This window comes from Pituophis catenifer, unplaced genomic scaffold (genome assembly GCF_029215685.1).
Source record: "Pituophis catenifer annectens isolate HBS135680 unplaced genomic scaffold, rPitCat1.0.hap2 SCAF_1, whole genome shotgun sequence".
NCBI lineage: Eukaryota > Metazoa > Chordata > Lepidosauria > Squamata > Colubridae > Pituophis > Pituophis catenifer.
The window spans coordinates 177829659-178983091 of record NW_027256881.1 but is presented as its reverse complement, the minus strand read 5'-3'; the positions used below and the strand labels follow the sequence as shown (position 1 = coordinate 178983091).

The 1153433-nt window shown below is 39.3% G+C and overlaps 2 protein-coding genes and 2 pseudogenes across 5 annotated transcripts; all 4 read left to right on the top strand.

Annotated features, from left to right (window-relative positions):
• The first annotated feature begins 280806 nt into the window (after positions 1-280806).
• Positions 280807-281454, top strand: LOC139327099 (ras-related protein Rab-2A pseudogene; annotated as a pseudogene).
• A 34111-nt stretch (positions 281455-315565) lies between these two features.
• On the top strand, positions 315566-898395 carry PARD3B (par-3 family cell polarity regulator beta). Its single transcript, XM_070933224.1, has 23 exons — positions 315566-316458; positions 348949-349050; positions 431926-432097; positions 448290-448399; positions 482988-483073; positions 510444-510530; positions 515775-515900; positions 522523-522872; positions 525019-525158; positions 526573-526701; positions 549072-549257; positions 564673-564846; positions 573746-573878; positions 581972-582059; positions 583767-583882; positions 600760-600804; positions 639322-639528; positions 644150-644408; positions 732644-732754; positions 762643-762942; positions 831442-831577; positions 859684-859763; positions 897376-898395. Exons 1-23 carry the CDS (start codon positions 316339-316341, stop codon positions 897734-897736), a joined length of 3618 nt encoding a protein of 1205 aa, XP_070789325.1. The 5' UTR covers positions 315566-316338; the 3' UTR covers positions 897737-898395.
• On the top strand, positions 576619-576729 carry LOC139309174 (U4 spliceosomal RNA; annotated as a pseudogene).
• Positions 898396-944775: 46380 nt separating the features above from the next.
• On the top strand, positions 944776-1152250 carry NRP2 (neuropilin 2). Of its 4 annotated transcripts, none has more exons than XM_070933220.1 (17): positions 944776-945099; positions 981956-982133; positions 1027827-1028008; positions 1031787-1032017; positions 1033036-1033191; positions 1035062-1035231; positions 1037171-1037326; positions 1051755-1051899; positions 1055259-1055608; positions 1060779-1060923; positions 1072261-1072377; positions 1083025-1083177; positions 1105895-1106157; positions 1109322-1109418; positions 1114010-1114054; positions 1148961-1149029; positions 1151102-1152250. In XM_070933220.1, the coding sequence occupies exons 1-17, from the start codon at positions 945024-945026 to the stop codon at positions 1151404-1151406; spliced, it is 2838 nt and encodes a 945-aa protein (XP_070789321.1). In that variant the 5' UTR covers positions 944776-945023; the 3' UTR covers positions 1151407-1152250. The 4 variants fall into 4 exon arrangements, with proteins under 4 accessions (XP_070789321.1, XP_070789320.1, XP_070789324.1 ...); XM_070933219.1 differs by having other exon boundaries at positions 1105892-1106157; XM_070933223.1 differs by lacking the exons at positions 1148961-1149029; positions 1151102-1152250 and adding an exon at positions 1120625-1122128.
• Positions 1152251-1153433: the final 1183 nt, after the last annotated feature.

Below are 1153433 nucleotides of genomic sequence, written 5' to 3'. Positions count from 1 at the left end.
ACCCTGCTCTGGAATGAGATTCACCCTGAGATCTGGTTGGCCCTGACTCTGCTGTCATTCAGAAGAGCTTCAAAGACCTGACTCGTCACCCAGGCCTTTGGTGAGAGACAGTGAGACCCCTCACTTCATTCCATCTGGTCTGCTCTGCTTGCTAATTTTTCTTTCTTTTTATTGATTTTATTGTAATTTCTTAATTTGATTGTTGCAAACAACCCCTCTTTCCTGACCCTAAAAGGACAGGCACATTTATGTCTAGAACTTTTATTAAGGATCCAGAGATAAATCTGTCAGTGCAAAATCTACACTGCATAACAGGTAGAGCAGATCAGATTTACACCCACTTATTCTAAGTCTTCTGATTAGACTGTGACAAAGCACTGTCCCCTTTTAATGTTATATTAAGTTATCTAAAATAGTCACAGTTCCACCTTCTCTGTCTTTTTGTCATTCTGTCGCAATCCTAACACTTTCCTCATTTCATTGTGGTTGGGGCAGATCAAAACCTTGCCCTGCTAAACCCAGTCTCCACCACAAGGGCTCTCTTCATGCTGTTCAACTTGCTAGCTCCATTGGAACAGCTGCAGAGATGCTCTTTTGATCCAGAGTTGAAGCCAGGGAAAATGAATATTAATCAACCCTAAGTTTGTTGCCATATGAGAACGCAAGACCTCTCATACCTCACATGGAGGCTTTTCATTCTTTATGTATGTGAAAATTCTTGCTAACTGATAACACTACATATGCATAAATCTGGCCTAATTAACATTCAATAGGTCACTGATCAGTTAAAAATGCAGCACAACTAAGATTTCAAAACTAGGTTGTTTAAGGGTAGCCTGTCCCCAAATCTGGAAGAAGCTAGCTTTGGAAAAAAAGAAATAGGCAAAGAAAAGCAGGCAGTTGTGCTTCTTTGATAATGTTGTGCGCTGGACTAAAAGATAATATATAAATGTGATAAGCAACCACAAGATCTGAAACATCTGGGCAATGTCAGAAGTGTGCCTCTTCTACCTATTTCTCCATTCCCTGAGATCAGCTAGGGGTGCCTATTTAATAATAATAATAATAATAATAATAATAATAATAATAATAATAATAATAATAAAGCAGAATATAAGAAAGAAGTAATTGAGCAGTGAGCTGAAAATTGGAAACACAAAGCTCTACATGGCCAATACTTGAAAAGTATTGAAGGCAAAGCTGACCAGAAACTAACTTGGAACTGGTTAAGATCAGGAGTACTGAAAAAAGAAACTGAAAGCTTTATTTTGGCAGCTCAAGAACAAGCCCTAGCCACAAACTGTATGAAGGCAAAAATTCAACATGTTACCACCAATAGCAAATGCCGCCTCTGCAATGAGAAAGATGAGATAGTCGACCACCTGATCAGTAGGTGCAGCAAAATTTCACAAACTGACTACCTACAACGCCATGACCATGTTGCTAAAATCATTCACTGGAAATTGTGCCAGAAGTTTGGATTTGAGTACAGCAAAAACCACTGGGAACATCAGGTTGAGAAAGTTTTAGAGAATGAGAAACTCAAGATCTTGTGGGACTTTAGGATTCAGACTGACAGGCACTTGGTCCACAACACACCTGACATAACAATAGTTGAAAAGAAAAAAGTATGGTTCATTGACATTGCAATACCTGGTGATGCACGAATTGAAGATAAGCAACAAGAAAAAATCACAAAGTACCGGGACTTACAAATTGAAGTTGAGCGACTGTGGAAAAAGAAATCGTGTGTTGTCCCGATTGTAATTGGAGCCCTCGGAGCAATACCCAAAGGGCTACCCCGCTATTTAGAAATTCTAAATTTGCCGGACTTGAACATTTTGACTCTACAAAAAACCACCTTACTCGGAACAGCTTACATCCTCCGACGATACCTTAACAGTTCCTAGGTCCTTGGTTAGGACTCGAGCTGCTGAGCTATTAACCAGCCTCAAAGGCTGTGAATCTCACTAAAGATTAACCAATTAATAATAATAATAATAATAATAATAATAATAATAATAATAATAATAATAATAATAATAATAATTGTATTTATATATTGCCCTTCTCCCGAAGGCCTCGGGGCGGTGTACAGCCAGAATTAAAACATAAATATACAATATCATAGTTAAAATTAATTAAAATCATTAAATAGTTTTGGCCGAATTTTAAAACCCAAAATTAAAACCCAATTTAAACTCATTCAGTTAGACAGCCCCGCCTTTCAAAACAGTAGAGTCTTGAGGGCACAGCGAAAGACCCGGAGGTCAGAGATGTTACGAATATCTGGGGGCAATTCATTCCAAAGGGCAGGAACTCCGACAGAGAAGGCTCTCCTCCTGGGCGTCGCCAGCCGACATAACTTGGCCGACGGTACCCTGAGGAGTCCCTCTCTGTGGGAGCAAACTGGTCGGTGGGAGGCTGTTGGTGGCAGAAGGTGGTCCCATAGATATCCTGGTCCTATGCCATGGAGCGCTTTAAAGGTGGTGACCAACACCTTGAATTGCACTCAGAAGACTACTGGGAGCCAGTGCAGCTCGCGCAGGAGAGGTGCTACATGGGCGTAATGAGGTGCGCCCATAACCACCCGCGCGGCCGCATTCTGGACCAGTTGGAGCCTCCAAGTGCTCTTCAATGGGAGCCCCATGTAGAGAGCATTACAGTAGTCCAGACGGGAGGTGACGAGGGCATGAGTGACCGTGCGTAAGGCGTCCCGGTCCAGAAAGGGACACAACTGGCGGATCAGGTGAACCTGATAAAAAGCCCCCCTGGCTACGGCCATCATATGCTCTTCTAAAGACAGCCGTGAGTCCAGGAGGACACCCAGATTGTGGGCCCTCTCTGTGGGGGGCAAAGATTCACTCCCAATCAGCAAATCAGTATTCAGCAAAACTTGTATTTCCATCTATCATGTTACTTCCATTTATTTTGTGCCTAAAGTATATGAGTGCTCATGGCAGGGCCTTCTTAGTGGTGGTACTACAGTTGTTTTCTCAGAAAGAGAGCAGATCCCTCATCAGATCTCTAGCAACATAGACCAAAGTTAACACCGACATGCCGAAAAAAAGTAGAAATAAACATAGGTTCTTAATCTCATTATGTGTTGTGTTTATTCTATTTTAATACATAAAGTTCACTTTACGTTCTAGAATGTTGATTGGATGCATATAACATCATTTCTAAAGAAATATTGTTATGTGGTTTTTTTTGTCCCAAATACTTTGAAAAAATGTAGTTTACAAATTTTATAAATGAAATAGTTTGCAGAGTGGAATGATCTCCAAGTGTTGTCAGGCTGTCATGCAGTGTATTTTTTTCTAATAGAAGAAACTGCCAGAAGTATTTCAGTTACTGTGTTGAAAAGACTAAAGAAGAAGAAGAAGAAGAAGAAGAAGAAGAAGAAGAAGAAGAAGAAGAAGAAGAAGAAGAAGAAGAAGAAGAAGAAGAAGAAGAAGAAGAAGAAGAAGAAGAAGAAGAAGAAGAAGAAGAAGAAGAAGAAGAAGGAGTGAGAAAAAGAAATTGGACAGAGGAAAGAAATGTTACACTTAGATAATTTCCAAACATGTGTATGTGTTCAAAATAGCTTAGCTGTGTCTATTCTTCTTCTGAGGATTTTTTAAAATCTCACATTTCTAAAAAAAAAATATTATCTTGCATCAGGAGGTGGGAAATCTTCTGATTCTGTAGTGCAAAAACACAGGCAAAAAATATTATCTTTAAACAGAATAATATATACTCTAAACTTACAGACAAGCGTAATAAGGTATGAGAGGCATATTTTGCAACCTTGCAGGTCATTCTACAGACAGTAGCTCATCTACACTATCTTGCTGTCTTTTTTATACTACTTTTGAAGGATTTTCTTTCCTGATATCATCTCATACTGACAAATTGAAAGCCTCTATTGGTGCTTATCACGGACAATAGTTGTTTGAAATACATGATGAACAGCCGCCAATCAAAAGAGTCTACTCTGACCTTCTTATTTCCATGTTTATGTCTCCAGAATCCTAAGAAACTAAGTCACACTTCACTGCAGGCTGCATCTACACAGAAATGTGTCTATGGAGATTCTCAGTCATCCAGGTCATGGTTCTCCCAAAGTTCCTTTTTCAATAGGCAACTGGACTTTCTGATTTTTCTATGAAGACATTTCGCTTCTCATCCAAGAAGTTTTGGGATAACAGAAATGCATTTTCCGGCTTCCCCTTTATATTATGAAATGAGTCTTAATTCATCTTGTAGCATTAATACATGCTTTATGCCCAAAAGTTAACAGACTATAAAAATGCAAAAGCCCAATTGAACCAGGTCAACAAATGCTGTTGATAAGACCAGAAACAAAAGAAGAACATGCCAATGTCTGCTTAAAATTTATATTAAAAGATGTATCATCTCTGACAGTGGAAATAAGAGATGGCAGGAGACCACCTTATTCTCCATGGTTTTGTCTTTAGATCACCTTCTGCATGTTAGACCTGGGCAATCACTAAGTCATCAGAGGAGGTCCTGCTGCTTAAGGCAGGGTTTACATACTTTTTTTTTCTTGTAGCTTTTCTGAAGTGGATCTTCTTGGTAGGGGTGCCAACTCTGAAATTCCAACTCTTGATATATGGAAGGCACCTTTGAAGTTTTTTAGTCATCTACTGAAGAACCATCTCATCACCCAGGCCCTCCCTGAATGAATGCAGCAAATGAATTTTCTCCTTGAGTCTCTTGCACAGGCAGTTGGGATTAAACCACAAATCTGAGTTGCTGAGTTGTCAACAACAGGAGTGAATTAGAGTCAAGGCTGAAGAACAAGATTCAAAACCGTAGCACAGCTAGAAATTCAGGGGAACATCAAATGTCACAGGTGAAGGAAAGAACCATTTAAGAAGGTGCTAGTGCCCTTTTTAAGCAGTTGGAGCCAGACCAGAGCTGAAATGATTTTCCATAAAGGCTGCGATCCCACCACCGAACACAGGAGGCAGAATATCACAAGACATTATGTGAATCGTTTTCATAATTTAGCTACTAACTCCAACTGGTAAGACTTAAGACTGAAGTATTTTCTAGAAACATCAGAACTGCAGTACAAATGAGTTATTTATTAATATTTATAGCTGAGGGGAAAAAATCATTCAGCTCCAACTTATTTCAATTTACCTGATTTCAATTTATTAAACCCAACTTAATATTCTTCACAAACATTCACACGATGGGGCCAAGTCTACAGAACAAATCCACATATTCATGGGTTAAGAACAAAGGGGTTTCTTTGCTCAGATACACCCTGAACATAAGGGTAAGGTGGTCGTGGGAGTGAAAAGAAACAAGACTAGCCTGTGCCACATTTTTATCTAAATCATATGGAGACTAAGAAGACTTCAAATGATGTTTTTATCATGAGTAATAGATCAGCCTTACTCTACAGAACAAATCAAGGAAGTTGAAGGGAATGTGAAAGAGGTATTGTATCTTTCACCGGCAGTCATATATGGTCGACTGGCTCTACAGGCTTTTGAAATAATGCAGAAATCTACAAGGAGAAAAACAAGGGATTGGGGTATCTGCTTCATGGATGAAACTGTTGCTAAGTGCACATGAAAGCTGAGAATGGTCTTTAACTCAAATCTGCCTTCCTAGACTGAAAGCCCATTGCAACTTGTCTCGGTAAATGCAGTGCATGGTTGAGAATTTTTCAAAATTATCCTCCTAAACATTGGAAGATTGGGAGCATTCATTCCTGCCCATGCACAATATATTCTCAACTGTATTCCATCCCATGCCTCTGCTTTTCTTTAGCTAAATCTAACCTATTAATAGATTTACTTTAGAATTTCTTATGCTACTTGTTATAGTCAGTATGTATCCTGAACACCTGAGGGTTGTTTTTTTTTAAATGCTTCTTATTAATGTGAGGAAAGAGTCTAGCTTTCAACTCTAGAAGTAAAACTGCATCTGAACTCTTTTACTTCAAATGGAAGGTAAGGGCTTGCACAAAGCACTCACACAAAAATAAAATTAAAATACCTGACATATGAGAACTGTACTGTGTCAAAGAGAAAGTAAAATTAAACTCTCTCCACTGACCTGTTCAGTTTCCCACCTGCAAGATGAGAAACATTCACCTTCGTGACCCTGCATCTGTGCTTGCATTGTTCGATTCGGAGCACAGGGAGAACTACATTTTTAGAAATAAAAAATATATTTTTAGAAATGTATAAAGCTCCTACAGGGAACTTGTAGGTGAACTGCTCATAATGAATTGAAGCTGCTGAGGGAGTGATAATTCAATATGTCCAAGATTACTTCCAGAGAGAAATAATCCTAGGAGAACAAAACAGTTCTGCAGCTACAAGGTCCATCAGCAATCACCTATGAGCAGCCTCATCACTGGGACATCTCCCAGTAATAAACCTCCTGGCTACCAGGTCCAGGGTCTTCCGGCAACTTCAGGGTGATTACCTGGAAAAAAGTCCCAGCCCATTCCTTGAAGCCTATTTCTGAATGGTTTACAGAGGCCAGCGCAAAGCATGTCCAGCTAAAGCAAGAGGAGCTGCAGCTTCCTTTTTCTCTGCAGTTCTATTATTCACTGGCCAAAGGAGCCAGAGAAATTCAGCAGCTCTGTGTTTTTAAGAATATTTATACAACTCCCCGTTTCAAATGTGTAGAGGATGCAGAATGCTCTTGCACACCAAAATTGGCACTTTTTGTTATTCCGGTTGGCAACTCAAAAAGCATACGCATAAAATAGATCTATTCTGTGGAAATTCTAATGCATTCATATTACGGTTGTAGTATCTGTCTGCATCATGTTGGAGACATGCAGGTGAAAACAGAGACACATTTTTTTGTGGGTCAAAAAACAACAAACTTCCTTTCCCTCACTCTGCTGACTGGGAGGGGGCTGCTGTTCCGGTTTGTGAGTGGGAGATCCCTCCCCTGCAGCCTTTCCTTCCTGTTTCTTTGAAGCCATTCTGCCACGTAAATTAACTTTTCTGAAAAAAGGAAGTCTTTTTTTTTCCCTTTGCACCTCCACAAAGTCCTTTGAAAAAGTCCCCCAGATTTGATCAAATTAGAAATTAAGTAAGCTGAAGCAAGCTCAGGTTTATTTTAAAAGGGAATTTTTCTTCCACTCTTCTCTGTTCGCTTGCTACAAGCAGTGCTACAATGTAGCTTGTTGAAATAGCTTTGCGAGATCACTCTCCCTTTCAGCTCGTTAACACTGGAACGGCGCCATTTTTTCAAGCCATTTCCGCTCGCTCTAACTTTTCCCAAATCAGAAGTTCAAAAACAAAGAAATACTTGCAGTTTCTTGGTTTAGGGGTTGAGGTTGTGTTATAGCAAAATTATTTTCCAATCAATTTAAATGTTTGCTGCAGCCGGCTTGCTCTGACAGGCAGAGTCGTCCCACGCCGTCCGGAGTCTCTGCAAGTTGAAAGGGAGCCGCGCCTGTTTCCTCCCCAGTAGCAGACTTCTGGGGGTTCACGGGGGCTCGACCTGCCTCTTGCTTCCCTCTTCTCCTCAAATCCTCAGGATTTTGGAGTTTTCAAGCCGCTCCCCTCACTCGGAGCGGCTCTACAGGCGGCGGGGCTGGCGGTCCTTCAAAAGCGACCGTCTTCGCCGGTGGCAGACAAACCCGGAAGTTCAAAGTTTGAAAGACTTTATTACCCAGGCTCTGGATGATAAATTTCAAAAATCACAACAGGAAATGAAGAAAGAAATTAATGAATTTAAAGAGGCAATGAAAGAGAATTATGACAAGGTGTCTGACAAATTGTCAAATGTGGTTTCTGATTTGGCAGAAACCATTACCAAAGTGGATTCCAAACTGGAAGAATTCAAATCAGAAGTTAATGTTAAAATGAAGGATACTGATTTTAAAATTGTTGATGTGGATAATAAAGTGCAGAGAGTTGAAAATGAAATTACAATGATACAGTTTCGATCCATGGAATTTGCTATTAGGCTTCGAGGAATAAAAGAGAATGATAGGCAAGATTTGAGACAGATTTGTTCTGATGCCCTGGCTGTATTGTTAAAAATTGATCCAGCAGATGTGGTCTATAAAATAGACAAAATTTACAGAGTGAATTCATGGGTGGCTAGACAAAGAAAATTGCCCAGAGATGTGGTGATATATTTTACTGACAGAAGAATAAGAAATGATATTTTGCAAAGATCCTTTCTTTCCTCTGTGCAAGTGGAGGGAGCTCAAATTGGAATCTACAAGGAATTACCACCTAAGATGTTAAAAGATCGAAAAGAATATAGGTTTCTAGTGAATGAATTGCAAAAGCAAGAAATACCATTCCGGTGGGATGCCCCAACTGGTATAATTTTGAAATATAATGGAGAGAGCCACCAATTGAATACTCTTCAGAAGGCGGAATATTTTTACTATAATATTCTTAAAGAAAGATCATCATCCCCACGTACATCTACAATGTTGGAGACAAAAAGTGATAAGGAAAAGCAATCTCAGCATGAGAGGGAACAACAGTCCAAGCAGATGGAATTAGTGGAAATGCAGGGAGCTGTTGGAGGAGGAGGCCTTATGGAGGAATCCCTGTTAGAATCTTCACCAATTTTGTCAACAAGAGATGCTGCTTTGGATCTAGTTCGGATCCCGGAAGTTAAGGACCAGCGTATAACTCGTGCAATTTCCAAGCAAATAAAAGAAAAACAACAACAAGAAAGTCAGCATAAAAGGGGAGCTAAAAGCACCACACAAAGTGAAGCCATGGGGGGAGCAAGGCCGAAGACCTCAGAAGAAGCGAGGCAAGGCAGCTCATCGCTTCAGAAAGGTCAAGATGACAATTAGGCTTTTATCTTGGAATGTTAACGGATTAAATTCACCACAAAAAAGGAAGAAGTTATTTACATATCTGAGACAATTTAATAATGACATAATTTGTCTACAAGAAACTCATATTCGAACTCAAGATTATAAATACCTGATAAACTCTAAATTAGGAACACATTTTATAGCTTCAACTTCGGAAAAAAAGAATGGTGTGGTTATTTATGTAAATAAAAGATTGTCTGCTAAAATTATAGAAGCAGATGAAGGTGGTAGGTTTATCGCAATTGAATTGCATACAGCAAACGGTCAAATTCTTTTGATTGGAATTTATGCTCCGAACCAACAACAGGATCATTTTTATAAGACTTTACATAATAAAATATTGCAATGGGATTACAGATCTATTTTAATAATGGGAGATTGGAATGGAGTAATTGATTCTAAACTAGATAAAAAGAGTTTGGCGAAAGTAAGGATCAGACTACCACAGACTTTTTTTGATATGAAAGAAGATTTGGAATTAAAAGATATTTGGAGAATTTATAACCCAAAAGAATTGGACTATACTTTTTTCTCTGATAGACATAGATCTTTTTCCAGGATTGACTTTATCTTGTTATCAGACGATTTACTTGTTAAAACAAAAAGAACAAAGATATTTCCAAGAACTTTAACTGATCATAGTTCTGTATGGATAGAAATTGAGATGGGAAAGACTGAGAGAAGGTCATGGAGATTAAATGAAAATTTGTTTAGATATGAAAAAAATATAACAGAACTTAAAAAACAGATGAAAGAATTTTTTGAGATGAACTTGAATAAGGGCACCCCAATTGAAATTGTATGGGATGCGAGTAAAGCGTATATGAGAGGGGTACTCATTTATATGAACTCTAAACACAAACAGAATCGACAAAAGAAAAGATTCGAATTGGAAGTAGAAATAAAGAATAAGGAACAGCTACTCATTAAAAACCCAACAGATGAAAGAATATCTGGTGCTATAAAACTTTTGAAAGATCAATTTCAAATGCTCTTGGCGGAGCAAGCTGCAACAAACTTACAATATGCGAAACATAATACGTTTTGTAATGCTAATAAACCAGGAAGATGGTTGGCCTACACCTTAAGGAAGAAGCAGAGTATACGGACTATTGAGAGTATTGATATTGGAGGGAAAGAAATTTCTCAACAAAAACTGATTAAAGAAGTCTTCGTAGACTACTACATTAAATTATATGCTAAAGATGATATACAAAATGGACTTATAGAAAAATATCTAGAAGAGAAAAGAGTCTCAAAAATTACTAGCCAACAAAAAGAAAGAATGAACTATCCTATAACAGTTGAGGAAATAATCGCAGCAATTAAACAATTGAAAACAGCTAAAGCTCCTGGAACAGATGGATTGACTGCAGTGTATTATAAAACTTTACAAGCAGAAATGGTGGAACAACTTAGAGATTTATTTTGCAATATACAACAAGGGGGTAAAATACCCCCATCATGGAAATCTGCATATATTACTTTGATACCAAAAGAACAAGTAGGTCCTAAAAAACCGGAAAATTATAGACCAATATCTCTTTTAAATAATGACTATAAAATTTATGCAAAAGTATTAGCCAACAGATTGATGCCAGTAATCCAAGAGGTGATTCACGATGACCAAGCAGGATTTATAGAGGGCAGATACATGAAGGACAATGTAAGGCAAGTTATAGATTTATTGGAATATCTTGAGATATATCTCTGCAGTGCTGGTTTTCTTGGATGCGGAGAAGGCCTTTGATAGAGTGGACTGGAATTTTCTACTAAAGACTTTAAGAAAAATGGGATTTGGAGACCAATTTATACAGGCGGTCTCAGCAATTTACCAAGAACAAAAGGCACAGATTATTATTAATGGAAGTTTGACATCAGAGTTTAATATTGAAAAAGGGACCAGACAAGGCTGTCCGTTATCCCCATTGTTATTTATTTTAACACTAGAAGTCTTGTTGAACACAATACGGGATTCGAATAACTTGAAAGGTATAGTGATAAGGCAAGAGGATTACAGAATAAGGGCATTTGCAGATGATCTGGTTGTTACCCTAACACAGCCGATGGAATCAATAATCCAGATGAAAGACATTATACAAGATTATGGTACAGTATCAGGTTTTAGATTGAATCAGAAAAAAACTAAGATGATAGTTAAAAATATGACACAAGATCGACGACATGAATTTCAAAACAAGGCAGGTTTTGAGATTGTACCAAAGGTTAAATATCTAGGAGTTCAGGTTGCAGAATCAAACATTAAATTGTTTCAAAATAACTACGAAGTACTGTGGCGAGTTGTACAGAAAGATATGGAGATGTGGAAAAAACTGCAGCTGTCTTTACTTGGGAGAATAGCAGCAGTTAAGATGAACATTTTGCCAAGATTTCTTTTTTTGTTTCAAATGATTCCGGTGCTTAAAAGTGATAAACAATTGAAAGTCTGGCAAACTGGAGTGAATAAGTTTGTCTGGAACGAGAAAAAACCGAGAGTGAAATTGAAAATCATGCAAGATGTTCCAGAAAGGGGAGGTCTTAAACTTCCAAACCTACAGTTATATTATGAAGCAGCAGCTTTGACTTTAGCAAGTGATTGGTTTGGAAGGAAAAAGACTGGAATACTGAATATAGAAAGTTTTGATCTTGAATTTGGATGGCATGCTTATTTATTCTATGATAACAAAGTGGATAAAGTATTCAAAAGCCATATACTTAGAGATTCTTTGATGAGAGTTTGGAAGAAGCACCGATTCAAATGGGATTATAAAATACCGCTATGGCTGGATCTTGGTCATATTATGTGGAATACAAATATAATGTCACTCGGGGGGGTTTTATACAAAGAGGTTCTTTTTACAGATGCGGGCAGATGACAGTTGAAGACATTACAGACACTGTTGGACGAAGGGATTAATTTAACTTGGTTTCAATATAATCAACTACAATTGATATGGAAAGAGGACCAAAAAATTGGTATTATGTTGCATGAGGAAGAACTGGTTAGACATATAAAAGAGAAAGGTCCAATGCATATTAAAAGACTTTATAATGTTTTGTTAGAAAGGGACTCAGAAACTGAACTAGTTAAAGACTGTATGATTAAGTGGGCACAAAATTTTGAAGAACCAGTGATGTTGGAAACATGGGAAAAAATTTGGGTTCAGAATGTTAAATTTACACAGTCGCAGAATTTGAGGGAAAATTTTTACAAAATGTTTTATAGATGGCATCTAGACCCTAAGAAATTGTCGTGTATGTACCCTAATGTTCAGCCAAAATGTTGGAGGTGTGATTGTACAGATGCTACATATTATCATATTTGGTGGACCTGTAAGAAAGTTAAGGCTTTTTGGATAAAAATTTGGTGGGTCATGCAGAATGTTTTGAAGAAAAAAATTCAATTTTCTCCACAATTGTTTCTATTGGGTATAGCTAAGGGTTTTACAGTGGACGAAACAAAGTTGATTTTGTATATGATTACAGCAGCGAGATTGTTGATAGGTAAATATTAGAAAAATGAAGCTTTGCCTACTGTTCAAGAATGGATTTTGAAGATGGCCAGTTTCGCTGAGATGGCGAAGATTTCAGCATATTTAAAAGACCGCTCACAAGAGACTTATGAATGTGAATGGAAAAAGTGGATAGATTATGTGCAGAACAAATATCAAACTAGGAAGTATCAAATAGCTTTTTATTGATAGTATTATATTATATTAAGATAGAAATATTTGAATTATGTGAAGATGAAAAATGATATGGGGGTTGGGGGGGTTTAGAGCTCAAGGTTTTTTTATATAAAGGGGATAATGATGGGGTACATTCTATGGAAGTCCGGGGGGGAGGGGAGGGTTAGGGGGGGTTAGGGAGGGGGGGTTGGGGAGTTTGGGGTGGGTTAGGGGGGCGAAAATGGGGTGAAAATGTAATTGTAAAACTTTTACAATAAAAAAAAAACAAACTTGTAAACTGATATAGAAATTGGCTAAAATGAACTTGAGGGCAGAAAAAAAAATTACAATATCATCAAAACAAAGCCAACTGCTTTTTAAATGAAAAAAAAAAAAAGCTTAGAAAATTAGTAGGCGGAATACCATATATTCAAATCCTCAGGTCAAAGAGAGTGTAAGATGTTTGGGAATTTTTCAGAAATAAGATTCTCGGAATATACTCCAGTGGTCTCCCCTTGTCACCTGTTTCTATCTTATCATCTCTCCTGTAGCAGGCCTACCCCTCTTTTTTCTCCCTTTTCTACTGACATAGCTCAATAAGGCGTTGTTGTTTTTTTTGTTTTTTTTTTTTGCTGTTACTACTTTTAGCTTCTCTTGCAAGCCTAAATTCTTTTCATCTTTTCTAACTTCATTTCTGCAGTCATTAATTACTTGTTGGTACATCTCCTCTATATGTCCCTTTGTTCTGCCCCAGCTATGGACCCCAAAGAATATAGCACACACAAAGTTTGAACAAAACTTTATTTACTAAAATAACTCAGTCTTTTTCAAAACAAAGGCTGTTAATAAACTTTCTTAACAGCCTACAAGAAACCAAAGATAAAGTAATCACAATCTTACTAAGATTGGCAAAAGCCCAGAAGCAATTTGCAGAGAATCCAGACGCGAAGGAGAGTGAACTAAAGTTGTTCCCTACAAATTGCTTTAGTCGGCGTTCCTCCTTAAATAGGCTAAGCCTTACTCTCGAGGAGACCTCCTCCTGAGGAGCCACTCCTGCCTTTTGGCCGCTCTACACGCCCGTGCATCGAGAAGAGGCTCCTCCTCTTCATCCTCTGCACTTAAAGGAGCTTCTGGAGGTTCTGAAGGCCCTGGCTGAATCCCTGCCTCTGGCACCACATCTTCTCCAGCCTCCTCATTGTCTGACTCAAGTGCCAGCTGCACAGGCTGCTGGCACAACACCACACCAGCCTCCTCGCTGTCAGAATCAGCTACAAATGCGCACAGGCTGCTGACGGGCCACAGCACCCTTTTAATTTTTTAGCTCATTCAAAAGTTATCAAGACATCTGCAATGGTTTCCTAAACTATTCCTTTTTTTCCTTTCTGAAATTACTGCATTATGAATAACCCCAATATTCCCACAAAGTCACTCATGCCTTACTCAACTCTTGCTTGGCTTTACCTCAATGCCTTCTATGCTGGCTTCAATAGCACTTGGAAACTATTAGCCTGGAATATAGCAGCTTCAATACTTATGGATATGAATCTAACACCATTCGTTCAAGAGCTGTCCTGGTTGTCAGTAGTCCTCTGGGTACAATTCAAAGTGGTGGTGCTACTTTAAAGCCTTATATGGATTAATGAGGGACATGGTGGCTCAGTGGCTAAGACGCTGAGCTTGTTGATCGAAAGGTCAGCAGTTCAACGGTTCGAATCCCTGGGGCCACGTAACAGGGTGAGCTCCCATTACTTATCCCAGCTTCTGCCAACCTAGCAGTTCGAAAGCACGTAAAAAACACAAGTAGAAAAATAGGGACCACCTTTGGTGGGAAGCGTTCCGTGCACCTTTGGCATTTAGTCATGCCGGCCACATGACCATGGAGACATCTTTGGACAGCGCTGGCTGTTCAGCTTTGAAATGGAGATCAGCACCGCCCCCTAGAGTCGGGAACGACTAGCACATATGTGCGAGAGGAACCTTTACCTTATGGATTATCAGGATTGCCTGCTCTTGGTGATACCCAGTAAGTTTAGGAAAGGAGGGATCTCTTCAGATCCCTACTCTGAGAAAGTATTAACAACAGGGACTTCAAAAGCAGTCATTCTTTATCATCACCACCTCCTTCCAATGGACTAGCATTCCTCTGGATTTAGAGCAGCTCCAGTCATTAAGACCTGGTTTTTCCAGGAGATCTGAAGGGATTGGATGCAGTTTTTAATTGATCAGAATAAAAGAGTGTTTCCTTGATATAATAAGCATAAGGATTATTAAACACCATTAAACAAGCTGCTTCCAACTTTTGAGTGGTGTACCAGGAGACTTATTCAGAAAAAGGAAATAGGACCAGAACAAGACCTGGATGAAACTAGCATTTCATTTTAACTAAATTAAAATGAAATTAATTACAGTTAACACGGATGTTCTCAAATGTAGCCATATTTTCTCCCTTCTTTTACAGTAGAAATTAGACATGAAAAGCACATTTTAGAGTGGCTTTGAGATTGACCTCTAGGATTTGTTTTTTTGGTGATCTAAAATAAACATGTTCCCCTGATTTAGCTTCACCACCCTGAAATCCCTCCGGATGTTACTCACATCCTTGGATATTTGGTGTCCCTGAAATATGGCATCTTTGACAGAGGTGCAAGTGCTGGGTTGGTATGTTTCTGAATACACTCCTCCCGCCCCCTGCCCTTGAAATGTCACTAGTATTAGGAGAGCTAATGTTGCTGCAATTGGCAATTTCTTCATCATCATGAAGTTATCTCCCTTTAGGGATAAGCAGAGTGGCTGCCATACAGGCAAGCAGAGCTGCATGAAGTGGGGAGGGGTTGCCTGGAAGGGGAGCGCCACCCCCACCCCCAATGTGCAGAGCAAAGGAGAACAAGAAGTTCAGGACCAGATTACCAAACCCATCTAAGATTCAGGGGATGGGTGATACATATTGCATTGGCTTAAAAATGAAACCTGGTGAAGTATTACAGTAATTTAAACATATAAGTGAGAGGATTTAAAATTTAAACCTGTTTAAATATTGAAGCAATCCTGGAATGAGGAGGAAGGGAGGTCTGAGAAACGGAATTCAATAGCAAAATCTCTGTTCTGGGTGAGTTGTTCCTTCCCCCCATATGGCTATAAGAGCATCCCGTAAAGCAGGACAGTTGCCATTTAAAAACAGAGGAAAATGTATAAAAGTCAGCAAGATGACTTAAAGGTGCCAAAGTAGAATGTTTTGTCAGATATGATTTGCTATAACTAGGAAAAATCACTGGAGACCATCATTTTTTATCAGCTCTTTGGAGGATAGATTGCATTAGATTGGTGATGTCTAATATATATCTTCACTGGCATTCTATCACAGTTATGTGATTTGTTATGTATTTTTATAATGTCATTATTTAATATGTTCTTATGATGCATTTTATATTCTCTTAATCAGGTAGCATGTACATACTCTCAAATAAATAAAACATAATTTAAAGGCCAAATGTCCGGGAGAAAGTCAGTGCAGCAGGAACTAGCCTGATCTTCCTTGGAAGGGAATTTCAAAAATCCAGAAAAAGCTACTGAAAAGACTTCTTACAAATTCTCACCCACCATACCTTCAGTAAGCACTGAAGTACTGAAATAATTTCTAACCAAGTTCTTAAAACCCAGAATCTTGTACTGTATGGAAGAAGATATTTCAGATTCCCTGGTTGCAAAATTTGTGGAGGTTTCTGGATTATTATCAGCACTTTTAATTTCCTTAAGAAATATATTGTGGTAAGGTTCTTCTAAGACCAGAATCTGCTTGGCATATTCTCCTCTTATTGCCGTTGCACAGTTTTCTGCTGGGAAGAAAATGTGCCTTGATACTTTAGCATAGACCAGGGCAGGGGTGAAATCTACTTACCTTCCTTACCAGTTTGTAAGTGCATGCGCCATGTGTGCATGTGTGCTTCGCTCACACGTGCACATGCATCACATGTGCACACAGACCCTCTGCGCATGTGCAAAACCTTCTGCGCATGTGCAGAGGGTAAAAAACGCATTACTTCCTGGTTAAAACCAGGAAGTAACGACACCCGGGCAGGTGGGCGGAGCCTCGCACCGCCATCGCTACCTGTTCTCTGAACCACCTGCTACAATCACTACCAGATCGCCCAATCCGGTCCAAACTGGGAGGATTTCACCCCTGGAGCAGGGGCAGGTAATAGTGGTAAGCATGGAATAGTATCTGCAGGGATCAGGTGGAAATAGAGACAGTGCTTCCCAGTTGTAATCTCTTGCACTCCATACTACCTTCTCAGAGGGATTTCATGGTCCATGGCATCCAAAGCTGCTGAGAGGTCTAGCAGAACCATGATAGTCCCACCCAGACAGGCAGGAAGGGTATGTTATAGACCCCATCAGTTAGAGACTTCCAACTGGAAGAGAACTACCTTTGCCATTACTCCTCCCCTATGGAATATGTTGCCTTCCAAGAGGAAGTTTTTGCTCCTATTCTTAGGGCCTTTCGGAAGAGTATAAAGACTGGGTTCTGTCCACAGGCATGGGGATCCAAGAGTGGTATACAATCCTGGATGTGGCTGCTGGTGTGAAGGCACTCTGTTTTTTTAATTTAGGTGATGAGACTCCCACTTCTCCAGTTCCTGGCACAGTTCAAGGTCACTGAAGCAGCTTCTAACTTTTAACAAGGCCTGGAGTCAGATTCAAATAAGAGGATCCAGAAAACCTGCCTCACGCAGAATTTTCTGGGACTGAAAAAATACAACCTGGTCTAACATTTTTCTCAAGAATGAAATGAAAAGAATGAGCCTACTTTCCTGCAACTGACTCTTAGAGCTGTAACATTATACATGCATACTCAGTTATAGTTCAAGCCTCTGCAACTAACAAAAAGTAATTATAGGGATAGATCAGGTTCTCCGTATATCAACAGACTCAGAATCCATAGCCATAATTCTCTTGTTTTATAGCACTGTTCGGGTGTGCTCTGAATGCAAAGCACATTAGGCTTGTTTTAGGTCAATACTTAGTCCTATTAAAAATAATGGACTATATTTGACTAACAAAACAAATACTAATAAAGTCTTAATGATATTTATGGTGGCACAGGTTTTCATGGGCTACAGCTGGCATGTTCAAATTCTTGGAATTATCTCAGTGTAGTTAAATAATGGGACAAAGGACCTCCTTAAAACATCAGAGTTGGCAGTGCATGACTATGCTAATCTGATGAGGAAAAACAACTAACTGGCATGCAAAAGGCTTACAAATACTGGTATATAACAGTCTTCTGAACAGCAAATGTTTCATGAACTGTAGTTCACATCATCAGGTGGTTGAAATAATTTTTCCTAAATTTTGTGCCACTCACAATAGTGGGAACTCTGCCTGAAAAATGAATTTACAGTAGCATATAAAATTAGTTCTGTTCCTCCAGTCATGATGTTCAAGCTTTCAAATTCCCAGGTCTCTATTAAGCCCAACTGAGTGAAAAATTGCTGGTATGTTCACATGATTTGCACTGGAACTTGTCTGGTTCAGCTGAGGTCTTCCTCCCAAATATCTCATAATATTGGGTGGTGGTCTTGCTAAGTAAAGGTCTATACATGCATGTTACATTTTCATGTCTTTGGTGAAGAACATGTACTGTAACTCTCAGTTAGCTGCCTAACCAGAGTGGATAATATGTGTCCCTCCAAACATTGTGGGATTACAACTCTCCAAATCCTTCCCTATAAGCCATTTCGGGGGTGGGGATGGGGACATACATTGTCCACCTCCAATTTAAACTGAAATAATGCCTGTCAAGAAGGCTTGATAAATGGGTAGACAGATAGGTGGGATATTCTTAAAAGAGAAGGTGCATGATAATGATACTTGATTCCAGGGACACAAAGACAATGAGGGGTGGAGTGTTAGTCAAAGAAATATGGGATGATATATAAACAGAGCCCTCTAATCCAGTTGACTGGAAATCTCTTTTCCCTTAATTGATTTAGAAGCTGGGGCAGTAATGTGAGAGAGAGGGAGGGGGGTCCTCAGCTGCTCTTCCTTGCCTCTCAGAATCACATTAAGTGGGAAACAATGGCAGGCCTGACAGCTCCCTGTCTGTAGGGGCACTTAGAGTTAATCTGCTATTGAGACTAATACAATTACATAGGATTATAGGATCGCCATCAGATACACAGATTTTAAAAAATTCCCAAAGAGAGGCCAGGGTGGAGTAGTCATTTCCAAAGAAGACAGAATGTAGAAATTTCCCATCCATCCTTTATGTTCTTTGGTTTTGGGAAAATGTTCTCTTTAAGAGAATGTGGGATGCATATTTAAGAACAGAAGGTGAAAACAAAAGAAAGGCTGGCTTCGATGCATCCAGAGGAGCTGTATTTTTTACAGTACTGCTGAATAAACACTTATCTCAAATTTTCTCTTCGGAAAATTCTGGGGAAATCTATAGGGTTACATTTCACATTGCAATAGTTAAATATGGCACATTGAGGCATTTTTCAGGTCTCTTGGTAAGACTTTCTGTGTCTGTCCATCACCCTCACACACACACCTTAACAGAATGAGAAAAACCACATAGAACTCATTTTTAATTTTTTTGTTTCATTTGGTATTTTTGCATCTGATTATCTGTACACACCTTTAGATTTGTTATTGCTCTTATTATATTTTATTGGAAAATATTAGATTTTTTTAACAGAATAATTTCCTTCCTTTTTCAGTTATAGAAATATTAATATAAAACTAATGTCCTATATTCTTTCTTTCCTTTCTTTCCTTCAGGTCACTATCATATGCTAAGCTCAGTACTCAATACTATATAATCAACAGCTGGTAATTCTAATGTTTAAGTAAATAACACATAGGAAAATGCCATGAAGTTTGCAGAACATATTGATCAAGAAAGAGCTTTGCAATGCATGCTGGGATCTTTTGCTTATTGGCACCTTTCCCATCTCCCTATCCCTCTCCTTTCGGGGGGTAGGGGGGGGTGGGGGTGGGGGGATGTCACTTCCATGGTTTCCAAACTGCCATCATTTCAAACACTGTGAAAATTTTCTATGGCCCTAATCTTGCCTTTACAATTAAAAAAAAACCATTGGACTTTTAAAAGGAAATGGGAATTTTTGAACTATGGTGCTGGACAAAACTCCTGCGAGTCCCTTGGACTGCAAGGTGATCAAACCGGTCAGTCCTAGAGGAGATTAACCCTGACTGCTCTTTAGAAGGCCAGATCCTGAAGATGAAACTCAAATACTTGGGCCAAAGGAAGGACTCACTGGAAGAGAGCCTAATACTGGGAAAGATTGAGGCAAAAGAAGAATGGGATGACAGAGAATGAGGTGGCTGGATGGAGTCACTGAAGGCATGAGCTTAAATGGACTTCAGTGGATGGTAGAGGACAGGAAAGCCTGGAGGAACTTTGTCCATGGGATTGCAATGGGTTGGACACGACTTTGCAACTAACAACAACAATGAGGTTCCTGACCCTCTACAATAACTGGGCATGTAAACAATGCACTGGAAAGGCCACATGACCTGCTATTAAAATTAATAAAGGTCTCTGACTACTCTCTGACAATACCCATTTAGGACACCACATTATTGGAACAATACTAATCTTTGCTATTGGACATACCTCAAGCATGTATATCTAACATTATTTAACTTATCATTTGTAAGTATGATTAATAGTTGGATGTTGGGAGGGAAACAGATTTGTTGTATGTTTGCTCTCCATATTTATATGCCAAAGATTTAAATAGATACCAAAGGACTCTAAAACATAAAGCTGCTGGAATTTTTTAAAAAATGTAGTTGAAAAAGTAAATGAAGATGCCAAATTGATTTTTTCTAATATGAATCTTGGGCTGGCAGATGAGCAAGTTTATGATTCATAACCAAGCAATGTAACTATTACATTGCTATTACTTTCAGATGGGATAGGAAAGCATGTCTACAGATTTTAATTGAAGCAGCAATGCATGCAAGGGTAGAATCAAAGAAAGGAAAAATACAGAAATAAAAAATGATTTAACTAGGCATTTTTATGAGCAGAATGTTCATAATTCTGCACACTCTATGCTTCACTAAGGATTGATCTTTGGACTAACATAATTGAGTGTGGGAGGGCATGTGGGTATAGATTTCAAGAGAAGTTTTTTTCCTCACATTTATCCAAATATAGAGAATGACAAAGACTAGACATGGACATCTATCTTCCTGGTTTTCGGCCTATTCAAATGGGGGAAACTAGTTATTCTCAAAATATTGTTGAATTCTATAACTTCAGCCAGCCAACAAAGTCATCAAACTTGTAGTCCAGAACCAACTGGGCATCTAAAAATAGCCAAAGAGTTATCTGTAAACAGTTATTTCAGTATGAGAAGAAGCTGGTAGTAGGCCTGTCCAATCTATCTGTACTTCTTAGAGATGAGAAGGCCTGGAAAAAAACTGGAAAAGTTGAGAAAAATTTTCTGTTTGTTTTCCATTTTTTTTCCAAATGCCCCCCCCCCCTCTTTTTCCCCCCACGCCTTTCCATCTCTACTTCTGACTAAAGACATGGGAGTGATGCAGGGGTGAAATTCTCCCAGTTTGGACAGGATCGCCTGATCCGGTAGCGATGGAAGCGGGTAGATTGGAGAACCGGTAGCAAAAATCCCTGCCCCCTCCCCCATGCCCAGCTGAGCCGCACAATCATCAGAGGCTTTTTTTTTTACTTTTAAAAGCATTTTTTCTACAACCTCTTCAGCCAAAAAATGCTTTTAAAAGTAAAAAAAAAAGCCTCTGATAATCGCGCGGCTCAGCTGGGATCATCAAAGGCTTTTAAAAGAAAAAAACTCCTTTTTTTCTTTTAAATGCCTCTGACGATCCCAGCTGAGTTGCCTGATCAGCAGAAGCTTTTTAAAAAAGCCTCTGCCAATCAGGCAACTCAGCTGGGATTGTCAGAGCCTTTTGAAAGCATTTTTTTACAACCTCTTTGCCCGAAGAGGTTGTAGAAAAAATGGTTTTAAAAGTAAAAAAAAAAAAAAAAATTGACCACACCCACCGAGTCACATTACCCCACTCCCCCCCCCCACCAAGCCACGTCCACAGAACCGGTAGTAACAAATTTTAGATTTCACCGCTGGAGTGATGCCTTATGTGATCTCACTTTTTTCTGATTTTGAGGGAAATAGGCAATAAAGTGAAACCTTGTTTAAAAATTCAAGAACAGGTGCTTAAAAATGTGAGGCATATCCTATTAGTGATTAAATGAAAATGTTTTTCTATTAATGCATGCGATCATTTTGACTAGTTACAAAGATATGTTCTAAAAAGTTATATTTAGGAAGCTGCCAAGACAAGGAGTACACATTATTTCAGAGCTGAATCAACTGTTACAGACATTCATACTGAGAAAACCACATTATCCACATTGACAAACAGATATTCAATTCCATAATAGAATTGAAAACTAGAGACAAATATAACCTTTTAGGAGAAAACTGGAATTGACAGCACCAACACTGCCCACAATATTGTAATGAGATTTTGTAAGTGTTAGAAGGTGAAAGGGTTGGACAGAAAGTTTTTAAATTTATGGTTGTGAAAAAAAGCTGCTAGAACAGATCAAACAAGTTTGCCAAATTTAGAGTGATTCTGCAATATGGCCTCAACAACTTTTCTCCTGAGCTGCTTCTGGCCATTTCTTAAACCAATTTCAGAAATTTCAGTTGGGATTGCTACTGGATGAAATATGCTGGTGCTCAGTCTAGAGCAGGGGTGTCAAACTGACGTAAAAACTGATCATAAAACTGATCATAAAAAAAACCCCCATCCTTCTTGAGGGTAAACCTCTTCATCGGAGCATGTTTCAGATCAGGACCCGATGATCTTAAAGGCTGTAAGAGGCTGAGTTTTAAGGAGGAAGGGAAAGGAAGCACCAAATAGGATGAAAGCACAACCAAAAGGGCAACAAGGAGAAAGGAATAGGTAGAAGAAACTGCTACCAGCCTTCTCTATTCATGCCTGAAAAACTTCCCCTACCTTCCCCTCAAACAGGCATACCAGATGGGAAGCAATGATGCTGGCTATGGTAATGAGAAAGGACTCCTAAATCTCCTCTGGTGAGGCTGACATTCCTGACTTCCCTGTTGGACACCTTATCCCAGGTTAATTATCTCTGGTGATTATTAATTATTCAGGAGCCTGAAGCTTCAAAGGAGGTGATTTGTTTTAAAGCTGTATCCCTGAGAGCTCTCTAGGTGTGCCCAACATTTGCCTTTTGACCCTTTCAATTGCTTGTCTGTTCCCACCTTTCCTCCTAAAGCTGCCATCACCTCATTCACTTCTAATGATAATATAGCTCTCATGTCACATGCTAAATCTTACATATGCCCCACCTGGGCCTCCAATTGAAGAGAAGGTGAAAATCATTTTTCTGAACTGTCCTTGCCCCTTGGAATTAGTATCTCTCTTGGAAGAGAAGGAGGCAGTTAAGGATCCTAGTAGAATAGAGAATATTGCATACTTGAAGGTATTGAAAATGTCACCTCTGGCTCATATTTTAATGTTAAATAACTGTCTAACACATGTGGTTGTTAGCTGAAATGTCAGATCTGTGCCTTTTCTGTAATTTTGACATCTGCAGTTCCATACTGCAGAGATTAATTAGGTTTCTACACAGTGATAGGAAATGCAACTTCAGGTCCTAATTCTCAGATTGTTACAATGAACGTGTGTCATTGAAGTCAATGGGGATACTCCAACAAGCAGACCAATGTTTCAGCATTTTTCAAGGCAATTTCTTGCAGTTCAGCAGGAATGTTCCTTTGGAGTCAGATACCCTTTGCATTAAAATCTGAGAACAGGTTCCAAAATCACAACAAATAGAGAAGCACCTTAGGCTGCAACAGATGCCTTACCAGGATGCAACGTGGGTGTAGATCAAAGCCATCTGTGGAGCACCAGATCAGGTGGGGATGCACCAGGAAAGGACAACATCCATTGTGTCCTATAGAATTTGCCATGTGTAGCCTAAAGACATTGTTTTATTTATATCTTGTTTTTCTGAACATCTTAGCACAAAAGACTATTTAAGCCTTGGCACATGCCTCCCATATAAATGTTTCATTTGGATCCATTTCAGTGCTTGTTGTTAAGAGAATATATAGCTCTCCAGATTTTTTGTGAGGTAAAAATAGCAATTACTTTTATCTGTTCATTTAAAGTAGCTTATGAAATGAAGGCTGCAGATTTTTTGAATGGCTTGGATCCCAGTTTTGCTACTGCATCTTCTAAAACCTGGATAATTAATTCAAAATGTGAACATTTGCTTTCCCTGGCAAATTTTAGTCTGAGAAGTTCAAATTTGGGAGAAAGCCCTTCAGAATTCTATAGAGTAGAACTATTCTATGGCATAGAATTATAGAGCTATATTCCTTTGTACTGTTATGATCCTTTTTATGGCGTCTCACAAAGCCAAGGGCATTTTTGGATTTTCTTCTCTGAAATGAAAAAAAATGTGCTTCAGCTTGGAAGGGGGAAATCTTAGATCTTCTCTGTGAAAATATGCATGACTGTTTCCTTCTCAGCATTGTAGATATGACACTGGGGAAGGTGGGGGTGGAGAGGAAGAGCAGAGGGCATGAAATGAGCAGATCAAAGAAAGTTGAATTTATGGAATCCCAAACTCTCCTGCTCTTTAGTTTTCTCTCCAACAGGGAAAGTGGAATTTGCAATGGGAAAGAAATCATTCATGTACATGTGCACACTCATACCCCAGGAAAGGGGTGAAGGGAGGGGGAAGCAGCCTTCGAAATCAAGATCCAGAGGTTGCTCTTTGAACTAAGAGTGGAGAATGAGTAATGTTCTAAACATTTTTACAGTTTGTACTTCAGCAAAATTATTCTCTAAGAAGAAGAGACAGAAGATGATGAGATGAAAAATATGTGAAGTCCGGATTGAGTTTCGCTTTAAAGGAACAACTCCAGTCAGTAAAGAAACAAGCCAGTTCCCTGCGGGATCCTTACAAACAAACTGAACCTTTTCAGAACAGATTTGGACCACTATGGAAAGGAGAGTTCGATGGGATGATGAATTTTTTCCTGATATATTTAATTCTGCATTTACAAACAGTGTTCTTCTGTAGCATTGTCAGTAGTCATGTGATTTCAGTGCTACAGTCAGGCAGCTACAATGGCTTTGGCTTGCATTATGGTTCCTGCTGATTACAATGCAATGTGTGGGAGATGAGATTGGCCTTGAAAAAATTCAGAAATTTTAACTAACCCCAAATATGCCATCCATATTATAATCAAGACTGGCGATTGAAAATGTTGCTCATTACTCATGAAGAGGTTCTATGAGCTCTTGGTGTTTCTTAGCAAACACTGGACAAATTTCAGCTTCTGCTGGAAAGATCCTCCTTGTTTGAGGATCAGAGTTTGAAGCTGGAGTGACATGGTGGCCATTGGCAAGGAAAACTGCGATGCTGGCAGTACTTAAAGAGCCAAGCATTTGGAGCCAAGCAAAATAGAAATGATCCATTTCTATATTTAGGCAATTCATCCACATCTTCAATCAAATCTTTATTACAGTCATAGACCAGCATAAGGAAAATGGAATACAAACAATATTTTTTTAAAAGCTAAAAGATATAAAAACACAAGTTTCACAAGGTTAAAAAGCATAAAAAATACCTTTTAAAAAGCTAAAAGATATATATGAAATTTTAGGCTTGAAGGACCAATCTTTGGAATTTGGACTGAACAAGTTCTAACAGTGCGAAGTTGAAGACAGGGCCAAGCTGGGCACCATACAGAATTTGTGATATTGGTGATATGGGCTTGGTTTTGAATAGTTTGAGTGCAGCAATTATATAGTTGCCATCTATTATCATGAGAAATCTGATATCAGCTGACAAATTTCAGTTCATAGCCTCCATTGGGTTTCCTGTGGTTAGCAGAGTGAGGGACTATGCCCAGGTATTTGAAACAGGAGACCTACCCCCGGCAAGGCTCGCAAAAATGTTTCCCAATAGACCGGCAAACTGTTGGAGGTGTAGTTATGAACAAGGGACATTTTATTGCATGTGGTGGATGTGCCCAAAAGCCAAGAGGTATTGGATGAAAATTAAAAAATGGTTAGAAGACATTACAGAACAAAAAATTGAGATGAAACCAGAACTGTTTTTATTGGGTATTATAAAAGGAAATATAAGTAAAGAGAACCAATACATCATACTTCATATCATAACAGCAGCCAGAATTACATTTGCCCAGAACTGGAAACAGACATACCAACAAATACCATGATAATAAAAAAGGTACTCGATTGCGCTGAAATGGATAAATTAACTATGGAGTTAAAAGACAGAGAGGAAACAGTATTATAAGATCTGGAGCGTGTGGTATAAATGGCTAGAAACTAGATGTAAAATTAATGCATAGAATATATATAGAAATCATGTTAAAGGGAAAAGCGTATAAATTTATGAATATGAGAAAAGACTAAGTATAGTTAAGATATAAGGAATTTATAAAATGTATATTAAAGGTGAATAACTGTATGACATAGTAAAAGGTTTCATAAATTTAGATGTATAAATACAGAAATTACATAAATGTATAATACAGAAGGCTGTAAATGGAAAATATGTAATTAGAATTGATACCGATAACTGAACGCTGTAAAAATGGAAATGTGATTTTAAAACTAAAAAAGCTGAATAAAGATTTATTTTTTTTAAATGAAACAGGAGACCTGCTTAACCTTGTGGCCATCTATCTCTAGGAGTGACTCTTGTGTTTTTTCGCAAATGTCCTTATTTTGGTTTTCTGGTAACTTGAGTAACTGTAGTTAGTCTTCCTTGCGGTACTATTAGGTATTCCTGAAAGTATTGCTGTATTGTCTGTTTACAGTAAAAAAGGTGTTTTCCAGCAGGTTTTTGGGGATGAAAGTTCATGTTGAGGAGATGGCCCACCATGGAGTTCATATACAATAGAAATGGAACCAATATGCATTCTTGCTTGATGCCTTTCTCAGTTCTGATGGCACTAGTGAGGTGGCCCTGGGGATTACATCTTACTTTGAATGACGTCTCTCCATGAAGCACATGTATTAAATGAAGTAGACATCAATCAATCCAGGAGGCCTCCAATTTCAAACAATTTAACTTGAGATATAGAATTAAGCACTGCTTTAAAAGTTATGACATAGGAATATGGTTAGTCCTCAATTAAAGACTAAAATAATGACAGATCTCTAAGAGCAATTTACAACCAGGTTCTGGAGGTCTGATGGCAGCACAAAACCCCTTATTTGGGTGCTGGGCAACCAGCTCATCTTTATGCACCGTGGCAGCATTCCATGATGTGACCATGACTTACAGGTTTTGCCCCTTTGGGGCTGTTTTCCAGCAAAATAAATAAATAAATAAATAAATAAATAAATAAATAAATAAATAAATAAATAAATAAATAAATAAATAAATAAATAAAATGCCCATAGTAATGAATACATTTGCCTAACATCCATAGTGTTTGCTTAGTGACCGCTGCAAAAGCTGTAAAATTGGATTGGCCATGAGGTTGCCTTCACTTACAACCATCATTACTTATGACAGAAATTCTGGGCCCCATTATGACCATAAGTGAAGGACTACCTGTATAAAGAGTTTGTGTTATGGGAGGAATATACCGTGTCTTTTTGATTTGCTGCTGCGGTGCCTCTATTGTATCTTTTTTCCTATTTTCCTATTATCTATTGTTGCTTTTACTACTACTATTTAGTTATTTCATGGTTGTAAATCAAGTGTGCCAACTAGCTTGGCCTTCTGAAAGTTACAAACATACCTCATTTAGAGTCTACTAGGTTGAAATAGGCAGTGACAAATCATACAACTTTGAGGTAAGCAGCTTGGACATTTCCCAAGGAAAATGGGACGTACATATTTAGACCAGATAAAAAGCAAGCAAGCTGAAATCCAGGTTCCCCTGTGCATCCATTAAATCATTTCTGACAGTATTTCAGTGAGTTAGCTGCTGTTAGCAGGAGCCAGCAAGGGCAGAAACCCCTTTCCCTGCACAGGATGATGCAGCTTGGCTGGGAAGTACCCTGAGGGTTGGGGGGACACGGGGTCAAGAGTCATCCCTTCCACCCACTGCTCTAATCAGGTTTATAGCTCTCTGGGGCTGTTCTTCATTTTTAAAGGAGGGGTCAGGAGATTGTTTGCAGATCCCCAGTGTCAAAACCAATTTGAATGCTGGCCAGTTTGAATCTACTAGGGACCTCAATTAAGGTGAGCAGATGCAAAGATGAACGAAGCCCCCTGTCCCTTTAAGACCCATGCAGCTATCAGAATTTAGCAAGCACAGCTTTCCTCACCCTGCTATGATTAGATTTATCCCATCTGACTTAATTTAGGAGTAGATGGGAAATGTACTGTGCTTAATTTACAACCTTTATTTTAATTTCCTCATCTGATTAAGAGTTCTGAAAAGTACTCATTATTCCTAGGAGTCAAATTCAACTGAGTACTGCTCAGGCTTCCAATCAAGACTGAAAGGAGCCTACATACAGGAAAGTGTCAAGCCAAAAAAAAAAAAACTAGTACAGGATTCACTACTGGAACACTGAGGATCCAGCAAAGCTAACAGGGCTTCACTTCCACTCTTCTTCTGGGTATCCCGAAAAGAGAAGCTTTCTCTAACATCTCCATAAGAAGAAAAACAGCATCTGTTTAGAGCCTGCTTTGTTTGCTGGCTGACATGTTACCTGCTTCAGCCTGCTTTCTGTTTCCATGGGGACTAAATAGATGTCTACAAGCAGGACCTCAAAGGAAGACCATTCTGTTCTCTGGTTCTCCAGGGCAAAAGCTGCATATGCACTACTCTGACCTCAGTAGTAATAAATGTTGTCATGTGATTGGAAACAGTTAGTGACTGCCGGATCTAATCTAATCTAATCCCCTTTTTAAAAACATCCAAATTGGCTGCAAAGACTGCATGTGGCAATAGCAAGTTACATAGTATAATTATGGGTTATGTGAAAAAATACTTCCTTTTGTTCTAAACCTTTTCCCACTCAGTAAATATATTCAGTTATACATAATTGTATATATATATATTATATCTATTGGTATGTGTAGTATGAATGCTATCTACACTAAACTATACATAAAATTCAATATAATTGAATATACCTGTCCTAAATCCCCCTTCTCCTTGGTTTCCAAGGTTTCTTCCCCCTCCTTTCACCTTTTTCCTGGGGTTTGAGTGTGCACATATACATGATATCACATCTTGTGCTCAGACAAGGTGCTCCAGCCTTTAATAGCTCTGATTTCTCTTTTCAGTCTCTGGGAATGTCTGAAGTATGTTGATCAGAATTGCACCTAGTATTCCAAATGTGGTTGCAATATAGATTTATACAGTGGTGAAATATAAAATTTGTTACTACAGGTTCTGTGGTGTGGCTTGTTGGGGGAGGGGGGTAATGTGACTGGGTGGGCGTAGCCAACTTTTTTTCCCCTTACTTTTAAAAACATTTTTTCTACAACCTAAGAGGTTGTAGAAAAAATGCTTTTAAAAGGCTCTGAACGATCCCAGCTGAGCAGAGCGATCACCAGAGGCTTTTTTTTTTTTTTAAAGCATTTTTTCGGCTGAAGAAAAAATGCTTTTAAAAGTTTTTAAAAAGCCTCTGATGATTTTAAAAATGCTTTTAAAAGTTTTAAAAAAGCAGCTCACCTGGGCATGGGGAGGGGGGCAGGGATTTTTGCTACCGGTTCTCTGACCCACCTACCGTCATTGGTACCAGATCGGGCGATCCTGTCCAAACCGGGAGCATTTCACCCCTGGATTTATATAATGAATTTATGATATTGACAGTTTTCTATCTTTTCCCACAATTTTATGTTATATTCATAATATGTACAACTATTATATATTCTTAGTTTTTTTTTCTGCCCGTTCAAGTTTTTTCTTTCAGAGTTTCTATCTGTTTAACTGTAATGTTTAATAAAATCTTTTTAACATTATACTTAAATAAAAACTCTAATACAAATTACAAAAAAGGTACAGTAGAAAGTGGAGAAAAAAAGAGAAAGTAAGAAAAAAAATAACGATGTAACAAAGAAAAAGAAATATATATAAAGGAATTACTCCTCCCACCAATCACAAGTATAAATAATTTTAACAACTTGTTATCTTCTTAAAATACAACAAACAACCTCTTCATGCCAACTTCTTATCTGTAAACAGATCCTTAAAGTCTTCAGCTTGGTCAGTAAAATCCTATTAAGAGTTACCAGAAATAACCACATATCTATTTTAATCTTGATCAGATAAACTTACTTTATAATTCTTCCTTTTACTTTTAACAATTTTTATCTTTAAACCCTTCAATGATATCCTAGAACTTGTTTTCTTTTCATTTTCCCTTTGTCCCTTCTCAGAAAATTCTTTAGAGCTTTAACAGATCTCTCTTGTAATCAAATGTAAGAGAGTTATCCAAGTCACTTTTTTGGTTTCCCATTTGTATATCCTTTTTAGTTATTAAGACATCAATCAGTTTCATTTGAAAGTCCAGTATAACATCTTTCTTATAATTTATCGTTCCTGTAATTTATCATTTTTAAATATATTTTCAGATCAGTCTCAGTCTTGTCTGATAAAGTTTGTTCTTTCTGATAACATCTTTTAAACACAGTCTGTATATAATGGTGTTTTATTTTTATTTATTTAGCATATGACGAGACTACAATGCTAATGCAAAGTAGTAGTTTGGCTGCCAATTTACTAGCTTTGTTGTAGGACGTGTTTGTGCGCTTCTCAAGGTGCACCACAGGAGGGCGAGCTAATATTGCACCAGAAATACAACTGGCTGTTCCTGCAATGCAGAAGTGGGTTTCAGCAGGTTTTGACCAGTTCTGCAGAACCGGCAGTGGAAATTTTGAATAGTCCGGGGAACCGGTAGTAAAAATTCTGACTGGCCCCGCCCTCATCTATTCTCTGCCTCCCAAGTCCCAGCTGATCGGAGGAAATGGGGATTTTTCAGTAACTTTCCCCTGGATTGGGGAGGGAATGGAGATTTATAGTATCCTTCCCCTGCCACACCCACCAAGCCACACCCACAGAACTGGTAGTAAAAAATTTTGAAACCCACCACTGCTGCAATGTCAACAAACTAGGCCACAAGACTTCCGGTCTGGAACCGCGGCGATATAGTCGGGGGAATGGCGGGCTCTAACGAGCCCGCGGAAACCCCAACTGACGATCCATTCTCCGATTGGTCTTTGACCGACCTCATCCTGTAGGGATGGGGGGAGAAGAGGAGCACCTCGTTGGGCCAAGAGGAACAGGCAAGTTCCTCGGAGGCCAGAGGAAATCCTCTAAGTCGGAGATGGGGGTAGGCAGCCATGGCGGCTGTCGCAAAGCCGCGGCGGACCGGGAAAAAGATTGTGCTGGAGAGAAGAGGAGAGAGCAATACCTTGAAGCCGGGTGAGTGACACCAACCCAGGCAAAGTAATAGAATTAAATGGATTGGAAAAAAAAGTCCCCAAGCCTTAAACAGCGGCTGTAAATTTACGGGGCTTGAAGATTAAGGAAAGAAAAAAAAAAACTTTTGGAGACAAAGACCCATGACAGATTGGCATTTAACAATTTTAAAAGTGGATTCTTGCTTCTTTTACTTATTTGGAGTTGATTGGAGAAATGTTTCTTTTGGAATTTACACCTTTTGAAAGTTAACGAGGCTAATGAAGAGTGACAGACGGGTGGCTACATAATTGCCATGGAGTCTGCGGTGACTAAGCAGGAGAGTGGATTAAAGAGATTTCCCTTTCGTTTGGAAAAGAAACATTGTAAATGACTTTATACCTTGGATTTTTTTGAAATTAACATTAAATTTATGGTTTTTGGAGATTTTCACTCTGTCCCTGGGAGATTCTATGAAGAAAGAAAAAATATTTTGGACTTTTTACAATGGAATTTAACAAGTCTAGCAAAAAAAAACTGGGTGCGGCGCAGGAACAAAGACAGGAAGTTGATGCATCACATGTGAACCAGACATTCTAAAAGCATTAAAGTGACACATATAACTTTTTAAATTGAGCAGAGAATAAACTAGGCCATGATCTATTTGCAACTGGGCCACATGAGCAGTGCACATGCACAGCCCGACTCATATGAATGATGGGTGACGATGCTCACAGCCTCACTCACACAAGCTGTGGATGCCGGTCCTTGCAGCTCCACTCACATAACCTGCAGGCAAATAAAGCTATGTGCATCCACACACACACCTGCCCCTAGCACAAAACCATCCCCTCTTCACCCCTCCCCCCTACACTGGGCCGCCAACCCGGAAAGGTTGGGGAATGCTGATATAAAGCCCTTTCCCTCCTCAGAGCCACCTTGCAAAAGGGCATCACAACCAGGAAGGTTCTGAGCCAGCAGAAATCTGACCTCTGTTTATTACTTTCCAAAATTAACATTCTAATCACACTTTTACTGTTTATCTAAAATAAGGCCTTTTTTCCCTTTTCTTAAACTTAGCAGCTGTGAACTTAGTGGGAATCCCTCAATTTGAAGATGAGCCAGTTCCTGAAATTTGCTCACAAGGAGTAGCTGTCTGGAATACAAGTGGACAATCTCATAATCTCTCCTTTATCAGGAGAGATTTGGCCAGCCAGAAATTGTCATCCGACTGCTGATCTCTCCATAATGCCATTTCCACTTCCTTGTCTAGTTTGCCATGAATTCTCTCTGAAAATCTTCTCCAATGGCCCTGAACATGGAATGTGTCTTTTCATAGCAATCATGCACTAACTCAGTTTTAGGAAATTGATGCTCCAAGTCTGCCATCTGAGTTTCAGTTATAAAAATGAGATCGCTAAATTTCAGGGCTAAAATATTACTTAAAAAAAAAAATAACCCTCAAACATGCTAAATAGCTGCAGGAACTGTTCGTAGAATTATTCCAGAACTCTTTTATGAATGGCTGCTGTTGAAAGGTCATTAATATATTTTATTTTATTTATTTATTTATTTAATCTAATTTTTATACTGCCCTTTTCCCGAAGGACTCAGGGCGGTGCACAGCCAAAGATAAAAACAAGTACCCATATAAAATTTTAAAACAATTTAAAAACACATTAAATAATTTGGCCCCAACATCATTAAAACATAAACAACCCATTAAAATTAATGTTTAGGCCAACCCAGCTTGTTGGAACAATAATGTCTTGAGGGCACGGCAAAAGGTGCGTAAGTCAGGGATCATCCGTATCTCCGGGGGCAATTCATTCCAGAGGGCGAGTGCCCCCACAGAGAAGGCTCTCTCCCTGGGTGTCGCCAGTCGACATTGTTTGACTGAGGAGTCCCTCTCTGTGGGAGTACACTGGCCGGTGGGAGGCTATCGGTAGCAGAAGGCGATCTCGTACCCAGGTCTTAAGCCATGGAGTACTCTAAAGATGGTAACCAACACATTGAATCACACCCAGAAGACCACCGAGAGCCAGTGCAGCTCGCGCAGGAATAGTGTGTCGTTCCCATAATCACCTGCGCGGCTGCATTCTGGACCAGTTGGAGCCTCCGGGTGCTCTTCAAGGGGAGCCCCATGTAGAGAGCGTTACAGTAGTCCAGATGGGAAATGACGAGGGCATGAGTGACCATGTGCAAGGAGTCCCGATCCAGAAAGGGACGCAACTGGTGAATCAGGCGAACCTGATAAAAAGGCCCCGTGGCCACAGCCGTCACATGATCTTCTAGAGACAGCCGCGCATCCAGGAGGACACTCAAGTTACGAGCCCTCTCTGAGGGGGCTAAGATCTCACCCCCAATAGTCAGCGATGGAACCAGCTGGCTATAACGGGACACCAGAAACCACAGCCACTCGGTCTTGGAGGGGTTGAGCCTGAGCCTGTTTCTCCCCATCCAGATCCACACAGCCTCCAGGCACCGGGACATCACGTCAAAGGCATCATTGGGGTGGTCCAGGGTAGAGATGTACAGCTGAGTATCATCAGCATACTGATGGAACTTCCCCCCAAAACCACAGATGATCTCACCCAGCGGCTTCACATAAATGTTGAACAGAAGGGGCAAGAGGACGACCCTTGTGGCACCCCACAAACAAGGCGCCTCGAGGTCGACCTCTGCCCCCCTGCCAACACAGACTGCATACGGTCAGAGAGGAAGGAGAAGAACCATCACAACACGGTGCCCCCTATTCCTAACCCCTCCAACCGGCGCAGCATGATACCATGGTCGACGGTATCAAAAGCCGCTGAGAAATCTAATAGGACTAGGACAGAGGAACAACCCCTGTCCCGAGCCCTCCAGAGATTTGGTGATTTTTTTCACCAAATTTTAGTTGCTTCATAACTGTAATTCAAACTAATATTTCATGAGTAATTCAAACTAATATTTCATGAGTGTAATGGAATGTATGACCTTGGGGGATCAAGGAAAGAGATGCTGCCTATGAAACAATCAGAGGAGAGATGGGGAAGCCCCCAAAGGCTTAACAGTCAGAAAAAGAAACTTTGGGAGAACTGCCCTAATTGATCAGTTAGCAGGTTTCCCTGAGGATCAGAAGCCATACTTGAAATTCCTCTCTTTGGAAGAGAATAGGAACTCTCAAGATTAATGTCTGCCCCTCTGGGTAAACAGGCAGGAAACACGATTAGATGAGTCAAATTTATTTTATTGTAAGACTATATGAACAGTCTTGAAATATACAAGCTTTCTGACATCATTTTTAACCATCAGATTGGTTACATCTAGAATCTGATTGGACAAAGAATTAATTGCCTCAGAAAGTACAGTATAACTACCAATGATTTTGAACATAGCACTGTCAATGTTAAACTAGCATGGGAGAACATCTGACTTGAATATCCTTTTTCCCCTTCTAATTATCTAATAAAAAAAGAGAACATACTATACCAGCCAAGTCAACATTCTTCAAATAGTAGACAGATTATCCACAATAATCTGTTGTGTCAATTAAAGCAAAAGTTGGAGTGAAAGGAAAATAGAAGCTGATATTGAAGATATGGAATTGGCATTAGTAACTGATTAAATTCACATAAATGCTCTAAACCATTTTAGCTATGGTTTGTTGGTTAAGAAAAAAAGGCTAAGTTCTTACATATTGAACCATAGGCCATAGTTTGCAAAGCACAGTGACTGCTGTGACACATCATACTAAACTCTATGTGATTTATTAGTTTTTGCTTACTATGATGCATGAGTTCAGCTAACTGTGGTTTATTCAATAAATCAAAATTAAGTAAATCACTGTGCAAAGAAACATTTATAGGTTATTATGACACAGGAACCAAGCCCCAGTCTTGGGAAAAGGCTTGAGTTGTTTATATTAGCCTTGTGGCCACATATTCTGAGGTTGTACCCTGTTTCCCCAAAAATAAGACATCCCCTGATAATAAACCCAATCGGGCTTTTGAGCGCATGCACTAAAATAAGCCTCCCCCAAAAATAAGCCCTCCCTGAAAATATTTAAATGCAGAGCTGGAAATCAGGTAAGACGGCAAGAGGAGCCCCATCTTCCTCCATGCACCCCAAAATAATAAGACCTCCCCGAAAATAAGGCCAAACACTTATTTTGGGGTTCAAAAAAATATAAGACAGGATCTTATTTTCGGGGAAAAACGGGTATTTGAAATGGTACATATATATGCTGGGATGAAGAAATAGCTGTGGTTTCTTTCCCATTTTGGAATTCAAAAAATTCAGCTTCTCCCGTTTGATGAAATGAAGAACTCAGAGCTCTGATGTACACATAGAAAGAGTTATATCATATGCCAGACCCAAGTGACACGGTTTGCTTTCCATGTCAGGAACTCTCACCATGCTTAAATATCATAAATCTGAGGGCGAGTAGAAGAGATCAATGGTCAGTTCTGCCTATATGCTACTGTTAAACTACTATGCACAGAAAAGTGCTTACAGGAGCAGTAAAATAAAGTCACAAAATATTGTTTCTTTTCTTCTGGCCCTTATCTTCCACTACTGTTCAGACTTCTACAAGCCAAATCTTATAGACCTATAAACTGCCCCTTTCCCACAGCATATACCCATTTAAAAAATAAGTTGTCATGTATCTGTCTTTTTTCATCCTTTTGCAAATTTAAAAAATATTTAAAATAACACTGACATTTCTAAGAGTATGGAATTTTTATTAGTTTCTAGACTTCTCAATGGGAAATTGGATTGGATCCTCGCAGCTGTCTTTTAGCATTCTTTAACTAATTTTTCCATTTAAACATTTTTTTAAAAAAATTTATTTATTTTTTTAAAAAATTTAAAATTGGACAATTTTTCGCTGACTTGTGCTGAAATTTACCCAGTATTTCCTGTGTACATACTGATATATAATTTATGAATTCAATAATATTAAAGTCACTGCTGCTAATTAATATTCCTTGCTGATTTTAATATATCTTTTTCCAATATGGTGGTGTCCAATGATGTGTCTGTGGGGTTCTGAGATTATGTGTCTGCAACTCCCATCATCTCAGCTAGCATAGTTCAAGAGTCTGAAGATGGCAGATGTTTTAGTCAAACACATCTGAAGAATGGAGAAGGATGGATATGTTGGCTGGTGCTTGTCCCTCCAGAAAAGTAATCGTAGCTAGTCCAGAAGCAGCATGTAATAATATACAAGCCACATTTGCTAAACATATTGTTCACTTATATACACCATACAGAGGATGAGGGTGGTGGAGAGAGACAGGGAGAAGCAGACAGTTTCACAATGCAATCTACTAGGTGAACCCATGGAAGGACTATTGAACAGATTGGATGGGCTGTAGCTTCAAATGGCTTATGTAAAGGTGAACAAACTCTTGCTAAGAGAGAATAACTGGCAAGCAGGAAATGTTTAAATATCTCCATGTCTGCTCATTTTTCCCTACAAATTATTCTTTTTTATCAGTGTTTTCAATCAGTCCATTTTGCTGTGATTGATAGCCTGCTCTAATAAATGCAGTATACATACATCCCACTAAACTAAGCAATTTGCTCAACTCAGGCAGTAATAATTAAAAAGCAAAGAAGACAAACCATAAACAATATTACCAACAAGAAGAATTAACACAAACATGTAATTAGCACTACTAAAAATAATAGATATATTATAGATAATATATATTATATTATAGATAATATTACGGATCAAGTATATATCTAAGTAATAAGTTTGAAAAAATAATCAAGAAGCAGGATCAAGAATCTCACTGCTCTGAAGACCCCTTCTTGCTTTGAAAAATTATCTAGGACCCAAAACAGCTTCTGTTTATATAGGTAACATTTATTAATGTTTTCTGTATTGAACATTAAAGTTGGTATACTCATAAAATATTTATTAAATCATGGAAAAATAGCATTTAAATTCATTAAATATCAACTTAAACAAAATGTTTTTCATAGAACAACTTTTATTTTTTAACAAATAAAAATAAGAAGAATGACATTTAAATTTTTGCAAATGCCTTCAATATTTGTCAAATAATTTTGATTTTGCAGACTCCTGAGAAGGTCTTGGATGTCCCCCAGTGTCCTTGGACCACACTTTAAGAAATAGTGTTCTAGGCCATCCCTACAAGGAAATCGTGGCAGAGTTTGCCACCAACAGCCCAAAGGCTCTGCCCCTTATAGCTGCTGCAAATTACCACGGTGAATTGAGAGGCTCATTCTAACCTTGAAGTCAGTCACTGAACTTACAACAGAAAGCAGAGACATACTTCCTTGACTGTTTATAAATTACTTTTCTTCCACTGGAGCATCTATCCCAGCTGACTTCTACCATTCTTACTATGGCAACAGAAGTGGGAAGCAGATCTGGTACTGCTAATAACTAAGATAACTAAGTAACTAAGCAGATCTGTTACTGTTAGTAACTTCGAATGGTGTGGGAATGGTGCAGGAATATGAACAGATTTCCAGAAAAATTGCAGATTACAAGAACCATTTACACTTCAGTTTGAGAAAAGGATGCAAATGACCAGCTGTCTGCAAGGTGTATAAATCCTTCCATTCTTCACCATCTAGTCAGAACTGAAGAAGCTTCTTGGATGAGAAGTGAATCATCTTCAAAGAAAAAAACAGAAAGTTCAGTTGCCTCTTAAAAAAACCATCTTTGGGACAACCATGACCTGGATGACTGAGAATCTCCATAGACATCTAGTAACTAAGGGGTTCCCACTGCATCTCCCTCTGTTCTTACTTCTCTTTCAGACAGAACTGCTTTCCTGCTCCCTTGCCAAGATAGCATAAGAGCTAGAAATGTGGACGTTGCATTGTATTCCAGTTTACTTTTCTGCCAGCTTAAAAACTGAAAGAAAACACTACTATCTGGAAGTGCTCTAAGATCACTGCCCTCCTTTAAAGCTTGAAGGCTTTAAAACCTAGAAAGAGGAAATGAGAAAGAGATTGGCTTGCCAGCATTCAGACACAGGGAGCAATAGAGGGAGAATGGGAAAAGCAAGTACTATCCTGCTGCAGTCAAGGCACCATGAGAAGGACCCCACCGCCAGGTCCTCTGCAACTGTCCTGCTTCCCTATCACTCGGTGATCAGAAACAAGACATTTAGAGGAGAACCACATCAATAACCATTACTGAAGTAGCTGTTCTTTCCACTGCTCCTCCCACTTTATCACTGCTGTTCAGGAAAGCATGGAAGGCATTCATATTTCAAGAAGACCAGTCATGCACAGTTATTCTGTTAACCCATCTTTGCTCTTCCTCTGCATCATCATGCAGACCAGTGGTGGATTGCTACCACATCGGGAGAACCGGTAGTAGCGGCTGTGGGAGGCTCCGCCCACCTGCCCGGATGTCTCTGTGCATGCGCAGAAGCTTCACATGAGAGTGAGAGCACGTGAGGACCCATGAGCAAACCGGTAGTGACGGGATTTGAATCCCACTACTGATGCAGACATTCCAGGGCTCAGCTTTAGCTGAGCAAGGGGCAAGAGTGCTGCTTCGGATGTGGGAAGATTTGAGTACACAACTCTGCTGATCTGGATGACTGTTTTTCCCAAAGGGCCAGCTCCAGCTATAAGTGGGTCCTTGGCAAAACATTTTCAATTGATGAAAGGAATTCCCCCATGCAGTAGGTGCTCCCTGCCCAAGCTGGCACAAATGGATGCATGAAGGCTCACCTTATTTCAACAAAGACTGGAGGTGAACTGAGGACCCCTGTGTTCTTCTACTCATTTTTCCCCCTTTCTTAAGTAAACATGCTCAGTGAAAGCTTTGAAGGAGAGAGACTTCTTTCTGGCACACACATATGAATGCCTTCCTAGGCCTTGGCCTGCTTTGATAGTTGTGTAGAGTAGGGAACATTTGTTTTCTCCAGCAAACTGGGTTCATTGGAAAGATTTCCACCAGAGTTCTTTCTTGAATTCTACACGCTCCTGGCCATTAACCTCAATCTCAGGATCAGAAGCACAGTTCATTTTCTGCATCCTGCCCAACAATTCATACAGCTGAGTATTTTTTTTTTAAAAAAAAATGGCATTGTCTGTAGAAATCCAAAGGCTACTGCCCATGTTGTAACAAAGTTGTATGTTTATTTCTACAAAAATCATCAGGGCAAACAGATCTGGGTTGCAAAAATCTAGACAGGTAGAAAGCAGCAAAAGGTTAGGGATCTTTTTTGAGGTATGCATGCTATTTTGTGGCCATACAAATATTTACAGCCTTAACTTGTCATAACAGTTTTCTTCCCACCCCTAATCAATTAGCAACTTTATATGACACACACACACCATTTATAAATTGAGTTTTAAATTTCATTTCCTTTTTGGCTTTCAGTTCACACATTTTTTTCAAAATCTTACTGGAATGATTACTCCCTCAGTGGCTCGATAGAGATGTTTCCTTTGATGCCTTTGGCATAACTTCCCAGAACCATACTCCTTCGACACTAAGTACAGTATATTACCTAGGAAGGTAACTTTAAATTTAAGACAGTCCTCCACTCCCTGAAAATTAGAGAGAAGGAAGATCACACCCGTAGACCCAGCTTCCCTACCTTGCCAATCCATGTGAAATCTATTCTCTAACAAAACAAAACAATTCCTCTGTTCCATTTTTTGATAGATTACTTTGGGAAGGCAGGAAATTGAAGGAAATGCATGGGACAGATTTTGAAAGACATTTCCCAAATCTCTTGTGTTGTAGTGATGGATCTAGCCCAATAACTCACAAGGCAAATTCTTTTTCTTAAGTAAATTCTTTTATTGCAGGCCTGGATTGATCCTAGGCCTTTTGGAGCCAGAGGTCACTGACCTTGGACCTTTCTCTTTCAGGTACACATCTGGAACAACGTGAATACCTCGTGGTGTGAGCTATTATACCCAGGTGGAGGGGCTAGGAGGTAAGGAGTGGCTATGGGAGTGATGGGATATGTGGTTTGTTAACCCTTACAAGGCTGTGTACGCATGATAGCAATACAGTTAGGCATTTACCATAACAAAACCCCCTCTAAATGTCTAACTGGATACAGGTATACGAAGTTTACATACATACAAGTTATATACATGGATATACATAGATTACATATAAACATGACATGAGGTATGCGTGTTGTTTATGTGGTAAGGGTTTTGTAAGTATATCTGCGGTCTGCTCCTCAGTGTCGCAGTGTACGGCCTTAACGAAACCTATCTCTGAGAACTGCCTGACGTGTTTGCATTTGATATCAATGTGTCTTGATCGTTGACCTACGGCATCGGCTCTTGATATTTCTATTGCTGCTTTGTTGTCTTCGTGGATGATTATTGAGTATGAAGGTTCAGTCCAAATATCGTTGAGTAGGTCGTCAAACCATACTAGGTTGTTTGCGGCCTTGGATAGGCAAACGAATTCTGCTTCAGTGGTTGAGGTGGCTACCAGTTTCTGCTTTCCTGTATACCAATGAATGGGGCAGTTGTTGAGTAGCAGTACATAGCCGGAAGTACTTTTCCTGCTTTTTATGTCCCCAGCCCAATCAGCATCAGCATAACAGGTCAGTTTTGGTTTTTCGGATATTTCTGGTTCGAGACAGAGCTGCGCATTGATGCTGAATTTTAGGTACCTGAGCAGTCTTTTGATAATAATAATAATAATAATAATAATAATAATAATAATAATAACAACAACAACAACAACAACAACAACAACAAAACAACAACAACAACAACAACAACAACAACAACAACAATAATAATAATAATAATAATAATAATAATAATAATAATAATAATAATAATAATAATAATAATTTTATTTCTATACCGCCCTTCTCCCGAAGGACTCAGGGCAGTTTACAGCCTATTTAAAAACACAGACAAAACAGCAATATAAAATTTAAAATAATTAAATAAATTGGCTCAGATTTAAAACCCCAAAAAATTTAAATACCCCAATTTAAAACTATTATGTTGATAGTCCGGCCTGGCGGAACAACAGGGTCTTCAGTGTGCAGCGAAACACCCGGAGGTCGGAGATCTTACAAATTTCCGGGGGCAGTTCGTTCCACAGGGCTAGGGCTCCCACAGAGAAGGCCCTCCCCCTGGGTGTCGCCAGCCGACATAACTTGGCCGATGGCACCCGGAGGAGACCCTCTCTGTGGGAGCGAACTGGTCAGTGGGAGGCTATTGGTGGCAGAAAACGGTCTCGGAGGTACCCGGGTCCTATGCCATGGAGCGCTTTAAAGGTGGTAACCAACACCTTGAATCGCACCCGGAAGACCACTGGGAGCCAGTGCAGCTCGCGCAGGAGGGGTGTCACATGGGCACAACGGGTTGCGCCCATAACCACCCGCGCGGCCGCATTCTGGACCAGTTGGAGCCTCCGAGTGTTCTTCAAGGGGAGCCCCATGTAGAGAGCATTACAATAGTCCAACCAGGAAGTAACAAGGGCATGAGTGACCGTGCGCAGGGCGTCCCGATCCAGAAAGGGCTGCAACTGGCGAATCAGGTGAACCTGATAAAAGGTCCCCCTGGCCACAGCCGTCATATGCTCTTCTAAAGACAACCGCGCGTCCAGGAGGACACCCAGATTGCGAGCCCTCTCCGTGGGGGGCAAAGATTCACCCCCAATAGTCAGCGATGGCACCTGTTGGCGTTCCAGCGAGATATGGTAGGTTTGCTTATGTGTCTGGACAGTAAGTTGACGGCTAAGGTGATGTCGGGTCTAGTCCAGTTGGCTATATACAGCAGTGGACCTGTACAACCTATTGTCAGTGAAGGGCGCTGATTCATCATACATACTCTTCAGGAACTCTGGTTGCATGGGTGTTTCACTGGGTTTTGCCTCAGACATGTTGCACTTTGAAGTAGTTCGATGATTTTTTCTTTTTGGGAAAGTCGGAACCCTTTGTCAGTTTTTATCATGTGAACTCCTAGATACTTATCAATTTTGCCTAGCGATTTCAAGGAGAAGTGGCTCCCCAGTTCAGTGGCGAATTTATCACATCTGTCCTTATGTTTGCCTATGTACAGAATGTCGTCCACATAAACAAGTACGCCTTCGAATGAGTTATCTTCCTTCTTCGTAAATAGGCATTTGTCGGCTGAAGTGGCTTCAAAACCCATGGATCTGAGGGCCTTGGCTAGGCAATCATACCACCTCTTGCCCGATTGTTTGAGTCCATATAGGCTTTTATTCGGCAGCCAAGTCTTGTCCTCCCCTTCATTATATCCGGGTGGTGCCTTGACGTAGATCTCTTTATCCAATTCAGTGTGAAGGTACGCAGTCTGTACATCGAATTGGAATACTTCAAGCCCCAGGATGGTGGCCACCACCAGGGCACTTTTGACACTCTCGGCCCTGACAGTAGGCGAGTAGGTGTCAGTGTAATCTTCGGGATACCTCTGGGCGAAACCTTGTGCGACCAGTCTTGCCTTGTACAGGGCCTTGTTGTCCTCCACTGTCTTGACCCTGAACACCCATTTGGTTCCTATCAGCTTTTTGTTCTCTGGAACTTGAGCGGGCAAATATATGTGCAGGTCCCTGAGGCTCTCCATCTCTCTCTCCATGGCTGATATCCATTTTTCTCTCTCTTCTTGGGGGAGGCCAAGTATGTCCTCATATGAATTGGGTGTGATGTAGTTGTTATGGATGGTCATGACGTAATCTTCTAGTCTTTTTGGTAGTTTGTTCCTGTTTTCTCTGATTGGTCTACTTGGAGGTTGGTCGGTCTCTTGCATGTGGTCTGCTTCTTTGTTAGGCTATCTAGCTTCAGAGAGGGATGCCCTTCTTTCCATTCTTTGATGTTTACTTTGTGGTGGTTGGTTTTGTGTGTTTCCACCTTCTCTCTCCCCTGACCATGTTCAAGTGTGTTTCTGTTGGCGAGGATATCATTGGAGTGGACCCTCGACCAGTTTGTGTGTTCATGGAAATCAGCAGACCTGGACACGACAAATCTGTTATTGTTATCGATGAACCTGTAGGCCTTAGTGCCTGGTTCGTAACCCACGAACCTTAGCCTCTTTGATATTTTCTCTCCCTTCTTTCTCAGTTGCCTGGGGATGTGGGCATCAGCTGGGGCACCGAATATGTGCAGGTGTGCTATGTTGGGCTTTCTCTTGTATAGCACCTCGTATGGGGTCTTGTTGATGGAGCTTGACCACAGTCTATTTAGAGTGTAATTGGAGTAGTGCAATGCCTCTGACCAAAAATGCTGCCCCATCCCAGCATCCTCCAAGGCGCATCTCATCGTTTGTAACATCCAGTTTTTTCTCTCTATGACCCCATTTTGAAAGGGCGAGAACGGCGAAGAGGTGTAATGTGCTATGCCCTGCTCCCTCAGCCACCTTGTGAATTCCTTAGCCATAAACTCTGAACCCCTGTCTGTCATTATTTGCCTTATTTTTATATTGTGTTGCAGTTCTATCCTTTGTGGAACTCCTTGAATCTTTGGAACACCTCGTTCTTGTGTCTGAGAGAGTAGACATACCCATATCTGGTAAAATCATCCACAATGGTGAGGAAGAATCATTTCCTATGCCTGATAGATGGCCTCAATGGCCCTACCAAATCCATATGTACTAATTGAAAGGGGGACCCGGTGGTTCGTTCACTCCAGATAATTTTCTCAGTTCTTTACTTTGAGGCCTTTGGTATACTCTGGCATTCTTTTTACAATAGGAAAGCTGATGTGTCCCAGCCTTCTGTGAAGAAGGTGGGTGCAGTTATCATGCATTGGTTTCCCAATGGATACAGAGTTATTGACATTTTGCTTACAGTTGGTTACCCCCTGCTGTACCCCCTCTGTTTCTGTGTTTCCTTCTGCCTCATGGTTTGTATTAGTGTTAATGCTTCCTTCCTCACTTATGTTGGGTGTGAAATAGGGTAGGCCCTCTTGCATGGTTACCTTTCCTACCTCCTTTCCTTGCTTAATCATGTAGGCCTTTCCATCCCTAAACACTACTTTGGTGTTTGTGTTCTGTGTCAGCTTGGTAATGGCCAGTATGTTGTGGGGTATCTCTGGCACGTATAGTACCCCCTCTATTCTTCCTATTTGTGGGATGTATGTGTTTTCCTTCCCTACTACTTGAACTTTGCTTTGGTTGGCTACCTTCAACTCGAAGTCTGCTTTAGTGAGTGAGTCTAGTAGTTTTGGGTTACAAGTTGTGTGATTTGTGGCTCCCGAATCTAGAAGCCACGTGTCTCTGCCCATCTTATGTTTGGTGTCTGAGTCGTCGTGTCTGAGCCCATATATAGAACCTGGATTACTGTCTCTAGAGTTGTCTCTGTGTTCGTGATGTCTTCTGGGGTTGGGGGATCACCCTCGCCCTTTTTCCCTGGGATGTCTGCGCTCAGGTGATCGCCCTCCTCTATTGTCGTTGTGTCTCCTATCCCTGTGGTTTCTGGGACAGTCTCTCCTTAAGTGGTTTCTGGACCCACAAGAGTAACATTCTGGAGTGTTTCTTGTTCTATCCTGAAACTCAACCCTTCTTGTTGGTCTGGGATCCCTCCTAGACAGGTGGCGATCCCTCCTCAGATTGTCCTCTGCAATAAGTCTGTTTGTTAATGTGCCTAGTGATAGGTGTTGCAAGCTGAGGCTATCCAGTTGGGTCACGAAGTTGTCCCAACTGCTATCTAAAGAGTTTATGATGATACTCATCATGCTCTCTTCAGTGATTATTTCCCCCCTCTGCTCTGCCCTTGTTGCATTTAACTTTAGTATGTGCTCACTCATGGGGACCCCTGGCCTATGCCTGGCAGAGTGGAACTCTCTAGATATCCTAGTTGTTGTGGCTCTACTCTGGCTATAAAACAGGCTGCATAATTTTTGTACAATTTCAAATACAGTCAAGTTATCATCAATGGTAGGATACATAGTGGAAGGAATAGTAGTTAACATAATACAAAATGCCCTATGGTGAACCTAGTCAATTTCCAGTGACCAGGGTTTCTGTGGAGGTCTGTTGATCAGAAATAGTGCATTTTCTCTCATAAGAGCAATTTGCAACTGCTGACTCCACTCTATGATATTACCCCCATCTAATTGTAATTTTGGTAGATTGGCATACTTTGCCCCAGAATTATTAGAGTAGTTACTTACTGGGGGTAGCTGTCCATGGTCCATTGTATGATTGAACTCGCAATAAGGCTTTGAGATGTCTGTTGCTAGTCTGTATTTACTTGTCTCTATGTATCTTGCTTCTCTTGTTGCAGGTGGCGACTGAGCATGCACGAAGCTCATTTCGCGCCGGAGTCCGTCGAGTGAAGATCCTGTTGCTGTAGCTCCCGGGCCTAGGCCTAGGCCTGTCGGTGGGAGGCTGGATTCACCCCCGGTGAGTCCGGAGTCCCCTCTGGATGGTGGACACCATTGCTGGGCGGCTGGATCCCTGGCGAAGAACAGAAGAAGATGAGGAGGTGAGGCAGTCGCAAGTTGAGGATCTCCATGGATCAGCAGCGCGGCGGCGGTGGTGGATGTAGGTCAGGGACCTCCTGTGTTCGGCGGTGCAGCAGCGATGGTGGCGGGTCCTCCATCGTGTTCGTCGGTCTCCGGTCGAGTGAAGAAGCTTGGCGGACTGGTGAGTAGCCGGTTCTTCTCCTTGCCCTCGGGTCTCGTGTCGTTGGTGCGGCAGGTAGTGGGTTCGAATCCTGCAGTTGATTGTTCCCGCAGGTGACCGGGTTCTGGTGCTTGTTGTCGGTGCGTGCAGTTTCTCTGGGTGGCTGTGATTCAGTCACCCAGTCGTTGTTGGTTGTTCTGATGTCCTTTTGGTTTCCAGGATTTCTTTTCCGGCTTTTGGTTGCTGCAGGAGGCTCGAAAGCGGAGCCAAACATGGCGGTGAGGGTTTCAATTGCCTTTTGTACCTCGAGATCGGTAGGCGATCTTTCATTGGGTTGTGTCTGTTCTTCGTGGTTGCTTTGTGGGTGTCCCTCGTCTGTTTCGGGGTTCAGGCTTTTTCGTGCCAGAGAATTCAAATCCTGGCTTCCCATTGGTTGGAGGCCATTCCAAGATGGCCACCAGGAACAAGGCACGAAAATGGGTTTGGCCAGCTCGAAGTCATCGGACTGGGATGGCCTATCCATTTCTGGTGGCGTTTCTTCCTCGGATGTCTTCAGGGCCTCGATCGCTGCTCCTTGTTGCTCAAGAAGGCTTTGGAGATCCGCGATGAGGTTTTCCTCGTCGTTGTTTGCTTCCATCAGTTTCAGGATGGAGAGTTTAAGCCTGTTTATTTTCTGTGTCTTTTTTTCTTCTAGGCTGATGGTCTTTTCCGGTGACCTCTCCTCATCAGATTGTGAGTCCAGACTGGAGTCCTGTTCACTCTCAGCTGGTGTTTCCTCCGCTGCAGCGCCCTTGGATGCCAGTTGTGCAGCCATCTTCTTGGTGAGTGCTCATCTGTACTCTGTTTGCTCCTTCAGGGCAAATGTTGGGTTCAGTCATCACTTGGAGCTATGGGCAACCATCCTCTGCTACCATTTTGTTGTAGTGATGGATCTAGCCCAATAACTCACAAGGCAAATTCTTTTTCTTAAGTAAATTCTTTTATTGCAGGCCTGGATTGATCCTAGGCCTTTTGGAGCCAGAGGTCACTGACCTTGGACCTTTCTCTTTCAGGTACACATCTGGAACAATGTGAATACCTCGTGGTGTGAGCTATTATACCCAGGAGGAGGGGCTAGGAGGCAAGGAGTGGCTATGGGAGTGACGGGATATGTGGTTTGTTAACCCTTACAAGGTTGTGTACCCATGATAGCAATACAGTTAGGCATTTACCATAAATGCCTAACTGTAGGCTGTAGGTAGGTTTAAAAAAACAAAACAAGAATAGGCATTAGATATAGGGCCCATATGCATCAAGGAGAGGCATTTAAGCAACTACAGGGTCGTATATTCTTCTTGTGTGGTTGTACCTGATATTGTACCTGTTGCTGAATTCTTGAGCCTGATTTTAGTAGAACTCTTCAGACTAATCTTGAGCAATGAACACTGTAAATGATGGACAGATGGACGGATGGACGGACGGTCGACGGACTGACTGACTGACTTAGAAATCAAATTTATAAAATTTACTATTGGTAACTTTTCCACCTGGCTCTTTTGGGACTGTTTCCAAAAGATTAAAATGTACCTCGCATCAAAGCAATAGATGAAAGATGCTGGTATGTGTGTGATCTGGTGTTTCTGTAATAAGGACCACAACACTGCAGCTTCCAAAGAACCACAACACTGCAGCTTTGGGCCAGTCACTCTCTCTCAGCGCAACCCATCTCACAGGGTTATTGTTGCGGGGAAAAGAGGAGGAGGAAGGTGTGTTGGATATGCTTGTTGCCCTGAGTTATTCGTAAAACAATGGCATGATACAAATAAATAAATAAAATAAACCTAAATCTCCCCGATTATGTCACTGCATCTTAAAACATTACTAGTAGTAATTCCAATTGGAGGCTGTCCTTCCAATGTAACGATAGAAACTGCAGGAATTTCACCAAAGCACAAACACCCACCCCATTCCACATGGGTCAGTTGGAGCAGAAAATATTAAACATAGCTTTCGATTTGTAAATTCCTTGCTTTTAATCTGCTATATTGAAAACACCCAGCCACGCCCTCTGCTTTAGTGATAAATGTGTACCCTTCTTTCTGAGAACTTAAAGAGCTCTCCCTTCAGGCCACAGCATTTGATAAAGAAATGAATCTTTGCAATTAATAATTCTATGGGCCGAGTTTTTGTTTAATAACCCTTGTGTCAGTGATAGATCTAGAAAGCAAGCTTGTGTTTATATGCAAGTGTGCTTACAGCAGGAAGAAGTGGGGAGAAGGGGAGAGGAGAATGTGGGGACAAGGAGTAATTTGATTGAGGCTAGAGGCTTTGGCAGGCATGCATTACAAAGCAGCTCTTTAGCAATGGCTGGGGGAAGAAAAATCTACCAGCATGACAAATTGTTCCCTCCGCTCTTTCTCCTCCCCCCATTCTTCCCCCCACAAATGTGCTATCTGATTAGGCAGCAGCAAGCCAATCAGAGGGCATGATTGGGGAAATATTTCCTCCTTGACATTCAAGAGAACAATTCCTTACCAGGGGAAAATTACATTAAAAAAATAAATGGAAAAGCATCAATCAGCTAGGAAAATATATTCAGGTTTTTGGCTCTCTGGAGGGAAAGCAATTTTTTAGAAAACTTAAATAGGACTAAAGGGCCTGGCTTGATCTGAGGGCTGTTTTTTTTTTTTTTTTATGGGTAACACTGCAGCAGCTGTGATTGCTCTCCTCTTTCTCTAGAGAATGACACTCTATATTCAGTAAAACTTTGAATATTCATCCTCTGAATATGTACCTAGAGATGTGAGCATGGGATAAACATCATCCATAACCAAAATTTGCAAAGCTATAATGAAAAAAAAATGGGGAAATTACTTTTATTTGTCTTGTTTTAATAAAAAAAAAGTTTGGACCTGCATGTTTGAGGGATACTTTGAGGTCTAAGGCTGCTTTTCAGAACAAATCAAAGTAATTATCCATAAATATTCTCTGGTGCTGAATCTATCAATAAAGATGCTAGCTTTGGACTAGCTCTTTAGAAATGTATCTGAAGTACAAAGCAGGTAGACAAAAATATCACCAGCACTATTAATGAATGTTGACCAGTTATAAAAGTCCTCAGAAAGGGCCAGTAAAAGAATTGACAGTCCTACTGATTAGATTAAATGTTAACTTTTAATCTTTCTAGTGAGAGATGAGGAATGTCCACTAAAACTTAACCACAGTTTGTATGTAGGCCAGGGAAGATAAAACATAATGTTAAAATATCTTGCATTTAATTTCTTTCAGGGCTACTTCCAGCACAGATTATAGTTTAATTGTGTTAAAACTTTGTAGCCCTCAGCAGGGCTCAGAAATTTCTTGGGGTGCCTTGCAATACTGGTAGTCCTCAACTAACAATAGTTCATTTAGTGACTGTTTGAAGTTACAACAGCACTGGAAAAAGTTATTTATGACCATTTTTCAGACCACTGCAGCATCCCCAGAGTCACATGATAAAAATTCAGATGCTTGGCAACTGGCATGTATTTATGATGGTTGCAGTGTCCCGGGGTCATGTGATCACTTTTGCAACCTTCTGACAAGCAAAGTCAATGGGGAAGCCAGATTCACCTAGCAACCACATCATTAATTTAACAACTGCAGTGATTCACTTAACAAGTGTGGCAAGAAAAGTCATAAAATGGTGCAAAATTCACTTAACAACTGTCTCACATAGCAACAGAAATGCTGGGCTCAATTGTGGTTGTAAGTCGAGGACTACCTGAATATAAAAAAGAATGGGAATGTCATAATCAATAAACTTTGCTGCATTAAATGAGCAACAGAGTATTTACCTGTGAAACGTAATACCAAAAGGTCATCTAAGGTACAGAAATGCACTGCCTACTTAGATTCTTGGTACTTCCAGCTCTCCGTTCTTAAACAGAACAGAGCAAATTGGTCTGTGTCCCATCCATATGACTCTAGCAGCCTATGGCTTCTCTAGTGAGGCAATACAAAGGAAGTCCAAAATATCATTTGATGGGGAGGATCTTTGACACAGGAAAGCAAGAAATATTATCTTAGTACCAAGCCAAGCCAAGCCTTGGACGCCATCTTTTACACCAGCCCATCTGATTTTTGCCAATCCTTAATATACTGTAAGCATCGCAAAGCATTTGCTCTTGCTGGATCGAACACATTTCCTTCAGCAGGCATTGATGGGAAACATACCCGCCCAGGAAAGGCATTGCCCCTGTGGCTCCCATGCCAGAGAGGATGTGCAGCATATCAGTGGCCCTGTAATTTCTACTCAAACTTGCACAATGTGTTAATGCAGCCCCTTCTCTCCCAGGAGAGAGATCATCACTGGTACATCTCCAACCTCCTAGCAGATCCTAAGATCTCTATTACCGATAACATAGTCAAATTCTGCCTTTGCTGCCATGAGGCTGAGGCCTCAGATATTGCCTACTTAAATTGCATTCGACACCTTCAACATTTTATCTTCTCCCCTTCTTTTTCTGATACTTTATTTTTCTTTAAAGTCTTATTTTTAGCAACTATGTAGAATATTATGAACATATGTATATATGCTGGTCAAAGATCATAATAAGGTTTGCTGCTGCTGCTGCTGCTGCTGCTACTACTACTACTACTACTACTACTACTACTACTACTACTATCTCAGCACTTTAGCATAAACTCTTCTATAATTATTCTAAATGTATTTTGCTAACTGTAAAGAACATTTAGAGAGTCAATTTGGTACAGTGGTGAAGACATTGGGCTAGAAACCAGGAGACCCTGAGTTCTAGTCCCACCTGAGAAATAGAAGTCATCTGGGTGATTTGGAACCAGTCACTCTCTCTTAGCCCAAGGAAGCAGGCAATGGCAAGCCACTTCTGAAATTTTACCAAGAAAACTCCAGGGATTAGCCCAGGCCGTTGCCAAGAATGAAAGAATTTGACTTGAAGACACAAACAAAGAACTTTTAGGAAAGCATAGAATATACTTGGTATAAGTGCAAGTATAATCCAAAGTATCACCAGGGAAATTTATTTATATTGGTGTCTGTAAGCATATTGTTTTCAAAAGGCATATTGGTGCATTTCATTTGTTTTTCCAGTGATTAAGGATCCTGATACTACTTTGAAATCAAGCTGCAATGGTAGGTGCTAGAGCCAATACAGAAGTTGGGTGGCCTCCAGGATCTCTGGCCCTTGACGAGCCAAGGTTTTGTGAAGCAAATGCAAGAAACTTCAGCGTAGCAACAACTTTGTCAAAGACCATGGTGCTGGTAACAGCACAATGAAGATGGGGCAATGCGTTGATGTTTGGATCAGGGAAAATGGTAGGACTGTCAATAGCAGGAGCAACAGTAATGAAAACATAAACATGAAAGATGCCTTTGGACACAGGGTGAGAATTTTGAGTTAAGGGAGAGATTGAATGTTGGCCTCATCCTGCAGTTGTCTCCTAAAGCCATCTCAGTATATATGCTCCACATTAGCCTCCATAGGGAAGGAGGAACTGACTATATTGGCTGCTTTCAACAGTAGGGCTGTCAGACTCCATGCACTGTTATGGCCAAGGAGTCTTGATTCAGGTGGACTTCCCAGATTCAGCATTGGGTTGACAGAGAAGAAGAGTTGCCATTCATGCCCAGGATTAGATTGGAAAGACAGCAGTGGAGTTTCTGGTGCCTCTCTCAACAGAACAGAAGCTTGATCTGTTCCTAATGAAGTAAGGCAAGCTGGGATAGAGGGGAGCAGGGGAGGGTAATGATTAGAAATATGAAATAGTGGGGGGGAGGACAAGCTGAGTGCTACCTTGTTAGACAGAAGCAGCCCAGGTATACTGGTACCCTGGCCAAGGAATTATTTGAGTATAAGATGGCACCTGATGATGAGGTAGAGTGGGTGTCAGGAGATAAAGAAGGTGATAGAATTTTCATTGCAGTGATCAGAAATAATACGGGGAAGGCTGGGGGCAGTCCATTCTCAGAGGAGACAGATCTGTTGTTTGAATTTGATCCAGCCTCCTAACTTCCAGCGATCATCCCCAGGGCCAGGTTTTTGGATCCTTAGTAGCACTGGGCTACTTAATGCCAGGTTGAACTGTGACAAAGCTTCCTCAGTTAAATCTGACTGTGGATCAAAATGCTGACATGGCATGCATAACCAAGATCTGTCTGAGCCCAGAGTGGGAGGCGCCCCTCTTAGAGATGTACAGATAATCTTCAATTTATGACCACAATTGGGATTGAAATTTCCATTATAATTCACTTGGTTTGTAGATCAAGACAAACTCAATTTTATAACCATTTTTATGGTGGCTGTTAAGCAAATCACCATAGTTATTAAATGAATTCAGAGTGATTAAGCAAACACTGTGGTCATAAATGCAAACCCCTTCTTCCAAATGAGTGGTTTTTCTTCTCCCCTTTATCTTACACTTTTTCCTCTTCTCCTTCTCCTCCCCCTTTCCCCCATTATTTTCATTTTTCTTTGTATTTCTCTATTTTATATTTTTATAAACTAATAACTGGGCTTTTTTTGGCTGAAAACTGGCAAAAAAAGGTTGCAAATTTTGATTATGTGACCATAGGACACTGCCACTGGTTGTAAATATAAGCCAGTAGCCAAGCATCCACATTGCAATCGTGTGAATATGAGAAAAGTGTCATGGTCATAAGTGTGAGGACCAGAGTTTTTCAAAACCATCATAACTTTGAACAATTGTTAAATGAATAGTTGTAAATTGAGGACTACCTGGGATGGAGTGATACAACCTTCCTGGTTCTTCTTGTCTCAGTGGCATTAAATATTATCAATTACAGTATCCTTCTGGACTGACTGTGGCAGGGGTGTCAAATGAGCTGGCCCACGGGCTGGATGTGTCACATGCAGGCCACGCCCACCCCAGCTCTACAAAGGGGAAAAAGGTCACGAGTGTTTGACACCCATGGACCATGGGGTTTGTTAACAGGAGTCATGGTGTTGTGGTGTTGTGGTGGTTCTTTGCTTTGCTTTTCCTTTTTTTTTTTCTTTTGCTGCCCTGGTTACCAAAAGGCCTCTAGATGAAATTCAGGGTGTTAGTTGTCATCTACAAAGCCTGTATAGTAAAATCTAGCAAAGTTGACATGCATCAGATCATAATATATTGCAATTGCCCCCTAGAACAATGTTGGTGAGCCTTTTCGGCACCGAGTGCTGAAATGGGAGATTTTGTTAGATCATCTTCCCAGTGCATGCATGCGCAAAAGGTGGCTGCTCTTCCAGTTTCTGGTGCTCCCATATGCATGAAGACCAGCTGGCCAGCGCACCGGAACCCGGAAGAGCTACGGACAGCGGCTTGCATGCCTAGAGGGATGACTTTGTGTGCCACTTCCGGCACGCGTGCCATAGGTTCACCATCATGGCCCTAGAACAACATTCCCTCACCTCATCCCATATTTGTACAATTCTGCTATTGTCTACCTTTAAGAAAAGCACCTAAGCACCTCATTCTTTCTATAGGCATTGGACTAGGATTTTTGGGGTACCCACTATTGGTGTACCCACTATTAGGTTATTATTAAATTGTTTTGTTTTTCCTCCTGCAGTTTAGTTATCAGAATTAATGTGTTAATCTTTCTTGCCTCCCACAGCCTTGTGTGAGCAGGCAGCCATAAAAGTTACACATGGATATTCTTACATGCCTGTTATTTTGAGAGGCGCAGATCAGGCCAAGTGACAGGATTTTGCAAAAAATCAGATCCTTTAATCACCCCCATTCTTTAATTAAAAGTAGAACTTGCACAAATGTTTCCAACTCTTGTTCCTGACTTAATTACTTTTTTAGTATATTTAATTGAACGAATATTTCAAACTATATATCAGTGATTAACTCTCCAGAATCTGTAGCTAAAATAAGAAGACTTTAAAGCATGGAAAATTTTTAAATCTTGGGAGATTGACACCACAATTATCAGTGTTGTAGCACCATTTAAATGAAGTGCTCATCACAAATTCCATTTTTCAAGGAGGGCATCAATACAACAATGCTTTCTAGAGTGTCAAACAATCTTTAAGCCAAGGATTAACCAGGGCTGGCTTTTTATGACATCTACCAGCACACTCTTCTGCATCCTGATACTAGCAGCAGTGGAGCAGACAGAGGAATACTTTCCTTGTACTTATTATCTGTTGTAGAAAGGTCGTAAGACCAATATTACCTGCTTTCCCATCAGAGGGGAAACCAAAGTAAACTTACAATAGGCACAACATTTGTTCTATGAAAATAACACATTTCTTGAGAACCATAATACAAAAGAACCATAATACCAAACAAAGAAACAAAAAACCAGTTATGTTACAAACTATAGCAGAACACTGACCATTGTTGACAATACATGCAACATCTAATTTTCTGAGGTGGTCACTGCTGGATTACTACATACCACTAAAAATGAGTAATGAATGTTGGGGAAGTTCATGGCCTCAGACAAGTAATAGCCAATGCATTAAGACTGGGTGCGGTTACCTGTCCTGTTACATACATGCCATGTCAACCTTATAACTGCATTTGCTATTATGGTATATGTGAAAAAGACTCCAATGTTAAGTTTGTGAAATGTTTCTTCTTTCAACTGAGTAAAATGTTCTGCTTTATCTTGTCTGTTCTCTTATTAGGATTGTTCAGTGGTATTGGATGCTTCTTCCTAGCTCCAGACACTTTAGTGTAAACCAGTCTGCCCAGTGGTGGGATTCAATTTTTTAAACAACTGTTTTCTGTGGGCGTGGGTTATTTGGCTGGGCGTGGCTTGGAGGTCATGTGACCAGGTGGGCGTGGCTAGCTGATCATGTGACCGGATGGCCATGGCTGAAAAAAATCATTTCTGACCAGTCCTCACACTTTTGACTGGTCCTCACACTTATGACCATCCTCACATTTATGCCCGTGCAGCATTCTTAACAACCATGTCACTCATTTCACAACTGCTTCTCTTCACCATGGTAACAAGATAGGGCAAAAACCGTAAAATGTGAGGACAGTCATAAGTGTGAGGACTGGTCAAAAATGCGAGGACCGGTCAAAAATAACTTTTTCAGCCCTCTGAGTAGTCCATATGCAGATAGGGACTACCCAGAGGGGTGAAAAAAGTGATTTTTGACAGTTCCTCACACTTTTGACTGGTCCTTGCACTTATGACTGGTCATCATTTATGCCCATTGCAGCATTCTTAACAACCGTGTCACTCATTTCACAACTGCAGTGCTTCATGTGACTGGGTGGGCGTGGCGAGGTGGTCATGTGGCATCGCTTCTTTGCCCTAATGACAGTTTGCTGCAATGGTCATAAATGTGAAAAATGGTCATAAATCACTTTTTCCAGTAACTGTTGTAATTCAAGGATTACCTGTACAAAAATACAAAAAGCTTCTTTGCTTGCAAAAAGCTGTCCTAAATACCAATCATTAGATTAGAAATACCTGCAAACTGGAGTTACAAATCAGGGAGGGTGCCAGAGCACCTTGAGGAATTAAAATAGTTAAAATGCAATGATAACTATCAGCAGCCAACTCTTGCTCAAAGAGTGAAACCCTTTAGCAGAGAGATCATTTAAGCTCTCCAGAATGAAGCAAAGGAGCAGAGTATCTGTTGCTTGTTAAACTTATTATTATTATTATTATTATTATTATTATTATTATTATTATTATTATTTATATACCGCCCTTCTCCTATTGGACTTAGGGCAGTGCACAGCCAAGGATAAAAAACATACCAATAGAAAATTTAAAATCAATTAAAAGAATTATACAGCTTTGGCCCACAATTTAAAACAATCCAATTAAAACCCAATTTACACTTAAAAAGCTAAAAAGAGCTAAAAAAAAGAGCTAAAAAAAGTGGGGGTTCACGCCAGCCCTGCTTGATGGAAAAGAAAAGTTTTTAGGGCACGATGAAAGGCCTGGAGATCTGGTATCCTTCGTATCTCCGGGGGCAAATCGTTCCAGAGGGCAGGTGCTGCCACAGAGAAGGCCCTCCCCCTGGGGATCGCCAGCTGACATTGCCTGGCTGATGGCACCCTGAGGAGTCCCTCTCTGTGGGAGAGTACTGGTCAGTGGGAGGCTATCGGCGGCAGAAGGCGGTCTCGCAAATGCCCAGGTCCGATGCCATAGAACGCTTTAAAGATGGTGACCAACACCTTGAAGCGCACCCAGAACACCACTGGAAGCCAATGCAGCTCGCACAGGAGAGGCATCACATGGGAGCGCCCTCTTGCTCCCATAATCCCCCGCGCGGGCCGCATTCTGCACCAGTTGGAGCCTCCAGGTGCTCCTCTAGGGGAGCCCCATGTAGAGAGCATTGCAGTAGTCCAGGGGGGAAGTGACGAGCGCCTGAGTGACTGTGCATAAAGAGTCCCGATCCAGAAAGGGCCGCAACTGGCGAATCAGGCGGACCTGATGAAAAGCCCCCCTGGCCACGGCCATCATAGGCTCTTCCAAAGACAGCCGTGTATCCAGGAGGACGCCCAAGTTGCGAGCCCTCTCTGTGGGGGCCAATGATTTGCCCCCCAATAGCCAGTGTTGGCACCAGCTGGCTATATCGGGATGCCGGGTTGAGTCAAAGCCTGTTATTCCCCGTCCAGATCCGCACAGCCTCCAGGCACCAGGACATCACTTCAAGGGCATCGTTGGGATGGCCTGGGGTGGAGATGTACAGCTGCGTATCTTCAGCGTACTGATGGAACTCCACCCCAAAGCCACGGATGATCTCACCCAGCAGCTTCACATAAATGTTGAACAGAAGGGGCAAGAGGACCGATCCTTGCAGCACCCCACAAATGAGGCGCTTCGGGGTCAACCTCTGCCCCCCTGCAAACACCGACTGCGACTGGTCAGCGATAGGAGGAGAACCACCACAGAACGGTGCCTCCCACTCCCAACCCCTCCAACCGGTGCATCAAGATACCATGGTCGATGGTATCAAAAGCCACTGAGAGATCTAACAGGACCAGGATAGAGGAACAACCTCTATCCCGAGCCCTCCAGAGATCATCCACCAACACGACCAATGCCATTTCCGTGTTGTACCCAGGCCGGAAGCCAGACTGGAGTGAATCCAGATAGACAGCTTCATCCAGGTACCCAGGAAGCTGTCGTGCCACCACACTCTCAACAACCTTCGCCAAGAAGGGAAGGTTGGAGACTGGACGATAGTTAGCCAAAACAGCCGGGTCCAGAGTAGGCTTCTTGAGGAGGGGCCTCACCACCGCCTCTTTCAAGGCAGACGGCAAGACACCCTCCCTCAACGAAGCATTGATAATCCCCTGGAGCCAGCCTCACGTAACCTCCCAGGAGGCCAGCACCAACCAGGAGGGGCACGGGTCCAGTAAACATGTGTTTGCGTTCAGCCACCCCAGTATCCTGTCCACATCCTCGGGAGCAACAGGATCGAACTCATCCCAAATGACATTCTCAAGACCGGCACCCATCATCCCGCCTGTACCTACCCAGTCAGAGACCAGGCCTTCCCGAATCGGAGTGATTTTATCGTGCAGATACTGAACAAAATCCTCAGCACGACCCTGCAAGGGATCCTCCCACGCTCCCAGGTGGAGGAGGGAGCGGGTCACCCTAAACAGGGTGGCCGGGCGGTTATCTGCCGATGCGATAAGAGCAGCAAAATAATTGCATTTTGCCGCTTTTATCACCACTAGGTAGGTCTTAATATAAGATCTTACCAGTGTTCGGTCAGATTCAGAGCGACTAGATCTCCAACTGCTCTCTAGGTATCTTTTCTGGCACTTCATCCCCCTCAGCTCCTTGGAGAACCAAGGGGCCAGGTAGACTCAGTGACAGGTCAGAGGCCGCAAAGGCATGACTCGGTCCAAAGCGTCAGTGGCCGTCCTATCCCAGGCGGCCACCAGCTCCTCAGCCGAGCCATGAGTCAGCACCTCAGGAAGTGGCCCAAGCTCCGTCTGGAACCTATCAGGATCCATCAGGTGCCTGGGATGGAACCATCTGGTCTGTTCCACCTCCCTGCAGCGGGGTGTAGCAGTTAGAAAGCCAAGCCTAAGAAGTGAATGATCTGACTATCACAAGGGCTCAATCACTATCTCCCCTATCTCAAGATCATTCGTCCACTGCCCAGAGGCAAAAATCAAGTCCAGAGTGTGTCCTCCCGTGTGTGTGGGTCCATGAATTAGCTGGGTCAGGTCCATGGCCGTCATGGAAGCCATGAACGCCCGGGCCACCTCAGACGTCACGCCGACAGACGGCAGATTAAAATCCCCCATGACCATAAGCCTGGGGGTCTCCACCGGCACTTCGGCAATCACGTTGAGTAGCTCGGGCAGGGCAGCCGATACGTGGCAGCGAGCCAGGTACGTAATCAGCAAGCCCATCTGTCTCCCATGTCCCCACTTCACAAGGAGGGACTCACATCCAGCTATCTGAGGTACAGTGGCCTCTTCCTTTACAAGAACCACCACACCCCCGCCCCTCCCCTGGGACCTCGGTTGATGGAATGCATAGAAACCCGGAGGGCATATCTCAACAAGGGGCACCCCCCCTCCTGGCCCAACAAGGTCTCTGTAATACCTACCAGGTCTGCACCCCCCTCCTGAACCAGATCACAAATGGGGGGGGGGCTTTATTTACCACAGACCTGGCATTGCACAACATCAACAGAAGGCCTAGGGCCTGAGGATCTGAACAACCCGGGGTGTGAGACGAGCATTGAGGGCCAGAGCACACAAATGCTCGCAGATAGCAAGTGTGTCCTCCCCTAACACGATATGGCCCCCTGCTCCCACCATATCTGCCCCTACCACCCACAATGTCAATGGCAACGCCCTCCCCAATATAGGAACTAGCCCCCCCAGCCCCCCGACCCCTGTGGGTTACCCCCCAAACCCACCCTAGTCGCCCACCCGGGTCCCCTTAAAATTTTCGCTAAAAATTTTGTTAAAAAAACCTCTCAATCTATGTGCCTTAAAACCCTTAAAATCCTTGTGCCATCTCTCGGGGTCCCAAGACCATCCTTAAGGTAAGTCTTTGCAAGGCCCACTGGCCACACCCAAGAATGGGGGGAACTTCTCAAGTCTGCGGTTGTATAAGTTCGTACAGTCATACTCAAACATAGAGATGGGAATGTCCATGGTAGCGGGGGCTATCAAGATCACAGATCAGTAGTTCAAGGTCTAAAATCCAAAATCCATCATAGCAATAGGCAATAAAGCCTGCATTTCCAACGCCCTCTCACGGCAATAGGAAAAAGACAGACGAATGGTAATCCTCACTGCCCTCTCACCGCAGCGAGGTTCCTAGGCCAGGTGGACAATCATCCGGGTGGGATCCACAGATCGTTGATGCTCTCCCATCCCAACACGACTTGATCACATAATAGGTCCACAGCTGCCCTCTCATGGTGGCGGGCAACCACACCCAGAGTGCCGACCATTATAGGGCTGGAAAAGAAGGGGGCAAGGGCTCTAGATGCCATCACCAGTCCAGGTGGTTGCAGCAGAAACAGTCCGGGGGTCAAAGCAGTAGAAATGGAATGTCCAGGCGAAGCCTTCAACTGCCTGCAGCCCCCTGCTTGGCCCATCCCGCTTGGACGGTGCAGACAGGCCTCCAAGACACCTTCCCTGCAGGACCCCCCCCCAGCTGCAGGCGGTGGAGCCTGATCTTGGTACGTAGCCTTCCTCGTCTCCCTTGGCTCGGCCTCTCCTCCACCAAGCCGCATCTGGGACGGGGTGCTCCGCCGCTGACCAGCCCTCCACGCCACCGACAAGCCCTCCAAGCACACCGCCGACAACGCCTTCACCTTCGGCGGGTGCCAGCTGACTCCAGGGAGGCTGTCGCCGAGCGGTCTTCCGGCCATCGCTAGACTCTGATGGAATTGGAGTCCATGGGGGGGCTCTACCCCACCACGCCCCACCGCCGCCATGCCACAGCGCCACCCAGCTGACTCGGGCAAAGACCGCGGCAAAGAAACCTGCCATCTGTGTCGCCTCATGGGGAGGCAGCTCCGGCTCACCTGGCATCCCCTGGGGACCTAGGTAGGTAAAAAGTGGAACTGCCGAGCCCCAGATGTTCCCCTTACCAGTCCATAACGGGGGAATAGTCAAAGTCCCTCCTAAACCTCCACATCTCACCAAGAAGCCCCATCCTCAGTGGAGCTCAGAAAACCGCAGCGGCCATTTTAGGCACAGGAAGTACGCTAGGAAACAACACCGAATGTTGTAATTCCTTACAGGATTAACCTTGTAAAGTGGGAAAAAACAAAAGGAGATTTCTTTTAACAACCGGTTCTCTGAACTGTTTAACTACTTAACTACTTAACAACCGGTTCTACTGAACCAGTGCGAACCGGTAGAATCCCACCACTGAGTCTGCCTATTTCTTCATGGATTACAATATATGGTCAGTTTATAGCATACCTAAATAGATGGAAAATGGTTCAAAAATAATATTTGTAGGACAAGAACCTCTAAGTCAAGAGGAAACGATGTATGCATGTGAGAGAGAATGTGTATATTTATTTCTGAGATGGATGAAAACACTTGCTCATGATGTATTTATACAAATGACATGACTGATGTAAATTACATAATTGGTGCCATTTGCAGAATGACCTCATAACATGGGTGACTTTTTTTTTAGCTTCTACCAGATGTTTTTGCTTATGTGATAGAGAATGCTGAACAAAGCCAAAGTTGTCAAAATTCACATGTTGTCTTACTCCTATACTAATGACAAACATTAGTGATGACGAGTCTCCTTGAAATATTCCTGTCTTGATATTAACTTCTATCAGCCTATTACCATTGATTAGCGACTGGGCCTTCCATCATGCCATTGATCTTTCCATGAAGCTTTTGATATTTTTACTAACTGCTGTAATTTCTGGACACTTGATTATCCAGTCATGTGGAAGGGAGTCGAATGCCTTCTGGTAATCAGTCCAAGCTATATTCAAGTTAGTCTTCCTTCTCTTACAATTTTCCAAAACCATCTAGGGGTTATGGGGTGTCAAACTCGCAGCGTCACATTGTCGTCACATAATGTATTGCAACTTTCCCCCCTTCGCTAAACTGGAGGTGGGCATGGCCAGCGTGTGACACATCCGGCCTGCAGGCCACGAGTTTGACACCCCTGATCTAGTCAGTTAGGCTCTGATTTTTTTGTTTCTCTGTTGTTTGGGCATTTTTCTTTCTCCTCAGGTGGAAAGGGTTTGTTTGGAACTAGATGCTGTTGGAATGCATTAGCTACCACACCAGTAAGCAATTTGAAAGTCATCAGTAAGTAGGTAATTGACCTGCAGTTACCTGGTGCTGCTTTTTTATTAGATCTGTCATTATCTGGTTTTGCCAGAAGTTAACCAATCTGTGACAGACAGACAGACAGACAGACAGACAGACAGACAGACAGATAGATAGATAGATAGATGATAGATTCTTCCAATGCCCTTTTTTCTTTTTCAACCATCTGGTATACTTGCAACATTCCATATCCACCTATTTTCCATGCTAGGTAGAGTCTGTCAACATTATTATTATTACTATGGTTAAACTTCAATTCAATCTAGCCTACTGATTTGAAGATTAACCATAATAATAATAACAACAACAACATAATGACCAGTGGACTAATTTAGCAACTCGATCATGTCTAGCTTTGTAATCAGTTTGCACGATTTTGCTGCACTTACATATTAAGTGTGAAACATTTTCAACTTTGTCGTTGCAAAGTCAGCAGTTTGGATTGTCAGTGGATTTCCAAACTGCCGACTTTGCAATGACAAAGTTGAAAATGTTTCACACTTAATATGTGAGTGCAGCAAAATCGTGCAAACTGATTACACAGTTAGACATGATCGAGTTGCTAAATTAGTCCACTGGTCATTATGTAAAAAATGCAACATACCTGTATCCAAAAAGTTATGGGAACACAAAGTGGAAAGAGTTATTGAAAATGAGACAGTGAAGATCTTGTGGGACTTTCGAATACAGATGGATTCGTCATTTGGAACATAACATGCCAGATATCAGGATTGTTGAGGGCCGAAGCGTACAGTTTATTGATATCGCTGTACCAGGAGATGCCAGAGTTGAAGAAAAAGAACTGGAAAAAGTCATGAAATATCGCAACCTGGCCATCGAAACTACATGGCTATGGATAAAACATGTAACAGTGATACCCATTGTCATTGGGGCACTTAGTACCATGTCCAAGAATTTTACAAAATACATCAAGAAATTGCAGCTTCCCGCAATAACACCAGTGTAACTGCAAAAAACTGCGCTACTCGGAACATCATATATTTTAAGAAGATACTTGGTTGATACCTAGGACGCTGGCAGCAACCCGTATCAACCATTAATACCAATCATATTTGTGACACATTTTTAAATGTTCAGTTGACTGAGCTTCATGTTTAATGAATAAAAGAGATCATCATCATCATCATCATCATCATCATCATCATCTTGACAGACTCTAATTATTATTATTATTTAAGATTTAATCTTCAGTTCAATTCACAGTCTGGGACTGGTAAAAACTTAACAGTTCAAGTCCTAACCAAGGGCCTAAGAGTTGTTAAGGTAGCATCTGAACGTACAGGCAGTTCTGAGTAAGGTGGTTTTTTGCAAAGTCAGAATATTCAGGTCTGATACATTCAAAATTTCCATCTATCTAGGCAACCCTTTGGGTATTGCTCTAAGGGCTCCTATTATTATTGGTACAACCATTGATTTCTTCCATTATAGTCACTCAACTTCAATTTGCAGATCGCAGTATTTCATTCTTTTTTCTAGTTGTTTCTCTCCAATTCGTGTATCACCTGGTATTACAATATCAATAAACCAGACCTTTTTCTTTTCCACAATAGTGATATCAGGTGCAATGTGGGCCAGATGTCTGTCTGTTTTGATCTGAAAGTTCCACAGCATCTTGATTTGCTCATTTTCAAGAGCTTTGTCAGTTTGTTGTTCCCAGTCATTTTTGCTGCATTTGAACCCAAACTTCTGGCAAAGCTTCCAATGTATAATTGTGGCAACTCAATCATGACATTGTAGATAATCAGTCTCTGAGATTTTGCCGCAGCCACTGTTTCATCATTATCATCATCATCATCACAGTTGTTCTGTTAATATTTTTAACAGTAACAGAGTTGGAAGGGATCTTGGAGGTCATCTAGTCCAACCCCCTGCTCATGCAGGAAACCTGTACTATATTTATTTTAATCATTTTCAAGTCTAAACTAGGGCAATGTGTATAGAAATTTTTGTTTTAACATTCACCTTAGTGTAGTTTTTATCTCAGAGAATTCTGGAAGACATAAGTAATACCTAAGTCTAGAGAAAACAAAATTCAGCAATTAGATATACAGTAGAGGTGACACCTTTTCATTAATGAATCAGTTGTTCTGTCAATTTTGTGAACTGATAGCATTAGCAATTAGATTTATATACCACTTCACAGTGCTTTACAGCCCTCTCTAAGCAGTTTACAGTCAGCATATTGCCTCCAATAATCTGGGTCCTCATTTTACTGATCTCGGAAGGATGGGAGGCTGAATCAACCTTGAGCTGGTGAGAATTGAACTGCTAGCAGTTGGCAGAAATATCTTGCAAATCCTGCACTCTAACCACTGCATCACCATGGCATAACTGATGTTGCAAAAGTTAAGATGGTTATTGTTTTGGATGGCTACTTGTCAGGTATATTTAATGATTTAATAACACAATGACTTGTGAGTTTGCCAACAAGTTGGTAAAGGTTGAGAAGGCCATCTGATACATTCTGCACTGTGTTTGCAAGTTAGAGCTAGAAAAGCTGGTTTAGAAATTAAGTGATTCCTGGATGGAGAAAGTTGTCTAAAAATAATATGATAATACCATGTTCAAAGTACCTTCATTACCTAAAGACTAAGTAATGTCAGAAGCAATCTATCACATATAGTAGAATATATTTAAGATGTCCTAGTTGACACCTCTTAGCTTATTTAATAATTATTGTACTGTATTCTTTATTATTATTTTTGTACTACAACAATAACAATTGTCCATTTTTATTAGATATATTCCTGCATTGTAGACTGCTTAGAGCAATTTTTGACCGAGGTGGCAAATGATCATTCCATTACACTGACCAGTGGTTCTTTCCATAATGTGGAACTTGATTTACAACTGCATGGCTTGGAACAGAACAAGTAACATTTTATGGCAAGGAAGAGCTAATTTAACAAAAGAGAAAGGTAGCGTTGGCAGATTCCTGCACAGGCCCCATCCAGGGCTAAAATGGAGGCATGCATGCAGCAAAGTGGTACATTTTCTTTGGCCTCACCACAGATGGCATGAATCACTTCACTTTGCACCCCACTGGCCCAAACAACCTCTTCAGCTGAGGGGCACTGCTGCAGTTCAGGAAATGAAATATGTAAATGAAGCTGAATAAACTATTTCTTTTTTTTTTTTCTTCAAAGAACCCTAGCACATTATTCAGAACCTCATCATTGTAATCCAGAGAGTAAATAACCTGCTGAATGAAATGTGCCATTTCAGGGCTATAAAAACAGGAATTCATTATATCCCCTTTTCCTAATGGGACACTGTAAACTGTGGGTTGTGATTTTCTTTTCTTTTCTTTTCTTTTTTTTTTTGGGGGGGGGGAAGCAGCTGGAGCCGTAGTAGCTTTGCTGCCCCATAATTCACTGTAAATTGTAGGAATTCAGCCTTCGTCTGTGTCATTACCGGAAGATGGAGTGTTGGTGCTGCTTGGAATTAAGTTTGTATTCATTTGGCTGATTTTTTTTATTTTTATTTATTTATTTATTTTTTGTTACTGATATTTGCTCCCCCTACAGAAGCTATTGCTATTATAGAACAATTCATGAGGTTGCATAGTTGACTATGCCACCTTTTACATACAGAATGTATCTTGGAAGTAATGGCAAAATGTAAATTTTCTCCCCCTATGACTTAATCCAACATTTAAACAACAGAATGGATTAAAGATGCACCATACATATTAATGGGAGCCGTGAGTTACTGTGTTTTGTTTCCTATGAGTGCAGCCCACACACCAGCCTTGTCTTCCTCTGGTTTGCTCAGTCCTCCGTTCAGCCCCAATTTCTGATCCAAGCGTTGATTTGACCTCCCTTCCTCCTCTTCTTCCTCCCATTCTCTTTCATGCTCTGTGACTGATAAAAACTGTCCCAGTAAATCAAGAAGAACAATAACCCCTCATTCAATCCATATATTAAAAACCCAAAGCTCAGCATGTCTGGTCATCGAGATAAATCCCCAAGTTATTGTCAAGGCTGAACATTGAGTTATGGTCAGCGACGCTATTGCTCTATTAAACCTTGCAGTCTCTTCTCTCTTCTGCACACGCTCCGTAGCTCGCACTGTCATTCAAGGCAGATAAATTACAAAAGATGATTTTCAAAAGCCTGCCAATTCCATTCTGTAGCTTGTCTATCCTTTATCACAGGTTTTGGGGTCTTTCTTTCTTTTCCCAGGTAAGCTGTATACTTTGTTAAATGTCACAGCAGTTTTGGATTACTTGAAATGCTGATCCTAGACTCAGGCTTCTTTAATGAGATTAGAAACTGACCATTGATTCTTTCTTGAAGATCTGGGAAAGGATTTTCATCCAACAACTACAAAAGCCTTCCCTTATTTACTTCAGAGTTTCCAATTCTTAAGTCAATCTTTTCCTCCTCTCCTCTAACAAGTTATATGCATAGGTATCCAAAGGAATGGAGTGGATGAAGAGAGGATATGAAGATTCAGGAAACATTTTAGTCCTCTCCCAAACCTCAGCCTAGACCTGTTACCGTTTCCTTACTTCCAACCATATACACTACATACCACTCTTGAAAAACCAAATCCACATCCTGTGAATGACTCAATACATTGCATATGCCTCTTAGTTGCTGGAATGTGGGACACAGTAAAATGGATTTCAAGGCAGTTTCTAGATTAAAGATCTTAGCTTGCATAGAACGATGTGAACATGCTTGAGGTAAAACTAATATTTGGTTGCACCTGTGGCATTCTACTCAAGTTATGGCAACATTTACAAGTGTTGTCCTCACTATTAATGGGGGATGATGGATGTGGAATGGGTATAGATAAGGCTGGTAATGTAATCATTTCATTTCACAAACAAACTGTTTTTCTTTCTTTCATTAATTCATGCTCTTTACCATTTTGTCTTCTTAGACTCCAAGTCATAATCTTCCAAATGCTATGGTTTCCCACAGAGGGACTCAGAAATAATGACTTCTTCTCGCCATTATGGCTTTGTTCAATCCAAGCTTTCACATAAGACTTAGTGAGAGACAGAAAGAGAATGATGTAATAAATCTGAGTGAAGGTGATCTGATCTTACCTTATGGGTACATGCAGGGAAATGAAGATGTAGGTTTAATTGTGAATAGAAGGACTAAACTGTATGTCAGAACCATGAATTGATGCCATTTAGATTATTATGGGTGTGTATGAAAGTAAGTATTCATAGGATGATGATAGTGGCATGTCACATTTCAGTGAATAGTGACAATGAAAAAGACAGATATGAGGTTGTGAGGAAATTGTGCAATGTTATGAATGAATGTGATCCATGGAAAGGGAGAAGCTACTCTGCTACATGACATGAATGGATTGGTAGGAGTGAGATGAAAAAGCGCACAAAAAGTGGTTGGGCCATTCAAAGATGTAAGAATAAATGAGAATGATGATTGTTTGCAGAGTATCTGGTGAATGTATTTCTGCATTGTCTTAATTTATTGCATCTTTTATTGTTAATGGCTTAGGGAACTGGTATAGAAATTTATCAAGTAAAGAAAGAAAGAAGGAAGGAATTGAGTCATTAAAATTAATGCAAATTTGAAAGGAGCTACACCTTTTTTCACGCTCATTCAAAAGACCATTGTGATGAATAGCCGTGATCTGCTTACAAAAGAACTGAATGTGTATTCTAGATAATTTTTGAAGCATGGAGAACTCTAATAAAAATAGATTAAAGAAAGCTAACTAGATGCAATTAGTTTGCAACTAAGCTCTCTGGTAAAATGTCTTGCTTTACCAATATAATGTTTATTCTTAAATCCAACAACACATACGGTACATATTAAAGAAAACAAAACTCATATACAAGATGTACCTCCTTACAGGCACTAAAAACTGATCAGGCAAATTATTCCAGAACAAAACCAAGCTTTAGGTTTCATAAATGCTCTTCTAGGGGAGAGAATGTTTTCTTGGCTGTACAGGACAAATGGATCTATCAAGGCAAATTAGGCAATGAGTTAGAAAAGGAAAGGAGTAGGAAAATTGGGATCAGGAGTTATGGATTAAGTATTCCAATAGATAGAATGAAGGTGACACCAGAAAGAATAAGGAGCAGTCTAATATGTCTTCTAGTGAAATCCATGAATATATTGGATTCCCACGTATTAGAAGGACAGCTGGTATCCACAATTCAAGGGCAGTTATAAGATGGCCAATGAATTAATAGAGTATACTAAAAAGAAGTTGATTTGTAGCTATTTGTTTGACTCATATCTAATAACAGCCAGATCCACTGAGAAATGAGGGCACATTTGCTTGAGTGGAATGCTTGTCTACAGATCTGTATTCACAAAGGATTCAGAAAGGGCCATTTCCCCCATCAAACTTTGGACTGACCAATATAGAGATGTTCTCCAACATTCATTTTAATAGGGATAGGCAGTTCTCAGAGAGGAGAGCTTTTTAATCTAATTGATAGCTATAAGAACAATTCTAATTTAATTTCTGGAGAAAATAAATATACTTCATGCAATCTTTCAGAATTCTTCTTCAGAGTAGTCTTCACAATAGTCTCATCTCCCTCCGATGTGCAAGTTCTCCATCCCTATATATCACTTGAAAAGAAAATGTTTGGAGAGAGAGTTCTAATTAGCTAAATTTGTCTAATTGATGTCCACAGAAATATGCCACCCCTGACCTGGATTAATTAGCCCAAGTTAACACAAAACTGTTTCTATCCAAAAACAGTGGAACATACTCATCCTATAGATATTTGGAAGAATGCCAGATGCCTCCACTAGGTGGCAGACGAGCATGGTATTAATGTGGCTCTGGTATTTTGTTGTTTGATTTTCTTTTGTTTCTTTTGTTTATGGTGGTGGTTGTGAATGCTTCAAGTTACATGGGAACCTTTTAGTTTTGCTTTATGGGAACAAGGCATTCTTTGGGAACAAAATTGCTATGTCACCTATTTGCATTGTATTACTTCATTTAATTTTGAACATTGAGATAAAAAATGCACAAGGTTCTTAGGAGGTAAGAAATAGGCATCTGAACAATTGCTCTTCCAGGTACAACTGTTCAGAAGAAGGTGGCGTTGCTTTCCATGCAACACACATACGTCTACCTTTGATTCCTTTTGTTCTGAACACAGGACAATCAAGATCTGCCAGAGGCCTCCCTCCGCTTCTTCCAAAAGGATGAATTTTATCTAGGCTTCCCCAGCCTGTGGCCTCCAGACCAGTGGTAGGTTTCACATTTTTTTACTACCGGTTCTGTGGGTGTGGCATAGTGGGTGTGGCAGGGGAAGGGTAATATAAAATCTCCATTCCCACTCCAATCCAGGGGAAGGTTACTGCAAAATCCCCATTTTCTCCTGATCAGCTGGGACGTGGGAGGCAGAGAATAGATGGGGGTGGGGCCAGTCAGACTTTTTACCGGTTCTCCGAACTACTCAAAATTTCCGCTACCAGTTCTCCAGAACTGGTAAGAACCTGCTGAAACCCACCTCTGCTCCAGACAGTCTGCCCAATGACTCTTAGGACTTCTTGTCTATAAGGAAACATCAACGTCCTGTTGGATTTTAATTTGTATAATCCTTCATTTAATGTTTCTGTTTTGGAATTAGAGGAATTGAGTTCCAACACAAGGAGAGAGCACTATATTGTGGAAGGATGCCACTGCACCTTGTAACAGGAAAAAAGTCCGTGAACTGTGGAAATGAACAATAGACAGTGCAGTTACTTCTGCCCCCATTAAGAGGTTCTGTTCATGGCTGTCAGTGGGCTGACCAGATAAGTCCAAGCTGGCAGCACGCAATACAGATCCGGCTCTAAAAGATTCATATTTCTTGAGATCCCACAGTGCCAGTGTTATGTCAACAATGTTGATAAATAATGTATGAAATTTGTAGCCAGACTATGAGTGGCTCACAACGATCAAACAATTATTGCAACCATATCAATAAAACCTAAAAGATAAAAGATTAGTGTGATGAAGAGAGGGGCCGCACTGTCCCTCACCAAAAGCCAGGGTGAAGAGCCTGGTCTTGACAGCTCTTCTAAACAGCCTCAGAATTGGGGGGGGGGGGGTGTCATCTGGGAAACTTCATTCCAGGGGGCAGGTGCTACTATGGAGAAGATGTTTTAATGGAAGGAACTCTGCAGAATTGGACTGACCAGGCAGATGTTATGGGAGACAGGCAGTTCTTCAAGTAACCAGGCCCTATGCCATGTAAAATCTGCTAAAATCAGCTTTGGAAAGGAAGTTCAGAAGCATTGGTCCATAACAAGAAAGGCCCTTGAGTTCTCCAAGAAATGTGAAGAAGATAGTAACTAAAGCTACTCAACTTAGATTAACACTTTATACAATCTTTTAAGTGTCACTCTTCTATCCCGAACTGTAAAAAACGGTCCATCCTTTCATGCCATCTCAAATCAGGTGCCTAAGGAGAGCATTTCATTTATTTATTTTTTTAATGATGGGGCTGTCTCTGGCTCTGCTTCAGATGGCAATTTGTCTTTTTCTGTGATAGGTGTCTCTCTGTGTTCCTAGAAGTCCTGCTCCTCTGTGATGAAACACAGTGGCCCTGTTTCTTGTTGATTTATGTAAGAGACAGACATCCTGTTCTTCAGGACAACACATTTCCAAGGCAGTTTGCAAAAGCAGCATAGGCATCTTCTTCCCTTCAAGGCTCACAGAGACATATGCACATCTTCCACAGATCATTTGAGCATCACAGCCTGCCTGTACGCATGACATCCTAATTTCATTAGACTTTCATTTCCAGTCTAATTCTGTCACACTGCTATGCACCACTGCCATAGATTAGTAACTTTGCCAAAACACCACTCCACTAATGAGTTAATCCAAATGCCCAAAAGCCCAGATCAGGTTGAAAGCAAGACAGACAGAAAAGGGATGGGTTCATGTGAGAGACCATATATGGTTTTCTTTATCTCTGTTAAATTAGCAGGGAGATGAAAAACAGTGGAAGGAAAAAAAGGGATTTCTTTGTTTTGCACTAAGAACGGGGGTGGGGTGGGGTGGGGTTTAAACAGAAGGTATCCTGTCTGCTGAATTTACATAGATCTTCCCTTATACTCACAAGCATTTTGTGATAGAGATCACCAATAGAAAGAAGCACTGCAGACAATCATTACATTGTGTAACAAGCATGCCATCATTACAAATGTGAATCTCTTTTACCCAAGTATGGTAGGGAAATTGCAACAATCATCCACCATAGATTGATGCTGCAAAATACTATCTTTTTCCCCTTAGCAAGTGACATTCATGGAACACCTGTTTAAGATTATCCCTTTGCTTTGCCTTGTTTTTCTTTACGTTCCTAGATTTTGGACACTTTTTAAAGTATCCATTAGTAGTAGTATCTATTTACTTAGAATATAGCAGCCAACTCAATTTTGGCTCACATACCATTAATAGTAAATGATGAATGATAACATGATAAATGATAACAAAAGAATAACACAAATAAGAATATTTTCTGAAGAATATACAGTATAAAGTGTATATGAAAGTCTTGGTGTATTCGGGTCTTTTCCCGTGTAAGATTGAGAGTATCTTGGCGATGTTTTGACGAGGTCCCACTCGTCATCTTCAGGCTGGTGTCTTCAGCTTCGTGCATGTGCGAGCAAAGCGTGATCGGAGATGCCATCTCTCTATAAATACTGGTGGGGAGGTGTGAAGTGCTGGCTTTGTTGTTGTAAGCGGGTTGGTTGGCTGTGTTGTTACATCTTGATTAGTTGATGGAGTTGATATTTGCAGATTAGTCAGCTGTTTCGTAACATCCTGTGTGGGCGAGGTCCTAGCTGTGTGCCCATTAGGCTTTTGTATTGTAACGACCTGGATAATGCCGTGTGACAGCATCCTGAGCTCCAGTGTTGTGACAACCTGAGTCCTGAGCTGCAACATCCTAGGTAGTTGGCTGTGTTGTAACATCCTGAGTTTTAGTGTTGTAATATCCTGAGTTCTATGATGTATTGTCTTGAGCAGATGGCTGTGATGCAACATCCCGGGCTTTGGTTTGGCTCCAAGTCTGAGGTCTTGTCACGTGCTCATGGTGTGTGTTAGTTTGCTTTGTATGCGGATCGGAGGGGGGCACAACAGCTGGCGATGCAGCAATGGTCCGGCTCCTGGATGGTGGCATGCATTTCGTTTATGGGATGGGATTGGGTTTGAATCTGGTGAGGATGATTGGTGGTGGCGTCATGTGTTATCCTGAGTTTGTTGACTAGGGCCAGTATATATATATATATATATATATATATATATATATATATATATATATGTATGTATGTATGTATGTATGTATGTATGTATGTATGTATGTATGTATATATATATATATATATATATATATATATATATATATATATATATATATATATATACTGGCCCTAGTCAACAATTTTATATATATATATACATATATATATATATATATATATATATATATATATATATATATATATATATATATATATATTATATATAAAAACATATATATATGTTTTCGGAGGTTTTCGCGGGAGGTGGAGGTGGAGGTGTGTTCTGATTATTGGGGGCTTGGCTGTGCTCTGATTGGATGGGGGAGCACAGCCAAGCCCCCAACCAATCAGAACACACCTCCACCCAATCAGAACACAGCCAAACTCCCACCCAATCAGTTCACACCCCCACTGGCAGTTAAAAGGAAGAAACAGCTGCGATCACACATTGCTCCTAGAAGCACAAAGCCGAAAACCCCAGCCTGAAGATGACGAATGAGACTTCGTCGAAATGTCACCAAGACACTTCCAATTTTACGTGGGAGAAAACCCGAATAACCAAAGACCTACATATATACTGTGTGTGTGTATGTATGTGTATATATATATGTGTGTGTGTGTGTGTGTGTGTGCATGTATGTGTATATGTATGTATGTGTATTCTGAACTTTATATAAATTTCATATATATTTTGAATTTTATATAAATTCGGCTGTCTGATACAACCACAGCATCTGCTCTTAGTAAGAAAGGGGGTGGGGGTGAGACTGCCTTTGTTTGGTTCTGCCTTTATCACTATGAAATTTAGAACGTCTTATGCAATTCCCATTTAAAAAATAGTTTGTTCAATGTAATACAGTAGATAAATTGGAAGTGGATAAATTGAAAGTGGGTATAGAACTGAACAAGTAAATGGAATCTTAGTGTAGGAGGTTAGTTCTCATATGGTCAGACATCAGTTTTGGCCATTAGCAGTACAAGGAGATGGATGGAAATTAGGCCTCCTCACAGCCTGTTGCTTAGCTCAGGTGGGAGAAAGAAGTACAAGAATTTGAACTTTCATTTTATTATAAAAGAGCTTGTACTTGCTACGTAGCAGTCACTGAATTTGAATTCATAATGGATTCTTAGCTTTTCTGCAAAAGAGTACTTTCCTGAAGTTCCTGGATTCTTGTGTCCTCGGTTAATCAGTCTAGCCTGCCAGGAGAAGCCTGACACTATGGTACATGACTGAAAGCTACCTCACGAATGAAGGTAAATACACATGTCCCAGGATACTATTGCAAGGTTCAGGCTGAGATCAAAGGTTTATTCTTCCATGTTTTCGGACTCGTGCTGGAGCCCATCATCTGGGAACCTCTCTCTCTCTCTCTCTCTCTCTCTCTTTCTCACTGGAATGTGTACACTGTGCTGCTTTATGCATTGTATTTATATGGTTCCTGGTTGTGTTTTTAGTTGTTAATTAGGGTGTTGATGGCTCACTACTAAGTCATCAATTGTTGTTGTCTTGTTCTGCTGCACCCTCAGCTCCTAAGTACCTAAGCAGGAGGTTCATCAGCACTCCTATTGACTGACAAAGGGCCTGTTTTTCAGGCTTCAATAATTTCTCTGGCTACTTTTGTCCCTGCTAGGCCAACAATCATAGTAACTGCAAAATTGAATGCATGTCCTTATTCATTGCACCGTGAGTCTACCAATGAGTTCCAGTGTCCTTATGTAACAGCTCGCTCATGTTCTTGTAATCTGGTGGTTAGTTTCCTTCCTGTCTGTCCTCATTCCAGGTCCAGCCTTCTTCTCTCAAGGTCAGAGTTTTCTTTCCAATCTACTGCTAGTGCTGTTAAATGCCAGGTCAGTCTCCATCCTAAATTCATTGTAGTTAGGGGGCCAACCTCATGCATTTTACTGAGACATGGATGGGTAGGCTTGTGGGACTTGAAGTTTTACTTGTGACTCTGGTTCAACATGAGTCTAGATGGAAGAACAAGTGGTAGGGACATGGCTGTCATAATTCAGGCTACAATAGTGTGACTAAAGTTGCCAAGGTAACAGGTAACAGTAACAGAGTTGGAAGGGACCTTGGAAGTCATCTAGTCCAACCCCTTGCTCACTCAGGAGACCTATACTATGGATTCGAACTGCCGAATTGCCGACCTTTCTGATCGACAAGCTCAGTGTCTTAGCCACTGAGCCACCTAGCCAGGCTAAATCTAGGCTCTTCCACCCTTATTCTGGGATTTGTTTATTTGGTGATAAACCTCACAGGCATAACTCAGCTAATGCAAAAACTCTATACAGTAAATGGAGGCAGCTATAATACAATATATATTCTCAGAAGCATGCAGTACTTAAAATCTTCACTTATTCTAGATTTTAAATTCTAGTTTTCTTCATCTTATCTTCCAGAGTTAGGATTGAATTATGAAATGCTGTGTGCAAATATGGAATTCAAGTTTGATTCCTGAATGCACATTAAGAGTAATAAATGATAAAATTAAAGCATGTATAAAAATGAATGGAATGCTTAGTGAATTACTCAAGACAGCATAGAAAAACAAGAATGTGTAATGTTCCTTTGATTGTTTAATGTATGAATAGATATATCTATAAAGAAGACTTGTGCAGACATTATGTTGCTATGTTGCTTAAAGATATGAATGTGCATTCACTGTTGCATTTGAATGTACATTTGTGTGGAAATGATGCCATGCTGTCAGTCGAGAACCCAAATATTTTAAAATAAATATTAGACTATATAATGCTACTAGAAGCATGATATTTACATTTGACAGGGCAAATAAAATGAACAATGGTAAAGTAGGCATATCCTATAAAAAATTAGAGCAAGCAAATGAGAAATCTTAAGACCTGCAAACAGTGGTAAAAATAGCAATAGCACTTAGACTTATATACTGTTTCACAGTGCTTTACAGCTATCTCTAACCCAGTTTACAGAGTCAACATATTAGCCCCAACAATTTGGGTCCTCATTTTACTGACCTCAGGAGGATGGAAGGATGAGTCAACTTTGAGTCGGTCAGGATCGAACTCTTGGCTGTGGATGTCCTGTCCTGCACGCACGCACGCACGCACGCACGCACACACATACACAGCCCTGTGGTTTATTAGGATTATTAATATTCCCCACAATTCCCTTCACAAAAAACACAGTGTCAATCCAAAGCAAGGCAAGAATCACAACAACCAGCAAACACATAGATAGCAAATAAACATGTTGTTCCCAGCATCACTTACATCTGTCTGCTGTGCTAAATAGCCAGCTTCTGGTACAGCCCATCAAGAAGGGCAAGGCTTTCTCCTTATGAGTAATTGGCTGACCTTCTCGGCTCCTGCCTTTTCTCTGGCCTACATGTTCTTGGATCAGGTGAAGAAGGCAGTTCCTCTTCCTCATCACTGACCTGCTCCAGCTGCATGCTTTCTCCACCTGAAGCCTCAGGGCTGTCCTACTGCAGCTATGCTTGAGCCAAATCCCTCTCAGAAGGCTGCTTGGAGCCATTGACCAACTCCCCTCCAGACATAAAATCAACTGCAATGATTCACTTAACAACTGTGGCAAGGAAGGTCATAAAATGGGGCAAAACTCACTTAACAAATGTTTCACTTAATAACAGAAATTTTGGGCTCAGTTGTGGTCATAAATCAAGGACTACCAGTAGTATGTAGTTTATTGGGAAAAAAAATGAATGTTTGTTAAAAGAAATCAAAACAACTGTGCATAAAATCTTGTTCTTCCCATTTTATAATATGGTAATAAGAGTAGAGTATTAGGAGAAGCATAAAAGTTTATTACTGTAGAGAATGGGGTCAGAAGTGTGAATGGTAAAATAAGAAGAAATAGGTATGGAATTAATGAAGACTTAATATAAAAGTAAATGACCAGTAACAAATGTACACAAGTTAGTCCTTTAGAAAGAATGAACAAAGATCCAAGACTAAGAAAGTTGTGATTGGATAGAGTTGTTGAGATCCTCAAAAAAAAAAAAAAAAAAGAGATGAGAAATGTACAGAACCAAAAGCAATATATGAAGTGGTGGAAGCAAGTATAGAAGGATATGGAAAGTTATAATAGAAGGCGCTGATTTATATTAGATATAGTTTTCCTTTCTTTCCTCTTATTTGCTGCCCTTAATTCCTGTTGCTTATTATTACTCCTTTTCTGCATTATGCACAATGTTGCTTATCCTAAGCCTTTTCAATAGGCTGATATACCAAAGTTTTGATTCTAAAATACATTAGATAAGCCCTTCAACATCATCGAATCAGAATAGGCTATTTAGATCATCATATCTAATCCTTTGCTCAATGCAGTTGGATCATTTTGAATTTAATTTCTGTCTTAATCTAGAGCATTACTTTTCCACCCAATTTTTCTATTGAGTGCAAATTTGATGAACCTTCCTTCCTTCTCTTCATCCTAGACATTAATGAAAATACTAAATCGAGCTAAGACAAAACCCTTTGATACCCACAGGTACCTCCCTCAAGTTTAATGGAGAACAGACGTGGGTTTCAGCAGGTTCTGACTAGGTCTGGAGAACTGGTAGCAGAAATTGTGAGTAGTTCGGAGAACTGGTAAATACCACCTCTGACTGGCCCCACCCCCATCTCTTTTCTGCCTCTCGAGTCCCAGCTGATCGGGAGGAAATGGGGATTTTGCAGTAACCTTCCCCTGGATTGGGGAGGGAATGGAGATTTTACAGTATTCTTCTCCTGTCATGTCCACCAAGCCACGCCCACAGAACCGGTAGTAAAAATTTTTGAAATCCACCACTGGTGGAGAGCCATTAATGATATGGTCCTAAGTAAACTGTGGATTCATTAATCTGTGTGGCTTTCAGCTCATATTTAAGCAACTACCTCATCAGAATGCATGAAGTACTTTCACAGAAGCTTTGCTGAAACCAAGGCAATAATATCTAGTACATATGGCCCCGTGGCCCACTACCAGGCCCACTACCGGTCCATGGCATAATTGCCACTGGGCTGCATGAGCGTCCAACCAGTGCACTCATGTCTACAGGTGCACATGGCCCCACTTGTGCAAGCATCATCACAGGCAGTCATGGCCCCACTCATGCAAGTGTCATCATGGGAGTTCACAGCCCCACTTGCACGAGCCTTGTCGCAGGCATTCATGACCCCACTCGTGCAAACATCATCATGGATGCTCGCAGTCCCACTCATGCGACCCTCATTTGGGGTGTTTGCGGCCCCACTCACGTGAGCGTCATGAATGTCACGGGCACTTGCATGCACCCATACATGCCTCTGCCCCTCTCACAAAATCATCCCCTCTTTCCCTCCTGCCCCTGCTCCAGGTTGCCAACCTGAAAAGGTTTGGGAACTCTGGTTACATAATCAAAAAAAGGAAATAAACTTAGCTCGAGAAACCATGTTCTTGAGAAATCCATCCTGACTTCTAGCAATCTTTGCATTATTTTAGGGTGCCTTGCTTACTGATCAATTGTTTTATGATCTGCTCTAAAACTTATCAGTCTGACTTATTTGTTCATAATTCCCTGGGTCCTTCTTTCTTTTTCCCATTCTTTTTTTTTTTTTTTTTTTGAAGATAAATGCAACTTTTGTCTTCTTCTAGTCATTTCCAGGATTTCACAAGGATAATTGACAGAGGTTCAGATAGATCATCTGCAAGCATAGTATTCTAGGATCCAATCTATACGTGTTGGTGACTGGAACTCATTCTAGGTCAATAGCTATTCCCTGACAAGATTGAGTTGCAATCCAATAACATTAGGAGGGGCAGAGGTTGTTCACGCCATTGTAGAGAAAAGCATATCTTTCTTTTATGTACACCATTTTTTCTCTCTCACAGAATGGAAGGTGTCTTCCTCTTTTCTCTTACACCGGAGGATCTATCTCTTTTAAGAGGACATTTGCCACTTTCTATAATTACTTGCATATTACATATAATTTTTAAAACAAATTAAAATCTGGCACCCAATTAATTTGCTAGCACCTCTTTAACTGATCAAAATTAATTAACCAAAGAAGTTAATTCATTTTAGAAATCAACTCAAATAGATCATGTTTTCTAGAATATGAATGTTTTGGCAAGCATATAGGAGGACATGTAAATACTGAAAATTGAAATAGAGTCATAGTATGATAAAACATGCTGTCATAACCAAGAGGAAGGTAGGTAGCAGTACATACTATTAAACCGCAGTAACTGTGTCCATATAACATTTAGAAGATTCTAAGAATATTGGAATAAATTCTTTTGCCTTTGATTTACTTCTCATCATGGAGGCTCACAATAAAAGCTAAGAATCACAGATAAAGCCAAACAAAAACAAGAGGTAGTTTGACTTGGCCACAAAAATCTGAACAAATATTAGGGGACAGCAAAGACATACACAAAAGATCCGACTGCTCTCATGGAGTAGCTCCCTGGATTTTTGCAGCCCTGTATCAAAGGCCTAGTAGAGACCAGAGTAGCTTTTGAATTTTCAATCCCTATATTTTCAATAGGATATACAGTATATAACAGACAAAAGTAAATCCTCTACTAATTATTAAGGCATCTTCTAAACTAACATAATAAACAATAAACACTGTGCCACATTAAAATATTTGCTTCTGTTTATTGAACACTGAACTCCAATAGAATAAACAATGCCAATTTTCTTCAAGGGAAACTAATTGTCTATCATATTTTACACACTGGATAATCCTTCTAGTACATTTGCTGTGTTCTGCAAGTAAGAAATGGATACCTACCTAGAAAGTATGTAATATTCTCTGCCTCTGCCACTAATAAACTACCTAGCTAGTACCCCAGTTCCTGGTTTGCAATCTGCTCCCCTAGAAAGCCCACCCTCTCTCCCAGCCAACTGCCTCCAGCAAACAAGCTTGTCTGTCTAACAAGGCCCTAATAAACACAGTAATCAGACTCGGCCTGCTCAGCTCACCCCAGGAGCATCACTGCAAATTGGTGATCATTTCTCATTGTGAATGATGACACAGGCGCATCACCTCACCCCCGGAATACAGCAGCACGTGCCAATCCTGCTAAAACAACAAGAAGAGAAATGAAAGGCCTGCCTTAGCCAATCCGATTCCCTGCTGGCTCTAATTATCCAGATGGGAGTTTCACAATTGCTCCCTCCACTAACTCCCATCTAAAAACTGCTCTGCCGTCTGTAGACTTTGGCTGGCTTTCTGCGTCAATGTGTGTGTGTGTACCTATTACCGCTCCTGCCGAGTGGATAGAGTTCCTAATGAGTCTTGACACTAATGGCTGAGCGAGACAGTGTAATTATGTATCCCCTCCTGCTTAGAACAGCCCTGGCAGGAAATGACCCCAGCCCTCACACCCTTCCTCTCCAAAGAAACCAGTAAAAATGCCTCCCCAGCAGGGCCAGCTGGTCTTCTCTCTTCCTGCCTTCTGCTACCTTCCTACTTCTCTCGGCACCATTGTGCAGGTGGTGTACAACATAATGTTTTGGCCTAACCCAGGCTGGCTCCGGTTGGAAATCTTAAGGATTCCTGTTCAATTATCTCTTCACCGGCGGGCAATATTTGCTTCTACGTGCCGTCTGTTCAGCCCGAACAGCAGAATCCAGGATTTTTTTTCTTCTTGTGAGAAAAATAAAAAAGGTAGTGTTTGCATATGCTTCCAGAAGATGCAGACAAGTTTTCTCAACCTATTCAAGTGAAGCAAGCTTCATAGCAGGCAAAAATTAAGGAAGGAGTTGTTACATGTCCTTCTGAAATTTCTGTGTTGATTGTAAGTACAGGTGTAAGGAGCTGAAACTACCTGCTGAACTAATTATGATAAGAAGCAGATGTTGTCGGCTAATGAGGAGGCAGAATCCATAAGAAATATCATACGACAGGAATTTGTCTCTATTGCACGCAGTAAATGGCTTACAGATTAAAGCCATCCTTTCTAACTCCGCCAACTCTTCTTTCTGAACAGAGAGAAGCATCCTGTGAACAAGGATTTTCTAATGAGTATTGACATTCATCACTGTGGCCAGAAACAAAAGGAGGTGGTCTAGGACCCCAACTGTCTGGCCCAGCAGTGTTCTACACATAACTTTGAACTTTTTTCCACATTTGTGTTTAGAACTGAAGACTACGTAGTCTGCCTTCCACTTATGAGCTAACAGTAATAGAGATGGTTGTGTGCTCCAACTAACAAGCAATCCTTCAGCTTCTATACAGTGCATTTGAGGAGGATGAAAATGTGAGAAAGATCAAGTGGAAAAAATTCAGTACAATTTTTAAAAGAGTGAAATCATCCTTGTGCTCCCCACACTTCTCTTTGAGCAGGGAATTTCCAATCATTCCATTTGCCGTTGTTCCTAAACTCTCCTCTTGCATCCAGATTCATAAACTAAGGCTCAATGAACTGTACTCTCAAAATGTGAGTCCTTATTCCCAGGTATTCTTCAAATCATAACACATATACCTAAATCAGATTTCTTTTTACTCTTTTAGGAGGTAAGTTTCATCTACTTCACTGATATCCTTTGTCAATGTCATCCTCGTCAGCCTTATTATTGTCATCATTTTCTTTTATGTTAAGATCATTGCTCATATTTTTTGTAAACTAGCAATGTGATTTAATTTCAAATCATAATCAAAAAGGAAGACACAATTCTGGATCCCACACGTCATACATAGATTTTCTACCTAAAAGACAATTGCTAGATAATATTAGAAACATGTTAAATATTCTACAATATTTGGAGCAGGACAATAAAAAGCAGGCATTGATCTTCTTAGATTTAGAGAAGACCTTTGATAATTTGAATTGGATTTTCTTGTTTAAAGTTCTGGAGGATATGAACTTTGAAGATCATTTTATTAAATGGGTAAAATTGATTGATACCTCACAGAAAAAAACAAATAATTCTTAATGGAGAATTAATGAAATCTTGTGAGATTCAAAAAGGGATAAGACAAGGATGCCCACAGTCTCCCCTCTTTAATACTTGAGGTACTGAATAAGATAAGATAAGAGAACTGTGCGAGTAAAGATTTAAAAAAGAAACTTGTAAGTTAAAAGCCTTTGCTAATGTCTGGTGTTAGTTTTGAGGATCTGTTAGAGGGAATAGAAACATTAATGGGAAAATTAAAGGACTCTTGTATGTTAGGAGGTCAAAAGAGTTGAAATGTACATTATAGTATGATCTTAAAGAGGATTTTTACAAAATGGTGTATTGTTGCAGTGATGGGTTGTCCCCGGTTCGCACTGGTTCTATAGAACTGGTAGTAAAATCAGCGGGAGGCTCCGCCGACCCTGACGTCATCAAAACGCTTCTGCGCTTGCGCAGAGGAGCGCACGCACGCAGCCCCGCTGCAAACCGGTAGTAAAGGTAAGTAGAACCCACCCCTGTATTGTTGGTACTTGATGCCAGGGAAATTTTCTGGAATGTACAAAGGGAAATGTGTTTAACATGAAGGGGCATGGTGGACATGTAAAAAAGCTTTAAAAGTCTGGATTCAAATACACACATGGATTTTAAAGATTATGTTCCATCGAAGCCAGAACAATTTCTTTTTGGAGTGATATATACACAGTTAGAAAAGAGTCACAGAAGATTATTTTAATTTATGATAACTGTAGTGATATATTATATGCATAAAAATGGAAAGTTTTGGCAGCATTCACCATGGGGGAATGGTTGGTGAAATTGACAGAACTTACTAGATGGCCAGACTGGCTTCTTTGATTAGATCGACTCCTTACAGAGTTTCTGCATAAAAGAGAAGATGACACTGTGACTTATGCTTTTGATGATTAGAAAGAATAGGTTATAGAAAGAAAGGAAGGAATTACGATGTAACCTTCGAGAGAGAGGTTTGATTAGAATTGCAAAACTGCCAAGAAGCAATTTCTTTATATTTCTTTTCAGGTTTTCTGTTCTTTTATTTTCTCTTTTCTATCTCTTATTTCTCTTTCACATTTACTGTACTTTTTCTTTGAATGTACTTATATATATAAAAACTTTTAATAAAAACTATTTTTTAAAAAAACCATGGAATTCTCATAATCATAACAATAATAAAAGTTTATCACTTGGGAATCTAAAGTTGCTCATAAATGGTTCCCCTACCATTTGTTTTGTGTTTTCCCAGCTCATCAAGCATTATTTACTGAGCTATTCATTTTCGAACAAGGGCTCATTAATAGCGATATGCGCTATTATACACTGCCTGCTTGGGAGACATGATAACAGAGCAATTTTGAATTTTCTTCAGAAATATTTGTGGGTAAAACAGTACTGTGAAAGATTTTTCATGCATGTATAATAAACAAGTTTTATCACAATCCCCTTCTTCTGGATCTTTTCTTCCTCCTTTCCGTGTATGTTTACATTGTTTGGGGTGGTTACGGCAGAGAGAACTTTCAATTCTTCTGATTCTCAGCCTTCTGTCCGTACTCTCTGCTCATATCTCACCACTGATCCTTTTACTACTTCTAAGATCACTTTTCCCTAATATTAGGAAAAATGGGATTTTGTGTTTTTAACTTTATACAATGAGCAGAATCCCTTTGTAAGATGAGTGGTAAAATAAAAAAACAAAATCAAATATAAAATAACTTCCTGGAGAATGACAAGAGTTGGAGGCATTTCTAAGGGCTGTGCAAACTCTAGGAGAGATACATTAGAATGAATGAATACACATACATAGACACACATGTATATACATATATAATGACATTTAAGCTGCAGGCTTATGTAGGTTGGGACATTTCAAGGACTACAAATATATTTATTTATTAAAATTAAATAATTTTTAATTATTTATTTATTAAAATCTTGCTATCAAGTGACACTGATATAGATATATATATATACAGAGTATCTATCTATCTATCTATCTATCTATCTATCTATCTATCTATCTATCTATCTCTCATCATCTTATCCATTGTCTATCCACTGCAGGATGAAGGCCTCTTCCGCATGTGAGTGTCACTTGATAGCCAAATGGGTGGCATATAAATTTAATAAATAAATACATTTGTAGCCCTTGGGATGTTGTCCCAAATTACATAAGCCTGCAACTCAAATGTCATATTATTTTTTTTAATGATGCACCTATATGCAGAAGAGAAAAATGCCTTTTTGAAATAGAAATCAGCAACCTTTAAAAAATGCCAGTCAAAAAATTTAAGCCAATAACCATATCAAAGAGATGGTTCACTGGTTCACTAGTTCACTGAGGAGCTGAGGGAGTTGAAGCGCCGGAAAAGACGCCTAGAGAGTAGTTGGAGGGCCAGTCTTTCTGAATCTAACCGGATACTGGTAAGATCTCATATTAGGAATTACCTAGTGGCGATAAAAGCAGCGAAATGTAGCTATTTCGCTGCTCTTGTTGTGTCATCAGATAATCGCCCGGCCGCCCTGTTTAGGGTGACCCTCTCCCTGCTCCATCAGGAAGCGCGGGAGGACCCCTTGGAGGGTAGAGCCGAGGATTTTGTTCAATATCTGTATGACAAAATCACTCAGATTCGGGAAGATCTGGACTCCGACTGGGTAGTCTCAGGGGGAGGGACTGGGGCAGGTCTTGAGAATGTTATCTGGGATGAGTTTGATCCTGTGACCCCTGAGGACGTGGATAGGATTCTGGGTAGACTGAACGTGACCACTTGTTTATTGGACCCGTGTCCCTCCTGGTTAGTGCTGGCTTCCCGAGAGGTGACATGAAGCTGGCTCCAGGGGATTATAAATGCTTCATTGGGTGAGGGTGACTTTCCTGCCACCTTGAAAGAGGCGGTGGTGAGACCTCTCCTCAAGAAGCCTTCCCTGGACCTGGCAATGTTGGTTAATTATCGTCCGGTCTCCAACCTTCGTTTTGTGGCGAAGGTTGTTGAGAGTGTGATTGCGCAACAGTTTCCCCAGCACCTGGATGAAACGATGTATCTGGATCCATTCCAGTCGGACTTCAGGCCCGGGTACAGCACGGAAACGGCATTGGTCGCGTTGGTAGATGATCTCTGGAGGGCTCGGGACAGGGGGTGCTCCTCTGTCCTGGTCCTGTTAGACCTCTCAGCGGCTTTTGATACCATCAACCATGGTATCATGCTGCACCGGTTGGAAGAGTTAAGGGTGGGAGGCACTGTGTTGCGGTGGTTCTCCTCCTTTCTCTCTGACCAGTCGCAGTCTGTGTTGACAGAGGGGCAGAGGTCGACCTCGAGGCCCCTCATATGTGGGGTGCCGCAAGGGTCGGTCCTCTCGCCTCTCCTGTTCAACATTTATATGAAGCCGCTGGGCGAGATCATCCATGATTTCAGGGTGAAGTACCACCAGTACACTGATGACACCCAGCTGTACATCTCCACCCCGGATGACCCCAACGATGCCCTTGAAGTGATGTCCCAGTGCCTGGAGGCCATACGGATCTGGGTGGGGAGGAACAGGCTCAGGCTCAACCCATCCAAAACCGAGTGGCTATGGTTTCCGACGTCCCGATATAGTCAATTGGCGCCATCACTGACTATTGGGGCGAATCATTGGCCCCCACAGAGAGGGCTCGCAACTTGGGCATCCTCCTGGATTCACGGCTGTCTTTAGAAGAGCATTTGATGGCCGTGACCGGGAGGATTTTTCATCAGGTTCGCTTGATTCGCCAGTTGCGTCCCTTTCTGGATTGGGACTCCTTACGCACAGTCACTCATGCCCTCATCACCTCCCGCCTGGACTATTGTAATGCTCTCTACATGGGGCTCCCCTTGAGGAGCACCCGGAGGCTCCAACTGGCGCAGAGTGCGGCTGCGCGGGTGGTAATGGGAGCAACATGGCGCTCCCATGTAACACCTCTCCTACGCGAGCTGCACTGGCTCCCGGTGGTCTTCCAGGTGCGCTTCAAGGTTTTGGTTACCACCTTTAGAGCGCTCCATGGCTTAGGACCTGGTTACCTACGGGACCGCCTACTACCACCAATAGCCTCCCACCGGCCGGTACGGTCTCATAGAGAGGGACTCCTTGGGTGCCGTCAGCCAAACAATGCCGGCTCGCGGCCCCTAGGGGGAGAACCTTCTCTGTGGGGGCACCTACTGTCTGGAATGAGCTCCCCCCAGAGATACGGAGGATCCCGGATCTGCGCACTTTCCGCCGTGCTGTGAAGACCTTTTTATTCCACCATGCGGGCTTGGCCTAATCTTTTCCCTCTTTTAATATGTAAATTTTGATCTGTTTTTAAATTATTGGGGTGTTTTAATTTGTCTGGGCCAAAATGGTTTAATTCGATTTTATCTGGTTTTTTAAATTTTTTATATTTATGTATTTTATTGTTTGGCTGTTCACCGCCCTGAGTCCTTCGGGAGTAGGGCGGTATACAAATAAACTAAACTAAACTAAACTAAACTAAACTAAACTAAACTAAACTAAACTAAACTAAACTAAACTAAACTAAACTAAACTAAACTAAAGAGAGGAAACATAATACAATAACAAGGGAATTTGAATAAAGAAACTTATATTTAAGGTCTCCCCCATCCCCATCCAACTTCCCAGTTAAACTTCATAAAACAGTAGCATATCATAGACACACTAATTGGGTCCAAAACCATCCTGTTGAAAACAATGATCCCCCACTCATTTTCTCCAGGAGTCCTGACCAAGGGAATACTTTCAGAATTACCTATTCCCCTTTTCCATGTTCATGGGGCGCACCACAAGAGCCGAGGTTTGCATGCAGTCAATAAGAGCTAGGAAATGTGCCCCGGGTTGTGTATGGCAGAGCCTCGTCAGTGACTTCTGTAACAGGACATCTTACATTTAGAGCCACTCTTTTTCTAAATCTCGTTTTTTCTTGGAGGATTAGATATGTCAGACACTGAGTCTTCCCACAACGTGGCTGAATGAATGAAATCAGCTTAATTCTGTCCATGACTGGGTCTCTTTTGGGAATTAGTTGAAAGAGCTAATTAACTCCTTTTTGGATTTATTAACCCTGTACCCATTGACCCAGTTCTGAATGTTTCAATAACTTTGAGTCACTTTGTATTTCTCAGCCTAACCTATTTCACGGGATTGTTAAAAGAATCAGGGGGAAAGAAAATCATATGTGCTGCTTGGGCTCCTTGGAGTATAAATATAATATGTAAACAAATCAGCAATGCTGTTTGTTTAGGCTTTAAGACTGGCATACATTATTTTCACTATTTTATTCCTCAAATATTTCCTCCTTGTGCTATCATGCTCTTCAGGATTAAGAAGTTGGATCGTTTTACGGGATGTGCCTGTTCATATTTCTGCCACCACGTGGCAGCACAAGGTAGTTACTCTCCCACAAGTTGCAATACTTGTTGCTTATTTCTAACCAGCTTTGTAAGTCAACTGCTCAGGAAGTGGGAGGTGGGAGCTTTTCTTATTTTTGTATCTGCCAGCTGTCACTGAAGGCACCAGGGAAAGCGTGAAAAGATTTCTACTAAGTTCCAGTGAGCAGCAGAAGTGGTGATTAGATTTGTTCTGTCTTTCGAGAGTGTGGGGAGGAGAATGCTTCTGTCTTTATTTCATCTTATCATTTTATTGGGAAACCTCTTCATTCCCCTTGGTTCGCTTTCTATTGTTCTTTTTTTTCTATGTGGTCTTTATACAGGAGCATAAATTGTCTCCTGTTGCTCACCTAATCCAACTATGCCTTCCCTGTCTGCTTATTGCACAAAGAACTGTTAGGAGATGCATTCAGGTCTCACTAGCACACCGTCGAGTTTAGCCTGCAGGTCCCCCACTAAAAATATTCTATAGACAGCACAGTGGTTGCCGGCTTGGTTCTTGTGCTGTTATTGGACCACAGCTCCCACCATCCCTACCAGAAGATTATGAGTCCTGAACTCCAGCAACAACTGAAAACCTGGGATTAGTAACAACCTAGATAGCTGAAGAAGGTATTCCCCCCCCAAAAAAAAGAAAACTAAGAAAAGATATAGACAGAACCTCTGAAATATATATGCATGTTTAAAAAAAAGATACTAGGACAGCTCTCTAGTGAGATTAAGCCCATTTAGTCTCTTTCTTTAACCGCAACCTTTATTATTTGCAAGTCCTCCTATTAAGCCCCAGAGGGAGGAACAAAACAAGGCACGCCTTATTACTTTTTACAATGCCAGATGAAGTCCATGCCACTAAATATCCTGTGGGCACAATTAATGCACTCATTTACAAAGAGAAACCTTTAGCCAAGGCAAGGTTGAACTCTGGATGCAAAAAAAAAAAAATCATTCTCTCAAGTCACACAAATTCATCGTTAATCATTGTGTATAGTAGTATGACATGTTGTGGTTATTGTGTCTGTAGATCCCGACTAACAATTCTACCATCCCTTTTTAAAAAAAAAACTGTGGGTGATCATCCTTTTAAAAAGCAAAAGGGATTCTGCTTAATTTAATTAACAGAGCCCCATTGTCTCCTTGAGTAGAATCACACCCCAGGTAGAGGCAATTTGGGCTTCTGGTTCTAGGCAAAGAGCTGACAGGTGGCTAGATTGCCAATTACCTGAATCTGACATCCAGCTTATTCAGCTGATTTCAACAGTCCAAAGTATTAATGATCTGCCTAATGCTAAAGCTACACATTTATTGAAGATGCTTTATATAAAAAGGAAAGAAAGACATACGTTGTGCATTTTAGAATGGGGATATGGTGAAGGAAGGACCTGCTGCATGGACAATTTCAAAATATAATGAGTTGTGTTATCAACAGGACCATGTGTTGTTTTCTTCATCTCCCTTCATTTATGTATATATTGCATGTTTATATACTGCCATAACCACAAGTCCAGTGGTTTGGATTATCAATAACCTACTCTGCTGTCCCATAGGATTTCAGATATCCCCGTTGATGCCGTTAGCAATCTACTCTTTCAGTTTACAGGCTGATTTCACAAGCTGTTAACTTATATTTTATTTCACCTTCTTTTAGACTAGAACTATTCTCAAAAGAAGAATAGTCCTCTTGCCATACATAGCTTAATTCACATTGTTGTTTAATCACACTGTCATTCATTCAGGCATACAATTTCAAACTTGTATACTCATTATTAAAATAATCCCAAAGCAGCGAGCAATTAATAAATAAATTACAATAAAAAGTTACAACCTTTAATAAAACCCACATGATTAAAACCATAAACAGCTAAAAACAATTGTACAAGACATTATTTTTTCTTAAAATACAGAAGGTAAAAGAATGTAGATATAATCAAGACAGGCTTGGCATCTCACATAGGATGGCATCATGGATAGTTTATATGCCACACATTAGAGGAAAAATATCCAGTGTTATTGGATCCACAATTAAAGTGGCTTCGTGTAATTTTTATAATTTATTTGACCTTTAATTGAAGTGGTTCTAAGCAATCTCAAAGCTTCCTGATCTGACATGTTCAACTTCCTTCTAACTAAGCATTTCATTTATTTATCTATGAAATAATTCCCCTCTCCTCCCCAAACACCATTTCATCAGTTCAGGATAAAATGTTCAGGATTCTTAACTATCTTAACCATCTCTAAGCTTTATATAAATAACAATTGCCCCCAACAAATGTAAGGAAATGAGTTTATTTTTTGTCAAATCATCATATTGTAAAGATACCCTGAATCTTTTAAACTGAAACATAATGGGGGCTGACCCTCTGAGAAGTATCAAACATGCCAATAAATTTTATTCAGTTTTGCTCATTTTTCTTTAAACTCGTTTAAATGAAATTAAAGATACATAGCACAAAAACCTCTTTACCATAGAAGATGAAAACCTTATGTGATTTGAAGAGAAACCAAGGTATATTTTGTGTCTCACAAGAATTTCAGGAATGTTTTCTGTTTGTCCTACCTGGTTGAATCCCCAATTCAGAAAAGAGATCGGACAACCATTTTTCAGAAATGATATAAGGTCTCCTGCTTGAGTAAGGGGTTGGACTAGAAAATCTCCAGAGTCTCTTCCAATGCTGTTATTCTGTTATTCTGAACGTCAGGAACCTGAGAAACAATAGCTATTTGTGGACTATTAAGAATATTAATGGGATTGAGGATATTTGTTTCTCAAATTGCCATTTGCAATTGAATAGCATATGATCAGTACATGAATTAAACACATGAACAATACTTTCTTGTTGTCCGATATTTGATTGGCAATGGATATTCATTGGATCATCTTTCTACCAATTGTGCCAGTGTTCACTCTCTCTACATTGTCTAGATTTGGGGGAACTCAGTTTAAACCCAATCTTAGCCATGAGATCACTGGATAAATTCAGGCCAGTCATTATAGCATCCATTTCACTCCTGCAGCTGCTTTGCCTCTCTGCAGCCTTTCTTTATGCAGGCCAGAATCTAAATGGAAGTAGTGCTCCTGACTGAGTGAACATGAGCGCAACACAGCACAATTCCAGGCTTTGCACTCCTCGGGTTCCAGGATGCAAATAATTGTACTATATCCACATTCAAGCAAACATGATTTCAACTTCTCTTCAAGCCCCTTCCCGATTGGATACATGAAGGTTGAAATGAAGTGAAGATGTTTGTGTGCATTATGATCTCATTGGTGAAAAGGACGATTTGTAACAGTTAATGGTCCATCATTTGGGAGTACCAATAAATCACCTAGATATTATCCCATAGGTCATTAGCACTTTTTTTTAAAGTCTATTTTTCCCCCTAGAGACTCGTTAAAACCCAAACCACCATGTTTGTGTTAAATTCTACATTAACCCAGGAGCACAGCAGTGCTCCTAAAAACTCCCACCCTTTGCCAGGTAATACAGTGGCTTCCTTCCAAGCCTGTGCTTGTATTACATCTACGCATCTGGTGCCACTGAAGTTTTTTAAACATGGAACATTTGTACTGCTTTTTTTGGACACAATTCTCTCATTCTGCAGCAAAACAAACCTCTTCTTTTGCAGCCACAACACAATAACAAATCCACCCCCTGAATGTGCTCCGTTCCCATTTTCCTTCTCATGTGGGTGTGCAAACAAATGTCCAGATGAAGGAAGTAGGTGGGCACATATGATATCAGCCCAGTTTTTGGCATGGAAAGGCACAGCTACATGTTTCCTAAATGTCAGGGAATGAGCTCCAAGGCCATGTGGGATCGCCAGCCACCTGCTCCCCACAATTTTCAGCCTTGCCTTCTGCTGTTGTCGTTCTGACACTCATGGCTTGGAAACATTTCAGCCAACATTCTTAGCAGGGCAATTATATGGCGCTTTGCATGCTTCTTGTTGCTGTAAGGCAAGTGATTGTCAATTGCTGTAGGAAGTTGCCAAGATCCAAGAACACAAACCACAAGACCCTCCCCATAATAAACTGAACACTATGAAGGCAAGCTTCTTAAGGACCTGTGCTCCTTCCACTATGAACTTCATGTGCCCTGAAGGCTGAGGACCAACAGGGTATCTTGGAATGTCACCAAGGATTTCCCAGAATGTTTCCAAGCTTTTTCCTTGGAATCCAAGGATTCCAACTTTTCCTAAAGCTGGCGCTTTAACAGAAGACCCCCAATGGGGAAAATACCCTAGAAACCAATAGCACAATCCTTATTGAGACCAGAAATGTACAATGATTCCACAGTGACCTGAGATATTGCTCAACTATATTCTGTCCACAATCATTTGGATCATGTGGACAGAAAGGAGAAGAGAACTGAGTCTGATGAAACTTTTGAATGAAAGGAAAATAAGTAAGTAAGCCTTTCAGGAACTATTGAAAAAAGATCTCCAGACTCCTGTATTTCCACAGACAATCCAATTCAAACACAATCCCAAAAGGGGGAAAAATAACAGTGAGTGAAAAATTACCTTCTGCCCTATTGCCCTCTCAGGGACATTCTCTTAAAATAACAATGTAATCATTTTTTTACTCCTTCTGAAATGAAATGGTCTGCTAAGCTTATTTACAAGCACTCCCAATATTCTATTAATCATATAACAGATGAGACAGTTTATTAGTAATCTAACTGCAGCTAGAACAAATTATATCATTGCTAGTGATCAATCAGCTGAAAAAAATATGTGCTCAGATTATTTAGAGTCTTCCATGTAGTGACAATATAATCACTGGAGTCTACAATTATTTCAGCATTGTCAGGCCACCAAAAGTCATTGTCTGTAGGCGGCTAAGAGTGACTTGAGAGAGAATTTCAGCAATAAATATTACAGCATGCAAGGTAATGCTCCATAAAAACTTGGAAACTTTTCCCTGTCTGCAACTTTGTTCTCCTTGAATAATGAATGCAGCAGTAAGGCTAGAGCCAACTGCTCAACCGTTTCAGGAGGGTCACATGATGTCTAGCAATGCTCAAGTACCAAATGGGGGCAACTCTCAAGATCCTTGAAAAGAGATGAAAAAGGCTATGTAAATCCAAGCATCAAGCATGTGGGATCAGTCCAGCACTGTTTTCAACAGCAACCAGGCAGATGCCTCTGGAAACCCAGGCGTGAGACTTGAAACGATAGCATTCTCCTGCCCATGCTGCCCAGTATGTCTTCAGTATAGGGATGATAGTTGGATGTCCAAGCAAAAATTTGAACAGTTGCATCTGAAGTCTGCTAAATGGGAATGGCACTAAATGCTCATTATAATGCTCTTTGATGAGATTCTTATGGTAGGTTAAATCAAGCTATTCTATATTAGTCAATACTAAGAAAAGTGGGAGGGACAGAGAGAGTCAGTTTAATGTAAAGGTGAAGACATCAGGCTAGGAACTCTAATTGGGAGACCATGACTGGGAGGGAGAGAGAGAGAGAATTAAAGAACATCTCATCAGTATAAAATAAGAGAAAGGGATTAAACAAATCCTAGTGCCTGGTATTTCAGTAACAAATCAAAGTATAAAACAAACCATATTATTATTATTATTATTATTATTATTATTATTATTATTATTATTATTTTATTTCTATACCGCCCTTCTCCCGAAGGACTCAGGGCGGTGTACAGCCTATTAAAAACACAAAAATATACAGACATCAATTAAAAAATAATTAAAATTATTAAATAATTTCGGCCCAAATTAAAACCCAAAAATTTAAAACACCCAATTTTAAATCATTTATATTGATAGCCCAGCCTGGCGGAACAGCAGGGTCTTGAGGGCACAGCAAAGTACACGGAGGTCAGAGATCTTGCGTAATTCCAGGGGCAGTTCATTCCACAGGGCAGGAACTCCCAAAGAGAAGGCCCTCCCCCTGGGTGTTGCCAGCCGACATACCTTGGCCGATGGTACCCTGAGGAGCCGCTCTCTGTGGGAGCGGACTGGCTGGTGGAAGGCTACTGGTGGCAGAAGTCGGTCTCGAAGGTATACCAGTATATATACCAGCATATATATGTGTATGTGTGTGTTTTATTGCAGTGTTACTATGTTTGTAGATTATCCTGAGAACCTATGGAAAGATGGAAATCATCAGTCACCAGAACTAATAGATCACATCCCAGAGTTCTGAAGGAGCTCAGAACCACTGAACCATATTTTTTCAAATAACACCAGGCAACTACTAGGGGACTAGAAAAGAGCAGATGTGGTTCCATTTTCAGAAAGGGAAAAAAGTAGATCCAGGAAATTTCAGAGCAGTAAGCCTAACATCAATACCTGAGAAGATTTTGAAAAAGATAAGCAAGAAAGAAACAAGAAAAGCTATTATTAGAAGCCAACATGGGTTTGTCAAAAACAGATCATGCCAAAGAAATCTTACTGCATTCTTTGACAAAGTGACTAAATTAGTGGATCACCAAAATGTTGTGGACATAGTATACTTGGATTTCAGTAAGGCATTAGACAAAGTAGACCACAACCTACTTCTTGGTTATCACTATCAGTCAGCACTCAGCATATAGTCCTCAATGGAACTACATCTAAATGGAGGGAAGCATGAAGTGGGATACCCTAAGGTTCTGTTTTAGACCAGTACTCTTTGACATCTTCATAAATGATTTAGATGGGGGAATAGAAGGGGAACTCCTCAAATTTGCAGATGACACCATGCTAAAAGGAATAGCCAACACTTTAGAAGTTAGGCTTAAGATCCAAAAAGTTCTTAACAGACTTGAACACTGGGTCCTATCTTAAAAAATGCAATTTAGTGGTGAGAAAAGTAAGGTTTTACACTTAGACAGAAAAAAAATGCACAGGTATAGAATAGGTCACTGGCTCAACAGTGGTCACTGTGAGAGGAATTTAGGTACTCTGGTGGACAACCACATAAGTATGAGCCATCAACTGCCAAAAAAGTGAATGTAGTGCTAGGCTGGATCAACAGAAAAATGGTATCCAGATCATGTGAAGTATCGGTACTGGTGTATACTGCCTTGGTAAGACCACACTTTGAATACTGCAAACAGTTCTGGTCACCACAATACATAAAAGATGTTGAGACTCTGGAAAGAGTGCAGAGAAGAGCAACTAAGATGATTAGGGGGCTGGAGGCTAAAACACGATGAATGGCTGCAGGAACTGGGTATGTCTAGTCTAATGAAGAAAAGGAGTAGGGGTGACATGATAGCAGGGTTCCAATTTTTGACAAACTGCCACAAAGAATGGAGGGGGAGGGCAACTTATTCTCCAAAGCATCTGAGAACAGTACAAAACATAAAGTTATCAAAGAGAGATACAACATAGAACTAAGGAGAAATTGCCTGACAATGAGAATAATCAATGAAACGGCTTGCACCCAAGAAGTCATGGGTGCGCCAACACTGGAGGTTTTTAAGAAGAGATTGGAGTCAGCCATTTGTTTAGAATGGTATAGGGGATTGACTACCTCCTAGAATACCTCCAATGTCCCTTCCAACTCTGTTTTTCTGTATTCTGTAAATAAATACAGAAATTGAAGCATTGAAGTCCATATTCTAACAAAAGCTCTCTATTAAAGAAAGAGGCGGGAGGAGATTCATCTGGTTCACCTTTCAATGCAAGTTTGCAAATATGCTCTTTCCAGACCAAAGCATAATCCAAACCTCTAAAATGCTTTAGAAGACCTAAACACTATGTTGAAGCCAGCTGGGTGAATTTGGGCCAGTCACTCTCAGCCATAAAATGAGAATTTGAAAAACATCTATTTTCCAACCTACACTGGAGCAGCATAGTATATTATGGTCCACATCCTGCAATGAATATCCTTCATGCTGATAGTTAATAATTATACAATTATAATATTAATTAATAATCATAATATAATTGTAAATTATTATAATTCTCAGCATGAATTGATTCACTACATGCACACATATATGTGCCTGTGTATACATACATTTATATTTCTGCATACTGTATATGTACATTGATGTCATTATAGAAAATTTATTTCAAAATGTAAGCGTTATATTTTATTTATAAAGTGTGCATCAGGAGAAATATACATGAAAATGTGTATGGACTTTGTGCAAATGTTTTATTAAAACGAACTCACCAAAATCACTGTTCTAAGTGGAATAGAGAATAGGGTTCAGGAAAATGTTCACGGGGTGCTTCAAAATAGAAGCAGCCACCTCTCCTGAAAGCTTAGTACAATTGCTTCAGTCTGAAGAATTTCTTGGGTCACTTCTGCAAGCATATATGTGCCCAGTTGTTTCATTTCTCCAGAATTTGTTGAAGAAGTATTATAAACCCAGGAAGTACATGAAGTAGCCTTGTTGAGCCTTTTTAAGGCTACCACCTGTCTTTTCTTTGCCGAAGGGCACTGCTGCTAGAATGGAGGAAAAAATAATCCAGATAAATATCTGGCAAAAATGACTTTATAGTGAGGGCATATATTAGATCAGAAGCCTGAAACCAAATTTGCTTCAGAAGAGCCTTGCTGGGTTTGGCCATATCCAGCTCTTTTCAAATTAATCAATTTGTTGCCTAGAGAGTAGGGCTTCACAATCTTCTTTGGCATATGGGACACAGGCTATGCTGCTGCCACCACCATTTCCACTTCTCTGCCCAGATCACTCTCACCAGTGTTAGGTGGGGGATTTGTTGTTCTGCCCTTACCAAGGTACCTGGTGAAGCCATCTTTAAAAATGTCTGCCCTGGGAGATGGTGAGCAGTTTCTCCTGGTTGTGGGCTGGGTGGATACTCTTTCTTTCTTTTCTTTTCTTTTCTTTTTTTTTGAACTACTGGCCAGGTGATGTCAGGTGCTGGGCTACTTCCAACCTGGGGCCTGTGGGTTGCCAACCCTTGCTATAGACTAGAGTATGACATGACACCAATGCTCATTTATCTAGCATGGTGATGTAGTTCATCTTATTAGAATTTCTGAACAAAAGGCTTTACATCACATTTCCCTAAAATTAGATTGGGCCAGCGGAAGGGCAGATCAATGTGCTTTTGGTTATCAACTGTGACAGCAACAACAGAAAGGACAAAACCAGAACAAAGAAGGCAGCAGCTGTTTCAGTGCCTCCCCCCAAGATATTTCAAGATGTTCCTTTTTATCCAGGCAAATATTTCATTTGTTATCAAACATCCTCAGTGGCTGGTCCAGGCAACCTCATTTCTTTGGCTGTACTAAAAGGCTGTATTATCTGAAGGCAGCTGTCTCTAAGTAAAAGCCAGACCTGGCCCATGGGTGATCCAGATGCTCCATGAGTAAACGGCAATATTTCTTCAGGAACTCATTAAAAAATCTGCCAACTTTTTTGCGGCTCGTCTCATGCTAACAACCTGAATCAAATATTAGCATTACATATTTAGCACTCTTTCCCATATCCAGGGTATTGCTATTGTTAGAAGGGTAAACCCTTCTCCAGCCCATTGAAAAAGCCCAAATGTTTACTAGGAATTTTATACTTGCTTTAGACATCTGGACAAAAGGTTCCAATAAAGGCCAATGTTTGTAGCTCAGGGATGAAATGAGGGGTCCTTGGTCCTCTCTGAGCGTGCTTATTTTCTTGCAGACGTTTCATTACCCAAACTAGGTAACATCATCAGTGCTAGGACAAAAGGTTGCTATATTGCTTTTCACAACAGGAATAACACCTTTGGTTTTATTTGCTTTTCAGACAAAAATCTTCCCACCTTGGGGTTTTATTTGCTCTTGGTTATTTTCTAATGTATGTTCAGACAATTCTTTAAAAGCAGATCAAGCTGCTGCATTAGGAATGCCTTTAACTAGCCAGAACACTGCATCCTCATGCATTTTGATGAGCCAGATTAGTTATTTGTCACATATGCTGGTAATGCAGGGGAAATGCTCATTCTAGAAATTAATCGAAGCAACCACCCATAGGCAAATGGATGATAGTGACCAAAACTAGGTTTGTACCGATAGCAACAGAGGAAAAACAGCCATCCCTCATATTCCCCCTCTGCTCTTTTTTACAAACCGCTTTGCTTTGAAAGAGCAGATAAATGGTTCAAAGAAATGAAATTAATCCTCTTGGAGAAAGAGTGTAGAAAAAGCTCCTACTCCAATCCGAGAATATGAGGCTAAATTCTGATTTCCATTCCTTCTTTCCATGCAGGGTTCTTCAGTCAACGAAAGAGCCAGCTTCTGTTGGCTTTAGAACAGGTAGTACCTGAGCTGCTTAGCAGAAAAGGTAAGATATGCAGGACATTTGCCATAACTCCTAAGGGCATATTTTGGCAAGAGGAAGAAAGAAACCAGGGTACTGAAATACAGAACAGAAACTGCCAAGCGTACTGATTTCTAAATTCTGCAAAGTTGGCCATAGATCCAGAGATAGACAGATGGATAAAGAAAGCAGTTGAGAGAGTGCTGTATCCTGGGCAAAGTTACATTCAGTAGGCTTGAAAAATCAGCCTTAAGACATGACTGTAAGGATTATACTTTTGATTAGTCAAAAAGTCATCTAATATGCAGGATAGAACATTACTCCGAAAGGATTAAAAACAACTGCACCAGTTATAAGAATGCCCGACAGGTTTAAGCCCTTGTGGTGAATAACACTCTGGGCATAGCATTTTATTTTTTAAATCCAGGAGTTTTAGAGAACCCAGATCCAAAGTAGAGTAGGAGGCTTCCAAGAATTGGCACATTTTTTTTTCAACCCCTTCAGAGCCCATTGCTCAAATTCCTTATTTTGCACAATTATGAGACAAGATAATTAGTTCTTTTTTTATTTCTATCTGGCCACCTTACAATCTAAATCTCAGATGTGCCACAGAAGTCTCTTTTCCAACTTGGTGTGTGTGTGTGTGTGTGTGTGTGTGTGTGTGTGTGTGTAGGTGTTTCTGACTCAGTTCTTTCAGGGACTTTGCTTTTCTCCAGTGCCAATTTTATTCCGAAACAAAGCATCTCCCTGCTGATGCTAATTGTTGTTTTTGTTTTCCAGAAAGTATAGGAACTGCTAAAAGCTGAAAATCTGTTGATTTCCTAAAAGCTGCAGGGTGGGTTTTTTTAAGAAGGTGCCTGTGTAACTTATCTAAAGAATCATGGATATTATGTCTGAAGAACATATGGAATGCAAGATAAATTCAAGTTAGATTATTAGGGAACTGGAGGCTAAAACATATAAAGAACGGTTGTTGGAATTGGGTATGTCTAGTTTAATGAAAAGAAGGACTAAGGGTGACATGATAGCAGTGTATCTCAGGGGCTGCCACAAAGAAGAGGGAGTCAAGCTACTCTCCAAAGCACCTGAAGGCAGAACAAGAAGCAATGGGTGGAAGTAATCTAGAACAAAGGATAATTTTTCTGACAGTTTAAAACAATTAATCAGTGGAATGACTTGTCTCCAGAAGTTGTGAATGCTCCAACATTGGAAGATTTTAAGAAGAGATTGGACAACCATTTGTCTGAAATGGTATAGGGTTTCCTTCCTGAGCAGAGGGTTGGACTAGAAGACCTCCAAGGTCCCTTCCAATTGTCCTATCCTATCCTATCCTATCCTATCCTATCCTATCCTATCCTATCCTATCCTATCCTATCCTATCCTATCCTAGTTGTTGATTCCTCTTTTTGTTACTTTTGAGACCTGAAAAGTACATTTATCTGTCCTTCACTGTTGAATATTAGGGGGGTGTTCTTTTATTTAGAGTTTTCTTTCTGTTAAATCAAACTCACAAAATCACAATACAAGCCTTCATGCCTCCTTTTTGTAAGAGTGGATGGATCCAGTGAATAAAAAGCCCTCCAAGGTCCATTCCAAATCTGTTATACTGTTAAAAGGCAGATGTGATTCATGAGCCTTATACCACAAATCCCCCTTCCACCATCCTTTTCATCTTCCTCTACCTCTTGGAGATAGGAAACAGAGTCCTGCTGGCATTAGGAAGGTAATTCAGCTTTGCCAATTTATCTGGCAGGATTATAATTCTGATAGTCCTGTTAGGATACTGGAGAGAAAGTTAGACTAATTTCAGATCCTTAAAGCAACAGTGAGTCACTAAGAGTCTAATGCAGGGGTATCAAACTAAAGGCCCCACGGGCCAAATCTGGCCCACAGGGTGCTTAAATCTGGCCCACGGGGCCGCCCTGGAAACAATGAAGGACTGGCCTGTGGTGCCTCTGCCAGCAAAAATGGAGCTCGGGGCCTCCTGCAGTTCTGTTTCTGCTGGCAGAGTGCTAGCAAAACAAAACAAAATGAGGAATGTTTCCCTTTTTGCATTTGAGCATCCAAGAAGGGACAGGAAAGGAGAAAGGGAAAGAGGAAAGATGGGGAGAGAGCAAGGAAGGAAAAAGAAGGAAAGAGGGGAAGGAAGAAGAATGAAGAGGGAAGAGGGAAGGAAAAAGAAGAAAAGGAAGGAAAAAGAAGGAAAAAGAAGGAAAGGAAGGAAGGAAGGAAGGAAGGAAGGAAGGAAGGAAGGAAGAAAGAAAGAAAGAAAGAAAGAAAGAAAGAAAGAAAGAAAGAAAGAAAGAAAGAAAGAAAGAAAGAAAGAAAGAAAGAAAGAAAGACAGTAAGTCAGTCCTGCTTTAGCACTTGGCCACCAGCAGCCCTGTTGCCCTTTACCATCCCCTTGTCTCCTCCTCCTGGCCTCTCCTGGTGGTCTCCCATCCTATCACTGAGGATGCTTCAGCTACAAAGCTGGGTCTCCTAGCGTGGAGAGGGAGTGAGCCTCCCTCTAACACACACACTTTGCCCTCCCGCAAACACCATGAGCAACCTGGACAAAGAGAGCGAGTACAACAGCAGCAGCCTTGAGGAGGTGGTAAACACAGCTGGCACCCCCTCGGAAAAGCAGGGCTGGGCTGGGCTGTGGAGTCCCAGTGCCCTGGGCACTTGAGAATGGGCTGGGTGCTTGTTCTCCACTGCCTAGGGCTCTGGACAGCCTGCATTGCCACCCAGGGGTCCTCCATTTGGCCTGAAAGGGACGACAAGGCTCCTCTGGAGGACAAGGGTTTGGTGCTCTCCCTGGTCTTGCCTTCCTCCGCTGGAGACAATGGATTCCCCCCAGCCCCACCCGGGCCACCACAGGTGCCTCCAACATGAGTGATGTCAAGCTGGCCACACTCACCCTGGCCACACCCACCCCACCCCAGGTACGCCCACTCACCCACCCACCCCAAGGTCAAACACATCCCTGATGCAGCCCACAATGAAATCAAGTTTGACACCCTTGGTCTAATCCAACTCTTTCGTAATCAATCAAAGCAATGGTAACTGATCTTTTTGGATAACTTGGGGGAGGGGTTCACTCTTTTTGTTTTGTTTTTTAGTATCAAGAACTAAAATAGTTTGATCATTATTTTCTGGGTTTCCTGGTTATTTGAAAATGGGCATTTCCTTATTATTATTATTATTATTATTATTATTATTATTATTATTATTATTATTATTATTATTATTATTAATTTATTTATTTAATTTGTATACCGCCCTTCTCCAACAGGACTCAGGGTGGTGAACAGCCATGGTAAAACATAATATATAAAATTTAAAAGCAGTTTAAAAGACATTAAATAATTTTGGCCATCAATTTAAAACAACCCAGTTAAAACCAATTACAAATTAAAACCGAAAGGATGGGATTAAGCCAGCCCGGCTAGATGAAATAGGTGTGTTTTCAGGGCCCGACGAAAAGTCTGGAGGTCTGGTATTGTGCGTATCTCTGGGGGTAGGTCATTCCAGAGGGCAGGTGCCGCCACAGAGAAGGCTCTCCCCCTGGTGGTCGCTAGCCAACATTGTCTGGCCAACGGCACCCTGAGGAGGCCCTCTGTGTGCGAGTGAACTGGCCGGTGGGAGGCTATTGGCGGCAGAAGGCGGTCTCGTAGATACCCCGGTCCTAAACCATGGAGCGCTTTAAAGGTGGTCACCAACACCTTGAAGCGCACCCTGAAGACCACAGGAAGCCAGTGCAGTTCGCACAAGAGAGGTGTCACATGGGAGCGCCCTTTTGCTCCCATAATCCCCCACGCGGCCACATTCTGCACCAGTTGGAGCCTCCAGGTGCTCCTCAAGGGGAGCCCCATGTAGAGAGCATTGCAGTAGTCCAGGCGGGAAGTGACGAGTGCCTGTGCATAGGGAGTCCCGATCTAGAAAGGGACGCAACTGGCGTATCAGGCGGACCTGATAAAAAGCCCCCCAGCCACGGCTGTCATATGCTCTTCTAAAGACAGCCGTGTATCCAGGAGGATGCCCAAATTGCGAACACTTTCCGTGGGGGCCAATGATTCGCCCCCAATAACCAGCGATGGCACCAGCTGGCTATATCGGGACGCCGGAAGCCACAGCCACTCGGTCTTGGAACGGTAGAGTCGGAGCCTATTTCTCCCCATCCAGGCCCGCACGGCCTCCAGACACCGGGACATCACTTCAAGGGCATCGTTGGGGTGGCCTGGGGTGGAGATGTACAGCTGAGTGTCATCAGTGAACTGATGGAACTCCACCCCAAAGCCATGGATGATCTCACCCAGCGGCTTTACATAAATGTTGAACAGAAGGGGTGAGAGGACCGACACCTTGCGGCACCCCACAAACAAGGCACCTCGGGGTCAACCACTGCCGCCCTGCCAACACAGATTGCGACCGGTCAGAGAGATAGGAGGAGAACCACCGCAAAATGGTGCCCCCCACCCCCAACCCCTCCAACCGGTGCAACATGATACCTTGGTCGATAGTATCAAAAACCACTGAGAGATCTAACAGGACCAAGATAGAGGAACAACCCCTATCTCGAGCCCTCCAGAGATCATCCACCAACACGACCAATGCCGTTTCCATGCTGTGCCCAGGCCTGAAGCCGGACTGGAGCGGATCTAGATAGACAGCTTCATCCAGGTACTGTGGAAGCTGCTGCGCCACCACACTCTCAACAACCTTCGCAATAAAATGAAGGTTGGAGACTGGACGATAATTAGCCAAGACAGCCGGATCCAGAGAGGGCTTCTTGAGGAGGGGCCTCACCACCACTTCTTTCAAGGTGGCACCCTCGCTCAAGGAAGCATTAATAATCCTCTGGAGCCAGCCTTGTGTAACCTCCCGGGAAGCCAGTACCAACTAGGAGGGACACGGGTCCAATAAACATGTGGTCGCGTTCAGCCGTCCCAGAATCCTGTCCACGTACTCGGGAGCCACAGGATCGAACTCTTCCCAGATAACACTCTCAAGACCTGCCTCAGTCGTCCCGTCTGGACTTACCCAGTCAGAGGCCAGGCCTTCCCGAATCTGAGCGATCTTGTCATGCAGCTACTGCACAAAATCCTCAGCTCGACCCTGCAAGGGATCATCCCGCGCTCCCAGATAGAGGAGGGAGCGGGTCACCCTAAACAGGGCAGCTGGGCAATTATCTGATGATACAATAAGGGCGGCAAAATAGCTAGATTTTGCCGCTTTTATCGGTAGGTCTTAATATGAGACCTCACCAGTAGGTAGGTCTTAATATGAGACCTCACCAGTGTCCAGTCAGATTCGGAATGGCTGTCCTCCAACCGCTCTCCAGGCGTCTTTTCCGGCGCTTCATTTCCCTCAGCTCCTGGGAGTACCAAGGAGCTAGGTGAGTTCGGTGCCGGGTCAGAGGCCGCAAAGGCACAACGCGGTCCAAAGCCCCAGCGGCCGCACTGTCCCAGGCGGCACCAGGTCTTCAGCTGAGTCATGAGCCAGAGTCTCAGGAAATGGCCCAAGCTCCATCTGGAACCTATCAGGATCCATCAGGCACCTGGGGCGGAACCACCTAGTCGGTCCCGCCTCCCTGCGGTGGGATGTAGCGGTTAGAAAGTCAAGTCGAAGGAGCGAGTGTTCAGACCATGACAAGGGTTCGATGACTATATCCCCTGTATCAAGGCCACTCAACCACTGACCAGAGATAAAAACTAAGTCCAGAGTGTGTCCGCCCGTGTGAGTAGGGCCATGAATTAACTGAGTCAGGTCCATGGCCGTCATGGAAGCCATGAACTCCTGAGCCATGTCAGACGTTTCACCAATAGATGGCAGGTTGAAATCCCCCATGACCAAAATCCCCCAGAGACCTCAGCTAAGACGTTAAGCAGCTCAGGCAGGGTTGTTGCCACGTGGCAGGGAGCCAGGTACGTGATCAACAAACCCATCTGCACTCCACGGCCCCACTTCACAAGAAGGGACTCACATCCGGCTATCAGTGGTCTCCCTCGGATCAAGACCTTCCTTTATAATAACCGCCACCCCCCCCGCCCCTGCCCTGAGCTCTCAGCTGGTGGAATGCACGGAAGCCTAGTGGGCACATATCTACGAGGGGAACTCCCCCTTCCTGGCCCAACCAGGTCATACCATACCTGCCAGGTCCGCTCCCCCTCCTGAATAAGATCGCAAATGAGTGGGGCTTTATTTACCACAGACCTGGCATTGCACAACAACAGCCGAAGGCTCAGGCTCTGAGAGTCTGAACAGCCTGGGGAACGAGAAGGGCTATGGGGACCAGGGCATGCCACCACTCAAAGGTAGCGAGTGCGCACCCCCACCATGTGATATGGTTCCCTGCTCCCACCATATCTGCCCCTCCCACTCAGCATAGGGATGGTAAAGCCCACAGCAGAATGAACTCTAATGCCCCCCTTACCCCCGGAATCTGCACCCTCTGTGGCCCGACTGGCAGCTGGGCCAGATCCCTCCCCCCGTGGGTTAACCCTCAAACCACACAACCCTCCCGCCCCCTAGAACCCCTTAAAAATCTAACTAAAAATTTTCCCCAAAAATCCATCAATCCCCTTTTTGCAGCATGCCACCTCTCGGGGTGCCAAAGCCTGTCATAAAGGTAGGCCCTCGATAGAGTGGAGGGCCACACCTGCGAGAGGGGGGAATCTCACAGAATAAGAAGCTCCACTGGCGAGTACATCTAAATAATCGGGGGAAGCCCACGGCCAGGGGGTTAATCAAGTTGGTCCAAATTCGGGAAAAGGGATATCCAGTCAGGTCCAAGTCAATAAACTCCACTGCTCTCTCACAGCAGTGGATGGAGTCTTAAGCCATTTCGTGGCCAGATGTCAACACCAGCTGGCCTCTCACGAAAGCTGGGAAGGGCCAAGAACCGAAGTCATCATCCGACTCCATACCAGATTTGAAATCCAGGGTATATCCCTCTACAATTGGGGAGCAATTGATGACAACCACCAATCTACAGGACCACGGGCCAGGAAGAAACTTTGGTGGCTGCACCTTAGGTGAATCAGGAGGCCATAAAAAGTCCATGGGAGACAGATGTCACATTGTCCAGAGGCCACCTCCAGATGATAAATAGACTCACAGAGGCTAATAGACCACACGAGGCATGGAAGACCTGGCCAGAGATGTTTCACGGCCAATAGGGTCCACAATGCCTCTAGCTCTAGCTCACCCCCATCCACATGAGGGAGGGGGGAGAGCCTCTGGAACGACCAGGGGTGGGCCCTCTCCAAGTGGGTCACCGCCCCATGGCCGCACAGGGAGTCCCAAAAACAGCGTTGGTAGCATAGTTGGTATAATGGTAAGAGGGCCCCTTGCTCTCCCAATGCAGGCCTCCTGTCCTCTTCACCCTCTCTGATGTCATCCCCCACAGCCGCTCATCCCAGCATCGAAGCCACACCAACACTGGCGGCGCTAGCCCTCCGAAGTCGCCTCCATCCACCGCTGGGTCTCGCAGGAGCTCCTGCCATCCCCATGGATTCCCCTGGAGTGCCAATGAGGGGCAGCATCACCGACGCCATCGCTGCCGTTCCGCCAGCCCAGTGACCACGGGGAGACACCGAGGCCGCTCTCACCCAGCTGCAAAACCACAGCATAGCAGCCTCCACCCTCGTCCTGGTTGTCACGTCCTGGAGAGCAACGAGCTCTCAAGATGTCGAAAGAGATCAGTGAGAAGCTCCCCTCACCGGGCATGGGGCATAATTAGCTGGTCCAGCCCCCGAAACCTCCAAAAAGCCAGGAATATTCCCCCCGGCATCGCTGCCACTCAGCTGAGAGCGGCCATCTTGGACATGCTCAAAGAAATATCTTTTCAATAGATGTAGTAAGAACTCTGTAGATAGCAACGTTTGATTGGCTGAGTTGGTTCCCAAGCTAAATTGATTATTTGGGCGAGAGATTCCAGGGAATACCAGAATAGTAGACCACACTGTGGAGTAAAAAAATATCGCATAAGAAGATGGCAACAAATCACTCTCATCTGAATATTCTTAACCATGAAGTCACCAAACAATTAATGTTCTCCATACTGAGGTAACCAATCAGCTACTGGGAAGCTGGAGAACAAAATCCTTGTGTCTCAGATGACCAAGACAGAAACAGTGAAACTATACTTTTTAAAAAAAAAAAAGAATTAAGCAAAGGCAGAAGAAAGAGGACTGGAAAGAACAGTAATAAGTTTTGAAAAATAATTCAGTTGGGTTTTGAACCAGCAGTGCTGTACTGTTACAATACAATGAAACCAAAGTTTCAACAAAATTTGTCCACTAGGCATCATAAAGCCTACAGAGGAGTACAGCTAACATCCCAATCCTCATGCTTGAGGGAAAAGCCAAATATTCAAGACCTTCCAGAAGGCTTTCTAAATCACTGGAGGGAGGCTATTCCATCAGGTGGATACCCTTAGACAAAGATTATCTTAATAACTTGACACTTCTGTACCAATACATACTATACATAATACTTATCTGCATGCAACCATAATAAACTCTCTCATTTCAACACTGTCATTGCATCACTGCACTTAAGTCCTAAAGTGAGCAAATGGGGAAAAATTTCTCTGTGCCCTCTGGCCACTTTCTAGAGTTTTCTGTTCCTTCCTCTTTGTGGCCTCCGTTTGACTCATGTCACTGGAAAGAGCCATGCCAGGGATGTTATGCAAGTGTGGCTGTTGACCTAAAGTCTTGCAGTTCTGGAAGGAAGCCAAGGAATCAGGACAAAGGCAGGTTGCCAGGAAGCCTAAGAGATATCTGTCTTGCCTGTGATGGATGTGATTGTCAGCACTCGGATACTCTGCATGGCTGTCACGCAGGAAAGCTGGAGGCTTTGCATTGGGATCCTTGCAGTTTAAAAATGTCATGCTTCTGCCTTGGAGGGCTTCCTTCTCAGAAATGACTTGAGCCTTTCCAGCTGCATCACCAAGGAAAAAGATAGGACACTTCCTTGCAGGCTGCCATTAAGGGCACAATCTGTGGCTGCACTGACACACAGTCAGAGTTATAGCCTCTTAAGTGTTTACCGGGAGGAGGAACCACTTCAACAAAAAATGTGTTAACCAATTACATTTTAACATTCACCAGTTGTCGATTCTCTTGGGAAAAATTCAAGTGCAGGAATAGTGCCAAAATCCTTGAGGTAGTATGTGACATGCAGTAGAAGTCAGGAATGCTTTCATGAAGAGCCCTTCACTAATCAAGTCTATTCTCATTTATGACTTCCTTTGCCTATTTTATTGTTGCATCCTCTGACTTTTAGAGCAAGCAGACACTTCTGAGGGAGGCCCTAACAGGATTCATCATTCTCTTTAATGAGAAATGTCCTCATGGTGTGTGCTGCACTGAAAGAGGTATGTATAAGATTAGCCTCTTTTAAAAAGAGGCAAGCGGAACATCAATGGAAGCCAAGAAACATTCTATCTGGCACCTAAAGTAATTTCGATATGTACAAATTAACTTCAACAAACTCATAGCACTCTTACTGTGTTTTTCCTATGTACTTACTTCCCAGAGATTCCCCAGAGTATTTCCTACCATTAATTGCATCAATCAACTACCCCATGCTATAGATTAGGAGATCAGAATAATTCTAATTCTAAATTGAATTCATTGCTATGCTAATCCATTCTTCCCTATGAATAAAAGTAAAGCAACACTTTTTAGGAAAACGGCACAGTAACCTTCTAGAAAGCTTCATTGAATAGAAATACTTTCTCTCAAACCCAGATACTGTTGGATCAGATGCTTAGGCCATTACAGCTAGTCATAAGATGGTTCATGATTGTCTTTTTCAAGTGAGCCAACATTTATTCTGTTGTAAGTTATAGAAATAAGGCAATTTGGCACAGGAGGCTGCTGCTGCTGCTGCTTTCTACAGTGAACATAATAATAACATCACAGAGTTAGAATAGTCCTTGGAGGTTTTCTAGTCCAATCTCCTACCCAGGAAAGGAATCTCATAGCCTTAGATAAATGGCTGTCTGAGAAAAGATCTCCAGTGATATGGCACCATGATTGCAGGAGGCTGCCTCATTGTTTAATTGCCCTCATGATCATGAGATCTTTATTTTGAGTTTGGATCTTTCTCTATAGAGTTTTCATCTATTGGCTATTTTCCTAACTTCAGAAGCCCTGAAGCATAAATCCAAACTGTCTTCCCTGTGGCAGCCCTTCAAGAATTTGAAGACTGTAACCATGTTTTCTCTTAGCCATCTCTTATTTAAGCTAAACATACCCAGTTCCTTTAATCAATCTCCATAGAATTTAGCCTCTTCTGCATTTCTTCCAGTTCCTCTGCATCCCTCTTCAACTATGACAACCAGAACTGGACAGATTCTGGCCAGTGCCGTGTAGAACATAACTATCATTTCCTGTGATTCTGACAGTATACTATTGATGGAACCCAAGATTACTTTATATTTTTGGCAGCTGCAGCATTCTTGGTTCATGGTTACTCTATAGTTTATCAGGATGCTGAGCTCCTTCCATAAATACTGTTACTAAGTGAAGTATTGCCTATTATGTGTACCTGGGCATCTAGTTTTTCCTACTTAAGTGCAGAACTTATAGTAATCACCAGCAAAATAAATTTTGTTGGGTGGGTCCAATTTCAAAACTAGTAAAATCCTTCTGAATTTTTAGCCAGTCTTTTGAGGTGTTGGCAGTTCTTCCCGCTCTTGTCCCATCTCCATGAGGAAGTTGAAGATGGCATAAGATTCTGACTTACAGCAATGGATGTCTAAGTTATAAGATGATTACTTACCAAATGGTTTACCAGTAAAATGATTTTTAAAAAGTTCTCTTCCTTATTTCTAAAAATATGGTTCTTATTCTTTGTATATGCCAGTTCCCATCTGAGAAAGTAGAGGTTCCCTTAAATGATAAGTGAATTTTCTCGTATTAATGACTAGAGAGAAGATAAAGTTCTTACTAAAGAAGTTGGCTTGAAAATATATACAACATTTCCCACTTTCTTTCTTTGTATTTCTAATAAACTTTGCTTTCTGTGGTCTCTGTTAAGATTAATAATCCTGTGAATCAATCCCATCTGATAATATATGTAATTGGATTTCGGTTTGTGTTGTTTTATTATTTTAGTTGCCTTTCTGCTGAAAGCTTATTTCTTTTTTAAATGCATTTAAGGGCTCATTCATAGTGCTTGCCTCCATCCCAGAGCCCGGAAGAAATCACACTGGCATAAATCATACTGCACCTGCAGCATACCTTTAATGCACATCTGGGAAAGAAATTCCTCCAGGCACAGGCTGCCAGGTCTTTCCAAATACATTTTCAATTATATCCATTAAGACTAGGTCAGGCTAGTCAGTTTCAAGGCTTTGGATTCCCTTGTTCAGCAGGTCAACCAATTCATAAAAATTGAAAGGAAATGGTTGAGAATACTGGGGTTTCAGTCTTCCTCCCTCCCTTTGGAGATAGCAAGCCCAGGAATCAGACATAAAGTTGGCAGTCCTAGTGCTGGGTTAATGGTAGCCAAGCAGATCCCCACTTCCAACTGCATTATCTCAGGCCTTCTCCCTCCTCTGCCACAGGTTGTCCAGATGGGAGATCTCTCATTTTCCAGAGAAACACCATTTTTACATCAGAGTATCAAAGATTGGTTTCAACCTACCTTAGCAGTGGGTTTTTTTTTATTATAACATATTCTCTTGTGTCTTAGCAAATGGTTTAAGTTGGGACATGTTCACATTGTAGCAAGCAAGTTGTGTAGATGAGTCTGAGACTACCATGCTACAACTTATAGCATTCCCTTTTGCCCTTTTAAACGTAAACAAACTTCAGACTAGTTTATAATGAAGCCACCCTACTATACTGGTAGGTTTTTTATATCAGATATTTTGGCACAGGAACAGTCTGGCCACAGTTACATATGCTTGTAAAAAGTCCCAGTGAAGAAGTGAATGTGTAATACTCTATCTAGTCACACCCGATACAGAATGATTGTATAAAGGGTCCCTTATAGCTGGAGAATTCTGGAAGTTGAAGTCCACAAGTCTTAAACCTGCCAAGTTTGGGGGGCCCTGGTATAAAGAGTAATACATCATAATCAAGATTTATTGTGGGCATTGCATGGAAGTTCACAAACAATGGTTTGGTTTATTAGCCAGTCAGCCATTAGTTGCATTTGCGGATAGCTGAAAATGCAAACTCTAATAATGAAAATCAAAGAGCACAGTGAAAAATGGGCCTAAGGTTCATAAAGTTCAAACTCACGACAGCAGGAAAACAACCAGCCTTAAAACTAACAATGAAGATATTGAAGTGGTGGATAGTTTCTGCCTTTAATCAACTACCGGTATCAACAATAAATGACTCAGCAGTCAAGAAATGCACCACAGGCTACCACTTGGAAGATCAGCCAGGAAGCTTTGGAAAAGATATTCAGATGCTGTGATGTGTCTATGCCTAAAAAGGTCAGAACTGAGCAGGCAATGTTTCTTTCTGTGACGCTCTAAGTGAAAGTTGGAATTTGAAGAAGCAAGACAGGAAATGGAATGGATGCTTTTGAACTTTGTGTTGGAAAAGACTGAGAATGTAGTGGCTAGTCAAGAAAACCAACTGATAGATCAGCCCAGAGTTCTCATTCAAGGTACAAATGAACAAAGTCTAATTATCCCGTTTTGGACACCTTAAATGAAGGCCTCTCTCTCTAGAGAAGGTTCTACTGCTGGGAAAGATTGAAGGAAAGAGAAGAAGAGGATGCAACGTGGGTGGACTCACTTACAGTGGCAGAGGGTGCACAGTTGAAAGACCTGAAGGACTGGGTTAGAGAAAATCCAACCTAGAAAAAAAAAAATTTTTTTTTTTTGGTGGTTGCTAAGAATTAATACTGATTTGATTGCACATAATTAAATCTATTAAGTTGTATTTACAATCCCGCTCTCCTACTCTACCGTCAAGCTCAGAGGATTTAGGAAGTAGGGTCTTATCCCACATGAGGAGAAAATAAGAAACAGCAGCAGGCATGGCTCCTGCTGTCTAAAATGCCTCCAGCCATTTTTTACCTGGTTTAAAACTACAAAAAAAAAAAAAAAGCATTTGCACTATGCAGATGAAAGGCCACCCTAACAAATTATACTCTGGCAATGATATCTTAGTGTTGCAAAAAGTGATTGCCTGACTTTTGGAGATTACATGTAATGGCAAAACAAAATTCAGTCTCTGGGCAATTGCCCTGCCCCCCCCCCAACCTTTCCCTTGACAACTTGGATCTGCTAACGCCTTCTTTGACCTGACCATCAAACAGAGAGGTCCCTGATTTTCCTTGGATTTGGTCATCTATTAATGAAATCTGATTTACAAACTGCATTGTTTTATTAACTGATTATATCTGGACTGTCTGTTATGAAACATTAAGTATGGTATCTATATTCACATCTTGGGATTTGAGTGTTGAAAGTTTTCCAAATGATAAGTGATTCACTAGGATTAATCAATCATGGCAAACCTAATTTACTTCAAAATGTCCTCAAAATATCAGCTGTGTTAAGATACTATAGCATTTAATGTAATCAGCTAATTAGGCAATTAATCAGTTCAAATCCTGGCTAGTTAATTGAGTTAAATTTCTTTAATTGTCCTACCACAAATGTTTCTCTAATGAAAGGAATGGTTTCAAGAGACCTCTTGAAGTCTCTTCCAATGGTCTGGTGTACATCAGCCACCATTAACTATTCTTTGTACCTCTTGCAATACAGCTAGCATGGGGAGCTTCCCATGGCAGATAGAACCTGCTGCCAGCCAGGTTTTCCAACAGGGCCTTGCAGAAACATTTTGATTTGAGGAAGCTTCAGTCAGATCACCCACAGATTTGAGAGTTGAAGCAGGGACTTCATAGCTGATTTTATTCTTGATACATGTTTATGCTCTCATGTTAAAATGTAATCTGCTGGAAGTCATTAAGAATTAGAAATAGATAAACAAATAAAATGCATTAATACAAATATTTTGTAGCCTCTTGGAGCCTTTCTAGGATTGTTATATTGGCACTGGGCAGCCAATATATGGGATGTGTCTCCTGATGCAACTCTTGGCATATCAAATATCTTTTGGGGTGACAATGCTAACAATATTTGGGGCTCTGCTCTGTGGCCAGCCTCAAACTAACTTTGTTCCCCCTTAACTTAATTCAATATCCTGATTGTGAGTGAATGAGTATTAGAGTAATGTTTATAGATGTTGGTCTAGACTTTTTACTACTTTCAAAATAGAGGTGGAAAAGCAATGTCATAAATGCTTCTCTTTTTCCGTGGCTTCCTTGTCTCTGTGCCACTGACCTTCCCTATGTTATCTTACTGCTGTCTTCTGCTAATTAACTAATATGGAGTATTGCCAGCAAGCCCCAACCCTGATATAATATTTCTGCTTCTTCCATACAGCAAGGGAGAAAATGATGAGTCACCTTCGGCAGAAATTTCTTAGCCTTCTTAGGTTGGGCCTTTTACTTTTGATTTTAAAAATGGGTCTGACAGCTTTCCCAGCAACTCTTAAGGGTGTAGTAAATTCTCTAGCATCCAATTTCTCACCTCCTACAATAAGACCAGATATCAGAGTTTTGTATAATTCATATCATGGTCTACTAACAGTCACACTTGTCCTGCTTTTCTGGCTACAACATGGGGATTTCTTTCTTCCTTACTGAGGATCATTCAGTTATGGAATACCTTTTGAAATAATACAACCAAAGCATTAGTTTTCCACCTCCATGAAGATCCTATTAAACTTCAAAAGACTACATTGTACCTCAGAAGACCAGAAGACCTTGGAGATTAAGATTACAGAAGAAACAGTTCAAAGTGGCTTGAATTTAAAATTAATTCTTTGGCACCCTACTGATTTAATCATTCTGGTCTCGCAATGGGTTGTCTTGTTTTGAACATTAGAACAGGGGTCTCCAACCTTGGCAACTTTAAGACTTGTGGACTTCAACTCCCAGAGTTCTTCAGCCAGCAAAGTTAGGAATTCTGGGAGTTGAAGTCCACAAGTCTTAAATTTGCCAAGGTTGGAGACTCCTGCATTAGAAGATGCTAACTATTCATTTGCAGATTTTCAAAAGCATAATGGTGGTCTTTTGCTTAATCTAGAAGCAATGGATACTCTTTTCCAGACACCCACACCTTGAACATCCAGAAAGTTTTCTGTGTTAGCTTTTCTCTTGTGTTTGGCTAAACAGCTCAGGTCCAGCCTGTTTTTTCACAGCCTGCTTAAAGCAAAACAACAACAACAACAACAACAACAACAACAACAACAACATTTGTTGGGTGGGTAAAGAACAGTTGCTGAGTTACTGTTTAAACGAAAGGTCTCAAATTAATGCCACACGTATGAAATTTATACCTGCTGCTCTCTTCCTCAAGATTTGCTTGTCATCATATTAGACTTTGTAGAAGGTCATGGCTACACTTTAGCAAGCTGATTTTTTTTTTCTTTGAGAGTAATGTCCTGGTGTTCACCCCAGAGTACCAAGAAAGCCAACATGTGGTTACGGGTGTGCCATGTACCAAACATTTCAGGTCCCCTAAAACCCCTGATCCACAGCAGATAACTCCCTTGCAGCTAAACAATAGCTTCCTATATGAAATAGCTGAATCCATAGCAAACACCAATAACACCTCACATTGCATCATAAAACAGATGTCTTTGTTTTTTACTCCAGCTATTTATTTCCTGTTTCCAAATGTAATACACCTCATTTATGTGCATTTCTGAAAGAGTTATTTGTCTATGTGGCAAGAAAAATAATTAAAATATAAAGCACAGCTAGAATCAAATTATAATCTTTGGCACTGTTTTTATAATTTGCCATGAAGAACCACGAAGATTACTCTTCTGGGATTATGTCCAGGATGAAAAACATTTACTTTATCTCTCATTTTTGTTTCTAATCCTTTTCAAAATGGTAGAATGATAAGCCTAATTTACTTCTTTGTCAAGCTGTTACATTTTTTAGAGTTGCCTAGTGCTTTTTCCCTACGGTGAATTATTCTCTGAAATACAAGAAGATTTGTTTGTATGGAACATATTCTGAGTAATCAATTCAGTTCTTTTGCTGTGAAGTCAATAATCAGGTAATCGTCTACATGATTCCTTTGATCTGCTTTTAAGATAATCTTTTCTGTTAACAACTTGCTTTTAAAATGGGCTGGATGGAGTTTGTTAATTGCAATGAAATAAAGAAGCAGACAGGATGCAAAAGAGAACAGTACATACCATATTAGTAGTTGCTGGGCATACAGTTAACACTACATACATAGTTAAGAAGCAATCAGCCTGCTGCAGACTCCATGAAAATCTATAAATGTGTTAATTTAAAATTTTATTTATGACATTATTTAATTTATTTACTTCCCCTGGTCAAAAAGTGTTCCAATATCTAAGGGACTACCGCAAAGAAGAGGGGGTCAAGCTATTCTCCAAAGCACCTGAGGGCAGGACAAGAAGCAATGGGTGGAAACTAATCAAGGAAAGAAGCAACTTAGAACTAAGGAGAAATTTCCTGACAGTTAGAACAATTAATCAGTGGAACAACTTGCCTCCAGAAGTTGTGGGCGCTCCAATACTGGAAGTTTTTAAGAAGTGATTGGACAATCATTTATCTGAAATGGTATAGGGTTGGACTAGAAGACCTCCAAAGTCCCTTCCAACTCTGTTATTCTGTTAAAATCTATCTGACTTATTATTTTCTGAAAATAATGTCTGCTTGACTTGTGGTGACCTCCCAGAGTGACAGAATGGATATCAGGACCAATATGAGTGGCCAGTTGCCTGCTCTAATTTAAGCGTACCTCAGGGTGCATCTAACCAAAATCAAGAGAGCTGCTGAAACCAAATGATTGAAGCCCCGTCTCCTTTTTAACAGAATAGCAGATCTGAAAGGGACCTTGGAGGTCTTCTAGTCCAAACTCCTGCTCAAGCAGGAAACCCTATACCATTTTAGGTGTATCACAGGCCTCAATTTCAGAGATCAATAGTTAAACAATAAAGTTGTCCAGGGAATAATTTCAGACTGGATCCAAAACATTTCCCATATATGAAACAGACCTGTATTAGAAGGAAGCTGGTACTGATCTACCCTCAAATCTCTGCACTTTAAGTGAGTAGATTTTTAGGACGATTGATGCGCCTAATAAAATGGAAGTGTCTGATGAATTTTATTGACTTTCATTGTTAGCATCTGGCCAAGAATATTGCAAAATACATGGCTTCTGGTGGAAAGAGTTATGTATTTATACTGGTATAACAAACTTGTGCATAACATGAGGCCTTGTCCTGAAACTGTCTATCATTAAAGCCTGGATAAATGTCTAATAAAAGCTGTTCATAGCATATTCTATTCTCCCTATCAGCATGATGCCCAATTACTTGAGAAAGGGTGAAGGTCTGTTCCCCACATCCACTCCTGACAGATATGACCTTTAAGCCCCAGCAAAATGCCAGGCCATAAGGGGACATAAAAATTCTGAACGTATTTGTCTTTTCCATTGTGCAGTTTCAATTCTCATGCAAATGTGTTCTTTTAAGTATTGTGATCTGCCAGACCTGGATGGCTGTTTACTGAGAAGTAAGTTGCACCGAGGGCAATAGGGATTATTCCATGGTTGCATCCCCAGACAAATATAGCACAAGCCAGCGGTGTGTGTGTGCAACTGGAGTTATTAACAAATAAAGTCAGCAGCTCATCACTTGGCTGAACAAGCAAACAATTTCCCTGTGCTTGGGAGTGAATGGCTGTGAAAAATATTCCAAAATAAAATGGAGGTAGCATGGGGAATAATTATGTTCATCTATTTCCTAGAGCGATGAGAAATTTTAGGAGGGTAGCATTTACGCCTCTCAGAAAGTTTTGAGAGGCAAGTTTAAACACTCTGAAAGACATCCCGAAGATGCTACTTCTACATCTGGTATTTGGATCTCTGTAGTATTCTGCACTTAGCTATCAGAAAGTCCTGATACTACTCACCAGTGGAAGGAGGACACACCCAGCAAAAGCTAGCTGGGTGACTTTGGGCTAGTCACTCTCTCTCTCTCAACCTAACTCACCTCACAGGAGAAAATAGGAGGTAGAAAGCAGGGGTGAAATGCTCCTGGTTCGGACCGGCTCAGGCGAGTAGGTAGTGATGGCAGCAGGCAGTTCGGAGAACCAGTGGCAAAAATCCCTGCCCCCGCCCCCCATGCCCAGCTGAGCCCCGCAATCATCAGAGCCTTTTTTTCCTTGTAAATGGCTCTGACCAGCCAAGCTCTGACATCCCAGCTGAGTTGCCTGCTAATCAGGCAACTCAGCTTGGATTGCCAGAGCCATGTAAAAGAAAGAAAGTTTCTTTTTTTTCTCCCCCCTCCCCCACCTCCAGCTTGCTTACCTTAGCTGCTGATCGCAGGACGATCGCAATCCATGCATCAGCAAGCAACTGAATCTCCTTACCTGCAATCAAGCTCATCAGTGAGCAGCTCTTTCTGCCTGCCTGCCTTCCTGCCTAGACTTGTGGACTTCAACTCCCAGCAAAGCTGGCTGAGGAATTCTGGGAGTTGAAGTCCACAAGTCTTAAAGTTGCCAAGGTTGGAGACTCCTGTTCTATTGGGTAAGTTTTTTCCCCCTTTGGGAGCTTTAAAAAAATAGTTAATTGGGGTTTTTTTTAGTTGTTCTTTCTTTAGACCTAGCCATTTAAAGTTTAGGAAGTTTTAAATTTAGCTGCTTTTATATAAAAATAAAAATAAAATAAAATAAAATAATATTTGTGCAGCTTTCTGAGATTTAGTGTGTTTCTGTAGTGTTTCACTCTAACTACACAAACACACAAAATGTCACAAAGCTGTATGTGGAATTTTGTGTGTGTAAAGTGTGAAAGTTGGTTTTTTGGGCTTTTTGTGGCTGTGTGAGGTTCCTGCTTGTTGCAGGGGCCATTTTGGGTCTAGCACAGCTGCTTTTACATTGTGGGTGAGCCAATTGTGTTGTGTTGTGTTGTGTGTGTGTAAAGTGTGAAAGTTGTTTTTCTGGGGCTTTTTGTGGCTGTGTGAGGTTCCTGCTTGTTGCGGGGCCATTTTGAGTCTAGCACAGCTGCTTTTACATTGTGGGTGAGCCAGTTGTGTTGTGTTGTGTTTTGTAGGTTAAAAAGGGCAAAGGCCACCCAGTCACCTTACCACCAAGCCCTGCCCACTAATTAAGCCACACCCACAGAACCGGTAGCAAAAAAATTTAGATTTCACCCCTGGTAGAAAGTGTGTTGGATAAATTCATTGTCTTGAGTTATTTGTAAAAATAATAAAGGTGGGAATGAAATAAATAATCTAGAAACCCAATTCTATCCAAGTCTGGGATTTGATAGCAACCCATGATAACCAAGTGCTCCATTATCAAAATAATAACTCTCCCATATGAAGACCTTTGCAAGAAAGTTATTCAGACCAGCATAAACATACTACAGCAACTGGGAACACCAGAGTATTGACCTGTGGGGATGATCTTGGGAGACAGGAAAAAGAGTCACAGACTGGACAACCAGCGTGTATCTCAGCCCACAGAAGGGAGAACGGCATGAGAAATATTTCAAAGGGGATCATTCCTAGATTTCCAGAGAGTAAAAGGGAAAGAGAGGAGAAATGCTTTCAATCTTGCAAGATTTTGTTAACCTAACAATAAAGATGGAGTTAGTAGTTTTGGTTGTACTTCTTGACTTGACCACTTCGCAGGGATAACAGTAAAAAAAGAAGAAAGAAAGCCGCCATCTTCCAACAATAAGGATAGACATGCAACTTCCTCAAAAAGTACCTGACTACACAACCTGATACAGTACAATCACTAAAACCTATGAAAAGGAAAACCCTCCCATGGCTGAAAAGCACCTCAGAAACAGTAATTGGGAACAGAATTTCTAACGCTAAGCAGTGTGGTCATAAAACACAATGTTACATGACTGCGTTACACATAGGAATGTCAATCCTGGCAGTCCCGTTGCTGTCATTAAGCCAGGATCCTGGGTAGTTAAGGGAGGATCTCCTCCTTCAAATAACCAGATTCAGTGGAGCAGCCAGCAAGAAGTTGCAAGTCCAGACAACTTGCAAGCAGGTGAGGGAGGATGTATGGGTGAGGGAAGTGGTGTGCAATTTTGAGTTAAAGGATGCCTGCTTGGAGGAGGAATGGGACTGCTGTGTGCACAAGCAATTTTAGGCCCAGAGGTGGCTGCTGTTGGGTGGGGAATGGTGCACAGGTGGCTGAAGTGGCACATGCAATTTTGGTCTGGGGGGGGTGTATGGACAGTTGCAGAAGTGCACTTTCCAGCCTGGAGTGGAACTGCTAGGCAGGCAAGATTTGCCAGAGTGACTTGCAAACTTCTCTGCTGGCTTCCCCATTGCTTATGGGAAGCTGGCAGGGAAGTTCACAAATGGTGATCATATGACCATAGAGCACAGGAATTCTCATAAGTGTGAGTTGGTTGTCAAGGGCCCACATGATCACATGATTGCAAGGATGGAGTAATGGCTGGAACTTCAAGGACTGGTTGTAAGTACCAGTGTTTCAGTACTGGCACAACTTTGAATAGTCACCAAACAAAGGGGTGCTCAGCAAGGATTACCTGTAGACCAGTGGTGGGTTCTACTTATCTCCACTATCAATTCGCAACGGGAGCGCACGGTCACTGTGCTTGCACAGAAGCTTCTGTGCATGCGCAGCTCATTCATGATGACATCCGGGCAAGTGGGCGGAGCCTCCCGCTGCCATTACTACCAGTTTGCAAGAACCAGACAAACTGGGAGCAACCCACCACTGCTGTAGAGATAAACCACATTTACATACCATTCAAAAGACAATAAAAAGCATAGGAAGGAAACAGAAAGACTAGAATGCATCCCCTCCAGCAGCCCACCTACAGATAAGCAGGTTATCAGTGCCAAACAAGCAATCAGGCAGAAAACAAGAGTAATCAAAGAACCACCAAGAAGGAAACTACGCCCCCACCAAAATTGGCAGATCAAAAGCTACTACATATAAAGAGGCAGCAAGCTGGTTGCACTGATGATGTTACCTACTACCTGGGTAATGAAGCATCTGCAAGCAAATCGGCAAGCACTCTGAAAGCACCAAGCACGCCACCGTTCAGTCCTTAGCTACAGACATTCTCTTCCATTAAATCCACTCTTTTCTGAGAACCTTACAATGTCACGCAAAATGAATGAATAAAATATTCATTTGAAAGAAATGACGGATTTGTTTTATTCTTTAGTTCTCTAGTGAAATCAGAGAACACCTTAGATCAGGGATGAATTGTAGTAAACAATATTAAACAAAACTGAGGACAGGCGGTTGTGCCAAGGTTATTTGTTTTGTGCCTTTGATGCCGAATCTCTCCTTCATTTCTCTTGCCTGCTTATTTCAGGTGACTTCTAAGCAAATCCACCCAAAATTGCCCTTTTACTGAGAACTGCAGTTTTGCAGATCCCTGAATTACAATGAAAACAAAGAGAATAATAACCCATGGGATCAGCCTGCCCCTTCATCTGCCTCCTTTCTCTATTTTCACTCCACCCAATCCAAAATCTCAGCAATGCTCCAGAAGAGTTAATAATAACATAGCATCCCTCTTTTCTCCATGGCATCAAAATGTGCTTCAAGCTTCAATACTAAAGAACAAAATCCTGCCCATCTCTAAGAGTTTGAGCTCCAAATACCTAAGCCAAACATTAGATACCAGACAAGTGTAAGTATTTGGTTTTTCCACCCCTTTTTGTTTCACTTTTCATTCTTTCTTTTTAATAGAAAACAACCTTCATTTGTTCAGGATGCTCAGTGCATCCATCCCCAGCACAGAACAATGCCAGGGAAGGACCAAGGGGCATAGGAAACTTGATGTAGCCCCCACCCCTTGTCTCTGCTAACCAAAGAGCACAATCCTTAATGCCAGCCATGTCATGTGGATACCTGAGACAGGAAAATCCTTCTCTCATGCCTTTGTCAGCAAAAATCCTCCCCCAAAACAAAACCCACAATAATTAAGTAATGAAGAATGTGCTGTCCTTTCACAACACTTCAATCTGCTCCCCCATGACAGCTGTCTCACTCTCCCTTAGGACAGGCCCTGAGCAATGCCTGGATGCTACAACTTAAAAGCTACCTTTAATAAGAAGAGTAGATGCCTACTAAAAAATTAAAGGGTTTTCTGCTTATTTTTCAATATATCTTCTACTTCTTTTTTCCCCCAGCCAGCTCCTTACCTTCTTTCCCTCTAAAATGCCTTAGGGTATTATTCATGCAGAACATACGGAGTACTATATAAATCCAAGTTGTTGCTGGTTTTACTTAAAAGCCACTTTATTATTTTTCTGTTTGGCTTCTGCCTGTTTACAGTTCCCTAAAACATATCTCATGCTGCAGCAGATGTCACCTGCTCAGAGCAATGTTATGTCTCTTTTTATGTTATTCCATTTTAAACTTCACTGTCTATGATGTGGGTGCCAAAGAAAGAGTAAGATGCATTGAGAGATATACAAAACAGGAATCCAATATGAAATGGAACACCATTGAGTGGCTTACAGAGGAGGTCATGAATTGGCTTTAGAGACGTGATGGTTGAAGCCATCAACTGATGATAGGTGGTACAACCAGTAGGTCCAGAAGCAACTGTATTTATTTATTAGTCTTCTACCCTACCTTTCATTCAGGAGCTCAAGACAGAACAGTGTGTGCTCCCTCATCCTTTTTCAGGTCAACAGATTTAACCAGTTCAATGCTGCTTTCTGAGTTAATTAAAATATTGAACTTCTTTGTTCATATTTGAGGAATTCAAGATGGAGTACCTAATTAGATGCGACACGGATTGTTACTTTGACTGAAATGAAGCTTCAGAGGCTGTATACTTGATTCGAAGAACTTAATCTCTCTGTGGACTGTGCTCCACATCAAGACTCAGCATAGCCAGATGCTTTTTTCTTCACATTGTGAAAGATGGAAGGCAAGAAAAACATTTGACAAGCAGGAGGACCCACAATGTTAGAAATGCTAAGAACTTGTCTGTTGCTCTCTGATTAAATCAACAGTCCCTTCACCAACAACTGCCTCTCTCTGTCTCTTTCTCTCTCTTTGTCTGCCTCTGCCTGTATCTCTTTCTTTCTCTCTCTCTCTGAAAAAAAGTTTCATGTCTTCTTTGGTTTGGTTGTTCAAAGCAGCTTTACCGGCATGAACTGAACCTCCTCAACCAGCAGAAATAAATTTACACTCGATTCAGACTGCCCATTTGGCTTAGATGAGCCTAGAGAAAAATTGCAAAGGTTCAGGAGGCTGGGATATGGAGGGGAATTTTCTCATCAACTGCTCTGCATGAATCCTATGCGAAGTGGGATTGACCTATCCAGGGAACCCACTGGGCTTCTACAGTATAGTTCTACGTGATGAAGACTCATAAGCCAGGATTTTCAGTCACAAAAGCCCCCATCACCTGCTTCTAGATATGTTCCCATATTGTTGCACCCTGTGCTTCACCTGTGGCTGTATAGCAGTATCTTTGCTGCTGACTTCTGTTAGGGTTGAGACTGATCATGGGAGACAATCCCAGGATATATTTTCCCAACACACATTTCCCTCCCTTCTGCTGCCAGATCCCTTTCATCTAGAGATGAAATAAGAAATCTTGAAATGAGAGATGCTGAAAAAATGATCTCTGTCTTTGATTGTTCCTTCTTTTAATTATGATTATTTATCTACTTTATTTATATCCCACCTTTATCATTTTTATAAACAACTCAAGGTGACAAACATACTTAATACTCCCTCCTCTTATGGGGTGGGATGGACTGAGAAAGAGGGACTGGTTCAAAGTCACCCAGCCAATTGTCATGCCTAAGGTGGGACTAGAACTCACAGTCTCCCACTTTCTAGCCTAGTGCCTTGATCACTAGACTAAACCTGGCTGTTTGTTTACTCCTATATATTTTATTAAGGCTTAAATTTTGGAATTATCCATTATTTAGAAATAATGGATGGGAACTTTGGCACCACACAAACACCATGCAAGATCTTAAAACTAATATTTCATATATTTAGTGAAAAACATGTGTGGGAATAAGAACAACAATTCTCGGTGGTGCAGCAGACTAAAGTGCTGTTAAGTGCTAGCACTTAGCTGCCAGCTGTCTTCAATTAGTGCAAGTTCGAATCTCACCAGGCTCAAGGTTGACTCAGCCTTCCATCCTTTCGAGGTAGGTAAATTGAGGACCCAGATTGTGGGGGCAATTAACTGACTTTGTATAGAACAACACTGCTTAGGGGAGGCCGAAAGCCCTAATAAGCAGGTATATACAAAAAAGTATGCAGGCTATTGCTATAATGCATTGTAAGCCGCCCTGAGTCTACGGAGAAGGGCGGCATATAAATTGGACAAATAAATAAATAAATAAATAAATAAATAAATAAATAAATAAATAAATAAATTCAGGTTCTTTTGTGCAAGTTATTTTTAACACCATCCCACCTCTGTTAGCAAGATAATTTTGTACAAACAGCATCCAAGTAGCTTTAAAGCAAGAGGCCCATGGACCCAGCCTCCTTTCCATACAGCAGACAAGGGCCTAGTGGGAATTCTGAGCCAGGCGACCGATCACCCATTTTATTCCATGTTTTGTGCTTACACAGTTCATAAAAAAATCAGCTCCAGTAAGCCCCGGTATGGGCCAGTTGAAGGCCAACTTCATTATATCGTGGAAATGTGCAGTAAAACCTTGGGATTGAGTCAGTATTTCTCAAGGAGCACCTCCAGGCTTGAAACAGAACAAGCTGGCCATTGTGTATTTCATTTTCAATAATGAAAATGTAGTGTCATGTGGCTTTATGGCCAGGAACCATAGTGGACTTGACAGGGCCCTTTATCAATATATGATTATGTTCAGTGTTACTAGCTACAGCCGATGATGTATGGCTTCTTCTGCAGCCCCATTTCAAGCTCTGCAGTGCACGCATTTTGCTATTAGAGCACTACTGGGAGCACGGTGGGGAAAGAAACGCTTTCGAAGCCTACAAATTCTTTCACAGGCAGATCTCCAGACTGCTGAGACCTTCCTTCTTTTGGGGAAGGAAAGGCAGGAAGGGCTAATCCCGTCGATATAAAAATGCAGCTTGAAGCTTCTCTGTTGCCAGAAGCCACACATTATAATCAGCCTTTCGAAGGCCGTCCCTCTTTTTACAAGAACTCAGAGCCTTTTCTCCCATTTCGGCAGATAAATTCTTAAACCAACTCAGTGTCAAGGGAAAATAGCATTCTCCCCACCCGTTCCAAATTGACTCCCCTGATCTCATCTGGGATGCCTTCATGGAAGCCTAATACTTGATATTTATTTTGATTCTGACTTTCAGCAGCCTTATTCAGAGAGATGCTTAGGTTCTAAAGTTACCAGCTGTTTGCTTTTCTGTTAAATAGCAATCATGTAGCTGATTTATAGAAACTGGATACTAACTGCATATAGTCCTTGGGGCAGATTCATACTGCTGGCTCAGCTGCTTATTTCCCATGCTGGGTTGATTGTTCCCCTGTTTCTTGCCCTCCTGTCCCTGCAGGGAAGGCAAGCCCCATTGGCTGACTCTTGGGTAGGCCAATGTACCAGCGCCTGGCTTTTCTTTCAAAAGATAGGTCCCCATCACCCATCCCCATGCCTTTCCTGTGTTCTCCCAGATGTGTGCATGCAGGAATGCCTTCACACAGACATCCTTCACACATTATCTCCAGTGGCTCTAACACAGATTCTCCTTTTTTTTTTTATTTTTTTCCCCTCCCACTACTTTGAAGCCTCACTAATCAAAGCAATAGGCAGTTTGACATCAGGACCCCAAACATGAACAAAGTAATACCAGAGTATTTCAGCCTCACAGGATACTGTATGGAAGACCTCAAAGTTACAGTTTTTGGAAAAACAAGACTTTAACAGTGTTATTAAGTGAAAACCTGGTTTCAGGCCATCTCAGAAGGTCTCTCTGCAAGCACAATGATTTTGGATGCCTTACAATTGTTGATTGACAAGGGCCCTGTGATCTGTCTCCCATGTAACCTGGATCTAGAGAATCAACTTACCTTCCCCCTCCATCTCCCCCGGTTTATATCCAGTTTCAGCCAAGCACTCTATCCATTGGATGAAGTGAACCATATGTCTATTTACAAAGCATGTTAGTAAAAAAAAAAAAAATTCTGCCTCATTCCTGATTTTTTTGCCCCCATAAATTAACATGGCTTTCTTCCTACAATCTCTTTGTAGAAACAGAATAGCAAGGTTCCTATTTACCACTGAAAATGTGAGAAAAACATTAAGGGGAGGGAAACCTTGAAGGTTGATGGTCAGAGGGTGAGTAAGCAAGGGGAGCATGCTCCATCCGTGGACAAAAACTGAAAGGCTGCCCACTGGAGGGCTGTAAGGGTTGAGCAGAACATGAGCTTCTAGGACTGAAGATAGTCCATTGACTTACTGTAATAGACCACATCTGGATCAACTGCAGGAGCATTAAAAAGCTGCAACTGCTAACTAAGTGAAAACAAAGCGGTCCTACTCAGAGTGCAGTAGTAACTCACACTCTTTTCAACATGTGTTTAGACTATTGCAATATGGTTTACATAAGGCTATCTTTGAATACTATTAGAAGTTGCAATGTTGTAGCCTGTTTACTGGCAGGTCTTAACTCCTAAAAACGTATTACACTGAAGGCTCTGCATTTGGCTCCCAAATGTAATTCAAAGAGCTGGTTTTGACATATAAGTTTTATATGATTTGGCGCCAAGTTATCTCCAGAACTACCTTCTTCAACTGGAAATGAGCTGTCGGATATGCTCAGCACAGGACCAGTTTTTACCGTAAGACATTTTTCTGGAGGGTTGGAAGCCAGGAAGTGATGCTCTTCAGTTATGGTTCAGCTTTTATGCAGTGGTCTCCCCAAAGATGTCAGGCTAGCACTGACTTTCCAGGTTGGCCTTCGAGGAAGTGAGAAACTTTTTTTTCAGAGAGTATTTGCCCTAACCCTAACCCTAGTCCATTTTGTATGTGTAAAATTGCTGTTACAGAATGTATTCTGGGATAGTTTTGGAATAATAAATATGAATATTATTAGTTTAATTATGCTAGAACATTCCTGTGGACTTTGCTAGCAACCGTTACTTGTTTAAATGCTATGTTAGTGACCATAGTTTTATATTTTAGGTTGTATTGTTGATGCATATAATTTATGTCATTCTATTGATGTTTTAATAGTTATTCTGCAAGCTGCCATGAGAAGGCTTGGATTTGGCCATTTGCAAAGCCAATAAATAAACTGTTTTTAATTTTCTTGCCAAAACGTTGCCAGCAGCCAGGAAGTGAGACTATGGAGCTGCACAGAACATCTACCAGTATGTCATACACTTCTGCAGTGCTGGGATGTAGCTCTCCAGTGAAGAAAATAATTGGTGCATGATTTGGCAAAATAAGTATGTTGTGCCCAGGTGTAGCTGTTGGATCCCATTGAATGCCTTAGGTTGTTTGCTGAGGCTTGTAAGGGCTAATGCTGATGAGTTAGGAATCTCTGTTTCTCATGTAAGAGAAAGGGACAGGTGTCAGAAACCTTCAAGACTGGGAAACGAGTAGTCACACAACCACTGATTCCAAATGGCAAAAGTAATCCATGAACCTGGAGTACATTAAAAACTGTTGCTTTTCCATAGAATTGACCTAAAGCATCCTTTATAACACAATAACGATAACTTTTCAAAAATCAGATTTTCCATTCATTGCTACAGTGAGAAGCATTCTCCTTTGTCACAATCTACTCCACAGCAGGAGACCTAACCTGATGAAGTATCATCAAATTGTCATCTCCCACTGTGAGGAACTGTGAAGAAAAGAACAAGAAAAGAACCACTACCTCTGCTTGTAGGTTAGCCACATGGAGATAAGTAAGAAAATTTGCTTCAAAATTGCTTTTTCTTTCTTTTCTCAAAAGTTACAGTTGACATAAAACAAAGTTCTATCATCTCTACCCACCCTCAAAAAATAAACATGAAGCTGTAAGTTTCATTGTTCTTCATGATGGGGAAAATGTCTGTTTGCGACCATCTTTTAATTTAAAATGGAGCAATATATTAAAACAATACATGATTAGCAAATCAACTAAACTCTCACATGGATCGCCTAATCCCATCTTTCTTTAAAAGGGCTTATTCTACAAAACAAAAAAATAAGACCCAAACCAATAGATTGCCACTTTAATCTCATAGAATTCAAACATGGTGCAATGGAACCAATGTAGCATAATAGTGAAGGTGTTGGCCCAAGCTAAGGTCAACCCAGGTTCAAGTTTAGCTTTAGCTACAGAAACTCATTGGATAACGTAGGGCAATATTGCTCTCAATCCTACTTATCCTACAAGGCTGTGGAGAGGAAAAATTGACGGAAGGATGACTTCCGTCTTGAACTTTTGAGAAAAAGTAGCATAGAATGATGCATGGGTGCTCAGTGACAGTTGTAATAGTCTGTGTCAAGATATATAAGGTAGAAATCCATCTTTCTGGGTAATTATACACTGCATCTCTATATACATTATAGAGTCTGGTACAGATTGATTTTACATTCAAACACTATAAGGTGAAATAGTAGCACTTCCCACCTTTTCCATCTTGATATACAAATATGCCATCTCTAAGTGTATTTCTATACAGTTTAGGACCTGTTGTGAGAAGGAGTGTTTTCCCCCAAGCGGTCATCCAAGCTATCTCGATTCAGTTCCAGAATTCAGTCCTCAAATCACCAAAATCCCTGTGGCTACGGCAAAGCCAAGTTAATTGTGAGCAGTTTAAACCCTCCATGCTCATCAGAGCAAAAGGTTCCTTTGCTTCAGAGGTGGATTTCAGCAGGTTCTGACCAGTTCTGGAGAACCAGTAGCGGAAATTTTGAGTAGTTCGGAGAACCGGTAGTAAAAATTCTGACTGGCCCTGCCCCCATCTATTCTCTGCCTCCCAAGTCCCAGCTTATTGGGAGGAAATGGGGATTTTGCAATAACTGTTGGATGCTTATCCTATGGTTGGGTAGGTAATATATAGAAAACTATGTTCTGTAACTTTAACTGCTACAAGATGACTAACTGGCTGTGCTAAGCAGACATAAAAGAAGGCAGGAAGTTCATTCACTTCTGCTCCTGCTATTAGAAGGTTGAACTGCTGAAAGGAACTGTGTCTGTGTTACCGAAAGAACTGGAATTGTAAGCAAACTATGTTTTTGTATTGAACCGTGATTATTTGAAGAAGTGTTATCTTTGTTTTGAGAAGCCAAGTTTTTTTTTTTTTTTACTACAAGTAAAGACTGTTTATTTTTCTTTAAACGTTCAGAGTCTGTGAGTATCTGTGTGTTTTGCTAAGCAACGTATCTATTCGCTGTCTGGTCCGTTGCACCACTTTGCAGAGGGCAGTTTTACCCTCAACACTAACCTTCCCCTGGATTGGGGAGGGAATGGAGATTTTACAGTATCCTTCCCCTGCCACGCCCACCAAGCCATGCCACACCCACCAAGCCACACCCACAGAACCAGTAGCAAATTTTTTTGAAACCCAGTGAGGGCAGCCACTTCCTCAGAGACTGCAAATGATGAAAGCCTGTCTCGGCTGATATTTCTCTATGGCAGACCCCACCCCCAAGTCACTAGGTGAAGTCTAAGATCCTTCTCCCAATCTATTGCCTTAAAATTATGTTTCCCTAATACACATGCTATCCATGTCTGCCTCAACATCTTATTTCCCCCATTTCATTTCCTACTTATTATTCTCTCTGTTAAAAAAAAGGCTTAATTCTTAATTTTGCCTAAAAAAATAGTGTTTATCCCCATCTCAGATTCAATAGGTGGGTCCCATAATCAGGAATACTTGCCTTTGTCCTCCTTTCCCATTGGAAAGATTACCCAGTGCTCTTTCAGGTAACCCAAACTGCTGGGACAATTTTAGTTGAGGCAATCTCTCTGAGAATTCCTTGTCCAAAGCTGGTGGATAATGCCAGCCAAATACAAGTAGTCCCTGACTTACAGCCACAACTGAGCCCAACATTTATATTGCTAAGTGAGTTAGTTGTTAAATGATTTTTGCCCCATTTTACGACCTTGCTTGCCACAGTTGTTAAGTGAATCACTGCCGATGTTAAGTTAGTAACATGGTTGTTAAGTGAATCTGGTTTCCCCACTGACTTCCCCACTGACAGAAGGTTGCAAAAAGGGATCACATGACCCGGGGACACTGCAACTGTCATAAATGTGAGTCAGTTGGCAATTGTCTGAATTTTGATTACGTAACCGTGGGGATGTTGCAATGATCATAAGTGTGAAAAATGGTGATAAGTCACTTTTTTCAGTGCCATTGTAACTTTGAATGATCCCTAAGTAAACTATTGTAAGTCAAGGACTACCTGTACTATGTTTGTTCTCCTAGGCCAGGGGTGTCAAACTCATGTCATCATGGTGATGTCACATGACATATCGGGGCTTTCCCCCCCCCTTCGCTAAACCGGGCAGGGGTGTGGCCAGCATGTGATGCATCCAACCCACGGGCCAGGAGTTTGACAGCCCTGTCCTAGGCTATCATTCATTCATACATGCATGCATGCATTCATTTTCTTCCTTTATTATTTTTATAAATAAATAACTCAAATGATAAACATGCCTAATATCTCTTCTTTCTTCTGCTTTTCCCCTAATAAACCTGTGAAGAGAGAGTGAAAATTCACAGTTTCCTGGTTTCTAGTCTGGTGCCTTAACCACTAGACTAAATGCGGTCTCCTTTAGATGGGATGGGATGGGATGGGATGGGATGGGATGGGATGGGATGGGATGGGATGGGATGGGATGGGATGGGATGGGATGGGATGGCCTAGCAGGCAGGCAGGCAGGCAGGCAAAGAGGGAGGAAGGGAGGGAGGAAGGGAAGAAAAAGAAGGAAGGAAGGAAGGAAGGAAGGAAGGAAGGAAGGAAGGAAGGAGCATGCACTAGAAGGAGATGATCCAATAGGCAGAGAGTAGATGGTAAATCTGCAGATTTAGAGTTTCTTCTAAGCATTTTCCTTTATGTGTTCCTCACACATAGACAGAAATCTTGCCAAACTGAAGCAAACTACTTGCATCAAAGATATATTCTGAGAAGGCCTGGAAAAGAGCTGTTCTAACTCTCTTCCTCCCAGTCAAACTATTTATATTTTTATGTCTCTTGCTCCTCTGGAATGCACTCCTTCACTCCTGGGAATCCAGTCTACCTTCCACCACACAGATAATGTGTGCCACAGAATGAATGTCAGTTTCATATCACTTTAAAGTATTATGCCAGCGCATAAAGGGAAACTACTTCAAGGCTCAAAGACTGACTCCCTCAATCCGTACATAAAATGGAGGCCAACTGAGCCTGAAGATGGGTTGGCAGGCAAATCCTGCTGCCCTTTGGTTGTTGCCAAACTGTTCAACGTTTGAATCAAAGCTGGTATCCTTCCTCAGTAAAATTCTTGGTTACAGCTGAACATTGGAAAACAGAGCATTTTTTTTAAAAAAAACTTTCTAAATACTGAAACTACTATGACAGGGAAAGAATACTGTAAAAGAGGAGGCTCACAGCATTTTTTTTATTCACACCATTATGAGATGCAGAAATATTTCCCCAAAGATGGGGAGAAATGCTGCTTTCTGACTCCCTTATCTCTAAAACAGCCATTCTCGAAGGAGTCCATCAAAATATCTTAGATTACAACTACCATTATCCCCTGTTAGCATGGCAATTGGCCTTAAGAAAGAGGATACTTCCCAGCCTCCTTTGAAGTTCATTCTACAGACTGTTGTTATGGCAGAAGAATTCCTAAGGCATTCCAATACTTCAGGCTATTAAACTAGGACTGCCATATTTCAACTGCAAAGGTGACTCAGTTGCTCTGGGTTGCTCTGAGAGTCAGATGACTGGTCTCTAAATTGGATACATATCTGGATGACTTGAAAGAAGAGTAACTATACCTGGGTGCAAACATCTGAATGACCATTAAATGGCATAAAGTTTTAAAAGTGCCACACCTGGGCCATCATTTTAAAACACTTCCCATGAGAGATGAGCTGTCAAAGTTATAGTCCAGCTCATTGGGATGGGACTGTCTCTCTTAAAAGAACCTTTTAAAAGATATAAGCACATCTTCAGGGTTAATATCTTGATGTCACCCAAAGTTGTAAATTCGTTTTAAAAATAGTGGTTGGTGGAGTGAAAAGAAATAAACAATTCACCTTAAAAAAAATAAAATCCTATGGGGCATAAAATGATCCTCCTTGCAGATAGTGCTCTGACTTCATAGAAAAACCTTTAAGATAAAAAGAAAAGTTCATATATAAAAATGATCTTGTACCTACTTCTGCCTCTGACTTTTTTCTTACTTCCCTAGAGATATTCCAGTTTGCATTTTTTTTTCCCCTGTTAGCCATTTTCTTTTCTTTTTTTGCTGGGCAGTATTTCAATCCCACCCCCATCTCACATATGGTATATACAACACCCCAGAATAATAGTGTGCTCAGAGCATGGTGGACAATGCAAAATATTAGTGCTGCACCATTACTACCAAAGTCAAACTAACAAATAACATGACTGATTTGTTGGGGAAGAGCTATAGAGATTGCTGACGATGAGCTCCAGTTTCAAGGAATTACAGTATTAGAGAGTTTCTCTCCCTCACCCTACAATGGAAAATTCAGAAGAATTGACCTCTAATTTCTCTGCCCACAAGCCCAGGAGACAATTCAGAGGTCACGCATGCTCTAATTCCAGGGAATGTCTTCCATTTAAAACTGGCTGGTGATCAGAATGCGAGACAAATCCACATGAAAATGTTGGCTCCACCATCATACGATGTTCTAAACATTGGACCATATGATTGCCTCTAAATAAATTAGCATTGTTCATACATTATGAATACTCTCTTTCGCATTCTCTGTTTTACAGTGGGATTGAAAATGCTGGCATTCAACCGTTTCAAAATACCTCCACTGCTTTTGCTAAAAGCAAACAGAGAGGAAATACCTAGGCAGAGCAAATGCAAAGGGTACCTTGGAGTGAATGCATTAGGGACAGGGAACAATGAGCACACCCTTCTTAATTATATTGTGACCTTTTCTTTTTTTTCCAGGGGGAAAATAACACCTGTAACTTGTCATTAATGTGGTTTAGCTTTGGATGCATCAATTCACATAACCACCTTTTGTCTTGGTTCCCTTGTGCAAGCTGTTCTACATTTGGAGGCCTTTCTATATGCCTGTTACAATAATTAGATGCTAAAATATAAAAGCCAGAAACAAAAATGGAAGAGACTGGGAGGGAGGAAATAAAGCTGGATGATTTTACAGTGTTGTCACCTAGATCAAATTTGGCTTAGGAGAATCTGTCTCTCACTTTGCAGACTTGTTAGATGTGAGCAAGTTCTCTTTCTCTCTCCAAATCCACACTGTCTGGGTGTCTTAATTAAAAAGAAAGCAACTGCAGCCATGAGGCTGGCAAGGCATACTTCCTCTCTAAACCGTTAATGTGCTCTATGCATGTCTTGGGCAGGACACCGTGAGTATTGGATCCAAGTTGAGAATAATGTTTTGAAGAGCTTCATAATGTCAAATACCCAGTGGAATGCCAGTCCACAATTCCACTGCACATCTTATTCAGAAGCTTCCAGAAATCAGCAAACCAGGAAATGCATTTACATCTCTGCAACATTACATTGCCATGGTGAACCTGACCAGAGAAGGAGAACTTCTCTCTTTCATCCAAAGGCTGCATTTTCTGGGGAATAATTTGTCACAGCTCCAAGGTTAACTCTTTTTCTCTCTTTCTGACAATCCCCTCTCAATCTCCCTTGATTCATCTTCTTTGCTGTCTGTCTGCTGCTCCCTCCGCCCCATCCCTTCCCCCCCCCCAGCTAAGGAAAGACCAATTACTCTTGCCAGAAGTGTTAAGTTGCAAAGGGCTTTTGAAATTAGGCCAAAAGCTGTAAGTAGCCCTAGGCTTACTCACTCTTGCTGGAAGAATTATTCTCTGCTGGAGGCAAAATGAATTTGAGTAGTTTTAATTCAAAGTATGCAAAATCCAGAACCAAAACTGGAAAATGCACATGTCACAATCAAATGTATTAATGTCAGAGGCTACATTTGTCATCCTGTACTAAATCTCCAAGTCAGCAGTCATATATAATCGCATCACTGCATGGAATATGTAATTTGCCCTCCCTGTCTGAGAGTGGACAATAATTTCTCCATTGAAGTGGATCGTAACATCCAAAAGCTTATGATATAATAAATTTGGCAGCCTATTTATTTTTGCTACAGTGCTACAGTAACTACTCTACTGGAAGTCATACAGTATGTGACCACAGCAATCAAAATGATGCTATGATGTCAACATCCAGGCAGCACAATTATGTGATAACATCACAATGTCTTGTTAGTTACACCTTTCGATGGATTACCATGTAATGGATGGAAAGATGGATATTTCTTCCAACATAATCAAGGAGAGAAGCAACCTAGAATTAAGGAGAAATTTCCTGACAGTGAGAACAACAAACCAGTGGAATGGCTTGCCTTCAGAAATTTTGGGTGCTCCATCACTGGAGGCTTTTTTTTAAAAAAGACTGGACAGCCATTTGTCTAAAATGGTATAGGGCCATGATGATGAACATATGGCACACATGCCACAGGTGGCATGTGGAGCCATATCTGTGGACATGTGAGCCGTTGCCCTAGCTCAGCTCCACCAGCTGATTTTCAGCTTTCCCTGCCCACTCCCCTCCCCTCCCGGGGGGTCACACATACAAGAGTGGGGGTGGGGCACGGGGGGCATTGAATTATGGGTGTGGGCACATGCGTGCGCAACACCGCCCGTGCTCCCCCCACTTTTGGCACGTGACGACAAAAAGGTTAGCCACCACCAGTATAGGTGCTTGAGCAGGGGGTTGGACTAGAAGATCTCCCAGGTCCCTTTCAATTCTGTTATTCTGTTCTAATGCTATAACTAGATACAAAATGCTTGTAATAGAACTGTTTAAATGTTTGCCTTCTTAATCCTAAAGTAGGTGACTTTCTCCCATGACAATGAATTCTTATGAAGCCAAATTGAGTAGCAGACGTGGAAGAATAAAAAGAAGTCAATATATAAGCCCAAAGTTGGACTTTCTCCCACTGAAGTTCTCACATATCAAATAAGCCTCTACAGTCAACAGAACCATCCAAGGAACAGAGCTGATCTGACATTTATCTTTAGAGCCAGGTATTAAATAAGTATCCAAAGGCTTGCTCTGATGCCTGGCTCTGAGTAAACTAAGGCCTTAGGCAAGGCAGTTACTATAGAGTGACACATGCCTCTCTAGGAGAATGTACTTGGTAGATATCCTCTCTGAACAAGGCAAGGGCAGGGGGACTAACCATTGGTGGTGGAGAGCAAATATGGTTTCCTTGCCTATGGGCAAAGCAGGCAAAGCAGATGCAATGGACTTGTTAGTTTGTTCAAGGCAGATCTGTCCTGTAAAGAGTCCTGGGCTTATTAACAATCTACCTTAAGATTGGAAGCTGCCCTACTAATATTCTAGTACTGCATTGTCTTTGCAAAGTCCAAGGTAAGTAATAGAGCTGGGGCAGAGTGATCCAAATATTTGCATCATGTGGTCCTTTTGGAAATAGGGTAGTGATCAGGAGTGCTTCAGATTGCAGTTATTTTGTTGCAGATCCCACTTTTTCCTAGAAAAAAGCATGTCCTTCGCATGTATTACAGTCTTTTTTTTCCTTCAGTCATGTCTGATTCTTGTGGAGTGCCTAGACTAGTCGCTGCAGTTTTCTTGGCAATGATTTTCAGAAGTAGTTTGCCATTGCCTCTTTCCAAGGGCTGAGAAAAGCTTCCACCTTACGCTTGCTTATGTGCTTTGCAAGTAACAGTCTGCCATGAACTCTGGGGAGGAGGGAGGGGAGGCAGGATGCTTGGGGAAAAGTAAAAGTAATGCTCTATATCCCTAAGATGTTGCTTCAAGGTCTTGAAGAAGAAGGCAGCAGTGTACAAACTGATGTTTGATGTGTCTGTTCTAAAAACATCTTGCCTGAACTTGATTGGTTGGGGGGAGGTTAGTGATGGGAGGCAGTTAGGGGAGGGAAGAGTTAAACTTAGGGAATTTGGCATGCGATTCTCAGTTCTGGTTATGCATTACTGCAATACACTTGACTTCTAATAAAATTATACCTTTCCAAATAAATGGAGCCAAGGATCGTTCTGATTTAGAGGTTTATTTGCTTGCAAGTCTGACACTGGCCCAAGGTCATTAGCGGCTTTGCACCTATGGAAGTACTAGAACTCCCAGTTTCTAGTCGGATTCCTGAACATGTCACCAAGTCCGCTCTCTCTTATAGTCTCTTAAGTGGCACTATTCCCTATAGAATGGGTTCATCTTCATGTACCAGAGACAGGAGGCTTCCCAGACATTGAATCATAAAAAGAAGTTCCTGATCTGCCTTCTAATACACATATTCATGATTTTCCAAAGTTGTTGACACCTGCAAACCAACTCAAGTTTCAGGAAAATGTGTATTCTTTTTCCCCTGCTGGTCTTTCAGTGATTGCAATTAGGGAAAACTGGAAGAAAAGCTTGTTTCAGTTAATGTTTTTTAATAGCAGATGGGGTGCCTGCTATTTGATTTGATCTGTGAGTGTGTGATTTTTTTTCTTCCTTGTTCCAAGTGTGTATTGTATAACTTTGCATGATGATGTGATTACTTTGTATGTGACAATATGGCCACATTTTACTGGGCATCTCCGCTTTTAATTTTAAGTTAATAACTGACGAGAAGCTCAGGGCTTTCTGGATAGCATTTTAATACTAAGGCACATTGATGGAAAGAAAGGACATTGACGAAACACTCATCAAACAGGAATAAAACTCATCCATACAGTAGTGGACGGCAATGTAACAGCTTCAGCTTTTTCTTTTGCACAAAGCAGTGCCCAATTACTTGCTATTGATCTGCGATTGCATTGTGCCAAATGGAATGCCAGTCTCAATTCATTTGGTCCAATTGAATTTCAGCCAATATGAATTGATAGTTGGCGTTTTTCCTTTTGGAACATTTGCCTGTCAACAGGGAACAAATTAACAGGTTGGATGGTTTTGTTGCAAGATAATTCTTCTGAAAAAAGTCAAAAAGTGCAGAATCTGTTTTTGAATTTGTTTCTTCACTAGCATTGGGGGGTGGGGGAGGGGAATTAAAGGGAATAACGTTGACTTCATTAGAATTTGCTTTCTGAAAGGAGTGGATACCCTGTTCACGTTGCTTATAATTCTGTGCTATTCTCCACTTATTTTTTATTGATAATCAAGTGAATAATTGAAATCCAACAGCTACATGAACATCACATAAATCATCTTCCAGATGCAAATAATGTCAGTATGTTTATTCATAATCACTTTCAAGATGAAATTCAAAAGGCTTTTATTGCAGATGATGGTGGGCTTGTATGCCTGTTACAATAGCTCCAACTATTCAATGACTACACTCACTAATGAAAAAGACCCGAAGGACAATAGACTCCATATGAGCTATGTATTAGGTGAGAAGTATGGTTTCATACATATGATTACTCCAAAAAAAAAAAGCCAATCTTCTCCATCAATTAAGAATGCACCATGGAAATGGAAAGGCGCCCTGTAAATGCATTCTAGAAAAAGTAAATGACGTAGAAAGGATCAACATCATAGCTATATGGGACAAGGTAGAGATGCCTGTTCCATCATCACAGAAAGAGGGTTAGAAGGGGATGGAAGCACATGGATCAGCCCAGTGATTCAGTAAATGCACGGAAGGGGTCGTTGGAGGGGACCAGTGGTGGGTTTCAAAAAAATTTACTACCGGTTCTGTGGGTGTGGCTTGGTGGGTGGGGCATGGCTTGGTGGGCATGGCAAGGGAAGGTTACTGCAAAATCCCCATTTCCTCCCAATCAGCTGGGACTTGGGAGGCAGAGAATAGATGAGGGCGGGGCTAGTCAGAATTTTTACAACTAGTTCTCCAGAACTGGTCAGAACCTGCTGAAACCCACCTCTGGAGGGGACTGACTCAAGCCTCAAGCATGGATCGAGCAATGGCATAGCACGTTATATGAAAAATACACTTTCCAGTGTCTCCAGTGAGTATTTACATGTTATTGTAATTTGGGCTACTGTTAAGACAGAAAGACTCAGGGCAGTTCCACCCTAGCAAATTGTGGTGTCACTTCGCCATCATTGTGGTGTTATATCTCAACAGTGGAGGACCTTTGTGTAGGAGCATATTACTTGCACATGTATGTATATAGGATGGGGGGGAGGCTGGCCCTACAGGGTCCCACCAGACCCATTGTTGCACCCTCCCATAACCCTGGAGAGAGCTTGTTTGGCCACACAAATCCTGCTCCACCTCCTCAAACCTTTACAGAAAAAAATCCTCCTTTATTCAGGAGGAATTTTAGAGATATTAATTTTAGAGGCATATAAGTATTGTGTATAGGAAGATGAGCTGTGAAGAAATATGAAAAATAAATAAATAAATAAATAAATAAATAAATAAATAAATAAATAGCATATGCTTGAACCTGTCCAGCATCAGTGTTGATTGAAGCAGCCTTATCAATCCACATAATATATATAAGTGAGACAAATAACCCTTTTTGTTTTGTCAGCAGAGTGACTAGGCAAAATTGCTTATCAGCCAGAGACTGCTGACCAGTCAGTTTAAGGTTAAGGAGCTAAAGGAGGACTGAAGACAATAAATGAAAAAGAAAATCTCTGCAATCTCTAATTCCCAGATAATCTTCCAGGCAGGAATACACACACACACACACACACACACACACACAGAGAGAGAGAGAGAGAGAGAGAGAGAGAGAGAGAGAGAGAGAGAGAGAGAGCGAGCACAGGTAGAAAGAATGCACAGAAGGAGACAAAGAAACAGCTCAGATCAATCCACTCTACGTCTATGACCAACATTTCAATCTGCATCTAGTTCTGCACTTCTTGAAATGACTACTTTCTTCTCTCTACAACCTTCCTCTGGGTTGTGGGGGCTGATCTTAGCTGGTGAAAATCAGACTAAGAAGAAAAAACTAGAAACAGTGTTTTTCCACTCTCAGTTGAAAGCCCACCAGAAAGGGAAAAACTTTCTGCTCTTAGTTGGTTGCTCAGAGTTTGAGTTTCTCAGACTTTACTGGTCTCTGCCCACTACCTGATTTGGAAAGTGTAGGTCTGATGATTAACTTTTTCTTATCTGAACCTTTCTAAATGGGATTTCTCTCTCCTCCTTATAATTTTATATAACCCCACAATGATTGAGTGACACTACAAATTCCTAGAATGGAAGTCTTCTCAGAAAAGACACAAATCTAGTCACCAAGACGTAATGCCATAGCAGACATGGCTTCATCCAATTTTTTAATGAAAATAAAATAAGCAGAAAATATATTTTGAAATAATATGTTTGCTACTGGTCTACTCGCATTCATTTTTTTTTTCATTAAAAAGAATGGTAACTCTTAGCATATATATCCATTAGCCTGCCACATGCTTCTAACTTGACACCGTTTTACTAGAATAATATAACATCTGCCACTCATTCTTCAACTTCCTTTTGATCCCTCACATCTTATTTTTACGTTTGTCTCTCTAACAGAATGAGATCTGTTCCCTCGCCTCTCACAGTACACAATAAATAGCACTCTTCTGCACAAACCTGAGATTTCAAATGAGAACCTGCACCAGCCATCCACATCCATTCTATGTTCAGATCTTTTATACGTTGCCAAAAACTTATCTAGTCAGCACCAGCCTTCAATTAAGTATACATTTTATGTAGCAATAAATAAATCACACGTCCTAAATAAAAGAACAGGAGTAGGCAGAAGGGCACATCTGTGAAAGAGGGATCCAGGCTGATAGAGAAGCTTCTTTCTAATTCTGTATGAGTGACCTTGTTCAAATGTAATACTCAGGAAATCTTTCTCCAGATGCTTTCAACTGAATTCCCATCATCCCTGCCTATTCACCAAGCTAATTGGGCTAAGGTGAATGATAGTTCAAAACACCCTGAGAGCAAAATGTTGGGAAAAGCTGCAAAGCCAGGGCTTACATGACACAAACAAGCCACATGTTTTGGCTTAGATTCTTTCCCTTGTTGACTGGAGAATTATCAAGAATTATGCAAATGAGGCCCACTTTTTTAGACTTTCAAAGGCCCATACCAGAACCAGCTGAATATATGCAGTATCCATAGATTAAAATGAAAGATGCTGTTATGGAACCTGTCTATGAATAAATGGCCAGTTCACTCAATGAATAGGTTACAAACACTGGACTCCCTCAAGGAAAGATGCTTTTCAGGTTGCTTCTCAATGATCTGGAGGCAGAAAAAAGCATGACGGAGCCAGATTTGCTGACATCCAAGGGACAGCAAGCAGCTCTAAAATAATTGTTCTAAGTGGATGAAACAAGTATTAAAATGGCAGACTCACTTCAGAATAAATATAAAACTATACATATTAGAACACAAAGTCCTACTTTTACATAGTTATGAAATATATATATAACTACAACCATAACCATAGTTTCATATAAAATCTTCTGTTATTGTTAGAATCAGAATAAAACATATTTTTATAAATATTACTTTTTTTCCAAATTTATGGTGTGATTACTGTACGCAATCTTATTTAGGTTCCTCTGAAAAGATATGGTAAAACTGGACAAGGTGTAGCAACCCAGGATCAGCCATCCTGAGTCTCCGGAGAGGGGCGGCATATAAATTTAATAAATAATAATAATAATCACATGATTGCCATTTGAGACCTTCCCAGCTGGCTTCCAACAAGCAAAGTCAATGGGGGAAAACCAGATTCTTTTAATGACCACATACTTCACTTAACGACTATGGTAATTCACAGAAAAGGTTGTAAAATTGGGTGTGACTCACTTAACAAACACCTCATTTGTCAATGGACATTCCAGTCCCCAATCATGTCAAAAGTCAAGGACTACCTGACTTACAGTATCTTCACAGTATCCAGAAGTGGATACTTTTGGAGAGGTCAGAACAGTCAACATGGTGGCCATGGCTGTACCATCAAAGTTGTACCTTTCCCCCCATGAATTGTATGTGCAACACCAGTAGAAAATGGGCAGATTAATTGCATGGTTGTGACTGCTATCTTTATTGCTTTGGTCCCCTTGCCTACAGATGCCACTATTTCTCCATTTTTTTCTCTACTTTTAGCATACTTTTTATTATGGAATCTTTTGCATTTTATAAGCTAAGTGAAACAATTGTTTATTTATGTTTCAGGGAAATGAAAACAATTAAAATTTGGAATCAATGAAATAGCAAATTATTTCAAAGTGACAAAATGCTACTGAAGTGCAATACGAATGGAAATGCCACATAACCAATTAAATGACTGGTTGAAAAAGGAGGCAATAATTCTTATTTAATAGATACATTTGGGGGAGGGGCATCTGTTGATTTGAAATTTACATCATTTGCATAATTACCTTATTGAGTGATTTTATTACATTAATTTATTTGATTTTTTATAAGTTTTACTTTTTTAAATGTGGTTTTTTTATATTCTGTAAACTGCCTTGAGTCGCCATGGGCGAATAGGTGGCAATATAAATATAATAAATAAATAAATAAATAATATGATATGATTTCTGGTAGGCCATCAGTCTAATAGATAAATCTTGCCAGATATTCACCACTATTGCAAAAATAAATCTATCCATATAATCCAAAAAAAAAAATATGCTGCATCTGAAGTCCACAAAACCAAAGGCCATTAAACTGAGAGTTTTCCAAGTAAGAACTGTACTACATTCAATTTGTCTGCTGCTATACAGTATGTGTTCAAGTGTTTCAAATAAGAATTAAACATTAGATCTAGTTTCTATTTTTGACATTATCTTAGAACATAGAACACAGAACATCAGAGTTGGAAGGAACTTTGGAGGTCTTTTAGTCCAATCTCCTGCTCAAGCAGGAGACCTTAAACCATCTCAGACAAGTGGCTGTCCAGTCTCTTCTTAAAAGCCTCCAGTGATGGAGCACCCACAACTTTTGAAGGCAAGCTGTTCCACAGGCCGATTGTTCTCACTATCAGAAAATTTCTCCATATGAAGAATGATTGTAGGAATTGGGTACGTCTAGTCTAGTGAAAAGAAGAACGAGGGGTGACATGATAGTGGTGTTCCAATATTTAAGTCTGCCACCAGGAGTGAAATGCTACTGATTTGGGGCGGTTCTTCCGAACCGGTAGTGGAAATGCTACTGGTTCACCCGAAGTGTAGTAAAAAAATGCTTTAAAAAGTTTTTTTAAAAAAGGTTCCCATGATCACGTGGCACAGCTGATCGTCTGAACTTCTTTTTATATTTTTAAAGCATTTTTTTACTATCTATTGGGGGTCCGTTTTTGCTCCTAGGAGGCTTCCCTGAGGCCTGCTAAGCCAAAAACGGGGGTTGGGGAAAGAAAGAAAGAAAGAAGAAAGAAAGAAAGAAAGAAAAGAAAGAAAGAAAGAAAGAAAGAAAGAAAGAAAGAAAGAAAGAAAGAAAGAAAGAAGAAAGAAAGAAGGAAGGAAGGAAGAAGGGAGGGAGGGAGGGAGGGAAGGGAGGGAGGGAGGGAGGGAGGGAGGGAGGGAGGAAGGAAGGAAGAAAGAAAGAAAGAAAGAGGGAGGGAGGGAGGGAGAGAAGGAAGGAAGGAAAGAAGGAAGAAAGAAAGAAAGAAAGAAAGAAAGAAAGAAAGAAAGAAAGAAAGAAAGAAAGAAAGAAAGAAAGGGGGGAGGGAGGGAAGGAAGGAAGGAAAGAAGGAAGAAAGAAAGAAAGAAAGAAAGAAGGAAGAAAGAAAGAAAGAAAGAAAGAAAGAGAAAGAGGGAGGGGAAAAAGAAAGAAAAAGAAAGAAAGAAAAAGAAAGGGAGTGAGAGAGGGAAAAAGGAGAGGAAAGAAGGACCACAAACCTGGCACTAGACGCAGCTTCAGAGGATACCTTGAAAGAGCACAGCGATCCAGGGCTGGAAGGGACCTGGAGGTCATCTAGTCCAACCCCCTGCTCCAGCAGGACATCGTTAAAGTGAGTTTCTGTCTTTTGACTCCCCCAGTCACATGACTACACAGCCACACCCACCCAGTTACATGACCCCACCATGCCACGCCCACAGAACCGGTAGGAAAAAAATTTAGATTTCACCACTGGCTGCCACAAAGATAGGGAGTCGACCAAAGGACCAGAAGGAGGGACAAGAAGCAATGGATGGAAACTAATCAAGGAAAGAAACAATTTAGAACTGAAGAGAAATTTCCTGACAATGAGAACAATTAATCAGTGAAATGGCTTGCCTTCAGAATCTGTGTGTGCTCCATCACTGGAGGTTTTAAAGAAGAGATTGGAAGCTACTTGTCTAGAATGGAATAGGGGCCCTTGCTTGTTCAGAGGGTTGGGTTAGAAGAGCTCCAAGATCCCTTCCAATTCTGTTATTCTGTTAATCTCCAAAAAGCCAAACAGACAGATTTCAAAATTCCCTAACAAGACAATTCTTGGACTGGAAACTACTGGAAAATCCTACACTAGACTGGGGTGGGGGGGATCATCCAAGGAACTGGTGACAGCAAATTACTTCTGCAATGGGGCTAAAAAAATAGAATAGTTATGTTTGTGTAGCCACTCAGAGTCAATTCAGACGATTTGTTTCCCTACAAGGGGTAGAGAAACATATCCCAATATCCCAACAAGAAAAGTTTTACCTTTCTTGTTTATGATTTCCCTAAACCAGAGTATTTCCAGTTGGAGAGTTCCTAGCCCTCTTCAGCCAAAGGTCTCTGGGAAATTTTTCACCTTTCCTTCATTTCTTGTGATTAAAAAAAAGGAAAGATACAAGCGGTGGTTGGAAAACATGAGAAGGCTGTAATGGGATGACAACTGATTTACAATGTACGGGAATGTTGTTCAATAAAAGTCTTTTTTGGGAGCATCCTCAGAGATTAATGTGTCTATATCACTCCAATTTGACAATACTAGCTTGCCTGCCATTTTCCACCCCAGGGGGCTGACCGTAAACAGGCGAGTTTTCAACCCATTTGGAATGCAATCACTTCCTTGCAGTATATGAGTAGCCAGGAAAAGGAAGGGACATCATTTGACAGCTTAACACTGTAAAGTTAGGAAACTGGGTGCTGGCAATATGTTTATAGACCACTACCGTTTGGGAAAGCACATTTCAACTCTCTTTCCTTTATAACAGTAAACAAGCCTGCTAGGTGACTTCATAGTGGACATACAACTGGGCAATATACCCTGCCAGTACAAATGGGCTTACCAAGCGAGAGATTGATTATAGTGAGAAGGGATGTCACTGACATATCCTCCCTCCTCCACCCCCAGATCTTTCCTGTTCCAAAGCATCTTTATCAGAAAAAACAATTGACATCTTCCTGCTGTTTTTGCTCAGTCCATAAAAGAGAATTTCCATGATTCAAGGCACGAGGAAAAGGCCAGTCTATAGCCACCCCACACTGCTACAAATCTTTGGTTTTCATAAAAGATATTTAGAGGCAATCCTATCTATCCTAAGAAAGAAAGGGGCAATGAAATAAAAAAGCATGTATTTTCACAGTGAAAATCAGTATCTCTCCGTCTGGAGAAGCTGACGACCAACCTTTAGTTTGAGGAAAATCTCCACTGAATTAAAGGCAATCAACGCTGCATGACAACCGAACGTCTCTCATTGGGGAAAAGAACCTGTCGAGATCATCGCTTTGCTGACCTTTCTTTGGAGCCCTGCTGAAGGTTAATTCCTAAAAGTGCTACGATTGCCCATAACATAATTACTAATTAAAGTCATCTAACAAATTCCTTCAAAAAGCTAACATTGGCTTTTTCTTCTCAGTGAACAGGCAGATAGGCACATTCCCGCTTTCATCCCAGGAATACAACAGGGGTTGTATTCCCATTTCCTGTGTAAAGACACCTTTGCCAGTAGGTAAGTAGAAATTATTACAAAGCATCTCACTCTATGCTGGTTTCAAAGGGAGAACGGAGGCATAATTTTCTCCTACTAAAAGCAAGAGAATTTAAAGGACCTATAGCAATTATGGCTAGCACTTTTCTAATGGGCTCCCACATCATCATGCTGCCCAACAAAACCTGTTTTACAAAGCATTAGAGATTTTTTTTTTTAATAAACAACCAAGAGATCTGAGATGGCTACAAAAGATGTAATTCCAGCAGTGTAAGATTTTCAGGTTGCATTACCTACTCATTGCTCTAAAAACATGCACACACAAACTCACTCTAATTATATAGAGAGTGATTGAGCTGGAAGAAAAATATAAGTATGACTCTTTCTTTGCAATAATTTTTTCCTTCCTCATACCATTGTTATTATTATTATTTCTTCTTTTTTTTCATATCTTCTTGAAGATTCAAACATTTCTCATTTATTGTCTACTAACAGAATAAAAAGGGAAATATAGAAAAACTATAACTTTTTCTAAACCTATTGCTAGTTAATTTTTAATTATTTTTGAGAACTTTCCTACAATGATATTTACTACTTAATATCTATCCTCCTTGCCCTGGTCTCAAGATGGACAGCTTACCATTTCTTGAGGAACAGTCCTACAAATAGGCATCCATCCAGAAATGGAACCAGCTGTACTCTGTGTCACATGGTGGGGAAGCCCCATGTGGACTTGTGACCTACAGGACTCCAAGTGCCCATCTCTGCCCTGACTACCAATGCTCAGTACTGGAACTTTAAAACAAATATTTGAAGGGTTGACTCCAGCTGCTCAAGAGCAAAATATTTGAACTAATGCAATCAAGGCAAGAACTGAAAAATGATTAAATGTTTCAAAGTGCAGATTGTACAAAGAAGCAGAAGAAACAGTAGATTAAATACTCAGCTTGTGCAAGAAGGTTGTACAAACTGATTATAAACAGTGATATGATACAGTTGCCAAAATTATTCACTGGAACATTGGCAAGAATTATCATGTCCCAGTAATAAAAAACTGGTTGAAAAAGTAAAAAAGTTCAATCAATTCCAATTCTGCGAGATCTTTTTCTTTTTCTTTGAGAAGTTGGAATTGATTGAGTGAATTTTTTTTTTATTCCCACAAACTTTTGTTTCCCTGCAAACAAAGGCGAGAAACACAACAGAGAAACACAACAGATCTGGACTGGGGCGACAGCGCGCATGCCCACAGAGGGGGCTCTGCATGTCACCTCTGGCACGCATCCCACAGGTTCGCCACCACGGGACTAGATGGTACACTAGATGCCATACCAAAAAATCTCAGACAGCACTTAGAAAATCTGTGCACCAATAAAAAAAATTATTAGTCAATTGCAAAAGGCATACTGCTTGGATCTGCATATATACTACCGAGATACATTATGACATCCTTGGTTTTTGGGAAGAACTTGATGCATATGAAGGCCATTTAAAACATATTGGGCTATATTTTCTAATTTAAATTTCTAATTCTGAGAGGAATATCTCAAAAAAGGAATATCCATGTCTGAAATATTCCTGCCCTCCCTGGTACCCAACTCTAGCTAAAACGACCTACCATTGACATGATTTCAGAGCAGCTATAGTAGAAATAGCAGCAGGTATCTAACAGGGGTGGGTTCTACTTACCTTTACTACCAGTTTGCAGCGGGGCTGTGCACAGACTCTTCTGTGCATACGCAGAAGCATTCTGATGACGTCGGGGTCTGTGAGCAGAGCCTCCCTCCGGTTTTACTACCAGTTCTATAGAACTGGTCCGAACTGGGGGCAACCCACCACTGGTATGTATGGCCTTGATTTTATAGTATCATCAAGTCACAGGAGCCAAAGCAGAAAGAGAGGGGCACAAGGTGAATGAGATGGTAATATGAGGACAGAGAAGAAGGAGACAGATGCAGTATTAGAATCTTGAACATGTGCGTTCTGCAATTGTCACTGTGTGATATTTTGTTCATGGCCATTTGTGATGTGTGCATATAAATTTAATGAGTACATTCTTCAGCAGGGCTAGGAAAAAAAAAGAATAAGTACATTCTTTTGTGATGCAGCAACCATAAGGCATCAGGACATTTCACACCATGACTGAAACATCAGCAAGAAGGCTATTTAAATTGAGGAAATGTAATGGCAGAACAGATCCTATTGTTCCAGCCTAAATTAGCCTTCGTTTTCACAGATCTTTCAGTTCACAGTTAGCACACTCCTACAAATAAGCAAGATAATGAAAGGTAGTCCAAAATAGTCATCAGTAGTGGACAATTACCTTTAAATAGTGTTTTATAGTACCAGTTAACAATATGTTCTCTATGTTGCAAATTATGATCACATGGTTTTTATACAGATGTTATATCACTGCTATTATTATACACACAACAAAAAGGATTTAAGAGTTGTTTAGTAAGTTTGCCTGTGAAATTAATCACTAGGCAGCTCTGAGTTCAGGCAGTGGGAAATCGGGGTCAGGGCAGTTTGGGCAACAGCTCATTGGGATTGGAAAACCAAGTACCTCTGTCTTTGCAGAGTTTTTGTGAATCTTGAAATTTTTGCATGCCTATTGCTTTCAGGTGAGCCACAGTCAGTCCTTGGACTGCCCTGGAATTGTTTCTAATGGATGCAGAATCCTCATATTGGAACCCCAGGTCCTGCTGCTAATAAAGGGGAAACTTCTGAGTAAGACATTGATAGTACCAAAGAGATGTGTGAGAGAGAAAAAGAGAGATCACTCCATCCTTGATAGTTGCATTCTCTGCATGACTACAACTCTGGATACATTTGATGAATGATGTCTGCAAGATTTGAATAGGACTGCTGTTGTTTTGTAGCCTTTAAATATGGGTTTTATACTGTATCTATCTCTTCAGATTATCTTTGTGCTTGATGGGGATGATGCTCAGTACATCAGCAAATCTTTGCAGAAGAGTTACATAGAAAGCTCTGGGCAGTCATGCATGCATTTCTGCTGCTCACTTTGTGTAACCATGCCCTATTGCTCTGAGGAAAGGGGAAACTCTACCCACTAGTGCCAGCAATCATACATGTGTCAAAAACCTGGGAGAAAAGTGTCAGAAAATTTTTTCTCCCCTTTCTTAGTAGAGTGGAATCATAGGGCTTCTGTACTCCACAAGCAACCCTAGCTCTAACAACATGACAGTAACTTTACACTTTCCTTTTGGCTGGCCACAAATAGTAGATTGGGGGGATTAAAAGTGAAAGAATCCCGGATGGTTTTCAGCATTCCAGAATGGCAAGGGGAGACAATTTGGTGTAGTGGTTAAGGTACCAGGATAGAAACTGGGGGAGTGTGAGCTCTAATCCTGCTTTAGGCATGAAGCCAGCTGGGTGACTTTGGGCCAGTTACTCTTCCTCATAGGAAGAAGACAAGAAAAAACCACTTCCAAAAATGTTGCCAAGCAAAGTGCAGGAACTAAACCAGGTAGTTGCTAGGAATCAATGCTGACTCAAAGACACCATTTAAATATATATATATATTAGCCAGAGCGGAGGCTGGCTTTTGAAAAGCTGACTTCAAAACATTTGGAGAAATTGGGGAGTAGAAACAAAGGCACATATAAGGGCCCTAAGCCTTCTTAAAGTGGGGTTATCAGTCTGCAAAAACTGACTGGATTGGCTGATTGACTGGATTTTCCTTCCTTAGGAAAACAATATCTACTACTAGATGCCTCTTTTGCAGCACGTAGCTTTATCTGGACAAGCAGTGACATGAAAAGGAGATATTTTATTATTATAATGTTTGCTTGTCTTTCATCACAAGTGAGCTACTGATTCTTCCATTCTTCTTCTCCCTTTAAATTAAAAAGTATTCCATTCTGGGTTATTTATGTATTATACGACTTTGTTCATGTGCAGGTTAATGCCATTATATGATATCCGCAGGCTGCATTCAGCATAAAATTCTTAGAAAGGAAAATGGCTAAAGCAAAGAAGTATGGATGAGAAACAGTTTTCTCTCTTTTTTTCTTCCTTTCCCTTCCCCCCTCCCCACCCCCCTATATAGATGTTTTTACTGCACAGAGCTCCCTGGGTTGTGAGACAGCTGGCTGATTAATCAAGTAAGACAGTGGGGTTTTTTATATAAAAATCAATTAAGAAAATAGACAAGACAAGACTTGATAGAAGAAGCCTCCCTTGAGGTGGCAGAGGTCTAGCGTGGCTGATAGAACAGGCACATGTTCCATGAAAGAGAAAATTCAGTTTTCCTCTCGAAACAAGCGGACAAAAGAAGGGCAACTAGAATGTTTTGATATCATGATGTTCAGTAGCAACTGGGCGACCAATTACTAAAAGAGAACAAACTGCTAAAATGGAATCACACAAGAAGCGTATTTGTATGTGTGAAAGAGAAAGTTTATTTATTATACATATTTTATGCCACCCAAACAGCATGCAACTGTGGACTGCTAACAGTTAATAAAATAATCACAATGGACATTTAACGTACATTTTAAAAAACCCTTACAGGACTGGAGCAAAGCCCAAAAAAACAGCCAGAAACAGGCTTAGCTATAGCCAGGTCCAAAACTCAGGGGGAAAGCCTTATGAAAGGCTGGCAAGGCCAGGGCCATCCAAATCTCAGGAGGGGAGGGCTTTTTCTTAAGGCAGGCACCTCCACAGAGAAGGCACACCTCCTGGGTCTCATTAGAGGATCTTAATTGATGGAGGGGATCTAGAGCACATCCACTCTGACAGCACAACTGGAATTCTGCCAAGCCTGATGCTAAATAATCTAGCCCTATTCTAGTAAGGAATTAAGAGCTGATCACAAGCACCTTGAACTGCATCCTGAAGTCCAATCTTTTTTTTTAAATAAAATATATATCTGAAGATTCTGAGACCAGTGTCTTCTTTGACTTCCATTGCTTAAAAAAAATAAAAGAATGAAGTGACTTCTAATAAAAACTACTTTAGAAATCTCACTGAGTTTCCAAAGTAATACCAGATCAGGCTGGAAGGAGGAATTGCTGTTGAAGAAAATTATCAAAGAGGATATTTATTTATTTATTTATTTATTTATTTATTTATTTATTTATTTATTTATTTATTTATTTTGATTTTTATACCGCCCTTCTCCAGCAGGACTCAGGGCGGTGAACAGCCGAGATAAAACAGAGCATACAAAACTTAAAAAACAGTTTAAAAAGTAATTAAATAATTTCGGCCCACAATTTAAAACAACTCAATTAAAACCAATTTCAAATTAAAACCGAATGGCTGGGATCAAGCCAGCCTGGGATATTGGGATCACTGAACCATTTTGCAGTCTGACTCCAGTCTCCTGTCTCACAGTCCCAACTTCATCAATAGGGTGGGAATTATTAACAAGGTATCCAACGACCCTCTAAGAATGCAAATCTCCAGCTGTCTGCAAGGAATATAAATCCTTCCATTCCGCACTATCCTATCAGAGCTGAAGAAGCTTCTTGGATGAGAAGTGAAACGTCTTCAAAGAAAAAACAAGAAAGTCCAGTTGCCTCCTGGAAAAGCACCTTTGGGACAACCACCATCTGGATGACTGAGAATCTCTACAGACATTTAAGGTATCCAAAACCTCTTTGACTATGCACCAGGATTGCCACTGAACTACCCAATTTTCCCTAACATTGAAGCTCCAAAATCAAAGAGATTAAGGGCTGAGGTTTTGGGGGGGAAGACTCATTTGGGTTAAATTACACTTTTCATAGTTGGAAATCCCTTTCTGCAGTGAAGGGGGAATTCAATACTATTTCATGGCTTCAGTTCTGGAACACCCTGCCGAGTTCTATAGATTGCAGCCTAATAACTGATTGTTATATTTATCTCTCTCTCTCTGCTTCTCCTAATTGGTTCCAAGTATATACCATTTTATTTTTCTGCCAGTTAACATCTTTCATATTCCATGGAGCATCACATCTGTCAACTGAGAAGATGGAACTATATTTCTTCTACATATTCACTAAGATAATTTAGGGGACTTTTGGGAGCCCATTTCAGAGGTTTCATTGAGATAGAAGCATAAGACAAGCTGGATCATCCAAGCCGCACTGCAGCACCATGAGGTGTCATGAAATGGAGGTTGCAACAATCTTTTCCTTGATCCTTTGCAGAGCACTTCAGGGATTTACACAAAAAGGAAGGCAAGGATGGATGATAATAAAACTTGTCTCTATCTAGGGAATGGCCTCAAAATCCTCTATAATAGATACCTGTCCATCTGCTCTTGGGCACACACACAACACAGAGGGGGGAGGGAGGGAGAGAGAAAGAGAGAAAAACAACAAGTGATATTAAAAATGTTCCAATACAACCTACAGTTTGACATCCTGTTTATTATTATACTGTTACATCATAGCTCTCAATAGTATGATAAGAGAAAAAACGCTTCATGATAACTATCAAATATTGTCAAAAATCAATGATCAGATAATCAAGTAGCACTAACATCAAATATAATGGAGTGCTGAAAAAAAGATATCAAGAGTGTCAAATCCCGGAAGGATGTTCTAAATTTTATAAGATTGCAAAGTAGATTTCTGAGACAATAAAACCCTCTTGGCTGTATTGAACGATGGGATCAGGCTGAACACTTTGATCATGGTTTGGACTTGGCGGCCATTTTAAGATCCTGAAATGACTATTATTTACTGCAAGGACAATACTCCATATTTCAGTACACATTAGAAGGTAAATGTTCAAGAGCTTAGATCATATTACTTGGATAGGAGATTAAGGTGTAAACTAGAATGGTAGGTTAAAAAACGTTTCTTAAAGAAAAGGCTCTTATGGAATGTGTTATGAATACTTTGTGAATGAATCCTGAAGAATAAATAGTGCCTCAGTAAGTGAAACCTGTGAATGGGGCCAAGGCCAGAGGCTGAAAGCAAGGAGAATGTCATGGCTAGACACTCTTACTAGCAACCTCGAGGTTCAATTCTTGAAACTCCACCAATGATCTATCATTGACTCTTAACCTACCTTGTACAGCTGAACCAATTGAGTAAAACATAATGAATGTAATAAATAGAATAATCATCCTAAAGATCCAAAACATAATGAAGCAGCACCTGCAGCAAATTGCCATGATGCCAAAATTAGGACATACATTCAATGACATCATCATCAGGTACATGCATTCTGATACCCAATGCATGTCATCATTATTGTCTTCTTTTCCCCCACAGAAGCCCAAGCAACTACTCGCATCCTCCGCCCCCCAAAAAAAGATTATGTTGATCTTCATTTGATTTGGGTCTTCTGGTCATGAAACTGATCTAAATTAGAGGTGGAGGAAAATCAAAACACTTAAATAAATGTTGAGTGTGATGATTTTGGCCCCTTATGATGATGATGAAGAAGACATTGAGGATAACGATTCCTTATTTCCTTACATATTGCTCTGCTAATGTCCCAGGGAGACTGTAAAATTTGAGAGAACTCCTTCAGGTCTACTGATCTGGGCAGTAGAACCCACAGCAACCCTCTCGGTGGCCTTCTCTGTGGGAAGGCAGCATTAGAGCTCTGGTGGCCAGAGAAGTTCAGTGGGACTAAAAGTTTTGTTAAACTTCTGCACTCACTACATGTCAGAGAATGTATGTGTCTGTCATTCGGAGACAATCGCATAGCTGTTGCATTTATATTTTTGCAAATGCTAACATTCTGGCTAGGGGGCATTCAAACAACAAAGCACCAATAACACAGAAGATGGCAGGAAACTGATGAACTTGTCTTGCAGTTGCTTCCATGTTTCTTTGAATCTGTCTGAGTCTTCCTCCAAAGTTCTTTCAATTTCCCTCCACGAATTGGTTGTAACCTCCTCATTTTTCTGTCTCCTCACTTCATCTCCTCTAGTGCTCCATTTTGTCCTTTGAATGTGCCTTGCCTTCTGCCCACTTTCCAACAAGAAGTTGGCTCACCAATCAGCATGCAGGAAATCGCCATACAACATGTAGTTGAGATTTGGGCAAGGTACATGCTGGTCCATCTGCGACTATCAAACATTATTTATTTTATTTATTTATTAATCAAATTTCTATACCGCCCTACTCCCGAAGGACTCAGGGCGGTGAACAGCCAAGATAAAATACAGATAATACAAATATTAAAAATCCCTTAAAATCATTAAATATTTTGGCTGAAACACAGATTAAAACACCCAATTTATAAAATCACGAATTAAAAATTTAAAAGAGGAGAGTTAGGCCAGGCCAGCCTGCTGAAATAAAAAAGTTTTGAGAGCACGACGAAACGTGCGCAGGTCCGGGATCCTCCGTATCTCTGGGGGGAGCTCGTTCCAGATGGTAGGTGCCCCCACAGAGAAGGCTTTCCCCCTGCGGGCCGCCAGTCGACACTGTTTGGCCGATGGCACCCTGAGGAGCCCCTCTCTATGGGAGCGTACTGGTCGGTGAGAGGCTATTGGTAGCAGAAGGCGATCTCGTAAATACCCCGGTCCGATGCCATGGAGCGCTCTAAAGGTGGTAACCAAAACCTTGAAGCGCACCCGGAAGACCACCGGGAGCCAGTGCAGCTCGCGCAGGAGGGGGGTCACATGGGAGCGCCACATCACTCCCATAACCACCTGCGCGGCCGCAAACATTAGCCTGCATCATCTGTTGAATGAGTTGAGGCAGGGCATTTCCTCAGAGGCCACCGTGCCAAGTTTAGGGCTTTGAGTAACTAGTGGCAGCAATATAGGCTTGGTTCCAATAAAGGAGAACATTTGTAGCTCAAGGTTGAACTGAAGGCCTTGATGCTCTCTGAGCTTGGTTGTTTTCTTGCAGACGTTTCATTACCCAAACTGGGTAGCATCATTGGTGCAAGTAAGTTGTAAGATTTGCTTTTAGTTTATATTCTAGTGGCCAAGAACCCCTCATGGCCCTGTTTGCCCAGGCTGGAACCAGTGACCTTTGGACACGCCCAGAAGCAGAGTCTTGCAATTTCTTAACCGTGTGTTTGAATTTGTCAGGACGTAGGCAGGCTGAGCAGGTCTGCTCTCATCAGAAGCTAGTTGTCCTTCCAGGAATGGGGCTTTGGCAGCAGCTTTCGCTCCAATCAGTTTTTGTGCTGATGTGGGAAAGAGTTCAGATTCCATCATCCTCAAGCCGTTGATTAGAGGTGATGATGAGTCCTGGCATCTCAAGCCTTCATTCGCATTAGAGTTGGGTACAATAAAAATAGGCCCATTAACCATTCCAGTTTCAAAGTAAGACTGTTGCTGATGGATATTCCATCAGCTCTTTATTGCAGACACTTTTGTTATATACACCTCTGTGTACTTATCATACGTTCCTCCTCGGATCTATCAGTAGTAACCTATTTTTGCAACATATTTTCCTTTCGCTCAGTAAAACTTTAAAATTAAACTGAAGAAGGAGATGGAAAAGAGGAAGATGGCACGAAGCCCCGCATCCATGGTAGAGACTGTTACATGTGCCTTGGTTTATGATCAACGCCTTGCCATAACTAAAGACCAAATAAATTTCCTTGCAAACGACTCAAAATTTTCTTTCTCCCTTCGGTGGTGATGAGCGAATTCCACCTCCAGAGGGCGCTCTCCGTTTTCGTATTTGTTCGCGCGCGTGCTTGCCTATGGGTGTGCGCGCGGTGCGGGTGTGAGCGTTCGGCAACCAGCCGCTTGTTGGGGAACCTTCCCATCGTGGGATGCTATTAGGTTTGTCTTCCTGACCGAGAAATGAGTTGCTTTAAGAACAAGTCTAACAAAAGTAATGCATTAATAATTTAGAGCCTCAAGAAAAAACCCAGGCTTGTTTAGAATATTTTATGAGGAATTTATTCCCGATAATTGAAAAGAAGAGATTGATCACCAGGGCTTTAGCATATTACTCAACAAAACCTGGATAAAGGGACTGTTAGCATCAGGGATCTGATAGGCTTTCTCATCTGTTTAAGATCAGATAAATAGTGAAGTGGAATCTACTTAGTTTTATTTTTAGCAATTAAATACAGAAGAAGAGTTTGGAGGTAGGAAATTGCAAGGGAAACCTATTCCTCAATTCCTCTCTGCCCACAAACGTTTTTACATACAAATAGTGTTTAAATAACTGCACTAGGAAAGTGAGGTGTTTGTGGTTTCTAAAGCTTTTGAAACAACTTATTAAATGCAGACAATATGGAATCCTTTTTGTGCTTAAAATGTTAACTCTTTCTGGAAAGGCATTGCAGATTCTTGTTACCAGGCCTTTCTCCTTAAGGTATGGGTGCCGATGGGGCTATTTGCCTGCCCACTCTGCCCACTCTGTTGTCTTTAAGCAGGAGATAAGTTGTGCAACCTTACAACTTGGAGCCTCACATTTTGAGGGGCCTCTGAAAATAAACAAGATTAAGCAATTTTAAGCATTGCATTTTCATTTATCATTCCTAATTCAAATGTGAATTTAGAAAAATGCTTGTTTTCCTTACATTATTCGTTTTTCATTGCATTTTGCCACCTAAATTAAAGCTTTATTATTTCTATTTTATAATTCCTTTTTGTGGAATAAGTCAGCATGACTTCCAACATGCAGCTTAAATTTCATTGCCAGAAATATAGTCCTCAATTTACAACCACAACTGAGCCCAGAATTTATGTTGCTAAGTGAGAAATTTGTTAAGTGAGTTTTGTCCCATTTTAAGACTTTTTTTTGCCATATTTGTTAAGTGAATCACTGCAGTTGTTAAGTTAGTAACATGGTTGTTAAGTGAATCTGGCTTCCCCATTGACTTTGCTTGACGGAAGATACGATCACATGACCCCAGGACACTGCAACCTTCATATATATGAACCAGTTGTCGATCAGCTGAATGTAAATCATGTGACCATGGGGATGCTGCAATGGTCCTAAGTGTGAAAAATGGTCATGTTACTAAATGAACTGTTGTAAGTCAAGGACTACCTGTAAATGTAATGCAGCAATTGCAGGCTGTAATTTGACTCCCAAAAGCTTTTGTGTGTGCTCCATCCAAACTGGGCCTGGGGAGACCGTGGAGAAACAAAAAACACCATCTATCTTGCTTGAATATCTTCTTGTGTTAGGTGAATATTCTAAAATATGTTCTGTTCACACCTCCCCTGGCATACGCTTCATCCACTGTTTATCTTCACCTCAGGAGTTGAGCATATACTCTGCTGAGGTACCCCCAAAATGTTTTAAGATACATAGCAGAGGCACTTCCTTCCCTTGGGAGGAACTCAAAGGTGTTGCTGTAGCCTGATTCTAGTTGGCAGCACATTTCCATTTAAAAATTGGCCTAAATGAAAATAGCCTTTTAAAAGGATTTCCGTACTTGGTTTGACAGAGAGTAGCACTGGGACATTACACTTGACTTCCCTCCCCACTCCGAGCATTCTGGCTACACACTTTAACCTTTGAATAAGTGCCTGTAATTAGATGGCAAAGCAGGGAGACGAATAAACAGTGGTGTGGCTATTTAGATACAGTAATGCATAGGGAAAGTGATTACACGCAGCCCAGAGCTACCACTCCTGTACTTGCTGCATATATTCATGGACCAATTATAAGCATCAGGAAAGTGAAATTAAAGGGCACTAGAAAACTCTTAGACGCAGACCTTTATTATTTTGCCCTGAAGTAAGAAAGGTCTGCAAAAAATGACTGGCTCCTTGGAGTAACAGAGCAAAAAGTAATGATTTACAAACTCTTTAAGAATCAAGAACGAAAAAAATCAGTCATGTCATATGTTGTTGTATAGAAGCCCATTATTTCCTCAGCACCTCCACAGTTCTACTTTTTCTTGCTCTATCATAGTGGGAGGAATAATCTGCCTGCCCACTGTTAGCTGTATCTTCATTCATCTTACCTATAAGGGGGGAAAAGTAAAGTGCATAGGCTGCACAATAGGGGGAACATGTTATTTATATAATTTAGATTTGTGACAGGTGTAACATTGAAGAGCAGAGCTTTCTGGGTGCAGTTAAAGGTGCTAGTCATCATCTTTAACATCCCCATGGTGTAGAACAGGGGTGTCAAACTCACATCACGGCATCGTCACATGATGTATCGGGACTTTCCCCACCTTTGCTAAACTGGGTGTGGCCAGTGTGGGATGCATCTGGCCGTAGGCCGGGAATTTGTCAGCCTTGGTTTAGAACTTAAATATCTGGCAGGCAGCCATCTCCCTGAGGTTTCAGCCTATCCTTTGGCATTTGGAGCAGAAGGCTCCCACTATGGTGCTACCTATAGGATATGTAATTTTTGGAACCTAGATTTGGCCTTCTCTGTTGCTGTCTCTCTTCTCCTCATACCAGGTAACCCTCAACAAAGTTAGTTTTTCATAAAGCCATCCAAACCTGGCTGTTTCATAGGCCACTGGGCTCCAAGAGTCTGTTTCTGTCTCTGTTGAAAGTACATATGGGATACAGTTGTATCTCACAAGCTTTTGAAATCATAAACTACTTGGAGCCAGGCATGATTTGAATCAGTGGTGAAATCCAATTTTTTTTACTACTGGTTCTGTGGGCGTGGCTCAGTGGGCATGGTGTGGCTTGGTGGGCATGGCTTGGTGGGTGTGGCAGGGGAAGGATACTGCAAAATCTCCATTCCCTCCCCACTCCTGGGGGAAGGATATTGCAAAATCTCCATTCCCACTCCACTCTGGGGCCAGCCAGAGGTGGTATTTACCAGTTCTCCGAACTACTCAAAATGTCCAGTACCGGTTCTCCAGAACCTGCTGGTGATTTGAGTGGCATAGAAGCTTAATTGAACTAAGTTAAAATCAATACATAAAAATATACACACCGATGCAGCATTTTGTATACCTTCACTTTTAATAGTGACAATAAAGACAGATGAAGTAACATATCTGCAGAGGTTTCAGAAAAATCTTCTCCCTACTCCCAGCTAGTTCCCCCTAGCTCAGCAGATACGGTGGAGTAACTCGCTTAAGTAGCTTTAATGGTGCAGCAGGGCAGAATGGTCAATAATAGGTGCGCTCCCCTGGGTCAGCAGGCTTTATCCTGTGGGTACTTTTATGTCTCCCACAGGCCACAGATCTGTGAGTCAGGCTGTAATGGTGTCTCCCTTTTGTCATTTTGCACTTGCAGAGATGGAGACAAAGTAATGATATTCATTTCTTACACCTGGTGAACATTGAAATTGCAAGGCTGATGAACGCAGTGGTTTCCAGCTGGGTACTGGAAGTCAAACTGTGTTCCTGCTCTGCTTGCCTGCTTCTTGATAGATAGCACACATCCATCTCTGTGCTGCCAGATCCTGGCCTTCCTGCAATAAAGGCTAAGTCACTGCAACTCAGGCCATTTTTGCTCCAAAAGCAAAAAGTCAGAGTCACCTTGCACCTTTCCTGCTTTTTATTGTTTTTTTTTTTTTTTTTTTTTTTGGCATACGGAGCTGCTGTCTGAAGGTCTGGAAAAAAGACACTGGCTGTTAGCACCACAGCCAAATGTGAGTTACATCATTATTTCTCTCATTTATATTGGATGGAGAAGAACAATCAAAACCATTACCAGTTGAACTGGCACCCTAACAGAAGAAATGTGCATTGGGCGTTTTCCTATTGAAGAAGCACTTTCCTTTTTTAGGAAAGACCTCCTCCGACCGTAGACTCGTATCTCTACAAACCTGGTCTCTATCTTTGTTCATCCCTTTCAATCCAGGAGTTTTTGCCTTGTCTGCTATATAACCCACACGATTAACTGTCATTTCCCCTCTAGTTTCAGGCTTCGGATAAGACAAAAAGGACACAAAAGTGTTTGTGGGGAGGTGGCTGTAACAGCAACAGTCAATGAGGCCCTTAACCACACCAGTTCCCCAGTGATAAATCCTGACAATATTCATGCAACAATTCATGTCAGCAACATGTGGAATGTTATTGCAGCCACATGCTAGTTGTGTTCTTTGCACACGTCTTGCAGAAAGTAGAAAATGGCAAATAACATTCTTCGGTGGTGAAGTTATAGCAACCTTATCTTTTATCTACTTTATAATATGTAAAAATCATCACCCTCTTTTAACAACCCCATAATCCCTTGCAGGGTGGAGTCTGGGCAACTGAATGGAGCTGAGTGTTTACTGGCCAGATGCCCTTTCTGTCGCCAATGCGGAGTTTTTTTTTCCAGCAGATATATTCTCAGTGTACCCAGAGAGAGAAATATCTGCCTCTAGCTAGGATCGAACTCACAGCCTCCGGATTGTGAGGTGAGAGTTCCACCTCCGGGCCACCACACCACTCTATAATATGTAAAGATGTTTGACATTAAACTTTTTCTTCAAAAAGGAGAGTTGTTTATCTCTTTGATTTCAGTCTTTTCTCTATGAAGTATATTCCTTCATAGATAACAGTATATGAAGGACCTCCAGGTTAGGTTATTTTGTGCTTTAACTTAACTAAGGCTGGAGAAAAATCTTTTATCTTAATTCCAATTTTTCCCAAATCCTCTTATTTTATGCTTTATAACAAACTGATATTTGTTATCAAAGATTTTTAAAGGACAACCTTCTTTTTTCACTCCTGGTTAGTTACTGTAAATACACTAAGCAGTTTAATTAACTTTTAAAAATTTTTCATTCAATACACCAGCTCAGTATACCTAGTAAATAGAAAAGAATCAATCTCCTGAGCATCATGGATTGGAAATCCCATCCATAACAGTGAACACTGTCTGTTTGTCTCTTGAGCAATACATAGGCTTTTTCAGAATCAGACATTTGTAAACAACAAATAATTGCACAATCTGGTAGCCAGCCTGAATCCACCCATAGATGACACTTCTGTACCAAGCAATTTCCAGAGCAAGTACCAATTACACTAATAATAAAATCATGTGCTGTCCTCAGACTGTGAAAGTGTTATTTATGCATTATTTGTTCCTTTTCATGCTTTTTTATGTGAATTCAATTTAATGTTCATAGATGCCCTGTGAGATTGATCAAGTAAATGAAAAGAACCAATCCGTGGTTAAATTGGTGGTTAAATTGGTAAAAAAAATTTTTTTTAAAGCAGAACAAATGTCTGTAGATGTCCATGGCTGGCTGAACACCCCAGTCACTACATGGTATCAAAAACCATGACTTTCAGATGTTTCTGACTTTTAACTCACATCAATTGTTGTGAGTTTTAAGTAAATTGCTTATCAAATGCTCTACACCAGCGGTCACTAACTGGTGGTCTGCAAGAAAATTTTGGTGGTCCGCAGAAAAGTTATTTGCATTTTTTATATTGCACTAAATCAAGGGTCTTCAAACTATGGCCCCTGGGCTGGATACGTACAATGAGTGTTTGTGTTGCTGCAGAGAGTCTCACCCTTTCGGGGGCCTTTTTGTGTAGGTCGGAGGGGGACAGAAATTCTGACTTGAGGTCTGTTTCAGCCTCCTGGTGCGGGGCTTTGGGCGAAGGCTGGAGGGAAGCGCCACTGGTGGCAAAGAGCAGGAGGGCCTTGTTCCAGTGGGACTACATCATGGCCTGGAACTGGCTGACCATCTCAGCCCGCTGAGCCTCCAGGAGCCAGTACCTGGCCTTGCACTCACACAGGTCTTCCCTCTGCTTGGAAAGCCTATGCTCGTAGTCCTCAATGAGGTGTTTCTGCTGAGCCTCCTTCTTGGCCAGATCCAATTTGAACTGAGCCAGCTGTCTTGCCAACTTTTTCTCATGGTGGCTGCTTAGCTCCAACAACTGCTTCCTGTTGGGGCCCTAAGGAGCCCAGGTAGGCAGGCGAGGAATAGCTGGGAGGGGAGGGGCGAGTAGAGGTCAGCAAGGCGCCTCTTGACGCGAGTGACATCGAGTTGGCCGTGCCAAGCAAGTCACATGACCACCTAGCCACGCCAACCCAGCCGGTCATTAGGCAGATCATATTAGTGGTCCATGGGATTTAAAATTATGAATTTAGTGGTCCCTGAGGTCCGAAAGATTGGTGACCCCTGCTCTACACTACCGTGTTACAGGTAGTCCTCATTTAGTGGCATGTGGCAATTGTTTGCATTTACTATTATGGTGAAAAGTAAATTTGCAACCAATCCTTGAATTTACAGCCTTCACAGATCTGTAAAGTAAAGCAAAGGTGAAGTAAGATCGTAAACACAGTCACCGTTTCACTTACCAACAGCTTTGTTTAACAACCAAGTTGCCAGCCCCAACTGTAACTGTCAAATGAGGACTATCTATAGTCACAAATAAAGAACTTTTCATTTTATACCATTGATGCTCAAACGTTCTGGGAAATACATCAGAAATCTTCTTAGGTACACAAAGAGGGACACACAACACTAACACAGTAGTTGTTAATGGCGATCCTTTTGAGACTTCTAGAGCCCAATGATGCCAGGTACTGATGGTGGCTCTGCTTGTGGTGCTGTGATGCAGGCATCCATTTTTGCCATGTATTTTGCTTGTAGCTCTGGAGTTTTTAACAGATTATGCAACATTCATGCAGTAAGCATTAAGTCAGGAGCTCTCAACCTTTGGAATAGAGCCGAGATGGCGCAGTGGTTAGAGTGCAGTACTGCAGCTACTTCAGCTGACTGCTAGTTCAGCAGATCAGCAGATCAAATCTCACTGGCTCAAGGTTGACTCAGCCTTCCATCCTTACGAGGTGGGCAAAATGAGGACCCAGATTGTTGGGGGCAATATGTATTCTGTCCCTGCACCAAGCACACACCCAACCAGCCAGCCGAGGGTTAAATAAACTCTTCAAACACACAACGTCAGTGATAAGGAACTTGGCAGCAACTCTGTGGCTGCCTGCCAAGAGCTTTTACTCCGATAACACAGACAAAAATACACACAGTTTGAATAGTCCAGTTCGTAATTAAAGCCACAGCAAAATAGATGTTGTGTCCGAAGGTGCAAAGTGCTTCGCCAAAGATTAGCTTTGTCCATCACAGAGTCCGAATGGCCACCACGCTCCCTTTTATAACCTGTGGGGTGTGGTCCAGTGACTCAGCTAATCTCTGGCACGCCTTCCCCTCTGCTGCGCACGCTTCTCCCTGCGCCTCTGGCGAGGGTCCAGCCAGCACTTATTTTCCTCGTCGCTGTCCACCTGTGGCTGCGGGGACGTGCTTGGCTCTGAGCCTATCGTTTGGCCTTCGGTGTCCTCCGGAGGCATTGCCAGAGAGGAGGGTCCTGGAGAGGGAGGCCTTGCCAACTCCTCCCCCTCACTCTCAGAGTCTGCATCTGTCGATAGCCCAGGCTCAGGCAACGGAGCCACAACACTATGCTATTTAGTATACTGTCTTTGGTGTAAGCCGCCCAGAGTCCTTGGAGAGTGGGTGGCATTGAAAAGAGCCTTGGTGGCACAGCAGACTAAAGTGCTGTTAAGTAGCACCAGCTGCCTGCAATTACTGCAAGTTCAAATCTCACCAGGTTCAAGTTGACTCAGCCTTCCATCCTTTCAAGGTAGGTAAAATGAGGACCCAGATTGTGGGGGCAATAAGCTGAGTTTGTATAAAAAAGAACACTGCTTTGGGGGGGGGGACAAAGCCCTACTAAGCAGGTATATACAAAAGTATGAAGGCTATTGCTTAACGCATTGTAAGCCGCCCTGAGTCTCCGGAGAAGGGCGGCATATAAATCGAACCAATATATAAATAAATAAATAAATAAATAAATAAATAAATAAATAAATAAATAACTCAGCTCATAAAATGCTACGTGAATTTGGGTGCCCTCTTAGACAGAGCAAGAGCATTGCCAAAGCTGTCTCTGAGCTCTGCCTCATGCTTTGCTTGGGTAAGTGTTAGCCCAGCAAGATAGTCCAGATAAGAAGCACAATCATGAGCATCACCTCCTATCTTTTATTGTATCTTTAAAAGAATCTTAAAAGACTGAAAGTATTTCTCCCCCTCTCCTTTGCTTTTACTCTCTGGAAAACTAGGAGGGATTCTTCTGAAACATTTTCCACATCACACACACACCCCTTCTGTGGGTGGATACATCTTTTACATGCCTATGTCCCATTTGCAGCTCTCCCTCCTGTCTCCAAGGTCATTTCTATGGACCATTGCTGTGCCCAGGCAGGATGGGATGGGATGGGAGCATGATCTCAATCACTCTAAATCAGAAGAAAATGAGTAGCTGAGAGATCACTGTGTGTCTGTGCATGCATGTTCGTGCACGCACACACACACACACACACACACAGAGAGAGAGAGAGACAGACAGACACACACACACACACACACACACACACACACACACACACACACACACACAAGCCCTAATGGATTTCAAATATTCCAGGATTGAGCAAGTGTTCCATCAATGAAAACAAATCATTAATGTTGTTTCTCTGATGCCTGGAAACTTCTCTGCAGCTTTTGGAAAATACCCCATGTGAGAATTAAGAAAGTTAACACACTCAAGCTAACGGGGCCAGGAAAAAAAAAAGCATTCAGAGCATTTGTGGAATGGAAGTAGATAACTGTGAGATGGCTGAGAATGTACTGTTTTTCTCTAAAAATTCAACATAGAATTTCTTATTTGCTGTGGGAGAGCCTTTCCTCTGCTTATTGATTTGTAATGAAAGGAGATTTTCAAACACTGCAATCAAAAATGTATTTACTCCCTTTCAAGGGAGTAAATTCTATTGAGCAAATTGAGATTTACTTTGAGGTAAGCAAGCATAAGCTAACTTGGAAAGTGCTACAAATCTTGCATTCATCAATAGGAACTGGAATCGAGAAGCCTTAGCTCTGGACTTAGGGGGCCTGATGAAGAATAGAACACAGTTCCTGCACCTTGAATCACAGAAATGCTAAATAGAGGATGTCAGCAGGTGCCATTGACCTACAGGTGACACCTGCTGAAATTCTTTCTTCTACATCCATTTTGTATCTGGTCAACCTGGCTGGATTTTTCACTGTTTGGGTTCCATAATTAATTCTATGCCATTATTCCCAAACCCATTAGAAGAATAAACATATATTTAGCAGTGAAAGAAAAGGAATATATACTTGAAGTCAAAAAGGAAATCAATATAGGCATCTCAGTCATATGCTAAAATAAGACACAGGATATCAAATTGGCCCAACAGCAAATGAATAAACTGCAAACTGACATCCATTAAGACACACAAAATATTCAAATGTATTTTATATTCAAAAATTGAGAAAAGTGTGGACATTCAATCATCTGACTTCCAGCCTGCAGGCTATATTCTAAGAAAACAGTGAGTTGTGTGCTACCTTCCCAGTTTGTTTATAGTATGGAAAACTGATTAGGATGGCTGAGAAAAGCAGTCTTGCACTGAACTTCTCATTCAATATTCTGGCATCACCATGCCAAGTTGGCAATAGAGGGAAGAAAGCATTTTCCAAAGTGTTCATCCCGCTCCCCCCTTTTTTTTTCTTGCAGGACTTGTCGCCCTTTCTTGTCCTTCTTGAGGAAGATGATAAATGGGACGTCCAAAAAGATTAGTGAAGTTACAGCTGAGTACTTTCTCGCTTTCCTGCTTTTCTCCAGCTGTTGCTTCCCACTATAGTTTTGGCAGCTCTGCAGTAGGGCTACATAGTTGGTGAAATCAAGGGAGATCATTACTACTAAGTGTTTGTCAGGTGTAATACTCCCTGACTCTTCTCAACATTCACATTCCCTCTTATTACACAGCTGAAGTCAACTTCAGCTTAAGCTGAAGTTAACAAATAACAATCTATTCTTTCCAAGAAGTGTCTCCGTGGAATTTGATCTGCCCAATGGTCAAAGAAGACAGAGATTCTATATGCAGAACATCAAGGCTTTCTAGAATCATATTCTTTACATCAATTACAGGGGGTGGGTTTCAAAACCCATCGCTACTGGTTCACTTGTGGTGCTTGCGTGCGCGTGCAACACTTCTGCACATGCGCAGAAGCATCCAGGTGGGTGGGCGGAGCCTCCCCCCGCTGCTGCGACCAGTTCGCCCAATCCAGGGCTAACCAATAGCAACCCACCACTGGTCCAGTCCATGTTGTACTTCTTCCCTTTCAGACTAGTTTCATAACTGTAGAGCTGGTTGCAAATGATATAAATGGGAAAATTCTCATGAGGTCATCTTGCAAGAATTCATATTACACATGGATAGTAAAACCTAAATATGGACCTCCATTCTAAATTATATTGGGTGGTATTTTGGTCTAATTGATCAATGTTCTCCAATTATATACCAAACATTTGCATATGATTATGCAGATGCTCATACTAAAACCAATTTAAAATCAAGTTCTAAATATTTATATTTAATACTTTTTAAAAAGCATAAATAATTCACTGTAAGACTCCTTAATTCAGTTCAACCAGGTGGAAAAACAAAAACAAAAAAATGAGCATACAACACTCTTAAATTAAGATAATGGTTTCAAGAGTCACTAGCCTACCATTTCCAATAGCAAAACACACACACATGGACAACTTTCTACACCAATGGCAGACTTCTTTCCTTGTACAAAATACCAGCTTCAAAATAAAAATTTTCCTAAGGATCTCAACAAGGAAAGGCTACTACATTCTCCACAATGGCTTAGATCCCAATAAGTATGAGAGTCTAGCCCCCCCCAAAAAAATTTATAAATGGAAAGACTAATATTTGATATTTATGCATTTTCTTTGACTGATTTGCTCTTGTCTGTTATTAACAAGATTGAAAATATCAGGTTATAAAATCTGTCTCTAGAAGGTAACTATACTGCATGAAATATGAATGCATTCTTCTTTCATGAGAAAATTATTTTTCTTGATTATTGCCCATATAGGAAACAGAATAAGAATTCCAAGGCTTCAAATGTTGCTGCTACTGAAATTATTATTAAAAATCCCAAAAAGCTGGCTCCATAATTATGTAAAATGGGCACAAACATGACACTCTTGAAAGCCAAAGGGAAAGATTCCTCCTGCCCTGTTCTATGCTCATGAACTTCGACTTTGAAAGTTTGGGAGTTCCTCCAGAACAGGAGGAGGGATGTAGCTGGTACAAACTATGAAAGTGGCATGATAGGGGCATGTAAGCTAGGTAGGAATGTGCAAGCTAGAGAGAACTATTAGAACTTCAACACTGATGTCTCCCCGAACCAGCAAAGGAGCTGCTACATTTCAGTTGACTCAGAAAAATGGAAAGAAAAAGCCTAGAACTTAAATCTTGAAGCACAGACCTATATGTAGGCCTTAATATATTTTTTTTGGATACAGCAGATACACCTTCCAGTTGGCTTTGTTCTTGTCTGCAGTAGAAACTGTTCTTGCTGAGTTGTGCCTATAAGCTGTTTATTGAGTAAATCAAGTCCCAACTAAGAGGTTAAATGTTTGGAAAACCTAGATTTTCAGCTAGGCTTGTGTGAAAGACACATTTGCTAATTCACTTCCACACATTTGTGAGCATCCCGCTCAAAGAGCAGGGTGGGTGTGGTAGAACTGTTTCACTTTTGCAAATGGTGAACATATGTTGCCTCTCCGTATGTGTAACGACATCACTAGCATTACATTGTAGAAGCATTATTCGTGGAGCTCTTCCATATTTAAGTGAGGTACTAAGGCACATGAAAGATAAAGAAACATTGAAAAATCAGCATGAGGGCAAGAGGAGCGAGAGTAAATCTATCCTCCTTTTCCAAAATACCAGCTGATGACAACACCGCTGGGCTCAGCAAGTTGGGTAATTTTGCACTGAATATGAATGAGTTATAAGATAAATGACATTTAGTGACATTAATTAACTGATTAAATTAAACCTGATATTTTAATCAGAATTTGTTTATGCAAAGCTGTGAATAAAAACTGTGGTTTAACCCAGTTACTTTAAAAATGCAAGTTACCATAACAACTTCTTGCAATCTTAAAGGTGGTCTTTTCTTTATAATATTTTTAGAACTTGAGTTGCCATAACAACTGGATTCCATCTCTGTTTTTTAATCTAAAGAGTTAAAGTGTATTGTTCCTTTAAAGACAATCAAAATATGGTAAGTGAAATGCTAGGAATCAAACAGCACAAGCGCTCACATAAACCTGCATTTAAAGGAAAGAAAGGAAAGGAAAGGAAAAGAAAGCTCACTGTGAGAAACAGAACCAATGAAACTTTTTTGTATGACAAGCTCAAATATCTCTTTCAATACCCAAGTAAATTTTTAAGATGAACACGGTATTTATCAATCAAGGAGGGAGCAAGTGTAATGGAAACCCACCATGTGATGAATTGTCAAAATACCCTAAGAATGAATCAAATGTCACTTTCATTCACTGTCGACCATTTCCTTTTTACTTAAGCTTCTGAAATGAAGCATTTCATTTATGCCTCTGACAGTTCGACAGAAACAGCAAACCTAGCCACAACATTCACCAGCCTTCCTTGATTGTACATCTGCCTTTCTCACTAGGTTCTTGTAATAATGAAGTGGGACAATGTTGATGCCTTGAGATGACCTTGGGAACTGCAGGGAGAAAGATCATTTCAGGGCATGTTCACAAATCATACTAAGAGTAGAATGCATCACTCATGAGATGTGGGGGTTCATTGAGGGAGCAGTCGTTGGAATAGAAACAGTGGAGTAGAAGAGATCAACCTAGAATGAATACTGTGGGTCTTGTTCTTGCATTGTGTAACATAACCTTCTCTGGTTTGGTTCTCTCAGGAAATAGCAATAGCACTTAGACACATGTACCACTTCACAGTACTTTACAGCCCTCTCTAAGCAGTTTGCAGAGTCAGCCTATTGCCCCCAACAACCTGGGTCCTCATTTTACTCACTTCGTAAGGATGGAAGGCTGAGTCAACCTTGAGCCGGTGAGACTCGAACTGCCAAACTGCTGGCAATTGGCAGTCAGCAGAAGTAGCCTGCAGTACTGTATTCTAACCACTGCGCCACCACAGCTCTTAATGGATTCTCAGTCAGCTTGGGAAGGTGCACATATATCCATAGATGGATATTGTAGATCCAAGGCTATTCATCCTTTACCTGTTGCTATTGAATTACCTTGCACAGCAGTACAACTTTGACTTGTCTAGTAGGTCAGTTGGTCACCTCTGTATTTGCCACAGGAAAAAGCACTTCGGGTGACTAATTAATTTTTCAGCAGGGCCACCTGGGATTTCTCTGAGGAAAGAATGTAGTCACTTATACCATGTTCCCATTCACCTCTGTCATGGTCTTCGGTTTTGTCATTAAATCTTAATTATCACTGTAGTCTAAACTGCTGTCATAACTACGGTAACAGGCCCCGTGTCTTGATACTCTAAAAAACCTGCATCTCTCCTTCGCCCAGGATGAACAAAAACCTTCTCCTTTGCCTACTGCATGCTGAGCAAAAGATCCATATTGAATTTCTCAGCAATTTGCCCTTTGTCCAGATAATCTGATGAGAATGTGATATATATTGCATTACTCAAGGCTGGTCTTCACTCATACAAAACAGATCAAGCAACAGAGTGGAACTAGGAGAGGTGACCCTGGATTCCAAGTGTAATTGTGGTCCTGTATCTTAATGAGGTTTCAAGAGGAGACAACAGAGCAGGCTTGGGGGCAGGGACGAAGAAAGAGAGGCCTGCTGCTGCAGCTCGCTGGCTGGAGGAGGACATTTAATTAAACAACAATAAAAACGTCAGCTGCTGCAGGTTAGCCATCTGAATCCCCCTCTTCGCTTCTTTTACTCTTTCATGACAGAAAGCAAACAAAGACTGCTCTAAATGCCAGCTTCTGCTCATCCACCTTTGCTTTGTCCCATTCAAACTCTCCAACTGCTTCAGGAAAAACCAATCAGCCAATCACCTTCACACACACACACACCAATGGCAGCTCCTGAAACAATCTCTACTAAAAAGGCGGAATCTCTCTCACGTATAATCAGAGCATCTTGCGTATGGTCTCAGTCTAGGATGTCTTTGACATGATTTTGGGGGTTAATATTTTCTTCATTTGGGAGGAAAGGTCATAGTTTATAGGGTGGAATTCATGCAGCCAATATAATCTCGGCTTCATAAAAGAGCCTGTAGTACAGTGGACTAAAGCACTGTGATTAACAACTGCTGCTTGCAATTACTGCAAGTTCAAATCTCACCAGGCTCAAGGTTGACTCAGCCTTCCATCCTTTCAGAGGTAGGTGAAATGAGGACCCAGATTGTGGAGGCAATAAGCTGACTTTGTATAAATATACAAAAAGTATGAAGGCTATTGCTTAACGCATTGTAAGCCGCCCTGAGTCTCCGGAGAAGGGCGGCATAGAAATTAAAGCAAAAAAAAAAAAAAAAGCATCCTACCAAGTCCTTGCTACTACTTAATGAGTGAGTAGATTTCTCTCATTTGGATCGAGCCATAAAAATCTGTTTCTCTTCTCACTTGTTTTTCCTCCTCTTCAGCAGTTAGGCAGAAACCTGTCTACTTTGGGAGGGAATACATTGTTAAGAGGTTTTTTTAAAATTATTCCTCTTGTATCTTAGAGATGCTGCTCAATAACACTAGTATCAGTGGTGGGTTCCTCCCGGTTCAGCCCGGTTCTACCGAGCCGGTAGCGGTGATGATATGACGATATTATTATATAAAATAAGTTTAGATAGATATAAATAAAGAGGTGAGAGATGCTTTTTTAAAACATAGGCATTAATTTTTTTTTTTTGGTTTTTTATTGAAAAAGTTTTTCAAATACAGATTTTTTCCCCCTTTCCCCCCTCAAGCCCCGCTCACCCTCCCCTCCCCCCATGGCTTCTCCAAGATGAAATCCAAATTGATATCACATTATAAAATACTTTACCACCCTTTTACACCACCCCCATGCGCTAAACATTTCTTTCTAACATTATTATTATATCCCCCGTATACTATACATTTCAAAACAACATTCGGCTATAAAACTATATAATAGATCCTAATTTGGCATTTATTCTATTCATAATCTACCCATTTCCTCCACCCCCATACGTATATCTCTTAATTCAAATCTTTAAGTATATTAATATCTAAACATAACATATGTTTTCCTAAACAAAGCAATCAGTAACCTAACCTATCTCCTTATACCATATCAATTTTATTTCATCCACTTTCCTGCAGGTCTACCATACATAATATATTTAATATCTTTATTCTTCTGCCCGTATCACTAAAAGATATTTCCATATGTAAATAAAATCCTCAAATGACTTTAAATTTGTATTCCATATAGTATCTTCTGTAATGTCTTTCAACTAGATTGTTAATTCCATCGACCATGTTCGGGTAACATCAAATCCTGCTTCCAACAGTGTATTTAGTATCTTCAATTACCATCTGCCCCCATCATTGATATGTATTTCTGTATATAAAAAAACCCCCCGAGTGACTTTATATTTATATTCCATATGGTATCTTCTGTAATGTCTTTTGTCTAGATTATTAATTCCAACAACCACGTTAGGGTAACAACCAGATCATCTGCATGCCCCTATTCCATAGTTCTCTTGCCTTATAGCTCAACATATGCGTAGTCCATCTTTCATAGAGAATTTTGTTTTTGTTTTGAAGCATGGTGTAATAGTATGTGGGGATCACCTTAAGAAACAGGAGGAAGAGCCACAGACTGGACAGCAGTCGGATAAGCAGCAGCTGAGTCCACAGAAGGAACCGGGCATGGCAAAAATCTCAGAAGGGATTCTTATTTCTTTGATTATAAATTTCTGAGATTATAAAATCTCAGAAGGGATTCTTATTTCTTTGATTATAAATTTCTGAGATTATAAAATCTCAGAAGGGATTCTTATTTCTTTGATTATAAGGGCAAGAGGGGAGGACATACTTTCAGACTTACAATATTCTGTTAATATTTCAAAATAAAATTGGTCAAATTAGTATTTTTGGACCATCACCTGAGGCTGACATGTATGAAATAGCAATGCACGTTACTTATATATCTACCTCTCATTCTCTTTCAAAGTAAGTAATGTTTTGTAGAGCATCAAAAAGAAGGAAGAAATGATAAAGCAAAGACATTACAGGTATAAGTGGAGAGGAAATACGAGCGATTGCGCACTCCGGCCCCCAATGCGTGACTCGTGTCCTGGGTTGTGTAGAGCCTCAGGCCCAGGGTCCGCGGCTGATGTTATGTAATGCCAGGTCGGTGGTTAATAAGGCCCCCCTCATCTGTGATCTTATTTCGGAGGGGGGTGCAGACCTGGCAGGTATTACGGAGACCTGGTTGGGCCAAGAGGGGGGGGTCCCCCTCGTAGAGATGTGCCCGCCAGGTTTCCGTGCATTTCATCAGCCAAGGGCCCAGGGGAGGGGTGGGGGAGTGGCGGTGATCATTAGGGAGAGTCTTTGTCCGAGGGAGACCACTGTTCCTCAGATAGCCGGATGTGAGTCCCTTTGTGTGAAGTGGGGCCGTGCGGTGCAGATGGGTTTGCTGACTACGTACCTGGCTCCCTGCCACGTGGCAGCGACCCTGCCCGAGCTACTCGATGTCATTGCCGGGGTGGCGGTCGATACCCCCAGACTTATTGTCATGGGGGATTTCAACCTCCCATCCGCAGGTGAGGCGTCAGAGGTGGCTCGGGAGTTCATGGCTTCCATGACGGCCTTGGACCTGACCCAGTTAGTTCAAGGCCCCACTCACATAGGGGGACACACTCTGGACCTGATTTTTATCTCTGGTCAGTGGTTGAATGATCTTGGTAGAGGGGAACTAGATATTAAACCCTTGTCATGGACAGATCATTCACTCCTTCAACTAGACTTTCCTACCGCCTGCCCCCACCGCAGGGAGACGGAACCGACCAGATGGTTCCGTCCCAGGCGCCTGATGGATCCCGAAAGGTTCCTGACGGAGCTTGGGCCGTTTCCTGAGACTCTAACACACGACTCGACTGAAGAGCTGGTGGCCGCCTGGGAAAGGGCGGCCGCCGGAGCTTTGGATCGCGTCGTGCCTTTGCGGCCTCTGACCCGATGCCGATCTCAATTAGCTCCTTGGTTCTCTGAGGAGCTGAGAGAGATGAAGCGTCGGAAAAGACGCCTAGAGAGCATTTGGAGGACTAGTCAATCCGATTCCGACCGGACACAGGTGAGGTCCTATATCAAGACCTACCTAGTGGCGATAAAAGCGGCAAAATCTAACCATTTTTCCGCTCTTATCGCATCTGCAGAGAACCGCCCAGCCGCCCTGTTTAGGGTGACCCACTCCCTTCTTCGGGGGGGAGTGCGGGAAGATCCCTTGCAGGGTCGTGCTGAGGATTTTGTGCAATTCCTGCACGATAAAGTCGCTCGGATTCGGGATGGCTTGGACTCCGATTGGATGAGTCCACGGGAGGAGACCGGGGCAGGCCTTGAGAATGTTATCTGGGAGGAGTTTGATCCTGTGACTCCCGAGGATGTGGACAGGGTTCTGGGTAAGATTAGTGCCGCCACGTGTTTATTGGACCCGTGTCCCTCCTGGTTGGTACTGGCCTCCCGGGAGGTTACACGAGGCTGGCTCCAGGGGATTATAGGTGCTTCTTTGGGTGAGGGTGCCTTTCCTGCTGCCTTGAAAGAGGCGGTAGTGAGGCCCCTCCTCAAGAAGCCTTCCCTGGACCCGGCTGAATTAGCCAACTATCGTCCAGTCTCCAACCTTCGTTTTGTGGCGAAGGTTGTTGAGAGCGTGGTGGCACGACAACTTCCCCGGCACCTGGATGAAGCTATCTATCTAGACCCGTACCAGTCGGGCTTCAGGCAGGGGTACAGCACAGAAACGGCATTGGTCGCGTTGGTGGATGATCTCTGGAGGGCTCGGGACAGGGGTTGTTCCTCTGTCCTAGTCCTATTAGATCTCTCAGCGGCTTTTGATACCATCGACCATGGTATCATGCTGCAGCGGTTGAGGGGGTTAGGAATAGGGGGCACCGTTTTGCGGTGGTTCTCCTCCTTCCTCTCCGACCGCTCGCAGTTCGTGTTGGCAGGGGGGCAGAGGTCGACCTCGAGGCGTCTCGCATGGGGAGTGCCGCAAGGGTCGGTCCTCTCGCCCCTCCTGTTCAACATTTATGTGAAGCCGCTGGGTGAGATCATCCGTGGTTTTGGAGTGAAGTGTCATCTGTACGCTGACGATACCCAGCTGTACATCTCCACCCCAGACCACCCCAACGATGCCCTTGATGTGATGTCCCGCTGCCTGGAGGCCGTGCGGGCCTGGATGGGGAGGAACAGGCTCAGACTCAACCCCTCCAAGACCGAGTGGCTGTGGCTCCCGGCGCCCCGATATAGTCAGCAGGTGCCATCGCTGACTATTGGGGGTGAATCTTTGCCCCCCACGGAGAGGGCTCGCAATCTGGGTGTCCTCCTGGATGCACGGCTGTCTTTAGAAGAGCATATGACGGCCGTGGCCAGGGGGGCCTTTTATCAGGTTCGCCTGATTCGCCAGTTGCAGCCCTTTCTGGATCGGGACGCCCTGCGCACGGTCACTCATGCCCTTGTTACTTCCCGGTTGGACTATTGTAATGCTCTCTACATGGGGCTCCCCTTGAAGAGCACTCGGAGGCTCCAGCTGGTCCAGAATGCGGCCGCGCGGGTGGTTATGGGCGCAACCCGTTATGCCCATGTGACACCCCTCCTGCGCGAGCTGCACTGGCTCCCGGTGGTCTTCCGGGTGCGATTCAAGGTGTTGGTTACCACCTTTAAAGCGCTCCATGGCATAGGACCCGGGTACCTCCGAGACCGTCTTCTGCCACCAATAGCCTCCCACCGACCAGTTCGTTCCCACAGAGAGGGTCTCCTCAGGGTGCCGTCAGCCAAGTTATGTCGGCTGGCGACGCCCAGGGGGAGGGCCTTCTCTGTGGGAGCCCCAGCCCTGTGGAATGAACTGCCCCCGGAAATTCGTAAGATATCTGACCTCCGGGTGTTTCGCTGCGCATTGAAGACCCTGTTGTTCCGCCAGGCCGGACTATCAATACAATAGTTTTAAATTGGGGTATTTAAATTTATTGGGGTTTTAAATTTGAGCCATTTATTTAATTATTTTAAATTTTATATCATTGTTTTGTTTGTGTTTTTAAATAGGCTGTACACCGCCCTGAGTCCTTCGGGAGAAGGGCGGTATAGAAATAAAATTATTATTATTATTATTATTAAATACAAGTGACATTAGTTTACATGGATACCATTGACTGTACCACCTCCTATATCCCACCTCCTGCTTTCTTTCTTGCAGACCATTCTTGCTTTCAACATTCCTGTACTCTGCTTTACACATTGCCTGTTATTCTTTCATTTTCTCACCTCTTCTTTTTTTTTTTTTTTTAGGAATTCATCAACTTGTCCCAACCATGAGTTTCTTAGTCTTCTTCTTCCTCTTCCTTCCTTCCATTCACTCCTCCTTCGTATATTTATTTTGCAATTCAATCCTCCACATTTTTCCCTTTCATATTGGTCACTCGTAGTTGTATTTGATTCTCAGTCATTCAGCACTCTTCATTATTGGCCAAATCCCTTATCACAGACAAGTGCCCTAAGTGCCCCATTCTCTCTGCATTTAAATGTTCACTCAGTTTTCCCTGTGAAACACATTACTGCACCTTGGTCTTTGGTATATTATTTTTCAGATTCATAATCCAGATTGCATCATACAGTATATCCAACTTTCTCTGGAAATCAGGTTCAGCATACAAAAGTATGCCTACGTTCATATCCTCAACCCACCTAGCTCTGATGCCACCACAACCATTTCTTATACCTTCACCTATAAGTACATTAAACAACCATACATCCATCATACACCATACACACTCATCTTGATCCCTATTCCCCATGGAACCATTCATTAAATATTCAATTTATTCTCATACTTCCATTATATATTGCTCTTATGGCATGTCGGTACTGCAACTCCACGGTCATGCAAAAGATTCTGTAATTCAAGTCTATTCCCTTTATCATATACTTTTTTCTAATTCAACAGACATAAAACACACACACACACACACACACACACACACACACACCCCGGATGGCATAAATCTGCCCTGCATTCTTCAATTTTGGCTTATTGTTGCTTTTGTATCTTTTCAGTCAGTTCTGCCAAACACTTTCCCAGGCAACTTAGCAAAGAAATCCCACTGTAGTTTTTGAATTCACTTTGGCTACCCATCTCCATAAATAGGAGAAAAATAATAGCATTTTTCCTGTTGTTAAGCACAGATGCAGTTTTTATACATACAATCTTACTCCACATACAAGCCACCTCCGTATTTTAAGATTTCTTCAATTATACCTTCTAAAAGAGCATCCTTACCATCTTCCATTTTTTCCACATCATTTATGACTTCTTGTTCATGTTTTTTTCCTTGAATACTAACTTATAGCACTCATTTCAATTCCAGTCTTCAGAATATCCCTAGCATTTCCATTCATCTGAAATTAATATCACTTTCCTTTTTTATTCTGTTCACTCTTTTTTTTACTAACCTCTAAAACATTTTTATTTTCATCAAAATTGTCCTCCACTTTCTTGCTGTTTAACCATTCCTTTCTCTTTTTTGACTTCTTTGCAAAAATGTATTTTTCTGTGTAGATAAATCATATAGTCTTTTTCCCCATATTCATTTATATGTGTTTTTCTCATCCACAGCTTCTCTCAGATATTCATTTCACCAAACTTCATTTTTCATTAACCTAATTGCTCATATAATTTATTTCAGGCAACATCCAGAGGGTTTTTTTTTATTTACATTCGTTTTCATTTGTTTTGTTGATAAACCATTCTTTTTCATACAGGATTCAAACATCCTTTCCTTGCAGTCATTGTCTTTTCATTCTTATATCTTTCACTTTTTTTCTCTTCCACAATCATATTTCCAAAGATCTACTCCCTTGACACTACCAAACCAGGATTTGTTCTACATTTGCCACCACTCATCATCTTTCTAATTTTTACTAATTCTTTCAATTTTTTTTGGTCAAAGACAATCAAATCAAATGTGATTTTTATTGATTTAGACTTGTGTTTGTTTGTTTTCTGTGTATGAATATACACAGCCTCATGTTTAAATCATATATTTACACCCATCACAACATTTTTCTGAGCAGATACTCAACAAATTCACTATTTGCATGCATCCTTGGGTCTCTGAATATACAATAATTTCTCAATACTCATCTTATTCCCACCCACTGATATTAACTTGTTGTTGGCATCAACCGTTCAGTCATGTCTGACCCTATGGATCAGCACTCTCCATGCCCCTTTGTAACACACCACAATGGGACAACTCACCATGGCAAACTCAGCACAGCCAACTTGCCATGGCCAAATCACTGTGGGACAACTTGCTGCATGACAGTTTAACAATTATATTTAATTATTTAAAATAACTAGTAAAATATTTTAATTTTTGCAATTCACATTTAATTTTGTTCCTCCTTTTGCATCCTTTCTTTAATAATTCTGTTCCACTATTTCTTTGATATTAGTGTAACTTTTGTCCTACAGTGAGTTGTCCTGCAGTAAATTGACCCCGGCAAATTGGCCATGGCAAATTGTCATAGGCCTCATGCTGTCTCTTTCAGATCAGCCATAGTCATCCCCATATTATCCTTTATAGTATCCAGCCAGCAAGTGCTAGGGTGGCCCTTCTCCTTTTTCTGCTGATCACTCCTAGCATGATTGACTTTTCAAATGAGTCAGCTTTCATGATATGACCAAAGTATAACAGCCTCTGTTTGGCGATCTTGGCTTCAAGTGATTATTTTTTGTGAGGTTCGGTCTAGGGCTGTGATGGTGAACCTATGGCATGCGTGCCAGAGATGGCACACAACACCGTCTCTGGGGGCACGTGAGCTGTCGCCCCAGTTCAGCTCTGCCACACATATGCACGTACCTCCTGCCAGCCAGCTGGTTTTTGGGTCTCTGCTGCACATGTGCGGGGCATTGCAGGGCACATGCAGGGGCGCATGCATGGGGGCCATGCACACATTGAATTTCAGGGGTTTGGGCATGCGCGCACTTATTCACACACATGCACACACTTTAGGCACTTGGTCCAGAAAAGGTTAGCCATCACTGGTCTAGGGCTTCTTTGTATTTTTTGCAGTCATGGGATGTGTAATGACATATATTTTAGCATTTTCATTCATAAATAAACTTATACCTTAGTTTCTCACCATGTATTTCAACCTCCATAAAAATCAAATCACCATTTTTAGGTTTGTTACATTCTTCCACTTTCTCTTAATTTCATAGAAGCACTGCCTATTCATTTTTCAATTTTATTAGTGCATCTTTTTTACTGTTTACTTCTCTGACATATCAAGTCACAATATTCCATAGGCCATAATCATAGATTATGAACATCAATAGCCATGTGGCTTTGATCAATTGAGGGTGTCAATAACACATTCTAGTAATCTGGAAGTGTAGACTAAGCAGCCAGCATTGGTTGTACTTGTGCCACATGTAGCATTCTCTGTTAATTTAATGTGATGTAGGGACTATTTTGGCACAATTTAACCATATACTTATGTTATTGAGTATGGAATCTCTAATCTAGAGATTACCTTGCAAAGTAGCATACTGTTATCTGCATCAGATCAATTAGAAGATTTATTTAATATAATTTTAATATATTAAATATATTAAATATATTAAATTATATTAAATAAATAAATACACTCTGAATGCTACATTATATATTACCATGTAAAAAGAAGACAATTTCCTGCCATAAGACTATTAAATCTGGAATCTAATGTTAGGATAGTGTAAAATGTTCAGAGGGTTTTTTTTTTCTTTTAATATACTGTATATACTTTTTATTGAGAATTTTTTTTGAAAAAATAAAATACAGATCTAAAATTTAAAGTAAAAAATAAAAAAGAAACTAAGAAAAGGGGAAAAATGTAAAGAGCAAAAAGAAAACATAAGAAAATTAAGTAATGAAAAAATAAGTGACATCTGATTCATATTGCCAATATTGTTGATTTTAAGTACTTTTATACATCTTTGATGGTTTCTGTCTTGGCATGTGTCAATAGCAGATCATTTTACAAAAATTTTCTTTTAAAGTATAACACAGTATGAATTTCAATTTACTCACATTCTTTCTCATTTATCCATCTGTATGTTGTAACCAAACTCCACTGTCCATTTTATCATGCAACCCTTAATTTTCTCATCTTCAATTTCAAATCATAACAGAAGTGTATACATTTTACAATCACATATTCATCATTTTTACAGAGTTTGAAGTGTTCCATTCTTGGAATGACCCTGTGTTTTATCTTGAGCTCAGGAGAGAAAGGGCAATTTCATTCCACTTGTTTTGAATGCTCCAATATCATTTGATGGGCTATTAAAAAATAAACATTTATTTAAATCACGGAGACTCAAAGAATAAATTTGCCAATAAAACCACAGGCAGTTTCATCCTTATTAACATCAACCAGATCTAAATGAAAAGAGGAGTGAAATGGGGTGAGTGTGAGTCAGTTAAGTACGTGAATTTGAGAACCATTTGGACTAGTGCTCCAAGTTTAGACTCAAGTAAGAGATCACAGAAAGATTTGGAAAATGAGATTTATTAGTGAGTCAAATATTGCCTGCCCTATGGGGAAAGAATAATATCATTGTCCTTTTATTTTCTCTCTGTACTGTTCTTTTTTCCCCCCTGTAAGTTGCCCAATGCAAAAGTGCGCATTGCATATGTGCATAACAGGTAGGGTTGCTATGCTGTTGACCTTTCAGATTGATAAATGCAGAAACTACCTTGCTTTGTTTGCTTATTGAGCTTTGCAGGCAGGCAGCCAAATGTAAAAAGGATACATTGTGAATATGTATTAGGAAGCTAAGTCAACAGCCTGTGCATTTTTGCTGTTTTTACTTCGTTCAGTATGCTCTGTGAATGGGAATACATTGCTGCAGGATGTTTGCTAGTAACATATCATTTCTTTGGCTGTCGGCTGAGAAAGGTTGCAGAAGTGTATATAACCGCTGCTTATTTGTTATTGCTTTAAGAAAAGAATTAAAAACTTAGGTAGCAGGTAGTATGAGCCATAGACTCCAAAACATTATAGCCATGAACCTAGGACAAAAATTAAAGGAGCTAAGGGCTTGTTTTAAGTTTTCATTGCTTGATAGGACAGGATGCATGAAAGACCTTTTATTACATGAGAACATATTCCAAGAATGTTCTGTTGCTTTATTCTGAGTCAGAACTCTTTTTAAAAATCTTGCTAACTGCACTTTAGAAGGTGTGGATATCAGTGGTGGGTTTCAAAATTTTTTACTACCGGTCTTGGTGGGCGTGGTTTGGTGGGCATGGCAGGGGAAGGATAGTGTAAAATGTCCATTCCCACCCCACTCTGGGAGAAGGATACTGCAAAATCCCCATTTCCTCCTGATCAGCTGGGACTTGGGAGTGGAGAATAGATGGGGTGGGGCCAGTCAGAATTTTTACTACCCAAAATTACTCAAAATTTCCACTACTGGTTCTCCAGAACTCGTCAGAACCTGCTGAAACCCATCTCTGGTGCATATGTGATACTAGGTTTAAGATTATTATTTGCCTTAATTGTTTGGCTTTCCTTTTGGGAATACAGGTTCCTCCATGAAGTATCTGCTCTACATCTTATGCATCTTGTAGCGTTGTTTGAAATACCAAAGGACAATGGTATACTGACGAATGCAGAGGATCCATTCAGGTTTAATGCAATCCCCTTATTGTCCTTTGGTACATCAATCAACACTACAAGATGATCCCTAATTCAATTCTTGCTTCTTCTACATTCCAATTTTTTTTTAAAAAAGTATTATCTTAGAATTATGTGTGATACACTCAAAAATCCTTGTTTGGGTCTCTTATTTTTTTCCAGATTTATATTCTATTTTGTGCTTCTCTCTGGGGAATATTTCTATTTTGTAAAAGAAGCCTTCATTTTTAAAAACTTCTTGAAACAGCTGATGCTAATAGCATTGGTCAATGTGGGAGACCATCAGAAAACACTTAGATATTTATTTGAAAAGACTTATATGGCTGCCTATCTTATATTCTTGGGTGACTCACAAAGACATTAAAAGATACAGTAAAACATAACAGTGAATTCACAACAGTGAATTGGGTTAGACCCTATTTAATTGGTAAGGCACTGAATTCATAAGATCAAGTTCCCCAGCTCTAGAGCACAAATTTGAAGCCTCAAACCAATTAAAGTTTCAGGGTTAGATATCACACCTGAACACAGTAGTTTGCCCAGGATCTCCATGGGCTCATGTGCATTTTGCAGAGCTACAGGTTAAGACTGTGTTTACGTTTGCAGACTAAATCATGTGAATGAAGTACTAGCATTGTATTCAACCTTATTTACTCTTTGAATTATCAAATTTATCTTCATTAATCCTCCAGACCAGCCTTTTACCTTTTCTTTTTATTGCTATGGCAAGAAGAGTGGATTAACTGAAGAGAATGAATAGCCTCAAGGTTAAGAAAATTCAACGTATCGATAAGCAAGTCAAATAATTTCTGCTGCCAGCAGCATCTAACGTACCAAATTATGACATAACTGTAGGAATAATGGTTGCAGCTGTTGCCTCTGTAAAATGATCTACAATACCACTTGCTAATAAGAAAGACAATATGTCTAAGTCACTTTGTACAATGCCGGCAGACTAATCCCATGCCGTGAAGCACAGTGCCAAAAGTGGTCATATCACAGCAAGAGGATAAAGCCTGGAATAATCACATAGTTAGAGGAAAAAATCATCTGTGTAATACAATGAAATCCATTTATACAAGCTGGCCTAGTGAATCTATTAGAACCACATCCCCTGAGTTCTCCCACTATGGTTTTATTTGCAATACAAATTCAGTGTGTTTGCATGCAAAATACATACACCGAAGCAGAACATTTACTACTGACTTCTGGTAAGTAATAAACACAATACCTTTGATCAACTGGGATGAATTTGAGTCTGTGCCTCTCCATTGAGATGGACAGGGTCATCAAACATGTGAATTTAACCATCTGTTTATGAGATCCAATTCCTTCCAGGATTATCAAACTTTCACTGGAAAAGACTTGTAATTTGGCCCATGCTTTATCAGCTTCTTTGACAGATAGTGGTTTCTTCAACTTTGAAAGAAGTGGTAGTGTGTCCCCTCAAGAAACTATCTTTGGATCCCATGATCATGGGCAATCATCGTCCTGTCTCCAACCTTTTTTAGGAAAGGTGGTTGAGAAAGCAGTCAGACAGCAGTTGCAGAGGACCTGGAAGAAACTGATTATCTAGATCCATTTCAGCCAGGTTTCAAGCTGGGATTCAGTATGGTGATGCCATTGGATATGCTTGTTCAACAGTGCAAACAACCTTTAGCAGAGCTAGGATAGAATGGTACTCATGTCCTTGTGCTCTTTGATCTCTCAGTAGCTTTGATCACAGTATCCTGGACTGGCTATGGGATTTGAGAGCTTGGAACACCATGTTACAATGATTCTCCTTTCTCATCAGCTTGTTCCTGTCTGTCCCTCAATTTGTGAGGTGCCTCGGGACTCGGTGCTCTTTCTCCTCCTACTTAACATCTATAGGAAATGATTCGGGGAAGTATATCCATTGGTTTGGATCTGGTATCATTAATATGCAGATGATACCCAGTTGTTTATCTCTGGCCAAATGATGTCATTATTGTCCTATTCCAATGCTTGAAGACTGGATGTAAAGGAACAGGCTCAGGCTCAGTTCTAAATAACTATGTAGGTTTGGGGGGACCAGATACTGTTAGTCTTGGACAGAGTTTAATTTTCCCAATCAATACTGGATGCATAGCTCCTGCTCAAAGAGCAGTTGACAACTGTAGCCAAGAGGGTCTTGAACACTTCATCTGAAGGGCTAGTTGCACCTGTTTCTTGATTGGAGATCCTTCAGTTAGTCAGTCATATTCTAGTCACCTCACAGTTAGATTACTGCAATGTGTTATATGTAGACCTACCCTAGAAGCCCACTTGTAGGTTACAGCTGGTCCAGAATGCAACAATGTGGGCAATGATGGACATGCCTCATATGGTCCTGTGACATTTTAGGGATTGCTTGTCTCTCATGATTTCTGCCTATTTGGTAAGATCGGGTAGAACCACTTCATTTTGAGTGTCTTCAATCAAACAATGCCCTCTATTGGGATCAGGAAGTATGCCAGTGGAATGGAATGTAAGATTAACCCTGAAGAGCAGAAAGAAAAATTACAATGAAGGCAATGGTCAGATAAGAAACATAATGTGGGAAAGAGCCTCAGACATAATCCCTCCTAATTCTCTTGAACATAAAGTCAGGGAGAGGAAAGGCACATTCAGACTTGCAAGATTTTGTTACTATAACTTTATAATAAAAATATGATTAGCATTCATAACTTTGGTTTCAAGGTCAGGACTACCTCAAAATGCTGGTGGACTTCTCCGTTGTCCTCTGGAATAATATCCTTCTTGGTATCCACCATGTATCCCCATTCTGATGATCCAAAAGTCTTTAAAATTTGGCTACTATTTCAGGCCTTGGAGTAGGGTATTTATAGAACTTGATGGTAGATCTTGTTTTTGTTTGTTTGTTTGTTTGTTTATTTTATTCATGGGGGATATGGATATGGTTACTTTAATACATTGGATTATCTCTATTGATTTTTGGTTTTTTAATTGTAAGGTGAGCAGTGTTGTTCTGCAAATAGGTGGCTTCTAAATCTAATGAATTAAAATAAATAAATTGAGCCCTTAGGTACTCTGATATGGGATATATCAAGGCATAGATCTCTCTTTCCTGTTTTATTTAACATCTGAGAGAGGTCATCTATCACCTTGGGATAAATTATCATCAACATGCAGATGAAAGCCAGTTTTATATCACTACCCTGGGACAAACGGGAAATGTGGTAGATGTCTTAACCTGGCTTTCAGAGTCAGCTCGAGCGTGGATTAGGAAAAACAGAAGGACACTGCCTTCTATTTGTTCCGCTGCTTTCAATTAATTCCATTCAGAGCAATTTGAAGGAAAGAAACATAGAAACATCAGTAATAAATCAATTAAATCAGATTGAAACTCAGCCTAAACCAGCTGTGATGGCCCGAGATCAAAAGTCAACCCGTTCAAAGGTAGCTCCAGTTTTGACTGGCTTGATCGAAGAGTTTTTATCATCAGTTTTATTATGGTCACAGACCAGCAAATAAAAGCATTAAAACAACAATAATACACATAGTACTCGACTTATAACAGTTCATTTAGTGACCATTCAAAGATACAGCACTGAAGAATGTGACTTATGACCGTTATTCACAGTTGCAATCTTTGCCACGTCCTCATTGTCATGTGATCAAATTCAGATGCTTGGCAACTTTTTCATATATATAATGGTTGCTGTGTCCCATGGTCACATGATCAACTATTGTGACCTTCTCACAAGCAAAGTCAATGGGGCAGCCCAAGTTCATTTAACAACCAGCTTACTAACTTATCAACTGCAATGATTCACTTAACAACTGTGGCAAGCAAGGTTGTAAAACAGGGCAAAGCTCACTTAACAAATGTCTCACTTAACAACAGAAATTTTGGACTCAATTGTGGTTGCAAGTTGAGGACTACTTGTAAATAAAAAATAAAATGACAGACAAATAATATATTACAATTGATGGTGGATTAACAGTGAGCAGTTAAAGTTTGCCTAATTTTAAATGCAGCATAGCAGAATTTGGACACATTCAGAGAAATTACTTATTACTGATCTGATAACAGTAGTTGCACATTTAAAAAAAGTACTTTCCAGATGTTTTATTAGATAAATTGTTATAAATTGAGTCCTTGAGTCCTAACAGAATACGCAGTGCAGCAGGACATAAGCTAGAGTTTCAATGGCCCCTTGTCCACAGGGGCTTGATGAAGTCGAATTCATAATCTGTGAGTAGTCCTGAATTCATGGCTTTGGCCAGAAGAACAAGTAAAGCTTTACCTACCCCATGGGAGCTATATTTGCTAGCTGTTTATTTTTGGTACAATTCAAAATCACCTATAAAACCGTGTATGTACATTGGAACTAGGTCTTTTTGAGGCTGCCCATTGAAAACAGAATTTATCTCCCCAATATGCACTAATGAAATGTTTGATAAGAGAATGCTCAGAACTCAGAAACAAGAATTCCCTGTGGGTTAAGCTTGGCGTTAGCCTTCTTCTGCTGGGACAGCTTGTCTCCTGAGGAGTGGTTTGCTCCCTCCCTCATGTTTAGGAAGCTACTAAAGATATGGATATTGCAAAGGAAGAATGATACTGATGTATGGAGAGTTCCAGAAACTGACACTCTTATTGAGGCTTATTGTTATCATTATTATAATTGATTAAATTAACCATCCAACTTGTGAACAGTATTATGTTGTAAGATTTTGTTTTGCTATTGCATTTTATGTACCTTATAACTATTTAAAATGGTGCAGTGGTGAAATCCAATTTTTTTTACTACCGGTTCTGTGGGTGTGGCTTAGTGGGCATGGCTTGGTGGGCATGGCAGGGGAAAGATACTGCAAAATCCCCATTCCCTCCCCACTTCTGGGGGAAGGATACTGCAAAATCTCCATTCCCACCCTACTCCAGGGGAAGGATACTACAAAATCTCCATTCCCACCCCACTCCAGAGGAAGGATACTACAAAATCCCCATTTCCACCTCACTCTGCAGCCAACCAGAGGTGGTATTTGCCAGTTCTCCAAACTGCTCAAAATTTCTGCTACCGGTTCTCCAGAACCTGTTAGAACCTGCTGGAATGGTGCCATTGAACTGGCATAGAAGTTATAGTAAATATAGTAACATAGTTATGATTTAAGCTAATCATTATATTGCCTTATTATGCTCTGCCATGTATATGTTAAAAACACTTTAAAAATAAATACCATCAGTCCTGATTTTAGCAGTTTAAACAATGAAAATCTCCAGCACATGGCAATTTAAATAATTATGTTTGAGAGGGAATTTTTATCTTCAGCATGCATTGCTAGTACACAGGCCTACTGAATTGTTATAAAAACAAACACTCAGTGAATTGACCAGACATGTCAATGTTGTCTCAGATATTAAATGGAGAAGAGAGCTGTCAGACGCCACATAGCTGGCAAGATTAAGGAAATAAGAACAACATTCAGTAAGGTCTTTCCAGTCTCAATTACAGAGAGTTAATTAAGGTAGAGTCTCTTTGGAGTGTATTTTCTCTTCTCTCCTTGCACCTCAATGAAGTTGCCTTTTCTAAGGCAATTGACTTTCTCCCAGCTTTCCTACAGTTTCTCATATCAGCAGAGAGAGGATTGAAGCAGACCCAACATCACTTGAAGGGACTTTAGAGATATAAAATAAATAAAATTGATTTCAATAGAAGCGGAAACATATAGTCCACTAAAGCAAACTGTGTTAAAATGGATCAGAGTCCACCTGTATTTGTAATTCTTCAAAATTTGCTAAAAGATCTTACAAGTTGCATGTAAAAAATGTAGTTGTTGTGTTTAAACTATTATATTTTGGAAAAAAAATTGCATCCTACTTGTAAGGAAAAGTTGTAAACAGTAACCAATATGGGTTACCAGATTACAGTGTCTCTATTTTTCTAAAAAATAGAATAAAATAATATGTAAAAATGACCATCCTGACATAGATTGGATTTGTTTACCTGTAGAGTAGGGGCGAAATCCAGCAGGTTCTGACTGGTTCTGGAGAACTGATAGCGGAAATTTTGAGCAGTTCGGAGAACCGGTAGCGGAAATTTTGATTAGTTTGGAGAACCGGCAAATACCACCTCTGGCTGGCCCCAGAGTGGGGAGGGAATGAAAATTTTGCAGTATCCTTCCCCTAGAGTGGGGCGGGAATGGAGATTTTGCAATATCCTTTCCCTTTAATGGTAAGAGAATGGGGATTTTGCAGTATCCTTCCCCTAGAGTGGGGTGGGAATGGAGATTTTGCAGTATCCTTCCCCTAGAGTGGGGTGGGAATGGAGATTTTGCAATATCCTTCCACTGGAGTGGGGAGGGAATGAAAAATTTGCAGTATCCTTCCCCTGGAGTGGAGAGGGAATGGGGATTTTGCGGTATCCTTCCCCTGGAGTGGGGTGGGAATGGAGATTTTGCAGTATCCTTCCCCCAGGAGTGGGGTATGAATGGAGATTTTGCAGTATCCTTCCCCTGGCGTTGGGAGGGAATGAAAATTTTGCAGTATCCTTCCCCTAGAGTGGGGTGGGAATGGAGATTTTGCAATATCCTTCCCCTGGAGTGGGGAGGGAATGAAAATTTTGCAGTATCCTTCCCCTAGAGTGGGGAGGGAATGGGGATTTTGCAGTATCCTTCCCCTGGAGTGGGGAGGGAATGAAAATTTTGCAGTATCCTTCCCCTAGAGTGGGGAGGGAATGGGGATTTTGCAGTATCCTTCCCCTGGAGTGGGGTGGGAATGAAGATTTTGCAGTATCCTTCCCCTGCCACTCCCACCAAACCACGCCTACCAAGCCGCACCAAACCCACCAAGCCACACCCACAGAACCAGTAGTAAAAAAAAAATTGGAGTTCACCACCGCTGTAGAGGACTTCTTGTTGTACTCCCTAATTCTTGAGAATAAATTGGGGTAGAGGTGACGCCTTCTGCTGCTGGACACAGCATCTGATGCTGTATGCCTTCCCTCCAAAAGAAGGCCTGAGGTGATCATGAAGGGACCGTGTGTTGTTTCTTTTCAGTTCAACTTTGATGTTTATCTCTTCTGCAACAGATAGTCAGAAACTCATCTGTATAGGATCCTTTTGTTATAAGGATAAGACTCCCTTCCTTTTTATGTACTTATTCTCTGAGTTCCCTAGTTCTATAGGACTCATGCTATCCATGAGATCAAAGATGCACTAGCCACATTCAGAAACTAGCTTAAGAAATTTGGTAACAGCCTACAAAAGCCTTGAGTGGCATCACAATCTTGTCAATTTATTTTGCACACAGTAAATTGCTCTTGATAGAATGGAATAGACACCAACAACAGCTTGAAGTTGTTTATCAAGAAAAATTGGACTGAAACAAAAAGCCATTGGCTGAGGAAAGTCCAGTAAACTTTGCAAGCATAAATACAGCCACTCTTTTTCAAAGGTTATCCCCCTCCCCCCCTTTTTAATGCTTAGTTTTCCTCTGTCATCCTTCCTGCTCTTGACATTCAAAAATGTGCTCTTAATTTACTATGGCTCTCCCAAAGCAAATATTCTAAAGAGAGTCAGCTAATTAATTATTGTTTCAACATTGTTTTTATTCTAACCCTTCAACCATTTGGCAGATCAGTGCACCATTCTATATGCATGCCACATTGGCTCAGGAAATGAAACTCTTTTTCATTTGGAGCAGTGAATTGAGACATAGAACAAAGAACACACAATCCTTATATTTATACCCAGCGGAGAAATTCTTACCTTCCTGACACTTATTTTCCCATGCCTTTTACTGATAAAGCCACCTTCATACCAATGGTGATAGCTAGCTTTTGGGAAGAACATATTGAATTGATTGTCTATTTATTTAATAAGGTTAGTTAGCCTGCTATTCAACTATATTTTTAATTACCCAGCTCCCACTCAGAATTCTTTTTTTCTGAGTTCTTTACATAATTATCTACTGAACGTTCTACATAGACTTGCATGGTATTTTCTGAAAGACATCATTTGTCTTGGGCCTGCTGGCTAGATGATCAGTCTTTCCCAAAATTGCCCCCAAGACTGTGCAGAATGATTTAGTAGCAAATGTTTTACTTCCAGTAAAGTATCTGGCAATTCCCCTTCCAAGACTGCATTCAAAATTCTGTCTTCCTCTGATATCCCAGCTATCAAAATTCTAATTATTTGAGCAGACAAATCTTTCCTTGAAGGTAATAGTCAATGCCATTAGTGAAGTACATTTAGACCTTGTCTTAAATCTTTGGTTGGAACCTGATGGCCCATCAGATAATGTTAGAAACTAATTTCCATCACTTTCAGATGACTTCAATTTAGGGATGTAATAGATTTTAGGTATCTCGTGTAGCTTCTTGGTCTTGGACCCACCTAGTTCTATAAATCAGGTTTAGAAGACAAAGATGTATGATTGTATCTGGGGAGCATTACTTCTGGCCAAAAAGGGGAATTCAGGAAAGAACTCACTCACAAACTAATCCAACCAGCTGCTGAAGCAGAAGATCCTATATCATTTCAGACAAATGGCTGTCCAATCTCTTCTTAAAAACCTCCAGTAATGGAGCACCCACATCTTCTGAAGGCAAGTCATTCCACTTGCTTCTTATTTCTCAGTTGGTTTTCTCCTTGATTAGTTTGCATCCATTGCTTCTTTTTCTGCCTTCAGGTGCTTTAGAGAACAGACTGACCCCCTCTTCTTTGATATATATTTGAAAAATGCTGCTGAAAATATATTTTGCATAAGCTACAGGAAATAAATTGTAACAAGAAGAATTTTTTATCTACAAGAAGCTCTCTGCTCAAGAGCTCAAACATTCAAATTGTTGGTCCTCCTGCAGCAATTCCCACATTCATGTTATATCCAGATTGCACTACCCTGCTATGGTAAAGGAAAGGAGCCATAAAAATGCCATACCTGTTATCTTGAAACAAAATGGAGGCAGCCATAGCATACCAATAACCCAAGTGGCACGTTGTTAATGCTCACTGGCATAAATTAGGAATAGATTTTGTGACAGATATCTGTCCTGAAACTTTTTAGTAGTACAGCGCATAAACAGAGAATGCTTAAGAATTCCAAACCTGTCTCTGTCCTCTAAAAGACTGGTTCTGATTGTCAGCAGCTACACTAATTAATCAAGGGGTAAATTTTAATCTGCACAATTAAAGCCTAAGTTGATTTATTGCACTGGCTAAATCAATAAAAGTCTGCATCTCTACAAGCAATGCTCCCAACTCAAAGGACTTGGAACCATTTTAGCTATTTCCTTTCTTGAATTAAAGGAAAACAAACATCTCCCACCTGTATTCAGATAGCTGTTCGTCTCAGCCCATGTTCCTTGCAGGAGCTGCAGGTTGGGTTTCTGTCTTTTCTTGCAGCAAGGGAGTCTGCTCTGCATTACTTATTTGTATTGGAAATTCCAGATAGACAGTCACGATAAAGGTCAATTCTTAGCCCATCACCTTTGTGATTTGAATCTGCCGTTCAGCTGAACTTTGGTATTTTTGTTAAAAAAAAAAAAAAATAGAACACGCTCTTTTGAATATACAACATATTAGTGGCCCAGATACTTTGAAAGTAATTTGAGAAAAAGCATTCATTGTTCTGCTGCCTCTCCCAAAGGTCCAGTCAGCCTGAAGCTCAATAATACAATAAGCAACCAAGAAATTATATTTTCAAATACATTTTCATCAAACCTTCAGTGTATCTGTCAGCTGCACTGTGAGTGAATCTGATCCTGTTTGAAAGGTGCTGCATAATTCCTGTCATTGATGAATATATTTGTAAGAAAATATTTGAGATGTATCCTTAAAATTCCCCTGCTGAGGCAAGTTAGGCTGATTTTCATGAGTCTTGCATCACCAGAGTGCAGGGAGGGGTGGATTGCTCAAGGTTGCCTTATCCTCACCCAAACCTGCTCAGTATCTTCTTCCTTCATGCCTGACAACCACAAAGCAATCTTAAATATTTTATGGCAACAAGAAACTATTTTAAGCTCATAGGCATCATTTAAACTTTCCGGATAGTATAGTTACAAGCAGTTTTGTGAATTATTCAGAGTAAAGGGGAACAGCCTTTAGATGGAGTGCATGTTTGTGTGTGTGTGTGTGTGTGTGTAGGTTACACATTTAAAAGCTTCTCTATTCCTTGGCTCACATTAGAGGAAATTAGACTTGTTTCTGTTTTTAATCACAGATTTATTTTTTAAAAAAATAAAAAGTAGAAATTGCAGAAGTTTTTTTAAAGCAAAGGCTGTTGTGCGTTGAGAGCACAAGGGCCAAATTTTAACCAGCACTTTCCACCAATAAGTACAATAAGTACAATCCTGAATTAAGGATCGTAAGAGCCAAAATAGATTTTTGGCAGCAGACACACCACTGATTGCAGCCAAACAAGCAGGAGGCCGTGGCTTGGTACCAGCAGCAGGCAGGGAAGGCATGCCTAACCTTTTCACTAACCACCATTTTCTTCATGAGATTTTCTTTGGAGTGTTTTTTCAGGCTGTGGAAATTGCTCTCCAGGAATAGTTTCAAGGAAGGCTGATCTATTGCATTGTAGAGACTGGGTCAAGCTGCTTTGTCTACCCTAATTTACTAACAAACAATTTGGGCTGGTTTTGTACAACTTGGAAATTCCACTCCACTGAATTAGGTCATGGTCTAAAATCTGTTTGTTCCCTTTGCCACGTAATTGATTCTGCATGTAATTTCATTTTTAAGATGGGAGATGCTGCCTTTCTTTGAAACTGAAAAATATCTTACACATCAGAAGAAATATATAGATTGATCATACAAATGCTTTTCTTGCAGTCAGTTGCAAGGACCACATTGATCACACAATCCAGGGACATAGAAAGTGACATCAGAAAGGATCAGTAATGAAATGAACTTCTTTGTTAATTCCCCAGAATGTCCATATATCCAGTAGTCTCAGGTGTATTGAGAGCAGACATGCAGTTAATCAGAAGCTGGGTAAGTAGTTATACTGGACATGATGCCATAACCCTTGGGGTGGCTGATACAATGAAAAACCTGCTGAGGCACATTTCAATGTTAGGGTTGTGAAAAACTGGCCTGACTTTGTCTGGGTTTAAAAGTAAAACAACATTGGCCAAGTTAATCTCTGGATGGGAAGCATCTAGGGAATATCAGGTATGTTAGTCCCACTAGAAAGAACACACCAGGAAATCAATTCCACTGTAAGGCAAAAAGCATTTTATTGAAATAAAATGCATTTTACTTTATTGGGCTATAATAGCAGGTTCTTGCAAGTATGCTAGCGCTGTACCTGTCGTCGTCATCCCCCTTTTCATCTTCCCATGAGGATAAGACCAACGTCTGCCTGAGCCACTTCTGAATGCTATCATGTTTCTTTGGACTTAAAAAATGCTTAGATAACAGTTCTTGCCTACTCCTATCTAAATCATCTACATTACAAGGTATAGCAGAATAACAGAGTTGGAAAGATCTTGGAAGTCTTCTAGTCCAACTGCCTATTCAAGCAGGAAACCCTACCATTTCAGACAAACGGTTGTCCGATCACTTCTAAAACAAGCTCCATATTTGAGCACCCACAACTTTTGGAGGCAAGTCATTCCACTGAGTAATTGTTCTAACTGGCAGGAATTTTCTCCTTAGTTCTAGATTACTTCTCTCCTTGATTAGTTTCTACCATTGCTTCTTATGCTGCCTTCAGGTGCTTTGGAGAATAGGTTGACTCCCTCTTCTTTGTGGCAACCCCTCAAATACTAGAACACTGCTATCATGTTGCCCCTAGTCCTTCTTTTCATTAAACTATGGTCATGGACTTGAGCTAAAGAATGCATTACCTGAACATTTAATATTACTAATACATGATAGTCTATAAATGGTGGGCTTTATTAGTAGTATTTTAAAAAGCTGCACAGGTCCATAAAGGGAGAACTTTGAGATAACATCTTTGTCTTGGTTTCTCCTGCCAAAGTACCGGGACATGCTCAATACAGCAATTACGTTCATGCTGATGCATTTCCTCTCAAATTAATAAAATGAAACGAGTCCCCAAGGCCAGTTGGTTTAGTCCAGGACTATGTTCCTGGTTAATTAATTATTGTAGTGAGCCCTTTGTTGCCATCTAGCTTTAGTAGTTCCATGAGATTCAGACTCAGGAGAGAAGGGATGGTGGGAAGATGGTTGCCATACATACATTTCTTTACTCAGTCTGTAGTAAAGGCCAGAAGCCTGCTAGAAAAGTTAAAAAAGTGAGTGACATTTTATTCAAAAACTTCAGTCAAGATGTTAGAATTTCTCTTCAACCACAGTGGAAGAATAATATATAAAAGAAACAACAAAATAAAAAGTAGCTGTAAAAACTGTGTTCCAGGGTAGTTATCTTGGATGGTGGAGGGGACATTTCACATTTTTAAGTGGTTAGGGACTACTGTGGGCAGGGTAATGATGCCAAAGAAGTGGAGCCAGGATTTTCAAGGAGCCTCAGTCTGGGGAATAATTTAGGAGGTTATTTTGTTTCTTCTTTTCTCTATTACAAAATTAAATTTTATAGGGATTAAGATACTAAAGGGTTTTTCTCTGTATGATTTGCACCTTAAAAAGGCAGGCAACTATTCCACCCATTTTCAGAAACTCTAGTTAAAGGTGGTTTGCTTCTTTCTTAACTGAATAAATCACAGCTGGGTAGGCAATACTAACTAATACATCAAAGTTTACAAATCACAATTTATATCACATGCAAAGCTCAAGCTATATTATGGTTTAGCACAGAGTATGAATCAGGGGTGGGTTCTAAATTTTTTTACTACCGGTTCTGTGGGCATGGCTTATTTTGTGGTGTGGCTTGATGGTCATGTGACAATTATTTAGGATTTAGCAGAGGTACTGGTCTACCAGGCTGTACCGATCAGCCCATTCATTTCTGCAAGCACTGTTCTACCCATTTATTTTTGCAGGCACTGATCTACTCACGTATTTTTGCAGGCACCGGTCTACTCATTTGTTTTCTTTTAACACTGATCAGCTGTAGGGCGGCCGCTTTGAAGCCCCACAGCAAGAGTTTAAACAGTTTTTTTCTCTCTAGCCATCAGCTGGGACTCAGGAGGCAGCAATAGATTGGGGGTGGGGCCAAATAAAAGGTAGAATAACGCGGGGGGTAGGGAGGGGGCAGGGGGGGCAGGGAGGGTGGGTGTTGAGGGGGCCAGAACCGGTTCGGTGACATCATATCGTCACCGCTACCGGCTCGGCCGAACTGGGCCGAACCGGGAGGAACCCACCACTGGTATGAATGCAGTATAGAAAAAAGGCAAGCAGCAAGGACACCAAGGTAATTCTATCTACAGTACTACAAGATTGAAAAAGAGAAATCATATGAGCTTCCTGAGTAAACCCAAAGGTTCAAAATGTCACTTTTGTCAGTAAAAATGAGTTTTAATTTGCCACAATGTCACAGGTGTCTTGTTTTATCATTACCATGAATTGAAAATGAGTGTGCAAGGTATATCTATTTTTTTTTAAAAAAGTGTATTTGGAGGGGACCATATGCAGGCAGAGGCCTCTCAAGCTCCGTAAACAAACATGCTATTCCTTAAGATCTGAAAGCATTGCTCTCCATCCTCTGGCTTTTTCATTTCACTGTTTCCTATTAAAGAAGGCAAAGCCTAGGCCATTCTCTATGCTTGTCGGCTGTCAAGATAGATTTGCTACAGCACCCATTATTTGTTGCTGAGAAGCCATTCTTCCAAATTAGAAGAGAAGTCATCCATCTGTCCAAAAGATTCTCGTGTAACTGAGCACCACTGATGAAAGAAACCCCTGTTGGCAAAAGCTGCAGCGTTATAATCACAGGGTTTGTAACAGATAACACCCAATGGCCGTAAAATTGGGAAAAGGATAGAACATTTCTAAAATTCAGTAAGGAGCAAAGACGATGTTTTCCATCCCTGGAAAATTAGCATATCATGGGGGATTTGTGTAGCACTCCACGCAGAGCCTCAGAGCTCATCTGACATCAGTTCCAATTGCCTTTTTGCTCATTGTTCCAGAAACCTAGACAGTTCAGAGAACAAGTGGAAATTCAACTGTGGACTCGGCTTCTGAATTTCCAAGTGTTATGGAGCACAGAAGAAAAGTATCGGAAGAAAAGTGAATCGCTCGCAGCATTAGAAGAAGGAGCAATAATGGAAAATTATTCCATACATTATTATCATAATAAAAGTAAACAAATACTGAATCTGTCTGAATCATGATCTAACATGGTGCTTTGTTCAACTTGTCACAGCTGGATTCTGGAATCTTCTGGAAGGCAGTCATTTTTTAACAACAGAATTGCAGTCAAACAAATTTATGTCTTTAAATAGTTGAGTGTTATTTGATCAATTGATCCATGTTTGCTGTGTGGTGGTGGCTGTTTTAGATTAATGAAATGCTACTTATCTTATTTATATTGTCAACAGCACACAGCTAAAGGTATCGCCATCTCTTATCAGTGATACAAAAGAAAGGAATAATGATGCAGAAAGACAATTTTCTGCTGACATTCAAATAAATTATATTTCAAAATATGCTTTCATATCCTGTGACAATGACTCAGGGCACTATATATGCACCAAGAAAAGTACAGCCCACAGGCATTTTATGTCAAATCTGACTTGCTGAAGTTTAAGGTGAGTCTGATCACATTTATATGTATGAAACCAAAAAGAGAGAAAAGAGAGAGAGAATTTTTCCTTGCTCCAGGCAAACATTAACATTATACCCTGAAGGAATCTAAAAGAGGAAAGACACATAGGAGCAAAACATAGCTGAAATTCAAATATCCTGTTCATTGAGAGATTCCTAGCACTGCCCTGAATTTCTCTTTTTTAAAAAAATAATTTTGCAGGATTTTTTAGTATTCCTCAATAAATAAGAGAAAGATATTTTAGCTTCACAACATCTGGCCTAGGTATGTTAAGAGGAGTCATCTATGAATAGTCAGTGAGGTATGTAAATATAGGAAAACAGATTTCCCCAAGGCCTAACATAATATGTGCTCTATATTAGTGCCTTTTGCTTGGGTTTATATAAAAATGCTCAGCTATCTATTCAATTAGCAAAAATGATAAAGATACTTGAGCAACTTAATAGACGAATAGATCTATTATATTTTTTTTATAAGCAGAATTCTGCTCATTCAACCCATGCATATATTATCAAATATTACTGGTATAAAAAGATTTCTGGTGTTATATGATCACATAAACAAATCTGTTTGTATTGCAGCATCAAATACTATCAGTGAGCTAATCTATAATTATTAGAAAGCTTTTGTCCTCTTTTTCTTTAAGATATACATCACTAAATTAAGCTACCGTATCCAGGGCTAAATGCTCCTGCATGAAAAGGCATGCCCTCAAATGGCCCTCCTACATGCTGTAGAAATATAGCTAATTATTTTTCCAAACGTCTATGGCTCTTAGCTTAGCAAGCAAAATGGATCTTACAATATGCATTTCAGAAATTCAAGGTTCATTGTTCAGAAAAAAACAGAAATATCAAGCAAGGCCATCAGTTCTCCTCTGAGAAAGGCAGATACTTCTGTCATACAGTCAAGCTGTATTTATTGAACTGAAATATACTCAAAAGGCTTGTTTTGACTTTTAAAGCCCTTCATGATTTGGAACCAAGGTAGCTGAAGGGCCGCTTGCATTCAAATACTTTTTTTAAAAAGATCATCACTATTATGAATAGCCTTATCACTAGCTGATCCCTCAAGAATTCCCTGAAAGGTAAGGTTATCAATCTCTAACAGGGATATAGTTAGACAATTGGTCCATTCCTCCCATTCTCTCCCATTCTATATATTCCAGCAAAAAGAAGACGATGCTTCAGATACCATAAAAAGTAATAGCTCTATTATAACTTACAGGAACTAGATTCTGTTTACAAATAGTTGTCATTTGATGACCAGTTGCCCAATGACTGTTCAAAGTTACAGTGGCCTTGAAAAAAGTCTTTTATAACTTATATAGCAGTTCTGACCATCATAAAATGTCATGTGCCTCTCCCATGGTCATATGACTGTATTTTGGATGCTTGACAACCTACTTGTATTTACGACTTATTGCAACATCCCATGGTAATGTGAGCACATTTGTGATGGGTTTTTTGCCATTTTCTAGCAGAAAATTGTAAAAAAAATGCTCATTGAATATGCTGGATTCTCTTAATGACCACATGGTTCACTTAGCAATTGCAGTGACTCACTTTACAACCATCATAAAAATAGTCATAAAATCAAGTCAGGGTGGATTATTTTCCATGCACAGCTTTGGCTTCAGTGTCTCACTACTGCATATTCATTGATTCAACAGCTACCTGCTCTCTTTCTAGTGAAATAAATGCCACAGTGTAACATTGGAGGTTCTAATATGATGTGTTGTAGAAACAAACTAAAGTGCACGTTAGGTGACACTCATGAGAACACATGGGCTGGATGGCTGCCTCTCCTTCTGCTCTCTCAACGAGAACCACAGTCTTTGGACTATTCAGTAGGAAGCACAACAACCAACATGCAAGCATCACAGCCACTCAAGTTAATAGGAACAGCTCTGCTGGCCACAATCTATCATACCAAGTACCTAAAGTACCTGGCAGGGGTGGCTCTATATAATTCAATGGTAATGCTCCCATTTTGTATGGCCCAACTTTAATGGTTGGCAAAAGAATCACAGAAATTGTTCTGATCACTGAAAAATGTCCTTGATTTATGACTTCAATTGAGCCTGGACTTTTGGCCATAAATCAGGAAGGTCATTAGGCAGATTATTCCATTTAAGCGAGGTCTTTGTCCTTAGAAGTGGGAAGGACTGTTGTCCTATGCCCTATAGCTACCAGTTAGACAGATGCTACAAATGAAATGAGAGTCATGCTTTGCCTTTTAACTAGGCACTTCTAAAACTGTTCTAAAACTGTGAATCAGGGGTACTATTCAGCAGGTTATGGAGAACCAGTAGTGGAAATTTTGAGCAGTTCGGAGAACCGACAAATACCACCTCTGGCTGGCCCCAGAGTGGGGTGGAAATCAGGGGTGGGTTCTACTTACCTTTACTATCGGTTCGCAGAGGGGCCGTGCACAAGGGCAGAAGCTTCTGCGCATGCGCAGAAGCATTTTGATGACATTGGGGTCAGTGGAAGGAGCCTCCCGTTGGTTTTACTACCGGTTCTATAGAACCAGTACGAACCGGAGGCAACCCACCACTGGTGGAACTGGAGATTTTGCAATATCCTTCCCCTGCCACGCCCAAGCCACACCCACAGAACCAGTAGTAAAAAAGTTTGAATTCCACCACTGCTGTGAATCCTCCTAACTTGTGCTGAAGCAGACTTCATTTTTTTGGTCCATCATTAGAACCAGAGAATATAGTGAAAACTTGGTTCTTTTACAAAACTGGAAGGGGTTCGGGCTGGGATATTATAACTGTCCCACTGGATGACGAATTAATCATTCTACTCCAATGAACATGATTCTCAGTTTTTATATGGCATTGCAGTAGAATGCTCTGTTTTGAAATTTGATTATTGACTTCCTCAGTTTTTAATCCCAGAGGACATATTTGGGATATTGTATGCTGAGGAGAGACAGCGGATTGGGGTGGCTGTAAATCCTGTTAAAAAACCAACAACCAATAAGCCACATGTCTCTTTCAAGGCTCATTATCAGTAAATCTTGGCTTCTTTAGCAACTACTTATGAGCAGTAAGTGCAAAATGTGGCCTGGATTTCACTTTGTGGTTTCGCTGAGGTTCCCTAAATCGTTGTGAAAGCACATGACAACGTTATCTTTAGATGCATTGCTTCCTGTTGCTCGATGGCTAATTGTCTCTCTCTCTAAGCTGTTTTTGTAGTGCCTCCCTTTGTGTTCCTACCTTAGAGAGAAGATCTGCATGCAAAAGCTGAGGTGTTACTTTCCTGCAGCAGCCAGATAGGCAAGCCTTTTCAGCAACAGCATAAAATACAGCCTTGGCTGGAATTCTCTGTGGTTCTTGTTTTCTAGGTTTTACAGCTTCCCCTGTCCATAAATAAGAGAGTTAGATTTTTCCTTCATAATGTGCTGCATAAATACAACTTCATGTATCTGAGAAGCTGACAGCTGCCTTACGAGATCTACCTTGACAGCTTTAAAAGTCCACGAATCAATCATTTAGATATACCTACTGTACTCTCTCCTGGCTAGGATGTATTGCAGAATCCAGGCGGTTGGAGAAATGCCATTGTAACGCTGATAGATGAAAGCCTCACGTTCTCCAAACAATTGAGTACAAAGTGGAGGGGATGGTGAAAATCGGGACTCACAGATCTGCCAGGCTACAGCATGCGAAAGGCAAAAAAACGACTGGGGAAAAGCATCTCTATCTCCTCTTCCAGAAACCTGCACAGTGTTATGATGACTGGTCTGTGCTCAAACAGACCCATTACGATCTAATTAGCATACATGAAATGCAGATTCAATACATTAAAGTGATATACAAATCATTATTTTATTTTTTTTGTCAAATCCAAACCGGTCTAGTGTATTCCTTCTTATTTTCATGTTGAATGAAATGCTTAACCCTCCTGAATATGGAAGAGAAGAACGGCTTGATGATATGAGGGGGCTACTTCCAATGGTATGTTTTAGTTCTTAGAATATCCATCATTTGCATGTCCACTAACTACTTGTGAAGAAGAAGGAAGCCATCCAACTTCTACCTGTATTTTCCGTACTATCACTTGGATGGATGGAACAAAAATGTAGGAAAGCAGCTCTTGTTTTTTAAAACATGCTGACTATTGATTTGTTAATAAATCTTCTTGCTATATAAACTCATTTAATCCAGTGGAGGAACAAACTATTTGTCCTCTGTTGGCCATAAGCAACGATAAATTTAACTACTGCCTCTCTACAAATCCGCTTGCCAGCATCCATCTTGTTCAGCAATGCCCATACTGACTGACAACTGTTTTTTAGGCAGGGTTTTTTCCCTGCCTCATAGAGAGAAGCGTAGTCTAGGGAGAGAGAAGTTCAGTCTAGGTAGGACCTTTTCATGCAAAGTAGGCTGCTAAATTGCAGGTCTTGTGGTGATCAAAAACACAAGCAGTGTTGCAGTTAGATCATGGGATCTTTGCAGAGGTCTATGTGGTTTCAATTAAGACAAGGATGGATCATTCTTTTCTGATCAGGGGCCGCACTTTATTTTATTTTTTCACGTTTCATAGAGATTGTCGACACATGCCCAGTGAGGTAGTGATAGCACCAGAATAGGGCTGAAAATTTCTGACCTATTTCTTCACTTACCTCCCTCCTTTTTTTCCTCTTGGGTCTTTTAAAATGCAAAGTGTTGCACTTGTTGGAATAAAAAACAAAAACCAAAAACCTCACACTATCTTTAATGTACTAGAGTGTAATCTAAGTCCCAGGCGACTTTGCAACAAGTGGGAGGAGGATGAAGGGGCAGAGAGGAAGACAAATGAAGAACCATGAAATTGAAAAATGTTACATAATAAAGAATTCTAAATTACAATTTACCCTGGAATAGGTTGTTAACCCTGTGTTAAGAACCCCCTAAGAAGTAATACAACTATTGGCAACAAAGACCAGGAATGAAGGTCGGATCCTGGACCATTACACAAGCAGGCTCCCTCTGGTCTTGCTGCCCCAGCGTCTCAATCTGAAGGCAGATGACCTGTTTTCAAAGTACAAGCTACAGATGGCCACTTCTGCTAAACTGCTCTCAAACTAGACAAGGAAGGCAATGCTATTAGAAAGCTGCATTATTTTTGTGCTTCAGCACAGTAAGTTTATTTTTTTTTCAAACTCACTAGGAGAAAAATTACAAGCTACAGCTGCTTCAGATAAATATTTCATTTCACACAGCAACGTTGTGATGGAATGACTTAAATCTGGACAAAAAAAACTAATGAATTCATCATCTAATGAATTTATAGGTGCATATGTTCAAGGCACTTAGGGAATTAGCTAAGTCTTGTGGGTGTAAAACAGATCTGATCTGAGATCAAGTGGTGAGGAAATGCATTCACAAAAGATTGTGTGATAACAATCTGCAACAGAAACATCTGATATTGAATAAAGCACTTACCATGGCCAAGATTATACAAAATGCTCAAGAATAAATTCATTTAATGCTAACAGTAACATCTCACATCTCATTCAATATGTTCATTAGCAAACAGTGGTGGAAAGGCCAGCAATAGGGGATCAAAACATGCTTGGGGACAATATTTTAGGATTCAGGTCAAGTACAAGGAGAAACTTCTTCTTATCTCTGCAGATTATTGCACTATTCCAGAGGGCAATATGATACACTGAACACTATCTGTTTATACTGTCAGAACAAACATTTGAAGCCAAGGATAAATTTTGCAAGAAGGCCATAAAATAACCTAACAGGACAACCAAAAATGAAGATGAATATTTTTGTCGATTCTAGAGAGAGAAATTGTGAATACTAATAGAAAACAACTAGAGATAATGATTGATACTGGGAGTTCATAGGATGTTATTTGCAACAATTTCTTATGCAATATTTGCAAACAAGCAAGTTTATTCATTTGATTTACAGTGTATAGTTGCCCACTCAGCACATGGCTCAGGATATCATTAATCATTTAAAAAACCCAAATTTGATAAAACATAATAAACCTAAAAAAAACACAATAAAATGTCATAAAAACAGAAACATATAGATACCTACAGTACCAGAAAAAATCATCCAATGGGTCATACCATTTGCAATTCCTAAGGAAAAAAGGCAGGGCTTTAATGCCTTTCAAAAGGTGAGCCAGAGCTAGTCCAGTCTTGGGAAGGGGGATGCTGTCCAAAGGCAGAAGCAGGAGCAGATTCCTGGGTACCTCCAGATGATGTTGCTTCAGCTATGGGTTCTGGAGACTGCCAATTCTGTCAGATCTGGGATCAAAGTCCTTCACCTACAAAAAAAGTTGCTATCAACAATGGTTGTTTTTTTTTAAAAAAAAACTGTGATCAGATAGATAGATAGATAGATAGATAGATAGATAGATAGATGATAGATAGATAGATAGATAGATAGATAGATAGATAGATAGATAGATGATAGATAGATAGATAGATAATTTTATTTTTAAATATACATCAACATCAATACATGAACAGTATGGCATCTGGATGTCGTTTATTTTGATACAAATAATAATGATATTAATAATATTTGTTACACTCTCTTCTCAATCAGGGAGGAAGGGAGGACCCTTTACAAGGCAGTGCTGAGGATTTTGTACAATTTCTGCAAGACAAAGTCACTCAGATCTGGACGGGGTTAGACTCTGACTGGGCAGAATCCAACGAGGAAATGGGAGCAGGTCATGAAGATGATATCTGGGTTGAATTTGACCCTGTTTCCATAAATGAAGTGGACAGGATTGTGAGGAGATTGGGAACCTCCACATGTTTGTTGGACCCATGCCCCTCCTGGCTTGTTGTGGCAACCAAACAGGGGACTGGAGACTGGATCCGGGCGACTATCAATGCTTCTTTGAGGGATGGGGTCTTCCCCGTCGTACTTAAGGAGGCGGTGGTTCGTCCCCTCCTCAAGAAGCCAACGCTGGATCCGGCCTCCTTAAACAATTTTTGTCCTGTCTCCAACCTTTGTTTTGTAGTGAATGTTGTTGAGGCTGTGGCCAACTTCCACAATTCCTGGAGGAAACGGATTACTTAGACCTGTACCAATCGGGTTTCAGGTGCAGCCACAGCACGGAAATGGCATTGGTCGCCCTGGTGAATGATCTCTGGCGAGCCCGGATTGGGGGTTGTTCCTCCATTCTGGTGCTACTTGACCTCTCAGCAGCTTTTGATACCATCGACCATGGTATCCTACTGTGGCGGCTCCGGGGCTTGGGAGTGGGGGGCACTGTTTTACAGTGGTTCTCCTCCTATCTCTCGGGCTGTACGCAGTTTGTGTGGGCGGGGGATCAGAGATCCTCCCCGAGACCCCTCACATGTGGGGTTCCACAGGGGTTCTCTCCCCCCTGCTCTTTAACATCTATATGAAGCCGCTGGGTGAGATCATTCGTAGTTTTGGGGTGAGGTATCATCAGTATGCTGATGATACCCAATTATATATCTCCACCCCGGACCAACCCAGGGATGCCCTTTCCATGATGTCTAAGTGCCTGGAGGCGGTGCAGGTCTGGATGGGTAGAAACAGGCTCAGACTCAACCCCTCCAAGACCGAGTGGCTGTGGATTCTGGCATCTCCTGCTCTAGCTACCCCATCACTTTTGATGGGAGGGGAGTTGCTTACTCCCTCAGAAAGGGCACACAATCTTGGCATCCTGCTTGATTCATGGCTGTCCTTGGTGGATCATCTGACAGCCGTGACAAGGGGGGCTTTTGCACAGGTACGCCTAGTGCGCCAGTTGCGACCTTTCCTAGACAGGGATGCCCTCCGTACAGTCACTCAAGCTCTCATTATCTCTCAGTTGGATTACTGCAATGCCCTTTGGGGCTGCCCTTGGGGTGCACCTGGAGGCTCCAGCTGGTCCAGAATGTGGCCGCCCGGGTTGTCATGGGAGCTTCTCATTACTCCCGGGTAACACCTCTCCTGCGCGAGCTGCACTGGCTGCCGGTGGCCTTCTGAATCCGCTTCAAGGTGCTAGTTCTTACCTATAAAGCCCTTCATGGCATGGGCCCGGGGTACTTGCAGGACCACCTCCTACCGGCCTCCCACCGCCCAATGCATTCACATTGAGCTGCCCTCCTCCGGGTGCCATCGGCCAGACAATGTCGGTTAATGGTGCCCAGGATGAGGGCGTTCTCTGTGGCTGCACCGACCCTCTGGAATGGGTTACCCACCGAGCTCTGGACGGCTCCCGATCTCCGCACTTTCCGCGCTGGCCTGAAGACATGGCTTTTTCAGCAAATTCTCTGATCAGTTATGAGGCTTTTAATTTTGGGGATTTTAATTGGATTGGTTTTAGTATTTATTGATGATTGATGTTGTTTTTATTGTGTGAGCCGCCCTGAGTCCCATGGGAGAAGGGCGGCATATAAATTTTAATAATAAATAAATACATTAGTCAAACCTATGTAATCCTAGTGTTAATACACATTTGTTTTAAGATATAATCCTTCATTATTTAGTTGTTCAGTGTTTCAATATTATTTGAGCATACATAGCATTACCATCTTTTCACCTCTAATCTTTCCATTTAGTTATTGCTTTTATTCTATTATATATAAATGTGTATACTAATATTCCCCCTATTTCTTATTTCTACCTCTATTCTAGCTTTTAGTCAGGCCACCATTACTAGTCCCAGTGTTGATACACGTGTTTGTATTGAGATATAATCCTTCATTATTTAGTTGTTCAATGTTTCAATGCACCATTCTAATGCCAATCACCAGATTATTTAAACATACATAATAATACCATCTTTCAACCTCTAATCTTCCGGTCTAGCTATTGCTTTTATTCTATTATGGTATATAAAAGTGTGTATTCTTATTTCTACCTCTATTCTAGCTTTTAGTCAGGCCACCATTATATTAAAAGGTATTTCCTTTCTATCCATCATCTCTTGCCCATTTTAATACTTTAATTCTTATTTTGGCTTGCCTCCCATATTCCTCTCTTGGATCTTTGTCTTTATCTACATCTGCATCTTTACTATTCAGTTTAAATATTTCTCCCCTCTCTACCATCTTATGCTGTCAGACCTCCAGAGTATCTGCCCCCTATCTCCCTTTCGAAAGTATCTTCCTGCTTATCCAATTCCATTTTTAAATCTCTTAAAATACTTTCCCCTTCATTTGTTTCATCAGTCATTATTATCTTTATTGTCTTCTCCTTCTTGTCTTCTTGTTTTATTTGCTGATTTGTTTGTTCTATCTTTTCCTCCATTCTTTCTGTTGTCTCCTCCCTTTCCTGGACATTTTGATTTTTATTCATTGTCTCTTGTAGAATATTTTCTATTTCTCCATCTATGCCTTGCATTAGGTTCTTTATCTCTCTGTGGTTCTTTGTCACAATGTCATTAATGCTTTGGGACATCAATGCCATTTCTTCTAAAATTCCACTCATTTCTCCCAGGAAGACCGAACAAGCTTGCAAAAGCTGTGGATTAAGCATGAAACTTTGGGGTGTGGACTGTAGACCATTTTAGTGTTTATTTATGGAGAATCTATTTGTGTTTTGATAGATCGGAAAACATTCCTACACATGCTTCAACTATTTAAAAAACTCCAAATTACCACCTCATATTCAGCTTTTCAGTTGGAACTGATTTTATGATTTTAGTATTCCATTTGTTTCTGGAAAAAATGAATTTAGTTGATTTCTAACTGTGTCTTCCATTACTTCATTAGTGGAAGAGTAAATTCATCAAGTTGTTGATTTATATGTGTTGGATTATGAGGAATTGTTATTAAAAGAACTCCATTTTGTTTCTCAGCATGATGTTTTGCTCAGAAGTTATTGACATATTGTTCAGTCCAGCAACTGGATTAAAACAATTATTAAACATATATTAAATAACTATTAAATAATTATTAAATTATTTAAATCTTTTATAAAAGATTTTTAATTTTTAAATATTTTCTAGTATTTTATATATTTAATTTTAAAATTGGTTTTAAATAGTTTGGGGTTTTAATTTGTCCGGGCCAAAATTATTTAATTTGATTTTAATTCTATTTTTAAATTTTGTAGGTATGTGTTTTATTGTTTGGCTGTGCACCGCCCTGAGTCCTTCGGGAGTAGGGCGGTATAGAAATCAAATCAAATCAAATAAATAAAAATAATAAATTGTTCCACTGCACTTATTTAAGCATGTTGTTCCTGTAAATGTAGGCAATGACTTCCTGGTGCATGGAAAGTGGATTGTTATAACTCAATCTAAAGTGTGCAAATAGTTAGGTTTTGTATGTTAAATTTTACTGATTATACGCGAACTTGGATGCAGAAGAATTCATCAAGAATGGTGCTCCTTCTGCGTAGACTCAACCTTTACCTGATGGTCAGCCCACTTCCATGGTTATCTCAGCTTTGGAGTAAACTGGACTTTGTTATTGTCGGATCCATATAACAAGCACATATGCTTATGGTAATCAATTATTCCTATTTAGAAGCAGCTTGGTTGGTCATCAATTATTCCTCTTTAGAAGGAGCTTCTGACATATCTTTTGGTTGATGCCTTTCCACTTGAGTGTTGGACATTTTTGCTTATTTTGGATATCCAAGTAGTTACAAATAATACCCAGTAGCTTATGGCTCATTGTGTTTCATCTGTTTTCCAGTTTTCTTATAGCATTCAACTTAACTGTGTTTCACCTTACTGTCCTAAGCCTAACATGAAGATAAAACAATTTTATCACTATTTGGAGAAAAAAAAAAACCCTTTGTGTGCTGCACACTATGAAAAAGAAGACTTGGAAAAAGGAGTAAACTACTGTAAGATTTTAATGGCCCCTTCTTTTACTCCACTCAGGGCTTCAAAGGAGGTATTTACCAGGCTGTTTCTTTTTAGAGACATTTGTACTAAACTTCGTAGTCTCTGTCCTGATATAAAAGTGGATGATTTGGCTATTAGAGACCATAATAAAAAAAAATACAAAGAGCAAATGAAACAATTTGTTAATGCCAGGCACAGAGTTAAACAACATAAATTGGAGAGTTGGTTTATGTTGCTAATAATCTGGTTGGTGATAAAATTCAGTTCAAATACAATACTGTTTGTTATCTTATCCTTTGGAGCATTTCTGGGTCTTGCTCTGAACTAATGAACACCCAAGACTGCCAATATTTGGATTAGAAAGGTGAAGCATCTGAGAGAAGTTTCATTTTAACTGCAATGCAAGGATGTAATTGTCCCTTTACTGCTGGGGGTGGGGGCTGAAAGCCACCTCTCAGGATGCTAAGTGTCAGGGTTCCGATGGATGCCCTAATTAAATCATGAGTCTTAAGCCAAGCTTCAAAAGAAAGCCAGTTATTTATTAGGAGCTTCATGTTGGCACGTTCCCAGTAGAAGCCAGCTCTGACCCTATGTAATTTATGCTCCAATTATGACTCCGTTTGCCCCTCCCCCCAGGGTGTGTCATCAATCACATTCACCAATGGAGCAATTTTGCGGGTTGTAGAGGTCACTCCCCTTCGACTGCTGTAGGTATCCCTGGGATATAGCCTTGAGGGAAATAAGCGTGGAATGTGCATCTGTTTTTGACTGCTGTGCAGTTTCGCCAGTTTCCCATCACCCCTGGCCTATCGCAACTCGAGAGCAGGCTAGGGATGCTTTGCGAGTTGACACTGAGCCTTCTACACTTGCAGGACACTGGTGCCAAAGACAGCAGATCAGTGGACAAAGAGATGACAACTAGAAGTGGCAGATTTCATAGAAGATTTTCTAGATTTTGATATGCATTTGCAGTTTGTGGAATAGACAGGCAAATGAGGCATCCATTAGGAGCCATGGTGGCACAGTGATTAGAATGCAGTATAGCAGGCTAATTCTGCTTACATTGCCAGGAGTTTGATTCCTGACCAGCTCAAAGTTGACTCAGCCTTCTATCCCTCTGAGGTCAGTAAAATGAGGACCCAGATTGCTGGGGGGCAATATGCTCTGTAAACCGTTTAGAGGGGGCTGTAAAACACTGTAAAGCGGTATATAAATCTAAGTGTTATTGCTATTTCTTCTGACAGATGTAGAAAATCAGACTCTACTGTCAAAGCAATCAAAGCTCCAGCCTTCCTCCATCTGTTTGGCCTGTTGATTCTCTGGTTAGTAATATTAGTGCAGACATACCTCTAAACAGTCTCCTCTGGGCTACTAAGCATGCTGTGTGCACTTTGATTTTATTCTTTTGTTTGCTTTTAAAATGTGTGAATTGCCTCTGTTTAAAAATGATGCTTAATCCATAAATCATGTGAATTAAAAATGCCATCTATTAAAAATGATGGACAGACAAAAGGCAAGAAAAACAGAAAATTGGTTTTTAGTTACTTTTCTCCCCCCCCCCCCCAGAGAAACTGTTTTTATCCACTGGCAAACTAAATGAAACGAGAGAACCCAGAGTTATCTCCCAAGGCTCTTAATTTCACAGGGAAGGCAGCTTCCTTTCCCCTAGCTTAATGTGGGAGAGCGGGAAGACATCAAGCATGGTGAGGAACTTAATGACAGAATTTGAGAATGTGCATTGATATGAATGGATAAATACCATAAATATACCTGGCAGGGTTGTGCGTTTTTCTGTGCAAGAGGCTTTGTTTACCACTGCAGTTCTATCAAGGGGACACCTTGCCGACAGGCATTGATTCCAGTAGAGCTGGTTTGAGTGAAGTTGTTTATATGGCTCAGGCTTTGTTACTTTAATACATTGAAGGAGTTTCCTTTAGGGGAAAAGTGTTATTTTGCAACAAGCAGTGTGCAAAGATTTGTAGGCTAGATTTTTAAATAAAAACTCTAGATGGAGGAGCTAGAGGGCTCTTGCTGGATTTCATGAATCCATTGTTAGCAGTGATGGAACTCTGGGGCTGAAAGAGGAAAAATACTAACTGGAATTTAAATCTAATCTTTTGGGGGAGAAAGACAAAAAGGAAAAAAGGTAACTCGGGTAACCAATAGCTCTCTACGAATATTCAGCCTGCAGCAATATTCATACAGTGGAGTTTCAGTCCAGATCCAAGTATTTTCAGTATCTGTTGTGTTAATTTCAAGTCATCCTTCGTTGTGAGCAAGAAGGAATTTAAATATGCATGCAGCTTCATATATTAATACAAATGTATAATCCAAGAAAAATCAGCTAGGTTATCCACAGTATATAAGTTTATCTCCATCTACACCAGGGGTGTCAAACTCATGGCATCATGTTGTCATCATGTGACGTATGAAAAATGATGGGAAAAAAGGGCAACTTTTTTCCCCTTTGCTAAACCAGGGATGGGCATGGCCAGCAGATGATGCATCCGGCCTGTGAGCCACAAGTTTAACATCCTTGATCTACATATACACCCTTTTTTATTTATTTATTTTTATTTTATCTCGAATTTATATACCGCACCTTCTCCCGAAGGACTCAGGGCGGTGTATAGCCAGATAAAAAACATACAATACAAACATTAAAAACAATTAAAAGGACATATATTAATTTGGTCCCAATTTAAGATAACAAACCAATTAAAGATTAAAAATATGTTAAAAAATATGTTAAGCTGAAAAAAGAAAGTTTTAAGGGCATGGCGGAAGGCACTGAAGTCTTGGATTCTCCTTATCTCAGGGGGTAGCTGATTCCAGAGGGTAGGTGCCCCCACAGAGAAGGCCCTCCCCCTGGGGGTCGCCAGCCTACATTGTTTGGCTGATGGCACCCCGAGGAGGCCCTCTCTGTGGGAGCGCACAGGTCGGTGGGAGGTCGTCGGTAGCAGCAGGCGGTCTTGAAGATAACTAGGTCCTATGCCATGGAGTGCTTTAAAGGTGGTAACCAACACCTTGAAGCGCACCTGGAAGACCACTGGGAGCCAGTGCAGCTCACGCAGGAGCGGTGTAATGTGGGAGTGCCAAGCGGCTCCCTTAATTACCCACACGACCGCATTCTGGACCAGTTGGAGCCTCCGGGTGCTCCTCAAGGGGAGCCCCATGTAGAGAGCGTTGCAGTAGTCCAGGCGCGAGGTGACTGGGATGGGGTGCTTTCAAGACAGGTTGATTCCTGGCAACTGGCTGGACAAGTCCCTGACATTTGCTTGGCATGATATAATGATGCCATGATGCCATGATATATAATATATCATTATATATTATTATTAATTTATTTAAATTTATTTGCTGAGCTCCAGTAGAGTCACTGAATTTGCAAACTGGTTTGCTCTTGTCTACTTCCTAGGGCTAAGACAGAGGGACAGCCCAAGGTCACCTGGCATTGTGCCCAAGATGGGAAGAATTCATTGTCTTCCATCATCCAACTCAGTTTGATGTAGTGCTTTAAGCACTACATAAAACTGGATCTCTTTTCATTATTTTTCACCAATTCTCTTTTGTGCTAGTTTTCCAATTTTTAATCCCCCACTCCCAAAGGGAACTTTTACATGATATTCTCCTACATGTATCTATATAGTCAATATAGTAATTGGAATCAACTGAGCTTCTATCTCCCATTCACCTAATTCATCACACCTAACAGTTACAAAGCTACACATTCTTTGGCACCTTCAGCATAACTGTCATAGCCTTCTGACAATGTCTCAAGGCCACAGAAGGGTTCAGCAACTCATAATATTTTTTTTTAATCTCCTTTGATCACTTAGCAACCAAGATTGTCAATTCCTGGTCCAGAGATTAAAATTATGCTTCTTATAGGGAGGATGACAGAAATTTTGATAACTCTAATGCTGTGGTATAAATTAATAATGTCCATCCTCTCTTTCATGGACAATCTTCCCCAGGATTCCTAGAATGGGAAAGTTTGTACTGGAGTTCTCAGTTGTGTCCAAGCCTTATCAATCTCAGTATTTGGCAGGGATGGGGGCTGATCACCATTATGTTTTGTCTCTTCCTGAATAGTCAGTCCCATTGGCTTATGAGGGGAAAGAGGATGCACCAAGCTATTCAACAATTGTACTAAACCCTCAGAAGGAATGACTGGGTTTCGGCACATTTGCTATTCATATGCAGCTGGCATTATTCTATTTTTCCTTGTCACAAGATTCAAGTATTAAGGCTTGGGGTTAGTAGTAATATAATAAACAACAATGAACAAATAGAATCTTAGTCGAGATAAATGGTCCTGATCAGAAGAAGGCTTGATCCTAGAACAGGCATTTGGCCAGTCCTGCATGCTATAATTCTGCCCTCAAATAGCAATTTTGACATACATGTATCTCTGCACATAGACAGAAACTGTTGCAGAAGATGCAGCAGATCAAGGCAAAAAGTGGCATGGGGTTTGTTTGTGGTAGACCTTTAAAATCCTCAGTGCTTAGGATCCCTGACAATGTGTGGTAATAGTCTGCCCATCTCTCCTTCAAGATTCAAGATTTGGAAGGCTCTATTTCATGTCCTGGAAGTACAGGTAGTCTTTGCTTAATGATTGGTTGCTAAGCGACTGTTTGAAATTATGATGGATCCCTTCCCCTCAAAAAGCTACTTACAATCTGGTGCCAGAGTTCTGATGGCAGCACCCATCCCACGATCACATTTTGGCTGCTTGGCATCCTGCTCATCTTTAAGGCCAGTTACAGAGTTCTGCTGTCACGTGACCATGATTTATGATTATTTTTTTTTACCAATTTCCAGTCTTTTCAGCCAGTTTCCAGCAAAAAAAATTGCCCATAGGAATGAACGGATTTGCTTAATAACCTCAACTTTTACTTAACTACCTCCACAAAAAAGTTGTAAAATCAGGTAGTCACATGGGTGTCTTGACTTCATGACTTGTGATGGAAATTCCGGGCACCATTATGGTTGTAAGGCAAGTCAGTGTCCACAGTGAAGTGGTTGCAGTCTGGGAGAAAGCTTCCTCTAAGGCTATGTTCAGCTTTTCTGCAAATAATGGTTCCCAAAGAAATTACAATATGGCAGAACATATTGTAATCTCTATTTTGCCCCTTTAGATGTTTTTGGAACTGTGGTAAGTCCCTGGAGCACTGCAAATGCAATAGAAACCCATAATTTTATATTTCAAATAAATGAATAATCTCTTGTTTAAAGCTCCCTTCCTCCTCCTCCTCCTCCCCCCTCCTCCTCCTCCTCCTCATTAGAGCCCCATGAGGGATATTTCACATAAAATAGAGAAATCTATACTATCACAAGAAGTGGCAGGCTCGGAGAAAAAGGAAGGTCCTAAGGAGACCGAGGGCAGCCTCTACCCTGCTAACTCTCTACTTCTTAGAATTAAATCATTGCCAGAAGCATCTGGCCTCCATTATCGGAGATATTTCTGCCCCCTGCTAGTATATCCATTTGACTCATGGCTTTTTCTCCACTTCCACAAATGCTACAAAGCACCATATTACACTTCTCCAGCCCACATAGCCTTGACACCTGTTTGTCCTAATAGCATTTGCAAAGATCCATGCTGCTTCATACTGTGGTGACTTGTGGCAAAGAATGAAGTACATTTTCCATTAAACAGCAGCTCTTGAGGGAGTTTTAAAAACCCAGCAACAACAGCAGAACCCTTTTAAACTCAATAAAGTAGCTCAGGGAACCCACCGGCAATCTCTATGAATAAAACAGGCAAAAATGAAGGAATACTTTTAGCTACCAATTCCAGGGGGTGTTAATATGTATCTGCACCTGTTAATAAGCAAGACCTCATCTAAGCAGGATGAGGAGCCATGTCCAAAAGAAACCAGAAATTAAGGACAAACATAGCCAAAAGGGCCACCATTTACTCTTACACTACTTGTGCTGGGACAAATTAAGTTTTATCCTTTTCCCCCCACTATAGTGTCACATCAATAAAGAAAACAAGTGTAAATTTTAGAAGAGTTACGTGATCATTACCAGGCATCCATCATTTTTAGAGTCAACAAATACTTTGCACTGCTTGCCTTTCAAACATTTCTACCTCCCTCTCTCCTTCTATATAGCTAACCATATATCTGTACGCCTTCTCTATTTTTTCCTATTACCCCATTTTTCATTTTCCCCCCCATGAACCTATATGTACCTTGTCAGCCCTTTTCTTTTCCTCTTTGAAAAGATTGCCTTTGAAGGAATTGTTTCACCTTTACAGACTCTCTGGAATACAGAAGACTGCATAATTCCAGAAGACCACTAGAGAACGGTAAAGAATAATAAAGCTTTCTATGTCGTTTCGCTGTCCTATACTACTGGATTGTTGCAGCCCTGGTATGATATCTATCAGTGGTGAAATTCAAATTTTTTTACTACCAGTTCTGTGAGCGTGGTTTGGTGGGCGTGGCTTGGTGGGCATGGCAGGGGAAAGGATACTGCAAAATCTCCATTCCCACCCCATTCCAGGGGAAAGATACTGCAAAATCCCCATTCCCACCCGACTCTGGGACCAGCCAGAGGTGGCATTTGCCGGTTCTCCAAACAACGCAAAATTCCCGCTACCTGTTCTCCAGAACCTGTCAGAACCTGCTGGATTTCACCCCTGATATCTAGCCAATATTAAATTGGCTTCTCTCATTAAGGTCTATATGGGAACTATTCCACAGCAGAATTAGTATTTTGATAATATATATTCAAATAATGCAAGCTATTGCTCTGAAAAACATCTGCCATAGCCAAAGTTTTCTCTCCAATTACATTGACAAAATATTGTGCCACCTAACCCAAGTACACATATGGTTGGAGATCAACAAAAAGAATACCAGTTTCAACACCTAATGTCTTTTTGGAAGAAGTATGATGGAGTGGGGAAAGAGGGAATTTTGTTATGGCTGCCAGATTTTGGATACAGAAACTAGCACAATTGTTAGATGGCATCAAAGGGGTTCTGTAGCCCTTTACTGCCATCTGGAAGCTATCTGGGTTTTTGCAGTCCATATAGATTAGAGTAAAAGTAATTCTTCAAAATCTTTTAGAGGCCCTGCTTATCTAAACTGTTTAGACTCTAGAATCTGTTAATGGAATTGGCATTTAAAAAGCTACTGAAGCATCTAGACTTTAGGTACTTCAATAGCTTTCTAAATGTCAATTCTATTAAAAGGTGAATTTTAGTTACTTGGATTTACAAAACATACTGAATCATACTGTGATTTGTTTGAATTTCGCTTAGTATCATATGTGTTGGGCAAAGTTTTGACTCCCTTCATCACCTTTACTTTACAAACTTTAGCAGATTTAAATTAAAGTCTAAAACATAAATTGAAATTTCCCCACATAGCAACAGTGTACAAGGGAGCTGTTCTGCCCCAGCTCCGGATTCCCGAGGATATTGACACACACCAACCGTCCTTATCAAATTTATTAAGTAGCAAGAATAAACTAAAGTCCGGCAAAGGTTGGCAACCAGCCCAGAAAGCAAGATAAGACTTTTCCAAAAATGCTCTGATGATAATTACAAGTTGTTTCTAGCAAGAAACTTACTAACTGCATGGGACTTAAATAGGCTAAGGGAGTGGCCAATTATCCTCAAGCCTTACTCTCGAGGAGACCTCCTCCTCCTGAGTAGCCACTCCTGCCTTTTGGCAGCCCTGCATGCTTGAGCACTGAGGAGAGGCTCCTCCACTTCACTATCTCCACTTGAAGGAGCCTCTGGAAGTTCTGAAGGCCCTGGCTGAGTCTCTACCTCTGGCACCACATCCTCTTCGGCCTCCTCGCTGTCTGACGCAAGCACCGGCTGCGCAGGCTGCTGGCGCGACACCACACCAGCCTCCTCGTCGTCAGGATCAGCCACGATCCACTCAGGCCGCTGGCAGGCCACAACAGGAGCCATGCATATAGTTATAAGAGGACATATTTTCCCAATAATAATTTAAAGGCAGAGCTCAATTAGTTAGTTAGTATGATGTTTAATCTCAGTCAGCTGCAGTTTATTCAACAAACTATGATTAACATAAAAGATTAGGATGAAATGTGAGTCCAATCACATCCATTTGTTTCATTTATATAACTCAATAGTTTATTGATTTCTCACAGTTATACAGCCACCCATCTCACAAAATATGATTGGGCAGTGTGTAGTAAAAAATGAACCATAAAACAATAATTAAAAACACTCCATAATTAAAACATCAATATTATTTTAGAAGACTAGAAGATAACTTCTCCAGCATTACAGGCAAGATAGCCATATCAAACATTTTTCCATTTCCCTGAGAACTCCAAATTTGTTGACAGTCACGTCTTCTGGAATAAATAAATAAATAAATAAATAATTTTATTTCTATACCGCCCTTCTCCCGAAGGACTCAGGGCGGTGTACAGCCAATTTAAAAACACAACACACAACAATAATTAAAAATTAAAATAATTACATAGATTTGGCCGATTTAAAACCCCAAACATTTAAAATACCCCAATTAAAATTATTAAGTTGATAGCCCTGCCTGGCGGAATAACAGGGTCTTCAGTGCGCAACGAAACACTCGGAGGTCGGAGATCTTGCGTATTTCCGGGGGCAGTTCATTCCACAGGGCTGGGGCTCCCACAGAAAAGGCCCTCCCCCTGGGCATCGCCAGCCGACATAACTTGGCTGATGGCACCCTGAGGAGACCCTCTCTGTGGGAGCGGACTGGTCGGTGGGAGGCTATTGGTGGCAGAAGACGGTCTCGAAGGTACCCGGGTCCTATGCCATGGAGCGCTTTAAAGGTGGTAACCAACACCTTGAATCGCACCCGGAAGACCACTGGGAGCCAGTGCAGCTCGCGCAGGAGGGGTGTCACGCGGGCACAACGAGTTGCGCCCATAACCACCCGCGCGGCCGCATTCTGGACCAGTTGGAGCCTCCGAGTGCTCTTCAAGGGGAGCCCCATGTAGAGAGCATTACAATAGTCCAGCCGGGAGGTGACAAGGGCATGAGTGACCGTGCGCAAGGCGTCCCGGTTCAGAAAGGGCCGCAACTGGCGGATCAGGCGAACCTGATAAAAGGCCCCCCTGGCCACGGCCGTCATATGCTCTTCTAAAGACAGCCGTGCATCCAGGAGGACACCCAGATTGCGAGCCCTCTCTGTGGGGGGCAAAGATTCACCCCCAATAGTCAGCGATGGCACCTGCTGACTATATCGGGACGCCGGCAGCCACAGCCACTCGGTCTTGGACGGGTTGAGTCTGAGCCTGTTCCTCCCCATCCAGACCCGCACGGCCTCCAGGCAGCGAGACATCACATCAAGGGCATCGTTGGGGTGGTCTGGGGTGGAGATGTACAGCTGAGTATCATCAGCGTACAGATGACACTTCACCCCAAAACCACGGATGATCTCACCCAGTGGCTTCACATAAATGTTGAACAGAAGGGGCGAGAGGACCGACCCTTGTGGCACTCCCCATGCGAGATGCCTCGAGGTCGACCTCTGCCCCCCTGCCAACACGAACTGCGAGCGGTCGGAGAGGAAGGAGGAGAACCACCGCAGAACGGTGCCCCCTATTCCTAACCCTCTTAACCGCCGCAGCATGATACCATGGTCGATGGTATCAAAAGCCGCTGAGAGATCTAATAGGACTAGGACAGAGGAGCAACCCCTGTCCCGAGCCCTCCAGAGATCATCCACCAACGCGACCAATGCCGTTTCTGTGCTGTGCCCCTGCCTGAAGCCCGACTGGCACGGGTCTAGATAGATAGCTTCATCCAGGTGCCCGGGCAGTTGTCGTGCCACCACACTCTCAACAACCTTCGCCACAAAACGAAGGTTGGAGACCGGACGGTAGTTAGCTAATTCAGCCGGGTCCAGGGAAGGCTTCTTGAGGAGGGGCCTCACCACCGCCTCTTTCAAGGCGGCGGGAAAGGCACCCTCACTCAGAGAAGCAGTTATAATCCCCTGGAGCCAGCCTCGTGTAACCTCCCGGGAGGCCAGTACCAACCAGGAGGGACACGGGTCCAATAAACATGTGGCGGCACTAATCCTACCCAGAACCCTGTCCACATCCTCGGGAGCCACAGGATCAAACTCCTCCCAGATAATATTCTCAAGGCCTGCCCCTGTCTCCTCCCCTGGACTCATCCAATCGGAGTCCAAGCCATCCCGAATCCGAGCGACTTTATCATGCAGGAATTGCACAAAATCCTCAGCGCGGCCTTGTAAGGGATCTTCCCGCACTCCCCCCCGAAGAAGGGAGTGGGTCACCCTAAACAGGGCGGCTGGGCGGTTCTCTGCAGATGCGATAAGAGCGGAAAAATGATTAGATTTCGCCGCTTTTATCGCCACTAGGTAGGTCTTGATATAAGACCTCACCTGTGTCCGGTCGGAATCAGATTGACTAGTCCTCCAAATGCTCTCTAGGCGTCTTTTCCGACGCTTCATCTCTCTCAGCTCCTCAGAGAACCAAGGAGCCAATTGAGATCGGCATCGGGTCAGAGGCCGCAAAGGCACGACGCAGTCCAAAGCTCTGGTGGCCGCACTCTCCCAGGCGGCCACCAGCTCTTCAGTCGAGTCGTGTGCCAGAGTCTCAGGAAACGGCCCAAGCTCCGTCAGGAACCTTTCGGGATCCATCAGGCGCCTGGGACGGAACCATTTGGTCGGTTCCATCTCCCTGCGGCGGGGGAAAGCGGTAGGAAAGTCCAAGTGAAGGAGCGAATGATCTGACCATGACAAGGGTTTGATGTCTAGGTCCCCTCTACCAAGATCATTCAACCACTGACCAGAGACAAAAATCAGGTCCAGAGTGTGTCCCCCTATGTGAGTCGGGCCTTGAATTAACTGGGTCAGGTCCATGGCCGTCATGGAAGCCATGAACTCCCGAGCCGCCTCTGACGCCTCACCCGCAGACGGAAGGTTGAAATCCCCCATGACAATAAGTCTGGGGGTGTCAACCGCCACCCCGGCAATGACGTCGAGTAGCTCGGGCAGGGTCGCTGCCACGTGGCAGGGAGCCAGGTACGCAGTCAGCAAACCCATCTGCACCCCACGGCCCCACTTCACAAAGAGGGACTCACATCCGGCTATCTGAGGAACAGTGGTCTCCCTCGGACAAAGACTCTCCCTAATAACCACCGCCACTCCCCCACCCCTCCCCTGGGCCCTTGGCTGATGAAATGCACAGAAACCTGGTGGGCACATTTCAACGAGGGGGACCCCCCCCCTCGTGGCCCAACCAGGTCTCCGTAATACCTGCCAGGTCCGCACCCCCCTCTAAAATAAGATCACAAATGAGGGGGGCTTTATTAACAACCGACCTGGCATTACACAACATCAGCCGCGGACCCTGGGCCTGAGACTCTGCACAACCCAGGACACGAGTCGCGCATTGGGGGCCGGGGTGCGTAATTACTTGTAAACAGCGTGTGCGCACCCCCAGCACATGATATGGCCCCCTGCGCCCGTCATACCTGCCCCTCCCACTCATTGTTTCAATTACACAGCCCTTCCTATCGTCCCCCTGCTCCCCGGTTAAATTTCCTTTCACGACCCCTCTGTTGCAGCCAATCGACCCATCACCCCGCTCAGTTGCTATCTGAACCCCCCCGGGTCCACTTTTACAACCCCCTCCCTTCCTCCCGGGTCCCCTTAAAATTTTGGTTAAAAATTTAGCTAAAAAACCCCTCAACCCCCTTCTCGCACCATGCCACCTCTGAGGGTTCCAAAGCCCGTCATTAAGGTAGGCCCTCGATAGAGTGGAGGGCCAAACCTGCGAGAGGGGGGAGTCTCGCAGTGCACATAGCTCCGCCGCCGAGTACATCAAGTAAAATCAGAATGGGAAGGCAGTTTGGTAGTGTCCACAGAGTCCTAGGACAGGTCTTTTTATAAGCAGCAACCCGGAATCCCCTGCTCTCTCACAGCAGCGGAGGGAGTTGGTTTATACAGTCAGCGGGAGAAAAGTTTTTCCCAGCCACCCTCTCACAGTGGTTGGCCAGATGTCCAAAGGCAAGGAATTTGATGGTATCATCCCTTCTGATAAAAGATGGTTCAAACAGCCAACTTCCCTCAGGGTCCACAAAATACTGTCCAAGTCCCCATCTGCCGGGAGTTTCGATGGAAGTAATTAATATGATTTGATTTGAAGCGGGGTACAAATAAAGCTGCCCAGTAGTTGCCCAGTAATTCCGTAGGAGGATAGATGTATACACAAGGGAGAGGAGAGGGTGAGGGGGGGGGGAGGAAGGCTGACTCCCAGGCCGATAACAGGGCCAGAAAGGGGGGGGGAGGAGGGGGAGGAGAGGCCGCCCATGGAGGCCCCATCCCAGAGCCATCCACCGGCCTCTCCAACCCCAGATCTTTCCATCCCCTCGTCATTTGAGCCATATCATGCCTCCGCTTCGCCTCTCCGCCAGCATCGAATGTCCAACAACCTCCACCTCACCCTTTTTCGCAACCATTTTATCCAGCTAAACATCCCCTCCCAATCGCTGCGCAGCGGCTGCCATTGCCGCTGCAACTCTGCAACTCCACCGCCAGTGCCAGAACGCCCTCAGTCCACCATCGGCACCATTGGTCCTGCCACGTCGTCGCCGCTGTTCTGACAGCCGCCGACCAGCGAGCGGGGAAGAAGCCGGCATCGCTGCAGCCAATTTCCCTAATCCTCCTCACGGGCGCCTCGCGGCGCGCCTCGCGGCGTCCTGCAGCCTCCCGCGGCGTTCTTCTTTGCCTTCCCCTCACCCAAGCATTCCGGAGGGCGAAAAAGCCCTCAACGGGTTGAGGGGAAACTCTCCCGGGCGGGGGTGGGGCTGCCGATGGTACTGACAGCCCCAGGAGACCCCGAAACCCCCAAAATGCTGCCCGTCCTGACAGCGACTCAGGCCGGCATCGCCATGTTGGAGCATGCGCAGAAGCAGCGGTGGAAGTGTACCATTCTTGCTCAGGGGGATTGTTCCAGAGTGCGGATGCCATGGAAGAAAAGGCCCATCTGCTGGATCCTACCAGATGGAATTCCTTAACAGGCAGTACCTGCAACATACCTTTTCTGCCAAATACAATGTAATGAGCAGATGAAATTAGGAGGAGGCAATCCTTCAAATAACCTGTCCTCTGTGCCATGGAGTGCTTTAAATGTCAAAAACAGCATCTTGAATTGGATCTGGAAGCAACCAATACTACTCACAGAGCAGAGGTGTAACATGTGCTGTTCTAGAAGTACACATAACTGCCTATGCCACCACATTTTGCAATACCCTAAGCTTGGAAATACTTTTCAAGGGCAACCCATGTAGAGATCATTACAATAGTCCTCTCAGGAGAAGATACAACCAAACAGAACTTGCAGTTCTTGATATGTAAATAGACTCTTGCAGCATGATGAACTTGAGTTTTTCTTGCAAAATTCCTTTCCTCCTCCACTTTGAAACAGAGAAAACATACATAATGCCCCAGTCCAAAGACTCTAGTTGGTTCACACATCAAAACATAAAAACTATGCAGAATTAAATCAAGCAGTTCAGAAAAACTTAAAAAATGATATTCATAATTTGTACACACAAAGGTTTTTCGGATGTTGTGCTGTTCTTGCACTGGTAACTGGGTTAGTACAAGTATGTTCAAAGTGACCCTCTGCAAAGTTCATGTAGCCTGTTCCATGTGAGCTACAGAAGGGACATGTCATCCCTCTGGCACAGGAGGTTGATAGCAGCCTGAATCTCACCATACCTATCTGTATTAGGACTGCCCAGACAAATTCTCCGGTGTCTTCTGCCATCCACGTGGGTCTTCCCCATCTACCCTGCTGAATCAAGGCAACAGTGCTAAGCATGTCTTCTTTGTCAGCAAAAACTTCCCGTGTTTAATTGCTGCCCTTCTTTTTCGTGAAATCCCAGATACTCTTCATCTTCAGCTGAACTATTCATTATTTAATTCTCTCTTAAATTGACTTTTAATTACTTGGCAGGCTTGAAGCATCTCAGTGTGCATTATTCCCCCACATCATCTGACACTGTCTCATGCTATGCTATTATTAGAAATAATTGCTGAGGCCTATAGCTGAATGCAGCACATTATTAACACAAAAGGTCATAACCATGGTAGATTTTGAGGAACCCTGAGGAGATTCTGCAGGTGATTCACAACCCAAGAATCATGCCATAATCCTTCCCCAAGCTGGTGCCTCCCCACACTGTTGGACTACAGTGTCTTTCGTTGCCATCCAGCAATAGAACTCTGATTTCCTACAAGCATCTACAATTCTGTAATGCATGGCACAAATACCAGTTGCTAAAGAAAATTAAAGAAGTGAAGCGGAAGAAACACGTCTACTAGAATAGAAAGGCGAAAAGGAGGGCTGAAGGAGTTAACAGCTACACCGTCAGCTGCTGCACCTGCCATAATTTCATTAATAAGAGTTTGGAGGGTGTTTCTAAACTCCCCCTTGACAGTCATTGTTGCTGAGATTGATGTGTGCACTGAATTGTCTGGCTCTGACTGGTGATAACTTGGGGTTTTTTTTAACAAAGAATCTCCAGGAGGCTTCAAATGCGCAGCAACTAGAGGGAAGGCGGAGACATATTTGACAGGCAGCAGAGCTGATAAGGCAGTCTTTTCCAAAAAGGCATTGTGCTCCTTGTAGGTAGTATCCACCTTCCTCTCCAGCATGGGATTAAGTCTTAAAAAGAACTGCTGCGTTGAATTGATTTGGAGATTTCATGCCAATCTATTTTTTTCTGGCTGCTGACTTGCTAGTGAATTGCTGGCTAATCCTGATTGGTTAATTGCTCTACAGCTATTGGTCAGTATTAATGTAATGGTTTCTCTGCAAAACAAGTGCCAGTTTATTCAGAACAAAAAGATTTGGATAGCACATAGTGAAGGAGGGAGGACTTTAATTTTTCCGTTCTGCCAGTTCTTAGCCTCTGCCCTCAACTCTTGCTATTTCACTTTGACAAAAATCATTGGACAGCAGCACTTCCAAGGCTGTTGTGATTGTTAAACAAAGCTTGCTGGCTAAGCTGCAGCATTCCTCCATGGTTACTCACTTCCAGTGTTCTCCTCCAGGAGGCTACCAGAAGCAGCTATGAAGTTAAAACTCTGCCTGGAGTTAGGATTAGGATTAGTAAAACAATGAGCTGTTGGTCCATTGTTTGCTAGCAAAGAATGAAAGCACAATTTAGCTTTGCAATCAAGTGGCCAAACATGATTTCAACAGAATAACAGAGTTGAAAGAACCTTAGAGGTTACATTGGGGTGGGGGGTGTCAGGAGAGACAGTGTGGCCCAGTACAGAAATGCTGATCAGGTCCCTGTTCCTGAACTTGAACTCAACAATCATGGTACTCCTACCTAAAAACTCACTGAATTTGGTCCATCACTATTGTGCTAAGAAACCAGCATCCTCCTCTCATCCAATGGGAGCTAGTACCAGTGGGAGGAAGTCATGTGAGAAACCATATCAGGCAGGCATGGGACTCTGCTTCCAGCTATCCTGGTATTACTATTCTCTGGAAATATTCCAAAAGGATTCACCCCTTACTTATCTGGATTTCTGCTTAATTTACAGACACAGATTTTATTGTATGCTAGTCTGTTGGAAAGTAGAACAAGGCAGACACTTTAGAAAGCCAAACTCGGCATGAAATCCCTTTCAGATTCTGGTTAGATAGCGATTTATTATTTTGTATCAAAAATCTTTTGTGGCTGGTTGTTTAACTCAGAGGGTGTTTATAATTCATACTGTAACTGTTCATAAGCAAACCTCTTAATTTACTGTTTTCCACATTTTACTTTCAGTGCTATAAAACCTCACCAGACACTGGTGACTAATAAGATAGAATGTTTGAGCTAAGCCGTTTTCCCCACACAGAGAAAGAAGAGATGGGAACTGTGTATCACTGATCTTTTCAACATTCTTGGTTTCCATTGGCTCTGTGTAACTTCAAGTAGGTCCAGCAAGTTCAGTGCCTTTGTTGTACAGAGAGGAAGTGGAAATGCCAGCCAGTGAAAATACAGAATATTGAAAAGGTCAGCATAGCACAGCACGCAGCTGTAATTCATACAGCCATTAGAGAAGTCCCATATTTCATCTCAGGACAAACATTATAATGAGATTCGAAAATGGCAGCGCATTAATTCATCTTTATAACAAAACAGCAATCAGAATGAAAGTGTACACACATCAGATGTCTTTTTCATGATTTTCAGAAACACAACGCTCCTTTCCCTGCAGTGGGGACCCTGGTATGAAAAAAGGTGGTTTTGTCCCATTGCTGAAGAAAAGCAAAGTCTCCTCCCTTCTCTGTTTCAAAAAATGTACTTCAGTCTGACTAGCTGCCAACTTTATAGTTCCAAGCACTGTTGATCTAGGGTTTTTAGCATCACTGAACCCAGGGACCCTCCTTTGATGCTGTCCAAGCAGGGAAACAAGGGGAATCTGGCTAGCTGCAAAGCAAGGGCACAGCATCAACTTTTCAGAAATGTTTCTAACTCTCACTTGGACTTTATAGGCCATGGCCCTGTAATTTGCTTCTGATTGCCTGCCCTCCAAAAGGGCAAAGGCCAGCAAGGGGAGGCAGCAAAGATATTGTAAATCTCTAGTTGAAAATTAGCTATTTGTGAATAGGCAAAAGCCCCAGTAGTACCTGCAACATGTTCTCAAATTCCAGATGTCTCTACCAAACCCTAAAAGTTGGAGCCCTCTCTATGAATGACATAATGAAAAGACTCAAACAAAAAGTACTTAAAGAGCTGGATTTCAAGACATATCATTTAAAAGCATCCCAATGGCATGGAACACATTGTATCTATACTGTTGCAGGATCAAGACATTGTCATGCTAATAATATATATCAAGTTATTACTGAGTATGCAATAATGCACCAACTCCTTCAAAAGAAAAGAATAATTCACAAAAATAATGAATATAAGCCAACTAAAGAATCTGATGAAGAAGCTGGGGTACATGCAATCTATTCCCAAATTTCCTTTGTGGCTATAAAAACATACTTTCTCTGATCTGCTTCACTGACATAAGCAGGGAAGATTTAACAGAGTCAGGGTAACTGGAAAGGTATAAGTCTATTACTGACTATAAGTCCTTAATATGTTGAATGTTTTCTTTGTTTGCTTGAGCATTAAGCCTCTTCAGTTGTGACCGACACTAAGAATACCAATAAAATGCATTAGAGAATGACAGGAGGTTATGATATTGTTATCAAATTAATCTCCTTGGGCTCCCTTTTTGTATGACCACATCTTAGTTGCAATCTGCTTAGAAGCAGCTAAACATACTTGCAATAGTAAAAGGACTTAGATTTATATACCACTCCATAGTGCTTTACAGCCCTCTCTAAGCAGTTTACAAAGTCAGCACATTGCCCCTAACAATCTGGGTCCTCATTTTAATGACCTCGGAAAGATGGAAGGCTGAATCATCCTTGGGCAGGTCAGAAGCTAAGATTAAGACTAGCTAAGTGATGACTTCTTAATATTAGGATATTGGAATTCTCACTGGACTCAAAGTATTGGGGATTACAGTAATAGGACTCCTCTCAATACGGCCTAACTACTGCAATGCTCTCTACATGGGGCTCCCCTTGAGGAGCACTCGGAAGCTCCAGCTGGTCCAGAATGCGGCCGCGCGGGTAATTATAGGGGTGACATGGCGCTCCCATGTGACACCTTGCCTGCGCGAGCTGCACTGGCTTCCGGTGGTCTTCCGGGTGCGCTTCAAGGTATTGGTTCTCACCTTTAAAGCGCTCCATGGCTTAGGGCCTGGTTATTTGCGAGACCACCTTCTGCCACCGATAACCTCCCACCGGCCAACTCGGTCCCACAGAGAGGGCCTCCTTAGGGTGCCGTCGGTCAAGCAATGCCGACTGACAACCCCCAGGGGGAGAGCCTTCTCTGTGGGGGCACCCGCCCTCTGGAACGAGCTACCCCCAGGAATACGACTCCGTACCTTCCGTCGAGCTTTGAAGACCTTCCTATTTCAGCAAGCTGGGCTGGCTTAAAATTTTAATGGGTTATTTTAAGGGTAATGGGTTTTAATATTTTGGGAAGCCAATTTGATTTAATTCTGCTTTTAAATTATTTTAAATTTTGTATTGTATGTATTTTAATTTTGGCTGTGCACCGCCCTGAGTCCTTTGGGAGAAGGGTGGTATACAAATTTAAATAATAAATAAATAAATAAATAAATAAATAAATAAATAAATAAATAAATAAATAAATAAATAAATAAAAATAAATAAATAAATAAATAAATAAAAAAATAAATAAAAAAATAAAAAAAAACTTTGGGCCAGTATAGACCCTACTCCATGCTTTTTCTACTGGTATATTTTGCTTAGAAGGACTGTTTAATAAAATACTATCTTTCTTAGGAGGTCTCTCAACCAGCTAACAAACTATTATCAGTCAAAGGGAACTGCTGTCATACAGAAGTGACCTAAGCCTTATCATAATCCTCTACAGCCATTACAAATATACACTAGGTTTGCATTGCCTAGTTTACACAGGCAGTTGAATGAGGCTGAGAGCAAGAAATCCATCCAGACGAGGTTGAGGAAGCTCTACTACATTTTCATTTGCAAGAGAACGAAACACGTTTTAAAATGTTACCTATGTAAAAATAGCCCTGTATGTACTGTGCATTTGAAATGTGTGCACAGTCTATCAGCTGAATATCTTTGCTGTCACCATTTTGTTTGTTTATTTATTTAACACATTTATATAGCCAACCATATTAAAATATCTCTGGGCAGCATAAAACCAGCAATTATCCCAGGATACTTATTTGAGAGATGAGGGAGGGAGAGAGGGTGAGATTGCTGCCATAGTCTGTTTCTGTTTACATTGTGATCTGCTTATACCCAAGCAATCTTCTATATTTTAGAAGAAAGTTCCTCTACCATAGCAGCAAAAGAAACCAGTACAATGGGTCACTGTGAAGTCCCAACTTGCAAAGCCAATGGCAATGAACAGATTTTACTTGTTAACATGGACACTCTTCCCAATGATAAGATGCTCTTCAAAAAGTTTTTCTTTTACCAGCTTGACTGATAACTTCTGGAAGGCAGCATGATCAAGAAGACCAGTTAAAATCATGAAGATTTGGAAACAGAACACAATAATTCTCTTCAAAATAAAAGAGGTTTGAGGTCTCCCCACAGTGCAGGCCCAATTGTTGAATATTAAATATTTATTTATATCCCACTTTTATTTATTTATTAGATTTTTATCCCACTTTTATTACTGTTTACATAATTCAAGTCAATGAACATATCTAATACTACCTCCTTCTATTTTCCTCACAACAACCCTATGAGATGAGTTGGGCTGAGAGAGAGTGACTGATCCAAAGTCATCCAGACAGCTTTCATAAATAAGTCTGGCAAATATGATCAAGCATTTTGTATAATTAACCAGTTTTTCCTTTTTATTATAGTTCCACCACATATATTCATATTAAAAGGTTTAATTCAGAATAATGTTAGTTATTATTCTGGAACAGAGACTAAGCAGTATTCCATTGTACTGACAGCAATGCTGTTGAGTTTATTTAAAATAATCCATGTGTCATGCATGCAAGAATTGTCTCAGATCACCTTGCAGAAATTGGGTATTTTACTATATATCAATATATTATGTTGAATGTCAGAAACAGGACTTTCGTTGGCATTGGTCAGTAAGCCATAAGATTTTAAAAGGTGTAGAGAAAATTATTAAAATTTGTGGCATTCACCCATAAATAGAATTATTATAGATTGTCTTTGGAAAAGAAAACATCAAACTTGTTTTCATTATATAGAAATAACTGATATTAATCACAATATGTTAAACTTTGGAAATAATGATTTTGGGAGGCCAAATATATGTACAATTTTGTGACCAAGATTAACATTCACTACATTTTTTGCCTAAAAATGAAAACAATTATTTCCATTTGTAATTTTCATGGAGTTCTTTTTAGCAAGATGTATTGAAATGAATGGGATGGAGTTCTAGAATTCCAACAATGAATTGTTTCCCCAGTTAGAAACAATATATCCCTGCTTACATTTAAAAAAAAAAAAATCCTTCTAACCATTTTCTACAGTCTGGAAAAGAGGTAAATCTTCTCACTGATATCAGAGGAGCCCGCAACTCTGTTTACACAATTGTCTCCTAAGCTTTATCTTTCTGGGAACTGTCCCAGAAGTCTTACTAATGTTTTACTTAAAATTAATCCTGGATATTTATTTTATAATCAAGTCTTACAATTACAATATAGTACTCATTCAGTATCATATTGCACAATAGTACTGTTTCTATGCCAAACAAGGTGTTTTAAAATGTGTTGTTATAGAGGGCCATTGATTGAGGGTTATTTCAACCAGTTAGGGCTGAGCATCTTGAAGATATGTTGTCCCATGAAGTGTTGAACTTGGCTTAAATGTACAGTTTATTGTCCAGATGGTTTAGTTGGAACACATTTCATAATTTTGTGGAACCATAGTTTTAAAAATCGATGGGATTTTAAGTTATCTAACTTGCAGCAGGTTGCAATTTCAGAATAGCTCTTTCCCACTGTGATGTCACATTAATTGGTTCTTAATTGAGACATGTGCTTCCAATTTTCTAAATTCAACAGACTATGGATCTGGAAAAGACAGGCAGGTTTTAGCTGTGATTCATTCATTTCAACAAGACTGACAAATATTTGATTCCTGGTGCTGGTGACAGTCTTTCATGGTAGTTTTTGTCAGATCACTTAACAGATGTTAATTATTCTTTAATATGCTTTTGCACTTCTGGGTACATCCACAAAATGGAAGAAGAGAACCCTTTAGCAAAAGGTGATAATTTGCTTATAAAATTACAGGGATGCAACCCCACATTTTCCTGAGTGCTCAATCCTATGTCAGGCAGCAGATATTGGCGATGTATTGCTTGTCGCAGCTCAGCAGGGTTTGGTCATAGGATCTACAGGTTCTTTTAGCTTTGGTTTCCAAGCTTTGGAAGCAACGACAACACCAAGTTCAAATACTTAATATTCCAAGCAATATTAAAAAAATAACACTGGCATGACATTAAATAGTAATTAAAGAATGTTCAGGAGTACTGAAGTAATGCAACACAATTCAAGGCAACAATCAAATAATATTCAAGAATATCCAAGAACACAATAAGACACCTCCCAAAAAAGACTATGTCCTTTCTGCCAGTCAGGGAACCATATAGAGGTGATTGTAGAGGAATCTCTTCAGCAAGCATGCACTACCAGCCTGATCAGGTCTGCCTCAAAGTTTTCTAACTAACTTACTTAGGCTCTGAATCATCATTACTCCTACCCCTTTTTGATGGTCTCATCTCACTGGAATTTGCCAAGGACAAGCCTATCTTATCTTGGAAGCTTTGCCTTTCTGCCAAGAATGAGACCATCAAGGCTAAGGAGTCTTTGTTTATACAGGTGGCAATGAAACTATCTCAAAGTTAATACCATAAGTATCTGTTTCTCAAGGTTAATTGGGTTGAAGATTATAAAGATTATCCTCTACATAGGTATCCCACCAAAGACATGGCAAAACAAAATATAATTCAAATATCATATTTCATGATTAAGATAAATGCTTGGTTAATTCTGCCCTACCACACTGAATTACTACATGAAAATATAAAACCATACAGAATTCTATAAGCACCTAAGGGAAATACATACACACCACTATTCTTCACAAAGTTCTAGTACAACCCCCAACACTACAGTGAGGCCATGCCTTGGTGAAAAGTGATAATAGCCACCGGCTTTTACTAAGGCTCCTGGCTGTTTCCCTCCCTGGGTGTTCAGTTTAGTTTATCTTTGTACCCTCTAAGCAAGCCTAACTTGTTCTGGAGGGTATCCCATTGTCAATAATGTCATTTCATTTAACTATTTATATTGTGCCTCTTTGCCCATAAAGCATTTCAATTACATAAATTAAAATCAACTACTCATTTGCTCATCATCTGTGTATGACTGGGTGCAACATAATGGGCTGAGTCGTTCTGACATAAATCCAATTCCCAATTCCTTTCATCACACAGGCCTTCTGAAAAACACAGACCATTGCTTTCTCTAGGAAATAATCTGCACGGAATGATTGGCTCTCTGAGACCAGTTTCATGCAGCTGTCATTCACAAACTAGCCACTTTTAGAAAAGGGCATATTTTAAATGGCTTGTGCAAAATCCAGGTTGGGGATTCCCTGTAAACTTATGCTTGTTGTAGAATGAGATCCCTACTGATGGGAAATTATCTGCCAACAACCTAATATTTATTTAGCCAAAGGAAGCAGTTCTTTCCTCCATTAAACAGAGCAAAGCACAAAGGAGAGCTCCCCTGACTCATTGCTGCAGCTGAGCAAGTTTTAAAATTCCCCACAGTTCGCAACACTCAGAATATGGAAAGGAGTGAGCATTGCTGCTTGCTGGAGATAAAATTTCTTCATGAGTCCTTGGGCCTCATGAACCAAAGATAGAGGAGCATCAGGGAGGCCAATGAATGCTTTTGTGGCCTGGCAGTAAGTGAATCATTTTTGTGGCTTGGGTTTAGGAAAAGTGTGGGGGATGAAGAGATAGATTAATGTTATGGCCTTTACCCAGCAAGATAAAAGAGGGATAGAAAATTAAAATAGCTTAAGTACCAATAAGCATATAAAATGATCTCTCTTAAATCTTACTGTAGATCTTCTGCCAAAGCCTTGATGCTAAACAACAACACTTTGCAACATAGCAGGTTATATAAAAAAACCTTATCAGCCAGCAGAAAATAAACAGAGAAACTACCAATTGCTGTGAGATTGCTGCTAGAAGGGGGAAAGTAATGTTGTAATGTTGTATGAGACCTGCCTTTAAAAGAACTTGTGCTATGAATTCTAGTTTTGTGGCATCTCAAGGCAGAGACAATGAGTCATGGAGAGATTGTGATGTCTACCTCATACTCGTGCTGAAGGAAGGGTGTTACAGAGAGGCCTTGTAAAAGCACAGCAGTACTTGGAGTAAGTGAGGTAGTAAATATAGGGAGCCATGCTTCTTCCACTAATTAATTTTTGGTAACAAATAATTTTTGGAACTCAGTTCAGCTCATTTTCAAGTAATTGTGCAGTCAGAGTTTTAACATGAGAGCAGCCAAGGTGCATGAAATAGTTTAAGAAGAGTCTAAAAACAGCCACCCAGAAAGAGCTTCTGCTTATGGAATTTTTTCAAATGGATTGGAAAATATTGTTTAAAACGGAGTCAGGCAGACTCTTGTTTTTACTCTGATCAATCCTGCTCCTAGCCTAAAGAGCTGTGTTTCAGATACAGCTGGCAGAACCAAAAGCAGAACTAAGGAATTTGGACTGACAGATTCCAATGGAGACAGGAGGAGGAGGAGGGAGAGGATTAGTATTAGTATTTCCTAAACACAGTTGGGAAAGAGGCATTTAGGACATGAGGATTGTGCTGCAGCTTTTCTCAATAGTGTTCCTTAAACTTTTCAAGTCCATAGAACAACAAACATGTTTGTTTGTTTATTTGTTTGCTTTAAAAAAGAGAGTGATGACTTATTTAAGATATTTTACTAATTTTTGGCTTCCGGTTTGGTTTCCGCCGCTGGCGGACGATCTTTCGGGACCGCCAGCCTCGCCGCCTGTAAAGAGCCGTCTCTACAGCTGAGAGACGGCTCGAAAAACTCCATCTCCTTAAGGACACGTGAGATAGAGCCGGCGAGGACAGGTAGAGCCCTCTGCGAACTCCCCAGAGGTTTTTTTTTTACTCTTGGGGAGGAAGCAGAATGTGGCTCCCTATACAGCTCGCTGCTGCTCCGGGCGTCGGGGAAACTCTGCTTCTTGCAGAGCCAGGCGATGGGACCAATCCAATCAACAAATCTAATAGATTGCCTGAACAAATAGGATGAAATCTGGACTTGGGACCCTAAATCGCAAGTATTTCTAACAAATCCTATGAGTGATTTTAAAAGTGAAGAAAGAAAGTTTTTAAAATGGCAACTGGCTGAGGCTTGAGAAGAAGAAAGCTGAAAGCGAAAGTCCTTCCATTTGAATAGCTTAATATACTACAAAGTATCTGAAACAATAGCGCTGGCTAGAATTGAAGAGAAAAATTTCTATCTTAAGTTTCTTTCTCCCTGGAGACTTGATATTGATATTGTTTGGAGAAAAGCCCTTTTCTCTTTTTTTTAAAAAAGAGTTTGTTTGTGGGGCAGGATGGCGTCAAAACAGATAAAGCCAGACAACCAAGCTGTGGGGGGGGGGGTTCCCCCATTTACAAATCATATGAGCAAGTTTTGAGCTTGCAGATTCAGAAGAATGGCTCTAAAGACCTAAAGGAATTTGTTTTGGAGGAGATGGCAAGACATGATGAGATTGTGAACCAGAATCTTGAAAAATTCAGGCAGGAAATTAAAGAGTTGGTACAACGAAAGTATGATAATCTGAAACAACAGATTGTAACAGCTTTCAAAACTTTTTCAGAAATAGTTATAAAGATGGATAAAGATACCAATGTATTAGAGTCTAAAATGAAGGAAGCTGATGATAAGATTTTTAATTTGGACAATAAAATACAAAGAATTGAAAATGATTTGACAAATATTCAAGACAATAGTTTAGAAGTAAAGTCTAAAATAAAGGAAGCTGATCACAAGACTTACAACACAGATAATATAAAACAAAGGATTGAAAAAGAAGTTACAATGATGCAATACAGGTCCATGGAATTTGCGGTCAGAATGAGGGGACTACAGGAAAATAACAGAGATGATTTGAGAAAGATATCTGCTGAAGTTCTGGCTGTGATTTTAAAGGTTAGTCCTGAAGAGGTATCCTGTAAGATTGATAAGGCCTACAGAATAAATTCCTGGGTGGCAAAGCAAAAGCAGTTGCCTAGAGATGTGGTGATTTACTTTACTGATAAAGGAATAAGAAATGATATTGTGCAAAAGTCTTTTAACTCTACTCCAGAAATGAATGGAAGGAAGATTTGGATATATAAAGAGCTGCCGCCTAAGATGTTAAAAGATAGAAAGGAATTTGGATTTTTGATGACTGAGCTAAAGAAACAAAACATCCCATTTAGGTGGGATGTTCCAGTTGGTATAATATTGAAATACCAAGGAGAAAGATATCAATTAAATACTGTTGAAAAAGTGGAAGAATTTTACTACAAGGTTCTTAAAATGGATCCAACATCTTCACATATGCCTTCAGTGTTGGGAACACAGGAGGAGAATGAAGAAAAGCAAAATGAACAAGAGATTAAAACTCAGGCTAAGCAGATGGAGATGGAGGTAATGGAAAAACAACAAGTTACAGAGGTCTTTTTGGACGAGCTGCTTTTGGATTCTCCTTCAGAGGTTAAAGCTTGATTACCTATAAATATAAGAGAGGCGGCTTTGGATTTTAATGTGATGTCTTATCAAGTTACAGACCAGCATGGAACTCAATCAGCTGATATACAAGTCCTAGAAAGGCAACTAGGATGGAGATCTAAACCACAAAAAGTTAAGAAAAGAAGAAGCAGGTCTTACAAAACTAAAAAATTTTAAACTAAACAACAGTCTAATGTCAGTTACTTAAGAGACGATTAAATATAATGGACTTATAGATGGCTGATACATGAAAATATAGCTGAGGCAAATTATTGACTTAGACTATTTTGAGAAGAATAACAGATCTCTGCAGTGCTGGTGCTTTTGGGATGTGGAAGATGGCCTCTGATTGAGTGGACTGGAACTTTCTATTTTGGATTCTTCGAAAAAAATGGATTACGTATATGCTGAGTTATAAGGCAAGAGAACTATGGGATTGGGGCATGCAGAAGATCTGGTTGTTACCCCAATGTGGTGGTTGGAATTAACAATCTAGATAAAAGACACTACAGAAGATACCATATGGAATATAAATATAAAGTCACTCGGGTATTTTTTTATATACGAAGATATTTATTATTGAGGAGGCAGATGGTAATGGAAGATACTGAATATACTGTTGGAAGCTGAACCTGATGTTACCCTAACATGGGCGATGGAATTAATAATCTAGTTGAAAGACATTACAGAAGACACTATATGGATTATAAATTTAAAGTCATTTGAGGATTTTATTCATATCCTCATATTCATATTCATATGGAAATATTTTTTAGTTGTGTGGTGTGGGCAGAAGAATAAAGATACTAAAAATATTATTTATTTATTAATTAAATTTCTATACCGCCCTTCTCCAAATAGGACTCAGGGCGGTGCACAGCCAAAGTAAAAACAGAGCATACAAAATTATGTATGGTAGACCTGTAGGAAAATGGGTGGAGATGGGTTAGGTTACTGATTGTTTAGTTTAGGAAAAGGGATGTTATGTTTAGATATAAATATACGTAAAAGATTTGAATTAGGAGATATATGCATGGGGGAGGAAATGGGTAGATTATGAGTTGAATAAATGTTAAATTAGGATTTATTATATAGTTTTATAGCTGAAGGTTGCTTTGAAATGTATAGTATAGGGGGGATATAATAATAATGCTAGACAGAAATGGTTAGCATGTGGGGGGTGGTGTAAAAGGATGGTAAAGTATTATATAATTTGATATCAATCTGGATTTTATTTTTAGAGAAGCCATGGGGGGTGGGGAGTGTTAGGGGGGGTTAGGGAGGAGGAAGGGAAAAAAAAGGGGGGGAAATCTGTATTTGAAAAACTTTTTCAATAAAAAAAAGATATTTTACTAATTTTCTTCATTTCTTCTTACATTTAATAAATATTAATGCCAAGGGCAAGGGTGATGTCACCGGCTAATCCTTTCAACCTGGAAATGCCTTGGTGCTTCATGTAAATATTAATGCACACAGAAAGCAGCACACTTCATCAACATCATTTTGTTAAAGAATGTCTAAAGCTTTGGTGTAGTGGATAAGGTGTTAGACTGGCCTGGGGAGACCTGGAGACAAGTCTACCCTCATCCATGAGAAGGTAGAGAGAGTTCTCAGCTCAATCTACCTCACAGGGATATTCTTCCGAGAAAAGATAGGAGCAAGCATTATATATGCTACACTGAGCTCTTGAACAATAGATGGAATATACTGTAAATTAACAAATACATGAGACTATTTGAATATTTGGTTTAGACTGAGTGCTGAAAAAGCTACTTTACACATAAAACATGTTAAAAGGAAAGGTAGCTGGGCCTTTTCAAATAAAAGCTCATCTGCTCTGTGAATTTCCATGATTTTTTTTCTTTTTTGACATTTCTGACATTTCTTCATGCACAGAATATTTCTTTGACTGGGGCACCTGAATGGATCCCAAACTTATCAAACAACGTATCTTGAATATTTGTGACTAATTTGTGGAATATCTTGAAGCTATACAGGGAATACTGGTGTTCTTTACGAAACACAGGGCTAGCTCACACTGTAGATATTATAGAAATCGAATTTGGAACTATAACAAGCAGGCACAGGACTCCTAATCCATAATGAGATCTGGAAAATATGTGTTATGTTTCAGCACCTTCTTGAAGCACAGATGTGACAGAACGGCAAGATGTGACATTAGTGAACTATTCTGAGGTATCTATTCCAAATCAGGGATCAGCCTAGGCTGTGTAACCTTAACAAATTTCATTGTCACAAACAAAGCAGAAAGAAAAACAAAATAGAAAAAAAGTAATTTCTTTTGACAATCATTTATTTTATTTCTAAGCTTAGATGAATCCATGTCATTGTGAGCTCCAGGACCAGCAATCATTACAGATCCCCATTTTTGAGTAAAGAAATAGCCCTGGGGAGGGATGACCATTTTGTTATATGCATGGGTACATGTATACATAGACAGACATGTAAGAATGGCTGGCAAGGATGAAAATTAAACACATGGGCAAAGCTGCGGGCAGACCAGCACAACTTTGCCAAAAAGAGGGCAGGGTTTTTCTTCTAAAACCCACCTACTGCCTTTTTCTAAGGTCCCCTGCAAAGTGCAGAGGCTTATGCTGTCTCCTTCACAGTCACATCTCAGCTGACATCCTCTTTAGGCAGTGTTTGTTCCAACATACAGACATAATGTTGTCCTCATAAGTTGACCTCACCCCATTCCTAAGAGGTCTGTAAGGGGCGTGCATAAACGCACAAATGTGCCTACCGTCCCTGTCCTACTGTCCCCATTTATTTGTATCCTTATAAGTATAATCATGTTTATACTTATATTTGTTATCTTATAAGTATTTGACAAACAAACAAACAAACAAACAAACAAACAAACAAACAAACAAACAAACACAAAATATTTAAAGGAAGATCTGCCCCCATCTCATACGGAGTCTTGCAGACATTGTAGAAGGAGTGTCATGTTGGTCTATGGTAACAAAACCCGGAAGGAGTTTGCCCACTTTCCCCATCTGAAAATCCTTATCAAGCCTTATTATAGAGAGAGGCTAGAGAAGGAGAGATGCCAGGGAAGGGCAAGAGCACACAATACTGAGGAGTTTGTGGCTGGTTTTGTAATGCTATATGGGATAGACTTTGGGAGACAGAATGAAATGCCCTCTACACATGTTCAGGGAATAGAGGGCACATAGCCTGCAACTGGATAGTGGACAGAGCAAGAGACTCAGAAAGGACCCTCCCTACAGTGGTTTCTCAGATTGTAAAAGAGATGGTGGGAGGCTTGTACTTTCAGATTTGTAAGATTCTGTTAATGTTGCTTTACAATAAAGTAGAAGTAGCTTATTTGCTTGTGTTTCCTATCTGGCCTTCCTTGCAAGACTGACAGATTTAAACAGTGGAGGTTGCAATGTTGGGGATCTCTTGCAGCTATCAAGTGGGATTTAAGTATTCTAACAGAACACTTCATCAGAAATCATTCTCATCAGCAAGTAAGCAAGCTCAAGAGCAAGCTGCAACTTCTTTTCTTGACATGCTTCTTGATTGCTTACCAAACATTATAAGGTCTTAAAAGTCTTCCCTTCCTTTGGCTTGCAGGTTTTGTAAACAACCATCCTGGAGATGATGTCCCTTTCCCTAGGAGAGGTGGGGGAAGTGCTACAAGAGCACAGCAATCCATTTTTCTTTGGCTTATTTATCACCAAGCAAGGTGTAGAAGCCCTTTTATTACAAAGCTTTGCCTAGCAATTTAGCATGCTGCCACCGTGCCAGCCTGCTGACACATCATCAAGCTAATTACACTTATTCACTAAAGCGCCTGTCCTCCTTGTTAGAACAAGAATGGTGAAAAGGTAGTTAGGAAACAAAGTATTGCAAGGAGATATCGTGGCGGTGAGCTGGCAAAGGCGAGTATCTCTTGTCTCTGCAGAGGCTTTGTAATAAAGGAAACATCTGGTCGAGAAGAATGGATTGGCAACCTTCTTTAGTTTTTTCCCAAGGACCCAACTGGGGGCACCTCATCATGTGGCACCATTTCCAAAGAGTTTCTCTGAACAACTCATACAGATGATGTCAGCCTGTCATTATTTCTGACCACCAGGCTATTGAGATCTCTTTTTTCCCCAAAGCAAGAAAATAGGTATCAAGAGCTTGGCTGATGTTGCACTTGTTTAAAAAGGAGAAAATGAGAAATAGGCTTTGCAGGAAGGAAGGGTCTGTCAAAAAATATTTAAAACCGGGGACTAGGGGCTGCATCCATAACAATCTAGCCTGAATTTTATTGTACTATTTCTGTTAGTTGCCAGCCCTGGCAAATGTTAGGCCATAAATAAGCAAACAAATAAACCTCCCAGCTGATTTGCTGGTGCTGTTTCCTCACAGGAAGTCACTGTTGTAGGGTATATTTATGATCAACATATCCCATGGGGAGGATGAATGCAGGAGACTGATCTATTTGCTGCTTTTTATCTCATCCTGGCATCTCTCTTAAGGCAGAAGAGGGGAGCCTTTTTTCAGTTAAAGGGCAGACTCTTGAAGGGCAATGAGGTGGAGGATGCTGAAGCTAAAGCCAGAATGAAATAAGACTGGAGGTGCCTCTTTTACTCTGAAAAATGGACCTTATTTTATTAATCAGATGAACTCACTGCTATTTTATGATGACTGAGTTCACATGTTGTAATAATTAATGGGGTTTTTTGTTAGATCAGGCGCAGGAAAAGAAGACGCGACCAGTGTGGTCCATTCAGCACTTTTATTAAATGAGAACAAGACTGGAGGCTGCGCTGCCGGAGCTCTCCTTTTAAGTGCTCCTGGCAAGTCGCACTGCCCAGAGACAGCATTTTGAATTTTCTGCTGGAGGATTAGCCAATCCCCGGCGGATGTCCTTAAAAGGACATAACACCCCTCCCCTCCTAGTTAGTAAACTGTCCATCAATGTTAATTAGAGTCACATAGTCACGCAGGTACGCTGGACGTCTGGTAGTCCTGGTTGACCTGCGCAGTCCCAGTTGAGCTTCGCCGCCATCCAGGATAGGCGGAGGTCCTGTGTCTCCCGGTTCCCTCCCTGGAACCGGACCGGACTTGGCCGTCAAGTGTGCAGGCTTTGCCCCAGCACCTCTGGCCGGGTCTTGGACCTCTGTCCGCTGGTGCTGTTGATCTTCTTCCTGACCTGAATGTCGGGTGTCTCGCTGTTGGCTATCAGCGCTGATCGGTGGGGGACTGCTGAACCCCGGTAAGTCTCTGGTGTTTCCTTTCAGCTTGACAGCCTTCGAGGTGGTGGGGTCCGGTTGGGTTCCCGGTTCCCGTTGCCGTTGTCGTGCATGTTTTTGGTGTCGTTGGTTCTCGGTTGTTTGTGGTCGTTGTTGTTGTTGGCCGACCTCACCGGGGTGGTGCAGGACTCCCTCGCCTGGGTGGTGGAGGCCCTCCTCGCCGGGGTGGTGTTGGCCTACCTTGCCGGGGTGGTGGTGACCGCCCCTGCCGGAGTGTAGCAAGCCTGCCTCAATGGAGTGTGGAGGTCTCCCTCGCCGGGGCGGCGCAGGCCAACCTCGCCGGAGTATTGCAGGATTCCCTCTTCAGGGTGTCCCCAGTCTACTGTCAGGCGGTGGTGGAGGTCTCCCTCACCGGGGCGGCACAGGCCAACCCCACCAGAGTGTTGCGGGACCCCCTCTTCCGGATGTCCCTGGTCTACTGCCTTATTGCGATGATGGTCTTCCTCACTGGGGGGTGTCTTTTTGTGTATGGGCTGCCACATCTGCAGAGGTTTACTGGGCAGGCTTTGTCATCATCAATGTGGAAGAGCCTGAGTATGGGGGCTGGGTCTTCCACTGGTTCTTTGGACGGGCATCTGCTTAAGTTGTCTGTGTTTCCTATGGACTTGCCGGGTTTGTGTACCAGTCTGTAGGAATACCCGGCTAGGAAAATCGCCCATCTCATCATTCTGGGTGACATGAACGTCGGCGTCTGTCTATCGCCCGCGAGTAGTCCCAGGGCTTCCTTGTCCAGCTGGCTGTAGTTTCTGCGCTGGACATTGTCTTTGAAAAATAGGCAATAGGTGCTTCAGATCCGTTCGGAAGTTCATGGCTGAGCACTGCTCCGACCCCGTAGGGTGATGCATCGCAGGTCAGTCTCAGGGGAAGCGTCTTGTGGTACTACATGAGTACGCTGTCCGAAGAGAGCAGTCTTTTAACGTCTCTGAATGCTGCTTCCTCTTCTTCCTCCCATTTCCAGGGAGCTGCTTTCCCCAGGAGGCAATGGAGTGGCTCAGCAGTCGTGACTTTCTGTTTTAGGAAAACACTATAAAAGTTGAGTAATCCTAAGAAAGCCTGAAGCTCCATTTTGTTTTTGGGGCTGGGAGCTTCATGAATGGCCTTAACTTTATTTTTGGTGGGGTGGATGCCCGTGCCATCAATGAGATAGCCCAGGAACTCGACCTCCTGGACTCCAATGATGCACTTGTCTCTCCTGACTCTCAAACCCTTCTCCTTGAACCGCTGCAGGACAAGCCTGAGCCGCTCAATTAGTTGGGTTTTCGAGTCCCCGGAGATCAAGACATCATCGAAGTACAGCACCACCCCTGGAATGCCTTGGAGAAGGCGTTCCATCATTGATTGGAAGAAGCCTGGGGCTGCGCTGACTCCAATTTGGAGGCAGTTATATTTAAATGTGCCCCTGTGGGTAACAATTGTTTGAGCCTCAGCTGTTTTTTCATCCACTGGCAGTTGCTGGTAAGCCTGGGCCAGGTCCAGTTTAGCGAATATTGACCCACTCCCAAGTGAATGCAACAGATGTTGCACCACTGGAACCGGGTACGCGCTCTGCTGCAACGCCTTATCTATTGAACATTTATAGTCAGCGCAGATGCGCACAGATCCATCATGCTTCATTGGGGTCACAATGGGGGTCTCCCATGTTGCATGATCGATTGGTTCCAATACGCCCTGGGCAATTAATTTGTCCAGTTGGGTATCTACCTTGGGCCGCAAGGCGAGTGGAACCCAGCAAGGCTTGAGTCTAATTGGTGTGATTGTTTTGTCTAAATTGAAAGAGATGGGTTTTCCCACAAATTTCCCCAGCTTACCATCGAAGACTTCCTTGAACTCTTCAATGATGTTGTCGAGCTCATCCTGGCGAATTTGATGGATCCCTCCAATTGAGAGCCCTAATGGCTTGAACCACTCCACTCCCAACAGGTTCGGGTGGCTGTGCTCCATGATGGTGATGGGCAGGTTGCCATGGAACTTGTGGTAGGAGATCTGAAGAGAGGTTCTTCCTAGGACTCCTATGGGATTCCCTCCAAAATCCACGAGCCTCGATCACAGGGGTTTCAGATCCTTTTTGCTGAAGCCGGCTTTCAATCGCTTCAGCTGATGCCAGTCCATTATGGAGTAGATCGATCCCGAATCTACATCCATTGAGCATGGTGTCCCTTCCACGTGCACGGTCACATGGAATTTGGTGGCGCTGTCGTCGTTGGTGTGAGCGATGGTCATTTGATGGACAGCCCCGCTCCTGAAGAATTTGTCTTCACCGCGTCTGGGTTGGAAAGAGGACCGTTTGGATGATCTTTGGTGATCTTTCTGAATTTCACTGTTCCGGTGCTTGGGTGGTTCTGGGGCTGGGTCTGCGGCTCTGCAGGTCTCTGCGATGTGCCCCCTCTTCAGGCAGCATCTGCAGGTAGCATCTCTCCATCGGCAAGTGGCCCTTGCATGGTCTCCTCTGCAGCTGCTGCAGCGCTCTCCCCTGTCACCATTTTGTGCAGTTTCCTGCCTTGAGGGTCTGGAGACCTTATGGACAGCCATTTCCTCATCGGACTCGGATGCAGCGGTGGAGTCATCAGTGGAACTTTGGGGAGCCTTCTGTATTTTGTGGACCGCTTTAGCCTTCATCATTGTGGCCGCCGCTTTTTCCGAAGTCTCCGCAGCCGTGGCTTCCTCGATGACTTCTTTTAGCGGTATCCTCTTCCAGCTCAGTAATTTCTTCTGTAGATTCACGTCCTTCATGCCAAATACAATTTGGTCTCTGATGGCTTTGTCCACATTATCAAATTTGCAATTTGCTGCGATTTGGCATAGGGCTGCCACAAAATCTTTGATGGGCTCTCCGTCCCGCTGGTTCCTCTGATGGAATATGAAGCGGTTTGCAATTGGAGTCCCCGTTGGGGCATAGTGCTCTTGTAGCACTTCTTGGAGGTTGTCCCAAGACATTTCCTCAATGTCCCTTGGTGCCACAAGGTCGATGGCCATCTCCAGTACCTTGGAGCCGCAGTGAGCCAGGAGCAAGGCTCTTTTACGGTCATCGTTCAGGTCCTGGTAGTTATTACCCCTCAGGAATTGGCAAAAACGGACCATGTAGGATCTTCATTTCTCCTTCCTGGGGTTGAATGGGGCGAGCAATATGAGTGGAGCTTGCGGCGATGCCATGCTTCTGTCGGCTTCGGTTCAGTGACTTCAGCTCAGCTCAGCACTCTAGTTGGTTGGCGCTGTGCCCCGAAATCATCGCTGTGGTTCTTTTTGTGTCCTTCGTCGCCAGTGTTAGATCAGGCGCAGGAAAAGAAGACACGACCAGTGTGGTCCATTCAGCACTTTTATTAAATGAGAATAAGACTGGCGGCTGCGCTGCCGGAGCTCTCCTTTTAAGCGCTCCCGACAAGTCACACCGCCCAGAGACAGCATTTTGAATTTCCCACTGGAGGATTAGCCAATCCCCGGCAGATGTCCTTATAAGGACATAACATTTTTAAAATCATGGTTCTTGCGAGAATACAGAATAGTTGGACTGGCATGCCATAGGCCAGGGTTGCACTTCCTTATTTTTTTTTTGTTTTGGCTTCTGGGAGCTGCATTACTGCTACTATGATGTGACTGTGATGAGATCAAATTAACCATCTAAAAATGACTTGTCAAAAATTAAAATTAACCATCCTCCATCTTTGCTGTGGTGAAAAAAAGCAGTCTATCTCTTTAAATTTGTGAGCTAGCAACAGCAAATTCCAGGAAGCAAGCTTATGTAGGCATCAGTAGATTTGCTTGCCCTATTTGAAGGCTCCAGCTTCCTCAAAATAAAATATTTATTGGAACCTGCTGCTGCTTAAGGCTACCCTAGCTGTCAGAACTCATACATAAAAATATCCCTTCTCCCCAAGAGTGCCATTCATCATTCAACCAGTAAATATAACTCACTTCATTGATTAGACTGTGATTATATTTTCTCTTTTAAATGGCTGTTAGAATCAGGTTTTAAAAGAAACATTTGTTTCTTCTATAAATAATCTTCCAGACCTTAAAATGCTTCATTGTTTCTGTGACTCATTATAGCCTATAAAAGCAACAATCTAGGTATACGTAGTATTCTCTGTCTCCTTAGTTAGCTTGAAAGTTTTGACATAAATGTCTATAATCTTTATTTCAGGGCATGGATCCTTGCTTATGTGTCAGAATGATGACAGTAATTTCAACTCTAACCAACTTCTGTACATTCCCTATGCAGTTCTGGTTGGGCTTTGGACAAGTTGTCTTTCAGTCCTCATCATCATGTGTGATTTGGCTCTCTTTCCAGAAGGCAGAAAGAGGCCTCAAAAATGCCTTTCTACTAGCAGGCAAGAATTCATGAAAGGACAACATGGTAGAATGAGTTCTAGAGGAGCAATTGCTAACCTGCAGGCCCTCTTCCAAAGGCATTTTATCATTAATTTTTACTCATGGAGAAAAATAACCATTGCAATTATTACAAAAGATAAGATAGGACAAAAGTCCTATCAAACATTAGACAGTTGTTCAAAATTACAGCTTTACTTTTCAATATGCTGGCAAGGAGAGGCAGAAAAAATATTCTCAGTTCCATGGAAGGGATGTTTGTTCTTCAGCCTCCCTTTTATCTATGAGAGTCCTTGGGATTTGGTTTGAGGTCCACTTCTGTCCTCTTTCTTTGTCTTTAGGTTTTCTTATTTATTCCTTTCAGTTCAACTATCTTATTTATGATAATAATCTCCAAGTGGATTTCTCTGGATCATGGATAGCGCATGTGATCTTCCCTTTTTGGATTTCCAGTTGGATGTGGTTCCTCTACTTTGGACAAACCTTTATCCTGATTGTTCTTTTTTTTCCTGTCGTCTTCTACAGTATATTTCTTTTACTTTCTAGGAATATCAGCTGCCAATGTCACGGTGGAATGAGATCTGGGAGTTCTTGCTGATGACAAATTTCCTTTAAATCTTTTCATCAATGAAAACATGATAACCTGCAACTTTTATCTCCCAAAGATGTGAGAATTCAGCCATTCCTTACTATTGAAACAACCAGTTAGTTCATATCTTATTTGGACTATAGATAGTCCTCAATTTATGACTGTAATTGAGCCAGATTTGAATAAGTCATGCTGGTCATTAAGCAGGTCACCACATGGCCACACCTATTTTACAATCTTTTTTGTGGAGATCATTAAGTGAATCCATTGTCCACAATGGCTGTTTTTCCCCGGAAACTGGAAGTAAATGCCACTTTCTGGCAAAAAAAAAAAAAAAACTGTGGTCAGGTGACCAGCTAATACAATCCTGGGTTGTATAAACAGAGGCACAGAATCAAGATCATGTGAAGTATTAGTACCGCTTTATAAAACCTTAGTAAGACCACACCTGGAATACTGCAACCAATTTTGGTCACCATGCTACAAAAAAGATGTTGAGACTTTGGAAAGAGTTCAGAGAAGAGCAACTAAGATGATCAAAGGCCTGGAGACTAAAACATATGAAGAACGGCTTCAGGAATTGGGTTTGGCTAGTCTAAAGAAAAGAAGAATTAGGGACAACATGATAGCAGTATTCCAATATTTGAGGAGCTGCCACAAAGAAGAGGGGGTCAAATTATTCTCCAAAGCACCAGAGGATAGGACAAGAAACAATATTTGGAAACTAACCAAGGAAAGAAGCAACCTGGAATTAAGGAGAAACTTCCTAACAGTGAGCACAGTTAACCAGTGGAACAGCTTGACTTCAGAAGTCGTGGGTTCTCCATCACTGGAGGTTTTTAAGAAGAGACTGGACAGTAACTTATCTGAAATAGTATAGTTTCTCCTGCTTGAGCAGGGGGCTGGACTACAAGACCTCCAAGGTCTGTTCCAGCTCTATTCTAGTCTATAAATGTGGGCTGGTTGCTGAGTGCTCAGAATGTGATCATGAGCCCACTGGAACTTTAAATCCAGGTCCTAAGTAGCCCTGGGATGGTCTGTCATAACTTCAAATGGTTACTAAGTGACCGGTCATAAATCAAAGACTACCTGTAGTTCGTTGACAGGCCTTCTTCATTCTGATTGCCAGTCCTGTGCTATTGAAGCAGCATAAACCCCAGCCACCAAGCAGGACAATCAATCAGCCTTAGGAGGCTAAAAAGGGGGCCTAAAAATGCTTCTTTTTCAGGTCCTTTATGAAGCTGGCAGAATCAATCTTTTCAACAGCAATATCCCATAGCAGTTTATAGTATGGTGAAGTTGTGATTAGATAACACTTGTTAAATTGATTATCTTATATAATCATACACACGGAATGTTGCAATGCTGTTGTTTGTTTGCACTTAGCTTAGGTATAAGCACACAGCAAATGAAAATACTATTAGTATTTGTAAGTTTAAGTAGAATGGATTTTCTAACTGTGTTAAGGGTAAACAGTTTACATGAATATGAGATTAATTTCCAAGCAGGATAAAATACCCAGCTGGATAAAATACAACTGTGAAAAAAAAATCATTTGTTCATTCATGAAGCATCCAGGAACTGTTAGCCAAAATAGCCGGTGATTCATTGGACTGGGTGTACCTTCGCACAAGTAGGCTCTGACCCACAAGGTTAATTTAAATATATATATATATATGTATATATATATGTGTGTGTGTATATATATATATATATATATATATATATATATATATATATATATATATCTCCAGGTTTTACCTACGTAAACTAAGTTGTTTTGCAGCTCTGGTTGTGTGAAATCACATAAAAGCCTACGAAAAAGAAAAAGACACATTATACCTTTACAGGGGGAATATCTGAGAAGTGGGTGTGGCTCACCGACGAAGCCTTATAAGGCAGAAATAGCTATCTGAGTCTCCCAGAGAGCAACACAGAGTTGCAGTTTGTCAACAGAAAAAAAGCCCTGAAGCTTGTGAATGAGATTTCACACAACCAGAGCTGCAAAACAACTTAGTTTACGTAGGTAAAACCTGGCTAGAAAGAATATGCACATAAAAGCCTACGAAAAAGAAAAAGACATATATATATTTATGTACACAAGTAAAGAGGGCCCTATTGCTGACCTCTCAGCCAATAAAAGGAACAATTCTATGCTCTTAGGCACTACTTATATATGCTGTTACTTGAGAAAACAACAGTTCATTCATTGGTTTCAATAATTTGACACATTGCTGACATTTTTGTACCCGCCCACTGGCTTCCATGTAATATGTACCATCCCACAATATCCTTTAGCATGTTCCTGTTAATGTTCACCTAAATATTTGGGAGACGTGTTTTCACAATTTGAATGAACTTCTGAGTGTAAAAAGTCAGACAAGACTTAACAGTTTAGCTGCTTACTTATTCCTCCCTATCTAAGGGGTTTAGGAACTGGAGACAAAAAACTCTGATTTGGTGATATCAGAACAAGTAAAATAATAGTAAGTCATTATACCTGAATCACTTTAGGTGAAAACTGTGTTTTCTTAAAAAATAAAAATAAAAAGCTTAAATACTGGGTTTTGTGATGGTGGTTGGTGTTTTGTCTTTTTAATTATTATTTTTTTGTCTGTTGGGAAATTGCATTCCTATTTCCTGTTCCTATAGAAATAGAAATAGGTTCAAGCAAGGTGTGTAATATAATTTCTGTTAGGATAATAAAATTATATCAAAAGCCATATATCCATTATCTTCACATTAGGTACCACCTGTTCTTCATATCTATCTTATATGAATGAAGAACAGTGAGTTTAATTAAGTAGCACGTGTGGGTGAAATGGACTTTCTAACAGCAGTGAGCTTATTAATGGACAAAACTTCAATGGATATTCAAGTTTTTTAACATTTCTAAGAAACTAATTACAATGTAAATTTAGCCTTAAATTGCAGCTGTACTGTAGGATAGGCACTGTAACTAATTCAGCCTTCCTCTTGATTCTTGAAAAAAGAACTTATATACATTATTCCTTTTTTATCCATATTAAACTTATAAAACAGTGCCATCTTGTACACTGCAGATGGAAGATATTTCTGAAGTTTACAAAATAAAAGTGTTTTTCATGTCAAACTGAACTCCTGGTGATTACCCAGATGTTTTCTTTGCAACACTTTGGAAAAGATTTCTTTTTAATTTCTTCAAGGATATTTTCTTGGCTTCCCACTCAAGCTTGTAACCTGGGGATTTCCTGGTTGTCTCCCATCCAAGTGTTAACGTGGTTGATCCTGCTTAGTTTTCAAGGACAGCCAAGAAAAGTTATGAAAGATAAATATTTTGATGTAATATACATCTGTTCCTTCTTCCAACTCTGTTCTTTTCTAGAATAAGAGCCTAAATGAAATGGAAAAATTGATAGCCCCCAATTGCTGAATTGAGCAGAGTCCTATTGCTGTTTTTTTAATTTCTGTCTTCTATAGAGTGCTATGTGTATTGCTACTTTATGTGCAGCTACAAATAATTTTTGTAATAGTATAAAATAATACAACCAATTAAAACTCTACTTCTACTTTCTACTTGAACATAAAAAATATTTAATCTGGATACAGCCATAAAGACATAAATTTCTTCTCCTCTGGAGAATGTTCTCTCCTAATGTTCACTGTGATTATTACAATGATTTTAGGCAGAGACTTTCAGTTATATGCATTTTCAGTAACAGGGAGGGGAGCTTTTTCTCTAAAGCAGTGAAGAATGCCTGTTCTGTAACTGACATCAGGTTTCTAGAATGAATCAGCATTTCTTCAGTGTCAGCCCACTGTTCTAGAGCCGTGATGGCGAACCTATGGTATGTGTGCCCAAAGTGACACACGAAGCTATGTCACCTGGCACATGTGGCCTTGCCTATTTGTCTTCCAGGTTTCTGACATGCATGCACGCATGATGATCAGCTGTCCTTCGCACACGCGGCAGTGTAAAAAACCGGCATGCGCATGTGCGCCAACCAGCTGATTGTTGGCGCGCATGTGCGTTAGAACCCAGAAGTTCAGCTTTTCCAGAGCGTGATCCCTTCGCGCACATGGCAGTGTCAAAAACTGGCCTGCGCATGCACGCTGGTCAGCTGATAGTCAGGCGTGCATGCATGCTAGAACCCAGAAATTCTGCTTTTCCAGAGCACGGCCCTGATGACCATGCGTACGACATTTCCACATGACCTTTTTGGCACTCGAAAAGATTCGCCATCACTGTTCTAGAGCATGGCTGTCAAACTCGCGGTGTCACGTTGATGTCACATGACATTTTGTAATGTTTTTTCCTTCGCGGAACTAGAATGAGTGTGGCCTGCGAGTGATGCATCCAGACAGTGGGTCGCCAGTTTGATACCCCTGTTCTAGGGTATGATTTTTAAAATAGATATCAGTTTGTCATTTTTTCTTCATGATCCAAATTTGCAACTTGTGCTCTCCTCCATAAAAACTAAGAACTACCATTTGCTACTAAATCACATTTGGGAGCAAAATGGTGGGCAAAATGTTTTTCTCAAAGATTTTTTTTCTCCTATTTAAGAAATAAAAGAAATTATTGGATTTGGTTACTGCAATTGTCTTCCCAAAGTCAGCTAATATCATTCTGATCTGTCAGCCCCAGTAAGTAGATCAAACCATGAACTTCATGGGAAGGCTATAATAACAGAATCTTGCAAGTAGGGTTATGCTTTATCTCCCCACCCACACTTCCATGAATCAGGGAGCCATCTAGTGACCCAACATTATCTCAATTTTCAGGTCTTTAAAATGTTTCAGCCTCTTTTGCATAAGTAATCATTCTTGCACATTTCCATCCAGAGTTCCCAATCTTGGCAGCTGGCTGAGGAATTCTGGAAGTTGAACTCTACACTTCTTCAAGGTTGAAAAACTCTGCTCTACATGATCATTCTAAGAAGCATTATTCTTAATTCACTACCAGGATATGTTTTTATTATGACAAATTAGGAAATTTAGGAACTCCTTACTAGGCCGGATGCTAAATAAGACAAAGAAGGCAGGGGAAGAAAGGCTTAAGACTGAAGTTTCAATGTTTGCATTTTCTAACATTCCTAAGATGAACTGTAAGAAGAGCCAGACTGAAAGTACAATTCTTAATGTCTGCTGAGAAATATGCTCCAGAGAACTTGACATTTTGTGACATTTTGGTTCATCCTAATAAAGATATTGTCTGACCATGGACATTTTTTTATGGGCAACACAACTTACTTATTATTATTACTGCCTTTTCTTCCTCCCAACATATCATTTGTCCCCATACAGTTCTTTGATGTTGAAATTACAAATAAGTCCTTCTTTTCTTTCTGGGCAAATGGGGAAATTATTGTTACCCCATCATTCAGCTGAACATTACAATTGTATCCTCCACTGGCTCTGGAGATACTGGCAAATATAGGACGAACATTATCTTGCTCTTTGACTAGTGGCAAAATTAATGATTTCATTGTTATTTGATTTGTTGAAATGAGCAGTGATGTGCTGCAGCTTTAGATCACCACCTGAAGCATACTATCTTGGAAACAGATCCTGTTCATTTCACTGATTTCCAAATGGCAGGATTTCTAGCTACGTCCATGATTAAGAATAGGCTACCACTGATGAGCAGGAGGAAACATGCACGATACTCATCCTTTACCCAGAGAAGCAGTTGAGCCAGACTGCACTCCTCTGCACATTTATAAATCGTTACTCTATTGTAGAAATTATAATTGAAAGGCCTAGTGGCACTCTCAAAACTAACATACATTTTATGGCACAGGCTTTTATAGATTTCACAGATGGATGATATGTTACTCGACAAACATATGTACACATGGTGGTGGGTAGGAGAACAGTTAGAAGTGATGTCGGAATGAAATGAAATATCAATCTGCATGCATACAAAAGTACTACAGCAACCATTGCATTATTGATGATAACATAAAGAGCCTGAAATTGAGAAACTAATTAACAGAAGTAGTGAGATTAAAAAATGCTATTTTGTTTCAAGCCACAGGTGGCAGAATTTAATTTTTAGATAAGGTATAATTTAGTAGTTTCATGCTGGAGCCTCCCTGCATAATTCCTTTCTTGAAGAATCTCTGCACAAGGCTAGGCCCTGGAGAGAGTTCCCTGTCTGGTAACCTACTTTAAAATCAGATAAACAGGAATATGAAGAGCTGAGAGTCCTGGGGCGTGGGATGGGGAGGAGGGGAGGACACATTTAGGGGCACAATCTAGTTAAGATTAAACTGAATCAATACATATGCCAGATGATTTCCTTGTGCCTTAGGAAAAGGTTTATGAATTTAAAAAGTGGATCCCTAAATTTTCAGGGCTGGTAGATACAGTCAAAACTTTGAGAGCATGTTGTGAATATTCTCAGAAAATGGAGGTTGGTAACTTGCACGTTCACAGCAGTAGTGGGTTTCAATTTCGGTCACTACTGGTTTGCTTGCGGGTGCAGGTGCGCTCACGCATGACAATTCTGCTCATGCACAGAAGCTTCTGCACATGCACAGAGATGTCTGGACGGGTGAGTGGAGCCTCCCGCTGCCGCCGCTAGCAGTTCACCCAATCCAGGGCAAACCAGTAGCAACCCACCACTGGTTCACAGACTAGGCAGGTTCTCTGCCTATTTTTCTGCAAATTTGAAGTGGGAAACAGCCAAGGAAACTAGGTATTAAAGTAGTGAGAGGAATGTCCCAGGACAATGTGGAAATGGCAGAGAAATTAAATACATTCTTTGCACCTGTTTTTACTATAGAAGAAACAGAATAAATACCCTATACAGTCTATTTATTTATTTATTTATTTATTTATTTATTGGTTCGATTTATAGGCCGCCCTTCTCCGGAGACTCAGGGCGGCTTACAATGCATTAAGCAATAGCCTTCATACTTTTGTATATACCTGCTTAGTAGGGCTTTTGCCCCCCCCCCAAGTGGTGTTCTTTTTTATACAAAGTCAGCTTATTGCCCCTACAATCTGGGTCCTCATTTTACCTACCTCGGAAGGATGGAAGGCTGAGTCAACCTTGAGCCTGGTGAGATTCGAACTTGCAGTAATTGCAGGCAGCTGGCAGCTAAGTTAAGGTGACCAGACGTCCTGCTTTTGGCGGGACAGTCCTGATTTTTAGCAATTTGTCCTGTGTCCTGCGGCGTTTTAAAAAAGTCCCGATTTTTCATTCTGCCTCCTGAGTCCCGGCTGCCTCCTGAGTCCCTGCTGATGGCTAGAGGGAAAAAAACTGTTTAAACTCTTGCCGCGGGGCTTCTAAGCCCCGCCCTAAAGCTGATCAGTGTTAAAAGAAAACAAATGAGTAGACCGATGCCTGCAAAAATAGAAAAAACAGCCCCTTACAGCTTCCGCAAAGGTTAATTAGCACAAGTTGATTAGCTCGGCTTCCCCACTCTCAGCTGATTTGCTCTCAGCTGTTTTGCGCAGGGCTCTGTTTTGTTGCTAACTGCAAAGAGTTCCTGGAGCAGATTTTTTTCCCCCTAGCTATGCTGAAAAAGCAAAAGCGAAAGCGAAAGTAAAGCAGGGTCTTTGCTGCAACGTGACAAAATGAGGAAGAGAGAGTTTTCTTTTTCTTTTTCCTCACCAAAAAAGGTAGGTGCAAAACTGCAAACAATGGGAAATTTAGGGCAAAAGAGGAGAGTTCAAGATTTTAAAACACAAAAGAAAAAAAGCTCTATTTAACTAGGGAATTGTAATAATTGAGATACTATTAATTGTATATTGTGTTGAAAGCAGAAATGGTTAAGTTGTGGTTTGGAGGAATATATGGGGGAAATTATTTGGTTTATTATTATTGGTAAATATAATTAATTGATTTGTAAGAAATTGGATTGCATGGAAATAATTGGAATATTGATTAATTTACAAATATTGATTAATATACAAAAAAGGTAGTTATATAACTAATTGATTTATATTAAAATGTTGAATTTATATTAAACAACTGTATTACATAATTACATAATTAACCAGTGTGAGGATGGATATAAAAATAGATGACAATGGGAAGGGGTATAATATAGAATAGAAGGGAAAAATTGAATTTGATTAAGATTAGAGATGAGGATGAAGGGTAATATTGTTTTTTTAAAAAAATAGATGAGGAATAAATATGGCAAAAAGAAAATATAGAAATTGTAAATTTAATTGAAATGACTAAACACTGTTTAAATTTGTGAACCAGCCAAATATTCTGTTCAAAGAAAATACATTGTATGTTTGTATGTGTGTTTCTAATTATTGCTATTTATTCATATTTGTTCTCTTTTATTCTTTAAAGTTTAACAAGTCATTCTTTATCTTAATATCTTTATATTTGTTTGGGGTTGGCTTTCTTCCCTTTCATCTTTTTTATTGTACAGCAATCTTTCTCCTCAAACCTACCACCTCTCTCTTTTCTTTCCTTCTTACTTTCTCTTCCCCCCCTTCTTCTCCTCCCTACTTCCTCTTCCTTTCTCCTTCTCCTCCTCTCTTCTTCCCTCTCTTACCCTCATTCCTACTCTAATTTCCCTTCCCTTCCTTCATCTCTCTCTATTGCTGTATCCTTTTATGCATATGGACTACTCAGAGGGCTGAAAAAGTTATTTTTGACTGGTCCTCACACTTTTGACCAGTCCTCGAACTTACGACTGTCCTCACATTTTACATTTTTGCCCTATCTTGTCATCATGGTGAAGAGAAGCAGTTGTGAAATGAGTGACATGGTTGTTAAGAATGCTGCACGGGCATAAATGTGAAGATGGTCATAAGTGTGAGGACCAGTCAAAAGTGCGAGGACCTGTCAGAAATGACTTTTTTCAGCCCTCTGAGTAGTCCCTATACACATAGCCATGGCCACCCGATCACAAGACCAGCTAGCCATGCCCACCCAGTCACATGACCCCCAAGCCATGCCCACAAAATAAGCCACGCCCACAATGGTGTCCCGCTTTACCAATGTTAAAATCTGGTCACCTTAAGCTAAGTGCTATTTAACAGCGCTTTAGTCCACTGCTCCACCAGGCTCTATACAGGTAGTCCATGACTGACAGCTACAATTGGGACCAGAATTTCCACTGCTAAGCAAGGTGGTTTTAAGTGAGTCACATCTGACTTTGTTGCCATGGTTGTTAAGCAAATCACTGCAGTTGTTAAGTGAATCATGTGGTCATTAAGCAAATCCACCTTCCTCCATTGACTTTGGTTGTGAGTAGTCAGCTGGGAAGGTTGCAAATGGTGATCACATGACTCCAGGATGCTGCAGCTATCTCAAATATATGCTGGTTGCCAAGTACCTGACTTTCAATCACATGACCGTGGGGATGCTGCAACAGTCATAAGTCACTTTTTCCAGTTCCATTGATTTAGTCATTCCAAATTGTTAAGATAAGGACTACCTGTATTAACATCCTCAAGAAACAAATCTCAACTAATAAATTGACATAATATTTCTAGAACATCTTGAGAAACTATGCTGTAACAAATCAATGTATCCCAGGAGTGTCCACTTGTAAATTCTTAAAGTGTTTAAATGTAAAATTGGTCATCTCCTAGAAAAAATACGTAATTTATCCCTTAAATTGGGCCAGTGGCAGAGGAATGGTTGAGGCTGGTATGTATCCAATTTTTTAAAAAAGGATCTGGAGCACACGGATCAGCTTAGCATTTGTTCTTAATAAACTTTGGAAACAATAGGCAACTAAAAAAATTAGGAGGAGGAAGCCTTTCTGAATAAAAATCAACATGGATTCTGCAAAAAATAAATCTTGATTCATCAACCTTTTAGTTTTGGCAGATTGTGAATAGGGACATGGATGAAGTTGACCCTATTGACATTATATCCTTGGACATTCAAAATCCTTCAACAAATATGTTTGAATGTTCTTTTTATTGTTCTGATCAGCGATGGATAAATCTCTGTCTAATTTTTGAATAAACATTATGATCAGTGGATAAGAGCTCTTGTCCATTTACTTATTTATTAAATTTATTGCTGCCCGTTTCATTTCGAAGTGACTCTGGGCAGCTTACACCATAAAAACATTAAAATCATCAGAGGTAGATGGGGAAGGAGGGAGCAGGATGGGGTGGGGGTGGGAGATGGGATTGGCTCTTAATTAATCAACCTCCTCCAGCATGAAGCTCCCCCATTGAGGCCCCATGCCATCTAGCAGAACCAAGTCTTAAGGTTCTTGCCGAAAGTCAGGAGGGCGGGAGCCAATCTCACCTCAGAGGGTAATATGTTTCAAAGGGCTGGAGCCACAGTAGAGAAGGCTCTTCTGGATGCCACCATTTATGCATTGCATTTGATTAAGAAAGAGAAAGCACAGCACATGAATTCATGGATACTGCTGCCAATGTAAAGAATGTAGAAGTGGTATCACTCCAGGGTCTGCATTTGAACCAGTGTTGTTAAACCTGTTCTTAAATTATCTTGATTTAGGGATGAAGGTGTGCACAGTGTATTTGTGGATAAGACCAAACTGTTCGCTAGATTCATCATCTGTTCTTGTTTTTTGTTCTCTTTCTTATCCCTTTGTTATTATCTTTTAATTATATTATATTTTCTATTTTGTTTGGTTTTATTGCATACCATGCAGAGTCTATTTGGAATCAGGCAGAGCTTAAATTAAATAAAAATTAACATTCAAGGCGATGAAAGCCAAAAGTGACTGTGAATATTTCCAGAAAGATCTCTGTAAACTGTGTGAATAATCAACCGAATGGCAGATACGGTTCAATTAAAATAAATGTAAATTGATAAGCATTTGGGCAAAGAAACACAAATAAACAAGGCTCAATTCACATGTACACCAATGAGGACTGAATTATCCAAAATGAATCAGGAAAAACACTTGGACTCATAGTGGATAAATCAATGTCCACTGGTTGTGAATAAGGCACTGAAAATAAAACTATCAGCACTGTAACTGATATGCGAATCTGGAATATTGTCTATTAAGGGCTGTGTCAGCCCCTCTAGATGGATCAGACCATGAAATCAGTTCCACAGGTCTAAACTAACTTTTATTGAGATTGGTTATAATAACAAGTTGGCAAGTCTAATTGTGCTGAACCTCCTCTTCCTTCTCATTGTCACCTGGATTATCTGTCTCCATGAAGGTCATCTTCCTTACTCTCTACAGGAGAAAGTGTTTGATTTAAGGAGTGCTGACAGGTGCTGTATGCATAATATTGTAGAAGACCCAGAGAGCTTTAACAATTTAAATAAATAAATGTCCATGTATCTTCAAATTCAGACTGCTGTACTACAGCCCTATTGTGCACAATTCTTTTCACTCATTTACAAAAGGAGATAAGTAAGCTAGTAAAAATGCAAGGAATATTAGGGAACTTGACCACCTTCCTTTTGAGAAGAAGGAAGTACATTAGGAATAGTTTAGCTTTGAAACAGGCAATAGAGAGGCGATATGATCAAGGTGTATCTCTCACCCTCTGCCTCTCTCTCACACACACCCTCCCTTCCTGCCACTCTCTCTCTCCCTCCCCCCCTCTGCCTCCCTCCCCCCTCTCTCTGCCTCTCTCTCTCTGCCTCTGCCTCTCTCTCTCCCAAAACAATTGGACTAGGGGTCATCCAATAAAGCTGATAGAAAAGATGAAATTCATTACCGCATGGGATGATGGTTGCTAATTTAGATAGGTTCAAAAGGAGACTCAATAAATTCATGATGAAGAAATTTGTGAAGAGCTATTGATCCTGAGGAGCCAGCAATATCTCCAGTTTTACTTATTTATTTATTTGATTATTCAAGGTGCTCTGTCTTACACGTTGGCAAAAAAAAAAAAATCAAAACATAAAATACAAATTAGATGGACATGAACTTGTAGATGACCCTCACTCTGTCAAGGACCTTGGAGTACTCATTTCTAAAGATCTAAGTGCCAAAGCCCACTGTAACAACATTGCCAAAAAGGCATTAAGAGTTGTTAACCTAATCTTGCATAGCTTCTTCTCTGGTAATATTATACTACTAACTAGAGCATACAAAACATTTGCTAGACCAATTCTCGAATACAGCTCATCTGTCTGGAACCTGCACTGAATATCGGACATAAATACAATTGAGAGAGTCCAGAGATATTTTATGAGAAGAGTCCTCCATTCTTCTATCCACAATAAAATACCTTATGCCACCAGACTTCAAATTTTGGGCTTAGACAATTTAGAACTATGCCGACTTTGGTCTGACCTAAGTGTAGTACATAAAATTATCTGCCACAATATCCTACCTGTCAATGACTACTTCAGCTTCAACCACAATAATACATGAGCAAATAATAGATACAAACTCAAGGTAAACCGCTCCAAACTCGATTGCAGAAAATATGACTTCAGTAACAGAGTGGTCAATGCCTGGAATACACTACCTGACTTTGTGGTTTCATTCCCAAACCCCCCAGATTTTAACCTTAAACTGTCTACTGTTGACCTCACCCCATTCCTAAGAGGTCTGTAAGGAGCGTGCATAAGTGCACCAGCGTGCCTAGCGTCCCTGTCCTAATATTCCTTTTTACTCTTACTCTTTTCATGTATTCAAATTATGTTATACTTTTACCTGTTATCTTATGTATGCTTGATAAATAAATAAAACAAACAAACAAACAAACAATTGCCAAGTCATTCATGGTAATTCAGAATGAGGATTAAAAGAAGAACATCAGGATGATACATTTAAAAAAAAAATCAAGACAATGAGCAACTGTGCCAGGGAAGACAGAAGGCTCCCAGTGTAAGCAATAAGAGCTAGGTTTTTCAGGTCTTCCTAAAAGCCAGAGCCATTTGTGTTATGGGTAGATAGGTGCAAATATTAGATGGGTAGATAGGTGCAAATACTAGAAAGAAACAATTTGCCATATCCCGCTTCCAGCATTTGAGGAGCATCTGGCTGGCCACTAAGAGAAACAAAAGACTGGATTAAGGTGGGCCTTGGCTTGATCTGACAGTGCTATTCTTGAGTTTAATTGCAAATCAACCTTTTAAACAATGTGAGCTCTGGCCCTGCAAGATGCCACTTATTACCCCTATTTAATTTTGCCTAAGCAAAGCACAGGGCTCAGCTTAGTGTCCATCATTGGTTTTTCTAATAACTTTTTTTTTTTGCATCCATTGGGGTCCTAGAGATGTTACTGATGCCAAGGGAGCTGTTTTCTGGCACAATTTGCCCTTCAGCACCCTGTTGGGGATTCAAGGCTTCAGTACATAAAAGGCAAGATAATGACACCACAAAAGGTTTAACAAACAGGAAGAAATAGTATGGCCATGGCTTTGGAGTTCTCATGGAGGGAAGATACTCCTGTAGTATTGTATAGATGTTACATGCAGGAGCTCTCACATTCATTTCCTGACATCTCCAGCTTTGGGATACAGTTTCATAGTAAAGCAAATGACAATCGTAGGGGTAGGTATAGTGAAAAAGACCTTCAGTTAGACGAGAGGCAGAATAAGGTTTTGTTTTAGCCTTGGGCAGCCGTGGGAGGCTCGGCTTCATGTCTCTTGGCTTGCCTGTGACCCGCATGGTGCATCAGGATTGCCTGCCATCCGCCCTGCGCCTCTGCCTCTGTCTGCTGCCGGTGCCACCACTCAAAGTCGAGTCTCCCATTGCTATCCGCCTGCTCCAGCCCACAACTCTTTGCTTTCCTGCAGCCTGTGTGGCGTGTCCAGATCACCTGCCTCCCCCACCACACCTCTGCCATGCCCACCTCCTTTACTAGGGCTTACTTTTGGGGTAGGGCTTATTTTTGGGGAAACACAGTAAGTAGTGGACATAGGAGGTGAGAGTTACAGGTAGTCCTCAACTTACAAGTACATTTAGTGACTGTTCAGAGTTCAAATATAAGATCGGGTCTTATTTTTGGGGAAACACAGTAGTTGTTCAAGATCAACTGCTGGGCTTAAAATTCTGGATTTACTGACATTAAAATGTATTGGGGGGAATGATTTGTTTTGGGCCAAGAGTAAGCCAAGAATCTTGAATGATGATGTGTGAAAGGAAAACAAGCTATCTGTTCCCTTCCCTTCTGCGAGCCACAGTAACCCTACTGTTGTGTTGGCATTTCTGTTAGGCTAAGGAGCCTTGGACCATTCATTATTCCTTCCTGTTTTCCATACCAATTCACTAAACATATTGGCAAAGCAGCCATCTCACATGATGTGGTATTTACCACCTGCTATCTTTTATTGTTTTTTTAATGTAAATATAAAGACCTTCTAGGCATGTTATATATTTTCATTAAGTTCTTTCCTATCAGGTTAATCAGGACATGTTGTTACTCATGCCCTATTGCAGGCATAAGAGGAGGAAAGATTCAAATCTTCTGCTGGAGCTCTGAGGGATTCATAGTTAATCAATCAGAACTTTCTGTTAGTGGATCTATCTATATATTTAGCAAATAGCAAACAGATTTCTTTTCCTGAGATAGCTGAGGTGTTTTCTAAATTGGGCTGCTGTAATTAAGAAGTGAATAGAGGAAGGTAGAATTGGCAATGATTTTTTTTTTATTTTTATTTTTGTACAGAAGAGCTATGAGTTCAGTTCTAGCTTTAAAAAAAACAATTTCCTGGACTGAGTATGAGTTTAGAAATACTTTGTATCTTAATATAAAGTGTATATTTCTCTTCAGTACTATGGCATGATGTTCTATCCAGCTTTTAGAGTATGATGTTTCCTTGGAATCATGGAAGATTCCAGAATCCTGGAACTGACCCACAGGTTCTCTAGTTTACTATGACTTACTGTGAAGGGGGAAAGTCAGAGGTGGTATTCAGCAAGTTCTGATCAGTTCTGGAGAACTGGTAGTGAAAATTTTGAGTAGTTCGGAGAACCGGTAAATACCATCTCTAACTGGCCCCACCCCCATCTATTCTCTGCCTGCCAAGTCCCAGATGATCAGGAGGAAATGGAGATTTTGCAGTAACCTTTGCCTGGAGTGGGGAGGGAATGGAGATTTTACAGTATCCTTCCCCTGCCATGCCCACCAAGCCATGCCACACCCACCAAGCCATGCTGTGCCCACATAACCGGTAGTAAAAAAAATTTGAATCCCACCAAACTCATACTCTTCATGAAATAAGCAGCAGGAGAGAAATAATTATGGCAGTGTTCACCCAATCATCTAGGCTAGAGTTTAGTTACAACCTTTTTGAACCAGGGTGTTAGAGTTACGGTTAGGGTTAGGGTTAATGTTAATGTTAACCTACAAGGCTTCAGAATTCTTCTGAATTTGTGATAACATTTTGATGAAGCTGAAAACATTTCACCCTTTTCTTGTTTCTTTCTCTCCCTTTTTGTTTTTTTTTTTTTTTTTTTTTGCTTTTGCTTTTGATGAGGAGAGGAGGATTTACAGGATACACTAAAAAGTCTCAGTATAAGAGATGTTATCCACTTCTATGTATATTTGCTTGGAATTATGGAAAGCCCCACTACTCAACTAAGTTTTATTTCTGAGAAAGTAAAAAATTAACGTGGGAATAAGCCCCATGGCAAATGTTGAGTTCAGAATAACCAAATAAAGACAGACTTTAGTGATTTGTATTGGTTTAATGTGTATTTTCTCACAGGTCCACTCCATTTCATTTACACATCATTCTGCAGCTTCTTTAAATTAAAAAAAAAAGTGGTCAAGAGTGTAGTTAAATATATTTACATGGATTTTTGCATCAATTTAATTTATTTTAAACCTAGAGTTGAACAGGCAGAATTTGGAGATATCCATAATCCAAACAATAATTGATATATATGTGTGCAGTCATTCAGGAACTGTGACTCAAGCTATTATTTTTTAAAAATGCAGATCAGCCAGAAAATCCTTTCTGCCTAAATTATGTCTCTGTAAGAATTGAATATTTACTGAAATTATTTCTGTGGAATGTAGGTCTTAGTAAAAATTCTTAGGATTATATTTTATAGTCCTTAAAAACAGTGAGTTACGATGAATTACAAAAGCTACAGTAATTTCAGTGGAACTTAAACTGTAAACCATTCCATGTATTTGTTCTTAGAAGTGTGGCTTCAGATGCCTTGCCTCTTCAGAATTATCAGCCTAGAGGCCACAAGGGGCAGTGATGTGTAAAGATTCCTGTGTTCACGGTTTTTTTCTTCTTCTACCTGCTATGTGTGGAGTTACTGATTGCCAGGTGCTTCTTTCCTGCCTTTATCTTTGTCTTTCCAAGCACATTTGGTGTCTGATGAAGGTAGCTGTGCCTTACTCCAACCCTGTCATGATAAATGCCTAACTACTATATCTCCCTGATCACCCGGACCTTCAAGGGTTAACTAACCACATATCCCATAATCCCTGTAACCACTCCTTACCTCTTAGCCCCTCCTCCTGGGTACAAAAGGTCCGACCACATGGTCCACAGATGATTCCAGATGTATACCTGAAAGAGAAAGGTACAAGGTCAGTGACCTCCAGTACCAACAGATCAATAATAAAGCTACAGAAAAGAATTGGAGTCTGTCTTTGAGTTATTGGGCTAGATCCAGCTTATAACAAAATGGTAGCAGAGGTCGGTTGCCCATAACTCCAGACAATGACTGAACCCAACACCTACCCTGAAGAAGCAAACAGAGCACAGACCAGAGCTCTTACCAAGAAGATGGCTGAGAAGCTTGCAACCAAAGCCACAGCCATGGAGGAGACAGAAGCTGGAAGTGAGCAGGACTCCAGCCTGGACTCACAATCAGATGAAGAGGGGCCATCCAAGGAAATCACCGCCCCGGAAGAAGAAACAGCACAGAAAATGAATAAATTCAAACTCTCCATCCTGAAACTGATGGAGGGAAGCAGCGACAAAGAAAACCTCATCGCGGACCTTCAAAGCCTCTTCGAGCAACAAGAAGCAGCGATTGAGGCCCCAAAGACCCCCGAGAAAGAAAAGCCAGCAAAAAAGGGTAAGCCACCCCAACCCGATGATCCTGAGCCGGCAGAATCCATTTCCGCGCCCCCTTCCCGGCGGCCATCTTGGGACGAGCACCAGCCAATGGGAAGCCAGGATTTGAATCCCTTGGCGCGAAAATGCCCGAACCCCGAAACAGACGAGGGGGACTCAGAAAGCGACTACGAAGAGCCCGACTCTGAAAGCGACCACGAAGAGATCACAATAATAAAAAGAAAAACGCCTACCGATCTCGAATTGCAAAAGGCAATCGAGACCATCACCGCTGCCCTAGGCTCCTCTTTCGAGCCTCCTGCGGCACTCAATAAATCAAAGAAAAATCCTGGAAAGCACAAGAAGGCCAGGACAACCAACAAAGACCAGGCAACCGAGTCACAGCCAACTAAAAACACCGCACACACCAACAACTGGCACAAAAGACCGCCCACCTGCAGGAAGAATCAACCGCAGAACTCGAACTCACCACCCGCTACACCGACAACGCGAGGCCCGAGGGAGAAGAGAAGAACCGGCTACTCACCAACACCACGACATCCATCAGGCCAGTCCACGCGACCAGGGACCAGCGACCACGAGGGAGGATCTGCCGCCACCGCCGCCATTACCGCCGAGCCGCTGGGTGCAGGGAATCCTCAACCTACGACCTCCGCTGCTGCCGCGCCGCCGACCCGCGAAAGTCCTCGACTTGCGACCGCGTCGCCCCCTCACCTTCTGCCCTTCTTCGCCGGGGATCCGGCCATCCAGCAGTGGTGTCCACCTTCAGGAGGAATCTTCGGACCCACCGGGGGCGGGTCCAGCCTCCCACCGACAGGCCTAGGCCTAGGCCTAGGAGCTCCAGCAACAGGAACCTCACCCGATGGACTCCAGCGCGGAATGAGCTTCGCGCATGCCCAGTACCTGCCTGTAACAAGAGAAGCAAGTTACATAGATCCAAGCAAGTACAGAATGGCCACAGACATCCCAAAGCCTTATTGTGAGTTTAATCACATTTTGGACCATGGACAGCTCCCCCCAGTAAGTAACCTTACTAATATTTCTGGGGCAAATTATACCAATTTGCCAAAATTGCAGTTAGATGGGGGTAATATTATAGAATGGAGCCAACAATTAAGAGTTGCTCTCATGAGAGAGAATGCACTGTTCCTAGCTAACAGACCTCCCCAAAAGCCCTGGTCACTGGAAATTGACTGCATTCATCACAGGGCATTTTGCATCATGTTAACCTCCATTCCATCTGCTATGTATCCATCTATCGAGGACAATCTAACTGTTTATGATATTATGCAAAAACTATGTAACCTGTTTTATAGCCAAAGCAGAGCCACTACCACTAGACTATCTAGGGAGTTCCACTCCACCAAGCATAAGGCAGGGGTCCCCATGAGTGAGCACATCTTAAAGATGAATGCTGCAAGGGCAGAACTCATGCAGAGGGGGGAAATCATCACTGAAGAGAGCATGATAAGCATAATCATAAACTCTCTTGATAGTAGCTGGGACAGCTTCATGACCCAACTAAATAGCCTCAGCTTGCAATACCTCACACTAGGCGCACTGACCAGTCAGCTCGTTGCAGAGGACACTCTGAGGAGGGAACGCCAACTAGCCAAAGGGGACCCTAGACCCACAAAGAGGGTGGATTTCCAGGATAGGGCCAGGGATACCTCAGAATGTTATTCTTGTGGATCAAGGAACCACTTAAAGAAGGATTGCCCCAGGAACCATAGGGATAGGGGACAGCACGACAGTAGAGGGGGAAGGTCACCTGAACGCAGGCACCCAAAGGAAAGAGGGCGAGGGTGGTCACCCAACCCCAGGAAACACCACGAGCGCAGAGACCACTCCAGGGACAGTAACTCTGGCTCCATGTACGGGATCAGGCACGATGACCCAAATGACAAACACAAGATAGAGAGAAACTCATGGCTTCTGGATTCAGGGGCCACAAGTCACACTACCTGTAACCCAGAGCTGCTAGACTCACTCACAGAAATAAACTCAGAAATAAAGGTGGCAAACCAAAGCAAGGTCAAAGTAGTGGGGAAAGGAAACGTACACATCACACAGGTAGGGGACTTAAAAGGAGTACTGTACGTACCAGAGATTCCCCACAAGGTGCTAGCCATCACAAAGCTGACACGAGACACAAATATAGAAATAAAATTTAAAGATGGAAAGGCACACTTGATCAAGCAAGGGAAAGAGATAGGAAAGGTAACCATACACAAGGGACTTCCCTACTTCACACCCAACGCAAGGGAGGAAGAAGGCATTGATACCAGCACAAACCACAAGGTAAATAAGTATCCAGAAACAGAGGGGGTGCAGCAGGAGGCAGGATGTAGCCATGAGAAGACAAACAAGTCTGTATCTATCGGCAAGCCATTGCATGATAACTGCGCCCACCTCCTCCACAGGAGACTGGGACACATAAGCTTCCCCATTGTAAAGAAAATGACGGAATGTACCGAGGGTCTCAAAGTAAAGAACTGCGAAAACTACTTGGAGTGTTCAGTTTGTAAGCGTTCTAAGATCAAGGTTAAGGCCATCCCCAGGGGATCCAAACGAACCACGGAATACCCCTTCCAATTGGTGCATATGGACTTGGTAGGGCCAATGAAACCCTCTGTAGGACATAGGAAGCGATTCTTCCTCACGATTGTGGATGACTACACCAGATATGGGTATGTCTACTCCCTCAGACACAAAAACGAAGTGTTCCAAAGGTTTAAGGAATTCCACAGAAGAGTAGATATGCAACATAACATGAGAATAAGGCAGATAATGACTGATAGGGGCTCAGAATTCATGGCCAAAGAATTCACAAGGTGGCTGAGGGAGCAGGGCATAGTGCATTACACCTCTTCACCTTTCTCCCCCTTTCAAAATGGAGTCTCAGAGAGAAAAAACAGGATGTTGCAAACCATGATGAGATGCGCCCTGGAGGATGCTGGGATGGGGCAGCATTTCTGGTCAGAGGCATTACACTACGCTAATTACACCCTGAATAGACTGTGGTCAAGCTCTATCAATAAGACACCATACGAGATGCTATACAACAGAAAGCCCAACATTGCACACTTACACATATTCGGCGCCCCAGCTGATGTCCACATTCCCAGACAGCTAAGAAGAAAAGGGGAGAAATTATCAAAAAGGTTGAGGTTCGTGGGTTACGAACCGGGCACAAAGGGCTACAGATTTGTCGACAACAATAACCGTTTTGTGGTTTCCAGATCAGCCAGTTTCCACGAAAACGCAAACTGGTCGAGGGTACACTCCAATGACATCCCAGCCAATAGGGTCACGTTCGAGCATGGCCAAGGGGAAAGGGAGGTCAGAGAGGTCACAGGGCACAAAGCCAACCATCGCAAGGCGAGCGTCAAAGGTTGGAAAGAAGGGCACCCTTCACTGAAGATAGATGACCTGACGGACAAAGAGGCAGACAACATGCAGGAAACCGAGCCAACCCCCAGCAGGCCAATCAGAGAAACCAGAAACAAGCTACCAAAGAAGTTAGAGGACTACGTTATGACCATCCACAACACCCATTTCACGCCCAGCTCATATGAAGACATCCTCGGGCTCCCCCAAGAAGAGAAAGAAAAATGGATGTTTGCCATGGAGAAGGAGATGGAAAGCCTAAGGAACCTCCAGGTATACTCACCTGCCCAAGTTCCAGAGGACAAAAAACCAATAGGAACCAAATGGGTGTTCAGGGTTAAGACATTAGAGGACAACAAGGTCCTATACAAGGCAAGACTAGTCGCGCAGGGTTTCACACAAAGATACCCCGAAGACTATACAGACACCTACTCGCCAACTGTCAGGGCGGAGAGCGTCAAAAGCGCCCTGGTGGTGGCCACCATCCTGGGCTTGGAGGTCTTCCAATTCGACGTACAAACAGCGTACTTGCACGCCGAGCTGGATAAAGAAATATACGTTAAAGCGCCGCCTGGGTACAACAAAGGCGAGAACCAAACCTGGCTGCTGAACAAAAGCCTGTACGGGCTCAAGCAGTCAGGCAAAAGGTGGTATGACTGCCTGGCCAAGGCCCTCAGATCCATGGGCTTCGAGGCCACCTCAGCCGACAAATGCTTCTTTACGAGGAGAGAAAACAACACATTCGAAGGTGTGCTCGTTTACATGGACAACATTTTGTACATCAGCAAACACAAGGACAGATGTGACAAGTTCGCCACTGACCTGGGTAGCCACTTCTCCTTAAAGTCACTTGGAAAGATTGACAGATACCTAGGGGTCCAAGTGATAAAAACCAACAAGGGTTTCCGCCTCTCCCAGAGAGAAAAGATCATCGAGCTGCTGTCCAAATGCAACATGTCCGAAGCAAAACCCAGCGAGACCCCCATGCAACCTGAGTTCCTGAAGACCATGTATGAGGAATCTGAACCTTTCACAGACAACAAATTGTATAGATCAACGATAGGGTCACTACTGTACATATCCAACTGGACCAGGCCCGACATCGCCTTAGCCGTCAATCTGCTGTCCAGGCATGTAAGCAAACCCACGGTAACACACTGGAACGCCATCAAAAGACTACTTAGATACTTAAAATTCAGTGCGGATGCCCTACTCTGCCTAGAACCAGAAACATCTGAGAAACCAAAGCTAACCTGCTATGCTGACGCTGACTGGGCTGGGGACATAGAGTGCAGAAAAAGCACCTCAGGCTACGTGCTACTACTCAACAATTGCCCCATCCATTGGTACACTGGAAAGCAAAAACTGGTGGCCACATCAACTACGGAAGCAGAATTTGTTTGCCTATCAAAGGCCGCAAACAATTTAGTATGGTTCGATGACCTGCTCTGCGACATCTGGGCTGAACCCTCATATCCAATAGTTATCCACGAAGACAACAAGGCAGCGATAGAGATCTCTAGGGCCGATGCCATAGGTCAGCGTTCTAGGCACATTGACATTAAATACAAACACGTCAGGCAGTTTTCAGAGATAGGTTTCATTAGGGCAGTACACTGTGACACAGAGGAGCAAACAGCAGATATTCTCACTAAACCCCTACCACATAAACAACATGCTTACCTCATGTCAAAAATGCGTGTTTGCTTGTAATTCATGCCTGTACCTGTGTATTCTCTATATGTATGCAAACACCGCCCCAGGTACCCAGTTAGGCATTTAGAGGGGGTTTTTGTCATGATAAATGCCTAACTACTATATCTCCCTGATCACCCGGACCTTCAAGGGTTAACTAACCACATATCCCATAATCCCTGTAACCACTCCTTACCTCTTAGCCCCTCCTCCTGGGTACAAAAGGTCCGACCACATGGTCCACAGATGATTCCAGATGTATACCTGAAAGAGAAAGGTACAAGGTCAGTGACCTCCAGTACCAACAGATCAATAATAAAGCTACAGAAAAGAATTGGAGTCTGTCTTTGAGTTATTGGGCTAGATCCAGCTTATAACAAACCCTCATGTATCACCTGTAATAAACCTTCTTTCTGTTAAAATTACAAAAGTATGATTTACTAGTCCTTGTTGAAGTTAGATTCCCGCTCTGAAGACACACATTCAAAAAGCATCCTCTGACACTGTCCATGATGTATCCCACAAGTAAGTCAGAATTATGCTTTTTTCTACTTAAAATCACACACATTGTTACAAATCACATGCATTTGTTCTCAACTGATCTGGCTAAATTTGGGAGCTAGAAAGCTTATCAAAAGACACAAGTGTCCTATTGTCTGCAAGAACATTTTGAACACAGTGAATTCCCCAAATATCCATGTTTCATTGTTTCACCAAACCACACAACTCTGATATCTGATTAGTTCTCATTGACGTCACAAAATGAATAGAAAGAATAAAGCTGCAGATAGTAGAAACTGCAGTCTGTCAGAGAAGGAAAAAAAACCTCTCTAAAATCATTTGGTGTATCATTTTAGAAAATAAATTATAATACCTCCCATGCAAGTTTAATAATGAAATAAACAGTAAGACTGAAAAGAATAAATATAGAAAATATAAAGCCAAATGCCAACATATGCATTTCTATATATATTCTATAGTATGTGAAATGAACCAACAAAATATATTTCTTCTTCATGTCTGAATCCCATGAATTAGAGAAGTTTATTTATATTACAATGGCTCTAATCTGATAAATTGAATTTAGTCAAGCAAAGAACACAGGCCCACAAAAAAAGGGTGGGTGGTTTACTTGTTTTGTCAGAAGGAGGGATAAGTGGTTGTTGTTCTCTGAGTAGGTGGCTGAAAACTAATGCAAATATGCCATCACTGGGAATTTAAATTCTCAAAAAGCATTAGGAGCCTCCATAGACAAAAGCAGCTGCATTCAGGATTTGCTGACAAGAAAGCATTAGATGCACAAATATATGTATTTCAGATAAAAAGTGCATGACCATAGTTTTGTTGTCATTCCAAATTTTAATTAGGAATTGTAGTTCAAAGAAGGGAGAAATAAAAATCTCAGCTGATAAATAATCAAGGCATGAGGCATTCTATGCTCAAGTATACATCCATATATAGTTGTGCTCCTCTCTAACATGCACTTGTCTAACGTCTTCATTCTAAAGATCTAAATTGGGATATTGATGTGGAATTAAATTTTTTGGTTCATTTCTATTCTTTGATTCAGGGAAGTCAGATGCTTCTCTGGATCATTATGAGGAGGAAAAGCAGTATGTATTCTGGGAACAGTTCTTTTTTATGCCCATATAAAAGGACGATCTGTGGGGTAAAATCCTGTAGGTTTTAAGTATAAATTGAAGCAAAATTGATAGGCACTCAAAGCAGTTCACCTTACCCTATCTTGACAATGCCAGGTGTCCTGAACAGACACACTATGTCAAAATGGAAAGGGAAAATGCACTACAATTTTCTCTATAACTGATGGCAAAGGCGAATGCCTGCTGGGACACTTGTCTCCAAAACTACTGAAACAGATAAATATAAGAAGCAAAAAAATAAAACTTCTATAGTAATGTTCTCCCTAGGTAAGGAGGAAGAGATAGATTCTCCATAGGTGGTTGTCATTCTTTATTTATATTTCCTTCTTGGCTGACATGCATTCAATCTATTTTCCTGATTTCACATTTTCTCTAAAAAGTTATTGATTCAGTAGTCAAGAGCATTTTAGTAGGATGGTCAATTTGGCATTGCCCCCAAAAGAGGAACTACATTAAAAAAAGAACATAGACTGACATATGTTGTTTTCTATAGAGAAATAATAATCATAATTATATATTTCTATAACTAGGAAAATTGTGGCCTGCATGACTGCTCAGTCTATAATCGAAGTGCTAATGGCTGATAGCCAGCGTAGGACCTCTCTCTGTTCTTCCTTATTTTAATAGTAGATTTGTCCTTGTAATGGAAGAAAAGGAAATTCTAAGAGATAAATGTCATACATGATATATGGGTACCCTACTCTCTAGATGTTCTATAAGGGATTGTATACAGGTAATTCTCACTTAAGGACCGGTCACTTAATGACCATTCAAAATTACAAAGCATTTTTAAAAATATACTTATGACATGTCCTCAAAGGTATAACTGCTTCACATCTCTGCAGTCATGTGATCACATTTTGGGTATTTGGCAACTGGCTTACATTAAGGACCTGTTGCAGCGTTTTGCAGTCACATGAATGCAATTTACAACATTCTTTTGCTGTTTTTCCCCATTGTTTTTTCCCCAACGTCCATTGGATATGCTGAATTCACTTAATGATTGTTGTACAAACAGTTGTATAATCAGGTCAGGTCATATGATCATCTACTTAATGACTGCAATGACTTATGACCAAAAATCTGGGCTCAGTTATGGTTGTAAATCGAGGAACACCTGTAGTTTTAATTAGAGACTTTAAGGTTTTTTAAATTCCTTTTTTCATAAGGCTCGGATGTATCCTCCTCCGTTCATATTTTATCCTCACAACTGTAATGTATAGAACTGCAGAAAACATTTGAAAAGAGCTCTTGGTCAAGTAAATTGAGACAATGGAAGCATAGTCCTTGAAGCATTAAAGCAGCCATGTCATCCAAAATACAGAGCGTGCCTTCCTTAGGAGACTCTCCCTCTTGTCTTAACATGCACATACTCATATGCTATAGTGATTTTGCTACTATCCTCATGGAAATGTTTTCTCTTAAGTCCAGATACCTACAGTAATTAATGCATTGAATAATATATGTCTGTGTTCAGCAGTGGTTTTAATTTTGTTTGATTAGGTGCAAGTGTCAGAAAAGAGATCTACAACACAGCAAAACCAACTGAATGTCTTCTAAGTACCGCCTTTAAATCTTGGTTCTTGAAATAAGAAGATAACTAGTCACATCAGAATAGAAGTTGACATTGCAGGCCCTGAAATACTTCTATAGAGATCAGAGAGAGAAAAGCTTGATGCTCAGTCTATCCAAACAAAATAAAGCGATCAGCTTGTCATATTTTAGATAAAGAAGATTGCTGAAGCCTATCAGACCCGGAATAAAAGGCAAAGTGCAGAACACTAAACGTGCAGAATCTGAGATAGTAAAAACTGTGTTGGTTAATAAACAAAGTTCTCACCAGGTTTAGCACCAGCACCAGCACAGTAATTTTAAAAAAGTCATAGTGGGTAAGGAAAGAATTACTGAAATTGTTTACAAGTAGATTAAAAAAAATTCATCACAAAAATACCAGTCTTGCAATATTTCAGAATAAAATAAGGCCCAGTATAGGGGCACACATTTCAATGGAGAAAGAAACTTTCTTTCTTTAAAAAGAGAAACAAGTAGAATGTACATTGAGACAGAATTGTAAATGTAGAAACTGATCCTAATACTGGAGAGCATCGTGAGAAATCTACTGGCACAAACACCAGCCAAATTGCAAAAATAATCGTGCAGTTACAAAAGTAGACTTTGAAAATTAGATTCTAATTAGAAAACCAGATAAAGATCTATCATTAGCAGGCATCTTATCCCAAACAATGCTGCTGAGCCACAACAGAAGGAAGAATGTAACTTTCAGCAAGTATATAAAATTATCAAGAACCTATTCACAATAATATACTGGAGAAAATTAGAGAAGGGTTTATAAAGGCAGTAAACACGTAAACACTCATAAACCTGAGAGAACAATCAAAATTAGAAAAGTGCTACCATTAAGGAGGAACAAGAACAATAAAGAGAAAATAGCTACAGAAAAGGGATTTTTTTAAAAAAAAAAAACCCAGAACATCTACCAAAGCTAAAACTTCAGAATCTACATTTGAGACATTGTGATACTGTATTACATCATCACACATACAAACTAGTGGAGATTTATTACAAACCAACCTGGCTTTTCAGAACAGCAGTTGTAGGACCCATCATCCCTGAATATGTTCTACCCTCAAGTCCCTGCATACTTCCAAACTCTGCCTGTCATGGGTTCAAAGTTCCTGCCTCACTCCCTTCCCCCCACCCCATTTCTCTTTCCCTCTAAAGTATTCACCACATTCACAGTCACTCACACACCCCATGTTCATCCCCAAAATATCCAAGCCTTCCGTCGCATGCCTAATATTCCCCCATAAATACATTTATTCATGTATTTTAACTTTTAATCTGACCCTAGGTATTTTATTTTTTTTTATTTTTTTTATTATTAAATATAAACACAGATATAAAGACAATACAATACAATACAATACAAAGACAAACAAAAAACCCACCACCTACAAACCCACCTAACATTTTACATTTACTCTTTTGTCATCAACAGAATATATGTTATTGAGCTTATATAGTTTAATAAAGAGTAATTATTAAATGTCTAATTCCAAAGTTATAACTTTTCACTACAAATTTACATTTCTTATGGGTTCATCTCCTTGTGAAAGTCTTTACCCTAATTTCTGTCCTCTACATTTTTGCTGATTTTCCTTTCCAGCCATTGATACCATTGGTGCCATACAAGATAGTATTCGCTTTCTTCCTTTTCCTGGAGTTCCAGCGTCAATCTGTCCATTTCAGCACACTCTGTTATCTTTGCAACGATTTTGTCTTTGGATGGGAGTTGGTCTGATTTCCAGTTTTGCGCGAACAGTAGTCTTGCTGCTGTCAAGATATGTATGATGAGATATTTCATTTCCTTAAGATGTTGTGCCGTTATCATGCCAAATAGAAAAAATTCTGGACTGTTTTCTATTTGAATGTTCGTTATTTCTTCAATAATATTTTTTATATCTTGCCAATAGTGTTGGGCTTTCCTACATTTCCACCAAGTGTGATAATATGTCCCCTTTTTTGATTTACATTTCCAACACAACGCCGAAGTGTTTGGGTGTATTTTGGCAAGTCGGGCTGGTGGTAAGTGCCATCTATAAAACATTTTAATGAGGTTCTCCTTGTAAGATGTGGCTCTTGTCATTTTAATGTTCTGCTTCCATAATTTCTCCCAGTCAGCCAATTGAATATTATGTCCTATGTCCCTGGCCCACATTGTCATGTTATGTTTAACTGTTTCTTCTATTAATTTGTCTCTCAAAAGGTAGTTATATGTTTTAGTAATCATTTTCTGGTCTGCTCCTAATAAAATTCTGTCCAGTTCGTTCAGATCTTTTGCAATTCCATATTTGATTTTATCCGCCTTGTATCTTGAGTATATTTGTGTATAGTGCCACCAATCAATATTTATATCGCCATTTTGGAGTTGATGTCTTGGAGTAAGTTCTCCTTCATGATTCAGTAAATCTTGGTATCTCATAATCTTTCCGATTTCAAGGGTATTTGGAAATATCAATGCCTCCATCGGGGACCACCATTTTGGTATTTTAGTATAATAGGTTTTCTTAATTCCCTGCCAAATCTTGAAGACTGACCCTAGGTATTTTAATTGTACTTGTGTATTGTATTTATTTATCAATCAAATGTATACAACCAGTTACATAATATTTATCTTTATCTATAGATAGTTATATAGATATTTATCAATCAAATTTATATTATCAATCAAATTATGGTGGGATATGAAAGTAGTACATAAATACTTCAGTACCTTGGATGATCTGATTTGGTGTCTTCCAGATGATTCATACAGCACCTGTGAAGCATAGAGTTCAGTCATACTCTGAATCATATTGACTTAGTCATAGCCTATTGAACTATTGGTGTTCCCAGGTAAACCAAATGGTAACACAGACAGGAAACTCAACTAGGAAATCTACCTTATTGTAAGGCTACAATAACAGAATCTTGCAAGTCTGAGAGGGCAAACTTCCCACCACCACTTTTAACAGCAGGATGCATTAAGGCAGGTCCTTCCTTTCTCTGATCATTAAGCCACTGTGGGGTTCTCCCTCTCTTATCTGATTGTTTCCTAAACAGCATCTCTTCTCTTCATTTGCCAAGATCATCCACACATTCCATTTCAGATTAGAGTTTAAAGTGTTGTGTACCATGCTAAATAAAACATATGTAAACCACAATTAAACAGATGTGGCTTGGCTATGTGAGCTGAGGCTCTTTGCTGAGGAGTGATGGAATTTATCACTTGTGTTTGCATGACATTGTACCATAAATTAGCCACTTGTATTTTATCCTAGCATGTTATGCAAACCCAGCTCTTGGATTTAGAATATGGTTCTGGGTATTGTGCAAATTAAATAGTTGGGTTAATTCTGCATACCACAGTCCAGTTAATTATAAATAGAAATGGCATGTGTTTATAGCCACTGGGGCTTGAGACGGAAGATGTGTAAATGTAATGTCAAAGCAGCCTCTAGAACATCACCCTGGGCACAGACTGAAATCTGCAGAACACTGAAGTATATAATTGAAGGTCATGCTTGAAACTGTTAGCTGTTGTGATTATTACCGTCACTTAACATTTACAAACCTCCAGTCCATGCTAGCAGCAATAAATTTCAGAGTCTTCATTATTATACATTTCATCATTTGTTATTATACACACAGATGCCTCTCTCTTTCAAAATTAATTTTTATTTTAAAAAACTTTTTTATAAAGTAAAAAACAGTAATATGTTTAAAGAAAAGAAAAGTGAGGTAAAAAAAAGAAAATCCCGAAACAACAAAAAGGAGCTTTGTTAAGGAGAAGTTTGGTTCACATAACACTAAAAAATAAGATGTTTGTTCGTTGTGAAGCCACCTATAATAGTTTAGCATTACATGTGAACTAGGCTATGGGCTAGAGTTGTCGTCTTTTTAGTGCTAAAAGCAATGAAGTATTTTCTGCTCCCCCCAGAGAATAAAATCCTCAAAACCATAGAAGCAATTGAAGCAACAAAGTTATAAAAATTCATTGCAAGAATTTGGTTTTCAAAAATTCTTTGTCAGGCCGAGAACATATATATTGGTGCCTAGGTTTATGGACAGCTGAGATCTTAGATGCAGAATATGGTTAATTTCTAAAAGCTTTGACGAGACAAAGCACGTAAGCAAATGAACAAACAAACAACTGCATATTCCCTATCTCTAAATAGATGCTTTCCGGATATTGAAGCCAATATTTTCAGTCCAATGAAGTACACAGAAAACTTGGCCAGTGGAGAACTGTGGAAAAAATCACTTGTTGACTTTTTATATTAGCAAAGCCATAAAAGGCTGGGGAAAGAGGGTTGTAGATGAATGCATGTGTGCACATGCAGGGAGGCCAAGGAAAGAGGGCACAGGGTACAAGTGAAACTGGAGAAAAGGGACATGGTGTGTGTGTGAGAGAGAGTAAGAGTGCAGGGAAGCCAGGAAAAGAGATTGTGGGGTATATGTGCACCTGTGCAAGTGCCGGGAAGCTGGGGAATGAGGACACATGGTCTATGTGAGTGAAGGGAGAAGAAGGGTATAGTGCATGGGAGCAGAGAAAGGCTGGGTGGGAGGAGACTTAATTTTTTACAATTTTTTAATGGTATTATTTTAGGTCTAAAGTAGCTTTTACTTCAAAATGTGCCTAAGAGGTCAGGCTCTCTGGCATAATGTTGATAAGATTTAGTCTATATTTTCCTATAACCTTCTACCTATGTTCTGAATAGATAACTAAGCTTACATTTGGGGTTTTTTTTTTAATGATACAACTTGACTCAGCCTTCCATCCTTTCTAAGGTAGGTAAATTGAGGACCCAGTTGTGGGGGCAATAAGCTGACTTTGTATAAATATACAAAAGGATGAAGGCTATTGCTGAGCACATTGTAAGCCGCCCTGAGTCTTCGGAGAAGGGCGGCATATAAATCAAATTAAAAAAAAAAAACTTGTAAGGTTTTATACAGTCTGTAAGACATTGCAGTTGTTTGTGCCCCAGTATGTGTCTTTTAAGAGTTACAGTTCTACAATCATTCATAACTAAAACATCAGTCCATTCACATTTTATACCCTCCAATTTAATCAGTCTAATAAAAAGTTCTGAAGAATCTTCTTCATCCAGTGCACATAATGTTTTAGTCTCCACATTTTCTGCATTCTTTCCCAACAGCTGGGCATGTCTCTTGAAGGTGAGAAACTCTGCATCTTCTCACTACATACTTTGTGCCTTCAATATTACAACTGATGGCTGGGATTTAGGTTTTGTAGATGCTTTCTCTTTACTCCACAAAAAATCCATTTCCTTATCAGTACTCCCAAGCTGTTTTAATTAAGTTACAGCAACTCCTCAGCTCTACAAACATCAACAGCATATTCCTGTGTTAAGTGATTTATCCTTAACAATTTCACTCTTACTCTTCCAAATCTTACTCCACATCCTACACAGTTCTTAATTAAGGAGTCACCTAATTGTTCAAATTCACAAGACTGTGCTAAAAGGTTTAACTCTGTTACATAGGCATTCATGTCTTCACCTTCACTTTGTTTCCTTCTAAAAACCTTATGCCTCTCATATATAGTGTTCTTTCTTCATGCACTGTAAATTTCACAATTCTTAAACAAGGCCTGCAGCTTCTGCTTATCAGACTCCTCTTCAAATTGGAATATATTAAACACTGCTCCCCTGTAAAATGCAGGATTGTGATTTCTCAGTTTTTTTATCAGCCCCTCTCTCCATGGAATATAAGTGTAAATTTGTCTCCACTTTCCCCAGTTTTCCAGTAAGTTGCCACAAAATTTAATTTGTTTGGAAGCTGCAGGTGGTCCATTACCACACTGGCACCACCCAAAACTTCTCAATTGACTTCTGAATCCATGTTTGGTAACACCACATAGAAAGACAAACCCAATGTGCCAAAAAGCTTTACTTGTAGTCTGCAGGTCACATCAGTAGTAGAGAGCTACTTGTACAACTGGATTTGTTATCTTCTTATTATAATCTAGTCAGAATCAATACAATGCTTTACAACTCATAACAATTGGATGTATTCAAGTGGATATTAGGTAGTCACCTAATAGAGATGCTTTAATTTGGATTCCTGAACTGAGCAGGGGATTGAATTATGGCCTCTTTCAGCTCTATCTTCAGTAAATTCATTTTATCAAGCAAGATGCTTTGATGTTAGTTCTTGGCAGTTTTTCAAATAAATATCATTGAAGGTAAATGTACTGATGTCTTCAGCTGCCAATTTAAAGAATATTAGCTAGGAATAAATGGACGTCCTATAGAAGATGTGCATTTTGATTAATGATTTTGGAATAAAATATTAAAAATCATGCCCTGAATGGAAGACCTTCCTCAGAGTTGGGCCAATCCTTAAACAAACCAGTTTGCAGTAGTCCATAAGACTTCACACAAACAAAACAAAACAAAAAAGATGAAATGTTTTATGATGGAATGTACTGATCAGGTGGATTCCAGGAGGAAGGGCAGAATTCCAGCTCAGATATAATACATGAGAAGAAGAGGGTGAAGATAGCCCCTCCCTAATAGTTTCCATAGTATCTTGTAGATGCCAATAGTAGTCTGGCAAGATTTTGTCTATAGGTGTGAAACAATAAATAACTTAACTAAGCTTGAGAGAGTTACCATGTGTTATTCTTGGGTCTAATATCAATGGTGAAATTCTGCCGGATCTATCCAGATCACGTGATCCGGTAGCGCCGGCAGCGGGAGGCTCCGCCCGCCCACCCAGACATCATCATATCCCGTTTTTTACCATCTAAGCATGTGCAGAAGATTCTGCACATGCATGGAGTGTTACAGGTTTCCAAGGATCTAACCCAATGATTCCAACACGAGGTAAGCTTGATTCAAAGTACCTTTATTTATATCATGTTTACTATTACAGGTAATCGTCTGGAACTAACCTGGGACCCCTGGACAACACCTTTTATACCTGGGAGGCGGGGCTAAGGTAAGGAGGGATTAAGGGAAAGGTCTGGTGGGTAGATGTTAACCCTTGCCATGCCATGGTCAAAGCGTGTTAGGCATTTATACCTAACAAATCCCCCTCTAAATGTCTAACATGCTGATGTTTGTGTGTAGGTAGTAGATGTAAGCCTAATTTTGTGGTGAGGTAGGCATGCTGCTTGTTCTGCAGTGGTTTAGTCAGTATGTCTGCAATCTGCTCAACAGTCTCACAATGTACGGCCTTGATGAATCCAATGCTTGATAACTGCCTAATGTGTTTAAGCTTGATGTCAATATGCCTTGACCTTTGCCCTACTGCGTCTGTCATGGAGATGTCTATGGCTGCTTTGTTATCTTCGTGTATGATGATTGGGTAGACTGGCTCAGTCCATATGTTGGAAAACAGGTCATCGAACCATGTTAAGTTGTTTGCTGCCTTAGACAGGCAGATGTATTCTGCTTCTGCTGTGGAGGTGGCTACCAGGTTTTGTTTTCCGATGTACCACTGCACTGGGCAGTCGTTGATGAAGAACACGTAGCCGGATGTGCTTTTTCTGCTCTTCGTGTCCCCGGCCCAGTCGGCATCCGCATAGCAGGTCAAGATGGGTTCTTTGGAGTTAGATGGTTCTAAGTGTAGGCAAGCATCTACACTATATTTCAGGTACCTGAGAATTCTCTTTGCTCCTTCCCAGTGGTAAGTTGTTGGTTCACTGACGTGCCTAGACAGGAGGTTGACTGCCAGTATGATGTCTGGTCTGGTCCAGTTGGCTATGTATAGCAGGGATCCGATGACAGACCTATACAGCGTGTTGTCTTTGAAGGGTTCGCTTTGTTCATACATGTGTTTCAGGAAGTTGGCCTCCATGGGTGTCTCGCAGGGTTTGGCTTCCTCCATATTACATTTATGTAAGAGTTCCAGTATCTTTTCTCTCTGAGAGAGCCTGAACCCGTTCTGTGTTTTGGTTATCTGTACCCCTAGGTACTTATTTACTTTCCCCAATGTCTTGAGTGTGAAGTGCCTGCCTAGCCTTTCTGCAAATGTATCGCATTTCTGTTTGTGAGGGCCAAAATACAAGATATCGTCCACATAAACCAATATGTACTCTATTGATGTGCCCTCTTTCTTGAGGAAGAAGCAAAGATCAGCATAGGTGGATGTGAAGCCCATGTCCTTGAGGATCGCTGCCAAGCAATCATACCACCTTTTTCTGGACTGTTTCAAACCGTACAAGCTTTTGTTTAACAACCAAGTGTCCCCTTGTGTTGTGTTCCTCCCAGGGGGTGCTTTGACAAAGATTTTCTTGTCTAGTTCTGCATGCAGGTAAGCGGTTTGCACGTCGAATTGATACACTTCGAGTCCTAGGAGAGACCCTACTCTCAGACCTGACTGTGGGTGAGTACGTGTCTGTATAGTCCTCGGGGTATCTCTGGGTGAACCCTTGTGCTACCAGTCTAGCTTTGTATAATGCCTGGTTGTTCTCGAGCTCTTTGATTTTGAAGACCCACTTTGTTCCAATGGGTGTCTTGTCAGTAGGTGCCTTAGAAGGGGTATATACGTTTAATTCCTTCAGGCTAGCCATCTCTTTGTCTATTGCTTGCTCCCACCTATCCCTTTACTCCGGTGGCAGCCTGAGCACCATTTCATATGAGTTGGGCGTTATTTTGCTAGTGTGTATGGATAGGATGTAATCTTCGAGTCTTTTAGGTGTTTTGTTTCTGTTAGATCTGATGGGCCTGTTGGGTGGTGTCTCCGTGTCATGCATGTACCTGGCTTCTTTCTTAGTGAGAGTGTCTATCTTTATTGTATGGTGGCCTTCCTTCCATTCCTTGGTAGTTATTTCATGGTGCCTAGGTTTGCACTTTTCGTGTTTATGTGTGTCTGTTTTGTCCTGCCTGTCCTCACCTCTCACCCTGTTTGTATCTTCCTGCCTGTGTAGTATTTCGTTGAGGTGTATTTTGGACCAGTTCATATTTTCGTGAAATACCGCTGTTCTAGATATAATGAACCTGTTGTCTTTATCAATAAACCTATACCCTTTAGTTCCGGTTTCATGACCCATGAATCTTAATCTTCTCGAGACCTTATCTCCCTTGCACCTAAGTTGTTTTGGGATGTGTACATCTGCAGTGACCCCAAAAATGTGTAAATGTCCTATTTGGGGCTTTCTGCTGTACATTATTTCATATGGGGTCTTGTTTACTACACTGGACCAAAGCCTGTTTAAGGTATAGTTGGAGTATGTGAGTGCCTCAGCCCAGAAGAATTGTCCTAGTCCTGGGTCTTCTAGCACGCACCTGGTCATGGTCTGCAATACACCGTTTTTTTGTTCTACCACCCCGTTCTGGAATGCGGAAAATGGTGATGATTTAAAATGCAGTATCCCGCGCTCCTTCAGCCAATTCGAGAATTCTTTGGATAGAAACTCGGACCCTCTGTCTGTCATTATTTGTTTTATTTTTGTGTTATGTTGTGTTTCCACCCTTTTGTAAAACTCCCTAAATTTCTGGAACGCTTCGTTCTTATGGCTGAGTGTGTACACGAATCCATAGTGGACTACTGAAGTCATCCACTATGGTTAAAAAATATCTCTTCTTGTATTTTATAGATGGTTTCATGGGGCCCACTAGGTCCATGTGTACCAAATGAAATGTGGATTTTGTGGTGCGTGTGACTCTCTTGGGTTTGGGCTTGTTCTTGATCTTTGAACATTTACATACAGAGCACTCTAGATAGATTTTACAGCTCTTTATTTTCAAACCGTTTGAACACTCAAGCATTTTTTGGATAACTGGAAAGCTGGCATGACCCAGCTTCCGGTGCAGTAAGTGGGCACAATCATCATGCATGGGCTTGCCAATGCATAGTTTCCCTTTGTGTGTTGCCTCATGTGTTTGTTTGTTCTCTGTACTGTCCTCTGCCTCATCCCCCTCTATTTCCTCGTTGTCATCTATTTCATTTTCAATGCCATCTGTGTGTACGTTTTGGCATGATGGTGTTCCCTTTTCGGGTTGGAGGTATGTTAGCCCTCCTTCGATAATTATCTTACCTATGTCCTTATTGCGTGGTATTCCGGGTACGAGTAATACCCCCTCTAGTTTCCCTATTCCGTTTATGTATGTGTTGCCCTTGCCCGTTACTAGGACCCTGTCTTGGTTTGCTACCTTTACGTAGTAATTCTCTTTTGTGAATGCTGTGAGTATTTCCCTATTGTTAGTCATGTGATTGGTAGCCCCTGAGTCTATGAGCCATGCATCTCTCATTTGGGTGTGTGTGGTTTCCTGATCTCCGAGTCCATACATAGACCCTGTCTGGCTTTCCCTGGAGCTATCTCTCTGCCCTCTCCTGTCCCTTGGGTTGGGGGAGTCTCTACGTCTATACCTGTTGTCTGATGGGTGTCTGTCAGGGAAGCCTGACCTCCGGCCTTGCCTTTCCCTATCCTTGGTGTTCCTGGGGCAGTCTCTCTTATAGTGGTTCCTGGAACCACAAGTGTAGCACTCTGGAGTGTTGTGTTACCTGACCTGAAAGTCGACCCTTTTGGTTGTCCTGCCTTCCCTACGGCTTGCGTAGCGATCTCTCCTTAAACTGTCCTCCGCTATCAATTTGTTCGTGAGTGTCTCCAATGTGAGGTGCTCTAGACTGAGGCTATCCAGTTGTGTTACGAACCCATCCCAACTAGAGTTAAGTGAGTTAATTATAATACTTTTCAGGATCTCCTCTGATATTGCCTCCCCTCTCTATATCAACTCTAATCTAGTGGCGTTTAGGCTCAGGATGGGTTCCCCCATTGGTGTGCCAGCCTTGTGTCTAGCAGAGTAAAATTCCCTAGAGATTTTGGTGGTTGTGGCTACACTCTTGCTGTAAAATAGGTTGTATATTTTTTGTAATATTTCTGGTACTGTTAGGTGGTGGCTAAGGCTAGGGTAGATGCTAGGAGAAATACTTGCAATAAGTATATAGAAAGCCCTATGATGTAGGCAGTCCACCTTAAAGGTCCAGGGTTTTCTAGGGGGGGTCACTGATTAAAAATAACATATCCTCCCTTAAGAAAATAATTTGAAGTTGCTGATTCCAATCAAAGAGGTTTGTCCCATCTGGTTTAAGTTTCTGGAAATCAGCAGGCAATGTCACAGCACTATGTGTGGAGTTACTCACATTCTGTCGCTGTCCATGGTTCTTTATGTGAGGGAACTCACAATATGGCACAGGGACGCTTGGTATAGCTCTGTACAGACTTGTATCTATGTTTCTCTCTTTTCTTATTGTAGGCGGCTCCTGCGCATGCTCGGGGATCATTCTTGTCCGGCAGTCATTGTAGAAGGTGCTCGTGTTCACGGCTCCTGGTAGAAGACCCAAACTGCAGGATGGCTCCATGGCTCGGCCCTGGGTGGTCTTGGCCGGTTGTAGTCCTGCCGGAAGTCCCGTTGGGTCATTGGATCATCCATCGGATGCCTCGGGGTGGTCGTCGGCCTCGCGAAGCTCAATCGGACGTCTGGACAGCTCAGCGCTGAAGGCGTGGATCGGGTCCGGATTGAAGCTCTCGCCGGCTGGTGGTCCCGGGTGACTCGGAGCAGGTCGTTGGATCGGTTGGTGCTGGTCGATTTCCCTGGGTTCGGAGGAGTGCCCCGGGCATAGCGAGTAGGGGTCCCGGTGGGCGGCGGATGTTGTGCCCAGTTTGCGAAGGGGCGTGGTCCGGGTAGGTCTCCTCTGAGGCCCTTAGGTTGCGGGTTGCTCTTTCTGGGCCCACGGGTGTCCTTTGGTGCGGGCCCTGTAACTTGATTTTGTCGCCGAAGGCCGTGGTTAGTACCCGCATGGCCTTGTCTATCTCTAGCTCGGTAGGCAAGCTAGCCGGTTCCTCTCCCAACCTGTTTTGACTGTTTGTGGGGTTCTCTTTGGCGGCTTGAGGGTAGGCCTCGATTCCTGCCAGAAAATTCAAATCTCAAGCCCCCATTGGCTGTTGGTTGGCCATCTTGGGTGACGTCATTTTCCAAGATGGCCGCCATGGGGAAAATGCCTTTTTGGCCCCTGTTTCTTCGGCAGAAAAATGTTCTGGGGGTGTTTTGCCTACCGTGTCCTCTTCTCCGTGGTTGGGTTCGGTTTCTTCCTCCCTCGTCGCTGCTCCGCATCCTCGATCAGGGCCCGGAGTTTCACGATGAGTTTCAGGTTGTTCGGTGCTGCCTCGATGAGGTCTAGCAACTTGGATTTTAAATCGCTTTCCTCTTTTTCGTCAATTGCAGCCTCGTCGTCTCCCTCGTGTCTTGCTGGGGTGCTGGGAGTGGAGCTCTGCTTGTTCTCGTCTGCCATCTCCTTTTGCAAGGCCTCTGCAGTGGATGCTTGTGCTGCCATGCTCTTCAGGTATGCTCGGGTGTTCGGTCTCCTCTCCTTCTCAGTCAGTTTGGAGGTCCCTTGCATACCTTCTTTCGATTGGGTTATAAACCATCCTCTGCTACCATATTGTTACAGGTTTCCAAGGATCTTACCCAATGATTCCAACCCAAGGTAAGCTTGATTCAAAGTACCTTTATTTATATCATGTTTACTATTACAGGTAATCATCTGGAATGAACCTGGGACCTCTGGACAACATCTTTTATACCTGGGAGGCGCGGCTAAGGTAAGGAGGGATTAAGGGAAGGATCTGGTGTGTAGATGTTAACCCTTGCCATGCCATGGTCAAAGCGTGTTAGGCATTTATACCTAACATGGAGGAAGCACATGTGAGTGTAGTGAGTGCCCACGAGTGCTCACCTTTGCGAGCTGGTAGGGAAAGGTAAGTGAATTTCCCCCCTGTCTAACATGTTTGCTACTCAAAATGTGAGTTTTTATTAGCTCTCTAGAACAAGGACTGTCGTGGTGATCCCACCATAACAATGATTTTTAACATTCATACTACTATATACTCACAAGTAAATATAGTAATTATATAGATATATAGAATTAATTTGATGTATTGAAAATTCCAAGTCCAATCTCAGAACTCTCCACTTAAGAGAAGCTGGTTGTATATGATGAAAAAGTTAAACCTAGGTTAAATGACTGGCTTTTTCCAATCTGATGCCATCCAACATGTTGGACTGCCACTTGCATATTGGCTAGGAAATATCAAGGTTATAGTCCAACATATATGGAGGACACCAGTTAAGGAGATTCATATTTTTTAAATTTCCTTTATGATGAAAATTTGTCTCCCCAACAATAGCCATCATCAGATTCTAACAACCTTCCTAAATGGAAGAAAGTTGTAGATTAATTGCCCTTTGTCTCAGAATTTGAGCAGCGGACCATTGCTTGGGTAAACCTTCCTTGGATCTATTATGACAGTAGCTGTCAGCCAGCAAAAGATGTATCAGCTAAGAAATGTGGGACAATTGTGTTTCTCTAAAAATAGAGATAAGACTATGTAGTTCAAAGTTGTTTAAAAACAACAACAGCAATATATAGGCAAATGTAAGGTGACAACTTTTTTTGAAAGTGCCCATAACTTCATTCTGGCATTATCTAGTCTGGAGTACTCACCATGAGAATGCTCTGGTAAACCTCCACTTTATCATTTGTCTATTTTTTTTTTCTAGGACTTGCCCTGCATTTTTTTACTCCCTCTGGCTAGGATTTGGAAATATTTGGAAAAAAATGTAGGATTTTGATATGCCCTAGCTCATGGAAGAAATAACCACTCTTTCAGGAACAGCTGCAGCCCCCGAGGCTCTTATGAGATGCCGAGACAGAGGCAACCCATCCATGTGGCCCAGTAACAGGCAGCCCCCAAAGGCCCACAGAAGAAGCCTGCCTTTCAGAAGAAGCCTGCTTTCCCTCACCCTCCTTCACTTCCTCTCACTCATTACTGGAGAGTACACCTTGTTTTCAGTTTCAGGGAAGATTTCTTCTCCAGAGCCAAACACTCTCTGGTTCTGTTGGATCTATCTTTTCAGCATTAAGAAACAGAATGTCTGTTGCAGTGATGGGAAAGAAGACCAATAAATAATAGTGCCCATCCTTCTAACTATATTTTCTAAAAGCAGGTTCAAACATAATGACCCTAAGCATTACCCACACAAACTCAAATATCAAATACTGGGAGATTCCCTGCAATATGTGCACACTCAGCACACATCTGAAGGAGAAAAGCCTATGTAGAAAAGAATTTCCATGAAATCAGTAGCCATGCTCTTGCTCCCATGAAGCCGACATGAAGCTCCCATGAAGCCGACATGAAGCCGACATGAAGCTCCCATGAAGCCGACATGGCTTCATGACTCTTCAGACATGACTCTTCAGACATCATTGAAGCACTTCTGGAAGAGAGTTATCCAGAACTCTCATGGTGAACACTCCAGATTTATAAATTGAACACAAATTCCCCTTTTCTTTTTATAAGATCTACTGAAGCTTGATAAAGATCCTCTTGAAAATATAAGCTATTGGACAATTTATTTATGCAACATAACTGGTAAAATATTGTCTGCATTTCTGACACAGAGGTTGCAGAATATATCACCATTAATCCTGATCAGTCTGTTACCGAGGTGAGGACCCAGATTGTGGGGGCAATAAGCTGAGTTTGTATAAAATATACAAAAGTATGAAGGCTATTGCTTAATGCATTGTAAGCCGCCCTGAGTCTCCGGAGAAGGGTGGCATATAAATCAAATCAAAAAAAAAAATGCTACTGGTTTGCTCCAGTTTGGGCGAATCGGCAGTGATAAAAACTACCGGTTCGGGTGAACCAGTAGTAAAAAAATGTTTTAAAAAAGTTTTTTAAAAAAGTTCCGATGATTGTGCGGCACAGCTGATTGTCGCACGATCGTCGGAACCTTTTTTTTTACTTTTTTAAAGCATTTTTTTACTACCGGTTCGGGCGAATAGGTAGCAAAAAAGTGCTTTTAAAAAGTAAAAAAAAAATGCCATACCCACCCAGTCACATGACCCCCCCCCCCACCAAGCCACACCCACAGAACCAGTGGCAACAAATTTTACATTTCACCACTGGTCTGTTACCATGAAATGATCGTAAGCTTCAGTTAATACCGGTATCAGCTGTCTGATTGATACATTAGATGTACAACCAAAGAAACTGATTATGCAGGAGTGGTTTTATTGAATGCAAAAAAACAACAACAACCTTTGATAAGAGTGTAGATTCAGACACTTCCAGTGAGCACTGGTGAAAGGTAAATGGATGTCCCTGAACAATAAGGAAAACATTATGGCTGGATGCTGCTATAGAACCAAGCCATGGAAATCCCTTTGAAGAAACAGAGTTCACCAGACGGCCCATATGCACTCTGAACAGCTGCTGTTCATGAGAAGGCAGCAGAAACTAATGTTTCTTCAGTCACTTGTGTGTTGTGCAGCTGTGAGTTGAGGGATTTCATCAGGCTCACAAGTGTAATGTAGCCACTAAGGACTTTAAGTCCACAGCAAAAAGATTTTTAACTACAAATGTAAAGACTCAGAAAAAAAATCTTTTTGGAGTAAATAGCAATTGGGTGATTAAAGTGTTGATTTTGAAAAGTTATAAATGGATTAAGGGTCCATAGAGATGTGAAATAATATTTTAAAATTAATTATATGAATCTTTCCCATAGGAAACTGCTGAGGTTATTTTTAACTCTAAAAATAGATAAGATGGGACTTTGAAGTTTGCACACTAGAGGAATCCAGAAGAAACTAAAGATTACATTTAAAGGAGAAATACCTAAATTACTTAACAAGAATGGAACAATTTTAATACCAAATGTATTTAAGGATATTTGGGGGAAATGTCTCAGAAATTAAATTTGAAAATATTTGCTATTATAAACTAACTGTAAATGAAGTTGTGAAAGATGAAAGAGTTCTGTTAGATAAAACTGGTTTAAATGTGAATTTGGAAATATCAGTTTACAAGAATGATGCGGAAAAAAATGAAATACTGTCTATAGAAATAAAACTGGACGAGTCTTCAGTTTTGTTTTGGAATTCAAGTGATTTTTCCTCCCCAAAAACCCCGTAGGGCAGTGGTCCCCAACCTTGGTGGCCTGGCTGGGGGGAGGAGAGGGGAAACCAGGCCATTCGAGCAGCAGGCCTGCACACACACATGCACATGCAGCTCAACTCGTGCACGCGGCAGGCCAGTGTGAACGTGCATGCACATGCAGTTCGTCTGCAAGTTGAGCTGTGGGCACAGCTGCACGCACATGTGCGTGCCGGCCCACCACTCATGTGGCCCAGTTCCAAATAAGCCATGGCCCAGTAGTGGGCCGCAGCTCGGTGGTTGGGGACCCCTGCCTTATGGGAAATTATGATTTGGTTCCTTTTATACCTTGGCAAGAGCTTGGCTCTTGTGGTTTAGTTCTTTTCCCAGCATTGAAAATACCAGCCTATAAGATTTTGGGGTAGAAATTTAAAACTGATCCATATTCATATGAAAAACTGACACTTTTGCATTTTTCTTGACAAAAGTTCTAATATGTCACCATAAGATAACCATTTGTGTTTACTTATTTCTTTTCTAAAGTATTCCTCTTGTGTTGAGAGCCACAGTGATATTTTTGAACACAATCTGATTTTATATCAATTTCATATTCTCACGTTACCTAACAAAATGGTTTTTTAAACCTACATTAACCTTAAGTTTATCACACCACAAATATCCTTGGTACCAAATCTAAGGATGTGTTCTTTTAGCTTCAAAATCTTTTCTTTGTCAGCAACCACCACTCTTTCAACCAAACTAAACAATTAGCTGCAGAATATAATTTTAAATCCTTCTCTTTCTTTCTTTTACATTTTGTAGTACCTTATATTTCATCTGTGGGGTTTCCCCCCCCTGTCATATATGTTTACATGTATCTCCATTTAGATATATCTTCTTGACAAAATCAAGAGATGATCTGGTGTCAGAAGGATATACTTGCCAATGGTTTTCTTATGTATAATTACTATAGAGATTTAAAGTAGATAAAACAAATTTGGTTTTAAGCATTGTAAGGCTGAAATTGAAATAGAACTGTGTGTGTACAACTGATGAGCATTGCTAAAATGTATAAACTTTTAGCTGGTATAGGAATGTGATCAATAAAATAAATAAACAAATAATAAGCAAATAAATAAATAATAAACCAAGTATAATCAGCAAGAGGGGACATTTTACCATGTTTGGTGGATGTGCATATGTTCAGAAGATTTTTAAAGATTAATATACAGTTGAAACATTCTTTTGGGACTGATGGACAAACAATTGGGGGGAAAAGTCATGGAACTATTTTTATACATGATAACTGCAGTGAGATTATTGCATCTATGAATGTGGAAAGATTGAACGCTACCCAAAATGGAAGAATGGATGGTGAATATGATGAAACTTGCTAAGATAGCTAAATTGATAGCTTTGGTCAGAGACAAGACATTATCTAAGTTTAATGTTGACTGAAAACCCCTTACAGACTTTTTGTGTGAAACAGAAAAAACAGAAGTATAATATATAGTTTTGATAGTTAGAAAAAAATAGATTCGGGGGGGGGGGGGGAATGCCAAATTATGACCATAGAGTAAGAGGTTAACTTTCATTTATAACTGCTGTAAAGAAAATAAGAAGTTGCTTCTTTCTTTCTTCTTTATATTTTCTTTTTTTGTACTTTTGTATTTATTTTTCTTTTTTTTCCTCTCTTTTTTCTCTATTCTAAATATTAGCTTTTGTTAGTTTTTAATTTGTCTTTAAAAATTTTAATGACACTGTACACTTTGGGGTAAATCAGAGATTGTTGGATTCATGTTAAATCATAGTTTCTTTAACCAAGTTTTGTGAAGCCAAATCCAAATAAATCAAATTAGCTATAGTAAATAGGATGACCATTCACAGGTATGATAATGAACCCATAGGAAAAAAATCACACTTAACCAGATGGTTACAGCTAATCCACAGCTTTCATTTTGTAAAATATCAAATAATCAGACTATCAACGTGACATGTTACATGGGGGGGGGGAATGTGAGATTGTAGTGGAATTGCCACCTCTGAGTATATGATTATAAAATTATGCATTACAGAAAATGGCATAAAATAAAGCTATCCATTACATGACCTACACTATATTGCAATAATATGAGAAAATGCATCAGCTTGTGAAAGTCTAACTTTTAAAAAGAAAAAAGAAATATGAAAATATGAAAATCACTATAATTGAGCCCCTAAAGTAGATATTTTGCTTCAATCCAAATGGAGGCTTATTATCTCAGTACAGGATACCAGAGGATAATTTTTCACTTAGAATTAATTTTACATGCGCCTTATAAAATCTCAAACAGTCTAACATTCTGCAACCTATGATGTCACAAACTTGGATGTTGCAGTTTTTTGAATACTAGAAAAGCAGATGAATTTCTACAGGCCTATCCATACACATTTTACTAAGAGGAATAGGGTCGTATTTCACATAAAGGCAGTATCCTTTGCCAAAAAATGCTTGAAATGCTCTAAAACCAATTAAAAGCAATAATGTGGCAAAACAACAAATCCTAAAATTGAATAGAGGCTTGGTTCCTCTACAACATAATAAAACAAGAACCATATCTCTGATTCTTCTTATCTAGACTTTTAGTTATTTAAGTGCATTTAAGTGAGTTCAGATGATAAATCAGGAAATCAACAGGATTCTAAATTTTGATTTTTGCAGAAATCGGATTGGTTTCTGCATAGAGTGACAAGGAATGTGATCTTTTCTATATTTACCTAATGTGCTCCAGTCTTGACTTTCTAAGCCACCAGGATTATATTGGCAACCTTATATCTGGACTCCTCTGGGTGGAACTGTGCTTAGAGCTGGTTCACAAGCTATAATACAGAATGTAGCATAAATGTGCCTTGAACTACACTGTGTCCATGCTGAAAGATCTAAACTCATGGCCTGTTTGCTTCTAAAGTAGAGTTACAGTGCTACCACTCCTGTAAAAACCCCTTAAGAAGCTTTGTCATTCAATTTACCTCAGAAACTCTCATCTACATCAGTGACTCAGTTCACTATGACTTTCAGAAAAGTTATGCATTTGCTGCTTGTAGCAATCTACAGTATAGATAGATGTTCTCTGTTTTGGTGCCTGGGAAATAAACTCTTCTTCCACAATAAGCAAGATTCCATCACTGAAATGAGTCACTGAAATACAAAGAAAATTTGTATTTCCTTTAAAAATAAAAACCATTAATCTCAGTATCTTCTACCCTTCAGATCCTTCTGTGCTGCCTTATAGTGGCAAAGGGGGGTTCCTAGGAGGGATGAATGAAGAATGTCATGAGTGTATGCCCAGAGATATATTTCCATCAAGGAAGTATAGTATTAGGCAACAGCAATATAAAAAGATGCTGGAGTGGAGAGCGTCCGAGTGGGAATGAGAGCGGCGGTTGGGGTCGGGCTTCCGGGGTCTTCGGCGCCATGTCCTATGCCTACCTTCTCAAATATGTTATCATCGGGGACACCGGTGTCGGGAAATCATGCCTCTTGCTACACTTCACAGATAAACAGTTTATGGCTGTTCATGATTTGACAATCGGTGTGGAGTTCGGGGCATGGATGATTACCATTGAAAACAAAAAGATCAAACTGCAGATTTGGGATACAGCTGGCCAGGAATCCTTCTGTTCGATCACCCGCTCGTATTACCGAGGAACAGCCGGGGCGCTCTTGGTCTATGACATCACCAGGCGGGAAACTTTCAACCATTTGTACGTCTGGTTAGAAGACGCTCGGCAGCATTCCAGTCCTCACATGGTCATCATGCTGATTGGCAATAAAAGTGACATGGAACACCGGCGGGTTGTGCAGAAAGAAGAAGGGGAGGCTTTCACCTGGGAACATGGCATGGTTTTTATGGAAACATCTGCAAAGACATCAGCCAATGTGCAAGAGGCCTTTCTCAACACAGCTAAAGCTATCTACAGAAAGATCCAGCCGGGTGAACTTGACATTTCCAATGAGGGAAATGGGATCAGGATTAGCTCTAAACAACCAGCAGTTATTCTGGGTGGATCACCCCTCCGCCCGGGACCACAAAACTCTGGGGATCGATCGGGCTGTTGCTAAGTTTGCTTGAAATCTTGACTGGCCCATTGAGGCTGGGAACAAACAGAGGATGGTGCCTTTTATTTCTTATCCAAACAGTATTGGGGGAGGCGGGGAGGCAAGGATTTTCCAGTCGAGTTGTCCTTTCCCCTTTTTATATGAATTTTTGGCTAACCTGAATCAAATCTGTGGCTGGGGGCTAGACCGTCCCTTTCCAAAATTTCCCCATCAGGGCGGATCGGTCTTTCTTCTAGAAGAAAAGGTATTTTATTTCCCTCCTCCAATCTGGCTTTCTGTCAGCAGTGACTTTTCTCCCCACCGTTGAAAACTTCCCTACCTTGGACTCGTTTAATTTGGAGGGGATCTTCCAGGTCGCCATGCCCGATTTTAATATTCAGCTCTGATGTACGCTTTCTCTGCTTCCTATTAAACATTTTCCACTTTTCCTTTAAAAAAAAAAAAGATGCTAGAGTGGATTGTTGCTCAGGACATAAAGACAAGGAAGAAATGACACTGTTTTTGGGAAGGATATAGAAAGAACAGTACTTGGCCATAATGCAATTGATAACTGAATAATCTTAATTAGATGTTGCGATCAACCCTTTAATATGATGATCATTCATGTTTATGCTCTAACCAATGATGCAGAAGAAGAGAAGGTTGGTAAGTCTTTTTAAAATCAATTTCAATTTGAAATTGTCAGAACATGCAAACAAAGGGCCTGCTTGTGACTGGCAATTGGAATGCCAAAGTTGGAAACATTAAAGAAAAAATAGTTGGATTGTATAACTTAGCAAACCTAAATGAAGCAGGAGATCACCCTATCAATTTCTATCACTAGAATGATTTATTCATAGCCAATGATTTTGGTTGCTGTCTTCAAAATAATGCCTCTATACATGGACATCACCAAATGGCATGCCTAGAGATAAAATATACTGTATTATTGGTAGAAGGGGTGGAGGCAGGGCCGGATTTTCCTATAGGCTAACTAGGCTTCAGCCTAGGGCCTCAAGATCAAGAGGGGCCTACACAGTGGTGGGATTCTGGGGGTTCTAGGGGGTTCGGCCGAACCCTTTGTTAAATTGCTGGCTCGCCCACCCCTCGCCTCCCACCCGCACGGCGCCAGCCTACCATAGCCAGGGGTAGGCAATTGTGGCTCTTTTACAACCTGTGGACTTCAACTTCCAGAATTCCTGATGCAGCTTGGCTGTCTCAGGAATTCTGGGAGTTGAAGGCCACAGGTTGTAAAAGAGCCACAATTGCCCACCCCTTCCCTAGCCTGAGTTCCGCTGCCTGGGATCCACGTGGGCTGCCACGTGGTTTCCCATTGGCTCTGGACGCAAGAGGGCAGGATGGAGAAAGCAGCTTCCACGCCTTCACTCACCCTCTGCTCTGTTGGATCGCCGGCCGTTCGCTTACCCCGCCCACTCCCCATCTATTGCTGCCTCCGATGGCTAGAGGAAAAAAAACCTTCAAATTCTTGCCGCGGGGCTTCAAAGGGCCGCCCTAGAGCCAGTGGTGCAGCCGAACCCTTTGTTAAATTGCTGGCTTGCCCCGCCCCTCCGCACCACTATTTATTGCCAATAAATAGTGGTGGGCGAGGGGCGGGGGAGCCAGCAATTTAACAAAGGGTTCTGTTATGTAAATAGGTTTGTTTGGCGGGAAGTTCGAATTAACTGACCCTCAGCTGATTGGCTGACCACCACAGCTGCAAGGTATATAAAGGGAGCTGGCTCCCTGGGTCAGTTGCTGGAGTCTCACCATATAATAAAGAGCTGTTGTCACTAACTACTCTGGCTTGCTGCATCCTCATTCACCCAACATAACATTGGCGACGAAGGTGGGATCTTGAGGCCAGAAGCAGAGGAGAGCTGAAGCCACACTCAAAAAGAGCTGAAGCCACGTTCGGAGAAGGGGACCGGAGACCGCATCCGAATCCAGCCAGGCGAGCGAGCGGAGCACAGGAGAATCCCAAAACGATGTCTGCCTACACCCCGCCAGCGCCTTTCGACCCCAAGGAAGAGAAGTGGGGATCCTACATGTCTCGGTTCGAGTGCTTCATGGTGGCAAACGACATGCAAGGGCTACCGGACGTTCGGAAGAAAGCCCTGTTCCTGAGTCACTGTGGGCCAAGGGTTTTCGACACAGCCGAAGCATTGTCGGAGCCGAATTCGGTCCACAACATTTCCTGGTCAACGCTACAGACCCTGCTGAAAGACCACCATGCACCAACGCCATCGAAGTACGTCCAGTGCTACGATTTCCGGCAATGGCTCCAGCAGGAGGGCGAATCGATCAGCGAGTACGTCGCTGCCCTGCGTAAGGCCGCAACCCATTGTGAGTACCGAGACCTGGATGAGATGCTCCTAGAGCAACTAATTTGCGGAGTGAGAGATAGCCGGCTCCAGAGAAGACTGCTTGCGAGGTCAAACCTGACCCTACACATCACGCTAGATGAGGCCAGGGCGCAAGAATCGTCAGTAAAGGCTGCAGAGAAACTAAAGAGCTCCCACCTAACCAGAACAACGCAGAAAATGGCACCGGTGCACCGAGAGGCCATAAGCACCGCGAGCGAGGGGGAGTCTGAAGAAGAGGTCTACCGCACCGAGCAGTCCTGCACAGCCCGCAGGGAGCCCAGAGACGGATGCGCCAGCTGCGGAGGGTCCCACTCACGACAAAACTGTAAGTTCAGGGACGCCGTTTGCCGTTCCTGTGAGAAGAGGGGCCACATCGCTCGGGTCTGCAGATCCAAGACACACCAGAGCTACAAACCACGTGGCCAACCCTTCCAATCCGAGCCGGCGTCACACCGAAGGCCCAACAGAGATGGCGGAAACCGGAAGGGCGCGAAATTTGAAGACGCTGGGGCCTACACCATACGCATCGCACAGACCTGCACCTCGCCCGGAGAAAAGACCTACACCACAGTCGAGATCGAGGCACGGGAGTGCCAGATGGAGATCGACACGGGATCGCCGATATCCATCATGTCTTGGGAGAACCTAAAGAAAGTCATCCCCAGCGCACGCAAGCGACAGCTCCAGCCACAGCAATGCAGATTGAAGGACTACCAGGGGAACCGCATACCCGTCGAAGGAAGAGGCGAGTTCCAAGTACAGTACGGGGAGTTTACCGAGAAACTGCCCCTCACCATCGTCAGCGACAACCTCCCAAGCCTCCTGGGCATGGACTGGTTTAGAGGCATGGGATTCACCGGAGTAAGGTACGTTCGAAGCACCCTGAAGGAGGACCTGATGCAAGAGTTCCAGGACGTGTTCGACGAAAGGCTTGGCAAGTATGTGGGGACCCCAATTTTGTTTAATCTCAACCCCAATATTGCACCCATACGTTTAAAGCCTAGGCGGGTACCGTTCGCCCTGAAGCCCAAAATTGACATTGAACTGGACAAATTAATCAAACAAGGGGTGCTCGTTCCAGTCGACCACGCCAAATGGGAGACCCCAATTGTGACACCGGTAAAGCCGGACGGATCAGTGCGCATATGCGCTGATTATAAATGCACAATTAATAAGGCCCTGCAGCAGAGCGTCTATCCAGTGCCCATCGTTCACCATTTGTTGCATTCCCTGGGCCCCGGCAAGATCTTCGCAAAACTCGATCTTGCACAGGCGTACCAGCAGCTGCCGGTAGATGGCGCTACCGCAGAGGCACAGACTATCGTAACCCACAGAGGGGCCTTCAAGTGCACCCGCTTGCAATTCAGAGTAAGCGTAGCCCCCAGACTTTTCCAAAGTACCATGGAGCGGCTACTACAGGGAATCCCCGGGGTGGTGCCCTATTTTGATGACGTGCTCATTACCGCCAACAATGAGCAACAACTAAGATAAAGGCTGAGGGAAGTCCTAAGGAAATTCAGGGATGCAGGACTCAGAGTGAAACGAAATAAATGCATGATCGCAGTCCCCTCAGTCGAATTTCTAGGATACAGGGTAGATGGCACCGGCATACACCCAACAGAGAGCAAGATCAGGGCAATCAGAGAAGCACCCACCCCCAAAGACAAGGCAGAATTACAGGCCTTCCTGGGGCTATTAAACTTTTACGCTATTTTCCTAAAAGACAAGGCAACAGTGGCAGAACCCCTACATAGACTGTTAACCAAGAAAGCCATTTGGAAATGGGGGAAGGCGGAAGACAGGGCATTCGCCGGCGTTAAAAAACTGTTATCAGCTGAAAGCTTTCTAATACAGTACAACGCAACGCTTCCCCTTGTCCTAGCATGTGACGCGTCCCCGTTCGGGGTGGGAGCCGTCCTGAGCCATAGACTCCCGAATGGCCTAGAAGCACCCATCGCATACTACTCCCGAACTCTATCAAGCGCCGAGCGAAATTATAGCCAGCTCGACAAGGAGGCCCTCGCCGCCGTTTCTGGAGTAAAGAAATTCCACGAGTACTTGTTTGGGAGGGACTTTGAACTAATCACCGACCATCGACCGCTCCTGGGTCTCCTCGTGGGAGATCGACCAACACCGGCAGCACTATCGCCCAGGATGACACGCTGGGCCATCTTCCTCGTAGCGTACTCCTATCGCCTGGTACATCGACCAGGGGCAGACATGGGCAATGCAGATGCACTCAGCCGATGCCCACTACCCAACAGCCTAGAAGACTCCACACCCGGCATCCCCATCTTGCTGATAGACGTCTTGGACTCTGGGCCCATAACATCAGCCGAGGTTGCAAGAGCCTCAACCAAAGACCATGTGATCCGGACAGTCACAAGTTGGGTCATGAGGGGGTGGCTGGAAAAGATTGGGAGCGGGGAATTTAAACCGTTCGCGGGAAAACGGGACAAATTGACAATGCAAGGGGGTTGTTTGCTATGGGGAGATCGGGTTGTTATTCCTTTACGTTTACGGGAAAAAGTCTTAACATTGTTGCATGAGGGGCACCCTGGGATTGTAAGAATGAAGGGGCTAGCCAGGAGCTACGTCTGGTGGCCCAGCATGGATACAGACATTACCGAGTGGGTGGGGAGATGCCAACCCTGCCAAGAGTCCAGATCAGATCCACCAACAGCACCCGTGAGGGAGTGGGAAAAGCCCCAGGGACCCTGGTCCAGGATACACATTGACTTTGCAAGCCCATTTCACGGACAGACCTTCATGGTCGTAGTAGACGCATTCTCCAAATGGTTGGAGATCAAGCTAATGAAGGCCACTACCACCGACGCAACCATCAGGGAGCTAAGACAGTTATTCGCCACCCATGGGTTACCAGACATCCTAGTGTCAGATAACGGGCCACAATTCACCGCAACACAGTTCGAGGGTTACTTAGCGGGACTTGGGATCAGACATGTCCTTTCGGCCCCATTTCATCCGGCTAGTAATGGGCAGGCTGAGAGATTTGTGAGGTCAGCAAAGGAGGCCCTTTCACGTTTAAGCCCCGGAGACTGGCAGGAAAGGATAGACAAGTTTCTAATAGCTCAGCACTCCACACCCTGTACAGCCACAGGCCGAAGTCCGGCAGAACTATTAATGGGGCGGAAACTCCGAGGAATACTAGATAGGCTCAACCCCAATTACTCCCCAGAGGTCTTCAAGCGGGGGGAGAGGAAGCTTAGAGAGTTCACCATAGGAAAACCGGTACACGCTAGGAACTATGGACAGGGCCCACTCTGGGAGCCGGGACAATCACAGAAATCACGGGGCCCAAATCATACAGGGTAGACATGGGGGACGGGAGAGTTTGGCGCAGACATATTGACCAATTAAGAAAACGAATCACCACAGACACCGACGACAAATTAGACGACCCCATCTCTGACCACAACTACCAACCAGAAACACAAACTACAAGCCCGAGTGGAGCGGAGGACTTAGCTGAGGATTCTGGTATCCAGCGCCGCCCCATCGAGGTAGTCCAAACAGCCGGAGAAGTCGCCACCCACGAGGAGGTCCCGGAGGCCTCATTGGCGGAGCAGGGAGAAACAGAAAGTCCCTCCGACCTGCTCGACGCCGCCCCTCCGACTGAACTGCGCAGGTCAACTAGGACTCGAACATGCCCTAGTCACCTGAGAGACTTTGTATGTAAATAACACCCCAAGTGACTTCTGGGAGGGGAGGAGTGTTATGTAAATAGGTTTGTTTGGCGGGAAGTTCGAATTAACTGACCCTCAGCTGATTGGCTGACCACCACAGCTGCAAGGTATATAAAGGGAGCTGGCTCCCTGGGTCAGTTGCTGGAGTCTCACCATATAATAAAGAGCTGTTGTCAGTAACTACTCTGGCTTGCTGCGTCCTCATTCACCCAACATAACAGGTTCGGTGTTTTTTTTGTAATTTTATTGGCCCACGGAGCTTCAGCAGAGGCTAATTAGCCCTTGCTTAGATTGGCTCCCAACCCCCAGGTGATTTGCTCTCAGCTGTTTTGCTCAGGGCTCTTCTGCTTGCTTGGAAAGAGTGCAGTTTTTTTTCCCCCTAGCTATACTGAAAAACGAAAGAGAAACTGCTTTGCTGTTGCTGCAAGGTTGGAAAATTAGGCAGGCAGAATTCTTTTCTTTTTCCTCACCAAAAAAGGTAGGTGCAAACAATGGGAAATTTAGGGAAAAAGAGGAGAATTCAGGATTTTAAAACACAAAAGAAAAAAAGCTCTATTTAACTAGGGAATTGTAATAATTGAGATACTATTAATTGTATATTTCTGAAAGCAGAAATGGTTAAGTTGTGATTTGGAGGAATATATGGGGGAAATTATTTGGTTTATTATTATTGGTAAATATAATTAATGGATTTGTAAGAAATTGGATTGCATGGAAATAATTGGAATATTCATGTTCATATTGATTAATATACAAAAAAGGTAGTTATATAACTAATTGATTTATATTAAAATGTTGAATTTATATTAAACAACTAATATTACATAATTAACCAATGTGAGGATGGATATAAAAATAGATGACAATGGGAAGGGGTATAATATAGAATAGAAGGGAAAAATTGAATTTGATTAAGATTAGAGATGAGGATGAAGGGTAATATTGTTTTTTTACAAAAATAGATGAGGAATAAATATGGCAAAAAGGAAATATAGAAATTGTAAATTTAATTGAAATGACTAAACACTGTTTAAATTTATGAACCGGCCAAATACTCTGTTCGAAGAAAATACATTGTTTGTATGTGTGTTTCTAATTATTGTTATTTATTCATATTTGTTCTCTTTTATTCTTTAAAGTTTAACAATTCATTCTTTATCTTAATATCTTTATATTTGTTTGGGGTTGGCTTTCTTCCCTTTCATCTTTTTTATTGTACAGCAATCTTTCTCCTCAAACCTACCACCTCTCTCTTTTCTTTCCTTCTTACTTTCTCTTCCTCCCCCTCTTCTTCTCCTCCCTACTTCCTCTTCCTTTCTCCTTCTCCTCCTCTCTTCCTCCCTCTCTCTCCTACTCTAATTTCCCTTCCCTTCCTTCATCCCTCTCTATTGCTGTATCCTTTTATGCATATGGACTACTCAGAGGACTGAAAAAGTTATTTCTGACTGGTCCTCGCACTTTTGACCAGTCCTCAAACTTACGACTGTCCTCACATTTTACATTTTTGCCCTATCTTGTCACCATGGTGAAGAGAAGCAGTTGTGAAATGAGTGACATGGTTGTTAAGAAAGCTGTACGGGCATAAATGTGAGGATGGTCATAAGTGTGAGGACCGGTCAAAAGTGCGAGGCCCAGTCAGAAATGACTTTTTTCAGCCCTCTGAAAAAAGTCTATGCACATAGCCACGCCCACCCGGTCACATGACGAGCTACCCATGCCTACACAGTCACGTGACCAGCTAGCCATGCCCACCCAGTCACATGATTGCAAAGCCACACCTCCAACTAAGCCACACCCACAGAACCTGTTGTTAAAAAATTGAATCCCACCACTGGTGAAAGGGCCTCATAAGTGGAATAGCCTAGGGCCTCTTTCAATCTAAATCCGGCCCTGGGTGGAGGAGTTCAATTATAACACCAATGACATAGCTAGGTGCTCACTGCAGAACAGATTACAAAGTGCTCGTGTGCAAGTTCAAAATTAAGCTAAAGAAGAATTAGAAAGCCAACCATTTTCCATGATATGAACTTGAGCATATACTAGGATGTATCAAAATTTTCAACTTTCAGTTTCTAAGCATTAGGGCTGCTCAAAAGTTGTGACATGCCTTGGGGCATGTTTGGGTTAGTTTAATATAATTTACATGTGCTTGGTAGGTAACTACGTAAATATTATAACTTTTTAACATTTTGTTTGTTTCAAACACACACTATTTTCAAGGAGAACATTAGGAATTGCTTTGAAATCCTGAACCTCACTGATAGAGAACCAAACAACTTAAAAATTCATTAAGGATGAATGTGTAAAGAGATTCCCAAGGATGAAGAAATAGAAGAAAGCAAACTGGATGTCAGAACAAACTTTTGAAATTGCCAAGAAAGAAAGAAAAAAATCAGAAAGGAACATAATAGAGAATTTCAGAAAACTGTTAGAAGAGACAAGAAGCAGTAGTATGTCTATAAAGAAAGAAAAGATGGAAACAAGGCATGGAAAAGCAAAGAGAGTCTTTCAAAAGATGTCTGAGCTCTGAAAAAGGTTTCAACGTTGAATTGATATGTTAAAGGATGCCAATGGTCAGATAGTTACTGATTCAAGGAGATTAAAGAAAAATGGAAGGAGGTGAACATGCAAGATATCTAAGAAGATGCTCCCTACATATATGAATCTCTGGTATTAGAATATAAAGTATGTTCAGCACCCTGATCATTACAAAATCAGAAGGCTACAGTAACAGATATAATACACTAGACAACAATTTTTTTAAAAAAACTTCTGCTTCCTAAAAAACTTTTGGTGATTATAATAGACCTTTTGGTGATTATGATATAATTTCAGAATAACTGTATCACATAGGAATATTGTGAAATGTAAAATTAACTTTTAATAATTATAATGTATTTCATTGCATAATATTTATGACACACTGCATGAGTTCAACAGGGCCAGAAGTGTTTTGTGGCTTTTTGTTTATACTCAATGTCCAACTCATCTTGTTGCAGTGTTCAGCAACAGTCAGCCTGCAACAATGGATTCCAGTTGCCCTGATATTTTTTTTCCCCATTCTGGCAATGTCCTGGTAAAACCTTTCACCATGTTTGTCACTAACAGCATCTTGAAAAAGAAGTCCAAGTGTGAATGCAGAAAATTAATCTTCCATGACATTTTACATTCCATAGTCTTTTATGCTATAAGAAGTTTGTCAACCAGGTGAATGCAATTTGGGGCTCTGTAGTTGCCAAGAAAATTCTCAATGATATCTTTCAATGCTTCTCTGGTCCCACTGGCAGATCTTTGAGCCAATAAAAATGCCTTCCTTAATTTTGGTATCAGTTATACTTGGAAACATCTGTCTCAAATAATGAAAACCATCATCTTCCTTGTTCATCACTTTTCAGAATTTTTTAATCAGTCCTAGTTGAAATGGAGGCAAAAATATCTTTTGTCAGGTCAACAAGTAGCTCATGTATCACTGTTCTGGGATCAAATTCTTTTAGAATGGCCATTTCTTTTTAATGTAATGCAACTCTCTTGTATAACTGTCCCATTCGCATATGTAACAACAGAACTTGATTCTGGTCAGCAGAACCACTACTTTTATATCCCCATAAATATTCCACTTGTACTTGGTGGACTGGATGTGCTTCATTAACAGTTCCACATTTCCATATGCTTCCATATCCTAGATTCCACATATATCCCTGATGCCCAAAGAATCAGTTACAGCAAGATTTATCCTATCTATTTTATGTCGTCCACCAAATCAAACTTCAACATCACTGCCATTTCTCTTTACCCATAAAGAAAAAGGAAAGGAAAGAGTCCCTGTGGATTTTACTCTGCTAGTTGTTGCTGACTTTGGGGGTGGGGGAGAACCTATCTCCATTTCAAGGCCATGAGCCAACACTGCCTGAAAATGTTTCCGCAATCATGTGGCCAGCAGGATGTTACAGAGCACTGTTTCCTCCCCACTGAAGTGCTACCCATTTATCTACTCTTATTTTCATTCTTTCAAACTGCTAGGTGGGCAGGAGCTAAGTGAGGAAGGCAGTCATCCCATCACACAATGCTCGGGTCTCAAACCTGGACTGTCAGCTTTCCAGCTGACAAGCCCAGTATCTTAACCGCTGCCCTTACTCATAACACCCCTCAGTGGTATATTTAAAAATAGGGAGAGGGGTTTTTGCACATAGACTTGAGTAATAATCACCATGATTCATTATTTATATTAGTTTTTAAATTAAGATTATATCTGTACTACCCCAATCTCATGATTCTGCACAAATACCTCAAAATACCAGTTTTAAAATGTGAGCAAAATCAAAATCATAAGTGCTTGTATACATATGAAACATAGGTCTATAGAGACATCTTTGCATCTGTTGTTCAGATGTCAAGGGCTTATTATCTGGCAATAAATCATGATGAAGTAAATCAGTCCTTTTGTGCCCATGCATACTTTCCACATATTCAGTGTTACATTAAAAGTTTTTATAGCACTTCTTTTCAGAAATATTACTCTGCAATCTTCCAGATGCCATTATCCTTGATTATGCTGAGGGGATTTTGATCTGAAATGCCCCCAATATCACCAAAAAACCCAACCCCCAAAAGACAAATGAGTACCAGAAGCAAAATAGGTTATCTAGAGGAGGTGATCATAAAATGAGAAAAATTGTAAGTAAACAGGGGTGGTTTTGATATGACAATTGTAGAATTGCAAGCATTCATTGGAGAAATACTGTATTTGTCAGGTTGGGTGAGCATTCGTTTTACTTGCTGCATCACTCAAAAGGGATTGATTTGCACATTGGGGCCTATTATTGCACTGTCCTTCCCTCATGTCAACAGTTAAAAGAAACCACCAGTTCCTTATCTTCCCCTTACAGAGTTGGTTTAATGTTCTGAAAATATAAAGAATGGAAGAGAGGGGGGAATTGAAGAGTTCCTTAAGCTCTAAACTGTCATTATGATTATATAGATATTTCTGTGTACTATGACTGGGAAGATTAGAGATACAGTTAATTGAAGCATTGCTTTAAAAGGAAGATTAATTATGGTTCAGCATGATGTCTGAGCTGGCATACTAGTATTCAGCACTGACAAATTGTAAAAGAAGCCATGGTTTGACATGGACTGGCAGAATACTGATTATATTAATCCAAGATGGTGCAATGTCTAAATTGAAAATGATAGTCCATTTGTAGACACTGTAACATGGAGCAAAGAGTGGACATACATACAACACACACACACACACACACACACACTGTACATGGACATTTAGAAATTTAAATTATGTTTGCATTCTAAATATAAAGTTCCATGCAGACCTAATAACAAAGCCTGATTATGTGCCTGGTGAGTCTCTTCAGAGTTTAATTTGTCTCTAAAGGTAAATTATTAACCACAAAACCTATAAACTGGTTTCAATGCCAAATAATCTAATAATATGTATGATTTCTTAACTGTTAACAGTGGCCAAATTCTGATAAAACTAAGGAATGCTTCTTATTTTACTTTTTACAGCATGTCTCAAAACATTACTGTTAAAATTAGAATTCTTTCAACAAAAGTTCAAATAATAAATAAGCAAAACCTCAGACCCCTTGGAAACCATTTTTAGAAATGTTAATGCCTTCATGAACATTATTTGATAAAAGTGAGAAAAATCTATTTTTTACTTAGAGATCATGTTTCATATAAAGAAATATGGCATCAAAATCATTGCTTTTATTTTTTTATTTTTTCATTTTCTGAAGCAAGTACTTAGAATGGAAATAGATAGCATTGAGAAACTTGCATATCAAGCAGATTGTGGCTCCCAAAAATGTAAAACACAGCTCCTTGTATATCAATTCTCTGAACTCTAATCACTGCATTTTGCCTGCTTGTATAGTTAATCACTACTAATCAACACCCTTTTCTTTAAAAACTTGCTAAATATATCAGTTTTTCGTTGATCCCTTTTCTATCTTATGCAGTTTTGTGGTGCATAACTACCTCTATAAGGTATTATAAGGTAGGAGCCCTGTGAAACATCAGCATAATTAAAAGAATGTCATCAGTTTGTGGAGTACACTCCCTGCTGTGATGGATAGCAAGAAAATCTTTCTAATGCACAACCTGTGGGTCTTGAACACAAAATTATTTTTTCCACTGCTGGGCATTTCATTTAAAATATGGTGATGTGTATTTTTTTATGCTACTATATTTGCATCTTTCATTCTTTATATAATGCATTCTGGCAATAGCCAGCAACATATGCTAACCTGTTTTTTCGTTGTTGTTGTTGTTTTTGTTTCCATCTTTTTTTTTTTTTTTACTAATTGAGAGATCTATTTGCTACAGTGCAAAACATTTCTAAACCTGACACTTCCACAACCTTTCCTGTAGCAAGCTTCAGATGTGTCAGTTAAGTAGGTTTAGTTGTAAACATGAATACCTCTACCCAGAGAGCAGTTATTCTCAGCTGTTGAAAGGACTATTACTGTTCATGGTGTATCTCCTCGTTGTATTATTGCTTCTAGTAAACAAAGTTTGGATGCTTCAAAGTTGTGCAAGATCTGATCGATTAGAGATGGCAGCAGGAACAAGGAAAGGGATGGCTTCTAGAGATCAAACCACTGCCAATCAGACAGAAAGCAAAGCATGGATGTGAGATCCTACAATTCTATGAGAAAAGCTATATATGGTATGGGACATTTTATGAGACTCCCATCAGCTCTACTGGCAGGAAGATTTCATGGGATTTTTTAATTGTGGAGACTTTGCTCTTGTAGATTCAGGAAGGTAGAAATTCTCACTCACACACTGTCCTTTTTATAACGTCCAAGACAAGCTCTCCAATCATTTTCAAATATGAGGGCCACATAGATTCTATGTTTATTATTTTTTAAGGAATTGTGACACCGCACTCACATATCCAGTGGTGAAATATCTTCACCAAGTTATACAACTGAGCAAAAATTTTAATTAGATATTTCATTTTATTTTCCTATTTTTTCCCCATTTTCCCAATAACAAAATGTTGTGTCAAACTCTTCCTCCTCTCTATGGTGAAGGATGGTCAAAGATCATTATAAAGGTATTTGATTTGTATTTGAAGCAAATTTGTCATATTCCCCCTCCCCCTGCATCCGACAATAGCAATCTTAACATAGCATTTAAAGATCTAATGCCTGTGAAAGCATTACCATACTACTAACTGGTAATGAGTAGTGATTGCTTAAATTTAGTGGAGTTTTCTTGACTTTTTTTTAAAAATGCACATTACATGCAAGCATACAAGCAGGCCAGGGTCTTAACCTATGCTATCAATATATTATTGTTAACATTTTTAATAATTTTTCTATGACTATTATATATACTGCCCCAAAAAATAAAGGGAACACAAGCAGAAGACATCCTAGATTTGAATGAATGAAATAGCCTTATTAAATACTTTGTTCTTTACATACAGTGGTTTATACACTGCTCAAACAACTAAAGGGAACACAAAACTACCGTATGTAACGAACAAAGTATTTAATAAGGCTATTTCATTCATTCAGATCTCGGATGTCTTCTGCTTGTGTTCCCTTTATTTTTTTGAGCAGTGTAGTTTTTAGCTCTATTTGATCATTGCTTCTGTTTTTTTTTTTCTTTTTATGCTGCAGTAACTTAACTGTAGTTAAATTGGAAATTTGATGAACTCCAGGCTTTCATCCCCATTTCTTGCAATTGAACACTTTGTATTCTACCATCATGCCCAACCCAAACCCTTCAAGGTGACTGCCCTTGAGTGTGTGTTTGTGTGGTACATTAATCCTGGTAACCTATGCCATGTTCTTTTTACACCATTTCCATTGGCCATGGTTGTGTTCCTAAAAATAGAAACTAAATTATTCATTCTCTGTGGCTATTTTCCTCCTCAAAGACTACCATGCCAACCAAACCTGTAATATTGGGGAAAAAATGGAGGATTACATTTCAGATTGCAGCCAAGCACAAGCATTGTAAAGTAATAATCAGGGACTTCAATGCCAGATGACAAATCTTGTTTATCTGCTTTAATATCTCTCTTCTGATCAATTGTTTACCCTACCACCCCCACTTTTTCTCCATGGAGAAAAATTTAGTGCTAGCCTCTATGTTAATGTTCACGGCTTCAAGACAGTACAGGTAGTCCTCGACTTATGACCACAATTGAGCCCAACATTTCTGTTGCTAAGCAAGACATTTGTTTAGTGAGTTTTGCCCCATTTTACGGCTTTTTCTGCCACAGTTATTATTAAGCGAATCACTGCAGTTCCTAACATAGTAACATGGTTGTTAAATGAATCTGGCTTCCCCATTGACTTTGCTTGCAAGAAGGTTGCAAAAAGTGATCACATGAACCTGGAAAATCTGCATACTGCAACTGTTATAAATATGAGTCGGTTGCCAAGGGTCTGAATTTTGATCACATGGCCATGAAGATGCTGCAATGGTCTTAAGTGTGAAAAACAGTCTTAAGCCACTTTTTTCAGTGCTCTTGTAACTTTGAATGGTCACTAAATGAAATGTTGTAGGTCGAGGACTACCTGTACTGAACCCTGGAACATTAACTATACGGGATAGAGGCTATCCCAACTAATACTAAATTGGACTTCTAGGAATACATCAACAGGATTGTGGAATAGGTAGGTCTTTTGTACTATTGATTTGGCTTTAGTATCAACCACTAGGCTATTACATCAGGCCTCTCTTTTTCAATTGCTATCCAACCTGGTATCAAACACTTTCTTCTCACTGTGAACCTAATAACAAACACCCAGGTTCACAGACAAGATGAAGTTGATTGACTTAATCCCTCACAAAGAAAGGATTCTGAAAATCAGACAGATAAAACAGATAGAATTTGCCATCTTAAACTCAGCCATTGCTCTGCAACTCTGTGGTCTTTTTTTTTTTTTTTTGTCCTAAGCATTCCATCTTAAATCTCTTGAGGATCTTCCAAATATAATATATTAGAGTCACCTCAAGGGGAGATGGACGGCACACAAATTTAATAAAGAAATAAAAATAAATTATTAAATAGATTAGTAGCATGTAGAACAAATGCCTCTCAAAAATATAGTTTGATCATGAATGTGCTACAGTGAGGGTTACTTTAATCAAAGAGGGTAAAGAATCCTCTAACCTAGAAACCTAACATAGAGATATAACTGGTAAAAAACTTGTCCAGATAACAAAACAAAATTCACTGTTGGCAGGCATTTAGTTATTTTCTTTTTTCCATCCTCTGCTAAGCCTCACTGCCTGGCCGACTGAGTTACTGATTCCAGTCTCATTGGGTCACTGCTCCAAAGACCGTATGAAACTGACATTTGGGTCACTGCTCCAATGACCATCTGAAACAGACCTTTCAAACCACTAAACTCACTTTATAACTAAAAAACAGCAAGACAGCCAGAAGTGGTCTGATCTTAGCAAAAAAACATGAAAGCAAATGTAGACAGACAAGTGTCAGTTTTGGCATAGTTCCTAGCAATAGTCTGCTCGAAGCTATCTAATAAGGTATGGTGGCCCAAAGATGTTCCCCGTTTGCCTTTGGCATTTGCTTCAACTCAGTGGTGGGCTTCACATTTTTTAATAACCAGTTCTCTGCCCTAATGACTGGCTGGCTGGGCGTGGCTGGGAGGGCGTGGCCAACTTCTTTGCCTAAGAGATAGCCTATCTCTTTGGCTCCCTCTGGACTACTGAGTTAAAGAGCTGCCTCTAGACATTCATTTTAATAAGATTTTTAGAAACCTGCAGTTGAAAGTTCTTCATGTCTCCTTACCCTGAAGACCCAATTTTATTTGGAATTTAATCCCAAACTGATTGTCCTTTTAGCATTTCTCTTGATACTTCTCCAAAATGCACCCATAAGAAGCCACATCTCTCCCTCCCTCCCTCCCTCCCTCCCTCCCTCCCTCTCTCTCTCTCTCTCTCTCTCACACTCTCTCTCTCTCTCTCTCTCTCTCTCTCTCTCTCTCTCTCTCTCTCTCACACACACACACACACACACACACACACACACACACACACACTTACACTTTAAGCAAATTTCCTTCTTTTGGAGACTTTAGCATCACAAGCTAGAAGGTACCTTGGAGGTCTTATAGTTCAACCTTCTGCTCAAGGCAGAAGACCTCATACATACATACCAGCTTTGGCTTTAAAAACTGCAGACAGCCTCCCTGCCACACACTTCCTCCTCCTGACACTGCAGACAGGTGGCCTGAGAGAAAGCGCCTGGTCTAGGCACGCAGCCCTCCATGACTGAGCCCTTCCTGGGGAGCAAAGCAAGAACTTACTTATCTGTCCTGAGGGCGAGCTCCAGAGTGGTGGCAGTGGTGCTCCAGATGGCTGGAGGAATTTTCTCTCAGGCCTCCCACCCATCAAGATGTTGATCTTGTTGCCACTTCTTATGGCCCTTGTTGATGCTGGGCAAGCCTTGGGTGCTGGGAGAGATGCTCCATGTGCTCTCTGGGTTGGCAGCTGTTTTTCTCTGCTGCTGCTCTTGCTGAGAGTGTCTTGTGCAGCACAGTAAAATTTAGCAGCTGTGAGCTGCTGCTTTCCTCTAAGTCCCATCCAGAAGCAGCCAGCTTGAATGCTGTTTCTCTCTGCCGCAGCCCTGCAATGCTTTCCAGATGGGACTTACAGGACCCAAAACGGCGGCTCATGGCTGCTAAATTTCACTGTCACAAGACGCCTCCCAGCAAGAGAAGCAGCAAAGAGAAACAGCTGCCAACCCAGAGAGCACATGGAGCATCTCCGCGATCGACTGAGGTTCACCCAACACCAAGGGCCAGAAGAAGTGGCAGCAAGATCTGAGAGTTGCTGGAGATTCAACCCAGCTGCTTCTCTCCACTGCAGAGCTTTCTAGATGGGACTCCTTATAGGTAAGAACTTTACCCAAACCGCTTTGGCCCCCCTGTGCCCACGCTGCTCCCCATGTACCCACAATGCTCTCCCTGCTCCCGTGCTCCTCCCCATGGCCATTTGGCTGAGTGCAGGCTGCAGACCAGATAAATTGCTTCAGCCTGGGGGGACGTAGTTTGAGGCCAGAAGGGGGCATGCGGGCGGCATGGGCAGCATGGGCAGAGGCCCGGGGGAAGGCCAGAGCTAGGGACTGGTGCATCCACTGGGCCCTGACCCAAGGCGAAGGGTGAGCAGGCAGCATACAGGATGGTGAGAGCCAGGTCCAAAAGGCGGTCGAGCCTTGCCATGTCCATCCCAAGGCAGCCCTTCGGCTGAGCACCTTACCTTCACGGGCAGCCACAGTGAGCATAGCGGGCAAGGCGCAGAGATCAGCTGGGCTGCATGGTTAGTGTGGTAGGCCACGGCGAAGGCAGGCAAGCAGGCAAGGTGCAGAGATCAGCTGGGCCACATTGCCTGGGCAAGCGAGCCAGAGAGTGGCTGAGTGCATCCGTGACTCTAGCCACCAGCCAAGATGGGCGAGATGAGATAGGGTAGGGTGGGGTGGAGCAGGGCTGGGTGGGGCAGGGCGGGGCAGGGCATGGTGGGGCAGAGTGGGTGGGGTCAGCCATTGGTGGGATTTCCTGGTTTTCTGAATTGCACAGAATCGTAACAACCGGTTCGCCTGAACCGGTCCGTACCGGCAGCAGCCCACTTCTGCTTCAACTGGTGCCTAGGAGGACATAGTCTCAGATAGATCCCAAAGGAGATGCATTCCACATGAGGGTGGAATGAGGAACCTGTCTTATTTCAAAATTTAGATTGAATACAGTAATTTCTAAGATAGAAGCATCCCTGTAAATACACATCTCCACGCCAGAGAACATTGAACCTAAAACTTTAGTCTTGAATAGGTTAATAGTTGCTGATACATAGTTGTTGCCATGTTGACTTGCATATCGAGCAATTGCAAAAGATAATTTTAAAGTTTTTATGAAGAGCTCTCTTACTTGATTGGTCCAGGATATGGAAGACTGAAAATTGAATACCTAAACACTTAAAAGTCATGGCATGTTCAATAAATCTTCCAATTAAGTAGAGACTTGAACTGCTTCCTGGGAAATACTAAGATACTAATACTAATTAGTTTTAATTCATAATTAATTAATTAATTAATTAATCTCAAAATTTCCCCTCACACAGCAAGAAGATCTTGCTTCAAGGGATCTATACAGGCCCACCCGGGTTATCAAGAATAACCACATCATCAGCATAGGGAGGAATAGGAATGTGTCAGCCTTGCAGGATTGCCAGACAAGAAGCAAACCCAATAGTGCTATCTCTAAATTTATTGCAAGATTACAATAACAGGATCTTGCAAGTCTGAAAATACATCTCTCCCCACTTGCTTTTACAGTCCACGAGAGTAGGCAGTGCCCCTTCTGAGACATTTGCCAGCCTCCAATGCTTCTGCAATGGGGATGGGTTTCACTTACCTTTGCTACCGGTTCGCTTGCACATGCACAGATCGTATTTGATGACATCCGGGTGGGTGGGCAGAGCCTCCCGCCACTGCTGCTACCGGTTCGCCTGAACTGGGGTGAACCGGTAGCAACCCACCACTGTTCTGCAAATTAGCTACCTCTTCAGTGGTGGGTTGCTCCTGGTTCTGGTTCTATAGAACCGGTAGTAAAACTGGTGGGAGGTTCCGCCCACCTACCACGACATCATCATTGGTGCTCTGCACATGCGCAATCCTGCTGGAACCAGTAGTAAAGGTAAGTGGAACCCACCCTTGTACCTCTTATGCTGTCTACTCTGTGGTTCTCCTTCCTGTCCCCCAAGTTTATTCCCACATACCATTACAGATGAGCAAAAGATGATGCAAAAACTTCAACAATATCATTAATGTATAGATTAAGCAATAATGGAGCCAAAATAAAGCCTTATTTTGTATCTTTTAATAGGAGGATAAGTTCAGTTAAGCCTCTGTGACAATGTACTTTGATTTGCATGGTGATGACAAACTATAGATATATTATCAGTTTAGGAAGATGATGGATCAGTGTTATGGCTAATTCTTTCCAAAGTCTCTCATGTCATATAGAAGCAAAGGCTGCCTTGAGGTCTGTGAAAGTGATATGGTGTGGGCAACTGGAGAGACTATATTTCTTAGGTAGGTGATGCAATATGTACATTGATCCATAGTTAAATGGCAAGGTCTAAAGCTTGTCTAGTCTGGAGCCAAAGTGTTATTAGAAAATACCTATTTCAAGACTTTATACTATAAAAACTTGGATTATAATTAATTTTCATGACAGATAAAAGGCTAACCGCTTAGAGAGGGCTGTAAAAGCACTATGAAGCGGTATATAAATCTAAATGCTATTGCTATTGCTAATAGAGTGATAATTTGACTTGTTTTCTTTTTGTATCTAGGGAAATGATGGATTTTTTTTTTAAAAAAAGAGAATTGTAAAATATTTATGGCAGTAAAAAGGGAAGCTAGCACAGATGTCCACCAAACAAGATTAGATTTTAAAAGTTCTGGTAAAATTATATCTTTACCAGCTGTTTTGAGCTAAAATAATAATTTGTTGGCATATAGTGATTGTTTAACAGGCCTTGTTACTCACACTTAACAGTTTATTTCAAACAATTAACTGCTGAGGCTACAAAGAATTGAGCCATAACCACAGGCAGCTTATTGGGACCATACGGATGAAAATAATTGTTTAATTTATTTATTCACTTAAATGTCACCCACTTCCAAATGATCACAATACACCGAAACAATTTAAAGGCAATATAAAAGAGATAAAAACAGAACCAGTCTCGAATAAGAAAAAGAAAGAAGAGCAAAATGGCAAACCTGGAAAACCCCCAAAACATCCCACCAGCAATTGGCTTCCAACAAAGGGGGCACCAACCATTGTAGCCCAAGGGACACCAACTGTTGGTGGCAAGGGAATCAAGGGCTTGTAAAGATTGGCTCCACTCTATTAAATTAATAGCAAAGAATCTGCTACTGATAGGTGAGCATTTGCTAGTTGGAAAGACCCAGGTGAATCAATCAATCAATGTTCGGTCATAGACCAGCAGAGGAAAGATATACAAATGTTTGTAATAGGAGGCAAAACCATTAAAAATTAGCATATAATTTAAAGCAAAAGTCCTCCTAGAACCCCAAAATGTTAGTATGCCCTCTGGACCATAGATTCATGAAGCAATTTCATGTTGAGTTTTATCATCAGTTGCAACAGTTTCCATTCCATTGGTTTGATCCTGGCATCTTTAGATTTCCATGAGGACAGACCAATCAAAGAGCAACATGAGGTATTATAGTGTTGAAGAAGAGTCTGATTATCCCATCCTAGCACTGAAATCTTTGGTAAATGTCAGTATTGAATTTGGGAATGCAGATGTAAAAACTAAGAACCCAAATTCAAAATAGTCCTAACATCTGTTAATTTGAGAAACATAGTTATGAAATGGAAGACAGACAGAAAAACCATTCACAATAGGGGAACACAGGGTTGCATTCTGGTACCTTAACTTTTTTACTTTTACATTAATTTGTAATTACAAAAGTAGAAGGATTAAAAAAAGGCATATTTTTCACTGACAATTAAATTTTGCACAATTTAAAGCATCATGAAATAGTTTCATAAGATTGTAACAATAATCAGTCTATTTTTGATGTTATAAAATGATGAGTCCAAATAAGTATCAAATTAGCTTGACAGGATCAAGAATTTATGTTAATTTAATAAACATGTTAATTAAATGAACAAACAAAATCAAAAATGTTTTTCTATATGATTAATAATTGTTGGGGGTTGCTCACTAGAGAAAAGAAAGAAAAGAAAGTGTTTCAGACAGTATTCAGTGTTCTGAAATAGTGTAACATATTTGAAATTAGCAATTTCCTGATTTAAGTATTCTTAAGTATTAAGTATTCTTATTTAAATTTTCTTATTTAAGTATCTCTTTTTATTTCTGCTAGGTCAAACTTTAACATCTTGTTGTGAACTTTTCAGTGTCTTTCTGTGTTACTTAAATCACAAAATGTTACATTCTTATCCTAAAACACAGATACTACTAATTCAATTTCAGTACCTTTTATTATATGTAGAGTTGATAAAGCCTAAACTGAAAGGGGAAATCCAGCTGAAAATGTGGCTGAAAATTCCAGGAAGAGCTGCAGATTAAAAATGTATGGAATCCATTGCTCATGAGAAAGCATCTATAAGTAGATGTCTGCCCTCTTCTCTCTGCACTCCTACTCATGGCCTCATGATTTACTCCCAAAAGTTATTCTCCGGAATAGACTTTTAAATGATATCAAGCAAAGGTAATTACTTTCCCACAGTCTTCCTGATACAGGTATTCCTGTCAATAGAAGAGGACCATTGAATCTCATCCTGGAAACATTTATCAAGTATTCTTATTATGTATAACCCACTGTATGGTACAGGGGTGGGTTCTAAATTCTAACCCACTACCAGTTCTGTGGGTGTGGCTTATTTTGTGGGCATGGCTTGATGGTCCTGTGACAATTATTTAGGATTTAGCAGTGGTACTGGTCTACCAGGCTTTTAACTGCTTGCAGAGCTGTACTGATCTACCCATTTATTTTTGCAGGCACTGGTCTACCCATTTATTTTTGCAGGCACCGGTCTACTCATTTGTTTTCTTTTAACACTGATCAGCTGTAGGGCAGCCCTTTGAAGCCCCGCGGCAATAGTTTAAACAGTTTTTTTCCCTCTAGCCATCAGCTGGGACTCAGGAGGCAGCAATAGATCGGGGGTGGGGCCAAATAAAAGGTAAGAATAACGCGGGGGTGGGGGGGCGGGGGACAAAGGGGGGCAGAACTGGTTCGGTGATGTCATATCGTCACTGCTACCGGCTCGGCAGAACCGGGCTGAACCGGGAAGAACCCACCACTGGTATGGTAACAAAAGAGGAGTGCTTTCACTGGCCATCTCCTCACAAGGACTATGTATTGATAAAACAGATCTACTCCTTAGCTATTATGCATTTAAAACCATACAAGAACTGGTCTTTTATTTGAATGGTGTGACTCTGTGGAGTTTGGAAGTAGATCGAATTCCTGCCTCATGACACTTCCTAGTTTCTGGGTTCGATCAGTAAGAAAGGTAAATTAATACCTTTGTAGTTTTCTGTCTTAGGGCATGGAAATGGTGGCAAGGGGAATGGGCCTTTTACTGTAGGGTCCTGGTTGGGTAATAAGCACCTCATTTATACCACCTTTAGCTATTACTGAAGATGGAGTATATTATCTTTGTGTTGGCTAAACTGGGTGAAAATGTACTGTTCTTAGGTCTTTTGGGACCAGAACAATGCGAACAACTACTTATTTTGGAAGATTTACACTTAGATAACCACCACTAGATTGTTATGATTTGGAAGAAAAATGAAACATTTCAAGCCCAGAATCACAGCTTTTCACTACTCTTTTTTTTTTGAATTTTTTTTATTAAACACATATTAAAACATTGGACACAGTGTAACAGTCCTGGCATTATCTTTGCCATATATGCTAAAATGCTACTAACGCTTCTAATGTGGATAACCAAATCAGAACCTTCATGTAATTCTGCTGCTTAAATTTATTCCATATCTCCAATAAAGCCTGTCTTATAAAATATTGATGTGCTACTTGTTTCCCGTACCACAAAAATGTGTGCCATCCTAGATGTAAGTTGTGGCCCTCTAATGTTAACAATCTTGTATTTTTTAAATTTATCCATTCTATTACCCAGGTGACCGTTGCTGCTTGATGATATAACTCCCAATCCGGTATGCCGAACCCTCCTCTTTCTTTCATTTCTTGTAAAAGTTTAAATTTAATCCTTGGTTTCTTCCCTTGCCAGATGTATTCTGCTGTCATTTCATTCAATTTTCCAAAATATTTTTTACCTATTTTTATAGGGATATTCTGAAACAAGAAGAGTAATTTTGGTAGGATGTTCATCTTGATCGCCGCTATTCTTCCCATTAAAGAAAGCCTCAAATTTCTCCATCTCTCCATCTCTTCTTTTATGGGATTCATTAGTTTGGCATAATTACCTTCTTTGATTGTGCATCTTGTGATTATATAAATTCCTAAATATTTCATTTTCTTCACTATTTGTATGTTTGTTCTCTTGGTCAACTCCTCCTTCCGTTTATTCATCATATTTTTAACTATCATTTTAGTTTTGTCCTTGTTAATTTTCAGTCTGGCTGGCTACATCTCCGTATTCTTCTAATACTTCCATAAGCTTCATGGTTGATTGTAGTGGATCCTCAAGGATAAAAACCAGATCATCTGCAAAAGCTTGCAGTTTGTAAATTTCTTTCCTAATTTCCAGACCTTTGATTTGTGTTCCTTTCTGTACTATCCTCGTTAACACTTCCAGGGACAATATGAACAATAATGGGAATAGTGGGCACCCTTGTCTGGTACTCTTCTGAATTTTAAAATTTTATGTCACCTCTCCATTCATATTACTTTGGCTTCAGCTTTTCACTACTCTCATCTTAGGCAGAAACTTATATTTTTTCTGAGAAATTTTAAATTTCTTTTTAAAGTTACACAAATACCTATGTAAATATTATCTATTGTATGTAGTTCTTTTACATTTGTTCTATATATTTATAAACTATATTAGTATCATAGGGTGATGAATGATAATAATAAATGTTTAAATAAACAAAACGTACCTATTTACAATCAAATCCCTGTGTATGAATTTTACACTGAACAAGGTATGTTTTAATTTTTAAATATTGGATATATCATAAATACAGTGAGGTGTTTCTCCTAAGCACTAGTATACTAGCAAATCTAATCAACCAAATTCAAGGAATCTTTGTGCAATGAGAATTTAAATATATTATGCATATTCACATAAAGTTTTCATTAAAGTTGTGTTCTTTTCTTGCCTTCTCCTGTTACCAACAACTGAGGCAAGATGGGACCAAAATCCACTATAATTAACTCAAGCCATACTTTTCCAAAAGAAGGTCATGATCAGGCCAGTTTCTCTCAGACTCCAGCTACAGATGATTCATACTTGGAGTAAGTTAACAGGGAAACCTATTGTTTTTTTGATCTTTCAAACAAAACCGAGGGAGGGGGACATTAGTGACTTGTTTGGGATTCTGTATCCTTTTACTTTCTGGTGGGAAAATACTGTCTTGTCCTGTTTTTCAAGTTAGTATTAGGAGATATGTACACACGTCCTATCTATCATTATTTAGACTTATATGCAATCATAGTCAGATATATCTTTAAATCACATACAGATATATATTTTAACCCTGTCTGAACAAGCCATCAATGTTCCCAGTGCATTATATTTTTATTACGAATTTGCAAGTGATGCTATTGCTTTCAGCAATTTAATTTTGTTGTATGTAAAATTATCGAAGAAAATTGAATACATTACTGACTGCCAAAATCAAACAGGTTACATTTTTCCTTTTATATGTGTCAGAATGATCACACTAAAGGTAACAAGTGAACAAAAGAACAATTTCAGAGAGTTGTTCTATAGTAAAGATGAAAAAATTAATGGTGTTGAAGACAAAGAACATACTGTAAAATTATGCTGTATGGTTATTATCTATTTTGTTGTTCATATATGGTTACAGGAGCTAAAAAGAGTTAGTTTTGCATATTTTAACTATCTGCAATGAATAAACTCCATCTGGAGAAAGGATAATGAAAGGGAGTGGCATTGATTTTTGTGTTTATTTTAAAGTTGAGATGTAGGAAATTTAGCACGGCTGCTCCAGATGGCTATGTATAACTAGGCTAAGGAAAAAAAGAGAGTTGAGAAATAGTTTTCCATTTATATTTAACTGGATAACAGTTCCCTACAATACCCTTTTCTTCGCTAATCCTGAAATGCTTGGTGTTATACACTGTTATTTCCTATCAGCTATGTGCTCACCCTTGTTATTTGGTTGCTTTATAGTAGTTTTCAAAATCTATTTCTTTAATCAAATAACTTGCTCAAGAACTTGACACTTTGAAGGCTTATCCAGAAGGGAACTTTACAATAAACAAATAGGGCTGTCCAGCATAGTGATTTTAAAAATAGTTCTTTGTAATCTTTCATACCCATATATTCTCTAAATCAATGGCTTTCAAAGAGTGTAATCTATATATATATAAACGCGAAAACCACTCAAGGTGTAATCATGAAATCTCCAGAACCGTAAAGCCTACAAACTTGAAATTTGCCACATGTGTTCCTCTTGGCTTCTAGGTTCTCACTATGAAAGGATTTTTCGAAATGACCATCAGAGCATTAGTATTTCCTATGTTATTATTAACACGCTGTGATGCTAAGGAGTTCTACTTCCACTTCCCACCTGAAAAGAAATCTGTTCCAAATGCAAAACACAAACAGAGGAGAGGAGTTTCACTTTCAGTTTTACTTTTATAGCAGGAAGCAGCTTTAATACAGAACACTTGAGCCACAGCCAGGCTCCTTTCTTTCTCCTTCTTGCTCACACAGCAAATACTGTTTCACTTTCCAAACAGCCTTTTTATACTAAGGAGTTCTACTACTCCTCCCCACCTGAAAAGAAATCTGTTCCAAATGCAAAACACAAGCAGAGTTTCAGCTTCAGTTTTACTTTCACAACAGCAAGCAGAGGATAGGATAGATGAGGCTTCTGTGGGGCAAGCCTGAGGGAGAGAAGGGGATAGGATAGGGGAGGCTTCTGTTTGGCAAGGCTGAGGGAGAGAAGGGGATAGGATAGGGGAGATTTCTGTGAGGCAAGCCTGAGGGAGAGAAGGGGATAGGAGAGGAGAGGCCTCTGTTGGCAAGGCTGAGGGAGAGAAGGGGATAGGATAGGGGAGGTTTCTGTGAGGCAAGGCTGAGGGAGAGAAGGAGAGAGGAGAGGCCGATAGTAATTTCTCATTAATTTTCAAGCTTTAAGTGTCAATTTATCAAGACCCATCACATAGTTTCATAGCAAAGTACAGGTATCCAGCTAGTGTACTATAAGGCTTATTCCTGAATGATCTCTCTATTGCAAACTTCAAGTGTGAATCCACTAGTTTTTTCCCTGATCCTCTGTTATCAGACCATGAGACCTACTGCCCATTTAAGTCTCAAGAAATGTGTAACCTTCCATCTGGCCTTTTGCTTAAGTGTGTATTTAAAAAATTTAAAGAGTATGACACTAACAATAGATATTTAATATATTACATGAAATAGTTAGATTCAGATCAAGCTTCTCTAACATCTGGCACAGTTTCCACTTTAGCCTGTGATGGGGGGGATGCTTATGATTGTGATAGGTCCTTGTGATTGAGGCATTGGGCAGATTTGGGTACAATATGGCAGCTTAATTTATCCTTCAACATGTGCATAAACTAAGAGTTTATTAATTAAAGGAACCATGGAACAGTTAATCTTATGTTCACATACTACATCAGTGATGGCAAATCTTTTGGGTTCGGAGTGTCAAAAATTTGGAAAACACCTAACTTGATTCTGCTGGCATGTTACATCCACATCTCCCCCCTCAAAAGAGAAACAATTCTCTATCACCTCCTGTACCTACCTCACCCTAAACACTGGCACTCATTGGCAGCCCTCGTCCAGTGGTGGGATTCAATTTTTTTAACAACAGGTTCTGTGGGTGTGGCTTAGTTGGGATGTGGCTTGGCAATCATGTGACTGGGTGGACGTGGCTAGCTGGTCACGTGACTGTGTAGGCATGGCTAGCTGGTCATGTGACCGGGTGGGCGTGGCTATGTGCATAGGGACTACTCAGAGGGCTGAAAAAAAGTCATTTCTGACTGGGCCTCGCACTTTTGACCGGTTTTCGCACTTATGACTGGTCATCATTTATGCCCATTGTAGCATTCTTAACAACCATGTCACTCATTTCACAACTGCTTCTCTTCACCATGGTGACAAGAAAGGGCAAAAACGTAAAATGTGAGGACAGTCGTAAGTTCGAGGACTGGTCAAAAGTGCGAGGACCAGTCAGAAATAACTTTTTCAGCCCACTGAGTAGTCCATATGCATAAAAGGATACAGCAATAGAGAGGGATGAAGGAAGGGAAGGGAAATTAGAGTAGGAGAGAGGGTAAGAGAGGGAGGAAGAGAGGAGAAGGAGAAAGGAAGAGGAAGTAGGGAGGAGAAGAAGAGGGGGAGGAAGAGAAAGTAAGAAGGAAAGAAAAGAGAGAGGTGGTAGGTTTGAGGAGAAAGATTGCTGTACAATAAAAAAAATGAAAGGGAAGAAAGCCAACCCCAAACAAATATAAAGATATTAAGATAAAAGAATGAATTGTTAAACTTTAAAGAATAAAAGAGAACAAATATGAATAAATAACAATAATTAGAAACACACATACAAACAATGTATTTTCTTTGAACAGAGTATTTGGCCGGTTCATAAATTTAAACAGTGTTTAGTCATTTCAATTAAATTTACAATTTCTATATTTCCTTTTTGCCATATTTATTCCTCGTCTATTTTTGTAAAAAAACAATATTACCCTTCATCCTCATCTCCAATCTTAATCAAATTCAATTTTTCCCTTCTATTCTATATTATACCCCTTCCCGTTGTCATCTATTTTTATATCCATCCTCACATTGGTTAATTATGTAATATTACAGTTGTTTAATATAAATTCAACATTTTAATATAAATCAATTAGTTATATAACTACCTTTTTTGTATATTAATCAATATGAACATGAATATTCCAATTATGTCCATGCAGTCCAATTTCGTACAAATCAATTAATTATATTTACCAATAATAATAAACCAAATAATTTCCCCCATATATTCCTCCAAACCACAACTTAACCATTTCTGCTTTCAACACAATATACAATTAATAGTATCTCAATTATTACAATTCCCTAGTTAAATAGAGCTTTTTTTCTTTTGTGTTTTAAAATCTTGAACTCTCCTCTTTTTCCCTAAATTTCCCATTATTTGCACCTACCTTTTTTGGTGAGGAAAAAGAAAAGAAATCTGCCTGCCTAATTATCCAACCTTGCAGCAACAGCAAAGCAGTTTCAGTTTCGTTTTTCAGGATAGCTAGGGGAAAAAAAATTGCTCCAGCAAGCAGCAGAGCCCTGAGCAAAACAGCTGAGACAAATCAGCTGAGACTCGGAAGCCAATCTAAGCAAGGGCTAATTAGCCTATGCTGAAGCTCTGCGGGCCAATAAAATTACAAAAAAACCCCGAACCATTTGTTAAATTGCTGGCTCGCTTGTCCCTCGCCCACCACTATTTATTGGCAATAAATAGTGGTGCGGAGGGGCGGGGCAAGCCAGCAATTTAACAAACGGTTCGGCTCCTAGAACCGGCAGAATCCCACCACTGGCTATAGGGCGGCCCTTTGAAGCCCCGCGGCAAGAATTTGAACAGTTTTTTTTCCTCTAGCCATCAGCTGGGACTCCGGAGGCAGCAATAGATTGGGAGTGGGCGGGGTAAGCAAACGGCGGGCGATCCAACAGAGCAGAGAGTGAGGGTGAGTGAAGGCGTGGAAGCTGCTTTCTCCATCCTGCTCTCTTGCGTCCAGAGCCGGTGGGGAACCACGTGACAGCCCATGTGGATCCCAGGCAGTGGAACTCAGGCTAGGGAAGGGGTGGGCAATTGTGGCTCTTTTACAAGCTGTGGCCTTCAACTCCCAGAATTCCTGAGACAGCCAAGCTGGTAGGCTGGTGCCGCGCGGGTGGGAGGCGGCGAGGGGTGGGCGAGCCAGCAATTTAACAAACGGTTCAGTGTGCTGCAGGGCCAATAAATTACAAAAAAACACCGAACCGTTTGTTAAATTGCTGGCTCGCTCGCCCCATTTATTGGCAATAAATAGTAGTGCGGAGGGTCGGGGCAAGGGGTGGGGCGAGCCAGCAATTTAACAAAGGGTTCGGCCGAACCCCCTAGAACCGGCAGAATCCCACCACTGCCCTCGTCCCACCACTGCCACTCAAAAACACCTCTCGCCATTTCCCATTGCTACTGCAGCCCAGTGCTCTTCAAGATCTGCTCTGCACTGTTTACCCTCAGGTGGCATTCTCTGTCTGTTAATAGGCCCCTACCGCCTTCCAGAAGCTGCTCCCGGTTGCATGAGGGCTTCATTCCTGTACTGGCTTCAGTGAATGCTCTTCCATGGACTCTGCAGCCTCCAAAAACTGTGCAAGAAGAGGATGTACTTTCAAGTATAGTTGTTGTTGGGTATTGGTGAATGCATGCCACACTAAACATCATGGTGTGTCATCTTTGATACATGTGTCATAGGTTTGCCATCACTGTATTAAGATAGCATGGCAATCTGAAACTATCATATAGTGATTATCATAGTCTTCAGAATCTGATCCCTTATTACCTATTCTTCCCTGAAAAGGCATGGAGCAGAGAAAAAAAGAGACTGCCAAAATAGCGGACAAGGGATAAAAATATGAGGAATAATTTGCTGGGGTCTGTGGTGAAAAACTATGGGGAAAGGTAGAATTACCGGTAGGAGATTTTGTAGGTAGGGCAATGTGCGAACAAACTCTCTAAGTCACAATAGTTTTTTGAATAAGATACTGTTGCTGATCTCACATAGCATATAGCCATCAACCATGATTTATAAACCAAAGGGCTCAATTTACGGTAACTATAAGCCAAACATTTGGGTTTGGTATGATGTGTGAATCAGGCCATCAATTGTCAATATGTTATTCCATTCTTTACTTCCAGCAGACCTGTTTGAGGATAGATTTGTTCTAACCACCTAATTTTTCTGGCTATTTTCAGCAGAATAATGCGAAATATAAAATATAATGAAACTAAATTGTAATCTTGTTCTTTTATAATCATAAAAAATGGTTGTAAAACCACAAAAATTCCCACACAAATCAATGAAAGTATTAAAAGTTATATCTTGTACAGTGTATGGTTAGTATAAAAGACAGAGAACATAAAACTGGAATAAAATGATTGCCTGAAAATGAATGTTCTATATTGACTAGTATATTTCATCTTTAAGTTTTAGAATGTGATGATTAAGATTTTGAGGCTGTTGGAAAACTCATGCTGCCTTTTCTCACAAATATCTTTTCCCAACACTCAAACCATCATTCTTAGAAAATGAATTTTCCCCATAGTAAATAATACCACAGAGATTTGGAAGTGTCTAGAATTATATTATTACCATTGTCATCATCCATAAACAGCGTCACAAAATTTTCTTCTACAATATTTCTTCCAGATGTGCTGGAGCAACAACTCTTGAAAATCCTAGTTAAAACCCAAACTATTGCCAATAGATGGGTCAGAATTCTGGGAATTTCAATTGCAACATAATCTTGAACGCATCAGTAGAAATAAGATAACTGCAGTTTATTGTGAAACAATTTGAAGCCTGTGAGAGAGAGAAATAATATAGAACTGCTTTCACACATACTGCCAAGCCACAAAGGGTGGATTCTTACATTACAAAAGCTGAAAATATTATGCTTTAGTGTTATATGTGAACCAGACCACTAGATCATCTTAAGTCAAAAGAATAACAAAGGTTTTGATAGTTGAGCATTAATAATCATCCTCTGCACTTTAGTTTGAAATTTGAGCAGGACTTGGTCCAACAGAAAAATTTGGCAGTTTCTTTAGAATTTGTTTTGGAACCAAACTTTCAGTTTCCATATGAATCATCCAGCGTGAGAAGGGTAAATAGCAGAAAAGCTTAATCAGAATTATTATTTTTCTTTTCCCATATAAAGCATGTTACTTATGGAGATGATGGGATATTTTGATCTGATTCTCTAGAGCAGAAGATTATTAACATTTTTTAGCATTGGCCACTTGCCTTCAGGTGAGATAGGGTGGAGGGTGATTAGCTTCATAAAAAAAATGGCACTGTCCAGAAGTAAACGCTTCCCAGCTTTGAAACACTTATGCTCAGATGTAGTTTTTCACATAATAATGCTTATGTATTACATGCAAAATCTACCCTAGAAATATATTTTTAAGATATGTTTTTTAAAAGATGGGACAGGTAAAATATATACAGGAGCCACATCTGGTTCTTAGGCTGCCATCTGACCACCTCTAAATTAGATAAGTTCTACCAAATTAGAAGAGGAATGATGTTCCAATTTTGTAAGACCCTCCTCCTTTGCAAAATTTGTGATTCATCTGCTTAGGGTGGATTCAGATCACATAGCTGCTCATACACTAATTAAATAGGGAAGAGGCTGCTTAGATAGGTACAGGTGGCCACTTACCTACCACAGATGAGAATTGATCAGAGATGACATTCTGCCAAGTGGCAAATTGTCATTCCCTGCAGAGCACATGCTTTGCATACAGAAAGTTCTAGGTTTATTTTCTGACAACAAAGCAGGACTGGGTGGGGGGGAATCCTTTCTTAAATCCTGAAGGCAGCCACCAGTCCTTCTGCATAATGCAAGACCAGTTGAAAACAATGGCCAAATTCAAACACAATGGCTTCCCATGGGGTCAATCTAACTTGAAGTAGACTTTCACTTGAACAGTGGGACGTGCCTTCCTTCCTCTTCCCTAGATCAGCTGTAGAAAGTTCTCTAATTTCGGACACAGACTTTGGCTGTTTGTAAGTCGAGGATGCATCTATTTTATTGATGGATTGTATCATCAGGTAGATATCATAAGAAATGACATTATATCTTTAACGTCATAAAAATAAAAATGAAAGTGCTTTTCTGGTAGCAATTCTGTTGGTCATTCTAGGCAAGGCAAACCACCATCTCCTTTTACATTTTACAAGCCAGCAATAAAAAACATCTACCCATCAAGCTACTGCAGCAGGAATAGGATTTGCCTTAAGATTCTTGTTTGTACTTTTCTAGGTTGGTTTGCCTATTTTTTGTCTCACATTCTATTTCCAAAGTTAAAGTAATAGGAAATAAGCAAACATCATGGGAAAACCCTAGAAATAGCTCTAGAGAAGAGGGAAGTAGATCTCATCATGATTTTGCAGCTAGCTGGATCCTGTAGTGTCCCAATTGAAAATGAATAGTTGGTAGACAATCCTCTTTGCTCAGGGAAGGGGAGTAAAAGTGTTTGAAACTGACAAACATTGGAAAATGGGCGAATAAACAACAAAATCCCTACTGTATTCAAGACTTTTCTTATTTTCTGCAAGTGCAAGGAAAAGCAATGGTGTTACACCTTAACGGATTAATGTATTTCACCATACTGTTCAAGCAAAATAGTGAGAAGCATCCCTTCTTTGTTCACATATAAGATAGTAGAGCTCTGCTTCCTCTTGATTTATGGAAATCTGAAGAGAAGTTTTGTTTTGGAGGGGATGGGTGGGAGACAGATCTAAAATGAAATCAGGAAACAAAAGTGTTAATGGAGAAAGCTAAAGACTGGGAAATAAATGGCTACAGTGGAAGCAAACTTGTAACCAGACACTTCTGATCACACCCAGAACAGGTCACTTGACCTTGTTTCTAAGGCAATGGATGTCAAAATATATTACTTTTTTATGTAACTCGAGCTGGAATATGGGCACCTCAGTTGTGTGCTAGGAATGAAAGATTACACCTTCAGACCCAGGAGGGAAGAAGGAATGTTGTGTTTCAAATTTTGGGTTACTACATAAATTCACTACCCTTAGTTCATTGGTCACAGTACAGATAGTCCTCAAGTTACAACAGTTAATTTAGTGACTGTTTGAAGTTACAATGGCACTGAAAAAAAATGACTTATGATTGTTTTTCACACTTACAACCACTGCAACATCCCCATGGTCATGTGATTTACAGAAGTCAAAGGAGAAGCCAGATTCATTTAACAACTGTGTTACTACTTTTAACAACTGCAGTGATTCACTTAACAAATGTGGCAAGAAAAGTCGTAAAATGGAACAAAACTCACTTAACAAATTTCTCACTTAGCAACATAAATTCTGGGCTCAATTGTAATTGTAAATCGAGGACTACATGTACATCACAAAATAGTACATGATTCCAACTAATATGTCTTTTAATGACTTAGGTTGCATAAAAGACCTAGGTTGTCTTTTATGTTTACTGTTTTCATATCTCGGCAACTAAAAATGGAATAAAACTATTAAGAGTTAAATCTTTTTACTCTATCTAGGAAGGTTAAGAGTTTTGGCTTGTTTTATATCTCAATAAGCCATAAATGGTTTATTTGGCTTTGGAGCAAACTCAATGGTTATTCTTAAATTAGGTTATGTTTAGCAATTAGAGTTCTGGTTCCGCCTTAGGCAGGTGACTTCAGCCAGTCATTCTCTCAGCCCTAGAAAGGAAGCAAGGGCAAACCACTTCCAAAAAAAAGTTGCCAAGAAAACTGCAGGGAGTCCAGTCACCTGGAGGCAAGGCTGACTTGAAGGTACAAAGTAAGTGCATCCAAGCTACAGGACTGGAAATAAATCTCAATATGCCAAAATACACTAGACTCCTGCTATTATTATTATTATTTTACTAGTTAATAAGACATTTTAAGCATTTTCCCGCCTGCTTTTCCAGCCGCTTTGGATAAAGGAGAGGAGGTAGGCAGCATTCTTTTCAAAAGAAGTAATCTGAAGGAACCAATCCAAAACGTTGGAGCAAGAGAATTTGACTGTTGCCCAAAAGAATTTTTCGGGCTTGTTTAGTATAAAGCAAAAACTTCTGTGCGTAAACCTGGAGTGGTTACAAAAGGTTCCCTTCATTGTCGTGAAAACAAACAAGCCCAGGACTTCATTGTTCTTCCGTATCTGCCTTCCTTATAACCCAAAGGTTTAAAGGCTGCGAACCGGTTCAGAAGGCACACTCCTCCCTCCTTCTCTTTGAGAGGCCCAGCGGGACTTGTTGCGTTGGGTTTGCGGGTGCGCCCCTCTTCCGGAATTCAGCGCAGGGCTAGTGAGGCGAGGCGAGGCGAGGCGGCGCGGCGGACCCTTTAAGTTCCAGGCAGGGCTCGCTTGCTGGGTGGGAGCAGTCAGGAAAGCAACACCCACCGACCCACCCACACCCCCAAACGCCGACCTTTGGAGCGATGCTGCAGGGCTGAGCCGCCGGGCGGGAGGAGAGGCGGGAGGAACGAGAGAGCGAGAGCCGGGGAGGCGAGCGCGCGAGAAGGGGCGGGAGTTGAAGTTGCCGTACTGAAGTGGCGGCGGAGAGGCCCGGAAGAGAGAGGAAAAGCGGGGTGGGAAGAAGAAAGAGTCGCCAGGCCGGGCATGGGGCGCGGCGGGGGCTGTGGTTTGCTGTAGCCCTAGGCTCGGCCTGCGAGAGCTTCCTTCTTCCTCCCGCCCCCGAGGAGAGCAGTCTGAGGAGGAGGGCGGGGGTCTGTGCAGCGACCTTCTTTTCTATGTCTCCTTGCCGGGGTCGCCCGGGGCTATCGCTTCCCAAGCTCTCGCATCTCTGGGTTCCTGTTTAAGGGGGGGGTGGGGTTGCGCGTCCAAAAGCGGGAATCCGAGTGGCTGCTCAATCCCTCCCAGTTACAGAGTTGGCTTCGGGAGGCACTTTCTGCAGATTAAATCCAACCATCCTCTCTCTCCGCCTTGAGAAACTTGTGTTTGTGCGTGACCTTTGTTGCCGTTTTGCCTTCCCTCCAAGACGAGGGCTGAGTGGTTTCAAGCTTGTCTTTGCCTGCCAGGCCTCGGTCCTGCCCTTTCTGAGGAATTCTGGCTCCCTGTCCCCCTTTCTCTTTCTGCCTTGTTTCCTCCCCTCTTCCCGCAGTGTCAAAACATAAACACCTGCTGTCGCCAAGAGTAGTTTACCTTTCTCTTCGGGAGTTTAGAGTTTGTTGAGTTTTGCATTTCAAAACAAGGTCCCGATTACTGCGAGACTGACTGGTACTTCATTCCCCCCCCACCCCCCTTCCTGAATGTGCCATTTTTTAAAAAAAGAATCCTCATCTACCTTTGTTTTTATTTGGATGAGATGAAAGTGACAGTTTGTTTTGGCAAGACGGGGATTGTAGTTCCCTGTAAAGATGGACAAATCCGGGTTAGAGATTTAACCCACCAGGCTCTACAGAGGTACCTAAGAACCAAAGAAAAGGTAAGCATTGACTTCTGCTGTAACACACTGTAGGCAAAGTCACCTGTTACTTAACTATTCCTTGTGCAGGGTGATTGGCTGCATCTTTCCACTGCATGCATAGGCATTTTGAGCGGGAAAATCTATTGTGAGTTTTTTATGCAAAAGTTGCTAATATCAGAAATGGCACTAAATAGGTTGAGATTGTGAAACTTTATCTTTTCTCTCTGTGTATCACATCTTTCATATGTGATAGTTGATTCACCTTTAAATCTTAGTATTTGATACAAATAGGACTGGGATCAGACTTAGATATCCAGATCTCATTAGTTCTGTCTGTGGTACTGCCCAATCATTAGTCAAACTCAAAAGCAAGAGACAGGAGAAGTATTTTGTAGAACTTTGGCAAATAACAGTTTTGTAAATAACTAAATTTGGGGGATTGGATGTAGAGCATTATATCACTCAGTGTCTTATTTAATGTCACTGTTGACTAATTATCAGAAATGGATTAAACTGGAGAATGTTATTCTCTGTGAAAGACCTAAACATCTACATTAATGTAGTTATACCATTTACCAGAATCCCAAGAGTGTTCTTCAAAAACATTCCCTGTTGAGTGATGACTATACCACCTACAACATTCAGGTCCTCTTTTCCTGATCTCATGTCTTCTTAAATAATGGATTGCAATTTCTTGTTTATCTCAGTGATTGGAGAAAGCCCAAATAGAAACAAGAGTCAGCCATTCTGAAGCTTCCATACTAGCAATCTCTAAAAAAGCATGATTTTATTATTGTGTTCTTTCTGTTTTTATATTACAAGCTGAGTGTGTCAATTCTGTTTCCTCCTGTCACTCGCTTAAATTGCACAAATGGTGCAAACCATAATTTTTATTGACATCTGGAGCTTGTTTCTTCCATATTATTGATAGTATTTTTAACATCTGCCCACTTGATGAGTTGAATTTCCAATAAGGCTGTACAGTACTTTAGCTTCAAAGGCAAAGGGAACTTCAATATTGGGTTGCCCACATAGCACTGCCTGTAACTAACTAAAGCATCCATGTATTTTTCTGTACTCATGAGGTTACCCTCTGCAGCTACAGGGAGAAAATGATTTAAGATAATACAGCTAGAGGCTGTTGGTATGCCCCTGCATGTTCCAAGCATCTTTTTGCCTTTAAATTTGAAGTCCTGTGTAGTGCCTACAAGTTTCCAAATTTTCAGACAGTATGCCTATCAGAGCCACAAAATTATGGATTACTACTTTTGATAAATGAAGAGTTACAGTGACACTTGCTTTTTTAATGCAGAAAATTCTGCTCATTTTCTCAGTGATCTGTCTGAGCTATTTTAAGTAAGAGTGAATAAAAAGTGAAAGTGTGGTCACTGGTCTGGAATTAGTGGTTGTAACCCATAAATTTGGAGTCTGCCTCATGGTTCCTGTGGTAGAGCATACAAAAGTACAGTTGTTCAAATGCAAATTTTCTTCAAAGTCTTGATATTGAAGTGAATGTATTTGTGGTAATTTGTCTTTACCAGACTGTCACCAGAGCATAACTTCAATATGTAAATTCTGTCTAAGTAAAATGTAAATCAGGCACTCTGAGAGTGTTTACTTTTACTGTTCTGTAAACATCATGCAACTTAGACACCTGATTTTGTGCCATACCACCAATTTAGAATTGAGCTGATTGCAGGAACATTTTCTTCTTGATGATGATGCGTATTCTAGATAATATTTTATCAAAAAGATCCCCTATATATGGAAATCATTGAGAAAGAATTTAGGAAAAACTCCCAAGCTAGTAATTCTTGGCACCTTATACTTATTTTGCAAAAATAATAATGAAATATTTTTATACAGAACAACACATTGAATTTGTTCCAATATAACAGGAAGCCACAATGCTTTTGTGTTCTGATCAGTGCTACTTTATTGCTCCTCCGTGGCTTCTCTTTTCAGAGTGACTATCTAAATCCAGAATGTCTTCATAATTTAGTTCAGTATTAGATCTGAACTGGAATTCATGGCTTATTGCTTTCTTTTTGGGTCTGAATTTCTTCTTAGTTTGTTAGGAGAGAATCAAAGAGAGGTATGATTGGAATATGACTCGTAAATCAGACATGCACAATCTGAAATTCTAGAGTTACATGCAGTCCCCAAATGTCTTGAGCACATGCCTGTGCAAACCTTCAAAAGTGATTGCCAAATTATAATTTTTAATGTGGAAGGGAAGTTAGTAATTATTTTATTGGAGTGTGATCATATTAACTGCATTTAATATTGAGGACAGTTGCTCATGAAATACAGTTAGATTGTTTTTGTTTTTTACTCTGCTTTTTTCCTCAAAGATCAAGGATGTTCTTAGCAGAGAGAGAAAACAATTCATTGCCTCTACTGTAAATCTACTGTTGATAATGGTTACCTGAATTTTTACCTCTTCCAAATCTAGTGAAACTTTCAAAGTTTTCTCTTGGCACTGTCCACTGGAAGGTGGCTTTTGACATAGCATGCAAGGCCTGACGTGATCCTTGTGTTGCTGGAAGTTGTACATCTGCATTTTACTTGTGTAAACTTTAAATACTTGCCTTATGATTCTAATATTAATATATTAAAGTGTTGAATGAACAAGTGTTGAAACAGTAGGAGGCTGGAAAGTCTTGTACAATCTTACATTTCTATGAAACTTATAGGTCTCTTAGAAACTTGTTCATTGCTCAGTTGCATCAGGTATTATCAAGTTCAGTACATCTTTTTTCCTGCAAATTATCTGTAAAAATAAAAATATTGGCGTGAAATCAGAGTTATGGATGGGGATTGTGTTGGGTAGATAATTAAATTTTACTCTTGAGCAGTATTTTCAGAGAGGAAAAATGAAGACTTAGTTTCTTCTGCCTTTGATAAATGTTTTGAGTTATTAGTACATAGTATCTGAAGTGCCTAATTATTTATCTCAAGCCTGAATTGACACTAGTAATTACTTCATGGTAAAGCGAATATTCAGATTCTTCAGTTTATTTCATCAGGCAGTTACAGAATTTGAAAGAAACATTCTTCAATTTGTTAGCTCATATTTATAATGTATGCGGTTCTTCAGTTTAGCTAGGACTCCCCGGTCAATCTTTTTCCTATCTTATATCCTCTGTGAGCAGAAATTTTAAAACAGACATTTTATACTTTAAAAGAGACACGAGGGAATAAACTGGGATTTGTAATATAACAGAATACTTCTACAATATTGGGGTGACAGATCCACTTCTAAAAACAATGTCAGTTGTTACATCTGGTGTAACAAGGTGTGCTTTAGGTTAACATGTTGTTATAGATCTATAGATAAAGTTGGGGAAAACCTAGTGTACTTTGCCGCTTATGACACAATGTGATTGAGCAAATCAGCTGCTTGCAGAAGTCTGTTATACAGTATCATTAATACTGATACTTTTAAAGGTTTTGCATAAAGATAGTGATGTTGACAATTCTCTTCAGCTGTAGCCTTGCTTCTGTTTCAGAGATGGTGTCTAAAGTTGAAAGGATATTTAACTTCTATTTAAAATGCAAACTTTTCAGGTAGTTGGAGAGAAATGTATGATTTGAGGTGCATGGTTGTATAAAAAAAAGCTTGATGAAGAATCCTACGATTATTTCAGTGGTGAAATGTAAAATTTGTTACTACCGGTTCTGTGGGCATGGCTTGGTGGGGGGTAATGTGACTGAGTGGGCATGGCCAACTATTTTTTTTTTTACTTTTAAAAACATTTTTTTTACAACCTCTTTAGCTGAAATGCTTTTAAAAGCCTCTGGCGATTCCAGCTGAGTTGCCTGATCATCAGAGGCTTTTTTTTTCCTTTTAAAAGCATTTTTTCTATAACCTCAAGAGGTTGTAAAAAAATGCTTTTAAAAGCCTCTGATGATCAGGCAACTCAGCCAGGATCGTCAGAGGCTTTTAAAAGCCACACAATCATCAGAGGTTTTTTTTTTTTTAACTTTTAAAAGCATTTTTTTGGCCAAAAATTGTAAAAATAAATAAAAAAAACCTCGGATGATTGCGCGGCTCAGCTGGGCATCGGGGGGGGGCAGAGATTTTTGCTACCGGTTCTCCGAACCACCCACCGCCATTGCTACCAGATCAGTCCGAACCAGGAGCATTTCACCCCTAGATTATTTCTATTTGTAGCCTATCTTTTAAGAATAAGAATCATAAGGAATGCCTCCATCTTATTTTAAAATAAGGTTTCCATCCAATTAAGAACAACAGTGGTGACACAGTGGTTAGAACACAGTAGTGCAGGCTAACTCTGCTCATAGCCTGGAGTTTGATCATGATGGGTCTCAAGGTTAAGTCAGCCTTCCATCCTTCTGAGGGCGGCAAAATGAGAACCCAGATTGTTGGGGGTAATATGCTGATGTTATAAACCACTCGGAGAATGCTGTAAAGCACTATGAAGAGGTATATAAGTCTAAGTCTAGTGCTAAGAAGAACTAAAAGTATTGTACTTTAGGAGATAATCTTGTTATATGTAGAGAATTGGTTTATTGAAATCAATGAGTCATTTTTAAGATTTATTTTGCAATGCCTTTCTTAAATAGTCACAGTGTTGTTAAAACTCCTTCAAGCATGGAAGGAGTGGTTATATGGTTATATGTGGACTGCTACATTGTTAAAACAGAAAGATTTTAAATCTTTAACTTTTGCAAAAGTGTACATTTCTGTGAGATCAAAGCAGCTTACCCAGATTGTCCAAGCTCAGAACAAATCAACTCCTGTTTAAAAATGTGGGGGGAAACGAAGCATTATGATTACAGATTCCTTCATGTATTCTGACATTCCTCAATTTCGCAGATTTTTTTAAGGAAAAGTTTCAGGAGACATGAAGAGTGCATTAGTCAATAAAATGGCAGGCACTGATCCATTTATGCAGTTTGGCTGGAAGTTTTTGTGCAGTGGCCAGGTGGAAGTTAGCAAGAGCCAATTAATATATTTCCAGGAAGAGAAAAAATCATTTTGGGCATAACAAAAAGTCTGCACACTAGAGATTAAGCTGCCTTAAAGAAAAAAAATATGTTTCAAATTAATCTACTCTTGATGAATGTAACAATCACTGATATTTTGCAAATGAGTTTAATAACAAGTCTTGGATTAAAACAAATGGTATGTTTATGAAAGACTGTGTCGTCTTTGCCATGACAGATTTTTTTTTTTTTAAAAAAGCCTTGTCTGTGATATCTAATCTAACACAATCAGAGATTTGTATTCATGATTTAGGGATTTTGTTTTGTTTTTATTTAGAGGAATAAGGATTTTGCTATAACCTGTAATCCAATTAGAGACACTTCATGCATGCAACCAACTTAATACTTCATGATTATAATTTATAACTGATTTTGCAAACAGTTAAAGAAAACTAAGATGATTAGCAGTAGTTAACATGGATTTTATAAATACAGTGCCAAATCAACCAATGGATTTTGGAACAGACCACTAGTTTTTCATTGCAAATGCAAACAACTATACTTATTTCAAATAACTGAATTTTAGGATTGAATTGCAGGCTACTTTTAGGTAGCTGGCAGTCTATGCCCCTTTTACAAAGTGAAGCTTTGATTAAAATAATCCTAATAGCTGGCTTAAGGATAGAGGTGAAATTTGCAGAAATGTGTTTCAGCCCTATAAGTTTGATAGACTGTTGAGTTCTTGATTAGCATTCTGGTACATTTCTAAATCAATATCATGTGTTTGTGCAAATGTGTAGAAAAAATTAATGGTTGTAATAACTAATATTATTTTTAATAATTTATTTTAGATTAACATGGATTGAAGTTTTTTGCTTGTTCTGCAAGAGTGATGCTTAATTTTCCTGATGGACAGGATTATTATATGCCATAGCAGTAGTAACTATGAGCTGAATTTTTAGATGTGCTTATTCAAACATATGCAGAACTATGTACTCTCCTATCTATCTAAATACAAATTTATCCCTTTCTAAATCAGAGTTCATTAACAATTCTCTAATTTGCCTCTGGTGCATCAATATATTTTCTTGAATAGAAAATCTTAATTAAGCTGTACAACACTCAAATTTGCTCATCATGACAAGCATATTAATAAGCTCAAGTATCACTTTTGTATATCAGTGCCTCATGGTACAGTGAGAATTATGGATGATTACTTGTCAAGTTTAAGAGAGAACTCAGAGTATAAATCATAGACGGGGGCCTATATAATTGAAAGGCGATTTCGTAGCATGGTATTAAAAAGAACTAAAACCTTAATGTGCTATGCATATCAATTTCTTCTGTAAGGACTATAATATTAGGGGAACTTCGTTTCCTATAGTTATCACTGCTAAACCACAACTACTTCCTTTTTTTTTTGTCTGTCTGTGGCATATATATTTTTCTTTCATTTCTGTGGCTTTCTTTTCTCATTTCTGACAGTTTTATGTCTGCTAATAAAGTTAAAGCTTATTTTTTATTAATAACCTAAAATATATTTTAAAACTGAGGTAAAGTTGGTAATAATGAAAAATAGCTGACAGTTATTGTCAAAATGAAAAACTGCAATGTATGTGCTGAATTCAGAATCTAAAAGTTGGATTTACCAATGCAGGTGTCTTAGTGTCTTTTGTTAGCCCTCCTTGCACCTGTAAAAACTTTTTGTGAAAGGCCTAGGTACAATAAGTATAGTTTCTCTCCTGTTTCCCTACAATATCAGTCCTGTGAGCTGAGAGTGAGCAACCCAAAGTCCCCAGTGAGCTGCCATGTCTATGGGTGAACTTGAAAGCTGGGTATCCATCTGGCTCCAAAAATATTATTAATATTTCCCTTCCCCTTCTCTCTCTCTTTTGAATGCTATGGGCTTAAGTATCTCATTCCCATTACATTCAACTTTTTATTTCTCAAGTGACACTTGATATAATAAAATGGGCAGAAGCATGTTCTTCTACTGTACATACTCATTTTATTTCAATAAACATTAATTTCTAAAAACTGATTTCCTAATGCTTTGTTCTAATGTTTTGTAAATATTTGGCCGTTTTAACATTTCTGCATTTTCCTGTCTTTAGTAAACATCAAAATATGAAAAACATGTAGTCAGATTACTATTTCTATTACGTTCATATATATATCTGTATTTTATAGCATTACTTATTTGCATTGAAAAATACATAGATGCACATTATAGCTTAGAATTCCCAGAGGGAAAAACAACTTTTGAATTGGCTTCATGATCTTTATTCTCTGTGCACGTATGTTGTGTGTGTGTGTGTGTGTGTGTGTGTGTGTGTGTGTGTAAAACAGCTGTACCCATAGAATGAATAGGCATTAAATAGGCTGGATTCAACCTCTGACCTATTTTTTTTTTAAAAGGCTAAAGAATAGATAATATGAGAAAGCATATCATCTGCAGATGTTTAAATGCTTGATGTGCTTTTATGTTTCACTGTCATTCAGCAATGAATGCAGTGATTGTGTTCTCCTATTTTGTGGGTTGTGACACAATCTCTTAAATTCAGTTTTTTGATTGAATGATGCTTGGCTGATTAAAGAAGGTATTTAACAATGCCACTACCTTGGTAATGCGATTATATATGTTAAAGATCATGAACAAATAAAATAGGAGATCATTGTTGCCTTGAATATAATAATGATAGGTTTAGATTACTTTCCTAGGAAAATAAGAGAACAGCTCTGGATTTATTGGGATAAAATAGAAGACTACTAAATAATTACAGTAATTTTTAGTTTACCTCAATGTTAGTAATATTTTATTTCCACAATCTGAAATAAAAAACTAAAATCATTAAATGCTGAAATAATGTACAAGGTCACGTTTAAAATATGTATTTTGACACCTGTTATGTAAGCTAAGATAGCAGTCAAATGTAACTTTCTAAGAATTAACATTTTCTTTGTGCTAAAACATCTGCTTAAATAATACCCATTTTAATTGTTTTAAGAAATTTTAAGCAGTATTTGTTAGTCTTTGTGGCTTTTAGGTGGGTTGTTGTTTGATGCTTGGCTTATTTCTATAGCTTTATGCCAATAGGAATTCAGTATTTCTTGTTTCATTGCTTAACTGAAGATTAAAATGTATTATAATGTGAAATTACATTACAAAAATTTAAAACCTGTAATTTTGCTTGCTGAAGTAACTATCGTGTACCTGCACATACAGAGGAACTTGGCAGGAAATTAAAAACAATCTCTGAAGAGAAATATAAGGCATTTATGTATAACTTACAGAGTTTGATGAAAGATGGGGGCTTTATTTATTTATATCTCACCTTTATTATTTTGCAAATAACTCAAGGCAGCAAACGTGGCCAACACCCCTTCTTCCTCCTCTTTTCACCACAATAACAACCCTATGAGTTGGGTTGGGCTAAGAGAGTGGCTGGCTCAAAGTCATCCAGCAGGCTTCCATGATTAAGTGGGACTTGAACTCATGATCTCCCGCTTTCTAGTCTGGTGCCTTAATCACTGGATCAAACTGGTTCTCTATATAAATATTCTAAATAACTGGCTCTTATATACATATTTATATCATATTTATGTTATATTCATATTATATTTATATGTATAAATATAAATCATATAAATGTTCTAAATAAAATAGAAATAAATAATAAATAATTATTAAAAATGAAACACTGAATCATAACCATTAGAATAACAGTGTCTGTCATACTGTTAAATTTTCCTAAGTTTAAAGGCAAATAAGGACCAGTTTTAACAATGTGGTGCATGCAGTTATTGAATGTGACGCTGGGGAAAATATTTTTCTTAGTACGTGATGTAACTACAAAGATGAATTATTTATTTATGTGGCTACCCAATTCAAAACAACTCTGAGTGGCGTATAACAAAGATGAAACAAATATATACATGTGTTAATAATCAGGCAAGTTCCATAACCATTATTAACCCTGCCAAAGTCTAACCTGTTTAAAAGTTGCAACTGGCATCCAGAATTGTTGTCTACAGTACATCACTACAATTTTAAAAACCTTTAGGAATGCCATCTAAAGTCCCGAGAAGACTTATATAACCCTGCAAACTGCCATCTCAGGCTTCCTTGTGCTATAGAATTAATTACCTGGACAACTTGAAAGGAGGTATATCTTTCAAAGCCCTATAAGATGGTATATTCAATTAATGTGTGTTCAAGTAGTCCTCTTCTTCCAGTGGCAATTAGGACTGGAATTTCTATAGCTAAGTGATATGGTCATAAAACATGACAGCATTGCTTAATGACAGCAATCCTGCTTGCCATCATTAGCCAAATCTCATGTTGTTATGTGGCAGGGACAATCAAAGACATGGGAAACCTGGCAGGAAGTTACAAGTCACTGGTACACAGATTAGTAACTGAGGGAGCAAGGGGATGCGTAGGGATGCATGAGGTGTAGGTTAGGAAGGATGCTTGAGGGTGTATGTGAGAAATGTGGGTCGGGGAAGGTGTGAGGGGCACATAAAGGGTACTATGGGAGCTAAGGGTGCACAAGAATGGAGGGTGCACAGGTTAGGGTGGGTGTGCAAGAGTGTTTTGGGGTGTGCAGGAGATGCAACATGGGTCAGGAGAATATGTGAGGTTGCAGGGGTGGAATTGGATAACTTGCTGCAGCCAACTCTGCATGGCCATATCACTACACCAATTTACCATGGGAGAACTGGCTGTGACCAACTCGCTATGACACAACTCGCTGTGGGAGAATTCTACAAGGGATAACTCAATGTGGTAAATACTATCCATTATTTCTTTGACATTATTTCCATTGACAAAAGTGTAAATAAGGTAGAAGAAAGTGGTGGATAACATTTATTTGCGTTGAGTTATCCCACATGGATTGTTCTGCGGCAAGTTGTCTTGGGGCAAGTTGGGCACGGCGAGTTGTCCTAGACCCTACATGGGAGGGTTGACGAAGGGTACAGGAGAGTATATGTAAGAGACACAGTGCAGGTTAGGGAGGGTTTATGAGGCTGCAAGGGGTTGTGCAAAAGATACAGGTGGATTGGGGAAGGTGCAAGGGAAAATTGGGAAGGATGCATGAGGTGTGGTGCAGGTTGAAAAGGGTGCAAGGAAGGTGAGAGTTGGGAAGTGGCCAGCGTGGTATGATCACAGAGAGGCTGGGGGAAAGTGCAAGGATGAGACTTACCCCAGTAACCTATCTTCTCTGCTGTTTTCCCCATTGGTTTTTCTGTGGAAGCCAAGAGGAACAGTTGTAGATAGTGACCACCTGATTGTGGGGCATAAGTGTGAACAGGTAGTGCCCAGCTTGCAATCATGCAATTCCTGTGGTGGTGGTGAGATGACTCAAATTCCAAGGACTACTTGTCATAATTCATTCAGCACTGTTGTAACTTTGAACGGTCACTGAATGAATGGTTGTAAGTCAAGGGTACAATCATTTTTTTTCTTTGTTGTAGCGAGCTTTATCTCATGTTGATAATGCAAGTATTTGTGGATTTGCAATCATATAATATCCCCACCCTTTTAATTGATTTTACATGCCTATATGCTCTAAGTTCAGGTTTTGTGTCTACCAGTCTAAAAATGGATACTTTTTGATCATAAGAAAAATGGAATATGGAACAGAACCTTGGAATACATTTTTGAAATAATTATTACAGTTGAAAAGGTCACCATTGGAATTCTTTCATTTTCTGACAATTGTACAAGTAGACTGCATGCAGTGAAGCCACATTTTTGAAACTCATTGAACATTGCTAATGTAGCAATTTCTATATTAGATAAACTGTGCGTCTTCTAATTGAGTAAAGCTTGCTGTTTTTTAAACTAAGTGGTGCTCCGATTTGGTTTATCTGTAGTAATAACAAACATGTGAATGGTTTTTATAGAAATTTTAATGCTTGGAAACCTTCCCTATAGGCATATTTTACAGGTCCTGTAAATCAACTACATTAAATTACAAAAGGTAACAGATACAAATATTTGCTTTACCCCCTATGGCAACAATTAATTCCTGAAACTATTTTTGGATAATTTTCTACTTTAAAAGTATAACCTCCAGTTCAGTACTATAATTTACATTAATCAGATATTTGTAAGTTAACATAGTGAGATACGATTATTGGGCTAGTTGTAAATCACACTTTGTTTGTAGTGGACTGAGCAATACTATTTTCTTTCTGATGTGTGGAAGTCAGATGCTTAAATATAATGGAGATCATTTGTAACATTTTTCTTTAGTGAATTAGCAATACAATTATTCCCAGAGGGCTTCTAGTGGGATTAGTATAGCGGAGGAAAGGATACAATTTGACCAGGATACCCCAATGTATTAGTGAGCATGCACACAAAACTTATACATTTACCAAAGTCACTTTATATTCAGTGAGATTGGAAGTGCATAGCACCTCCTCCCTCCCCCCAGATCACCTACAATAGTTGACTAAGGAAACAAAGAGAAAACAGGACTTGTCCTGATTATAAAAATAATTACTTGAGAATAAGAACACCAATAATTATAGGTCTACTATTAAGTGTATCTGGTGTGTTTACCTTTAGTAAAGATCAAGAGAGTCAGTAAGTATCTGCTGGCTACTAGATTCTAAAATATAACAAGCTACAGGCAGGCTAGTAAACTCCTCCCCCTCCTCTCCTCTCCCCTCCCCTCTCCTCCCCCTCCCTCTCCCTCCCCTGCCCTCTCTGTAAGATAAAGCCTACTTAGATGGGTGACCTTCAGAGAACACCAGACTATATGCTAAATTGGGAAGTTAAAATGCTTGCTACTGCCTGCTGGAAGAAGGCAATACAAAAAATCTATAGGTACTGGTAGTTCTCGCTTAACATCTCTTTGCTCAGCGACTATTCAAAGTTACAGTGGCGCTAAATAAAGGGTCTTACAACTTATCATTGAAGTTCTGGCCATTGAAGCGCCCTTGCACTCATGTGAACAAAATCTGAGCCCACTCGGGCACACCTGCATTTATGGTCCCCTGCCTATCCCTTATCGCCAGTTGCTCTGCTACCTGTCCTGTCACTGTACTACTGTGCTCACTACCTAACTCATCAGAACTGTATCAGCTGGAGGGGCTTCTCTTGCATCTTGCTGAAGGCCTCCATTCGCACACCAGCCAGGGCTTTCATTCATGCACCAGCCCTGGTCTCCGTTCGTGCTCCACCTAGAGTCTTCTTTCGTGAAAGAAGCCCAGTGTGTGAAAGGAGCCAGTGAAAAGAAGGATCCTTCTAGCCGGGTCCTGCTGTTGTTCTGGTGCAGCAAGGCCTTTCATGCACTGGGCTTCTTTTTTAAAAGAAGGCCCTGTGCCGGGCACAAATGGAAGCCCTGGGTGGAGTGTGAGAGTAGGGCCCAGGATGATATAATAGTGGTGTTTGGCAGGGGCAGAGCTGGGTGGCGGCACCTGGGGCAGCATGCAGGCTGATGTTCAAAAGGGCAGAGATGGGGATGAGATAGACAGATGGGGAGTATTCAAGAGGAGGCAGTCTCTTACCTTATACAGTAGAGGTGGACTAAGGTAGGAATGACTTGGATCAGGCTGCATCCTCGCCTAATAGCTGGTCTGATTCAGTTAGCAAAGGCAATGGGGATTTCTAGAATTGTTGTTGCTAAGCAATGCAGTCATGTGATGTCACACTTTACATCGTATGGCTTAGTAATGTCAATATCAAAAGCCCCCATTGCTGTTGTTAACCAAGGACCATTCTTTAGGGACATATCCAAGTAGTTATCTGGAGTTGAACTAAATTTAAAGATATTCTTTTTTATTATCTGTATCTACTTATAGTCACTCTACAAATGTTCTCCAGCCAGCCAGATACTTTAGTTACATAACAGTTCCAAAATTTAGAAAGGCCTTTTCCTTGGCAGATGCAATGCCTTCCCAACAGCCATTACTGAAGGGGAGATACCGAAAGATCCCCTTTGAAGAGAGACTGTGTCCATACAGTGGAGGAACAATTGAAATGATGGGATATATTACTTTCTATTACTTTCTCCTCAATGCAGATGCTACCAGGAATTATCATCTCCATTCTTTCTAAACATCCTGGTTGTTCTCATTTGTTTTATCTTGTTATTATCAGACCAATCTGATTTTGCTTCCTTGACCAGAGCTAAGTACTTCTTAACTATTTTAGAACATTTTTTTCCTTTTAATCAATTGCATTTTTTTTTGTTTTATTTGCTGGTCTATCAATAAATCTTGATGGATTGATACTACTTATAATTGTATTCAGTAATATTTATACCCAAGAATATTTAGGATATGTTTAGGATTATAGCATCTGTCTGCCTGTCTAAATTTGTGAGTTTTGGAGTCAGTTGTGGATCCAGGTCTGATTTCATTCATATCCGATATTTTTTCCTCACACCTGCTTATTAACAGATTAACAGAGTTCGAAGGGACCTTATAGGTCATCTAGTCCAACCACCCGCTCAAGCAGGAGACCCTACACCATTTCTGACAAATGGCAGTCCAATCTTTTCTTGAAAGTCTCAAGTGATGAAGCTTCTACAACTTCCAAAGGCAAGTTGTTCCATTGGTTGATTATTCTCACTGTCAGAAAGTTCCTCCTCATTTCTAGGTTGAATCTCTCCTTGGTCAGTTTCCATCCATTATTCCTTGTCTGGCCTTCAGGTGCTTTGGAAAACAGCTTGACCCCCTCATCTCTGTGGCAGCACCTCAAGTACTGGAAGACGGCTATCACGGTCCTTCTCTTCACTAGGCTAGCCATGCCCAGTTCATGTAACCGTTCTTCATATGTTTTAGTCTCCAATCCCCTAATCATCCTGGTTGCTCTCCTCTGCACTTTTTCTAGAGTCTCAACATCTTTTTTATAGTGTGGTGACCAAAACTGGACACAGTACTCTAGGTGTGGTCTTACTAGGGCTTTATAGAGTGGTATTAGTACCTCACTTGATTGTATTCCTCTGTTAATGCAATTTAGGACTGCATTGGCTTTTTTAGCTGCTGCTGCACACTGGTAGTTCATATTTAGCTGATTGTCCACTAAGACTCCAAGATCAGTCACTTCTATTAAGCCTGGTTTTCCCCGTTTATATGTGTGCTTTTGGTTTTTCTTACCTAAGTGTAAGACTTTACTTTTCTCTACATTGAATTTCATTTTGTTAGATAGGGCCCAGTGTTCAAGTCTGTCAAGATCCATCTGGACCTTGAGCCCATCTTCTAGAGTGTTAGCTATTCCTGCCAGCTTAGTATCATCTGCAAATTTGGTGAGTTCCCCTTCTATTCCCTCATCTAAGTCGTTTATGAAGATACTGAAGAGTATTGGGCCTAAGATGAAACCTTGTGGCACCCCACTGTAGTTATAGTTAAGATTTTTTTAGGTGGGACATTTTATTAACAAAATTATTTGGTGATTTTTTTTAGTCTAAACCAATTTGATTTTTCCTGTTCCTTATTTATATATGTAAAATAAACATGTGCACTATAACATGATGTTTATTTTAAAAACACTTTTCCACATCTGATGGCATTTATGATATAAAAATATATCATAGGAATGAGAAATTTATAGTCCTCTAGTTGTAATATTTATACTTTCCAGCCTGTATAACCAAGTTGAGTAATGCTGCTAGTTTTAGAACTTAAATTAATTAAAGGCAAATGCAAGTTTTGTCTAATTATATATCTCAGATTTCTTTATAGGTAAAAGTGACTTGTGTAAAAGATGAAACCCGAGCAAATCTCAGTAGTATACCCTTTTAAAAAGATGTAAAACAAAGGCTTCTTTTTCTTTCATATGGTTTTTGCTAACCATTCTCTAATCTATGATCAAATGATGGGCCATTAGCTGTTGTATATAGATGATAGTATTCATATGGAACAAGTTGAAATGAGCGTTGATTAATTCCTGGAGATATATATTATTAGGTTTAACACTTGGATGTCTTCCAGGCAGTCTAAATGTTCCTCTTGGTGGTTTTACAAAGCATTGATCCCAAAGACTCTTGGGTATTTCTTCCTTTCTTAAAAATCTCTTTTTCACAGACATAAGGAATAAGCAAAAAACAAAACAAAACATCTTCTATCCATTGGGTATTGATTTATCTTACATTTCAAAACTTGTTTTGAAAAGTTGCCAATTGGTGACCATTCACAGCATCTTCTTAAATCAGCAGTTATTTTGTATGACCTTCGTTGAATTTCTAAATCAATGGAAGTTTCTAGAGAAGGTTGAATGAAGAATCACCCATCTGCCATTGTTGATGACATCATATTGAATTCAGCATATATCATCCTCCCTAAACAGTTCCCTTTAAACCCCATTTAAAACTATCATGGAAGATACATTTTATTAAACAGAACATGTCGGTGTAATTCATATCATAGCTCTATCCAGTTGAGTGAAGGAATGGAACATTCATCATTGACTATCAAAAATCAATTAAAGTGGAGTTTGACAGCTGACTGGACACATTCAGCCCCACCCAATAATTTTGTTTGACCCCTAAAGTCCTTTTTCAGTTACTGTTGAAATTTGATTGTTGCACATAATTTCTGTACACTGTCAGATAAAATGCAGCCATCAAATGCTTTACATTTATTTCTGTTAATGGCTCAATAAGAATGATTGTTCGAAATTGCAGGAGCTACAACACTAAAGTATTTTACAGCACTGATAACAATAACAATTATTTTAAATGGAAGGTCGTATTTGAGCAGGTTGTTAACGTAAGACTGAACAAATATCAAATCTTAAAACATGGTGTTTAACACGCTAATGAAAATGACAATGAAATGGGGGGACAAAACACTCCTGGAGGGAGGTCTTCATAAATAAAGGGCCCAGGAATTTTGAAGTTTAGTAAATGGGATATAGGGAAATATATGAATGCATAGTGCAGGACAGACAGATTTCCTGAGGCTTTTTCTTATCCAGCCCTTCATTAACAAATAATGATGAACAATTTTGCTACATTAAAAATCCTGTCCTGTCCTGTCCTGTCCTACCCTATCCTCAATTGTAGAAGTAGATGCCATATAAATATCTACAATAAATACCTAAATGACTCTCAGACATGATTATACTGGATCAAAAGAAAACAAATTGGAGAACCAGAATATTTTCCTCTCTTGTTCTAAGTTACAGGAGGATATTACTATTACTTTTAGTTTAGTTTAGTTTATTTTGGATTTATAAACCGCCCTTCTCCCGAAGGACTCAGGGCGGTGAACAGCCAAAGATAAAACACATACAATATAAAATTTAAAAAACAATTAAAAACATATTAAACAAATTTGGCCCATACTAATTAAAACCCCCCTTTTTTAAAAGCAAATTAAAATTGAACAATTAAAAAGAGTTAGGCCAGCCCAGCTTGTTGGAATAAAAAAGTTTTGAGGGCATGGCGGAAAGTGCGTAAATCCGGGATCCTCCATATCTCTGGGGGGTGCTCATTCCAAAGGGCAGGTGCCCCCACAGAGAAGGCTCTCCCCCTGGGGGCCGCCAGTTGACACTGTTTGACCGATGGCACCCTGAGGAGCCCTTCTCTGTGGGAGCATACTGGCTGGTGAGAGGCTACCGGTGGCAGAAGGCAGTCTCATAGGTACCCAGGTCCTAAGCCATGGAGCGCTTTAAAGGTGGTAACCAATACCTTGAAGCACACCCGGAAGACCACCGGGAGCCAGTGCAGCTCGCGCAGAAGAGGTGTTATATGGGAGCGCCATGTCGCTCCCATAACCATCCGTGCGGCCACATTCTGGACCAGTTGGAGCCTCCGGGTGCTCCTCAAGGGGAGCCCCATGTAGAGAGCATTACAGTAGTCCAGGCGGGACTTTAAATTTAAAAACTTTCAGTGTACCAATAAACTTCTGTTACTAAAAAATAGACTTTGGAGAACGAAAGACTGCCTCAATGGTTCAGCTAAATGGGTTTACAGAATAGGTTGCCCTGCTGGGAATAGTAAAGATTATGTGTGTGTGTTGGTGTATATATAATATTTATATTAATGAAATATAGTAATAAATGATGGGGCCCTGATGCCTGGTCTGGCTGAGGTCTTACATTGCTGCTTGGAATGGTTTTGGGACAGGTAATTTCTGTGCAGCTCTCTCTTCATAGACCCCAATAGAGAATGAAGTGATGGAAGACATACCGGTACCTAGAATACCACTGAAGGAAGATAAACAATAACTCTGGACAGATACACTGTATATAAAAAACTTTTCTCTGGACTTATTGTATGTCAATAAAAGTGACAAAAGGTGAGTATTATTGTGCCAGCTGGGAGCTCTGTTTAGAATGACTTAATCCCTCCAGAGTAGGGACTGGGGCAATATTTAAGGGTCAGTATGAAAACTGCTGTTGACACTTGGAGAATAAAGTTCTTCAGTTTCACTCCAAGCTATTTCAACTATTTTGTGTTGTTATCGGGGAGGAGATAGTATCTCTGGTGCTGTTGATTTGTCTTCCGGTGTGTTTCTACCATCTCCTTCCTGCCTAGTAAAGCCTTCAGGAAAGAGGTGTGTGGACACATTTGTTCTGTGGTCTATGCTTCTTGAAGAGAAGGAATGGTTTTATCGGCTTTCAAAGAAACAGTTGTATGCCCCCTTCTTAACAAGCCGTTGTTGGATCCAGGGGATTTCGATAGATTTCTTATTGTTGAGAAAATGATAAGATTGCAGCTATAAAGATTTTGGACAAAGTGGATTATCTGGATTCTTTCAGTTTGAATTCAGGCTGTGATATTGTACCAAGACAGATCTTGGTGGCACTCATTGATGGCCTTGGCAGAACCTGGTAGTTTGTCAGTCCTGATAGTCCTTGATCTCTCAGTGGCCTTCAATACCATTGACTCGGACATCCTTCTGTTCCATCTCAAGCACTGGGCTGCGGCATGTCAGAAACCAGGCCATGCAAACAAGTGAAGCCCCATCCACGGGATACAGGTAGCACACAAAACTATGCCCCCTCCGGTCCATGGAAAAACCTCTATCTACAGAACCTATCCCTGGTGCCCAAAAGGTTGGGGGCCACTGCTGTAAAGCATGGTCTTTCTTGAAACAGTACCAACTGATGGGATCCAGTAGTTGTGGCTTTTCTGTTATGGGGCCTGCCCTCTGGAATAATCTCTCCCTCTTCTCCCTTCCCCAGCATATGGTTCCAGTCCTAGTGGCCTTCAGAAAGGCATTAAAAACGGGTGTATTCCTGGGGCATCAGGGCTGAAATGATCGTAGAGCCTTTCCAGAGTTTCAGTGTTTGGGTTGGGAGGCCATATCAGTAAACAAATGATGAAAATCAAAAGGCCAAGGAACAGTGGCAGTGCAAGTAGTTGTATTGGTTTTGAACTTCAGCTCCTATGATCCTTTGAACTAGGGCTGATGGGACTTGAACTTCAAAATATCTGGAAATGAATAAAGAGAGCTCATTCAGTCTGTATCCTATTGTGAGTAGAATCAGAAGGATTTACATTGAGCATGTTCGTTGGCAAAAAATAAAATCCAACCTTTTGTTCTTGAGCTTATTCTTATGAGATTGCATGCTTGGTATATGTGTTCTTTCCTAAGGCATCTATTTTCACATGGTACCTCCATTTATATTGTATATCACTCCTCCCCTGCTTTGAATATGTTCCAGTAATTTGTTTTGTATATTAATTTTTTAAAAAAACCTTTGTAATGATGGGCTTGACATTAATTAGTAATCATGGAAAATATATCCTAACAGCTGTTTGATACAATCAAGTTATTTCTTCATACCTAGTTAGAAATTCAGACTTCTGTTAAAATCAAGAACAGTTTTATATATTTTTTCCTTGGGATTGTGGGGTGCTCTTATTTTTCTCATTATATCTCAACATCTTAATATAAATATGGAGAACTGAAGTCTTTCTCTTGGCTGAGAGCCAACTATCATAGATACATTATCTTGAGGTGTGTGCGTGTATTTATATTTATATTTAAATCTTTGGCTTGGTTCCTGGTTTTGAATTGAGACATTGTTTGTTTTAAAGGACTTTGCAGATCATGGGCTTTAGTGATTGTAGCTGTTGGCATTCCTATTGGCTTCATCAGTACTCCTAAAAAGATCTGGGCATGAGTAGAGACTAAACATATTTGTTCCATTTCAGTCATAAAAATGCAGTATTTTATCAAGTGCCATTTGTTTCAATGTTCACATATTTGTTACGTTACTCACATTTACTGTATTTGTAAAGATACTATATAGAATCTTTCCATTCTTCATCTGTTTGCCACTCACAAAACAGGTAGACAGCTAGTATAATGGTGGCAGACATGGGCATGTGACAGACATACATACATGTTGGGGGGTAGACTTAGAGATTTTAGAAATAGTCTTCCTGTGGTAAAAACAGTCTGGTAGGGATGAATGTTGATAGTTCTGCTTCCCTCTGATGAGCTAGTAGCATCTTCTCTGTGTTTTGGAGAAACACCAACCTTCTGGATCATGTTTTAGGAGACTTAGAAGATCATAAGTTAGGGAAGAATGGAAGAAATATTGTCTCTTTCCCTGTTCTGGCAACAGGAAAAAGACCATATAATTTGCCTTAAACCTATTCTTGACCTCTCTGTTTTTTTTTACTTCAAAGGTGGAGAGTTGTTTATTTTACATTTAGATGAAAAACATTATTTTTAATACCTGTTTTGCTTATGAAGATCAAATCTAATTCATTTAGTGTAGAAGTGTGATATATAAGTAGCCTGCTGAATGAAATAGAAACCATGCATTTCTGTTATTATTTATTTAAAATATTACAATTGAAAAAACTGCCACAGTTGCTTACATAAAATCAAGACCACAGTTACTAGCCACAGTAAAGCTAGAAGTCTAAAGAATGGAGAAATTTAATAATAATCTGTTCTACCCTTTATTCCATCTCTATCTTGGGAGAAAGTATTTATAATTTCCCTGCTCCCATTTGCCATTTTCCCCCTTTATCATATTTTTGTGTTTGGCTGATGAAGGTTTTATCCTTTCACAATCATATATTAAGCGAATATAGCAGAATTCATTAAGAATCATCAGTAATTATAATGGTTTGTTAAATAATAAAGTAAAACCAGGTTTTAGATCAAATAATATTTGCATCAGAATTCATGTTCCCTCAAGTGTGTTTCCATTAGACGGGGGGGTGGGCAATTAATTTTCCCAAGGGGCCACATGAAAAACAGGGACTGTTGACCCCACCCCTACCATGGGCCAGACAGGGCCAGTAAAAGGGCCAGAGGTGGCTTGTGGGCCGTGAAATGCCCAGGTCTGCCTTAGACAAAGAGGAGCCAGCATTTTAAAGAAGCAGTTTTGTTGTTTGAAAGCATGTATGAGGGGGAATGTTATCTATACGCTCTGGTCTAAAAAAAGTTACAACACTTCCCTAACATCTGAATGGAAACTTTTACGAATCCAAACAGATGGGTGTGGATGAAGCAGAACACCAATATGGTTCTGGGAAAGTGGGTAGAGTTATTCAATAATTGTGTCACCGGGCTAGGATATAAGTTTTATTTGGTGTCTCACCTATTACTCCCAGTGCTTGAAGTTTAGGGGAGGCAACTTATATTATCTTTTCAGCCTTCATGGAGTTGAATTTATTTATTATTTACCCTATTTAATTAAAAATGCTGGGGGAAAAGTAGGAAATGGGTGAAAGAGTGAAGCCCTGCTTGGGGGGTGGGGGGAGAGCAGTGTTTACTATTTATTTTAAAGGCTTATTGTTCAGATAGTAAATTCTTTTATTTAAATTAGTCCAAATAAAGTCATATGTTGGTGATTTATATTCATATTAATTTATGATTTTTCTTTATGCCAAAGATAGATATTGCCAAAAATATAGGCAACCCCACTTTTTCACAAAAAAAAATCTCAATCTGCTGTGAAATAAGTTGACACTGACATAAGGAAATGGCATCCAAAATTCTTTGTTCCATAGAACGTAGAGCAGTCTCCTGCTTTTGATGTGTAACTCGCCATTTTTATTTCCATTATTATTTACCAGAATATGGTACGTACATTATTATTCCTTATGTAACTTTTTGTAGCATATTCATTTGAAGCAATAACTGTAATCAAGTGCTTTCTGTAGCTTTGAGTAAGGCTTCTACACTTCTCAACTGGCAAATTGTCCCACTCTTTAGCTTTGATGGTTCTTTTTCTCAACTGCATTTTAGTGTTTTCTATCAATGTCCTATTGCAGGGGTGTCAAACTTGTGTCGGCATGGTGGTGTCATGTGACATATCGGGACTTCCCTCCCTTTGCTAAACCGGGTGGGGGTGTGGCCAGCACGTGAGACATCTGATCTGCGGGCTGCAAGTTTGACATCCTTGTTCAGGCATCATAGCAGGCCACTTCAGAACAATCCAATGTCTGTTTTTCTAACATTCTTGGATTTTCTTAGATGTATGTTTTGGACTATTCTCTTGCTGGAGCCATAACCTGGGACTGAAGCAGCTTTCTAAAACAGGGCATTATGTTTTGCTCCAGAATGCCTTTTCTTTGGGGAAAAAGTGGATGGTTACCAATACTTTTGGCCACATCTGTTTGCATGTTACCTTAAGCTGATGCTATTACTACTGTATTATATCAGTACTTACAGTGTTTTTATGTTATATCTGAAGCTCAAAATATATTTGTCAGAGTCTGGTGAAACTCTTGTAATTTTACATTGTGATCATCAAGTTGAATGTGTTCCACTGATTTCTGTCTTTTGGAGCAACTAGGCACTTTACAAACCCTAATTTGTATTTGCAATCAGCAAAATAAGGTGTATTTTATCTTTCCTGGGTTGCTATAGAGCTGCTGTGTTTTATCTAGTGGGCCACCGGTTGTGAATTACTAGTGTAGATGCATTCCTTTATTTTAATGTTCATATATTTCATTTCCTATTCAATGCAATGACTCATGCCTGGCATAGAAAATTTAGCTTTGTAAAGCTCTCCTATTCTTGTATTCCTTTGCTTTGTTGTCATTGTGATAATGACCTTGACATTTAGTGCCAGCCTTAAGAAAGGTAAAATTGTTAGTATTAATTTGTTTTTTTGGAATAGTTTCCTTCGCAAGGTGAGAAATAGAGATGTCTAAATAAACAACTATAGTTTCTACTTAGCATTTATTAATTTCAACTGACTATTTTTTAAATATATGATTAGGAAAACATTTGCATAATATGTCCCAAAGCACTACTCTTTACATAAAGGATATGCTCATAAAATAATGTCGGAATGGTTTGATGTTATACACAAACATGGGAGGCATTCCTTAGGCAAGGAGCATGTGCGTTCATGTTGCTATTCAGTATTCATTTAAGAAGTGCTGAGATAAATTAAACACAATTCCCGCCTTCAACCTTTCTCCTTTTTAAAAATTGTAATATGGTACCTATAGATAAAAGTTCAGCCTGATGTAATTTATGTCATATCCAGACAGTGCTGCTATTTCCATAATTATGAGAATGTTGTAGAAAAGACTGCAGTTTTTTTAAAAAAAGCAATGCTTTGAACTTACAGCAATATTGCAATTCAGAAATGTTTAGTGAGGCTTTGGAAGTATTTAAAAGAAATCGTTTTGAACTCACAGATCTTTGAGAAACTTACTTCTGGTAAGATGGTGGTGGGAGTGGGTGCTGAATGATGCTGTCTTCATGTTTGTTTGTGATGTGTGTTTCGGGGTGTTGAGAGCTAGTGAAGCTTAGGGCATCGGGGTGCCCTATTTGGTTAATAAGGAAAATGGGAGGTTCCTGGTCTTGAGAAAAGGGGCAGGGAATAGATTTTAGGATGAGACTGCCATTGGATGGACAGTCTATCCCATTGTAGGGATAGACTACAATATTGTGATGATAGGCATAAGGAGATACCGTATAGTGGGAAATGGGGAGTGGCTCATACTCCAGATGCAGTACAGTTGTCTTATACCAGTTCTGAATTCCATCTCCCTGGTCTCAGCTCTGGTACTTCGTCAGCAGACCTTCAGAGACCCTGGCTTTTGGCTGTTGCTACGAAATGCCGGTCTGTAATAAGGTTTCCCTCACGAGTGATTTATTCACTGATGAGAGGACCAACAAGGCATGTATTATTGAGGCCTTGCTTGGTCTAGAAGGGGAGGTAGCCCTTTCGGCTAGCTGGGTTTCTGGTGTGGCATCAGTTGAGACCCCTGGCAGGATAGAAGTATGTTGATTGTCATCTGAGAATATTTTATGGCTTTCTGGGTTACTGCATCACCAGATATGAGACCTTCTTCATTAATTTGGGATCTAGAGATCATTTTAGATTATTGCTGTTGTACCAGCCTCCCTGCTATACAACAACTTCTTTGCTTAGCTCCTTCACTCACAGCTCCTTGATTTGACTTCTTGCTTAGCTCCTTGACTCCAAGTTTAGCTTTTTGACTTGACTTGAAGATTTGGGGGACTTCAATCTACATTTTATAGTGTGTGGTTTGAGGCAGTTTGGGAGTTCATGGCCACCATGGTGGCATGGGATTATCTCAGATCATCCAGAATCTGATATAGGACAGTGATCAGGTACCAGATGAAAGCAATGGCTTTGAGTGGTTCTTCAGTTGGGGGAACTTTAGATGTCTCCCTTGTCATTGTCTGATCATGCCTGATAACCTTGGAGTTCTCTACTGCCACAATCCACCGCAGGAAGCCTGACCCATTAGATTGATCAACCCCCAGTGACTGATGGACCCAGTTGGGTTTCAGAGGGAGCTGAGGACAGTTCCTGCTGGTTGGCTGCATGGTCTAACTGAAGCTTTGGTTGCCACTTGTAATAAGGGGATGTCTGAGGCTTTGGATCAGATCGTGCTCAAGCAACATCTTCCCTCTTAGGAATCCTGTCGCTCTCTGTGGTTTATGTAGGAGCTGAGGGAGATGAAATGAGAGAAGAGATGTTTAGCGCGTCTTTGGCACTCAGCAAGGAAAAGCTTGATCAAACATGGATTAGACATGTTTTAAACATTAAACATGGAGCTGCTCTTAAGGTCTACCTTGTGGCAGTAAGGGTCTTCAAGTGTCAGTACTTCTTTGCCTTTATTTCATCCACAGACAGCCATTGTGCAGTCCTGTTTCGGGTGACACAAGCCTCTTACTTATGTTTGTGGGGAGTCAGAGAAACTCTTGCAGGGGTTCGTGGAGGAATTTATTCAGCATCTGCCAGACAACGTTGCTCAAATTTTCTTAGAATTAGATGCCGGCCTTGTTGCAGGTCTGGAGGAGATGCCTGGAGAAGAGTTTTGTCCAGGTATCTGGGAACAATTTGAAATTTCTTTGAGGAAGTAGATAGGGTCTTTAGAACTATGACCTTAGCTACCTGTTCTTTAGATTAATGCCCTGGTTTGTTAAAGCAGCCTTGGGTGTGCCATGTGAGTGGGTTCTAAGCAGTGGTGAATTTTTTAAGTGAGAATATTGTCCCTTTACCACTTAAGGAGGCCTTGGTTGCCTCTTCCTCAAGAAACCATCTCTGGACTCCAGTACAATGGACATTTTTTGTCCCATATCTAGCCTTCTCTTTGGGGGAAAGGTGATTGAGAAGGTGGTTGCACAGCAGCTTCAGAGAACCTTAGAAAAAGTAAATTATCTGACTCTCATGGACGCTGCTTATAGTCATGTCCTAGTTACCTCCTGATTGGACTACTGTAATGTTTTCTACATGAGGCTTCCCTTGAAGAGTATCCAGAAATGTCAGCTAGTGCAGAATGTAGTGGTGCAAGCTGTTATGTATATGTATTGGTTGCCAATTTGCTTCTAGGTCCAATTCAACATGTTATTTTAACTTTTAAAGCCCTTCATCGCATAGGATCATATTATCTGAGAGAGTGCCTCACCCCAATTATAGCAGATCTGTCCTTCTCATCAGATCAAATAAAGAAGGCATACTGCTGGTTCTGTCTGTTAGGAAATTACTCTTGGTGGGACCCAGAAGATAAGCCATTTCAGCTGTAACACCTTTGGAACGTTCTATACCCTGAAGTGAGGTTAGTTCCATGTCTGTTAATGTTGTTCCTTAAGAGCTGGTTGTCTCATTGGACCTAGAGCTCCCATGGGATTGAGATGGCTCCATGGTTAATATTCATTCTTATATTTTCTGGTTTTTTTACTTTTGAATAATAACTCTCTGCGTTATGAGATCTACAAGACTGGTTAGTCTTCATCTGCTTTCCCAACCAAATCCTTAGGCCTTTTTCAGTTGGGGCAATCTTTGGGGTATATTAATAGGCAATATTATGAATGTCCTTCACAAAAATCCCCCAGTCATGGGGTCTCTGTCTCTCTCTGTCTCTCTCTTTCTCCCTTACTCCTTCCCTCCCTCCCCCTCTCTTTTCTGGTTTTTTACTTTTGAATAATGCCTGCCTTTGTGTGTGTGTGTGTGTGTGTGTGTGTGTGTGTGTGTGTATATTGTTTTAATTAATCGTATGTCATCCAGAGTTACTTTCTGTGAGATAAATATGATAAATAAAATAAATAAAAATCTTTAATTATACTCTACCAGAGCACATCTGGAAGATCTTTTTTGAAATGCTAAAGCATCAGTGTCTTTTGCAAGACTTGTGTGGTTGATTCAGAAGTTGCTCTTGACTATCTCTACATGAATATCCCTTTGTAGCTGCTTTTCTTTAGCTCCTTGAATTGATTTGGTTCATAATCCTGAGATAATCCGCTTTTGGGAAAATAAATAAAAATATCTATCTTTAATCAACTTTTTATTAGTTGAAAGATGTGTTATAAATGTATTACTGTGCTTGGGAAGCAAAGACTTCTCCCAAGTAAAAATAAAACAAGGATAAAATATGTATGGGAACAAAATACAGCATGCAAGTAAATAAAAAGTTATGGCTTTCTCTAATATATAGTATACAAATAATAGGGAAACTGAAACCTGTTAACTGAAGGTTATGTTACATAGTACTTGACCTTGAGCAGTACATTTTAATTGGAGTAACTGATGAGATTAGCAATTAGTTATTCAATTAATGTACTATAAACAGATAAGGATTTATTAAGTGTGTGGCAGCAGATGTAGTAAATTCTTAATTTTATGAGTTAAGATATTGTAATGGTAGTCTAATATCTGTCAATAAGTTATTTTGTAATATATTAAAATTTACATAATATATGTAAATTTAAACATGGTTCTTTGTATTCCAAAAGTAGGTTTGTCATAGAAGATTTTGCAGTGGCTTTGAAGGAATTGTTTTAGTCTTTCATCTGTTTAGTTTTGATCCTTCAGTACTAATTGTATGAGAGTTTTTGTTTTTGATTTTATTGATTATAGACCCATAGTACACTTGATTAAAACTTCAATTTGCGCAATAATGAAATTAATTTAAAATGATACTTTCAGATAATCAATCTATTTCCCTCCTCCAATTTGAGTAACAAATTAAAAGGAATTTGATGATATCTTTTCAATCTGAAAAGTGCTACCGAGGTCTTCTTGGTTTTTGATTACCATAAGCTAATGTGGCTCTTCTCTTACAGTCTCTCTAATTTGAATATAATTCTTGTGTACAAACCTGGGATTCTGTATGCCAATATTTTTTAAAAATGGGTAAACCTACTGTAAATTATCTTGTAAATTTAGTTATCAAGAAATGTAACCCGAAATGTAAGTCAGAGTTAAAAAATTCCTCTGTGACTTGACTTATGCTTGTTATTGTTTCCTGTAATAGTTGACAAGTAGTTGACAAGGTGAGTTAAGCAGCTGAAGAGTTGTGTCCAGCAATAGTACTTAGACTTATATACCACTTCACAGTGCTTTACAACCTTCTCTAAGTGATTTACAGAGACAACATATTACCCCCAACTATCTGGGTCCTCATTTTACTGACCTCAAAAGACTAGAAGACTGAGTCAACCTTGCGCTGGTTGACTACTGAAACTACTGAACTATAGGCAGTTGGCAGTCAGCAGAATTAGCCTGCAATACTCCAATTTAACCATCACGCCACCACGGTCCATCATTCTCATCATCCTTATGTATGCTCAACATAGAGAAATTTTTGATATGGAACAGTAGTAAGTCCAGTGGCTGTGGAGTGGTAGAGGTGATCATAGTATTAAGATAAAAGCCCCACCCCTTGGGTATGTGCATCAACGTCAGGCTACTCAGTATTGATCTTATAGCCATAACTCTACTAATCTTCACAGAGCTTCCTGCCCTCCCTGATCTTCCCAATCTATTATATCTTTCATTTGCAAAGTATTGTGCATACACATTTTTGCAGTGTCAGTCTTCTAATACTTAAGTAAAATAAACATTGTTCTAAGCTTAATAAAGTTTGATTATTGGCCATTCAAATTACACCATAGACTCATACCTAGCCCAGTTATAATTATATAATTATTATGATTGCATGATATCCACAATCTCTATGATACTTCTTTCTCTCTTCAATATTGCTTGTTGTCACTCAGTTCTTATTGTTAGATGCCATTATATGCTGATGAAGAGATGTTTCCTCATATTTCAATTTAAACTTTTCTTAAACAGAATAACAGAGTTGCAAGGGACCTTCGAGGTCTTCTAGTCCAATAGATGGATGATGTTTATCTGAAATGGTATACATTTTCCTCCTCTGCTCAGGCAGGAAATCCTATGCCATTTCAGACAAACATCTGTCATCATTTGGCTGAAGTGTGTGGCATATGAAAGATTACAACTTGGAACATAGCAATAGCACTTTACAGTATTCTCTCAGTAGTTTAGTAGTCAGCATATTGCCCCCAACAGTCTGGCTCCTAATTTTACTTTACTTGAGCTGGTCAGGATCAACCTGGGGGCAGTTGACAGAATTAGCCTGCAATACTGTATTCTAACCACTGTGCTATCAGGGCTTTAAATATTTACTAAATATTTACTAATATTTACTAAATATTTGGTAAGGGACAAGTGTCGAATGGAAAAGAAATATGTTGAGTATGAGACTAGGGGGTGAAGAAGACTAACATATTTAAATGAAGGTGGTTTGATCATATGGAATAGAATTGATGAATATGAATTAAGAGGCTAAAATATTTATCAGAAAGTATGAATTAGTGTCATTTCTGTTGTGAATACATGTAAAAGTAGGAGTCTATGTACTGGTGATAATTGCACATTATGCTAAATGATGGTGCTGGAAAAACAAGAGACAAATTTATTTATGTAATATTTGGTGTGAATGTGATCCAGGGGAAAATGTTTTTTTTTAGGTGACGTGATAGGATGGGCGGGAATGAGAAGACGTTCAGAAAATTATTATGAAGATAACATCTGTGTCTGACAATTGAAAGAATGCTATTGTTGTTAACCTGTGTAGGGGGAATGTAGTAAGAGTGAATGCAGAAATTAGTTAGTTTGTAAAATGTGCCTAGAAAGATATTTGCAAAATTCCAATGAGGAAGGTAGAAGAGGTGACTGAGCCAAATTTATGAAGTGCAATTTGGCTTTATGTTGGTCAGCAGATGTGCAACTGACACTTTATTCTTCAGAAGATTACTGAGAAATATATAAATATGAGACAGATAGTTTACTGTATTATTTGTTGTTAAGGAAGAAGGAAATTACATTTATATTTAAAGTGAATTATAGAAAGTTAGCACAAATATAGAATTGTAGACAAATTGTTGAGTCTGGTAAGTGTAGCATGTGCTGGTAGAGCATGAATGAATGTAAATGGAATTCTTGGCAAATGGGGTAACATTAAGCACAGAATAAAACAAGATATTTCTTTGGTTATTTTATTCATTCATTCACCAATGTATAAGAAATGTTTCTGGTAATGTTAGAGGTGTATTGTTTGGGGACAACAATACGCTTGTACTTTAATATGATGATGAATGAATACACAAATGATTCAATAATAGATTGTATTATGCCAAGAATACTATGAATCTAAAATCAATGTATCAGAAATAGTTGTTATGTGACAGGGCAAATAAAGAAAGAATGGTTGAAAAATTAGAGCAAGTGGATGAACTTGTGTACTTTGGTTGAATGTTTGTATGTTTATACATTTATATAAATTAGTTCAGCATAGTTAGAAATTGAATGTTTATAAATTTTAAAATGTGCACCTAAAATGCATTGTATGAAACAATGTATATATAGACATGGTGGCAGTAAGGATGGCATAAGAATATAAAAGCCTGGGAAGATATGTTGTTTAATTAAATTAGATTATTTCTGGACTTTTCCATATGTATGTATGTATGTATGTATGTATGTATGTATGTATGTATGTTTTATACATACACATACATTATCTATCTATCTATCTCACACATACATGTGTGTGTCTGTCTGTGTGTGTGAATAAATATAAACTCCTTTTCTTTTACTGGATTTTTAAATTTTCACCTGATTTAGATGGTCTGAATCCTTTTTTAAATACAAACTGGAGAGGCTGAAGCTGTCCAAGTCAGATACCTTTATAACTATTCAATCAGAATAGAGCTGGAAGGGACCTTCAAGGTCTTCTAGTCCAACCCTCTGCTCAAGCAGGAGACCCTGTTCCATTTCAGACAAGTGACAGTCCAGTCTCTTCTTAAACACCTCCTGTGAAGAAGCGCCCACAACTTCTGATGGCAAGCTATTCGATTCGTTAATTGTCTTCACTGTTAGGAAGTTTCTCCTTAATTCCAGGTTGCTTCTCTCCTTGATTAGTTTCCATCCATTGTTTCTTGTCCTGTCCTCTGGTGCTTTGGAAAATAAATTGAACCCCTCCTCTTTGTGGCAGCCTCTCGGGTACTGGAATGCTGCTATCATGTCCTCCCTAGTCCTTCTTTTCTCTAGATTAGCCAAACCAAAATCCTGCAACCGTTCTTCATATGTTCTCCAGGCTTTTAATCATCTTAGTTGCTCTTCTTTGCATTTTTTCTAAAGTCTCAACATCTTTTTTGTAATGTGATATTGTTTCATTTCAAAAACTTCACAAGTTTAAAAATGAATTTAAGTATAACTTCATCAGAATTATCAATATTGATTTTTAAAATGTCAACTAATTGAAAAAAATTAAAAGGTACAATAGCAGAACCATGTGAACTAATGTAAGCATTTTTAAATGTAATTAAAAATGATTATTGTCTTAAATTATTCTGAAAAAACATTGGCCTTATTTTAACTATTTGAATCACTATTGAATTTGTACATGATTTATTTATTTAATTTAATTTTATCCTGCCTTTATTATTTTTATAATTAACTCAAGGCAGAAAACATGCCTAATATTCCTTCCTTCCCATTATCCTTCCCGTTATCCTCACAACAACGCTGTGAGGTGGGTAATGGTTTATATTTAATGGAACCAAATGATCTAGCTTTGCAACAGGTAAAATTCATTAGTTTTTATAAAACACAGCTTCTGTTTGCTGCCTAACGAAAACTGAGGCTTGCCTACTTTCTTTATACTGTGAGAAAGTCCTGGTACCCTAAACATTTCATTTTGTATAATAAAGATGTTGTCTGATACTTTCTTCAAAAAATGTCCTTGTGCTGTAAAAAAAATATTCTTCACCAACTTTTTCATATATTAAAAAGTTAATATTGGAGGAAGCAAGAGGCTTCTCTATGGCAAATAGTATTTTTTGAGACATTGGATATTCTTGTGATAGCATGGGACTCGGTATAGGATATAATTTAGTATCAGTTAAAATGAATCCTATTGTATTAGTGCCCTATAATATTTAGGCTTGAGTTGAGTACAGTACTCTGTGACCCCAGAGCAAGTAGATGAACATGATGTTTTAGCAGATTAACAGATTAACAGAGTTGGAAGGGACCTTGTAGGTCTTCTAGTCCAATGCCCTGCCCAAGCAGGAGACTCTACACCCGTGATGCCATGCGGAGCCATATGAGTGGGCATGTGACTGTTGTCCTAGCTCAGCTCTGAAATCAGCCAACTGATTTTTGGGTCTTCTGGGCCCACTGGAAGTCAGGAAACAGGCTGTTTCTGCCCTCCGGAGGGCCTCCGGGGTGGGGGGTGCAGAAGGCCTGTTTTTCGCTCTCCTCAGGTTCCAGAGTCTTTCTAGGAGCCTGGGGAGGGCGAAAACAGCCTTCCCCACCCTGCCAGAGACCCTCCAGAGGTTGGAAATGGCCCGTTTGTGGACTTCCGGTGGGACCGGAAGGTCCATTTTTCATTCTCCCCAGGCTCCGGAGTCTTTCTAGGAGCCTGGGGAAGGCGAAAACAGTCTTCCCCCCCCCAGGTCCTCTGGAAGCTAGAAATGGCCCATTTGCCGACTTCCTGTGCCACCTAGCAAATGGGCTGTTTCCGGCCTCCAGAGGGCCTCCGGGGCAGAGAAGGCCATTTTTGCCTTCCCCAGACTTCAAGAAAGCCTCTGGAGCCTGGGGAGGGCGAAAAACGGACCTACCAGGCCCACCATGCCATCGTGTGCCAAAAGTGGGGGGGAGCACGGGCACATGCACAGGGGGGTGGGTGCATTGAATTATGGGTGTGGGTACATGCACGCACGACCCTCCGCACTCCTTTCGCTTTCAGCACACGGCAAAAAGATTAGCCATCCCTGCCCTACACCATTTATGGCAGATGGTAGCCAGTCTCTTCTTGAAAGCTTCCAGTGATGAAGCTCCCACAACTTCTGAAGGCAAGCTGTTCCATTGGTTGATTGTTCTCACTGTCAGAAAATTTCTCCTTATTTGTAGGCTAAATCCCTCCTTGATCAGTTTGCATCCATTATTGATTGTCTGGCCTTCGGGTGCTTTGGAAAATAGCTTGACCCCCTCCTCTCTGTGGCAGCCCTTCAAATATTGGAACACTGCTATCTTGTCTCCCTTGGTTCTTCTCTTCACTAGACTAGCCATGCTGCGTACTTATATATATTATATTTTTTAAATTTTACTTGCAACCATTCATTGTATGTTTTAGCCTCCAGTCCCCTAATCATCTTGGTTGCTCTTCTCTGCCTGTAGTATACACCTATGGCAACGTTTTACCTTCTAACATCAATCCGGGTGTCATGCAAATAGGCGTAGGTATGTTCAAGTAGATCAAGTATGAGGTAGCTTCCTCAGAAGAGCCCTGTTGCAGAGCTTTACCAAGGAGTGCATGTTTTAGGTAACAAATGGCTGTTTTAGTAACAAAATAAAATTGCAGGATTTCTGAGGACCCATATGAATTGATTTAGTGTTGTATCTGAACCTTATGACTGATTTACTAGAAATGGTTAAAGAATGACACTTTAAATAATATTTAAATGATTATCTTCACTAATGCTCTTCTAAATTAGGATAAGACAGACAGATTAATTGTTTGCAAGGTGTCTTATGCAGAACCTTTCCTGTTTTTTTAATTAAAGCCTTGCATTGTTCTTTTACTGGCTCTTGCACAACAAATCCTGCAATGATATAACATTGCTTGGATTTGTTTTTCTCATACTAAATTTTCATTTCACTTGTACTTTGTTTTTCAGTGTGTTTTCAGCAATTATATTTTTTAGAATTTGATATTCTTAAATATAATGGTATATAGTGTGAAAACCTTTATATTATAAAAAGAAGTGTGCTCAAATTGTGATTAATGAGAAAACATACTTATGTTTCATTTGCAGAATCCTTCACATTGGGTGAATGTTCACCATCTGGAATACACAGATGGTGGAATTCTGGATCCAGATGACATCTTGGCAGATGTTGTGGAAGACAAAGATAAGGTTGATGGAGAATAATTTCTTTATTTTTAAAGAGAAAGTGTCTGATTAAATTAAGAGATAATTTGTATAGAATAACCTCATGCTAAATTTGTATGTTTAACAGATTGCCTGTATGACTAATATCAGGTTGAATGTGTTAAATGTTTATATTGCAGTCTCATTTTTGTTTTTGTTTTTGTTGAACTCAGCAAAAATTCTTGAAAAAATACCTGATATATATTGTTAGCATATATTAAGTATTCAATAGGAAAAAAAAAACCTTGAGTGCCCTTATGGTTTTGAAATTTGAGAAGCTCATGGGACTAAGCATTGATTTTAGATGTCTAAATTTGATTCTTTGATTTCACAAAGATAATGGCATTGTCCTGCATAAATAAATGTATTTCTTCATTCTATATGTTATAAAAGGTTTAATTGATCCACAATTTGAAACAATGCATGCATCCTTCCGACAGGACAGTATTTTCACAGAAATTCCATTGCCTCTGCATTGATTGATAATAGCAAACATATTTGTGCTCTTCATTTGTGTCTCTTCTATATATTCTTTATAAAAATATATGAAAGTTGAAATAATGCACTTATTCTAAATGAATTCATTACTTTTAAATGATTGGTTCTTAATTTTTCTACTGAACAGGGTTTAGAAAAATTATTTGTACAAAAGATTTTTTTTCCTCCTCCTTCCCAAAGTAAAAAAACTTCTTCCTTCATAAAGTAAAGAAAAAACCCAGACCTTCTGATTCATAGGATTTGAGTAGCAGGAAAGATGATAGAAGAAAGTCAGCTTTTTTGCTCCTTCTCTTCTAGGGAGCAGCTTAGAAAAACATATCCATATAACCAGAGATGGGTTTTAGCAGGTTCTGACCAAGTCCTGAGAACCGGTGGTGGAAATTTTGAGTAGTTCGGAGAACCGGTAAATACTACCTCTGACTGGCCCCACCCCCATCTATTCTCTGCCTCCCAAGTCCCAGCTGATTGGGAGGAAATGTGGATTTTGCAGTTTCCCCTGCCATGCCCACCAATCCACACTCATGGAACCAGTAGTAAAAATTTTTGAAACCCACCATTGCATATAACATATTCTCCTGAACGGTCTGTCTCTGAAATGTGAGGTTCAGGATTGATGGAGGAAATGCTTGGCTTAGTTTTGGATTTACTCAGTTTAATAGAGTGAACTCTGAGTCCTATTTACAATGTTTAAATTATTGTTTCATGGTATTGTATGCTAAGTAAAGACAATGCTGTAGTATTTGGTCTTTTGTATTCAGATTTTTACACCTTTCAACTCCCTTAAATTTCAGCATAGGAAATTCTGGGAGTTGGAAAGATAATTTGATTGGTCAGTAATTAGAAAGTACCTAAGGAATATGAGGGTATGAATCAAAAAGATCAGGAGCAATATGGCATACACAGAGAACAATTGGATATAGATAAAATTCTATTAAGACCGGGAAAAAAAATGATCACAAAAATTTATAATCTCTTATTAAAATACAAAATGGAAGATGAAATGGTAAAAGAAACGATGATCTGTTGGGCAAAAAACCTTGGGCACAATATAGAATTAGAAAAGTGGGACAAATTGTGGGACAGAAATTATAAATTAACAATGGCAGTAGCCTATAAAGAAAATTTGTATAAAATGTTCCATCGATGGCACTTGGCACCAACGGGATTGGCCAAAATGTTCCCAAATCTATCACCTGTTGGAGATGTGGTTACAAATTAGGCACATACTACCCTATGTGGTGGATGTGCCCCAAGATAATTTTTTTTTGGCATAAAATTAAAAATTGGTTGGAGAAACTACCCAATTAAAATGGAATTTAAACCAGAACTGTATTTATTAAGAATAATCAACCCAAAAAGAGACAAATCTTCACAATATCTAATACTACATATTTTAATGGCAGCAAGGATTACTGTTGCATATGGGTGGAAAGAAAATAACATACCAGGAGAGGAAACAGTAGTTCGAAAAACGTTACAATGTGCAGAAATGGATAAGATGACACTGGAAATTAAAGAGAGGGAAGAGTTGGAATATTATAGAGTGTGGAACAAATTATATGAATGGTTAGAAAAAAGGAATCAAAACAATAATTCAGAATGTTAAATTAATTGGGTTAAAACTAGGAAGTGTAAATTACTGAATAGTGTTAACCTGACAGTGATGGTTGTATAAATGGTACAATGTAAATATAAGTACGTAGATGAACAATTGAATAAAAATAGAGAATCTATATCTATGTCGATACAGAAAGCTGTAAAATAATATATGATGTAATGTTATGTTTGTTACGTGTTTTTAATGTGGTTTTGTTTTTGTTGTATTTTTCTTTATTTTGTTTTTTTAAGTAAAAAGTTTAATAAAAATTACTTTTAAGGATAAGGGTATGAATCAGGTTGGTGGTTCATTTGTGATTTTTATGGGACACAAAATATATTTAACTCTGAAACTTATATTTTGATGATGTGAATGTTCGGCAGCAGAATCTTAATAAATTATCTTAAACTCTACTTTCTATAGTTTTCTACCATAGAAAATTGCAGGCATGAGGTAAAAACAACCTTAGGCATTACCTGCTTCCAATTATCATACTGCCAAATAAAGTAGATTATTTTTTTCCCCTCAAAAATTACAACTATTAGCTTTTTACATGACTTGCATTCTGTGAAGGTGAAATGGGTTGTTCAAACAATTCAACAGTCTTAGAGTTGTCAGGGAAACTTATGGCAATTTTAACTGGAAGGCTAAAATTTCTTTTTCTAAGAAAGGAAAAAATGACACAAATTTGAATAGTGTGCAGTTTCTAACTTAAGAAAATTACAGTATAATTAAATGTGGCATGCTGTACATGTTTACTGTGTCTTGTTGCTAATTAACTGTTGGGATTTTTTGAGAAGAGCTGGCTAACAGCTGTTTGAAGTAATAAGAATGGGGAGGGCTTTGGAGGTGATGAGCAAAACAACAAAATATTCCAGTAATATAATGAACTCCTACATTTCCTATTCTTTGAGGAAAGAAACAGGAAACATCTATGATCAAAAAAGGTTAGGCAAGTATCTTTATAGCTTCTGTTTTTCATTTATCTTTGGCTTTGTATATATTGTACCTTTTACAAAATATTATTAGTTGTTTCTCTAACCAAATATATCCATATTTCCTTTCTCTTCAGCTTTTTTTCACTAGTTTTGGGACATTCTTTTCTGATGCATCAATGGCACAGTATATTGCCTTGAGGTTATTTCAGTTTAATTGGCAAAATCTACCCTAGACTCTTTCTGTGCCCTTATTGCTTTTTTAAAAAATCTTTTATTCAGTCTCCATTCTGTCCCCACCTTCTAAATAGCATATGCAATTTCCTTACAGCAGGGTGTCAAACTTGATTTCATTGAAGGCCACATCAGGGTTGTGTTTGACCTTGGGGGGGTAGGTGGGTGTGGCCAGCTCAACATCACTTATGTCAGGGATGCCTGTGGTGGCCCAAGCGCTCTGCCAGTGAAAATAGAATGGCCCTCCGAAGCTCCGTTTTTGCTGGCAGAGGCACTGTGGGCTGGTCCTTCACTGTTTCCAAGGTAGCCCTGCGGGCCAGATCTAACCTCCCCGCGGGCTGGATCCTGTCCCGGGGCCTTGAGTTTGACATCCCTGCCTTATAGCATTTAGCAGTGAATACGTCACTCTCACATATAATCATTCGGTTATATCCATAATAAAATTCAGAAAAACTCTATGGGAATTCTAAGAAAGTGCAAGGAAGTACTTAGAACACACTATCTGACTTTATATCATTTGCAGCAAATATGGAGGACTGGTCAATATTGTTCTTTATGGTATATCTGGGAAATGCAAAATAGCACTTTTAATGTAACAAATTCATGGTCTCCTGAATTGATCTTGTGTACAAGAATATTTGTGGATCAAATCTTGCTTTTGCAGTGAACTTGGCAAATAGATGTAGTAAAAAAAACAAGAAGTCTTCAAAAATATGGTTATTTTCACTTTGACTCTCTGTTTCTAAGTTTGCACACCATTGTTTTTTATTTTTGGTTTTGGGTACTGCTGTTCAGGTGTGCTTCATTTCAGGTGACACAAACACATCCTGGCAAAATGATATACTCTAAAAACATAACAAGGCATTTAAATATTTAAGAAAGTTTTCTAATAGGGATTATAAATATTAAGTTTGAGTATAGAAAAACATAGTTTGATATTTAACATCACATATATGGCAGAACATTCATTGACTCTTGTGGAAAATCTGAATGGTTCAGAATCAGCAGTTTTGGTTGTTTATTAACAAACTATAATATTGAATGGAAATACAAATAAAACCACGTAGAGAGATCTACACAGTTTAATCTGGTGTTCTCATTTCATTTTGTAAAGAATGATTTCATTACATATTTAAAATAAATCTGTCACATACTAAAAATATTGAAATAATTAAACACATTTGATTTTTATGCATACATTTTCTAAAATTAACTGCCTTTTTCACACTAATCTGCCTTGTCTCTAATTGGGTTGAAATGTGTGAAAGAGAATAATTTTTCAAAGGGAAAATTAAGTCAACTTTCATCTGTTATTCAGTGTAGAGGGTGTGAGCCAGAGAAAAAAGCTTGTAGTATTTGGAGGTGGTAGTTTTTGTAGTGGTAAATCTCCTGCAGATTAAAATGCATATTTCTAGCTATTTACACTTTAATACACAAAAGGATAGAAATTTCATGGATTCGTCCTCAGCATATTATATTTTGTTTCTTAGTATATAAAACTTGAAATCTAAGAGAAGTAAATTTGGGATACGTTTTGTCCAGTGAAAGTATCTGTTTCATCTTTGCCAAGAGATGTAGTGGCACAGTGGTTAGAATGCGGTCCTATAGGCTACTTCTGCTGACTGCTGGCTGCCAACAGTTTGGTAGTTTGATTCTCACTGGCTCAAGGTTGACTTGAGGGCTGTAAAGCACTGTGAACAGTATATATAAGTCTAAGTGCTAATGCTATTGTTAAACGAGTAAAAAGATGAGAAGAATTTGGAAGGAAAAAATAAATAGCTACTAGCCACCTCCCCTGCAGCAAAACCAATACAGTTAATTAATAGAGAAATTATCTATAAGTAAATCATTTTCTAGTCTATAAATTCCTTGGACTTAAAAGCAAACAACCTAAAAATATTTAATGAGATAAATAACTTTTTATTTGCCCCAAAATTGTAAGAAAGAATTTTATCTTTTATTCTGATTCTATTCTATTCTATTTCATTTATTGTATTAAAAATAAAATAATATAATTATTATACTTTTGGTATAATTTTGGAAAAATGGATATTTTCTTCCTTTTGGAAAAAATGAAAATTGTAAGAAAAAATATGGGATGTAATGGGTCTAAAAAGAGAGAGATAATGTGATGGACTACAGTAATGCAGCAGGTTCCCAGGAAGGAGGGAGCACATTCCAAGGGGGGGAATGAGATTAGAGACAGCAGAGTCCAAAATTGGATTGTGGGAAGAGGAAGTGATTTAGTATAGGTATTCCCTAGAATCTCCCAGGGTATATCTGTTGGAATGAAAGTAGCGTAGGTTTAGTTAGGCAAGATTCCGTCTATAGAGGACTGAACTTTGGGGTATTGTGTTTCATTTTTGGGCTAGGCTTGGCAAAATGAAACAGATGCAATGTCATTTTATTATAGCCTTACTTAAATGTTCACCTCTCCATTCTAAAACATTAACTTTCTTTGGTTTAAGCATTTTTGATGGTATTTTTGTATGTTTTAAGTGGTTGTCTTGCTGCCTGACAGTTCAGAATTCATAGGCAAGCCGTCCTGTTCCAGAGGTAGCAAATCAGGCCCAAATCATGTTCCTGCCACCACTATGTTTCACAGATGGGATAAAGTACTTATGCTAAAAGGAAGGGTTTTCCTTTCACCAATCAATACCTTTCATTCAAACTAAAATGTTCTGTTTTGGTCTCATCCATCCACAGAACATTCATCCAATTGTTTTCTGGCTTATCCATATGGTCTTTGGCAAAGTGTAGATGGGCAGCAATGATCTTTTTGGAGAGTATTGACTTTGTCCTTGCAACTCTGCTATGCACACCATTTTTCCATATTTTCCTGATGGAGGTCTCATGAACAATGATACTTAACTAGTGCAAGAGACACCTTTAGATCCTTAGATTACCTTGGAGTTCTTTGAGACCTCCCTTGCTTTTAATATGATCTTCATCGGTTATCCACTAGGGATAATACAAGTAGCGTTGAATTACCTTCATTTGCCTGAAAATGGACTGGTAGAATCGAAACGCTTTGAAAATAGTTTTGTAAACTTATCTAGCTGGGTTAGTATCAGCATCTGTTTTTGGAGATTTTCAGAATTCTTTGATGGAGCCATGACAGATTGCCTACGTTGTGAAGATCAGACTTAGATAGTAAATACCCACCATTGTCTTTCTTAAATAAGATAGAACTCTTACAATCATCCCATTGATTGAAGCACTTAACTCTAGTTTTCCCTTCAAATGAACTAATCTTAGAGGTTCACATACTGTTGCCACACACAAATTTGTAGCTTGGGATCATTTTCCTCCATAAATATATGAACAATTATAATGTTTTTGACTCTTTTGTTTCATTGGGCTCTTTTTATTTAGTTTTAGGACTTGTGCGCAGAACAAATCATGTTTTAAGTCATATTTATTCAGAAATACTGAAAATTCAGAAGGGCTCATACACTTTTAAGCACCACTATATATAAATAATTGTGAACAAAATGAGATAAATAAGACTATAATAAAAGATTGTAGGCTTTTCTCCTCAGAGAAATTGATACTCATTTGTGGTGTTGAATAAAGATGCCCAAGTAGTCTCCAAGCATTTTGTTTATCTGATTGTTTAAACAGCTTTAATTGTTGAATGTTTTGAAGGCTTAGAATTAAATATTTTTATGGTTGTGATGCATAGATTTTGAAAGTAGCTCACTTTCGGACAAAAACAATTTAGATCTTAAACATAATTCTCTGAGCTCTTTTGTACATCTTTCCAATGTTTTTTTTTTTTTTTTTTTAAAGATCAGCAATCCCTGGTGGAGAAGATTGAAAAGAAAACAGTCATTTTTTTAAGGCTGAGAACTGTATTCAGGACTGTGCTCCTGCCTTTAAAGGATAGAGAATTTTCCTTGTTAAAGGCATAAAAATGTGCTTGCTTCAGTAAAGAAAATAGATTTTATTGTTTTTTGTCAGAAATTAATAGAGAGCAAAGGCAGAGTTGGTTCATAAATGAATAGAATATAAGCGCCATGTATAATAGGCCAGATTCAGGTCTCTGATCCATTTTATAAATTTGGTAATTAGAGGTTCATGCATCGTCTTTTATTAAGAAAAAACAAGGAAATGTTCAACTTTCAAATTAAAATTGGGAGATTCTTGAGGTATCTTAATTGTTGTATTTTATGTTATATATTTTTCCTAATCCAGATTTTAGAGCATTTCATTCATTTCTTGATTAGGCTGACTTGATATCCCTTTCTAATCTACATAAAACAGCTTTTATTAACCCAGATCAAGGCATTTTGAACATTATTAATCTCTTTAACATGGCATATCTGAAATGGATAGGTTTTTTTTGCTGGTTACTTCAGAAGATTCTGAGACATTTTAATACATTATATGAAACCTTTATGTAATGATGTATTATCTACAAAGTCATGGGATACATACGAGTGGTGATTTTATCTAAGTTTAAAGTGAAGCTAAATTCCATGAGCTTATATTGCCCAGCTGCATAATTAAATAAAAGTAAGTCTCTCTCCCTCTGACAGTGACAGGGTTGACACTTTTTGTCATTGTGACTACAGTCCCTCAGTACACATCAGAATGCATTTGTAAATGGGGAGAGGAGCTGAAAGTTGTAACATGAAAGATGAATTTCTATTGCAACTGATGTATTATATCATTCCAAATTCAAATTTTATAATATTTCCCAGGTTCCATGCTACATTGGAATCAGAACTTCTTTGTTGAACAATTCCGTGAGATATACAGAATAAGCCTCAGCAATTTGGGGGCTTATGTCCTAGATTTTTGATTCTCTAAAGATTTTGGAATACTTCTTTCAAAACTTCACGGCAGTGAATACTGGAAACTGTAATCTGTTGAAAGATTGGTATGACTATCCTTGTATAAGTTATGTCTTGCTTTATCAAGATGATGCTCTTAACATAGGTCTTGTGGTGCTGTTTCCCAGTGTTTGCAATTCAAGTCAGAGCTCGGCAATCTCTTCTGGAAAAAAATATATGAAAAGAACTCTATTCTCCTAATTAAAAAAAAAAAGGAAATGGGTGAGGGATATCTTGGAAATCCTAGCTTTTCAGCTATATCTGGTGAAGTCATATTCATAATATGCTTATAATCAGACTGTCAGCTGCAACCTCATGCTTGCTCTTTGCAATCATTAGTATCAGCTGCCATGAACTCAAGGAGGGGGACTGGATGGGAGGGGCGATGCTTTGACGGAAACGAAAGTTCACTGTATCTCTCTGAGATGGTCTTCAAGGACAACCAGCTGGGAATGGAATGCAGCTGCATACTGCACCTACCCCTGAATTGACCATTCTGAAAACATCTTGTTTGAATTTGATTGGACATGGGGGCCCAGTAAAGGGAGGTGACTAAGAGAGGGAAAAGTTAGACTGGGAGATTTTGTGTGCGATTCTCAGTTCTGGCTATGCATTACTGTAATTCACTTGACTTCCAGTAAACTATACTTTTCTCAATAAATGGTGTTAAGGATCATTCCTACTTAGAGGTTCAAACTGAGGTAGGTCTGACACAGACTGAATGTATTGTTTCTTGGTTTCCAGTGGAAATTCCCATTTAGCACTTCCACTGACTTGCCATATTATTCATTGTGATGACTGACATTCTATGACAAATTCATGTTTAGCCCCTATCTCAAACCTGGAATTGTTGAGTGTGTGTTTTTGCACAATCTGTATTTCTCCAATTTCTCTGGATCATTTGAAATTATTTTCTGAGATGAAATATGGTTAGTTAAGAAGGTGGAGAGAATATATGTTACAAACCAGAAGTATTACAATTCAGACCTCACTTCACATGGATGAATACATTGCAAATACATTACCTTAGCTTCTTGAATTTGCAAAACAGTAAACTATATGATTTGTTACTAAATATGAAGATTTGTTTTTAAGCTACAACGCTCATATTTTACAAAAGCTGCAATGATTACAGAAAATCACCTGGCCAAAGATTAACATGGGAAACAGATCTAGATGTTTCTTTCGTCAACTCTCAATGAAATAGCATGTGGAACAAAGCCTATTAAAACTATCTGTCATGAGATTGAAATCTATGTTGAAAATGATTCACCATTGGCATCTAAATCCTATTAAGTTGAGTTGTAATCCTCCTTCCATTGTTAGCAGAGGCAGACTTTTTCAATATGTTTAGCAATCGTGTTCCATTTTGGCATACAGTCTCTGAAATTATTTTTCTGGAAACTTAAATTTTGTGGAACTTTGTTACTAACTATTGGGGGATGCAGATGTTGCACATTGAACATAATATAGCACAAATAAAGATTGCAGCTTCTTAGAAATTACCTATTAATCTCTTATGGCAAAAGTAAATAGATTTTGCTAATCTAAAAACAAAACAAAAAAACATGCTGTCAAGAAATCACAATGTCCAGATTATAGTGATACGTTGCTCGATATTTCATTTCCTTTTATTACTGTACATTTCTCTGCCACTAGACTTTTGGCAGTTTCCTGCCCTTCTCAAAATGTTTTCATTGAGCTGTTTATGTTGTTACATCTGCAAATTTTATTAAAAGGTTCAAAATGAAATATATCTTTTCCAATTATTTTATCTATTCCTAATTACCTGCAATTAGAGAGAAGTGGTTAGAAATATATGTATGGGAGTAGAATGCTGAATTTGATGAATGGAGAGACTGACATTTTATATTGCATGTCCCTAGCGAAACTTCTTTCATAAAAGAAGAGACCATGGGGTTCACACAGTTTTTGCCCCTTGAGGCAGTGGAGTGCAAAATAATGGTAATTTCAAGATTACAGAATTGCTTTTATTTTTTCAGATTGCTCTTTGCAATTTTGTCTCCCACTGCTGCCAAAAGTAAAAGGAACAGCCTTACAAAAAAAAATCTATTCTGTGTTCACTTCATCTAAAAGGCAGTGGGAGGTGGAAAGAACATTGCTGGCAGCAAACTAATAATAGGAGAAACAGCTTAGTGTCTATAAAACACCTGGGTTGCCTTGTCAATTGTTTTGATAAACACATTTCTGGAAGGTATATAAAAGGGATTTGGGTTCAAAGTGTCCCTCCTACTCCTTCTAAACAGTCTTAATGCCTCAGGAGCAAAACTTGGGATGCTTGAGATAATGTTAAATATACACTTTTTAAAAAAAGCCTTCTTAGGCTTTAAAATCAGATGCTGATTGGAAATTTTGTGAAGTACAGTCTCAAATATCTGGAGAGCATGTAGTTGGGGAAAAGGGACATAGTATTTTGCTATTGTAGTGTGACTATTCAATAGCAGAGAACAGGGGAAATAATATATGGAGAAATGAAGGAACAGTAATGTTACAAGTTTATAACAGTAACATTAAAACAGTAACAGTAATGTTATGAGTTTTATTAAAAAAAACTTGGGACTGGTGTTTATATACAAGAAAATAAGGATGTGCTTTATTTAAGAAATATTACTGGAATAGAAAAGGCGGGACTAGATAAATCACAAATTGGAATTAAGATTTCCGGGAGAAATATCAACAACCTCAGATATGCAGAAGATATCACTCTAATGGCAGAAAGTGAAGAGGAACTAAAGAGCCTCCTGATACGGGTGAAGGAGGAGAGTGCAAAAGTTGGCTTGAAACTCAAAATTAAGAAAATTATGGCTCCCGGACCTCTCAATTCCTGGCAAATAGCTGGGGAAGAAATGGAGGTAGTGACAGATTTTATTTTCCTGGGTTCCAAGATCACTGCACCTGGGGACTACAACCAAGAAATTAAAAGATACTTGCTCCTGGAGAGGAAAGCTATGGCAAAGTTATACAGCATACTAAAAAGCAGAGACATCACCCTGCCAACAAAACTGCATATGGTCAAGGCTATGGTTTTCCCAGTTGCAATGTATGGTTGTGAAAGTTGGACCAAAGGAAGGCTGAGTGTCAAAGAATTGAGGCCTTTGAACTATGGTGCTGGAGAAGACTCCTGCAAATCCCTTGGACTTCAAGGCAATCAAACTAGTCAGTCCTAGAAGAGATCAACCCTGCCTGCTCTTTAGAAGGCCAGATCCTGAAGATGAAATTGAAATACTTTGGCCATTTAATGAGAAGGAAGGACATACTGAAGAAGAGCCTAATGCTGGGAATGATTGAGGGCAAAAGAAGAAGGAGACGGCAGAGAATGAGGTTGCTGGATGGAAGCAGTCAGTGTGAGCTTAAATGGTCTCCGGGGAATGGTAGAGGACAGGAAGGCCTGGAAGAAAGTTGTCTATGGGGTCGCGATGGGTTGGACACGACTTCGCAACTAACAACAACAACTACAGGGAAAGCCTAAGTTACTTAAATCTACTTGGAGAGAGAAGGAGGTACCTGAGAACCAAAATTGTACTTATCATGATTACAAGAGAATGAGGAAGGGAGGAAAACCCTGAGAACATTGGTCTAACTCAGTGTTTCCCAGTCTGGGCAACTTTGAGATGGGTGGAGTTCATTTCTCAAAATTCTTAGCAGTGACCATATTCTGGGACCTGAAGGCCACCCATCACAAAGATGTTGAGTTGGAAACACTGATCTAACCAACACAGTAGGCACATTCCACTGAAGAAATGCAAGGAAAGGAGATAAAACAGCACAATCCCTATTAGAGAGTTAGATGGCTAATTCTCCCTTTATCTAATGCCCCTAGTCATCAATATATCTGTAGATGCAGAAACCTGAAGTTACACAATTCCATTCCAATACTATTAGGAATATCTTTTTTTTTTAAAGTATGGGTAGCATTAAAACAAAATAAAACAGAGCATATCTTTATTATGGCTATTGATCAGAAAAGTATACAGTTATAATAGAATAACCAGCTGACAGTGAACTTCTTTTATTGGAGACCTCAGAGTCCTCTTCAGTTACAGTTTCTCAAAAATCAGTGACACTATTTCTTGTTACTTGGGGAGGATGATGCAAAGTCATGTTAACATATACTTAATTCAGTCAAAACAGTCAAAAAAATATTTTCATAGAACTCAGAGAAACAAAATCCTGATCATGCACGTATATGTGAAATGTCCTAATTCACTTTTTATCCAAGCATTGTGACCCTCTCCTGATTTTGAGTACAATGTGTGTAAACATTGTAGATTTGTAGACACGTTGACTTTTATATTTATATTTATGAATATTGTCAATTATGCTTTAAAAACTTGAATAAATGAATGGTGAAATAAAGATAAAATCTACTATTGCAAAAAGTTTATTTCTGTACGTGATAGAGGCATTAAATAGTACTCAGGCAATGCCTTGTCCTCATTCATAATAGAAGAAAACTGTTGATTCAAGCATCTCTCTATATATAGTTACATTACTTATTTTTTGTTGCCTCCAGTCTTCAGATTGCATTATAAATAAATGTTAAAAAATCTATTTCCCATTAATGTTCTAAGTAACTTTTCCCAGAAGACTAAGGCAGTATTATGTAGTGGATAGACTGGGAATAAATTGAGATACTGGCAATAATATCACTCAAAATACCATGATCATTAAATTATGTTTGCATAATTATCTTTTGTAGGATCATCAGTAGATAATAATGGCATTTCATTTTGTAGCTGTCTAGTTTGAAAACTGTAAATCTCTTTATTTTCTGTTGCTTCAAAAGTATTTTCTGTGCTAAAGTCTTTTAACCTAACTTTCTGCATTAAAAATTAAGTCTTGGACTGTAATGATTAATTAGACTATCACAGTGTAGTTGACACCCACTGTATACATTTCAAATTGTAATTTGCCTTTCATGAACAGTTACAGGAATGTAAGCTGATAAATATAATGAGTTAATGCTGTGTAACTTGCATTTAAATAAATTCAGGCTGAGGCATTTGGTCTTTAGTAATTTGAAGTGGTTTGAAATGAAAAAAATATAACATTTAACTTTGACTCATTTAATCTTTCTACTTTTAGGTGCTAAACTGATATCGCGTTTGTCATATGGATTCAATTATTGAAGCTTACCATTTTCATTGATTAATATTTGGTGAAATTTGAGTTGTATTATAAAACTAAGGTAGCCATAATTCTGTTAGCAGACCTGCCTATATAGTAAACTGGGATTGATTCTTGTAGGTCATTCCTGATAAATAGGAATTGCTAGCATGTTTTTTTTTTTTTTAATTAGATTTATATACCGTCCTACTCCCGAAGGACTCAGGGTGGTGAACAGCTAAGGAGATAAAACACACAGACTACAAAATTTAAAAACAATATAAAAACCCATTAAATAATTTGGCCCAAAACAGATTAAAACACCCCCAATGTTTTAAGACAAATTTAAAAATTTACAATTAAAAAGGGAAGTTAGGCCAGGCCAGCCTGTTGAATAAAAAGTTCTTGAGGGCACGGCGGAAGGTGCCTAAATCCGGGATCCTCCGTATCTCCGGGGGGGAGCTCATTCCAGATAGGTGCCCCCACAGAGAAGGCTCTGTTTGGCTGACGGCACCCTGAGGAGCCCCTCTCTATGGGAGCGTACTGGCCGGTAGTGGCAGCAGGCGGTCCCGTAAGTTTGTTCCACTCCTTTAAAAAGGACAGATATATAGTTTGAGAGGTGGTTACAAGGTAGTCTTGAGAATGCCTTTTCACAAGTTTACATTTTTAAAAAATGCATTATCTAGTATTCTATAGTCAAGTCTATCTTATCTTGACAAGCTGTTCTTTCATCAGAACTACCAGAAATTGTAATTTGTAAGAGGGAGTGAGGACAGAACTCAGGAATTCTGATTCTGTTCCTATGGCTTGTAGCAATATAGTTATGAAATTTATTTCTCACCTATGTACATTGAAGGACTGAAAACCTGAGTTCTTCCCCTTATACTGAGTTGTTCTTATACTGAGATGAGTTAGGGAGGAGTCAGTCTGTGCTTCTTACTCATGCTTGAAATGTAGCCCAGGCTTAAAATAGGTTTTTGTTTATTTAGCCACCACTGCCTGTGTCCCTCTTTCTGAAGATCACCTCAATGGCGCTCTACACAAAATAGTCACACAAAATCTGCCATTCCAAGAACAAATCTGCAGCTTTGAGAATATTAGTAGTATAAAACTGAAATAATGCAAACAATATCGAGGACCCAGATTGTTGGGAGCAATATGCTGACTCTGTAAACTGTTTAGAGAGGGCTGTAAAAAGCACTGTGAAGCGGTATATACCCCCTGTGGATAGGGCTCGCAACTTGGGTGTCCTCCTGGATTCACGGTTGTCTCTGGAAGATCATGTAATGACCATGACCAGGGGGCCATTTGCCCAGGTTCACCTTGTACACCAGTAGCGCCCTTACTTGGACCAAGATGCCCTATGCACTGTTACTCATGCGCTGGCCACCTCCTGTCTTGACTACTGCAATGCTCTCTACCTAGGGCTGCCCTTGAAAACTACTCGAAGGCTTCAGCTGGTGCAGAATGTGGCCGCACGGATTGTGATGGGAGTGTCCCAACACTCCCATGTTACACCCCTCCTGCGGGACTTGCATTGGTAACCGGTTGCCCTTCGGGTGAGGTTCAAGGTGCTGGTTATTAGCTACAAAGCCCTTCATGGCCGAGGCCCGGGATATTTGTTGGACCCCCTGCAGCCAGCGACAATCTCCAATCGCCCGGTGCGTTCCCACAGACAGGGCCTCCTCAGGGTGCCGTCGGCCAGACAGTGTCGGCTGATGACCCCCAGGGGGAGAGCTTTCTCTGTGGGCGCACTCACCCTCTGGAACCAGCTTCCTTTGGAGCTCCGGATGGCCCCTGACCTTCTCTCATTCCTCCACGATTTGAAGACCTGGTTGTTCCGCAGCCTGGACTGATGGAGGTTTTTTTTAATGAATTTTTAAATTGTTTTAAATTGGGATTTTAATTTTATATTGGCAGGAATTATGCATTTTACTGTTGTGAGCCACCCTGAGTCCTCGGAGATATGGCGGCATATAAATTGCATAAAATAAAATAATAAAATAAAATAAAATAAAATAAAATAAAATAAAATAAAATAAAATAAAATAAAATAAAATAAAATAAAATAATAAAATAAAATAAAATAAAATAAAATAAAATAAAATAAAATAATAAAATAAAATAAAATAAAATAAAATAAAATAAAATAAAATAAAATAATAAAATAAAATAATAAAATAATAAAATAAAATAAAATAAAATAAAATAAAATAAAATAATAAAATAATAAAATAAAATAAAATAAAATAAAATAAAAAAATAAAATAAAATAAAATAAAATAAAATAAAATAAAATAATAAAATAAATAAAATAAAATAAAATAAAATAAAATAATAAAATAATAAAATAAAATAAAATAAAATAAAATAATAAAATAAAATAAAATAAAATAAAATAAAATAAAATAATAAAATAAATAAATAAAAGTCTAAGTGCTATTGCTAATATTACTTATTGAGAAACAACAGATGTACAGTACTTTGCAAAAGTCTTAGGCCACTATTAGATTTGTTGTTGTTGTTGTTGCAATGGTATAATGACCATATATACTTTCAGTTCCTTGTGGCAATAAGGTGATCTACCAATCTTGGCCTTTTTTTGTTTCCATTGCAGAAAACACTCCCTGTAGATACTGCAGCATTTCTCTTGAACAATGGTCACCAATGTTTCCAAAATCAAAGGAAAGCAAGATACTCAGTAGAGGAGTTAGAAAGTTCAGACTATCCCAGGCAGAGTTGGAAACTCTGGAGAGCAGCTACCATCAGTGTAGATTATACATTAGGTAGATTAGTTTGCTGCTCTGTGTAGCTTTTCCTCTTTCTTTTAGAACACGTAACACATGAAATTACCAAATCTTTTCCTAATATTACTATGTTTTTGCCCTAAATAGTGCTAACCATGCACTTATCAACATTTACACAGACTTGTAGCAAAGCACAAAACATACCTGTATATAAATTATAATGTTTTATTTCAACTTGTGCTTCCAAAAAGATTCCTGCAGCTGCCCATTGTCATCAAATCATTGGAAACAGCTGATCTCAACCAAATAGTATCAGGTTTTATACCAGATGGAAGTGTAATACTATACTGATATGGTATTGATGTTCTATATCCTGAAATCTGAGCTGATGGCTAGAAGTAAGATTATGCTGTTGACACTTGAATTAATTTCTTTTAAAAATTAAACACATAATCCATTGTGGGATATGAAATGTAAAAAAAAATCCTTTATCAATCTGCTTATCCATTTGCGTCTAATATAAATATGATAGGTAAATGAAATGGATGGTTTTTACATTCATGTTAATTGGAGAAATCTCATTAATTCAAAATTGGAGAACAGGATATTATGCTCTATTTATAGATTCTTTTTTGTTCTTAATTTTAATAACATTCCTACAATTACTGTGTGTCACAAAGCATTCAGTTGAGTTGGTTCCTCTTAATTCATTTTGTGCCTTGAATTGTCTCTTTTGTTTTCCAATTCTGTTCTTGTCATTTTGGATTTCTTGCTATCCATTTTTTCTATGTATGTTTAACCGGCCTTCTCTGGTGCTACTCAAATATTATATAATTAATTTTGTTACAGAAGTATATTAATTTCATAGTGCATATGTCCTCCCTTCACATCCCCTGCTTTGTGGTTTAGCAAAGATGTATTTAATCCATATAGATTGTTTTACTTTTTGAAATAAATAAGAAAAGAATTCTGGTCAGTAATTTGTGCAAGTTCATCAACTAATAAGCATGGCCCACTAAAGAAAATCGAGAATATTACAATAAAGAATATATAATAGAAAAGGCTAATTTGAGGCTTAAATAAGAAACTGAGGTAGAGATAGAGCATTTCAATTACTTCTAAATTCATTAGAAACATTTGATATGAAAGTTGTCCTTGGTGCCAGCTGAAGTAGATATGCTCACAGAAGTTTGATTTAGTGTATTATTTGATAGCCCTCAAAATAATTTCACCAGTGCATTCATTAATCCATCTCCAAATACAGTGATGAGGGGAAAAAACCAAGATTATTACTGTAGGATAATTAGCAGAATGAAACTGAGTTAATAGGTGCGACATCCAATTATTTTCTGCCCTCAAGATAAATTTCAAGTGAAGGTTGAATATTATAGCAGTAGTTCAGTTCTCCTGCTTGTTCAAAGTCATGTTGAGTGGATAGAAATTGTGGCATGAAGATGTGGTATTGCAAATTGATTTTTACAAGACACTTCTGCTTTACACTGATGCAGTGTTTGTACTGAAAAGCTTCAGAGCTAACCTTGACACCCACCTAATTGCAGTACTTTACCATGAGTAGGCATTTCTGATTAAAGAAAACCATTTCAGTAGATTTTTTAAAAAATTGTTATGCTTATATTTCTGCTCATGTAAGTGGTTTTAATTTAAAACATCTAAAATGTCCTAAAAATGAATAATGAAATAAAAGCACATGCAAATTACAAATGTCATTGAATTATATATTCATCAAGTTGATGTTGATTCTTAGCAACCACAGAGATTTTCTCCATGATCCTTCAGGTCTTTCAGTCATGCACCTCTTATCACTGTATCTTTGCTGTTGGTCACCGTCCTCTCTTTCCCTTCCACCTTTCCCAGCATTAGAATCTTCTCTAGAGAGAGCTAGGTCTGCATAGTAGGTCTGCAGTAGGATAAGTGAAGTCTGGCCATTTGTGCCTAAAGTGAGAACTTCGGGTTGATTCATTGTATGATCCATTTATTTGTTTTTTATTGGTTGTCCATGGTATCTTCAGATCAAAGTTTTCAGCACACAACTGCAGAAAAAGAAAGATTTTGCTAACTTTCTAGAAATCTACTACTACTACTTCCAATGTTTTCTAGCACTTATTATAAAAGTAATTGTTTTCGGTCACTTGGTTGTGCGACCTGTTGCACAATGGAAATATGCATGGAATTTGTCGATCACAAATCAAGTAATAGTAACCCCTTCAACTATGAAATCAGATGGTTTTTAAAAGTAGAACAATGTTGAGATAACCCTGAAATTATTTTTTAAAGTACTTGTACTGTGGCAATCATAGAATTTCATGCAAAACAGTTAAATTTAGTACATTTTCCATTTCCTTAAAGCAGATATATTTGAATCAATTACAAAAAGAAGGTACCAATCTTCTGTAGAAAGAGTAGATGGAAAAATGTGTTCCTAATCACAATTCAATTCTGGTCAGCTTATATCATTACTAACATCCTATTACAACTCTGTGCATTTAGTTCCTTTCCATAAGAATTTGCATCTTCCATCTTGATTGCATTCAACTTTGGACTTATGGCTGTTCCAATGCCAAGCTTGATAATAGTCTGGAAATTCTAAAAAAAGACTGATAACTGGAATCCTGTGCCAAAGGCTTTTAGTAAATATTTGGTAGAATTCGATCATATCAGGAGGAAACCATCTCTCTCTCTTTTTGTATTTTGGTCAAGCTTTGAGATACACAAATACAGTTTTGTCTCTATCCAGACTCAAAGTCATGACAAATGGTGATATGTTGGTATTAGCAGTATAATGGGTGACTGAATTTATTTGCAGATAGGATTAATCAAACTTCAACTATACCATTGTGAAACTTTCTTGAATAAATTGAGTACCCTATGCCAGTAATGCTGGATAGCCAATTATCCATGACTTATTAACTGCTACAGTGCAATAATCTGTCTTGACATTGTCTGTCCTGCTCTCTGCTTCAAAGTAAAATTCATTATGAGTCACTATTACTTCTGCTTTCTTGATAATACTGACCATGAAAAAAAAGAGACTAGGGGGTATGAGTCTTCTCTAATTTCTAAATGCAATAATGCCTATCCATCACTTTTTAAAAAGCACATATTTATAGTTCTCATATTGGGAATATATTAAAATGTCAAGGATTGTCGCTCTTTTGGGGTGGGGGTTGATTGAAAGAATAATTATACAATGCTTGAAGGAGTAATTAACACCCAGTAAGGTAATTTGAGACTTAAAACCGTCAGTAATTGTTTGAAGTTATGATGGTGCTGAACAAATGCTGGTTATAACTGGTCTGGCTGCCTCAGCAATCCCCCCATTGTGGTAATGTGATTATGATCTGGCTATTTGGCAAATGGTTCACCTGACTGGTCATAATGCCCTGTGATTACATTATTGCCATTTATGACCTTCCTGGCTGGCTTCCCCAGAAAGTAATTGGGGAAGTTGGCTGGAAAAGTCATAAATCACTGGTGCACATGTCCCCCACTCCCACACACACACAGCCCTTCTGCAGTTGCAACACACTGGTCACTTATGCAATCTTGCTCACTCTCCCTGAGCTTTGCCACCCTTCTCTACCACTCCTGCATTCCTACACACTCTTCTTGAACCTCATGCCAGCAGAGAGGGCTCTGCGTGCCACCTCTTGCACGTGCGCCATAGGTTCGCCATCGCAGAACTAGATCTACTATTGTATAACAAAGAATCATAATGAGGCTTAAAAAGAAGTATGAAAAAGAAAAAAGCTAATTAATAAATTATGGAAGTTGTACCTGAATTTATAACTGAAATAATTTGATAAATAGAAGACTAATCCTAAATTTTAAATAATATTGTTTCCCAGTAATGAAACTGAAGACAAAGATGCAGACCAACTAATGTTTTTTTAAAAATGAAAATATAATTTGAAATATTATTGCAAAGTGTATTTTATGGGAAAGTGTTTTACTGCACACTCTGCATTATTGCTAAAGGTAAAAAGTAATTCTGATGAATAAATAACAAGTTATAGAAATGTATTAGATGGTCTAATGGAAAGAATCTTTTTTCCTAGATTAAAAGACAATAAAGTAAAAATTGCCACTTCATAGCTGCCATAGTCAACATCTAGTATACCCATTCAACTTTCGAAGCCATGAATGTTGATAAATAATTAGTTATTTGTAGTATATATATTTGAAGAGTGTTATCATACTCATCCTTTCTTTTCTCAACTCTAATTATTTCCAGTTCCCTCTATTTCTTGCCATGATTTAATTTCCAATCCGCTTATCTCTGTTGTGAAGTTGTCCTAGTTTGAAGCCTTGTTTTTAACTAGTATACAGTACTTGGCTTAATGGAGGCTGACCATTACAGAATAGAGTGGAATTATTACTTCTGATTCTGAAAAATGTAACTCTTTTTATGCAGACTGAAATCACATTTGTCTTTTTTGCAGATAATGCAAACTGTTGGTCCTTTGCAAATCAATTTACAGTTGTTCTTTTTTAGAAGTATTATTGCTAATCTGAGTATCTTGTATTTCTATTTCTATTATTTCTATAATTATTAAATTTGTATGCTGCTCATGTCCTTATCAAAGTGACCCTGGGAAGCTTACAATAAAAGCAAAAATATAGAAATATTAAAATTAATATTTGCATAAAACTAGGAACTGGTATACGAGTGGAACAGAGGTGGGTTCTTCTTTATTGGTCCACTAGCCACCTCCAGCGTTGGAACACCTCCATCAGAACCCCAAACAAATCAACAGAGCCAGGTTTTGAGACCTTTTCAGGAGGCAATTTCTCCTTTAGTGTCACAATGTTCCAGAGGTCAGGAGCCAATCTATTACATTTGCATTTGGTTTTTCTCCAGTGTGTTGCTTGGAGAATCCAAAAGCGAGGGTTATTCAACAGTCTAGCAGTCAGCTCTGAGTGTATGTATCTTTAAATTTCCTTAGACATGCCCCCCTTTGCTCGTCAGAGGCTCAGTTTTTATTCACTCAGACTTGTTTTTTTGCTCATCTCTGGTGACTAGACTTTTGAATAAATTCTTTGCTTTTGGATTCTCTTCTCTTCTGACTCTTGGACTGGACTTGACCTTGCCTTGGATTTTGATTTTGGATACCTTGACTTCGTTGTGATTAAAGGGATTTGCCTCCCTTCTCCTCCTCATTGTTGCTTCAAGGGTAAGTCTTTCTGGTTCCCAGACTGGCTGCCCAAGTTTATTTCATTGCCCTAGCCGAAGCTCTGCCTTGTCTAGGGCACCTTCTTCTTAGTTATCTCCCCCTCTCTACCTGGAAAGTCACGGCGGTTTCTGAGTCCCTGCCCTGCTCTCAGCGGCATACTCGTATCTGGAGCCCATTTGCCGCATTTGGAATCTCTGCCCTGCTCTCAGTGGTACACTCCTCCGTTTGCATGCCTCTTCACGCTAGGGCTACTTCTGAGTAGCTGCACGTACGCTGTGGCCTGGAGGTTGCCAGATAGGTGCTGCAGCCGATCTCCTTGTTTTCACGCCATTTGCATAGCTAGCGAGGCCGCCATTACAGTGAGGCGTGTTTTCGCTAGCTTTGGCCCTTTTCTGCCCGGCAACTGATCTGAGCATGCGCAGTTGTCTCCCTAGAGCGAATTTGCCCGGGAACGAGTCTGCGCATGCGCAGTTGCCTCCCTGGCGCAAGGCTGCCCGGCAACAGCACCGTGGCTGCGCAGGGAGCCCTTGTTGTCCCTTCTGCCTCCTACAAGCGCTGCGACTGCGCACTGAGGCTTTGTGACGTTCCCTGCCAGCACAGGAGCTGTGGCTGCGCAGGAACGTCTCCATTATTAATCCAGTTTGCGGCAGCACTTATTAAATTAGCCACTCTGGCGCCCTCTGGTGTTAAAAGGCTGTCAAATGAGCAATTTTAGTTTTAGTTTTAGTTTTTATTGAATTTGTATACCGCCCTACTCCCGAAGGACTCAGGGCGGTGAACAGCCATAGAATAAAACAATATAAATACAAAATTTAAAATAGAATAAAACAAATTAAATAATTTGGCTGAACAAATTTAAAACCCCAATACTTTAAAACCAAATTTAAAATTTCCATTTAAAAAGGGGAAAGACTTAGGACAGGCCAGCCTGATGAAACAAGAAAGTCTTGAGCACGCGATGGAAGGTACGCAGATCTGGGATCCTCCGTATCTCCGGGGGGAGCTCGTTCCAGATAGTAGGTGCCCACACAGAGAAGGCTCTCCCCCTGGGGGCCGCCAGTCAACATTGTTTGGCCGACGGCAGCCCCTCTCTATGGGAGCGTACTGGTCGGTGGGAGTCTATTGGTGGTAGCAGGTGGTCCTGTAAATAACCAGGTCCTAAGCCTGCCTTTCTGTGGAATTGTTTGGGCTATCTTACTGCAGCCCCTATTATTAGGGCATACCTGTCTGGTTTATCACCATCTTGCACAGGTTATCAACTGCCTGTGCTGGAAAGGGGGGGGGGTTGCTGCCTATCGCAGCCCCTCTGTTTCTAAGGATAAATAAATCTTTCAGTCGTTATTAAATAAATAAATAAATAAATAAATAAATAAATAAATAATAATGATAAAAAAATAAAAAAAATACGCTGAGAACATTGAAATCATAATGGATACATGTTTACATATGTTTATACAACATACTAACACCTGCTTACCCTTTTCTCCTCGCTCCTTCAGCACTACTCAGCATGGCTGATTGTGAGCTTTCATCCGACCAGGAGCACAGCCCTGGGCCTTCTGAGGCTCCAGCTTCTCTGGGCCCTGAAAAGAAAAAGGCAAAAAAGCGGGATAAGCATGGGACTACCTCCGTTCCAGCTACTTCAATGAAGGGTTGCAAATCCTCATCGGCTGCCAGCAAAGATGCCAACAGATGTCATAAGGCACTCGAACGACAGTTTGATCTGGCTCAGCGACAGGCTCAGTCACCAGCCTTGCCCACAATCGTTCCAGTCCCTGAACCTGTAGTGCCTTGTGGTCCCCATTCGGGGATCATGCCTTCTGTGTGCCAGGGTCACACCCCCTTGACCGGCTCTTCTCCAATGCCTACAGTGGTACTTTCTCCCACTGTCCTTTCGCAAGGCATAGCAGTTCCGGTGGATTTGCCTCATCCGCGACCACCTGCTCAGCGCCCTCCTCCGGAGGCTACTTACACCCCCACGGCCACGGGGCTCTGCCCAGGGGGACCTTCACATATCATGTTAGCCTGTGACTTCGAGAATCTCATTTCTCAGGCTATATCTAGGACATTGGCTGGTAGCGCACAACAACCTCTGTTGTACAGGCCAATGTCAATGGCTGCTCCTTCTTCTCCTCCTCCTCTTCCTCCGCCGCATTATCAGGTCTCTCACTACGATGACCCGGCAGACCGGTTTTCGTCTCAGCTAGACTCTGCACAAGCTGATAACTCCTCTCTGGAGGATGAAGAGGCCCAGAGGGACATGGAGTTTTCTGACAATGAAGACCTTCTTCCTGACAGACCAGCCTTCACCGGTCTTTTTTGGCCGTTTCTATTTAAGTCCTTGTTGCAGAAGGCAAAATCATCTACTCATATGGCCACCTCGGACGGTCTCTCCAATCCGCCAACAATGTCTCAGCCACACGATACTCTGTTTAATGTTCCTAAGACCGAACAAGCCTACATTCTGTGTCCTCAACTCTTCACGGAAGTCGTACAATGTTCTTGGAACCTGCCATCCTCCTTGCCGGCACCTACCAGTCTTGACCGCAAGTTATACTGTTCGGCTCCATCTCTCCAGGACGTCTTGGCCTTACCAGTGGTGGATAATCCTGTAGCGAACTTGACTTCATCTTCCTCGATCCTGTCTCACGACATCGCCAATGGCCTTCGGATGGAGGACCAGAAGGCGGAGCTTACAGTCCATAAGACACACAACGCGGCAGCCTGGGCGGTCAGGGCGGTGACCTTGGTGTCGTTTTTCAAGAGGGCAACCCTCATTTGGTTGCGCCAGCTCCAGGAACGTTTGCCACCGGAGGACATATGGGTCCACCAGGACATTAATAAAATTGTTGCGGCCACGGAGTATTCTGCTGACGGTTCACTTTCAGAGAGGCAAGTGACGCTCCCCATCACCTTCCCATTGGCGGCCGCCTCCAACACTTTGCAGTCCAATGGGAATTGACGACATTGGACACATGGGTACTACAGACGATCCAGCTGGGGTTAACCTTGGAGCTTCGCTCCTGCCCCCACAACAGGTTCATCCAGTGCCCTGTGTCGCCCAATCCAAACAAACGTCGACTGATGGAAGTGGAGATACAACATCTCATCGACATTTGCGCCATAGAGCCGGTTCCCACAGAACACCGTGGGACCGGTTTCTATTCAATCTTTTTCCTGGTTCCAAAACACTCCGGAGGCTGCCGGGGGATCCTGGACCTCAAAGAACTGAACAAATACATTCTCTACCATCAGTTCAAAATGCAATCCCTGAAATCTTATCTTGGGATGCATTTGAGCAGGAGATTTGGTGACCTCTGTGGATCTCAAGGAGGCCTAACTTCACATCATGGTTCGGCCTTCTCAGCGTCGATTCCTCCGCTTCTCTTACAATCATCGTCATTTTCAATACAGGGCGATGCCCTTCGGACTTTCGTCCGCCCCCAGGACTTTTACAAAGATCCTGTGAGCTGTAGCTGCACATCTTTGGCAGATGCCAATCAGAGTACTTTGCTATTTGGACAATGTCCTCATCTTATCGTCCACACAGGCCCAGGCCACGTGAGATCTGGCCACGGTTTGCCACTGTCTTTGAGAACACGGCTTCTCCTTGAACCTGCCGAAGAGCCACTTGTGCCCCACTACCAGGATTTTGACCTGGGTTCCGTTATAGATTCCATTAAGGGGCAAGTTTTTCTGTCTCCAGACTGTTGCCACAACATCCGGTCATTGATTCTTCAGATTCTTTCGCTCCAGTCAGTCCCTCTCTTGCTGCTGTCTCGGGAAGATGATTTCATGCATCTCCATTGTTCCGTGGGAGTGTTTTCATGGTCGCCAGCTTCAATGGTTCATGCTCCCATACCAGCGCTCCCGCCACAGCAATTCCACAGCTCGAGTATCCCTCCCGTCAGAGGTTTGCGGATCCCTTCACTAGTGGACTTCGTCGGCTCTAACAAAGGGCTGCGCCTTCCTGGAACCATGTCATCTCACAGTGACAACCGATGCCAGTCTGACCAGATGGGGCGCTCACATGCATTCCCAAGTTGCTCAGGGCAGTTGGTCTCAGGGGATCGCCAGAACGAAATCAACTGGCTGGAGCTCCATGCGGTTTGCCTCGCCCTCTTCCAATTCCAACCATTGGTGGAGGGTCACCATGTGCTGGTCCAGATGGACAATGTGACCACAATGGCACACGTAAACTGCGAAGGGGGCACCCGCTCGAAACCGCTGATGGACGAGGAATCCCGAATACTGACTTGGGTGGAGACTCACCTCCTCTCCCTCCGGGCGCAGCACATTTCCGGGACGATGAATGTGACCGCGGACTGGCTGAGTACGACGCAGATAGACAACTCGGAATGGTGCCTTCACCTGGACATCTTCCACGAGCTGTCCCAACGGTTCGGACCTCCCGTCATTGACCTGTTCGCATGACGGGACAACACACAGCTCCCTCAGTTTTTCGCTCATCACCCTTGTCCGCAAGCGGAAGGGATCGACGCACTTGCATGCCACTGGCCTCCGGGGTTGCTATACGCGTTTCCCCCAATATCGCTTATCCCGCGACTCGTATGCAAGATCCTGAATGAGAAGGCGGAAGTAATACTTGTCGCTCTCCACTGGCCAAGGAGGGCCTGGTACACGGACCTGCTGAATTTGTCAGTCGCCCCTCCAGACGACAGGATTTCTCTCAGCCAGGGGGTCATACTGTATCCAGAGCCCCAATGGCTGCAGTTGACCGCCTGGCGCTTGAGAGGTTCCTTCTAAGATGGGACAACATCTCAGGGAAGGCTATATCTACTATCCAGGCATCCAGGCGCCCATCCACGTGCCGCATCTACAACGCCACCTGGACCTCATTCTGTGCATGGTGCTCCCGGGCCCATGTGGAACCTATCTCTGCGCCTGTCTCGGAGGTGCTCAATTTTCTCCAAGAAGGCCTGGACAAGGGACTTGCCCCGAACACGCTCCGTCGGCAAGTGGCGACCTTGTTTACAGTTCTCTCGGCTAAGAACGATTTGCCTCTTTCACACGACTCTAGGATTCGGGGGTTTCTCAGGGGTGCAGCGAACCTGAGGCCTTCGGCCATTCACCGCTACCCGACCTGGGACTTGTCTCTGGTCCTTCAAGTACTTACACAGCCTCCCTTCAAGCCATTACATTTCGTTAGCCTTCTGCTCCTCACCTTGAAGACAGCCTTTTTGGTCGCGATCACCTTGGCCCGCCGTATTTCCAAGCTGGCTGCTCTCTCTGTCCGGGAGGACCTCTGCACCTTCTTCCCCAACCGGGTGGTCCTTCGACTGGACCCGCCGTTCCTGCCTAAAGTCAATTCCCTCTACCACAGTCAGCAGGAATTGGTTCTCCTGGACTTTTGCCCAGATCCGAGACACCCGCAAGGGACCCAATGGCACACCTTAGATGTCCATAGGGCCTTACACAGGTATATCTGGAGGACTCAGCATTTCCATAAGTCGGAAGCGCTGTTTGTTTTTTTTCTGCCCGCGACCATGGGTCGGAAGGTCTCCTCGTCCACCATTGGGAGATGGCTGAAGGCCTGCATTTCCAAGGCGTACATGCTTCAGAACAAACCTGTTCCCAGTAGGATCTTACCTCATTCTACTCGGAGCGCATCCACCACGGCAGCTTGGGCGACTTAGGCCACGTTCGCTGACATCTGCAGGGCACCAACATGGACGTCGCTGAATACTTTCATCTGTCACTGTAAGGTTGACTCGTTCACCTCGGCTGACGCCTCGTTCAGACGGCGGGTCCTGCAATCAGTGTGTTCTGCTCTGGTCACGCATGTGCAGCCTTCCACCCTCCCTATCTAAAACTTGCTTGGGCATATCCCTCGCTTTTGGATTCTCCAAGCAGCGCGCTGGAGAACGGACGTTGCTTACCTGAACGTCCCTTCTAGGTGCGCTGCTGGAGAATCCAACCCACCCGGTCAAGCTGCTGGCTCTGGAACTTTACACTTCTCCTTGAACTGTTTTCATCGTGAACAAAAACCGAGCCTCTGATGAGCAAAGGGGGGCGTGACTAAGGAAATGTAAAGATACATACACTCAGAGCTGACTGCTAGACTGTTGAATAACCCTCGCTTTTGGATTCTCCAGCAGCGCGCCTAGAAGGGATGTTCAGGTAAGCAACATCCGTTCTCTTCAGTTATACATTGAATTACAACTCCCATCTGCCACAGTCATCATTATGCTTCAACAATTTAAACAAGCTATTCAGTAAGAGAAAGCTTTTATATCTTATAAAAGTTATAATATTTCCCATAGTAACCATAAAGTTATTCAGTCATTTCTTCAAGTTAAGGTTGCTTTACCTGGCTAAGTATCAATGCATTTGATTTCCATATTAAATTAATGCTTTACTGGGATATTTTCACCAGTGAAGAAAGGCCAGAAAGTCAGACCATAAATGAGTAAGTAAATTAAAATATGTCTTTGAATCAAAGTTAAATTTTCTCTCTGCATTTTGGTTAACTCTGGTCAAGTGTAATATATGTGGTCTTCCATGGAAATGTTGTCCCCCCCCCCCATCACACAACCATATTCTGGGCATTTGGCACACTGTTAGCATTTATGACCGGTTGTCAATCAAGTGATTGCCACTTGCAATCTTTTCTGCAGGCTTCTAAGGAAAGCAGCAGGAAAGGTTGCAAAAGGAGGAAATGGAGGTTTTGAGATCTGTTCTTCCAGTGTGCTGAGGTCCCCCTCTCTTTTGTGCAGGGAGAGAAAATCCTCACACACACTAGAGCAATAGGCCTCAAATCTGGCAAAAATGCTAGCAATAAATCAATACATCAATAAATTCTGAAAGGCTAGCTTTGCTACTATTGTGTCCTCTGGAGAGGAGAAGGACACTAGCTAAACAGGTGGATTCTAGAGCAGAAAATGCTCTGAGAAGCAGCATTTGAGAAGAAAGACTCTACTAGAGGCAGGATACAAATAAATAAGTTAAAGACTGCTTGTAAACTAGCCTTAATTCTGTAATTATTCCTGAATTACTTAATTTTAAAAAGTGTAAAGTTGAATTGCATTAAGTATTGGAGGGGAAGGATCAATCAGTCTAATATTGCATTTTACTATGCATTGGTTAATGAGGGAGGCAAGTAGACTTTTGACATAGTTGTCTCCTTGTTTTTTAAGGAAAAATTGAAGCTTTGCCTGATATTTTAACCTTTTTTAAGATTTAAGAAGTAATTCATGTTTTTTTGAGATCTCAATAAAAATGAACACAAAAAATTGGTGTATTATTTATCTAATACAAGGGCCATGGATGATGATAAGTCTGATCAACATTTTGGTGCTGAACACTGATAATCAAAATGTCCCCTTATTTTTCTATTGCAATATCAAAGTGAATTAACCATTTCCTACATTGATTTCATTTCAAATATTATGCTTGACTTAGAGATTGGAAGTTTCCTGCTGGTTGTTGGATACGGATTGGGAAGTCTTCTCTGAATAGGATTTCCAGCTGTTGGAATAGCCTTTTCCTTTTTGCCAGGATCTGGGAATAGGATCATTCTGCAAATTTAACTCTTATTTGCTTACTAGTCATTTTTAATCAGTGGATGGTTGGAAATATTAGTTACTTTGACACTGAATTTTATGAGGGGACATATTTTGTAGCTTTTGAAATTTGTAATGTTTTATCAGATTGTATAAAACCGTGTTGGCGAATCTATGGAACGTGTGCTGGAAGCGTCACACAGAACCATCCCATGCGGGATGTGCAGCCTCACTGGCTCCTCTTCCGCGTACCTGTGCACACATGCGTGCCGGTCAGCTGGCCTTCACGCACATGGGAGCATGTGATGGCCAGCTGTTCGTTGGGCGCTGGAAACCGGAGGTTTGGGTGCTGGCACGCGCATGCACGATGGAACACTGCTCTTCCGGGTTTCAGCCTTCCTGCGTGCACAAAGGTCAACAAGGCCGCGCGATCCAGGCAGGATGGTTTTGTGTGTCATTTCTGGCACGCAGGTCAGCACGCGGTGATGTAAAATGTTAGCCATCCAGTTCCAGTTAGCTGAAAGATTTTTAAACATTTTAGTTTATTTTTGTTGAAAAATTGAAAATATGTAATGCAATGCATGGGTGAGGAAAGGGGAGAAGAGATGCTGCCTAGGAAATAATTTGACAAGAGGGGATGGAACCCCGAAGTGCTTAAGGGTCAGACAAAGAAAGTTAGGAAGGATCTGCTTCCCCCCCCCCACCTCAGTGGATCAAGCAGTTAAAAGTCATGGTGGGAAGTTTATACCTTCAGACTTGCGCAGACTTCTGTTAATGTAGCCTTAAAATAAGGTAGAACCAACTCATTTGGTTGTGTTTCCTGTCTGGTTTACCTGAGAGGGCTGAGAGTAGGTAAACATATCTGATAACTTTAAAAGAATTGTATTACAAGTGCTCGTTCTTATGTAGGCATAGGTTTAGGGATTTTGAAACTTGTGTTTTTCACTGTTGAAAGTCCTTCAGGGATTAATAGTTTACCAAGCACATTAGAAGTGATATTTTAATTTTATCTTTAAAAGTTTTTATTAATAAAAACTTAGTAATTTGTATGTAATGGAAGAGACATACATTTTAAATGTAGTGCCTTGGTTACTGACCTTTCATTTAGTAATCGTTCCAAGTTACAGTGGTGCTGAAAAAAATTACTTATGACTGAATTTAAAAAATTAAAAAGTTACTTATGTATTCCCACTGTCATGTGATTGTGACTGGTTGCTTGACAGCCAGCTTGCACTTACAATAGTTGCAGAATCCTGCAGTTATGGAATCACCTTTATTTATGACCTTCCTAGCTGGCTTCTGACAAGTAAATTCAATGGAAAAGCCAGCAGGGGGTCACAAGCCATCCTTGTATGATGCCTCACTTAATGACCATGAGTAATTTGCTTAACAATTGCAGCTAAAATGTAAAATTGGATGTGGTCACCTGCTTCACTTAATGACTATACTGCTTAACAATACTTTTTTGCTGTCTCTATTGCAGTCATAATATGACGACTCTGTATTCTGAAGCCTTCTATGTGGTCTTGAGTTCACGACAAAACAAATCATAAATTGAATTAGGATTTAACAGCTGTTGATTAGTGATAGTCTGTGATGGGGCCAAGATATGTAAAACGAAACCTAATCTAGGATTTCTACATATTGAAAATGAAGGAAGCTTGATCGGTTTCATGGATAATCTTTGCTGAGCATTTAATTTTTCAGAGACTTCGATAGCATCTCCTTTTTTTGTTTTTGTTTTTAAATAAATGATTGTCTAAGATTAGAACTAGTGGTACCATAATTGAATTCCTGTTTTGTGGGTCAGTTCAGAAGGTGTTGCTCAAAGATTACTGCTCTGTCCATTGCATTTTCATGAAAATATTTCACAAGATTTAGTTTTTATCTTCGGAATCATGTAATAGAAATAAGAAGGAATGCAACTTGCAAGTTTTAAAATAAATGTGTTGCCTACCAGTTTGTGTCCAAGCACTATTAAAAATGTTGACCTTTAAAGTATAAAATAGTTCGAGACTTTGGCACATAAATTCTCCAGTATAAGACTTATAGTTAAAGTCCCTGGGACAGTTTTTTTTGTTATTTTGTTATTCCATCTTTTGACACCAGATATGTTGTAATTAATAGCAGGGTCTTTTTCATTATGCTGCTATGCCCTTCAAACATGCTCCTTTTCTGACACACTCTTGCTGTTTTTCTTTTTTTTTTTGGAAGGGAATAGAAGATAACTTTATTTCCTTTGTCTAGGTCTTAATGTGATTTCTATTTTTATATTGCTTATGTTAACTTTGATGGGGGTTTATAATTTCTACTTTATATAAGTTGTCTTATATATATATAAACATAGGTATATATCTTAGCTATGGCTGAGTGAAGGGATGAATATGAACTAGAATCATGTAGACATTTTATGGAAAAAAATATGGATTTTAAGACATTCATTTTAAAATTTTATTTTGGGAAGCATCCATGACATACATAATAAAAGCACTAATTATTGCATCATACAAAACACTTTTTAGTAGGCTCCTACATATGTCGTAGATACCACGTTCATGTAGATTATGAATACATAAATTGCAAATCAATCTTTTATGATATCAGAATAAAAATTAAATTATTCCATCTGATACTTTAATTATGTCTTGAAAGCCTATATGGCAAATTCTTCTGTTTCTACAATAACTACAGGGCACCAGTTACATATACATTCCACTTTTAAGAAACTATATGAAAACTAGAATTATAATCTAGTAGTCAGGTTGTCTGTCATATATACACATCCATCATAGTATTCCTTTTGGGGGTTAGAAATATTATGCAAACTGTAGAAAAAGAGTAAGAAATAATAAGTAACATTTTCAACCTGTTACATCACATGATATTCCATCTATTTTTCTGATCTGCATGTCAAAGTAATGTATGACTATGTTCAATGTGAACAAATCGAATTATTTTTAATTGAAATAGGAAAACACTATTTCATACATTTTCATTTTGTATGTTTACACATACTTTCCACTCTCCTTTCTTAAACTTTAATCTGAAACATGAAGAGCTTTTATATTTTTGTGTATAAAGGAAACTTTCAATTGGAATATCATAATATTTCTTTTAATGAACAAAAAATGAACATTTCCCATTTTTCAGACAATTTGAAACACTTCCAAATTTTGATAATTTCCCCCACATCATGTAGCTTAAAGTAGTATATAAGAATCTTCTGGCCATCTCCTAACAAAGCACAAACTAAACAGTTGCTTGCATGGGACATAATCTGTTGATAGAATGTTCCCTGCTATTACTTTCTTACCTTCAGTTTCAAATACATACATACATACATACATACATACACACACATAATTTTTTCCTATATTAATGAAGGACTGAATTTAGGCTCTCATTAACTTTTAATTAATTGGAGGAATCTTACGGCATTACAAACAAGCATATTTTCAGTTCAGGGGAAAAGAAATGAATGATACAGGTTATACGTGGCCCTATCCAGTCAACTTCACTTCTTCAGAAGGAGGCTGATATGACTTTTTTGCATGGTTGTTAAGTGAATCATGGCATTTGTTAAGAGAACCATGCAGTTGTTACAGATACAGATTAACAAATTTGAAAGGGATCTTGTAGGTCATCTAGTCCAACTCCCCCTACCGACCCAAGCAGGAGACCCTATACCCATGATGGCGAACCTATGGCATGCGTGCCACAGGTGGCATGTGTAGCCATATCTGTGGGCATGCAAGCATTGTCCTAGCTCAGCTCCAGCACGCATGCACACACTGGCCACCTGATTTTTGGGCCTTCCGGGCCTGCCGGAAGTCAGGAAATGGGCTGTTTCTGGCCTCCGGAGGGCCTCGGGGGGTGGGGGAAGGCCGTTTTTTGCCCTCCCCAGGCTCCAAAAAAGCCTCTGAAGCCTGGGGAGGGCGAAAAACCAGCCTACCAGGCCCACCGTGCCATCACATGCCAAAAGTGGGGGAGCATGGGGGGGTTGTGTGCAGGGGGCAGGGCCCATTGAATTTTAAATGTGGGCATGCACGTACGCGACTCCCCCACTTTTGGCATGCAACGGCAAAAAGGTTAGCCATCACTGCCCTATACCATTTCTGACAAATGGCAGTCCAATTGTTTCTTGGGAGCTCCAGTGATGAAGGTCCCACAACTTCTGAAGGCAAGCTGTTCCATTGATTAACAAATCTGGCTTTCCCCATTTTGCTTGCCAGATGCCTGATGGGAAGGTCACAAATGGCAATCACATTTTCCTGGGATGCTGCAAACATCAAAAATACGTACCAGTTGCCAAGCACCTGAATTTTGATCCTGCGATTCTGGGGATGCTGTGACAGTCATAAGTGCAAGGACCAATTGTAAATCATGTTTTTCAGTATTGTTGTAACTTGGAATGGTTACTAAAATAATGGTTCTAAATTGAGGATAACCTTTAATAGGTCAAAATTTCTTCTGGAAAATATGACACCTAATCAGTACTTCAAATTATGTTCCTAAATAGAAGAAATTGCTCAGGATATACCTTTAGGTTAGTTCACCCTTCCTTTTATGTCAAAAATTCAGGAACTGAAATTGTGATATAAATATCTATTGTAATGTTTACTTGATAAATTTACAGGTAAATGGAAATATGTCCATGATATTTTTAACTGGAAATCTTCAGATATTTTTTCCTGAAGCTTGTATAAGATGGCCATGTGGAATAAGGAAGTTATGAAACAAGTTGTCACTCTGTGTATAAGACTGCATGGCCAATCCATGATAAAAAAAATGTTCGAAGTACTTTATTTGTGGAATCTTTTAATGGGAATTTTCATTAAACACTTATATTTTCTTGGTATCCAAGTAATATCACTCTTCTTCTCACCTAAAATGTTGAACAAAGTTTCATATGAAAGATAATTGACTTCTGGAATTTATTCCTTTGTAGTAATATTCCAACCAAAAAGAGTGACTTAATGGTTTTGGATATTCCAGATGAGTTGGCTTCTTTTCAAATATATTTTGAAGTTAAGCACCTTCAGCAGTATATGCATACACAATGGAAGGTTTTAAAATCTTTTCCTTTGGATAAGACTTCCACATGCCATGTCATAGTAATAGCCTGATCTGTTTCTGAAATGCATAGAGCTATTATTCAAGAACACCCCCCCCCCACCTTGCCTTAACAATTTCTGAATGTCCTTGCATGTATTATTTTGGAGTAATATTGGCTGTATATTATAGGGCACCCATACAAATGATTTTTTTAAATGCATGGTAGCAATGGAAACTTCAAATTTCGCAGTGGATGAAAACGTGTTTGATGCTCTCTCTCCTTTGGGATTTGCTTCTTTAAATTAGATTTCATTGGTGTTGAGAGTGGAAATTTAAAGGTTTCTGCCAATCTATATTTAAGTCTATAGAATCCTGGTTTTTTTCTGCCTGTGAATTCCTTATTGCAGCATACAACTATTAAGATTGATCCTAGAGATAGCTTCTCTTTTGTGCATGAAGTAAACCTACTGTTCATTGAAGAATTAATATGTCAAGCCATTTTTTTTTAAAAAAAAGCTCCTTTGTTTGTTTCACTTGCTTTGAAAATATTTTCTTTTATATGTTATCTGCCTTCAGGCTCTCACCTAGCCTTCACCATGCTGATTATGAATAGGCTTAAAGCTGTACAATCAGAGATAGCAGGTTCAATTTCAAAGATAGCTGTTCATTTTTCAGGTTCTTTCATTGTAGTCTGGTTTAATCTGCCCATGCCAAGATAAACACTAAAAAGATTTACCTTGGTGAAATAGTTATTTTAAACATAAAATTGGAAAATAATTATAGAAGTGGCAATGGCTAACAAACACAAACCATAAACCTGAACAGCTGCTCCTTTAATTATGATAACTACTTTTTTTTAATTGAATAATTGTACTGGTATAGATCAGAGCATAATTTTTGAATCATGTAGGGATTTGCAAATTTTCTTCCTCGGTCTATAAATTATAGCTGGATTTCCTGCCTAAGCTGTATTGTGTAGTACACCAATAAAGTTTGATTGATTGTAAATATTTTCAGAAAACCTAATCCAGCTAAAAGAGGTGATAATTGCGAGGAACTATAATTCCAGAGCAGTGGTTTATCAGCCACCAGAAAAGCAAAGGTGTAATTTGGAGGTGCTTCTAATTTGAATTTTGAAGGAAAAAAGAGCGGGGAACAGTAGAGGATGAGATGGTTAGATACAATAAACATGAGTTGGGGAAGATTCTGAGAGACATTGGAGGACAGGGGGACCTGGCATCTGTGGTCCATGGAGTTGTGAAGAGTTGGGCATGACTCAGCAATTGAACAAGAAGAAGATTTTAAAAAACCTCCTAAAATCTAAATGTTGCAGTGGTCAGGATACCATTTTATTATCCTTGATGGATAAACCAGTTGTCCCCCCTTAAAGTAATGGGATGTGCTCTAGTAACCTTCTTTAAAGTAGAGTATACTGTAAATAATGTATTATACATGGTGCTGCCTTTGTGTCTACTCTGGAGACCTCCAATTGGTACAAAATTAAGTAGCCACTATAGGCTTGAGAAGAACGTGAACAGACTATACTGGACGTTGAGTAAAGCAAAGTTCTGTCTGCCAGTAGGACAAAATGTAAAATGCTGACTTGCATTTAAAGTTGTAGGTAGTTGAACAAGCACCTCTTGTTTATATGAACCTCCACACTTATTGAGATCTTCTAGGAAAGCTTAGCCTGTATTTATTAACTATTTTTTTCAACTTATACAGCTGTTCTTCCCACAATAGCAATTCTGGGCAGCTTACAACATTTAAAAACAACTAGACAGACAGTAATCTGTTGTATCATCATATCAGATATTTTCTTATCTTCCACTAATGGCAACCCCTTGCACCCTCCCAGAACCTTCACACCATTCCCAGCACATACTGTACTCCTGCACAACCTCCCCGAGTCATACAGCACCTTTTGCATATGCCCACTCACTCTGCCTGACCCCGCTGTGACTCTTGCATACTTTCTTGACCCACATGGTGTCTCTTGGGCCTCCAAACACACACTTACCAACCTGCATGGTTCTTCTCTGGCACACCAAATCCACATAGTGTCTCTCAGGCATCCCCAAACATTTTTCTTGGGCCCACACAGTGCCCCTCAGGCACCCACTGCATACTTGAGCACCTGTGCAGTGTCTTACATCCATTTCTTCACTTGGCAGGGAACATTGGAAATGGTGACCATGTGATAGCATGGCAGCACTGAAGCAGGTCAAACTTTGCCAATTTCAAACCCACAGGAGTCATAGGTCCTGGGCTTTGGAACCATTCTAAAAGTTTGGAACCATTTGAGGTTATGGACAACTGAAGGTTACAGACAATCAGACACAAGAATTTTAGGAATATATAGATATAACCAGGATAATATAAAATAGTGAAGGAGCCAGACCAAACTAGAACTAGAAAGATGTTTATTAGGGGCTCTAATTAATAATTCAATTCCCCATGCTGAGGAATATATTTATGTCTTGAAAGCCTTCTGAAAAGCCAGCAGATTAGAACCAATCCAATCCTGAGAGAAATGGTGTTTGAAAAGGCAGGTGCAGCAATAGAAAAGGCCTGATTCACAGGATGATATTCTTTGACTGACAAGGCCTGCCTTTCCTGCTTGATCTAATGTGATGGGTAACTGGAGAGAGATGATTCCCACAAATAACTTAGCCCTAATGAAAGCAGCATCTTGAATTTTGCCCAGGAGCACACTGGAAGCGAATACATTTATGTTCTCGTCATAAGACCAAAGCATTTATGTATCTTCTTTTCCACAAGGCATATTACTTATGCAATATGGGCATCCTTCTATTCATCTGGCAGAACTTCTTTTGCCCTCCACTTAACTGTAATCTTAGATACCTTTTGAAAATAGAATTTTTTTTTGATAAAATATTTTTTACCTTGAAAATAAAAGATTAAAATATTTTACTATCATCTTCCAACTAGTCGTCTTCCTTTCTCACAACCTTAAATAATTTTCTTTCTGCCTTAGAAACAATAATAATTTTTTTTAAAAAATCCTTCTATATTCGGTTTTAATGTGAGTCTGTACCCATTGACAGTATGGATTCTCAGACAGCTGGGGAGAAAAAACTCGTTATGGCACACAAATGAGAAAGTGGTAAGGAAGAAAGTAATGAAGTAGCCTGGACAGGAGTCCCATACATTTATAACTAGTGTGCTAACAGACACAGTTTACAGTGGTGTGAAGTTTCATGAGAGTGAGGGATTCAAAGGTGGTTGCTTTTCTATATGTCATACCTACAAAGAAGCAATGTCCACTAGCATCACAAGAGCTAAATCTAAATCTAAATGTTGCTAAGTGGCCTATTATGTTGCTGTATACTGCTTTAACAGTACCAGTGTAAAACAAACTCACTAATCTTAGTTTGTTTTCTAATCTTGAATTCTGTATTTTTGATGGATAACCTGAAGCATTATTAACATCTCCTCTTCAAACTCCAAATCCCAGATATGTTATCTCCAGCTAACAGTATGCGTTTTGACTTCTTAAAGGCAAAAAACAATCTATTTCTACAGGGATGGATAGGTATGCTCAACAGTGTTTATTCACTATTTTTGTTTAGAGTTAATGTGATTAGACTGTTAAAGATAATGGCAAGACAACTTTTCAAAGTGTAAAAAAGTCCAGGAATAGTTTTCTTTATCTGATAGCTACTGAAAAGTATAGAGTATTTCTTTCATTTAAAAATACCTACAGGGAATATATGGGAAACAAGCATAGATGGTAAAAATGGTTTTAGTATATTTCAAAGACGGTCTTAAAAATGCAGTCTGAGTTCAAATTGATTTTTTTTTAAATTTAAAAGTTTATCAGCTCAAATTTCTTTCTTTTGTCACTAATACCGTATCCAATTCTGTTGCAAAATTGTCCATTCAGGAAATAGTTCCATCATCATTTCCTTTTGACTGAACAATAGTGTAAGTTAGATCAGATTCAGTTTTTGATTTCCAGTAAGAATACACATAACTTTTTATAAATGAGTTGAAAATGTTTTTTAATAAAACACAAGGTTCATTTTGCTTAATTGTTGCCAATTTCTCTTCACACAAACATAGGATTGGATGTGTAAGGGAAAATACTAGAACAATGATGCTAACCTTTTTGCTGTCATGTGCCAAAAGTGTGGGGGGTTGTGCATGTGAGTGCCCACACCCATAAATCAATGAGCCCTGATCTCCCCGTGCATACGTGTGCAACCCCCCCATGCTCTTCCCGCTTTTGGCACGTGGTGGCCTGGTGAGCCGGGTAGACCCGTTTCTCGCCTTCCCCAGGCTCCAGAGACTTTCTTGGAGCCTGGGGAGAGCGAAAATGGCCTCCCCCCCGGAGGCCCTCTGGAGGCTGGAAACAGCCCATTTCCCGATTCCGGTGGGCCCGGAAGGCCCGAAAATCAGCTGGCCGGTGCATGCATGCGCACTGGAGCTGACCTAGGGTAACGCTCACATGCCCACAGATATGACTCCGCATGCCACCTGTGGCACTCGTGCCATAGGTTCGCCATCATGGTACTAGAATGACTATATTGTTTTTGAAGATATAACACACACAATCATTGTATACATTAATATTAATATAGGAGCCACTTTGGTCTAGTGCAGTAGTTCTCAACCTTCCTAATGCCGCGACCCTTTAATACAGTTCCTCATGTTGTGGTGACCCCCAACCAGGGGTGGGTTCTAAATTTTTTTTTACTACCGGATCTGTGGGCGTGGCTTATTTTGTGGGCGTGGCTTGGAGGTCATGTGACTGGATGGGCGTGGCTAGCTGGTCATGTGACCGGGTGGCCATGGCTATGTGTCTAGGGTCTACTCAGAGGGCTGAAAAAAGTCATTTCTGACAGGTCGTCGCACTTTTGACTGGTCCTCACACTTATGACCATCCTCACATTTATGCCTGTGCAGCATTCTTAACAACCATGTCACTCATTTCACAACTGCTTCTCTTCAACATGGTATAAGATAGGGCAAAAAACGTAAAATGTGAGGACAGTCATAAATTCGAGGACTGGTCAAAAGTGTGAGGACCAGTCAAAAATAACTTTTTCAGCCCTCTGAGTAGTCCCTGTGCACAAAAGGACTACCCAGAGGGCTGAAAAATGTGATTTCTGACAGGTCCTTGCACTTTTGACCGGTCTTCGCAGTTATGACTGGTCATCATTTATGCCCATTGTACCATTCTTAACAACCATGTCACTCATTTCACAACTGCTTCTCTTCACCATGGTGACAAGATAGGGCAAAAACATAAATTGTGAGGACAGTCGTAAGTTCGAGGACTGGTCAAAAGTGCGAGGACCAGTCAAAAAAACTTTTTCAGCCCTCTGAAGGGAAGGGAAATTAGAATAGGAGTGAAGGTAAGAAAGGGAGGAAGAGAGGAGAAGAAGGAGAAAGAGGAAGTAGGGAGAAGAAGAAGAGGGGGGGGGAAGAGAAAGTAAGTAAGACATGACCTTCCTCACATTTATGCCCGTTGCGGCATTCTTAACAACTGTATCAGTCATTTCACCACTACTTGTCTTCACCACAGTGACAAGATAGGGCGCAAAACATAAAATGTGAGTACAGTCGTAAGTGCGAGGACTGGTCAAAAGTGCGAGGACCGGTCAAAAATAACTTTTTCAGCCCTCTGAGTAATCCATATGCACAAAAGGATACAGCAATAGAGAGGGATGAAGGAAGGAGAAGAGAGATGGAAGAAAGAAGGAGAGACAGGGAAGGAAGAGAAGGGAGGAAGGGAAGGGAAATTAGAGTAAGAGTGAGGGTAAGAGAGGGAGGAAGAGAGGAGGAGAAGAAGAGGAGGTGGTAGGTTTGAGGAGAAAGATTGCTGTACAATAAAAAAGATGAAAGGGAAGAAAGCCAACCCCCCAAAAATATAAAGATATTAAGATAAAGAATGAATTGTTAAACTTTAAAGAATAAAAGAGAACAAATAGGAATAAATAGCAATAATTAGAAACACACATACAAACATACAACGTATTTTCTTTGAACAGAGTATTTGGCTGGTCCACAAATTTAAACAGTTGTAGGAGGTTAGCACCCACCCCTTTCCTAGAAGAATGGAATATTTTGGGAAATATTAAAAAGGCAGAATATTATATTTCCCTGGATGAGAAATGGAGAAGCATATTTTACAGACAAAGCAGCTCCCACCTTCCTGCCCCCCACCCTTTGTTAATGGGCCAGAGGCAGAAAGTCAATCCTTTGTCAAAGGACATTTGCAACACAATAGCAACAGAAACTAACACAATGGGCCCCATCAAGCCATGTGATCCTGTCCACCATTAAACCATCTTTCCAAGCAGTCTCCATGTTTCCAGTGTCTTTTTCCCCCACTTGGAGCAGAACCCAGAAGGATATTTCTTCCAACACAGTATTTAGTCATTTCAATTAAATTTACAATTTCTATATTTCTTTTTTACCATATTTATTCCTCATCTATTTTTTTAAAAAAACAATATTACCCTTCATCCTCATCTCTAATCTTAATCAAATTCAATTTTTCCCTTCTATTCTATATTATACCCCTTCACATTGTCATCTATTTTTATATCCATCCTCACATTGGTTAATTATGTAATACAGTTGTTTAATACAAAAGCAACATTTTAATATAAATCAATTAGTTATATAACTTATCTTTTTTGTATATTAATCAATATGAACATGAATATTCCAATTATTTCCATGCAATCCAATTTCTTACAAATCAATTAATTATATTTACCAATAATAATAAACCAAATAATTTCCCCCATATATTCCTCCAAACCACAACTTAACCATTTCTGCTTTCAGCACATATACAATTAATAGTATCTCAATTATTACAATTCCCTAGTTAAATAGAGCTTTTTTTCTTTTGTGTTTTAAAATCTTGAACCTCCTCTTGCCCTAAATTTCCCATTGTTTGCAGTTTTGTACCTACCTTTTTTGGTAAGGAAAAAGAAAAAGAAATCTCTCTGCCTCATTTTGTCATGTTGCAGCAAAGACTCTGCTTTCGCTTTCGCTTTCGCTTTTCAGCATAGCTAGGGGGAAAAAATTTTGCTCCAGGAATTTACCTCTTTGCAGCTAGCTCTTTGAAGCCCCGCGGCAAGAATTTAAAGTTTTTTTTCCCTCTAGCCATCAGCTGGGACTCCGGAGGCAGCAATAGATTGGGAGTGGGCGGGGTAAGCGAACGGCGACCGGGCGATCCAACAGAGGCAGAGGGTGAGGGTGAGTGAAGGCGTGAGGGGGGGCGAGAGAGGCTTTAGCGACCCCTGTGAAATGGCCGTTCGATCCCCAAAGGGGTCGCGACCCCCAGGTTGAGAACCGCTGGTCTAGTGAATCATGCAATCATTAAATGAATAACATGTTTGTTAAGTGAATCCAGCTTCCTCCATTTATATTTCCTGTCGGAAGCTGACAGGGAAGGTCACACTCATGATCATGTGACTGAAGGACATGGCAATGGTTGTATATGCCAGTTTCCAAGTACCAAAATCATGCTTATGTGATTGTGGATATGATGTGATTTTTGTAATTTTATGTAGCAGTCACTTTTTTCTTCTCCTTCTCCTTCTTCTTCTCCTCCTTCTTCTCCTTCTCCTTCTCCTTCTCCTTCTCCTTCTCCTTCTCCTTCTCCTTCTCCTTCTCCTTCTCCTTCTCCTTCTCCTTCTCCTTCTCCTTCTCCATCGCTTTAAACCATCATTAATTAATGGCTGTAAATTGAGGACTACCTGTGTTTAATAATTAAAAATTCCTTGTAAAATTATAGTTGAAATTAAAGAAATTTAATAAATGTATTAGATCAATAAGTTACGACGTCAGCAGTATTTCATAGGATCATGCTTTGATGGTAAAATCTTCTATCTTATGGTTTTGTTAGTTTTGTTTTGCTAAAGAGAATCCCTGAAACAGGGGTGAAATCTAAAATTTTTTCCTACCGGTTCTGTGGCGTGGCTTGGTGGGGGGGTGTCCTGTCACTGAGTGGGCGTGGCCAACTCGATGTCACTCACAACCATGCCCACTCAGTCACAAGACCCCCTTCCACCAAGCCACGCCCACAGAACCCGGTAGGAAAACTTTTTAAATTTCTTTCTCCCGCGGCTCCTCCCAACCGCCCCATTCCCTGGACTCCTACTGCTCACCTTTCTCCCGCAGCTGGCTGTCAGGGAAGGCAAGTGCCCGAAAGGTACCGGAGTCGCTCACTCTCCTCCTTGAATGAGCCGCTCTGGTCCACACTCCGGCGGCGCAAGCACACAGTTTATTTAATTCAGCGGCAGGTTGGATGTGCGCTTGCGCAGCCGGCGCATGGACCAGAGCAGCTCATTCAAGGAGGAGAGTGAGCGACTCCGCTACCTTTCGGGCACTTGCCTTCCCTGACAGCCAGCCGCGGGAGAAAGGTGAGCAGTAGGAGTCGGAAAATGCACCATTCCTCAATTCCAGCCTTGCTGCATAGCTGCTGCCTGCTCGCACTTCGCCACGTGGCTCTGGCCACCCACCCCATTCCCTCGACTCGGGGAATATACCAATGCACAATTCCCAGACTCCTACTGCTCACCTTTCTCTCGCAGCTGGCTGTCAGGGAAGGCAACGCCCGAAAGGTAGCGGAGTCGCTCAGTCTCCTTGAATGAGCCACTCTGGTCCACGCGCCGGCTACGCAAGCACACACCCAACCTGCCGCTGAATTAAATAAACTGTGCGCTTGCGCAGCCGGCGCATGGACCAGAGTGGCTCATTCAAGAAGGAGAGTGAGCGACTCAGCTACCTTTTGGGCGCTTGCCTTCCCTGACAGCCAGCCGCGGGAGAAAGGTGAGCAGTAGGAGTCCGGGAATTGTGCATTCTCCGAGTCCGGGGAATGGGGTGGGTGGGTGGGTGGGCGGAGCCTCCAGTTGCCATTGCTACCGGTTCTCCGAACCACCGGCCATCATCGCTACCTACTTGCCCAAGCCAGTCTGAATCGGGAGCCTTTCACCCCTGCCCTGAAGGTCTCTGAAATGTCTGACATGATTAAAGATGAAGCAAACAAAAATATCCACAAATATAAAAAGCAGAAGGTGGTGAAATAGTTATCTACTGATATGCTGAAAATTATTGCAGAGAGAGAAAATTTTGTCAAATTAAAAGTTGAGATCCAGGAAAAAACATGTAGAAACAAGGAGCTACCTATATAAGCAAAAAAAAAAAAAAGATAATTGAATGCAAAGGACAATACTTTGTTTAAAGCAATTACAAAATTCTTTTATGTGAAGATTTCCATGCTAAAGACAAAGGTCTATTAAAGAAAGAAAATACAAAGAAATAACCCAAAGAAAAAGATAGCAAAAAGTGTTCAAAAAGATCCCAAAACTAATGATACAGTATGCATGAAGACTTGATGCCTGAACTAGTGCCAAACATTTATGAAATGAAATGGACTCTAGAAAATATTATTAACAATAAAGCTGAAGGAGATGTTGAAATACCCAGAGAATTGTTTAAATGTGAAAATAGGAAACACTTGATGCACTAACATACAATTTATAAGCTAATACAGAAACACAGCAGCGGCCAATAAAATAGAAAATATGCTAAAAAAAGTGCTAAAAAAAGAGCCGTGAGACGAAGCTCAAGCTACCAGACAATTGCAGTTGTTTAACCTATTAGTGGGTAACATTCCAGATTCTGTTTCCAGACTTCTACATTGAATGAATCAGATGTGCAGGCTGCATTCAAAAGAATCAAGAGTATCTGAGGTTACATTGCTAATATTCAGTTCATAATGGGAACGAGGGAGTTCCAATAAGACATCTGTTTTTGCTTTGTTAATTCTAATTGTCAGTTCTATACCTGCCTTTGGCAGGAAGCCAGCAGGGTAACTTTGGACCAGTCAAGCACACTCAGCCCAACCTACCTCACAGGGTTGTTGTTGGGAAAATAGGAGGAGGAAGGAATATTAGGTATGTTTTCCGCCTTGAGTTCTGGATAGAACTCTGATGTCATTCCTGGGATCTGTTGGAGCCACTCTCCCAGTTTAGGAGCAAGTGCTGTTAACCACCACTGGGATCACATTCTCGCCAATTCCTCTTTCAGGCCCTGGTACTTCTCCAGTTTCTCATACTCCTTCCTGATATCAGTTGATACTACTACATTTATCACAACCACTGTCTTTTGATTAGCATCTGGTTGATTGGCATGTCTGTCTGGATCTGGAAGTCCCATAGGATCTTCGCTTTCTTATTCTCCACAACCTCCCATCTAGATTTAGGAAGGTCTAACTTTTATTCTGTACAAATGTTCCTATACACAATGCCAGCTACTTGGTAGTGCCATTCAGTGTTGCTGTTTCATCCTACATCTTTCTCCTTTCCACTACGTGTTGAACTGTCTCCGAGGCCTCTTTGCATAGTCTGTATCTTGGGTCCTGTCTAGTGTGGTAGATCCCAGTTTCTGTGGCCTGGAATTTAGTGCTGTTTTGTGCTGCCATGATAGTCCAGCAGTTTCTAGCCACTGGTAGGATTTCCCAATGTTTGCCGCTCAGCTATTTGTTGATAGTACATCCCATGCAGGGTCTTGTCTTGCCATTACACTTCTTCTCTTGATCTCCCCCCCCCCCCAATATTTGCTGCCTCTGGCTGCTATGCTGCGCTACGCTACGTTATATTTATTATATACATTATATTATAATTATATTGAAATAGTAACATTAATCAAGATTAATCATTAAGCAATAATTACGATCCTAGAAAAATAGTTATGGTTAATAGTAAAAAATTAGTAATGCGACATACAAAACTATGCCACTATTATAGTCTACCACTAAATGAGTAAAACTATTCAGAAAGAGCATTTAACTGGCTGCTAAAACTTTTTTTAGTAAACTTTTTTTTTGGGTTCAGGAAAAGTCAGCTATTAGTTTTAAGTTGAGTGGTGGTCTACTTTTGCTTTTATGTTGTTTTAAAATAGGGTGATTAAGTTTAGAGCAATTTTAATGGATTGAAAAAAGAGTTCACTATAGAAATTGGATAATAAATACCACCTAACATGCTCCTAGAAAAATAAAATTGCTGATGGTCTGAAATTGCCTTTTACACTTCATATAAATGTACTAGTTACATTTTTAATACTAAATGTCTTTAATGAAATAAGCCCTTAAAATTACAATGAGTTCATCTATTGTGACCTTTAAGTGAGAATCATACACACAACACCAGTAAGAGACAAATCTTAAATAGAGCATTTTTGGAGATGTTACATTTCCCAAGAGGCTAAGTCAGTTTGTCTTTGGTTTATTTTAATGTTTCAGAGACAAGTAATAATTTTATTGAAGTATACTGCCCTAGAGTGTATCTTAGAGTTCTAATTATTCTATTTTTAAGTGCTGACTTATTTCAATTTTTCATATAGTTTAATTGGAATAGGAACATATTTTATGGCAGAATAAGCATAGAAAACTTTGATGCATACTGTATTTTTCGGAGTAAAAAACGCACTGGAGTATAAGACACATCTACCTTTTTTGGTTTTTTTTTTTAAAAAAAAGGTTTTTTTTTTTTTTTTAGACAAACACACATACAAACATACAATGTATTTTCTTTGAACAGAGTATTTGACTGGTTCACAAATTTAAACAGTGTTTAGTCATTTCAATTAAATTTACAATTTCTATATTACCTTTTTGCCATATTTATTCCTCATCTATTTTTTTAAGAAAACCAATATTACTCTTCATTCTCATCTCTAATCTTAATCAAATTCAATTTTTCCCTTCTATTCTATATTATACCCCTTCCCATTGTCATCTATTTTTACATCCGTCCTCACATTGGTTAATTATGTAATATTACAATTATTTAATACAAATTCAACATTTTAATATAAATCAATTAGTTATATAACTATCTTTTTTATATATTAATCAATATGAACATGAATATTCCAATTATTTCCATGCAATCCAATTTCTTACAAATCAATTAATTATATTTACCAATAATAATAAACCAAATAATTTCCCCCATATATTCCTCCAAACCACAACTTAACCATTTCTGCTTTCAACACAATATACAATTAATAGTATCTCAATTATTACAATTCCCTAGTTAAATAGAGCTTTCCCCTTATGTTACTCATTTTCACATCTTAAACTCTCCCAATAACCCAAAGTTTTGTCCATATAGAAAAATATTCCAATTATTATTCATTTCATTTTTATAATCATGATTTCCCATTTATTTCTTACTACTATTCATATTTCAGTTCTAAATACGTATAACATCTTTCTCTTTCATTTCTTTTTCTTTTTCTCCCTTCCCATTTTTATTTTTGCCTTTTTTCTTTTGTGTTTTAAAATCTTGAATTCTCCTCTTTTGCCCTAAATTTCCCATTGTTTGCACCTACCTTTTTGGTGAGGAAAAAGAAATCTCCCTCTCCCTCTGCCTCATTTTGCAATGTTGCAGCAAACAGCCTGCTTTACTTTCAGTTTTGTTTTTCAGCATAGCTTGATTAGCACAAGGGAAAAAAAATCTGCTCCATCACTCTTTGCAGCAAGCAGCAGAGCCCTGCGCAAAACAGCTGAGAGCAAATCAGCTGAGAGTCGGGGGGCCCGATTTAATCAACTTGTGCTAATTAGCCTATGCTGAAGCTCAAGGAGTTGTTTTTTTCTTGCTGTTTGCTTGCAAGGAGGTAACTGCTGCGAGGCACAGGCCAAAGGGGTGGGTGGGCAGGGCTACATTCAGTGTATAAGATGCACCTAAATTTTCACCCCCTTGTGGGGGGTAAAAAGGTGCGTCTTATACTCCGAAAAATAGGTAGGGTTTAAAGATCAGCATGTTGCATCCCAGTTTTGAGATAGGATGCATTTATGTTGTAGTTGCAACTCTTAGTCCCTAGATACTTCTTATCCTAACTGGAGGATCCAAGGCAAATCTGCCCATAAAATACTTTTAGGCATATTTCTCCCTTTATTTTTTGTCTACCCTCTTTTCACAGTCTTCAATGCTTTTTTAAAAAATCAGGTTTAAATCCTGCTTTTTGATTAGACCAGCTGAAACAGTTTATATTTTCCATTACAAAATCTCTTAACTAAAAAAAGTGAAAACATATAACTGGATTATTCCGATTCTTTCTAGTATTTAAACAAATATACTTGGCTTCCATAGTACATTGCAGTTTAGTATCAAAACCCATGCATGAATTAACATTTTCATCATTCAGAGTGAGATCTAATATTTGTTCTGTTCTTTGAAGTTCAAAATACAGCACATAAAAACCTTTTCTTCAGACAATATACTCTTTAATATCACAAATTATATTCATTTAGATACACACCCCAGGTGTGGGGTGTCACACATCACACATTTCTGTTTTGTATCTCATCAGAACCTTCTGAGGTTAAGCCTTTTGTGGAAAGCCTATTCCAGTGTCCATGCCTAAAGGCATAACTCCCATTTTTAAAAATTGTTTGGGATTGCTGTAATAGTTGCATCATCAGGAACTTTCTCCATCAGGAAGGAATTGCATTTTTCTCCTCTCTTTTGTCTTTTGATAGTTTGTAATTTTTCCTTCTTTTCTTCTCTTCTTTGTCATGATATTTTAAAAAAGCTTTAAAATTGTTCCTTTGTTCTTTCCTTTGAAAGAGAACTAGTGGAGTGTGGTGTTAGCATTTTCAATCAGGGTGTTTCAGGAATGTACTAAGTATTGCAGTATTCATCACTGAGATGCACTCATATTACATCTTTTGATTGGAAGAGCATCATATCATCAACTGCTGTATACACGGTCAGATCATAGAGTAGAGTAAACCTAACAGGCACAACCAGTGCCCTACTTTGATAGAAAGTCATATTAGCTGTTGATTTACTAACATAAAACACACTGAGCTCAGTATCTAATGACTTGTGACTGGCCCTGATTATGGCTGAAAGCCATAATCTGGCCAGTCATACTGGCTCTAAGAGATTCAGTTCTGCTCCTCTGATATTAGTAAGTGAAGATACTTGTCCACCAGCTCTGCTGGACCCACCATTGGCACATTACTGCAAATGGTATGTCACCTTCACCACATTTGATAAATGTCCTTTGGCCGCATCTCAACCTTCATTGTTTATTGATCTAGGGCAGTGATGGTTAACCTTTTTAGCATCGAGTGCCGAAACTGGAGCGCGTGTGCGTGTGCCGGAGCACCAGAACCCGGAAGAGAGCAGCTGCCCATTGTGCATGTGCACAGCGGCCAGCTGCTCTTCTGGATTCCGTCATGCACATGTGCACCGACCAGCTGCTTTATTCTGGGTTCCAGCGCGTGCGCGCATGCGTGCCAGCTAGCTGGTCTTTGTGCAAAGACCAGCATGTGCGTCAGAACCCAGAAGAGAGCAGCTGGCTGGTGCGCATGCACGATGAACCAGCTGGCCGACGCACATGTGCACAACAGAACCCGGAAGAGCAGCTGGCGACAGCGCGTGTGGCCACAGAGAGGCCTGTGCGTGCCACTTCTGGCACGCATGCCATAGGTTGCCATCACGGATCTAGGGTAAGCATCAGAAAGTGAAATCAGAAAAATCCCTCCTCAGTTCTAAAGGAGTACTTTGACATAAAAGGTAGTTGCATCCCAATTTCTGACTGCTATAAACTGACCAATAAACTGACCAATCAATTGCCCAGTTTTGCCAGGTTAGCAGTTGTTGTGGAGGTTGACACCAACATAGGAAAACTTCCACTATTTTGCTATGTTGTAATTGTTGAATCAATATGACTGGAGTTTTCAATAGCTGCTTACATTTCTTATGATCTCTAGTAAAATGGGCAAGTGTGATATTTCATGTCTGGGTTTGATGGTATGAATGAAGCCTCATTCATTCAAACTTCTATGCTGCCCATCTCGCCCACATAACTTCAGGCAGCTTAAAGTCATTCAATAAAAATACCATATAAAACATTAAAGCAATAAATAAAGATCGTGAATCTAAAATTCAGTTAGTATAGAATTCCTAGAATTTTGACTAGGCACCAGTCAAATAAGGCAAAATCCACCATGCGTGGAGCATTTGAGTGAAACTTTCATACTTTGGTTATGAGATATACATATCTTACCCAGCCCACAACAGTAAAGTAATTTAGATTAACAATATTGACAAGTATAATTAGATAATTATATTAAACATCCATGGATCCATTATTTGATTTTAATTTTCTCTAGTTCTTTTCTCTTTACTCTCTTTTTACTTTGAATCTTACGCTGTATTTCAGTTCCTTCCTTTCCTAGGATGTCTTGTTCATTTTTTTTTCTTTTTTCATACCAATCAATTGTAAAAATATTCAAAAAAATGGAATCGAGCTAGTTTGATCTGGATAGAAATAATAAAGGATTACCAAACTTCTTATTTATTAATGGAAGCAAACTCATTGGCAACAGTATTGCTGTATTATTTATAAGACCTTTTAACAGTATAGATTTTCCATAAAGTATTTTCACTTTTTACTATTAATACTGTGTTCCATTGTATAGAGCTAGATGGAGCTGTAAGATCTATATAAATAGTTAAGGCCAATTTCAAATATACCTGTGACAAATACTAACATTTATTTAACAATCAGAATTCTAAAAAATAGTTTTGGATATTAACAAAAAAGTGAAACAACAAATATACTGGTAAATATAATTTGCTAGAGTGGTAAATATTGTAAAAAAACTATATATAAAATTCAATTAATAATTTTAAGTTAATATGGCATCAATGTAGTTAATTAAATATATTTATTCTGACTTTACATTTTAATAGAAAAAGAATTTAACATACATAACACATCTATAGAGGTATTTATAAATAAAATATTTATAAACAATACTATTTTGTTTTTACTATATTATTAGTGGCTGTATATTAATTTACATCCTACCTTTAAGGGTTTTTTTTAACTTGTTTGTTTAACAAATTGGAAGAAAAGCTTCAATATTTCTCCTTGAGCAGAAGCAGGTGCTTTGCATTGCCTGTCAAAATACTTAGTTAACCTGTCAGTATACCAATTCAAAGAGTTTGGAAGCTCTTCAATATACAGGACAGGATTTTGCAGGTAGAAGGAGTTTCTCAACAAAATAAAGTTGATACTTCTCATTTTTTACATATGTGGAACATGTTTAGCTGTTTCTGTTATAAAATGTATTTTCCAGGGAAGCAGGCTGGACAACATTTGTGTTATTCCTATTTCTGTTGCTATTATTCTTATGGCTGATATGTTTGAGGCTGATCTGTTCAGTTCTTTGTGACTGAATTCAATTCTGACATAACATATATAATAATATGTAACTGAAATTATTTGTGCATATACAAAAATAATTTGAGCTTTAAGAAAAGTTTCTTGGCATATTGATTCTTTTATAATGGAATTTGTTTGATAAAGATGTTTTTAATTCTAGATTTCATCAATATTCCAAATTAATTTTTAGCCAGGGCATATTTTTTCTTTTTCTTTTTTTAAACGAAAGATAAGTCACAATTATTTACTTTCCAAATATCGGTTAGAATCTTACTTCATAATTTACATCTATATTTATTTTATGAATATGTATTTTCCTGCATATTTCTTTAAATTTATATAATTATTTTTTTTAATTTTATCTTGCCTGTATTATTTTTATAAATAACTCAAGGCAGCAAAACTATGCAATATTCTTTTCTCCTCCTATTTTGTCCATCATAATAATCATCGGACGTGAGTTGGGTTGAGAGTGTCACCCAGCCAGTTTTCATGCCTAAGGCAGGACTTTACCTCATAGTTTCCCAGTTCCTAAGCTAGTACCACTACACTAAACTGGTTTTCAAATATGGCATTTTACCTAATATTTTTTGACAAGCAGTTCTTAAAATCTTCCATTTTAACTGTTATTTTAAAGATATATTCCTCTGATATGCATTTTTTTTCCTGATATACATGTTAATAGGTTTTTTTAAATCAGAAAATTAAGACTTTGCAGGACTGCAGCTTTTGACAGCTTACTTTTTTCATTTCATAAAATTAATTTAATAATGTAAAATGAAATATAAAATTACTAAACAAATTTGTTCCTGGCCTATAGGACTCATAATATGTTTTATTTTCAGTTTGTTTTAGGAGTTTTATGTTAAGTGAAAGGGATTCAAATCATTGCTCTTGGCTATAGTAGCAGGTGGAAGTTGTTACAGGGGAGTCTTCATGCAACCACAGTTGGTAATCAGTTATGAATGTACCTGATCAGGAAGTCTTACATGCCCTGATCATCACACAATTGGATTAGTGTATTAAACTCTCTTGAAGATTACTTGAAGACATCAACTTATCCAGAATTCAGCCACCAGGCTGCTGGCTGTAGAAATCTGCTACAGTAGAATTACATTTAGAGCTCATTCAACTGGCTAGACAAGTACTTCTGGTCCAATTCACTCTATGTGTGTAAACCCGTATAACATGAAAGTGGGTCTGTATTGCTAGTAACAATTCTGCCCATCCAGAGAAGGCCTGCTGAGAATTCCAGGCTTACATGAAATCCAGAGGGTATCAGCTGGACATCAGGCATTCTGAGTCATAACTTCAATACTCTAGAATTCCCTTCCTATAGAAGTGCATCTGGTCCTACAGTGGCCCCTTGGGAATATCTCTTAGACAGAAGGAAGAGCTGCAGACAGGGGAATGGCCAGATAAGATATCTCAGCCTGCAGAAGGAATAGGAGTGTGGCAAGTGATTCAGAAGGAACCCTCCCTAGTTCCCTGGAAAGTAAGTCAAGGGGGGAGACATGTGCTTTCAGACTTGTAAGATTCTGTTACTGTAACCTGACAATGAAAGTAATATTATTGTGAATGGTTTTTGTTTTTGTTGGGACTACCTTGAAGGGCTGACAGGCCCCAACATAGCTCCCATTTTAAAAGATCATTATTGCAATTCTGTTTCAATGGATGTTTTGTCCGTAGAACTATTTTGGCTCCTTTCCTCCCTTCCTCCCTCCCTCCCTCATTTCTTTCTTGTTGCTGTCTACCACAACAAGTTTACAAAAATTGGAGTAGTATAGAAAAATAGCACAAAAAAGCACAACAATTAGCTTCTAATAACTGACATGAAAGAAAAAGAGGCTTAACTAGTCTAGTTATCAATTGCCATACATTTAAACAAAGCCTCTTCTAAAAAGACTTGAAATTATAAATGAATACTGTATCTAGTTTCAGAAGAAATTATGGACTGATTGCATGTTGGCCTAAGCATGTGCATCAAGATTAATTCTGTCTACTTTGATTACACAGTATTGCCTTTTGAAAGTTATGAAATCTGCCACTACTTTTATAGATTTGAGAGTGACTATTTGAATGCATATTCCTGATCTCGTATACACATTTTCAATCTAATGTGTTTACGTCTAAGTATTTGCATGTGTGTATACACATACACACACGCCACTGGTGGGTTTCAAAATTTTTTACTACTGGTTCTGTGGGTGTGGCTTGGTGGCGTGGCATGGCTTGGTGGGCGTGGCTTGGTGGGCATGGCAGGGGAAGGTTACTGCAAAATCTCCATTTCCTCCCAATCAGCTGGGACTTGGGAGGCAGAGACTTGGGGGAGGGACCAGTCAGAATTTTTACTACTGGTTCTCCGAACTACTCAAAATTTCCACTATCGGTTCTCCAGAACTGGTCAGAACCTGCTGAAACCCACTTCTGACATACACATGCAAATACTTAGATGTAAACAGATTGAAAATGTGTATACGGCATATTCTTTGCTAGTAGCTAATCATGTGTAGCAATATTTCTGTTAATTAGAAAAATTATAGTGTTGTTTTACCTTAAAAAGATTTTTCAAAATCAGTAGTTGTGGCAGTTTTGATCCTGTTAAGGATTTTATAAAATTGATATTTTAAAACACTCTTCATGTGGAAAACAAGAATGTTAACCTTTTTGGTTCCAATAACCTCCTTGTGATTAATATATTCTCCTTCTGCAGTATGAATAGCAAATTATTAAAACTGAAATTGTATAAAACAAGTTACATATTATGCTTGAGGAGGGGGAAATCACTCTTCTTTCAATCATTATCTTTTTCTTCCACATTTCCATCAATCTTGGCTTGCCAAACTATTTCATGCAGTATTTAAAAAAACTAATGTAAAAAGCCTCAAATTCCTTGAAACAAAGAGAGGTTGTCATATTTGGACTCAAAATTCTTTCTTATAGACAAGTGTGTTCCTGTAATGTTTTTCTTTTTGCAGAAATCCAAGGGTACAGAAAGAAAACTGAAGTATTACCGTAATTACAGCTACTATTAAGCAATTATTTTACAATAGACGTATTCCAGTGTCACTGATTTTCCTTTCTAAAATTTTAAATTAGTGCTCCATAAATTCCATAAACAGAGTATTCATGAATATGAAATTGGGGTACATAGACCCCTTACTTAACAAGTATGTTTCTGTGATGAGCCAAGAACCATGTCTGAACAAACACATCCTCCATACTCTTGAGCCTGATATCACCATCAGAGTCTGAGTATTGAGATATGACTGCTTAGAAACAGACTTTTCCAGTATTCTTTTATGGAATACTTCAGCTAAAAAGCTCTTCCTGGTGCCTACTCTATTACTCATTTTTTGGCACTCATTGAACATATTTATATTCTCTTGGATTAGTCAATATTGTTTTAAAGAGTTTACTTTGTGGTATTTTTTTTAAAAAAATTGCTTGTGGTATTCTTTTGGTGTCTCTTATTAACAAAGATTTTACTTTAGTTCATTGTGTCTATTTTTATCTATATGGATTTTACTTTTGTTTTTGTTTTTATTCTAAGAGGTTTTGTTCACAGGGAAACTTGTATATTTTAGAAATTAAATTAAATAAAATTATCCTATCATTGTCTGATTATGTTAGAAGTAAAGTTATTGTCTGGAGTATCTATATCTTGCATAAATAAGGTATAGCAAATTTATTTTAATAATATATTTAATAATATATCAAAAATATTTTGATATTTTTCTTTTCAGAATAATTTCTCATGATAGTTTACAATTTTGCAATATAGAAAATCAATAAAGTAATTAAAAACCTGGCAAAGTTTGGCACATGCACAATAACTAATCAGTTAGCTGCCTTCCTTTTAAATCTCTAATTCAATTAAAATTGCAGAACTTCAGTGAAAATGAATTTTGAATGTTCTACCTAAAACATAAAGATTCACAAGTAGCAATCATAAAATAAATAAAAACTCAAAAGCCATTGTACTTTTTTTCATTAGATTTGAGAAAGGATATTGTCTTCAAGCGGTAGGGCATTCCATCAGCCGAGGCCTCAGGGGAGAGGCGGGGGAGTAGTGGTTATTATTAGAGAAGGCCTTAGGCCGAGGGAGACCACTGTTCCTCAGACAGCCGGTTGTGAGTCCCTCCTTGTGAAGTGGGGTCATGGGGTTCAGATGGGCTTGTTGATCACGTACCTGGCTCCCTGCCACGTGGCTGCAGCCCTGCCCGAGCTACTCAATGTTATCGCTGCGGTGGCGGTTGATACCCCCAGACTTATGGTCATCTGTGGGCGAGGCATCTGAGGTGGCTCGGGAGTTCATGGCTTCCATGACGGCCATGGACCTGACCCAGTTAATTCTTGGCCCTACGCACAGGGGGGGAAACACACTGGACCTGGTTTTTGTCTCTGGACAGTGGTTGAGTGATCTTGAGATAGGGGACATAGTCATTGAGCCCTTGTCATGGTCGGATCACTCTCTCCTTCACCTTGACCTTCGAACCGCGGTACCCCGCCGCAGGGAGGCGGAACTGGTAAGATGGTACCGCCCCAGGCGCCTGATGGAACCTGATAGGTTCCAAGGGAGCTTGGGCCAATCCCCGAGGATCTTGCACACGCCTCGACTGGAGACCTAGTGGCCGCTTGGGATAGAGCGGCCGCTGGAGCTCTGGATCAAGTCGTGCCTTTGCGCAGTTCTCACCTGGCTCCTTGGTTCACTGAGGAGCTGAGGGAGATGAAGCGCCGGAAAAGACGCCTAGAGAGTAGTTGGAGGGCTAGTCTTTCTGAATCGGACTGGACACTGGTAAGTTCTCATATTAAGAATTACCTAGTGGTGATAAAAGCAGCAAAATGTACTCATTGTGCTGCTCTTATTGCATCATCAGATAATCGCCCGGCCACCCTGTTTAGGGTGACCCGCTCTCTGCTCCACCAGGAAGCGCGGAAGGACCCCTTGGAGGGAAGAGCCGAGGACTTTGTTCAATATCTGCATGACAAAATCACTCAGATTCGGGAAGGTCTGGACTCCAACTGGGTAGGTCCAGCGAGGGTGACGGGGGCAGGTCTTGAGAATGTTATCTGGGACGAGTTTGATCCTGTGATCCCAGATGACGTGGACAGGATTCTGGGTAGACTGAATGCGACCACATGTTTGTTGGACCCGTGTCCCTCCTGGTTAGTACTGGCTTCCCAGGAGGTGACGCGAGGCTGGCTCCAGGGGATTATAAATGCTTCATTGGGTGAGGGTGCCTTCCCCGCCGCCTTGAAGGAGGCGGTGGTGAGGCCTCTCCTCAAGAAGCCTTCCCTGGACCCAGCAGTATTGGCTAATTATCGTCCAGTCTCCAACCTTCGCTTCGTTGCGAAGGTTGTTGAGAGTGTGGTTGCACGACAGCTTCCCCAGTACCTGGATGAAACGTCGTATCTAGATCCGTTCCAGTCGGGTTTCAGGCCTGGGTACAGCACGGAAACGGCATTGGTCGCGTTGGTTGATGATCTCTGGAGGGCTCGGGACAGGGGTTGCTCCTCTGTCTTGGTCCTGTTAGATCTCTCAGCGGCTTTTGATACCATCAACCATGGTATCATGCTGCACCGGTTGGAAGAGTTGGGGGTGGGAGGCACCGTATTACGGTGGTTCTCCTCCTTTCTCTCCGACCGGTCGCAGTCTGTGTTGACAGGGGGGCAGAGGTCGACCCCGAGGCCCCTCATATGTGAGGTGCCGCAGGGATCGGTCCTCTTGCCCCTTTTGTTCAACATTTATGTAAAGCCGCTGGGCGAGATCATCCGTGGTTTCGGGGTGAAGTACCACCAGTACGCTGACGACACCCAGCTGTACATCTCCACCCTGGACCACCCCAACAATGCCCTTGAAGTGATATCCCGGTGCCTGGAGGCCGTACGGATCTGGATGGGGAGGAACAGGCTCAGGCTCAACCCATCCAAGACTGAGTGGCTGTGGTTTCCGACGTCCCGATATAGTCAGCTGGTGCCATCGCTGACTATTGGGGGTGAATCATTGGCCCCCACGGAAAGGGCTCGCAACTTGGGCGTCCTCCTGGATTCATGGCTGTCTCTAGAAGAGCACTTGACTGCCGTGACCGGGAGGATTTTTCATCAGGTTCGCCTGATCCGCCAGTTGCGTCCCTTTCTAGATCGGGATTCCCTACACACGGTCACTCATGCCCTTGTCACCTCTCGTCTGGACTATTGTAACGCTCTCTACATGGGGCTCCCCTTGAGGTGCACTCGGAGGCTCCAACTGGCGCAGAGTGCGGCCGCGCGGGTGGTTTTGGGAGCAACGTGGAGCTCCCATGTAACACCTCTCCTGCGCGAGCTGCACTGGCTCCCGGTGGTCTTCCGAGTGTGCTTCAAGGTTCTGATTACCACCTTTAAAGCGCTCCATGGCTTAGGACCTGGTTATCTACGGGACCGCCTGTTACCACCAATAGCCTCCCACCGGCCAGTACGCTCCCATAGAGAGGGGCTCCTCTGGGTGCCATCGGCCAAACAATGCTGGCTCGCGGCCCCTAGGGGGAGAGCCTTCTCTGTGGGGGCACCTACGATCTGGAACGAGCTCCCCCCGGAGTTACGGAGGATCCTGGATCTGCGCACCTTCCGCCGCACGCTTAAAAGGTTTTTATTTCATCAAGCTGGCCTGGCCTAAATCTTCTCCCTTTTAAAATTTTTAAATTCAAATTTTAAACATTAATTTTAATTTGTTTAATTATGGGATATTTTTAAAATTTAGCCAAATTGTTTAATCTGTTTTAATCTATTTTAAATTTTGTATTTCTGTGTTTTAACTTTTGGCTGTTCACCGCCCTGAGTCCTTCGGGAGAAGGGCGGTATAGAAATCTAATAAAATAAATAAATAAATAAATATATTTTCTATAACAATAACCACAAAGTTATATCTTAATCGTCTACATAAATATTTAGATTTAAAAGTTATGTGACATTTTGACTGAATGGTATAGGATCCTATACTTATAGATACTGCTGTTCTAAAAGCATAGTTAAGTCTTTTGGGATGTAATTATTTCATAGCTTTTTTTAAAAAAACCCACATTCCTCTTCCTCCTGCCAGATATTAGCACAATTATGTTTTATTGTGATTTCCATGTGGTATATTGGGATGAACAAGAGAAAAACTATTAGTCTACTATTTATTACTGAGTTATGGCAGGGAAGCCTTTTCAAGTGCCAGGTGCCATCACAAAATTTTGCATGATGGCACAGCTGCCAGAAAATTAGAAATTCTAATTAAAGAAAATTAGAATTTTTAGTGGTGAAATTCCATGACATTGCACAGTTATTCAAGATTTCAGGTTAGTTGACCATAAATCTTGCACAGACTGAACATCTCGTTGAAATTACAGATAGACCTGTAGCATCCCAAGTTGTCTAGATGAGGGAGTTAAATTCAGTACTCAGCAATTTATGTAGTTTGTGTAACGACATCATTATGCAAATATCATTAATTGACAGAAATCATGTGCTTATATATTCGGTGGAGTAGAAAGAATAATCTATACTTCTTTCTCCTGATTAGTCTATTAAATAGTGGTTTTATTGTGCTACCACAGGCTAATAAAGACAAATTCTTCAGCTAAAAAAGCTCTGGATTTTTGCAAGGAAAATAGAAAAACAAAAAAAATCCAGACTCCATAAACTACTATGAGCAAATAATATAGAAGTAGGCTTTGCTCTTCTGTAAGCCTTACTTAGTTTAGTTCAGGGACAAAATTATCTTTTTTACAACTCATTAGTAGATGTAATGAAGACTGGTTTTCCTCTTCAATATCTTGAAACATATAGAGATAAGCTGGGGCTTAATAGAACTCAGCAGAGCATGATAAAATGCAGCATACAATAAGCAGAATTATGGATCACTAGAAATTATAATAATGCAAAGCACTGTCATTTTCAGATGTCATGCAAGTCTGGCTCATGGCAAGCAACAAACATGGCTAGATTCATCCCACTTGAAAGATACAGCTGTAAACCACTCATCGATGACTTACATTGAAGTTGCATATCATCTGACTGTTATACAATAGACTGTTTTAGTTGGAGTATAAAAAATCTATAAACACTAAAATATTATTTCTGTTCCATACTTTCTTTTTTTGCTATCCTTTTCTTTCTTTTTCTTTTTTTCAAAATTAAAAGCTACTCCCATTTACCCAGGAATATCTTTTAACAACTGGTTTTATTGTCACCAGTGAATCACAGTCTTTTGTGAATACACTTGCCCCTTTCATATGTGCAAACATGCACAGCCACATACGTGTCTGTGTGTTACATGTGTGCATGTGTATCTGTACCTGTATATGTACATATACAGTAGTACATGGTAAGGTAGAAATATATTGAGTCATTTGAGGGAATGTATAGAATAGCATGGTCAGTATAAATGAAGAGTGGGCTCAGTTAATGGCTCTCTCACAAATAGAAGTTTTGGTCCAAATTGTCATATATCCACGTAATCCTGAGTTAATTATTTCAAGAGTATTTTCACATCTTTTGTTGTTAGTTGCGAAGTCTTGTCCAACTCATCACAACCCCATGGACAATGTTCCTCCAGGCTTTCCTGTCCTCTACCGTTCTCTGGAGTCCATTTAAGCTCATGCCTACTGACTCTATCCAGCCACCTCGTTTCTGTCATCCCCTTCTTCTTTTGCCCTCAGTCTTTCCCAGCATTAGGCTCTTCTCCAGTGAGTTCTTCCTTCTCGTTAGGTGACTAAAGTATTTGAGTTTCATCTTCAGGACCCGGCCTTCTAAAGAGCAGTCAGGATTGATCTCCTCTAGGACTGACTGGTTTGTTCACCTTGCAGTCCAAGGGACTTGCAGGAGATTTCTCCAGCACCATAGTTCAAAGGCCTCAATTCTTTGGTGCTCAGCCTTTCTTATGGTCCAACTTTCACAGCCGTACATCGCAACTGGGAAAACCATAGCCTTGATTATACGCACTTTAGTTCACATCTTAATCAATAGTTAATCCATTTATGACCTCTCAAAATAATCTTCCTGACTGGTCTTCTGCACTGTTAAATTGAGATCAACAACCTCATTTTGCAATTAAAATCTGGAAAAACGCTGGGAGGAGATTCTATCCCACACTAGAATGATTAAGAGAAGACAAGGATGGTTGGTCTCCTGTGTTGGCTTCCCTATTCATTTATAGCTCAACCTATTTCACTATTGACTGGGACTATGCCATTGTTAATCCAGCCTACAAAAACAAAGAGAATGTTTTAAACTCTGACAAATTATAGACGTATCAGTCTGCTAAATAAAATTAGCAAGCATATATCTCTATTTAAGGCTATTAGGCAGGGTTAAAAGTAGAAGCATCCTAGCAGTTATGTTTCAAAAGAGACCAACCATCTCTTGTTTTTCCTCCATGTAGCAGAAAAATATTCTTCCCATTCCATCCATTCCCTCTTTTGCAGCCTTCATCAGTTTTAAATCTGGTTTTGATTTAATTCCAAAAAGGAAAGTGTGGGATAAAACAAAGAGGTTTCCCAATACATAAAAGTCTGCTTCTATTCATTCAGTCCTTTCATTATAACACCAATTTGCGATTCAGATGTTCCCCCTGGAGGCGTCTCTCTGGTGTGGTCACTACTGGGAGAGGTGTGAGACAGCAATATATTCTAGCTCCTCTTCTATGTAATTTGTACTTCAATCCAATAATTCAGAGCCACCCACTACTCTCCTGCATTAGCAAATTGAGTGATCCCAGCTGTTTTATATGCAGACAACATTGTTATCCTGTCCATCTCCCAGATGGGAATAAAACCTTTGGCCTCTCTTTGTTTAGAAGAAAAAATAGTAATAAATTATTAGAAAACTAAACTATTTTTTCCTCAAATGATCATAAAAACCATAATTGTGTGAATGTTATTGAGCAGGGGTATTCTCATAAATATCTTAGACTGTTATTCTAGACCGCATTGTCTGGGAGAAGACATTCTTTATACTTAACAAGTTTCAGTGTAGGTCTACAATGAGATTTTTCCATTTATAAGGAACCCAGTTTATTTATGAAGCTTGTAATGTCTTTGTAGCCAAGGTCATTTTATGAACTATCTCAAGTCCTATCCTTGTTTGGAGAGATTAGAAGAGCAGTCTATCTCTTTGTTCTGAATAGCTAGAGTCAATTCTGTTTGAATTTCCGATGCTAAACAATAAGTGTTTTGATTGTAAGTCTGCTTTCTTTGTCCAAAAGTCACCTTCTGGAAATAAGTCACAGGGAGTTCCCAATTTACGACTGTAATTGAGCTCAGATTTACTGTTGTAAGTTCTTGCAATTGTAAGCCGAGGTAACCATGTGGCCAGAAGTAATTTTCAGTGGTTTTGTAGTAATTTTTAAGTGAATGACACAGAGTTGAGTGATCCCATTCATTCAAATAGCCATTTTTTGCTGGAAATAGGCAAAAAATTCCAAAGACTAGTAAAAAATGTCATGAATCATGGTTACTTAATGGCAGAACACTGCGACCTTGCATAAAACTTACCTGCCTTAAATGTAGTCATATGATTGCAGGGTAGTGGTCATGTTGCACTACTTTGTCATAAAGCAACTGGTCATTATGTGAGGACTAAATGTATAAACATCTGAAAATCTTAAATCTCAAAATTGACAGTGATGCAAAATTGCTGGACTTATCCTTCCAGATTTTTAACAGACTTTCTCTAATGTAGTAACATGTTCCTGCAACTTCTTGTCTTTTTTTGTTTCCTTATGCTGACACTGTTCTTCAGTGGTTCACTTCCTTTTTGCATGGTCAGTTCCAGTCAGTGGTATAAGAGAACAGAGGGCTAGTCCTAGACTCCTGTTTTATGAGGTTTCCCTAAAGCGTGTGTGTGTGTGTGTGTGTGTCTATTCCTACTTAATATTTATGTGAAACAGTAAGTGATGTTAGCCATTGGCACGTGGTTATGTATGCTGATAATACTCAGCTGTATAACCTGGGCCTCCCAGTGAAGTAGAGTGTTTTCAGGAGGCTTTGCTGCCTGAATGGGGGAGAACTGTCTTTAGCAAAGCCCTGAGTAAACTGAGAGACTATGGATTTTATGGTCTCCCATATCTAATGATTTATCATTTTTTAAAACTCTGCCTGGGATGACACTCTCCCATTTAGAGCTGATGTGCAATCTGGGTCCTCAAAGAGGAGGTGGCAGCCATGGTTAGGAGTGTGTTTGCACAAATAAATCTTGTACTCCAGTTATACCCTTTTCTAAATAAGGAGGCACTGTTTATGGTCACTAATGCATTAGTTACCAATCAGTTGAACTATTGTAGTGTACCCTACACAGAGTTATCCTTTAGGAGAAATCTTTCCACCCCGAAAAGCTACAGCTGGTTCAGAATGTGGCCATCTGTGCAGTAGTGAGAGCATCTCAGCATACTGTATCCACACATTTGAGCTGTTCTGCCTCCCACTAGGCTTCTGGGTAGAATTCAAGGTGTTAATTGTCACTTTTATAGTCCTATATGGCATTGGGACAGGTTACTTGGAAACATGCATTATCTGTTATGGCACCTGCCTTATGGAAAAGCCTCCCCCTGGAGGTACATACAGCTCCAAACCTGTTGTTCTTCAGGAAAGTCCTGAAGATGAAGTCTTGTCTTTTCTAGATATTAGGGCCAGAATGCTGATGGGGTTGTCAGGGGGTGTTTGGTGGTTTAATATGAGTTTTATCAGGGCTTCAACAGTGTTTATTGTTTGGTAGTGTATTGTATTTTTGTTTGTCACCCAGAGATCCTTCTGGTAGATGGTTGGCTAGATATATTTAATAAATAAAATATCCTACTGAGCTGGCTAGTTCTGCTCAGTTATTTGTACTAACTCCTTCTCTTTGAATCTGGAAAATTTGTATTAAATGTCTTTCATTTATATACATCTTCATTTTTACCTGTTTTCTTTTTTTCTAACTGCTGACCCTGTAATTACAATACAAGTATTCCTTGCTTAACAAGACCAGTAACTGTCGCTAAGCAACATGGTTGTTATGTGAGATATCAAGTGACCGTGATGGATTTATAACCTCAAATCCATGTGATTGTTAAATGAATAACCTGTGGTCATTAAGTGAGACATTGTGGACCACAACTCACAATTTTACTACTAATTTTTCCATTGACTTTGCTTGTTGGAAACTGGCTGTAAAGTGTGCAAATGGCAGTCACATGATCACAGAACACTGCAATAGTCATAAACACCTGTTAGTTGAAAAGTGCTTGAATCTCGCCTATGTGAACATCCATGCAAGGGCCAGTCATAAGCTTGTATTTTCAGCACCATTTTAACTTTGAACGGTTGATAAATTGAGCGGCCATTAAGCAGATCTACCTATAGAGACTTGGTTTGAATATTTAAACAAGCGATTAAATGAACTTTTATTAGATAACTTAAAATCAGTTGGAAACATTTTCTCATCATATTTGGGAGGCTATTAGATCCTAAATTTAGGTCGTGTGTTCTGACTTTACAATGTTTTGTTCTGTTCTTTCTCATACAAGCAATTTTTCTAGAAAGATAGATATTGCTTAGTATATTGAGATCCAACTATTATTTAGTATTTGTGCAAGCGAGAACTGCTTGCTATAATATTTTAATACTTTCAAGTAGTTCCATCTTCCTATTTACAATAATTCCAATTTTGAAGAGGTAACCCCAAGAAATGAAAAGTACCAACTTGCATTAATATCTAACATTTAAATAGAGCCTTGATGAACAAAGTGAATTAGCAGATAGGATCAAATGAAGAGGAGAGCTCTTCAGAACTCTACTTCTGGAACCATTCCTCTTAAGAGGATTCTTCAGTTTGAGTTTTATTTGCCACCTAACTGACATATTTTGAAAATCATGATACTAAGACATATTCTAAATGAGTGTTAAGATTATTAGTATTTTAAAGATCACAGAACCTAGTTGGGGTACAGTTTTAGTCTTTGAATCCTTTTGAAGCATCAACCCATTGCAATGTTATTCTTAGTTATAATCTTTGCAGCTTTGCTCTTTCTACCCCTCCCTTCCCACACAGTTTGAATGAAGTTTAATCATTTCATTGGAAGATGGTTGAAATAGTTTTTCTTTATCTTCCTGTTATCTACTGTTTTCCTAAACCCTCCCCTGTTGGGAGAAAGAATACTCTGCATTCAAATACAGTAATTAGTTTGATGGAATTAGATTTTGGGTTTGCCTTGAGCTGTGATGTGTTCTGAGTTGGGTTGCTGTTAGGTGATGTGCCAAGCATGGGGAAAAATATTCCTAGTACAGGAAATAAATATACATATTCAAAATGGTCACTCTGATAGACAACTTCAGTTCCTGAGCATGTTCATGGGTGCTTTGGCTTTTGTTGTAGGGCACAAAAATAGTTGAGGTAGTAGTGCTGAATGGTGTCTATTACCCAACCTGCAGGAAAAAATGGCAAAGAAGCTTATTTTTAAGATAATCTTTTAAAAAGATTGCAGTAGCAAACATTAAAAAAGCAGTTAACTATTTTCTTTTTAGAAAAATTGTCGTAGAAGTACGTAGAAGCAATTAATAAAACATTTTTCCATGTCCAGAATTGTTCTTTGAATATTTGGTCTTTGAAGATTGCCTTAACTGCTTCTCTCTCTTTCTCAGAGTAGCTTCAGTTGATAGCAACCAAGATATATTTTATTTATTTATATCCCACTTATTATATTTTATAAATTATTCAAAGTGGCAAACATAATATTCATTCCTTCTCCTATTTTCCCCACACACAAAAAGTGAGATGGGTTGGGCAGAGAGAGTTGAGTGGCCAAAGTCACCCAGCTGGCTTCCATGCTTAAGGTAGGTCTAGAAGCACAGCTCCTGGTTTCTAGCATGGAATCCTAACCATCATGCCAAATTGGTATTTTTTTTTTTAATTTTTGATTTATATGCCGCCCTTCTCCGGAGACTCAGGGCGGCTTACAATGCGCTAAGCAATAGCCTTCATCCTTTTTTGTATATTTATACAAAGTCAGCTTATTGCCCCCACAAACTGGGTCCTCATTTCACCTACCTTAGAAAGGATGGAAGGCTGAGTCAACCTTGAGCCTTGGAGAGATTCGAACCAGCAGTAAATTGCAGGCAGCTGTGTTAATAACAGGGTGCGTAGACCACTGTACTATCAAGGCTCTTAAGGCTCATTTTACCCTGCACAATGATAAATTTGCTAATTTACTCCTATCTCAAATTAAGAATTCAAGAGGGCTGGAAGCTAACTAATGTCACATCAAGTTTGGAAAGGGTGCCGTCCACAGGGGCACATGCACGGATGTTAGCCCTCTTAGGCTCTGGGTGCACCAGGTGCATAATCAGCCCGAAAGTGATGGAGAAAATGGACTTGAGGCTAAAAACATTAAAAAGGCCCATTGCGTTCTGTCAGTTGGACGGATCGATTGCAGGAGGGGGCCCAGCCAGCTTTGTGATCGAACCCATTGAAATGCAATTGGGGGATCACGTAGAGACCCTCAGGTTTATTGTGGCCCCTGGCATGGAACGATCCCCTCATACTTGGACTGCCCTGGCTCCGTAGATGGAACCCACGTGTTAACTGGAAAACGGGGGTTTTGCGCATTCGCACTGGAAAACCGAGACTAGAGAGGGAAGAAAACCCCTTGGAGGACGGAGTAGAACATGAAAGGGCGGAAGTGACAATAGGCCACATCGAAGGGGAGGAAAAGATTCCAAAGGAGTATTGGGATCTCCGAGAAGTTTTTAGTGAAAAGGCCTCGGATGTGGTACCCCCCCCCCCACAGAGCTACGGACTGTACCATTGAAATACTCCCCGGGTGAAGCTCCCTAAGCCAAAGATCTACCCCATGACCCCTCGAGAACTAGGGGAATTGCGAAACTTCATTGATAAAAACCTAGAACAGGGTTTTATCCAACCAACCAGATCAAGGGTGGCGACGCCTGTAATGTTCCGAGAAAAGAAAGATGGCTCCTTTCGTTTGGTAGTTGATTATAGGAATATTAACGCTATTTGCGTGGAAAACGTTTACCCCCTGCCGCTCATCAAGGACATGCTAGCACATTTAGGAAAGGGGAAAATTTTCACCAAACTGGACTTATGAGAGGCATACTACAGAGTGAGAATTAAGGAGGGGGATGAATGGAAAACCATGTTTAACTGCCCACTGGGATGTTTCCAGTTTCGAGTGCTCCCTTTTGGACTACAAGGAGCCCCTGCTGTGTTCATGCAATTGATTAATGAAGTACTGCATGAGCACCTGTATAAGGGGGTGCTGATTTACTTGGATGATATTCTTATCTACTCTGACAGCATGGATGACCATGTGAAATTGGTGCGAATTGTCTTGAAAAAACTCAGGGCTGCTGAACTATATACCAAATTCTCTAAATGCGAGTTCCACCAAAGCAAAATTGACTATCTTGGATATCGCATATCGCATGAGGGAATAGAGATGGACCCTGGAAAAGTTCGGGCAGTATTGGAATGGGCCGCGCCACGCACCTGCAAATAACTACAAAGTTTCCTTGGATTTGCTAACTTCTATAGACAGTTTATCCCCTCGTTCACCAAAATTGCGCTGCCAATAACAAATCTTCTGAAAACAAAAGGTGAAGTAAGACCAAAGCCCTCACGAGCCCTTGAATGGACTATGGACTGTCAGGCGGCATTCGAAAAGTTGAAATAGTTGTTTGCTGCTGAACCAGTCCTCAAACATCCGGACATGGAAGAGCCTTTTGTAGTACAGGCTGACGTGAGCGACATGGCAGTAGGAGCAGTTCTTCTGGAGAAGAATGCAGAAGGGAAATTACAACCCTGTGCCTATACATCCCGCAAATTGTCAGAGACCGAAAGGAGATGGGCCATATGGGAGAAGGAAGCTTTTGCAGTGTGATGGGCATTGTTAATGTGGAGGCAATTTCTTGAAGGAGCTAAGCATCCTTTTGAAGTTTGGACTGACCATAAAAACGTGGAGGCTTTGAAAACACCGTATAAGCTGTCACCAAAGCAAGCTCGCTGGGCTCAACACTTCAACCATTTTAATTTCACTTTACACTACCTTCCTGGTGGAAAGAACTTCATGGTGGATGCACTTTCCAGATTGCTTCAATACAACATTATCAAGGAGGAAGTGGTTCAGCTATCATACCTGTGACACAACTAGCAGCGCCAATTAGTACCAGAGCACAGACGAGGGCCGATCCAGCCCTCTCGGGCGATTTGCTTCAGAAACTACAGGAAGCTCTAAAGACTGACGAGTGGTTTCGAACCCACTCGAATGAATGTACACTCCGTGATGGACTAGCTTGGATTGGGGCCAAATTGTATGTTCTGGCCAGTTTAAGAGTAGCAGTGTTGTAGCACGCTCATGACGCCAAGACGGCGGGATACTTTGGATTTGTTAAAACTCTACATCTCGTTAAAAGACTATTCTGGTAGCCTGCACTCAAAAAGGACATAGAGGCATATGTAGCTAGCTGTCCGGTGTGTGCCTCAACTAAGAGACCTCCGGGGAAGCCACCTGGTTTACTTCAGAGTGTGGCAAGGCCAAATGCTCCTTGGAAAGAGATATCCATGGATTTTATTGTAGACCTGCCGGAGAGTGGGGGGTGCACAGTCATTTGGGCAGTAATGGATTTGTTTTCCAAACAAGTGCATTTCATCCCTTGTTCTAAAATCCCTTCAGCTAAAATCCTTGCAAAATTGTTTATTCAACATGTTTATCGATTACATGGGGCTCCAAAACGTATAAACCCGGACAGGGGTGTGCAATTTACCTCCAACTTTTGGAAGGAGTTTTTAGGGTTAATAGGCTCCGCCCAGGGGTTAAGCTCCGCCCACCACCCCCAGACATATGGGGCTTGTGAGAAAACCAATGCCGTGTTAGAACAGTACCTGAGATGTTACATAAATTACCAGCAAGATAACTGGCTGGACTTATTGCCATTTGTGGAGGTGGCGTATAATAACTCCATACATAGCAGCACCGGTTTCACTCCATTTAAGGTGGCCAAGAGTTTGTGCCAATCCCAGAGCTACCACAGGATAACCCACAGAACCCCTCTTTAATTGAGTGGATCGAACAACTACAGGGTACTGGGGCAGTAACTCTAAAAGCTTTAGATGACGCACACCGAGCACATAAAGCCCAAGCTGACAAAAAGAGGTGCCTGGCACACGTTTACAAAGTGGGTGATATGGTTTATCTTTCCACCAAATATTTACAGACCTCCCAGAAATCAAAAAAGCTCGGACCAAAGTATGTGGGGCCTTTCCCAATCACCCACTGACCCCCACCCTTTGGCCTCTGCCTTGTAGCAGTTACATCCTTGCAAGCACACAGCAAGAAAAAACAGCTCCTTTCAGCTTCAGCACAGCCTAATTAGCACAAGTTGATTGGATCAGCCTCCCGACTCTCAGCTGATTTGCTCTCAGCTGTTTTGTGCAGGGCTCTGCTGCTTGCTGCAAAGAAGTAAATTGCTGGAGCAGATTTTTTTTCCCCCTTGTGCTAATCAAGCTATGCTGAAAACGAAAATGAAAGTAAAGCAGGTTGTTTGCTGTTTGCTGCAACAAGGCAAAATTGGGCAGAGGCAGATGGAGATTTCTTTTTCTTTTTTTCCTCACCAAAAAAGGTAGGTGCGTCGTATACTCCGGTGCGTCTTATACTCCAAAAAATATGGAAGTATCCTGGGTTAAAGAGATTAAAAAAGAGACAAAACAGGTTAGAAGGACTGTTTCCTCAGTGGAGAGAAGTAGAGTAAGTACATTTTCTCAGTGAACTGTCTTTATACCAGTCTTTTAGAAGTTTCTCATAAATCATCTTGAATTGGGGATAAGCAGTGGCCTGATCAATTTTGCAAAAGATACTAATAATTTGGGGTGGCAAAAGCCAAAAAGGAATAGGAAGAGTTCCAGAAGCATCTCTTTAAAATGAGTGGGAGGCCAACCAAATGGGGGTTAGATTAATGTAAAGTGATCCATACTGGGGCCAAAAAACTAGGTTCATATTATTAGTAGCTAACCAGGAAAATGATATTGAGAAAATAATGAATAGTTCAGTGAAAGTGTTGAATGGAGCAATTGGAGGAAATAAAAGCAAGGGTCATGCTAGGAATCATTAAGAAAGATATTGAAATAAGCTGTCCATATGGAAAGGATGGGCTGTGGCCATATCTGAAATAGTGTATACATTTATGGTCATCACATTTCAAAAAGGATTGAAAAGAAACAAAGAAAGTACAGATCAGTTGGGTTGAATATCATAAGAGCAAAAATTTTTATGAGTATTTTTTGTCACTTTCCCCAAGCTTCATTATCCAATGAAGCTGATTGGAAGAGGATGTAAGCAGACAAAAGAAAGCAATTCTTCAAACAGGATATAATTAAACTGGTAGATGTGTTTATGACTTACGTTGCTTTTTAAGGGATTAGAAGGCAGGTCTAAACAGAGCTCTTAGTCTTAAAAGTTTCAGTGCTCCCTCTGGATTGAGGAGGCAGCATACTTCCAAATACTGGTTGCAGGGGAACAATAACACAGGAATGTTTCCCCGTCTCTACTTGTAACTACTATAGACGCATTGGATTGACTAGCATGAAAACAAAGTGCTAGACTAAAATAGAGTTACTGTTTCTGATAGATACTGAAGAGTATCTAGGTGGCTCAGCGGCTAAGATAGTGAGCTTGTTGATCAGAAAGGTCGGCAGTTCGGCAGTTTGAATCCCTAGTACAGGTCTCCTGCGTGAGCAGGGGGTTGGACTAGATGACCTCCAAGGTCCCTTCCAACTCTGTTACTGAATCTATCATCAGTTCTTCCTCCTGTCTGCAGAAGCTGCATTTAATAGTAAAATTAGAAAGATTACCAATAAGTTAAATGCTGCCCATGAACAGCATGAACTGGCTTTCAAAAAAAAAAGTCTTTTTTTCAATGGTGAGAGATTTATATAAAAGTAGTAGCTAAGTGGATAATGCCACAAAGATTTTAAAATATGTAGCTCCTTTCTATATATAAATGATTATTAGAAATCTCACTTAATTATTTACAGGAGACAATTGAAACATTTTTGTCTTGGAATTCTTCTATTAATCAGTTACATTATAAGTCAGATTTTTCCATTCTTGTACTCTGAAGCAAAATTCTAAGTAAAGTAAGAAGACACGAGAAGACCTTTTGTTCCAACATATTTTAGAGACCATCTGTTCCATTATCATTTTACCCTAAGATATGATGGAAAGATCCTCCTTTATATTTGAACTGACAAGGAAGGCCAGTTGGTAGAGAAAGGTATGAAACTTCCTGTCTAAGGAAGGGATTAGGATGGCATTCTCCTAGGAATCGTAGACCCATCAATGTTAGGTCTGCAATTGTTGCAATTATTTTTAGCTTCAGTTTTTGTTTCTTTTTTAAATGGATTTTGTGGTTTAATTTAATCAATTACATTGGTTGGTTGTTACAATATTTCCTAATCGTACATATGCATTAGAATTATGAGACATAAAAAATTATATAGATAAAATATTACGGGTTTTATATAGATAAAAAATTAGTGTTTAGTGGATGCAGTTTACTCTAACTGCAGTTTTCACACACACAAACACACACACACACACACACACACACACACACACACACACACACCACTCCAGATCAAGAATATTTCTGTTTGCAAAGAAATTTCATGAAATAAAATCTTGAATGCAAGCAAATTGACTTTTAAATCATGAAAAGTAATATATATCTATTCGAGTAGGTAGAATACCCCCAGTGCAGGACAGTAATCTTTTGGTATCCAAGGGCAACACATAATATTTTTAGGAAGGTGATGACTGCAATATGGGCTGGGCTGGTAGTTTGAAGAGATTTTTATAATGTTATTTAAATGAGATACTTATACTAGCTTTCACTAGATTTATTTCCTCAAAATATGGCAAATTTGGATGCCGGATTTCCATGGTCATGGTCAGAGGGTGTTCTAAGGGGCATAGAAAGGAAACTTGTGTGCTCCTCCATACTGGAATATCATGTATAAGGGGCTGTTACTACTGTTTTTTCAAGAACACTATCTGTTCTATATAAATGTTACAGTATGGCATTAGAATTTTTTCCATTTTTGTAGGAGATCCCTTTAATCTTTTTTCCCCTTGGGTAGATTCAGTTATTATACTGTAGGGAACTCTAAGGTCAGATACAGCAGGAAGCTGCCTCTGTTCAGTGTGAGTTAATATGTATATGATACATGAACTTTTTGTACTTTAAGATGAACCCCTAAAAAGTGCATGAACACTCTTAGGATAGATAAGTCAATAAAACATTAGACAAGTAATTGTAGGTGTGCTTTTTCTAAAGGCCTTTTGCTAGTTTTGTTTTCAATAACTTGCCACTTCTTAATTGCCAATGATTTTTATATCTTCTCTTTAAAATATAAATAAATTACATTAAATATAACATTCGTCTCTGAATTTCTAAATATTAACATTAACTATAGTAGCTTTGCAATATTAATTTCTGTCTGTTTTACCAAAAGTATCACAGTAGATAATTTTCTATAGAGCTTAGAACTGAAAGTGATCATCTGGAAAAATTAATGTCTGACTACTATACAGAAGACCTGAACAGCAATGGTTTTTGAAATTCGGTGAGAATCTAATCACAGCATCTTCGTATAGCACAAGTTTATCAACTGAAAAAAAAAAAAAACCCTACTGGTTGAAATACAAAGGAAAGGAAAATAAAGTATAAATTAATCCATCTTTTTGCACTATCATTATAGATGAATTATTTCTCATTACTTGGTGATTACTTCAACTTCATAGTATAACAAGGCTTTTTTTTCTATATTTGGAAGACATTCACATAAGCAATCAAAATGGTGCATAATTTTGGTAAATTGAGTTGCAAAGTAACCAAACTGAATATACAAATCTTTACAATTAGTACCTTTTGCAGGAGGACACTCTCACAGATTCTCTTTGATTTTTGTTTTGTTAGGAAGCTTTCAGTTTGAATTATCCACCTATGCAAACACATTTTTTGTTGTACTAAGTGGGGAAAAAACTATCAGCTAAAAATTTGATAGTATAGATTAAGGATGCTGGTAAGTCTAATTTTAAAGTTTGATTGATTGTATTTTGTAACACCATCAATTGAAGTACCATTTATAATTTCCTGTCTTCTAGTATCTAGAAGAAAAATGTGCATCAGATAAAAACTGTTACAACCCTAACAGTCATGAATTGTCTATGTAGAACATTTTAAAATGTTGGTCGGTGACCTCTGAGGTCCTCCTGCTTAATAGTGTTATTTCTGAAGTATAGATAGTAAGATGTCACAAAATTAAAAGACAGTTCAATTGAATTTGTCTTTTTCAGTCAGTTCTTAATTTGAATAATCTTTTTGTTTTACTCCTCTGACATATTTCTCTCTGCAACAGTAAAATTGCTGTCTGCTTGAGAAATGAAGTGAAAGTTTAGGCTTAATTCAGCAGAACCCAAATTCTAGACAAAAGAAAACATATTGGCCTTCGTCTTGCTATCCTTCCTACAACCTGGGGATATGAAGAAAGCCATTCCTTACAATTATTAAGTGAAAAAGACTACGCATGTTGGATGTCAGTTTCACTGCTAATAATTTGATGAACTATTAGGAAGGGAGTTTCTTCCTTTCCTTTCCTTTCCTTTTCTTTTTTTTCAAGTTTTGAAGTGGATTGTTTGGCACCCAACTACCCTGGCAATGAAAGTCTTAGAGAGAATGGATTGGGATTTCAGTGACACAATACCTTACTCCTTGAGATGAAAGATAGGAAAACTCAAATTTATTCAAATAAAAGGGCAGCTACCAGGCCTGTTAGGACTCCCATATTAGTGTTGTACTGGATTGTGCAAGTTCCTTCAACTTGGTCAGAGTAACTGCGTAAGCATTGTATAAGAATGTTTTTTTTTTATGCTTATAATCAAAATAGAAAAAAACAACTTTTCATTAATGAGTCTAACGTTAGCTTTCTCCCCTCTCCCCCTAAAATTAATCAAATGCAAAAATATTTTTTCTCCTTTGCTCATGTGAAATATGTTGAATCTTACAGGCTTTTTATTTAGTTAATCTGATTGACAGGAATATAAATGAGAGCTGCATGTGGAAGCTTCTAATTTTTCGTAAGTAAATGAATTAATTTATCATAGCTGCTCTGTGTTATTGCTGTCTGTGAGCCAGACTGGCCGCTCCTTTTATTTTCCCCATTCTACCTTCTAAATACTGAATCCATGTCATTGTGTTTGACAGCTTTCCGATTCCCCTGTCACATACAATTTGGTACTAATCACATTTCCTTTGCTTAGTGTCAATGATACAGACCATGCATAATATTTCCCTACGTCCACTGACTTATGTGCCACACAGCTGAAATGTCTTGGGCATTAATCTGATGGAGCTACTGTATTGAAATGCAAAATTGACACTTGAACAGTAGGATAATGTGGTGTGGCAGATGTGCAGTAGATAAGTGGGTTCATCTAGTGATCTTTATCAAGCTTTGATACATTTTGTTGATCAGTTTCCTGAATACCTTCTTTAAAAATGGAAACTATAATCAGTGCTGGTTCATTAGTTCTCCATTGTTGCTGATAGAATTCTTTCTGCATGGTCAAAACATGAAGAATTAACTTTTCATTACAGTTTTAAAACTGTTGTTAGTTAGTAATATTTCCTATATTTGTTGCTAGGCATGATACTTGTGGGATGACAATCTAATTTTACTCTAAAATAAAATATGTTATATTCAATTACTTAAATAAGAATTTAAAATCTTTGCTCTTGACTTCCTTTGCAGCTTTCTTAGAAGATTCCTTTTTGAATAAATGTTATATTATGAAAAATAATATTAAAATAATATTAAAAATAATTGCCTGCAGCAGTTTTAATATAGTAGATGCACTTATGAAGGGTTTCTTTAGGACCTTAGGACTAACTCCTATTTAATATATGTTCTCAAAATGGGTTTTATGTTTTTTACTTCATATCTCTGGTTATAGCAATTAAAATTTTATCCTAAGGTTTTCAGTATTGGAGGGATACAGCAAGAAATGAGGAGACAGAAAATAAACATTTTCAGTTATTCAATTAAAATATTTTCTTCATGGTTTCCATTTTCTAGATAGTGCTGATAGTTAATTTGTTTTAATAAGACAATAGGACTATACATTCAAGGGACAGTCAGCAAAATGAGCCTCAATTAATAATAACATTGAAAAATTATGAGTACATATGTAAAAACATGCTGTTTAAAATGTTGATGTACATAAAGCTGAATGCTTTAATGTTTGAACCCTTGACCAAACTGAAGAATTAGTGCATTTTATAGAACAAGATACATCTACCAATAGTTATTATTATATTATTGTGGCATCAACATGTGTTGGAAAGTAAAATGTGTAGTTTACCAGGCTCAATGAGTTAATATGCTGGGAGAATCTAGATTTGGGAGAATTTGGAGATTAAACAGAAGAATATGACAAAGGAATTTGGGTGTGGTGTTAAGGATTCTCAGATCTTTGTGCAAGAGAGAACAATTAATCTTATTGACATTCAAGAAGTAGGCTGGTAGCATGTTGGAACTGGATGGCAAAAATGTGGTCTTTAGAAATATGGATGGTCTTGTTCAATATGTACCTATTAGGAACTTTAAACCTCCCTTCTCATGATTTTACATTTTATAGTTCTAATTAGACATAGAACAAAGGCAAACTAATATAAAAGAGGACCTTCTATTGAATATTGTTAGTAGTTCATACTTTGTTATTTATTAGATTTACATTCTGCCATCGTAATCTGCTATGGAATTAATATTTTATGAAACTATGTAATTACTAATTTTATTGTGCAGTCACATTGTGCTGCTAAAAAGGTTGAGAAGTGTACATTCTATCTTATATCTACATCTTTACTCTGGTCTGTTTCCAACACAGTGTATAAAAAGTATTTATCCACTTGATAATTTCATGCAAAGATTTTGTTTATAATAATGAAAATAAATTGAAGAAAAATGACCTAATTTTATATTTATTTCCAAGTATGTTGTTCTAAAGCTTTATCTTTAATAAGACTATTTTTTCTTGACATTTTAAAGACATTTTTAAAATAGATTTCATTACAAGTTTTAAAGCAAAAATGAAAACTAACTCAAACTAATAGAAAATGGTGAGAAAAAAGAGAAAACAAAAAACAAGTGCACTGAGAAAGAATAAAAAGAAATAAAAAGAAGCTTTAGGTTTTCTCTGCAGCAAATATAAAAATGATTACAAACTTATCTCTTACTGTATATTTACAGCAAAAAGCTCACTTATTACTATTTATCTATTTTTCACTAATCATCAAAACCAGAAGTCCCAAGTGCACTTTTTCAGTTTTATGCAAAAAGTCTATAAGGTGTTTCCAGTCAACCATAAATGTAGATATTGTCTTTTCTCTGATCAAGGAAATTAAATTAGCCAACTCTGCGAGCTTCATCATTTTTGCCAACCAGTTTTCCTTTGTGAGTACAACAGTGTCAAACTCAAATTCAGTTTGATTTCTGGATGACATTGTTAGCTGTGTGTACTAGGTTGAATACTTCCTTAGTTGCTTTTTGTATCCTAATGTGGCTTGGTCATATAGGTCCTGTGCCAGTAGAGCAACAGGAGTCCCACCTCCAGTGTTATTTAGCTACCTTAGAACTTTTGATCACTTTAGAGACAATGCCAAGAAATGTCTGCAAACAATTGCTTTTTTCTGCTGTTCTTCCAGTTTTTGCATTATTTCTTTTTTTCTGCCATATGTGAGACTCCAACATTCCTGTTGAGTAGAATTTCATAAGAGGTAAAATGCACATTTTTAAAATAGCAGTACTTGATTTGATGAATTTAATTGCATGCAGGTTTTGGTTGTATATGTTGAAATCACTTTTCCTCCTCCATTTTCAGCTCTAGGGATTAAGAAAAAAAAACAAGAGTATTTTTAAAGCAGTAAACTCATGTAGTTTTGTACACATACACTTACTTAGAAAGATTAATAGGATTCTTTTTGCTTTTAGAAACTAATTGAAAGCTAATCATTTTGAAATGTTTAAAATCAGCTGATATAAACTAATTGCCTTGATTTACAATTATATAAATATTTAAACTCTAATATTTCTCTTTCCACTTAAAGGTGTTTATTTGTTCATTTTGTTAAAATGTTGTATTTCAGGCTGTTATTGTCCTGTTCTTTATGATCTTTAATTTACATGTAGTCTTTATCTTTTCTAATAGATGGACAAAGACACCTCCACTTCCATACTAATGACAACCTAGCCTGTTGACACCATTCTTATTATCTGAGCCCGCATCTATTTGCCATTCTCCTTCTGTTGTGTCTTGGAATCGGCTTGGCTGTGCTTCCGGGTTGCAGCGGCCCCAGCTGGTGGTTCTTTGATCCTACCAATAGGTGGCCGGGGTTTTAGGTCCAATCAGCTTTGTTGGTCAATTACTCCACCCAGTGGCCAGCCTGTAGCAGCAGCCTTAACAATATATATTTTTGGTCTGTTCCTGGTTAAGTAAGCTTGTTCTAGTCTTTTTCTACTTGCTTTTAACATGGAATAAAGAGAGTTGAAGTCACTTGGAGTTGCCTGGCTCATTGGAACCCACTACATTTCACTGGCGACGAAGGTGGGATGCTGAAGGAAGCGGCTTCTTCAGCGTTGCACGGCATTGCAGCTTGGCACGAGACCACGCTGCACCGGCCCATGCATCCAGCAATTCAGAGCCGGTGGTTGCTCCAGGCTGAAGGCCATGAGCTCCTCAAGGGGGACTACGAGCACTTCCAGCAACACCGGTACGTCTGCCACCTTGCATGCAGGCGCCCTTGCCATCCCGTCCCCCCAGTTGGGGTTGGCTGGTGCGGCTGGAATCCTTTTTCCGGTGCTATGGCATTATCGATGAGGGTGCATGGCGAGACTGGTTCCTGAATTGCTGCGGAAATGACTTTTGTGGGCTAGCGGTGAGCCTTGTGCACCCAAGGAAGGTGGATCAGCTCTCTTACTCTGACCTGGTGGGCGTTATCATGGCCCATTTAGCACCTAAACCAACGTTGGTGTCTCGGCAGGTAGAGTTTTTTAATCGTAGGCGTTTGGTTGCTGAGCCAGCCACAATGTTTTTGGCAGAGTTGCGTAAATTGGCTTGCTGGTGTGAATTTAATGACTTGAATGAGGCTTTATTTAACCAGTTTATATGTGGACAGACGGACAAGAAGTTGTTGAGGAAATTTTGTTCAAAAAAAGATCTTAAGATGGAAGATGCCCTGGCCATCGCCATCGCGGCTGAGGAGACGGCCCCAGAGGCCCGGAAGGGGGGAACCACGCCGACACCCAGTTGGGTCGGGTTTCATCAGGAGAGCCCCGAAGAGGATTCCGACTCGGGAAGGGAGGACGTGCGATTGGTGAGGCGTAGGAATGCCCCTTGGCCCAGCGGAGGGACGGCTCGGAACAACGCGTCGGAGGCCATTGGACATCAATGCAGCAGCTGTGGTGGGGATCATCTACGGAGGAATTGCCGGTTCCGGGACGCTAAGTGTCGGCGATGTGGGAAGTTGGGACACATCGCCTGCGCATGTCGAGCTAAGAGGGGTTGAGAGGAGAGCCGGAGCCCGCGACGGAGACAGATGGCGAACGGCGAAGTGGACGCGGCCCGGCCTCAGTATGATCTCTTGCAAGTATACAGCCTTAGCTCAGAAGCCCCGAGTTCCATCAGGGTAGTAGTTAACATTCAGGGCACAGCGTGTCCCATGTTCTTGGACACGGGATCCCGCGTGTCCATTATTTCAGCTAAAACACTCTGGAGTATCTGCCCCGGAAAGTTGTCCTCACTTGAAGCCTCCCCATTCAAGTTAAGAGACTTCCAGAAAAATCCCATAGCGTTGAAGGGGGTTGGAACATTCGAGGTTGGATTCAAGGGGGTCCGACAGAACCTCGAATTGTTTATAACTGAAGGGCCGTATACAAGCTTATTAGGTAGGAATTGGATGGGCCCTCTAGGCATTGAGGTGACTGGAGTGAACATGATTAGAACTGCAGACCCGGACTTGGTAAAGGTCTGCGCGGAGTTTTCGACCGTATTTGATGGCTCGTTGGGGTTATATAATGGCCCTCCAATCTCCCTTCAGTTGGACCCGGCCATTAGGCCCATCAAACTTAAGGCACGCCGGGTCCCCCTTGCTTTGAAGCCTAAGATCGATGCTGAGTTGGATCGGTTAGTCGCCCAAGGGGTCTTGGAAGCGGTTCCTCATGGGTCTTGGGAAACCCCAATCGTGACCCCAGTGAGGCCGGATGGGGCGGTCCGCCTCTGTGGGGATTATAAATGCACCCTCAACAAGGCATTGCCCGACCACGCCTATCCAGTTCCGGTCGTACAACACGTCCTGGCCACGTTAGCAGGAGCTAAAGTCTTTGGCAAGCTGGACTTGGCCCAGGCATATCAACAGCTGCAGGTCGATGAGGCGACGGCCGATGCACAGACGATCGTTACACACAGAGGTGCTTTTAGGGTGAAAAGACTACAATTCGGGGTTAGTGTCGCACCCGGGATCTTTCAGAACTTAATGGACTCACTTTTGAAAGGGTTGCCGGGAGTAACGCCCTTTTTCAACGACGTGCTAATCTCCGCCCCGACGTCGTCAGAATTTGTCGTCGGACTACGAGCTGTGTTGCAAAGGTTTCAGGCGGCAGGGCTGAAAGTTAAACGGGAAAAATGCCTTTTGGGGGTAGAGCGAGTGGACTTTCTGGGGTTTACGGTTCACGCCAGTGGTATCCACCCAGCACCGGAGGAGGTACGGGCAATCTGCGACGCACCTGCCCCCACGAGTAAGGCAGAATTGCAAGCATTCCTCGGCCTTTTAAACTTTTATCATGCTTTTCTACCTCACAAGGCGGCAGTCGCGGAACCCCTTCATAGACTCCTGGACAAGCAGGCCAAGTGGACTTGGGGTCTGCGGCAGGAAGCAGCGTTCCGGGCGGCCAAGAACTTATTGATTTCTAACAACGTGCTGGCCCATTTTGATGAGTTGCTCCCGGTGGTTTTAGCGTGTGATGCGTCCCCTTATGGGGTAGGGGCCATTTTGGGCCATGTGTTGCCAAATGGGAAGGAGGTTCTGGTAGCTTATTTTTCACAGACCCTCTCGGCAGCTGAACGGAACTATGCCCAAATAGATAAGGAGGGCCTAGCTATAGTAAAGGGGGTAAAAAAGTTCCATGATTTCCTTTACGGCAGGCCCTTCACCATCTTAACTGATCATAAGCCGTTGTTGGGACTTTTCACACCCGATCGCCAGACGCCACAGGTACTCTCACCCCGGGTTCTTAGGTGGTCCATATTTCTGGCTGGTTATCAGTACTCTCTGGTATATCGGAAGGGCAAAGCCATGGGGCATGCTGATGCGCTGAGTCGCCTTCCATTACCAGAGAGTGGGCCTGACCCCGCCCCGGCTCATGCCATAATGCTCCTGGAGGACCTCCCAGACGCGCCCCTCCATGCCAAGGACATTGCAAAATATTCATCTAGGGACTGAGTTATCTCCCGGGTCCTGGACTGGGTGGGGAGGGGGTGGCCGGAGGCCAAGCCGGGCCCAGAGTTTACGGCATATGTTGAGAAGCAGGGGGAGCTATCAGTGCACAAGGGATGTTTGTTGTGGGGTTGCAGGGTGGTGGTTCCACCCCCGCTACGCAAACGAGTTATGGAAGCGCTGCATGAAGCACATCCCGGGGTGGTGCGAATGAAGGCCCTTGCCCGAAGTTATGTGTGGTGGCCTAAGATAGATAAAGAAATTGAGACGTGGGTTCGGGGTTGTGGGCCCTGCCAGGAGTCACGTCCAGCCCCTCCTTGGGCCCCAGGGAAGACATGGGAGGACACCCGGAAACCATGGTCCCGTCTCCATGTAGATTTTGCTGGGCCAGTACGGGGACAAACATTCCTCATAGTGGTGGATTCCCACTCGAAATGGTTAGAAGTCATCCCCGTTTCCACCACGTCCATGGCCATTATGGTTAGAGCTTTGAGAAAGCTGTTTGCCACTTTTGGGCTGCCTGATATGCTTGTGTCAGACAATGGTACAGCTTTCACGTCAAGGGAGTTCTTAGAGTTTACTCGGAAGTACGGCATCCGACACATATGGTCGGTGCCGTTCCATCCTGCCACGAATGGTCAGGCCAAACGTATGGTGCTTACGGCCAAGGAGGGGCTTAAGCGATTGGGGGATGGGGATTTACAACATCGTTTAGCCCAATTTTTAATTGCACAGCATACCACCCCCTGCACAGCGACGGGTTATAGCCCTGCTGAGCTGCTTATGGGGCGTAGGCTTACCACCTTATTAGATAGGCTCCATCCCGACAGGGCACCCCTTCTAAGGCCCAACACGGAGGAAAGAGGAGCACCTAGGGGGTTCTTCCCCGGGGACCCAGTATATGTTCAGAACCATGGCATTGGCCTGGTTTGGATGCCTGGCCACGTGGTACGGGTCAAGGGGCCCACCTCATATGAGGTTTCCACAGAGCGGGGGGCCATCTGGGGACGTCATATTGATCAGTTGAGGCAGAGGGGAATCCCTCCAGAGGAGGAGATGGAAGTGTTGGAGTACCCGTACCTCCCAGAGCCACAGCGGGAACTTGCCCCACCCAGCCTGGAAGGGCTGGAGTTAGAACCGGCTAGGTTGGAGACCCCCGCTAATTTGGAGGCTAGTCATTCTCAGCCGGAGATGGGGCCGGCGGATGTGATCGTGGAACCCCTAGTGGCCAAAATTCCAGCTACCACCGGGGGGGGCATCTCCCCAGAAAAGATCTTGCCACGCAGGTCGTGCCGAGAACGGCGGTTGTCTATACACCTCAAAGACTATGTCTGCGGGGCAATTCGCACTTAGAGGGGAGGAGTGTTGTGTCTTGGGATCGGCTTGGCTGTGCTTCCGGGTTGCAGCGGCCCCAGCTGGTGGTTCTTTGATCCTACCAATAGGTGGCCGGGGTTTTAGGTCCAATCAGCTTTGTTGGTCAATTACTCCACCCAGTGGCCAGCCTGTAGCAGCAGCCTTAACAATATATAGTCTTGATCTGTTCCTGGTTAAGTAAGCTTGTTCTAGTCTTTTTCTACTTGCTTTTAACATGGAATAAAGAATTGAAGTCACTTGGAGTTGCTTGGCTCATTGGAACCCACTACATTTCACCTTCATTAAAAATCTTGGCTGCATAGGACTTACTCTCCTGTTGACTTTAATGAAATGGAATCCAGGAGGAGAAGCCTCAGGTTAGAAGATCATGGAGATACCCTGTCTTGGTCAGCCTCCTCTCCAAATGTGGAGATAGGAATCAAACTGTCATTTTTTTTTCAGATGATTTATCAGGGTTTTTAATAGTAAATTTGATATTAACCCATTTTTGGTATTTGAAATTTATTTATTTGTTAAATTTATATGTTGCTTATCTTGTGGTTCATGATGACTCCAGATGGCATAAAACATTAGGCATTCAGGTTGCAGAATACTGGGAAGAATGTTTCTGTTTCCTTAACAATAGTATCTACATTATGGAAGGTGGAAAAATTGGCCCATATGGGAAAGGTTGTTTTTAAGAGATGAAATTGGCCCTGTAAGCCCAAGGAAGCCTTAAGTATCTATTCTATGTTAAATCCTCCCTCCCCTCCCTCCCACAGGTACAGCTTACATTTAGAATTTCATGTTCATCATTGGTTTGACTCTGCATATGTAGAAAAATAATTATTTTGGAACACACTTAGCTTCCATAATGTTCTGTGAGTGAATATACTTTGCTCTCTTCTGCTTGCAACCCTGGTGCACTTTCCAATCTGTTCCTGAGATCCCTTAATCCTCCAGAGCAGATGTGGAAGCATGGAGGGGTTTGTTTTACTGGCACCTGCCTTTGCATTAGCAAATAGATATACTTGGAAACAATTCAGAGAGGGTTTTTCACTCTCTCTCTCTCTCTCGATTGATTGCAAACACCCTGAAGTTTGTGACTCATGTTGGAAATCAGTAAAGCTTTAGCTGATTCAGATGAAAACATTAAAAAAAACCTCAATACTTTCACCAGCATGTCGGGGCTTTGGCTAGGATACTGGCATGTAGATGGTTTCATTCATATTTGCAGTAAATATACTTCCATAGTATCTTTCAATTACTAACATTTTAATTGGATTGTCCTAATAATTAGGGAGTAATGTGATTTGCTTCATATTTTAAAGACACTGTGCTTTAGTATTCATTACTTAAAAGTAATCTAACTTCCATGCAAAATCCTCATGATTATTTCATTTATAAATGAATTCTTATATTCCATCATATATTGAATTAATTTTATTTATATTACTTTTGTTGTTGACCATCAGAAAGATCCACACTACAGCAGGGGTGAAATCTACTTACCTTCCTTACCGGTTTGGAAGTGCATGCGCCGTGTGCGTGTATCACAGGCGCGCACAGACTCTCTGCGCGTGCGCAAAACCTGTGCATGCGCAGAGGGTAAAAAAACACATTACTTCCTGTTTAAAACCAGGAAGTAATGACACCCGGGCGGGTGGGCGGAGCCTCGCGCCGCCATCGCTACCGGTTCTCCGAATCACCTGCCACAATCGCTACCGGATCACCCGATCCAGTCCGAACTGGGAGCATTTCACCCCTGGACTACAGCAATTAGAATTTATGTTTTAATTCCTTTTTGCTTTTATTAATTGTAAACTAATTTGGGGTACTACCCTTATCAGAGAAGAGAAGGCCCTTATAGAGAAAAATAAATCATGGCGTGGACTGTATGAATTCCTTAGCTGTAATTTTCCCTAGTTTGGATATAGAACAATGTATCTTGATACTATTAATATACTTTTAGGTGATTAAAAAATCAATTCCTGTCTCTTGTATCAGAAAAAAAGGATTATTGGACTTTAAATTCCAGGCAACATATCCAGTTTTAAGAAGTGTTAGGAGTTGTGTTTTAGCATTGTTTGTGTCACTGGTTATTCTTCCCTGTAACAATTGTTTCAATTAGATTTGTAGCAAAAAATATGAAATATTATTTGGATCAGTTCTGTTTCTTTTAATGCACTCATTATATATGATCAAAAAATAATTGTTTGCTCTTAATAAATGTGGTAACTTGAACTGTGTGAGAACATTTTTCAATATTTGTTTTTTTAATTAATACTGTTTCACATATGCTAGTGTGTTCTGTCTCTGTCTGTCCCTCTCTCTCTCTGCCTCTTTCATTATTTGGGGCATGTGTACATCTTTTAGCACTCTATTTTGGAAATCTTAACATATCTTTCTCTATGTCTTATGACATAATTTCACAGATTGCCTAGTTTCAGACATTTCAAGGTGCTTGTCTCGAGACCCCTAACAGCATCCACTGTTGTACCTTGTGACCCTAACAATGGACATCTATGAGTGATTTTAGGGAGCAGTGTTTTCTCTGTAGTAATGCTATGCCTATGGAGTTCCTTTTTCAGGGAGAATTGTGTATTGTTTGATGTAAAAACCAGACCAGTTTGGTTTTGTTAACTGTTTATCTTTTATCCTATTTGCCTGTTCTTCTCTGATTTTGCTCCTATTTTGATGGATGGGGATCCTTTCCTTCCTTTGTGGAGTGGTATTAAATGATTTTGCTAGTTGCTTGATTGTAAAATAACATAAAAACACATGTTGTTTAAGATTATCTCCTTAGTTTTTGGGACGATTAACAGAAAAGGAGGGGAAGGTAGAAAACTCCAATGAATTTATAGCTCATTGTGGATTAAAATGAAATAGTATTATGGCGGTATGCCTCCTTGGAGGAATCCTATTCTCACTATGAATGCTTTATAAAATATTGTTTTATTTTACAGTTGATTGCCGTGTATGATGAACAAGATGCATTCCCCAAATCTGATGACACCAATGGTAGTTTAACAGAAGGCAACAGCCCAGATGCGTTTGAGACTGATGTAGCTGCCCAGCTAGCGGCATTTCAACCTATTGGTGGAGAGATAGAAGTGACATCCTCTGCTCTGAAATTAGGTAGGTACCGGTACTTACATTTTTAAGAATGGATTGTTAAGGTAAGAATGTCCCTTGTAATTTTCTTGAGTCTTCCCAAGGATTTATATGCACTAATAAAATATTCTCAATATGCTCCCATCCGCATGGTAAAGGTATGCAAAATCAGTAGCCTCACATCAATATCATTGCCCAGTGACTCTGTTGAAGGAAGAGGACTTATTTGGTGATTGTCCTGGAGTTATTCCTAACTCTGCGTTTCTTTTAGTTTAGATACTGGGTTTAAGCTTTCCATTTTTTAATCCAGATAATTTAAAATCTTTGACTTCCAGTTGTACTTTTATTGGCAGGATCTATAAGGATTTATTATTTTGTTTGGTATCAAAGCAGTTTATTAAAAAAACTAAAATAATGATAAAAAGTAGTATATTAATTGTTTAATTAATTAAAAGTTATTGAAGCTTTGTAGCACATAAACAGCCATTGAAACATGTTTTATAAACTTTAAATTTGTCTATTTTTTTTGTCACATTTTACTGCCTTGCTTTTCAAAGGGAAAGTTGCATATATCACCTTTGGGGGCCTTTGTTTTCAACAGCCAGTCACAAGCAACTTGTAATACAAACTTGTAATATAAATACAATACGTAAAACAAAATGTTGAAAATGATCTTTTACAAAACTGGTACATATCAAACTCTGAATTGTTTTGTTGCAGATAGTGGCTTTTTTTTAACCCTTCACATTGCATTTTTCTTACATCTTTCTTATTTGGAAGCTAATATGCATTGTATTCTAAGAGATTCAGATACCCAAGAAATCTGACTTGTCAACCAGAGACATGGGCAGTAGCATCCAAAATCCAATGAAAGCAAATGTTGAAAAGTCAATCAGGAATAAGATTTTACCATTTGCAGGTGGGATTTTTTTTTTTTTTTAAAAAAAGAAGGATTTGCTTTTGCTCTTGAGAGTTGGTTGAAAACTAAGTAAGAAAATAAATCCAAACTCACAGAAATCTGGCTTATAAATCAGGGTATTATCAGCAAATTAGATACCAGTGAAGCTACAGTAGATATGGCATAGATTTTATTTTATTTTATGACTGTGATCTCTTAGCCTTTGGATATTTTCAGAGATTCCGAGCTAAGGAAACAAGTCACTTAATCAGGCTCTTCAGAAGCAGGTATTGTGCCTTTGGATTCCCTTCTTGTTTTCTGATCTTGATATACAAAATAAAGTCTTAAATTCTTAAGATCACAGTGGCCTTCATTCTGAGGAAAGGGACCATTGAGCACATGGCTTCCCATCTGATCAACTATGGAAAGAAGAAAGAAAGATTGCCTTGACCTATACACAAGAAGACCATGGCAAAGAGAGATTGTTCTGGAGATAAAGGGTTGATGCCATCATCACCAAATTAGCTCTTCTCAAGAATGTTGAGAAATGGCTTGAGGATTTAGAGCCTCTTTTGTGGAGGGCCCAGTTCACCTTTTTCATTTGGGAGCATCCCATTGCATAATAACATGAGGCAGACTCAGTGCAATCCAGCAGTGCTTACTGATTAGTTGATAAATGATAAAAAGTGGCCATAAAAAACAAAACCTCCAATTTAAGTAATTTAACTTTGAGGAACAATCTTTAGGATTTGTTCCATGTTTTTATATGAAGTTTAATTATTCATTGTGAAGACGAAGGAAGTATTCTGTAGCATTTTCAAAATAATAGAAGTCTAAAATCTCAGACTGTTTAATGCATGTATTCCATCATTTCTTTTTAGTTGCTTCAAAGACTAATGTTTAGAATAATCATTTTTTTAAACCATTCATCACTGCCCATTATTTCAGTTTGTTTCCTTTGCCCTTGACTTACTTTATTGTGCTTGTATATGTCAGCACAAATGGTGTGAGTCAAGGATATCTTCCAGTCTATAAAATACTTCTGGCAATAATAGCATAAAATGAACACTAGCAGGCATTTCAACAAACTGCTTTTGATATCAATTATAGAGTAATTTAAATGGCTCTTAGATAGAAATGAAGTATTATCAAAGTGAACACTCAAGATGTTTAAACATGAATTGTCATTTGATATAGAATCATAAGTTAGATCATACTCATAAAATTATACTTCAAAGTGTGTGCCCTTCCTTGCTCTTTCTCTTCATGTTTTGTTATTATTGAGTGTTTCCTTAAAACATGCTATATGCAAGCAATCTGTAATGCTGCTTAACTGCTCCTTTCATCAGCAAGGTCTTCAGCTGCAATTATCTATATTTTAGTAGCTTCTTATTTAACTAATCAGTGGAATATTCAGTGGAGATGTGCTAGTAGTAAAGGTTTGCTGTCCTTAGAAATCCCACTCACTGATTTTTTTTTTTAAATCATCTTCTGGTGCCTTCATTTTAAATTCTTCCATACTTTTTAATCTTTCCCTTTTTAAAGTTGTGTATATTTTTTAAATCTTTCCTCTGCAACATATATTTTTATTTTGATGTAATTGTTCTTTAACATGTTAAGCTTTTAAATTATAAGTTTGGTTTTTGGTACTCTTTTATGTTTTGCTATTTTTTTTTAAATTATAATTTTATTGGAAGTTTAAAAAATAAGACTAAATATTAATGCAAACTAAAATAGACTAAGAAGGAAAAAAAGGATGAAGTAAAAGAGAAACATGATGCGCAAAAGAAAAAAGAATAGAAAAAAATACTCTGATTTTCTTTACAACAGTTATTAATACAATTGTAGATTTACTGTATCCCTTTCTCTAAAGTTGCATTGTGACTCTTCTTTCTATAAACTACCCTATCTAATTGTCAAAACCATAGATCATTAGTTCATTTTTTTCCTGTTATATGCAAATAGTTCTTAAGCAGTTTCCAGTCAGCGATAAAATATAGGTATTATATTGACCATTTCAGCAAGGTCTACTGCATCATCTTCACCAACCATTTCTGTTGTAGGTATTGCCAAATATTTCGATCTTTGCGCATACAATGATCTCACTGCAGTTAATTAACAGCAAAAACTAAGTTCCATGACTTTTTTCCAACTATTTATCCATCAGTCCCAAGAGTAAAACTTCTGGTTTCAGAATATTCATGTTTAAAATCCTCTGAATCAGTATATGTTTTACTATACTCTAACAAGTTATTGTTTTATATTGTGGATGTGTAGAGAGCTTTCTTTCCTGAAAAATATAAAAACATAAGAAATAATTACTTTCTGCCTCTTTTTTTAACCTGTTGTTTAGCACTTAATTCTTCTTGAGGCTTTCTGGAAAAAGAAGTTGAGAAGACAAGTTCTAAAACCATATTTTAAAAATCATGTTGGCAGAAAGCAAGCAGAAAATGTAAACTTCAAAATAATTGCCACGCATGTACATCATGACAAAGTTCTCTTAAAATGTTTGCTTCAACCATATTGATGTTGGTGTGCTAGATTCTTTATGTTTAAGTTATGGCTCAATATTTATTTGTTACCTGCCACTCTCTGTTTATATTACAGCTCCATTTCAGACATATGAAAATCATACCCACATCTTTCTATCACAGCTTCCTCATGTTGACAAGGATAGGATTTTAAGTGGATTGGAGAGCCTATATTTGTCCTGGTCTTCCTGCCACACTTCGAGGTTTCAAAGACCTGAATAGAACTTGCCTTCAAATGGTGTGTGGGAAACAAGGATTAATTTATAAATGTTAAGCTTCAAAAAAGGAAACTGTTCCTCTTAGACTGATGACATATTTTTATGTCAGCCTTTTCAAAGCCATACTTTCTTTTAAAATAAATTTCAGTGTGTATCTAAGGCAAAAAAAAAAAAAAAGCTATACACTTTCAAAGGAGTGTAAATGGGAAAAAAATTCTAAAGTCAAGTGATACTACTGATGTACAGTATACAGTACATCAGGCTAGCAGAACATATAGAAGGGAAGGAACCACAGTAATGAATTAAAAATAATAATGGGTTGCAAAAGAATAACTGGGACACCCTTCAGCTGTTTGGCAGCTAGCAAAGTAGCAGCAGTTCTGAGCTGGTTTTGATGGTGAGGCCTGAAGGGATGGTGATGGCAGCAATGGATCCATCCTGGCATGAGTGGATTTTTAACAAATGCCGGCGGGCCACACAAGGTTGCTTGGTGGTCCATATGTGGTGCAGAACCAGATCAGTATTTCTAAGTTAGATGGATTTTGCTCTAATTAAATAATTGCTTGCTATTCTTTAATATTATATTTTGAAGAAAAACTTCTAGAAAGGAAAGAGGGCAGAGGGCTCGATCTTTTTCTTTGTGGCATCGTTTCACATATTTGTAGTTAATGATGGTGGGATCCACTGGGAAATAGGACAGTCCATATTTCTCCTTTGTTGCAGGTTATGCAAAAATAATTTCTTTTCAAACAAAATGGGAAATAAACTCATCTTCTAATCCATGTCTATCTTTATATCTCTTTCTAAATGCTATTTTCTTTGTATCTTCCATGAGTATCCTATGAGTTTGTTATTATGAACTCATAAGTAAACTTGCAAAATAAACTTACGTTTATTAGCTCTTGTTTCTTTTTTGTTTGTCACTAGTGTTGAAATTTTATGTCCAATTTTTTTTTTTTTACTTGTCATGGATATAATCATCTTCTTGTGATTTTGTTGTGGGAATATAAATTTGCAAAGGTGTCAACTACTGATTGACAATCCTTATTTGGTTGGAAAAAGCACAAGATAGATGAAAGAAGTGGAAATAATCAATTGGTGTATTAAACTCACTGGCAGGCAGAAATCTGGCTTCAGCTGCTTCAGGGGCTTTGGTATCTTTCAACATCTGGTTGGTAAGGGGAAAAATGTTAACAATGTTTGTGTTGCTGGAGAAGTTGGCAAACGTCCATTGGTCATGCTTCTGAATTCACTCTTCTTGTGGGGGGCAATATGCTGACTTTTGTAAACTGCTTATAGAGTGCTGTAAAGCACTATGAAGCGGTATATGAGTCTAAGTGCTATTGCTATTCTTCCCCCTCCGTCCCTCCTAGTGTATGCTGACTCCAACCCAGCACATTAACCAAGCCTGTTTTGTCCTTGACATCTTTGGTTTACCTCACCTACCACCTGTGATTCTTTCCCACATGTTATGCTTTCCTCTTTCTTCCCTGCCACACACACACGTCCAATTCTTGAAGGCTTTTCCTTTGATAACTGGAGTGTGAATATGGTTGCTCTAATGTAGCAGCCTCCAAGTCCAGAGGAAAAGACAGCCAAGGGCAAGAAGGGCCCAACCAGACTGCTCTTTGTATCATCTCATCTCAGTTTTCTCATTGGTCCTTCAGCCCCCCTTGCTGGAGTTATTTTCTAATCCCCAGATGACCTCATTGCCCTTTTTTGAACTTGTTTCAATGTGAAGTGATTGGAAACAGATATTTTATACTTCAAAGGTTATAAAATTATGTTCAAAGCAGAGTAAAGCAGAACATTTGATTTCTGTGATTTGTGAACTCTATTTCTGATGGTGCAATTTAAAATTATATTTGCTTTTGTGGCAGTCACATTTTATTGCTGTCTCATACAGTATGTAAAATGTTGTCTGGTAGTACAACAAAATCTTTTGTACAGGTATTATTGCCAAGGCAGGAATAGCCAACCTACACTTGGGCGTTCGACTTAGGTTTCCTAACTTTCCATTTGTGTCTATTAAATAGGTTTCTCTTACTTCAGCCCTTTCCTCTAACCTACCAAGTTGTACTGAATTTTATTTCAACATTTATTTTAGATGTAATCACTGGTAGTCCTCAATTTACAACCAGAATTGAGACCAGAATTTCTGTTGCCAATCAAGTTGTTTGTTGAGTGAGTTGACCAGATTTTTGCCATGATTTTTAAGTGAATTACCATAGTTCTTAAGTGAATCAGTGCCAGAAAGGCATTTGACTGTCAGATGATACAGAAACGCTAAAGGAGAAGAGGCGGATCTCAGGAAACCTGAATTAATTATTTAAATTTTTCTCCACAGTGAAAAGAAGTATAATACCTTATACCTGAAATGGCTTTTAGAGATAAGGTGTCCCAAGTGCTAGGTGACATACAGGTGACAAAAGATCTTTTAGAATGTATTGGCAAATTACAAATTAACTAATCACCTGATTTATATGATAATCTCTTGACAGTAAAAGGAAAGAACTCAAATGTGAAATTGCTGATATGCTAATATGCAAATAACAGCAATATGCAAATTATCTCTCAAATCAGCCTCTATAATGGGATTGGAAAGCAGCCACTGGAACAGTGATTTTTAAAAAGAGATCTAGAAGTGATCCATATAATTATAGGATAGCTAACTATTAATTAGAGGAAAGCATTATTGAAAGGTAGGATTATTAAACATATAGCAAAAGATTTGCTGAAGAAATACCAAAGTAGATGTACAAATGGCTGTTGTGCGTCTTTAAATGTTTTAGAACATGTTGTGAGAATCAGCCAATGTATAGGAAAAACCCAGGACTCATAAGAAAAAAGAATGTTACAAATTAGTAATTGATTAAGCATGCAGAAATAGATATTAGGAATAAATAGAGATCTTAAAATAGAGGGGAAAGATGCTATTTATTTGTTCATCAACCTAATACTTTAAGAAATGTAAAAATAGGGATATACTGTGTTAGTGGCTACCATCAGAAATGGTCCAGATCCACATACTTTGGTTTCAGTAACACTATTACTACCCCACCTCTACAGTCTTGCTTCCTCATTATGGGGGGGGGGGGAGAGCTAGGAGGGATAGGCAAAGAATGGCTGGAATCTTTGCCAAGAATATATAATCCCAGCAAGGTCACCCAAGCCACGAAGATCATCCTAGCTGCTCAGTTAAAGCAAGTAGGCATTGATACTAGGCAGCAGGCATTTAGGATGATGCTTGACAATAATTTTTTTTAAAAAGAGAACTGACAAGTAAAAATATCCTATTGATACAAGGATATACAGTAATATCAATAAGTGGAAAGAGAAGTTGGAAAAGTTGTCAGTGATCAGTATATTGTTGATGAAAGGTTAACTATTAAAATACATTGTTATTTTTAGCAAGAAAAAAAAGCAAACTCACTTCAATGAAAACAGCAAAGGCATAATTTCATACTGTGTGGGAGAAGGGAATGTTATTCCTCTACCCCAAAAACTCATTTTTTTAAAAAAATTGATTTATATGCCGCCCTTCTCCGGAGACTCAGGGCGGCTTACAATGCGTTAAGCAATTATATTATATATTAATATATTAATAGAAAATATGAAATACAGTTGCAAGAAAAAGTATGTGAACCCCTTGGGATTACGTGGAATTTTGCATGAATTGGTCATAAAATATGCTCTGAACTTCATCTAAGTCACAACAATAGAAAAACACAGTCTTCTTAAAATAATACTACACAAACATTAGATGTTGCCATGGTTTAATTGAACATAACATGTAAACATTCACAGTGCAGGGAGGAAAAAGTATGTGAACCTTTGGACTTAATAACTGGTTGACCCTCCTTTGGCAGCAATAACCTCAACCAAACGTTTCCTGTAGTTGCAGATCAGACCTGCACAACAATCTGGAGTAATTTTGGACCACTCCTCTTCACAAAACTGTTTCAGCGTAGCAATATTCTTGGGATGTCTGGTGTGAATCGCTCTCTTAAGGTCATGCCACAGCATTTCAATCGGGTTGAGGTCAGGAGTCTTACTGGGCCACTCCAGAAGGCGTATTCTGTGCTGTTGAAGCCATTTTTTTTTGTTGAATTACTTGTATGCTTTGGGTCATTGTCCTGTTGCATCACCCATCCTCTGCGGAGCTTCAGTTGGCGGACAGATGGTCATACGTTTTCCTGCAAAAAGTCTTGATAAACTCTGGAATTCATTTTCCCATCAATGACAACAATCCGTCCAGGCCCTGAGGCAGCAAAGCAGCCCCAAACCATGAAGCTCCCTCCGCCATGTTTTACAGTGGGGATGAGGTTTTTTTTTTTTTTTTTTTTAATTGCAAAAGTTTTACAATTACATTTTCACCCCACTTTTTCCCCCCCCAACCCGCCCCACCACCCCCACCCTAACCCCCCCCAAGCCCCCCCTAACCCTCCCCCCTGACTTCCACAGAATATAATCCCATCAAAATCCCCCCCTTTTTTTTATAAAAACTTGAGCCCCTCAAACCCCCTATAATTTTTCCCCTCTTCATAATTCATACATACATTTCTATTTCTATATAACTTTCATGGCTTCACTATATTCTGTAGTACTCTTAGCTCCTTTTTTGTATTGTTGTGCCTTAGCTCTTTCTTGCAATTGTTTTTCTTTGAGTTGTTTTGAAACCGCACGAGTTATTTGCTGGTCTTTAGCTTCAGCCATACGAGCTAGATCCAAAGCCACATCTCTTGTAGTCAAAATTGGAGAGGATTCTAACAGGGGCTCCTCCAGAAAACCTCCTGTAGCTCCCTGCGCTTCTATTGGATCTAATTCAGCCTGCTTAAACTGGGCTTCCAACTCTTGCTGGGGTTGCTTCTCCTTATCACTCTCCTTTATCTCCAATACAGTAGATGAACGTGGAGATGGTGATCTCTCCTTAAAAACAGTGTGATAAAAATGTTCCGCCTTTTCAACAGTATTCAGTCGATATCTTTCCCCATGATACTTCAAAATTATACCCATTGGAGCATCCCACCGAAATGGTATCTCTAATTTATTTAATTCCTTTACTAAAAAACCAAAGTCTTTTCTATCTTTCAGCATCTTTGGGGGTAATTCTTTATAAATTCCAACTTGAGTTCCCTCCACTTGCACAGAGGAAAGAAAAGATTTTTGCAGAATATCATTTCTCATTCTTCTATCAGTAAAGCATATCACCACATCTCTTGGTAGTTGTCTTTGTCTGGCCACCCACAAATTCACTCTGTAAATTTTGTCTATTTTGTAAAAAATCTCATCAGAATTAATTTTTAACAGCACAGCCAAGGCATCAGCACAAACCTGTCTCAAATCTTGCCGGTCACTCTCTTTAATACCTCTAATTCTTATAGCAAGTTCCATGGACCGGAATTGCATCATCGTAATCTCGTCTTCAACTCTCTGCATTTTATTATCCACATCAGCAATTTTAAAATCAGTATCTTTTATTTTAACATTGACTTCTGCTTTAAAATCTTCCAATTTAGAGTCCACTTTAATAATAATTTCTGACAAGCCAGAGACCACATCTGATAATTTATCAGTCACCTTATCATAATTTTCTTTCACCAATTTTTTCACTTCACTAATTTCCTGCTTAATTTCTTGTTGAGATTTTTGAAATTTATCATCCATTTCCTGTTGAGATTTTTGAAATTTATCATCCATTTCCTGTTGGGATTTTTGAAAATTGTCATCCAAAGCCTGAGTAATAAATTTTTTAAAATTTTCAAAGTCAAACTGCTCTTCAGGCTTATGTGTGGGGGATCCCCCCCCTGCTGCCTTGCTTTCCTGTTTTTTAGTGGCCATTTTGCCACATAGGTCAGATTTTCTAAAAGGAGAAATCCTTTTTCCTTTTCCAACACCACAAAGTCCTCTAAAAAAATCCCCCAGTTTTAAAGCAAGTTAGAAGTAGAATTAAACTGTGAGATCAGCTTGTTTAAAAAGGGATTTCCCCCCCCCTCTTCTCCTGTGCTTGCTACAAACAGCACAACAATGTAGCTTATTGGAATAACTTCAGGAAATCACTTTCCCTTTCAGCTTGTTAACTTGTTAACGCTGGAGCGGCGCCATCTTTTCAAGCCGCTTCCGCTCGTGTTATTTTTTAGTAAAATTGGGAAATCACAAAGAGAAAGAATACTTGCAGTTCCTTGGTTTGAGGGTTCAGGTTTTCTTTTAGTTGGTAAAATTAGTTTCAATCAATTTTCGTGTTTGCTGCTGCCGGCTTGCTCTGCAATGAGCAGAGTCGTCCCACGCCACTCAGAGTCTTCGCAAGTTGAAAGGGAGCCGCGCCTGTTTCCCCCCCAATAGCAAACTTCTGGGGGTTCACAGGGGCTCAACCTGCGCCTTGCTTGCTCTCTCCTTCAAATCCTACAGATTCTGGAGTTTTCAAGCCGCTTCTCACGATCGAAGCGGCTCTACAAACGGCGGGGCTGGCGGTCCTTAAAAAGGCACCGTCTTCACCGGAGCTGGCAAAAACCGGAAGTCGGATGAGGTTTTGATGTTGGTGTGCTGTGCCTTTTTTTCTCCACACATAGTGTTGTGTGTTCTTCCCAAACAACTCAATTTTGGTTTCATCTGTCCACAGTATATTTTGCCAGTAGTGCTGTGAAACATCCAGGTGCTCTTTTGCAAACTTCAAACGTGCTGCAATATTTTTTTGGGACAGCAATGGCTTCCTCCGTGGTGTCCTCCCATATACTCCATTCTTGTTTAATGTTTTCCTTATTGTAGATGTGTCAACAAAAATGTTAGCATGTGCCAGAGATATCTGTAGGTCTTTATCTGACACTCTAGGATTCTTCTTTACCTCACGAAGCATTCTGCACTGTGCTCTTGCAGTCATTTTTACAGGACGACCACGCCTAGGGAGAGTAGCAACAGTGCTAAACTTTCTCCATTTGTAGACAGTCTGTCTTACCGTGGACACATGAACATCAAGGCTTTTGGAGATACGTTTGTAACCCTTTCCAGTTTCAAGCAAGTCAACAATTCTTGATCATAGGTCTTCTGAGAGCTCTCTTCTGCGAGGCATGGTTCACATCAGACAATGCTTCTTGAGACCAGTAAACCCAAAACAAGTGTGTGTTTTTAAAGGACAGCTGTCAGCAACACATCCAATATCATCACACTGATTGGAGTCAAGGTTGGCTCACTCCTGGCTCCAATTAGCTCTTGGAGAAGTCATTAGGCTAGGGGCTCACATACTTTTTCCTCCCTGCACTGTGAATGTTTCCATGTTATGTTCAATTAAACCATGGCAACATCTAATGTTTGTGTAGTATTATTTTAAGCAGACTGTGTTTTTCTATTGTTGTGACTTAGATGAAGTTCAGAGCACATTTTATGACCAATTCATGCAAAACTCCACGTAATCCCAAGGGGTTCACATACTTTTTCTTGCAACTGTATTGACAATAAAATGCCAGATAATGAGCTCCTCAGATCCGATTGCACTCAATATGCTTCTTAGGTAGACCTGAGAGTCTTTTAGGGTACTAATAATGTTAATTAAATAGCTAATTTTAAGTCTTTGAGATGTCTAGTTGCTGATGTTGCCATGCAGAGAAAGAAAATGTGAAGCTGCAAAGACAGTGAACACATGGAATGTAAGAAGTGTGAATATGTTCAGCACTATGAAAGGTGAAATGAAGCTATTACATATTTACATCTTAGGCATCAGTGAACTGAGATAGACTGGAATTGGATACTTAATCTTAGAAATTAACAGTATTTACTACTCAGGACGTTTAAAAAAGGACATAATTATGAAGGTAATAGCAAGAACAGTACTTGCCTATAATGCACTCAATGACTGACTAATATCAGTTAAAGTTGGAATGCCAAGTTGGAAATTGATAAGAGGAACCTAATATTAGCTCAGGAAATTAAAATTAAGCACTAGCAATAGCATTTAGACTTATAAACTGCTCCAGACTGCTTTACAGCAGTCTCTGAGCACCTTACAGAGTTTGCATATTGCCCCCAACAATCTGGATCCTCATTTTACTGACTTCAGAAGGATGGAAGGCTAAGTCAACCTTGAGTCCAGTCAGAATTGAACTCCTGGCTGTGGGCTGAGTTAGCCTGCAATTTTGCATTTTAACCACTGTGCCACCATGATTCATAATTAATAGGCAAATAATTTAACAATTTCTGTCACTCCATTAACTTTGAATTAATAACACAGTCATCAAATAACTAAAATGACAATTGTGCAAGAAAATTGTATACAGGTAGTCCTTGACTTATGACCACAATGGGGACCAGAATTTCTGTTACAAAGCAAGCTGGTTGTTAGGTGAGGCATTATTGATTTTATGACCTGTTTTGCCATGGTGGTTAAGCATATCACCTATGTTGTTAAATGATTCATATAATGTTAAGAGAATCTGGCTTCCCCCATTGACTTTGCTTGTTGGAAGCCCTCTGAGAAGGTCACAAATGGCAATTCCGGGATACTGTAATCATTACAAATACATGCAGATTGGCCAAAACCCAAATTTTGATCATGTGTCCGTGGGGTTGCTGCAATGCAAGGACCAGTTGTAAGTCACTTTTTTCATTGCTGTTGTAAGTTTGGTGCTAAACGAATGGTTGTAAATCGAGGATTACCTGTATAAAAAACAAATAGAGCACATTATTGGTAGAAGGAAGTAGAAATTTTCAGTTATAACAGCCAGGGACTGAATGCGGAATAGATCACAAATTGGACATATCCAAATTGCACGTTAAACTGAAATTGAAAAAAGAAATGTTCTACAATAATGCTTGGAGCATAAGTACCCACCGTTTTCAAGTAGAACATCAGGAATTACTTTGAAATCTTATTAACAGAGAATCAGAGGAACGCTCTCTACATGGGGCTCCCCTTGAAGAGCACCCGGAGGCTCCAACTGGTCCAGAATGCAGCAGCGCAGGTAGTGATGGGAGCAGCATGGCACTCCCATGTAACACCGCTCCTGCGCGAGCTGCACTGGCTCCCAGTGGTCTTCCGGGTGCACTTCAAGGTGTTGGTTATCACCTTTAAAGCGCTCCATGGCATCAGGCCTAGCTATCTTCGAGACCGCCTGCTGCTACCGACGACCTCCCATTGTCCTGTGCGCTCCCACAGAGAGGGCCTCTTCAGGGTGCCATCAGCCAATCAATGTAAGCTGGTGACTCCCAGGGGGAGGACCTTCTCTGTGGGGGCACCTACCCTCTGGAATCAGTTGCCCCCAGAGATAAGGAGAATCCAAGACCTTAGTGCCTTCCGCCGTGCCCTTAAAACCCACTTTTTCCAGCAAGCCGGGCTGGCTTAAGAAGAAATTTTAAATGTTTTAATTGGTTTGTATTTTTAATTTTGGGCCAAATTTATATATATTTTAATTGTTTTTAATATTTGTATTTCATGTTTTTTAATTCTGGCTGTACACCGCCCTGAGTCCTCAGGGAGAAGGGCGGTATATAAATTTAAAAATAAATAAATAAATAAATAAATAAATAAATAAATAAATAAATAAATAAATAAATAAATAAATAAATAAACAAACAAACTTAAGGAACACATTAAAGATGAATGTGAAAACAGACTGGAAAAGATGAAGAAATAGAAGAAAACAAAGTGGATCTCAGAACAAACTATTAAAATTGCTAAGAACAGAGTGGGAAAAAATCCAAAGCTAGGAACGATAAAAATCTCAGAAAGAAACTTAACAAATGGTTTCACAGAACTGTTAAAAGACAGAATGTCTTCCAGAAGATCTCTAAACTTAGAAGGTTTGTGTCATTAATTGGGATTCTAAAGGACACAAATGGACAGACAGTGACTGATTCAAAAAAGATCAAAGAAAACTGGAAGGAATTTCCTGAGAATTTGTACAATAGAGATGTTAACATCCAAGATACCTTTGAAGATATTCCCTATTTACAAAGACCTGTAATAATATACAGAAACCTCTAAAATGGTTTTAGATTAGTGCTCTGTCATTATCAGTTTGGGAAACCACAATAAGTGATGGAATATTTATAACAAACAAAAGAAGAATCAGTATAGCTTCTAACCAAATAATCTGGAGAATGACACAGTGGCCAACAAATTGCAGTTAATATGGTGTGCAAAATTTCTTACAATATCCTTAATATGTTAGCAAGATAATGTTTAGGATAATCCAATGCAGATTAGAACTCTACATGGGAAGTAAAAAGCCAAATATTCAAGATGGCTTTAGAAAAATGCAAGAAATGTTGATGAAGGGATAGGTAAGAAAGTCAAAGAATACTAGGAACAAGTCAATATGTACTTCATTGATATAGAAAGGCAATAGTTGTATTGATCATGTAAACTTGTAGAATGTGCTTAGAAAAATGAGAATTTCAGAGCATCTTATTATCCTAGTGCAAAAACAATATACAAGTCAGAAAACCACAGTATGTACAGAACCTGATCAAAGAGATTAGCTCTAGTTGGGGAAGACATGGGATAAGGCATAAATGACTCCAATTAATTCTTTCAGACCCAATAATCAAAGACTTAGCTCTCTGGAAGAAGTCTATAATGCAATAAAATATGGAAAGAAAGTGACCAGAACCAAGGTGGATGGGCTTAATTACAATAGTGATGAGTGCACAATTAGAAGACTTGACAAACAAGATTAGAACAAATCCTTCTGGAGAAAATCTGTGGTTCCTTAGAGTCAACACTGACTTGACGCTGCATGATCAGCCAGAATGCTACTTCATCTAGTAGCAGACTCCATAGCTGTGGGCTGGGTCAGAGAAGTAAAAAAAAATCTAGGTAACTCTGATAACTATCCAGTCAATATCTTGCCATGCTAATTAGATTTGTTATTCAGAGTTGTCAAATTCTAAGGGAAGTGATTCTAGCTACTTAAAGCTCAATAGTTTAAGTGTGTATGCAGCTGGACTTATTTTCACTCGGATATTTTATTTTGGTTTTCTTAAAGAAGCAGTATAAAGTGTATTCTTGTTTCAAAAACTAATTTGTTCATATCCGGCTATTGTATTTCAGTGTTGTTAAATGTTCTTTTATTGTCTATTTTCTTAAGATCTCTGTAGCTCTGTTTTACACTCCATTATAACAATTTTGTTCTTTAATGTGAATTAAAAACATGTTGTCCTCTATATGTATGATTAGGATTCCATCTGATTTTTTAAAAATTATATATAAATTAACCCTACTTAGTGTTAAGAAAACTGAATCTTTTATAGGTAATTGCAAAATCTAACACTAAATATACAGGAAAGAAAATATGATTACAATAAGAAATCTACACGTTGATAACTTCTGTGCATTTTGTTTACATATTGATAAATATCTCCAAGACCTTTAGTCCTTTTTGAATAGTTATTTTTATAATTTCTTATTTTGCAAGTGAAGTCAGAATAAGGTGATCCATTAATCAGACTATGCCATTCTTTTCATGGACCTTTGAATGTTTGTGGCCATCAAATGGTCTTCCAGATTTTTTTCAGCCCCACTATATGATGTATTTAATTCTAAATGTATAAATAGCAATAAGAAGCCAGATGGAAAAAAAAATAATGAACCAGTGAATATTTTATTTAAGATTTCAAACCAAAATAAAATGGAATTGCTCAGAAAAGGACTATTTGCTCCTACCAAGACATACTCCTTCACAAATTTGAGCTGGCTCTTGTTTAGAAGAGCATCAAAGCTAAAATAGTATTTTAAAAACAGACTGTCTATGATATTTTCAAATCTAAATATATGTTTAACATTCAGGGAGTTGTATCTCCTGATATACAGACTGTTGAGAAATAGGTTTTGAAGGAATGAAAAAATGAATAATATATATTGGCATAATTTACATAGAGAAAAGTTTGAGATATTATGCCAGTTGGCTAAGGATCCAGAGATTATAATTAAATCTGTTGAGTAAAAAAATGCTATGGGAACTAAGAATAGATTAGGACTATTCCTTTTAAAAGGAAATTGGACTAAATCATGGAGAATCTGCTTATCACAGGCTGCTAATCTTAATGACTGATCCTGTAAAGTAATATGCTTTCTTAATTCCTTTTTACAATTTTACAATTCTTTTTTACAATCCATACATTGTATTATTGACACACAACATGTTTTTCTTTCTTTTTCTGACGTATTTGGAAATCTCACTCAAAATAATTTTTGTTTTGTTTTCCATACTAAAAAAAAGCAAGAGTTGATTGTTTTGTAAAGTATTCCTAAATCCTTGTAGAAATATTACAATATCCTTGTAGAGGAAGCAGTTCTTCCTTATCTCCACTGGCCAGCTACAGCTGTGCCTCTCCTGTCCCTAGTTCAGCCAGCCGCTTGTCTGGTTGTCCTCCTGCAACCACAGCTCCTGGCTTGGAACCTCAGGCAATCTCCTAATGTTCCTCCACATCTTCCCCCAACATCCCTGGAACCAGCTCTTCATTTGAACTGGCAACTGGAGAAGCATCCACAGAAGCTATCATAAATATATAATGTTATAAAAGTGAATGCTTCTAAAGTAACCCTAGTTAATCAAATATATTATTTTCTCTCTTTCTAGGTACTCCACTTTTGGTTAGAAGGAGTAGTGATCCAACTGTGGGACAGCCAGCTGATTTTGTGCCAGGAGCTTCACATGCTAATCACCATATTTTGAAGTCTTCTGTGTCAGTAAGTATCTTGTGCTTTCAGATTCTGATATTGTTTCTAGCAATATTAGGATTCTTACAAATCCAGTTGTTAAGCAGTTTATATTCTATTACTCAAAAATCACAAACATCTAGGACAATCTTACCAATTCATTTGAGAAAGTTTCTCTGTCCAGTAAAAAACGAATGGAAGAAAGATATTTGTTCTGAAGCTACAGTACTATTTTGCTCACTAGATTACAACCTCAATTCTCCTTAGTAAAAATTCAAATGCAAAATACTTTAAGCAGAATTCCAATAACGTGTTTCCTTAAATCCTTTTTACAACAACTGGGTATGCTATACGAAATCTGCTCCTGAAATTTATGAAAATTCTAAAAATGTTTGTCTGATATGAAGAACTACAGTTCTGTATCTGTGGGTGCACTTGAAAGAAAGAAAAAAATGAGGAATTCTGAAGAAATGATGAGTAGAACATCTGATACTCCTTCTATATACATGTGTGTTGTGCAAGTATTTTTCATCTCAATGGAATACAGAAAATTCTAGATGCTATAAAACTCATGATCACAAAAGCAAAACATCTTCAATGTTTTACTAGAAATGAGAAAAATCACTCTTCAGAGCAATTTCACATAGTTATTAATGTAGCAGGTGCCTTTGGTCCCAGCTGGCACTTCTAGTTACACGTATACACCCACCCCCCACCCAAAAATCTACATAAATGTATACATTTGAAACATTTTGTTTACTTGATATAACCACTTGCTCTTTATGTTAAGTTTAATTAAATGTTAGATGAATTAAAAATTAAATAAAAAGATTTTAATTCTTATTCTGGTAGCCATGCTTGCTACTGAAATCCTGATTATTTATATTTGTTGGATTATAATTAGTGGTAATTTCTAGTATATAACATGTATAATTGTCCAAATCTTCTTCAAATAAAGATCTAATGATTTTGCAAGAATTTAAAATCAAAATAAATTTAAACACAGAGGAAGTAAAGTTTGATTTGTGTTGATTATATGAACATTTCAATGTTGTTTTCTTAACAATAAAATGGCATATATTTTTTCAATATTTTTTTTAACTTCCTAGTTTAGTCTATAACACTGTGATTTTCTTGTGGTATCCTATTCAAGTACCATTAGATTGATCCTGGTTGACTTTTTAGATTATCCTGTTTATTAGGTGCTACTGTTTGAGGTGCATTTGAAATAGTACTGTAGTGAGAAAACTTTGTACTACTGTAGTGAGAAAACTAAAATGTGTCTAATAAAAGGAAAAAATAAGGAAACTACAAATCAAATAATAAAAAAATATAAAGTAATGCAGGAACAACTTAAAAGAAACCACTCTGTAGTTATACATATACTGTATATGAACCAGTTTGAAACCTAAGAAAACAATATATTTAATGGATTATAAAACGCAGATAAATTCATGGCTTTCATTAAATAAAGATCCTTTGAAAATGGAACCAAACAAGATAATTCATTAGCTTGACAATTAACAGAAAAGCCAAACCTGAATTCACTATGTATGGTGTAATTAATTCATCCAATTAAATGAGTAGTATTAAGGGTGAATAAATTAAAAAAAAATGAGTCTTAATGAAAAGCTTCATAATAATTACCATAAACCAAGGAAATAAAGTACTTTTAAAAATAAGTTACAGGTAAATTCCGTAAATTCTGTCACGAGGATAATGAAAATCTAAATGCAAATATAGGAGTATTATCGAGAAAAAATATCTAGTTACAAAAAGAAAGGATTCAAACTATAGAGATAAAATAGTATTAATTAATGAAAATGTATAGCATAGACAATTCTAGATCTATGGAACTGAAGAAAAAGCTTACAGCATTCATTTTCAGGAAGGGAAATTATACAACAAATGCTGAGTTATATTGACCAGCTTCCAATGCAGATGATAAAATCATCTTGGGACTTTTAGCAAACAGATTAAATCATATAATTGGTAACTACACAAATATTAAACTGGATTGATTAAACAAAAATATTCAATTTATACTAATAGAACTCACCATATTAACAATGCACATATAAGCAAAGAAATCCACTTTGGAACTTTCTTGGATGCAGCTGAAGCGTTTAATAGTACGAGTATTCTTGTTTGGCAATGTCTCCTTTATAAATCACCAATATTAAATTGATTGCACCAATCTGTTTTGCACTTTTAGCAAGGTAACTGCTAAACAGGTGATTAGGTATGAGTCTTTGTTTGCAAAAGGTGATCATTCTCCTCTCTATTGTGTGCTTTTCTCATTGAGTTATTTAAACATTTAAAACTGTGTGTAAAGGTGTTAACATTTTTCCACCCAGAATATAGGTAGTCCTTGGTTAACAACTCACTGTCCAAAGTCCCCCCTGAGGGAGATGGGTGGTTCAAAAATGTGAAAAACAAATAAATAAATTTGTTCAGTGACCATTTGAAGCTACCTCAGGGCTGAATGAATGGTACTTATGTCTGATCCCTGAAGTTATAACCATTGCAATGCATTTATCAATAGCACTTCTGGACTAATGAGTAGGTTGACAGCTGAATTGAGATTTATATGTGTAGAGTGTGAGATAACTAGTAAGGTCTTCTTCAGCTGATCCTCTATATGTCTTTGTAAATCAGCCACTCTTTTTTTCTCTCTAGTATCACCTGGATTATTACTTAGGATAGTATTTAAAACAGATATATACAACCAGATGGATGGGTGGGTGGATAGGAAGGGGAGGGGAGGGGAAGGAAGGGGAGAGGAGAGGAGAGGGGAGAGAAGAGAAGAGAAGAGAAGAGAAGAGAAGAGAAGGGAAGGGAAGGGAAGGGAAGGGAAGGGAAGGGAAGGGAAGGGAAGGGAAGGGAAGAGAAGAAGGAAGGTTTCTGATGAACTTCTTGGATGAGAAGCGAACGTCTTCAAGGAAAAGTCCAGTTGCCTTTTGAAGCAGCTTTGGGTGGCATTGTTGCAAAATTACTTTGTAACTGAATGGTCACTGCCCAAGGATGTCACCAAGTGAGGTCTATTTCCTGGGAGTGTCCCAGGAGGCAGTCTAGCACTTGAACAAGCATTTCATAGTTCCATATCCTGCCCAAAGAGACAGAAATATACATGGTTTTAAATGAAATAAAAATTAAAACATTTATTTCCTAAACAATTTTCAAGGAGTAATTTTAACATTTCTTAAACACTATTTAGAAGAATTTCAAGCTATTTTTTATAGCTCAGTGAACTATAGTAGGCAAAAAATGCATAAACCTTTTGCTTTAACAGAATTGCCAGTAGGGACTTAAATCTCTATTGTACTTTTTAGTTGTTTATGTCCAACATATAACAAATTAATTGGAAGTTTGAATTGCACAAATTTGTCAATCGAATTGCGTAGATAGTCTGAGTTGAAAATAAACAATTTACACTCAATGCTTACCAAAATTATGTTGTAACATGCTCAGGCATGAAACATTTTCAATCTGGCTATCTAAATTCAGCAAGATTAATAAGCTTCAGGTCTGGTGTTCCTTTGAGATATGAACATAAATATTGCTTCAATTAACTTGAATATGAGTGTGGATTAATTTAAGATATACTCCTAAAAATGCAGTAAGATATGTACAAAGCTATTTTAGGGTTAGGGTTAGGTCATTTTAGGAATGAAACATCCCAGAGAATTCCGAAATATTTTGTTTCAATTCTTAATAACATTTGAAAAAGCCAGTTTCAAAAGAGTCAAATTGCTGTAGAAAGTAGAATATTTTGTTCCTGAAAACAAGTTTTGCACATCAGTTAACTATTACAATATAAGGAGTTCTCCTTTAGCACTCTGCAATGGTGGTGACCTATACAGTATATATAGCCATGGACTAGTCAATCTTGACTTTTCTTTTTCATAGAATAAGTTAACCTGTTAATCAATAGAGGATATTTTATTTATTATATTTATCAAATTTTAAAAACCATTCATTTATATTGCAGAGGGACTCTGGGTGGTGTACAAGTGAGCAATATTAAAACATAAAAGACAGTATATAAAAGGATATATTAGAAATTAATATTTGTTTGTTTTATGTTTTATTAGATTTATATACCGCCCTACTCCCAAAGGACTCAGGGCAGTGAACAGGCACAAAATAAAATACATAGATACAAAAGTTAAAAGACATAATTAAAACCAGATTAAATAATTTAGCCCGAGACAATTAAAAAATCCCAATAATTTAAAACAGATTAAAATTTCGGTTTAAAAGAATTTTAAAACAGGGGAGAAAATTAGGCCAGGCCGGCTTGCTGGAATAGGAGAATCTTAAGAGCACGGCGGAAAGTGCGTAGATCCGGGATCCTCCGTATCTCTGGGGGGAGCTCGTTCCAGATAGTGGGTGCCCTCACAGAGAAGGCCCTCCCCCTGGGGGCCGCCAGTCGACATTGTTTAGCTGACGGCACCCGGAGGAGCCCCTCTCTATGAGAGCGTACCGGCCGGTGGGAAGCTGCTTGTGGTAGTAGGCGGTCCCGTAAATAACCAGGTCCTAAGCCATGGAGCGCTCTAATGGTGGTAACCAAAACCTTGAAGCGCACCCGGAAGACCACCGGGAGCCAGTGCAGCTTGCGCAGGAGAGGTGTCACATGGGAGCGCCATGTTGCTCCCATAACCACCTGCATGGCCGCACTCTGCGCCAGTTGGAGCCTCTGGGTGCTCCTCAAGGGGAGCCCCATGTAGAGAGCGTTGCAGTAGTCCAGGTGGGAAGTGACGAGGGCATGAGTGACTGTGTGTAGGGAGACCCGATCCAGAAAGGGACGCAACTGGCGAATCAGGCGAACCTGATGAAAAACCCTCCCGGTCACGGCCGTCAAGTGCTCTTCTAAAGACAGCCGTGAATCCAGCAGGACACCCAAGTTGCGAGCCCTCTCCGTGGGGGCCAGCGATTCGCCCCCAATACTCAGCGATGGCGTCAACTGACTATATCGGGACGTCGGAAACCACAGCCACTCGGTCTTGGATGGGTTGAGCCTGAGCCTGTTCCTCCCCATCCAGATCCGCACGGCCTCCAGACACAATATTAAAGTTAATTGAAAGGCGGGAGGGGGAGGCTTTCAGGGCGTAACCAGCCCCATGGCTGCATGCTTTTCTGTGAGCCCCAAGCATAGCTGCAGAGCCATGCCTGTCCACCTCACCTCTGGATGGTGACTGTTCCACAGGACAGTGGCAATGGCAGATAAGGCTCACTTCCTGGACCCCACCAGTTGGAATTCTTTTAAGTGATGGGATGCACAATTTGCCTTCTCTGCCTGGCCAGGTGGAATGGGCTGAGTTAATGGGACTGAGACAGTACTCAATTATAATCTGAACCTCTTACCTGGCTTTAAAGATCATAACCTTCACCTTGAATTGGACCCAGAAGCAAACTGGCTTCCAGTTTTTACATGTGCTGTTTTTTGGGTGTCCAAGTTCGCCCCTTGTGGTCACATTTTGTAACTTTGATAATCTACACTTGCATTAAAAGCACTGTTGAATCTAGCACAGAATGAAATAATTATCACAAAATAACTGTTGTGGGAGACATAAATAGATGAGAGAAGCAGTAATTTGCCAGAAGGAAGTAGGAAGCTAAGCCCAAAACACTCTCTAACTCAATTTGCTTCAGTAACTGTGGGGGAAAAATAAATACATTTCAAAACTCTGGCATATAGTTACATTTGCCTTCATTTTCCAAAAATGTGTATGCCACCTGCATGGATCCCCAAAACCAGTTTTCATATACCATGTCACACATATCCATCATGTTATTCCCTGTTGAGATAAGCAAACACAGGGAAAAAGTAAGTCAAGAAAATTAATGATGTGAAGTAAGAAAAAGAGAATAGGAGATAAGATCTAAATCTACTATGCCACTTGCCAGATGTGCTATAGATACTGACATTAGTAGAGAAAGTATAATCTGAATTATAGGCCTGTTAATGGAATTTCTGCCAAGAAATTTCAGTGGCTGAGGTCAAGGAAAAATGGTGGCCCCATCTCTGGAACACTTTAGCACTGGAGGTGAGAACTGCACTCACACTTTTGGCCCTCTGGAAGGATATTAAAACTTGATTTTGCCAGTTATATTAGGGCCCCAGTGGGGGGCACTTATTGCTGGAAGTGGTTGACGGGGTAAGAAGACCTCATCTCTGTACCATTCATCTCTTGGTTCCTTATTTTTTGCATAGTTTAAATTACTAATTTGCATACTTTTTTATACATCTAGTATGGCTTCATTAGAGAGATGGGTGGCATATAAATTTAATAAATATTCTAAATTACTAGCCTTAAGTTGTAACTCATCACACATGAAGCATTCCCTGCTAACGGTATAAGGATATACTAGGAATTTTAGACATGTTTTGACAGGTATACCACAAGCTCAGCCAAAGTCCAGTTTTACCCCAGATATGTTCATGTTATTCTGGGTGAGGTAGGATATGTGATCCAAGAATTAACTCGTAAACAAATAAGCTGTTGTCTGCCTCCTACCAACTTGAAGTACATGCAAATCAGGTAGGGAGTCTTGAGTGCCCATGCAAACTCTAAAATATATTATATCTTAAGATAATATACCTGTCATCTGTTATGTTGCTCTTGAACCTCTGTTAAAATATATAGTAGTGAATTAGAGTATGCTCTAGTAACTCTGTCTACTTTGGAATTATAGTTAAAAGAATGTTCATATTTCTTTTTATGCATTTTGGACATAAAAAAATTAATTTGAAAAGTTAGTTAATCCATTGCTTGGTGTATTTTAAGTTTCTTTATAAAAAAGGAAAAGAGAAAGGGCAAATGCTAATTGTTCCTATAGTGCTAATTTTAATTTTAAATTATAGGCTATTATGTTTCAGTACTTTAACAGTATAACATCTATCATATTCCAGCCAAATTAATAGCATTGCATTTTTTTTTTTACATATGACAAATGAAATAGTGTTGCATTTCAAAAGTTTGTATTTGAGATAAAGCAACACCATTCTTTTAAAAATCTTAAAGCTATAATGTGTATATTATATAATGCATGTATTAAATTATACACACGAACGGAGTGATTCTTGACCCAGGGAGTTATTAGTTATAAAATATGTATCTCCAGCTGTTCAATTAGGCAGTAGTTAAGAGTCTGATATGTTTTCAAAAGAATGGAAGCATTGTGATTACCATTTTTCTTGGTACTGTTGGTCTAGTTAGATTAGAAAGTTTTGCATGCTTGCACAAATATTTCTGGTAAAATTTAAAGATACATATTGTCTTTTGTATGTATCTATTGTCTATTGTATGCATCTAAAGAAACCTACTGTTTCTTTAGCCTTGATAGTACAGGGGTTTAGTGCACCCTGTTATTAACACAGCTGCCTGCAATTTCTGCTGGTTCGAATCTCTCCAAGGCTCAAGGTTGACTCAGCCTTCCATCCTTTCTAAGGTAGGTGAAATGAGGACCCAGTTTGTGGGGGCAATAAGCTGACTTTGTATAAAATATACAAAAGAATGAAGGCTATTGCTTAACGCATTGTAAGCCGCCCTGAGTCTCCGGAGAAGGGCGGCATATAAATCAAATTAAAAAAAAAAAAAAACTGTGGAAGATAACATATTATCAAAGATATCTGTATTTTTCTGTCTATGATTGAAATAAATTTCTGTGCTTACTTAGTCATTCAAAAACTTGTCCTTGTAAAAGGAACTGGTGTGTGCATTCTGATTCTATCCTTCCACTACTTGGGCTTCTTATATCATTGAATATTGTCATCATTACAGTAGATTCTCATGTAGATGTTTTCAATTCAAAGACCTAATAAGATATCTCTCCCAATGTTGGCAGAAAACGTAAATTGCAGGTCTGACTTGTTTGAATATTGTAACCAGGCTGGATTTGATTTAAATCAAACTGATTTAAATCACGATTTAAATCGCGATTTAAATCATTAGTCAGTAAGGCTTGATTTAAATCATAGTTTTCTACATAAAGACTAATTCTTGCTGGTATAACTTTAATATGCAAGTAGATGAAGATTTTTAGAATAACAACTTTTCATATTAGTTTTTTTATCCCCAGTTTAATAGGTTAATCATTCATATTTGGACAACTTTTCTGTTGTACTTAGGAAAGAGAAAAATAATCATTACCTTAATAATAACAATTTAAATAGATTTATTCAACTGAAACAATAACATTACAGCATATGTTATTTGCTTAAACAAACATCCATGTTTGTTAACTAATTTGGCTAAACAAAATATATATATTTTAAGAAACTTAGACTGTCAGCCCATCCTACACATGAAAAACTTAAATACTGTCCTCTGTAGCTCACTCGTCATCTTCATCTTCTTCTTTGTTCATAATCTGGAAAAGAAAAATAAGCTTTCCTGCTTTATCGGGTCCCAAACGATTTCTCAATTTAGAATGAATGAGTCCAAAGGAAGAGAATATTCTTTCAACGCCTGCAGAAGAAGCTGTTAAAAGCTGCTGTTAAAAGTGAAATCATTACTTGAACAGTCTCTAAATCCAAGTGCTTAAGTGACTTCCACCAGTTCACTGGCGTGACTTTCTTTAAAATATCTTCAGCAAACATATTTCTTGAATGGTTCCCCTTAGCTTTGAAGTTTATTATAGTTGGCATTACAGATGGATGATTGCTGGATACCCGTGCCATAGCTAACTCCTCTTCCTCAGCACTTAAGTTTTGACCCTGATACTGGATATTGACAATATTTGCCAAAAAATGAGCTGGAGACAGTACTTTCGTACTTTCCCATTCGTTTTTGTAATTTAATTCTGTCCATGTGTAGTTCTGTTTTTAAGTATTCACTCAGTTCCTTCCAAATTTCAACAGCATCAGCAATAAAATAGCTATTTTTCTGTATTTTGTTTAAAGCTTCAGAGATGGGTTTCAGGAGGCTCAGCATATGTTCAACATTTCTCTTAAACCCAATGTTGAGGATTTTGGCCGTGACAGTGCCATCTATTTTATCTCGATTTTCTTCACAAACTGTCATCAGAATAGGCCAGTTCTTGATATACTGCTCAAAACAGTCCACCACAGAGTTCCATCTAACATCTTGTGGGAGCGTTAGCTTGGTTCCACCCATCCTTTTCAGAGCTGCTGCAACAAAATGATTGTTACGGAAGTATTTAGTAATTTCAACAACATTAGTCTTTATTTCTGGAAGACTTAAGTCTTTGGCCAAGAGGTGCAGCAAATGAGCACTGCAACCATATGTTATTAGCTTTGTATTCCCTTCCTGCTCTTCTAAATTTCTTCTCATCTTGGATACATTTGCAGCATTGTCTGTGACCAAACTGCGTACTAAACATTTGAATTTTTGTTCACATGTTATTATAGCTTTTACTGCCACTTCTTGTAAGTATTCTGCTGTGTGTGCATTTCCTGACGGATCAATTGTTTGTGCAAGGAAGACTTTCCCTTCTTCTGTTGTTATGCAAACACATACAATAGGATCATTGTGGACATTACTCCACCCATCAATACTTAGGTTAACAATTCTACCCTCCAGAGCTGTTGCACATTGCTCCATTTCTCTGTCATACACTTTATCCAGCAGTTTCCCTGCAACATCTGCTCTGCTGGGTGGACTGTATCCTGGTCTCAGTGACTGAATCATATTAATGAAATGCGGGTTCTCAGTCAGACGGAAAGAAGAGTTCGTTGCATAAACAAACTGGGCAATTTTTTCATCAATTAACTCTTTTTCTAATCTGCTAGTCTTTATCACAAACTTATCTATGGTGGTTCCAGGAGGGAAGGGTTTTTTCTTTCTTTTAGGTGATAATGATATGTGGCTGTGGATGTCTGATGATGATGATGCTAATGAAGCACTATCCTGGATGGATAACTCTGAAACTGTAGAACAGGAGGATGGTGATCTTGAAGGTGGATAGTTTCCAGAATCCATGAATTCCCCTAAACAAAAAAGTCAATGCTGTTATTTTATTATTTATACAATTTCTGCTTATTGTACGCAGCACTGCCCCAAAAGGAATATTTGCTTTTCTTCATAACTGTACCAAATGACAGTAACATGCAGTAATAATAAGAAATATAATTTTGCTCAAACATGACAGTTCAAGGCAGCCTTTAGAAATATGATTCAATAAAAATGTTTACCAACCTGAAGATCCTGCCTGTTCAAATGTGTTTCTTTGGTCATCTTCATCACAGCACTTCTCATGATGTTGCCTCATTCGGGCCACCAGGCCTTGCATTTCTTTGTTGCAGTGTTTGCAGTTTGCACGCATGCCTGCCTTACCGATAGGTAAAGGAACTTCATTAAAATATTGCCAAACTGGGTCTCTTTTACGGCCTGCTGCCATTATAGGTTTTTTCCTCCAAGGAAAGAATGTGATAAACCTCAGGTCATACACACAAAAAGATCCAAAGACTTGTCTATCTGTGGCTGTGCAGTATTGTGCTCAGAAAGTTTCACTTTCATTTTGTACTGCTTGTCTGCTTGCCCCTTCCTCCTCACACTTAGTTTCACTTTCTTCTTGTGCAGATCTATTCCACTCCAAATAAACAGAAAAATATTGTTTCTATTCTATTCACTGAACTTCTTGAAACTTAGCACTGAAGGGGTTGATTCTGTATTCATAGGTTTGTAGAACAATAGTTAGTTTAGTTTAGTTTAGTTTAGTTTAGTTAGTTTAGTTTATTATATTTGTATACCGCCCTTCTCCCGAAGGACTCAGGGCGGTGAACAGCCATGATAAAAACAATGTACAATAAAAATTAAAAGCTTATTAAAATAATTAAATCATTCGGCCAAATTTAAAACATCCAACTAAGATCATTTTAAAACCCCTATCAAAACCCAATTTAAAAACCTTTATCCTGTCAGTCCAGCTTGCTGGAATAATAGGGTCTTCAAAGCGCCGGAAGGCACGGAGGTTGGGGATCCTTCGTATGTCCGGGGGCAGTTCATTCCATAGGGGGTTGCCAGCCTACACTGTTTGGCTGATGGCACCCTGAGGAGGCCCTTTCTGTGGGAGCGTATTGGTCAGTGGGAGGCAGTCGGTGGCAGTCGGTGGCAGAATGCGGCCCTGTAGATAACCAGGTCCTAAGCCATGGAGCGCTTTAAAGGTGATAACCAACACCTTGAAGCGCACCCGGAAGACCACCAGGAGCCAGTGCAGCTCACGCAAGATGGGTGCTACATGGGAGCGACGAGTTGCCCCCATTATTACTCGCGCGGCTGCATTCTGGACCAGCTGGAGCCTCCGGGTGCTCCTCAAAGGGAGCCCCATATAGAGAGCATTACAATAGTCCAGCTGGGAAGTGACGGTGTGAGTGACTGTGCGCAGGGCGTCCCGATCCAGAAAGGGATGCAAGTGGGAGATCAGGCGAACCTGATAAAAGGCCCCCCTGGCCACGGCCATCATATGATCCTCCAAGGACAGCCGTGAGTCCAGGAGGACGTCCAAGTTGCGAGCCCTCTCTGAGGGGGGTAAGATCTCATCCCCTATAGCCAGCGATGGTGTCAGCTGGCTATATCAGGCCGTCGGGAGCCACAGCCACTCAGTCTTGGAGGGGTTGAGTCTGAGCCTGTTCCTCCCTATCCAGATCCACATGGCCTCCAGTCAGCGGGACATCACGTCAAGGGCATCATTGGGGTGGCCTTGGGTAGAAATGTACAACTGCATGTCATCGGCATACAGTTGACACTTCACCCCAAAGCCATGGATGATCTCGCCCAGCAGCTTCACACAAATGTTAAACAGAAGAGGCGAGAGGACCGACACTTGCGGCACCCAACAAGTGAGGAAACTCAAGGTCGATCTCTGCCCCCCCGTCAACACAAACTGCGTACGGTCAGAGAGGAAGGAGGAGAACCATCGTAGCACGGTGCCCCCCACTCCCACCCCTTCTAGCTGACGCAGCATGATACCATAATCGATGGTATCAAAAGCCACTGAGAGATCTAGGAGGACCAGGACAGAGGAGCAACCCCTGTCCCGGGCCCTCCAGAGATCATCAACCAATGCGATCAATGCCGTTTCCGTGCTGTAACCCGCCCTGAAGCCCAACTGGCACAGATCTAGATAGACAGCTTCATCCAGGAATCAAGGAAGTTGTCGCGCCACCACACTCTCAACAACCTTCGCTGCGAAGTGGAGGTTGGAGACAGGACGATAATTAGCTAATACAGCCGGGTCCAGGGAAGGCTTCTTGAGGAGGGGCCTCACCACCGCCTCTTTCAGGGCAGATGGGAAGACCCCCTCACTCAATGAAGCATTGGTAATCTCCTGAAACCAGCCTCGTGTAACCTCCCGGGAGGCCAGCACTAACCAGGATGGACACGGGTCCAGTAAACATGTGGTAGCGTTAAGCCTTCCCAAAATCATGTCCACGTTCTCAGGAGTCACATGATCAAACTCTTCCCAGGTGACACTCTCAAGACTCACCTCCGTCATCTCATCCAAGGCTATCCAATCGGGGTCCAGGCCAGCCTGAATCTGAGCGATTTTATCATGCAGGAATTGTCCAAAATCCTCAGCTCTACCCTGCAAGGGATCCTCCCTCGCTCCCACCCGGAGGAGAGAACGGGTCACCCTAAACAGGGCGGCTGGGCGGTTCTCTGCAGATGCAATAAGAGTGGAAAAATAGTTGGATTTCGCCACTCTTATCACCACTAGGTAGGTCTTGATATAAGACCTCACCAGTGTCCAGTCAGATTCGGTACGACTGGACCTCCAATCGCTCTCTAGGCATCTTTTCCGGTGCTTCATCTCCCTCAGCTCCTCGGAGAACCAAGGAGCTGGTTGAGATTGGTACTGAGTCAGAGGCCGCAAAGGCGCAACACGGTCCAAGGCTCCAGCGGCCGCCCTATCCCAGGCGGCCACCAGTTCCTCAGCCGAGTCGCGAGTCAGAGTCTCTGGGAATGGCCCAAGCTCTGTCAGGAACCTCTCAGGATAGGATTAAGGTTTTTTTCTCAACTCTGTTCATGTTATAACATTTTTGCTGTGAAGAAGAGGCATGTGATCTCTGCTGAGTCAAATTCAGTTTTGAGAACTGCAAAAGTAAACCAAGCATCTATGATGATACCTTGTAGGCAGAGAAACTGCCCAATAATCGTACAAAAACCTCTGGAAGAGCATGACATTGTGAATGGATTAATGGAATTTATTTACCAAAAAAATTAAATATATACAGCCTTATTCTACATAATTGAAAAACTAATCTTTATTTCATGATGGAATAACCTTTGGATGGTAATAGATTTTCCTCAAAAAGCATTTTATTTAAAAAAATCCGATTTAAATAAAAAAAAATCTGATTTTTTTTATTTTTTTAAAAAAAATCATTGATTTTTATTCACTCTGATTGTAACAATATTTTTTTACATCACCACATGTCCATGCAGAGGTGGCTCTGTGGCCATATGCTCTTCTGCTATGCTCCTTACAGGAAATCCTGGTTGACATTCATCTGGAGCATTCTGAAGACATACCTGACCTAAGAGTATAAAAGCTTCTTTGTAGCTTCTTTTCCCTGATCAAGATTCTGTATGTCTTCCCAAGTTCCTTGATTTTGTGCTTCTATTTTTTTCAATTCATTGTACTTGTGACTAAAGAATTGGACTAATTTTGATAAATCACCACTATTATTTTTCTTCTATTTTATGTTTTATGCTCATCCTTTATTATATCTATGGATTTTAGTAGTGTGTGTCTCTGAATATATTTGAAGTGTATTGTGTGTTCTGGCTGAATGGCTATAATAAAAATTAATCTAATCCTACTTTAAGTGCTCTTTTGGAACATTGGATATTGTGTTATAAGAACAGAGATGTCGAGATATGTGGAAGAATGTTCTATAATTTAGGAGATAACGGGTTGTTTCCTTAATGACTCATTTGTGTTCTAAAAGACTGACTTAGGTAGTACATTTAAAAATGATGCTGATAATAACAAAACCCAGTTGCTACTGTATGCATTTAAACTGTGGGATTGTATGTATGAAATTCTTCTAATCAGCATGAGAGCTTGTCCAGAGAGTGCTTTTGATGTTTGATTAAATGATCACAGTAACATCTGGAGGGAGTTAGATTTGGAGTTGTTGCTGTGATGTACTGTAGAAGCCAAAACTCTCTTGCAGTTTTCATCTGCTAGATAGGGTGGAGAGATGAGGCATGATTTTTTTCCAATTCTTATTAAGAACAGCTTCCCCCACCCCCCTCAGCATAAATAATTATACCTCATAACCTAATTTCCTTATGCCTTTTATCTGGCCAGCAATAACATACATTTTGTTATTTTTAACTGGCAAAGCTGTGGTAAATATGAACATGTAAAATTTTCAATTTAAGTGAAAAGGTGAAATTTAATGGGATGCATTTTGTGACTTCAACATTACTGATTACATTGGCTTGGGGAACTGGGGTAAAGTCAAAGCAGGAAGAGATCAAAGTATAGTTTAATAGTTTCTGTCCTTTTCATGACCTGATTTTATTTCTGTAATCTGTACAGTTCTTGTTGGATTGTCTGTTTTTCTGTTTTATTTGAGCTTTTAGCTGACAGCTTAGTAGAAAATAGAAAAGTAGAAACTATTGGTTTGGGGGCATGTTGTGATCAAATCCAACCTTTATTAGGGTCAAAGAGCAACATGAGGGTGAGCTACAGTCAGTTAAAAACATAAAAATTGTATCAAAGACTAAAAAATAATTACAAAATTTAAAAGATGTAAAACAGATATATTTGAGGGGCAGCTTAATATGTTGTAATGTCACCTATAAGGAAAATTAATCTTGTGTGGAAAATGTACCCTGTAATGTGTGAAAGGCAGTGCTTTTTAATCATCTTTGAATTTTAAACAACTCACACCAATGCAGTCTCATAGCCTAGCCCTGAATAAATGTGTAAAACGTGATTAAAATCATTGGTGTAATCATCAAGGCAATAGCTCCTCAGACATGCTGATTGATACAAGTCTTAATGTATTGCTTTCTGAAATCTAAATTTAAACAATTGGTTTTATAGCCTGAATCTGCAAAATAGAGTTAGAAAGACTAAGGCTCAGTATAAACCAAAAATAACATAAAGGTGTTTTTTGGGTATGTATAGAATAAGAGGAAAGTTAAAGAAACAGTTGGACCACTTGTTAGTGAAGATGGCAAGATATTGATGGGCCACAGGGAGAAGGCTGAATTGTTTAATTCCTATCCTTACTTGTGTGTGCTGCAGATCAAAATAGGCAAGGAATTGGTGAGAGAACACTTAGCTGGTTTGAATGAATTCAGGTTTCCTGGACAGGATGGGTTACACACCAGAGTGCTGTAGGAAGTCTGTTACCTCAGAGCCATTAACTGAAATTTTTAAGAAAATCCTGAAGTATAAGAAAAGTGCCAGAAGACTGGAGAAGAGCCACTTGTTTCAATCATTGTTGTGTGTTGTCCAGAGTCACCTTCAGTGAGATGGGCGGTTAATATAGATTTGATTAATAAATAAATTTAATTTGCAATTTTAACGATTCTAAACTCTTAATCCTTTCCCTAGTATTAAAGATTCCCCAAATTAAGTAACATGTTATAACACTCACTGAAAACTTTCTCTAAGGTCATGTCCATGGTTCCCTACCTGTACTTACATTTCAGTAAGGCATTTGATAAAGTAGACCATAGCTGCTTCTTAATAAACTGGAATGATTTGAAGTATATGGTCCTACTATAAGATGGATTTGCAGCTCAGTGAACAATTGCAGCCAGTATATGTGGGCCTACATCTACATAAAGGGAGGTATGCAGTGGGATACCTCAGAGTGCTATCTGGGGCCCAGATCTCTTCAACATCTTCATAAAGTACTTATGTGAAGTAATGGAAGGGATCCTCATACAATTTGCAGATGATATATAGTAAAATGTGATGGGGCTGGAGTTAGGCTCAAGGTCCAAAAGGATGTTATGAGACTTGAACACCTTATTACTGGACAATAATAGGTTGGTCAATGATAAGACATGTAAAGTTCTTGTCGGCCTCCAAGGTAGACCAAACAGGAAATACGATTAGATGAATTAATTCTATTAACACTACATTGACAGAATCTCGCAGTACAAACTTCCCCCTGCTATGTTTAGTTGCTTGATGCATTAAGATAGGGCCTTCCTAAATTTCTTTTTCTGACGATTAAGCCATTGGGCCTTTTGCGTCTCATACCTGATTGTTTCCTAGGCAACATCTCTTCCTCTCATTCCCCAAGATCGTCCATACATTCCATTACAGTTGTGGATTTAGGCAGGATAAACCAGATGCACAGGTACAAGATAAGCAGTCTCTGGCTCCACCATATAACTTGCGAAAAGGATCTTTATGTCCTGGTAGATCACAGATTAAGTATGAGCTAGCCATGTGCTGCCAGAAAAGCCAATGCAGTTTTGGACTGCATCAGCAGAGGTATAGCATCAAAATCATTGGAAGTGAAAATAAAGCCAGCTCTATGCTGTACTGCATCTGGAATACTATGTCAAATTCTGGCTTTCAAAATCCTACCAAGACCAAATCAAAGAAGTTGGTATTGTTAGCCTAAAGAAGAAAAGGCTAAGGCGACATAAGAGCAGTCTTCCAGTACATGAAGGGATATCATAGGATAAGGATGTAAATTTATTCTTTTCAGGCAGCATACAGTGGTAAGACAAGAATTGATGGGTAAAAACCTTATGGCAGGAAATCCAAACTTGAAATAAGGAGAACTGTGAAAGCTATTAAACAGTGGGTTATGCAAAATGTTTTGAAGAAAAAACTTCAGTTTTCTCCACAATTGTTTTTATTGGGTATAGTTAAGGGTTTTACATTGGGTGAAACAAAGTTGATACTGTATATGGTTACAGCAGCGAGATTACTGATAGGTCAATATTGGAAAAACGACGCTATGCCCACCATTGAAGAATGGACTTTGAAGATGGCCAGTTTTGCAGAGATGGCGAAAATCTCAGCATACTTAAAAGACCGAACTCAAGAGACTTATGTATGGGAGTGGAAAAAGTGGATAGATTACGTGCAGAATAAATACCAAACTAAGAAATATCAGATAGCATTTAGTTGAATGAATGTATTATGTAGGGTTAAATTAATTGAGTTCTATGAAGGTATTAACAGTATATAGGGGGTGGAGGGGTTTAAGTTTTATAAGTTTTATAAAATGTATTTTTCAATTAGGATTTTATACTGTGGAAGTCCTGGGGGGGAAAGGGGAGGGTTAGGGAGGGCATGGGGGGTGGGGGGGGGGAAATTGGGGAGAAAATGTATTTGTAAAACTTTTTAAATTTAAAAAAAAAAAGAATTGATGGGTAAAAACCTTATGGCAGGAGATCCAAACTTGAAATAAGGAGAACTGTGAAAGCTATTAAACAGTAGTATAACTTGCCTCCTGAAGTTGTGGGTGTCTCACTGGAGGTTTCAAGAATAGATTGAACAGTGATTTGTTTAAGATGGTATGAGAATTCCTGCACTGGACAGGTTTGTCTAGGAGACCCCCCAAGGTTCCTTTCAACCCTATGTTTCTGTATCAAAATTGTTAGAGGATTCTCCAATCTGTTGTAGCTGGTGAGCACCAAATTTGGAATTTTGAGAGCACATCTTGAACATTTACCTCAAATCATTGCAGTGGAAGAAGACTTGGATAATTGTAAATTTACAGAGGTTGTCATTCACAACTTGTTGACTTCCCAGAAGACAAACTGATGAATCTTTTAAAAAACAGTAACATGCTTGAGGAGCTAAGTGTAAGTCAGAAATTGGGTATGAATGCTAAGACAGAGGTTAGAATTTAATTAAAGAGCAGAGCCATTCTTTAAAATCAGCAAGGCTTTATTTTACTCCAATACTAATTTCAGAGGAGACCATTTAAGACTTTGTAATAAATAATTAGGAAGATGGGTAGAATTTAAACACCCAATTGTGTATTTACTGTGATTAAATACATATCCCAGAGTGTAAGAAAGAAATTCAACAGGTTGTGTAGTAGCTGACTGCATCAATTATGTTGATGTTTCCAAGGTGCCTAAGCTTGTTTTCTTTCAGTCTCTTTCTGCTATTTCAGCTTGCTTAAGGTCAGAACTCTGGATTTAGTTTGGATCAGTGAAGTTGATGATCTCCACTGAAAAATTGGAGGAAGGATGCTAGGAAATAGTGTGCAAATGAACCACATTTGGGAGATTCTGCATTGAATAAATCAACATTAGCAAAAAATATTGAGCTGCTTTTTGTCTTTTTCCTTTTTTGAAATGCTTTATGCATTTTGGAGGGTGCTTCATAAGACATCACATCTGCACTAAGGCTCAAATACCTTCCAAAGTGAAGCAGATTGAGGCTGGCACCTTTTTCTGTTTTAATTTTAAATAGTTGTCAGATGCTGAAAATGCTTTGAAGTACAGCAATAAACAAAGAGCTAAAACTAAATTAAAAGGAGAACAAACAGCATTTTCTGTTGGGGCTTTTGAAATAATCTGAATTGATATAGTGGTCCTTTGCCAGAGTAGTAAGTCTGCAAATATTATCCTATCAATCTAAATTGAGTTACTATATATGCAAGGAACAGAAACAGGTCAAAATTGGTTTATCTGTGCCAGAGTTTATATCTTTGCTTGGAACATTGGAACATAAACCAGTTGTTTTTTACCTGATTAGTTTTTTCTTTTATTTCCCTTACTTAGAATGGGTGATGGCAAAGCATGTCTAAGGCTATCCTAGCTTTAAAGTAGAACATGTAAAATGTCTGTACTATCTATTTCCTGAAATTGAGGCAAGTATGAATTAAAGGGCATTATAAAACAAATAGAAATGTGAGCAATTATCTTTAATTCTGCTAAGTGCTACAATTATTACCAGTCTGAGTATGCCACTGTTTTCACAATCACAACCTTAGCCTAGCAGAGGCTTATAATACTTCTTGTCAGCTAGAGCGACAATGAAGCTTTACTAGAAGAGATGGCACAGTTGTTTGTCATAGTAGTGACATTTTCGAGAACTTGTCTGTAGAGATTGTAACATCTGTTATAATATAAACAGGAATACTAATTTTTGAGCAATCCAATATCAGTGTAGGGATCTGAATAATTTGAAAATATCTGCTCTCTATAAAATTTTGGGAAACTATTGATTACATAGGCTTATTAATGAATACCTTTTTAATGCTGTGCTTGGATCAGATTAAGTGTATTTTTCTATTCATATCTGTTCAGTTATGGTGGTAGACCATGCAATTAAAACCAAAGGCCATATTAATAATTTGCAATCTTATTCTCATTGCATGTACAAATATTAATGTCAAATGTGATGCTCTTTGTTTAAGGAAATGTATAGACAACCCCCTCCTTCTCCGTTTGTCTTTAAAGGGAGGTTTCTTAAATCTGTCAGTAATTTCAAATTAATTTATGCATGTTGGGCATAAAATTATGAAAGACTATTGATTTACATAGATTTTAAGAATGCCTGACTTCCAACAACTTTGGATGTTTCACATGATTAAAAAAGCCAGAACAATAAAGGAACAAATGACATGTGTCCAAAAAGAGAAAACCATTATACAAAATACCACAAAATCTCTCAGGGACTCACCACCCTCTATCTCAATGCCTGGGAAGGTAACCAGGTTTTCAGTGCATTTTCAAATATCATCAGGATAGAACCATATAGATCTCTAATGTTTCCAATGTATTAATGCCTTTTCTTTTCAAAAGCTGTTTCAATCTCTCCAATCCCACATGGACATAAATATGTCACAAAGAGATACTTTGAAATCCCCCTTTTGTAGCAGAACAGAAGGTAATAGGGATGTATGGAATATTACAAGCCATTCTGTGGATGGAACACGTAGGTTTTCAATAATCTCTGCCCAAACCAAACTATTTAAGTTTTAGAAATTTTGCTTGAATATAGAAAGAAACACAACTGTTTTTCAGATATGGTCTGGAAGGCGTTTGCTATGGGTAGAAAAGGTTCAGAAGGGAGGAAAGAGAGGGAAAACCTCTGTGATAAGTTACTTGCTTGGCAATGGCAGGTGGAGATATTATGACTGAGGGGAGTCAGGGAAGACAGAGAATGGAAGTTGCTGAAAAGATCAGAGTGGTAAGGCCAGTGAGGTCTGCTCCACTGAGACATCCGAGGCAGTAATTACGAGGAAGCCAAAGAGGGACAGGAATGCACTGAAATAACGAAGTAGGTGGACTGGTTAGATATGATAAAAAGTAGATAAAAAGTGCCACACTGGGAGCTGATTCCCTTCTGCAGAGACTATTGCAAAAAGGAACAAGGCTTTCAGATTGGCAGCAGCAGCAGCTGAGGGGCGACAGGGAAGGCACAAGAAGCAGGTCGGCCAGTGGGATGTGCTTGCACTAGGACGTACATGGTGGCAACTGAGCAGAGGTAGCAGACAAAGTTTTATTTTGGCCAAACTGTGTCTGGTTCAAAATAGTTCAGCAGAACTTCCAGAATGTGAAGTTTTAAATAAACTGTATTTTCTGTTTCGTTCATACCTAGAGCTCAACTAGTACACTGCTGAGAAAAAAAAAACCCCATCTGTTTAGGAATATTTAGCACTCAGAAGTGGTGTATTTTAATCCCGTTAACAGGCTATAGATGTATATGAGTTTGTGCAAAAATCGGGCACAGCACTGCAAACAGAAAATTTTGGAACTCTTATCATCAGCATATGCATCTTTTTTTACAAACTTCACACTGCTGAACTAGATTAAAAAAACATACACATCTGGAAATATATTGGAGGAGGTAGCACTCACAGTTTAGAGACTCCCTGATATACAACTTACTTTGTTTTCTGTGGGTGAATCTAACAAAATATTTCCTGCAGAAACATCATCTTCTAGTTTGAAAAGAATCAGCCTTTCAAACATACTTGATCTAAGATACGGTATGTCCTTTCCCAATGGTTTTCGTGCTCCAGAGGTTCCTGTACTCTAATGATGTTATCAATAATAGTGTCATTGTTAGTGCTAGTTAAAATTAAATAAAAATTGAATCCAGAGATTAAAGATGGTTTAAAAGCCCTGATAATTAGAGTCCTTATTACAGTGTAATTAATAAATTGCCAGGTTTCTTAATTCTGATGGAGGGCCGTGCGATAGGGGCAGAAGATAAGCTGAATTCATTGTTCCAATTTTCCTTGACTTTGGTTAATAATATGAATATGTCATCCATTTCTTAATATAATCATTAAGCAAATATAACACTTCCTTTAAATATAACAGTGCCCTTTATTATATTATATCTTCCTATCCTGTGATAATATTGAGTATAAAAGATCTGGATAGGTATTTTTGCTTCTTTGTTTAAAGATAATGTTTAAACATTGTGTTCATGTCATGGGAGTATATGAAAATTGTAGATTTATTATTGTATTTTAAATTTAATTTAAGAGTACTGAAGATAAAGTAAATATTAATTATTCAGTAAATTAAAAAAATCAAAAGAAGAAATAAGAGCAAATATGAGCACCGATCAGAGTAATTTCTTTAAAAATCTGGATTCGATGTACAGTAATACGTCGCTTGTCAGCTGTGGTGGATGAGTGAAGCTGCTCCTCTTTCCAGATGCTTCTTATTTCAGCCTATAAATTTTTTCACAAGTAACATGAAATTAGAAAATAGACCATACCGTGCTGACATTTGGAGCAGAATCATAATCATATAATTTGTGTTCTTCATTCAGGATAATTATAATTTTCATACCTTTTCAAGAGTAGCAATGTTTGACTGGAGCTACTCCTGCTGTTAAAAGGCATGGGGCAGGTTTATATAAAACTCCATAAATTGGCCCTAGAGAGTTGGGAAAATATTTGTGAAAAAAAATGAGGGTTGCATGATGAATCTTAGGAGGGGGATGAAAAAAAAATCTTCTCATTTATTAGGTGAAATATTCACTGGTTTAAAAGCATTTAAATCACCAAAAGTATACTTAGAATCAAAACCAATGCCCCATGCACCTGTATGTTTTCAATATGACCTAAGTGCTATTTGGATAACTTTTTGAATATAAATAAAATCATACTTACTCCCTGCAATGCCCTGGCAATTGTAGGGAATTACCATATTGATTGCAATATATTTCATTTGCGAGTTTGAAAACAGCTTTTTAAAAATTCAAAGATTTTACCGTCTTATTTCTGCTCAGATAATCGGCTTTGCTGGATAATATTTTTATAAATAGGAAAGTGAAACCAAATGCTTCATTTGGTTTATAGATGCTAAAATGTTATGTGTGACAAACAATGGATCATATATTTAATCTTGACAGTGAGTCACATTTAACTGCTTTTTATGGCTGACCTATGTTTGACCTATGTGAATTGTGAAAAAGTCTTGAGATGGCAGTGCATGTTCCCAAGGAGGAATTTGCCGAGCAGATAGTTGAATTTAAAGTAACAGTAACCAACAACGTTTTCATACAATCACATTTTGGAAATCCTGAAACAGTTTTTGATAACTAAGTCACCAACTATTGTAAAAGTTGTTTATGTGACCTTCTTTTAAGTTCTTAATTAAAATAAGTTGAACATTAAAATACAATTAATATTTGGACAAATATTAACAATGTTCTTAAATATTCAGCCACTTTCAGCTTGCTTGCTTGAGTCTGGAAGTGTATAGATTATCAGAATTAGTCATATGTGCAACATTAAGTTTAGACACCACCTTTAAGATGGCAATATGTACAACAGACTGAAAATGTGGAGCCTTATCAGATAAGCCAATGGTTCTCAACTTTTACTTCACCACAGACCCCCTTTATAACTTTTTGTAGCCATGTGCCATCGCCACGGACCCCAAGACTTACCTCAGATTTTGAATCATAACATTTCTTCAAGCCTTCGTTGACCTTCTGTGACATCGCGGTTCCCTTGGGGTCCTTGGACCACAGGTTGAGAGCCAATAGCAAAAGCAGTTTAGTTTTGAAAAGTTTAGCTGTACATAAAGACATCATTATTTGTCAATTGTTATGCACACAATTTATCTAACAATCATCTTTTGTATGATCTATTTTATAGTGTTAGAATCTTTACCTTGAAAATACTGTTAACTATTTTTTAGTGGGACCCATGTGCCTTTATTTATTTGTTTGTTTGTATGTATGTATGTATGTGTGTGTGTATGTTTGTTTTAGAGAGCCAGTTTGATGTAGTGGTTAAGATATCAGACAGATGACCAGAAATTCTAGTCCCATCTTGGGCATGAAGCCAATTGGGTGACTTTGGACCAGTCACTTTGCCTCACCCTAGGAAGGAGGCAATGGCAAACCACTTCTAAAAAATCTTGCCAAGAAAACTGCAGGGACTTGTCCATGCGTCTTCAAGATTCAGACATGATTGAATGGATTTTTTTTTTTAAATGTTTGTTTTATATAACTACCCCTCTCTTACAAGTGGCTTACAAGAATTAAAAGCACAGAAAAACCTACAATGTATAACTTCATTCACACACACATCCAATAGCAAATTAACAATAGCATAGTTTACTCAACCACTTGACTCACATGCCTGGGGAGATAGCCAGGGCTTGCCTTGTGAAAGGCTAACAGGGCTGGGCCCATTTGAGTCTCCAGGAGAATGCTGTCCCATAAAATAATTTTAAAGGAATTAGTATTGAAAAATTCCCTTTAATAATTAGAATTAGTATCTGATTTTCTTTTTGCCTTTGTGTCAGTCTTGATTCTTGAAGACTATGTAAGCCCATGTGGTTCTGCAAGGAATATTTCTGAAAGAGGAAATCCCTAAACTTAAATAGGTGAGTAGCTGGATCTTTTAAAAAGCCAGATTAAACAGACTAGCACGATGGCTTTGCTGCATTTCCTACTTCAAAAAGATGGGAAATGGCAATGTTGATTTTTTTTCAGTTTTGATTCAAAAAGGGATTCAGAGAGGTTGCCCTTTATGGTCATATTCTGAATTGCAATGCAGAAGCCACAAAAGGGACATTCTGTTTTTGAAGTTCTGCTCACTATTTTTACAGTAATTAAAAGAGTCGGTTTGCAAAATAAGATGGGTGTGTGTGTGTGTATAAATTTAATATATAAATAATCTTTAGGCAGACAATTGTGCAAGTGATTAATGGATTTACTTACATGATTCCCTTATACTGTTGATTACTGAAGTTTTTTGCTGGCATACGGTTAAAATACATGTTAATGTAAATAATATCAAAAAAAGTAAGTAATATATCAGGAGTCTGTTACCACTTTTCCCAACTAAAAGGCTTAAGCTTTTGTGAGCTCACAACATACTCCTGACCTTTTGCCATCATAAACTGTACTCCTACTACAGTGGTAATGGAAATTAAGTGTTGGCCAGAGGTGGGCTGCTGCCGGTTTGGACCACTTCAGGCAAACCAGTAGTTCCAACCCACCCCAGCGCTATCGGGTCCTATATAATCGCTATATAATGTTTGATGCCACGTGCATGCGCGGAAGGCGCATGCACGAGTGAAGTGAGCGTGCATGCGCATGCTCACATTTTCGGTTCTGGGTGAACCGGTTGTTACATTATGTGACACCTACCTCTGGTGCCAACTATGAGTTAGCTTTGGGTGGCTTTGCAATTACTTAGCATCAACCTTTGTGCTTTTAAAAATGGCAGTCATAACTTACCTTATACCATTGAAATTAATGTTTTTCCGCTTTAAACAAGGATTGCAAGTTGAATGTGAAAACACTGGGACCTGTACATATATTACTTCTTTTTGAGTGAAGATGCTAGGGCATCATCACTGATTACAGCCTTCATCAATGTGAATGTCTGAATTGCAACTCCAAAAGTTCTCAGCCATGGCCAAACTGACTGGGCAATTCTAAGAATTGAAGCCCACACTTCTGTAAGGCCCCCCAAGCTGGGAAACATTTTACCTGATATTGTTATTTCTTTGACAAAAATAAGGGGAAAAAAGAGGAGTGCATTCTTTTCCTTTGCAGTCTCCAATATATTTTTCAAATATACTGCAGAGGATGGCAGAAAGAGGAGAGCAAAAGAAAATGCTGCTACAAATATGGAAGTCTGTGTATGTAACATTTCATCTAGTTCTAAACATCAGAGATTTAATAGTTTTTGCCTGTTTCACTTGGTTTATGCCACATCCATTCACTAATTTGTTTTTTCACCTTTACTTGTCTATTTAATCATGTTGGCATTGCTTTATAGCACTACATCTATTATCTGTAATCTCAAAGAAGATACTGATGTCAGAAAGCATATTTCCTAATGCAAAATGAAATCTGCTGTGGGGTTTATAACATTAATTTTCTCTGAATTAATTACAATTTATGGATATTAGCAGTAGCTTTCATATTAATTGTCTCAATTTTATAACTTTATAATTATGAGAAGGGTGTATACTGTATTATATAATATTTGAACCATTGTTGAGGGTGTTTTTTTTTTGTAGTTGTGCTGTATGTTTGTCCAGTGAGTGTTTCATTTTTTACAAATGCTAGCCTATTCTTCTCATTTGTTAGCTTTAATGATTGTTTTGTTTTACTTCATTACAGGTTATGCCATTATTTTGTCCAATGGTTTATAAGTTTATTTATTCAAATGTAATTCAATCCTTCAGTACTGATTTCATTGAACATCACACTAAATATCATAACTTACCAAAGGTTATTTTCGGCTATTATGTGCATGCATGGACATGCAAATACATACATGGACATCTAAACCATTATTATAAAATCATGCACATTTCTTAGAAATAATACTGTTTCCTTGGAATAATACATGGAATAATTGAGTTACATAAGTTTATAAAGAAAATATAATTGGACTCATTCATATATAGGATAGATAAAATGTATTGAAAACAAGAACATAATTCGACCAGATTTGCAGTATTGTTGTTGTCAGAATGGAAGATTTAAGTTTATGCTTACTTCTGCTGTTGAAAATGCAGTTTCAAAATGCATTAATACAATTTTATCCCACCCTTCAGTATGATAGATAATATTCTTCTGACTGGCAGAAAATAAAAGGGTCAGGGAGAGAACTATTTGCACTGCTAATGAAAATTGATGCTCCATTTTTTTATAGTCAAAATTCCATCACCTCTCGTATGTACTGTGGCAATAGTTGTCCAGGGAGGAAAGAAGGAGATACATGCAACCTTCATAAATTTTTTTGCATAACTGTGAGCTATCCAATGGTATTGTGGGCTTTTATATATATGACTTGTAGAGAAATGTTGCTTTTTTGTGCATTAGAGTTTGGGGGTTGCATTTGCCATAAAAAAAAACATCATTAACATCTGTGCTGATATATGACACAGATAGCAATTGCTTTAATTTTCAAATCTTTCTTTGTTTTCCCAAGCTTCCTTCAATAGCAGAGGTCCTTTTGAGTAAATAGGCACATCTAGAATTTTGAAAACATGTTTTGGTCACTCTTCTTTTTTATTTATTTATAAACCTTTATTAATATTTACAATCCAAAAATACAAGTTAAAATACATCTATAACAAAAATACATCCATAATAATTATACAATTCAACGTCACTCTTATGAAATGGCTGTTGTGGTTGCTGTGGCAAATCAAACATACATAAAATAAATCTATGGCAAGGCAAACTAACTAGATTATTCCTAACCATCCCTCAAACCTCTCAAGATGCTTTCTCAGCTAATCCTTGTCCTTTTTTTTCTGGAACATGCTAGTTTCTACTTATTACTTTATTAAATAATTTTTTAAAATAATAGGGTATGAAGGTGTCATGTTGCCAAAAACTTTAATATGAACCAGCTCCATGCTGGAGATTTAGATGCTTAGTGTTCTTGGCTTCTACTACTAGGGGACTCTCTGGTTTGGGATGCTGTAACATCCAATAATAGCTGCAGCTGACAGAAGGACTCAGAATACTGTTAGAAGTTGAATTTCTGACAGAATTAATTTAAATGATTGGAAAGCAAAGAATAATTTTTAAGTACTACAGCAGATAATAATTATTCTATGCTCCACTAAGTTGATTATTATCTTTGGGTGAGATTAAGGAAAAGTAGTCACTTGTAAACTAAATATAGATAATTATTTTATGTTGCAAATATGTAGTTAATTAGAGTAAGAGTATGGTGTTAAATATGCATTGAAGTCTGTCATTTAATTTAAAAGCATACTAGTTATTATTTGATGTATCATATCTCTATACATCATAACTGTGTTGACATTGGATGTCCTATGTCTTTTTAGTCTGACCTAATCAGTTTTACAAGCACTGTCTTCAAGATGTTCCTGAAGACTGAAAATCCTAAATCCCCTCTCTGTCTGTCACACACACACACACACACACACACACACACACACACACACACACACACCAGGGGTGGGTTCTACTTACCTTTACTACCGGTTCACAACGGGATTACACGCGCATGCCCATGCGCATGTGCAGATGGTCGATGACGACATTCGGGGTGATGGGTGGGGCCTCCCGCTAGTTTTACTACCGGTTCTTGCGAACTGGTCAGAACCAGGGGCAACCCACCACTAATATACACCCACAAAAACCAAAAGCCCCAAATGAGATAACTGTGATGACAATAGTAACCAGCAGATACCCATTCTGGAACAAAACAGGTGTGTTTAGTCAAGTTTCCCTATTTCTGGTGGCATAATCAGGAACTGTGTCTTGTTGGGATTCACATTCACTCTTTCATCCCATCAAACTCCTCATAGCCTCCAGACACTGGGCGATGATATTCATGATATCTCTGGCCTTCCCTGGATAGTAGTCTGTAACTGGAGATTGTTGGTGTGTTGATGATACCTGCTTCTGAATTGAGGAAAAATCTATCTCAGATTATTCTCAGATTACAGGTTTTATGTAATTGGTGGAAAAATAAGGTTGAGGGGACTGAACTCTTATCAGTTCTTACTAGGCTAGCCTCTCTTCTCTGCAAATAATTGATAACCCATGGAAGGCGGAGAATCACTTACCACACAATGCTTGATCCCCAAGGCTTGTAGATGGTCCAGAAAGGTAAAATGATTGATGTTTATAATCAACTGAACTGTTGCTGAACTTTCAAGTCTAGAAGAGGTGTATTTCCTCCCATCCAGGGTCTGATAAATAATATCTACTTTTGCCTGATGCATTTATTGATTTTTCAGCTTTAACATTAAGATGTTAAATATAATATCATATTCCATAGAGAATTAATATTATAGTATTATTATAGTACTATTATAGTAAAACCATATGCATTTACAAAGATATGGCCCAGGAGTATTCACCTTTTCCAGAACTTGTTCTGATCCCTAGTTATGGTATACATTCTCTAACCATTCGAAGATCATTGCTTCATCAACCATTTGGGGCAGAACTGGCATGTATATGGCTCCTACCCTTTGGAATACCATATCCCCTAAGGTAGATTGGCACCAACCCCTCCTGACCTTCAGTTAGGGGCCTGAAGATCTGGCTCTTCCAACAGTGGGGTATCATTCTGGAAGTGGTTAATAGATTGAGAGAAGACCCCACCCCCACCCCCTCTATTCTTCGTGCTTTTTCTCCCCCTTTTTAAATATTTTGATTATACTTTTTAGTATAACTATGATTATTGTTACTACTGTTTCATCTTTTTAATGTTTCTGGTTTTAATGTTTGTAAACCATTCAGAGTTGCCTCCGAACAAGATGGGTGGCACATAAATCCAATAAATAACAATATTCCCCATTTGGAATATCCCAGGTCCTTTGGAAGGATAGGTCAATAAAAATGCCAAATCTAGTCTAAAAATCTGGCTGATTGTATGACGAACCATAATAATAGTAAAGAAGAAATATTTGATAGTATTTTAAAAAGGCAATGAGACTGAACTTTGAGCAAAGAGGACAAATAGAATAGAATATCCTGAGGGAAGGCATTGGTAGCTTTTGATAAGGTAGAGGACAATCAAAAAGAAAAGTTAGTGTGGCAAAAGTAGTCATTCCAATAGTTCTCGTCAAACATGGGGGGGGGGGGGCAGGAGAAGAAATGGCCAGTTGATTGGTCACTGATGCTCCTATGTCTGTCCTGGAATTGGAATGTAGATTGTCTTGGTTTTCAGATGAATGATCAAGATAGGTAGAGAGGTCAGGGAACATTAAGCCTCTTTATATTCCTTGATTTCTCAGGGCTTTTTTCACACATTTGACGATAATATCATTCTGTAATGCTTGAAGAGATGAAGATCAGAGGCATGACTTTATAGTAGTTTTACTCATACATTACTAGCTATTATTGTAAGATTGGGAATGTTTTGCTCAATTTTTCCAAGGGCATCCTGCAAGGTTCCATTTTAATCTGATAAATTACATGCACCCATACTTGGAAGAGACAGTCCTGGGATAGATTGAGCCATAACTGCGAACTTTAGTGTTGGTTATTGCCACACAGTATATCAGGTAGCCTTGAAAATGGTTCAGAAACTGCAGTTGGCCTAGAATCCAGTAATGCAGATGATAAATGAATATCTTAAAATGATGGAACTTTAAGGGTTCTACATGCCGCCTCCCACCAACGTCCAAAATGTAAAGAGGTGGTCAAACCTTATCTATTTTTTGTTATACATAACCCAATGTGATTTCTCCTTTAGATGTTGAGAAGTTCTATTTGTTGGAAACAGAACGTGTACTTTAATAAATTTGATTTTGACACAATACTATTAAATATATGTATTGTATATGCCCACATATCCCTGTTCTTATATGGCTTAAATTAAATAGAATAAATCAGCTGGTAGTAGAATTTACAAGAAAAACAGGAAAGAAAGTTCAGAAGAACTAAAAACTTCTTCTATTCTTCTATTCCATTTTTTTCCAATTTAATCATTTTATATCATAATTTTTATATTCTTTGAATACATGAATATTACAATCCTATGCTCATTTAATGAGGAGTAAATTCCATTGAACTAAATAGGACTTAGACCAGTGGTGGGATTCTGCCGGTTCTAGGGGGTTCGGCCGAACCCTTTGTTAAATTGCTGGCTCACCCCGCCCCTTGCCCCGCCCCTCCGCACCACTATTTATTGCCAATAAATAGTGCTGGGCGAGGGGCGGGCGAGCCAGCAATTTAACAAACGGTTCGGTGATTTTTTGTAATTTTATTGGCCCGTGGAGCTTCAGCATAGGCTAATTAGCCCCTTGATTCTATCGGCCTCCCGACTCTCAGCTGATTTGCTCTCAGCTGTTTTGCTCAGGGCTCTGCTGCTTGCTTGCAAAGAGTGCAGATTTTTTTCCCCCTATCTATGCTGAAAAACGAAACTGAAAGTAAAAGCCTGCTTTACTGTTGCTGCAACGTTGGAAAATTAGGCAGGCAGATTTCTTTTCTTTTTCCTCACCAAAAAAGGTAGGTGCAAACTACCTTTAGTGGAAAGGTAGTTTTCCCTAAAGAGGTAGTTCCTCTTTAGGGAAAAAGAGGAGAGTTCAAGATTTTAAAACACAAAAGAAAAAAAGCTCTATTTAAATAGGGAATTGTAATAATTGAGATACTATTAATTGTATATTGTGTTGAAAGCAGAAATGGTTAAATTGTGGTTTGGAGGAATATATGGGGGAAATTATTTGGTTTATTATTATTGGTAAATATAATTAATTGATTTGTAAGAAATTGGATTGCATGGAAATAATTGGAATATTCATGTTCATATTGATTAATATACAAAAAAAAATATAACTAATTGATTTATATTAAAATGTTGAATTTATATTAAACAACTGTAATATTACATAATTAACCAATGTGAGGATGGATATAAAAATAGATGACAATGAGAAGGGGTATAATATAGAATAGAAGGGAAAAATTGAATTTGATTAAGATTAGAGATGAGGATGAAGGGTAATAATTGTTTTTTTTTTAAAAAAATAGATAAGGAATAAATATGGCAAAAAGGAAATATAGAAATTGTAAATTTAATTGAAATGACTAAACACTGTTTAAATTTGTGAACTGGCCAAATACTCTCTTCAAAGAAAATACATTGTATGTTTGTATGTGTGTTTCTAATTACTGCTATTTATTCATATTTATTCTCTTTTATTCTTTAAAGTTTAACAAGTCATTCTTTATCTTAATAACTTTATATTAGTTTGGGGTTGCCTTTCTTCCATTTCATCTTTTTTACTGTACAGCAATCTTTCTCCTCAAACCTACCACCTCCTCTTCTTCTCCTCCTCTCTTCCTCCCTCTCTTACCCTCACTCTTACTCTAATTTCCCTTCCCTTCCTCCCTTCTCTTCCTTCCCTGTCTCTCATTCTTTCTTCCATCTCTCTTCTCCTTCCTTCATCCCTCTCTATTGCTGTATCCTTTTGTGCATATGGATTACTCAGAGGGCTGAAAAAGTTATTTTTGACCGGTCCTCGCACTTTTGACCAGTTCTCGCACTTATGACTGTACTCACATTTTATGTTTTGCGCCCTATCTTGTCACTGTGGTGAAGACAAGTAGTGGTGAAATGACTGACACAGTTGTTAAGAATGCCGCAACGGGCATAAATGTGAGGAAGGTCATAAGTGTGAGGACCGGTCAAAAATGTGAGGACCAGTCAGAAATGACTTTTTTCAGCCCTCTGAATAGTCCCTATGTGCATATGGACTAGTCAGAAGGCTGAAAAAGTTATTTTTGACCGGTCCTCGCACTTTTGACCAGTCCTTGAACTTACGACTGTACTCACATTTTACGTTTTACGCCCTATCTTGTCACCATGGTGAAGAGAAGTAGTGGTGAAATGACTGACACGGTTGTTAAGAATGCCGCAATGGGCATAAATGTGAGGCTGGTCATAATGCGAGGACCAGTCAGAAATGACTTTTTTCAGCCCTCTGAGTAGTCCCTATGCACATAGCCACGCCCACCCGGTGACATGACCAGCTAGCCACGCCCACCTGGTCACATGACACCAAGCCACACCCCCAACTAAGCCACGCCCACAGAACCGGTTGTTAAAAATATTGAATCCCACCACTGACTTAGACCCCTGTAGTAATTAATCACGTATTGGTGAGACTATCTCTTTTATAGCATTCTGTCTGTGCCTGTGACAAATTTTATAAACTTTTTTTGCTTTGAAATATCTCAGTACCTGTGAGGCGTTGGAAGAGTCTTTGATTTATATAAGAGTGTCGAAGACTGTCCAGATATATAGATTTTGGATATTATCTTTATTAGTGTAAAATTCTCTTCTTCGCTTTCCTTCTTTGTTCCAAATTGAAGGACTTGTTTTTCACAGCACTTTTTTCAATTATTTAAATACACTCAAAATAAATATATCATCCCTGTTCATGGCATTCTTCTTTCTCAGATAATTTACCATGTTACACTTATTATTTGCACAGTCAAAGCTGGAGTGATCACAGATGAGAAAATTGTACAGCAGCAGGTTTGTTTCTTTTGATGCTGTCAAAGAATCAAAACCCAACACTTAAGTTGCTTTAATGAAAAAATGTTTCTGTAGTGTTTTTGTGTTGCAATAGGTTACTGTTTTAAAATTTCACATTTGTACTGAAAAATGGGGTTAATATAAAAAGCATACTACTTATTCTTTCTATGAAATGACAGCATTTTCTCATCCTGATATTGCATATTTGTACATACTTTTTGCAATTAAAACTTGGTAGTTGTTATATATTCAGAATAGTTTTGTATATGATGGTTCCAGTGTTTGGAGCAAGGAGGATCAAGAGTAAAATCTGAATTTATATTTCCTTAGCATCTCATTTAAGAGAGAAAGGTTTGGGATTATTTTTCCCCTTCAATACTGATCCTAGGCAATTATTTTTAGAGCTATAAAATTGAGAACTTGAAACACAACAGTATGTCTGTAAGTTTGTGTATGTATCTATATATGTATTTAAATATCTATCTATCTATCTATCTATCTCTATCTCTATGTATCTTTATATATATATCATCTCTATATCATCTCTATATAACTATATATAAATCTAACAGATTTGCTTCTGTGTAGAGCTCTATTTAGCTAGAGCAAGATAACTTTAAACCTGTTTAGGGATTGCAAAGGGAAGAAGGTTTGGGGGAAGTTCAGATGGAAACCAGATTAGTTCTTTGATGCCGTATACTTCTGATATCTTTTCTTGGTTTCCTAATTGCAAATTTAAACTCTTCCTTGTTTTATGACAATGGTTTCAAGAGAGCAGAATAATTGTCTTATTTTCTTTTAAAACCTCCCTAGGAAATGTAAGAAGATCTATGTGGTTTATTTCCTTCAAACTGTCATTCTTCTGCACCCAAGATGCAAAGCTATGACATGCTTAAGCAGAACATTTCCATCCCAGTTCAGACGATTTCCTCCATTTTTTTCTTTTCTTCTGGTGAACATTTCCTCAGTATTTTATTGGGTTCTATATATCAAATCTTTCAAAGTGATCTCAAAACATCATTATGGGATTATTAAGAACCTAAAACAGTTATATAGGAGCCTGAGAAATCTTAACTATGCAGAAATCACTAGTTTTGCTTTTAGCTAGTGTTTTCTACTTTATTCATTGTGAGACAGAACAAAGATCGGTGAAAGATAAGATTCCGGATCATCAAATAACTCGATAAATAACAGTCATGTTTAAAAGTAATGAATTACCGGTAGATAGTTTATTGATTGACTAATCTTATAAATTTATCAATAAAATAAAATAAAGCATCAAATAAAAAAAATATTAATCTAATTTCAGAATAAGATGGAAAGGAGGAATTAAAGTGATAAAAAACAAGTGGGTTAATACAGAGAGACAGTAATCACATAAATGAATCTCCTTTGCAGGGTACCCCAATTTGTTCAATGTATTGGGTTTGTAGGATGACTGTCTTAGTTATAGATTTAGCAATTCTGGCTTACAATATGTACAGTTGATCTCAGGAGTAAACATGACAGTCTGTGGCTTGGATCCCACTAGGCTGTTCCTTCCGAAAGGGAGGTTAAGAATTTAAGTCAGATGGGGGCATATAATTGACAGTCAAACAAAATATGAGTTAGGTGAAATGTGTCCAGTCTATTTCCCATTTTCTTAATTTATGTAGTATTACGTTTTAACCATACTGATATATTGTGGAATACTAATGACTATAAGGAGGCATTCCTTAAGATTTTTTTTTCTAGGTACATTAAATTTTTTATATTACTTAAATTACTTTAATACCTTTCTTAATGGTTAGTTGTAGTTTTGGATATTAATCTTCATTCATCTAAGCAGTCCACAATATTTTCATAACCTAAGCAATGGTTATTTCTGCTTCTGGCATCTCTTCAAAATATATCCTTTTCTCCCATACAAGTGCATTATATATATTTCTATGCATGTTCAATAATTTCTGTAAGGGCAAATAAATGGGTAACCTTCCCTTTCTAGTGTTTCCAGCTCTCATAAAGAATGGAGATAAATACACTAATATCGGGTAAAATATCTGAACATCAGTATTAATGTTCAATTTTGCAGTTCTCCATAACTATCATAAAAGAGCTATGGAAGACCTGGTCAAGAACAATGTGGTATTTCATTGTTTTGGTTTTTTTTTTTTACAGCTTCATTCCTCAATATGATACTGTTGATATAACAGATTTAAAATGCATATTATTTGTATCTTTTAGTGTTCAGCACAATCATCTTCAGAAGCCTGGGATTTCACTACACATAATGATACACTGACATCTCAGAAAACAAAATTTAATTTCAGGTAAAAAAAAAATCCATTTATATTATTTCTTTTTTTCTCTATTTCTATAATACAAATAAGTCTATAATTTTTTGCTTTTAAGAATGTAAATTTATACATATATTGGTTTAACATAACTATTAGAGTAGATAAAGGACTGTAGAAATCTTGTAGTTTAAAAATATTAGCATTTCAACTACATAATGTTGCCATCTAACTTGGGACTCAATGTCATGATGCAAATCCAGAGTAAGGACCTACCACTTTCACTTATTTGAAAACAGCTGTAGGAAGAGAGACAACCCTATGTTAAATCCCAACTGGTAATTGTAATCTAGTGTCAGATGAATGGCAAGTGTTGTGGAAAAAATAGGGGAAAAATGACCACAATTCTTATTACACCTAGAATACACATAAATAAGAAACTGTCAACTGTTTCAGCACAATTACATTTAACTACAAAAGGGAATATTTGTAAACATGTGGGATATGATGAAAAAAAAGCTAAGGGGAAAAATCAAAGTGCCAGAACTTTACATAATGCCTGGAGATTACTTGAGACTTGAGTGGCTTCTATTCCATAGTATAAGAAAGAATCAACCAACATCACCAAGCTATGGAAATTAAAATGGCCCTTTCTGAAATGGACAAAATAAAAAGGAGTACAAACTGAGAAAGAAAAATATTCCAAGCAAGTTAAGGGAAACAATAATAATGTTTTTAGATACACTGTATTTAGATCTACATATTTAAAACAATAATAGGGAAGTGATTGATCCATTAGGGTAAGTTATTTTGAAGGATGATTTGGAAATTGCAAAAAAACCTGAATGAATTATTTGCATATTCTGCATCTACAGAACATATAGATGTACTAGGACGCTGGCAGCAACCCCTATCAACCATTAGCACCAATCAGTGGTATTTGTGACACATTTTTAAATGTTCAGTTGACTGAGTTTCATGTTTAATGAATAAAACAGATAATAATAATAATAATAATAATAATAATAATAATAATAATAATAATAATAATAATAATAATAGTAGGCTTTGACAAATTTGCCATCGGTCAATTGCAGAAGGCGGCTTTACTTGGAATTGCTTCCGTCCTGTGACGATATCTGTAACACCATCAAACATCCAGATTTGCCTATCCCAGGTCCTAGGTAAGGACTCGATAGGTAGACAAAAATGCCAAACCCAATCTGAACATCTGGCTGACTGTGCGATGAATAATAATAATAATAATAATAATAATAATAATAATAATAATAATAAAAAATTGTGCCAGAAGTTTGGATTTGAGTACAGCAAAAACCACTGGGAACATCAGGTTGAGAAAGTTTTAGAGAATGAGAAACTCAAGATCTTGTGGGACTTTAGGATTCAGACTGACAGGCACTTGGTCCACAACACACCTGACATAACAATAGTTGAAAAGAAAAAAGTATGGTTCATTGACATTGCAATACCTGGTGATGCACGGATTGAAGATAAGCAGCAAGAAAAAATCACAAAGTACTGGGACTTGCAAATTGAAGTTGAGCGACTGTGGAAAAAGAAATCGTGTGTTGTCCCGATTGTAATTGGAGCCCTTGGAGCAATACCCAAAGGGCTACCCCGCTATTTAGAAATTCTAAATTTGCCGGACTTGAACATTTTGACTCTACAAAAACCCACCTTACTTGGAACAGCTTACATCCTCCGACGATACCTTAACAGTTCCTAGGTCCTTGGTTAGGACTCGAGCTGCTGAGCTATTAACCAGCCTCAAAGGCTGTGAATCTCACTAAAGATTAACTAATAATAATAATAATAATAATAATAATAATAATAATAATAATAATAATAATAATGATGATGATATATTATAATAATTATAATAATAAAGAACAAGCACTACAAACTAATGCCATGAAAACAAAGTTACAAAAATCCACCGACAATCCAAACTGCCAACTTTGCAACAACAAAGTTGAACTGTTTCACATTTAATATGTGAATGCAGAAAAATCACATAAACTGATTACAAAGCTAGACACGACCGAGTAAATTAATCCACTGGTCATTATATAAAAAATACGATTTATCTGTATCCAAAAAGTCATGGGAACATAAAGTGGAAAAAGTTATAGAAAATGAGAAGGTGAAGATCTTGTGGGACTTTCGAATACAGACAGATTGTCACTTGGAATACAACATGCCAGATATCACAGTTGTCGAAAACCGAAACATACAATTTATTGACATTGCGGTACCAGGAGATGCCAGAGTCTAAGAAAAAGAACTGGAAAAAAATCATGAAATTTCGCGACCTGGCCATCGAAACTATATGACTATGAATGAAACATGTAACAGTGCTACCCATTGTCATCGGAGAACTTGGTACCATGTCCAAGAATTTTATAAGATACATCAACAAATTGCAGCTTCCTGCAATAACACCAGCGGAACTGCAAAAAACTGCGTTACTTGGAACATCATACATTTTAAGAAGGTACTTGGTTGATACCTAGGACTCTGACAACAACCCGTATCAACCATTAGCACCAGTCAATGGTATTTGTGATGCATTTTTGAATGTTCAGTTGATTGGGTTTCATGTTTCATGAATAAAGTAAATAAACCGAAAAACAAATCTGCATACAACTTGGATTGACTACAAGAAAGCATTTGATTCACTACCGCACAGCTGGATCATCAAGTGCCTGGATGTCTTCGACTATGCAAGTGCATTGGTACTTTCATTGCAAATGCGATGAAGCATTGGAAAACAGAACTGTTTATTGGAAGTGAAAGCTACAGATTGATCAACATCAAAAGAGAGATTTTCCAGGGTGATTGTCACCTCTGCTGTTCATCATCGCCATGACCCCTCTGTCAACAATTCTATAGAAAACTAATCTGGGTTATCAAAGTGCTAAAAATTCACAGAAAATCTCTCACCTGCTGTACATGGATGACCTGAAGTTATACGGAAAATCAGAAATTGAAATCCAGTCACTGACCAATACAGTTCGAATTTTCAGCACTGACATCAGCATGGAGTTTGGCCTGGACAAATGCACCACAGTGGCACTGAAGAAAGAGAAGATCGTAGAAAGTAATGGAATTAAAATGCCCAATGGACAAACCATCAAGTGCCACCAACCCGAAGCCTACAAATACCTGGGCATACTGCAGTTGGACAACATCAAGCACGGGCAAGTGAAAAATGTGATCAGCAAAGAATACATACAAAGGGTCAGGAAACTTCTAAAAAGCAAACTGAATGGCGGTAACACCATCAAAGCTATAAATACCTGGGCCATACCTGTCATCAGATATACTGCTGGGATTGTGAACTGGACAGGCAGAGCTGGACAGTCTGGATAGGAAAACAAGAAAACTGATGACCATACACTATGCGCTGCACCCAAGTAGTGATGTCGACAGGCTATATTTGCCCAGAAAAGCAGGGGGCAAAGGACTTCTGCAAGTGAAGCAGACAGTCGAAGAAGAGAAGCATGCTCTGGCAGATTATGTGAAAGACAATGTTGAACCAGCTCTGATGGAGATCAACAAGAAGAAGCTGCTCAAAGTGCAGCAAACCAAGACTCAATATAGGAAAACAGCGATGCAAACTCGGTCTGACAGTTGGTGTAACAAAGCACATGTCAGCATTCCAGAAAACCCACCACTCCAAGTAAAGACGCGGAAGCAAGCATTTTCCAAAGTCCTCTTTACTAAAATAGCAAACTGGCACATCTGGGAAAACCCGAATCTGAAAAGCCCGGGTTTTCCTTCAGTAAGCCAAAGCTTCCAAAACCATCCCCTTTTCCACCCAGTCGGTCACATGCTCCAATCAACATCATTCCATCCCGATCCAGCCCTCTGACCATTCCTTCTCAAGATGCGGGATCGCCCTGACCTTGACCGACAGGAAGAATGTTATTATGTCTACTAACCCCCTCTCCTACTTTCCCACACATGAGAAGGTGGCAGCATTGGAGCTTCCGGCCTAATATGGCTTCCAAAGCTGACAGCACTGCATGGACAGTTCCTTGAGAAGATCCAAGGAAAAGTAGATAAGGAAAAGAACAGGTTATGGCTGACGAATGAAACACTGAAGAAAGAAACAGAAGGCCTGATTTTTGCTGCCTAGGAACAAGCCATCAGAATGAATGTAATCAAAGCCAGAATAGAAAAATCTGCTGATGACTCCAAATGCAGACTCTGCAAAGAAGCGGATGACACCATTGATCACATACTGAGCGGTTGCAAGACAATAGCTCAGACTGACTACAAACAACGTCACAACACAGTCGCTCAGATGGTCCACTGGAACTTGTGTCACAACTACCATCTGCCTGTAGCAAAGAACTGGTGGAATCATAAGCCTGAAAAAGTGGTTGAAAACAAGCATGCACCCACCCACAGCATGCACCCATGAACCCACTCACACGAGAGGACACACTCTGGACTTGATTTTTGTCTCTGGTCAGTGGATGAATGATATCGAGATAGGGGAGTTAGTGATTGAGCCCTTGTCATGGTTGGATCATTCCCTTCTTAGGCTTGACTTTCTAACCGCCACATCCCACCTCAGGGAGGCGGAACAGACCAGATGGTTCCGCCCCAGGTGCCTGATGGATCCTGATAGGTTCCAGGTGGAGCTTAGGCCATTTCCTGAGGCTCTGACTCATGGCTCAGCTGAGGAGCTGGTGGCCACCTGGGATAGGGCAGCCACCGACACTTTGGACCGAGTTGTGCCTGTGCGGCCTCTGACCTTCGCCGAGTCTACCTGGCTCCTTGGTTCTCCAAAGGAGCTGAGGGAGATGAAGCGCCAGAAAAGACGCCTAGAGAGCAGTTGGAAATCTAGTCGCTCCGAATCCGACCGAACACTGGTAAGATCTCATATTAAGACTTACCTAGTGGCGATAAAAGCAGCAAAATATAACTATTTTTCCGCTCTTATCGCATCGGCAGATAATCGCCCGGCCGCTCTGTTTAGGGTGACCCATTCCCTCCTCCATCTGGGAACGCGGGAGGATCCCTTGCAGGGTCGTGCTGAGGATTTTGTCCAGTATCTGCACGATAAAATCACTCAGATTCGGGAAGGCTTGGTCTCTGACTGGGTAGGTACAGACGGGATGATGGGTACCAGTCTTGAGACTGCCATTTGGGAGGAGTTCGACCCTGTTGCTCCCGAGGACGTGGACAGGATACTGAGGCAGCTGAACGCGACCACATGTTTATTGGACCCGTGTCCCTCCTGGTTGGTGCTGGCCTCCCGGGAGGTTACGCGAGGCTGGCTCCAGGGGATTATCAACGCTTCCTTGAGTGAGAGTGTCTTGCCATCCGCCTTGAAAGAGGCGGTGGTGAGGCCCCTCCTCAAGAAGCCTGCTCTGGATCTGGCTGTTTTGGCTAACTACCATCCGGTCTCCAACCTTCCCTTCTTGGCGAAGGTTGTTGAGAGTGTGGTGGCGCGACAGCTTCCTGGGTACCTGGATGAAGCTGTCTATCTGGATCTGCTCCAGTCTGGCTTCAGGCCTGGGCACAGCACGGAAACGGCATTGGTCGCGTTGGTGGATGATCTCTGGAGGGCTCGGGATAGGGGCTGCTCCTCTATCCTGGTCCTGTTAGATCTCTCAGCGGCTTTTGATACCATCGACCATGGTATCCTGCTGCGCCGGTTGGAGGGGTTGGGAGTGGGGGGCACCGTTTTGCGGTGGTTCTCCTCCTATCTCTCTGACCGGTCGCAGTCGGTGTTGGCAGGGGGGCAAAGGTCGACCCCGAGGCGCCTTGTTTGTGGGGTGCCTCAGGGGTCGGTCCTCTCGCCCCTTCTGTTCAACATTTATGTGAAGCCGCTGGGTGAGATCATCCGTGGCTTTGGGGCGGAGTTCCATCAGTACGCTGATGATACTCAGCTGTACATCTCCACCCCAGGCCATCCCAACAATGCCCTTGAAGTGATGTCCCAGTGCCTGGAGGCTGTGCGGATCTGGATGGGGAGAAACAGGCTTCGACTCAACCCTTCCAAGACCGAGTGGCTGTGGCTTCCGGCGTCCTGATATAGCCAGCTGGTGCCATCGCTGGCTATTGGGGGTGAGTTATTGGCCCCCACGGATAGGGCTTGCAACTTGGGTGTCCTCCTGGATGCACGGCTGTCTTTAGAAGAGCATATGACGGCCGTGGCCAGGGGGGCTTTTTATCAGGTCTGTCTGATTCGCCAGTTGCGTCCCTTTCTGGATCGGGACTCCTTACGCACAGTCACTCAGGCACTCGTCACTTCCCGCCTGGACTACTGCAATGCTCTCTACATGGGGCTCCCCTTGAGGAGCACTGTTATGGGGTTGTGTTGCTTTTAATCTTTATCTCTATTTGCCTCTATGAGGTATTTCCGGTTCCTGGGTGTTCCCTTTGAAGACGCTTTATAAGTGTTGTTTGTTAGTTTAACTTTGTTAATAAAAGCTTATCCAAAACATGGTGTCAGAAGTGGTTCGGCCTTGAAAGTTCAGCGTTTGAAGTAAGAAATATTGCACCATGGCAGATAATATACCACTGCCGCAACCCATGCGAGTAAGTGAGGACTCTAGCACTAATTGGGAAAACTTTAGGGCAGAGTTTAAAGATTACTCTTTGGCGACAGGCTTAAATGATAAGCTGGCAGCAGTACAAGCTGCCACATTAAGAAGATTGATGGGTGCAGAATGTCTTCATGTTTATAAGCATAGTTTAACTCTTACAGAAGAGCAGAGGACTGATACTAAGGCTATTTTGGATGCTTTGGAAGCTTTCTTCAGACCGCATAGGAATGTTATATATGAAAGATATCTTTTTGGCAGCTGCACGCCGGAAGAAGGGGAGATGATAGACGCCTTTGTAACACGCTTAAAGGAACGAGCAGCAACCTGTGATTATGGTTCCCTCAGAGACGACCTCATCCGAGACAAAATAGTTTTGGGTGTTGTCAAGGAAAGTACATGCCGCCGTTTATTAAGGGAACATGGTTTAACTTTGCAATTAGCCATAGAAATATGTCGGACTACTGAACTTACAGATAAACGGCTGATGGCGTTGGAGCGAGATAAACAGACCAACTGTGTTAATGTAGCTTCCAGGCACCAGCCAAATGTGAGGAATCATCAGCAACAGCAGCAGTTTAAACAGAAGCCTCGCAATTTGTCAGCAGACAACCACACACCGTGTAAATACTGTGACAATGTGCATGCACGTGGGAAAGATCGGTGTCCAGCGTATGGTAAAATCTGTAGGGTGTGTGGGAGGCTGAACCACTTTGCTGGGGTGTGTCTGGCAGCAAGGAAGTTGCATATGGTCGAGCAAACGCCGGACTTAGAGGATGTATCGCTGTTTACCACAGATGCGATCTATATGAAAGAATGCATTGGTGCAGTACATTCAAAAGGCAAAAAGTGGTTTGTTAATCTTCAATTTAATGATATAACTCAATCTTGTCAGTTGGACTCGGGGGCAACATGCGATGTGATGAGCCTAAAGGATAAAAGGAAATTGGCACCTGAGACACCCCTCCAGCCTAGTAGTGCCACGTTAAAGTTATATTTGGGGGAACTGATGAAGTCGCTAGGCTTATTTTATACACAGTGTAACATACGTGGGGTTACTCACAAATTGGAATTTGAAATTGTGGATGTAGATCAAAAGCCATTACTGTCAGGCTCAACGTGTGAGCGTTTGGGACTGATGCGATTTACCATTCCGAGGGAGTTGCATAATGTTGAAACCTATTCCTCCAAAGCCTTGGGGAGACCATTGATAAAGCATCAAGTCCTCCAAGTTTATAGAGAGGTGTTTGAGGGCCCTATTGCATCCGTTCCAGGAGAAGTTCACTTTCAACTTGATCCCGCTGTCCCTCCAGTACAAAGTGCCCCGCGCAATGTCCCTATAGCCATTAAGGCACAGGTTAAAGCACAGTTGGACAAATATGAAGCAGAAGGACATATTGTTTCAGTAGCCGAGCCAACCGACTGGATAAGTAATATGGTGGTGATTAGGAAGTTGGAAAAGATCCGAATTTGCATCGATCCCAAGTTTTTGAATATGGCTTTGAAGCGATCGCATTACCCAATGCCAACATTAGAGGATGTTTTGCACAAGCTGCCTAAGGCACGGGTTTTTACACTTGTTGATGCCAGGGATGCCTTCCTACAGTGTAAACTGGACGAAGAGAGCAGTTATATGACTATGTTTTGGACTCCTTGGGGCAGAAAGAGGTGACTTAAACTGCCCTTTGGTGTCTCCGTAGCACCAGAGACGTATCAAAGGAAGCAGCAGGAATTATTGAGTGGCCTCAGCGGAATTGAGCCTATAGCTGACGATATCCTTATAGTTGGGTGTGGCGACACTGATGATGAAGTGGAGCATGATCATGATGGGAAATTAATGGCACTATTGGAGTGGTGTAAGCAGGTGAAGTTGAGGCTCAGTATAAAGAAGCTGCAGTTTAAGGTGCGAGAAGTCCGCTTTCATGGACATATTTTAACATCACAAGGATTAAAAGCGGACCCAGACAAGATCAGAGCTATTGTGAACATGCCACCGCCCACTGATGCTAAAGCAGTGCAGAGATTCATTGGCTTTGTTACATATCTAGCAAAATTCTTGCCACATTTATCTGAGGTGTGCCAGCCATTGAGACGTCTGTTGGATAAAGACACAGTTTGGCACTGGCTCCCTAAGCATGACCAGGCAGTGCAAGAGCTAAAACGCTTGGTTACTACTGCTCCAGTATTAAAATACTATGATGTTACAAAGATGGTTACTATTCAAAGCGACTCAAGTAAGAACGGTCTGGGATGTTACAAGAAGGTCAGCCAGTTGCATATGCGTCCAGAGCGCTTTTGCCAGCAGAGTTAAACTATGCTCAGATCGAGAAAGAATGTTTAAGTATCGTATTTGCTTGCCAGCGTTTCCATTATTACCTTTATGGTAGAGATATAATTACAGTTGAAACTGATCACAAACCATTAATAACTATATTCAAAAAGCCTCTTCTGTGTGCCCCGAAGTGTTTGCAAAGCATGATGCTCAGTTTACAGCATTATAATCTTGATGTGGTTTTTAAACCAGGACGTGAAATGTATATCAGCGATACCCTGAGTAGAGCCACAGTAGATCAGACAGCTACGGGAGGAGAACATGAATATCAGACGGTTTGTTGGCTGCGACAGGAACAAATATGTTTTGCTGAAATTAACCAAGCAGATTATCTTAATGTTCCGAATCAGCGGTTACAGCAATTGAGGCAACATACGGACGCTGACGTGGCCCTACAGACACTAAAGAATATCGTGCTGAGTGGGTGGCCAGATGTGAAAGAGGCAGTTCCCATGATTGTAAGGGAATACTGGTCCTTCAGAGATGAGATCGCTGTACAAGATGGCATTCTGTATAAGAGTCCAAGAGTTATAGTGCCAAAGTTATTGAGATCGGAGATGTTATTGTGCATCCATTCAAGCCATATTGGTGGGGAGGCATGCTATAGACAAGCCCGTGACACATTGTACTGGCCGAATATGCGAGGCGAAATTGAGGATTTTGTCAGTAATTGTACCATCTGTAATGAATATGCATATCGGCAACAGAAAGAAACTATGATGTCACACGAGATACCATCCCGACCCGGGCAGATCATTAGTATGGACTTGTTTAATTATGCAGGGAAAGAGTACTTGATAATAGTGAACCATTATTCGGATTATTGGGAAATTGACCTCCTTCCAGACCTGTCAGCTGAGACCACCATCAAGAGATGTAAGTCTCAGTTTGCACGTTACGGGCAACCAAATGTAGTGATTACTGATAATGGTCCTCAATTTGTAAGTCTGCAATTCAAGAAATTTGCTGCTGAGCGGGAGTTTGATCATATTACTTCATATTACGTCATCCGCAAGCGAATGGAAAAGCTGAATCAGCTGTAAAGATTGCTAAGAACTTATGTAAGAAAGCACATGGTGAATGTAGCGATCCGTGGAAGGCTATTTTACATTGGAGGAATACTCCAACTGAAGGTATGGACAGTAGCCCAGGACAAAGATTAATGTCACAGAGATTAAAGATGTCCTTACCCGTGGCAAATAAGTTGCTTGAGCCCGTGGTGATACAAGGGGTCCCGGAAAGGCTACGGCAGAAGAGGCAAGTGGCAAAAGCCAAATATGATAGATCTGCAAGAGACTTGCCAGAGTTAAAGGTGGGAGAACGAGTTCAGATGAGACCACTGCCTGGAGATTGGACTGGCCGTTGGGAAAGGGGTACCTGTTTACAACAAGTGGCACCTCGCTCCTATTTGGTGGAGGTTGGAGGAACCCGATATCGGCGGAACCGTGTAGACTTGCATGTGGCTGAGCAACCAGACTTGCGTGTGGCTGAGCAACCAGACTCCTCATATTCTGTGGGTGGGTCAGAGCCAGTTGCCAAGCCAAACCTAATTAAGGATAATAATGAATGCTCGTCTGACATTGATGACAGTCCTGAGCAAGTTGGTGTGTCTGGTGATAGCCAAACATCCGAGGCTTCAGAAAATGGTGAGCGAAGAGATCCGGCCTGCGTGAGAGAGTCAGGTGTGAGAGAACCGGTCATTACTCGGAGTGGTAGATGCTCACGCCCCCCTGATAGACTCAAGTTGTAGAAAGTGTTGCTGTTATTAGAAAAGGGGAGATGTTATGGGGTTGTGTTGCTTTTAATCTTTATCTCTATTTGCCTCTATGAGGTGTTTCCGGTTCCTGGGTGTTCCCTTTGAAGACGCTTTATAAGTGTTGTTTGTTAGTTTAACTTTGTTAATAAAAGCTTATCCGAAACAAGCACCCGGAGGCTCCAACTGGTGCAGAATGCGGCCGCGCGGGGGATTATGGGAGCGAGGGGGTGCTCCCATGTGACACCTCTCCTGGGTGAGCTGCATTGGCTTCCAGTGGACTTCCAGGTACGCTTCAAGGTGTTGGTTACCACCTTTAAAGCGCTCCATGGCATAGGACCTGGGTATTTGCGGGACTGCCTTCTGCCACCAATAGCCTCCCACTGACCAGTACGCTCCCACAGAGTGGGACTCCTCAGGGTGCCATCAGCCAGGCAATGTCGGCTGGCGACCCCCAGGGGGAGTGCCTTCTCTGTGGCAGCTCCTGCCCTCTGGAACAATCTGCCCCCAGAGATACGAAGGATATCGGATCTCCGGGTCTTTCACCGTGCCCTGAAAACTTTCCTTTTCCATCAAGCAGGGCTGGCGTGAACCCCCCCTCCTACTTTTATTTTTTTTTAGTTTTTTAGCTTTTAATTTGTCAATGGGTTTTAATTCAAATTGTTTTAAATTTGGGCCAAAGTATGTAATTCTTTTAATAATTTTAAATTTTGTATTGGTATGTGTTTTAGTTCTGGCTGTGCACCGCCCTGAGTCCACTAGGAGAAGGGCGGTATACAAATTGAATAAAATAAAATAAAATAAAATAAAATAAAATAAAATAAAATAATAAAATAATAAAATAAAATAAAATAAAATAAAATAAAATAAAATAAAATAATAAAATAAAATAATAAAATAAAATAAAATAAAATAAAATAAAATAAAATAAAATAAAATAAAATAAATAAAATAAATAAATGCAAAACTACTGTGGGACTTCTGAATACAGACTGATAAAGTTTTGGAACACAATACCCCGGATATCACGATTGTGGAGAAGAAAAAAGTGTGGATCGTCGACATTGCCATACCTGGTGACAGCAGAATCGATGAGAAACAAGTTGGAAAAAGTCACCAGGTATCAGGACTTGAGAATCGAACTGCAGAGACTCTGGCATAAACCAGTGCAGGCGGTTCCAGTGGTACTCGGCACACGAATCACTATGTAAGGGGATGTTTGATTAAGGTATGGGATAAGATTAAGGGAATGATGTATAGTAAGGTCCCATATTGGTTTGTGACCCTTGAAGCGACTATATACCCACCTCTATATAATTTGGGTAAACCTGTGATTGTTGGATGGTGGGGGTAACCTTAGATCTAGAGTGGACCTACAATTACGGGGAAATTAATTTGGACTGGTGGGCATACGTACAAGTCCAAGCAAGGTACCAAAAAGATAAAGTTAATGGGGGGATCTTTATTTCACCACAAGAGTTCGATAAGGCCCTCCTGGAAGGTGATAAGAAATGTATCACTAAGGTATATAATCTCCTCCTGTCCCGATTTGTAGCTGATGAAGTAGTTAAAGACTCGATGATAGCCTGGGGGAGGAATTTCGGATATACATTGGATCTGGAAAAATGGCAACAAATATGGAATAGAAATGCAAAAATGACAATGGCAGTGTCTTTCAAAGAAAATATATTTAAAATGTTATATAGATGGCATATACCACCAGCAAGAATCGCAAAGATGTTCCCTGGAACTTCAGCAGAATGTTGGAAATGAGGGGCAGCCAGGGGTACATTTTACCACCAATGGTGGACATGTTTACAAGCCCAAAGCTATTGGAGTAAGATAAAGGATTGGCTCATGGAGATTACAGGAGTTAGCTTTCAACTGAGGCCAGAGGTCTACTTATTAGGAATAAACCCTGGGGGTATAAGAAAAATAGACTGGTACCTTTTTATACATATTACCACTGCGGCTAGAATTGCATATGCAATTCTTGGAAAGGGAAAGAAGTACCATTGGACCAGATGATTATTAAAAAAAATTTGTGGTATGCAGAATGTGATAGATTAACATATACTCTTAAAGATGGATAAGAATCAAAGCTGGGATAAATGGGACAAATGGATAAAAGTAAAAATGCCATGAGATAGATGTCAGGAAAGCATATAGCATAGATTTGTTGATACTAAGGTAAATATATATAAGGTAATACTAGATGTAAGAAGATTAACAAGTGTAAGATGCAATGTGGAAAATTTAATCAAAGATGTAGTATGATGGTATGTAATGTTACTTAGGAACAGTATGTATATGGGGGTTGAATCAACCCTAGTTGTATGTACAGTATGTGATTTTGTTTTGTTATCGTCTTCTTTTTGTTTTTGTTTTTTGTCTTCAGTTTATAATAAAAACTTAAAAAAAAAACAATTGGCGCTGACAAGATCATCATTGGTCAGCTGCAGAAAGCCACCTTACTGGGATCTGCTTGCATAATCCGCCAATACATCACACAGTCTTAACCGCTTGGGAAGTGTTTGACTAGTGATTTGAGATACTAAATCCAGCATGGTTATCTTTTTTTTTTTTTTATTGAAAAAGTTTTTCAAATACAAGTTTTTCCCCCTTTTCCTCCCTTCTTCCCTAACCCCCCCTCACCACCCATCCCCCCCTGTGACTTCTTCTTCACAACAATAAACTAATTCATAATTAATTACATAATATTTTACCATGCCCTTACTCACTCCTCAAAATGCTGACCCTTAGCATAGTATTCTTATAACTCCGCTTTTCTCCGCTTTTCACAATCTACCCTTTTTCTCCTCCCCCAAACTTATAAAATATTATTATTATTACAACAACATAACCTTTACTTTTATATATATTAATTTAACATTTCAAAGCAGCCTTCTCCAAATTTAACATTTATTCAGTTCTATCCAATTCTTCCACTCCCCGAAATATATGACTTAAAAATCCTTTTTCTTAAACTAATCAATCACTAAACTAACCTATTTCAACCCAGTTTCCTGCAAGATTACCATGCACTACAATTCTAAATATAATCCACTGCCCACTCTGCTAAAATATACATATGTCTATATATACATTCCATTTTATAAAAAAAGAAAAGACAATAACTTTAAATTTATAATTCATTTAGTATCTTCTTTGATGTCTTTCCACTAGATTGTTAAATCCATCATCCATAATAGGGTAACATAGCATCCTGGTGCAACAGTTTATTCAAAATCTTCAGTCATCTTCTGCCCCCATCAATAATGAATATCCTCATGTATATATAAAAGTAAAAACAACCACCTGAGTGACATTATAATTATATTCCATATAGTTGTAATTGTGATTTTCATCAGGATTATAAATCCCCATCATCTTAGTGCGTAACAGCCAGATCTTCTGCATGCCCCAGCATGACTCTCTTGCCTTGTAACTCGAAATAGATATAATATATTTATCGGTAAAAGAAATCCAAAATAGATAGTTCAAATCCAACAGTGTAAGGCTCTTTCCACATCCCAAAATCACAGCATTGCAGAGATCTGCCACTTTCCTCAAGATAGTATTAAACGATAATTCGCCTCCAATATCTTTTCACATATTCATTTATTTTTTTTTTAAATCCCTGGCTTCACTGTTGCTTAGTTTAGAAACTACTATTTCTACGAGATCTGTTTCTTTTCTTTTTCTTTTGCGGGTTGCATTTCCATCCAGATTTCCTTCCTACAAGTTGTGTATCAGCTGTTCGGTTGTCATTCTGCTTTGTAAATTGATCTTGTTGGTTTTGTTTTATTATCTCATATGTCTTTTCCATCACTTGTATATCAACTAATTGATTTGCGCACTTGTCTGTAAGTTGATAGTTCATCACATTAGAATCAGATGACACTGCTCTCAAATTTATAGACAATCCAGCTGGGGTATCCAAGGAGTCCAAAGACAGTTTATCTAATACAGCCTCTGTAATTTGATGTTTTCCCTTTATTTCCAACTCCTTTTGCTTGTCCTGTGTTATGCCTAAAGATGTTAAATTTATTTTTAAAATTTTTTGATAAAATTCTTCCGCTTTTTCGACAGTATTCAGTTGGTATCTTACTCCTTGGTATCTCAATATTAAACCAACTGGGACGTCCCACCTAAATAGAATATTCCTTTTTTTTAACTCATTCACTAGAAAACCAAATTTCTTCCTCTCCATTAACATCTTGGGCGGGAGTTCCTTAAAAATCCAAATCTTTCTTCCACGAAATTGCAAAGCAGAATCATAAGAATTCTGGACAATATTATTTCTAATTTCTTTGTCTGTAAAATAAATCACCACATCTCTAGGCAATTGCCTTTGTTTTGCCAACCAGGAGTTTATTCTATAAATTCTGTCAATCCTGCAAAACACTTCATCAGGTTGAACCTTTAAAATCCCAGCCAGAATTTCAGAAGATATCTTCCTTAAATCATCTCTGTCATCTTCCTGCAAACCTCTCAGTCTAATTGCATATTCTGTAAAATTGTATTGGATCCTTAAAACTTCTCTTTCAATCCTCTGTTGTACATTTGTACATTGTACATTTTCTTCATTAACAGACTTTTGATCAGCCTCCATTTTAAGTTTGTCTTCTGAACTATTATCCTGAATGTTTGCCAAATCCTTTTTAATTTTTTGGATCTTGTCATCCAAATTCTCCTCAGTTTCTTTCATTTTAGAGTTAGTATTTGCTTCCAACTGAGTCATAAAGTCTGCTAAGCCTTTAGCTACTTTTAAAATCTTTCGATCCAAAAAGCCAAACTTAGATTTCACCAATTCACCAATTTCTTTGATTTCCAACTTAAATTTTTCAAGTTGCTGATTCACAATCTCATCCCTTCTTACAATCTCCTCAAGAAGAAATTCTATTATATTAAAGTCAGGTTTCTGAGACTGGAGAGTTAAAACTTGTTGATGTAATTTATTAATGGGGGAATCCCCCCCCCCACTGCCTGTTTGTCTAGTTTTATAAGTCTCAGTGCCATTTTTCCACGCAGACAAAATTTACTGGAAAAGAGAGAAAAAAAAAAACTTTTTTCCAACCAAGATCAATATCAGATCCTCAAAGAGAAGAAAAAAAAGAAAAAAAAAGCAGAAGTGAGAGTGAGGTTTTGCCTCAGTTACAGCCAAAAGTATTCATTCCGCTACTTTGTAATTGAAAACGGAAGGAGTTTCCCTTTCAGCCTCTCTTCAAGCCGCAGCAGCAATCGCCATTTTTAAAAAAAACCTTTTTCCCTTCACTTCACTTCTTAGGCAAAATAGAATAGAAAGAATACTTGCGCTTCAGGATCAGAGGTCCAACTCATATCTTCTTTAATTAATTTATTTGACAGATTTACAGGCTTGCTTTTGCCCCCTAGCTCTGCGTGTAGCAGAGATTTCCCAGAGCCCGGAGCATCGGCTGGGGATACGGGGAGTCTCTTCCGCTCCCTCCCAAAAGTAAATAAAAAACTTTTGGGATTAGGCAGAGGACTCTACCCACCCCAGCCAGCTCTATCTCCGTTTCCTAATGGAAACAGAGTTTTTTCGAGCCGCCATTCCGCTGAAAAAGGCGGCTCTTACAGGCAGTGGGTTCGACGATCCCGAAGGAGCATCCAGCGGGGACAAGCAGCAAACCGGAAGCCCAGCATGGTTATCTTGTTTGCTGTGTATACTGTCAAGTTTGTGAATAATAATAATAATAATAATAATAATAACAACAACAACAACAACAACAACAACAACAACTGTATCAGTTTTGGAAGATGAACCATACGGACTGTGACACCAGTGAACAAAGGCTAATGGACCAACGACGTGTAATCCTAAACTACCAATTTTTCATTATAGAAGAATTAATAGCAATAGAAGAGAAAGCAATTAATGGTCTGAGTACATCAACAAAGAAGAGTAACATCAAGAATAATTTGCGGACTCAAAAGCAAATTGAGGAAGAAAGGGAGGAAGAGGATACTGAAATGGATGAAGATAAAGAACAAGGAAGCACTAAAGAACAAACACCAACAGATAGTGCTCAATTAGCTGGAAAAATAAAGCATCAAATGGAAGATGCTGAAAGAATATGTTTGCCAAAGCTGAACCAAGTGAACTGGAAAGAATTGAGAAATGTACTAAAAAAGGTCAATGAGGCTGTGCAAACTATTCGAACCACTACATTAGCCGAAACAAACCAACTGATGTATGCAGCAGCCATCATAACGACCAAAGAACTGGGGTTGAAAATACAAAAGAACCAAAGAGGCAAGAAGGGGAAGCCTAAGTGGAAAATTCGGTTAGAATTGAAGATCAAAAAAGTACGTGGAGATTTGAGCAACTTGAAGAACCTAAGGCAAGGTCAGCTAAAGAACAAGCAGGTCAAAAGCAGCCTGGAAGCAAGATACGATCTGAGGGATAAGGAGATTGCGGTAGTAATTGAAGAGCTGAAGCAGAGGGTTGTTGCCATCGCTGAAAAGATTAAAAGGTATGAAAACTGAGTAACTCAGTTCAAGGAAAACTCACAGTTCAGAGCAAATCAGCACCAGTTTTATAAGAGCTTAGAAAATGGAGACGGAGTAACAACAAATGAAAAGCCTGATAAAGAGAAAGCTCTGAAATTGTGGAAGAATTTGTGGGAAAACAACAAGAAGCACAACATAAATGCAAAATGGATCAAACAGGTTGAGGACTCTATTAAAGTGCATAAAATGGAAGACGTGAAAATAACAAAAGCAATGGTGCAAAGACAGTCAAGAAAAGTGAAGAACTGGAGTGCACCTGGACCGAATGAGCTACATGGCTTCTGGTTAAAGCCACTTACAAGTGTGCACAAAAGATGGCAACCCAGATGAATCAAATCCTAAAAACACCTGAAAATGATGAATGGATGACAACTGGAAGGACATTTTTGATCCAAAAAGATAAAGAAAAAGGAAAGGACCCTGGAAACTATAGGCCAATCACCTGTTTGCCAACAACATACAAGCTTCTTACTGGTATCATTGCAAACCAAATCTATGGATAGCTGGAAAGAAATAACTTGCTTCCTGTAGAACAGAAAGGATGCTGCAAAAACTCAAGAGGAATAAAGGATCAATTGCTGATTGACAAGCTAATCCTAAAGAACTCAAAGAAAAGATGAACCAACCTGTTCATGGCTTGGATAGACTATAAGAAAGCGTTTGATTCAGTTCCCATAGCTGGATCAAGAAATGCCTGGAAATCTTAGGCATCAGCAGCAACATACAAAAATTCATGGAATCTTCAATGAACCTCTGGAAAACGAAACTTATGGCTAATGAAGAAGAACTGGGTGAAGTTGAAATTAAACAAGGCCTTTTCCAGGGCGATTCCCTTTCACCCCTACTTTTTATACTCTCAATGCTACCACTGACAGTCATTTTGAAAAAGATGAACTGTGGATACGAACTTGCAAAGAAAGGACTGAAAATCTCACACTTGATGTACATGGATGATTTGAAGCTGTTTGGTAAAACAAAAGCTGAACTGAATTTATTAATTGAAAACACAAAAGAATTCAGCCAAGACATCGGTATGCAGTTTGGAATTGACAAATGTGCAACAATAGCAACCAAAGCAGGCAAGATCATAGAAGAGGATGGAATAGAACTAGAGAATGAAGAAATGATAAAGACAGTAAAATCAGAAGAAGGCTACAAGTACTTGGGGATTTTAGAAGCCTCTGACTTAATGCATAATAAAGTCAAGGAATTAACTTCAGCCAAATACATTTGGCGAATTCGTAAGATATTAATGTTCAAATTGAGTGGAGGAAACATCATAAAAGCCATAAATACCTGGGCTATACCTGTGATTAGATACTCTGCAGGAATAATTGACTGGACCCAGATGGACAATTTGGACAGAAAAACAAGGAAGCTTATGACAATGAATCATGCCTTGCACCCTAAAAGTGATGTTGACCGATTATATTTACCAAGAGCAGAGGGTGGTCGAGGACTCCTACAAGTAAAGCAGACTGTGGAAGAAGAAAAACACAGCTTGAATGATTACATCCAGAAAAATGAAGAACCAATGATTAAGGAAGTAAATAAAAGAGGCCTTTTAAAGACAACTAAAACAAAAGCAGAATATAAGAAAGAAGTAATTGAGCAGCGAGCTGAAAATTGGAAAAGCAAAACTCTGCATTGCCAATACTTGAAAAGTATTGAAGGCAAAGCTGACCAGAAACTAACTTGGAACTGGTTAAGATCAGGAGAACTGAAAAAAGAAACAGAAAGCTTTATTTTGGCAGCTTATGAACAAGCCCTAGCCACAAACTGCATGAAGGCAAAAATTCAACATGTTACCACCAACAGCAAATGCCACCTCTGCAATGAGAAAGATGAGACAGTTGACCACCTGATCAGTGGGTGCAGCAAAATTTCACAAACTGACTACCTACAACGCCATGACCGTGTTGCTAAGATCATTCACTGGAAATTGTGCCAGAAGTTTGGATTTGAATACAGCAAAAACCATTGGGAACATCAAGTTGAGAAAGTTTTAGAGAATGAGAAACTCAAGATCTTGTGGGACTTTAGGATTCAGACTGACAGGCACTTGGTCCACAACACACCTGACATAACAATAGTTGAAAAGAAAAAAGTATGGTTCATTGACATTGCAATACCTGGTGATGCACGGATTGAAGATAAGCAGCAAGAAAAAATCACAAAGTACCGGGACTTGCAAATTGAAGTTGAGCGACTGTGGAAAAAGAAATCGTGTGTTGTCCCGATTGTAATTGGAGCCCTTGGAGCAATACCCAAAGGGCTACCCTGCTATTTAGAAATTCTAAATTTGCCGGACTTGAACATTTTGACTCTACAAAAAACCACCTTACTCGGAACAGCTTACATCCTCCGATGATACCTTAACAGTTCCTAGGTCCTTGGTTAGGACTCGAGCTGCTGAGCTATTAACCAGCCTCAAAGGCTGTGAATCTCACTAAAGATTAACTAATAATAATAATAATAATAATAATAATAATAATAATAATAATTATTATTATTATTATTATTATTTTTCTAATAATCACAGATTATTCTAATTCACTATCATTTTTATCTTCTATAGTGTGCCAGGCTAAACCATTTCTGAATCAGTTTAAATTTGTATATTACATTAATAAACAAAGCTATAATAATAGAAATATTATTTTAAAAATTAAGATCCTTCAGATTTGTTTTTTCTTCCTTTTACATTTTCTCTACCCTCACCCCCCGCTTTTCTCTTTAATGTCTTGTCTGATGAAGTCTTCTGAAGAATTTAAAAGCTTGCATATTATTCTCTGATTTTTCAATTATTTCTTATAGAAGTATTGCTTTAGTAGGTGTTTTGGATTTCCCCCCCTTACCTAGAAACTTGACTAGCACTGATTTTTGTTGTATCTTGAAATAAAGTGCTCATTTACACATGCATGATCAACTGAGCCTTTTGCTGTGAATATATGAAAGAAGACTATTTAAAAAGTTTTTTTTTTTTAGTTGGTACCGGTTATGCCTATGCTTTGTCAGTGACCAGTAGTCTCTAATAGCTCATTCACACATGAAAATCTGTGCTGGCTATTGACTACAATAGAGTATTTCATATAGTTTCACATACAAGTTATTCCTTAATGTTCTACTTCCAAACTTCTTCCCAATTGGTGATATTCTACTCTTTGAAAATACAAATACCCTCTTACTTTCCATCTTCATGTCCAGAGAAGCCTCAGCTTTAGCAATGATTTTCCTGCATCTTCCATGTTAGTCTGTTTAAATCTCAAAAATGCAAAGAAAAGATCTATTTTTGCTCATATTGTCTGCTACTGTGTGAAACAGTATAATAATAGTGTATGTTGCAAAGCATTCCTTTGACAATATCCCCTGCTGCAGTTAAGTTGGAATAACAGGGTATTTCTTTTCAGTTATATCTGTAAAAATGTAGTAATTGGAGCTCTTCAACAAAGACTCTTGGCTCAGTAGGAGGTATTTCCCTGAAAGTCTTCTATAGCCTCTCTATGATGCCTGTATTTCCCTGGACAACCACTTATTATTCCATACTTGACCACATCAGATTCTCTTCCTGTTTTGTTGTCACTTTAATTTCCTGCAGGGTTGTAGATTTAATCAGCAGCTAATGCCTTGTGTTGATTGACTCAATTTCCTGATTAGGTCTATATCACCTCCTTGTTCCTGATGTATTCCATGCTGAAATATCAACTCTGGCTAATAATTTCCTAGAACTGCCCGGTAAAATATGGGGAATGCAGCAGTGTCTAACTGAAAAGTGCGGGCATTTATTTACTAAGCATTATGTCACAATTTTCTCTGTTGTGAACCTATAGATAAAATCGTTTTCTACAAGCATTCATTGTATTTAGTGCTCTCATGATGCACAATTAAAGTCAATGCTACCCAGTTTTGAACTGAGTAGTCTTCATCTTCATCTTTTTTCCTCAAAGATTCTTCTTTATTTTAGAAGATTTCTAAATATAAACACAGTATCAGAATATACCTCAATAATAAAATTCCACTAAATGATCAAAGCAAAAAAAGAGAGTGAAAACCTGATCCCTCACATGAGCCCCCTTCACGTACATAATAAAATTTAACAATTATAATACTGAAGTGTTACTAAAGAGTTGAACTAAAAACCAAATATATATAGTAAACTTATGGATAATTACCGACTTATAAAAACTACCATATAATACTATATTATATTATACTATAATGAGATACAAAAAATAGACACCTAATGATGCCATTGTATTATTGAAATACATAATACTTCATCCTTTGATTAGTAGAAAATATTGTGTTTTTCCAGAACAGATAAATTGCACATTTCAAAAAGCCAGTTCTTAATGTATGATCACTTTCCCAATTTCTCGGTTTAATTCTTTTGCTTCCCTCCCCCATGCCTGGTATAACCATAATTCCTCATGGACAGTCAGTTTCTAGAGTTTTATATAGAGAGAGAGATATAATTCAACATCACATTAGCATGCTTAACATTTAGGGATTTCTTCATAAACCTACTTATATACATTAAAATTCTACTCCAGAGAAGTTCAAAAGTTTACAAGACTGTATCATTTGGGTTGATGAGTCTTAAATATTTTGCATCTCGAATAGAGAAAACCTGATGACCCTTTTTACAAGTATGTTTTTGGAGAGTCCAGTAATATTTTTGATTAATCAATTTAAAATTAAAATCTGTTGCTAACATATTAACAATTTTTACAGACATACAGCAATGTGGCATTATTGGAGATTGGCCTCATTTTAATCTAGGATAAATATATGTTGTAAAGAACATTTTTAATAAAGAGAACCAATTTGGTCAAGTGGTTAAAACGCCAGATTAGAAACCAGAAGACAGTGAGTTCTAGCCCTGCCTAAGCATGAAAACTGGCTGGGTGACCTTGGGCCAGTCACTCTCTCTCAGCTCATGACATGGTAAGCTCCAAAAGAAAGATATATTGAGATTCTTCTAAATAGTTTCCTTTATTATTCCTCACATACAAACATCTTACCAAACTAAAGCAGACTACTTGTCCCATAAAACATGTACTCTGAAAACTATAAGGGAGGAGCCATCTTCACCCTTTTTCTCCCACTCAAACTGTGCTGTGATTTGCTCCTCTCAAATACATTCCCTCCATCCTGGGAACATGGACAAGATTCCATCACACAATCTTAGTCTCAGAACAAATTGATTAGTAAATTCCCAATCGCAACCAATGGATCAACACTCAGTTGATTTGAGAAAAAACAGACCCTGCACTTGTGGATCCAGCACATTAGGAAGAATGTATATGTAAATGTTTAAAGATATGTATATGTTTTAAAAAATAAACCCAGAGGCAGAGTTTATACAGGTCATTACTGTATTTGCAGTTTACATCTCAAACTTAGGATAATAACTTAGGATAATTAGAATAATCTTATATCACTTTATCTGTAATATTTATTATATCCAAAGATCTAAGAAATTATAGTTTTAAGTTTTGAAATATAAAAGGAATATTAATGAAATTTAATAGCTAGTCATTACTTAGAAACTACCTATAAGGATAATGGATTTTTTCCTTGAAGACATGAAGTCCATGTTGAATGCAATGTTGAAATATTTTTATTAAAATACATTATTTTTGAGAAGAGTGGTTTTGCTAAAACCTACGATGGGAAATAAACATTTCAAAACAAATCAAGAGAAGAGTGATACAACTGGATAAATTTGTGTTTCTCAAATTACACAGGATATATAGAAAATGTAAATTCAGACACATAATACTGAAAATTGTACTATCCTGTGCACAAATAAAGGCTATTGGCAATCTAGTCCATGCAATAGTATACAGTACATTTTATTAAATATGTAGAAATAAGTTTGAACTTTGCAATACATTTTATAACGTAGCAGTTATTGACAATTTCCAATGCAGAAGGTTCATTGCTTATCTTTCTCAGAATTATTTGTTTTTCCTCAGCAGAGATTTTTCTCTCTCTCTCTAAATTCAAGCTAGTAACTGGAATGGTATTTTTGTGAGGAAATAAATCTCCTTGTTTAATTTTACTGGAATGGTGATGTAATCATATCTTACATTCCTGAGTCAGTAAGAAGAAAGCTAGCCTGCAGTAGCCATTTAAATTTAGAAATCGTGGCATATCATCAATACCCTGTGCCGGCAATTCACAGAGGAAAATAGTATCTTTGAGTCATATTAAGAGTCATCTGATGAAGAAGATTCTGTCCTGCATCCCTTTGTGATATAAAGTATTTATGTGTCACTATCCAGGGAAATGCTCTCCCAAAGCAGCTTCCTGAAGTCACTTCGTTAATTGGAAAATGGATAGAAAAACTTTATATTTACAGCTAGTGCATAGTACAATCCGTTTATAACAGTGAGGCTACCCTCCCACCCCAAGTGTCTGTTCTTTTATTATCTGCTTCTATTTCTGTCTTTGTGCCTTACCCTAGACCAGTGAGTCTCAATTTTGGTTTTAGGACCCCTTTGCATGCTTAATAATGTTGGAGCACTCCAAAGAGCTTTTGTTTGTATGAGAAATTAAAACTGATAAATCTTAAAATATTTATTTATTTAACTGCTTGGATCCTCTTAGGTCTTGAGGATTTCCAGCAATCTCCCAGGTCACACTTTGAAAGATGCTGCTCTAGACTGCTGCCTCCATCTTAGTCTGCAGTTTATATTTATTCACGTTCATTCATGGGGAGACATGATATGAGATCTGCCTTACAATGAATCTAACCTAAGTCAGTCTCATTTGTGAAATGATTAGCATTTTCCTAAATTACAGCAAATGCTCAATAAAGAAATCTGGGTTTCTCATTTGAATTAGACCTTTTTCCAATTATCGTTTATACAGTACAGAATTGGGCCAAATATTCACCTGCCACCTCTCAGCAATTTTTAAAGTGGCTACTTATTAAAAACAGTAAGAAGAATATATATCCTCTCTTTTAAACATTTTTTTCAAAAATATAAATAAAGAATTCTGAAAGAAAGAAGTACATAATATACATAAAGGCTACTGATTTCCTGAAACATGGCATACTTCAGCCTTTGTTTTGTGAATTATTTTATTATACTGCAATTAGTTTAATTTCATCAATTTAGGTAACAGAATTCTATACAATTTTTGTTTAAAGTATAGCAGAGGCTGATTCACACATTTATTTGTGACAATTTTTATAAACCTTGATATATTGTAAGAATGCTGAACTGAATATCTGAATGCTGTGGCATGCTCAGATACCAATTATAATTTACAATTATAGTCTCCTCAAAAGTATTAAAGATTAATTCAGCCTAGAAGGAGAATTATTGTTTAATAAGTAAATATTGAAGTAGAAAAGTGTGACTGGTGAGCTAGCCCAACACCACACATTACAGAATTTTCTGAGATGAAGTTCTCATCTCCTCCGCCTTGTTCTCTGAAACAAAAGAGACCAGTTCTATAATATTCCTTGCTCTGGCATGTTACGGTATGTTTGTCTCCAAGGTGATTTCAAGCGTTATTTCTGCCATTCCCACTCCCCATCCTCACTTTTTTTAAAAAAAATTATGCCAGCAGCTCTAGTGTCCATCCAATAGACAGGCATAGTTCAAATACAACAATAAATATTGTATGAATCTAAGCATAATGCTCTCTTTCTCCCTTTCCTCTGTGATTTTATTTTCTATTGAAGCAAGTCAATTTTAAAGCAGTTTATGATATTGTGTTTTTAATACATCCCAAAAATCCTTGGGTTATGATGACAATTGAGATGGGAATTTCCTTTGCTAAGTGATGTGGTTGTAAAGTGTGATATCATGTGACCACATCATGTAGTGACATCAATTCTGGTTGCCACCATAATCCCAGGACTGCATAGGTCATTAAGTGAGAAACTCCCATGGCCAAGTCTTTGGAAGATGTAAGAAAGAAAGCTGGTGGGACAGAGCCACAAGCTGGTGGGTGGTTGGCATAAATGGGTGCTATGAGTCGTGATGGCGCAGTGGTTAGAATGCAGTACTGCAGGCTACTTCTGCTGACTGCCAGCAGTTTGGCAGTTCTATTCTCACTGGCTCAAGGTTGACTCAGCCTTCCAGCCTCCAAGGTCGGTAAAATGAGGACCCAGATTGTTGGGGGCAATATGCTGTTTCTGTAAGCTGCTTAGCGAAGGCTGTAAAGCACTATGAAGTGGTATACAAGTGTACATCTACCCACTACAGAGTGTGGGTAGATGTGTGAAAAAGCAGCAGGAGTATTCTGCCCCAGCTATGGACCCAAAGAATGCAGCACACACAAAGTCTGTACAAACCTTAGTTTACTAAATTAAATCAGTCTTTTTCAAATAAAGGCTGTTAATTAACTTTCTTAACAGCCTACAAGAATCCAAAGAATAAATAATCGTAACCTTACTATGGTTGGCAGAAAGCCCAGAAGCAATTTGCAGTAAACTGATAAGAGAACTAAGATCAGGACGCGAAGGAGAGTGAACGAAGTTGTTCCCAGCAAATTGCCTCAGTCGTCGTCCTTCCTTAAATAGACTAAGGGAGTGGCCAATTAGCCCCAAGCCTTACTCTCAAGGAGACCTCCTGAGGAACCTGCCTTTTGGCAGCTCTGCGCGCCCGTGCATCGAGAAGAGGCTTCTCCTCTTCTTCCTCTTCACTTATGGGAGCTTTTGGAGGTTCTGAAGGCCCTGGCTGAATACCCGCCTCTGGCATCATATCTTCTCCAGCCTCCTCATTGTTTGACTCGAGTGCCAGCTGCGCAGGCTGCTGGCACAGCACCACACCAGCCTCCTTGCTGTCGGAATCAGCTACTAGTTGCACAGACCGCTGACGGGCCACAATAAGGAGTGACTTGACTTTGTTTGTGAGAAGCTGGCAGGGAAGTTCGCAAATGACATTCATTTGACGCTGTACCCTTTGTAATTGCAAACTGGTTACAAGTGCTTGAATTGCGATCACATGAGCACAGGGAATCTACAAAGGCCATAACTTCACGGAGCAGTCACAAGCCTTTGAAAGTTGCTGAATGAGTGGTCATAAATTGAGGGCTATTTGTATAGGTCTACCTTCATACATATACCCTCTAAAAGCTTTGGAATAGGCTACATAGACATTAAAAATAAAATAACGATTTGTTCTTTATATTAAAGATATTGAACAGGAAATGGATTCTTTGGGTGTTCTACATCTCTCTGTGAGAGAGTAGAATGAGTGGAGTAGGAGTCCATGGTTCTATAGTTATATCTCATTTGATATAATATAAAGTATTATGTCCTTTTCATCTTCCCCTCCTCCTCCCCCACTAGAATTTGTTTTTTAAAAAAAACCCAAATATTTTTGGTTAATTATTTCATCTTCAAACAGATATATATAAAATAATGTAAAGTAAAAATAATTTTCTACAAAATTGCTAAATCATATATCTCTGAAATCCAGTCATTTATGTTATGGTATTTTCAATTTCCTAAAGATTATTCTTTTTGCTATTATTATAGAACACAAAAAAACCCTGTTGTATTCCTAATAGATCTAAAAAGAAAACATGAATAGATAAATACAGTCCAATTCATGTAGCACATTTTGCATTTGTAGCATATATCATTATGGGTTTTTTAATAAATCAGATTTGATTCACGTGGACAATTTGAATATTAATTATTTCAATATGTGGATATCCAGTTTTGTTGTGCATAGGCTTTGTTGTTTTTTGCTTCAAGTCAGCGGGGCTTTGATTCCTAGTGATTGCCTGGACTAGGCCCTGCAGTTTTCTTGGCAAGAGTTTTCAAAAGTGGTTTGCCATTGCTGCTTCCTTCTTAGAGCTGAGATAAAGTGAGTGGCCCAAAGTCATCCAGCTGGCTTTGTGCCTAAGGTGGGACTAGAACTCATGGACTCCAGTTTGTAGTGTAGATACCATAACCACTGTACCAAACTGGCTTTCAAAGGCATATTTAGCAATTAGCAGTATATTGAAGAGATCGTGTAATCTACCTCATAGAGTATACAGAACAACCTTTATGATCTGGCTATTAAAGGGATGGTCTTATGGAATTGCAAGTTGTTAAGAATGACCATTTATTTCAGGGATTGGTAAAAGGTATTGAGGTACAACAAGTGCCTCTTACAAGCTCAGAATAATCTTTCTGCTTGTCTTGCTTTCTTTTGAAGATAATTGATGCTTTTCCCTTTCTTTTAGTGGTGTGACAAGAATCGTAGAGATACCTGGGGAAGGAGGCCCACTGGGGATACATGTGGTACCATACTTTTCATCATTAAGTGGAAGGTAAGGGATTTCCATTATGGAGAAGCAAACCAGTAGAAAAAGTAATCAGATTTTTTTCTCCCAGATATCAGCACCAGTATATACTTAACACAATGTACATATGAGAATCACAATCTTCTTATTTTGTTGAATAGCGAAGGTTCCATTATATAAACCTGAAAGCATGAATTAAAATTAATGTTAAAACCAATTCACAATTAAAAGCCTGACTAAAGAGAAGCACCTTTAAAAATTTGTGATCTAGATGTTGAATTAATAATAATAATAACTTTTATTGTCACTGCACCACATATGTACAATGAGATTGGTGGAGCTCCCTCAATGCACCCCCCCAACACAATACAACTCACAGTGGAAACAGAAAATCCCTAACCCAATAAATCATATTAACAAACACCCAGTCCTATTACACCAGTGTGAACAAGTTACACGTTGCGCCGGCCCTGCAAGTCCATCGTACTACGTATTTATGATGTTATTTTGCATTCAGGAGTCTGATAGCCTACGGATAAAAACTGTTCTTCAGCCTGTTTGTGCGGTTGACTATGCTTCTATATCTCCTTCCTGATGGTAGGAGGGTAAAGAAGTGATGACCAGGGTGAGAGTCGTTCCTGAGGATTTTCCTCACTCTTCTAAAGCAGCGAGCCCTAGCGATCTCATCTAGTGGTATCAGGGGACAGCCCACAATGTTTTGTGCTGTGCTCACCACCCTCTGTTTTTCTATACGCGGCTGTCAGGCTGGCATGCCATACCGTGATGCAATAAGTGAGAACGCTTTCTATTGTGGACTGGTAAAAGGAGGTCATCAATTGTTTGTGAAAATTGTGAGTATGATTGCTGATTTCACCATAATAAGGCTAATATTCATTCCCCAAACCATCTGTAGGTGGAGGATGGCCCAACTTCTCAAAAGAGAGAGGCTTTCTCTCCTTATATTGAAAGAGCCTAAGAAAGAGTACCTGACTTGATTTGCAGCTATACAGGTTGTTCATTGGGATAGCAAAATATTTGCTCGAAAATTGTTCTAGTGAAGTCTGTCAGATAGACCTCCAATATCAGCTACTGGATATATAGCCAATGACCAAAGAGCAGAACCAAAACTAGTAGGATTATATCCTGCACTTTTCAACATAGATCATCTACCAAGGTGAGCATAGCTGAAAGGGTAATTTAAATAATCAAGATTATCACTAAATTCACATGCAACAGGATTACAAGGTAAAAGTTCTTTTGATTTGCTTTCCAGGAGGTGTAAAATTTGAGACTGGTTTATCATTGTTCAAATCCCTTATATTATGGATAGGTTTTCTCTGTTTTGTCTCTTTCTTATGGAGGAACAATATTCTCTTCCTGCTAAACCAACGAAGATCATCCCCTTAACCTTAGGGCCAGTCCGGTATGAACAGTTTAATCCAGTGGTCACCAACTGGTGGTCCGTGGACCACTGACGGTCCGCGAGAAAATTTTGGTGGTCCGCAGAAAAATTATTTGCATTTTTTATATTTCACTAAATCAGGGGTCCTCAAACTACGGCCCCTGGGCTGGATACGTGCAATGAATGTGTTGCTGTAGAGAGTCCCCCCACCTTTGGGGGCCTTTTGGTGTGGGTCGAAGGGGGGCAGAAATTCTGACTCGGGGTCTGCTTCAGACTCCTGGTGCGGGGATTTGGGCAAAGGCTGGAGGGAAGCTCCGCTGGTGGTGAAGAACCGGAGGGTCTTGTTCCAGTGGGACTGCATCATGGCCTGGAACTGGCTCATCATCTCAGCCTGCTGAGCCTCCAGGCACCAGTACCTGGCCTTGCAGTCCCGCAGATCTTCCCTCTGCTTGGAAAGCCTATGCTCATAGTCCTCAGTGAGGTGCTTCTGTTGAACCTCCTTCTCGGTCAGATCCAATTCGAACTTAGCCAGCTGTTTTGCCAACTCTTTCTTGTGGTGGCTGCTTAGCTCCAACAACTGCTTCCTGTTGGGGCCCTAAGGAGTCCAGGCGGGCAGGCGAGGAGTGGCTGGGAGGGGAGGGGCAAGTAGAGGCCAGGGAAGTGCCCCTCAACGTGAGTGACATCAAGTTGGCCACACCCACCCAGTCACATGACCACCTAGCCATGCCCACTCAGCCATCATTAAGCAGATCATATTACTAGTCCGTGGGATTTAAAATTATGAATTTAGTGGTCCCTGAGATCCGAAAGGTTGGGGACTCCTGGTTTAATCAGCTTGGAAGGGCAAGGACTGAAAAAGCAGATTGTGGCTTTAATCTCTTTATTCAATGTACTGACATGCTTGAGATTTATTCTGCAGAATCCAATAGGCCAAATGATACCTGAAATTACAACCCTGTCACCTAACCCAACATGGAATTCAGATTGAGGTTGAGCTGATGAGCTTCCTTTGTAAAGAATGATGTAGATTCCTGGTGATGCTACTGGTGACACATTCATACAGCTTTCTTGGCAATAGAATAGCAGTGGTTTGTCATTGTCTTTTCCTGAAATAAACTTCCCAGTATATCCTACAACTTTGTCAATAACATATAGTTTAAAAAGTCTTAGCTTTGGTTTTTAATTAGACTGTTTGGATCATTTGATAAAACCCAGAAAACTGCTATTGTTTTCAAAATTTCCTCAGTAATTTTGAACCCAAATTTAGCATGGAGAGCACAACAAAATTTTAATAAAAACATCCTTTTCATTATAACAACGATATAGTCAACATTTTAGTGGTGAATATCTCCATTTCATGTGAAGTATTTAAATATTTCTAATAAAACTTTAAAGGCAATCTATAGATAATCCAAAGAATAAAATAAATAGGGAGGCACACAAGTAACTGTAATTCCAAAATGTAAGAAATCAAAGCAAATAAAAATATGTTGTTCAGTCATGGCCTAAGTAGAAATGAGTATCATTAGCATGACAGTACTAAGACCAGTTGTCTCATGTAAATTTGCATTAGCACTGCTGTGGTTGGATCTCCATCTTCTAGAAATAGGTGAAGCTTATTTTTGAGGAAAATAATTACCACATATATAAACTGAACTTCTGCTTCACAACTATATCCAGTAGACTTTTAATGTTGTAAATCTGGATTTTCACTGGGTATGCTAACCATCTGGTATAGACTGGATATTACTTTCTGCATCAACAATTTTACTGCTTGGGCCTGTTGCAATATCCCTGCATTTCAAAATGTTCTCATGGACTGATAAACTCAAAAATTCTGGAACTGGAAGAGGAAATCAGTAGGAATGTTAAGTGCACGTGGAAGTAATTTAGGCATTCATAAAGAAGACCATTGCTTCTCTCATCCAGATTTCTTTAGGAGCCAAGTCCTCTATATCTTTTTGTGAATATTTACAAATGTATATGCAGGTGATGGAGGGAAGCATAGTTTTAAATTAAAGCTTTTATCTAATAGTTGAAATTTCTAGGAGAAAAAGAAAAGTTTTTCAAAGAATTTAAAGTAACATCACAGCCTTTCAGCATCATAGATAGATATTAAAAGAAATATTTCTTTGTACATAGTTCAGAAAATTTCCTCTAGCTATTAAGTGGTTTGTATTGGCAGACATGATACTCAGATGCATCACTGAACAGACTCCCATTCTTCCTATGGGTAAAGATTCCCAATTTCTTCACTTTTTTCTAAAATAATACACATTTGCTAATATGCCCTATGTGCTCTTCTTGTCATACTCTGCAGGCAAAATTTGGATGGGGAGATTGCCAGACTCCAACAATGTTGGACTTTAAAAGTGATCACTATGATCTTAAAGTACACCTGTAAACAAATGAACAATTAATGTGCTTCCCTATTTTATTACTACTGCATTGCACCTGTAAACAGGTGGACCCCTGCATTTTTCATTTTTTTCAGTTTTAAGATGTAGAGTATATTACTGTAGTTCATCCATGAGATGAAGAGTGTTGAGTGACTATATAGTCAATCAACAAAAGCCTCACCTTCTATCTCCTCCAGCAGAAATGAAGTCAGGGACATCTCGTGATTACACACCCCTTTTTTTCTTAGAAATCATACCTCTGTCCAGACCTGATATTGGAATTGGAATTTTCCCAACAGCCAACAGCCTGAATCTACAGCCACTTCATCTTGTTGGGGTTGAATCTCAACCTGCTTCTTCCCATCTACATCTTTACAATTTAAGATAAAGGGTCAAGATTTTCACCACAACTCATGTATATCCTAGAATGGAGATGCATAACTGAATATAGAATATTTCTATAAAATAACAAATTAAAATATTGGGGGAAATAGCTTTTGTGAGACCTTACATCTCTGAATCTAAGCAATCTTGATTCCACATCCCAGCCAAAATCCCAACTGAAGTAGGCCCAGATACAATGTCATTCAATGTCAATGACATTGAGCCTTGATAGTACAGGGGTTTAGTGCACCCTGTTATTAACACAGCTGCCTGCAATTTCTGCTGGTTCGAATCTCTCCAAGGCTCAAGGTTGACTCAGCCTTCCATCCTTTCTAAGGTAGGTGAAATAAGGACCCAGTTTGTGGGGGCAATAAGCTGACTTTGTATAAAATATACAAAAGAATGAAGGCTATTGCTTAACGCATTGTAAGCCGCCCTGAGTCTCCGGAGAAGGGCGGCATATAAATCAAATTAAAAATAATAATAATAAAAAAAAAATCTGGAGTTGTGAGGCCATTCCTATCTCTGTCACTTCACCTGGAAAAAATACTTTTGAAATTGACCAATAATTTTCAGGCTTTTCAAGCAAATAAAATGATTTCTAAATACTCTTCTTGTCTGTCTATCTTTAGGCAGAAAGGGAATTCACATCCTATAAGGAAGTACTAAACACACACACACACACATACACACACACACACACACACCTTCATCCAGAAGGAAGAAAGTTCACACTTGTCCAGATCTTCAAAATCAACAAGTGAAAAATTATCCAAAGCAGGACAAAAATAAAATATACTACATCATAATATTCTGCCCCACCACTGGCATTTTAGGCAAAGTGGATTCTTGCAGCTCCCCAGCATTCTGTATACAGTATAGAGATGCTGCACAAAGTAGGAAGAAATTCATATCGTTTTATTTTGCACAGATACAGTGAATTAAGTAAACACTCAATGGCCTGAAGGGAAAAGAAGAATCTGTGAAAATGATCTATTTTTTCAAAGAGCACAGAAGCAAATATTGAGTCACAACCTGGTACAGATGATTTAAAGTTCACTTAAACGTATTTTACATTTCCTCCAGGATTTTAGGACTCTTCATCCGTGGTATTGAGGACAATAGCCGGTCTAAGCGGGATGGACTTTTCTATGAAAATGAATGCATTGTGAAAATTAACAATATTGAACTTGCAGATAAAACCTTTGCACAGTAAGTTCTTCTTCATTTTCCTTATTTTTTTCTTGGATTAAAAAAAAAAATCATGTTCACTGAAAATCAATCCAAAGTTCCAAAAGTTAAACAATTGAACAAAATAATTTAGATATTTCTTTTTTCTCTTTATAGTGTATAGCACTAATATTTTTCAAGTACAGACGTCGTGGAACAAAAGTATTTTTTATTTAGTTTTGTCCACCTTTATTATTTTTATAAATTACTCAAGGTTTTAACCAACCTACCTTTCCTGTCTTATTTTTCCCACAACAACCCTGTGAAGTATTTGTATTTGTATTTATTGAATTTGTATACCGCCCTACTCCCGAAGGACTCAGGGCGGTGAACAGCCATAAAAATAAAACATGAAAGTACAAAATTTAAAATAGAGATAAAACAAATTAAATAAATTTGGCTGAACCATATTTAAAACCCCAATAATTTAAAACCAAATTTAAAATTCCCATTTAAAAGCGGAGAAGTTTAGGTCAGGCCGGCTTGCTGGAATAGGAACGTCTTAAGCGTGCGACGGAAGGTACGCAGATCCGGAATCCTCCGTATCTCGGGGGGGAGCTCGTTCCAGATAGTAGGTGCCCCCACAGAGAAGGCTCTCCCCCTGGGGGCCGCCAGTCGACATTGTTTGGCCGACGGCACCCGGAGGAGCCCCTCTCTATGGGAGCGTACTGGTCGGTGGGAGGCTATTGGTGGTAGCAGGCGGTCCCGTAGATAACCAGGTCCTAAGCCATGGAGCGCTCTAAAGGTGATAACCAAAACCTTGAAGCGCACTCGGAAGACCACCGGGAGCCAGTGCAGCTCGCGCAGGAGGGGCGTTACATGGGAGCGCCACGTCGCTCCCATCACCACCCGCGCGGCTGCACTCTGCGCCAGTTGGAGCCTCCGAGTGCTCCTCAAGGGGAGCCCCATGTAGAGAGCATTACAGTAGTCCAGACGGGAGGTGACGAGGGCATGAGTGACCGTGCGTAACGAGTCCCAATCCAGAAAGGGACGCAACTGGCGGATCAGGCGAACCTGATGAAAAATCCTCCCGGTCACGGCCGTCAAGTGCTCTTCTAAAGACAGCCGTGAATCCAGGAGGACACCCAAGTTGCGAGCCCTCTCCGTGGGGGCCAATGCTTCGCCCCCAATAGTCAGCGATGGCACCAGCTGACTATATCGGGACGTCGGAAACCACAGCCACTCGGTCTTGGATGGGTTGAGTCTGAGCCTGTTTCTCCCCATCCAGATCCGTACGGCCTCCAGGCACCGGGACATCACTTCAAGGGCATCGTTGGGGTGGTCTGGGGTGGAGATGTACAGCTGGGTGTCGTCAGCGTACTGATGGTACTCCACCCCAAAACCACGGATGATCTCACCCAGCGGCTTCACATAAATGTTGAACAAAAGGGGCGAGAGGACCGATCCCTGTGGCACCCCACATATAAGGGGCCTCGGGGTCGACCTCTGCCCCCCTGTCAACACAGACTGCGACCGGTCGGAGAGAAAGGAGGAGAACCACCGTAGTACGGTGCCTCCCACCCCCAACTCTTCCAACCGGTGCAGCATGATACCATGGTCGATGGTATCAAAAGCCGCTGAGAGATCTAATAGGACCAGGACAGAGGAACAACCTCTGTCCCGAGCCCTCCAGAGATCATCCACCAACGCGACCAATGCCGTTTCCGTGCTGTACCCAGGCCTGAAGCCCGACTGGAACGGATCTAGATACGTCGTTTCATCCAGGTACCGGGGAAACTGTCGTGCCACCACACTCTCAACAACCTTCGCAACAAAGCGAAGGTTGGAGACTGGACGATAATTAGCCAATATTGCCGGATCCAGGGAAGGCTTCTTGAGGAGAGGTCTCACCACCGCCTCTTTCAAGGCGGCGGGAAAGACACCCTCACTCAATGAAGCATTTATAATCCCCTGGAGCCAGCCTCGCGTCACCTCCCGGGAAGCCAGCACTAACCAGGAGGGGCACGGGTCCAACAAACATGTGGTCGCATTCAGTCTACCCAGAATCCTGTCCACGTCCTCAGGGGTCACAGAGTCAAACTCATCCCAGATAACATTCTCAGGACCTGCCTCCGTCATCCCCACTGGATCTACCCAGTCGGAGTCCAGATCTTCCCGAATCTGAGTGATTTTGTCATACAGATACTGAACAAAGTCCTCGGCTCTTCCCTCCAAGGGGTCCTCCCTCGCTTCCTGGTGGAGCAGGGAGCGGGTCACCCTAAACAGGGCGGCCGGGCGGTTATCTGATGACGCAATAAGAGCAGCAAGATGAGTACATTTCGCTGCTTTTATCGCCACTAGGTAATTCTTAATATGAGATCTTACCAGTGTCCGGTCAGATTCAGTGCGACTGGCCCTCCAACTACTCTCTAGGCGTCTTTTCCGGTGCTTCATCTCCCTCAGCTCCTCGGTAAACCAAGGAGCCAGGTGAGATCGGCGCCGGGTCAGAGGCCGCAAAGGCACGACTCGATCCAGAGCTCCAGCGGCCGCCCTATCCCAGGCGGCCACTAAGTCTCCAGTCGAGGCGTGAGCCAGGACCTCAGGCATTGGCCCAAGCTCCGTCTGGAACCTATCAGGTTCCATCAGGCGCCTGGGGCGGTACCATCTTATCGGTTCCGCCTCCCTGCGGCGGGGAGCAGCGGTTCGAAGATCAAGGCGAAGGAGAGAGTGATCCGACCATGACAAGGGCTCGATGGCTATGTCCCCTATCTCGAGATCACTCAGCCACTGTCCAGAGACAAAAATCAAGTCCAGTGTGTTTCCCCCCATGTGCGTAGGGCCATGAATTAGCTGGGTCAGATCCATAGCCGTCATGGAAGCCATGAACTCCCGAGCCACCTCAGACGTCTCACCCACGGACGGCAGGTTGAAATCCCCCATGACCATAAGTCTGGGGGTATCAACCGCCACCGCGGCGATAACGTTGAGTAGCTCGGGCAGGGCTGCTGCCACGTGGCAGGGAGCCAGGTACGTGATCAGCAAACCCATCTGAACCCCATGACCCCACTTCACAAGGAGGGTCTCACAACCGGCCGTCTGAGGAACAGTGGCCTCCCTCGGCCTAAAACCTTCTCTAATAATAACCGCTACTCCCCCGCCCCTCCCCTGAGACCTCGGTTGATGGAATGCGTGGAAGCCTGGTGGGCACATTTCTACCAGAGGGACCCCTCCCTCCAGGCCCAACCAGGTCTCCATAAGCCCTGCCAGGTCCACGCCCCCCTCCAGAACAAGATCACAAATGAGGGGGGCTTTATTTACTGCGGACCTGGCATTGCACAACATCAGCCGAAGGCCCGGGCCCTGAGGGTCTGTGCAACCTGGAGAACGAGTGGAGCCTTGGGGGCCGGAGCACGCTACCACATGGAGACAGCGGGTGCGCGCTCCCTTAACATGATATGGCCCCCTGCTCCCGCCATATCTACCCCTCCCCCTCACAGTACCGATGGTAAAAACACAATCTGGACAAGCTCGACCCCCCCCATTTCCTCCGGAACTCCTACCCCCCCCCCCGCCGCGTATAGTGGCCAGGCCTGACCTTCCCCTTGGTGGGTTATCCCCCAAACCCACTACCCTAGTTCCAGTTTTACCTCCCCCCCCCTGGGACCCCTTAAAATTTTTTCCAAAAATTTACATAAAAAACCCCTCAACCCCCTCTTCGCCGCATGCCACCTCTCTGGGTTCCAAGACCCGTCATTGAGGTAGGCCCTCGATAACGTAGAGGGCCAGGCTTGCGAGAGGGGGGAGTCTCGCAATGCAAGAAGCTGTGCCCTTCGGTACATCTAAGCTCTGAGGTAGTGATAAGGTATGGCCCAGGGCTCCATGATAGTCCAAATTGTCCTGAAAAAGGCAGGTTGACCATAAGCGGAAGAGTCTCCACTGTCCTCTCACGGCAGTGAAGGAGTCCAATGTTCCAACCAATTCGAGGGTAATCGTCCAACCAGCCTCTCACGATGGTTGGACAACTCGCCATGGGGAAGATGGTACATCCCATCGATAGTGAAACAATGATAGAAACCGGCTCCGTTCGTCCTCCTGTAAGCTGCCATTTTTCATACAGCCAGCGTGCTAGATAACAAACAGAGCCAGGTCCAAAGTCTCCAGAAGAAAGTAAGCTGTCCACAGTATTCATACAGGTAGCGTACAGATGGATAATACAGGCAAGCAGATAGAGGAAAATAAGTGGGGGCCACCTCCATCGAGCAAAACCGGCAGGGCAAGCAAGTTAATCATAGGGCCTGATAATGGCCCAACTAGGATGGGAGGGGAGGGGAGGGGGGGGAGAGGGTTAACCAGGGCTGCGCAGTAACTCCAACAGCCCCTCCACCCTCATTAACCCCCCCCCTCGAGTATTCCAGGTCTTCCAACCATCCTATATGCCCAGTCCTAGCCCCCCGAGATGGTTATGGAGGAGGCCTCGCCATGGGAGCTAAAGTTTGGGAATTACCCCAGAGCCCCATGGCGGCCCGAAGTTGCCAAGGTTAAAATTCAAAGATGGAGGCTCCCCCCTCACGTTCTTCTTCGGTTACACGACTCCAGCCGTCCCAATGGCTGCTACAACGGCGTCGGAGGAGGCGCTGGCATCATCGCGGGCACCACCAACATCTTCCATTCACCCTCACCTCCTTCGACGTCCGTTTCCTTCCCCCCAGCGTCTACTTCCACTACTCTGACGCGGGGGGGGGTGCAGTCCGCGACGCCGCCAGCGCCCCCACCGCAGCCGTCGCACCAGCCATCCAAACATAGCCGAAGGCTGGCCGTTTCTGTTCCTCCATCGCTGCCGCTACCGCCGCCGCCCATGGATCACAAACGCCGCCCTTCTCATGGTGGCCTCGGAACAGCTGTTCGTCGGAGCGTCGGAACGTCAGTGCCACGTTGTTGTCGGCACCTTAGAGAGCCCGAAAAGCTCTCAATCGACCGGCTAGAAGCACGCCCGCCGGGCAGGGGGTCCCAGATGGTCAAACGACCCCCCCGGAGACCCTCGCAAGCCAAGACCCCATCTCTATCACGGCGAGCCTAGACCCGGGTCGCCATCTTGGAGCATGCTTTCCATGCAGTCCAAGTGAGTTTGACTGACAGATTGACTGGCCCAGAGTCACCTATCTGGCTTTCATGCTTATTTCCTCTTGCTATATATTCAAATCCTTTTTCTTAATCTGAACATTTTACTAGTATTTTGTAATATTTCTTTAGTAATCAATCTAAAAACTTCAAAGATTGTTCTTAATAAAGAATAATAAACATCATTAATCCATCTTTTTTAAAACACAAAGAACTCAATTAACAAACTCTTCATTAGTTTTATTTCATGAAAATTAGGTATTTATTTTTAAGGCAGTTTTTCATTTTTTGTTCAAATAATATCCAAATTACGTGCATTTCTTTTAAAACTAGACTGTTTTTATTATTCCTAAAGTTCATAGGATGTCTATTCATTTTTCATATGCAGTTATCTTAGTAGGAGTTTTAGACAAATTTTGTCTAATATGTCTCTGTTGAAATTTGAATATATGTGTACAAATACAAGTACAGAATATATGTAGTCAAAGCAATCTTAGAAGAGATATTTTATAAATGACATATAATGATAAAGGTAAACATTTCCCCTGTCCAGCTGAGTCTGACTTTAGGGGGTGATACTCATCCCTGTTTCTTACTTGAGGGAGCCAGCATTGTCAGAAGACATTTCCATGGTCATGTGGTCAGCATGACTATATGCCAAAGTACACGGAATGATGTTACCTTCCCACCGAAGTGGTATCTACCGGTATTTATCTACTCACATTTGCATGCTTTTGATCTGCTAGGTTGGCAGGAGCTGGAGCAAGTGGCAGGAGCTCACCCCACCACATGGTACTCAAGTCTCAAAATTGGGGTATCAGTTTTCCAGCTGACAAGCTCAGTGTCTTTAACCACTGAGCCATCCTGCCCCCTATAAATGACATAATAAGCACTATAAAGTGAATTTTCTTTACTGATTAATTAGAAATATTCCATATATGCAGGTAGTCATCGTTTTACAGCTAGCCATTTAACAGCAGTTCACAGTCACGGCAGCCTCAGAATGGATCCTTTACACCTCATAAAGCATTTTCAGGTATTGGAAAGCATTATGCCCCCTCCCCGGTCCATGACCACATTTTGTGTGCATGACAACCTGTTCAGGTTTACAACTGGATGCCAGGTGCCCTGTGATCATGCGATTGCCATTTGCAATCTTCCCTCCTGTTTTCCCCAGAAAATCAATGGGATGCTGGCTAAAAAGCTTCCAATTAAATGGGATGTTGGATTGAGGTCTGTTTCCTTTTGTGCAGGTAGGGGAAAATCCTCCTGTGTGCTGGAGGAACAGATATGGTTAATGGACTAATATAATATCGCACCTCCTCTCTGTTTGCAACTCGCTCCCTTCCTTCCCCTCTTTGTCAATTTTTAACCAGTTTTAGTGTTACTATTTATAGTTTTAATGTTTTATATTGGTGTTTTAGTGGTTGTAAACCACCTAGAGTCACATCTAGGTAAGATGAACAGGATATATGTTCAACAAATTAATTAATAAGCAGTTACACTGCTTAATTGCTGAGACTATTTTATATTTTTTTTCCCCAAGAGCACAAGATCTTTTCCGCCAAGCGATGAAATCTCAAAACATCATCCTGGAAGTTGTTGCTTCATATGGCCGTGAACAATATGAAAAGTCAGTCATCGCACCATTGTACTCCCCAAATAAAGCTGATCATATTTCCAAAGGAAAGTTTCCACCTGCAGCCCATCCAAAGCCGATGATGAAAGACCCAGATTTCTCTGAAGCAAACAATCTAGAGACTGGTACACACGCATCTTCCAAGAGTCCTAACTTCTCAAGAATTAATAGGAAACCTCCATCACCATCTTTATCCCCATTGATGGGGTTTGGCAGCAAGAAAAATGCAAAGAAAATAAGGATTGATCTCAAAAAAGGTAATGGTTATGAGTTGTTAATACTTTCTAAATATGATTTTTTTTACATATGGTTGATGTGGATGTATAAATTTGACTTATTCATTGCAAAAACAGCTGGCATGCTATTGGAAACAGAAACAAGTGAGCACTTATGCACTGGAGGCAGCTAGTAAATAATAGCTTCCATGTATCAACCGGTATTTTTAAAAAAGTATGGTATCATTATATAGCAGACATTGCATTTAAAAATCTTTCCAGTTGGACTTTTAAAGTTATTTTTATTTTTAGTCAACAAAGATTATATCTGCTGGAATGTTATAATAACATGAAATAATAACTTGATACCGCTATACTGATAAGATTTAGTTGAATAATTTTCAGTATTTCATTGTACAACACTGGATGTTGAGGTTTTAAGAAGGCTTCTTATGGAATGTTCAGTTTCTACAGTGAACTAGTGTTCCCTGAAATCATATTACAGAACAGAATTAAGAGAATTTAGTTTGAAGTTTGAACACTGAATTATTGCAACAAGATACATGTTAAATTCAAAGCCACACATCTGTCAGATTAAAAAGGTCAACAATTTACTTCTTCTCAAAGCCCACTTGAGAATGTTCCATTGAGGATTAGGATAGTCTGTGGATAGGTCTGACACAGCTGACTATTTACTTAAACACTAAATGGTTTGCCCATGGCTCAGTTTCTACTTATTTCAATGTTTTTGTCCATAAAGTACTCCAAGAAAGTAAAATAAAGAAATAATGTATAAACTAGCAATTAGAAAGATTTGATATTGCACCAGTTTCGAAACTTTAAACCTTTTCACTTAAAATTATTCCACATTCCATAAAAATATATCACAGACTTACTCTGAGTACAGCTAGGAGCAAAACTGTTTAAGGAGGTGTCACATTCTTTTTCTTCTCTTTCTGTCCTTCTGTCTTATGCTTATGTATATGTTGTTACTAGGTGTTGGCTGCAAAGAACTCCTTGCAAAGTCTGCATGTAGAGATCACAATTAAAGACAATTTCAAGCTGTATTCCATAACATACTACAGATATTTCAGATTTCAGATAAATCTCCCCCAAATGAGTTTAAAAAGGTTGGGCTGGAGCTGGTAAGCTTCTGGTGAAGTCCTCTAATAAATTCTGTTTTTATCTGTTTTAAGTTTTTATCAAAGAAAGCTTTCCTTTTCAGTTTTGTGTCTATGTTAGGACTCTGCTCTAAGCTACTGAGATCTAAAGCTAGCAAAGATGCTTCAGATACAGTGTGGGCACTACAGTTATATCTGTTGTTGCACCAGACCTACATGGTAGCTACATGAGGCTCATTTTAGTTATGGAAATGTTCAGCCTGTGGTTGCCACTTCTGCAGTGTCTCATGGACTCAAGCAAACACTTTTTGGAATCCACAAGGTTACCATAAAAGTCCAAGAGAAAGGAAAGCTCCTTTCAGGAACTACCAATAGATACAGTGAGAGTGCCCACACCAGAGCTGAAGCGTTTTGGCCCATTTGGACTTCAATACTGCACACTGTAATAATAATGTAATAAATTAGGTCAATTAGGTCCAGTGATTAAATATACCAGGCTACAAACCAGTAGGCTATATGTTCTAATCCCGCCTTCAGCATGAAAGCCAAGTGGGTGATTTTGGGTCAGTCACTCTTTCTGTCTCTCTGCTTAATTCACCTCACAGGGGTGTTGTGGATAAATGAATAGGAGGAAGGAGTATTACATATATTTGCTACCTTAATAAAAATAACAAAGGTGGGGTGAAAGAAATCCCTATTCTTTATGCAGATTAAAAAATTTCAGATATTTTTTTTGTTCTTTCGACCTTTTCTAATGTAATACGTGACTAAAGCTTGTGTTCATTCATTGAGTTACTGCATGCTTTTCATAAGAACAACATACAGAATGGAAGTGGGCAAGCATATGTTAAAGAATTTGAAGACACCAGATGAAAGAAACACTTTGTTGCTGCACAGAAAAGATGAACAGGGTGTCCTAATTCAGCACTAAAACAAGGAATGGATCCTACTATTCTTACTTAATTGAAAACAAACCCATTTTTAATTTAAATATTAAAGCTTTGGAGAACAGCCTTCTGTTAATTATTGGTTGCCTCATATTTACAGATACTTCTTCTATTCTTTAGGATCTGAAGGACTAGGTTTTACAGTGGTCACCAGGGACTCCTCCATACACGGTCCTGGCCCTATATTTGTAAAGAATATTTTGCCTCGAGGTGCAGCAGTTAAAGATGGCCGTTTGCATTCAGGAGACAGAATACTGGAGGTTGGAAATCTATTCCTCAGCACATATCTTACTATTAAGTAATTAAACACAGTATTTGGTGAGGGCCATTATATGATGCTTTTTCGACTGATACAAACCTGTTTAATGTAAAACATAGGCTCAAGTTAATTATAAAATACTCATAATAACCAATTTATTTGCAGTTTTGCAAATATAATTTTGCAAATATAACTGCTTACTGCATTTTTTTTTTACCAAAACAAGGTTATCATCTTCTTGCCCTATTGCTCTAGATAATTGTTAGCTTTATAATCTGAAGATGAGGTCAGGTTTCTTGGATATTCAAAGCCTATGCTTACATTCATGATACTTTCCCATTTTTGCTTTTAAAATTTGGCTGAGCAAAATTGGAAATTTGTAATTCAGAAGTAATAAATGCTCCCTGGATATCCCACCTCTAAGAGATGTAAAATCTTCCTAAATATGCTAACTTTAAGGTTCAACCAATTATGGCTTTCCAGATTCAGACATTTTGGATGATATTGATTATTTAGATCTATTGAAACTGATGCAATTGTTCTGTAAAAGAAAATCTTCCCAACAATATTCAAACAGGTTTTGGATATATTTGTTAAATATGTTTCTCACATAATTGAAAAAAAAAGCACAAAGCAAGTTTCTCTCAGTATACTTAGCATGCTACAGCTAGAAAGACCCTTTCCTAACAATTCACCATACTTTATTTGGCAAAGGTAAATAGACACCGTGTTTCCCTGAAAATAAGACCCACCTGGAAAATAAGCCCTAGCATGATTTTTCAGAATGCTCATAATATAAGCCTTACCCCCAAAATAAGCCCCACTTAAGATCGTCAGTCCAACGGATGCATTTATTTCCCTGAAAATAAGCCCTAATGCATCTAAAATTAATATAAGACCCGATCTTATTTTTGGGGAAGATAATCTGCAATTCTGGATGAAGTCAAATCATACCTAAGTAAAATGACATTGTTGGAGAGAAATCAAAATTAGAAATCAACATTCAAGTTTAATCATTGTGACATCCGGCTTGGGTGCACAATATTTTGAAGTATGTCTTATGTGATAGGCAAATTTAATGCTCCATTCTTACATTTTCGTCAGTATTTTCCTTAAATTTCATCCAATGCAACCATAAGCAACCCTTCAATAGCCCCATGCTTTCTTTCATTGGAGGATAGGGTGGGGTTGAAGTTGTATTCTTTCAGGGAATATCAGTAGATATACTGATATATAAATTGTTGATATGTCACTGCTAAAGAAGGGAAGGAAACTTTGAAACATCTGCAAAATGGATGGCTCAGATGGTTTAGGCCCCTAATCCTCAATTTGATACTATGTAGATTAAATTGCTCAATATTTAACAATATATTGTTAACAATTTTTGCTAACTTGCTCGTTTATGGTGTTATTAGGTGAATGGTAGAGATATCACTGGCAGAACTCAAGAAGAACTTGTAGCTACTTTGAGAAGCACAAAACAAGGAGAAATAGTTTCCCTGGTCATTGCTCGCCAGGAAGAAACCTTTCTGCCCCGAGAACTGGTAATACTCTTTGTAAAATAAACTGTGTGGAAAAGTATCACTGTTTATTAAGTAGTTGAAAATGTTAATTTAATGAAGATTTTATGAAGTTACAAAATTGTTTGACAATCAGAATAAGAAGTTGGAATTCTCTTATCTAGATGAAGAAATAAAATCAGTATAATGTACCATAGTACTATTAAAATTAGGAGGTTATATAAATTTATTGTATTTAATGTTAAAAAGTATTTATGATTTTTTTCAAATGCTAGTTTGATAATTTTTGCTATTAGCAAGAGTAATTGCCTTTCATTCTGTTAACATGTAGTGTAGTACATCTTCCTCCTCAATAGATTTGTCCAGACACTTATTTAATCCTCGACTTAAAACCATTTGTTGGTGACTGTTCAAAGTTAAAATGGCTCTGAAAAAAGTAACTTATGACCATTTTTCACACTTATGACCATTATGCTCACATGATCAAAATTCAGATGCTTGGCAACCGACTCATGTTTATGATGGTTGCAGTGTCCTGGGGTCATGTGATGAAATTTTGCAACAAATTATGACAAACAAACTCAATAGAGAAAGCCAGATTCACTTAACAACCATGTGGCAAGGAAAGTTATAAAATGCAAAACTTACTTAACAATTGTCTCACTTAACAACAGAAATTCTGGGCTCAATTGTGGTCATAAGTTGAGGACTACCTGTAATATTACTACTTCCTTATACTACTCTTACTTCAAAGACAACAAATAAACCTGGAAGTCATGCTCATCTAGATAAAGATCTACACCATGCTTCTCACTGTTTCCCATTATGACTTCCAGTGATGTGGTTCTTAGGTGTGCATCCTACACTTCATTCAGCCAATCATGTTCAGAAAGCTCAGTTTTACCAGTTTACATTACATCACAATTTTAGTCTCCTTCATCTTCTTCCTTGTATATGCATAGCAAGAAACAAGGAAGCAATGAAGGATCAAAAATGCAAGACCATCTGTGTACCAATTCATCCTTCACCGAAACTGTCCATACAATATATACCAGGTTGTACTGAATCGGAAGAATAGGTTAACTTTATATTTTAAAATGTAAGGATGTAATGTTTAAAATATTTCATAATTTCTCGTATGTTACTTTGCCAATGATCTGCTGCAAAACATCTGTTTACAATTAGAAGTTGCCTTGCCTAAACAGTCCATAAAGTGACAGAAATGTCTGTCACTATTCAGAAGATATTTTTTCTGGAGTAACTGCCATCTCAGAAAAAATGTAAATCTCGTGATTTCCTCTTTGTCGTTTTGATTCTTAAAAAATACTTTAAACTTAAAGCATAAAGGAAGACCAGTACATCCTGTCTTTATCTCATTCTTCTCTTCTTGAACGAAAATAAACTCCAGTAAGACTCTTCCTTTTCTATTTCTTAAGAAATTGTGTTTAGTTTATTGCTTTTACTATTATATGAAAATCATCTAAGACTTTATATCAATTACTGTGCATGATTTTCTTCCCATTATTTTTGCTTATTTGTTTGCCCTCCTTTGATACTCCAGTCTATTTTGAACTGACCATTATTGTAATGAGAGGTTACTATGGACTGGTATTCCTATCAAAAAAAAGTAGACATTCTACAGAGTGATTTAATGTATGTAGCATATATGTAAGTATGCATGCATACATTTGTAGCTTCTTTTTAATTTTGTTAAGTCTAGACTAATTAAATACGTGAACTTAATCTTTTTGATGGATTGATAATGGAGTTTGCTGTTTGCCTGCTGAAATGCTAAATTTAAGCTAACTTTGAAATTTGAAAAACAATTTTATCTTGCAGTTTTGCTAGTTGGCATCTTTATTCGGGTGAGCAGTATCTTTAGGGGGAGATCCTCCCTCCCTCCACATAATGAATGTGCAACAATAAAAATATAATACTATAATAAAATGAAACAGTTAAAATCAAAGCCAAACTTAAAGCTAATTAAAATAATTAACAATTAAAAGCTTGGCAAAAAATGAAGCAGTTTTTTCATCTTCCTAATTACTGGAAGAGTGGTAGCCAAACACACCTCTTTGCAAATTGCATTCCATAACCTGAAGAAAACCCTTTCCTTTTAGTTCTCTTCAGGAGAGCCTCTTCTGTTCATCTTTGTAACAAAGATCCCTACTTGGCCAAAATAAAAGGCTCCTTTTTACAGAGTTTCAGAATAATCTACAAATGCCAGGAGGGAAGAAAAGCTAAGGCTAGTGGGCAATATAGTTCAGAATATTTTTTTTTTTTTTACTGAAATGATAAAGCCATTTAACATCACACAATGAACCTTGGTGGGTCACAACAACCAATAAAAACTGCAATATAAAACTAATCTGTCCCTTTCCATCAGGCACCAGACAACCTCTACTATGAACTCATTGACTCAGCCCCAACCTAGGTCAAGGTTTAGGAGAGAGACATCCAAATTAGAAATCAACATACTGTTTTCTTTTTATCCCCCAGTCTACTTTAGAGGAAACAAAAGCACAAGGAATACTTGCATTGCTCTCTATCCCCTTGTTTCTAATCAATCTTCAGAGTTTTTAGAAATTTATTTTTAACTAATCTTAATCAAGGTTCTTTGAATATACTATCTTGATCACTGGAAAAGTAACTTACTCCATTACTTACAAATATGTGAAGGTTCCTGGTGGTGGCATCTATTGTGATGAATACCTTTCTGATATGTATGGATTATTTATTATTCCATTGTTTACAGGTGCAATTTAAGACTCAGGTTCATCCAGAATTTAAATATATTTAATTTTTTTAATTTTTTTCTCTCTCATCAATTTTAATGTATATGCTTTGTTTTATTTCATTTATTGTCACTCTTTGGGGAGTTCAGCTATTATATAGGGATTGGGTCATATTTAGATAATGTTTAGATTTGGGTAGATATACAAGTAAATATACATGACACAAAATGATGGTTTACTATTTCAGACAGTTTTCCCGGGCAAGAAGGAAGCCCATCTGAACAATGGTAAAATAAAAAGAAATAAGTATATTCACCACGATGGTTTCACTTGAACAGATGATTGTTGTCTTTATAAATTTGCTCTCACGATGCACTTGACATAGATAGTGCGGTTGTACTGGAAAAAAATATTTGGGAGGCCTTTCTGTAATTACCTTTCTGTAATTGATATACTGTATTTTTCGGACTATAAGACGCTCCAGACTATAAGGCACACCTAGCTTTTGAAGAGGAAAACAAGAAAAAAAAACTGCTTCTGCCTCCCAGCAATTTACCTTCTTGCAGCAAACAACAAACACCCTGGTCAGCTTCAGCACAGCCTGATTTAGCATGAGCAATTGATTGGCGGTTGGATCTGCCTCCTGGAATACTGCCTATCAGCTGTTTCAGGCTGCAGGGATTGCCACTGCCCATCGCCACTGCCACCTATTGCCGCCTCTATGTGCTCCATTTTTGGCCTCCTCACGTCCCATTTTCGGCCTCCACCCACCCCATTTTCGGCCTCCACACATCCCATTTTTGGCCTGTTCCAGGTGGTGGGGATAGGCCATGGTGGTGGGAATCCCCACCGCCTGGAATAGGCCAAAAATGGGGCACACGAAGGCAAAAAATGGGGTGTGCAGAGGCCAAAAATGGGACGCGCAGAGGCTAAAAATGGGGTGCGTGGAGGCGGCAATAGGCGACAGCAATGATGGGCAGCGATGGGTGGTGGCGATCCCCCTGGAACAGCTGATAGGCGGTATTCCAGGAAGCAGATCCAAACGCCAATCAGCTGCTTGTGCTAAATCAGGTTGTGCTGAAGCTGACCAGGCTGTTTGCTGTTTTCTGCAAGGAGGCAAATTGCTGGGAGGCAGAGGCTGAAGGGTGGGAGCCAGCGTGTGGGCGGGGCTTCAGCAACATTTGCTGTATAAGATGCACAGACATTTCCACCCACTTTTTTTGGGAAAGGGGGGAAGTGCATCTTACACACCGAAAAATACAGTATATTTACTACTACTAGGTTATAAACAGTGACTCCTCTGTTTAACTGTTGCATATTAAGGCACTCTAGGAAACTGCATTTTTATATGAGTAATCAAAGCCATTTAGAATCATAGTTATATTTATAATTTCTGGGTATACATTTAATCCATGAACTAAGGATTAATTATCTTTCAAGAGGACCAGTTGCTCCTCACTGGTTTAATAGCGATCTCAAAAGGCAAGAGACACTGGATAGTTTCAATCTGGCCTTCAGTTAAATTGCTTTTTATTTCTTTCGAAGAGTGATGCACAGGTGTTAGGCCTCATAATAATGAAGATATTTGAATTCTAATGCAATATAAAATATAGCTCTGTTTACTCATTCTACAGCTATATAACAGAACACATTTAATACCATACTGGCTGAAAAAAAGGCTCAATTGTTTAGGCATACTGCAACATGCTTTAAATCTGCTGATACCTGAAACTAGGATGGTTGACATTGTGTGCTAAAATGTTAGTAGTAGTCTTGATTTTCATCTTAAATATATGGTAGTATTGTCTATTCTTTTTACTATCATAAGACACGTATACATTTTACAGGTGTTGTGACCCAGGCCCAAGTAGTTAGTATTAAATACAAACAGTTCGAAAACAAACAGACTTTATTAGAACAGCTGAGAATTAACTCATTCTCAGCATAGTTCAAATTAAATTAAAGCAAATTCTTCAAAACACCATTCCTCAGTTTATCACTGACCTTGGGATAATTAGGCAAACTGCCAAAGGCTTTTCTTGGCAAAAGTTTAGAAGCAGAAGCTGACAAGAAATGAATACAGTGAAACAAGAAGCAATTCTCTCAACGTTGTTTTTCGGCAAAGAGGCCAAGAGCCATTGCTGGTCTTTTAAGCCTTATAGGAGGGGCCAATCATCTCTTGGCCCTATTCCCGAGTCGTCCTCTCTGCTTTATCTGCTCCTACCTTCTGGCAGCTCTTCTCATACGTTCAGTAAGAACAGGCTCCTCCTGTTCCTCTGCCTCTCTATTGTCAGCCTCTGGAGGCTCCGAAGTCTGCACATCACTTCCCGATGGTCCTGGCCCCATCTCTGCCTCCGACGCAGAGCCCTCATCCGGGCCTTCCCAGCCTCCAGGACTGGCCCATGTTCTTCCTCAGCCTCATCGCTGTCTGACTCTGCTGCCAGCTCCGTAGGCTGCTGGCGGACCACAATAACAGGCAGAAAATACGTGGAAGGAATAATACAGATTTTTTTGTTACTTGAGTGGTCTTCTGGGCAGTAGGATAATTTAGTCTGGATAATATGTTCAGGGGAGAAAGTCAGGAAAATAAAGGGCATAAAATATGCCGACTGCTAAAGTCCCTGAGCCTTTACTTCAGCCACAGCCCTGGGGTTTCCAATGCTGAGTGCCACTATGTAGGGTGGCCAAAGGAGCATAGATTGAGGAAAAAATAGGTCTGGGGGGGAGTTGAGGTGTCCCTGTGATCATAAATGTCCTTCCAGTTGTAAATGAGATGGGTCTGAATTTTGTTCACATGGTTCTTGGGATGCTGCAGGGCACGAGTTGTAAGTCCTTTCGTTCAGCACCATCATAACTTCAAACTGTCATTGAATGAATGGCCATAAATCTAGGAGTATCTACTGATTGCAGTGGCTAATAGGCTAATAATGAGAATTAGTGTCCCTTCAGATGTTCCTGAGATAAATCTCTCAGCATTCACCATTTACACTGCTAGGTTGGTTTGCTAACAGTTATAATTCAGCAACATTTGAAGAGTTACAGTTGTCCAGTCTGCTCTGAAAATAACTTTTGAAATCTTCCATCCTTCTTTTAAGGATTTATTTTTTTTACAGATTATATTTATATGTAGATAATGCAATTTTAGGAATATTGCATACACAAAAGACACATATATTGCCCTATTTTAATAAATACATAAGTATTAATCATATATAACACTATTTAGTGTAACAGCATAGTTTCTTTTAGGCTAATAATGTATTTCAAGATTAATATTTTGTGATTCCTTTGCATTTTCACTAACCATTTCCCTCTTTTTCTCCTTGAAACAATCTTGATGAGCCATAGCTCATGTAGATATACACCTACACATAGTCCTTGCTAACTGACCACTCTTCAGAGAACGTTCAAAGTTGTGATGACACTGAAAAACTGGGACTTGTGACCAGTCCTTAAAATTCTGGCTGACCCAGCACCGACTCGCCCGTGATTGTAATTCAGGCACTTGGTAACTCACTCCTACTTAAAACATTTGCAGCATCCTATGGTCACATAATTGTCATTTGTCACCTTCCCACAATGGCTTCCCGTAAGCACAGACAATGGGAAAGTCAGTAAAGGTCACAAGTTGCTCTGGTTAGTCCCCCTGACTTTTGAGCGCTTGGACTGCACTGTTCACTTCCCACTGTTCCTGGGCTTGCATTGCGTCTCATGATCCACTTAAGACTTTCCTTCACTAATGCTGCACCATCTGTACCTCAGCCTTCCTATACTTCCACTCTGCTGTGCCATCCATCCCTTGGTCTTTTGCTGCTCATACCCTGCTGCACTGTTCCCACTCCACCCTTTCAGACAGAGGGTCATGTCATACCAAACACCCTCTGGCCTTTTGGCCTTTGCACCCTACCACACTACCATCCCCCAGCTTTCCTGTGCTTGCACCCTGCTGTACCATCCCTCTTTGTCCTCTAGTGCTCTTGTGTGGCCTACATCAGGTCTTCCAAGCTCTCTCCTGGCCTCCCCCAACTCCTGCAGTGGTCTTTCCTATCCCCTTGCAGCATCTCCACAGTATTGCCGTTCTCCTTACCTGACCCTTCCCACTTAACGACCCACAATTCCTTTAGTTACAATGGCAGTTGGGAGTACTGGGGTGGTTGTTGTTAAGGAATGTGTTCAATGATGTCATACTTTATGACATCATTTAGCAATAATAATGCCAGACCCAATTGTTATCACAACCTGGTTACTGTATTAATAAAATAGGGCGATTAAATCTGGGCTGCAAAAATCCAAATAACCTTTAGATGGTGGCAGATATACAGAAAATATTAATTCATTTTGTTCTCATCGTACCAGCCTGGTTAACTTAAATAAAGATACTTCCTGTGTCAAATTGGATCTGCTTTAACATAATTTTGGGGGAACTTCTGAACGTAAAATAAGTTTTGTGAAACTTTTTTCTGGCGTAGCAAAGGATAATGACTGTTGATTGGATTAAAGGATAGGTCTTACTTAAGTACAAGTTCAGCAAACACATATAAAATTGCTATATGAAATGTTTTCATATTGTAAGAGCAGTGAAACCCAGATTATTGTTTGAGAATGTTTGAAAATGAATGAGAGAATCTTAAAACTCCTTTGTAAAGATCAGCAAAATATAATTGGAATCAATCACAAACTTTCCTCTTATTATCCACTTAGCCAAATGTTACCGTAATACGTGCCAGCTATTGACAATGTAACAGCTGGGGTTAGTAGCGGGTTCCAAAACTCAGGCTTATTTTAATTTGCTTAATTATCAGACTACAGATTTCCTTGTGATTAATATATTTTATAAAATAGATTTGGTTTTTCAGCTACATAATAAATACCAAGTTGATTTCTCTGAAAATAATTTAAAGATTATGAGGATGGGTAAGGAACAGTTTGATAGTAACCTGATAATATTAACCTGATACGTTTCTTGCTTTTTTTTTAAAAAAAAAAAAAGAAGAATGAAGAAACATTCAACTGTTCCACTCAAATCAGTTTGATTATCATTTCCAAGAAAGATTGATTATGAGCCTACTTTTTTAAAAAAAACAATTTAAGTATTGTTTCTATTCTTGCTCCAAAGAAAGTAAGACTCTTTTAGTAGAAACTATCAAGTTTAATGTAGCTGTATAAATGTCCTAAGAAATATTAGTGTGAAAGAAGCCTTTGTTGTAATGATGGTTCTATTTATAATTGCATTCCTATCCCATCTTTTTTCCTGAGAACTCAATACAGCATAGATTGGGCGAAGGGAGAGAATCCGGTCTGGAGACATTTAGTGAATTTTGTAGACAAATGGGAATACAAACTCAGGTTACACATTCACGTACACCCATAGTAGTGTGAATGAATAATAATATTCACCTATATTTGGTTTTGCCTTCATATACATTAATATCTTTTAATATTTGGGGCAGCTTTCAAAGTATAAATTTCATTGTAAGATTAGGGTTTTTTAAATCCTGAAAAGGATTAAGGTTTTTCCATTAAAAGAGAATAAGTAATTATGTAGGTTCTCAACTGCAATAGCCGCTGGAGTTCTCTGGTGATTTCAAATTATGAATCTACTATGCAAAGTTTAATAAAACCATCGATACTGAGTATACAGTTCCTTATATTTTTGAATAGATACTGTATACTTGCACATATGTATGTGAAATGCCGAGAAGTTTTATTTTCCAAAGTGTTACCATAAGGAACATGCTTGTACAGATGGAATAGTAGGGAAAAGTAAACAATCATTTTTTATCTGATAAGGTGGGCTAAAGAACTTCACATCAGCTTGAATACACCAGCCAAATCTTGAAGAATTGCCCCTCTTTCCTTCTGATATTAGGGTACAACATTTTATAACCATTTGCTGAGCTTCAAGTAGAAGAAATAATATCTGACATTTTCCCATAATTTTCTAAGTTTTAAGGGATGGAACAGTACAAAGCAAATGTCAACTCAGTACTTAGTACTTATGCTTACAATGTAATAAAAAATACGAAGGGGTATAATCTCAAAGTATTTATGACTGTGCCTGATAGATTGGACTCTGTGGTTTGAGTAGAATACAATCCCAGGAGGCAGGAAGTTGGTAGTTCCCAATCAGTGGGCAGAAGATCATTGGTTCCTCTTAATCGGAGGCTCCTTAGAAGGTAGAAGATTCTGAAAGTACTGTGTGAACGGACCCCAAATTAAGTGAACAGATTTATTCTAGACCCAAACTGTTAGGTCTAAACACAAGACATGTACGTTGTACGCAGTATGAGAATCATAAGGAGAAATTCAGTTGGTAGAGAGCCAAATCATGCACCCAGGAAAGGCTTAGGAAATAAATGACTGTAATGCTTTAACTTTCTTGCAGATTAGATACGTCTAAACATGTTTCTCCCTTAAAATATACCTTTTTGGGGGGTTGAACTAATGTAGATTTCTGCTGCTCTAGACTCAGTAAACAACTTGCCAGCCTGATGGAGTCTTTAAAGCCGATGAAGCTCATTCTGAACTGATTCAATGGAAAGATTTTGGTTTTGCTTTTTTGTTGAACACCTGATAGAGTTTTAGGTTTGGGAGACCACTGAAGTCTTCTGTTGGGATAATACTAGCTAGCCTTTGGCAAGGCAGGTTCTCTCAGTAATCCACCTCTTAGATTTGTTGTTTAGGTAAAGTGAGATCAAAGGCAGGTTGCAATCTTCCTCTACTGCTTAAGCAGCAAAGATACCCACAGCATCATAATTGCTTTTTAAAGACCTTGTTAAATGACTTTGCCTTGGCTGGTGACAGCACCTGGGCTCAGGAACTAACGTGGGGGGGGGGTGTTTGGTACTGATTAGTACTTGAATGGTAGATATACTAGTATATCTAGACCCCTAGGCTAGACTAGGAAGTCCAAAAACACCCTGGAAGAAGGCAAAGGCAACTACTTCTGTTGTCAGAAAACTGTATGGATTTTTTTCCTGAAATCACCAGGTGTTGTTTCACTACTGGGTTTGACTTTAAAAAAAAAATTATCTGAGACATATGGGTGTCTGAAAAAGAGGGCTACGTCATTTTTTCCCTTCCCGTCTTTGAGTTCATCTTGGCTCTTGGAAAATGCTTGGATTACCTGCCATTGTCTTGCCAAGGTTTTTTGAAAATGTTTTTTCTTGCTTGGCTCCTAGGACTGAGAGAGAGGGACTGGCCCAAAGTCACCCAGTTGGCTTCACTCTTAAGACAGGATTGAAACTCACCCAGCCTCTCAGTTTCTAATATAGAGCTTTTGACCTCTACACCAAAGGACTGCTATCTTAACATCAGTTATTACTAATAAATTTATAAATCAATAAGCATATGAATGTTTGACTTTTACAATATTCATGGTATAATACTTGCCTTTATGAAGGGAGGATTATTTGTTGGAAAGAAAAGAATTAGATTCATTTCTTTATGTGTTGCAGCACCCAGTCTAGAGTGGAGAGCCTTGAAACTAAAACCGTAATTTCGAGAGAAAACACATTGGATAACATTATTAATTTGATTTATATGCCGCCCTTCTCCGGAGACTCAGGGCGGCTTACAGTGCATTAAGCAATAGCCTTCATACTTTTGTATATTTATACAAAGTCAGCTTATTGCCCCCACAAACTGGGTCCTCATTTAACCTACCTTAGAAAGGATGGAAGGCTGAGTCAACCTTGAGCCTTGGAGAGATTCGAACCAGCAGTAAATTGCAGGCAGCTGTGTTAATAACAGGGTGCTTTAAACCACTGTAGTACCAAGGCTCTTGGTGCAGAATCAGATCCATTCTACCAACATTATCATGTTAACGTTCATGGAACATTTTACAAATACCACCAAATTGTTTCTGGGTGGCCAATATTTTAAATAAAAATCAGAAATTTAATAGTATAGTGAATTTAAGAGCAAATATTTTATTTTTCAATATTTATCTAAGCTAATGGTTATCATGGATTCAATATCCTGCTTGTTTGAATCACATGTTTTTCCTTTGGAAAAAAATACCAAGGGAGTGTGAATTCATAAGCCTTTGAAAATGATACGTTTTAAAGTCCATTGCCTTTTGCTCTCAGATCTGAATGGCACCCAAGGGAACATGCTTCTCTTATCAGAGCCCAGCAGTCAGGCAAGAGGGCAGCCAGCACGCATTCAAGAGGCCAGGGTTGTGTGTGCTGGTCAAGGACATCTAACAGTTAGTAAAAAGTCTCTGGCTGTGTTAAATAGATGATGTTTCCTTCCTGGTTTTGTGAAGGTATTTTGGCCCCCAGAACAATAAAGATAACTAAGATAGCCCTTCTGTCAAGGGAGATGTGCATTAGATTACCGTAAATTCACAGTTAGACAGTACAGAGGTCAATGAATGTTGGTATTCTTAGATTAAATAACAAGATTTAATTGAAAAGTGGTCTCAGGAGAGAAAAAAAACTTTAGATAGTATTGATCATACATTAAAATCATCTGGACAGAGAAGGATTTATGCGACAGAGAATATGTTTCATTTCATTTTTAAATAATTGTTAGCAAAGACCAGATGCACATTTTGCTGGATTTCTAAAGTAATGCATTGGAAGTTAGTTTCACATCCCTTCCCTCCAATGATTGGGTTAATAAAATTAGCAGAGTTAGGAGTCATACTAATTCCAAATAGACTATAGCTTCTGTTAAATAAAAATGATCAAGTCATCTGCTGGAAACAAAATTTCTTGACCGGTTGAAGAAGAAAATTTAGAGAAAGGGAAAATAAGTAGATGACAAAAATCTGGTTTGGCTTACTATTACAAAAATGGTATAGAGCTATGGAGGAAAAGTGAATTAATTATTTATTATTTGGAAACTATTTACAGTTGTCTGATTTGAATCTATGGCAGTCTCATAGAATTCTAGAAGCTTTCTTAGCCTAAATCAAACAACAGTTGAAAGAAAATAATTTAAAAAAATGAGATTCAACACTGTGCTGTGGCTATTTCTATTTTTTAAAAAAATATTTCTAACAAGTTGTTTGTGAAAACAAAATAATAAATCTTAACTGGGATGTTTTCATTTTCAAAGTATACAGAACAGTTTACAGTAAAAGAGCATGGTAGATATGTGTTTTACTTATGGCTTGTCAAAAAGATGGGAATCCAGATAATATATGAATTAATCAAACCAGAATTGTGTTTTAAGAGAGTGTGGGAAAGGTGAATTAAAGATCTCTACTTAGAAATACAAAAAGCAGATTTTTGCTTCTAATGCTTGGAAGAGGGACAGTAGGCATGTAAGTGTAATGGTAGTGATAATCATCATTTGATTTCTTAATCTTTTTAAGGAAAATGTTTCCTCATAAATCTGCTCTTTATATGAATCAGTATTATTTATACAGAAATTTTCTTTGCATTGCTTTAATAAATTATTAATGCATTGACAGATTGCAGCCAGTACAAAGAATAAAAGTATTTATTAGAGTTTTGATTTACTGGCATATGTAAAATCACATCATATTTAAATTCAAAAAGTCTTATTCTGCAATCCATTCAAGTCCAGTTGTCAAGTTTCATATATCCTGGATGTAATAAGGGATTGCATTTTTACAACTACAATTATTTGCAGTTGTTTTGGACTGCAGAATTGTCAGGTAATGACAAATAGTATAAAATGGATGGAGATTTATATTTGCAAATCTTCTTGCCTAATGAGTTGAAGTCCAGATCACTTGCAAATGAGGTATTTCACATGGTTTATTATGTGCTTAGTGTTTTCTTGCATGCTTTTGTAGTCTAGCATGATTATATTGCATTAGTGCTTTCTGAAAACACTTTTATTTTATATTACTTTGGTCAGAATGTATTTATATACATTGCATTGGTATCATATTACTTACTTCAGTTTACTTTTGTGCCTCTTCTGATATATATTTATTTGCGGTCAGCAGTATAAAATGTTAAAAGAAAAGTAGATGCGGTAGAATGGAGAATGACAATATAACCCATTGTGTTCCAAGTGTTTGGGACATGCCATGTTAGTTACCAAATAAAACAATAATAAAATATTCACTACACATAAGTGAATATTAAATATTCTTCATGGTTTCTGTGATTCATGTATATGGTTCCCTATGTGCTTAGTAGTTATATTTGTAACTTTTAAAATAAAACTTGATGTTGTCAACCAGTATCCCATATGGCATTTAAAAAGTTACTTCTAATTGATTCCATTTCCAAAGATCTAAATCCCTTCATAGAAGTAAGTCATTTTGCAGTCATGAGCTTCCTGGTAATGGATCCTCATCTGTTTTATGCTTGAACATCTGATTATTGTTGGATTTTAGAAGTAGACAAATCTTACCTGAAAATTTCAATTTCTCCAACAAGCAATGCAAATGGTACATTTTTAGACATTAAAATGCAACAACATGTTGTTTGATGCTGCAGTTTCTGTCTCAATTGTGGTGTTCCTGGCCCTTTTGAAAATTGATAAGGACTCTTGACTAAGCCATTATCCATGGAAGTGCAAATCTGTAGTAGTGCTTGATGAGAAGGTCAAAAAGATGAGAAGATCAGTGTGAGTGGCCTCAGAAAAGATGGAGATTTATTAGATTAAGAAATGGAGGCAATGCAATAGGAGCTTACAGAGAAAGCAACTTTACAGAAGAGAATCTAAAAGCAGGCCTAATAAACCATTGGCAGAAGCAAATAATATTCTGCACCTCCTGAACTTAAAATAATTCTCAGGCTGCAGATTGAATAGCCTCTGAGCCTTCAGAACTGAGAAAGAGGCACTGTGGAACAGGGAAAGGATGAACACAGCTGTATGCTGCAAGAAGACAAAGAGAGGATTTATGATAGTTACTAACTCAGTGCTATGAAGAATCGAAACAAATGTGCCATGATCAAGCCCATGACCTTCTGTTTTCTGTCATTACTTTTAAACCAATTAAAAAATGATTGCCACCATTAAACAATGTGATCATGTGATATGCTTTATGATCATATATCTAAGCTACAGAAATTCCAGTCCTAATTATACTATTGTTAACTGAGGGTTACCTGTATTCTACTTTATTTTGTGTTGGCCAAACTACACCTTGAGCATTCTCTCTATTTCTGGTACAATATCACACGGGGGTGGGGTGGGGATACAGCATTCTTCAGTTAACCTAATGGATCTTAAATGGAAGGCCATCTAGCCCTGGTCTGTCTCACTGAACAGAACAGAACAGAGCACAATACAATATAATAAATTCAAGTTGCAAGAAGGCATCAGTTGACTAGATGTTACAATAAACCAAAGAAGTAGGATTCACTTCAATGGATGTGTTGAAATAAAGATTAGACAGTCACCTAATGATACTTTAATATGGATTCTGTAATCTGTGGGTTTTGGACTTTATAGCTTAAATAGTTTCTTCCAACTCTGTGATTGTAAGTCAATTTTCAGAAATCTTATCTCCTCCCTTTTTAGACTCTTCAATTTATCAGAGCATCCCTAGACACTTTGGAGGAGGGGATGCCGCTTTCCTCCCACACAACCTATTTGATTGACTATCCTGACTTGTTTACCAGAAAAATGATATTATCAGACTGCTTTCTACGTCAACTGCATTTTTTGAGAACTTAGTTCTAAAGAACATCCCTCTTCAAACAGGTGCCTTCTCAAACTAGTACCACCTATGCCGGATCTGGAAGTGAGATATAAGATGGAAAATACATCCAGAATAGCGTAGTTAAGGACAAAGTAGAACACAATGGATTGTTCTTGTGTCAAGAGAAGACTGCTATAAAACCCTTTGCTTTGCTGATGAGAACTTGTCTGTGTCGCTTTTCACTCACTATTCCTGTTGACTAAATCATGAAAATTGCATCTACCCTCATTTGGGGTCCTCAGTGCTCCAACAAAAAGGCTGTAAAGCTATACTAGTTGTGTGCCAATCACAGAATAGAACCTTTCAAATCTTTTTATCTTTCTACATTTGTTGAGTTGTTACTATTTCCTTTGAATTATTCCTGAAAATGAATGAAAATAAAAAAGAATGGGACAAAGTCACTGCCACTACATTAAGAGGAAATAATGTGGAGAAGACGCATCATTCTGGAGCAGAACAGATGAAGTATGAGATCTAATGCCTTAGGCAAGACTTATTTCTCTAATACTGCATTTAGCAACTAACATGGGATTAACTGAAATAAATACAGTCCACACTTTATGCAGCCTACAGTAATCCTTTTCCAGATATATGCCAAACTATCACTTGATAGTCCTGAAGAAGTTGAGCCATGAGTAATTACCCTGCAGGACAAAGATAAGAGAGTAAATGTTGGGATTAAGTTCAGGCAAGTAGATCTATTTGGGGTTCAGGATGCAAGAGTAATAAGTTGCAAGGCAGTAGAAGAGCTTATCTCAAATAGTGAACTTTATACTGGAAGCTGTGCCTATTAATAATATGCCCATTCTAAAACATATCCTAAAAAGAAACCTTTGGATTTCTTACAAATACAGCACCTCTTTGCTATTCATTAAAGCAGCCTCTCTTTTTTTCCCAGAAAACCTTTTGAAAAACAATTTTGGCCATTTTAAGGAGCTGATCAATTAAAGTCAATGAGACTTACTTTTTTTCAGGCTCACGTGAAAGCCTGAAAAAAGAGATGCTGCTTTAATGAATAGCAGAAGGTATCTCTGCTCATGCTAGGCCTAACATACTTCTTCAAATTACTGTCAAAGAACTGGCGTTCATGAAACTTGATTTGGTTGCAAAGTTGTCCAGTTGTAGTGAGCTACTCTGAAATAGGTTTTTCTCTTCTCAGTGAACCCTTCAGCACCTCTGTAGCTTTTAATAAGCTTAATTATTATACTGGGAAGCCTAAATGAGCCTCTTAGGTAAACGTTTTTCACATTTCTTAAGAGGTCCCTAAGGGGGCGTGCATAAGTGCACCAGGGTGCCTACTGTCCCTGTCCTACTGTTCCCATTTATATGTACTCATTTTATGTGTTTATGGCTATGTTTTGCTTATTTATATCCTTTTATTTGTGCCAAATTTTCTTCATGTGTCCATGTCTATGTCTATACTGTTACTTGTTTCCTTGTACTTGTTGACAAATAAAATAAAGTAACTAAGTAAATAACTGTCCCAAGGATTTGACTCATTAGTTGTAAAAAGTCTGGCCTAAAACATATTCCTCCTCTGAGGAGTTTAGAGGCTGTACCTGTAACAATCTTTCATTCAATATGATCCAGTGGTGAAATTCAGCCAGTTCTATCTGGCTCTGGCGAACCAGTAGTGCTGGCAGTGGGAGGCTCCGCCCACCTGCCCGGACGTCATCACGTCCTGTTTTTGACCCTCTGCGCATGCGCAGAAGGCTCTGCACATGCATGGAGGAGGCGTGCGCATTCACATTTGTGAACCGGTAGTGAAGGTAAGTGGATTTCACCCCGATATGATCCATAAATGAACTATTATATGTTGGTATATGAATTTAGTATTAATCATGTGACAAAAAATATGAGTAGATGTTCTCATAAGTTATTTGATGGGCAGATCATTTCCAGACTCTCTTCTAAAGAGATAAGTAATTCTGAAATGTTACGGACAACAAACTTAGTATTAGTGGAGAGCTATCAGCAATCTAGTGTTTGAAAATGATTCAGTATATTTATATTTGTCATTTCACTCCAGCACATTTAACAACTATTTCACCAGAGCTAGTATTCTGAATAATCTGATCATAACTAAAAGATTGGTTCAAAGAGCTAATCTGACAAATAATTCTGTTTTAATAAACTAATAAACCTTAGTAGAAGTATGAAACATCAGAGCACACAAAACTGCATGTTTTACTATTGATTTTTTTTTTTTTTGGAATTTAATTATATAGCTGCATTGTAGGAGCAAAGTTGTATTTGAAGTTGTTTTTAGCATCCTTTTCTAAATTGTACTTTTTAACTTTTAAAGAAAAGTATTATTTGGGAAGAAGCCAGCAATGGCTTCTATTAGTTATGGCCAGTTTTTATATGTATGAAATAAATATTAGAATGCTCATATTGAATAGTTAATGATAGATTAAAGTGCAAAATTTATGATGAAAAGTATAAAGAATATAAATAGTTATACAAAATATTGTTATAGAATGGAATTACAAAATATTATTATAGAATAGCATTACAATATATTGATTTAACTGTGGTATTGCCATTATTTTTACTGCACTAGTGGAAATGGGAAAAAAATTAGCAGTTTAGTGCAAGTTAACAAAATTAACAGATGCACATATCTAAATAAAATACAATATAGAAATAAACTGCTATGTCAAAGTGTTTCTTAAGAAACCTGCGTAGTTTGCTTGTTAGAAACTATGGGGTATTTATAGTATGATGCAAGATCTTCATTGTCAATATTCTAAGTTATAATGTCATAGATCTCTCTATAATTCTTAAGATTTTTTAAAGAGGGTATGTGATCACTTCTTTATTTTGGAATAATATTGCCTATCTTAGTATATTAAAAGTTGGGCATACTGTGAAAGCATGATAATTACAACTCTGTGTTGATGGGGATTCACCTGAGAACAAATAAAGGAAAGTAAAAGTACACTCTACTTCTATGTGGCTTAGAAATTCACGATCTCCATAGTCATCATGGCTTCAGTTGGTTTGTGAATGGAAGATGGACATTGGGCATAGACTTTTTTTATGATCAGATCATTTCCTGATACGGATAAGCTCCTGGCTGCTGGTGACCTCCATAAGTGTTAGTGGCGATTAAGATGGTTTCTCTTGTCTCATGGATTCTAATGGATTCTGACAACCAGAATCCTAGGCATTTTTCAAGCACCTTGGCAGGCAATTATGCTGAACCTCTGATTATGTTCTTGTTCTCAAAGGCAAGATGTAATATTTGAGCAACTTGTTTGCAAATCCTGGGAACTTTGGCCTTACCAGGGAGTTCCAGGAAATGAAGTTATAGAAGAAGCACCTGGAGTGCTAGGGGAAGAAGACTAGGATTGAACTTGACTGAACATGGGTAGAGTGAGCCAATCATATCAATAAGGGCAGATGTAGGCAGTAAGGAAGATGACCTTAATGAAGATATGCAGGATCCATTGCCTAGGCAAAAGGGGCTGAAGCATTCTTTAATTCTAAATGAGTTAACATTGGGAAGTGGCTCAGGTGGATGATTTTCTAATTCATTGAACAATAAGAAAGAGGAGATACAGAACAGCTATGCAAAATTCCGTTGTTATAACAATATCAATAAAAATAATTTTATCCTATCTGTGGAGTTGATTTCCTAGTCTGAAGTGTCTAATTGGATGGATAACAGACTTGCTCCCTTATGGGAGAGATGAGTAGGAAGATTTGCCCAACAGCCCCAGTGAGTCCATCACATAACACTTTATTGACAAAGTTGTTCAAATTCACTTAGGCCAGGACTTTGCCTTGATGGGTCTGAGGAGGAATAGCCTCCTTAAGATTTTGACAACATCCTCCTGTTTGCTTTTAGGAAGGCTAATGATGATGAATTCAAGATCTTGATGAATTCAAGATCTTTCAACCTGTAAGAGCTATTGCCACTAATTATGGATTATGGGTTGATTTCTGTATTTTATTACTTGCATGTTTTAATGTTATCTTATATTTGTAAAGCAAACCACCAGGAATTATTTGGAAAGTAGGAGTATATAAAACAATAAATAAACCAGCAAATGAACAAACAAACTAGCTTTAAAAGATTGACTTTTAAAGATCCACGTATGTGGATTAAAAAACAACAACCTTATATCATGTCCATGATGGGCTGAATGAGGATGCTGTGATACTACATTTATACAAAGGGGAAAAAAAAAAAGGCTGGCTATGCCATAGCTCTTACACATGGCTAAGGTAGAAATATGGAGCCTAGTCCTTGTCCTGATGCTTTACACTTTGAATATTCTGAATGCTGTGGAGAAAAAATTAGACATGGACTATTGTCTGTCACTGCAGATGGTCTAAAGCACTTTAGAATATACTACACGGGTGTCAAAGTTGCAGCTTCACATTCCCATCACGTGACGTATTGCAGTGTTTTCCCCTTCATGGAACTGGGGTGGGCATAGCCTGGGTGTGATGCATCTGACCCGTGGGTCGCCAGTTTGACCCCTGTACTAAGGAAACAAAGATGGTGGTGCTGAGCAGGAAGCATTATTCAATATTTCGTGACAGATGAATCAAAATATGGATGATGTTTTCCTAAATAAGAGTAAACCAGAGAAGATATTGTGCTAATAAGAAAAGCAGAATATCTGAGGGAAAGATAACACTGATCTACAAATTTTGGGAAATTATTGATTTCCAAGATAAAATGTGTTAACTTTACATATTTTGATTTGATGAATTAGAAAACAGGTGATAAAGGTGCTGATTGGCTAAAGTTTTCAAGATATTTCACAATAAAGATTTATACACAAGCGAGTATATTTGCCTACAAGGGAGGGAGGTGTCTAATGATCATGATGCCTTGTAACTTCTCAACAAAATACAGTAGAACAATGAAAATGGTACCACATGGAAGTGTATACATTTATCTTCACTTTGAGAACAGCAAGGCAAATGACTATGAAAAACATGTGGAAAATTTGCTTAGATCTTGTAAAGCAGCGGTCACCAACTGGTAGTCCGTGGACCACTGGTGGTCCATGAGAAAATTTTGGTGGTCCGCAGAAAAGTTATTTGCATTTTTATATTGCACTAAATCACGGGTCGTCAAACTACAGCCCCTGGGACAGATACGTGCAATGAATGTTTGTGTTGCTGCAGAGAGACTCCCCCTTCAGGATCTTTTTGTGCTGGTTGGAGGGGGGCAGAAATTCCGACTCGGGGTCTGCTTCAGCCTCCTGATACGGGGCTTTCGACGAAGGATGGAGGGAAGTGCAACTGGTGGCAAAAAGCCAAAGGGCCTTGTTCCAGTGGGACTGCATCATGGCCTGGAACTGGCTGACCATCTCAGCTTGCTGAGTCTCCAGGCACCACTACCTAGCCTTGCACTCCCTCAGGTCTTCCCTCAGTTTGGAAAGCCTATGCTTGTAATCCTCAGTAAGGTGCTTCTGCTGAGCCTCCTTCTCGGTCAGATCCAATTTGAACTGAGCCAGCTGTTTTGCCAACTCATGGTGGCTGCGTAGCTCCAACAACTGCTTCCTGTTGGGGCCCTGAGGAGCCCAGGCCAGCAGGTGAGGAGTGGCTGGGAGGGGAGTGGCGAGTAGAGGCCGGAGAGGCACCCCTCGACGTGAGTGACATTGAGTTGGCCACGTCCACTCAGTCACATGACCATCTAGCCACCCCCCACCCAGCCAGTCTTTAGGCAGATCATATTAGTGGTCCATGGGATTTAAAATTATGAATTTAGTGGTTCCTGAGGTCTGAAAAGTTGGTGACCCCTGTTGTAAAGCACTTGGTGCAAACATGTCACTAAAAATTCACTTCGTACACTCGCATTTAGACTATTTCCTTTTGAACTGTGGGGAAGTGAATGATGAGCATGGGGAGAGATTCCACCAGGATATCACAGGCATGGAGAAAAGATACCGAGGGAAATGGAGTCTGTCTATGCTTGCCGATTACTGCTGGAATCTCCCCAGGGATGATCCTACTGCAGTTCACAACAGAAAAGCCAAAAAGCGCAATTTAGATACCAAATGAAGATGGAATCTTGTCATTTAATCTGAAATTAGAGCTTGTCAGTTTTTCATGCAAAAAGCATGAAAATGTTACATGAAAAACCAATACATGAATGGAAAGTTATGTTATTGCTATCAATAAAAAGATAAATTTATAATGATTGGTGTGGCACCATTCTCATTGTTCTATCACATTTTGAAGAAAAGCTGTGGAGCATAATCACACATCCCTGTCGTAATTTTGAATTATTTTGATGCAGTTTTGACCTGAAGCTGTATCTTGGAAACTGGAGCCAATTAATATTCAGGACTTAATTTTCCTTTATTAGTGACCCAATTCTGGTAAAATTAAGCTACTTTCATTTCTGAGGCTTTCTCCTTGTAGACCAGTGTAATTTGGAAAGGAGAGAAGGTGCTGAATATTACAGTTTATATTTAATTCACACAAAATTTGGAATGATTTCCATAAAATTCTTCAGATAGTCAAGGAGGAAGGGATCAACAAAGCAATTATTATGAGGCATTCATAATAATTCTTTCTCTGATTCACTTATTTTCACTTGATAATCATTGTTGTGGTTTATGACAGGACAGCTCACAGCTGACATCATGAGGCTTATACTATCAGCAGATCTATTTTATACTAGACAGTCATTGTTTTTTATTAAAATAATTTCAAGCTTTCATATGGTACAATATATTAGTGCATTTCAGTGTACACCTTATTTTCTAAAATACTAATTATACAATTCTGCCTTTAAATGTTTAAAATGTACATAGTGTACATGTTCTTTCATTTTTGAGACTAGCTTTGGATATAGAAAAAAAGTAGAGATAGGCTGTTAGATTATATAACAGCATATTATTAATATCAACATCAAATCATTTTTGTTTTCCAATTAAACAGAATGCATTCATTAAATAAATGAAATATTTGTTCTTGTTATATACGAATTGACGTTTATAGTTCAGTAGAGCCTGACTTTTTCTCTTTCTTTGAAATAACATGCTTTTCAAATTGAAGACTTGTTGTTTATTTTTGTTTTTCACAGGAACAAAAATAAACAGTTTTAATTTGTAATATTGGTAGATGTATTATTGCTCACTGATATGAGTGGCATTTCCATAAAGGAAGTTCTAAGAAAGTGAAATCCCATAAATATTACTTTTATAGATTGAGTTTCTTACCGGATTCTTGATTGTAGGAATCATAAAGTGAGTGTAAGAAATTTGAAAAAGTAGCAATAAAAATGGCTGTGAAATACATCATATGCAATAAAGCTTGTCAATAAAAGAAAGGGAGAAAGATTTGCAGTGTCCCTACTGTCTTCCTTCTGCCTGAAATTTTTGGGCATAAAAAATAGAATGCACTGTTTATTAACATGTTAATTAAATAGAAAACTGCATAAAATAGTGTATGTTGTAGACTCATGTTAATCTAGGGTAGTAAGCATAAACTTTCACTGTTAGTTGGGGAAAATGCTAACACGTCTAAAATAATCAATTGCCCTATAATAGTAAATATCAATAATGTGATGATCAACATATTTAAAATATTTAACCATTATAATGAATTGACATGCTGTGCATGCTATAAATGATATGAAACAGTTGATGGCTCTAATTCATCTCATCACCAGAATTCTCTGCTGTTCTTGTATGGCATCATAGTTCTTTCCCCTGCTAATGCTATCACTCTTGTTAATGACTCAGAGAATACATGACTGCATTCAATGATTCCTTCAGGGCTGTATGATAAAAAGTTAGTTTGCCTCTGTATCACTTTTTACTTCTAAAATGCAAAAATTTGAAATACTTTGAAATAAATATTGTTTAACCTACCTTTCCAGACAGACTTTTCATTCTGCTTCCCAATTAAAATGTAGTTAAAATTAAAAACATTCTCTGTCTCTTGAGGTATTCCTCTCCATTCTTAATCTTGTATGATCAGAGGAAAAAAAGTACTTACTTGCTATTTTTAGTCAACATGTTTTGCTTTCTCTGTTCATCCAACAGAAAGGAGAACCATGTTGCAACATTTTTTCATTCGAGGCAACAGAGCAATTGACTTTTGAAATTCCTTTGAATGATTCGGGTTCAGCTGGACTTGGTGTGAGCTTGAAAGGCAACAAATCTCGAGAGACAGGAGCAGATCTTGGAATTTTCATCAAATCTATCATCCATGGTGGTGCTGCATATAAGGTATTTTATTTATATTACTTTCATCTTGAATATGATGAAATTCCAATTAGTTCGGTATGATCTGTAATTATTTTGATATTGGCTCTTGGGAACATCAGATAGGAATTTTCCATATTACCCAAAAATACCTTGTTTTGGATATATTTTGAACATGAAACTAAAATAAACTGAGATTGTTATATCATTTTTGTTTAGTTTAATTTATCAAATACTTTTACTAACATTATCTTTTACTAACATTAGTTTATCTTAGCTTACCTTAGCTAAGGTAACCTAATATTACCTTAGTAAGAAATATACATAAATGTATATATCCTATTTCATATACCTTTCTATTATATAGTATTAACAACTACATTTGTTATTTTGATGCTAAATGAAGTTATTTCAATCCTTTTGAATCTTAAAATATTTTTTGCTCTTTTTGGAAAGGATGAATAAGTAATATTTTTTATAGGGATGAGATAAATTATTGTTTTACGTTTCAGTGAAAGGTATTTATATATTGTGGAATGCACCTTAGCAAATAGCAATATTGGAAAATGTTTGCACTTATAGAGTAGGTTCCTTGAGTTTTCATGTTTTAATTAAAAGATTCACACATGACAAACTTGTCTTAAATATCAAGTCACTAGGGCACTTGCATGAAAATACGCAACACAGATGGAGCCATAAATCAGCACAAAAGAAATCAAGAGTCTCATTTCTAAGTTTTAAAAGAAGTAATTTATCTAGTCCATGAATTCAAAAAGTATATTTTCTGTCGGCACAGAAAATTAAAATAGCTTGATTATATTTAAATAAATAAAACCGTACTGTGGAATTAATTATATTAAAGGCAACATTAAAGACAAAAATGTAGAAAGTGAGAGGAGGAAGAGGAGGAGGCAGCAATGATGAAGATCTGGATTTTTTTTTTTATCATGTAGTGCTGTTACAAGAGACGGGGTGGCTCAGTGGCTAAGATGCTGAGCTTGTTGATCGAAAGATTGGCAGTTCAGCGGTTTGAATCCCTTGTGCCGTGTAACGGGGTGAGCTCCCGTTACTTGTCCCAGCTTCTGCCAACCTAGCAGTTCAAAAGCACGTAAAAAATGCAAGTAGAAAAATAGGGACCACCTTTGGTGGGAAGATAACAGCGTTCCATGCGCCTTTGGCATTTAGTCATGCCGGCCACATGACCACGGAGACGTCTTCGGACAACTCTAGTTCTTCAGCTTTGAAATGGAGATGAGCACCATCCCCTAGAGTCAGGAACAACTAGCACATATGTGCAAGGGGAACCTTTACCTTTACCTTACTACAGAGATCCCAAAAGATTAATTAACCCCAATCAACCTTCCATCATTTCTCAGACACATTGATACCCAGACATTTAGTGACCCCATTTTGACCCTCAGCCATTTATTGATTTCTTAGATATAACTCTTGGGTGTCAATATTGACCACTTTTAGGAACCCTGCATTCCACTATAATACCCCAGGTGCCCTCCTGGTTGTTGTCCAAATATATACTGCAGCTATGTAGTTATGCATGTAGTACTGTTACAAAGCTATACTATTGGCTATATTATTTGTTTATTTATGAATGGAGAATGAATGGATCTAAATACCTGAAAATTTACAAATTCTATCTTATTGATTTAATAGTATAAATGTGATTTTTAAAACGTTTTCAGTTCCTGAAGATTTTATTTCCCTTAAAAACAGTTGTTTCAAAAATGCATGTTTCTTTACTTTTGAGGAAAGATAATTTCCAATATAATTTATGCATTGTAGGATATCTATGAAGTAATATTAAATAAATGGTAAGTGTCCAGTACTCGTTTAGATTTATCTCACTTTCCTCAAGTTAATCATCCATATTTTTGTATTTAAACATTTATTTGCAACAATAGGTTTTAGCAAAATACTGTACATATAAAATTATAGCAATCATATCCGTTCAATACATCCCCATAGTATTAACATCACTGTTTGTCAAGGTGTGCTTTTGTGTCTTTCTTGCAAACAATCCAAACAATTTTTTTGTTACATGTTTATGCCTTCAATATAAAATAGATTTTTTTTTCCTTCTAAACTAAATTGATTCAATTGGGTTAACAAGGGTGTGATGAATCTAGTTCTGGGTTCTTGTTAAAGTTTGCAGTGTAATCTTCCATCTATAAATTACTACATAAACGTGTGTATTTGGTAATCCTTTATATCTCCCATCCATATAAGCTGTTTGAAAGTGAAGTTCTTTAAAGGGAACAGGGGAACAACATTCTCAGGGAATCTGATGTAAGAGACTGTAAATATTATGACATTCCTTATCTTTCTTTAAAAAGTTGCTGCCACTTATTTAACTTACATATCTGCTCTCTATCTTGGATAAAATCTTTAAAAAATAAGTGGTATCTCAATAATATATAATACTTTATGTCACTCAGACGTTCCTGATCTAACAAGAATTGTGTGAGTAGAACAGATTCATCCATCTATTCTCAATACATTTTTCATGAAGGCATTATTTTTTCAGATTAAGTATGATAACTTAATAGGCATGATAACTAGTTTCCTATAATATAAAACTATTGCTTTCTTTACCCTTATATTTATTAATGGAAGGGATCTAATCTCAATATTGTTGCAGATATGATCTTCCAAATTTAACCTGGACCACTTCTAATTCTTCTAGTTTATTGAAATCCCAAATTGGAGCCCCATATATATCAATTGTAATATTGTTTTACCTCCAAAAGATCCTATGCCAACTGTCCTCTTTTTGAGTAGAAGATGGAGCAAATGGTTTTCATTGATCTCATAACCATTGTTCTTGTTCATGTGGTATGAATCATCCATATCATGTATATGCACATAAATGTATAATCATATTCGTGTTCTTAAACGTTGACATTTGTTTATGAATATTTGACATGGAGTTTTTATTTTTGAATTACCTGATAATAAATAAACAGAACAGAACTGAGAAGAAAATTATGCATTTAACCACTGGAATTTAAATTGTTCCCATTAGTGCTTCTTAATATTATGAAATAATTTATTTTAACCCCAAATTAAAATTGTAACGTGGATGTTGTACTATTAAATTTAGACTTGTAGATCATTTCGTTTCTTGTTTAAATGTTTCAAAACTAGTATCTTTGGTGTGGTGTAATAATCTAAGTCTGTTCTCAGCCACATTATCCTGTGACTGGTTATTGACAAATTTGGTTCTATCATGATTAGGAACATAGTTTTTCCAAGAATATTGGAATTAGATATTTTTATATACCACACAAAGCTTTTTAGTACATCAACTCTATTTCTTACTCATATACACTTTAATATATCAATTCTTTTATCCATGGAAATATATAGTTTATTTTTAAAGATAAACTTTAAAAAATAAAAGCAAAGTTTTGGACAGAAACTTGCTTTTCCATTTGCTAAAAACCTTTTCATTCCATTATTCTCCTCTTTGTTTTCACAAGCAATAAGCACTACGTTGTTTGAATTTAATATATCTGATCTCTCTTACTCTGATAAGTAGCTCAAGGAACTTTCCCCCAAACCAAACGTATTGAAGAATATGGTGTTTGAGAAGATTAAGCTGGGACTTCTATGTGTGTAGAGTTCAGGGTACAACTAGTCATCTAAATGCTTCACAATATCAATTTTAAAGAGGCTTGGTATGGTCACCAATGCATTTCATGTTTTTCGCTGCTACTGTTTGAATGCAATTTTTTTTCTTTTTATTTTGTTGGTTTTAATAAATTACATTAATTGAAATCATTTTTACAGATAATTTATAAAAGAGAAGAGAATTTGAATGTGAAGCTACCCTGATACATGGTTTTTCAAAATGTCTTGGGATAGTATCCAAAAAAGAGGTTAATGCTATATTTGCAGGAAAAGAAATACTGTTCTTACTTATATGGGGCTCCCCTTGAGGAGCACCCGGAGCACCCGGAGGCTCCAACTGGTCCAGAATGCGGCCGCGCGGGTGGTGATGGGAGTGATGTGGTGCTCCCATGTGACCCCCCTCCTGCGCGAGCTGCACTGGCTCCCAGTGGTCTTCCGGGTGCGCTTCAAGGTTTTGGTTACCACCTTTAGAGTGCTCCATGGCTTAGGACCAGGGTACTTACGAGACCGCCTTCTGCCACCAGTAGCCTCTCACTGACCAGTTCGCTCCCATAGAGAGGGGCTCCTCAGGGTGCCGTCGGCCAAACGATGTCGACTGGCGGCCCCCAGGGGGAGAGCCTTCCCTGTGGGGGCACCTGCCATCTGGAACGAGCTCCCCCCTGAGATACGGAGGATCCAAGACTTATGCATCTTCCGCCGTGCCCTAAAAACGTTTTTATTCCAACAGGCTGGTCTGGCCTAACACTCCCTTTTAAATTGGGTTTTAAATGTTTTTTAGATAAATTGGATGTCTTAATTTGTTTTTTGAGCCTAAATTATTTAATCTGTTTTTAATAGTTTTTAACTTTTGTATGTCTTTGTATTTTATTTTGGCTGTCCACGCCCTGAGTCCTTCGGGAGTAGGGCGGTATACAAATATGATAAAATAATAATAATAAAAAATAATAAAGAAAAATTGATGTTTTGTAAAATGACTGCTCTTGCAGTTGCTGGAAGTAACTTATTCATTGTGAAGAATAAGAATACCTCTTATAATAATGGAAAGCTCAAAACAGTGGATATGTATTGAATTTATTGAAGCTATGGATTTTAGAGATGAACACTTTAAAACTTGTAGCTTACTTTGTTAAATTGATTTCCTTCATGTCATAAACAGGCCTATTTTTGTTAAATTGATTTCCTTTATGTCATGTCACCACTTATTTTTGGTGCCTCCAGAGTCTTCAGATTCCTTAGTTTGGAGAGATGATGTATGAAAGTAGTTATGAGGATTTGCATTGGTTTATATGCACTTGCTACTGATGCCTTTATGGGTATCAATAGTCCATAAAGATGCAGCAGAAGCTACAGTATTTAACAAGCAACATACTAAGAGGTGCCTATGCAAAATCTGGTATCATTTTTTCAATATGTATCAGATATTAAATACATGGATTTGATTATACTTGAAAAAAAATCTGGCAGCAGCAAGATCTGCAAGATCTCACTGCTTTAGTCAGAATGATGAAAGCAATATTTTAGTGTCATATTGCAAGCTCCTCCCCAATGGGGCATGTGTGAGATTTTGTGACAAATGTAGAAAACGAGTGAGGCTTTCATCACACTGCTGCTTTCATCAATCTGAACCTTCCATTGCCTCCCTTGTGAGTGCAACTGCCTGACAGCAAGTACAGATTATATACTAACAGATGTATTTAATCTGGAAAGACAGCCTTGAGACTGATTATGAGCAACCACAGACACAAGGACTGCAGTATGTTTTATTCTCCTTTTCTTTCTGTTTCTTTTTTTGGTAACATCCTACATATTGAATTGTTCATTATTTGAAAGTTTGGAAGCTCTTTTCTTTTAACATTAAGCTGGAATGGTATTAAACTTGTCTCAGATGGTAGACTAGATTGAACAAATCTCTTTCAGAATTTTTCAGAATGAAGACTTCTTCAAGTTTGTTCAGGAGTAATTTTTTTTCAACAGTTTCAGATTCATGTTTTGCAGTAAAAAATAGCAGAATCCATGAAAGGTCTTGCATAATTGTAAGCGCTAGTGGTTGAAAGGCCTGATCTAGTAAGCTATCAGCTTCAGAAGTCAGCAGTCAATCAATCAAGCAGTTCTCCTGGACTTGCTACCCCTGCTCGAAGAGCAGGTGACTGTCATGGCCAGGAAAGCTTTGCACAGCTATGAGTTATGCACTGGGTTACGCCCATTTCTGGACCAATGTGCCCTTTCTCACAGTCACCCACACTCTGATCACCTCCCATCTGGAGGTTTGTAATGTGTTTGCAATGGAACTGCCTTTGAAGAGTAGTTGGAAGCTTCAGTTGGTTCAAAATGGTAAGTTTTATTAGTTTCCGACGGTTGTATCTGGACTAAACTCTAAACTACCCCTGTTGCATCCAGATATCAAACAAAACATCATTTACTTCTATTTTCTGAAATCTGCCTACATTTGTAAAGTTCTTTGTCTGCCTTTCTGCTAGGCACAAAAGAACAGGACCACACTTGAAATTCCAGTTAAACTGATTTATTACTACTCGTGTATGCATAAGAATCTACTCTGGTGATAGATAAGGATCAATGGGATTCATGAGGATTAGACTTAGTCAGTGGTGAGATTCAAGTAATTTAACAATAGGTTCTCTGCCCTAATGATTTCTTCCAACAACCAATTTGCCAAACCGCTCAGAAAGCTAACAACCGGTTCTCCCGAAGTAATGCGAACTGGCTGAATCCCACCACTGGACTTAGTCCATTTGTGACTATGTAGAGACTCTAGGCTGTTACCTTTTTTGACTCCACCCTCAGGTTCTGCCACATCTTCACTTAAAACTTTCTTTATAATTAACTGCAATACTAAACATCACTAAATCACTTGTAGATTGAGCCAGTGCATTTGCTCAGTCTGAAACAGGACACTAATGAAAAAGAGCTTTATTATTTGTCAATTCCTAAACATATTGGGAATATAATTGCCTTGTATTTTATATCTGTAAAAAAAAAAAAATCCAAATCATACAATATTCTCTTGCAGTTGAAACCCTTGAGCATTGATTTAAGCCAATCTTGAGTGGAAGGTTTGTGTGCTGACAGTTCTCTTCATCCATTGATCAAAATCTAAAAAGATTAGAGGCAGGCTAATGTGACCCCTATTTTCAAAAAGACAAAAAGAAAATATGACTTACACTAATGATAGGCCTTTGAGTTTACTGAGTACCTCAAGCAATTGTATGCTAGAAGATTCACTGTTACAGGAACTGGACATGACTAGTCTAGTGAAGAGAAGGACCAGGAGAGACATGATAGCAGTGTTCCAATACTTGAGGGGCTACCACAGAGAGGAAGGGGTCAAGATATTCTCCAAGGCACCTGAAGGCCAGACAAGGAATAATGGATGGAAACCGATCAAGGAGAGATTTAACCTAGAAATAAGAAGAAATTATCTGACAGTGAGAACAATCAACTAATGGAACAGCTTGCCTTAAGGGAGCTTCATCACTGAAAGCTTTCAAAAAGAGACTGGATTGCCATCTGTCAGAAATGATGTAGGGTCTCCTGCTTTGGCTCGAGGTTGGACTAAATGACCTACAAGATCCCTTCCAACTCTGTTATTCTGTTATACTACATATGGCTCAGACATTCATACTGCAAAACCAGTAAGCTGGCAGGATTTAGGGTTGAATAAGTGATAATTGATCACTCTGTCAATATATCATTAAAAACAGCTCATTTTTTGGGGTTGCCTATCAATTTTATAAAGTAGTGCTGCCTAATCCACTGGATATATAGTCTAAATTTTCAAAATTGCATGTTGAAGTTCAAAAATGTATTAATGTGTAATTCCTGTTGAAATCAATAGAAGTAGAAGTACAATATAAAATACTGTCTATAAAATTGAACTTTAGATTTTAAAGCTTTTGTATTATGATTGCTAATTGGACAATTGGGGTTTCTGTTTTATATTTTGCTAGGTATTTTATTGTGTTATTGTTGTACAGTATGTTTACCAGAGGGATTAATGTTAAGCAATAGTACTAGTAGTTTATTGAATTGATACATTCCTGTTACCTTATCAATAAAATAAAATAAAATAAGATAAAATACAGTACACAGTCTAGTTCCAAAATAAAATAGGAGGAAATAGAATGATGAAATACATATGTGACAATACAAGGAGTCAGTAATCAGAGAAATGAATCTCCCTTACAGGGTACCCCAAATATTAAGAAATAAATAGAGCAGAATATGATCTCATAGTTGCATCCTAATGACTACACATAGAGAAGAATTTCCTGGCTTCCCTTTATTACTGAACATTCATGTTGCATCAGAAACTAATACTAAATAGAGGAAACCATTGCTGTCCCTTCTTCCATTGACCATTGTGGGATGGAACCAATATCCCCCAGGGATGTTGGAGGGAATAGGAACATGCACCATCTTATTGTTGCCATTATTTTGATGATCCATTTCTGAATCAGAACCAACATCCTTAAGAACTAATTCACCTAAGAATAAGAGTAAAGTTGAGAACCAGTTTTCCCAGGCCAATGATAGTAGTTACATACTACAATGAAGTCTTAGCTTCTAAACCACCATGTGCATATCAAACAGTCTATTAATTAATGGGAGGGGAGGAAGACAATACAAATCAATTTAAACCATAGTAGATATAAGAAGGAAAGTGGATGTAGATTAGATGTGAGCAGTCAATTGTTTTATGAGCTGTGGTGGTGCAGTAGTTAGAATCAATGGTGGGTTTCAAATTTTTTTTTACTACCGGTTTTGTGGGTGTGGCTTGGTGGGCGTGGCATGCCTTGGTGGGCGTGGCAGGGGAAGAATACTGTAAAATCTCCATTCCCTCCCCACTCCAGGGGAAGGATACTGCAAAATCTCCATTCCCTCCCCACTCCAGGCGAAGGTTACTGCAAAATCCCCATTTCCTCCTGATCAGTTGGGACTCAGAAGGCAGAGAATAGATGGGGTCGGGGCCAGTCAGAGGTGGTATTTACTGGTTCTCTGAACTACTCAAAATTTCCGCTACCGGTTCTCCAGAACAGGTCAGAACTTGCTGAAACCCACCTCTGGTTAGAATGCAGTACTGCAGGCTAATTCTACTGACTGCCAGCAATTTGATTCTCATCAGCTCAAGATTGACTCAGCCTTCCATCCTTTTGAGGTTGGTAAAATGAGAACCCAAATTGTTGGGGACAATATGCTGTAAAGTGCTTAGAGAGGGCTGTAAAGCACTGTGAAGTGGTATATAAGTCTAAGTGCTTTTGTTATTGCTATTGATTTCATTTTTGTTTGCAGTAAAAATTCTTATCTACATGAATCATATCTGTAGGATCTCTCCCATACTCTCTTTCTCTCCCATACTTCTTTAATACAAAGAAGGTTGAGAGAGCCAGACTATGGCCTTGATGTCCTTATAATAGACTAATTTGCATTGATTGTTCTTCCCTCCAGTGAAGCTAGCAAAACAATTGTCTATCAACTCCTGACATCACGGATAACAGACTGTAGGTTTCATGTAACAGATAGAAACAAACAACTGCTGGAACAGATACAATCAAACAACTGTTGAAATCTCCCCTCTGAGAAAGGAGATAATCAGAAGGCAGAAATAATTACATCTGATCAACTCTTAAATTCAGAGAAATTAATAGGAGGCCAAGCAAGAACTGATAACATGTTAGAAAATCAATCCTTTTTGCCACAAATCCATCAAATGATGAAATCAATAGATGACTCAATTTTTCAGTTTGCACATTATTAAGCATATACCCCAGGATCCTTCAACCTGTTTCCAGCATTATTAAAAGCATTAATGATCCATGGAAGAAGAAACCAAAGAAACCAATATAAGGTACAAAAGGAGGAATAAAAGTTTCTATTATAACACCCAATGCCAAATTCTTTAGTGGTGAAGGCCACTCAAGGAAAATTGCAATGTTGAATTAGTAATACAGGCTAGATACCATGGGCAGATGAACCTCTACCATGACAGCTCTCCTCTTCAGAATTTCCAACCATCTGGTGCCCTTGGCAAGCTATCAACTGTTTCTGTGGAAAAAGAATTCCCCGTTTTCATTATTTTCCAACAGATAAGGAAGAGCTAACCTTGATATTCAAGCAAAAGCTATCCGTTTCTCAGAACAACAGATAAATTTTGCCAGCTATGTAGCTGACTGTATTGCAAATTCAGTAGGAAGGAAAATAGCCTTTGAGACAAAATACCTGGCTGTGGTAAGGCCTATTCTCAGCAGTCCCTAACTGTACTGAGGACTATACTTTTGATGGAGAGAATCTCTCCAAGTCATTTCTAGGTCACTTCCTAGTGGCACTTTAACTCTCAAACTTTCCACTTTGAAAAAAAAAAATTAGTATTTAATTTCTTAGTTACCACTCTCATGCTGAACTGAAATGCTCTGTAAAAATAGGCTCAGGGGCAGAATTTAGAAAAGAACAGGTAATCAAAATTCCAAGCTAAAAATTCATTATACATATATAATGTGAAGTGACTATATTGGAAATAAACTACTTCTAGATGTTACTGTCGAAAGTGTTCAAGATAATTAACATTATTTCAGAAGCTAATTTAGCTCCACTGTCCCAATGTGTTTGTCAATACATTGTTGACATGCAAACATTGTAACTTATTTGAATGTATCTGAAAATATCTTGTGGAATGTTGAATGTGACTGATTAGTAGAAATATAATAAGTTTCCAAGATTTATAGATGTTTGTAATATATCAAGGGGGCAATGTTTTGATGCATGATGGTTGGGTCAATCTACTGTATCTCTTTCCAAAACATGTTTTAGTAGTTTAATATGGTTGTTAGATGACATCATTAGTTCCCTCATTAATAAAGTAAAATAAAATAAAATGTTCCTTAATTTTCTAATCCATTTGTTCTTACTTTTCATTTTCTCCTTAGGTACTGGGTTTGGTACATTACTATTATAACAGCTTCAATGTCTGTTTATTAAAATAGATAGAGAGACAGACTTGGCAGCAATGTAACATGAATATATCGAATGCCTTACGGGGATATTAGAATTGAAAATACACATTTTATGGACTGCTAAGACATATGAGAGATGTAAGCAACTCTGACAAGTGCTTATAGAAAACTCTTAATGAATGCATGATTGAATCAAATTCATTGTAAGCAGGCTAATGGTTTTTCAATGCTACTTCCTCATCTGTGAGACCTTTTGAACTGTAGACCCTTTTAATCCATATTAGGTTTCTTCAAATGTATGTCATCATTGTGAATAATTTGAGTTGCAATGTCTCTAAGAGTTTTAAAAAATAAAATAATGATTGATATATCAATTGCTATTCTGCTATGTATTTCAGACCTAGAGCTATAATCCTCTAGATTTTAAATACGTAGTCACATAAAGGTAATTTTTTACAACCTAAAATAATTTCAAAAATTAATTCCTATTAGTTTGTCTTTTTTCATGTTATTTCTCTTTATTCTATGAGTTAAGTGCTTTTTGCCCAGCAAATAAGAACTGAGCATTTTGGTGGTACATACCTCATGCCAACATTAATATGCACATTTGGTTAATGCTGTCTGATGGCTTAATTAACATTTCAGATTCTCTTAAAAATGTAAGAATAAATGATGGCATAGTTCATTTTAAAAGGCAACATAAAGAATACTAAAGATAGAAAAATTGTGTGCTGGCATCTTTTTACTTATCACATGTTTATGTTATTAAGGCAATGAGTGCCTTGGATATGGATGACACTATGACCATTTCAGGGTAGGGCTTTTTAAAAAATACACACAAGCTTTGTCCCTTTATATGATGACATTAAGAATTGGGATATGGTGTTTAAAGTCTTATGCAATTATATGTGTTGCCAGTTCCTGCAATCTTTTTTGTGGAGGAAAGATTGCAGGATAGGTTTCTCGATCAGAAACAAATGTCTGTTGTGCTTACTCAGTTCCCACTCTGGGCAACCTAGAATACTGTGGGATTTTTTAAATTTATAATTAAAAAAACAATGTTCTAATTAAATCAGTACAAAGAGGTAACATTTAAACAAACAAAGCAAAAGGCAGATGTTCCTAACCTGTCTTCTTTGTAGATAATTTCAAAGCTTGAGACAGCCACACATAATGACCCAACAAATATGCTTCTGGCTGTGAGAGGATTCTGAAAAGGCATTTTCTAAAGAATTGAAAGTCCAGGAAAACACTTTAAGGAGAGCACAGTCTTGGAAACAGTCTGGTCCTAAGTGATGTCAGTGTTTATACATAATGACTAGTACTTTGAATTGTTCCTGGAAACAGATCAGAATAATCTCTTCTCTACACCACCTGTAGAGGCCCTAAGCAATAATCTGGCTACAGGATTCTGTAGTTTCCAAACAAATTTCAAAGGCAGAACATTTTACTGAATGTTCCAAACAGAGCATAATTAAGGCTCAGATCATTGTATTTAATTCTGACATCTCCAGTAGCGCACATACATAACAAATCTAGGAGTACATTGAATCTTCAGATGTGAGACTTCAAAGAAAGTATGATTTCACCCCAAATTTCATTCCCTGAGCATATTTTTAGACTGACCAGGGAGATTTGTCTGGATTGCACTTCAGTTTAATTGCCTTTATCCAATTCATGGCCAACAACATAATATATTGATTTAGAGTTTAAATAGTTTGTTTAGATATCTTTTCTGTGTAATAACGACACCAACTCTAAAATTCTGGTTGTCAGATAATTTATGTTAGATTCCATCAAATACTCTATAAGAGCTGCGGTGGCGCAGTGGTTAGAGTGCAGTACTGCAGGCTACGTCTGCTGATCACCAGCTGCCAGCAGTTTGGCAGATCGAATCTCACAGGCTCAAGGTTGACTCAGCCTTCCATCCTTCCGAGTTCCGTAGAATGAGGACCCAGATTGTTGGGGGCAATATGCTGACTCTGTAGACTGCTTAGAGAGGGCTGTAAAACACTGTGAAGCGATATATAAATCTAAGTGCTATTGCTATAAAAAAATCTTGTCCTACCATGACAAAAAAAAAAAAAAAAAAAAGGCATATTTTCCAAGAGGACATGTTTATGTTTACAAAAAAAATTATTACGCTCAAAAAGTATGATTTTATATATAGTAATGCTTTCGCCTTGTATACATATATAGAAGTGAAGTCACAACAAGTTCTATTGAGTTTATTTCTGACCAGACTTGTACTTGGATGGTGGCTTTTATTGTATTTGCTAAGAAAATAATTTGGCATACTTTTGCTTTAATAGTCTGAAAAAGATGGAGGAAAAAGCCTAAGGCCATAATAGAATGAAGGGCCACTAAGTCTTACTGGTGCCAAATGATTGCCAATAAATGCCAGTAGACTTGTGAGTTTGAAAAGGAAGCTGACTCTGGATGCATTAAGGTGCTGCCTATTTCTATTTCTATTTCCTTCATCTTCCTCTTCTTTCTCCATCTGATGTTGGCCTATAGCTTCCTTGATAGACTGAGCAGGAGTTGGAATAACTAGCTTACTGAAGCCACCTATCGTCTTTGGCTTCTAACATGGAAAACTCAAGAAGAGGCAATTTATGCATTGGCAATGTATGTAAAAGAAGTAAACTGGATTCAATGAGGAGGCTGATGTAGCAGAACCTCCAGGCCTGAAAGAGTCATGATGTGAGCTACATGCACTACTGGGGAAGCTCTATAAGCTGATTTTGAATTACTTCTTGAAAGCTTCTGCATATCACTGGTCTTAGACCAGAGTTCCCCAACTTTTCTGGCTTTGTGGATTGGTGGGGAGAGGAGAGGGGATGGTTCCATGTGAGTGGTGGGCAAGTGCGCACATACAGCTCCATTTGTGTGAGCGACAAGCACAAACTCCTGCTGCTTGCACAAATAAAGCCCAAACGCATTTGTCCACTGCTCATGCAAGTGGGGATGTGCACGTGCACACTCACCTATCAGTTCCACGGCCTGGTTCTGAACGGGCTCAAGGCCCAGTAACGGGCCATGGCCTGGGCGTTAGGGACACCTGTCTTAGACTACTGAGAGAAAAACCTGGACATATTGTTCATGTATGCTTGGGCCTTTGATTTTTAGTGATGTTGGCTATAGATTTTTATTTTGTTTTAGAAAGGTTTGGAGAATTGTAATAAGAAGAACACTGTTGATTTTTTAAATTTATTAGAAGGAAACTTAAATTGTATTTTGCTATATCTTGATTACAGCAATGAGATATTCATTGTTTTGATATTTTCAGCAAGCTGCAACAAAATGCTTTGAGCAAATACAAGACTGCTGCTATCTTTAAATTCTTTATTAAACCAAGCTAGAGAGTCATTAATAAATATTACATTTCTGCTCATTTTCCTTGCCATTCAGATCAAATCAATCTTTTTATGGTCAAAGATCAGCATAAATGGAGGTTAGGGTAGAAGGAATTTTAAAGCACAAAAAATATAAAAAGAAAATTAAATAAGTTAAAAAATATAAAAACAAGTACCCATTGTTTTAAAACTGGATTCTGATATTATCCATCACATCCTTCTGTGCAACAATTGTAGTGACTATCTAAGCCATATATTCCATTCATAACCAAAACATGAAAGATACATACTCATCATGACTTTCAAATTAATTGTGAACAAAGTAGAAACAAATTAATTCTTTGCTTTAGCAGGTAATTATTACCATTTCTGTTGCATTTGTGTTCTTTTAAATATTCCAATTTTACCCACATTCTCGAAACTTTTAGTAGTGCTCAACATTTCTTCTCACACAAGAACCCCTGCTCCAACAGCTTGGACCACACCTTATTTCAAAAACATTATTAATTTTTAAACCTTTTTTTCTATCTTACTTTTAGGTTTCTTAGCAATAATACACTGGGAAAGTGCTGCGGGTGGTTATAATAACAAACTTCTCTTTGTGACATGTTTTCTTCTATGCATATTAAAAATAAAATCTGTAACTTTGGACTTGGATGACTAAGCTAATTATTTTAAAAATAGCTAATAGCTCTTGTCATTGGCACATAATTAATGGCTGTTACAAGTGTGCCATGCCTCTGAATTTTTTTTTCCTTTTTACATTCAGGTACACACACACACACACACACACACACACACACACACACACACACACAAAAACACAAACACAAACACACACACATGCACACAGAGAAAGATTCACACTTACAAATATTCCATTTAGGTGCTTTAAGTGATTTTTTTAAAAATTATACTATTATTATGTTTTAATGCTTTCATTTGCTGGTGTATGTGTAATAAAAATTGATTGGTTGATTGAAATAATATTTTTATAGAGAAAACTTTGTATTGTGTTGTTATATTGTTCAAAGGTCATGCATCAAAAAGTAAGGAAAGAAGAATATGACAACCAATGTGAACATTTAATATAATTTATATAATAAATTTTATCTGGGGGCTGACTTTTGTTATACTCCGGATGTCACAGTTGGGCATAAGGTTGAGAAATCCTGGGTTCTCAGAAATTGGTTCCTTTGGGGATTTACTATCCTCTTTTTATTTTTATGTGTTGAAGAATGCAGAATAGATTTTAGAATATGCTTATAGCAATAGTAATCATGAAAATTCTGCTAGAGTGTTTTAATGTGATGGAGAGATATGTGTTTTTGGAGTATATAGAATTTTATGGAAACTTTAATACTTCATTTAAAAAAAAATACATTTAACACATTGTTGACTGATACTTTAAAGTTTTAAAAAGATGGCACTGTCTTTCTTCCTTTTTTTCTTTTTTCGTTTTTTTTGCAGGATGGGCGGTTACGAATAAATGACCAGCTTATTGCAGTAAATAGTGACTCTTTGCTTGGAAAATCAAACCATGAAGCCATGGAAACTTTGAGGCGTTCAATGTCTATGGAAGGAAATATTCGTGGCATGATACAACTGGTAGTTCTCAGGAGGCCAGAAAGGCAAATTGAAATGGTAGGGGAAACATTTTTTATCCACCTACCTTTGTATCTATTATATCAAACATTGAACTGGGATTGCTGTAATTAACAGTGACATCTACCAACCTTGATCGTTGATACATAATGCTAAACCATTATGTTTTTGAGAACTACTAAATAGAAAAAGATTCATCTCAGATATGAGTAAAGAAACCATTTTTTTTTAATTTAATGTTGATTTGTTCCTTCTTCCTTTGTGAAGATTCATTGGTTGTCCAAGACGGGCATATTCTCATGTATTGCCAGTTTTCTTACTATTACCAAGAAATGCAGCACAAAATACAAGTTTTACCCTTTTCAGCAAACTTTGCTAAGTTCACCGTTACATTTTTGTTTCTGCCATTTTTAAACCATCCCAATTAAGACTTCTTGTCATTATTTCTTTTACTATTGCCTTCCAAATACTTGAACAAAATTATCACCTGACATAAAGATTTGCCTGAAATTTCATAGAAATATAAAATTAAATTGTCCAACATTTATTCGGTTAGTGATGAAGGGCTTTGTGAAAATTCTTTTGACCAACACATCACTAGGCCCATAAATCTTTCTCCCCCTCCTTTTACCACTCAACCAGCAAACCCAGATGACAATAGAATTGAATGGAATGAAATATGAATGGAATGGAATAGGAATGGAACATAATGGAATGGAGTGGAATAGAATAGAATAGAATAGAATAGAATAGAATAGAATAGAATAGAATAGAATAGAATAGAATAGAATAGAATAGAATAGAATAGAATAGAATAGAATAACAGCGTTGGAAGGGATCTTAGAGGTCTTCTAGTCCAACCCCCTGCTCAAGCAGGAAACCCTATACCCCTGCATTAAAATGTAAATGATAAGTACAGTTTGTCTTAAATCTTATTTTCTATAATGCACTAACAGGTATTATCAGATTATTTTTCATGCTGTCCATAAAAAACCAAACATTGTTCCCAAATTGCAAAGAAGAATATGTATTTTTTTTGTTAAACAATTGCTAATGATTGAGTTATGATCTTCAATTCATATTTTTACAATTTTCTCAGTCTTAACTGTATCAGTGTGTTTATATGTATTATGGCTTCTCTTATGAAAACAGAGGTATGAAATGCAGTATACCTTTTTCACATGCCTTGTGAAAAATGCCTAATGAGCATCTTATTAACTCATTTTAAACACTGTTTTTTTAAATAAAATATGCTTGCAGTTCAATTGTAATTCCATTTAGAGCTAAAAAGTATAGCAAAAAGAGCCACGACCTGTTCTTTCTGTTGCCTGTTTAAAAATCCATTATTTTTTTTTTATTGGCTGGGACACTAATGGCATCTTTTCATGACTGTTCTGTTTCACTAACTGAGGACCCTAATTAGGCGGTGTACTGATCAGTTGTTGAGCTATTGATTTGGTTGTTTATCAAAGACCTAGAAAAGCAGGTTTTCATCCCATTGCTGTTAATTTAAAAGTACCTCCGCATGAGCTACCTGCATTTGCTTCAAGCTTAATGTATTTTTAACACCAGAAAAAAATTACAAATTGTAGTGTAAAGGACATAAAGTAAGATTATGGGTTTTTTTTTCCTTTTTTTAAAATTGAGAAGAGATGCTGTACTGGATAAAAATGCCTTATTACTTATTAATATAAACTTTAATATTTTAGTTAAATAGCTCCTATTATATCCGTGATGGTGAACCTATGGCACATGGGCCAGAGGTGGCACACAGAGCCCTCTGTGTGGGCACATGTGCTGTCACCAGCTGCTTTTCTGGCTTCCGATGCGCACCGGCCAGTTGGTCTTCGCGCATGCCGGAGCGCTGTAAACCTGAAGACCAGGTGGCCGGAACGTGCATGCGCACCGGCCACCTGGTCTTTGGGTTTACGGCGCTCCCACGTGTATGTGTGTGCACGTTCCAGTTTGGGCACTCGATGCCGAAAAGGTCGCCATCACTGTTCTATATGATTTCCTACAATAATACTTTCAGTAAAGTGCTGAGGAATATCCCCACTCCTGCTAGTCTACATCAGGAGCATTACAGTGCTAGGCCAAGCTCTCAGAAGGATTGGTTAAACAGGGGAAAATGAGAAAATTGGGATTTAGTTGAAAATCAGTTTGATAATCTGTTTCCACTGCAAGACTATATTTTTATTGGCAGATATTATCCTTATATGCCTTATATACAGATAGAATTATACAGATGTTTTTAAGTCTCTGATTATTGAAACTCGCAAAAATATCAAAAGATAAAGAAGGAAGTAAAAACAAAATCGGCAACCTGGAGAGTATAATAGAAGGAAAAGCAAATAATTCAATATACCACTTAAGAATAAAAAGAAAAAAGACTTCAGGAGCAAAATGCAAGAGATAAAAATGAGTTATTCATAATGTTTTGGTGTGAGATATGGAAATACTAGAATATTTAAAGGAAAATAACTTTATATATAACAAACTATGGGAGAAATAGGTTAGGAAACATAACACAAGGGAGGGAGGTTTTAAGAGGAAAATAGAATATGAACAGAGTGTTTGTACACCAATTAGATAAAGGGATCATTCAGTATTTATTTGTTTGTTTGTTTTTCATACTTCTTAACCACACATCTATTATAGATTATATTATAAATTGTTGTACAATGTATTATTATATTATAAATTGTATTATACAATTGTATTATAAATTGTTATATATTATATAGATTATAAGTATTACGTATTTAAGTTAAAATAAGTAAATAAAATGTATTTGATACTTGAGACGTATAGTTTACAACAAAATTAAACTTGATAAATAAAGAATCCAGTGAATAGAGTGAGATATTTAAAGTATGCTGAAAGGAAAAATAAAGTACAGAGGTACTTTATGAGTGTTGGTCAAAGGTAATAGGATTAAATTGAGGCAGAGGCTGTTCAATTGCTAGTGTATGACTAGTGTTGACAATGGAATTATCTGAATGAGCATTTTAACAGATTATTTAAATTAAATGCTTTGGGTGTGTACATGATTAAAGAATAGATAGCAACATACCTAAACTAGAGCAGCAGAATTCTTATCTGAACAATAATTATGGCTAAAAAAGAAATAAAAATGAATAGCAATTATAACTATTGTTAAGAACAAAACCATAAAAATGAACAACAAAAACAGTTCTGGAGATCTTCAGAATAGCAGATATGTTGCAGGACAAAAGAGGGAATCAGATATTTACATCCTTTCAGCATGCCAGGAACTTCAAGAAGAGCAGCCCCCAAAAAGTAAAAATGAAAAATGAAAGTTAAAAGAAAAGATGAATGAAAAATGATGGAAATGACTGTACATGTAAATGTGTTTATGAGAAATAGAAATAAAAAAGTTTTTTTTTAAAAAAAGAATCGCAGCTGGTGGACCCCCGGAAGCTGGCAATTGAATAGGATTCTAGATCTACAATGAGGTTCAGACTTTCTGGAGATATTTACCACCATTTTAATACTTTTCTTAAGGGACAGGGAGTCTAAATAGTAACACTTAGCGATGGCTAGATAGTCCATCTTACCAGGGACTTGATCACAAACGTAGAAAATGGAACCTTTGCCAAGAATATTTTAGACCATAGCGTAGCAGGAAGCATCCTAGGATGGTCTGATGACATATCTAATCAATACCGTGGGAACCTAGACAGCATTTTTCTACCTGCACTAAATGCATATATAGAGAAATCTGCAATGCACAAATACAACTAAATAAACTTTTCTCCATGGGTATTTCTTGGATGTGGAAGGGGAAAAAAATGGTTCACACTACTATTTTTTTTTTAATTTGGAAATTTTTATATTACTGCCTACTCGCTCATGGCAATTTAAGGTGGCTTACAGGAAATAAAAAACACAATATAGAAGAAATAAAAATAATAATAAAATAATAATAAAACTCAGTGTACACATGTGTTACCTCTCCTGCGGGAGCTGCATTGGTTGCCGATTTGCGTCTGGGTGCAATTCAAGTGCTGGTTGTCACTTTTAAAGCACTTCGTGGCTTGGGGCCAAGTTATCTGAGGGATCGTCTCTTGCCAGTCACATCCACCCAACCCACTAGAGAGGTGAGGCAAGGAATGTTGCGAGTCCCATCTTCTAAGGAGATACATCCGGCAGAAACCAGTAGAAGGGCCTTCTCTGTGGTGGCTCACTCCCTATGGAACATCATCCCTCCTGAAATTAGACTGGCCCCCACTCTGACACTTTCAGAAGGCGCTAAAGACGTGGTTCTGCCAGCGGGCCTGGGGAACCCAGAGCCAGATGGAGCCCATTAAATGGCTGATATGAGTGTGTTTTGTCACCAGAGTGGGGTAAGGGATTATTATTCTGCACAAAACCATGTGGGCCACTGCATTTTGCACTAACTGGAGCTTCTAGATGCTTTTCAAGGGCAACCCCATGTAGAGCGTATTGCAATAGTCAAGACGGGAAGTGACTAGGGCATAAGCGAGTAGGGATTTTTGGTCCAGGAAAAGGCATAGCTGGCACACCCGCACACCCTCCTGGGCATGACTGCTACCTGCTCAAAGAGCAGGAGTCGCAAGTCCAGGAGAACCCCCAGATTACACACTGGGTGTGTATGGGGCAGTGCCATCCTAAGACCAAAGGTGGCAATTCTGCATGGACCAAAAAACCCAAAAACAAGAGCCACTAGGTCCATGATGGTGAACCTATGGCACGTGTGCCACAGGTGGCACGCAGAGCCCTCTCTGTGGGCACGCGAGCTGTCGCCTAGCTCAGTTGCACTGCGCAATAGCTTCCCACCGGCCAGCTAATTTTCAGGTCTGCCCTGCAAACGGCATGCCTGGGGAGACCTACCTTTCTCCTCACTTTCTGCTGCCTATGCCTTCCCAGATCTCTGGAGATTCCCCTCCCAGTGATGTTTTGGGAGGCGAGGCTTTTTTCCCTCCCCCCCCCAGCCGTTTTGGGAGGCAAAGGCTATTTTTCCTCCTCCCAGCTGTTTTGGAAGCTTCCCTCCCCCACTCCCAACCGTTTTGGGAGGCAAAGGTTTTTTTTCCCCTTCCCTGCCGTTTTGGAAGCTTCCCCCCCCAGCTGTTTGGGAGGCAAAGGCTATTTTTCCCCCTCCCAGCTGTTTTGGAAGCTTCCGCCCCCAGCCGTTTTGGGAGGTAAAGGCTTCCACCCCCAGTGCTGTTTTGAGATGTGAGGCCAAAAGGGGGAAATTGTGCGCGCATGCAGGGGTCGTGTGCGCATGCGGGGGGGTTGCATGCATGTGCAGAGAGGTGGGGCATGTGGGAGGGGCATTCCATTATGTGTGTGGGCACATCCGTGCGCACGATAGCGTGTACGGGCATACTTTTGGCACCCGAAGGAAAAAAGGTTAGCCATCATTGCACTAGGTCTTGCCTAGGTTCAGTTTTAACCCGTTGCTCCCCATCCAGCCCCTAAGAGCCTCCAGACACTGAGAAGGAGGTCACAGCATTGCTTAACTCACCACAGGCTGAGATATACAACTGAGTATCATCAGCATATTGATGATATCTCAGTCCATGGTGACGAATGATCTCACCCAATGGCCTCATGTAGATGTTGAAGAGGAGCGGAGAGAATACTGAGCCCTGCAGGTTCTTTGCTAATCTTCTGGGTTGTTACTACAATGTCCTGGGAGAGGAATCGGTATCTTGTGCCAGTCTGTTCTCCAAAGTTCTGAAAAAGATTTGCTGATCATTTCTTTTGCTGTAATATATAAATGTGGTTAAAATAGGGGATTGGCTGGCCATCCTGAAGTGGTGTAGACAATGTTGCCCTTTTTGAACACCACTGAATGATTTGAAGGTACCCAAGACCCCCAAAGCTGCATGCTGGTAAATTTCTTCCTGAAAAAGAGAAGAGGACTACATTATACCAGCCTAAGAGGAACTGCTGACCAGCATAACTTAATTCTCAGTAGGAAGGGAGCCTAGCTATAGCAAGGCACACATTTGCTAACACTGAAGGCTGCATGTATAACCTGTAGAGAGATGTTTAACTTTGAAATGCTTGGATAGGCATACATAATTCAAGCTTTTGTTTTGTTCTTTTACTGCTACTTCTCTATTACCATCACTTATCAGAATGGCCCGAGGGAAGTAGGAAAAAAGGGGGAAAGAAACTGATTTGTTTAGCTTCTGTAAAGCTGTGGAAATGAAATACTGTCTACTTTGCTTTACATGCCCGCAAATGAAAGTACTAATTTGCATTATCATGGTAATAAAAAGGAAAAAGATATTGTGTGCTGTCCATTAGAACAATTCCAATGAACCCATGAGACCCTTATAACACTGGCCTTCTCAGGTTAGAGAAGGAAAACGATAAAAAAAAAAACTTTAAAAACCACCAATTTAGAAAGATGTAAAGGAAAAATGGGATTTTCCTCTTTTTCCACTCCTTAGACACATATTGATATTATGAGGAAAGTTCCAGAATAGACAGACATGAACAAAATGTGGCATCCAGATTATTTTCTGACTTATTATTGCTTTTTAGATGAACAGATTCTTGACAATGAATGGTTTATAAGCCTTATTTTAAATGTGAACCTGGAGTCTTATCGTGGTTTGTTTTTATGCATTGTACAAAACTTTTTCAAAATGCACTGTTGGTATAGCCAAACAAACAAAACCCACCTCTTCAGACTGAACTTTATTTTTAACTTTTTTTTCATTTCATTTCATTTTCATTTCATTTTATTTGATTTATATACCCTGAGGTCCTTAACTTCCTTGAGAGTAGATAGTCCAAAAGAGAGGTGAATATGTCAACTTTACATTCCAAGGTACACAGTTGGTTCCACAACCTGCAGAATATTGAAGAACCCTAAGTTAGGAGATGACTATAGTACTTTACCTAATTAATTTCAGAGGGCCATAGACTCTAGTCTAATTTTAATGATAGTTTTAACCAACGATTGTATCCTGAATGCTAGAAACACGTCCTGTGATTACAATTCTGCAAAACAAAGCCCAATGTGTCAATGCTTTGCAAATAGTTTTAAAAAAAGGAAATGTGCTTTTAATTGTTGTGAAAATAGGATTTTTATAGCTAATCTGTGAAAATTAAGAACAGTTAATCTGTATTTTAAATTAATATTTTAATTCCATTTAGTAAGTTGTTTATTTTTATAACAGAAATGTCAGAAGAAATTTGGAATGGTTATTGATGTGAAAAATAAAAACTTTATAAAGCCAGATACATTGGCATATGATTTAGGGGTATGCCATTTGTTTCCAAAGCCATTCTGGTGTGCATTCATTACAGCACATATGTGGCAGCCACTGAGAGAAGGGAACCAGCTGGCTGTCAAAAAATTACCATTGGCACAGTTTTTCTTGTCTTGACAAGACTACAAGCTGCCTTCACAGATGGAGTAATAATGGGAAGCCAGTTGTGGTCAGAAGATGCATTACATGTATTTTTCCTCTCATGATATATGGGACTTTGCTAAATATTCAGTAGTTTTCTTTTTTTTAGCCCTCCTCCAGTAAAAATAACCCCCTCTCAAAAGAACTATTTGAATGTTTCCTGCCATTGTTTCTCATGGATGCTGCTCCTTTATTCCCTTTTGTGTCCTTTTAAAAAATTACTTCTCATAATAGCTATGACTGGTGTTAACTTGCCAATCAAATTTGCCATTAGAGGCAGCTGATAGTCAATTAAGTGTTAGAGCACACTGAAACAAATGATGGCAGACTAAATGAATACACAAATATATTCACCAAGAATACCAATAATTCTCAGAAAAAAGAACAAATAGTCAGAAGGCAAAGCCCATGTTCCTTGCCCAGGTCTCATTTAGAGACTTGAAAAAATGAAGAAATTTAATGCTGCTTCATCTAGTGGTGAGCTCTTGGGTGCCACTTTACATCTCATAATGACACTACTCAGTTACATGGAGATGGCTACCTTGAATACTAACAGGTGCTGCCTTGTACAAACCTAGGGACAAGCAATTCATGAGTGGAAAGTTGCACACACCTTTTTCCCTTGGAATGTGTGGCTACAAAAGTTTTGATTGATGGAGGAGGGTGGTTAAGGGAAAAAAGTAGGTGCTCTAGGCCTATGTCAGCTGCAAACCATATGTCTCATCCCTTAATCCAGGCATGTCAAACACGTGGCCTGTGGGCCACACCTACCCTGGCCCCACAAGGGCAAAAAAAATCCCGATATGTCACGATATGGCCCGCGATGCAATCAGGTTTGACACCCCTGCCTTAATCTCTTCCTTAAAGTCCTTCCTATGCCTTAGTCCATTTTTATCAATTTGGAAAAGACACCTTAACTATCCAACATCTTCCTTCAAAAGCCAAAATTCTAGTAACATAATGCTGTTGGCCATGTCTCAGACAGCCCTTAGTATCATCTGCAGGAGGTATGGCTCTTCAACACAAGCACATTGCCCATTCCAGTTTTAGTGGATCAAATCACAGGAATTGGTTCCAGTTGCAATTTCCTTTTACAATTATTAATAACTATTTTAAATGTCTCAAAGGTGCTTTTTCAAAAGGCAAGTGGACTGTTTTTTCCTTGAGGAAGAAGACTATTTTAAATGTAGGTCTGTCTATATTTAGATCTGAGTATTCACAACATACAATAAATGTTTTGGAAACAATGCAAAGATTGGGTGAAGAAGAAATTGACAAAGTGTTGCATTATTACCTTAAAGACTGCCAGATTTATTATGTTATATACCTTGGTGAATCACTGTCAACTACCAGATGCATTGTTTTACATCTGACACTAGGGATAATGAGCTCACCAGAAGCTCCAGCCAGCATAGAGAGTGATAAGAGTACCTTAGAGTTATGGGTCAACAACTTCTGAAGGGTTGTTGTAAAACATTCAAGTATTATATTACCGTAATAAATATGATTTTATTTTGTTCTAGGAATGCAAAGAACCTGACATATTATTTCCAAAAGCAGACGTTGAAGGGAATATTAATTTCACAAGCACTCCTAAGCAAATTGATGCTGCTGTACAATGTTTTGTCACATATTCCCCACAGGAAAAGTTAAAAGGTAAGCACTATGCATTGGGCTTGGCTTCTGCCTTTAACATTTCGGGTCGGGCATGGGGGTGTCATTGTATTATTTTCAGAAACTCATAACAACCTAGAAAATAATTCCTAAAGTACAGATTGCAAAATATCTAAGATTTTATGAATGGTGGAAGAGCTGATTCTGACTTGATGAATTGGCTTCTTGACATAAATTCCACCTTTAAAAGGTTTCCAACTTAATGCTATGAAACAAACTTAGAAATACAAATTGTAATTTCAGTATTCATTTTCTATCAATCTTAACTAACTCCATTGTTCCTAAACTTAGATAAGAAGTTCAGATGTGGTATATAATTTTTTGTTGTTGTATTGATATATTTGTAATGACTTATTTTAAATAATATCCTGCATATATTAGCTGGTTTGAACAATAAAAATTACGTTAACTGTTTTTCTTCATCTTTAGATGTTCTAATTTTTTAAAATAATTTACTAAAAACAGTTCAAATAGTGTTGTAGGTTAGCATTTTTTTTCTGGAATGTTAAAATATATTAATTTTTAATCAAAGGTAAATGATTAAAAATGACAAGTTCTTGTATATAAAATTAAGGACCAAAATCTAAAACTGAAAATTCCATTACGTAAACAATGGAAAATTAAAAACGGGAAAGGAATGGATGGAGAACGGTATATGCTCTAGTCTTCCTTTGCTACCTCACATTTGTTTAACAGTGTGTTTTCAGACTTGCATCTAAAACTGAATGTGTAATTTTGCCCTGAGAAAGAGATTCCAAAACAGATAATGAGTGACAGCTATTCAGAGAAAAAAGCCTTCCCAGGGAATTAGCAGAACATTCCCTACTCCCACTCCTATGTTAATATATTTTCTAAAACTCCAGGCAATACAGTTCTAAATTTAGAGTGTTGAACTATCTCTCTTAGTTACATATTTCCTCCTGTCATTATTTTGGACTTCAAGCACATTTTTAAAATTTTAATACTTCCCTTTAACTTGGGAATGTGCTGCACCCCAGATCCAAAGACAAAATTAAGTTGTTGGCTTTGGATATGAAGCACAACACATTCCCTACCTTTGACCACGTTCTTATATAGAGGAAGAAATAAGCAAATCTGGGCTAAAGTAATTGGGATAGGAGAAAAACATTCTTGATACAAATGCATATAGGAGAGTTCTATTTCTTGATAACATGAGAAAACTTTTTAATATGCTTTTATGAATAGAGGTAGTTGTTGCTTCTGGTATGTTGTGGTTATGCTGGCTTGAATCAAATGCTATCTTTGCATTATGAGAAATTTTCTGCTAGTCCAAAAAACAGGCTGTTTTTTGGGCCATTTTTTGAAAAATAGCCTGAAAAATGCCCTCAAAAAAGACTGTTTTTCAGGCCATTTTTGGGCCATTTTCAGGCCATTTTTCAGGCCAAAATTGGCCCGAAAAAAGGCCTGAAAATGGCTTGAAAATGGCCCCAAAATGCCCAAAAAATGGTGAGTTTTTTGGGTCATTTTTGGCCATTTTTCAGGTAAAAGACAGCCCAAAAAATGGCCTGACAAACACTCTTTGGGCTGTTTTCAGGCTGTTTTTCAGGCCATTTTCAGGCCATTTTTCAGTCCAAAAACAGCCTGAAAAACAGCCTGAAAAACAGCCTGAAAAATCTGGCTGCGAGAGGAAGAGACATGTCCTGGGTCCCCTCGTCCCAGAAGCAGCAACCTTGCACTCTTCCCATCTTTGCTAGCCCCCTTCTTTGCATGGGATCGCCCAGCAAATGAGAGGGAGAAGGGGGCAGCGTTTTTTGTGCTCCTGTTTCTGTGTGACACTCTTCCCTCAATGCTAGTGGCTGCCACTGCCCCCTTCTCTGTCTCCACTGCTGGGAGATCCTGTGCGAAGAAGGGGGCTAGGAGAGAGGGGAGAGTGTGAGGTTGCTGCTTCTCGGATGAGGGGACTCGGGAAGCATCTGAGTCCAGTTTACCCAGCTTCTCTTCCTCTCACAGCCAGCTTTCCCAGTCTAGTTTGACGCAGTCTCTCCCTCCCTCCCTCCCTCCCTCTCTCTCACACACACACAGTTGGATCTTTCTTTCCTCCTGCCCCCCACTGGAAACCTCTGGATTCCCTCCCCAATCCTGCCTGTCCCATACAGATACCACCTATACAAGTGATGTAGAGTTGACCACGCCCACTCAGTCACACGACCCCCCCCCCCAGCCATGCCCACACAGCCAGTTATTAGGGCAGAGAATTGGTTGTTAAAAAATTTGGAGCCCACCATTGGTAGTAGAGTATGTGGAGGAGAAGAAATCTTTAAATAATGAAAATCAGATTAAAGTAGGCAAAAAATGTTAGATTAAAATTTTGTAACTGAAAACAAGCATGCTCATAACATGTATTGTGTAAAAGGAATGTGTTTGTGTGTGTAAATGGTGATGTGATGTGAATGGGAGTGTGAAGGAGCACATGTACATGAAGGCAAACCCTCAGTTTTAAAATTTGTGTAGGAAGGGGCTAGATTGCACTGTTGTCTGTGCAACGACTCAAGAAAGAGATTTGTTGTCTGCTGCACAACTCAAGAAAGGCTTGACTGAGTAATGTAAAAGTATGAACCAATGTTGTTAAAAAAATAAACCTGTGAGGGGTTGTTGAAGAATTAATCCTAAATGTAATAGGTACTGCTTTATTGTTAAATGTTGAAATCTATTAATCTGGTATTAATTTGGAATACCAATACACTGAATTTATTTCTTCTAGAAAACTGTGCAGTGGCAGAATCATAGCCAGTGAGGTTTATCCAAGACATGATTATTGCTAATTGAAGTGGTTCATTGATGTTCTTCTCATTTCTCATGTATTTCTATAAATCCTGGCATTCTGTCAATTTACTTTGGCTTTTTAAAAAAGAAATCTAATATTCTTGTGAAAAGATTAAGAGTCGCTTCTTTAAAGTAATTTTGCTTTGCCTATCATTATTGGAAGGAATACTTAAAAATCCAATATTGAAATGCCAACCTTCAGTCTATTTTTACATGAATCATCTAATACTTGCTACCCTGAGGTCCTCAGTTTGTTCCTCTGCCAAGCCGTGATGCAGACTCAGCATTTGTTTGGAACAACCTCTACAAAGAAGTATTATTTCAGTGCCAGCAATTTCACATTTCTGTTGCTGAAAGTTTACTGGAATCTGCCTCATCAGAGGATTTCTAAAGTCCCCCAGAAAACTATGAAGTTGCCAACAAACTTATCATTTTTGTGGCTATGTCACAGGTTTCCATTCCAACAACCCAAGATACTGATTCTCTATATGTACCAATAAGGGAGAATAGGAATGAAGATACACACACACACACACACACACACACACACACACACACACACACACACACACACATTCTCCTTTATTGTGATTTATATGTAATTTGAAAGATTGCATCATTTTAGGAGGCTAGTCAGATAAGCATTTTTTAATTATCTTCACTTAATTCATGAGTAACCTTTACTATATAGGTTAATATAACTAAAACTGGCCTTTGTGATATTAAAGTAGGCAAATATCTGCCTAAATATCTCAAAAAGCAGGTTTAAAAGTGAATTCAAAATAAGATAATTTACAATTTACCTTTAAAAGCACTGCTGAGCCTCCTAGAAAGAAAAGGCACATTGCCTCAAGGTGATACCCTGCATCAAATTTCTCAAGAGTGATAGAGTGGTCTGTACAATTTTTCAACAGTATTGAGTTATTCTTACTTTACTTATTTACAAAACTAATTTGAGGGTAGTATTTTATTCATCTGGTAAAATTAGAGCCCACCTGGATTATATTGTTCAAAATTCCCCTAAATTGGCAATAACCATTTAATTTTTCTATTGCATTATTTATTTCAGTATATTAAAGTATTTGCACGAAACGTTCAATTTGTCCAGCTCTCATTTGGTGCCATTTAGGCCTATATATTTTTTATTATTTTTACTTACAGTTTTCTCGTCTAGCATGTATCTATCAACTTTCAGTTATTTTGTTGATTTGGGTAGAATCTGTGAGCCTGGTTTTGATGTGTCATGTCTAAAAGCTTTATGATATTTTAGAGACTTAGGGTTAAAATTAGTCATAAAGTGATCCTCAACTTTCATTTAGCGATCATTCAAAGTTATAACGATGCTGAAAAAAGTGACTTACAACAATCCTTGCACTTACGACTATCATAGCGTCCCCATGATCACATGGTCAGAATTCAGGTGCTTGGCAACCAGCATCTATGTTGTGGCCTGTCAGCTGCTGGCCCCTCCAGCAGATGAGGAAGAGGTGTGGGAATCAGGGTCAGCATCAAGGGAACCTGAGAGCTCCGAGGGGGAAGACGGAATGGAGCTGGCAGAGAGAGAGAGAGGGAGAGAGAGATGAAGCCTGGGCTGTCCATCAGCCCTCAGATGGAGAGTCAACAGCCTCCAGGTCTGGAGATGGCTGATGAGGAAGAGGAGGAACAACTGGGTCCAGCGCCTGACACGCAGATGCTCAGAAGGCAGAGGAGAGGAGAGCAGTGGAAATCTGTGGCCCAATCCTTGGGAAGGAAGAGCCACCGCTGCTAGCAAAGCCCGACCCTAGCTCTGGAGATAAAAGGCAGGGGGCGGAGATGAATAGGTGTGGCAGACAACTATTCATCTCCTGGCTGGATGAACTTGTTAGCCTGAGGTGAGAGAGAAACTTTTTGCTGGGGCTGCTGGCAGTCCTAATAAAGGAATCTTTGAGTTAACTTCAGAGGGTTTGTCGTGTTTGGAGAGCTGGGTCAGAACAATGTTATAATGACAGTTGCAGCATCCTATGATCACCATTTGTGACCTTCATAGCTGGATTCTGACAAGTAAAATCACACAACATTGTGTGAGCCACTCAGTGATTCTCTTAATAACTTTGGCAGAAAAAGCTGTATAATCAGGAGCGAGTCACTTAACAACTGCCTCACTTAGTGATAGAAGTTCTGGTCCCAAGTTCTGGTTCCCAAGTCGAAGATGACGAATGAACTGCAGCCCATTTTTTGAGCCATAGTTCTGGACAGCTCAAGGCAACAGTGATAAGAACATTTTTTAATCCTATAACTGTGATTAAAAGTCCAGCATCACCATAACACTTTCCGGGGGAAAGCCAGCTTTTTAAGGCCTTCCAAGTCTAGAAGAGTTAGGAGCCTGCCAGATTTCAGAAAAGAAAATATTTCCACAGGGCCAAGAAGTCCACTACTGGGAAGACATGCTTCCTATGTCCTACTAGATGACCATATTTGAGAGAAGCAACCTGGAGTATGCCCACCCCTCCTCTCAACTCAATGAACATACTGTCCAACTGAGTTATTAGAGATGGTCCTCGACTTATGACAGATACCCCCTCAAAAGATACTTATGACCTGATTTTGAAGTGATAATGGCCACCTCCCTTACTATAGTCATTTGACCACAGTTTGGGCACTTGGCTACTGGCTACGGCCATTTGCAATATCCTGCTGTCTTATGGCTGCAGTTTTCATCATTTTTTGCTGGTTTTTGGGGTCTACTTCTGTTTCTGGCAAAAAATGCTGATTGGGTTTAATGGATTTGCTTAACAATTGTTGCACTCTCTTAACAACTGCAGTGTTCACTTAACAACCATCACAAAAATGTTGTAAAGTTGGTTATGATCACATGGTAATCCACTTAACAACCACAACAACTTACGACCATAATTTCAGGCTCAATTACAGTCATAAGTTAAGAACTATCTGTACGTAGTTGCTTGGGAGAAGAGTTCATTCAGATCCATTTTACTTCTAAAGGTTTGTGTAGGTTTTTATTTATGTATTTGTCTTGTTTTCTTCATATCTGCAAATCTTGGTTTATCCTGAGTATGCTGATTATTTTCACTTATTAGTGCCTGGTATAATTGGATTTGAGTGCCATAAGCATTGGAAGTTTGGATGTTCTATTTCATTATTACAGTTTAATGTATGAGAATTGATATAGTATAGCTTTAAAGAAATAAACAAGTGGACATTTATTGTGTGGCAGTACTAATTAAAATTGCTCCCCACTGATTAATCAACTATCAAGTTTGATTAATCTATCAAATTAAGACAGTTACAGATTATACTCTGTATTTTATATGCATAGCTTTTTCCAGCTACAGTTTCATCAAACTAAAGTTATGTTCCCGGATGTCATTGATTCAGATTTATTTATGTATGCAGGGAATTCTATTTGCCTGAACAATCTATCTTATTTTCCCTACAATTCTTTCTCTTATTGTTTCCACTATTATTTTTCACAAGAAAAAAAAAATAAGTTGTAGAACTTCACATTTTAAAATTATGGTGTCACAGCAAAATATCCCTTCTTTATTTTTAACAAAAATTGTAATAAATGTTTCAAATAAAAAAATCAAACAAAAAAGGTGATAATAAATGCACGCCAAAATATTTCACATTTTTTATCCATTAATGTTGAAACAAAACTCTGTATTTTATAAAGACCAGAGTAGTGAGAAATATCACCCCTGGGAATAATGCCCCTCTTCTCTAGTTGACTAGCTGGGGCAGAAGCTGCCTCCTGATACCAGAGTTGGGAAGGATACTTAGATTTGGCCTGAACGTTTGTTTAAGCATCTTGAATGTCTCGGCCAATTTTTTATCCTCACCTCTGGTGAACCATGCTTTTCTGTGGTTGAAAGCAGCATAGTTGGGTCAAAGCTTGATGTACTGCTATCCTTAGTCCCACAGTGGATTCACTCCTCTAGCTATTATCCACTACACTTTTTTAAACTATTGTTTTAAAATTAATTTGAACCATTTGAATCCTTCCTGCCACAACTAGAATGGGGTCTGTATTTCCTTAAGTTATCTTGGAAGCTGTAGCCTAACCACTGCAGAATGATTTACTGTCTTTGTGTCTGCTCTGCAGAAAGGCAGATTAAAAAAAAAACAAAAAACATTGAACCGCATAACTTCCAAAGCAGTGGGTATGTCCTGTTATTCTCAAATTTTGTAGGGATATACCCAGTAATCGTATTGCAACCCTGTTAGCACGCTTCCCAGATTGCACTAATGAATTCCTGCTTACCCTTTTACTTGCAGACAGATGGTCTGCTGGAACTTAGAAGGTAGTAAAATTTTGTGCAGCTGCATGTAAGGGTTGTCAGCACAACTGGTAAACTAAATTTTCCCCAGTTATATAGCTATCTGTTTATTGTCTGGACATTTCAATGTCCATAGGCTGTTGTAAATTGCTGTCTTTGGGCTAAAATAAAATATTCAGTTACTCATTCTTTCATAATTTGTTCCAGAAGGTCAGACTTCTTTATTTTGTCTCTTAAAGATTCTAGATGAAGATAATAAGAGCTTGTGGATGATATTAATTTATTCAGATTTCTCTACTCCCCCCCACAACTACTTCCCCCTTAAAAGCATCTATTAGTTAATAAGATTCCCAGCTCTCAATGGGATAGAAGGTCAATATCGAATTCATTAAGCTTTTCTTCTCTTAACTTGGAAATGTTTTTTTTTTCTTACCTTGGGAGGACTATGCATATCATGTATGTTTCAGACAGTAACAACATGAGAGTAATTTTGCACATGGCTTATATGCCCAGATTCAGATTAAGAATGTTAAGAGAAATTGCTGAGTATGCTTTCATTATCAGTTGATATGTATTATTTATTTGTTTTCTAATACATAACAATTTGTGGATAACAAAATAGAACTGAATCACAGTTTAACTATATGGCAGCATAGTTGATAGAGCATCTATGCACCCATTGAGTGTTTTATTTAAGTCTTAGCTCAAATTTAGATATGGGAAATCCAGTGAAATTACTAAAATCAACATAGGAATTTCATTTTTCATCATAAGGCAAATTTCAATATGTTTATCTTTAATTATACATGAGCAAACAGAAATCAGGTCTGTTGAGAATCCTAAAGGGGAAATATTTTTTGCTTGGTGTATTTTTAATTCTAGTTTAGCTAGTTTGGAGATTTGTATAAATTTGCTGCTACTTCAAGAGAGATGCAGCATGCCAGTTCAGTTCTTTGGCCAGGAGACAAATATTTGCTTCTTCCATTGTTTACTCTTTTTCCCTTTAAATTTCAGAGTTTGAAAGCGGCACAGCTGAAAATGAAGTCCCACCCCCTTTGCCTCCACATCCTAGTGAGAAGCTATTTACAGATTATAATCATAGGTCAGAAAATGTTTACTATTTCATGTCTAGTGATAACAATGAATCTCTTTCACGTTATGTGAAAACTGGTTTTGCTTTACAGTTCATTTGCACCATAACATATGCTCTGATATTCAGCCTTCTTCATCTTCCAAATCTGTTATGATTTGTTTTTCTTATTTATACTCACTGAACTTAGATGTATCATTATCCTCATTGCGTAGGAAGTAACTGAGGCCTGTTAAAATTTTAAATCTTCAAAGTTTAAACCCAACAAATGTATCTATTGAATCAATAGCTTACTGTAATAATGGTTTTACTTCTAGTAATTATTTCTTCTTGTAAACATTTTCATTTGGGGGCATTTTGCAGTTTTATATTTCATTGAGTATTAGAATGGGGGAAGGCGTTTTTATGTTCATATGGGATTTGCAATTTCATTAAATGGAACTCTCCCTTTTTAGAGCAATTTCCTCTTTCCCATCTTATTTTCCACTCTGATAGGAGATTCTTTATCAACATTCTGAATAGAATTGGAAACTGGTTAAAAAATTGGTTATATTGCAAACCTGATTGAATCAAACCACAGATAAGATGGAAGGACTGGGAAGCCTATATACATGTACTAGTCCTCACCAGAGTTCTCCCTATCGCATGTTCTGCCTTTCTGACTAGAATGATATTTCAAAATGTCCAGTTTTTATACAGTTTTCTTCTTCCCTCAGAAGAGACCTGCAGTGTTTCTTTGAGACAGAATGTGTGTCCATGAAATTCATATAATTCACAAATTTCAGTGAAATTTTGGTATTGAAATTTTTGGGAATATGTAATTTTCAGAATACTGTATTATTTTTAAATTTAATTTTAGACTTAGGTGTAAGACAATTATGGATCAAATAAGGGCATATCTCGGCCAAATTGTTTAATTCGATTTTATTCTGTTTTTAAATTTTGTATTTATGTGTTTTATTCTGTGGCTGTTCACCGCCGTGAGTCCTTCAGGAGTAAGGCGGAATATAAATCCAATAAATGAAATGAAAATGAAATGATAGGGGCTGGGATCTAATAGTCCCAGGGATGGAAATTAGCAGAATCAAAGGAGTTCAGAGAGCCTTCCCCATCACAATTTTTCATTAGCCCTCCAAATCTGCCGAGATAGTTTTGAAGTACCTTTTTTTTTTTTTTTTGGCAAAATTTGGAAGCAGAGCTAAATACAGAGGGATTTTGTGAAAAGACTCGTGCTTGCATGACATTGGACTATGCCTTTGATCTTTTCAATTGAAAGGAGATATAATTAAGTTTGGTCTTGATTTCCCTACAAAGCATTTTACTTTTTAGCAGCATATTCGCATTTTTAATCATAAGCATGGGCATATTATAGAGCATCTAGCAGATTTATCTAATTGGAAACAAATTAAGAACTGATGATAAATGTATTAGATGATAGCATACTTTTAAAACTTAAATTAATGCACTTTGTTAAACTTTAATATGCCTTATTAGTACTGAAATAATGATAAAGTGGGCTGAAAAGGTAAAAACCAATACCTTTGGGTTGGATGATAGTTACCTAAAGTAATTTAGATTTAATGTAGGCCATAACTCATGCAAAAAACTTTGAATGACTTATAATACCTAAGGAGAGAAAATGCATTATGTTGTGTAGAGTTTAATTACTACATCTGATCCTCACCCCACATACTTGTTATGATTTCTTTCTTTCAACAGCATAGCAGCAGATTCAGAGACTTTTTTGCCAGATCAGCCCATCAACTTCAGATCTTTGACCCTGTCCAAACAGACGGAATCAATTAACCTGAAAGCCTCCAAGAGTATGGACCTCGGTAAGATGTGGTGAGAAGATCACTGTATATTCCCTTGTTCTATTTCTTAAATACACCTAATTCGGAAAAAAAATAATTATGAAAGGCCAAATTAGAAGGAAATTAGAAGGAAAAATAACTTTTCTTGCAGAACTGTTATTTAGAAACTGTAATTGTAGAGATTGAATTATTAAACCAAATCATAATATAATTTGCTTGATTTATAATTTGGTGCAATGTTTGAACCCAATATTTAGTTTACATAGTAATTTTTGATCAAGGCATTTTACTCTTAAAGCTTAATAAAAGCACCTTACCTTGTTAATGCAGTTTTTGTATGTGTCTGTATATAAATATTGAAAATGGAAGAAAGTCAAATATTTTATTCATTATGATGCCTTAGAATATTTTGCTTCTCCATTTACAATATTGCCTAGGAAATGGGGAGAAAACAAATATGATAATGACATATACTGTAGACTTTAATACAATAATAATAATTTAACATCATCAAACAACATCTGCCTTTCCCAGGTCCTTGGAAAGAACTTAATAGGTGGATAAAAATGCCAATTACAGTCTAAACATCTGGCTGACTGTGTGACCAACCATAATTTAATAATAATAACACGCATACAAGGAAATTGGGATAAGATTCTAATGCAGGAAAGTTGCCAGGTTCCTCTGTTACTATTGATTTAAGTTATTAGAGATTGCTTTTTAAGGTTACAACATTTAGGGTTACAATTAAAATAGGAAGCCATTTCCCATCAACAGAGAAAGCATCTGCCACATAAAAGCCCAGACTTAGCAGTTGTCAATAAGAAAGACAAAAAAGTCTGGATAGTGGACATTGCAATACCTGGAGACAGCAGAATAGAAAAGAAGGAACTGGAAGGGGGAAAGACACAAAATGCAAAGACCTGCAAATAGAATTAGAATGACTGTCGCAAAAGAAAGCAAAGATAGTAGCAATAATAATAGGTGCCTTGGATGCAATCCCAAAACATTTATATGATTACTTGAATACCATAGACAGAGACAACATCACCATTACTCAATTGCAAAAGGCAGTTTTACTTGGAACAGCTTAGATTCTGCAACAATATCTTTAACACCATCAAACAACCACATTTGCCTATCTCGGGTCCTTGGGAAGGACTTAATAGGTGGATAAAAATGCCAAATCCATCCTAAACAGCTGGCTGACTGTGCAAGCAACAATAAGAACCCATTAACCCATTTACTATAGTGAGAATAGAGAAAAAGAATCACGTATCAGATAATTTGTTGCCCAGGTCAACAAGGACTATGTCAAATGTTAGAGTCCTGAGCATTTGGCAACAAGTGAGAAATTAGACTCAGAAGCTTGGCTGGGCAACCAGCCCCTAACCCTCTAGGATTACTAGAAGAAGCACAACCATAGATAAAACAAAGATATGTTGTGTGTGAAAATCGTGCCATTATGGCCTGCTATTACAAATTGGAAGCAACAAAGTGAGACTATTCAAGTAAATGTTTGAATTGTGGAAAAGCATTTGTCCAAATTCAGATATCACTGAACAACTATTAGCAAATTAAAGGAGATTCTGGCAAGGAAAAATATTACATGGTCAATTTCTAGAAGAGATAAAGGATAAAGTAGATAAAAATTCAACCTAACAATAGCTTACCACTGTAATATTAAAAAGAGAAACTAAAGGCTTGATTTTGTCTGTCAAGAGCAACCTATTTAAACTAATTCAATTAGGCCAAAATTGAAAAATGATCAAATCTTTCAAAGTGCTGATTGTGCAAAGAACAGTAGATGATATACTCAGCATGTACAAGAATGTCACACGAAAAGTTTATAAACAACAACATAACACAGTCACCAAAATGATTCACTGGAACAATCCATAAAAAATATGTGCCAGTAATGAAAAATTGGTGGGAACATATAGTTGAAAAGGTAGCTGAAAATGAAGAAGTTAAAATATTGTGGGATTTCCAAATACACTTGATGAAGTCTTGGCTCATAATATACCATGTGGAGTTGAAAAGAAAAAAGCGTGGATAATTGGTGTGGCGAAACCAGAGGATAGTAAAATAAAGACAAATAATTAGAGAACATCACAAAATATCAAGATCTAAAAATTGAAATTAAAACATTATGGCATAAACTGGCCTTGGTGATCCGACTGGCTATCAATACACTAGGTCTCATACCAAAAACTTTTGGACAGCACTTAGAAAATCTATGCACTGACAGAATTTCTGTTAGTCAATTGCAAAAAGCCACAATGCTTGGATCTAGGCATACAGTAGTCTGATACATTACGTCATCATAGGTTCTTGTGAAGAACTTGATATGTATGAAGGTCAATACCACCTAAAGAACTGGCAGCTGTGATTTCACATTGTTGTGGGTATAGTAAGAGTAACAACAACATCTGCTCAGCTCACTTTTAAAGACACATTATTGGTGTCAACATTGTGCCTTGCTATCAGTCAGAGCTGTGCAGAATGTATTGAACTGTGGTAGAAAATAATTTCCACACTCTTGGCACAGCATATAACAATTTCATCTGAAATTGCTTTCTCTGGAGAAAGGTGACAGATCTTTTGTGCACAGTTACTGCACAAGTGGGTATTTCAACTTGGCCTTGTATTTTGTAGCCCGTCAGCATCTGTCTTGCAATTGAGTATGTTATACCTATTGCTAACCTCAGAGCTTGGTGCCTTCAGTGTCAATTGGAAATCGTCCTAATGCAGAGAATATGTTAATGTGAAGATGAAACAGAGGTGAAAATACAGCTCCTGGGTTTGAGTTTACAGAATGTTTAGACAGTTTCTACATGTGGCAGACATGTTACAGAAATGATATGGACAACAAGTTTTTCCACAATACCTAAAATTGTTCAAATAGCAAGATAGAAATAACTATAATTGGTTCATATTCTGATGAAAATGGGTGACTGTTTACTATATAATTGTTACACTAATACATTCCTGTATGGTAGCTTATAGTCTGTTGGTTCCATTGCCAACTGTGCCTTTCTATTCACTATACATTGTATAGGCATTGTTTCCTGTAAGCAAAGCTTTCAGAGAACAGGAATTGAAGATGCTTAATTATAAAGAAAAAAAAAGCAATTTTCTTCCACAACTGTTTTTCTAATACATCAATGAACAGTCAAATTGACTTGTAATCTAAATATCTCATACTAAATGGCCCAAATCCTTGAGCTTCCATTGTTGGGGGGTGGGGTTGAAGTTGGGTCTTTCCTGGTCATCTAATATACAACAAAAGCTGCAAGGCCTTCTCCTGTATATACAGTCTTTTTTTTAATTAAAAAACTATGATAAAACTCTAATGAGGCTTATTTTTTTGCTTATTTTTTATATTATGTTTTGTTAGAGAAAAGATTGTTAAAAGGTTGTGAAATGCAGATAGTTTTGACATACAACCAGTCACTTTGCAACTGTTCAAAACTGTCCCTAGGGTTACTTACAACCTGCTTCTGAAGTTCTGACTGTTTGCCCCCCCCCCCCCAATTTTCATGTGACCTCAGGTCAGGTCAGCTGGCTCTCATTTACAGCCATTTGCAGTAAATGGCTACATACTGTATTATGATTTTTCTCCGAAAACCAGTATTTTTCTGTTTTCTACAAAACCAGCTCATAGCAGATAATTTCTTCCCTTAACAACTATGGCATTTGCTTAACAACTGTAGTGGCCACTTAACGCCTGCACAAAAATGATCTCAAAATTAGGCCAGTCACATGGGTGACCTACTTTATGACTGTCACGACTGATGACTGCAGTTGGCAGTCTCTATTATAGATGTAAATCCAGGATTACTTGTGATTTGGGGCAGTCAGCAAACCTTTCAGAATTATTTCTTTGGTACTATGATTTTTTCAGGTGAGGAATAGGATGGAATAAAGGGAATACAATCAAGTATTTGCCCACCAGCATTTTTCTTTTCATTTGCTGGTAAAGTAAGAGAATCCCTACTTTTAAATGTTTTCTCTCCCATAATTTAAACCAGGGGTGTCAAACTCAAGGCCCATGGGCCGCAACTGGCCCACAGGGCCTCTCTGGAAACAGCAAAGGACCGGCCCATGGTGCCTCTGTCAGTGAAAATGGAGCTTGGGGGGAGGGGGGGACACACTGGCAGAGGGCTGCAGGAGGCCATTATGGCCCAAAAATGGCACCCCCCAGCTTCTTTTTTGCTGGCAGAGGCTAGCAAAACAAACTAAAAACAAAACAAAAGGACAAATGTTTCACCTTTTGCATTTGAGCATGCAAGAAGGAACAGGAAAGGAGAAGGGAAAAGAGGAAATACAAAAAAAAAAAAGAAGAAGAAGAAGGAAAGATGGGAAAGAGAGCAAGGAAGGAAAAATAAGGAAAGAGTGGAAGGAAGAAAAAATGAGAAGGAAGAGAGAAGGAAAAAGAAGAAAAGGGAGGAGAGGGAGGGAGGGAGGGAGGGAGGAAGGAAATTATAATGAGAGTGAAGGAGAGTTTCAGGAAAGTCCTGCCTTAGCACTTGGCCACCAGAGGTGCCCCCGACATGAGTGATGTTGAGCTGGCCATGCCTGCCCGCCCACTGAGGTCAAACACAACCCTGATATTGTCCTCAATGAAATTGAGTTTGACACCTCTGATTTAAACCATACTAAAGGCAAGCCAGTTGCTAGTTATGTGCAAGAAACATTCCTGTTTTTAAATGTAGCATGACTGTCAAACTGTTGCTTTTTTTCTTTATTAGATCCTCATCTCCATTTGCCGAGGGTTTTTTGCTGCAATTAATGAGCTTGCAATTAAAACTTGATATATCTAATTAAATTCTGTTTTTAATTAATTTTATTTAACTAGAGTGGGGTTTATGGAGATGGTAGGTGGATTTTGTAGTACTGAATATTATAAGAAAACACCTGTTTTCATTCTAATTTTGTTCTATTAGCAAATATAGTGAGAAAAATCTAAATTTAATATTTTATCATCAAGGGAAACATAGTTCAATACAGTTATTCCAACTGAATGGCACTATCCACTCACATCATGGTGAGTTTGTCTCTTCTTTCCTGACAAAATTACTTTTGATGTAGGAATTAGGAGACCATAACCTTCAAATGTGGTACTACCCAGAAGTATCGACACATGAATTTGCTTCACATATGCAACTATGTAGTAAAATGCTTGCCAAGGGATAATGCTTTCCTCATTCCTGAACATTTGACAAACCCATGCTTAGTTGATAAATATGTTACCAGTCTAGGTCACTGCAGATGCAAATTTGAAATGATTTTTTTCATTATTAAACATAACAAAATAAAATATGCATGAGATCGGTTTGCCTAGTTCTTCTCCTCAATTAATCTTTCCAGTCTGGAAGAAAATTCAGTCACCTGTCTCTTATTTTTAACATGTAGATTGAGATTATTATTCATCTTGGTTATAATTAGGCATTCAATCTTGCCTGATTTGTAGGAATAGGTTTCCAAGAACTCTTGGTGCAGAAACACTGATGCTTGTATGACACATAAAGTACTGCTAAGAGATGGATCAGTGACTCTTGGAGGCAGTGAAAGCCAGCCTGCATCCTCAGTAAATCAAATATTTCTTCATAATTGTTCCTTCTATTCTAAATTCCTTTGAGTCCAAAATAAAAAAGGCATTTAAGTACTATATTTCCTATCCAGAAATACCAGCTGGATGACAAACTTGGGTGTAAAAGAAAAGCAGTTCATGTATCTCATTTATATACTTATTTGCCATATTTGGGCTCACTTTTCTTATAATTCATTTAAAACAAAAGCATAACTGACATAACAGAATTTAAATCTAATCTACATTTTAAAAGCATAATTGAAATTAAATTAAATGGATCCATTTAAAATACCCCTTAGTCAGAAGTGTGGGAACCAGTTAGACCAGGGGTGTCAAACTCGATCCCGTCGTGAGCCATGTTGGGATTTTGTTTGCCCTTGGAGGGCCAGGGTGGGCATGGCCTGGTCATCACAGCTGATTAGGTGGGTGTGGCCGGGTCCAAGGCAGCAGAGGGTGGTCCCTCGCCATCTCCAGGATGGCCCGTGGGCCAACTCTGCGGCCTATTGCAGGCCAGATCCACCCCATGGGCTGTGTGTTTGACACCCCTGAGTTGGACCATCGACTAAATAGAGCCAGCAGGTGCTAGAGGAAAACTAAAACTTTAGCTTATATCTGAAAAGTTTCAGGTAGCAAGAAATTCCAGAAGATGGGAACAGCTGTTGAAGTGGGAGCAGTTCATGGTTATTGACTGGCTTCACAGAAGAGATGGGAATTCGATCCAGAGTCAGATAATTAGCCAGATCTTCTTGTGTCCCTTTAAAAATGTTTACAGTACACTGCATTATGCTTTTCCTTTTCAAAAGGGACATATGGAATGGCTTTATAATATTCAATATTATCTCCTTTACAGTTTTTCCCTGATTTCATCAATGTCCATGCAGGTGGACCACTGCATTTTCATCACTGAGCTTAAAATAACTGACCCAAATAGGATCAGCATCTGGCACTAGTAGAGCAGGGGTGTCAAACTCGCGGCTCGTGGGCCGGTTGCGTCACGTGCTGGCCCCGCCCCCACCCGGTTTAGTGAAGGGGGAAAAATCCCGATACGTCATGTCGTGACGTTGTGAGTTTGATACCCCTGTAGTAGAGCATTCAAATCAAATCAACCTTTGTTATGGTCAAATACCATAGAAAGTTGTCATTGCTGCTGAGAAGTATTTCACAAACCTTGATGAGAAAATCTCAATATTTTACTCTTTTTCAGATTTAAACCTGTTAGATATTGTCCTCTGATTAATTTACTAGCTATGCATAGTTGGAAAAGGAGAATTGGTCTAATAACTAAATTAGCCAGTCTGATGAAAAGCATTAACTAAAGGGGAATGAGCTGAAACTGTAGGAAAAGATGTTGTTGGTTAATTATGCATTCTTGGCAATTGCAGCTTCTTGGGAGAAATAATTATGTAAATAATAGATGATCCCTATTTGGGAGATGTCATTATAGCTGAAGTTCAGACGCCACTGACCTGAGAGTGCCTGTGGTAAGGATGCAAAAGGAGCAGGTGGCCAAAGCTTTCCTTTCTGTGTGACTGGGACATGAGAAGGCTTGATTTTGTTAGCAAGCCCTAAATTACTGGGTTATGCTAATTTTTTCTCTCTCCCCCTAGAGGTGTTGGTGATCATGGTGGTTCAGTTATCTTTATGCATGCAATCTCTTAAGGCACCTAAATTCAATACAATCTGACCCTCGGTGAACAATTCCAAGGGTTGAACTTTTAGCCTTTGCTTTACAGATTTGAAAATTACAGTCCATCCAATTTAGAACAGTGGCAGTACAGATGGTTTGATCTTACTTCTGCAAATAAACAAGACAGATGATATAGCTGAGTGTTATTGGAGTTCAGAAAGGAAATGAGGGGAAATAGCTAATTACCGTACAATTTATTGTAAGGATGATGCCACTTCCTATTCATGCACAATAGGACAGTTGTATAGGCAATAATTGCCACATTATGCACTAAAATGCATTAACCAATCACGTGAACATCAGTGTTTTTCTCCAGCTGCATGAAAAATGAATTTTTCCCAATCATATCAAGAGACAAATACTTTTTTAAAAAACCTAACATTTTATTATTTTATTATTTATATTAATGTCATTTACCCTCTTCCATAAACATATGTAGACAAAGCCTATTTGGGCTTTGTAAAAGTCTTCCTACCTACAGAAAGGAAACGATATTCAGAAGAACGAAAGCTCTATTAGTTTTAGCTCACAGCTACACAGGGAATTGAATATTATCAACATGCAACGATTTTGCTGTGCATCAATTTGTATAAAATACCCTGTAATGTTAAAGTAGGAAAATAGTGCTACATTTCTATCTTGTGACATGCATGGGCGTATTTTGTATCAAAGTTTGATTCTTTTACTCAATGGAAAATTATTCATTAGTTATATAATTTGTGTTTTAACCAATTTTTGCCTTTTCTTTTCACTTTTGATGTGAAGATTGTTCTGCTCAATTGAGAAGTTAGATACTGCTCTGTATAAAAATAAAATGCTACATTCCTTAATAATGTGATAAACCTTACCTTGATTAACATGCCCCATAGATTTTAGCCAAAAAAATGATACTTGTATTTGACTTCTATTATTAAAAAATCATAGATGAATAAATATTATACTTTTGGGGGGGGGAGTTGAATGTGAAATCTAAAACTTTTAAGGATTTGAAAGAGTATCCAATATTTCTTTTTAATCATGTTTTTATTTGTGTTCTTAATTCAATTTGATGTTGGTCAACTCCAAAGCAACTCTGGGAAGCTCATCAGATGTTATCCCAAACATTTTCTGTTGCAAAGCAAACTGATGATGAAATATCACTGGTTTTTCATTGTTCAGGACATAGTTCTTTGTTATCAGGTGCTTGTTGAATTGTCCAGATATCAGGACTCTGTTAGTGGAAGGGGAATATCAGCCTAGAAAAAGGAAATTGTGTCACAAAAGCAGGAATGCCATGAATATAAACGTCTAACAGCCTCCTAGGGATGAGCTTTGGAGTCATGTAAAGAGGGAAAGGAAGATTTCTCTTTAAATGAGGAACAGCATACAGGATTTGAAGTAGTGAAATATTCTGAAGGAACCCAATGAGCTGCTTCAATTTGGCCTAACTGAAAAGCTGCATACACTACAAAGGAAACAGGGTAACATGACAGGATGGTGAAAATGTTCCATATGAGCAAATGTTAAGGAAATGTCAAAGAAATACCGCAGGGCTTATTCTGGTTACAGGCCACTTCATAGAATTACTGATCTTAAACATGTTTTTAAAAAGATTACCTTTCAAGGAAAAATGAGACCCTCTTTATGTACATAGTAATCATGAGATGAATTGATAGTGTAGCAACTTGTGGTTTTGGAGACTTGATACCCCCCCACACTTCTCCCCCCCTCCCCCGATTTTGCTGGCAACATGAATCTTACACTTGGTCAAATTTCATCCACTGTTTTAAAGAACATCATCCCAAATTATACAATTATATTGGCAAACAGTAAGAAATAGTGCCAATCCTACATTTGCAGAGATGAATATATTCTGAAGCAGTGTTACTTCATTTTAACAGATGTAGTTCCATAGAAATCTGATGAATGGTATAGAAATGTTTCCAGAAAGGTATTACTGTTTTAAAAATATGTTTTTCAAGCTTTTAATGCTTAAAAGGTTTTACTGGTTTCTTACTGCTACTCTGCTCATTTAACTGTTTCTGATTTTCTATAATCTTTGATGTTTTGTTGTAAACCACCTTGAGAATGATGAAAGTACAAAAATGTAATGAATATAAAGACCCAGTTCTCAAACATTAGATCAATTTTTTTAAAGTCAAGAGTTCCTACCCTGAACAAACTGATTTCAACGACATTCAACATTTAACTGGGAATAAGTCCCTCTGTCTTGGTAGATTTATTACTGAATGGAAATGCAGAGGATTGCACCAATAGTGATTATAGCTTGTATTTTTTATACTGTAAGTTATGCATAGAATCCCTTTCATCTTAAAATTACTAGCATTTTTGCTGCATTTTTTGTTTCTGCATAATTACTAAACTGCTCATTTTGAGAATTGCATACCATAGAAATGGGAGCTCATATCTTTCACTGAGAACACGTCTGCCATTTTTTCCTGAATCGATTCTCCTCACCTGATTCAACCTAGGCTAACAACTTCTACAAAAATATCTTGGATCAAAACAAATCAGAGAAAGATTAGTTGCATTTTTCTCTCTGAGAATTACCCAACTCCATAAAAATATATTTGTTTTATGAAATCTCTCTTGTCCTTGAATATTTGGCAAATAATTAATTCTCATCATATGGAATCATCATGTAGGATGGAATTCTTAAGGAATCAATATTTAATAATTCTATGTCCATTTTAATTAAAAGCAAGACACTATTTCTAATCTATTCTCTACTTGATTCAGTTGGAGGCAGTTTAATTCTGGTGCCTAGACTGAATTTTATATTGCTAACCTAGTATATTGTAGAGCTTACATATTACCATAGTTTTATAAGTTTTTGTATAGCCAAAGTAAGAGTTATGAATCATCACAGGCATTTATTTATTTTATTAAAGTTACATACTTTTGTATACAGATGTCTTTAGTTGCCTGACCTTCCTCACAAATTTAGAGAGATAGAAATTAATTTGTCACACATGACAAATCCAAAGGAAATCAACTAGACTCTACTGTAGAGAATTCAAAGTCATAGAGAAGCAAACTATTCTAGCTCTACCTTTCCCAGTAATGACTAACCCAAGCAAGGCAGGCATTTGTATTTTTACCTATTTTTCTCTCTCTTATACATACAACTTTAAGTACGCTTAATCGTAATTGGACTACTAGTCTTTGTCATTTGCTTTAGGTATATAGAGATATTCCTCTTATTTTGCCTGCAATTCCAGGGGCAAATGCATTTGAATTTGCTGTGAGAAGGAATTCTTGTCAAATGCATGGAGGTTGTTAGAGATGAAGTTGTTGATGAGGCTAGGGAACATATTTACTGCTTTCTGGAAAGGGGGACAATGGCAGTCTATGTTGGAATCCTATTGTGAGTAATTGTTTAAGAAAATGACTCAAAAACACAGTATTTATTTGTAACCAGCATAGCATTTAAACTATAAGCCATGGATCTAATAAAAGGGTAACTTAAAATATAAATATCTTTAATGTAATGCAAAATAGGGCTCAATAGTGCTTTGGCTACTGTTCATAAAATATTAAAATCATAGAGTTTAAAGTATCCAGTTAGACTCTAGTGCCCAATCTCAGTAAAGCCTCCTCAAATTATGGCACATCAAACTTTGTTTTAAGATGCACACCATTTTCCATGATAGATTGCACCATACGTTTCCCTAACATTCAGATAGTATTTCATTTTTCATTCTGGGTTGATAAGGAACAACTTTGAATTTTTCTATGGCATACTTCTAAGCTCCTAAAAGAGCTATTCTATTCTATTGCTTCTCAGCTGAATCTTCTCTCAAATATATAAATATAAATATACCCAGTTCCTATCATCTCTTCCCTTAGGACAGGGCTGTCAAACTCCCAGCCCATGGGCCAGATGCGTCATGCGCTGGCCACGCCCACACCCATGTTAGTGAAGGGGAAAAAAGTCCTAATATGTCATGTGGCGATGTGAGTTTGACACCCCTGCCATAGAACTTATTTCTGACCCTATCATTCTTCAGGTTTTTTCTCAAGTTTTCTTGAAATATGTTACCTGGTATGAACACAAATGGGGTAGGATATGGACAAAGTACAGCAAGCAAAAATGGCATTTGCCTTTTTAGAAGCTAGGACCTCTTGTTTATTGATTTTCACCTTGAGATTAGCTATAATTCCAGATTGCAAATGTACTGTTTTTGGAATATGCTATATCTGCATTCGACTTCTTTTTCCAAAGTGAAGGATTTTGCATTTGTCTCTCTTAATTTTCATCCTATTATTTTCAGCCCATTTGTCTAATGTATCACAATCACTTAATGTTATTTCTGTCTTCCAGGGTATTAATTACTAATTTTGTCTCATCTGCAAATTTGATAAGCATTCCCTCCACCTCTTTATTCAAGTCATTAATAAAAATGTTGAAGAGGACAAGTCTGAACTTTGTGGCACCTCATTCAGTGGCTCTCTTGTTTGATGAAAAAATGTTGATGAGCATTCTTTGAATACAGTTTTCAAACCATCTATAATATTGTCATGTCAAGCCACCATTTAACTGTCTATCAGGTATAAAGTCCTAGGGCAGTAAGGTTCCCATGGCAAACCTATGGCACGTGTGCCGGAAGTGGCACGCAGAGCCATCTCTCTGGGCACGCCAGCCATCGCCTGTTGGTCTTCTGGGTTCTGCTGCGCTGGCCAGCCGTTCTTCGCGCAGGCAGGAGCACCAGAAACTGGAAGAGCAGCTCTCTGGTTCACATGCACGCACCAGGAAGCTGACCTTCTGGTTTCCTGCATGCGCATGTGTGCCAGCCAGCTGGTCTTCGCCTGAAACCGGAAGACCAGGTGACATGCACGCCAGAAACTGGAAGTTTAACTTCCCGGCATGTGCATGCATGCTGGGGAACTGCTCTTCCGGTTTCCAGCACTCCTGCGTATGAACGCTGGGGAGCTGCTCTTCTAGTTTCCGGTGCTCCCACGTGCGTGCACTCCCATTTCAGCATTTGGTGCCAAAAAGGTTCGCCAACACTGTCCTAGGGTATTCTGTCAAATGCTTCGCTAAAATCAAAATCAGTTCCACAGCATTTCTCTAGTTTAGTAAGGAAATGAAATTTAGTCTGGTAACATATATTCTTGGCAAATATTTACTGACTTCTGGTAATTCATATATTGTTTTAAAGTGCTGACAGATTAGCCTCTTTATGGTTTCAGTGTCATATGGTCTGGTCTCTATCTCATGGATCTTCCTTTTCCCTCTCTTCTGAATAAAAGCAATGATTCTCCTCCTCCAATTATCTGAAATTTCAGTTAAGACAAACATAAAATTTGGCAAGACTATTAGAAATTTCTTTCAGGACACTTAGATGCAATTCATATGGCTTTGGGAGGCTTGTATTCATTCAAGTTCAGTATGTACTTCCAGATGACATTTTAATCAAACATCCTGCTGTTCAAAATTAAATGTGTTAGTGCGACACAGTGAAACAATACTAAACAATAACAGGAGTTGAATAATCCCATGCTTATTTTATTGTTTGCTATGTATCCTTTTGCTTTGTTCACTCTTGCATGCACTTCATCATTAGAACAACAATTGATGACCTCCTTTTACCGGTCCATAATAGAAAGTGTCCTCACTTATTGCATTATGGTATGGCATGCCGGTCTGACAGCCGTGGATAGAAAAACATTACAAAGGTTGGTGAGCACAGCACAAAACATTGTGGGCTGTCCCCTGCTACCACTAGATGAGATCGCTAGGGCTCGCTGCCTTAGAAGAGTGAGGAAAATTCTTAGGGATGACTCTCACCCTGGTCATCATTTCCTTACCCTCCTACCATCGGGAAGGAGATATAGAAGTATAGCCAGCCGCACAAATAGGCTGAAGAACAGTTTTTATCTGTGGGCTGTCAGACTCCTGAATGAGAAATAACATCATAACTACGTAGTATGATGGACTGCAGGGCCGGCACAATGTGTAACATGTCCAAATTGGTGCAATAGGATCAAGTGTTTTGTTAATATGATTTATTGGATTAGGGATTTTCTGTGTTCACTGTGAGTTGTATTGTGTTGGGGGGTGGTGCACTGAGGGAGCTCAACCAATCTCATTGTACATATGTTGTGCACTGACAATAAAGATTTGAATTTGAATTTGAACAAAACATGGTTATGATCAAAGCACTGGAGTACTCTGGAATCAATGCACACCAATCTATCTAAAATAAAAGGTGTATAAAACAATGGTACGTGCAATAACTTTCTATGGTGTTGAGTGCTGGCCAACCACCAAATGAATTGAGAGCTCTGTACATGCCACGGAGATGTGCATGCTTCACTGGTTGTTAGGTGTTTCTTTTCTTGATCAGGTCAGCAATGACTCAGTACGTCAGCAAATGGGCATTGCACCAATATTTGAGAAGATGTAGGTGAAACACCTACAGTGATATGGTCATGTCCTACAAGCAGCACCCCACACTATTGCCTGCATCGCCTTCACTTTAACACAGATGGCAAGGGTCTGCATGGAAGGCTGAAGCAACAATGGCAAAGCAGAATAAATGGAGCCCAGTTGGACTCAGATCCTGCATTTGATCATGCAAGATGGTGTTTGTCGATCCCAAAGGATGATGATATAGTATATCCTTTTGCCATTTTCGCTCTTGAATATAGACTGTATAGAATAAGAGCCCCCTTTTTTCCTTGTTGCATTCTTCTCCAACCTCTGTTCACTCTTCAGTTTAGATTTTCTGCCTACAACTGTTTTAAGATGAAAGGAAGTAGTTTTTACTTAGATATGAGAAATGTTTCCTAATGATAAGAGCTGTTTAACAATAGGTCAGAGTAGCCTGAAATGTGGTGGAAGCTCTTTCATGGGAGGTCTTTAAGCAGAGGCTCAATGGATGTCTATTTGCCAGGGATGCTGAGGTAACCTGTCCGTTAGGACAGTCTTTCCTGGTAACTTTTCTATAATAGAATGCTGATCATTATGACCTGGAAACTGAGTGGAAGTGATAATGGCTATTACGGATTCCATTAGAAAGTGGATTATTAATGTTTTGTGGTATTTCATTGTGAGGGGATTAATCTGCTTCATTTAGTGTATGAGAAAGACATGCAGCAACAAAAGTGTAAAGGAAGAGGTATGCTAGCTTTCATTAGTTGTGCATTACTTAGAATGAAAAGCAGAGGTGTTATTAAAGAAAAAGAAAGTTTGTATTGTCCTGATAATAACAATAATGTGTGAGGAAGTGAGATAGTCCCGGCAAAATATAGTGTTATGAATTATAACATTGTGAAGACTTGTCTACATTTTGATTTTGCTGTATGCCCCTGGAATAAAGAATTTTATCCCCAACTCTTTATTACCTGTTTCAGAATAGATTTCTGCCAAGGGCTGATATATTATTTTAGATGGTTTGGAAAAAGATTTGCAGGTACTTAGATCCAAAGACATTTAACTGTATTCAGGAGATTTGACAGAGAGAGAGAGAAAATGTTACTTTTCAGTCATACATATAGCATTTGGATAACCTTGTTTTGTACTTTAAAAAGAATATAATAGCTATTCCAGTGACTACAGAATAAGTAATTCCTTGAGTGCTATTGTGAAGAGAGGAGAAGGAAAGAAGTATGCAATACAGTATCAAACAGTAGTTGCTATTCATCCTGCATAATCACACAAAATACATGCAAGCTCAAGTTCAAGACTCCTGAACTTCTAGACATTGGTTTCTTCTAATGATGATTCATTTAATGTACCAGGCTATCGAATCATAGCTTAACACTGGCTCTGATGTTTGTAAGAGCAAACAATTCACCAATTTCATCTATTGAACTTAGCTTGAAATAATAGAAGCTTTTGGTCTTCTTGCATGTAAGAATTTTATCTGTCGATTTTGTTGAGGTCTTCAAAATGAGTTCATATTTTTAGATAAAATAACATTAGCATTCCATGAAAGAGTTTCCATTAAAAATAAAACAGCTAAAATGTTTGCAAAAGGATGCATTTGAGCCATGATTTGACATGTTCTCTGTTACTATCCAACATCCTTAGATGTGGAAACACTGCAATGCAGAAATAAGAGCAACTGAAGTAATGTTATTGGCACAATCATTGACTTAAAATTAATTGATGGCACTATATCTTTATTATGCAGAAAGGGCTGTGTAAGGATAACATCCATCTGGAAAGCTAGCAACTGATTTTTCCCCTGACTAAAATACATTTAGATCAGGGAAAGTAATTTATTTAGATTCTTAAAAGCATGGAAGTTTTGGGGGGTTGTGGAAACATGGCCTTAGTTAATTAATTTGCTCTCTGTGAAGTGAAGTGCTTTTGGTACGCTTTATACAGATAGAAAATATTTCAAATTTTACTGAGATATTTGGGAAGGGAGTGGATAGATTTTCCATTGTCCAAATCTATTATATTAGAGCTCATATAAACTTCGTTTTCGAATCTCTCTCTGCAAAAAGAACAAACTATGAAAGAGAGAGAGAAAGGGGGGGCAATGTAGGGAGCCACCTTGAAAGTAATGAATGTATCTTGGTCTTCCAAATTTTTCATACTCAAAGCTTTTTGTTTGGGGATGCCTGCTGGTGGCATATTTTTGGAGGTTTGACTGACCATGCAAAAATAGATTTAAATCAATCTCTGCTCATAGTTTTACCTGAATATTATATTTCTAAAATAACTATTTCCATGTTAATGGCATCAAAACTGTTTGGAGACAGTGGGTTTTCCCTGTTGAATTGCTCTAGAATTTCTTGCCAATGGAAGCCTTCCTCCAAATGTGAATAGAAAACATATGTGTATATAGGATAAGGGGCATTCAATTCTGATTGGATCCACAGGAGTTTTCAAGGATTGAGTATGAATAGTACTCCCAGTTGTGGTTAAACAACAACAAAAATCGGGCATAAGATTAAGAAACATAATGCCCAATTTGGCTAAAAATGGTATTGGCAAAAACATGAATAATTTGTGGGGGTGGGTGGGTTTACATTTAAGATTGAAGTATATTATATACTTCAACCCCAGGGTCATGGCCCAATACCAGACTGCGGCCCATTCAGAACCAAACTGTGTGAGCAGCAGGCAACCGTACAGGGATGGGCAGCTCTACTTCTATGATTGGCAGGCGCTCACGTTTGCACTCACATGCAAAGCTCCATTTGCATGAGCGGTGGGCACTGGCACTCACACAGAACCATCCTCTCTCCCCCACCCCCTCAGATTCACCAATCTGGAAAGGTTGGGAACCGCTGTATTATATCACAAGTACATTTTATCATGCTTCCATTTTTGTGTATTGGAGTTACTTCTGTACAGAAATCCGACCTGCTTTCCACTGAAATTGGCTGAAAAAATACGTAGTATGATTGAAATATCATCTTTGCTCAAAAAATATTTGAAAAGTCCATGCCTATTTTTAACTTTAATTTAATTAGGGTTTCAAATCTGTTGCTATTTTATATTTATTGATGAATTAGACACCAAAAATAAAAACTTTGCTAACACAAGTGCATCTGCTTTGGAATATAATCTAGGATGTTACTGATGGTGTATGGTTTCTTCATTTAGGGCTGAATCTGATTTTTATGCACTTTCTTTTCCTTCCTTTTCTCTAGTGGCAGATGAAAGTAAAGTTGCCTTATTGACTGTTCAGAAACTAGGTAAGATTTGTTTCCCCCTTATTTTTACCATATTTTGCAATTAAAATATTATATAAAATATATAAAATAGAGAGTCACTTAATTCTATTCAGGGTGAATCTCTAATCTGTAATTAACCTTTTTTTCTGTTTCTAGGATATTGACTGAAAATTGAATAATTTGCAAAAGCAGCAATAATATGGCTTTTTAATTAGAAACAATTATGTGTGCCAAGTAAACAGAGGAAAACTAAAAATTTAAAAATTTAAGAGGAGGCTAGGGAGGAAAGGAAAATCTTTGCTTTTTGGGGGGTTATTTTTAGTGTATTATGTTAATGTTTTCATTTGTCAATATGAGTCAGCTGATTGGTATAGTTCATTCCAGCTATGTAGAATATAGTTTTTTCTGGATTTCCAAACCCATCTTTATCTTGACCTTCCTAGATTAGATAACATGCTTGTGTCAGTGTTGTGTAAATTTGTGTCACATTACATAAACTTGATTCCTTTTCCAGATTCAGCCCCAATTCTTTGCTTCAGAAACTCAGTTCCAAGCATAGGTCAGTTCCTAAATAAAACATTGAGTAACCTTACTTCACAGCAGCTATCACACAATGGATTTCCATCTGATCTGAAAAAATAGATTTTTTTAAATAAAAGATTTTTTAAAATCTTTTTTTTAATTGTGATGGTTATGTGTTGTTTCAAGTTCTAGACTGAAAGAATATAATTAAAATTTTGAGACCCAAAGCTTCAATTGCTCTTGACCCACATTTTATAATGGAATTCTGGATCACTGTAAATACTGCTTTGATTAGGGGAAAGCATTTGAAAGCCTTATATAAAGTCCTATTCTGCGTTATCTATTGTAGCATAATTTTGGAAGATGTTCCTATTTGAATTATGGGATGACTGTTATAAATGTTGAAAATTGTTTAGATTTCCTTCTCTAGAACTCCAAATCGTTCTCTCTGACAGAATAATAGAATAAAAGTTGTTTATTTCATTTATCCCAAAATATTGCATTTCTCCAAAAATAAGACTCGGTCTCATTTCACTGTCAGAGGCGTTCAGGAAAGGCCTCTGCAGCCGAGAAACGAGCTCTGATGGTGCCTTTGATGGTGGAACGGAGGACAGGGGGCACTTTGCAGGTCAATCTGGAGCTCTTTTATTGGCTGCAGAGACCTTTCCTGAAAGGCCTCTGATGGCAAAATGGAGGCTGGAAGCGACGTGTGTAAGTGGTGCCAAGTGGCCGCAGAAGAGGTGGGCTGGCAAGGTGAGGCAGGTGTCAAAGTGTGCGAGGCCTGGCTGCAAGGTAAGCACCTCCACCCCCCATCCCCACCCTAGGTTGATTTTTATCTGTGTGCCTCGCCCCACCCCATGCAACCAGGTATAATAGAGGGAGCAGGATCTTAACTAGGGCTTATTTTGGGGGGGGTAGGGGTTATACTGGGTGCACGTGTAAAATCAAGCTAGGGCTTATTTTTGGGATAGGTCTTATTTTTTGGGAAACACAGTATTACAAATGTGAAAATCTTTAATTATCTATTATTTAATTATTATCTATTGAATTATAACTAATAACCGCTCACAGTTTGTGTTGGCAGGGGGGCAGAGGTTGACCTCGAGGTGCCTTGCTTGGGGGATGCCGCAAGGGTCGGTCCTCTCGCCCCTTCTGTTCAACATTTATCTGAAGCCGCTGAGCGAGATCATCCGATGTTTTGGAGTGAGGGTACATCAGTATACTGATGATACTCAGCTGTACATCTCCACCCCAGACCACCCCAATGATGCCCTTGATGTGATGTCCCGCTGCCTGGAGGCCATGCGGGTCTGGATGGGGAGAAATAGGCTCAAACTCAACTCTTCCAAGACCGAGTGGCTGTGGCTTCCAGCGTCCCGGTATAATCAGCTGTTGCCATTGCTGTCTATAGGGGGTGAATCTTTACCCCCCACAGAGAGGGCTCGCAATCTGGGTGTCCTCCTGGACACATGGCTGTCTTTAGAAGAGCATATGATGGCCGTGGCCAGGGGGGCCTTCTATCAGGTTCACCTGTTCCGCCAGTTGCGTCCCTTTCTGGACCGGGATGCCTTGCGCACGGTCACTCACGCCCTTGTTACCTCTCGGCTGGACTACTGTAATGCTCTCTACATGGGGCTCCCCTTAAAGAGCATTCAGAGGCTCCAACTAGTCCAGAATGCAGCCACGCGGATGATTATAGGTGCAACCCGTTGCACTCATGTAACACCTCTCCTGCGCGAGCTGCACTGGCTCCCAGTGGTCTTCCGGGTGCGATTCAAGGTGCTTTAAAGCGCTCCATGGCTCAGGACCTGGATACCTATGAGACCGCCTTCTGCCACCGATAGCCTCCCACCGACCAGTTCGCTCCCACAGAGAGGGACTCCTCAGGGTGCCGTTGGCCAAACTATGTCGGCTGGCGACACCCAGGGGGAGAGCCTTCTCTGTGGGAGCTCCTGCCCTTTGGAACGAACTGCCCCCGGAAATACGCACAATCTCTGACCTCCGAGTTTTTCGCTGTGCCCTCAAGACCCTGCTCTTCCAACAGGCAGGGCTATCTTTGTAAAGGGGTTTTAAATTTGAAGTTTTAAATTTTTGCGTTTTTAATGAATCTTGGCCATAAATGTAATAATTTTAATAATTTTTAAATTTAATTGGGATTTGTATTGTGTTTTTTACTTGGCTGTGCACTGCCCTGAGTCCTTTGGGTGAGGGGCAGTATAGAAATAAAATTATCTATCTATCTATCTATCTATCTATCTATCTATCTATCTATCTATCTATCTATCTATCATGACCTAGGTTGTTCCCATAAACAGAATATCTTATATGGGGGGGAGGGAGTTCTACATATAAGTAGAAACTAAATTCAGTGTATTCTAGCACAAGTTTAGAAAACTATTTAATTTCTCTTGGAGTAAAAAGCTTTAGATTATTAATACCACAGTGAAAATCTCATAGATAAATATTTTAATGCCTTTTCTATTTAGCTTAGAAACCATATCCTTCTTTTAAAGGATATGTGGAAAGCAACCATTTTGAACAAACTTTGTTATATGTTTTGCGAAATTAAAAAATGAAGGCGACATTGTCTGCTTTAATAATCACGGTGATAATATATTGTGTATAATAAAGCTTTATTTAAACAAAGTAACTGCACTGTATCACTGACATTTTTAGTGAGATGCTTTTAGTCAATCCTTTTGGCATACAGCAATTTTCATTTCTATGGTAGAAGAATGTAATCTTTTTAATTTCTCCTACCCTGTAGTTCTTTCCTTTGCCTTCAGTGTACAAAAGATTATTTTTCTATTTGAAACTAAGAATCTCACCTGCTCTTGTCTTTCATCCGCCTCTCTGAAACCACTGCTAAATCTCTAGCTGAAAATCTTTCCAAAAAGTGACTCATCAGTTGGAAATTGTGCCCTGCTACTCAGGAGGCGGTTTGCAAACATAGCAGCTGCATTTTGTATGCCAAAAAATAAATGGGAGCCCTTCCTGTCAATCCATGTTGGAAAGAGGCCCACTGCAGTCATAATTGTTGGCAAGGAATTGTTTTCAAACCAAACAAGCTCTCATTTCCAATTTCCATACCTGGTCTATGGGTGAGGCCCTGGGTCTCTTTTACACTATTACAAGTAAACCTCAACCAGAGTCCAGCTGTGGTCTTTAGACAATATGATAATAAACACAGATGGATGTATAGGCAAGATAGATAAACAAACAAGCAGACAGAAATGGAAAATGCTGTTGTTCCTATCTCTCACCTCTTGCTTTAGACTACTCCACTGCTGTCTCAGTTTTGCCATGTCATCATCCCAGGTTATAAGCAAAAGCCTAGCTCTTCTTTTTCCCAAGTTCTAATTTAGCACTGTTTTTAACACAACACTCAAAGAAAACAAAACCCCCACAGAGATTCTGAATTCTGAACTAGCTATTGCTATTGCGTAAAGAAAAGGAATGGTGGTCTAAACTGGAGTTGCTGGCTTCTTGGCTTGGCCAAGATTTGACTTAAAGCTAAAAAATAACTTCCACGATAACTTTTAAAGGTTACATACAATCAGAAATAGATCCTTAGTAAAGCCAAGAGTTAATTTTTAAAATTATAAAGTTACCCACTGCCCAATTAGCTTGGGAGCAGCTGAGAAAGGGGGGAGACAAATGGTTTGCCAGAATGACCCTATTTCCCATTTCTCCCTATACAAAAAGTGTGATGAACTCCCAGCTACTAGATGTCAGTTAACAAAGGAAATGGAGCTGGTATGTCTGCAGATCTGGTCAAGAAGATCTATAGCTCCAACGAATCGTTTTGCAGAGTGAGATGGGTGGCATATAAATTTAATAAATTTGCCCCACTATAGTAGCCTGATAGAATATCAGGGGAACAGTTTAATCTTGACCACCAAATGAATGTAAAAAACACAATGAAATAAATGACAGGGTAAACAAAACAAAAGTATTTATTTTTTCCCATAAGCATCCATTCCCAGTCTTTTACACTTTCAGACAATACATCCAATGGGATGCAGCCAATGGGATTACACCAGAGTTCCTGTGTAATTTCAGAAACACTCAAACTCTACTTCTCACAGCTTTTCTGCTGAGTGTGTTTCAATAAGCCAGGTTTCAAATCAGATTTGGCAACAATGCCTATCTTAATTTAATTTGCTATAAATATACAGCTGTTATGGTGGTTATAATAGCATAGATTGGAAGGATTTATGTTCAAGCTATTGTTTGTATTGGGAAAATGCTGCCCTTTCCTCCCTTTTATGCAAAGTCACAAATGGGATTCCATTAGCCTCTAGCTATTTGCTTTATTTTCATTTTTCATATGGTTCTTTCTTATTATTTAATGCTTGGAACTCGTCTTAATATGTATTGACTGTCTGCTGAAGTCTCTGCTGACACAGCTCTTTAAAATGATGCAGTAGTGGAGAAAAGCTGATGAGTTCTTCTTTACGATCTTTGACGTATTAATTAGCAAAATGGACTAAAAAGAAGAAACCTTTCCCACTTTCCGTTTTAATTTTCTAAAACACATGTACATTGAGACTTCAAATGAAGAGTTGCAACAAAGGACTAATATATGTTGGGAAGTTTTACATTCTAGTAGATTAATACATTGATCTCTGCTGATTTGGGGATCCTGATGCTTACTACATCAGGCTTTTTTTCCCCAAAGGGTCTCCTCCTTTTGTAAAGTCACAAAGCTGTGTAGATCTCTGCTTATGAAACTATCCTGGAATCTATACAAGATTAATAGTTGAATTTTTGAGGTTCTAAAGTTGAAAATAACTCATGAAGTACTATTTGATATGTTCCTTTCACAGTGATTATCACCTGCATTATACAATGCTTCTACTACAATGCTCACAAGTGACTCATAAACAAAATAGCTGCTTCTGTGTTTCCCAGTAACTGGTTTCAGTGGCATATTGCTGTGATATTATTATTGCCTTGGTGAGATGGGCAGCATATAAATCTAATAATAAAATACTGAGGGCAGAATACAGCTTTATCTTCTGTAATTTTTTCTGATCCCTATTTTAAAGCTAAGAGTTGCATTGCCATTACTTATTGACTAATATCATGACCCAACTTGTGTGTTATATGAAGATTTTGTTTATTTGTTCGTTTGTTTGTTGTTTTTGGTTTAACTTGAAACCATTTTGACTCAGTCTTGTTGGATGACTCTATGTATTATAGAAAAAGAAAAAAAACCTGTCATTCCACAGCTGCAAATGTTATAAGCTTCTACTCTGTTTATATCTTCAGTATTTCTTTTTCCAGCACGATGCGTTCCCAAATCCTTTGGAATTTTCCTAGAGACCAGCTTCTCCTTCTTAGTAATAATTATGTCCCCCTCCCTTTTTTTATTCTTTTTTTCCAGTTCTCCAGTATTTTCTCTAAAAAGAAATGATGAAAACATTCCAATGTGAAGGAATTATACTTTTATAATCTTATATTTTTCTAATTGCCTCAAAGGTGCATTTACATTTCTAAAATAGTTAAATAGTTCTTGAAAAGACTGGGAAAGTAAAAAAAAAACCTATACTATCCAATGCCAGCTGAGAATGGCATTCTGCCTCAGGGAAGAATCAGTGATATTGACCAAGGTTCTTTCTCATGTATCTTTTCTCATTAGGCCAGGATTCCTAGAGATTCCTCAGGAGATGCTCCATTGGGTAGCCTGCCATCAACTTCTTATAAGTTACTACTGGGACAGAAAAAGAACTGGCAAACACTAAAATAATAAAATTGTATTAACTAATCCCAATGACAGCCCATTTTGTCCACCCGTGACTGGACAAAGGGAGTTTGGAAGTAGGATGGACATTGCTTTTATTGTTCTGATCTTTTCTATCTTAGAAGTAGCCTTATCGCTTATCACCTTGTCTAACTTTGTCATTGCCTTACTCTCTGGTATTAATCTCTTTATATCTCTGGCACACTGCCCATTAAGCCTAAAACAAGAAAACTATTTACTTCTTGCTGTGAGTCTCTCTGCATGCTGACTGATTTTAGCTTTGTCTTTGTAATATTTAACATTAATTCACATTTTTCACTTTTCATTTTTATTATCCTAATTAGCTTTTCTCAGTCTTCCTTACTTTGAACTAGTAAAGTTGTATTTCCTGCAAATGCAGATAGCTAGTGTTTTGATTTCAGCTGTTGATTCCTACAATCCTTACAGATATGGAGACAATATGCATCACTATCTTACTCCTTTTCTTATTCTGAACTATTCTGTTTTGTCAAATTCATTTTACATGATACTTCTTGGTCACTGTAAAGGTTCCTCAGAATAATCAGATGTTCTGGCATACTTAACAGTTTTAACAGATTTCATTTTCTGCCATAATCTCAGAATCAAAAGCTTTGCTGTATTCAACAAAGCAAATGGAACTTTCTTCTTAAATTATCATGATCTCTTCATTATCCATCTTACATTAGCTATCTAACTTCATTTTCCTTTGTCTTTTCTAAAATCTGTTTATTCATTTGACATTCCTTCCTCCATGTACGGGTCTTCTTCCATGTACGGCCATATTCTTCTTTGTAAAATCTTAAAGATGTGTGAGAAAATTCAGTAATTTGTTGATTTACCTATCTTGGTATAGATATGTACAAAGTATTTTCAATCTTTAGTTCACACATCTTTTTCCTTATTTGTTGATAATACGACAGTTAACACTTAAACTGCCTCTTTTCCCACAACATTATGGTAATTTCATATGCATTTCATCTTTCCTATTTTACGCTAGTCTATTACATGCTAATTGTTGTATTATCTATTGTCAGTATTAGTCATATCCTACTATTTATAGTAGAATTGATTCATGAATACGTTTTGCCTTTACAAATGTTTCCATCATCCTATAATCCCATTTGTAATGGAATTCAGAGTAATCTTTCTATCTCTCTTTCATTAGAGATGAAAGTATTAGATCTCTTCCATGATTATATATTGTGGAGTTGTTTTTAATTGCTTTGTTTATTTCGACTCTGCATGGGTTTGCTGTTATCTGCTCACTCGTTATGATTAGGAACAGCATACAAGCTGAAGCAAACAAGTAAAATGAACAAATTACTGTTGAATAACTTAGCTATAAATTGTCCTGTGGTTTTTTTTTTAATTTTTAAAAAATGTTCTTCATCTGTTCTTTCATACTTGACATTGAATATCTCTCCTCAGACACTTCATTGTCCTTTCTGCTGCTCCAAACTTTTGTTATCTTTTTTTAGCTACCATGATAACTTGTTCTGAAAATCACTTGCTGGCATCCCTGTTCTCTCAATCTAGAAAACTGACCAACCTTTGGCATGTTCCAGAATGTGCACCTGGAAATATCTTGACTTGTTGGATTATGCATGTCCATCATATATAATGTCCATTATGTCCATATCATTTACATGACTCTGGATGTCTTAAAAACAATTAGAGCAAATTAGAAAAACACGAACAATTTATAAACAATCATTAAAATTCATGGCTGGAGTAATCACTTCTAACAATAGCACAAATACCCACTGGGAAAACCAAAACCCCTGCATATTTTATTTGGGTATTTGAATTCCCAGATTGTTCTGGTTTATAATTTCTGGTTAAAATATGACACAGTATTTTAAGTGGCAATGTGGCTTATTCTGCAATCCTTATTGTTTGTCACTAAATTTCTTTGGCATATTGTTAACTAGACTAGGAAAACTAACTTGATGATTTCCCAACTTTCTTCTTGATTTGGTAGGAAGGGTTGCTTTTCTTTTTTGGTGCTTCCTCAGTACAGCTCTTTTTTTGTTTTTGGTTTTCCCTCTTCTTTTCCAGGAAATTATGTAGTTGAAGATACTCCAGTAGTATCCTCTATGATATTAAGCTGCAGTAACTTACTGAGAAAATTCACTGATTTCTCTTTCTCTTTTCCTCCTTTATTTCATAGACATCAGGTAGCAAGAAGAATTCCTGCAATGTTCTCTATAGTTGCTGACTACAACAGTCTATACGGAGCATGCTGAAGCAGTCACACCAGAGGTGCTTTTCACACTCTGAGTTGTAATAAGTAATATTGGCTGGCAATGATATGTGATTTTGCTAACAACAGCAGCAATTTGTGTTAATGAAATAATGGCTGGCTGGGAATTGCAACTCTGAGCAGCAAAATAATACCATGGGTACTATACTAAATTATTATTAAGCTTTGTTGCACAGTCAGTTACAGTAGATGTTTAGACTGGATTTGGTATTTTTATCCAACTATCAAGTCCCTCCCAAGGACCTGAAATAAGCAAATGTTCTTGTTTGATGATATTAAAGGGAATCATTGCAGGATGTAAGCTGTTCCACATAAAGCTGCCTTTTGCAATTGACTGTGTTTTTTGTCAGTACCAATGGTATTCAAGTGATGCTCCAGATGTTTTGGGATTGCACCCAAGGCGTCTATTCCTATTGGTATTATCTTTGTTTTCTTTTTTCACAGTTGTTCTATTTCTTATTTCCAGATTTTTGTATTTTGTGACTTTCTCTACTTTTTTTCTCTTATATTTTTGTCAATGCCAATTGCTGTTCTATATTCTCCATTTCTTCTCTCTTCTGTTTTTACCAGGTACTGCAACATCCATTATCCAGACTTCTTTGTCTTTCTCATCAACAATTACTAAGTCTGGGGAGTTATGTGTCAGCTGCTTGTCTTTTGTGGATGTCTGTTGTAATTTTGGACAGTTCTTCATTTTCTATTATTTTGTCTAGTTTGTGATCCCACCAGTTCTTGCTTGCAGGCAAATGGCATGTGTTGCAGATATTCTGATATACCATTATTGCTATTTTTTTAATGCCTTCATTTGTAGCAGGTCTGTGCAGTCTTCTTACAGCGGCTAACCATGTGGTCCACTGTTTCTTCAGTTTCCTTGCAGAGATGTCATTTGCTATCTCATGCTGTCTTCTCAATTCTGTTTTTGTATGCATTGGTTCTTAATGCTTAATCCTGTGCATCCAAAGTTAGCCCTTCTGTCTCTTCCTTCAACTTTCCTGCTGTTAGCTATTGGCAGACTTATTGTTATCTGTTTTGCATGCTATTTTATTTAATATACTGGCCATATAATATTTTCCTTGCCCTGTCTCTTTTCTATTCTTCATTTGCTTTTTCTTATAGGCCAGTTTGGTCTCTCCAGTACTCAGTACCAGCTCCAATGCATCTTCTTCATTGTCCTTCAGCTATTCTTGCAGTGTTCTTTTTTCTTCTTCAGTTATCTGGTGTACTTGCAACATTCCACGCCCATCTATTTTCCTTGGTAAGTAGAGTCTGTCAATGAAACATAAACTGCTTCAACTCCTCCCCTTGGGATGGTGCTATAGAGCATTGCATGCCAAAAGAACTAGACACAGGGATAGGTTTTTCCCTCATGCCATCACTCTGCTGAACACCTAATTCTCACAGTGCTGTCTAATATCTATGTATCCATGTAGCTTTTTTTTTTAATTATTCATTATTCATTGAACATGAAACTCAGTCAACTGAACATTTAAAAATGTATCACAAATATCATTGACTGGCACTGATGATTGATATGGGTTGCTGCCAGCATCCTAGATATCAACCAAGTATCTTCTTAAAATGTACGATGTTCTGACTAGCGCAGTTTTTAACAGTTCCGCTGGTGTTATTGTAGGAAGCTGCAATTCCTTGATGTATTTTATAAAATTCTTGGACATGGTACCAAGTGCCCCGATGACAATGGGTAACACTGTTACATGTTTCATCTATAATTGCGTAGCTTCAATGGCCAGGTCGCAATATTTCATGATTTTTTCCAGTTCTTTTTCTTTGACTCTGGCGTCTCCCGGTACAGCAATATCAATAAATTGTACACTTCATTTTTCAACAACTGTGATATCTGTCGTGTCATTATTGTTATTGTTATTGTTAGAATTATTTTTATTATGTGCATGATGAGAACATGATAGAAGAGGAATAAACATATATACACAGCCCATATAATTATATATAAAGCAGCTATGCATTATAGCAGTGGCCTCTTAACTGGATGTCCAATTCAACTATCCTAGGTGATCGTGTCTGGCATTGCTTTGTGCAGATCTTCTAGGGAACCAGAGAACGCACACGATAGGCAATCATTCACAATATATTTAATAATTTGCATATCAGCACCACAAGTGCAACAAGGGAAATCTTTCTATCCCCATTGATATAGGGCAGAGGCACTCCAGTATCACACCTAATTCTGTTCAATTTCGACCAGACAGAGCAAGACAGGTCAAAATGAGGTGGTTTAGTAGGGGGATCAATAATAGGCCACAAGAAGATACCTTGGATCCTAGTATTATCATTTATCTTTATTATCTTGTTTACTCCCCCGTTACTGGTATTGTTATGATTATTATTATTATGTTGCTTTGCATGTACACTGAGAGCCTCTGTACTGGAAACAAATTCCTTGTGTGTCTAATCAGACTTGGCAAATAAAGTATTAAATTCAGTTCAGTTCAATTCATTACTGTATGGGTGAAGGGTGTGATTCATTATTATTATTTTTCTGGTCTTTAACTCCAAGTCATTTAGTTCTGCTTGAGTCCAGTCTACTATTCCAGCACTGTATCTAATGACTGATGTTGCTCAGGTATTAATTGCCTTGATGGTATTTCCTCCATTGAGTTTACACTTCAAGAACTTCTTCGTTCTTGTGATGTATTCATTTCTAACCTTCTCTAACTCTAACCTTGATGTTGTAAGTCTGAAGGTCTTTGCAATGATCATCTTCATCCAGACTCTTGATGTTATTTCTACAGGGCATCTTGATTTCTTCAGATTCACTATACATCCGTCTCCCCCCCATTGATAGTGAGGGTGGCACATTTATATAGTCCAACTCCATTGCAGTGTCTTGACTGTATACATGGACAATGTTGAGCAGCTATCCTATTTTGAATGGTATTTTTCCATGCAGCTTCAGATCGGTTATGTAAAGGAGATGAGATATTATTATTCATACAACAATGTGAAATCACAGTTGCCAAATCTTTAATTGTTGTTGTCCCTCATGTGCATCAGGTTCTTCTGAAGAACCTAGAGAGTGATAATATGTTAGGATAGTATATGTGTGGATCCAAACCATGTGACCTTTTGTAATTGACAGGTGGAAATTTTGTGAATGAGCAGATTTTCTAAGTGTTATCCACATTTTTTTGGTATGGCATCTAGCATGTTGTTAACCACTGGGACCACAAAGGCCAATATATTTCAGAATCTTTCCATAATCTTGTTTTATTATTCAATTCTTTGTCCAATTAATATTAGTAGTAAAAGTAGTAATCTTCACAGTTAAAGACTGGTAGAAACTTAGTAATTAAAATCCTAATCAAAGATAATAATTAAGGTAGCACCTGAGAATAGAGGCTATTCCAAACAGGGGAGTTTCTTGTATGTGTGTAAAATTAGAGTGATCAATCATATAAATTCAAAATTTCCAAATACAAAGGAAGCCTTTTAGGTATTGCTCCAAGAGCTCCAATCATGATTGGTACAACAGTAGATTTCTTTTGCCACAAACATTCAACTGAGATCTGCAAGTACCGGTGTTTTATATGTTTTTGCAATTGTTTTTTCCTAAATCATAGTATCAGCCAGTATATCAACATAGATGACCCAGATTTTCTTCTTTTCAATGACTGTTACACAGTTTCAGGCATGTTATGAACAAGGTGCCTGTTTATTTAGGTTTTAAAGTCCCATAAGGTTTTAATCCACTCATTTTTCAAAATCTTCTCAACCTGATTGACCCTTTGATTTTTGCTACATTCAAATTCAAACTTCTTGCAAAGTTTCCAATGAATAATTTTGGCACGTCAGTGGTGATGCTACAGCAATGGATTAAATGGTCAGGTGTTTAATTCTTTTCATAATACTAATAAAACAGCGCAGCTGTGAATTCTTTAAATTATTATTTTTTGAGCCAGTCCAATTTTTCCTTAGCCTCTCTAAAGTTGTAGACCTCCATCTGAAATTGTTTCCCATCCTTATCACAAAATTTCCTTTGATTCAGAGGGTGATTTTCTATTTCTCTCCTTTATCCCAGCCTAATACTGCCTCAGAACCTTTGGGTCATGTGTAGTTTTTACTCTGAAATCATTTGAACCTTTCCTTCTAGAATTTGGACTCAAGTTGTTTGTGTGGTTTGCTAGGTTCATAAGCTTTAGCTCAACTCCAAGACTAACTCACCACCTTGCTTCATGGTTCTGTAATAATCTGTTCACCTACTCCACTATTCTTTGTTTCCTTGATTATTTGCTCTCTCTTTCTAAAAGTATTTCTTTACCTCTTTTGCCTAGAGCGGTGTTTCTCAACCTTAGCAACTTCAAGGTGAGTGTACTTCAACTTCAGCATGGCTGGCTGGGAATTCTGGGAGTTGAAGTTCACCCATCTTACAGTTGTTAAGGGTGAGAAACAATGGCCTAGACTAGAGGAATCTATTTGTCCTAGACATGCTAAATTTATCTCTTCCCTATGAAATGCCCATTAAGTTCAGCACTTTATCCCCTACATTAGACTGGTTTTCTGTATATCTACACAGATAAAATTTATATTTTATCTGACATATACAGAAAACTGAACACAATACAGAAATGTTCTGGTAGGGAAAGATGGTTATGCAGAATATGAATATGTAATTGCCTACTACAATTTTCAAATCTGTATCAGATAATAAGTATCAACTGTCCGTGGATGTTATTGGTTTAACCACATCTACACCCTATAAAGGCTGTTTTTGTTTTGTTTTAATTTGTATAACGTTGTATGATCTAGTACTACAGAACTGTAATTTTAAACACTAGTAAAGACCAGATTGCTAACACCTTGGTTGGCGTAAATATGTATTTCTATTCATGAAGACCTAGTTAATCCTCATCTTGCTAAAGTTGTGGAAATAGCATATAAATATTCTTAGTAAACTCAAAATCAGCATATCCGTGAATTATCCAAGGAACATGAAACCACCTTTTCTGTCATCTGTTGCAAGGAATATAGTATACCAATAGACTTCGTAGTTTAGGAAATGTGTCTTTGTGTGTTAGGTAAAAACAAGACAAAATACCTCTTAAGTTTTGAAAAGCATATATGGTGTCTATGTATCTTATATAAAGGCACGAGTGGAAAATTGCATCGTATGAAACAAATGTATCCAAGTTTCACAGATGATCAGAGCTTAATTAAGAAAAAAATATTTTATTTATTTCTAGACTAATCTTCTGGTTCAGAAAGACCTTAATGTGAGTGGATGTGATTTTTAAAAATCTTACGGTTCCTTCCAGAAGACAATATTAGAGAAAAAACTAAACTAACCTGATGATTTTAAAGCCCAGCAGAAAAGTTGTATAGTGCTCTGACAAAGGGCACTACTTTAGAACCTGTTTACATAATAGCAAAGTGAAAATCTGGAAAGTTTTTTTTAATAGTTCTGGGTCCCTTAGCACTGATTTCTGGCACCAGGCTTCACCATATCCTTGTTGAGAAGTCAGCAGATGCACAGGAGGTGGAACCCATAGTTCCATAGAGACCTGAGGAGTAAGCAATTATCACTGACAAATGCTACAAGTTGCTCCGTTCCTCTAAAGAAACCTATAATCATTGATGAGTTCCTAATTTTCCTTAATCCTTTCCATCCAAATGCTAAACTTTCCTGCTCCTGAAGCACTTCCGGAAGGGGCTTTGCTGAAACCTCTGATGCCTTGGATTTAATGAAGCTGGAATTATTCCCAGATAATGCAGCTACCCTCCTAGTGTATACCTCAGAGGATAGAGAGGAGAATTGGCAAAATACTTTTATATGCTAATTAGGATGCAAACTGAAAGGATTGACTATTTAAAACTATTCAGCTTTACAAATAATAATACCAGCATTTTATCTCTGGGTTCCATTGTAGGTCTGTGGGGTTGCCATTATATCTGTAACTCCGACAAACCTCTCCCTTTTCTTCCGTGTGCTTCCCACATGTGGAAAAGTAACTCCTTGTGAATAAAACTCTACAATGCTGTTTTCTCTACAATACATTAGTTTCCCCGAAGAAATCAAAGATTTTTCTCATTCATATTCTTTCAACTTATTATTCTTTTATTTGCTTTATGAATTAATGCTGGAAAGCCACCTGATTTGTTATATTTCATAGCCTTTAGCAATGTATATTAAAAGAATATATTTTTCCATATTTAGTTCCAATATGTTTATGAAAATTCATATATCCCTTTCTTTTCTATATTGCATGAGAATTTGTATAATTTCTGTAACTTGGGGATTGTACTGTGGGTCATCACACTGATCTAATTTTGGTTATGTAATTTATATGAAAGGGTATAAGTGTTAAGGTAAATAATGCTTCTCTTATTCTACCTATATCACTGGTATTGCCTCTACCTTCTCTGCACTTTAACCAACTTATTCCCAGAAAGAATTCCTGGTTTCCATTATAAACTTCCTCAGGTACCTGGTAAGTATTAGAAAAGAGAACCAGAATATCAAGTATCACTAAATCAAATTTATCTATATGGTCTTACAAAATATTATAGCTATATCAGTGTAATTTAGCTTGCTTGTTTACAAGCAAGAAATGAACCCAAAATTTTATCCAGATTCCATCCAACTTTTGCATAATCTGCTGATTTGATATAGAAATAGAGAAGAGTTGTGTATTTATATTGACACTTAAAGGAGATGCATTCATTAGAATACAAACTGTTTCATACGTTAGCACCTATTTTATTTCTTTGTATTGTATATCACCTTACAGTATTTTATCTCACTCTATTTTATCTCACTCCATTTTATCTTATTTTATTGTGGCTGACCTTTATTGATGTGTAGACATCTTCCTTCTTGAACAGTATTATAATATATTAACAAATATAATAACACTACAGTAATAATAAATAATAATTGTAATAGTAATAATAATTCCCTTTCATCATTGCTATTAATATTTATCCCATTATCAATTATTTTAAATAAAACATGCCATGGATATCAGATATTGAAGCTCAATTAAATTTCTCACCTCCTGAAACTATATGGAAAATCACAACTGGAAACCGAAGTATTACCTTATATAGTCAACATTTATAGCAAAGACACTGCCATGGATTTTCAGTTAAGTAAGTGTGCATCATTTGTTGTAAACAAAGGAAAACCAGTCAGGTTTTGGAATTGAAGTGCCAGATAGAAGCAAATTGAGAAGCCTTGCAGTAGAAAATAGTAATGAACATCTGAGCATCCTACAAGCAAATAACATTAGACATGTGGAAGTCAAGGCCAGTGTAACCAAGAAACACATAAGAAAAGTAAACAGAGTCCTAAAATCCTAAAAAGTTTAACAATGGAAATATTATTAAAGCTATCAACCCCTGAATTTAATAGGAATTGAAGGTATTATAGATATAAGCTAAACTAGAAGCATTCAGTTGAAAGTCTGAAACTATCACCATCAACCATATACTACATCCGTGTGGTGAAATTGACAGCTTGTAAGGACTATGCTATCAATGTACAATGATAAAGAACTTCATTGAACTTAACACCTGAACTGAGTGTGGTGCTTCATGCCCTTTTGAAGCAAGAAACTTTACTCAAAAGATTATAGGAAAGAGAGAAACCTATTTGAAATGGTTTTCAAAATACATTTATCCTAATTGCACAATGAATATTCCATCTAAGCAGGACTTTTAAAAATATTTTATGAAGCCAAAAAGCATTTAATTCTAGTCTTTTCGCCTTAAAATACTTCAAGGCATTGTCTTATAGGTTAAACAGTCTTGCATTCATCTGAACGATAATGCTTATCTCAACAATTTGAGTTCACATTGGATTGAATACATATCTGTAGACATTTAATTTTACATCAGGTCACCTGCTTATTTTAATTTTCAAAGAGGAATGTTTGAGAGGATTATAAAAAGGGGACAGGACCTGCTTGAAGAATTAAATACATTAGAATTGATGTTCATGTAATACTTAAGTCTCAGATACCACATTGAACAATATATTGTAAAATTATAATAACGAAGAGGCTAAAATGAAGCTGTTTAAAAATGTGATGAATCAAACCCAGAAAGCATTAGAAGCTTATAAGAAAATATATTTAAATGAATTTAACTACTTTAAGGCACAGAGATTTCATTGTGTCTATGTTTTCCCATTATTACCATTCTACCCTGGGTACAAAACTTTTTAAATGAAAAAAGATACTCCAATAGCATATGCCTTTCAATTTGTGGGATATGGACAACAATATTTTGACTTGCAAGGTAATCCTTTGATTAGACATCCTAGTTTGCATGGAATAATCAGAGTGTGCTTGCTTGAGGCATAACTGGGCTTTGATTGTATTTGTGATGTATGGAACAACATGTGTCTACATTGACCGGTAGTGTTCTCACTGCTAACCGAAAATGATGCATGTGGCGTTAGAACGATTAAGACTGGCAATGTAAATCTTATTTTTCCTTTCTTACTAAAATATCATATGAAAGCATCAATTGATCAAACAATTGGTGGTCAAGGCCAACATGGTATTTACCACCCCATGTGATAATGATCATAACATATTCCAAGGTTGGAACTTGGAATGTAAGAGGAGTAAATGGCAATGTATTTGAATTAGCAAATAAAATGAAACTTTCTCTACATAGTCCTCACCTATACAAAGGACTGGAAGTTTCAAATGATCAAACATGGAAGTTTCAAATGATTTTTTAATTTTTTTTGTATATTTATAAAAAGTAATGCTTGTTTTTCATTAAATCTATTACCCCAGGATATTTTTTTCTTCAATATGAATTCCTGCTTGAAAAACTTCAAAGTTTATGGTTACTATTGCATTATGTAAGTATCCTAAATAAGAACGGTGCCCAGAGGATGATGGTTCCCTATCAGTTCCCTACAATATGAGAGATAGGAAGTGGATTGTAAAAAGTATAATGCAAAGCATGTGAAAAATACTAGGCTGGCTTTTCTTCTCGATAAGAGATCTATCTGGCAAGTGTGTTCAAGGGGGGAAAATGGAAAAAAGAATGGGCAGATATGTTGATGTGGTCCCATTAGGAGAAAAAGGTCTCATGATTAAATTCTAGAGATACATGAAAGATTCTACCCAAGGAAGAATCAAGCTATTCAGGATAAATATCAGTATGCTTTTTGACATTTCTCCAAGACCTCCTTAAATTCTGAGAATTAAAAACAAATGTCAGCATTTAACATTCTGATACCTAAAACATCTTGTTTGCTGACATGTTGTCATTTAAATAACCAGTTTAGAAATTTGCAGCAGATACTATGCGCCTACTCCATCCCTTAATTGTGGGTTACTTATTATGTAGTTTGAATGTAGTCAAGGACAATATAAGGTGGTTAATGCTGTGTTTGAGAGAATATTCTGTGGTTTCTGAAACATTTATCAGCGTTGCTTCGTTTTCTTCTCATCTTGATGGACTAGATCAAAATAATCATGTCTATAGATGAGCTATTTGGGCTTTGAAAAAAGACCTCTAGGCAACCATCTGTCCACTGGAATGTAGCCTAGGTTTTCTTAACGCTTGCCAGGAATGTGATAGTTACCTAGCACTGGCTTCAGGCACAAATTTGCTTTAGGAATGCATTGTGGTCTGTCCCTGAAATACATCATATTTTTCAAGCTGTACTAAATAGATATGAGTCCCCTCAAGGTTAGAATGGCCTTCATCTTTTTTGCATTTAAGAAGAATTGCATAAACAGTTCTTTTTTTATATAAAGCCTTTGGATAGAAAGTCTTTAGTAAATGAGAGTAATTAAAGAAGATACGATAGAGTTTGCTCAGTGTTTTAATATTGTAAACCACTTGGACTGCATTAAGTAGTTAACATAAAAATTGGTATAATACATATCTTGTATCCTTAAATGGGTTTTTTCCTTCTCCATACTGGAAGCTAAGAAATTTGGAGAAAGAAAATTCTAAAGGTGACATAAGACTACATATTTAGGTTTCAACCTTGTCCTTTCTATTTGGTAATAAGATTCAGTGAACCCAAGAGGATTTTTTTAACTAAGCCTCTTTGTCAAAATAGACAAAGTAATAGAAAATGAAAGGCCTCTGAGACTTTAGAATTCAAAAAGACAAGCATCTGCTACATAACACCCCAGACTTACAATTGTTGACGAGAAAGGCAAAAAAAGTCTGGATAGTGAATTTTGCAGTACTTGGAGACAGCAGAATAGAAGAGGAAAAGTACTGAAGAAAACCACAAAATACAAAGACCTGCAAATAGAATAATGTGGCAAAAGAAAGCAGAGATAATACCAATAGTAATAGCTACCTTGGGTGCAATCCCAAAACATTTGTAACACCATTTGAATACCATCGGCATTGATAAAAATGACCAGCCAATTGCAAAAGGCAGCTTTATGTGGAACAGCTTACATCCTGCAATGATACATATAACGGCATCAGACAAGAACATCTGCCTCTCCCAACTCCTTGGAAAGGATTTGATAGATGAATACAAATGCCAAATCCAATCTAAACATCTGGCTGGCTGGACAACCAACCATAACAATAACATATTAAACTTCTATGCCATTCAAACCCAACAACTCTGGGTGGTTCACATCAATCATGCAAATTACAATAAAATCAATAAAAAAAATAAAGGATGGCAAGTATGACAGACCAGAATGAAGTGAGGGGTCTCTTCCTATCCAAAGGCCTGGGTGAAAAGCTAGGGTCTTTACTGCTCTACTCAGCAACATCAAAGGATTTGAAAACCTCATTCCAGAGAATAGGTGATACTACAGAGAAGTATCTCTGACTCTGACTATCAGGACTCTGCTTTCAGAGTCTTGATAGATGACATTTGACCAAAAGAACACAAGGTGCATCAACTCAGCAAAATCAAATCAGCCAGGCAAATATTATGCAAGACAGGTGTCCCTCAAGAAATAACACCTTATGCTGTTAGAGCTCTGTAAGTAACAACCAGTACCTTGATTTCACACTCAGAAGCAAACGGTGCAGCCCATGAAGCAGAGGTATTACATGGGTGTACTGAGGCATGCCTGTCCCTGCCTGTGCCACTGCTTGTACCAAGTAAAATTTCCAAGTGGTCTTAAGGGGCAACTCTGTGTGAGTGCATTTCAGTAGGCAAGCGATAAGGTGACTAGGGCATCAGTGATTATCTGAAGGCCCCTAGGAAAGTGCACAACTAGTGCACAGATGAAATTGTTCAAAAATCTTTCTGGTCACACCTATAAACTATTCTGCAAGAAAGAAATATTAATTTGATTTGATTGCTCAGTTTCTAATTATACGATTAACTACCAGCAACATTGAGCAAGAGAGTATTTACTACTATTACAGTACTACTAGTAGTAATCTTCATTTACTCATTTATTTCATTTTCTTAAGAAAGACACTCAGTTTGGCTGACAAGTTTGGCAGTCTATTCCAGTACTTGGCTTATAACCTAAAATGCATAGCAGAAAATGGAAAGCAAAAATTTAGGGCTGAGGATAAAGAAGGAGAAGGGAACAATCATCATTGTTTCAGAATTCTCATAGTAAATCACCTGCCATTTATAGTTCAAAAAAAAATTTCTAACAAATGTGGCCTTCCCATGAAGTATGGTAAGACAGGTGGGGGCCAAATTTTCTAGCTACTCGCCAGTTTTAAGACATCAAATGGGCTGCAGTTCCATACCAATCATTATTCTTTTTTGATCAAGAGACTTGATTCTGACTGTCTTTTTTAAGAAAGGAAGAAAAATCTGGGAAAGAAGCAGCAAGCAAAGAAGGTTGTTTCTCCTTCTGCTGCTTTGGCCATATTTAGCTGCTTCCCAGGTATATGTAGCAATGAACATCAGTTTATGTTGATCCTGCTGGTTGTCTTCCCAGGCTGGCTTTAATCCATAATAGTTAGCCATAATAAGTGACATATAGGAAAACCAGACAGAATTAAGAAAACTTAATTCTAAAATTAAATTCATTATTTAAATCCATCAAGCTTATCTACAGGTCCACATTGCTGTGATCTACTCCTGTTTTTCTAGAAAAAGAAATAGGGGTTTTCAAATCAGTGTCTCCTTAATAATACCTGAAATATTTGTATTATGTTAATAATATATCATTTAAATAATAGGTATTCTGTGTAGTATTTGCATTGTTACATCTTTGGCCAATTAGATTCTGGACACAAGGTCTGTGTAAAATAGATGAATACATCACAGTAAAATGAAAAGCAATACTCTCTATGTTGAATGATATATTCTTGAGGTCTTCAATTTTGCTTCAAGTTTTTCTTTCTACTTTGCTCAGCATTTTTACCAGTTTTTCTTCAATAGCATCCATGTATTATACATACACATAAAGACACAGACATTACATTTATTCCATCAAGCTGGCCTAGCCTAAATGGTTTTTTAAATTGGGATTTTAAATTTTATGGATTTGGGGGTTTTAAATTGGGAAGCTAGTGATTTAATTCTTTTTAATTATCTTAACTTTTGTATTTGTATGTTTTTTAATTTTGGCTGTTCACCGCCCTGAGTCCCTTCTGGGAGAAGGGCGGTATACAAATTAAATTAATAAAATAAAATAATAAATAAATATGTGGGTATATAGTTACTTATATGGATTCTCAGTTTCTTAAACTGTGAGGTAAAATTCCTTAAAATGAATATGTATCCATTATTTAGTTAAATAGGGATAAAATATAAAATAATGCTTATTAAACAGGACCAAATTTCTAGCAAATGCTGTATTTTTCTCAGATTTCAAAGAGGTCTGTAATAAATTTATAGCTGCCTTTTGGATATTTCTTTGTATTTTATATTTCCACTACATAACCAGTGCTTGTTGGGCCATCATTTCAGAAACAATGCCTTACCTAAACAAAGAAACCAAATGTCCAAAGGCAGGCCAAAATAGCCTCCCAAAATGGGAGCAGGAACGACTTTTGACTTCCTGCCAGCTTCCCCATTGAGTTTCCTTGAGGGAACCTAGCAGGGTAAATCTGAAATTTCCACCCCTCCCCTCCCCTCTCCTCTCCCTTCTCCTCCCCTCCTCTCCTTTCCCCCTCCCCTCTCCTTCCCCTTCCAGCAGGTAAATGGCTCCTGCTGGAGGGGGAGAGAGAAAGGGCTTGTGATACTGGCTGGGAAACTATCACAGAACTTTGAAAAGGAATATTGCATGCCCACACACCAACCAAGCACCAGCCAATAGCACTGAAGCAGTCCAAATTTCATTCCATTGGGAGTGGATTTTGGACACATTAATTTTGGACAAATTGGTTAACACATAAGTTAACCAATTTGAGGTATCTTGGTTCAAAAATTATTGCCTTATGATGCACCATTTTGCCTGCTAAAGGTTATGACAGTGAGAATTTTAGTAGTATATGTGTATATATGTTAAAGTTTATACTACCCAGATTACGAATTTTAATTTCTTTTCTCTTTTGTTGCATTTGTGTAGCCTGAGCAAGCATCTTACCATTCTGTTTTCAATATTGTTTTGAGCTAAAATCTTTTGTATGTATTTTTCTTAACTACTAATCACTTTTGGATATTTGCATATCAATTTCCTTGCACTGATTAAAAGATTTTCACAGCAAATGCATCCATAATTCAGCTCTATTGTCATTTTCTGCTTCCACGTTTTGCAGAAAATCTCACTGCCGTCCTAAAGCTGTTGGGGATAGGAAGCAGCATCTGAACAATCACTTCTTTCTCTTTCCTCCAAAACAGAGCAATCCTAAGGTCACATTGTCATACTGGATTTTCACAGATATTTCAAGGAGCATAAACACATTCTATATTGACAAAGTATATGAAACATTTAGAATTCAAGTGATTGTTCAGGAAAGGGGAAAATGAACAATAATAAATGTTGTTATGCAATAATCTATGGATATGGTCTTCACCTTCCTACAGTATTGACTACCTATTATCCTTATTATCAATTCCTAGCCCAGAGTATTTTCATAGATTATACATTTTGAACATTATCTGCACTTAAAACACACACACACACACACACACACACACACACACACACACACACCCTGTCTAATAAAGAAAGTTGAACCAGTCTTTCAGTGTTTTTGCACTTAAGTTATTTACATGGATTTGAATTTGTATTCAGAACAGTAGACAAGTTCTAAGAACCTTCCATGTTGGTCTCAAATACCTTCCTTCGTATGGAGTTTAATAATAATCTCAATGAGATTACATTAGTGTAGTTTCATTCCAGTCGGAGTGTTTTAGATTGAATGACCCTAACCCTAACCCACTGTTTAAACCTTGTATTATCAAGAAGTAATTTAGGTTTGGCCAATTAAAAGAAAAAGCATTCAGAAGTTCCTTATACGTACCTTCATTCCACAGATTTTATTCATGCTCTTGGGAACAATGGGAACAGCTAGCTCTCATTCCACATTCATAACTTCATACAAATGTGAAAACAGATGGAGAACCCTATTGCAGGATTTATATATGGAAGAGAAAATGAATTTTAATTCCCTTAATTGCCAATTTAGGTAAATAGTAACAATATTAGAAGCTAGTAATATCTAATGCAAGGAATCTTGAACAATGACCTTCCTCATGAATTATGGTCAGTAATAAATAAACACTGTCTGAATAATATATAATAATTAAAATTCTTATGCAGATGGTTTTGAAATAGGGCCATAAAAGTAGCCATCTCTCGGAATTTACTTAGAGTTTGTCCTCTGCACTGCTTATGCAAACCTGAAGCATGCTTGCCCCGTCAAAGCTGGAGCAGGCTTCACCATGTTGCTATTTTGCCCGCATTGGTGACCGGAACCCTTGTCAAACTCATTCTGGGCTTTGTGTTCCACTTTGCCTTGGAGTTACCATTTCTCAAAACCTGATGGGCCTTTCTCATGTTTTGCTTGAGAGCAGTCCATAGTCACACAGTCTGTTTTCTAATTCCTTCTTAGAATGTGGTGCCCAGAACTTGACACATAACTATTTCCAACTTGTCACTTGAAAGCTGTGCCACATTTGGCAGGGCCTTTGGAGGTTGCAGAAAGGCCTTTTTGACCTGGTAGACGTATATGTGTTCTTTTCTCCCTTGACTCCCATTCCCCTCATTGTAAAGTATGGCTTCTGGTGTCATTGGCCAATAACATTTCAGCATCTGACCAAATGAGATTATAAAGAAAGTGGGTTAGTAAACCACTTCATTAGAAAAAGGTGCATTTCCGTGGAAAGCGGAAGACTGGTCTGAAGATCTTGCTGTTAGGTGAGAGTTGGAGAGACAAGTTGATCATTCAAGCTCTCAGCACCCTTCCACATATTCCAGACTCAGGTCTCTCTGTCTCCATCTTGCTTGAGTCTCTGCATTAGGTGGTTGCAGCCAGCTAGACCTCAGGTCCTGGCTTCTGTCTGTTCACACACCTTGCAGTTTTGACCATCTCCAGCTGTGCATGCATGGGTTAACTTCTGGACAGTTGAGAAAGCCAAGTAAATTTATTATTGAGTTAACATGTGATTATCACAGGAATAATTGTTGTGATGTCTCTCATTCTTCTCTGCTCTGTGAATTAAAGTTCAGTCTTAGGCTCTTTGAATAGAGTCTGAGAACTGGGACACCACCTCACTATTCAGGACTTTGTAAAAGGTCCATGTACAAGTAAATTTATGATCAGGTTAATGGCTTGGATTTGACATGCTGTTTAATTGTACCCTGGCCAGCAAATATTAGTATCTCACCTGATGTCAAACTGTGAGGATTCAAGCAGTGTAATCTCTCTGAATGATAAAGGGCAAGCAGAATAAACATTGTACTTTATGTTCTCTTCATTCAGGTCCAAGTGGATTTGGATGAATTGTTTGTTTAGTTTGCCAGTTTCTTCAGATATACTGCCATATTGATTTCTTTTTTATTACAGGCAGTCATAACCTGACCTCTTCCAGATCCTATATTTAAAAGGTTTAAATTTTAACTTTTATTTTTAAGAAAGGGTTGAAATGCTGTAAAAACTGCTTTATTAGTAGAGCTTGCCTTGCTTTGTGTTCTTGAGTTGCCCATGGCAACAATAGACAGAACATCTTAAATTAGAATTGCTGCAGGGGAGGGAACCCCAATAAAACATGTACATAAGCGCCCGAGGGAACATGATTCATTGATCAGATTGAGACTCAGCAGGTATTTGTTTTGTTTCAATACTTTCACAATTCTGAAACAAAGAATTGTTTTGTTACCTCGTTAAGAGATACATTTCCATTTTTTTAATTGGAAAAAAGCATGCTCTTTTAACCTCGTTTTTTCTCATTATGCTCATTTTCCATGTGGTAGTGATACATTTAATAATTTCTCCAGAGTTTGAAACTGTCTTTATCTCACAAGTATATTTATCTGTAGTTTGAAATAAATACTTAAATTCAAGTTTTTAAGAAAATTGGTAGGGAATTGAATCAAATTGTATTAAATAATATTTTAAGTTTTCTATTTAGAATAGAATAGATTTTTTTTATTGGCCAAGTGTGATTGGACACACAAGGAATTTGTCTTTATCATTTAGGAATAGTAAAGATGGAAATATTGGGCAATATACAATGCCACTGTTACAAGTTTCACTAAAATATCGAGGTTGGTCAGTCAAACCAACTGATAATTCAGATAGCAAAGTTAGTAAGAGCTAAGCCTAAGTTTGACTGTCATTGCTATTATTCAATATTAAAAATGTTATTATTAACATTACAACTTTTTTCCAGTTATAATTGCAGTCTCTGGCCTGCATTTATGCCTGCCAATGAGATGTTTTTAATTCAGATTTATAAATTTCAATATTTGCACCATTAGTAAAATATTTCTATCTCCCACAAGATTCTTTTTCGGTTGATCAGGGTGAGATTATATTTACTAACTAGTTAGTAGAAGCAAAAGTAATTTGAGGTGTGGGGGGGTAAACATATCTCCCCTTGTGTACTAACTCCAACTGCTGTGTTAAGCAAGAAATTCAAGATAATAGGCACAATTAACAACTTTTTGTTTCCAATTCTATGAACTTAAGAACCAGATAAGTGAAAACTCAATACAGATAGTCCTCACTTAACAGGTGGTTGCTTAGTGACTGTTTGAAGTTACCATAGCGCCCCCCCCCCCCCCCGTACAAATCAATTTTGACATTCTGACAAATGTCAGATGGTCATATGATCACTTTTAGGCATTTGGCAACCAGCTCTTCATTATGGCAATTTGCAGTGCCCTGCGGTCACATGATTGTAAATTTCAACATGTTTTTGCTGTCTTCCTGCAAAAAAATGCCCACTGGATAAAATGCATTTGATTAACAATAGCTGCACATGCATAACAACTACAGTGTTTGATTAACTACCATCACAAAAAACATCATAAAATCCAGGAGAATCACATGGCCACATGCTTAATGACCACAATGACTTATGACCATAATTCTCAGATCAATTATCAACATATGTTGAGGACTACGTGTAAATGCTTTTCTTGTTAATTCACAACTCCTATCTTGATTGATGATTATGTGCCATCAAGTTGTTGTTGACTCTTTGCAACCATATAGATTTACACCAAGACTATTTATCCCTAATCTTCCAACATTTGTACCATGACTGCTATAACTGAACCCAACCATCTTGCTTCTGGTTATCTTCCTTTTCCTTCCCTGCCTGCATTCTTTGGAGATAAAATTTGAAAATGAAAAAAATGAAAGCATGCACATGGAAGTAAATAAATAGGTACTACTTCAGTGGGAAGGTAACAGCATTCCATGATGTCATGGTGGCCACATGAATCCGGAAATGTCTTTGGACAGGGCTGGCTCAATGGCTTCGAAATGGAGATGAGCACTACCTGCTATCTCTATCGGCAATGACTAGCAGAGTAAAATCGGCAGGAATTGCTTTATTTAACCTTAAGTGGTTATTATAGTGATTTGTTTGATTATCCCTGTGCTGATGTTTTTGCGGTCATCCATGATACTCTCTTATCTTGAGAACATATCTATTGTTAAAAAAGAAAGGTCCCTCTAAAACAATATAGTGGTTCCTGCATACCCAAGGGAATCATGTTGGTGATTCATATGAAAATAGATTTCCATGCTTTGGAAGGGAGGTCTCAGAAGGCTAGGTCTAAAGGGAGCACTTGATGATCGCATTGAGTGTCCCAGTTTAAGCTATGGTTGGGAACAGCTGAATATAAACATTAAATATTAAAATGTCAGTGAAAAACTCTCATTTTGTCTTCACTCCAGAACATCCCCCCCCAGTGAGAATGATTTTACAGGTTTCTTTTTCTAGGCTGACTAAAGCAAAAACAGTCCTAGGGAATGGTGGTTAATTCACACAGTTTTACTAGTGCAAAGGCCAGGTAATTCAAACAGATGTATGTAAAGCTGTCAAATATGTAATGAGATTTTTTAATCTGAGATTTTTTTTTTCAAGTGTTCTGGGCTGCTTTGAACTTCTTTATTTCTTTGGCATAAATAATATTATTCAGAGTTTTTATTTCTAATTCCAGTTTAGGATCTTTTGCTTAAAGCAAAAAAACCAACTAAAAGATAATGATTACCAGTAATTTGAGTATAAAATATGTTTCCTTGCCTTTCATAATTCCATACATGTTTTCTAAATGAAGCAGTGTTGAAAAGGCCATAACCCTAGGAGTGCTGGTGATAACTATTCAGTTGCGGAGCACAAATTAATGTGTGTGATGAATATTGAAATCCCTCCGTCCCAGCTAATTTATAGTATCTCTGCAGAGATCATGCCTGAAAATGTAGATGAGTAATGATGAGGTAGGGGAAAGAGGGAAAGAAAGGACTCTAAATGACTCTTTTAAACATTATATTTGATACCTATAAATGAAAGGAATACAGAGCCAAAATGCAAACATTTATTGCTTTTTTTCTTGAGACCAGGAAAACTGTCCCGTTGTAAGATTTTTCAGCCATTTGCTGAGGCTGTTAAAATAATCCTGGGATCACACTTCAGTACTTTAGCATGGGCTAAGAAGGGCAGAGTATTAACCTTTTTTTCAGTAATTGACCCTGGTCTTTTAAGTTTGTGTATCCTAGAAATTTAACAAGGAATACAATCTGTTACTATAGTCTGAATGTAACCTTCCTTAGACTGGCTCTTGCACCTTGCTCATTTTCTCTATAACCTTTCAATAGATAAAAAGTAATAGATAAATTTGGAAACATAATTAACTAAAACTTTTCATTTCACAATACCAGAGAATTGGAAGGCACTGTAGTCTAACTCTACCGCCTCTCTGCTGGGTGACCATTCAGCCTCTGTTTTAAGAAAATGAACCAATTAATATTGTTCTACTGGCTGTTCCTGAATTATGAAATTCACCCTGATATCTAGCCTATGTTACCCTGCTGGTTTTAAGTTTCACTAAGTTTCACTTAGACAAGGACATTGAGATCATTTCACATGTACTAATGCTGAACCAGTCTTCTCTATCCAATACTTGTGTCTTATATTTTGCCTACTCAATTTCTCCAAGTTCAATTACATGATCATAGTCATCTCAGCTCAAGTCTGTCTAGATTGTTAACAATCAATTAGCCACCCCTCATCTGCAGATATGATAAGCATCTTCTGAAATCCTTCATTCAAGTCATTGGATTCATTGCATGAAAACAGAACAAAATTAAGTATAGACTCTAAAATGTAAATGCGCTTCAGTATTCAATTGCAATATTTATATACAGTAGTATTCAGAAAATCACTTCAAATAGGTATATTTTTCATATGACATTTTGCCAATAGTTCTACAAATTGAGAAAACACACCATAGAACAAATGTTCCTCCCAATTTCTATTTACAGATCTGCGAGGATTCTCTTTCCTTTAGTTCTAGAACAGTGTTGGTGAACCTTTTCAACACCGAGTGCTGAAACGGGAGTATGCGTGGGCGCGCATTGGAGTGCCAGAAACCAGCAGAGCAGCTCCCCAGCACGCCCGCATGGGAGCACTGGAAACCGGAAGAGCAGCTCCCTGGTGTGCATACGTGCACCAGGAAGCTGAGCTTCCGGTTTCCGGCATGCACATGCACGCCGATCACCTGGTCTTCTGGTATTTGGCACGAAGAACAGCTGGCCGGCGCGCATGCGCATCAGGGAGCTGCTCTTCTGATTTCTGGCGCTCCTGCGCACACGAAGAACAGCTGGCTGGCACGTATGTGCGCACCAGAACCCGGAAGAGCAATGTGGGATGGCTGGCATGCCCAGAGAGATGGCTCTGCATGCCAGTTCCGGCATCACTGTTCTAGAACATCATCACAAGAATTCCTAAGCCATCTCTGAGGAATTAAAATGTTTATATATACATAAAATATCATATATTCATGCACACACATACAAAACAAATGCTATCCAATTATAAAAGAACAATCATGAGTGGAGGAAGATTTAGATTATCCACATAAGCAGGAATGGATTTTGATTTTATGTGACAAGAACAGTATTTATTTTTTCAATAGTATTTAAATTCTGGCCCATCTGTAGGCACATACATGCTTTATTGGGTCAGTTGTGCAATCTTCCTAATCTTTTTGAGCCTGGAACACATTTGGAATGTTGAATATGTGTTATGGACCCCCTTCCCTCTGCTCAAAACAGTTGCCACGGTGGATGTGAATAGCCATTTAGCAGAAGGCTGTACTTATTCTCTTCATTCCCTCTAAACTCCCCGAATGTTCTACATTACCTGATTTTACCTGTGTTGTTGTTTTTGTTTTGTTTTTTGCACACAAAGCCTAGAATTTAGTCACCCATCATGGTATCTTCTAATAAGACATTTGGGGCGTATGTGCCTGGGGTGCCTTTACTGGTAATATGCAGAATTTTTTTTAAGGATGGCTGCTTTGCTTTGCGGTGTGCTAACATCCAATTAATATTTTAAATTAAAAGGCCTTCTGTACACCTGACTGAGGTAGACTTGTCCATAAATATGCATCACCACCCATGTTCTGTTTAGTTTTGCCAACTGACTATATTTTATGAGGAAGAATTATCATTTTTCTGAGGGAAATATATTGCAGGCAATTTATCCAATACTTGTTTCTTCTGAAATGGTTCTAAACTTGTTGTATCCTTCTGATATTGGGGTATTTAAGTAACCTGTTTTACACAAATTCATTTCTCTGTGTTGGTTCCCAGAAGCATCTTCTTTTAACTGAAGTATACAAGGAAATTAGTCTGTATGATAAATTAAAGTGTCAGTAGTTCTAATACTTGCTAGTTTAAAAGTTTTGCTTAATTGCTCAAGCATTCACTACCTTGAACTTTAGCTGCCAATGATATATTCCTGTTTATTCAAATTTTACTCCCTGTCCCTTTCATTTGGAAGCCACTTCCTTTTTTAGAGATATTTATTTGGACATATCAAAATTAGTTGAATGCGGGGATACTGAGCTGAAAGACAATAGGGTTTGGTCTTACTTATCAAACAAGGGACCAAGATTGGGAGTTTGTTTATTTACTTATTTGTTTTCCATATTTTGGAATTGCCCATCTCCCATACAGAGGGACTCTAGGTGGCGATTTGCATTTCCTTTTTTCTCTCAGACAGAAAATCATACCAGTCAGGAAGGCCAATTTGCTCTTTCTTTATCTCTGTAGTCTATCTCCTGTTTTAGAATAAGAGTAGAGAGAGGGGATAAATGTTAACATTACTGTGCATTTATTTCACTAATTACCTTGTGCTCTGTAAGAATCATGTACGCCACCAATAAAAACAGTTTATTATTGCATTGGTGGACCTCAGCTTAGGGTCTTTCTGCTCCAAATTGTACCTAACTGTCTGGGGCAAGTTGGAGAGAGGGCTGAAGAAGAAAGCTAATCCTACTTTATGCAAATACATATATTTATATAGGTCCATAAATACATATATTTAGTTACATATATATATATGTATGCATACATATATATATATGCAGTTACAGTAAGAATCTAACATTTCTGAAACAACGTCTGTATGGATGTGTCTATATTTACATTTTTCTATCAGAACATACCAGGATTTTTTGGAAAGACTCACTGGGCTTTCTCAGGCAATACTTCTGGTTTGTATCGGTTCTATTGATTGTTTTGATTTCCAACCTGATATATATGAGGTGAAGAGGGCTTCCATCTATGAACATTAGTTCTATGCATGCATATGCATTTGTGTGTGTGTACAAAATTTAAAACTAATATAATCATTACATTTCTAGCACTTTTATAACAAAAACACATTGTGAAACAACAGTTTTGTACTGGCAATCCTATAAAAAATTAAACAATGCTAAATCAGTTAATGAAAGTGCAGCTTATCCTAAAGGATCTATTGTATTTTGATATTCTTTATTGAAAATTTAAGTATGTTTATGGTTTTTTTCCTTGGACTATTGTTTTTATACTTTTAAAATTTAAATGTGTATAGAACTGTAGACCAATACAGGACAAAAATTTTGTGGATATAGTTTTCATTGTCTGGTTTTGTATTACATATTTGAACTTTTATTCTGTATTGAAGTGATGGTATTCAAGTCATGTATTTCTATAGTTATTTATTACCATTATTTATTTTCCTTTTTCATTATACCAACACTGCCTTGCATATGGTTTACATACTGCGTAAACAGTTATAAATAAAAATATAGCAAATATTAATAACAAATTTCGAGGAACCATCCCACGTATCCTGAGCTGTGGATAATAATGGCCTTGAATGAAAAGGGGAAAAATTAGAGAAACTGATCATGACAGTCAATTTTTACCATTTTGTATGGCAGAGGTATCAAATTGGCAGCCCGCGGGCCAGATGCATAACACACAGGCCACGCCCACCCCAGTTCCATGAAGGAGGAAAATGTCACGTTATGTCACGTGATGGCAACGTGTTGTCGTGAGTTTGACCCCTGTGCTGTACGGGCTCATAGCAGGAGTGAAATGTAAAATTTGTTACTACTGGTTCTGTGGGCATGGCTTGGTGGTGGTGGCGGTAATGTGAGTGGGTGGGCGTGGCCAACTTTTTTTAAAAAAATCTTTTCAAAGCATTTTTTCTGCAAATGCAAAAAAATGCTTTGAAAAGGCTCTGCCGATCAGGCAACACAGCTGGGATCGTCAGGGCCTTTTCAAAGCATTTTTTAAAATCACCTCTTCCACTGAAGAGGTTGCAGAAAAAAATGCTTTAAAAGTCTCTCTGATGATCCCAGCTGAGTTGCCTAATCATCAGAGCAACTTATAAAGCATTTTTTCCTGCAACCTCTTCAGTGGAAGAGGTGGTTTAAAAAATGCTTTGAAAAGGCTCTGCGGTCAGGCAACACAGCTGGGATCGTCAGAAAGACTTTTAAAGCATTTTTTTCTGCAACCTCTTCCCAGCTGTGTTGCCTGATCGACAGAGCCTTTTCAAAGCATTTCTTTAACCACCTCTTCCACTGAAGAGGTTGCAGAAAAAAATGCTTTAAAAGTCTCTCTGACGATCCCAGCTGAGCTGCGCGATCATCAGAGACTTTTATTTTACTTTTAAAAGCATTTTTTCAGCGGAAGAAGTTGTAGAAAAAATGCTTTTAAAAGTAAAAAAAAAAAGCCTCTGATGATCTTGCGGCTCAGCTGGGCAGGGGGAGGGGGCAGGGATTTTTGCTACTGGTTCTCCGAACCACCCACCGACATCGCTACCGGATCGGGCGATCGGGTCCAAACTGGGAGCATTTCACCCCTGGCTCAGACCCATAATACCGGTGTCCTGTACGAAAGTAATCTAATGGAAATTATTCTCACACTACAATGGTATTGCATACGTTGAATTAGTATAATTTTCTTGCTTCATCTTAGTTACTATTGATGGTTATGTTAAGGTCTATAATCTTATATCATCCATTATAAATTATAGTGTGTAGTTTCTTAATATCGACAGAATGAGATTGATCCGAAAAGTCATTGTATGCATATGTGTATACATTATGTGTGCTCAGAAGTGTATATGTGAACAACCAGAAGTCAGGCTCCGTAGGTAGAGTTACCACACTGCTGGGGAAAGGAAGGCATGTCTTCTTTTTTGTCCTCTGTCAGGCAGGCATAGTCTTTAAAATCAAATATTGTTTAACTTCTTCAGTATCTAACATGCTAACTCTTCCTGACCAGCTTTTTTTTCTGTAGCTTTGTGATTAGCACCTAATAAGTGCTAACCGCAAGTTAACAAGTTCTGCTCTGTGATCTTAATTGTTGATTAGAACCCACAGCCAGCTTGACCTACTGCCTCAAATTACAAAATCATGATCAAGAGCACACCTGGTTTCTCTATGCTTCTTCATCTTTGATATTCCATGTCTTGCTTTAATTTCCCCCAATTGTCACTGTCCTTTTGGAGTTGTAGTGCCCAGACATGGACACATTATTCCAAATGTGGTCTGACAGGGCAGAATAGAGTGACCAATTATTTTCCATGACCTGGATTCTATGCTAAATTTTATTAATAAATAATCAATGTATTTAAGTGTAATATAAAAATGTAATTTTCTTTTTATCTGATTTTTAAAATAATCTATTATTGTAGGCTTTTCAAATGAAATGATATTATCAAAGCAAAAAGGCAACTAAATATTCTGCATTATTCTAGGAGAGAGTGTGTGTTCTCAGTAGGAATTTTGAATATGATGTTAGGTGGTTTTAAATAGTATGATTCAAGGAGGTGAGAGAGGCAAACTTCACATTTATTCAAGCAAGTACAGTGTGTTGTTAATCTTTGCCACTTCACTCCATATTTTGACAGGATCCCTATAAAATGCTCTTAGGCCATAAACGGAACATAAGCCTGTTCAACGTGTTCTCTAATTTTAGATGCATTAGCAAGAACTAATGAAGTGTTTAACTGAGTTTACTCGTTAAATAAATGCTGTCATGGTTTTTCCCCTTTTTTCTTCCTACTTTTCAAAAAATACCTGGGAGGCTGCTATATGGGAGGTTAAAAAGAAGGAAGTATTTAATTTGTCTTTTTTGATCAAGCTGAACAACAAATATTTGCAATTACTTTTTTTCATATCCATATTGTATTTCACATTCAAAGAGTCTCACAAGTGTTTATAAAAGGTAGGAAATTCATGACTGATTCATTAGCTGTATGTTGCTAAGTATAATATGTAAGATGACATAGCCACATTTATGGACATAAGTAGATCATTTTCTAAGGGTAGAATATCTGGAATAAGATTTTTATATAATATGCTGACATTGTAAACCTCCCAGAGAGTGCTATAAAGCACTATGGGGCAGTATACAAGTCTAAGAACTATTGCTATAATGATTGTATTCACCTGGGTTTTTTATCCAGCTGTAAAATCCAAGAAAGTGTCAAAAAGAATTGATACTAGAATTCAAGATACTTGATCGCAGCCATCTGCCCTAATGATTGCATCAAGAATGACATTATCCTTCAGTTATATTTTCAAAGACAAAAATTGTATATCCATTTAATGGAAATTAATCCTCCCAAGTGTCATTGTAACACATATGGCATCCATCTATATCAACCCTTATGCCATATGTCTTTGTACTTTCCTCTCAAGTTTTATCAACTTAACTCTACTGGTATATGAAACAAGAGTCAAAATTGCTGTTAATTTAATCTATTCCAAAAGCACCACAATAGTTGATCAGTTTGATCAAATCCATTTAAAGGCGAAGACAAACTAAGCATGCAGTTCTTGCTTTGTTTTGTTTTCTTACAAGGCTTAGGAAGAATGTCATGGTGAATACACACGTTACAGACATTTAAGTGGGGGAAGAAGATAATGAGGTAATGCCTTCCTGGACCAGGACATTCCATGCAAAGGTTTAATCTTCACACACCAAAGCCCAAACATTGCAACATAGGGAGCAGTGTAGTATAATGGTAAAGGCGCTATATATTAATGTAATCCACTTTCAGCAATGGGTGATTTCGGGGCTGGTCCATCTCTCTGCCTATCCTATCTTCACAGGGTGCTGATGCTGATTGTTTAAAATAGGAGAAGTGAACATATGTATTCTTCCTTGTACTCCCAAACAAATAAAACCAAATCAAAACTGGTATCCCAGACTGTTTGAAAATGAAGTCCACCCATACCAAATCTGTTCCCCCCCTCCCATCAATTTAGGCTTTGAACTGGGGTAAAATAGCATGACCTGATTACTGTGCATTCCTTCCAGTCCAGACTTTCAGAAGACATCTCAGCTTTCTTCGCATAGCGGAGAATGACAAGCTGCTTGGAGGATCTTAAAGACTAGACTATTTCATTGTGGCTCTTATTGCAGTGGGGCAGGTTGGGGAAGGAGAAGATTCTAACCTAGCTTCAAGTCCATTTTTTGAGCTTGCAGTGGTAAAAATATAGTCAAAGAAGACTTGCTTTCCAATAGTAGGACTCACAAAGTGGGAGAATGCAGTTGTGCTTTCTTTTTGCCACCCACTTTTCCTACTTGGATTGAATAATTTTATGCTACGTGGTTCATATATATTTTATGCATGTGCATATAAGCTATTACTTAGGGGTCATCTCTTTATCATCCATGTTTCTCTGAAATGTGTTTCCTAAAAATGAACCTAAATTGTTTGTTTTATGTTTGTTTGTTTTATTAAATTTGTATACCACCCTACTCCCGAAGGACTCAGGGCGGTGAACAGGCACAGAATAAAATACAGAAATACAAAAGTTAGAAACAATTTAAAACCAAATTAAATAATTTAGCCCAAGACAATTAAAAATCCCAATAATTTAAAACAAATTAAAATTTCAGTTTAAAAATTTAAAAGAAAGGGGAGAAAAAATTGTGAATTCAAGCCCAAAACCGAGACCTAGTATGGATTAAGCACTACAGGAGATTCCTATATTTAGAGCCAGGTAGTGGTTTTCTTGTTGAAAGCTAGCAATCAAAGTTGTTTTCTCACTAGAAAGCAACTTTCCTTTTTCCTCTACTGATCAGAAAACCTTTTATTTTAGCTGTGCCTTCTTCACTAATTTTCCTTTTATTTTTTGTTGTTCCCTTTCAGCCTCAAATGGGCACCACTGTACCTCTCACTGAGGCTCATGCCTTGATTAATTTTAAGTACCTTCACCTTGCACACAGGGCAGTGCTCACAGTCCATTTCAGCAGTTGCTAATTTGGCAATAATGGTAGTCTCCACAATGGCAATTAATGAACAAAGGAAGCTTGCACTTTGTGACCTAGCAACCAGGTTCCCTTTAAACTGGTTTCTCTCATTTTCTCTCTTTCTTTTTTGTGTACAAGCCCTCAAAGTCCCAGAGGACAGCAGAGTTAAGTTGCTTTGTGTCTGTGATCTTTACTATGGATGGCAATACTTGCTTTCCTTTTCCTTTCTTTTTCTTCCTCTCTCCTGGTTTCATTAATTACTTGAATTAATTTACTCATTATTGCATTGTGTATTTAGTTCCAAACATGCAAATTTCACCAGATTTAGTATTACATTTAAATAGCTATCATTCTCTCAAGGCTCCAAAATTCTTTATTAAGCAGCAACCAGCATACTATTTTGTCTGTTTATTTTTTATTTTAGAGCAACTGGATTAATCCAAGTATCTTGTTGGTCTTTCTCCATCAAAAATCATAACATACTGTTTATATTCTTTACTTGCCATCTATCACTAACTGAGCTCTTTATCTTCTTGCATGCGTTGCATGCGTTGAAAAGCCTTAATAAATTTCCATTTAGAAACATCCATTATTCACCCATTTATTTGAATGAGTTCCTTTTCTGGCTTTGCTTGGGTTATGCAGTTCATGCAGTAAAAGAAAACTGGACTGAGAAGAGAGAGGAACCATTTTCTGGGGGCGGGGTGTTTTAATGCTTTGTCATAATGTTCAGAGTAAAGCATAGTAATCAGTAAGATCTGCATTAAAAGCAAAATACTACTCTGGAAAAATATTCAGCATTGCCACCATTCTTTCAATTCACAGCTAATACATATGAAAACAAAACTGAAAACTCTTTCCAGCACATCTTTTATCCCCCTATGCATGCTCATTTTTTCCTTGCACACATTTCTCTCTATATCCCACCATGATCTTTCTCTTTATTTTGCATCACTAAAGCCTTTGAAACTTCGGGTGTGGTAATTATCATTTGTTAGTTCTGCACCCTGCAACCTTCCCTGTTGTGTTGCGTATCTCAACCATTTCAAAATGCTCTAAGTCTCTTTGCACATCATCCTGCCCCTTTTCTTTCTGCATCTTAATGTTATTTTTCTGCTTCTGGACTATGATATCTTTTTTCAGCACATTTACTGGCCCATTGTTCACTGCATCCATAGGCAAAAACTAGCAGTGATGATGCCATTAGGACAAAAGCTATATTCTTATGTACTTGAACTTTACATTGTAATATTGTGACCCAAGTTTCATCGCTTGGCACCCTTCCCCAACCCATGGATGTTTATGACTGCATCCCCAGTTCTAAGTCTTTGCTTCTTTTCTTCCTTTAGTCTCTTTCATAGTGTTGTTTATTAGTTTATTTGTGGGCTGTATTTAAAGAATTAAAATAGCCACAGTAAATTATATGGAAAAAAACATAAAATTTAATCATCCATGGTCAAATGTAAAAAACAAAACCCATAATATAGCAATAAATAACTCCTGCAGCAATAAATCATCAGATAGCATCACTCATTATTCCTCAATTCATTTCTGGAAAAAAACCCCCTATTTTGACCAATTTCCACACAAATAGGTGACTAATCTGTCTTCCAGAAGGATGATATTCCTTCATAATGTTCATTTTTTTTCTTTTTCCTTCCCTTTTCTTGCACATTGTTCTTCTTAACCATTTTAAGCAGGAACTACAGATATAATGCAGTGTCAGCAGGTCCCTGAAGGTTAAGCAAGCTGTACAATATGGCTGCCTATCAAAAATGGTCTGGGAAAGGCAGTGCTATTGATCTGGGAGAACCAAACCTGATAGAGTGACTCTCCCTTTTTATACTTCAGGCAGCTTTTGTTGACCCTAATTATTAGAAAGAATTGGGAAAGATTTGTAAACAATCCAGGCCAATTATCTTCTTCCCCTGCCCATTGAGATGATTTATGAAAACACAAAATCTAAGTACATAGCATACAGAAATCCTTTAGCAATCTCGCTTAGAGAGATTTGTTCAGCTAACAATAATACGCCTAGTTGTGTTTTAAGGGCATCTTTTGTTTTTTGGGTTTTTTCTCCCTGTGGCTTCTGCTGTGTAGTTCTACTCTTTAGCTTCTCTGTGGGCAGCTTTTTGTGCAACACCTTTTCTGGCAAGTCCTCTAATTCACTTTTCATTTATTCTGCAAAAAACCCTATGCTGTTTTCCATGTCTCCACAAGACAATCTCTTTAGCCTTCAAATGTACCAGTGAAGGAGGTTGCCTATGCAAATGACTAGGTTTTCCAAATGCATTCTGTGCCAAAAAGTTGAGGGTTAAAATACTTGAGACATTTTCATAAACATTCCTGGAAATAAATTAATAGTCTTTTTAGCCCTTTAAAAGAAAATTCTCAGTGAAAAAAATATATAGATATATCCCAGTAAACTTGGTAGACATACTGTATTTAGGATTTATGTGGTTATTGAAGGAGGGTTACTTTCTTTATGAAACTAGGATTCATTTGTTTTAGCAAAGCCTATGTCAGTTGTGAAATTAAATTAGGATCTTGGGGGAATTTTAGATCCTGCTGTTTTGATTCCCTCAAGTTTTACAATAGTACTATTTTTGAGTTAAATATGCGCCCAGCTTTTGTAGTTTGTTTTCTGTGCCTATGAAATTAACATCTAATTTACTAGGCTTCATAGTCATGCATAGTTCTGCATAATTATGAATAAGAGGTGACTTCTAGTTATGTAAGTTCAAGATCTAGTATATAATATAATGGGTACTAATTGCCGTTCTACTTTAAAACTTGGAAAAAAAGCAGCTTTGTTACAGCTTTTTCTATTATTGAATCTTTTTTTATTATTCCGTTCCTTTAGAATCTCCTAGTAAGGATATTGGTCCCACCCTGGGATTAAAAAAGTCAAGTTCCCTAGAAAGTCTCCAGACAGCTGTTGCTGAAGTAAAAAAGAATGAGCTCCCATTCTACAGACCTAGACCTCACATGGTCCGTGGTAGGGGATGTAACGAGAGTTTCAGAGCTGCCATTGATAAATCCTATGATGGACCTGAAGACATGGCAGGAGGTAGGTACCACAAGACTTTATTAAAGAAAACATTCTTTTTCAATAAATCTATGTTGTCCTATTAAAATTCATCTATAAAAAACTGATTTCAAAGAAGAGTTTAATGCAATTTTGCATATATATCAACCATAGTCTCATATGGAACCATACATATTATACTGCAGATTATGTAGGGAACTATATTGGGATTCTTGTATTGACCTTAATCTCTGTGAACATGGCTGGAAACCATATATTGAACTGATCAATTAGCAGACAGTTTTCCATCTTGATATATGTGTACATGCATGCATATATCTGTGTCCAATTCTTTGGACAGCTCTCTCATTCCAATATAATGACCAAAGACCAGCCTTCTTTCCATGTTGATGCATTATCTAATGTTGTATCTTTTTTCTGTGTGTGAGCTTACTAGGTACTATCTGAATCTAGATTTCAATAGTGTGTATATATTTCTGTTTGAATGTAAAGGGTTGATAAACTTTGTATCAAGCAGGATATATATGACCAAATACAATAAGTGGTCAATAATATGAACAATGGTATACAGTTAGATTTAGCTATACGTACTTTATGGTCTCTTTAATACAAAGAATTAGATGAACATCCATTGTAATGCAACCTTTGCAGTTATAACAGGATCATTGGAAATGTTTTTTCACTTCCGGTTTGCTTCTCGTAGCCACCAGACGGTCCCTTGGGACCGCCAGCCCCTTCGCCTGTAAAGAGCCACCTTTACAACGGAAAGGCGGCTCGAAAAACTCCATTTCCAGGAGGAAATGTGAGATAGAGCAGGTGAGTGTAGGTAGAGCTTTCCGCGTAGCCCCCAGAGCTTTTTTTTACTCTTGGGGGCGAGCGGATGAGGCTCCCTATATCACTCGCCGTTTTCTCCGGGCGTTGGGAGACCTCTGCTTTTTTGCAGAGCAAGGCTACGAAAACAAGCTTTTCAAGATAACTAACAGATTAAGTAAAGAGGATGAGATTTGGACCTGGATCTGTGACCCTAAACTGAAAGTATTTATACTTATTTTGCAAAGGATATTGTACAAAGTAAAAAAGAATTTTTAAAATGGCGACTGCCGAAATTTGAGCAGGGAAGCTGAAAAGGGAAAGTCCTTCCGTTTCTTATTAAGCCACAAAGTAGCGGAATAAATACTCCTAGGTACAATTGAAGAAAAAGCTCCACTTTTGTGTTTTGTGTTTTCTCCTTCCTGGAGACTTGATTTGATATTGATCGCGTTTGGAAAGAAGCTTTGCTTTTTTTTTCTTTTCTTTTTAAAAGTTTGCCTGTGTGGAAATATGGCGTTTAGGCTTACAAAGCCGGACAAACAAGCAGGGGGGGGGATTCCCCCATCCACAAACTATATGAACAAGTTCTTAACTTACAGTCTCAGAAAACTGATTTTAATATAATTGAATTTCTTCTGGAGGAGATTGTGAGAAGGGATGAGATTATGAATCAGAACTTTGAGAAATTTAAGCAGGAAACTAAAGAATTGGTGCAATTAAAGTTTGATATTTTGCATCGAAAGATTATAAAAATGGCCAATGGTTTCTCAGAATTTATCACCAGGTTGGATACAAATATTAATCTATTAGAGTCTAAAATGGAGGAAATTGAGGACAATTTGGAAAATAAAATAGAAAAAATTGAAAATGATTTGATAAACATTCAAGATAATAGTTTAGAAGAAAAACCAAAAATGGAAGTTGATCCAAAGATTTGTAATGTAGAAAATATACAACAACGGATTGAAAAGGAAGTTTTAATGATGCAATATAATTTTACTGAATACGCGATTAGATTGAGAGGATTACAGGAAAATAACAGAGATGACTTAAGGAAAATATCTTCTGAAGTTCTGGCTGGGATTTTAAAGGTTCAACCTGAGGAGGTATTTTGTAGGATCGATAGAGTCTATAGAATAAACTCCTGGATTGCAAAGCAAAGGCAATTGCCTAGAGATATGGTGATTTACTTTACAGATAAAGAAATAAGAAATAATATTGTGCAGAAATCTTTTAAGTCTACTTTGCAACTGTTTGGAAGAAAGATTTGGATATATAAAGAATTACCGCCTAAGATGTTATCGGAAAGAAAGAAATTTGGTTTTCTGGTGGCTGAGCTTAAGAAAAGAAATATCTTATTCAGATGGAATGCTCCAGTTGGTATAATATTGAGATATCAAGGAGAAAGATATCAATTAAATACTGTTGAAAAAGCGGAAGAATTTTATCAAAAATTTTTAAAAATGAACTTAACATCTTTATGCACAACACAAGAAAAGCAGAAGGAGTTAGAAATAAAGGAAAAACATCGAGAGACAGAGGCCTTTGTAGATGAATTGCCTTTGGATTCTTCAGACACCTCAGCTGGATTATTTATGAATAAGAGAGAAGTGGCATTGGATTCTAACGTGATGATTCATCAAGTCATAGACAACCATGGAAATCAACTAATTGATACACAACTTACAGAAAAGAAATATGAGTCACAAAAGCAAAACCAACAAGATCAAGTTATAAATCAGAATGAAAACCGATCAGTTGATACAAAACCTGCAGAAAGGAAAGGATGGAGATCAAACCCACAAAAAGAAAGGAAAAAAAGAAACAGGTCTCACAAAAATAAAAATTTCTAAACTAAGCAACAGCGAAGCCAGTTATTTTTAAAAAATACATGATTGAATATTTGAGGAGATGGTTGAGGTGAAGTAGTGGTTAATATCATCCTGAGGAGAGTGACGGATCTCTGCAGTGCCATAATTTTGGGATGTGAAAAGGGCCTTAAACTGTTCGATTGGAATTATCTATTTTTGGTTTTCTTTTCATTGATCAACGTATTATATCTATGCTGAGCTATAAGGCAAGAGAGTTATGTTGGGGCATGCAGAAGATCTGGTTGTTATCCCATTATGACGATGGGAATTAATAATCCTGAAGAAAGCCACTATTACAGATATTATATGGAATACAATTATAAAGTCACTCGGGTGGTTGTTTTCTTTTTTTTTATATATATACGAAGATATTCATTATTGATGGGGGCAGATGATAATTGAGGATTTTGAATATTCTGTTGCAACTGGGATGTTATGTTACCCTAATACGGATGATGGAGTCAGCAATCCAGTGGAAAGACATCAAAGAAGATATTATATGGATTATAAATTTAAAGTCATTGATTTTGTCTATATAAGGGAATATTCTCTAGTAGGATGGGCAGAAGAACAAAGATATTAATAATCGTTGTGTATGGTAATTTTGTAGGAAAGTGGGTGGAGATAGGCTAGTGTATTGATTGTATAGATTAAGAAAAAGGATGCTTAAGAGATATATTTATGGGAGTGGAGGAAATGGATAGAGCAGAACAAATGTAAAACTAGAATTCATGGGGAAGGCTGCTTTGAAATGTCATATTAATATACACAAAAGATTAAATGTTAAAGTAGGATTTATTATATAGTTTTAAAGTGGAAGGTTGTTTTGAAATGTTATATTAATATATAGATATAAGTATGGGGGAGGAGGAAAAAAAAGGGCAGATTATTGCTAAATTGGAAGTTATAATAATATTACTGTGTTAAATCAGAAGTTATTATAATAGAATGTTATTCTGAAGTGCATGGTAAGAGGGGGAAGTAATAATATTAATAATATCATTAGAAGTAAGGGTCAGTATTTGGAGGAGGGAGTAGGGGGATGGTAAAATATTATAAAATCTGTTATGTATCGGGTTTTTTTTTGAAGAAGTCACAGGGGGGGTGGGGGGGGGTTAGGGAGGAGGGGGGGAAAGGGGGGAAAATTTGTAATTGAAAACTTTTTCAATAAAAAAAAAGGAAATGTTTTTTGTGTGCAATTTATAAAAAATTGTTTTGATTAAACACATTAATCAGAAAATATATACTGGTAATCCTCGATTTACGATGACAAATTGAGCCCAAAATTTCATTTGCTAAATGAAACAGTTGTAAAGTGAATTTTGGCCCATTTTATGACTTTTCCTGCCACAGTTGTTAAGTGAATCACTGCAGTTGTTAAGTTAGTAACATGGTTGTTAAGTGAATCTGGTTTCCCCATTGACTTCGCTTGTCAGAAGGTTGCAGAAGATGATGACAAGACCCCAGGGTAGGACACTGTAACCATCATAAATATGAGTCAGTTGCTAAATGCCTGAATTTTGATCATGTGACCATAGGGAGGCTGCAATGTGTGAAAAACAGTCATAAATCACTTTTTTAAGTGCTGTTGTAACATTCAGCGGTCACTAAATAATAATAATAATAATAATAATAATTTTATTTCTATACCGCCCTTCTCCCGAAGGACTCAGGGCGGTGTACAGCCTATTTAAAAACACAAAAAACACAACAACAATTTAAAATTTAAAATCATTAAATAATTAGGCTCCAATTAAAATCCCAGAAATTTAAAATACCCCAATTTAAAACGTTATGTTAATAGCCCTGCCTGGCGGAACAACAGGGTCTTCAGAGCGCAGCGAAACACCCGGAGGTCGGAATGAACTAAATGAACTGTTGTAAGTTGAGGACTTACCTCTACTGTATGTAGTTTATAAGATTATTGTCTGTACTTGCTGATTACTTTTCTTCTTCTGCAGATGGTCTGTCAGATAAGAGTTCCCTTTCTGGTCCAGAATATCAGAACTTTGCAAAAGCCTTTCACATGAATTCTGAATTAGAAGATATGGAAGGGAAGACAAAAAAACATAAGAAGACCAAAGAAAAATTGAAAACGAAAGAAAAAAATAAAAAGCCTAATCTCAAAAACAAATCAAAAATCAATGAAAAGGACAAAAAAGAGGAGAATGACAATCCTGAAAGAAAAACAAAAAAGAAAAGTTTGGGTGCTATGTTAAGGTAAAAAGTCTTTTTTATATCACTTCCTGATCTTATATTAATTTGAGCTTGATTTATTTGGCCTAAGGCCCCTCAGTGAGGTTGAGTAGAACTCAAGCTCTATATCCATTGAACGACATTTACTATAAACGAACACTATATATGCTAATTTTGCTAATACATCAGTTAAACTGCATATTGGAAAAGGAGAATATATTTTTCAATATGTACTTGTTAATTATTTTGTTGGCACTTATGACCTATTTTTCCTCAAACCAAAAAAAAAGGCTAGAGAGATGTTATAACAAATAAACTATTGATTTTGGAGCAAGCACACTGAAAGCAGTGAGACCTGATTGAGTCAAGTTTGAATGAAATCTTACTGATTTGGGTTGGTTTGCTTTTAGGATGACCAGTTCTAATTCAGACTTGTTATCTTTAAAGTGCTTAAGTATCATAGCGTTATAAACCACATGAACTAAATATTGTTTAATGAAAAGTAGATATGTCTGTCAACTCCGAAGCTGGCCTAACTGAGGCCATCTTGCAGGCTTCAGTGTTGCCACAATGGTAATGAGGGATACGGAGGGGGGGAATAGAGAATGTGGAGCTCAGTATTCACAGTATTGACTGCATCCATGCAGCTTTCTTGGGAGTGTTATGGAAATGATTTGTCATTGCTGTCTTGTGATACATTTTTTTTACTTCCTTATCTGAGAAAAGGTAGGAAAGAAGATCCTTCCAAACTCTTACAGTTAATAAAAGGGACAGAGAAGCTCAGAAGTGACTATAGATTACATGGCAGAAAATATTTGCCTATGTTAATGCTGGCATCTTCTGCTTTTGGTTTTGAAGACCCCTCAGCATTCTAGAGATGTTATGAAATATCTGCTTTCCCAGAATATGGATTTGCTGAATGCTTTTAGTTATTTCATTTGACACAATTTTTAAGTTGATTGTGTTTTTTTTTTCCTTTGGTACCTCCCTTAAATGTTAGCCATTCAGCACCACTTCATGAATTCTTGAGTTTTATTTCTGAATGGCCTGTACTGCCATGGGAAGAAGTAAACATGTCTTTGCAAACAGAGGAGAAATGTTCCCAGCCTCTGAAAGAACCCCTCAAAAGTGCAGTGATGTCTGTTCTGTTCTCCAGATGAATATACAAAAACATTAGATATATTGTTATTGTTTTTTTCAGATATTAAAGATACCATTTTGTGTTCATGTACTTCTTATTTCATTTCATTCTTCAAATTAAAGAGAAGTACTGAACAAATTTGTCTTCCATATCTTGCAAGAACAACAACCTCCTTCATCAGACTCTCAGGCAATTAAATTTGATTTGACGTAAGAAGGCACTTTACTGTTAATAAAGTTTAATGTCATTTTCCTCTGTAGCTTATTCAGAATGCTAAAAGATAACTATTTAGTTGATAAATATTTAGAGTTACCAAGCTGTATTAAGTGTTTCAGATTTAAGCAGTGGTGGTTATGTACCTGCAGGCCTCAGATGCTATACTGGAGATTGTCTCTTCTATCACAATTATATCTTCAGGAAAAATATATGCATATCATGCTAAGGGAACTATAGGAATTGCATGTTTATGTAGAAGACCAGGTACTTTTATCTTTCAGGGTTTTTGATATCACCTACCAATGTTTTGGTTCCATTTATCATTTTCTTCATGATTGCTAAGTATTGCACATGTCTTACTTGTCCATAAAAATGGCATATTATTGAGTTGGCTAGATTGAATAATGTAATAATGTAATGTTCATCACAGACTTAGTTAATTTTGTTGTGTGCCAAGAAACTTTGCTATATCATGTCTTTCTTGGCCAAAAAGCCAAAACTTTAACATCATTTCTTTAGTTAAAAGGTTAGTTAAATGGAAGTTGGATTTTTTAAGTCACCAAGAGTATATGACATCTGTCATAGTACACTGTTTCTCTATGGCTTGATCCCAGAGCAGTTGTTAAAGGCACAATGTATAATAAATGCAATTTGACTGTGACTCAGTTATTACCTTTTTCAGATAGTGGTTGTAAAATTTCTAGGTTTATCCTTCACTTTTTATGGGTATAAAGGTACGTTAACTAATGGACTGTAGCCATACCTCTGAAATTTTAATTCCTAGCTCCCTATAGGCAACCAATAGACAAGGGTTGTGGCGTTCAGCTTTATAAAGTGTAGACCAACTGTGTACCAGACATTTTTCATAGAAGGGACAAAAGCCATAATTGTGCATGTGAAATATAAAGTCCTTTACGCCATCTTTAGTCAGGATATGATCATTTTAAAACTGTTAGTGTTGGAACAGATCCATATTTTTTCCACTAGCCCAGTGAGCTTAATTATGTTGGTGGAAGTTGTAATGGCTACATTGTCAAATATTACCAGTATATAGTACCAGAGTAGTATTTCAATAAAAAGTTATTTTATATCAGCAGCACAGGAAAATTAATAAAGTACCTGAGTGCTAAGCATTATTTTCTTCCTGTAGAAATACTATATTTTCTAGTAATAATTAATCTTAGACTATTTACTCTCATTTTCACAGTATGAACCATTTTGTCTCCTAATTTGCCTATATTGCTTTGAGCTAAGCATCTCAGCTATTTTAATTTTTCATTTTAGCTCAAGTCAAGAAATATTTTCATTACTTAATGAAGACATTCTTTGCAACTGTACTTTTTGGGGGGGATCAACCACATTGACTGCATAATCATTTGCTGAAGAGCAGTACCATTCTGCCTAGTTTCTACAGCCCTAAGTCAAGAGAAGCAGGCTAGTAATGAGCCACTCATACCCTCTACATCAGGGGTGTTGAACTCAATTTCATTGAGGGCTGCATCAGGGTTGTGTTTGACCTCAGGGGGCCAGGGTAGGCATGGCCAGCTTGTTGTCACTAGTCATGGGGGTGCTTGTGGGGACCTGAGCACTCTGCTAGCGAAAATGGGCTCCCGACAGCCTCCTGCAGTCTTCTGTCAGTGAAAATGGAGCTCAGGGGGCTGCACACAGTTCTCCTAGGCCCCATTATCAGCTACAATGGCCTCCTGCAGCCTTCTGCCAGCTCCCCCCAAGGTCCGGTTTTGCTGGCAGAGGCATCGCGGGCCGGTCCTTCGCCGTTTCCAGGGCAGCCCCACGAGCCAGATCTAAGCATCCCGCAGGCTGGATCCAGCACCCAGGTCTTGAGTTTGACACCCCTGCTCTAAATGTAACCAGGTATACCTAACCAGGCTGCCACAAGTGATACCAGGTTTAAAAGTGCAAATCATCTCTTCCAAAAGTATTTGGAGATCCTCTTATTTTTCCCTTACACACGAGATTCAGTATCTCATCTATTTCACAGTTCATGAAATCTCACATCCTATGAAATCAGTTTTGGGTACTATATCCACAGCCATCTGTCACCAACTACGGTTCTTGAAAAAGACCCTAGGGCCTGGTTATGTGAGTATACATATAGGCATACTGTATACACAATTTTTTTTCTCCTGGACCTTAGGTCTGCCTTAGTCATTCTTTTTAGTACTATTTAATTTAGGAGAGAAAAATTATAGAAATACATGTCTATAGTGCTGCTGCAAAAAGAGAATTACCGTAAATTATCAATACAACTCATTTAATTCAGTGGTTATGAGCTTCTAGTCTAAAAGGAAATGGCCTAATGATCTGGTATCTGATGTTTCACCAGCAACTATCATTCCTATCTTCAAAGGACCAAATGGTCTGCTCTATAATATACGTCTTCAGGGAACTGAGCAGGAACAGACTGAGCTCTTGTGTTTATAACAGAACTAATCTTTACTTGGGTCATGTCACTAGAATTTTGAAAAGCCAGTTTTATGAGGAAGGACCAATCAGAATTTCAACGATTCCAATGGTATGGTCTAATTAGAGTTCCTTTTCAGTTGAAATTATAGCACATGAATGCTATAATTTGAATCCAAAACAAAGTTAAGGCTAGAGAAAACTAACTTGTATAAGTTAAAGAACTCAAATTTCTTACAGTGTCCAATCCTTTTTAAATAGCCATTGAGAGACAGACAAAAACATCTGATGATGTTTTACCTTTTTAAAAACCCGAAACCATTGATTTTTCAAGATTATATATTACAATTCTTTCTTATATAGCTCAGTTGTATAACTAGATTAATAAAAATATTGCAGAATTTATATGGATATTAAAATGAAACCCCAGTGGTACAATGCATAACATCTTGGTTTACGTAAGTAGAACCTGGCTAAAGAGACATAAACATAAAACCTACGAAAAAGAAAGAAAAACAAATATTGTACCTTTACAGGGAGGATACATGAGATGAGGGTGTGGCTAACTGATGAGGCCGTATAAGGCCGAAATAGATTTATCTTAGTCTCCCAATGGGCAGCAAAGGGTCTGCTGGCTGTCAGAAGAAAAGAAAAAAAAAGAAAAAAAAAAGCCCAGAAACTAGTGAATTGTGAGTTCACTGAACTAGGACTGCATAACATCTTGGTTTATGTAGGTAGAACCTGGCTAAAGAGACATACACATAAAACCTACGAAAAAGAAACACACACACACACACACACACACACACACACACATATTATTGATTTTGATGTTTCAACTAGTGAACCAATTGTTCAACTTTCTCTCCTGATTCCCAATAGATCTGATTAATGCATTTCAAAGAATATTTTTTTCTGAATGTAATGGCCCCAATTTAACCCCAGCTTCTTTAAATATTTGATACAATTCATTTGTGGTTTTCTGTCATAAGGAAATTAGAGTATTTCTTTTTTTTCCAGGTGTGTGAAATCAAAATCTTTTTTAAAAATCTTTTTGCTGAGGCAATGGTAATAGTGGATCTACAAATGAATTCCTTAAACCTTTCCCTGAGGATCAATATATTGGTAGAGTCCCTACTTATTTTTTAAAAAGAATAAATTTCTTCATGCCATCTTCCACAGAAGGAGGCCTCTTATAAGAGAAATATTCAAATACCATCTGGAATTAGCTGGTTTATAGTTTTTAAATTCCAGAATAAGAGTCGGGAGAGTGTGTTTTGATATTGCCTATTTGATGTGTCAGTAACTTGACTGACCAAAGGAGAAGAATTTTTGAAAGTAATCTTATCTAAAACCATTTTGATGTGTATTTGTATTCGCTATGAGTTCAGATTAAGAAACAGATGAGAAAATTAATAGGAAAATGTGCATGTAGGTTATTTCTCATACTATCTAGAAAAATCCATCATGAACTTTTATGATACCTATTTCCTCCTTTGGAAATCTGGTTTGTTACTCTTAAAGATAATGTGGAAACAGCATATGCACTGAAGTTTATTTAACTAAGGCAAAATTGATAATGAAAGAAAGGGCTGTTAAGAAAATGACTGGTCTCATGTAGAATGCAAAGCAACAACTGATCAGAAATGAAGTTGCTCCGTATCCTTTCTATCCCAGTTGTCTTCCCCCTGGAGGGTTCTCAGCTTGCTTTTGTTTAGTTTTTTTGGACAAAGTAGGCAAACAAAGGAGGAATTTTATTTCCTAAAAGTTCTCAAACAGTCATTGTGAGTCAATAGTAATTCAGATTAGAGTGTTTAGCCTGAAATATGTCACTGAGAATCAATCCCAGGGGAAATAGACATATTATCTTTTTCAACTTCTTGGGCTTTTTAAGAAAAAAAATTTCTGAAATTTTCAGAAAGGCAACAACACCAAAAAAAATTGGAAGGATATCAAATGTCTTTTTAACATTGTTTCAGTGTGAATAAATTCACTGTTACCAAAAGATAAACAGTACTTACTATAAGTTTATATCAGAGAACTCACATAGTTTTGTTCATGAGTGAACAACGAGAATCATATAGCATGCTTAACTTCTCTTTTTTACAGTAACTTTATTTAAAATTAGTTGGAAAGATAAAAGCTAATACAAACTAAAAATGAAACCAATAAAACTAAAGAAGAATAAAAAGAAAAATAGAAAGTGCAGAAAAGGAAAAAAGAAAAATAGAAAAGAAAAATAAGAATGTAATGAAATGTCTAAAGAAATGTCTTCTCCCTTCATCACAAGCATAAGCAATTTTAGTAACTTATTACTTTCTCTTAAAATACAACAAATGATCTCTCTTTCCCATATACCATCTCTTATCTACAAACAAATCCTTAAAGCCACATAATTCAATCCTGATCAGAAAAATTCCATTTAAGGTTACTAGAAATATCATTTCTATTTTATTTTATTTTATTTTATTTTATTTTATTTTATTTTATTTTATTTTATTTTATTTTATTTTATTATTTTATTTTATTTTATTTTATTTTATTTTATTTTATTTTATTTTATTTTATTTTATTTTATTTTATTTTATTTTATTTTATTTTGCTTTAATTTATATACCGCCCTTCTCCGGAGACTCAGGGTGCCTTACAATGCATTAAGCAATAGCCTTGATACTTTTGTATATTTATACAAAGTCAGTTTATTGCCCCCACAATCTGGGTCCCCGTTTTACTTACCTTTGAAAGGATGGAAGGCTGAGTCAACTTGAGCCTGGTGAGATTTGAACTTGCAGTAATTGCAAGCAGCAGATGTTAATAACAGTGCTTTAGTCCACTGTACTACAGACTCTCTTATCTGTATCTATTTTAACCTTGATCAAATCAACAAACTTTATATTACTTCCTTTTACTTCTTAACAATCTTGGCTTTAATCCTTTCCAATAATATCCTAGAGCTTGATTTCTTTTTCTTTGTCTCTGTTTATAAAATTCTTCAAAGCAATAACCAAGCCTCTTTTGTAAAAGCAATCTAGGAAACTTAACCAGGTCACTCTTTTTGGTTTGTCATTTGTATATTCCTTTTAATCAGCTGGTATCTAGTGTAGCTTCCCCCCCCCATATCTTTCTTACTAGCCTGTCATTTTTAAATCTAGTTTGAGAGCAATCTTAGTCTTGTCCAATAAAACTTGTTCCTGTTCCATAAGACCTTTTAAACCCAGTGTACCTATAGAGGAAGGCATTCTTAAAATTAACTTCTGGGTCAATTGTTTAAAAATATCCTCCATGTTCAGTGTTAAAATGTTCTGCTCCATTCTTTATTAATAAATTAAATTTAAGAGTTCTTCTCCTTTAAGTGTAAGCTTTACAGTAATTCCTTCAGTCTCATCCTATAATTTTTTAAACAGAATTTAAAATAAAAGCAAGGAGGGAAAGTGAGAGGAGAGGTAAATAAAGGTAGATTTTTCCTTTTGGTTATTGCTTATCTGTTAATATTATAGCTGTCTAATTATAAACAAAAAAAAACCTAAGAAAACTAAATGATCCCACACATGAAATAAATATCAATTTCACTGAATTTAGCTCTGTGAATGCTTTTGATTGTTTCTGAACATATGTAGGTATATTTGCCTAAATTTTTTCAATATAGGAAAAATGGATGCTATTTTGAATTGTTTGAATGCTTAAGGGAATATGAAGTAGATATTCCATTTTGTATAAGAAAACCAGATATTTGAGCAAATTTAAGCACTGCAGCAACTTTAAATCTTCAACAGTGCCAATACTACTATAAGTCACATGAAAAGGTTGAATGATCAGAGATGGTTTAGAATTGAAATTGTAGATTCAGTATTGAAATTTTACTCTTAAATTATGAGATAAATCCTTCAAAACATCTAATCACTATTCAGTGCAGTGTTGGCATTAATATAACACTTTTCTATTAATATTGGATTTGTTTTCATTTGCTTTCATTCATTGTATTCATTTCAAATGAAATTTACAGTAATGAAGTTGTAATCCTGGACAATGCCAGTGAACGGAGGAAGAGAGAAAGAAAGAGAGAGAGTAGTCTAAGTCTTATTTGGAATCTTGTCAATTTTGCAAGGCCTGTGCAAGCTGTTCAATTTCTTGACTTATATGAGAAGTATATTTTACCTGCTGGATGTGAAAAACGATTTGATATGCAGCTGACCAGTTTTGAGCGAATAACTTTCTTTAGTCCTTACTTGCTATAATAGCATGGCATTTGTTCTCTTACAGATCCTGATTAGAAATTGCTATTCCAAATATGTCTTGTAGAGATACTCCTTATTTTATAGAGATTTGTACAGAACTGTTGGTGGAATTGCAATGCTAGGCATTTTGTGATGTCTACTCAATTGAGAATCACATCAGATTTTTTATATGTGTAAAATAAGCTTTGAAAAAGTTGCAGTGGAAAAAAGTGCTTATACTAGACTTATAATTATGGATTTTTACTGGGAAAAAAAGTGTTTTACATTTATCTGTATAATTCTTATTTTATCACTAGACTTTGAAATTAAGTCAGAAATAACGATAATAAATCTCATACATAGAGCCAGGTTATTTTGTGGCTCCATATTCCACTGTTTTTGAGATACCAGTACTGCATATTAATACATGAGCATTGTATGTGATTTCTGGATTGTGGCTGCCCATATCTATAGGAAACTCCTCATTGGAATCAATGTGAGCAAGCAAATAATACAATAGCTTTCAATCAGATGTTCTCCCTCCTTTTCATTCTCTTTCATGCTGTGTGCACACATTCGTTTAATCATGAATAAAGATTTCTCTTGCAACAGATCTAGTGTGAAAGAATTAAGTCATGATAAGTTATAACAATTTTAGAAATAGCAACCAGGATACTGAACAAGGTTTTAAACTGTGCTTTCATCATCTAGTCAAAGGTGTTAGTAAATAGAGAAATGTCCCTTCAAATATTTCTTTTCTTCCAAAGCAGAAGAATTTTATTTAAGCTGGGCTGAAAAGGAAGGCAATTTCAGGTAAAGGAAAAAAGTATACCGCTAACCAGCACGTGGAATAACATCAAAAATTGGTTAGGTGGAATGGGAAACTTGATGCCCATGCATTTAATGTTCCCAGAAACACCATAATTTTTGAATGGCATAGAGCAAAACAAACATTAGCCTATGGCATCATTTTTATTTCTAAGAATGTCTCTGAGCTCCATGTAAGTCCCCTAAACTTTTTAAATAAATATACATGGTAACTCCAACCCAGTGTTCTATCTAAAAGTATGCCAAGCCATCCGGAAAAAGATAGTAAGAATCATTTTCAAATGGGAACTAGAAAAGATGTTGGGAAATAATAGTTATCAGTTTTTGTTCTGATAATTGAATGCCTTATGACTGCTCACACCTGCTATTGTGATCATTTTGTGAATATGGAAACTTCTTCCTTACGGCCAGTTCAGATTTCCAAATAACCTGTTTCCACAGCTTAGGCTATGCGGAATGTCTAGCATTTGCCGCACATTTCTCTCTAATTTTGAAGATGTGGCATCAAGTACGTTGTAGCGCCTGATCTGTGGAACAGCACCCCCAAGACATTTAGATAAATTTTGCAAGATATTAAAGACCTGACTGATTCCCCAGGCCTTTGGGTTAGGTGACTAGATGAACTTTATTGCTATTGATAAGGAAGAAAGGAAGGAAGGAAGGAAGGAAGGAAGGAAGGAAGGAAGGAAGGAAGGAAGGAAGGAAGGAAGGAAGGAAGGAAGGAAGGAATAAGTCAGAATCCTTAAATTCAGTATTTATAAACCAAAAGCAGTACATAACTAACATTGTGGTATAGCAGTCAATATAAACTTCATTTATTTTTTTATTTTTACATTACAATAAATCCGGTTTCTATAACCACTCAAATACTGTATGGATGTACCTCTAGCTGTTAGCGCATAAAACAGACACAAACAGTATAACAAATCATGTTAGGAAGGGAAGGTATTTGAACATAGAATCAATGCTGCCATTTTCTTCCTGCTGCTGTCCAGGTAAGAGCATACAGTACCGAAACTGGGAAAGAAGTAATATGTCTTTCTATTTTCTGATGGTTGATTTCCTGTTCTCTTGCCAACTAAACTTTGAACTCTGTATTGCTTTTTTTGTTGTAGTTAAAGTATATTCCAGGAAAAAATATTGAAATGCATTTTAACTGCTATAAAATTAGATATACAACAGACTAAAGTTTAGCTTAATGAAGCACTTACATCTGAAGCTTAATCACTGTTGGAAGCCTGCATGCAGTGTTAAGCAAAGAAACTCAATAAAAGTCTGACTGCGCTATAAATATGTTATGGGCCTTGTTTTGTGAATCTTTATTAAAAGCAGTATATTTCATAAGAAATGAGAAAGGATTGTTAAAGCTAAAATAGAACATTCAGTTCAGCTACTGCTGAAACAGTATATTGTCTTCAATACACACACACACACACACACACACATGTTTTCTGAGGTTTTCGCGGGTGTTTGTATGTAGGTCTTTGGTTATTTGGGTTTTCTCCCACGTAAAATTAGAGGTGTCTTGGCAACGTTTTGACGAAGTCTCATTCGTCATCTTCAGGCTGGTGTTTTTGTGCTTCTAGGAGCAATGTGTGTGATCACAGCTGTTTCTTCCTTTTAACTGCCAGTGGGGGTGTGAACTGATTGGGTGGGAGCTTGGCTGTGTTCTGATTGGGTGGAGGTGTGTTCTGATTGGTTGGGAGTTTGGCTGTGCTCTGATTGGATGGGGGGTTGGCTGTGCTCTGATTGGATGGGTGTGTGTTCTGTTTAGGTGGGGGCTTGGTTGTGCTCAGGTTAGTCTGAGTAGCAGGGGGATTTGAGCTGGTGAACTGTGTTGCTATTGTTTGGCTTCGTGTTCGTGGCCGTGCCACCTCTTCATGGTGGGTGTCAGTCTGCTTCATGTATAGATTGGAGGGGTTTAAAGTGGCTAATGATGCAGCTGTGGACTGGCTTCTGGTCCGTGGTCGTGCCTCATCATCAGTGTGGGTTTGAGTCTGCTTTCTGCATGGATGTGTGATGGTTACATCATGTGTGGCTCTCGTGAGTATGGGTCTGGTGTCATTCTTTGTGTTAGGGACTCGTTTGTCAATAAGGGCGGGTTTCCAAATGGCTGGTAGGCGGGAGGTATCATCTCGTTTATTCATGCTGTGTGGACATTTTTCTATCTCGATGGTTTCTCTGATTATTCTGTTGTTAAAGTGTTCAGTTTTGGTGATAGTTCTGGTCTTTTTAAAGTCACTATCATGTCCTATGGCTTTGAGGTGTTGGACCAGGGAAGAAGTTGGTTCCTCTTTTCTGACTGAGTTCTTGTGTTCTTCAATGCGTGCACTTATTCTTCTGTTGGTTTGTCCGATGTATGTGGTGGGGCAGGCGGTGCATGGGATTTCATATACTCCTTGATTTTCTAACTCAATTTTGGCTTTGGGGTTTCTTAGGATGATGGATATTTTTTGGTTTGTGCAGAATGCTGTCTTGATGTTGTGTTTGTGGAGGATCTTGCTGATTCTGTCTGTGGTGCCTTTTATGTATGGGAGGAGGGCTTTGTCGTTTTCTTGTTCTCTGTCTTGGATTTTAGTGGGGGTTTCTTTTTGGATTAGGTTAGTAATCTTATTTCTTTGGAATCCATTGGATGTTAGTACATTAGTGAAAGTGTGTAGTTCAGTTTTTAGGTGTTGTTCGTCAGCTAAGCATTTTGTTCTGGAGATGAGTGTCTTTGCTACGGAGTTGATCTGTGCTGGGTGGTGGTGTGAGAGTGCGTGCAGATAGCGGTTTGTGTGAATTTTCTTCTGGTAGATGGTGTGTCCTAGGGAGCCATTGGATTTTTTGTAGACTAAGACATCCAGGAAGGGAAGTTGTGTATATAAACACACACACACACACACACACACACACACACACAGTGTATTGGGCAAAAACCAGGTATTAATTACGCTGGAACTATTTCAATATTTTGCCAGGCCCCTGGAGTCCCCAGAGCTGATGATACAACCTAGTCTTGAGAGACTTCTGAAAGTTCAAAGGGATGAGGCCACTCTTTGGAGGGGGGAAAACGTTCCATAAAATGGGACCTACAGCATGCCTTCTCTGCTAGATCTTATAGAATGGGAAGATGTAATCTGGGAGAAGCAGTCTCTCAAATAACTTTAAATAGCTTTAAAGGTCAAAACAAGCATCGTGATTTGGGCCCATAAACAAACCAGTAACCAATGCAGCTTTTAGAACAGACGTGTAACATGTGTTCTTCTAGAAGCACACATGACTACTTGCACCACTGCATTCTGTACCAGTTGAAGCTTCTGGACGTTCTTCAAGGGCAGCCCAGTCTAGATCATATTGCAATAGTCCAACCAAACTATGAGTAGAGCCTCTCCATCTAAGTCTGCATTACTATTAATCTTCTCATCGTTCCTATCACCCATCTCCTCCCACTTATGACTCTATGACTGTAACCTTGTTGCTGGTATCCTTAAGATTTATATTGACTATTTCCCTATGACTATCATTAAGTGCTGTACCTTATGATTCTTGATGAATGTATCTTTTCTTTTGTGTACACCGAGAGAGTATGCACCAAGACAAATTCCTTGTGTGTCCAATCACACTTGGCCAATAAAGAACTTATTCTATTCTATTCTATCTAGGACAGGCACAGCTTATGCACATTATAAAGTTTAGCAATGACCCTCCTGGCCATGACCTCCACTTGCTCCTTGAGCAGGAACTGTGAGTCTAGGCGAACCCCCAAATTCCACATGGTTCAAATGAAGCCTGTTATTCTCCATCCAGACCCGCAGAGTCTCCAGGCTCCAGAATAAGACATCTATAAGGTAAAGGTAAAGGTTCCCCTCGCACATATGTGCTAGTCGTTTCCAACTCTAGGGGGCAGTGCTCATCTCCATTTCAAAGCCGAAGAGCCAGCACTGTCCGAAGATGTCTCCGTGGTCATGTGACTGGCATGACTAAACGCCAAAGGTGCATGGAACACTGTTACCTTCCCACCAAAGGTGGTCCCTATTTTTCTACTTGCATTTTTTATGTCCTTTCAAACTACTAGGTTGGCAGAAGCTGGGACAAGTAACGGGAGCCCACCCCATTATGTGGCACTAGGGATTCGAACCCGTTGATCCACAAGCTCAGTGTCTTAGCCACTGAGCCACCACGTCCCCTTAAGACATCTATAGCATCACTTAATTAGCCAGGAATAAAGATGATAGCTCACCCCATGATGAGGATGAGCTCATTCAGAAACCTCATGTGGATGTTGAATAGTAGAGGAAGGAGCATCGATCCCAGTGGCACCCATATAGTAGACGCCAAGGGCAGGATTTCTATCCCCCAAATACCACCAAATGGAATCAATATCAACGAAAGGAAGCAAACCAGCCTAACAACATGCTGCCTCCCCTCAGCCCTTTGATCCATTCAGAAGGATGCTATGGTTGATGGCATCAAAAGCCACCAAGAGGTCAAAAACATCAAAAACGAAACTGTATGCATTGTACTTAACAAATATATTTGAGAAATAGAAAAATTCGTTTTCCCTGTGTCGTAATGCCTCTCCACAAAGGTAAAACAACATGATTCTTTTAACCTCTGCTGAAAACTGTAAAGTACCCACCTGCTTTGTAAATACATTTCTTATCAATATTCCCTTTATAAATATACTTTTAGATTCCTAAAAACTTCAATCATAAATAAAAGAGAAAATACAGAAAATAAAATAAATATAAATGTATTCAACATCTGCATATAGATAATTAAAGCCATGAGATTTAATTAAAAACAATAGAATAGCTGATGTTTTCAAGAATAAAGGATCTTGCTTCAAGTAGATGTGTGTGGAATATTTATGGGGATTTTAAGGATATAAATAAGAACAAATGAGCTAGTTTTATTGCGAATACACAGGAAATTTCAGATGGTTCAATAAGAACAGTTAGAAATTATTTTCAGTGTACTGTGAATGATATTATGATCAACTAAACTGACTCCAGTTTCAGAAGAATTAGTTGGAAGCAACATAAGGAACAATCCATTTGCCCAACTAGCAAAACATTCATTGTAAAACTCAAGTTATTCTGTAAATTGCACATATGATTGTATGACTGAACCAACTATGTTCCAGATTATCTAACTGAGCTTTTTGCAGGAAGCCTATCTCCTAAAGCAGGAGTTTTAGAACTTTTGCAGGCCATGGAATCTGTTTAGTTTTTTTTAAAAAAAAACCCGTCACAAATGCAAGCTTATTCCAAGTCTCTTTTGTCTCAAATCCTCCTTTAGCTCAATGTAAATACAGTACACAACCTTGGAATATTGCATCTTGCAGATCATTGATATGCACACATTAAGCAAAATCAATAAATGGCTCAAATGTGAACCCTGTAGAGAACTCCTATATTACATTAGTTCTGTCTTTAAAAAAAATTAAGTGGGTACAAGTGGAATCTACAGCAAAAAATTTCAGTGTATAATATTTTTGTTCAGCATAGCAGTCAATTATGTTTCATTTTCTATTTTTCTCCTTCAAATTGACATCTACAGTTGACATTACACTGCTTTGGGAAGAGAACTTTCCCTGACCAGATTTTTTGTACCTTTTTGTGTTTTTCATCTGGGCAACCATAATGAAGTATACTCCAACAGTAAACTAGTTTCTACATTCTAGGTGGAATGTAGATAAGAATTTGATGGATCCAGTGACTGTTTTGAAAGCAAACCAGTTATCAACCTAGGGTATATATAAATATATTTAATAAAATATGTCATTACACCAGCATTGCACTGCTAGCAAATCTGCCAAAATAGTTAAGAATTTTATATGAGTTTCTAATTGCAAATTAATACTTTTATATAATAAATAAAGGAGCATTTGAGAAAAATAAGGCAAACTTATTTAAAAAGACCTTCACATTCCAAATATCAGACTTCTAATGTGAGAAAAGACAGATCCAGTTTACCTAACACAGGTATTGTATATATTTAAGCCTTAAAACGAACAGTTCAGAAAGTCTGCATGCATTTTAAAATGTCATTTATAAAATCAAGACTATTAATACTAAGAACTTTATCTTATGACAATGTTATTGGAACCTTGAGCAGAGCCAAGGGGAGTTTTAAATGAATTCTGGATATGATCCAGTAATAGTGTGCAATAACAAGCCATCAATGAGCTGTTCCTTCATAATCTTGAGGGACTGGGTATGAAGCTGATGCATAATCTATGTATTATTATTTTTTAGTAATTCATTGCTTTAGCTTCCTGTCTTCCCATTTGAAAATTGAAGTTAAGTTGAGGAATTTAAACAGAATTGTGTATAGGTTCATTAATAGTCCATTGCTTAGAGAGTGATTATGACATCAGGCTACAAGTTCTAATGCTACCTTAGGTATAGTGTTGCCAGGTGTCCACTATTTGAGCGGACAGTCCGCTTTTTTCACATTATGTTCACTATTTTTTTTCACAAAATAGTGGACATTTTTTTTATTCAAAAGCTTTATGATGAAATTAAAATGTAATTTAATATTTTACATATTATTATATTTGATGTTTTGAATTTTAAGAAAAGTTTTGAAGTGATTATTTTAATACGTGTTAAAATGTTTGTAAGAAAATATATAATTTAATTGTAATTTTTTTTTTACTACTTAACCCCCACTCCCACCCCCGCTTGTCCGCTATTTTTTGGAAGCAGACCTGGCAACCCTACTTAGGTACAAATCCAGCTGGGTGGCCTTGGACCAGTTACTCTCTCAGCCCTGTGAAGGAGGCAAGGGCAAACTATTTCCAAAAATCTATAGAGAATGGTGGTCTAGGCAGTTGCCAGGAGTTAACACTGACTTGAAGGCTATAAATAAAACATTGACTGTAAATAAAACATTGCTTGGAAAGACCAAAGAAAGGTTCAGCCACATGACACAACCTAACAATCAAGTCCTTCAGAATATTTTTGTTTGAGTGCAAATCCATCGTGCTTAACATGAACAGGTAATAACAATGTGCAGAGCAAAGTAATGAGCCTGATTTTTTTAAAAAAACTTTTTCTAACTTAGCTACAGAATCCTACTAAAATGCTAGGTCAATTGTTCACATTAGAAATACTTCATCTGATGGTTGAGATTATTGATCTAATAAAAGAAAATGAAAATCTCTAAAATTATTTTGATTTAATATAAAAATATGAAACTGTTATTTACCAGGGATACATTAATGAATGTGTGATCTGAGTTCTGTAATGGTCCCAACTTGTTCTATGAATATAATATAATAAAGCAGAAAACAAAATTGTTAATAGTTATTCACAGATGCTAAAACAATACATAATTGCTATTAGTTTGATAGTGAATCAATTTTGGATGAAAACAGCATTCTTTCAGTAGAGTTCAGTGCCATTCTAGAATACATGCTGGCACATATTTAGAATAGAAAATTAATTGTGACTCATAGAATTATATTGAAGTTGAACAAATTAGAAGAATGTTTTATACTTATGGCCCCAAATATACAGGGGCGTTTAAAGTGTTCCATACTCTGATTTTTCTGTCATGTAGACTCATTAGGTTATAAGTCATGCTAGCTGAAGCAAATGACCCATATCCTAAGTAAATGTGTAGACACCTCGCTTTCATAAGCAGCATCAATCATATAGTACTTCTGTAGTACTTCCTAAATATATATAAGAACGGGAAACAACTGCCTACAAACAAACATAAAACTTCTTGTATGCTTAAATAACATCTCAGAAGTCAACTGACACACAAAATGAAAATAATAATATGTCTTCTGGCTCTTTCCTATATAAATATCATTGAGATTCCTCCTCTCCTGCACATGCCCCGCTCTCAGGCTGAACATTTTGCAGAATTTTGCAGGGACCTTGGAGGTCTTCTAGTCCAATCCCCTGCTCAGCAGGAAATGCTGTACCATTCCACATAAATGGCTGTCCAATCTCTTCTTAACCGCCCCCCCCCCCCCGGTGTTGGAGTACCCAGAACTTTTAGTTACAATGGTTCCTTAAATGTTGCCTTCAAGTTTTCCCATAGAAGTTGAAGTTGAATGAAATACAGCCATCCAAAATGCACCTACTAGACCAATATTCATTTTTGATTATGGATACCCATGAACTCTTCCTACATAACATAATCCTCAATTTCCCTGGTCCTTGTGAAAATCTCTCTCTGAAGTGGAATTATCTCTTTTTATAAGACAATGAAAATGAAACTATTCCACAGAGCTTTTGAAGGCTGATGTTGATTGGGTACCTCTGTTTTGTATTTTATTTCTAATTATTTAGTATTTTATTATATTGTCATTTCTTTTATTGTAAACTGCCATGAATTTAAAAATTCAACAGTAGAAAAATGTGATTAAATAAATAAATGTCAAAGGTGTTCAATCTGAGTTTGTTTAAAAATAAAGAACCAGAATAAAGTAGAACAGAGACAAGTCCTTGAAATTGTCCATCAACAATTTGCTTCCAGACATTGTCAATAGACAAATCAGTCATTTGATTAGTCTTGACTTCTGTAGGTCTCTCTCTCAATCTCCTTTTCTCTCTCAATAATTTGTTGTTTCTTTTTTCTTTTTGTCTCTTTTTGGAGTGATTAATTTTCCAAACAGTTAGACCTCAATATTTATACCCAGAATCTGAGTCTCTGATTTGATATACAGTATAGATTTTACCCACAGTGACACACCTGTGTGTTGTGTAGATTATATATATTTATACAGACACCTGCTAAATAAAGCTTTCCAGTATGTGCTTGTTCAAATTTAAACAGATGTTCTAAATTGACAGGGTTTTTTTGGGGGGGGGGTAATTTTCTCTCCCCATTTATCCTAGATATGCCTGGGTGAAGAGACAAGAAGGTGAATTAGACTTTTATTTTCAATTGACTTGGCATTCAACTTTTAAAATTGATGGAAATGTTGCAGATGGTATGCCTTAACAAGTCCCTTTCTGCTGAAAATTCTTCTACTCCTGGGCTTAGTGATTGAATGCTCTCTTGTGGAAAGCTCTGTTTCTCTATGGCACATCAGGGGCGCTGTATTTCAGTCCTACACATTTTTCATTAACCCCAACGCTACCCTGTAACCTTGGAAAAATAAATCTAGTTTTCACTATAAAGATGGTTCTTTTTTTTTTTTTTAGTGTTTTATTATTAAGAAATTATAATAATACAATTTTTGTCCATCCGGTTACATAATGTAGAAAAAAGAAATAAATAAAAATATAAATGTTTGTACATATAGATAATCTTTGCAAACCGGTTACATGGTATAAAAATGTGTTCTCATATCATTCTTAATGTGTATATATATAATAAATCTTTAAAGGTAAATTAGTAAATACATAAGTCATATCTTTTGCTTACCCATGTAACCTTTCCTTGCCTCGTTATATTTCCTACCATCTACAGTACATCTTCTCTTTCTATTTCATTTAACTATTTCTTGTACTCACTCTGGTCTCTTTCCCTTTTTTTTTTTATTTCATCTTCCTCTTCTCTAACCACCCGTACCACTTGTCCCACACGCTATAATAGTCAGAATCTTCTCTATCATTAATTTCTAGCATTAATTTGTTCATCTCGGCACATTCCATTATTTTGCCAATTACTTGTTCCTTAGTTGGTTTTTTTTTCTCTTTCCATTGTTGAGCGAAGGCGATTCTTGCTGCTGTTATTATATGCACTGCCAAGTATTTCTTCTTTTTTGCCATTTCCGTCTTAAGAATTCCCAGGAGAAATATTTTAGGATCTAATTCAAAGGTTTCACCTATTATTTCTGAAAGCCAATTGCCAATCATCTTCCAATATTTTTTGCTTGAGAGCAGGTCCACCAGCAATGGTAAAAAGTACCTTGCTGGTGTCCACACTTCCAGCACTTTGGGTTTAAGTTGGGATAAATCTTGGCAATCCTAGCTGGTGCTAGGTGCCACCTATAGATCATCTTGTACTGGTTCTCTTTGTAGGTAGTTGCCTTAGTAAGTCTTATATTGTTGTTCCATATTTGATCCCATTCTTCCAAATTTATATTTTTCCCAATATTTTTGGCCCATGCTAACATTGGGTCTTTAACCACTTCTTCCATCAGGTCATATTCTACTAAATAGTTGTACAATTTAGCTAATAATTTGTTGTCCGTACTCATCCAAATCTTATCAAAATCTTTGCTACCCATTTCTATACCATATTGTTCTTTATCTTTTTTGTATCTTGATTTTATCTGTGCGTATGTCCACCATTCAATAAAAGTGCCTTGTTCTTTTAATTGTTTTATTGTTTTGAGGTTCCCTGCCTCATCTAGAATTTCTTTATATTTTACCATTTTACCATGATCCAAAACATTTGGGTATATTATCGCCTCCATAGTTGAAAGCCAACTGGGAATTTTAGTGTAGTGTTTTCGTCTTATTTCTTCCCAAGTTGACTTCAATATATTCCTCAATTTATGTTTATTGAAATGTGTTTTGGTTTTTTTCCCCGTTTCCCATAGGTAGGCATGCCAGCCTTTCTGGAGATCATGCCCTTCTAACGTTAGAATTCTTTTGTTCGCCAAAGTCGCCCAATCTTTTAGCCAAACAAGAATTGCTGCTTTATGATAAGTTTCCCAAATAGGTAATCCGAGCCCTCCTCTATTTTTTTTGTCTTGTAAACTCCTAATTGCTATTCTTGGTTTTTTTCCTCCCCAAATAAATTTCCTAATGGTGGCATTAAATTCTCTAAAAAAAATTTTATCTAATTTAATTGGCGCCGTTTGAAACAGATACAACAATTTGGGTAGGATACTCATTTTAATTGTCGCTATCCTCCCTAGAAAGGAGATCTGCAGCTTCCCCCACTTCTCTAAGTCTTGTTTTATGCTTTTTACCAAGGGGACATAGTTGTCCTCTTTGAGGCCAGATACTTTGTTGAGATCCACACTCCCAGGTATTTAACTTTTTTCACAATTTGTATTCCCATAGATTCCTCCAGGGCTTCTTTCTGGTTTTTCGTCATATTTTTGGTGAGCATTTTGGTTTTAGATTTGTTTAATTTGAGCCCCGCTACTTCTCCATATTTATCAAGTGTTTCCAATATGGTTCTACTTTATCAACAATTTGAGATGGTTAATAATTGTGCTCAATAACATCCAAAGAAGTTTGAAACACCCCACGTTCATTTATAATTCATTACATTAATAAGCAAAATGTATACGTAGTTACACTTTTCTTCAACTTGATAATGGAGAAATATTTTTTAATATTTATGGCAGAGAAATGTTAACTGAATCAAAACTAATCAACACATCTTATGTATTGTACAGTACATGTATAGAGCTAAATTCCTAAAAAAAAATCTGAGGGTTTAAATGGTAAATTGGAAACTTTGGCATATAGTAGTCAATCTCCATCAACCATTTATTGAACAACATTGAATTTGATTTCTTCCATTGAGAAGGGGTTCTACTTTTCAAAATTTATGATTGTTTTATTCAAATGTGGCAGAATTTGATGAACTATATTTTTTAAAAAAAATATAACTTTATTAAATTAAAAAAACCAAGGAAAAAAGAAAAACAAGCAAGAAGGAAAAGATTTGAAAGAAAGGAAGAATCAAGAAAAAAGCAAGATAAAAGTACAGAAAGAAAAAGTAGAATAGAAGAGACTTTGTAGATAAACAATATATTAAATTCTCGCTCTAAAGTTAACAATAGTTCATGTTATTTCTATAATCCCATATAATTCTAATCATCAAATCTCAAAATAAAAAAATTGTTTCTTTCAGTTTCTCACAAAAAGTCCAAAAGTAAAAATTTTATTTTTACTTCAAGTAAAAATAAAATTAGTCAGTCTTTTCTTTAGTCAAAGCTGTCAATTTTGCCATCTCCACCAATTTTGTTAGCTTCACCATCCATTCTTTTTCTCCTTAAACATTTGAAGTGGTAAAAGAGGAAGTAAAAAACCATTTTTCTAAGTATGTGCAATTACATATAGAAATCTCACCACTGTTATCATATATAAAAACAAAGTTCCACAAGATCTTTCAAGTTGTTTTCCATTAACCCCCAAAGAAAAATGTGGTTTCAATTGTACATTCACTTTAAAATCTTCAGAATTAAAATAGATGTTTGATCACAATATATTCTAACTTTCTCACATGTCCACCAAAAATGAAAAAATGTGCCCTTGGTTTGATTACATTTTCAACAAATATTTGAAATTCCATTGTCTTCTCTTTTTGTGAGAATGTAGAGAAATGTAATTTTGATTTTGGGATTTGATGATTAGAATTATATGAGATTATAGAAGGAATGTATACTGGTGTTAATTTTAGAGTAAGAGTTAGATGTATTTTTATCCATATCTGTACGGTTTCTTTTTTCTATTTTTTTTCTTGCTTGTTATTTTTATTCATGTTTTCTAAATTTCATAAAATATTTTTAAAATGGTGATGTCGTTTGTAATTTCCACAACCATAGCAGCTGGTATGGATTTTCTATGAGTTTCTTTATAGTTTATACTTTCTCATACAAAGTGACATATTTTCTGAAGGCTTGATGGCAGTTCAATAGAGCCCATATACCCAGATCCTTCTAGATACTGTGATTGTCCAGCTCCTTGGTAGATGTTCCTTAGATATGGGCTGTGTACATCTTGTTTAGGAGGTTCACTCATTATAATATACCTCTCCTGCGCGAGCTGCACTGGCTTCCAGTGGTCCTCCGGGTGCGATTCAAGGTGTTGGTGACCACCTTTAGAGCGCTCCATGGCTTAAGACCTGGTTATCTACGAGACCGCCTTCTGCCATCGAGAGCCTCCCACCGGCCAGTATGCTCCCACAGAGAGGGGTTCCTTGGGGTGCCGTCGGTCAAACAATGTCGACTGGGGGCCCCCAGGGGGAGAGCTTTCTCTGTGGGAGCACCTGCCCTCTGGAACGAGCTCCCCCTGGAGATACAGACGATTCCAGATTTACGTACTTTCTGCCAGCCCTCAAGACTTTTTTATTTCAACAAGCCGGGCTGGCCTAACTTCTCCAATTGTTTAATTTTAATTTGAATTTTAAATGGGGTATTTTAATTGTTGGACCAAATTGTTTAATATATTTTAAATTGCTTTTAAATTTTTGTATTCTATGTTTTTTACCTTTGGCTGTTCACCGCCCTAAATCCTTCGGGAGAAGGGCGGTATATAAATTTAAATATAAATAAATAAATAAATAATAAATAATTCATTGTGGCATGAGAATAAAATGATGTGCTAGAGATTAACTCTTTTTCCTTCATTGATCAGATGAAGTGAATATGAGCCACAAAAGCTTATGTGAAAATAGATATGTCATAGATACAAGGTGCCCAAAAAATTCTCTGTTCCTCCCCCACTATATAGTCAGAGCAACATGTAAACAGAGTCAAGCATTCATCTACTGACACGTATATTTCAGGAGAGGAATTGTATTATACAACTATTGCTGTTGTTATGGTCCTGACTCCTGGTTGACTACAGGGACAAGTCCATGCAGTTTCCTTGGTAACATTTCTAAAGTGGCTTATCAGAGTCTTCTTCCTATGGCTTAGAGAGAATGACTGGCCCAAAGTCACCCAGCTGTTTCTAACTACTCATCTGTAATTTATTTTTTTCCTTTCTTTCTCTATCCACTAACAAATACCGAAGTGAGCCTCTATTTTCTGAAGCTTCTAAAGAGAAGTCTGATCTTTTCTTTATATGGATCTTTGTATTTTCTATTACATTGTAATAGTATATTTTATTTCTTTATTCTACTTTTGTATCATCCAGTAATAGGAATTCTCTAAAAAGTATATAATCAATGAATACATATCATTAGTAAGTAAAAGCAATAAAACATTATTAAATTGTTTTAAGCTATTCTTATATAGTTTTTATGTAGTTTTCATGCTGTGTTTGTATTGAGAATTGCAATAATAATAATAATAATAATAATAATAATAATAAGAAGAAGAAGAAGAAGAAGAAGAAGAAGAAGAAGAAGAAGAAGAAGAAGAAGAAGAAGAAGAAGAAGAAGTAAAAATTATACTAAAGCGCCACTTCTTAATGTACAGTAGTTCTCTTATATACAAACTCATTCAATGGAATTTTAATTAAAAAAACATTTTGGAGAAAAATATATATTGTATGAAGAAGAACCATAATTTCAATGTAATGCCAGTTACCAGATCCCAGGGAAGTGATTTCATTGCTATGCCATTATAAAAAGAATTACCCAACTGAAGAATTTTGGTATTGAAGTGTGAAATGTATGTGAAATGAAGTTAAATAAAAGCATGTTTTAGCTACAAAACCCCATCCTTTAACCATTTCCTGCATTGCTGCTTATGTGGATGACAGTTATGGAGAAGAGAGAAGTTTGCATGGTTGGGTACAGGATCGAATTTTCAGTATCTGAATTGCCAATTTAGAATAAAATAGAATAAAATAGAATACAATAGAATTCTTTATTGGCCAAGTGTGATTGGACACACGTTGGACACACGTTGTCCAAAGACACACATTGTCTTTGGTGCATATACTCTCAGTGTACCGTATTTTCCGGCGTATAAGACGACTTTTTAACACATGAAAATCTTCTCAAAAGTCGGGGGTCGTCTTATACGCCGGGTGTCGTTCTCCTGTAACCAGGCTCCTGTAACCAAAAGACTCTGATGAGCCTTAAATGGCTCTGGCGATCGAAGCTCTGACAATCCCAGCTTTGCTTGCTAATCAGGCAACTCAGCTGGGATCGCCAGAGCCCAGAGCCCTGTAAAAGAAAAAGTTTTCCCCCTCCAGCTTGCTTACCTTAGCTGCTAATCGCAACGCTTGCCTTGCTTCGCTTGCCTGAATCCATTCCATCAGCAAGCCACTCCCTGCCTGCAATCATGCAGGCAGGAGTTGTGGACTTCAACTCCCAGAATTCCTCAGCCAGCAAAACAAAGCTGGCTGAGGAATTCTGGGAGTTGAAGTCTACAAGTCTTAAAGTTGCCAAGGTTGGAGATCCCTGTTCTATTGGGTAAGTTTTTTTCCCCTTTGGGAGCTTTAAAAAAAATAGTCAATTGGGGTTTTTTTTAGTTCTTCTTTTTTAGACCTAGCCATTTAAAGCTTAGGAAGTTTTAAATTTAGCTTTCATATAAAAATAAAAATAAAATAAAATAAAGTAATATTTGTGCAGCTTTCTGAGATTTAGTGTGTTTCTGTAGTGTTTCACTCTAACTACACAAACACACAAAATCTCACAAAGCTGTATGTGGAATTTTGTGTGTGTAACGTGTGAAAGTTGGTTTTTTGTGGCTGTGTGAGGTTCCTGCTTGTTGCAGGGGCCATTTTGGGTCTAGCACAGCTGCTTTTACATTGTGGGTTAGCCAGTTGTGTTGTGTTGTGTTGTGTTGTGTTGTGTTGTGTTGTGTGTGTGTAAAGTGTGAAAGTAGTTTTTTGGGGGGCTTTTTGTGGCTGTGTGAGGTTCCTGCTTGTTTCAGGGGCCATTTTGGGTCTAGCACAGCTGTTTTTACATTGTGGGTGAGCCAGTTGATGTTTTTTAATTTTTATTTGGTGTGCGTTGGAAGAGGGGCAGTCTTATATGGCGAGTATAGCCCAAACCCTATATTTTAACAGGAAAAGTCAGGGGTCGTCTTATACGCCCAGTCATCTTATACGCCGGAAAATACGGTACATAAAAAGACAAGATACATTCATCAAGAATCATAAGGTACAACACTTAATGATAGTCATAGGGTACAAATAAGCAATCAAATCATACTAGGAAACAATATCAATATAAATCGTAAGGATACAAGCAACAAAGTTACAGTCATACAGTCATAAGTGGGAGGAGATGGGTGATAGGAATGATGAGGAGACTAATAGTAATAGTAATGCAGACTTAGTGAATAGTTTGACAGTTTTGAGGGAATTATTTGTTTATCAGAGTGATGGCATTCGAGAAAAAACTGTTCTTGTATCTAGTTGTTTTGGTGTGCAGTGCTCTATAGCGTTGTTTTGAGGTTAAGAGTTGAAACAATTTATGTCCAGGATGCAATTCTTAAGACTGTGGAAAAAAAGTAATCCTTTGAACTTCAGTTGTCCCATATTAGAAGAAAATGCCTTTTTTAAATTTTCTTCTCTGTGCTTCCTGGCTTCCATGGAAGATATGGACCAAACCTTCTCAGGCAGAGAAGACCCAAGAAGTCTCAGTATGCATCTGCCAGATTGCCGGTGAACCTGAACTCCTTATGCATGTATTGTAGAAACTAGCTATTGACATCTGTTTCTACTAAGCAGATACAGCATAAATATATACATTATGTTTGAAGTAGGCAATGTGAAATAGAATTGATTCATGCTTTAAAAATGCTGTTGTTCAGAGCTGCATAGTGAAGCGTCATAATTTGTGATCTATCTTTCTGCTCCCTGTGCATCTACCAAGCTTTTCAATTTCTGCTAAAGTAATCTTTTAATGGTGGGTAACATAATTATCGCTATAATTCATTACCCTATCATCTGCGCTATGAATGGGAAATGTTATGTCAATTTTGGGCTTTCATTATTTCCCATGATAGCAGGCAGAAAAGATTGGGGATTTAAATGGCCTTCTTCTTTGTGATGTAGCATTGATGAGGTTGATTTTCTGGGGGTCCGCATTTACTTTTGGATCCATAATTCTTCAGAATACAGCAGGGGTAGTATAAAAAGCACACAAAAGACTAGTGGTAAAAATGGAAGGGAAATGAAACAGCATTAGTGTAATTGATAGAAGAAGAAAAGGTTATTTAGTGAATGCAAATAGAAAAACAAAGTCCATAGGGCTAATGGAAAATAAGTGCATATAGATAAATGCCCATACTTATACCTGTATGTCTATGGCAGCATGCAAGTTCCAATTTCTTATGTGTTGAAATCAATTTGTTTTAGTGCAACTGGCTAGAGAATTGCAGTCTAGGTCATTATCAGTTGCATCAAAGAATGTAAAGTGTATGCTGTGCCATTTGCCAAATGATAGCTATTTCTTATACAAGCTGCCTATGCTGAAAATCCTTCTCTTCTCTCTACATCCCTTTAAAGAGCAAGCCTCCACTTTCTACCCAGAGAAAGTATCTGGAAATGGCCTTCAAAATATCAATATTGAAGCTTCGTATTATGTAATATCTTTATTATTTATAATATCTCTGCAAATTTATCTTCTGGTTTATAATGCCCCATCACCTGAGAATTCTGAAAAAGATCATTTTGGAGGATTTAAAGTATGTTTATGCATTCTGAATTTCAATGAAAGAACAAGAATTTTAGCCACCCTTTTATTTAACTTAGGCTTTAAATAACCACACTTCTTACATTTTCTGATAAGCAGACAATCTTAGAAGATCTGAATATGTTCAATCCCTGATTAATAGTATTTTTCTATTAAGTAATTTACATTTTAGAATGTAAAGACCCCTTTTAGAATTGCTTAAATGTTAATAGTCTTATGCAATCACTAAAAATGGATTCCGGTCATTACTTTACCTTGTCTCGGGAAAATGTAAGCTGATGATAATAGATACATTTGAATGATCATGCAGTTATTTGTCACATTCTGCAGTCACAAGCCATTCATGTACAATTGTAAGTTGTACAAGAGAAAGGTCTCTCAAGAGATCTTCATCATTCTTTAAGCCATTCAAGACCAGATTCAGAAGACTAACTTCTAGGTGTGCCTCCATTATCAAAAGTAGAATGCTGTAAGAGCAGAGATGGTTCCCCAGAGAGTACGAAGCCAGGAGCAAGACTGGTCTGTCTAGGCTTTTACATTTTCCTGAAGCAACACTTTCCTTTAATGAGTAATAATCTTCCATCCAGATATGCCATAACGTTTATACAAGGCCTGGACATATTCTGATTTCTGAGACCTGACTGTACGTACAATAATATTATTTACCCTCTATGACCTGATCTTACCAGATGTGACTCTGCCATTATACTGTCCCGCCAGTAGGTGACAGAATTGTAGTTTGCTTCCCAGTGGATGTAGAATTGGCAGGGACATTATTCAATGCATGAAATAATTTTCCACTTTCAGAGTACTACATTTTAATAAAATACAATGAAGGAAAAGAAGTGTGTTATTTATTTAATGTAGATTAAATTCAAGGTATATCTCTTTGCATTTTAAATAAATTCTTCTTTGTTATAAAACACATCTTGCTGTTGATTGCTTCACCATGGCTTAGCATCTGGGGCTAGAATGTAAGATTGCCTGCTTTCTAGTCATCTCTCCTCATATAACTATGATTAAGGGTTACACTGGCAATAAAATAAATTTTTAAGGAAAAATAGGTTTATTAGGATCTAAACTCATTATCAGGAACTGTAATAATCCTTTAAATTTCTATCAGAATGAACATTTGCAATCGCTGAACAGAGGAAGCACAATACAAAAAGAAAGGGGGTCATAGGGGGAAAAGAATATCCATATCTCTGTAAAATTGTGTATCTTGACTACTCCCTCCCCCCAGAAAAAAAAAAGAGAGTTATTAAAGTAAGGAGCGAGAAATGCTGAGAGCCCTGATGGCCTTTTCCAGAAATCTTCCTACAATGGCAGACACTACAGATAGACTTATTTATGTGCTAATGATTGTCAGATTTGAAGCCTGGCTGGTAATGAAGACATTCAGGCAGATAACTGCAATGTACACTGGGTACTGCATTTGGCCATACAGGCCTCCGTAGATCATCCTTACCATGTCTTTAAAAAATACATATCCAATTAAGGAGGCCTTGGTGCTCTTCGAGCTTGCTTGTTTTCTTGCAGACATTTCATTACCTAAAGTAGGCAACATCATCGGTGCTAGTAAGGAGTGTGGTTTGCTGTCAGTTTATGTTTTAGTGGCTTTCCCTGTCGGTGTTGGTGAGGGTGTTCTTAGAGATTCTTTGGTTGGGCTGTTTACTGTTGATTTCTTTGGCAGTTTCTTGATTGGGGTATTGTTTACTTGACTGTTGGTCTGATGTTCATCCTGGAGTTAATCTATGCTGATCTGGGTGCTAATTGCTGGTAGAGAGGTGCTTGAATCTTTTTGTTCCCTTTCCCAACTGAAGAATCTCTAAGATCACCCCTCCAACACTGACAGGGCAAGCCACTAAAATACAGACTGACAGCAAACTGCACTCCTTACTAGCATGGATTACTAGCACTACCTAGTTTGGGCAAGAAAACAAGCAATTTCAGAGAGTACCAAGGACCCCTTATTTCAAGTTTGAGCTACAAATATTCTCCTTTATTGGTATATCCAACTAAGCAAAGATCTTGACTGACTTGAACATTGGACGCTATCTAACAAAATGAAATTCAATGGTGAAAAAAGTAAGGTTCTATATTTAGGCAAGAAAAACAAAATGCACAGGTACGGTATATGTGGTATCTTGCTCAATAGTAACTGTGAGAGAAATCTTGGAGTCCTAGTGGACAACCATTTAAATATAAGCCAGCAGTGTGCAAAAAAAAAAAAAAAAAAAAAAGCCAACACAGTTCTAGGCTGCATAAACAGAGGGATAAAATCAAGATCACGTAAAGTGTTAATACCACTTTATAATGCCTTGGTAAGGCCACACTTGGAATACTGCATTCAGTTTTTTTTGTTTTGTTTTTTAATTTGATTTATATGCCGCCCTTCTCCGGAGACTCAGGGCGACTTACAATGCGTTAAGCAATAGCCTTCATACTTTTGTATATTTATACAAAGTCAGCTTATTGCCCCCACAAACTGGGTCCTCATTTCACCTACCTTTGAAAGGATGGAAGGCTGAGTCAACCTTGAGCCTGGTGAGATTCGAATTTACAGTAATTGCAGACAGCTGGTGTTAATCACAATGGTATCAGTCTGCTGAGCCACCAGCAGTTTTGGTCGCCACGATGTAAAAAAGATGTGGAGACTCTAGAAAGAGTGCAGAGAAGAGCAACAAAGATGGTTAGGGGGCTGGAGGCTAAAACATATGAAGAACGGTTGCAGTAACTGGGTATGTCTAGTTTAATGAAAAGAAGGACTAGGGGAGACATGACAGCAGTGTTCTAATATCTCAGGGGCTGCCACAAAGAAGAGGGAGTCAAACTATTCTCCAAAGCTCCTGAGGGCAGGATAAGAACCAATGGGTGGAAACTAATCAAGGAGAGAAGCAACTTAGAACTAAGGAGAAATTTCCTGACAGTTAGAACAATTAATCAGTGGAACAACTTGCCTCCAGAAGTTGTGAATGCTCCAACACTGGAAATTTTTAAGATGTTGGATACCCATTTGTCTGAAGTGGTGCAGCGTTTCCTGCCTAAGCAGGGGGTTGGACTAAAAGATCTCCAAGGTCCCTTCCAACTCCTGTTCTGTTCTGTTCTGTTCTGTTCTGTTCTGTTCTATTCTATTCTATTCTATTCTATTCTATTCTATTCTATTCTATTCTATTCTATTCTATTCTATTCTATTCTATTCTATTCTATTCTATTCTATTCTATTCTATTCTGTACAATGCCCAAAGAAACTCTTAGCCTGGAGATGGAAGGAGTTGGATGACTCTGAGAATCTTTGGTCCACCTGGAAGCTGATTGAGTCTCAGATAACACCCCCCCCCCACATACACACACACACACTTCTAGCAGTGCTCAGGGGAGCACTGATCTGAGTCACTTGGTCTTTCCTTCTGGGCTCTGCACATGCCAAGGCTTTCCTGGTAGGTTGGAGAGCAAGCCATGACATTGTTCTCTAAATCCAATCTTTATCTTTATCTGAAATAAATGACAATTGTTTTTAAATAAAAACAATGCTGTAGACATATTGTTGCAAAAATAATGATTTCTTACTGTTTAGTGCTTTTAAATAGTTTATTTTTTAAAGAAATACATAATTATTTTCTGAATAATATTCAGCATGTTGCAGATCAACTGACTGTTCATCTTTTCCTATGTAACAATTCTGTTGTCTCATCTCAGGAAGCCAATTTCTTTAAAAACTCCCTGCATTTTTGAATTTTGGCTAATACAATTTTAGTTTATACTGTCATTTGTTCAGTAGTACTGCTACTAATATTCTTCAAATTAAAAACTCTGAATATTTCCTTATTCACAAAGAAGCTGTGTGCATGGTGATTATAGACACATTGCAGCTTCTTGTAGCTATGCAGTCTTGTAGCTGTGAATGTTTTCCAGCAGCATCTGGGTCTTGTGATCAGGGAGATCTCCTGTTAAGATAAATATTTATGTTCTTGTTTGCTTGCTGACTCTCCTCTACCTGTGGTGGAGAATGAGAAGGGAACATGTAAATCTAATGGTCAGTTCTAATACCATCTCAGAATTGTGTGTGGGGAGGAGAGAAACATGTGAAATAGCGTGCCTTGGGGGAATTGTGTGGTGTCTAAAGGTTAACTTTTCTCCCCAACCCAGCCCAGACTGAACTTATCACCTCTCTGGAGTCAAAGGGTAGAGAATGTTTTGTTCTCCTGAAGAAGAAGAAAAAAAGCCACTCTTTGTAGAGGCTGCTTGACCTTGCTTTCTTTGATATTTTACCTTTCGTTTCATCTCACACATGCTCCTGTAATGGAGGTAAGCCCTTATGGACAGCGTCAGCCGCTCTGAGACAGAGGAAACATAATGGCTTTTATAAGAAACTTTTAATATTTTGATTGTTCTATTATTTGAATGCAGAGCAGCAGGAAGGTGTCTCCCCTGCATTCCTGATCAGAATATATAATCAGGAGTAGATGACTTGCCACTTTCCATATATTTTGGACTACAGCTGCTATGGTAACACGATCATTGCCATATTGGTTGAGTTTGTGAGAATTAAAATCAAACCTTTTTTTATTGTTTGTTTGTTTACTGGCTTATAGATGACTACTGTACAATCATATTAGACTCTTGAGTGGCATACATATCTCATATAACAATTGGATTAAAATAAATGTGTAAAAGTACGTAATCCAAAATACTGCTGGCACCAGGAGCACAACTCACTCACACACATCTAGACATTACCCAGCAAGGAAAAGCAAAATAATATATCCAATCCTGAAAGCACACTGAAAAAGCCAGGCCTTGGGGAAAAATTGTTTTTTTTAATGTACTTTTGTTTAAACATCTCCTTCCAAAGATCAAATACATTTATATTTTATTTCCCTGCTCCTTTGTCCACATCACATGTTGCATATCTAGTCATCTTCTCTCTGTAAAAGTATTGCCCTTGGGACAACTGTCTATTCAAACTGGCAGCCAATAAACCCTGTTTCAGGGTATTTCATTATATTCTTTCTCGGCACTGATTCTTATTCTTACAGGAAGTCCTTGTGTTACGACCACAACTGGAGGCAGAATTTATATCACTAAGCAATGCCATCATAAAGCATGAAAACATTGCTTAAATCCCTGTAGTCCCAGTTACTGTCATTAACTGAATCCTGTGGTCATTACATGAGACAACTTCTTGTCAGTTTCCCACAACCAAACTCAGTGAGGAAGCTGGCAGGAAATTGTTAAACCCAGGCTAGCAGGCAAGTAAGTGACTGCTGCCAAATGAATTATTAGAGGTGCTTCGGGGTGTGGGGAAGGATCCTGAAGAGCGCATGGAGGCGCATGAGAAGTGTTAAATAGTCAGGGAGGTTTTCAACAGGCCAGAGGGCATGGGAGTGGACAAGTGGCAAACACTGCATGAGCTCAGAGGTTCTGGGAATAGTGCATGGTGGAGCAACTTTGTGGCCATGTGTCAGAAGCAGAGAACAAAGAAAGACATTTTAAGAAGAGATTGGACAAAAATTTATCAGGAATGGTACAAGGTCTTTTACTTGAGCAGGGGATTGGACTAGAAGACCTTCAAGGTCCCTTCCAACTCTGTTGTTCTGATGAATCACACAGAGTAGTTAGTTTATTGCTGTTCACCCATAGACAGAAATCATGCCAGATTAGAGCATAACTATCAGATAAATCCAACGAAGATTTAGGAAGGATCCCACCTGGGCCTCTTTCTACATACCAAGGACTAATGGCTGATTTGCCTTTTAGCTGCTTGTGAAAGACCCCCTCTCTTCTGCAACTCAGCACCAGATTTCACCACATCACAGGGCTGCTGGACAGCTATAACTTCAAAGGCCAATCATAATCACCATGCATTCAACAACATAATAACATGAACAATTTCCTGACAGCGAGTATAATTAATCAATGGAACAGCTTGCCTCCAGAAGCTGTAGGTACTCCATCACTGGAGTTTTTAAAGAAGCGATTGGACAGTAATTTGCCTTAAATGGTATAGGGTCTCCTGCTTGAGCAGGAGGTTGGTATAGAAGACCTCCAAGGTCCCTTCCAGTTCTGTTATTCTGCTATAACTTTGAGCAAAAGATTGTAAGTCAAGGACTACCTGTATTCTTATTCTTATTGTCTCCAGTAGTCAATTGAAAATCTATATTCACTGAACATGCCCAGTTCTCATTGGACTGGGGGATTTTTGTTTCATTTTTTTATTGCTGTTTCTTTGCTTTGTTTTGTTATTTCTGCAAATCTCAGGATTGCCTCAAACCTGCTGGAATCTCCTGTTGCCATTTTGTATGCCTAAAAAATCTAATCTCAGAAAGTGAGTTTGTGATTGGCATATAGAATTAAAGTGTTAATGGGCCAAATTCACACAACCTTCTTGCTCTGGTATGAGGATAGACCACTGACTGGTTCCAGAAGGGAGTTTGATTGAAATCATCATATATGCCCTGAGGAGGGCTTTAAGTCTCTGCTCAGGATGTGTGTTTTCCTTCTTAACCTATCTCCAGACAGTACTCTCTTGGCAGTACTGATGCATATGGGTGAGACCAGGGGTGAAATCTAAAATTTTTTGCTACCGGTTCTGTAGGCGTGGCTTAATTAGTGGGCGTGGCTTGGTAGTAAGGTGACTGGGTGGGCGTGGCCAAGTCAATGTCACTTCTTTGCCCTTTTTTAACCTACAAAACACAACACAACACAACTGGCTCACCCACAATGTAAAAGCAGCTGTGCTAGACCCAAAATGGCCCCGCAACAAGCAGGAACCTCACACAGCCACAAAAAACCCAAAAAAAACAACTTTCACACTTTACACACACAAAATTCCACATACAGCTTTGTGAGATTTTGTGTGTTTGTGTAGTTAGAGTGAAACACTACAGAAACACACTAAATCTCAGAAAACTGCACAAATAATATTTTATTTTAATTTATTTTTATTTTTATATAAAAGCAGCTAAATTTAAAACTTCCTAAACTTTAAATGGCTAGGTCTAAAAAAAGAACAACTAAAAAAACCCCAATTAACTATTTTTTTTAAAGCTCCCAAAGGGGGGGAAAAACTTACCCAATAGAACAGGAGTCTCCAACTTTGGCAACTTTAAGACTTGTGGACTTCAACTCCCAGAATTCCTCAACCAGCTTTGCTGGGAGTTGAAGTCCACAAGTCTTAAAGTTGCAGATAGAGCTGCTCACCGATGAGCTTGATTGCAGGCAGGGAGATTCAGTTGCTTGCTGATGCAATGGATTGCAGGTATTACAGCGTTGCGACCAGCAGCTAAGGTAAGCAAGCTGGAGGCTGGGGGAGGGGGGGGAGGGGGGGAGAAAAAAAAGAAACTTTTTTTCTTGTATATGGCTCTGGCGATCCAAGCTGAGTTGCCTGATTAGCAGGCAACTCAGCTGGGATCGTCAGCTTGGCTCGTCAGAGCCATTTAAAAGGAAAAAAAAGGCTCTGATGATCGCGCGGCTCAGCTGGGCATGGGGGGCCGGGGCAGGGATTTTTGCTACCGGTTCTCTGAACTGCCTACCGCCATCGCTACCTACTCGCCCGAGCTGGTCCAAACCGAGAGCATTTCACCCCTGGGTGAGACTGTCTGAAATAACATGTTTTATGTTGACAAATCTGTTGCTTCAGGTTTTGTGTAGGACTTCCCCCTTCATCTTATTCCTGACCTGTCCTCATTCCCTCTTGGCTATGATTTAATCTGGAACACCAACCTATCTTTTTTTAGTAAATTGATAGATCTTTGGCTGATTGAATTTAGAAAGTGTAAAGTCTTGAAATGGATGAGCATGTCTCTGGCTTAAGGCATGTAAACCTGTTTTCAGACTTTAGTTCAACAGCACTTTGCCAAAGACAACCCCAGATGGCAGCCAAGAGATTTTTTAAAAAAACCTCCCAATGTTTGACTATCACTTATTGGTCAGTAGGTCAAATAGGTTACTTAAACCTATTAAAAAAACCTATTTTCTTTAAAATAATAATAATAATAATAATAATAATAATAATAATAATAATAATAATAATAATAATAATCAGAACATGGTACATGCCAATTGGAGAAATGATTTATTCCAACAGAAAAGACTATATGTAGCATTTAACTGTGGAGTCCTTGGTGCTCTCTGACATAAAACATTATTTGTTTACAGACATTTTATTATGTCACTAGGTAACATCATCAGTGCTAGTGATGTTTCCTGCTCTAGTAATAAAAAGCCTGCAAGCAAATAACCAAGCTCAGAGAACAGCAGGGACCCCACAAAAATTGATTGCTCCAGGATTGGAATGGTACATGAGATATTTCATTAACATGATAAAAAAAATATATTAAATTATGAATACATTTCAGTTGAAGTTTTCAAGGCGAATTCAATTCAGTTTCAAATACATTTTTCCAAGATTTTGCCTATATTGTTTTTCAAGGTCCATTTACATTTACTTACTTACTCAAACAATAGGATAGATAGGCCATTCTGCATGTAAGACTCAAAACATATTTCATTCACAGTAGGACTGTGAATATAGATATGTGAATGTAACTTGTCAGGTAGGTCACAAGAAATCTTTAACAGGATAAAAAGTTCTACTATATGTAGTAGAAGAGCTGAAGGGAGACTTGCAAATGATGGCAACAAAATAGTGCAGTTAACTGAGCTCAAAAAAAATGTTACTGCAATATGAAGTCAACATGTACTGTATGTAGAACTTGGAATTTAAACCATATGTGTCAAAGCAAAATGAAAGATGGTTTTATTAGTTTTCATTGCACAAATATGGTTTACCTTTCATGGTTACAGTCTTTTAATTTCTTACACAATGGAACAAAAAGAATCCTGTCAATAGCATTCAGACTTCTAATCCTTGAAATCCCCTCTTTGAGTAGATTTTCCTCATAGTTGAAATTGAGTTTATAAGAGTGTAAAGAATGAGCATTTGTTTCTTTTTCTGAATGCGTATTTTATTTCCATCCTAATCACCTCCTGCTACTTCTCCAATCTCTCTACAGCAATTTAGCATTGCAGGCAGCAAGGAGACGGCTACATGAGCTGACAAAGGAACCGTTTTTGTAGTCAGCAAGCTATTACACTCCTAGCGGAATTAAATATATTTTCTGATGAAATGAAGTAAAGTTTTAACTAAGAATGCTTCTTGGCTTATTTACAAATCTCCCCTTACCTGTTATCTGTTCTTCAGTGGGTCACTGATTTTGAACTGAGGTACTGTTTAGCTGAATTGGTCACTTAGGAAAGTTCTATTTTGGTGGGTCTTCCCTAGAAAATCAGTTAGCCCTGTAGCTGGGATGCCAGTTTAAAAACTGACACTTGTCACGATTATGGTTCCTTTAATAAACATTATTCCTATGGCATGAAGTTGTTTTCATGTGGCAGAGATAACTGCTAATATTTTTCCAATTTTAATTATGGTCGACTTTAGAACTTAAAGATGAATAGACAAAATAGGCTTCAAATTCTATAATTCACTTTGGCAAAGGTAAAATACTGTGTGGAATTTAGAAGCAGACAATGGCAAACAACTTCTGAAAAACCTTACCAAGAAAACTTCAAGAGCTTGTCCAGGAAATCTCCAAGAATCAGACCTGATTGAACATAGGGGGGAAATTTCTTATTCTCAGAGTAACTACAATGAGATACTATATAATTCTAATGTGATAATTCATCAAATGCAAGAAAAATGTTTAACAATTGCCTAGTGTTAAACATTATCATTGCTTGTTATGTATTAATTTTACCTACACCTTGAAAGTGGTTATATTTTGAAGAGAATTTAAGTGACGGTAAAATTATACATTTGATGCTTTGTAGTCCTTTCTTTCAGTTTAGTTTCATAATACTGCTTTGTGTAATTTATACTGTATTATTAAAAATGATTTTAGAGACATTCTGGTAGTTTAGGGTAGCATTATGACCAAGCTGGTTGGTAAACTTCCTTGTTTCAGATTTTTTTATGAACACATCCTCAGTATCACAAAAGTGAATTCACCTTTTCTAACAAAAAGATTTCTTCATTATTACAAAGGCGGAATTTATTACCTTTATATTTATATTATCCAAATAACTATAACTTCAACAAAGTAGGGCTTCAGAGTTAAATGTGCCTTTTATCAATAATCAGTAATATAGTTTAGTATTCCTGCCTGCCTTGTCTGTGAAAATTATAAATCCTTCTTTGACTTCCTAAGCATACTATTAATCACTTAGGAAATATGCATTACTGAATGATTAACATATCTAAATGATAACAGATATGCTTATCAAATAGATGGTGAGATTAAGATGTAATTACCAAAAAGGCCCTGTTAACACATGGATTTTTTGAGTAGTTATTTCCTAATAGCAGTGTTTATTTAGTCAGCAGACCTTAATTATCAGTGATAATTTTAGTATAAGAAAATGATATAATTAAGAAGTTTTACATATCAGCCATAGATATCTCACTTTGGTCTTGCCTGATATACAATTACTAATTACCTGATTCTAGTTCATGTTCTTAGTAATGTATAAGCTTCCTGGCTTCGCCATACAGTATGGTATAATCTGTTAATGCTCATAATGCTAGAGAGGACAAGCTATTTTGCCCTCAACTTCAAATTTGATCTTTCAGCCCATCACTACTGAACTATCAAAAATTAATTCAGTGAATTGATTCTTCTCTGGGAATAGCTTTGATTGTATATCAGGACGGGGACATGAACATTTGCATTGAACAGGTATAATTGATTGCTTTGGCTACCCAATAAGCTTTGGAAGTAGCAGTGCGATGTTAGAAATAGTTTTTCAATCTGCCCATATTTGTATATCAAAGAGGGGCAGTTATTTATTAAGTATATTCTGCCCAAAAGCAGTAATCCTGTTTGGTATCAATAAATTTGAAGAAATATGGTTTCTAATCAAAGAGTATGTTGTTAGCAGTTAGCAATTTAGGAGGGAGAGAGAGAGAGAGAAACAGAGAGAGAGAGAGAGACAGACAGAGAGAAAGAGAGAGAGAGGAAAAGGTGAACAACATTTTTACAGGAGAGAAATTTAAGACGAGGTGGCGCAGTGGTTAGAGTGCAGTACTGCAGGCTACTTCAGCTGACTGCTAGCTGCAATTCAGCAGATCAAATCTCACTGGCTCAAGGTTGACTCAGGCTTCCATCCTTCCGAGGTGGGCAAATTGAGGACCCAGATTGTTGGGGGCAATATGCTAACTCTGTAAACTGCTTAGAGAGGGCTGTGAAGCACTATGAAGCGGTATATAAGCCTAAGTCTAAGTGCTATTGCTATTGCTATTAGCTTTTCTATAGGCAATTTAGCTCCCAAACTGATATTTTCTAATTACTTAAGTATTGCAGAAGTATACTAGAGTCCAAATATCAAAATTCCCACTGACTTGGCTTTCTTTGGCCATGTTAGCACAATATGGCTGATACAATCATCCTCTCCTCCCTTTACTAATTTCAGCTATGTGCTGCTAGCATAAAATTGGTGATGTGCCAATTAGTTGTTTGATACTGGCAGTAATGTTTACAGTCTTTCTAGCTTCTGCAGAGGAGTCTGGAGCTTTCTTTCCTGCCATTTTACATATACACACAAATGTAAAGATGCAGAGGGGGAGAGAGAGAAAGAGCAAAAAAGAATAAAACTGACAGTGCAATCAAGATTGTATCCGCCATTTGCATTTCCGTCCCCCTTCTCTCTGTATTGCTGCAGATGAGAAAGTGTAAAAACTAGAACAGTTTTGACAGTTAATGACATAATCCTAGAAAGATTCCATTTTGTAATAAAATAAGGCCTAATTAGAGCTAAAACAATACTCTTTGCATGGTTATTTAATTATAGCTCAATTTGCCAGAAGAGGCTATCCACAGAACATGCTAATCCTGCCTCCATAACACATTTAACTGGGTAATGTAAATAGGACCTACATGTTCATGGGAAGAAGGCAGGAGTCATAATGTGACAAATGAAGAAACAGGATTGAGGAGAAAGCCAAAAGCTTGTACAAAAAGGACAACAAAGTTATACTAGAGCACATAAGAACTTCTGCCGAACTTTTAATTTCCTACTCAATATCTCACATCTCTGTATTTGATATTTTTCCTTCCAGACATCTCCCAGCTCTCCTTCTCTTATTTGTGAGCTATGAAACTGTTATGAATGGAAGGCTTATACCACAATGCCTGATGCTAGAAGGCGTATAATGAGACACAGGCCTACAAACAAAATAAATATTATTTCCTTTGATCTATTGTTTAAGGTTGAAAGTTAAAATTGGGAAGCTACTCAGCTTCTCTTTCCCTTATTCTGAGCCTTCTTACAAGCTCACTGACTCATAATTAAACAATGTTACATGGTTATGATTAAGATTGTCATGTTTTGTTATGTTTCCTAATTAAACTAAGTTTATATTTGGTACCTGGTACATTGCTCAAAGTCATGGGAATAAGCTACGTTAAGGAACTGTCAGTAGAGTTCAAGTTGGACATAGTTGAAGCTATAATGCATGTCCTCTAATGCCTCTTACACACTTTGACATGCACAGTTTGAAGGTTGGAAGAGATTTGTTCTTTTGAGTTGCTCTATAGTGTACTGGAGTCTGAGAAGAAAGAGCATGAGGTCAACCACACAAGTGCTACAAAAATACTGAAAAAGAAAGCCAAAACCACTGTGACATCTATTCAAGAGAACTAGAAGCTGCAGCTATTGGCAGAACCCACTAGTGAGCCTTGTACTGTGAAGCCTCCACCAGCTTTGAAAGAAAGACATCATCAAAAACTGATAGAAAAACATGAGCAGCATCACAAAATAACACTTACAGTGACTACAGTGTTCTGTGTCCCCATGTTGCTAGACTCTGCACTTCCTGACTGGGAATGCAGAGTCCCCTCCTTGTCCAGAGATGAATTACACTGTGGGATGCTTTCTTTAAACTTAAAGGACTACCTACATACATGTTCCTGGTACAATCTAAATATTTGTTAAATTTCATCAGTACTCTGCATTTTGCTTTTGAGTTCCTTTGATCTGAAATATCAGTAGAACTCTTTGCAGAATATGATATATTGTCACCTTAGTCTTGTTCTTGTTATTATCCCTTGGGTGATTTCTGATCTGACCTCTGAATATTGAAACACAACTTATTCATAGAATGACCCTCCTGGTTCTTCAGTTTCTTTCTATGGGGTCTTTCTCATGAGTGCATTAATGTGCATTTCCTAGCCAATAAATAACTTAACAGTTGTGCTGACAATGAGTGGGCATGACTGATAGCACTGGTTACTTCCAGTGGTGTCAAGCAGGCAGGGTTGGCCACTGTAGAAGCACCAACCAAAATACTGTATATACTTCAGTAATATTTGAGCACTACCCCAGTGGCTGAAAACTGTCTTTCAAAACAAAAAATATATTTCATAAAGCTCTGTACTTTGACATAATGTAATTGTTGTAATGTAATCCATAGGAGCAATCTTCCCTAAGGTCCTTGTTGTGCCTGCCAGTAGCATCTGCTAAGTCTTTGTGCACTTGAACATTTTCAAACTATCTTTGTCTTCGATAAGACAAGTATGTAGTCCTTTTCTTGAAACTATTTTGATGCTTAATGGTCTGAAATATAAAAGCACCCTTTTCAGCAGTAACAGCATCCTTTGATCTGCTGTTGGGTTTTACAAAATAATCTGTCAATTTTCCTGAGGAACTCTCTTCAAACTTGCTTTCTTGTGCTTTTCTGAGTCCAAATAAGACTGTAAATCAATAAACCCTTTCTTTGCTCCAGAGACCTACATACCAGCTTTGCCTCCCAGATGGTTGGTTTCTCGGGGTTCTCAACCCTTTCAAAAGCACGGGAATTTGATCTACAATTCTGCAGGGCTATTTGTATTTTTGTTTTGGCATTGTTTGAGGGCAACAATAAAACTTCCAAGTACAGAATGAGATCCAACTGGAGCTAAAACAATGTAACAGAAGATGATTTTATATATATATATTTATAAATCTAGTCTTTCTTTCTTTCTTTCTACCAAACTCTGTACTTTGGTATAATGTAATGAATTTGTCGAATGGAATCTCCTAATCCAGTAATGGCTAACCTTTTGCCATCGCGTGCCAGGAGAGGGGGGGAGGGTTGCACGCACATGTGCCCATGCGCATGCGTGCGCAACCCCCCCCTGCTCCTGGCACATGATGGCCTGGTAGGCCTGTTTTTCTTTCTTACCTGGTTCCGGATCCTCTCTATTTATCTGGGAAGGGCAAAAACAGCCTTTCCCACTCAAGGGGAGGCCCTACGGAGGCTGAAAGGGCCCATTTCCCAACTCCCGGTGGAACAGGAAGTAACATTTTTTGCTATCCCCAGCCTCCATAACCTCTCTAGGAGTCTCTAGGAGTCTCTGGAGGCTGGGGACAGCAAAAAATGTCACTTCCTGTCCCACCGGGAGTCGGGAAATGGGCCCTTTCAGCCTCCGTAGGGCCTCCAAGGGAGTGGGAAGGGTGAAAACAGGTAAGAAAGAAAAACGGGCTTTCCCCGCCCCCCCAGGCCCTCCAGAGGCAGGAAACAGCCTGTTTCCCTACTTCTGGTGGGCCCAGAGGGCCCGAAAATCAGCTGGCCAGTGCGCGCATGCGCCCCAGAGCTGAGCTGGTGTGCCCACTAATATGGCTCCGTGTGTCAGTCTGTTTTTTTCTTCTAAAAATGAGACCTCTGCAACTTCTGGGAATCAGATAGAACTGAGAGATCTTCCAGTCCTTAAACTGCTGTACACAAATACCCCCTTTCCTGGTCTCAAATAAAGCCATTACAGGTAGTCCTCAACTTACGACCACAATTGAGCCCAACATTTCTATTGTTAAGTCAGACATTTGTGGCAGGCCAGCAGCGGCTCTCTTGATAAGTGTGTGAGCCATTCTTTCTCTTCTGTCTCTCACCAGCTAGCAGGCAGAACAGGAGAACTCTTTCTCCTAGAAGAGGTGGCTGTTAAACCAGGGGTAATTTAGGAATGGAGGTAATGGAGCAATTTGTAATGGTTTTTTGTAAGTCAAGGATCCAGTTTGCAATTTCTGCTGCAAAGCGCTTATGTACGACAACAGCATCTGGTTTTTTTGTGAGGATACAAGTAGTCCTTGACTTATAACAGTTCATTTAGTGACCATTCATTTAGTGACAAGGGCACTGAAAAAAGTGACTTATCAACTGCAGTGTTTCATTTAACAACTGTGGCAAGAAAGGTCATAAAATGGGGCAAAACTCACTTAACCCACGTCTGACTTAACAATAGAAATGTTGGGCTCAATTGTGATTGTAAGTTGAGGAATACCTGTAATGACTATATTTGAGACCAGGAAAGGGAGTATTTGTGTCCAGCAGTTTAAGGACTGGAAGATCTTTCAGTTCCATCCACCACCAAACTGCGAGTGCCACCTCAAAGGCTACTCTAGTGAACCCTGGACATTTGGGAGCAGATTTTTTTTCCTTGGGTGCACATAGCATAAACAGATGAAAAGTAATTAATTTCCTCCATATTTTGAATAGAAAAATGATTCCCTAAGCAACTATTGCCTCCTTTAAGGTGACAAAGAACAGTGATTGCTAAACAGAGATGTTCATCATCTACTATATATCTTCAGCAGATCAAATTATTTTGGAAAACCACATAAGTTTTTATCAGATACTTCTATATTCTATCCATGGCATGAGCATTTTTCTGGGTGCGCCATAGATGAGTCCCTGTCCTCCAGGACAAAAGCCAGTCAAGAATATGATCCAAGGTGTATGGGTAATTTTGAAAGATTTTTGAAACCATGGAAACCATGATAAACTTTCAGGGCAACCAAAATAATGGGTTTTATGCCCAGCAATGGACAAATCTGTTATTTGGTAAGTTTCAGAAGGTGCAATAGTGCTTATTTAGGTTTCAATTGTGAAATTTTCCCAAACTTCTGGAAAATTAGCTTGCAAAGCCAAAAAAGACAAGGAAGTATGAAACGTAGTTTTTGGTTTATTTGTTTGTTTGTTTTGCAGTATATGGGAAACCAATGGAGAGGGGGGTAAATCCTGGAATCATGGAAACATTTGCTAATTTTCTGGCATTGTGGGTCACAAAGCATCTATTTGCTGCTTTTCTGTCCTATGGATTTTATCATGATTTTCCCTTTACACATTTATATCCTGATTTTCTAGATTTCTAAATATCAGTGATCATATTCATATTTATCATCAATAAAATTGCAGAATTTGAATTTTATGGTGACAGGAAATTGGTCAGTTATAGGAAAGATAAGATTTTTTTTTCATTTCCATCTTTAATAGATGATCTGATTTATCAATGGAAAAAATAATTGTGAACTGTTTGAACTTTTTTAAAACAACTACGGTATTTTTTGGAATATAAGATGCACCGGAGTATAAGACCCAGCTTAGTTTTTGGGGAGGAAAATAGAGGGGGGGGAATCTGCCTACCAGGTATTCATCTGGCTAGCGTCCTTAGTCTGGTCAGCTTCAGCACATTAGTTTGCTGGTTTTTTTTATCCCCTGCTTGGGGATAAAAAACAGCTTCTAAGGTACAGCTGAGAGGAAGCAGCAATGAGAAAAGCAGGCAAAGCGGGGGTGGGGGGGAGATCGCTTCACTCGGCTAGCGCCTAGTTAGGGCTGAAAAAAAGCTTCTAAAGAACAGCTGAGTTGGAGCAAAGCATGGAGATTGCTTCACTCGCTAGCACCTCGTTAAAGCACAGTGGAGAATCGCAGGAGCAGGCAAAGCTGGGAAGATCGCTCACTAGTGCCTTGTTAGTGCCGAAAAACATACATTCGGAGTATAAGACGCACCCAAATTTTCAGCCTTTTTTGGGGAGAAAGGTGAGTCTTATACTCCGAAAAATACACAGTATTTGATTAGTATGTGGTTTCATTAGAAAAATTTCTGCATCTTAGTTCATATAGTGCAGGTCATTAAAATGATGCTATTGAGATTAGTAAGAATCAATAGCAAGGAAGCCTTATATAAAATTATGAAGCAATATGCAGTAGATTCTTGGATTTTGGAATGTTTTCAGAATCAAAGATAAATTAGTTTATTTCTTCACTGCAGCATAGACATCAATGTGACACCATCATACGCACATCTATTCAGCTGTAATTCCCATTTCTTTCAGCAGAGCTTACTCTGCGGTAAGTAGTTTTACGAATAGCAGCCTCAAGTAGACTTTCTCTGTCAGCTGCTCTAGAGGTAGAAATCAACAGAACAAACTATGTAGCCAATTACATTTTCATGGTCCTGTGTAGCAAGCTCTGCCAAACTTTTCATGACCTATTTCTGTATTTGTTTTCAGCCTTCAGTGCTCTCAGCTCATTTTTAATTCAAGTCCTGAGACATTTTTGCTCATGCGTATTTTATTTGCATTGCATCATGGTTTTCTTGTATTAAAGCCGGTGTTCTTCTGTTTAGTAATGAAACACAAAGAGATACATTTTTAAAGTTTTCAGTAGATGTTTGGCACAAAAAGATTATTTGAGTTGGGATATTTTTGGATGGTTGACATAAATGCATTCAAATGTTTTAATAACACAGAACTCTGGTGTGTAGAACTGAAAGCTCTAATGGTTCATGAAAGAATGTTTAGTAGATGACAAAAAATCATTGTAAATTTCAAGAAAATGGCCTGCAATTTTAGTATAATAATATTCTGATTTGCATGTTTTAACTTAGATTATGTTGATTACAGTTTGCTAGAAATTCTGTGTAGTGGTGGCCTGCCTGATCTCAAGCATTTTGTAACATTATATCATTGAAACTTATTCTACAGCAAATGTCAGAGTGGAAGAAAGATGGTGGAGAAGAGAGGTTCACTTGAGAACATTGTCATCCTGTTATAGATTTGATGTACAAATACTAATCCTGAACAGATTTATAACATTAATGGTTATTGTATAAACTGAGAATAGAGAGCCTTTCAGGGTCTAAATTACATACAAATTGGTTACAGATGTGTGGCATTTATCAACACATTTTCATTCAACTCAAGCATTGATTTTTCTGTCAGTTACAGTAGCATACTATAATTGTTTAAAACATCTCCTTGGACTTTGCTCTTCCATTCTTTCCCAAGAATCCCATTGTGCTTTGCTTTGGTATTCGTTGCATTGGTAATAATTCATGCACTCAGTGACTTCTTTCCTGTACTTTTTCTCCCTTCTCCCTCCACTGTACTTCTGTCAAGTTTCTTGGTTTCATAAACCATAGTTTCCAGTTAATTTAAAACTAAGCAAATGTAGCTTAAGAGCACAGTACAGAACGGCATATAACCTAGGATATTAAACATAAAACCACAGTTCCCTGGTTTGGATGAATTGGAAACTGGCTTAAGAAATTAGATGTGTAAATAGAAAGAGAAGATTGAAGAGGGATTATTGGATAAGAAATGTTATATATGAATCAAGCCTTAATAAAGTTGTGGTAAGATTTCATTTCTTTACTGCCTACAATGGATTATGTAGGGAACAGGAAAACTCTCAGATAGCCACTTATAACATCATTCTGAAAGAAAAAGCCCTGTCCTGCCACTATAGCATTCTCCTACTGAAGAATGGGGCATAGGCTAGTGGGTGGGAGAAGATGCTGGTGAGATAGCTGAAATATTCCCCTGACAAAGGTGAGTGTTGCCAGCAGCATTCTCCAGAAGTCACAGTTTGCAGCAACAACCACACGGAGGCAATGGGGAGACCATCCTGGGCAGCGGCCAGTTTCTCCAGCTGAGCATGGAAGCGTGGAGCTTGCCCCTTGTTTTTCCTCACAAGGCATTGGAGGCCAGGACGGCTGTCTTGAGATATCATGCCCTTTTGGGAACACTAGTAGAAAGGAGGAACAACTTGTGTACACTGTGTTACCTTGCATCGTCCTTCCTCTCCCCAGGATGGCTGGTCTAGGAAGTTAGACATTCCTTCTTCTCCCTTAAATAACCACAACTCATAAGAAGAATCCCTCCACCTATGAGCCAGATCTTGTATGGCAGTATGCATGCCAAGGAGAAAGAAAGAAACTTTCCAATCATTTCCCTCTCTTTCCCTCTTACTATCTATGTACTTTTCCCACACAGAACAAGACTATATTCAGTTTATGGTAACCAAACAAACAATCCTTGGTGGAGCCTTGGTGGCGCAGTGGACTAAAGTGCTGTTAAATAGCACTTATCTGCCAGCTGCCTGCAATTACTGCGAGTTCAAATCTCACCAGGCTCAAGGTTGTCTCAGCCTTCCATCCTTCCGAGGTAGGTAAAATGAGGACCCAGATTGTGGGGGCAATAAGCCGACTTTGTATAAAAAAGAACACCGCTTAGGAGGGGCCAAAAGCCCTACTAAGCAGGTATATACAAAAGTATGAAGACTATTGCTTAACGCATTGTAAGCCGCCCTGAGTCTCCGGAGAAGGGCGGCCTATAAATCGAACCAATAAATAAATCCCAGGTACTCCATCAATAGCAGACAGCTTTCTACCCCCCTGTCATATTGCCACTCTACCATTACCAATCCAGAGGACCTGCAAGGTCTTCTCTGTGGAAACATCCACAAAATATTTTTAAAAATAATTTAAAAACCTGTTCTGTCTCGCTATCTATTGAATAAACAAATGTGAAGGATGAAATCTATTAGGACACAGAGATACCAATAGAATTACTTCATATTGCAGGTAAATTTTTCTGGGTGTGCAGTCAGCAATCAAAAACAACACTAACTACACATTCTGTGTTACTTCAAAAGTAAACTAGTGTCAGGCACCCCCTTTTATCCCCTGTGGGGTGTGGTCCAGTGACTCAGCTTAATCTCTGGCATGCCTCCTTCTCTGCTGCTCGTGCTTGTCTTTCCGACGCTGTCGGGGATCCAGCCAAGACTTATCTCCGTCGCTGTCTAACTGCGGCTGCTCGGAAGTGCCTGGCTCCTGGCCTATCTCTTCTCGTTTGGAAGACACCTGAGGCATTGCCAGAGAGGAGGGTCCTGGAGAGGGAGGCCTTGCCAACTCCTCTTCTTCACTTTCAAAGTCTTCTCCCTCCGATAAGACGGGCTCGGGGGTCGGAGTCACAACACTATCAAACCTTTTCAGGTTAACCATAAAACCTATTGTTTGTATTGCTAATGTCATTTTTTCCCATAAACTAATATAAGGTGCTTATAATATATGGCTCATAATAAGTTCTTGGTAATTTTATCAATTTTATCTAAATATAGAGTGAGATTTTTTTTTTTTTTAGTATGAAACAAGCTGATACATTAGCTCCATGGGTATTTGTTTTCTGTCGTTGTAACTGCTGTTGTTATTCTAAAAATAATATTTATTCAGCTAAACCCTCTGACAATAACATGGTTTATTACATAGTATTTGTATGGAATTAAGATGCTATTCTGCCAGAGAAACAAATTCTTCACACAACCTCAACCTCCTCCATTCATATATCTGGTGAGGATGGAGAAATTCTGCCCGTCAAGAGGGAACACCCAGGTCCACACGAGAAGAATTCAGTCAGCTCATTTATTTCTCATGCTTGTACACAGGAATTTTCTCAAACTGATGGTTTGCACCTGAAACTTGAAATGGCATTCAAGGGAGGTGAGACTTCACCCTCTTGTGTCCACACAAGGACTGTAAATTTATTACCTGCTTGACTTCTTCACGGCTCTGCCAGTCTCTCTCCTGTGAACCCTCAGTACCTGACAAACATCTGACTGTAGGAAGAATAATTATTCTTGCAAGACTTCATTGTTTTGAGATCTATATTTTTCAACATGTGTAACTTAATTGTGATACAGCATAAGGTATATACATTTATCTGGTCTTTCTATTTATACAATACTCAAAGCTGCTCATTTGCTTGATTCTTTGACATTCTGAAAAAGTCTATGCTATATATAGCATTTGAACAAAATTGCCCAGGCTCTTGCATTACAGAAAAGAAAAGAAAAGCAGCTACTAAAGTTTCTACTGTTGTCTTTGATCTTCTACTTTTTATTTATTGATTTTTTTCTATTGGCATAATCTATTGTACAAAACATTAAGGAGGGTGAGGATCTTGTTGATTTACTGCCTTGTTCATATTCCTATATCTTGGCATGTTCTTAAGTCAAGAAAATTATATTTAACTTTTTTGATTGTTTGTTTATGGAGGAAGCTAGCTTCCAGTGCCCAAACCTCTCTGTAAGCTATCATTTTGAATTCTAGCAACTATGTCAAAGCCCATTTCAATTCAGTCCGGGGCACTGGAAGGTTAGAACTTGTCTTCAGTACTTTTCATTTAACATTGCTATCATCCATTTTGTTGCTCTTGACATTTGACAATTGGCTTTCCGTCAACCTGGCTGGCAGTGGAAGGGGAAGTGAGTTCTCCCAAGATTGACATCAGAGGCTTCTGCTTAATTAACCAGCAGAGAGAGGGAGAGTCTTTGAGTGACAGAATCTCCTTTAGTCCCCATAACAAGGTAGTGTTAATCTCCACAAAAGGATGCTCCCCTTGATACTTGCACATAAGTCTTATTAACACTAATGAGACTTGTGCACTTGTATCAAAGAAAAACAACTACCTTTGCTCCTGATTTTCCCCCTAAATTAGATTCTTCTTCTGAGCAGTATAATTGCATCCTTCTGCTCCCTTTTATGTACTGTATTTTTCAACAATTTCATAATTTCTTGTTCCTATTTAGCAGCTGTTTTCAATTTTGCTAAACCGCCTAAAAAGAATGAGTCTGACCCAGATTTCTTAAGATGTCCCATTCTGCATACTTTTAAAATTAATTTAGTTGCATATATAAAGTACCCTAAGGGGATAATGTTTCCAGTATGACTATTCTGGGCATAGATTGTTGGTTTTTTTTTTTATCCATGGCAACTTTTTCCTCTTATTGATACAGTGGTTTTCTCTCAGTCTTTTAGGTTCCCTTGCTTAATAAAAAATTCATCACTTAAAAATACTGCTACCAACAAAACAAAATCTAGCAAAAATAAATGAACTTAAGAATTGATGGCTACTCTTTTAAAAAGCAGATGCTTTTCAAGTGTCTGGACTCCAATGGTTTTTAGCCAGGGTGGATTTGATTTAAATCAAACTGATTTAAATCACGATTTAAATCACGATTTAAATCACTAGTCAGTAAGGCTTGATTTAAATCATAGTTTTCTACATAAAGACTAATTCTTGCTGGTATAACTTTAATATGCAAGTAGATGAAGATTTTTAGAATAACAACTTTTCATATTAGTTTTTTTATCCCCAGTTTAATAGGTTAATCATTCATATTTGGACAACTTTTCTGTTGTACTTAGGAAGGAGAAAAATAATCATTATCTTAATAATAACAATTTAAATAGATTTATTCAACTGAAACAATAATATTACAGCATATGTTATTTGCTTAAACAAACATCCATGTTTGTTAACTAATTTGGCTAAACAAAATATATATATTTTAAGAAACTTAGACTGTCAGCCCATCCTACACATGAAAAACTTAAATACTGTCCTCTGTAGCTCACTCGTCATCTTCATCTTCTTCTTTGTTCATAATCTGGGAAAGAAAAACAAGCTTTCCTGCTTTATCGGGTCCCAAACGATTTCTCAATTTAGAATGAATGAGTCCAAAGAAAGAGAATATTCTTTCAACGCCTGCAGAAGAAGCTACTGCTGTTAAAAGTGAAATCATTACTTGAACAGTCTCTAAATCCAAGTGCTTAAGTGACTTCCACCAGTTCACTGGTTTGACTTTCTTTAAAATATCTTCAGCAAACATATATTTCTTGAATGGTTCCCCCTTAGCTGTGAAGTTTATTATAGTTGGCATTACAGATGGATGATTGCTGGATACCCATGTCATAGCTAACTCCTCTTCCTCAGCACTTAAGTTTTGACCCTGATACTGGATATTGACAATATTTGCCAAAAAATGAGCTGGAGACGGTACTTGTCCCATTCGTTTTTTTTAATGCTTGTAATTTAATTCTGTCCATGTGTAGTTCTGTTTTTAAGTGTTCACTCAGTTCCTTCCAAATTTCAACAGCATCAGCAATAAAATAGCTATTTTTCTGTATTTTGTTTAAAGTTTCAGAGATGGGTTTCAGGAGGCTCAGCATATGTTCAACATTTCTCTTAAGCCCAATGTTGAGGATTTTGGCCGTGACAGTGCCATCTATTTTAATCTCGATTTTCTTCATAAACTGTCATCAGAATAGGCCAGTTCTTGATATACTGCTCAAAACAGTCCACCACAGAGTTCCATCTAACATATTGTGGGAGCGTTAGCTTGGTTCCACCCATCCTTTTCAGAGCTGCTGCAGCAAAATGATTGTTACGGAAGTATTTAGCAATTTCAACATTAGTCTTTATTTCTGGAACACTTAAGTCTTTGGCTTAGACCCATGATGGCGAACCTATGGCACGGATGCCACAGGTGGCACGTGGAGCCATATCGGTAGGCATGTGAGCTCAGCTCCGGCACACATGTGTGTGCTGGCCAGCTGATTTTTGGGCTTTCTGGGCCCACCAGAAGTCAGGAAACACACTGTTTCTGGCCTCCTGAGGGCCTCGGGGGGCTGGGGAAGGTTGTTTTCATCCTCCCCAGCTCCTAGAAAGGCTCTGGAGCCTGGGGAGAGTGAAAAACAGGCCTATCGGGCCCACCCGGCCATCACATGGCAAAAGTGGGGGGAGCACGGGGGGGCACATAGAATTATGGATGTGGGCACGTGTGTGTGTGACCCCACCATGCTCCCCCCGCTTTTGGCATGAAATGGCAAAAAGGTTAGCCATCACTGGCTTAGACATTTGAATTTTTGTTCACATGTTATTATAGCTTTTACTGCCACTTCTTGTAAGTATTCTGCTGTGTGTGCATTTCCTGACGTATCAATTGTTTGTGCAAGGAAGACTTTCCCTTCGTCTGTTGTTATACAAGCACATATAATAGGATCATTGTGGACATTACTCCATCCATCAATACTTAGGTTAACAATTCTACCCTCCAGAGCTGTTGCACATTGCTCCATTTCACTGTCATACACTTTATCCAGCAGTTTCTCTACAACATCTGCTCTGCTGGGTGGACTGTATCCTGGTCTCAGTGACTGAGCCATATTAATGAAATGTGGGTTCTCAGTCAGACAGAAAGAAGAGTTCATTGCATAAACAAACTGGGCAATTTTTTCATCAATTAACTCTTTTTCTAATCTGCTAGTCTTTATCACAAACTTATCTATGGTGGTTCCAGGAGGGAAGGGTTTTTTCTTTCTTTTAGGTGATAGTGATATGTGGCTGTGGGTGTCTGATGATGATGATGCTAATGAAGCACTATCCTGGATGGATAACTCTGAAACTGTAGAACAGAAGGATGGTGATCTTGAAGGTGGATAGTTTCCAGAATCCATGAATTCCCCTAAACAAAAAAGTCAATGCTGTTATTTTATTGTTTATACAATTTCTGCTTATTGTACACAGCACTGCCCCAAAAGGAATATTTGCTTTTCTTCGTAACTGTACCAAATGACAGTAACATGCAGTAATAATAAGAAATATAATTTTGCTCAAACATGACAGTTCAAGGCAGTCTTTAGAAATATGATTCAATAAAAATGTTTACCAACCTGAAGATCCTGCCTGTTCAAATGTGTTTCTTTGGTCATCTTCATCACAGCACTTCTCATGATGTTGCCTCATTCGGGCCACCAGGCCTTGCATTTCTTTGTTGCAGTGTTTGCAGTTTGCACGCATGCCTGCCTTACCGATAGGTAAAGGAACTTCATTAAAATATTGCCAAACTGGGTCTCTTTTACGGCCTGCTGCCATTATAGGTTTTTTCCTCCAAGGAAAGAATGTGATAAACCTCAGGTCATACACACAAAAAGATCTTGACTTGTCTGTCTGTGGCTGTGCAGTATTGTGCTCAGAAAGTTTCACTTTCATTTTGTACTGCTTGTCTGCTTGCCCCTACCTCCTCACACTTAGTTTCACTTTTTTCTTGTGCAGATCTATTCCACTCCAAACAATCAGAAAAATATTGTTTCTATTCTATTCACTGAACTTCTTGAAACTTAGCACTGAAGGGGTTGATTCTGTATTCATAGGTTTATAGAACAATAAGATTAAGGTCTTTTTCTCAACTCCGTTCATGTTATAACATTTTTGCTGTGAAGAAGAGGCATGTGATCTCTGCTGAGTCAAATTCAGTTTTGAGAACTGCAAAAGTAAACCAAGCATCTGTGATAATATCTTATAGGCAGAGAAACTGCCCAATAATCTTACAAAAACCTCTGGAAGAGCATGACATTGTGAATGGATTAATGGAATTTATTTACCAAAAAAATTAAACATATGCAGCCTTATTCTACATAATTAAAAAACTAATCTTTATTTCATGATGGAATAACCTTTGGATGGTAATATATTTTCCTCAAAAAGCATATTATTTAAAAAAATCCGATTTAAATTTTAAAAAATCTGATTTTTTTGATTTTTTTTTAAAAAAAATCATTGATTTTTATCCACCCTGTTTTTAACATTAATTAAATTCATTTGGAAAAAAACCCAGCAGACTAATAATAAGACTTGCATAGTTAAATCATACTCTTCCATGTTTGGTGTATGCTGGCTATCAGTTATAAGCAGTGAAGAAAGATACTTATATAGGTTGCTTTTGATCCTTTAAACTGCCTAAATAATAAATATTTAATGACGCCATATTGAAACTTGTCACCTTCGTTAGAAAAGTATGCATACCTTTTTAAGAAACTTAATTTTATATTGCTCTAAAAATCAATGTAAGTGAGGAAGGAATGGAGAGGAAAAAGAAACAAGAAAATATGCTATGATTCCTAAAGAAAGTGTTTATTTTTTAAAAAAACACATCGTTAAACTGTGATCATCTGGAATAATATTACTTAATCTTTTGATTGATTATCTAACCTCAGGTCAATGTGAACTGTTAGTAAACACATCGATTTTCTCCATGACAATCTGTCTTTAGCCTAGTCTTTCAAGTTTTCCAACACTGAACCATCAGCATTGTAACTGAGTCTGTCCATCTTGCTTCTGGTCATCCTATTCTTCTCTTTCCTTTTATCTTTCCTAGCATTAGAGCCTTCTCCAAGGAGCAAGAGATTTACATAATATATCTGAAGTAGCACAAATTCTACTGTGCCTTGAGTAAGAATTCTGGGTTGATTTGTTGGATCATTTATAGGTTTATTTTCTTGGCTACCCACCATATTCTCAAGGGTCTTCTCCAGGGCCGGATTTAGATGAAGAGAGGCCCTAGGCTATTCCACTTATGAGGCCCTTTCACCTATAGTGAATGTGTAATTTTAATTTTGCTAACAATTTGAATGTAGGCCCCTCTTGATCTTGAGGCCCTAGGCTGAAGCCTAGTTAGCCTATAGGAAAATCCGGCCCTGGTCTTCTCCAACACTAAATTTCAAAAGCATTACTACTCTTCTGCTTCTTCAGAGTCCTTCTTTTGCTTCCACAGAGTGTAACAGGGAATATATTTCCTTCACTATTCAGATCTTTATAACTATAGACACACTGGCTCCCAGTGGTCTTCCGGGTGCGCTTCAAGGTGCTGGTTATCATCTTTAAAGCGCTCCATGGCATCGGGCCTAGCTATCTTCGAGACCGCCTGCTGCTACCGACGACCTCCCATCATCCCGTGCGCTCCCACAGAGAGGGCCTCCTCAAGGTGCCATCAGCCAATCAATGTAGGCTGGTGACCCCCAGGGGGAGGGCCTTCTCTGTGGGGGCACCTACCCTCCGGAATCAGTTGCCCCCAGAGATAAGGAGAATCCAAGACCTTAGTGCCTTCCGCTGTGCCCTTAAAACCCACTTTTTCCAGCAAGCCGGGCTGGCTTAAGAAGAAATTTTAAATGTTTTAATTGGTTTGTATTTTTAATTTTGGGCCAAATTTATATATATTTTAATTGTTTTTTAATATTTGTATTTTATGTTTTTTAATTTTGGCTGTACACTGCCCTGAGTCCTCAGGGAGAAGGGCGGTATATAAATTTAAAATAAAATAAAAAATAAATAAATAAAATATCTTTTTCAAGGTCTTCATGGCTGCTCTACTAAGTGCTAGTCTGCCCCATATTTCTTAATTGCTTGTTCCTTTACTGTTGATGTTTGGTCCTAAAAGGCAAAAGCTATCCACTACTTCAATACCAGTTCAAAATTTAGTTGTTGTGCCTGTTATCATTAGCTTGGTCTTCTTTATTTAGTCCCATTTGTTTCACCAAATTCCTTAACTTTCATTACTAGACTAGAGCTTGGGAATCCTTTGTGTTTTTAGCTATCAGAGTAGTGTTTTCAGTATATGAGCAGATTTCATGTTTCTTCTTCATGTTTAAAATCATTCTCATTTTCCTCCAATCCACCTTTCCTTAATATATATTCAGCATATAGGTTGAATGAATAAGGTGAGAACATACAACCTTATCTCACTCCTTTACTAATCTGGAGCCAGTCTGTTTGCTATGTTATGCTGGTATTGTGGTTTCTCGACTTTACTTTGATATTGGAACCACAACTTGGTTTATTTATTGGTTTATTAGAGAACTGTTATTGTATGCTAATCATATATTACATTTCATTAATAAATACATATTTTCAATAACAAAGTGCTGATATTGTGCAGTAGTTTGGTATTATGAATGTATTCAGTTCATTGGAGTAAATTCCATATACTTCCTAAAGACCTAATGAAATTTGTAATAATTTCATAAGGTCTTTACAACGTAATAATTTCATTAGGTCTTACAAATAATTATTTTTAATAATTGAGGTTGCAGTTGTTGCTTGAATTCTTTTAAATATCTGGGAATAGTTATTTGAAGGAAGCTTTTTTTTATTTTTGAATATAAATATAAATTTATATCAGGATTAAAATGTACTTTATTTTATGTCTATACAGGTAGCCCTCGATTTACAACAGTTCATTGAGTGACCATTTAAAGTTACAAAAGCACTGAAAAAGTGACTTATTACTGTTTTTCATACTTATGACTGTTGCAGCATTCCTATGGCCACCTGATCAAAATTTTGACACTTAATAACTGATTCATATTTATGATTTGCAAAAATTCTGGAATAATGTTTAGTAATATCCCATGTTAACAAATGAATGTTCTAGGATCTTAAAAAATATTAAATCCTAAGAAATATTCAACAAAATATTGTGCGTGTGTGTACTGGCATGTAAACAGGTGAGAGGACATTTACTGTTACAATCCAGGCTTATCCCACTATTGCCCTATGTTGGTTAATATACATACATCTTAATGGGGTGTTATAAAAATTAGGACAATTTAAAGATTCTAGTATACTTTTGAAAGATATAGGCCAAACATAATTCATCACTGTACAAAGAATTATTGAGTATATCCCCTTATACTCTCTTATTGAATATTAGGGATATAGATATAGATACAGATACAGATTTCTTCTGTGTTGAGAAAAAGTGCAGCCCCAGGCTTACAATTTTGCACTGCCACTCTGCATTGGCTTTCTTTTTATAAGAGTCTCTTTTCCCTGGGTTCTTCTTTGCAGAATGTAGACCACAGATTGAGACATTCTAAATAGGTGACAGGAATTTGCAGCATAAAGATGCAAACAGTCTTTACAGATGTTGCATTGGAAGTGTGTTTCTACTTGGTTTAGATATTGCATTCACATTAGGGAGAAATGCCTCTCAGCTATATAAATAAAGGCAATTGTGTTGTGAAATATCATGTCATTCATGTAGATATAGGATTGTCTTTTTATACATAACTTTTATCATAACACTCCTATCAGTGGTGGGTTGCTATTGGTTCGCCCCGGATTGGGTGAACCAGTAGCAGCAGCGGCGGTGGGAGGCTCCGCCCACCTGCCCGGACTTCTCTGCGCATGCACAGAAGCTTCTATGCATGTACAGAAGAATTGTGCGCACACCTGCGAGCAAATCAGTAGCAAATAAAATTGAAACCCACTACTGACCCCTATGATCACATTTACAAACACACTTGCTGCATCTCTTATAAATCTCCTTACATGGTTGTATGTAAATATGTATTTCCCAAACTCAAACAAAAAAAAAACTTTTGAGTGAGATTGCTTCATTTTAGCCAATCAAAACACTCAGCCACAGTATTGCAGATTTAGCAATTAGAGGAAATTTTGATAATGGACTGGATAATTACTTTGAAAGTCTCATTTCACCCCCATTGACTCTTTCTGTTAGGTTTGCCATGCGTTTGCATCAGCAGGGGAGGGAAAGTGCAGTTTTCCAGTTGTTGCTGAATGACTTCTAACAGCCCCAGCTATCATAGCAATAGGTGAAGGGTAGAGATTCCCTACTCTAATCATGCCTAAAGAATATAGAAATTTGTATAGCCAGTATTACAATATTAAAAACAGAATGTTGTCTCTGATATGAATGAATGAAATGATGAATGATGCAGGGTTTCGAATTCAATATATTGCTAATTTCTTTAAAAAATGTCTTTTAATAATTTTCACCTTAATAATTATAGAAGATAGCATGTTTTTAGGTCCTAATAATTATATTACTGTTTAAGGCCTTGGTGACTTTTGAATTAGCAAATTTCACTCCAATTACTGTTATGCAAATAAGACAGTGTTTAAACTGACCTGGAAGTAATATGGTTGTTAGGATACTACCTAGAAATAAAGATCACCAATCTGAAATAGAAGTGCGTTAATTTTTTGTGGGTTGAATTTAAAGTGCCAGGGTGAACAAGCTCTAAACAGCACACACGTTTTACATGATATGTATAAAGTTCTAGGTGAGATCTCTGGTGATGTTTTGATTTTTATTACTTATTTACTGAGCTTAGCTATGATGTATGAAACTGGTTATTAGTTGTTTTGAGAACCTTATAATCTGCCATGCATTTGTTTTCATGAGGAGAAAGTATGTCATACTAGTTAACTAAAGTGCAGCCACCTTTGTTATGCAGATTAGACAACTTCACTCAATATGTTGTAATGAAGTCATAATCTGAATTCTATAGACCTTAACTTGAAAATTGTTTAGAAATCAGAAGAGCATTTTACATCTTACCTGCCTTTTCCTACTATATGCTCAGAAACTAAAGCAGGATTAGAATAATAATGTGTTCTTTGGTTAGTTAATATTAACTAAAGGAATATAAAATGTTTTATACACAAGATGGGAAATAGAAGAGAAAGAATTTTGAAACAAATCAAATGGCAATTGTTGTATTAAGAACATAAGGAAACACAACATTGGTTGAAGTATCAAACTTGGGCTAGAAAAGTGGCACATTTAAAAGTATTTAAATATTTTAAAAAGTTCTTTTGGGTCCCAAATATAAATAGCAATGTCAATATTTTCTAGGCAATTACAGTACATTGAAGTAAATTAGGCAGAGGTTGCCATTAAGGTACAATAAATCAAGGCTTCCCATCATATTTCTAGAATTCTAGAATTCCCCTTTACTTTTGTCAGTACTGCTTTTGGGTTGCACAAAGCATCCAACCTCAAGGCATAGTGTCCTTTAGAGAAAGCAGGGGCTTAGGTGTAAGGCCTGTGGATGCTACACCTTTCCTCAAGATCCTGCAGCTTCCCTCTGCTACTGCATCAAAATTCTAACAAATTTAGTATAGTTTTAAGGAGTTGCAAAATATCCTACATTAATAATTCCCTGTGCAGTGAAGCACTTTCTGGCTTTCAGACCTAAAGTGCTGCACAACCTTTTTGCTGTTCTTCCTACTATATATTTATTCAAATATTTATAATATAACCTATTCAACAGATTTCAGAGCAGAACACAAACCTCAAAAAGAAAGGAAGGTTTGGCAACCATTAACCCTTTTGAGAGGAAACCAACTTCATTGGGTTTGCCTGCTCTTATACACACACACACTCAAATGTACACATATATACAGGGATATATCCATATCTATTTGGTAATTAAAATTTAAAAACAAGAGTAAATAAATGTTGTTATTCAGTATATTGCATTTTTTCCAATCCTGGTTCAGAATTGGACAAACAATGATATTATATTGAAAAATAAATCTGAATATAGTAGATTTACTCTGATCTCCCTTATGAATGCTGTTCATGAGAATGTTCAGATTCCAAAACTGAATCTCCCTTACATGTTCTGCTTCACTCTCTTGTTGACATTCAAAGGCCTACAGAGCAAAGAGCTGCACCCATTAGATCCTTTACTCGTTTGCAAGACCATGAAGCCCTGGCCATCCTTAGCAGTGGTGGGTTGCTCCCAGTTCGCACCGGTTCACAAAAACCGGTAATAAAAATTTTTAGTAGTTCAGAGAACCGGTAATAACATTGGCTGGCCACGCCCCCGAACCGGTCCCCAGCCTGGTCGCCACTTGCTTACCCCGCCCACCTCATCAGAGGCTTTTTTTAAAAAAAATTTAAAAGCATTTTTTTACAACCTCTTCGGCTGAAAAAATGCTTTTAAAAGTTTTTTTTAAAAAAAGCCTCTGATGAGCACGCAGCTCAGCTGGGATCTTCAGAGACTTCTGAAATCATTTTTTCTGCAACCTCTTCAGCTGAAGAGATTGTAGGAAAGAAAAACCCTTTAAAAGCCTCTGGCGATCCCAGCAGATTTGCCTGATCATCAGAAGCTCTAAAAGCATTTTTTTCTATAACCTCTTAAGTTTTTAGAAATAATGCTTTTAAAAGTAAAGAAAAAAAAAAGTTGGCCATGCCCACCAAGTCACATTACCTCCAAGCCATGCCCACAAAATAAGCCACACCCACAGAACCGGTAGTAAAAAAAATTAGAATCCACCCCTGATCCTTAGTGAACAATCCCTCAATATCTGAATTAGACAGAGGCCAAAAATCTCTCAGTGACCTTGGATCTGAGAAGATTTCTTCTTCTCTTGAAATGTAAACCATTTGTGTCTTTTATGAATTTATAAATTGTCCTCTAGTCTTGGACTATAAAGATAATAAAGTTGGATAATAAAGAAGAATGAATTAATCTACTACCCTCCCAGTTTTCTCTTCATATTCATATTGTTCATCATCACATGTGTAATATATATTCTTTTACCATTTCTTTATAATACGTGAAATAGCCCTTAACTGGGATTTTAATTCATAACAGTTCCTGTATAATGGGCAAGATTAGCAATGCAGGCCAGTAGCCAAAAAAGATTAGTAGTGTGTATTTCAAAATAAATTACTCTACTGTCATGCTACAAAAAGAGTATCAGGAAAAAAGAAAATATATGGCAAAATGGTACTTATACAGTCTAGTGGACAAGCAAATGGAACTGTGTGCATTGGACAGCTTATAAATCAATTCATCATTTCTCTGGAAAAGTTGTACATCACTGCCATAGTGCACTACTGTAATATTTTGTAATTATTGATTTGCCCACAGCCATCAACCATAGATGGCAATGGTTACTGTCCCCCTTCCCTCCAAAATGGCAAATATTTGCATTGTACTAAAATATGAATGTGTTCTATGTCCATATTCAAACAGTGTTGTGCAGAAAGATAGTACCTTCACAGATGTATTACAGTATCCTAATGATCCAGTCTTCCAAAGGCTGAGGAAGCAATGTTTGAAACAGAGGTATTTACTAGTGCTAGAGAAGCCTTGAGAGATGTGGATGGTACATCTTTCTTTCTCAGTTGCAAGTGAGAGAAGAGAAAAGAAGAATTGGGAAGGAGCAAAAAAAAAAAACGGGGGGGGGGATTCTAGCAGCAGGAAGCTTACCCAGAATGAAATAGCAACCACTTAACAGCTCATGTAAAGAAACTTTCCGGTTTAAATATAAATGCTTACTATTTTGGCAGTATGCCATACTTTATTGTACTTCCCTGGAGAGAACAATGGGAATGTAGGTCCAAGAACCTATCCCAGGACTGCCCTGGTCCTCATATGCAAAATTTTCTAATTATCTTCAAATAATGCAGAATTACAGAAGCATATTCCTATAAACAAAATGGAAAGAGGCTCATTGCTTTGCTTCAGCGGACAGATTAGTCCAGTGGTAGAATTCTTTTTTTTTTACTACTGGTTCTCTGGGCGTGGCTTGGTGGGTATGGTGGGTATGGTGTCGCTTGGTGGGCATGGCTTGGTGGTGGCAGGGGAAGGATACTGCAAAATCTCCATTTCCACCCCACTCTGGGGACAGCCAGAGGTGGTATTTGCCGGTTCTCCAAACTACTCAAAATTTCCACTACCAGTTCTCCAGAACTTGTCAGAACCTGCTGTATAGGACCCCTGGATTAATCCATGTGAAGTGTCGATTGAGACAGCATCCAGGATGTTCCATTAATTCTAAACTACTATAGCTGGCTCTTTTCCCTGGTTTTAACATGAATTACAGAATTTAAAAAAATAGTATTGGCAGGTTATTATTCCAGCCTGGATATATCTCTTGCTTTGTTTTCATAGATTTTCATGGGTAGAGGTATGCAAGTCTTGGCATATTTGGGTCTTTTCCCATGTAAGATTGAGCATATCTTGGCGACGTTTCGACGAGGTCCCACTCGTCATCTTCAGGCTGGTGCCTTCGTTTCGTGCCTGTGCAAGCAAAGCGTGATCAGAGCTGCCGTCTCTCTATAAATACTGGTGGGGAGGTGTGGGGTGCTGACTTTCATGCAAAATCCAAGGAGTCTATGAAATACCATGCAAAATCTGCCCAGCCACATACATTGGACAAACTAATAGGAGAATAAATGCACGCATTGCAGAACACAAGAACGCAATCAGAAAAGAAGAAAAAACTTCCTCCCTTTTCCAGCACCTTAAAACACAGGACACAAAATTGACTTTAAAGGAACCAAATTAATCTCCAAAACTGAACACTTCAACAAGAGAATAATCACGGAAGCCATCGAAATAGAGAAACAACTCCAAAACATGAATAAACACGACGATACCTCCTGCCTACCAGACATCTGGAAACTAGCCCTAGTCGACAGAAGAGTCCCAGCCACGAAGATTAACACCGGACCCAAGATAACACATCACACCACCATCAATCATCCAGATTCAAACCCAAACCCATCCCATAGATGAAATACAACCACCATCCAGAAGCCAGACCACGGTGGCATCACCAGCTGCTGCACCCCCCACACAAAGCAAACTGACACACGCCATGAACACATGGCAAGATCACAAACTCGGAGCCAAACCAAAGCCTGGGATGTGGCATCACAGCCATCTGCTCAGAACATTACATCAAACGTATCTAGATCCGTTCCAGTCGGGCTTCAGGCCTGGGTACAGCACGGAAACAGCATTGGTCGCGTTGGTGGATGATCTCTGGAGGGCTCGGGACAGGGGGTGCTCCTCTGTCCTGGTCCTGTTAGATCTCTCAGCAGCTTTTGATACCATCGACCATGGTATCATGCTGCACCGGTTGGAAGAGCTGGGGGTGGGAGGCACCGTACTACGGTGGTTCTCCTCCTTTCTCTCCGACCGGTCGCAGTCTGTGTTGACGGGGGGGCAGAGGTCGATCCCCACACAAAGCAAACTGACACACACCATGAACACATGGCAAGATCACAAACTCGGAGCCAAACCAAAGCCTGGGATGTGGCATCACAGCCATCTGCTCAGAACATTACATCAAACGTATCTAGATCCGTTCCAGTCGGGCTTCAGGCCTGGGTACAGCACGGAAACAGCATTGGTCGCGTTGGTGGATGATCTCTGGAGGGCTCGGGACAGGGGGTGCTCCTCTGTCCTGGTCCTGTTAGATCTCTCAGCAGCTTTTGATACCATCGACCATGGTATCATGCTGCACCGGTTGGAAGAGCTGGGGGTGGGAGGCACCGTACTACGGTGGTTCTCCTCCTTTCTCTGCGACCGGTTGCAGTCTGTGTTGACGGCGGGGCAGAGGTCGACCCCGAGGCCCCTTATATGTGGGGTGCCACAAGGATCGGTCCTCTCGCCCCTTTTGTTCAACATTTATGTAAAGCCGCTGGGCGAGATCATCCGTGGTTTCGGGGTGGAGTACCATCAGTACGCTGACGACACCCAGCTGTACATCTCCACCCCAGACCACCCCAACGATGCCCTTGAAGTAATGTCCCGGTGCCTGGAGGTCATACGGATCTGGATGGGGAGAAACAGGCTTAGGCTCAACCCATCCAAGACCGAGTGGCTGTGGTTTCCGACATCCCGATATAGTCAGCTGGTGCCATCGCTGACTATTGGGGGCGAATCATTGGCCCCCACGGAAAGGGCTCGCAACTTGGGTGTCCTCCTGGACTCACGGCTGTCTTTAGAAGAGCACTTGACGGCCGTGACTGTGAGGATTTTTCATCAGGTTTGCCTGATTCGCCAGTTGCGTCCCTTTCTAGATCGGGACTCCTTACGCACGGTCACTCATGCCCTCGTCACCTCCCGTCTGGACTATTGTAATATCCTTGAGGAGCACTCGGAGGCCCCAACTGGCGCAGAGTGCGGCCGCACGGGTGGTGACGGGAGCAACGTGGCGCTCCCATGTAACACCTCTCCTGCGACAGCTGCACTGGCTCCCAGTGGTCTTCCGAGTGCGCTTCAAGGTTTTGGTTATCACCTTTAGAGCACTCCATGGCTTAGGACCTGGTTATTTACGGGACCACCTGCTACCACCAATAGCCTCCCACCGACCAGTACGCTGCCATAGAGAGGGGCTCCTCTGGGTGCCATCGGCCAAACAATGTCGACTGGCAGCCCCCAGGGGGAGAGCCTTCTCTGTGGGGGCACCTACTATCTGGAACGAGCTCCCCCCGGAGATACGGAGGATCCCGGATCTGCGTACCTTCCGTCGCGCGCTCAAGACCTTCCTATTTCATCAAGCCGGCCTGACCTAAGTCTTTCCCCTTTTTAAATGGAAATTTTAAATCTGGTTTTAAATCCGGGGTGGCGGTTGATACCCCCAGACTTTTGGTCATGGGGGATTTCAACCTGCCATCTACTGGTGAGGCGTCTGGGATGGCTCGGGAGTTTATGGCTTCCATGACAGCCATGGACCTGACACAATTAATTCATGGCCCCACTCACGTGGGAGGACACACTCTGGACTTGGTTTTTATCTCTGGTCAGTGGCTGAGTGGTCTGGATATAGGGGATATAGTAATTGAACCCCTGTCATGGTCAGACCATTCTCTCCTGAGACTGGACCTTTTGACCGCTGCACCCCACTGCAGGGAGGCGGAACCGACCAGGTGGTTCCACCCCAGGCGCCTGATGGATCCTGATAGGTTCCAGAGGGAGCTTGGGCCAGTTCCTGAAACTCTGGCTCATGACTCGGCTGAAGATCTGGTGGCTGCCTGGGATAGGACGGCCGCCGGTGCTCTGGACCGAGTCGTGCCTTTGCGGCCTCTGACCCGACGCCGAACCTGCCCAGCCCCTTGGTTTTCCGAGGAGCTGAGGGAGATGAAGCACCGGAAAAGATGCCTAGAGAGTGGTTGGAGGGCTAGTCACTCCGAATCCGACCGAACACTAGTTAGGTCTCATATTAAGACCTATCTAGTGGCGATAAAAGCGGCAAAGCGTAACCACTTTTCCACTCTTATTACATCGGCAGATAACCGCCCAGCCGCCTTGTTTAGGGTGACTCGCTCCCTCCTACATCAGGGAGCGCGGGAAGACCCCTTGAAAGGGCAGGCTGAGGATTTTGCACAGTATCTGCACGATAAAATCACTCAGATTCGGGAAGGCTTGGACTCTGACTGGGTAGATCCTGGCGGGGTGACTGAGGCTGGTCTTGAGAATGTTATCTGGGATGAGTTCGACCCTGTGACTCCTGAGGACGTGGACAGGATCCTGGGGAGGTTAAACGCAACCACATGTTTATTGGACCCATGCCCCTCCTGGCTGGTACTGGCCACCCGGGAGGTAACACGAGGCTGGCTCCAGAGGATTATAAATGCTTCTCTGAGAGAGGGTTTCTTGCCTCCCGCCTTGAAAGAGGCGGTGGTGAGGCCCCTCCTCAAGAAGCCTTCTCTGGACCGGGCCGTTTTAGCAAACTACCGTCCGGTCTCCAACCTTCGCTTTGTTGCAAAGGTTGTGGAGAGTGTGGTTGCGCGACAACTCCCACAGTTCCTGGATGAAACCGTCTATCTAGATCCGTGCCAGTCCGGCTTCAGGCCTGGGTACAGCACGGAGACGGCATTGGTCGCATTGGTGGATGATCTCTGGAGGGCCCGGGACAGGGGTTGTTCCTCTGTTCTGGTCCTGTTAGACCTCTCAGCGTCTTTTGATACCATCGACCATGGTATCATGCTGCGCCAGCTGGAGGGATTGGGGGTGGGAGGCACCGTGCTGCGGTGGTTCTCCTCCTATCTCTCTGACCGGTCGCAGTCTGTGTTGGCAGGGGGGCAGAGGTCGACCTCGAGGCGCCTTGCTTGCGGGGTGCCGCAAGAGTCGGTCCTCTCGCCGCTCCTGTTCAACATTTATGTGAAGCCGCTGGGTGAGATCATCCGTGGTTTTGGGGTGCGATGCCATCTGTACGCTGATGACACTCAGCTGTACATTTCCACCCCCAGACCACCCCAATGATGCCCTCGAAGTGATGTCCCAGTGTCTGGAGGCCGTGCGGGTCTGGATGGGGAGGAACAGGCTTCGGCTCAATCCTTCCAAGACCGAGTGGCTGTGGATGCCGGCGTCCCAGTATAGCCAGCTGGTGCCATCGCTGGCTATTGGGGGCGAGTCACTGACCCCCACAGAGGGGGCCCGCAACTTGGGCGTCCTCCTGGACACACGGCTGTCTTTAGAAGAGCATATGATGGCCGTGGCCAGGGGGGCTTTTTATCAGGTTCGCCTGATACGCCAGTTGCGCCCCTTTCTGGATCGGGACTCCTTGTGCACAGTCACTCATGCCTTGGTTACGTCACGCCTGGACTACTGTAACGCTCTCTACATGGGGCTCCCCCTGAGGAGCACCCGGAGGCTCCAGCTGGTGCAGAATGCGGTTGCACGGGTGATTATTGGAGCGACGTGGCGCTCCCACGTAACACCTCTCCTGCGCGAGCTGCATTGGCTCCCGGTGGTCTTCCGGGTGCGCTTTAAGGTGTTGGTTCTCATCTTTAAAGCGCTCCATGGCTTAGGGCCAGGGTATTTGCGAGACCGCCTGCTGCTACCGATAACCTCCCACCGGCCAATACGCTCTCACAGAGAGGGCCTCTTTGGGGTGCCGTCGGTCAGGCAATGTCGGCTGGCGGCCCCCAGGGGGCGAGCCTTCTCTGTGGGGGCACCCGCCCTGTGGAATGAGCTGCCTCCTGGAATACGATTGATCCCGGACCTCCGGACCTTCCGTAAAGCCCTGAAGACGTTTTTATTTCATCAAGCCGGCCTAGCCTAAATGGTTTTAATTGGGATTTTAAATTTTATGGATTTGGGGTTTTAAATTGGGTAGCCAGTGATTTAATTCTTTTAATTATCTTAACTTTTGCATTTGTATGTTTTTTAATTTTGGCTGTTCACCGCCCTGAGTCCCTTCCGGGAGAAGGGCGGTATACAAATGAAATTAATAAATAAATAAAATAAATAAATCTGGTTTTAAATTATTGGGGTTTTAAATTTGTTCAGCCAAATTATTTAATTCGTTTTAATCTATTTTAAATTTTGTATTTATATGTTTTATTCTATGGCTGTTTACCGCCCTGAGTCCTTCGGGAGTAGGGCGGTATACAAATTCAATAAAATAAAATAAAATAAATAAAATAAAAAAACTCAGGATATCACAACACTAGAACTCAGGATGTTAACACACAGCCCATTACCCAGATCGTTAAAACACAAAAGACTAATGGGCACACATCAAGGACCTCACCCACCCAGGATGCTACGAAACAACCGACTAATCTGCAAACATCAACTCCATCAACTAATCAAGATGTAACAACACAGGCAACCAACCTGCTCACAGCAACAAAGCCAGCACCCCACACCTCCCCACCAGTATTTATAAAGAGACGGCAGCTCTGATCACACTTTGCTTGCACCAGCCTGAAAATGACGAGTGGGACCTCGTCGAAACATCGCCAAGATACACTCAATCTTACACGGGGAAAGACCCGAATATACCAAGACTTGCATCTCTTGCTTTGTATATAATTATCAACTATTGTTTTTTTTAAAAAAAATGACTATAAATATTATAAGAGACAGGAGCCTAGTACTAATATGAAGATGTAATTACATGTACAATCTGACAGATCATTCAAATTAACTATTTTATATAGGATTTCAGTATTCAATGATGTTGCCCCTAAAATGACCTAATCAAGAGGAACCACCACCAGCCCATTCTGGCTGCAAGCATTCTGTGTTCAATTGATAATACATCCATGCCACCCTCAACAATCAGATGTCTGTACATACATGTAGCGTAATCTGCATGTTAAACAAAAGGGTAATAGTGGCATGTAGAGAGTTACAGTTCTGTGTTTTTCATTTAAAATTCCCAGTACATATAGTTTCAGCTTTGATCCTATCTGGACTAATTCTTTTGTCACTCTTAATAATTAATTCAGCTTCTGGAGAAAAGATGCTAATTCAAGCATCAAAGTAGCACTTTCTTTTTGTTTAATCAGAGTTGCTGAAAAAGATAGTTTAACTCCCATTGGACTCTCTTGGATTGTAGCTATTTTGGTCTTATTCTCCAAAACAGGAAAAATTAAGAAATATATAAGAAAAAAAATATAAGATTATGCACCAGACAATATTGATGATACGTTTCATTTATTTATTTTAATGATACTCTTCCATATTTCATTATAACACTTCCGATCATTTTTTGAATTGCTTGTAAGGACAAGTAATTGCTATGTATCAAGATCACAGCAACCAGGTTTCTTTCCAAAATTTATTTGAAAATGTGTAAGCTTTGTTTATCCAAATGCCACTCTATTTTTCACTTTTCTAAATGAATTGTTTCCAAGTACCCTTTCGAACAAAATGAGTAATTAAGCAATGTATCTCCAAAACTTTTTTGGGTTATGTAGTCTTCCTCCTTCTATAAAGCTCTTATACTTTTATACAGAGTCCATTCTAAGTCAGGATGGTGAACATCAGTATCTCTAGAAATTTCACGTGGTGGTTTGAAGGGAAGGGAATGATTCTGAAAGTTCTTTTACTTTTTTTTCTCATCAGCTATGTAACTTTTAAACTATCAAGTGGTCTGGTAGTTATGTTGCATTGTGATAGGTGGGTTTCAAGGTCTTGCTAAATCATATGATAGCTGAACACTGTAAAGGACCAGGGTTGGGATTAACAAAAAACTCTGCATATTAATCTAATTTTTGTACATGCAAACCACGCTACAACTTCATTGGTATTTCAACAGAAGCTTGGATATGATTTTTAGTCATTTAGCCATTCGAAATGATCATATTATGCTAATGAAAGTCCTTCTTTACTTCCCCTCCCCTTGATTATTTAGTATTTTTGTGCTATTCTCTTTTTCCCTACAGCTTTGAATTATAGAGGTTTGTTTGTTTTATGTAGTTCACTTTCTAGGCCCTGTGTGCCCTGTTAGAGTGGCCTTCAGCAGATGTACGCTTGTCTAATACAGTAGAGATTTTAGAAAACCATATTAATCAATTGCAATTCTTGTTTTAAATTGGTGCAATTATAAAAATAACTAAATAAGAGCCTGTAAAAATAAAATCTGGTCAGGAAGGCACTCTAATATCCAAGAAGATATATTTTAATTCCTATTTGATTGATGAATGGATTAAATAACAGTGTATGGATGTAGATTTCAAGCAAGTTATATATACTTAGTCTAATTGTCATCTGTTCTCTTAGAAAATAACATTTGATGGCAGGTTTGAAGAGTTTTTGATTCCACATTGTTATAATATATCACAGCATCTGAATTCTTTCATAATTATATTTTAATGATAAGATGTTGCCAGTAGCTGTGAGAATAAATAATTTAATTTATTTTTGTTTTACTTCTTAAATCCACATTAGTATGCTTTGATATTTTAATTCACTTTATATTTGTCATCTTAATATTTCACAAGAATAGAAGACTGATATCTGTTATTACTGCATACAGTTCAGTTTAATTTATTTATTTCAAAAGTAATGCTAAGTCAATTATGATAGGTTAAAAAATTGTAAGGACCCACAGCTTGTTTTCAATATCTGGCTAAACAATGAGTTTGTAAAAATTCTACATACCTTCGTGGAAATATGTATTTCTTTTAACTAGTGTTTTTAAAAATAATTCTTCCTTTAAAGAGTTTACAAAACAGAAGTTAGCACTTGAACTTTTGGTTCTTTTTCCAATCAATCTGGTTTTATCATGAATATTAAGTAAAAATTTGTAAAGCTGAGAAGAACAGCTTCTTTGATTGCAGCCTCAGTACGGTAGTACTTCTACTTCTTGAAAAATCAGTGTCTTGGCCTGCTTTCAATAGTCTTCTGTATATGTGTGTTCATATGCAGAATATATTTCTGTTTTATGCAATGAACTCCCTCCCCTGCAACACTTTTGAATTAGAGCTTGTGACAAATAACTTTGTTGGTCTATATCAAGATTTCACCTTGAAGTGAATTGCATCAATGACTGCAGATAAAATAGTTTCATAAAATCAAATTGATGCCACTTCACTTGTTGTTAGAACACTCAAACTCACACAGAGACAATAAAGGACAATATTTGTAGCTCAGGGTTGAAATGAGGGGTCTCTGAGCTTGCTAGTCTAACACTGAGGATGTTACCTAGTTTGGGTAATGAAACATCTGCAAGAAAACAACCAAGCTCAGAGAGCATCAAGGACCCTTCACTCAGAGAGACACAAATCAGTATTCACCAAGTATCGGGGAGGGGGGATGGAAATCCTCTACTTTCTTATTCTGTTGAATCTTTTCTGTGCCCCACTGAACTCTAGGCTTTTGTTTTAGTCAGAATTTGACCCTGAACAGCAACTTTGATCTACGGCAGAACCAGCCCTACTATTTGATAGAGGGAAGTGACTGTCTCACACACCAGATACTGGGAAGCACCATTGAAATTCCTAAGCACCATCTATTCCATTTTGTTGCAGGGCAGTGATGTATGTCCTGCACAAGCCTGCCTAGTGCCACCAGCCTGTTGCGTCAAGTGTAGAGAATGATGACATCCCATTGCCAATGTTGAAATAAGATTCAAATGTGAGGGCTGAACAGAGGAATAAAGTAGTGATGGCTCACAATCTTTGCTTTGCTTTGCATCATTCCTTGGGGTTAAACGCTGAAAATTAAATGTGTTTCGGGTCTCACTTTGCATTGTTCTAATTATTGTACGAAATACAAACCTACTTTTGCTTTCTATCTATCAATGGTTCCCTTTCAAACTAAGCAGTCTTTCACTTTCTTCAAAGCAATTTTCACACATTCTTGTACTTTTATTTGCATAACACTTTCTAGTGCATGTACACTATTTCTACTACATGTGCGTTTAGCATTCGTTTTTTAACTTAGAGAAATTTCCCTTCTTTTTTCCAAACCAATTGTTTTATTATAGAATATAAATAGTTTATTGTATGAAACAAATAAAAAGTGTAGTCTATACAATAGAAACTGGAAGTTGTTAATGCTCTAATGATTAAAGTAAATTAAACCATTCAAATAGCAAATTTCTATCCGTGTTAAATAATTTCTAATATATGATGAACATAGTTGCTTATATGTTGATGCTTAATTTGACATTGATAAGAAGTTGCAAAGTGCATTGAATTATTTTGTAATATGAAAAAAAAGGTTTAAAACTTTGAAATTCATATTAATGCCTGCACTGTATTATTTTTTTATTATTATTTATGAGTTCTAGAAAAAGGAGGGGACGAAAAGGAAAAAAAGAGTTTCTTGGAAAAAGCAAGTCCCCAGGTTAAGAACGAGTTTTGTTCTGTCTTTAAGCCCAATTTGTATCTAATGTGAATCCGGATAGTAAATTAAATATTTGTCTTACTATGAATTACTGAAAGCAGCACAGATCGCACACAGACCCTGGCCCAGGGAGGGGATTGCGCGGTCAGGTGCAATCAAGAAGGCATGCAAGTGGGAGCTGAGGAGCCGGGAGCTTGACAATGCTGCAGCAGAGCAGTAGGTGGTTCTGTGCTGCTCAGCCATAGCTCCCCACCTGCAGCACTGAGGCTCTCCTTGCTGGCACAAACCTGCCTTTCTTTCTTCCTTTTCTTTTTCTTTTTCTTTTTCTTTTTTTTTCTTTTTCTTTTTTTTTTTTGAGTCAGATCTTGTTGCTGGTTGGCTGCCTGCCATTTTAAGTACTGCAGGCAGCCCATTCATATCTACCAGGAGGCTCCCAGCTGCATCTTCAAATGTTCCTTTTATCTTGTATCCTAAAGTGGTAGAGAGGCTTTAAATACAGGTTTCTGAGCCATTCCTTTATGAATTATGACTTAAAACTTTCTTTTTCAACTGCCAAACCGCTTCAATATTTTTATCTTTCTTTGTACAAGACAAAAATAGTTTGCATTTCTCTTTTCTCTGTCTCCATTGCTGTTCATGGAAGTCTTAACCATTGTGTCGTCCCGTTTTTTAGAACTGAAATTGAGCTCAGACTACTCAGGTTAGAACATTTGGCTTAGAGGCAGAATCTGCCTTCTGCAGATGGAAAGTGTTTCTTTTACCCATTCACATTCACAAAGAAACGCTGCTGTTCCTTTCTAATCTTTTCCATCTTCTTCTATGGCCTCAGAAATCTCCAAAACAAAAAAAGAGGTGTTGTTTCTAGGAGCTCTGGGAGGGGAATATTGGCAAAAAAATGCCCGTCACATTGCACCTGATTCTCATTCAAGCAATGTTCATTGTGGTAGAAGGATTACTTAAATCAAACAGATGTCAAAACAATGAGCTCGTTTTTGCTTAGTGCTCCCTATCTTTTCTCTATCCTGCGTCTGCAGACAGCTTGAGAGAACTTGTAGTTGGGTTGATGCTATTCCAATTTTTCTTGTGACCAAACTTACAGGAGTAGCTGCTTTCAAGTGTGATGCCAGGCTGAGTCTCAGTTAGTTATTGACTGGTCTCTAGAATCCACTGAACTAAATTAAGAATATGCACTTAACTTTCTAACTGCTTTTACTTCAGAGAAACAATAATGAATATTAGTATTATAAATGAAGATGAACATGATGAGTTCTGATTGACATAACTGAAGAGTTATATAGACATGCTTTCTCTGGAATAAATTCCTGCTTTATGTGTTGTAATTCTCATCCACAGGGTAGGGATGAAGGTCTGTTTAACTATTCACAGAGTAAGAGCTTCATTGTGATTTACTGTGCATATTTTCCTCCCAACTCATGCAATAATTTCAACAAGATGCATAGAATTGCTGTATATGGCACCCATAATTTCTGCCCAATAAATAAGAATATAACCAGAAAGCTTTTACATAGTTAGAGAAACACTAAAAATGTAAAAGATTTCTTTCATTAACACCCCTATTAACATAAATGTAAAATGAGTCTGGCCTGATAATCATAGGCAGCCTGTCTGACTCACTCCAGTGCTAATATCCTGTAAAAGCCTCTGTATGAAAGTAATTAATCAAAGTACAGTGCTGTTCTGAGAGAGTATTTCTCCTGTTATAAGGCGGAGTGATAAAATAACTTAAAACACAAGGCAGTCGTGGCAGTTAAGCTTTTTATAGTCCCTGTGCGGACCTGAAAATCATACCTTATTAGTATCTTTATCTTTCGTACTCATTTTTTACTTACATTTAAATTTAACGCTGTGGTTTGTTGCTATATATTTTTCTGAATATTGGGAATGGCTTCAGAATATTTTATTTTGCTTGAATTGAGTAGGAGGAACCAAACCCTTATTATTTTTTCTGTCTATAATCAATCGTATCTTGAAAGAAACAATATGATATACAGAACTTTTACTGAGGCCTAATTTTTTGCATACACAGGAAATGTTTACAGCAAACATTTTTATGAAATATGAGCTGTAGTTTTATATGCTGGAAACTGTGGCCCATGTGCTGTCAAATGGCTGTTTCAGTCCATGTAATCATACCTATTAAGCCACATGCCCCAGCAAGCTGTCCTTTTCTTTAAAAATAAATAAATTGTAATTTTATTATAACATATATATGACATTCACATAACATACAACATATAGATATCTTATCTCTTTTAAACATTGTTTCTTTGTGGTCTTCTTTCTGTTGTTTTATCTTTCTTCTCCTATGTCTTCATTTCTTTCTTCTTCTTTTTTCCCCCATTGTCTCCCCCCCCCCCCAAAAATATGTTTTTTAGCTTTAACAAGCTTAATTTTATACATTTCTCTACAATTATTATATACATATTTTAATTATATCTTTAATATTATACATTTCTATATTCTTGTTATACAAATTTTTTCTTTTTTATTTATACTACTTGTTTTTGTCCGTTCCAATACATTTTTAATCTACTCCATACATTTGTTATGTATACATTTTATACTTCTAATTTTCTCCCCTGATAGTTATTATTCTTTATTTCTCCCCTTAAGCCATTTATACCATTTATTCCATAGTCTATAATAATCTCTCTCTTGTTTTTCTTTGATTTCTTTTGTTAATTTATCCATCTCAGCACATTCTAAAATCTTATCTATCAATTCCTCCTTAGTTGGAGTTCTTTCCTGTTTCCAGTTTTTTGCATATACTATTTGCGCTGCTGTTAAGATGTGTAACATCAAATATTTTATTTTCTTGGAATATGGTCTTGTAAAAATTCCTAACAGGAATGTTTCTGTTTTTCTTTTTATTTGTTGGTCTGTTATTTGTTCTATCCACTTCTTAATATTTGCCCAAAATTTTTTTGCTGCCGGACACATCCACCATAGGTGGTAATATATTCCTTGGGATTTCTTGCATTTCCAACATGTTGAGCTATTGTTCGGGTATATCTTTGCAAGTCTTGTCGGTGGCAAATGCCATCTATAAAACATCTTCATGTATGCCGCCGATAATGTTAGTTTTGCATTTACTTGCCTCATTGTTTCCCATCTCTCCAGTTCTATTGTATAATTAAAATTTTGCACCCATTTAATCATTGTGTTCTTCACTATCTCTTCCTCCATTTTATATTGTAATAGAAATGTATACATTTTGCTAATTAGCTTCTCTTCTGATCCTAATATAATTTTGTCTAATTCGTGTTTCTCTCTTTGTGTTTCGTATGTTTTTGTGTCTTCCTTATATTTAGATTGGATTTGTGCATACGTCCACCTATCAATTTCTCTATGTAGGTCCGATTCCAATTCTTGTTTTGGTTTCAATTTTCCTTGTTGTTCTATTAGATCTTTATACCTTATTACTTTATTTAACTCCATTAAATTTGGATGTCTTACTGCTTCTAATGGTGAGAGCCAGATCGGTATTTTTGTATAGTGCTGCTTTTTAATTTTCAACCAAGTTTGTAGTAGTGCATTCCTTATTAAATGTCTTTTAAAATAACTGTGTGTTTTGAATTTTTCATCCCAGAGGAATGCATGCCAACCCACTTCTATTTCATGCCCTTCAATTGTTAATATTCTATTATTTTTTAGTTCCATCCATTCTTTTAACCAAGTTAAGTCAGCGTCTTGATAATATACTTCCCATTCTGGGAGAGCTGTTCCTCCTCTGTGTTTTGTGTCCTGTAATAATTTAAGTTTAATTCGTGGGCGCTTCCCCTGCCATATAAATTTGGATGTTATTTTATTCAATGTTTCAAAAAACTTTTTTTCCAGTTTTATTGGTATGACCTGAAATAAAAAGAAAAGTTTTGGTAAAATATTCATTTTAAAGGTGGAGATCCTTCCCATTAGTGATATCTTTAAATTTCTCCAATTATCTAAATCTTTCTTTATCTGTGTTACTATTTTATTGTAATTGTCTTCTTTAATTGATGAACCTCTTGCTGATAACCAAATCCCTAGATATTTTATTTTCTTAGTTGTTTGAATTTGTATACTGTTTTCCAACTCTTTTTCCTGTTCCTTTGTGAGATTTTTTGTTATTAATTTTGATTTATTTTTCTTACTCTTTAGTCCCGCCACTTCTCCGAATTCTTCCAATTTCTTAAACAGTTTTGGTGCTGACTCTAGCAGTTCTTCTACTATAAACACAAGATCGTCGGCAAAGGCCTGAACCTTATATTCTTCTTTCCTTATCCTTAACTCTTTAATTTCTTGGTCTTCCCTGACCTTTTTTAAAAGGATCTCCAATGTTAAAATATACAATAGTGGAGAGAGTGGACATCCCTGCCTAACCCCTTTTGTTATGCCAAATTGATCTGTAGTGTCATCGTTCATAATTACTCTTTCTGTTTTTTTTTTGTATAGATTTCCCCTATGATTTTTTCAAATTTTGTCCCAAATTGCATAAATTTTAGTTGCCCCATTAAAAATTTCCAATTTAGATTATCAAATGCTTTTTGGGCATCAAGGAAAACCAGTGAAGCTTGTTTTTACGGGTGTGATTCGTAAAACTCTAATGTATTTATTATTATTCTCATGTTATTCTTGATTTGTCGGCCTGGCAGAAATCCATTTTGGTCCAAGTGTATATGGTTATTTAATACTTTTTTAATTCTTTCAGCTATAATTACTGCAAATATCTTGTAATCTGTATTTAGCAATGAGATTGGTCTATAGTTTTGTATTAACTAGTGGTCCATATCTTCTTTGGGTATAATAGTAATTATTGCCTCTGTCCAGGTTGTCGGGATTTTTGCCTTTTCCAAAGCCTCATTATATAATTCTAACATGGTTTCTCCCAATATTTCCTGTAGACTTTTATATAGTTCCACTGGTAGCCCCGGTGTTTTGTTGTTGTTTTTTGTTTTTTCAGTGCCAATTCAAATTCAAGTTTAGTTATCGGTCCGTTTAATATTTCTCTTTGTTCTTCTGTGATTATTGCCATTTCTGATCTTTCTATATATTGTTTTACTTTAGAACAATATACATTACTTTAAAACAATATTCCTCTATTTCTTCTTGTTTGTATAAGTTTGAAAAGAATGTCCTTTTTAGCTTCTCTACTATATTGAATTACCCCTTTTTCATCTCTGAGTTGGTATATCATTCTTTTATCTTTTTCTTTTTTCAGTTTATTTGCCAACCATCTGCCTGTTTTGTTTGCAAATTCAAAATAGTTTGTTTTGCCATCTTTATTCTCTGGGCTATTCCTTTTTGATTTTATGTTTGATTATATTCCATTCCTCTCTTACTTTTTTGTTTTTGGAATCTTTTTGTAATTTATATTCTGAGTTTTTAAATTCTTCATATAATTTATCTTGCTGTTGTCTTCTTTCTTTGTTTTTCTTCCTTATATATGCAATTGTCAATCCGCGTATATATGCTTTTGTTGTATCCCAAGTATTTTGTAAAGAAGTATCCTCTCTTTTGTTAATCTTAAAACATGATTCTAATTCCTTTTCCAGCATTTGTTTAAACCCTTTTTCTTTACATATATTTTGGTTCATTGTCCATCTCCTAAATCTTTTTTTCCCCTTTCAATTTATAAGTAGTGGGTTGTGATCTGCCCATTTGTTTACTCCTATCTCTATTGTTTCTACTCCTGTCCTGATATCTGCAGTCATCCAGACCATATCAATTCTAGACCAGGATTGGCCACATGCCCCAGCAAGCTGTCCTTTTCTATATAGACTGTAGTTTATTCAATATTCTCTCAAGTGAGCATGTCCTATTTATTAAATATCTCTTCCATTGAGAGATTGTGGAAAAGTTGTGGGAAAATCAGTTGAAAGATACGAGAGATCTGAAGAAAAACACTGCCTCAATTAACACTTTATAAATTCCTATATTACAGTTTGCAAGCTTCTGTATTTATCCCAGAGTATATTAACTACCCCTTACTGAAATCCATCTTGTTCCTGTTTCCTTGGTTTTACCAGTTGTGTACAGTTTGACACAAGGCCACCTTACTTAGCCTTACACAAGTCATTATTCATGCATGTGTATGCTTTTTTATGCAAAGCTATTCTTACCATTAATGTTCCTGACCATTCTAACACACTTGAATTTATTCTAGTTAATCTAGTCCATTTCAGCCCATCTTCAGGTCAGGCTTTGTGGAGATATATCAGGAGGTAGAATTTACTAGGACAGAAATGCTGAATTTGTGAATAGTAGTGGTTTCCTAGCACCACGCATCAAATTTCAATTTTTGGTTTTCTGGGGCATCTGATTGGCTGTCTACTATTAAAAGTTTGGAGAGTGTCTTACTATGGTCCCATTGTTCCTTGACTGATCATTTTATATTGATGGTGCTAAGTTATTACTGTGTTTCCCCGAAAATATGACCCTGTTTTATATCTTTTTGAACCCTGAAATAAGCGCTTGGCCTTATTTTTGGGGAGATCTTATTATTTTGGGGCCCATGGAGCAAGATGGGGTTCCTCTTGCTATTTTACCTAATTTCCAGTTCTGTCTCCCTAACCCTAACCAGAGGAAATGGCAGGGACCAGCTGCGCATGCGGTTAAATATTTTCGGAGAGGGCTTATTTTCGGAGGGGGTTTATTATAGCGCATGCACTCAAAAGCCTGATTGGGCTTATTATCAGGGGATGTCTTATTTTCGGGGAAACACGGTATAACAATGGTTTATAGTAGTTGTGTCACAGGAGTATCGCTTCCTGTATCTACCTAGACTTTCTATATGCCCTTGCCAAGTAAAATCAGATAAGCGGTTGCAAGTGAAAGAAAGACACATCTGATACCAATGTTGATGCCTTTTCAGCTCCATGCAAAAATAGTACCTTCTGCCAGCAATAGCAATAGCACTTAGACTTATATATCGCTCCATTGTTCTTTATAGCATTCTCTGAGCAGTTTACAATGTCAGCATATTGCCCACAACAATATGGGTCCTCATTTTATCAACCTTGGAAGGATGGAAGACTGAGTCAACCTTGAACCGGCCTGGATCAAACTCCTGGCTGTGAGTAGAGCTAGCCTGCAATACTTCATTCTAATCACTGTACACCATGGCTCCTAGATAGAAGCACACTGAAAATGAATGTCTACAGTCTATTTTTAAGTTCTTATGTTCCTATTCCTACTATAAGCAACTACTTCTGTTTATCTATTAGACCCATTAATATTTAAGAAAGGAATCCTTCTGTTGACAACTTCATCTGAAAATGCAGAAATGGGGAAGAAATTCTGATGAGACCACAGTTTTTGGAAATCATCTGGCATATATCATTGTGGCTTAAACCAGCAGTTAGAGGAACACAGCCAAATGTTGGACTACTTTTTCTCTTTTGTCATTCCCTTTGTTTCTGCTTTTGTATATATATATTCATAGATCTCAGTCTCTCCTCACCCTCCAAGTTTGGGGCTGGAGGGGGAGAGGCTGGTCTGTGGAATTTACAAACAACTTTTTGAGTGTTTCGAAACCATTGTTTCTACAGATGACAACCTCTTAGTATGAATTACGTTGTTTTTCTCCTGTTACTGACCTTTAGAGTTAATGCTCTTTTCTCACAAAATGCTTCAAATAACATTGTGTTCTCAGTTAGCTCCAGTGACATCTACTGATATGGAAGACCTAATTAACCGAAAGAATTCCCAGTTGCTGAATTTAGCTAGCAATCTGCTTAGGACTCTGTCCAGCAGATGTTTTCCCTACATTAGAAGTCTAGGGACTTTGCAGACCTCCCTGCTCTTTAATCCTCAAAGTAAATATCAACACATTTGAGATGTGGAAACGAGTTCTTCAGCACAGAAATGAAATGTTACCATGGTCACCGCTTTTCAGTCTTGTGTGTAAGAAATTCATCACGGGAGCAACAAAGTAGGTTTGCAGAACAGCAAGTTCATTTTTAGCCTGCCTCAAAATTAAAAAATGAAACAAAGAAAATATGGTGTTAGTGGGCCAAGTAGCAATCAGCACTTAGGCTTGCCTGAGACAGCATCAAAGAAATATTGCTTCTCCGTTATCAACTCTGATAAGAGAGATGATAAAATATAACAACAGATAGTTTTATAGTACATTTGATATTTAAATGATGGATACAGTTTTTTGAAATGGAAAATTAAAGTATTCAAGTTTGGTTCTGTGTATTTGTTTAGTTATTTACCCACACAATCCTAGGACCTCAGTAAAAAACCAAGACTTAATGGCCTTTCAAAGACTGAGGGCCAGGGGAGAGGGAGACAGACAGGTGGAGGGCTGTAGAATCACAAGCAGTGGGTTTTTCCACAAGGTAGGGTCAGCCATGGAAAAGGTACACTTCCAAGATCTGGCTAGATACCAGGATTTCAGGGAAGGGACCTGCAGCCTGCCCACCCTGTCTGACCTAGAGGGACAGGCAGATAGTCTTAGGGAAAGGTAGTACCACAAATAACCACTTCCCTTGAATAGCACCCCCCCCAAAAAAGGAAGCCAGTGCAACTTGGATCACAAAAGTGTAACATGGGCAAGCCTATGGACTCTGAAAACTGTATGCACCATTGTGTTCTAGGCCAGTTGTAACTTCTCAGTATCTTCAAAGGCACCCCATGTAACACACATAGCAATACTCCAACCAGCAGATGACTAAAGCATGAGTGACCATAACCAAGGCCTCTTTGTCCAGGAAAGGATGCAACTTGCAAAGACAATTCTTTGCAAACACACCCCTCCCCCAGCCACAGCCACCAACCTGCTCATCAAGCAGGAACTGTGAGTTGATGAGGACCCTCAATTTGCACACCAGCTCAGTCGCGAGAACTGAGATGACAAATCATCAGACCTGGGAGAGGGGGGTCCAAACCCCAAAGCTACTACATCTTGTCAGGTTGGGTCAAGCAGGGTGGTTAAGTTGAGAGACTATCCAGCCTTATCAGAACAATTCTACACCTCTGTTTCTATACCTTATTTGAGATGATTTGCGTAAGATGGCAACAAAGCTGTCTGGGCACCAACAATTTATTAGTGTTCTTGCAACCAGATGCAAGAATTTAAAAACTTGTATTAAAGGTAACCTATTAAAGGTAAAATCAGGAGAGGGGAATCCATTGTAACGGCACAAACTGTCCTTGGCTACAGTACTTTAGATTTTTCCCATTGGGATGACTCACCTATTTTTTCTCTTTTGATTGGGAATTGCAGAAAAAAGAATCCTATCCTGCTTTTGTATGCACAGCTAATACACCTAGTGCATTTGGATATTGCCATTCCATTGCAAACTGCATACTAATGGATTATAGCCGTAACTGCTTTCATAGCTTATTGCAAACTTCAGCTGATTCTCCCATAATATTACGCAGAGTGGCCGAAGGCCAGAATGTTCTTAATTTTATTTTCTGTCTCCTTTTCATATAGTTTGAGGAAACCATTTTGAAAGGCCTAATATATTAAATCCCCAATGGTTTTATTCATCACAGGAGGCTTTTCTCTCCTAATTGAGCTATCAGTCTAACAGTATCACTATTTATCAAGAAGCATCTACTGTATATTTCTGGATTGTATGAGAATGTTGTTTTTTAAAAATAACTGCAACAACTTGCTTAGCGAAGGTGACTTTTGTGCTTTTTTTTTTGGTTTCAAATAGACTTTTTGAACTCATGTAAAGTTCCCTTCTTTTTTTGAATAAGTGCAATTTTTCATTTGATAGCCAGGATTTTTCTTAAGATATAAAGTATGTGGGAATTATTAGTTCCACTGAACTCTTTCAGATACAAGCCTTTTAGGGATCTTCTGTTACTGTATCATTTTATCTCTCTCTTACATCAAAGGCTGCTAACATCTCCATTCCTTTCTTATAATTGCAAATGTTAGAAATATCTGAATCTAATAGCAGCCCAGATCTAACAAACTAAATTGCAGAGTAAAACCAGGGCCTCGAGAAGAGGGAGGAAGGAGCCAAGCAAGCACACAGGGTTGTTGTGGGGGGAAATTGGAGGAGAGAGTGCTGAGCGCTTGAGCTCATGGAAGAAAGTTGAATGAATAAATAAGTAAAACTTCCTTATCTTTGGCAATTCAAACTAGTCTGTTGCTTTGTCATATTAGAGGCTGCATTTGCATCATTTCTTGCCTAGTAAGTCTTGCTGCACCTTAAAGATGAGCATGGCCCCTGAGGACTCTATCATGTTTTGTGCCATAGCTTTGACACCTGGATGTTTGGAAATCTTAACAGGTTTCAGCTTTGATATAAAACCAGCAGGAGGAACTTTCTAAAAATTTTGTAAATGGCAAAAAAAGTTTTTTTAAAAAAAAAATCCAGCCAAGGTTACCAAAAGGCAGTATATTTAGTATGGCAGGTGTACTGTGCAACTTCACACAGTTTTGGTATAAAGCCAAAAATAGCAAAGAGAGCTATTTTCATCTGGACTTACTTACAGTCCATTAGTATATAATCTTACTTCAGTTTATCCAGATTTTGACAATAATAATACATCACTAGCTAATAGCACTCTTCTTGTTGCAGTATCTACATGTTATAATTGCCAGGTGTTACAATGAACTTTGTGTGTGTGTGTGTGTGTGTGTGTGTGTGTGTGTGTGTGTGTGTGTTCATTTTTTCTGAGATTTTTGCGGGTGTTTCTATGTAAGTCTTTGGTTATTCGGGTTTTCTCCCGCGTAAAATTGGAGGTGTCTTGGCAACGTTTCGACGAAGTATCATTCGTCATCTTCAGGCTGGTGTTTTCGGCTTCGTGCTTCTAGGAGCAATGTGTTTGATCACAGCTGTTTCTTCCTTTTAACTACCAGTGGGGGTGTGAACTGATTGGGTGGGAGCTTGGCTGTGTTCTGATTGGGTGGAAGTGTGTTCTGATTGGTTGGAGGTTTGGCTGTGCTCTGATTGGATGGGTGTGTGTTCTGTTTAGGTGGGGGCTTGGTTGTGCTCGGGTTAGTCTGAGTAGCAGGGGGATTTGAGCTGGTGAGCTGTGTTGCTGTTGTTTGGCTTCGTGTTCGTGGCCGTGCCACCTCTTCATGGTGGGTGTCAGTCTGCTTCATGTATGGATTGGAGGGGTTTAAAGTGGCTAATGATGCAGCTGTGGTCTGGCTTCTGGTCCGTGGTCGTGCCTCATCATCAGTGTGGGTTTGAGTCTGCTTTCTGCATGGATGTGTGGTGGTTACATCATGTGTGGCTCTCGTGAGTGTGGGTCTGGTGTCAATCTTTGTGTTAGGGACTCATTTGTCAATAAGGGTGGGTTTCCAAATGGCTGGTAGGCGGGAGGTATCATCTCGTTTATTCATGCTGTGTGGACGTTTTTCTATCTCGATGGCTTCTCTGATTATTCTGTTGTTAAAGTGTTCAGTTTTGGTGATAGTTCTGGTCTTTTTAAAGTCACTATCATGTCCTATGGCTTTGAGGTGTTGGACCAGGGAAGAAGTTGGTTCCTCTTTTCTGACTGAGTTCTTGTGTTCTTCAATGCGTGCACTTATTCTTCCGTTGGTTTGTCCGATGTATGTGGTGGGGCAGGCGGTGCATAGGATTTCATATACTTCTTGATTTTCTAACTCAATTTTGTCTTTGGGGTTTCTTAGGATGGTGGATATTTTTCGGTTTGTGCAGAATGCTGTCTTGATGTTGTGTTTGTGGAGGATCTTGCTGATTCTGTCTGTGGTGCCTTTTATGTACGGGAGGAGGGCTTTGCTGTTTTCTTGTTCTCTGTCTTGGATTTTAGTGGGGGTTTCTTTTTGGATTAGGTTGGTAATCTTATTTCTTTGGAATCCATTGGATGTTAGTACGTTAGTGAGAGTGTGTAGTTCGGTTTTTAGGTGTTGTTCGTCAGCTAAGCGTTTTGTTCTGGAGATGAGTGTCTTGGCTACGGAGTTGATCTGTGCTGGGTGGTGGTGTGAGAGTGCGTGCAGATAGCAGTTTGTGTGTGTTTTCTTCTGGTAGATGGTGTGTCCTAGGGAGCCATTGGATTTTTTGTAGACTAAGACATCCAGAAAGGGAAGTTGGTTGCTCGCTTCTGTTTCCATGGTGAACTGTATTTTGAGGTTTAGGCTGTTGAGATGTGTGAGGAAGTTGTCCAGTTTTTCTTTCCCATGTGGCCAGACTATGAAGGTGTCGTCTACGTATCTGAGCCAGAGTTTGGGTTTGTGATCAGATTTTTCTAGAGCTTGGGTTTCAAAGTGTTCCATGTAGAGGTTAGCAATGACAGGTGAGAGGGGTAATCCCATGGGTGCTCCTTCTATTTGTTTGTATTTTTGTCCGTTATAGATGAAGTATGTGTTGGATAGGCAGTGGTTGGTCAGATCTAGGATGTGCTTGGGGGGGGGGGTTATATTTGTTTTGGATAGCTGTCAAGGCTTCTTTGATTGGCACTTGGGTGAAGAGGGATATGACATCGAAGCTCACGAGTAGGTTGCTGGGCTGTAAGTTTTGTTTCTTTATGATCTCTGTGAACTGGAATGAGTTTTTTACATGTGAGTTGATGGATTCTGCATAGGGCTGTAGTTGTTTGGCGAGAAATTTGGCTAGGTTTTGTAGAAATGAGCCTATGGAGCTGACTATGGGTCTAAGTGGGGTTCCTTCTTTGTGTATCTTGGGGAGACCATAGAGATTAGGGCATCTGGATGATTTCTGTCTGGGAATGATTCTTTGCTGGATCTCTTCGTTGATGGGGGAGGCTTTTATTTTATGGATTGGAGGGGTTTAAAGTGGCTAATGATGCAGCTGTGGTCTGGCTTCTGGTCCGTGGTCGTGCCTCATCATCAGTGTGGGTTTGAGTCTGCTTTCTGCATGGATGTGTGGTGGTTACATCCTGTGTGGCTCTCGTGAGTGTGGGTCTGGTGTCAATCTTTGTGTTAGGGACTCGTTTGTCAATAAGGGCGGGTTTCCAAATGGCTGGTAGGTGGGAGGTATCATCTTGTTTATTCATACTGTGTGGGCATTTTTTTATCTCGATGACTTCTCTGATTATTCTGTTGTTAAAGTGTTCAGTTTTGGTGATAGTTCTGGTCTTTTTAAAGTCAATTTCATGTCCTGTGGCTCTTTTTTTTTAAAAAAAAAATTATTATTAAAATAACATTACAAACAACATATACAATACTTCACCCTGTGCTATACATAAGAAAGGAAGATTTGGTTCTTTGGATATATCCTCATGATCGCCAAAATCCACGTTCTCGGGGTACAGGTACCGAAGCATCCAATTTTCCCAGCGCATAGTCCACGAATGGTTTCCAAATTTTCCAGAAAATATCTTCTTTATAGTCACCATTTCTAATTTTATATCGCATGTCATTTTATCATTTAAAGCTAATTTCCACATTTCACAATACCATTCTTCTAAAATTCACATCTAATTTCCAATATCTGGCTATTATAATTCTACCCATTATAATCATAATTCTAATCAATTCTTTCTCATATTTTGTTGGTTCTATTTCCTTAATTATCAACAGTAATATAGTTTCTGGTCTCAATATTATTGTTTTCCCCATCATTTCAAATATCATTTTCTCCAATTGTTGCCAAAACTTTTTAACTTTATCACATTTGTACCACATATGTTCATAAGTCCCTAATTCCATATCACATCTCCAACATTGTTTACTAATTTTGTTATCCATCAATGACAATCTTAATGGAGTCAAATACCATTTCCAAACAACCTTATAATATCTTTAATCCTTACAGATAAAGTCTTCATAATTCTACTCTTCCAATTCACATTCCAATCTAAATCTGATATTTTAATATTAAGTTCTTTTTCCCAATTCGTCTTCATCACCCTTTGTGGTTTTCCATCAAAATTTATAATCTTATATATCTTACTAACGAGTCCCTTTAGCCTAATTTCATCTTTCATAATTTGGAATACTAAATGTTCAAATTCAGTTTTACTTCTACTTATCGAACAATTGTCCCTTACTTTCTTAGTCCATTTTTCTATCTGTATTTTTTCAAACCAGCCTAAACCCAATTTTTCAATGATTTCTTTTTTCCTCCTTTCCTTTTCTGAATTTTTTAACCAATCTATTATAATTTGTATATTTTCATCTTCCATTACCCTATCACGACTTATATTAGTTTTAATCGGCCAATTTTCAATTGTCTTCCCTAAGAAAATTATATCTGGAATTAAAATTTTAACAAATTTATTCCAAATTTTACTCAGTCCCTTTAACCAATAGCTATTAATTACACATTTTGATTTTGCTTTATCTAAAAACCATGTTGAGCCAAATCTCTTGATGTCTTTTAATTCTAAATCTCTCCAATGGCTATCTTCACCTTTAAATATTTTTACCACAGTCCGAATAGCATAAGCCCAATAATAATTGAGTAGTTTAGGGATTTCTAATCCACCTTCCTTTTGATTTTCTTCACTAATCTAGGTCTTTTCCCACCATTGCAAAATTTATCCAATTTCTTCTGATATCCTTCAGTATCTTTCTCTGTCAAATCCTGTGGCTCTAAGGTGCTAGACCAGGGAAGAAATTGGTTCTTTTTTTCCGACTGAGTTCTTGATCCCATGGGTGCTCCTTCTGTTTGTTTGTATTTTTGTCCGATATATATAATTTTTTCTTTGTAAAAAAGACAACATTCCTGTCTAAAGAGGGAAGAGAAGCAACTTTAATTTCTTTCTATTTTGGTCCACCTTCTGCATTGTTCCTATACCCATAGAAAAATTGGGGCAGTATTACTTGGTAAAAACTTTAGCACAGGCAAAATCAAATATTAAACCTCTGGTCTGCTTAAATGAAACTAGGAAGAAGAGCAGAAACAATAAAACATAGTGTGGTTAGAACGCAGCGTCTCTAAAAGCAGTGTGTTATCCATTTAATATGTATGTATTAGACAAGAAAGCTCTCTTCTGGGCTGCTATTAGATTCAGATCTTTCCAGAATTAGCTTGAGGGCTACTTTACACTATCTGATTAAGCTTGTAAAGTTATTATGTGATAGAATAATTGATGATCTCAAATACTCAACCCTTTTTGATGATATTTCTGCCTGCTAAAAATTCAAGGAAGTAGAGATTTCTCTACAGAACAGTATTTAGGCCTCCTATCTGAATTCACTAGAGAGAAAAAAATATGCTTTTTGCTGATGCTTATCCCTAGGCAGGTGCTTGCCTTCCACTAAAGCATTCTGTTTGTTTTGAGTTGTTGATTATTTCCTATTCCTTTCCCCTCATTCCTTTTGGCCCATAAGCAATGTGCTCCATGATGGGTATGGAAAAAAGGAATACTATTTTTTGCCTGAGCAAAATCAGTCATGAATTCCGAAAAAGAATTACATGTTTTAAGACCAAATACTTTCTTCTTCCTGCTAGTAAATAGGGTAGCAATTGTTTTATAATATATAATAGAACCTATAAATCTTTTTTTAAAAAATAAACTAATAATAAAAATATTATAGCATACAATAAGAAAAAAAAAACAGGCTCTCTGATATATGCACTTTTATTTCCTTCATATCTTTCTTGATTACTGGCAACTTGGGTGTCCTCCTGGATGCTCGGCTATTCCTAGAAGACCATCTAACGGCCGTGACCAGGGGGGCCTTCGCACAGGTTCGCCTGGTGCGCCAGTTGCGCCCTTTCCTGGACCGAGATGACCTTTGCACTGTCACTCATGCCCTGGTTACTTCCCGCTTGGATTACTGCAATTCCCTCTACATGGGCCTGCCCCTGAGATGCACCCGGAGACTCCAGCTGATCCAGAATGCAGCTGCACGGGTTGTTATGGGAGCCCCTCGTTACTCCCATATAACACCCCTCCTGCGTGAGCTGTACTGGTTACCAGTGGTTCTCCGGGTCCGCTTCAAGGTGCTAGTCCTCACCTATAAGGCCCTTCATGACTTAGGTCCGGGATATTTGCATGACTTTCTCCTGCCTGCCTCTCACCGTCCTGTTCGCTCACATAGGGCCACTCTCCTCAGGGTTCCGACGGCGAGCCAATGTCACCTTGCTGTGCCCAGGGGTAGGGCATTCTCTGTGGGTGCTCCCACCCTCTGGAATGAATTACCTACTGAGCTCCAGACGGTTCCTGATCTCTACTTCTTCCATCGGGACTTAAAGACTTGGCTTTTCAAACAAATAGGCTGAGACTGATTCCGAGCTTTATTATTTACTACTAATTAATTATTTGGATTAAATTATGATTTTATTGTACTTGTTTCTTAACTTGTGTTCGCCACCCTGAGTCCTTCGGGAGAATGGCGGCATATAAATACATGTAATAAATAATAAATAAACTGCCTAGACTAGGCCCTGCAGTTTTCATGGCAAGAGTTTCAGAAGTAGTTTGCCCTTGCTGTCTTCCTAGGGTTAAGAGAGAGTGACTGGCCCAAGGTGACCAACTGGTTTTGTTCCCAAAGCAGAAAATCAGAATTAGAATTCATGATCTCCCAGTTTCTAGTATGGTGCCTTAGCCACTGTTGAGAGCCAAACTGGCTCAGTGTTACTGATCTTTCCTTCCTTCCGTCTTCTTGATCCATTTAATCCTTCTTCAAATATTTGTCCTTTGAACTGATCACTCGCTTTTGCATTGTACCCACATTCATTCAACACCTATTCATTGTTGACTGTATTTCTTCATTTTTACTGTAGATAATTCATACATGCCCCATTCCTAGTACATTCTAACCACTGCAATGTGGTGGTGCAGTGGTTAGAATGCAGTACTGCAGGCTACTTCTGCTGACTGCCAATTGCCAGCAGTTTGGCAGTTCAAATTGCACCAGGCTCAAAGTTGACTTCCATCCTTCCGAGGTCGGTAAAATGAGGAGCCAGATTGTTGGGGGCAATATGCTGACTCTGTAAACCACTTAGAAAGTACTGTAAAGCACTGTGGAAGCAGTATATAAGTCTATTCAACTTTTATGTTGAGATGAGCAATTATTTAATTATTTTAGGAAATTTATATTGCCGCCTATTCACACATGGTGACTCAAGGCTGCCTACAGGAATATAAAAACCTTATATATAAAACAATAAAACTAATCACATAATAAAATAATATAATAACCCTCCACCCTGCAACAACACATCCACAAGCCATTTAATGGGCTCCATCCCACTCTTCCATTCCCCAGGCCTGCTGGCAGAACCAGGTCTTCAGTGCCTTCCAGAAGAGTGCTAGAGAAGAGATTCTAATCTCTGGGGGAATAATGTTCCAGAGAAAGGGAGCCATCATGGAAAAGGCCCTTCTTCTGGGTCCCACCAGGTGTATCTCCCTAGGGGATGGGACCCGCAACATTCCTTGCCTCCCTGCTCTGGTGGGTCGGGTAGATGTGACCGCAAGAGACGGTCCCTCAGATAACCTGGCCCCAAGCCATGAAGGGCTTTAAAGGTGACAACTAGCACTTGAATTGCATCCGGAAGCAAATTGGCAACCAATGCAGCTCCCACAGGAGAGGTGATACATGTGCACACTGAGTTCTGCCCAAAACCATGTGGGCCACTGCATTTTGCACCAAAATGCTTCCAGGTGCTCTTTAAGGGCAGCCCCATGTAGAGCACATTGCAATAGTCAAGACAGGAAGTGACTAGGGCATGAGTGACTGTGAGTAGGGATTGTCGGTCCAGGAAAGGGATTAGTTCTTTCTAATACTAGAAAGAACTCAGAAAGAGAAAATCTAGAAATAACGGTAATAGTATTATCATAAATTGGTGCTTTGTCTGCTCCAGTGACAATATGTGAAGGGATATCCATATCCATAACCCCTGCTATTTTGCATAAGCATCTAGCATGCATACTGAACCAAAAAGATTGACCTCTCTACATACCACTTCATATACACAAGAAATGTACATAACATATGTGCATAAACTTAACCTTATGCAAATGTTGAATTTACACAGAACAAGATATTTTTAATTGGCAATTAATATGTGGAGTCTCCAAGCAGTATTATGTGGTTTCCTTTTAGAGACTCGCTTTGTACTGTACTATGCTGGAGACTCATTATTTGAATTCAGTAGTATTGTGAGCTATATAATAATGAAATGAAAGTCAGGAATTCAATTTCGTTCACTGAAAAAATGCCAACTTTTTGGGAAAACATAATTCATCCAGCATGCCACAGGAGAGATGCTTAATGAATAAAACAGTATTTTGTAGAGACACACAAAATAACTGAAGAATGTCCTGAATCTTTTATTTTTATAGAGATATATGCACATATACATATATGCACAAACACACACATATATATATTCAAGATATTCATTAGTATAATTCATACATACACATTCATACCGCTATGTCTGCACATGTATGAAACATACCTATTGAATGCCTTTTACAAAGGCCTTTAGCACCTCTTTGGTAATGGTTAGCATTTTTTTTTTACAAATGCTAATTTTATAAAAATTAGAAAGAATAATATATTTATTAATAATATAACATTAGAAATAAATGGTGAATCAATTAAGAAAATGGTATACATGCATACATGTTACATAGGTAATGATTAGTAAAAAATCGGGCTTAAAAAAATAACTCGGGATCGTAACTGCTTGATGTGAAGGTAGCCACATTCTCCTGAAGATTCTATGCAGCGATTAAACTCCTTCCAGATTATCTGAGGAGGGATCTTCTCAGTCTTTAGAGCATCTTCTCAGGCTTTTGATTGTCAAAACAATCACATTAAACTGTTGGGGAGACAGAACTGGCTTGGCCTTTCAAAGCTCTCCTCCACATAATTTAATAAAAAAAATTAAGAAAATCTCATTAAATGGTTGTTTTCTTTGAAGCTGAGTTTACTTCATATGTTTTCATCACCTTGTTTTATGCTTAGATTGGAAATAACTGACTTTGGGCTAAATTATTTAGAGTTTCCATTCTCTTTGCTCATGTTTTTAAAGTAACTTTAGTACTAGGTTGGCCACGATTTTTCATCTTTTGTGAATTTGACAGAAACAGAGTTTCCCATATTTTCTATGACATAATTGCTCCCCTTGGACTGTCCCTATAGATTTTCTTACATGCCAGTTTGTTTGTTTGTTTGTTTGTTAAATTTATTTGCCACCCTCTCCTTTTGAAGTGACTCTGGGTGTCTTACAACATTGAAAGCATTAAAATCACAAAAGAGAAATATTTCTAAAACAATAAAAATGGAAATTATAATGAAAAATTTATGGAAAAGTTTGTGGAAAATAAGTTAATTTATACTCTAAAAAAATTGAGTTCCTTGAGTCAGCTTTATTGAAGCTGAAACAAACCATAATATACTTTGTTTGCTTAAATCGGTCTATTTAAATCAGCTCTGAAGATTTTCATAGTATTTTTGGCTTATTTTAATATGAAATCTCATTTTTAAATCAGATTTGGCAAGAAAAAAGAGGATAAAGGTGTAAAAAGTGATCAGAAGGGAAACTCCAAGCAAAGTACACTGAAAGAAGATGACCTAGAAAAGATGAAGGAGGAACGGGAAAGGTGAGCTCAGTGTTTGTGTGTATGTGTGTGTGTGTGTGTGTTGTTATTATTTGCTGGTCTTCAGTGGAAAGGAAAGCTGAGCGCTGGCCAACAAAGTCTGGGGAAGGTACTCAAGAATGTCTATAATTCTTAATGGAAAGATTATTACAAAATCGTATCTATCTGTAAAAACTTTCAGTGTGTATTGGGTAAATTGAGTTTTAAAATGTACATGAGGATTACTTTCAGTTTTAAAAATTGAATATAGAAGAAATCATTTACTTAAGACTATATTGAAAAAGTCATATAGAAAAAGCCACAAATACCAGGTTATAGGGTAAGTTGCATACAGAATCATATATTGAGAAACCGTACATCCAAAAAAATTATATGTAATGATTGCATATTCTGTGTCAATAAATATGTGAAGAAATTAAATAATATATATGTCCCTCTGGCTGTGATACAGGCCACATTTCCAATGATCTCTTGTCTGTCATGCCTAGCTTATGCCTTGGACTTGGTTTAGTTAGAAACACAAAAAAGCCTGACATCATTTGCTAAATTCAGCATTTTGTTTTTTATTATTATTTATAAAGTGTTTATAAAAATATACATAATATTACGCAAATGATAAAATTAGTTTTAAAGTTTATCCAATCAATAATTGTTCTCATATGAATCGCCATCATCTTATAGCCAAAATGGTGGTCGGTCTATATGCTTAACCAGCGCTTGCATTGATGACACTGAAACTCTATCGCTGGCAATTGTAAGGTACATGTCTTTCATTTTTATGGAAGCTCATGTTCATTGCTGGGATCCTGGCAAACTACAGAGCATGTATCCCATCTGTTAAAGGGCCACTGCCATTTGTTAAAATGTTGGCAGACTTCTGGGAATGATCCCGTCTGTTTCTAGGTTAATGTTCCAATTGGACAGACGTAGAGTAATTGTTGTTAATATTTCTTGTAGTGGTAAAATTTCTTTCAAAATAGAATATATTCCCTGGAGTGACAGTTAATTGGTAAGAACCTATTAAAAACACTCGATTCCATGCCTTTATAATTCTGGTTTATCTTGTCTAATAATTATTCACCTTTTGACCTGGAATCATTTGAGACAGAAATGGGGAACAGCAGGTGTGCTTAGAAGCTGATGAACCTATATGATATTTTTAACTCACATATTTGATTTTTATTCTACAATTAAACAAGAAAAGAAATACCATTTTTCCCTGGATAGTTTTCTATCATTTATTTCTCCTTTAGAGAAAGAATGTACAACATGAATCCCAAAGGAGGGCTTAATTTATACCAAATAGACAAGGAGATTATTCCTATTTTCTCTATCATTTTTATATAACATATTAATGTGTCATCTTTCTGAAGACAGTGCTGGTCAATGTTGCCTAGAAGAAGGCTTTTGTTTTAACAAGCATATCACATAAGTAAGCTCTAATTGCATAACAACCTTTAGCTGCAGCTGGTAATATAAATATAGCTCTACTCTTTTACTAATATTTTATTGAGTGAGATGACTCCTCAGGAAAGGCAGCAAAAATGCAGATCTTATCAGTCATAGTCACACCAGTAAACTTCTAGTGTCCCATTCAGATGACTTTTAAACCCATCCTACTTCAGCCATGTACACCATAAATTAATTCCCATGGTTTACCACAGGGATAGGATGATTGGTGCATCCAGATGTTTTGACTATTACAGGGGTAATAGTTTCATTGAGGGCCGTATCAGGGTTGGTTTGACCTCAGGGGCCTGGGATGGGTGTGTCCAGCTCATCATCACTCGTATCAGGGATGCCTTTGGTGGCCTGCCAATGAGTGCTCTGCCAATGAAAACGGGCTCCCAAGCTCTGTTTCTAGCTGTGACGGCCTCCTGCAACCCTCTGCCAGCGAAATCGGAGCCCAGGAGGGCCATACGCAGCCCTTGTGAGCTTTGTTTCTGGCTCTGATGGCCTCCTGCAACTCTTTGCCAGAGAAAATGGATCCCAGGAGGGCCACATGCAGCCCTCGCGAGCTCCATTTTCATCTGTGATGGCTTCTTGCAACCGTCTGCCAGGGAAAATGGAGCTTGGGAGGGCTGCATGCAGCTCTCCTGAGCTCCATTTTCCCTGGCAGAGGCACTGCGGGCTGGTCCATTGCTGTTTCCAGGGTGGCCCCACGGGCCAGATCTAAGCACCTCGCGGGCTGGATCTGGTCCTCAGGCCTTGAATTTGACACCTCTGGACTATTACTTTCACAACACCTTGTTTTTGCCATGCTGGCTAAAAGTAGAAATATCTGAAGGATACAAGGTTGCCTTTTCCTTGTTTACAACAGATATATTAGAGTGCCTGCTCATATGGTACTTGTGCATTTAAAATGCATCTTCACTCTGTATGGGGGAAGAATGAGTTGATCACTACAAAATGTCATCCACATTGATCCTTTTTACTCTTAAAGTACTATAGATATTTGTGTATATTTTTTCAGGTTCCTGTATGTGCATGCACATACTTTTTTTTTTACTTCTTTTTAAATAACCTGGGAAATTACTGTTTTAAATCATGTCTCCACTGTCATGTGATTAAAAACTATTATCTAATGTGTGGCCTCCCTTGTAAGTCAACCAGAGATAACATGAGTTAGCTCAATGGTGGCCATGAATGGCAGATTGAAGTCCTCCAGAACCGTAAGTATGGGGAACACCAAAAACCATAAGCCTGGAGAACATCACTACCAACCTGGCCAGATTTAGCAGCTCTGGCGGTTGGTGTGCAGCAGGAAAGCTACAAGACTCTAAAGACATTCATGCTGTGGAACATGTGTCTTTAGCATGCTTGAGGTAATTCATTTGCACTAACATGATGCTTCAGTTACCAAACTATGAACATCCATGTGGGACGTAGCTCAAGAGCTTAGTGTAATGAGTGATACTGGCAAAAAAGAAAGAAGGTCTTGCCAAGGTCTTGAAAACATGGCAGCTGATTTTATGAACAATAAAAAGCTAGCTTTCCTATGACATACTAGTGTAAAAAATGCACATCTAAGATACTATTTAAGTTATGAAGATGAGTGAAACTTTAATGCTTTTTGTTGCTATTCTGTTAACATAATGAGGATTTACCCAGAGAATAAGGCTGAATTTTATAACTCTGCCCCAAGATTCACTAATCCTATAATGTATAAAGTAGTTCAGGCCTGAGATTTTAATGGATGTATTGGCAACCACCATCATGCAGTGATCTTATGCTGTAGATCTTGCTGCCACTATGACTTCACAAGCTGCATACTTTGTCTTACCTTCTGAACTCAGAAAGCCTCAAAAATGATTTACAAGAATGTAGGCTCTGCACACTTAGTTGCACATTCCTCATTAGGGGATAGATTAATTTATTGTAAATATTAACAATTGCAATGGCTAGAGATAGCAGAAAAATGATATTATGAGCCTGAGCCACTCATCTGGGTTTTATAGATTTTAACTGCTTTCCTAATTACTGATATTGGTAAAAGTTTGCTGGCCATCTACTACGAATGTTCCATGTCTGCTAACATGATAGTTTGGTGCTGTTCCAATGTTTATATGGTGGAGAGGTAGAAAAAGATTTTTTCCTTGTCTTGGCACTTTGATTTCCATCCCAATCATTTTCCCGAATAGAAGTTATTGGGGGGGGGGGATCCTTATCCAAAGAGCAGTGAGTTTCCTAATTTCAAGAAAAGTGCCTCTTGAGGAAGTACTCTTTCATTCTAACCACAGAAGTTCTTTCATTCTAGCCACAGAAGTTCTTTCCTGAAGCACAGTCAGTAAAGTTGTTTTGGGACTCAAGTTGGATTCAAGTTCAGAAAGAATTTCGTGATAAATGGCTCCAGAAGATAGTTACTCACAAAGTCTTGAACTCCTTAAGTGTGTCAATAAAATTATAATGAAGGAAACATCTTTTCACGGAATGGCTAACAAACTAAGTGATGTCTTCACACCATTCAGTGGGATGTTATTAATATTTAGTAGCCACTTTTTAATTCAGTCAGCTAAATATCAATAGCTGCAGATCTTACTGTGGAATAAATGTGTCCCAGAATAAGATTAGCCTTTGTAGCCAAGGTTTTTTTGTAGCTCCAGCTCAGTAGAATCACATCTACTCGGTTCTGGGCTTTTTTCCTTTCTAACACCTAGCAAGCTCTAACTGCTAGGTGGGAGACCTAAATAGATCCATTTCTAGCTCGTTAGCTGTCATCAGTAGGCCACACCCATATCTTATGTATCCTCCCTGTAAAGGTACAGTATCAATTTTCTTATACATACATATATATATATGTGTGTGTGTGTGTGTGTGTGTGTGTGTGTGTGTAGGTCTTTGGTTATTCAGGTTTTCTCCCGCATAAAATTGGAGGTTTCTTGGCAACGTTTCGACGAAGTCTCATTCGTCATCTTCAGGCTGGTGTCTTCGGCTTCGTGCTTCTAGGAGCAATGTGCTTCATTGTAGATCTCAGAGTCACCTAAAAATGTATGTGAGAAAGAGTAGGTCTCCCTGGCCAGATTATTTGTTTATTTATTACATTTATATGACACTACAGTCAAGTCCAATTCACAGTGGTTTACAAGCTATATTAAAACTGATTTAAATATTCACAGTAAGTTTATTACAAACATACAATCAATAAACCATGGCCTAATCAAACAATAGAACAACACATAGATAATCATGCTGAATCATTATGTTATAGTGACAGCTCATTCTAGAATGTAAATGATTTACAAAGAACTTGGTTTTTTAAAATTTTCCTAGATGCATCCAAAGAAAGTCCCAGTCTGATTTCCATCAGAAGACTGTTTCAAAGGGTAAAGCAGCTACTGAAAAACAGCAATCTTTGGCTTCAACCTCTCCCCCCCGCCCCCCTTTTTTTTAACTTCCTGGAGACTGTTCCTTCCAATATGACCTATATGACCTATAAATTGGGCTCATTCCAGTTGAAATAAATGTTCTGGGAATAAGTAAGTGCCAAGCCATAAAGGACTTTATAGGTCAAAACCAACACTTTAAGCTATACTCAGAAGCTAGTGCAAGGTCTGAGACACAAGTATGATAGGATCCCAACAATAGGTGTCTGTTAGTATTCTGGACATAACATTGCTATGTTCTTTAAAAGCAGCCCTATGTAGCAGCATTGTGTAATCTGGTACCTCATTACCAGGTAGTAATGAGAATGTGAAATACTATTGCCGGGTTGCCTTGCATTAAGTAAAGCCACAACTGGCACAGAAGACAACGTTATACAAAGGAACTCCCTGGGCACAGCACCCAACCACCACCATGCTGCCTTAGTAGGGGCCATGAATTCAGAAGAATCCTCCAGTCACAGATCTGTATCTTTATGGGCAATGCTTCCCCATCAAGAGATAGCACCAGCATTTTCAGACACCTGTGATAAACAAGCAATATGTTCAGGGGTGGGCTTCAAAAAGTCTAGCAAGGGGTTCTCTTCCCGGTTGCTGGGTAGGTGTGACCATGGTGGGCATGGCCTGGTTGGCCTCCTGTACTATGGCAGGGGGACATTTTTGCCCTCCCTGGGCTCCAAAGGCTTTCATCGAGCCTCTGGGAGGGCTAAAACGGCCTTCCCAAGGTCTGAAGGCCAGAAACAGGCCTGTTTCCAGCCTTCCCGAACTTCCAGTAGGCCCGTTTTTCACCCTCCCCGAGCCTCCATGTACGCCCTGCAATTACCTGCATCCAAAACGGGCCACGTGGGGACTCCTGGGAGGGGCAGTGTGGGGTGGGTGGGGCTAGCTAGGAGTGGGATTTGGGGGTTCTCCAAACTGCACAGAATTTTAGCTAGAGGTTCTCCCGAACCCCTGCGAACCCCCAGCAGCCCACCCCTGAATATGTCTGTCTTTTAAGGTGTCAACTGAGCAACCCCACATCAAAATTAACGATTTTAAAAGAAATAAATTAGGATGCCTTCCTTAAAATAAGAATTCTTTAAATGTTGGACACTGTTTTACAAACAGTGCTTGATTTCAGAGTCAGAGTGCTCAGAACCTGCAGATTTGCTTTGAAGCACTATTTGCTAAATGAAAGATTGCAGTGACCTCCCGGAGGAAAACATATATTGCAATCCTTCCTTCTCAAGATCTTTATCCTGCTTTAATTATTTTTTTATAAATAAGGTGGTGAACACACAAAATATTCCTTCCTTCTATTTTCCCCACAACAACAAGCCTGTGAGATGGGTTGGGCTGAGAGAGAGTGACTGGCCCACATCACTCAGCTGGCTTTCATGCCTAAAGTGGGACTAGAACTCAGTCTCCTGGCTTCTTGCCTGGTGCCTTAACCACTAGACCAAATTGGCTTTTTTATGAATTGGAAAGAGCTTACCGTATTAATGGACATCCTATTGTCTTACAGAAAGTAGGCTTACGTACAGAAAATAAAGAAGAAAAATATAAAGGTAGTCCTTGGTTTCTGTAGCTGTATATCGGAAGAAATGAATGTTAGTCTTGGGGGGTCTCATAAATTATTTCAAGTTTGTGATTTCCTTGAATTCCACAAAGCCTTGCAAAACTCAAGAGATACCCTGCATTGTCTTTTCAGCCTTGAGCATTGCTGCATGCTAATACACTTTAAATCAATATGTATCTGTTTGATATTTGAGAAAATGAACTTTAATATTGCAGCTGTGGATGCTTGGCATAAGCTAAATTCAGTTCCATTTTGAAAAAATATAGAGTAACTCAGAAATCTAATTTTAATCTGCTAATGTTTACAATGCTTTATTGTATTCCTCCCCTTCACCCAAAAATGTGATATGAAAATTAATATTAATGCAAATCACCCTTTGAATTATAGCATGAGACATCTACAAGGATGGGTTCCTTTCTGAAAACCTTTTAGACCTGTGAATTATCAGTTCAATCTGGTTTGCTCAGCCCATTGTAGATCTTTCTTTTTGGTCAGCTTTAATGTTCTATCCTGGGCAGTACTGGATGGGAAGTTTAATAAAAACCCATTTAATGAGATGTACTTGCCCCTGTAGTCAGATTAAATCCCAAAATCTTAGTATAGGTATTTCTTCACTGTCCTTTTTATGAGAATTTAGGCCCTGGTTTGCCTGTATCTGTCATAAATAAATGCCTTGCCTCTGACCCAGAGCTGGAAGCAGGGGGGCTGGACAAGCCAGCCCCCAAGGTCCACCCTAGCCCAATAACCCCTCCTTACCTTAGCCACGCCCCGGGGGTACTTAAGGGTCAGCCATGCGGTCCTGCTGCAGTTCCAGACTTGTACCTGTAACGATAAGATGTATGATCAATAAACAATAATTGATTTACTAAGAACTTGTCTGTGGAGTTATTGGGCACGATCCTCGAACACAATTAACAATATGGTAGCAGAGGATGGTTGGATAGCCCAATCCTGATACTCCACAGCATGCAAGGGACCACGACAGACAGGGTGAATACCAGAGCATTCACCAAGAAGATGGCAGAACGACCTGCTCAACCCGAAACCACGCAAGGAGAGGCACCCGAGACGAGCGGCCTACTCCACCACCCATCCACCCCGGCCAGGAGCAACGAGGGGTGGACGAAGCACGAAACCTCAAAGGAAGAAATGCACGACCTAAAAGGAAAACTCCTCGAGCTGATAGATTCGTCGCAAAGCAACAACGACCTCATCGCGGAACTCCGAAGCCTGATCAAAGGCTGCGAAGCAGCGAGTGAGGAAGATGAGGACGAATCCGATTACAGCGAAGGAGACCCGGTAAGGGAAAATTTCCCCCACCAAAAACCTACCGCAAAGGCCGAAGGAGACTTCGCGCCCTTTTCACGGCGGCCATCTTGGAAGACGGCGTCATCAAAAATGGCCGACCATCCACCAATAGACTCCCGAGATTTAAATTCCATGGCGGGAATCGGGGCCTACTCAAAAACTACCGACCAAAAATATCACAAAAAACACAAAAGCCCAAAACCCAAACCTACAGACTCGCCTACCGAGCCCGAGGTCAATAAAGCCATCGAACTAATCGCCGCGGCCCTAGGGGACAAGGTGAAAATACCAACCGTACACCCCGGTGCCAGGCCGAAAAACAAAAGGGACCCCAGCGCGACGTGGGCCGGCGCCGACGCCCATCCCGGGAAGGCAGCCACCATCGCGTGGACCCAGGACCACCCAGAGCCCCTAAGGGACCCACCCGCAAAAACGGGACACCAAGGGCGATGGGACTACTCACCGGACCGACGACCGGGACCAGATCCGTGGACCGCGAGGCCATCCGCTGGCAGGGGACGTCCATCGGCGGGCAGGGGGCTCGGCCCGACACCCACAGGCGGCATCCGCACGAGACCGGGCCACCCGGGACCATTCGCGGCCCCAACGGGACTCCCAGCACCCACCGGCGATCCTCACCGCTTCCCGAGACTCCAGGCGACGATCCGCGATGATCCCGGGCAAACAAGGCCGACCGGAGAAGAACTGAAGGCCCATCCGGAAGATTGGGGCCTCCACCCGGGAGCAGCATGGACGAGCTCCTCACTCCACGGCGACTGGGGAGAAATGAACCTCACGCATGCGCAACACGCCCCTGTAGAAGAAACGGAACAGGACATAGAGCTACACCGACGCAGACACATAGAGACAAGTCAGTTCAGACTTGCCACAGTCGTCCCTCTGCCTTATTGCGAGTATCCTTACGTGAGAAACCATGGACAGCGACATAATGTGAGTAATTTAACTTACAATTCAGGGACTTTGCCCAGTGACTTTCCCAAACTGAGGCTAGATGGGGAGAATTTCCTGGACTGGAATCAACAACTCCAGGCCACCCTGCTTAAGGAAGACCTATTATCTATGGTTACAGACCCCCCAGAAAAACCCTGGACTTTTGAGTTAGATTGCATTCATCACAAAGCTTACTGTATTGTAATTGCAAGCATTACCCCCAGCATTTACCCCAGTATTAGGCACCACCTGACTGCGTTAGAAATAATACAGAGAATGCACAAATTGTTTTACTGCCAAAGCGTTGCCAGCACCACCAGGCTCTCCAGGGAATTTTATGCCACCAAACTCAAGGCAGGGACACCCATGAGCGAGCATTTACTATCCCTAAATAATACTAGGGCCCAGCTGACACAAAGGGGGGAGGTCATAAGCGAGAGGACCATGATAAGTATCATAGTAAATTCCCTAGACCCCAGTTGGGACACCTTCATTACGCAGATAGACAACCTAGGGACAGGGAGGCTCTCACTGGACTTACTAACAAGCAAACTAATATCAGAGGACTGCATCAGAAAGGACCGCTCCCTAAGCCGCAGGGAGCAAAGACCTAGCAGAAAGGTTGAACCACAGGGCAGGAGCCACAGCAACACAGAGTGTTATATATGTGGGTCAAGAAACCATTACAAAAGGGACTGCCCTAAAAATACAGGAGACAGAATACATAGAAGAGATAGGCCAGAGCAAAGGGCAAGACACACTAGCGGACGCTCACCAGAGGCCAGACACAGGCGTAGGGATTCCCCTAGCCCCAGGGACAGGAGAGACCACAGGGACAGTTCCAGGGAGAGCCACACTGGATCACTGTATGGCATAGGGGACCAAGTGCGACACATAGGCCAAGACAAGGAGGAGGGCACGTGGCTACTGGACTCAGGAGCCACAAACCACACCACACATGATCGCAATCTACTAACCTCCTTTACAGGAGAAAGCTTCGTAGTGAAAGTGGCTAACCAGAATAACGTGCAAGTAACCGGCAAAGGTAACGCGTACGTGCCAGGAATAGGTGAGGTACAGGGAGTACTCCTAGTGCCAAACATACCATATAATATCCTTGCCACCCTAAAACTGAGCAAGGATAACAATGTAGAGGTGACTTTCAAAGAAGGAAAGGCACAGGTAACCAGAGGGGGTAAAAGGATAGGGAAAGTAGTAGTCAGTGGGGAACTACCATTCTTCCACCCAACCAAGGACAAACAGCCAGAAGTAAACAATCACCGAGGGGTTAGACCCAGTAGCACAGACAACGCAAGTAAGGAAGTAGAGGGGGTTAAGCACACACACACCACCGATGAACCCAGTGAACAGGGGGCACCCAGGAAGGAGAAACCAGCAATAGGAAAACCGATGCATGACAACTGTGCCCACCTATTACACAGAAAACTAGGACACATTAGTTTTCCCGTAGTGCAGAAAATGTTGGAATGCTCTGAAGGTGTAAAAATAAAGGATTGTGAGAACTATCTCGAGTGTTCTATTTGTAAGGGCTCCAAATTAAAAACCAAACCAAGACCCAAGAAATCAGTACGCACAACTAATTCGATTTTTCAACTGGTACATATGGACCTAGTGGGACCACTAAGGCCCTCCATCAAGTATAGGAAAAGGTACTTCCTGACCATAGTGGATGACTTCAGCCGCTATGGCTTCGTGTACACCCTGAAACACAAAAATGAGGTATTCCAAAAATTTAAGGAATTCTATGCGAGGGTGGAGACACAGCACAACACCAAAATCAGGCAAATAATGACAGACCGGGGGTCTGAATTCTTATCAAGCGACTTCTCGCGATGGCTGAAAGCACGCGAGATGGTCCATTACACGACTTCTCCATTTTCCGCCTTTCAAAATGGCGTGGCAGAACGAAAAAACGGAACGCTACAGACCATGATGAGGTGCGCGCTGGATGATGCCGGCCTAGGGCAGCATTTCTGGTCTGAAGCACTCATTTATTCGAATTATACCCTAAATAGACTATGGTCCAGCGTACTGAATAAAACTCCATACGAGTTAATGTACCAAAGGAAACCACAGGTGTCACACTTACACATATTCGGGGTCACAGCAGATGTGCACATCCCCAAGCAACTCAGGCGTAAGGGGGACAGGGTATCCAGGAGGCTGAGGTTCATGGGCTATGAGCCGGGGACGAAGGGATACAGGTTCATAGACAACAGCAACAATTTCGTAATATCACGAACAGCTGTTTTTCACGAAAACACCAACTGGTCCAAAATACACCTCAACGAGGTGTCCCTTAACAAGGACGGACCAGGGGATGATCAAAGGGAGATAAAACACCAAGCAGGAAGGGACACTGAACAGGCAAAGAACAAACCCAAGGGGCAGGAAATACCAGTGAAGGGATGGAAGGAAAACCATCCGCACATTAAAGTGGACTCACTCACTGAGAAAGAAGCTAGGTACATGCATGACACAGAGACACCTCCTGACAGACCAGTCAGGGCAAACAGGGGCAAAAGGCCAGAAAGGTTGGGGGACTACATACTATCCCTACACACTAACCAACTAACCCCCAACACATACGAGGACGTACTGGGGTTACCGGATGAGGAGAGAGAGAAATGGGAACAAGCCATGGAAAGGGAAATGGACAGCCTGAGGGAACTAAACGTATACACTCCCTCCAAAGTCCCAACAGGAAAGACAACCATAGGCACTAGGTGGGTCTACAAAGTCAAGACACTAGAGGGAAACAAAGCGCTCTACAAAGCGAGACTGGTGGCACAGGGGTTCGCCCAGAAATACCCTGATGACTACACGGAAACGTACTCCCCCACGGTCAGGGCCGAGAGCGTGAAGTGTGCACTCGTAATCGCATCACTGCTAGGGCTAGAAGTGCACCAGTTCGACGTGCAAACCGCTTACCTGCACGCTGAACTCGACAAAGAGATATACGTGAGAGCGCCACCCAGCCAAAGCACCAAAAAGGGAGAAACCTGGATTTTAAACCGAAGCTTGTATGGACTCAAACAATCAGGGAAACGTTGGTATGAGTGCCTATCCAAGACATTAAAATCCATGGGGTTCTCAGCCACTTCAGCCGACAACTGCTTCTTCACCAAGAAGTCAGACAACTCCCTCGAATATGTTTTGATATACGTAGACGATATATTGTATATCGGTGATCAAGCCAGCAAATGTAATAACTTCGCCAATGAACTAGGAAAACATTTTACACTAAAAGTATTGGGCAAGGTAGACAAATACTTGGGGGTGCAGATCACGAAAACAAGCAAGGGCTTTCAACTGTCACAGAAGGATAAAATTTTGGAACTAGTTCATAAATGCAACATGGCAAGCGCCAAGGGGTGTGAAACGCCAATGCAACCAGATTTCTTAAAGGACATGTATAATGAGGCTGAGGCGTTCAAGGACAACACATTATACAGATCCACCATAGGCTCCCTACTATACATTGCAAACTGGACCAGGCCAGACATCGCCCTGCCAGTTAACTTGCTGTCAAGACATGTGGGTAAGCCCACTGTGTACCACTGGGAGGCCATCAAAAGGGTATTAAGGTATCTAAAGCAAACCTCCGAGGCTTGCCTGTCATTAGAGCCCGAGAACACCACAACACCCACACTCACGTGTTACGTTGACGCCGACTGGGCTGGGGACGTAAAGTGCAGAAGGAGTACCTCAGGTTACATATTTTTTCTGAACAACAGCCCAGTTCATTGGTATACAGGCAAGCAAGACTTGGTAGCTACATCCACCACGGAGGCCGAATATATCTGCTTGTCCAAAGCCGCCAACAACCTGGTCTGGTTTGATGACCTGCTCGCTGACATATGGGCCGAGCCAAGCTACCCCATCATCATGCACGAGGACAACAAAGCTGCCATGGAAATATCTAAGGCTGAAGCGGTGGGTCAAAGGTCGAGGCATATTGACATAAAGTACATAGGATTTGTGAAGGTTATACACTGTGACACGGAAGAGCAGACAGCAGACATCCTAACAAAGCCATTGCAAAATAAACAGCACACGTATCTCACATCAAAATTAGGCGTCCTACTGAAAAGGACACCTCAGGTACACACCACGCAAAAACATCTCGGCCAGGCATTTAGAGGGGGTTTTGTCATAAATAAATGCCTTGCCTCTGACCCAGAGCTGGAAGCAGGGGGGCTGGACAAGCCAGCCCCCAAGGTCCACCCTAGCCCAATAACCCCTCCTTACCTTAGCCACGCCCTGGGGGTACTTAAGGGTCAGCCATGCGGTCCTGCTGCAGTTCCAGACTTGTACCTGTAACGATAAGATGTATGATCAATAAACAATAATTGATTTACTAAGAACTTGTCTGTGGAGTTATTGGGCACGATCCTCGAACACAATTAACAGTATCATCCCCTAATAGAGATCATGTTTTTAGTGAAGGACAGTTGGTTTAAGCCCAGTGGTGGGATTCTACCAGTTCGCACCGGTTCGGTAGAACCGGTTGTTAAAAGAAATCTCCTTTTGTTTTTTTCCACTTTAAAGGGTTATTTCTGTAAGGAATTACAACATTCGGTGTTGTTTCCTAGCCTAATCTTTATTGCTGTTTACAGAAACTGCCTCTCCGGCAGTATGCCTAGACTTACTGTTGCTTCCAGTTTCGAAGGTTCTCGGAGGTTGTTTTTTTTTTTTTTTTGCTTGACTTTCTTAAATGGGAAGGGTTGTTTTAAGCTTTTTACACTGTTGGTAGGAAATACTCCCCTGTTGGAGTTCTTCCAGCCGGGATGCAATGATCAGCACTTTGAAGAAATAATTGAATAACGGAGCAGAAGCTTTTAATGACAAGGAACCAAGATGAGTGACATTCAGCAAGGCTTCTTGGCTAGCTAGAAAGATTGACATTCAAACATGAGTTTACATACCCTTTCTGACTTTTGGTCTAAAACTGGTTTTTGGTGAAGTTTAATTCTGTGGTTGGTGATGTTTAATCCTGTGTTTAGTGATGAGATAACTTTCCCTATTCAGCTTTGTTTGGAAGGAAAAATGTTAATCTCTGTTCCTGAAAAGAAGCAGCTTCAGAAATCTGACTAGTTCTGTGTCTATTTGTTCTGGTAATTGGTTTAACAAGCAACAGATACTCTGCTCCTTTGCTTCATTCTGGAGAGCTTAAATGACCTCTCTGCTAAAGGGTTTCACTTTATGAGCAAGAGTTGGCTGCTGATAGTTATCATTGCATTTTAACTATTTTAATTCCTCAAGGTGCTCTGGCACCCTCCCTGATTTGTAACTCCAGTTTGCAGGTATTTCTAATCTAATGATTGGTATTTAGGGATTGGTATTCTTTGCTTACAAGCAAAGAAGCTTTTTGTATTTTTGTACAGGTAATCTTTGATTTACAACAGTTACAATGGCATAGAAAAAGTGATTTATCACCATTTTTCACACTTATGACCATTGCAGCAAACTGTCATTAGGGCAAAGAAGCAATGCCATATGACCACCTGGCCACGGCCACCCGGTCACATGAAGCACTGCAGTTGTGAAATGAGTGACATGGTTGTTAAGAATGCTGCAACGGGCATAAATGATGACCAGTCATAAGTGCGAGGACCGGTCAAAAGTGCAAGGACCTGTCAGAAATCACTTTTTCAGCCATCTGGGCAGTCCTTTTGTGCATATGGACTACTCAGAGGGCTGAAAAAGTTATTTTTGACTGGTCCTCACACTTACGACTATCCTCACATTTTAGGTTTTTCGCCCTATCTTGTCACCATGGTGAAGAGAAACAGTTGTGAAATGAGTGATACGGTTGTTAAGAATGCTTCAACGGGCATAAATGTGAGGATGGTCATAAGTGTGAGGACCAGTCAAAAGTGTGAGGACTGGTCAGAAATGACTTTTTTCAGCCCTCTGAGTAGTCCCTATACACATAGCCACAGCCACCCAGTCACATGACCACCAAGCCACGCCCACCCGGCCACATGACCACCAAGCCACGCCCACCCAAATAAGCCACGCCCACAGAACCTGTTGTTAAAAAAATTGAATCCCACCACTGTTTAAGCCTGATATTATGGACAGAGTTGCCAAATTTTTATCATCAGCTATTGTCATAAACAGACTCAAGATATTATAAACTTGGAATGATGTCACAGTGATGTCCTTTTATCCTGATTTTATTTTTATTTTATTGATATTTTTTTTGTTTTCTCTTATTTTCTTCTCTGTTGTTTTCCTCTTATATTTGTAAATTTTAACTGGCAGGTCTATTTGGTGTTTTCATTGCTCTTATTGTATTTCACGCTGCTGTTGTGTGCTTTTTTTGTTTTTTTTAATTGTAGCTTGTACTTCCCTGGACTTTGACAATTAAAAAAAAAAAAACGCATGAAAGATACAGAAAAAACAAATTCTTGTTTAATTTTCAAAGAATATTATATCATTTAAAAACTGAAGCAACATACCTCATAGAGACCTGTGCCTTTATTCTCTGGATTGAGACAAGGCCATAATCCTTAGGAGAGCAAGTTTGGTTTAGTGGCTAAAGTAGATTAGAAACCAGGGGATTGTGAGTTCTAGTCTTGCCTTAGGCATGAAAGCCACTAGGTGACTTTGGGCCAGTCACGCTGTCTTAACCCACCCCAACTCACACAGGGTTGTAGTTATGTGGAAAATAGATGGAGGAAGGAGCATTAAGTATGTTCACTGCCTTGAATTACTTATATCATAATAAAGGCAAGATTAAAAAAAAAATCTTTAAAAAAGAAAGTTGCAGGTATTTATGGCTGGGGTAAATCAGAACCACCACATGGCTGAATCACTACAAATAATCCTATATTATTACAAGATTGAAATATCTTCATTATTTAATTCATAATCTTACCTTCAGAATACTGTTCTCTATCTTGCACCCCTACATATTTTGCTTCATATCTGGTAAGAGTTAATTCCTTCCGTTCCCTGAATATTCCTGACTTAGCAGCACTCGGTACTGTGGTTTAGACAAAATAAAATGTTGGATCAGATCCCAGTTTTAATAGTTCCAATTTATTATAACCATTGAACCCTGATCAGATCACAGCTTGGATGAGGTCCCAGGTTTTTAAACGTCCCAATTTACTCCTGTCTCAGAACTCTGATAAGAATACATATTTGATTGAAGCACTGGCATTTTTTAATCCAGTTAATTACTTTTAGATACTTATTAGATCATAGGATAGTTATGATATGTGCAGTTTGGGTGGGGGCTGCTAAATGGGGCTGTCAAATCAAGGTCGTAGTTTTATTTTATGCTGACTACATAACATGTCAGGTGTCCGGTTTCCAAAACGAAAACAGTAACAGTTACCAAAAGGATAGATTATACGCATAGAATTGATTTGCAATAATTCTCATTCACTCTGTTATAATGCTGCTGCCATACATGCCAAAATACCTCCACTGATCCACGTTCCCAATTCCAGCTAAATATATACATTCCATCATTTGCAAAACTAACACAACTTCAAATACTGCTTAGTCAAATATTCAAATCTAAGATATTTTTTCTTGTACTTAAACCACTTTTGAGCTGATGTATTTCATTGCAGACGTTTGACTTTTCATCCCTTACTTGTCACACTGGACAGCTTTTCAAAGTAAATGATGATTTATAGTAATTAGAGACTGGAAAACAATAGGGCATCCGGTAAGATTCAAGAGCTCTAAATCACTCAATTTGTTGGCATCCTTTTCCAAGCCAAAAAAAAAAAAAAAAAAGCTTTGGAAGAAAGGGAAGGAAGCTATGCTGTAAAATGAATTGATAATAAACCTTTTGTACTATTATATATAGACAATTGTATTTTAAACTTCTGGGAGGGGGTGTCTCTTTTTTTCCAAAATTTCTCCAGCCACATAGAGTTAATTCACTACAGACCATCTTTACTATGTACTTTAGATGGGAATGAAAATATTTTTTCCTAGTCAGGTGGGGTCAGGTAGCAGGGTGTGACCCTTTTGACCCAGCAGACTAGGTGCACTGCTACAGATCCCATCAAAGCATAATGGACATCGGCTTGCAGGACTTAGAAAGCAGGCCAACTCTTTCACAATTCCTGTCCTCTGGAATGATCCCTTCCCAGAGATTTCAGTGTCTCCCATCCTTACATCGTTCAGGAAATCACTAAAGACCTGTTTATTTTCAGGGACCTCGCAACAGGCTGATAGTGAGTCTCATTTTGTTTTGTTTTTGTTTTGGTATTTTTGCTGTTCCAGCTGGTTGTATAGCTATATTTCTCTCTCTCTAGTAAGCACCCAGAATTATTTAGGAATTGGGCAGCATATAAAATACTTGCAAGTTTTAAATTAAAATTTAAAATGCTTTTGATAATTTACTTTCCTCTTTAATCCTTTGATAATAGTTTAAAATATTGCTGTCCTGATTATTTTTGGAAGAACATAATTCCACCAATTTGCTGAGGCATAATCTCGCTCTCTTGCCCTATCTGACTTCTCAACCACTTGTGGCATATATTTCCTCCTCCAGGTTTCCATTAGTATCTGCCAATGAATTTTAGTAAATGTCTTTCATAAATTGCGAAAATTGAATGTTTTGCTTCTTCACATTGTGAAAATAGCTAGCTAAGATATTAAGTGATGTTGGTGGTTATTTCTGAATTGCTTGGTGAGTCCCCCTCAAAAAGATGTCAGCTACAAAGCTCATCTTGTTGCATCAGGGATGACAGATGTGTGTAAGGATTCTTTATGTATGATATGGAGAAGGCAGATTCAAATTTAAACCAGAGAGGATTCATCCAACAAAGACTGATACTCAACATAAACGTACATGCAGTATATGGTGATATTTCTTTCAATTAGGAGTCATGTTAATATGACGGGGGAATTATATTTTAACAGAACAGAATGATCTCCTTATGATTATGAATCAGGGCACCATAGGTCCCAGCATAGTTTCATATCTTGCCCTGGTTTATCCAGTCAATGTCAGAATCTTTATAGTTCTCTTTCTAGATGTCTGTGTGTGAGCCTATCTGTTTCTTTCTCAATTATTTAACCAGTCCTTCTGCTTATTTCTAATGGTCCAATACATTTGTCTTCCAGTTACCCTTAAACACTTTCGTAATAGCCTTATCTGTGAGCGAGTTGGAGATAAAATAAATTGTTCTGGATTACATACATACATACATACATACATGCATGCATGCATGCATCTCAAATCACAATTTTCAGCACAAAGCATAAACACACACAAACATATTCAGACCAATAACTAAATATTGAGATTGGTTCCATATTTGGGATTGGTCCTCTGTCCAGCCATCATCTGATACCTCCCCTCCATAATTGATCTTTAGGTACTACTGTTTCATTACGGTAGTAATTCAGATACCCATATTACACATTAAAAGTTGGTAAAATTCGCACATATGTTAGCTTGCTTATAAATCTGCATTGAAGCAGCAGATTCAACTACAGTTTTGGTTTAGATTTGTCAGTTTAACTATCCATCTGTTGACTTTTCCAGTTTCTAATCACATATTATACTTATGTACACCTATAATAATATGTCATATATTTCATTAATAAACTTATCAAGAGGATAAAGGTATTGTAGAGAATAAGAAGATTGCCTTCATATAGATAAACCAGATAGATTGTGAGAGCAAAAAGGAGAAAAGTATGACTCAAAACCAAAATAGTCTGTGGGGAGGAGGAAACAACTCAGACAGACACCTCCCTCTACGTATTCTTACTAGAATAAGAAGGAGGAGTAGGGAGTACAATACAGTCACATTTGCAAGATTCGGTTACTAGCCAAGTATTTTTACATGGGGGGGGTGGGGCTGGTGCACACAATTGGGCTGACAGCAGTGATGGGTTTCTACCGGATCGCCCCAGTTCAGGTGAGCCGATAGCAGCGATGGTGAGCTGAGAGCGAACTGGTTCGCTCCGACCGTCAACTGGGCCCTCCTGCCCACCCCTGCGCTATACCTACTTATTTATTTTTAGCCCAGCTGATAGGTGCTGCAGAGCAGATTGCTGCACCTCAGCTGTTCTGAAATGCAATGCGCTGCGCGGAGCGCCCGTTTGGCAAAGCGCATGCGCGAATTGAATTGGTTGTAACACTGGTTGAAACCCACCACAGGTACTAACGAATATAAAATACATTTATTAGAATCCCCTCAGAACAGAACACATCTATTACTCATGAATTTTGATTATTGTTTAAAAAATATACTGGATGCTTTTTCTGAGCTTGAAGTATTCCAAGCTTGAAACACTTGCTCCAAACTCATAATAGGGTGATTTTCAGTTCAGAATATTTCCAGAATATCAAGGCCCTTCTGGTAGGTCAGAACAACCTGTTTCATATATAAAACAAATATTTCATTCTTAAAACAAGGTGTTTTGAATTTGAAATGTTTCAAATTCAAAACGTTCATGCACTTGTGCAGGCAAGCCTAGGCCTATGAACATTTAATAAAAGAATATTCACTTTGGCAAGGGATAGTGCGACTCTTTACTTTATCCCATCTGGTCTGTTGCACGTGCCATCTTTTATCTTTCTTTTATTTTTCATTGATTGTATTGTAATTTCTTTGTTTAATTATTGTGAGCCACCCAGAGTGTTATGAATCAGACAGCATATAGGTTTGATAAATGACTATGATGATTATTTACTCAAAATAACACTTTATTTTATGTTACGGATAGTCCTTGACGTATGACTACTTGCTTACTGACTATTACAGTGAACTCAAAAGAAAGTTACGTACAACCCATCTTTGAAATTGTGACTGCTGCCCTACCCCTGCAGTCACATGGACACATTTCGGGCATTTGACAACTGGCTGAAATTTATGACCAGTGGCAGTCATGTGATGTCTATGATGTCTTTTTTCTGTAAAAATGGTCGTAAAATTGAATCCGGTCATGTGATAACTCTACGTATGAGTCAATATTGTGTTCATGAGATGAGGACAACCTATATAGATAAAGTGGATTAAATTAGTATTTCTTACAGAAACATAAAAGGAACAGTTGACCAATATTTCAAACATCCATTTATAAAGGGTGTGGGAAACTTGAATGAGCCCAAACTCTTTAATACATACAAATAGTAGTATCCTCATGCCTGCTTTGCTGTTTGTATTAAGGCAATCGTAATTCTGTATATTACACATACTGGACAGCTTCCTCAAAGGTCAACTATTTTTCCTTCTCCTTCCTTCATATTTGGAACTCTTTAGTTGCATGCTGATGTAGCTTTGGGTTGCTACATAATCTTGTCAAGATACAGAATTCTTAAACTGGAAGCAGCTGCATTCCCCTAGGTAACAGCCACCAGATACCAGAAAAATCGAAAGCTGTTGTGTGACATCTCAGAGTTTTTTCCACTGTAGAGAAGATTTGCAATCAGGCACTTGCATATAGTTACACTGAATGATGACTGCTATGGTCCATATCTTACATTTTCTCTATTTTTTCCCCTTTAACAATGGTGATGAATGACATGTTATATATTGATAGAGCTCTGTGCTTTTCATTTGGCAAATCTCTCCAAATCTAATCACTACTTTTGCTGTTCAAAACCTTACTACTTATACTTGAAATAGCAGGCTTTTGTAATTAGAGTAACATGTCCCAGTGCTGTATGCAGCAGCCAGATTCAAATATTTTACCTCTTATTCTAAGCTTTTGTGCTCATTGTGCTCTAAGAGGATCAAAAGAGGTAAGAAGCTGGGAAATACATTGAACGGGAAACAATGCATGAACGATTCATTACTTCCCATCCAGTTGCTGTGACCGAGCATAGAAAGCAGCTTCTTTCAAATTATTAAAGCAGCTGTATCTTTTTCTACACTCACCCAGATACTTTGTAAGTTGCTTTCAGCTGTTTCCACATGCATATACATGAACAGACACTTTTAATTCCCATGCAGTTCCTTCATCAAGGAGCAGTTTATGAAGCAATTCACTCTGTTTTAGTAAATAAATAAATAAATAAATTCAGGCAGGCCAGCCTGGAAAAGTCTGCTAGAATTTTAATAATTTGAAGAGAGAGAGGGATGCAACAATTTCAAAAGAATTTCACAGTTATAACGTGTGTGTTAGAAAGAAGCAACGTTTTCCTTCCTGTATGATGCATTTACTTGCTGCTTTTCACTTCTAGTTCAAATACAGGAAGTCCTCAGATGACAACTGTCCTGTTTAACAACTGTTCAAGGTTATGACAACACTGAAAAAATAATTTTACAACTGGTCCTCACACTTACAACTGTCACAGCATTCCACTTTCTTCAACTGAGCAAAATCTATTGACATGTCTCACTTAATGACATGGGTGATTTATTAAATGAATATTCATTTAATATAGAAAAACTGTCATCATAAGCCTGACATGGTTAACAATAGAGTTGCCTGTCCCAGTTGTGGTTGTTAAGTGAGGATTGCCTGTAACTTCTTATTATATTCTTAGCTGTAAGAAGTGCAAATATTTAAATAAATAAGTGCCCACATTACCCCACAATGACATCATTTTAAAAGAATTAACCTGGATTCCTAGGCACCTTGTTTTGAAGGCTGCCAAGCTTCTATGTTGATAAAGATAACAATGTTTTGTAAAATAAAATTAGGAAAGTGATCCTTAAACCAGCAAATAATACAGTAAAACAGACATAAGCTAGTTCAGATATTGTTAACTACAAGTAAAAAAATGTGAACTAAATAAAAAATAGACCATTGATGAACATGTATAGATTTTTTCCCAGAGAGAGGTGAGAAACAAGAAAAACAAATGCAATTATAATAACCCTGTTTAAGAGTTAATCATGGAGAAATTCACATTACCTAGTACAGACTAATGAAGTACAACATAACATAGTGTTGAGGAAGCAATTGTAGGTTGCATTTATATAAGAGAGAAAAAAATAAAGACTTAACATTTTCCCCACTCTAAATATAAGAGAAAATTGTGGTGTCCCAGTTCTTATTTTTGTTCTATACCAAGTACCAGAACTGACAGCAAAACTATCAAACTTGAAGGGAAATTATAAGTGAGATGAATTAAATCATTTGCTGGTGGGGTTCTCCTTCCAGGTTTAAGTATTTCTGAAGTTTTAGAAGAAAATGAAACTAATCATAGTGTTATTAAGAAGCCTCCTCAAGGCTTTCCTTGTAGAACTATGTTGGCCACCTACAGTATTACTATCCAGATTTTTGTATTCATTTCTACCTATTCATTACTTTCACAGTAGCATAAAATTAATGGAGAAATTTCCACTTGCTAAAGTGTAATACCACTGGTTGTACTAGTGTTTATAGAAACCAAACAAAATGCTCTCCTTGGACCTTGGGCAACCATAAGTATATCTTTACAACCACTTCTTTGCAAAACTCTAGTGTGAGAAAAATTAAACTATTCTGAAACAAGGGTTAATAAACAGACTAATACAGTTTTTAAAGCCAAATTAAGAGTTTTTATCTTTATAAACACAACTCTCCCATGGAATAGTATATGAGATACTAATCTTTCTATACTGTATGTGGGTGAGAGAGAAGGAATGAGAGTGTTATCATTCCAGTTAGTTTTCAACACTCTCTTCAATTGTCCCCTATTTTTATTGATGCATTGATTTGTCCACGGAAGTCCATTTCAGTTGACAGAGTGCAAGGATGCTCCAACAAGAATTTTGTTCTTGCTGCTGACAAATTCTAGGTTTTAACTTTCCACATATTTATCCATGTGCTTGTTCCAGCTGAACACTGAACAGGCTAGCAGAAATTCGTCTTTTCTCTTTGCTGTGTGATCTTTCTTTCATCTTTCTTTAAGGGTTCTTTAGAGAATTAAGCCTTTTTCTCAACAGTTCCCTAATTATGAGTTGAGATTGTTGCAGTATAGAAATGAAAGGAAATGCTTCTTCTTTATAGTTATCTGTTGTAACATCAAACCCTTTACTTGAGTTTGTTGCTGTTTGCTTTCAATTCCTGCTACTTTCCAGGGATTCCTTCCATTTGAGGACTATCTCCTTTTCTATATTGGAATCTGTTCTTGTGTCTCAGTGACAATAATAAACATGTTGCTTATTTATAATTAAAGATTGACTTATAAGAGAGTATTTTTCTCTTTTACAATTGATATAGGCTTTCACTATAGGTATCTTTTGGGCAGGATTGGGTTTCAGGTTTTATGACCATGGTTTAGAGAACAGATTTTCTGATAATAAATGTTAGATCAGTGCAAAGGCAGCAGGCGAGAGTCGTTAGTGAATTCAGCACTTTTTTATTTCCAGCAAAATGTGACTGCGTTCTGCCGGCTGGGCTGCCAGAGCTCGCCTTTTTAAGGAGCTCCAGGCAGACCAGCCGGCCAATGACAGCAGGTTAAATCTCCCACGGTCTGGACAGCCAATCAGCGGTGAGCATGAAACCTTATGCAGATTCTAGCCAATCCGTGGCGAGCATGAAAACTTATGTAGATTCTAGCCAATCCGTACATAACAATAAAGTCTTATACTTAGGCAAGAAAAAACAACAGTACACATACAGATTGGGAGAAGCCAGGCTTAATAGCAGTAACTGTGAAAGGGATCTTGGAGCCCTGGTGGACAACCAGTTAAATATGAGCCAACAGTGTGCGACAGCAGTCGGTGTAATCCAAAATTGCATCAATTGGGATTCAATCAAGATTACGTGAAGTACTAATGCCACTCTTTAATGCCTTAGTAAGACCACACCTAGTGTAGTATTGGATGAATACTGCATCCAATTTTGGTCACCACACTATAAAAAAAGATGTTGAGACTCTAGAAAGAGTGCAGAGAAGAGCATCAAAGATGACTAGGGGACTGGAGGCTAAAACATATGAAGAACGGTTACAGGAACTGAGCAGGGCTAGTCTAGTGAAGAAAAAGACCAGGGGAGACATGATAGCAGTGTTCTAATATTTGAAGGGCTGTCACAGAGAGGAGGGGGTCAACCTAATTTCCAAAGCACCTGAAGGCCACACAAGGAATAATGGATGGAGAGATTCAACCTAGAAATAAGGAGCATTTTTCTGATAGTGAGAACAATCAACCAATAGAACAGCTTGCCTTCAGAAGTTGTGGATGCTTCATCACTAGAGGTTTTCAAGAAGAGACTGGACTGCCATCTGTCAGAAATGGTGTAAGGTCTCCTGCTTGGGCAGGGGGGTTTGACTAGATGACCTACAAGGTCCCTTCCAACTCTGTTATTCTGTTCTAATGTTTTGCCAGGAAATGTGGTTAATCCTAATTGATCCTTTATCCATGCCAGCTTCAGATTGGTCATTTTTTGAGTGTTGATTCATGATTGGTTCTTTGTGCTGGGTTCTGGTTGACTCCTGGTCCAGGCAAGTTTCTGATTTGCCCATTTTGAAGAGCTGATTCCTGGTTTGTCGTGCTTTTGGACAGGAATTTGATGTGGCACAGAGTCACATGCTTAGTTACTTGTATTTCAGAAACTTGCCTGAAAATCAAAGTCATGAATACTACTTTTCAGTTGTGGGATTCTGGGGGTTCTAGGGGGTTCGGCCGAACCCTTTGTTAAATTGCTGGCTCGCCCCGCCCCTTGCCCCGCCCCTCCACACTATTATTTATTTCCAATATATGGGGCGGGCAAGCCAGCAATTTAACAAACGGTTCGGTGTTTTTTTTGTAATTTATTGGCCCCCGAACAGTTTGTTAAATTGCTGGCTCGCCCGCCCCTCGCCTCCCACCCGTGTGGCGCCAGCCTACCCTAGCCAGGGCTAGGCAATTGTGGCTCTTTTACAACCTGTGGACTTCAACTTCCAGAATTCCTGAGACAGCTTGGCTGAGTTCCGCTGCCTGGGATCCACGTGGGCTGCCACGTGGTTCCCCACCGGCTCCGGATGCAAGACAGCAGGATGGAGAAAGCAGCTTCCACGCCTTCACTCACCCTCACTCTCTGCTCTGTTGGATCGCCGGCCGTTCGCTTACCCCGCCCACTCCCAATCTCTCCGGAGTCCCAGTTGATGGCTAGAGGAAAGAAAAACTTCAAATTCTTGCCGCAGGGCTTCAAAGGGCCGCCCTAGAACCAGTGGTGCAGCCGAACCCTTTGTTAAATTGCTGGCTTGCCTCGCCCCTCCGCACCACTATTTATTGCCAATAAATAGTGGTGGGCGAGGGGCGGGGGAGCCAGCAATTTAACAAAGTGTTCGGTGGTTTTTTTGCAATTTTATTGGCCCACGGAGCTTCAGCATAGGCTAATTGGCCTCCCGGCTCTCAGCTGATTTGTCTCAGCTGTTTTGCTCAGGGCTCTTTTGCTTCCTTGCAAAGAGTGCTGATTTTTTTTCCCCTAGCTATGCTGAGAAACGAAACTGAAACTGCTTTGCTGTTGCTGCAAGGTTGGAAAATTAGGCAGGCAGAATTCTTTTCTTTTTCCACACCAAAAAAAGTAGGTGCAAACAATGGGAAATTTAGGGAAAGATTTTAAAACACAAAAGAAAAAAAGCTCTATTTAACTAGGGAATTGTAATAATTGAGATACTATTAATTGTATATTTCTGAAAGCAGAAATGGTTAAGTTGTGGTTTGGAGGAATATATGGGGGAAATTATTTGGTTTATTATTATTGGTAAATATAATTGATTTGTAAGAAATTGGATTGCATGGAAATAATTGGAATATTCATGTTAATATTGATTAATATACAAAAAAGGTAGTTATATAACTAATTGATTTATATTAAAATGTTGAATTTATATTAAACAACTAATATTACATAATTAACCAATGTGAGGATGGATATAAAAATAGATGACAATGGGAAGGGGTATAATATAGAATAGAAGGGAAAAATTGAATTTGATTAAGATTAGAGATGAGGATGAAGGGTAATATTGGTTTTTTACAAAAATAGATGAGGAATAAATATGGCAAAAAGGAAATATAGAAATTGTAAATTTAATTGAAATGACTAAACACTGTTTAAATTTGTGAAAAGGCCAAATACTCTGTTCAAAGAAAATACATTGTATGTTTGTATGTGTGTTTCTAATTATTGTTATTTATTCATATTTGTTCTCTTTTATTCTTTAAAGTTTAACAATTCATTCTTTATCTTAATATCTTTATATTTGTTTGGGGTTGGCTTTCTTCCCTTTCATCTTTTTTATTGTACAGCAATCTTTCTCCTCAAACCTACCATCTCTCTCTTTTCTTTCCTTCTTACTTTCTCTTCCTCCCCCTCTTCTTCTCCTCCCTACTTCCTCTTCCTTTCTCCTTCTCCTCCTCCCTTCCTCCCTCTCTTACCCTCCCTCCTACTCTAATTTCCCTTCCCTTCCTTCATCCCTTTCTATTGCTGTATCCTTTTATGCATTTGGACTACTCAGAGGGGTGAAAAAGTTATTTCTGACTGGTCCTCGCACTTTTGACCAGTCCTCGAACTTACGACTGTCCTCACATTTTACGTTTTTGCCCTATCTTGTCACCATGGTGAAAAGAAGCAGTTGTGAAATGAGTGACATGGTTGTTAAGAATGCTACAATGGGCATAAATGATGACCAGTCATAAGTGCGAAGACCGGTCAAAAGTGCGAGGACCTGTCAGAAATCACTTTTTTCAGCCCTCTGGGTAGTCCTTTTGTGCATATGGACTACTCAGAGGGCTGAAAAAGTTATTTTTGACTGGTCCTCGCACTTTTGACCAGTCCTCGACTTATGACTGTCCTCACATTTTACGTTTTTGCCCTATCTTGTCACCATGGTGAAGAGAAGCAGTTGTGAAATGAGTGACATGGTTGTTAAGAAAGCTGCACGGGCATAAATGTGAGGATGGTCGTAAGTGTGAGGACCAGTGAAAAGTGCGAGGCCCAGTCAGAAATAACTTTTTTCAGCCCTCTGAAAAAAGTCTATGCACATAGCCATGCCCACCCGGTCACATGACGAGCTACCCACGCCTACACAGTCATGTGACCAGCTAGCCACGCCTACCCAGTCACATGATTGCCAAGCCACACCCCCAACTAAGCCACGCCCACAGAACCTGTTGTTAAAAAAATTGAATCCCACCACTGCTACTTTTACTATAAGTAGCAGAATCTTGCAAGTTTAAATTCCCTTCTTCCCTCTTACTTTTACATTCAAGAGAAATGGGGAGGGTCAAATCTGAGATGCTCAAATTACATTTCCTGCTCTGGACTCGGACTTCTCTTGTTTGACCATTCTCTTGGTTACAACTCTTCTCCCTAAGTCTCACAGCTGATTACAGTTAGTTTCTGGAGAAGGGGGCTTTTGTGGCTTTATAACACATGGACTACCAACATTTGGGTAGGCACTTGTTCTGTCCCCGTACCACGCACACACCCAACCAGCCAGCCGAGGGTTAAATAAACTCTTCAAACACTCAAGTGGCTGCCTGCCAAGAACTTTTACTCCGATAACAGAGACAAAAATACACACAGTTTGAATAGTCCAGTTTGTAATTAAATCCACAGCAAATAGGTGTTGTGTCCAAAGGTGGAAAGTGCCTCGCCAGAGATTAGCTTCTCCCTGCGCCTCTGGCGAGGGTCCAGCCAGCACTTATTTTCCTCGTCGCTGTCCACCTGTGGCTGCGGGGACGTGCTTGGCTCTGAGCCTATCGTTTGGCCTTCGGTGTCCTCCGGAGGCATTGCCAGAGAGGAGGGTCCTGGAGAGGGAGGCCTTGCCAACTCCTCCCCCTCGCTCTCAGAGTCTGCATCTGTCGATAGCCCAGGCTCAGGCAACGGAGCCACAACAGCACTGTCCACTCCTATGATTGACAAAGCTAGACTTTCCTATAGATCAGAGAAGACTATATGTGACCCAGTGTACAGCATATCAGTGTTTACAATATATGTGTGGTGAAATATAGTCTAGAGTCACCGCAGGGAAGGGCTCATTCCCAGAGAGCAGAGCTTGGAATCCTTGGTAGGCAGGAAGAGGGCAAAGGCGGGAAACTGCCACCCCCTTCCCAGCAATTCACAGAGTATATCTAATAGTTATACAGATAGTTGCTTTAGTCTGGCAAGATTTCTGTCTATAGGTGAACAATAATAAAGAACCACCCAGAAGTACACTCCATATGTTGTTCTTGTTTCTTTGGGGCTAACAGCATGTTATAAAATTATTCTGTTGAAGATACATTAAGAATTCATATATAATGCATATGCAGACATATAATCCAAACAACTACTTTAGATGCCAATGATTTTTTTCCCAGAGGCTTTGTGCTCTCCTAACTTTACTCCGCCTGACTTCTACAGATTTCACTAACATCAAGATAGGAACAGATTAGTGCCTATTCCAAAGCTCATAACCTGCCTTCCCTTTCCTAGGTCTTCTGCCTTATGAGAAAGATTTAATTTTGTGTACGTCTTGTTTTCAAAAGGTAATGTGGCCATTTTCACAAATGTAATTGATTGCCAGTTTTTCACCATTTCATTATCTACCCAATAGAGTGCTGGAGTCACTAAAGGCTTCCTGTACTCACACTATGGGTGCCTTACAATGATATATAGGTTGCAATTGTAAATATGTGTTCACTTATGTTTACACTTTCATTTTTAAATACACTAAAGCTTGCAAGGTCTGAAGAAGATTTCTGATTTCAGGCAGCTTTTAATAAAATACCCCTTCATAAACAGTATGCAAGCATTTCTGTAAATTGATTATCTGACCCTAATTCCTCCTCATGACAGCTCGTTTGCTTGAGCATCTTTTGTGATATAGGCATTTCCCCTGTCCTCTACCAAATCCCTTTTTGTTCTTGTTTTTCCATCCACATCCTGCTCCACGGTTCTTAATTTTTTTCCTGGTACAAAAGGGATGGTTTAACATTTGTTGTTCTTTTACCCATTTTTATAGGTGTTTGTTTCCAGGAATATTTTTGTGAGCTACAGAATTTAATAATGGTGAATAAATCCTGACTTTTTAATTGGCAGCTTTCCTGTGCTTTAATCCTTCTTTTGCTTTTTCATTCTTTGCTCTCTATACACCGGGCTCATCTTGCTGCTCTGATCTTTTCTGCTGCTTTAATTACATAGCAAGGCAGCTGAATATTTCAGTTTCTTATTATTAACAGCACCTTGTTTAAAGTTTTCAATCATAAAGCAAATGATGATTCATCTGAATTTGACTATCTTTGAAATTATACCTGGGTGTCTTCCTACCTCTTCTATTCCCAACAGATTACACAATAGCACTGATTAGTAGCAGCATTTGTAATACCTCTTAAAGATTTATCATAATGGAATACTGTCAGTAATAGTATTTAATTCACTTATGTCTACACAATTCATCTCTACTGGCTTCTGTTCATTTCTTCACTGTATATTCTCTCTCTGATCTCCAAGTAACAAGATATGATACCCCCAAGTTACGAGTTAGGACAAAATGTCGAAAATGTTAATAAATGCTTTGGGTTTTTGACTTTTTACTCCACTAATTGCTATTTACATTTGTGTGTCACATTGCTATACTTCTCACAAATGAACTTAATGTAGGTGATTCATTAAATTGGGAGGAAAATGTGATAAAAGTGGCATTGATAATATTGGCTAGTTCAGAGGAAAACAAGAAAAATATATTTTAGGAGATATCGGTCTTTTAAAAGGGGCGTCATTAGATTTACCTTTAATTCTCAAATGTAATTTATGTTTGTGCAGTGATGAATGTCTGTATACTGTAGGCATTTCAGCCTTGTCCCTGAAAAAACTTGGAAAGGGACTAGAAGTTTATTGTTGATAATTACAGTGAATTTGTGTTTACTTCGCCTGCTTAAAATCTGCTACTACAGAGAGCCCTTATTTAGCAACCGCCTTGTTTAGCAAAGATTTGCAATTATGACAGTGATAAAAAAATTTAACTTTGAGACCAATCCTCACATTTGTGACCTTTGTAGGTCTGTAAAGCAAAGGAAAGCAGAAAGATTATTGCAAGCACAGTTGTGGTTTCACTTGGCAACTGCTTTATTTAACAACCATGTTGCCAGTACCAATTGTGATCAGTAAACGAGGAATACAAGTATATTCTGATGGTGTGGTTTTAAAACTAAAATTATTATCATTTCCATTTGGCTTGCCATTAAATTGATGTAATCAAAACTTCAGTTGAGTAGGCGTCCTGTCTTGTGTCAGCAGTATGTACTGACCTTAGTTGTTGTTGTTGTGTCTCCCAGGATTGGTGCAAAGCATCAGGAACTCCGTCAGAAGCAGATCAGGGGACTTGCTGAGTATTCCACAGTTCCTATGGGAGCCCCGCCTGATCTTGATGATGATGAGACAGACCCAAATTATGCACGAGTGAATCACTTCCGAGAAGTATATCCAGTTATCAACTCCTACCAGCTTTCTTCTCCACCTGTTTATGAAGCTTATGGTGGGTGCAATAACCCTACAGCACCTCTGGACAGGGACCACTTAGAAGGATTATATGCAAGGATAAACAAGCCATCCCACCAGCATGCTCCTGTTGAGAGGTAATACTCATGCCATGGGGGAAAAACAGTTAATGCATGTTTGAATATTTTTAAACGCAACAACCATATTATATGAAATTGACATGGTAACTATATTATATTTCAAAGAATTTGATTTGAATATTCTTGTCAATGCTTTCAATGATGTACTCCTGCAGTTTTACAACTGCAAGTGATATTACGTGAGCACAATGAAGACCTTGGAACAGTTTGGAAATAAATCAGTGGATGTGTTTGTGAAGAGTCAAAGAAGCATTCTATACATCTTTTTTATGAGCAGAATGCTTCACATACATAGCAAGCTTTCCACGCACCTTGGAATCTGTCTTCTGTATCTCCTTGGCATCCTCACAAATGAAGAAAAGGTGTTGTTATCCTTGAAATATATACCTTTTACTAGCATTTTCTGTGAGAGGGATTTCTTACCTTGCCTTTTTACCTGTGCAAAGTTGCAGGATTTTATTCCTGTCTCAGCCAGGTACAGTGTTCACAATCAATCTTCTTTTTTCCCCTAGTGTCTTCTTCTAATATCCTGTTGTTTTGATGATTTGTTAATAGTCAATGTCACTTTGGTCTCCACCTCCCAAACACATGCATACCACAACAGAGAGGAAACAGTTCAAATGCAGGTTTAGCAATATGGCACCATGCCCCCAAGTGCTTCAGAAGGCTTTCTGATGCAAATTTGGTCCCATGCTGCAATGATCACAGTTTTTGTAGTTTTTCAGCACAGGCTTAATGCTGTATAGCCATTGAAGTTCCATGTCAGCATATTCATATTCTCTCATTCTGAAGTCATTTGCTTTGGGTTTTTTTTTAATGAAGGGGGGGGGGGGGTCCCCTTGTTTACAATGTATAATTTTACTCAAAGGGGCTGAATGATCTTAAATGATCAAGAATTTATATTTGCTTAAAAGGAAACAAAATAAATTTGCATCATTAGTACATTCATTACTCAAAGTCATTATGAAATTGAAATTATTATCAAAAGGCTCTTCTTTCACAAACAGACTTAATTGACCTGCCTCAAATTAAATTTCAGTGCAAATTAAGTAGTTTTCTTTCTGTGCTCTGAAGTCCTGTACCCTAACAGACTTTTGTGTTCAGGGTTTTTGGGAAAGGGGAATGACATCATTTTATACCCAATTGCTAGAAAAAACTGGTTGCTTATACACTGTTTTACTATGTAAGCTTACAGTTTGCATTTTCATATTCTATGATATTATGTGCTTTCAATTAAGCCAGAGGAAGATCAGAGAATGATGGCATATTTATGCAGATTGCAAAACATAGCTTCATAAAACAGATTACTTTTCAGGGTCTTTTGAATAATAAGCAGGGAGAAAGGAGCCATTTTTAATCCTTAATGTCAAATTTCTAGGGTGATAGCATTATTATTATATGACTGAAAGAAAGCATGCATCCCTAGTCACAGTCAGGGAACCATAACAATGAGATTCTGAAATCTGGCACTGGAGATTACAAAAACTGTCTTTGATGTGGCTTCCTATGTTTAAACAAGACACTTTTGAGGAACTCTCCAAAAGTGCAAACAAGACAGATAGCTGGAGGTAACTGAAGAGTGAGGAAGAAGTCACTACTGAGATGTGTGGAACTGTGGTTTTTTTTTGGGGGGGGGATTGTTTATCTTAGTTTTTGAAAGCAAAAAACTATATTGAATTGAGATTTGTTTTTGGAGAGGCAACTTCAACATTTCTTTATAGCCAACTTTATTTCAATCATTGTAACATTTTAAACGTTTTAGCTCTCTTGTAGACATTATGAACAATATTGCTCATATTGTAGATATAAGCTTTAGTGAATTAGGCCATATACCATATTACTTGTATAATTAATTATGAAAGCTGACAAAGATGACTGATTGTGACTTAAATTCATGGTCCTTCCTCATCGGAGAAATAATAAAAGTATATTCATCTTACGATGCTTTTGATAAAGTATTTTAAGCCATGGACTTACCTTTACTATAAACTTGGTATTTGGAGTTTTATTACTGTTTGTTAAGTTTTGCCAAGTGTTTAAAGTGCAAATGTTTTGAAAATGCCATGGATTCTTATTGAGATTTTATTGAGTTTTTATTCTGATTGGGGATTCCTGCTGTTTTTCTATTTTGTGAGCTGCCCAGGATTGTGGTTACACTATGACCAACTATGTAAGCCTTTTTAATTTACAACTATGTTTGTGTATGCATATATATGTTTGTATATACATATGTGTGTGGACACACAAACTTGCCTTCACAATAAGCAAGACCAGGCAGGTGTCTGCATCCTTTGGCTTGAGGTTCTTTCATGGTACTTCAATTGTGTTATAAAGTTCCTTTTTCAGACATGATAAAATGTTATTACTTTTTTGTAAAATGACTGATTGGAGAGGATTGGCCATTCATGAACTGCTTGCTACATTAAGTGTGCAGAAGTGAAACAGCACCCCTTTTAAAGGTAGTCCTTGAATTATGACTGTAATTGAACGCTGGAATTACAGTTGGAAGTCATTGCAGTCATAAGTCAGGGCACCCACATGACCTACTGGTAAGTAATTTTCTGGTCTGTATCATGGTAAATGCAGTGATTGCAAAGCAAACCCATTCATTTGAGTGGGTGTCTTTTGTCAAAAACAAGCAAAAAATATTTTGAATTGTGGTGATTTGATTGCAAAACACTGTGACCAGTCATGAAGCTGACCCATCTGTCATGTGATCATTTGACCAGGGAGGATTGGCACAACCATTTATGCCAGTTGCTCATGGGCTATAAAATGCCAGTTTCGTAAATGTTGTAATTTTGAACAATCATAACATGAACGGTCAATACACAAGAACTATCTCTAGAGAAATTGAGGCTTCTCAAGCTAAAAGAAAAAAAAATGGGATGTGAGCAGCAGCTGTGTCTGAGCCTCAAAACACAAAGCATTTGAGTACAGCATTTTTTCTCTTGTTCCCTATTCTCTGTGCTCTGTGTGTGCAAACCCCTCACCCCCTTTAGCATCCACTTATTCCATTCATATATCTTCTTTAAGGATGACCAACTATTTCAAAATCATTCTGTTTCACACACACTGGTCTAAATGTGGTGTCTCTATTATCATAACATCGGGGTGGGGATGACTGGTTACAGTATCATAGGTTAATGTCTTTCTAGCATAATTTTTATTGTGTGGATTCAGACCACATTTTACCATAGCCCCAGTTTTTTAAACAAACACACACACACACACACACACACTGGTTTGCTAGATTAGAATCTTGATCTAAGAAAACGGCTTGTAGTAACCTTCTGGTCCTTAAAAAATTATATATATTTTTCACAAACTAAAATCTTCAGCAAATAATTACTTTAAAATTGAAGAAACCACCAAGAAAGGAAGAGTAAAGAGTCAAAAGAGAACCTTAAACCAGTGTTTCTCAAACTCAGCAATTTTATGCTTGGTGGAGAATTCTGGAAGTTGAAGCCCACACATCTCTCTGGGGTTGAGAAATGCTGGCTTTCCTAGTGCAACTACTCCCGTCACACCTGATCAGGTGCAAGTAGGGAAAGCCCCTTAAATTCTGACTTGAGTTCAGATATAATGGTTTTAGATACATGTACAGGAAATTTGATCTCAAACTCATGGTTTAAGTCTAGAATTGAGATGCAAATTTCAGTTTAGAAATTATTGCTTTTGTTTTCTGTTTAAGACCTTCCTCCTTTTTACCACCCTGTAATCCCTTAATTCAGAATAGAGTTGGGGTGACTGGATGAGGCTGAGCGTTTTGCTGACCAGATGCCCTTCCTGAAGCCATGTGGAATTCGCAGCAAATATTTTTTCTTTGTGTCCTAGGAGAGAAATATCTGACAGTACCTAGGATTGAACTCTCAACCTTCTGAGTGGAAAGTTGAGAGTGGAAGACCAGAGTGTTCACCACTAGGCCACCACACTGCTCATGGTGTCTAAAACCCTCATTTGGAAGTAAAATAGCTATTATTGTGATACACACAATACGCTCTCTGCGCATGCCCCAAGATGGCGCTGTCCGTGTGAGATACGCCCGATGATGGGATGGTTTCTGGTCATTTGGGGGTCTCGGAAGCTGACTTGACCATCTGCGGCTCCAGCCCCGGTTGTGGGAGTCTCTGCCCAGCCTGTTGAGGGCTTTTTCGCCCTCCGGAATGTCATGGCTGGGTCGGAGCCGACGCGAGAGGCGCGCGGGAGGACAGCCTGGATGCGGCAGCCTTCTTCAGCGCCAGAGGCTGCGGAGGCCAGAGCGGTGGCAGTTGTGGGCATGGCGGCGGCGGCATGGAGCAGGCCCTCTCCTCCCAGGACCTGGATATCTTTCCGGTGGTCCTGGAATATGCTGAGGGGCCGGGTTCCGGACGGCGTCGACGATGGCAGCTGAGGCGGTAATGGCAGCTGTGGCTCGATGGCGAGATGATGGCAGTGGTGGCGGCCTGGTGCTTAGCAGCAAAGTAGGGGGGGAGATATGGCCGGCTTGTTTCTGGCCTTACCATCTATACCAGGAATAGACCATCTGACTTGGGGACTGTAGTCTGGAGGCGGGAGATACGATTAGGGGGATTTATGAAGTTCTGGGGGTTGGAGAGGCTGGGGTGCAGCCAAAAACTGGTCATCTGGTCACCTCGGTTGGTCTCTCTCCCCCCCCTCCCGTGTCTGTGGCCTGGTTTCCGGCTTCCCGCCTCCAGATTGTGTCCAGCTGCATGTTACCCCTCCCTTTTGAACATCTTCTCTCCCTCGGGTTTAATATCATCGTGCCTCTATGGTCCGGCTTCCTTTCTCATCTGAGCCCCCAGCTGGAGGGAGTCTGGGCAATTGTCATGCGGGAGCTGAGGGAGCTTTTGCCTTTCACCAACGGAGAAATAGACCATCTGACTTTCCTGAGCCATTTCCATCTGGGCTAGCCCCCGTGAGAGGGTGGCTTGGATCCTTACCTCCGATTTTGGCGAAATGACATGGGACTCCTCCCACTGCCATGAGAGGGCAGTGGAGTCCAGCTTACCGGCACTGAGATCCATCTTGCTCCAGTACCTTTAGACTATGTATCAAACTCCTGACCAGACTTTTTACCTTTCATCTATGTATGGCCTATACCTCGGCAGACCTGCTTGCGCTGCGAGATGCCCCCCTCTCGCGGCTATGGCCTTCCACATTATCAAAGGCCTACCTTAAGGACAGGCTTTGGAGCCCCAAGAGGTGGCACGTTTCAAAGCGGGGATTAAGGGGTTTTTTAATTAGGGTTTTTAATAATTTTTTAAGGGGAACTGGGAGAACGACCATAGGGGATGGGGAGGGTAATCCACCAAGGTCAGAGCCGAGCCCGGCACGGGGGTAACAGTTTGGAGGGTACAGGACGAGGGAATGGGGAGGGGGTGGAGGGCTATCCTAATGAGGGATGTACCATCAGCACGGTGGTTGGGAGGGGCAGATATGGCGGGAGCGGGGGACCATATCATGTGTTGGGGGCGCGCACTCGCTGTCTGAGAGCAATTGCGCGCCCCGGTCCCCAAGGCTCCTCTCGGATACTTGGTGGCTCAGATACTCAGGACCTGGGCCTGCAGCTGATGTTGTGCAACTCCAGGTCTGTGGTAAATAAGGCCCCGCTCATTCACGATCTTATTCAGGAGGGGGGAGCGGACCTGGCAGGTATCACGGAGACCTGGTTGGGACCGGAGGGAGGTGTCCCTCTGGTCGAGATGTGCTCACCAGTTTTCAGAGCATTCCATCAGCCGAGAGCCCAGGGGCGGGGGGGGGGGTGGCGGTTATTATTAAAGAAGGTCTCGGTCCGAGGGAGACCACTGTGCCTCAGATTGCCGGATGTGAGTCCCTCTTTGTGATATGGGGTCATGGGGTTCAGATGGGCTTGCTGCTTATGTACCTGGCTCCCTGCCGCATCGGCCCTGCCTGAGCTACTCAACGTGATAGCCACGGTGGCAGTTGATACACCCAGGCTTATGGTCATGGGTGATTTCAACTTGCCATCCGTTGGTGAAACATCTGGGATGGCTCGGGAGTTCATGGCTTCCATGACGGCCATGGACCTGACCCAGTTAGTTCATGGCCCCACTCATGGGGGGGGACACACTCTGGACTTGATTTTTGTCTCTTGGCAGTGGTCGAGTGATCTTGTTATAGGGGATATAGACATGGAACCCTTGTCATGGTCAGATCACTCGCTCCTCCACCTGGACCTTTGAACCGCTATACCCTGCTGCAGGGAGGCGGAGCCAATAAGATGGGTCCGCCCCAGGTGCCTGATGGATCCTGATAGGTTCCAGATGGAGCTTGGGCCATTTCCTGAGGATCTGGTGGCTGCCTGGGATCGGGCAGCTGGTGGGGCCTTGGATTGAGTCGTGCCATTGCGGCCTCTGACCCGGTGCCGATCCCTCATGGCTCCTTGGTTTACCGAGGAGTTGAGGGAGATGAAGCGCTGGAAAAGACACCTGGAGAGCGGTTGGAGGGCCAGTCTCGCTGAATCTGACCAAACACTGGTAAGGTCGCATATTAAGACCTACCTAGTGGCGATAAAAGCGGCAAAGTTTAACCACTTTTCCGCTCTTATTGCGTCATCAGAGAATCGTCCGGCTGCCCTGTTTAGGGTGACCCGCTCCCTGCTTCACCCGGGAGCGCGGGAGGACCCCCTGGAAGGCAGGGCGGAGGATTTCGGACAATATCTGTATGACAAAATCACTCAGATCCGGGGGGAGTTGGACTCTGACTGGGTAGATTCGGGCAGGATGACGAGGAATAGTCTTGAGAATGTTATCTGGGAAGAGTTTGACTCTGTGACCCCTGATGACGTGGACAGGATTCTGGGGAGACTTAGTGCGGCCACATATTTACTGGACCCGTGTCCCTCCTGGTTAGTACTGGCTTCCCGGGAGGTTACACGAGGCTGGCTCCAGGGAATTATTAACGCTTCGCTGAGTGAGGGTTACTTCCCCATGGCCTTGAAAGAGGTGGTGGTGAGGCCTCTCCTCAAGAAGCCTTCCCTGGATCCGGCAGTATTAGCCAACTATCGTCTTGTCTCCAACCTTCGCTTTGTGGCGAAGGTTGTTGAGAGTGTGGTTGCACGACAGTTTCCGCAGTACCTGGAGGAAATGTCTTATCTAGATCCGTTCCAGTCGGGTTTCAGGCCCGGGCACAGCACGGAAACGGCATTGGTCGCATCGGTAGATGATCTCTGGAGGGCTCGGGACAGAGCTTGCTCCTCTGTTCTGGCCCTGTTAGACCTGTCAGCGGCTTTTGATACCATCGACCATGGTATCATGCTGCACCAGTTGGAAGAGTTGGGGATGGGGGGCACCGTGCTACGGTGGTTCTCCTCCTTTCTCTCCGACCGGTCGCAGTTCGTGTTGGCAGGGGGCAGAGGTCGACCTCGAGGCCTCTCATATGTGGAGTGCCTCAGGGGTCGGTTCTCTCGCCCCTTCTGTTCAACATTTATGTGAAGCCGCTGGGCGAGATCATCTGTGGTTTTGGGGTGAAGTACCACCAGTACGCTGATGACACCCAGCTGTACATCTCCACCCCAGACCACCCCAACGATGCCCTTGAAGTAATGTCCCGGTGCCTGGAGGCTGTGTGGATCTGGATGGGGAGAAACCGGCTCAAACTCAACCCTTCCAAGACTGAGTGGCTGTGGTTCCCGGCATCCCGATATAGTCAGATGACTCCATCTCTGACTATTGGGGGCGAGTCTTTGGCCCCCTCAGAGAGGGCCCACAATCTGGGTGTCCTTCTGGATACGCAGCTGTCCTTGGAGGAACATCTGACAGCTGTGGCCAGGGGGACTTTTTTGTCAGGTTCGCCTGATAAGCCAGTTGCGGCCCTTTCTTGATCGGGATGCCCTGCGCACAGTCACTCATGCCCTCGTCACCTCTCGCCTTGACTACTGCAACACTCTCTACATGGGGCTCCCCTTGAGGGGCACCCGGAGGCTCCAACTGGTCCAGAATGCGGCCACGCGGGTAGTTACGGGAGCTGCATGGTGCTCCCATATAACACCTCTCCTGCATGAGCTGCACTGGCTCCCAGTGGTCTTCCGGGTGCGCTTCAAGGTGTTGGTTATCACCTTTAAAGCGCTCCATGGCATAGGACCTAGATATCTTCGAGACCGCCTGCTGCTACCGTCAGCCTCCCATCGACCTGTGCGCTCCCACAGAGAGGGCCTCCTCGGGGTGCCATCAGCCAAACAATGTAGGCTGGTGACCCCCAGGGGGAGGGCCTTCTCTGTGGGGACACCTACCCTCTGAAACCAACTGCCCCTAGAGATAAGGAGAATCCAAGACCTCGGTGCCTTCCGCTGTACCCTTAAAACCTTCTTTTTTCAGGAAGCCGGGCTGGCTTAACTTTTTTTTCTTAATTTTTTAAATGTTTTAAATGGGTTTGTTATTGTTCTTAAATTACGGGGCCAAATTTATATATATTCTTTTAATACTATTTTAATGTTTGTAATTTATGTTTTTATTTGGCTGTACACCGCCCTGAGTCCTCAGGGAGAAGGGCAGTATATAAATTGGAAAATAAATAAATAAATAAATAAATAAATAAATAAATAAATAAATAAATAAATAAATAATCAATCAATCACTGAAAATTTTGAAAAGTTGTTGCTGGCAAGGACCAACCCACCACCTATTGAAAAATAGTTTTAAGACAATTCACTAATATTTATTTTAAAATGTTCATTTCTCTGTTTATATTTCAATTTTAGACAAAATTCCATGATGCCCTTTAAACAAAAATAGATTTTATTTCTTCCATCAGGCAGCTCTATAATAGGAATTTTAACTTTTTATGTCCGTGCACATTATTTTTTTTTAATCTGCCATTTAATTTTAAATGCTAATATGAGTGTGAGTAATTAAAAAGCCAAAATTGACTATGAGGTTAGTAAGCTGCAAGAATGGGGAAAGGGAGATCATTATGCCTCTGTTCATGGATAGCTATTTGCAAAACAACTGATAATGTGCAAAATGAAGATTTTATAAGTGGCATTTTAAATCAATGGTTAATGGCTTAAAGATTAATTAAATAGAGTTATACCAAAGAGAACCTGCTACAATCTTGTTTATAGGCCAGTCACTCGCAAAGTGAAAGTGCAGGAAAGCTATGCTACTTCCATTTTGCAGACAAACAATTTAGAATGTTTTATTCCTTGAACCTTTTGATTACCTTTCCAAAATGCATAGGTTTCTTAATTAGTATGTGCGAGGTCAGAAAATGCAGAATATGTTAAGATAAGTAACTGACATAAAACAAATTATAGGGCTTTGAATTTATTCTCTGACCGGTATTGCATTTCCTAATCATGAGTGTTCTGGGGACGGTGCAAAGAATGAAAACATTGCCATTTGTGAGAGCTACAAAAATGCAATATCCCTGAAATGAAAGTGCTAGCTTGGGGAAAATATTTGGATTTCAAGGCAGCTGCATATTTTATGTCATTTTATTTATTGTACAATAATATGGCTGCCTGGAAAAACCATTACAATGAAGTGTTCATTCCTAGACTATACTCAGACATATACTTCACCACAGATGTTGTGAGTATATTGAGTTGTGGAAGAGTAACTATAGCACCAAAAGAGAAATAATGCATATTTGTGGCAGAATTCTTTCCATTGTACAGTGTGTATATTTCTAGTTGTTATGTACATATTTTGGCATTCTGCTTTTTCAGACCAAACCAGGGAGCATAAATTTCTTGGTTTTTCAGTGAAGAAATCATTTCTCTGTACTGACATGTTTATTATTAGAAAAATTGACAATTAGAATTTCAAGGCTTTGTTATAGGAAGGATGAATGAAAGATCTGCCATTGCAAATGTAGTTTTTCTTTCTTTGATTCTGTACTTATCTACAGCACAGCCAAACAATGGGTTTGCTCAAATTGCCTTTGAGTAAGTCTATGATGCGGTAAATAAATGATAACCACGAACGCTAGAAGGCTGATACTCCTATTCCCCAAAGGGAATGTCTTTGTCAATGTGAATTATAAACCGACCCTCTTTCCCATTTATCAGAGAAGCATAATATAAAGCAATTTTCAAACTTGAATGATTAATATGATTAAACAAAGATGTCAGGCCTAGATCTTCCATCTATATCCAAATAAATACTTTAGTTGACCAGGTGATCTCATAAACATGAGGTCAGCATGGAGCAACCAAACAAGTCCCCTGGCATTTACTACATGCTACATTCTGTGAAAGATTTGTTAAGACAGTAATGGAAAATCTTAATGCATGAAATGGAAGACGAGAAGGACACGTACAATGAGGACTAAGATGACACTGAGTTGGAAATGTGTGTAATATGCTTCCAGAATCCCACATTTTTAAGGTGAGGGAAACTTTCATGGGCTTCTTTCTCTAATACTAAGGCAATTTTCTCGCTGTACACTATGCCTCAGTTTTAAAAGAGAAAAAGTAAATGTTATTCGGAGCTATAATAATTGTTAATACTTTATATGTTTATTATTGCTGTCAGAGGTGGGAATCTATGATTGGGGACAACATTAGATTCAGAGATCCTAGTTAAACTGAGTGCAATTGAATTGGTTAAAAAAGTGATTCAGATCAAAAATGTTCTCTGAACCAGAGGTCCCCCAACCCCCGGTATGTGGATCAGCCCCGGTCTGCAGCATGGTAGCGCCCGGGCCATGGAAACAAGCGAAACCCCATCTGCAGGATGCAGGCAGCATACAAAACCACACCTCCTCCAGTCCATGGAGAAACCTCTCTCTACAGAACCGGTCTCTGGTGCCCAAAAGGTTGGGGGGGGGCACTGCTCTGCATTTTCTGATGATTACAAAGTGGTGGAAAAGGAGAGGATATACAGCTACCGTATTATAACATCAGCTAATGGGGATTTAAAGCTGTAATATGAGAACTTGATACATATAATAATAATAAAATTTCTTTGAGATTATTTGCACCTACCCAAATTTTGTGTTTAAAATATTTTGCTACAGCAGCAATGAGTATGGGAGCTTCATCTGTCTATTAAAAGCTGCACCTTTTTATTGTTACTGCTATTATAAAAAAGAAAAAATAACTCTTTTGGTTTACATACCCTTAGATCTCACAGTTGGGTTATGCTTCCCATTTTCCTCCAGCAAAAAAAATTACCTGCTAGGGCAAATTATGCATTTTTTAGTATTACCAATTTGCTACTAACTAAAATTATGGAGAGAGGCATTTTTGTGGTAGATTATGTCACCTGAATTGATTGATTTGACTTTATGTGCCATCAAATCATGACTTGATTCTTAGTGATCACCTAGATTTTCTTCATTACAATCTACCCCTAACTTGCTTTTTCAGGTCTTCCAATGATGCATTAATCTCCCTTGTAACTGAATCTATCTAAGTGCTCATCTGCAGTGTATTTTTTTTATTGATTTCTTGGTTGATCCTAAACGTCTGTAGCTTCCACCACTTCAATATCTTTTTTGTCAGTTTTAAGGCTGGTGGTTGTCCTTCTGGCCATTAATTTGATCTTGTTTGCATTTAATCCTTTTTTTTTTCATTGTGTTCCTTGATTTTTATTTCTAAAGCTTGCAGATCCTTTGCATTTTTGGCTATTAGGATAGTGCATAGCAAATACAGGTTATTGGTATGTCTTCCTCCCGTTTTAAAACTACAATCATTTTCTTCCAATCCAACTTCTCTTAATATATATTTGATATATAGGTTGAATAAATAAAGGGAAAGTATTACAGCCTTGTCATGCTCGTTTGCCCATCTGAAGCCAGTCTGTTTTGCTATATTCTGTCCATACTGTTCTATGACCTGTATATAAGATTCTTGTAAGAATAATGAGATGTTTTGGAATTCCTGTTTTTCTTAGCACATTCCACAGCTTGATGTGATCAACACATTCAAAGGTCTTTTTATAATCAATGAAGCACATACTGATTTCTTTTGGTATTCTTTGTTTTTCTCAATTATCCAGTGGAATCACCAATAACGTCCTATGTTCCCTAACTTTTTCTAAAGCCATCTTGAGAATCTGGCATCTCTTTTTACATGTGGGGCTCTAATTTGCATAGGATGACCCTAATTACTTTCTTAGCATGTAAAATTAAGAATACTGTACAATAGTTTATACATTCTGTTAAGTCTCCTTTTTGATATTGGAAAGAAGATTGATTCTTCCAGTCTGTTGCCCACTATGTCATTCTCCAGATTTTCTGGCACACAAAATCCTTATTGATTCTTCTTCTGTGACATGCCCTATTTTTGTGAGTGTTCCACAGGTCCTTGTAGCTTCCAGTTGGGTAAATGACCAGAGTACTGATCTCACTTCATTTTCTAATATTAAAGGTTCTTGTAAATAGGGAATATCTTCTAAGATCTCATGTATGTTGATATCTTTACTTTACAGGATTTCAGGATTACAGGATTTTCCTTCCTTTGTTCTCCTTTGAATCAGTTGCTATGTGTCCTTTGCCAGCAATTCAAGATTGCAACCCCCTTTTGAGTTCAGAGTTCTTTTCAGAGATTTTCCTTGTCCGTCCCCCCGCCCCGCCCCCAGTGTTTTCTGTTTCTATCTTTAATGTCTTTACAGTTATTGTTGTAGTACTGCTCCTTGTTGCTTCTTATAGCTCTCTGAAACTCTTGGTTAACTTGCTTTCTGAGATTTTTGTCTTCCTTGGCTTTGACATATTTTTTCTTCTTGGCAATTTCCACAATTTGTTCTGATATCAGTTTGCTTTCTTCTCTTTATTTATTTTTGGCAGTCTCTTTTCACATTCATCCTTAACAACTTCATGCAAGTTCACTGCATAATTCCTCTCCTTTTTTATACATGAGATTCAGTACTTCAAAGCAATTTGTGATGTTCTTCCTGAAAATGGTATATGTTTAAGATCATGTAGTGGAAACTGACTGCATTCTTCTTTTTCTTTACCTGAACTTGGAACTTGTATATGAGCAGTTTGTGATCTGTTCCACAGTCAGCACCTGGCCATGACTTTGATGCCTATAATTGAAGTCCTTTATTTTCTATATTACCAATAATATAGTCAATTTTATTTCTATAAACTTCATCTGGTAGTATCCATGTACAGAAGTATCATTTTGGTTGTTTGAAGACAGTATTTAGCTATGAAGAAATCATTGGAATGACTGGAATTGATAATTGAATCTCCTGCTTCATTTCAGTTTCTTAAGCCATACTGTCTAGCTACATTTTTCTATTTAATGTTCCCAACTTTGGCATTCCTGTCCCTGGGGTGGTGCGATGGCTCAGTGATTAAAATGCTGGGCTTATCTGCTGGAAAACCAGCAGCCCAGGTTCAAGACCTGAGCACTGCGCAATGGGGTGAGCTCCCATCCTTGCCCCAGCTCCTGTCAATCTAGCAGTTTGAAAGCATGCAAATGTGAGTAGTTAAATAGGTACCACTTTGTTGGGAAGGTAACAGCACTCCACGATGTCATGTTGGCCACATGAACACAGAAATGTCTTTGGACAGCGCTGACTCAATTGCCTTGAAACAAAGATGAGTACCACCACCCTGTTATCAGCACCGACTAACAGAATAAAATCCTCCTTTACATGTTACCTTTATTATTTTCCCTAAAACAGCACATCTTGCTTGCTTATTCTGTTGATTTCACATCAAAGATGATCATAAAACTGATCAACTTCCTCAGCAGTTGGAGCATAACTTGAATGGTTGTCATAGTAAAGGCTTGTCAACAAAGTTTAATTAATATTATTTGGCAATTGATTACATTATAGCCAAATACTGTTCTTGTTATACCCTTCTTTATTATAAAGGCAACCTCTTCTTTGTTTTTCATGTCCTGAGTAATAAACAGTATTCTGATGAAAGTGTTCAATCTTAGTCCATCTCAATTTGATGAACCCTCAGATGTCATTTGTAATCATTTCACTTTATCTATCACTGTGTTGAACTTCATGCTTCTTATGTTCCATGTTCCTACTGTAATTCTGTCTTTGCAGCTTCAGATATAATTTTACTGTACTGTATGACAACATCAGCAACTAGATGCCGGAGAACCTTTAACCTAAAGGTTAAACATCATTAGTACTCCAAAAGATCCTCAGCATTTCCTCAGTAGCATGTTGAGTGCCATCTATTCTGAGGGACTCATAACCTAGCATACCGCAATAGTTTTATATTTTCTATTCCATTTTCTTGTAAAAATACAAGAGTATTTACCATTGCCTTCTCCCACACTGTTTAATTGATGTCGTTGCCATTGTCACCAAAGTGATCTCTACCCTGCCATTCCATTACAGCCTCCAGACTCTTCCTATATCAGTGCTGCCCAATATAGGTACCTGTTTGCTTTAGCCAGGAAGCTTCAAAACTTGGATGACGCTTCTGGGAATATATATTCTTGGCATGCACTCCCAATATTCTTTGCTCATCCCCAGGAACCCCCCACCCCCACCCCTCTATGAGCACAATGAGGGAGTACAGCAAGATTTGGGAAGGGAACGTCCCTAGATCGAATTCCAGTGGTATTCCAGAAAAACACCAAGCCAAGATAAATATATCAGGAATAGAAAATAATGTATGGTAACATTGTGGAAAATCCACATATGGCTCACCGTTATGGATTTTAAAAGAGTTTTATTTTTATATATTAGCAGCAGCAATACCTCCAAATGTATTTCTGCTGTATTTCTACAAATAGATGATAGAGGGGAATTATTGTATAGCACAAGATGTCCAAATACAAAATTCTGTTCATCTAGAATTAGGAGGTATTAAAAATGCATGAATATACTTGGCACCTCTAGTGAAATGCAATATTGGATGGGTAGCTGCAGGCAAATCACTTTGAGTCCTTTGAAAACAGGTAGTTAATAAATAAATACATATGTACTTTGTGAAGTTAGAAAAGCAATACATCACTCAGTATGTATAGAGAAGACATGTATATTTCATGTTCTTGACCATTTTGAGTCACTTCATATTCAATAGATCAGGTGTGGTCAGTTACATGTTCCTGGACAACAAACATGTTCATTATTTGGGAATATCACAAATGTAATTATTTGCAATGAAATTTCATTGCAATTTTTCATAGTTTTACAATTCTGATGACTTTAATTCTCAGTGACAAGATGGCCTTTCCCCCCATTTCCTTCCACTCATGACACTATTCAAATATTTCTATGAGCTTTTTTTGCACTATGTACCCAAAATCATTTTAGGATACTCATAAGCAAGTAGAATTGCATTATCTAGCTGATGATGTTATTCTGTGGTAGAGTGCTTCATTGTACATATCCTACATTGAATCTTATTGCTATTTTCCTTCTGATTTTCTGCTTCTCATCTTGAATAATTTGCTATAATCTGCAAACTCACCACTGATGCACAAATTGGAATCATCAATCCAATCCATTCGTTTATAAAAAGTAAAGAGCCCTGGTGTCATATTAATTCTTAGAAAAATTTATGCCCCAGTTCTCCTAGATGACTTTTTAAAAAGGATGTCTAAGCTCTCCTCAAAATAATCTGAAAAAAAGAGTGATCCTAATAATCTGTAAATAGTATTAAAGTAAATGTCACTCCCTTTCAAGACACCATGCTGATAAATCTTCACCAAGGCCGTTTCTTCTCTGTATATCTCAATTTTAGTTAATAACACCTTCTACTGTAGACCAGAAGTAAGCCTAATATGCCTGTAATGCTATAAATTCTCCCGGATCACTTTTTTAAAAATGGTGATGCTCTCTTCCAATTATCTAAAAAAAAAAAAAGGACGGTAATAATAAATAGGAAATTACATAGCAATAACAGTGTAATAGGATCAGGTTGCTTCCATAAGAAAAATTCTTAAGTGTGTTTAGTTTAGAATTTACAAATTATCTCAAAAACTTTTTAAAATGCCCTTTAAGCAATAAAGCATTTCAACTCTTTTGACAATCTCCCCCAAAGTGGTTGTTCTTTAACTTTCCTAAAACACCTTGTACTTGTGTAACTATGCTAGGGTTAGGGGTGCAGCATCTCCCTGCTCTATAGCCATGGCCTGAGCGTGAACTGGAGACCAAGCCTTACATGATTCCAGTTCACCTACGAAACTCTGCCTTAAGCTTTAGAAGTACAACAATATCACAAGCTTTTATTCATGAGGATATCATTCAGTCATTTTTTGTGTGTGTTCATTTTCACATCTCATCTCTCTCCTGTTGCCATGATCCTTCTTCCCCACCGTACAGGTCACTTCATCCTTCATTGCATAGCTGTCACGTATTGTTATTGCAATATATGCCCCTCCCTTCCAATTCATTCCAGAGGGAATTAGAGCTTTTGTATTTTGCAAGCGAAGCCGCAGAGGAGGAGTATACAGTGGTGGGCAGTGAGGTGTCAATATTTTATACTGCCTTTACAAATAATCTGAATCATCAGCTTTGCTGACAGCCCATTGTTGTGCTCAATTCTCCTCATTCATTTAAAATTTAAATGATGATACATTATAATTTTCACTGTAATAGTTACTTCAGGGTGTTGTCTGTCAACTCGGTAATCACCGAAAACATAGCCAATGCAAGCTTCTGAAATTTATCAGCTCTAAACACTGCTGCCTTTGGGCTCTTCCACATATTCAGCCCAAGATGTGAGTCTACCTCATAACTAGATAGCAGCCTTCTGGAATGATTAAAATGTGTCAAAGGGGATGCATTTAATTTATTGGGAGTGGGGAGAGATAGCTCCTATGTACAGTTGAAGGACCCTACCCAAAGTGTTACAAATTAACTCTTTGAATCTTGAAGGGAAACTTAAAAGGGGCCACGACTGAGGCAATTTTGAAAATATGTTTTTAAAAAAGAAAAGGAAAAAAAGGCTCACGGCACAGAGGAAAAGGGTAAAACTTCTAAAAATCCAGTCTCTTTTGCGGTAAAGGGGAATGCCACTTTCTGCTTCTGAGCAGCTGTAATGCTCAGTAATTGTCTGAAAGGGCGACTTTAATTGAGCACTTGTGTGTGCAATAAGTGTTCTGCTAACTGGGGGAGCTGAAGTCCTTCTGATCCATCTCCAGGTAATGAAAGAGGAGGACCCTTACAAGGCAAATCCCCGGCCTCACAAATCAGGAGCTATTTCTCCTCGTTGGGTTTGGAGGGGTAGGGGTTAAAGGGGAGTGGAGGGGGCATGAGGACTTCAGGGAGTAGTGTTAAACCAGCTACAAGCCTGTCCCTAATTGTTATTGATTGCTAAGCTCACAAATTATAGAGAAGTAGTTGTTCCTCCTACGAAGAAAGCCTTGTTTTCTTCTTTTACTACATTCAGTAACTGCTGCTCCTGATTTATGCCAGTGCAGAGGCAGCAGCTGTTTTGCCCCTGCATTGAAGAAAATCTCAAATAACTGCTGCTCTTAAATAAGTGGGGAAAGGGAAAAGGCACCAAAGGAGGTGTGTGTTTTTTCTTGCTGCAAATGCCAGCTTTTTGGATCAGTCCCTATGCTTTGGCCTGCGTGTTCCACCTCACTACTAATTTGTAAACATATAATCAGCCTAACTGTGGCACTTTTAATATGGTTCATTGGTGCCCTTTGCCATAAAGAATCACTGCAGTGGATTTTATCTGATCATCATGCACATGTCTTTAAGACTGGGGTGCCATTTAAATGGTCTTATTAAGTCACAATTTTTAATTTCTTTGATCTGAGCTATTTCATTTTCTCATTTAATTCTCTAACCCATTAATCCACTGAAGAGCACAAAGCTACTTATGGTACATAGACTCATTGGGAGTCTAATTGGGGGTTTATTCAAACAAAGTATTTATAATCTTTTTCGTAGGCAAAGAACCAGCAAACTATTTGTTTGGGGAAACAAAGAGAAAAATCTTCACATTTTGTAAACTTCAAGAGAGGAGGGAACTGCAAACATCCATACAATCACTAAATGGCAGCAAAGGATGAGAGTTTTCTGGGTCTCTTTGCTGCCATCTACAGAACACTTCTATTTGGCACTCTGGATATGGTAACCCAAGGAGAAGCAAGATAGCGGGAATCTTTTTAAAAGAAGTTATTAAAGTACTCTGGAACTGGAATTAACAAGTTTCATTGATTGGCATGAAATCACTGAAATGATTTGAACGTTCTGGCTATCTTCGTAGGTAGAAATACAGCATGCATTTGTATCCTGCAACTTGCCAAAATTTTGCAGGAGGGAGAGAAGAAATGGAGGCAAGGACTGGGCATTCCCCATGATCTTCAGGGATGGAGCCAGCGGTGAAATGCAGCCGGATCTATCCGGATCACACGAACTGGTAGCGCTGGTGGCTCCGCCCACCTGCTGGGATGTCATTACGTCCTGTTTTTGCCCCTTTCTGCAAGTGCAGAAGAGGCACGCATGAGGGTACCGAGTGTGCATGCACTCCAGGGGTGAAATCCAGCAGGTTCTGACAGGTTCTGGAGAACCGATAGCAGAAATTTTGAGCAGTTCGGAGAACCAGTAGTTTGGAGAACTGGCAAATACCATCTCTGGCTGGCCCCAGAGTGGGGTGGGAATGAGGATTTTTGCAGTATCCTTCCCCTGCCAACCCACCAAGACATGCCACGCCCACCAAGACATGCCCACAGAACCAGTAGTTAAAAAAAATTGGACTTCACCACTGGCGCACTCCCATTCCCGAACCGGTAGTGAAGGTAAGTGGATTTCACCGTTGGATGGAGCAGTGCAATTCCTATCATCATTGTAGGTGATGATATTTTTAGGTTTAGACTGATTCTTGGTGGAAAAAATGCTTTTGTGGATATATTCCCAGCATTACAGTAAATTTTTATCAGGACTTGCTACTTTCAGGATGGATGGCATGATTCTTGTGTATCCAAATTTTCAATATTTTCAGAAGAAAAGACTATAATGGAGGACTGGAGGAAATTTGGCTTTTTTGCTTTGCATCTTTTATTGTTAATATATGAATCAGTGCTATTAAGGTAAGAAAAGCACCCAGGACATGAGTCTAGAGTTCTTTGCAATACTTTATCAGCAGTGGTCATAGCAGGTATCTTTATTTTCTTTTGTGGAGAAAAAAAGAATAAGCTTGCTGACTGCTGAGTTCTGTGAAAGCCCCCCCCACTTTAATCATATTTTTGAAAGCCTTGAAAATACAGGTCTTTCTTCAGTGCTTGGGTGGGGTAATTGCCAAGTACTTGTATCTCTATGGGATAGAATAATTATGGCCATTTGAAGACTTCCATTTGTATCTGGTCTGTATTTTACAGGTACTCCTTGACTTAATGTTGAGCAATTAGCCCAAATTAATAATTGAGCCCAAAAGTTCTGTTGCTGAGTGAAACATTTGTTAAGGGAATTTTGCCCCATTTTACGACCTTTCTTTCCACAGTTGTTAAGTGACTCACTGTAATTATTAAGTTAGTGGCATGGTTGTTAAGTGAATTTGGCTTCCCCATTGACTGTACTAGTTAGAAAGTCACAAAAGGGGATCACATGACCCTGGGACATAGCAACCATCATAAATGTGAGTCAGTGGTCAAGCATTTGAATTTTGATTATGTGGCCTTGGGGATGTTGCAATGGTCATAAGTGTGAAAAATGGTCATAAGTCACTTTTTTCAGTGGCGTTGTGACTTTGAATGGTCACTAAATGAACTGTTGTAAGTTGACGATTACCTATATTCATATTTTGATTTTACATTGCTCAGAGTCATTATATAATTGGACAACCTTATAAATTCCATGAAATAAAACACACTAATAAAACTGTAAAGATAGCACTAGTCCTTGGCCTCATTGTTGCAGCAAAGTAGAGCTCAGCAGGGAGGGAGAGGGCAGTCCAAAGGATACCTCCATACTTTTCTGCCATTTCAAAGGCCGGGGGGAGGAAAGCACTTTAAAAATAGCCATGACAAAAAAGCCCAGTTTGGAGGAAAACTGCTGAGGAACTCAAACTGGCAGAGGGTCACTGGGTACAAAGGACATGGTGTGATTAATGGGTGCTTGGAATGCAAAGTTGGAGAACTGAAGGAACATGAAATTAAAGAAGGATTTGGATTGTGAAGATAGAGTTTACAAAAAAAAAATTTTTTTTCCTTTGAAGCAAATCTATATTTGCTTCAAGTTACATAATCATAGACTTTACACATGGCCACCACTTATTCCGAAGTCAGGTTGACTGTATAATAGGAAACAGAAGATGAAGATGTGCCATCCCATCAGCCAGAACATTTCCTGGTAAAAATTGTGTATCATGCCATGAATCACTGGGGTCAAATATATGGGTTAAACTTAGAAAATGAAAGAGGACTAAGTGTGCCAACAAGTTTTGACCTGAAGGTTAGAATATCAGATCAATGGAAGAAACAGGCCCTGTATGCTTACCTAATGCAGAAGAGATAAGATATGTTGTGCCACAGTGGCGCAGTGGTTAGAGTGCAGTACTGCAAGCTACTTCTGCTGACTGCAGGCCACCTGCAATTTTGCAGTTCGAATCTCAGCAGGCTCAAGGTTGACTCAGCCTTCCATCCTTCCGAGGTGGGTAAAATGAGGACCCAGATTGTTGAGGGCAATATGCTGACTCTGTAAACCGCTTAGAGAGGGCTGTAAATCACTCTAAAGCAGTATATAAATCTTATTGCTATTGCTACGTTGTGAAAACTGAAGCAGGAAAAAAACCCTCAAATTTCAGAGTGAAAGAACTCCAAATGGCTATCAATAGAAATGGAAGATGAAAGCCCTGGATCATAAGAAGGATGCATGGTGACTTGGCACACATATTCAACCTTTTCAACAAGCAAGAAAGAGTAAGCAAAGATTCCTCAATCAAGAACGCTAACAAATATAATAAAATAGCAAGGCAAAAAAAAAAAAAAGATGGTTTTAAGACAAAAACAATCACAGGAAATGAACAGCTAAGATATGTCTGTTCAAGAGAAATAATGAAAGAATTTTAATAGAGACAAGTGAAGAAAGGAAAGAAAGATTGTATTGAATTGTTTTATAAATAAATTTGTGGAATGACAGAATCATTCACAGATTAAGAATACCTTCAGGTACTAACTGCAGCAGAACAATAGGAATAGCAGGCTGTGGACCAGCTGATAAATAGGAAATGCAGATGAAATGCCGATTAAAGTGGCAACAATGTGATATTAACAAATATGGAGAAATATTTGTGGCCCTCAGATTTGAAAATATTTTTTAAATATTCCCCAAAAAAAGGTGATGCAAGGGAATGCATGATTTATCTAATAGTAGAATAACATATATTCTGAAATCACTGCACTGGTTGGCTTCTGGACTTAATTCAAAATTCTAGTTGTGCCCTATATGGCATGGCATAGAACTATATCAGAAACTGCCTTACTACACATGATTCTGTCAAAAGAAGAGTGGATCTGCTAAGTGTCCATCCTCCTTGTGAAGTAAAAGAGAGCTAGGCATTATATGTGGTTCCCATATAATGAGACTGGGACGTACTACACTGAAAGGCCCTTAAACCAGTTTTATTTCCTCCACGCTACAATTCATGGTGAGATTGCAGATAGTCATCTGACTATAGCACTGTTGAATATTTATGAATGTTATGTTGTATTTTCTTCGCTTTTGATTAAAATTCTTTTTTCATTCAACTGCCATGGAATGGTTTATAAATATTGGAATAAAATAAAAGACATTGCATTGATTCTACAAGAAACAAAGGGTTACTGAAGAAATGACAAAAAAGAGAAGAGAATCATACTTGAATAGAGAAAAGGGCAGAGAGACTAAAGATAGTTCACGTAGAATGAAACATGGAAGTGAGCAAAGAGACAGATAGTTGCAAAGACATTGTTAAGATTAAGAAGCAAAGAAAATGCGGGGGTGGGGTAATGCAACTTAAAAAATCACCTTGCAGTAGCGTAAGTAGAAAGGTTTTAAAAAAGAAGCCTTCAGCAAAATGAATAATAAGAATAAAAATGAGAAAATAGTTTGTGATGAAAATGAAAGAATAGTGAAAGGGTATTGAATAGATTTTTTTTCCAAAGAATAGAATTAAAACATTAAAAATGTTCGTGTCCAAGGGGAAAAAAATGAGGAATTGCTGTGAGAAAATTGCAGAATGGTAAGGCTGAAAATGTAAACAGCGTGACTAAAGAAATGGTATTATAAACTGGTTTATAATACCATAATAATACCTCCCCCCACACACCCATTCATTCATCTCATGCTTTAAATAGAACTTGTTTAATTTGTGTGTGATGACTGTATCTGTGTCTGATGCTGGAAGAGTGCCACTGTTTTTTCCCCTATACAAAAGGACAGGTACAGAAATGAATGCAAAAACAAGTATGCCTTGGAAGATACAGTATTTGGCAGAATCCTGATTGAAAGTGTAGAGATGACAATAAATAAAATTGGGAAGCATGATGCAGCTTTATGACCGGATTTGTATGCAGCTATGCAGACAAGACTTCTGTTCTTTATTGTTTTCTGTGTATTGCAACTTCCAGCTGCTTGAAGTATTTGGTCTGTGTTACCATGAACTAATTAATTGCAGCAATCAGGAGGGCTGCCTAGATCAGGGGTCTCCAACCTTGACAACTTTAAGACTTATGGACTTCAACTTCCAGAGTTCCTCAGCCAGCTTTGCTTAAAGTCTTAAAGTTGCCAAGGTTGGAGACCCCTGGCCTAGATCACCTTCAGCTTCATCTACACAGTTGCTTTGACATAATCCCCTTCTGTCCCATAGCTGAGAGAAACCCTCCCACCTTATATCTTGCTGCTCCCATAGCATAATCTTATTGCATACCTTGGAAGAAGCCTGTGCCACACTGCAGTACTTGCACATTTCACTTACAACATTCTACAGGCCACAAAATTCCATTCCCATCCAATGGCACATAAAAAGCCTCCATCAATTGGCATAAACAACTCTTTAGTTCTTGCATATACTTTTTTCATTTTCTTCTCTTTCCCATTGTACCATTGACTGTTCAAACTTTAAAAAAATATATGTGTTAGTATTAGAGTTGTCATCATTCTTTGATTCAACCTTTTGGCCACTACTAGATTGCAGCAAAAGTATTGGATTTGTCGGCTGCCATCTAGTGACCATCCAGATTTCGGCAGCCAAGATGCAGCCAGTGGATAATTGCTACTGAAGAGCTATAGTTTCAGAAAGAGTCTTAGAGTGGGGGCTGTAGACTACTCTAAGAATGTAACGTGAAGAGAAACGAAAAGGAATACAGACCTTTCCTCCAAGAAAGGAAGAGAAATTCCTATTAGGTAGGAAATATAAGAGCCATCCCTGCATTATCTGCGGATTTTCCCTGTGGCAATGGTGAACATAACCAGACTCTGCTTGTGGCCCAGATCATGTATTCCACTCAGATATCCTTATAGGCAAAAATCCAAACTCTTGTCCCCAGAAAAATCTAGGATGAAATTTATTATATCCCTAATTATCGGACATGGTCCCTGTGACCCTTTACCTCAAAAGATAACTAGGTAGGTAGGTAGGTAGGTAGGTAGGTAGGTAGGTAGGTAGGTAGGTAGGTGGGTGGGTGGGTGGGTGGATGGATGGATGGATGGATGGATGCTAGATAGATGATGGATGGATGGATAGATGACAGACAGACAGACAGACAGACAGAGACAGACAGACAGATAGATGTGTTTGTGTATATATATATTCAAATGGGGCTACTGGCTGCAGGAATTCTCTGGCTGCTTATGCTCTGCATGAACACACTCAATTTGATAGTGTGGAAAGTAGTCAAACACTTTTAGTTTTAATGAGATAAGATAAAAATAAGGCCATAAGGGCTCTATTTCTTAGGAATGACCTAAGATGTCATTTCACAGCTTCACAGCTTAATACCCTGCAAGGTTTTTGCAATACTAGAACATTTGCAAAACAACAGATTAGTAATTCTTCCAGACTATAGAGAATTCCTCGGATAACATTTTAATGTCCATTGTATTACTGCTATATTAGGAGACAGGGCAAAAGTAATCAGGGAAAGGATGAAATAATTTTTTTTATAATATGGGTTGAAAATGGAAAGGGAATCTTTCCCAGTATCAGGTCAAGTATTATACAGTTCAGTACCATAGATGTTATGTCATGTTAAGTTTTGGTCAACGTATTTGATCGTTTTTAAACATTCGAAATACTCAGCTGGTCTATTTAATTCAGTTTTATCTATTCTGACTAAGGGTTTCCACTTCCTATGGTCTGAAGTTAAAGATTTCTTAATCATATATTCATTTCTATATTATTGTACTTAATACCTAACTTTATTGCAGTCATTAGCCAGCACAGAATTGGTATTTAAATATTCAAACTATCCAAAATTAAATTGATTGTGTCAGGATAGTTAAAATAAGTATATGTAGACAAAAAATGTCTAAAAGACAATATTAAACTAAAATATAGTGAAGGGTTTGCTTTTGCTACACATATGCAACAAGGAGAGAATAAATTAAAATTAGCAATCTGGATAATATAAATTTTGAAATACTGTAAAATACAAGTACAGGACAAATATGCCCATATATATACATATGTACAATAGGCAATAAAGGGGATTTAAGAATTATAACTTCTCTTACAATTCCTTGCCAAATCTGAGAAAATATAGTATAATAAATAGCTGACATGTATACCCCAAAGCCAATGGTTAATGCTGAGCATGAGCCATTACTGGCTGTCCATGCTCTGGCAGGTACAATTGCTCTTAATTATTCTAAGTCAGTACTATTTTATTATAAACAACTATTTGAGAAGCAGCTGATAATCCTAGAATTGCACATAGATGTGTACCCAGAGAATAACATTTAGTTAAAATAATTATGAAGATACTTCAGCATAATCGTGAATTTTTTTTCCCCTTTTCTAAATTATCTTTTGGTTTGCTCTTTTCTAGTGCAGCTATCGGGAAGAATAATTTTTTCCATCACTGACCTTCAATTTAGAACCACAATGAGCAGCCTTCCCAAACTAAAATTTCACAATATTAATTGTGCTAGACCATAGCATTTAAAGCAACCTATTCTACTGTCCATTTACCTCCCAAGTGAAATGAAAGCTCTGTTTTGATTTGAACTGTCACAGTTAATTTCTGCACATAAAACACATCCAGGGACAGCTTTCAAATGGAGTTGTCACTTCTTATTTAGCAGGCGAGGGACTCTCTATTGTTGTCAAACCTTCTTTGCAAAAGCATCACTATCATGCTGATACGCGCAGCTATTCGGAAATGAAGGAATGGATACGCTGCTGCAAGGAATGCTAGAATCTGCCTTATGATGCATTCATCTCCTTAAAGGGGAAGGCTTGAATATTATTTTAACCAGTTATTCTATCCCTTTTGTTTTGTAAAGTGTAGATAAATAAACAGATAATTTACTCATCAGAATTACTTATGACTTTTAACAGTAACAGATGAGGCACAGTAGAGCATAAAATGCCTTCATATGACACATACTTGGTGAAAATAACATGGCAAATAACATGCCAATGGAAGACGTTGGTCGGCATCATCAGTTCCATTAGTGGGGAACAGTATCTGCATAAGTGAATAGGTACTTGTTATGCCAAGAATAAAATACAGCATTTTAGAATCTGAAATGGCTCCTATCTTTGACTAATTAACTTTAGCGCAAGGACACGTGTGTTGTGGATCATCTCCAAATCCACATCTACTATCAAGACATAAGAATAAGCCACAGATTATTTTGTGATATAAGGGAACCTCAGGTGTGGTTGGACTATAAGGAGCCATATTCTGTGGCTTGTGGATTAAGAGCCAAGCATGCTGTGCTATTTGCTATAGCCTCTGCATCTGATTCAGGAAACAGGTCACTAAAATCATATCTAAACAATTTGCTAGCCTTTGGGATATGCTGAAATCAGTCTGAAATGATACAATAAATCCCTGTAAAAAACATTTTCAAAACCACTTCTTAATTCCATTTTTACTCCATAGATAGGTAAGTCAAAGTTAAATCCTGCTTCACTATCCTTGCAGAGTTTGAGGAGAATGTTACCAAACATATGGATTGCATTGTTGCTGAGGACATAAGTATAGGTATGCTTAGATTTTGCAAAAGACTTTGCCAAAGTTCCTCATCAAGACTTATTGTCTAAACTTAGCAGCCAGGGGTTAAGAGGATGTATCCTTTTATAGATTGCTAATTGGCTAAATAATAAAAAAAAGTAAAGGATAGTAATAAAGGGACATTTGTTTCAATAGAAAGAGGAAGACATTGATTCAGTGGTGAAATCCATTTTTTTTTACTACCGGTTCTGTGGGCGTGGCTTGGTGGGCATGGTATGGCTTGGTGGGTGTGGCAGGGGAAGGATACTGCAAAATCTCCATTCCCATCCCACTCCAGGGGAAGGATACTGCAAAATCTCCATTCCCATCCCACTCCTGAGGAAAGGATATTGCAAAATCCCCATTCCCTCCCCACTCCTGAGGAAAGGATATTGCAAACTCTCCATTCCCACCTCACTCCAGGGGAAGAATACTGCAAAATCTCCATTCCCACCCTACACCTGGGGGAAGGATATTGCAAAATCCCCATTCCCATCCCACTCTGAGGCTAGCCAGAGGTGGTATTTGCCAGTTCTCTGAACTACTCAAAATTTCCACTACCAGTTCTCCAGAACCTGCTGGATTTCACCCCTGAGTTAATTCCTTCAAAGATTTAAATTTGTTTATAAATGATTTTGACTAAGGGATTAGCAATGAGGTAATTTCACAAAAGTGATTGCAAAGAATTTTAGGTTAGCTTTAGAATAGCTTTAAATTATCTAAAGTTTTGTCAACTAAATGGCAAATAGTAAATTTAAATTAATTTAAGTAAATGTAAAGTGATGTATATTGAGAGGAGGGACTTTACATATTACATTGGTGAAGTACTAACTTACATAGTATTCCCTAGTACTTGTAAGAGTATGTACATAGCATCAACAAGTTAATGTTAATTTGAGGTTACAGAACTGTGTACTGTAACATATGTGGAATCAAGTCCAAAATATCATTATATCATTCTAAATGCAATCCTGTAGAAAATTTTAAAAAATGCTTCTTGAAAGATTGGACCTTGGAGAATCATAAGAAAACCTTTCTGTAAGATGCTAATACATGTGTATTGGCAAAAGCCATGTTTTTAATATTTGGAGGGCAACCACTTTTTCTATAGGTACATATTGGGGCTCAGCAGCTATCTAACTGTGAATGCAGACTGTCAGGATATATGTTGGGATCTGGTCTACTGATCACTAGTGAACAAAGGGCAGCTGCCACAGATTACCCGGTGGACCTCAGTCTGAGAACCACTTATGGATGGACCATCATAATAAGACTTTCATCCCAACATCCTAAAATAAACTGCTTTATTAAATGTAAATTAGTCTCTCCTTACAATTATCCTTTTTTTAAAAATATATATTTTTCTGTAACCATTTCTGAATGTGGTCTGGAATGTGGTCTTCTATAGGTTTGATAAATTTTTCAAAAAAAAAAAGCATTATAGCTATCTCCTTCTGGCTCTAGAGATTTTACAACACATCAAACAGCCACATTATGTAGGCCCTTGGGTAGGAGCACAAGTGCAATAAGAGAAATGTTGAAAAATTCTTCACTAACATTTTCCACCAGCTGAAAAACTTCCTGGGTTTTTAAGGACAAAATTCTTTAGAGCAGAAAATCCCTGGCTTGACTAGCCTTCATTTGGGAACTATTTGGGTTTGAAAAGTTACAATATACTGTTTTCCATCTTAATAGAATTACAATAGAGGCATGTGGCATTCAGATCCGAAGCATGCCAAAGAGCTTCAGATCTGATGTGCTCACCCTTACTGTATTTGATACAGCAGCAATGCCTTTTCCTGAGTGTACAGAGTATCCTTGGGGATTGACAAAAAATACTTGTTTTGAGTTAGGGAGATGATAACCTTTTGATGGGCCTTTTTCTGACCTATCTGCAACCAATCCTAATGAGGTTCTTAAACCCCTAGATAGTTGCATCCATCAGAGATTTGAAATAAAGTTCAGAGGGGGGAAAGCAGTGAATTGCAGAGAGCTGTCTTACTCCTATGCTGAGCCACATAGATGTAATTGCTTAGTTAAAATGAGGAAAGGTCCCTAGCAGTAATTTAATTCACCCTGAGTTGGTAATCTCTCATTCTGTTTTATGGGTTATATCCAAGTATGGTTGCAGCTCCAAGGGAAACTAGGAGCTAACAATTTCTCCCTCCCCCCTCTCTCTCTCGTAGGATAAGCCACAATCTATTAATTTTTCAGTTTACTTAGTACAGTTAGTAAGCTTGTTCCATATACTTCTTATATCCTGTGCTCTCTCACTCTCTCTTTAGATAGTGTTAGTGTTAGTGTTTAGATAGTGTTTGGCTATGGTTGCTTTCTTGGTGGAATTGTTGAAGACTTTTAAGTGAGGCAAAGTGGGAAAGTGAGAAGATTACAGCTGTAGACTGTTGTTATTGTTGGAATGGCCCCAGATTTAGTTTCATGAAGCCAAAGATTGATGTACCAGCTTGGATAGAGCCAGATTGGGAGCTCAGGAGATAGAAGTGAGATGAGTAGTAGAGACTGAGAGAGGAATAAGGCTTTAACAAATGCTGTTGCTAGTTGTTTACCAGGACAGAAGATCAGGTCTAGACAACACTTCAGAAGATAAACTAACAGAAAGATTTTGACAGACAAGAACACTGGGACCTATCGAACAAAATTCAGTTTTAAAAAAAGTAAGGTTTTACACTTAGGCAAGAAAAACCAAATGCATAGGTATAAAGGAGGTGGTACCTGGCTCAACGATAGTAACTGAGAGGGACCTAGGAATCTAGTGGACCATCACTTAAATATGAGCCAGCAGTGTTCTGCAGCTGCCAAAAAAAGCCAATGCAGTCCTAGGCTGCATCAACAGAGTAACATTATCAAGATCATATGGAGTGTTACTACTGCTATATACCGCCTTGGTAAGACCACACTTGGAATACTGCATCTAGTTCTGGTCACCATGATACAAAAAAGATGTTGAGACTCTGGAAAGAGTGCAGAGAAGAGCAACAAGGACAATGAGTCTGGAGGCTAAAATATATGATGAACACTTGTGGGAACTTGGTATGTCTACTCTAAGAGAAAGACATGATAGCAAACTTCCAGTATTTTGAAATGCTTGACATAAAGAAGAGGGGGACGATCTATTTTCCAAAGCACCTGAAGCCAAGACAAGAAATAACAGATGGAAGTTTATCAAATAGAGATCCAACTTAGAGTAAAGGAGAAATGTCCTGACAGTGAGAGCAGTTAATCAGTGGAAAGGCTTGTTGCCAGAAGTTGTGGGTGTTCCATCATTGGAGGTTTTTAAGAAGGGATTGGACAACCATTTGTCCAGAATACCGGTAGTATGGAGTCTCCTGCTTGGGGAAGACTCCATACTACCGGTCCATTCTAATTCTGTTATTTTCTATTCTGTAAGCTATAGCTGCTTTTTGACAGCTCTAATGTTATCACTTGATGGATGACGCTGTCCCTAATGTCTTCAACGTGTGTGTCCTCTTGGGCTCATGACTATTCTTTCCTAGGTAGGTGGAGACTGGCTAGGAAGATTGGTGATTCCCCTTTTCTGCAATGTAGAAAGTAGAAAGCCTTGCAGGCACTGCTTTTTTTGTGATAACACTTGGGCAAAAAAATGAGTTCCCATCTGAATTAGTCTAGCCCACAATTTGGCCTTCTGGTAACTTCTGAAAACAAAGTTATTTCAAATGTCCTGTACTGACTGATGATACCCAAGTTGAATGATTGTTCTTATGATTTTATGGTGATATATTTGGTTTTGGTTTTTGTATTTTTAAAAATCTATTGGGGATATTTTATTTTGACACTTCTGAGGGAGATATGGCAACATGAAGATATCCCTGTGAATGTGAAGCTCATGGTTGCAGCAAAGACTGAGGAACTGATGAGTATATTAGTTCTTCAATACCTCTCCAGACAAGGAGAAAATTGGAGTTTGCCCATATATACTGCAGATGACTGAGATGACCACAGGACAGGTTTAAGTGCTAGGAGACAAAGGGATCAACCAACTTGACCCCTGGTGGTTCTATGGTTAAAATGCAATACTGCAGGCTAATGCTATTCACAGCCTGGAGTTCAGTCTTGATAAGCTCAAGGTTGAAATGCTCCCGGTTCGGACTGGCTCGGGCGAGTAGGTAGCGATGGCAGCGGGCAGTTCAGAGAACCGGTAGCAAAAATCCCTGCCCCCCGCCCCCCATGCCCAGCTGAGCCGCGCGATCATCAGAGCCTTTTTTTTTCTTTTAAATGGGTCTGACGAGCCAAGTTCTGACGATCCCAGCTGAGTTGCCTGCTAACCAGTAGCAAAAATCCTCCCCCCCACCAGCTTGCTTGCCTTAGCTGCTGGTCGCAATGCCTTGCTGTAATCCCTGCAATCCATTGCATTAGCAAGCAACTGAATCTCCCTGCCTGCAATCAAGCTCATTGGTGAGCAGCTCTATCTGCCTGCCTTGTATCTTCTATTGCAGGGGTCTCCAACCTTGGCAACTTTAAGACTTGTGGACTTCAACTCCCAGAATTCGGAAAGTTGCCAACGTTGGAGACCCCTGTTCTATTGGGTAAAGTTTTTTCCCCTTTGGGAGCTTTAAAAAAAATAGTTAATTGTGGGTTTTTTTAGCTGTTTTTTTTTTAGACCTAGCCATTTAAAGTTTAGGAAGTTTTAAATTTAGCTGCTTTTATATAAAAATAAAATAAAATAAAATAAAATTTGTGCAGCTTTCTGAGATTTAGTGTGTTTCTGTAGTGTTTCACTCTAACTACACAACCACACAAAATCTCACAAAGCTGTATGTGGAATTTTGTGTGTAAAGTGTAAAAGTTGTTTTTTTGGGCTTTTTGTGGCTGTGTGAGGTTCCTGCTTGTTGCAGGGGCCATTTTGGGTCTAGCACAGCTGCTTTTACATTGTGGGTGAGCCAGTTGTGTTGTGTTGTGTTGTGTGTGTGTAAAGTATGAAAGTTGTTTTTTGGGGCTTTTTGTGGCGGTGTGAGGTTCCTGCTTGTTGCAGGGGCCATTTTGGGTGTAGCACAGCTGCTTTTATATTGTGAGTGAGCCAGTTGTGTTTTTTTTTTTAATTTGATTTATATGCCGCCCTTCTCCGGAGACTCAGAGCGGCTTACAATGTGCTAAGCAATAGCCTTCATCCTTTTGTATTGTGGGTGAGCCAGTTGTGTTGTGTTGTGTTGTGTTGTGTTGTGTGTGTGTGTAAAGTATGAAAGTTGTTTTTTTGGGCTTTTTGTGGCGGTGTGAGGTTCCTGCTTGTTGCAGGGGCCATTTTGGGTGTAGCACAGCTGCTTTTATATTGTGAGTGAGCCAGTTGTGTTTTTTTTTTTAATTTGATTTATATGCCGCCCTTCTCTGGAGACTCAGAGCGGCTTACAATGTGCTAAGCAATAGCCTTCATCCTTTTGTATATTTATACAAAGTCAGCTTATTGCCCCCACAACTGGGTCCTCAATTTACCTACCTTAGAAAGGATGGAAGGCTGAGTCAACCTTGAGCCTTGGCGAGATTCGAACCTGCAGTAATTGCAGGCAGCTGGTCTTAATAACCAACTTAATAACAGGGTGCCTTAGACCACTGTACTGCCAAGGCTCTTTGTTGTGTGTGTGTAAAGTGTGAAAGTTGTTTTTTTGGGCTTTTTGTGGCTGTGTGAGGTTCCTGCTTGTTGCAGGGGCCATTTTGGGTCTAGCACAGCTGCTTTTACATTGTGGGTGAGCCAGTTGTGTTGTGTTGTGTTGTGTGTGTGTAAAGTATGAAAGTTGTTTTTTTGGGCTTTTTGTGGCGGTGTGAGGTTCCTGCTTGTTGCAGGGGCCATTTTGGGTCTAGCACAGCTGCTTTTACATTGTGGGTGAGCCAGTTGTGTTGTGTTGTGTTGTGTTGTGTTGTGTTGTGTTGTGTGTGTGTGTAAAGTATGAAAGTTGTTTTTTTGGGCTTTTTGTGGCGGTGTGAGGTTCCTGCTTGTTGCAGGGGCCATTTTGGGTGTAGCACAGCTGCTTTTATATTGTGAGTGACCCAGTTGTGTTTTTTTTTTAACTTGATTTATATGCCGCCCTTCTCCGGAGACTCAGAGCGGCTTACAATGTGCTAAGCAATAGCCTTCATCCTTTTGTATATTTATACAAAGTCAGCTTATTGCCCCCACAACTGGGTCCTCAATTTACCTACCTTAGAAAGGATGGAAGGCTGAGTCAACCTTGAGCCTTGGCGAGATTCGAACCTGCAGTAATTGCAGGCAGCTGGTCTTAATAACCAACTTAATAACAGGGTGCCTTAGACCACTGTACTGCCAAGGCTCTTTGTTGTGTGTGTGTAAAGTGTGAAAGTTGTTTTTTTGGGCTTTTTGTGGCTGTGTGAGGTTCCTGCTTGTTGCAGGGGCCATTTTGGGTCTAGCACAGCTGCTTTTACATTGTGGGTGAGCCAGTTGTGTTGTGTTGTGTTGTGTGTGTGTAAAGTATGAAAGTTGTTTTTTTGGGCTTTTTGTGGCGGTGTGAGGTTCCTGCTTGTTGCAGGGGCCATTTTGGGTCTAGCACAGCTGCTTTTACATTGTGGGTGAGCCAGTTGTGTTGTGTTGTGTTGTGTTGTGTTGTGTTGTGTTGTGTGTGTGTGTAAAGTATGAAAGTTGTTTTTTTGGGCTTTTTGTGGCGGTGTGAGGTTCCTGCTTGTTGCAGGGGCCATTTTGGGTGTAGCACAGCTGCTTTTATATTGTGAGTGACCCAGTTGTGTTTTTTTTTTAACTTGATTTATATGCCGCCCTTCTCCGGAGACTCAGAGCGGCTTACAATGTGCTAAGCAATAGCCTTCATCCTTTTGTATATTTATACAAAGTCAGCTTATTGCCCCCACAAACTGGGTCCTCATTTCACCTACCTTAGAAAGGATGGAAGGCTGAGTCAACCTTGAGCCTTGGCGAGATTCGAACCTGCAGTAATTGCAGGCAGCTGGTCTTAATAACCAACTTAATAACAGGGTGCCTTAGACCACTGTACTGCCAAGGCTCTTTGTTGTGTGTGTGTAAAGTGTGAAAGTTGTTTTTTTGGGCTTTTTGTGGCTATGTGAGGTTCCTGCTTGTTGCAGGGGCCATTTTGGGTCTAGCACAGCTGCTTTTACATTGTGGGTGAGCCAGTTGTGTTGTGTTGTGTTTTGTAGGTTAAAAAAGGGCAAAGAAGTGATATTGACTTGGCCACGCCCACCTGACCAACAAGACATGCCCACCCAGTCACCTTACCACCAAGCCCTGCCCACTAATTAAGCCCCGCCCACAGAACCGGTAGCAAAAAAATTTAGATTTCACCACTGCTTCCAAGGTCAGTAAAATGAGGACCCAGATAGTTGGGGGCAATATGCAGTGGTGGGATTCAGCCGGTTCTGTCCAGTTCTGGCAAACCAGTAGTGGTGACTGTGGGAGGCTCCACCCACCCACCCGGATGTAGTGCGCGAGCAAAGAGCATGTGTGGGAGACTGCGCGCATGCGCAGAGCGCTCACATTTACAAACCAGTAGGGAAGGTAAGTGAATTCCACCTCTAGCAATATGCTGATATTGTAATCTGGCCAGAAAGTGCTGTAAAGCGCTGTATAGAAGTTTTAAGTGCTATTGCTATTGATATCTTGCTTACAACACAATGCAAGAGCCTTTTAAAAGATGCTAAGTTTGTAAGCCTCACTTTCAAATTACTTTCAGAAGTTGCCTATTAACTATCTTAAAGCTATTAGAGACCTTTGGAACAACAAGTATGAAAAGTTGTTGGTGAGTTTATCTTCAACTCTGAACAAAAGAAATAAATATTTATAAGCTTAAGAATTTAAAAGTATTTGAAATAAACAGCAAAAAAGTTAAGTAAGATTTTTACTCAAAAAAGTTATAAATAGATAAATTTGGAATGCTGACTTTTACTGTATAATTTTGGAATTAACTATATAAAATAAACAGCTCCTCGTAAGAACCAGATTTATCTTGGTTATTGTACGTCATAATGAAGGCTTTATGATTTTAGAAACAACATTAGAAGGGATTAAAGATTCTAAGCAGAAGGAAAAATACAAGACTTATTTTGGTGTTGGTTAATACTGGAATTTACAAAATGATACAAAGCATCAAAACAATGAAAACATTAAAGGAGTTTTTTTAAGAATGGAGTCAGCATTAGTAGTTACAATATCAGCATTTTCAGTAATGCTATCTAATTCTATGGACATGCTATGTCCAAAAGATGTTAATGAGCAAATTTTATCTGACAAGACAAGACAGAGAACGTACCAAAAGTGACTGCAGTTTAAAAAATTACAGGGAAAATAAAATGACAAACCAAGAGAATGACCCAGAAAAGGTATTCTTATTGGCTCTGCAAAAAAGGCTTGTTAAATCCTTGAAGAAGTCTGTGTGATGGAAATAAGGAGCTGAAGTGAGATCAAATCTTATGACAATATTTGAATGAATTAAAGAAGACTGTTAGAAGTAAAATATTAGAGAGAGAGAGAGAGAGAGAGAGAGAGAGAGAGAGAGAGAGAGAGAGAGAGAGAGAGAGAGAATATATAAAGTTGTGGATTTTTTTATCAAGGTTAAAATAAGACTTTTTTTTTTTTTGCAAAATTCTGGCAACCTTTTCTGGACTTTATGCTGACACAAGGATTGAAAAATTCCATGGGCTTGCTTACAGATAAAAATATTGAATTTCGGATGAAGAGATGTCTGTTTATAATGGGGGGTGAAGTGTTACTGAAATTGTCCAAATGTGATGAACGTTGTAAGTCACTTTTTAATTATTTCTTTTCTACTCTTTGTCATATTCTTTTTTCTCTCATTTCTTTTTCTTTTTTCTTGCACTTTTTATTCTTTCTATTCTAATCTCTTTTGTAAGTTTAGTATGTATTGGCTTTTACTATTGTAATAAAAAATTAATAAAAAATAGTATACAAAAACATCTAATGGAGATATTTTATTTTTATTATTGGAAATTGCTGAGCATCTTGTGATTGGAAGTGGGTAGAACTAAAATACAAATTTGGGGGGAAATGAAAGTATATTAACTGATTGGTAGCAGTTGTTTCTTATTCCAACACTTTTTGAAAAATGAATATAATCATGTGGTTCTTATGTTGTTTATAAATCTAAATCTAACCATAGTTTAGATGGTTAGAATAAAGCATATTACTTATGGCAGTCATTATTTGGGGAAAATAATAATGTTTGCAATTCTTATATTAAGTTATAATGATTCTGATATAAAAGACAGATGCATGTGCTGGAACTGTTCTGCATTTAAAATTGTCCTTTTATTGTTTTGTTCAACACAGCTTTATCACAATGGAATCTTCCCAGCTGAAGAACCTGTAACTGATTTATTAAAAACAAATAAAAACGCAGCATGAGACTGTTGGTCAATAGACTTTAAATGGGAAATGCTCAAAATAAAGTGGAGAATAACATCATAGTATTTTAAAGAAGGTTATCAGAGAGAGAGAAAATATAAAAAACTATTTCTCCTTTTAGTTCCAGCCCGGTAGTGAATTCAGCTGGATGCTCTTTCTCAAGGGAGCCATTTAAGAATATAAAATTGTAGACTATTAGGTTTAGGAGGTAGAGTTCTGCAAAGCTTGGCTTCTTGCCCTTTGAACAGTGAGTCAGGGAGAGCATATCTTCTTCTGAATTAGGCAGACAGCTCTAATATCTAACCTCTAAGATGTCATCATCTGAGTCTAACCTGGCAATAAAATTGTCTGCAACTACTATATATCAGAAAATATCAATTAGATAATATTCCAATTCAGGCCATAATTTCCTGATTTGAAAATTCTGCTTCAAGAAAGGTAAACAAATGTTAATTACCAACAGGATACATATCTGAAGCAAATTGTCCACTTCTCCCCAGAATGGCTTTTGCCCCCAAGGAATGTGAGTTATAACCATTAAGTTTTTCCAAAAGTGTTTGTTTCCGCCACAACACTTAAAATTATCATATCCAAAGATAAAATTTATAAAGGAACCATTCCTACAACTAAAATACCAACCTGGCCCATTCCAAGTCCAAAATGAAAATATTTTTAAAACTTAAGATTGTGATTTTATTAATGAAGGCCACAATGTCTGGAGTCAATGCATCAAAGCTAGCATTTTATTTATTTATTTATTCATTCATTCATATTTCATATTTTTTGATTGCCTATCTCCCTCAAGGGTGGGGGCTCTGAGTGTGTACAGTATAATCAACATATAAGTACACTGGGCCCAATATTGTTCAAAAAACTGTATTGGTATTTTTAAAAATGCCAAGTATAAATAATGAACTCTGCTGTAATTTAATTCACATTTAGATAAACAGTTCGGAAACAATTGAACAATGTATTCAATTACAAGTTCATTTTGTCTTTCCTGAATCCAGATTTTCTTATTTCTTTTCTTACTTTGTTATAAGGTTGCAGATATCACTGTTTCTGTTACTGTTTCATTTGTTAGGTTTCTATTCCGATAACTTTTCTGATAACATTTGAGAAAGGCCTTTCAGCCAAGCCTTAAAGAAAATTGGTAGTCCTCCTGAGGGAATTTTTTTTTTCCTCCAGCCTCCTGGAAAATTCTCACTGAGAATTGCAATGGAATATTTTGTTTTAGAGCCCACAAAAACAAGAATTGCATTAGTATCAGGATTAATCAAGGTTCTTTGGATTCTCCAAAAAGCATTTAAAATGTCCAAATCTTTGCCCATGCATTTTTTCCTCCCCACAGAAATTCTTATGCTGATTACCACATTGGGAAGAAATGTGAAACTCAAATATGGTGAGATGCATCACAACTGTGTTTCTATTTGAGCCAGTTGCTTAAAATAATTGGAACCATGTCCAACTGAGGGGCCATTGATTGCAGCAAAATCTTTCCACTTGAAGAATCTGTGACTGATAAAGGCTTTTGGCAAAAAAAAAAAAAAAAAAGTTAAACATAAGAAAACTGGGACGTGGCCATTATTACATTGGGGAATAACCTCAAAGCAGTTTATAAAAGCAAGTAGGTTACCAGAGACAAAAATATAATCAATAACACTCCTTTTAGTTCCAGCCCCATAGTGAATTCAGATGGATAATCTTTCTCTAGGGAACCTCTGAGGATATAAAGATTTAAATTTCATCTATCTGTCTGCCTAGTTGACTATCCAATTCTTCTGGAGAGAAAAGATCTCACTTCCATTTTACAGTGAGGAGGGTCACCCAGCCAAATAATACTCTACTGCAGTGGTGGATTGCTACCTGTTCGCCCCAGATCGGGCGAACCTGTAGCAGCGGCGAGAGGCTCCACCCACCCGCCCAGATGTCTGTGCATGCAGAGACCGAAGTAGCGACCGAAATTGAAGTCCACTACTGCTCTACTGCAACCATCTTCCCAATGGTCAATCATTCTCTCATTCTTGCCTTTGAGGATAGCAATATTACCATTTTTTCCAGCCATATCTCAGCCTTAAGTGACCTTTGAATGTATTTTTTCCTTTAAGTTGTGCAGTAGAAGTTATGATTTACATCCTAATTTTAATTATATTTTCCACTTTTTAATCACATTGCTATATACTACGAATTTGGATGTATTAAAGATGGAAATTCTGAAAGGGATGATCACACCAAATGATATCTAGCTGGGAGGAAGATGTAGTGCTTTTCCTTCAGCTATTTGTCTTCTGTTCATAAACTTCACTGGAAATGAAGCAGTTTTAAGGAAGCCTTCTATGTAATTCCACCTCTTCCTTCACTGATAGCAATAGCAATAGCACTTAGACTTACATACTGCTTTACAGCCCTCTCTAAGCGGTTTACAGAGTCAGTATATTGCCTCCAACAATCTGGGTCCTCATTTTACCAACCTTGGAAGGATGGAAGGCTGAGTCAACCTTGAGCCTGGTGAGATTCGAACTGCCAAATTGCAGGCAGCCGGCAGGCAGCAGAAGTAGCCTGCAGTACCGCACTCTAACCACTGCGCCACCATGGCTCTGATATTCTATCCAAGCCATGTTTATCCTGGCCCAAGGTTAGTGAATTCTCCTGCTTCTTTACATCTCCTGGACTGATTTTCTTTTTAAAGAAAAAAAACACACACACACAAATTCCACTTTAACCGTTTTTTCCTAAATGCTTGGTCTGAAAAGGGAAAGGGCAGAATTCTTGTCAATTTCACCTGGTTTTGATATGCTCCAGAGGATTCCACTGCTCCTTAGCATGGATGTAATTTGCATTGTATAAAAAGATTGCTCAGTAGGTTGCTTAATTTGATGCAAACAATGGTATTTATAGATTTCCGCTTCTAAAACAATTATTTTGAGTATCAAGAATACAGAGAGCAGTGTGCTGTGCACATCTAAAGACCAAACTAGAAATGACAGGGGCTGTAATGTTATTTATTAACCTGCCTGCCCTGCTCATGTAAAGTTGAGAAAGGTGAGGGCTCTGAGAGAAACTAAATTTGTTGCTTCTCCTTTCCTGGTCAACAGGGCAAGCACACATGAGTTTGATACTAACTTTAGCGTGTGTAATGGATAAGAGCAGCAAGCATCCATCATATAGAAGAAGAATGGGCTAGCTCTCTTGAGCTGAGAACTGGACTCCTCTGTTGTATTTATTCCACCTCTAAAGGACCATTGCCCAATAGCGCTGGGGAATGTCTGATTAGCCCAATACAGTCATTCTGTGGAGTCTTCATACTGTTTCCAGATAGGACACTACTGAGAGAGATCAACAATAAAGGTGAAGATATGCAACTCTCATTCTTACTTTCATTTGAACCAGGAGAGAAGATGAAACTCTTGGAATCAGGGCTTAAATGGTGGTGACAAGCTGGATGAAGACCAAGAGGAATCCTGGGAAGAAAGAACCTACAAGTAGTCCTCGACTTACAACCACAATTGAGCCCAAAATTTCTGTTGCTAAGCAAGACAGTTGTTAAGTGAGTTTTAGGGTGTTAAGTGAATCACTGCAATTGTTATAATTAGTAGCACAGTTGTTAAGTGAATCTTGCTTCCCCATTGATTTTACTTGTCAGAAAGTTGCAAAAAGTGATCACATGACCCGGGGACACTGCAACCGACTTAAATATGAATCAGTTGCCAAGCATCCAAATTTTGATCACGTATCCATGAGGATCCAGAAATTGGCATCGGGCCTGGGTTGAATGGGTAGCACTTCTCTCTAGATCTAACTGCAGAAGTTGCCAGATTCTCATTGGAGGTGTGTGTGTAGCTTCAGTGATCAGAAGCACCTATCAAAACTTTGGCTGCTGTGTCAACTCTGCCCATTTGCAGATGACCTGATCTCAGTAGAGCATGTGTTGGCAACCAACCAGCTAGATTATGGCAACAATGTTCAAAGGAACAGCCACAATCACATTCCTTGTTCTTTCACTGTTGCTCAAAATCAAACTTTTTTTTGGAGGGGGGGGCAGGCTTTTAGTAGCAGAATCATCAGTTTGTATTCACATTCAACCAGTGGTTCCACAGGGCTAACTTTCTCAGTAATGAAGAATACGATCTGCTGCTATAACTTTTTATTATTATTAAACAGGACAGTAACAACAGTAAAAGAGAATTCCATTTAGAATCTATGAATTTTTATTCCACTTCCTGACTGCTTTGTTTTCCTAGCAACGATAGAGTATTAATGGCTGAATTCTAAATTTAGAGACCAAATTTAGGGATCCTTCACATGTGAATTACAAGCATTATTTTATTATGATAATTTGATTTGTTTCTACCATTCCTACTACTGTATTTTGAATGCATGGCTTGGGGGGAAAGGAATAATTACTATTGGTAGAGCAAAGAAATGGTATGGCTTACAATACCATAAAAATAAGAACATTAAAAAAATTTAAATTAACAGGAAATTGTGGTCCTCTTGGTGCCATTTAAGAAAGTCATTTGAAGGGCAGATGTGTAAGTGTAAGTTGTTATTGAGATGCATTAGTAAGTTTGAACAACAATTTTACTATGGGCTGGAGAGAAGAAGGCATTGTGGTAGGTTAAAGCACCCAACATTGAAACTATCCCAGGGACAGTAGAAACCATGATTGCCAATAAGAGGTACAGATTCAAATCTAACCAAATAGTGGTTTTATATAGATGTACAGTCTTGCTTTATGTTGCTGCAGTTATTACTATACAGGTAGTATACTTACAACCACAATTGAGCCGAGTTTCCATTGCTAAGCAAGACAGTTGTTAAGTGTGTTTTGCTCCATTTTATAACCTTTTGTTGAGCAGTTGTTAAATGAATCATTCAGTTATGAAGTGACTCTGACTCCCCCCATTCGCTTTGCTTGTCAGAAACTAGATGGGAAGTTATAAACGGTGATCACATGACCCAGGGGCAGTGTCATAAATACATGCCAGTTGCCTCAACTTTGATCTCGTGACTGCAGGAATGCTGCTACAGTTGTAAATGTGAAAACAGGTTTAAGTCATTTTTTCAGTGCTGTTGTAACTTCAAATGGTCATTAAATGAATGGTTGTAAGTCAAGGACTATCTGTAGTGCAAATTTCTAAAGCAATTAGGAGGTTAAAGAAAAGAAAACCAAAAGACACCAAATGATCCTCTAATTTTTCAAGGTATATTTTAACCTAGTCAGATAATGGTCTTGCAGCCTAAAATATGTTTTATCTCTCCAAAATGTTCTAGTTGGAATTCTGAAATTGGAAGAAGTACGTAACTGAACAAAATTGGAGCCAACATATTTTTTGGGGCATGAGTTTCATACATTTCTTCCCAATAAGAAGTAAAAAGATCTCTGTGTATGAACGGTAGTATGGTAGTTATGAGAGAAGAACATTTTACAAATGTGATTATTGGGACTTGTTCAAAGTTTCTGTTGAAAAATCATGGGAGAGGGGAAAATCCTAAAAACAAAGATGGTGCTGTGTAACCTGGGCAACATTTCTTAAAGGCAGCAGACCCCCCTCGGTAGCTGGAGGAAGCCAAATGGGAAATTCTGTTAGCTATTGCTCCAAATCTAAATATGATGTTATATTCCTCAGATGTGTCTGTTTAAGCAGTTTCAGGTGGAAGGCAACAGCCAAAGAGAATCATTTTTACGTCGCATTTGTCGTGGTTACACTATTATTATATTTCTGATTCCCACAAAAATCACATGGCAAATAAAGGAGGAAAGTCAACATCCCTAAAGAAGCTAGAGCTTTCCCACCCTTTAGTTCTCCTGAGTATTCCTCTCTACACTCTGCACTTATACATTGCATAGATACTGTAAAAAACCTGGATGTACCTGCAACAGAGAATGAAGCAGCTTTTAAAATAACAATTCAAGAGAAGAGAATGGATCTGGATGGGGCAGCCTAGGGTGCTTAATAGTCATGTATGGAAAGGCAAGTTGAGAAGGAACAGGCAAAAGAGATTTAACTTTTCTATTTTCGACTTGAATAAACAAAAGAGACGCTATAGATTTCTCCCTGACATGACCAGAATATAATCCTTTGGTGTAAAATATTTCTCTTTGTACATCTCTAAGTCAGAGTCCCCAGTTTTTACTATGCCTATGGGTCCCACAATACATTAAGGAAGTCAAGTTTTTAAAAACTATACCTTACTTTCTCATGTCGGAGTCACTTTGATAGACAGCAGTGCCAGGGTTTTTTATAGTCCATTTCTAAAATGAAACCATAAATTTAAAAAATAGGCTTCTCTAGCAGACTTCATCGCTGGGGAAAAAAAAGCCTTTCCAGTCCGCTGATGAAATATAACATTTAATGGGATTTATGAGGCCAAGATTCAGGGAGATGATTTTCAGGACAGCTATAGGAGCTTTTCCCTCGCTTCCCTCTGCCCTTTTCCTTTCCTCATCCTAAAAGCAAAGGTGCAACAGACACACACATGAAAATCTGTTAGTAATGAAAAATTATTAGAAATAAGTCAGTTGAGCCTGTACAAATTTCAGTTGGAGGGGAAAAAATACTGGTGAAAGGCCTTTACAGTGAGGGGTGGTGTTGAACAGAATGCCCCTACAAGGAGATGGCATGTTTATTTTTATAATAAAAATCTATAAATGGAGCACAGGTTTGCATTACGACATCCGGGAATAGATTTTAAAGAGAAATAAAATCTTAATGCTGCTTTTTGGTGTTTCTTCATGCTCTTTCAGTATAGTGACTGTTCCTAAAATAACACTTTTGGGGGAGGGGGATAAGAGAGCCTCTGTGACTTCTGATCACAGTGACCATCACGGATGAGGAAATGAAGAAAACCTGCCAGAGAGTGTCATATTTATTAACAGCTCCACAACTCTCCAAATTAATGTGTTTTTCTTGCCTTTGACAAGCTGAGATGCGCACGTGTTCTACTTACCTTAATGGACGGGAGCAGGGAGTAGGGCTCATCAATTAACTATCTCATTAAGCTGACTACAGCTTCATTTTAAAGGCAGGCACGAGAGCTATTTACGATCTCAGGATGTTTCATATCTCTACAGTGAGGGTGCCCAGAGACTCCATTGTATAAAGCCTATGCAAAGTTTGAGGAATTAAAAAAAACAACCCTGCCAACTCCTGAAACAATATTTTTCTTTATTCAAATTGTATTCTAAAATGATGGTGTCCATATCTTAAGGCTTCAGCTGACCCATTTCCAATATATTCTGAAGGTTTATAGGTAAAGGTAAGGGTTCCCCTTGCACATATGTGCTAGTCGTTCTGACTCTAGGGGGTAGTGCTCATCTCTGTTTCAAAGCCGAAGAGCCAGCACTGTCTGAAGACATCTCCATGGTCATGTGGCCGGCACGATTAAATGCCAAAAGCGCACGGAACATTGCTACCTTCCCACCAAAGGTGGTCGCTATTTTTCTACTTGCATTTTTTACGTGCTTTCAAACTGCTAGGTTGGCAGAAGCTGGGACAAGTAACTGGAGCTCACCCCGTTAAGCGGCACTAGGGATTTGAACTGCTGAACTGCCGACCTTTCGATCAACAAGCTCAGCGTCTAGCCACTGAGCCACCACGTTCCCATGTTTATACTGGGTTTTCAAAAAGCTATGTATTTAGTCTTCAAATTAGACTTCTCCTGGTAGCAAAAACATGTAACAAGGTTATATTTTGCCACATTAGAATAGATTTCCTTCTCTAGATGTTTTTCTTAATTCCAGTATAGCCTTACTGGGCATGTCGAAGGTTAAAGAATATAGTGAATATACAACAGCTGTTGGCATAAAGTTGGGCCTGCATGCCCAATTAAAATTGTATATATATTACTTAGTTTTACAATGGATAAATATTTATAAACCCTGGTGTTATACAGCCATATCTATATCTATCTATTTATATTGATATTAATCCATTAAAAACCAAGAACAATGGACATTTTTAAAATCATGTCTTAAAGGACAAATAAAAACAAAGGAAATAAGAAATATTGAAATATTACTCTGTACTGATGGATTAAAAAAAAATGCCTTTATCAGCCATCTGAAAATGAAGACAGGAAAGCATTTCTGCTACCCCTGCAAAAAAGGGTGCCTTCCTTGGCAGCTGGACACAAACGAGGGCTTCTTAGGATAGTTGCAACAGGCATTATGGTCATTCAGCTCTCCTGGCCTCAAGCCATCATATGCATTAGAAGTAATAGGCTGCACTCAGAACAGCACCCTGAAAATAACAACAAAGTGAGGGAAGATGGAATAGGATTGGGTGTAATGTGCCAAGCATCAGAAGTCATTCCAACTGCAATATTTTTCATTGAATGTAGCTTGTAGATATTCTTATAACAAAAGATTAATCCCGGTTCTGTCTCTTAACTTGGTTATTTCTCCCACTATTTGTCCCACTCAATTTTAATTGAAGAGAAAAATTTATGTAGGCAGAGAAGTAATCACAGAGTATTCTTAGAGTGCTTCTCCTGTGCATCTTCCAGGATACTGCAAAGCAGTTTGCATAAACGAGGTCAAGCATCTGAATAATAACTTGAAATATATAAAGGTTTATCTACAATTGTAGATATTTTTAGTATATAAATATATATATGGAATACGTACAGATAAATAGCTTGGAGAGTAACATAGTTTAAGAAATCATAAACTAATTAACATAACAATTACATAATTGCCAGAAGCATCACAAACAATTGTTTTATCTTACTTCTCTATGATCTCTACAAAGATTCCACTCTTCTATCCAAAAGGACTCAATTATTGACAATTGAATGCTACTGCTTGTTTTAGGAGGAATAGTACAATTCAACCACAAATTAATAGTAAAAATGTACCACAAAACAAAAGATTTTATGCAACAACTATATGTAAAAATATGTAAAACATTACTGCAAGGCCAACAATACTACAGTCTCTTTGGGCACAAAGTTTAAACTCCCAATTACTCAAAAAAGAAACTATTTTCATTGCATTTGTTCCATGTAATGTCTAACAAAGGAGGCAAATTAAAATATGTTAAAAATACTTCAAGGACATCATCCTCAAGAGTAGAAAGAGAACCAAGTTAGTGTATGCTAGTCAAAAATCAAAAGCAGCATGATAGCACATTTTCCGATTAACAAATTGCATTAAAAGACATAAGCTTTCATGAGTTAGAATTCAATGCATCAGAGGCAGTGAATGATTAAACTGATATTGGGGTGGGGGGAGAGAAAAAGTGGGAATGCAGAGGTTAGTTACACATGAGACAGATTACAATTAGCTTGTGTTGAAAACCATTGTGTTGCCAAGGCCTTCTGAGGTAGCCTGAAATTTCTTGAAGAACGATTCTATGCCAGCATTATGTAGTGAGAGACATATACCACCTTGAACACTGTAACTGAGTGTCCTGTGAAGTTAAAATGCTCTCCTATCATTTTGTCTTTGTTTTGAGTTCTGATGTCAAACTTGTGTCTATTAATACTTTTGTGTAAAGTTTGAAACAAAAGAAACAGGTGCAAAATCTGCCTTTTCAAAAAACAAAAGTGTGGTTGGCACACTGGGAGAAAGTCTCAGTGCCATTTCTAGTCATATCAGTTTGGTGGATATCCACGTTAGGTATAGAATTCAGAAATATGTCTAACTGCAAAATTGGACCATTTCCTCAAAAGATTGTTTTTCTTGCAGAAACCAGATAAATGACAGTACTGTCTGCACTACCACTTTTCTTGAATTAAGTCTTAATTTGTCAGTCCACTTCCCATATATCATTACATGCAGATATGGATTTTTCTTCCCAACCTCCTTGACATTAGATGAATCAGATACTCAGAAAGCAACGGTTTCATTTATTTTATGTATGTATGTATGTACCCTGTTTCCCCCAAAATAAGACATCCCCTAATAATAAGCCCAATCGGGCTTTTGAGCGCATGGCAATAAGGCCAAGCACTTATTTCAGGGTTCAAAAAAATATAAGACGGTCTTATTTTTGGGGAAACATGGTATGTATGTATTTATGTATTTATATATTTACAAAATATGGCCACCCATCTTATCTCAGGGTAACTCTGGGCAACTTACAATCATAAAAAATAAAAACTGTTCAAAAATAAAATAAATGAAATACTACACAGAGCCAAATACCACTGCTCAGTTAAAAGATGGGGAGAGTGGAAGCAGGATTGGAGGGGTGGAGCAGAGGTGGGAGCTGTTGTTAATCAACCCCCTCCACTGGGATACTCCCCCATTGAAGCCCCAAGCCAACTGTCAGAGCCAGATCTTTAGGCTCTTTCGGAAGGTCAGGAAGGTTGGGGCCAACCTCAGTCTGGGAAGCAAGGTGCTCCACAGGGCAGGTGCAATGGCAGAGAAGGCTCTTCTCCTGGACCCTGCCGGATGGAATACTCGGGCCAACAGGGCCCACAGCATGCCTCATCTGCCAGCATGGATGGGGCAGGCTAATTCCAAAGGGATGGGAGGGTCCTTTAAGTAGCCAGAACCCATGCCAGAATAGGCTTTAAAGGTGATAACCAACACCTTGAATTGCACCCAGAAGCAGACCGGCAGCCAGTTCAGCTTACAGAGCAGTGGTGTTACATGGGCATTCTTGGGGCCCCAAGAATTTCCTGTACTACTGCACTCTGCAGCCTCCAAATGCTCTTCAAGGATAGTCTCATATAGAGTGCATTGCAGTAGTCCAATCATGTGATGACTAGAGCCTGAATGACTGAGTGCAGGGACTCCTGATCCAGTAAAGGCTGCAATTGATGCACAATTCGAAGCTGTGCAAAGGCTCCCCTGGCTGCTACTGCTACCTGCTCTTTGAAAATTTAAGCATATGCTGAAAATGGCCAACCAATTATTTATTCGATGGATGGTATTTACACTGTATCTACTTTATCAAAACTCTTGGAAGATCTACTGCTAATAATTTACTCCCATCATATCATGCACCTAAATGGTAATTACAGATGTTGTTAGGTTAATGAATTGCAGAAAGTATTCTTGCTAGGTCCTGTAAGATGCCACTGCTTAATAGATGGAACCTGGAGTGTACCCAACTCTAGCTGACCTGACCAGATGGGTAGAAACATATGGAGACATTCATATGGAATAGCCAGAGCAGTGGTGAAATCCAATTTTTTTTACTATCGGTTCTGTGGGTGTGGCTTGGTGGGTGTGGTGTGGCTTGGTGGGCGTGGCAGGGGAAGGATACTGCAAAAACTCCATTCCCTCCCCACTCTGGGGCAAGCCAGAGGTGGTATTTGCTGGTTCTCTGAACTACTCAAAATTTCTGCTACTGGTTCTCCAGAACCTGTCAGAACCTGCTGGATTTCACCCCTGAGCCAGAAGTCCACTTTTGGAGGACAGTAACAAGTGCCCAGAATGGATCCCATAGCAAGCATAAAATGTCTAAGTGGAACTGAACAGACCTCAAACCATGGTTGTATCACCAACCAAATGGTCTGTGAAGCAGGCCAGATCATACCCACTGTAAAAATTGCATCAAGAATAGATAGAAAACATACTTTAAAACTGAAAGATTAAGAGCACTTTAACTTCCTCAAATATGGGCTGGAAATGAGACAAAAGCAATGTTTTGAAGATATGGATAGGGTAAGATGATGAGGGAGGACCTGCGGGGGTGGGGGGTGACAGAATGTGCCTTGCAGGTGTAAGAAATATCTGTTCAGGGAGGTTAAGTACAGAAGCTCCAGCATACAAAATCTATATAGTTGGAGGACCAAAACTGTACCAGCATATCTTTGCAGTCAGCCAACTCTACTACTTTTGATTGATTGATTGGCAAGAGCATATTGCTAAGTGTCTAAATAACAGGGAGAGAGAAAAAATAGGAAAAAAATAGGATTGGGAGGTGGTGGTGAGGAGTTACTAGCAGATGTGTCCACAGGATCTGATCTATTGTCACCATCAGGTGTAAAAGAGGCAGAGTTTGTCTCACAATGGCTTTGTCTTTTCCCCCTCCTCTGCTTGAGCTTCCACCTCAAAAGCTCCTGGAGGCAAAGGTGCAAATGCTCAGGTTTGAAACCAGAGTTTCTAGGATGCCCAGCCACAAGCTGAGCAAGGGAGTGATTGCATATAAGCCAAAATGGGAGGTTGGGCTTGTCATTATATTAGTTTTTGTAAAAGTTTCTGAAATCGATCAGAAACTTTTCATTTCATTTTGCCCTCTGGATTACCCAGAGTATGGCAAATTGGTAATGCTGTAATATATTTTAACGACCAGTTTAAAGATCCTTAGGTACCTCTGAGAAAAGATAATGGCAGATGCATTTTGATAAGCCCTTGTTCGACCAGGATTTCAAACATGGCTATTTTCCAGGATATAGTTTAACTCCATTTCAAAGAAGCAAGGAAGCAGAAATTGTACTGTTGTTATTATACCTCCATGATGTTTTGTACAAACAATATTTACAACTTCCTTGATAACAAATATAAATTATGTTTGTGCCTATAAACCGTGAAAAAGAATTAACATAGCCAGTAAAAGAAAATAAAGATTTCAATGTGCATGTTTGCATTATTTATTTTTAAAATTTATACCTCTTTCATTTCACTCAGAAGCTTTTAGAGCAGTTTTCAGAATAAATACTAAATTATCATAAAACAGTGGCCATAAAAACAAAACAGTTCATAGATTATAAACCTATCGTTAAACCGCAGCAAACCATAATTTTATTATACTTATTCCTTCAAGCTGGATTTCAGGGCAAAACAGCTCAGGCGGAATTGTCAATATACCTCCAATTTGCAGAGCTAAAATGAGAGGTGGGTTTCCTTGCGAGGGCGAAGAAGCTTGGAAGTAGAAGCCCTGCACAGGATTCTTTTTAAAGGCTTCTCTTACCCATTTCTCAAGCAAAAAGACAAGAAAAACAGTAGGTACAAGCAGGTGTGTAGTAGGTGCTTGGTTGCTTGAGCCCAGCTTTGATCTGCAAGGATCCAAAAAACCAGACTGACCAATGAGCATTTAGCTCTAGCCTACAAGCCTTCTATCATTGGTGGAAATGGGGGAAGAAATCAGTAATCATATAAAAGGTTAGATGACTTTTCTTGATTTATTTTTCCTATTATTTCAACTGTGATCCTTTTGAAAAGTGAAAAATTGCTATAAAAGCCTAATCCCGAGCAGATATAATCAGAGTAGAATGAACTGGAATGCTTTGGTTCCTATTTAAGAAAATATGCCTTAGTTCACACATCACATGGTTTACTGTGGCCTCATGTGGTCTGTGAACCTGTCTTATTGTGGTTTATTAAACAAATCTTGGTTAAGTACATGGTTAAAACTTGGAACAATCTATAAACCCTCATCTTTATCAAGGAAGGCCTCTGAATGGTCTCTGTTAGGCTTCTAATTCTAGAATATAGAGGCCTGTGGGTTGTCTGAGAGCTGAGGCAGATGGCCAAAAAATTATGATTATGAAGTTCTTGTGAGCCGCCCAATGTGAAGACTTTCAGCTTGATGAGTCATAGGTTTTGCAGGCCTGGTCTAAATGTTAAGCACATCATTAGACATGGTGCATGAATGTCAAAACCCCATTTGCATAATTTCCTTAATGATTCAAAACTCACTCATCTCCTATTATGTGGAGATTCTGAAATTCCAAAGCCTCCTTGAGAATGATGTGCCACCTACTTGAACCCACACGGGTGATAGATCTGTGTCCAGTAATGCCTAAACCAATGCTTCCTGTGGTTGAGACCTCTGAGGGAGTAACAGAGTGATTATAATACTGATTAAATGTGTACATCTCAGAGGAGTTGTGGGTTCTGTAATAGCGGTTCTGTCGTGCATAGTTACTAGACACATTTTCATCTTCCCTCACATCTTGCACTGGCAGCTAATGAAATTCTTTACAAATTATTTAACTTGCCATTTATGCTATTCCTTGTTAAATTGCTGCTAGAATGCTTTATTCTTTCCTAGTAAGTTTGCACCTTTCACCCCTGGCTTGCTGGTGTCTTAACTAGAACATCTGCTGTAGAAAAGAGGCTGGTTTTGTTTTTTACATCTGTTTGGCTGAACATATAAGTAGAACTGAAATATAATTAGATATATGGGAAATGCATTTCAAAACATGTACTTTGAAATGGTGTGCCAGGATTTCTATTGTTTGCAGCATTAAGGGCGGAATTTACAAAGCACGAAGAAGAAACTATTGTACCTAAAGAACACTGTTGAGTGATACTTTTCATGCAAATTACTAAAAGAGTAATATTGACAAAATGCCAAATTCCATATGGCATCTTGAGATGGAGGGACAGATCCACTGGAGGAAAGCATTTGGACTGATGGAAGTTGCCTGAAAATGCACAATCAGGCAAATACACATTTACTAATGGAAAGGGAGGGAAGATTATCACTACAGCAAGGGAATCTGCCCTTTGTACATTTGTGGCAAGGAGCCACTTGGAGAAGAGAACTTTGTGAAACTCTCGCTCACCCTGCACCAGCCTCTAATCTATAGGTAGTCCTTAATTTACCAGTCTCAGCGTCTGTTTGAAGTTATGATGGAATTCACAAAAGCTACTTATGATCTGCTTCAGGAGTTCCAATAGTGCTCTCTCTCTCTCTCCCCCTCCATCCCTCCCTCCTTCTTCCTCTCCCTCTTCCTCCCTCCCCCCCTCACACACACATAGAGCCACATTTTGGGCATTTGGTAACTGGGTCATATTAAATAGTCAGTTAAGATATTATGCTATGACGTGACTCCAATTTACAGTTTTTGCCAGTTTTTGGCCTTTTTGTCAAGTTTCCAGCAAAACATGCTCATAGGAATACACTGATTCACTTAATGACTGCTGCAATATAGTTGTAAAATCAGGTCCTGTCGCATGGCAGCCTTGATTTACAATGATCATAACTTAACAATGGAAATTGTAGTCCTTGTGAAATATTCCTTCTGAATGACTAATTTTTCACTAGTGTATGTAAAATGATACAATTCCTCTTTAACTATATTTCACAAAGCGATATACATTCATTTTCTTTATATTCATTTTTTGTCTCTGTTAATATGCATGTTTTCAGAAATTGTACCCACCTATAATTTTTGTATATATCGTATTCAACAGAGTCCTGTTTTGTGATCAACACTGATGGTGTTACTAGTTTGTATTGAGGCTTAGTGCATTTCATCAAAATGGCAGTTCTAATTAGGTTCCTTGAATTAGCTGATGGATTTTGAGAAAGATAACTTACAAAGCTCTTTCAGCTGTCCAAGATTTTCTGCCATGGCAGAAAGACAAAAGGCCACTGGAAGCTGCAGATTTTAAAGCTTCAAAAATGCAGCTGACAGTTAAAAAGACAAATTGCATTTGTATTTTTTCCCGTAAAAGTCTTAATACTGGATTAATGTTATCCCAGTAGCCATCATCCATTAAAAGCTTTCTTTTATTATAAGGATGCTTTTTGACCACATGATCTATCTACTTTTCTCTGACATTCTAGGCAGCCTATAAATAACCTTTTAAAAAGACAAAAGCAAATGATTTTTTTTTTCAGTATTACTAATGTATGGAATTTAAAATTTAAGGCTACTTCATTAGACTTGCAATACTTCTAGTTATGGAAAGGTATGATGAAATGAAGGGTGAAGGCTATAAATGGACCGCTGAACATCTGTTCATGAGAACAATTGATGCTCCTAAAACAAGCTTAATTTCAGGTTTTTGTGCAATGCGCAGAATTAAATCTCACAGTTATATTCAAGTATTTCTGTGTAGAGAAATAACTCCAAGTCTTTAAAAATTAGCACAAAAGCACCAAAGGCGAAGTCCAATCCTTTGTTTTCCACTGGAATCCAAATGAAGGCACCTATAAGAGATGGTTTTCTCTCTACTTGAGCATATCCAAAGATTGACCAGCCACTTCTCTTGATAATTGGGTCCATTGTTAAGCTGCTCTTACCCTACATAAGTACTAATGGAACTACTTGTTTAAAAAGTTACTATCACAGACAACTTTTTCCCTATGGAATGTTTCTGAAGGGAGAGTGAAACCATTTTGGTATTATCACCAACATTGGAACTCCATGTTCTAGATGGTGGTGTCTGTAATTTTGCTTCAGGATTCACTGCTGAGCAGCCACATGGCTCTTCAACCAAATGTTGCTTTCCCCTGCAGTGCTTCTTCAGTGAGTGAACAGATGCTGCAGGAATTTTGCTGCTTGGAGAGTCAACATCACAATGGGATATCTGCCATGGAGACCTTCTCATTGGTGAGAATCCCAGACTGCAGTAGCTAGAGAAAGTCTGTTATTTGGAAGCAAGAAGGCTTTTAACAATAGGGTTGTGGCTGGCAGTTTCAGCCTCATCATCTTTATTTTTAAGGGGAAAAAAAATACTCCCAGTCATTTTTTTCTTTGTGAAAAACATTAAAAACAATGGTTGCCAATTTGATTTCAAGAGTTACTTCACATGGATCTGTAGCTGATTAAACCAAACTCTCAGGCTCAGATTGTTGCAAAAAAATGTTCTTTTATCTTAGTTGTGTTTTTTAAAGCCCTGTGATTGAAATAGTTTCTTTCAGTGTTCAGTCAAAGTGTACCCTTTCTGGACTGTAAACTTGAAGGCATTAGCGTATCCTTTTGAGCTTATAGAGTTGGGAATGTACACTCCAAGACAGTTACTCTATGATCTATGATTACCCTAATCAAGGAACTATGAAGGAGAAAACCAGACCTCTACCAACATTGGTAGGGCAAGCTACTAAATATAAATAAGGAGTAAACCTCTCACTAGCACTGAAGATATTACCTAGTTGGGTAATGAAATCAGCAAGAAACAACCAAGCTTAGAGAGTACCAAGGACTTATAACTGTTTTTTACGAAGATCAGAAGGCACTTTTTTATTATTCTTATTTTCTTGTTCTTTTCAATTGCTTTTTCTTTACAGTGGTACCTCAGTACTCACTGTTAATTGGTTCCAGGAGGCACGATGAGTACTAAAAATGATGAGTACCAAATAAATCATATGACTTACTATATGACCCTTTGTTTCAGCTGGGAAGGACTTCTTCTTTGTCCCTTTTCCTAAGTCAGCGACTTTCCCAGCATGGCTGCCTTCCTCTCCAGCCTCTGAGGCCATCCACTGCTTCCTTTTTTTTGGGGGGGGGGATTTTTTTTTAAAAAAAACACCCAAATAAACATACAATACATCTTTTTGGAACAGAGCATTGATCCGGACATAAATTTGTTCAACTTTTTGTTCACTTTTAACAAATTTTTTAATATTCTATTTTTGCCATAACACTTATCACCTATCTCAACTATTACCGTCTTGTAGAAAGCTAACTCATATTAACTTAATCAAAGCAATTACTCTTCTATTAATCCACTTTAAATCTTAATTAAATTAATACATTATAATACATTTCACAATTCTTACCCCAAATACTCACTATTAAAAATACAATTCAAACATGTTTATATTTCTAAATCTTATTTCCATTTCTAGAAGTTACATTTTATTATTACTTCATATAATATTCGTTAAGTCTTTATTTACTTATTACTTCATCAGATTTAAATCTTATCTCTAATCTTGAAAATATACCAATTTAACATTTAAACAAAGTTCTTAATTCAAATAACACAACATAATACAGTTCACAATTACTTCCCTAAATTCTGTCTATTTAACAATACCATTTATATAAAAGCCAATTTAAATGAGTCTTATTTAGTAAATCATAATCCTATATCCTTTCAATTTTCTTTTCTTTTTGCTTAAATATTATTGAGGATATTCAAATTATTGCAATTGTTATAGGTATTGAAACAATATCCTGATTATTGTAGCCCTCAATTTTCTCAAATAGTACCCTCTAACATCTCAATAAAAATTAATTCATTATATCCATTGATATATTTTCTTTTAACATAATCTAGTTTTCATATATTTTAGCTTCAATCCATATTTCAAGTCTAGGTATCTATAGCATATTTTCCTGTCATTTCTATCTTCCTTTTTCTATCCTCTATTTTACCCACTGTTAATCCCAGTGTAATCATCTTTTTCACTGTTACTCTCAGTGTAATCATCTTCATTTTTTTCACTGTTAATCCCAGTGTAATCATCTTTATTTTTTTCACTGTTGATCCCAATGTAATCTCTAGAAATAGATAATCTATTTCTCATATATTTTAACTTCAATCCATATTTCAATTCTTAGTATCTATAACATATTCTTCTCTTATTTGTATTACCATTGCTAATCTCAATATAATACTTATATAAATCAAAGTCCTGGACTCTTCTATTTTATCTTATCTTCCCTAATATTTTCCAACCTTTTTTCTTTTATCATTCCTCTATTTAATCCCAATAAATTCATCTTTATATTATTGTTAATCTCAATATAATCTCTAAAAATCTCCTTTTTATTATTACTATCCACATATTCAATTGCTTATTCATATTTAATCACACTGTCTTTATCTTCTTTATTTTCAGCCTCTATGTCTTGTTTCTCCATCTTCATTTTCTTGTCTGCTTGTGTATGCTCCATTACAACTTTTGTGTCCTCAAATTTTAGTTTTTAGTCCTCTGTGTAACATTATAGTTATTTCTCTTATTTCCTTTTTCCATGGCAAGTAGATCAATTTGATAATTTCTCTAGTTTCCTGGACCATTTTATTCTTTTTAAATTAGTATTATTCCAATTATAAAAGTTCTGTTGTATTCCCTTTTCTTTTTCTTTCTTTCCCCCCAAAGTCAAGCTGCTTGCAGACAAAGAAATCCTCCCCCACAAGTTCTCAAGGTTGTTATCTGTAAAGTTCACAATTGTCCAAAACAAAAATCAAGTTGCAATATTCCTTTTTACTCCTGAAGGTGTCTCTCTGTAATCCACAATTTCCGGTTGTTTAAAAAGTATCCATTTTGTTTCAATTACATCAACAATCTTACGTAGCTTCTCTTTTTCTTTTTAGTTTCAAAAGTATCAAATCAGTTTTAAAGTCCAGTCCAAATTTAAAGCTCTTCTCACTTCTTTTTCCCTTTTTTTCTTTTACTTATACACCACTTCTATTTTAGAGCTTATTATCCATTCTCTTTATTTTCTTGAAATTTAAAAAGGAAAGAGGAAAAAAGGATCTCTTTATTTCTTTCCAATCCTTTAACCAAACCTAGTTATTTAAAATTTCTAAGTAGTTTTGGTCAAAAGTCAATTTTCTATCGGGTTTTTATCTCTTTTAAAGTTATGCTTCAAAATCTTCTTTTCTTGCCCCCGCGCTCATTAGCTGCTATTTTATCACTAGGAGTCTTATAGTTAAAAAATGTTTCCCTTATTGTTGTTTCCGACCTGGGTTGGGTGTCACTCACCTGGCTTCAAAACACTCTGTTCCGAACATCACTCCTGCTCAATACTTAATCCGGTTGTCCCAGCTTCATGGCAGCCACAATGGCTGCCATCCCCCGCTGCCGAGTCATAGAGAGTTTCCTCTGACCTTCGAGGAACTTACCTGTTCCTCTTGGTCATCCAAGATGCCTCTTTTTCTTCCCCGTCCCTGCAGGACGGTTCTGGTCTGAAGACCCATCAGCAGCGGTTCATCAGCCAGGGTTTTCATGGGGCTCATCAGAGCCCGCTAATTCCCTGACTGTCTCGCCACGACACCAAACCAAAAGTCCATCCACTGCTTCTTTTTGAAGTGCCCTGGGACAACATTTCACATCAAAATGTGTTGAATACCAAATTCTATGAGTTTTGAAGCAATGAAGTACCAAGGTACCACTGTATGTCTTTTTCACTTTTCAATTACTTTATTACTATTTCTTGTATATTTAACTTAAAATTTGTACTGTTTTACTCTCTGAAAAAACTTCTTTAATAAAAATTTTGTGTGTGTGTCTATAAAGAAAATTTACAGAAATTAAGAAATCTCTTTATGCAAAGATGGGTACAATATCAGATAAAGAAGGAAAGAATCTATTGGATAAAGAATATATGATGCAGATATGCTGAAAACATGCCCCAAAATATTTCAAAATGAATGATATGTGTAAACTGGAATACCATACAGAAGCTAAATGGTCTCTAGAATATATTGCTGACAACAATTTCATCAGGAGCTGATGAAATCCCAGCTGAGCTGTTTAACATTTTGGAAGATAATCTAGTTAAAGTGCCAAATGTGATTTGTAAATAGGATTGAAAAATATAGCAGTGGCCAATGGGCTGTAAAAAAATTTCTTTTCTTTTTTCCAAAAAGTCTCCCCCAAAGAACACTCAAATTATCAAAATATGGCTCTTCTTTCCCATACTATTTTTGAATCCAGATTTCAACAATACAGGAACAAGAACTCCCAAATGTATAAAATGAATTCAGAAGAGGCGAAAGTGCTTGAGATCATATTACTAGCATCTAATAGACAATAAAACAGTCAAGGGAGTTCCAGAAGAACATCTGTTTTGGCTTTATTAATTTTACTATGAGTTTGACAATGTAGACACCAACAAATTGTTGATAGCTCTTAAAATCATGGTTACCCCGGCCTTTTATCTGCTTGTTGAAGAATTTATATGATGACTAGGAAAGCAACAGAGAACACTTTATGGAGAAACCAATGATTCACAATTGGCATAGGAGCATGCCAGGATTGTATAGTGTTACTTTATTTAATTAACATGCAGAATATATCATGAGAAATTATGGACTCAATGAAATACAAATTGGAATTAAAATTATAACGAGAAGCATGAACAACCTTATGGTGGTTGATGGTAGCACTTTGCTGCCCTTGAAGAAAGAAAGACTTAAAGAATTCCTTGCTGAAGGTTAAAGGAATCAGTGCAAAAGTCTACTGCTCAGATTTTAAAAACCAAGATACTAAGATTCACACAACAAAAATAGATGGAGAAGAACATGAAGTAGTAATGGGCTGTATTTTTCTAGTCTCAAAGATTTACATGGCAGTAGTAAACATGAAATAAAATGGCATCTACTACATAGGAAAAAGTCTGTGATATGACAAAACAAAATATTAAAGTTCAGAGATGTCACCCAGACAACACAGTATTGTGAATGCCATAGTTTCACCAGCTATATAACGTGATTATGAAGACTGTACCATCAAAAAGGCTGAACAAAGAAAAATGTCTTTGAGTTGTGGTGTTGGAAAAGTTTGTTGAGAATATCTAAAAGTATGAAAAGTAATCAAATTCTAGATGAAATAAAGCAGAGTGCTCAATGGAAGCTCAAATAAAGTACTTAATTTTACTGTGCAATTTTAATGTTTTATTTCAATCTTAATTTAATTTTTGATTTATATCTTATTTTTAGGACTTAATTTCTAGAAGCCTCCTAGAATATTGTTGTTTCTGGTGATTAAATAATTAGTAGAAACAAACAAATGTATAAATAAAAATAGAAGTTAAGTATTTTGGACACATAAGAAGGTTCTAAGGCTCGGGGAAAAAATCAAAGGCCCACAAAGAAGAAGCTATCAATCCTGGCAAAATGATGTCTGTTGGGTCACAAAATGTCAGAACTGATCAACAACGAAGCTAAAATGGGTAGTGGGAGTGAATCCTCCCTCCCATTTTGTAAAAATATTCCTTCTTTTCTGATGATTGCTTTTATCCAAAGCCGAATAAAAGAAACATGAAGAAGTAGCCTGGAGGAATAAAAAAGGAAAGTGCCCTCAGGTAATGATCTCTCATTCAGACAGTGTATGGAGAAACAAGCTTTCTACTAAAAAGCATGGGTGTATCTGGGCAACCACTAAAAGGGAGCAAAGTGTTAAATTAGTTTTCCTGCATCTGTTTGCTTCCAGCCAGGTATGAACCACACTTTTGTGGCCCATATGGGGTAGCCCTGAATCGGGAGGAAAATATGGTTACAACTGGTAGACAACTACCTAGAAGTGTGGCAATTCAGAGAGCATTGCAATTGGCATATCTGGATATTTTGGAATGAAAACAACATAATGGGCTTCCATATTCCTTAGCGTGTTGATTGACCACATAGCCATGAGATACCAGCACAATCACTATGTGATCATGGTTGGAAAATTACTGTGGGTAATTTGTCATGTAGTTTGTATTAACTCGGATCAGCTAACAAATAGAGAGAGAGATAACTTAACAACAAGAATCTACACAATCTATATCTATCTATATCAAAGAAAGTTTTAGAACTACTGGTAACGGGGTTGTGAGTAGTTGGCCTGGACAGGCCCAAAGAGTCTTTGGTTATTCCAGCCTTTTCCCTTTTAGATACATAATAGCAGCAGAATAGAGATGGGAAGTAGGATATCAAATGGTCAGCTCTGGAGCTTTAATGGGAAAAAAAATGCTGAATGGGGGTGATACATGCAACAATTTCTAACTAACTGGGATCGTATATACAGAAGATCAGCTAAAACAACACCAAAATAGCAGCATTAATAAGAGTTGAGTCAAGGAAACTAAGAATAACCTAATAACCCTTCTGTATGTTTCAATCTTTTCAGTTCTGGGGCCTATTGATAGACATTTCTTCAAGTTACACCATTGTTAATTGGTTATTAATGCAATAGGCAATAAGCCTGAAACATCAGTTTAATATACTTGGGGATAAAAAATACATTCTTTTAAATAAACTCTTAGGTCTGAGAAACAAGAAAAGCTGCAACAAAGCAGCCGCCATCTCCTGCAATAATTTAACATTCAGTGTTAGCTTAGTTGAATTGTTACAGCTGTTGTAAATTGAGTGAGAGGATGAAAAACTGCACTCTATAGTGGTGTGACCTGTATGTTACAAATATGCCAGCTGCTTTTTCTCAACAGACAGAGAGAGATTTCTATAAGAAAATGTACCAGAAGAAAGCAATACCCCAAATATTCTGCACGGGGTATTCTAAAGAAGTTATTGCACATAAATTGCCCTATATTGCTAGATTTCTCAGTGATTCCAAAAGAGCAAGAGAAAAAAAAAGAGATAATTCCATTTTTCAAAAACAAATGTTTTATATTTAAATAAAAAATAACAAAAGTTGGATATTTCTCTCTCATTACTTGTTCTTGTAACAATAGTTTGAGAAAATGTCAATTGTTGTCAGTAACTGAATCTGATTCAGACACTTATATTCTAGAATAGACTATACTAGAAGCTCAGAATAGCAGTTAATAACTTAAAGTTCATTGTTTCATTTTTTTCAAAATGAAAGTCTTAAGCTCTTTTCTGCCTTGTGACTAAGAACCTTTCAGCAACTAAAATGCTATTTGTCAAATTCATTTTTACACATATGACCAGAAACACCTAATTTGCTTCCAATTATATCATCTCTTACTCCCTGCTTGATATTCTGTCAAGGTTAAAAATTGAACATTTGTTCTACCAGCTTCAAATGCTGCCTTCATTGGAGTAAGCTGTTTTTTGTATCATAATAGCAGAAGCTCTGATTACAGCTCAGTTTAACTGCTCAAGCAAGCTTGTCCTAATCACAGTTCAGAAGTCTACAAACGCCTCTAGGTTACAGAATCAAGGGGCATCAGCTAGAGGTAATGAGAGAAAATGGCTTCACTGAAGACGTTAATTGGGTATTTGTCTGGAATAATGGTTTGTCTTAACAATACTTAAATGATCTTCTCTCAAAGATCTATAGAATCCAGTGATGTGACTTTCCAGTAGCCGGGGTGGTTATCCTGAGGAACTCCCTGGTCTTATTAGGGAATGGTGAGACACAAATCTTTTTAATTGCTCCTGAGTGCCTTTTCTGACACTGTGGGAAAAGATTCCTTCCTCAGAAAGCTCTGAGCAGTGAAGGACATCACACTAGAGAGCCAGTGGTGATGGACTCAATGTGAAACAAATGGTAGTCATGTGCTGCTTTAGAAATCTTTGATGATTTAGGCAGAAGCATTTATGACACTAGTTAAAAGGGCATAAGCTACATAATTTTTAAAAAATCAGTAAGGATTTAAGTATAAAACTGGATAATGACCCAGATGATGTTTTTATAATACATATTAGAACTTACTTCTGTTTATAAATGAATCATTGAAAAATCATCTCTTTCCCTCATTTGTTTGTGTTCATGCACAGAATGAGACATAAGGTTACTTTTTGTCAATTTCCACTTTCGGGCATGTCTGACTTTGTGACTCTGCCTGAATCATCTTTCACCCATAATTTTGTTCTGCAAAGTCTAGAGTTTTCATTTCTAAAGCTTTATTGTTCTCTTAGTTACTGAAATATATTTTCACATCCTGCTGACAGTTATGGCAAAGAGTTAAGCACACCAGTTTTCCGAGGTTCTCTTTCTGAGCTTTTCCCCCATTATATCCCACACTCAAATTTATGAACCACATTTAGCATTCAGAAGACAGCAGTTGAACAAAACAAAAGAAAAAAATATTTCCCTGCTATTAGCACTATCTCCTGCTTTCCTTTCAGCAGTTTTGCAAATGCCCAAGCTCTAAATTTGTCTTCTCATATGCTCTCTAAAGCACAGCCTATTTTGCACAACCACTACTACATCAGAACCATTCTACCCAAAACTCATTGACCATGGATAAAAGAGAGTATCTGTAGCTCAGGATTGAATTTGGGGTCTTCAGTTCTCTGCGAGTTTGGTGGCTTTCTTGCAGACATTTCATTGCCAAGTTAGACAACATCATCAGGCCTAAAATCAATTATGTTACCTCACTTGATAATGAAACATCTGCAAGAAAACCACCAAGTTTAGAAAGCACCAAGGACCCCACGCTGGCCATGTTTTAGTGGTAGCACCACTGATTCTTTCCCTGTAGCTTGAATGCAGTTATTTTGGGTAGCACTGAACATCGACTTGCAAGATTACTCCTTGAATGATGAACGAAAAAATCCACTGTGTTAACCCTCAGGCAGTGACTGAAATCTCACTGTTGTCTCTCAAGAAGTTAATGGGGCCGAGTCAAGCTCCTACAGTATCCTCATTCTATAAATGTCTGAGGTGACTCAGTGCCTCCTGGTATCTCTTATAATAGGTCTGGGGCAGTGGGGCTTAAACTACAGAAGCTGAGATAGTCAGTCTATTAGTTGCAGCTGTTTTCTGCAAAAGAGACTAGAAGTCCTAATAGGGGGGTTTCTAGCAATTTCTAGCAATTCTGAGATTCTCAAAGCTGGGGCTTCAGGCAATCTCAGGTGATTCAGGGATCATTGGGCAAAAGCAGCAGACATTACCAAAGACAAACTCAGAAATGCACATTCAGATTTATGAAAATCTTCAATTGAACAAATGGAACAAAATATGCTTTGTTCCTTTCAGAATTCAGTGCCCAGCCTAGATTGTGGGATCAGTCTAAGGTTTAAGCATCCTAAACTAAGACCCCTATCAGATGTTTTGATCAATTAGAATGGTGGCTTTCTCCAGCTTTTATTCATTTCTCAGGTCTTTAGGGAACAGGAGCAGCCAGTGACGTATACTATAAGTCCATGATGGCGAACCTATGGCACACATAGGTGGCACTCGGAGCCATATCTGTGGGCATGCGAGCGTTGCTCTAGCTCAGCACCAGCCAGCTGATTTTTGGGCCTTTGAGGCCTACCAGAAGTTAGGAAACGGGCCATTTCCGGCCTCCAGAGGGCCTCTGGGGGAGTGGGAAAGGCTGTTTTCGCCCTCCCCAGGCTCCAAGAAAGCCTCTGGAGCCTTGGGAGAGCTAAAAACAGGCCTTCCGGTCCCACCGGAAGTCTGGAAATGGGCCGTTTCTGGCCTCTGGGGGGGAGGCTGTTTTTGCCCTCCCCAGGGTCCAAGAAAGGAGCCTGGGGAAGGCAAAAAACAAGCCTACCGGGCCCATCATGTGCCAAAAGCGGGGGGAGTGGGCGGGGTCGTGCACGCATGCACAGGGGTGGGGCACATTGAATTATGGGTGTGGGCATGCGTGCAAGCCCCTGTGCTCCCCCTGCTTTTGGCACGTGACAGCAAAAAGATTAGCCATCACTGCTATATGCTGATGCTGAGTAATAATTTAAAAAGCATCAGGATTATAAAAGAAAATGCCATTGCCAAAATGAATATTTCAGCAGGTTCTCAAATACTTCAGAAGACAATGACATCTAATAATACAACAGAGTTAAGTATGTTTTCTCTTGTGTTGATTATTTCTCTGAAAAAATAAGCATTAAATCATATCTAATGGTGTTTTCACTTTATTTTTGTCTTTTTCTCACTCTTTGGAAGTCTTCTTTATTAATCACATTTTTAACTTGTCCATGCTTGATGTTATTCAACTTTCAAATGCCCAGATACTTGTTTGCTTCATTCTAATGGGTCCTGGTGGTTTGGCTATTCGGCATTTCAGTTCCATTACTGTTCATGATTTTACTCACTTTATTGCTATTGTAGCACATTTCTTTAGGCCAAATTCCATTGCTATGTCTGTGCTAAAAATTCTTACACTCTTTGTCAATTACTAGATTTCGATTGCTAATTTTCCATAAAGCTTCAGATCACCCGCATAAAGCAAATATGAGATGTTATTAGCATTTTTGCTACCTAATAGCCAATATTTGTTTTCTTTGAAATCACTGTAAGTAAGATCATGCCAATGGCAAACAATAAGGGTGATAATGAATCACTCTGGAAGATGCCTCTTCTAACGTTGACAAGTCCATTTTTTTCATTTCCAACCATGAGTTCTGTCTTCCACTGCTTCATTATTTTTCTATGAACATTGTAATGTTTTTACTGACACCAGTTGTTTCCAAACATTGAATGATCCAACTGTATGATAATGAATCAACCCCCTTTTTATAATCAGTTCAGACCATAATGTAAATTGGTTCTTCAGCTTTTGCAGTTCTACAGAACCATTTTATCAATCAGCAGTTGATCTTTCATATCTCTGCTTTTTCTTTTACATCCTTTCTGTTCTACTGGAAGGATGTTTTTTTCTTCTAAATAATCTTGGATATTGTCAGCTACTTATGTCTGCAAGTAATTTAAACAAAGGCAAGCATTTTATTGGCCTATATTTTCCTGGTGTTGTCCCTTTCACTTGGTCTTGTTGAATCAGATACAGTTTTCTAGTTATTAACCAGTCGCTGATGTCTCCTTTATATAGTTGTTCACTATACTGTTTAGCTACAATTAGGTGAACCAAACACCATGCAATTGATTATTTATTATTATTGTTTCCTTAACAATATACTAGGGATTTATCAAGCCCATCCAAATTCCTATTGGTGTGCCCACGGCTTGATGGATATTTTTGCCACTCACTAGTGCCCACTGGTGCACTAGTTAGGACCTTTTCGAAAGAAACACTGTGGTAAATGTTAGATTCTAGATTGGATTACTGCAATGTGTTGTTCTTGGATCTGCCCTTGAAGTCTTTGGAAATTGCAGTTGATACAGAAAATAATAGACTGCTGAGAGCTGAGAGGTGGTTTTAGTAAGGTTGTGTTTAATATATAGGCACTTCAGTGGCTTCCAGTGAGTTTCTGAATGCAATATAAGAAACTGGCATTAGCCTGTTTAGCCTACAGCAGGGATGTCAAACTCATGGCCCACAGGCCAGATGCATCACGTGCTGGCCACGCCCACCCCCAGTTTAGCGAACGGGAAAAAAGTATGTCACGTGACAACGATATGATGGTGTGAGTTTGACACCCCTAGCCTACAAGGTATGGAAATAGGATATCTACAGGACTATCTCTTCCAAGTTGACCGTGGCCAGCCTATCACTAGTACAGAAAGAGAAGGTGGTGGAGCCAGAAATAGTTTCCCATTACTATTCTGACCTAATAGAACAATGGGGAGATTCAAATGGCCCTCATTTTAATAATTTTACAGAAAGCTGTTAAAACTTGCCTTTCTATCAAGCCTTTGCAAATAGACACCTGTGTTTTGTATGTTCCTAGTACAGTAGTACGTGCTTTTAATTTGACTGATTTGGTTTTATGTTTGTTATTAATGTAGTTACATGGTTTTTATTATCTTTTATATTACATGTTATGAATATCACAGCATTTTATAATTTAGTTATTCACTAGTACTGAGAATATATATCTCGCTTCAAAGTCAACAAACTTTGTTTCTAATAAAGAGCATTATACCGGAAGCCGAAGCTACTCCACCCTTACTCAACTAGTACTCAAAAGCCAGAACTAGTATATATATACTTGTTCTTGTTTCCTCTTTGCCTTCATATATTCAGTCTACTGGTGACACCAACGTGATGTCTATATTGGTGGATGGATACTGATTGTGGCCTAAATCTGACTGAGGTTTAATTAACTATGGGCTGTTCCCCCTCTCTTTGATACTGTAATGGCCTTGAAAGACAGAGTGAAGAGACACAGCCAAGGGAATAGTCAGATAAAAGACGTCTTGCAGCAGAAGGTAGGCAGAGCAAGTGACTCAAAAGGGGCCTTCCCTAGTTTCTTAGACTGTAAAGGCAACAGGGAGGAGTGGGTAAAAATGTACTTTCAGGAGTCCTTGGTGCTGTCTGAGCTTGGTTGTTTTCTTGCATAAGTTTCATTACCCAAATACTAAAGTGTTACCTAGTTTGGGTAATGAAACATCTGCAAGAAAACTATCAAGTTCAGAGAGCACCAAGGACCACTCTTTTCAATCCTGAGCTGCAAATATTCTCCTTTAATGTACTTTCAGACATGCAAGGTTCTATTAATATAACCTTATAATAAGGTAGAGTTAGCTCATCAGCCAAGTTTCCTGTCTAGTTCTACCTTGCAAGGATGACAAATACCAAGTATTAAGTGTAGTTCACGGATGTAGATGATGTCAGGGTGAACCAAAATTACATTCTCCCCCATTCAGACAGTTCCTAAATTAAATAGCGATTACAAGTCTCAGAGATAGATTCCAATGGTAATTCTTATCATATTGTATTATGCCAAGTTTTCAAGTTGGCATAAATTTTTGCACTTCTTTTGTAACCTATGATTGCTTTTTTAAGACAAGCATTTATTCTTCCTGTGCATCTAAAATCTGTTTTCTTTTTTCATAATTCTACCTTAGAATGGCTATCTGATCAAACACAAAGTTTTAAATATATGTATATATAGTCAGATGGAAGAATAGGTTGCAATTGGTATGATTTTTTTTCTTACAAATATGAGAAAATGGTGGGTTTTTTAATATTGCCTTATACGTTTCTTTTTTATCATTATTATTACTGATGACTTCATTTTGTTTGAATTCAATGCTTCAGTTCCTTTGGGGTAAACTAATAGATTATGTATGCGATATTTCCCTGGCCCTGATTGAATTCATCTGGCGACTCTGAATGTAGTTCATATATTCATGTAATTGTCAGGAGGCAAGCTGAAATTCTGAACTGCTAAAGGATTGGATATCACAATCATTTTACATTGCCTGGGACTTGAAGTTAGCTTTTTTTGTTACACAGTTTATCTTTCTATCCCCAGTTAGGTTTAAATCCCTTTAATTATATTGTTGTCAACCCTGATTGAGCAAAATTCCTCAAAATCTGTGGTCTGGTTTTTATTTGTGTTTTTTTTTTGGGGGGGGGGGAGGGTTTGCAATGAAGGCATAGTGCAAAAAATCGTCTTAATACACAAATCTAGCTCTCCTTTGCTATGTCCCGCTCAGAAATTAGATCTTAATGTGGAACTTGATAGTTTTGCCCTGCAATTAAGTTGAGGTTGGTTTGCCAACAGGCCATACAATCCAATGCAACACAGTCAGTTTTATATGAACCTAAGTTTGTAAGGCTGTGGGCCATGTAATCTCATAATTGTTCTGCAAAGGAGTTCTCAAGGAGTTCTGATGCAGCTGAGAAATTGCCAGCATGGGCAACTTATTATTCCATCAAGCATGATGTCTGAAAATGAAGACACTGATTCATAATAACAGAAACTGCCTTGATAAAAAATTGTGTGAACTGTGAAATCATGATCAGATGTGCTTGCTTCAAGGGTTGCAAAGTTTCCAGGCAGGAAGGATATCCATGTAAGGAAATGTATGACTCTAGTAAAGGTTATTAAACATGACTGTGGTGCACATTTATAAGGCGTCACATCCAAATATATTACTCAGGATGTGCAAATCCATTTTACTGCCTGCTCTGCATGGTAGATTTCCATTTTGGCAGATTTATGTCGGGATTTTTAATAAAATATCCAGATATAATCCAGTTGATTAATTTGGGATAAGGGTTGTTTCTTTTGCAAAATGTCACTTGGTTATTCCAAGAATCATCGGAAAGAAGAAGACATTTCCTAACCAAACTGCTAGGAGACTTATAACATTTGCACTGTGAAAAGCACAAAAAAGACATAAACTGTATATTTACCAAAAAAAAATAATCAGATTTTTGTTTGTTTGTTTGTTTGTTTTAGTCCTTGAGGAAGGGTGAAAGCTTGTTTCCCCATCTCACTCCCATGGATCAGTTGAGAGTGAAAAACTGAAATTGCTCCCGTCAGGGTCCATAGCAAAATGCTTTCACATCTCTATGTATCACAGTTAGATGAATACAGGAAATGTGGAGGCTGAATGGTATCCTCTCTATTGTGCTGTGAAATAAGTCATTATTTTATTAAAAATCATTAACATCTGCTATGCACATGGGAGCACTTTGTTATATTCCACGTGCATGGAACTTGTACTATCTAACAAGGCCTCTTTCAATCCTCAGAAAACTTATTGTTTCTTCCTCCTCATATAATCCCTACATTTGAGCAGATGTAAAAAAGGAATATGGTATCTAAAAATATCACTGTGAATCAAATTAGTTTAATACCTAGCAATAGCACTTAGACTTGTATACTGCTCCATAGTGTTTTACAGCCCTCTCTAAGTGGTTTACAATTACTTCTCCCAACAATCTGGGTTCACATTTTACCAACCTCGGAAGGATGGGAGGCTGAGTCAACCTTCACCTGGTCAGGATCAAACTCCTGGCATTAGGCAGAATTAGCCTGCAATACTGCATTCTAATCACTGTACCACCATGTCTCAGTTTACATTTAAATTCACAGAAAACAGGAAATGTAAATCTTGATCAGCTAACTTTTTTTGTTGTTGTTCATGCGTGTAGCCTAAGCTCAACATTAATTTGTAGATGATACCAATCATGCCGTGCCATAGCCCTTTCAACAAACCTTCTGCAAGTACTGGCAAGTTTTGTTAGGTGACAGATAAAGGAGGGAAGAGAGGTCAGATGGACAAACACAGTAGTCTGACAAAGGCTTGTAGGAAAAGATGGCATAGGGAACAAAGCTGTTACATAATCTGGTAGTCCTGCTAGAAATACTTCAAAACCTCCTCCCAGAGGGGAGCAACAGAAATAGACTGTGAAGTGGGTGTGTGGGATCTCTAACAATGCTTTCAACTCTAAGCACATAGCACTTATAAGGAGTATCCTGAATGACAGGAAGCGAGCTTCCTATAATCTTCTCAGCTGTTCTTACTACCCTCTGAATGGACTTTCTCTCTGAGGCACTTATTCTCTGTGATAATTGTTCTTAACATATGTCAAGAAGCTAGTTTAATGTGCAGATGAAAAATAGTTCTTTAAGAAGAAAGAACTCGGGATAAACAGGACTCTGCTATGATTGTACCATTTTCCAGATATCCTGAATAATGCTAAGAGATTACCGTATTTTTCAGAATATAAAACACACTTCCTCTCCCCCTCCCCCTAAAAGTGGGTGGAAATGTCTGTGCATCTTATACAGCATGTTGCCGAAGCCCTGCCACCCGCCAGCCCCCACTCGCCACCTGTTTTTGGCCTCCGCACACCTTGTTTTAGACCCATTCCAGGCTGCAGGGATCACCACAGCACATCACCGCCCATTGCTGCCTCCGCACGTCGCATTTTTGGCCTCCGTGCATTATGTTTTCAACTTCTGCACGGCCCTGTTTTAGACCCGTTCCAGGCTGCAGGGATCACCAGAGCACACTATTGCTGATCGCTGCCTCTGCGCATCACATTTTTGGCCTCCATACATCACATTTTTGGCCTCTGCATGCCCCGTTTTTGGCCTCCGCGCATCGCGTTTTCAGCTGGTTCCAGGTGCCGGGAATCGGTGGCGGTAGCGATCCCCGGTGCCTGTAACTGGCTGAAAACACAACACGCAGAGGCCAAAAAAGGGGCATGCGGAGACAAAAAACGTGACGTGCGGAGGCGGCAATAGGCTGTGGCGATCCCTGCAGCCTGGAACAGCTGATTGGCGGTATTCCGGGAGGCCGATCCAACGGTAATCAGCTGCTTGTGCTGAATCAGGCTACGATAATGTGCTGAAGCTGACCAGGCTGCTTGCTGTTTGCTGCAAGGATGCTACTTTCATACCAGATGAATACCGATGGATGCTGGTAGGCAGAGGCAGAATTTTTTTTGTTCTTATTTTCCTCCCAAAAAACTAATGTGCGTCTTATACTCCGGAGCGTCTTATACTCCAAAAAATACGGTATTTTCTCTAATGATTTATAGGTGATCTTCATTTAACAACCACAATTGGCAACTCGGTCACTAAGCAAAGTGGTTGCTAAGTGAAGCCATGCGCTTACAATCTTACTTCAGCTTTCCTTTGCTTTACAGACCTGCAAAGTTTGTAAATGTGAGGATTGGTCATAAAGTTACCTTGTTATCACTGTCATAACTACAAACTGTCATTAAATGAGGTCATCACTAGACAAGGACTACCTGTATAATGAAGCCTACAAAAAACTCTGATTAATATTTGACGTATTATATGTGCCATATCTGATTGTCTTCAAACAGAAGTAAAATTGTAAAAAAAGAAAAAAACCCAGCTAGCCCAGTATGCTATATCAGTGGTGGTTGCTCCCAGTTCTGTCCAGTTCTTTAGAACCGATAGTAAAAGCGGCAGGAAGCTCTGCCCATCCACCCAAACGTCATAATTGACGATCTGTGCATGCGCAGAAGCACGTGAAACGAGAGAGTGTATGCGCGCTCCCATTGCAAACTGGTAGTAAAGGTAAGTAGAACCCACCCCTGTGCTATATGTGTTTATTTACCTAATTGTGGCTTATGAAGAAATGAAGCTAAGTGAAAAATTGCATTTGTTGAATGAATTCAGACATGAACCAGCTGAAAGTAAGTACACTGAAATATTATTGATATATTTCTTCTTTTTTTCCAGTGATCGTCCATCTATTGGAACTGCTGATCGCATCCAGAAGTTACGGAAAGAGTATCATCAGGCAAGGAGAGAAGGTGTACCTTTATATGATGAAGAAGAAGGTAGAGGAAGATCATCTGATTATGATCAGCATTGGGTAGGTGCTCAAAATCTATTCAAAACAATTTAATCTGTTATGTTTGTTATGCAAATAATGGAGAAGTATATATAGGCTTTGAAAAATATAAAAATAGTTACGGATCAATCTTTATTCTGTTCATAGACCAGTTTTTAAAAAATTATCAATCCAAGGCTTAATGGCTAAGCATTATATTAATACATTAATTAAAGTAAAAAGTGAATAACTTTACCAAGCACCTCCTGTGGGCATATGTGAGGGTTTTCTTCCTTTTTCCTTGTGTTAGCCTTACATTATTACATGCAGTCATGAAAACAAATAATGGCATTTCATTTGTCTTTTTTTTTTTCTGGAACTTTGATCAATGCTGTCCCCTCTCTACTCTGTCTTGTGATTCTGGGAAATTCTCAGAAGCTTTCAGAATCGAAATAGTCATTAGGCTAAATAAGTAATAGAACAGTCTCCCTTGGCTTCTGAAGGCACCAGGTAGCTAGCATTTCTGTGTAAATCTGTTCCTTGTTCTGCTCCCTCTGCTAGCATGCATTAAATTCTTCCAAGAGTCTGGAAACCATCTTCTTATCATGGGATCTTGGAGTAGTGATTACTGACATTGTTAATATCAATGTAATCAAAATTTTATATTCACTTAACACTGAAAAATTTAAACACCATCTCTTTATATCAGCTCCTTGTATTCTATAGATTATCTCACAAATGTATTGCCCAAATTGAAGTGGATCTAGGATTAAGATGATGCCAATTATTCACAAAGCAGTAATTTTGATATAAAGCTGGAGACCGTGTGGAAGCCAGGATAATCGAGGGGGTGCTTAACCCTATATAAAATTTTTGTCCACACTTAGTTCATTTTTAGTTCCATTGAAAGAAATACATCGTAACAACTTTGCTGGTCACACAGCTGATTAGGGAATACAGCATCAGTCAGATGATGTCTCCATACCAAATTGCCAATGGAATTTGAGTGGATTTTGAGAGGGGAAAAACAACAGCAAATTCTTGTGCAATGTTTGAAGGCATTGGTTTATTTAGTTTATTTAGCATAATGAGAGCTTCTTAGGAACAGAGGAAATGGGATTAGGAGAGGATTGATTAAATTTATGGAAAAAAAGAGAAACAAATCAAATGCCTAATTTGCAGTTGTGAATTATTAATAGGTTTTTCTTGTTCATGTATAAATTGATTCTTTTTAAACAGAGTCTAAAAGAATATTCAAACAAATTGTTTACATTTTCTTGAGTTATTTATTTAGTTATGATTGTGTGTGTGTGTATACGTGTGTGTATATGCACGCACACATGCTTTTCTTTTATTTCCTTTTTTTTAATGTATACAATATATATTGCATCTCTGCTTAGAAATCAACCTCTTGGTATGGAGCTACACTGATCATTGGGAAAGATTATGGAGGATGAAGATGATGCATTGAGCACAGTGCAATGGCTCTGTGTACTTTAAGATAACAGGTTGCCCTGAAGAGTCCAATAAAGAGACTGAGAAACTACCATCCCATTTGGCTTCTGAGCCTGTTCATGTTGTTCTTCACTTTAAGCTACAAAAGATTTGCTTTTCATTTATGATTGAGTCTTCCTTGTAATTACACCAAATCTATTTCGTTTTGGATCAGGGAGAATATATGGTACTTCCAGGTTTTAATTCAATGCCCATAAGAATACTGAGATGTTCTCTACACAAATCAGTTTAAATAATATTTCAGTAAGTCAACTACTTGACCAAAAATATCCAATCTTAGCACACAGCTTTGCTTGGATTGTTTTTTTCTAATGAAATCCTATAAAGAACAAGTCCACATTCCCAAGACAGATGGTGGAAAAAAGGTTGATATCTTGACCAGGTCAGTGGTACTTTCAGAGCTGCCTAGAATTCTCATTTCTTATCAAATCTTGAAGGGCTTTATTACCTTTTTGAGTATGGCCCCATTGAGTCTCTGAAGCGTCACAAAAGGCCCTTCTCGGTAATCCCTTTTAAGCTGATTCTATTAAGTGTAATGCCCTAAGATTACTGATTTCTAAAGCTCCATGTTTCCTGTGAGAGGAGGGGTTGTTAATCAAAGCACCCAAGATAGCTTTAAAGCTCTCAAACTGATTAATATCAGAAACCTTCAGATGGTTTCATTTCTCATTCAAAGGCACATGTTCTAACATTAATTCTATAGATTTCACACTGGAGGAAAGAGATGTACAACTTTAATGGCAAGAGGTGGGGTGGAGAGTTTGTACAAATGAATGGTTCTCGAACTCTGCTCTTTGCTACATAGGTTTGTGAATAGTGTTGGCTAGTACCTTGTACCTGTAAATCTCTATCAGACTAGATGTTTTTTCCATTGAAAAGCAAGTTTTCTCACACCAAAGAGTAAAACAAGAAACCTAAAATAGGATACATAAAGTAATGGAAGCATATATTTGTGAGCAGTTCACCTTTAGAGCTTCATATCTATATCTATCATCCAGAATTTTTCTGCCCTTGGAAATTATCTGTTTATGTCAGCGGAGGAGTATATGAAGAGAAATATTTAGAACTTTCTCCTTCACCTTCCTGTCATTGGGTCCTTGTTTGCTATAAGAATGAAGGAAACTGAGTCCCATAATTGAGATTAAATTGAAAACTTTTTGGAGCCTGCATATGAACAGGCACATCTCAAGAGACAGGAGGAAATCCTGCTGTTAAAGGTTTTTCCTGACCTCCATATGTGACATATATGTATATTGTGTGTGTGAGAGAGAGAGAGTATATATAGAGAGAGATGTTTCAATTATTCCTGTTACCTAAACCATAGTTAACTTTATACTATTTTCCTAATAGATAGCAGGTGCTATAATTATGGCTCACTATCTAACAAAAAAAATCAATCTGGTTTTCATCTAACCCCAACAGCAACCTCAAAAGTGTGATGTACTTTTAAATTATAGTGTTGAAATACAATATGTACAATTTATAAAATATATAAAAATTAAAAATACCATAAAAAGGATATCACTTTACCTCACAAAAACAATTTGAATATCAAGAGTAGACTAGTATCTTGATTAACCATTGCCTTTTTGTGTGACCTGGAGAGAAATGAAGCTGAAATTTTCACAGTTCCTAGCAGACATTAAACAAATCAGTTATTATCTTGTTCTAAATTAATATTGACTAACTCTAGGCTCCTTAGTTTTAACCTAGTCTAATTGTTGATGGTTTTGCTTCCCCCTCCATGCCCAATTGATTTATTTATTGTTATGTGTATGTGTCTTATTTAAGAAGGTTTCCTTGGAAAATAAATATAGTACTGCTTATATAGATGTCTTAATGATAAAACCTGAAGAGATTTCAGTATTGTATTCATCCGTTATTCCATTATCAATGCCATTCTGATAAACTGGAGTCCCCAGATTGAGGTAGAAGAAACCTTAAGGAATAACATAAAGAATAAGTGATAACCTTGTAATTTAATCATTAAAATGGCAATCCATCAACATTCAATTAGAAATCAATAGCAGCATTGTTCAGAGTAACACCCACCTCAACCGCAAGGTGCCTTAAATGCCAAAAGCAGCCTAGCTTTTGTCTTTACCCTTAAAGAAGGTCACTTCATTAGAAGACAGTCGGAGAGCCTATTCTCTCTCTCTCTCTTTTTTTTAAAGGTTTCAAATACTTTTTTAAAAAAAAACATCATAGCATGTTCCAAATTGGCATGTTATGACAGGATGAAGTGTATACCGAAATGGATGCATTTAATTCTGGGCATCCAGACTGAAGACTTGCTCTCATCCAGCCTTTAAGAGTGTCAGAAGCCCATTTGGAATTGAAGCCCATCCTTGGATTTCAGTGGGAAAGAGAAGTTGGGCATCATCAGCATACAGATGGCATTGAACACCTAGGGCTATACTTGTAAGGATTTGATCTAAGCACCTTGAAGCCAAATTTCCTATTAAATGTGCTGCATTTCCTCCTATTAACTTAGACACAAACAAATGGAAAATGACAGAAATTAAAGATAGCTTGGGACCTTGGTATAAAAAAGAGGAGTTCTTTATTCTTTCTCAGACTTTTTTGTAAATGAACTTATGAAGATAAACTAAGGCTGCCAAGTAATCTACTCATTGAACTAGGCTTATACATGCCTATTCCTAGATAAATGGGGAAATGTGTCTTTCAGAATCTTGGCAGGTGCCCTTGAGTTGAGCCCAGTTCCTCATGGCTTCATCCATGCAGCTTTTGGGAAGTGGTTTGCCAAGGATGCCTTCTGGCAAGTTTTTTCAATTTGCCCAGGCAGGGTCACCTAAAGAATGAGTGCCAATAAGAACAGAATGGTGGGTGTGAGCAAGCAGTAAAAATATTGTGTCTTTTTATTTGTGTGCAATGCATGTGGTACATGCTAAAAGGGGGGGAGTGCCTTTGATTGCCTAATCATGCCCACCATTTTGGTGACATTTATCTCCCCCAAAAAACTGCTGATTACAGCCCTAGAATTATTCTTTGGTACTCCATTTAACCAGGACAGACCCTGCTTAGCATTTGAGACCAAAGTTGGTTAGATGCTGTCTGCTTCCTTTTCCTTTTAGCTTGGATTTCAAATTTTTATAAAGAGATATTTTTGGTTAGCCCAGCAACTCTATGCATTCTCGTTTGGGCTGGAAGCATTGATTCTCCATATGTGCATGTGCACACATCCACAATGTAACTTGGAATTAGTAATCTCTTTGCACATTGGTATGGATTGTTTAACAGATCTCATATAGAGATTTGGTTACTTTATAATCTTAGCTGTGTCCTTTGACGTGGCATTAATTTCCTCCCTGTTGCTTATCTTTTGGTCTTCAAGAGCTGCATAAAACACAGTAATTGTGCAGTTCTTCACTGGTAAGATGGATGCAGACTGCATGACAATTTCCTTTTATAATATCTTGTTTATATCCAGTCTCATAACTCTTTTTTTCAGCTGTTTTGCAAATCAGATTTAAATCTTGATAAATAACACCTTAAGAAATAATTATGGCCTTGTTATTTATTTATTTATTTATTTATTTATTTATTTATTTATTTATTTATTTCAGATTTGACTTTCCTTGAGCCATTTGTGTTCTTAAACTGATATAGTCCAGCGGGAAAATATGGCCTCTCAATAGATTTTGACAAATAGTTTTGCAGCACATTGAGTTTTGGTAGTATCCAATTAAGTTATGAAAAGAAGAATCATGCTAGCTTATATTCAAGGCCAAAAAGTTTATTATCCATCTGGCATGGAACCAGACATCCCCCTCCTGCCCCCTTGCAAAAGTTGTAGGGAGAAAAAAAGGGTTGAGAACTGCATAATTTTCTCATATTGTGTCAAAAGGTTCTCTGCTTACTTTGGGCTAAGAAAGAAGCTCTTTGTGCATTAATAAGCAATTAATTCCAACTTCAGGATGTTGAGTTTAGAGTAGGTTAGGTATCCCTAAACCACAAACAGTTGTAACAGAGTGTGAATTTTTAAAGTGACATTCCAGCTCACAGAGAGTAATGGCATTCCTGTCTTCTCATGCAATAGAAGAAATGACAGCTTTATGGAACACAGGATGCTACTGCAGAACCACCCTATGAATTCAAGCATGGTCTTTTTGAAAAGCTTCTGCCTGGTGAAGTCAGTTGCACAATTCTAATTCATTTGGCTTCCCTAACTGATTTTCAGACAGGCAGTACTGTAGCTACAAATATGCCACATTAGAAGGAAGACCCCTGGTTCCTTGTTTTGCCCCCAGAATGACATTATGGAACATGTTGTTCTTTCCAGCAGAAAAGGAATGACATGATTTTTCTGTGGCTAATGCTTGCCTAATGCGGACTGTATTAGGCAATTCATAATTCTTAAGCATGGGGGAAAGGGTGGGTGAGAATGCTAACGATGCCACAAATAAATTTGGTATTTCTCCCATTCAACCTCTATTGTAGTTTTAGTGCAGATGTACAATAGATTGAAATTTATATAAATTGAAACTACAAACACTACATAGGTTTCACTATTGCCAACTAAAGAATTGTTGGGAGAGGAGGGGAAGAGGAAAAGGAAGGAAGAGGAGAAAAAGAAAAAGAAAGAAAAAGGAAGGAAGGAAGGAAGGAAGGAAAGAAAGAAAGAAAGAAAGAAAGAAAGAAAGAAAGAAAGAAAGAAAGAAAGAAAGAAAGAAAGAAAGATCTTTGTAAACTTGCTTCCAGTCCTTCCCTTTCCAGAAAAAAACACCTGGCAGTGTTGCTACCTCTTTGTTTGCCCCTTCTGAGTATTGGTGAAGACTGAATCAGAAAGAGCCATACCTCTACCACCATCCAAGGAGCAGGACACAGTAACTGAAGCTTATTTAATCAGCCTGAAGGTTTGAGAGTGGCTAGTAATTGACTGCATCACAGGCAGCAGCACTAAAGCTGGCAGGCAACCAAGAGAGAATGGAATCCTTACCTCTACCTTACCCCAGTGGATTGCCCAAAGAACACTGTGGCTGGAATTTGGCAGCAGAATTTGGAATGTCTCAGTTGGTGCTTGGCAGAAGAAGCTCTGGGGTTCTCTTTTTAAAACCATCTGGATGTACAGTGAATCACACTGATTTCAGATCTATGAATCAAATTGTGTTTATAAAATCCCCAGTTTAAGTGGGAGATTTTAAGGGAAACTCAATAAATTAAGATAAGGATGCTACAAAAACAATTGTTCAAGTGACAAAGTCAGCATTAAGGGCAGAAGTGCTCCTCTTTCTTCTTTATGCTTAAAATATTCATCACGTTCCTTTGTAATAGCCCCACAGCTGACAAATTACATTACTACTAAAGGTGTGTAGTAATTGTGTGGCTGCATGTTAAACTACATCAGAAACATTGTTCCTTTTAACTTCTAATCTTAAAAGGTAGTGACTACATTGTTATGAAGTAGTTGCAAAGTTTCAACAGCTTGAATCCTGCCTACCCCACCACTATTACCCAGCCCCTTTTCTCAGTAAAAATGTGAAAATTAGAATTCATTGCTTGGTGTTGTATAAACCAATTATCTGTGAATATAAAAAGGCTTCTTAACAAACAAGTGGCATTGTTATAATTATTTTAAATGAAAAATAAAGTCACTGGCTGAGACACCTAGATATTGTGTGGATAACTTTATTAGTTTCCACTTCAAGATCTGTGGTGCAGATGCTAATCTAATAAGCATACATTATGGTATAGAACAAAATAGGATAGGAGAAAACTTCATTTGCTAAATCACCTCCCTGACAAACTACAAATCTAGCCTTTCTGTCAAGGCCATCACCCCCTCCTTTTCCCCCCCAGTTTGCATTAAATGGATCTGCCCAGTTCTTAGATAATTAAATACTGGTCATATTTCTAATTTTTACACTATCATTTTGGATGTACTTATGTACATGGATTTATTGGATTTTTTAAAAAAGAGAATCCCATATGCTTAGGCAATTTTCCAACTGAACAAAAAGGAGGGACAAAGAGAAATTAGACATTAGAATCATGATATCATATATTTTATATAATTCTTGAATTTAAACATCCTTTAAAGATAATAAAATTCTGTTCATGTAGGAGCTACTTTTTTGTTTGTTTGTTCGTGAGATTTAGAGACTGTCCAATTCCAAAATGATTCCAGGTGGCTTACACAAAAATAAGTGTAAGAGGAAAACAGAAAGAGAAATCCCATAGATCCAGATAACACACTCCCTATAATTAAAAAAAAATCACTGGGACTGCACAAACACTGTACCCCAAGGCCTGGGAGAACAGCTAGGTTTTTAAAGACTTCCTAAACATGATATCCATTAAGTGACTATCCAGAATCTTCAGTGAAAGACAGTCATATGCTGTCTGTCTTGCTGGCTGATTGCTTATACAGACATTTCACCTAAACCTCCTACTTTTACTGTAGTTCTCACCCACTTGTGGTGGTCCTGCCCACTCCACCTCCTGTATTACAGCCCTTCAGACATTGGAGCAGAGGTGGGTTTCAGCAGGTTCTGACCAGTTCTGGAGAACCGGTAGCGGAAATTTTGAATAGTTCATAGAACCGGCAAATACCACTTCTGACTGGCCCCGCCCCCATCTATTCTCTGCCTCCCGAGTCCCAGCTGATTGGGAGGAAATGGGGATTTTGCAGTAACTCCCCCCCCCCCTGGAGTGGGGAGGGAATGGAGATTTTACAGTATCCTTCCCCTGCCATGCCCACCAAGCCACGCCCACCAAGCCATGCCATGCCCACCAAGCCACGCCCACAGAACCGGTAGTAAAAAAAAATTGAATCCCACCACCATTGGAGGGATATGATGTGCTATCATTTCTTCTTTGATCATCCCTTCTGTTAACTGGAACATACCCATTTTCATTCAGGGCCCTCTCCATCTCATTTCAATTTGTTACAATCCCTTTTGAGCTACAGTGCCCAGAACAGGGCACAGTATTTCAAGTGGGTCTGAGTCTGACCAGGGCAGAATAGAGTAGAATTCTTCACATGATCTGGACTCTATTATTCCTCTTAATACTTCCCAAGAGAACATTTGCCTTTTAAGTAGCTGCCTCAGAGTGCTGGCTTATATTTAACTTAGACTTGAAAAGTCTGCCTCATCCCTTTCTTGTCTACTGCTGCTAAGCCAAGTCTCCCCCATCCTATTCTTTTGACTTTCATTTTTCCTCATTTCAGAAATCAACTCGGTTGATCAACTCAGTTGATTTTTCATGTCTGTATTCTATCCTATTCATTTCCGCTCACTGCTCAAGACTGGATGTTTGTTTTGCTTTTGCTTTTCATCTTTTCTCTCTCTTTTAAAGTATTAGTTGCTCCTTTTGGACTTGATGAGTGTTCTCTCAACACCGCTCACACAAGTCACAAGTTGTAGATAAAAATGTTGAATAGTGCATACAAAATGTTGACACAGTACCAGGACTCTCCTCACAATACTTTTCCTCCAATCCAAAGTGGAATGATTTAATGAACACTCTTTGGGTGCATTCATTCAGCCAACTTTGGACCTAACAGCATCTAGTCCATGTTTCTCCCTTTTTTTAAAAGAGAATATCAGGAAATATTCCTCTGTTGAAAGATTTGCTGAGCTCTAAGTATATCTGCAGTGTTTATCTGATCAACTAAGCTAATAATTCTATAAAGGGAAAAAAAGGTTAATTTCTGGAATGGTTTCTTTGTGAGAACCAGAAACAGTTGTTTCTGTTCATTACGTTACGCCTATGCAATGGTTCATCCTTCTAAAAAGTTGGCCAACATCAGGCTGACAAGTCTATAGTTTCCTGAGTGTCCCACCTTCTTTTTAAGGTTAGGAATGATATTCACTCTTTACCAGGACCTTGCTAACCTTCGGTAATTATTAATGATGGTTTTCCAGAATCCTCTGCTAGTTCCTTCAGTGCCTTGGGATGAAATCCAGCTGGCCATGGAATTTTGAATTCATTTAAGTTAGTTAAGTTTTCTCTTACAATTTTTCTTCTCTATCTTAAACATCATACCCCAAACTCTTCAACTCATTTATTTATTTATTTAAGAAAATTTGTATGGTCATCCAATTCACTTTCAAGTGACTCCCAGTGGCTTACACAGATAAAAACCCAATATGAAAATAGTAACAAGCAATAACCCCCACTCTCCTGGCAACAATCAATCAATTAAATAAGCCGCTTGACGGGCTCCATCCCATTCTGGTGTCCCCAGGCGATTGGCATTGATATGACCCCCCTCATGAAGTTTCAGATTGTTCATCAATCCCTATTTATTATCTGAAAATAAATTCTACTTTAATTAACAATACTATATTTCATCATCATCAACAATAACTGATTAATTTTTTGTTGAGTAGCATTCTCTCAATTCATATTAGTACCATGTGCTCCTCTTCTTGCTTGTACATTCTAGAAACAGAGAAGCTTAGACCATGTTCCAGCTTCACAAATAATCTGACACAGAACAAGCGTAAATTCAAAACTAATGTAATTTTAAAAAAACTGAATGCCCCCATATTCAGTCATGTGCAGATCTATAAGTTTCTCTCTCTCTCTCTTTTCATCTGTTTGTCTATCACCTAGGAATAATAGGAATATCTATTAGATTTATAGCTCCTATTTTTGAGGAGCTCAAGACAATATATATTACATGACATTCCCTCCTTCCATTTTTCTCCCCCCAAAAATATACAGGTAGTCCTTGACTTACAACAGTTCATTTAGTGACTGTTCAAATTTACAACGGCACTGAAAAAAGTGACTCTTGACCATTTTTCACTCTTACAACCATTGCAGCACCCCCATGGTCATGTAATCAACATGCGGATGTTTGTCAACTGGTTCATATTTATGACATTTGTCCTGGAATCATGTGATCAGCTTCTGCAAACTTCCGAAAACAAAGTCAATGAGGAAGCCAGATTCACTTAATAACCATGTTACTAACTAAATAACTGCAATGATTCATTTAACAACTGTGGCAAGAAAAGTCACAGAATGGTGCAAAACTCACTTAACAAATGTCTCATATAACAACATAAATTTTGGACTCAATTGTGGTCATAAGTCAAGGCCTACCTGTATATAGGTGTGTGTGTGTGTGTGTGTGTGTGTGTGTGTGTGTGTGTGTGTGTGTGTAATCCAGGACCTGTTGAACATAGAGCAAAAAGGATTGGTTCAAAACATCAGCAGTGGACTAGAACCAGGATCTTCCCAGTGCCAGTCCAACCCTTAAGCACTATGCCACAATGGTCTATTTGTGTAGTTCTGAATTGCATATTCACATTTGTATTATTGATGATCTGCACAGTCAGAGAGAGAAAATATAGTAATATCCCAAGATGTCATCTCCTTTTCAAAGCTCTGTAGCAATTACATAAAATCTAAAATGCCTCCGCTGGAATTTGCTTATCATCCTAAACACACATTCATAAAGTTTGCTACTGATAGTTTAAGCAACATAGTTCAGAAAAAGTACTACAGTTCTGTCATTTTGAAATCTTAACTCAAATGTTTGGGCAATCATTTTACTATCTATCTTGCTTTCAATGAACTTTATGTGAAACAGTCACACTTAAATGAAGATTTTAGATATCCTACAATTTTGTTACATTTTAAACTTTTCAAGGAAAAAACAATATATGTTTTGACATTCTTTTCCAACTATTTATAGCTTCCATTTATGAAACCAACACTTTTGTGTCTTTCCAATATTTTAGTTCTTTCCTAAATATCTGGGAGAAATCATGAATTATGTAGCTTTAAGGAAATAATAATAATACTAAGAATTTAATATTGGAACTAGCCAAAAGTCAAATAATAATTTTTTTCATAAAACTATATTAGTAATGCTGGAAAAATAGAATTTGAATTGTCATTTTTAATGTGGTTGCAAAGAACCATCAAAACCTCATTTTTTTGAGAACAGTACAAACGTTTTCCAAATCCTGAGCCATAAATGAATAGAGCTTTCCTGCTACAATTCCCTTTTCATTATTACGTTCCCATTCATCCAGTGTAACCATATATAACTTTTATTGGATCAGCAATATTAATTTCATTTCATGTTCATTTATGGGGGGGGATACATACACAGATCTGCTTCCTGTAGTGAAATTACAAAAGTCCTTTGGAGCTACTACTATATAATGGTAATGGGAGAAAACACAATTTACTTGTATTTGAACATGTTTGTTTTCCCATTTTCAAACTAATGCACAAACTGAAATTTCATCACCATTTCACCATATTTCTGAATTCCATAATTCAATTCAATAAGACAAAATTGTACTAAGGATAATATAATGAATATATGCAAGAAGGATTATATTAATATTTCCATAAATTGGGTATATTTATTGGGTGTATTAGACAAAATTGCAAAGAAAAATGCATGTTTGGAGGAATAATAATCAATGCAAAAGACACATTATTTTTAGTGCAAAATAATTTCAGTTAACTTGACAGATGCGCAAAATAAATCACAAAACATGGGGAAACCAAATCAACATATTTGCCATTTCTAAGCTATATATAAAGTGACCTAAGAGACACTGTGTTTAGGTGTTAAAATATATGTTGCATTTGTTCACGTACAATATTGTTAAATGTAGCTAATGATGATTTTATTTGGTGATTATATCAAAAACATTGCATTTATAAATATTATTTCCCGCTTAGAGGGAATAGATCATATTATAGCAGTAGCTGCTTACAAGATTTATTGATTGTAAATCAAGTATTGGTTTAATTTACAGTACCATTGTTAGAAGGCTTCTTCTCTTAGGTACAGTATCCAGAAAGGCAAACTCTTATTAGAATAATGGGAAACTTGACTGTTCGGGCATCATCCAAAGCAGATTCTTGCTATGGAATCATTGCAATAGGCAATACAGTATCAAAGAATACCAGGTACAACAGAAAATTAATGTTTAATATTTATTCTTGAATTCAAAGATTAATTTCTCCTGATACAAGTTTAATAACCAAAGAAATACCAGTTAATTTCTACTCAGCCACTAAGTTTAGCTTGATTAATACAGTACATCTTTCCTTTAAATGTTACCGTTGCAACTTTTGAAATAATAGCAATAAGACATGCTGGCATGACCTCTCTTGAATCTCCTCCCCCCCCCAAAAAAAATCAAGTTCTGTCATTTTGATGCAAATTGTACCTTTGGAAATGATGGCCTGAAAAGAAAAGGTTTCCATGGTAACCTTAGGGAACCACATAACCTGTTTATCATAACTTCTCTATGAAGAAAATTGCAGAGTGGAGACTGTGCTTTGAAGTCAGCTGTATTTTCCTGCAGACCTCTTTCTCAACTTAAGGGCATTTGTTTTCTTTTATACATAAAGAAAGGAAGGGGGAAAGCTCCTTCTGAAAAATCACATTTGGCCCATTAAACAATTGGTGCTACATCTGATTTGAAAGCTAGATCTGCCTTCTGAAAAACAAATTTAAAAATTAATACTTCTACTAGGTCTCTGCCCCACTGTCCTCTTTCCTCTTCCCTTTGCTTGCGTCCTGTGCAGTCTCAGCCTTTCCCAGACAAGAGCCATTGGTTTTGCTTTGTTGTCCTGCTTTGCCATTTGAAAGGAAGCTGTCTTGCCCTGTCTTGAGAGTTCATGGTACTATTGCATATGACCACCGTTGCTGGGCTGAAAAAATCCAGGTAAGCACCAAAAAGGTAGAGATTCTTGGGCCTCTTGCTGTTAATTTGAGGTCATCTGGATTTTTGAACTGAGATATTATAATTCACTTCTTCAAAGAGAGAAGTATACTGCCTATTCTTTAAAGTCAGAGGGGACACCAGTGATCCAGTTGCAAGGCAAAGTTCATGGAGGCTAGAATCTTTGTTTGTTTGAAGCTCTATATTAACTTCATATTATTTTCTATGGTCCTTATAAATTTGGAACAGATGTTGCAGTCTTCTCCTCAATTGTCTTGTTTTGAAGTGTCATTTGAGATGGCCAGCTGACCAGACTTGACCCCATCTCCAATGATGTTTAGCACTGGTGTCCAAAAAAGGGCATTGTCCATCTGGCATCCATCTGGTACCAAAACTGGTAGATAGCATTAGATCACACAAATATTGTTATCAACTGTTATCAGCAAGGGAGGGAAAGTTGTCTCCCAGTTATGACCACAGGCTTAAAGGAACTAAATCTTTAGCACTTGGAAAATTTAATCCAGTGTGATTTTTTTAAAAAAGAAGTCAGTTCTTATGGCATATGAAATTCAGCTAAAATCATCTTCAGCTGATAGCTTTGATAAATGTTAATGCAACCAATTGAATTTTGGTGATGTGCTTTGTTTACATACTACGGCTGAAGTTTAGAGGGCTTTTTGCCATAATTATTTAAGGTGGAATGGATAGACAAGCAGAAGAGAAGTCTTTCTTGTTTACCCTCTATCCTATCTATTTTTAAAAGGATTAAGGTGGATTTATTACTCTAGCCATTAACATTCCATGAATACTGTTCTGGTTTGTTATTAGATTAGAAGGAAAGCATGCAAGGTTAAAGTTTAACAGCAAAAATATTATTTGTTTTATTCAGGGTGGATTGCAATGTAAGGCATTTGTCATTCTGTCCCCTACCCCATTTTTTTCCCCTATGGTGATGGAGTATCCTGATTTGTGCACTAACTAAATGTTTAGAATGTAATAATGCAAGGATTATTGCCCGTGCTTTCTACTCGTGAGAGTCTTTAGCAAAGCAAGACTCCTAGAGACAATGAAATGCTGTTTCCCTTGTGTGTGTATCTGCCTATATGTGTATTTTACTGCCTTTTTTCTCTGCTTGATCTGCAATTCAGTTTTAGATCCTGCTGTGACATGCATACTCTCACAGCAGCATGTAGCCATGTATGATAGTACAGTGAATCATGCTAAATATTAAAAATAGAGTGAGAGATCCAGCTGCCCATTGCCAGTTAATGAACTGAGAAGTTTTGCTACTTTCTCTCCTCTCCTTCCAAAGTCTCAAGCGCAGATTTTTGGCTCTCACTGTTCAGACTCACTGCTGACTTCTACAAATGTTTTGAGTAGCTTAAGTTGAAACTTTAGCCTCTGAGAGTTCCAGCGCCGATGTGCTGAGCTCAAAATGCTTGGGTTAAAAGTTAATGTAATGAGAGAACATGAAAATATAGATAACAATTCAAACTGATAACAAGACAACTGATTGGAAAGAGGAGCAGTGAGTCATTAGAAAGCAGTAGTTATCTGGAACAGCCGTGTAGTAAACTAACAGCAATAAAGGGAGAAGAAGAGAATGCAAGACTGGAAGAACAAAAGGAGTTATTTTCAATCACAGTCAGTGTCAAAAGGTTGGCTTTAATATTACAAATGAACCAAAGCGGTAGACTGTCATGCTAGTATTAAAGAAATGCTGTCCTTCCATGTTTAAAGAAACAAAGAAAGAACTGACCATTCCATGTGTCTGCTTCTCTATAGAAGCTGAAAAGAGACTCATTGTTCTTTGTTTTTTGTTTTCCCTGACTTTATGTTCTGTTAAAAAACTGGAAGTATTTTTAATGTGGCCTAAAAACATGAAAATAAAGCAAGCCTTTTTTATTATCCAGTTGAAGATATCTGTTGTCCGTTTTCTAGTTTATCTCAGCCTTGGGCTTTCTATGCGAGGGTCCCAACAATCTGCTTGTGTTTAAAACAATTAAAGCATCAAATTAACAAAAACAAACGATTGGATTAATGGGACGAAAAGCCACCCAGAGAGAAGGGCACTGAGATGGCAATGATCTCATTTGTAAAAGGATCATAAGATCTTGAAGCTTCGGTAGCTTCAGATTTTGGAAATGGTGCTTCCAGGGAGCCCAGAGCAGGGATGGTGAACCTATGACACACGTGTCAAAGGTGACATGCTAGAACATTTTGGGTGACATGCTAGCATTGACCAACATTGACAACCATTCTCAAAAGCACACCTCATTCTCGTCTGATTTTGGCAGGCACCGGAGGGCTGCATGAGAATGAGATATGTTCTCATGTGGCCTCCAGAATCTCCAAATATTGTGTGAGAATGGAGCATCCTCTGAAGCTGCACCAAAAAAACGAAGGCTCATGCAGCCCAGAGCAACCTCTGGTAGGTTGCAGGGGCCTGTCAGCAGAAAGAGAATACACCTGAAGGTAAGCGGCACGTGGCAGGTGCTCAGGAGCACTGGATTTCAGGCCCAGCCTCAGCGCTATCACCAAGTGCCACTAGAATGGCCTATATGGTGGAGAGATAGAGAATTGTTTCTTTTTGGGGGATGGGGAAGGGTAACATTCCAGCAAAGTCAAATTAGGCATTTTCCAAATTTTTGACACACTGAGACCAAAAAGTTCACCATCACTGGCTCAGAAGTGGCTTCTCATTTTCAGTGTGCTTCCATCTAGGTTGGAAGCATCTAGGTTGGAACTAAGATTCCTGTGAACATGCAATCCAACATGTCCATTCAAAAGCAAGTATAATAATTCAGAGAGAGATTTCAGCCAAAAATCTGTATTAGTGCCTCAAAGTATATATGACTTACTTGCATAGCACAGTTCCAGGCACATCTTTTGCTTTTAATTCTTCTCGTTAGAGGTTTCCATCAGTGTGGCACCTTCTTTGTTCAGAATTGTTTTTAGTCCAAGTATATTGCATTAATGAGAAATACTGAAATATTAAAATGATATGATTGACATATTATTGTCTTCAAGTTTCATCCAACAAAAAGAAGAAATTAAATTTAAATAGTAGTGTCATTATCTCATCCTGTCTCAATATATGAGATAGGGAGGAGATTAAAGGAACACTTAATTATTTGAGCTTGCTTTTCTGTAAAAGTCTGCAAAACTGCTAACCAGACACACCAAGGTCATCAGAAACTTTATTGATAAGAAAATCTTTTATGGATGATAGAAAGAATAGCATGACTTATTCCATGTTTACTTTATTCCAGAAATGCTTCTGACCTATGGAATGTGCATTCTAATGACATACATACAGCTATTAATCAACACGTTTTGGTAATCAGGAATGAAAAATATTACCATAAACCGAACACTACCTTAGAGGGATTCTTAGAGGCTCTTGCATTTTAGAGTGAATAATGCTCACATAATTGTAAATGGAATAGGGATAGGGATAGGGATAGGGATAGGGATAGGGATAGGGATAGGGATAGGGATAGGGATAGGGATAGAATAGAATAGAATAGAATAGAATAGAATAGAATAGAATAGAATAGAATAGAATAGAATAGAATAGAATAGAATAGAATAGAATAGAATAGAATGATTGGACACACATGGAATTTGTCTCTGGAACATAAGCTCTCAGTGTACATACAAGCAACAAGTGATCAATCATGATCATAATCATAAAATACAATCATAAATTATAAGACAACACTCAGTGATAGTCATAGGATACTAAATAAGCAATCTACATAAATCATAATAGTATACTAAATAAAAGCAAGCTACATAAATCATACAAACAACAAAGTTATAGTCATAAGTAACTAAGGAAATAGGTAATAGGAAAGATGAGAAGGATTAATACTAATACAGCCCTACTAGGTAATTTGACTTCCCAGTGCATAAGACAGTGTTGTGGGAATTAGTTGTTTAGGAGAGTGATGGCATGGGGGCAGGAGTGAAATTTTCAGCAGTTCGGAGAACTGGCAAATACCACCTCTGGCTGGCCCCAGAGTGGGGTGGGAATGGAGATTTTACAATATCCTTCTACCAGGAGAGGGGAGGGAATGGGGATTTTGCAGTATCCTTCCCCTGGAGTGGGGTGGGAATGGAGATTTTGCAGTATTCGTCCCCTGCCACACCACACCCACCAAGCCACGCCTACAGAACTGGTAGTAAAAAAAATTGGATTTCACCACTGCATGGGGGGAGGGGGACTGTCCTTGTGTCTAATTGTTTTGGCATGCAATTTCCAACAGCGTCATCTTGAGGGAAGAAGCTGTAACAATAGTTATGGTACAATCTAAAATATAGAGATTTAAAACAATTACTCCATTTAGTGGCTGCATTTGATTTCAGTGAAATTAAGAGACACAGAGAAAGAGGGAAGGAAGGAGGGAGGAAGTGTGGGGGGGGGAGAGAGAGAGTCACTTGTTGCTGCTGTCTCATTCAGACAAAGTTCTCTCATACTATGTCCTGTGTGTAACCTGGTTTTCCTCTCTCTTTTTTGCTCCCTTGCTAGATGAAGAGATTGCCTAAACAAGCAGTTGTTTTCTGAGCTGCCTTTCTCTGCAGGGCAGTGCATCCCTAAAAAGTGCTAAGCATCAGTTAACAAGCTGCAGCTCTGTAATCTTAATTAATTGATTAGAACCCTTCTGCAGCTGCTGCCTGAAATTGACCAGAACTTAATCAGTTTCACACTGAAGACTTTTGTTATTGTAAATGTAGGCATAGGTGCCAAAGTTACTTTTTCATCACTATAGTAATTGCAAACAATCACTATTCGAGGAAGTCATTAGCAATTGGGATTTATAAAGCAAATTGCAGAATTACAGAATATTCCCAGTTGCCTGTAATTTTACGTTCTTCTCCAGTTTGGGATATTTGCTATTCTTCTGAACATGATTTCAGTTTTCTTGATTTAGGAGAGGTCTGGAAGCTTAGTGTGAGATCATACGTAATTCCCTTCTGTTGCAGTTTCCTTGGGCATGTGGGCATTCATTCCAATTGCATGGCTTTATTGGATGTGTGCACCAATGCACCGACTTGTGCAATGAGACTGACCTAGGGCCAAGCTGCTATATGCATGTTAGTTGGAGATATACAACAATCTCCAACCGTTAATTCAGGGGGGTTTGTTCCCTCAGAAGCCAATAACAAAGCTTAATTCCTAATAAATGATTTCTAGCAGTATATCATATTAGAAGCAAATAGCAAATATTGGTGTGATCACTATGCTCCTTCATTACAATACAAGCACAGTTCATTGACAAACCTATATTCTGGATACATACATACTAGGATTTCTTTATGCCTGTTTCGGAAGGACAGCACTCTTTGTTGCCTTTTTTTTTTTCATTCCATTGATCACAAGGAAGTTATCTTCTCTTTTTTAACTATGTGAGCATATAAATCTGACTCCTATGACAACCCATGATGTCAGAGCCAAGGAGACCCAGTTTGTTGTGGAAGTTAAGGCTCCAGGCTGGAAATGAGAAGACCATGAGTTCTAGTCCTGCTTTAGGCACAAAGCCAACTGGTTGATCTTGGGCCAGTCTCTTTCTTTCAGTCTTAGGAAGGAAGCAGTGGCAAACCACTTCTGAAAAACCTTGCCAAAAAAAAAAAAAAAAGCAGGGACTTATTCAGACAGTCTCCGAGAATCTGACATGATTGAATGGAAAAAAAAAAGTACAAAGAAGTATCAAATTATGATTAAGGCAGAATACCTTAACTTCAGCCTGAAACTGTGGTTTATTTTTGGTTCAGCCAGTCCTGCTCTATTTGTGGGTGGCCTACAGTTAGGTAACCATAAATCTGACTAGAAAATAAAGTAGACAGCCCCCAAGCAGTATTTTCATCACTCCAATCTTTCTTTTACCATCTGCTGCCATAAAGGGTATTCCTTTTAAACATGGGGGGGGGAGCGCTGAGGGCTTCAATTGTAGTGCAAAATAAAACAAGCACTCCCAGAAGCAGCAAAATGTCATGTTGCTTCCTTTCCCAAATGTAACTAACTTCTTGCATCAAAGAGGAAGCAAAGTTGTCCCAGAGTGTTCTTGGAATGCTTTGGGAAATTGTTTGCTGGCCATCTCATCCAGTAAAACTTTTAAGCTATTAGAAGCCCAGATCCTTGGATATTTTCACACTGCTTAACTGAGATTGTTGGGAAAAGTTATACATATACAGCTAGGCATATAATGGTGATTAAGGGAATGCAAAGATACTATTAAAAATATGCTGTTGGCTATCGTTTATACCTACTGTCTGAATCCTTTTCCATTAGTGAATCATTAGCCGAAATCTTGGTCTGTGCAAAGTAAGAGAACAAGGAGACACAGTTGTCTGGGAGTAAGTCATGCATACTTTTCAGCTGATAGATTTAGAGTTAGATTGACCAAACGGAGTAAGAGATTATTGTTTTTTTAAATTTTAAATCACGCTAGAATTTTTTAAAAATGACTAACAGTAGCGAATATTTCATACAGCACAGTTCTAATTATTTTTGCGGTTAGACCTTGTAAGGGCTTTTTAGTTATTGGAAGTGACTAAAAATAATAGCATTTTTTAAAAAATGAGCTATTTCTTGACATTACAAATTAGCTGCTCTTTCAGTATGCCAAGTGAATAATTTTGCATAGGAAGGGTAAATGATTAAAGAATGTATAGTTCATTTACTACCTACCATTTAACATATGAACCAATTATAAATGTATTTCCAAAATCTCAATCTTAGAGCATGTTTATATGAGGCTACTGTTTCTGGTATTACCTTGTCAATTCCATCTACAGTTATCAAACTGAAAATAGAAGAAGAAAAATTTGCTAAGTTATCATAACTTAAAGCCTTACCTCATAATCCTTCCTTATTACTGCGCAAAATGAATCAAAACATTGAGTGGCAACAGGTTTTTCTGTTTCGGGAAAAAAAACTACATTGCTACCATCTTTTCTCATAAGGCTCAGCCTGAATAGATGGGCATTTCAGAGGTACAGTTTATGCTTATAGAGAAGATCAGGGCTTTTTATAAGAATTGTTTGATGCCTGAGCAGATACACTCAATATCTTCAGATGTGTTTAAAATTACTGTAACCTAACCAACTTGCACAAGAATGTACTCAGCACCAATTTTTCATTAAGCATCTTTTTCTTTAGGAACCAAATAGAGATTAGAAATGTTCCATTGTTTTTTAAGGGAAAATAACCTTTAACCTTCTCTTCCTCAACAATTTTATGTGAAAAGGAGGAGGGAGAATGGGGAGGCTCAAGTAAACTAATCAGCAATCTAAGGTAACCCATGTTTTCAAGTAATTCAGAGGAGAGGGAAAGGTGGAAGTAAGATTTTCTGAACAGTGAGAATCAAGAGTTGTGAAAAACCATATCTATCCTTGTCAAAAGCTACCGACCCTATTCTTTTATCCCAGTACCATTTGTTAGTTTGTCTATTGATTAAACATACAGGCTGAAGTTTATGTAATTCAAAAGTTTATATATTTCCTCCACATCTAGAGTAGATGTGCCAGTGAAAGATATCCTGTCTTTTGTGTGGAATTTTAGAAAGAACAATTTATTCTACGCAGTGTCGAGTATAAAAAGTAACATTAAACAATGATGCAATGGTATTGATGGGATTATATAACCCTAATTCCATCTTCAAGAGATGACTGCTGTCATTAAAATCAATGCAACTTAATTAAAGCAAATTATAGATAGATACATCTATAAATAAGATATTAAAGTGTGCTGCTGAATATGATAATTGCTGCGTATTTAGTAATCAGTGTGTATGTTCTGCATTTGTCAAGAGGGGTTTCATTCAGTGGAATCAATGGAGCTTTATTAAAAACCATCCAAATTAGAGGCAGAAATGATGACTCTTATAATAACGCAAAATCACTGTTTCAGCTTTGATCACAAGGAGAAAAGCAAGAACACACCCTTTCTCTGTGTGGAGAAAACACCAGCACTCTGTTCTTTCTTCCTTCCTTTCCTTTATTATTCATTTTTTAAAAATGAAAACAAGGATGTTTGAAATCGTAATTTGTACCTTTTGGATTAAAGGAAACGTGGAAAATCTGGAAGGATTTAGTTAAATAATGTGCCATAGAATCTCAAGACAGAGAAAAAATATCTGTTTTGTCATTTTCCTGATACAAAGAAAGCATTTCAGGAAGACTATGGATTTTGTGATAATGACTGATATTATGTAATTGGCTGGAATGTGTCTGATAAAACTTAACATTTTATTCTTCTTTATTTTTGTCCATGACTTAATCCCCTTTGGACAGGCACAGCAAGCTCTATATTTTTTGCACAATTGCCTTCCCCCACCCCAGCACACAAACATGTCCTGAGTGGAAAATATAAACTTGGAGATAAAATGTCAAAGATAGACTTATGGGTTCATGTTTGTTTTCATGATTTTTTTTTCAATGCTTGATTATAAATGGGGAGACTCTGATTGTGGGGGAGGGAGAATTCCTAAAAAATGGAGTTCAGGGCCAGTTCTGAAACCATCCCTTTAATGCAAAGTAAATGGGCAGCAAAAAACCTGTGAAGCTTTGCTTGAAAGAACGTCTTTATGTGACTGTCAAAGGTAAAAGAGATCCTGGAAGGAAGGCAATAGGAGTACCTGAGTTAATGTCACCTTTTTCCATTGGGAATGTGACAACACTCAGTACAACAGAGTGGCTAGTCATTTTTAAGCAGAAAAGTTGAATGATCCCATAAGTGTTATAAACTACAACTACTATTACCATAAAAAGTGGGAAACTGTTATTGATGCTGCTGCTGTGTGCAATCAATTTATGAAACTCTCATGGAATTCAGACAGTCCCTAAATGAATAATCCATAGGAGTACACACTCTTTCTCTTATCCTTTTCTAAGTTTGGCTTGTATTAGCTGTTACTATTGTAACTAAAATTATATATATATATATATATATATATATATATATATATATATATTCAGAAGATAAGTCCACAACACCAATCTAGCTAAGGCAACACATGTATAACCTCAGAAGCCAATGAAGGTTTTATATACTTTGCACACATAACGTGTTCATGTATGAAAGAAACTGTCCTCAACCCACAGGAAAATAAGTATTTCTGAACCTTCTGTACTACCAAGGAGCCTTGGTAGTACAGTGGTTTAATGCACCCTGTAATTAACACAGCTGCCTACAATTTCTGCAGGTTTGAATCTTACCAGGCTCAAGGTTGACTCAGCCTTCCATCCTTTCTAAGGTAGGTTAAATGAGGACCCAGTTTATGGGGGCAATAAGCTGACTTTGTATAAATATACAAAAGTATGAAGGCTATTGCTTAACACATTGTAAGCCGCCCTGAGTCTCCGGAGAAGGGTGGCATATAAATCAAATTAAAAAAAAAACAAAAACACATTAATCATAGGATAGCTGTCCAATGCCATCTTCTTCTTTTAGAGCCTCACACTGTGAGTTTTTCATATTTCTATGTGAGGTAGCTTAATCTATAATATATATAATATATATTATCATTATGGTAATATAGTTTGCAGTTCTATACCATTAGAAAGGTATAGAGGCTAGGGTCAAAGGTAATGACAGCTCCCTCCCTATTTGCAATATTTGAAAATATTCTAATTTTATTAATAAGTCTCTGAATAGCAGTTTACTTGGACTGCCCCGAGTATTTGCTCAAGAAGAAAGGTGGGATGCAGATCGAATAAACTAAACAAATTCATATCTTCTTAGTGACAGAGTTGCTCACCTCAATTCTGGCTTCTTCCTAGCAAACTTATCTAGGAAGGGAACAGGGGCATCCACAGGAGGAATTTTTAAAAAAAGTCCAGATGGAGGTTAATCAAAACCTCACCCTGCATGTGACATTCAGTCAAAAGGGGTGGGGCTTTCTTCAGGCCGCTCTGGCCACCAGCAGGATGCTTTTGACAAATATACAGTCCTCCGGTGATGCTAGTGGAAGGAAGCAAATAAGGATTAATACCATTTCGGGCAAAATGGACTGGTAGCTAGTCTGGAAACATGATACACATTACTCCTTTCTAAGCAACACATTTCATGAGGGATGCTCTGTCTTTAAAAAACTGGCCAGATTTCTCTCTTGCTTTCTTGTACTTAGATGTTAGAAACTTTAGATTTATGCCAGTCATTCTGCTATACAAAATAGCAGAAACCTTCCCCTGCTTTTTATTATATTTTCATCTACCTGCAGGTGTTTTTCAGTCTGATTTACAAATCAATTAATCCAGAATATTAAACTAAGTTCTATGTAGTTTAAATTCATATTTGAACTGTTTTATTAATTAATCTATTTGTTTTTTTACCTGAACAATAACAACAAAAAGGGTAATGCAGCAAGCTCCAGCAGGGATTCACTTTTTTCCTGAAATACTATACTGGTTTTATTTGGAATTCAATCCAAATATGCTATCCTAAACTCTAAAGATTTTTAAGAATGTGGTTGTTGTGTTTTGCAAATTTATGTCTCAATTCACTTTTTTTCTGCCCTTAGGTGGGTGCAGAATAATAAAATCATTCAACTAGATAAATAATTTATTAAAATAGATTAGAAACCTGAAAATTCAAATGTTTTGTTGAAAATGCTTTGCTGAATATTTTAAAAACCAATACTGGTCCTGTATATGGACCGATGGGAAGAGGGAAAATAGTAAAACTCCATGAACTTTATTGATAATCATCATATATATATTTGTTTTCTCAGGTTTTCGCGGGTGTTTGTATGTAGGTCTTTGGTTATTCGGGTCTTCTCCCACGTCTTGGCTTCGTTCTCGGCTTTGCTCCTGGAAGCACGAAGCCGAGACCACCAGCCTGAAGATGACGAATGAGACTTCGTCGAAACGTCGCCAAGACACTTCCAATTTTACGTGGGAGAAGACCCGAATAACCAAAGACATATATATATATATATATATTCAACTGCTCCTTCAGGGGTTTATCACAACTTGAAACAGGACCTTTGATAACGTAAATGAAATTAGATGAAGTAGTGGAAGGAGGGAGGGAGGGAGGGAGGGAGGAAGGAAGGAAGGAAGGAAGGAAGGAAGGAAGGAAGGAAGGAAGGAAAATGTTTCTTAACAGGATATAAAATGTGTGATCTCGATAATTGCCCCATAATGTACCTTTGTACTTTTTTGCATGGTTTGGATGTAGAGCATTCAGTCTGTAGAGTTCCATTTAGTTTTACATATAAGCAGCCTCGTCCTGTGTATTGAAAGCCCATATCCAAAGCTTAAGCTAATCCATTCCATGAAGGAGCTAGGAGAGCAACAATCACTAAACAAAATGAGTTTAGAATCTCATTATGCTAATTTCTATTGTGTGCTTGATCTCGACCTCAGAGAGAACCCTGTTTGGATTTCAAAAACGCCCATGAAAATATCTATTAGCACAAGTAGCTGTAATGAGAACTAAGCAGGCATATGCTTCCCATTCCCTCCATAAATGCATTTTTCCCTTCTTGTTTTATTAGGTCAGCTCCCCCCTTCCCCCTCCCCTTGATTTGCTGAGGTCACATCTTGACTTGTGTCTAGACAGATGGTGAATGAAAGAAGGGCTTGGTGGATTCTCGGAGGAACGATGGAGAGCTTTCCCCTGCCCTTGGAGCTCTCTGGCCACTTTACCCCCAGCGCAGCATCTCACAGCTGTAGTGAGCCAAATTTTTACAAACTGTATCCACAGTGAGTTTCTATGGCAACCGTATCTTAGAGCACACAAACAGGATTGGCAAGGGGATTCCTTCTCCTTCTCCTTCCACCCAAGGAATAACAGCAATAGTAATAAAAAAGATAGTCTGGGCATATATGAAGTACATAAATTGGTTTTGATAAACAATAAATTGGTATTTTTTAATGTTCTTATGCTCCTTATTTTAAAAGAATAAGTGAAAAAGTGCAAAACTGTGAGGAGATACAGAGTTGGAGAACGAAGCCAAATGTCAGACTTTGTAATGAAAAGGAGTTTTTTTGCACAGGAGAGGGAATAGCCACTTATTCAGGTATTAGTCTAATCCAAGTTTCCCCCTCCCTTAAATAAATAAATATAGGAAAGAAACCTCAACTAGCAGACTGCTTCATTAAGTCACCATGACCCTCACAAAATAGTTCATTTTAATTTAATATTTTTTAAAATTAAATCTGTAGGGGGAAATTGTGTGGCTATTTAAGAGGTCCTTCCAGAGATACTTTCACTTTTTTCAGCTGGGTCTGGAGGAATTTCCATGCTGCTGCAAGCAGGAGCCAGGGACTTCTTGTGGCAAAGGATCCTCTGGAGATCCATTTCCATTTCAGGTTCATTCCTTGGATTTCTCAGCACAAATATTGGTCTGATTTGAACTTAATGCCAAACTATGGTTTATGTATGTATGTGTAGGCCATAAACTCATGCCCTCCCTCCTTGTTTTCTTCTACTCTGACATAAAGAAGAGTTTGAAAGCTTCTAAATCCATTTTTAGTTAGCCATGGTTTCTTTTTATGTCCAGACCCAGAACTAATCTTTTATTCTGGTCCAGAAAAGAATTTTTAGCCACAGTTTGCAACCCTTATATTGTTGATTTACAATTCCTATCAGCAATCAAGGACAATAATAGAGTCCTGCATCTGGAAATGCATTTTTAGTCATCCTAAACTATAAAAAGGATAACTGTGATTTGTTTTGAGTTGAGACAAAACATCTAACCTGCATTTGTTTAAAAATGAAGCAAAATTTCCCATCTCCTCTTGCAACTGAGACAGAGACAAAGAAAACTGATAAGCCCTGATTATCAGACCCTTAAGTCATCATTCCTAACCAGAAAGATGCCAAAGTGATGAAATATGTATCATGATACTACAAGTTGTGTTTCTTAATAACTGCATGTAAATACTTAAGAGGCTGAGCTTGCATTGCAATGTTGTTGTGCGTATTTTGTGCCTTGTCTGTTCTCCCCATGGATGTCCATGCATCAAACCTTAGTTTTCTATTATGCCATATAGCATGTTTTATTTATATATTAATGGCTTAAAATTTTTAACTTGGTTAATTTTATGGGTAAGGGATTTTAAATTGGGGAAGCCAAATTGATTTAATTATTTTTAAATTATTTTAATTTTCATATTGTATGTATTTTAATCTTGGCTGTTCACTGCCCTGAGTCCTTCGGGAGAAGGGCGGTATAAAAATTTAATAAATGAAATGAAATTAAATGAAATATATATTTATTTAATTTTTATAAACATAGTATATAAACACAGAAAAGAGTAAACATATAAAAAAATAAATGAACCATAAATTGGTAGGCAAGGAATAATAAAAGCATCCAAAAATTAGTTTTCCACTATACCATTAATAAATTATGAATGACTGAAAATCACGTATGGCTTTGAATGACTACCATCTTTATTAAGCTTTAAACTAGGATAAATAGTGAGAAGTGTGGTCAGTAAGATATAAATCACCACATAAAATTATAAGCTACAATACATTGAGTCAGAATCTATTCTGCTTTAAGTATACCATGAAATTGAAATATGAACTATATACATAAAATTACCAAAATTATGGATGGAGTACAAATTCAGGTATTAAGTTCTATTCCAGAAATTGTTTCTATTGTTATTTAAATTCTGTGTTAAATTTACTTTTAAGATGCAAAGTTATTTTGGACATCAAAGCATACTCCCTTAACTGGATTAACCATTCTCGCAAAGAATCAAACACATTTTCTACTAAGAAGCATCTCATAAATGCTTTATCAGCTTCCCATATTGTAGCTCAGTGTTCCTCAACCTTGGCAAGTTTAAGATGTGTGGGCTTCAACTCAGAGATGGGCGTCACATAATGTAACAACTGGTTCGCCCAGCACCGACTATGTGAGCACCTTCCGCGTATGCGCACGGCTTCAAAAACACAGCGATATAGGACAGGATAGCGCCGGGGCAGGCCGCAACTACCGATTCACCCGAACTGGTCCGAACCGGCAGCAGCCCACCTCTGCTTCAACTCCCAGAAATCTCCAGCTAGTATGCTGGGCTCAATGTGTGTGCTCAAGGAGGGAGGGAGGAACAAACAGAAAATGACAATATAGTTGAGGTGTCAATTATTCTTGCAGACATATTTTAATTGGACAAGTGAAGTTGTGAAAACCCTTTTGTGTTTTGTGTATCTTAATTTGATGGTAGGCTTTCCTTGTGTGGATAAGACTGCAATCACTTTAAGTGACTATTATAGGATGAGCAGAGATTTGGGCTTCTGTTGACTTACTCTTCCTCACATATAACTGTCTTATATATTCTTTAATTTGCATTTTGCAGGACAGACGTTTTAGAGCAGGAAGATGGGTTGTTGTAAAACAATAATACATGCTTCCCCAATAGTGAACAAACATAATTATTTTCTTATTTGTTCCTTCATGACACTTCTGCCAAATAAGTGAAGAATAGATTCATATTTTGTTAATTATTATACATTCCTCTAGCATTTTAGAAGACAAAGGTTCAATGTTCTGTTGCAACCATACAGACAGCATCATGTTTTATATCCTGGAAAACATATAATCAGATACTTGCATGTTCATTTTATAGTCTGTTCCACAGTTTCAATAAAGCTAATTTAAGTCCAAATCTTAACATGATCAATCATGAATGGTTATCAATAACTGGCCTCATTTTATGCAATATTTTTCTTGATTCCGTTCAAAAATATGTTCCATACAACTTCACAGCATCCTTTTTGGCTTGGAAAAGGAATAAGAAGAAGGATATTTTTTTTTTAGAAATTATTATAAATAGTTATAAGATCAAATGTGGATTTCTCTTGAGCCTCAGAATTTCTTCTCTGTTGATTTTGGCATACTAGAGCCTTGTTTGTTTTTTATTATCATTTTTGAGAAACGTTTTCAGTAACAGGGTTGAATAATTGATCTTCATCACTGATTATATTGCTCTCCACAGGTGTCTGGAAAAGGTCCAGATGAGACTCCACACCACCTCCAGTTTGAAGGCATGGAAAGGCAGTATGCCTCCTTACCCAGGTAAGCTGCATTGTATATTTATACACAGTCACTCTTTTATGCAGACACAAGTGTGTCTACAGAAACGTTTTTTCACAGGCAATCAAGGAGTCTCTCTCTCTCCTCCCATTATTCCACTGTTTAGCAAAATCTGCGTTGAACAGACATCTGGCAGTGAAATGAGAGATTATGTTGCAATTTTGTTATGCTGCCCTTCTGTTGATGATTTAGTGCCATCTTTATAGCTGTGTTAATAATTTAGACAGCCAATGAGGGAGGGGGGGAGATGAAGTTTCAGTCACTGAACATGTCAGCAAGAATCATGATCTGTAGGGGAAGGTTGTGATGCTGCGGAAGCTTGTTCTGTGAGAGTTTAGCCACCTTAGCAGAGCTGAATGAGACATCCTTTGTGGAGGATGCTGGGAACCGTTGCAATCACAGTCCCATATCAATGGCTCTAGAGTTTCTTGAAGGAAATTTCATTTTTTTCACAGCCAAGGCATTCATACTGTGCCCCATACTTAGATCTTTGATTAAATCTCCACTAATGGAGTGGATTGCTATAACTTTCTAGCGCTATAATTTCCAAGATAGCCAGTTTTGAGGTTAAATCATCAGGCTAGAATCTGGAAGACCATGAGTTCTATCCCTGCCTTAGGCAAAATATCATCTAGGTCAGTGGTGGGATTCAGTTGATGTGGGCCAGTTCAGGCAAACTGGTAGTTAAATTGCTGGCTGGCCCCACCCCTTTCCACCCCGCCCCGTCCAGGAATCCCCAAGTGCCCCATTTTGGCTTCCTAGGATGCCTCCTAGGCCTGTTTTCACTCCCAGGAGGCTGCAGAGAGGCCTACTATGCCCATAACAGGGGGTGGGGGTGGGTGGCACATCCCCTCCTTGGCCCATTTTTGCTCTCAGAGGGGTGCAGGAGGCCGAGTGCTGCCTGTCACACCCAGTGGCCACACCCACCATGGCCATGACCACCCAGCCCGTCATTAGGGCAGAGAACCAATTGTTAAATTATTTGAATCCCACCACTGATCTAGGTGACCTTGAACCAGTCACTTTCTCTCATCTAGGAAGGAGGCAAGAGCAAACTACTTCCTAAATCTTGCCAAGAAAACTGCAGGGACTTGTCCAGGCACCTGACTTGGAGTCACCCTCCCCCTGAAAAAAATCCAAACTGGTTGAAGGCAATGCATGCTTGGTGTCTTCAAGATACTTTGGGACCACAGCTCTCTGAATTCCCAGTCACCACAATGCCAACATTAAATTAGCTGGGAATTCTGATAACCTTGATGTATTTCAAAGAAGATAACTATTCTCAGAAAGTATGGGAATTATAATACAAAACATAGAGGGGACACCTTCCACAAACTTTGGATATTGGTATTTGCGTCTGAGAGACAATAGTAACAGTTTTTCTTAATTGTCCCCTTACACTGTTATCCTTAACAATAATAAGCCACCAAGGAAAGGAAGTTCATTCCAGGCAGCATAAAGGAGAGCCTTGTTCACTCAATTATTCTGAATTCAGTCCATAAAATTCAAAGCAAATGTACATAAATGAAAAGAGACAAATTGTGTTCAGCATTCATAACGCGACACCCCGCTGCAGGGAGGTGGAGCCAATTAGATGGGTTCGCCCCAGGCACCTGATGGATCCTGATAGCTTCCAGATGGAGCTTGGGCCATTTCCTGAGGATCTGGCACACAACTCGGCCGAGGACCTGGTGGCTGCCTGGGATCGGGCGGCTGGTGGGGCCTTGGATCGAGTCGTGCCTTTGCGGCCTCTGACCCGGTGCCGATCCCTCACGGCTCCCTGGTATACTGAGGAGCTGAGGGAGATGAAGTACCGGAAAAGATGCCTGGAGAGTGGTTGGAGGGCCAGTCTCGCTGAATCTGACCAAACACTGGTAAGGTCGCATATTAAGACCTACCTAGTGGCGATAAAGGCGGCAAAGTTTAATTACTTTTCCGCTCTTATTGCATCATCAGAGAATCGTCCGGCTGCCCTGTTCAGGGTGACCCGCTCCCTGCTCCATTCGGGAGCGCGGGAGGATCCCCTGGAAGGCAGGGCCGAGGATTTCGGACAATATCTGTATGACAAAATCGCTCAGATCCGGGGGGATCTGGACTCTGACTGGGTAGATTCGGGCAGGGTGGTGAGGAATAGTCTTGAGAACGTTATCTGGGAAGAGTTTGACTCTGTGACCCCTGATGACGTGGACAGGATTCTGAGGAGATTTAGTGCGGCCACATGTTTACTGGATCCGTGTCCCTCCTGGTTGGTACTGGCTTCCCGGGAGGTTACACGAGGCTGGCTCCAGGGAATTATTAATGCTTCGTTGAGTGAGGGTTACTTCCCCATGGCCTTGAAAGAGGCGGTGGTGAGGCCTCTCCTCAAGAAGCCTTCCCTGGACCCAGCAGTGTTAGCTAACTATCATCCTGTCTCCAACCTTTGCTTCGTGGCGAAGGTTGTCGAGAGTGTGGTCGCAAGACAGTTTCCGCAGTACCTGGAAGAAACGTCTTATCTAGATCCATTCCAGTCGGGTTTCAGGCCCGGGCACAGCACGGAAACGGCATTGGTCGCGTTGGTCGATGATCTCTGGAGGGCTCGGGACAGGGGTTATTCCTCTGTTCTGGCCCTGTTAGACCTCTCAGCGGCTTTTGATACCATCGACCATGGTATCATGCTGCACCGGTTGGAAAAGTTGGGGATGGGGGGCACCGTGTTACGGTGGTTCTCCTCCTTTCTCTCAGACCGGTCGCAGTTCGTGTTGGCAGGGGGGCAGAGATCAACCTCGAGGCCTCTTATATGTGGATGCCTCAGGGGTCAGTCCTCTCGCCCCTTCTGTTCAACATTTATGTGAAGCCGCTGGGTGAGATCATCTGTGGTTTTGGGGTGAAGTACCACCAGTACGCTGATGACACCCAGCTGTACATCTCCACCCCAGGCCACCCCAACGATTCCCTTGAAGTGATGTCCCAGTGCCTGGAGGCTGTGTGGATCTGGATGGGGAGGAACAGGCTCAGGCTCAACCCTTCCAAGACTGAGTGGCTGTGGTTCCCGGCATCCCGATATAGTCAGTTGACTCTATCACTGACTATTGGGGGCAAGTCTTTAGCCCCCGCGGAGAGGGCACGCAATCTGGGAGTCCTCCTGGATACGCAGCTGTCCTTGGAGGAACCTCTGACAGCTGTAGCCAGGGGGACCTTTTGTCAGGTTCGCCTGATTCGCCAGTTGCGGCCCTTTCCTGATCGGGATTCCCTGTGCACGGTAGGATTTCACTACCGCACACGTCTACTTTCACTTTTAAGAGGATATTCCAACTCTTCTGAAGAGCTGAAACTCTGTAAATCTTATTTCACAGAGACCTTGGAAACTATCAATAAATATTTGTACTATAAGCAGTGTCCAATGAAAAGCCATAGTGCACACATACATGCACACAAACATACACATTTATTTAATTAGTTCAGATCTATGGTCATAGTGTAAGCAGGTTTTTCTAATTTAGCCTCCTCCCTTATAGTTGCTGTCCCCAGCTTCTCATACTAAATATGGCAGGAAAGATTTTTAGCAAATCCTAAAATACAAAATAATTTTATTTGTAAATTACAAATAATATGACCATGACTTTACATGACCAAAGTATGGTGAAAGTCAAAGTAGAATCACACAATATGTAGCAGTGTTAAAAAAAGGAAACTGAGAACATGGAAATGCAGATAGTTTATATCTGCCTAACATACCAATGTACAATCCAGGAATATATAAGGTCAGAAGGAAGAAAAGGTAGCTTTCTAAGTCAATGCATCATTCTCAGCGATACTGAGGGATTTTATGTTCAAACAAAACACCCCCCAAGAGTCCAGCTGTCGTACAGATTTATGGAACTGCTTTGTTCATATTTTCCTGCTATATATTCTCTCAGATTTTATCTACTGTTAAAACTACAGAAGTTTTCTACCTGTATGGCAAATTAATTTTTTGGTTAAATTGTACTAATTATGGAATTATAATTAGTAAACACTTTGATGGAAAAGAGGCATACCACTCTTGGTGATGTGAGAATTCTAACTGTCCCAAGAGTTCTGTCATGTCTCAAACCTTTTCTTTTAGATGAAAAGAACTGAAAAAAATCATGGTAATTAATTTTGTTATTAATTTTGTCATATTTTGTATGTTCTGTTGACAACCTTGCCAGTTTCAAACTTTAGTAAATAATAATAAAGTGACTTAAATTGGAATGCCAGTGTTCTAATGCAAAAGTTACAATAGAAGTCTACAGTATTCAAGAAAATGTGGACAGTTACCTACATATGGTTATCAGCAGAGGTGAAATGCTACCGGTTCGGGGCGGTTCACCTGAACCGGTAGTGAAAATGCTACTGATTCATCCAAATCAGTAGTAAAAAAATGCTTTAAAAAGTAAAAAAAAGTTCCAATGATCAGCTGTGCCGTGCAATTGTGTGAACTTTTTTTTAGCATTTTTTTACTATTGGTTTGGGCAATAGGTAGTAAAAAAATGCTTTTAAAAAGTTTTTAAAAGGTTTCAACAATCAGCTGTGACAATCAGCTGTGCCGCGCAATCATTTTTTTTTTTTACTTTTTAAAGCATTTTTTTTACTACCTATTGCCCGAACAGGTATTTTTGTGTAAAGTGTGATAGTTTGTTTTTGAGCTCTCTGTGAGGTTCCTGCTTGTTGCAGGGGCCATTTTGTGTGAAGTCCAGCTGCTTTTGCAATGTGTGTGTGTCAGTTATGTAGCTTTTGTGTTATTTTTGTGTAAAGTGTGATAGTTGGTTTTCCCGATCACATGACCACCAAGCCACGCCCACAGAACCGATAGGGAAAATTTTTGAATTTCACCACTGGTTATCAGCATTCACTTGGGGAGCATCTAATTTGGTGAGGTGTGTGCTTATTAAATTAATGTCAACATCTACCCCATTTTAGACTTTCATTGGTACACACATCTGAAATATCATGGTTCTACAGTCTACATTCCCCACCAAGGAAGGAACGTTCCAGCCTGAATGTTTCAGTCATATTTAGGGCTGGGCAACCTCTGGACATGAGGTCATTGTGCCCTCGACCTTTTTTTTAACTGCCTATCTTTTTAATAAATAAATCAAGACAGTGAGCAAACATAATACTCCTTCCTCCTCCTAAATTCCCCACAATAACAACCTGTGAGGTAGAACACAGAACATGGAATAACAAGGTTGAATGGAACCTTGGAGGTCTTTTAGTCCCACCCCCTGTTTGGGCAGGAGATCTTTTACCATTATGGACATATGATTGTCCAATCTCTTCATGAAACCCCCAGAGCAGGCTTGTCAAACTGGCAGCCCGCGGACTGGATGCATTGCAGGCCATGCCCACCCCAGCTCCACAAAGGCAAAAAACGTTGCGATACGTCACGATACATCACATGACATGATCGAGTTTGATAGTCATGCCCCAGACCGCCCACAATTTCTGGAGGCAAGCTGTTCCACTGATTAATTGTTCTCACTGTCAGGAAATTTCTCCTTAGTTCTAGGTTGGATCTCTCTTTCATATTTCACCCAAGATGTTGAGACTTTGGTAAAAGTTAAAAGAAGATCAAGTAAGATGATCAAAGGCCTGGAGACTAAACCATATGAAGAACGGCTGCCAGTTTTGGGTTAGAAGAATTAGAAGTGACATGATAGCAGTATTTCAATATTTGAGGGCCTGCCACAAAGGAGAGGGGGTCAAATTATTCTCCAAAGCATCATATAGAGATAGAAACACATACACATACACAGAGAGAGACAGACAAATACTATTTTGCATTACTGTATGCTTTTTTGATAGAAGTCACCTGTTTCCCTCAAAATTTTTCTAATTGTTTAAATTTATATTAGGCGTATTAAGAATATCTAATTGGATTTCGGGATCTCTCCTAAGAGAAAACGTTTCCCAGGCTTTAATGCTTTTTAAATATACTTTGATGTAGTTAAAAAGCATTATCTTATTTAAAGAGCATTTGGCATTCTTATATTCACATCTGTGATAAGGTTGGCTACAGTTCATGAATTTAGTATCAGGAGAACTATATTTACTTTATTCATGTGTCATTTGTATCCCTATAGTTTTCCTCCTTGTCCCAGATAATGGTTAAAATGCAACTATCCATTACAGAGGCATGTTCCACTGGTTCATTGCAACAATTTACTCGTTTCTAAGTTCTTGAAAAACAAAATCCCATCACAGCCCTGTTCCCATTCTTTCTTTCAATCCTTTTGCTGCCATCATGCTTACACTTTTCTTCTCACCACTCCACTTTATTCAGTCTCTTCTTCATGTCCATTATTTTTCTAGGCCTATAGACAAGGCTGTCTTCCATTCCATCCCTGAATCATCTTTATTTCTTTTATATGTGCACCATTATAGGATGTAAAAACTGAATATGCTCCCCAGCTGTGCACGTCCTATTTGATTCATGGAACTATTATTTCCCATTCAGGTCTTCACTATCTCAACTCTTGCATCCCACTTTCATGGTAGCTTTAACTTTTCATAAGCATGTTCAATTAATACACTTTATTTCTGAACACTAGTACTCTGGTTATCATAAAACATGAGTATTCCATTTTTAGCCCTAACATGATAACCAGCTCATTTCAAAATAAATTTTGGAATCATATATGCTAATAGAGTAATACGGAAAATTCCTGGACATAATCCAAGGAATTTGGGAAAGAAAGAGGCCCTTTTCCTAATTTTTCTAAGACAGAGCAAAACTCCCTACTTCCAATTCCAGCTCTACCAGCAACAGTATACCAATCTAGGTTTTGTTTTTTCTGAAAAATCAGTCATACAGTCAGCTTATATGACTGGTGCTTATAGAGAATCGGCATGACAATATATAATACTTTTCCTGATAAATACTTTCCTACTATGGAGTATATGCTCAGTCATCTGGTCTTTCTAATGGGATATACGGCTTGTGGATTCTGTCTGTTCAACTCTCTTAACTCACAACAGGGTTAACAGAGCAAGGTTGCTAATGCTCTGGGAGTTCTCAGTTATGAAAAGCTGCAAAGAAAACAACCAGGATTCAATCAAACCAGTCATGTGACCTCATATTAATCAAAGTTTGCAGTCATCACTTGGCAACATTTTGTGGGAAACGTTTTGCTAAGTCAGATCTTCCCAAGGGCTCAGGAGTGATGGATACTCATTCTCATACTGGATTGTGTTATTTAATCTCCAGAAAGAAAGGGAAAATAGAAATGTGAAAGCCACGGATTTGCAGGAAAGAGAGATTCTTTGCCCTGAGGCTCTCTAAGGCAAGCACTGCAGAAGACTGTCAAGCAATATTTAATCTCTTCACATAGAAAAAAAATAACATGAGATCTGGCCAATTCTGCAATGCTCCTTTGGCCCCTGGACATAGTTGGAGAACTTTCCTGTTAAGAAATGCAGTACCATTTTCTCCTACCATCTGTGACACTACAGGCAAGGGATTTTTATCCTGAGTATGTGATGAAATCACAAACTGGTTCTATAGGTGAGACTTCGCTACTTTTTCAAAAGTTGTTGCTCTCGTTTGCTCTTCATTTTCATTTTTATTGTAAACTGCTTTAGTTCAAACAATAATTTTGTCTGAGTCATCTCAGGTAAGCAAATTATTCGTGCCCAAAATAGACTCTTCACTAGAAGCAGAGGTCAGTCACCAAGGCCTTTAATAAATAGTATTAATATGATATATCTCCCAAGGAAACCTGGCCACCTCTCTGGCAAAAAAAATGCTGATTCTAAAAAAAAAATCAATATTTTGATTCTTCTAAGTCCTTCTCTTGGTACAAGAACAGCATTTTTAGTCTAAAGGACACTAAGATAAATTTGAGAAGGCTAAGAGAGAATTGTCATTGTATAATTCATTTCTAGAAGAATGAGGAAAAGCAGAGCAGGAACAGCCTATCTTTAGAAGCATCTGCCCTATCTTTAGAAGTTTGCTTAAGTTTAAAAAGAAATGTTAAAAGAACATCTAGAATTCTGCTTTTCTCCAGCCATTAAAGAAGAAAGATTTAAATGAGCCACACAAGGGAGCAACTACTCCCTTACAATATTATTTACTACAGCACTGAGAGGGTATTAAATAATCTTTGAACAAAGGTGAATTGAGTAACTCAACTGGTAGACTTGCATACATTTGTCCGCTTTTCCAAACCTGGAAATAGTTCATTAATTCAGGCTCATAATCACTCTGAGATTTGTTATAGTCATGTTCTTTCTCTTGAACACACTCATACACACCTACTGTCCAATCAATCTCTTCAATGCTACTATACAAAATTAATCTTCCCAGTTGGAGGCTTTTGTTTTTTGAAATCACCTTCCCATTTTCAATATTTCCCTTGAGATAGAACCAGATGCAGAGCTTGCAATTACTTGCTCTTACAAGGTTATATGCAGGTGTAAGCTTCACAATGCTACAGCTGGTGCCTGTGTTTCATTCTCTCCTCTCACTGACCAATATTTGTATTGGTACACCTTAGCAATGGTGTGTAGAATTATGTAACAGTTGCTTATATTTCTCTCCTGGAAGTCAATGGGTCTTTTGAAAATGTAATGTCTGTACTGATTGCGAGAGCACAAGAGTTGCCTCTTTTCTTTCCATGGAATACAGTCTTCATTCATTATTCTTCCGTGGAAAATCATCCAATTTGGAATTCTCTTTTTTCTTACTGGAATTAAATGCCTATTAAAAAAGGCTCTTTTCATGGATATCTGACTTTACTAATTTAACTTTCTGAATGGTACATTTGAAAGACTTTTTTTTCATCCCTACTTGGTGGAGAAGGATTATAAATCAATGTGGTGATCTACATGCAGAACATACATGTTCAGTCCCTAGCATTTGTTGAATAGGTCTCTGAAAACTAGGGAAAGCATTTGTCCTATGTATTTCTTAAGAATTTATTTACTCGTTGAGTATCGGCAATTTACTCCTTGCTGTTTAACAATCTCATTCAAAGCAGCAGATAAAATTCTAAAAGTATAAAAGAACTCAGCAGGCAAACAGAAACTTGTAGGTAAATAGCTAAATTCTATAATACTCCACAGGAAGGAACTGAAGCTAGTCTCTAGATTGGATGCAACCACAGGAAGGACTTTTCTCCCATATTCCAGATATGAAGAAAAGCTTCCTTCCAGATATAAAATGACAATTCCAAATGGGAAGAAGTTTTTTTTTTAATCATTTGAGTCCAAGATATTTTTGATGTGATGTGAAACTTTTCCAAGAAGCAAACTGGAAATGAGTGCAGCTCTTAGGAAATGAGTGTGATGCATTCCCAACAAACAGCTCCAATTAATATCTTTGTTTCTATACTGGACTAAACAAGTTTGTAAATTCTTCAAAGACAATCAGTATATGATGCATTGCAGTAATCACTTCTAATGACTATAACAAATTAAGGAATATTTAGTTCAGGTTAATGTACATATAAGCCAATAAGAATATGCGATAAAGATAAGAATCTCTTGAGCTTGACTTCTGAAGACTTCATGGACTTGGATATATGGGGTGGTTTTTTTGGCATAGTATGGGAAGAGGTTGGCATTGTCTTGTCCTGAGATTTTATTTTTTTTTATCTTCCCTGCTCTGTGACTTCCTGACAGTCTCCCACTCAAGTATTAATAAGATCTGACCTGCTTCTCTTTCTGACATCAGCAGAGTCAGCTACATAATACAAGCTTGCAGAAAGTGTTACTGAATTGCTGGGGACGGACGTAGGAAAGCTGGAGGTCATTTTTTTCCTGCAGCATCTCATTTGCATTTTGATATAGGATGTGAAAGAAATAATTATCTTTCTCTAGACGCCTGCTAACCTGCCGACTTGGAACTGCTGGTCACCTATTGCAACAGGCTAATGCTGAAATACAAGAATGACTTCCTATAGCCATTTGAAATGCTATAATACAGTTCAGTTCATCATTTACTGTTTTGTTCTGTTTTTTTTAAACAAAAACAAAAAACATATGATAGAAAGGGAATAATTAGGTTGAAGCAGAGGGATAAATATCAGGATGTCATTGTAACAAACCTTCTAAGGCTTTTGCATGAATTATATAAGGCCAGTAGAAAACTTAGACCAGTTTTAGATCTAGATGATTAAAGCAGCAATTTTCATGGGTCACAAAAAGATCTAGTACATTATTAGCAAGGGTCACCCACTATTTAGATTCTGATTTTGAAGCTATGAGCAACTTTCTTGCCAAGGTATATTTCAAACCTGTTCAATTATGAACTTTTTGTCTCAGTGCTAAATACCCCTAATATCTGAATGGCCCTACAACAGGGGTGTCAAACTTGTAGCCAGTGGGCCGGATACATCACATGCTATCCATGGTTTAGCAAAAGGGAAAAAAGCCACAATACATCACGTGACGATGCAAGTTTGACACCCCTGCCCTATAATGTTAATCCATGCTTTAAAGGAGATCTTCCTTTTAAAAACCCCTCTCTGCCCAAAGACTCCATCACAGGAGTTCTTGGCATTAGCTCCACTATTTCTTAACCAATCTTCCCTATCTTAGACCACCTGATCAGTTTGGCTACCCATTGGCTTATGCAGTTGATATGAAATTAAAGATGACTCTACTATTTCCTCTTTATTTCACTTGTAATTCCTAGGATTTGTGGCCAGAGGAGATGTGAAGGCAGTAGTAAAAACAGAAACATCTTGGCTCACAAACTTCAAAATCTTGAAGGTCCAGGTATCAAGTGACCTCTCTATAGGAATTTTATCTTATTATGTAGTAAGAAAATTCTGTTCAAATGTAGAAATAAACAACAATCTGAGCATGACCAATTCCAATTCACATGTGTGTGTGTATGTGTTAATAATAAATCACTTTCACTTTACTTTAAAAGTATCCAAAGGAAATAGCTTTTGTCTTGATTTTTGTCTGTTTAGTACAAATTGCTTTTTTGTTTCTGGATTCACCAAATTCACATCCATTTTACTGACTCTGAAGGATAAGTGCAGTTTTTAAATTAATTATATCAAATAGTTCATATTAAATAAAGCACTGCCATATGAATTATTCTTGATGAATCTACTTAGCTCCTGATTGTTACCGCTGTTTCTGATAGCTCATCAAGTCAAGGCAATGATAGATTAGGTATGAAGAACCCTTTAGATTGAGCGGGGTAACATGCCAGTTTTAGAGAAGTTGCCATTTAAGCAGAAAATGCTTTTGATAAGTGACTTATCATAATTATAGAACTTTGCCACCTCGCATTATTGTGAAAGGTATAGAAAAGATAACGGCCCACCAGCAGGAGAAGAATAAGGTTGCAGCAAATGCGGTGAGGGCAACGAATTAAAGCAATCCCTGATGCAGGCTCAGCATGCAGGTTTTGTTAAAATTGTATAGAATGGGAAAAGCCAGAAGGAAAGTACCAATCAAGTATGAATCACTTCTAATGGTTTTGTTTTAAAATCTTATTTGCAACATAGATTAAAAATTCATTTCCAAAAGCTAAATAAGTAGTTATATCTCAACCAAAATTTGCCTGTGGCCAGAGCAGCTCTGTTGCCTGTGATGAATTTTTCATGCATTGAGGCAGAGGACACCGGATTTCCTAAAATTGTTTTCATGCCTTGGGATTGAGTTGGAAAGGAAGGGCTCCATGTATAGATTTTTTTTTATTTTAATTTGATTTATATGCCGCCCTTCTCTGGAGACTCAGGGCGGCTTACAATGCGTTAAGCAATAGCCTTCATACTTTGTATATTTATACAAAGTCAGCTTATTGCCTCCACAAACTGGGTCCTCAAGGTTGATGTACCTTGAAATGAAATGAGTTGTGCATGTGCATCAAGAACAAATAGTGCACTGCTCACTTAATTCAAAAACCAGGCAGTAATCCCAAAACTCAGTACAGTTGCAACACCAGATCCATCCAATCTCCTCTGTATTTTCCCCTACTGTAGGACAAACTGGGCATGATGATTGTTCTTTAAAAGCATATATTTTTAATGTATGAACATTAAGTTTCAGTTTTATATTTAAAAGTAATAAAGTGGGAGTTTGTGACCAGCCCCAATTTGCATAGTGCATACAGCTCAGATTTTTTTTTTTTAAAGTCCTCCCCTCCACATAGAGACTTTCCTTCTTGGCAGGTAGTTGGTTATGGTTAGAGAGTGCAATTCTAATTCAGGCAGCAGCGTGAAAGGTTCATGTCAATATTTAAAACTCTTAAATTTAGTGTGTTGTTTTATTAAAGCATTTAAGCTCATGTCTGGTTTAGTCTTCCTGTTTTTATAAGTAATTCTCCCTTACTCTCTATCAGTTTTAATAGCCATAATTAACTTTTTTTAAAAGGAACTACAAAAGTGATGCTTGGGGTGTGATTACTATTAATTTCAGAGGTAATTTATCCATTGAGCCACAATCCTGATACTTATCCGTTTGAGCATGACATCCTGATTCCTATTATCTGATTTTCTGGATACTTTTGAAATTAAACAAGTTGGTTTAATTTTAAAAGTCCCAACTTGGTGCCCTACAGATGTCTGGTACTATAGTTCTAAATTTTCTAGCCAGCATAGGAGTTATAATCTAATCATTCTGGAGGGTACCAGATTAGGAAAGGTTAAATCAAAACAAAACAAAACAGTCAAATAAAAATAGAGTGGTAGAACATTGACAGCTTAGGTGAACTATTTTGTATGTGTTTTAGAATTCCAATTAGAATGAAATGGACCCTTGACACACACACACCCAAAAAAATATGATAATGAACAGGAATCATTTAGTCTTCTTTAAAATGAAGCCATCTGTAATTAGCAAGTTGCTTTAAAAAAAAACAACAACAACCAAAGTCATCTTTTATTCTGAAAGGGATTCTTTTTTAAAAGGAGCCGAGAAGGTCACAAGGTCAAAGCATAAGTCATGGAGTGCAGCTGTCCAACTATATCAGCAATCTCCAAGGGAGAAACAGAAGAAATTTTAGAAAGGAGACGAGAATCCATTCCTGTATCAGTAAGAGTTTACTTTAAAACCAAATAACCCCTCAGAAAACCTTAAAAAGAATTGTCGAGATTGACTCCTTCAGAAATGTGGATTAAGATTAGAAATGAACCCCAAAATAAGTTATTATTATTATTTGTTCTTTTTAGCTATTAGTTCTTGCCCTGAAAGTATTTATTGATATAAATTGGATGTTTTACAAGCCAGTGATTTCCCTTTTAAACTAAACAGCTGAGTAAATTTTAAATTTTAAACTCAGCTGTAAATTTCCAGTTGACTCCTTGGTTTACGGAGGAGCTCCAGGAGATGAAGCGCCGTAGGAGAGGCCTAGAGAGCAGTTGGAGATCCAGCCATTCCGAATCCAACCGTTCCCAGTTGAGATTGTTTACACGATCCTATCTGGTGGCGATGGAGGTGGCGAAGCAAGCATACTTCTCCGCCCTCATCGCATCTGCAGATAATCGCCTGGCCGCCCTGTTCAGGGTGTCCCGCTCCTTCCTAAATCGGAGGGTGGGGGACGATCCTTTGCAGGGATGTGCTGAGGAATTTAGTCAGCATCTGCTGGATAAGATCGCTCAGATTCAGGACGGCCTGGACTCTGACTGGGCAGGGTCTGATGGTGAGGAGGCAGCTGGAACAATATCAATATAAATCGTAAGGATACAAGTAACAAAGTTACAGTCATACAGTCATAAGTGGAAGGAGATGGGTGATGGGAACAATGAAATTTTGAAGCCATGCAGTAGTTCATTAATTACCATGCCTAATTAAAAGACATAGCTTAATTTTTAGCTGATTTAGCTAAGACTGATTGTACATAGAACATGAGAAGTAAATTGTGACTGTCATTTCCAATGCTCAGTGACAGCTTCCCACAAGATAGTGGGAAAGCTGGCAGGGAAGGTCACAAGTTGCTTGGGTATGTCTCTCCAGTTCTGTGTTTTGCCATGGTGGCCACTTGCACATTCCCATGCACACCTCCTGACCCACACTGCACCCCCATGCTTAATCTGTGCATCACCTCTCATCTACCCCTTTGCATTCCTACATACTGTTACTGACTTGTGTCACATCTTGTGCACCCTCCTCAATCCATATCCCACCTCTCATGCACCCTTGACTGTGTATCCTTCCTAATCCTTGACACACTTCTGAATACTCTCCCTGATCTATGCCACATCCATTCAGTGGGAAAGCTGGCAGGAAGTCTAAACTTCATGTGGAAGGAAGGAAGGAAGGAAGGAAGGAAGGAAGGAAGGAAGGAAGGAAGGAAGGAAGGAAGGAAGGAAGGAAGGAAGGCATTGCTCCCTCTCCCACTACTTTTTTGCCCACCTATGCTCATTCTGTTTCCTTGTTTATGTAAGGAAATATTTCTGAAACAATGACTGAAGAGGACACGGGTTGTCTAGTACTAAGCTATAAACCACATTTTACAAGCGCTAAATTCATTCAACATACTGAACCAACATCAACCACCCCAAATCTCATCAACAGAAGATGGATATGTTAGTATATGGCCTTAGTGTGATTCCAGCTAGATTATCTCCTGGGCACTATATTGCATGTGAATGTCTTGACTCTTGAGATGATAAAGGAATCCAAATAAGAGTTACCCACCCTTTGGTCAAAATTAAGGGCAGATGTTGGAAGGGACAAGATCCTATATTGTAGATGAGCTCCTCCTACATGAATAGCTCCTCTACATGAATAGCTCCTCTTGGAGAAATGCAAGGGGAAAAACAACAAATACAAATAATATATTGTATCTCTTAGTAAATATTACTCTCTAATGCCACTTCAGTTCTTTGATATTTGGATGGCTCATTTCCTATGGGGAACAAGAGGATGATATTATAGCAGCATGGATTAAGTTTGCCCAGTGACTGATTTGAAATAAAATCTCCCTCCAAGGCCAATAAAGTCAGCTAACGTATATTATGACAGGGAGGGGAAAATCAATTACCATTTTGCTTGAGTAACAACAACCTTATTATGCCAATTCTGCTTTCCTTCTGCAACATTTCTAACAATTGGTTGATTCTCATTTCAAAACTTAATATTTAGTTGTAAAATAAACGGATCTTCCCAAATATTTTCTTCTTCTGTTCAATCATGTCCAATTCTTGGAGACTGCCTGAATCAACATTTTTCAGAAACGGTTTGTCCTTGCCTGCTTCCAAGAGCTGAGAGAGAGAGTGACTAGTCCAAGATCACCCAGCTGGCTTTGTGGCCAAAGGAGGACTGGAACTCGCAGTCTCCTGAATTCTAACCTGATGCCTTAACCATTACACTACTCTGGCTCTTGTCTTCTCCTCCCCCCAAATAATAATCTATATTAAAAGAGGCTTTGTGCAGGGGAGGGAAGGATTAAAATCAGCATGGAATGCCAGATTACAGGGTAAATCATCATCAGAATAGATTGGACAACATCCTGACCATTAGACCTGATACAAAAGTTGACAAAAAGTAAAATCAGAATTTGGTTGTTTGAATTTCAAATGTTTCCATGAGTCTAAAGTTACTAGGACCTTCTGGGGGTTTTTTCTCAGGCTTTTAGGGAAACAGTTGGTTTAAATTGTAATCTCAATGTTGTGCTATAATATGTTAAGAGCACTTGTGTATGGCATTTTACCAATGCTCATAATTGGTACAAATTAATAAAAGCTGAAAAGTCTATAACGCCTGCAACATATTATTTTGGGCTGTTCCTTTTGTCTGTGAAAAATTACAAAAGCCATTTTATCCAGTTACACATGATTAACATTTTCTCCCTTACTATTAACTTTCCCCCTTTTTAAATGAATGTAGCTTTTCACTTCTGATTTTGCCCTGGAAGATTGAAATCTGCGCAGTCCAGTGTGATTCTTGAGTAAATGTTAGTTTTTAAAGAGTTAATTTCCCCCTTCCCCCATGAACCATGTCATAAAAGGGAAGGGGAAGTCATGAAGCCTTGATCCAAGAGGAATGGAGGAAGGCTGCATTTGCATGGCAGAACCCTTGACAGGGAAGTGAGAAATAACATTAAATGAAGAGCAGTTATTCAGGCCGGCATCCTCCCTGCACCAAGTAATTGATATCCGGTACTTTTCAACAGCTGAAAAAGCAGCAGAACATTCTCAACACGACATAACAGCTATCGGAAGTGAGAGGAAGAAGGGTGTTATCCTTGAGGAAAATGAGCTGCCTACCAGTTGTGTTCCACTTCAAAGTTAATTTCATACTGAGAATGAGGACTGCATATTCAGCAGGATTTTTTCTTTTAGGCTGTGTTCCAGAGACTGGTGGCATACCATCATCTGTGGAGTCAAAATCAAATACATATGAATCAGAGTGACTCCTGATACAAGGAGCATCCAAGAAATCTGGAGTGTGTCATGGGACATCAAATGGAAGCATTTCCTGGGGAAATAAGCTATAGATAAGAAACAAATTTTGGCCAGCGCAAGTAATTTCAGTAGGATTTCATAGTTGAAACTCAATGCAAACTTTTTATTTTTCTCACTTGAATCAAAGTGTCAGCAGCAATTGTATTATATGATAGCATTTGACATTATCAATTTCCATTTTAGGAGAAAGCAGTATTCTTTTCCAAGTATAAAAGAACTATTTTTATTGAAATAGTTGAAAAACAAATGTGAAAAACAAGCATTGTGCACTTGATGTGATAGCATTCCAAATCTAATAAAAAAATAGGTCATATAGAATCACCAGCTTTTAATTATTCCCATTGCTCATTAAAACAGAATCAGCACAAAAAACCCAAAGATCATCTTTCATTTATGTAGCAATCTCTGAGCATTCTGAAATAGCCCATTGGGGGCTTGACCTGCATTAGCTGCTAAGGATATCTGTCAGAGAGCTGAGGTAACAGGCATGAGGGGGGGAAGAGGGGGAAAAATTGAGGGATTGAGGAACCCACCTGCAATTGTGAAGAAGCCTTATTGTATGATCCAGGACATTCTGGAGTAGAAAAGCCATTTTGAGGGAGGCAGGAGAATCTTATATGAGCTCAAATACTTGCAGGCCTTGAGATGAATGTAAACAAGATTCTCCTAACTTTTATTTACAAGTTTCTGAGCATTGGACATTAGTCAATTCTGGACTTGATCCACACCGACTACCTAGCAGTCAGACATTGAAGTAGCATTAAAACAGTGAAACAATTTTGTAGAACCATCAATTCTGAGCTAAACTTGTGTGGAACACAGTTTAGCAACTTCATTTGTGCAGACCATCTGTGAGGTACATTGGCTCTTGAATGCAGTGGAACATGCAGATCATCCGAAAAACACCACTGCTATGTCAGCTGCACTGCCTTCTGGTTGCTTTCTGGGAGCAGCTGAAGGTGCTGTTTATTATGTTTAAAGCCCTACATGACACAGACCCTAGACCATTGTTGCATTGTCTCTCCTTGAGGGTATCTGCCTATCCTACTAGGTTAGATAAGGTGACCCCTCCCCTTAAATGTTGCCAATGGATGGAAAGTGTCCTTCTCATTGGTTATCCCAATCCTTTGGAACAGCCTCCCACCAGAGATCAGAGATACCCCTACCCTTTTAGCTGTCTGGAGAACTATGAAGACCTGGGGTTTCCCACTAGCATTGGGCTAGGATGGGGGGATTGATCTGGGAGGATATTAGGAGTGGCATCTGGGGAGAAGTGCGTGTTTTAAACAATGTTTTTGGATTGTTGTGAGTTGCTTAGAATCATTGTATGAGATAGGCAGTCCTATAGAAAGGTAGACAGGCAGGCAGATAAAACTACTCTTGGGTTTGCTTTCTTACATGTTGTGGAGCTGGCAAAAGATATAAACTTTTATAATGAATGGTAGAATCAACTTTGTTAAGCCCTGGGCTGTTCGGTGAGGGCTGTGGAGAAAGTTCCTAATTCTGCTTATATTAGATTATGATCATAGGATTGTGCACTTAGAATCTAAACTACATGTTTGTTTGTAGCCCAATAATTTATGTGAATTGGTTTTGTTTTTCTGTCTTTATTTTCTCTCTGTTCTTTTGTTTTTTTACAAGGTTACCTTTCCATCAACCATAGCAGGAAAACTGTGTGTGTTACATATAATGCATAGGAGGTTATAGCTTGCAAATCAATAGCAACTTGACAATAAATACAAATCAAAGCAGAGGGAAAGCAATATAGAAATATTATTCAGAGCAGGAAATAGTTCTTAGGGAATGCTGTTTGCTCCACATTCTCCTCCTCACCAGCCTTATAAGTGACACAGCAGTCTCAATCGAAGGAGGTGGGGTGGGGACTTAAGAGGTTCTCTGGATACCGAATCGCAACAGTGGCTTATCTAACTCAACTGTCCGGTCATTCCTCAGTGTATCAGACCAGAGGTTTTTTTTCAGCATTCTGTGGAGATCTTTTACATGCAAAGAATCTCTTTTTCCCATAAAAGACAAATAATACAGTGGATTGAGCTATTTTAAGCCTGCTAAGGTTATGCACCCTATAAAACAGAGGATTTTCCCTGTTCAAAATCAGTTTGAATCACACAAAGACTGCTTTACAACCATTTAGTTTCGTTACCATCCTGTTTCTCATCTGTCAACAAGCAGATGGTACCTTTTAATAATCCAGAATCAACACTTGCTACTTTTTCAGGAGATGTTTGCCTATTGTTTAGAACTGTTAACTCTTGTTACATTCTGACTTATGTATACATTTTGCAGCTCAATTCTCTGTTTATAAAGCCTTATTTTTATTTTTATTTCACAATTTAGTGTCATCTTCCAAATATAAAAAAACACAGGACATGGCAATGTTTTATTTTGAGACAAAGATAAAAGAGCTTATGCTTGTTCATTTCTTTTGTTCATGTTCTGTCTTTCAGTTAAATATTATTATTAATTTATAGAATGTAGATAGATAGATATACTGTAACACATAGAATTGTGTACATAAAGTAAAAAAAAAAAAAAGTAAAGGTTTTCCTATCCAGTCATGTCTGACTCTGGGCACAGTACTTATCTTTGTTTTTTGGCCAGCGTGGTCCAAAAACATTTTCTGTGGTGATGTGACCAGCATAGCTATATGCCAAAGGCGTATGGATCATTGTTATCTTCCCACGGAAATGGTACCTATTAATCTACTCCCATTTGCATATTTTAGAACTGCTAAGTGGGGCGAGTAATGGGAGTTCACCCTGTCACGCAGCATTCAGGTCTCAAACCTGGGCTGTCAGCTTTCTAGCTGACGTCTTTAATTGCTAAGCCATCACACCCCCTTGTACATAAAATACAAAATATTTAATAGATAAGCAATTGTCTTAAACAGATACTTCAACATTAAACTATTGCATAAGAGTTTTAGAGTATTAATTCCAATTACGGTAATTGTTGTTATTAGTTGTGAAGTCATGTCCAGCCCATCGTAACCCCATGGACAACATTCCTCCAGGCCTTCCTGTCCTCTACCATCCTCTGGAGTCCATTTAAACTCACGCTGACTGCTTCAGTGATTCCATCCAGTCACCTCATTCTCTGTCATCCCCTTCTTCTTTTGCCTTCGATCTTTCCCAGCATTAGGCTCTTCTCCAGTGAGTCCTTCCTTCTCATTAGGTGGCCAAAGTATTTGAGTTTCATCTTCAGGATCTGGCCTTCTAAAGAGCAGTCAGGGTTGATCTCCTCTAGGACTGACCAGTTTGATTGCCTTGCAGTCCAAGGGACTCACAGGAGTCTTCTCCAGCACCATAGTTCAAAGGCCTCAATTCTTTGGCACTCAGCCTTCCCTATGGTCCAACTTTTACAGCCATACATTGCAAATGGGAAAACCATGGCCTTGACTATACGCACTTTCGTTGGCAGAGTGACGTCTCTGCTAATTACGGTAATACCTACTGAAAAAATATTTTTTCAGTAGGTATTACAATATAATATTATAGAAGGCATGTACAATATAATATTATAATAATGTAACATTACTGTTCATTGATATTTGCTGATTGAAAAGGAAGGAGAATTATGGAAATTGTATGTCTAGTTATGTCTTTTGCTTGGCTGTGTTCAAGAATTAGGGAAAAGTGGATTTATTTCGTTTTCATCAGGATTCATGTTTTGCTGATCCACACTTTGTAAAATAAATAGGTAGCATGCTACCTATAATAAAATTTTAGTAACAGCAACAATTATTTGGGAATAGCTAATATATTAATTTTAAAAAAAAATTAAGGTATTTCTTTTCTTTCATTGTATGTGGCTACCTTACAGAAGGGGAAAAAACCATCAATTTGCCTCCCTCAGAGACTGGAGCCTAGACTAATAGCTTCTTGGCAAGAACAAAAATAAGTTCATATTATCAACTGAAGATTTTTAAACACTTTTCTAAAGGCAACATGCTCCAATTTACCCATCTGTGATTTTTAAAGCATGCATTTTGTTTTAAAACACTATTTATACTCTTTTGACTACTTGTGCTATGATTGACCATTCTGTTTGCTTTAGGCCAGGGGTAAGCAACCTGCGGCTCTGGAGCCGCATGTGGCTCTTTCACCCCTCTGCTGCGGCTCCCTGTCAGTCAAAATATGCATCACAACCGCCAATGTGCACCACCCACTGGCACGTGATTAATTGAGCTTTTCAACCTGCGGTAGGCCAACCATGGATAAATCCAAGAAAAGAAAAGTTTCAGAAGAAAACAGAACATTTAATTCAACTACATATGCTAGTTTTGTGGCCGCTTAAGAAATAGTCAGACATATTTTGTGGCTCCCAGTGTTTTCTTTTCTGTGGGAAATGGGCCCAAATGGCTCTTTGAGTGTTTAAGGTTGCAGACCCCTGCTTTAGGCATGCATCAGGTTGTATTTTAGGGGGAAGAGTGAATCCATGCCATCATGAGTGAAATTTTACGTGGACCAAGGTAGCTTTTCAATGTCCTGTTCCTGCTCCTGTTGTATTCCCCAAACTAATAGGTCTCCTAAACTTCATCTACCTTTCTCACCAAATCTAATAGATGGGTATGTTATGGATCTTGTTGTCTAGGGTGCTACATTTGGTGAGCCTTAGGTAGTAGCCCCACACTGTGGAAACTTACCCCTCCCCTGGGTAAGGATGGTCTCATTGCTTCTAGGCTTCCAAAGGTCCCTTAAGATCTGGTTATGCCAGCAAGTCGGAGGACCCAGAAGACGAGTGAACTGATGAGTGACTCTATTACTATTAACACCCTTTGCCTATTAATTTTGTTTTAGCTGTTTTTATAGTTTAATTTTTTATAATCATTAATGATAATGATTTTAGATATTTATTGTTTTAGTTTTATTGTACTTTATCTAGAATCACTTGCTTGTTAGAAGGCCAGCTACTGTATATAAATTAAATAAATAAAAAATAACAATATTCTATAAATTGTGAGAGATGTCAGTTTAAGGAAATGTTACCCTCCTTTGTTTGTGCAGAGGCATTTCTCACTTACATTAGAGAATATTGATCTACTGTATACTACACTGAAATAGTTTGCACATTGAAACAGCTATATATTACACTTAATGTGGTCACAGTAGCTTGAGTTTAATGAACATCATGTACACAGTACAGAAGCATCTGAAAGTTAAGTGAATAATTTAAAAAGAGTTCAGAACTCTGTTTACTCAGTTTCATAGAAGTACTCTAATTCTATGACGTTAATCATTAAGACTGCTATTTTGATTTATCTGAGAATAAGTCCTTTATACTTCTGAATTGCTCTGTATATCTTCTTCAGTTCATATAGTAATGGGCAACTTGTGGAAGCTTGATGATCACAACTCACCCTCCCATTTTTCAAAAGGCTGCAGAAAGCTGCCTGGAAGCATTATGAGAACACCAGTCATATTCTTTCGGTTTACTAAGGGCTGGCGGGGTATAGGTTTAGAAATGGAAAGCCTATGTTTAACCACCATCCACCAAATAAACTAAAATCATGATGACAAATTGTGGACATTTTATTGTCAAAAGCTGGCAATGCTGTCTGGAGTGCTAGGTGGTGGGAGGGTTTATGCAATAGACAGATCATCCTGAAATAAATCAAATGCATTGTGTAAATGTACGAATAATGGATTGTTGAATTCATTTATTTAAAAAAATTGGGAATAATTAAATGCAGAATTTATAAAATGTTAAACAGGGAAACAACATAGAAAAGAGAAACTTTTTTGAAACCTGAATAATGCAGTTGCTTTACATGCTTATATTATACAGCCAGGTTAATAAAAACCATACAATCCAGTCAAAGTTCTCTCTATTTTATTTATTTCAGTAATCCTCAAAGTATCCAATTTAGAACCTTTAACAATAAGAACCAGTGTTTTAAACTGAGCCCATAAACAAATACATAATCAATGAAGTTTAAACATCACTCAAATAATATGGTCTGATCAATCCCTTTTAATCAGGAACACAAGTGGGAAAAAGTTCATTTCTAGGAGAGATGGTACTTGTACTTTTTAGAACAGTCATCTTTAATCGTGAAAAAGAATGAGAAATTGTAATTAAGAACAGCACATCAACAGTATGACATGAAATTCTTTTATTAGCATTCCCACTAATTAGGATTAGTGCTTCTTGTGCTTTTGATGAGTTTAGTATTCAAAACATACTAAGAAGCACATGCATGCTACCAATTTTATCATTCCAAGATCTTTGCTAAGGATAAAATTTCCATCCCTATGTCAAAAATGGCTTAAATCAGCTAACGGTTCCTGGGGGTGGGGAGGAGTGTCACCCTCTTGGAATAAAATGGATTATATCTTAAGCATCCAGTGAATAGCTACATGTACATCACCAAAAGTAGTATATCACTACATCATCAAGTAATATAGTAATACATTATTTAAATGTAGTTTCCCTTGAATGGCCATTCCCTTGAATGGCTGTGCCCATCCCCTAAATTTCCTAACCTTTTATAGTCACCGTGGTGCAATGCAAAATTCAGAGATAGGATAGAAGCTTCTCATCAAAAAAAGAAAGAGGAAGGAAGAGTGGTGAGAAATGCTATTAATCTTCCTCAAAGAAAGAGTGGAAAGGAAAAGAAAGAGGATATCAGCAGCCTGACAGGAAGACCAATCCACAGCATGATTGCCTGTAAAAATACATACAAATCGCATCTTTTCTTCAGATCATACTGTTGCCCAGCAATATTTGGAGGAGGATTACGAGGTTCTCTAAATACTCAAAATAGTTATGGTCACTTAGTGAGTTGTATTTACATTCCAACCATGCAGCAGTCTGAAGTTAACTCTTTGATAGATGTAGGAAAGCAGGAAACATCCAGTTGTATTCTCTCTTTAGCACAGATGAATACTGGTGACCAAGGAGAACCTAAATATACCAATCATGTACCATTGATAGTTGGTATTTATCATCATTAAGACCAATTTATCATTGCTAATGATTGCAGTTTGATGGTTTTTTTTAACAAACTGCAAATTAAGATCCATAAACAAATTAATTATAAAATGTAAATGGGTGCCTCCCATCCTGACTTTCAGTGTACTATCTGAACATTATCTTATGACAAATCATCATCATTATCATCATCATTATCTTGTCACTTATTCAAGCTTTGAATTTTTTTCTTCTTTTTGAAGAGATCCTTGGTTCAGGTAGGACCAAAGCAAGTTGCAAAGGTGACAGTTGATGGCTGTTTCCTGTAGCATTTGCTACAAATATTCACTGGAACGGCTTTTTCTTGAATTAGGGGAATGTGGATAACTAGAAGGAGCATTCCAAAATTGGGAAAATAACAATAACATGGTGGGCCATAATATAAAATCAAGTATTTCATCTCAAAGTACCTTCTTACTGACCACTTTTATATAACCCAGCAGATAAATGTCATGTTGAGGAAATAGAAATAATGATCCATTATTTCTGTTATATTAAAAAAAAACTATAGGTAAACATACACAGTGCAATGTCTAATGAAAAGTCAAAAATATTTTAAACAAAGATGGTGAACTTTGTTTTGAGCTTTAGGTATGACAAGAAATAAAGATGTTTTAGCAAATATGCTTGAATTACTATATTTGGAAATTAAAGTCTAAAATTGAGGGACATTTCTAAATAACTAACTCTTCTGAGTTCAGTGAAACTTTTTGTATAATTGCAGAATGATAGGGCAGATGAGCACTGAAGAGGAAACAGCAATGAATGCTCTAATTAAGATAAAAGATAATTTTAAAATGTTCTGTAGTATATTAATAACCTTTTATAGTATTTTATCCATCTTCTAAAAATCAGGCTTTATGTGAATAAAAATAATAATAATTTAACATTTAAATAGCTAGAATCTTCTGTACCACTTGTTACAACTTAAGGAGATCTGCTAATGGCTTCTATTGTTTGTGGAAAATTCTTTTAAAAGTGCAGCTGATTTTTCGTGTACAAAATAGGAACTGATTAAAATGTGTTTTTATATGTGAACTTGTTTTACATACTCTGTTAAAATCTCTGCACTGTAGGGAAAGCACTAGCAAAAAGCAGTTTTTAAATATGTAACTCATCTGCAGTACACCCCTTCCCCTTATAGCCAATATTGCTGGCTTTCTCAATGCATGCTAGAGAAGGATATTTTCATTAGAGAGTATCAAAGAATTTTATTTTAAATGCACTAACAAGGCTTAATCTTGCCAGCTACTAACAAGCTCACCTTCAGACCTGTTCTCCTTAGTTTCTGATATCAGGTGCCTCATTAACATTAATTATACATCTGATGCAAGCTGGACTCCAGTTTGTTCTTTCTAAATCTGTACCTTTTCCATTTATATATTTACTTATTATATTTAGATTTCATTAGGATCATGCAAATTTCTTTTTCCATGAAGAAAAATAGTGTGGGATGACAGCTGGGGAAATAAGTAAACCAGGATACCCAAATTCTAACAGATTGTCACTGACTGCAGCTGCTTAGAACTAAATAGGAAATACCAGACCTTATTTCAATTTCTTGCTACTGAGAATTGGTTGCCTCTCCTCAATAATATCAAGCATTTTCTCCATCTTTGAACAAAGTGCATAATTCAAGCCAACAATCTGTTGGGATGGGATTGCTACTTTGGTTTGATCCTTAAAGTTTTGGCCATTCCAAGGTGGCAATTTTGCTTCCTTCACCTAGGAATTCTCTAATACTCCATCTCTAGATTGGTCCGAAAGGTTAATTCAGTAAAATGCAAGGCTCTCTTTCCACAGGGCTGAATGCTTTTTGTTAACATAAAGATCTCAGCTCATACCAATTTGAGGAACAAAGAGTAGAAAGAAGGAACCCACATTCTAAACCTGGTCAAAAGGATTGCAACACAAAAGACGGGATTACTTGGCATGGAAAAGAGAATTCCTGATGCCAAGAGGTTAATGACAATCATGGTATTATGTTGTATTAAACAATGTACAGCATATAGTAAAACATATGTTGTTAATTTAAGTAGCTAGTCATTACATTAGGCTTTAGCTCCTTTCGCTTTTGAAAAGGTCACAAAATAGCAGCATGTTTTTCAATAAGTTATTTAATTCCAAAGAGGGAATCATAGAAAGGAGGCCAGCATTGCCCAAGATTGTCAGTATGTAAAGAAAGCTAGGCAAACAATAGTCACTTTCCCTTGTAGCTTATTCCAAAATCTATTGGACCATTCATGTAATTTGCTTTTTATTTTCAATGTACTTAATAGCCACCTAATAGCCTATTATCCTGGCGAGCTCTAAAACACCCAGGTTAAGCAAGGGAGGAACTGTTAAGACTTAAAGAAAAGATGTTTCTATTTTGAACATTCTGAGCTTCATTTCATTCAAGTAGTTATTGTATTTTTAGTGCATTCATTGATTAATTTGCATCCAAACTAATATTTTAGAATGAGCTCTCCCCAGAGATACGGAGGATCCCGGATCTGCGCATCTTCCACCGCGCCTTAAAGACCTTACTATTTCACCAGGCCGGCCTGGCCTAATTTTCCCCCTCTTTTATAAAAGATTTTTAAAATTTTAAATATCTTTTAGTATTTTATATATTTAATTTTAAATTGGTTTTAAAAGTTTGGGGTTTTAAATTTGTCGGGGCCAAAATTATTTAATCTGATTTTATTCTATTTTTTAAATTTTGTATTGTATGTGTTTTTATTGTTTGGCTGTGCACCGCCCTGAGTCCTTCGGGAGTAGGGCGGTATAGAAATCAAATAAATAAATAAATAAATAAATAAATAAATAAATAAATAAATAGCACACTTTGTTCAATGGGATATAATACCAAATACATGTTTTCCAAACAGCATATTTTTTGCTCATTTTGTTTTTGGAGTTCTTAACAACTGATTCTAAGTTCCACGTTCATTGGAAAACCCAGTTCAATGATGCCCTTGACGTGATCTCCCAGTGTCTGGAGGCAGTGGATCTGGATGGGGAAAAACAGGCTCAAGCTCAACCCATCCAAGACCGAGTGGCTGTGGCTCCCGGCGTCCCGATATAGTCAGTTGGTGCCATCTCTGATTATTGGAGGCGAGTCGTTGGCCCCCACGGAGAGGGCTCGCAACTTGGGTGTCCTCCTGGATGCATGGCTGTCCTTAGAAGAACATGTGACGGTCGTGGCCAGGGGGGCTTTCTATCAGGTTCGCCTGATTCGCCAGTTGCATCCGTTTCTGGATCGGGACTCCTTGCGCATGGTCACTCATGCCCTCGTCACTTCCTGCCTGGACTACTGTAATGCTCTCTACATAGGGCTCCCCTTGAAGAGCACCCGGAGGCTCCAACTGGTCCAGAATGCGGCCGCACAGGTGATATGGGAGTGTCATGGCGCTCCCATGTAACACCTCTCCTGCGCGAGCTGCATTGGCTTCCAGTGGTCCTCAGGGTGCGATTCAAGGTGTTGGTGACCACCTTTAGAGCGCTCCATGGCTTAGGGCCTGGATATCTACGAGATCATCTTCTGCCACCGAGGGCCTCCCACCGGCCAGTATGCTCCCACAGAGAGGGGCTCCTCGGGGTGCCGTCGGTCAAACAATGTCGACTGGCGGCCCCTCGGGGGAGAGCTTTCTCTGTGAGAGCACCTGCCCTCTGGAACGAGCTCTTTCTGGAGATACGGACGATTCTGGATTTATGTACTTTCCGCTGGGCCCTCAAGACTTTTTTATTTCAACAAGCCGGGCTAGCCTAACTTCTCCAATTGTTTAATTTTAATTTTAATTTTAAATGGGGTATTTTAATTGTTGGGCCAAATTGTTTAATATATTTTAAATTGCTTTTAAATTTCTGTATTCTATGTTTTTTACCTTTGGCTGTTCACTGCCCTGAGTCCTTCGGGAGAAGGGCAGTATATAAATTTAAATATAAATAAATAAAAATAAATAAATATTTTACATTTAATCTGTACAACTACTCTAACACTCTTTGTTATAATGTCTCTTTCCCTTATTTTTTTATTTTTGAAACATCTCGCAAGTAAATTTAAAATTTTACAGGCCTAATAACAGAGCCAATTTGGTCTAGTGGTTAAAGCCATGGATAGAAACCAGAAGATTATAAATTCTAGTCCCGCCTTAAGCATGAAAGCTAGCTTCGGGATTTTGGGCCAATCACTTTCTTTCAGCCCAACTCTGAGTTTGCCAATAATTCTGTTGTTGTTGTGGGGGAAATAGGTAGAGAGAAACTTGGAAAGAAGCTAACTAAATTAGACATGGTAACAAAGACATTATTGGGAAAAAATCATAGAAAATAATAGGAAGCCTTCTGTCTTCTGCACAGAAAATAATCTGACTGTGTACTGAAGTTTGCTACTACTGACTTTTCTAATTGAATGATTTCACTACTTAAAGCAATCAGGTTGAGTTATTTTGTTTGACAGCTATTCCTATCACAAGTTGTTAGTAGAGGTTCAGCTTCGCATTTCAAGGCTTCTAATCAGACATCAACTATCACCCAAGAGTTCAGTGGAAGCAGTACTGCCAGCATCATTCATTGTATTTCTGTGGGTTAGACAGGAAAATAGTTTGAATCAGAGCAGCAACCCCCATTTCTCGCCCACTTTTTCACTCTATGATGTCTGGATTGTGAGTGGAATTGGACCTAACTGCAGTAGCACAAAGGAGAAGATAAGCTAGCCCAACTTATCTTCTTCAATTTTCTTTAAACATGTCCTTATCCAAATTATGCTATCAGCATAGCGAAGGAACTCATGTAGGTTTTTTTTTTAGATTGATGCAAAGAAAAGTGGTATGTGAAGCCTTTTATTTTGTTACATTTGTTCTCCACTCAGCATCTTAAGTCATCAAATGATCTCTTCTGTAAAGCCTAAAGAAATCAGAACTCTGTAATATATAATGCTGCCTAGTAGCTTGCTAATCCTGCTTAGTGGCAGTGCTGCATGTGAGGTCTAGAAACTGGAAATCTGACACGGCAGGAATTCCAAACAGACTCCTCGAAATACAAACAGCCTCTAGTGCATGGCATGTGCTGCAGGAGAGGCTGAGATGGTAAGAGTTTACATTGTCTGATTTTTGTAGCCACACTTTGTTGATAAAGAATAGGAGGAGACAGCACCTTTACAAGAGCAACTCATAAATAGTCTGTGTGTGGCATGTGCAAGGATTGGATGGCAGTTACTAAACATCTGCTTTGTACTATGAGGTGCAAGAGTTTTTCATGGACATCAACAGCAACAAGCAGAATGTGTTTCCTTTTAGCATCTATGTTTTCCTTTAGCAGTTTGGGACCCTGACGTTTCTAAATGTGAAAAGCATGGCCCTCTTCTCTAAATGTTATTTTAAAATTACTAAAACCAAGGACATTTGAGAAGAAGCCAGCCTATTCTGAAGATTTCCAAATTGATTTCAATAAGCTGTAGCCGATAGGTTTGCTCCTAGATAAGTACAGTTGTGCACATACGCACAAACATCTAATCTAATAAACTTTATGCATGTAAAAATGTTCCTGTATACAGGTCCAATTTTCTGACCGCAACTTCTCTTGGAAGATCCCGCTTTCAAATTCTCTACCTGGTTCCTTACTAACAAATGATCAGAACAAATGATCAGAAGCCTTATGAATGAACAGAAAGAGCCCTGGTGGCACAGTGGTTAGAATGCAGCTTTGCAGACTAACTCTGCCCCCTGCCAGGAGTTCGATCCTGACCAGCTCAAAGCTGACTCAGCTTTTCATCTTTCCGAGGTCAGTAAAATGAGGGTCCGGATTGTTGGGGGCAATACACTGACATTGTAAACTGCTCAGAGAATGCTGTAAAGCACTGTGGAGTGGTATATAAGTCTAAGTGCTATTGCTACTACTACTGGGCATTTGTCCCACAAAAGGACTTCTCTCTACACTCTGAACTTGGGTTATTGAGTAAATATAGTAAGCGCTGAGGACATCAGAGATTTGTGCAATAGATTGTCTAAGATTCTTTGGGCTTGGGTTTTGGAAGGAACCATCTCTTAACTTTGTATCATGCTGCTGTTTGGCTACTTGTAATAGAGAAGAACTAAACCTGTTGGAACAATAGGACAAAGTCATTGAACACCTTCCTCCCTATCAAAATGATAACGGCAGAGTTCTCTTTGAAAACACTTACTTATATCCAGACACCTGCAAGTTGTTTATGGAAGGTTAAGATCTTATGGAAGATCTCTGGCAGTGTAAGGTCTGCCTCTTGCCCCTAACATTTATCTCTTCCTAAGGCCCCCAAAGAGTAAGATTGGAATTGTTGCCTCATGTCCTTACCATATGCCTCTTATGTAGCACTTTTGCAAAGCATATAATGAAGATCAGTGTCTATTCCAGCATTGGAACCAGCACTGGCAGAGTGCTGGATTTTGCACAGGAGTTCTCTGCGGTCTGGTTCTCATTAAGGGTGTAAATCTGTTTCTGGGCTACAGGCAAGGACTTGTATGATTCAGACTTTCTCTACACTGAGAGTCAAGTTCTGTACCACTGGCAACTGTTATCTCAGGTAAAAGAAATAAATACTGCAGGCCTTATTCTATGCTTTGAAATAGTTTTTGACATTAGATTAGAAGCTGTGAGATAGCATATATTTACATCAAGAGTAAACATCTCACATGAATAAAAGAATTCTAAACAATGTGACTATGGAATTAAAGGATTCAAAATTGCATTAGAAATTCCAAATCACATCTCAGTCCAGTGATAAAGGAAAACGTCTCAGTCAGATTAAGACCCCTGCAATCTTGCGCCTGGTCAGAGGTATATTTTCTTTTTAGTTTACTAAAGAAAAATGATGAAATAGGGCTTAACTGAACTATGAACTTCATTATTTCTGGAGCATCTGTAGTTTACAAGTGCTTCATAATCTTTGGTGAGATTACCTCAGATTTCCCCTTTTGAAAATGGAGGACTGAGCATAAGAGTAATGCAATCCACAGCATGACTCCATGATATGGCTTTGAGCTAAGCCCACCCAAGAACCAAATTTTTTCTGCTAGACTATACCATCAGTAAACTGGGAATAACTTACATTATTTTTAACTCATAAAGCTGAATGTTCGGGTACAAATAGTTCTAAGTGTCTAATGATTTGTCAATTTGTCAATCAATTTGTCTAATGATTCTGTTTTATATGCTTTCGCTGGTTCTGATTTTGAACCTTTGGGGAAATGACCCAGTTCAAATGATTGGTTTTATTACAGTAATGAATATATCAAAAGCAGAACAAGCAAAACATTGTTTTTGAATTCTGTAGCCTGAGCTAAAATCATACCTTATCATTTTAACTTGATTGCTTTTTAATGACTTTTAAGCATTTGAAATATATAGTTTGAGAAAATACAGTTGAGATGCACTTTCTGGAAGACTGGTTCTTATTGCTTATTGGTCCAGTACAATGCAAAACCCATGTTTTGTTTTGTTTTGTTTTGTTTTGTTTTGTTTTGTTTTGTTTTGTTTTGTTTTGTTTTGTTTTGTTTTGTTTTGTTTTCCTCTTCATTTTCAAGACCTTGAACAAGACTAATTTTCTGAAAATTTGAATGGGCACACTTTTTTAGTTGGTCACATATTAACCTGAAAGAAGAAAAGGCATTTCTTTACTGTTTCCTTGTTAATGGATGTATTTATCTTTGACAAGAATACATTATTAGAGGAAGATGCTCTTAAAAGTGAGCAAATAAGCAGGAGGTGCAGATAATGAAAGCAAGTAGCTGGAAAGAGGCATTCAAGGAGATGAAGAGGGACACTCTATCCCTGCTCTCCTCTTGAGATTGAGTATGTGTAAGAAAAGATGTTGTTGGAAGTGAACAAAAGGGGTGTGTGTGTGTGTGTGTGTGTGTGTGTGTGTGTGTGTGTGCGCATGGAGCATATAATAAAAGCAAGGAGCTGAGAAGAGGCAAGAAATGGGAGAAAGCCAGAGCTATCCTTTCAACAAAGGCAGGATGAGTTGATTAGCCTGGCCTCCTCCTGTGTCCCTCCAACAGTAGAGACTGACCTGTTTTCAGTGGAAAACTTCTTGTATCATTTGAGCTCCTCCATATAAATGAGGACTTTAGAAAACCAGGATCCTCAGCAGAGTTTCCCCAGATAGAGGGTCTCTCTATTTAGATAGTTTCCCTCTATTCATGGAAGGGAATAGAAGGTCCTAAACATATATACCTAGGAGAAAGGGCCAAAAATTTAAAGGCATAAGACTATAATCACATTCATTTATTTTCCCCTATTTGTTCTAGTGCTTTAAGGTGACATATATCTGTGGAATTTCTGGTTACATGTTCATGTTGCATGTACAAAAGATCATACTTGCTTATCCCCTAGAAGCAAGGGAAATGCCAGGAGCCTGAGAGACTAACACATATGAGTATCTTTGTCTTTACACTCTTGCAATACTTGCTCAGTTTCAACAACTTCACCTGCCACTTTGCCTGCCAGGTAAAAGTAATGTCACTGTTACTTTTCTTCACATTGCCAGATGATATGGGCAGCTGATCTAATTGACAAAATTACGTACGCTGGAGACTGCATCAGTTTTCCATTTGCTCTCTGGGGTTATTAAATTTCCCATATTGTTAAATCTTCTGTGACCTGTTGAAATTCCTGAGGATAGTTTTTCTTCTCATTCTTTCCCTTATGGGGAATGTTCCTCACATGTTTTCTGAGTGGCAGAAATTTCGGTGCAGCAGACATTTTGGATGAATCCCATGGGTCACTGACTTTCTGCCTTCCCTGTTGATCTGAGAGACTTGTGTACCCTCCAAAGCATGGGTCACTGTGGAGGCATGAACCGGGCTTCTGAACTCTGGGGCCTGCAGGAGTCAACAAAAACAATAAGAGCCAAGAATAAAATTCATTAGGACCTCCTTGGAGATAAGCCATTTTTGCAAAGTGAAAAACAGTATTGCTTTTCCTTATGTTTGGAAAGGGAAAAGTAAAAGACACATAAGTGAATTCTCAGTCTGCATGTGTGTTGTTTCTTTAGGGAAAGTAGCAACAAGTAAGGCATTGTGTAAAGTCAAGTAAAGGCGAGTATAAACATAAGTATGTTTATATTTCTGTAGCTATACACTTTTATCAGGCTCTCTCCTTATTTTTCTTTTATCAGAAAAATAAAATGTAAATCAAAATAAAATGTAATAAAAGTAAATCTCTCACAGCCATTGCTCTGCTTTCCATGCTAAGATGACAGCTCCACTTTTCCTGTGTCTTGATATTATCATGTGCACTTTTCTCAACCCTTCCACACTGCTGACCACCATCAATAAGAAAAGAAAATGCACAACTTGAAAACAAATGACAACTACAGACTGCATATATGAAAAGAAGCCCATTTCAGCACCAACGTGATTTTGTGACATTTTTTGAAACAGCAGCTTAGTTTCTATATTCACAATTTTACACAAAAAGGAATTATATTTCAATATAAACATATAATTTAGCCCAGTTGTGGCTGTTGGGGGCTGCCTTGGCAAGATTTCAAAGTCTTTAGAACTCTGGCAATAATTTTTACTATTTCTTCTAACAACCTTTTAAAAAATTAGTCCTCTAATTAGTACATTAGTACTTTTATATTAGTATATAAAAATTAGGGAGGATAGAAGAGGGTTAATATCCTGAATAGTGCTTCATCTCTCCCCAAGAGTAACAGAAATAACACTCTGTATGTTTATTTCAAAAACACCCTAATTAAAATCCTTTTTCCCTTTTTCCACAGCCTGCACTCAAAACAGTCCATCAAAGTAACTTCTGTAAATCACCTTCTTAACACAACAAATAGTAGGTTTGTGTTAGCAACATTTTTTCCACTTGTTCTCCAGATTAGTCATGAGACTTCAATTAGGGCCAGTATGTGTATTTCTATCTTATTTTTGTCTTATTCTATGAACTATCTCCACTTTTTTTTAGACCAGATAAAATTCCCCTAAAGTCATCATTTTCTACACACACAAAGAAAAAAACGGAGGGGGGGGGGGAAAGCAAAGCAAAGAAAATACTAACAATATTGTCAGTCCAACAAAATTAAGAGAACTTTATTTTACTCAAATTAGCTAAAGTAGCTACATCACCACATTTATTGTTTCAGGCTGATCATTCTAGATATTCAGACTCTCACTACAATTTAGATAAAGCCCTTCAAAAAAAAGGAGTACAAAGTCAATCCTGGGGGTATTCCATCTAGTTTCAGTCTCTTTTGTTGCTTAGTTCATTTCATCAAAAAGTGAGGCAACATTTAATGCTTCATTCATATAGTTACAAGATCTCATAATCTTCCCTACCTGCTAAGACTCTAGGAGTATATGAAATTCCTCCAGCTTCCTGCACTAACCAGTCTGAGTTAAAACCATGATAACCTACTTTTGTTGCTCAGCACTTTTAAATGCCATGTTCTGGCATGCCAAAATAATAACTTTAAAAAAGAAGAAGCAAATTGCTGATCATTCTACTCTTATCTGAAATTGCACATTTCTGACCCTCATCTTATTTGTCTAGTGATTCGTGTCTGTGCTGTGCTCCAGACTCACCAAGCATTGTTTTACATGACATGAAACATAATGTGTGTTTTTTCTTCCTGCTGGACTCATTTAAGCCCATAGGATAAATCACCAAACATAAGCAACACGCAAACATTATCTGCCTTGAAATGAACCTGCGTTCTCCCACTGGAATTGCTTAGTGCAAATGTTTCCTATTTAAAGTGGAAAGAGAAAGAGGAAAAATTCCAGGCCTTGGACTTTCAGGGCTCCTGTACTCCCATGAGATTCTTCACTTTAAAAACAGAACATTATAAAAGACAGGCCCTCCCTGTTTGCTGTGAGAGACTCCAGACCAAGTGTTGAAGGTCTAAAGCCACCCTCAGAGATGCTGAATGGACTACAAGCCGACATGTGTGGTGGGAACTACTGCTGCCACCTGTACTACTGCAACCACGTTTCAAGACAATCGGTTCTCTTTCTATCCCCTAATTCAGGATACTTTCTTTATGATTGAAAGTAGCATTAGATCAAGAAGGGACTACAAGTAGTCCTTGTTGTTAAGTGAATTTGGTCCCATTTTATTATCTTTCTTGCCACAATTGTTAAGTGAATCACTGCTAGTTGTTAAGTTAGTAACACGGTTGCAAAGTGAATCTGGCTTCCCCATTGACTTTGCTTGTAAGAAGGTTGCAAAAGGTGATCACATGAGTCTGGAAAACAGCAACCATCATAAATATTAGCCAGTGGCCAAGCATCTGAATTTTGAACATGTGTCTATGGAGATGCAATGGTTGTTAGTGTGAAAAATGGTCATAAGTCACTTTTTTCAGTGCCATTCTAACTTCAAATGGTCATTAAACATATGGTTTAAATCAAGGACTACCTGTATTGTGTGCGTATGTTCTTTCTTTCCTTTATTTATCATCCTGAACTGAGTTAACCCTAACCCTAACCAATACCTTGCTTATTTATTGACTTGTTTGTTGGTCAAGAATAGGTCTCTCTGCTCTAAATTTGGATGTGCTATGTTGCTATAGTTTGCCAAAATGCTTATTTCCCAGCAGCAAGTAAACTGCAACATTTGAACTAATAACAGTTTCTGAGTAATTTCTGACTGCATTGATTGACTTGTAGATCGTATCTGCTAAGTTAAGGTTGTACATCAGCTGAATTTTCTGAGCATACCACAAAGTTACTGAAGTAATTTAAAAAGAAAAAAAATATGTATAGTTAATAAATAGTACAGAAAAGTCATTAAAAAGATTCTGTTCCAATATAACGCAGGCGGCCAACATCATAGGGATAATAGCACTATAGAAATGTCTGAGATAAGATTGTCAGCATAGCATTGAAAAGACATGGATGACAAGCCTGCTCCCTTGGGGAGCACATTTCATGTGACAGTAATCTAAGCTGGAGTTAGCTAAAACGTGACTGACAAGGTCCATCTTTATCAAGATGGCTGTGGCTGACAAAGCAAAAAACAAAACAAAACAAAAAGGAAATATATATTCTACCTACACATCTAGCAAGAAAGCCAGATCAAAGAACCATTTTAAGCTAATTCTAAACTGCCAACAGAGACTCAATATTTCTGCCACTTTTCTAGAAAGGAGAAGTAGAGCTCTCCTTTGAATGACTCTGTAGCCCAAAGTTATAGATGACTTGAACTAATAGGTACTTTTTTTTTATCCAGATGGAACTCTAACAATGCATGGCTTTTGCATCAAGCATCAAGTCAAAGACCACAAATTACTTAACATAAGTAACTACATGCAAACTCCCTTCCTTCCTAGTTTAAGAAGAAACATAATTCTGTGTCTCTCTCTGTGTGTGTGTGTGTGTGTGTGTGTGTGTGTGTGTCTGTCTGTCTGTCTGTCTGTCTGTCTGTCTGTCTGTCTGTCTGTCTCTCAGTGGTGGGTTCCTACCAGTTTGTCCCGGTTCGTGCGAACCGGTAGGAACCCACCACTGAGAGACAGACAGACAGACAGACAGACACACACACACACACACACACACACACACACACACACACAGGCTCTGGGTGGCTCTGCCCACCCGTCCAGATGTCATCACAGATGGTCTGCATGCGCAGAAGGTTCTGCACATGTGCAGAAGTGATGTGGATGCGCAGAAGTGATGCATGTGCACAAAGCTTGCACACGTTCATGATAGCGAACCGGTAGTGAAGGTAAGTGGAACCCACCACTGGTGTGTGTGTGTGTGTGTGTGTGTAAGACAATGTGATGCATTGGTTAAAGTACTGCACTGGGAATGAGAAGACCCAAATTCTGGTCTACTTTTAGGCATGGAAGTGATGGTGATTTGGAATAATTGGTGTCATTCTCTAGGAAGTCTAAAATCCTTTCTCTATGGTTCATAATGTTAAGTGAAGACACCTTCATCTTGCAGCTGATTGATTTAGGCTGATTATCTGTCTTTCTGTCTGTCCATCCATCTGTTTCATATTCACTTTGAATCTTTGCCCACCCACTACAGCTCCCTTGCCTCTTTTAGAAAAAAAATCTGTAAGTATAATATCTCACTTTTGCTTATGCAAAAAATTTGTCTTATGCTTTCTAAATATCTCTACTCCTAGGAGAAGCTCTCCCTTGGCTATTCTCCAGTGCTTCACTTTTTTCTTTGGCAAACTGGATCAAATGCATGAAACATAATTGCACAAATTACATGAATTGCACAAATTTAGCAGAAGAATACAACATTTGAAACACTGTCTGAGGTTCATGAAAGAGTGGAAAATATGACATGTTGGATCTGACAAACCTAGCACTAAGACATGAACTCTTTTGATTTTTCAATGTTACAGTCAGCAAGTCAGTTCAAAGACATCCAGAGTTCTTTCTGTAACTGAAAAAGCATTTCACTCTTCAGAGAACAGTTCCTAATAGGTCAAACTTTCATCATGTCAGAGTTGACATCTAGATACAACACTTCTTTATTCCATGTATCATTTGTCCTGGCTTTAGGGAGAATATCTCTTTAATATAAATCTAAATTTGGGGAAGAAAACCTTTAGAATGACCCCATCATCAGCTCTCCCCTGGCAGTCCATGGCGTGAGTTTTCCAATGATCCAAATCTTGTCAAATATAAATTAATGGAAGCAAGTTGAGAAGCGTATACAAGATCATACATATACCCACAGGTTACATGGCTGCTGCACACACAGAGAGAAAAATGTCATTGGCAGCTAGCTCACTAAACAGATACTATATCCTCTTATCTTTAATATTTTTATGGGAATTTCTAATTGTGGGCCTTCAAGAGTTTTATGGACTGGCATGTTTGAGGCGAGAACATGGGCAAATCAGCTTTGAGGTGTGAATTGTACATGAGCCTTATGGGTTGCTGAGATACAGACTAAAGTCATCAATATATCTTCAGGCTAGACAAGACACAAGTATACTTTATTAAAAAGACTTTACTTTCTTACAAAAAAAGAAAGTGCTTTCAGTACAGTTTTGCAAATAAATCATGAATAGCTTGAACCTTTTGATGAAGAAGCTGCATTATGTGGAGGCTGGATTTTTCCACTGGCTTCCTTTGTGTTTTACCAGTCCAGAGCTTCAGTTTCTATTCTGTGGGACTTTTGTAAATTATTCGAAATGACATTTCTTGCCTAAAACAATTGCTGTATTTTAGATGAAGCTGATGCAAGACTATTTACTGACATCTTCTCTCCCCCCCCCACCCTTTCTATTTTTCTTCCTAGGCATGGATCTGTAGAACCAATGGAATATTTAACAGGGCTACGGATAGCACACAAAGAAAGAGATCTTCCCTACTCTCCTGCAAGCCAACCTGCAGGTCATCCCTCCAAAGGGAGCTACCTTCATCCACCAGATGGCCCAAGAGCAACAGAGTTATGGTATTCACAGTATTTCCCACCTCAGCCAGTAATTCAGCACAAAGGACCTCTCCGCCAAGATGTACCACCGTCCCCACCACAAGGCCACAGAGCTCCACCTTATAATGAAGTGGGCAGAATAGGACACCGACAAAGCACTCCTGATCAGTACCAATGCAGGTATCAAGATCCAAGGCAGAAGGACTCTGTGACTGCAGCTGTATAATTGAAAGCTGGACTGTTGTTGATATTTTATGGCTGACTTCATCTTACAGTTAGTCCCTCTGAAGTCATTTCTGCACTCTCAACCTATAGCATATTCTAGAGTCATCCACCCATTATTTTGCCAACATACGGTAATAAAAACAAGCTTTATATTTCTTCAGCACTGGCTGGGTGATGCTATGAAGATGCTATAAGTCATTCCACAAAAAGTGCTCATTAACGCTGGCCAATCTATGACCAGAACATGTACCCAGCTGTACTGCAAACTCATACAAATGGTACATGACCTTTAAGTATTGAAGAATAAGAGTGTGTTGTTTTTTTTTAAAGTGCTTAAACAGGATGGTAGATAAAGACTCAGCAGTATTTCTACGCACATCACAAAGTGCCACTCAGGGCTATTTGCAATTACACAGGCACAAAAAAGACAGCCAAATGGTCTTGGGGGGAAGGGGGGGAGAAAATGATTTTAGAAAAGGCACAAAATTCATGCTATTAAGGGTACAGTCAATATACAGGTCCTTTGCTAAGATTTCCTCTGAACTGAAGAATTGGAAATATTCTGCAGTATCATTGAGATGTGTTCCTTTCAAAGTATGACCTGGAACTTGTTATTGTCCTAATCTGAATCCTTTATGAATATTCTTTTCAGCTGCTTATAAGGATGCTTCAGTTCTGAAGCCGTTTTTCTCCTCTTCTCTCTGTTTTCTAATAACAAGAGCAGATGGACAAATTTAAAAGATGCCGAAGGTTCATAGAGCACCATACAGTGTTGCATTGTAAAGATTTCTGGAAGGAAATACAAAAGGGCTCAGTATGTAGTTTCCTACCTCTGATTTCACAACTATTAGAAGATTTAGTTCATTTGTATGCCAGTATATTGATGTGTGTGGATGGACTAGGTGTCTTTGTGTCTTGAGAGAGCTGATTCTCCATTGATAACAATGGAGCATATACTTAATCATTGTATACTAGGGTGGAGTTTGTGCTCTGGTGATATTTTACTACTATTTGTTTCCCCAGCCACAACTCCAAATCAAAAAGGTTGCAAGATGGCTGTGGAATATCGTGTTTTTAGGAACTCATTTTTGCTACACGACCATCCTTCTCATAGCCTTATCAGAAAACAAATTGTTTGAGTGTTTTCAACCATTTGGGTAACTATTAGACTGCTATTTGTTAGTTTATTTGTTTAAATCACCTGTGCAAAGCAGCCCTCAGCTAATCCTAGAGGGTTTAGCAGAGGAAAGGTTTGTTAAATGCCAAGCATTAACAGTGCTTAGATCTTTGGGGGCATTGGAGGATTCTAGGTTTAAAAAGGAAGAAAAAGAAATAATAATAGTATGTATAATAGTTATCAAGTGAGAAATTTAAGCATAACATGGGTTCCGCTGAGGTAGAATCATGGTAGGAATATCCAGGATGGAAGAAAAGGGCCAGGTGTCAAAAAATCAAAATGGCAGCTGCAACCAAACAATCAAAGCTGCCATTTTGATGGTTTTGACACCCTGTCCCCATGGATGCTCTGAATCATAGTGTACTATAGTTGTGATGAATGTGGCTAGAAGAAAAGAAGAAATGAAATGACAAACTTTGCACATTTCTGTAAAATGCAAAGGTAGTTTAAGTTCTCACGATTTTTGTGGTTTGCCACTTAAGACTAATGAAACTTCTGAGACTTTCTTCAGTCTCTAAAAGCTTCTCTAAAAAGTCTCAAATAGCTTCAGCATGTTTTTTTTAAATTCCAAACTCTGACTGGGGTCTCATTTTAAGTCTAATGTTATGGCCCTTTTCCTTCCAAATGAAAGATCTTGGGCTTGGCCACAGAAAATCCTTGGGTTTTATTTTGATATGCAGCAAATTAACAAGATTCATTATAGAGGTCATCTAATAATTATTATATATTGCTCAGAGGGGTCATCAAGTAGGCAGAGCCATTTATCATTTAGCCTTTCTGAAATGGCTTCATTCCACCAGGTACCCTCAAGAGATTTGGCTTATAGAGAATTCATTATGTACACAAATTTGTATTACTATATTTTAGAGGGTCAGTTTCTCTAGTGTCCCTGAAAGAGTCAGCAGCTTGGTGTGAATGTAGCCCTGATTTCATATGCATTCATATTCAGAAACTATGAGGTACTATAGAGATTTTGAATCAAGGTTAAAGGTCATAGCCTTTTTCCAAAACTATCTGTTAAATATATGAGAACATGGGGCTAAATGGAAAGCCTCCAGTGATGAGAAATAGCAAGTATGTTCATTTTAATAGGGGAATGTCACCAATAAGTTATTTTTAATGCACATAGCACACTTACATATGCACCCACACCTATGTGTTAGATTTTCCCCCTAAAATGCAGAGCTTTATGGCCATTCAAAGGCCAATTATCTATTTCCAGTGGATGAATTTAATTTCAACTGGCCCTGAATGATTAATCAAGAATTAATTGCAAGGAATTGCAAGACTACATTGATCCTTCCCTTGAAAAATCTATTTATATAAATGAACAAATCTTGTTCATGCCATTTTAAGCAAACAGTTAATTTTCCCTACCCACCTGTATGTAATCACGTCTGAAATTGATGACTTACTTACTTTTGTTAAGCCGACATTTTAAGAAATCCATATTGAGTTGAACTATTACAGGGAGGATGGAAAATTGCATATTGTGAACACCAGTATATAGTGACTTTGCACATACATATGATTCAGGCAGACAATTTCTTTTTATATCAGATTTTATTTTTCTGGCTAATTTGTCATCCCACAATAGATGGATTTCCTTGATGTGTGTAGCATACATGTATGTATGTATATATGTATGTATGTATATGTACATACATATACATGCATACATACAAAAGTTTTCACCTTTGTGAATCATGTCAAGTATTTAGCATATTTATAGCTTATGTGCAACAAGAAACACATCCAAACTCAACTCTTCTCTGTTTGGAATTGCCAATGCTTCTTTTTTATAATCTCCTTGGTTTTAAAGAAGCCTCAACATAATCCAGAAGTGATGTTGGTTATCTGATTTAATCTGTGAGTAAAGTTCCGTGAACTAAATTCAGTTTATGTTTTCTTTAATTGCTGTGCACAGAACAGATGTGGACATCTATTTGAGTAGGAATATTCAAGAACTCTAGATTTTGAAGTAGCCATTCCAAAGTTGAAACAGATTTTCTTTCTTCTTTAAGGATTGGGCCTGTGCTTCTGATTCAAGTATAAAGCCTTCAATTTATGTTTAAAAAATCCATATTCTTAAATGAATAAAAATCTGGCAGGAATGCAGTAGATGCAGACAAACAGTCAGAAGTGAAGTGAAACTATTTTAATATGCTTTTCTTTTTTTAATGATCATGACTTATAATGTAAAGGGCTCCTTGGGTAGCAACAACAAATGTTGGTGATAGTGGCTTTCTCAAGCCTGACTATAATTAAGAATAGCCTTGAAAGACAAACTCCCACCTTATAAATCAATGCCACTAAACCTTACCCTACCCTTTACAAAGATAACTGACAGCATTTCAGGAACAAAGCGAGGGTAAATCCAAACCGGATGAAAAGAGTCTGCCTAGGTTATTTATGTTTTGAGGATGGTGCTCAATTGTTGCTGCGCAGCTGCAATTCCCATCTGAAAACTCCCATTGACTGCAATGGCCCAGTTGGATAGAGCAAGTCAGGCAGGTCAAAAGTAGATTTTCCGGGCTGTTAATCTTAACCAGTAGCTTATTAAACAGTGTCTCTTTTTTAGATCAGTAAAGGAATTTATTCCCTGTTACAAAATAATAGATGCAGCACAACACTATAGAGGTGTTTTGTGCAGGTGCAAGAAAAATAAAAATTCTTGGGTTGAGTGTGAGAAAAAGTGCAAAAGAATTACATGCCATCCTCCTGAGTCCAGAAAGCCAGGATTCTGACTTGGGAAAAACAGGTGGATGTGTTAATTGATTTCAAGAGGTACATCTTCATCAGAGAACGGTTGCTTCTCTGAAAAAACATGATGGAAACTTTCTCAACACCATATTGCAGAAAAATGTGTAGCACACACTTACATCACAAGGTGCTACAGCTGATGGATGACAATATAATCCTTGCAAAAACATAATAAAAACCAGCATCAGCCATTAAGAAAATAGCTGCTCTCTTTCCCTTTGCAGGCATATGTTTAGGCAGCCATATCAATTATCTAAATAAATAAATAAAAATATTATTGACCAGCAAAAATCCATTTATATTCTGATATACTTTGCATTAATTTGCTTTAAAAACATACCAGTCCAGCAGGAACCACTTGTAAAATGGCTTTGGGAGTGTGGATCCCTTTCTAGGCAAAAGATCAAATGAAACCTTCTATGCCCTTGTTTCAATTTCGTTTTCCTGGAAAAGGAGGAAGAGGATGGAGGAGAAATTGTCTTAATAAAGCAGGAAAGCAATCCCAGATTTTATACTAATGCCTTGGCTCATTTTCTGTTTTCTGATAAGAAGAATTAGTAATCCAGAGGTGTGCATTGCAATAGTTTTAATCTGCATCTACTCAACACTATTTATTTTCAGCCATTTCCAGCTTAACCAAAAAAAAAAAAAAAGGCTAAGGAATGTGCTCCTTATTGGTGCTTTCTTTAAAAACTGGCTAAAGAATGATTCTACAAACAAACTTTGTTCTGAACAGTTGATACACCCAAGAGGGAAACATTCAATTGATAATCATATACTGTAGTAGGGATGAAAAACTGCTAACAGTGGTCAACCAAACCTGAATATTGGGCAAGCAAGGCACAGAAGATTGATCAGAATCTTCTAAAGTAACTAGAAAAACCACTGTACTGTCTATCGAATTATTGGTGACATTTTTAAAAAGCCTAAATTGGATGTGACCACCTGTAGAATCCCAAAAGAATGAACAAGCTCTGATTACCTGAATGAAAATGGTGGCTGAGCAATATAAGTTTTAGGAAAGCACCCTTCTCCAAATGTATCCCCAAACTCCTTATCCCAGCTAAAGTCCAGAGCCAGAAACAGTTTCACATCCTGCCTAGTTATGCCTAGAGCGAAAACCATTCTTTTGTGTATTTTGTGTTCTGTAAATTCACTTATCTCTTATGGGAGCAGCTCATGCCTTCCCAGATCAGGCCCTTGTTCAGAAAACCTGGGAAGATGATTTGTGCACTTGAATGCTGCTTGTTTTGACCCTCAGCATACAAGCCATCCATTTCAAGTTTATTTTGGGTGCAATTCTACAGGCATCAGTGGGGGAGCTATCATGGGAATTGCTCTGGTTTGCACACTGGGTGACCTTTTTTTTATATTTAGATTTTTTTAAAGAACAAATCTATATTTGTGTGAGCTGAAACGTTAAAAGTTTGGGGAAATTATTGGGGGGGGGAGGAAGAAATTTGAGACATCATTAATTTGAATGTAACAAAATTAAGTTTGAGCTGTTTTGCTTTGTTATATATAGAGATACTGGATGCCATATAGATTTTGGACAGTTTTATTTTGCATTAAAATAAAGCTTTGAGAAGAAATGCCTTTTGTGGTTTTTGTTAAATTTGTTTGTTTTGTTTTTTTCAGCCATAGTCAGACCTCAACAGAAGTTTGTCAAGGAGAAACTTGGCTGATGATGCAGGCAGCCGTGAACGGAATGGGACAACTCGCTGCAGCCAACTCTACGCGGCCATCTTGCCACAGACATCTTCCCCAGGACAACTTGCTGCAGACAATTCCACACAAAATAACTCAATGCAATAAGTGTTATCCACCATTGACAAAAATGGAATTAATGTCAAAAATAACAGTGGTGGATAACATTTATTGCATTGAGTTATCCTGTGTGGAACTGTCCACAACAAGTTGTCCCGTGGCACACTGGCTGTGGTGAGATGGCAGCAGCGAGTTGTCCTAGACCCACTGTGAATGGCAGGCTTCCTTTTCATGTAGGTTGCAGGCTACATCCAGTTGAAGCCTGGCTCTCTAGAACTCCCTTTCTGACATTTCATATTTAAAAAACTCTAGCAAATGGCAACAGATGCTAAGTGCACACTTTTAGTAGTAAAAGCACCTGAAGGGATTGAGGCTTCCCATCTGCTCCCTGATCTCTTTTACCAGGAGCAGGCCTGCTTGTTACCATAAACAAATGCAATTATTTAAAAAAAAGAATTTAAAATAGTTCCCTATGTAGCAACAAGTAAAGACCTTGATGCACTGTGACCAAAACAATTCTTTCTCTAATATGTAGAATGAACTGATAGCAAAATCTCAGAATTGGTTCATGAGAATATTTTCCAGCCTCTCAAGAATGTGACTGTATTCATTACAACATATTTCTGGAATTAAGAAAAACCAAGACAGATAGACAGACAGACAGATAGATCTATTTATTTAAAATATTTGAATATCACATCCTGTAAAAAGAAATCTCAAAGCAATTTTCAAAGTGTGACATTTGACAGGCTTGATTCAGTTAATTTTTAGCAGATAATAAACAACAATCAATGCAAACGGGAATTATGACCTGGAGTTCTGCAGAGAATGTTACTTTTCTATATAAGTAAAGTAACTTAAGTAACTTAATCTATATAAGTAAAATATTTTAGTTTACTTCTTCCTGCTAAAAGTTGTAGTCCAAAACTTTAATCCCTCTACCTTTCTGGAAGGGGGTTGAAGAATAAGTTTTTATGGGTTGTGGAAGGAAAGGTTTTTTTTCTATGCCATGCGTATTGTATATACAAATCTATGGTTTGAAATGATGTGAAATGAGAGTAGGCTGCAATTGGTAGGACCTGAACAGAATATATTTTAGAGATAAAACTCTGTTGATTGAATTATTGGGCCTTTTGAGGCCTGGGAGAAGGCAGAGTGTAATCCAACTCTTCTGTTAAAATATGATATATAGGTAGTCCTTGATTTACAACAGTTCATTTAATGACCATTTGAAGTTACAACGGCACTGAAAAAAGTGACTTATGACTATTTTTCACACGACAGTTGCAGCATCCCCATGGTCATGTGATTTACATTCGGATGCTTGACAACTGACTCACATTTATAACAGTTGCAGTGTCCCAGGGTCACGTGATAACCTTTTGTGATCTTCTGACTAGCAAAATCAATCAGGAAACCAGATTCCCTTAGCATCCGTGTTACTAATTTAACAACTGCAGTGATTTACTTAACAAATGTGGCAAGAAAAATCATAAAATGGGGTAAAATTCACTTAACAAATTTCTCACTTAGCAACATAAATTTTAGGCTCAATTGTGGTTATAGGTTGAAGACTACCTGTACAGCCTTTCTCCCAACCCATCTCACCATAACCCACCCAAAACTGCTCATAAAACACGCCTGGTTATGTGTTGACCCACTTTATGGGCAGGCTTCATTATGGTTGTAAATTGAGAACACCTACATTATGACATGCAAAAAATTATAAAGTATCATAGCATGTTTTACTATGTATGGTCATGAATATGTGCAATGTAGTATAGAAGTAACTTTCAAGCTTTCATTTCCAAGAAGTAAGACTTCATATATCTTTCACCCTACCGGAACTAGGTCTTGAAGCTGTCTCAGCAGGGATATTAAGATATGCATACCATCTAACGAGAAGCTTGAATGAAGAACCTGCTATTTTAGGCTGAGGCAGAAAGATGAAAGGAATAGCTCCATGGTATTTTATTTGACACAAAGATCTGAAAACAGTCTCTGTGCCATGGCATCAAACAGAAGAACGAAGAAGGCCAGGATGCATCTGCACCTCATCTCTGCCTCCAGAGCTCCCTTGATGTGTGCTGAGACGGTTCTGTCTTCCCCTCAAGCAGTATGTGGGCAAGCATTTGCCCAACAGGGGAACTGAGATTCCTTTGATGATGGACAACCTGCTCCCTCCCCACTTCAATAGATCAAAACCAATGCTGGCCTGGCCTGGCTGGAAAGCTAAACGGAAGGAGGGAACAGAAAAAAGTTGCCATATGTGAAAACACTAATGTAGTGATGTGAGGAAGATAGTCTGACTTGCTGAACAATCATATGCTAGCTAGCTGCACAATCATCTATCAGGAGAGTTTGAACTTTGAAGATTTGATTCAAATCCACTTTCCCACTTACTATTGGATGCTCCTGAATCTGATGAGCTGTGTCTTCTTGCACATGTACATATTTGCTTCCTTTCCCCCAACCAACTTTTGGAATCTATTAACTTAATATGATGATCTATCTCAGAAATCTCACTCAAAACAATTAGGACATCCAAAGTGATATTTCAAGCAATACAAATTAAACTGATAGTTCAAATATATTCTGACTTGACTATCTTCTATTTGAATGTTAGTTCTTCCCATAATACATTTACAGTTAATATATACAACACAAATATAAAGACACATATTCCACACATCGCTGTTCATGGGATGTTATTTTAGGCACTTTGTTCACATAGAAGGTTTTCTTTCATTTTCTGATAGCAAATGCGACATCCCTTCTAGATCAGCTCAATTTCATTTTGGTCAGCCTCACCCTTCTATGGAGACTGTTATGAGAACATGTCTCATGAAACACTAAGGAGGCTGTCTTGGAGCTCTCTTGGCTTTTTCTTCTCACAAACATCTTTACCTTAGTGATGGTGCCATTAAGAGTTAGTTCTAAACATTTTAGTAGCCAATGATTTCTGCTTGTGTCACACATGAATTTGGAATTTTGAAGTTTGATCTTCTTTCTGTTCCTTGCCATATTGAAAAATTGTGGGGACCTATCCATGATGACAATAGACACTACAACTATCCAATACTCACACACTAGAACACTAAGATGTCATTTTTGTTTCTCACTGTCCTAGAATATCCAATGGGCATTATTTTTGTGGCACTATGGAAAATGTGGCCTGCAGTTCATAACCATAAGTCGGGGTTTTCCAAGCTTTACAGCGCTGTGATCCCCTAAAATGATACATAGATATGTGCAATCTTCCTATGTTTTAAACTTAAGAGTTTCTTCTTCATACCAGTGAGTATAGCTGCTCACAGTTTAGCATCAAATGAGTTCCTTCTTCCTTCTGCTCAGGGAAATGTTCTGGGCAGAGACACTGTATGGCTTTTTTTGTCAAGGCCAAAACCTTTTGTTTGAGGCTTCTCCTGCGATCTCAGCCAGTCTTCCATTTAAGACAAAGAAGCTTCTCCAGCCTGTATCACACTCCTTTCTTGGCTCAACTTATAGAACCAGCACCCTCACTGTTTCCTTCCTTCCACCATTCCAAAAATCCTTGGCCTTCCTTTGTGTTCCAGATGTGGGCTTGCCTAGCTATCTTCTTGGTAGCCCTATTGCAGGTTAGGATCAGAAGCGTTCCTGATACCCCTACCTTCTCCTTTCAAATGGTCTATGTCTTGCTCCTGAACAACTGCTGAAAGTCTTCCCTTCTCTGTGTCATTGCTTCCAACCAGCATAGTGTATGGATTCCTCTTATTTATGCTAAATGGAGTGCAGACTCAAGATCAGTCATGGCTTCCCAAGGGCCGGGTGGGGTTGATTTTGCTTGGGTAGAGTGGAAGCTGCAATATTACTTCCATGTTCCTCCCATTCTAGGAGGCCTGCCACACCACATTTCATATTATCCCTCCCACTTAGCCAGCAGTTGTCAGTTTGTTTAAACAAACTGGAAAGTTGGAACTCCTTTCCATTTTGCCAATATCCACCCCACCCCACCCCAAAGAATTTGAACTCGGAGTCTGGGAATCCCTGAGACAGACATATAAGTGCAAGGACACCAGGAATGCATCTGCTTTTCATCAACCCTTTCAAACTTGAAACTGGCATTGGGCTGATACAACATGTAGGCAAGCAACCTGATGCCTTCTGGGTTTAGGGCCTACTTCCTAATTACTGAGCACACTGACAGAAACTAAAATCCTAAACATCAAGAGTACACCAGACTGCCTACTGTATCCAGGAGATTTTGATGTTTAAGGCAAACGACAGGATGATGTTCCCATTCTGGCTACAAAGGCTAGTTGGATTGGCAAACTGAGCTATTCATCACAATAGATAATAAAATAGTTATCTACTAATAATCAAGAAGCTAAGGGATATAGGTGGATTGCATGGCATCCTATAATAGTTTCCTTCTGCCTCCCAGCATTTCTGCCTTCTTTTGACTTAATGGGAGGGCCAGACTTATAAGGTGGTGGTACACCACATTAAACCTCTAGGAAGATATAGTGAGGAGATGCTTTTTGCAACTGTTCCCACCAAGTAAAGGCCTTTATATCAGTTTCTAGGGATGTGGCAGTCTTGAAGGAAAGTTGCTACTCACGCTCCCTCAGTAAATTCTGTGTCTGAAAGAAAGTACATTTCTTAAGGCATCTGTGCAGTGAAATATAATTACAAAATCAGACGTTTGGTGTGGATTCTATATATAAAACCATGCCCTTTGCCTCCAACATACAATGACTAAAACACAATATCAAGAAGCTATGAACATTCAATATTTCATATTTAAAATATGTTTTGTGAGGGAAAACAATGGGGCATAGAAATGAAGCTGAAAGGCTCTCAAAGGATAATGCCAGCTTCTGAAAGATGTTAGCGGCATTGTCATCCAGGTTTCAAGGCAGGTTTTTAATTTTCTCTTATGAAATATAGCACTGAGGTGAATGCTGCCATGAAAATTCATTAGAAGGTGTGGAAAAAAAATAAAGTTGCAGTGAAATCTCTTCAGGTTTTTTTTTTTCTCTTGGCAAACTTCTTGTACTTGTTTGTGAGAAGGATGACTTGAATAAACCTCACCTACGTCAGATAATAAAGCAATCAGAAATTATGAAATTAGAGCTTTTCTATAGAGCAGCACTTGAGAAAATGTAGCATTTGTTATAAACAGAAGCTTGAAAATGTGGCTTTTATTGTTTTTTAAGGTTCTCACAGCACATTTGTCACTTTGAATCCAAACTGTTAGTTTACTCAAGCCAGAGTAGGGCAAGAAGCAAGTGAGAACCACGGCTACCAGTGTGTCCTATTTAGCAAGGAATACAAGTTCTTCTATATGACCAAGTGAGAAAGTGGCGTAATTTGCCTGAATTATGGTCTGCTGTAAGATCTATTTTGGAATCTTTGCCATGTACCCTGAATACATCACTCACTTGTTAAGGGAAGTTCCTCATCATCACATCACATAAGAGAAGCAATAGTCTAGGTTCCTCTGGAAAAAATGCTGCCTGCTGGGATTTCGGATAGAAATGGAAGAAGATAAGTTACTTTGCAATGCATTGGGATGTAGTTGGCTTAATAAAATAACACTGCTAATTTATTAAATGTATATGCTGCCTAATTCTTAACAACTCCAGTTGTATGTCATTATATATCATTTTACTTATGATCTGAATATAAAAAGCACAATTGAAAAATATGATGAAATCTTGTTGAAGTGGAGAGAGAAAAAACAATGCTAGAGTGAATTTATATCCAAATATTAAGAAGCAACAATCACCACATTCCCATAAGATCTAGAAACATATATTCTGCATTCAGTTGTGGACTGCCATTGGATACAGGGAGCATGACAATGATAATAAATTTGAATAATTCAGTGGCAGGGATCGCCATGGGATTTTAACGACAGAAACCAGCTCAATTTCTGAGGTTCAACAACATGGATTTATGAAGTAAGGGATGTTCATCCAGATAGAAAAAAACTGGAGTCTAAAAATAAAAATGGATCTTCTTACTTATGGCAGGGATAATAGTACAAGTGCTTCTGACCTTTGGAATGTTTTGAACTAGGGGTAAAATGCTACCGGTTTGCGCTGGTTCAGGCAAACCGGTAGTAGTGGCACGCAGTTCAGTGAACCAGTAGCGGTGGCAGCGCAAGGCTCCACCCATCCACCCGGACATCGTTACTTCCTGGTTTAAACCAGGAAGTAACCTGTTTTTGACCCTCTGCGCATGCGCAGAGGGTCTAAAATCGGACATAACAATGGCGCACACACACTTCCAAACCAGTAGGGAAAGTAAGCAGATTTCACCTCTGCTTTGAACTTATTATATAGCAGTGGGGTTGGTTGTTCATAATATTGCAATTTGTTACACCTGGATTACAGCTCAGATTTAGAGCTGTTTTGGTTGGGACAGATAGGAGGCAAAGGGCTACAGAGCAGCCTATCCTACCTGTTGCCATTTATATATGCCATTTAGCTAACTACTTCCTTAATTCTGGTAAACTGACAAGAAATTAGGAAAGGTGTAATTCAACATACCTGAAAACATTGCAAAATCTACGCATGGCCCTCAGATACTGATTCTCAATTAAAAATGGCATATTCCCTAACAATTTCCCCTATTATCTATTGCAATAAAAATGAAACAAATTATAAAGCATTCATCATTTCCAGGCCCAACACAAAGTGGTCATAGAGATGTAAAACCTAGGACAATGAAATCATTTCCATCAGCAACTTTCCATTTATCTCTGGATTTTATTCTAGCTCATAATCTTGGTATGAGGGAGGAATATGTTCTCACTGGCACATTATAAATTTATTCCTAGTATCGATCCCATGTCCTTTATCTGTGACTACTTTCGATGGACTTAAGCAGTGAAAAATTATCAGGAGCAAAAAAAGGCTGAATAAATTGATGGAGAAATACAGGAAGTGGGGATTATTCGGGTGCAAAGCTCAGCACAGTTGTGAAACTTGTGTGGAGGCAACTTCTATCAGACTGAATAGACCAAAAGGAGGGGTGTGTGAGTTCATTGTGATAACCCCATATGGATTTTAGAGGTAATAAAAATGACTACAGCAAACATGAAACTGCCAATATGTGGTTAGAAGATATCAAACCTACCAGTAGCCTAGAACAAGTCAACCATGTGTCTAAAATTTAACAACATGTTTCATAGTTTTTGCTAGAAGTCCAGTTGTAGGTGCAGCACAATCTATAATACGCCTCCTAACTACCCAAAGTGTTATTGTAAGGAGAAAGATAGTATGATTCCAGGTGTGTTCCTTCCTTTGACTTTTTGGCATACTCCTCATTTTCAGCTTCTTGAGATTTGGTTTTTCCTACTGAAGTCTGAAACAGCAAGTAGAGAAACACTGATCTAAGAGTTTGCAATTAATGTAGGTATGTATTAGATAAGACCATTTGAGGGGTCCTTGGTGCTCTCTGAGCGTGGTTGTTTTCTTGCAGACTTTTCATTACTCATACTAGGTAACATTATCAGTGTTAGCAAGGACTCCTTATTTCAACTTTGACTTACAAATATTCTCCTTTATTGATAAGACTTTGGCTATTCTAATTCCAAACATTGGGGAGGAAACAGCTCATTCCAAGGACTATTTTCCTGTTTCATCACTATTTTTATTCAATCCTTATATCTAGGCCAGGAATGTTCAAATCATAATTCATAATTTATTGCATTGGAAACTTTAAGGCTATTATCCAATGACTTTTGTTGTTTTAGGTAGATTTTTGTGCTTGCTTGAAAAAAACTTCAATAGTAACTTGGACAAAGCATTTCTACAGTGAAAATTCCTACAGTCAGCTTTCTCAAATAGAACAATTTCATGATGTCTACCTCATCCAGAATATAAACATTACATTGTAGGCCTATAAACACAGGAAAGTTTCAAGATGAAAATGAATCCAGGCTGGTGCTGTTTTGGCAGGACATTTCTTTCCCTAACAGGATATAGTGTTACAAATTTTTGGGCTTGTACATATTAAAAGAATTTAAAATGTCACTAGGAACATGAAATTCAGAGTACAAGGCCGCATAGCAGCAGATAACATTAACTGGAAGCAAAACAAATCTAATTCCAAAGAAGAAATATTTGGCTTGCACATTCAAAGTATGCTGAATTAGTGGGTTATGTGGACTTTTTGTTGCTTAACAATATACATATTTAACTGAGGGAAAGATATTTCAAACGATGACAGAAAGAAATGGAGAAGAGAGTGCACTTGGCTTGAATATGTCTTTGGCTCTCTACAAATAAAAAAAATTCAAAGGAAATACAATTTTGACAACAGAAATCATGTTTCCTCCACTTTCTCCCATTAAGATAATGGTACCTTTGCAAAATGTACCTTTATCATAATTACCTGCAGACCAGGGCCAGTGTTTTTGAGCATTAATTCTAGCACCATTTCGCAAAATGCATTTATGCATAATTTTAGTTGGTATGATTTTTCTTGAGTAACATAGCCATCATGCCCACTCAATCAAACAAAAACAATGCTAAAAAGACTATGAATCTTATTTCCTCAGTGTAGTATTTTATGAATTTTCTGCATTATCTTTGTAAAATGTATTTATTTAATGATTGGGTTCTCCTCCTCTCTCATGAGCAATCATTTTGTGCTGTTCATTTATAGCAACACATAAAAATATAAGAAAGTGCTGAATACATAATTTTTATTTTCTCTTCAAAATATATATGCCCTACTCAGTAGAGAAGGTTTTCAATTTGCTGCTAATATTAGGAGTGTCATTACTCCCTAAGGAACTAAAGCTGCTTGCAATTTTTCATTAACGGAAATGGAATGTTTCTCAAATAACTCCATGAATGATTCCAAAATACTGAGACCTTTGATAAGAAGCTACAAAAAGGATGGGATCTTCATGTCCCTCGACATCTGGAGGAAGCCAAGTTGGGGGACGCTGTTTTAAGGATGCAAATGTTTGTTTTCACATCTCATAGCAAAGAAACAGCTACTGGCTGCGCTCTGGTGTGACCTGTCAGATTTCACCCTAGTTAGGTGGCTAGGGAAGGGAACTGATGCCAGACTCAGAGTAATCATGGGACACGAAGAACCAAAAAGGATTTCTTCTGTTTTATAATCCCTGAGTGGAGTGTGTCTTCTCAGATAAAGATTAAGAGTTTCCTCCGAATAAATACCCAGGCATACAACATGCTTACCTGAGATGAACTAAATCAGCCCAACTGCCTTGGTTCACACAACAAAGTAAGTCCGCTAGGCTAAAAGCTTACCCTTGTGCAAATCAGGCACCCAACAAGATAGCTGCATTTTTCCCCACCCCCTTTAGTCGACTTCGCTTGTAGGTGCCTAAATCAACGCCGAATATAGCAAAGCAACCTCAGCCTGATCAAAAACAGGTTGAGAAGGGAAAGATAAAGCCTAGCGACCTTAATACGGCCATACACAGCCCTCTTCGCCCCTTATCTTTCCACTCCTTGAAGACCCTTTCATATAATGCGGGCGGAGGAGGAGGGAAGGGCCATTCAGCGGGAACACAAGAGAAACCCGGGGGCTCGTGGGGCTTCTAAAGAGGCCGACATTTCCATCACAATGCACGCCCATATCTATTTAATGACTGGCAAAAGCGGCTTTTTTGAAGCAGAGCTAATAGTGAGCTGCGGGCAAAGAGGACGCCCTTCCTCTGAACCGAGTGGGAGCAGCCGGAGAGTGTAGAAAAGACAGGAGCGACGTCGCACACAAGAACCGCGGTAGTGCAGAAGTCCGTATTTCTCTCCGCTGAGCCCAGGAGAACGCAAAAGGGGCGCCAGAGCTTCCCCGAGAAATGCTTCCCAGTCTCAAGTGGTTTTCCCGCTTAATCCCCGGCTGGCGACCGCTCTCGAATCTTAGCCCTAGTTATGAAGCCGTCACAAATTGCTCTTCCTGTTTCCTATGCTTATCCGTCTCTGGATCCCTGATCGCCTCAGACTTCCACATTTTATGGTCATGTCCTCCTGAAGAGGCCCAAGTGCCCAGCTCCGCTAAAGCCACCACAGCACGGCCATCTCGCCTCCGCAAAGGACCGCAGTCTGTCTGACCTAGGGTCTTCCCTGCCCTCGTGCCGCTATGTCCCTCATGCTATTTGAAGGTGCGGCTCCACCGATCGGTTGGTTCACGGGAAACCCTATTCTACTGTATCATGGTTAATCCCAGGCATAAACAACAGTAGCTTGTATAGTAGCAAGTCCTATTACAAATCTGAGCCAGGTTTTTTACCACATGAGAAAAATAAGGGCTAAAAAAACTTTTGTGTTTATCCATAAATCTACCTTGTTTGCATATTTCTGTTTACCCTTGGGTTTTTTTAAAAATTGCTTTGGGGGAAAAATCTGAGTTTCATTTCCTATTTGTTATTTTTTGTGTGTGCATAAAGGAAAAGGAAGTTAGGGGTCTTTGAAAAACAACAGTAATTTGATTGGAAAAACTGAGTGACTTGCAATACGGCTGTCAGATCTAGGTTGCAAAAATCTGGGTGACCACTTGTTGGCAGCAAAGAATATCTCTTTAGTGTCATCTAGTGATCACTGAGATTTTTGTAGCCATAAATCCTAGTTTGCAAAGTATGAATTGCAAGGATTTGTCACAAAAGATTGACTAAATGCCTTCTTATTCTTAAACCTATGCCTTATCCAAAAGCTCCCAGCTGCCTGTTTTCAAATGGGATCTTTTCCAAATGTATTGGGATTACAATTTGCTGAACTCCCAACTGCTGGGAATTTTGGGAACTCTGATCCAAACAGGGCTTGAGGTTGTGGGAGCTGAATACACGTATTCAAGTCATTTATTTGTGAATCATAAACTCCCCAGAATCAGTCCTTAACTACCTAGCTAGCAAAGCTTCAGGCAGAGAATGTGGTATAGTATAAAAGAGAGAGAATCTAAACAGTGCTTACCACTGTACATCCTGGGTCAACAGAGGGCTAATTAGAGAAGCAAGACAGCCAAAGGTCAGGCTGGTTGGGAATTCAAAAACACCAGATGCAGAAGCTCTTTGCCCGCATACTACTATGTTTATATTCCACAAACTACTATTTAGAAATACAGACACTAAATCTGGGAAGGGTTTGAAATTAGAGCTTCCTACAATAGACAAGTGCTTTCCTGATCAGAAATGTTTTGCTACTGCAGATGTTATTTAGTGACAACTGGAAAATTATATAATGATGAAAATCAGAGTGTAGAGTCCAGAGCAGGCCGCCTAGCTTCTTCCAGAAGAAGAGAAGGTTGCACCAATTTATGACCTATAGGTGTCTTCCCTGCCTTGTACAGATGGAACCAGAAGGCAAGACTGTTGTTGTCATCAAGAAACCTTGATGGGAAGTTCTTGCATTATGGCCTGTAATAGCATGTCCTAAGTTCCCTTTGGGGCAGGGCAAAAAGACTCCAGCCAGTATTTGTCCTTTCCGTTGAGCAAGCCCCAGCTGTGCCCAGGTAATGATGGAGAGACAGGGGAGAAAACAGAAGATCATCTTTTCCTCATTCGCAGCCTAAAATGATTACTAGCATTTCTTTCTCCCTTTTGCCCAAGAAGTTCTTTTTTGTAAAGATAAGTTGGGGCTCAGCCTGTCTTACTTCCAGTTAGGATTGGTTTAGAAATGTAGCAGTGCAACTTGTAGCTTGAACAACTGGTCATCTTCATATACTAATTTCTGTGCTGCTGAGATTTTAATGTCCCTTTGGCGGATCTTCTGGCAGACACTGCCTAACACAGCAGAGCGTATCTTTAGTCTCCAAATCCAGGTCTCCAGCAGAAGTGCTCTTATCAGCTCAGGAAGATCTCATCAACTATCCCCATTATCTTCCTGTCTATGCCTATCGTGGTGGTTGGTCGATGTGCAACTAGACCGTAACACCTGTAAATCCTAAAGCCATTTTGTGAAAAATAGTATTTCTGTGGTATAAAGGAAACATTTATTTTTAAAAGCAGTTATTCCTACTTTACTGAGATACACAACAATTTACTTTATTTTTTTATTTTTTTTTAGGTTGGATGCTGCTGATTTTCACACAGCTGGCTTTATTCTCCCTCTCTTCTCCCCTCACTCTTTTTAAAATCAAATCCACATGGCACTAAAACCTTGGCTTCCATTTACATGTGGTACAGAAAACATTCTTGAATTTCATTTTCAGGTTGTGGTACAGATGGAGTGAGCTGAGGTGTGTTACAAAACAGAGTGCCAAGAAACAACTAGCAATGCCATTTAAAATAAATACAGTGTAATTCCAAGGTGCAGTTTACATTGCTACCGAGTCTCTTCCGAGCAGATGTATCGAAAGTTTACTCTGATGCTGAGTAAGGCCGGAATAAAAAAAAAAAATCAGAATTAAAATATTCATTGGCATTGTTTCAGACAGCCAGGGGCATGTGCCTTTGAAGTAAAATTGATTATTAGTATCATTGATATGGGACAGTTCATGATTAATTTCAGGCAAACCCTTTTTTAAAAAAAGTTTAGTTTTCTAGCAAGGACCAAGAAAAAAGCTGGCATACATTTCAAAGATGTTCAGCTTGATTTTCAAATGTGCTCAGAACTAGTAATTCCTGATGGAACCGATTATCCTTTGATGCAGTCAGTACCTTTGAAAGTCATTGTAGCCTTTATCTTTAGTCAGTGTCTCTGTGGGATGGGTGTGTGTGGATAAGGCTTTATGTATTCAAAACAAAAAGGCTGAACAATATCTGATTAGCTGTTGCTTCTTTATGCTGAAATATACAACAATGCAGAAAAACAATAACCTGACCGTACCTATAGCCATACAGAGATTTTTAATTTTGTTTTGTTCCTAATTGTCTTTTTTATCCCTTCCTGAAACAATAAGGTACTTGTCAGATGAGTGTCCAATTAGTAGCTATAATGAGTTACAATAATATGACAACAGCTTCCATTCCAATTCCTTAGCAACTGTAATTGCAGAGAGAGATCACATGTTTCTTTTGCCCTCAGAAGAAGTTGAGTTTATGCCAAGTGATATTTTTAAATGAAAATACTAATAAGCTAAAGAGCTAGTATTCAGCCATCAATGCTATGTTAACAGCATTTGTGCTAGGAACCAATGGTAGGGTGCTTTTAATGCTGAAAAAGATCTTTACGTTGCATTAAAAACTGTGCTACCCAGTGCCCATCCCCTCTAGGATCACCCTATAGAATCCACCACAGTCAAAGAACTCTAGGGGATTTCTTAGGTCTAAAATTAATCAGGCAAGTGAGCCATACCTTGCAGCAAAAGACTCTTGAAACTATAGTATGAAGAGCAACAGATGCACTTGCTTAGTATCAAATATGGAATACCAACAAAACGTAGACTTGAATGAGGAAATATTTTCTGCAGAAATCAAAGAGTTTTTGGAAACTTTGGCTCCATTGTATTTTAAATTAAGGATTACAAACCTTGAGTGAGAACTGTGTTTTCCTATATAAACTTGGTTGATTAGGATTCAAAGTAAGGCTGGCTCAGTCTAACTGAGAATGCTATAACAATAGAGTCAGGGCATCCTGAAATCCATCTGGAATTCCCTTGGGCAGAGAAGATTTGGCATTAGAAGGATATACTTGTCAATGGTTTTTCTACATACAATTACTAAAAAGATTTAAAGTAAATAAAATAACTTGATTTTGAAGGGGAAAAAAAGAAGATTGTTATAGGAGTCACAGATGAAATCATTCCATGGAGTATGAAATAGGAAAGAATAGGGCAACAAGAACTGGGCTGTAAAAAATCCAGGCACCATTGGATACCTGAAAAGAGATGCAGAAAACAAAGACCCTTTGCTGCCAATCTGTGCTGCCATCTGATGATCAGTTGCAGTTCTGCAGTTTGGTTATGGTAGCCTCAAGGATAGGAAGAACAATTGACTGCTTCCAAATCTGCTCTTGTCGTCTTTTCTTTGGCCTACTGCACAGCTCTCCAAATCATATTCTTTCCAAGCCTTCCACACATACTCCCAATATATATAAATGTACCCAACGATGGAAAAGTATTCTCCAATACAATTGTTTTGGGGTGGGGGGGGACTGGTGATCCCCTTTGATGTAGAGATCCTTGGTTCTTACTTTCGATTCCAAGATTACCTTGAACCTGTCTTCGGAGTCCCTTTCCAGCTGCTGCTTTCCATATTCTTTTTCCCAGTAAATTTCAGGAATGATGAGCCAATTCATGTACATTCTTTCAATAGAACAGTTTAAAACAAAACAAAAAGTGTTTTTATAGCAACTAAACTCACTAAAGCTGCTTTGACTATTATGAACAGAGAACTCTTAAGAAATGGCAGCTGTAAAATATAAAATGTTTTATTCATTCCTCTCACAATGGGCAAAAGACACTAAATACAGCTTTTCGTTTGTTTTCCCCAAAACTGCCATTCTGGAGTTTCTTTAACAGTAATGATCCTTCCGCTTATAATCAAACCTACATACTTGCATACTTGAATTTTAAACCAAAATTCTCCTGATGAATTACTGATGATGGGATCTTATGCTTTTAGAGATTGACAGTAAAGCTGAAGCTTGGGGGATAGATGAAATTTAAGAAACTAAACACAAGGATGCAGGAACAATTTTTTATACCTAGTAAAGTGATCCTTTTCCCAGGATAGCATCAGGACTGGTCAGCTGTTGAGAAGATAAATAATAATAATAGTTAACCAGCTATTAACTCCCCAGGAATCCTGCAGGGAATTGGAAACCAATGATAAGGCAAGCAAAACCATCCAGTACCTAAAATGCTTTTCCGATGCATAGACCATTTCATTTATCTTGATCTCCTCTTTTCCTTAGGGAACACCCTGAAAAGTGCAGATATAGGTACCCAGGGGAGGCAACTACAAATCAGTAATAAAGTTGCTTTCTCTGAAAAATGTAGAATTAAAAGCAACAATTCTGGTGGAGGATATGGATTATCTTTCTGACATAATATTCAATTATAAGTCTACTTCACTTTGCAATCTACAGTAGATAGAGTTAATGTCATCGTGTTCATCATATCATACAACTAAATATTTTGGATCTGCAGCAGAAATCTATCCAAGGAGGAACAATTTAATATTTTACAAGGCACTTCCACACAGCCACAGATTCTGTTTCTCACAGAGTTTCTTGAAAAGCAGCATGCAAGCATTTGACCCTGTTATGATTTTCACAGCTTCCCAGAATAAAAATGAGGAAGACATAAGCTATGACAAGAGAAAGGAGTTCTTGTTGGATTGCTCAGAACCTCTTCAGAAGAACTAGATTTGATGCTGTATTACATATAAGCAGCAGAACTAATAATAAATTGACACTACCCAAAGTCTACTGGCATCAGAACATGGAAAATAGAATAACCACATTGGAAGGGACCTATACCATTCTGGCTGTCCAATCTCTTTAAAAACCTCCAGTGAGGTTCTGAAGGAACAATTCTACTGATTGTTCTTGTCAGAAAAGTTCTCATTTCTAGTTTTGATGTCTCTTTAATAAACTTTCACCCATTACTTCTTGTTTGCCTCGGGTGCTTTGGAGAACAGATTGATCCCCTTCTTCTCTGTGAGAGCCCTTCAAGTACTGGAAGATTGCTATCATGTCACCCCTAGTTCTTTTCTTTGTTAGAATAAACATACCCAGTTCCTGCAACTATTCATCATCATGCTTTAGCCTCCAGTCCCCTAATCATCTTTATTGCTCTTCTCTCCACTCTTTTTAGAGTCTCAACATCTTTTTTTGTATCATAGTGACCAAAACTGGGTGCAGTATTCCAAAGATGGTCTTACCAATGCAGTATAAAGTGGCACTAACATTTCACATGATATTGATACTATCCCTCTGTTGATGCAGCCTAGGACTGCATTGGAGTTTTTGGCAGCTGCAGCACACTGCTGGCTCATACTTAAGTGGTTGTCAACTAGGGTTTCTAGATTCCTCTTATAGTCATTGCTGTTGAGGCAGGTACCACCTATTCTATACTTGTGTATTTGGGTTTTCTTGCCTAAATGTAAGACCTTACTTTTCTCACCACTGAATTGCATTTTGTTAAATAGGACCCAGCTTTCAAGTCTATTAAGATCCTTCTGGATAGTGAGCCTGTCTTCTAAAACTCTGAAATACATAGTTCAGTGGTTTTGAGATCATGTCTGCCAGTTCTTTCAGAACCCCAGAATACAATCCATCTGTTCCTAGTGATTTGAACTCATTTAGAGTGAATAGGTGATTTCTTGCCATTGTCTTGCCTACTTTGACTTGTAGAGTATTCTGTCTTCTTCTGCTTTTGATAGGTTGGTCTGGTTTTTTTTCCCTTTTATATAAAACGCAGATGCAAAGAATGAATTAAGCAATTCCACTTTCTTCCTGCTACCTGTCACCTCCTTGCAATATTTTCTCATTAGTGGACCAATCATTTCCTTGACTTTTTTCTTGGTTTCTACATGTTAAAAGAAAATTGTTATTATTATTATATACTTTATTCATTAAACATGAAACTCGGTCAACTGAACATTCAAAAATGCATTACAAATACCATTGACTGGTGCTAATGGTTGACACGGGTTGCTGCCAGAGTTCTAGGTATCAGCCAAGTATCTTCTTAAAATATATGATATTCCGAGTAGCACAGTTTTTTGCAGTTCCACTGGTGTTATTGCAGGAAGCTGCAATTTGTTGATGTATCTTATAAAATTTTTGGACATGGTACCAAGTGCCCCGATGACAATGGGTATCACTGTTACATGTTTCATCCATAGCTGTGTAGTTTCGATGGCCAGGTCGCGATATTTCATGATTCTTTCCAGTTCTTTTTCATTGACTCTGGCATCTCCTGGTACCGCGATGTCAATAAATTGTACGTTCCGGTTTTCGACAACTGTGATATCTGGTGTGTTGTGTTCCAAGTGATGATCTGTCTGTATTCGAAAGTCCCACAAGATCTTCACCTTCTCATTTTCTATAACTTTTTCCACTTCATGTTCCCATGACTTTTTGGATACAGGTAAGTCATATTTTTTACATAATGACCAATGGATTAATTTAGCAACTCGGTCATGTCTAGTTTTGTAATCAGCTTGTGCAATTTTTCTGCATTCACATATTAAATGTGAAACAGTTTCGACTTTGTTGTTGCAAAGTTGGCAGTTTGGATTGTCGGTGGATTTTTGTATCTTTGCTTTCATGGCATTAGTTTGTAGTGCTTGTTCTTGAGCAGCAAGTATTAAACCTTCAATTTCTTTCTTGATGGTTCCCATCTTAAGCCATGCCCATGTAAAGTTGTCATCATATTTTCCTTCAATGTTTTTCAAGTGTTGTCCATGCAAAGCTTTGGTTTTCCATCTATTTAATCTGTCATCCAGGTGTTTTTCCTTATATTCTGCCTTTGTTTCTGTTGCCTTTATAATGTTCTCTGTTTTCACAGCCTGCAGCAATTTTTCTGTACTTTGGTTCATATAATCATTCAATCTTTGTTTTTCTTCTTCTACAGTTTGATGGATTTGCAATAGTCCTCTGCCTCCTATTTTTCTTGGCAGGTACAACCTGTCGATGTCACTTTGTGGATGTAAAGCATGGTACATATTCAAAAGTTTGCACGTTTTCCAGTTCAAGTTTTCCAGTTCAGCCAAAGTCCAGTTGATGATTCCAGTTGATATTATTATTATTATTATTATTATTATTATTATTATCATCATCATCATCATCATCATCATCATCATCATCATCATCTCTTTTATTCATTAAACATAAAACTCAGTCAACTGGACAGTTAAAAATGTGTCACAAATACCATTGGCTGCTATTAATGGTTGATACGGGTTGCTGCCAGCATCCTACGTATCAACCAAGTATCTTCTTAGAATATATGATGTTCCGACTAGCACAATTTTATGCAGTTCCGCTGGTGTTATTGCAGGAAGCTGCAATTTCATGATGTGTTTTGTAAAATTCTTGGACATAGTACCAAGTGTCCCAATGACAATGGGTATCACTGTTACATGTTTCATCCATAGCCGTGTAGTTTTGATGGCCAGGTCACAATATTTCATAATTTTTTCCAGTTCTTTTTCTTTGACTCTGGCATCTGGTACAGCGATATCAATAAACTGTATGTTTTGGCCCTCAACAACCCTGATATCTGGTGTGTTATGTTCCAAATGATGATCCGTCTGTATTCAAAAGTCCCACATTATTATTATTATTATTATTATTATTATTATTATTATTATTATTATTATTATTATTTAATAAAATTATTATTATTATTATCATCATCATCATCATCATTAAATTATTATTATTGTCATTTGTTAGTTCATTCTGAGCCTTAGCTTTCCTGACTTTGTCCTTTCAGATTCAGGTTATTTGCTGGAACAAAGCAGACTGGTCCAAAGTTGACTCTAAAGCACTGTAAAGTTCCTGCAGTGTGAAATGCACACAGCCTCTCTACCACCTTGTTTCCCAGATCAATCTTTACTAAATAAAAGCATTTCCCATAACTCTGCTTTGTCAGCAGTAACATTTTAATCTTCCTCTAAATATAATTTAGGCCTTCCTGCTTGGGTATGTGAGTTTCTTCTCCTTGACCAGGCAAGATATAATGAACTTGCCTCCTCAACTGATTCTTTGTTTTCCCTAATTCTCTTACAAAATCTTCCTTGCCATCTGAAATTGCAGCCTTTATTTCTGGCAAGGTTGCTGTGACTTTAACAGCTTTGTAAAAGGCAGGAATAGAAAAGGACAAGACTTCTCTAGCCTGGCAATGTAGCAAGGAAGGAGACGTCACCTTGTGAATTCTCACTGATGTACAGCTGATAAAGGCACAGAAGCCTGCGATGTTGTTTGCTGCAACCTGAAAATGAACCTCTGCTTGCTTCTCTTGTGAAGATGATGAATTATTGTTGGAAAGAGGCAGAAAAAATAGCTAGACAATCCAATACCCAAGAGAAGCCTCAGAGGACAAGTTAGAGCTATGAAGAATTTTATGAGCATTAATATGCTATCCTTGAACAGCTGGTGTTACAGCCTTATCCTGAGCCAGACTGCAGCTCCCTGTAGCCAGGATTCTGTTGGCAGTGGGTCTCCAAGGTCTTTGACTTAAGGAGGCTCTTCCTCACTTTTCAATCTGGCATTCTTTGAATTGAAAATGCCAGAAAGCATTGCCTTCTGCGTGCAACGTCTTCTAACCCTAATATTGTTTCCCTCCCAGTATGTTTGGCTTCAAAAAGCCTAGCTGCACATCAAAAAATATCTTCACTGGATATACAAATGAAATTGGCTGATGCTTTAATAATTAAAAGGGATATACAAATAGCCAAAAGAGTGACTTTGATAATGTTCCTATGTTGAATTTACAAAAGACACTTGTTAAAGCTTTGAAGAGATTTGTGAGAAGGGAAAATAAAAAATGAAAAGAAATCAAGTCCTAGGACATTATTTGAAGGGATTAAAGATTGTTAAAAGTAAAGGGAAGGGATGTAACGTTGGCTGATTTGATCAGGGTTAAAATAGATACGCTGTTATCTCTGGTAACCCTTAATGGACTTTTGCTGATCAGGGCTGAATGACAAGATTTTAAAGATTTGTTTATAGATAACATATGAGATACAGAAAGAAGATACCATTTGTTGTACTTTAAGAGAAGGTGATAAGCTACTAAAATTATTTATACTTGTGATGGGGAGGAAAGATTCAGGGTTCTCTTTATCTTTTTATTAGAGCAGTTTTCTAAGATTTTTGATATTTTTACTTTAGTGAAAAACAGAGCAGACATAATCCTGCCTCATGGATGTTGCATATGGCAACAGAGGGCATCTTTACACACAGTCCTTTCCTTCCTCCTTCAGTCCATAGATAGGCAAAACAACAACCACCACCCCACGCTGGGCTTACTTGATCTGATGCCATCTAGTGATCATCTGGATTTTTGTATTCCAGATCTGGTAGCCCATCACCAGGAAAGGGAGCAAAGCAGGGGTGAAATGCTCCCAGTTCAGACCGGATCGTCCGATCCAGGATTGATAGCAGCGGATGGTTCGGAGAATCAGTAGCAAAAATCCCTGTGCCCCCCCCCCCACCATGCCCACAAAAAAAGCTGAGCCGCACAATCATCAGAGGCTTTTTTTTTACTTTTAAAAGCATTTTTTCTACAATCTCTTCTGACGGACAAATGCTTTTAAAAGTAAAAAAAAAAAAGCCTCTGATGATCGCGTGGCTCAGCTGGGATCGTCAGAGGCTTTTCAAAGCATTTTTTTCTGCAACCTCTTGGCCGAAGAGGTGATTAAAAAAATGCTTTGAAAAGTCTCTGACGATCCCAGATGAGTTGCCTGATCGTCAGAGAGGCATTTTTTTAAAAACCTTTCTGACGATCAGGCAACTCAGCTGGGATTGTCAGAGAGGCATTTTTTAAAAAGCCTCTTTGAAAAGGCTTTTCAAAGCATTAGAAAAAAATGCTTTGAAAAGTTTTTTTTAAAAAAGTTGGCCACGTCCATCCAGTCACATTACCCCACCACCACCAAGCCACACCCACAGAACCGGTAGTAACAAATTTTACATTTCACCCCTGGAGCAAAGGATTCTGTACATCTCCCATATCTTCACATAGCCCGCTGGTTTCACTTGACTAAAAATACCTCTTGGCTAAAAATACCTGTTTCCGCTAGAAATTAAGATTAAGATTAAGATATGGCACAAAAAAACTTAATCCTGTATCTACTTTCATATTCTTCTCAAAGTTGCTTTTCCAACCTGATCCCAAAGCAGTTGCTTGGGCCTATTGCAATGGTGTCATTCCTAGGTTCCCACAATGAATGACAGCAAATTGACCTTTGAAATTTCCCCAAAGGCGTAACCTTTGTTGGAACAACTTCTGCTCTCCTTCAATGGTATCCTTGTCTTTCCTGCCTGGATCTACAGATATTTTTAGGTTTGGTTGCTCTGCTGCTATCACATGTTACAGCATAGGCAAAATTCTGAGCAGGGTATATACACACTCCATGGTTAATAACTTTTTGGTGATAATTTTATATAACTGTAACCAAAATGGATTTTAAAAGCAAAAAAATCCATTTTTTTTGATTGGCCACTGACAAATTCTATAGCTTCTGTTACCCAAAAAGAAGTTTTTAAGATAATCTGAACAAGATTATTGCTTTTGTTCCTAAGTGTGCTTTCTTTTGGCTTTAATTTTGACTAAGAATAATTGTACAATAAACTTGTTATTTAGCTTGCCATCTTAGAAGCCAAGAAGCAGGAACATTTCCTTATTCATGTTCCTTATATTTGTTGGTGATGATAAATTTAGCTAGATTTAATGATGGGTTTCAAAGTTTAGATTGTGACCTATCCTTGAACATAGTTAAAGAAGATAAACAGGTTTGTGCCCCACCCACCCGATATCTAGGTAACCACTGCTTGAGATATGATGGGATCATGGCACCATATTGTTGGAAGGTCCATCTAACCCTCTGCTCAGTGCATAAATCCCAGTTAACACATCCCAGGCAAATGGATGTTTAACTTCCGCAGAAACATTCAATGGAGCCCACCATCTTCCTGAGTAATTGGTTCCATTATCCAACAGCTGTTATTCTTAGGGTGTTTTTTTTTTCTTCAATGTTCAGTCTGAATTTGCCTTCCTGAGATTTAAATTTATTACTTGGTGTGTTGCATCCTGGGATAATAGAAGAAAATTCTGGTGTGTTGTCTTTCAAGCATTTGAAGACTGCTACATCATCCTCTCTGAATCTTCTCAAGTGCTGGATATGATAGACCCTTAGATTGATCCTGTAGGAATCACCTTACATTCCTATGAACACAAAGAGGTTGAAGCTCTCTGAAAGCACTTTAAAGTCTCTTTTTAAAAAAATACTGTTTGCCCCCTCATTCAAATTGCAGTGAATGTCACTGTAGAACACATTGGCCCTCCTGCTGTGTTTCACAGCCTTTTCTCATTGTGTTTATGAAATTAAGACCAGTTAGAGCCATGCAATATGTGATTCTAGTAGGATGCAAATGTATTCTAAAATATGTATGCTTGCAAAGGTGAAAGACTGCAAGCTAAAGCATTGCTCAATGTAAAGGATAAGGAGATTGCAGGTGACATTTTCATGCATTTTCTGGTTTATTAAATATAATCAAGGAAAGGGGGGAAGAAGGGAAGGGAAGGAAAGGAAAGAAGGAAGGAAGGAAGGAAGGAAGGTATGTGAGGGTAAATTTATTGGTGAGTTTCAGGCTGGAAGGAAATGAAATATCTCTGTAATAATTTGGTTTTGGAATCTATTTTATAGCAGTGTTCATAACAGAATTGCTGGCAGAAAAATAAATATAAAATACTTCACAGACCTTCTGGCCTTAGTTTTCTGTCCCTGGACTTCGAAATGAGGAGAACTGCTCCTACGATGGCTGGGGGGGTGACGAGGGAATGTGAAACATAGTGAGAAACAAAACTAAATACATATAAAAAGGAACATGTTGTTCTTCTAAGAATTACTGCAACAAAGCCAGCATAAATTGTGAATGTTGTTCTCAGAATATATTTATTGCCATTTCTTTTCTTTCTGGGCTTACTGTTAGTGTACTCCTTGCCTATACCTCCTCATAGCTTCCACAATCATTTTAAAGTGATGTGTTGCATAAACATTAGATATAGCTTTAACTTTCTGCCTCTTTCATACACACACACACATACACATATAAAAAACTAGGACAATTCCCTTAACGTTATGGACATGGTGAATGGGCTCCAAGCTTCTGAGGATGTGAAGTTGTTGGGAAGATAAAATGGGGGAGTCCTATTTGCCATCCATTTCACCTCCACTTGAGTTCACGGGGGGGGGGGGGAAATCCATCCGAATGGGGTACAGTTACAAAGACTTTAACATTTTTGTATAAGGTAGAATGGTTTGCACCCATGCACACAAACACCTTTGAGTCAGGTTGTTATTTCAGAAGCGGTTTGTTTTTGCCTCTTTCCTAGGGCTGACAGAGAGTGACTGGCTCAAGATCAGCCAGCTGGCTTTGTGCCTAAAGTGGGACTCGAACTCACAGCCTTCCAGTTTCTAACCTGATGCCTTAACCACTACACCACACTAGCTCTATTAAGGTAGAATATATTATTAAATTATTAGCTTGGTACTTGAAAACTTCATATTCTGAGCAATGCATCCTATTCCTTTCTCTGAAACACACTTATCCTTTTGAATGGTACCAAGCAGCCCCAGCGTGAAAAGTCTGTTAAGTGGAATCTGCCAAGATTTTTGGCTTGAGGGCAAGATAACTAGTAAAAGAAGTTGGGCAGAAATATAGCCTTCATGTCTGGGTACTACCTAACAAATGCTAAAGATTGCTGCTGGTTTGGGCAAGAACATAGGAAGCTTGAGATCTTTAAAATTGACCACTGTTAAATGTCAAGAGCTATTTCAATAATTAGTCATTTCTTTGCTCTAAACATTAAAAACAAGTAGCCTTATCCTTCAGTACTTTACCGGTTAAGATGGAAATTGATTCATAGTATCCTTTTTTTCATACAGTATAAAAATAACAATTGTCTAGCCCAGAGGTCTTCAAACCTGGCAGCTTTAAGACTTGTGGACTTCAACTCCCAGAATTCTAGCTGGCTGGAGAATTCTGGGAGTTGAAGTCCACAAGTCTTAAAGCTGCCAAGTTTAAAGACCTCTGGGCTAGCCAGTATAGCAATATTACTTAGACTTATACACTGCTTTACAGTGCTTTACAGCCCTCTCTAAGTGGTTTACAGAGTCAGCCTATTGCCCCCGACAATCTGGGTCCTCAGTTTACCCCTCGGAAGGTTGGAAGGCTGAGTCAACCTTGAGCCTAGTGAGATTTGAACTGCCAAATTGCAGGCAGCCAGCAGTCAGCAGAAGTAGCTTGCAGTACTGCATTCTAACCACTGCGCCACCGTGGCTCATACTATAGGGTATGGTAGAACACTCGAATATCAAGTAGAGCCTTGGTTTCAAATGCTAACTTAGCCATGAAGTTTATGGGATGACATTAGGCCAGTCCTTATTTTGCATATAATCTGTCATAAATGTGAAGTTTCCTTCAGTTTGGCTTCTGGTGATTCTATGGGCACATCTAGGCCATTTTGCTTGGCAATTGGCATGGAAATGATTTGCTATTACTTTCTCTCAAAAATGTTTTCCAATTTCCCAATCCAGCATGGAATTCTCTAGTAGTCTCCCATGCAAGAACTAACCAGGCCCAATCTTACTTTACTTCCGAGTACAGACAGGATTAACCAAGTGCTGCCACCTGCTGGGGCAATATATCATATGTGGTTGTTAATAAATTGCACCTAATGAATGTTTATTATATGCTCAGCACCAGCATTGAGAGAAGTGTTGAGTAGAAGGTCAAAAGGTCCTCTTCTAGGCCATTTAGAAATAACTTGAAGGAGGATGGAGAGAGGTGGTTTATCAAATATGCGGATAATGCAAAGTCAGAAGGGACGGCTAACATTATAAGAGGCAGATGCCAAAGGATCTCTTTGGGAGGGAACACTAAACTAAAACAAACAAGATGAAATTGAAAAGAAGGAAAAAGATTTTACCAATGGTTGCCCTTTCCACCTCCCTCCCACCAAAAAAGTAAAAAAAATACTCAAAATGTAAGTTGAGAGTAACCTGACTTGGATCCAGCCCATTTAGGTGTCTTAATGGTTCATAAATTGAAATGCAGCCTGGGGGGAATGTATCTAAAAAAGCACAAACAAATCAGAAACCAAAGCCACTGATATATTATATTAGGCTGTACAAATGGAAGCATAGTGTTTGGATCATCAGAAATAATTTTGTTTCATTCTATGAGAGTGCAAGACAAAATACTGTCTCAAGTTCCTAGCATCACATTTAAAGGACTTAACATTTCTGCTGGATCAATTTTTAAGGAAGTCCAACATTTTGCGTCCATAGCCTGTGCATTACCAACAGGAAATAAGGATGACCTCTTCCTCCACTCTTGCCTGCTAGAAAAACCTTGAAGATGTGCTGCTAGAGGGAACATGTAGCCATGAAGGCCAGCAGTCTTCTCCTCCAATAATTTATCTACAGTAGTTACTTTTTAAAACTGTGTATATTGGTGGCCATCATCATACCTGAAGACAACAAATTGCATCGATAAAGGTGAAAAAGTACTTTTTTGTAGCGGTCCTGAACTTCCATGAACATTTAATGATTTAACTCCGAATTATAATACTCTGTGACTGAGAGAAATGATTTCAAGTATTTATATGCAGTGTGTGATTTTATACAATTTGCTCACCTTCATCACCATTACATACCTTCTTTCTAATCCCACGCTAGATTTTTTTTTTAAGGATACAGAGATCTAATAATTTTGGCTGCCTTTTACTGCACCATTTCTATCTCTATGATGATCTTACTGACATGCAATGACTAGAACTCTATACAATATTTCAAGGATGGTTCCATCATACATTTAGATAATAACATTACTAAAGTGACAGCTTTTTCACTCTCTTTCAACTTTTTTTCTAGTATGGAAGTGATCCTTTTTGTATACCTGTTGCATAGTGACTTCATATTTTCATGGTGTTATCCTCCATGATATCAAGATTTCTTTTTTGTCAGATAAAGTCATCCCAGAACCACAAATAGTATATGTGATATTTGGATGTTTTATCCCATATATCCGTTTTTGTAGTTGTCTCAACTGAATTGCATTTTTCATTACAAAATGTATTAAGACAGATCTATTTTGGAACTCTTCATAATCCCATATACCTGAAGAATTTGGTGTTACTGAGAAATTTACTTTTCACTTTTTAGCTGGCTGTTCTGTACTAACCTCAGATAATATATAAACCATGTTTAAAACACTGGTCCCAATACAAATCCTTAGGAATCCTCACTTTGTATATCTCTCCAAAATAATTACTCATTTCTTCCTATTCTTCATTGCCAAGAGCACCCATTCTCTTGTGTCATAGCTGCTAAGATTTCCAGGAACCTTTGCTGACAGTTTTTTTCATAAGCATTTTGAGGTCTAAGTATAATTTATCAGGAGTTTCTAATCTGCGGTCCGAAGAAATTAATGGTCTGTATGGGTTCTATAGATGTTGGTTTTTACTGGCACCATAATAAAACAAATTGTCTAAAAACATATAAAGGTAGTAAATCAACTAAGATTTTGGTGGTTTTACTTGAGGCCTCATGAGAACCCAAGAATCTTAAAAGTGTTGGTGATACCACAAAATTTCAACCATGTAAATTATGAATAAATATAAAAGAGGTTTTTTTTTTAAAAAAAAAACATGGGTACTGTAGAAACAATATTGGGAGGGATGTCTGTGTCTTGGTGTCCACAGATGCCATGTTACTGATACTTGGTATATGTGATAGTTCTCAAAAGCTTCTACATATAATATAGTGGTCCATATAAAGAAAAGCATTGGAAAAACCATGCTGTATTTATTAAGTCAATAATACATGTTTGTGAGCACACTAAAAATGTCTAGGAAATTAATAAGAGATTTAAACTTACAGAAGTCATGTTGCTTTTCTTTAGCAAATTGTTCTTTAATAAACTTCATAATAGCTTCTCTTAACATTTTCAATGACCTGTCACTGATGGTGTTTTCCATCAAATCCTGGCAGGGTCAGCTTGAGACTTTTCCCATCTTGAAGCAACAAACTATGTATCACTCCTTCCATTTCATATATAAAAGTCCAATGTACTGAAGACAATTTATCCTGCAGTACTTGGTTGCTGCCTTCTGGGGTCCTCCACCCAATCAGACAAGATTACTCTATCTGGCTACAACACTAGACCTAAAAGGTAGGATTGCTTTGCCTGAACTATACATGATTGAGGGAACACATGGTAAACGTCCCCAAAGATTTCTTGGAGACTATGGAACATGCTTATTCTTGAATGCTCCAGAGAAAGGGACAGATAACAGCAGCTGCTAATATAAAGAAAGCAAAATTTAGTGAACACTAAGATACGTCTTATTAGTTCAAGCAGTGTGAACGTGACATGGCTTGCCTTAGAGGTGGCAAACTCAACCCTAATGGATCTTTTGAAACAGCGGTTAGATTATCATCTGTCAAGACTGCTGAAGTAGTATTATTTCTTCCACTGAGTCAGTCCTTAGACTAGACCCGATACAAAATTTGTTACACTCTAAAAGTGATTAGACTCTGATTTGAACTTCAGAGGACTGTTGTTTATTTATATTACTAATTAATTATGCCTTCCCAATTGCTGGATTCCCCTTTCTTTTGCATTGCATTTTTTAAAATATCTATTCAAATAATGTCAAATCTGGACAGAGACTGTCAGAAAATCCCATGGCATAAAATTAATTGGAAAAAAAATAGCGTACAAGGCAAAAGTGGCCAGGCACTATTCTGTTGTTGCTAAGAAGACCTCATGGATGTATTCATGAAGTTGCCAGGAGTCAACCTCAACTCAAAGCAGACTTTACCTTAATCTGCCTTGCATCAAAAGAAAGAGTGTTTGCTGTATTGATTTAAAAAAAAAAATCTGGGCATTACAAATTCATAAATATATTCTAGAAGCTGCACTGCAAGAAATTGGCAGTTTGTGTATAAACAATCCTTCCACATTCATGCACACGTAGTTAATACACATTTTCAAAAACGGAGAGATAACTGTGTCTTAAAAATAGTGAATTAAATAACAGGCAAAAAGTCTATTAGAAAGTATTATTGCTAGAATAGAATAAAAGGAACATCGGGGGATGTTTGTTCGTTAGTGCACACTGATCTAATTTCCTAATGGTAGTACTCTGCCCATGCTTCAATTTCATTTTTAAGGGAAGGACTTTCCATCCCACTGCATTCCTCTCTTCCAAGGAACGTAGTGAAGAAAACCTTACTCACTCACCCAAAGTCTGCAAAAAGGAGACAGGGGAAAAAAGAAAGAAAGAAAGATAAAATAAAGGCCCGATGACAAAGCTCTAAGGCAGCCAGCAATAGCTGCTGGTGCTGCTGCTGCTGCTGCATAATAATAAGTATGGGAAGTGCGAGGGAAACACCCTCCATTTAGATCCCTTATCGCAGAGAGGTCAGTGGCAGACGGCACGGGGCTTCTTCTTCCTTAGAATTCAATTTGCTGAGCTTCTTGTTCAGCTACATTTCAAATCCTAAGGCTATTTCTCACCGAGGCTCTGTGCCTCGTGTTTGGAGCGTAATTAATAGCTGCCAAAGACCCCAGCTCCTCTCCGAGGCCCTCTCTTGCCCGCCCAGGCATTCCATTCACTGGTGTGGTGTAAAACATCCGTTTACCATCATCCTACTGAGGGCTTTTTTTTCCGCCTAATGTAGCCACCCAGTAGGACTCCGAGCAAACATGAAAGCAGCCGAAGGAACCCTTTAATGAAGTTAACCTGCTGGAACCAGGAGGATGGCTGGGAAGAAGTGCACTTTGAAAAACTCGGCTGAATCAGAGCGAGCTTTAAGAAAGGAAAAGAAAAGAAAATGGGGGGAAAAGAAAGAGGATCCGTTTCCTCTATACTGTTGAGGTATTGAGAGAAATAATATTGACACTCTTAGATTTGGCCTCATTAAATTCACATGCTTGGGTTCAAAGCTTTCTCTCCCTCCCCCCTTTTCCTTTATTTTTTTCCTCCTTTCTTTCCAGCTCTCTAGTGTTTAATTCCATTCTTCTAATGTACAAATTCAACATTTTTATGTTTCTCTAGCTAACAATATCGTGTTCACTTCTTTCTCTCCCTCCCTATCCATAGTGCTTCTACAGACTGCCTCACAACGTGTTTACCTTTGTTCCTTATTTGCACTGTTTCTGTCTTTGATAGTTTCTCGTCTGCCATCCTCCTCCTTTCTCTGCTCTGCCTGCATTTTCCTAGTTTCCTTCTGGTTTCACTCTTTTCTGGTCACAGCTGCCCCCTGATGGCTTCCAGATGTATGGCAGTTTCAAAGCAATGGGTGGTGAGGGAGCACTAAAAAGCTTTGCCCACCAAGGAATTGTAATAGTGCTAATTAATTTGAATGGAGGCGGAGAAGCACTGCAATACCGATATAATCTTTAAAAAACAAAATGTAATTTTCTTTCATTGCATATCATACACTAAGAAAGGAAAGGAGGAGAAAGACCATCCAAGAGGAGATATTTCGGCCACCAAGAATGAGAAAAGGTGGCTTCAATTGCTCCTTCCACTTTTGAAGCTCTTTCGGATGTCTTTTGGCAAATTGAAATCTATCTACCAGACTCTCCTGCAAACCACGAGACTACAAATGCTGCTTAGGGTTCATCGGAGGAAATCCGAAAGAAAAATTAAACAAGTTTGAGCTGAGTTCACTGTGTGGCTAAAGAGATGCCTGGCCTGATGGCTGCTTCACTAAGCCAAGCCATTCCCTGGGGCTCTTTTTCATACATGAGGGGGAAAAAGCACATTGGCCAGCCTAAGGATTAGAACTAAATAATATATGTAAAATACTCAGAACAGTTTAAGTGCCATGGATGCCTAACCATAATTATTAATTATGTCACAACAAAGTTGGTTAAGTCTCAAATACTGATTTTAGAATCTATGATATGTGTACTATAACAGAAATTTTGATGATTAGGTCCCTCCTACTGACAAAATAAAATGGATAATACATATATCTGAAAAATACAATAAAGGCAATATCATGTTTTTAACTGTCTAAATCCATTAAAATACAAAGCAAACAAAACAGATAAATTAGCCCCATCTCTTAGCATGTTATTTGACTTATTTCTCTGTAGACCACATAGGAGTGAAGACCAAGGAGGCAGAAAATGAAAAATAGCTTTAATTTGAGCTACTCTGTGGTCTCTTTGAAGCTAAAAGGTCACCTCCCTTATAGTCTTCTCTTCCCCTTTTATTCTGTTTCCAGAGTCAAGACTGCTGGTGTATAGTTGGCAGTTACGAGTCCAGGATTTGAACATCAAGAATACATGATGCTCATAACCAGTCTTTCCATCTTCTAGTGCCTATCCAAAGTCAGTCTGGCACAGTGGTGAAATCTAAATTTCTTTCCTATGGGTTCTGTGGGCGTGGCTTGGTGGGCGTGTCTTGGTGGGGTTATGTAACCATATGACTGGGGGATCAAAAGACAGAAACTCACTAACAATGTCCTGCTGGAGAAGGGTAGGACTAGATGACCTCCAGGTCCCTTCCAGCCCTGGATTATCCTCTGAAGCTACGTCTAGTGCCAGGTTTGTAGTCCTTTCTCCCTCTCCTTTTTCTTTCTTTCCTCCCTCCCTCCCTCCCCCCCCCCCTCTCTCTCTCTTTCAAAAACGCTCCCCCCTCCCATTTTTGGCCTAGCAGGCTTCACCCCCACCCCCGTAAAAAAAAGGTTCCGAATGATCATGCGCCACAGCTGTGATCCTTGGAGCCTATTTTACCTTTTAAAAGCATTTTTTTACTACCAGCTTGGCGAATAGGTAGTAAAAAAATGCTTTTAAAAAGTTGAAAAAAAAGTTCCGAATGATCGTGCAGCACAGCTGTGATCATCGGAGCCTATTTTTTACTTTTTAAAAGCATTTTCTTACTACCTATTTGCCTGAGCCGGTAGTAAAAAAAAATGTCTAAAAAGTTTTTTTAAAAAGTTCCGACGATCAGCTGAGCGATGCAAGATTGTTGGAACTTTTTTTTTTTACTTTTTAAAGCATTTTTAACTACCGGTTCCGGCATGCGCAGAGGATACAAAACACATTATTTCCTGGTTAAAACCAGGAAGTAACGACAACCAGGCAGGTGGGCAGAGCCTCATGCCGAGATCGCTACCAGTTCTCCAAACCACCCGCCACAATCACTACCGGATCAGGTGATCCGGCCTGAACCGGGAGCATTTCACCCCTGGTCATTTAATTTAAGGACAGAGTCTATGGTGGAAAATGCCTAGGCATACTTAGGCATCTGTAGTTACCTTTTCAGCAGTATTGGGGCCTGAGCTTGAACTCTTTGTAATCAGTCCAGCCCATCATATCCTTCAACCAAGGAGGAATCTTAGGCTGGAGCAGTGACAGAACTCCAGGCAATGTTCTCTTCCCCCAAAATTTATCTTTTACAACTGCCCTGTAAGGTAAAACAGACCAAGACCAAGCTCCTAGTCTAATATAACTAAGTGACAGTCATCATTTTAGGATTCTCTGCCAGAAGTCTCTTGGTTACTGAGGAAAAACACTGCAAAAATATATTTCCCAGAACACAAATCTTCAGACGAGTAACAAAACTATGAAGTAATTATGAAAGAATTTCAACTACTGCTCTGCACCAAATGTGAGCTCTACAACGATTCACACTTCTTGTGACCCTTTTTTGTGCCTGTTCTATGTAAAGAGCCACAAGGGACTTTCTTTTGGGCAGAAGATAACAGTTTTCATCTGACCTTCAGTTTTGATAACAGCCCAATAGGTTGTTTCAGGTTCACCGCGATCTAGTTGTTTCATTTTCACCATGTCAGAACTAAATTTTTCATTAATTCCAGTCCAGCATTCCAACTACAATAGTACTCCAACTCCAAACTATCTCTAGTAATAGATAAGTAATAGTACAGTTTCCCAAGTGCTATTTATAAATACCCAGCTGAAACTTTCTTAATTAAAAGATTGTGCCACCTGGATGTCTATTTTTTAAATAGTCCAGGTATTAATTTAAAAATATTCTACCAGAAGGACAGCAAAGTGAAGGCATGCTTTTAACCAAGTGTCACCAAGGAAACCCTGGGACTAAGGTCAACAAAAATTAGTACACATACACCTATATTTTGTGTTACTCATTAAAAGTCAGACGTTTCACATATGTATAATTTACTATCATGAATAAAGTTTTGTCTTAATAGATAAGTAAGTTGCCCTATAAACCTATTCTGATAGATTAACCCATTAGGAAATTGCACATTGACCTTTGTCTAACTCTCTGTAGATTACACTCCTAGAAGGACCAGGATGAAGACAAAGACACACAAATTGTGGATTAATATGAAATATTTTCCTTCAAAGTCAATATTTTCCCAAATTGTCCATATTCAATATCAATTCGTTTATTATAGTCTTTAGCCAGCAAACCGAACTTCCAGTCTAATAAGGCACCCCAGCTGTAAATTAATTGTTCCTACATCCATGTACTCTCTCTCTCTCTTTCTTTTATGTGCATGACTTCCTCCTTGCATGCAATCCTTGGCATGATCACTGAATGAGAAAGAAGGAAAAATGAGATCCCATCATCAATATGCCAGAAACGTATTTCAACAGTACCTTTTCTTACAATGGAAAGTTGGTTGGGAGAAAGTAATGCACTTCCATGCTGGGTTGTTGTGCCAGTTCACAATCAGCTCCAGACCTGTCCACTCTCATATCATCAGTTGATTCCAAGTGGCTTGATTTATTATTGGCTGTCTACACTAGATTTGAAATTGCAGTCAAGCTGATCTTTTTGCTTGAGATATTTCAGTTCTGCAGAGCTTGTAGGTGGTCCATTTTTCCCCACTGCCAGGAACTCTTGCCTCATCCTGGCTCTTTTCTCTCCCTCCCTCCATAGCATTGTTTTCATTGCTTCAGAGTGGGCAGAAATGAAGGTGAAAATGAGTCAACTTTACATAATCTGAGAAAGTCTGAAAAGTTGAAATATGGAATTCTATCCAAGGTATGTCATACAGTAAAATCAAAGCCTTTTGTGACCTAGGAGCAAGGAGAATATAATAGCTTAGCTGGATTTAAAACATGAGGCATAATCATTCTTCCAGATCTGGAAGAATTTCACTGTGTTTACTTGACGTACTTTACAGGCAATATGAGATGCCACACTGAACTCCATAATGAAATGTATGTATGTGCCTTCAATTCAGTGTTGACTGCCTAGACTCATCCCCAGCAGTGGGTTCCACTTACCTTTGCTACCGGTTTGCAACAGGAGCGTGTCCGGGCAGGTGGGCGGAGCCTCCCACCACCGTTTCTACCGGTTCCTAAAATCCGTGCAGAACCGGTAGCAACCTACCACTGCTCATTCCTGCCTATTTTTTTTTTTTTCAGAAATAGTTCGCCTTTGTCTCACCTAGGGCTGAGGGAGAGCGCCTGGCCCAAAATCAACCCAACTGGCTTTGTGCCTAAGGCAAGACTAAAATTTACAGTCTCCTGCTTTCTAGCCTGGTACTTTAACCATTACTCCAAACTGACTTTTCTATGACAAAATGTGGGGAAGCAAACAAAGCAAACGTATTACTGAAAGGTTTTGATTAAACATGTAGTGAGTTCTTTCAGCATACTTCCTACTCTTCTTATAAATTCCATTTTTTTGCTCTATGTTTCCATTAAACCATTTATCTTTCTCAGGTTTTCTCTTTCCTCTACCTCAAGGCTATCAAACTCGTGGCCTGCAGGCTGGATGTGTCACACGCTGGCCACGCCCACGCCTGGTTTAGTGAAGGGGGGGAAAGTCCCAATATGTCACATGATACCATCATGATGACGCGAGTTTGACACCCCTGCTCTAGCTCTTATTTGGACATGTAGCCAACACAATGAGTCCCAGTCATGGATTTCTTTCTCAGAAACATATATCCCACTTTAACTTCTTGATAATGCAAATCAAATCAATCTATCCATCAATTCATTGGTAGCCTTTCCCAACTTGTTGCTTTCCAGATACAGAATTGTTTGGCTGCAAAAACCTGTTGCTCCAATTATTTCAAGAAAGGTAGTCCATCAATCTGGAGGACACCAGGTTGTTTCAGCCCTTCTATTTAGTGCAGCCCCACTGCTCTATGAAGAGGAGAAGAGCCTTGTGACAGAAACCTATCCAATCTGGCAACATGGCAATCTACATAACTAGAACCATAGACTCAACATCTTCTCTTTTCTTCTGCAGTGCAGAATGGTTAATTCTAACAGAGTTATTGCTTGACTGTTTGAAAAGGTGAATGAGTTGTGTTAGACTTTCACATATATATGACAAGACTGAGAAGCAGGTTATAAGTATCATCCACTGTTGTGGCTTGTTCCACAATGGAAGAATGATGACAAGTTATTAATTCTTAAGACAAATTCTTAATATTCTAGAAAGAACAAAGAGGTGAGATGTGAAAGAAGAAATCCATTTCACCCAGACAGGAACTGAGAATGGAGCAAGACAGGTTCTCAATTTGAAGATACCCTTTTTTTTTGAGAGGAAATTCTTTCCCATAAAAACTTCAGCCAGCATTTCATCTCTGACATTCTCCCAGCTAAAATTTATTCCAGATGCTGAAGTAAACAAACAATTAAAGAGCAATTAAATTACAGATTGTCCTATTTTCTGTGAGGTTTTAGGGAGGATTTTCATACACTGAGATGGAAAGGTTGGGGGAGGAAGACTATTAGTGATGGTGTGTTAAGAATTAGGCTTTAATTCCAGTGAAAGTTACATGGGCTAGCCTTCCCTGCCCACTTTAAATGAGGAATCTGCTGAAAATCAGTGTAAATGCAGACTCCAGATCCAGGTCAAACTCAGTAGCTCCTACCAATCATAATACAGCTCTAGGCATGTAGATTCCCACAAAGCAGAAAACTGGTAAAAGAATGTAGTTGTACATAGCCAACATATGTAAAGTACATAAACTTCCCAAATCTAGGCAGGACTGGGAAAGGCCATAACTCTATGGTAGAGCAAATGTTGTGCACGCAGAACACTGAGAAAGATACAGTCTAAAACTCTGCTAACAGAGTTGCAAAACATGAGTTGAATAGGAAAGGCTTATTTGATTTAACATAGCTTTAACACAGCAGGGGGTTGGACTAGAAGATCTCCAAAGTCCCTTCCAGCTCTATTCTGATCGATTAATTAAGCTTCCTGGGCTCCTATTGCTTCCTACAGCCACAACTGCTGCTCTCCTCTCTTCCTCTCACTTTTCTTTCTCTATATAGTAGAAGATGGGGGCAATTCTGGAGGCCCAGGCAGGGAGTGTTTTGGAGGTTTCTCCCCTCAAAATAGCATTTTAAGCCTACAGGAAATTTCAAGTCCATATTTTAATAGTATGTGTGCTTTTTGTGGTACAGTTTTAGGAAATCCTGGGAATGACAAAATGAGAGCTGAAAGACTCACTTGGCACTGTGTGTTGCCCATTTTCTCTTTGTGATGTGGACATCATTCATTGTATAACACCCTAAACACAAACTTTATACTAGTAAATCTGTTATTGCATTTGACAGGTATTTATTTTGTCATCCTAGTAAATATGTTTAGGATTATGCCAGTTTTAATTATGATGTTCCCTCACTCTTCTTCTTAATGGTTGTGTTTCACCAATCTCAGAAAATACATTTTTTCTGTTTATCACAGATAGGAATTTGGAGGAATTTGTATATAACACACAAAAACTATGTTATAGTTTCCTAGAGCTATTTATAATAGTATAAACAAATAAATAACTCATGCACGGCTAGCTTAGGAAGGAATCTAGCCATAAATTAGCCATTAAAATGTCACACTTTCATGTTGAAAATTCACTGAATTATACTCTGTTTCATTAACAAACTATTGACAAACTATTAATGGCAGGTGAGATAGGAAAAAATGGAAATGTCTATATGTTTTTAAAAAATCAAAGTAAAATTTACAATTATTTAACAAGGATTTCAGTTAGAAGGAAGCATGTACATGGATGATAGTAAACTTTCCTGAGTGTCTCCTTTATATGATGGATCACAGCAATATATAAATTTTATTAGTAAGAATCAACTAACACAATTTGCAGTTTTTGTTCATCAATCCAAACAAATACCACTGACTTCAAAATGCCTTGGTTTCATTTGTGTCTTTTAAAACATTCTATCATGCAGGGAAAATGGGTTATTAAATCTCATTTCTTCAGGTGTGCCGAACATGATTTGTACAATCTCCAAGGAACCAAGAGTGTTAAACTTTACATTACCAGCTCTTTCAGGTGTCCTGATCTTAGACTCCTTGCCTTTTGTCCTCAATAATAATGTGTGAACTTTCCAAAAACAACATGCTTGTTAATTAGTTAATGTCTAAATCACACACACATTCAGCCTGTTAAATTATTCTTGGTTCAGAACAAAACTGAACAGTAGATGATATCAAAAACTCCCCTTAGACATCTGTGACAGAGTTTGCAATGTCTCAAGTGAGCAGGTGCAATTTGTCATAAAGACAAAAATATATCATTATCAGATGGTTTTAACAGAAGAACTTTTTATAAGCTGAACTAAAAATGGGCTGGATCGGTTGAGAAGTTCTGTGCAGTGCAAAATTAAGCTCCCAAAGAAAAACAGTGAGTCATCCTGGGAAAATAATCACCATTTATTTTCTAGGTTTAAAATGTTGGGTAATCCCAGTAATCCTTACAGGTCATCCAATATTCCCCTCCCACTCCCTCCTCCTCCAAAGAAGAGAAATTGCCTAAAGCAAGTAGTACAGCTTGTGTTCCTCTGATGTAGCTAGAAATTCTACAAATTTCATTTGAAGAGATTTAATTGTAGAGCATTTTTAAACAAAACAATGAAAAGTGGTTGTGTAGTATTTGTCCAAACAGAGATGGAAGGGAAGGGAAGGAAAGGGAAGGAGGTGGGATATTGTCAAAGTTGGTAAAAGCTGGAGCGAGAAAGCAAGAGATATGATGCAATTGTCCAATAATCTTGGGGGGTTTTTTCTACTATCACAAAGTTTTTTGGCTAGTTTAGCTTAGTAATGGATTTCCTACTAAAATGCTCCTGCTGCTTAATTTATTTAATTTAAATTGTTTTAGCTTAGCTTTCTACTACAAGACATCCAAACTGGCTAATGAATGTGAGATACACAGTATGTAAATATAGTAAATGTTCAATAAATGTAAAACAAAAGGGACAATATTCTCCATTACAAAGCAAGTAGGACTGGAGAAAAGCCAGATCTTCGCTGGTGTGCAACCAGGTGTCAGGGGGGTGGGGGGTGGGGAGTGCAACTGCACAAGAGGGAAGGGGAAGTGCAACCATGGAAGTGCCACCAGTTTAGTTTTAGGAAAAACTTTTGCAGCTCTTCAGAAAATTAATTTGAGAACAAGCAATCCTTACGTTTGGCCTAAACTTTAATGTAACCCTTTAATGGTAAATCTTTCTGGATGCTATTGTTAACAAAGCAAAAATCCAATGAAATTAGCATATGGAAATGTGAAAGCATCATTGTGGAGTCTGAATAATCTTTCCCAAAACTGGTACTTTTGCTAAACTGCAGGGTGATCTCTTTTACTCTCTGCAAAAGTTTAGATATTTACATAAAATGCTTTTTTTTTAAGGGACACCATTTTGCACAGGCCTTCGGGATTCTGATAGGATGAAGAGGAGAGGAGAGGAGAGGAGAGGAGAGGCTGGAAGGAACCTTGGAGGTCTTCTAGTCTAGCCCCCTGCTCAAACAGAACCTATACCATCTCAGACAAGTGACTGTCCAGTCTCTTCTTAAAAACCTCCAGTGCTGGAGCGCTCACGATTTCTGAAGGCAAGCTGTTCCACTGGTTAATTGTCCTCACTGTTAGGAAGTTTCTCCATAATTCCAGGTTGCTTCTCTCTTTGACTAGTTTCCATCCATTGTTGTTTGTCCTGCTCTCTGGTGCTTTGGAGAATAATTTGACCCCCTCAAACACTGGAATACTGCTATCATATCACCCCTAATTCTTTTCTTTAGACTAGCCAGACCCAAAACTGCAGCTGTTCTTCATATCGTTTAGTCTCAAGGCCATACTGTACATTAGAAAATAAGAGAAAGATGGGAGAAGAAATTAACGTTTGACTGATAAGCAGCAGTGTAGGGGAAAGTGTGCTCCTTCTGTGTAAATGTTCACAACCAGGGAAAGTTACAGGGTGTTCTGCTTTTTTAACCAAATTTAGAAATTCATCAGACTAAGTAATAGGTACACTAGACATAGTTCCCCATCTCTCTGAATGTAGCATTACAGATTTTGATTCAAAATACTGAAGTGCACACTTGAAATTAAAACAAGAAAATAATGGATATTAATGTATCCTTAGGATAGTCACACATGTTTAAAAAACACAAGAACTATACCGCATCTTCCCCAAAGGTGTTAGATTGCGTTTCTCATCAATTTCAGTTACCTTGGCCAAATATTTTAGTCTAGTAAATCTGGAAAGTGTCAGCTTGGGGAAAGACTAATTTAAGCCATCTGTCTTCCAATCCTTTTTAGAATAGTTGTTGCCATAAAATGAAGGCACACTCTTCCTCAAGATGGGCTCAGCTTCTGGTAACTATCTGGCCATATCGGCATTGTTTTCTTAGCACCAACAGGGAGATAGTTTGCCATTGCCCTCTTCTGGTGATGCTTTTAGACATCATCCCAGTCAACCGTGAGATTTCATGGTGAGGTTTTATGGATAGTCATCAGGTACAAGCACTTGAGCTTTTGAGCACATTGACTCTTCTTGTCATAGCATCATGAAAATGTTTTTTTCTTAATCTGCCAATTTCACCTCCCCTATATCTCTGTCCATTTCTTTTCCTTAGCACTTTTTCATATGACTTCATATCGCTCTTTAGAGATTCAATCAAAACCTTTGGCTTTCCAAGGACATTTCTACTACCCACTCCTCTAGCACAAAGCCAGTGTCTAAGAACTGCAATCAAGGGCCTGGTTTCCCCCTCTTTTGGGGAGGGGGCGAGAGGAAAAGAATTGATCTGTGTGGGTGCAAGCAATTCCAACTCTAGGCTTCAGTTGAAGTCACAGTACTCATTTTGTTCTTGGCATTCAAGAACACTTGAATACCAGTTACCTCCATGTGTCATCAGAAATATGCCTCAATTCAATGGCATTTACTTCCAACCATTTATATAACGACCAGCATTAAAACTTGATTGAATGTCCTGATTGACTTGTACCAGGGGTGAAATTCAAACTTTTTCCCTACTGGTTCTATGGGCGTGGCTTGGTGGGCATGGCAGGGGAAGGATATTGCAAAATCTCCATTCCCACCTGACTCTGGGGCCAGCCAGAGGTGGTATTTGCTGGTATTTACTGGTTCTCCGAACAACTCAAAATTTCCACTCTTGACTTGTACCTATGTGCCAGTTCATAATGACTAGTCTTGTACCTGGCACATCGTTTGTTCAACCTACTTTAGGAATTTTTTCAGAGCCTATGCTCCACTGGCTCATCTGATGAGGATTTCTCTGCAACAATATACTGAATACTGGTGGAAACTGAGCAGCTCAGTCTTATAGGAACTGTGTCAAAGGACCTTTTCTTACTATCCTTTCAAACTGGCCCAGGGAAGCCTACGTATGGAATGCACGTGGGCTTTCAGCAGATGCCTTGGGACTGCTTCCAAAGCAGCTCTTATGAGAAAAGCCAATGTGCTAATAGGCTTCTCATGACTGTTTCCATAACTAGCAGCAGCATCTTGGCATATCCACAGGGTACCATGCCAGACCTTGTCATAAGAATCAGCTGCCATGGTTTTGTTGCACATGTCCTGCCTGCTTGCCCTTCTCCTTACCAGAGACCAGGTAGAAATGTGTATGTGGGGGGGGGGACTGGGCTGCACCCATATCAAAACATTCTGAGATCACTGATGGATGATTTCATGACCACCTCCAGGAGCTCTCATCCAATATTTGCCAACTATGTCTTCTGGGATTTGAAAGAAAACAAAAAAATGTTTCCCAGTCCAGAGCCTACAAAATCTCCCATGAGGTTTCCCATACAAGTATTAAACTGCCCTTATCCTGCTTTTCTTCCAGTCCTAGTGGAGTCAGGTAGATGCTGTGTGTTTTTAGGCACAGGAAGGGGCACAGGGCAGTGTATGATGACCGAGTAAATAAAATTATTTTGATCCAGACTTCGGATGAAAAATGCACAATGCCCATATCATGCCACGGTTTACGTCTGATTTCATCTTGGCAGAGGTAGAAAGCAGGCAAGCCTGCTTTCTCTTACCCAAGCAAAAAATACCAAGTCCATTCTTTTTTTCAACCACCACAAGTTATTTAAACCAATCTCGGTCTGAGGCTGAATCGTTATCATTTTCCCAGGGGTAAATTAATTTACTATGCTGCTGGCAAGATTTATGCCAAAAAAATAAATAAAAATCATTCCGCTATGTTGTAGCGCATAAGGTATCTCCTGCCAGCCTTTTAAGTGTTATTTGTGTCTCTCTCTTTGTGTGGGTGGGTGTTTGGAGCTCAGAACTCCAGTTTATAGTTGGAGAAAGCTGTTAAGCATTGGAGCTATCACCTTCCGCCGACAGCCTGCGTGTATAATATTAAATACCTATCACTTTATGGAGGGATGCAATATGTAGCACGTTCACGCGACCTCCCGAGAGCTGGTGGGGAAAAGCTCCCCCCTCCGTCCCGCCCCCCAAAAAAGCAGCCCCAGCAGTCAAGACGCCCGGCGAGAAAGAGGCCTCCGCGCCGGACTTGTTGCTTCTGCCAAGAGCCGGGCGTGGGCTGCAGCCGAGAAAGTCGGAGCCGGACCGGTGCAGCAGGAAGGGACGGAGAAAGGCTTATGCAGCCTCTGCCGATCGCCGCGCCTTCGCTTACCCCGTTGGATCCCGGCCGAGTTCTGAACGTGGAGTGCGCGGCGCTTCGCGGGCTCGCACCCCCCCCCCCACTCCCCTCTCTCCCCCTCCCTCCCCTGTCGGTGTGTTTTGTTTAAATGAGAAACATAGAAGGGGCGGGCCCTGGGCGAGCGTGTAATCGGATAGCTCTGCCTTTCTGTCTGACATCCACATGCTGCTCTGCCTGAAAAGGCTGCGAGGAAGCCGAGGCGGAGGCAAAGAAAAGGAAGAGCCGCCAACCCCGCACCAGCGTCCGCACAGCTTCAGTCGAGACCCCACGCGTCGGAGGAAGGAGGCGGCGGCGGCGGCGGCGGCGACAGAGCAGCACTCGAGGAGTCGTTCGCGGCGCCGCATCCGGAAAACGCCTCTGGCGTGAAGCTGACCGGCAGCCGCCTTGAGAGCGCGAACTGGCAGCGTGTTGGGATCAGGGAGGGGGGGAAGCAGCCGGGCGCCGCGGGCTGGGAAATCACCACCACCCTTCGCCGGGAGCGCCCTTCGTTGCGCTCTCGCTCTCCGCCGCCAGGCTCGGGCGAGGACTCTGAGGAGGGGGGGGGGGGTGCGCGGCTGGCTGGGTGCGATGCCAAGGCGGCCCGTTTTTTGTTTTTTTTCTTTTTTTTTTTCGGCGGCTTTGCGGAGAACCTCGCCGGTGATGCGGCGCTGAAGGCAACGCGGCTCTGAAGAACGGGGCTCTCTCGCGTGGTCTGGGTGTGCGTGTGTGCGCGGTTCTCCTCCTGCGCTGTGTGTCGCCGGCTGTGCGCGCCTCAGCAGGGCTGCCGGGCGCTTCTTTTTTTTTTTTTTTTTTTGCTGAAACGTCAGGAGTTCCCTCCAGCTCGGCGATCTTTTGGGGAAGTGGGTTTATTGCGGAGCCGAAGGGGTGGAAGCCCCGGGACGGATTTGAAACCTCGGCAGAGGAAATTCTGGGACGGAATCCGCGTTGTCTCGGAGACTTGCGAAAGAAAAATCCCGCTCTCCCTGACCCAGCGCGGCTTGGGAGGAATCGCTCTTTTTTTTCCCCCTCATCAAGGGTTTCTCCATCCTTCCCCGAAATGGATACAGTTCCTCTGCTCTGGGGATTTCTCCTCCTTCGTTTGGCCGGATCGGGAGTTTTGGGGCAAGCGGCAGGTAAGACCTAAGGATCGCCACTTCTATTTTAAAAGACACGTCCATCCTGCCTCTGTCAACCAATTTCTTTCAAGGGAGATGGGGAAGCGACCAATCCGGGGTTACTCAGCCAGATTCTGTTTATATCTACGGCCGTAACTCCGCTCCTTTACAAAAAAACAACTTAAGCTCCACTTGAGTTGGTTGCAAAATGGATGATGACTTTGTAACAAACTGAAAAGTCTGGGGTTGTTTTTAGCTGTGCATGTCACATATGGAATAAATCAAAGATCTAAACATACCACAAAGTCCCCCTTGCTATGTAATTTTTGTGGAGGCGGAGAGAAAATATAACTTCTCCAAATCTGTCCTGTCTTTAACAAAAAGGCATAAATCATTTCTAAATGTGAGATACGTTTCAGATTTACATTTCTAAAATAAGAAAATTCCGACTGGGGTGGTGCTGGAAGGGAGATTCCCTTCTACAAATAGGAAAGTTTGCGTTTTCCAAAGTGAGTGAGTGAGTGGCTTGGATTCGGGAAAGAACAGCCGACCGCATCTTTTCTGCTTGATATCTAAGGAATAGAGTAACCGAGGACGTCCTTTGCATATGTTCCTGCACGTGCACGCACGCGCATACAGGTGTACTTTCTTCCACGGGGAGAAAGAACTTTATACAATTTTGGCTGAAAACCCTTGCAAAACGGTTAGAAACTTTTCTGGATGAATTTACTGGCCGAAAAGGGCTGCAAGGAACAACCGAGGCAATCCATACGGCGCATTTTAAGTCCTCCTGTCTATTTCAAACCGCAGTGAATTGTTTAAAAACATCTATTGCTTCTTTAAAACTCTTCCAGCGTTGTTCCTGAAAGAAAAAGGGAGGCTGGAACTAATCTCTGATTACTGGTGAAGCGGGCGCGCTAAACCCACCCATCCGCCTTAATTACTCCTTTGGAGATATCAGGCGCTCCTTTCCTCTAAATTGGTTACTGAGCGGTCAGTGAAAACTGATAAGGCAGATCAGACCCACAAGCAACAGGGCTGGGGAGGGGAAGAAGAGCCAAGAATCACCAGCTTCGTCCAGCGAAGTAGAGCACCTTAAGATAGTTTCGAAATAACAAGGGCGGGGGCGGGGGCGGGGGCGGGGGCGTCCTGCGCCTTTGAAGCGAAGAGAATACAAATGGTTCGCGGCGCGGTTCCAAATCGATTCTGATTCCATTCGAGGTCTGCTTGGGCGCCGCGCAATTCTGCGCACGGTTCCTGCACTAAAACGTCTCCGGGAGTTACGTAGATTGTCGACCGGCATGCAGGCCGGGTGGCTCCCAACCATCAGGCTAGAATCAGGTTATGGGACGAAGACGGCTTCATTTTGTCGATGAAAGAAACCCGCCGCTCGCTAGGCCTTAGCCGGGCGCCAGGGTTTCTTTTGGCCCGAAAGCTTTCCCCAAGGATGGCAGAGCGCTTTGGCCACAGCCCAGAAAAACCACCCAGCCACACCACAAAGTTCCCGCGTCAAAGCCCGGCACCTCTAAGGGGGGTTGGAAAGCGGGCTCTTTTCCCTCCGGCAACGAGACGGGTGGGCTGCAAGGCAGGGTGGCAGGCGAGACCTCCAAAGGGCTGATCCAAACGAAGCCGCCGGAGAAAGGCTCGCTAGCGTGTCAGTAAGGCGGCGAAGTAAGGAACGTTAAGAGTGATGGGCGGGAGGGTTGCCTCCTTTTTAACGCTCCCTCCCGACCTCCCTCCTCGGTCGGCAGAACGGCAGCGCCCTCAGTCTCGTGCCTGTTCACCGGGAGGAGGGAGAGTCTGAGAGCCCCGGTGCAAAAGGTGGCCCTGGCTACGTTCCCCGGGGCTCGCCGGGGCGGCGCTTCCCGCAGAGTCCAGGGCGTGCTACACGCCGCCACCGCCGCTCTCGCTTTTGGCGACGACGAGCCTTGCGGCAGCGCCCTCCGAAGCGACGGGCAGAGAAACGCCTCGAGTCCCACCAGACGAAGGGGCCTTGCCCTGCCGCCAGTCTCGCCCACTTTTGTGGAGCTTCGGCGCTGCCCCCCCCCCGCCCAAGATCCTATTTAAGCAGCCGGCTAAAAAAATCCCCTCGGGAGTCCGCGCGGCATCCGTGAGTCCCGTCCTCCGGCAATCTTCTCAAGCTAAGTTCCCCGAGGTCAGTTGGGCCAGGCGGTGCCTTCGCTTTGGGCGGCCTGAGGTTTGCGCCCGAGCTTCCCGCGGAAGTCTGACCGAGAGGGCTTGCGAGGGCCGTCCCGTCGCCCGGCCTGGACTGCCTTCCTCCAACGAGCCTCTCCCGCCCTGGTGCCCCTGGCTATTGGACGCCGCACAGCTCTTTAGGGGAAAGAAGCCTCCAAGGCTGGGCGGATCACAAGACCCACAACTATTAGGGAAGGCGAGTGCGGGGCAAAGGCTTGCTGAAGTGCGCTAATGCTGGCCCTGGTTGCGCTGTCTGACTCCCCCTGGCTTCCAAAAGGGACTACCGGGCTACCCAGCCTGGAAGCTGCAGCTGATGGAAATACCCCCCCCGCCCCGCCGCTGCCTGGGAAAATCCGAAGTGGCCGGTGAGAATCAAGGCAAGCCCTTTCAGGTCTGAATCAGGGGTTCTGGTCACTTGTTTCTGCCCATGATAAAAAATCCTCAAATGAAGGAACAAGAAAATAGTCCCCGGGTTTCTGCTAAGTTATTCTTTTGAATAAGAAAAAAAATGGCAAGTGGCGCATTCCTATCAGTTAGATGAGCCCTTAAGGGTAAAGGGTTGGAAGCCTGAGATGAGGGTGAATAATGCCTGACAGCCCTTTGCCTGCTAGAGGACCCTGGAAGGGCCCTTTTCCTTGCAGCCCTGAGCGGACTATAGCTATCTCAGCAGCAGAGGTTGGGGAATCTCCCCAGAGGAAGTTCTTCCCCCTCACCTCCCCAGCCCAGCCTGGTGATTTCAGGGAAATCAGCAACGTGATTGAAGTAATGGAGGGAATAAGGGGCAGAAAGGGTGATGAATGTGTCGTAAATACTGGTTTGTTTCTGAATTCTTGGCACTGGTGCCTTGCTGCAGAGGGTGGCTGCCTTGAAGGCTGCAGCAGCCCTGTGTTGACAGCAGACTGGGTTTTTAAAATCTCATCTCGCCCCAGGTTGAGGCCATAGGAGCTGGGCACTGACAGATGTGTGTTACTGGTGTAGGTTTTTCAGAGAATGCCCCTCTCGTCTCTGCTCTTCTGTAAGCCCTGGGCATCTGTGTAGGCTGAACAACCTATATAGCCTTTTCACTTCCAGGGCTTGGCCATTTTGGCAGCCATTCAGGCAGGAAGAACTGAAATTTCACAAAATAATATACATGGCCTCCTTTGAAGAACAAAAAAACATGCCTCAATTAATTGAACAAATGATGATTGTGCTGGGACATACATTGTGGGGTGTGTGTGGATTTTTAATTTGAATCCTTATTGCTAAATTGAAACAAAAAGTCTTTCCCAACCATCAGAAGTTTCTCTTTGGGGAACTAAGAAGGTTGGGTAGGCTTGTTTACTACTCTTATCAGAAGGAATTTATTCCAACAGCCCTCCTTTTTTTCTCCCCCCATAGCATCTGCATAGGGAGTGCTGTGGATGGGGAAGGAGTGGAGATTTAGCAGGTGGGGTTTGGCAAAAGTAGCTTTTTGGTCCCTCTCAGCTGTTAGGGTTCTGTGAATAAGGAGCTCTTCCATTTTCCTCTGCAGCTGTTGTCTTCTGAAAGTCCCTGCTTGTGCATTTGCAGGATTTGCTGGAAGAACTGCAGATGTAGGATTTTTGCACCCCCCCCCCTGCAATTCGATGATTTAAATTTTCTGGGGACTAGGAGGAGTTGTCCATATTGTTAAATCCCAGTCAGAGCTTGATGGAAACCAAATGGCATTGTTAACAGGTTTAGAAGAAGTAAAAGCCTTGGACTTTTGCCAGTGGGACTGGTGAAACAGTCACGAATGCTGCTTTTCAGTGCTGCTTATGAGTTAAAACATGGCAGCTCAGGAGGGAGATGCATTGGAAGCTCCTCTTTGCCCAATCCCTATGGACATCCTTTTGCAAACTGGGAGAAACAGGCAAGAGGCTGTCCCTGCTTGTAGGGAGAATCATCTCTTTTGCCCCTTGGCATTGATTTGCAATTAAGAGATGCAATTTTCTTACTAATATTTTTTTTAAGCAGGGTTTAACATTTTGAGTAAGAGGCATTGTGGGGGGACAAGAGGCATTTTGGGTTGCTTGCAAAGCCTTTGGGCATTTTTAGAATATTGGAAAACTTTTTCTGATATGATCAAGGTGAAGGACTATGTTGCATGTTATGTTAGCCATCAAGCAGTATGTATGTGTAGTATGTGTAGGAATCTAGACATTGTGGAATCTCACCTTGAACTGTGAGTTGGGTGGCAAATAAATTTGATAAGTAAACAAAACATAGTCTTTGAAGCTAGTTTCAGCAGACTATGGTTAAACAAGCTTACTATAAAATTTGAACTCAGCAAGTTCAGAGAGTTTAAAAGATTTCCAAAAACAGAAAGAATTAGGTAGAATGAAGAATGTCTCCCTCATATTTTATTAGCTTTCTGTTTTGTAAATTTTAAAACGTATCAGGATTTTTCAAGGACTTGTGTTGCGTTAGCTTTGCTGCTGCTGTAAGACTACTGTAAAACGTGTTTAGCATGTCCAGCTGCAGTTTAGCATTTGCTGTGTTCAAGAAAATGATACACAAGTGGCATTAATTATGGGTAACCATGGAATGCAAGGTAGCTGTAGCATTTATGATGCATTTCTTTCCATTATGGGCTTCTATGCTGCTAAATTGTAAGCCCACCGATTTAAGGCTAAATGTAAGAGATACACAGAAATTTTGGTATTATACTCTATATGGGGGTGGGGAGAAGTTGGGGAATGTAGAAGGAGCTCTCTCATTTGGGGACTTGAACCACTCTGGTCTCTTGTCACCCTCAGGAGCAATTTCAGTTGCAAATGAACCTCTGCCTGTTGTTGCTTTTCCCAATGAGGAGGAAATTGTGGCTAATGCTTCATTTCAGCTGATTGATTTCTCCTTAATACCGACATAAAGTTAATAGAGGAGAGCAGAGCTGTGATTAAGCTATATAGCCCCAGTTGCTTGACTTGGTTTGATTGAATCTCTTTTCTTTACAAATATAATCAAATAAATCTGATGCTTCTTTTGGAAGAAGAAAGCTGTTTAATGGTAAAGAGGAGGATGAGAGGGCAACTTGCAGGCCAAGCTGGTTTTAATTCTACAGGCTTTGATACATCCACATCAATGTAGATGAGTTAGGAAGTCATTCCCTAAGGGGGCCTAGTCAAAATAATTCAACATGGGTGCAAATAATTGCTCAATACTCTATAATCACTCCTCAGTATTTCCATAAATGAAGTGAGAATTCAAAGGTTGATTTTCTAGCAATATGAAACTCTAGTTGTGCGTACAGAATTGGGTATGAGAGTGGGAATTATTACAGGTTAGCTAACTTCCTCTACAGTTAGTACAGATGGAAGGCACAGCAAGAACATAGTGTATCTGCCTAGGTAAAGTTGAGTACTTAAAATGTTGTATTTTCCTTATCCAGAAGAAATAGGAGCAAGATTTGAGTTTTGCATTCTGTCTCTTATACAAGTAGTCCACAGTTTTCTTATGTTCTAATCTTAACCTAGATTACTTCTCAGAGAGAGAAGTGGGTGAGTGAATCTTCTCTCTAGAGCCATTTAATCCTTGCCCTTTGGGCTCATTCCTCCAATTAGTTCTTGTAATAGGGAGGACATCTGCTGGTTTAGGGCATCAGGTACAAGCTATGAGAAACTCATATGCTGTACTCAATAGGGTAACTTTGCTGGCAGAATTTGTGAGGTTCATCTTTAGTTTCTAAACTTGAGAGGGGACTGCCAAGCTTCTGAAGATCAAAACGCCATATAACCAAAAAGCCTGTTTTTTTTTTTTTTTTGTTTTTTTTGCTTTTATTTACTCAGGCAATGAATTTTTAAAATGCTTTTCAAAGCAGTTTACGGGTAGGACTCTTGCACTTTGCTATCAGTAAAACAAGCCCATTAAATCAATTTTAGTCAAAGAATGAACCAGCTTTAATCAAATGCAATTAAAAAAAAAACCTATGCCAATTCCAAAACATTATTTAATCAACCCAATTACTAAATATGATAAAAATTGACGATGGAAACCCAGACAATAGAAACGGGAGGAAGCAGGGCTGCTGGAGGAAATATTCAGATTCTGTCTTGGTCTGATTCTAATACAGCTTCCTTTGTCCAAATATATCCCTTTTTTTCATTTTGTTTGATTATTTGTTTTTCTGAATAATTGCTCTATAACCATATTGGCCAAAAATCCACAGTAAGGCAGCTGACCTTGAAAAAGGCTAAATAGGATTAGGGCTGGTTAATATTTCGGTAGGACATTACTAGCAAATTTCTGGGCTCACCTAAACTGTGTTTTTATATACTAAAATGTCTCCAAAAGAAAGTATTGACAAACCACTCTTGTATGGTTGCCAATCTTGTATGATTGCATAGATGTCTATGCCATCTCCAGGTTGAGCTTCACTGAGAAAGTCTTTATCTTCCCCTAAGGAGGTTCAGGCTTGGCAATTTCTAAGCCAGGGTAGTTAACAATCCAGCTACAAAGGAGACCCAGGTGACAAGACTCCCTCACCCCCATTTTCTCTTAGAACGAAAATGTTGTGGATGGTGTTTTGATTTGAAACAGCTTAGAGTTTTAAATGTACTTATCAAGACATGCATATGATTGTGGGGACAGGAGAAGAAACATTGTACCAAGGACTCTTCCAAAGTTTGCTAGGAAGAAAAATAAACAAATAGTTAGCCTTTGTCATTATGGAAATGTAAAATGTTTTGCTTGGAAAATAGTAAAATCATAATTGACTAGATGGTATTTATATATATATATTTAAAGCTTGAGGTTTTTTTAGTAAGTAAAAAAGGTCAGTCAAGGCCAGGTTTGCTAGGATTATCTAATAGTGGGAGGTGATGCCATTTGTGAAAATGCAATCTCAGCATCAAAGATACAACCCCCTTTCTTCTGTGTGGGCTTTTTCTGTTAATTGATTATGTTCAGTATTTTATTAGTCACATTGAAGCACAAAAGCAGTCATGTTGATCCACAAGGGAGAAAAAACAACAACAAATCCATACCGAGACCCTCTTCACTGGAACAGTTGAAGATTTATATCACCTTTCCTGGTGAAGGCTTCTTGGAAATTTGAAAGCTTGCAACTTTATTTCAATCATCTCCTGATAATAATAAAGACATTATCTCAAAATGAGTTAAGAAATAGTGCCTGCAGAAAGCTGCCCAGGAAAGCAAAATGGCTTAGTGATTCAAATCAAGGAGCCAGGCTCTATGTGTGTAAAGGCGAACAGAAATCCTCACTTGGAAAAAGCTCTATAGTCACTAGATGCTGTGCAAGAAAAATCCTTCCTTCCTTCCTTCCTTCCTTCCTTCCTTCCTTCCTTCCTTCCTTCCTTCCTTCCTTCCTTCCTTCCTTCCTTCCTCCCTCCCTCCCTCCCTCCCTCCCTCCCTCCCTCCCTCCCTCCCCCTTGGTATCCTTGGAATTCTCAAAATAATTCAATGGGGGTTTTTTTTGGTGAAACATTAATTATTCATCTTCAATATGCATTTTCATTCTGGCTGAAAAGGAGTAGACTCTCCACTCTTCCAGTTAGCAAGAAATTCAGGACACATGAATTTGGGCATGCATGTTCTTTTTGAAGAAGCCTATGACCAAAAGGACTACTAGGAGAGGGATGTGAATGAATTGCTGACGTTTCTTCCTCTACAGCCCCATGGAAACACAGTTGGTGGACAAGGAATAGAATGATAGCAATAAGATTTACCGGTATATACTGCTTCACAGTGCTTTACAGTCCTCTCTAAGCAGTTTACAGTCAGCATATTGCCCCCAACAATCTGGCTCAGTGGTGAAATCTGGCCGGATCTATCTGGCTCACACAAACCGGTAGCACTGGTGGCGGGAGGCTCCGCCCCCCCCTGGGACATCATTACATCCCATTTTTACCCTCTGTGCATGTGCAGAAGGCTCTGCGCATGTGCAGAAGAGGCGTGCATGCATTCCCGTGCGCGAACCAGTAGCAAAGGTAAGTGGATTTCACCGCTGATCTGGTTCCTCATTTTACCCACCATGGAAGGATGGAAGGCTGAGTCAACCTTGAGACGATCAGAATTGAATTCCTGGCAGTGGAATGCAAAGTTAGCCTGCATTCTAACCACAGCACCATCATGGCTCTGATAACATGCATTCTCTTCTAGCATCCACCCTCACCTACATGAAGTTTCTTGGAGGCAAGAAGAGTTATGAAAAGTGGCTTTTTGTTGTTGTTAAAGGAAGTTCAGAGTGGGTACTGCACAGTAATTTTTCAACCAGGCACAGCCTAAGTCCACAGGCATGTTGCTTCAGTAGTCCTGCATAGTAAGTGCCTACTCAGTGATTTGTTTTGTGGGTCTTCTAAATTCAAGATCTAGAAGTGCAGGGATTTTCCCAAAGAGCTAGTTACGATAAATGTAATACTGGGAATCTGGAGGCTTGATTAGTCTCTCTGTTGACTGAGAGATGACTGTTCCTATACAGCCCTTTCTCAGGAGTCTTGAGCTGGTCTTGGTCTCTGGGGGAAGCAAGGAAGGAAGGAAACCAATAATGAGTAGCCAGGATTCCTGTGAATCACTATGGACAGCAGGAATCAAGAATGAGTTTGCTGTAAACTAATGCTAAGAAGAGAAGTTGCGCTTAAGATAGGGTGACACATGGGCAATTGTATTAATAATCTCCATGAGAGTGAGTAGACTTTCCAGCCTTTTCCAGCATAGGAATGAGTACCTAATAAATTATATGTGGCCCTTAGATGATTTTTTTATTTATTGTCCCCATCCCCCTCTTCATTTGCCAGCTGTTTTCCACTGCCCCTCCCTCCCTCCCTCCTATTTGGAACAACCTGTCTGAAAAGGTTTGAGCGATATAAAAAAAGCTTAAACTAAAAAGTATATGCATGGTGTTAGTTAAGACTTATGGATGAACTTTACATAACCTTGAAGTTAAAAAAATCTAATGGAATTGATCCATTTGCTTTTTAAATTGCACTATGTTCAACTTTTCTTTGTCCTCCTGCAACATGGAATGGGCTGAGTGTTTGTTTTCTTTTGTCAATATGTACAACTGGTTTGGAATACTGGACACCATGACACAAATATGTAGACATGGGTGCTCTCTGATGTGATTTTCTCCAGAAGACTTGGAGACATCTGGAGGACTTATTTGGAATTATTTAATTTATTACCTATTGCATTTTTAAGCTGGGTCTTCTGCTCCCCCCCCCCCAAATCGCCTTTTGTCACACTCCATTTTTTCTCCTGTTATTTCAAAAGTAAATGAGGCCTTATTATTTTTTCTAAGTTCTTAAACAACTGTATTGATTTTAGATCTATAAACCAACCCATCTGCATTGGGGCTATAAATGTATATCTAATGAGAAAGCCAGCTTAGACTAGTGGTTAAGGCACCAGGCTAGAAACTGGGAGACTGTGAGTTCTAGTTCCCCCTTAGTCATGAAAGCCAGCTGAATGACCTTTGACCAGTCACTCACCTCCAGCTCAATTCACCTCACAGGGTTGTTGTTCTGGGGAAAACAGGAGGAAGAAGGAACATTAGATATGTTTGCTGCCTTAAGTTGTTTATAAAAAAAATAAGGTGGGATAAAGGTAAAGGTTCCCCTCGCACATATGTGCTAGTCGTACTGGCATTAGCCTCTATGTAGGGTGCTCATCTTCATTTCAAAGCTGAAGAGCCAGCGCTGTCCGAAGATGTCTCCGTGGTCATGTGGCCAGCATGACTAAACGCCAAAGGCGCACGGAACACTGTTATCTTCCCACCAAGGGTGGTCCCTATTTTTCTACTTGCATTTTTTACGTGCTTTTGAACTGCTAGGTTGGGAGAAGCTGGAACAAGTAATGGGAGCTCACCCTGTTATGCGGCATTAGGGATTTGAACTGCTGAACTGCCAACCTTTCGATCAACAAGCTCAGCAGCTTAGCCACTGAGCCACCGCATCCCCAAGATGGGATATAAATAAATAAAAATAAATAATGGAATATAAGGTAGGGTTCATATAATTTCTCTCAATCTGTTGCCTCCATTATACATAAAATGTGTATAATGTTCAGGGCCATATTTTGGGGAGAATCTACTAGTGATTCTACCAGCAAGCTCTTATTACTCACCAAAATAATTCATTTTATGCAAAGTGCATTCTCCTTGTTTATAGATATTTCTCTTTGAAATACAATCTGTATTTCTTAGCTATTTTTGTTGCTTTATCTCCTGAGAAATCCAAAGTTTAAAAATAGATTGTGATGATAACATTTTGCAAAAAAGCACACTGCCAAAACTTCCCTATAAGGCTGATAACCAGGCTATGAGCTCCTTTTGCCATAGCAGATGGCACTACCTAGTTGACTGGGCCTAATCTGAAAAAAATGAAGCGGGGTCAGATCTGATTATCCCAGACCTGGATGGGAGTCTACTAAGAAATCCCCACACTATAGATTAGCCTAAAGTGAAAAAAATTCCAAAAGTAGAGAATGACAAACTATTATTATTGCCAAGAAATCTGCACAGCAGCATTCATATAGTCACTAGAGGTGAGCATCTCTTTAGATTCAAAGACAAAATGTGCTTAGGGAACACATATTCCGTCTGCAGTTACTTAAAGCAACTGTGTCCTTTCCTGGGATGCACACATTTGGTTTAAGGAGTTGCAGGTGCATGCTTGCATCAAAGCACTTTTTGTCTTTGAATCCAAAGTCCTTTCACAGCTCTAGTAGTCATCAAGTTTGACTGGGAAGAGGCTTTACCTTTTACCTCCTGAGTTTAAGGTAGACGTTCCAGCAAAGTTTGTTGTCCTGGTCTCCAATAATGCAGAAATAATCATGATAGCTTTTTCCCCCATAGATAACAAATGGGGCTTTCAGTTGAAGAAATTGAGAAGATGTTGACAAAAGAAGGGGCAAAAGTTGAGAAGCTGTTAATAAACAAACCTGAAAGATCAAATAATGTTATACAGAAGTAAACTTTCTACTAGCTTACTCAGCTGGAGTCTCTTCTCCCTCCCAACGTGATGTGTTATAGTTAAACAACACTTATAAGCATAACACTTTATTGCATGAAAGGCTCAGTATATTTTACAAGAGCAAATGTAAGCATTCCCAATAAATTTACTTTAAGTTGCTTTCTTTGTCAAGCACCACTCCCTCATTATGGCACTAAGAAAATAGGGATATTTAAATAAATAGGAAACCAAAAGGAAAGAGTTCTTGTTTCCTTTACTGTCAACACATTTCTTGTAACAGGAAATTGGAAGAGCGATTTATTTATTAGAAAGTACTGTTGAAACAAAAGACTGGGTTTCAGTATGGTACAAAGCCGTGGTTGGTTGGGTTTTTTTATTACTATTATTTATATCCTGCCTTATAGCTCTGAGAGATTGCTCAATGTCCATGTTGATCAACCCAGATTTTACTCTTGCAACATCTCTGAAATCGGTTGAGAAACTGATTGATCTAAAGTCAGAGATTCCCCAGTTCTAGTCCAGCATCTGACCACTGTATTACTTACTCTGAGTTGAAAAAGCCAGAGTGGTTGAATTGCCAAATAACACTAAGCCAAAAACCACACGGCTTGGGTTCAAATAACTTTTTCTAAACCAAAACAGAAGAAGCCACATTATGACTTACTGTGTGTGATTGTATTTTGTGACTTCCTTCTAAAAAAGTATTTTTGATGAAGATACCATGGCAGTTTCACAGCATAAATTCAAATACTGTTACTGAGAAACAGATTTCAGTAAGCTCAATTGAGCTCACTCTACTAACTTTTTCTCAAATATAACTGAGGTCCAAACGGTATGATGTGAAAAAAAATTGTGTTGCCATGATGTACAGATTCTGTTGAGAGCGTTAGATGCTTTTGTAGTAAAGTATCTTATTGTTGCTGCAGTAGTCCAATCAATGTACTGCAACAAAGTAGGCTTGGGTTAGAATAATCTTCATTCAGATACTAGGTGTAACCTGTGTGCACAGCCCTCCCAGAGTTCCTCTAAGGCTGAAGTAAAGCCAGGTTATGGCTGTGATAGTAAATCATCTATCTTTCTGACTGTTTATGTTTAGTATTCAAGGACCAAAGTGTATCTGACTCTTCCAGTAACACTTTTATGTCCAGTGTTAATTTTTTTTGAGTTGTGTAGACATTCTAGACAATAATCCCTCTAGTATTTAGCCACTGTTGTGTCATGCTTTCTGAAGAACTACTGTTTTGTTTTGTTCCTGTGCTATGTTTGAATGACATATTTGAATCAATGCTATCTGTTTGGTTCTGAATATATAGGAATTGAGTTCATCTTTCCCAATTGGAAGATTCAGTTCTACAAGAGAGAGTAGCAACTGCCTTCAAAATATAGCAATGTTCTGTGTTCAGCTTATATGAGGTGTTACTTTGAACATCTATGGAGGCACGGAGGCATAGTTGGCTGTGTAAAAAAGCAAAGCTTACACGGCTCATAGATTTTCACTGGCTAGCCTGTTTCTTATAAAAGGAAAAGGAAACTTGCTAGGTGACGGGTGCCGCCTTGCAAGACAATAATAGAGCAGTCTGAAGAGATAAAAGGAGGTGGGGGAAAGCTCTGACTGGCTTGTTGCTCTCTTCTTACAAATATTTATCAGGATAAGCAATTCAAATCTTTAGCTGTGAGACATCCAGTGTTGAATAATCTATTATCCCTGGTATGTGCAAATGGCTCTTTGTCTTTCTTTCCAAATATGCCACATTAAATCCATGCCAATCACCTCTTGTTTGACAAAGATACAGACTTAAGGGTGGATTTGGTTAATTCACCTGTGATTTTATTTATATTGGTCAGGCTCTGTCTTCAGAGAAATGAGTGTGATACCTGAGATCCAATAATGTGACTTCAGTACCTAATCTAGCAAGAGATAAAGATAAATTGTGACAAGGAGGAAGCCCTGACTTCCCCACAGATGGCTTTGGTAATTAACAAAGCAGGGTAAAAACACATGTTAGATGTAGATAAATTTATGCCAGGATCTGGTGTGTTCATCCATAATGAAAGCCTGTTTCAGTTCCCCAAAGGGATGTCAAATGTGAAAAGGGAAGAGTTTTAAATAGAAAATAGTCTGGTACTCTACATAGAGTGAAAAAGCCTTCTGTAGTTCAGATACATTTCCTAAAATTGGAAGGGGTGAACAGAGAAGTTGCCAGCATGTATGTAGCCATGCGGTGTTGAGAAGACAGTTTAGGGCAGTGAATAGGAGACCAAGGATAAATCAGATGCTTGGACTAGCAGCTATTTTAATCTCCCTTGACTAGCTATAAAAGGGAGCCAAAACAAATAAATCCAGTTTTGGATGGCCGTGCCGCATAGCAATTCAAATATTGTTTGTGCAACTTGGAGCAATATGTGCTCATAAAGACCTTGAAATGCTTTGCTAAAAGCTAACATTTGTAGAAATGACTTCAGTAAATCTAGCAAAAAAATATTGCAATGGGGAAACGCGAGCCTGCAGCAAATATTTGGTAGCTGCTAACTGGTTTCTTTGGCTGAGTTAAAGTTTTTCTTGGAAATGAGGGTTTTGAAAAGGAACTGGATGGTTGTCAAAAGCATCTTTGAAAAATGTATCCTTGCCTTTAATTAAGAATGCTATTTTGCCTTATTTGGTCATGGATACAATTCACTGGTAACTTTTAAAGCCCAGAGCCCTGAGATTGGCCATAGCAGGTATATATTGCTTCCTAAGAGAAATTATCTAGGCCATGTTGTGGAAAGGCTTTGTTGTGTTGTGTTTTATGTTTGGGCTTGTTGTCCTCCTTACTTTAGGAAGCCTGACTTGAACAGCTTCTAAAGGATTGGCTGAGTTGGAGTAGCTCCATTTAACTGCTATTTTCAATGTTGCCTTTAACAAGATTCGTGTCTATTCTGTAATAAGATGTAAACACTTGGAAAAATCATTGATTTCAGCAAGAGAGAGTTCACTACACTATTTAAACTGCTCCAATTGAAACCAGTGAATTTAAAAAGCTGGGTTTACATAAGTGAAAGTTGTGGAGGAAGAAGTGTATCTACTTGTTTCTAAGGAAGTTATCATATTTTCTGAACCTTTTTCATATTTAACAAATGAGTGATTTAAAAAAAGAGAGAGATTGGCTATAAGGCAGCTTCCTTTGTTAAGTAGATCATTGGTTCCTTATATATTTGATAAAGATTTAAAATGGAGGAAATATTTAGAAATATTGCTCTAAAGCAGTATATATGACTTGTGCATATGTAAGGAAAGTGCATATGTAAAGAAAAAGAAACAGTTCCAAACTATCAGTAATATAGACAATATAAAACAGTTATCTCATATTTCATTTGTCTTTTTCCATTTGTAAATACTGGCTATAAATTTGCAGGCAAAATACAAAGCTTTGTATCACGCTTCCCAGTTGCCTCTTTGTCAATATGACTCAGTTTTTACAAACTCTAGTCTGCAAATGAATGGCTAAGTCTTTTGGTGTGGTTAGAGTTGGATTGAATTGAAATGGAAAAAATGAAAAGATAAATGATAATTCTGACCAAAAATATGGACATGCTCCTATAGATGAACATAGTGGAACATTTAAAAAAGGAATATAAAATTTCAGAACAAACAGAATAGTTTTATTTATTAATGACTAAAGTTTAAATTGATCTTAGAAAACATATTCAGATGCTGTGCTGTGTCTATACCTACAAAGATCGGAATCATGCAAGCTATGGTATTCCCTGTGATACTCTATGAAAGGGAAAGATGGAAAAAACAAGATAGGAAGAGTATTAAGCTTTTGAGTTTTTGGTGTTGGAGACAACTTCTGAGAAGTGCCATGGACAGCCTTGAAAACAAATTGCTGGATCATCGAACAAATCAATCCAGAACTCTCACTCAAGGCAAAAATGTCCAACTCAAATTATCCTATTTTGGGAACATTATGCAAAAGCTCCAATGCTGGGGGAAGGAAAGAAAATTAAGCAGGCAACCAGCAGCAAAGTGGATAGACTTAGTTACAGTAGTGATGAGTGCACTGTTGGAAGAGCTGAAGAACAAGGTTAAGGAAAGGTCATCATTGAGAGAATCAATGTGGTTTTTAAGAGTAGAAAGCAACTTGATGGCATGTAATAAATCATTTTAAAAATCAACTAATCTGGCTTTCAGGGAATCTGAGTATTTCTTAGTTTCCTTCAGTCATTTTTTCCAAAGCAGATTGTAGCAAAATGCTAGTAGTACCTTTTAAAAACACTATTAGCGTGTATTCCCTCTTCTCCACTAAATGTCACCAATTCTCAAGCATTTTGCTCACTTCCATAGATTGTGTTTCCTTAACCTTCTCCTCTTTAAAGTTTTGATGAGTTGGGTCTGTGTTTGGAATGTTGCTTGGGCATTCTGTAATTCTTGAATAAATGTTAGTTTCTTCAGTTTAAGTTCTGTTGTTGAGTCATGCCCCCCCCCCCGACAAATGTATGAGTTACCCAGTAATTCTAATGCCTCACCAATACTGCATCATTTCTTTTTCAAGTACCAAAATCCTAGAAGGAAGGTAGAGTTTACTTGAGTGACAAAAACATGTACCAACCAAGCTCCATATTTTACTCAGTGTTGCTTCCTGTACTTTTGGCTGTGGAAACAGCAAGGATCTTGGATGGAGGAATGTACAGGTAGTCCTCAACTTACAACAGCTTGCTTGGTGACCGTTCAAAGTTACAATGGCACTGAAAAAAATGACTTATGACCATTTTTCACACTTATGCAGCATCCCCGTGGTTGTGTGATTTACATTGGGATGCTTGTCAACTGACTCACATTTATGACAGTTGCAGTGTTCTGGAGTCATGTGATCACCTTTTCCAACTTTCTGACCAGCAAAGTCAATGGGGAAACCAGATTCACTTAACAACTATGCTACTCATTTAACAGCAGCAGGGATTCACTTAACAACGGTGGCAAGAAAAGTGGTAAAATGGGACAAAACTCACTTAACAAATTTCTCACTTAGCAACATAAATGTTGGGCTCAATTGTGGTCATAAGTTGAGGATTATCTTACGATCATTTAATTGAAGTACAACTTCAAGATCAATGAGCAACTTCAAGTACAAGATCAATGAGCAATACTAAATCTCCAAAAGCCTTTGATTAAAAAGTAATACTACACCAACTGAACTTGGCAACAGTATTCAGTACGGTATGAATTATACTGTGAAAGCATCATAAACAACTCGATCATAGTTGCAACTCACCCAGGATTACGCTATGGAAAATAACTTGGACTATACATTGTCAGAAGTTTAAAAAGGTTGCATTGACTTTTGAAGAGAGAACTGTTCTCTTCAGTTCACTTTTCTTTTGTGGTATTAGCCCCACTGATACCCAAATACTAGCTATATAAAGTCTTGGATTTTTGTTTTCTTGACTTATTAGGATGAATAATTTCTGATCCTGGAGCCATTTTAAATTTAAAAGAAAGCACAATAATTATTCTCTGCATATGTTGCACTTCTCTCGCTTCCTTCCTATTCATTCTTTCAATATGTTACCAAGTCTGCTTTGAGGGCTCTTACCTTGGGTTTTGCTTATCTAAAGATAATTTTTTATCTCTCAAGGTGTGAAAACATCAGTCTCTATCTTGAACTTCAAAGACAGGATGCTAGTTAAAGACAAATCCAGATGTTCTTCCATGATGTCCTTGAATAGATGCGTAAGATTCCTAGTTTTTAATCCCTATTTCTCTGTAACAGAGCAACTCCCCAACCCTTGGACAAGGAAAGCAAACAAAAATAAAATAAGGAGGAACGTGGCTTTAGCAGGCTTCCATTCCATGGTTGCATTCCAGGATACAGTGGCCTTGTACCATCAATAGCCTTAGAAGAGAACATTAGAAAGCTGTCAGGTTCAGATAAGGCTGGGATTCTCTCCTGTGGGACCCTCAGTTGTATTAATAAGGAAAAATTAATTTTTAACCTCTGGGATGACTGCCAAATCCTATGACCTTTTGGCAGCCCAGCTGTGCTAGAAAAACAAATTGTAGGTATGTAAGAACAAAGGGGAGGGAATCCTACCACAAATTAAAGTACAGAATTTATTTATGATGGAGGAGGGGGGAGTACAGTTCTATACTGCCAAAATAAAAATATCTCTCTTTTTTGATACTGCCCTCCACTTAGCACTGGATGGTTGTAGATGCAAGAATTGTGTTTCCCATGAGGTCCTAGATTACACTTGTCTAATCCAGAACTTGAGACAAGTGATAGCAACGTCATACCCAAAGGAATGAGGGAATGTCAACAATTCCAGTTTTACCTTCATCCTAATAGCAGCCTTTTGACACTTCTAATTAATACATATGCAAGAAAAAGGAGAATTGGTTTCTTTGCAAAAACAAAAACCACCCTTCTATCCAGCTACCAAAATTCCTACTAGAATTGAAGTCTGTGTTGTAAACCACGGCTGCTTCTGACACAGTTTAACAGTGGCACTTAGCAGAAGCAGAGTTCTAGTCATAGTGTTGTAAATGAACAGGATAAGCCTCTTTGAAGTCAACGTCAAATCAAACCTCAAAGGATGGTCTCTGATGTCCTTGTATTTCTTTCCTTGTAATTACAGGAAAAGAAAAATCCCTCTGTTGCCTAAGGTGGAAGTTCGCCTTAATAAAGCCTTCAGGAATTTGCTGTCTGCTGGTGCAGTGTGTACTTTCCAATATTTGGTTCCAGTCCTCTTCTGTTTGTTCTCACAGAATATTGCACCGAGGATGACATTTTCCTTTAAATTATGAATTCTCACAATCGTGTTATTTCCTGATTTAGAAATCTGACACTTGAAAGGTCAATTAAGAAGTGTTTCTCCCATCTATGGAAAAAGTGGGAGGACTGTTCTCAACTGCAAAGAAATGTCCTGTAATCAGCCACTGGGTAGTCCGGGCTTAGGTGGTTACTTTAGGAGAGCGAAGTTATCAGGTCTGTAGTTATTTACAAGACCACTTACTACAAATAGAATCTGCAAAAAGTACATGTTGAGAGGCCTTATCCTTCCACCCAGTGTGAAGAGCAATGGGATGGGTCTCAGAAGAATGCATTCTCTCTCTGAGCATCCCTTCTGCAGAGCAGGCTACCGCCAGAAATAGCAAGTTCTGTGCTTTCATTTGTGACTCTTAGGAATATGGAAGATCAGGCTCTTGGAAAAAGCTTTTGGGAACTAATCTTAGTTTTTAGTTTACTTTATTGTCATTGCATCTCATACAAAGAACTTAAATGCCATCTTCAGTGTACATTATAACTATAAAAATAAAACACAAACACACATCCTTCACATTCCTATCTATACAATTGAATTGAAAACCCGATATTGCATTAATATTGCACTATAGAGTAGAATATAGTTTCTGCCCTAGGCAGAAGCTGTTTTTCAGCCTGTTTGTCCTTGTTTTTATTATCCTGTATGGTCTGCCAGATGGTCATAGTTCAAAAAAAGGGTGCCCAGGATGAGATGGGTCTTTAAGAATGTTTTGAACTTTCTTAAGGCAGCGGGAGCTATAAAGCTCTTCCAAAGAGGAGGGAGGGAAACCAATGATCCCCTGGGCAATGATGTTAACCCTCTGGAGTGCTGTCCTATCTGCCACTGTGCAATTGGCAAACCATACACAGGTGCAGTAAGTTAAAATACTCTCTATGAAGGTCACCAGCAGTTTTTCATTCAGTTGTTTGTCTCAGGTAGTAATCCCTTTTGACCAGTGCTGCAAGGTGAGTGCCCCAGGTCAGGTCTTCGTTTATAATAACACCCAGAAATTTAAAACTGGCCACTTGGTCTCCATTGATAAGCAAGGGCTGGATGTCAGATCTATTCCTTCTATAGTCCACTATAAGCTCCTTGGTCTTATTTTTTAAAGTTGATAAATTTAAGACATTTTCTCAAATCTGTCCACTAATTATTATTCACTGCAGGGCATTCAGAGCTCTACAACTACTGTTTGGTTAATGTTTCAGCCAACCAATTTTCAAGAAATACCACTCATCCAATTATATTAATTTCCCATGTTTTACAATAACAAACTAGGAGCTAATACTATATAATTTTATATTCCTAGTAAACCTGGTCAATGAACCAGTAGCAAAAATTGTTATGAAAATATATAAAATGCTATTTCACTATTTCTTCAAAATTTTAAACTAGAAAGGCTCAATAATAATTGGGCGCTGCAATCAGACAGTGATATGTACGAATTTGCTTACAATTCTGCTAGCCCTGGACTAAACATGAAGCAAAGTAAGGCCATGCTTAGGACACTGAGGGAAAGGGGGATACCCAGTGGTAGGTTCCACTTACCTTCACTACTGGTTCGCAACTTGCTTCGCTCGCGTGCAGCACTTCTGCACATGCGCAGAGTGTTTGTGATGATGTCTGGGTGGGTAGGCGGAGCCTCCCACCACCGCTACTACTGGTTCGCCCAATCCAGAGCAAACCAGTAGAAACCCACCACTGGGGATACCACAGAGTTTTTCCCCCAGCTATCATGCCCTCAGTTGTTTCACTGTGATAATTTAGTCATTTTAAAAAAGTTTTCTTTATCTGTCATGTTTAATCAGCATTGTTAAAAAAATGTTTTCTTGGGCATGGGGAGCGACTAAAGTTTGAAAGTCTGATTGGAAGATGTCAGATATCACATTTGATTCCATCTCATGTCACGGGAGTATTATTTCTATGAAGGGACAACATTTTTAGGCTCTATCATTTGGCCTAAATCTCGTCTTGAATTCTGCCAATCCAGTCTGAAAATGTTACAATTTATATCGTGCAATTTATAGCTGAGTGTCTGAGCTGCCTGTGGGTTATCAATTTCTGATGATTTGCTAAAATGAATTTTCAGGAAACACGGGGCCACAGACTTCCAGTGGGATTCATCAAGTTCAGATCTTCAATCATTCCCCTGGAGTTTTTAAAAGACTTTCAAGAAAATCTACCATGCTTAATACAAAAGTCTTATATAACATTAATGAGATTCTCCTGCTATAAAGAAGATATTTTTCAAATGTTAATGGTATCAATTGATGAGATTTACATATTTTATGAAAAAATGATTGAAGTTAAGTCATTTGAAACCAAGATGGTACGTGTAATTATTCTTCTTGCAAATTTTATTCATGGTTTCCATCAATAGCTAGGTCTGGTCCTGTAAAATCCCTTATCTTCCTGCTCCATGTATTGAACAAATTGATATCATGATTAAAAAGAGTATGACCAAGTAATGGAGAAGAGAAGAAAGGTTGGGGACCTTTTCTAAATTTATGTAGTACCTTTTAAAAAGGGATTTAAATACTGAGCCGTGCTGTGCAGTGGTTAGAATGCAGTATTGCAAGCAAACTCTGCCCACAGCCTGAAGTTCGATCCTGATGGGGCTCAGAGATGACTCAGCCTTCCATCCTTCCGAGGTCAGTAAAAAGAGGACCCATATTGTTGGGGGCAATATGCTTATATTGTAAACTGCCCAGAGAGTGCTGCAAAACACTGTGGGATGATATATAAACCTAAGTGCTGTTGCAATTTGAAAAATATACAGTAGTTTCTCCCCTATGTGAACTATTCTAAGCTATCTCTCAAGATTTCTGTGGGAAGAAAGGAAAGGGGGAAAAGCAGTCAAACAATTCTAGCAAATACATCTCAGCCAGAAATATAAACTGGTTTCTTAATTTATAAAGAAAAGGAAAGTGATGAGCTAATGCTAATTAAAACCAAATACTACTTAAATTAATTTAAATAATAATGCTAATTAAATTAATACATATATTAATTATATTAAAACCAAGTACTATTTAAGCCAGGTATAGAATAGGTGGTACCTGGCCCAACCATAGTAACTTTAAGTGGTACCTAGGTATCCTAGTGGACCAACATAAGTATGAGTGCTGCAGCTGCCAAAACAAAAACAAATGGAGTCATAGGTTGCATAGATGGGGATGGCATCAAGATCATGAGAAGTGATAACACCACTTTATACTGGACTAGTGAGACCACACTTGGAATACTGCATCCAGTTCTGGTCACCCTAATAAAAAGATGCTGAGAAAGACAGAGAAGAGCAGCAAAGATGATAAGGGGTCTAAAGGCTAAATCTTACTATGAATGGTTAAGGAAACTAGGTCAGTCTAGTCTAACGAAGAGGAGGAATAGGGGTGACATGGTAGCCAGTATTCTTCTCGCAGAGAAGAGGGGCTCAACCTGTTCTCCAAAGCACCTGAAGGCAAGAAGTAATGGGTGGAAGGTCATTAAAGAAATATACAACCTAGATCTAATGAGAAATTTTATGATAATGAGAACAATTAATCAGTGGAACAACTTGCTTCCAGAATTGCGGGTGCTCCATCGCTGGAGGTTTTCAAGAAGTGATTGGAGAATCATTTGTCTGGAATCGTATAAGAGCCGTGCTTGAGTATGGGGTTGGACAAGAAATCCTTCAACGTCCCTTCCAGCCGCCGCCACCACCACCACCACCACCTCCTCCTCTTCTTCCTATTAGTCTATTGTACTCTAATACTTGTGTACTGAATTTAGCTTCCGAGTCCTACATATTTATTGGTATTGTTACAAGGGGTGAAATTCAGCAGGTTCTGACAGGTTCTGGAGAACCGGTAGTGGAAATTTTGAGTAGTTTGGAAAACCGGCAAATACCACCTCTGGCTGGCCCCAGAGTGGGGTGGAAATGGAGATTTTGCAATATCCTTCCCCCAGGAGTGGGGTGGGAATGGGGATTTTGCAGTATCTTTCCCCTGCCACACCCACCAAGCCACACCATGCCTACCAAGCCACGCCCACAGAACCAGTAGTAAAAAAAATTGAATTCCACCACTGATAGTTACTCATTTTTGTATTCTATTTTTATTTACAAAATGTAGGTAGTCCTCCAGTTACAACCACAATTGAGCCCAAAATATCTGTTGTAAAGTGAGAAATTTGTTACGTAAGTTTGCCCCATTGTACAACCTTTCTTGCCTCAGTTAAGTGAATCACTGCAGTTGATAAATTAGTAATCCGGTTGTTAAGTGAGTCTGGTTTCCCCATTGACTTTGCTTGTCAGAAGGTTGCAAAAAGGGATCACACCACCCCGGGACACAGCAACAGTCATAAATATGAACCAGTTGCCAAGCATCTGAATTTTGATCACATGATCATGGGGTTGCTGCAATGGTCATAACTCTGAAAAACGATCATAGGTCACTTTTTTTCAGTGCCGTTGTAACTTTGAATGATCTCTAATGCACTGTTATAAGTTGAGGACTACCTGTATGTTCCTTCAGTCCAGCTGGACTCTAAGTGATTTGCCACATAACAGTATATAATATAATGCAATCAGGATGATTCAATAATATAAAACAGAAACAATATATCACTATAGTAAAATGAAAGCTTCCATTAATGTCTACAGAATCAGTCTTAAAACACTCTCTAGAAAATCCAAGTCTTTACAACTTTCCAAAATCTAAAAGGTTGACAATCTTTCTTGCCTCAGAGCTCAAACTGTCCCATAAGAAGGTAGCAAATTTCTCAGATTTTCTGCTTGCTTGTTTGGTACCAAAACAGGTACTAAGTCTACAAGATTTAAGAACCTCCTTTTTACTTCCTAAAACTTCTCAAACTCAAAAATATTCTTCCCACTCCAGTGGCATAAATGATGTCAGCAATCACATACAATTTCCAGCCTCTTCAAATAAAATTAAAAAGAAAAATGAAATGTAGCCCCTACATATGGGGCTGATTCAGGCTTTACAGTATTTTCTAAATATGTGAACATGTCAGCATGTAAAATGTGATTGGTAAATCAGACAGAGATGTAACGTAATGTAAAATTTGGCATTCTTTCTTTTTGTCTTCTTTCCTATGTGATGGGATAGTTATTGTGACACAGGTTTTCTGCCCCCACAAACCTCTATAGCTGAGAGGAATTCTAAAAGGATGACACCCTGCCTCATATTTTACCTCTTAAATGTTACAGAGAGACAATAGATGGGGAAGGAAACAGCCACTGCTTTAGGCAGCAGTTACGTATGCAGAGCGTAATTACAGTCTAACGGATAGAGCTTCCACAAAATATATATATTAGCAGCGTTGAACAAAAGGCCAGTGACCTATTTCTACAGATGAGAGAAAATGAATGGAAATAAGTTATATTTGCGTACCTTCTTCAGTTTTGCTAAATTTGTTCCAAGCACAGAATTCCAGATTCTTTGATAGAAAATGTGAATATCTTTTGTGAGAGCAGACATGTGTACAACATGGACTACTTTATCCTGATTTACAACACAGTCTCTTTTCCCATGCTTGCAAACTCCGATTAGGTAGAAACCTAAAACATATGGTATGTCTCAATTTCCTATGTTTCAAGCTGAACAAAATAGATGGATTGGAAGAATTCTCACTTTTCTTGCATTAAAGATACATTGTTGACCCCATTGTTGACATTATTTGTCCAAATGTTAACGATTCAGAAAAAGCAAGCAAACATTGATGTGACCTTGTTTTCAGTGAGAAATTCCAGAAATCCAGGTCCTTGCTATGAGTCTCTCTATGAACTAAAAAAAGTGCTATTAGTATTTAATTGTCTGACACCATAAAATATGGGGAGTGTCCCTTATCATCCAGTTGAAGTGTCCACTCTATTTTCTGCTTAACACTGCAGAATGCACACCTGCATTTTAAAAGCAGGTAGCAGTTTTATAGGAATGTTTCTCACCATGTTCCCTTAGAGTATTGAATTCTTCCACGTGTGCTGGCTTACAGATATTTTTCAGAGCAACATGAGTACAAGATGCAACATTTGAAATGCAAATAAAATGGTGTTCTGAATGCAAATTTAATTTGTATTAATATTACTATAGTATATTTTCTCAGAAATTAGTCTAAGTAAATATTAAATATTGTTTAACGGGGCTTATTGTTGCAACCTCAAATTTAGAGATATTATTGATAATGAATAGCCTTAATGCTGGTCACTTAGGAAAACATCTCCACATGGAAGGAAGAAATAATGATTAACATGTTGCTACGAAATCTGGTATGTTTTAATAAAATCTTTTGGAAACAATATAAAAATATTTTCCACCTTGAAGCTGTCCATTTTTACTGCACACTTTTAATATGACACTACCTTTCCACATAAGCTGGACAGAACAGAGTTTGCATGGGGCAGCCCCACATGGGTTCTTCTAAGAGATGATGGCATGAAGGAAGGCACCAGAGTGGCGGTGTATTAGGGAGGCTCAATGATTGATGATGATGTTAGGAACTGTAATTCCAGAACTATCATCAAGGGCCCCGGAACTGCATTTGCAGGAATACATGGACAATAATGGACATAAATATCAATTAACAAAGTTAAATCATCTGCTCTATTGGAATTACATTTGTTTATGATCTAAGATGTCAGATAATGATATTAAGTGTAGGTGGTATTATGGCTAAGCAGGATGTAAAATCTCATCAGCTGTGTTTGTTAAAAAGGAAAATGTGAATATTAAAAGATAAATTGTGGGCTACCCCTACATCCTCTGTAAATAGCTTCTCTTCATTGTCTTCCTCATTGGCAGTGAAAAGTTAAACTCCATTAGGTACACATATAGATGACTTTGGAAGAGAAAACTTTTAAGACAAGTACAGCAGAAATATTTCACTGAGGTATCCCTTCATCACTTTGAATGCCATCTTCCGTAATAATTGCGGAGACCTCTTCATTAAATAAATTTGAACACAATTTTGAGTCTAATATTTATATCAAAGTTGATCTTGCTGAGAAGAGGTTTCTGTACTCCCTCTTTTTCTAGATATTCTGCTTGAAAAGTATGTAGCCAAAATTAAAATTTGAAAGTGCTAAGAAAGTTCTAGTTCCATTTAGGCATGAAGCCGGCTGGGTGACCTTGGCCAGTCCGTCTCTCTCAGCCCTAGGAAGCAGGCAATGGCAAACCATTTCCAAAACCCTTGCCAAGAAAACTGCAGGGACTAGTCCAGGAAGTGGCCAAGGGTCGAAAACTGACTTGAAGGCCCCCCCAAAACTCCATATATTCATTCATGCTTATTTGAACAATAAGTTCTAAGCATACTAATGGGTTGACAGAGGATGACTCCTATGCATAACCTTGTAGATGTAACCCAGAGAATAAAATGAAGAGTTTTAGCTATAGGAGAAAATTGCCTGAGCATTTTTATGGCTTACTGTGTTTTGTACACAACGGACTTTTGTCTGAACATCCCTGTAGGCAGTCCCAAATAAACTATAAAATACTTTCAGGGTTATTACTGCTGGAAAACTTTGGGCAAGGTCTTCTAATGATGTGGTAAACCATGATCAAGCCACAAACTTGAAGTTTCCAAGTTGCAAGCTTGGAACTGAAGCAGTTGTGTACATATGTGCTCATGTGCAAGCCCAATTGATTGAAGAGTTATATCATTTTATTTCTTAAAAATACTAGGACTGAAAGAAAGACATGCTTGCAGTTGCACTCTTAAAATCATATTTGCCTATTTGATTCCCCCCCCCCCCCAAGATACTTGTATAATGGGGCAAGAACTGCTAGAATGCCTTATGTCATGAACCAGCTGTAGCGTACAAATTCAAATTGTGCAAATGGTTCACATTGTTCACATTGTCTGTGAAGGTCACAGGTGATGATGGCCAGTCTTTTTGCTTAGCCTGCTTTACTGAGTTGTTGTGACAAAACAAAAGGTGATGATGATAAGGCGGAGAAGAGATAGCAGTTCTATCACCCTGAGGTTCTTGGAGGTAGGTTAGGACATCCCTGTAATAAATTAATCCTTCCAAACACAGTGGAGGAAAACATCCATCAAATCTTTGCAAGATTGAGACCTGAAATACATCAGAATGTGAATGTTTTAAAAAGCTCCTCCTTTTTATCTTTGTTTAAGAAAGAGAGCTTGAATCTTATTTCGTTCTCATGAATGTTCACCGGAAAAATAGAGCCATATGCTGAGATTTCAGGAGTTCATTACTCAACGGCTGTCTTGCAGTATAAAGTGGATATATTATAGCCCATCCCTCTTGGCCTTAGGAAGTGGTCAAATGACCACATTCTTGAGCTGATGGATTGTTCTTCTCCTTTGCTTAAGCCCAGATGTGGCATTTATGAGGTGGTCTCATGACAAGGGGAAGTCGTTTTGAATAAAAACAGAATCTTAGTTCAGACTGCAGAGAAAGAAAACTATCATGAGCGTGACTGCATCCCTACCATGAAATTTAGTTAAACATCTGTCTGGGGGAATACTGAAGGCTTTATTAGCAATGTGGGTAGGATTTCCAGTTGGTAATGAAAACTTGAATTTTTAGATGTATTTACTTGCATTGTGATTTGCCTGCAGAAAGCCCGTGGCCTACAGATGTAGCATTTTTACAAATGTTTGTGGTGTTTTTGTTGATTTGATTTGGAATCTCTCATAATCTACTCTGCATATAAATTAAACCAGCAAGATGCATCTCTTAGAAATAACCTTTGCCATCAAGTGGAAAGGTCTTTTTTTTCTACCCAATTAGTGGATTCTGTCTTAGATGTCATTCTTTGATAGATTACTTTCATAAGCACTGTTGTTAAATCAGAAGATGTCAAATTTACATTATTCAATCCTTGTTCATGCCTCTAGGCTACAATTCTCTACTGGGAGTTTGTCTTCTGATCTTTAGACTATTTCTGTCTCTGATACTTCTAAAGGACAGTGCAGAAGCATAGACCACCAGTTCCCAAATTATGTCATAGTGCGAGCTTCCTTAGAAACAAGATAAATGTTTGGTTATGTTGTAGTTAGAATCAGGATGAGATTCAATCGCCATGAGGTTTCTAACAGTATGAACAAATGCTGGTTGTTGAAATCAACCTCTTTCAAAATTCACCTTTGTTTATTTGATACGTTCATATTTTGGGGCTTTTTCCCACCACGGAGCTCAAAAACAGCAGAACAGGATATCTTCAGCAAAGAAGCGTCATATGAGACCCAATGCAGCATCTTAAGCATAATCATTATGATACGTGTTTTTTGCTTCTATGTTAGGCTTTGTGTAACATTCTAGAGAGGCTATTATTAATCTAAAAATATGAAATAAATATATACCCAGAATGTTTAACCAATCATGATTTCATTGATTGTTACAATGGATTTTTGCCTATAAATACTATCCAGATATGCCAAAGATTGTAGTCTGATATCTGTTTGTTAAAACGTGCGAAGGACAAATGGAGGCCTCTGTGCTCAGCAGAAGAGTGCTTAGAACCATGTAGGTTTCAGATGGAGGATTCAGAGGAATCCTAGAGCAGACTTTTATGCATGTAAGGCTTTGGGGCTTTGCTAAGGACATTTATGATTCATAGAGAGGGAGTGGAAGAGCACCTTTAATGGGATGGTGCTGATTATTTTTCAGCTTTGCTGAGAATTGAGATTGTTCAGCACTTTTGCAAAAGGTGCTCAACCTTCAATGAATGGAGTCCTTAGTATACTTTAAATGGACACATGCGCTGAGGTGGAAAGCTGCCTTCGGGAAATCTTCCCTCTTTACTGAATTGTGATGAGCAGAAAATCTTTTTTCTTCAAAGACAGGCAGGAGCTGAGTGTGAACCTAAATGTTCATGGCATTTGGAAAAAAAGCAAATAAAGGCGTTCAGCTTAAAGGATTGGAGCTCTGGCAGCTCAGGAAGTCAGCTGTCTGGGTTTTTCCTTTTTTGAAACCCAATGTTGAGTTTATTGTTGAAGTACCATGAGGTCCTCAGATAATTTCTCAAAAGAGAGGGAGACTTGGTGAGAGGCACACGTTCTGGTAACTCTGCTCCTTTGGTGATCTGTGGGTGATCTGTACAATTTTACGGGGCTGAGCAAGGAAGCACCTGTGGCTTTTAGCTCCAGCATTACCTACCGTCAGTCTTCAATGGCAACAGTGTTAGACGCACTGAACCTTAAATCCCACTTGGGTTTTTTTGTACAGTCTGTCTTCTTTTGCAATAATAACAATACCGCTTTAATCGAGTCGCTTTACATCTCCAATTACTATTTAAAGTAAAACTGCAAGACCCAGGAGAAAATTCTCTTTGAATATTTAATATTAGATCCTGTGCAGAAATATTTTGCTTATGTACATTAGTAGCAGTATTTTCACCAGTGTGGGCCTGTTCTCTCTTCACCCCCACCCTGGCCCCAGCTCATATCTTTAATTAAGAAATATACTAAGGATGTACAAGATCTCCTGTGATGTTAATATGAACTGGAGTTTGTTTATGCAATTCTAAAGGCTTAGTGTTGTAACAGTAGTGTTATAACTTTGGAGATTGCTATGCCTGGAGGAAATTTTTTAGATATTTCTTCCAGAATGGTAATAAATGTGTGTGTGTGTGTGTGTGTGTGTGTGTGAGAGAGAGAGAGAGAGAGAGAGAGAGAGAGAGAGAGAGAGATGATGTCCAAAATGGTTTTCATTTGTCTGATGTTTTGTTGGAGTTTATGCATATTGACCAGAGTTTATACAAATCTGTTTTACATATACACCCCAACATCCGCTTGGGGATAAGCATATTGCTTAGAAAACATACAAAATGTTGTTCAGATACTTCTATTCTCCAGTTCTGCATGTATAAGTTGTATGGAAAATATGCAGATTTTCATCTTCATGAACAGATGACATGTTTATGAAGCATGGTGAATAGGCAGAATATGGGGTAATTATGCCCGCTATTGAGAATGCCCCTCCTTGTTCCGCCATTTGTCCCTTATTTAGACCTTAATAAATGCAATATTTTAGGGTTTTTTCCCTGATAAATGCAATACTTTGTTTTTTCCCCTCTCTTCCCTCCCACACTTTTTCTTTTAATGTGCATGATTATCCTAGATAAGGGCTTTTTGAACAAAATTCTTCTAAGAGTGCTTTGTATTTGTAAATATGACCATCATACAGACAAATTTTCTAGGATCCAGGTTTCATGAAGTTTCCTTCCTAATTTCTGGCAACCTCGGTTTATTTTTTATAATGAGTACATAGTTTGAAAAATGACTATTATATTTCTTTTCTTTTCATATTCTGTCAAATAAAGTGGCTTGACATTTCAAGATAAAATGCAAAGGACATGTGGGGAACTATAAAACTGCACATGAATTTCTGTTACTTTTCCATTTTAAAAAATTGTTTAACAGCATGTGAGAATCTTGAACGCAATGCAAGAGCTTGAATGTGAAGGGCTGATGAGATATGGAAGTTATAAAAGTTTTCTTTGCTTACTTTGTCTGTGTTCCAGGCAAAATAAAATGTATCCCTTGAATGCTTTTGTTGGAAGAGTTGGACTTGTGCAAATGATGCATGGCTGTTTTTATGAGGTGGGTGTAAAAGTGTGCGGAGGACGGCAAAAAAAAATCTGTAGACATGTACATCTATCAAGTTAACTGAAAAATAACTGCGTAGTTTGTATGCATAAAATCTATACGGCATACATACATGTGCCTGGATTCTGAGAAAAGAGAAGAGGTTTTAGAAAGAGCTGTGGGTTTATATAAATGTTTTTGTGTTGACAAAATTCTCTCCATGGAACAAAACCAGATGTTTTTATATATCCTTACCTCTTAAATTCTTTCTTGTGATTTTTTTCTGGATACCGTTTTTTTCCCCCCAAAGTGGAAAGTCACATAGAATTATTTGGATGAGGTTTGTAGAAGGAAACGTATTGAAACAATCAGCATGTTTCGGAACAAAGCAGTTCACATATGTGGGTGTATGTGTGCATGTGCAGGCGTACACACAAGCCAAGAATGTTCTGCCAATTTGTTAACAAGGGCTTTGCTTGCCAGATATTGTAGGGTTCTGTATAAAGTATTTCTAAATAATAGTAGTAGTAGTAGTAATACTACTAATACTACTACCGTGTTTTCCCAAAAATAAGATCCTGTCTTATATTTTTTGAACCCCGAAATAAGCACTTGGCCTTATTTTCAGAGAGGTCTTATTATTTTGTGGTGCATGGAGCAAGACGGGGCTCCTCTTGCCATCTTACCCGATTTCCAGCTCTGTCTCAATAAACCTAATCAGAGGAAATGGCGGGGACCGGCTGCGCATGCGGTTAAATATTTTCGGGGAGGGCTTATTTTTGAGGAGGGCTTATTTTCAGGGGGGCTTATTTTTTGGGGGGGCTTATTATAGCGCATGCGCTTAAAAGCCCGATTGGGTTTATTATCAGGGACATCTTATTTTCAGGGAAACACGGTAATACTAATAATTCATTCCAAAAGTAACCTAACAAAATAAGTGTATATAAAATTATAAAATAGGGAACACTTACATTTTGAAATATATGAACTGCGTATTTTGTTGAACTTGTATTCTCTGATGTCAAAAATGAGTTTAAAAAATACTACAAAAGGGAGATTTTCAAGAAAGTGAAATATAAAAACTAAAAAATAGGTTCGTACACTAGAAGATTCTGTTCACAGCTAGGATCTAGATGCAACCTATGAAAGCGTGATTACCTAGCAAATTAAAACTTAAAACTTGCAGAGCTATATAGCTAACTGCTAGCTGAGCATATCATTTGTTCTGATAAAATACATTCTATGGTTCTAGAGGACTTTAAGAGAATCTGCCACGGATGAGTAAGCCAGGCTATTGTCTTCACAGAAGACTTGCTATCTAAGAGTGCAAAAAAAAGGGGGGTGGGTAGGTGGGTGGGGCTTAGAATGATAAATTTTGAGAATTTTGGTTCTGGGTCATGACCCATGATTAAAAAGTTTTGTTAACCTTTTACCAGTTTACCTAATACCAGAAATTTGATGTTGTGAGTCTCCTCTAGCACAGAGGAAGGAAGGTAGATTTTATGAAAGAGGAAAACAGTCCTTTGTGAAACAGGAGATGGCAAGTTGCTTGCATAGGAGGCAGAGAGATCCTGCTGTGAAGTCATTTCCTGTTGTCACTAGTCCTCTTTGCTGGCTTTGGACAAAGCAGGTTAGTCCTATCCTTGGGAAGGGGAAAACCATTCTTTCAGAGAATAGCTTTTCAGGGAAGGGTAAGGAGGTGTTTTTTTTTTTTTTTTTAATGAGATCAAGTTAAGGAGTTTGGTCTCCACCTTTGCCTTCTCTCAATATGCCTCGGTGCTCTGGGTGCCACCACCAGGGTTGGAGGAGCTAAACTGGACGAAACTGGAGAATGGAAGCCAGGATGCCTTCCACCTTTTCCAAAAAAAAGTGACCTCCTTGTTGTACTCACTGGACAGTGTGAAGTGGTAACAGAAAATGCAGTTTGCTTATTTGGAACCCTGGGAAGATTGGGTAACTCTTGGACAGAAATGGGATTATTTGTGAGAAGCTCATTATGTCTGCTAATACAACCAGCATGGTAGAAATGGGGTTATTGTTAATCCCTGCTGGAGAGCACCAGACACCTCCTGTGTATTGGCACCAAATGTAGGATTGGACACACCTATTACAGACTGTGGCCTGATTTTCTTAGGTGATTTAGTGCAGCTGAACTAGATTCGGAGGCTCGACAAATTGAAAAAGGCAAGCATACAAAACAGTTTGTGGTAAGCAAGTTCTTTGCTTGGCCTCCTGTGTATTGGACCTTCAGTGGCAATCATTCAACCAGAGTGGGGGAGAGGAGGAAATGCATACCTCTTGGGAAGAACGCCCCTGTCCTTAAAACCCAGAGTTAGCTGCTGAGAAGTAATATATAATTCACAAGGCCATGCTGTTTCATGCAGATGGTGACATTGAAGCATGACTGACAGTAGAGAAGCAAAAACTCTGAAGTCCATTTACTTTCTTCACTCTGTTCTCTTTCCTGTGGTCTCCTGAAATTCTAAACATTAACAATTTCCCCAAATGGAAAACTACAGGCACTGTATAATTTTATATAGTGTTTGTTGTAGTTTCTAATTTCAGCCTTTTGCTTATGTATCTATGCAGCTGAGGCAACATTTCCCCTGTCTTTTTCTTCCCCAATTTATCTGAAGGGCCATGAGGTCATCCAGTGCATTTGAGTAATCAGAAGTTTGTATAAGCAAGAGGTATTATTTTCACTGGATAACGTTCACAGGGTGGAGTGTGGGGAATACACCAGTAGCTTTTTTGGTGTTCCTTGATTTAAAAGAGTTTTCTTACTCCTCTGTGTCATGTGTCTGTAGAATAAAAGCATCCCCAGAGGCTAGAAGGAGGAGCTGGGAAACAGAGCCTGTGTTCAGGAGCTTTCTTTATTATGAAAAGCCTCCTGTTCTCCTCAAGGTTTTCACCACTACCAAAGACCTCCTTTTTAATATTGTTTGTGTGCTCCTCCCCATGCTATTTAGGCTGGATACCCCTAGAGTCCCACTCCCAACATGAAACAGCATGGTAAAGCAGGCATGAATTCTCCAGGTTGTCCATGTGTCTTGGCTGTCCCAGTTAAATTAGCAGCAGTTAGCAATGCACCAGTAGAAAACCCCTTGCCAAATGTCGGCTGCTATTAACTTGACTGCAGAGAACTCATATCGCTTTGGATCATGATAGCTAAAGTTTTGTTCCGTAAAGCAAGTTAGAAAAAAATAGGTTAAACTAGATTGGAAGCAGCACAAGAAGGAGAAACTAAAGCTGCTTGCTTGGCTTGGCTAAGCCTGATTGCAGGGCAAGGGGCACATTGTTTAGCAGTTCTCAAGACATGGCCATTCTGTCCACTATATTTTCCTCACATTAAAATGTTCTCCTGTCATTGGATATTTCCAAATATGTGTAGGGGTAGCTGCTAGAAACAATACACGTACAATCACACTGCTCAAAAGTATTTGTTTTGTTATCTGTTTCCAGCTGTGGTCATATTTGAACCAAAGCTGTAATTCAAAGAGAGAGCTATTTCATTTAATTCTTGGGTGTCTGCACTTTTCCTTCTTTCATTATTTCTCATTCCTTCTGGGAAATTGCTTGAGGCATGCAGAGAGGGACAGTCCCCTTAGGCTGCCCTGAGGGGACATCATCTGGTGGTGGCAATGAACCGCTGTGCAGTTTTGTCCCTTTTGATGGACACAGTAAAAATAAAAACAGTGTGCTCTACAGCCATATTGGAATGGCATTGTTGAGATTCTTTAGTATGCATTTAGTTGTGTGTATGATGCAGATTTCCCCCCTAAGCCAGTAATGAAATAATAAATCAGATTTGTGGCATTTGTAAGATGAAATGTTTTCTTGAAAATTAAATCACCCTCCTGGGCCCATTGTTATATAACTAAGGGTTGAAAGTGCTTCCTCGCTCAAGATGTAATTGTTACCAGGCTATTTGTGGGCCAGTACCACAAAAACCACCACTGCTGATTATTGCTGTCTTTAATTCCAACGGCTTAGCTTGCCATGAAATGTTGAAGGAGACAGGGAGGAGATGAAGGCAAAGCCAGGAAAGAAAGACATGCAGAAAAGACGTGAAGTGGGGTGTGGACATGCAGTTTTGTGGTTGGAACGGAAAGAAGAAATGTTAAGATGTAATCTGAAAGCTATTCCTTGCTAAACCAGAGGCTATATGTGTGGGCCTAACGTGGGACACGTAGACCTTTTAGACCAGGCATTGTTGTTGGACAGGGTGGATACTTTTCTAGGGTGCTATCTTGTAAAAGAGCATGCTCAGGATACCCTATGGCTATCTAACTACCTTGTAAAAGGTCAAAGATGGCTTAGTAATTTTTTGATTGCTTCTCCCTCAATTTAGGTTGGAGAGTCAACATTTAGGCAGATCATCTACTTTAGACTACAGGTAATTTTATTCCGCAGAAATAAATGAAATAAATCAGAAACAGAATTGGTGCTTCTGTTGCTCCTAGATTGAAAAACAAAAAACTTAAAATCAGATTTGGTAGTCATAGTCTACTTGCATTAGAATGCTACTGTTACATTAAAATGTTAAATTAGGACTGGAGAAGATTGGCTGGAATTTCTTCCTGATGAAATTCCCATGTTGTATGATCTTGAGCCAGATCTCTTTTTGGTTTCAGCTAAATTAAGAATAGTTGAAAGAGATCATGAAAAATGTCCTGGGCAGGAAAGGTGGGACAAACATGTAGTAAATAAAATAAATATTGTTGCTTAAAAAAACAAAAAGAATAACTATTTTCTATTTGTGAATTTCAAGACAGATTTTAAACTCCGAGCATGTTCAAAAGCCAAGGTGTTTGATCTTGTTGAATCTTGCCAGGTAACTCCCGAAATAGAATAGAATAACAGAGTTGGAAGGGACCTTGGAGGTCTTCTAGTCCAACCCCCTGCTTAGACAGGAAACCCTACACCACTTCAGACAAATGGTTATCTAATCTCTTCTTAAAAACTTCCAGTGTTGGAGCATTTACAACTTCTGGAGGCAAGTTGTTCCACTGTTTAATTGTTCTAACTGTCAGGAAATTTCTCCTTAGGTCTAAGTTGCTTCTCTCCTTGATTAGTTTCTGCCCATTGGTTCTTGTTCTACTTTCAGGTGCTTTGGAGAATAGTTTGACTCCTTCTCCTTTGTGGCAATCCCTGAGATATCGGAACACTGCTATCATGTCACCCCAGTCCTTCTTTTCATAAGACTAGAAATATCCAGTTCCAGCAACCGTTCTTTATGTTTTATTCTTGAGTCCCCTAATCATCTTTGTTGCTCTTCTCTGCACTCTTTCTAGAGTATCAATATCTTTTTTACATCATGGCGACTAAAATTGGATGCGGTATTCCAAGTGTGGTCTTACCAAGGCATTATAAAGTGGTATTAACACTTCATGTGATACTGATTCTATCTCTCTGTTTTATGCAGCCTAGAACTGTGTTGGCTTTTTTGGCAGCTGCAGCACACTGTGACTCATATTTAAGTGATTGTCCACTAGGGCTCCAAGATCCCTCTCACAGTCACCACTATTGAGCAAGGTACCACATACTGTATACTGTACCTGTGCATTTTGTTTTTTTTTGTCTAAATGTAGAACTTTACTTTTTTCACCATTGAATTTCATTTTTTTAGATAGCGCCCAATGTTCAAGTCTGTCAAGATCCTTCTGTATCTTAAGCCTATCTTCTGGAATGTTGGCTGTTCCTGCTAGCTTGGTGTCATCTGCAAGTTTGATGAGTTCCCCATCTATCCCCTCGTCCAAATAATTGATTAATATGTTGAAGAGCACTGGGCCTAAAACAGAGTCCTGGAGTACCCCACTGCATGCCTCCCTCCATGTAGATGCAGTTCCATTGAGGACTACACGTTGAGTGCGATTGGTCAGCCAGTTACAAATCCATTTGGTGGTGATGCTGTCTAACCCACATTTTTCTATTTTATCAAGTAGTAGGTTATGGTCTATTTTGTCAAATGCCTTACTGAAGTCCAAGTAAATTATATCGACAGCATTCCTCTGGTCCACTAGTTTTGTCACTTTGTCAAAGAATGCAATTTGATTAGTGTGGCATGATTTGTTTTTGACAAACCCAGGTTGGCTTTTGGTTATTACTTTGTTTGCTGCTAGGTGTTCACTGATTTGTTGTGTGATTATCTTTTCCAGAATCTTCCCTGGTATTGAGTTCAGGCTGATAGGTCAATAATTTCCTACATCTATTTTTTTTTCCTTTTTTGAATATGGGAACTACATCCACTCTTTTCCAGTCCTCTGGAAGTTCCCCGGTGCTCCAGGATCTTTGAAACATATAGTTCAGTACAGGGATGAAATGCAAAATTTTTTGCTACTGGTTCTGTGAGTGTGGCTTGGTGGGGGTCATGTGACTGGGTGGGCGTGGCCAACATTTTTTTTAACGTTTTAAAGCATTTTTACTATCTATTTGCCAGAACTGGTAGTAAAAAAATGCTTTAAAAAAGTTTTTTAAAAAGGTTCTGATGATCACGTGGCATAGCTGTGATTGTCGGAACCTTCCTCTTTTTTTTTTTTTTTTTACTTTTTAAAGCATTTTTTTACTACCAGTTCACCCAGACTGGTAGTTTTTATCACTATTGGTTCACCTGAACTGGAGCAAACTGGTAGCATTTCACCCCTGGTTCAGTGGTTCTGAGATGACATCTGCCAGTTCCTTCAGTACCTTGGGGTGTAATGGCTTTCCTCACTCCTATTTGACATGGTAATTATGAAGGGAGGGAGAACAGTTGGCTGTTCTCTGATAAGTACCATCCTATGAAGACTTTCTCAAGATAAATGACAACCAAGCACTGAAGCATAGTGATCACTATTATGCGAGGTTTATCCAGTTGTACTGAATTGTGTAATTCAGAAATAGAGGAACTATTGGTGAGAAAAGGCATTACCAGGGACAAAGAAGGAAAAGAAGTGTATGATAGTCAGTTGGACTATAGTCATTCCAGTTTCAAATTATGTATTTTCCTTTTTTTTAAATCAAAGGCAGGATTACTAAATTGGAATCTAATAATCCCTGTGAGTCCTGTTAGACTAACTATGGAAGAAAGGAAAGAATTGGAGGCACTTCTATTTATTTCCAAATAATCTGTTTTCTGTTTTAAATATTCAGGGGAATAAAAAGAAATTTTGTAGATGGGCCCCATTTATAACTGTTCTATTTTCCTGAACTGTCTAAGATGTGAATGTATTGCTATTTGAGGTTGATGTTATTATGCACGCTAAATCTAAATATCCACATCTACAGTAAAACAAATGGAAAACAGAAAACCACAATATAATTCAATCATCAATTACCAGAACAATATATTAAAGTGTTTTAAGATTATCACCAATGTCACTTGCTGCCTTTATTTTAGATTTTGGATATTTTTATCTGTTTGTTTGTAGCTCAGCCATGCGGGGGCCGCTTGAATTCCAAAGATGCTGGCTACATCACTTCACCTGGCTATCCACAAGACTACCCATCCCATCAGAACTGTGAGTGGATCATTTATGCCCCAGAACCCAATCAGAAGATCACCCTCAACTTCAACCCTCACTTTGAAATTGAGAAACACGATTGCAAGTAAGCAGTTCCTTTTTTTTTTTTTTTGTCTCCTACTGCCCCTGTCCTTGATTTAGGGAAAAAAATCCAGTCTGTTCCTCCTGATTCTTGGCCTCTCTTCATTCCCACTGTATGATTAGCGTAATATCTTTATAAAAACTGATACTGTGATTGGAGGAATTTAGATAGTGTGGATGAATGGGAGGTTGAAACTCTGAAGCTAAAATTGATGGTGCCATTCTGCAAAGTTGCAAGTAATATATCACACTTGGAATGTAGCTATTAAGCAAAAATTTCTGATAAGCCATTAGTATATCTTACACTGCATGCATGAGCACAGATTAGAGGTCTTATTCCTACTCTTTGCTACATTGCAAATAAGCACAGAATCAGGGAGATGGGGAATGTGTGAATCATATTCTGGTGCCTGACATGGCCATGGCTCTCAAGGTCTTTTTTCTGTCTTACTGAGCATTTAGTAACTGCCTAAACAGATACACAATGCTAGTATTTTCAATTTCCTTATATTTGTTCATCCATCAGAGGTAGAAAAGAAAAAGCTACTTTAAAAAAAAAAAAGATGCAGGAATAAGAGTTCCTGCTTCAGGAATCAGAATCAGCTTCATGGTTTGGTTGGGAGTCTGTGTTTTTTTCACATAGGAGCAAATCTATTGGTAACATATTTAGAATCATACTAGACAATCCATGCCCTGTTAGGTTAGTGTTTCAAGAGCTATTCTGTTACCTAAACAGAGAAACAGAATGATCCCTGGTGGGCAAAAAGCCCTGGGAGCAGGGGTGACTTCTGAATTCCTGCCAGCTTCCCCAGTGACTTTGCTGTGGGAAGCTACAGGGAATATCACAAATCATTCCTCCTCCTCTTCAGCTGACCCAAGGAACTGCCTGCCACTTTGCTGGGGGGAAGGGAAACTAAGAGAGCCACAGACTGCAAGGAAAGGTAATTTAGAGATTAGTTTTGAAAATTGCAAGATGTGTTGACATTCAATTCATAAGACAGTAAAGCACAGAAATTGAAGCTTGGAAAATGTAGCTTTTGGTCCTGAGCAAGCCCTATATTTACATGTTTGATAGGAGTTAACATAATTGGTTCTGTTGTTCCAGTACGGTCGATTTACGATCACAATCAAGCCCAACATTTTTGTTGCTAAGTGAGACATTTGTTAAGTGAGTTTTGACAACCTATCTTGTAACAGTTGTTAAGTGAATCACTGCCGTTGTTAAATTAATGACTCGGTTATTAAGCGAATCTGGATTCTCCATTGACTTTGCTTGTCAAAAGGTTGCAAAAGGGGATCACATGACCCAGGACACTGCAACCGTCATAAACATGAGTCAGTTGCCAAGCATCTGAATTTTTTCACACGGTGCTGCCATAAATGTGAAAAATTGCCGTAAGTCACTTTTTTCAATGCCATTGTAACTTTGAATGGTCACTAAATGAGCTTCTGTAAATTGAGGACTACCTGTATAGCCAATTCCCATTGGTGGATACTTAGGTGATTTTGTATAATAAAAAGACTAAAGAAAAAAGGGATTATTTTTTTATAGCGTGACGATGGCGTTTTTGTTTTTGTTGTTTACTCAAAAAGGCTACAATTGGATTTCCAGTAATTGGCCAGGTACAAAACTATTAATGTTGATAAAATAAAATATTGATGGCAAGTGCCACTTCTCTTGCAGTGGAGAAAAATGCACCTTTCCTAACGTTTCCTCTCCCATCTGGTTAGCAAAAAGAACTATAGAGTCTTTCGGCAGCTTGTCACCTCGGTTTGGTTATTCGTGTGCTATACATTTTTCATAAGTAGAGAAGTGTTTGCTCCCTGCCTTCAAAAATCAGACAGATTCTACAGCACTTGGTGAATTGCAAAGCCAGGGAGCTCGATGTCCAAGAAAAACAATTAGCAGCTAGTAAGAAATAATTAACTGCTTCAGTGAGCACCATTAAAAGCATGAATTAATGAGGTAGCCCCTTGGGTTTTATAGCTCTGTTTGAATGTCTGTGGCCTAGAGGCTGTCTAAAATATTTTGCTTTTCTTGAATGTCTAGATCTGATCCTGCAGTCTTTTCATGTGGTTTTAAGTCCTACTTATTTCTGAGGGGGTGGATAAATTGAATTGATGTGCTGGTTGATGATACAGCAGTTTGATTTTTCCAAAATAATAATTTCTCCTGTAGGTGGGGAGAAATGCTAGGTTCACATTTTAATGTAAACCTAGTTAATTGATGCTTCTGTACTATTGTAATTGTGTTAAAACGTAATTATTCTTTGACATTCATATATCTTTAATGAAAATTCACTCAACTGTGCACAAAATGCTTTCTGATTAAGGACATTTCTTGTGAAACACACATAGTAGGGGAAATGTGCCTAATCTTTGTTAAGTTTTACATTTAAAAGAAGAAACTGGAAAAATAAGAACAGAGAAATTAAATTTATCCTTAAGAAAAAATAGTGTAAATTCACATAACTGACATAGCTTGAAATTGCTTGCTTAGATCCTTGTTGGTACATGTTTAAACTGTTCAGTTCATTTTGGAATGAAATTATTTTTGTTGTCTTGGTGGCTATCCAAGATTGGTTTTGTTGGACCTCTCAATGTCTTTTAATATTTTTTTTAATATTGATAGTTTTATAGTCCTTGTTTTCTCTAGCACTTGGAGCAGTTTACAAGGGTATCTGCCATCACCTTGAATGAAAACAGCTAGGGATCATTCTGCATGAAGGAAATAACAAGCTTAATTCAGATATTATACTTCATCATGGTTTGTTCTAAGTAATAGCTTTCAAGCTAAGCTGCAAAGCTTTAGAACTGTGTTCTCTTTTTGCTGGTTAGCTCTATTTTGGTAGTTGCAAGAAAATTGCAGCTTCTTGTGAATTAGAAAATAATGTTTCTTCTTCAAGTATTTTTTTTTTAAGTTGGAAGAAGTGGGGGAGGTGTATACATGTTGCTATATCCACGCTCCTTGGGGATAAGGTCATCATGCCTGTTTGCTGAAACCCCGGTCCCCCCCACTCCCAGTGCCCTCCTGTCTCCTGGTGGACCAGTTAGTTACTATTATTTTGCCCAGAAAGGAAAGTGTCACTGAGTCCTTTGCAAATCATCAATTATGTGAAGGCCAGATGTGGTGCAGTATACAGTGGGAACAACTGTATGTGGCAGTTCTGTGTTAGAGTCTTCTGGAGGCAGAGTAATGGCTTATGATTACCTTGCTAATTGATATATCTCATCAAATGATATATCTCATCCAATCAAACAAACAAACAAACTCATTTTTACCTGCAGCTACATCTTCTGGTTTATTGACTGGTCCCAAATTATGGCTTTCTTCTATTCTTGGCTGAATGAAAGATGAATGAAAGATATCAAAATAGCAAGGTCAGGTTTGAAGGGGGAGGTGTATTTCGATTGACTTGAATATCAGTGTGACTCCTAATCCAGCAGACTTGTATCATATGGAGAAGTTTGGTCTTGGTCAAATTAATATGACTGTCCCTCCCATTCAATCCTCCAGCTGAGATACGAGGTTGAAGAGCTAAAGCAACAGGTTCAGATGTTTACTCTGCTTTCATTTCTGCTAACTCCCTGTCCAGGTACTTCCGAAGAAAAATAAAAGTTTAATATGATAAAATTTAGGATCCAAATGCAGCATTCATTCTGCCTGAGAATCCAGGAACTGCAATAGCAGTTGAGTTATAATCAGCCAGATATCTTGTTCCATATTTAAAGGGAAAATAATATGCTTGTCCTATAGGAGAATTGGCTTAAATGCTTAGAATGAAAGAATTTGCAGCAGTGTATTCATGGGGAGAATCACACATCTATTTTATATCAGTAACATTTTATCCTGGGAGGCAATCCTCTAATTTATTATTCTTGCAATGTCACTTCTTCTCATAATGTCTGTGTGTATGTGTGTGAGAGGGAGGGAGGGAGAGGCATTGCTGGCAAGGCAATAACCCATTAGCCATTTTAAAATAATTAATCATGGGAGAGGCGTAGTCCAGCATGGGAGAAAGGAAACACACACCCTAAATGTAAATCAGCATGCAAAGAAAAAAAAAGTGGGGGGGGATGGAAGCAGTGAGTGCATGAAACAGTAGAGAAATATTTTGGAAAATAGGGCATTTTTGCTGTTATTTGAGAATTTCTTACAAAGTACATCAGTAGCCAGATTTTCACTAAAGCTCTTTAATCTACTTATTGGGAGGATTAAATCCACACCAAACTTTATAAAACCTCTCTACTTCTAAGCAGGCTTGCAGTGATAGATTTTGATCTTGGAAAGTAGAATATTCACTTGCACAAAACAATTTAAACAATTCTACAGCCTAACAGCAGCTGCTGTTTTATTATGTAATTGGTTGAAATTTTGCTTATACATAAATAATGGGATGTCCTGCATTAGGACTGTAATATAATTCTATGTAATTTGCATAATGTCCCAACATAGTCCTAACTTAATCTTTCACAAATAAATGATCATAAATTTGTTGTGGTTAGGCCTTTAAAAGCCCTCCGTGATTTCAATTAATTTTTAAAACATATTTTTAAGCACTTTTCCTAGAAAGTGCCTGCTATTTCTTTCCCTTTGCCTTCATGCATTGAAACGTCATTACTCCCAGTGATGCCATGTATATATTATCCATGCAAAATAGGGCTGCACAACTCGTTCCAGTTCCTGGTTGATCTTTGCCTTGGAATGGCCTTTTAGCATCTGCACTTCTCAAAGTATATAAACCAAAATCAAGAAAAAGCAAATAGTCAGAACAGAAGTAAAACTGTTTTAATTTAAATGGAATTCCAATTAAGTTAATTAAAATGGTTAATACGTCTGTTTCTGAATATTTTCTTCCTTTGATCCCATGAATGGAATGTGAGAAAATTTGTGGGAGAGTTGCAAATCTCCAGGGTCCTCAGTTTATATCATTGGTTTTAATCAAAGCAATCTTTTACTCTAGAGCTTATTGAAGTGTTATCCAGAGAACCTTGGGGTTTCATGAGAACTGGACAGACAGACAGGCAAAAAAGAAAGGAAGGTTCAATAAAGGTTTAATATTGGGTCTTGATCAGGGATTCTGGGGAAGGGAGATTTACCAGGATGATATCCACTGTTTGAAAGGATCTGTTAATGGATCTGGATCCATTTAACTTACAGAAAAGATGAATATAGCCACAACGTATGATAGTAGTTTGAAGGATGGTCATAAAGAAAAAGGAGTGGAATCATTCTCTGCTGGCCCACATAACAGAACAAGAGCCAGTTGATTAAAATGAAAAGAAGCTGATTTAAGCTACATGTCAAGAAGACGTGTAGAAGTGGAACAACCTGCCACATTAAAGAATGAATTTTCCTTCCTAGAGTTTTTCAAAGTGAGACAGGATGGTCATCTGTCACTGATGTCCTAGTGGGGCCTGTTGGACTTTAGGAGTTTGTGACAACCCAGAATTCTTTGTTTCTGTGATAATCAATGAGGCTATGGTGTAATTTTGGGGGGGACTTTCCGGTTGCTGCCAAGAATTCTTCTGAGCGGGGATCCCTGTAAGCTTTTCTATGCTGCTATAAAGGATTTAGTTATTCTCTGTCTTGTCATGACGTTTTTTGTAGAGAGTAATGTCTCCCTGTAATTTTCAGTCCCTCAGTAAATTGATGCTAGGCAAACATCAAAACATAGCTTAGTTATTTTATGATGATATAGTTTTTTCCCATGATCCATGGCCGGCCAGGGTCATACATGTGACTGCTTCAGGAATTATGAATTAATAGCAGCAGAAGCAGTAACAGCCAGATGATACTGGAAAAATAGTTTTAAAAAGGGAATATGTTCAAAAGTGTTTTGCAGAAAATATTTTTTCCCAATCCCAACGACTAGTGAAAAATCAAAACCAGGATTCTTTCCTTCCTGGCTTCCTTATCTTCAGATTTACTGATCGCAATCATGGGCTGAAGAATTAAAAGCAAAAGAGAATTAAACCAAATGTATTATTCTGTTTCCCATATGAACCCACTTTTGCTTATTTATATGGAGACCCATTCATTCATCCCAACAGTCCGTTAGGAACTGTTAATTAGGAAAATTAGGAAGAAGCCCCCTTGCCTTGAGGCCTTCCTTACCATGAAAGGAATCATTTGGCCCTGTTAAAGCGTCTTTGCTGCTCCCTTCCCCCCAGCTTTGTTTCTGCTTGAGGAAAAAGCACTTCAATTTGGGGAAGTACTTCCAACCCCAAGGAAATTGTCGTCCTTCCGTTATCAACGCCCAGGGTGTGCTGCGATAGGCACAGTCAGGAGGTTGAATGCTTGCTTTTTCTGAAATGAAGGCTGGAGGCTGAGCTGTCGTCTGCCCTGCTGCTCTTTAGAGGCATCGACACAGCAGCCAATTGAAAGCAAAAGGGGAAAGGGAAACAGAAGCACTGATTAGAAGCGTGCCAAACTATTTGGAAATAATGGTAATAACCCAAGTCAGCTTGCCATTTCTTACTCTCCATGCAGTGAGTGCAGCTGCTGTTTTCCCTCTTGCTCTTCTTCAAGTATCCATGCTGGGAAGGGGGGGTAGGTAGGTATCTGCTTGTTGAATTGGGAAGCTGCATCTCATTGGAAAAAGAACAGACTGTTGTGGTGTTCTATTAGATTAAGCAAAGTACATGGCCTTGCCTGTGCCAAGGTTCATTGTTGATCTGGAAGGAGACTTGAACTTGCGGAGGCTGAACCACCCCCGCCCCCTGCCCCCCCCCCCGAGTTCTCCTTGGTCACGTAGCTGGTTATAATGGCTGCTTCTCATTTCTTTGACTCTGCCTAGGTTGGAAAATTTGACTCTGAAACCTCATCAGTATGTGAATCACTGCACGGAAGGCCTTCCTTTTTCATTCACCCACTCCCTCCCAACAGCATCTTTCAAGTTCAAGTTTCAGTTTGGAATCCGTATGCATGTATTCTCTTCCCCAGTCCCATAGCCCTCCAGTGTCTGAATTAATGCTGCTGAAATATGTGTCTCACTGCTCCACGCTGGGCTACTCATCATGCGGAAAGATCATATAGGGCATTCAGATAGTTTTTTGTTTCATGTTGGTATCGTGGATGTGGGGCAGACTTTCTCCCACTGCAAAGAAATTGCTTCAATGGAAGATTGGTTAAAACCAGCCCAAAAAGTTTTCTCTGTCATTATTCAATTTTGTTCAATTGTGAGTAACCCAAGGGACATCCTGGCATGGGTAGCTCTGTGCCTTCCTCAATGATAGCTTACATCCCCCTCTGGTGGTGACATGGCAGGGAGGGCATGCAGCCTTCTGAGACTTCTCTCTCCCTCCTACAGGGGAGAGAGTGAGTGGCTGAACTTGAGACAACTGTGAAGTTGTCACCAGGTTTTTAAATTCTTAAATGTGTTCACCTTGAACTGAACTTCCTCTTTTGCTCTTGGTTGACAAAAATAGAATGCTGTGTGAAGAATTCACACAGGGAAATCACACAAATCATTGCAGAATACAATGAACCCACCTTAAACGGCCAGGCCAGTGAGGCTTCAGAAAACTGGTTTTAAATGTAATCAACGCTAGATGTATTATGCATTGTACCTTAAAATTGGTCTCTTGATCCTGAAAAATAGATCAAATGCCTCCAGAATATATTAACAGCATTGATTTAAAATCCAAACTCTTGTTCTCTCATTATGCTAACATTATTCCTTAATTATTCCATTGCGTTTAAAGCTTTTAGTTTTATAGGGGAAGTGCAAAATTTTACAGAAGGTATTCTGCATCCTAAAGGCAATCAACTGGAATACCAACAGAACTGAATTAATGATAGTTCTGGAATTAAAGTCATATGAGGGATATGGACTAATTTTCCCAAGCTAAGATCTTGCCCACTAGATTTCTTACTCACCTTAGAAAAGCATCTAACTACCCTGGACTCTGTTTCAGCAGAGAATTGAATGAAAATGAAGCAACCAGTGTTTCTTAGTATTTTTGCTTAGAAATAATGTTCTTTCATATTAGAGTTACCGGTAGTTCTAAGTAAGTTTGTTTAGTGTTAGTGTGTACAACCTACAGATTTTGCTGAGGGTTATGATGAAATAGGCTATGTCAAGAGTTTCTTAGCTATCTCTTGGATCTATTTTCTTTATACTAATGAAAATTAGGCTGCTTGAATTTAAGGGGGAGAGCCTTCTCTGTGGGGGCACCTACTATCTGGAATGAGCTCCCCCCGGAGATACGGAGGATCCCGGATCTGCGCACCTTCCCCTGCGCTCTTAAGACCTTTTTATTCCATCAGGCTGGCCTGGCCTAATCTTTTCCCTTTTTCCCTTTTTAAAATGTAAATTTTAATCTGTTTTAAATTATTGGGGTGTTTTAAATCTGTCTTGAGCCAAAATTGTTTAATTCGGTTTTACTTTGCTTTTAAATTTTGTATTTATGTGTTTTATCTGTGGCTGTTCACTGCCCTGAGTCCTTCGGGAGTAGGGCGGTATATAAATCAAATAAAATCTAAATCTAAATCTAATTCACTAGAAGAGGTTTCCTCACAGAATGGGAAAATCTTTGAGGGAGCCATAACTTTACAGTCAAATAATCCAGAATAACCATGAAACAAGAGTCATAAAAAGGCCATAAGGCCAAGATCAAACACAATGCATCCTAATTGTGATCACAATTTAATAGCATTCAGCTACTTTCATTGAGAACTGAGAGGACTGATCTGCTATTAGAAATCAGCCCCACCCCATAGGGCTGCCCAGGCCTTTAGTCAGGATGGCGGTTCTTAGCTCAGGGTTCCAGATGACATAAAACAATACATGCCCAACTCTTAGTTTGATCTCTAGAAAAGCTTCCAGGGCCAAGCATTATAAATGATGGCCCTGAGGTATCACAATAGATTTAGATCATTGTCTTTCCCTTTTGTATCATCAAGGACGGACTGAGCCAGACAACCCCCACCCCCCCCAAAAAAAACCCTAGGTCTACCCAGAATTTCAGATGGCCAATATTTATTTAGGCTTCCACAAAGGCAAAGGCAAACCCCAAGCAAAGAAGCACACTGGGCATACAACAGGAAACAAGAACATCTAAGAGGAGAAAAGAGCATGACATATATTGGGTTCTGAATTAGGATAGATTGTAGGGTGGGGAAACCAAAAGTAAGCATGCAGATTCTAATTTTTGAGTCAATAATTTAACTTCTTTGTTTTTGAAGTATGGGTTTATAAGAAAAAATATGCTAAACTTCATAGGATTGTTGGTAGGAAGACTTAGCACTATTATATTTCTGATCCCAATCTTATACAGTATCTCTGCTTAGGAATTGAATCACTAGGATATTGTAGATAAGCCAGAACGTCTGAGCCAACATTTATGAAATTGGGACAGTCATATATTTTCAGGACTTTTGGTGAAAATGGACAGTGATGATATGCAAACAAACAATACATTGTTGCTTGCTAATTTTATATAACAATCTACAGGGAAAGAAGAACATAAATTTTGAAAAAAAATTCTGCCTGTTTTTATATTGCCTCAGTGGAGGGAAGCAGAAGTGAAAATTATGAATCATTGAAATACAGTTCTGACTTGACTATATGCTCACCAAAATATCAGCTGATAATTAATAATAGATCTAGTGAGCGAGTGTTGGCTGTACTTTTTTCCCCCAGTCTTGCAACCAGCCACAGTCAAAGAGGCAGCCATTAATGGATAATTAATAGCATTGTGAAGATTGACAAAATAATAATAATAATAATAATAATAATAATAATAATAATAATAATAATAATAATAACCCAGATGAACCAGATCCTAAAAACACCTGAAAATGATGAATGGATGACAACTGGAAGGACATTTTTGATCCAAAAAGATAAAGAAAAAGGAAAGGACCCTGGAAACTATAGGCCAATCACCTGTTTGCCAACAACATACAAGCTTCTTACTGGTATCATTGCAAACCAAATCTATGGATACCTGGAAAGAAATAACTTGCTTCCTGTAGAACAGAAAGGATGCTACAAAAACTCAAGAGGAACAAAGGATCAATTGCTGATCGACAAGCTAATCCTAAAGAACTCAAAGAAAAGACGAACCAACCTGTTCATGGCTTGGATAGACTATAAGAAAGTGTTTGATTCAGTTCCCCATAGCTGGATCAAGAAATGCCTGGAAATCTTAGGCATCAGCAGCAACATACAAAAATTCATGGAATCTTCAATGAACCTCTGGAAAACGAAAACGAAACTTATGGCTAATGAAGAAGAACTGGGTGAAGTTGAAATTAAACGAGGCATTTTCCAGGGCGATTCCCTTTCACCCCTACTTTTTATACTCTCAATGCTACCACTGACAATCATTTTGAAGAAGATGAACTGTGGATATGAACTTGCAAAGAAAGGACTGAAAATCTTGCACTTGATGTACATGGATGATTTGAAGCTGTTTGGTAAAACAAAAGCTGAACTGAATTTATTAATTGAAAATACAAAAGAATTCAGCCAAGACATCGGTATGCAGTTTGGAGTTGACAAATGTGCAACAATAGCAACCAAAGCAGGCAAGATCATAGAAGAGGATGGAATGGAACTAGAGAATGAAGAAATGATAAAGGCAGTAAAATCAGAAGAAGGCTACAAGTACTTGGGGATTTTAGAAGCCTCTGACTTAATGCATAATAAAGTCAAGGAATTAACTTCATTAACATTCAGAGAATTCGTAAGATATTAATGTCCAAATTGAGTGGAGGAAACATCATAAAAGCCATAAATACCTGGGCTATACCTGTGATTAGATACTCTGCAGGAATAATTGACTGGACCCAGATGGAGTTAGACAATTTGGACAGAAAAACAAGGAAGCTTATGACAATGAATCATGCCTTGCACCCTAAAAGTGATGTTGACCGATTATATTTACCAAGAGCAGAGGGTGGTCGAGGACTCCTACAAGTAAAGCAGACTGTGGAAGAAGAAAAACGCAGCTTGAATGATTACATCCAGAAAAATGAAGAACCAATGATTAAGGAAGTAAATAAAGGAGGCCTTTTAAAAACAACTAAAACAAAAGCAGAATATAAGAAAGAAGTAATTGAGCAGCGAGGTGAAAATTGGAAACACAAAGCTCTGCATGGCCAATACTTGAAAAGTATTGAAGGCAAAGCTGACCAGAAACTAACTTGGAACTGGTTAAGATCAGGAGTACTGAAAAAAGAAACAGAAAGCTTTATTTTGGCAGCTTAAGAACAAGCCCTAGCCACAAACTGCATGAAGGCAAAAATCAACATATTACCACCAACAGCAAATGCCGCCTCTGCAATGAGAAAGATGAGACAGTCGACCACCTGATCAGTGGGTGCAGCAAAATTTCACAAACTGACTACCTACAATGCCATGACTGTGTTGCTAAGATCATTCACTGGAAATTGTGCCAGAAGTTTGGATTTGAGTACAGCAAAAACCACTGGGAATATCAGGTTGAGAAAGTTTTAGAGAATGAGAAACTCAAGATCTTGTGGGACTTTAGGATTCAGACTGACAGGCACTTGGTCCACAACACACCTGACATAACAATAGTTGAAAAGAAAAAAGTATGGTTCATTGACATTGCAATACCTGGTGATGCACGGATTGAAGATAAGCAGCAAGAAAAAATCACAAAGTACCGGGACTTGCAAATTGAAGTTGAGCGACTGTGGAAAAAGAAATTGTGTGTTGTCCCGATTGTAATTGGAGCTCTTGGAGCAATACCCAAAGGGCTACCCCGCTATTTAGAAATTCTAAATTTGCCGGACTTGAACATTTTGACTCTACAAAAAACCACCTTACTCGGAACAGCTTACATCCTCCGATGATACCTTAACTTAACAGTTCCTAGGTCCTTGGTTAGGACTCGAGCTGCTGAGCTATTAACCAGCCTCAAAGGTTGTGAATCTCACTAAAGATTAACCAATAATATAATAATAATAATAATAATAATAATAATAATAATAATAATAATAATAATAATAATAATTTTACTTATATACTGCCCATTCTCCCGAAGGACTCAGGGCGGTGTACAGCCAGAATTAAAATACAAATATACAATATCCTAGTTAAAATTAATTAAAATCATTAAATAGTTTTGGCTGAATTTTAAAACCCAAAATTAAAACCCAATTTAAAATCATTCAATTTGACAGCCCCGCCTGTCGGAACAGTAGGGTCTTGAGGGCACAGCAAATAATATTTGCATAAATTCTTTAAAAAAATAAATGCATCTCTATAAATTGGACAGCTGATAGACATATAAACAATGCAATAGAAACCCCCCCAACTCCAAGTAAAAACTCTGAAGCAAACATTTTTCAAAGTTCAATTTACTAGAATAGGTAAACTGGCACATCTGGGAAAACCCGAATCTGAGAGGTCTGGGTTTTCCCTCAGTAAATCAAAACCCCCAAAACTATCCCCTCACTCCTCAGTCGATCACATGCTCCAATCACCATCCTTCCCATCTCGAGACAGCACTCCGACCACTCCTTCTGCAGATGCAGGATCGGCCTGACCTTGACCGACAGGAAGAATGCTATTATGTCTGAAGACAACCCCTCTACTAAACCCCCGCCTCCAGGGGTGGGTTCTAAAATTTTTTACTACTAGTTCTGTAGGCGTGTCTTATTTTATGGGCGTAGTTTGATGGTCATGTGACAATTCTTTAGGATTTTGCAGAGGTACTGGTCTACCAGGCTTTTAACTGCTTCCAGAGCCGTACCGGTCTACCCATTTGTTTTTGGAGCATATCAGTCTACCCATTTTTTTTGGGAGCGTTCCGGTCTACCTATTTGTTTTTGGAGCACACCGGTCTACCACTGCCTTTTACCGCTGATCAGCTGTAGGGTGGCCCTTTGAAGCGGCAAGAGTTTAAACAAGTTTTTGCCCCTCTGCCACCACCGAGAGCATCGGAAACCACTTTCAGGCAGCTTGTCCTCAATTGCCAATCTACCACCACCGAGCGGTAACGGTGGTGGTAGATTATAAGGAGCGGATCGGTTCTAGCCGATCCGTTGGGAGGCTTCTTGGCTTCTCAATTTAAAGCTAAGGTGTCTTGTTTCTCTCTCTCTCTCTCTCTTCTTTGTCAAGTGAGCCCTGATTTTTTCCTTCTGGCCGATCAGCTGGGACTCGGGAGGCAGTGAATAGATTGGGGCCAGGGCCAGGCAGAGGTGCTATTTACTGGTTCTCCAAACTACTCAAAATTTCCACTATCGTTCGCAAGAACCGGGGAGAACTGGTAGCAACCCACCACTGCCCCCCTCCTATTTTCCCACACATGAGAAGGTGGCAGCATAGAAGCTTCCAGCCTGATATGGCTTCCAAAGCTGACAGCAACTTTCCACCCCTCTTAAACCAAGATCTCTAATATCCTGTATGAGATCCAACTTCTTGTTTTATAATATGGGTAGCAGTCAGCTTGCTTCTCCTCCCTACTCTACTTCCCCACCTTTCCTTGCTGAAAAAATTAATATTAAAGAGGTAACTTTTAATACAGTAAGAAACTGGAAAGTATGGAATTTTATTCAGGAATCAATTAACAATATAAAACTATTTGTTAAAAATTACACCACAGTTCTGCTACAATGTAATTTAGGATGCAGATGATATCTAAATTGAAAAGATTTTTATTAATAGCATGTTGAATAAAGAACATTTAGAACTTCATGTATAAAATGAAAATAATTTATGCAAAAGGAGGCAGTTGAACCTAAGCCTTTCAATGAATTAAATATGTGTAAGAAGCACTTAAACTTCATTGAAAGATACACAGTTGCACTATTACTAGAAAAAGAAAGAAAAACAGGGCAAATTATTATGCACTGTAATACCAAAGAATGTTAAAAAAAAAAAAAGACAGGATAGACTCTTTGAAAAATATTATGCAGGAAAATATGGTAATGAAAAAAACAATCACCACCAGAATTCTTATGTTTTTATAGAGCTTAAATGTTTATATAGAAGCTTGATAGAAGGAATACCTGAAAAAATCTATATCATATTATATCAAATATTTATTTTGTCCAACAATAAATCCTTCAAAATATCTAAGTTCAAACAAAATGTAATTTTTGGTCCTGTTGGCTTGGCAAGCAGAATGCCGTAACTATTTGTAATACTTTGATTCAACTACCAACACATATTTTCAGTCGGTGTTTAGAGATCTGACATATACTGGACTCTAGTAATTATAGATGTGTTTATATACAATGGATAAAGACTTTTCTATGAAACATGTGTAAACTCATTTCACTTTTAAATTAGGGTTTTAATGTATGATGCTTTGGGGCAAAATGTTGATTAACATAATTGATAATAATATTCATTACGACAACCTGGCAGTAGTGAGGCAATATTAAAAGGGTCTTATCCACGATTAACAAATAAAACAAGACAAAGAAAAATGTTGGATTGATGTTTATTCAGCAGAAAAGAGTTTTCTGTACCGTTAATTTTAATACACTGCAGAATATTGGAATAAATAATCTTTTCTAAAACTGGTTGTTTAGGAAAAATCTTTTACTTTCAAAGTGGCATTGATCAAGGTTATCTTTTGATCATATTGTTCATAGTCAATTTAAAAATAATTGAATTCCACTTTTCGTTGATTATGTTTGAACTACCACTATTAAAATTTATTTATTTATTTATTTATTTATTTATTTATTTATTTATTTATTAATTAATTAAATTTTTATACCGCCCTTCTCCTGAAAGACTCAGGGTGGTGAACAGCCAGGATTAAAATACATACAATATGAAAATTAAAATAATTTAAAAAAATAATTAAATCAATTTGGCTTCCCCAATTTAAAACCCCTTACCCATAAAATTAACCAATTAAAAATTTTAAGCCAGAATTTCACTTCTGAATACTGACTATAAGATTTTTGCTAAAATATTAGCTAATAGACTAATGCCAGTTATGCAACAAATAATTCACAATGATCAATCTGGGTTTATAAAAGGTAGACAAATGAGATATAATGTTAGACAAATTGTAAACTTATTGGAATATTTGGAAAAACATAATCAAGTCCCTGCAGCGTTTATATTCTTGGATGCAGAGAAGGCATTTGATCGTTTGAACTGGCAATTTTTGTTTAAAATAATAGAGAAAATGCACTTTGGGGAATATTTTACACAATCAATTAGAGCGATATACCAACAGCAATCAGCACAAATCATAGTTAATGGAGGTTTAACAGAGGCTTTTAAAATTGAGAAAGGAACAAGACAGGGGTGTCCTCTGTCCCCACTATTATTTATTTTGACTTTGGAGGTACTATTGAATAAGATACGTGATTCACAAAAATTGAAGGGTATTGTAATTAGACAACAAGATTACAGATTAAGAGCCTTTGCAGATGATTTGGTTATTACCTTATCTCAACCTATAGAGTCGGCTCCATATATATTGGATATAATTAATCAATATGGGAAAGTATCAGGATTTAAAGTTAATTCACATAAGACAAAGATGATAGTTAAAAATATGACTACATTTGAAAGAGACAAATTAGCAAGATTAACAGATTTTGAAATAGTTAAAAAGGTTAAATATCTAGGGGTATACATAGCAGCTTCAAATACAAAATTATACAAAAACAATTATGAGGTACTTTGGCAGAAGGTACAGAAGGATATGGAAAATTGGAAAAAATTACAGTTGTCTTTATTGGGAAGAATTGCAGCAATTAAAATGAATGTTTTACCTAGATTTTTATTTCTGTTCCAAATGATACCTGTGCTTAAGAAAGATGAAAATCTGAGAGAATGGCAGAAAGGTGTTAATACTTTTATTTGGGCTGGGAAAAAACCCAGAATAAAAATGAAAATTATACAAGATACACGTGAAAGAGGGGGTCTTAAAATGCCTAATTTAAGATTATATTATGAAGCAGCGGTTTTATCACAAATCAGTGATTGGTTTAATTTAACTGAGGGGAGAATTTTGAATTTAGAAGGTTATGATTTGTTATATGGATGGCATGCCTATTTGTTATATGACAAAAAAGTGGATAAAGTATTTAAGGTTCATATATTAAGAAATGCTTTGTTAAGGGTTTGGAAAAAATATCAATATAAGTTAAATTATAAGATACCTTTATGGGCAAATCCTAGACATGCAATAGAAAATATAAGTATAGAACAAAAACAGGAGGTGATTACCTATAAAGAGCTTCTTATTATGGAAAGGGGGGTAATGTACTTGAAATCTTTAGATATACTGAGAGAAGAAGGTATAACTTATACATGGTTTCAGTATGGTCAACTTCAAGCTAGATGGAAGGAAGATCAAAAAATTGGCTTTGTGCAAAATGAGGAGAATCTGGTAAAACAAATTAGAGATCAAAAACAAATGCATATTAAAAGGTTGTATAATGCTTTATTGGAAATAGATTCTGAGACGGAATTGGTTAAAGACTGTATGATTAAATGGGCACAAAATTTTCAAGAGCCAGTAATGATGGAAACTTGGGAAAAGATTTGGATTAGAAATGTGAAATTTACACAAGCACAAAATTTAAGAGAAAATTTTTATAAAATGTTTTATAGATGGCATTTAGATCCTAAAAAATTATCATGTATGTATTCTAATGTGCAAGCTAAATGTTGGAGATGTGACTGTGATGATGCAACTTATTATCATATATGGTGGACTTGTAGAAAAATCAAAGCATTTTGGATAAAGATTTGGTGGGTGATGCAGAATATTCTCAAAAAGAGACTGAAATTTACTCCACAGTTGTTTTTACTGGGTATAACTACGGACTGTACAGTTGCAGAGACTAAATTGATTTTGAACTTGATAACAGCAGCAAGATTGTTGGTAGCACAATACTGGAAGAAGGACTTTTTGCCTACTATTGATGACTGGATATTGAAAGTAACTAATTTAGCTGAAATGGCTAAAATTTCAGCATATCTGAAGGATCACACACAAGAAAGGTACATACAGGACTGGAGAAGATGGATAGATTATATACAAAATAAGTATCAGACCAAAAAATATCAAATAGCTTATGAATGATTTCTTTTATTTGTATAAGCGTTATATAAGTGACATTAGAAGTATTATGTTTAAGAAATAGGATTTTATATATGGGGGGTTAAGAATTTTTTTTATAGGGATGTTAGTTTAATGATTGGTTATGCAATTTAGATTATTGTTAAAGATCAATAGAAATACCTTGTGTTCTGCTCTGGGAAGTCGGGGAGGGGGAGGGGGGTTGGGGGGGGTTGTGGGGAAAATATGTTTGTTTTTAAAACTTTTTCAATAAAAAAAAAAAAAAAAAATTTTAAGCCAGCCTGGCTTGCTGAAATAAGAAAGTCTTCAGCGTCCGGCAGAAAGTACGGAGGTCTGGGATCAGTCGTATCCCTGGGGGTAGCTCATTCCAGAGGGCGGGTGCCCCCACAGAGAAGGCTCTCCCCCTGGGGGGTCGCCAGTCGACAATGCTTGACCGACGGCACCCTGAGAGACCCTCTCTGTGGGAGCATATTGGCCAGTGGGAGGTTATCGGTGGCAGAAGGTTGTCTTGTAGATACCCAGGCTCTAAGCCATGGAGCACTTTAAAGATGAGAACCAATACCTTGAAGCGCACTCAGAAGACCACCGGAAGCCAGTGCAGCTCGTGCAGGAGAGGTGTTACATGGGAGTGCCATGTCGTCCCCATAATCACCTGCGTGGCCGCAGTCTGGACCAGTTGGAGCCTCCAGGTGCTCCTCAAGGGGAGCCCCATGTAGAGAGCATTACAGTAGTCCAGGCGGGAAGTAACGAGGGCACGAGTGACCGTGCATAAGGAGTCCTGATCCAGAAAGGGGCGCAACTGGCGTATCAGGCGAACCTGATAAACCCCCCCCCTGGCCACGGCCATCATATGCTCTTCTAAAGACAGCCATGCATCCAGGAAGACGCCCAAGTTACGAGCCCTCTCCATGGGGGCCAATGACTCGCCCCCAATAGCCAGCGATGGCACCAGCTGGCTATATCGGGATGCCGGCAACCACAGCCACTTGGTCTTGGAGGGGTTGAGTAGGAGCCTGTTCCTCCCCATCCAGACCCGCATGGCCTCCAGGCATTTCCTCACATTTGAATTTGTTTGTTAGAATGGTAGAAATTTCAGTCTTGAACAAACTTGATATTGAAATTCTGGCAGAAAATGGTGGTTGCACGTGAAAGGGAAAAAAAATTAAGAGATATAAACTTGCAAAATCTAGAGATAGAGGAAGCACAACTTTCCAAATTTTTAACTATTATGATACAAATTTAAAAAATGACATTATTGAGGTGAAATGCTATATAATATCTTGGTTACTTATTAATGTACATAACACGGCCATACTTTACTCAAATATTTATACGGTTGCTACTTTTAAATATAAAATATAGGACAGTTCTAACTTCAAGGGTCTATTTGCTATTCTTCATCTGTATTCAACTATGTAAAATAGGAATAGTCCTTCATTATAAATAATATGAAATTACAAACAAGGAATCAAACCATTCAATTATTTGGCTCAGATTGAACTATAACTGATGGTTATAGTTGGCTTTGATTCAAGTCAAAGGTTCAGTGATCAGTTGGTTTTCTTTTCTTTCATATGAGAATATTTACATGAAATATAAAGCATATGATTTACATCAGTCATGGTGGGACTATTAGTTTTAATAGTTTTCCTGCCCCAATTTTAGATTCTGAGATAAATTCCTATTTCAAGCATATTCTTGTTCGGTTTATTTTATATTTGCTGCTTCCCTCCACCCCCTCTGTTCTATTGTGCCTGATTTTCAAAGTCTGCCTGGACAAGTATTTGTAGCTTTCTTGGCAGGGATTTTCAGAAGTGATTTGCCATTGCTTCCTTCCAAGGCTCAGGAGAAAGTGACTGGCCCAAGGTCACCCAGCTGACTTCATGCTCAAGGTGGGATTAGAATTAACTGTCTTTTGGTTTCTAACTGGATGCTTTAACCACTACACCAAACTGGATCTCATTTGCTGCAATATATGGAAAACATTTGAAGTTATACATTATATTTCCAGCCAAACTAAGAAGACTAACGTTTAGTGATTGTTTTGTTACTTGGTTGAATTTTTATTCTTATTTTGGGTCCACCTCCTTCTCATTCTATTTTGATTCAGCATTAAGTTTTAGTTCAGAAAAAAAAATATTCTGTAAGTCGCATTCTTTTTCAACATTCTTTTAAAAGAAGTTCAATGTTTCATATCATATATTTATTTTAATGCCAAAATCCTATGCATATTTCCTTGGCAGTGAGGTTCATTTACTATAATTGGGGTTATGTCCAAGTAAATGTATATGTGACTAAGTGAAGTAGGTAACTAATTACTTTGCAAGCTTACATTTTTGTATGGGGAATAATATACAAGGTATAGCTCTGGCTTAACATGCTTATATGAGGCAGTGCAACTAGCATATATCTCTATTCCAGATTTACTAAGTGATGCCATCAAAGGGTTTTTTTTTCCTCATTATTTAAAGGTTGTACAGTTCTGCATAGGCATAACTCTAGCAAGATCAAGTGACTGTGACTTTTTAGGCATTGTACACTCATGTAACCCTTCTCCCCCATGAGCTTTGTTGTGGGGCATTGGGCTTCTGGGTATACATGGTTTTTCATGGTAGAAAGCCAGGTTATCTGTCAGACTGCCTGTCTCCATTAATTTCTAGTCATTCTACTAAGTCTGACAGATTGGTCATGCTCCAGGCCCCTTCTATTACATAGTGGCATTTGATGGAACCCAGGAAGCATTGCTTTTTTTTGGTCATGCCTTACTCTATCCAACAGTATACTCTCTGAAATTTGGATGTCCCTGACCCTGCTAATCCTTTGTAAGGTGTTGACAATTTGATTTTTCTTCAGGCAGAGTGCCAGGAGGCTGAATGAGCCAGTCTTCAAGAAAGCGACTGGGCAGATTATGACTCACCCCGAGTTCAACACATTGTTTTAAATTGTTCTTGATTATTTTGTGGTTGCTTTTTAACTGGTTGTTAGCCACCCATTGTCACATGGTGAATGGATGGCCATATAAATTGAATAAGTAAATAAATGTTTTGTAATTTATCATACAACAAACAAACTTTTTAAAAGGGCAGATGTTCAAAATGGGATTCCCTGGTAAGTAAACAATCCAGATATTGCATTATAAAACAGATTCAGTTTTAGATATTACAACTCTATCACATTTATATCTGGCCAATAACTGATATTACTTAATCTCCCACTGGAGAAATCTGTTGGTAACCACATAGGCAATTGTTAGTACCTATTATCTAATAACTATAAAATGTTCATATTTTAACACACCTTTGTATAGAATTCTTCCATGTAATCATTGCATATTCCGGCTTCTTGAGGATTAAGGTGTTTTAACTCAAGAAGATTTCTAAATATTGACACTAAGATTATCCTTTTAATGTCTGATCCTTTTGCAATTTCCAACTCATGGAGTCTATAAAATTAGTGCAAAGGTTGCTTTGGCAGGATTTGTGTGGTATGCGCATATGCACATGTGCATACATGAAATCCAGTGATTAAGGGCATGATGTCAAAATATTGTGTGCCATAATATTTTAGTCTTCTGTTTTAGAATACAATACAAGTAGTTGCCGATTATGTTTTCCTTCTTTCTAAACATCAGAATAGTTTTCTCCATTTTGTGTACCTCTAGAAGGTACAGGGTTAATGGAAGAAATATGAAAACATAGTAGTATATGATATATTCACATTATGAACTAGCAGTAACAAGAAAAAAACAATGAATGAATAAATGAATGAATGAATGAAATACAATATAAATAATATAACTGAAAACAGGTCAGGCTGCAACTTTTAATCAAACAGAGATTAACTTTTTTGTCCAAAATAAACTGAATTTTAAACATTTTCTAAACATACAAAAGACAAGAGTAATCCAGTTTGGGTTCATGAATGTGTGTTTAGTTTTTAACAAGTAGTGGACACCGTTGGACAGAGACTGAGATTAGAACTTTCAAGTCAGAAATTTTACAGGTGTCTTTTGAAAACCAACTGCTCAACAATAAGTGCTTCTGCCAAAGTTGACTTCTTTGTTTTTGCTTTTATTTCAAACCTTAGAGCAAGATTAGCAATAGTGTGTTGACTAGACATAGAGAGTGAGAGGAAATCATTAATCTTTTCTTCTCACATATACATTTATATGCTACCCGCCACATTGTAGGGAGAATGAAAAAGCCATTGTGAGAATTATTTGCCTTTAACCAAATGCAGTGTGAACCAAATTAGGATCAGAAAAAGGAAGTGTGAAAGCTAAGCAGAAAATAGAATGTTTCTCCAAATCAGTGATTATTAGGGATCCTTTTTACTGAGCTGGATAGTGTAGGTGCAAAATATAAAGAGTATTTGGATTGTGGAGTAGAAAGCTATAAGGGGTATGGATGACATTCCAAGCTGCAAATACTTAATTCTAGAGGTGATCTCTAAGCCAAGAAGTTGCTCAAATATAGACAAAACCCTGCTTTTCATCAATGATGACATTCATATGTTCTTACTTTTCTCTAGGACTATATAATGCAATGCAAAGACTCTTTAATGAATAATATTGGGCCTTGTTCTTTGCTCAAGAAGAAGAGATGGAATGTTTGCTTGACATATTTGCAAAGTACTTTACTGATAAAATTGCTCACATCCGTTTATTTATAAGCACCACTTTAAATACAATTCTTGCTCAAGAAATGTGCTTGCTCTCCTCTTATCTAGTTGTTTTGGTTGGATTTTAGTTGTCTTCAGCCCAAAGGTCCTGGGAACTATTTAGTCTTATCACGTGTGCTTTTATTTCCTGTCTTACATGCAGTGACAAGCTAAAGCAAACTATGGATGGCCCCATCCCGAAAGAGTAAACCCTACTTTATTATGGGCTTTAGTGAAACTTGGAGGTTCTTTTTAGATGAAACCAGTTACCCATTTCAGTCTTCTTTCATACATATTTTAAAGGCAAAAACTCCAAGACTGTTGTAGGCAAGTTTGCCAAGAGATTTGAAATAGTGTGGCCTTAATGATCCTAGTAGACCATTCTGTATCATTTCACATTTACTTATCATTTTAACCTCATTTTCAGTGATGGTTGAAGAGTGTGCTCCCTTGACAGATGGAGCATCTCCTGCCAATTCAAAGATTTGCATTTTTTAAATGATTTGGAATGAGAGGTGGTGTTGGCATTCCCTAAACTTTGGTGCCATAGGCCAATCCCCTTAGCTTAAAGACAGCATTGATTCTATCCCGTTTGGTTCTACGTATAACCGTGAGATGAGAGAAGATGAAGTTGACAGAGCAGTAATGTTCCATGCTGTAAGAGTTATCATGTAGGACACCACATTATAGCCTTCATTTAAAAAAAAAAACATTATATATGGAAAAAATAATAGGCTAACTTACATTGAGTTAGATCATCATCTGGTCTAATATTATTTACTGTTTTCTCATCTGCTGTCCTTTTTTGACATCTATTGCCAAGTATAATTTAAACTATAAATGGCATGGATCTAACTACGATCTGTCTGCTTCAATATTAAAACAATGCTTGATTGATATTTGATGATATTTTCAAAATCTTGGCTCAAAGGCTGCTGCTCAATATGGAAAAAAAAAAGCTGCCTTAAGATTTTAGGGTAATACTTTTTGCTGTCAATATTTAAGTATTTTAAGTTGCTTAGAACTAGGTGAAGGCTAACTGAGACATAAACATTTTAAATTAATAATAAAAAAGGAAACTTTGCCAATAGACAAGACTCTTGTGCGGTATACTGAGATAAAGTTTTGTTTGAAAAGCTGTTGATAAAGATGTGTTCAGAATATCTTCAAAATATTATTTAGCAGGATAGATTATAATGATGACATTATTCAGAAGCATTATTAATCTTACAAAATAGTGATGGTAATTGAAAGAGGTTTTGCCTGGCAGCTGAAACTGTACCTGATAAAAATTTCTCTGCCTTACAATGATATTGAGGTTTTGTCACAGTTGACTGACATTTTTATGCTGCTTTTTCCAGAATCTGTCAGTAACAATTTGGGCAGGAAATATACCCAGCAATCAGGAAAACCTAGACTCCTTTTGTATTCTTGGGGCTGGAATTTATTCAACCTTATGAAATTACTTGATCCTTCTTATTCTCTGGCTAATGGCCTGTACTTCTTGGTGGTATGCTACATGTGATTACAATAGACTGTGTCTATTTTGGAAAAAAAATGAAGACAATAACTGTGTGGATAAATTATTTCAGTGGGCAGATTAGCAATGTTTGTTTAGCAATGTTTCTTCTAACTATCCAGTGTTCTTTGATTGGCCTAATTCTGCAGAAAACTATTTTACTTTTATTTTTAAAACGAGGAATGCAACAAATAGAGTCTTCTGTTTAGATCTTCTCATCATGTAAGTACAGAAAATGCTACCAGACCCTATCACTCCGTGGGGCATGGCAAGAAAAACTCAATCTCCAATCCAGCCTCATTTTGTCAGAATTGCCTTTTAAACCCAGCCAGAACAATGTCTTTGGAATTCATCTGACAGGGGAGGTGCCAGATTGTTGAGAAGTCACTGAACGAAGCAAGCGGTTTCAGCAAGCCAGACATTAGAAGATCTCTTGTGCCATCCTTATTCCCTGCCCTTAATTAAATGGGGAGAAATAAAATGCTCTAAAAATTAGTGAACAATTATTAGCTCCATGTTCTTACTTAGCAAATTGTATTTCTCCGAACCATGTTTAACAAGCTGGCTTAAATTCTACAAAAACTAAGAGAGGTTCCATACATTATGCAGACTGTGGTTGGTGACCTAGGTAATAGAATTTGAGATTGTAACACAGTATGCAACACTTGCAAGAACATACTACACATAGCGCAGAGACACGGTGGCTCGATTGCTGGAATGATGCTGGAGTCTCTGCTCCAGAGGTTCAAGCCTTAGCACTGTATAGCGGGTTGAGCTCCCATCCCTTGCCTCAGCTTCTGCCCACCCAGCAGTTTGTATGTTCTATGTGAGTAGATAAAGAGGTACCACTTTGGTGAGGCGATGAGCCAGCACTTCATGTGGTGGTTAGAATCTTGCCAGCACTGAACCTTCCCGATTGCAACACCTATTTGTGAGGTGGCTTTGGTACAGAGAAAAAGAGGCTTAGATGACGCTAAAGGAAAATCCTGTCGTCTTTCTTTCTGGTGTGAAGCCAGTTTGTTCTCTTGTGGTGCACCGTGGGAAGTGCGCAAGCATGCACCTAACAGAGCTGATAAACAGGCAGCCAAATTACTACTCTGCATTAGCATTGCAATCTCCTGGCTAATGTAACAACACCATATGCTAAATAAATACATTCATACATACATGTATTTTAATTTTTATAGAAAATATGTAACAGGCCTTTATTAAAATAGACTTTTTCACTGCATTAATTGCTACAGTTTACCATTCTTTTGTTATAACTTGATGTTCTTTTCTAAATTTATTATAACTATGTTGCACTCTATTGTTAAAGAAGATGAGATAGCATATATGCCATTTCTACTGTTAATGCTACAGCATCCCTGAGAAGGGATATGGCCCAAAATGAGTAGATTTTTCACTCTCTAAACAACAGTAATTATTACTGCCTTGTTTTTAGAAAAACACCTCATTTATTACTACTAGGTAAAAGTAATCAATAAATAGAGAGGGATTTTTTGTTTGTGGAATATAGCTATATATTAAAACAGCTTGATATATTTCAAGATAGACAGAGAAGTCAACAAGTTTAGCTCGTATATGGCTGCTTCGATCTTGCGTGTGATTTATTGTTTTCTCCTGATTTCATCTCTTCCATAATATTATCAATATATAAAATAAGAGCCTAAAAACCCACATTTGGTATCAAAATTTGTGGGACCAATTCTGTAATGAATAATTAATTTTTAATATAAACATATTGGATTGGATCCAAAGGTACTCACATAGTAAGTAAACTCAAGGAAAGATATTTAAATTAGTTGTGACTAATTTTTGTTCATTAGATGTTAATATGTCTAAGCTTAGATCCAATCTTTTTTTCATTGTTGCATCACTATTCCATTTGTATCCTATAGTTACAGCAGAAGTAAAAACTCTTGCTTGCTGTTTCTTTCTCATTTAGTAATTTATTTACATTTGCATAGTTTTGTTTTTTTCAAATAGAAGAAAGCATTTATAAATATGTACTACATTCCAGTGCATTCTGTTCAACAATATCTGTTTAGTATCTTACTTTTGTAACATTCTTTGTGCAATGGCTTTGAGTCCATTTCATGCAAAGTATTTTCTTCCATAATGGGAGTGGTTTTACTTTACTTTGGATACAGAGGGATGTGACCAACAGTTGTGTAAGAAGATGTGATTTTAATACAGCTGGCAGCATTTCTGTGCTCATGGCAATAAGGTAAAGTGCTAGTATCTCACAGGAATTACTGCTAATTGTATCTTGGTATTTCATAAGTCCAATAACAGTTAATACTATACAACAAGGGTTGGCAAAATGGCCAGAGGTACCATGGCCCCACTAAACGTGTTTGTAGGTTTTTTCCTACCTTCATTCAAAATAAAGATAGTTATTTCAAAAAATATATACCAATATAGATGCAGTTGTGCTGTGATTTTGTTACAATGCCTCAGTTATTGTATCATGACCAGCTATACTATTATTTGTATATAATAATACAACTATTATATTACCTATTTGGTAATTAGGTATTTTGTGGTTTTAACACAGTTTCTTTAAATTTGGTTTGTATTTTTATTGTGAAGTTTTATTTTGAGAGTATACATGTGCACAATCCTGTTAGCTACCCAAGGCAACCTTATTTATTTATTTATTTATTTATTTATTTATTTATTTATTTATTTATTTATTTATTTATTTATTTATTTTGAATTTGTATACCGCCCTTCTCCCTGAGGACTCAGGGCGGTGAACAGCCAAGTAAAAACATCAAGTACAAATATTAAAATACAGTTAAAATATACATATATAAATTTGGCCCCATTAATTAAAAACAATAAACAAAACACTTAAAAACACTTAAAAAATTAGGCCAGCCCGGCTTGCTGGAAAAGGAAGGTTTTAAGGGCACGGCGGAAGGCACCGAGGTCTTGGATTCTCCTTATCTCTGGAGGCAATTGATTCCAGAGGGTAGGTGCCCCCACAGAGAAGGCCCTCCCCCTGGGGGTCACCAGCCTTCACTGTTTGGCTGATGGCACCCCGAGGAGGCCCTCTCTGTGGGAGCGCACGGGTCGATGGGAGATTGTCGGTGGCAGCAGGCGGTCTCGAAGATAGCTAGGCCCTATGCCATGGAGCGCTTTAAAGGTGATAACCAACACCTTGAAGCGCACCCGGAAGACCACTGGGAGCCAGTGCAGCTCGCGCAGGAGCGGTGTTACATGGGAGCGCCAGGCTGCTCCCGTCACTACCCGCGCTGCTGCATTCTGGACCAGTTGGAGCCTCCGGGTGCTCCTCAAGGGGAGCCCCATGTAGAGAGCGTTGCAGTAGTCAAGGCGAGAGGTGACGAGGGCATGAGTGACTGTGCACAGGGAATCCCGATCAAGAAAGGGCCGCAACTGGCGGATCAGGCGAACCTGACAAAAGGTCCCCCTGGTTACAGCCGTCAGATGTTCCTCCAAGGACAGCTGCCTATCCAGGAGGACTCCCAGATTGCGAGCCCTCTCTGTGGGGGCCAACGACTCGCCCCCAATAGTCAGTGATGGAGTCAACTGACTATATCGGGATGCCGGGAGCCACAGCCACTCAGTCTTGGAAGGGTTGAGCCTGAGCCTGTTCTTCCCCATCCAGATCCGCACAGCCTCCAGGCACTGGGACATCACTTCAAGGGCATCGTTGGGGTGGCCTGGGGTGGAGATGTACAGCTGGGTGTCATCAGCGTACTGGTGGTATCTCACCCCAAAGCCACGGATGATCTCGCCCAGCGGCTTCACATAAATGTTGAACAGGAGGGGCGAGAGGACCGACCCCTGAGGCACTCCACATATAAGAGGCCTTGAGGTCGACCTCTGCCCACCTGCCAACACGAACTGCGACCGGTCGGAGAGAAAGGAGGAGAACCACCGTAATACGGTGCCCCCCATCCCCAACTCTTCCAGTCGGTGCAGCATGATACCATGGTCGATGGTATCAAAAGCCGCTGAGAGGTCTAACAGGACCAGAACAGAGGAACAACCCCTGTCCCGAGCCCTCCAGAGATCATCAACCAACGCGACCAATGCCGTTTCCGTGCTGTGTCCAGGCCTGAAACCCGACTGGAACGGATCTAGATAGGATGTTTCCTCCAAGAATTGTGGAAACTGTCGCGCGACCACACTCTCAACAACCTTCGCCAGGAAGCGAAGGTTGGAGACAGGACGATAATTGGCCAATATTGCCGGATCCAGGGACGGCTTCTTGAGGAGAGGCCTCACCACCGCTTCTTTCAAGGCGGCGGGGAAGTGACCCTCACTCAACGAAGCGTTGATAACACCCTGGAGCCAGCCTCGTGTAACCTCCCGGGAGGCCAGTACCAACCAGGAGGGACACGGGTCCAGTAAACATGTGGCCGCACTAAGTCTCCCCAAAATCCTGTCCACATCATCCGGAGTCACAGCATCAAACTCCTCCCAGGTAACATTCTCAAGACTATTCCTCGTCACCCTGCCCCGATCTACCCAGTCAGAGTCCAAATCCCCCCGGATCTGAGCGATTTTGTCATACAGGTATTGTCCGAAATCCTCCGCCCTGCCTTCCAAGGGATCCTCCCGCGCTCCCGGATGGAGCAGGGAGCGGGTTACCCTGAACAGGGCGGCCGGACGATTCCCTGATGACGCAATAGAGGCGGAAAAGTAGTTAAACTTTGCCGTCTTTATCGCCACTAGGTAGGTCTTAATATGCGACCTTACCAGTGTTCGGTCAGATTCAGCGAGACTGGCCCTCCAACCGCTCTCTAGGCGTCTTTTCCGGCGTTTCATCTCCCTCAGCTCCTCGGTGAACCAAGGAGCCGCGAGGGATCGACACCGGGTCAGAGGCCGCATAGGCACGACTCGATCCAAGGCCCCACCAGCCGCCCGATCCCAGGCAGCTACCAGGTCCTCGGCCGAGTCGTGTGCCAGATCTTCAGGAATTGGCCCAAGCTCCGTCTGGAACCTATCAGGATCCATCAGGCGCCTGGGGCGGATCCATCTAATTGGGTCCGCCTCCCTGCGGCGGGGTGTAGCGGTTCGAAGGTCCAGACGAAGGAGTGAGTGATCTGACCATGACAAGGGTTTCATGTCTATATCCCCTATAATAAGACCACTCAACCACTGGCCAGAGACAAAAATCAGGTCCAGCCTGTGTCCCCCCCTGTGAGTGGGGCCATGAACTAACTGGGTCAGGTCCATGGCCATCATGGAAGCCATGAACTCCCGAGCCATCTCTGACGTTTCACCAACGGACGGCAGATTGAAATCACCCATGACCATAAGCCTGGGTGTATCAACTGCCACCGTGGCTATCACGTCGAGTAGCTCGGGCAGGGCCGTTGCCACGCGGCAGGGAGCCAGGTACATAAGCAGCAAGCCCGTCTGAACCCCATGACCCCATCTCACAAAGAGGGACTCACACCCGGCAATCTGTGGCACAGTGGTCTCCCTCGGACCCAGACCTTCGTTAATAATAACCGCCACCCCCCCCTCCCCTCCCCTGGGCCCTCGGCTGATGGAATGCTCTGAAGCCTGGTGGACACATCTCAACCAGAGGGACCCCTCCCTCCGGGCCCAACCAGGTCTCCGTAATACCCGCCAGGTCCGCTCCCCCCTCTTGAATAAGATCGTAAATGAGGGGGCCCTTATTTACCACGGACCTGGCATTGCACAGCATCAGCCGGAGGCCCAGGTCCTGAGTATCTGAGCCACCTAGTATCCGAGGGGAGCCTTGAGGACCGGGGCATGCAATCGCTCTCAAGTAGCGAGTGCGCACCCCCGGCACAAGATAAGGTCCTCTGCTCCCGCCATATCTGCCCCTCCCATCCACCGTGCTGATGACATCCCCAATCCCTCGTCCTGCGCCCTCCAGACCGTTACCCTGTGCCAGGCTGGGCCCTGACCTAGGTGGATTACCCCCCCCCATCCCCTTTGGTCGCCCTCCCAGTTCCCCTTAAAAGATTATTAAAAACCCTAATTAAAAAAACCCTCAATCCCCGCTTTAAAACATGCCACCTCTCGGGGCTCCAAAGCCCGTCCTTAAGGTAGGCCTTCGATAGAGTGGAAGGCCATCGCCGCGAGAGGGGGGCATCTCGCAGCGCAAGCAAATCTGCCGAGGTATAAGCCATACAAGTATGATGAGATGGAAAAGGGGAACCTTGGATGTCAGCGAAATTTAAAGATAGTCATTGAGGTGAGAGATGGCAAAAGAGGCTGGCCAGGATGAAGCTGGGGCCCCTTCACTCTCTCACAGTGATGGGGCGACCAGATCAGATGGTTGCAGTGCAGGCGGATGGCCACAGCCGTTCTCTCACCGCGGCTGGATGTAAAAGGCCAACAATAGTCACTTCCCCCTGCAGATGGAGCAGCAGTCCTTGACCTGGACTCTCAGCTTCTCCCTCCAGCCTGCAATCTCTCCTCCCCCCGAGCCAAGGCCTAAAGGTGGAAATCGGGCGGCAGGAATAAACTAGCCAGCAGCAGAAGGAGATAGAGAACAAACATAAAAATCCAGGAGGGTGATAATAAAGTCCCAGAGTCAGTAGTGATGGAAAAATGGGCCAACCTAATAGAGAGTCCAGGTAGCAACGGGGGGGAGGCCATTTTCATAGGGGGGGGCGAATCCAAGGGGGAAACCAGATGGTAATTGGAATCCCCCTCTATCACTCCCCAACTCCCTTCGATGTTCCGGGCCAAATCCCCCCAATAGTCCTGCCAGTTTTCTCCGAGCAAATTCTGCCACGATCTTCCCAGGTCTCGGTCCATGTAGGGGGTTTTCAGGCGCAGCTGACCGCTGGGCCATACACCCCGGGCCTCAAATCTGGGCTAAATAACTGTTTGAAGCGGCCAACAGGCCTCCGAGCCTCCGGGTGCCGGGTCCATCGCCTTCCCGCACCCCCCCTCCCCCGGCAGCCCAGCTTTTTTTCGGCCACCGTCAAATCGAAGGGAGGCTTGGGTCGCTATAGATGATTCCCTCGGCTCCCTCAGTTCTCCATCCGGCTCAGTTAGACTCCCCAGACCACCTTAACTCCTTCACCTCCTACAGTCAGTCCGTAGGATGAAATGCCCGATCTCCGGGGCTCCGCAGCTGTGGAGTCATCGTGGAGGCCGCCGCCGCCGCCGCCCTCCTTACAGCGCTCCGATTACGTCTCCTCGCTGTAGCTCTGCCATCCCAGGGCCAATCCCGATGAGGGATGGCACATCTGAACCGTCAGACCATCGGCATGCTGAACGTGGGGCTCAAGATCACTAAAACAGCCTCCGACGTTTCCAAAGTTCTCCTTTTCCCCATCAACCTCAACAGCGAGCCCCTCGGAGGTCCGCCATCTTACGCATGCGCAGGGAATATAAATTTTCTAGTTAAATAAATGCCCCAGACCTCATAAGATTTCAGCAATCAAGAGATCTCAGTGTTGCCGTTCAAACTCTTGTGATACTTCACTATTTTAATGTGGAATTGCCAAGATCTCATGAAGATATGATAATTGAATGTTTGAGAGGACAACTAAGCCACTGCATGACTGCAAGCATTCAATCCATGCACCGGAAAATACTACCACTTCTGTTGTACAAAAAAGCACTTTGTGTATATAAGTCTTATTAAAGTACTTTGAATTAAAGTACTCTTTGAAAGAGACTCAGTTGGTAAATCTTCTTCCTGCTATAAAATTCTTTTCTGACTCCAAATTTCTGTTTTTCTGAAGATACTTTGACATGAAATTTTGGATGGACATTGTTCCAGTGTTCATTGGAGTTCAGAACATTTTTAATAGTTTGCATTTTCTTTCTTTCAGGGATCAGGTGCCAACAAACATTCAGAAAGCAATGAAATGGAAAACAAAATCCAATTTTCTCTAAAAACGGATTGTTGTAGCATTAGGAAGGTGTAAATATAGTTTCTCAAGAGCACTGGCATCCTTGAGAATTGTGTTTTCCTACATGACTGAAAGGGGGGTTGTTGCTGCTCATTGGTATTTATTATACAATAATGTAATAAAATAGAGGAAATTGTTGCATTTTGTCAGATTTTTGTCTACCTTTCCTTTGCTTTCCCAGAAGTCTGCACACATGGATGTCTTTCCTTTCCCACAAAACCCCTTTGATGCTAATATAATCATCTATTTCCCCCATCTCAGAGGTGAAATTTTGAGTAGTTCGGAGAACCGGCAAATCCCACCTCTGGCTGGCCCCAGAGTGGGGAGAGAATGGAGATTTTGCAGTATCCTTCCCTTGCCATGCCCACCAAGCCACGCCCACAGAACTGGTAGTAAATAAATTGAATTTCACCACTGCCCCGTCTCCTCCCTCCCTCCCTCCCTCATAACAATAGGGACAGGTCCTTCTTTTGTATCTGATCCTCTGTAGAATAAAAAACAATAAGATTGTTGATTCATTGAAACAATGTTCCTACACCACAACATATAGAAATTTTGAAAATTATGGAAAGGGAAGGAAAACTTTGCAATATTGTGGGCATAGAGTGGGAAAGCAACAAGATCATGCTTTACTCAGCCTAGACAGAAATTGAAAGGGTGCCCAGAGAGATGAATGCAGCATGAGCTTCTGGGACTGATGGTAGTTCATTGACTTAATGCCCCATATTTAGATCAACCACAAGGTTATAAAAAATAGCAATGGATGACCAACAGAAAACAAAGCAGACTGGCAGCCCAGGAAAAAAAAAAATCTGCTCAGGGCAATGCCTAGTCACTGGAGGGAAGGGCCTGCAAGAGGAATAATCATGAATCATTACTCTGTAGTATTTACTTCTTGGTATTTTTGTAGAGTACTTTATTTGATTGACCTTATTTGGCTTAATAAGATCACCTCTGACTCTTAGGTAACCAGGGGACATGGGAGTACAGAGAAGAAACCTTAGTGGTGTCTTTGCTTGGTCAACTTCACTGAGAGTGCTTAGCCTTGGGATCAAAACCCAGTTCAGCGAGGATTAGGAAAATCCTCTTTGAACTATAAGAAGGAAAAGGGCCCTGGCCTAGCTGCCTTTCTACTCACCCTGAAATAATGGGATTTATTTTGTCCTTCTCTTTCCAGTTTCTCTAAGGATCAAAAGTCAGCTGACATCCATTAGAACTGAATAGATTTTCTCAGTCTTAATTTAGTGAATTGCCTTTTTAAATTGTCTGTGTAGCTATGCATATATATTTTTTGTGCCTGGTTGTAGGAGCTGCTGGAAGTGTTGCTTAGAGGCAGAGGTGCTTGGAACCTATTGCAGAACCCCCAGAGGGACATGTTAAGAGGTCTCAGGGGATTTTGGATATTGCAGTAGCTGTATCTCCAGGGCAATGTATAGAGGCAATGGAGGCACCCTATATCCCCCTCTGCCCTGCGTCATTTACTACACCTTGTTTTTTTTTCTAACAGCTGGGTTGAACAAAGCAATAGAATGGCTCTACCCTCTTTTATGCTAAATGCTAAAATTTGCTAGAGGTATAGGGGGCCATGGTGGCTCATGTGGTAAGACGCTGGGCCTGCGCGCCACTGAGATCGGCAGCTCGGCGGTTCGATTCCCATGAGTTAATAAACTGTGGAAGGGACAAGAAAGGAGCCTCCCCCGATTGCCTACTGGTGTTCAGGTGTCCCACAGGTAAAGATAACACTGCCCAAAAAAATTCCTTTCACAGAGGCACCCAGCCTCCTCAGTGATCCCTGGCTAACACGTGCCATACACTAAATAAATAAATGCTGTACTTCTGGATTTGGGGGTGGGGGTGGGTAAAAGGTGAATCCAATTTAGGCACCTAAATGTCACAAATCCCTTGAGTGATAATAGAGTTTTGTGCTACAGAATAGACAGATAGAATTGGAGCCTAAGATAAGCTAAAGAATTGTAGAAAAAATAACTTTTCTCTTTGCCTCTCTTCTTACCATCTTCTGTAACCACCCAAAGTCTTTCTGGAGGATGGACAGGGGCTAAGGTCATTGGATGGTGAGAATCACTTTTAAAAAGTTAAGAGAATGAAAGAGAGCCCTGTGCCCCTCCATCCAGACAAAACAGGAGATGGGCATGAAAAATTTTGTGAACTACTTTAGGTTAAAGTGTCATTCAGACAACAAGTTCTAATTATGTCTAGAATCATGGAAGAACAGGATCTCAGCCAGATTGTGACTACTTTCAGTATTACTATCTGAGGACATCTGTAATATAGACATTGCCAATTCTCTCTCTTCCTTTATCCAGAGATCAGAAGATAAACATAGATGTCTTATGTACTAGGGAGCATTTCAATTGTGGTATGATATTACTAAATTATTTCCAACTTTACCTTTTATATGGAAAATAAATTGTGTAGCATTTAAAAGGCTGTTGTGAACCTGTTTTCCAACTTGGTATACAGGTGTGTACATTTCCTGTATCCTTGAAGAGATATAGTTCTTAATTTTCAGGGGAAATATAAAGAAATTAAAAAAGAATCTTGCATCCACCTTCAAAAATGTTGACAGAAAGTAATGCACAAATAAGTATATGACAAAATAGACTCATTCAATCATTCATTGCAATTTTATTGCTGAGTCTTCTATCTATATATATTAAAAAGGATGTATGTATGTTCCAGCATAACTCTGGAACGCCTCGAGCAATTTCAACCAAAACTTGTACACAGATGACTTATTATCTGAAAACAAATACTGTGGGGGTAAACCACCCCTCACACCCCTAGGTGTGTGTGTGTGTGTGTGTGTGTGTGTGTGTGTGTGTGTGTTCCAGCATAACTCTGGAACACCTCAAGCAATTTCAGGATTGGGCTAAAGAAATACCCGGGCAATGCCAGATTACCAGCTACCTCTATATAAAAAAGAGAAACATCATACTGACAAATACAAAGCAAAAACAACATATACCATTTTTAATTCTGTTCTCTGATTCTCAGAGACTGCCTGGACAAGTCCTTGCAGGTTTTTTGTGGCAAGGTTTTTCAGAAGCGGTTGGCCACTGCCTCCTTCTTAGGGCTGAAAGAGAGTGACTGACCAAGGATCATCCACTGACTTTGGGCCAAAGGTGGGACTTAAAGTCATGTTTCTAGCTTGTCACAGTTTCTAGTTTGATGCCTTAACTTCTACAACAAACTAAAACCTACTAAAAATAAAATGGGTGCTAAAACTGAATATGATGTAACTCTTCAAATTTGGGACTCTGCTTAACCTGACCTAAAGGCCTGGGCCACTTCTTTGCACAGGTGTTGCATACTGATCAGTAAGAATTGGCTTTGACAAGATTAGTCAGATTTCAACATCTGGATGAATTGTAGGTATTGGCCTATATTGGTTTAATCTCTATGATTTGTTACGATTTGTCTAATCAGTTTGGGTACAGATTATGTCTTGTCCAACAAACCTAAACAAACTAAATCTGAAAGCTAGTCTGATCTCCAGACCAGTTTAGGCAGTTTTGGGGACAAGAAAGGAAAACGATGACAAGCCAATTTTCATAAGTCATTTGGTACTTAATTCTATGCTTGTGTCATACAAAAATAAGGATCCATGTAGCACTAGAGGAATATGAGAGCACACTGTTTTGCAGTGACCTGTGATTTGATATACTATGACTTTTAACCTGAATGCAGGATTCAACACTGGTTATCAGAAGCTTGCAAGATTAAGGATTTAACCGTACCTAATCTTTCTGTTTTGTGTTGCTTATCTGATGTAAGTTTAGTTTCCTAGACTATATGTCAAAGCAAGTCTCAGTTCTATTTTAGTTACCCCTGCAAACTTCCTGTGTGACCTTGGGCAAAATATTGACCCCTCTTTCTTTCTTCCCTTGACAGGGTCTTGTGAGGATAAATTTCTACATGTTTGCCAAGGCCTCAGTTAAGGCAGTGACAAATGTCACAGAATAAGTGCTTGCTGATAAAAGTCATAATAATAAATGTCTAGAAAAGTTTAGAACTAGTCTTGTGTTTGGCTTGCTCCCTTCTTGGAGATAACATGACAATGTACTTTGTGAAGGCAGGCTAACTAAAATAATAGGGCACATCTTATCTTATTTTCCCTTCTGCATCTGAGCAGAAAACTGTGAAAAGGCTTATTTCATGGATAATCTTTTGAAACTGATGGTGTGTTCAATCTTTGCTGTGAAGAAAGGATGACAGTAAGGAAGTTGGACTAGAGTTAAGGGAATTTGATTTAATCAAGTCCTAATCATCCAGATTTCATTTGGAATGAAACCAAGGAATGAAGAATCTCTTTCTAAAGGCTAAATAAACTGGCTGGAGCAACATATACATTTTGCAGGCTGCCTCTCTTCCTCCCCCCTCCCTTTCCCTCTTTCTTTCTCTCTCTTTGTCTGAGAGAGAGAGAGAGAGAGAGAGAGAGAGGGAGAGAGGGAGAGAGGGAGAGAGAGAGAGAACATTCTTCAGCAACATTGGCAATAAGAACAGTTGTTGGGCAGAGTATGAGGCTTTTGAGTTTTCTACAATCTTCCTGCATTAGGAAGGAGCAGAAAAAAATGATTCCATCGTTTGATACCACCATCTAACATCCCAGTGAATGTGAGCCACTCATCACCCACATATTTTATTTTTACAAATCTTTTCTGAGAAGAATTATGGTTGAATATCCTGATAATAGTAATCCCAAAGATAATTTTTGTATTTCTGAGTTCGGTTTGAGCTTCATTCCTTTTGCATGGTCTAAAATTCCGGAATGGCTGTCATGGTCATTATTTGGGTGAAGAAAATTATGTCATGTTGGGTGAGACAAGAAATACCAGAAGAGAATTGGGGAAGCTGTTTTAGACTAGGAATGGGAAGAAGAGAAAGACAGATGACCATTAGCAATCACACACACACACACACACACACCATAACTATGGGTGTAGATATAGCACTTCTGAAGAATAGTCATAAGTGGTCTGTCTCCTTAAAGAGTGAAGATTGAAAGAATGAAAGAAAGATGTTGACCTCCTGTAAGGTCTTGTGGAAACTCAATCTTTGTCAAGCTTCTTGGGACCTTCTCTGTATTATTTACCTTCAACTGGAATTGAGATGAGAAAGAAATCTTTATTAGCCGTGGACTTTTATCTCAGTATTGCATTTGGCTCAGCGATCTTGCCAATAAGCTTTTAATGTGTGGGAACAAATTCAGTTCATTCATTTGCAAGAAAAAAATTCTTTTTATTTTTTTTTCCTCGGGCAGTGTGCGAGAACCAAGCTGTGGGATTTGAATGAAATGACAGGATTTCTCCTGAGTGTTATAAACTGAAGCACCAAACAGAGCCCTTTGTTGTCTCTAGGTTTCTTTATTTTTGTTTAAAATGTTTTTGTGGTTAATGGAGAAAACAGAGGAATGAATTTCTGGGAAAGGGATAAGTGCTGGCCACAAGAGATTGAAGAGACATTAAGAGTGAATTATTCTGAATAACAGCAGAAAGAACATAGGAAGAATTTTCTCTAAAAAATACCTGTTTCATAAAAAGGACTATTATACATGATTTCCTAGTGAAGTGCTCTTCATATGTTGAATCTGTTTTTCATAAAAGGCAAACTATTCATATGTTAGAATCAAAGAGTTGGAGCAGCTCTTTAAGCCTTTAAGTCCAGCCCTTTGCTCAGTGGGGAGAATCCAATTAAAGCTTTCCTGACAGATGGTTGTCCAGCCTCTGGTTGAACACCTCCAAAGAAGGGGACCCCAGTTACCTCTGGGTAACTGGGAAATAACTTGGGACCCAAGTACTGAAGACATCTCCCTCCCCCGATCCTGTGCAAGCCATGCACTGAGATCAGATGGGGAGGTCCCATTAAAGAGTCCCACCAGTTAGCTTGGCTTCCAATGAAGGAGGAGGACCCCAGGAATGAACTCTGTCCTGGAGAAAGTTCCATTAATGCCTCGATTAGCTTTCCAGCCCCTATTCACCAAAGCATTTGTAAAATGAAGCTGTTCCAAAATTAGATTTTGTGTGTGTGTGTGTGTGTGTGTGTGTGTGTGTGTGTGTACACACATGCATGCAACTGCCTGGACAAATCCCTTCAGTTTTCTTGGCAAGGTTTTTTAGAATTTTCTTGGCCTTGCCTCCGTCCCAGGGCTGAAAGAGTGACCGGACCAAGGATATCCAGCTGGCTTTCACTTCCAGAATAAGTGGTATGGGAAAAAAGAATAAAATATATAATGTGTGATTAAGTGTGGGGGAGTCTCTTTTCAATTATGTCTAATAAGGTGTCTCTAGAAAACTGCAAGGCAGGGCATTAAAGAAACGGTTCTGTTCTTTGTTGTTGTTTTTTAAAAAAAAATACCTGAGCAACAGCTGTAGGTTTCCGCTGGTCCCAGAGTACAGAAATCATAAAATAGAACAAGTTTTTTAAGTTAGTGTTAAATCCAAGACTGTCCATTATATATTAATTGTGATTCTGGGATGTTTAGTTTAATTTGGTTTTTAGTTTAGTACTACAGAGGAGAAATCCCATATTTAAGAAAGTTTGTTCTCACTATTTCAAAAACAGAGCTAGCATGCGTAAAATGGATACGCTAATTAACTGCACTTATTTCAAACTGTCTTGTCCAATGGGTCACTCAATCTGGTTTTGTCTTTTTTTTAAAAAGGAAGTGTTCTTTAGTCCAGTGATTGGCTGAGTCATTTTGCATGTTATCACACCATGAAATTGTCCCGCCTTGCGTAACTGAATCATACTTTTTTGAAAGCAAAATTACAAAGTTACTGATTTTTTTCCTTTTGCAATAAAAATAAAAACAAAAAATCCCAAACAAAGCAGAATTCTATTTTAATATTGTTTGAGGGAGTGACCACACTAGTTGATTATACATGTTTGTATCTAAATTTAAATGTAGAAAATGTAGCTCTTGGGATTATTGTCTAAATGCCCAGATTTTTGGAATAAAATGGTTTTCTTTTCCTTCCCCCTCCCTTTTTTTCCTTAAAGGAAAATACATAATCTCTAGCCAAATGCCCAGTGTTCATTAGCATCAGAAATACCATCTACGTTATCTCTCACTGTGCAGTCATCTTTAGCCATGCAGTAGAAAAACATAAATGGAAAATTTTGCATGAAAACTGTAGGAGCTGTTAGAAAAGCAAAATCATACTAATCATTTGTGTTAATACGTTTGTTTTGTTTGGCATTTTTGTTGCTGTTTGTGTTTCTCTACAAGAAATATTTTGCAAAAGAAAAAAAGGAAAGAAAGAAAGAAAACCCTAAAAATAGTTTGGCCTAAATTTTTATGAAACCCCTCTACAAATTAATTGTATTTTAATTTCCTGTATGTAAGTGACTAGGAAAACTCATTTTTGTTGCTTTAAAACTTTTGATGTGAGTAGGTCTTAGTTCATCTGATCTGTACAGGTAATCCTTAGTAGAGTCTGGCAGTTACAATTGTAACAACTGTAAAGCATGACTGGATCCAATTTTATGACTTTTTTGTGGTAGTCATTAAGCAAATGCAGGGATATTTTTTTCAAAAACTGGAAGTAAACATTGGATTCCAAAAAAACCCACCGCATTGTAAATTGTCACATAGAGTACTACAAATGGCCGTAAATCTGAGCTCATTGCTAAACATCCAAAATAAGGTCATAAGACCATGGAAGGAGGGGGGGCAGGCAGGGACTGGACATTGGAGTTTTGGGGATATCTGCTTTCTTTCTTTTTCTTTTTCTTTATTAAATTTTTATACCGCCCTTCGCCCGGGGGACTCAGGGCGGTGTACAGCCAGAGATAAAACCCACAACAATATAAAAGTTAAAAGACGAATTAAAAATATTAAATAATTTGGCTGAAAAAGCTAAAATAAAGACAACCCATTAAAATAGCATTAGGCCAGCCCTACTTGGTGAAACAATAGCATTTTGAGGGCGCGGCGAAAGGGGCGAAGGTCGGGAATCCTACGAATCTCCGGGGGCAGCTCATTCCAGAGGGCAGGTGCCCCCACAGAGAAGGCTCTCCCCCTGGGGGTCGCCAGTCGACATTGTTTGACCGATGGCACCCTGAGGAGTCCCTCTCTGTGGGAGCGTACTGGTTGATGGGAGGCTATCGGTGGCAGAAGGCGGTTTCATAAGTACCCGGGTCCTAAGCCACGGAACGCTTTAAAGGTGGCGACCAACACCTTGAATCGCACCCGGAAGACCACCGGGAGCCAGTGTAGCTCGCGCAGGAGCGTTGTAACATGGGAGCATCGAGTCGTTCCCATAATCACCCGCGCGGCTGCTAAGCAATTGTCAGGTGTGAAAGATCAGGCCCACGAGTGAAGGTCCAATTAAACTGATTTATTGCTTTACACTTATGCACAGGTATGCTCTCACTCAGAAATATTCTTAACTAATGGTTAGGACCTGTTAGGAATTAGATAAGGGTCAACTAAATTGAAGGGGTGGATTGGACTTAATTCACTTGTGGCTACATAGAGATTCTAAGATGATCTCTCTTTTAACTCTGCCACAGATTCTACTATTCTTTCCCCTGTAGTAACTAGTCCTAAAGTAGAGGACTATCTGTATGGCTTTAGATACGTTAACTTTATTTTCTAGAGTGAAAGAATATTCTTGCCAAAATACTTTATTACAACTTATTTTATGAGTTACCAAACTGAACTATGGCATTAATAATAGGCCCTGGAACCCTGCCTCAAATTCATCCTTCATAGAATTTTTGCTATTAAGCATAGTTTGTAGTAAGAGAAAATGCCCAAAGGAATGAGGAGACAGCTGATGCATAATCCATCGGTGTAACGAGCCAATTGTAAATGTTGGGTTTTGTTCAACAGGTAAATTCACCATTATCAGGCTTTTAAAATTGTTAACGTTTCAATTAATTTTGGGGGGGAAAGACATCCTGCTTGTGGATTTATAAATAACAAAGATTCAGCTTCCACATTGTGGGGAAGCACAGACATATGCCGTTAATTCACTTACTCAGAAAATCAAGCAGATGGTGATTCATTTTTATTAGTGTTATTAGCAGTGACAATAAAAATGGAAAATTCTTCAAGTGTTCCCAGTGTCCTAAAACCAATTTTCGTATCTAATGAAAACACACTACAAACTATTAGTTCCAAATATTTTCCACTTGCCAAATTAGAATTATGTCTCTTTGAATTCAGCAGTCTGATTGATTATGTGTCACCAAGTCAGTGTTGACTGTTAGCCACCACATAGATTTCTTTCCATGATGATCTGTCCTGAACTTTCAGGACTTCCAATGATGCACTTTTCAGTACTATAACTGAATCGCCCGCCATGATTATTAAATCACCCTTTTCTCTTTCCTTCCACCTTTCTCAGTGTTAAAGCCTTCTCTGGAGAGCTAAGTCTTTGCATAATGTGCCTGATATTGCATAATTTGGCTCACTCTTTGTTCATCTCTCCCAAGAACAACCTATCACTTCATGATGAGGTAGGTTTACAGGATTTGGAGAGATCAGTATAGTTTAATCCCAGAAAAACAAATATAATATTGAAAACCACATTAATCCAAGTCATTCCTGGCTTGGTCCCTCCCAGCCTGAAGCCTCATTAAGATAAGGAACTTCTTCCTCTTCAACTCCCCCCACCCACCTATTTCTTCCACCCACCCCTGCCATCTCTGCCATTTTGGCTGTCCTGCACCCTGCTTTGCAAGATGGCAAGCAGCCACATAAACACATGGCTCTGAGGTTGCTTGCCATGCCTCAAAAAGCCACAGCCACGTCAGCCCAATCCCAGCCACCGTCTCCATCACCACCTGGCACTCCGAGATCCCTGCTGCCTTACAGTTCACTGCCTCAGCTGGCCTTTGTCATCTTCTTTCTCCTGCTGTTGATGAGGCATGCCCAGCCTGGCTGGGGCTGCTCTAAGTATATATATATATATAAAGAAAAAGCAGCCCCTGAGCCATATGCCAAAATGCCCCTTGGCCATGCTCCTGAGACTTACTGGGGCTGGTTTTGTGCTGCAAAAAAGGAGAAAAAAGCAAAAAGCAGCACGACCCAAGTTCATGCTGCAAAGGGGCATTTTGGCACCCTGCAGCTCAGGAGTTGCTTCTTTCTGCCTCTCTCTCTCTTTTGTAGCACAAAGCCAGCCCAGCCCAGCAGACAGGCCTGGCATGCCTTATCAGAAGCAGGAGCAAGACAGTTAAGGGCAGCTGGGACAGCAGAGTGTAGGGTGGCAGGGTGCCAAAAGGGCATAGATGGGGGGAAATAGGCAGCTGAGAAGGGTTGAAGAGCCCCTGTGGTTATAAGTGTGGAAGGGCTGCTAAGCATCTGAATTTTGATTATATGACCCTGTGGGCACTGCAGTCACCATAACCTTGGGCAACAGTTGTAAGTCCCTTTGTTCAGCACCACCGTAACTTTGAATGGTTGCTGAATGAATCATGTAAGTCAAGGACTGCCTGTACTGCTTTTTACAATAATTTCTTTAAAAAAAAAAACCCAGTTGTGTATTTTGTCTCCCTTTTCCAAGAAACCTCATACTGTATCATATCTACCTGAGAATAAATTACAATGTTCACTACAGGGGAAATGGTGATTTTATATAGTAGTTTATGAATACTAATTTCAAACAAATTTTATACGCTAGCAGATGAAACATTGGGTCGTGCATACAGCATAGTTCTATTTGTAGCTAAGTGTGGAACTTGATGTAACAAAGGACACCCTACTGGTTTTACATAGAAGTTGTTCATGCGGAGGTGTAACATTGGACTCTTTCTAAAAAAGCTATTGCTCTTATATAGCTTTGAACCTGAAAACCCCACAGCCTCCTTTTACAAATTCAATCATAGTTTCAAACTCTAATCCCAGCATTGTTCTAAAATGAAATTTTTGAAAAAAAGAATGTTTCAGAAATATAAAGATAGAAAAAGCATTTCTAATCAGTGTTGTTATATTCAGCTTTCAGCCAGTGAAACTATCTGTAGGAAGACATTAAGATATATAGGAACCAGAATGGTATCGTGGTAGAGTGCTAATCTAGGAATGGGGAGAGTTAGGAAGCCGTTCTCTTGTAGAAAGCTGGTTGAATGCTTAAGACTGGGAAGTAGAGAAACATCTGTCTACTGGTATACACTGGACCAGCATGATGGAGTATAGTTCAGGCCTTTATTCTGTAGTACAGGAGTCCCCAATCCCTGGGCCATGGACTGGTTCTGGTCTGTGACCTGTTAGGAACCAGGCTGCACAAGTGGTGGGCAGGCGAGTGAAGCTTTACCTGTGCATATGGAGGATCTTAGGTTGCATGCAAAATCCCCCGCACTGATCCATGGAAGAATTATCTTCCACAAGACTGTTCCATGATGCCAGAAAGGGTGGGGACCAGGGGTTGGTTCTACTTACCTTTACTACCGATTCGCAATGGGGCCGTACGCACTCTTCTGCGCATGCGCAGAAGCATTCTGATGACATTGGCGTTGGTGGGCGAAGCCTCCCGCTGGTACGGGTTCTATAGAACCGGTGCAAACCAGGGACAACCCACCACTGGTGGGGACCACTGCTGTAATAGACTGATTTTGAGGTGTGTGTTTGTGAGAGGGGGGGAGGGAAGGAGAGGGGGAGGGGGAGAGAGACCATACTAGCTATAATCCAAATAATTTAGAGCTAAGTAATATTCAGATGTGATAGATAATTGTATTATACCTATCCTATGGCTGCAATAGGGAAGGCAATCTTTTGCTGACTAAGTGGTAGACTTAACTGGGCTAGGTAGGTGAATGCCTCAGAATGGAGGGGACCAAGTTTGGGAAGGAGTTTTGGGAAGCTTATTTAACTGTCACATGCCTTTTTAAAGACTTTCATTGTAGTGTCGTTCTGTAGTGGTTCTCAGATGTGAAAAGATGTTCTATCTGTGAAAATAAATCCCTTTCTTTCTCCTACGATGGTTGAAGAAGCAGATTTGTACCAGTATCACAGCTTCTGCCCTTTCCAGTGCCCCTCTTCTTCCTGCTTTTCAAATAGCAGTATTCATATCAAGAGTTCTTCCTAGTTGCCTTATTCTTTGTCCTTCAAACACTCTTTGGCTCCCTTCCTAGGTAGGTAAAGCCTGGCTATTTAAGGCTGGTATTCACTCCTGCCTTTCTCCTTGCTACTTGAAGGACACTTCTTGCCCTTTGCTTTTGACAGGCTGAGGGCTGGATATCACTATAAGCCACAGGATTGCAAGACTTGGCTGCAGCAATCCTTCTTAGCGGAGTGTATAGGTTGAACCTATAGATAGAAGGTATCATAGCTTCAGGCATTTGTTTTTGGAGTGAAGCCTGACTGACTCCTAGAAAGGAGTGATATGAAAGACTACTCAGTTAGACTAAGCTGGTGGCACACTGAGTTCCTATAAGTTTGTGTAGGGTAGTTGTTTGGCAATGTGTGCCTCGCAGGGAAGGAATGAGTCATATGAGAGTCATTTCGTGTCCAACATGCTATTTTTCCTTTCAGCTCTTGATTCACAAATAAAGGGATCTTGTGACAAAGCCTGGCAATGTATCACTTTTCTTTCCTCCTCCTCCTCCTCCTCTTCTTCAAAGGAGAGGGAGAGTGGTAACATGCTGGGTTTTTTTAACAAGTTAACCCAATGCAAATAAATAAAAGGAAGGGGATGGGCAGTTTCCTGCAAATGTATTCTGTTTATGCAGCGACATGGTGCTACAAATTAAGGGGAAAGTTCATGTCAGGAATCACAAGTCTGTTCAAACAAAGTAACCAAAATACAATATACCTGCGCCTTGCCTCCATGCATACAGAGTGAAGCTGTGATTGTAATGCTGAAAAGCAAGAAAACCATTTCTCAATCAAATTTTGCCTTGAATTTTTTATTTTTTTTGAAAAGAGAATGTTGAATGTGATGAGCCTAGGAGAGAGACACATAGGGAAAGGGATACACATCCAAGGGTAAAACAGGGAAACAATTGTGAAAAGCATCTACAGGAAGAGGGGGGAAATGGAGTCGGAAAAGATCTTACATAATGAATAAGCTATAAACTGCTAAGTTCTTCTTCAGACCAACTCATTCTACTCTTAAAGCAAGCCACAATTGCTCCATCATTCTCTCTCTTTTATTTAACAACAGAATTATCTGAAAACCTCTTTGGATTTGTTCATTCCCATCCTCTCCATTATTAAACTTAGGCACCAATCAAAGAACTAGGTGTCACAATGTCTTCTTGATATCTCATTGCAAGCATCCATGACTGTCCTGGTGGTTTTGTTTAGATACTGAATGATATTTGGAGCGGGTGGAGCTCTTTGGTTCTCCAACACTATCTTCTGGACAAAAATGCAGTTAAACAGAATCACCAAAGCCCAGTCATGCCAGCATTCCAGCCAAAAGGATGCTATGGTCAGTGGTATGTAGCCATAAGAAGTCCAAAAAAAATAGCAATGACTTATTCTTAGGACCATTTCCAATCACAGGTCATTCCCCAAGGCAACCAGAGCAGAGTCTCATATCCCAGCTGAGAACCCAACTTAAGTCTGTGGTTGGTGGCTAATTTATGGGGCAGATTCTTTGATGAATACATGGAGCATGAACCATCTCCCCATTTTCCACCCACATTGCCCTTCCTTTTTCTTTGTTTTCTAGGTTGACAATTTATCTGAGGAAAGCAAAAGATGAAGTGGAGGCAGGGGTGGGCAGACACCAGCAATTTTGGGAAAGGTAGAAAAACAGAATAAGCTATTGGCAGACTGCCCTAAATGTGGTCATCCAAACATAACACTAAGAATGGACTACATTTTAAAAGTCATTTTGCCTTATATTCATTCCCTATGAACACATTTATTGTTCAGGGTGATTTAAGGTGCCAGCAAGGGCCCAAAGCCACTGGCTGTTGGGCAGCGTACAAATTTAATTAAAGAAGGAATAAGGAATCCTGGTTCAATATGCCAGATAGGATTCTCACACCATGAAATTTGAAAGACTTCCTGCCTGGCTAATTATAAGAGGTATAGCCACGTTTGCCCATTAAAAAATGCATGAAACAAGTTAAATGAATAACATTTGCACCTAAAAATGAATTTCCTATTATTATTGTCACACACTTCAAATCAGCAAAGATAGAAGCTCAGAATATAACAAAACATAAGTAACATAAAACAATTTTTTACATAAGTAAATGAAAAGGTCAAAAAATGAGAACAGTCTTGAGCTTTCTGGGTTTTATGTACCAGGCATGCCTTATATTTGATTATCACAGTGAGTCTCAGGGGATCAAAAATGTTTAGATACTGAACTATTTTCAATAAGAGCAGAAATGCAGCTTTTCTGAATGTTGTTGCTGTCAAACTATTTGGAGGGTTCCCAGTGATTTCTGCTCAAAAGAATAATTTGACAACACAATATTGATGATGGAATGCTACAAAAGTAGATTATATGATTAAAATGTAGTGTATTTGTTGCATGAAGGAACAGGGCCATAGGAAACTGGCTTTGTCACACAGTTGCTATAAAACACCTGTCAAAATGTAAAAGTATTTCATTTTTTTCCTGAATTTCTTTCTTAATGTTACTCTTTTTTTCTCTTCTTCCATTGGCAGGTATGATTTTATTGAAATACGGGACGGGGATAATGAAAATGCAGATCTTCTGGGAAAACACTGTGGAAACATTGCTCCACCTACTATCACATCATCCGGCCCTTCTGTGTATATCAAATTCACCTCAGACTATGCCCGTCAAGGTGCTGGCTTCTCTCTGCGTTATGAGATCTACAAGACTGGTTAGTGTTCACCTGCTCTCCCAACCAAATCCTTAGGCCTCTTTCAGATGGGGCAATCTTTGGGGTATATTAATAGGCAATATTATGAATGTCCTTTTCAACGATTCCCCTAGTCATTCGTTCATTCTCTCTCTCTCCCTCCCTCCCTCCCTCCCTCTCTCTCTCATTTTGAGTTCCTGAAGGAAGATTCAATGTAATCTATAATCAAATCATTTTCAAGAGTGTATGAGTTTCCTGAAAAAGAAAGCCTATCAGAATTCTATCTAAATTCTATCAGAAACCAAATCATCAGTTCTCTAGTGTCTTGGAAAATGCTAAATGTGTGCTGTATGAACAGTGAACCACTCATAGCTGTAGGATGCTTTTGAGCTGCTCTTGGCTATGAAACAGCCTTGCAAATTTGCACTTCTACTCACCAGTAAAGCAAAGGAAGTCTATTTGTTAATAGACTTATTGCTGGCAGGATGTTGGACAGCCTTTGTTCGGTTTCTTCTTGGAAATTCAGAAGTCCTGTCTAGCTGATTATTAAACTATTTCCAGGTTTCACTGTTCTGAGGAAGAGGTAATGGCTCTGCCCACCCTTTGAGTTTCTTCAGGAAGGTGTTGATGACTTGGCAAGCTTGGGGAGACTGTTCTTGGAATTGTCAGTCTTCTCATATGAGAATGTCCTTATTAAACCTCACATTCATCTTGTCTTAGTTCTGCTCCCCTTACCAAATCTATTTCATCAACATTTTCAAAAAGTGACGTATTTCATGGCATATTGACAAGGTATTTTGGTTTCTAAGGGAAAGCAGTTTCTTCATTAAGTGATCTAATTTATTCTAGAATTACAAAGAGCATATATTTTTAAAGTGTCATATAGAAAAAAGCTTGTTAAAATCAAGGCTAAGCAAGAATGGTCCTCTCTTCCCATCCTGCCACCTCATGGATATGCAATTCCAGCACTGATCAATAGCTTTGTGTTTTCTTTTTTTCAAGAAGCCAGTTAATTTAACTGGTGTAATGGTGGCTCAAGTGGGCTGCTGTTGGCATTGCTGTCAGACATCGCTCTTGAGCTCCACTATTCAGAATGCTCTTTTAATAATATTTTTTTTAAAACCCTACTTTTGGAGAAAGTGAATCAGTGCCTCTTTACTTTGGCTCTGATTATGTATTTGCCAGATTAGAAAGTTTGGAGATGAAAATTCTGGAGTATAAATATAGTTTTTCTTCATCATGGCAGGCTCAGTGAGTCTTGAAAAAGAAAAAGTTTGTGGTCATAGGATCTGAGTTTTAAATGGAAATGCACAGAATTATATCACTGGTTAAAAAAAAGGGGGTGGGGGAATAAGCTGTGAGGAACTGAAAAGGGCATGAGGCAAACAGCATTTCTTATCATGCCCAGAAATCTTAATGAATCCTGGAAGCATGTAGAGATTATACAGATTTGGAAGACTCTACCTCAGATAGATTATGCACATTAATCTACTGTATGGCAGCACATTTCATACTGTATCAGGTTAAGAAAGAGGTTGACATGACTTCTAAATCTGAATTTTAGTGATTTTGCTCTGGTAGAGGACACAAGCTGCTAGATTTCCAGACTATAGAGAATAAATACTATCCAAAACGCCAGTGTCACAAAATCTCAAACTCTGGCAAAAGTTAAGTTGTTTTGATGTGTCTGTGGGCATTAGGAATAGATATTAATACAGAAATGATCCTTGAATTGGAAAATAATTTTAGTCTATCTTTACTTGGTTGGAGTTAAGCCTTGTTTAGTAAGCAAGTTGCCCTAAGTATCTTCTTTGGTACAGTTGTCTATGCAGTTCAACCTATTTTGGGGCAGAGGTGATCTGATAATGCTATTCAAATGTGATCTAATTATCTTCAAAGAAACTTCAGAATCTTCAGTTTTGAAGATATTAACTAATAAAAAGTTGCTCAAACCAGTTTAATTTAGGGGTCGAGTAAAAGTGTGCTCTTACTTGTGAAGTTCTGGAAGGCTTAGCTCCTACATCAAATGCCTGTGTTCTCCTTGCAATTTTCTTCTTCACTCTGAATTCCCTTTCTATGTAAAATGCAGACTACTCTGGAAAAATCAAGGCCTTTGCCTCAATTGTCCATGGCTGAAATTTGAATTTCCATCTTCAGGCTCCTCAGTATATTTGAAGGGGGAGGCAAAATGCATTTTTACTCTTATGTAGTAGTTTCTGATAGCTATTAATGGAATTTTTTTGACCAGGCCTAAAAGGCTTCAAAGATCTGTTTATAAATGGGGAGATATTTCTTCGAGAAAGTGCAAAATTGGAATACAAAACGGATTTATTAGTTTAAGATTAAAATATGACTTTCTGAGAGCTCTTAATTAATAGATTTTTGCTGATTACAACTGAATTACGAGTTTTTACAATTTCATTATGGTTAAGGAATCAGGTGTGAGAAAAAGATATTTCTAATTGAAATATTAGAGAAGGTGTTAAGTTACTGAAATTATTTCTACTTGTCTGGAGGGAGGAGGAGTCATATTTTACATATTTTCTTTTTTCTTTTCTTTTTTCTATCTCTTTGCACTTTTCTTTTTATGTTTTTCTTAGTTTTTCTTATCTTTTATCTTTGTAAACTCTGATATAAAAAAAGTAATTATTAGAATCATAGCATCATTCGGTGATGAGGATGTTGGTCAGTAGTGGGAAAATGTTAACATATTCCTGAAAGTTCTGTATGTGTTTAATACTGTAGAGCACAACTCTTTAAAATTGACTCGCCCTCCCCTCCCCAATATAATACAATAAGTATAATGTTCAAAACACACTCGCAAACTTTGTTGGTCAGTAATGTTAACAGATTTGATGATTTGTTTTCAGATGCCTGAATCAGTGCTGTTGGAGTTAAATTTATATCATCCAGTTAATTCTCACATATTTTGCATCGATTTAAATAGATTTAAATAGATTTCCATAGGCTTCTTTGCTCCTGTGTGTTTAAGTCCAGCCCTGTTTCTTCAAGAGAAGCAGAAGTCCGTGCAAATTGTTAGAATGGTCGTGGGAATTGTATTAACTTTTCCTTGGAAAAGCCAAGGGCGCAAGAGTGGTGAAAGGTAACCTTCTGCTACAGTTGTGGAACCAGAGGGCTTATAACATTCTCTACCCACTTCCCTCATCTTAGTGACCCGAAGCCTAGAGAATTCAATTGTCGATTGTCTGTTCTCTCCAGAGCGATGGCCTTAATGCAATCATGGCCTGAAGAGAATGCAGTCTCCTTCTCCCTAAGGCACCTTGGCTCTGCAAAAAATAGAAGGCACTTAGCTGCTGAGGCACAATGAGGGCCAGTGTTGGGGTCATCCCTAAATAAATGGTAATATTGTCCCCACGGCTGGCAGTTAGAAAGGCATTCCTTGAGGATAGAAATAACTGGCATTTCAGTTTTGATGATTACCGTGGATGAAAGGAGAAAGGCAGCTCTGTTTCTCTTTTCACCAGAACCCTTCACACATGTCCTTCCTTTCCCAAGCAGTCTTAACTTAGTCATTGTTGAAGATGTGGCATTTTTCAAGGCTTAAGATGCTAGTCTGCAGGTGTTATTTCCTGAGAATTGCCACTTGGATGGAAAATGAAATGGGGACAGTGATATTAATAATTAATACTTTTGCAAGGCAGGAGCAATTTTCTGCATGAGGGAATTAAGTGCTTAAAAAGAATGCTTATGAATAACATAGCACAGCCTGGCTATGGTAAGGGAAGTGGCTAATGATGAGGTTAATGCGAGGCCTTGGCCTTCTTGTCTCTTTCTGTAGGCTCTGAAGATTGTTCTAGAAACTTCACCAGTTCAAACGGCACCATTGAATCCCCAGGCTTCCCCGATAAGTATCCACACAATTTGGACTGCGCCTTCACAATCATGGCCAAGCCGAAAATGGAGATTGTCCTTCAGTTTTTAACATTTGACCTAGAGCATGACCCTCTGCAAGTCGGGGAGGGAGATTGTAAATATGATTGGCTGGACATCTGGGATGGTATTCCTCAAGGTAAGGACTAAAAGATGCAATGCTGTGGTTTTCTTCTCTGGATGGCCAATGTCAAGCGAACAATTCACTTTGAGACTGAAGAATTATGTGACAGTCATAAATTGCTAATATTGTCATTGCTTTGTGCAATCTCATTTATTGTTGCTTTGTTCTTAGAAAGGAATCAACTCTGAAGGGAAATTAAATCTCTTTGTCTCTTACACTTGAATGTCTGCCTTTCTGAGTTGGTGCGACAGTGAAATCACTTTAGAGAAGAGTAACCTGATTTATATAATTAGATGAGAAATTGAAATCTTTCAACTCCTGAAGAATCCTGAACTTCTAGTTAGAAAAAAAGGACATTTTTTTTAAAAAAAACTTACACTTAGTTGCTTGCAGCAAAGTTCTGCATATAACTATCACAACAATTTTTTGTGGAAAAGGGGCTGAAAAATATTCTCTATTAACACATCATTTGTGATTTACATGTCAGGGAAACAATGCATGTGTTAAAAATATAAATAGCTCTAAATTAGTTGTTTCACAAGTACATAAATTCCTGTTTGTTTTCTGTGAATATCTATTAGGGTGTGGGTGTGGGGGACTGAACAGATACACAATAGATACGTTACTGTGTAGTCATATGCCTTTTCTTCTCAGATGTCAAATTCTGATCAGTAGGATTTACTTCCAGGTAAGTTTTATAGTTATTTATCTTAAATCACTCATCGATTAGGATGCAGTTTGAAATGATAAAAGCTGTCCTATTAACATTGTGAACCAATGTTGAAGGTAGGCATTTTAAGCAACTTGTGTGAAATGCAAAGGTTTATTTATTTCAATACTTGCCTATAAAGAAAAGCTTCTGCAAATCTGTGGCATAATACATATTAAGGCTGTTATTTAAAAAACATTTATAATGTTTCATTTTATCTGGTTGACATATTTATTCCTTCAACTGTCTATGTCATTTTTCCAACCAAAGAGAGAACATGCCTATGAGATGGTAAATAGTATTTTTCTTTCATCTCTTCTGCAGTTGGACCCTTGATTGGCAGGTACTGTGGCACTAAAACTCTTTCAGAGATCCACTCAACTACTGGCATCTTATCCCTCACATTCCACACAGATTTGGCTGTGGCTAAAGATGGCTTTTCTGCTCGCTATTATTTGGTCCAGCAGGAGGCACCAGAGAGTAAGTTGGCAGGTTGTTCAGTCTAAGTATTTTCAAGACCTGTTCTAGACCTACAGTGTAGTTAGAATTTATCTATTTTGGGATATCTTTTCTGATCCTTACATTTAGAGGGGAGAAGTAACATTTCAATAATTTTAGCACTGATAGCTGAGATTTGGAATTTGAATTTCATTAGAGCCCTTGAATTTGGTTTTCAATTACATTTTGTCCTTCCACCCCAAATGGTGAGATATTGGAACTAAGATCAAAGCTTCAGTGCCAGTATTTGAAAGTGCTGTAGAAACTCTAAGTACAACGTAAAATCTCAATATTTTATTTTCAAAATCAGACAGTTTAGACTTGGGTTCAACTGTTTGTATAGGAAGGCACTTGAAGCTATGATTAGAATTCAGGAATTTGAATGTTTCAAACGTTACCAATTGATTCTTTGTCTTTTGTAAGATCTCAGCTCTTTTTCATATGTGTGATATTCTGTTACTCTTGTGACATGTTTAGAAAATGGAAAACACAATATGGAACTTCTAGTTCTCTTAAAAGCAAGGCTTCTGTATTTTCTATGATAAACGTGAACATTGCCAGTCCTGTTAGGAAAACTAAGGCCTCAATCAGCATTTTCTTGGAATTAGAGAGCAAGGACACTATCTGGCTGCCTTACAGTGTAATAACGTAGGCTCTCAAACTGTGGTTGCAATCACCAGATATCATGAATAAATATGATAGGGATCACAAATTGGGAGGGACTCGCACACTCAAAGGAGGGCTATTCTCAGAACTCACTCCTGTTTTTCCTGGACAGGCCAGCGCCTGGTTTGTCTAAACCAAGTGGGAACACAGTCTGGCAGGATTCCTGCTGTGCCTGAACAAGCTAACTGATAGATTGCAGCTGTGTGTGTTTGTATCAGAACCCTGTGAAATTGCATTTTTTCTCTGTTTCGACAACAACTATTAGCTTGTCCAAGCAGAACAGGAGGAAATTCATTCCCGCTCTTGGACAGATCATCTGCTGGCCAGAAAGGGTGGGAAATTCAACCTATTGGAAGTGTTACGAATGGGCATCAAAGATGGAGACCTCTGGAAGGCCTACAGCTTTCATTCTTGTCCTTAGCACCTTCCCTCCACATAGACAGAGGAAAACCAATTTGCAATGGAGCGGATTAATGTTGAAATGGACCCCAGGCACAGTTCAGAGAAAGAAAGAAAGAAGAAAGAAAGAAAGAAAGAAAGAAAGAAAGAAAGAAAGAAAGAAAGAAAGAAAGAAAGAAAGAAAGAAAGAAAGAAAGACCCAGAGATGACCCAAGCCTACCTATAATATCCTCAAAGAGAGGAGAGTTCCACATTTCTGTTTGTTCCTCCTCCATTTCTTCTTGTTTGGGATTTATGATTAAAAGTAAGCTATAATCAATACAAAATTAGTCTGCTTACGGATGTTTTGATCTAATTTTCTTTCTTTACTATAAGAACAAAAACAATGTCAAACAAATTTCAAAAACAATAAAGAGACAGGTATGTATGCTGCAGAAAAGCTCTTTATTAGAGATGGTTCGATAATCAGCTCTGGAGACTTTTACAATATTTATTTCACTTGCAAAGTGCAAAATTCCCAGCTTTTCATGCAAAATTCTATAGTTTTCTCTCTGCAGTAGTTGCATCACAATTGAAAATGGATTTCATTGGGCCCTGTATCCTTTCTTCTGAATGCTGATATTTAATTTATAGATCTGTAGAGGTAATTCTGTGCTTCAGCAGCCATAAACAATTTGATTTGATAGGATGTTGGGAGGCAGTTGATGCCAATGTTTCATTTAGGAGTGGAACCCACAGTTCTGTAGAAGAGTTTCTCTTCAGTTTCATATTCTTCTACCTTTTCTAGACTTCCAGTGCAACAGTCCACTGGGAATGGAATCTGGCCGGATCTCCAATGAGCAAATCACAGCTTCCTCTACATACTCTGATGGCAGGTGGACTCCGCAACAGAGCCGACTCAACAGTGATGATAATGGGTGGACTCCTAATGTGGATAGCAATAAAGAGTTCCTGCAGGTATTTTCAGTTTCTTTCACAATAGCCTAGAGTAATGACTCCTATACCATGTAGAAAGATTGGGAAGCTATAACTGCCAGTTACCAGACTCTTCAGTCAATTTAAAAAAACAAAACAAAAAAAAAAACAGAATCTTCAACTGGCATTCTTTTCTCTAAAAAGCTTGGATTTTATTTTTCCATTTGCTGAGACACATAGTATGTCGTGGCTAGGACTGTCCCCTAGACCTTTATGTTCTCCCCCTTCCCCCACAGCTCATGTGTGTATTTTATCCTTGAACCAAATGGATTACCCTGCTGTTAAATCAACCTTAGAACATGAGCCTTGTAGGGTCTTTGTTGCTCTTACTGCAAACTGAGAGCTGTGAAAAAGGCTTGAACTGTTGTTTGGGAAAGGGTGCGTGACTCTCTGTCTTCATGAACTGTTGGGGCTGTTAACATTCCTGCAGAAGTTCTTGGCTTGACCTGGTGCCCCCTGAACTTTAATGGGCTTTCCAGAGGCCAGAGAGGGAGAGAGCGGGGAGGACGCACGCTACCACTTATAGCCTTGTTGATTCTGCAGCGATCTAAAAGAGAGAGACTTTCTCATGTGTGTTGAACCGGTATAAGTAGAATAATATTATTCTTCTGGGGGATTTCAATGTTCAACAAATGGAAACTTCAGTAAGAGTGTGTGAAAACAATGCTTTAACAGGGCCTACATCGAACCAACAGATGGTGGCAAAATTGGTGATTGCAGTGGGAAGTACTAGATGGCACTTGCCATTAGAGGGGGAAAAAAAGAGAGGTCCTCTTTAGTTATAGATGCCCAATTCTAAATTGCTGGGGTGGCAGATTGATCTTGCATGAATCAGACCCATTGAACATCTCTGAAAAGCATGAAGTGAACATCATAACTTCAACTTATGAGTGAAAATCATCCCTCCTCAATATAAATTGGCCTCTACAGATGATGCAGTTGATAAACAGCCTGTGGTTTAAGTTTGGATTTATTTGACTTCAGTAACAGCAGAATCAAAGTTTTAAAATCCTTTACCAAGCTCAGCATATCCTTCCCGAACTAGAAAAATTCCTTTCTCACTACTGAAATCTGCAACTGACATAGCAAAACATTGGGAGGTTCTACTCTGTAAGACTAATGATATGCTGCTAAGGGAGCGTTCAGCCTGCTTATGCTCAAAAATGTTTGCACTTGAATGCTGCAGTACATTATTATTATTATTATTGCTTGCAACCAAGGCTGTGACACAGTTATGCCAAATATTTTGTGAAAATCCTAGTGAGATTTTATCCTAGAAATGTTTACAGTCCAATCCAACAGGAAAGAGACGAGCTGGGGAGGCAATTCCAAAATGTGCTATTCTTGTTCAATTTTGGAAGCTGTAACAAAACCACCGACTGAAAACATTTCCTTCTATGGCTCACATGTTGCTGCATCTAGGAATGTTAACTCAGCTGAAAATTGATCCTATTAACTTCTTATACTGGGACAGCATTTAGATAGAATAGGAACTCCAGACATGGCCAGTGGCAAATGCTGAAGCTGCATCAGAGGGATCTATTAATATTGAGTTATTGTTATGCTAATTTATATTAGCTGAGCACCAATCCTGATTGTCAGACACATACTCCTGAAGCAACTACAGCCCAGCATGGGCTATTTTGAGGAACCCACTTAGCACCATAGGCTTCTTGTGTATGTTGTTGATATCTCTCTGTGGGGTTCAACTGGAAGGCATCCCACAGTAGAATGATGGGCTCATTACATTTTTATGACAGTAACTTGCTAATTCTCTCTCATCTTGGTCTGCATTTTCATTCAGTTTCATTAAAGTGTCACAAGAATATTATATCTGAAAGAACCTCAAATGTTTCAGGTAATGGGAGTAAGTCTGTTGTTGCTAATCTTCCTCTGTCATCATCCCCTGCTCCTACAATAGGTGGATCTTCGCTTTCTGACAGTGCTCACAGCCATTGCTACTCAGGGCGCCATTTCCAGAGAAACACAAAATGGATACTATGTTCGCTCATACAAACTGGAGGTCAGCACAAATGGAGAAGACTGGATGATGTACCGGCATGGCAAAAATCACAAAGTAAGTGCTTCTCCTCCTTTCTTTAAATAATTCCAGATTTCAAAAATTTATCTTGATAGTGGAATGGAAGATCTCAAATCTGTAAGGAATCTTTGGCATTTCATTCAGCTTACATCAAAAATGCAAAAGATGACATTCTCTTCCCAAGTCATTTTTCTTTTCTCTTGAAACATGTTGAAGTAGTGGGCAAATCTTGAAATGTTCCAGTAATCTGATTGCCTTTCTGTTGCCTTTGAAAGATTTTATGAATTGGGAAGGAGAAAAGGCTGTTATGCATCCGTTCTTCCCAATAGTGTGACTGTAGTTGTGATGGTGGCTGGATTGAGGGAGGGGAGAGACGTTCTGAGGAGTTGAAGGCCATGAACCCTGTGCTTGAACATCCATTGGAATGAAGACAAGGAAGGACCAGTTGAGCCCATCCACAAATACAGCCACAGCAATCCCAAGGAAAATTGCAGTTTTGTAGTAGACCAGAGAAGACGCAGAAATAAAACAGAGAATGCTGTGAAATCAATCAAGTCCCAAACAGAGCTTGAGGAGGTGCAAATTTGGTGTGATACCAAGTGTGTTTTTGGAAAACACACTCTGGTGAACGTATAGCTTGCTCAATGGAGGGAGAGTTTGCAGTGTGCTTTCTGACTGCCAATGAAGGAGAAAATGGTCTTGCAGACTATGTTTTAGTACACAAGATTCATTGAGCATTAATGGCCTGAGCCTCATCCACATGCTGGGTTAACAATCACAAAACCACATGAAGCTGCACTTCAGGAATTATTGAAGCCTGGAAAATGAAAGGGCACAAATCCTGAGAGAGGATCATGATGTCCTAGAGAATAAAGCCAAACCATAAATAATAAGGAGCAATCTGGTTTGTCAGGGATAAGGGAACTGTAGCCGCAGTGCTGGCTGGCAGCGATGCATGGGGGGGGGGGTCTGAGTCCGTACTTGGCCTGCCTGTAAATACAGCTGCATTGACCCTCCCTGATCTTCCCACCTCTGAATGCATAGTCTGTGCTCAATGGGGATTTGGGGCAGGGGAGGGAGGGAAGTAAGCCCCTTCTTTTGTGCCCTGGGCAGGTGTGCCAGAGGGATATCAGTGTGGAGCACAGCTGTGTCTAATAAAGCTGTAACTGCGGGGATGGGGGGACAACCGACAGGGAGCTGCCACTGATCTTTGCTTTTTCTTTGGAGACACTTCTAAATTAATCCTCAGTGCTGTGCTGCAGAACAGTGAGTTACCTTAGGTCGAAGGGGAAAAATCCCTCCTCTTTTTTCCCCCATGAAACCTTCACTAAAGCAGTTGCTGCCTCCAGGAGAGACGGGTGCTTATCTATTCCAACCCCCACCTCCACCTCCACCCCCACCCCCTGTGTATCTCTTCTCTGTTATTGTCAGGGAAATGACAAAGAAGCCCATTTAAACTGTTGCTTTCAGGTGAGAGGGAGGTCTTTTGTCAGTTGTCTGAAGGGAATGGTGCCACGGTTTCTCCTATTTCTCCAAGAGAGACAGGCTGCCCTTTCCTACTTCTGAAAAGTGCCAGGCCTGCCCAAAACTGGTCTTGCAGCCAGTACAAGAAAAGAAAGCCAGAGCAGACTGTTTTCTTCCAGTTGAAGTGTTAGCCACCCCCCCCCCAAACAACAACAACAAAAAAGCCTAGAGAGCAGTTGAGGGCATTTGAACTACTTGTTCAGTTCATGTTCCTCAAGACTGCCTTTCTCTTTCTATGGTCCATTGATGTTCCAGTTCCTTGTGTTCCTTGGATTTAATGTGATCCTTCAATTGGGGGACCTTTGAGATCTCGGGAGGCTTGGAGAAGAGGGGGTTGGACAGGGTTCCTTTAATTTCCACCCACTGGAACCTAAGTCTCTCTGCGTTGCTGTGGCTTCCTTGTACTTAGTAATGCCCAAATGCTTTTTGCTGAACCTGAGCCAACTTTTCAGCAGGATTCAGAGAGAAATGTTTTATGTATCTGCAGTGGTCATGCATATGGAGAACAATTAAAAATCGTGTTCAGGAAAAGAAAAAAAAAAAGCAATAAATTCCCTGAATTTGAATTTGGTAAATATGACATTCACAACAAATTGAGGCGTGAGGCTATTTTTGAGCAGACTTTGGTATCACCCGATCTCATTCTATTGATTTAGCATAGTACAAACTTGTTTGCTAGGAGCATCAGTTATGTAAATGGTTTTTAAAGGTTTTTAAAATGGTTGTTAACATTAATCCAGAAATATAAGCATCCTATAGGTTCTCAGGAAGTGTGGCATGGAAAGGCAGGGATCATGTCCTCATGGGTATGCCTGTGATTCCACACTCGAGGGCCTTGCCCAGGGAAAGGTGGAATCTTTCTGTATTTGGTTGAATATAACTAAGATTGCTTCCTGTCCTCCCTCAACCTGCCATGCATTCATATTTGGGAAGCCTGCATGATGGGGATTATGAACAACCGGGAGGATTTCTAAGTATGTTCAGCCAGACTTGTGAGCTTGTCCCTTCTGGATCATTCCTTGCACTGTGCAAAGGGGTTAAAGCAATGCTTATGGGAAGAGGGTTGGTGTGATAAAACTGGCATTGTACTCCACATATATTTTCTCAATCTGTTTACCTTATGTCTTGATAAAATTATAATAGGCAATTGACATTACACTAGTTTTTAAAATTACTTTTATATATTTTATAATCTCTGGTTCCATTGCTTTAGATGCTTTCAACATTTAATTTTTGCTAGATGTTACCAATTTTAAATTATTTAAATTACCTTGAATTTTCAAAGTGCGTTGGAAAGACTCAATATAAATCTATCTAATGAATAAATAAATTAGCAAATAAACTCAGAAAGTTGGATTCTCTATGAATAATGAAGGCTAAAGTGTGAAAGTTGCCTCAAACATTAATTTTATGCCAATGCAGGTTTTATATTCCAAATATTGTGCAGGAAACTTTCTCCTGGGCAGGTGCCAGGTGTGTACAAATTCCTGATAGAAACTGATGCTGTAGCCTTAGTATTCCAAGACTGGTTTCCTGCAGAAACTCCATGGCTCAGGCTGAAATAATTATGCTGTGCCAAATAAATTTGTCAATTCTGCTGCAGCTTGATTTGATGTTAGACGCTACAGAAAAGGGGAAGATGAGAAGATGAAGAAGACTGTCAAATCCTTTGGTAGGGTGAATGAGATCCAAAGTTAATGGTGCTATCAACACATCTGGTAAGGCCCACATGTCCAGGAAGCTAAGAAAGAAGAATAAGCTTGTAAGAGAGTTTGAAAAGAACGATAGTATTTTTTTTCCAGAAAATAAAGTAGTTCACCATCCTTACTTGCAGTTTTTACAGAGAGAGGGAGGGAGGGAGAGAGAGAGGGAGGGAGAGTGAGGGGGAGGGAGGGAGGGATGGGGTGACAGAGAGAGAAAGATGGGAAAAAGCAGGGAGAATTTGAAGGCTAGCATATTTTTAATCTCCCGCTGCTGTCAGGGTTGAAACTGCACCCAAGCCAAGGGATGTGAATAGGTTTTAGGAAGAGGAGAGGAAACAAGATAAATGAGAGTGTATAGCAGTTGGGGACAGCTGTATCCTTTTCTTTCTCCAGAAAACAATACTGGATTTGAGGGCAGAAGAAGGGGAAGAAAATAAAAAGGGATTACCATGCAACCAACACCTGCCAAGAAGTGATGGAGCTCCCCTAAACATCTCCAGTGATTTCCATCTCCATCACGGCTCTTACCTTTCTTGCAGGAACCTGACAAAGAAGCTGCAGGGTAGTGGATAAGTCTCCCAGGCACAGAGCAATTGGTAGCATCACCCAGCCAGCACTGGGACAATATATCAGAAATGGAGACAGGCTTTAGGGTGCCAAAGATGGTTGAGAGAAGGGAATCAGCAGAGAAAGAACATTTGACAGTGTCAACTTTCTGACAGAATTCCATGGCCCATATCAAGTATGGTCACTACTTGGACTTAGAGTACAAGGCAGAGAAGGGCAGTCCGAGAATCCTCACGTGCCATCCGTTTCCTGTACCCACTTGCACTGTCTTTGGACATGCAAAGCACCTGTCAGAGTTTAATCTGCTAGGGAGGGAAACGTAGATCGACACATGCACATACACACATACACAGATTTATTTTTTTTCTCAGACTCAAACCTTTATGTGCATATTAACATTCTGGCATTTAGGAAGCGCTGTGTGATGTGAGAACTGTGTGATGTACAAAGAACGGAATGACATTTTTCAAGGCCAGAAGCTCCTTTCATATTTCCAGAAGCTTAGGTTAAATTAGTTCACTCTGAATCTCAGTGTCAATTCCATGGCCCAAGAGGTGAAGCAAAACTTGCCCTTGTGTGCTTTGAAATGTACTGGAGAAAAGAATAGACAGAACTGCACATGATAGCAATGTTGATAGGCAACTGAATCACAAGTGTTTTTTAAACACTTAAAACGCTTGTGAATAGCTTCTTGATTCCTCTTGTATACTGCTTATCCTCCTTATCGTCACAGCAGCACTGTGATGGGCTGGAAGATTGGGGAGCGGCGGGGGGGGCGGATTTTTAATAGCTGGTGTGGCTTTCAACTGAGATTCCCCAGCCCCAACCTCTTCCTCCTTTGGAATAAGCTGTATACATTGCGCTGCTTCTTGATTTGGTAACGCATAGGCAAAAAAAAAAGGTTGCCTGCAGCATTAATAACTCTGTAGTTATTTTTGCTACTTGCTTTGGAATACAGAACTGGGGAACTCATAGTTGGCTCACAGTATATGAAAGGAGGGCTCCATTTAGTTTGGAGCTCATCAGTTGTGCAGCTCTGATCCAACAGTTTTTCATACTGGATCAAAGTAAGAAATATCATTATAGAAAACACTTGGAAATATGATTGTTTTCATGTATAGAATGGCAGATAGATGCAGAGGATGGATGCAGGATCATCTATATAAGGTTAATAACTTGGTTAATTCCAAATTAATTTGTTTGACTTTTCACACAGGTCAGGCTACATAAAAAAGAGTCTGCCAAATGGACCTGTGAGGGAGAGATGGTGGAAGAAAAGGGCTATATAGTGGCACTGGGACTGGGTTGTGTTAAAGATGGTATTTTACCACTATTGTTATGAGACTAAAACATTTATGAACTGTGATATTGTTGATCATTTGCTATCAGAGATGGTATTCAGCAGGTTCTGACCAGTTCTGGAGAACCAGTAGCAGAAATTTTGAGTAGTTCGGAGAACTGGTAGTAAAAAATTCTGACTGGCCCCGCCCCATCTATTCTCTGCCTCCCAAGTCCCAACTGATCGGGAGGAAATGGGGATTTTGCAGTATCCTTCTCCTGGAGTGGGGTGGGAATGGAGATTTTACAGTATCCTTCCCCTGCCATGCCCACCAAGCCATGCCCACCAAGCCATGCCACACCCACCAAGCCACACCCACAGAACAGGTAGTAAAAAAATTTGAATCCCACCACTGTTTGCTATGATATGAATATGAACAGGAATGAGCCATTCCTGAATTCTGTCCCTCTGTTAATGCAACCTAGGATTGCACTGGCTTTTAATGGCTGCCGTTGCTTACTCCTAGCTCATATTTAAGTGATTAGCCACTAGGACTCCAAGATCCCTCTTACAGTTACTACTATTGAGCCAGGTGCCACTTATTCTATAGCTGTGCATTTGGTTTTTCTTGCCTAAATGTAAAACTTTATTTTTCTCACCATTGACTTTCATTTTGTTAGATAGGGCCCAGTGTTCAAGTCTATCAAAGTCTTCTGTATCTTGAGCCTGTCTTCTGGAGTGTTAGCTGTCCTGCCAACTTGCTGTCATCTACAAATGTGATGAGTTCCCCTTCTATCCTCTTATCTAAATCATTGATATAGATGTTGAAGAATACTGGGCCCAAAACAGAGCCTTGGGGTATCCCCTGCATGCTTCCCTCCTTGTAGATGCAGTTTCACTAAGGACTATATATTGAGTGTAGTTGGTCAGCCAATTATGAATCTATCTAGTGGTGATGCTGCCTATCCCACATTTTTTTATCTTATCAAGGAGAAGGTTGTGGTCCACTTTATCAAATGCTTACTGAAGTCCAAATAAATTATATCACTTTTTGTTTTCTTAGTGTAAGGATCTCAACATCTACATCTGTATCGGATCCCAGAAAAACTGGGAAGTAGGGTAGCAGGATGAAGCAAGCTCTAGGAAACCAAGGGTGCAAAAGCAAATTGGCTCCCATCATTTAACCCATGAGATCTCTGGATGATGGAGGCTTGGGGCTAAAACGTGAAGGTCAGACTTGTGGGCTCATTCTCCCAAGCAGGATTTTACTGCATTGTGACTTTTATATTCTGTGTCTTTTTATTCCATTTTGTAGGAATCCCTCTGCTGTGTTAATTTAAGGCTGTGTGTAGAGGTGCTCCAAATCTTCTGAGGAACTGAAACCGCAGATTCCCTAAAATGGCCCTCCAAAGTAAAAACCAGTGAAAAGCATCTGGAGCAAAGGAGTGTAGAGTTGGGAAAAAGATAATTCAATATTGCCTTTTTAAGTTAAAATTGGAATTTAATATTTTTATTCATGTAAATAAGGTAGACCCTAAATGATGAGAGCTGCACTTCTCTTCCCATTATCTCTCCTTTCACCCAGTAAGAATAGCAGTGGAAATAAAATCCAGCCATAGAAACTGGGTGCAGATCAAAAGGGGTAAGTTCTTTACACATATAGATCTAAAAACACAACTTTAGTCATCATTCCTCAGCAATTGTCATGACAGGTCAGAACATCCAAGTTCTAGGTTAACAAAAGAAAACCCAAGTTGGGGATTTGTTCTAATAATTTGTATGTTATTCTCAATGTAGTATCTGCTAAACTGTATAACATCAGTGCCAGTTTGCTGATCAGCTCTAATCAACTGCTAGGTTGAAATTAATCAACCTCTTTCCCAGATATCTTAGAAAACAATATAGTCAGTGAACACACCAGTAGGGCAGGAATTGCAGTTTAATGTTTATGGAGGTGACTGGTTTAGAAAGGCTGCCATAAGCATATAAATCGAACTATGTTTCTGTGTAAATCCACTGTTCATGTAAGTCAATTAGTTGCATGAATTGCTGAATTGATGCAAATATAATCAGCAGCCAGACTTCTCCAACAGTGTATTCGGAGGAAGGTTTTCTGGCATTCTCACTGGCAATGTTGGTTGAAAACTCTGGGAGATGTAATCTATCCCCTCTTGAAGGTAATAGGTTGGGAAGGCTAATGTAATATAGTAATTAATCCTGAAGTTGAGATTAGTGTTTCATTGTCTTTCGTACTGAATGATGGTGTGTGCCTGAAATTTTTCTGCTTCTTATTTGAAAGTCTCTCCCTCTGTCAAAAGATAATCTCACAGCTTTTCCTTCTTTTTGCCTTCAAAAAGTCCTGAACTCCTAATCCTCTTAATGTTTTCTGACTCCATAGGGTAATATAATCCTGCCCTAAATCTAAGAGTCCGAGAAGGCAGATACAGACACCCACATATGCAGAAAGTGTCTTTCAAGCCATCACCCCTTCCAAAGAAACACAATAACCTTTTCTCTTTCATGCCCTTACAAATTATTGACAACAAAACCGGCACTAAAAATAAATAAGGTAAAAGTTCCTGGGGATCATAGCCAGCCTTTTTCTCCCTTCCCCCGGCTTTACTTCTGATACTGTAACTGGCAGGGTTTCTACACTCACTGGAACTAATGCAGCTTTTAAAAATGAAATGACAAGGGAACACTTTAACACCAAGAGAAGCATGAATTTGATTTAGAGTTGAGGACAATTGGAAGCATGTGGGAGCTCAGAGGGCATAAAAGGGAAAGAAAAACATCCAGCCATGTTGTTTTCCACACTCTTGTGGTGTCTCTAAGCAAATTAACAATGCAGATCAGCATTTCTTGATTATTGATACCTTTCTGCATCTGGACATGTCAGGTAATCTGAATTAGTGAAAAAGATTACGCGTGGGGTATGGTAAGCAGGATGTGCATCTCTGATGCTGTTGCAATTCAAAGTTGCAATTCAAAGAAAAGATAGGTCTGGGCTGGATTCCTTTCAGTTATCCTAAACCTAACCTGCAATCCCTAAGGCATTCTTCTGTATGGCCCCCTTTCCTTCTTTTATTTTTCTCGATTGTAATGTGCCTGAGTGGAAAGACATAGAAATTCACATGTCTGTGGTTTCACAAAAGCATCTTGTGCTCCATTGAATTAAAAGCAGCTCATCAATGGCTATTTTTAAGATTGCTTAAGCTACAGTGAGAGGACTTAGTAAAAGATCTGCCATATCCCAGTATATGGCTAGTGGGTTAGGTTTAGCTTAATAGGTCAAAGCTGAATAGTCCTTTTTATCAATTTCTTCCATTTATATTTACACTCTCTGCCTTAGTATATACAAGATTGATCCACAGAAAATTTGGTAGACTAGAGTGTGGGTGTTAAAATTACTATATGCCAATACAAATTACCATCTGTATTGGCATATAGTGAGAGCCAGTGGTGAAATCCAATTTTTTTTACTACTGGTTCTGTGGGTGTGGCTTGGTGGGCGTGGTGTGGCTTGTGGGTGTGGCAGGGGAAAGATATTGCAAAATCTCCATTCCCACCCCACTCCAGGGGGAAGGATATTGCAAAATCTCCATTCCCACCCCACTCCAGGGGGAAGGATATTGCAAAATCTCCATTCCCATCCCACTCTGGGGCCAGCCAGAGGTGGCATTTGCCGATTCTCCGAACTGCTCAAAATTTCCTCTACCAGTTCTCCAGAACTTGTCAAGAACCTGCTGGATTTCACCCCTGGTGAGAGCCCATGTAAAGTAACATTGCATTAGCTAAATAAGTAAAGAATTGTTGACATGAAATATTTCATATCTGTCAAGAATATGAGGTCCAAGTATTCTGTGCTTGTGTGTAATGACAAAATAAGAAAGCCACTTCTTAAAAGCTTTTAATGTTGCTTCTTTTCCTTTAAAAGCATATCTTGCTTTGTGCTACTTAGACTTTAAAAACTTGCTGTTCGCATTTAGTTCCAATAAAAATGAAAGCCTGTGCAGAATATTTTCTGCAATAGATCAAGTGCAAGGATTTCAGAAGAAGGAACCACAGCTTGATTTCTTCAGTTTATTTGCATTTTTGCAAATGGTAGCTAGAAACCTGAAGCTAATCCTAATATTTTATGCTTTGAACACCAAGACTGTGATGATCAGATTTAGCAGCCCAGTGTAGGTGATGGCATTTTGTGGTTATTCATATATTCTCCTTCAGAAAGGCTCATTCCAACCAAGCAGAGCTCGATGATAGTCATTCATATTTCATACCAGACTGAAGATGAAAAAGTCTGGAGGTGACACAATATTGCCGCATTACAATCTGGCCATTCATGTCTCATTTTCAGATTTCCCCAGTGTGGTGTAAAAGGAGACCACCCTAGGCTCGGCTGCCTCATTTCTTCTGTGCTGCTCCTATAAATCACATTCTGGGAGAAAAGATGGCTGCCAGGACTAGGGGAGGATGACTATGAATTTGCTTCTGGATTACAATTTGACAGGCAACCTGTGGTTGTTTATAGGGAAGCCTTCAGTTCTCATATTGTTTGGCACACTAATTTATGTTGATCAGTGTGGCATCTGATTTTCCAAATTAATGTGATTTTGAAAAGGTGAGCTGGAGAGGAACTGACAGGGGAAACACCCCAGTACCATTGACTCATATCATTTCTAGATTATTTTTACCTGCCTGTGGCTGCTTTTGGGGAGGAAGGATCAATCTCTTTACTGAAGGGGCTTTCATCTATGTTCCACCTATCTCCTCATTAATGTGAGGGTTTTAAAAAAAATTTATTTTAAACCAAAAAAAAGTTGATAACTAGATAACAAAGTTGTATATATTTTTTTTCAAAAGCCAATTTAAACATTTCATTTTATGTACAATGTTCCAGAAAGAAACATCGCATTACTCTTAAAGGCATTTGGATCCTCGTTTTGAAAGGAGCCACTTCCTGCCTCCTGGAGTGACTGTGATTCTCATTCCCCTCTCCCCCCACCTCAAAGAAGATAAATAATAATAATAATAATAATAATAATAATAATAATAATAATAATAATAATAATAATTTTATTTCTATACCGCCCTTCTCCCGAAGGACTCAGGGCGGTGTACAGCCAATTTAAAAACACAAGACACAACAATAATTAAAAATTAAAATAATTAAATAAATTTGGCCGATTTAAAACCCCAAAAATTTAAAATACCCCAATTTAAAATTATTAAGTCGATAGCCTTAAGAAATACTTCTTAAAAGAATACATTGCAAAATAGATGTGTGTGTTCTGGTCCATGTTTTAGCTGAAAGACCCCTGGAAGATTATATTGGGCTGTGGACATTTTACCATCAGATGCATTTGCAGGAAAATATTTTTCTCTTTTTCTCTCCCTCCCTCCCCTCTCTCTCTTGCCTCCTCCTTTTCACATGGGGCCAGAAAAACTGCCAAGAAATACAATAGGAAAACTGCCAACAAATATAGTATGCAACCATAAGGGAAGGGGGGCACGGGGGAGAGGAAAATCAGGAGGTTGCCTGATTCAGCTTATTAAACCAGACTTTAAAACGCCAACAATCAGCAGTTGTTCACATTCTGTGTTTTGCTCCACAAATACAGGTAACATGGACCCACGGGTATCATGTTTATTCTTAACCAAAAAGGAAAGTTGTGCTTTGATCATAGTTTTGGACTTTGCTATCAACTCTGATACCCAAGTCCCTTCTGAACAGATTGGATTAGTAACCATAAGACTAGACACAGATCTTTTGAGATATGGAGAGCATGTATCAGGCAGTTTGAATCTGTAATTTCCAACCTTTTGCCTAAAAGTGCCCTTAGTTGAGCGGATTGCATCAAGGACAGTGATATGTGAAGAAATTTGTGTCTTCTACTTGGGTGGGGTGGGGGAGTAAAGAATGTGATCAAGACATTGTCTTGGGGATCTTTAGAGCAATAATTGATGGCAAAGGCACCATTCGAAAGAACAACAAAGAGACTGACATTATATAGGATTTAAGAGATGATACTTTTACTTGGAAGAAATACAGCAAGTAATTCAGTTTGGATCTTACGCTCAGTACAGTAGCAAGAAAATGCTCTTTTTCCAAAGAGACTGGAGCCCTAGGTAACAATAGATACTCCATGGTCTTTGAAATAGCATAATTGGGATAGGAACATTTGGTTTGATTTTTGTTGCCAGTTACACTTACCTAAATCCTGCTGTTTCTGGAGGAATCTTCAGACTTTGCACATCTGTTTGGAATTAGGCACCTGGCTGAATCATAGTGTGTCTAATGAATGAATTTAGCCTAAAGTTGTGATGAGCAGGAAGGTTGTTAACACTTTCCTTTGAAAAAAAAATAGTGTTTGGATTATTTATCAGCTGTACAGAAAGGATTGAAAAAGTTGATGCCATCACAAAATTCTTCCTGATCCTGTTCCACCAGTGTAAATGAGAAAATGCAAGTTGCTAAAATGATTGGCATATGACACCACTTCAAATAAGAATAACCCCCTATAACTTTCACATTACAAAGGAGGCTTGAATCAAAATTAGTGTGAAAACTAAGGAAACAAAACAGAGAAAAGAGGACTCACCATATGGAATAAGTCAACAGAAGAGGTGGCTGAAGGGTGAGGAATTAAATCCATTTCAGAGAAACAACTTTGTAGAAAGAAGGGGCCAAGGCTGAAGTTGCAAAAATGTTGAAGAAGGATGAGAAGAGAACAAGGAATAAGGACAGGAATGAGGCTAATGGGTCTCCCCCAGGGGTGAAATTCAGCCTGTTCTATCCAGCTCAGGCGAACTGGTAGTGGCGGCTGCAGGAGGCTCCGCCCGCCCACGTGAACGTCATGACATTGGTTTTTTGTAACAATTTTAAGTCTCTGCGTATACCCAGAAGGCTTTGCGCATGCACAGATGATGGTGTGTGCGAGCGAAGCACGCAGGTGCGGGGCACACACACATTTGCAAACCGATAGGGAAGGTAAGTGAATTTCACCCTGGTCTCCCCTGTCTTGGATTCTTAGATGACATGCTACATGTCATCTTATGTGGGTTGACTCAACGTGGAATGCTTTATAGCAGTATCAAAATACATCTGCGTGCACATACATATGGATATTGGCAGAGGTGAAAGCCACTCACGGCAGACACCGATACTTCCAGACTTCCTGCGGAAAAGGATATCTGGTGACTGCTGAGTAAGGGAAAGATAGGGGAAAGAGTGGTCTGTTGGGATAAAAATTGCATATTAAAAACACATCAATCGTGCTTGCCAGTGTGATCCACAGTGCATCTTTTGGTTTAGCATTTCTGTTCTACTCTAAACCTGTTATCAGCACAGATTTACAAGCATATATTCTTTGTTACAGTGCCACTATTTTGCTACCCTGAGGGCAAGAAAGTGCTAATGATGCTACCTACCTTGCCTGCTTGCTCTGACTTTAGCATGAAGGGTGTTAACGGAGTGTTCTCAGAAGCACTGAGTTCCTCTGCGCCCCCCCCCCCCGCCCGCCCACCAGCTGTCACAAGCTGCATGACCTGATGGGTGGAGAGAATGCAGCCATCATCACCTTTGCCACTCTCCTCTCTACTGAGATGCTTGCCTGGGCATGTGCTCTTGAGTGACAAAAGGAGGCCCTTGTATATGGTTAGAGGCATTAGTTCTACATTGGGTTAGCCTTTTGCCAAAGGCTTTGCATCGATACTTTTCTTCTCACGCTCTGTGTTAGAAGAACGGCTCTCCCCTGCTTTCATGCAGAGCACAGGTTCATACAGCGGCCACAGCGGTCATGATACATTGGTTCTGGCAAACTATTTTGGCCCCAAGATGACTAAATTGTTTCAAACAGAGGAAACATCTGCATTGTTTCTTTAATCCTAGTTCCCCTGGAATTTGAGGGAAATGTCATAGGATCTTCAAACAATGCCTTACCTGAAATCCCAGGATTCTTAATCTCTAAATTGTTTAACTTTTACTTTACAGTCAGTGTTTGTTAGGTTGCAGTCTACTTAAGCCACATCAAAGGGATATATGTGAAGATACATACAAAATTTCTGTATTTCCCCCCCCCCCCCAAAAAAAGCATAAGAGAACATTATGTGAAAAGTTGATTGTTTGAAATGCAGATATCACATTACAAACACCAGCAGCGCCAGCAATAAAAGCTCTCTTGTTGTCTGGTGAGATATATTTGAACTACCTTTTTAGAGGTTCCAGTTGTAGAAGGACCCCATGCTTGAGCCCCCTCAGTAATGTTCTCTTGCCTCACCTCTGGAACAGCCTGCCTCTAGAGATTTGAACTGCCCCTTCCTGAACATGGCTTGGTAGACAGCTATTTAGGAATGTTGCTCTTCAAATGATGACACGTCAGGGCCTTTTTGCTTTTATGGTTATGCCATCCATTTTCTGTGTTTTAATGGTATGCTGTTAATTATAAATTGCTGGACTCTTTGGAAATGGAACAGCTTATAAATTGAAGTAATAAAAGAAAATATGGGGACAATTTCTTGTATAATTTTTTTTTTGGTCTTTGTATTAAACAAAGGATAAAACAAAAATTGCTGCTACTTTCCCGAGCTATTAAAAAGTAGAAGGAAAAGGGAAAAAATGGTCCATATGGTAATTAAGGATTATGACCATCTGGTAAAACAGGAGTTTGTTCAAATAATTCTGCAACATACGTTGCATCAAGTCTTATTCTTATTAAAATGTTTTTATTTGTCTGCACATGGACGTAGAAGAGAAATGACTGGCATTTTTTCTTGGACGGATTATAATTCCATGGGAGAAACCAAAGCATGGTACACCAACAACAGTCTTCCCATTAATTTGCTGATTTGAATCTGCATTGCCAAAATTTACTGGAGACAATAATCATTACTGCTTACGCCCACTTTGTAAATATTGAAACTCAAATATGAATGGGTAAAATCTGTAGTTCAAGTTATTTTTGTTAGCATGCTCTATTTTAGGCAAATCCGATCTAGGTTTTAGGAGGGTTTTGAACATCTTGCACTTCCGGGAATTAAGCCAAGGTGCTTCAGATTTGTCTGTTCAAAACCAGAAATAGTTCTTATTTAATTGATTTGTCTGGAATTGTATTTTTAAGTTGCTGTTGCGATACAGTAGGACTGAATGGAGTTTCATCCATCCAGCTTAGCACTGCCAATTGCACAGGAGAAAAAAAAATGCTTTTTCTAAACATGGTGCAGAGTTGAAAATTATTCTTAACCAAGGCAAGGAATTCAAATGGAAAAGTAATTATTCCACTATTTTGTATTATTACATAATCAATTGCTCATATTTCCTATCTGTTCCTTTTTATTTTGCTCAGTTTTACACAGTGAAGCAAGTATAATGTTGAGAATGTCTCTTTCTCAGGTATTTCAGGCAAACACTGATGCTTCGGAAGTGGTTCTGAACAAAATCCATGCTCCAGTGCTGACTCGGTTTGTGCGGATCCGTCCCCAGGTTTGGCATAGTGGAATTGCTCTTCGACTGGAGCTCTACGGCTGCCGAATTACAGGTGTCTATCCTTTTCTGTCATTAAGAAAGACTCACCGTTTTCTGCTTTGCTCAACCCTACAAACTAACCTAGTTGTTAGTGTCACAACTATGGTAGCTTCCTGTGCAGAGAAATATTCTGAGATGGGCACTTCAGATTATTTCATGATGATGATGATGATAATAATAATAATAATAATAATAATAATAATAATAATAATAATAATAATAATAATAATAATTTTATTTCTATACCACCCTTCTCCCGAAGGACTCAGGGCGGTGTACAGCCAATTTAAAAACACAAGACACAACAATAATTAAAAATTAAAATAATTAAATAGATTTGGCCGATTTAAAACCCTAAAAATTAAAATACCCCAATTTAAAATTATTATATTGACCCTGGCGGAACAACAGGGTCTTCAGTGCGCAGCGGAACACCCGGAGGTCGGAGATCTTATGTATTTCCGGGGGCAGTTCATTCCACAGGGCTGGGGCTCCCACAGAGAAGGCCCTCCCCCTGGGTGTCGCCAGCCAACATAACTTGGCTGATGGCACCCTGAGGAGACCCTCTCTGTGGGAACGGATTGGTCGGTGGGAGGCTATTGGTGGCAGAAGACGGTCTCGAAGGTACCCAGGTCCTATGCCATGGAGCACTTTAAAGGTGGTAACCAACACCTTGAATCGCACCCGGAAGACCACTGGGAGCCAGTGCAGCTCGCGCAGGAAGTGTGTCACGCGGGCACAACAAGTTGTGCCCATAACCACCCACGCGGCCGCATTCTGGACCAGTTGGAGCCTCTGAGTGCTCTTCAAGGGGAGCCCCATGTAGAGAGCATTACAATAGTCCAGCCGGGAGGTGACAAGGGCATGAGTGACCGTGCACAAGGCGTCCCGGTCCAGAAAGGGCTGCAACTGGCGGATCAGGCGAACCTGATAAAAGGCCCCCCTGGCCACGGCTGTCATATGCTCTTCTAAAGACAGCTGTGCGTCCAGGAGGACACCCAGATTGCGAGCCCTCTCTGTGGGGGGCAAAGATTCACCCCCAATAGTCAGCGATGGCACCTGCTGACTATATCGGGACGCCGGCAGCCACAGCCACTCGGTCTTGGATGGGTTGAGTCTGAGCCTGTTCCTCCCCATCCAGACCTGCACAGCCTCCAGGCAGCGAGACATCACATCAAGGGCATCGTTGATGTCTACAGCATGATGCTGTAGAATTATAGTTTTGGGAAAGGGATAGATATCACTTAGCCCCAAACCCCCACAAACCAAGCCAGCCTAATCCACCGACTACATTCCCTTTATTATTTATTTATTTATTTTATTATTTGGACTTATATGCCGCCCTATCTCCAAAAGGACTCAGGGCGGCTCACAACAATAAAACACATGTAAAGCCATGTAGGGCTTTATAGGTGATAGTCCTCACCCTTTGACCATAATTGATGCCAAAATGACAGTTGTAAGTTATGCTGCTTGTTAAGGTGTCCATACCCAAATTTATGACCTTTTTTGCAGCAGTCATTAAGCAAATACATTGTCTGCAATGAGCATTTGCTGCCTGAAACCAGAAGTAAATATCGGTTTCTGGCAAAAAAACAACACCACACACACATTGTAAATTGCAGTCACATGACCACGGGGGAGGGGAGGGGAGGGGAGGGGGAAGCCATCAGATTGAATGTAGGTCATAAGTAGCACCTACGGAGATCCATCATAACTTCGAATGGTCACTAAGTGACTGGTTGTAAGTCAAGGACTATCTATACTAAGACCGTGCCTCTGGAGGGAAGTTCTCCATGAAACTTGATTAGTATGGCACAAAAGACTTACCAAAAGGATCACAATAGGAACCCAGTTTATAAGTCTTTTTCCCCCTCAAAGATTTCCTGCATTTTTAGAGTTTCTAAAAGCTGTGTGTTCTTTTAGAAACTCTAAAAGTGCATTTGTCTCCTTAAATTATCCTGAAATGCATTTTTCTTCAACCTGCATACTTTAAAAAATGCAAATGCAGCTGCTGAGAAAGGAAATGATATTTCATATGGTAATCAGGGAGAGAGGTATTAAAGCTTTCTTTATCTGCTGTGGCCCTAGTGCAAATTGCTACATCAAAGCTTTATATTCTGTGGGAAAATTCCCATTCCAGTGGCTGCAGCTTGTTTTTTTTTTTTTTATGTGAAGATTTATTAGGGTGGTGCACAAGTTTGTGTCCAAGTCAGCCCAGCAATACAAGGATATGCATACTGGGTTTGTGATCTTCTTAAATCGCCCTTGTGACAAAGGTTCTGTTAGCCTCATCAGGCACTAAGTTTTACCTCCTTACCAAGTAGCCCACAATCAAAAGCTACCATTTTAGGGAACACAAAATTTGTATTCACGTTCTCAGATGCTGTTTTGTATCCGTTCAACCTTTGTACCAGGAGAATAGTGTCATGGCTTTATTGCATCACTGGGGCTTTCCAGGCAGACATGCAGTCATACGGTATAACTAGGCATTGCTGCTAATCAGTATTTGGGAGTACTTGGCCCAGCACTTAAAAATTTGTTCAGTGGCTCTGCATTTCCTAATCTTTTTTTTGGAGGACTGACACTGAGGTTTGGAAAATGCCCAGGGTTTATATTGGGTTTTTTGCACAACACGATTGTCCAGTACAAATGTTGGAGGAGAAGGAGAAGTAATTGGCCTATGCAAATAATCACTTGAGGCTGCAGTCATGAAATGATCAGGGATTTAATGACCCTTTACCATAACATTTTTACCTGATTTGGTGAAAATCAGGTAAATCTTGCATATTGATTCTTTTTTTTTTTTCTTTCATAGCAAAGAGATTTCAAAGGGCTTCTTAGCTCAACTGACATTTTGAAATCTGGAAATTCTGGGTCAGGACATAAGTAATGTTGCAGTCTCACTGAGATGCTTATATACAATAATTGCTTTTCTTTCTCCCCCCCCCCCTCCCACCAATTAGTTGTGGCTTCACATGTCACAAGTAAATTTACATGTAAAAAGAGAACATTGAGCCTAGCCATCATTTGAATTGTTTTAACAGGATGGCCTCCAGTTATGGTTTATCTCTCATTTGATTGGATTTAATTGATACCTATAGGTTACCCCGTAACCTATGAAAGCTGGAGTCCTTAATACTCTCTGAACTTGTTTGTTTTCTTGCAGACATTTCATTAGGTAACATCTTATTGGTACCTATGAAAGCTGTTATAAAGTAAAGCAAAGATGCCTTAAATGCTTTGCAATCAACTTCAGTACCTAGATGGCAGTGAGAAATTATTCTTCCTATGTCATTGCAGAATTTTTAGCCCCCACCTGATTTTGCATAATAGCCATTTCTACGCTCACTGCTGCTCCTTTTCATACAGATTCACCCTGTTCCAGTATGTTGGGGATGCTTTCAGGACTTATCCCAGACTCTCAGATCTCAGCTTCTTCTACCAGAGAATATCACTGGGTTCCTAGTGTGGCACGCCTAGTCAGCAGCCGCTCAGGATGGTTCCCACGCATCCCTCAAGCCCAGCCTAGTGAGGAGTGGCTGCAGGTAGATCTGGGCCTCCCGAAGAATGTGAAAGGAGTGATTATCCAAGGAGCCCGAGGTGGGGACAGCATCAATGTGGCGGAGGCCCGAGCTTTTGTGAAGAAGTTTAAAGTGGCCTACAGCATGGATGGGAAAGACTGGCATTCAATACAAGATCCCCGGACCATGCAGCCAAAGGTAAGACCTCTTAGTTTGAATGTAATAGGGAGCTACTGGGCACTGGTACTTTTTTTCCTTTTATTTCTTCTTCCTTTCTGGTGAAATTTATTATAGCAATAGCACTTAGACTTATATACAGCTCCATAGTGCTTTACAGCTCGCTAAGCAGTTTACAGAGGCACATATTGCCCTTAACAATCTGGGTCCTCATTTTACCGACCCCAGAAGGATGAAAGGCTGAATCAACCTTGAGCCAGTGAGAATTGAACTGCCGAACTACAGTTATTATGGCTGCTTACATCAGTGGGAGCCTTTGCTTCAGGAGACATGACCACTTTGAAGGGTCCTTCTGCAAACCACAATCCTACCTGCAAAGTCATATGTTTCACACTTGTCTCAGTATAAAAACAATCTTATTCTATTTTGGTGATTAGTGGTTATGCAGTAGTTCTCAATGAGCTGCTTAAAGTTGAAATGATTGAAGTAGCATAAAACCATTTAAGATGAATGTGTGTTTCAAAAGGATGTGGGAAAGAGGAGGGTTCTTATCTATGAATGTACTTCCTCCTCCTCCTCCTTTCTCCCTTCCTTTCTTCCTATTTAGCAGTAGGATCATCATCATCATAGTGGAAAAGCTGGAACACTGGAGCACATGTGGCTGAATATGTCTTTAAATGCCCAACAGCAACCGTTGACCACTTACTGTGCATAGAAAACCAGATGTTAGAAATAAGTATCATTGAGCCGAGTAGCAGATGTTGGGGAATGCTCTGTTGAGAGATTAGAAGTCCCGATGTACAAGACAGTCTCCTCTGCTTCCCCGGGCTCTTCTTCATGTACTTTCCAAAAAGTGCATGAATCTGCCCGATCACCAGTCTTGAAGTAGAGTTTTACTGATGCTCCAGGGTTTGTTTTTTGGGGAGGTTTGTGCAACAAAGGTGCTGGGTTAAAAAATAACAACTTGTCTTTCTACTCAGTATCTCAGGGGTGGGGGAGGTGCCTCCCTTTTTTTCCCTGTCCAACAAGTGTTTCTCTGCTTGACTGGGAGAATGGAAAATGTAGGGCTGAGATTACATCCATATCCAGCATTCCCTACGCCTTACCAATAATTCTATCGTGCTATTGTAGGAAGTGAAATCAGGGTGTCTTAATGGCTTGGATAGACAGAACAGGACAGACAGCAAAGTAGTATCTGGTTAGAAATGATGGCTTTTTTAAAAATGAACCAATAGAGGGAAGAAACTGAAATGAGCACCGCCCCCTAGAGTTGGACATGACTGGACAGGGAAACCTTTGCCTTTTTTCTTTACAGTTTTTTTTAGCAAGAGTATGGCTTAGTCTCGATTACTTCTCCCCACCAATGTCACCATTTCTGCAAAGAACGTTTGGCTCAGCCCTGGTTTACTGTATCCTGCCTTGTCTCTGTTTTATCTCCTCAGTGAGAAGTAGGGCATTGTTCTTCATATGATTCAGAGGAAGGTGAGGGTATATAGAGTATAGACCATTTGTGATAAAAATGGCCTGCTTTAGAGCCCATATTTGGGTTGTTCTTATTGAAGCTTCTGCTTCATTTTTCCAAATTTTCCAGTGACATTCTTACTTGTTAAGGATTTAAGAGATGAACTTTTGCACCACTGTTAAAACCTTAGTTCAGGAGGCCCAAGGCTCTAAATCATAGACAAACACAAAGTCTAAGTTTCTGCTAGCCAATTACTTGAATTAGTACATATGGTATCAGAGAGAGGTATCTTTTAGAACTTGATGGAAAAATGTGTGAGGCGGGTGAGGAGATGAAGACCATTAACAGCCAAGAAAGAAGTCAGTAGTGTTTACACAAGAAGTCAGTAGAGTTATACCAGATTTGAGTCAGTATATCTGGTATCAACATCTAGCTAAGAGGAGGCATGTCCTGTGCCAAAGCACGTTGTGTGGTTTGTCAGATGGACTACATCCCGCTTGGCAGCAGCATCCTGCTCTCAGGCATGGAACTTTTCAGTTGGCCACAAACTCTGGCTAGCAGAGGAAGGAGTGAGATGGAGACAGAAGGAAGGCAGAGTAATTTTGAAACTGAAGCACCATATCCTGTCTCTCAATTACTTTACAGATCAAATGTATTTGAAAATAACTGACTTAGATTGTACCAAAGGTGAAAAGGCCTTATCATCTTTCTCCCTTGCTGTTTTTTATTACTATAGTCAACCACCAAAAAGTATGCTTAAGCTGTCATTTTTATATAGCATGCCACCAGAGTTAATACAGGGCGATTGAGATTTGTTGGGGTTTTTCATGGATTTTGTTGTACCTTGAACTGAATGTAAGTCAAGATCATCAAGTCAAGGCTGCAAGTTTCCCATGCACAGAAGATCCCCATTTTCAGAATTTGCAATTGCAAAGACATCTTTAAGTATGTTCATCAGAATGATCTCTTAGCTCTTACCTTTACTACTTGGAGATCTAAGCCCATGTATGAAGATCTAAGTCCATGTATGAAGATCCATAAAACAGTTGAGGATTAGGAAACGGGGATTATGTGCCCCTCTCTCTCTAACTACACTTTAACTAGATACTATAGTTGGATTATCTAAGAAGAGTTTAGGATTTTAGTAAACTATATAAATATGATGTGAATATATATAGCCTGAAGCTACATTAGAAGGATTCACACACATAAAGGTTTGAAACAGGCTAGAAATTAGGCTACATCCCACTCCTAACACTTTTTTGTTTGCATTTATTATTTGGTTTACACCATATTTCTACTTATAATGGTTAACAAAACTTAAGAAGCAATCACAACATAGGAAGCCAAAATTATTTAATTTGATTTTATTCTATTTTTTAAATTTTGTATTGTATGTGTTTTTATTGTTTGGCTGTGCACCGCCCTGAGTCCTTCGGGAGTAGGGCGGTATAGAAATCTAATAAAATGAAATGAAATGAAAAATGAAATGAGCCTTGCTGGCACAGTGGTTAGAGTATAGTACTACAGGCTGTTGATCACCAGCTGATCACTGGCTGCCTGCAATTTGGCAGTTCAAATCTCACCAGGCTCAAGATTGACTCAGCCTTCCATACTTCCGAGGTGGGTAAAATGAGGGCCCGGATTGTTGGGGGCAATATGCTGACTCTGTAAACCTCTTAGAGAGGGCTGTAAAAGCACTATGAAGTGGTATATAAGTCTAAATGCTCTATTGCTATAAAAAAATAGAATTAAGTTCGATAAAAGAGATACTATCTTTGTAGTTTTTCTGAATTGTAAGAGAACAGAACACAGGAGACTGCATTTCAAGTTCTTTCCTGTGGAGCAGAAAAATGGGGGCATCTTCCATAGGATTTATCCTGCACATCATAACAAATGTATAACAAAAGAGGTCATTGTGAGCCAGACAGGCTCAAAGCTATTCAAGTTTTGAAAACACCTCAAAAGCAATTGGCAACCAAAGCAGATCTTTCAGTAGAGAGGTCATATAATCCCTGTAACTTGTATTATTAGTTAGCAGTCTACTGTAAGTGTCATTTTTTGCTCCACTTGCAGCTTCCAGACATTTTTCACAGGTGATTTCACGTAGAACACACTCCAGTAATGAGAAATGACATAACCAAGATCTGACCAGATCTTGCCCATTGACTTGTTTGTTTAATTTATAACATGCCTTTCTTCCAGAAGCTCAAGGCAGTATTGTAGAACTCCACCCTCCAATTTACTCCTACAGCAGCCCTGTGAAATAGATTGGCTCAGAGTCACCCAGGGAGCTCCCCAGGTTGAGGATGCACACAAACATCTGTCTCCCTATGTCTAGTTCAAAGCTTAACCATGGTTACACTGTAGCTCATATCGGCTGAAGTTGAATCTATCAAACTACACTTTCCCCTAGGGTCTCCACTCTTTAGTTGGTTCACCTGAGGAAGATCCACATTGTGCTGCATTTCTTAAAATCCAAGATAAAGGAAATTTCTGCTCCAGGCTAATGTAACTGAATTATAATCAAAGTAACCTAAGCTCACCAGTAGTTTTGCAGATGATATTGTTTACCTAAATGTTTAGTGTTCACTTTGTTCTCCTATGGCAGCAAAATTCATCTTTCAGATTTCCAGGAAAAAGATTGTAGAATTTCCCAAGATAGTTCAACCATTGGTACGTTTAAGACAGAAAATGTTTTCTGATAATCTTGGCCAGCTTTGGTATAAGATGTATTTCTTGGTTGGGTATTTTTCCTTTTACCTTCTCTAATAGAGGTAACATTCAATGAATGTATTGTCATTTATTCTTGAAAAAGCAGCTTCAGTATTGCTTCACCTCAATAAAAAGCAATCTGCTGACAAGATGATACTGGCAGCTTGCGTTCTTAAATATTACAAGCTTCTGTGGTTTGGTCTAATATGTCAGCAATTGATAAAAAGCTATTAATACTATGAAAATAGGAATGTGCTACACTTTGAATTCAAACTGAAAGGTGCCCTGGAGTGGTATATACTTATGTTGGTGCTTTCTAAGCTCACACAGTAGCTACACGATCCCAGGAAAATCTGCTTGTGGGATAAGGAGATGCTAATAGCCATACATACTCAGAAGCACCTATTTGCTACCTGTGGTGCTTTCTTAATTCAAACACATGTTTTCCATAGATTGTACAGGTGGCTTGTGAAGTCAAAGAAAGATGCAACTTCTTTCAGGAGGTTGCTGACACCTAAACCTTACCTCCTCTGAAATATATTTTTGAATTTGGATGCAGAGAACATCACATCCTTATCTGAAAGCTAACAAAAAAATCCTTTTTCAAGTAGCTTGAGTTTAAGCCATTATTTTTCCCCCAGCATTTTTCTATTTTGTCTTTTCAATTGTCCTTTTGTAACCAATTACATTCTTTAGGTTTTCCCAATTCATTACAATGGGACTGATTGTTGCTTCATACACAGGTGTCAATCTCGCAGTGTCAGGTTGCCATCACGTGACATTTCACAACATTTTTCCCATTCACAGGGCTGGGGTGGGTGTGGCCCGCCCGTGACGCCTCTGACACGCAGGCCAATAGTTTGACACTCCTGGTTTACTAGAATAAAAAAATTCAAGTAAATTTGAAAGAATAACCAGTCTCCCAAAGAGTTCTTTTACTATCTGTTTATTTTTTTAAAATTGTTTTTTGGCTCTAAACCTAGAAGAGTCCTATTTAACCTCTGTTTCTCTAAGATATTTGAAGGAAATATGCATTACGACACCCCTGAAGTTAGAAGATTTGATCCTGTTCCTGCACAGTTCATCAGAGTTTACCCAGAAAGATGGTCTCCAGCAGGGATCGGGATGCGATTAGAAGTCCTTGGGTGTGACTGGACTGGTAAGAGCTCTATGAATCTATTTCATGCCATGAATCCTTCAGCCATTTTGGTCCTGAGAATGTTTGCATAAAAGTTTCTATATGAGAATCAAACTGATGACATTGCACCACAAATATTTTCCTTTCCCCACTCTTCCTGGTGAATAATTCTTGCCCAGCTTAAATGAGTAAAAATGTTTACTCTATGTATTCCTGTGATGATAGTGAAGCTCTCTTTCAGCTTTATGTTTTCAGGATGACAATATTAACTATGAAAATCCTTAATAAAAATGTCTTTGATAGCATTTTATTATTTTCGTTGCTTATTCTCTGCCTATTAGGGTTCATCAGTTGCTGTATATTCTCCTTTCTGAACAATCTTCAAGTTTTGTATATGACTGGCTATGGATGTTCGGACCGCTTTCCTTTGTAAATTTATGCCTAACTTCATAGCTTATTAGGCTGTGGGACACAAATTCAGTGTTGATAGCCCTATAGCAAATAATAATACCATATTTTCTGGAGTATAAGACGCACCAGAGCTTAGTTTTTGGGGAGGAAAATACCCAAAAACCAGATATTCATTTGGCTAGCATCCTTAGTCTGGTCAGCTTCAGCACATTAGTTTGCTGGTTTTTATCCCCTGCTTGGGGATAAAAAACAGCTTCTAAAGCACAATTGATCTTTGGAGAGAGAAACAATGAGAAAAGCAGGCAAACCATGGAGATTGCTTCACTCGCTAGAGCCTCCTTAGGGTTGAAAAAAACAACACCACAGCTGAGAGTCAGAGGGAGCAGGCAAAGCGCTTCATTGCTAGCACCGCACCTCGTAAGGGCTGAAAAAAAGCTTCACAGCTGAGAGTCATAGGGAGCAGACAAAGGGCGGAGATCACTTGCTAGCGCCTTGTTAGGGCTGAAAAAAAGCTTTGAAAAAGCTACATTCGGAGTATAAGACACAGCCAGTGGTGGGTTTCAAACATTTTTACTACCGGTTCTGTGGGTATGGCTTGGTGGGCGTGGCATGGCTTGGTGGGCGTGGCTTGGTGGGCATGGCAGGGGAAGGATACTGTAAAATCTCCATCCCCACCCCATTCCAGGGGAAGGTTACTGCAAAATCCCCATTTCCTCCTGATCAGCTGAGACTCGGGAGGCAGAGAATGGATGGGGGCGGGGCCAGTCAGAATTTTTACTACCGGTTCTCCGAACTACTCAAAATTTCCGCTATCGGTTCTCCAGAACTGGTCAGAACCTGCTGAAACCCACCTTTGGACGCAGCCAAATTTTCAGCCTCTTTTAGGAGGGAAAAAAGTGTGTCTTATACAGTATTTTTTTCCAAATGGCATTCAGAGTGCAGATTAAAAGAGGAATATAAATTTTCTTAGTTTTTCCTTCTCATTTAGATCCTCCTTCCCACTGCTTGGTGCCAGGACGTTCTTATTTGTGGTTCCTAATCATCTGAGTTGTGGAGAGCAGGCATTCTGAATCTCAGCACACACACAAAAATTTAAGCTTTCCCATCTCTACCAATGAAATAAGAGCAGCAAGAGGGCCCATGTGTGCATGTGTAGAATAATATATATGAGTGAGCATGTATATTATCAGGGCTTAAGATGGGGAGGGGAAGGAGAAGGAATGTATACAAGAAGAAGAATGGTATGTAATGGTGGCGGTGGTGGTAATATTCTAATGCCTGCACCCATCCTGCACCATTGAGTTGCACTTTTGTGTAATTCTCAAAACTGATGACTCTGTATGTCTGTTTTAATTATTGCCTTGCTCTGATTTGATGCTATATTTTGTGATATCCTTTTATGTTAATTCATATGCCCAGCAGCATACATTAGGAAGAAGTTCAGTATAATTAACAGGAACATCTCAAAAACTAGGGAGGCTCAGCATGAGATATCTGTACCACAAGGTTAAACTCTTATATTTCAGAATTCTTGAGAGAGAGTCCAATTATCTGTCAATCTAAGGAATCAAAACGTTACACATACGATTTTATAAAGAAACTGCTTATTCTTCCTTTTGATGTGTAATCATAAAGTATGAAAACCGTCAGCTGGATTTAGCCCTCTAGCTTCCAAGCTTAGCTGAAATGACAAAAAGTGAAGCAGAAGCTACCTCTACCAACTAAATCCTTTTACTGCTGACTGTTAGAGTTAGAAAATTATACTTTCTCTTTTATTTTGTTAAGATGCATCTAGTGTTCAGTCTGCTTTCCAGATGTCACTGGTAAAAAAGGTTTGATTTCTGATTGGAAACCACATCTGTAAAAAGCTTGATTGTATAGATTGGCTTGGGCTGTACAAACTTCCAAAGAAGCAGTTCCCTCACTGGATTGTTACTATCTTTCAGTAAATCAACTGTCTGATCAGTGGTGACATTCAAGTTTTTTCCCTACCGGTTCTGTAGGCGTGACTTGGGAGGAGGGCTGTGACTGAGTGGGCATGGCCAACTCGATGTCACTCACAGCCACGCCCACTCAGTCACATGACACCCCCTCCCCCACCAAGCCACGTCCACATAACCCAGTAGGAAAAAAAAATTGAATTTCTGCCTACTTATTTTCTGCCCAGGTCTGGCCTAATCTGTCAAAGGCCTTCCGTTCTCCCTTTGCCAGTCCCGTTTCCCCTCCTTCATAGGCCTTGATCCTAGCCCCACTTCCTCCTCCATGACCGCCTTTTTCTTTGGGCTTACCTTCCTCCTGTGGTGGCTGGTGGCAGGCAGAGGCAAGCCAGGGCTGAGCCGTCGCCACTGGACTCTCCGCCAGCCTGCATCTCGTCCCCCTTGTCGCAAGATGCCTGCAGCAGCTGCTTCTTTTTTTTTTGGTGCGGCTGGATGCTTCTTGCGCCAAAAAAGAGACAGCGGCTGCAGGCTTCTTGCAGCAAAAAAAAAATTACCGACCTCCATCCGCTCCGCTTCTCTAATGTGCCACCGCCGGCACCCTGTTCTATATACCAGCCACGCACGTGAACCCCATTCCCTGCTGTGAGTATTTATAAAATAAATACACACATACATTTTTGGAACAGAAGAAGTCTTCTGATTCAATAAACTTACAATTGGCAAAAATGTCAATATTCTGGCCAGACTCATCAAGATGGCCAATGTATGTCTTGCTTAACATTATTTCAGACTGCAAATTGGAGGCTCATATGATTAAGTGGTCTTTCATCTAAATGTTAGGTGTCTAGAAGAAAGACTATAGTCTAATCATATGCCCATTAATGCTGTTGATAGAAATGCTTTTGCTGGGAAGCACTCAGTTGAATGCCTTTCAATCTACTGTCAGAACCAGTACGTAAAGCCTTAGGTTGATCATCAGTTTGCAATAATGGAGAATATCTGTAGCTTGGTGTAGGATGTTACCTAGCCTGGTAATGAATCGTTCGGAAACCAACCCACAAGCTCGGAGAACAAACCTTCACCCTTGATCGTCAGTTTCAGACTAGTATTTTTTTTTTACTTGAAAGAAAGACAAATCAAATCTAGATCAAGAATGGACTAGACTAGACTAGACTAGACTAGACAACACCAGTCTAGGGTCTTCATATCTGCTAGTTGCTCATACCACACCTCACCTCATAAAACCATTAATTGAATGCATTCATTTATTTATTTATTTATTTATTTATTTATTTATTTATTTATTTATTTATTTATTTATTATATTTCTATACCGCCTTTCTCCCATAGGACTCAAGGCGGTGTACAGTCAAGAAAAATATAGACACACAAACATCATAAAATTGCTAATTAAAATTATTACTTAGTTTGGTCAATTAAATAAAACCCAGAATTAGATAACATTTAAAAAATCATTCACATGTTTGTATGTTTAGCCCTGCCTGTTGGAACATCAGGGTCTTGAGGGCACGGCGGAAAGCACGGAGATCAGGGATATTCTGTATCTCCGGGGGCAGTTCATTCCAAAGGGTTGGAGCCCCCACAGAGAAGGCCCTCCCCCTGGGAGTCGCCAGTCGACATAATTTGACTGACAGTACCCTGAGTAGTCCCTCCCTGTGAGAACGAACTGGTCGGTGGGAGGCTATTGGTGGCAAAAGACGGTCTCGTAGGTACCCAGGTCCTAAGCCATGGAGCACTTTAAAGGTGATAACTAACACCTTGAATCGCACCCGGAAGACCACTGGGAGCCAGTGCAGCTCGTGTAGGAGAGGTGTTACATGGGCGTAACGAGCTGCACCCATAATCACCCGTGCGGCTACGTTCTGGACCAGTTGGAGCCTCCGGGTGCTTTTCAAGGGGAGCCCCATGTAGAGAGCATTACAGTAGTCCATATGGGAGGTAACTAGGGCATGAGTGGCCGTGCGCAAGGCGTCCCGATCCAGAAAGGGACGCAACTGGCGGATCAGGCGAACCTGATAAAAGACACCCCTGGCCACAGCCGTCAAATGATCTTCTAAAGATAACCGTGAATCCAGGAGGACACCCAAGTTGCGGGCCCTCTCTGTGGGGAGCAAGATCTCATCCCCTATTGTCAGTGATGGTACCAGCTGACTATACCGGGACGCCGGCAGCCACAGCCACTCAGTCTTGGAGGGGTTGAGTCTGAGCTTGTTTCTCCCCATCCAGATCCGCACGGCCTCCAGGCAACGGGACATCACAGCAAGGGCATCATTGGGGTGGTCTGGGGTGGAGATGTATAGCTGTGTGTCATCAGCATACTGATGAACACTCACCCCAAAACCACGGATGATCTCACCTAGCGGTTTTACATAAATGTTGAACAGAAGGGGTGAGAGGACTGACCCTTGCGGCACCCCACAAATAAGGTGCCTCGAGGTCGACCTCTGCCCCCCTGCCAACACAAACTGCGAACGGTCAGAGAGGAAGGAGGAGAACCACCGAAGCACGGTGCCCCCTATTCCTAACCCCTCCAGCCGGTGCAGTAAGATACCATGGTCGATGGTATCAAAAGCCGCTGAGAGATCTAATAGGACCAGGATAGAGGAGCAACCTCTGTCCTGAGCCCTCCAGAGATCATCCACCAATGCGACCAATGCCGTTTCTGTGCTGTATCGTGACCTGAAGCCCGACTGGAACGGATCCAGATAGACAACTTCATCCAGGTATCGGGGTAGTTGTTGCGCCACCATACTCTCAACAACCTTCGCAACAAAGCGAAGATTGGAGACTGGACGATAATTTGATAATATAGCCGGGTCCAGGGAAGGCTTCTTGAGGAGGGGCTTCACAACCGCCTCTTTCAAGGCGGCGGGAAAGACACCCTCACTCAGAGAAGCATTTATAATCCCCTGGAGCCAGCCTCGTGTAACCTCCCGGGAGGCCAGTACCAACCAGGAGGGACACGGGTCCAATAAACATGTGGCAGCATTAAGCTTGCCCAGAATCCTGTCCACGTCCTCAGGAGCCACAGAGTCAAACTCTTCCCAGATAACGCTCTCAAGACCTGCCCCCGTCTCCTCCCCTGGATCTACCCAATCGGAGTCCAGGCCTTCCCGAATCTGAGCGACTTTATCATGCAGGAATTGTACAAAATCCTCAGCTTGACCATTTAAGGGATCTTCCCATACCCCCACCTGCAGTAGGGAGCGGGTCACCCTAAACAGCGCAGCTGGGCGGTTCTCTGCAGATGCAATAAGAGCGGAGAAATAGCTAGACTTCGCCGCTCTTATCGCCACTAGATAGGTCTTAATATAAGATCTCACCTGTGTTCGGTCAGATTCAGATCGGCTTGTCCTCCAATCGCTCTCCAGGCGTCTTTTCCGACGCTTCATCTCTCTCAGCTCCTCGGAAAACCAAGGAGCTAGACGAGATCGGCATCGGGTCAGAGGCCGCAAAGGCATGACGCGGTCCAAGGCCCCAGTAGCCGCCCTGTCCCAGACGACCACCAGGTCCTCAGTCGAGTCGTGAGCCAGAGTCTCAGGAAATGGCCCAAGCTCCATCAGGAACCTTTCGGGGTCCATCAGGCGCCTGGGACAGAACCATTTGGTTGGTTCTGTCTCCCTGCGGTGGGTGGAAGTGACTTGAAAGTCCATGTGAAGGAGAGAATGATCAGACCATGACAAGGGCTTGAGGTCTATATCCCCTATTCTTAGATCATTCAGCCACTGATCAGAGACAAAAATCAAGTCCAGAGTGTGATTCCCCAAGTGGGTGGGGCCTTGAACTACCTGGGTCAGGTCCATGGCCGTCATGGAAGCCATGAACTCCCGAGCCGTCTCCGACATCTCACCAGCAGATGGCAGGTTAAAATCCCCCATAACAATAAGTCTGGGGGTTTCCACCGCCACCCCCGGCTATAATGTCGAGCAGCTCAGGCAGGACCGCTGTTACGTGGCAGGGAGCCAGGTACGCAATCAGTAGGCCCATCTGAATCCCCCGACCCCACTTCACAAGGAGGGACTCACATCCGGCTATCTGAGGAACAGTGGCCTCCCACTGTTAAAAATTTAAAAATTTTAAACCAATTTTTGGATACCTTTTTGAAGAACATGCTTATTTGCAACTTGGTGGTAGATTTTTTTTAAACCCTAAAAGACTATGAGTTATGGTGGTACTTGTTTCTCTTTGTTGCCTTAGTAACGTCTTGTTAAATTATTTAAATATGCAGTAAATGACCACTTATGGTGTGACTTGCATGTTTGACCTTTAAGCGATCTGTTTCTGGAGCTCTTCAGTAATAAGACCTGAAGTACCTCTTACAGAAACTTGTGCCAGGAGTATTTGGCATTCTAGCTGCTTGGTAGGAAGAAAAATTGAAACATTAGGTCAACAGCTGGCTTGTTTCAAGGGCCTGCCAACATTTTTTCCCTTCTGAAGATTGACAAATATTAGCTCGTGACTGGTCCTCTCTCCTTTGAACTTGCAAACATCTGGTTTCCATTGCTTGATGGCTTTGTAACAGGATCCACAGCTGCCTCTTGCAGTACATACACTGCCCGGCAGGAGGGATACTATCTTTTGCATACGTTCCATTCTTAACACATATTGTCTCTCCTACTGTTGTGGTAAGTTTGCTTTATTCTGCTATGAAATCTGTACAACTCTGTTGACCATATATGACACTGCAAAGCTTCTAAATTACTCCATCAGAGGATGCAGACACACTATGGGGTTTTCATGTTCAAAGATCACTCTCAAAGTTATGTTCCTGTTGTAAATCTTTGAGTACAAAAGGGAAGGGTTTAATGCATTTGATGTTCAGCTTTGGATTTCTTGGTTCCCCAGATATTTTTAATAACCATTTTGTTCAATTCCTTTTCATGTAAGCTGCTGTTAATACCCTTGAAGATGTATGACTGTATAACAGATCTGAACTTATAAATCATACAGCTCTGAAGTTGTGTAGTATTTTGTTGAAAGCCTGAGAATTATTTTGTACTGAGTCACATGCTGAACAGCTATTTAGACTTGGCACGAAGTAATCAGATGAGGTTTGCCAAGTAGCAAATTCCTGAACTCTCAGTTTGACCAAGGTGTCAGAATCTATCTGTGTTATCAGTCTAAATAAATCCACTGCATGATGAAGGCCTCTTCACTAAAGGTTATGAACTGTAATCTATCATGCTGGTCCAATTGCTAGATAGATGCTTTTAGATTTCTCAGTCTAAGGCTAAGAGAGGGATTGGCCCAAATTGCCCAGCCAGCTTCTATTGCTAAGGGAGGACTACAACATGAAACTCTTCTTCCTCCCTCCCTCCCTCCCTCCCTAATATGCCCACATAACATCCTAACCTTACTGGATTGATCTCAACAGATCGAGCAAATTTCTGCCAAATAGTAACATATTTGGTAAATGATAGTAATAATAGTAAATGATATTCCTCATTTAGAATTTGTGTTCGTATATCATATCTGTGAACTTCATGATAACACTGATCTCATAGAGTCTAGCATATGATATTGTACAGAACGTTTCTTTAGAAGGTAAAATGGTTCTCTGTAATGGAAGCTCATTATTTTCTTTCTTTAAATTGAAGGGGCAAACTTATTATGTAAATTATTACAGATCTTATTAATTAATGACTTAAATTGATCTTGACACTTACTCTTAGGGAGTTTCCTGGAGTGGTGAGCTGTACAGCCAAACGTAATCATGTGGTTGTCTACAAAAAGCCACAGAACTTTAGAAGATCTTCTTGTACTTCATAGATATGCCATTTGAGGTGTTGTGTGACTTGTTCTTACGTACTGGCTCATTTGAACATATGTGTGTGCTTTCTCTGTGCCGTATTCCTTTAATGAAAGAAAAAGGTATTATTCCAGACCTCAGTTTTCTTAGAGCTGCAGTAAATCTCTTTGCCAGTTCAAATAAAAACCAGTAAGACTACAAGCCTAAAAAAGATTGTTGACCACCAAACCCAAAGATGAAAGAATTCTTTATTTCCTTTGGATCCATAAATCAGCCTCTAGAAGGCACTTGAGCTATGTTGATATCTGTGGCATGTGGGAAACTTAATTGCCTTTTGTCCATTACTTTATTATCCTGCGCATAAGGGAACTTTTCTATTAATTTTATGACTTGCTTGCTGGGAGTATGAATTCACTGCTTGGTTAGAATTCATCTGGCAGGGTTTTTTCCTCCTTTTTTTTAAGTTCTACTTGATTTCCAGTGCAGACTTCATATGCTTGGTTCATATTTGCAAAGGTATATGTCCGCATGGTGTTTTCAGAGAGACAACATAATTACTCATCTATGAGTAATTGCTTCCCTCTTTTCCCATTGCCTTGTGGATCATACGCAGCTGTGGTTCTTAATCGTCATTGTTACCACGACCTTATGTTGTGTCAGATGCAAAGTGCTGTTCTGAAACACAACGGCCTGGAAAGGAGCACAGACAGTCTTCAAGAGCACCAGGCACATGAACGCAAGGGATCCAAGGTAGACTAATCTCAATCTTCAAATTTGGACAGCAAATTAGGAGCAGCTGCAAGCTGGTTGTGTTGATCCATGAATATAGTTCCCTTGGCATACACCAAGAATTCTGTTAATCCATACATTTGGCCACATAATCTTCCTTTTCTCGATTGCTGTGTATCCCTGTGTTCCGTATGCTAGTTGTTTGTAAGAAACAGTTTAGCAGAACCACTGACTGAAAGTTACAAAATAAGAATATTCACTGCAAAAAAGGGACTTTTATGAGGGTTTGGATACATTCCTTGAAGCATTAAACCAGTAATGTATTATAACATCTACAGATTAACTGATTTGATTACCATACAAAACAATCTACGCCATCAATATATAATCTTGAAATAAGAATATTTATATACACGGAATTTTTGGGAGAGGACAAAAAAAAAAAAAGGTAGAAATGGACTATATTTCTACAGTCTCAGAAAGAAAGAAATCTTTGAAAAAGAGAGAGATTTTAAATATGCAAGATTAAATTATATATACCGGAGAGTTCTTTTTGTGTCAGTTGACATCCCTGAGATTTGGAGGTTGTGCTGAGGGCTGTTGCAAATCAGCTGGTGGGAAAAGGTTTGCTCATTCACAAAATGTCATCCATGAAGGGCAGTTAAATTGGTTAAAAACCACCGATTCCTCATGATCTTGCCTCTCATCCCTTCTGCTTCATTTCATGCAATTCAAATAAAACACTGAGATGAAGATGCTCATGTTTATTTTTAAAGAGAGCTTAGGGTCCATCAGAAAGAAAAAGTGAGCTGGAAGTTGACACTTAGCATTATATATTTTACCTTTATATATTTTGGCGACCTCAGATTTACATAATGCCTATAAACAAAAAATAAATAGACTTGTTTCCAGCTGTGCCAGTCTATTGTAATAAAAACAACCAAGGGGCCTGTGGCATCACAAAGACCACTCATCCATTATCATAGGAGCTTAATATTTTGAAAAATAATAATATAAGCCCATAAATAGTAGGTTTGTGTCTTGTGAAAGAGAATAAGAAGGATAACAGGATGAAATGAAAAAAGAAAAGAAGGGTGAAATTGCATAAAGTTGCAGGAGTGATATAACGCTTTTGATAGTTAACATATTATTGGGTCAGAAACTTTGGTCTGTTCATAATCTGTAAAATCTGTAAAATCTGTAATCTGTAAAAATGGTGTTGAATTTATTAATGAATTTATTATTGAATGTTTTGCATTTTTTTGTCTTTGAAAGTTCTTGAGATATAAAATATAGAAATTTTTTCTCTTGCTTTAAGAATATTGTCATTTCTGATATCAGATTTGTAACCATGTCTTCTGTTGAGTGGAGTGTGGGCATCTTGTTCTATGGAAAGGGGACAGAAAGTGGTATATATTGCTGATAGGCTGTCAGCTTTGGAAGCCATATTAGGCCGGAACCTTCCATGCTGCCACCTTCTCATGTGTGGGAAAGTAGGAGGGGGATTTAGTAGAGGGATTGTCTTTAGACATAATAGCGTTCTTCCTGTTGGTCAAAGTCAGGCCGATCCTGCATCTGGAGAAGCAGTGGTCGGAGTGCTGTCTCGAGATGGGACCAGGGGTGGGTTCTACTTACCTTTACTACCAGTTTGCATCGCGTTTCTTTCTTGGGTCTGCCTCGTAATGATTATTTCTGGGAACCAGTATAGATAGCACTGTTCATCTTTTTTAAAATATTCATTGGCTGAGTGCTGTTGTTTGAGGAAGACCTGTTTTAAAGCCCTTAATTGTGTACCACTGTTGATGATTCCAATATTTGTGGTTGCATCATGGGGCTTGGCCATATGCAGTATGTTTGGGGTTGTATTCTAAATGGGGGCTGGTGGCATGTATGGTAGTCCTCTATTTACAACCATTTGTTTAGTGACCATTCAAAGTTGCAAGAGCACTGAAAAAAGTGACTTATGACCATTTTTCACACAACCATTGCAGCATCCCCACAGTCATGTAATCAAAATTCAAATGCTTGGAAACTGGCATGTATTTATGACGGTTGCAGTGTCCCAGGGTCATGTGATCACCTTTTGTGACCTTCTGAAAAGCAAAATCAATAGGGAAGCCAGATTCACTTAACAACCATGTTATTAACTTAATGACAGTGATTCACTTAACAACTATGGCGAGAAATGTCATAAAATGGAACAAAACTCAATAATTGTCTTGTTTAGCAATAGAAATTTTGAGTTCAATTGTGGCCATAAGTCAAGGACTATTGTAGTCACTTGCCTTCCTTTTGGATCTGCCATATCATCATTCAAAGAGTGGTAAGTGGTGGTGCAATAACAAACTGTCCTAGTATTATTTACCCAGGCAAGCTGAGGCCCCACAGGAAGTGAATAAAACTAAAATTCTCTCTTTCCTATCACATATGATTGCTATCTCACTTCGATCTAGAACCTGGTGAAATCATTCATTCGTTTGTCCTTTCTTTTCTCTTTTCTTTAATTTGTAGATGTGAAGTCCACTGCAGAGACACTGAAGCCCACATTGAAGAGTGAGGAGCTGACCACTCAGTTTTCCACTGATGAAGAAGCAACAGATTGTGGTGATAGTTGTGTGGAGAATGGAGGTATTTCCTTAGCCAGTGAAAACATATCGTATGTCACGCAAGATGTGCAAAGTGTGTGAGTTATAGAGCTGCACACATAAATATTTGTGTGATCAAGTACCTTATTAATTGCCGCTTTGAAGTTTTCAAACTCTGTTCAGCAAGGGGAGGGGAAAAACCCTCAGTACAAGCAGGTAGATGGCATTTTAGCAGGCTTCAGCATAGAACCTTTATGTCAGGATTGGGAAATTCTAGCTTTCCAGATTTTTTTATAATTAGGAAGGCTGGTGGGAATTTGTTGGGAGTTGAAAGTTATATCAGAGAGTTCTTGATTATCTTCACCAATGGTCTGGCCATGCTGAGTTCAAGAGAGAGTTATTACTTCTCTTTTGGACCCTAAGAGTCATTATGTTATCAAACCTGTGGAGTGTATTCAGGCCTTGACTGCCTGCTTTCCTGCAACACCTCTTTCACTCCCTAGCCAAACTGTTCTCTTCTATTGCCGTTCACACCATTTATCCCCACCCGTTCAGGTTGTAGGCAACAGCCATCCCAGCACTGTCTACTGCAGGGGTTTCCAACCATGGCAATTTTAAGACTTGTGGACTTCAATACCCAGAGTTCCTCAGCCAGCAAAGCTGGCTGAGGTACTCTGGGAGTTGAAGTCCACAAATCTTAAAGTTGCCAAGATTGGAGACCCCTGGTCTACTGCATGAATATAGTCCATCCAAGGGGCCAGAGCACATGTCACTTTTGCCCTGTTGATCCCCTCCCAAATGGCTTTCCTTAAGATCACTCACCCCATCATTTGCCTGATATTGCTGAGTATGTTATATCTGAGGTACCACATATGAAGTAGTAAATAGCCATACTGTTTGCTTTCATCTCCTACTCATTTTCTTTTCCCAAGGAAGGCTAAACATCTCAAATGACAAGCAGTGGCAGCATCCCTATTCCATGGCAAGGGGTGATAGATATCTGTGCTGTTGTTTTGCTCTGTCCCTGTGGCTGGTGTTTTAATGTTAGGACTGCAAATCCCTTGAAAGAGGTGCTTCATAATAATAAGAACATTATGAAGCGGTTCTTTTTGAATCCTTGGATTTACTGCCTCTCTTTCCAAGCTCAAGCAGCTATATGACCTTGGAAGATGATCATGTCCTTTCAGGATTTGGAAAAAAAGAAAGAAAGATATTTTTTACCATGTCCTTTCATTCCATAGCACCTCTTTCAAAGGATTTTCATGACCCTGTAATGTAATGTAATAGCAATAGCACTTAGACTTATATACCGCTTTACAATGCTTTATAGCCCTCTCTAAGCAGTTTATAGAGTCAGCATATTGCCCCCGACAATCTGGGTCCTCATTTTACCCACCTCGGAAGGATGGAAAGCTGAGTCAACCTTGAGGCTGGTGAGATTCGATCTGCCAAACTGCTGGCAGCCGGTGATCAGCAGACGTAGCCTGTAGTACTGCACTCTAACCACAGCGCCACTGCGGCTCTTAATACAGATAGTCCTCAACTTACAACAGTTCATTTAGTGACCGTTCAAAGTTACAACAGCACTGAAAAAAGTGACATATGATTGTTTTACACACGTCTGTTGCAATATCCCCGTGGTCACATGATACGGATGCTTGGCAACTGATTCACATTTATGACAGTTGCAGTGTCATGTGATCAGCTTTTGTGAATTTCTGACACGTCAATGGGGAAACCAAATTCACTTAGCAACCATGTTACTAACTTCACAACTGCAATGATTCACTTAACAGCTGTAGCAAGAAAGGATGTAAAATGGGGAAAAACTCGCTTAACAAATGTTCACTTAGCAACATAAATTTTGAGCTCAGTTGTCGTAAGTCAAGGACTACCTGTATGTGCATTCCCTCCCACCTTTCCATCTCTTTGGCTAGAAGAGAATAAACAATTCTCTGATGTCAGTGAGTTAGAAGCCACTTATAGGGATTGTTTGGCTATTCCAGTTGTATTGTTGTCAGTAATGAGTTTGCAGCTAAGTGATTGTTCTTGCTTCTCCCTCATTCTTAGCCAAGAAATCTCAGAACTGCAGAATGATATTATTAGTGACAGGCCAAACTCTAGAGAGGCTTGATCAGAAGTCTGATCTTATTTAATAGCAAGGAGCGAGTTACTTCACAAAACATTACATTGATTTATTGTAATGTTAAAAGTGGTTTCAGGGGAACTGCCTGATATATGGATACTTAAACAATATCCATACTGAAGTATCCAGAAATAACCTTGAGTAGCTTCAGATAAAATGTTCTCTCCCTCCCTTCTTTCATCATTTTTTCAAATAGTGAGGAAGCATCTGCTTGTTTCAACTTAACCTTCTTTCAGACATGCTGATTTTCAGATAAGCAGTTAGCCTTTGGAAAATTCACCTGGAATTTCAAATAATCTAACTAAACATTATACAGTGCATTGATGAATTTCTACTTCATCATGGATTACACTAATTACAACCTCTGTTGTTTTTATTATGATTTAGCTGTGATTTTTAATATCAAAATAAACAATTGTATGGTTTATGTATAATTTTCTTCCTTTGTGTTTTTATAATAATTTTATTAAATTATATTTACAACAGTAAAAACTAATATAAATTGGAAAAAAAATAAAAGTAAAACAAAAAGTAAAAGTGCAGAAAAGAAAGAAAAAAGAGGGAAAGAAAAGGGAAATAGAATAAAATAAGAATATAGTTGTTAGAAGATTAATTTGGGGGTTACACTAACTGGGGTGGTGGAAGAACAAATTAAAAATGAAATCTAGATATATTGTGAGAAAGGAGATCCATTTATTTCCCAAAGCAAAAGGGTTTGGGGGGGGGGTAGGCTACAGAAAAAATGGGGTCCAGAGATTTTGGCTTTATAGGGGGACTGGTCCTTGGTGTGTGACCTCAGAGGAAGTGGTTTGTGTATATGCTGGTATATGCTGGTTTTAGTGTGTGACTTTGTCAATAGGCAATTCTCTTTCCTGGGCAGATTGAGGTGCTCCTGCCCTGGGCTTTGATTCTGTGTGTGTGAAATCCATAAAACCGGTCCCCAACCCCCGTCCATGAACTGGTACTGGGCTGTGGCATGCCAGCAACCAGTCTACACAAACAAGCGAAGGCCAATCAGCAAATGCAGGGAGCATGCAAAAGCCCACCTTCTCCAGTCAATGGAAAAACCTTTCGCCATGGAAACAGTCCCTGGTGCTCAAAAGGTTGAAGGCCACTGCCATAAAGGAAGATCGCTCTCAGATATGTAGATTCCTCCCTAAGTGTGGATTTATTATGAGGGGATCTGGCATCTTCCTTATCCTGAGGGGATTTCTGCCCTGGAGCCAGTGAGATGCTAGTCTAAGTGTTAGGATTGTATGTTTATTCCCAGGTTGGTTGGCCATTCAAAGGGCTGCTAAAAGTGTGTGTGTGTGTGTGTGTGTGTCTAGCAGATTAACTTCCAACATAGAAAAGAAAAAGAAATAAAGAAATGACTTCCCACCTTCATCATAAATTAAAAACAATTTTAATAACTTATCACCTTCGCTTAAATTATATGACTTCCTTTCATATCCTATCTCTTATCAAACAAATCTATAAAGCCTTGTCATTTTAGTCTTGATGTCAGTAAAAGTCCATTAAGGATTACCAGAGATAAGAATTTATCTATTTTTAACCTTGATCAAATAAACACGTTTTATATTTCATCTCTTTACTTCTAATAATCTTGATCTTTTAGTCCCCTCAAATAATATCATAGAACTTGATTTCTTTTCAGTTTTTCTTTGTTCCTTCTCATAAAATTCTTTAAAACTTTAACAAGCCTCTTTTATAAATACAATATAGCAAAGTTATTCAGGTCACTCTGTTGATTTGTTATTTGTATATCCTTTTTAATTATTAAGACATCAGCTAGTTTCTTTTGCATGTCCAATATAACCTTTTTTAACCATGTCATTCTTGTAGTGTATCATTTTTAAATCCACTTTCAACTCTGTTTCAAACTTGTGAGGTAGAATTTGTTCCTCTTCCATAACATCTTTGTAGCACTGCCCTTGAAAGGGCCAGTAGAGACAGGGTTCCTTTGTCCTCTTCTCCAGGCAATTTGGCTCTTCCCCACTCTCAGTCGCATCCTTTGCCTTGTGTCATTTGACTGGTGCCCCAAAGTCTCTATCACTGTCTCTTGTTTAGGCAACTGCTCACTTCCAGTCAGTTTCACATGTGCCCCACTCACTCAGCTCGCCTCCACCATCCATGGACTCGACGGTCCTGCTGTTTTTGCCTTGACTTGTCTGCTGCAGGTTCACCCACACCTCTGCCTCTTCCAGTTCATCTGGCTCCACCTCTTCTCACCTATTGCCCTACTCACCTGGCTTGGTTGTGTGCTGCCTAGTCTGGCTCCGCTGCTCTCACCTTTGCGCCTGGCTCCACAATGTGTTTGCTCATCCAGCTTCACTGCTCTCACCGCCACACCTGGCTCCGCTGCACACTTGTTCATTCGACTCCGCTGCCCTCACCTCATTCACCTTTATTGTTTTTCTGGGGATGGCAGCCATTGGGTTGGCTGTTAGGTCTCTTCCTGCCTCTCCCTCTCCTCTCATACTCTCTCATGCCTTCCTAAAATCTCTTCCCCCCCCCTCTCAAACACACACACACGCTGCTATTCTTTCACTCTGCTTTTGGCTTCTCTCTTCCCCCCACTCTGCTATCATCCTGTTCTCCTTCATTCTCCTTCCTCCTCCTTCACCTCCTCCCCTTCTCCTTTTCAGTCTGTCATTGTTTTCTCTCTTCCCACCATGTGTCCCCCTTTTTAACCCCTCTTTGTCCCTTCCCCTCAAATTTTTGGTGATACCCCCCACTCCTAGTATGAGGATATCCGGCTGCTGGTGGAGCACTATCATCTGAGGGACAGCTACATATTTCCCCTGCCCAAGAGTCTTTGGTCCCCCAACAGTTCACCAACAGTGATCTCACCACTTCACCTCCTCCATGCTATGGCCTAGATTGGCATATGTCAATCTCTGAGGGAAGTGTATCACCCTTCTTTTAGGTCTTCAGGCTCACCTGGGGCAAATGGGTCTTCCTCCAAAGGTTCAGAAGGCTCAGGGGGCCCTGGAGCTGGGAGATCATTCTCGGGTTCCATTTCCAACTGCTGTGGAGAGGGTCCACTTGCCTCTCCTGCAGGCTCTGTGAGGACTTCTTCCTGCTCCCAAGGCACAAATTTGGGGGCTTCTGGCCTAAGCACCTCTGAGCCAATATTTGTGTCAGGTGCAGGTGGAGCAGCCTCAGTATGCTTAGATGTCCACAGCCAGTTCATACAGCCTCCTTCTTCATCACTGTCCTCCTTTTCTTCTTCCATTGATGAAAGGGGCTGTTTTCTGGTCACTGGCCCTTCCTCTCTGGGAGAGGTTTTGCAGGCTGCAACCTGGGCTGGGAGGGTACTCGTACCATCTCATTCAGAGATAGTCTCTTCTGGGTGAATCCAGTACCCAGATAGCTTCTCACAGACAATGCAAGTCTGGGAACTCCAACAATCAGCTAATTTATATTTTCTGGGGATGCCCAGATTCCGCAACAACATTCAGTCACTGGGCTACAAAAGTAGAATTTTCATGTTCTGGTCATAATTCCTCTTGTTTCTTTGGCCTCGGACCCCTGAAATGGCTTCGGCTCTTTCATATGCAGTCTTCAGGCTCTTCCTCAACCAATCCAAATAGTCCTGGTGCAAACTGAGTGATGTCTGGTCCATGGAAACACCAAATTCTAGATCCCATTCTTTATGCAACAGTCAGGCTTCTTTTGAGCAGTTGGTTAACAGGGCCTCCTGCCACCCACTCTCCACGGTCCTTGCAGCCACATTGCAAAGAGAGTCTTCTGCCTGGTCCTTAACCTCTTGGTTAAGACATACAAGCCTCCATCTCTCACCAGAGTGGGATTGCAATATAGTTTGGTGACACTCATAGCAGTGACCCTAATAGCCTCTGCCCCTGCTGCTCCTCTAGCCTGGTGTTCCATCCCTTGGTACAGAGCTTGTATGCCGTCTGGGGTCAATCAATCCATTCTTTATCAGCAGCCCTAGGTCATAAGACCTTCTTGACATGGCATTTGCATCTTTGTTCCCCATTTCTGGCTAGTGCTTTAGGCTGAAGGGGAATCCAGGGAGAACAGCCAACCATTGATGCCCTGTGGAGGAGATACATAAGTGAGTTGTTATTGGTCTTGACCTCAAACTCCACCCCATATAGGAAGCCTTTTAGCTTGTCCACCACTGCCCATTTTGACACCAGGGATTCTATTTTATGAGTGGGATAGTTCTTTTCGAGTGGAGTGCAGTTCCTGCTGGCATAGGCAACAAACCTCAAATGTCTATCATGTTTTTGATACAATAGCCCATCAAGGTCGTCCCTGATAGCATCAACGTGTAGCTCACAGGGTTGGATCTGCATAGATCAGAATAGGGGTTCCTCTTCATTTGACAAAAAGCCTTCTCGCACTGCTCTCCTTGTATTGACTTCCAGGACTTCCTGGATCCCTTACTTTGGTGGGGCTTACTCAAACATCTTTAGCTTCCTCATTCCTAAAAATGTCATTGTGAGGATAGGCTATCTTCACAAACCCCTCAACGAATTGCTGATAATAGGAGCAAAATCCTAGGAATGATTGCAGCTCACCCACACTTTGCAGTCTGGGCCAGGAAGTGATGGCATCAAGCTTCACGGGATTGGTCGATAATCCTTCTGTGGAGATAACATGCCCAAGATAAGTGACTGATGGCTGATAAAACTGGCACTTCTCCAATGACAGCTTCAACCCCTCATCATGAAGACATATTAGGACTTTCTCCAGGTGCTCCTTGTGCTATTCTAATGTCTTTCCAAAGATGATGATGTCGTCTAGATATATTAACACCTTGATCAAATTCACGTCTCCTCCCGTTCATTCCATCAGTTGCTGGAAAGTTGCTGGGGCCCTGATAAACCCTGGGGTATCCGGCTGTACTCATAGAATCCCAGCAGACATATGAAAGCAGTCTTCTCTCGATTGTTCAAATGTATGGGATTCTTCACGGCAGGTGCATAAAATGACTAAGGTATCAACAGTTTCAGGGTGCCCCACAGCCAGGGCCAAACGTCATATGGAGGGGTAGGTAATTGTTGTAAGGAAACCTCTCAGTCCCAAGTCGTCAAATCTCCAGATTGTCCAGCTTTTGTAGGGAAAGGTGCTGTCTGTCATAGAAATCCCTATAAAACAGAGTCATCTGCATGCCTGAGTCCAGAAGACCCCTTGTGTAAACACCCTCCACTTGCACTAGCACTATGAGGGAGGGATCCACTAATTTGTCAGGGACTCTGTCAACTATCATTGGTACCTGTTGTGATGCCTCACTGCTTTACCTTCGCTACACCTCATAGGTAGAAATCCGTTGCAGAAGAAGGTGTTCCCACTGATTCTGCAACCAAGTAGGGTTTAGGTGGGACTTCACTTGTGTTGCAGTGCCCGATTCTGCTGTCTGCAGTTCTTAAGGCTGGAGCTAGCTGCCATAGGTGAGCACCCAGTTGGCTCCTTCACTGGGGCCCTCTGTAATTTCCTGACTGAGTCTGACTTCTTGGCCTCTGTGGTCTCGGACAGGTACATCTATAGTGTCCTTCACCCCTGCAAAGATAACAAATCACTGATCTCAGCATCTTCTCAGTTGGGGTAGAGAAGTCCGCCCCTCCTTTGACTGGTCCTGTCGCGTCTCCACTCTGGGTTGAGGCAGCCTTTGCTGTCAACAAGGCCATTGCCTCTATCAGTCAGGATATTTGATTCTCCAAGGTGGTAAGCCTGGAATCAGCATCTGCAGCGCTCACCATCCCAGCTCCTAGGGGCAATTCTGCCGGCGAATTGGCCACACTTCCTTTGCATCTTCCATTGCCTCTTCTGCCCTCACCCTCTTATGATTTCAGAATACACCACGGTAGCCCCCTTACCCAGAGCCCTTAGCTGTATCCAGACTGAGTCTGTGTGTGAGGCATCTCACAGAATCTGTTGCATCTAGTCCAATCTACCTCAGCCGGCTCCATCCCTTCCTCAACATGATCTGACATAATAACTGATTCAATATACCCACAAAGTCTTTTGCAGTTTTTCTAGTACATGTGCTCAAACTGGTGCATCAGGCTAGAAACTGTCTCTGTTTGTCTGAACTCATCCTACAATATGCGGAGGTAGTCATGAGCCATACATGACCCCACCTAGCTTTACATTTCGAATGGCTTCTGCAGCTGGACCTTACAGACTCTCCGTTATCTTATTCTTCTTTTGTGCCTCTGGAACATCCCATTCTTCTACTGCCTGCATGGCTTGTTCCATCCAGGCTTTGTACTCCTTTCCCCCACTGGCACAGGTTGTGTCCCTAAAAACACATGTAGTTTCCTGTACCCGGTCCCTGAGTGATTGCTGCTAGCCTGGGTGCACATGGTCACAATGTCTTCCATAGCCTTGAGAAGCTCAGTGATATGATAGGGATGTGTGCTTCCTCCTTCAGGGCAAATGTCCCAGCTAAGGGTATGGACTTGCCCCTACTCCTTGATTCACTGGCTTGGAGGGGTGGTTGAGTGAACCACCTGCACTCTTACGTCCTCATTTAACTGGAAACTCTTATCTCCAAAGCAAGCTGGGCTCCTTCTCTTCCACTCCAATAACACAAGGAGGGGGAAGTGTCCAGTCCACCACCATATCCACAACAAATGCCCTCTGGTCTGGGAATAAAGCTCTACCGCTTGCAGAATATCCTCCTCTGTCCAAGTGTCCCTTGGAATCTCAGTCACTACACTGAAATAGCCTACTAGACTATTTTGTTCAATAGAATTGTTCACTATTTAGTAACGGTGGTTGAGTCCATTTTACTTATTTGGTTCATGTCTCTGGGTGTGATCACCCCTGCTATGAGAAAGGACTAGAGTAGATCCCTGATGAGTCCCCACTTGTAGAGCTGCCCCCAAAAGGGTCCCTCTGTGCCCTTTTCTGGGCAATTTGGCTCTTCCCCACTCTCAGTCGTGTCCTTTGCCTCGTGTCCTTCACCTGGCACCCCAATATCTCTATCACTGTCTCTTGCCTTGGCCAACTGCACATTTCCAGTCAGTCTCACATATGCCCCACTTGCTCAGCTCACCTCCACCATCCTCAAAATTATCTGGTCCCGATGCTCGTGCCTCAGCTTGCCTGCCGTCCCGCTCATCTGGCTCTGTTGTACCTCTGACTCTTCTGGCTCATCTGACTCTGGCTCCGCTTGCCTATTTCCCACCCGCCTGGCTCCATTGCGTGCTGCCTTGTCCGGCTCTGCTGCTTTCAACTCCACACCTGGCTCCGCTACACATTTGTTTGTCTGGCTCCGCTGCCCTCATCTTTCTCGCCTCCTCTGTTTCACAGGTAATCATTGCCATGGGGATGGCGGCCATGGGGTCAGCCGGTAGGTCTCTTCCTGCCTCATTCTCTCCTTTTCTTTCTATCTCTCATATTTTCCTAAATCCTAAATCCCTGAAGGGAAAATCCCATATGGAAACTTTGGTTGGGCTCCTCGAGAGACGAGAGCTTGCAGGGGGCCAATCTGGCATCTGCAATGGAGAGCAAAATCCAGCTGCTCCCCGGACCAGTCACCATATACCGCTCTGAGTCCCAAGTGTCAGGAGATGAAGGCTACCTTGCGCCGCAAATATACCAAGGCGGAATCCTGATGCCACACCTACAGCGGAGAGAAGAAGCCAGATTTTGCTCTCCATTGCAGACATTAGATCGGCCCCCTGCAAGCTCTCATCTCTCGAGAAGCCCGACCAAAGTTTCCAGTGCCGCTTCAGGGAGTGGTCCTCAAGAGACGAGAGCTTGCAGGGAGCCGATCTGGCGTCTGCAATGGAGAGCAAAATCCGGCTGCTCCCCAGACCTGATGCCATTTACCGCTCCGAGTCCCAAGCAGCAGGAGAGGAGGGCTGCCTTGCGCCACTGGCTGGCGCAAATATACCGAGGCAGAATGCTGTTGCCGTGCAAATGAAAATAGTGCTTCGCTCCCGCAGCTTCCAGCCATCGCAAACACCGCTTCTTCCTGCTTGTGCCGCCCCCTTCCCCACCGCCACAACAGCAACATTCATTCCAAACAGCGAGGGCTGCGCTCCTTTTTCCGTATTGCACCACCTGCAAAAATACGAAAATTTCTCTACAGACCACCAAAATTTTCTCACGGACCACCAGTGACCACTGGTGACCACTGCTTTAGATACAATCTTTCTATAGAAATAGACACTTTTAAAATTAACTTCTGGGTCCATTGTTCAAAATATCCTTAAACATCTCCAATGTTAAATTTGCTTCATCTGTAAATCAAATTTAAGTTTTCTCATTTAATTATAATTTTTAATTCCCTCGAGTGCCCAATTTTTAAAGTCTTGTCTTATTATATTTTTTTTAAGTAAATTCAAAACAAGAATATTTTTACATAGGAAGGATACTTTATAATTAATTCCAAAATTTTATTTTAGATTTATCTGAACCTCTAGTCTGTCTGTATGCTTGCACACATTGAAAATACTTTATATTTCTATAACCATTTATGATTTGCCAACTATGTTAGTTATTAAATAAAAACAGGCCTTCCTTTGATCTCATTTTTATGTTGTGCTATTTTCTTACAAGATTTCCAGGTCCCACTAGGATTCAATTGCAACTTTGATCTTCCTGAAGATTTTTGTGGTTGGACACATGACACATCTACAGGATTTACATGGGCCTTTCATTCTAGAAATACCTGGACTAGCCATTTAGAACCAGGCATCGGGGTCTACCCAGGTAAGTCAATTCATATCATTTTAAAAGAAAAAATATCCATGAACTGTGGACTTAGGAAAGTAAGCACTTTAATTATCTCTGAAAAACTATAGAATACATTACAAAGTCTGTAAACCCTGCCTTTTTGGCATACTGCTGTAAAATTATTTATCAATTCCAAGTATTTTTTATGTTGCTTCAATAAAATCAACGTAAAAAAAGTCACAGTGCTTTTAAACAGATATGATGTCTATGGTGTAAATCAGTATGTGGTATAATTCTCCTAATATATGTTTTCATTACATATACATACCACCTATTATTATGTCTTCACCACTGCCCTATAAACTAGGCGAGGCTATGGAATAACAGCTTCAGATCAGGAATTTGAATTTGTGTCTCCCTATTCTTTGTCCTTAGCTCTTATAACTGTAGAGTATCATCTCTTATCTGTGAATGTTGTGAATGATGGTTCAAGTAAAGCATTTGTTGCAGGAGGGATATTTGCACAATCAGAGAGGAAACTGAAATCATGTGCTAACTGTCCATGTGCACGTGTATTCAGTTTATTTGCAGACTTCTTATGTGCTGAGAAAATGGAATAGTGTGCTTGTTTTTGTCTGGGTGAGCTAGTATTGATTTTAAACATCAATAATAAAAGTCTCACTTTGGATAGTGTGGATGCTTCTGCTTTCTGTGCATTCCTTTGCATGCGAATACTTCTTCAGTGTGGAACTAAGGAGATCTTTTGCTGTTCTGCTATGCACATTGTCAATTTTCCCTTGAGGCTAGAACTTGCCTGGGCCTCTGTAAGACCCTGATATTTGCATTGGAGGCTTTGATACTTCTGCGAGTACAGAGACTTGTGTTGTCAGACAAAGGACTGTGTGAACACAATAAGGATTTCACAATATGAGTCCTTGTGCTGTGTGGAGGATCTAAGTTTGTCTGGTAGCTGAAAGTCTGTTTGCTCATTCTTCATCTCTTTCAACAAACTCCAGGATTTACGCTTTTCCTTCTCCCCATTGGACATAGGAAGAAGAGGAGACATTTGCTAGCTTCAAAGAAATGTTTGCCTAATTTCCATGAACAGGCATTAAAATTTCATACCACAAATCTGAGGATTTACTAGAAGTGGTCCTGCTGTGTGAGGGAAATCTTTCACACAATTTAATTTTATTGCTAAGGCATTAGTCCCGATCACTGCAACATCTGTACCCAAGGAGCATGCATATTCAATAAATCCAATTGATTCCAATCCCCATTAGTGGGTCTTGACTAACAGAGAAGTGTTTTGTAACCACTCATTCTCCCTGGTAGCTATATGTTGGTGGTAATAACTAGATTTACTGATTTATAAGGCTCTAGAATTGAAGGATAGTGTTCCCTGCTGGGCAGAACAGAAAAGACGAAAAAATGGTCCAATACAAATTGTGTGTCGCTGATTAATTTATCTTTTAGGTGGTTAAGCATCAGCCTTTGTTTGCAATACTAGCTTCCAAACACTTCTATATATTGTATTCTGTAAATTATCTCAGCGTCTGCTGTAGGGTCCCAGTGCCTTGCAGCAGATTCTACAGCATGTTAAGGCCATGCATTCAGTCAGTGTAGACCATTGGCTTGAACTGCTACATTTAATTTCATTTCTCCAGATTTGTTTGTTTGTTTGTTTGTTTTCTGTCTTAATTATTTTTTCAAATAACTCAAGGCAGTGAACATATACAACACACCTTCCTCCTTCCATTTTTCTCACAACAACTCTGTGAAGTGAGGTGAGAGAGAGAGTGACTAGCCCAAAGTCACCCAGCTGGCTCTTGTGACTAAGGTAGAACTTGAACTCATGGGATCCCACTTTCTGGCCTGGTGCTTTAACCACTAGACAATCTTATTTTTGCCCATGATTTTTTAGGTGCCCAGGGAGGTGACATTACGCTGTCTTTTTTGTGTGTGGGGGGGTGATGTCCTGCAAGATTTTGGAAGTGGCTTTCCCTTGCTTCCTTCCCAGGGTGGAGAGAGAGGAACTGGCCCAAGATTACCTAGCTGGCTTTGTGTCTAAAGCAGAACTACAACTGAAGGTCTCTCACTTTCTAGCTTAATACTTTAAACCACTTCTCCAAACTGGCTCTCTATTTTATGCATACTAACAAAATTATCAGCAAACATTTTGCACAGAAGATTACATCCTTCCTAAAGAACTGAGCCAGATAAACTCAGATTTGACTTTGAAGTGGGAATGAAATTCTTCTTTCCTCTATTTTCAGACTCGGGAAAAATAAAGCAGCAAAGAGGGTGACAGTAGTAGTAAGGCAGAAAGGGGGCCGGTTTTGTTTCTATTTCAGATCCTCCATTTAGTGATAAGAAGAGTAGCCCCTGGTTTTGCTAAGACATGTTGGCTTTGACCCTAAATTCCATTTAAAGTTTCCAAGATCACATTTTTTGTTGAACTGTCATGTTTAGAAAGAAAGTGAGACTGCTGTCTGGGCCTCTAGTGTGCGTTTTGGGTAAGGTGACCAGACGTCCCGCTTTTGGCGGGACAGTCCCGCTTTTGAGCAATTTGTCCCGCGTCCTGGGGCGTTTTAAAAAAGTCCCGATTTTTCATTCTGCCTCCTGAATCCCCGCTGATGGCTAGAGGGGAAAAAAACTCTTTAAACTCTTGCCGCGGGGCTTCAAAGGGCCGACCTACAGCTGATCAGTGTTAAAAAAAAAATGAATAGACCCATGCCTGCAAAAATAGAAAAACAGTCCCTGTTAACAGCTTCCGCTAGGTTAATTAGCTGCGAAAAGCTGCAAAAAGTTCCTGGAGCAGATTTCCCCCCCCCCAGCTATACTGAAAACAAAGGCGAAAGCGAAACTAAACCTGCAACGTGACAAAATGAGGCAGAGACAGATTTCTTTCTTTTTCTTTTTCCTCACCAAAAAAGGTAGGTACAAAACTGCAAACAATGGGAAATTTTGGATTTTAAAACACAAAAGAAAAAAAGCTCTATTTAACTAGGGAATTGTAATAATTGAGATACTATTAATAATTGTATATTGTGTTGAAAGCAGAAATGGTTAAGTTGTGGTTTGGAGGAATATATGGGGGAAATTATTTGGTTTATTATTATTGGTAAATATAATTAATTGATTTGTAAGAAATTGGATTGCATGGAAATAATTGGAATATTCATGTTCATATTGATTAATATACAAAAAAATATAGTTATATAACTAATTGATTTATATTAAAATGTTGAATTTGTATTAAACAACTGTATTACATAATTACATAATTAACCAATGTGAGGATGGATATAAAAATAGATGACAATGGGAAGGGGTATAATATAGAATAGAAGGGAAAAATTGAATTTGATTAAGATTAGAGATGAGGATGAAGGGTAATATTGTTTTTTTAAAAAAATAGATGAGGAATAAATATGGCAAAAAGGAAATATAGAAATTGTAAATTTAATTGAAATGACTAAACGCTGTTTAAATTTGTGAACCAGCCAAATATTCTGTTCAAAGAAAATACATTGCATGTTTGTATGTGTGTTTCTAAATTCTAATTATTGCTATTTATTCATATTTGTTCTCTTTTATTCTTTAAAGTTTAACAATTCATTCTTAATCTTAATATCTTTATATTTGCTTGGGGTTGGCTTTCTTCCCTTTCATCTTTTTTATTGTACAGCAATCTTTCTCCTCAAACCTACCACCACTCTCTTTTCTTTCCTTCTTACTTTCTCTTCCCCCCACCCTCTTTTTCTCCTCCCTACTTCCTCTTCCTTTCTCCTTCTCCTCCTCTCTTCCTCCCTCTCTTACCCTCACTCCTACTCTAATTTCCATTCCTTCATCCCTCTCTATTGCTGTATCCTTTAATGCATATGGACTACTCAGAGGGCTGAAAAAGTTATTTTTGACTGGTCCTCACACTTTTGACCAGTCCTCGAACTTATGACTGTCCTCACATTTTACATTTTTGCCCTATCTTGTCATCATGGTGAAGAGAAGCAGTTGTGAAATGAGTGACATGGTTGTTAAGAATGCTGCACGGGCATAAATGTGAGGATGGTCATAAGTGTGAGGACCAGTCAAAAGTGCGAGGACCTGTCAGAAATGACTTTTTTCAGCCCTCTGGTTAGTCCTTTTGTGCATATGGACTACTCAGAGGGCTGAAAAAGTTATTTTTGACTGGTCCTCACACTTTTGACCAGTCCTCGAACTTACGACTGTTCTCACATTTTACATTTTTGCCCTATCTTATCATCATGGTGAAGAGAAGCAGTTGTGAAATGAGTGACATGGTTGTTAAGAATGCTGCATGGGCATAAATATGAGGATGGTCATAAGTGTGAGGACCAGTCAAAAGTGCGAGGACCTGTCAGAAATGACTTTTTTCAGCCCTCTGGTTAGTCCTTTTGTGCATATGGACTACTCAGAGGGCTGAAAAAGTTATTTTTGACTGGTCCTCACACTTTTGACCAGTCCTCGAACTTACGACTGTCCTCACATTTTACGTTTTTGCCCTATCTTGTCACCATGGTGAAGAGAAGCAGTTGTGAAATGAGTGACATGGTTGTTAAGAATACTGCACGGGCATAAATGTGAGGATGGTCATAAGTGTGAGGACCAGTCAAAAGTGTGAGGACCTGTCAGAAATGACTTTTCAGCCCTCTGAGTAGTCCCTATACACATAGCCATGGCCACCCGGTCACATGACCAGCTAGCCACGCCCACCCAGTCACATGGCCTCCAAGCCACGCCCACACAACAAGTCACGCCCACAATGGTGTCCTTCTTACCAATGTTAAAATCTGTTCACCTTACCCTATACGCATAGCCATGGCCACCCGGTCACATGACCAGCTAGCCACGCCCACCCAGTCACATGACCAGCTAGCCACGCCCACCCGGTCACATGACCAGCTAGCCATGCCCACAAAATAAGCCACGCCCACAATGTCCCTCTTTACCAATGTTAAAATCTGGTCACCTTAGTTTTGGGTTGTTCCAAAGTCAAAGTCTCTGTAGGGGTGCAGTTGGAGAAACTGTTTCCTATTTCCAGTGTTTACCTCTTTAACATTTAAAATGCTTTAGAAAATTAATATCACAGAAAAAATGCGGCCTCCAGCAACATGAAAGACTCAGACTGTACACCCTCTCCAACTTATTCTCTGTAATAATATTTAATTAATGTAATAAGCCTTCTGTAATAAGTAAGTAGAAAACTTACTTATTTTTATAACTCAGCCTAAATTTTTCATTCCATTTTTTCTCCCCTGACATGTCTCATAATTGTTCTCTCTCTCCCCACCCCCCCACTTCAGAGTATGTTTGGTAAAGAAATAATTTGAGTACGATACTCATGTACAAATGACTGTTCCCATATTGAAATAGTGCTTTATTTGCATTTCATCATCTTTTTAAAAAGTCTTAATAGGTTGTGTTACTTCAGCCTACTTCAGTGGCAGGAGAACTTTCCTTCAAGTGAATTATTCCCAAATGCATCACTTACATTTTTCATTGAAGGAAATGAGATTGGAATGGCTATATCATATCTCATATTGTAGTGTGCTTCTAGTGGAGAAGGTTAATCAGGATTTCTGCATCTATCAAACAGGGAGAGAAACAGACGCTTGGGAATAACAGCACCAAACAACCAGAAGTGGTAGTGTAGTAGTTAAGGACAGAAAACCAAATACCTCCCTGTGTTCAGTTCATTATTAAAATTGGTACTGTAGCTACTTCTTGGTGCAATAAAACCCTTCACAGAATGAAAACCATAGCTTCAACAGATAATGAAGGGGGGGGGAGATACACCTCCGCACCTTCCACTGCGACTTAAAGACATGGCTGTTTAGCCTGGACTGTGGGGGTTAACATGTATTTTAACATGCTTTTGTTCGGATATTTTATTGTTGTGAGCCGCCCTGAGTCCTACGGAGATAGGGCGGCATATAAATCAAATCAAATCAAATAAATAAATAAATATACATTTATTTATTAGATTCACTTAAAAAACAACAATAAAAAAGGCATAAGTATTATTTTTCTCAATGGATATTATAGTCATAAAAGAATGACAGATAGCACAGATTCTAAATAGAAGTGCTTGAGTTTAGGCGTGCATGAAAAATGAATTGCATCGGCACCCTTAATGATATGAGGAGGACATGAGTATTCACTTAATATATATATATGCTCAGAGGAAACCTTGTACTTCAAAACTCAGGCCTTTTGTGGAAAGCAGTAGAAACAATGGTGCGGGCCAGAGATATTTTTTTTTAGAATATTTTAATTTGCATTCCTGTTCTGAGCAAGAGGTAGAGAACTTGCTTCTTGCTTCTCAAGATAGACTAGAAAATTGATAATGTGAAGAAAAAAGAAACGTCCTAGGCATAGCATAGGCACAATGTGATGAAATGCTCCCAGGAAAGAGAGATGCAGTGTTGTCTTACTACTCAAAAGAAAACTGTATTGATTTCAAACTGAAGCTGAAGCTCAAATACTTTGGCCACTAAATGAGAAGAGAGGACTCATTGGGAGAAAAAACCTGATGTTGGGAAAGATTGAAGGCAAAAGGAGAATAGGAAGGTGGAGGGTGAGGGTGAGGGTGAGGATGAAATGGTTAGATACTGTCATCAACAGAGGTGGTATTCAACTGGTTTGTACTGGTTCGGGGAACTGGTAGTGGTGACTGCGAGTGGGCCTGCCCATCTGTCCTGGCATAATGCCGTCCTATTTAGCAATGTTTCCCCCTCCCAAGATATTGAGAAACAAAAAACAAAAATCTGCTTTGAGTTGATGATCAGGGCATACGTTTCTTTGTAGTATTTCAAGCCTTTCCAAGTTAAATTGTAAAGTCTGTGGATGCTCAATAAAATGCTCCCATAAAGGCAATGGGTTGTACCTCTAAGAAAACATGGGGAAACACAGACAATGAATTAGAGTTATAAAAAGGAAGAGCAGGCTCTAGCAAAATGAGGCAAGATAAATATTTGCGTTCCAGTAGGAGATCATTAAAGTCCATGCAAGGAAGCTTTTTTTCCTCCTATGTCCTCTTCTTTCCTTTTCTTCATAGCTCTTTCCCTCCTTGCATTGGAAGACTCCCTAAATTATATACTTTCTTCACTCCATTTTTTCCAAGATAGTCTTTCCATCAGCTTCATGTTTCCTTTTTTAGCCCCATGTTTCTTGTGCCTCAAAGATTATCTCTCCAAGGGTGGAATTGAAAAAATTTAGCAACCGGTTCTCTGACCGGTTGCTGGGTGGGCATGGCCATGGGAGCGTGGCCTAGTCAGCTTTCTGCACTATGGGGGGAACATTTTCACCCTCCCCAGGCTCTGAAGGCTTTCCTCAAGCCTCCAGGAGGGCGAGAATGGCCTACCCCGGGCTCCGGAGGCCCTCTAGAAGCCGGAAACGGGCCCATTTCTGGACTTCCAGTACTTCTGGTAGGCCTGTTTTTCGCCCTCCCAGAGCCTCCGTGCAGGCCCTGCACTTACCTGGCATCCAAAATCGGCCGCATGGAGACTTCTGGGAGGGGGGAGGGGGGGCAGGGTCAGCCAGTCCTTGCAACTACCCGTTCGGCGAACCAGATTAAAATGAACATCTGGTTCACCCAAACCAGTCCGAACTGGCTGAATCCCATCCCTGCATCCCTCTGAAAGTCCCATTACAACTGCAGGGAGCTCTCTTGGTAAAAGCAAACCCAGAGCAATTTGTCTCTCTTACTACACACCCATATCCATTAGGACATGAGCTGTTCTCCAGAGTAATGGAATGTACAACTCCAGTTTTCATGCCAGGAGGGATTTTTCCTCTCCCATGGATTTTCACATGCAAACAGATTTCTGTGCTCCTGCAGTGAAAGATCTTCATGCTATGTCAATAATTAGGATTTAGCCTACAATTTTATACAGATTATCTGGTAGTGAGTCTAGGTAGAGTTTATGTCTGAATTAAGTGGATGGGTTATGTTGTCATTTTCTCAGAATTCAGATCTTCTCCTGATAAAGAGGGATACAGAATTCTGTATGGGATCAGTGAATCATGGGGGAAACATTATGGGATCATAAAACCATATATATAATTTATACAGGATTTATTGAAAAATGATGAGAAAAAAGTATATGTTAATATAAATATAGGGTACTGGTGGCTTGGGAAAGGGCCATAGACCAGTGGTAAAGCATCTGCTCAGTCAGTAGAAGAATAAGTTTCTGATCACAGAGTGAATTTTGAAAAATAACTTTTTTGAAATCCCACAAAACCCTATTATTTGTGCTACATTGTGCTAGAAGTATTTAATATAAAGTGGTCTCGTATACTTTTTTGAAATGGTAATCATAACAACAAGAACAGTAACAACAATCACAATATGTACTATTATTACTAGCATTTTATAAAGCACTTTAAATGTTTCAGAGTAGAAGTATGCAAGTATTTGGATCTAAAGCAGGAGAGATGCTTCAGATCTGGCATGGGCATATTCTCTAATCTTCTTACTGGCACCTTAAAGAAAATGTACCTTTTCCTGGTCTTGCATGATCGCCTTTTGGTTTTTAGAAATAACAGCTCCTGAATTCAAATATATATTCTCCTTGCGTGGCCACTATACGGGAACAGGAAAAGAGGTATCTTCCATAGCAGTGATAGCTAACCTTTTCCGGACTGAGTGCCCAAAGTGCGCACACCCGAATCCCCAAAATGCAATGTGTGTGGTCCCCGCGCATGCATGTGCAGCCCCCGCACATGAACACATGGCCCCCGCACATGCCCCCCGCCCCCGCACACACCCCGTGCATGCATGGCAGACACCTGAAGACCAGCTGGCCAGTGGGAGGCACATGCGTAGGACAGCTGAACTGTGGTGGCAGCTCATGTGCCATCAGAGAGGATGCTGCATGCCATAGGTTCGCCATCATAGTTCTATAAGATGCCACTGATAGTTCGAACCACACTGGATCTTAAGAATTTTTCCCACTTGTGATTTAAATTTCTGCAAATCCCTATTTCAAGTTATCTTGCATATATTATTTCACAAATAATGTATGCAATGATACAAACCTAAGAAGGTAGATGCTGCGTGTATATGTTGCAAAGCACAAAATTGAATGTGAGCAGATAGGATAAACAACTCAATGGCTTGTTTAACATCACCTAGATTATCTATCTGAATTGGAATTAAATTTCCTGGCTCACATTTCTAATATTGATCTCGGAACATTGCAAAACGAATGCTTAGAATCAGTTGATGAATGCCGTATGCATGGTCAGGCCAGGTTTTTCCTTGCTGTGTAGATTTTGTCCAGTTGTTTCTCCATTCTTAATTTTCCAAATCATAATCACACTAGTCAGTTTAATATCTCCCAATCAGTTTGCATTTCATCTCAGTTCCTCTCATCCAGGCAGTTTTCAATGCTTTGAGAAAGTATAGAAGAATCTCTTCAGGTTTGAACAGGAAGCTGAAAACTTTTCTTTCTTGTGGTGTGCAAGGTGACCACTTCATCTTAATGAGGTACTTTGCAACATAGTAGTGATGCAAAATAAATTTGGCAATAGTTCCAGGATTAGGACACATGATGTGAAGATCCAGATATGATGAGCCACAGGGGTGCAGTGGTTAGAGTGCAGTACTGCAGGCTACTTCTGCTGTCTGCCAGCTGCCTGCAATTTGGCAATTCAAATCTCATCAGGCTCAAGGTTGACTTAGCCTTCCATCCTTCCAAGGTGGGTAAAATGAGGACCCAAATTGTTGGGGGCAATAAGCTGTCTCTGTAAACTGCTTAGAGAGGGCTGTAAAGCACTGGGAAGTGGTATATAAGTATAAGTGCTATTGCTGTCTCCCTTTCTGAAGAAGGCTCTGATGCTGAGAAATTTGGAAGAAAACCGGCAAGGATGAGCAGCAGCAAGGTGGATGAAATCAGTTATGGTAGCAATGAATGCATCATTGGAAGAGCTGAAGGATCAGGTTAGGGACAGGTCATCAGGGAAAGAAATCCAAGTATCACTACAAATAAACAGAGCAGAGCAGAGCAGAGTAGAGCAGAGCAGAGCAGAGCAGAGCAGAGCAGAGCAGAGCAGAGCAGAGCAGAGCAGAGTAGAACAGGATGCAAGCTTTTCCAATGGTTAATTGTTCTCACTGTCATGAAACTTCTAGGTTGGATCTCTCTTTGATGAGCTTCCACCCATTATTTCTTATCCTACCTTCAGGTGCTTTGGAGAATAAGTTGACAATTCCTTCTCTGTGAGAGCCCTCCAAGTATCAGAAGACAACTGTCATGTTGCCCCTACCTTCTCTTCATTAGGTTGACATAAATAGTTCCCTTAATTTGATGGCAAATAAATATCAAGTCAGTTTCAGGAACTGAAAAAGTTGGGACAAACTTCTATGCATATGCAGTGCACATGCAAAAGCCTCATCCAGTTATTAAAGGTGCCAGAAAAGTACTTAAAGAAACATGAAGTGGAGCAATATGGCCATTTCCTGCTTTGTCTAATCATAGGGGGAGGGGCTGATTGCCTTTAAGTATTTTGTATGAAACTTCATCAAACAAAGCATACCTTTGAAGTTTGAAGACAGTCAGGGAGAGTGAGACTTTGTTAAAAGAATTAATGACCTTCTGTTGGCCAAAATAAAAAACTTCTCTACTTTATGGGAAGGGGGAAAAATCTGTCAGCAATACCAGAATGCATATAATTCAGATTCATATCAAGTGCATTTCAAGGCATAGGCAGTGAGGGAGATTGTTCAAGGTATTCAGCAGACTATCTTCAGTTCAACCTGGAAGTAGCTGTAGTTACAGTGCCTTTCATGAAAATCAGGCATAATTAAAAGAGATGATAGGCCAGTGATCATCTTATTGGTTTCCCTAAATTCGATTAAAAGCTTGACTTTATGCAGACCACAATGTTTTAAGTCTCCATTGATTTGGCTGATATATAGATTTTTTATTTAGAAAATAAAATGGCAGTGACTTGGCAAGTAAATTAACAGGTAATCTGATTGGGAAAGTTCCCTGTGAGACAAGATGCCCATCTGGCTTTAAATATTACATTTATGAAAGACTGAGTCAGCATTACCCAAACAAGACTACTGCAAAGTAAGAAGGGTCTCATAGAAGCAGATTGGAAGCAAGTTAAAAGCATTGGCTCAGGTTTATTATTCATATTTCTATGCCGCCCACTCTCTGAGGACTCTGGGCGGCTTACACCAAAGACAGTATACTAAATAGCATATTTCCCCCAACAATCTGAGTCCTCATTTTACCCACCTCGGAAGGATAGAAGGCTGAGTCAACCTTGAACTGGTGAGATTTGATCCACTGATCTGCTGAACTAGCAGTCAGCTGAAGTAGTTGCAGTACTGCACTCTAACCACTGCGCCACCTCAGCTCCCTAGATTTAGGTTAGCCAACTAAATAAGCTTTTTATACCTTCAGTCAATGGTTTCCTCTATTAGTAAATCTGAACTTTTTTTAGCTTTCCTTAGTGTTAAGGAGGAAAATTGAGGTTAAGGTTTAGGGAATCTTTTTCAGACATTGTTGATTGTCTCCCTTTTTCTGTCTGATGGGATTTAAAACCCATATTGGCCCACTGTTAAAAAATGGTTGCTTAAACAGAGAGCAACTCAATTTGCTTTATGTAGGTGGAGATGGTGCCATCTCTGCTGCTGCATCCATTTTCCTTGCTGGGTATTGCAGAGGCCAGATCTACACATTATGACTTTGAGAGATAAGTTATCACACCAGTGCATTGTTTGAATGACAGAAATGTCTTACTCATGCTATGGTAAATGTTGCCAAGGACATCTCATTGGCAGAAAACAGATATCTGTGTTAGCCAAATTGTTTGGCTTCCCAGAATGCTGCTTAGGAAGATCAACTCATAATTTATCAAGAAATTTAAGTTATGCTGTTGTTTGGTGAGCAACAGTGATTTGCATGTTCTTATTGTCCTAGCTCAGTTGAATCCAGATGCTCTCATAAATCTCCATGCAAAGTAGGCACTCCAAAGGCGGCAGCAGGAAGCAGAAATGTCAGAACTGATCCCTCAGGGTCACCCTTTTGAACATTTGATGCCAGTTCAGCTCAAGCTTTATCTCCTGTCTCTTTACTAAAAACAGATCCTTTTCCTTAAATCAAAGAGCTGGTGAGGGAGTTAATAATGCTACTGATCCTAAAGACATTTATCAGAACCTTCTGCTAAAACTCCTTCCTCAAGCGGTTCAGTGCCTAAGAGATTTTTATTTTTCCACACATTTTGAATGGCTCCTTTTCTTTGGTACTGATTGCTTCCTTTCCAATTAACAACATCAAAAAATATAAATTCCTGGCAGAGCCAATCAGTCTTCAATGGATCTTGCTTATTTGGCCACCAGGCCTTCATTATATTCCTTCATCCATTAGCATGAGCCACTGAATCATTCTAAATTCACATAAAGATAGGTAATGCCTGCTGCCTCCTTTATAATCTCTCCGAAAATATTCAGTACCTCAGCATGACAAGCAAGATTTGGCTGTGTGCCAATAGCTCTTAATGGGCTGCCCAAAGAATAAGTTTCGATATTATATGTTAATGACACTTGAGATGCCCACAAATCCTTCTGGTGAACAGAAGAAGATGGTCTAAGTGAGACTATAAGGTCTTCTATCTCTGGTCCCAGTGACTGACCCACATTTGATCTCACATCATTATCCTGTGACACATATTTGCCTTCATTCATATAAGGTATTCTCTCCATTTCTGATTAAGACTGCTTATTTCAGAGCCCCTTTTCTCTCTATGATAGGCATGTTGCCAGTTTCAAACTCTTCTTGCCTCATCTAACAGCCACAGAGAGGGAACAAAGAAATCAGATGCAGAGGGGACTGCATTGCTATATGTTAAAGGGATGTTTGATAGCAACATAAAGTAACAAACATCTCTCAATAGATAATTTTTTTTTAAAAAAAATGTTAGTATATCCCCCAGTCATCCTTCTCCTTTTTCTGGGTTTGATGAAGGGGCACTAACATTATATCTATCCATGTGGAAAAGCAATGGACAGCAGTCTGGCTCTGGTAAACTCCCACTGATGCTGCTTTTCTGGGGAAGAAATGGTGATTATCCCCAAAGCCATCTGGTGTACCCATTACTGTTTACTTAGGCCCAGGGCCAGATTTTCCTATAGGCTAACTAGGCTTCAGCCTAGGGCCTCAAGATCAAGAGGGGCCTACATTCAAATTGTTAGCAAAATTAAAATTACACTTTCAGTATAGGTGAAAGGGCCTCATAAGTGGAATAGCCTAGGGCCTCTTTTCATCTAAATCCGGCCCTGCTTAGGCCCTGTCTGTCTCCACTTGCCCTTGGCTATTGTGGCCTCTCTTCCTGGTCATGCTGTCCTGTCTTCATCTCCTCTCCGAGCCCATGAATGAGACAGGCTTAAGTAGTCATGAGATGTGATGATCTTCTTAAACTGACCCCATTTCACCAAAGTTTCAAGATGTGTAAAATTTCTAATATTTTGCCATTTATTAGTTTGGAATTGAAGTCAGGTGATCTGTGGGTATGATCAGTAATGTGTTAGAAGAGGAGTGTTAGAAGACACAGGCACCCTTCCTTTTCCCTGGTTTCTAGTCACCCACTCTATTTCTTTTCCAGTGTTTGCCTGCTTCATTAACATTTGGTTTCAGAGCCATCAATTCTCCTCACCACTGTTTTTCCATGTAGTTCTCTCCAGGCTTGTAACGAGAAAAAAGAAAGGAGAGCAGAACTTTATTTGGGGGAAAGGGGGCCATGTTTGCAATATTCTGTAATGGTTTTAATGGGTATCTTTTATCTTTAACACAATCCTGGTGGGTTTTTTTTCCCTTCTCATTGCAGCATCCAGAAAATGATGAGAGAGACTGAATGAGGTCTTTCTTGCTTCTTTGCCACTTGCCCTATATATGTCAGTTCCAATCACTGCCCCACTCCCTAAAGTGGGGAGATGAATTGCCCAGCAGCTAGTCATTTTCAATTCTCTTACTTTATAGGACTTAATTAGCTGGAATTTGTTGGGGAAGGCATCAAAATAAAGCTGCCAGTTTGTTATGGCTTTACATAATGTAGAATATAATCTTGAAAGCTATGTCTAATTTTGGACATTGAGCATCAAAATGGTATCCTTGAACTAGAAACACCATAGAAAAACAAAACTACAGTGAATAAGGAATATTTTATTTGGGGATATTTTGCATAAGAATACTATTTTTGAAATGGTGCATTATGTTGGGAAAGTGGATTGGGGGGAAAAATCCCTCTTCCATTTTTTTTATAGTTGGGTCATCCAGTATAATCTTCCCTTGTATTACAATCCCTGGAGGAGACCTTTCTCTCTGTTCTTTCTATGGGAGAAATATTTTTACAAACTATAAAAAATATCCGGCCTTAGGAATGAGTACCATGGGACACTTTCTTTTTAATGACAGGCTCAAACTAATTTTCACAGGTATTTTTTTTAAAAAATAACTTAAATATTTCAGTTTAATTGTATGTTTATTGTTGGTTGGTTGCATATTAAATTTCCACTATGCTTAAAAGCTGTATTTGATTTTTAATGAGCCAGAGCTCAATTCTGATGTGTGTCTCTGTGCAAAGAGAGGGCACCTGCTTTATTAAAACAGGCTGGCTGATAGAGGTCAGTATGGTTGAACAGATATCCAGAGGTTCACAAGGTCAGATGAGTCCAGCCCTGGCTGCTGATTTCTACCTCCAGTGATGCTTTCAAGTCAGTGTTGTGCTCTATACTTTAAAATGTTTTTCTCGTATTGGCCATATTGGCAGGAAAGTCAGAAAAATAGCAGATTGTCTGACAAATTTGACTTGGTGCTCTTGATATACTTCCTTTAAATCCAGAGACACTGTGATTATATGTTTTTAATGAAGAGGTCTGCATTATTATATGGGTTGTGTGAATGTGGCGATTTTGATGCCAGAGTGACACTTGAGAACTTGACATCTATTAATTTCAACAGAAGATAAGTGCCCAGGAGCAATTTTGCTTTTGAAAAATCTACTTCTTAGAAACTGAGATCTCATCACTGTGGCTGTCACTCACTTTTGAAGGCAGGGAATTATGGAAAGCAGGGTGATAGAAAGGCCAGTGTGAGGTATCCGGCTAACTCAAGTAGGTATAGTTATGTGGCATCACTTTCATCTTGAAATGAGTCCAGTTTAAGCACTGTACATTTAATAGATCATTTAGCAGAATGTAGAACATTTAGATGAATAAATGTTTTTCCACATAGTTTTTTGTGGTACTATCCAGGTGAGTTTCGCTGAAAATATAATTTGCTGAATGGATGTAGACTACTTAGAAAGTCTAGACCCTTCAGCATCTTCACTATACATTTCTGCACACTAGGCAATAATTGCAGGAAGATATAAAGTCTTCGCTGCTAGGCTTGTCCCAAATTCACCATAGACAAGCAAAGTAAATGAATAATTGAGATAACTGGAGAGATACAATAGCATTTAAAACATAGGATATTCCTGTAAAGGATAGTTTGAAGAAGTTAAATATTGTCTTATAAAGCAAATAAAAACAGAAAGGCTAACACAATAATTTTCAGATATTTAAAAAGATAACATTACATAAAAATAGCTGTCACCATTTTGAATTTGGCCACTAGAACATATATCAGGTCATTTAAGATAAGAAAATATTTATGTTGTCTAATAGCTTTCCAGGGTTCAGTACTAATTTAGTAAGAATGCTGTTGTTTGTTAGTGGAAATAGCTACAATCCAGGATATGGCTGGTTGCGTATACTACAATGACTCTTATTCTTTTCAACAGGCTTCCAGGACACCCATATTTGTATTGTCTTGTTTCTAGTACGGTATATGTAAACCTTGGAAGCATCTTTTAGTGTTTGGATAATACAGACAGTTACCCAGGAAAATTGAGGAATTTTCACTCCTTTCTGGTGTATTTTTAAATATCTCTTTATTGTATCAGTGTACAATACACGGTGGCAGTTTAGATTTAAATGTTCCTTGAACGTGAAAAATGAGCTTCTAAAAGGACCATAACAAAGTTGGAACTTCCTTCCCTAATATCTAGATTGTTGTGGGTATTTAGGCTTGGTTTGCTTTTTGCAGTGGGATTTGGTATATGTACGTTTAGAGGAATATTCAGTCATGTGAGCCCCTATTATGTAGAGGGTGTAAAAATGCCAGTGAAATACAAGACCTTAAAATGACTTGATTGACAAGTGAAAATGAATGTTTATGTTTAAAGAATTTGCCTCTGCCCAAGATCTGAGCTATTTGTATATTTACGTAGAATCCTTCTCTGAGGGAGATGGGCAATTAAGAAGTTTGATATATAAATAAATAAAAATAAATACTTATGCTTTGTGAAATGCCCTAGAAATTCTGTTGAAGTTTCTCAGAGATACTTAATGGAGTTCTAGGTGTTCTCTGACCTTGGTGGTTTGCTTTCAGATTTCATTACCAAACCAGTTAACATCATCAGTCCTAGCAAATGTGGAATTTGCTCCCTGTTAGGGTATTGTTTTCTGCTTGCTTGTTTTCTGCTTGCTAGTATTAATCCCTATTTATCTGGGTGTAGGCTGCTGGAGAGGATGTGTTCTGGTCTTTCTATTTCCTTCCTAGCTTTTTTATTGTCCCTTGAATGGCGTGTAAATGTGGTTTATTTCTATGGGTCTTTTTGTTTACTTAAGATGTTTTACAGCACTTTAGTTGCTTTGTGTCCTGTGGTGATGCCATGATGCTGCATGATTGTAATGCACATGGAATCTCTTTCTGTTTCTGAGATATTTTTAAAGTATGGTAGTGTTATCCCTTCATAGCTTGTGTTGATTGTGCTGTAGTGGGTTGAGTGGTCTAATACTTTTTGATAAAGTTGTGTCAATATCCATTTTGTTGGAGGCAGTCCTTTTCCTTTTTCTGGTGTTCTGGGTTGCTGCCAGTGGTGAAATCCTCCACTGGTCACCACCGGTTCTCTCCCCATGCACGACATGCACACATGCACAGCTCATGCCAGATGCATGTCGTGCACACATGCACACAGTCCGCACCAAACGCACGCTTTTGGATTTCCTGCTCTTTTTTTTTAACTTTTTAAAGCATTTTTAATTACTGGTTCCGGAGAACTGGTAGTAAAAAAAATGCTTAAAAAGAAAAAAAAAGTTCCGAAGATCAGCTGAGCGATGCGTTATCGTCAGAACTTTTTTTTTTTTACTTTTTAAAGCATTTTTTTACTATCTGTTTGGCTAACCAGTAGCTTTTTTTTACTACCGGTTTGGATGAACTGGCCTGAACCAGTAGCATTTCATCCCTGGTTGCTGCAGTGCCCTTGTACCTATTTGAATAATGTTCTTATGCAGCTCTTCTTTTGGGAGACTGGGTTGTCACTTGGATTGCGTGGACTGTTTTTCAGTGTATTCTCTTCTACTGGAGTTGGGATGTAGAATTGGGAACTTTAATTTGGATTCTTGCACTTAGCATGGGGTTAGATATGTTGGCCTAAGTGGACCTTCCAGGTATATTGATATACATATTTAAATAAAACAAATAAACTGTATGAATCTTGAATTTCCTAGCTTTCTGGGGGGAAAGCTGATTTGCAATTCCTTGTGACCTAATTAAATCAGTCACAAGGAATTCTACAATCTTTGAGCCATATTATTAAATTAGAAATATTGTGAATTGCCCTTTACATTCCATCATGCAATAAGAAAGTAGGCTTACAATTGGAGTTTTGCACAAAGTGAAGATTTGGTTTGTTTTTTATTCAAAACAAAGCAGCTTACATAGAACATTCCATTGGAACCTTCAGTTTGGTTGTGCTTTGATGGAACACACACACAAAAAAACAGTGAATATCCTCTCATGTAAAAGAACTTGAAATGTTTCAAGTCTTCTATCTATAGAAAATAATGAGAATTCAATGGGAATTAGAATTCTCATCCTTTCCCTCTCTCTCTTGTTTCATCTCAAGGTCACAATAGTAAGAGTACAAGTAGATTGTACTAGTACCAGCCAATAATAAATAATAATAATTGCAGAAAGAATGGTAAAAGAGAGTTGATTAAAAGACATTGCAAAGAATACTTTGAGTAGTCAATAGAACAGAGAATTCTGTTCTCACTCAGAAATGCTGCATTAAGCATATAGGACAGGGGTGTCAAACTCAAAGCCCGCGGGCCACATCTGGCCCGCAGGGTGCTTAGATCTGGCCCACAAGGCCACCCTGGAAACAGTGAAGGACTGGACTGTGTGCCTCTGCCAGAAAAAACAAAGCTCACAAGGGCCACACATGGCCCTCCCAGGCTCCGTTTTTGGCTGCGACAGCCTCCTGCAGCTCTCTGCCAGTGAAAACGGAGCCCATTTTCCTGGGCTACATTTTCCCTGGCAGAGGGCTACAGGATGTCGAGCTGGTCATGCCCACTCTGGCCATGCCCACCCCAGCCACACCCACTCAACCCCATCCCCCCGAAGTCAAACAACCCTGATGCAGCCCTCAATGAAATCGAGTTTGACACCCCAGATATAGGGCAATCATCTCATCAGTTTTTTTATTTTTTAAATTAGCTGGTCGTTAACACCTCCCAAGTATACTAACCTAACTGCTGCCATGACAGGAGATTTCTTTAAATGTTTTCAAAAGTATACATTTTGTAAGCTGCAAAATGGGAGCTGGCATTGCATGAGTAGCATTCAGCAACATTACCACAGCAAAACAAAAGAAACATCTTCTAGTACTACTCTGCTAATAATACCAACAATTAATTAAATGTACTAGCAGATTATCGGTAAAGCAACACAGGGCCAGGCTTAGGACTCTATTTTGATTATTTCTGCCCATCCAGCAGGTTCTGACAGGTTTGCTATGTTCCAGGTCTCCTTGCTTGGGCATTGCTCTCTGGCAGGAGTTAGGAGACAGGCCTTCTCTGTTGCTGCTCCTGCCTTCGTAACAGCCTCCTCCCTGAAATCCAGCTGACTCTGACCCTGTCTGGTTTTTTTGAAAGGCATTAAGGTTTGTTTTTTTTTTTCTTCAGCATTGGGTTTGTGCATGGAATGACCATTGGATCGGATTTTCTCAGCACTTTACATGTTATATAGTATTTTCTGGCTTGGTCTACATTTTATGCCTTCTTTTATTATGTGTTTTAATTAAATTTATTACAGTTTATTAATTATGTACATTGTACTGAATTGTGTGGTAAGTGAGTGCCTATATACATTGATTACATTAATAAATAAAACACATAAGTCAGTACTCTTCCTATAAAGTAGCAACAAAATCCACACGAATAGCTTTTTGGTTTGTTAAATACATCCTGAGATCAACATTAGCATGACATAGGTGGATACAGCATTCATACACAATACAGTAACTGTCAGGCTTCCTTCAACAGCAAGGTAAAAAGTTCAAGACTGCCTGCCCAAAAACACAAACCCTCAGATAAGTAGGTTTATTGTAGCAAAGCTATAAAGCCATTATGAAATAGTTCCAGTGAGTGCTGAGTATCAAATGTAAGTTCTATTTATAGTGAAAACAATATTCTCTTTCTCCTGCCTGTACAGGGCAAAAACATCTAGAAGCTATTCTCTTCCATTAATTTTGTTTTAGGGTTTGCATTATTACCAGGCTGTTTGTACTGGATAATGTGAAAGCTTACTCTCACTCTAAAACATCAGCAAACCAACCCAGATTTCTTTTTTTCTTCCCACTCTAACCATTGTTTAAAAACTAAAATCCCAAAGCTAGTCCACTTTTATTAACATGGATTTGGGGTTGGAAGGTTGAGTATTTGCCTCAGGGCAACCAAACATATAGCTATTTACTCTCCATTACTCTAATTTCGGCCTATTGAAGAGGAGGTAGAGTGTTTGGAGAAAACAAATCACAGATAACACACACATTCCTAACTTCCACAATGCTACTGGAAGGTCTTTCTCCATTACTGAGTTGGTGCAGTCCATCCATTTTTGAATTGACCGAAAATGATACCTGTATCAAATTTGCAGACCTCACTGCTGATTCTTATCCTGCTTCTGTTACCTCTGTTTCAGGTCACTGTATTTCCTTACTTCCTTTCAAAATAATGGCTAGCAAAGTCCAATAGATTTTGTGTGTTTTGATTCTAACCTTGGGAACAGATAAGGAGAAAATACTTTTTTATTTTTTATTTTTAATACTGGTATAGCTAAGGGCATCTTAAGCTTGTAACAGTCAAGGTCTGAGAACAAGATGAAAGCAATGTCATGTGGGCTTGGAAGAAAAAAATGTTGCTAGGGCATGTTTCTGCTCTACTTAGGTAAAAGTTGGGAAGGGCCCCGAGAGACTGAATTTTTTTTTTCAACTCAAATTAGTCACCTTTGCTGTTGGCATCTGTTACTAGGTTTGAATTATTTTGCTTAGATCCCCAATAGCAGCTTCATCTTGCTATTTGAAGTTGAGGATTAATCTTTGCAAATATAAAGAGGAGGAGGAAGCAGGAGCAGAACCGTCAGTTAAATTTTCTGCTAGTCCAGATTGTGAAGTATTTATTGCTTATTAAGAGGTGGCTGGGGGAACCTCTCTTCACTGGTTGTAATGTCAGCATAGTGAATGACAAGCAAGTGCTCACAAGTGTCTACCTTAAAAACAGAGTAGCAAATAAAAGACAGAAATATGAACATGTGCATACACATGCACACGCACTGATAATGTCATGATTACAGAGTAAATTTTCCTTGCCAATTATAGCACTTTCACTTGTCCTAATTATGTCAATCATTTGTCTTTAGCTTTTCAAGTGTCTTGATCAGGAGGTTTTTGTGTTTATGGCTGTTGGTGAAATAGATAGCCACCTTACTTCTCTGTCTCAGCCAGGACAATGTCCTATCTTTCTACCCATCTGGTGGGTGCCTCTCTTCATAAAATTAGACTTCCTAACAAGGATTTGTGTATAGTTTAGTAGGGATGTGCAACAAATTTGTCTGAAGGCCTTTGAGAAAGAAGAGTCACATTCATGTCCCCACATGCTCTCAGGTACTTTTTCGGTTTCATATCTGAAGGGCTGCACAGCTCCATATTATTTTCTTTGGTTCATTCTTCAGGTACAGGGCTATCATTTCTCAAATATTTTCTCTCGTATAAGTATGATCTAAATAGTGCAACCTGTTGTACACATTGGGGCATTTTCCTATGAAAATATGCCTGGGATTCAGTCTTTAGTGTATACTCTATTATCAATATTCTACAAATATATTAACTGTCATAAACTTACACACATGATTAAACTTCTCTCTGTAGAAAATTAATAGCATATTTTTTAAAGATATGCATATGAGAAGCAAATATTTACCAGATGAAATTTTCCCAATGTGTAAATCCCATGAAAATATGCTTGTGATTCAGCAAAAGTGTAAATAACCTTGCAGGATTGCGATGAATAAGCAAGAAGGCTTCATAGTGGCCTTATTCCCAAGCAAGAAGTCAGTAAAGATGTTTTGCATGGCATCAATGATCAAGCCAGCATATGCATTGGTAGTTTTGGAGGAATTATTGTCTATTATCTCTTTTATGTGTAATGTTTTCATTAATTGATAGACCACTTTTTAGCAGTAAACTTTCAATGTGGTATTGAGAGAATACTGAAATACAAGATTATGTTAGGGTTAGAGTCAGGGGTGGGCTGCTGGGGGTTCGCAGAGGTTCGGGAGAATCTCTAGCTAAGATTCTGTGCAGTTTGGAGAACCTCCAAATCCCACTTCTGACTGGCCCCACCCACTCCACCCCGCCCCTCCTAGGAGTCCCCACATGGCTCGTTTTGGATGCAGGTAAGTGCAGGGCGCACACGGAGGCTCGGGGAGAGCAAAAAATGGGCCTACCAGAAGTTCAGGAAGGCATTTTTGCCCTCCCGGAGGCTCGAAAAAAACCTCCAGAGCCAGGGAAGGGCAAAAATGCCCCCACCCCCGGCCGTGGTGCAGGAGACTGACTAGGCCACTTCCACCATGGCCACACCCACCCAGTAACCAGGCAGAGAACCCCTTGCTAAAATTTTTGAAGCCCACCCCTGATTAGAATTAAATGAAAGTAAATGCAAAAGTATGTAAATGATATAGAAGAAAAAAACTAAAATGATTAGGGACAAACACAAAAATATTTTCTTTTGTTACAGGTATTTCTGTACTGCCAAGATCAAATGATACCGGGCAGTTCAATAGACTGAAATATGGGGGTTGGAGGAGTGGAGGATGAGTTGTAGGTCTTCCAAAATTAACAATATTCTTCTTTTTAGAAAAAATGACTTTGAAATGAGATGGTTTTAAACATCTGCAAAAGGCTAAGAGCCAAAAGGAAGGTCCCAAATGAAGAAAATCCTAAATCTGGTGCTATCACTAAGAAATGAATAATTAAATAAAGTAGGATGCAAAAATAAGTTTTTCTAGGATATCTTAATGAGTAAGCAGGTTCCTGCGAAAGCAGTTTCTTCTTCTAATAGTCTAAACACAGTAATTTTTGGAGAATACCCAATGCTTTATTTAAAATGCATGCTTCCTTCATCTGACATTTAAGTGTTAAGTTTTCTCCTCATGTTATAGCAGTGTGGAGAAGGACAGGAAATGAGTGACCTCTTTTTCTACATCATGCTGAAATTATGAACCATGTACTTTCTTGCTATTCATGGTTGAATTTCTCATTAGCTAGAGCTAATAACCATAGATTGCCATATCTATTGCAAATTCTAATTAGGATTAATCTTCTTCAGCAGATGGCAAGAGTTATTTGAGGTTGCAAAGCAGCGCAAGAAGAGAAGGACAACATGCTCGGCTGATCAGTCCCACTGTCTTCTTGCCCAGGAGTGCTGTGTGCCTGATGTTTTGGTACCAGCTCTCTGGAGGGACTGGGACTATGCTACAGGTGTGGCGGGAGGCAACGCATGAAAACAAACCACTGTGGATCATCAGGGAAGACCAAGGGGAGGAGTGGAGAGAAGGCCGGATTCTTCTGCCTAGTTATGATACAGAATATCAGGTGAGCATGTTAAGGTGTGGATTGAGATTGAGCATCACTGCACGTTCATCTCCCAGATTTCAAGAGACCATGTTTCGTTTGTCATTAAAAAAAGAAAAGAAAATATTGTTCATAAGAAGCTTTCCTTCTTTCATTTTGTTTTCCATGTTGCTATAGTAACTGAACAACAGTGTATTTGGTACATGGATTTTGCCTATTGTATATATAGCTTAGCTCTGGGTTTATTTTATTTTCATTTACATCCTTAAAAGATTCTCTGCTTCTTGCTAGACGTGGACTGCAAAAATCAAGATCACCAGCAGAAGGCAACAAAAAGATAGAGTTTTCTCTATGTATTTTCTGCTTTTTGCAATCACTGAGATGTTTGCAACCCAGATCTGGTAGCTCTACCTTTTGTGATTGTTTTTCCCTCCCCTATTTTCTCTTGAATGATGATCCTGTAGCTTGTCAAGCAAACATGTAAGAAGTACCGGTAAATGTGAGTGCATATTGGAGGCAGCAGGAATTTAAGAGTTTGCCTAGATTGTTGGTGCTATAATTATTTAAGAGCCTGGAGTCCACACTGGAGAAACACGGAAAGAAATTGCACACCTCGTTGTAGGGGGGAAGGGAGCGATTATGACAAAAGCTCCAAAGTGGGCCACGTGTTTCCAGACATTTTAAGCAATAGAGGGCAGCTGTGTATAAATTCTGAATGGGTCAAAAAAATCAAGATGGCAGCCAAAACATTTAATCAATACCCCACTCCTTTTTGACATGCATCATGCAGTCATGGCCAATATGCTGGCTGATTTATCAGCACCTTGCAGATGCCCTTGGAATAGGTAGAGGCAGGCAGATAGATAATTAGAAAGATAAATGCCTTAGAGCAGTGGTTCTCAACCTTTTCTTCACCACAGACCTCTTTTAAATACCTTTTGTGGTCACAGATCGTGGCCACAGACCACCAAGATTTAAAGCACTAGACGGCATGAAGCCTTCGTGGACCCCTTGTGATGACATCACAGCCCCCCAGGGGTCTGCAGATCACAGGTTGAGAACCACTGCCTTAGAGTAACTTTCTGACTCATGGTGACTGTCTGGACAAGTCCCTGCAGGTTTTTTTAGCGAAGCGTTTAGAGTTTGCTCTTACCTTCTTCCTAGGACTGAGAGAGAGAGTGACCGGCTCTGCAGGCTTCATGCCTAAAGCAAAACTAGAGCATATGGTCTCCTGGTTTCTAGCCTGATGCTTTAATCATTTTTGCAATCCAGGATTGAAACTTACCCCCAATTGCTTGTTGGAAGAAGAATGCTAGTTATGATGAAAGCTTGCATTGTAATCTGAAATTGTTTTATACAGATAGTCCTTGATTTAGAACCATTCATTTAGCAACCATTTAAAGTTACAATGGCACTGAAATAAGTGATTTATGACCGGTCCGACACTTACAACCATTGCAGTATCCCTACAATCATGTAATCAAAATTTGAGAGCTTGGCAAACAAAATATATTTACAATGCTTGCAGCAAATGGTCATGTGATCACCATTGGCAACATTCCCATTTGGCTTCTGACAAGCAAGGTCAATAGGGAAAGCTGGATTCACTTAATGACCACATGAGTCACTTAACAGCTTCAGTGATCTGCTTAACAACCATGGCAAAAAAAGTTGTAAAATTGGGCATGACTCACTTAACTACTGTCTTGCTTAGCAATGGAAATTCTGGTCTCAATTGTGGTTGTAGGTCAAGGACTATCTGAACTATTTAACCACCCAGTTTCCTCCCTCTGAAAATCCCTACAATTTTTGCTTTGTGGAATGTTTTAAATTCTCTATCAGAGTTTAGTAGTCTAACCTTGACAGATATGCAGCAGCATCCAGGATTTCTTAGGAAGAGAAATAATTATTAAAGCAATTTAAATTTGATATGAATATAACGTCAGAAACTCCTTTTCAATTTGTATTTGCTTCTGCTCCCAACAATCCAGAAATGTTCCCTGCCTACTCTATTGCTTTTCACTAACCCGCATTCTGTTTCCCTTCACCACACTGAAGCATTTTGATGAAAATGCCAGTCTCAGTTTTAAAATAAAGTGTGGAAATGAAACCTGACAGGCATATTTGCCTATATTGCAAAATTAGCTGGAATACAGAATGAAGTTCTTAGTTTGTTTGCTTGGTTTTCTTTCTTCTCTTTGCAGTTTCTTGTACAAAATTAGTATGGAGTTCAAACCACTCATTCATAGTCAGTAAGAAAACAGTACTTGGATAGGGTCCAAAGTCCAGGCCAGCTATTTGGGATCTTTTTTTGACAGTTTCCATGAGTCTTATCACAGCCCAAACTTAATGGAAACTGCACATAGATTTCATCTCACCACACTCCCAATTCCATGCTACTTTCTTGGAAGATTAATCAAGCTGGACCTGAGAGGGGAGCCAAGATGAAGAACCACAATGAAAACAAATTACATTCTCTGGTGTTTGTCCACCAGATATAAACATATCTGAGGCTTATGCACATGTTCTGTATTTCCAGATCAACAAGTGAAGTTTATTTCCTTATTAGTTTAATGCCATTTATCCACTATTCAGATCTACTGGACTCTAGACAGTTTTCTAGACAACTGAAAATTGTCTAGAATTATTATTAAATTATAAATGAATAAATAATACATGATATGAAATTGTTAAAACAAGAGCAATTTTAGAACCAAATACTAGATTATGTTAGGGTAAAGTTTTTACTAGCCCCTGAAAAGCTATGATGTTTTGCACTGGTTTGTGTCTTATCAGAGAAATAATGTAAAATTTAATTAAGGCACTGATTTCAATAAAGCACTAAATTTCTGTAGGATGTCAAAAGCTGGAGAAAGGTGAAGAGAGGTGGAATGGATTAGAAGAAGCTGAAGATTGCTGAGCCTCAAGCTTGGTCAAAAAGAATTGTGGGCAGCCAAATATTTATTTCCACTCCAAGTAACTTTTAAAGTTAAAAAAAAAAAGCTATTTAACTTTTGGGGAGTTGGTGATAACGGATACATTTCAAGGGTTCTCTTGAGCTTTACTACCTTTTTTGTCAGTTGGAAACTTCTAAATACTAAGAAAATCTGATAACTTTAATCCCTTTCTTTGAAATATGCAAGAGTGGTTTGTGAATTTATTATTCTGTCTATTTTCGCTCCTAGATTGTATTTGAAGGCACCATAAACAATGGGCATTCAGGAGACATTGCCATTGATGATGTCCGAATAGGCACTGATACTTCTTTGGAGAACTGCATGGGTATGTAAGGATAAATTTAATCTGTAATAAGAAGCAAAAACTCATCTGCAAACAATAGAATTGACAAGTTGAAGGAGGGAGAACTCTTATTTCTGATGTAATTTTCCTTGTCCCACATAACAACTATCAAAATATAAAGTGTATAAAGCTATCTATCTGAATCATAGCACTTCTGCTGTGATGATACTGAGTGCATTGTAGGGTTTTTTTCTACCTTATAGTTCATTTTCATACAAAAATAGTAGTATCTGAGGGCTGCTTGCAGTTGCATGCCTGTGATGACTGTTCCAATGGCAAGTTGATCATGCGCATGCAAATTAGCCACTGATATTCACTTTTCACTGTTATAACAAATGCTAGCTGGGAAATATGAAGTGAGTATTTTATTTTATTAGTACCGATCCAATTCCAAGTGGCTTTCCTAGGGTGCCTATTTCATGAGAAGCAGCCTTCATATAGTTCCTAAGCCATGCATTCAATCTACCAATTAACACCAAAGCAAACCAGGTGATCTTGGCTTTCAGTAAGGATGTAGAAGCATTGGCTATGGCTTTGCTAAGTGCCATCTCCATTTGTCGTCGTCGTTCCCCCTCACCCCTCCCGGAGAAAAATTACTCAGACCTAGTTTACAAAAACTCTGTACTGAGCAAGGTGGGTAAAAAAATAAGTTGATTGAATGCATCCTGTCATATGGACAAAAAGTCTTGCTCATATAATCAGTGTATTAGAACTAAGGCTAGGCTTGAATAACTCCTCTCTGAAGGATTTCCTTTATTCAAATTTTCTGAATGACAGGAAGTTTTCATTTTTTAATTTTTTTGGTTTGACGTTAAGAATCCCATGACCCTCTCCAATAGTGTGGAATAGGCCAGAAACAATCAGAAGGCCAATTGTTGTGCACATGGGTGGTTGTAGGATGATGGTCCCATGTAGGACAACCTGTATCTCCCCCTTCCCCCCTGCAGTATGTATATTATTCAATTCCAGACTAGCAAGGAGCAGTGGGGCAAAATTAATAGGAATGGGTTACCCTGCAGCAAATAGCATCTTGGTTCAATAGTTCTTATGTGCAAATGATTCTTCTACAGTTGTGGCCAAGAGGTCACATAGCAATCATCTTTGCAGGCAATCTTATCTTAAGGTTGTTAAGCAGACAGAACCCTGGCTGCATTAAAGCAAGTCTCACCCATTCATTTAGCCTATTCTGTCCTTCTGGAAGAAGTCAGGGAGCAAGAGTGCCTGGGGAAAGCCTGTACTGATGGTTTTTCCTATCCATACAGAGATTAATGTGTGTCTCTGCAATGACATGGACTGTTCATAATAATAATAATAATAAGTTTGTTACCAAAAAACAATATCCAAGAGCCAAAATTAGTCATCAGTCAGCACTGTATATTTAGAAAGGGCTGATGAGATCATTAGAAACCCTTATTAATAGGAAATAATCTACCAGAAAAGGGTGGTGACATTAGAACTCACATTCACAAGCCAGCAAATAAAATTGTAATATTTTAAACTCTTAAAAATATGCCAGTTATTCTGCTATTGTGGGCACCTGAATTGGGGCAATAATGACAGGTGCATTAATGATCCCATCACACAAATACTTGTCCACGTACTAATGACACCAAATACTAATAACAGAATTTATGGTAAGACATTCCATGCATGTTGTCATCTTTAGTATCACTGTGGTTTGTGCTATCAACCACTGAAATAAGACAGTAGTAGAGCACCTTGGGAGTGGCGGATCGTATCTTTGACATCATCAGTTAAAGAAAGGCTATCTTATCTTGGCTGTAAAACTCCAGGCAACCAGTGTTCAGGCAGCAGTGTTCAGTTTTTGTGTTTTTCTTGGCTGCTAGCTAATGGTTGTTTGTAGGTTTGCAGCCCAGATTTGGTAGCTGTAATTGAAGTCCTGGGAAAGACACTGTCCTTGATAGCAAATATTAGCCATCTATATGATCTGTTACCTAAGCAAAATGAGCTGAAACATTTTAAAAGTCCAGAACATGATAACATTCGGAGATGGTCAAATAGATACCTTCTTAATTCAGTCCCATTAGGTAGACCAGACGAGAAAATCAATTCCACAGGTAGTTTCTTATATCTTTAGTTGGAGCCTGGCACCTTAACCAATACACAAAACTTGCTCACGATTGTATTCCTTAGGAGTTAAGTATTGCAGTGCAAGTAAATGTTTGTTACCATTGTAGGTAATGACTTAGAAATCTTCTACACATTTACATACCAGATGCAATTTCCATGTTTATAATAAATGCATGTCCTTTCCAGCTTTTGAGAACCTGGTTCTGTAGAATTATTGACATGCTTGAATGTTTCCTCCCCAGATTAACATTGGTTTGCTGTTCGCATAGCTGTTTGATTTGTTGAGTAATGTGGGGAGTTGCAGTTCCATGAATTGGAGCATTTCTAAAGGAATAAAAGTAATGGTCAGTCTTGGGACTGAGATGATGAGTGTTTAATCCTTTTCTTTACACCATTTTTAATTATTAAGTGTCCCATCTAATGCTCTTATTTGTCTCAGCCTCTCAGGATTTTCTTCTCATAATAATTTTTAAAGGCAATATCTAGAAGAAAAAAAAAGTCAAGCTCAAATGTTTCACTGATGTTTCTGTTAAATCATTTAGTATTTGAAACATACATGTGCATACATAATCACACACACACACACCAGAACTGTAAAAAGAAACTGACAAGCTTCTGTTTTAAAATTGTAATCCAAAGAAGTAATCAAATTCCTTTTCAACTTGAGGAAAGCATCTAATAGCTCACAATATTACTATTTTTCTTTTTCAGAGACCTGTCACTTTCCTTTTTTATACTGGCTGAGAGTTTCATAGCACTCCATTGAAACCATAGTTATACCAAGGGACTCCATTTCCAAATGTAATACAGAAGTCATCTAAAATAATAATAAAAAAGCCCTTTCCTTTTTTCTTCAGGAAAATAATCAGTGAAACACATTGGTCGTTTCTTCCCACTCTCCCCTCCCCAGGGGCTAGTAACATATTATTTCTGCTAAGTATCTATTTCTGTTTCAGTATTCTGAATTTCTTTCAGGCTGTGGAATCCTATAAGGGAGAACTAAAAAAAAAAGAATGGGTGAGGCTGGGGAAAGGTTAGATGGAGGAAACTGCAGTCCCCTTCTCCTCTTTTAAACTTGTCAAACCTAGTATCTATATCTGTAAGCTAAACTCAGCTCATATATGCTGGATTTGGGACCGAACAATTGTATTTGTTGTTGCAGATTTTTTGAAAATTGTTTTTATTCTCTGTTTGCTATCCAGAATCACTACCATGAGATGGGTGGCCTTGAGTGATTAAAGTGATAAAAAAAACCCTGCATATAAATGGAGTTTGTGATATAACACTAAAAATCACATTATTCCTATTTTGGGGAAGAATAAAAAGCAATATCTCTAACCATCTCTAATTAGGAGAGATATAATTAGGATCCCTGCTTGAAACCTTCATAAACAGACATTGCCATACATAATAGATTGTGCTTTAGAAAGTACTTCCTGATACCCATTATGAAATGACATCTTAAGTTCTTTTCCTTTCCTTTCCTTTCCTTTCCTTTCCTTTCCTTTCCTTTCCTTTCCTTTCCTTTCCTTTCCTTTCCTTTCCTTTCCTTTCCTTCCCTTCCCTTCCCTTCCCTTTCCTTCCCTTCCCTTCCCTTCCCTTCCCTTCCCTTCCCTTCTGGGGAAGCTTTCCAATATATGAAATCTGTTATCATATCCTCCCATCTTACATCCACCTTACTCTTAATCTTTAACATTAATGATGTGTAATGTCCCCTGCTTACCACTCCAGTAATTTTATTACCTCATTTTTAAAACTTGAAGGAATCACTTATCTGCAGTTTCAAAACAAGAGAGATGCATGGGGAAAGGAAGAAGGATTTCCTTTGCTTCCCTGCCTATGTCTTGTGTTATTCCTCAAAAAAGGCACACCACCATTGTTGGTGGCATTTAGCATGTACTGTGTTATAGGAGTTATTACAAATGTTCACCGTATCAAATGGAACCAAGCTATGAATCAATATAGTATATTAATATTTAATGTATGCAACTGAAGGTCTTCTCTCAGGGAGCCATGGTGGTATCCATAAGGTTAATCCATTTTATCCTCCAAACAACCTGTGAGCTGGAATAGGATGAGAGATGTAGACACTCTCTGAGATACTTTGCGTGCTTTGCAATCAACACTGTTTCAGTCTGTTAGCTTATCAGTTTTGTTATCACCTAGCATTCTGTCTTCTGGGCCAAAAATTAAAAGAAAATACAATTGCAGTTGTGTTTCTATTGCTAGAACACATCCTATTATGACCGGCCTAGTGGAAAGCCTGCTATCACAAACATATTTTTAGAGCGTTATCCTCAGTGAATACAGAAGATCCTACCCCACCCCCTAAAAAATTGGCTACCACTTGTACAAATTGAAAAAGAGGTTCTTCAAGATTAGAGGTTTCAAGATACTCCCTGTGATCATATGGGTTACCATCTTCAGGATCTATAATTTGCTGATGGAAACACTCACTTTCAGCTCTTCTTTTTATTTACAGAACCCATTGCAGCTTTCCCTGGAGAACACACATTTGAAATTTCAGGTAAAAATACACTTTTTCTTCTACTTGCCTTTATTTTACTGCATGGTTTATTTTCTGATTTTTTTTAATACTTAAAAATGAATGTGTGTGCAGAAAGTGAGATGCAACCAAACAAAACTAACACAAAATTGCTATGCAAATAAAAAGCTTTTAAGTATGATAAAATCAAAGTGAGAGGATTTAAAAAGAGTGTAAAATACAGAATTAATTCTATAAAATAACTTGAGCCAGTTTCAGTTATAAGAATGCTTGCAGAATGTTTTTAAAGTTGTACAGATCTGCTCGCTTTTATGTATTAGCACCCTAATGAATCATTTTCTGAGTAAGATGGGTGGTTTGTAAATTTGATAAATAAAAATAATGAGTGTGTGTCCTCCTATCTGTATGTGCATTCTCACCTAATGTCAGTTGGAAGATGTCTTTGGGGGAAGAGCAAGCATGCTTTTACTCGGACAATATCCTGGGAAGTTCAACCCAACTTTGCAACTTACTGCTTTACCTTTTAAAAAAAATAGAGCTATATCTCTCTTTAACAAATCTGCCTAAGTTCAAGTCATTAGGGTAGCAAATGCTTCTTCCACTGAATTTCTTTTTATCATATACCTAAAAGGTAAAATGGCCTGCATAGAGTGCAAATCCTGCACTGATTATTTGGAAGATGGTCACATAGGTATCTTTGTTAAGATGAATGGGAGTTGAAACACATTTTCTGTCCTCTCTCTATGGTTCAGAAGTGATGACAACAAAACCTGTTTAACTCTGTTGTGTAGCTTAATTGAAAATCTTCTAGAAATACTGCCTTGAAAAGGATATCTAATACCGTAGCTATGGATAATCCAAGGCCACATGTCGCTCCGAAATCTTCCAAAACTCAGGGACTTTACCAACAACATTTGGTAGCAAACTGTCAAGTTGCAGGAGCTCAGTTTCCTGCCAGTAAAAAAGGTTTTTAAAAAAGGTTTTGACTAGATTTTTCACACCTAAAAAAAAAAAATGACCCACAAAACCTTCTTCAGGTGCTCAGCCTCACTTAGGGCTATCCTGTTGGGATTTCAGAAATCCAGATGTCCATTAAAGGACAGCAGAGTTTTTAAAAATTGTATCTCTTTGCTCCCAAGTAGTAGCCATATAGATTTTTGGATATAGTAATCCTACACTAGTCACTGGTAAACATGGATAAAATTAAAGATGGTCATTGGAAAGTTGCCCAGACCTGAATTGTAAGAATGCTAAAGCTGCATTGCAGGGCTAGTACAGAAGTTACATCTAGCTGTATTAGGAATCAGACCATCTAATAATAGAGATCATAAAGATGCAAATGAACTTCTTTCCGTCTGCAGCACCAGGCAAGGAGCAGTGAAGCTTTAAGATATAAGAGGGGGGAATAAATGGCCACCACAGAGAGGCTTAACCTCCAAATCAGAGTGAATTAGAAGTGCAATGAGCTGGCAGTGATGAATATTTAGCATTATGTTTTTAGCCAACAAGTGCCAAGGCAGGGACCATAGCAGGTGTAGGGAGGAGGGAACTGCAGCAGAGGAACAACTGTCACCCTGAGTTTGAAGGCTGACATTTAGTCAGAGAGAAGAAGGGTGAAATGGTGCATTTAATAGCTTAATGCTGGCCTGAAGAAAAGAAAATGGGATGCCTTAGATTGATAAAACTTGTAGAAAGAAGCAAAAGGGGAAAGGAATGCAGAGAGATTGTCCTGCTCATTAAACTTGATTCTGAATCAGTGGAGATGAGCTGTTGTGTGTCTGTCAGGAAGAGTGGGGGGAGGAAGCCAAACATCTCTTTTTTAATCTGGGGAAAAATTTCATTTTGTTTTGTTTCACAGGGCTTTTTGCCTTTCACTTGTCAAATGCAAAACTCTAGTGTGGCCAAAAGGAAGAGGATTCGTTTCCAAAAGCTTTCAGTGCAGATTAAATCATTTTTGTTGCATTGATTAATGGATAGATAGTCCTTCCTTGAGCAATTTCAGGCTATTGGCAACATATTGCCAGACATTGCTGGCTGTGACTTCCAGAAGAAATGTATTTTGAGTAGTTGGGAGAAGCTGGCTTAGTTCTGAAAAATAGTTTGCAAAGTCCTTGCGCGTTAAGATTTAGAGCCTAGTAGAAAATCTGCTATAGCCAAAGATGAAAGGTATATTGACCTTCAAAACTTTTTACTTAGGTCTTAAGTTAAAGAAGAAGGGGTTTTTTTAGCAACCTTGGCATGATTGTTGGCTTATTTTCCCAATTGAAAGTAGTGTAATAGTTTGATCTCAAACGTTGTTGTTTTGTGCATAGCAATTGTCATTGTTGTGCTAATGTTGCAAAGATGCTACATAGATGCTGCAAGGCAAAATGAATGATGGATGAAGTGATCATTTCACATTTGTTGATTGGTGAGAGATAACTACACAAGCTTACATATGTGCAGCATTTATTGGCCTTTTAAAATTTGCTATTAAACCCTCATTATATAGAATGGACAAGGAGTATTGGCAACATTTTGGCTCAAACCACTCCATATTTAATTAGAAAGATTTTGGTATTGTACTTTGTTTGAAAGAAACACAGGACTGATTTAAAAGTCTATTGGAGTAGAACTACTTATCCAACCTGGTTTAGAATGCCATGTATCTGGCTAAAAATGTAAGTGTATCATGAATTTTTGTTTTGAATACTTAAAGTAAAGGAGGAGAACTATGTCTCCTAGGCAAGAAGAATAGCTTTGCACATCTCGAATGGGATACATTGGTATCCAGAGCTATTGATAGCTTCTCTTTCTAACTGGAGAAAAACTGAGCCAAGGCCTGAGCTCTAACTCCAATGTTTCCCGTCCTTCTGGGAGAAGTTTGGACAGTACTTCCTTAGCCTACAGGTGTGGATTCATATGGATAAATGCTTTTCTATGTAAACATTCACACCATATTGCTTAAAAACTCAAATGTTATAAAGTAAAATCCACCCCTATATATTCCTTGATAATCTTAATCTTCTATGTGTGTGGACTTGCTTTATTTTGCTTTTTTAAATTTTTATGGAAAAATGCATACTCCCGTCAGTGGGTTTCAGTGGTGAAATCCAAATTTTTTTACTACTAGTTCTGTGAGTGTGGCTTGGTGGACCTGGTGTGGCTTGGTGGGTGTGGCTTGGTGGGCGTGGCAGGGGAAGGATACTGCAAAATCTCCATTCCCACCCCACTCCAGGGGAAGGATACTGCAAAATCTCCATTCCCATCCTACTCCTGGGGGAAGGATATTGCAAAATCCCAATTCCCACCTCACTCTGGGGCCAGCCAGAGGTGGTAATTGCCAGTTCTCCAAACTACTCAAAATTTCCGCTACCGGTTCTCCGAACTGCTCAAAATTTCCGCTTCCGGTTCTCCAGAACCTGCTGGATTTCACCCCTGCATACTCCTCACTTTTAAGTTTAATGATTGTCAGTCTAATTTCCAAATATTGATTGGATTCTCCAGATTCTTTGTGCAAAAAAGTCAACCAAATTAAAATTCCTAACTATTCCTGAAAATGCGGGGTGGGGGTGGGGGAACCTACCTCTATGCTTAGTGAAAACACTGCTGATCTAAAAATAATTTTCTTGAAAATATATACTGCAATTGCAATTACAATCCTGAAGGGTAGATATTAGGAGAGTAGCTGGACACACTTTGCTTGTTTCCTACATGAAGCACCTTAATCGGAAAGTAGAATGTTCTCTTCTTTAACATCACAATTTGGATGTTGTCATATGGAAGAAGATAGGAAGACTTTTACAGATTGTTTCTCTTTTAGAAAGGACTTGCAAATCTTTTGAGAGACTGGGCGAGATTTCCTTTAATGTCTTTAAATTTGCCTGTGCAAAAGGCAGCAAAGTCAGTTGTTTCGTACACACACAAGCCAGCAAAGAGTTCCCTTCTCCCAGCCTTTCATATTCTATTCTTTCCTGCCCAATGTGCTGCTAAGCTGAGCACAGGGAGAACCAATGGGAAAAAAGTCTCAGTTTTCTAATTTCTCACACCACTGACAATATGAGGGCAGTCTCCAAGCAGCAACCTGGCATTTTCAGTTTATACATTGGTTAAGAACAGATCTGTGTTTCCTCTTACATGTACACAAGAAGAGGCATGTGTTTTCAAATACCTGCTCATCATATCTGTTTTTGGTATATTTAGGGATATGCTTTAAATAGAAAAATATAAAGTGCCCATCTTGAAAATATAATATGTAAAGAATTATATGCCAACATATAATACCTGGCAACAGCTTGAGCTACTTATGTGGATGCTTTCTATTTAGCACTACAGATTTTCTTTTCTTTTTTCTGTTCCTTCCTGCCTATTGCTGCTAGAGTCCCACTTTCCTTTTAGCCTGAGAGAAAAAGCTCATCATCTTAAAGGACAACATACAAGGGGCTGTTTTCTGCTGATGCAGGACAACATTCCATCACACCAAGTGCTGAGAAATGCAACTAGTAGTAATTCCCAAGCCTTCACCTGTTCTATATGCTAATCTTTCTATTTCACACTCTTGTGATAAGGTCTTCTTAACCCATTCTTCATGTTACAACAGGGACCAGCCATTTTTCAACCATAATCCATTGTGTTTATTCCTACATCATAGTTGTAAATGGCAGAATTAAAGGAAAACCTTCTTGATAGAATGAATATGATATTCCATAACACACTACAGTGTTTAGTTGAACATAGCAATAGGACAGTAGACTCAAACCTATTGTTTGAGTGCTTGGTTTTCCAATGTCTGACTGAGGAGAATTATTGTCACCCTTTGAAATGAGGTAAGGGGTAATGTCAGCTAAAACTTAGCTGATATTTCTGAACTAGCATCTTAGAGACTGCTCTTTACATTGGTTTATTTAGACTAAGTTCCATTGTGCTGTTCAGCACTTTAGGCAATGATTCTAGCAAAGTATTTTTTTATATGCGTATTTGATTCATACCAAATAATCCTGATTACATGAGCTTTTTGAACAATACATCTAGATATATGGCATAAATAAGCTCTGGTTTAATTTGTATCTCTAGTCAATTTAAATTGAGTGGATCAACTGGAAGTGGAATTAATTAGTGATGAAAATTAATTGATGAGAATTTCATCAATTAATGAAATCCATACTATTATGTTATCATTATGTCTGTAAGAGATGAAGAAGAATTTTTTTTTTCCTAATAAGTGCTAGGTTTCACTTATAAATAGATAAATTTTATCTACCGTAACATAAGCATTTATATTAAAAATTGGTTTATAGAACCATTTATTTAAGTTTAATTGATTACTTGATTAATAATATATAGTAAATGAAAGCAGTTACATCTTACACCTTTCTTTTAGGAAGGAAATCCCCTTTTATTTGAGCAGTAGTTCACCTTTGACCATATATTTAAGACATGTGGAACAGATAATACCCCCCCTCCCCAAATTAACCAACATTACAGGAAGCACTTCATTTTTGATCTTGTAAAAGACAAGATAGATAAAAGGCAGAAGAAGAAAACTCAACTGTATCACAATTTGTAGCATTTCTAGCCTATAGAACAGAACTGATGTTCAATGGTGATGGTGTATGAGTTACCCAGTAACAGTGTGGATTGCAGTGTTTTGAACTATCCAGGCATGGGAATCTATCTAGGAAATGATAGAGAAGAGGGGGTAGATAAGGGAATCAATTAATCTAATGTTGGGTCATACTAATTAATTTGATAGGTAAGTTTATAATATACCTTTAGTTCAGACTAAGGAGAGTTGTTCAGACATTCCAGAAGAAAGAGAGACTTGAGAAAATCAAAGATTCTGAGGCAAGAATACAGGGTAAATATAGAATTTGTAGCAGTTATCAGTGGAAAGCTAATATTATATAGGTAATACTTAGCTTGCAGTCCTAGACACGCTTATTATGGAATAAGCCCTATTGAAATGTACAGTCGAATTTATTTTTGAGTGGATATTCCTCAAATTGTGCCATAAGTCCACTCTTAATTAGCTATAAACTTGGAAAGTCGTACTAGAGATCATAAAAATCGTAGTGGAATTTTCTGTGTTCTGCTCAACTGCAAAGCTGGAGCTGGCTTGGGGAAAACTGGGAGCATGATGGCCTGTGAAAGCAGAGCTTCTTTTCCCTTTTCTTTTCCTATAGCAATGCAGCATGCTTCTCCTCTCTAGTATCTTTTCTCTAATCCTGTCACAACCTTCTTCATACTTTGCAATTAAACTCTTGTCACTTGTTTAAAACAGTGATATGTTTTGTCATTGCTTGACAAACAAATACCATATTGCTGCTAGACGGGACTGATTGGAGAGGGGGCGGGGGGGATCTGTTCCTATCAACTATAAGGGCTATTAACAAAATTTACATCATTCCCCTCTTCCCCTATTAATGAAATGCTTTAATTTGCCTGCTTGTCAAAAATTCAAGTTATATTCCTACATAGCTCGGTCATGGAAGACCTTGTTTAAATTGCACAGAATTTCTCAGAGCATGTGTATGTGTGTGTATATGTGTGCTTGTTGTTTTTAATCCACCTGCATGCCTCCCACCTAGCAACATTCTTCTGTCTCTCCCCCAGGGGGCACCCTTCTGCCAGGGAGCGAGCCCACAGTGGACACGGTGTCAGTGCAGCCCATTCCAGCCTACTGGTATTACGTTATGGCCGCCGGAGGTGCTGTTCTGGTGCTGGTCTCCGTCGCGCTGGCCCTTGTGCTCCACTACCACCGGTTCCGCTATGCGGCCAAGAAGAGTGATCACTCCATCACCTACAAAACCTCCCACTATGCCAACGGGGCCCCTCTGGCTGTGGAGCCGACTTTAACAATAAAACTAGAGCAAGATCGCAGCTCGCATTGCTGAAAATGGAACAGGAACACAACCATTTTAAACAAAACAAAACCAGACTTCAGATATGTTGCCTCAATTTTGCACTTTTCTCCTTGCCCAGCATATATGTGAACTCAAGATATCTCTTCCCCCGATCCCTTGTTCTTTGACAAACTCTTAAACTATAATGCTGCATCTTGGAAGAGACTCAGTTGCCCTGTCTCTTTGGAAGCAAATGCTCCTTCATTTCTATTTTCAAAGACTTGATTTTGGGTTTTATCCAGTAGACACCTTGCAAGGAAACTCAAGAGCAAGTCATGAGGCGTATGCAAGAGAATAGGTGTGTGTGCTTGTATATCTATATCTCTATGTATGTAAGTGTGCATGTGTGTGATATTGGCTGGATGGCTCCCTGGGAAGATTACTTAGGACTTGCGTGTACCATTCTGGCTTTCCTCCTGGAATACCTTTTTAAAGCCGAAGACGCTGATTTGTTTCCTTGGCAAAGTGAGCAATGTTTTTTGTTGCCTTATCTAACTCTGGCTGGGTTTATGACTGAGATCCTTTAAGAATGTCAGCTAGCTCAGCTTTCTTTAAAAAAGAAAGGCTTGGCCCAAGACAAATTAAATGTGGCAAGCTAAAAAAAGAAAAGGAAAAATCACTACGGGGGAAAGGAGGAACCCAGAAAGGCTTGGTGATGGTCAAAACTCAGATTATACAGTGTTGCGTTCCCAGACATCAAGAAAACATAGCCATTGTTTTGGTAGTGGAATTAATCCAACAAAACGAATTTTTTAAAGTTGCCTTATAAAAGAGAAGCTCATAATGAATGTTCAGTTTATCTGTTAAACCCAGTCTTAGAGTTATGCATAGATATCAGTACATCAAAGGATTTGGAAGCTCCATAAAATTGAGGTTTATTTAGTTTGATTAGTGAACCTCACGTCGAGAGATACTTCATTTGGGATTTTTTTTGGGGGGGAAGGATTTTTTCCCTTGAAATTTACTAATAATTTACAAAAGACAACTGTTTCCCCTGTTTTCTCTCTCCAAATTTGCATTAATGGCTGACTGATAGAGTTTGTATTTGTTGTCATGTTGCTTCTTGAAATAGTAGTAGTAACATCTGTCAACTAAAACTCCCGAAATAAGGGCGTACTGAAATCCAGATATCTTTGCATCTTTTAATGAAAAAGGTATAAAGGAATTCTCAGTAAGCCTCTCTTTATTGATTTGCTCTGAAATAATGCAATGGAAATGCCTTATATAGACTAACATGTTACAATACACAAAGGTGGTTGGAATTGTTCCATCAGATATATTTTCAAGCAAAATACATCTCCATGGAATTCTATTTCCAATGGTTTTTGCTTTTTTGAAAAACATCCATCATGACTAATTGTTGCTGCATCTTTCTTCAAACTGCCATTCATCCTTTTGCCTTCATGATAGCAGAAATATAGAGCAGAAATGTTGTTGTGCTGGGGGTTTAAGGCTGTGGGAGCGTTCCCCATGGGGTACCTCTTGTGCAAGCCCTCAAGAAATCAATGTGACTTGTGCAATAAAATGGGTGCTGCCTTGAACAACTCCCATCAATCGAATTGTGCAGGAGAGATTCCAAACAAATTGACCCCCACATTTATGTGGGATTAGCAAAGGTCACAAAAGCAGCTGGGGATCCTCTGTCAGAGGCACCCTTTTGTCCAGAGATGTTTGTCATATCCTCCCACCCTGTTATTCAGGTAGCATGCTCTGATGCATGTAGCAAATGGATTCTGCCAAGATACTTGCTTAGGCTGGGCTAATGCCACACAGTGCTGTTTAATGCAGAAATTGTTCTTCAAAGTGCATAGTGAAAAATAAAGGAGGGTGTGTGCTGATAAGCTTTAACTAGATTAGGATGGACATGTGAGAGCAAAAGGTGATCACATATCAGATATCTCAAAATGGGGAGGGGGTGGACATTCTTCAAGGAGGGCCATGGAACAAGGAAAACTCATATTTCAGAAAATATTCAGTATCTCCTCTTAAGATGTGCTTGCTCTTTTGTTTTTTGCTTTTTAGTCCTTTGGTTTTGTAGGACCCAGGAAAACATCTTTCAGAATGGAAGTCATATGTTAGCAAGTATCTTTGACTTTCTGTAGTTGTGGTACTTGTCACAGAAAATCTCCAGTGCAGAATAGTGGTCTATTTCCTCCCAATGGTTTTCTTGATTTTGCCCCAACCCACCCTCAGCAATCAAGTGCAATATGTCCATGAGGATTCTCTATTTCACCCTGAATAAAAAATATGCCTAGTCTGGATGTATTTAACCTGATTGAGATACCCCATTTTAAAATTTCACCAAAGATTCACCTGCCCACCCCAAATACTTACCATCACCTTTCACTCCTCCCCTTACAGCTGTGACACTGTCAGCATCACTCAGTTGCCTGTGTGTGAAAATATCTTGTGGAATTTTGAGATTCTTGACAATGTATTGTGTGGAATGTAATAAAATGATATTTTTATACATAGATCTGTTTTCTTCTTTATCTCACGTTTGAATCTTATGTTTCTAATTTTCTAATATATATGTATATAACATATGTATCTACCTATTGTCCCCTCACCATGAAGTGGCAGAAGGTAAAATAATATCACAAAATTTTAAGACAAATCAGGAGAAATTGTGGCTCCTTAAATTTCCGGCATTATTGTAACCAGATCTGAAGTTATTAGGGACTCTGACCTTATGGAAAAGCAAGACAGGAAGTCTCATAAGATTATCAGTAATACAGGGAAAAAAACTGACTATGGCCCTCTGTCCACTTTTGGATCAGTACAGAGCTCTTTACTCTGTAGGAAGATTTCAGACACTTTACTTTGGAGACTTCAGATTTAAATAGATTAAACCAATGATATGAAATGAAGAATTGGTTTGGATGGTTTGGATTGATTTTATATGCATGCCATTATACTCAAATTTGTTCAAGTTTAATTTTCTCCCTATCAAAAAGCTAAATGATACGATCTCATTAATAGGTCTAATATTGTGGCATACAGTAGATGATGTATTTGGTTCAGTTTACAATTTTCAGTAGGTGAATCTCTTAGTAAAATTGGTGCCATATGAATTTCCATTACCCACAATCATTACGATTTTAAGACAGGTCTCATTTTTAAGCACTGTTCATGTGAGCAGTATATCTTATAAGAAGAGAAAGAACAGACTGCAGATCTGTATATGCATATCTTGTTCACAGAGGTTGATCTCTAATACTGTTTAATACTACTTCTCCCATTTGTAAAATTTGCTTTAGTTCTATGCCCAAATACAGGATTTGATTTTATCAAGTTCCTTTCTTATGCAACCTAAGCGTAGTGTAGTGAATATTGATAATAGCTAGAATTATGAATGTCTGCCATGAATTGCTATTACTCTTCTAACTTCCTGAGGATGAGGAAATCCAAATTGACATGAGATTGGATCTTCACTCTTTTAACTGCCTGACTTCATTTGAAATTGAGATTGGATCCTAATGTTCAATATTGGATCACTGAACTGACATTAATTTCTGAAAGAGCATGGCTATGATCGTATAAAGTGTCTACTACTGATGAGCAATTATGTTCACCATCACACCATCTGGAAAGGAAACAACAAGGAGGTATTCCAGATTGAGCCCTGGGCATTACTTATAGGATCTTGTGCTGCATAATCTTAAAATAAAATCACACACCATTTATGTAGAGGATTGAGACTTTAATGAAAGATTCCTGTGTAGTTGGGGGTTTTTTTCTGTCACTGCTTGTTAGGAATGTAGTCATCTTGATCAACTGAGGCAATTCATAAGATTCATTTGGGATTTGCTAGAGTGTTTAGTTGCTGATTATGATTATACTAGATTTCCCTGGAGAAGATGCCCAGGAGATGAGACACATCATTTCAAATTGTCTCTATGGGATTGCATTTACAAAATAAGGCATGGAACTGCCTTTCCAAAAGCACACTTGAAAAATCTTTGCTAATTAGGCTGGGTATCAGGCCAGCTTGCCCATCAGAAGGTTTAAAAAAAATAAATAAAAGCCTCACTATAACATTGGTCATTTGGCCACTTGAAAATGTGCACAGATCTGAATAGATTAATATTGAGACATGTGGTGGTGTCTCAATTTTAAGAAATTATTTAGTGCACTGTGCAGTCTCTCAGAATAGTGGAATAAAACTCACACTTTGAAGAAAGGTCACTATGGTGGGATATTCGCTACTGAAATGAAAGATAAAGTTAATCTGGGATACCATATCAAAGCCAAGAAAAAAAAAGCCAAAGGAAATTCAAGAGAAGGCAGAATACTTTTAGTAAATGTGGTTCTATTTCTTGGAGGAACTAGCACATTTCAGATATTTTTTAATAGAAGGATGATAGAACAGTCAGTCAAATTTTATTTTGGTGAAAGATCGATACTCTTCAGGAGTTCTATCCAAACATTTGATTTCAGGATCATTAGCTCTGGTGTATATCTTAAAATGTAATATAAATATGATCGTACCAAGGGTCCACATTCAACCCAATGGAAGCAAAACAAAAAATGTAATTCAGTTTCACATGAATTAATTATATATAATATGTTTACTCCATTTCTATTTGTAACACCTTCTGTTACTTTAAAAACTTGGCAGCAATATTTAGAGATTTAAGATTTGAGGGCCCACACAGTCTTCTGGAACCTCAGATTGTGTACCATTATTTCAGAGCAATAACTTACATGGCTAGGCATTCATGTAGTGTTGTGAGTTCATTAAAAACATTGGGATATTTTTTAAAGGAAAAATATTTAATTTATTTATAGTAACTTAATTATATGAAATCAGGTGATGCTTCAAGTAGCATGAGCAAAGACAAGAAATTTGTCAACTCAGGAAAGGGATGCATCCCAAGAGAAAAGCTCTATGCTAACACATTACATATTCTATCAATAATCCCTAAAGGGTTAAATTCATTATGGTTGGGAAATATTTGCAGCTTTAACCAAGAATTAACAAAGGATTATTTAAAGCCCAACTATTCTGAAACTTTATTTTATTTCTAAGAACCATTGTGTTGCAAACTTCACACTTCAGAATTAACTGCACAAGAAGCAATTCAGGAAGGCTTTATTTATATAAACTGTGCTATGTCTTACACTGGCAAATGTTTAACTGAAAAATCATCTTGAACCCAGTGAATGCATCTAAATAATTCACAACAATGTGCCAAAGTCTTCTTTTAAAATCTTTTACATTCTTCAAATTGTATTCAATTGATCACAGTGATTAGTTTTCATCTTAAGTATTGTTGTCAGCTGGATAAAGTAGTAAAGGGGAATACAAATGGTCTTTTGCTATTTATTTGCATTAGGGGGAGGGTCTCTTTAGGCACCTTAGGCAGAATTACTCCAAACAATTCAACTGATTATATTGGAGGGGAAAAAAGCCCAGAGAAACAAATGCAAATAGAGGAACTCTTCAGAAGTTAACATCCCAAGCCATGCTGGGATCAGAGGTCCAATGGTTCTTGTTTTTAGATAGCCAAGTTTATGGCTGCAGATATGACATTTGGACAAAAAAGTGATGGCCTGATTTCAATTGAAGATATTGAAGAGAGGGGGGTCTGAAGATCAAACATTGAAATGGTAAGTAATTGGAAAAGAGCAAGTGATTTCCATTTTACACAATGACAAACTGGTAGAAATCACTCCATCAAAAGAAATGTGTGGCACTTTAAGATTATTTTTGGATATACTTTCCTGGAGCACAGAACAGTTAGTCAGATGCCTAGAATATGACCTTGAAAAATAAATATTCTGTAAACCTAGTGTACTTTCCTTTCCTAGCACTGTCCTCTGTGTTTCTGATTAAATGCACTGTGAGCCAAAGATCTTTCTGCAATAATAAATGGACTTGTCTTCAAAATCCAGTAAGAGATTATTATGACTAGTCCTCTGAAAACTCAGGGAAAATAAAACTCGAGCAAAGAAGGCTACAAATTAGGCAGGTTTTTCAAAACAAGTAGGATTTACTGAGGAATTCAGATACATTGTCCCATCAGATACATTTGCTTTCAAGTCAGATTGGATTCCCGGTGACTTCCTGAGCAAACCCCTGCAGTTCACTCGGCAACGTTTTTCAGAAGTAGTTTGCCTCTGCCTCCTTCCTAGGCCTGATTGAAAGCTTTTGTACTTCAGGTTTTCTTACTTATAGTCCAACACCTTTAACCACTAGGCTAAACTGGCTCTCACCTACCAGACATAAACATTACTTTTTTAAAAAGAGTAAAAAAAAAATCCGAAACAGCTGGTTCTGAAAGCACTCAAACTACCCATTCCCCTCCCTTCCTCCCAGAACATCTGTTTGAAGACACCTATGGCATTCCACTGCATTGTTTTCCTGTTTGATAGTATATGCCACTATAACCTTAGCAGACAATGTCTTCAGTTCGTATCTGAGGTAAGATAGAAGGAGAGATGGATGAAGGGTTAGGTTTCACTTCCCGAAAGAACATAATCTGTAGTTAGTGGGCTTCAGCTACCTCGTACACAAAGGAAGGGAATATGCTTGCTGAAATATAAGGGTGTTAGATTGGTGCCTGCCTGCTTCACATTATTGTAATATGAGAAAATGGAGGCACTCAGGCCTTCCGTCCCGCTCTTTTTTAGGCCCACAAGTCATTCCCCCCCGCTTCCTTTGTGCTGGGAGGCAAAGTAAGAACTCTGGCTCCAGCAGATGGGCGAGAGCCAAGAAGGAGGGAGGCAGGAGAAACTATTGCAAAAACAACAGACATTACTGGGTATACACTGCAGGGAGTCACAACCGATCAGCAGTTCCCTGTGGTGCCAAACACATGTTTTAATACACCAAATGTTCCCTTTTTCAGCACGTAAGAATACAGGCATATTTCCAAAATGTCACACATGAAGCAGCTCTAATGCTTCCTCCTGGCTTTAAGTGTGTAATAATAATAATAATAATAATAATAATAATAATAATAATAATAATAATAATAATAATAATAATAATAGAGATAAATCAAGTCTTCTCACTCTCGGGAGTCTGAGGACTTTTCCACATAGGTCTTAAATCACCAGATAGCTCATCTTAATGCAGGTTATGTTTTCTGTGTAAAACAGAAAGCGAGGACAGAATATGTAATGTAAATGAGCATTTTGGCCACAATAAATGCCTATTAGCAATAAATATCTTCAGTTAATTGGAATGCGGAGAGGAACTAAAGACAAAGGATTATCTTTGCTTGAGAGCAAGAACTCAAAACAAAGAAGAAGAAGAAAAAGAAGAAGATGACGACAAATTTGGGGGTAAATCAGCCTTCCCAAGCAGTAGGCTCTCTATCATCTCATTTGTCTGAAGGAGACAGATAGGGAAGGCTGGGCAGGAAAAGACAGTTGCTTCCCCAGATTTCGTTGGTCTTGGAATTTGCAACCCTTGGGCTTAATGGACACTTAACTTCCTTGCCAGTGGGTGGCACTTTAGGATCCAAAATGAAAATGGTAATCATCAGAAAAGATTATCCAGTGTGGGTTGTTTCAGTACGCAACAGAATCCTTGAGTATCCAACCAAGAAGCTGGCAAGCGGACATCAGAGGTTTGGGGTGAGACTGTTGAAAGCATTTCCATTTGACAAATGTACTTATTAAGTTATGGTGGGGATAGGGGAAGCTTCTGTCATTGACCAGATCATTCAAATACTGAAATGCTAATCCTAGCACATACATGTACGTACCTGTACATACATATACAGACAGACATGCATACACACACACACACACACACACACATACATACAGCAGCAGCAGCAGCAGTGTTATGCAATTCATGTGTAGACAGCACCTGGAGTAGAATCATGGAGTCAACATTAGCCAGTTGCATCTTTTGGGCATAAACCCAGAACACAGGCAACCATTGACAGCGCTCCAGAGAGTTTCAGATATCATTTTCGTAACTCTACCTAAGTACCAAGAATTAGCCATCAAGCTATCATTCTACAATAGTCACCCTGCTTTTTATGCCTCACAGACATCTCTGCTATACATAAAATTGATATTGTGATGGTAAGTAAGCCTTAAGACAATCTTTCAACTTTGAGTTATCTTCTCATCTCAAACTCACCCTCAACATTTGATTGTAAGATAGTAGACTGTTCGCAATCCTAATTTGTTTGGTAGCCTGGTCAATAATACTGTGAAGGAATTTTCACTTTAGATTTCTAGCTTGCTTGAATTGAACTCTCTTTGCCATCTGAGCCTCATCATCCTAACACCTTAATCCATGCCCCTCCTATATGCCTACTTCAAACAGCTAAGATACAGTGTGGTTTGCTTGCTTTTGAGTTGGCACAAGATGCATAAACCTGTCTTCTATGTTTTAGAATTCTGTCTGAGCTATAAAGTTGTTTCATACTTTATCAGTGGTGAAATTCAAAAATTTTTCCCAGCGGTTATTTGGGCGTGGCTTGGTGGTCATGTGACTGGGTAGGTGTGGCTTGGTGGTCATGTGACCGGGAAAACCAACTATCATTCTTTACACAAAAATAACACTAAAGCTACACAACTGACTCATACACAATGCAAAAGCAGCTGCACTTCACACAAAATGGCCCCTGCAACAAGCAGGAATCTCACAGAGTCACAGAGAGCTCAAAAATCATCTATCATACTTTACATACAAAATGTCACAAAAGCTATACAACTGACTCACACACAATGCAAAAGCAGCTGGACTTCACACAAAATGCCCCCTAACAAACTATCACACTTTATACAAAAATACTGATTTGGGCAATAGGCACTAAAAAAATGCTTTAAAAAGTAAAAAAAAAAAAAAGTTCCGGCGATCAGCTGTGCTGTGTGATTATCAGAACTTTTTTTTTACTTTTTGAAGCATTTTTTTACTACTGGTTCGGGCGAACTAGTAGCATTTTTACTACTGGTTCGGGCAAACCGGCCCAAATCAGTAGCATTTCACCTCTGTACTTTATAAATTATATATAGCTATATATCAAGCTATTAAGTTAGTTCAACTTAATAAAAATAGTCTTTGTATTAAGTGTTAAATCAGGCCACCAAGAAAATACATGGAGAAAATTGTATTCCATCTATCTACTGTGTTTCTCTAAAAGAAGGCCGGGTCTTATTTTTTAACTATGTGCCTCACCCCACCCCCTCACCCTGGGGTGACTGGGGTCTTAATTAGGGCTAATTTTGTGGGTGGGGCTTAATTTGATTGCACACGCTCAAAAATGTGATAGGGCTTCTTTTCAAGGTGGGCCGTCTTTTTGGAGAATCACAGTATATACTATTAAAACTCTTGTTGTCACGACCTCTAACTGGGGGAAATGGTGCATCATAGGGCAACAGTTTTCCAACTAAGGTGTTACTTATGGGCTAACTTACAGAATGCATACAAAATCTGGGACCCATCACTCCCACGGGAATGAAATTTGGGGAATTTATTACTGCTTCAGTGCTACTGCTATGGGCTACTGTGGTCATGTAATCTTCATTTTCAATGTTCCATAACAGTTTCACAATCCCTCACTCCCTCCTCCACCCAGCAGCAGCCACTTACTTGCCTGTTGGCAAGGGAAAGGAAGACATTTCCTAAGCTCCCTACCAGATTCCTCAATGGTAAAGCTTAATAGGAAGCCAACAGCAAGTCAGAAATCATACTTGCTCCCACTGCTTTTTTGCCTGCCCTTGGTCATTCTGTTTCTCTGATTAGGTAAGGAAATGTCTCTGAAACAATGACCCAATGGGGCATGGGTTGTCTAGTTGTTTCTAACATTCCACAGCTTTCTGCATTCTGTCCTCTTCCTCCATCTTGGCTTAGATCCCTCGTTCCCTCCTCCAACCCATCTAACACCTAAAACAACATCCATCTAATCAGTGTACTCCTCCAAATGTGTCCCACTGATGCTTTTCCCTTTGTAAGTTTGCCTCTTTGTCCGATTTGTCTTGGTTTACTATATTTTTTTGAGTTATATCCCCTCTCTTGCACTTTGGCAGTCAAAACTGCTTTCACCCTCTCCGCCCAAGAATGATTCAACCTGTTCTGGAAGCCTTCCAGATTTTGTTGGCTTTTCCTAAGATTCAGTAAAAGACATCTTATTAACTTTTGGACAATGAGTGCCAGTAGTCTAACTCTATTTTGATCCAGGGGGGGAAATCCTTTTTCTACAGATTCATTTTCCTCCAAAAGATTATTTAGAAGCTAAGAAATCTAACTCCCTCTCCTGGGATCAGTGTCTCAGTCAGGCTTTGAGATTATTTAGCTTTGTTTGTCTAGTTGACTGTATATATGTATATGAAATGTTCCCATTTTTAGAAAGTTGCCTTGGAGTTGATAGCTTTCAGACTCCAACCTAATTAAAGATGCTACCAGAGATACTATGTGCTAAATTTCTAGAAAAATGTGTAGTTGTATCTATAAATCTGGAATTCTTGGGACAATTTGGTGGTAAAAGGAAGGGCATCTAACCCTTGAATTCTTCTGTCTGTCCATATATCCTGATGGAGTTAGAGTCTTAATACCATAATAACAGACAAACAGGCTGCAAGCAATTATTGCTCATTGATGTTATTATTGTTGTCTCTGTATCTGCATGTCTGGGAAATCTTTGGCTCTTCAAATGTCTACTTGCTCTACCAATGCAGCTGAATCAATTGACACTAGGTAGTGGGAGCTAAAGTTATCTGCAGATGCTGCTAAAATTCTAGCATTGGCCTGGTATTAATGTGTGCATCCTTGTTCTTCTTTGTGCAATCCACAAAGTAAACATCTGTAATTAGCAGTTCTGAAGGATAGTGATAGTGTGTCAGCTTTTTTTCTTCTGCTTCCATAATGCAAGATAATTTCCTTCAGGGTTTTTTTCCCCATAAGGTTCTCTTAGGAAATGACAAGAGTCCCTTGCTTTCCTAGTGAAAGGAAGGCTGGTGCCAAATGTTTGTTCCTCTGCTAATGCAAAATTGTCTTGCTTAAAGCTTTGCTGTAAATCTTTTAGACAATCTATCTCTAGAACCTTAGTATGTTTTATTAAAGTAATGGTATAGATTTAAATACTTTTCACATACCCACCCCCTCAGCCCAATAATGGTATATTTACTACTTAGCTTGCTTTGAGCTTATGAGTTTAAATATTCTGAATTAAAAATACTTTCTGCAGCTCTTACAAACACTGTTGGCTATTTATTTTATATACGATTTTTAGATTTATAGTTTATGTATACTGTTCCAATCATAGTAGACTGACCAGTGCACAGTGCTAATCAAAAACACCGTAATAATTTAATAACATAAACAAGGGTATTTGAGTCAAGCTCTTTTCTATATTGGCTAAATCCAATCTTTTTCTTCAATAAACAGGTCATATTATAAAGGCATATGGTCCAAACTAGGATGTTCAGCAAGCAGAACTGAAGCGTTAGAGGACACTTAACTGCTTCAGTTTTACTTTTCACTTGAACGTCTCAATTGTGCTGGAGTTTAGACTGACCAAATAACCACAAAGAGAAGACACAATCACATCACATTACACTAGTCTATGTGGTCAACAAAGTACATATTCATCCTGTGACATCATTGCTCAGTTTGGCAATGCAGCAGGTCACAAAACTAATTGGGTTCAAGTCACAACTCTTCCACAGCCATAGTTATACTGATAGCTTTGGACTTCCATCCCAAGGGAGTGCACAAATATTGTATGAGGGCAAGTGTCCTGGAGCACCCTGGATAAAGGAAATTTACTACCGGTTTTCTGTCCCACTATGGTGAGAACTGGCTATAAATCATATTCATTGTCTCCATGACAAATTAGAAAGTGGATTGGCACCAGAACTTTGAATGATTTTTTTGGAATCATCTTCACTACAACTATTTGCTGTTATTTACAAAATAAAGCAGTGTGTTTTATGACAGCTGTTATTCTGTAGCTCAGAACTCAGCCCTGATAAATAAATATAAAACCCAAAGTTGTGTTTCTCCAAATGAAGGATGGCCTGCTGGCAGTCCATAGGTGGACTTACTTTAGACTTACTATAACCCTAAACCAGATTGGTAGTGGTGGGACAAGCAGTACCTTTGGACCCAGAAGGAAAGCTTTTCAGTGAAACTGCATTGTGGGTAAGGACACATTGCAATGTGCAAATTATAATCTGAAATAATCTTTGCTCCTCACTTAAAGCATCAGCCAGGAGCTTCTGCTCCATTTGAATTCAAATTGAATTTATATTTGAATCAAATAAGCAGTGCCAGCCCGCAGTTTATTTAACTCCTATCCTTACTTCTCAGCCTATATTTCAGCTGCCAGGTGTAGGGCAGGATGATGGTCAGTTTTTACTGGCCCACAGCCATAACTGACATTGTTTTGAGACTCCAAGGGGCAACATAGGTGGGACAAGGATGAAAAAGGTGTAAAGCTATCTTTTCCTTGCTAGGAGGAGATTTATTAGGTTTTTTAAAAAAAGGTTATTAAGTCTACTATGCTAGTTAAATTAACCCTTTTCATCTTGTTCCTTGCCACAACATGTTAAAAATAGTTTTACTGATGTTCAGTGATAAGACACAGAGAAGATGCTAGGGGTTGCAAGGAATGGGTCCAGAGCTGCAGGTTGTCTGCCTCTATGCTGGGGAAAACCTGGATGCCTGCATGTATTTGTTTCTCCATGACCCCCAAAACTGATGCAAGCTTTGTAAATGGAATTTAAATAGAGAGAGCTGCTGCATATGCTGCCTCTTCTAGTATTTTGCTATATAGAAAAGCAGAACTCCTCTGCAGATGTTTAAAGTGGGAAAAAGTAGAAGAAATGAATTTTTTTTTTTTGTCTCATCTCTGTGTACTGAAAATCAGATTCTTTTAGTGAAACAATCCTCTATGGTATCCAGAGATATTCATTTACCTTTACAATCAATACCAGTCTCATTTCTGATTTAGGGGGGGAGGCACCATAAAGAATCAATACAGTGGCTCTGCACAACCCATCTCTCACACTAACATTTTTAAAGACTGGAGCAATTAGCCTTCTAAGCCAGCCTTCCTCAATCTGCAGCAGTTAGAATGACCAGCCAGAACAGAGTTTGGATAGGAGCAGCAGAGGAAAACTTTTGTAGGAACCCAAGTTGGAGGACACTCTTCTATTGCAAAGATGCTGTCCCTTATCCCTAATTTTCCCAGCCATCTTTGGCAGCTGGCTGTATAGGGCTGAAGTTGTGTCATCATGTCCTTTGATTCGAGCCCACTGGCTCTTTTCCGGCTCTGTACTATCCTTCTAATGGACTGAGCAAAAATGATAAAATAGGCAATCAGCCAGTTTATAAGACACTGCTTACAATAGCTTTTATGTCATTAATTTTCCCCAAGGTTTTACATTTCACTGTTGGATCTCAGCCTGTATTTAGGAAGGTATTTGCCTCTAGAAGTTGCTGTCCAAACTATAACAACTGTTTATGGTTTTCAAATTCTGAAAGAAGCCAGTAAATAAATATTTCTCTAGGTAGTATGTCTAACCTAAGTAATAACACCTGCCTTCACTTCGGAATCACTGTGTACATATATGTGGGTAGCTGTGTTGAGGCCAATAGAATCAATATAGTTCCTCCTAGCAAGACTACAAATTGACCTACCAGCTCCTCTAAAGCCAATCAGATTAAAGTGCCTTTCTATCAAGCATTCAGCCCTTTCTCACTTCTGGATCAGGCTGAGAGAAGGAAACACTCTTTTATTTAGAGAGATAGCCATGCTGTAAGGCAGCAATGGAAATATATGTATCTGAGGTTAATTGGATCTTCACACACACACACACACACACACACACACACACACACACACACACGGCCTCTGTTCTCCAGTGATCAGTTTCCTCACTGTGTTTAATTCATGGTATTGGTTTGGCAATAAGATTGATACAGAAAGATCACTGCAGTGAAATATCCAACAACTACCTTTGGAATACCAATTGTAGTTTTTGCCAAATAACCATCATTTGCACACTTAAAGAGTTTCAGACTATTATCACAGTGAAGAAGGGATGCCACATTTAACAACGGTAAGTGGCAATATAAAATTATTACATATACTTATTGGAAATAGGATTGGCACTCACTCCTGCCATTGCCCAAACACTCTACATTTCTCATTACATGATTCATAGACTATATAGGAAAGGAAGTGGGAATATGAAGAATAAAGATTTTGATCAAACAACAGCCCCAACAGTATCAGTAAAGCATGAACGTCTAGAAAGTGTAAATAAATGTTTATGCAAATGTTCTCTTTATTCAAGGGCAAATTTCTTCCTAGAAGGCTTGAAGAGTGAGTATTAACTATTCAATACTCAAATAGTTTTTGATGCATCCCGAACAAATCAGAGAGATAAAAGAAAATTATAATATCATAATCAGCTGTCCTGATCTACAGATTTCTGCATGATTGCTCCTAAAGACCAGAAAGGTTAGAAGAAATCTAGGCTGACAGGAGAGGGGCTCGTCTCCTCTAGTGAATCAACTAGTCAACACTGTATAGCATCCTTTCTGCAGTGAACAAAGCCTGGAGTTCCATTTGGGACCATGAGAGGTCTCTTGGCAAAAAGCTTTTTCCATGATCAGATTATCCCTTGAGCTATTGGGGGTCTCTCTCTCTCTCTCTCTCTCTCTCCCTCTCTCTCTCTGTCTCTCTCTTTCACTTTCAAGTTATTCGTTTTAGAATAACTGAGAAATCTGAGATATGTATTGTGTCTTATTTCAGCAACAGGTTTGCATTTAAAACTAAACCAAAGGAGACATAAGAAATAGAAAGAATGCATTTGCTTAGCCTAACAGTGACATGATTGATACCTTCCATAAAGATAGCTGACCTTTGTCTGCTGGCATGTCAAGCCACCAAGTGCCTTGTGCTTGTCTGATTAGAATAGACATAGCAGAGATGTATTGAAAAGTTGCTGTCCTGATAAATATATATGTAGAAGTGTAATATATACACACAAACTAGGTTTCATTTTCCTCCGGTGTCCCTGAGAGAGGTCACAGGGAAGAGGACAAGGTTGAGCATATTTTAATGCCCATTAGGTTATGTGGGAGAAATACTGAGTATACAAAGTCCTGTTCTATTAAACCTCAAAAATGTTAGTTTTAGAGATAAGCTATTCTTTCTCCTAACTTCTTTCATGTAGGCACTTCCTCTTGGCCATGTTAATGTGCACTCCTCTGGTCTTTGAATTGGTATAAAAGTACATTGACTTATTTTACATCATCCCCACAACAAACCGTTTTGGTGCGTTGGCAACAAGGCCAGAGTGTGGTACTGCCCCTACAGATTAATGTGGGACATTTTCAGGGCAGCAATTGGTGGATTCCCTGAATTCTAGTCTCCTCCTATATAGTCATACCTGCCAATAGGAAAAGCAATTGCCAATACCTCTCTAGAACTGGTAGCCAGCAGGAAAATGAAACACCATTCACTTTCAGTAATACAGGTTGGTGCAGGGCTCCAGTTGCTGTCTTCCTCTGTGCCACATCAACCAGTCAATCGAAGATATTTCTAATTTTGGCTTTGGAGCTTTTTGCATAGGACTTGATCACTTGGGAAATTGATAACCTTGGGGTTTTTTTTAAAAAAATCTATTCTTTGCAAGCCAGGTATCCATTCTCTTTTTCAGCCAAGCCAAAAGGGATATGGAGGGCGGTGCCCAATGAGAGGCTATGAGACCCATATTCCTGTGTAAAACAAATAAATACTGATCTTCCAGGAGCCCAAGAACGCAACCTGTGAGTTGAACTACAACTAGCAGAGAAATCAACAAATCTCCTTCTCACTGCATCTTCCATTCCTTCCAATATTACTTATCCAACTTGTCAGGTGATTTTTGTTTTGTTTTATTTAGGCTTTGACATCACTTTATCAGTTTTCAGCAGTGGCATTTGTTTGGGAAGCTCCGGTAGATTCCCATATCAAAATAAAAGCTACAAGCCAGGTATTCATCCTCTCATGCAGGTCAACCCAAAATGGCCATAGAGCCAGTGATCAGAGATGACACAAGAAGGGGCAAATCTACAAGTGGCAAGTAAGAGCTGTTCACTGAAGTCACTGACAGATTCTAGTCACTGAAATGTTGTAAATTGACTATAAAGCAAGATGTTTGGAGGAGAAGGAAAATGCCACTTTAACAGCAGAAGCATGAAAGATTCTTTTCACAGCATGCTGCAATGACACCAAGAAGGCATTGTAAAGATATATTCCTTAAAAACAGTGAGATATCTGTATTGCAGTAATAGGAATGTGAGCATGAGATCTTAGTCCCAAGAGTAATGCCATAGTTCCCATTCATCTCAGAGGCAATGTTTAAGGTGCTTCTGGGTTGAATGTCATAGTTTCTTGATGCGCATCAGATATTCATGGGTCCATTTTCTCAATTCTCTCCCTAATCAGTAAGGCTGATTTGCATTCTATAACTTTTGTAAAGAACTTTACAAAGTTTACCATAAAGTAATAGGAAGCATTTGTTCCAGATTCCATTGTAAAGTGTCTATTCCTACTTTCAGTCTTTACTTAGATGTTATTTAATAATAAACTCTGATGGGATTTCTAAGGTTAAACAGAGCATTTCCCTTTCTAGGAGAAGCCTTGCAAAAATAGTATTTGTCACAAGGAAAGTGAGCATGTCACTCAGTATATGATAATATGGTTGAGAAAGCATATTCTTGGCTCAGCCGTCTGTTATTGTTCTTCTTATGGGGGCAGTCATGTTTGATTTCTGATACTGACTCATTGGGAGGGAAGAAGTTTCCATGCTGTGTAATAATTAAATTTCTGGTAGTTTAGTGACGACTTTCTGAAATTGTGTTTGGAAGTATATAAGAACTGGTGCCATCTAGTGCTTTCAGTGAAACAATGAAAGTTTCTGTCATAATATTACATTGTTTGTTCTCAGCAAACAAAATAAAGCATAAAAATAAACCTGCAGCATTGAAATAAAACTTTAAGAATTAGCCCAATATAGTGAACTGCAGCCAGTATAAGGAATTTACCAAGTTTAATTTAAAAATCAATAAAATAACAGATGACCGAGAAAATACGTCAAACCTTTTAAACAATTGGATTTTCAGAGTTTTGTCAGTATTGTAACTGATGGGGCCATCTGCAAATCTTCAAAGAGGGAGTTTCATAAATGGGGGGCAATTAATGAGAAGGCCAATTACCTGATGTAGTTTATTGGGTCACGGGTTTTGACTTCTGGATGGAAACTTGGCACGATAGTAAGTATCTAGAATGCAGGGATGACGCTGAGGCAAAGACCCACAGCTGAGTGCCTTGCGGGAGCTAATGGAGTTTCTTTGGTCAAGAGGAAAGCCACATGCTCACCAGAATGAGCTCCAGAGAGCAGTTCCTCATTAGGAAGCCTATAGGACAGTAATGGCTAACCTTTTACGTCACCATATACTAGCCTGCGTGCCAGAAATGGCACACAAAACCATCCCGCCTGGAGCACATGGCCTCACTGGCCTTTGCACGCACGGGAGTGCTGATACCTGGAAGGGCGGCACCGGCTGTCCATCACACATGCGCGAGCCGGCACCCAAACCCCGGTTTCTGGTAGCCGACAAACAGCTGGCCATTGCACATGCGTATGATGTAAACCCAAAAGTTTGGATGCCGGCTTGCGCATGCACAACGGAATGCTACTCTTCTGAGTTTTGCCACTCCCACACACGCAACTGTTGTGGCCCGCCAGTGGCCTGCGTGGATCGTGGCTGATCCCGACGATGAGGAGGCTGGTGTGCTGTTACTCCAGCAGCCGGTGCAGCCGGTGCTCGCATCAGACAGCGAGGAGGCTGAAGAGGATGTGGTGCCAGAGGCAGAGACTCAGCCAGGACCTTCAGAAACTCCAGAGGCTCCTTCAAGTGCAGAGAGTGAAGTGGAGGAGCCTCTCCTCAATGCTCGAGCACGCAGGGCTGCCAAAAGGCAGGAATGGCTACTCAGGAGGAGGAGGTCTCCTCGAGAGTAAGGCTTGAGGATAATTGGCCACTCCCTTAGCCTATTTAAGTCACACGCCATTAGTAAGTTTCTTGCTAGAAACAACTTGCAATTATCATCAGAGCATTTTTGGAAAAGTCTTATCGTATCTTGTTTTCTGGGCTGGTTGCCAACCTTTGCCGGACTTTGGTTTATTCTTGCTACTTAATAAATTTGATAAGGACCGTTGGTGTGTGTCAATATCCTCGGGAATCCAGAGCTGGGGCAGAACAGTGACGGTCAGCTGACCGGCGTGCGTGTGTGCATAGGAATGTGGAAGAGGAGCCAGTGAGGCCGTGCATTCCTCGCGGGATGGTTCTGCGTGCCGCTTATGGCATGCATTCCATAGGTTCACCAACACAGCTTTAGGATTTGGTGGGAACCTGTCAATAATTCACAAGTAGTGGGTGGAGGGATGATACAGCATGCACACAGCCTCACACAAAGCCTGCTTAAACAATAGTGGGTTTGCCCAACCCATTTTCTAAAGCACTTCCATGAAATGAAAAAAAAATTAAAATGACAAAGATCTTCAATATAGTAGAAGAGCAAAAGCCATCCAGGTACAGTAACTGTACCTTCAGCCTCCGGGGAGGATTACAATACAAAGTAAGAAAATAACTGTAAGTAAGAAAATAACTGTAAGTAAGAAAATAACTGTGCTCTACGCACAGTTACTCATGCGCTAGTCACCTCCTGTCTTGACTACTGTAACGCTCTCTAGCTGGGGCTGCCCTTGAGGGCCACTCGGAGGCTTCAGCTGGTGCAGAATGCAGCCGCGCGGGTTGTGATGGGAGGGTCCCAATACTCCCATGTTACACCTCTCCTGTGCAACTTGCATTGGTTACCGGTTGCCCTCCGGGTGAGATTCAAGGTGCTGGTGATGACCTATAAAGCCCTACATGGCTTAGGCCCAGTATACTTGTCGGACCATCTGCAGCCAGCAACGGCTTCCCATTGCCTGGTGCGTTCTCACAGGGAGGGCCTTCTTCGGGTGCTGTTGGCTAGACAGTGTCGGCTGGCGGCCCCCAGGGGTAGAGCTTTCTCTGTGGGCGCGCCCACTCTTTGGAATCAACTCCCCCTGGGGCTTCGGTTGGCTCCTGACCTTCGCACCTTCCGCCACGAATTAAAAACATGACTGTTCACATCGCCCAGCCTGAACTGAGGGGTTTCTTGATTATTTTAATGGGTTTTAATATATATTTAAATTATATATTTATACATTTATGTATTTTATCTATGCATATTTATGTATTTTATGTTTTATTGGGTTTGTTTTTATTTGTTGTGAGCCGCCCTGAGTCCTACGGAGATAGGGCGGCATACAAATTATATTAAATAAATTAAATAAATAAAATAAATAAAAAGATTTAAAAGCAAAAAGGTTTTTTTAAAAAATGAACTAAGGGAAAAGTTAAATCTGGAATATTGTTTTATTAAGCACTTTTGAATTATTTAATTAATCAATCAAATCCTACCTCCATAGGAGAGAAAGTTGTTTAAAAAGATGGCTGCCTGACTTGATTAAACAATAAGATAAGTTGAGAAAGAAAAGAAAAAGAAAGTCTCTACTTTTTTAGGTAGAGGCTAAAGAGCTACTAAGTAGAGCATAGAAGCATTATTACCGGTATATGCACAATGATGGAGCAATACTAAAATTCCCACAATGATAAAATGGATTGTAAAAATGTCAGAACAGGCAGAAATGGCAAAACTGACCTGACTAGCCAGGGGTAAAACCACAAGGACGTTTATACATGACTGAAAATCTTTTATGGATTTCTTGGTAAAAATGGAAGAAAGTGAAGTGATAATTTATGGTTTTGATGACTGAAAAATGATTAACTAAACTGTAGAAGAAATTTTTATAATACCAAGAGGGAAGAGAGATGATAAATTTGTTTATAACTGTTGAAAAAAAAACTTCATATTTTTTGTGTCACTGTTTTTCTTTCCTTCAGATAGTTTTGCTTTCTTTTTCCTCCTTATTTCTCATTTTTCTTTACATTTGCTTTTTACTGATGTGAAAATTCTTAATAAAAATTATATATTGAGTCACCAGTTTCAGTAGATGCTGTTTCCAAGTAAGTGTCCTCGACCTGCAATTCTTATAGCTTGATCCTAAAGGGACCCGGTTAAGTCAACTAAAGCCCTTCTGTTTAGATTAAGCACTTCTTTTCACATAATGATTTTGCACACTGAAGCTAGAAGATACTGGTGGTTCCTTGATTAAGCTGTTGTTTACTCTTTGATAGTTTATCTGAGTTAGTGGTTTCTTGATTGGGGTATTATTGACTGCTTGATTGTATTAAGTTTGGTATTAATCTCTGCTTAATCTGGATATTGATTGCTGGCAAGGAACTGTTATGGTCCTTAGTTTTTTATTGTCTCTTTTGAATGCTATGGAAATGTTGCTTATCTCTATGTGCCTGATGCTGACCGATTTGTACCAGACTTCCAAGAATGTACCAGAGTACCAGACTTCCAAGAATTCTGTAGCATTTTTGGACTTGTTCTAAGATGTTCACAGTTTCTCAGCTGAAACTGTGATGAAGTCTGTGCCTATGTTCCATAATTAAGGAATTTTCATCATGTCTTCTGACTGTTACTTGGGATTCATGGATGTACTCTGCAGGTCTTCTATCTTTGTCTACATAGTGGCCGCTACAGTCCTTAAATTTATATTATAGATGACTCCTGTTTTTTCTAAGGGTTGTTTTGGTTTACTTAAGGTGTTTTATAGGGGTTTAGTTGGTTTATGTGCTACGGTGATTGTAATAGTCGGTTGTTTGTTTGTGAGATGTTTTCCCAAATATGGCAGTGTTAGCCTTTTAACAGCCATAAGATAAATAAATATATAATCCTTTTAACAGCTTGTGTTGATTGTGCTATATTGAGTTGAATGATCAGGTACTTTTTGGATAAAATTGTGTGGGTATTCATTTTGTTAGAAGATGCTGTAGAGATTATCTGTTTTGTTTTCCAGATGTTCAGGGTTGCTGCAGTGTATTTGTGCTCCTCTAAATAGTGTTCTTACATAGCTTCTCTTGGATTGTTACTTTTGTAGTGGAAAACTTAGTGTGGGTGGTTTTGTGTTTCTAATTTCCCATCATTGCCTCTGCTGATGAGGATATCCAGAAAAAGTAGTGTGTGTTGTTGTTTTCCTTTTCCCTTGTAAATTTTATTCCTTTGACGATGTTATTGATAGCTTCATGTGTCTTCTCTAGTTGTTTCCTTTTGCTTATGACAAAGGTGTAATCTATATACCTGATCCATACTTTGGGTTGTATTCATGAGTGCTACAGTTTCTAGGTATTGCATTATGGCCTCTGCTTTGAATCCTAAGAGTAGTGATCCCATTGGTGTTCCTTTGATTTGTTGGTATATTTGTCTATCAGATTGAAAGTAGCCAGGGCCTAGGAGGCTAAGCACAGACCACACACAAGTTGTGGAAGGGGGTACTGTGGCATGGCAGGGAATAAAAGGCACAGCCCTACATGAACGTAAGGAGGTTGGGGGGGAGGGACTTACTTGAGTGACTTGTGATCTTCTTTGTTTGCTTTCCCATTGGCTTTATTTGTGGAAAGCCAGTAAGGAAGGGGACAAATGGTAATTAAGTGACCATGGAGCACTGTAACTATCGTAAGTATGAGTTGGTTGCCCAGCACTCTAATTTCGATCACATGACTGCAGGAGTATGCGACAGCCAGAGCTTCAAGGAACAGTCGTAATTACCACTCATTCAGCAACGTCACAGTTTTGAATGGTTGCTGAAAGCGTGGTCAGTAAGCAAGGACTATCAGCATAGATGTTGAAAAAAGGAAAGACAAGGGAGGGGATACTCTATTTAAAATCATGCATGGTATAGAGAATGTGATGAAAGAGAAGTTTTGCGTTCACAATGTTTGAAGCTGAGGTCATCCCCTAAAAGTAAATGCTGGAAGATTCATGAGACACAAGAAGGATTTTTTTTTTCCAAACAGTGCATTTGCTGCCAGCAGTTTTGATAATGGGAGCCAGTTTGACTGGTTTAAAAATGGGATTGTACAGGTTCATGGAGGATTCAGGTGATCAGTGGCTGCTAATACTGATTGTTGTCTTGTTTGTTACCAAACTTTGAAGGCTGCTTGTCTCCTGAGCAACATTGGGTAGCATACAATATTAACAGGAGTTCTAACACTGTAACAGAAAAGACGGATGAATATTCAGAAAGAGGAATAAAACACACAAGCAGAACACAAAACATTCACAGCTGGATAATGCCTTGGTTAGGATCCGGCTCCATACTCAGTTATGGGTTTTCCATTGAGTGCTAAGGCTCTTTTAGTAGGCTGTTCTTCCCTCACCAGACGGCTCTGAGGTGCAAGAGTGAGGCTCAGGAGCTAAGGGAATGCACCAACATTGCAGTTTCAAAATCTTAGAGCCAAGTGTTTGACAGAACATATTATAATGGAAACAGTGCTGATTGTTCAGTGGGACAAAGTGATTCTGCTGCCAACAACTCCAGAGATGTAATACAAGAGTTGTGTTCTACATGAACGCTCTACAAAATTTGATGTCTTAGAAGCTTTTCCCCCCTTGAGGCAGAGGAATCTTTTTTATTCTAGGCTATTTTTAGGCTTTGAGACATTCTTTCAAATGGCACTTGGTGGTTGTTTTGAGCTCTACTGCTGGTGGTGTGGAGGGTGCTACTTGTGTTGTTCACTGATATTTCTCAGGAGAATGCAACTCTCTGTGAAGCTTCAGAAAAAGCCCTAGGGAGAGAGTTCTCTCACAGCTTCTCCCTTACTGGAAGTGTTTGAAATCAAAATGGCTGTGGATTATTGCAGAAATGTGGTCCAATGAAAGACTGGCCACCTCACAGACCCCTTGCCCACTTCATCACTAAATGCAAGAGAATTTCATTCTGTTCAAGATCATTTTTAAAAAGAATTCCTAATTCTTTTATCTTTTGAATGACAACTGGTAGAAAGAAAATAAAAAAAAAAGTCTAGATACATTTTCAATCTAGCTCCACTCTAAATGATGCAACACAGCTGAAAATTGGCTGTGGCAAAGGAGGGTGCCCTCTGGGCTCTTGCTTGAGGCAGCAAAATGTCTCCATCTGACCTTGAGGGTGATTTGAAAACCCAATCCTCCAAACTGTTGTTGAACTGCTGTTGTTGGTTTTTTTGCTCCTGCTCGAGATTGTTTTGTTTTTCAGACATACTTAGCAAGGCCTGTACCAGTAACAGAGCCCTTCACACATTTTTGCATAGCAGTTCAGGTTTAGTTTTCTTGTGGCAAGTACATTTGTAGTTTTAATAATTGCTTGTAATTCCTGACTGTTGTATCACCACCTTCTGTGGAAGGCATTTGTTTTTGCCATGCTTGTCAAGCATATATTCATGTTTCACTTCATTGGCTTTACAAATTGTCAGCTGATTGTTTTTTTGTTTGTGTTTTAACTTGTGTGAAACATGCTGAATAGCAGAATACTTTCCCCCTAGAATGAGAAGGACAGTGTTGTGTGATACCATTTCTGACACTAAAGAATAAAAATGTAGCACATTTGTTGGTTGGATTTATTCATGAAGGGAGTTGAGCTTCGGTTGTGTTCACATGTGGAACTTCAACATCTGATGATTCAACATCAACCAAAGATTAATCTAGGGGAAAGTGCCCACAGATAAGATGCTACAATAGTCACGTCCTCATTTCCAACACACACTCTGGAGGCAGCAATCTTCACATGTAACGCCCAACTGGCCATGTGTAGTTTGTATAATGTTTGGGTTTGTTTGGGTTATACAAACATTTATTTGGGTTATACAAACCCTGTAAGAAGGGGAGGGCTGTCTGTTTTTATTAGCAGAGAGAGAACTCCTACAGGGATGCAGAACCCTCCCTTTGCTTCAAGAAGAATGGAAAGATGATAATAACTAATTATTGCAATCTAGGCCAGTTCCAAAGGAGGAAAGAATTCATTATTGTAGTCTTTTCTGTAGACCAGTGAAATGCTGTGGACATAGTATATTTAGATTTCAGCAAGTAGACCACAACCTATTTCTTGGTAAGCTAGAAAAATGTGAGATAGACAGCATCACTATCAGATGGATTTGTAATTGGCTGACAAACCATATTCAACGAGTAGTTCTTAATATAACTACATCTACATGGAAGGAAGGAAGCAGTGATGTACCACAATGTTCCATCTTAGGCCCAATATTCTTCAATAGCTTCATAAATGACTTAGATGAGGGAATAGAAGGGGAAACCAACAAATTTGCAGATGAAGCTAAACTGGCAGGAATAGCCAACACCCAGAAGACAAGCTCATGATCCTAAAAGAACTTGACAGACTTGAACAATGGGCCCTATCCAAGAAAATGAAATTTAATGTGGAGAAAAGCAAGGTTTTATACCTGGGCAGGAAAAACCAAAGGTACAAGTACAGATTAGGAGAGTCAAAAACAGTAAGTGTAAGAGGGACCTTGGAGTCTTAGTTGATGATCACTTAAGCATGAGCCAGCAGTGTGTGGCAGCAGCCAAAAAAGCTAATACAATCCTCAGTTGTATAAACAGATACATAGAATCAAAATCACATGAAGTATTAGTACTGTTTTATAAAGCCTTAGTAAGACCACACCTTAAATACTGCATCCAGCTTTGGTCGCCACATTACAAAAAAGATGTTTGGAAAAAGTGCAGAGAAGAGCAACTAAGATGATTAAAGGACTGGAGACTAAAACACATGAAGAATGGTTGCAGGATTTCAGTTTGGCTAGTTAGAGAAAAGAAGGACTTGGGCTGTGTTGGCAAACCTATGGAACGTGTGCCGGAAGTGGCATGCAGAACCATCCTGCGAGGAACGTGTGGCCTCGCTGGCTTCTGTGCACGCACATGTGCCAGTCAGATGGCCATCGTGCATGCAGGAGCAGTGAAACCCGGAAGAGCGGCATTCTGTCACGCATGCGCAGGCTGGCACCTGAACTTCTGGGTTTAAATTGCATGCATGCACGATGGCCAGCCATTCATTGGGTACACATCTGTGCCTGAAACAGAAGTTCAGGTGCCAGTTCGCACATGTGTGACGGACTGCTGCTCTTCCAGGTTTCACCGCTCCCGCGCGCACGATGGTCAGCTGACCAGCACATGTGTGTGCACAGGAAGAGGGAACTGGGCCTAAGATGGAACATTGTGGTACACCACTGCTTACTTCCTCCATGTAGATGTAGTTATATTAAGAACTACTCGTTGAATATGGTTTGCACATGCGTGATGGACTGCCGCTCTTCCAGGTATTGGCGCTCCCATGCATGCAAAGACCAGCGGGGCCACACATTCCTCGCGGGATGGTTTCACGTGCCATATCTGGCATGCAGGCCAGCACGCAGTGACGTAAAAGGTTAGCCATCACTGAACCAGGGAACATGATAGCAATATTCCAGTATTTGAGAGGCTGCCACAAAGAGGAGGGGGTCAATTTATTTTCCAAAGCACCAGAGGGCAGGACAAGAAACAATGGATGGAAACTAATCAAAGAGAGAAGCAACCTGGAATTAAGGAGAAACTTTCTAACAGTGAGGACAATTAACCAGTGGAATAGCTTGCCTGCAGACATTGTGGATGCTTCATCACTGGAGGTTTTTAAGAAGAGACTGGACAGTCACTTGTCTGAAATGGTATAGGACAGGGATGTCAAACACAAGGCCCGTGGGCCAGATCCGGCCCATGATATGGTCAGATCTGGCACGTAGGGACATCCTGGAAAATGTAAGGAGCCAGCTCACATCGCTTCAGCCCAGTTTACCCAATATGAAGAAGAAACATACCAGCAGTTTGGGGAGTGGCATCAAACTGGCCACACCCACCCAGTTGGCCACGCCTGCCCACCCACCACCCCCAACGTCAACCACAGCCCTGATATGGCCCTCAATGAAATTGGGTTTGACAACCCTGATATAGGATCTCCTGCTTCCAAGGTCCCTTCCAGCTCTATTCTGATTGAATGTAACTAAACAGATAGAATTGCTGTCATCAGCGGTGAGCCTTCAAGTATTAAGTGCACCAATGATTACATGTATGTTCACATATAAGCTTTTTTATCCTTAAAAATGTGAGATATTGCCCTCAAGTAAAAAAAAAAAAAAAAAAAGCAAAATGTCTACTGTACAACTATTGTTAATCCTTATATCTTCCATAGGATCAAAGGCCCCAAACATTCTATGATAAGAATGTCCTACTCCCAAAATGGATGATGCCAGGTCCAAAAAGTGGACGAACCATTAAAAAAATTAAATAAAATTAATTGATGTACAAATGTATAAATCATGTTTATGGATTCCCTGCAATGACAAAAGAGTAGAAAATTAATAAGGAAGTATAAATCAATTTCAGCTCCATACCAATGTATTGTATTTAATGCCCATCCACAAACAATCCAGTTATAAAAGTCAACTTTTAAAATATAGTAGAATGTTTAATGTCCTCCCCCATTGCAGACATAAGATTATTTTTTTTAAATGGACGCAGTTCTCTTTTTAATATATAAATTCCCAAGGAACTATAATTACTAAAAAAGTAGACATAATTATTTCAAATTAGTTTGAAAAACCAAATAATTTCCATAAAAACCCCTGAGACAGTTCATCCCATCTATAAAATTAATAGTACCCCCATTTGTTAAGTTAATGTTTCTCCTATTCATATATATGTCTGACTGTCAGCTGATCAAATTAGATAGGTAATTAGATATAAAAAGGTTAACTTGCACACTCTGTTTTCAAAAAAATAAGTTGAGTGTACAAACATACATTTACTTCTCTCTTGAGCATACACACATCTGTGGGCAGAACCACACACAATATCCTCTGTCCCTCCTTCCAAGAGGAAAGCGAGGAAAATCTGAGCAGATTACATAAATTTTGAGCAAGTGGCATGGAAATCAGGGAAGCAGAAAAATGAAACTGAGGAAAAGGGGAAACTACCAGAGAAATCCATTTTGACTGTACAGTAGTCACCATCCTAATTTTTCCAGACTCCAGAGTAAATAGCCTGAAGCAGGTAGCACGGAAAGAGCTGCTAAGAGAGGGAGGCAGTCAGAAGTGGGTGATATGGAAAGACCAAAGAGAGAGAGAGAGAGAATGGAGAAGAAGTTGAATGTGTGGGACAATGAAGGTGATGTTTGAGGGCAACAAAGGGCAGAGGGCACATTGAAAAGGAAGCAGTGAAAAAATTGCGTGAGGTGAGGTGAAAAAATTGAGGAAGTGGAATGTACATTTTCAAATATATCGTGAAACTGTAGCTACTTAGATTTCTTGAAACATTTTGTCAATGCTTTTCACAGACTACTTCCCCAGGAGAGGTATAACAAAATACATACTGTGATGAGGTGTTAGCATACTCTACAACATCTCTAGACTTAGTTTTCAGTCTGTTTCTAGAAATCTAAAGAAAGCTTCTTTTTTTTTTTTTTAATAAGAAAGGGTTAGGCTTATAAGAATGATTTGCATGAATATTTGAAGGCATTTACGGAATTCTTGTCTTTCTAGATTAATCTGGCTTTCACAATCATACATGTAATAATGATACACGGCTTCCATAAACCAGTTTGAGTGCATTTGATACCCAAATTGAAAGTGGTCATTTGGTCTTTATTTCTACTGAGATGTATGTCAGATGATGACATACAGGGTATGCTAAATGGATGCCTCATTAATGGTGACTAACAATGGGCACTATGGAAATGTGATCATATGCTTCAATGAAGCATAGCCATTATAAAGAAGCTTCCTTCAGTAGTAATCAGACTTACCTGGTTTTATTCCTCCAATTCTCATTTTCCCTGCCGTCTGGTAGAAAAATAGAAGTTACTATAATATAAAAAAAAAGTTACAATGATGCATGTATTTCCCACAGTATGCTAATAAATATGAATGCATCCTAGCTTTGACTATAAACAGCCTTGAAAACAAATACCATTTTGAAAAGTGTGTATTTATTTAAGGGGAAGTGTATCTTGTTCCTGCTTTTTGAATTAGACATTTTACAACATCTTTATCATTCCAGTGGATTTCCCAGCATTAGAGGATGAGATTTCAATTCATGGGGAGGACTTTGGAGAAGACGCTGAAGATGGTGAGTAGCAGATATTCCCTGCTTCAGTATTCAAGTTTCAATTCTACTTTCTATGATTCTCTGAAAAGCAAATTATTGCTTAGCCACAAGTAAGCCATTTTATGAATATGTGGATTAGATCAGTTTGCTTTAGAATTGGTAGGGATGTGTATGTGGGTCCTTGCCTCTGGCTACAAAAATCATGTTTAGGGTATAGGAACGAAGTACAGTATTTTAATAGCAGTTGGTCCCATAGCCAGGGTAAGTTTTGCCTTCACATTGCATAATACTAATTAGCATCTGCTCTATACAAAATAGGGCCTGTTAATTGTGAGAACTCCATCTATTAATTGGTGGGCGGATGCTGGCACAGTTGCATGTGTCAAGTGCAAGATCAGAGGACTCTGACAATCAGGGAGAAGAGCAAATTGAGGAAGAATCTTCACACATACACACACACACCGCTTTCGCAAAAACATCCAGTATATCTTTTCTCAGATATAGAATGAGAGCAAGTTAGAATACAGCAAGCTAATATCTAGAATTCCCTTCCTCAAGGCCTGAAGAAGTTCTTCTATAATTGTTACTAAACATCAGTGGTGGGTTGCTACCGGTTCTCCCCCGTTCTTGTGAACTGGTAGTGGAAATTTTGAGTAGTTTGGAGAACCGGTAAATACCACCTCTGCCTGGCCCCGCCCCCAATCTATTCACTGCCTCCCGAGTCCCAGCTGATCGGCTAGAAGGAAAAAATCAGGGCTCACTTGACAAAGAAGAGAAAAAAAAAAAAAAACCAAGACACCTTAGCTTTAAATTGAGAAGCCAAGAAGCCTCCCAACTGATCAGCTAGAACCGATTCGCTCCTTGTAAACTGCTTGGTGGTGGTAGATTGGCAATTGAGGCCAAGCTGCCTGAAAGCGGTTTCCGATGCTCTCGGTGGTGGCAGAGCGGCAAAAAACTGTTTAAACTCTTGCCCCGGCACTTCAAAGGGCCGCCCTACAGCTGATCAGCGATAAAAGGCAGTGTGGTGGTAGACCAGTGTGCTCCAAAAACAAATGGGTAGACTGGTGCGCTCCAAAAACAAATGGGTAGATAGGTACGGCTCTGCAAGCAGTTAAAAGCCTGGTAGACCAGTACCTCTGCTAAATCCTAAAGAATTGTCACATGACCATCAAACCACACCCACAAAATAAGCCACGCCCACAGAACCGGTAGTAAAAAAAATTAGAACCCACCCCTGCTAAATATATATGCTCCCTATGCTTCCCTGCCAGCCTTCTGGTATTTTCTCACCATTACAGAATTAGCATCCTTCAGATGTGATGGATCTAGAGGAAAAGAAATGTAAAGCTTTAGCAGGAGCATGAATTGGGGACAAATTAGGCAGCAGAAACATTTGGCAACTAAAAGATGCAATTTGTTTCACTAGATATGCAAGCAAAATCATGCACTTTAAGCCTTTCTCACTAAAGTAAAACCAAAGAGCATTTCTTTGAAACAGCAGGCAGAAAACACGGGAAGGGAAAATATTATAAAGTTATGCAAATTGAAGGTCAGGCTGAGACAGTGAATATTGACCTTCTGTCTCCATGTAGGAGACAGAAGCTCCCTGTTGCTTGTGGCTTGAGAAAGTAGAAACACCAGCAAGAGGCCCACTAGTAAAGATAGTTGTGAGGACAACTTTAAAATGAATTACACAGTATCTACCAAAGCAACAGTGTTTAATTAAAAGTACTATTAGACCTTTTAGCTTCAGACATTTTAACCTTCCTATAAATATGCAAATGAAGGTCTGGTTCACTCAGGAGAAGGCCTCCTACAATCATAGTGACAATTTGGTTAAAGGACACATAAGGCCTGTTCTCCAACCAAGTTCAGATAAATGTTCTAGAACAGGGGTGTCAAACTTGCGGCATCACATTGTCATGTGACATATCATGATTTTCCCCCCTTGGGCCGTGAGTTTGACACCCGTGTTCTAGAAGCTGCCCCCTCCAAGTTGTCCATGGGAGTCCTTTTCCCTCAGGGACATTTCCTTTACTAGTCCCACCTGAGACTGCTTTTCTGATAACCTCTTACTTCCCATTGCATTTCAGATGCCATTAACCTGGACAGAAACCACACCACACTTTCTACAAATTCCCCACTGACTCCACTGGTGGACACAGAGAAGAGCTGGCTATATACTCTGGACCCCATCCTGGTTACCATCATAGCCATGAGTTCTTTAGGAGTCCTTCTAGGGGCAATTTGTGCTGGGCTACTACTGTACTGCACCTGTTACTACACTAGCCTCTCTTCCCGGAGCTCTACCACTCTAGAGAATTATAACTTTGAGCTTTATGACGGCATCAAACACAAGGTCAAAATGAACCACCAAAAGTGTTGCTCTGAGGCATGACTGATTGCACTGAAATCACATTTGACATTTCATTCCAGCAGTAGTGGCTGGGGAAGATTACTTTTTCTATGGGAACTGAATGCCATAATTTTACACAAGCCCATGCTGGAATGCTGAAGGGGTGGGGGGTTGCTGTTGTTTAGAAGAAAAAGAAGAAGAAAGCAGCAGCAGGAAGAAAGTTGGAAGAGGATTACCAGTTGTAAGAAATGTGGGTAATTGCTCTTGCAGGAAGAACTGGGTAGACTCCAACAAAGCAGCCGCCATGCTCTCCGTTTTATTTCTTCTATGAGCCAATCGTATCTGTAGAAGGCAAAAGATCCACCTGGTTTTGAGGAAGCCAGGGACATTATATGTATAATTATTTGCCACTTCCTTCTTCAGATGAGATTGCTAAATGGCGCCCTCCCCTTCCCCTTTCTAGTCTTAGGAATTATAATCTCACGCTTGCTCGCACACACAGGTACCTGCATGCCCCAGCCAGTAGATCACCTGTCAGAAATGGTGCTTGATTGAAAGGGACTGTCTCAGTGCTGTGGGTGGTGAAACAAGTCCAGGAAGCTGCAGCCGCTTCCAACACCCCCATCTCTCCCACCCCACCAATGAAACCGTGTGGCTCCCTTTCACCAATCGGAAAAGGAGTGGCAGGGATTGGGGATGTGGGGGGAGGGGAGGATTTGGCTCATGGATCACCAGGAAAAACACTTTCTTCCTGGATTACCAAGCAAAAGAAACAGGCAGCCTGAGGTGTGAAAGTTGACAGAAGCACCTCCTCCAGAGAAGCTGAAGAGCCTTAAAGTGATTTGTGAAAAAGAGCCATTTATTAAATCCAGATCTTGGACTGAAACAGCAGAGGCCTTCATCACAAGGGCTCTTTCTCCTCCTTTTCTTTCTGCCCTCTTTTTTTTAATCTTGTTGGGTTTTTTTAGTGTAAAAACATTGCCGCAAACAAAAGACACAATTATAAGGTGCCCAAGAACTCAGGAGATGGCTTTTTATATATTTCAAGAGGAAGACAGGCTGCTAGGTAGATAGATAGATAAATATATTTTATTAATGCTGTGTCCACTCTGATGGGGAAAAAAAAGTATTAAAAGGCTCGTGGAATAAATGCAGTTATTCAGCCCATCACACAGAGTGGCGATGATACCTCTAACTGGCAGATATGATTTAATGTCACCATTAGCCAATAAGAAGGACTTAATTTTTCTGCAAAGGATTCTAAACTAATATAGCCTTTGAGCAGATTCATAATTGTGGTGCTGTCTGGCAAAGGCATCGGTCCTTCACAGATTCAGGTCCTTTTGGGAGGACCCAGCCAATGGAAATCTAAGGTTATGGCAAAATTGCAGGGTATCAAGGTTAAGCTGATATTCTAATATGGATGTTGCATAAATGGATCTGGAGCAATCTTCTATCACCTTCTTCTTCCTTCAGAAAAATGCAACTTGCTTGTTGTGGTTTGCATAGCAACTTGTTTATTTTTGAAGGGCTTTGTGTGAATATGTATTTGACTTTTTTTAATAAAGTGCCTTAGAAAAATATTTTTCCCTTAGAGATGTGTGATGTAACAAATTACAACTGAGGCATTCAACATTTCTCCTTATCCCTCTTTCTCCTTCACTTCTTCATTGCCATCAGATCTCTACTGGGTAGAGTTTTGTCCTTTCAGATAGTCAAATATATATAACTAATGTTTTCATGTGTGCTGTGCCATGCTTGAAATGTCTTGCAGACCAGTTTACAGTATCAACTTTCAATTTCCAATGCCTTTTGTTCAGCTATTGGCAGCAATCTTCAAGCCACAGGGTGTTTTGTTTTGTTTTGTTTTGTTTTGTTTTTTGTTTTTTTAAAAAAAATCACAGTGACTGAGGTGGAACATTTTCTAAATTAGCAGATTGGATATGCAGTTTTTTTTAAATGTGGTAATTTGAGGAATGACACCTCATAGCTTAGTATGATAGTTTGATATTCAATGATAATGCTATGATGCTGATATAGCTTCATCTTTGTGATGTTGTGCTGGCTAA

What these genes read in the sequence shown, in the direction of transcription:
- PARD3B (XM_070933224.1), top strand. Translation starts at nt 316,339, where the DNA reads ATGAAAGTGACAGTTTGTTTTGGCAAGACGGGGATTGTAGTTCCCTGT. An exon ending in CCCACAGGAAAAGTTAAAAG is followed by an intron (nt 573,879 to 581,971) that starts GTAAGCACTATG and finishes TTTAAATTTCAG; the next exon opens with AGTTTGAAAGCGGCACAGCT. An exon ending in ATGAAGGAGGAACGGGAAAG is followed by an intron (nt 732,755 to 762,642) that starts GTGAGCTCAGTG and finishes TGTGTCTCCCAG; the next exon opens with GATTGGTGCAAAGCATCAGG.
- NRP2 (XM_070933219.1), top strand. Translation starts at nt 945,024, where the DNA reads ATGGATACAGTTCCTCTGCTCTGGGGATTTCTCCTCCTTCGTTTGGCC. An exon ending in TTATGAGATCTACAAGACTG is followed by an intron (nt 1,028,009 to 1,031,786) that starts GTTAGTGTTCAC and finishes CTCTTTCTGTAG; the next exon opens with GCTCTGAAGATTGTTCTAGA. An exon ending in AGGCATCGGGGTCTACCCAG is followed by an intron (nt 1,083,178 to 1,105,891) that starts GTAAGTCAATTC and finishes AATCTTCTTCAG; the next exon opens with CAGATGGCAAGAGTTATTTG.